Raw genomic sequence first — 1,153,433 nt, 5'->3', positions numbered from 1 at the left:
AGAAAAGGAAAGGAAATAATAGAAAACATACATAATTACATCAAAAAAAGAAAGATCTACCCCTCATTATATTAAGTACATATTACATAATGGATTCCAATATAACATTTTCTAATTGTTAGAGAGACTTTATCAAGTTTTAAAATCTTTACCATTTACCGTATATACTCAGAGCTGTGTGATAAGTCACCTCTAAATATATAAGCACAGGCACCTCCACTGTATATACTTCCTTGGAGTATAAGCTCTAATCTCAATATAAGTTGAGGCAACTCTAATTCTTACCTACAAAAAAACTGGGAAACTTATTGACACGAGTATTAGGGTGGGAAATGCAGCAGCTACTGGTAAATTTCAAAAATAAAATAGATACCAATAAAATTCATGAAGGTATCTCACTGGTTGTAAGAAAAGTTGACTAAAAGCAATCTTCATGATCAGAGAACGAACAGGATGAAGGCAAGAAGGGAGACTGCCTGGCTGCTTCATGCCAAAGACTGTGAGTACCCACAAGGCCTCCCTCAAAAATGGCTCACTAGAATGTCAAGAATGTCATTAAGCAAGGCAGTTTTTAAAGGAAGCAGATACTGTTTGCTAGCACCACCTTGTGAACAGTGTACGCTTTTATCCTTGCATGTTCAGGGACATATTTTATTCAAAGGTAAGATTTAGCCATTAGGAATATCTACAGTCTCTCTTTGTCTCCTATTACACTTGCTAAATAGCACAGAGGGTATTTCTGTCCTTAGAACTGTAAGACCCCCTCAGCTTTAATTTGTACTGCTTTACAGAGAGGAATTTGCACAAAAACTCAGCTTGACTTGATTTGCTAGTAACAAATCTTGACTTGAATTTTGCAGTCTTTAAACGCTACAAGTGCAATGGAATCTCTCACCAAGAGGATGCCATGCCTGTCAGAACACAAATTTCAAGGGCACAGAGTAATACCTAACACATTGGCATTCAGAGCCAATGGAACAACTCTAATTGCAAAGACTGTGGCTTTATGAAAATTGGAGGATTTACAAGCCTAGCTTTACATAAAAACACAAAAGGGAATGGTGAATTTAATACTCAAAGTTGGACACAGGCAAAATGCTTCTGCCACAGCTGGTGTAATCTCCTTTCTCGGAGTGCCACAGCTCCGGTGGCCATCTTGGAATTACTGTATATACTCAAGTATAAGCCGAGGGGGCCTTTTTCAGCATTAAAAATGTGCTGAAAAAGTCAACTTATACTCAAGTATATACAATAATTTTTACCACAACAATTGGGAAAACTTATTGACTCGAGTATAAGCCTAGGGTGGGAAATGCAGCAGCTACTGGTAAATTTCAAAAATAAAAATAGATACCAATAAAATTGTCTGATTCTTGTTGCAAGGAACTGTAAGGCTAGTATAAATAAATATGGTGATAGTGGACATCCTTGTCTTGTACTTTTTTCAATTTGAATCTCTTCTGTTAAAACGCCATTATGTAAAATTCTCGCTTTTTGTCTAGTATATATTCTTTGTATCCATTCTAAAAATCTGGGACCACAATTTAAATGTTCCAGAATCTTTACCATGAACATGCCACAACACCCCCGTCTAGGCGACGAGTGGATTTTTGCTTGCCCGTGGAGACTTATGGATCCTGTTGGATTCCTGAATGCTCTGCGGGACTCTGAACCCACCGGCACCCTCGATGGACTAGTGGCGGATTGGAATACCCGCCTCTTTAATGCCATCGAGGCTGTTGGCCTCGAAGCGCAAGCCTGCTATGACTCCGATCTCAGCTGACCAGCTACCTTGAAGGTATACCGAGGAGCTACGCTGTTTGAAACGGGAACTTAGACGGCTAGAGCGAGTGTGGAAGAAGTCTCGTGACGAGGCTGCGCGAGCATCTTATAGGATGTTTATGAAGGCCTATGAGATGGCGGTGAAGGAGCGAAGAGAGTATTCTTCTCCTCCTCTCTCGCATCTGCTAGCTCTCGCCCAGCACAACTGTTTCGCACTATTCGGTCACTTACCTCACTATCGGAGGGTTCAAAAAATGACCAATTGGCTATTAGCTGTGAGGCATTTATGAGCTATTTCGCAGAAAAAGTCGCGTCGCTCCGCCAGGACCTCCCTGCCACCTTGGAGACAATTTGCGAACTGGAGGCTCCCTTGCCATCTTCTGGCCCTTGTTTGGCCCAGTTTTCCCTGCTCTCAGAAGCCACTGTTGACAGAGCCCTGGCTGCTGTTAGACCTACTACCTGTCCTCTGGATCCGTGCCCATCCTGGCTTATTAAAACATGCCAAGAGGAGTTACAACCCCACCTGTTGAATATCATCTAGAGCTCCCTTGAGCAAGGAGTTTTTCCTGGTGGGTTGAAGGAGGCAATGATCCGCCCACTCTTAAAAAGACCGTCATTAGATCCTAGTGATCCGGCCAATTACTGCCCCGTTTCGAATCTTTTGTTTCTGGGGAAGGTAATTGAGAGAGTGGTGTTGGAGCAGCTTCAGGGTTTTCTGGAGGACACATCGGCCTTCGATCCCTTCCAGTCCCGGGCATGGGACGGAGACTGTTCTGATTGCCGTCACAGATACGCTACGTATGCAGCTTGACCGAGGTGGATCGGCGCTGCTGGTACTACTGGATCTTACCGCAGCATTTGATGTAGTCGATCACGACCTTTTGACCCACCGCCTGGCCGCTTCCGGGGTGCGGGGCACTGTCCTTCAATGGATTGCCTCGTTTCTCCGGGATCGGAGTCAGCAAGTGTGGTGCGGGGACAAGGCCTCCCAAAGGTGCCCGCTTCATTGTGGTGTACCCCAGGGAGCGCTGTTGTCCCCGCTGTTATTTAACATCTATATGCGACCCCTTGCTCAGTTGGTATGGAGCTTTGGGCTGGTATGTCATCAATACACTGATGACACCCAGCTCATTCTGTCGATGGAAAGGGGAGCCGTCACTGCCCCTGCAGCTCTACAGCATTGTTTGGAGGCGGTCGCTGGTTGGTTGAAGCAGAGCAGGTTATAGCTGAATCCAACAAAGACGGAGATCCTTTGGCTAGGCCGTGGGAGGAGGGCGGGAGATTTTCAGCTGCCGGTGTGGGAGGGGGTCTCATTGGCACCGACCCCCTCAGTTCGCAGCCTGGGGGTCCACCTGGATTCGTCTCTTTCAATGGAGACCCAGGTGACCCATGTAACCCGGGTTGCGTTTTTCCATCTTCGTCAGGCCTGGCAACTGGCCCTCTTCCTCTCCCAAACGGATCTGGCCACAGTGGTCCATGCAACGGTCACCTCCAGATTAGACTATTGCAACTCGCTCTATGCGGGCCTTCCCTTGCAACTGATCCGGAAACTAAAATTGGTCCAGCATGCAGTGGCATGCTTGCTCACGGGTGGTGCCTTTAGAGATCATATCATGCCCATGTTGTGTCGCCTGCACTGGCTCCCAGTTGAGTTCTGGATCGTCTTCAAGGTATTTGTCTTAACCTTCAAGGCCTTACACGGCCTGGGACCTACGAGACCGTCTGGCCCCATATGTCCCATGCCGGTCTCTGCATTCAGCAGAGGCCAATTTGCTGGTGATCCCCACCCCCTCTATGATGTGGCTGGCCTCCACTAGGGCCAGGGCTTTTACGGCCCTGGCCCCTGCCTGGTGGAATGCTCTTCCTCCAGCTGTCCGGGCCCTGCGGGACCTTAATGAGTTTCACAGGGCCTGTAAGACTGAGCTATTCCACGGGCCTTTGGAGAGACCAGCTGCTGATGTGGGTGCCCGAAACACTCTAACTGTCCTTCTCTTAAGAGGAGTTTTAATAGTCGGATGCCATCTATTTTAATCGGGTTCGATAATTGAATGCTGCATTTTAATTCTTAACTTGTATTGATTTGTTTTATCCGTTTGTTAGTGTTGTACACCACCCTGAGCCCTCTGGGGGAGGGCGGTATAAAAATGAAATAACAACAACAACAACAACAACAACAACAACAACAACAACAACAACAACAACAACACCACCACCATAAATTTCCAGGAAGCATTGTCAAAAGATTTCTCTGTATCTAAAAAGATAAACACAGTCTTCTTTTTTTTTGATGTTTGAAAGTTCAAAGCATCAATCACATATTGTATGGTATCTTTCATGAATCTTTTAGGAACAAATCCTGTCTGACTTCATGAATCATCTTATGAATGCAGTTTCTCAGTCTGTTAGCCATACTATAAGCAAACAATTTATAGTCCACATTTAATAACAATATTGGTCTATCTGAATGTGGTAGTTCTGGGTCATTCCCTTTTTATATATTAAAGTCACATGAGCCTCTTCCCAGACGAAGGAAAGTTTCCCTTAATATGAAGTTTGTTCATCATTTCTCGTTGAGGTACAATTAATTTCTCCTCCATAGTTTTATAGTATTCTGCTGTTAAACCATTAGGGCCTGGAGCTGTTCCTTTTAAAAATTCTTTTATGGCTTGTGATAATTCAAAAATAGATACATTATCCAGCATATTCCTGTGTTCTTCTGTGAATTTTTTCATGAGTGTTCGAGAGATATAGTCTCTTAATTTTATTTCATCCACATTTTGTTTTTTTATATAGCTGAGAGAAATAGGAGATAAACTGTTGCTGTATTAGCTTTTCAGAGTGTACTAATATACCATTCCTTTTAATGGCCATTATAGTTCTTTTTTAAAATTTCTTTCCTTGGCTGCCATGCTCAAAATCGGCCTGGTTTATTGGCATGTTCAAATGTCTTCTGTTTCAAAAACTACTTTTTTCTGAACCTCTTCTGTTTCCAGTAAGTCCTGTTGTTGTCTCAATATCTTTACTTCTCTACATATTTTCTTATTCTTTTTTATGCTCATCTAATTCCACCATTCTGTTTAGAATATTCTGTTCCTTTTCCCTCTTATCTTTCTTTTGCTTGGCGGCTATTGCAATTAGTTTTCCTCTTATATATACTTTGCTTGTTTCCCAGATTGTTATGTTAGACATTACATCAGTTTTATTAAGTTTAAAAAATTAGATAGCAGATAGAACAAGTTTTTTAAATACTTAGGAATCACCTACCACCACTCCCTGTCTTGGAACCTTCATATACAAGCAGCCACTAATACAACAAAAAGCAAAGACCAAGCAATCATAAGATTTTTCTACACCAAAGGTGACCAATTTTTCCCTGAAGCAATGAAGGCATTTATTTCCAAATTACTGCCTCAGTTATTCAACAGAGCCCCTATTTGGGGAGCGAGAACAGAGCCAAACTTGAGACTATACAATCACTGTTCATCCGCCGCTTATTGGGCCTCCCTAACTCAGTCTCTTACCAAGTCCTCTGCCTTGAGACAGGAGTCTATATCCTTTCTGCTTGGGTCTGGCTCACAGTGTTCAAATACTGGCTACGCCTCCACTTCAGAGCCTCCCCAACAGCCTGACTCAGCTTCTGTTAAGTGATCTATCCAATTATACCTGGCAAGATACAATCCTTGGCCAAATCCATAAAATAGGAATACCACTCGATTACTTTCTCCAGCTAGATGAGAGCCAAACATTCCGGATCCTAAAGCAATGAACCCTTGATGGGCAGTTGCTCCTTGCAGGAGCCCAGAGAACTTGCTCCCTCATGTTCTACAGCATCTTTCCACCTCTCCCTGGCTCTATGCCCAAATACATCAACAATCTGATTACTCCCCATCTACACAGATTTTTTATGATGGCATGATTGAATATTTTCCCAACTGCCCAAACAAGAGGAAGATACAACAACATGCCACACGAAAATAGAGTATGTCCCTGTAATGAAGGCTCTCCGGAATCAACTGAACATATTCTTCTCAAATGCAACCAATTCGTTCTCCATCGCCCTGATTTTCTCGAAGTCTTTGGAAGGCAAAGGACTCAGCGAAATCAGATAGGGACCTGGTAGCGTCTCTTCAGTGACTTCCAGCCATTCATCACATTAAAGGTTTTTGGAATTTGGAATAAAGACTTAGAGATCCAACACATATCAGTTCTGGAGTAAGATTGATGTCTATCTGAATAAAAGGTATAATCTCTCATCTTAGGATGTGTTACTTGCCATGAGTCCACCATATTCAAGAGATTTATATATGTGAATACATTTTTACGTATTTTTCCTCCTGCTGTTTTTTAAAATTTATCTTGATTTGGGTTTAGGACTGCATTGGTATCTCCAACTATTATCATTTCTCCTTCTTGAAAGTCCAATATTAATTGAAACAACCTTTCAAAAATTTATCTCTGGCATTATTGGGTGCATAAACATTTATAATAGTTAAAATCTTGTCATCTGGAAACTTAATTTTCAACATAATATATCTTTCTGCAGTATCTTACTGTTTCTTCTAAAACTGTTCTATTATTGTTTTCTAATATATGGCCACTCCACATTTTTTGAGTCTATGTGTGCCAAACAGACTCTGCTTAATTTTTTATTAATTAATAAGTGTTGATGCTTTTGCTTAAGATGAGTTTCCTGAATGTAAATAATATCTCCTTCTTGTTTTTGAAGTTGGTTGAAGAGTTTAATCCATACACATTGATAAAAAAATCTTCATTTTCCTTTAGTTTTTTACAGCAACGCTGCCACTTGGTCCAATTTAACTTCTTTATCCAAGATTCTTGGAGGTCTATTTACTAATGTGCTTTACATCTTTGAACTGTGGATGAGTTATCTCTGGAGTAAGTATTTACTGGTGTATTTCTTTGGTTCTTGTCTTCTGGAAGGTATTCTGCCCATTGTGCTTGTTGGATTGTTGTAATTATTTTATTCCTGAAGGGCAGCAGTACTTGTAGAGCAAATGGAATTCTCTAAAAGTATTTTATCTATTGTAGAAAATTTAATTCATTCCTTTTTTGGAGAAGTGTACTTGGAAGATCCTGACAGATTTGTATTTCTATTCTTTCTGTTATTAAAAAATTATTTCTGTGTACTTCCAAAAATTTATCTCTTGTTCTTTTATGAGTGAATTTCACTAGAATATGTCTTGGTACTTTGTTTTTTCTGTATCTGCAGTTAATTCTGTATATCTGGTCTATTTCTATAGCACCCTCTTCATTTAAAAAGTCTTGTAATAATTTGCAAAACTCTCCTTCAGGTTCACCAACAGATTCTGGTACTTTCTTAAATCTTAGATTTTTCCTTCTTAACTGGGCTTCTAACACTTCTATTTTTCTTTAGCACGCTGTGTTTGTTTAAGTTGAACCTCTAAAAGATGTTCAGTTTGCTGTTGCAACTGTTGAGTTTAGAGATGTCCTGGGTGTTATTTTGAATTTGTTTTATGTCAGTAATCTTGTTTACAAATTCTGCTTTTAAATTAATTAATTCCTCCTTACAGTCTTTCGCAACTTGTGAATATTGTGCATTTTTAAAATCCTGAAGTTGCCTTGCTTGTTGTTCATTTGAATGCTTAATTTGTTTCAGGATTTCAAATAAGACATCTTTAACAATTAAAGTATCTTCCCCTTCATCTATAATTGCTTTCTTCCCTGTTTTCCCGCATTGTGCCTTTGCCTTATAACACTTTTCCTTAATCTTGGCAACAAATTTATAATATTTATCACATATAAATTCTATTCAGTATCATTAATCACTTTGATATACAATAATAGTTCAAGCAGTTTTATCACGTTCAATGATAAAAAAAATCCAACTAGAGTATTAATATATCAGATTATTCACTATAAATGTTAATAAGTATAATTGCTGAAATTTTGCAAAAATATCTAATGAACATTTTATACACTTTAACCATAAAATGGAATATACATCCTAGGTATAAAGTTAAAAAAATAACAATAGTATTATATTTACTATGTGTTAATGCAAAACCAAGGTATGCTAATATTATTGAAAGTTAAACTAGAATTTTTTAGTTTTATTACTAATACACAAGGAAGAAGAAAGATAAACACAAGGAAAGGGTGAAGTAAGTAATAACACAATAGGGAGATTAAAATAGGATGGATAGGGTGATTTGTTTATTATTTTATTAATTCTATCAATAATATTAGTTACAATCTGCACAAACTTAATTAGAACATTATAAAATAATTAGTAATAGGTTACATATAATTGTCCAAAATTGTCCAAATATGTTTCAAATGTGTTTCAAAACAGTAAACGCAACTCTGTACAGCATTCTGTTATTGTCCTTTGTCTTTCCACCAAAAGGACAGCCAGGCAGACAGGAAAATTTTTATTTAAAAAAGAGCAAAGAAATTAAAGTATATTAATGTGTTATAATAGAGTGCAGTTTATAAGTAAAACAAGCAAGCTTATAGTCCATAATAGAAAACGACCAGAAATTCCGAAAAAAAACCCCAGATAAAGAAAAAAAATCTGAATATCACACTATTAACTTGCAACTGTTCTTTAGAAGACAAAAATCCATAAATTTCAAGCAGAGGCACTGTGTTCAGATCTAACTGAATTCTATCTCCATCACCTTGTTTGTTCACTACTCCTAATTTGGTGCCATAGGCAGATTTAATGAGCAGTCCCTCCACTGCCTCATCCAGATTATTTATACAAATATTGAAAAGAACAGGGCAGGAAACAGAGCCCTGTGGTACATCGCTGGACACGTCCCCCTGATCAGATTAAATGCCATTGAGAACTACTCTTTGAGTGAGGTGTTATAACTTTTCCAACCAGTCCTTTATCCATCTATTTATCCTGGAGTCCAGTTCACAGTTCTTTGGTTTACCCATCCAGTTCAAGACTGTGCTTTAGCAGCAGCCAAAATACATGCCCCAGGAAGCTCACAAATGACGTTTGAAACTCATGCCATCCAGTGTTCGTGAGGTCCAATACTCCGATGCATACTGATGCAAGACCAGAACAAATCTCGGAAGGAACATTCTTCAAGTGTTCAGTCAAGTTTTTCAGAACAATCATATAATTTATCATGTTAGTATTAACTCTGTGAATTGGTCTGCACATTCCTCTGAAACATTTTTTTAGAACGTTCCTGTTATTATGCACTAAACCAATTATGTGCAGTTGTAGTAGTGATTATTTCCATGCCAGTTTGAACATACAAAAATGGAAGCTATTTATAAACAGGGAGAAAAACACAGAGAACATGTGGTACACTCTTCTACACATGTGGTACACTCTTCCTCACTAACTATTAACCATGAGAGCTAATGTAGCATCATGTCAAAGAAACTGAGGCCTGAATCCAAGTACTCTGCCAATCAAGAACTCTTGCCTCTGCATGGATTCACGAGGTAGTCAAACCTCAACCCCTCATCTATAATACAGGGATTACAACAGTGACTGGCATGCTGTAAAAATGAATAAGGATATGAAGTACTTTGACCTCTAACTGGTACAAATGCAAACATTTGAATATGATAACAGATGCCAAGTGGAGATTTTGAATGGTTTCCAGGAGGTAACTGACATGTGTAAACTGGCTCTGAGGCTCTGATTATGTAAAGATAGTACCCTGTGCAAGCCCCCGGTCATTACTGGCCCATGGGGTGATGCCACATCACAATGTTTACTAGGCAGACTATGCTTATGGGGTGGCTTGCTATTGCCTTTCCCAGTTGTCTACACTTTATTCCCAGCAAGCTGAGTACTCATTTTCCTGAAGGATGGACGGCTGAGTCAGCCTTGAGCCAGTTGCCTGACTTCAGTCAGGATGAAATTTAAGTTGTGAGCAAAGCTTGGACTGCAGTTTATCACAGAGTAACTCAAATGGGTGGACTGGCCCTAAGGTTCTGATTATGTAGGGGAAAATAAACACACTGTGAAGGAAAGGAGACTGTTCTGCCCCTGAAGTGAAAATCAGCGACTCAGATGAGCCCTTCGGAGTGCTGTTACAGCATCCGATCACCTTTGAGAAGGGAAAGAGGAAACACAGGAGAAGGGAGAGTTGAATTCTACCTGAGGGCTGGTTCAGAAAAAAGCTGACAGAGTGAAGGGTAGTTCTGCCTGGTAGTATGGCAGAGAGATTTAGCTCTATCTCTGGGAGAAACAAGAGTGCTTGATTGGTAGGCTCGTCTCTGGCGCAGAGGCATATCTAGGCAAACTGGAGCCCGGGGACAAAACCTGAGTTTGGCGCGCCCCCACACCCACCAAACAATGATTTTTTTGCACCAGCTCACAAAACACCTCCCACCCCCAGCAAAACATACATGGCTCTCTCCCCACCAACTGTTTCCTAATTTTGTCCTCACATCAACCCTATGAGGTAGGTTGTTAGCCTGAGAAATAGCTCCAAGGCAGTGCAAGTGGGTATTAAGTATGTAAATATCTCACAAATCACTCCCAGCAAAATATTTACCAAACAAATGTCAGCATCATCTCTCACAAAACACCTCCAGTGGAATCCACCCCCAAACTTTCAATGGTGTTTAAACTAGGGAGTCCAGATTCTTCTTTTAAATCCGCCTTAAAGGGAGAATCTGGGGTCCCCAGTTAAGACATTAAAAATGATGCTGGATTCTCCCCCACCCTGAAACAGCATCACTTTCAATGTTTAAACTGTGGACCTCACATTCTCCCTTTAAGTCCATGCCGAAGGGGGTGGATTTAAAAGGAGAATCTGGGGAAATTTGGAGGGTGCCTGCTATCAGGGGTGCAATTGTTAAGCTAGAAGCACCAAAATTTCAGGGTATCTTTAGGAGACTCTCCTGATGATACCACCCAGGTTTGGTGAAGTTTAGGTCAGGGGGTCAAAAGTTATGGACCCTCAAAGGTGTAGCCCCCATCTGCAATTAGCTCCCATTGGAAACAATGGGGGATGGGGAACCCCTTTGGGAGTCCATAACTTTGGACCCCCTGAACCAAACCTCACCTAACTTAGGCGGTATCATCAGGAGAGTCTCCTGAAAAATCCCTGAAATTTTGGTGCTGCTAGCCTAAAAACTGCACCCCCTGCAGGCCGAAAACTGAAACAACACTAAAACATACAAAAAACACATGAACGAACCTGAAATTTTTGCGCCCTCCACTAGGGAGTGCCCAGGGACATAAGGTACCCCATGTCCCTAGGTAAATACGCCATTGCTCTGGCGATGAGCAGACCTTGAACAATTTAGTCCGACTCTGGGGAAAAGGGAAGGCTGATGTGGGTAGAATCCTGCATATGAGAAAGGATCTAATCTAGTGGCGAATCAAAACAAGTATGTTTATGCCTGAAAGCATTGTAGAAAAGTCTAATTACTGTGAAGTTTGTTCCTTTAAAACCAACATGTAAACAAATAAATCTCCTTAATTGTTTATATATCAATCCAGTCTCAATGATCTCAATAATCTCCTTGTGCACCACAAAACTTACCTCACAGCAGCAAACCCGAAGCAGCAACAGAACACCTGGAAACTGAGGGGAAGCTTTATAGTTCAAAATGAACCTAGATCCCAAAAATCTTAGGAGACTGTGTGCGTTCGTCCCCTCAGTTGGAAGAAAAGGATTGTCACAGTGCCATTCTTTTCACTACACCAGCATGAGAGATTAGGCTAGAAGCCATCATCACATCCTGGCCAGGGATCCTCATATCCCTTGATTCTGTGCATGCAAAATTTCATACAGATTTGTTATAGTGCAGAACAGAGGTTTGTTTTCTTTTTGGACAATCTTGGTTTTTATGCTACTGTAGTATTTTTGCATGTGTGCATGAACACACACACAATATTACTCGCTCACACAGTTCTGCAGCAATGCTTGGCACTGATCTCAGTAAAATGTTGACTGCTCCCAAATGTCTACCAAAGGCCATGGGGTTCAGGAAGAAGAAATGTTGGCGACTGCATGGATAACAGTCCCACCCCCTGTCTCCTTTATCCAAGATGCTCCCATTCTCCTACACCCCAAATCACACTGGATTCACAACAAAACAAGTATGAGTGAAACATCTCCTACATGTTTTGCCTTCTACAATGCTGAGCTTTCTTGGTACAAACTATGGATTTGGGAGTGTTGGCTTAGAACAGCTTCATTCATGCCTATGTTCCATTTTAGCCAAAAGAGAGGAATTCACCCTTATTTCTGGAAATTATCTATGTCCTGCCAGAGGACTGGTAAGAAACCTTCTATCCAGAACAAAATAAATGGAGGAAACTCCTTCCTGAAGCAGAAGAGACCAAAAGCTTCATAGTTAAGATCATAAGTGTTTTATTGTTAACCACTTGGTATTCAGAGGTCTTTGTCTACACATGAAGCTAATATAATGTCAGATGTCATTTAAGAAGAGAAATGCCAGAGACTACCACAGGTGCTTCAAACATTGCACCCTGCTTTTCTCTCATGTACACTCTTCTCACTCATACCCCCCCCCCCATGCAGAACATTTTCAAAATCATATTCAATACACTCTCTGAATGTCAACCATTAACAAACTGGTTTGGTGGTGGCAAGTTGACCCCCCCTTCTCTTATAGAGGGAGGGAAAATCACAAATGTCAATCAAGAAATACTGCAAATAAAATGGACCCTCCTCAGTCAGTCAACAGCAAGCTGTCTGTAGTTAAGCCCCAGCAGAAGCATATATCTAGCCTTTTCAGGTGGCCGTTGCAAGCAGTCTGCAGCTCCTCTGCTGTTCAAGAAGGGCTGTGTGCTTTCCCCTTCTCCTTACAAAATTGTCAGGCAAAAATGGGCTGAAAGATATTGGCTGCAAGCAACTCCGAGGCTCCTCCCAGAGACTGGATCCTGAGATTTTTGGAGGATTTCTTTCAACTCAGTCTGAAACCGTGGTGAAGGAAAGAAGTTACCATACCACCAAGTAGCACAGGGAGAAATCCCTGCCTCTAAGAAAGACCCACCTCTCCCAAATCTCTCTCACACCCCCTTTTCTTTTCTAAAATCTTGTCTCGGATGTGATTATTCCTTCTAGTTGTGGAGGAATACTGGCACGGTCTGCTTCAGAGGAAAAACGCTGATCCTTTGGATTTTTGCACAAATAAAGAGTGGCAATAAATGAGGCGGAGGACAATGAGGACAAAAATGATCTGAGGAAAATCTAACCCTCTCTTCAGTTTCCTGTGAACTGGCAGCATTTCTCTGGGCTCCAGGATTTTGGGAGGAGGAAAAGAAATCCCTCACGCTGACTTCCAGTGCAGAGTGTTCAGCTGGCGTGAACCTCATTGGATCTGAAAATTCCCTACTGGATACAAATTTACAGGAAATTCTCCCTTGTGTCCAAGAGATCATCATGAATTCTGTGGCTGGGAATAAAGAGAGAATTGCAGTCACAACCCGAAACAGGAAATATGGGGTAAGTTGTCCTTAAGTAAGAGAATGCCAGGATGCTTTAGATCTCTGGGTATTCTAACACAAAAGGGTTTTTTATTCCCTGCCTGCAAGAGGACCCAGAACAGGTACTGAGCCAGCCGCTTAACCTGACGATTAAACTGCATGTGTCCGACCAAGGTGCAGTGGGTATATTCCCAGCGCTGTTATCAGTAAACGGTCTGAAATCTGAGCACGTTCCTTTCCTTTCTCTACAGCAGAAGGCTCCTCTTGGCTATTGAAGGCTGCTGAACTTTTGCAGCCTTCAGGTTCCATTTCGTTCCGGTTCCCGCCCCCCCTGTATTTTTGCAAAATATGCCATATTCTTTGCAAATTCTCCTTTCCACAGTCCAGATTTAAAGTATGTTCATACATACGATAGAGGGATATAATACTCACGCAGACCGGCTGGAGACCATGAATGAATTTCCCACTCCACCCCGCCGCCTTTCTGTATTGAAAATTGCTCTCAGGTGAAGACTACAGATTTCTTTGCTTGGAGACCAGACCGGGCGGCGGGGGGGGATGGGGATGTTTCGCCTGCTTCGAGCTATTGTTACTGCTAATCTCCACGAGCCGCTGCGGGACTGGGCTTGATTCATAAATTAAACTTTGCTCTCCCGTTGTAGCCGCTGATCTGTCCCCCGCTTCCTCCCCCCAGGTTAACGATCCCTGCTCCCCCACCAAAGCCACGGCGGCGCCTTTCTCTCCGGAAAGCTGGTACAGGAAAGCTTACGAGGAATCCCGGGCCGGCAGTCGCCCAGCCCCAGAAGGAGCCGGCTCCATCCCGGGCTCGTCTGGCACCCCCTCTCCTGGCTCGGGTACCTCCTCGCCGGGTTCCTTCACCGGATCCCCGGGCCCCGCTTCCCCGGGAATCGGCACCAGCTCCCCTGGGTCGCTGGGGGGCTCGCCGGGGTTCGGCACCGGCTCGCCTGGCTCTGGCAGCGGCGGCGGCTCCTCCCCGAGTTCCGACCGCGGCGTCTGGTGCGAGAACTGCAACGCCCGCTTGGTGGAGCTAAAGAGGCAGGCGCTCAAGCTGCTGCTCCCCGGGCCCTTCAGCTGCAAGGTGAGTAGGGCAGGAGGTGGGCGCGAGTTCACTGGGAAAGGAAACGCGACTCACTAGCGTCTAGGACGCTGTCGAAAATCATGCCCAGGCTTTGGATAGCTGCTGTTCGTGCCAATGCGTATTTATCTGGATTAAGTTCCACTTCGTTCAATGGGGTTTATTCCTAGCTAATCACGCATACTCTTGTAGCCTCATGTACGCCTAATTAGTCAGCGGAACTTGCTGTGTACGTAGACAAGCAGTAAGCTAAACTTAACTTGGATGGGCTCTGAAAGGGTCAATGCCTGCATTTCTGTGGACTAACTCTATAAATCCAGTCAGTTTCTCACAGCATATTCTACTAACTGTTCCTGCATGTGGCAGCCCCAGTTGCGACAGACCTGGAGGTGGTCATATGCTAATACAGGGCTAGCTCAAAACCTCTTTCTGTCTCAGCTGCTATTAAGGATGCTTGCCTGGGAATCTCCTGGAATTACAACTCATCAACAGACTATAAAAATCCCTGGAGAAAATGCCTGTTTTGGTCCCTATCCTCACCAGGCTCCAGCCCCAAATCTCCAGGAGTTTCCCAACCTGGATCTATCAGTCCTACCTTTCATCCCCCTCTGGTAGCTGTGGGGGGTGGGGAGCCTGGCAACCCTATTAGTTTTATGTTGCTACTTTTAGAAAACAGGGTTGCTTGTTCAGTCCTGGTTGCGTAAATGCTGGTGCTGAAATGTCTGTTTCATAACAGAGTGGCTAAAATGGCAATTGGCAGGTGATAAGATGGTCTCATGACCAGGCCCTAGCATTGGGCCTAGTAGTTCATAAGGAGGTACTAAACCTTGTTAGATCATATTGCTCCACATTGTAGGTTGGAGCATCTGTGATTAGGTGATCCTCCATACAGAAAAGTCCTTTCGCATAGAAAACTATAGCTCTCTTTGGAATTTCATAGTGCAGGTAGAATAACAGCATTGGGGGTGGTCTGGCACCCCTATTTCCACTCTTGTTCTATTCACCATGTGCTGACTTGTGAATGTGCCCATCTATGCGCATAGAGGTCAGAAGTGCTGACTGCTTCCCACACAATGATTTCTCTGCTTGTTGGATATAGAAAGAGTTTATATTTGAGGAAAGACAGGTCCTACCAAGTCTTCATTATCCTGTTAGTTTTCTATGTTCAGTGTAATGGAGATTCCCAGTTACGTGGCATTCAGCTGCAGTAATAATGGGTATTGCCCATACACAGTTTTAGCACCTCAGTGAGAACTAGCATTGAACTGTGTGTTGTCACATTTAGAAATAATAATGATCCATGTACACCACATTTTTGTAAGAACATTTGAAATTGTTGAACAGTTTGCATATTTAATGTGCAGTAAGTACAAAGGAGACATTTGTTTGGTCCTACTTTGAAGGTTCTGTGACAGCTAGTGTGGTGCAGTGGTTAAAAGAGGCAAACTCCAATCAGGTGAACCAGGTTTGTTTCTCTGCTCCTCCATGTGAGCAGTGGACTCTAAGCTGGGGAACTAGATTTGTTTCCCTGCTCCTCCACATGAAGCCTTGGGCCAGTCCTCTCAGAACTCTCAGCCTCACCTACCTCATAAGGTACTTGCTTGAGAGGGGAAAGGGAAAGCTGTTGTAAGCTGCTTTGACACTTCTTGTGGTAGAGAAAAAACCGAGTATAAAAACCAACTCTTCCTCTTTTTCTTTTGAAATTTCTTGATATTAATTCTGCATATTTTAGTTTAATCGTGCTTCCTTTATTTTGTCACTTTTGTATTTTACATAGCAGTTGGGCAGCTGTTCTCTGTGCCAGTGAAGGCAATCATATTGGCTGCTGGGGAAGACAATTGCTTTCGTTTTGGACTTTCTTGCACCCCAAACAAAAACACAGGGGGGCACTGACAGGAATGTGCTCAGGGCAAATATTTAAAGAATGAGCTGGAAGCCTAAAATTAAGCACAAATGTTAAGTGCTTTAGGTATCTCAAAATTTATGGTTAGCTTTGTGCTCCCAGTACAACCCTTAAATTTTTACCCTTCAGCTCGTTGCTATCAGTGATCCTTCATATTTTTTCTGTTATTCTTTGTGTGAGAGACATTACTTTCCACCACAATTTCCATTGTGATTAAACCGTATACCTCTGGCATGCTTCTGCAGCTACACTAACAGGCATGCACATTACCTTTGATAGGGCACTTGGATGATCAGAGTTGATCACATGATATGTCATTGGGGAATGAGAGAAATTGGCAAAGGAAAGCTTTGCCTGTTACAATGGGCTTGACATTTGGGTAATTTAGCAGCAGTTTCTGCAATAAACATGATCAGTGATGCTAGGAAAAAAATGGAAGTGTGAAAAAAGTGTGAAAATAGCCCTGGACAGACAAGGGGTTGTTTGTGGCTTATGATGATGGCTGTAATATTCTGTACTAAGGGAACCAATTAGTATTATAATATTTCATGAATTGGCTATATTTGTAAGCTACTTGGAGGGCGTTTTCACATACCATACTGTCGCTTTCTGGAAAACTGTCACAAATTATTGTGTGTACATGCTACAATACTTATATTGCTGAGGAATGGTGATTCCCATGACAAACCAGGACTTCTTTATAATATTGCATTATTAAGGGATTATTCATCATGTATGCTTCTGTTGTAATTTGTTGCTGACTGTGATTCTACATTACTGAGCTAGTGTTTCTTTTGAATGATTATGAATGTGAAAAACTGGCTGTTGAACATATGAAAATGTTGAATCACAAGCTGTGAATATAATATTCAAGACTTGTATTGGAATAGCAAGGCTTCTTTGTATATTATCCCTACAATAAAAGTAATATATGAATCAGGTATCTGTGGTGCCTTCTGTACTCAGCACTAATCCCAGGTAAGACAAGAGCACTAGGGCATATCATTTTGTTAATATATTTTATATTTTCGTGCATTTGTTATTCAGGGCTGTGTGATAAGTGATGCAAACCATTAACTAATACTAAAAATGGCAAAAATATTTTGTGTGCACATTCACAACTTAAACCTGTGTGGTTAATTGGTGCATATCACTGCATTAAGAACTATAAGTATTCACACAAAAGGCATGTTTGTGCTGTCACTGTTGATTGTTTATGACCCAACTCATATATTCAGAAAAAAACTATGTGGGTAAAGTGTTCACAAAATTGCTTCAAAATGAAGCATTGGTTTTGGGAGTGGAATAATAATATTAGAATGGTCTCTGCTATATATGTGGGGAGTTGGCATGTCAGCAGAAGGCTATGCAAGAACTGATTAAATGTGCAGTGCTGATGTACGGGCTGTTCAAATAAATTAGCATTATATCAGAATTTCATTAAACACTGTTTAACTTGAGAATATTCTCATGGGAATCTGCTGGGGATCCTGTTTTTAGTGCTTTATTCTGCCCTGGAAAACCTGAATTAAGCATCGAGAAAGCTACTGAACATATGCAGAATGCTACTTCCCTACCAATTAATAGTTATTCCCCATGGACCCTGAAAGCTCTGGATGCTAAATTTCTACCATTCTATACTAGTCATAAATTATGGCAACTTTTTTTGAAGTATGATTGAAACCCTTGTGAATTTGTTATTTATGATAGAAAGCATATTCTATATTTCCATATCTTCCATATTTCTATATTTGAACATAATTCCACAGGTTTTTGTGTATTTTAATTTTTTAATAATTATGATACATTTATTTCAAATTTAGTATTGAATTTAATAGATGATACCTTTATTATTTGCCCAGTAAATAGGCACATGTAAAAATGTGCCTGAAAATATTCAGGCAATATTCATCTACCACCATCACTTATCATATGGACATGGTTTTAAAGCTGATGAGGAACCTCTGTGAAAAACAGTTCTGCCCCAAGTGGCCATATATCTGCAGATTGTATGCAGTCCATTGAAGATTTAGTACTTCATTTTGATTGGACATTTATAGCTTTTGTGAAATTTAGCTCCATTAGAGTTGTTCTTTGAAGGTAGTGGGATGGAATTGCCATCTGGAGTGTATAAAAAGTTTTGCATTCAAAGAACCATAGGAGCTTTTATGCTGACTAAAGCTTAAAGGAATTGTAGGCATGGCTGTCTTACATGGTAACCCTGTTTATATTGTATAGCAAGTGAGTTCCATGCCAATGACACTAATGCAACTTGGTTTGCACTGTCAGGCCTAAGTGTTATCAAATGGCAATATTTACACTTCAGCTTCAAAAAGTTTTCACTGGTGGCTTATCCCAAGAGCTATCAAGTGAAAATGTAGATTGCTATTCAAGAGTTTCTAACATTGTTGAGCTGCATTTAACACTATTTATTTATGTGCTCTTTGAAATAAAATAAGGGTAATCCTGCACATCTGACTAAAGATGGAATGGGAGCCTCTGTCTGAATAACAGGTTCGTTTAATAGGAATTATTGCCTCAGTCGAAACTGCTTATACCAAACGTACAAAAATGGGTTGTTATCCTGAAGAAAGGGCATCAAATGTTTGAGACACTTTAGTAGTAAGTTTATGGCTTTAGAAATACTGAAAAGTATGCCCAGGATATTTTCTCCAGAATTTGCTACTGCAGTACCAGTAGTGGGTAGAGTACTGAAAAAGAGCAACGAGGTGAAGCTCATGAATGCCTGAAGATACTGAACACCTAAAGTTTCAATTTATTCACTCTTAGCCATTCAATCACAGCAGTCAGGCAGTGACTCAGGACTTCTATTGTATCACCAGGAGAGTTGTATGTATAGCTGTGTATTATCTGTGTATTATCTGTATATTGGTGACAGCTAACCCTAAAACTATGAATGATTTGATCTAAGGGCATTATGTAAGCATGGAAGAGCATGGGAGACAAGATTGTGCCCTGTGATACTTCACATGATAGGCCCCACACTGATGATAACTGGTCTCCAACAGGAACCATTTTAATCACTTTGGAGGAACAATTTAACATCTTTAGCAAGCCTTTATTGGCATAGACAACAGTACAACAATAGTAAAAAACTGATTTAAAAGAAAGGAGGAACAATTTAAATCAATTCAGTTGGGAAGAACAATTCAAATGATATTCACTGCTTCAACAAGGTAGTGTGGTCTACTGTATCAAAGGCAGTAAATAAAGATTGCATGGAAGATACAGTTGGTACAGAATGCTGACTGGAGTGGATCATAGAGACCACATTACTCCAGTAATTTCATCTGTGCTGGCTCCCAGTTTCTTCCAGGCCCAATTCAAAGTGCTGGTATTGATTTTTAAAGCCCCATATGGCTTGAGGCCAGCATAGCTGAAGAACCTTGTACTCCCATGTAACCCAACCACTCCATTCATCTCTGGAAGCCCTGCTTCCATTCATCTCTGGAAGCCCTGCTTCGGGTGTCCCAATCATCTGAAGTTAAACAGGTGGCAAGTCAAGAAAGAGCCTTCTTGGGTGAGGTGCTGAAACTGGAGCACCCTCCCCAGGGAGGTTTGTTTGTCTACCTCTGTTAAAGTTCTTTGTTAGTGAGTGAAGACTGTTTTGTTTCCTCACTGACAATTATTAGCCTACCTCCCTGTTTGTGTGTTTGTGTGTTTTTATGTGGGTGATGGGTGTTTACATTATGTTTTAGTAAATTATTTTAAACATGCATATGAAAATTTTAAAAACTGTTTAAATTTCTCAAATGTTCCAGTATTTTAATGTTTGTAGGAAAGTGGCATAGAAATATTTTAAATAACTAACTAAAATCGGTAGGCGTGGCCTTTCAGTTGATGACTCAAGTCAGCAATATTTGGATTTCTTGACCATCAATGAACATTTTATTTGTCAGGTATTGCTGGAAAAAAAGAAAAAGAAAGAAAGCGTCCAAAGTTAATGTGCAAGTCTAAAGATCCATGTGCAAATTATTCAGCTACATTGCCTTTCTTCTCCAAACAGACACTTCATTATTTTCTCTAGCTGTTGTCTGATTGTATGTGGCTGTGCTTCACTTTGTGCTGCCTTTGCATATACTGTACTGCATGAGAATACATTCTGTGCCAAACCAGGTGTCAATAATTGGAGCAAATGCTTTGGCGTGGAAGTTTATAAAATGGGCTGGTGGAATTACATTGGAATTGAGTGCAGATCTGTGGAGATATTTAATGGCTTGATGACAGCTGCATGGGGTTAGAAAGTTATAGAAGATCTCCAAGTCCAACTTCTGCCTTCCGAAGCCATCAATACTGCTGTCACATCAATTCACTTTTATGCCATAACATACAAGAATCAAGCCTTTGACTATGGTCTGCCATAATAGGTAGCCTAGCTCCAAATTTGTAAGGTCAGTACTTCTCCCTTCTCCTGCTCTAGTTCTGCTGTCAGTTTCCAGCCAGCTTCTTGTTTCCTACAAGCCGGTCTCTGTTGTGGAAGCAAAAGAAATAGTGTCTTCTCTTCTTTCCCACAATAGTTTGTCTGGTGTGGTATTAGCAAAAATTAGTATGGTGATTTACAAGGGAAAGGAGATCAAGGAAGTTCAATAAGAAAATGATGCCGAGGACAATGTATTATCCAGCTTTGCCAGCAGCTTAATTGTTTACCTAGATCAGTGGTGGCGAACCTTTGGCACTCTAGATGTTATGAACTACAATTCCCATCAGCCCCTGCCAGCATGGCCAAGGCCATGCTGGCAGGGGCTGATGGGAATTGTAGTTCATAACATCTGGAGTGCCAAAGGTTCGCCACCACGGACCTAGATGCTTAATCTGTTGTGGGACATGTCAGTTTAAGTTGGGGTAAGCTATACTTTCCTCTTTGGTCAAAGTTACTGTAATATCCAACTGTAATGGAAAGACTAATCAAATGTGCATTTTAATTCTTGCCCATTAATCATTTATGAATCCAGCTGATTTACAAGGTTTTGGGGGACTCCTGCTGGTAACAGTCTGGAAACGTCATTAGCTCTCTTAACTACTGCCAGCAAAAGAGCTTGAAAACTGTAGTCAGCAAATTTTTTTTTATATTTTTTGCTAATTCCATGTTTAAAATGCTCATAAGGTGGATAGTCAAATATAAGGCAGTTAAATAATCATTAGAAGTCTGCATAGAAGTAACATTTTTATTCATTTTATATATACTTCCTTTTTCATATTGAGAAATCATGTACTTTGAAATGTTTCCACATTTATATAATCTTACAATCCTGCTTTTAATTGTTGTGTGACCTGACTGATCTTTGTATATGAAACTATTCAACCAGGAGTTATGTATGGTATAGGAAGATGAACGTTTAACCTGGAACAAGGGTACCTTTGACGTGCTTGTAGTTATCACTGAAGTGTGGAACATTAACTTTAACAAGAAACATTCACTCACAATATGTCAACAGAAGGAAAATTTAGGGACTTCAGGTTTAGTTGTGTTGCACAAAGCTCTAATTACAGAAGCAAGGTCCTTAGTTTAACCATTTAAATACTCTGATCCCTACCATGTCCTGAAGAAAAAGGATGTAAAACTTTTTCCTGCTAATAAAAAGGTATAAATTGTTTAATGTAAAATGAAGGTGTAACCATCCCTTAGTTTATGTTGTCTTTACCTTTGGGGGAGGGAATTAGATATTGCTGATACAGGCAAGAGTTGGTTAAATTAAAAGGTGCTCACATCCCAATCCAGTACTGTCTGAGTCTACCCAGAGCAAATCCAGTATTTGATGTATGTATCAAATATATGGGTCATCTGCACAGCTGGTAGATTCAGGGGGTGTAGATGGCAGAATTTGTTCAGATATATGTGTATAAAACTCTCAGTGTTTGCCACATAATTGCTATTTTATTATTATATCTGTGGTTTACAAATTGCAAAAATAATATAACTTTTGCAACAACTCTTACTTCCTGAAGAGAGACAGAGGCCCAAAAGGGAAGCATGTTGCTGGAATGTGGTAGTTTTATAGCTGTTGATGGCCTAGCCACTCCCCACCTCACTTACACGCACACACAGGCCTTTTATGTCAAAACTAGGATTGGTTATTCGGGATACCCAAATCACCAAAAGTGGCCGAATGATGGTCTATTCGGGCCACATTTGGCCCAAATACAAGTCATCCAAATGCAAAGTATTCGGATCGGCTTGTATATATTTGATGGCATTAGAGGATTGTTTAAATGATTCCTGCATTCAGCCACTTCGGCCTTCCCATGGCAAGGACCTGCAAATGGGAGTCCCTTTAAAGGATCTCCGCTTGCTGGGGAAAGGGGTGTGTGTGTGTGAAATCTGTAGTTTGCTGTTTTCTGACTCGAAGCATTGTTTCAAGGGATTTTTCACTTCCTTGAAAAAATACTTAGAGTCCGAAAACAGCAAACTACAGATTCCACCTCCCTCCCTTCCTGCAGCAAGCGCCTGCAAATGGGAGTCCCTTTAAAGGATCTCCGCTTGCAAGCGCTTGCTGGAGAAAGATGTGTGTGTGGAATCTGTAGTTTGCTGTTTTATGACTCTTTAAGTATTCTTTCAAGGGAGTGAAAAATCCCTTGAAACAATGCTTAAAGAGTCAGAAAACTAGACACCCTTCTTGTCCAGGATTTTAAAGAAAGAAAAAACAACTAAAGAATCCACCCCAACAATCCCCCAAATACTTACCTTGGGGTGCCTGTCAGGGGCACATTTTAAAGCTAGCAGCACCAAAATTGCAGGGTATCTTCAGGAGACTCCCCCGATGATACCACCCACACCTGGTGAGGTTTGGTTCAGGGGGTTCAAAGTTATGGACCCTCAAAGGGGTAGCCCCTATCTCCTATTAGCTCCTATTGGAAACAGTGGGGGATGAGGGCACCCCCTTTGGGGGTCCATACTATTGGACCCCCTGAAACAAATGTCACCAAACTTGGGTGGTATCATCCAGAGAGTCTCTGGAAGATACCCTGAAATTCTGGTGTTGCTAGTTTGAACAATGCGCCCCCTACTTGCCAAAAATATACCAAAAATACAAAAAAATCAGACAGATCTGAATCATTCGGGATACCCTAATATATTTGGGCATACCGAATATGAAATTCAGCTTATTTGTATACACAAATAATTCAGCTTATTCAGGTACACAGATAATTTTACACCTGAATAAAGCCGAATCTAATTTTACAGAATATTTTTGATATTGTTCAAGCCTAGTCAAAGCTCCTGTTGGGAAACAAATATTATATATGCTGCCACCAATATCTGAGGTAAAATTGAACTTAGAGAGACTTTGAAAAATAAAACAAAACTAAATTTTATTTTACAAACTTCTCTTTTCAGGTTGTTGTTTCAGAGAGGTACTTAAGTGTGTCTGGTTTCTTTAGGCAGATATTTCTTAGAGGTTACAGAGCAAATGCAGGTTCGTGTAAATGACTGTTTCAGTTACAAGATTTAACTTTACTTAAAGATGACTGTTTCAGTTTCCAGATTACTTCACATATAGTTTCACACACAAACACAGGTGTCTTTATTCAGGGTAAACCTTTTCAACACAGTTTTGAACACAGTCCTAAAACTCCCACCCTTAACTCCAAAGGGAAGTCATGCTGGCTTGGGGTAGAATAAGCTCTGGGGTTTCACTAAACTCACTCTGAACTCTGCCAGTTAAACTAAACACACCCGCATGGGCTCAAAGGCACTAGTATCTAGCTGTGGTCTCCTCATGAAACAATAGCCAAGCACTATGTGTAGTCTTAGGAGTGTCCCTACAAGATCAACTTTCCCTCTTGTTTTCCACGCACACTAGGCCTCCTAGCCACTAGTGAAAACAAGGCTCTTTCCTCTCAGTCTGAGATCCCTTTGAGAACACAGGCCCCCTTAGCCATTCTCCCTTTGTCTATGGCTGTCTCTGTCCTTAGACATGATCTCTCCTGACTGAATCTGAGGACTGACACAATTTGTGTGTCACACAAGCTCTCAAGCTGCTTACAAATCTCTCACAACTCCCTAAACTCAGGTCTCTCTGACAGGCTTTTCCTGCTTTTTATATCAGCCAGCACACCCTGTCGGTGGCTCCTGGCTTCTGCATTTCACAAGGACATAGGTAAGGGTTTTTTTCCCTGGGTTTAAACCTCCCTCATTACATGTCCGAAGCTCCGCCCCCCCCAGTTTGTGTGTTTTTTGTAGTTTTAAAGTGTTTTTTCAGTTTTTGTCCTGCAGGGGGCACAGTTTTTAGGCTAGCAGCACCAAAATTTCAGGGAGTTTTTGGGAGACTCTCCTGATGATACCACCCAAGTTTGGTGAGGTTTGGTTCAGGAGGTCCAAAATTATGGACTCCCAAAGGGGTTCCCCATTCCCCATTGTTTCCAATGGGACCTAATAGAAGATGGGGCTACCCCTTTGAGGGTCTATAACTTTGGACCCCCTGAACCAAACTTCACCAAACCTGGGTGGTATCATCAGGAGAGTCTCCTGAAGATACCCTGAAAGTTTGGTGCTGCTAGCTTAACAATTGCACCTCTGACAGCAGGCACCCCCCAAATTTCCCCAAATTCTCCTTTTAAATCCACCTCCTTCTGCAGGGATTTATTTATTTATTTTATTTCTTCGACTTTTATACCGCCCACCCCTGGAGGGCTCTGGGTGGTGTACAACAACTGGTATAATCTAAAATAACAAGAAGAGCACTTTCAATAAATGCATACAATATAATAAAATTGGGGCTCTAAATTTCACATTAAAACCATTTAAAACAGCTCACAAAACATCGCGTCCAGCAATCTAAAAGTCCCTCTGAGGAGGGAACGGAAAGGCCCAAGATGTAAAAGGCCGCAGATGATAAAAAGGGAAGGAGAAGGAGGGGGTCCCATCAGCGGCCGGCTTCTCCAAAGGCCCTGTGGAACAGCTCAGTCTTACAGGCCCTGCGGAACTCTCCAAGGTCCCACAGGGCCCAGACAGTTGGAGGAAGAGCGTTCCACCAGGCAGGGGCCAGGGCTGTAAAGACCCTGGTCCTAGTGGAGGCCAGCCGCGTCATTGAAGGGCTGGAGACCACCAGAAGATTGGCCTCCGCTGAATGCAAAGGCCGAACTGGGACGTGTGGGGTCAGACGGTCCCGAAGGTACGAGGTTCCCAGGCCATGTAAGGCCTTAAAGGTTAGCACCAACACCTTGAAGACAATTCGGAACTCATCTGGGAGCCAATGCATTTAAAGGGAGAGTCTGAGGTCCCCAGTTTAAACATTGAAAGTGATGCTGTTTCAGGGTGGGGGATAATCCACCCCCAAACAGCATCACTTTCAATATTGTTTTAACTGGGGACCCCAGATTCTCCCTTTAGGGTGGATTTAAAAGGAGAATCTGGGCTCTCTAGTTTAAACACCATTGAAAATTATGCTGTTTGGGGGTGGATTCCAGCATCACAGCGGCCACCCATGGAGGGGGGCAAAACTCAGATTTTGCACAAGGCTCCATTTCCCCTAGCTAAGCCTCTGCCCAGAGGGGAGGGCAGAAGGAACTGCCAGCTGCCGACGGAGCCCAGCCAATGGGGGGGGGCGGGGCAGGCGGGGCAGGTTGGTCTGCTGTCCCTGGCCTCAGAGAGCTGCTTTTATGAGCTTGGTAAGGCATGGCTCCGCCCCCGAACCCACCCGATAAAAAAATGTATACCTACGTCCTTGCATTTCAGCCAGACAATCAGATGGCGCTCTGGTTATTACTTGGTGTTCCTGTTCTGGCTGAACTGCATCTTTTAAAATTAACCCTGTTTAAAGCCTAATCTGTCACAACCTCCTGCTTCATAGATCTTACATAGTTATAGCCTGTTGTGTGTTTTGATACTAAGACTATGGATTTGTGTATTTTTAAAAAGTATGCATGGACCCTTATGTAGGGTCCAGGCAGACCCTCTCTCACATCCACAGTTGTAGTAAGCTTGATCTTCACTCAGGCCATGAAGTGATCTGCAGTAATACTACAAGTTTGATGCTATAATGAAAAGAGTAAAGTAGAATTAGCAGACAAAGGAAAAACCAAAAATAAAATTGATCCACAAAGGGCTTTAAGGTTTGTACGGATTGTTATTCTGCACTTAAAAATACCCAGCTCAGCAATTGTGCTCAGCAATTTTTTTTAGCATTGTTATTGAAAAAAAATTGTGGTGTGGTGGGCTTGACTGCTCAGTCATGAAACCCATTAAGTGGCTTTGGGCAAGCAACCTTCTCTCATTCTAAACCAGGGATGTCCAATCCTGACCTTCTAGATGTTCATGGACTACAATTCCCATCAGCCTGATGGGAATCGTACTCCATGAACATCTTGAGGGCCAGGGTTGGACACTCCTGTTCTAAACTATTAAACTATAAACCAGTTATGGAAAAGTCCAAATAATATATTATAGATAATAAAGGAGGATGTACCTTCCCTTTTCTTTTCATGACTCTATAGTGGAAATGATTGGCTCCTTTAATAGGAAATGTTGGCCATTGAACTTGGGACTGGATGTTCCCAAAGTATGTACTCTACTACTGAACTTTGAGATCTTTCCACATAGTCCAATGGGTGTCTGCTGAATGAATAGATTTGGTTCCAGTGCTTGATGGTTCCAGTGCTTGATGGGAAGAAAATCATCACCCCTTTTCTGAAGCTTTCTATCATTTTGGCTCGTGTGCTCCTGGTTTAGCCTTTTCCATTTCAGAGGTGTTCAGTAGTCAACTGCTTGACTAATAATATTGATAATGAAATAAGCCCTGGAGCTGATATTTCCATCCAGATCTTCAATTTGTGAACAAGCACAGCCAGACTGCAAGGGGACTTAATTTTGTAGTGCAAAAATCTCAGTCACCCAATAATTTAATTCAAAATTAGTGTAATGTAAATAGGATTACAGCATTAGACATGTGATTTTAAATGGCCTGGAACAGTAATTTGTCAGCATTTGGAAGGATTAACTCCATTGAAGTTTAGGCAGCAGCAACTAGTTTTTTTGTACTGTATCACAAGTCACAGTTCCAAACACAGAGCATAACCTGTTGACAGCATATTTTGCAACAGGATATCTCCTGGAAATGGAAGTATGTTTAGATGATTCCCTTTGCCCATCCCTTTACATCATCCTAATTTTTTTCAGATAATGGAAGTAAAATAGAGTCATAGGAACAACTGTTGGATTTATTGAGTTGTGCAGTTTCTGTCATTCCGAACACTAAGATTCTAGGCCTTTCCTTAGCTATTACAATCAGGAATCTCCACTGTGAAATATGTTTTGTTTATCTGTTTCAGGGAGGTGAGCATCATTTGATCTCTTCTGTATATTCTTGAACATTTGAGAGTGGAAATCCAATCAAGCACTTTCAAACTGTACCTATCTCTGTGCTTAACTCCCTGCTATTGAAATCAGTTAGACCAAGAAAACACTTAACTTTGACTGGATTATGCTCTAGATAAAGTATCTTCTTTCACCAGGTTCCAGTTGTTTTAGTTTACCAAATGCATTAGTAATACAGTCCTCCAAAGATTTGTGGGCTTCCTTGTACAGAATCAGACCACTTTGCTTGTATATGCCAACTTCTGAAATACTGAAAATTATAGGATTTTTGGTCAGATTTGAGTGACCCACTTAAAAATATGGTGTATTCTGTAAAATATAAAAATACATGGTTTCTGCTTTTAAGAGATGCATATTTGAAATGCAGTTTCCCCCAATTTGTAATTTTGTGTGTGTGTGTGACCCTTTGAATTATGGTGACGCTATGAATTAATAATGTCCTCCGAAGTGTTCTTATGTTACAGCCTTGCTCAGCTTTTGCAGACTGAGGGCCTTGGCTTTCTTTATGGAGTCAATCCATCTCATGTGGAGAAATGGCTCCTCCCCCTTTTCCCCCTCCCCTTCTCAAAGATTTGGAGGACTAAAAAAATGCCAGAGGGACATCAGGAAGAGCTACCTGACCTTGGGGGAAAAGATATCTTGACCCAGCCTGATCAGGTCAAAAGAGGGTGGGGCCAGGGAACTGATAAAAGTGCTGGGAGCAGAGAGATGCGGTCTCTTCTCTTTCACTTTCTGCTGGGTCACTGAAGGGAGCAGACCTCTTGCCGGGGCTGTGCAAAGAGCAGCCATTTGTTTAACCATGTGCTCATCCAGGTAATGGGAACTCTTTGAGAATTGCAACCTTCTAAGCTTTAAGTGCCTACCCTATTTTAACAACTATTTTTAACTACCCTATTTTTATCAATGCTAGAGTATGTTAGAGAGAGGGTCAGAGGATTTGCATTTATATCTTCTTTGTTTTGGAAACCCTTGCTCAATCTGATGCAGTGCTAAAACATATTGTGACCATTTAATTTTTAATAAATACTTTTAAAATCTTGGATGTGGGGAACAGTTTTCTGTTCCACGAATGCCCCCACCGTCTTGGATGCGCTATCTAAATAGGAGTGGGAAGGAAGGCTGACAGCTGGCAAACAGCTTTTCCTCTGGGACCTCCGATCTGCCCTATGGAACCCAGAAGAGAGGAACCAGGGGAAACTGAGGCTAGGCCTCACAGTTGGAAAGGAAGTTGGGGAGCCCTGACCTTCCCCAGCAGGCAGTTTCTCAAACGGTCAGGTGGTGGCAGCGGTTTACCCAGAGAGAAGGCAAGCCCTCTTCAGGAAAATGTGACACCACCTGGTAGAGGCTTGGGAGTGGAATAGGACCTGCCAGGCAAAGCAAGCCAATTCTGCCACACCCTTTTTTCTGCTTTCAACTTTTCCTAACATTATTGTCTTTTTCAGTGAGTCTTGTGTTCTCATGATGTTACCAACGTATGATACCCTCAGTTTAGTCATTGTAGCTTCTAGGGAGAGTTGAGGCTTGATTTGATCTATAACCCACTCGTATTTTTGCAGTCCATGGTATCTGTAAAACTCTCCTCCAACACCACATTTGAAATGAGTCTACTTTCTTCCTGTCAGCTTTCTTCCTTGTCCAGTTTTCATAGTAATGGGGAATACTGTAGCATGAATTAACTTGATCTTGGTTGCTAATCAGATCCTTACACTTAAGAATCTTTTTTGGCTCCCTCATGGCTTCCCTTTCCACTTAGTCTCCTTCTGATTTCTTATCCTTTTGGTTGATGATGGAGCCAAGGAACAGAAATCTTGAATTCAGTTCCTTCATTGTCGACATTAAAATTGTGTAATTCCACTGTAGTCATTTCTTTTGACTTCTTGTTGAGCAGCTTGACGCCCTGCTTTGGTCCTTTCTGTTTTAACCTTTATAAGTAGTCATTTCATGTCTTTGCTGTTTTCTGCTAGTAATGTGGTGTCATCTGCGTATCTCAGAATGTTTATGTTCCTTTAACCAATTTTCACTCTACCTTCGTCTAACCCAGTAGGTTTCCTTTGATCAAGTCTCATGAAGGCCAAGGCAGGATTTTGTGTTGCTTTTGAAATACAGGGGACACATGAAGCTGCCTTAATACTGAGTCAGACCATTTTTCTATTAAACTCAGGCCATTTACGCATGGACTACTTACCCTTTGGCTGTTTGCTTCGCAGTGAAGTTTTCCCATGTATTTTTTTGTTTGCATAGGGTTTCTCCTTCTGCAAAGTATCCTTAGCCAAGCAAATTTGCCATTTGCCTTCCCACCATTTCCTTATTGTTTCCGTGTAACCTCCCTTTGGGGAAGTTACCTGCTGCTTTTTTGCCATCTTTTTTTGCAATGTAAATTTCATGTCAATTTCACAGCATTAAAAAAAAGAAGCCCTTCTGAAATGTGGCCCAAAGTGTGGGAAGAACTGCTGGCCGGGGAAAGGAGAGAAGGAGTGAGAAAACCCAAAGAAAGCAAATGGATCTCCTTCACTTTCCCTGCAAAAGGAGATGATAAATTGCCCTTTGAAAGCTTTTTGAAAGTTTGGGGATTATCTGATTTGAGATAAAGGTGAGTTCCAAAGTGTGCAGAAACAAGAATCCAACCTGAAGGGAATGTATGCTCAATGTGAAAGAGACCACAAGTGTGTAAATAGCCTCAGTTTTATTGATATCACATGGCAGTATCTATCCCAGTTCTCAGGCCAAGGTTTTTCCAATCAGTAATTGCCAGATTGTTTAACTGGAGATGCCAGGAAGTGAATCTGAGGCCTTCTGCATACCAAGTAGATGCTCTGCTAGTAAGCCTTAGCTCTCCCCAGTGGTGTGTCCTAGCAAGAACTCCAGTTGCTGATCACTTTGCTGATTGTTCCAGTAGCTGATTGCTTGGAGATGTCAAGGACTGAACCTGCCTACCAAGCAGATGCTCTTCCAGTAAGCCATGTCCAGTTCCTTAACTGATAATTACCATATCTATTTTTAAAGAGCCATGAAAATATAATAATGGAACTCTGTTATACTCATCCACCTCAAAGAGAGGAACCTGTGCTGTACAAATTTCTGGAACATGCTGTGGTGTTTAAGTACTGTCATTCTGAAATAAGACTCCTGTATTGATGATAATTCTTTCATCACATTAATCTCCTTGATGAACATTATTTCTGAATGTGGCGGATGGTGTATATTTACATGCCTGCTTTTTCAAAATACATACTCATTGATTTGTTGTGAGAGTAGAATTCTGAATATCTAGTAAAGAACTCATAGGGCATAATTACTTTTCATGCTTGAATGCCCTCATTTTGTCTCACAAGAAAGGGAACATCATTATTTGTAGTATTTGTCAAATACAGAAGAGAATTTTGTTGAACTAGTTAAAGAATTGTTCCACAATGATTTCTTGGGGGGAAAAAATCATCCATTTCAAATATGGGTCAACAATACAGATTGGGCAAATTGCCCAAATCAGTAAAATGTGAAAGGTGGAGTAGTTTTATGTACACAGGAAAAAAAACAGTTCATTCAGACTTGGCTACATCAGCAGTCTTACACCTTGAATTATTTTGGGACATCGGCTAATTGGGATGGTTCCAAACATCAAACTGATTTGCTTGTCATGGCGTTCAATGCAAAGCACTTGACCATTATGCCCTGCGTCATTATTCAGGCATGGTCTCAGCAGTTTGTAATATGTGAGTGTCATGAATGTCAGCCGAGTAAGGGTTGTCGCATATGTGCTAGTATGACATCTGTTAGCTTATAGCACAGGGTGGCCAACATTCCTGTGCCTAACAGCTGTGTACTGACATCTTCAGTGAGCAGATGCTACAAAATGTAGACCCATTGCCGATATTCCTGTCTCTGCAGCATCCCCCACCCCTCAATTCACCTTATCATTTACTCTCCATTGCTGTTTTCCTACATTTTACAACATCTAATGAGGAGGCCAATCCTTTTTCTCTTATACCTTGTTATTCTCCCAGCCAGATAATTGTTCCTGCTTGAATCTTTCTCTTCTCCAGCTCCCTCTTCCTTTCTCCTTTTCTAGATATTGACCTGCAGAGTTACAGAATATTCAGATTGTAAAAGTTGTGTCCTTATTAGATTCATGTCAGGTAGTGTGAAGTTTTGCAATCTTTTCGTCCCTGTAACGTTAGTCTTATCGAATGTATTACAGCTATAATACACATGCAAGAGAAAAACACATATGTGTGGTTCAGGCCTCCTGGTTCTACATCACTAAAATGCAGATAGGAATCATATATTCATTAAAATATTTATGACCACTTTTAAGAGCCTCCAAAATTATTCAGAATAGAAAAATAATTGAAACAAAGCGACATGTGTGATGGAAGTGCAGTTTCAAAATTGCCATGCTGTTTGGCCCAACTCCTGCTTGACCTGGCATCCCAGGAACCAGCCTGGCTCCACAGAGTCTGGTAGTTCCTGCTACTTGCCCAAGGCCACATCTGGCTTGCTATCACTGTTTGGGGGTTGAATGGCCCATCTATTGCTTTGTTTTGTAAGTAGTTATTTAGGCATACATCCCTCTTATCTCCCATTTCCTGGGACCAAGGGGGAGTCTTTCGCAGGCTCAAGATTCCATAACAATGCTTTCTCTGACTCTTCCTTATATGTTGCAAATTGTATGTTGCAAATTGAGAAAAGTGGGAGGGGGGAATGCCGATGAGTAAAATGCTCTCTGAAATATACCAGGGACAGGAGCCAGAGCCCCCAGCTTTGGCTATCTGTCGCTGGGGTCCTGACACGGTTCAATAAAGCTCTCGATACCTTCATGAGTCTCAATTATTGACTGGAGTAACAGACCCTTTAATTTAATCATGTGATTTTCCAATATGCATTTTCAAGAGGGAATGAGCATGTTTTCTGAACATGTGAATCAGCTCAGTGACATTTATCTGCTAGGTTTACTTATATAAGTACTTTTCCCTCCTTCCACCCATTATCACATTGATAATAAATATAGCTTGTCAGTTTTATTCATGTTTGTAATTCCATTTATTTTTGCCTTGTGCAGTGTTATGGAACACATTACATGCTTTCATGGTGTTCTTTTTTTACAGTAAAAATGACGAATGTTGGCAACTTTTACTAGCAAACCAAGCTTTGTCCCCCCCTTTCTTCCAAAGGTTGAGCCCCTCCCATTTTTCCTCTAGTTATCACAGCTGGTTTTTAAAAGAGCCCAATAGGCAGTTGGAACCTTCTTATCTCTTAGGTGCTATATTGCCTGACCAAAAGCTATTATTCTTCATTTGTCTGTTAGTTTCTTCACTTGCTTGGTAAAGAAAAACAATAAAAGCCTATTCTTTAGCAAATTGGAAACCATTACTTCTGTGTATTGTTGAAGGCTTTCACGGCCGGATTCAACTGGTTCTGGTGGGTTTTCTGGGCTGTGTGGCCGTGGTCTGGTGGATCTTGTTCCTAACGTTTTGCCTGCATCTGTGGCTGGCATCTTCAGTGGTGTATCACAGAGGGAAATCTGTTAACAGAGTGGACACAGTGTGTAACAGACTTCCCTCTGTGATACACCTCTGAAGATGCCAGCCACAGATGTAGGCAAAACGTTAGGAACAAGATCCACCAGACCACGGCCACACAGCCCGGAAAACCCACCAGAACCATATGACTTCTGTGTTTCTCATTCTCTAATGGATGTTAACAGTCCACAAGTTCTGTAAATCAGATTAATATTGGTGGCATTCATAATCTTTAATGCTGTGTGATAAACAATAAGCACTAGTTTCATAAGAAGGAATTACTGGGGTTTTCTAAGTGTTTGCACTATTCAAGGTAGAATGTAGCAAAAATTGTAAAGGTAGTCTTAATATGGTTTGTTCCATTTGTGTTTGGCTCATATTTTTACTTTCCTTGATTTTTCAAAAGCACTGAATGTGCATTTCTTTCTGGTATAGATTTTTTACATCAGGTATATGTAGTAGTCTATGCAGTCCCTGAAAGAAAACTTACAAGAGGTTTACATGGCACTCTGTGGCCATTTTACACAGTCAAAATATCCCAGGGTAAGCACAGAAAATGTCTCTGTGCAGCCAGGAATTCCGCACGGCTCCTGAAGCTGCACAGGGTTTGCCCTTGTAGTCGACCCACGCGGTCAGCGTAAGAACGAGACGAGACGCGGAGATAACATCTGGTGGAGATCGCCAGCAGCGGGAGACCGGAGGTCCGTGTTCCTAGCGAATCTCCCGTCTGCCGGTTCCTGGCACCTTTTATTGTTACTCTATCGGGGGCGTGTAGGAGGGAGGACTGGGGGGAGTTCCGGGAGGCGGAGGTCGGAGATCATCATGTGATGTATGATCTCATCTGTAGCTCTTTCACGTCTTGAGGAGAGAGAAGCTGTCTGGCGTCTGAGCCTAATCCTCACCTGAGGCAAGACCATTGTCCCTGCGCCCGGTGGTGGAGCCGAACAGTTCACACGACCTGTGACTCATGGGGGGATGCAGGTAGAGTGGGGGGGTGCGAGGCGACCCGGCAAAGGCGCGAGAGTCCGTTAGCGTCCCAAGCGTTCCACTCTGACTTTTCTGCTGGAGTCGGCAGTGCACTACTACATCTCCTCCTTTTACATTTTACACAGAAAGCGGGGGGCGGCGCTAAGTGGGCTGCATTTAAAGGGGGTATTGTCTCCTCCGCCCGTTTGGTCAGGCTGACCAAGCCGCTTGTACTAACATTAGAATTTGGTTCTGGGGTAAAGAAGGAAATCGCGAGGGGCTTACACACGTTACGTGCAGGCAATATGTAGACACGCATTGAATGAAACAAGATCCGATAATAAGGCACACAATTAAGACAACGCATTGAGAGCTGTACAATAGCACCTAACCATCCCTCCCTCCCCGCAATAGCCAGCTCCAGAGGGCTGACTCACCAGCGGGAACAAAACATCACACTTCAGATTAGATACAATTTCTTGCAACTCACGCGTAAAGCAACTGGGAATCATCGAAGGAAGATTAAAACAATACATATTATGTACACGCTCTCACGCTTTGGTGATTCAGTTAATGGCGTGACATGATTATCTAGACGCCGCTTTTATCGAAGTTCTTGTTGCTTTCGGAAGCCAGGGCATCCAGGGCAGTGGCGGAGTTGGTGGACCCAGCGAGGAGTCACAGTCCAGCTGGCCAATAGTACGCAGGAAATAAGTCCGGGGGGCTCTCCCACAAGGGAAATTAGCGAGGAGGCAGGCTTTCAGCGGAGAGGGGCGATGCGCATCGATCCGGCAGGAGGGATTGAAAGGCGGAGTGGGCGATGGCGGTGTCGAGCTCCCTGAGGGTGGAGCCACAGGGTAGAGGTAACCCGGCGAAGGCGGTGGCAGAAAGTCCGGCAGATAGGCGAAGCGGAGATACAGTAATAGCAGACCAATATAACCGAAAACTGAAAGCGAAGAAAATTAAACAATAAGACATGGTTACCAAAGCTGCATAAGTTGGGTGACTCTCTGCGAGCGAGCAAGGTGCGTGGAAGAGAAGCGTGTTCGATAACATGCAAGTGGCTGAGGGCAGTAGGAGAGAGTTCAAGAGTTAACCTATACGAGGGGATGTTCCCGGCTGTAAGTTCAAATTCGGCGAGGCGTTGGGGAGAAGGAGGATGGCGGTGCGTAGATGAGGATCCTGCAGGGGGTGACCCGACTGTCACCGGTGGGGGGTAACTGTATTAGTAGCTGCTGATGGCTGTAAAATCCACAGTGATAGCGCCCAAAAAAGGCTGCAGCTTTGGGATTCTTGAAAGGCGTCCTAGAGGTGGAGTCGAAGCTGCTGCTTGGGAGTCTTCGGGTTGAAGGCGGATCTTGAATTACGTTCCCGATGCTGATTACTGCAAGTCTGCTGGAGGCTGGTGGGATGGGGTGCTCGGGAGGCCTGTTCCGTCTTCGTGGTGTGGCCTGGCTTCGCTTGGCATGGTTCCTCGAGCGATTGGGACATGTCGGGCTGGGATCCATAGAGGACCTGTAGGGAGAAAAGGACTGAAGCATACCCCTTCCCCAGGTTATGAGGGGCGGCCCCGCCAAAGGGTTCGCCGATCTGGGAGTAGGCGGTAGTAGACGCTTGGCGTGGGGAGGGGTCTGACTGCTGCTGAAGTGTCTTTTCTATGGGGAGTGACCTGTTGTCCTGATGGTAGAAGGCGAACAAAATCTCTAGATGATTAATGGTGAAAAGTATTACCTTTGAGACTGTTTGTTGTATGTGAAAGCCTAAATGGGGAGGGGCTAACTCCCCTTTTCTTTAGTTTGTCTGGCTAAAATCTCTTTTGAAGTTAGCGATTTGCCCTTTCAGCGATTGCTTGCCCGGTGCTGTTGTAGGGAATCCCCGTGTGTAACACGCATTCCCAGTTGGTCTGCAGGAACTGGAACATGGCCGCCCAGGGAAGGAATACTGCGCGGTACGTGCCATGGTGAAGGGTTATCCGCTTTTACAGCGGAGAGCCTTGACCCATGAAAAAGCGGCTTAATGCCGCGCGAAAGAGGTGCTGGATGGCGGTGGATTGGTGGTCTACCATACCGGTGGGTGTAGCCCAGGACGTACCCGAGTAGGTGAATCTATGGTGTACTGCGTGTAGGTGCTTCCAGGGGCTAGGGCAGGGACCAGGAGTTACGTCCATTTGCCACTGAAGTCATTTTAAGCCAGAGGCCCCTCGGGTTTACCCTGGGGTCTGGCGAGTCAGGCGAGTGAAACGCATTGGCGCCCAGGATTTGCCCGATGCGACTGCGCTCCTGGTTGAGAGGATGCTGCAGGAAGGATCCCGGTGAGTGCTTTGCCCCTGGTGGAAAAAATGCGTTAGCTGACTCGGAAGGGGTGGCGGAAAAGAGTGTAGTGGAGATGTGGGTAGCGTTGTTCCTGCGTGCTGGTTTCCCTCGCTTGAGGGGACCTGGGAGGAAAGCTGGCGTGTAATGCCGCGCATATGGCCTGCTACAAGTACTGGGAGGTTCTGGATGCTAGAAAGGTTCGTCAGAAGCGTCAGGAAAGAGACCTGGCGCGAGGTTTGGAGTCGCATTAGGGGGATTGCCGCGTGAGGCTCGGGTAGGTGGGCAATTACGTCGCATGCGTATTGGGGAATCGACCAGAAGGTTAGAAGGGTTGGGGGGGGGGAAAGTTCTGAAAGGCCAGAATGGTCATGGCGGAGGAAGTTCGCTCCCGTTGAGCCGGAGAGCTTGAAGCGGCGTGGCGCAAGCGGCTCTACCATTGACCATTTCCTGTTGAAATGCAATGGCCGGCCAACCGCTTGCCCCGTCGGCGAAGATGGTGGGGAAGCCTTGGGTGGAGTAGCAGGGGCAGCTAAAAGGCCCGAGTGGGACAGCAGGGAGGTAGAGTGAGGAGAGTGAGGCCCGAGCCGGTCTGGGGAGGTGCATGGAAGAGGATCTCCCCGCGAAATTTTTCTAGGGCCAGCTGAGGGGTGGGAGGAGGAGGCATTCAAGAGGTGTTGGAACTCTGTTCTGTTTAGAGGCATGGACGATTTTTGAGGAGTCCCATCCCACCATTACCAGAATGCGTTAGCAGCCCTTGGTTGATGAGATCTGCGTAAAAGCTGGCCTGGGGTGAAGAGATTTTTTAGCTGGGCACATAGAGGCAAAGGTAAAGCCATTGAACAAAAGGAAGGTTTGTGGCGGCCCGTGTGTACCCTAGGACCCCGGTAGGGAGGGGGGGTGTTCAGAGAGAGGAAGAGTGAGAGGGTGCTTGATCTTTGAGGGGGACTTCGATCCAACTGGCCCATCGCGGCTGAGCCCTAGGACCTCCTTTACTGCTTCAGCGAAAAGTGTCCTTGTGCCACATTAGCTGAGTGAAAGATTCTGGATCTTGTCCCCTGGTTGAATTTTTTTGCGGCGCAGGAAGTAGCGAAAACAGGGAGCTGGAGCAAGAAGGTGGTGAGAGGCGAAGAAAGGGCCGGACGACCCAGTTGAGGAGTTCGAGCAGCTGCTGCAGCTGGAGGAGGCGTGAGAAAGCGTGTCTGAGACCCCAGATCTCCGGTATGACAGGGGCGGAGTAGGAGTAAGTGGAGGAGCTTATGCCCCAGGATACAAAATGGCTTCGTTCTTCTACTGCCTTTTCGGAGGCGATGTGCAGGGCCTGACTGTTTTAAGCATTAATGGAAGGCTATACCCGGCTGTCACCCGCACTGCTTGAGGATGAGTCGGTCGCGGCTATTGTGGATATCATCCATGTAATGGATGATCATAGCCTCAGGCGCTTTGAAAGAAGCGGCGAAATGAGGAACCTAAGAAGCGTGATGGGCCGAAGAATTGACTGACACAAGGTGGGGCTGCTTGAGGCATCCCTGGGGCCAAGACCTTCCATTGGTATCTGGCCGTGGGCTGCTGATGATTAAGCTTACCCGGCACGTGAAAGCGAAATGTACTTCGGTCTTCAGGGGGAGAGGGGAGGATACAAAAAAAGAAACAATCCTTCAGGTCAACAACCAGGACCTGGGTAGTCTGAGAAGGGATAAAGGTTGGGGTTGGGTAAACGCGCATTGAAGAGACCCATGGGCTGCTGGATACAGGCATTTACTGCTCTGAGATCGCAATCCCAGTAATCGCCACGGCACTCTTCTTTTTATTACAAAAGACAGGTGTGTGTTCCAGGAGGTGGCGTTGAGACCTCAATGTGAATGGCCCAGCGGGTCAGCCCTGCAAGGTTCCTCCAATGAGTTGGTGCATGGCAATCAGTTTCTCTCTGGGCAGCGGCCGCCACTGTTCTACCGCATACTGGGGTCTTAGCAGTGGTCCACGCGTGAGGGGGGAGGAGGCAGTGGGGCCGTAGGGCTTCGTCTCCCGAGCTCTCCCATGCTCCATGGGGAGGCTGATGAGTTACGCCGCCCATGATTCTAAGGGGGGTTTCTGGTGCGGCCTGCTCCCTTTCCTCCCCAGGCGCCTCCAAATGTGTCCCAGCCCGGCCACTGATCAGGCCGCCCGGACACTTCTGTCCGATGGCAGAGCTGGGGCTCCCGCGCACCTGGGGTTCACCTGGGCTTCCCGAAGCTGTGTGGAGTGGCTAGGCGCGAAGATGCTCTTGGGGCCAGTGAGGCCGTGGCGTCGCGGCGTTGCCCTCGTGGAGGCCGTTCCTGCAGGATGCCCGCCTACACATTGGGGTGTCTCGCCCGGGCTCGAAGCGGCGGCAGGTCCACGTGCCCCCCTGTAACGAAAGGAGGATAGTTTTGCTTAAGGGGTGAGAAATTTCGGTGGTGCTCCTGAGCGGAGTCTTCTCCCTTTGGGGAGACCCCTTTGATGTAGGTCGAGATTAAGTAGGCCCCCCTACTGAGCAGCCTGCAATCTTCTGAAGGAAGTGTCCGGACTGGTGGCAGGTGAAAGCCACCTGCCTGCGGGGCTGTTTCCTGGCCCGCATTGGAAAGGGCTGGCGGTCAGGAGGTCAGCAGGGCTGAGGTGGCGAAAGGACCCGATATCCTGGCAAGCCTTAAGCATACGCTCGGCCAGTTCAGGAGTCGCCACACCTAAGCCTGTGATTGCCTTTGCGGCATTCAGCCGGAGAAGCTCTCTTTGGCTGCAGACGCTTCAAGGAGGCCAGCCTCTGAGCCTCCTGGTTGTCAACCTACTCTTGAAAGAGCCTCCTGGGAGTCTGCTCTAGGCATTTCGGCGTAGGAGTTCTTGGGGTTTTTGCGGATGGCAGAGAAGCTCTGTGTGGAGCTGGCCAGAAGTGGGGACCCTGACAAGCGCCTTGTAAAAGCACTCCAGAGGCGACCCGTGGGAGAATGGCTTCCAGGTAGAGACAATCTGATTGTTGGGGTTACTGAGGCATGTCGAAGCCGTAAAGGATTGCTTGGCGGTGTAAAGCGCCGGAGGCAGCGTCGTACCCTGCTAAAGAGCATTGCTACAGGCGGAACTTCAGCTCTCCCAGATGCCATTGTCGCGGGGCTCAGGGAGCATGCCCGGAAGGCGGTCTTCCAGTCGTCCGGGACCATTAAGGTGGTGTTCTCCTTTGATGCATACTTCGAAGCATGCTTCTCACATAGGGGAGTGGTGACTCCCGTCCGCTTTACCGCTTCGACCGAGGCTATGAGCTCGGTGTGAGGGATTTTGCCAAGCTCAGAGTGATACTTCGAGCAACCCGCCCGAACTATGCGCCATCCTCCCCACGGTATCTGCTGTGGAGTGGGCCGGGGCACAATGCAAGAAGAGTCTTCGGCATAGATCTTCCGTCCAGGGTTTCTTTTCTTCTGCGAGATCATTGGCTATCGTGCTCTGCAAGAGAGTTTTGAAACCAGCCGCCGTTACGCGTGGCTGGCCGGAGGTCACAGTGACTTTGGAAAATGAAGGCTGGAGACAGGGGAGGCGGCGCCGAAAGGCCATGGAGAGTTTGAATTAGCGGCAAAGAGGCAGAGTAGGGCAGTGAAGGGAGGACAGAGTCCAATTTAGTGGGATAGAGAAAATCTCCGGGGCTGAAATTGAAGGTGAAAAGATCGAAGCGAGGGGCTGACGCTCATAGCAAGGGGAGCCATAGGTCTGCAGGCTGATGGCTGAAGCAAAACATTGTCTCCGCCGTCAGTAGCAGCTGACACCGGGCGCTACGCGAGGCTCTGTCAGCGAAGCAGTGCGCCCGATGTTTTCCCAGTCGCTTAAGATTCAATGTCCCCCCTCTGGGTACCATGGACACTGAGCTTCAATCTCCTCAACCAATTTGCGCGCAGCTCCCTTCTCTTCTAACGGGGACTCCTGCTGCATTTTCGTTAGCACGCGCTTTCAGTTAGTCCAACGTGCTTGTCATAAGCTCCTGCTTTTGCAAAAGCTCCCATACTCACCGGTGTTCCGTTAGACCGAGAGAGTGTCCTAGACGCTGCCGTGTCTCTGAATGCGCCCGATCCAGATAAGGACGAGGCGATGCAGCAACGGTGGTCCCTGGATCGCGCCCGATCCAGCGGACTTCGGTATCGCGTGACCCTTCCCGAGGCGGCGGTGAAGCAGGGTGGAGGTTACGAGGATTCCGGGTTTTCGGCACCAGCTTATGAAGTCGACCGCGGTCGAAGCGTAAAACGAAGACGAAGACGCTGGCGGAGATTAACATCTGGTGGAGATGCGCCAGCAGCGGAGACCCGGAGGAGTCCGTGTTCCTAGCGAATCTCCGTCTGCCGGTTCCTGGCACCTTTTATTCGTATTGTTACTCTTATCGAGGCGTGTAGTGAGGGAGGAGGACTGGGGGAGTTCCGGGAGAGCGGGAGGCTCTGGAGGTCGGGGAATCATCATGTGATGTATGATCTCATCTGGCTACGTGCGGAGAGGAGCGTACGCGTCTGAGCCTAATCCTCACCTGGGGGCAAGACCATTGTCCCTGCGCCCGGTGATTGAGCCAGACAGTTCACGACCTGTGACTCATGGGGGGATGAGGAGTGGGGGTGCGATGCGACCGGCAAGGCCGCAGGTCCGTTGGCGTCCCAACGTTCCACTACGGCACTGCTGGAGTGAAGCGGTGCTACTGGTTGACAGCCCTGATGGCCCCCACCCCCAATATTTACTTTAGCCTGGGAATTTCAAAAATCGTTTAAAATTAGTTTTCTCCCTTGGACAGCAAAATCTTACTTTAAACCATTAAAAACACAAATCAATTTCTTCCTTTCTTTTGCATTTTTCATTCCCTGTGTCACCAGAAAGTCTTCTTCTCGGCGGCGGGGCTGTGCTGCAGTGGCACTGTGTCCTGCTGCCAAGGGCTGTGGATGGGGCTGCCCGCTGCTGTCACCACCACTTCATAGGTTTTACAGTGAGCTTTATTACATGACCTGTCAGAAACAGTACCTCTGCCAGTGCCATTCTAGATGTCTCCCAGCGCTTTTCAGATCACCTAGCTCAATGGTAAACTGGTGTTGAGTTTTGTCCCAATGTGGGGTGAGGTTGTTGAGTGGCAACCTTGTTGATAGCTTTCAGGAGCATTAGATTCCATGCTTTTACAGCAATCTCCACAGAATATGTGTTTGGAATCCTATTGTCCTCATGAATGTTCTGGAATCCAGTAGTTTTCATGGGACTCTGTGGGCAGATCATTTAAGCCATGCCCCCTGTTCTGTGGGGTGCTGATACCACATTGACCTTGGTTTTGAGTAGACAGTGGTCAGGCCATGGTTCAGGGCACATCTTCAGCCCTGAAATCAAACCTGCCCTTAGAGATTCAGTGCAGAAGTGATCTCTTTCATGTGGGGTCTGTCATGGTTTGAGAGATACACTAGGCAGAGAAAAATGTTACAAAATCCTGTACTGGCCCCAGTTAGGTTTTATTGTACTTGGGCTAATCTTTGGAGTGATTTTCAACAGTATCCTTGAATTGCGGCCCATATTCCTAAGGCCGTTTCCGCCTTGCGGCCCCTTCAAGTTCAAGCCGCAGCAAGAATTCTACCCGGCGTGGGGGTGGAAGCGGGTTATCGCCGCGTCAAGCATGCTTGGCGGGTGGTGGCCTCAGGAAGGCGGCCGGGCCGATCAAGCGGCGTCTTCGCGATAGGTGCCGCTTTCGTTCTGCCCCTTTCCTGCACTTCACTCTTGCTACCCGATTATCGCCGGCCTGCTGGCCTCCGAAGCCCTTTGCCCGCGCTGCCCTCCTGACCTCCAGGGGTGAGGAGGAGGGCAGTGAGGAGAGGCTTCGGAAGGCCTGAAGGCCTAATGACGGCAGCAAGGGGCTGGAGTGATGAAAAGAAGCTGGCGTGTTCCCCGGGCGGTGCTGTTAGCACCCGGTCCGCCGGAAGACGCAGCTGTTCTCTCAAAAACAACCCTTTAAAGGGTTGTTCTTTAGAAGCTGACCTGGCCGCCCTGAGGAAGGGCAGCCAGGTCAGCTGCTGCATTTCAGCAACGCCGCAATTATTGAGCGGCTGGCCTGGGGCGGCGTTTTTACGTAAGGCGCCGTTTTGGCCCATGCAGAAATGGCCTAAAAGAGACACTACTGGTGCTTTGTAGGGCTGTGCCCTTTCATATTACTGCATTAGATTGTTGCCACATATTCCAATTCCCTTTCCATTACTTGCTCTAGTCCTTCCTTTTATGTGTTCAAAATATTCAAATTAACTTGAGTGATGAGTTGTAGAGAAAGGACGAACAAGGACATTTATCCTGCCACAGCATCTTGTGAAATAGCATTATCGTTTTTCTGTCTGTGTGCCTATGTGCAAGTAGTTTCTATCACTGGGTAAACATATTAGGTCAGCTAGTACATCTTTGCAATTACAATATGTTTAATAATCTTATCCATAATGCAGTTGTTAAAATATTACTATAATCATACAGTCACTTCTTTTTTTCCAAATAGAGAAGCTGCAATTTGATTTATTAACTAAAGAATCTTTAATTTTCCCCATGTGCATTTAATATTTATGTTGAATTATGCGTAGTCAATTTAATCTAACTTCCATTTAGAGCATGATTATTAAAAAGTTGCTTGTGCTTCAAAAGTATGCACAGTTGTTTTGGTGGGAGTATTCACTATTGCCCAAGGCAAACAGAGGCTAAACAGGCCTACAATTTGCATTTTATGAACAAACAATGCTGTGTGATCACTAATGGCAATCTTGGTCTTGTTTGTTTGAGCCCTCAGGGCAAACTATGTGTTATTTGGGAGATTTCCAGTTGGATTTCCTGGTGTGTTCTTTAACATGAAAAAACAGCTTTTTTGGATTGAGGTTGCAGTGGCAGGGGTTTGATATTTCTCACGTACCATTTTTCTGATGGAAAGCTGCTATTAGCTGAGGTAGGAAGGAAATGCAGGTACAGTTCCAATAGATGGAAAATATTGGTACTTGTATTTTACCTTACCTACCACGAATAATAACATGCTGTGGATTCTCTCAGGGAAATCACAGTTCTGTTGACGTGTTACTGTTTGTGTGCATACATCCTGTATGTATATGAGTACATCTGTCTGTAAGAAAGCCAGCTTGTATTCACTTTGCACCAGGGAGCACTACCTGAATAAATGTAGGTTTTGTACCACATTTTCTGCTATACATATGTTGAATGTAATGTGAAAATTACAAAGCGTACGCATTAAAAAATCAACTGTACCCTGTACATGGGGTGCATGAGTAGTAACTATAACTTTTGAATGGGTCGGGGTGGGGGTTAGGGGACAGAGATTGGGAAATGGCTTCTGTAAGAACCTAGCTTCGGGATAAATGAAAAAGTGGTGTTGATCATGCAGAAATGCTGGAGACCATAAGAAACTATTTAGGTAATAGACTCTCCAGCTTTGTAAACCAAGATTACAGAATAGCACATCTTTTATAAACACAGCATCATCCTACTCATTTCTATTCTTCTTTGCAAACACATTTACACATGAAACATTTAGAAGAAGGAAACTGCTGCAAATGGAGAATTGTAGCAGTGCCCTTGGTAGTGTATGTCTGAAGATGTCATCACAGATATTCTCATATATTTACCCTGGTAACCACTTAAATATACATACCACCAGAAGATCATTTATGTGATCTCATTTCTCCACCAATTATTGGAATATATACAAGGCAAGTCTCTTTTTTATGGATCAATTTATTATGTGAAATTTTCATTACTGGTGCACTGGGAGAAGCAGTAGAGATTGTTTATATGTATGGGGGCAGAGTTCAGACACATGAGAGAGATGAAGCAAGAGAACAGAAGTGGACACAAAATGGTGTGTTGAGGTTCACATATCAGAAAAGCAGATGAACTAGATTTAGACCCTTGTATGTCAAACTGCTGATAAATGACCCACCCACTAGACTGCTTTGCCTTACATTAGCTTCTCTGCTGCTGATGCAGCAGTTAAATAATGGATGTGGGTGCTTGAGTAGCATTGTGTCTCTCTGTATTACCTGTTTAATATTCTGCTTAAGTTTATCCAAAGATGAAGCATCTAAAATGCCTGTATCCTTTAGGAGTCATTTTCATTGAGGTGAATTTTTGTGATGGCTCTTGATGAGCAATGAACTGCATATAAATATAAAGGAAGGAAGGAAGGAGTGCAGGTGGGGGTTGGGCTGAGGAGAGAAATCTTTTAAACAGTTCTGTATTTTTTGTTCCTCTTTTTCATTTACGGCAGTGGAATATCTAGCCTTCTGCCTTCCTCACACCGCAAAAGCATCTTACTTTAGATAATAGCTATTGTTTTAGTGGGTATATACCAGAGAAGCCAAGATAAAGGCTCTTTTTTGTGGGTGAAATGTCAGGGGCAGTGTGGCTGCTGTGGGAAGCAACAGCAAGACCAGTGCCTCTGAGGAACTAGTGTGTACTAATGCAAACAGCTGACACTGATAAATGGCTCCTTAAGCCAGCATCTGCAGCAAATTGTCAGACTGAGAAGAGTTCCTGGCATACCCTATTCCTCTGTGTGGATGAAATCTCTGTTGAGTCGTTATTTAACTATCTACCTGTAAAATTGGGGAGGGGGGCAATGCGGATTGGATTCATTGCCCTACTGCGGGTTTTATTTGATTTTGCTTTTAACATTCTCTCTCTGTGTCTGTATTTCTGTTCCTTATGTTGACTTCTGGAGAGATGGATAGTAACAAGCCTGTTTCTGATTAGGCACATAGATCTTTGATATAAGGCTAAGTGGTTTTCTGGGTAAAGTACAGGCTTTCTAAGGTCTGGAATCTTGTTTCCAATAAATGAAATGAATTTAATGGTCTCAATTTTGTTCTTTGTAGTTGGGAGAATACACAGTTAAGCAAGATAAGTACTAAATATACTCTGAGGGATTTCCTCCTTCAGCATGGTAGGTGCCGAGAGTGGCAGAAAACTTGTAACTATTCATTTTCTGGAGAATTTATGATTAATTGGAACTGCACTGGAAACATCAGCTTTGATAAAAGGAGCCATTTTGTAGCACATCTCTACAGCCGACTTTGACAATTAATATGGCAAAAATCTGTGTCTCAGAATGGTTCATTTGCCCCCAGTAGAGTTCAAGTTAAATTCATTTTTGCTAAAACAGAAAAATCTGGTAGCTCTTAGCATCCCACAGGAATTTATAGAATCTGCTCTAAAAGAATCTGGTAATTTTTTTCTAGATAGAACATCCTATATCAACAAATCTCTTGAAGAATATCTTTTCATTTTCAAAGATTACATATTACAAGGGCCTTGCAACACTTACTTTACAGTACAATCCACTGGGGTGGGGAGGGCTGTGAAATCAATGCCAGTCCAGATGGCGTAAGTGGCACCTATGGCCATGACAGGGATTCTAATGCTGGGGCGCTGTGTGACTCTTCAGTGCCCAGGCACAAAGACTGCCACTATACCAGCGCTCCTCTGCTGCAGGAGTCCAGTGCGTCTTTCAGCCCGGGAAAGTCCTCTTTTGCTGCCAGCAAAACTGCCTCCGTAGCCCATTGAATTATAGCAGCAAGTTTCAGGCCTTTGGTGAATGTTGTGTTTTTTCCTTCCTTGTCACACCTCCCCATTCCTCTTTGCTCTGGCAGTGCAGCTATGCCATCCCTGGCTGTTTGAAACTATACCCCTCTTCCCCCAGGGGACTGGACTGTCAGAAACACAAAAAGGAAATTGACACTGAAGTAATCACAGGATAAGAGGGAGAAGACGGTATGGAACATGCCTAGTACATTTTGCTGGTGTTGCAGTCTTTGGACATGGAGGCTGGAATAGTGAATATTTGCTATACTGTTATTATCAATGTATTTAACTAATGCAGTGTCTAAAACAACAGGCCTTCACAATTTAAAGGCTAGTAAGCCACAGAGTGTGAACAACCATCTGTTTTGAATTAATTTTGTTCTAATAATTTCTGAAGTATATATACTTCAAGCTATGTGTTTTAAAAAAAATCTATTTCCTCACATTTGATTATTTGGACTTTTGCGCAAATATAATAGATACCATACATTTGCAATTAATAGAAGAAGCATGCTTTCTACAGACTATCAACAATGTTCCTGTTTCCTAGTTTTTGCTAATTTCAGCTTTAATCATAGGTGGATAATGACTATGGCCATCTAAGACCAGTGGTGTGATAGAGGTCTATAAAATTACCCAATGAATTGAGAAAATTGACAGAATTTTCTTCCACCTCTCCAATGATACTTGGGAATACCCAATTAAAGCTGCTTCTTTATGGAGATTTGCATCTACACAGAGGCGTAGCTAGGAAAAATGGAGCCAAGGGCAAAATCTGAGTTTTGCGCGCCCCCCCCCCTAGTATGGGCAGTTGCCCTCCCCCACCTTGACCAAAGGCCACCCTCCCCCACTACAACTAAAGAACAATTTTTTGCACCAGGTCATCTCAAAGTCACCATCACATTATAGAACATGTCCCAACTCACAAATCTCAACACAGCAATGGACCATGTCACACAATAGAAATATTTTTTTTGACATTTTCGAAGTGGTTTCAAAATGTTTAACTGTTATAACATTTAAAACTGTTTTAAATGTCATATGACTTAAAATGTTTTCAAAATGTTTTATTAATGCTGTGAAAACGTTTTATGGTGCTACATCCAGCAGATCAATTTTGGTAATGGACTCAATCAGTTAAGTCCATTTATTTATCCTCCACTCATTCCTTTGCATTTCTCCCAGGCATTGCCAGAAATAATAGCCAATTTGGATTAATATCAAACCTGCCCAATCAAGGCACGGTATCAGCAAGTTTGAATTTCTCTTCCTCTGAATGCCTATTTCCACCTTGTATCTATAAGAACTTCAAGCACTGCAGATTCGTCCTCTAATTGCTAAGGGTGCAGCCCAAAGTAACCCCTGGATGACCCAAAGGTTCTTCCCAGAGAGAGAGGGAGAGAAAGCTTATGTATTCTTTTGAATTTATATGGTGAGCATTCATCAGCCTGGGAAGCCAAGGCCAGAAGCTACTGTGGGCACAAACTCAGAATCTTCTTTCTTTACTTGCTCTTGAAAAATCTGTCTTGAGTGCAGATTTGCTGAAACTGTGCAGAACTTCCACATTCAGAGGCAGTACACCTCTAATAAATGCGCCAAGAGGCAACATCAGACTAGAGTAACTAGCTGGCCACTGTGCAGTGACGTAGGTGTAGATTTTTAATGGGGTGGGTTCAGGGGGCGGGGTCACTCACCCACCTGCCACTGGGGGCTTGGCCATGCCTCCCCAAGCCCCACTCCCAGCCTCAGTGCTTATAAAAGCAGCTCTCTGAGGCCAGGGACAGCAGACTAACCTGCCCTGCCCACCCCCCCCCCACCGGCTGAGCTCACAACTGGCAGTCCCTTCTGCCCTCTGCTCTGGGCAGCGGCGTAGTTAGGGAAAATGGAGCCCGGTGGAAAAAAAATCTGAGTTTTGCACACCCCCCTTGTTAAGCTAGCATCTAGGAGACTCTTTGGGAGTCCATAGCTTTGGACCCCCTGGACCAAACTTCACAAAACCTGGGTGGTATCAGTAAGAGACTCTGCTGATGATACCACCCAGTTTTGGTGAAGTCTGGTTCAGGGGGTCCAAAGGTATCGACCCTCAAAAGTGTAGCCCCCATCTTCTATTAGCTCCCATTGGAAACAATGGGGGATGGGGGCACCCCTTTTGGGAGTCCATAGCTTTGGACCCCTTGGACCAAACTTCACCAAACATGGGTGGTATCAGTAAGAGACTCTGCTGATGATACCACTCCATGTTTTGGTTGAAGGTTTGAGTTCAAGAGGTCCAAAGTTATGGACCCTCAAAGTGTAGCCCCCATCTTCTATTAGCTCCAATTGGAAACAATGGGGGATGGGGCGTCCCCTTTGGGAGTCCATAACTTTGGACTTCCTGAACCAAACCTCACTAAACCTTGGTAGTATCATCAGGAGAGTCCGAAAACTGAAAAAGACTAAAAATATTTTTAAAATACACAAACGGAGGGCAGAGCTTCGGACATGCAATGGGTTTTTTTTAACCTGAGAACCCCCCCCTTACCTACGTCCTTGTGTGGCAGTGATACCTTTTTGTCCCCCCATTGGGATATAGTCTTGAGTTGGTGAACATTTGATTCTGAGCAGTCAAGAGGTTGCTCACCCAGTGTTTAATTAATGTATGGAATTCACTGCCATAGGATGTAGTGAGAGCTGCTAGGCTGGACTGCTATGAAAAGGGGATCACACAAAATCAGAGGATTAGTCTGTCAGTGGCTGTTAGCTCTGATGTATAAGTGGATTTTCCATGTTCAGTGCTACTTTGACCTCTATGTCCTGCTTGTAGGCCTTCTAGGACAGTTGGTTGACTACTGTGGGAAAAAAGCAGATCTCATTCAGCAAGTCTCCTTATAATTATATTCTTATGATCCAATATTTGGAGCAAGTATTTTACATTCTACAGTAAATACCTTGGCTTTTTCTGCTGTCTTCATTTCAACTTTTCAGCCCCTTGCCTAGTGACCACTCTGGGTTCATTTATAGAGGACTTCTGTATGTTGCATCACTGCTTTCATTGGCAATGGTACATCGATTGTTTCAGGATTCTTATGTGAGACATAATGATAATATAGAAGGATAGGTTGAGGTTTAAATCTCACCAAAGAGGTAGGTATGTCAAAAGGTAGGGCCCTGATCAGAGAGCCAGGAAAGCAGACATATTGGAGATAGAAATGGAGATAAGATCAGCAGGGCATACCAGACAGCAAATATGGAATAGCCTGTTCAAACTCTGTAGTGGAATAGACACTCTGTTTTAAAGATTATTGGTACTTTATAAAATACAGTCTCATATGAAAAACAGATCTGAGTACAGCTTTATTCCTCTGGTTAGAACTTGCTGTATATCATAAGCACCAAGCAGGTTTTTTAAAAAATAGCATGAAGCTAGTATAAAATCATGTAGGTTTCTATGCAAAATGAATTCCTCAGTTTTTTCTTCTCCATCTGCTCTTTATCTTATCCTAAACATCTATATATCTAATAGCCATGTGCCCCCCATCTGCAGATGCCTAAATCCTCAGATCGGGGCCATAACTTACCCCAAATAGATGTTTCTGCAGACTTGGGGAACCCCTTAGGTCTGCAGAAAAATTTGACCAGAAACAAATTGTGTGGAGGGGAGGGGGTTGAATTCCACCACAAAATAAAAAAGTGTTTTCTGTGCAAGCTGTTATTTATTTGTCTAATTAGTTAGTTATAATCGGCCTTTCTCATTGAGACTTAAGGTGGATAAATTCATTGCAGTTAATTAGGTAGGATATCCAATAAGCTGGGGAATAGGAATAGAACTAAAAAAAACTAAAACCAAGTAAAAACCTGCAACAAAACTGAAACACAGCATTAATAGTCCATGGTGCATTAAATGATTAAGAAATCTTATAATAGGGTAATACAAACAGCAACACAGTACTCCTGTACAGAAGAGTATAGTCTACAATCCCTTCCCTTTATTGACGCCTTCCTGAATATATTTTTTTTTTGCTGTCGAGTCATAGCTGACTTACAATAACACCTTAGGGGTTTCAAGGCAAAAGTAATTCAGAAATCGTTTGCCATTGCCTTCCTCTATGTGATGAACCTGGGCTTCCTTGGATGTCTCCCCTGCTTAGATTTTGATATCCAACAAGATCAGGCTAGCTTGGGCTATCCAGGTCAGGGAATTCCATTATACTAAATCCTTATTACCATTGAAAAAATGCCCTTCTGAATAATTAAGTTTTGCAAATGTGTGTAATACCAGGAGTGTGGGAACCTTCCTGACCTCATCAGGCAGACCATTCCATAAGGTAGAGACCGCAACAGAGAATGCCTATTGGTGTTGTCCTTGCACCTACACAAGGCCCTGCTCAGATGAGCAATGCTGTTGTGGTACAGCATAGGGGAAGAGGTGGGCCCAAGGACATAGGTAAGGGGGAGTTCCCAAGTTCAACCACCCCCCCATTACATGTACGAAGCTCCACCACCATTTATTTTTTTGTATTTTAAAGTGTTTTTTCAGCTTTTGGCCTGCAGGGGGCTCATTTTTAGGCTAGCAGCACCAGAATTTCAGGGACTTGTTGGGAGACTCTCCTGATGATACCACCAGATTTGGTGAGGTTTGGTTCAGGGGATCCAAAGTTATGGACTCCCAAAGGGTGTGCCCCCATCCCCCATTGTTTCCAATGGTAGCTAATAGAAGATGGGGGCTACACATTTGAGGGTCCATATATTTTGACCCCCTGAACCAAACTTCACCAAACCTGGGTGGTATCATCAGAAGAGTCTCCTAGATGCTAGTTTAACAATTGAGCCTCTGACAGCAGGCACCCCCCCCCCAAATTTATCCAGATTCTCCTTTTAAATCCACCCCCTTCAGCATGGATTTAAAGGGAGAATGTGAGGTCCCCAGTTTAAACATTGAAAGTGATGCTGTTTCAGGATGGGCGATAATCCACCTGTAAACAGCATGCTTTCTATCGACCAGCCCCCCAACCTGAGGACCCAGATCTCTCAACTTTAAGGTGGATTTAAAAGGAGAATCTGGGATCCCCAGTTTAAACACAATTGAAAGTGATGCTGTTTGGAGGTGGATTCCAGCATCACAGTGGCTGCCCATGGGGGGAGGGGCGCAAAACTCAGATTTTGCACCGGGCTTCATTTTTTTCCTAGCTTCGCCTCTCTGCCCTGGAGGGAGGAGGCAGAAGGGACTGCTGGCTGCAGGCTGTGAGCCTAGCTCAGGGGTAGGGAACCTGCGGCTCTCCAGATGTTCAGGAACTACAATTCCCATCAGCCCCTACCAGCATGGCCAATTGGCCATGCTGGTAGGGGCTGATGGGAATTGTAGTTCCTGAACATCTGGAGAGCCGCAGGTTCCCTACCCCTGGCCTAGCTGGTGGGTTGGGGCAGAGCGGGGTGGGTGGGGCAGGGGAGTCTGCCATCCCTGGCCTCAGAGAGCTGCTTTTATAAGCACTGAGACTGGGGGGTGGGACTTGGGAGGTGTGGCCATGCCCTACGGGCGGGTGGGAGCGTGGTCCCGCCACTTGAACCCACCCCACTAAAAATCTATACCCATGTCACTGGGTGGGCCCATGGATATGAGGGTCCAAGGCCATGAAGGGCCGTGTACATGATAGCCGATACCTTGAATTGAATTAACAATCCATAAAGAGTAACAAACAGTTATATTTTCAAAAGAAACTTTAAATGACAGTGTCAAAATCCCTTCTGAATAACTTTGCCTTACACAGATTATTTTGCCTCATACAGCTTGTAGAATCTTAGGAAAATAAAAGCCTCCACAAAATATCAGAATACCTAGCCCTCACCTGGATAGCCCAGGTTAGCCTGATCTTGTCAACAACAAGTCCTCTAGATCCAGCACTGATTGACTAATAACAAACCTACAGGACAGAAAGAATAACCAGTACTTGTGGTCAGAGGAATTGGATGAATACTTGGAGAGGGACTTCAGTAGGTATGTGGGTCTTAGGCTGTGAAAGGCTTTCAGGGTAACAACCTGCATCTTGAAATGAAGTCTGAAACAAATGAGCAACCATGCTGCAGAGTTCTTTAAATAGCCACAGCATGCACCAAGCAACCATCCCCAGCTAGTAAAAGGGCTGATGCATTTTGCACCAGCTGAAGTTCTTCAAGGACAGCCAGAATATGGAGGGGATTTATAGAGCAGGATGTTATGTGGTGTGGGGACTTCTGTAGCCTGTGAATGGGTGGTCTTTGTGTCCAACTCTATAATTTCACATGCTACTCAAAAGACAGTACTTGCAGAAAATCCTATAACAATTTTGGAATTATAATTACTTTATTGTGAGGAGAAAATAAAACATAAAAGAACTGTGAAAACTAATTATAATATGAGAGAAGTTATACCAGGACTGGCCTTAGTCAACTAGTTTCTAAAAGTAAAATGCACATTAAAGCCATGTAGTCAACCTCGTCTTTACAAGCTGTACAATTTCCAAGTTAAATAGCATTAGCTGCCTGTGTACTGTCTGTTGACACTTAGAACTCTGCCTTCTAATTGTGTCTGTATAACTAGAGTGTCAATAAAGAACAAAGTCAGTAATCAATCCAAGGCCTAATTAAGGGTGGTGATGCCAGGAAGTTTCAGGGAGTTCAGCGGCCTTCTATTCATTCCACTAATTGGGCTAGCATCCTTTATAGTTATCCTGCCCCCTTCTCCCTATTATCCTAACCAGGGGTAGGGAACCTGCGGCTCTCCAGATGTTCAGGAACTGCAATTCCCATCAGCCTCTGTCAGCATGGCCAATTGGCCATGCTGGTAGGGGCTGATGGGAATTGTAGTTCCTGAACATCTGGAGAGCCGCAGGTTCCCTACCCCTGATCCTAACTATGATACCAGTAGCCCACTATGGAATTAGTTTGCAGAGGCAAACACATTGTGAAGCCCGCAGTTTTGTGTGTTTAAACAGGAAGTTTCCCCAATTTTATAGAAAGGGTGTGTGTGAGTTTGATTTTAAAACAAAAAAAGGGGTGCTGGGGTAAAGAGTACAGAACTTTAGCTCACATATTTGCTCTTTCTTCCCTCAAGTTCTTCCTCCCTGTGCTGAGCTTTAACACTGGAAGTATGTTTCACTGATAGAAAAGCAATGTAAAAAAGATGGAACTGTGAATGACACATAAACTTTCCTCTGTCTTTAGTGCATGACCAGCTATATGGGCAGGTAGAACAGAGGTTTTTGGGTAATCCAGAGGCAACACCAGGAGATATGAACAGGAAGGTAGGAAGTCTTAGATATAAGGCCGTTTCCGCACGGCCACGCTGCGGGAGTGCGTCGGCATGAACAACACCAATGCACCCCCCTGGGACTGTTTGCACGGACGGTCCCGGTGGGGTGGGGAAGATGACGCAGCCTGTGCAGAGGCTGTGCTGTCCCCCGAAAGCCTTACCGTCCTCTCCGGCCTTCCAGCGCGTTGTACAGGCCAGGGGACACTCCCCCCCCCACCCTGCGTGACAGCTCAGGAGTCACAAGGCAGGGAGGCGTGTCCCTTGGCCTGTGTGACGCGTAAGGCATTCGGGAAAGGGGGGGAAATGGTGTCTTCCAGCCACTGCCGTTCGCACTGTTGGAAGACGGTTGGAAGACGCTGCTTCTGAAAAACCTTGCTCAGGGAGCGAGGTTCGAAAGCAGCGTCTTCATGCTGCTGGGGGGAAAGCGGGGGCGGCGCTGCTGTGATGCAGCAGTGCCTCCCATGCGAACAGCTCCCTAGGGACGACGTTTTTGCCGTCCCTAGGATGCTGTTTATGGCCCGTGCGGAAAGGGCCTCAGTTTAGGAAATGACATATATTATATCCTTGCAGTTGTGTGTAGATAGTTGGAAGAACCTTAAGAAACAAGCAATACACGTTATAATGTAATAAACTGTTAGGAATTTAAGTGTCATGAAATTTGTGATTACTTGAAGCAAAGAGCCATGGGTAGTTGTGCCATGAAGTTGTTGAATCACAGTGCACTTGATGTGTCAATATGGAAAAGTGACATCATGTTTGTCATCACACAGAGATGGATTCGTGCCCCGTCCTTTGTGCACACAGCAAGCTACATCATGTCACACATTTGTAATATTTTCTACTCCATGTATATCAGAATAACTGAGCAAAATCTTCATCTGGTTTTGGTAAGCTTGAGGTATCTTGCAGTAAAGTGGTATTATTCACAATGAATGGTTTTGTGTAGATAGATCTCTTTTCATATATTCAGGTTGCAAATAGAACCGTTACGTGAAAGAGGCAGTGAGATTCAAACCACTGATTCCACTCCTGACTTGCATGCCTTAGACCAGGGGTAGGGAACCTGCGGCTCTCCAGATGTTCAGGAACTACAATTCCCATCAGCCCCTACCAGAATGGCCAATTGGCCATGCTGACAGAGGCTGATGGGAATTGTAGTTCCTGAACATCTGGAGAGCCGCAGGTTCCCTACCCCTGCCTTAGACGATCTGTAGATACATAGGCAATCATAAGAAAAGCACTGCTGGATCAGATCACAAGTCCATCTAATCCAACATCCAGTTTCTAACAAGGTGCCTCCAGAAAACCCACAAACAGGGAGTGTAGACAACATCCTCTCTCAGAGACTGGTTCCAGTATACAGAGTTTTCATTAAGCCAGCATGTCTAACTGACAACCCAACAGAGGGCTCTGGCACCCAAGATCAATGCCACTGTCACACCAACTCCAGAAGGCTTCCAGATAACGTGGAAAGGCAGCAAACACTAGAAAATCCCCGGCTGCCTGAAAGCCCTCAATAAGGTAAAATGGACTTATGCCACCCTTTTGGGTAGTGTTAAGATGGAAGTCTGTGTTGCAGCATTCATGGCTCAATAGCTAATGGAAGCTGACTGAAGTCAGCTCCAGCCCTGGGAACAGCCCAACCTTCTTCCAGCCATGCTGGCATCTAGCTTTAGGTGACAGGCTTTTCCGGGTTGGATGCCGGGGAGCTCTGCAGCATCCACGCACCTCTGTGTTTTGTCCCTCTTCCAGTGCATTTGCCACTTGGGTTAGTGAGGTGGCCACCCATGTTGGCGTGAGTCCGTGCTGATTCCACAAGTCCCTGCATCCTACCCTCCTGCATTGGGCTGCCCTAGTTCTATTCGCCATTATTTAGTCCTCCTTTAAAAGCACCTAACTTTAGTGGGCATCTCTACTTCATATGACAATTCTCTAAGTTAGGTATATGTTTCTTCCTTTTGTTTGTCCAGATCTGACCATTGGCTTGGTTCCTGGCCTTCTGTTCTAGTAGTATAGGATAGGAAGAAAATATTTTTCTCCTATCCATTTTTTCCACACTGTGCATACTTAACAAACTTTTATCATATGTCTACTTAGCTGTCTCCGCTCAACTGAAAAGCCCCAGGCTCTTTATCCTTCCTCATGTGAAAGGTGATCTAACCCTTTGCTCTCTGTTTGCCCTTTTCTTCACCTTTTCCAACTTTACAGTATCTTTTTGAGATGGGGTGACCAGAACCAACTAGACCAGGGGTAGGGAACCTGCGGCTTGAGAGCCTCATGCGGCTCTTCTGCCCTTACACTGCGGCTCTGTGAGCCGAGCCGCTGGCTTCATCCTTGCCTGCCCTGCAGGCAGCAGGGCAGGCGCACCAATTGCCCGTGAACGGCTGGGCCGCGCCGCAGGCTTCCCCTCTCGCCTGCCCTGTTGGAGTGGGGCGGGTGCTTTCCCGGCGGACAGCGAGGCCGAGCTGCCGGCTTCATCCTTGCCTGCCCTGCAGACAGCAGGGCGAGCCCACCAATTGCCCGTGGCCGGCTGGGCAGTGCCGCAGGCTTCCCCTCTCGCCCACCCCGTTTGAGCAGGGCAGGCGCTTTCCCAGCAGCCGGCAAGGCCAAACCGCTGGCCCCATCCTTGCCCGTCCTGCAGGCAGCAGGGCGGGCGCATCCAGGCGCTTCTCAGAGTGAGTGGAGTAAAAGGTGAAAAAAACCCAATATATACAGTGTTATCTTTATTTTAAATGTCAAAAATTATTTGCGACTCCAAGTGTTTTCTTTTCCCATGGAAAACAGGTCCAAATGGCTCTTTGAGTGTTAAAGGTTCCCTACCCCTGAACTAGACCAATGCTGCCTCATCACTGATTTAAATTAGGGCATTATGATACTGAATATTTTATCTTGCAATCCATTTCTTAATAAACCTAGCATGGAATTGGCCTTTTTCAGCACTGCTCCATGGCATTGCACTGCCCCACCTCATTGACACTACGCCACTGTGGACAAAAATCTACTTCCCAACTGTACTCAACCTGGGGCAAATAACCTGCGTGACCTATATGGAAATGGCATTGGTAACCAATCAAATAATGATAAATCTCATCATCCCAAAAGAACACAAACAACTATTTATTTATTTATTTATTTATTTCTTAAATTTATATACCGCCCGATCCCCGAAGGGCTATGTTAACTCTGTCCATCTGACCACTGTATAATGTTAATGGTCATACTTCATCTTCTTTTTTTTATATAAACCACATATTCACTAATGCCTTATTAATTATATTTGCTTGTTATTTTACTGTGCTTCAGTTATCACTGTAACATCTGTTTTCTTATCTAGTACCAGTTCATTGATGGTCAGCCATTTTCACATACAGGCTTTTCTCATAATTAATGTTACCCAATATCTTGGCTTACTTACATATGGTTTATGACAGGTGGTATCAAAGTATGTGAATTCTGCTCTATCTCCAAGGCATATTCTCTGTAACATACACAAAATATCTAGCTAATGATAATTTTGATGGTCTGCATAATTCAGACCTTTGTGCTTGGAGCTCAGATCCTAGTTCAGATCGGGTCAGTTTAGACCTGTAGAGATAAAAACTAATTATATTCTAATGGATTTTAATCACTTGTGTGGAATGAGCTGATTGTTATCAACAAGCTCCCATTGACCAGGGATTAGATTTTCCACCTGGCTGATTTAAAATGGGTTTAACCATTTTTTCTTCTCAGATGCTAGCTTTGATCACAACCATTAGGGTATGAAAACTGTACAAATATTTTGATAAATTAAGGGCTGTCAATGCTCCAGTATTTACAGTGATGGGGATGGGGAGAAGGGTGAGTAAAGTTGGCTGGTTCAAAAGATGAAATGAGCTCAAGTTAAAACTTTGTAAATACTAACACTGAAGAATTGAGGCCGCCCAGGGTACTTGCAACTGTACAGGTGCCTCTCACACCCTTCGCTCTTTTCCAGTCCTGCAATTAGATCTCAAAATGACCCTATCCTCAGCAGGGGCATACCGTATTTTCCGGAGTATAAGACGACTGTTTAACCCAGGAAAAACTTCTCAAAAGTTGGGGGTCGTCTTATACACCGGGTGTCATATAGGGCTGGTGCTGGAGAATCTGCGGTCGCTGCATATGGTGGGGGGAGCTCAAAAATGGCTGCGGCTGTATCCCTGCCATATGTGGCGACCGTATTAAAGCAGCTGTCCGGGTCTGGGGCGACTGACGCCGGCCCCACCTGGACTGCCGATCCCGCAGGGGTCCCCCGCCAGATGCAGGTCTTCACCGGGCCCAGCAGTGATGGCATTGGAGGAGGTGGCAACCAGGGCAACCCGGAAGCAGGGTGACGCGGTGCCCGCGAAGCCGGCACAGCCGGCTTCATCAATGAACGAGGTGCGGCGGTTCAGCTGCAGCTCGGGCGGACGAGCCCAGGCGTGGGGAGGGGGTGGGACAGGGGCAAGGGGGAAGGGGATAAAGGGGGAAGGAAGTGAGGGGCAGGGGCGGCGAGAGTGGGAGAAGGGGAAGTGTGGCATGAAGGGGGAAAGGCGTCCAAGGAACAGAGGGGAGGAGGGAGCTGTCGACTGAAGCAGGGTGGAGGCGAAGGCATGGCCAGGGGCTGAGGAGTCCAGACCCTTGAAGGGCTGGAGAATCACTGGCGGAGGGGTATACTCCCATGACCCAGGAGGGAACGGGACTAGTGTGGCGGGCCAAGACAGGATGCCTGATGCCCAATCCCCAGAGAGAGGGGAGGACAGGCGAGAGAGGGGCAGAGTAGCAGTCTGGAGTGCCTCAGGATGGAAAGAGTGGGAACCAGGAGGGAGGCCTGACGAGGGGCAGTGAGCCCAAAGGTCCCTCCAGATCCTGGTCTCCTTTGGGCGGGGGTAGCTGGGAGAGTCCCACCAGCGAGGGGGAAGCACCCCAGGAGAGCTGACCAATCCAAGCAGGCTTTGTATACAACAACCAGCCAATCACCAAAAATCAAACCTGTTTTTTAAAAATTTTATTTGGTGTGCGTTGGAAGAGGGGTAGTCTTATACAGTGAGTATATCCCAAACTCTATATTTTAACTGGAAAAGTTGGCGGTCGTCTTATATGCCCAGTTGTCTTATACACTGGAAAATACCGGAAATGGCACCTGGAGCAAGCACTGAAATTGTGCCCCCCCCCAAATCCAGAGCTCAAGGTGGCTTACAATATATATTAAAAAGTGTGCATAAAATGAGATTTAAAATGGCAATTTATTTACTGCTTTAAACCAAACACACTATCTTTTCTACTTCTCAGAGAAACACTTCTTCATAAATGAACAGTACACACAGTTTGTGATAGGCATTATGTATTTGGTTTTGGATGTAAGAAGGAAAGGGCATTTTCCATGTTTACAGATAATTAAAAGGCAGCAATCATTCAATGCACTTCATGTATCCTTGCAAAGATTCCTTATATAGTTAAAATGAAAGGAGAGCACTCTTCTCTTTACTCAGATGCCTGCCAGCATGATGTCCATTTTCCTTGACTTTCTAAAGCAAGGCAGCAATTACGCTCCTCCTGGCAGGGCATCGAGGCCCAGGCATTGTGAGACCCCTGAGATCCCATGTGAAAGGGGAGGGAGGGTTTGTGGTCCAGGACTCGTAGTGTGCTAAAATCAGCCACCCAGCTCAGTGCTTAAAAGGCAAGAACCTCTGTCTCTCTGCAACACACATGTTTATTAATGTCCCCCACTGTTGAGCAGGAAGCTGGGGAACAGTTCAGTGACCCCAATGGGCAGGGTCATTAGGTGGGGCATCCAGCCACAGACCACCACCCCTCCCATTAGGATCTTGCAGACAAACTTTGCATCTCAGGGGGGTATTATGAGTCTCCTTCGTGTTGTGATTCCTTCCTTCTGAAACTTGTGAGTGCAGTTAAGAGAGAAAAAAGGAATAACCGTGGTGAGGAGGTTGATAGTGGAAGGTTTTTGATATATAAATTACCGGTATCTGGGAGGTAACTATTTCTGACTGCCTCACTTCACTGGCTAAGCAGTCACTTCATGTGTGCAAAAGACCTGCCAGCACTGGAGGTAGAGTTGCCAACTCTGATTTGGAAAATTTCTGGAGATTTGGGGTGGAGGGTAGAGCTTGGGGAGAGGACAGAGCTCAGGAGGGGGCTGATCCAGATTAGTGTTCACCACTCCTGACCATTACACCACAATTTTACACAAACTCTCCCACATACCAAACAATAAGAACACAGAGGTGTAATGGTGAGCAGAAACAGATAATTCCCCTGAATTCATTGGAGGAACAGGCTGTAGTGTGCAGCAGCTTGCAGTGAGCAGAAGTTAGTCTATGCTCTCCTATCCACCAAAAGGGCTGGATTCTTCAAACATGGTCTTATTGCAAGCGAGACCAAATTGGATGCTACAGAAACCAGGCTGCAGTCCTTCAACTCAAACAATATAGCTCTGCAATAACAACAATCACACCAGTCATTGTCAAATTTAACTCCCCCCACTCTTAGCAATGAACTCACGAGTTTTCAGGTGAACTGATCTAAGGTGACATGAGTCCAGGCAATCTTCTCCAGCTTCCCAGCAAATGAACTCTACCTCAACTGCCAACCTCCATTCACTTCTTTCCCGGGCAAACTAAGTAGCACCTAGGGTTATCCCCCCACTCCATGAAGTTATGGTGCCGAAACTGTTGAGTTTTAATATTCTGTTACTTAGCAAAAGACACTCAGTCTGATTTCTGGAGGGCAGCTTGCTTTCCTGGGGCACCTAGTACCAAAACCAGGAACTGGACTGGTAACCATTCTAGCACCTTGTGGAAAATGAATTAAAGTGGCAAGCCTGGAGCAGGATACTCTGGGGATTCTCTTGCACCTCTGACCTTCTTCCTACCACCTTTGGCTCTATTCCCTCCTTACCTCTCTTTCTGCATGGTAAGCAGGGCAGGAGCCAGGCAGACAGCAGCAAGCACAGTTGTGACTGCTGGCATTTTCATGTGAGGTTTCATATGAGTTTTTTTCATGCCAATCAGGCATTTGGAAAACCCCCCCCCCCCCCCATTCATTCGTAAGCTACATTCCCAAGCCACCCTTGAGGGGGATGCCATTCTGGGTTTTAAACTAAAATCTGAAGCAGCGGGCAAAGCGCCCCTTGGCTTATATTCGGGTCTTATACTCAAGTATATACGGTATTTATATACAACTGTTTGTGCTATAGCTGAAGCTCTGTTTGTGTAACCCAGAGCCCATTAGGGGGAGCTAAAGAGCTCAGATTTTCCATATAAGGAAGAAAAGGCTCCATTTCCTCAGAATTTTTTAGAGGCCTGTAGCCAGTCAACTTCACTTCAAAATCAGCTTGGTTGCTGATTGAGCTAAGGTTTTTGTACTTTTAAAGTTACTGTTGATATCATATTGTTTTTGTTGACCCTCTTCTCCACTTACAGAGCTAGTTTACTGTTTTTCTTTGAAATAAATATTCAAAAACATTTAACCCTACTGATGCCTCAATTATTGTAATTTTATTGGTATCTATTTTTAATTTTGAAATTTACCAGTAGCTGCTGCATTTTCCACCCTAGACTTATACTCAAGTCAATAAGTGTTCCCAGTTTTTTGTGGTAAAATTAGGTGCCTCAGCTTATATTCGAGTCGTCTTATACTCGAGTATATACAGTAGGTATTTAAATCTGGCTGGAAAACTATCTGGCTGGGATCGAAGCAGAACTTGACTGGCTGCTTGCAAGAGGCAAGAACCCTTCCATGTACTCTGGGCACAATCCAGCCGCAAGTGCTGCTGCCCTGTGCCAGCCCTGCTGCCCAGGCGGGGCAAAACGCTTCCCGCCTCTTGGGTGCCATACTGTGCAGAATAACCACCTCACGTACAGCCCCGCTGATGCCCATGATGTGACCCTCCCTCAGGCACCTTCCTGCACTTACCACTGCTATGGCCACTCAAGCAGTACCACCAAGAAGCCGCAGCAAATCCTGGAGTAGACTAGATGCATTCTGTGCCCCTCACAGAAGGGAGAGGGCACAGAAAGGACAATGCAGGGGCTGTCCACCCTGTGCTTCTTTGAACAAGCCTGGCATGAGGGTTGCCTTGTACTGAGCACAATAAGTGAGCACAAAGTACAATAAATACAAATACTGAGCACCTTTTGCTGCCATTAGGGAATTTTTCACACATACCCCCTAAGGCTCTTATCCCTTGGTGTATGTGTACCCCAGGTTAGGCCCCCCAATGTATAACAGAACACTTCACAACCATTAAAGTGTAAGTATCAATCAATCTATTAAGGTTCGCTATGTCTATGTAAAGGTATATTTTCACCTTCGCTATGTGAAGGTATAAACATGACAGTGGTGGATAATTTAAACCCAACACAATAAACGCCCTGTGTCATTAAATCCACTCAATTATACTATCAAAGGGCTGAACAGAATTTAAGGGTTGGGAGGAAGAAAATAACTGCATTTTATTATCTCTACTTCATGTTTTGTTTAAGACTGCTTGTATAATGATTATCTAGAAGACAAGGATGTAGTATTTTCCAAAGGCAAGACTATGTACGACTTCTTGAATTCATTTTTTTTTTACCAGGGGAAAATAATCAGTTTTTTCTTATGTCCTAACTTCTCCTCTAACCTTTTTTAACCTTGCTTATCCTATTTTCTAACTTCTCAATTTAAAAGTCAATTTGTTCATAGCGATGGCGTAGAGAACCCCCCTTTTAATTGCTTTATTAGCTTTTCTTGGAATAGGATCAGGTAGCACAGTTCATGTTTCTAAGCCTCTTTATTGATTAGCAGTCAAAAGACTTGCTTGGACTGTCCTGTTGATGTTATTTGCAGCCATTTCCCAGCGTGATTTAGACCACTGCTTTATTTCTTTGTGCAATAATTTCATTTAGATATTGCTTGTCCCAAGCTTATGTTTTGGTTTTGGCAATTTATCTTATTGAGAAAAGTCTTTTTAACATATATAGAGGATACTGAAAATTTTCATAATAGATAATGTATCTATACAGCTGCTGTGTGTATATATATATGTGTGTGTGTACACACACACAAACAATGTGTGCATGTGCCTTTGAGTCCCCTGGGGGGAGGTTTACTTTTAGTTCTCGGATGCTAGTTTTGTATTTTATAATTGTTTTAATTGTTTTAAGTAATGATGCAGGGCATTTATTGTGTTGGGTTTAAATTATGCTCTGTTGTATTTTGCCTGTGCACCGCCCTGAGCCCTTTAGGGGAGGGTGGTATAAAAATCTAATAATAAATAAATAAATTTATATCGGTGTGTACATCTTTAAAATAGATTTTATTATATCTGACTCTTCACCTTGGGGACCCTAGGTTAGGTGGGAAGGTAGCATTAAAATAAAATGTATGTATCTTTGTGTATTTTTAAAAAATTTACAGATACAGGGACTACTTTTTAAACATTTACATACAGAAACCATTTTATTTTATTTATCTGTATGCAATCACATTTGTGTGGCTTTGAAGAGATGGGCTATTTACCAAAAAATACAAAGTATATGGAAATTAACTGTGTACTAAATGATTTAATTGAGCATTTAGTGTCCATTATTGCCTCTTATCTCCAATTTACATGTGCAGTAATCCCAAGCAGGCATGCATAGAAGATGCCATATATCTGCAATATAGCATACTATAAATCATCCAGGAAAAGATGATTTTCTTATGACAGTAGGAGAAAGCTGGAGGAGATAGCAATCAAAATGGGAAGTTCCCAAGTTACATCTGCTTGCAAATCTCTACCTCCATGCTAAAAATTATCTCTTAATGCCAGGATAGATAGTGTGTATGGTTAGAGTGCCATAAGTGCACTGCACATATTTATGTAGTCTTGGAATTCAAATAATTGACTGGATCTAAGCAGCAGTTCCAGTGAAGAAAAAAGGAATAGGGAGTCCCCTTTGACCACTCAACAGACTATGCTGGGGTCATGGGATCTGCATAGGCAAAAGGTATGTGCAATGTGGGCTATTGTAAGAACAGGAAGTAGGTTAAACTGAGGGAAAGCTGGCTGGATCCCACTGCTTATTTTCTGAAATGGAAGATAGTGGGGCTCAAGACTACCTGGACATTACATCTTTTGTCCTTGTATCTGAAGTCTTTTTTCTGTTGTGAGAAATTCTGGAGTTTAAACTTACCTGAGCATTATGACTTTTAGTCCTAATACAAGAATTTTTGTGGAGGGGGTCAGGGGTGAGGAGAAGGTTAGCAGGAGCTTGTCAGTGGTTATTCATTAATGGGTAAAGGGCCTTTTGCATATGCTCAGAAGCATGCATTCCTTTACACATGAAATTTACAGCAAGGTGGTTTGCAATGAATTAATAAAATCAGTTACCAGGATAAATTAAGTTAGGCACTGATTTGTTTGCTCCTGTCTCTCAGCTAGTGCCTCGCCTGCCCCCAAGGCAAATTTCCCATGGCAAACTGAGGAGGCAACCCTGAAGTTGAGTGAATTTCACTTCAGTTTTTCTGTAGATACTAGTAAGTTATAAACATGGAAGAAGCAAAGGGCCAGGGAGCAGTAGCATATCTAGGGGGGCAAGGGGGTCTCAAACCTCAGGGGCCACTTCTGGGGGGGGCGCATTTTGTGGCTGTGGGCTGCCTCCCTAACTGTGCCTTGGTTGAGTACTCTCCACCCAGGAGCGCAGTTGATGGCTGGCAAGCGGGGCTCACCTCATTTGCAATCTCCACAGGGCCAACTAGCCACATGGAGGTTGGAGCAGAGCGCACCCATTTGAGCCTGGTTAAGGCCAGGCTTGGACACAGCTTTAAGCTTTAAGCTGACCAGAGGTGGAGCTTGAGGAATGAAACCAACAGTATAAAGCTAGTTGCTCCAGAGCAGCCAGCTTCACCCCAACCATGGCTGGGGCCAGGCTTGGATCCAGCTCTAAGGTGGCAGCTTAGATTTGTATCCAAGCCTGGTCCTAGCCATATGGAGATCGGGCATGGGGCCAGCCCTACACCTGACCTCCATGTTGAGAGGAGAACAGGACAAGCCCTGCTCACTCTGCCTCCTTTCCTCATGGACAAGCCCCACACTAGACTTCCATGTAGAGAGGGGCAGAGCAAGCCGGCTCACCCGATTTGCAGTCTACATGTGGAAAGGGGGACTAGCCCTGCTCACTGGCCTTCAACCATGTCACACCTAGTGAGGGTGGGGCACAACTGTAGGGGGTGTCGTCCGGGCTTTCCCCGGTTGCCATTTTAGGTAGATATACCCCTGCCAGGGAGAAAAGGAGGGGGTTAACAGGCTAATAATGTTCTAGTAGTCTTACCTCTTTCCTGTCCTCCTTTCCCCCAAGCAACCAAGAAAAAGTTTGCTTCCACCTTTTCTCTAAAAAGGGGAAGATACTTAATTCTGAAAAGTAAAAGCTGGAAATTAACAGGTGAGCCATTACTCTTTCTGTGGGCCTGACTAAGGAATAATTGAGATGCATTTTTCCAACTTTTCCATTGTCAGAACAGGGAAAAAAGGACACCTCTCGTCCCCACAAAAGGCTAAGTTCGAACCATGGGATTTATGTGGACAAAAACCACATTGGATGGAGACAGCATAGGAAAGGGAAAAGGTGAGCAAAAAATGTGGTCAAATCCAACCTGTTGTCTTGGGAAAAACTGCTATCCCTCTGTTTATTTTACTTGGGGAAAAATAATTTTACAGAGTTATTATTCCAGTTGTTACATGCTGAAGATATAAAGTGTTGGATGGTAAATTATTTTTAGGAACACATTAAAATTAAATACAAATTTTTATAATGCAGTGGATTTCCATTAGTGATTTTCCAAATCCTTTCCAAAATGTGTTTCTCTTTTGATCAGTAAGTTCAGCTTAGATGTATGAAATGCTTGGGAACAAGCTTATAAAGTAGTTATCTTCTTGAAGCAACCAAATTTCCCTTGGAATAGGCGAAAGCATGAAGCAAGATGTATTGTACCTGATAGAATAACTGCTTTACAAGAGGGATAATAATAGGAGGTTGACAAGTGAATAAATGATTACGTTAATATTCCACACACACAAATTGTGTAATGGAGCAAGGGTTTTTAAAAGGCCAGCATTGTGAGGCAACACCACAAGGGCAACACCCTAATGTAACAAGTAGCAACAAACTCCAGTGGGTGTACAAAGATTTAGTGAAGCTGTTGTAGAGTTCTCAAGTGGATAATGATGGTGCTCAGGAGCGGTCGCCAGGGCAAACCATGCAAACATCCTGCAAAATATATTGACAATTGAAAATACTGAAAATTTTAATTTACATTCTTATGCATGACAGTCATTCTGCACAAAATGTAGTAAAGGTCATACTGTTCAAAATCATGACGTGTGTTCCAATTGTAGGCACGGTGCTTATGTACTGGTTGCTGGCCTTGATAAATCACAGGCCCTATTTTATCGCTGCTTATATCATGTGGGGCATGCCTTGCAAAAGGGTGATTGCTAGAGTTGTCACACTTTAGGGTCCAGCTTCTCCCATAGAAATTCTAGTTTATATTTTTGAGTGGATGAAGTGAATCCATCAATATACCTAATTCTTAAGTTAGCCTAGGGTTGCCAGCTCTGCACTAGAAAATACTTGGAGATTTTCAGGGCGGAGCCTGAAGAGGGTTTGGGGAGGAGAGGAACTTCAATAGGGTATAATGCAGAAGTGGGATCCAGCAGGTTCTCACCAGTTCCTGAGAGTGGGTTACTAATTATTTGTGTGTGCCGAGAGGGGGTTACTAATTGGGTCCGCTTTTCCATCTCCAACCCTCACCTCCCCCTCTCTTTCTCGTAGCCTGGAGCTTGCTGGCTAGTAAGAGGAGGGACCCCTTAACTACTGTTGGGTCCAGGGGACTCTTTACTTGCTTGGTAGGCTATTTATTTTGGCACTCTGTCTGTTCATTTTATGATAAATTGTGATTTACCATGATGCTTGGCCACTTAAAAGCTCTGTATTCCTATGTGAGAATGTTATACTAATCTGTGTCTCTAATCCTGGATTAATTAATGTGAAATACTTGCAGAATATACAGCATGGATTGCGAAATCTAGTTCACAATGGATGATGTTCTGGTTTATTTTTTTAAACAGAAGAAGAAGAAGAAGAAGAAGAAGAAGAAGAGTTTGGATTTATATCCCCCTTTTCTCTCCTGCAGGAGACTCAAAGGGGCTTACAATCTCCTTGCCCTTCCCCCCTCACAACAAATACCCTGTGAGGTGGGTGTGGCTGAAAGCTGTGACTAGCCCAAGGTCACCCAGGAATAAAAAGGGAGTGTTAATGACTGATTTTAGGTATTTATGGGACTAAAGGATTACAAAGCATTTATTTATTTATTTATTGGTTAGGTTTATATACCACCCTCCCCCAAAGGGCTCATTTTGTATAAGTGAAAGGTTAAAGGTACTAACTACTAATGCTTACTCAATTTTTAAAAAAGTCATGACCTGTGTATCCTGGCAGTACATCTAGCTTGATATCTAGCTCTTGATATCTAGCTCTTGAATATACCTATGCAGTAGGAATGGTCCATTGGATCCATGTTTTAATGAATTTGTGTCTTAATCTAAAGTGCAAATTATTTTGAGTATTGAATGTATTAGCCCTTCAGAATATAGTTAACAAACAGTGGTGATGGTGAATCTTCACTAAACTGTAGTGACCACTCATGATTTCACAGTTGGCATAAAGTCCTGTTGTTTCCTATGTGGCTGGTTAGCGAAGGTAGAAAACGGGATAATTCTCCCTGTTGGGCTATTTTAAAAACATGTTTTAAAAATATGGTAAAGTTCCTTATTTCAGGAAAGTATCCTTCTTTTGATTTCTAGAAACAGAATTAAGTATTTGAAAGTTTTAAGTATTTGACAGGCAGTCAATTAGAGAAGAAGTAGTTGTTTCTGTTGGCAGTAGACGATAGGACTTGCTATAATGAGTTTAAATTATGGACAGAAAGATACCAGCTGGAAATTAGGAACTTTTTTTTACAGTAAGAGTTTTTTTACAGTAACAGAGAAATTATTATTTTCAAGAAGTGAAGAAAGCTACCAGCTGAGGTCTTTCAAGAACTGTATGAGTGGGAAACTGAAGGTGAGAAGAATTCACTATCAAAGAGAGGGCAAGAGAAATACAATAGGTATCTTAGGAATAGGCTAGAAGATCTGTGTCTAAGTCTCAATGAAAAGATAAGAAGAATGCCTCAAGTAGACCAGAAGGAAGACTGTGAAGCAGACTGAGGCAGTCCTCTACCAGTATCAACAGGAAACTGCCAGGCCAATAGGACATCATCCACCTGTAATCGTATGAAGTACTGGTTGGCCCCGGAATCATAAGAAGGCAACACCATCTGACTTTCAGTCTCCCAAATGCCTACTCCACCACGTTCCTTGCCTGGGAAAGTCTGTAATTGAAGTTATGCTCCCTTGCATCATGCAGGGGAGCATATGGCTTCACAAGCCACTTCCTCATGGGAAATGCATCATCAGCCACAACTAGTGGGGGAACAGCACCCCCCTCCACGGTCAGTGTCAGATTCCTTGGAATAAACACACCCCTGTCCATGGCATAGGTGAAGTGGCATTCCTTGAAGATGTGGTCATCATGGCTCCTGCCTGGGTGTCCAATCTTGACTTCGAAGAACTGTCCCTTGTGGTCGAAGACTGCTATCAGGACTATGGAGGCAAAGTTTTTCCTATTCATGTACTGCCCCAGCACATCGGAAGGATTTCTGATGGGAATATGGCATCCATCCATGGCTTCCATGCATTGGGGGAAGCCCAGCTGGGCAAAGCCCATCATGACCGGTTGAAAGAGGTGTAAGAAAGCATTACTCCACAGAGCAAAAAGTGCCACGGTGGGGAGTGGGGTTTGACACATAGGTGCACAAGGGCTCTGAGGAGGGGCAGCCATGAACTCATACACGAGATTACTGACACCAAGAGCATAAAGCAAGAAGTGGCTGAATATACACAGTCTCTGCAAAAGGGGCCATCCCAGCTAGACACAAGAATTCACGCACTGTTCCACATTATCTGTGAAATGGACCACCCTCCTGAAGAGCGCGACCCTCATGACCAGGCAGAATTCATGCATGGCTTCTGCGGCAGTTTCCAGGCTGACACCAACTTCAGTTTCACCTTACGGAAACTTTTCAGGCTGGCCAGATACCAGATAGCCATGCCAACTATCATCTCAATCAAGAATGCAGCCCACAGGTTCGTGTCTTGGCACTGCAGATGGGGTCTAAAGCTGTCCATGATCCTTATGAAGGTCTTCCTGGTCATGCGGAAGTTTCTCAGCCAGTCCTCATCATCCCAGCAAGCCATGATGCTCGGATGCGCACCACAGAGGCCGGGAGGGCGGGGTGCCATGGTATAATAGCCAAGGTGGATGCCATGGCTGCCCACCATCAACCCCCCCGGGCCTCCCTGCAGGTTGGCTCCTGCCCTCCCCAGAGCATGGCCTGCAGGGAGGCCGGGAGGGCAGGGCACCACACTGGGCAGCTCAGTCAGGCGCCATGGCCACCTGCTGCCAAGCCCCACCCCTGTCTCCCTGCAGGCTGGCTTCTGCCCTCCCCAAAGCCTGGGGAGGGCAGCAGCCAGCCTGCAGGGAGGGCAGGATGCCGTGGCAGGCATCCTAGGCAGGCGCCGTGGCCACCCACCATTGAGCCTTGCCTGCCCTCCCACCTCCCTGCAGGCCGACTTCTGCCCTCCCCAGAGCCTGGGGAGGGCAGAAGCCAGCCTGCAGGGAGGGCAGGGTGTAGCAGCAGGTGTCCCAGGCATGTGCTGTGGCTGCCTACTGCTGAGCCCTGCCCTCCCACCTCCCTGCAGGCTGGCTTCTGCCCACTCCAGGGCCTGGGGAGGGCAGGGCAGGAGCTGGCCTGCTGGAAAACCGGGAGGGGGTGGTGGGACCCGGCGGTGGGCGGTCATGGTGCATGCCGTTTAATCATGGGGGGGGGGGGGGGCTTAGTCCTTGGGAATTGACAGGTCAGATTATTGTGCCAACTATTTGTATATCTCGAGTGATCCTAAACAACACAGAGCATACTCATTAGCTCGTTTCAGTGCCTTGCCTAATGCTATGACATTTGGCAGATACAATAATATTCCCTATGAGAACAGGCTATGCCAGTGTAAAATGGCTGTTGTCAAGATTGTCCAACATGTACTTATAGAGTGTTCTATATATGATCTTCCACGCTCCATGTATATTCATCCCTTGATAGAGAGGTTAAATATTGACATGTCATCTGTTATGAACTTTCTACTCAATGGTTCTTGTGATCTTATCTGTGAAAATGTTGTGAGCTTTCTGAAGCATTACCTGGCTAAGCTTCATTATTCTCAACAAAACACTCATGGTTAATTTAGCTCTCTTTGTGTTCTGTATACAAGGTCTTTATGTAGACATTTAATGCATGTTTTAATGTATCTTAATGGGTTCAGTAAATAGATAAACGTACCTTGTTTGTTTTAAGTTTGCTTTTAATATTGTAATATTGTAATTTATAATGCCAATAAAGGCTTCTGGCTTAAAAAAAAACCTGTTAGTGAAACCTGCACTAAAGATGGTGGTCCCAAATATGTTTTGATTGGCATCAGATAAATCCACAATATCTTTTTTAAACATTACAAAGAAAATCAGCTCCTCTTTATAGAACATTTATTTTGGCTTTAAAATGTTACCAGACTGTGTATGTGAGTTTGGGCTACCACTCTGAAATTTGTCATTTTCCCATTGCAGCTTTAGATTTTAATTATTGTCTATCTCTATTATATCTTTCTTTTTTATACCAGCTTAATAGATAAGATTGCTCTCCAAGAATGCTAGGGGTTTTAGTCTGGTGAGTGTGAGGTTTTTTGTTTGTTTTTGTTAGTTTTCATGTGCCCAGATCAAAAAATCCCTGACGTGTAAGTTTCAGAATTATAGGGTGATCAGTATGGTATGGCCATGAGTAAAAAGATGGTATGATCTGTATAGTATGGGAATACTGTGAGTAGAATAAATCTTATAATATTTGTAATTTATCTAAGAAAGGTGGTCATCATCACAAAATTTGTTCCAGAGTATGTTATTGTATATGATCAAGTAAGGTCAAGGAAGATAGTTATCTTCTTCATAGGATGTTTATAGGAATAATTGTATTACTAATTGGAAAGGGTTCAGCCATTTGTTGATGAATTCAAGGCAAATATTTACTCGCTTACTGAGTTATACATGAAGCACAAACTGAAATTTAGATGAATGGAGCTAGGTGAACTTGAAACCCCCCCCCCCCAAAAAAAGAAGTGTAGCTCAGTTTAGAAAATCAGGATGACTGAAAAATGAAATTCATGAATATTTCACATGGATCTTTATTGATGCCATTATTCTTTTGCTTTCTAAAGTGCTCTAATGTGGAGTAAAGTGGAAGGAAATGCAAAACAGTAAAGGGTAAACTATCTGCCCCCCTCTACTTATAGGGCAAGCTCCAAGGGTAATCGAATCAGCTCTGGTCACTGCTGTCTCTGTGGGTTGAGTGCACTGTAGCGGGTGGTATAGTAGAGCTTCTTGTATCAAGGAGTCGTGAGTGGGGTCTGAGACTCCTAAGAAAGGGTTTGCAAAAATGATTTGAAGATGATTTCCCTGAGCAAAATGTTTTCCCTCATTTTCTGTCTGGCTGATAGGTTTTTCTGTCAGTGGAATGCAGTCCCATGTCTTCTTGCAGACAGGATGTTTTCCTTGGCAATCTGAGATAGTAATTACTTGTTTGAAGCCTATAGTGAGGGATGACTTTTGGCCAGTGATAATGTGATTATGATTGCAAATAATTGCTGAAAACAACTTTGAGTTGTATTAATGAGATGCTCTAAACAACATCTTGTAGATTTAACAGCCAATTCAGAAAAGTTAAATATCCCATAATTTACATTCATTTTTATCTGTTTATATTACAGTGGCAATTACTATCCATAACTGGCAATATTTCAAATACAAAATGGCTTTTCCCCCCTATGAATGTTTTACTTTTTAACAAAACAATTTAGGAGAATGGTAAGTAATTAGCATACTATCAACTAAATTTGTCCAGGTATGAGAGCTTTACTTAAAGGTCTTTTTCCTTATGTCCTGTGTGGTAGAACAGGGGAAAGAATATCTTCAACAAACGTTTAAAATGGCGTGGTAGAGAAACAATTCAAATTCAGCTGCTGAAGTTCACTAGATCTGGCCTGTAAATGGCTTGGATGGGAGACTGCTGAGGAACTACATCTAAGAAACTCTTAAATCCTTGAAGGGCTTGTAGAGTATGTGAATGATATCCAAACAAATCTTTTCAGTATAATATTCTCACATTGTCACTAGGAGCTTATTAGCTGTCCATAAAATTATTTAAAACAAAGCTACACCAATTAAAAATTGGTCAGATTTCTGTTTTCGTTGTATATGATGGAGAAATGTGGGTATCCTTCTGGTTGTGGTGAAATACAAATAGCATAAATCTACAGCAGTATTAATTCTGAATTAAAAGGTATAATCTTAAAGATTTTAATCAGTTTCCAAGAAATGGCTTTTCTCACTCTGTTTTCTGCATTTATGATGGCAGTAAATGCAATTGAAGGGAATACTCTATGTATGTCCCTTTCAATTCAGCCCTTAGTTTGGCCTAGCTCAGTGGTTCTCAACCTTCCTAATGCCGCGACCCTTTAATACAGTTCCTCATGTTGTGGTGACCTCCAACCCTAACATTTATCCATTTTACAGATGGAGAACACTGATGCAGAGAGTCTTAGGCGACCCCTGCGAAAGGGTCGTTCGACCCCCAGATTGAGAACCACTGGCCTAGCTGGCAATACCCAACATAAAAATAATATTAACTTTTAGGTAGGACAGTGGGGATATAATGAATATTTATTAATTGTAATGTAGTTTAATTGTACATTGCAGTTGGCAGGATTTAAGAAGAGTACAGTAACAAGGCAAATTTCAGGACTGTTTGACAGAGGCCAGCCCCCCCCCCCCTCCATTGGAGGTTGCGAACAGGCTGCTGGAGGTGGGAGGGGTGATAGAGGTGGGGAGGTGGCAGCAGCTGGTGCTGGGCAAGGAGCCTGCTGCGGGCCCACTGGGTGCTCCTGGCCTGGCAGCAGCTGCTGCCAGGCTACCCCTCTTCCATCGCTGGCCTCCAATAGAGGTGAGGATGGCCCCTGGCAGTTTGATCATGTGAGGGCATGATTTTGCATCCCCACATGATCAAATGAGTGGCGCCCGGCGACATGGGATACTTCATGTCCCCATGGGCAGTATGCCCCTGCATACAGTATGCCCCTGCTGTTTGATCATTTCATGCAGTGTAGAAAGTGTCTTTTCAACATTATTAACAGCAGTATCTAGGAAATAAATTAAAGAGATTCATTATCATGTGTAATAGTTCCTTTCTCGGTTTTGTTTTCAAGTGAAATGTAAACACATGTGCAAGACGTTGTGGTTCTCTAAGTACGTACTTATGTGAGGAAATTAAAGCCTTCAGTTTGATCCAACTGATTTTTCCATTGGTGAAAAAGGGAAGAAAGGATTATGGGACCTGGATAAAAGATGTATGGGTTAGGGGCTATAGGAAGAAATAGAATTGAATATGAAATTGAATAAGCTGGCTAGATCCAACTTCATATTCCTGTCATATTCATAACAGTGCAGTGACTGATATTGGACCTAACACACATCCTTTAACAAGCCAGCTATATAGTATATGTTGTGAAATTGCAGGCATACTGTTGTGGCATCAGAAAGATTAGTACTGGCTTGCTCTTGCAAATGCTCTTTCCGTGCAATGTTTGTAGGCTGATGATGAACCACATCAAAGTCAACTTGAAGAATTCTGCCCCCTGCAGACTGTATTTCTAATCCTGGTCTGTGATATATATTTCTGAGATGCTCCCCAGTGTGATTAAATGTGAACATTTTCATTTATTTTGCAAGACTTACCTTTGTGCTGTCTTTCTTGACATGTATAAGAATTTGAAATTCAAGAACCCTTTTCCCGAAGGATTCCTGAAACAGTTCCATCTTTGAAGCTGGAAATAAAAGACCTTGGTAGTTTTGACCTGTGTCTGAATGCATGATTGCTAATGAATGTATTAGCTGTGTTTTCCAACAACAATTGAAAAACAGATTGGTAGACCTGGTAAAACAAATATATTCTTGTCAGTGGGATAGCAATTATTTGTGATATTGAAAAAAGGAAAGGCAAGCAGTTTTAAATTGTTTGTAGGATTTAATTAAACTATACATATTTAAAGCATCCTTTGCAAACCTTGATTTCGGCTATACTAAACAAACATAATGGAACTGTCAGGGATACTGATCCTACCATTTTTTTTTTACAATAGTGTTAGTTTTGCTTCTGGTTGTAGTTTTGAGGAGACTGTATAATTAAAACCAGGTGTAAAAAATAAGACTTTCAAGTAACAATCATGGAGCATGAGAAAATAGTCTTTTGAGGTAGCTTGAAACTTAAAGGTGTAAGCTGAGACTACAGACTTGAATGTACATACTTTCTGGAATGATGCTGATGTTGAAATTATACTTACATGTAATGTCAGTGCTAACCCCCTCAAGGGGAATATAGCCCAAGAAGAAGAAAAAGTAATCATATGCCCTTCATTTGAGAACATATATCTCTCACACAATATAAAGTCTGGAATCCTTCCAATAATGTCTGACTTTTCTCTGCAATGGGAACCCAAAGCAGCTTACATCTTTCTCCTGTCCTCCATTTTATCCTCCTCAGGTCCTGTGAGGTAGGTTATGCTGAGGGTGTGTGACTTGCCCAAGGTAGCCCAGGAATTTTCTGTAGCTTAATGGGGATTCAAACCCGATTGTTCCAGATCTTACCCTGGCACTCTATCCACTATATAACTCTGGCTTTGTAATTGTATTGTATTATTTGTAGCATGTCCTTAAAATTTGTCTGTTTCCCATATCACTTGTTTCAGAAAATATTCTTTTCCCAGATCTGTTGTCATAATATCAGTAAAACAAATCTGGGTTTTCAGATTTTCACATTTTTCAAATTAAGTGTAGAGAGTTTCACCTTCTTATTATCCTGTTGATATATTGCACAATCTGTCCTAACCCATGTGGGTAGGCAGAAGATGGTGACTTCTTAAAGTAGAGGAGGAGGAACCCACAGAAACAGCACTGGTGTTTGATGCTGCACCCTCCCCCTAGCCCTTTCTGGAAGTTATTGGCCGTAACCATATTTGGCCTGGGTTGCATTGCATGGTATCATTGCTGTAGGGTTGGAGTTGAGGGCTCTATTCATGACCTCAAAGGACATAGCATGATTTCAGGCTCCGAACACTCATGTATATAGTATGTCCAGAGCTGCTAGGCATCATAGGAGCTGTAGTTCCCATGGTGCCTAGCTGCCAAGAAGCTTCCTGAGCTTCAATTGTGCTTGCAACCTCTAAATTAAATATTGTATGTATCCTGCAGTCTCACTCTGTTAGCCTAAATAGGCCGTCTCCACTTGAGTTTGGGAATTAGCTGGAGACAAGGGGCAAAAGAGGGTAACGAGCATTGATAGCTCATGCATACCAGGATAGTCCTGGGTGAAAACTCTCAAATGAGCAGGCACTTGTGCAATGAAAATTGGTTTTATTAAAGTAAAACAAGAAATACATTTTAAGCAATGAACATATACACACAAAGCAAACAAGAGCTGACTAAGAGAAAAGAAAGGAAGACGGATGGGTTTCAGGGATGAGTGATATGTACCATCTTGAAAGGACATCCAAGGAAAGCACTGAAGAGAAAAATGACCAACTTTCCAGGAAATTGGAAATTGGCTAGCCCCATTTTCCCGCTCAGCCCACCTTAGGATCAGAGAAAAAGTTTGGCCATCAACCACCTTCCTGCATAGGCTTGGGTCCCAAAATTGTCTGAGAGGCACGCATTTTGTGAGAAGTAGTGTATTGCTCTTATGTCAGTCATTGGCCCTGTGCCCTTGGGACATCCCATAGCAAAAGGAGGGGTCCAACTGCTTCAGGGCCCAAATTGAAGAGATTGGACTTCATTCATTACCAGAAGACCAAAGGTTTATTTGAGATTCTTACCCAGTGCAGCTTGCAATCTTGAAACGAAATTCCCATGATGCTCATCATGCACACTCAAGAATGGGATTTGTTAGGATTTGTTAGGATTGCCAACATCTAGGTGGGATCTAGAGTTCTCTCCAAATTTTATCCAGTCACTAGACTGCAGTAATCAGCTCCCAGGAGAAAATGGCAGCTTCAGAAGGTGGACTCAATGGTATTACGTAGCTGCTAACCTCCCTGCTGATCCCAGACTCTGCCCTCAGATCTCCTGGAATTTTCCAGCCCGGAGCTGGCAAACCTAATCTGAGCTCTTCTTGTAAGCTTCAGTGGATCTACTTAAAATTGAGCTCAGCATTAAGTACAATTAGAATTTGGTTCCTATTTAAGAGAAAATTTAACCAGGTTCTTTATCAGGGGACATTATATTTTTAATAATCCAGACAAACAAGAGGATTTGCATTGATTGTTTTGTCTTTGTCTATAAAGAATATGACTTCATTATTGTTATTACTGTTATTTACAGTTTAATACAGGTTAGAATTGAGGGATAGCATATCAATTTAATCACAAATAAATATTATTTTAGCATGTTTCCCCTTAAAAACACAATTTTTCTATATTGTAGTATCTCATCAATTGAACATAGGCCATTTCCGCACGGCCACGATGGGGGTTGGGTTGGCGTACACGATGCTGACCCAACCCCCCTGGGTCCTTTCGCACGAGCGGTCCCAGAAACAACCGGGAAGACGGCGCCGCGGAGTGCCGTCGCCCGGTGAACCTGCCATTTCTGTGGCCGTCTGGCGCATCGCCGAGGCTTGGGGACACGCCCCTCCGCCCTGCGCGACTGCTCCGGCGTCGCAGGGCAGGGGGGCGTGTCCCCAGGCCTCGGCGACGCGCTGGATGGCCACAGAAACGGTAGGTGGACAGTGAAAAGGGGGGAGGGAGGGCGCCTTCGAGCCGCTGCCATTTGCATGGCAGCGGCTCGAAGCTGCCGTTTTCTGAAAACCTTGCTGGGGAAGCGAGGCCGGAAAACGGCGGCTTTGCGCCGCTCGGGAGGCGCAAGGGTGGCGCGGCTGCGCAGCAGCTGCACCCCCCTGTGCGAACAGCTCCCTGGGGACGGTGTTTTTGCTCTCCAGGGCACTGTTTCCGGCCCGTGTGGAAAGGGCCATAGGGTTGCTGATCTCCAGGTTGGCCTGGGGATCTCCTGGAATTACAGGTGATCTCCAGACCACAGGTGTCTATTTCCCTGGAGGAAACAGCCATTTTGAATGGTCAAATCCATAGCATTATACCCTGTTGAGATCCCTTCTCTCCTCAGTCCTTGCCATCCTTAGGCTCTACCCCAGTGGTTCTCAACCTTCCTAAAGCCGTAACCCTTCAATATAGCTCCTCATGTTGTGGTGACCCCCAACCGTTTTACAGATGGAGAACACTGATGCAGAAAGTCTTAGGCGACCCCTGTGAAAGGGTCATTCGACCCCCAAAGGGGTCCCGACCCACAGGTTGAGAACCACTGCTCTACCCCAAATCAGGGAAATGGCACTGGGGAAAAGAGTTAGTACTCCTTGTCCTATCCTGCCTTTTGCCTTCTAAAACAGGTCATAGGGTAGTATCAGAAGTACTGTCCATAGCAGTGATGATGGTTTTCATAGAAAAACAACTATCATATTTGCTGGCTTGTGTTCCTGTCCTAATTTAGGCACTATATGCTAAAATTACACTAACAAAAGAGCACTAAATATGACTAAAGACAGAAGCATTTCCAGCATCTATCTACAACAACTAATTTGTACTCCAGTTGAAGTGTGAAGGACCCCATCACTTTAGTACTCTACCCACTTCTAGCTGCAGATTTACAAAACATTTGTGCCTTATGAGAGTTCTATTATAGTTATGTCAAATATAGGACCAGAGTTAGGCTAAGAAAAAAGTGGTTTGTAGAGTATTACATACTGAACGTGTCCGAGGTAATATTTGAACTATCTGTCTAGCTGAAATATAGATTCATTTCAAATTTTCTGATTAGTTGACTGATTGCACAGAATGCCAAGAACTGATCAACTCAGAATTCATTAATTAGTGGGCAGCCCTGCACAACAAAAGTAAGTTTTGAGACTGAAACTATTTACTCACAAACATGCATCTCTATTATTTATTGCTGTCTCAACTACAGATGTATAGCATGGCCTTGGGCAAGTTGCTTAATGCAACCTTTGCTGGTGCTTACTGTCTGTAAAAAGTTCTATTGATCATACCTCATAGGGATATAGGGAAGGGGTGGGGTTAAAAACACTAATGATTACCAGGTGTTCAGATGTTGGAGTGATGAGGACCATGCTAGTGCTTTGATCAAAAAAGAAGACATTAAAAAGGTCACTTGGGAGAGACTTTATTATTAACTCATGGAGGCAATTAGTTCTCATTTTAACCACAGCCTTCTGGTTTATTTGTCTCCACCCTTGTCTTCACAATGTATTATTGTCTACACAGAACATATTAATCTGCAAATGAAGTAACACAGAGAGGGCTTCACAACAACTGAGCCGAGGTCCACCTCATTTAAATAAAAAAAAAGGATTTTTGTATGAATTTAACTTTGTGGGCTGTTTTGTAAAAAGTTCAATTTAAAGAAGTTTAATTTAAAGCATAGTCTCACAAACAGACACAAATCATCAGACAAAGTAATCACTTTACAAAAGGACAGAAAGCAACAAGGCTTCTAGTATACGTCTGGGCACAAGATGCCTATTAGATTGGCTGGGAGGCATGCTGCTTGTTAAATACACAATGTGGTAACACAAAATGCCTTTATTCTGTTGGAAACACTTAACAGCCACATATCACAAGGAACAGTGGAGGAGCTCCCCTGCTGAGCTGACTGATTACCGTTCACAACCTAGCAACAAACCAGCTGAACTAACCACTAAATAAATGTGTGCCTAACCGCACCCACCTCTTTTTTTCTGTACCAAATGGTTGGAAGTGATCCAACACGTATCTTACGAGGCAGCAGTTCCAGCATCAAGACTAACCACCATCCTAAGAGTCACACCCTTCCAAATCAATGGCAGTTGATGGACTCTGAAGAGTATAACTGTTCAGGGTGCTCAGGGTGGCACAGCAAATATGTTTACATCTAGGGAAGACTGTAATTTTGAAAGCTAGTCAGAGATTTATAGAGAACCCAGGACAATGTTGACCACCTCACCTGATCCAGGCCTGTTTGAGAACAATTAGGAACAAATGAGAAAGAAATGCCAGAAGCTGCCCAGAATTCCATTTACCAACTGAAACTTGTTTTCCAGCTGTACCTTTTCTATAGAAAGCTGAATTTGCCAATTTAACATGCTTCAATACCATCCGCACTAAGAAACATGCTCTGTGAGGACAGTTCAGAAACTATAGTTGGTGCAAAATGCAGCAACTGGAATCCTTACTGGGACACACTACTGCAGAGGTAGATAGCTCAGTTGTAGAACATCTGCTTGTTGTATAGAAGGCTCCAGGTTTATTTATTTAATTTATGCTATTTATAATCCACCTTTCTCACTTGGACTCAAAGCGGATTACACAGACTGAGTCAATACAATCAATGGAGGGACATTCCATAACAAGGCAACAGGATTAGTGTTATAGAACCAACCAGAAGTCCAAAAATAGAATTGAAACAAAGCATAAGTGGCACTTGAAACAATGCAAAATTCTGTGGCAGGATTTTAGTTTCAGCAAGCTATGCACTGTAGTACAGACTACAGTCACTAATAATTTATCCAAGTAATTTCGTAAATCACTTTGTACAGTGCTACCCTATTGCCTGCATAGAAAAGCCCTCTGGAATAATTCAGTTTTGCATAGTTTGTGGAAAGTCATGAAAGCAGGAGCCTTCCTAAGCTCCTTAGACAGACTATTCCACAAATTAGATAGTCACAGCAGAAAAGACATATCTATGGGCCACTGCTGATTTTGTCCCACTTGCAGAAGACACTGATCAGATGAGTAAAGCTGTCATGTTGGCACATAGGGAAAGAGATGGTCTCGTAGTTATGAGGGTCCAAGGCCATGAAGGGCTTTGTATGTGATAACTAATACCTTAAATTAAACTCGCACCAGATGGACAGCTAGCGAAATGTCTTAGGATTGGAATAATATGAATGCTCCATCTAGTTCCCGATAATAGAAGAAGAGTTTGGATTTATACCCTTCCTTTGTCTCCTGTAAGGAGACTCAAGGTGGTTTACAAACTCCTTTTCCCTTCCTGTCCGCACAACAGACACCTTGTGAGGTAGGTGGGGCTGAGAGAGTTCTGAAGAACTGTGACTAGCCCAAAGTCACCCAGCAGGAATGTAGGAGTGCGGAAACACATCTGGTTCACCAGATAAGCCTCTGCCACTCAGGTGGAGGATTGGGGAATGAAATCCATTTTTCCATATTAGAGTCTACTGCTTTTAACCACTACACTATGCTGAGCTTCAGTGTTCTGCACAACTGGAGTTTCCAAATTAGTTTTGATGGGAGACCAAGGTACAGTGCCTTGAAGTAATCTAGTCTCAATGTTGCTGAGACATGGATCCAGGATCAGCTGTGTCAAGGTAAAGGAATACACAAAATTACACTTGAAATGACTCTCAGCAATAGCTGTTCAACTCACTGGCGTAATGCCCATTGGGCAAGGTGGGCAGCTGCCCAGAGCATCACCTTGTGGGGAGCATCAAAATGCTGGGTTCGTTTTTGGGTATTTTAGTGGTTTTCCATTTTTGGCCTGCAGGGGGTGCAGTTTTTAGGCTAGTGGCACCAGAATTACAGCGTATCATCAGGAGACTGTCCTTATGCTACCCCCCAGGTTTGGTGAGGTTTGGTTCAGGGAGTCCAAAGTTATGGACTCCCAAAGGGGGTGCCCCTATCCCCCATTGTTTCCAATGGGAGCTAATAGGAGATGGGGGCTACAGTTTTGAGGGTCCATAACTTTGCCCCCCCCCTGAACCAAACTGCACCAAACTTGGGGGGTATCATTAGGGCAGTTTCCTGATGAGACCCTGAAAGTTTTGAGACTGTGCCTTCAGAAATGTGCCCCCCACAGCCTGCAACCCCCATTGACAGCAATTAAGAAAACTCAATGCAGAATAAAGATTCTTGGGCAAATTTCTAGGATGTTCCTGCAGGGGGTGCATTTTTGGATATATTGGCACCAAAATTTCAGGGTATCATCTGGAGATGATGGCACCCCCCCAAGTTTGGTGCAGTTTGGTTCAGGGGGGCCAAAGTTATGGACCCTCAAAACTGTAGCCCCCATCTCCTATTAGCTCCCATTGGAAACAATGGGGGATGGGGCACCCCCTTTGGGAGTCCATAACTTTGGACTCCCTGAACCAAACCTTACCAAACTTGGGGGGTAGCATAAGGACAGTCTCCTGATGATATGCTGAAATTTTGGTGCTGATATGTCTAAAAATGCACCCCCTGCAGGCACCAATGTCCTGGTGCCAAAAAAAATTTGGTCGTGGTGGAGTGGCCGCCCATGGGGGGGCATCCAACTCAGGTTTTGCCCAGGGCTACAGTTTGCCCAGGGCTGCCTTGTTACGCCCCTGGTTCAACTTTGAAAATAAAGTATTACTCAAAAGTAAAACAATTCTCAAGTGTTATTTGATAAACTCAAGAAGTACACCATAGTGCAAAACAATTGAATATCTTGGGTGCTGTGTGGTTTCCGGGCTGTATGGCCGTGTTCTAGCAGCATTCTCTCCTGAAATTTTGCCTGCATCTGTGGCTGGCATCTTCAGAGGATCTGATGTTGGGAAAGCGAGTGGAGTATATATATCTGTTGGAGTGTCCAGGGTGGGTGAAGAAACATTGTCTGTGAGTAACAAAGAAGGCAACCAGGTCAAAAGTTGAGGGCATCTGAATAGAAGTATGAGTAACAATGAAGTCTATAGTCTGGGAGTAACAATGGAGATAGCAAGGTCACTGGTGGGAGCATCTGAATAGAAGTATCCTGGCCTTTGTTTCCTTTGTCTATGGTCATCCTGTGTTTGTGTGGAGCTGGTTAGACACTGTCTTGACTCTAGTATTTTTCAACACTGGCAGCCAAGTTCTGTTCATTTTCATAGTTTCTTCCTTTCTGTTAAAATTTTTTCTTCATTTTCTTTTTCCATAGTAAATTGGATGTTTGGGTGGATCTTGTTGATATGGTCTGGGAACTTGTTTAGTTCTTCTTCTCCGTGGCTCCAAATGGTGAATGTGTCATCCATATAACGGAACCATATGGTGCGGTTTCCAGGGCTTGTTCTTCAAAATGTTCCATATAAAAATTAGCTATTACAGGGCTAAGAGGGCTACCCATGGCTACCCCATCTTTCTGTTCATAGTATTCATTATCCCACTGGAAGTAGCTAGTAGTGAGACAATGTTGAAACAGGGCTGTGATGTCTTTTGGGAATTTCTGGTTAATGAGTGTCATGGTGTCTGCTATGGGGACCTTGGTGAATAGGGAAACCACATCAAAGCTGATCAGTTTGTCATTGGGGTTGAGTTTGAGTTTGCTGATTTTTTCAATGAAGTGGGTTGAGTCCTTAATGTAATGTGTAGTAAGTCCAATATGGATTTGTAGTTGTGTGGCCAGAAACTTTGCCAAATCATATGTAGGAGAACCAATTACACTCACAATAGGTCTGTGTGGAGTGGAGTCCTTGTGGATTTTTGGGAGTCCATACAGTCTAGGAGGGTGAGCTTCAGATTTGCAGAGAAGTTGGCGAATGATTGGATCAATTGAGGAGTTTTTAATCAAGGTGTTGGTTTTCTTGGTGATTTTGTTGGTTGGGTCCTGTTTTAACTTCTTGTATGTTGTGGGGTCCAAAAGTTGTCTGATTTTTTCTTTGTATTGGTCTGTTTCCATGATAACCGTGGCATTACCTTTATCTGCTGGTAGAATGATGATTTCTGAATCAGAATTGAGATCTTTGATGGCTTTTCTTTCTTTCCTTGTTATGTTACTGGAGGGAAGTTTTGCCTTTCTCAGAATCCTTGCTGTTTCCCCTCTTACTTCCTCCGCTTCTTCCTCAGGGAGATGATAAATTGCTGATTCCACATTAGCAATGATGTTTTCTACTGGAATTCTGGTTGTGGTAACAGCCAAGTTGCCTCCTTTTGCTAGTTGCCTCTGAAGATGCCAGCCACAGATGCAGGCGAAACGTCAGGAGAGAATGCTGCTAGAACACGGTCATACAGCCCGGAAACCACACAGCACCCAAGTGATTCCGGCCGTGAAAGCCTTCGACAATAAATTGAATATCATTGTACAAATCATTCTTTAAATCATAAATGTTTTGCACAATGTGTTACAAAAACATTGAAAATATATACAAGTACATTCATCATCAATCTACTGCCCACTAAGCTAACTGGAATCCTGTTTTGAACTGGTCTCAAAATACTTCAAGTTGCTCGTGGTACATGTGAAATCTTTCAGCAATCTTTAGGGTCCATACACTTTCTAAGTTGTTCCAAAACAAAGCGGAATCAACTTTATGGAATCTTTCTGGACAGCGGTCTGTGTGATGGCTCTTACTGCCACAAATGTCCTTAAGGGGCCATTTTTGGGCTAGGCTAAATTGGAAGAAAGCCCTTTTTGCAACTGCATTAACTTGCTTCTGCAGTAACAAAATTAGGTTCCGTATAGCACAAGTTAAAGCATCTGGCAGTAGGTAATGTGAATGACTTCTGCTTGAAATCCTGGAGAGCTACAATCAGAAAATACTGACTGTGGCGGACCAATGGTCTGATTCAGTATAACACAACTTCTGGTATTCACTGTGGTCATATAAAACTAGCACTGTACCATCTCCACTGGGTTCCAGTCTGTTTTGGGGACCAATATAAGGTGCTGGGTTTTGACCTCTTAAACACTAAATGTTGTGAGCCCTGGTATCTAATGCACCATCTCCACATCTGTCATGCCCCCAGAGAAGCTCTTACTATTTTTTATTAAGTCTCAGTTGTCCCTTCAGTTAGTATGGGTTTAGTTCTTCTTGTATAGTGTTTTTTGGGAGGGAACTTTAGTTAGACCCTGTCCCTTTAAGTAGCCCCCTAGCGGCAACAGCCTTACAGTCTTCCTTTTTATTACCCAGTAGTGCTCCTGTTCAGTTAGTTATTATCTAAGGTGCCAGTGGAGCAGGAAGGCTGTAATATCTGTTACATATAAGGTATATAAGGTATAGAGCATTAAATATAAGGTGTTACAGAAAGCAAGGTCCAGATAGAGGACGCTGAAGGAACCAAGAGGAAGCAATGATAAAGTGGACTTTCTTGGAAAAAGTCAAGAAAGGATCAAGGTCTGAAGCTTCAAGCTGTTCCAGTCAAGCAAGTACTCCTGGAAGGAGTTAGGGTCTCCATTCTTCTATGCAATACCCCCCCCCCCTTTTTTTGAACTGTCACACCTTTGCTTGGGTCTCCCACTCTGTTCTGGCCGAGTACAGGGCACCTAGAATATTTTACTTGGGGAACAAAACACTATCTTTCTTATGAAACCAGTATTAATCAGTGGTGGGTTGTCTAGGGCCCGAAGGAAAGTTGTTCTGCTACTGACCCTCATCTGCCTTTCCCCAAGAGCTGAGGTCACATTCATGGAGACCTGCCAGGCTGACGTAAAGACCTTTTTATAGCAGAGGAGCTCTTGTGTGGAGTAAGGGATTCTTAGATGGCCTGTTCTCAACGTTGTTGCTGCCAGTGGCAAAAGGAAATGCCTTTTCATATTTTTTTAACTAATTTTTGATACTATATATTATTTTTGGCTTGAGATTGTATTGTGAATGGCCTTGATAATCAGATACTGTGAAAAGAGCCCTTCAGGGATAGGGCGGGATATAAACAAATGAATTAAACGTTGAAACCAACAAATAAGCAACAATAGCTCTAAATGATTACGAGGTAATTCTGTAGCATGGTAAGAATTCTTGGTTGCTATGCATGCAGATTTTATAAGGTTATTTTCTAGACAGGAATTGCATGCCACAAACATCCAAATTTGTTCAAGTGGTGAGAGACTTGGTAGTTACCAATATTGTTTTTAGAGCAGAAGAATGAGAAGGTGGGAAGAAAAAATTGGCCCCTTCAATTTTGAAAATTTGCCATCTTGAAGAGGTAGATTTTCCTCCCCACTATTTCACTATTTTAGCCAAAAAAGAGTACGTACAATATAACAAGTCTCTCAGACTAGACAGACATTTGATTTGATTCCATATCTGATTCCATTATGATGTTCATTTTTTTTATTTTGCCTCCCCCTTAGAGTCATCCCATCCACCCTAATATATTTGTAGATGTTCTATAAATTGTGCCTCTCAGTTTGTGTTCTTGAATACTGGAACTGGCCGTTAAGAAGCAGACTTGGTCTAACTTGGTCTGCAGTATAACGTTCAACACTATACAAATAAAATACTAAAATACTCAGCTCATGGAACTCCATTACAAACTACCCATTGGTTACTCTGTAGTCAACGTTACAACCATGGCACTTATCCTGTTACTGTGAGGCTGGATTACGGCAGCATACTTTATGTGAGGCTGCCCTTATGGCCAACTTGGAAACTGCAGTAAATTCAAAATACAGCAGCTAGTCTTTTGACTAAAACAGAAAAATTTCAGTGACACTGATATGTTTCCAGGCTCAATCAGTGACACTGATATGTTTCCAGAGCCCCCAGGGGATGGGGCGGTTTATAAATCGAAACAATAAACAAACAAACAAACAAACAAACAAACAAACAAACAAATAAATGTAAGTGGATGATGTTGACCTTTAAAGTCCTTCATGAACTTCATGAGTTACATCCTTGGAGTCAGGTCCCTGTATAAACTTATGTGATATAGTTAGTCATCACATCAACACCTTTCCCTCCCATAGGCCGTTTCCGAAGACGCTCCATTTGGCGATGGGCCTTGGGCGCAAAAGGTTCTGTGGTCGCTGTTGAAGATAGAGGCTGCCGCTAAGGCAACGCGAGCAGCTGGCGACCCGACTCTCTCTTCTTCCTCCCCAAGGGCGTCAAGCTGCCCTAAACAACCCTTTAAAGGGTTGTTGCTGGGGAGGAGCGACTTCTGCGGGCGGCCGGGGTGGCGAATCACACCGGGAAGACGCTACCTCGCTCATCACAGTGGCCAGCTGCTGGCCACAGTCTCGGCCATTACCGCCCCACCTCCAGGGGTCGGAGGGCAGCGTGGCGGGCTGTGGACGCCGGGCAGGCTAATGCAGGAGAACACTGTGGAGTGGGGCGGGATCTACCGGCCTCCGCTTCGCCCGTTCGCATGCTTGCATGCGAACGGGCTTCCGCCCCCACGCCGCCCGCACTCTTGGCGGCGTGGGGGCGGAAGGAGGCCGTGCGGAAACGGCCATAGAGAGGTTTGTTCAGTAGCAGCCCATATGGTGTTTTTTGGTGTTTGTTCTGGTCTCACTAGCAACCCATTCCAGAGAAGGGAGGACTGTTCCTGCCCTCACTATAGTCGTGAAAGACTGTAAGGCAATTTTATTCTGAAGGGTAGGGTTGTCAAAATCCAGGTGGAGTCTAGACATCCCAGAATTAGAAATGATCTCAGACTACAGATACCTGTTCTTCCAGAGGAAAGGGCTGCTTCAGCAGGTAGATTCTATGGTGTTATGTCATGCTGCTGTCTCTTTTCCCCTAATCCAGCTTTTCCCAGGTTCCACTCCTCGATCTCCAGAATTTTCCAGTCCACAGTTGGCAACCCTACTGGATGGCTTTTTGCTGATTTGGTGCAGCTGTTTTCACTAAGGATATGATTTTAAACTCTTATTTTTCATTGTTTCTCTGTATAAACGCCCCCCACCATTTATGCTTTGTGCATATAGTAAACTGTCTTGAGTGCACACTATAGGAAAAGATGGGCTAAAATATTTTACATAAATTGAATAAATCTAGAAGGATATTCTCCTGATGCAATATTTCACTTTTCTGGCATTGATCCAATACATTTTCATTACACTTCAATCAATTTCACAGATAGGACCTCTTTCAGGCAAATATCAAATGTCAATGTTTCATAGAAATCTTTTTGAAAGTCTTGTACCACAATTTGGGAATAAAAAAGGTCACATTGCTGTACTGATTTTCAAAGTAGAAATATGATTTCTAGGGGGAAAATGCATTTTTTTTTCATTTGAAAACTGGGCTAGTACTACAGAATATGAAATTCAAATACTAAAGGGCTGTATTTAATCAATTTTTCTTGGCTGTGGTTCACTCTAACATTAACTACTTAGTTAATCTGTATAAACAAGTAACACATTCAAAAGAAAATAAATTAAATGTTTTGCCTTGAGGAATGGTTTTATTTCGAATGTTTTTGTAGTTACAATATCAGAATGTATATTTTGCTAATGTGAATTGTCTTTTGTTTTCTGGAACATCTTGAAAATGATTTAACGGAAGAATAGCCAAGACTAATTTTTTTCAACAAAACAATTTGAAAAGCAAAGTAGTTAGCACATGGAGAAATCATAGGGGGGAAAAAAAAATCAAACCTGTCTTCTGGAAGGACATTTTTTTCAAAGTTTCAATACCATACTTTTCTGGCAGCCCAATCCAGAGCCCGGGGCAGCTATTGATGGCACCACAGAGTGATTTTCAGTGGTGTGGGAAGACACAAAATCCTCCCTGCTGCTGAAAAGCTCTCCATTGGGCTCAATGGGCTTATGCCACCAACCTGGGCATCAGCATTCCAGAGGCAAAGCCAGGGTGGAAGCTGACTAACATCAGCTCAACCTCCGGCCACTTCTCTGGAATGCCCATGCTACGCAGGTAAGTGCTCAAGGGTGGGGAAATATGCTGGTATAGGGCTCCACTGCCACCACAACTCCTTTCCCCATCTGGACTGCGTCAATAGCATCCTTATAGTGCAGAATCAGTCATTATGATAATAGTATGTAAAAAGTTAAAAAGGCTTTTATTGGGCTTGCCAGCTCCAAGTTGCGAAAGTCCTGGAGATTTAGGGGTGGAACCTCATTCTTTTCTTTTCCATTTTATCTCACAAGAACCCTATGTGGTGAGATGAGAGACGGAGAGGGAGACAGGAGATGCCTTGACAATTATGGTGAGGGAAGGGGTCCAGGCTGTCAAGAGAGAAGCCATCTTAGAGAAAAATTCTAGCCAGAACGCTCATCTTCTGGCACTCTGACTGCTTGCAGGTGTTAGCCAACCCCCTCTCAAACTGATGTTTACTTGACAAGGTCATCTTGAGAGCTTGTTAATTAGCTCACACAGTTCAGTTGTGAATCTGGTATGGAAGGGGGGAACTTTTCTTGAATTTCTTTAGTGAAGCGTTTTGCATCACTTTTATGTGAGTTACTGGGGAGTGACTTGAACTTATCCAAGCCAGAGGTGGGTTACGTTACCATACCAAGGGTAAGCTTTGATGCAAGAATCTTCATTGTTAAGAAGAAGGGGAAAAGATGCTCTTTGCTGGAACAGGGCATTCTTTCCATCTGGGAGAGATAACACACCATCCCTTTAATGTCTTCATTGGAGAGTGCAAGTGTGACAGGCTAGAAGTTTATAGCTTAGCACCAAGAGTGGCTATAGGCCTTCAAGCACATGTCAGGGTACAGTCTGGAAAGAAGATCTGTTCCTTTGTTTGGGGCTTCCTAGTCCAAGACTCTAACCACTACACCACATTGGCTCTGAGATAGATATCTAACATCTTGTATAGTTGCATCTTTATATCTTGTCACACTGAGGCCATTCACAAGAGAGAGAGGCACCCTCTGTTGTGGACGTACCCGAACCTGGCAGATGGGCTAGTCTTCTTTTATGGAAAGTAAGTCTCTGCCAATAATTCCTTTGACTTCTTTTCTTCTAGAGACTTAATCTCAGAACCCTTTTTATACCAAATCAGTGTATTTCTCCTATTTAAGCACTATAGTAATTACAACATAATGCAGGTTTATAGAATGGCCTCATAAAGCATATAAATGGAACAGAACTGTGAGATGCCTTCCTTCCCTAAGCTCTTTTCATATGAAGCAATTGCCTTTCCCTTGAGACTCTTGTGTTTCTGTCAGTTGTAAGTGAACATTTCATAAAATTAAAGGAAAAATGCTGTTTCGGTACAGCTCTGCAAACAGCAGGCAATGAGTCTGCTGTTCTTTTTGTCTACAGTACTGGAAATGCCTCTTACAAGTCACTGGTGCCAATCATCTCTGTGCACTTCTTAACCTCTGGAGAGGCTATTACTAAGACATCTATTGAAAAGAATGGGAATGAATGTTTACCTGCAAGAAAGAAAAAGAAACCGTAGCATTTCTGAGCCAGAAGAGCCTCAGGTGTAAACTGCACAGCTTGTGAAGTATGCAGCCTGGTGTCTGAAATAGTTCCAGATCAAGGTTTAACAAATTGTATGGTGCTAAACTGTATGTAAACAATAGTATTTGGGTTGGAACATGATCAAAGCACTCACACTCTAAAATGACTGAAAAATGAGCAGGTCAATGCCTGGAAAACATAAAATGAGTAAATGAAAATTTTGCCTTAGAGTGTGATTAACAGCTGGCCTTTTTCCCAAGCTCCACCTGCTCTGTATGAAGCTCAGTTTCTCTAGGACTTGCTGAAAAGTTAAGCAACAAACAGGACCACAGCCAGCAGACTGGTAATCTTGTATTCTCATGTTCTACAATGCTGTCATTTATGTGAAAACTTTGATTAAAAATAATTAGGAGTCCTAAAAACCATACATCATATGGTGTCCCTTAATAAACTCTTTGAAGGACTTCACTAATGATTTTTCATTATAGCAGTGTTTAACATTTTTGTATTTTTATGCTACAACATTCCAATTGATCGTTTTTTCTTTTTATATCCTACCACATTTCTCAATGAACTATCAAGGTAGCAAGCTTCCTTTGGAATTATTTGTGCTCTGGCACTGGTTTTGAGTGGACATATAGTATTTCATGTGATGGCTTTTTAATGCACTGATTGGATCTTATGGATTTGCCTTTTAAATAACAAGCCTTGTTCCACTTTAAAAAATTCCATCCCTAGAAGAACAAGGATCCAGCACACTGTATAGTCACTCTAGCTATATGAATAAATATTTTGAAGGGATTTGGATTAGTTTCCCTGACCAACAGTTAATCTTGGTGTCTCCCAAGGATATATTACTGAAAATTGTAAAACGAGAAATGGAACTTTTAGACTTTGCAATGCTAGGAGTGAGAAATTAAAGTGGACTGGATTAGAGCTTTTTCAGTCAAAAAATTACAAAGTATTTTACTCAGGAAATAACAAATGCAGAATGGGGCAAGATGTAGCACAAGCCATCAGGGGCTTTAATGCAAAGTCTGACCAAATAATATTCTTAGACTTTATGGACATAACTATCAACATAACTATCATTCACATTAATGCACCAGCTACAGATGCAGAAAAGGAAGAAATTTGAAAGCTTTTATGCAAGTATCAAGAAAGAAATTTATCACACACCTAAACTAGATTTGCTTATAATCATAGGTGACTATAACACAAAGTAGGAAACAGACCAGAATAAAAAATTGTAGGAAGATTTGGGCTAGGAGCATGAAATTAAGCAGGAAAGTGACTTATAGAATTCTGTCAAGATGACAATTTGTTTATTGAGAACATATATTTCAGACAGTCAGATTACTGTATACACAGACATGCTCTGGAAACTGTTTACCATAAGAACCAACTGTGCTGTGTCAGTTTTATATATGCCTTAACTATATACCTTGTTTTTAATATCTCCCTTAAATTTTATCCATAAAACCCTATTTTGTTTTATGTTGTGTGTTACTCAGGGAGTTACTGGTGCCAAATCCAGATAAACTTGGCTATGTTTCTACACTTAGGTATGGTCACTCTCGACAGCATCAGAGATTGTACTGCAAATTTGCATTAGTTACCGGAGCATATGAAGGGATTTTTTGAAGAAAATCAGCTTGTGTTTCATAGATTCCAACAAAGCTTTTCACTGTTGGATCATGAAAAGCCATGGATATTTTTAAAATAAATGGCTGTGCTGTAACATCTGATGGTTTTGATGTGCAACCTGTACTCTGGACAGGACATGAAAAAAGCAGAATCATTTCAGTTAGCACAGGCATCTTTTATCTCCCTGCCTATTCAAACTTTATTGTTTTGATGTGCAATCTGTACTCTGGACAAGAAGCTACTGTTAGGACAAAATATGGAAAAACAGAATGGTTTGGAATTGGAAAACCTGAGCATGGTTGTTGATGATAGGACATTTTGGATGTGATTAATTATATGGTTGCCTTAAGTCAGAAGTGATTAGATAGCACTTAACATGCACACCCACACATAGGCATTATTCTTCATTTTTGTAGGGTACCTAGTCCATAGTTAAATTTAGTGATATTTTAGTGGGTTCATATCTATGACTGATCTTTTGGCTTTGCTGCTGTACTACAAAATACGTTCTCCTTGTTTCCACTTAGTTACTATTATTGGAATATTGTTATTATGAAATATTACAATTAAGCCAGCAGCTCAGAGCTCCACTTAGCATTCCAGAACATGTATGGAACTCCACAAAAGCAAGAATCTCTTATTCACTTCAGTATTGCAAACAGTATTTTATTCACTTCAGTATTGCAAACAGAAACTTGTGAACTGTAGAGATATATGTATAGAGATATATTTATAGAGATATATAGAGATATTTCCTATAGCAATGTTAGCAAAAAGCCACAAGTGTTTATGTGGATATGTGGGAATGTGGATAAGGGGGAACCAGTGGACATTGTCTACTTGGATTTCCAAAAGGCTTTCGACAAAGTTCCTCACCAGAGACTATTGAGAAAACTCAGCAATGAAGGAATAAGAGGGGAAGTCCTCCTATGGATTAAAAACTGGTTAAGAAACAGGAAGCAAAGAGTGGGTGTAAATGGGAAGTTCTCACAATGGAGAGATGTAGGGAGTGGTGTCCCCCAAGGATCCGTTTTGGGACCAGTGCTCTTTAACCTATTCATAAATGACCTGGAAGTAGGGGTGGGTAGCGTGGTGGCCAAGTTTGCAGATGATACCAAATTATGTAGTGTGGTGAGAACCACAAAGGATTGCGAAGAGCTCCAAGCGGACCTTGATAAATTAGGTGAGTGGGCTAAGAAATGGCAAATGCAGTTCAATGTAGCAAAATGCAAAGTGATGCACATAGGGGCAAAAAATCCAAACTTCACATACAAGCTACAAGGGTCAGTGCTATCAGTCACAGACCAGGAAAGGGATTTGGGCGTCTTAGTTGATAGTTCCATGGGAATGTCAACTCAATGCATGGCAGCTGTGAAAAAGGCAAACTCTATGCTGGGGATCATTAGAAAAGGAATTGAGAATAAAACTGCAAAGATTGTCATGCCCTTATATAAAGCAGTGGTGCGACCGCACTTGGAGTACTGTGTCCAGTTCTGGTCGCCGCATCTCAAAAAGGATATTGAGGAGATAGAAAAAGTGCAGAGAAGGGCAACAAGGATGATTGAGGGACTGGAGCACCTTCCCTATGAGGAGAGGCTGCAGCGTTTGGGACTCTTTAGTTTGGAGAGGAGACGGCTGAGGGGGGATATGATTGAAGTCTATAAAATTATACATGGGGTAGAAAATGTTGACAGAGATAAATTTTTCTCTCTTTCTCACAATACTAAAACCAGGGGGCATACATTGAAAATGCTGGGGGGAAGAATTAGCACTAATAAAAGGAAACACTTCTTCACGCAACGTGTGATTGGTGTTTGGAATATGCTGCCACAGGAGGTGGTGATGGCCACTAACCTGGATAGCTTTAAAAGGGGCTTGGACAGATTTATGGAGGAGAAGTCGATTTATGGCTACCAATCTTGATCCTCTTTGATCTGAGATTGCAAATGCCTTAACAGACCAGGTGCTCGGGAGCAACAGCCGCAGAAGGCCATTGCTTTCACATCCTGCATGTGAGCTCCCAAAGGCACCTGGTGGGCCACTGCGAGTAGCAGAGAGCTGGACTAGATGGACTCTGGTCTGATCCAGCTGGCTTGTTCCTATGTTCTTATGTTCTTATGTCACGCTTACAATGTATGGCTTAGCTTTCTATAGGAACTTGTGGCTTTTTACAGCTTGGATTTTCAGAACCCCAGGATTAAGTCAAGGCAATCAAATACATAGTTGTTTTACTGATGATCTGCTGAAGGTAAACTCTGAAAATGTGGTTTATACTGTGGAGCATGTTTCAGTTCAGATAGAAGATTGTAGATTCTTACTGCCTTTTGGAGTCTTATGGCCTTGGGAGAGCTATCATGGGAATTTAGACAGTCTCAGAACATGTAGGACTTCAAGTGTTATACCGCAGTTACAAATATGTACACTGAGACTGTGACGATTTGAAAACATCTGGATTTGAATAATTATATGGACTTTGGGATGCTAGTTTGTCTTAATTATATGTAATTTGAAACTATAACTGTGTAGTAACTGAAATAACATTTGGTGCTTATCCACGTTATGATTTCAATCAGCTGTTGTGATAAATGGTAGTGATTATCATAGTGATGTGTCACTGTGACATATGCATAAATAAGCTCTGCTCACTAGCATTTACTAAAAGGAGTAAACCATACTAGTATTGTATTGTCGAAGGCTTTCATGGCCGGATTCAGCTGATTCTGGTGGGTTTTCTGGGCTGTGTGGCCATGGTCTGGTGGATCTTGTTCCTAACGTTTCGCCTGCATCTGTGGCTGGCATCTTCAGAGGTGTATCACAGTGTGTAACAGTCTTCCCTCTGTGATACACCTCTGAAGATGCCAGCCACAGATGCAGGTGAAATGTTAGGAACAAAATCCACCAGACCACGGCCACACAGCCTGGAAAACCCACCAGAACCATATTAGTATTGTAATCCTATGACACCTTGTGACACCTTGTGACTGAATTCCATTGAATATAGTGGAATTTAGTTTAAGTGAAAAGATTCCTAGACATTTTTGAGATACGCTCATGTGATTAGCAACATAAGATCTTTGGGTGTACATTCAGAGATAAAGATGTATAATAAAAATAGTACTGTACTGGAAATCAGACAATTTGGATCAGAAATGTTCAGAAAGTACAGATGTGTTTAGCTGAAGCTGCATACGCATACTCATACTATTCACTGTTCAGAATTTTAATATAAATCTTGAGAAACCCGTATAGTTTTCAGTATATCTAACCTTGAACAGTATTTTAGGGAAAAAATGCTGCACTCACTTGTACAGCTAGAGGAGACTTCAACAACCTCTATCATAACTCACTTGTCAAAATGACAAATTTTTCTCATTCCAAAATCTTTTATCGTTTATCACTTCTGATGTTTTTAACTTATGTTACAAGAGCTAAGTACAATAAGGACATGTGTGTTAAACTACATTTGGGGATAGTGCTAGACAAAATAACTGAATGCTCCCAACATTATCTTTAAAATATCCTTTATGGGGGAAAAACAGCAAGAAATCATGAAGACACAAAAGTACTGAAAATGTTAAGTTGTGAAGAGAAATAGCTTTTATGAACTTTTGATCTTAGGTGCCCCTTAAAATGCATGTATAAAATTTATTCATAGGATTGTGTTAAATTATCACTGAATCTGAGATCATGAGGACATTTAAAAATCTTTTTTTCTCTGTTTAAGAGTGCTAGTATCAGCGGGGGAGGAAGATTTGATTAGCAAAATTGAGTTGGGGTTGAAAAGTTAACCTTCCCCTCTGGCTCCCCATGTGACCCCAATCTAAGCCAGGGCTGTTCATCCTTTCATTTTTCCTTTTGCAGATGAATGGACTTTAATTTGTCACTTTTTTTTGTCCTTTAGGTACCAGGTGAATAGGTGAAGGGAGAGAATTCTATAGATGAAGCACCACAACAGATAATTTCTTGTCTCTTGTAGCTGTCCATTTCACCTCTAAAGGTGAGATCACACAAAGTAGGTTAATATCTAATGAGTTACTATTTGATAGGCGTGTATGGGAGCAGGCAGTTCTGCAGATACTCTAGTTCCAGGCCATTTAGGGCTTTAAAGCTATGAAGCAACATTTTGAATCGTGCCCTAAACTATATCAGTGGCTAGTGGATCTCTTGAAGTACTAGGGCCGTGGTGGCGAACCTATGGCACTCCAGATGTTAATGGACTACAATTCCCATTATCCCCTGCCAGCATGGCCTATTGGCTGGCAGGAGCTGATGGGAATTGTACTTCATGAACATCTGGAATGCCATAGGGTTGCCACCACTGTACTAGGGTGATGTGTTTTCTCATATCCTTACTAGCAAACAGTCTTACTGTCCTTATAAACAAACGATAGTTTACAATAGATTTCATAAACAGCTCCATACATTCCAGTAATCAAAACTGGATGTGAACAGAACAGTGCATAAGAAGAAGAGTTTGGATTTATATCACCCCTTTCTCTCCTGCAGGAGGCTCAAAGGGGCTTACAATCTCCTTGCCCTTCCCCCATCACAACAAACACCCTGTGAGGTAGGTGGGGCTGAGAGAGCTCCGAGAAGCTGTGACTAGTCCAAGGTCACCCAGCTGGCGTGTGTGGGAGTGTACAGGCTAATCTGAATTCCCCAGATAAGCCTCCACAGCTCAGGCGGCAGAGCTGGGAATCAAATCCAGTTCCTCCAGATTAGATACACGAGTTCTTAACCTCCTATGCCACTGCTGCTCCTACGCCACTGCATAACTGGTGAGATCACTTGTTGCCAAGATGGGCTGCTGCTGGTGACTGAGTCATAGTTGGATTTGTGCCATAGATGATACTTGGCTGTCCATTTGTAAGGCTAATAGTTTAGGTAGGAGAGTGCAACTCCATCTATAATAGACTGCACCATAAGCGGTTTTTGAAGGATTTACTTTAGTAGAATCTCCTAGTTGTATAGTCTACAATTACAGTTTTAGGTTTGTTATATCAAGCAGTGGTTATGTACAACTTTGGTAGGTAGTTCGTCTTTGGAGAACAACTTGGTTGTGTGGGATGAGTCTGAAAATAATGATAATCCTGTTTATAGCAAGACCTACCTATTATTTTTGTACACCTTTATCAGTCCCTTTATGGGAAATGTCCTGCCAAACACTTCATAGTCATTCATAGGGGGATCTGCCTGTTCATCCTAATTTTTTTCATTTAAGCAAACAAGGATGAATTACACTTTTAATGCAGAGGTTATTTTGTACGTTATACAAATATAATTGTGTAAATATAGTAACAGCTGTAATGTATCTTTGTAGGGTCAGCCACTAACGGGAGAACTTTATGAAAGGGCTGTCTGAAGCCAAAGTTGGATATAATAGAACAGGAGTCCTCAACATGGTGCTAGTGGGTGCCATGGTGCCTGTCAGAACCTTTTCCGGTAACCAGGTAGGGCTTTTGCTCAGCAAGGCTTCTGATTAACTATGGGAGATTTGACTAGCTATGCAAATGTTTTAAAATATTGCTTTGGCACCAGCTGCCACCACATCACAACGTTCTATGCTGTATTACTGAAGTTAAACTGTGACAATCATATTGTAGCTGACTTTGCCTCTGGTAGCCGCCATTTCGTGGCAGCCATTTCATTGCTTTGCCCATCATGCTATATCAGAACTCCAAATGTGCCCATGGGTTCAAAAAGATTGTGGACTCCTGAAACAGAAGATGGATCTGAATGAATTAGGAAGCAGACAATAAATGACATCTAAAAATCTGAATGTGTGGTATCGTGGGTCAGTCCTGGACAGTAGAAAATCCCCTGAAGAGGAAATGTTTAGGGAGATACCAGCTCTGACAGAAACCCAGCACAATGAGTCTAAAGAGCAGCAGGAGATTTTGGCAGAAAATCTCCAGCCTTGTAAGCCATTCCTGACTTCCAGCCAGTCACCATCTGAGAGAACTCAAGCCCTTAGTTCACCAGACTCACCTGCAGAGCAACTATGGTGGCATCTGAGAGCTGAATTGCAGATTAAGCATCACCCGGTTATTATATAGATACTGATTGCTTGAAAGTAGTGAGTTCTTGCAGGATGAAGGTTAAGGGCTACCCAGCTAACTACAAATGGGGGTGGGGGTCAGCAAGCAGTAGTGGGTGCAATTGCGCAATTTCCTTGTGGCTGTGTTGCCATCCCTCTGCTTCATCTTCTGGAAAACCTGAACTTCAGATTGGAACAGTATTACCTCACCCCTTGGCTTGCCCCTGACTGTGTGCTGACTGGCTGATGGATTTCTGCCTTCTTAACTTCAGACTGGTACAGGCATTCTCCACACAGTGCTTTGCTTGTGTGATTGTTTTTGGAGCAACTCCAAATGCTGAAACCCGACCCTTGTGCTATGTGGGAGCCAGTATGGATTGCATCCACCAATTGACAGGGAAAACAAACCATCTTTCCTTAGAGGGTAATGGATGACCCAGCAGCTGCCCTCGCTGACCTTGCTGCTCAAAACCAAATAATTCCTTCCTTCCTTCCTTCCTTCCTTCCTTCCTTCCTTCCTTCCTTCCTTCCTTCCTTCCTTCCTTCCTTCCTTCCTTCCTTCCTTCCTTCCTTCCTTCCTTCCTTCCTTCCTTCCTTCCTTCCTTCCTTCCTTCCTTCCTTCCTTCCTTCCTTCCTTCCTTCCTTCCTTCCTTCCTTCATATGCCGCTCTCCTGAAACCGCTTAAAGCGGTTCACAAAATTCATACAATACAATATGGTATAAAAGTTACTAACTCAATCATTATCTAATTATTAAACATTAAAAAACATACTAAACAAGCTAAACTCACATGCGACTTATAAAAATCCTTACATGCTCCCACCCTCCTAGGAGAGTCTGGCAATAGTACAGATGACATGGAAAGACAATGGGGAGGCTTTGGCCTCAACTGAATGCTTGGTGAAATAATTCAGTTTTACTGGCCCTGTGGAACTCTTTCAGATTTTGCAGGACCCGAATAGAAGATGGTAAAGCAATCCACCTAGTGGGGGCTGGAGCAGCAAATGCCCTAGCCCTGGTTGAAGCTAGATGTATCTCCAAGGGGCAGGGATCACCAAGAGGTTAGCCTCCGAGGAATGGAGGGTCCAATTAGGGCAGTACCAGGAGATGCTGTTCTTAAGTTATGAAGGTCCCAGCCGGCTAATGGCCTTAAAGGTTAATACCAACACTTTAAACTTAACTCGGAACTCAACTGGGAGCCAATGTAGTGAGTGGAGAACTGGTGTAATGTGCTCCCACGATGGTACACCTGCCAGAAGCCTAGCCACTGCGTGTTGGACCAGCTTCAAACGCCAAATCAGGGATGAGGAAGGCCAGCGCAGAGAAAGTTACAGTAGTCAAGTCTAGAAGTGACCGTTGCATGGATCACTGTGGCCAAGTCGCTCTAAGAGATATATGGGGCCAGCTGTCGAGCTTGGCGAAGATGGAAAAAAGCTGTTTTTGCCATATGGGTCACAACCAAGCCTAAGCCGTGCCCTGGATTCCAAGGCGGTGGATCAGAAGATGGTGATCGACCATGTCAAAAGCTGCGGTAAGACCTAGCAATACCAGCAATGCTGATCCGCCTCTGTCAAGCTGCATGCAGAGCTGAACTGTGACAGCAACAACCACTGTCTCTGTCTCGAACCCAGCATGGAAACCAGACTGGAAGGGATCCAAGGCCAATGTATCATTCAGAAAGGTCTGTGCTTCTCCAACACCACTCTCTCAATTACCTTGCCCAGAAACGAACAATTTGAAACCAGGTGGTAATTGGCCAGTTCACTTGAATCTAAAGTTGGTCTTTTCAAGAGTGGGCAAACCATCATCCAAGACTGAACACAAAGATGAGCAAGGGGCTTCTAGTTCTCTCTTTCCTTTAGTTGTGTTATTTCATTGTTCCATAGTAGTAATTCCTTATAAGTTAACCATGGCTTGTTATTTATATTTTGTAAATTTAACAACTTTATGTTCGTGATGCCCGGTAGGGAATTTTAGTGTAGTAGTGATATTTATATCTATCCCATATTGTTATGAGAGCAAGGAATTGACAGTGAAATTGAAATGAATTGACAGTGAAAGCTGTATCTCCAATGGAGCATTTTCTTTTTCACCATGAGAGTGGATAAGTGTTGTTCACTTTTGATGAAACAATTAAAAAGGTGCATTCAAATGCCACTAAGGTAACTTCTGAACTTGCCCCCTACCTCTGATCATGTTCCCTGCTGGTCATGAACCTGCCGATAGCTGAATAGCTTGATTTTGCACTTTTTCTTTGCCACACTAAACTATGACAGCATCCTGAGAGAACGGGATGGAATGTCAGGAACTGTGATCTATACATTCAAATTACTGTTTACATAGTGTTACTTTTTAAGATTTGAGTTCAGACGCAACTTTAAACAGCAGTAGTATAACTCCTGCTTTTTGTATGTAACCATGACAGTAACTCATTGCTTTCATGAACAGTGGAGATGGAATTTCAGGTCGGAATGCTAGCATTCAAGGTGCTGAAAAGAATACTCATTAGTTATACTGAAGGTGTCCTCCAAGAATTGCTTGCTGAATGCTCTCAGAAATTTCCTGAGGTTGTGCTATTGCATTGTAAGGCAAAAGGCTATCTGGCCTTTACAGTAACACTTCTTTTTGGCCCTAGATCAGTATTCTATCAACTAGCTCATCATTATTGTTTCTGCAAGGTCATATCTATGACACAAATGGCTAGTTATCAATAAAACTGCACTCTGACTTTGAAGCACATGGGGTAGTTACAATGAGAAGTGAAGTGTTTCATTTTTGAGAGAGTATCTGTTTCATCCTTTAATATTGCCTGCTTTCTTCTGGCTGTTATTATTTATTTATTAATTATTAAATTTATTATACCACCCACCCCCGAAGGGTTCTGAGTGGTGAACAGAATAATCAAACATTAAAATCACAACAACCATAAAACTGTAATTAAACATAAAAACAGAACAAGATTACAGATGGTGATAAAAATCCCATCAAAGTCAGAAACAATCGAATGCAGCTCCTTATCATGGGGGTGGACCAATGATGGAAAATATGGTTAGCAATCAACAATTACTCTCCTCCAAATGCTTGGCGGAACAGCTCAGTCTTTAGAGTCCCATGGAACTGGCCAAGGTCCTGCAGGGCCCTAATGGTTGGTGGAAGAATGTTCCACCATATTGGGGCAAATGCACTGAAGGCGCTGGTCCAGGTGGAGGCTAACCAAATCATGGAGGGGGCAGAGACCACCAGCAAATTGGCCTCTGCAGAACGCAGAGGCCAGGTGGGGACATAGGGGGAAAGACAGGTATGAGGTATGAGGGCCCCAGGCCATGAATGCCTTAAAGTTTTAACCTGGTGTGCCTCAACCATCCAGCTACTGCCTTCAAACAGTGGTGCAGAGCCGCAGGGACAGTAACTGACCCACCCTCCATCAACAGAATGAGCTGAGTGTCATCCGCATACTGATGACAGATCAGTCCAAAGCTCTGCACCAGCTGAGCAAGGGGTTGCATGTAGATGTTGAATAACAGTGGGGACAAAAGAGCCCCCTGCGACACCCCACATTGAAGGGGCACCGCCAGGAATCCCTGTCTCCACACCTCACTTGCTGAGTCTGGTCCTGGAGAAATGAGATGAGCCAATTTAAGGCAACACTACGAACCCCAGAAACGGCCAGGCAGTGGGCCAAAAGATCATGATTGATTGTATCAAACGCTGTGGTCAGGTCTAACAATACCAATAGCACCGATCCACCTCGGTCCAACTGAACGTGGAGTGTATCTGTGACGGCTGTTAGGACAGCCGACTCATGCCCAGCACGGAAGCCGGACTGGAAGGGATCAAGTGCGGATGTGTCATCCAGAAAGCCCTGAAGCTGCTCCAACACCGTTCTCTCAATTATCTTCCCCAGAAACGATAGGTTTGAAAGAGGGCAGTAATTGGCCAGATCACTAGGATCTAAAGATGGTCTTTTCAATAGTGGGCGGACCACCACCTCCTTCAACCCATCTGGAAACACCCCTTAGTTAAAAGCCCTGGATGATAAGTAGGGAACTATAGAATGTTTAGAATGTGGTAGCCCATTTGCTGTCTGAGGCTAATTATGGGAAACATAGACCTCCCATTTTACAGTCTTTGCTCGGGCTGCTCGTATGTTTTTCAAATTCAATTTAAGATGGTGGTGCTTGCCTTTTCACACTTTTCACAGATTTATATTTTAAAAAAACTTTTAGCTACCTTTGATATTAGTTAACTGGGAGAAAAGCAAGCTTATACATACTTTAAAAAGATAAATAAATAATGTTTTCTTATGGTATAGAAATGGAATCAGTATAAAAAGGTTTGAAAAATAAGAAGTTGTTTCATTGTAGGAAAACAGATCTAATTTTATTAGTAAGGTAGAGAATAATTTTTCTGCGCACACATTCATGTGACCAGACAGAAAATGACCCATAGAGGGCCTCATAAATTAGATCCAGTCATGTTTGCTTCAAAAAGCCAGGGCTATCCAGTGACAATAAACAGCAATTCTACTAAATACAAATTCTATCAGTTAACTCAAGCGAGAACCAAATCCTGTCAGGCTATCTGGTTGTTGTCACTGTTTTGCAGTGCAGAGATTTTAGGGGTAAAACTGATAATTTGCAGACTGAATGTCTCCTATACAATGGCTGTCTGACAGTGAAAGGAGATTTTCCACAGAGAAATTGCAGTGCACTGACACAACCTTGAGGACTGTCTAGACTTGGACAATTGGCACTGATGGTGATGTCTACATTAGTACAGAAGCACTATGCATTCTTTGAGATGCTTCTGACACTGCACTGTTCCAGTAGGCACTTATAATGAAATGACTTGGTTGTGATCATAAGTAACAGATAGGAATTTTCTGTTCTGGAAGTCTCTATTAAAGACAAAGTAGACTGTTTTCACTGACTTGGTTATTTTTAGGGGGAAATGTGACTTGTTCTAGTCGGTAGCAGCTATGGATGCAGGCCTGCTTTGGCTTCGTGGGGCAGCAGTCCACAGATTGCGCCACCACCCTCCACTCAGTGATTGATGTGGCCTGTAGCTGGAAACCATACACAATGGGTGTGCCAGACGAAACACGGGCCGCGCATTTGTTTAAATGCAGGCGAAAGGATCCTACCATCTGAATTTTGTCAGGAAGCAAGGTGTGAAAGGGAAGAACGAGAAGGATGATAATAGATGAATACATAGAAATACAGTCACAGAATTAGGCAAGAATTATATACAGATACAAAAATGAATTATGTTGAGTGCACATTTTGTTCAGCCAAGATTTTATATGGTGCAGTAAAAACCTTATGCTCACTATATTGCATGCAAGGATATTCCACCCACCATCTCCTGCTTTCTCTAATTCCACTTATGAAATTCAAAGACCTCTCTAAAGTACTGATAGGGATATCAATCACATCCCATATTAGGTTACTAGCAGAGGAGAGCCGTTAGTTTTAATATGTAATAACTGTGCCATGAAGATAATAAAATAAAATCCAAGAAATGCAATTTAGAAAGGCTTTCTGTTCCATTCTTGTGACTTTTGAAAATCTTTCATAATCCTGTCCCCAGAGTCAGGGGAAATCTTATTTGCTGTATTCGTTCAACTTTGTGTGTGTGTGTGTGGGGTGGGGTGGTGTCTTCCTGTGCCCTGCTCTTATCAATCTTTCCCTTCATAGGCCTGCCAAAACAGAGAGTACTTTAAAATAAATATCTAAATTCCATTGCAAAGGTTTTTATTACAGTTTAGTTCCTAGTTTAAGTAGATACTCATTGTCACAGTTTTGCTGACCACACATGTGGCATCTCATTTTTCAGCAGAATGCATCTTTGCATTAGCTTGGGCACAGTTCTTTTCAAACAGTGGCCAGTTGGTGAATCATCTAAAGGACTAGGAGAGATCTAGTTCTAATGACAAAGCTGGAAATAGGTAGTTGTTTCTTTGCTGACTGATGGAATAATTAATACAAGTCCTGTCTTTAGGTACAATTTAAGAAGTTAACACAGAGCCGTGTCATATGATTTTGAAGTTTGAATATGGCAGATGTAAACTAATCTGCATTGTTAAAATAAGATCTTGATTTGCTGTTGTATGACATTCATATAGTTACTTCATATTTGTATTATGCTTTTCTGTTTTAGCCAAATGTGTTTCACATGGAGCTCTGTTGTATCTGAACATAATTTGCTTTAAAAAAGGTACTCTTTTGAATATCTTTTTGGTATTGTGGCCTCTTTTTCCCCTGACTTCATAATCTTCCATAATTAGCTTGTCAGTCAGTTAAACAGCTTACTTTTTTTTTCCTGGTCAGAGAAATGGTTGTAGATTATATATATTCATTGTATGGCAGGCATCTGAAACTAAAAGTGAAATGGTCAAATAATATGTCAGGAAAAATTATAGATACATATAAGTTAACATGTTTACTTTGGTTCTTGGCTGCTGCTTTGATCATGCATCTTAGGATCCTCTTCTCAGGACTAGAGTTTTTGAACTTATGTTCTATCTGGTTGTTATTTTACCTTTGATACTTCAGGCTTTAAGAAGTTTTCAATAATAAATGTCAATAATAAATTGCATATGCATTAGTAGATAAAGTATCATTTCATTACAAAATTATAACTTCAGAATCATGAACTGGTCTTTTTCTACAGCTGCCCTTCAGTTACTTATATTGTTATCTAGGGAGTTGTTTACACCAATCACTACTCTGTTTTTAATCAGCCAGAATGAAAGATTAATGTAACTGCTTAAGATCTGAAATCATTAACTGCAAACAGTGGGATCCTTCTGCTCTCAGCTTTAGTAGTTTTAACACTGAGTAGCTTATCTAGCCATTGAAACACTTAACTAATGATGTATGCTGCAATTTTGTGGTTTATTTTCCATTCATGATTATTGTTTTGGTTTTTTAAAGAATGAATAGAAGTTTTCAGCAAAAATAATAGCAAAAGAAAAGAAACATGGACTTACATGTCCTTGTTCAGATGGAGACAACTATACCAAGGAACTGAGAATTATTGTTTTCTTTTTTCTTTTTCCCCCTTTTGAATCTTAAACACCTTTATTGAATACAAAATAAAAGAAAATTCTAAATTTTATATATACTTATACATGTCTTTGGAGCCCTGGGAGTCCCTATTCCGGGCCACTCAACTGGGCTGGCGGGGTCTGTCCTGTGGCCTCAGATAGAGCCTCCTCTAGAGCTGAGAGGGTGACCCAACTGGCTGCCTAGAAGGCTCTCACAGGAGCAACAGCAAGCCAGTCCCTCCTCCCTGTCCATCAGAACCCCTGGCCTTTATATCCCTCCCCTCCTGCCTTCCACACCCCCTGGCTTCTGGCCCTGCCCTTGTATCCTGGCCCTTCCTCCCTGAGGGTTCTTACGCCCTAGTCCTTCACCTGACCACTTTTTACTCCAGGCAGCCTCAGGTGACCCTAGGACTTGGGAGACTCAGAGTTCTCCCCTATTCTGCCCCTCCCTCCAGCATTCATGGCTTCACTCTAGCCGCTGTGTGCCTGACTGGGAATGTTTGGGCCACTGCTCTTTGGTCGCTCCAACTGTTTGCTGGTTTTTGAGGTGCCTGGGTCAGGGTGGCTGCTCCTGGGGCTGCTGCTTCCATCATTCTTTTATCTGGGCCCCCAAGAAGACCCCTGTGGGAAGCAGAGTTAAGCTGCATGCTGGGGAGGGAGGAGTCAGTGGCTGAAAGGCCAGCATCAGGGACTCCAGACAACGTCAAGAATTTAGTATGCACAATTATACATTTTTGTTGTTATATTAATGATCTCCCAACCATTGTTTAAAAATGGCTCATTCAGGAAATACTCTAGAGCCACTGAGAAATTATTGGAAAGAGAATAAAATCCCTTTCTAATAAAATTGCTTTCTAATTCTCTTCATATATTGAATTTTTTTAAAAAAATCTGATTAAATACAGAGAAAAAGATATTCAAAATACTTTTTGTGAGGTATCCTTTACTATATAAAAAATACAACCATGCAAAATACAATTTCTAACTTTTTTTTTGCATACTACCTATAATTCAAAAGCTGAAGTTGATATACCGGAGTATCTTGTTTTTAGGAAGATTATTAATGGTTCTCAAATCTCTACATATAAATCTCAATTTGGGTTTCTCAGCAAAGATTATTATTATCCATTTTAGTGAAGTCAATTAGTTAAATTAACCAATTCTCTGACCAGTGGCGTAGCTATAGATTTTTTGTGGGGTGGGTTTGGGGACACACCCTGGAGGGTGTGGCCATGCCTCTCCAAGCCCTGCCCCAGCCTCAGTGCTTATAAAAGCAGCTCTCCAAGGCTGGGGATGACAGACACCCTTGCCCTGCCCCCACCAGCTGGGCTCCCAGCCAGCAGCCGGCAGTCCCTTCTGCCCTCCCCTCCGGGCAAAGGTGTAGCTAGGGAAAATGAAGCCTGATGCAAAATCTGAGTTTTTCAGGGGGGGGGGCCATGGGCGGCCGCTGTGATGCTGGAATCCACCCCCAAACAGCATCACTTTCAATTGTGTTTAAACTAGGGAGCCCAGATTTTCCTTTTAAATCCACCTTAAAGGGAGAATCTGGGGTCCCCAGTTAAAACAACATTGAAAAGTGATCCTGTTTAGGGTGGATTATCCCCCACCCTGAAACAGCATCACTTTCAATGTTTAAACTGGGGACCTCAGATTCTCCCTTTTAATCCATGCCGAAGGGAGTGGATTTAAAAGGAGAATCTGGGGAAATTTGAGGGGTGCCTGCTGTCAGGGGTGCAATTGTTAAGCTAGCAGCACCAAACTTTCATGGTATCTTCAGGAGACTCTCCTGATGATATCACCCAGGTTTGGTGAATTTTGGTTCAGGGGGTCCAAAGTTATGGAGCCTCAAAGGTGGGTCCAAAGTTATGGAGCCCCATCTCCTATTAGCTCCCAATGGGGGATGGGGCACCCCCTTTGGGAGTCCATAACTTTGGCCCCCCTGAACCAAACCTCACCAGACTTGGGTGGTATCATCAGGAGAGTCTCCCAAAAAACCCTGAAAGTTTGGTGCTGCTAGCCTAAAAGCTGTGTTCCCTACAGGCCACAAACTGAAAAAAACCCCACTAAAATACAAAAAAGCCCACAAACAGAGGGCGAAGCTTTGGACATGTAATTGTGGGGATTGAACCCGGGAACCCCCCCTTACCTATGTCCTTGTCTCTGGGATTTCCAGGTTCTGGCATATAGCAACCTACCGGTTGTAACCATATATAGTAGCAATGTATCATATTTTTGTTTTCTTTTTGCTATGTCTGGTATAAAGCCAATCTCTACTTTAATTATAGTCTTAATCGACACATGAGTATTTACCCAAACTTTCTTTGCTTGATTACATGTCCGGCAAAGATGGAAAAAAGAACTTACCATATAGTTACATTTCCAACATTTTGGGGAGACCGATTTGTATGTAAGAAATAATCTCTTGGGGCGCAAGTACATTCTATAAAACATTTTACAGACATTCTCTTTTAGTTTAACACAAATTGAAAATATTACTTCTATACCTCACACTCTTTCCCAATATTCAAGCCTAGTAGCACGACCAACATTTGTAGCCCAGTGAATCATCATCTCTTTAACTGTTTCTGTATGTGTCTCAAACTCTACCAGTCACTTATATATAAATTTAACCAAATGGTCTTCTTTTTGGCAAATTTTTTTCTCCTGCTCTGAATCCTGAAATTAAAATGATAATTTCTCAAATCCACCTTTGACCTTCCTGTTAATTGTATATAAAGATACCATCCTTCATTTCTTTTATAGTAGAGGGCATTTGTTTATCCCTGCTGCATTGAGGATCTTTAATACAAAGATTGAATCCCAACTACTTTATGGGATTCCTATCTGGATTCAAGCCGTGAACCATGTTTTGAATGTCCCTCAATCAAAAAATTTTCATCAAATAATGGGAGTTCCAAACTGTGTTCCTTACGCAGCTTTGTGATTGGAATTAGGGCAAAATACCCTAGAACTCAAAGCATGGCTCAGAGCCTTTAGATTTTGGCTACGCTGCACTATCTTCCATCCGAACACTCCCATCTCCCTGATACTCCAGGATACACAGGCTAACCTCTGGTTCACACCGCTTTGGAAGAACCGGTTGTTAAAATGTAAACAACCAGTTGTTAAATTATTTGAATCTCACTACTGATTCTATCCCATTTTTTCCCTTGTTCACACATTCAAATAATCTAGCTGTGCTGGCAAGTATGAACCGGTTGTGCGTATTTGAACACAGATGCATTTTAATAGTTTGTGAACATATAGAAAAAAATTAGAGAAAATGTGAAAGGGTATTCTTTTCAAAACAGGTAATTGTGATTTTCTATATAATTTACCACAAGCATAGTAGACCGCATGAACAAAACTGATTTTGACCTTCATGACTTCTTTGTTCATTTATTTTAAAATCTCAGTATGTTTCTGTTGCAATAGGGGAGAAATGGGGAGCAATTCTATGGTTAATTTGTCACCTGTGGTTTTCCATAACTATTTCCCAAAGCCTCCTGGAGTAACTGTTTGTTTCACATATCAAAGGATGTGAGATAAAATCTTGTTATGGTTTTATGTTGGTATTAAAAATTCTATTAACTCTTTTCCACAAGTATGGCTTTAGAGTAATTAGTTCTGTAAAGACCTTGAAAGGTATTAATAAAAAGGCTAAAGAAGAATGGAAGAGGGATTTCATCTCAATTTTGTTATTTTGTTTTTAAAAAATCAGTTTTTATATGGATTATTGCTGCAGCAGTTTCTATTCTGTTTCCTAATAGATGAAGAAGAGGAGGTTATTATTTAGATCAAAAGAGTAGAGCAACCACATCTTTTACTGAAATCAGTACTTGGGAATTTTTCTTTTTGTGGAATTGAGGCAAAATCCAACCATGGGGAGAAAAACCAGAGAAAGAAAACTGTGCTATACTGTTTGTTCATGTGTTTGGGGTGCTTTGTCGTCATATTGCAGTCAGCCTTGAGAGTAAGATAAGATTAAAAAAATAACATAAAGCAGTATGAATGAGATTATATTAATATATCTTATTCTTAACATGGCGAAATGTATGGATACTTAAATCCAGAGACTGGAGCTGTGAACATGCTGGGCAGAGCTTTTGATAAGCCTGAAAAATGCTTCAGATTTGTAGTAAAAGTTGCAAGATTCCATATTTGGAGACAAGGCACCTCTGAAACCAGGAGGAGATGGATGGTGTTGGGTTTTGGCTTCCTAAAGGCATGTGGTTGGCCACTGTGAGAAACAGGGAGGACTAGATGGACATTTGGACCGCTCTAGCAGAGTTTTTACATACAGCATGTGAGTGAAACTTTCAATGGAAAAACAATTAAAGATGCTTTGTTCTTAAGAATCTGATTTTTATTTACTTCATTTATACCCTACTTTTCCATAGGCCTCTCCTCCATTTTGGCTTTCTGCAGGGCAAGTATTTTATATTACATTTTTGAAATTACAGCACGTGTATGTTGTTTCCACAAATGAATAAAGGAGTAGTTTCATACCACAGCAACTGCAGTAGTGACCATGGCACTGCAAGTGGAGCAGGGCTTTCCCTGTGTAGTTCATACTCTCTTAATAGTCCTTAATATTCCTAAAATAGAAGCATATGCAAGGTTTCTAGTCTTTTTCCATCAGTGATTTGCAGAGGCGTAGCTAGGCCAGAGTGCGCCCGGTGCGCACTCTGGCATTTTCGCCACCCCCACGGCGCCCCCACCCCCTCGCGGCAGCCCCCCCTCGCAGCACCCCATTCCACTTACTTTTAGGAAAGGAGCAGGCCGAAGAAGCCTGCCTGAGTTGCCTGGGCCTGGTGGGAACTACATTTCCCAAGAGCCCCTGGGAAATGTAGTTCCCACCAGGCCCAGGCAACACAGGCAGGTTTCTTCTCTGGGATGTTCCATTCCTAAAAGTAAGTGGGGGGGGTGCGCTGGGGGGGTGCACCAGGGGGGCAGGGGGGCGCTGCGGAAGGGGGGCGGGGGGGCTGTGTCACCAGAACCACCCCCCATGTCATCAGAATCGGTGCGCCTGGTGCATTGCGCACTCCCCTGTCCCCTGGTGGCTTCACCACTGGTGATTTGTACCTTGTTGTCCTTATGGGTGATCCCCCTAACAGCATGGACTGGGAAAGGGAGGCATCAAAACAATAGCAAAAGCTGCTGATATGGCTGCTGTGGTATTGAAATTAAGTTGGGCTTATGCAAGAATACTGGCTTGGGACTGTAGTGAATTGGAAAGTGTTCAATTTTGTCTGGATTTTGTAGGATTACTTCAAATAGCATTTTGTTGGTCTTGTGAATTTTGTTCTAGTAGACAGAAATAGTTATTTATTTTTAATTGTATTTATTCACTTCCATCTCTAGACCACCCCATTTTGAGGCAGGTAATAGAATTTAATTTTCAAAAATGAATTTGTTTGGATCAAAGTAACAATTAAACCAAATGAAAATCTGACACATCCAACATAATGTACCAAGCATCTAACTCAAAAAGAATAAGGATTCTGCCTTTTACTTTTTTGGTTTTGATTTTGTGTTATGCTATGGTTTCTAGGAAATTGGGGGCTTTTTGTGTGAACTCCTCTGAGCAGGAATGAATTTGATGGTATGTAATAGCTGCATTAGTTGGGCAATATAGGGCAAACCAATCAAGATAACACCCTTGGTGGTCTGGAGTTTCTCTCTTCTATCCTTGCTACAGTTCTTTAAAAAAAAACTTGGAATTCAGAATGATCACCTTAATGGGGGGTTTTCCACCATGGAAACTCGAGCACATAAAAAACCATATGTAGGAAATATATCCTGCACTTATCTGGAAATAAATGGCCATGAAATTAACCTTTAATCATACTATTTGGGAGATGGTTGAAAGTCATGACAAAAGGATATTATTATTTTTGATAGTGTTAGGGTCCCTTATTACCATTGTGTGCTATTACAAGATGCTGGGCAAAATCCATTAAAGATATGGATTGAGATAAAGGCTTTTAGTTTTAAGTGGAAAACACCTGCTGATATCAATATTGGACTCTAATTGCAGAGCATAGTAATATCTTATAGGAAAGTGTCTTAACATCTCTTAGATCTGTAAAGGCCTTTTCCTCTTCAATCTATTCAGCAGTCAGATTTACAATAATATATCCAGAATAGACACTAATGATTTAGTCCGGGGAGAGGTGGGTGTTATCTATCACGTATGCATTTCAGAAGAACATATCTGAGGGGATTTTTTTTCATGAGTAGCTTCTTCCTTTAACAAAATAGTCAGATACCTTATTTTTTCGGTGTTTTAAAGTTTGACATATGTTGATGCTGTATTGTTGCATCCCACACCAAAGCTTCTCATTAGATAAAAAAGAAGAGTTTGGATTTATACCCCCACTTTTCTCTCCTGTAGGACTCAAGGAAACTTAAAAACTCCTTTCCTTTCCCTTCCCAGTGGCGTAGGAGGTTAAGAGCTCATGTATCTAATCTGGAGGAACCGGGTTTGATTCCCAGCTCTGCCGCCTGAGCTGTGGAGGCTTATCTGGGGAATTCAGATTAGCCTGTACACTCCCACACATGCCAGCTGGGTGACCTTGGGCTAGTCACAGCTTCTCGGAGCTCTCTCAGCCCCACCTACCTCACAGGGTGTTTGTTGTGAGGGGGGAAGGGCAAGGAGATTGTAAGCCCCTTTGAGTCTCCTGCAGGGGAGAAAGGGGGGGTATAAATCCAAACTCTTCTTCTTCTTCTTCTTCTTCTTCTTCTTCTTCTTCTTCTTCTTCTTCTTCTTCTTCTTCTTCTTCTTCTTCTTCTTCTTCTTCTTCTTCTTCTTCTTCTTCTTCCTCCTCCTCCTCCTCCTCCTCCTCCTCCCCTCAACAGACACCTTGTGAGGTAGGTGGGGCTGAGAGAGTTCTGAAGGATTGTGATTAGCCCAAGGTCACCCATCAAGCTTCAAGTGCAGGAGCAGGGAAACAAATCCAGTTCACCAGATAAGAGTTCACCACTCAGATGGAGGAGTGGGAAATTAAACCCAGTTGTCCAGATTAGAATCCACTGCTGTTAACCACTACACTGCACTGGTTGTCCAGGCTGAATCTGCTGGATAGGATCCAAGGCTACTGCCATCAGATAGTTTTTAGTTTCTCAATTGTTTGTGTTTAAACCATAAGCTCTAATAAAATACTGTTGAGATTCAAGCAGGTACACATTTTCTTAATACAGAAAGTTAAAGATTTGGATCAATATGGTAGGTCCCTCAAAATTTATAAGGACTATGGTTTATGTATTCCTGATTTTTCCAAGTGGTTATTCTCACTTATGAGAGTCTGGTACTGAGGTTAGAAGACTGTGTTTGAATGTGGAAAACCTAGGAATGAATGCCTCCCTGCTTAGAGAGAGTAAAGTTGCTTTTGGCTTTTTCCTGGTGTGCAATGTTTGTGTTGTTTTGCTTTCCTCCACCCACTCTCACCCACCTCCAGCCATCCTCCCGTAAAATCTTTAATATTTAAGGCACATGCAGAAGAAACTAAATTAACTTTACAACCATGAAAATGCACAGAGAAGGTATATGTGTGAAACAACCATGCCCAAACCAATTCCAGTTCTTGTAGATTAACTGCCAAGAAAATGTCTCAAATTCAGACTTGGTTCTGTTGTTGACTTAAGTTCTTTAATATCAAAATTAAAGCTAAATGCATGTGTGTAGTAGCCATATTTGTGGTAAATGTATTTCAAAGTATAATTGGCTTTTCCCCAGTTGGACTGATATTTTCAGGAATTGGTCCCCTTACCCACGTGAATTTTTCCCCCAAGTTCAGACAGATAGAAGAAAGTGTCTTCGTTCTAAAGAAAACGGTAATATGAGTGCAGGGATGAATTGGTGTATGAGTGAACTGAGACCCTCAGTGCTACTTCCATACTTTGTTGTGCTTGGTTGATTTTTGTACCGCTGTTTCTTTTGTCTGCTATGTTTGTGTATTTGTGTTTGTTTATTATTGTGAGAGGAAGCCTTCAATCTATGCCTGTATTCCATCCGCAGTCTCTAAAGCTCTAGCATATGCAGGCAAAGCTAGTTTGGTTGCTATAATGGTTAAAGTCCTAGCAAATGTAGACCAGAGAATGATACTGTTCTGATAAATGTAGAATACATGTTTATATTGTATGAGAAAGCCCCTTTAAAGCCAGTGAGGATGCAATGATCAGTGAAAAATTGAAACGTGCAGAAATATCAATCAGGGTGACCCTGTTTAACTGGAAAATGGGATAATTGTTCTGACTTGATGACATCTCTGTCAAGAACGTATCTGCTGGGTAAGTCACTCACCTCATTACCTCTTCTGCCTCCCCCCTCCTGCGGAAATGGAACAAGAAAGCAAGATACCAGAATAAGTGTCAGACTGAAAGGCTGCAACTGCTCCTGAATATTATAAATGAATCTGTTTGGATTTGAAACATGTATTATTAAAACCAAATTATGTTCTGCACACTCTGAATAAGACACCAAAACAGTTTCAGAGTAAATGCTAATGAAACAGTACAATCATCAGTAAAAATCAATAAAAGCAGCATGATAATGGACAAATTTTTTTCCGATACAGCTGACAAAAAGTCAGCAAAACAAAAAGTTAGCAAAACAAATAATCAAAAAACAGCAGTAGAAGTTAAATTTGGATAGCATCATATAAAAGGGTAGAAACTAAAAAGGGACTTAACATCCCAGAATGCTTGGGAAAATGAAAAGGGTTTTGTTTGTGCTGAAAAGTTAACAGATCTGGCAACAGACAGAGTCAGGCTGAGAATGTTCCACTTAGTGAGGTGCTGAAAAAGAAAAAACCCTATTCTTCATGGACGGCTTTGAAGACTGCAGAAGGGTCCTTGGGTAAGGAAATAGTGTTCAACTCTTTCCTCCCATGTATCTTTCAAGACTTTAAATGCCCTTTCTGTCTCCAAAGCTGCAAACTGCTCTTTTGGAATAGGTGCTTGAATTTGTGCATCTTCCTATTAGAACCAGTTGCACATTTGGAGAGATGTTTTAAGCCATGGAAGTGGCATGCAAAGACAGAGTTAAGTCTCTCTTGATCAGCAACCCCTTCCAGAATCTTCAGAGCAGCTGCCCATGACTGCACGTTGGGATTTTTAGAAAGAGGAAATCCCAATACATAGATATTCCATATGTCTGGTTTGATTCCCAGATTAGAGTCATTTTAGGCAGGTTTACCTGAAAACAGGTAATCCTTAATAGACATGAGAACTGATTAAAAAATCAGTACATTTTTTTGTGGGGGGGTTATGTGGAAATATTCGGTAAAACCAAATAAAGCCAATATCCATGAGCTTTATTCGGCTATTACTGAGAATATTTGGGTTAAAAAACCTGAACCCCAAACTTTGGGGGCTTGGGAAATGGCAGGGCAGGGAGAGAACTGTCCCTTCCAGCATTTCCCAAGCCTTGGAGGGCTTGGAAAGCATTGTTGGGGGACTCAGGGTAAAATGGAGATCTATCTGTCTCCCTCTGCCTCAGAGGGCTTGGAAAGTGTCAGAAGGGGACTCAGTGTGACATGGAGATTTGTCTTTTTCTCTACTGCACTGATGCTTTCCAAGTCCTTGAGGGACAAGGTTCAGCGCAGCCTGGAGAATCTTCCTCTCCCACTATCCCTAGAGGGCTTGAAAAGCTTTCGCAGAGGACAGATTTCTCCAGAGCTGGTCAGAACAGCATGGGGAATCTCTCTCTCTCCCCCGTCAGTGGGTGATAGAACACCATGCTACACTGAGCCTGCCCAGCACGACACGTAGATCTCTCTCTCCCTCCCCCCATCCACTGGCTCCCCAGTCCACATGGACTTAGTAAATATTAGCTGGGGGTGGGATGGAGATTAAAAAAGTCAAAAAAGCCCACTGTGTTTGGCTTTTTTGGCTACAGGTGTATTCAGCTGAATATACCTGTGTGTGTTTTTAATCGGTAAATGAGTGTCAGAAGAATAGGTATATTATGCATGCTCCATCCAGCTCCTAATAATCGCTAAGCCATGGATTTTGCACCAACTAGAGTTTCTGAATTGGTTTTGGGGGAGCCAATATATAGAGCACTAGCGGTACCCGGCCACACATTGCTGTGGCTGAGTTTGGTGAAATGGAAATGAAAGAAAATTAAGCCTGTGTTAATGAAGCCCTTACTTTTCTCATAATGAGAATTGATCAGTAGCCGCAGAGTTAGCCGCAGAGCCGCAGTAGCCGCAGAAGTAGCCGCAGAGTTAGGCGGGGAGAATGGTGCGTTGTTGTGGGCGTTTGGGGCAGGAGAAGTTGGGCCAGAGGGAGGCACGGAGACAGGCACGGCGATGTGGGCATTTTGGGCAGCAGAGGTTTGCGCGGAGGCAGGGGTGGGGCCAGGCATGTCGGCGTTGGGGCCATGAGGGGCAGTGGAATGTGGCGCGAAAGTAGGCGGCTGGGATTTTGTGGGTGCGGGAGTGAAGAGTGGTGAGTGAGGTGGGCACGCAGACGGATTGCCAGTGTTGGATATGCGCAGCAGGAGGTGGTGGGTGGAGGGGATGGGCGGTGGCGGTGGAAGAATGCAGTGACGCAGCTGTAGGCAGCACAGCCAATCAGCGAGGCAGCATGAGAGTGCATGAGTGTAACAGGCGCAGCGTTCAGTGGTGGAGTGGGCAGCAGCGGGGCTGCAGGTGTGTGTGGGAAAGCGTTTTACCTGGCTCAGGTGCGTTACCTGAGGGAGGGGAGGTGTGGAAAATACACTTGCATACATAAGCGAACACGTGTAAAATTTTGAGAGCATTCGGTTCAGTGGTTTCGGAGTTCCGGTTTCGGAGAGGATCAAGATTGGTAGCTATAAATCGACTTCTCCTCCATAAATCTTTTGTTCACCGCCCAGAGCCCTCAGGGGATAGGGCGGTAAATAAATAAATAAATAAATAAATAAATAAATAGCAAGATATACAGATAACAAAATACTCAAGTATGAATGTTTGGCTAGGAAGTAATCCTTGTTTCATTGGCCTTCAGTGGGCTGCATGAAGTGTCCACACTTACATCAACAGAAGATAATGACTGCTTTGTTTCCAACTTCCTTTGTTAACCCATCTCACTCTCAATGTTATTTTTTTCCTCCCTCTTATTGCTGCTATCAGATTGATAAGCCCCCTGCCAAGGGTTCTGTAAGCTGCATGCTGAGCGAAATGAAGGATATCACAACAGCCCATCAAGCAAGTCTTGGAGGGGAAAATAAAGAGTATACTTGACCAAATGGAATTGCATTTGATATGTCAGCTGTAAGCATGGTTAATTTAGATTTCTCATGAAATAAAACAATTTTTAACTATCTTCTTGGTTGCAGGAGAATAGATGTCATTTTTGTTTTATTGCCTATCTGGTTCTGCCCATAGAAAGAATAGCTTTGTCATTTGATAAACAAAATAAACCATCAGCATTCGCCATATAGAACTTGGATGTATTCATATGTGTAATTAGTTGAAAATGATACTGGATGAAATCAAGTGGTGGAACATTGTGTTTCTCCTTTAAATCTTAGGAAAAAGAAAAGTTAGAAAGTTTTCATGGCAGAGCAATAGAAACACAATTTGGCATCACTTTCTATACCCAGGGATATATATTTTTTTGGAAATTGTTAATTTTGACTTTTTTGTACCAGTAATATATTTTGTGTGTGAGAATCTGGAACCAGGCCTCATGAATTTACACTCTCAGCACAATTGTACATTGTGTTACCCCTGGGTTGGATCCTATCAGTTTCTCTACTCAATCTTGCCCAGTTCTCTTCTCACTGCAATCATTATCCTATGTGGTTTTTGACCAAATAGGGTAGATCCTGCCAGGTAATTATGGAAGAGAATTTTTTTTTAATGCAAACCCAATTTGCCCAAACTGTGTTCAAGAGCTACTGTAACATCAACGTTTTTTTTTTAAAAAAGAATTCTCAATAAGTGTTGCTGTGTGCAAAAGGCAGATGGCTATTTCATGCAGTCATTACAGTCCTATTAGGTGTGATTTGATAGAAGAAGGCCATAATGGGGGGCGGGGGGTTGCTACTGAAATATATAGAATCATACAATAGAGTTGGAAGAGGTCACAAGAACCAACTAGACCAAACTCTTGCCATTCAAGAACACACAATTAAAGCACTCCCCTCAGATGGCTATCCAGCCTTTATATAAAAATCTTAACAGAAGCAGACTCCACTACCCTCCAAGGCGGCATATCCCACTGTCGTACAGCCCTTACTGTCAGGACATTCTTCCTAATGTTTTAGTGGAATTTCTTTCCCCATAGTTTGAATGTATTACTCTTGCATTCCATCTTCAACATGACACCCCTTCAAATATTTAAACATGGCTATCATGTTTAACCTTCTCTGCTCCAGACTAAACATACTCAGTTCCCTAAGTCTGTCTTCATAGGGCATAAATTCCAGACCTTTAACCACTTTGGTTGCCCCCCCCCCCCCCCGAGTAGGGATGTTCGATAAGATCCCACCCATAGTGTCATGGTGGTCATAAGGGTTCCCTGCTCCCTATGTTACCAGTAGAAAAGCTGCTGGGATCTTGCTCATTATGCATACTATCTATATGGGATTCTTCCCTTTACGGGAAAGTATGGAAGGTTCTTTCCTGATTCACATAGAAGAAGAAGAAGAAGAAGAAGAAGAAGAAGAAGAAGAAGAAGAAGAAGAAGAAGAAGAAGAAGAAGAAGAAGAAGAAGAAGAAGAAGAAGAAGAAGAAGAAGAAGAAGAAGAAGAAGAAGAAGAGTTTGGATTTATACCCCCCCTTTCTCCCCTGCAGGAGACTCAAAGGGGCTTACAATCTCCTTGCCCTTCCCCCCTCACAACAAACACCCTGTGAGGTAGGTGGGGCTGAGAGAGCTCCGAGAAGCTGTGACTAGCCCAAGGTCACCCAGCTGGCATGTGTGGGAGTGTACAGGCTAATCTGAATTCCCCAGATAAGCCTCCACAGCTCAGGCAGCAGAGCTGGGAATCAAACCCGGTTCCTCCAGATTAGATACATGAGCTCTTAACCTCCTACGCCACTGTTAATGGAGTGGAGCTAGAAATCAGGTAATTGCAGTATCTGGAAGTTGTCCTCATGTACTTATTTCAGTATGTGTCTTTAAAAGGAAATTACCGGTAGTTGTGACTCATCAAAACTCATACTGAAATAAACGCTATTTAAGGTGCCACTGAACTTTTAATGTATTTTACTATAGCAGATGTAATAGCTACTCCTTCACAATAATAAAGATAAGATCTGGAAGATAATGGATAAGCAAGTCCACTCATACGTTCCAGACACAGACTTTGTAATTCAATGTTATGTGGACATAGGAAAGTGAAAATGTATGTTAGAATAAAGAAAGTCCAACTAGACATATATAAATGTAATACAGCTGTGCAAACATATAGTGTACCAGTCTGAGTTGAAATATGTGCAGATAGTATTTTTTCATTTTTAAGAAAACCAACCAAAGGGCTAATTCCCACAACCCCAAATCAGTATATCATGTGGTCACTCTGTAGAATCATTTGTTTTCTGATAATCATGAGGGACTATGTGACTGGGTGTGAATTGGGCTAATATTCCTTAGGAGACTAATGTGAACATGGCATTCCATTATTCAGCATGGCATAGTGGTCACAGTGTTGGTCAAGGACCTAGAAACCCTGGGGTTTAAATCCCCATGCTGCCATGAAGCTCACTTGGTAATTGTGGGCAAGTCTTGCTCTCTTGTTCTAAGCTACCTTATAGGGATACTGTGAAGTTTAAATTGGGAAGACTAAACAATATAAGCCATTCTGAGTTCCTGGGAAGAATGGTGTGGTAAACACATTCAATCCTGAGAATATTTTCCTGCAAGTGACCACCACGGAATAGATCCAAATACGATTCTAAGTCGACCTGCTTAGGATCGCTTCATAATCTTTTAGACAGATTATAGAAAAGCTCTTTTCAGAACAAAAAAAGTTCCATGCTGGATCAAGGCTAATATTTCCCCCCTATTGCATGAAATGTTTATTCTCCCAATAGAAAGGGGGATGTTAGTATATAAGTAAACACTACACGTGAAGGAGACCAGGCTATAAATCTTTCTGAAGTCACTTCTGCATGGAAATTAAATGGGACATTCAGAATGTATGACTAATGGCATTTCTGTTGATAATGTAATTTTGTTCAAAACTCAGCATGAAAACATAATAAAAATATAATAGAAAAATTATAAAGTTTCAGATTTACTCTAGGAAGTTATATAAAGTGAATGTTCCATCTGTTCACATTTAATCACAATCTAAAACTGTATAAAAGCAGCTTGCAGCCTTCAATGTGCTGCTCAAAACATGCACATTTCTACAAGCCAATACAGAAGCACACATTTTTTCACAGGATTTTAGTTGTTTTGGATTTAAAGCAATGCATACATAATGGTTTGCTTTCCCTGACTGTGAATTTTGTGACTGCTTTATGATAGAGTCTCAAAATGTTACAGCAGCAGCTGCCCAAAACGTTCCTCAGATGGAGTTCTGTGGATCTGCCAGTTAAGTCTCTATGGACAATAATAAATGTGAGCAGTTGCAACATGAATAGAAAGTGGTTAGTTGAGGAACTGAAGCGTATAAAAGGACTAACTGGTTTTCTAAAATGCTTGTGATAATAAATGGAATCACTAACACTTAGTGATGTTACTTATGTTTTGAAAATAGTTTTTCTAATGTTGCAGTGTACAGATGTGTCTTTCTAAGTCCCTGGAAGGTTTTCTACAGATCTTCATGTCATATTCTCGTATCTGACTTTTCAAAGACCCGTATCTTTTAGCCAATGTCATCTGTAGTTAGTGGTGGGACTCTAATTATTTAACCACCAGTTCAGCCCCCCCCCCGTATGTGCCCCACACTGCGTGCCCCCCTGCTGCACCCCCACTGCCCACTGTTCTGGTTGCTGCACCCCCTTTTCAATGTTGGGCTGGGGGGGAAGGCAGCTGCCGTGGCTTAGCTTGCATGCCACTGGGTTGGCCACCCAGCCACCCAAGGGGTTGGGCTTCTCTCTCACTGGCTGGCCACACAAACTTGGGGGGGGGGCTTTCTCTGGCATTGGCTGGGAGGCTTGAGTGGGTGGCAGTCACCAGAGACTCCCGGGAGGGGCTGGCCGGCTGCACATTGGGCCGCACACCTGGGCTGGCAGTGTGGCCTGACGGGGTGGCCTTCCAAAGGCCCCTTGCTCCCCCTCCCCTGGGAGAGGGGGTGACAGGGCTTTAAGCGTTTCAGAGCAGCCAACTACAGGGTTCTGGAAGCCCCCTCGATCCTCCTCCCCTGGGGTGGTAGGATTCATTCAGCTGGTTCGCTGAACTACACAAAAACTTAGCTACCGGTTTTGCTGAACCAGTGCAAACCAACTGAATCCCGCCACTGTCTGTAATTCCGTGTATGTGTAGCAGAGGCGTAGCTGGGCCAGAGTGCACCCAGTGCGCACACTGTGTTTTCCATCCTCCCCTCCACAGCAACCTCCCCCCACACATTTACCTTACTTCAGCCTGGAAAAGCAACCTGCTTCCTTCAGGATGAAAATGGCCTGGTGGTAACTGTATTTCCTATGAGACCTTGGGGTTTGCAAGGTCTCCTGGGAAATGTAGTTTCCACCAGGCCATTTTCAGCCAGAAGGGAACAGGCCACTTCTCCAGTCTGAACTGGTTTTAATAAGGTAAGTGTGTGTGTGTGTGGGGGGGGAAGGTGCCACGGGGTGTGTGATTTTCCACCCTCCCCAGGCATACGCCTAGTGCAATGCACAGAACCCGCCCCCCTGGTAGCTTTGTCTCTGATGTAAAGTGGAGAGTAAACTGTCTTGGCAAATTTTGCTGCATTTTTAACCATGTAGTATTTTTAACTTGTTGAGGGATGATTGTGATATTTTTGTGCCCTTGCAGTTCCTGCTGCTTAATTAGTTGCCTTCAGGCAGGGTATGAATATTAGAAAAAAAGAATGCAAACAGTTTGCTGCATAAGAAATCCTGATGCCGCTATTTTAGACAAGTTTGAATTAAGGAGATGTGAAACTGTGCATAAGGTTAGAAGATGATTTGAATGCAGGCAGGGTATATTGGCCTGCTCTTTTTTTGTCTATTGATAACAGCCAAAGTGAAAGGCAAAGTGTTCCCCAACATGATGGCTAGGGGTGCCATGGTGCCCACTGGTACTTTCCCTCATGCCCACCAAGGTTTTCAGAAAGTGGGCAGGCCTTTGGAAGGCAGACCTTGTTATTGGCTGCCATCAATCAACTGAAAGCAATTGCATCAGCTGCCACTGGAGAATCAGAAATGAGGAACAGTAAGCAGCTGTTTTGTGGTTCCATTCCCTATTAAGAATTTATTTAGCTTTATTCCTCCCTGCCTTTGTTTATTTTTATTTCCCTTCTGCAATTTGTTTGCTCCACCTCCTATGACAACCATTTTCGGATAGCATTCACTCCCACTTATCAAAATTGTAAAGGTGCCCACAGACTCAAAAAGACTGGAGACCCTGCATTATCACAACCCCTTTCCCCTCTCCAGTGCATTCCTGCTAATTGTAGGAGGAGGAAGAAAAATCCAAGGGTTCTTTCCCATGCGTGCTTATAGCAGCTTTTTTAGGCCCACATATGCAATATTATCAGGGTATAGCTACACAGCAATTAAATATGTATTTAACTCTTGACACTTCCCACAAAGAACTACATATTTCAAGTTCCTTTTGGAAGAGGAGTGTAAGTATGTAGTGTAGATTTATTGCTTGTAGTTAAAGTCAGCCTGTTTACTGGAGTTCAAGTGCAGATGTCAGCCTGTTTCAGTATATGCATAATAAGGAGTCAGTTTCAGTATATGCATAATGTTTTCTCTTGGCTTGGTGAGCATTGAGACTTCAGAGATTAGATTGGATATGATCAATATAATCAAGGGGAGTTAGAATTTCATAAAGGGTCCCGTGATTCATGAGGTACCCTGTGCTATTATGTTTTAACCACAAGATCTATCATCATTTCAGGGACTTTTGCTAGAGAGGATACTGAGTGCCAGGTTTGATTTTAGTAGCAATGAGGTAAGTCAGTTGAGGGTAATGTCAGCTCACTTACATTTAAAGAAGCCTGCTATCACAGAATATTAGATTAATTGCTGGAGTAGCCCATTGGGGAAGAAAGATTTTATGTGTCTAATTATTGAATAGCAAGTGGGATTATTTGGTTGATTTGATTTATTAAATTTATATACCGTTTCTCCCTGTATAGGATGCAGCACTGCCCAAGGCTGTAAAGAGCTTTTTCCCACTCAGATATCACCCCCTCCCCCCTCCATTGATTACTCCTTAACTCCTGAATACATAGAGAGCACTTTAATAGCTCTAAATCATGATGGGAAACTGTGAAGTTTGGAAAGACTTGGAGGCCTGTTTGACAAGGCTCTCCCCTCCTCCCAGTTGATTAGAGAACTTTCCAGTTGGCTCTGTAACCTAAGTAAGAGTGTATTTTTATTGTAGACATAGATGGGTAAGATTACCAGCTACATTGAAAGCTTTTCTTTCCTTTCAGTTTATTTCCAACTAGCGGGGCCCGGCCACGGATTGCTGTGGCAATTGTCCTTCTCATCACAGATGTCCATGCAGGTCCGCAGCATAGCCTTTTGGGGTGGTCAAATGTAATCCCTCTTTCCCTTTTCAATTCACATTGTTATATGGTGGTGTCTTGTTTTTTTAGTATAAGGTAACCCTTTCCATTCTGCAACGGAACTGTCCAGAGTGCGAATCCCGCTGGTTGACATGCACAGTCCTGGCTTAGGTAAGGCAGAACTGGAGCAAGGAATCTACTGGGTGCTATCCCATGGTCAAAAATACTTAAGAGAAGGGAGTGCATGATGGCTGGGAGTGGAGTGGAGATTTAAAACTTGGTCTTCCAGAACCTAGTTTGAAGCATTAACCACTTCAGAAAACCAAAGTAGTGTAGTGGTTAAAAGCAGGTGGACTCTAATCTGTAGAACTGTGTTTGATTCCCTACTCTTCCACATGAGCTGTAAACTCTTATCTGGCCAACTAGATTTGTTTCCCCACTCCTACATTCCTGCTGGGTGACCTTGGGCTAGTCACCAATCGTTCAAAGCTCTCTCAGCCACTCCTACCTTGTAAGGTGTTTCTTGTGGGGAGAGGAAGGGAAAAGAGTTTGTAAGCTGCCCTGAGTCTCCTTATGGAGAGAAAGGCGGCGTATAAATCCAAACTCTTCTTCTACATAATACTAGTTTTTGCATGCTGTCTGCTACAACTGTAGCAAGCAGCGAACCGTAGAATCATAGAATTGGAAAGAGCCATTCAGGCCATCTGGTCCAATCCCTGAACAATGTGGGGTCAGCCTAGAGTATCCCTGGGAAGTCCTTCATTCAGCCACAACTTGAAATCTGCCCAACTCATATGCAAGTCATGCAAATCACAAGGAATCAAGCTGTCCAGTAGTTGCTGGTGGACCTGGCCCTGAAAAATCTTCCCTCAAAGACTACAACAGCCTTGGAAATGGCCTGCTTTCTCCCCCCTGCCTTTTACTTTAAGAAAATGTTGTGGGTGCCTGCCAACCTCTAGGAGGGTCACTGTGAGAGCATTAATTTCTTAAAGCTACAGGCTCTGTAGCAATGTTTTAGGGGTGTTAGATTTTAGATTTTCCCCACAAATGTGGGACCTTTTTCCAGGTTTGTAGAAAGCTCTGTTCATGGCTCCAGTGTCTTGATTTACACATCCACAGGTTTGGCCATTTTGAGAATTTGAATGTATTATAATTGTTATTCTCTGTATTATATTTTATATTGAGAGGAACACTTCCTTATCTGAAGGTTACCATACAAGTCAATTCTGTGAATCCATCCTCTCCTTATAATAGACACGGTAAGCATCACCAAGACAGTTATATGAACCCCAGTCATATAAATTGCATGACTCTGAGCTATTTCCACTTTTTTGGAACTAAAAGAACTATCAGGCACTGAATTAAAGCAAAGCTAGCATCCACCTGCTGAGAAAGAAAAACAACTTGGTTTGCCAGTTGAGGACCTTCTGACATTTTCAGGAGCTCCATGTTAATATAAAATAGTAACAGTGATAAAATGGAATCCTGTGGTACACTTCAGAATAATTCCTATATTCTCATTAATGTTAGAAGAATATTGGGTAAAAAATAAATTAGGTTTCTCACTCACTTCAAGGTTGTTCTGACCATGATTTGGTGTATACCAACTATACACATCAATCATTATTGTTTCGAAAATGAAATCTGATTGTAGCTCAATTTCTTGGCAACTAAATAAGTGACTCTCACTGGAAGAATTTTAAAAAGCAGTCACAGAGCGGGATCCTATACCCATATTCTGATAAGAAGAACCTGTGCAGTGTGTCTGCTATGCTGGTTAGAAAGTCATCAGATTTAAATATCTGACCAGAGCCAAACTGGATGTTACAGTGGCCATGGGTCCAATTCATGGCTACTGACATCATTTTAGAGAATAATGTGGCCATTTAAGAATGCTGCAGTTAAAATTGGGTCACCACAGACGAGGTCCAGTTGTTCTTGTTGCTGTCTTGTGCACATTTTCAAGTGCTGAAAAACCCCATGGCTGTTTTGGCATTTAAAATGGCATGGGAAGGCGGGGGGTGGGGGTGGCTAGACAATCTGGTCCTGCTATGCTGTTGGGCCCTTGCAAATTTTGTAAATGGCCACATTCATCTCAAAAATGGCATTGGAGGCCATGGGTCAGACTTATGGCCACTACAACATCTAGTTTGTGAATTCACCGGGTGACATGTGGAAAGCCATTTCCCCTTACCCAAACTTTGCTACAGTGGTGAGGAAATCATGGAGGTGGGGATGGGGGCAGAGAACAATTAAGTATTCTTGAAGTCGTTGGAACAAGAGCACAATACAAAAGGTGTGTAGGCCCCTCTTGTCATGATAAATGCCAGGACTTTAGGCATGGGTGAAACAAGGTTATTTATTAAGCGTAACAACAAAGATAAAGTTAACAGATTTCTAATGGTCCCTAGTCTGGCCTGATTCCGTTCCCATTCTCCCCACATCTCTCTGTCATAGCTCCACCTCTTAATTCAAATTCTTTCTTAAAGATACATTTTATCATACTTCTGATATATATGAAGAGGAAATTCCTTTTACATTAAAGCTTTTCACCATTTTTGCTCCTTTTATAACAGCCATAGCTGTGCAAGGTAAATATGTAAATATACATTAAGATATAGATGTGTATACATTATGTGTGTGTGTGTGTGTTTTCCTGACCAAAACAACAAACACCACATTAAAAAAACAAAAGTCATGAAAATTCCAACCACCTCCCAAACTTGCTTAATAAGTTCAGAGTGAAATCCTGTAAGTCATCAGTCCATTTAATGGGTAACCCTCAGCAGAAAATAAACAGCCTTCTGTCAGATGATGTTTGGGACAAGATGAAAATGTGTTGTTCTACAGCCCTGCTTCAGAAGGTAAACTGCTGTGAGCTCTCCTCTTGGAAAAGCAGGAAGACATAATAGCAGACCAGGCGGTAACAAGGTCTGGCTTCTCATACCGAAACTGGGCTGCTGTTTATTATCCAGGAAAACGGAGAAGCATCTTTGCTCATGATCACTGGGTGTCAAAACACAGAGATGATAAAACACTTCATGCAGCTATGAGGATGCTTTTCTGTGACAATGGTTTTGTGGCATGAGCCCATTAAAGCCACATGCAGAAGATATTCCTGAAGAAAGAAATGCTAGAAAATTAGGATTACTTCTCAATGTCATAACCAGCTCTTTGGAGCAGTGGGGCACCCTCACAGATCATGATTTTAAGGCCTCTTCATCAGCATCCTATGCAAAATGCTTTGCTGATACAGGATATTTTGGGTTCCAGGCTGCAGCTGAAATAGAATGGCATTGTGTTAAGGGTGATGGAAACGTGTTAGCTAATGTCAGTCTCTTAACAAACCAGCCAGCTCAACTCTGTTCAGCCCATATCTGGTATGAAATGTTCTGAAGGACAGAACATCTCCTGAAACATCCATGAATCAGTAACAAATGCTGCTAGATGCGCACTGAGCGAAAAGGTAAACAAATCAGTACAATAGTACAATAGCACAGTACAATAAGGATATGTAAGCTGAAGTAAAGTATGTTGATAGGATGAAGTTTTGTGCCATATTGAGTTGTCATTATGTCAGTCTGGCTTCCAGCGCAGTGGACATTGTGCAGAACTTTTTGGCTACTATCACCACGAAAGGGGTATTGGTCTTACCAGACTTATAAATGTGGGTCATCTTACGTATTAATGGTCACCTTCCACTGTTTCCTGTCTCAGTTGCTGTGTTGTTTTAACTTTTTTAGTTGCTAGGCTTGGTCTAGTTATTGTGTGTTTTAGGTACTGGCTAGTTAGTGGATTAGTTGTAATCAGTCCTATTTTGGGATTACTTTTTCTGCATGTGCCCATGAGGTGGGTCAGGGATCCCAGTGCTTTTGGGGCAAGGGAGATACAGTGGTAGGCCCAGGCCAAATGCAAGACACAGAGTGAGATATGGACAGGCTCGCTCTCTGTCTGACCTGCGACCTATCCAGGGGGTTGCAGGTTGTGTGATAGGGGTTCCGTACTCTGCTCTGAGGCTGCTGCTGATGAATGAGAGGTCTATTAACAACAAATATGCTACTCTCCAAGATTATATTGGAGAGAAAGCTGTTGACCTCAGATGTGTCATGGAAACCTGGGTGAGGGAGGGGGAGATGGTTGCCTTCAATAACCTCACCCTGGATGGTGCCATGGTAGTCCAGCAGCCTTGGACACAGGGCCGGGGTGGGTGTGGCTATGCTTGTTCATGATACTATTCCCTTTAGGATGCCCCTGTCCTAGTGATCATTGGCATAGAGTTTTTGGGCCTTCGCAGGGATTACCCTGAGAGAATGGCTGTTCTGCTAGTGTACCGATCGCCTAGCACACCAGCAGACAGCTGAGTCTTGGAGGTCGTCTCCGGGTGGGCATTACGACACCCAAACTTGATCGTGTCATCCAATATGTGGATGACATCCAGTTTGTGTGCATGATGGCCTCTCCCCAGGTTTGCTGCTGGGCAGAAACTGAAGAACTAGATGCCTACCTCCATCCCATTGACTAGATTTTTTCTTACCTCCTTTCCTTGAAGAGCTGGCCAACTCTTCTATTAAAGTTCACTTGGCAGCAATCTCTGTGTTTCATGATGGAGCAGGTTCCCGTTCACTGTTTTTTCTCCCTTTCTAAAAAGTGTCCCAAAGGGTCTTAACAACGTGTTTTCTCCTGTTAGATCCCCAGTTTCTCAATGGAGCCTCATGTGGGTTTTGAACTCATCTCACCCGTGCTCCCTTTGAACCTATGGCTCCTTGTGAAATTTTTGTCATGCAAAACAGCCTTCCTGTAGCCATTATCTCTGCTTGCTGTGTCAGTGATTTAAGAGTCCTACACTGTGATCCTCTGTTTATTCAATTCTTTTCCAGGCAAGGTGGTCCTGTGACCCATGTGGGACTACTCGGAGGCCATGACAAATCCCCACTCACACTATGGAAACTTGATGGGTGACCTTGGCCCAGTCACACAGTCTCAGCTCTGCCCCTTGCCAATATTTGAATGGGAAACCTCCAAGGAATATCAGGGTCATGATGCAGAGGCAGGCATTGGAAAATGACTTCAGAACTGCTCTTGCCTTAAAAACTCTATGATGTTGCCATAAGTCAACCATGACGATGGGAAAAAAGAGTATCTGGCTCAAAGTCTTTAGTTCTCTGTTGCAAACAGACTTCAAGAACAATCCTTTATGTTCTTTGTTGAATCATAAATTTTGCCCCATCATTATACCATCTTTACATAATATAAAACTTAAGTTGTTGATGTTTGAGTTCATTTTTCCTTTCCTTTTTTTCTTTCAACAGTAAGCATTGCAAGTTGGCATTTAAGCACTGAACTGCTTCTCATCTTACAGCTACTATTGTCAAAGTATCCCTTTGTTGCCTAATAAAAAATCTGCTAACCTATTTGAGTAATTCAGGGTATGAACATCCTCAATTAGAAAGCCTTCCAACAGAGCTGAATGAAACCATTCAGAACAGTAAATCTTTGTAGCTCCCCTCCCACTCACATGTTACACACATACACAAATATACAAAACACATTCACACACCAAGTCTTTAGGGCAGAGCATGAGTAAGAGGCCCCAATGAGCTCCTGCTATTAAACACCACACACTGGCTGGCTCTGCAGCACTTATCTCCAAGTGGGACTCAAAATTCACCTTCACCCCAGTCCTAACCTGATTAAGTCAACTGCTGACAAGTCTGAATAAGGAAGCAGACTCTTGACTTGTGTGGTCCCATGAAAACTAAAATTACAAATATTTTCCCAAATATTCCACAAATGTATCTCCCCACACCAGCTCCTGACAATCTATATATATAAAAAGCTAACAGTGACTTGGTTAGTCATGCCGTAACACCGAAACGGCTGGACGGATTGCCCCCAAATTTTCACATGACATTCCTCCCTGTTGCGGGCAGGTAATCAGACCTTCAAATCACCGAAAGTCCATACCTGAGCCAGGTAAAATGTCTTTTTCCTGGCACACCAGGCTGTGAAGCTGCCTGTGTTTAACTGTCACCCTTAGAATGTTCGTGCAGCATGTCTGTGACCTGAGGGGTTGGTGTGCCCTTAGAATGTTCGTGCAGATGGCCAGAGATGAGCATTGAAAACAGTTAATAGGTAATACTGTTAGGTAATATGAGTGGAAGTGAAACACATACACACTTTGCCCAGTAGATTCCAAAGCTTACTGAAATCTGTTTTCTTAAAGTTAGAGTTAGAATGTGTGTATGACTATGCTTAGCATCCCCTTTCCACTATATAACAAACTCCAGGAGAACATGATCACTCCCACCTAAGAATCCTATCACTTCCACTCCACTAATCAGGTCATCATTATTGGTTAGAAGGAGATCTAAAATAGCCATTCCCCTTGTTGCTTCTTCCACCTTCTGGTACCATGAAATTGTCTGCAAGGCTGCTGAGAAAATTGTTGGAAGAGTTTGCACATAGGATAATTGAAATCTCCCATTACTACTACTACTTTCCTTTCTAAAAGTTTGGTCATCTGTTCAAAGAATGCATCATCCTTCTCTTCAGACTGGCAATTAAGGGGGAGAGAATTAAGGGAGAAACAGCACTGATCTCATTGTGGGGGTCTATTATGGACCCCCACAATGAGATCAGTGCTGTTTCTCTCCCCCTTAATTTTTACCCAGTGCTATCAACCTGTCTTTCAGGATTTAAGTCATGGACCTGCTCACAGCTGTAATAATCTTTTACATATAACGCTACTCCTCTTCCTTTCCTATTTGATCTATTTCTCTGAAATAGGTTATACTTCAATTCTTATGTTTCAATCATGAGACTCATCCCACCAGGTTTAAGTGATACCTATAATATTTGTTTGCTGTGTTAAGAATTTGAGTTCATCTTGAGAGATACATTTAGGAGTTGACACATTGGTGTAGAGACATTGAAGGCCATGGTACATTTCCTCTGACGGCTTCTTTAAGGTTTTTCCCCTCCCAGAGTTGGTTTCTTGACCTATTCACTCAGTTTATTTATTATTTATTTATTTTGTTAGACTTATAGGCCGCCTTATCCCCGAGGGGCTCAAGTTCTCTCTATCATCTTTGGACTATCATCACTATCACTTGATGAACTCCTGTCTGCTTGGATTATGTCTCCCTCCTCCCTGGGAGATCAAGTTTGAATCCTCATGCTCCCATTAAAGTGATGATCTTGGGTCAGTCACTCAGCCTAGCCTACCTCACAAGGTTGTTGTGAGGTTAGAACGGAAGAATGATGTTAGCTGTTAGGGGTCCCATTGGGGGGAAACACTGGCACAAATGAAGTAAATAAATACATGAGCAGTGAATGAGAAAGTTGGTAAGACAATAGTATGTTGGGCTACATATTATTTTATATTAAGACGATGCCTAAAATCCCTGGTAAGGATCATCTCTTCATTTTTCTGAAGGCTGAGCAAAGTTTAGCTAAAAGGGCTTCAGCCTCAGTTGTTGACAAGACACAGCAGGTGGATGACACAAACAAATGGAGTGGGGGAAAAGACAAACGAGGCAAAGCATGATCAGCATGTTTCACATAGCCAAGATGTATGCACAATATATAGCTCACCACCTGCCTAACTGTTTTTAACCTAGTAATTTGTAGTACAATTATCTCTGCTACTCTTCTTCAGTTTGCAACTATCATAGTCTTTGTCCATTCTTTTGTCCATTAGAGTACTCTAGCTTGCCCTTAGCATTTTGAATAAATTCAGTTCCAGTGGCATCTTTCTCTGCTTTGCCTGAAACAGAACCCAGCATTCCTTTGTTAAAAAAGAAATGTTGTTAGCATAACCTTGAATAATTTTCTGAGTTTTGCTGGGCTCTGTGCTCTGGCTCCTGCTGGCACTTTGGAAATACATGCCAAAATACCATAGACTTTTCAAGTTGACATGAAGTCTGACAAGCGGACCTATTTCTGTGGGGTTTCCTGCTGAGTTTTAAAGCTTAAGAAGCTCTAATAGTGCGCGTAACTTGGCGTCCTGTTGTTGCTTGTGCTATGCAGCCCCAATATACTGAGCTTGAAGACCTTCTGCTTCTGTTTTATACACACCTGTGGGACTATTAACTTTCTACTCATTAAAACCAGCAACATGCCCCCTGGAACTCACACAGGAAGTGTGCCGATGCCAAAATTTAATAGTTATGCTACTGAAGCAATCTATCTTAGGAGCATGAATGTACATAATGGTGCTTTAACTTCCTTCATGCCATATGTAGAACAGAGAGAGTCATTTGGGTCTCAGTAGCTTTTCTTGAAACAACCTCATGATAGTTCTGCCAAGGATAAAGTCTGAACTTTTGTTATGCACCAATTTGTAAGGTTCTGTCCATTAGAAAGCTGTTTTATTAGGAACTATTTCTAACCATCCTATCCTGATTCCTGTACCTATGTGTGGTCCTATAGTTTGTTCCTTTCAAACTGCTTTTAGCAACTTCTGGTTGGGATTATTTGAAGCCTGTTTTGTGATAAGCATGAAAGGCACTCTTTCTTTAATAAGAAAGATGACCCATTATATACCATCTGTACTATATACAGTCCTGATAAGTAAATTGTGGGACTACTGTAGGTATGTATGGAAGGTAGATATGTTTCTCTTTCTGCTGTTTTCCTTTGTTCTTTATAGCTGTCACAAAAGGAATGCAGGAAATAGATATAATCCCTTTCAGGCTGGGCCCAGACAACTGATGAAGCAGAAGCCTGGGAGGACAGGTTAATGTACAGCCTTATCGTGCCAATGCTGAGAATGTAGTCTGTTCTTTACACTGCTGTGATGCATTATCTTGTTTATTTAAATATTTTAGTATTTTTGCTCTCCTTCCACAAAAGAGGTCAAAGTGGCTTACAAAGTCAAACAGGTAGAAATACAAATTTAAGCAAAATTATGCAGCCCAACAATATCCCCCCTTCCTAATGAATCATGGATGATAAGCCTTGAGGGTATCCTCAGGCAGTGAAACTGCCACAGTTACTGGAATATTTATATTGCTTGTTCAGCCTCAGGAAAGGTTTTATTTCATGAGATTTATTTATAATAGCAGTCGGACTCTTTCATGCTGAACTGCGTCTGATTCTGAATATAAAATGTAGTTATGGTCAAGCCCATGGGCAGAGGGGTGGTTAAGTTTCAAAGAACAACACCAGGGCTGTTGTATTAAGGAACTGAAGCAGAAGAACTGGCTAAGATTTTTACAGCCTAATTAGTTAGACAGAAAGCAAACATGGGGCAAATTGCTGAAGGTGCTGTAGAAAAAAGGTAGATCCCCTCTCTTCCCTTCTGTTCTTGTATAGGTATGACTGAAAATCTGATGTGATCACTGAGTTATATTAAAGATCATGTATAAGGCGCAGGCACAAGCCAGATTTATAGTTACAGCTTTGTCAATTTCATCTCAAATTAGCAATGTGACATTAAGGCGAAGATACACTGTGTCCATAGTTAGGAACAAGTGAAATTGACAAGGAAGATTGCTTTTGCTGGGAGAAATTGACAGGAGACTGCTGCAGTAGCAATGTTGTGTTACTGCATTTCTAATTTGACCAAAATTGTGGTTAGAAAGGGGCAGTGGTCTAGTCTTTCTTTTCCTTCAGGTAAAGGCACATATTCCAGTCGGTGTTTTTGGCTTCCATTTTGTGTGGGTAGTTCTCAATAGTAGAAATGGAGGCTGAATCATTTTTTGAATTGCTGCTTCAATGTAACTGTGCAGTAATGTTAGAGCACCTATGCAAAAGAAAAAAAGGGAGGGTTGTTCTTCTGCCTCACAGATGACATCCCTTTAGGAATAATAGGTTTTCCACAGTAGCATGTGGAATAAATGAAACTGCAGAAACAAGGGAGAAATGATTGGGGTGGGGGATGGGGGGTGGGGGGTGGGTGGGAATGGAGGTATGTGGAATTATTTCACAGAAAATGTTTACAAGACACAAGGTTTGACTACTGGGAAAATCTGTGGTAAGCTGTGCATCCAGAAATGGCCAATGTCTCATTTAATTAAAACTAATTTAGTTAAATATAATTCAAGCTGAGATTCCTTAGTGGATCCAATGTATACGTGTGTGAATCAGTTCAGCAGCCAAGATTTTTGAGAGGTCTTTCGGCAAAGGCCAGAATGGCCGGAAACAAATGAGAACTGAGAGAAGGAAAGCATGATGATAAGGGACATGTAACATTTATGATGGCGTAGGACTCTCCCATGAGGCTGTATAGCTGCTTTGTCACATAGTTGATTTGCCCAGTTAGCTGCCTACTTCAAATGAGACTGTGTGAGAGGCCAGAGGTTTTTTCCTAAACCCAAGTAATGTTTAAATCAAACCATATTAAATGTAACAGAGAAACAAGGATCTATACAAGCAGAGAAACTCAGCTGTGAGCCATTCATACATATTCTGATAAATCTTATATTCTCCAAAATTCTAAGTTTTCTTTGTAGTCCAACCCCTCTGGGAGGGAGGAGGAGAATAAAAACTGAGTTTCTTACAGTGCCAAGTTCTGCATTAAATACAAAATAATATAGATGGTTGTACACTCTCATGGATATACTAAGATCCTTATCTTCTCATACAGATTTACTTGAGATTATCCATAACTATGGTGATGATAACCAGTGTGGCATAGCAGTTAGAGTGTTGGATTAGATCTAGGAGACTCAGGTTTGAATCTTACTGTGCCACGAAAGTTTGCTTGGTGACCTGGGAAAATCTCTCTCTCTTCCAGCATAAAGTACCTCACAGGGTTGTTGTGAAAATAAAGTAGAAGAGAATAGAATAATGTAAACCACTTTTGGTCTCTATTATGTAGAAAGAGGGGATATAATTTCAGTTTCAGTTTTTACTTTTTAACCAAAATACAATAGGGACAGTGCACCATTCTTGATACACTTTGATTCTCTTACTAAATGGAATTGTCAATAAGTTTCAGTCCCCTGATGTTTCTCCATTCTCATGGAGGCCTCTTTTGAGCTTCTATTGACAGAGTTACTTTTCAGCCACTTTGTCTAGAAGAGGTATCATGATTTATTAATCAATTAATCTTAGCCTGCTGAGAGGCTGTTCATGGTAGTTAAACAGTGAAAATAAAATGTTTGAACATATAATAAAGATGGAGTGTAATTAATATGACCTCTCAACAGTGAATACTCCTTTATCCTCTCCTCTCTGGCATAGTCAGCATCCTTTTTCCAGTATACAAACATTAGCTATGTGGAACTCTGTTTGTTTTGGTTCAGATCTCCTCCCTCCTCCTCCCTCCCTCCTCCCACCTTCACCTAGGATTTAAGTGGTCTGGTGGATCTTGTTCCTAATGTTTTGCCTGCATCTGTGGCTGGCATCTTCAGTGGTGTATCACAGAGGGAAGTCTGTTACACACTGTGTCCAGAGAGCAGGGAATATTTGGGGTATATATTGTCCATGTCCCAGGGTGGGGAACCAACCAGTAAGTGTTTGGGTGGAACTTGTTATGCAAAGATGTGGTTGATAGTATTGTTTTGCAATACTTAACAGTCCAGGGAGTGATTCACATTTTCATGCCCTGCAGCAGCAGCAGTATTGGTGAATGCAAATCCTGTGTTTAGGTGGGGTCCTTTGTTCATGAACTTAGAATGCCCTTGGGGTTTGCTTTTGGTGTTTTTAAGTACTGGTATCCAAGTTTTGTTAATTCTCAGAGTCTCTTCTTTCCTGTTAAAGTTGTCTTGGTGTTTGTGAATTTCAATGGCTTCCCTGTGCAGTCTGACAAAGTAACCTTCTAAATTGTCCAGAGTTTCAGTGTTTTCAAATAAAATGTTATGTCCAGTTTTGTTTGAGACATGTTCTGCAACTGCAGATTTTTCAGGATGGTTAAACCAATAGCTTCCATGGAAAAAGAAGGAAAACTGCCTTTCTTAGATTTCTTGGTCTTTCACAGACCCAATCATCAACTGGTCCACACAGTATACAGAAAACCAACTCACACAGACTGGTATCTACATAAAAACCTGAACCACCATCCGCAACAGAAAAGGGGTATAATCAAAACTCTGACAGATCGTGCAAAATGAATTTGTGAACCTCACCTCCTCCCTGATGAAATCAATCATCTAGACTGGACTCTGCAGGCTAATGGCTACTCCACAACAGAAATCAGAAGAGCTTTAAGACCAAGAGAAACCCAGAGGACTGAGGAGAAACAGCCCCCTACAAGAAAAATATTTCTATCGTACATCAAGGGAATCATTGATCAAATAGGGAAACAGATGAAGAAACATAACCTACAAACCATCTTCAAACCTACCAGGAAAATACAGCAGATGCTACGCTCAACAAAGGACAAGAGAAACCCCCTCCCTTGTGCAGGAGTCTATCGCATACCCCTGCAGCTGTGGAAAAGTCTGCATAGGAACTACAAAACGCAGCATTCAGACTCTTATTAAGGAGCATGAAAAACACTATCGGCTTAACCATCCTGAAAAATCTGCAGTTGCAGAACATGTCTTAAACAAAACTGGAAATAACATTTTATTTGAAAACGCTAAAATTCTGGACAATTCAGAAGGTTACTTTGTCAGACTGCACAGTGAAGCCATTGAAATTCACAAACACCAAGACAACTTCAACAGGAAAGAAGAGACTCTGAGAATTAACAAAGCTTGGCTACCAGTACTTAAAAATACCAAAAGCAAACCCCAAGGGCATTCTAAGTTCATGAACAATGGACTCCACCCAAACACAGGATATGCATTCACAGCCTGGAAAACCCTCCACAACCAGGATAATCATCATTCTTATGACTTGGCAACAACAAACTGACCAGCATAGACCTTAAAATGATCCAGCAAACCATTGCTATGTTCTCATTTAAGAAAACATAGTTTTTGAGCAACAGTTTCTTCCTAGAGTAATGAAGAGACAAATGACTTTATTGATAGGCTTATTCAGAAGTTGGTCAAAAAGCCCACAGGTTATGTTGAATTTCTGGAATTTATGATTGTATAAATTTGACATAGATTTACATGCATCTTGTTTTTTGCATAGATACTTTGCTCACTCACTCATTTTCATGAACTCCCCTGATCTTTTTTTGATAATTTTTAGAGGAATTTCATTGGTGATGCTGTAATCTATACGGAAGGCCACAGAGATTGTCCAAAGTTTTGGGTTTGGGTGTAATTAATATGCTGATGATACTCAGATCTTTGTTTTACTAAACCTATAGAGGTGGCTGTTTTGATCCACTGGTCCAATGGATGGGGCAGAATAAGCTGAAACTGAATCCTGATGATATGGAAGTGATGCCACTTGTTTTTGTAAGTGTCGTTGAGGGGGATTGCAGTCCTACCCTTGGTAGGATTAGTCTGTTTCTTCCAGGCTATGTAAAGAGTTTACTAGCACTCTTAGACACAGCCTTTCTGTTGAAGAAGTCTGATGGTATAGTTGCCAAAGCACTTTCTTTCAAGTACATCTTATGTAAATGTTACCTTCCTGCTGTGACTGAACCGGCAACTGAACCGGCAACCCTGATCCAGAGTACTGTAACCTTGGGGATAGACTGCTGTATCATAATCTACATGGGTCTAGGCTTTAAAAAAACCCTCTATTAGTGCAAAGTGTGGGGTGCTTGTCTTTTAACTGGAGAATTCCAGTATGAACATATTCTAAGACAGCTTCATTGGTTGCCTGTTTGTTTTCAGGCTAAGTTTAAGGTGCTGGATCTTAACTTTCATCACTTGGCACCAGCATGTTTTGAGGACTGTCTCTCCTGGTATATACCTATGCCCCAGTTTTGCTCCTCTAAGTTGTTCCTACTTTCCATACCATCCCAAAGGACTGAGAGAGCATCCTTGGCTGGGGAGCAACCCTACTGAAATAGCCCCTCTGAAGAGTTGTACTTTTCTCATTGGTTCTGTAGTAAAGCATTGATTTTCCAGAGAGCTATTGGTTGAATTGGCTTTCAGTTAAACCATATGATGGTCAGTTAAATGTCTTGTGGATGAACTGTTAGTATTTTTCTATTTGATCTTCGTTGGCAAGCAGTTGTGGATTACCTTGTAAGTTTTTATGAATGTTGTTGTTTTATATATAACTAGGCCAGTATATATGCTTGTAAGAACCCAGGATTCCATTGTAAATTGTGATAGAAGATGGATAAATAATGTAGTGTGCCTGGGGATGCAGATCCTGATCAAAATCAGGGACTGAACAAGGTATTTTCAAAGCTTTCAGAATGGGCCTCCTCTTGAAAGAAATATTCTTGCCCTATTTTGCTTCCAATAGTTTGTACAACAGCCAATAAAAGTATCAACTACAATGAGTAAGATAAGAAACATTTTTTCTGGGCTCTTATCTAGGTACCTGGGAAACTTCATAGAGGAGGGCATTCCAGAAACAAAGTGCCACTACTAAGGATGCCTTGTCTTTACTTTCCATCTGACAGGGTGACCAATTCCCCCGGTCACCAGTGGGGGTTGGGGGATAGGGTTGCCAGATTCATGTTGGGAAACTCCTGGAAGCTTAAGGTTGGAGCTTAGGAAAGTCAAGAACCTCAGTGGGGCACAATACCATAGTGTCCACCCTCCAAAACATCTGTTTTCTCCAGGATAACTGATTTCTGTAGTCTGGAGATGAGTTGTAATTCTGGGGGATCCCCAGGTCCTACCTGGAGTCTGGCACCCCTCACCTGACTAACATCTGAAGGTAGAGGCACAGAGAGCTGGGTTTTCAAGGAGATTTTTGACCAGAAGTCTGGAAAAGAAGAAGAGTTGGTTTTTATACTCTGCTTGTCTCTACCTTTAGGGAGTCTAAAAGGTCACACAGTAGGCTTCCTGTGGAGGAATAGGGAACAAGATTTGTTCTCCAGATGTGAGTCCGCTGCTCTTAACCACTAAACAATGTTGACCTGTCAATGTGGCATTCTTTCAAACCGTTCTTATGGATAACTAGCAGACCCGGCCATTCTTCGCTGTGACTTACGTGGGCGGGGGGGGGGGGGGTTAAGAACAGAAGAGAAGAGGAAAGGGAAAGGCGTACCGGCTGTCCCCTGCGGGTTGGCGTGGGATGACCCGTCTTCCTCTCCCTGTGTGTCCTTGGCGGTTTGGAGCAAGGCAGGGAAGGGAGGAGGAAGGGGAGTGGCATACCGGCTGCTCCAAGCAGCTTTGGTTGGCACACTCCTCCTTCCTGTGCCAGTGATTGTCCACGGCTGTTTCCCGGTGCACTGAGGGTGGTGAGTTCGGTGCGGAAGGGAGGAGGAAGGGGAGAGGCTGACTGGCGGTTTCCATGGCGCTTTGCTGTGAGTGCTCCTCAGCAGGGGCCTCGGCCGGTGGGAGCGTGCACGGCAAGGCAAAGGCGGACAAGGCACGGCCCCCTGCAATACAGCGGCCCCTCATTGGTCCGTGGTGGCTTTCCCTAAACATGAGTTTTACCAGGCTCGGGAATGACCTCAGAGCCTGGTGAAGCTGCCAAAACATGCCCACCAGGGGACCGGACGTCGTGGCCAAATTTGGTGGCGATCCTTCCAGGCGTTTCGGCGTTAGGGCATCAGTAACACATACATGGTTAGCTTTATATATATACAGACTAGTGGGCCCAGCCACGCGTTGCTGTGGCAATTGTCCTTCTCATCACAGTCCGCAACCCACACAGATGTCCATGCAGGTCCAATGATCCGCAGCATAGCCTTTTGGGGTGGTCAAATGGAATCCCTCTTTCCCTTTTTAATGCACATCGTTATATGGTGCTGTCTTGTTTTTTTAGTATAAGGTAACCCTTCCCATTCCACAACAGAACTGTCCAGAGTGTGAATCCCGCTGTCCATGAGGCTGGTTGACACGCACAGTCCTGGCTTGGGTAAGGCAGAACTGGGGCAAGGAGGCTATCCCAGTCAGGCAGCAGAGGCAGGGTGGTGAGGCACTCAGATTGAGGCCAGTTCCTTGGGTTCTTAAAGGTCCATGTGCAAAAGAAGCGGAGCCAGTAGTGTTGGTTCGCCCCCACGCCGCGGATTTTCTTAGAAGAAAAAGGCAAACTCCAGTTCGCTTTTAGTAAAAGAGAGCTGTGGCGAATATGGGTGAGGAAGTGGGTAAGTGGTGGTTGGATGTGAGGGAGGGCAGAGTGAGATGTGTGAGGATGAACTGGATGTGTATGAGAGTATGTGTGTTGTGTGGTAGCAGTGGGTGAGGCACAGAGAGTGAAAGTTACCAGCATGTGAGGGGGGGGGAGAACCCCACCTGACGTCTCACATGGCAAAGTGTGTATGTGTTTCATTTCCACTCATATTACCTCACAGTATGACCTATTTACTGTTTTCAATGCTCATCTCTGGCCATCTGAGCGAACATTCTAAGGGCATACCAACCCCTCAGGCCACAGACATGCTGCACGAACGTTCTGAGGGTGACAGTTAAATACAAACAGCTTCATGGCCTGGTGTGCCAGGAAAAAGACATTTTACCTGGCTCAGGTATGGACTTGCAGCGATTTGAAGGTCTGATTACCTGCCCGCAACAGGGAGGAACGTCCTGTGAAAATTTGGGGGTGATCCGTGCAGCAGCTTCTGAGGGAGACCATCAGGGACAAACACACGTTTAGATTTTTATATATAAAGATAACTGTTGTTTGTGTATGTCTAGATTCTCTTAACTTACCAATAAAAACTGCTTTTTATAGTGGAAAATACATATGTTAATTTTGAACTTACAAAGGAACATAATAGGTAATAACTATGATTAGTTTAAATTATGAACCTAATTCATTGTAATGATTTTTGTAAGATTGAAATTGCATTATGAGTAATGGTGCACTTAGGAAAAGCAACTGGGTAAATCTTCATGAGTCAGCTCCTAAATGTATCTCTCAAGGATTCATGAATATGACCAGTAGTTTATAGCTGGTGGAATCATGAAGACTGTTACATCCACCTTCTTACATCATTGTAAGTGTAGAACCGAAATAATCTTTAACCCAGAATAACAGCTATTTTCCCTTCTGCTTGATTTTCAGGACCCAGCATTCTCTTCAGCAATCCATGACAAGCTACAAGTGCCTAATACTACCCGGAAGGCTTGGAATGAGAGGGACAATCGGTGTGATATATGTGCTACACACCTGAACCAGCTGAAACAGGAGGCTATTCAAATGGTGCTGACGCTTGAACAGGCAGCCAACAATGAACATTGTGATGTTTCTCCTGGCTCCCCACCTCCCCTTCCCACTATTCCAACTTTAGTGGGATCCCGACATATGGGCAGCTTGCAACCCAGGGACTGGGCATACATGTCTGCTCCCTATGCTACTTCCAATTATGCCAGCTTCCTGCCTAACAAACTCACCGGGAAACCTAACAACATAGGGATTGTTAATGGGATAGAGAAGAAAAATGGTTCCTTGGGACACCAGACAAAGGTTAGTGTACAGATGGCCACCAGTCCAAGCAATGGTAACATCCTGAATTCTGTGGCTATCCAGGCTCATCAGTACCTAGATGGCACCTGGTCTTTGTCAAGAACAAATGGCGTTACACTGTATCCTTATCAAGTAAGTAGAACAAGAAACATCTTTAAACTCTTTGGTAATCTTCTCAGTAATGCAGCTTTGCCTTCCCTTAAATGAGGTACACAGTCTTGGACACTTTTAAAGACATGGTTATTAATGAAGCAAAAGAACCTTGCAAAAGATGCATACATCTTGCCTTATCCCCAAGAACCTAAAGTTGCTTGCAAAAGATGCCGCTTTGCATCATAATAATTTTGACAATATAGAGATTGCTTTCTTTTTCAGTTTTACAGACGGATTTGTAGAACAGATTGACAATATTCATATATTAATTAAAATACTTATACTCTGGATTTTCAATCATCAAATGTTTGACATTATTCTTATATTTTACATAGGGAGAGTCAATTGTTATTATTACAGATGTTTGGAATAATTGGAAAATCACAAGAAAACATGAAATTATTTTACTTTCCATTGCATGAATTAGACAGAAAATTTCCATTTTGCCTTCTAGAAGGCACAGAGACTTCCTTTTTAAAATGAAAGCAGCATATTCAGGCTAACTAATGGGCCAAACAACAGGGTACAATATCACAGACTCCACCCTCTGAAGCAACTATTTTCTCCAGGGGGATTTATGTCTGTAGTCTGGTGTAGTCATCCCCGCAGGGTCGCCAGCTAAGAATGGTAGGAGCATGGGAGGTTCCATCTGGTGGAGAGCGTCAGCAACAGAGCCAGCCGGGATTGCATTGATCCTGACAACTCTACCTCGTGCTGGTCTCTGGCACCTTTTATTAGGGTTTCATTGTGGGCGTGTAAAGGAGGTGGGTAGGGAGATGAGGCGGGGAACCCGGAGACACTGGAGATCATCATGTGATGCATACAGATCTCCACCACCTGGCTCACGATCTGGAGGAGAGGGCGTAAGGCGCAGCTGCCTGAACCTGAAATCCTCACCTGGGGGGCAAGACCACCATTGTCCCTTTGTCTGGGGCGTGGGTCTGACTGAGCCAGATGCCCGGTGACTGAGCCAGTGACTCATATGACACGGGGACTTGAGAGTGGGCTGAAGTGGGAGTGCTGTGCACCAGGAAGGCCGTGGAGTCCGTTAGATTACTTAGCGTTTCTACTTCCACCGGCAAGCTGCTGGGTCAGCAGTGCATTACTACATCTCCCTCACTTTTTTTACATTTTAGAAGGGGGGGACCCGAGAAATGCTAGGGTGGTGATTTGAAAGGGGCGGCTTGTCTCCTCCGCCCTACTGGTCTGGTCAAACTGGCCGAGCTGCTTTGTGTAACGTTCGGAACTTGGAACTTCGCAGTGTAAAGGGAAGTTCGAGGGGAGAGCTTCTTACACGTGCTACAGGCAATATTAGACACAATAACTGAGGCGTAAACAAGATCCGATGCCGAGGTAACGGTGGTCGTAATTAAACCAATGCAGAGCTGCACAATAGCACTCTAACCATCCTCTCCCGACAGCCAACTCCAGAGGGCTGACCACCAATGGGGCAAAGTATCATAATATTTCAAGATTTAGATACAACTTCTTGCAGCTCACGTACCTTCATATGAATCAACCGGGAATTATCAGAGAGATTAAAGCAACACATATTATGTACATTCTCCACAACCCTACAGGTGATGCAATAACAACAAATAATCAATGGCTGACATGATTATCTACAAAATTAAGCTTGTCGAAGTTCTGCTGCTCAGGAGGCCAAGGGCGTCCAGAGCAATGGAGGTGGAGTTGATGAAGACTTCGCAAGGGGCACAGTAGCCGGCCAATAGTCTTCTGGTGTTAAGCAGGAAACAAGTCCGGGGACTCCCACAGGGGAAGTTCAGAGAAACACACTGGCTTCCATGCCCAGCTAGAAACGCCCAGCGTGCTTCTCGGCAAGAGGGGTCGAGGAAGAGGACGAGGCTGAGTGGCTGTGCCCAGGCTTCCGAGGTGAAGCCTGAGGCAGAAGCGATGGTGAGAGAAACTGTAGCAGAGAGTTCAAGCGAACACGAAGCACAGGTGATACATAACAACAAATAACATACCACCAAAAATTAAGGCATACAATAACTTCAGCAATAGAAGTTGGTTCACAGTAAAGCAAGTAATTAAACATGGCTTATTTCATGACATACATAGGCTGGATGATGTATTGACGGAAGGAAGGCAACCCGCGGGTTGGACAATAATTGTCCCAATGCATGGCTCTTGCTGTTTGACTATAAAGCTACAGAGCGATGGCGTGCTAGAGTCCATGGATTTCTCAAGAGTGTGGAGAGCTACTGGGATAGTGCTTTGAGGCATTGCAGGTTCAGTGATTCTCACGCGAGCTAGCAAGGTTGTGAGAGAAGGCGTTCCAACAATACTCGCTGAAAGCTGAGAACAGCTGAGAGTTCCAGGGGTTAATCTATCCTGGGAATGTCCCACGGCTGCAACTCCAAGCTTCAGCCAGAGTGCTACGCAGAGAGGAGAGAGAATAAGCGTTGGCCAGATGAGGATAGCAACACGCAGCATCCAACCTTCTGAGCCACAGCTGGCCCAGGCTGGCCCACGTTCCCCAGAGGTAGCCCCAGCGGAGGCTGTGATCACTGTGGAAGAATGGGTGTGTTGGCTCCAGAGATCCCTCCCATCTCGGCCAGAGCTGGGGAGACAGCCATGGGCCCCTTTTCGACAGAGGCGGACTGGGTTGGATCCTCCTCCAGGGGAGTCTTCCGCCCAGCTCCATCGGGGATGGGGCACAGGCCTCGGCATGTGGCGAAGCTGGACTCCTGTATGGAAGAGAAAAAACAAACAGCAGCTTTTCCCAGGGGTTTTGCTTGGCTGGCTGGGGTTAGGTAGATGACAATGAAGAGGACCTGGGCAGCCCTGGTATGAGGCGAAGCAATTTTTTGAATGATTGATAGAAGAGCGATACTTTGGATATGGTCTGCTGATGAGTACGGTGCTTGATTGGGTCAGATAGGGGACTACTCCCCTTTCTTTAGCTTGTTTAATGGGCTTAAGCTTCTTGAAGCTTATAGCGGATTGGCCCATTCCGACAATCTTGATCACTTTGCAACATCTGGCAACGTTAATATGCGATACAAGTGGGTGCGAGGGAATTCGTCCGAGAGAGCTTAGGGAGAAGTGGAGAGGTCACATCCAGGTCGGATGTTTGTTTGTAAAACAATCCCAAATCCACCGTCCCGAAGGTGTGGGTTTTTTTTTTGCAAAGCAATCTTAAACAATTCCACCCGGCAATTATAGTCATATCATCAGACATAGCAATCCATAGGAAGAGATTTAGAGAAATAATGCAAAGAAAGCAGTTCCTGGGCTTGAGGTTTGATCACACCAACCAGCAAATTGAGAGGGTTTGCAAAACCCTTTATGAGGATCCTAGATTCTAGAGGTGGGTGTCGTCAGCCCATTAGAGAAGGAGGTGTGTGCAGAAAGAAGGCGGGGGGGGGGGGGTTGGAAGTCAGCTTCCTACCCTCCCCTCCTGTAAAGAGGACTTTGGCCGGTTTGGAGCTTTGCTTCACTCTTCACCTTCTGGCCGAGGCTGTGTAAGATAGGCAGAATGTGGAGTTGGGAGAGCCCCGTGGCACCTTCGTGACTCAGCCAGGCAGCTCAGCAGGAGATGTGGGAGCATAGAAAATAATTCTGGCATCACGCCAATGTGGCAGTGTAAACTCTAGATGGGATCTATGAAGGAAAGCAAGGTTCTCAAGGAGAGGCTTTGAAGAAGAGTTTTGAAGGTTTAAGCCTTCACCAAGATGGAAGCTGTGACTGAAGCAGGTCCCATCGGGCCCATCCTAGGGAACACTTGCCACAGAGCTGTGTGTCCCGTTTAAAAGTGAGATGCTGTAATGAGTAGCCTTTCAGGACATTAGCACACATAATCAGAAGTTGAGAAAAACTTTAATTGAAGCACACAAAGGCATAGCTTAGAAACAAAGGAAAATCCCCTCTTATGAGGGGAAAACTTTAGGGTCTCTTGAAAGGGGCAAGACACCACAGAACATACATAGGCATACAGAGCACATGCTCAAATGTAACGAGGAGGATTGCAACTCTGATTTGAGAACTTGCTCTCTCTAAGAGGAATTGCCAGCTGATTTTGCTGCCACTGGGAGCTTTGATTTCTAGGGGCTTTTGCACAGGCTCAGAGGCTATGAGATCTGGTTTGAAATTGCTTACAGCTGGAGGGAGACCAAGGGGCTTCTTCTTCCACGAGAAAGGACTTTTGTGGCTTAAGGCCATTGTGCATCTTCCACCCATGCCTTCCATGCCCCTATTGTCCCTGTAGATTGGCTATGGGGCATTCTGAGGTGAGGGTTGTTCAAAACGCGACTGATCCCTCTTCCGTCCAGCATTTCTTTCTGTTGCGAATTCAGTGTCTGTATGTGGACTCTGCAGAGATTTTTGAAAAAAATGCGTGCCATTCTGGGGAGCACTGGCGGAGGCATGTGTGTGACTTTGGAAATAGAGAAGGGGCTAGCAGAGCAAGGAAGTATAGGCGTAGAGAGGGAGGAGCAGAACACTGAGATTTAGATTAGCTGAACGATTAGATTAGACTCTAAGTGAGAGCATAGAGGCAGGGTGTTCAGGATGAACTTGGCAGTTTCTGCTGGGCGGATGTTTGTCCATACTTGGATGTGGATGGCTCCCTGGTGCATAGAGTCGAGTGACCCCTGGGATGATGTAGACAACCCCTGTTCCAGCGGCCAGGCTTTGGCAAGGAACCAGCCCTAATGGTCTCCGTCGCGGGGATGGGATCACTATACTGAGCTGGAGCAGACGAAGATCTCATGGGGGGGAGCTCCGAGAGGAAGGGTTTGAGGAGTCGCGGATCTTGGCTGGTTCCAGACTGGGGGGAGATGATGCAGACGCGGGCATCAGTCTTCCCCAGCTGGGCGATTGGGAGGCCGGCTGACTGGGCTTTCCTGGGGTCTTTAGCCCTCCTGAGGGAGAGACCCTCCTCCATCAGGGTTGTAGGCCCCATGGGCAGCCTCACAATTCCTCGAGGAAAATGTCCTGAACTTGCCGCTAATGGTGAGACACTAGTCTCGGGCTGTCTCATGGCGGAAGGAGGCGTAGAAGGCGGCGGCTAGAAGGCTGGTCTCTGATGGAAGCGAAAGACCCGATATCCTGGCAAGCTTTGGAGCATACATCGGCCATTTCAGCTCGTTCCTTCCCTGAGCCTGTGATGGCTGCGGCACTCTCAGCGGAGAAGTTCTGCCTTGGCAAGGCTTGGCCAGAGTTAAGCCTCTGGGCCTCCCTCGTTGTCAACCTGCCTCTTGAGGGGGCCTCCCTAGAGCCTGTTCTACAAACTCAACATGTGGGCTCTTTTGAGGCTCTCTGGGCCCGAGGGTGCTAGAAAAACTTTGGGTTGGCTGTCCAGTGTAGTATTGGGGACTTTCAAAAACGCCTTGTAGGCGCATGTAAGAAGCATCCAGAAGGCGCACCGTAGGAGTGGCCACAGAGCAGGTTTCAATCTGATGCGTTGGGGTTGGTGAGAAGGCATCGAAGCCATTAAAGCTGCCTTGGCGGTGTAGGGGCGGTAGGCGCCAGCCATGAAGGTGACTGCCCTATTGAAGCACTGCCGCTGGCCGGGAATTTCAGCTTTCCCAGATCACAAATTGTGCAGGGCTCAGGAGCATCACGAAAGGTGGTCTTCCAGTCGTCCGAGGGACCATTAGGTGATTCGCTGATTGCCTTCCAGCATGCCCTCTCACGCGTGGGGGCTAGTGGCTCCCTACGTCCCTTGCTCCTTTGGCTTGAAGCTCAGTGAGCGATATTATAGTTTAAAGGCGATTTTCGACAACCCGCCCGAACAATGCTCCATCCCGATCTCGGTATCTATTAGAAATGGGCCGAGGGCACAATGCGAGATATCGGCATGTCGTCTTCCGTCAGGGTTTTCTTTCTCTCCTTTGCAGACTGCGTTGGCTAATAAGCATCTAGAGGATTTTGAAACCCGCATTCACCATTATAGCTGTGAATCGACCGGTGGCCCGCAGCTTCGAAAATGAAGACAAGGGGAGGAGCAGCGGCTGAGCAGCTGGAGAATTTGAAGTATAGGCGGAGCGGAGAACAAAGGGGGGGGCAGAAGGAGGACAAGGCCCAATTTAGCGTGGATAGAGAAAATTCCGGGTTGAAATTGAAGCGTGAAAGATGTCGAGAAGGAGGGCTGACCTTCTACAGCAAAGGGGGGGGAGCCAGGTCTGCAGGCTGATGGCTGACATAACATTGTCTCACGTCAGTAGGCAGTGACATCAGTAGCGCTAAAAGGCTCTGTCGCGAAGAGTGCGCCCGATGTTTTCCCAAGTTCCCTTAAGATCTCCAATGTCCCCCCCCTCTGGGTACCTACATGGACATTGAGCTTCAATCTCCTCGAGCTAATTCTGCGCAGGCCTCCTCCCTCTTCTACGAGGACCCTGCCGCATTTTCAATGCTAAGCTTTCTGAAGTTCGATCCAGCGTGCTTTGTCATAAGCCCTGCTTTTTGCAAGCTCCCATACTCCACCAGGTGTTCCATTCGGGGCCGAGAGTGTCCCTAGGGCCAGATGTCTCTGGATCGCTGCCCGATCCAGAGGACGAAGCGATGCGAAGCGGTGGTCCCTGGATCGCTACCGATCCATGAGACCCGGTATCGCTGACCCTTTCCCAGGCTTAATGCGGTGAGCAGGGTGGAGGTTCGAGGAGTTCCGGGTTTCGGCACCAACATGTAGTGCGTCCAGCAGGAGTGCGTTAAACAGCTAAGGAATAGGCGCAGACGCGGAGGAGGTTCCCATCTGGTGGAGAAAGCGTCCAGCCTGTAACAGGGAAGCCAGCGGGATTTACGTGATCCTGACAACTCACCTGCCTTGTGCTGGTCTCTGGCAAAATTTTATTAGGAGTTTCATTGTGGGCGTTGTAAAGGAGTGTGGGTAGGGAGATGAGCCGGGGAGACCGTAGGAAGACCTGGGAGATCATCATGTGATGCATGATCTCACCTGGCTCGATGCATGGAGAGAGGGCGTAAGCGTCTGAGCCTAATCCTCACCTGGGGGCAAGACCATTGTCCCTTTGTCTGGGACGCCCGGTGACTGAGCCAGATAGTTCATGACCCGTGACTCATACGGGGTTGAGGAGTGGGGGTGCGGTGCGACCAGAAGGCCGTAGGTCCGTTGGTGTGCCAACGTTCTACCATGGTGCTGCTGGGTCAGCAGTGCATTACTACAGTCTGGAGATTCCAGGAGGTTTCTAGGCCCCACCTGGAGGATAGCAACCCTACTGTAGAGAGGAGAATGTGCAGAAAATTATCATATGATAGTTACTAGTGAAAGTGCTAGGACCCAGAGCTTGTGCTTTTCCTGTTATGAACCTTGTTCCCTCAGGCACTCCGTTTGTGCCTCTGTTCATGCCTCCACTGACTAGGCACCTCAGTTAAATTACTTAACAGATGGGGCTTGTGAAGAAAACTTGCTCTAATTTGGCTCCATCAGTGCAAACTGAATCAGAACCAGAGTTGTGCTACCACTACTAAAGATGTTCCATCTAGATACTGGAAAAGATGGTCTCTAGACCTCCTCAGCTAATGCTGAGCTCACCCCTTCTAAGAGTTTCATAGTTTCACATTAGGTGGGCTGGAGTCATTTATTTATTTTTATTTTATTTTATTTATTTTTTAGATTTACTATACCGCCTCGACTCCAGAGCTCCGATTGATGAACAAGCAAGGAGCAATCATACCGAATTATAAATACATAGGGCCCCATCATAAAATGATTCTTTAAAACTCTCACTTAAAACTAGCCGAATACTATAATACGTAATAAATAAATAAATAGAAGGCGTCTGGCCCAATTTAAAACCTACCTCCCTGAGGGGGGCCGGTGGGGCTCCTCATGTGAGGAGACCCTGATGTAACCGCCCCAGGCATAGAGCGGTGAGGGGGCACCATATTAGCAGCTGGACACTCCATTATTTAACAAGGGAGCTGAGGGGGCTTCCCATGGCCACCCCATCTATCAATAGTAGTTGTCCCATTGGAAGTAACCGGTTGTTAGGCAATGCTGAAAGCATCCTGAAACTCAACTACAATGACAGACTGATCAAGTTCGATGTGGTCTCCCTATTCACTAATGTCCCAATAAAGAATACCCTCACACTCATCAACCAGATCTTCCCAAATGATATCACAGCCCTGTTTCAACATTATCTGACAACCAGTTACTTCCAGTGGGACAATTACGAACAGAACCTATTTGAAGATCACAACCATAGATGCAAGAAGTGTAAGAAATGTAAGAAGCCATAGCCAGACCATAGCCACATAGCTTGGAAAACCCACAATACCCAAGTCTTGTTTTAGCAGCAAAGCAACCTCCATTCATAACAGCTCCCAGTCTATGGAAGAGGCTCCCAGAGGAAGAGAGGGAATGTCATATGTAGAAATTTTTAGGAGGCCCTGCAAGAGTATTCTATTTGCTATTTATTGGAGTGTAGGCTGCAAGCATAGAAGAGTGGAGTGGGGCAGTTATTGTGCCTCGAGTGCTTTACATTAAGATTTGTATTCTGCCTTGACTCAAAAAGGAAAGGTGGACTACAAATATTTTAATTAATACATAAATAAGAACACAATGAGTACAACTAAGAGATAATTACCTATAAAAGGATGACATTGTAGTGAGGAGGAGAGCAAATTCCTTACTTTTATTATTCATAAATGTTAATAAGCACATCTTTTATTTCTTTGTCTTCCCCCATTGGATTATAGCTGTAGAGTGCTTGTGACCTTAATATGTGTCAAGTAATATTCTGTAATTATGTATTAAATAATATTCTGTGATATTATTTCACATACCACTATCTGTCCAGTAGCAAGAACAGGGATTATAATTCCTGGATAAGATACAACATACAGCCAGAGGTGGGATCCAGCAGTGTTTTCTGTTGGCAGTAGACGATAGGACTTGCTATGATGAGTTTAAATTATGGACAGAAAGATACCAGCTGGAAATTAGGAACTTTTTTTTTACAGTAAGAGGTTTTTTTACAGTAACAGAGAAATGATTGATGCCCTGCCCCCGGAATGCCCGGCCACGCCCTCATTGTGCCCCGCCCAGCCCCATTGGCGCTACGCCACTGTTTGAATCCCACCACCATGGGAACCTGTTACTAGAATTTTTGGATCCCACCACTGCATACAGCTCTATGCAACCCTAATCCTTTATAGTCTTGTGTTGCATTCATCTGTGATTATCAGCATGTCTTGTTTAGGTGTGTGATCAATTTCTTCCTGGACACTTGCATAAAAGCTTTCAATTTTTGTTTCTTGTTTTACAATTTCAAGCTTACCTTGATTCATGATTCTCTTGTTCCATGTTCCTATTACATGCATTGAACAGCTTTTGACCTTCCTTTTGCATCTGTTCACATCAACATCTGAATGTCCTTTCATCTTTAGTCCAGTTGTGTCATTAAGAATAGCATTAGGCATACTTGTCCACCACCCTGGCCCAGTAGCAGATTGAGTGCCGACCAACCTGGGCGTACTACCTTTCAGCATTATATCTTTTTTCATTTTAGATTGTTTCATCATAAGGTTTTCAAGGATTCTTCAGAATCCTTGTTTCAGAAGTGGTTTTCCATTGCCTTGTTTTGTGTAGTATTAACTAGGATTAGCTGAAGTGGCACTGCCATTGTCTACCAAAGATCCTCTGCCGGTGTCACCTTCCACTATTACAGGTGTGCAGAAGCATGGTGTAATGTCAACACTGAACCATATACAATTGGCTATATCAGCAAGGAATCTGCCCAACCAGAGTCAGCCCCAGTTAACTCCTAAGCTCTGACAAGGCAGGGTAGTCTGGTCAGCCAGCTCCAGGTATAATGAATAATCGATTTCAAGATAGCTGGCTATGTGTCTATAAATCTTCACGTTTTGGGAATTATCATTATCATTATTATTAATTATTATTATTAATTATTATTATTTATTATGATTCCAGCCGGTGTCCAGTAGCTAGCCTTTAAGAAATCCTCTATCCCATTCACCTTTGGAATTGTCTGTTTTTTTCTACTGATGTGACCATTGATCTCTGAAGGAGGTGAACACATCTTAGACTTGTGTCTCTGTTGAGACCATACTGCCTTGAGTGATTCTACTAGAGATTAGATTCTCGACAGTTTAGACCCCTTACAGTTTTGCTCCCAGCTTCACTGACACACAAAAATCTCTCACTGCATTAAGGGGGAACTTCTGCTGTACTTCCCTTCAATATCCCATACCCCTTCTGAAAGATAATTGATTGCTGGAGTAGTGCTCCCACAGGCTCAGGGATGACACAGCTGAGGGGCTGTTATTTTCTTCATCACACCCACATTTGCAGAAAACGCTATACCTCTTGAATTTCAGTTTCATGCTGTAAAAGAGTAACAAACATAAGAGCTGAGCACACATTGCCACTGTTTTCCTGTTATGTTTTTGTTTGCTTCAGTGTGCTACAACTCTCTTTGTCTAACCATACTCATTCTAACAACGGTTTGAAGCATAAAGCATTATTTTTTTAGATTCCTAAATGAAACACTGGTGATTCTGGTATCTGTTGTTCGAAGTTTTTCCTTCCATTATATTTGCATGGAAGATGCAGTAACTGTAAAACACATAGCACAGCTGAACATGATTTTGTTGATGAGGCTGCTGGGCACAAAATCTCTGCTAAACACTGCGTTTTAGAAATGCTGAGCTAAAAGGACCAGAAAAAAATATTACCTTTTGGTGAAGAGCATTGCAGATCCACCAGTGGGGTTCATTGCCCTCTTCATCATAATTTGTCAGACTGATGCCCAAGAACAAGGGCTGTGGGAATGGCTAGACTTAATGGCTCCTGGTGTGGGCATCTCCCCATTGTAAATTAGCTTTCAGTAGGATTGTCTAGACAGTCTGCCAGAAATGCTTGGCTGCTTTGTGAAGGCTGGTCTTATTTTTTTGTACTAATTCTCTGTTTATACGATAAGAGAAAACCTTGACACTGTAATAGAAGGCTGCTGCACCTAAATGCAGCCATGCATAATGTTGGGAAAGGTTCTTGTAGCCATGCTCCCAAAAGATTGATTCATCCCTTCAAAAAATATTCCACTATTCTCTGCCCAACAGGGTGCCAACCTTTCATCTTGTTGACAAGTCAACTAGGGCTGCATTTGATTAATTAAATTGTATTTTATTTATTGACATTTGTAACAAATTTTGAACTGTTGTCTGTTACGTTTTATAACTGTTATATTATTTGCATCATAAGGCACCTTGAATTCCACATGGTAGAAGGGTAGCGAATAAATACTTTAAATAACATACAATGTTGGGTCCAGAGCAAGGATTGGACATCTTCCCTACTTTCGCCTTCCCTCAGCAGCTCTTTTGAAACCCAGGACAGTTATTTTTGGGGTTGCAAGACCCATGTGGACTAATATTGCTCTGATTATGTTTACTCAATTACATAATCTACCTTAAGTCTCAGTGAGAAAAGTGGACTATAAATGTAGTAAATAAATAAATAAAATAACCACATGGGTTAGGAGGCTGCATGGAGGAAGGGTGTAAACACCTGTTTGCCTCTTCTATCAAAGGAAGAAGAAAAAACATAGAAAGAACCAGCCCCATTTTTGCTACTACTTATTGTCTGAAATGTCTTTTTTCTTAGCCAATGTGTTTTTTAACATCAGATTACTAATGATTAGTTTTAGTAGAGTCATGTCATTAGTTGACCCTTTTACCAAGAAGTCGTCAGTTGAATTAATATATTACAGTAATTGGCTAATTATATCTGACTCTCAAACTGTAGGTCTAATTGTGTTTTCATTCTGTGATGCCATAAGGAGAAGTTGAATTTCATACTAATTGTAACTTTTTAAAACAATTACTCTGGTATGATTTGATTTTGCATGACATTTTTATGCATGGCTTAATGACCCTGGAATCATTTGTTTTTCCTTCATGATACCATATGAACTACGGAAATGAAAAGGAAAGAGTATCCCAGCAAGTGAAAAAAGTTAAGGAGGCTTATCTTGCCAGTATGAGAGCCCCATGACTCAGCTATAATGGGAAGAAGCAATCTGTGAGAGCTCTTAAAAAGAGTGAGATAATCTTTAATACAGCGTATGACATGAGACCATAATTAGTAAGGATTTGGATTTTGGACTTTCTGCAGTCTAGTTTGTTTGAATGTGAGATGTTGTCATTTACTAAAAAGACTATGATCTGGGTCTGAGAAAGCTGGAACAAACAGCAAGCAACACACAAAATTTAATAAAGATGTTTAACTTTCCTGATGAAATATAATTCTCAAACTATCCTGGGAAGAACTATACTTTTTAAAAGAAGCTTGCCATGACATGTTTCTCAAGTATGTATTGTGCTCAACTGAAAAATATATATGTTTTAAAAAAATTGTGGGTATGTTTATGACAGTTTTTAGAAAACATTATATCTTGTTCCAATTTAGGTTCATGCAGACAATTAAATAATTCATTATACAGAATTAAATGGCACATGAATAATTAGGCACATGTCACATGAATAATCTTTCCTGAATGTTGTTTTCATTTTTGGATACAGACATTTAACAGGGTTCAAAATGAACAACACTTATAAAAAAAGAGAATGCTAACATAGCCTTAGATTCCACACTCATAAAAACAAATGTAGAAACTTACCAATTCCAGCTTTTAAGTAAGAGGCACACATTTTAATACAACCTTGCCAATTTATCTTTGTTCTGGGCATACTCACTAAGATTGCTTAAGACTGTAATGGACAATAATATATTGAACTGTCAAGGAATTAAGTTTCTAGACGAAATAGAGCACTTCGTAAAACAATCAGTTACAGATTCTGCCACTGAACAGTTCCTGTGTTGTAGAGTGAATGTTTAAAGTTATGGTATACTAGGATGTTGTGGGTTTTCTGGGTTGTGTGGCTGTGTTCCAGTAGTATTTTCTCCTGATGTTTCACCTGCATCTGTGCCTGGTATCTTCAGAGGATCCTCTGAAGATGCCAGCCACAGATGCAAGTGAAACGTCAGGAAAAAATACTGGAACATGGCCACTCTACCCGGAAAACCCACAACATCCTTGAGATACTGGCCACAAAAGCCTTCGGTAGCACATTATGGTATACTGATCAAGGTCTGCCATGAGGACTTCCATTCAGGTGTAGCTTGCAATAGTGCTTAAAAATCAGGTATTTGGAGCTTGATTTTAATCAGAATTATCATGAGCAAATAAAAGGGGTTTCTGCTTCCTACCACCCCACTTTTTTACTAACCTGTTGCAACCCCAGGGAACAATTGTTTGCCTTGTTGGGGAAATTACATGAAATGATGGCTGCACATAGATTTCCCAGAGATACTTCAGCTCCCTCTTATCACATGTCAAGGTCTCAATCTAAATGGGCCCCACAGACCCCTACACATTTGATTATCATCATGGAACTCACAAGTAAGTTGCAGGAGAATATAGAAGAAGAGTTTAGATTTATACCCCACCTTTCTCTTCTGTAAGGAGATTCAAGGTGGCTTACAAGCTCCTTTCCCTTCCTCTCCCCACAACAGACACCTTGTGAGGTTGGTGGGGCTGAGACAGTTCCAAAGAACTGTGACTAGCCCAAGGCCACCAATTACAAATCCATCTAATAGTAGCATTGTATAGTCCACATTTCACTAACTTACTTGTGGGACTATTATGGGGCATCTTGTCAAAAGCTTTACTAAAATCAAAGTATGCTATGTCCACAGCATCCCCTTCATCTACCAAGCTCGTCACTCTATCAAAAAAAGAGATAAGACTGGTCTGGCATGACTTGTTTTTCAGAAACCTATGCTGACTTTTTTGATCACAGTTGTTACCCAAAATGGTGGGACGCAATGGTGGGACGCAACTTGATTGCTATATATATATAGCCTGTGTATACGGGCTTCAGCTATATATATAGCCTGTGTATACGGGCTTCAGCTCATCATAAGAAACCAGCAGAGAAAATAGATTTCTTTTTCAACGGTTTTTATTGGGAAAATAACAAATGGAATAAAATAAATTCTCACTCACTCACTCAGTTACTGGGTAAAAACACATGCATTCAAGGTTTCCTAGGATATAATTTAGAAGTGAAAGATAGGTTTTGGATATACATGGAGAAGGGAGGGATATCAAAAAATTATATTTACCAATCTTGTAGTGGATGTCCAGGAAACAGAGACCTAATGGCTAGGCTCTGGATGATCAATGCTAATGGAACAATATTACCAACCACCATGGTGGTGTGATAATATTGAACAACTGACTGGAGTGTGAGACATGCTTTTTATAGGGAAAAGCATGTCTTGGGGCCAAGGAAATCCCTGAACAAAGGATTCTTCCTGCTGTTCCAAGTGAGGTAATGTCTTGAGTATCAGACCATTGAGCTGATGGCTGACACATTATCTTTGATGGGTTTTGCTGGCTGTTGGACAAAACAGGTAACAATCCTTAATGAGGTAAGGTAAATGTGGGGGGACGGGAGGGGTTAGGGCACCGTGGGGGTAGCGGCAGAAAATGCAGAGTGTGCACCGGACGCACTCTGGCCCAGCTACACATCTGCTGACCCAAGATCATGCTAGTAACTGATGCTTGTAACTCATTTTCTGTCGTATGTTGGCCAGCCAAATATGTGTAGGGGCTCATCTTTTACACCTGTGTGATGTTCTGCCACAGAAATTTACAATGAGTTTTATCAGAAATATTTTGTCAGGAACATATGAATTAAGAATTGAATGTACAAAGCAAAAAATGGTCCAGTCAAAGCAACAGCATATTTATTTTCAGCCTATAGGGATGTAGACTTGTCCATTAAAAGAGTTACTCTTGATTATAATCAAATACATTTTAATACAAGTTGATTTCTTCTTGAGGAGTCATCATCACCCATATTATCTTTTGTGCTAATTTATCATCACTTTTATTATGTCTGTATATGCATGTAACATTTATTTATTATATACATGCATACAAAACATATTAATGTGTGAAACAGCCCTTAGTCTTAGTCCGACCCTAATCTGAGTATGTATGGTTCAGGGTGTCTTTTAGAACTGCCTGCATTCATAATATATGAATGACATGAATGAAAAATGCTGTTTGACCAGATGCTTCTGAACTTTACACTTGTTCTGGCCTCATTTTCTTGAAGTGCAAAGAGAGGTTGCACATGACCAGAGGTGATGAAGCATCAATCCCAGATAATGAAATGACTTCAAATGCTACTAATATTCTCTAAGGCAGATTTAGACAGTGTTTCACCTTTCATAACCTCCCTTGTCTTAGGTTGTCCCCTGAAGAGTTCAAGGATTCAAGAATAGAGGTTAATGACCTGTCACCTTTAAAAGAGCTACTCTGGTGGCCATGCTTAAGGTTGCTAGGAAGATCTCAGTTGAGCATCAGTAATCTTGATTCAGAGAGAGAGAGAGAGAGAGAGAGAGAGAACTCCAGTTTTAACCATTCAAGTGACTACATGTAAATGAGCCTGCACTTTTAATACATATTTTAAAGGGCTACCAGGCAATCTACATTAAAAATAACTGATAATGGCCTTCAGCTAATCTAGAAAATATTGGCTTTCTAATGGTGATCTAGCAAAGAATAGCTTTAATGTTAACGTACATAATGTTTTATATTGAACTGTTTTTACTGTTTTCTAGTACAGATTGTATTCTGAATGCTTAATGTTCATTGTTTTAAATATATGGAGTGACATAATCATAGCAGATAAAATCCATTCTCTGCCAGACAGCCAGAATCAACAAATGAACATGACTTTACAAATTATTGAAAAGAAAACACTATATGAAGTGTCTATGACTTTCAATGGATTTAATATTTTAATATTTCAGTATTTGGGAAATTGGGAGATTTATTAAAGTATAGTATGTCTGACAAGTAAAGAAGATAAATCCTTCATTGTTTGAAACCCTTTAAAACACTGTTACATGAATAGAAAGGCAGTTTCCGCATGGGGAAACAACAGCGCTCCAGGGACGGGAAAAAAACGGTCCCTGGGGCACTGTTCGCACAGGAGGCGCTGCTGCATTGTAGCAGTGCCATCCTGGCTCCCCTGAAGTAGCGCGAAGACACCACTTCTGAAACTCGCTTGGAGGCGAGTTTTATGGAATACACCGGTTTGCCACCCATTGCTGAGCGAACAGCAGCGGGTGGACTCCGTGTATTCCTGTGGCGCTCAATCATGCCGATGCAAGCCCGCAAGTCTGCATGTGCGGAAACCGCCAGAGAGTTCTCCTCTTATAAACTGTAGCTCAAGGTAACTTTATGCTCTTTAATGTTTAACATAAGTTGGGAACTAATTTAAGGTGGCATGTAAAAAAAAGTCTCTTATAGCTTTTGAGATACTGATATTATTATTACATACTATTAAAAGGGACTGTATGTATCCTAGGTGGCAAATGAATCGCAAAGACTTTGACCATTTTGTACTTTGAGTACAGAAGCTGCCTATAACTATGACCAGGTTGAGGTGCATGGGTGTTTTTGAGGGGGGGCATTTCCAGCCACCACCCAGACCCTTTTCAGTCCTGTGTTTCAAATTGAAAGGATCAGGTGTTTTTGTTGCCATCTGGTTTCCTTTCACTGAGCTGCCAGGACTGGGTGGTAGGATATATCCTCACTGACTGGTTTCAGACTTTTATTTTTGATGTAATAATTTTATTTTTGATGTAATAATTTTTATTGATCTTTTTATCAACTACAGAATACAACTAAAGCAATACACTATGAAACTCAACAGTGAACCAATCACTCTAACTTTAAACTACATAAACAAATGTTAACATACAGCTACTTGACTTACAGCCCAAAACCCATTGCTAAATTTATCTTTAACGTTTAATCTTTAAAATTATCTTTAATGTTATATTATTTCCATTAATATTTAGACCAGCAATTTTAAAAAACTATTCGATTGGTGTTCAATATCATATAAAATACAAATATAATGTAACTTTATCTCTCTTATTTCTGTGATTTAAAGGCAATTTGCATAAAAATTCCCCAATACCTCCTTAATCTTCTAATCCATAAATTAAACGCTGAAGACTGTTATCTGACAATCCTCTTATTAATAATATCTAGCATTCTAGTCTGTTTTACTGACTTTTATCTACAATTCAACTGTTCTACGGGATGTTATTAAGTAAATTCTGTTATTTTTAAATAAAATTATTTGGTGCTTGTTGCCGAAGTGAGTCTGTATACACAGTAAGTCAGTCACTCAGGATCTTTTAGGGCTGGTTATTAGACCTCTCATTTAAAAAGTCAGACTGTCCCCCAGTTATTGCTGTGTTGCTACTCCATTTTGCTTCTCTGCTGCCTTGGCTCAATAACTGGCTATAATTCTTTGGCAAAGGACATGATACATTATGTAAATGTTGAAGAAAAAAGGTACATCTGATTTGAGCTATCATCAATGGCTGTACAACCATTCATAACAGACTTACAGCACAATCCAAAGGGGGGAGGGAAGTACTGTGGAGACAGCATGACCCTGGGGCTGGTGCAAATGTCACTTGTGCTGGCATAAGGGAATTCATGATGGCACTGGGGAATGGCATGGGAATATGATACAAGGATGTCAGTACAGCTGTTGCAGCAGCACACTTCCCATACAGGGGCTTGTACCACACCAAAAAGGGTGTCCCTAGAGGCAGGGCTGATGTTAGTCTGCTCCCTGAGCCCTTTCAGGACATTATGTCAACAAAAACTGTGGTGCAGCCCATACAGCTGCATTATTGGACAGTGAAACAGCACTCCCCTGCCAATTGGTGCAGTCCCGCTTTCATGGTCAGTGTCACTTCTTGAAACTAACCAAGCAGCCCCACCTACCTCACAAGGTGTCTGTTGAGGGAAGGTGATTGTAAGCCAATTTGAGACTCCATAAGGTAGAGCGAATCTCCTTTTTCTATACCGCAAATTTGCTGTGGAAATTCATTTGTTCCACCACTAGAGGTTTTGTATTCTCCCTATTCAGGTACATTGTAGTTTGATATTTACAGGCATTACTGTGTAGGGGTGAAGACAATAAGTTCTCCTAAGACCAAACGGTACATGATGGGGCAGCAATTGAGTCAACAAAGCAGGTATGGAGGGTTACAGTTTACCTGTTGCAAAACCATTTAGGCATTTTACTGTCAGCATGAGAACTTTAAATTGAGCCATGAAACAAATTGATAGCCCATTTAATTGATGTAATACTGGGAAAATATGATCGCCATGGCAAGCCCTGTTAGCATTCTGGTTGATACATTATATATCAGCTGAAACTTTCATACTGTTTTCTGCCCAAGGTCAGAGGTGTATCTAGGCAAACTGGAGCCCGGGGACAAAACCTGAATTTGCCCCCCCCCTCCCCGCGGTATGGGTGGCCACCCTTCCCCACCACGACCAAACAATGATTTTTTGCACCAGCTCACAAAACATCTCCCATTCCCAGCAAAACATACATGGCTCTCTCCCCACCAACTCTCTTTCCTAATTTTGTCCTCACACCAACCTAATGAGGTAGGTTGTTAGCCTGAGAAACAGCTCCAAGCCTGTGCAAGTGGGTATTAAGCATGTAAATCTCTCACAAATCATCTCCAGCAAAACATTTACCAAACAAATGTCAGCATTATCTCTCACAAATCACACACCCCACTTCCAGCAAAACATACATGACTCTCACCTAGAGGCATAGCTAGGAAAAATGGAGCCTGGTGCAAAATCTGAATTCCCCCATATGGGCGGTCCCCCCCCCCCCCCCCCCCGCCAACAAAAGAATGATTTTTTGCACCAGGTCATCTCAAAGTCACCATCACATTATACAATATGCCCCAACTCACAAATCTGCACACCCAGGGCTCCTTAGTTTAAACAACATTGAAAGTGATGCTGTTGGGGGGGGGGGGAATCCACCCCAAAACAGCATCATTTTCAATGTTGTTTAAACTAGGGAGCCCAGATTCTCCTTTTAACTCCCTTATAAAGGGAGAATCCACCCCGAAACAGCATCACTTTTAATGTTGTTTAAACTAGAGAGCCTAGATTCTCCTTTTAAATCCCGAGTTTAAACATTGAAAATGATGCTGTTTCAGGGTAGATTTCCCACCCACCCCTCAAACAGCATCACTTTCAATGTTGGTTGTTGTCTGGACATGAGCCCCAGTGCAGCACCCAGACTGGTTCCAGGGCCGTGCGAGACCGGGACGCTACACTGCTGGGCCGATCCGCCGCCTCCCCGCCCCGATGGGCTGCCACTGCCCCAACACGGTGATTCACCGGCACCCGGACTGGTCGCCATGTGGATACATCGACCTACCGATCCTTCAGCCGGGCGATCAACCAACCCGCCGACACAAGCACGTCCGGCCGAGGGACTGCGGGGGCAGGGCTCTGAGCCCGGCCAGGCTTGCCCAGTCGCAGCTGAGCCAGATCAGGGGGGATGGCAGCTGGGATGAGGCAGGGAGATGAGGGGAGGAAGGCTACATAAGGGGGTGGGAAAGGAAGCTCAGGGGCATTGTCTGGGGAGAGAGGGTAGAGGAGAGAGCTGTGTGGAGGCAGGGAAGGAAGACAGTCTAGCCCAGGAGGGCTTGGAGTGGGAGAGTCCCAGAGGTCAGCTGTGCTGGGGAACAAGCTGGGGGACTCCTGTTGGGTCTCATCCCTGTGAAGGTGCAACAGGGGAAGGAGAGTAGAGACCCCAGTTGGTGGGCTAACCCTTGCTCCATGAGGCAATGGGGGGGAAGGGGCAGGAAGGGAGGCAGGGTATGCCTAGAGCTGAGGCACCCTGTGGGCAAGGTTATTTAAGAGCTCGGCTGGGGAGGACAACCCCCAGGTAAAGGGAGGAGGGACGGCACATTCGCCCCAGGGGGACGAGCAGGCAGGGGAGGCATCACAGTTGTTGTGGGTTTTTGGGGCTGCATGGCTGTGGTCTGGTAGATCTTGTTCCTAATGTTTTGCCTGCATCTGTGACTGGAATCTTCAGAGGTGTATCACAGAGAGAAGTCTGTTACACATTGTGTCCAGACTTCTCTTATAACAGACTTCTCTCTGTGATATACCTCTGAAGATACCAGCCACAGATGCATGCGAAACCTTAGGAACAAGATCTACCAGACAATGGCCACACAGCCTGTCAAACCCACAACAACCAGTTGAATCTGGCCGTGAAAGTCTTCAACAATACTTTCAATGTTTTTTAATCTAGGGAGCCCAAATTCTCCCTTTAAATCCACTTCGAAGGGGGTGGATCTAAAGGGAGAATCTGGGGAAAATTTGAGGGTGCCTGTCAGGGGAGCAATCTTTAAGCTAGCAGTACCAAAATTTCAGACTGTCTTCTGGTGATACCACCCAGGTTTTGTGAAGTTTGGTTCAGGGGGTCCAAAGTTATGGACCCTCAAAAGGGTAGCCCCATTTACTATTAGCTCCCATTAAATGGGGGATGGGGCACCCACTTTGGAGGTCCATAGCTTAGAACTTCCTCAACCAAACTTTACCAAACCTGGATGGTATCAGCAGCGGATTATCCTGATGATACCACCCAGGTTTAGTGAAGTTTGGTTCAGGGGGTCCAAAGATATGAACCCTCAAACGGGTAGCCCCATCTACGATTAGTTCCCATTGGAAACAATGGGGGATGGGGCACCCCCTCTGGGGGTCCATAACATTGGACCCCCTGAACCAAACCTCACCAAACTTTGCTGGTATCATCAGGAGTGTTACCTGATGATACCCTGAAATTTTGGTGCCACTAGCCTAAAAACTGCGCCTCCTGCAGCCCAACAAGTGAAAAAACACAAAAAATTCAAAACACACACAAATGAGCCTGACATTTTTGCGCCCCCCACGTGACCAAATGAGGTACCCCTAGGCAAATACATATCTGCCCAAGGTAGAGCATGTTACAGATTCCACTCAGTATTTGATTATATCTGCTTTATTCACATATGACATGGGGCGGGGTGGGGGTGACTTTTATATCTGTAGGACTATATATGCATGGGAAGCCAATCACAATCCTGCCTTATTTCCCTCTTTTCTGTTGCTGACATTTTTCCAGTTTGTAGCCAGGCTGAATAGAAAATAATGAGGGTGAGATGCTGCAGAAAGTTAAGACAGGAGAAATGTTCAGCTTCCTTCCCTGTATTCCCTTTGATGTTAAATTAGACCCTCTGTCCACACTTTATAGGTGAATGGAGCATGATACTTGCTATCTCTCTCACATCTTGTTTAGCAGCAAGAAATGCCAAATTCAGATTTGTTTCAAGGTTCTGCTAAATCCGAAAGGCTTTTCATTCTGATTTTTCTCTTAGGAAGTTTATACCAACAAAAGTGTTTTTGTCTGCCACCTTAGCTAAACTGGATGACCAATTAAAGGCCCTCCATTTTAAAAGCACCTTTCCATATCAAGACATCTTTCTCTGAATGTCACTGATGAACATTTGAAAGTACCATAGTTTATGCATTTAATCCAATAATGATTGTGAAGAGATTAGATGGTAAAACAGGGGATTAAGTTGTTCTCAGATAAATGAAGTTTTGAGGATTAAAAAAAGGGGGGGGGAAAGCCTTTTGTTAACTGCTGCTTTACTGACGGCTTTGTCAGCTACCACAGGTGCCTCCACCATCAGTAATAATTCTAAATGCCCTGAAGCAATGTTAACAGCCAAGGTTTAGCTGGATCTCTGATTATCTTTTGGGGATTTCATTGGTCTTCCTAGCCTGTTTCAAACATTGACAGAGGCAAGTTCATGTATCTGTTCCAACTGGAATTAAAAGTTAGAAGTAGACACCTGGCAGATAACAAAGAGTATATTAAAGATGTGTGGTTCTACAGAAGCAGTCCTAAGGATGGGTAAAACATGGAGTAGAGAATATAAATTTATGACTACGAGAGCAATCCTACTTAGGCCTATTCAATGGGGCTTTCCCCCATAAAAGTATTCCTGAGGCTACTTTCTAGGGTTGCGAACTCTGGATCAGGAAATCCCTGAAGATTTTGGGTGCTGGAATCTTGCGTGCAGTGGTATAGCGCCAATGGGGCAGGGGGCATGATGCCTCAAGCGCATGCTGGGGTGGGGGCGTGGAGGGGGCGTTCTGGGGCGGGGCGGGGCACGACAGGGGCAGGTGGCACTGTGGCAGGGGCGCAGGGTACGCGTGTGACCTTGGCATAGTTCCCCCTCGCTTTGCCCCTGCTTGCATGTGTTAACTTCCATCAAGTTGCTTCAAACACATAGTGACCCTATGAATCAATGTCCTCCAAAATGTGGTTTCATTAACAGCCTTTCTCAAATCTTGCAAACTGATGGCCGTGGCTTTCTTTATATAGTCAGTCAATATTGGGTTTTCCTTTTTCTTCTGCCTTCAACCTTTCCTGCAATTATTTCCTTTTCCAGTGACTCTTGTCTTCCTATTATGTGGTCTAAGTATGACAGCCTCAGTTTAGTCATTTTAACTTCGAGGGACAGTTCAGGTTTGATTGGTGTTTGGAATATGCTGCCACAGGAGGTGGTGATGGCCACTAACCTGGATAGCTTTAAAAAGGGCTTGGGCAGATTTATGGAGGAGAAGTCGATATATGGCTACCAATCTTGATCCTCCTTGATCTCAGATTGCAAATGCCTTAGCAGACTAGGTGCTCAGGAGCAGCAGAAGCAGAAGGCCATTACTTTCACATCCTGCATGTGAGCTCCAAAAGGCACCTGGTGGGCCACTGCGAGTAGCAGAGTGCTGGACTAGATGGACTCTGGTCTGATCCAGCAGGCTAGTTCTTATGTTCTTATGTTCTTATGTTCTTATGATCTGGAAGCTGCTTATTTGTATTTTTTTTCTTTGGCGGACCACCATACTCTCTTCAAACACCACATTTTGAAGGAACCTACTTTCTTCCTGTTAGTTTTCTTCATTGTCCAACTTTCACACCCATACATACAAATAAGAAACACTATGGAATGTGACACATTCTTGCACTTCAGAATCTTTTCCAGCTCCTTTGTGGCTGCCTTTCCTAATCTGCTTCTGATTTCTTGCGTGCAGTCTCCCTTTTGGTTGATGATGGTGCCAAGGAATAGAAAGTCTTCAACAATTTTGATTTCTTTGTGGTGCACCCTAAATCTGAGTGATTCTCCAGTAATTCTCCAGTACCACCTTTCAAAGGAATCTACGTCCTGTTGACTTTTTTTCATTTTCCACCTTTCACATCCATACATAGTAGTAGGGAATTCTATGGCATGAATTAACTTGACCTTGATTGCCAGTGACGCATCCTTATACTTGAAAATCTTTTCTAACTCCTCCTTGGCTGCCCTTCCCAATTTCAGTCTCCTGTTTTCTGGAATGCAGTCTCCCTTCTGGTTGATGACGGAGCCAAGGAATAGAAAGTCTTGAACAATGTCAACCTTTAAGATGAGTAATTCCCCAGTAATTATTACTTTTGCATTATTGATTCTTAGTTTGATATTCTGCTTTGGCACTTTCTCATCTAACTTTTAGCAGTAATCCTTTCAAGTCTTCACTATTTTCTGCCAGTAATCCAAAATCATCAGCATATCTCAAATTGTTGACATTTCTCCCTCCCACCCAATTTTCACTCTGCCTTAATCTAAATCCAATCCAGATTTCCTTATAATAAGATCTGCACACAAATTGAAGAGATGGGGAGATAAAATACATCCTTGTCTAACTTCTTTGCCATGTGGAAACCATTCTATTTCTCCATATTCTGCCTAACAATAGTCTGTTGTTCATAGCACAGGTTGCGCATCAAAACAATCAGATGCAATGGCATGTCCATTTTCTTTAAAACCAGTTATAGCTGGTTATAACCTATATTGTCAAAAACTTTGCTGTAATCTATGAAAAACAAGCTGATTTTCTTCTAAAATTCTCATTTGCTCCAGTAGCCAACATAAATTTGCAATATGATCTCTGATGCATCCTTCTTTTCTGAATCCACCTTGAACATCAGGCATTTCTCATTCCAAATATGATAGCAGTCTTTGATGTAAGATTTTGAGTATCACCTTACTTGCATGAGAAATTAATGTGATTGTCAGTTGCAGTCTCTGGTGTCTGCTTTTTTGGAATTGGAATGTAAATTGACTGCTTCCAACCTGTGTGCCATTGTTTTATTTTCCGTATTTGTTGCCATATTCTTGTTAAGATTTTGGTGGATATTTCTGTGGCTTGGAATAGCTCTAGTGATATCCCATCTGCTCATAGTGATTTGTTTCTCAGCTCTGTTTTCACTTCACTTTCTAAATCTGTAATTTCTTCTTCAGAAGATTCTTTTAGGAAGGAATCTGTCATCCTCTTGTCTCTTCTATATAGTTCCTCAGTGTATTGTTCCTACCTTTTCTTTATTTTGTCCTGTTCAGTTAATATATTTTCATGTTGATCTTTCAGCACTGTTAACCATACTTTACACCCCCCCCCCCTTTTGGATCTTGTGGAACAGATTTCTTGTTTTCCTTTTTTGCTGCTCATTTCTATTTATTTTCAGTGATTATTAAAATAGTTCACTTTGGCTCTGCATGCAAGTTTCTGTCACCTTTTAGTTTTGTTTCCTGCCTGTTTTTAGTCATTTTACGAGTTACCTCAATCATCTATTGAGGGTGTTCATTTCTTTTGCCTACAGGAATAATCTTTGCACATTCTTCCCTGATAATTCTCTACTTTCAAACCATAGTTCCTCTGGTTTAGATTCACTTGAACTTAGTAATGTAAATCTGTTTTTACCAGGTCTTTAAACTCTTCAGAAATGTTGCTAAGATTGTGTTTTGGCACTATGAATGTTCTATGTTCAGCTTTAGTCTAATCTCCAATATTAACAATTCATGATCTGTATCACAGTGGGCTCCTGGTCTTGTTTTAGCAGTGAGCTTTTTCATCTTCTGCTTCCAATTATGTAATCTATTTAATTTCTATATTGGCCATCCGGTGATGTGTATGTATACAATCATGTATTTGCTTGCTTGAAACATATATATGCAACAATTCAGGTTTTTTCATAGAATTCTATGAGCCACTGTCCTGCTTCATTTTGTGGTCCTAGCCAAAATCTGCCAACGTGATTCTGCTTTGTTTCCTACTTTTGCATTATGGTCACCTATGATTATCAGCACATCTTGTTGTATCAGCAGTTGTAACTCTGGGAGATCTCCTGATCCCACTTGGAGGTTGACAATTCAAATTTACACCAGCTGCTTTGGAATGCAATCAATCAGTGGAAGAATTGATGTTGATTTCAGTGGGAGGTAGATTATTTCTATTGTCCTTTATATATGGCTAAATAGACCACACATGTTCACTCTTCCAGTAAATATAAACTCCTTTGCTTGGGGGTGAGTATGTGAGAAGAGTATAGTCCTGACTTCTACGTTCTGCTTTATTTCTTCATATATTTACCCATATCATATTATCTTGGGTTTCATAAAAGTATATAGCATGTTTTTCTTATATTGGAGTACTTTACATTTGTATCAAAAAGGGACATTTTCACTAAATGGGTTCTTCTAGTACACACAAACATATGCTAGAATAAAACATGTTAGTCTTTACAGTGTCACAAGATCCCTGTTAATTTAAAAATGGGATTTGAGTGAAACTGACAGTTTCGTTTTAATTTCATCTTCCATTAAGTTCTTGGATATTTCCTGTCATATCCAGATGAAAAAAGCTGATGATCTCTGCTGGGAAAAATATGCAAGACATGATCTTGCACCCATTACTTTACTGGCTTGGCTTTACCAGTTCATGTAAATCAATAATATTTGAACTGTTCTGTAACCTTCAGATGATCATCTGGGCATGTAGCAAGCAGTACATTATTTGCATTGTAATAGCTTTGATGGGTTTCAAAACATTTGCTCTCTAGGAAGACAAACATTTTATTGACACTATGTTATAGAAATGAACCAAATTTGAAGATTGTGGCCCATCTGCAATTAATATGACTTAGATTTGATTAGCACAATTTAGACACTACCTTTGCTGATAAGTGTCTTTGCTGTCTAACCTAGACCAAGCTAGAATGGTTTTAATTACATCTATTGTAAAACTGTTCAGTATTCCCAGTTGCCTGATTAATTTAATCTTCCTGTTTGCTTATGAAAAGTATCAACCAGATCTTCTCAAACTGATGGGAATAGCTGTCTATGTTCTTAGATTAATGTCAAGAGTATTATGTAATTGTTACATTGCAATTATTACATTGATTTTCAGTGCAAGTTCTTTGGTCCTAGATGAGAGCTGTGAGCAAAAGCAGAACACTTGGGTCTTATGTTACATATTACAGTGTGTTCCTGAGAAATACATAGGTACAACTACAATCTAAGAACAACTTAACACATCACTGTGCTGTTTCATGAACATATGCAAACTGTACCATGCTAGGTATTTAATTCAGGAAATGAATTACAGGAATGCTTTCTTAACTAGAAAATGTAACAAGATACTCACTTCATAATTAAATAATAATTGGGACCTGAAAATATATATAAAACAAAATATGAATGTAAGAATATATAGGAAAAAATCATACATGATAGAAATGCAAATAGTGTTTGACATTTACTGAAATATTCACTCAGCTCCAGAGAACTGTGGCTTAGATCAAATAGAGCATTTCCTCAGATAAAAGGATTTCTGAATGCTAAATGCTGTTCCTATGGAATTCTTTCTGTCTGTAGAAACAATCCATTTGATCCAATCCATGATCTGTTCCAGAAAGGTATGCACAGACAGGGCAAGATGCAGAGGCCCTAACCTATGTCAAGTTTAAGAGGCTCCATAGCATAAATTCATAAATTTCAATTTTAATTTAGAAGCTTCAGTCTCTGAGACAAAATGATTTTTCTTAGTTTGTGTGAAAGACATAATAGGTTGAACTCCTTTACATGTTGTGTTTCAACCACTTAGTTCAGCCACAGTGGTAAGAGATATTCTGAGGAAATGTGGATGCTAATTGGATGTTTCTCACAGAGCAGACTGTGTGGGTGCATTTTTCAGTGCCAGCTTGCACAATCACTTACATCCTAATCTAGAGGTGGAGGCAAATGGAGTCTTGGAAGTGGATCAGGCTTGTGCTGATGTAGGTGTCCACCTCACTGCCATAAGGGGCAAACGAGACAGCAGGAGGGCAAAAATGGCACCTGAACCCAGAAGGGACCACTGCCCTGGCAATGCATGAGGACATGCTGGTGGTGGGCCAGGGGCATTCTAAGGGGTGGTGCCAACTTTAGTTGACTTCCACCAAGGTTTCAGCCCAGGAACACTCCCCTCCCAACTGCAGATTTATGCCAAAAGAAAGTGTGGCATGAGTACTTTTGAGCAATTGGGTATTTTGGGGGTAATTGTGGGCTTTTTTGTTGTTTTTTGACCTTCTCACACCACTTGAAATCCTTTTGGAGGTAGTGTAGTGGCGAGGAAGTAGCACCACCACTGACTGTCACGTGCTTTGGATTGGACTGTAAATCACCAAAGCCAAAATGTGTAATATGAGCTCAGTTCACAAGAAAAGCTGGATTGTGCTGTTTATTCTAGGATCTTGATTTCTTTATAAATCACTGGAAATAAAGGAACCTTAGCCCAAAAAGTTACTTTGGGGTTGTCAGGAGTAGAAATGTCCAGATCTATATCAGCCCCCCCCACTTTTTCTCCAGAAATATCTCTAAGCTTTAGAAAACCTTGTATTCTCTTTACATATTGGTTACTTACCCTTGGGGTGTACATCAGTAGTAATTTAGAAAAATCTTGGGTGAATAGTAAAATTATCGAAAATACTTGTGACCATTTTCAAAGGAGAAGCAAAATGACTGTGCCTGGGATTGCTGCCACATAGATAAAAATTTAGGATGTGGCTTTACTAACTGATGTGCTCCAGGGCAACCTCACAAAAACTGCCATGCTGGCACTGTGCCAGCAACAAATATTCAGGAATGGAGTATTAAAAATATCTCAGTTTCATTGTAGTCAACAAAATGTGGACTCCTGTTGAAGCGCTTTCAGTATCAGGCTGTAAACCACTTAAACATTTTCCTCTTTTGCATCACTTTTTGTGTTGACTATTAAAGCGACACATGGGTTAGAGACATTGGCTTTAAGCCTTTTAATCAATAAACAATAGATTCTAGTTGAGAGAACAGTGTCAGTCTCAGAGTTCCCACCAAGCCCAGTGTCTTAAGACAATGATAAAAAATGGAACATGTCTGGCATTCAATGTTTTAGTGAAGATGGATTATGATGGTCCATACAGATATAAGTAGAATAGCGCATATATATAGTAGTGCATGCTTAAGTTAAATGCTATATCAGTTATAGCCAATCGAATGTTCAGTTGGTCCAATTCTAATAACACAATGTTGTTTCAATTTTCCTTGAGGTACAGGAAATTATTAGCGAGCAATTATTTGCTGGAATTAGAAGTAGCTAATTTTCATTTCTGCCAAACTTCAATCAATGCCATTGCCTTGCAGGCTCAGTTTAAGGTGCTGTTAATTATCTTCAGAGTAGCACAGCAGCGTTAAGAGAATTTTTAAAATTTCACTTTACCCAGTTTTTCCTTGAAATCCCATAATCTCTTTCTTATCCTTTTTGAAAGGAATTTTGAATCAGTTTCTAATTAAATTCATTTTGATCAAAGAGAAATTTGAAGAGAAGAGGGTCTGGAAGGGAGGTTCTGCAGAAGTTCAGAATATGACTCTGTAGATGCTCAGAGGCAGACACTGTCTTCCCAAACCTTCTTATCCTGCTGCTACCAGGCCAGCCTGTACTGTTAGCATAAAACAACTGTTAACAACTGAAGTTACAAAAGCATACACTGATTTCTTTTTAAAGAGAGATGAAAGATAACTCCCCCCTCAATAGCAAAAATAGAGGAGAAATCAATGGCTGTATCTAAAAAAGTGAATTTTGGAAAAAACAAATTGTCCTCCCCAGAACTGTTCTACTTCAGGATACCTGGCATATCTGAAGGCTGTCTCCACCCTTATGTTTTAACCTGACTTCTTAAATTTACAATGCGCATGTGTACTCTGTGTGTAGCAAATCAGGACAGGAAGAGTATGCGATGAAGTTGCTTCAATGCTTCTCTTCAGCTCCCTTTCTATAGGTGTGAACCAACGCTCAGGTCCAAAGCTTCTTTCACATATCTAACCATATGGAATGAATGCATGAATGATTGTATGTGTTGAGAATATGTGTATTTCAATCTGCCCTGACTTCCACACATTCATCTGAAATACTTCAGAAAAACGTGATGAATAGGTTTGTGTGATAGACTGAAGACTGAGTTGAAAATTACAATGGAGAAGGTATTTTCCTTCTATTTGCCTGTAATGGAAGAAGAAGACATTTGCAACATGTAAAAGGGAAAGCAGATGTTATATATAGAAGTAGTCGCTGGAATTCATTGCTGTAAGAGGTCTCTGGATCACATAATATGTTGATGTCTTTATGGCCAATACATTAGCTCTGTAGTTGTGCCAAGCTATGATAAGGAGAATCAGACTTTTTCAACAGATTATAAAATGATCACTTTCAGGGTCAGGACAGAATTATTTTCACCTTAATTGATGCAAAACCATTGCTTCTTCCTTTTCAGTCCTATTTGTACAAAAGTGAATAGCTGATGTTATAAAAATAAGATAAAACCTCAGTTGAATAACTCCTCCTTTCTAAGGTGACATCCCTGTACAGTTGTTTGGGTGTGTTATGGCAGAAGACAAAACAGTATACTATTTTAATGGAAAATTCTGGTAGAAATCTATTACACAGGCAAATTATGTTTCCCAGCTTCAGTGTTCCTGTTTATTACCCCAAGTTTGCTTTGATTTGTAAACCAGCTTTAACATCTCAAATTGTCCCCTCACATCTTGGTAGGTGGTACAGACTTTTGTGATTGTATTATCACCTGGAAATTGACAACAGTGAAGTTGTTAAGTGTAGGAACAAGAGCTGAAGAAAAATGTCAAGAAAAATGTCCAGAGCTGAGCTCTGCCCTTGACAGCTGCCAAAAAGGGAAGAGAAACTGATGTTTTGAGCTTCTCCTTCAGTTGGATGGTGGAGGACCTACTGTGAGACAAGAAGCCCTGTCATTTGCCCTGTAGCGAAATCCCTGAACTGATCTGAAAGTTGGAGATTCTGGGAGAGGCGTACTCTTTCCCTCCACTGTGACACTGTAGCTTCTTTTAGCATCCACCATCATCAGCAAGGGGGAAGAAGAAATTTTACTGATTCTTCCTGGACCTTGTTTTTCTTTTAGTTTGGCAACTATCAGACCTTACTGGTCAAGCATGAGCTGCTTGCTCTGGAGACACATTAGCACAGTGGTCTTAAACATTTTTCAGCCTTCAGGCACCTTTGGAATACGTTACAAGGGCCTTTTCCGTGGCAGCCCCTTGATTATAGAACAACCTTCCCAGGGAAGTACACTTGGCCTCTTCACTTTTGATCTTAAGGAGGCAGTTGGTTTCATTTAGGACTGCATTTGGTTGATTAGCAGTCCTCAATTGTGATTATAAATCTTGGTTTAAATGTCTGTTTCTGCACGGGCATTTAATGGCAGCCTGGAGACGGCAAAAACGCCGTCTCCAGGCCGCCATTCGCACAGGGGGCGCAGCTGCATCGCAGCCACGCCGCCTTCGCGCCGCCCGCCCGCCGCGAAGCCGGCGTTTCCCCAGAGCGCTTGGAAGCGCTCTTTTTGGGGAAACGCCGCCTTGAAGCCGCTGCTGAGCGAACGGCAGCGGCTAAACCCTCCCCACCCAGCACTTTGTCCCTGTGCCTCTGGCGGCGTCGCGAGCCTGGGGACACGCCCCGCTGCCCTGTGCCGCTGGAGCAGGCACGCAGGGCCAGGGGGGCGTGTCCCCAGGCCTTGGCGACGCGCCGGAGGCCCGGGGACATGCCGGGTTGGCCGGGCACTGGCGCTCCGCGGCGCCGGCTGCCTGGCTCTTTCCAGGACCGTCCATGCGGACGGTCCCAGCGTCGTTGGGTCGGCGTCGGAAACGCCGACCCGGCCGCTTCCGCCTTCGTGCGGAAACGGCCTAAGTTTTGTTGAATTTTGTTTTATCTGTATGCTGTAAACTGCCTTAAGCTTTGTATGAAAGAAAAGCAGCTAATGAATATTTTGAATAAATTCAGTGTTGGCACCACAGCAGCCATGTGACTGTCCCATTTCAACAGTCACACCCTAGATATAATTTTTTTGCATTGTGCAAGAATTTGTTGAACTAGTAGTTAATGAACAAGGTTAAGGTAAGATCATTATCTGCTTACAACATATTCAGATTTAACCATCCCTCTGTGCTAGGATGGGGGACCAGTTAGGAACTCTATTCCCAGAGACCTATGGATCCAGTTGGATTCCATGGCAATTGAGTAGGTGGTTGCAGGAAGAATCTTGTCAAAGTCCTTATTATGGTATTGCTAGGGGCAATTGACAGGATTAACGTCTTCTCTCACTGCCATATAACCCCCCCCCCCCCCCGGTTTATTATGAAGCTGGATGACATGGCACAGTTTGGGAAGTAGCTAGGATGATGGTGGCTAAAATGTTGGGTGGTATGTGATTAAATATACTGTATAAAAGCAATGAAAAACAGTATTGCTTTCTACTACCATTGTGTCAGCTGAATGACAACTTGCTGAGCTCTTTTGGATGTCTTGAAATTTACTAATCTTCAGCTCACACGCACCAAAGAGAACTATCTGATGTACTGTTGCTAGATTTATTAAATTTATGCCTGTCCCCAAGGCAGCAAACTTTGAAACATTTCAGATAATTAAAAAATTTAAAATACAAATAGATTATTAAATAAAACATAATATAAACACAAATAGAAATATAAACACATAGAAACACACATACAGGGAGGAGGGCTAATAAGAGTTAGTAAGGGAACACTAAATGAAACAATAACATCTTCACACGCTGATGAAAAATTGCAGTAGAGAGGAATTTCCCTGCGGAGGAAGTTCCAAATATTCAAGGGGTTTTTTTTTGCTCATGTCTGGTCTAACATAGATGCCACATTTCCAGGACAGTCTGTACCAGCAGCATAAGGTGCACCTCTTCAGATTTTCTTGAACATGTCAGCTTGTTCCGTCTGGCTACTCAATTGTAAAGTCCACCATGTACAAATAGCATCAATGCCTGTTATAGTTGTGTGAAGCCAGCAAAGATTATTGGCTAAAACTATTGATGCTTCCTTAATTGAGGGTAACTTCCCTCAGATTTTAAAACAGGCTGTGGTTTGTTCATTAACAGAAATTTGTTTTAAAAAACACACCAAACCATTGGATAGAAATTATCAGGCCTACTTCAGACCAATTTCAAATTGAGGAACGGGAATCTGGATGATCAAGCACATATTGGCAGAGCCTTTTCAGTCTGGCTTTAGAGCTGATTATGTGGTAGAAATGGTGTTAACAGCTTGGTGGAAATTCTGTATCTACAAATTAATAAAGGAAATTATTCCACTTTGATTCTCTTACTATTCCATTCTTTTGGAACAGTTAAAATTCTTGGCAGGAATGTAGATGCGAGCGTTAAGTGAGATCATCAAGAATTTTGGAGCTGGTTGTCATCTGCATGATGAGCCACATGTGGCTCTTGATGCTCTGAGAGAGTATCACTTTCCAACTGGATCAGGTGAACAGCCTAGGGGTGCTCTTGAATCCTAGTCTGTTTCTTGAGAAACAGGTGGGAGAGGTTTCTAGCATGTTTCATCTACTTTTGGCCTGCAGGATCTCACCCATCTGGATTGATCTTGCTTATGCTGATTCATTCTTTTTGAATTTGCAAGCTTGACTTCTGCAATGTATTCTATGGAGCTGTCCTTGAAGACCTTGTGGCAGTTTCAGTCAAGTAAAAACATTCCTGCCGATTTGCTGATTGGTTCTGAAATTAATTTGTTTACTTTAACCTAATTTTAACCCACATTTTCCCTCCAATGGAGACACCCAAAGTGGTTTACATTATCCTTTGTTCCTCCATTTTATTGTCACAAAAGCCCTGAGAAGTAGGTTAGACTAGATGTGTTTGTAACTGGCGCAAGGTCAGTCCCCAAGCTTTCATGCAAGCGTCGGAATTTGAATCTGAATCATCCAGATAGTCTGAAACTTTGACCACTAAACCACATTGGTATGCACTTATACAGCATGTTCAATACCAGTTACACTGGTTGCCATTTTGCTCCACAACATTGGTTCTTTAAAACCTTCACGGCCTTCGGACTCTTATACTGAAGAAATCCCCTCTTGTGTTGTCGAAGGCTTTCATGGCCAGATTCAACTGGTTGTTGTGGGTTTTCCAGGCTGTGTGGCCGTGGTCTGGTAGATCTTGTTCCTAACGTTTCGCCTGCATCTGTGACTGGCATCTTCAGAGGTGTATCACATAAGGAAGTCTGTTACACACTGTGTCCAGTGAGAAGGGAATGCTTTTAGTGGGTTATATATTGTACATGTCCCACGGTGGGGAACCAATCAGTAAGTGTTTGGGTGGAACTTGCTATGCAAAGGTGTGGTTGATAGTATTGTATTGCAGGTGGGTTTTTTTCATCCGGGGAGTGATTCACATTTGCATTCCCTGTAGCAGCAACAGTGTCAGTGAATGCAAACCCTTTGTCTGGGTGGAGTCCATTGTCCATGAACCTAGCATACCCTTGGCCTTTTATTCTGGTGTTTTTAATTACTGGTCACCAAGGTTTGTTTATACTCAAAGTCTCTTCCTTCTTGTTGAAGTTTTCTTGGTGTTTATGGATTTCAATGGCCTCCCTGTATAGTCTGATGTAGTAACCTTCCGAGTTGTCCAGAATTTCAGTGTTTTCAAATTGCTGCAATATTATGGTGAAGAAAAAAACAGAAAATACATGGAAGAAGGAGCAACTATGCGTTTGGGTTGAAATAGAATAACACTTTTCATAGGATAGTAGTTGGATATAATATGTTATGTAGACAAAGCAAAACAAAGACTTTAGGGGGATAGGAATGTTCTTTAGCATTGTTTATCTCACACTCTAGATAATATAGCTTTAAATTTATTTTACTACACCACTTTGGAACCTGTAGCAAGGTTGGAATCAGTCTTGAAACTAAGCCCGAAATGCCTATGTACTGTTATAATGTTAGCACTGGAAATCATTTCTGCAGTATGGAAAATGACCCTGCATGATACAAACTAGATTCATAAAGTCGAGCTGATAGCAAAATGATTTGTATTGCAATGGTGAAAGAGTCCTCGTTCTCTTTATGAATGAACTGTAAATGGCCAAATTAGCTACACACTGGATGTATATTATACAAAAAGAAAGGAAATTAGATTTACAGATAGGGGGAATTTTTAAAAGATTTATCAGGCTGTTATCAATTTTCTTCCATTACTTTCATCATTTATCTTCTAGTTTAAGTATTTATTTATTTGCTTGGCATGGATCCAAGGAAGTATTTGAAGAGGGCAAAGTATTTGAAGCAAAGAACAAGAAAGGGGAAGGCAAGTCTCAATTGTAACCCTGTTAGTGACAGGCTTGCGCCATTCTCAGCCTGGCAGCTAGCACGTCCACTCCAAGGCCACAGGTGGCTGTTTCCATTATCACTGCCCCAGGCTAAGAAGGCCTCCCCCTTTTTGTGCAAAACTAGCCAATAGAACTTCCCGTTCATTCTTATCTGCCTTCTTCAACGGAGTGAACTGTCTGTCCTAAACAATGCAGTTATTCCCACAGTCCTTTCGAATGCTGATATTATGGGAATGCAAGGGTGGGGGGATTATGGACTGAACCTTTCTGTAACTTCCAGGTATATGCCAGGGCCAGAGAGCCAAAAATATAATTTATGGATGTCTGTCTGACAGTTATTTACTCCTTTTTGTTCCATCCTTGATCATTTAGATACTACTTCAATAAAATACTTCAAATAAAAATGGTAATTATTATAATCCTTCGTTTCTTTCTGTAGTTGGGAGTATGAAATATGGTGGGTTTTTTTGCACATTGCATATTTTGATTTTTTTGTATCTGGTATATTTTAAACTTTTAAAATCTAATAAAATAAAATGAAAAAGCAGCTGACATATATGTTGGATCTGTACTGATCTGATCAGTAATGTACTTCCACAATGCAGAAATGTTAGCCACAGCATCTGATTCCCCCAAATGACAACTTGCTTAATTGCTTAATCAGGGTGTAAACTGAATGAAGATTATACTCTTAGCATAACCTACATCACAGGGTTGTCATGAGGGTAAAATAGAGGACAGAAGATGATCTAAGCCACTTTGGGCCTCCATTGGGAAGGAAGGCAGGGTATACATGAAGCAAATAAACAAATATGTTCTGATTGTCATGAAGACAGGATGGTGGTGGTGAAAAATTTTGAGGCTCCATTTTGAGTGTTTGGCAACATTGATTATTTGTCATATCGTCAAACCTCCAGCCATTTCCTTTCTGTAATAAAACAATATTTTTGTGTATAAGATATAATGAAAAAACCTTCAATTTAGGAAAAATTGGAAAGAGCATCATTTCTTTTCTTTCGAGTTAATGCAGAAAAATGTAGAGAATAAAATCCCCTTGTTCTCTGCTGCCTTTTCATGATACAATTGTGAACAATAATTTTCTTCCTGCCACTCTCTCTAAAGAAATAGTTTGTCACATATTTTTTAAATAAAGACTAATGACACAGTTTAAATGACACAGCAATATGATGGGGTGTTCGTTCTTTGAATTGGTTACTATCTTGCTGGAGATTAGAAGGAGACTATTCTCTAGCTCAGAAATGCCATTTAAACAGAGGATGCATACTGACACACTCGGCTAGCTTCTGGTGCCATTCCTGTCAGCTGGGAAGTGAAAGGTCAATGGGTTACAGATTGCTTCTTGTAATGTGGCAGCAACTGTAGTAAGATCTCAACTTCCTACTTTGTTCTGACTCTGCTGGCTGACTGCTACTTGTGGATAAGCGAAATATTTAATTATAATAAATACCACAGGCAAAAGTTTTATAAGACATTTGCCATTTATGCACTTGTGTTCTCTTTCGTACTAAGCATACATTCCCTTTGGGTTGAAGTCTCAATTACGCACACATTTTCCCTCTTCGAAACTCACCATGCCTTTAGATCAGGGAATTCCTGTGGTTTCTGAAAGGTCTCAAAGTGCAAATTTTTTCACCGTTCACAGAGAAAGTGAAGTAGATGCATATATTAGGCTTTCTTTGGGTTTTCTCACTCTTTTCACCTTTCCCTACCCACACACAGCAATATTTCCCACAGTTTGGGCCATAATTTCAGAACAAATCAGAAGTGCTTCCTTTCCTTTTGCTGAAAGTGATATGAAATTGACCAGATCTAGTGATATAAAGCCAAATCAAAGATGGCAAAGGAAAACAAAGCAGCAGGTGACCTCCCCAAATGGAGGTTGCACAGAAACAACAAGGTTTGTGAGTGGGTGGACAAAATGGCAGATTAGCTCAGCTAGGAACATTTTACAGGAGGAGAAGCCCTGTGCAAACAAACAAAAAATGAGAAAACCCTACTGCGAAACAAACATCCACAAAGTATAAATTGCCATTGTGGCAGATCATAAGACTTCTTACTGTTGAATGTTTGATGATGGTGTCTCTTCAGGCAAGAGCAGTGGTGTTTGTGGGCATTTCTTATGCCTTCCATATACTGATAGCTCCAGGTAAGCAACCTTCCTGTAAAACATCTATAAAACAGCTAGTCATACAGATTTGTATTGAAAAAATATATATTTTAATGGTCTGAACATCTTAGCTGTCAGTTCAATGCCATCAATAGCCAGTGGCTATATAAAATGATTTTTAAAAGCAATAACTTCAAGAAGTAACTACCACTACATTGAAAACGGAATAATACAAAAATAATAAATATTGGGTTGTATCTACCCTGCTTTTCTGCTGGTGAAAAGGGGAGGACAGAATGTCCCCTTTGACTACAAAAAAAGCTCTGCTGGGAATCATGAGACCTACATGGGCAATTGGGCAAGATTAAGCAAAAGTGATGGTTGGATCCATCCCATTTTTCCCAGCCAGCCATGACGGGAAAAGATTGTAACTCTAAAAGTCAAGTTTATTCAGCCCTGGCAGTTGTGCCAAAACACAGCACAGCAGAGTATTTTGCTTGGTAAGCAGGGCCAGTTCTTCACCCAAGGGACTAAGGTGACACATTGATGCAGTGACATCACTGCTGGGGCTCAAAGTACTCCCAGTGTGTCTGTCCAATTATTTTATATAGTTATTTAATTCATTTATACCCCACCTTTCTCCCCAACTGGAATGCAAAACAGCTTGCATCATTCTCTACTCCTCCATTTTACCCTCACAACAAACCTATGAAGTAGGTGACGCTAAGAGAGTGTGATTGGCCTAAGATCACCCAGTGAGCTTCCATGGCATATGTGTGGATTTGAACCTGGGTCGCCCAGATTCTAGTCCAATACTCTTAACCATTATACCACTGGGTCTCCTTTAATCTCTCACTCATGTGTGTGTGTGTGTGTGTGTGTGAGAGAGAGAGAGAGAGAGAGAGAAAGTACAAATGTACAGTATGCTACTCTAGTGAGCTTTGTTTTGATTTAAGAAAAATATGATTAACTATTGGTTGCATTTTGAGCTGAATAGCTTCCGTTTTTGCTTCTTTGTTCCAGCATGCCAGGAGCACAGTCTGATACCAATGTGCCTAGTGAAATCATCCAGTTTAACAACCTGCACAGGATGCAGAGGAAGAGGCCTTAACTCCATGGCCATGGTTTTCTTTCCCCTCCATTTTTTGGGGCTTTTTAAAACATCCAAACAGAAATAAATATTACATCCTGCTTGCAAATCTCGATATAACAAAGTGCAGAAAATGTAATAGTGTGAAAGAATAAATGTTATAACAAATTATCCATTCATACATATACTACATTCATACGAACAAACTCTCAGACAGCTTATACCCCTCTTACACAATATCTACTTAGAATTTCTCTAATAGCTATGAATTATACTTGTTACAATAGAGAGGAAATAAGCACATATGACAATTATTCAACACAAAAAGGTTCTATCCAGTTCTCCCGGAATCTCTAGGAATTTATTTGGAATCTTTTCAATGCTATTGGAAATCTTCAATTGTTTTACCAATGTCCTCTATTAGGAGATTAGTTATATTTAGTTCATGAATGGTAGCCAATTGTCCCAAGTCAGCAGTAACATTAGAAAGTTTCTTTTTAGAAATGGCAGCCTGTGGAAAATGAAACTACTGGTAATTGTTATGAGGACTGTGATAAATCCAGATTAGATCATATCTGCACATGAGTTTCATTGTAATCCTAATGCTGTGGAATGGGGCCTATAACTTTTAGCTAGAAAATCCACAAAATAATTTTCTTAAAATGAAATCATTTTAATTTTCACATGCTGAGATATGGCATCCAGCATACCAGTTATAAGTGTGAGCTAAAAAAAAACTCAGTTCAAATATGAGATCATTAGACAACCCTAGTCTTAGACAACCCACTATCTGCTTTATTTCTAATATATTCTTATTAAAAATGGCCTACCTTGCAGGGTTATTTTACTTATAGATTTACTGAGATTATGCACATAAATGTACTTATAAATACTGTATGAATCCTGAGGGCAAATGTCCTGATTAGAAAAAACAATGTGACAAATTGTTTGTTAGAAGCTTGAGTGGCCCCTGAGAATTTTAAAGTTTCTAGACTTCAGTGTTCTACGAAAATTCAGAAAGCATGATGGCCCTGAATGCTGAAAGAGAGTACTCTTAAACATAGACACGTACCTAAAGATAGCCACATGGGGGTGTTGTGACAGTGACTGCTTCGAGCCTTCGTTATTGTATGGGCAAACAGTTTCAACAGAAGGAGAGAGGCACTTATGTTATCTCAACAGAGGCAGTGTAGGAGGCCAAGATGAGTCAGAGTCTAAAAGCAAATGAGATAAATTCTTTATCAAACCACTGCAATTCCACCTCCCAATATTACTTCTATAAACACTGTCTATACTATATTACTACATGTCAATAACATTATATGGTTGTATATTGTATATACTATATCACTACATGTCAATAATATTATATGGCGAAAAAAAAGAAGAAACACTTGAAAGCTATTTGTGCATCTTTGTGTTTAGAAACACTCCAAACCTCCCCCTGCCCCAATTCCATGTATTCAGCCACCCACAGATTTTAGATAAATGTGTTTTCAATCATCACTATTGTCAAGCTAAACATTGAAGAGCAGAAATCATTCTAAAACTTTGTAAGACAGAATGAAGAATGGAATATGGGAAGAACATGTATGTTGTCCACATTCACTTAAAACCTTTTTTTGATGTAGCATGAAAGATTACACTGGGTTATGTTTTTCCTATTGATGCTGAGCCAGACAGTGATGTCCTGCCAATACGTTAACAAAGGACATACACAGAACTTACCCATTAACCTATTTTAAGTCTCTGCACACAAAGAATGAGTCTGCTGGCAGAACACATGACTGAGGGAATGGGGAAACTATTCATTTGATTCCTTCTTTGAACTAGGGAATGCTGTCAGAACCATAAATGAAGACTGAGCAACTCTTCTGTGAAAACTGTGCGAGGATTTGTGTGTCTGTTATTGTTCTGAGTCCAGCGTGACTAGGGAAAGGTGGGGCATAAATTGAATAAAATAAATAAATATCTGCCATCATTTGCAGAATATAGGTATATCTTCTATTGATCAACTTGGCCACCGGAGTACAATATTTTCAAACTAATTTGCAGAAATATGTGGCTTATTCTCTGCGGAGAAGCCATGGTAATCAATACCTGGGTTCAACAAGTGTGTTACCTGTCATCACTGTGTGCCTGGTTCTTCATTGATTCCTAGCCTGCTTCTCTGTTCTCCCATATCACGACCCTTGGATGGTGACTTGACTACACGTTGCCTGCTGCCTGCCTTGACCTATTGGACTGTGACCTGAGTATGCCTTGCCTGCCACCTGCCCTGACTTGTTGGACTGTGACCTGTCCACGCATGTGTTTGCCACCTGCATTGCCCTGCAGGTCAGACCCAGCCACATCCCAGCCTGCTGGCAGCACAGCCATTCCTTTCAGTACCAAAATGGAAGAGGAAGCAAGCCAGGCCACCTTCATGTTGGATGATGAGGATGCGGCTGGCCTCCACACGGGCCAGGGCCTTCACAGCTCTTCCACCAGCTATCCGGGCCCTGCGGGACCTTGGTGAGTTCCGCAGGGCCTGCAAGACAGAGCTGTTCCGCCGGGCCTTTGGAGAGACCAGCCGCTGATGGTGCCCCCCCCTCTCTCTGGCCCTACACCTGGGCCTTTAACATCTATCAAGATCTGCCGTTCCTCTCTAGGGGGAAGAATTTAATATTAGGTATCGGGCGCCACCTATACCTATATCTATGCTTTTATTCATTCTACATTTTATATGTTAATGTGTAGCTAGTTTCGCTGCTTTTATAAGTTTTAGCCTATTTATGATATTTTATGACTGTATCCATTGTATGCTGTACGCCGCCCAGAGCCCTTCGGGGACGGGGCGGGATAGAAATTTAAAGTATAAATAAATAAATAAATGATCTCAGGACAACAGTGGCAAACACCGCAAAAGGGTCTCAGGCTGACACATCCCATCGGTGGGCTGTACCGACCTCAGGGACAGCTGCAATGGTACCATCTTCTGCAAAGTGTGCCAAAATCTCAGAGACAAAGAAAATGGCCACCAGAGGAGCAGCTTGGTTCCCAATTGTCAGAGAGTGATTCAGAAGCCTCAGACAGTGGAGATTCCTATCGGATTCCACCAGTGTCCAGCAAGATGAATCAGAAGACAGCCTCCAAGCCAGTTATTCCGACTCTGGTTTGATTGACCCCCCCCCCACTTGCTAGATTTGTCAAATCTACTATGAGGGAGGAGTTTGAGTATTAATGCAGCAGCAGTACCTATTCTTGGGAAGGCTGTTAAAGCTGGGTCTCCTTTTCCCTCTACTTCATGTGAGGCCCCAAAAAAGGGGAAACTGCTACTTCTTTGATCACCAAAGCTGCTAGAAAAAGGGATCATGTTAGCCCCCTCAGGGATCTTTGTTCTTCCTCAGATAGTGAAGATTCCATAGAAGAGGGTCAGTTTATAACTGAAGATGAGGCTAAGGAGGAGGATTCTTTGGCATCTGAACCCATAACTAGATTTTTCAAAAGGGAAAGATTATCAATACTCGCTTTCCAAAACCTTGGCAGCCATTGACCTAAAGATCATAGATCCAAGTACATGGGTTAGGGTGAATTTCTTCCTGAGGTCACCTTTGATGAAAAAGTGTTTCCTTTCCCCCAGTGCTTTGAAACCCAACTTAAAGCCAAATGGGTAAAGCCAAATGGGTAAAGCCAATTGGGTGATGGCAAATAATGGGTAAAGCCAAATGGGAAAAAGCACATAAACAAATTTCAGGTGCCATCAGAAAACTATATGCCTTACCATCCTATGCCTCTGAGTTTCTGCAGGTCTCTCCTTTGGATGTTGCCATCACAGCTCTTCAATTGCCAGGCCTGGTGCCTAAGGATGGAGAAGGGCAGCTCAAAGATGGCATTGACAAGAAGGCAGATGAGTGTGCCAGGAAAGCTCATGAGGCCACAACAATGGCTGTACAGGCATCTGCCACTGCTTCCTTGGTCTCCAGAGCAGCAATCACATTAGCATGTAAACTGAACCAGCTTTTACCTGATGGAGACATGAGGGTGTCAACAGGTTCCTAAAGGCAGTGTTCTTCACCACAGATTCCACCCTGAACACTTTGATTCTCTCCAAAAGGAGTTTGGCTGTTAATGCATCCACAAAAAGACTACATTGGCTCAGGGCCTGGCAGGCAGACTTCAAGACAAAACTCACCATCGCTGCCTACTCCTCCCAAGCAGACAGAATTTTTGCCAAGGTGCTCGACCATATCTTGGTAGAGACTCATGATAAAACCCAAGTGATGCCTAAATACGTGTGAAAACAAGATAGACGACAACAGTTCAATAACATATTTAATTCCCAACCTGCTCTGCTGAGACTGAACAGGACTTTCGTAAGAACCATTGGAGGCCCTCATGACAAGGCTCCAACCGAAATCAGTATGTTAAGAGGTTCCCCAAGAGATCAAATAGAGCAGACAATGAACCCAAGCCCTCTAAAAAATTACTGGTCAGAGGCACCGGTGTGGGGGAAGGCTGCCGCTATTTAGGGAAGTCTGGTTTCAGTCCAACACAGATGCTTGGGCCCTAGAGGTAGTGAGTCAGGGGTATGCCGTCGAGTTCAAATCCCACCCCCCCACTGAAATGCCTTTCAGTTTATGAACAGCTCTGTGTGTATTCTCAATGCTACTTCTCAACCTGATGGTGACTCTTTGAGAGCAAGGAATCCACATCCATCCCTATCTCAACGACCTTCTGATCTGGTTCCCATCATTCCAGCAGGCTCAGATCAACACCCAAAGAATGCTTCAGTGCCTAGAATGCCTCCTTTTTGGTAAATCATTCAAAATGTTCTTTACATCCACTTCAAATGCTGGAACACTTAGCCGTAGTCATCAACATGGTCCTGGGGTCCCTCTTTGTTACAGATCAAAAAGCCAAGAAGATCCAGAGCATGGTCCAGACCCTCATATCCAGCAGAATATCCTATTGCTCCTATCCAGTCTGATGGGATTGCTTATCTCCAATCTGGATGCTCTTCTATGAGGCAGATTCCACTCTAGACCTCTCTAACTGTTGCTACAGCCATATCAGCACCTTGACAGATGCAAGCCTGTCCAGTAGGGGAGCAGTCCTAGATGGGAATCCCAAACAGGGCCACTGGTCTCAACAAGAAGCTAAACTTCACATAAATCAGCTGGAGCTAAGTACAGTGTTCCTAGCCTTGTCAGCTTTCCAGGACCAGATGGAGGAACATCACATACTAATCCATATGGACAATGTGGCTATGAAGACCTTCCTCAAAAAGCAAGGGGAATCCAGGTGCAGTGGTCTTCATTGGGTGGCATCAAGGATCATCACTTGGGCAAAGGTATACCTCCTTTCACTGAAAGCTGAGTACATCAAAGGAGCTGACCCTGGAGGTGGACTGGCTAAGCAGGGAACACCTGACTGTGGGAAAGTGGATGCTCCAAAGAGAAGTATTCCTGGAGCAATTTGTCGACTTGGGCAGCCCAAGGTGGACCTCTTGGCTTCGATGAGAATCACCAGCTTCCCAAGTTCTTCTCCAGATTCCACTGCCCTCAAGCAGGGGCAGTGAGCACCCTCACGTCCAGTTGGCCACCCAGCCTTCGGTATGCCCCCCCCACAATACCTTCCAAAGCTTTTCAGGGAAAATCAAGGAAAAACAGGCAGCAGTACCAGTTGTGGTTCCTTTCTGGCCCCAGAGACCAAGGTTCTCCGTACTTCAACAGTTGTGATCAGGTCCTCCCTACAAACTTCCTCACCGACAGGATCTGCTTTACCAGGGGTCCCTGTTTCATCCAGAACTAGCCAATCTACACTTAATTGTCTGGAAACTGAAAGGCTACAGCTCTCAGGTAAAGGGCTCAACTTTAGGCTACTAACACCATCTTGGCCTTCAGAAGAAAATCCACCACCAGAACATACAAGTACACCTGGAATCTTCAGAGGATCTGATAGTAGGAAAGGAAAGCAAGTGGAGTATATATACCTGTGAGTAAAGGTCAATAGGTGAGGGCATCTGAATAGGAATGGCCTGGCAAGTGAGTCACAAAGAAGTCTGTAGCATGTGAGTAACAATGGAGATAGGTCAATAGGTGAGGCATCTGAATAGAAGTAGTCTGGCCTTTGTTCCCTTTGATTGTATTATTGTCCATAGTCATCCTGTGTTTGTGTGGAGCTGATTAGTCACTGTCTTGACTCTAGTGTTTTTCAAAACTGGCAGCCAAATTCTGTTCATTTTCATGGTTTCTTCCTTTCTGTTGAAATTGTCCACGTGCTTGTGGATTTCGATGGCTTCTCTGTGTAGTCTGATGTAGTGGTTGTCAGAGTGGTCCAGAATTTCTGTGTTTTCAAATAATATTCTATGTCAGATCCTCTGAAGATGCCAGCCACAGATGCAGGTGAAATGTCAGGAGAGAATGCTGCTAGAACACGGCCATACAGCCCGGAAACCACACAGCACCCCAACTCACTTTTTCTTTCAGATGGTCCATGGTATCCATAAACCATTTCAGTTTGCATTAAGCATGGCCACATTTTGGCACTCACTCAGTAAAGTTTGCGGAGATTTCCTTTAATAAATAGACTTTGACTGATGTGTTCAAGTTCCCCACTGCTCAAATGGAGCAAGGTTAATGGTTTACTCTTTCTCCTCCAAACAGAAGGAACACCAAAGCTATAATGGGAGATTACAATGTCAGAGGGTTATTTTAGCTCATTACTTTTAATGAAAATGAGGTGAAGTCTGAGCCAAAGTGCTTCCAAATAGGGTTGTAGAGGCCATAAATGCATTTAAAAGGTCACAAAAGTGTGCTGAATCTAATACTTTTCTTCCCATTTCCCCAAATGCAGAGGAGCAAAGTGAAATGGCACCTAGTGAGCTTGTTATATTTTTTCTTCTTTTTTGTCTTTAGATCTCCCAGTTGATGACTGAGACTGGGCGAGAGGGTCTGACTGAAGCTGCACTGAACCACTACAATGCAGATAAACCCTCTTTGTGCAGCTTCTCTAGTTCTCAAAGCACCTGTGTTGCCAGTGATACATCAACAGGCACATCAGTGGCAGCTTCCTTCTTTGCCAGGTAAGATCAAAAGTCTGATGATCTCTTCATCTCTGGTTTGTCAAAGGAGTGCAAGTAAGGACTAGTTAAAGGAACAAATTATGTGTTATATACAGAAGTTTTAAGTCAAATAATTTCTTGGATCTTTTCCAGTTTGAGTTGCAAACACTGGATTGGGAATTTCCTGGACCTTTTGGGGTGAGTTCTGAGGGGGCTGAGGACAAGAGGGACATCCGTGTAGGATAAGTCCATTCTCCAAAGCCACCATTTTCTCCAGGGGAATTGGTCTCTCATTTGTAATTTTGGGAGATCTTCAGGTCTGGTCTGGAGGTTGGCAACCCCAATTCCAGTTTAAGCATTCCTTTATCAATACTTTTCCTAAATGAACTTTTTGTTTAAAAAGGAACCAAGAGATAAATTCAATACCTGGTTATGGGGTTTCCTACAACATGAAATATCACTGTGGACTGTATAATTGTGTGTCTCATTAGATGAAACTCCATATGCCCAATGGCTTGGATCTATTGGGGAATTTCCAGTGATGGAAGAGGGAGGGGTTTTTGCCAGCTTCCCCTCTATTGCAAATTGACAGCTCCTTTTTCACAATGTTCTGGGTTGAGGTCTCCTGTCATCCAGGAACATTTCCAGCAACACTCTGGCCTGCAGCAGAACTGGATGGTAGAAAAGTTTTGCTCCAATTGTGGAAACTCCTTCTGTCAGTGGAGGCTTTGCACATGGTCCAACTCACTGTGTAACATTTTATACATCTGAGAAGAGTGGACTATGCCACACAAAATAATTGTTACTCCTTAAAGAGACACAAATTATTTTTGTTCTGACATCAGCAGGCTAACATAGGCCCCTTCTGCACAGTAAATGTATAATGGGTTGCAGTCAAGATAAAGGAACCCATTTTCCTGTTTTCGTGTTCACATTCATCTGGGCAGGCAGCGATTGGCGCCCACGGAAACAATCCAGGTTGCTGTTGTGCCTTCATTCGGAGACAGGTCTGTAGTCGTGCCCGCGAGGTCAGCGCAAGAACGAGACGAGACGCGGTGATAACATCTGGTGGAGAGCGCCAGCAGCGGGAGCGCGGGTGTCCGTGTTCCTAGCGACTCTCCCGCGTGCTGGTTCTTGGCACCTTTTATTATGATTCTAGCGGGGGCGTGTAGAAGGGCGGAACGGGGGGATTCCGGGAGAGCGGGAGAGCGGGAGACTGAGAGATCATCATGTGATGCATGATCTCACCTGGCTGCTACGTGCGGAGAGGAGCATCAGCATCTGGGCCTAATCCTCACCTGGGGGCAAGACCATTGTCCCTTTGTCCGGGACACCCGGTGGTTGTGAGCCAGGTAGTTCATGACCCGTGACTCATCGGGGGATGAGGGGTGGGGGAGCGGTGCGACCAGAAGGCCGTAGGAGCGCCGGTGTTCCAGCGCTCTACTTACGGTGCTGCTGGGTCAGCAGTTCATCCCTACATCTCCTCCTTTTACATTTAGAAGGGAGGCCGAATTGTTAGGGGGCGATTTAAGGGGACGCTCGCCTCCTCCGCCGTTTGGCCAAGCTGGCCGAGCTGCTTGTGCAACATGAGAACTTGGTTGCGATGCAAGGGAAAGTCGAGGGGTTTCTTACACATGTTACAGGCAACATTAGATACACATTGAATGAAACAAGATCCGACGATGAGGCACATAATCAAGCCAATGCAGAGCTGTACAATAGCACTCAACCATCCCCCCGGTAGCCAGCTCCAGAGGGCTGACCACCAGTGGGGCAAAACGTCATACTTCAGATTAGATACAACATCTTGCAGTTCACGCACTTTCATATGAATCAAATGGGAATTATCAGAAAGATTAAAACAACACATATTATGTACATTCTCACAACCTTGGTGATGTAATAACAACAAATAATCAATAGCGGCACGATTATCTAAAGTCGCTTGACGAAGTTCCTGCTGCTCGGAGGCCAGGGCATCCAGAGCAATGGATGTGGAGTTGATGGACCCATGAGGGCACAGGCCAGCCGGCCAATGGTCTTGGCGTTGTAAGAAGCGAGTCCTGGGACTCCCACTAGGGAGGTCGCGAGGGAGACGAACTCCGCTTCGGAGAGGGCAACCGCATCGCTCCGGCAAGAAGGGTCGAGGGGCAGAGTGGAGCGGCGGCGGTGGCGCCCGGGCTCCCGGGGTGGAGCCTGAGGCAGGAGGATGGTGAGGCGGCTAAGGCAACAGAGAGTCCCGGCAGAAAGCCGAGCAGGGATGTAGTTGAAAATTCTCTCCCCGCAAGTCCAGAACCAACCCTTGGGGAGCAAGATATTTCCGTACACGGGGGGAATGTCCTCCGTGTGCATGCAGTTCCAGTTGGCGAGCGGTGAATGGGCCCGGGTCGGTTTCTCGTCTTGCCGCGCCGGCAATGCGGGCGCAGGTGTTGGACTTGTGATTAGCGACAGTCTTGGTGACAAGGGAGAGAGCGCCGGCTGGGAGGGTTTGGACAACGGGTCCCCAGTCAGCGCTCATAGAGTACTTGATGGACGAAGCATTCATAAAGGGGCTTAAGCCAGACTCCGCTAGGAAGTCTCCAGGGGCTTTGCAAACGGGGAGCAGGCAGGAGCTTAGCAGGCTCCCGACTCCTAGGTACTGGCCCAGGCAGAAGGACGAAACGTTGGCAGCGGCAGCAAATTGCTCCCAGATGTTGGTTTGGTCAAAGCTCGTCAGGGGGTGGCCGACTGCCACTGGCAGGAGGCAGCAGAGCAGGCAAAGGATGGTGGCCGCCGAGTTGGCAGTGATGATTGCAAAGAGGGCGGCACAGAGATTCTCGGGCGTCTCGGGGTGGCCTTGCTGGCGCAGCAGCTCTTGAGCTTGGCTGGCGGTCGCCTTGACATTCCCCCAGGTCATCCGGGTCTTTGGACCGTCTGGGCGTCGGTGGCGGCGTTTCCATTGAGGCCGCTGGGCGGGATCCTCCAGAGAGATGTGTTCCATCTCTGGGATGGGGTTGGTTTCCTCCTGGCGCCATTCCATGGGCTGGCCTGTCATGGCGAGTCGGGATCCACAGGAGATCTGTAGGAAGAAGGACTGAAACACACCCCCTTCCCCAGGTTATAGGAGGGGGCCGGGTCCTGCCAGGCTTGGAGAGCCGATGGCGGGAGGTCAGGATCAAGTTTTTGTTGGATTTTAGTGTTTGATATAAGAAGACTATATACGAAGGCTTATCCTGCAGCCTGCGTAGGGGTTGCTTTTAATGCGCTCTGTTGGGGGCCGCCTACTCCTCTTTCTTTAAGTTGTTTGACAGGGAGGGCAGAGGGTGGCGATCCCGATGGAAGCTGGCTTCAAGAAGCGTCATCAGGAGTGCGCCAAGTCGAGGAGTCCGAGCCTCCAAGGGAGGAGGGGGCGGCGGACCCTGGGGAATTGTTAAGGTATGCATGCTAATTTGCAACACAAAGGGGACTTTGGGAGCGCTTTTGGGGGTGACGAATACATCAGGGAGGTAAGGCGATTAGGCAATAGGGGTGGATTTCCACACACAAAGAAAAGGGGGGGGTTTCTTTGCAAGGGGAATGTACTTTCCGTGACCTTGGTGGTTAACGCAGGAAGGCTGGAGTGGTGCTAAATTTGTGATCGAATTATCTCAGGGAGATGCTGCTTGCCGAGACCGCTCCTTAAGGGGCGGCTTTGGCCAAGCGCATGGGCCTGCACGCTGAATTCATACAGCTTCCCTGCGCTTTGGCAAACACCACCCACCCAAATCATGAGTGGATCTGTGTTTGCAGCAACCCCTTGAGTTGGGGCCTGTCCTGGCAGTGCTGCGGTACCAGGATGGGCCCAGATTTTAATCCAGGGAGGGCCAGTCAGCCAATTGGCCCTCCCGCCTTTGCTGGTCGAAGAATAGAAGGGAGAGAACGGGAGGGAAAAACAGTTTCTTTTCTTGGGAATTGAGATGTGAATTTCAGAAGAGCACAATCAGGATCAATGTCCTATGTGATGGGTTTATCCATCCCAGACTAAGGTCGTTTTGACCTGACTCATGAGGTCCCTTCCCCAGAGGTTAACATGGATGTCCAGAGCGATGGGGCGGACAGTGGCGGCCGCTCAAGTCCTGGGCTGTGGATGCGTGGTAGGCGGATGCTCCGTCTCGCGGTTTGTTTTCCCCACCCCCCAGATGTGCGGACAGGTCTCGGTTGGCCATTGGTCAGGCCACTCGGCTGCCCTGATGACAGTCACATCAGCGCCGGTGTCCACCAGGCCCTTGAACAGACACCCCTCTATAGTGAGCTCCAGGTACGGGCGGGAGCTTCCGATGGGTGTTTCCACCGCTGCGATGGTGGTGTTAGCTGCGTCCTGATGGCTGCCGGGGCTCGTGGCCTTTATTGCATTGATGGCGGACAGCGCATGGGGCAGGAGGATCAGCTGTGCGCAGCTGGTTCCGCTGGGTAGCTCCTGCGGGATGTTTGTCCAGACTTGGAGGTGGATGGGTCCCTGGTGCGTGGAGTCGATGACTCCGGGGATGATGAGCAGCCCCTGCTCAGCTGCAGAGATCTTTGGGGGCGCCAGCCCAATGGTCCCCGTTGGGATGGAATTCGCTATACTGGGTTAGAACCTCGAGGACCTCGTGGGGGAACTTAAAGGAGATGGGCTGGGTGCATGTGAGCGAGATGCCCCGAGAGGGGGGTGGTTTGGGTGTGGGTCTTGGTGTTCGGGGCTGCTCTAGTACTCTCCCCCTTGGTCCTGGGCTGGGGAGATGCCGAGCGCGAAGTTTCCCGGCCAGACTGTCCTTTTCCAGTGGAAGCCTTTCTGGCACCGGGGGCATCGGGTTTTTGGCAGCCTCGGGGGTCTTCGTCTCCTGGGGGGATCCTCCTCCATCGGGATTGTAGGCCCCCCCGCCGGGCTGCCTACACTCCCTCCGGAAGTGTCCTGATCTGCCGCAATTGAAGCAATCATCCTGGGGCTGTCCCCTGGCGGTGGAGAGTGCTGCGGCGAGGAGACTAGCTTGGTGGGCGGAGGATCCGATGTCCTGGCAAGCCTTAAGCATATCGGCCAGTTCAGGATCTTTACCTAGGCCCGTGATTGGTCTGCGGCACTCAGTGGAGGCGTTCTCCTTGGCGAGGCGCATGAGGAGCTCATTTTGGGCCTCCTCGCTATCTACCTGCCTCTTGAGAGCCTCCTGGAGCCTGTTCACAAATTCAGCGTAGGGCTCTTGGGGTTTTTGCCGGATGGCGGAGAAGCTTTGGGTTGGCTGGCCGGCATTGGGAACCTTGATGAGCGCCTTGTAGGCGCATTCAGAAGGTGACCCGTAGGGGTGGCCTCTGGCAGGACAATCTGATCGTTGGGGTTGGCGAAGGCATCGAAGCCGTAAAGCTGCGCAGCGGTGTAGGCGCCGCCCGAGGCGGCTCCCCTAGCGAAACATTGCTGGTGGAACTCGCTTTCCCAGATCACATATTGTGCAGGGCTCAAAAGCATGCGAAAGGTGGTCTTCCAGTCATCCGGTGATTAGGTGATTCCTTGCGACTGCTTCTAGCATGCCTCTCACATAGGGGCTGGTGATTCCTAGGTCTCGCATCGCTTTGCGGAGCTCAGTGAGGATGTTATAACCTAAAGGGTGGTACTCGACAACCCACCGAATAATGCCACCCTCCCCCTCGGTATCTGTGAAGTGAACGGGGCATAGGGCGAGGATATCGGCATCGTCTTCCGTCAGGGTTTCCTTTTTTCGCAGGTCGTGGCTAATACGTTCTGCGAGGGTTTTGAAACCCGCGCCATTACGTGGCGCCGACGGAGGTGCTGTGGCTTCAGAAAATGAAGGCGGAGCAAGGGGAGGGGGCGGCCGAGCCGCGGGAGAATTTGAAGGAGGCGGGGGCGCAGGGGGGGGCAGAAGGAGGACAGGCGTCCAATTTAGAGGATAGAGAAAATTCCGGGGGTGAAACTGAAGCTGAAGGGTCGAAAGGAGGGCGATCTACAGCAAGGGAGCCATAGACCTGCAGGCTGATGGCGACATAACACTGTCTCCACGTCAGTAGCAGTAACATCGGCCGGCTCTGTGCGAAGAATGCGCCCGATGTTTCCCCAATCATTAAGATTCAATCTTCCTCCCTCCGGGTACCGTGGACAGTGGGCTTCAATCTCCTCAACCAATTTGCGCAGCTCCCCTCTCTTTATGGAGACCCTGCGCATTTAAGCTAACGCTTTTAGTTGGATTAACGTGCTTGTCATAAGCCCTGCTTTTGCAAGCTCCCATACTTACCGGTGTTTCGTCGGACGAGAGAGTGTCCTAGAACTTCGGGTCCCTGGATGCGCCGATCCAGCGGACGGGCGATACCGACAGGTGGGTCCCTGGATGCGCCGATCCAGCGGACGTCGGTACCGCGGCCCTTTCCCAGGCGACGGTAAGCAGGGTGGAGGTTCGAGGATTCCCGGGTTTCGGCACCAGCTTGTAGTCGTGCCCGCAAGGTCAGCGCAAGAACGAGACGAGACGCGGTGATAACATCTGGTGGAGAGCGCCAGCAGCGGGAGCGCGGGTGTCTGTGTTCCTAGCGACTCTCCCGCGTGCTGGTTCTTGGCACCTTTTATTATGATTCTAGCGGGGGCGTGTAGAAGGGCGGAACGGGGGGGATTTTGGGAGAGCGGGAGAGCGGGAGACTGAGAGATCATCATGTGATGCATGATCTCACCTGGCTGCTACGTGCGGAGAGGAGCATCAGCGTCTGGGCCTAATCCTCACCTGGGGGCAAGACCATTGTCCCTTTGTCCGGGACACCCGGTGGTTGTGAGCCAGGTAGTTCATGACCCATGACTCATCGGGGGATGAGGGGTGGGGGAGCGGTGCGACCAGAAGGCCGTAGGAGCGCCGGTGTTCCAGCGCTCTACTTACGGTGCTGCTGGGTCAGCAGTTCATCCCTACACAGGTCTATTAAAAAAAAATTACATCTCACCCATGCATAGCTATGCAGCCATGCACAAATGAACCCCCACAGCCATACCAATGAACCTCGATATGACCATATGCAGCTGCGTAGCTACGCAGATGCAAGCCGCAACATTTTTTTTAAAAGGAAGAGAGGCAAATAAAGTGCTTCCTGCCTGACTGTCCACGTGCAAGCAGCTATAACTTGGGATTTTGGAAAATATTTGCTAGTTTAGCTATTTTCAATAAACCCATGTTGAGGGAAATAACATGGGGCAGACTCATTTTAGGGGTGGGATCTGTGCAGTCCCCCCCCCCCCCATGGGTTTTGTTTTTAGCATCCTGCACCCGTGTTTATTGGCCTGTGAGGAAAGGGTCAAAGCTACCCTTCCAGTATATTGGTTTGTGCTGACTTTGACACAACTCACAGTTATTGTCACAACTTCTGAAAAACTTAGGGGCATCTCAATGATAATGTGTCTGCTTTCATTCAATGTCAGCCATCTCCAATGAAGGGTTCATAATGAAGGGTTCTCTTTCTGAAACATGAGAAAGCTGCTGCCTTTCAGCATAAACCAGGGGATTTCAGCCTATGTGTCAGGACTCTAAAGTGTATCACAGAGCTGCACAGACTGAGTCAGGGGACCCTATAGGGGTCCCCTGCTTTTTGAAAGGACTTGATGCTAGTGCCAGAGTTGGTGCCTCTCTTTGCATGTTCACTGACAGGCGAGGCAGGATGATGAGGCTAGGCCACTTAGTGGTGTAACAAATTCCATTTTAGCATAGGCAGATTCAGATGCTCACACGCCCTTTCCACACAAAAGCTCTCCCTTGTCTTGTTCTTCCTCACACCATACAATTCATCCCACCCTGCACCAGTTGGTCCTCAAAGGCTCTATTCATGTGCTTGCAACACACAACTTCCTTTTCCCACGAAAGCTGTGTTTCACAGTTTCTCCCATTCCCATTCCTGGCCTCCCAGCATCTTCACCAATCAGTCCTCCCATGCTCTACACACTTAAGTCATGAGTACCCTCCCTTTATGAAAGCTCTTCCTTGCCCCCTGTCTCTCTGTCTACCTGGCACGGCCTTTCCCAGCCACCCCCTACACCAGCCAGTCAGGCCTTTGATGCCACAAGCTTGTGGTGAGCTTCCCTCTTTCCCTGAGGAAATTGATTTTTGCAGATGGGAGTGATCCACAGCTGAGGACACACTGAGGGAAAAGTAGGGATGTGCCATGGCCAGGGTGAGCCAGTAGAAGGCAAGAGAGAGCTTTTGCGAGGAGGGGTTCTCTGAATCTATCAATGCTGGCTTATATATCTTGGGGCTCACTTGTGTTTCCTGTCTCCAGCTATCTTGCCTCTGCTCCTGGCCTTGACAGCAGCAAGGGCATAATTCTGGCTTTGTGTGAAGCTCCCATGGCCAGGAGTCACATCTCCCTAGGGGTGTGCCATTATATGCCTGTGTTGTCAGTCAACATTCAAGGGATGCAGAGGATGTTGTTTTATTTCTTTGCTCAGTTCCATTCCCCAGTTCCCAAGATTATCATATTCTGCAGCATGACTGATTTAAATCTGATTACCTTGCATTTGCACTCCACATCTGTTTTCCCCAATGAGGCCCATCTGCAGGACTTGCTAACTTCTAGTGCTGGCCATTGCCCCTTCTGGCAGGGTTAAAATATGTAGTGTTTAGGCCACCCACACATAGGGTCAGTGGTAGTTATTGCGACTTGGCCAGGAATGCCATCTTTCTGGTGCTTGAGAGTCTTGCATTTCTACTGACCATACAGAGACCTGGCTGGATCTTTCTTTGTTGGTCCCACCCAGCTGTTTCTTCCCCAGCTTCTTTAGCTGGGTCCTTTTTATCCTCTTTCTGCTGAATTGAATAGGTCCCGAGTAGGTCTTTTTTTCCCAAGGAAATGTTTGCCCTCAAGTTGGTCTTTTTTCCCTCAGGAACTGGCCCTGGTTCTTTTTCCTCCTGTCTGCTCCTCCCATGCCTCTGCAGACCCCCAGTGCTCCTCCTGCTGCCCCATTACTGTGCTGCTGACATTCTTCAAGGAGTGCCCTCATGCCATCCAGTCTTTCCAAAGCCTTGAGTGCCCTGGGATGTGACACTTCTTCTCTTCCTCTCATATGCTGTGATGTCTCAGTGAGTCTGATGTGACCAACTGGGTCAAATGCGTATTCTGTGTCTGGAAAGGTTGATGACCACTGGAGTGAGCAATATTGAATAGTAGGACCACTGGTCCTACTCAGTATAAAGCATCTTCATGTGTTCATTTTTAATGCTATTCCCAACTAGTAAAAAGTTTCTGTGTATGAGCAGCCAAATGAGATAGTAAAGGCTTGAGATAGTAGAATGATTCAGGCTGCAGGTGGGACGGGAGATAATATTTTTGAATGCAGAGGTAAAGACATGGGGCTCAACCAGAACTTTATAAAGTTCTTTCAGTTGCAATGGCTTCACAAGGGGGCATATGTAAAAAAGGAACTCCTTATCTGAAGTGGTTCAATTCACTCTATCGTTCAAAAGTGTACCACTTTCATAGAATCATAGCATTGGAAGCGGACATATGGGCCAGCTAGCTCAATGCAGGATCAGCCTAGAGCATAGGTGTCAAACTCGCAGCCCTCCAGATATTATGGACTACAGTTCCCATCATCCCCTGCCAGCATCATGCCAGCATCATTCTGGCAGGGGATGATGGGAACTGTAGTCCATAACATCTGGAGGGCCGCGAATTTGACACCTGTGGCCTAGAGCATCCAAGGCAAGTGTTTGTCCCACTTAAAGACTGCCAGTGAGGGGGCGCTCACCACCTCTTTAGGCTGTTAGTTCCTTTGTTGCACAATTCTTACTATAAAAGGTTATTTCCTAATATCCAGTTGGAACCTTTCTCCTCATGATTTAACCTATTATTGTGATTCCTATCCTCTGCTGCCAATAAGAAGAGCTCCCTGTCCTCCTCTAAGTGACAGCCCTTCAAATACTTGGAGCAGTCATGCCCCCCTCAAATTCCTCTTCTCCAGACTAAGCATTCCCAAGTCCCTAAGCCTTTCCTCATAGGGCTTGGTCTCCAGGCCCCCAATCATCCTCATCACTCTTATCTGTACCTGCTCCATTCTGTTCATGTCCTTTTTGAAGTGAGGCCTTCAGAACTGCATATAATCCTCCAGGTGAGGCCTGACCAATGCAATGTACAGTGGGACTATGACACCTTGCAATCTGAATGCTATGCCTTTGATTTGGATGTTATGCCTATTATATTTAATGTATAACGTTGTGCTATGTTTATTATACTCAATAAACATAACATAACATAACAATATATAGACCAGGCATTAATTCTACTGAATTTTGTAGAGTGATCCTAATTTACACTTGCTACACAGATAAGATTGCTAATGTGACTCTTTGAGCAAAGTGATAGCAGCAGGCAATTTCTCCATCCTGGCCTCCATTAGGCATTATGTATTACTAGCAGCAAAGCCCATTGCAGGGGAGATGAAGAGGATTTCCAATCTAGCAAAGGATTGAAGAGGAAGCATCTCCCCCTGCAATAGGCTTTACTGGGGCTGGAGAGGCGGCCACCACACCCTTTCTCGTGGTGTGCCACTTACTGGGTCTGGCTCGGGGTGGGTAGGAAGGTGAGGATACAGGGAGGGTGGAGAGGAGTGGCTTTGGTAGGCAAGGTGAGTGTTGGGGTGGTTGGAGTGTTGAAAGGTGGGAGGGGTGTGGGAGGGTTTTGCCAGGCCTCTTTGGCCCAGTGTGGCTGGGGAGGGGGGGAGGGGGCAAGGGAGGATTTTGCCAGAGTTCAGAGCAGGTGCCCTGCAGACAGAAATGGCCAATTGGAGTGCAGGACACACAGAAGCCAGGGAGCGAGTTTCCCTTGTGCCCCGGCTTCTGGGCAAGGAGGAGGAGCCAGAGAAGGCAGAACTGGGAGACCTGGCGGTCTGCTCAACTTTGCGCTTCCGGCCAGAGGCAAGAAGCTGAGCTGGCTGCCGGGGATCCCAGTACTTCCCTCCACAGTCGAGGAAGGCAGGACTGGGAGTTCCGTCGGTGGATCCATTTGGTAATGTGGGGGGGCATCTGGCACCCCCCACATGACCAAAAGGTGTGCGCCTAGGGACATGGGGTACCTAGGACCGTATGCCACTGGTTGCATCACTAAACATGTCAATGGTAGCCATGCATTGGTTGTAGTATGAAGTTATAGCCTCTGGAAAGGAGACTTGAGGGCTCTTTTCCAGAATAGATCAATTTTTAAAAGATAATTTTGAAGCAAGTTTTAAAAATCAGCTTTACTTAACCCTAGTTCAGGTCCAAAATGGTTGGCTATATAGAGGATGAGAGGGAGAGAGAAGCTATGTACAAATTTTGTGCCTTTACCACCTTGCTAAGTGTCTAAAAATACACATGGGCGGCAGAGGGGGGCAGTGTTATATGTGGCTTTTTTTTAACATACAATATATTTATTTAAACTATACATTTCCCCCCCTTTTTTTCCTCCCTCCCGCTCTTCTTTTTCCCGGTTATTCAAGCAAGCAGCGGAAGGTTCATTCTCCGTATTCTCTTTTCCCAGATTTCTTCGTTAAATCCGGCTTCTCTCATCCAGGTCTCAAACATTGTCCATATCTTCATAATGCCTCTTAATTTCTCTTGCCATAGTATATTTTTGCCATCATCTCAAAAATTTCTAACTGTATTTGTTCCCATACATATTCCAACCATTTTGAGATTGTCCATTTCTTATTATCTTTCCAGCTCAATGCTATCACTGCATATGCAGCTCTGATCATAATTTTATACATTGGTCCCAGAGTTCTATTTACCCTTTTATCTTCTATTATTCCTACCATTAATAAATCATTATTTATATCAATTTTCACTTTTACTAATTGTTCTATATATTTCAAAAAATTTATCCCAAAACTTTTTTACCACTTTACATTCTATCCACACATGGATGTAGTATGCTCTCTGTTCACCACAATGCCAACATCTTGGGCTCAATCCCTTAATCATATAGGCTAGTTGTATTGGGGTTCTATACCATTTAAGTATTACCTTTCTTTCCAGTTCCACATATTTTTCAATCTTTATCTTATTCATACTATCCATTATTCTTTCTATATTTTCATCATCAAGGAGTTTTTCTTTCTCCCATATTTGCTTCAACATTCTCAACATAAAATCCTTATCTTCCAACATATATTTATAAACTAATCCCAATATCTTTCCTTTCATTCATTCATTCATTCATTCATTCATTCATTCATTCATTCATTCAGTCATTCAGTCATTCAGTCATTCAGTCATTCTTTTATTTATTTATTTATTTATTTATTTATTTATTTATTTATTTATTACATTTCTATACCGCCCTCCCCCGGAGGGCTCAGGGCGGTGAACAACAGCATAAGAATAGAGCACATTTTAAAACGGTAAATATCAGAATACAATTTTAGTATTTCATGGCTCTTCATATGTGGCTTATTTATTTATAAGATCTTTGGGTCTCTCTTTTCCACCTCATATGGCTTTAAGGCACCTTGCAAAATTAATCAACATACACATATAGCTGGCACACAGATGTTTCTGTATCCTCTCTCCAGCACTGAAGCTCTTTCTTTCACTGGTGCTCTCCCTGTTGTTCTTCCTTCAGGGTATGTTGGTGATGGGTAAGAATACTCCCTTCTAGAAATAGCTTGCCAAAATAACTTTCAGGAACCAATATTATCAGTCTGTGTTGGGAGAGGGAGTTGTCTTCTGTGCCGGCCTGATGGAAGGATATCTGACAGCTTCTTTTTCCTCCCTTTAATAGCCCCTGCAGTGGCAGTCAGAAGCTAAAGGGCTTAGGAAAACATTTGGTTTCTTGCTTGTCCAAATATGCAGATTATAATATCATTATGTTAATTGAGTGTACTATGTCTAATAGAAAGACTGCAGAATGTCTTCTCAGGATGCATATTAACAAATATATCAAGCTGGGTTTTCTGTGTAACAGTAAGATTATAAAATAATCAGTTGGAATACTGGCAGAAAATTAACAACATCTGTACAAGATTTCCCCTGATATTTCTAAAGTCCAATTCAGTGTATTACACTGGCAGGGACTGGGGAACAGAGTAACTTTTGTCAGCCTGAAAGTAGCTTGAAAGGCGTCTCTGTGTTTGAGTTTTCTGATGCAAAAACTAAAATGTTGTTTTTGTTCTTAAGGAATCTGCTGAACTTCTGAACACTTGTAGTTGACTTTGATTTGATTGGAAATGCTTGGAAATGCTTGACAGTCATTATTTATGAATTAAGGCAATAGAGTAACTTAATTACTCCAAATTACAGACCTGTTTTCGAAATGAAAGTCTGTTTGCTGAATTTTTCCTTTTGTTTTACAAAGCATTATGTAAATAGTTACGGGACTCTAATTCTTAAGCTTCCCTTGATTTGACACAAATTAGAGATGCCTACAGATATGGTTATATTGAATCAAACTACCTAATAATTTGTGGGTTACCCATCATTAGCAATTTTGACTAAACAAAAGTGAAATACCAATTTAAATGCTGGTCAGAAATGCAGCTGCAATATTTGCTTTGGCACAACTCTAGTAATATAAACTATTCTCCCCTGATCTTTCCTGGCATATAGGACATTGGACATCAGCAGCAAATGACTTAAAATTGTTTACAGCTTTTTTTCTATTTGGCTTCTTCATTTTGCCTTTAAAAATGAGGCTGGGCATGAAGGGAGAATTCCAGACCCAGCAAATACTTTATAAAGGGACTGCCAAGCTATTGTTCTAATATGAGTAATCCCACTGATTCCTTGAAAACCCCATGCTACTGTCAATACATTACTTAAGCTTGGCTACCTCAGTTTATTTTTTAAAAGGCCAGAACTATGCATTCTTTAAAAGAAAGCAAATCTGTTAGTCCAGGGATCTGTAACCTGCGGCTCTCCAGATGTTCATGACTACAATTCCCATCAGCCTCTGCCAGCATATAAGCTGTTGCAGACCCCTGTGTTAGTCATTCGAGGGATTACAGTCATTCTCAGTAGCAGTTTGGGATCTTCTCCCTTGCCCTTTATGTGATATAAATCTCAGGGCGTAATCAGTGTCATGGTTTCCTTACAACAATAGCTGATCTCGCCGACTATTCATAATTCAGCATAACTTTCGTTTTGCATGAACAATTTGTTGGTTGCAGAGAACTGAAATGTTACAATCCATAATAAATGTGCTATTCAGAAAGGATGTGGGTAGAAAAATATGCTGCACCTGCTTTGGAGAGATGCCTGCATCAGCCACTCCCCTTGGCCTACTCCTTATTGATTACAAAAGGAACAACCAATGAGCTACAGTCCATTGGGAACTTCTCGCATGAATATGCTGCAGAAATTCATGGATGCTGCCTATGACAGTAATTCCCATTTACTACCCTGGCGTTTGCTCAACAGATGGATAAGAACAGGGCAGGGCAGGCATTGCAGTCATCAGGTCCTTTTAGTATCCATTCAGTTGGGATGCATGCAGAGGACATTGCTTGAGTTTCATATCTCCAAAATCACAAGCAAACAGGATCTCCTCACTTCATTTTTGGATGGATTCTTGTGATAAAAACAAAAACAAAGAGTGTTTGTTGTTGTTGAAATTTTAGCCTGTATCCTACCATTCTGGTCAGCAAAGCTTGAAGCCTTTCTGCAGCTTCAGGATGTTTTCTCCAGCAGCAGTTGCTAGGTCACCACAAAAAGTGCACCCCCCCCCCCCCATTACAGAACAGGTCCTTCTGCTGGAAGAAAGCACCAGTCTTTGCTGGGCACAGTCTTAGAAGAGAAGCCAGTACGGGTAGGTATATAATAATTACACAGTAGTATATGCGAGGAGAGAGCATGCTTAGATAGGAGAAAGACTTCAGACTTTGCTGAGCAGAGTGGTAGGTTGCAGGCCTTTCTGTTGCTTCTTAGAGTCAGTTCATAGGGTTTTCTCCTATACTACACAAACAGCCAAAGCTCTTCCACAGTCATATGTGTGCCTGCAAGTGCATGGAGAAGATGAAGTATGAACCTGTTGACACAGTGATAAGTTTGAAAGCAATTCCAGATGATCGTGACATGCTATTTTTAGCAGCTCTAGTAACTGGAATGGTTATAGCTGTTTCCATGCACTGCCTGGTTCATTTCTGATAGCATAGAGGGTAAAGTCACTGTGTTGCTAACTCTTAGTAGTCATGACTGTTATTCTAGGAAAATATGGATAAAAGAAATAAAATATATTAATTCATTAGAGAAACTAATCTTCTGGCTGGTTAGGCACACTAGTTCAGCTAATATCAAGTTCATGGTTGCATCCTAACATTTAAACGTAGCTAGGAATGTTTTCATCCTTCCTTGTGGTCTGTGTGCATTGCTTTGATGGGTTTTGCATTTGCACAGAGCTGCGATTTGGAAACTGCTAGAGCCAACTTTTAGAGATAAAGAGCATCTCCTGACATTCAAACAGCTCTGACTGCACATTCATAAAAAATTGCTCTTTTATCTGCCACAACAGCAACTTTTTTGTGAGATTGTCTCTCAGGGATAAATCTACCTACATATTCATCTATAAAAAGAGAAAAGAGTTTGCTGAAAAAATGTATACTCCTGTACCACCTGTAAATTAAGGAATTTAGATATTTCATTTTAGCTTTTTCCTCTTGGGGCAGTATTACTGAAATGAATCACATTTATCTTCTGACTGTTTGAATAGTCTTATCTCAGTGTCAGGGGATGCGATTGAGAAGTATGCTTAAAATAACACATTGCTGCTGCTATTGAGATATATATAATTAGCCTACTATATGTAACCACTGCCATCTGCACATTCTTCCCTTGATCTTTGCTTTATGGCTTCACATGCTTGTAGATAACTAGGCTTCCTCTGGACCTCTTGTCTTATGGGAACAATGTTACCTGCATTATCTTGTCGGGCAGGAAGCCAGGTGGCTTTCTCTTATTATCTGCTGGTGACCTTGGGGTGCCTAGACTCCAAAAGCTGTTTTTCACAAATTCCTGAGAAAATGGGAGAGGGGCTTGCTTGGGGGATAAAGGGGACTGAATGCCAGCTTCGTCAGAACTAGCTTTACCAGTGTGGTACTTCGATGCCTGTTCAATAAATGCTTCTGATCAATACCTCAGAGTTCGCTTGTTGGCTTAAGAGTCCGAGACCTAACATTCAGTTAATTTTATAAGCTGTTGTTGTGGGCTTTCCAGGGCGTGTGGTCATGGTCTGGTGTATCTTCTTCCTAACGTTTCACCTGCATCTCTTGCTGGCTTCAGAGGTGTATCACAGAGAGAAGTGTGCAGTGTGTAACTCACTTCTCTCTTTGATACTCCTCTGAAGATGTCAGCAAGAGATGCAGGTGAAATGTTAGGAACAAGATCTACCAGACCACGGCCACATGGCCCGGAAATCCCTCAACAACCAGTTAAGTCCAGCCATGAAAACCTTCGACAATACATTTATAGCTGTGTTTGTTGCATTGCCATTTGCATTCTTTTCAAAGCATAATGCTGGATTCATAGATAGTTTTCATGTTCTGATTTGGCAGAAGAAATAAATATTGATGATGTGTCATCTGCTCTCATCTGTACAACTACAGTTCTGTTTTTGGTTGAACTCTGTGGAAATCACAGACTCCAGTATTCATAATTCCCTAAAAAAGCTGAACCTTGAAGTTCTCCATTTCAAACATACCTGTAAAACTTAAAATATAATCTTCTGGTAACTGCTTTCCATTATAAAAAATACTGAATAAGACAGTTGTTAAAGCACAGCTGAAGCTTCTTTTCAAATTCCTGCCAAGATTTACTGTGTCTGTCAGTTACTGGTAACAGGGCTGCTAAAAGAACTAGTGTTTTCTAAAGACAGCAATTCATTCAGCTAACGTTCGTCATCTAATTAGTGGATAAAAACTGGTGACCACTTGAAACTCTAAAGGAACCTCTGTGTAACTTCAAGGAAGTTAACATGTGTCTGGCTTCCAACCTGGTTTAAATGTATATAGGTATTCAATATGGTTTTACATTAGAACAAGACCATAGTATGGCAGAATGAATTATAAAATGTCCATTTTTTAAAATTCCTAAGCGAGTTTGTGCCATTTCATAATTTACAGAGCCATCCTACATGTGGTGAGCCACTGCCCCAGGGTTGCCTCATCATCTGCTGCCCTGGCAATGTGCAGCAGTTCCCCAAGGGGTCCACAGGCCTCAGAAGTGAGGAGAAGGAGGAGGTCTCACAGGCTGCCTCTCCCTCCAGGCATACAAAATTCCCCAGCTCTGGGAATTGTAGCCAGCATCTTCCTCCTTGGTCTTTAACCCACTCCCTTCTTATCCTCACAGCCCCCTCCCTATGGCTGACCTTCCCCAATCCAGGGCTTAGTGCTTGGAATGATCCTGCCCCTCCTGGTCCCCGTTGATCACCTTCTCTGGCTGCCTCGGTTCTATCTCTACCTCCCCTTTTAGCCTCCCTAGGCCCAAATGTTGAGACCTTGCTGCATGGAGTGCGCTGCTGCTCCTTCCCTTGCCCAGCTCCAGCCAGGCCACTAGTTCCTGCAACACGGTGCCTGCATGTTGGGGCAGATTCCTGTCCTGCTCCTGCTTGGCATCAGAGCCACCTGACCCTGTACCCAAGAGCTCCATCACTGCCTCCTCCTTCTTCTTGCAGCTGCTGGATACCCTTTTCTCCCAGGTGAGCGCCTCTCTCCGGCCGGTGTGCCCTCTAGCCCTGGGTGCACCAGCTGAGCCTTCTCCCCTCAGCCCTGCCCCGCCAGGCTGCCCAGGACCACTACTGTCTCAGGTAAGTGGGGTGTGAGGGGCGTAGCTACCACAGGGCATGGCGCGCGGGAGTAGCTACCATGGGGAGCGGGGGGGCACCATTTTACCCCAGGCGCCATTTCCCCCTCTACACCTCTACAGAGAGTGTTACATTACACACTTGACAAAATATGGAAGACACAATTTCAGCATGATATCTTCAAGTCTGAGTCTCACAGTGACACACTACATATTACATGCATCCCTTCTGACAAGGAATGAGCAGGCAGTCTAAACATCTTATACATGCAACTCTACAGGTTATTTGAGAGAGAAACCTCCTAATTTTTTCCAAGCAAATATTCAGAGATGCTTTTTCTAAGGCAGAAGGACACACTAGGACAAGCAGCAAAAGAAGATACAACTCCATGTTCACACATGGCATCTCTAGTATCATCCTGACATAACAATGCTAGCATTGGCTGGCATATCTTCAAAATAGGGGATTTAGTTGCCATGCTAAATGTCTCCTGTTGGCATAGTGAGATCATGGATAATAAATCTTTGCATCACCTGAATTAAATTTGATGAAGAAAATCACTGTATGGAATCCAATCACATTGTTCTCCTGGGCTCAGTGAATACCAAAAGCTAAGTTAAATGATATCAGAGACTGGCAGTGCAATCCTAAACAGAGTTGCACACCACTAACTTCCTGAACCCAGTAAATTTAGACAGGAATAACTCTGCTAAGGCTTGTGCTGTAAGTTCCTTGATTGTACAGCTTCGTGTCCAGTGTAAATGAATTTTATTTATTTATTTATTTATACTTTGGGCTTCTAGACCGCCCCATCCCCGAGGGGCTCTGGGCGGTGTACAGCAGATAATAAATACAATTTTAAAACATCATAAATAGGCTAAAACTTATAAAAGCAGCGAAAACTAGCTAAACATTAGCATTTAAATGTAAAATAAATATAGGCATAGGTGTAGGTGGCGCCCGGTGCCTAATATTAAATTCTTCCACCCCCAGGGAGAATGGTAGGTCTAGATAGATGTTATAGGCCCAGATGTAGAGGCCGGCGGAAGGGCCAGCAAAAGGGGCCAGCGGAAGGGGGCCAGCGGAAGGGGGCCAGCGGAAGGGGGCACCATCAGCGGCTGGACTCTCCAAAGGCCCGGCGGAACAGCTCCGTCTTGCAGGCCCTGCAGAACTCACCAAGGTCCCGCAGGGCCCGAACAGCTGGTGGGAGAGCGTTCCACCAGGCCGGGGCCAGGGCTGTAAAGGCCCTGGCCCGTGTGGAGGCCAGCCGCATCATCGAGGGGCCGGGGACCACCAGTAGATTGGCCTCTACCGAACGAAGAGGCCGTGTGGGAACATATGGGGTGATGCGGTCTCGAAGATACGAGGATCCATTGGACCGAAAAGGAAAAAACCAGCAGCCCTGCATTGGAATTTATGTATGTGGGGGTAATATGGTGGGATTTCAATTGTATCAGTAAATCTTGAACCTTCTTCACCTCAACACTATGGTTGGAACAGATGCAAAGTGGTGTACACGCATAGATTGGAATTTCCAAAACACTCACTGAAAAATGGAGTGTACTGATCCAGCTACTTTTATTTGTTTAATGTAAGCATCTGTGTGGGCCACTATGTCCAGTTGGTATGGAGGAGTGATGGCATAATCTCAGTAATGACCCACCCTCCTGGGTGCCTAGGGAAGGACATCCTGCAAATGGCTCTAGTGTACGGAATAAGGAAATAGACATGGTGAGCCAGTGTTCAAATCTACACTCAGATCTCTGAATTAACCTTTGTTGTAGAGTTGCGATGGCATTTGGGCCAACCCATTTTATGCTGTTCTTCATAAAAGTGTGGAAGATATAAATGATGGTAACCAAGTTAGTGTGGAGAAGAGGAGGAAGGTTATGTCATGGACAACTTTCAGACTTTCATCTTGGGCAGCAAAATGATGAAGTATAATCCCTGTGTCAAGTATCCTGCAATAAATGGCACAAATGGTAATACGTATACAATATTTAAGGGCTTCTTTTATCTTGCAGAAGTTCAAGTGTGTACATTTAGATTAGCATGTATTGACTCCCCAAAATATGCTGTCAGCCCAAGAGCAACCATCCACCTTTAAGGAAAACACCAACCACTTGCTTAAGTAGCTCATACAGAAGGCTTGACATATATATGGGTTTGCTTGTTTGTTCGAGAATGGGTGCAATCAGAATTGACAAAGTTCAGTCAACACAAATGATGGGCATGTGGGCACCAAGACCTTCAGTAAGGTTTGCTTTGTTCACCTTTGTGAAGAACTAACTGAAAAGATGACCCACCTAAGTCAATAGAATTAAGCAGTCCCATGTGGTCCTAGACAGCTCGTGTGAGGTGTGACTAAGGCCGAAAGGATCAAATTTTCAGGGATGTTTGAAACAGTTCCTCAGTCACATTAAAAGTTAAACAATGGGATTAGTGACCTACTTTCAGATAAAACTTGTCTTGTAAAGCACCCAATGCAGGAGAAATGAGAGTTCTGCTATGACTTCTGACTGCTATTGCACATGGTTTTCAATTTCATCTATTCATTTTCTCAGGATCTATTGAACTAAAATGCTGTTTCTTATTTTTTTTCTTTTGTTCCCACTTCGCCTCTCCCCTCTCTTTTTTCTCTGCCTGTTTCTGACACTTTGATTTCTGCCTCTTCTTCTAGCTACATGGATGCACATTTTTATTCTTTCCCTTTTTATCCAATTTTCCTGCTAAGTTAAGGTATCACTTTTGTCTTTGTTCTTTGATTTTATCTCATAGTTTTTTGCTTGTGAGTTCACTGTTATCTCACTTTAGGTCTGTTATTTCTGCCTTCCAGTATTCTACTCATCTTATGTTTCGGTCTTTGCATTTGATCATGTTACTCTTTTGCTACTTTCTCTGCATTCTGGATGGTAGCCGCAGTCTTATAGCACATTAATTACTAAAAAACAATTATAATGCAGTTATTACTTTCCAACATGCTACAAGACGCATCATTGTTTCTTTGCATTGCTTTTGATTTATTTTGTGTCATTTTAACTTCTCAGGTAATTTGTTTTGCCTTCTAAACTCTGGACTCCTGCCTCCTCTTGCGCACTTTTTTTCTTTGGCTGTTCCCTTTTCAATGCATGGCCAGTTGAGGTCTGACTCATTCTAATCTCTTGAAGCCTTTAGGAAACATTTGAAAACATGTTTGACTCAGGGAGTATATACTGATTTCATGAATAGAACCCCTGGTTTCCTTTTTCCTTTTCTTTTTTCTCACGTGTGTTTTTGTTAAATTACAAATCTTTGGACTAGGCCATTAAATAAATCAACATTGGGTAGTTCTTATAGAATCATAAAGTTGGAAGAGACCACAAGGGCCATCAAGTCCAACCCCCTGCCATGCAGGAACACACAATCAAAGCACCCGTGACATATGATCATCCAGCCTCTGTGTCCAGGGTTGTGGTCGGAGCCCTTCCCTAGACCTGATGGAACCCCCACCTGTGGAAGATGACCCGTCGTGGGGGGCCACTGTTGTGCCCCTGTGGTGGCTGGCAGAGGGGGGAGGGGCTAGCATGACCCTCCGAGGCTGCCAGCAGCCTCCCACAGCCAAGCCAGGGGCAGGGCCGCCCAGCAGCACATCCAGCCCCTGCAGCCGTCGCCACAGCCTTGGAATGACCAGCTGAGGGGGGAGGGCCGGCGAGACCCCCTGAGGCCACTGACAGCCTTCCAAGGCAGCTGTGAGGCTGAGAGCAGGGGATGGTCTGGTCAATGACCCAGCAACACACCCGGGCCCCTGCAACCATTGCCGCAGCCTCAGGATGGCTGGCCAAGGAGAGGAAGGCCAGCGAGATCCCACGGCTGTTGCTGGGCCAGGAGCAGGGGCAGAGCCAGCTGGCAGCCCAGCAGTGCACTTGGCCATTCAAGCAAAGCCTGAGTGAGCATTGGAGGGGCCAGTGGCTGCCCAGGCCATGCCAGAACACCCAAAGGCCACGGCGGGCCACGGAGGCTCCCCACCAACAGCTGTCCTAGGAGGGGCAGGGCCCAACCACGGAGGGGGCAGGGCGCACCCACAAGCCAGAGCCAGGAGGCCTGATTGGGGGGAAGATAAAAAGGTTAGGGAAGGAGACGGGCAGGTGGTAGTTGTAGGGAGGGTGATTGGGGAGTGAGTGGAGAGCCGAGGGAAAGAAGGAGTTTTGGCAGAAGGTAGATACTAACTTGAGAAAACTAGGAGATGATGGAGGGGAGGTTGGCTCAGAAGACCTGGTGAGGAGGATAGGACAGCTTAATTAGCCCTGCACCTGAGCAAGCAGTGGGTAAAACAGCTACTTAGTGGTAGCCGCCCCCAGGACACTGGGGGCCAGGACGGGCAGACTAATGCCCGGAAAAGGGAGGGATGGCAGAGGCTGGAGGGATGGCAGAGGTCCCCACCTTTGGGGCTGGGGCAGAGCTTCACCACACTCTGTTTAAAAACCTCCAACGAAGAAGATGCCACCACTCTCTGAGACAGTGAATTCTACTGTCAAACAGTCCTGACAGTCAGAAAGTTCTTCCTAATGTTTAGGTGGAATCTCTTTTCCTGCACCTTGAATCCATTACTCCATGTCCTAGTCTCTGAGGCAGCAGAAAACAAGCTTGCTCCCTCTTCGACATGACATCCCTTCAAATATTTAAACATAGCTATCATGTCCCCCTTTAACCTTTGCTTCTCCAAACTAAATATCCCCTTAGGTGCTTCATAAATAAATGTGGTTTTTGTAAGAGATTGTATTTTCAAGAATATTTAATTTAGAGGGTTGTAGTGTTGGTCTCTGGTAGAGCAGCTTGATTTTAGTCCAGTAGCACCTTAGAGAGCAACATGATTTTTTGGGGGGTGCGGGTGGGTGGATTGAGCTTTTGACAGTCAAAGCTTCCTTTTCCAGATACAAATAGGAATGTAGATCTCTGCGTCCTTATATCCCTGGGGTATTGCAAAGAAAGAACTCAGGATGCAAATGTGTAATACACATTATAATGAGCTTGATTAGAGCACAGGGCAGAAAATTAGCTATCCATCTGGAATTATAGTTCTGCCTTTCTGCCCTCCAAAGATCAGTTTATTCCATGCCCTTTGGTTTCTAAGGTAGACACTTTGCATGTTTTCCAGACAAAGAACTCTGATATGATTTTCTGAATAGTTCAGGAAGTAGGTATTATGTTAGTTCAGGAACTAGGTATTTTAGATCAATCTCTGAAATTCAATCTCTGACATTTTAAAAAAAGAAACTGTATTACACACACAGCCAAAACACAGAATCATTAGTTCTAAGGAAAAAACAATGTTCTAAGTGAACATAGATCTCTTTCTCTTTGTGCCAATTCTTTGCTTAAGCAGTAAGGAGGTTGCTTACATTCATCCCAGATGTTCATGAAAACAATGCCTCTCCTAATTTATAACAGACTCTTTCTTTCTTCTTTACTGTCTTTTTATTTGGATTAACACTTACAAACGTGTAAAGATCTTGTAGTATTGAATTACTATTGAATGGCTTGTCAAAAGGCACATATTTAAGCATAGTAGAGAAAACGTTTGAAGATGAAAGAAGATGATATGGTGTCCAAGACTGAGAAAATTTACAGTGTCACATCAGAAACCCCCCAAGTGAAAAAGACTGTGCAGAGACATTGTTATCGATTTCCAATCCAAAGAAATGACACAACAGATTCTGGAAGCACACTAGAAATCAACAATCAAGATAGAAGACAACAAAGCCATTGTGATGGGGTAGATTTTCTTAAAAGTTCTACAGAAAAGGAAAGGTTATGCATTTCTGATGGACATTTCGGAACCTGATAAAATTCACATGGCTTAGATGGAAGGGTTTTTTTTTCACTAACAAGGGACAACAGCAAAGTCTTACTTCATTAGAAATGCAAAAAAGATCTGTAAGAACATTTTAAAAGACTAAATGAAAATGTTTTTTACGATCAATTAAAGATTCACTAAGAGGGGAAGTAAATGGGTCTATTGTTGACAAATGATAAAGCTAGGAGGGTAAGTTCTATTATAAGATTAAGAGAAGGGGATAAGAGAGGGATGGGGGACACTTTTGACTATGTTAAAAAGGGGGGACACTTTTGACTATGGAAAACTAGGTTAGGAGGGTAAGATGTTTTTACTTAAATTGCCTCAATTTTGAAGTTGATCAATTAGAAAACATGTGTGTGTATTTATGTATATATGTGTGTGTGTGTGTGTGTGTTTGTATGAATATGTATGTATATATGTGTGTGTGTATACATAGACACACACACACAGAGGAATCTTAGTTGGGCTTGAAGGTTAATGAACTATGAAGAAATGTGATGGATAAGATCTACAGAAGGGTGTGGGTAGGAAGTCATTTAGTTATTTAATTTTTTTGTGGTTTCTGTAGAACCAAGCTTTGTTTTGTAAGAAGTGTAGGGTGACTGGATCACCAGTGACTTTTCCCTCCCATGTTGTCGTTTGTTGTAGATGTTATAAATCTGTAAATCATTACAGCATGCCTGTTTCATGAAAGTGCCCTTTTCCCTTTTTTTAAAAAAATTGTTTGTTGAAAATGCAAAGCTACGAAGTTGCACATGAGGGTAGCCATGATGGGGCATTTGTGAGGGGACAGGGAAGATTCTTGGATTTAACATCATATTTTTATAGATTATATCATTAATTTTAAGAAGGAGTGAGGGAGAGGAATTCTTTCCAGTGTTAGTGCTGTACTGTACTGGAGAAAAATGACAGAGACGTATTATTTGGGCCACTCAGGTCTGCTGTAGAAAGTTGCCACCAATCAGATGTCTTCTCTCATCTGAGGTCAGGAACCGATAGAAGCAAAGGGGATATGGGCAAGAAGTACCAGCAAATCAGATCACTGGAAAATCAGTATGGCTGAGTGAATTCCTGTCTTTGCAGCTTCATAGCTTTGTAGCTTCACATGCATGGCAAAATAAAAGCATTTTCTGTGCAAACAAGCCAAACCAACCAAATTATTTTCAGGACTTGCAGAACATTTTAAAAGACCCCATGCAAACAAAATCCATGAAAATGATTTTTTAAAATAACGTTTTCAAGACATTATAATTGTACTGTGCGGAAAAGACCAATGACTTGTTTTTCACTAGCAGCAGGCAGTAAAGGGAGGAAAATGTTTGGTCAGACTGTCTAAGACAACTTCATATGAGTTTACCCTTAGCAGCGATTGATATTTGCCTTTGTACAATTTCTAATTTCCCCTTATTATAATTCAGTATCTTTCATCTCCATAGTTAAAATAATATGAAGAGATAGAAAGAGAAGAAAAATTACACATTCTCTTTGACATCTGAAGCTAAACTGTAAGAGTTGCAGAAATATCTGATCCTAGTTTGTAAATGGACTGGTCTTCCTTCTTCAATTTCTGCAGTGGAACTTGACAATAAGTCTCCCACATTTATGCTGATCAGATGACCCTGCAGCTGATTCTATAGGCATTGTCTCTTTTGGTCAGCACTTCCATTGTAGTATCTTATATGGTGTGTACTATCAACCCAACAGCAATGCTTCCTCTACCTCTATGGAAGTGCCATATGCAACACAATTGGTTGCACCTCCATTTTTGCTCGCATAAGTTCACACTGGCATGTGGGGGCGTTCCTAGGCCAAAAGGGCACAGGAAGCCAATTAATGCCAGCCCCACCTGTGGGATTACCCCCCCCCTTTGGTGTTGGAGCATGCTGCCACAGTGGCTGAACTGGTGTCTAGGTGACATGCTGCTGTGCAGCTCCCCACACTAGCATAAGTGTCTCAGTGCATTTATACTGGTATCAGGGTCATGCAACCTCCTGATCCCTTTTAACTCTCACCTGTGGATAGCACTGTACATCAATCAAATGGAACCCTAAATGAAACTGTATTCAATGATGTGGGGGCCAGGCGCACCTCTTTGCGGAGGTTGTTCCATAATTGTGAATGTACTTAGAATGTATTGCAGTAGTACAACCATGATGTTACGAAGGCATGTTTGGGAGTGATCCACAACTAGTAGCCAGTGAAGGTCTTCTCCTCCATGAATCTGCCTAATCCATGTTTAAAGCCATCTTTGCTTGTGGCCATTGCTATGTTCATTGGCACTGAACTGTGCAGTTTAATTTCTTGTTATGTTCCTTTTATCCATCCTGAATCTACTGTGCATCAATTTTATTGGGAGTTGCTAGTTCGAGTATTAAGAGAAGAGAGGGAAAGGATTATTTCTCCTCCCCGTACACAATTTTCTAAAGAGAAAAGCCCTAAACTCATATTATAGGTGCTCCAACCTATTTATTATCTTAGTTACCCTCTTCACTCTTTCCAGCTCTTCATGGTTTTTTTAAAGATGTAGAAAAGAGAACCATGCACAGTATTCCAAATGAAATTTCACCATAGAATATACAAGATTACAATATTGTCCATTTTATGTTTAGTCTCTTTTCTAATAATTTCCAGTATTCGTATTTAATATTTGTAGCAAATGTGTGGTTGAAGTATATCTTCCCCACCTATTCATATTCTGGTTTAAGTTGTTGTTTTTTTGTCAAGGGTGTAGCATGATCACAGCTTCAATGACAGATTTCTTAATCTTTTCCTCCTTTCCTCCAAAGAGAATATATTGGTGTTCAGCACAAATACAATGTCTTGTGCTCACAAGCCTGAATGCTAATTACGATTTTATGGTGAGTATTTCCTTTTTGTGCTTTTGTTTGCAAACAACCAATTATGCACACACTGCATGATTGGAGAAACACAAAGATGACACTGAAGTGTGTAAATCAATGCTTGTTGCCAAATTATTTGAGTTACTTTTTCTTTTCTTTCATTTCTTGCTGGCAGCAGATCAGATCTGGAAACTTTCCAGTTCACTTACAGACTGTATTTATCCAACTGGATCCACCCAGCTTCACCTGCATTCAGCCTGTGCTGAGTTGGCATATACTAGGAAAATGAATGCAGAGCTAGCCAAGCAATTCAAGGAGTCTTGTTTGTTCACCAACTACTGATGAACAATATTACAAAAGCTAAAAGTCTTCAGTTTATACACTTCAGCTGAAGGTTTTAAGAAGAATGTGCTGTTGAGTTTCAACTGGCTCATGGCAACCCCATCTACAGGGCTTTCCAAGCAAGGAATGAGCAGAGGTGGCTTGTCGTTGCCTTGCTCTACATAGCAACTCCAGTTTTCCCACCCAAATACTGACCATGACCACCCCTACTTAGTTTTCAAGCTCTGTTGAGTTTTGGCCAAACTTCAATCCTTCCCTTCACAGTGACGATTCAGATCAGTAACATTCATGCCTGAAATACACTTTTAAAATGGTTGGAAGGTCAGACTTGTTTTGACATACCGGTAGTTACTCCTCTGGAACTTTGATTTCTAGAGATCTGTTAATAGTTCTTGAGTTGCAATGACTAACACATTATTCTCTCTCTCTTTCAGACATTCAATAAATGGTTTCTGTCATATATAAGCTTTGTATTATTTGATACAAGAAGCTCTTTTTTCTTCCCTTCTGCATGTTGTATCTCTACCTTATTTGTAATTGGAAGTATGCATAAATATTCTGTGTGACTATCACAAGACAGTTCAAAAATATGCACACATTCAGATTTTAATCTAAAAATAAATATACGACATAACCCTTTAAAAATATAACTTTATTTAATCGTTTCTTTGCATACACATGCTAATTGGTTTGGAGGGATAATTATTTATCAAGAAAACAAGCAGCTGGGGAATGTGTCTGGCTGTATAGGGAAATGCTAGAAAAGGCAATAGCGTATTGTGATTAATTTTAGTTGAATTCTTTCCAAAGGACAGGAATGCAACTGTGGTCTTAGAAAGTGAGGTTTGGGTAGTTACTTCAAAATGCAGTCTGGTTTTCCAAAACAAACACACAGAGTTATTTCTAGCCATAATGCTCTAAGTATGTAAGAAGAGATTGGCTAGGTCCATCAAATTCAGCATCTGGTTTTTTCAAGGTGTCCAACCAGATCTTCATTGAAGTTCTAAACAGGACATGGAACCCAAAGCTTTCTTCCTTGTTCCTCTCCAAAAAGTAATATTAGCCATTAAGTCTAATTCTTGTTTTGTATGACTTTTGTTCCCATGATGCTCTGTTAGGTGATAATTCAGGAAAAAATGGACACTTCCAACTTATTCTTCTATTAACAGTGCAAACTAGGTACCAGTTCTATATGACTGGCTTCATTTTCTTATTTGGAGGTAGTATCTTTTTTTACCCTTGCTTTGTCTGCTCCCATATTTGAAGGTAAGGTTGATGCAATCCGTTACAATGCCTTTTCTGTGGTGGCGCTTCAGCTTTAAGTTGTCTCCCTACAATGGTTTGCCTTGCAATTGAATACCCCTCTTTTGGGGGAGGAGCTCCTACACTGTGTCATTCTGAGCATGATGTATGTGGCTCCTATACTTTCCCTTTTTAAATGGAGCAATAAATCTCTATGCCCTTTGTTTGAACTCTGAGCATGGCTGTGGTTGGAACATCCACTCTTCATACAACCTGTGCTGGGAAAGGGCAAAGCAAAGTTCCACATTTCCCTCCCCTTCTAATTCTGGTCATTTCTGCACGGTCCAAATATCCTGGGTTGGGCAAGGGAAATAAATCACCGGTCCTAAATCAGGTTTGTCCCACGATACTTCCCTCATCCTGGGATTTTTTAAAATCGCCAATTTGGTAATTCTTTTAAAAAATCCTGCAGTGAACCTGCTACCATGCAAACACCATGGGAGCAGAAACAGTTTATTTTTCCTGCCCAGCCGCCTGATCACCCTGTCCCCCTGATCTCCCCACCTGACATCATGTCAGTTTTCAGCTCTACTGAGCCGCTGACCATTGCAGCCTGCCCTTCCTGAAATGTTCCCCCAAGCATGTTTTCTGCTCATGGTGTCAACCAGGTGCCATTTTGCCTGGGTTAATCAGGAGTCCCAAAATGTCCCTGTTTTCTTTTCTGTACATGTACTATTTGCTTGGAGCGCATAGCTAGGAAGATGTGCACTTTGGCCCGAATGTTAGTGGATATATCATGGGGGAGGGGGGTCTCGTTTTCCACAAAAATATGAGACTATGAGTGGGAATTTGATTTGGTGCTATGCCCCGTTGTTTTTTGCTGCTACTTGCCATGTTGAGGCCTGCACTGGAACTGGAAAAGGGGAGGCTTTGTTTTCCCTCACTGCTGCCCCAAAACAACAGCCAATCCAAAAGCGAGACACTGGGGATGTTTGTGGATGCACAGATACACTTGTGTAAATACAAAAACCCCAGTCTTGTCCAAAACAAATGGGAGTATTTCCTCCCAGTCTTCACTTGATGCCTCCACAGAAACAGGCAGCCATCCAAAGGGAGAAATCGGGATAAAGTAGACCCAGACTGTAAGATACCGATTGTAACCCGGTATAATTGTGCCATGCAGAAACAACTTCTTTTAACCAGCTTTTCCCCTGTAGCTGAGCCATGGTACTTTGAGCACTGTGGCTCTGCTGAGAAAGAAGAAATCAGGATTAACGGTGTGAAGAGAATTCATAAGATCACAACTGGGAGAGTAGGGGATGGGTGGAGATCTGTGCAAAGGGTGTGATGTTTTCCCCACATGTCTCCATGCCATTTGCTGCTACTTTAATAACAGGGGTGACTTTTCATGTTCCTTTGTGTAAAGGATTCTGAATGATGAATGAACATGGACATCCTGGAGTAATCTTGGCTTGTTCCTTCTTGCAGCCTTTGCTGTAATGCAGGCTGGGATATCTGTGGGATCTTTACTGGTGGGAAGGGGGATGCTGTAACAGTGAAGGCAATGAAACTGGCATTTGAGGGATTGTATGCTAGCTGAACCATGGTTTCACATCTGAACAAGCCAGACATGTAGAAACTTCATTTTGGGGAGGGGGTGAGGGTACTGTAGTTCTGCTTTTCCATTATTTTGTTGTATATTTTAAGACATGTGAAATGAATAAATACATCTTTCATCTGCCAACAGAAATTGGTGCAATTTAAAAAGACCATTCTATTTGTAAATTTTATTCTTTCAGACAAATGTTATCAAGACTCTGTAACTGAGGATCCACAGAGCCTTTGCAGGCAACTCAAAGGCCATATTCCAGTGGATTGGCTACTCTTCTTTAAACAGCAGATCCTTCCCTCCCACAGCCATAACTTAGTCTACTTTTGAATGCCTCTCAGCTGCAAAAATGGCTTAGGAAGGGGTAGCTGCTATTTGTGAAGCAGAAGACCAAAAAAGTAGTTGTTTACATCTTTGGATCTGTGTCATTTATTCCTTTTTCTTGTTTAGTAATCTCTTACAAAAACTATAATAAAAATTAATATACATCTTATTTTTCAAACTGGCAATTGGCACAGAAGAAGAAGAAGAAGAGTTTGGATTTATGTCCCCCCTTTCTCTCCTGTAGGAGACTCAAAGGGGCCGACAATCTCCTTGCCCTTCCCCCCTCACAACAAACACCCTGTGAGGTGGGTGGGACTGAGAGAGCTCTGAGAAGCTGTGCAGACAGATTATTCTATCTCCAGCAGATTCATGGGTTGTTCTTACTGCTATATAATGGAAATTTAGAGGAATATTTTTCTCAATTTGGAACTTGGTATTTATGTTCCCTTCAGAACCATTTATGATTGATCTCAGTAGAATGCTAGAATCACAGCCATGTGCTGAATATCTAGATGCCTCTTATAACAGTGCTATGAAAGACAAGCATGTTCATCTTGTTTTGCAGCTCCTTACTACTGTTGAATACAATTCTATATATACATTTCATTTATAAACAGGCAGAATCATACAGGGTTTTTTAAAAAAATGTTCAGTCTGCCTGGTAGGGGGAAGAAATATTTGTTTGCATGGCAACGAAAGGCAGTGGTCAGAGGATACCACTAAGTCTCTTGAATACTTTGAAGGCAGTGGTCAGAGGATACCACTAAGTCTCTTGAATACATGAGCAGTTATATATTTGACTAGTCACTGATGTCATATGCTTATGATGAAAGCAGTTGCATTTATTATTTACTATTTCAATCATTCTCTCATTTATTTCTTTTTAAGAAATCTCATATCCCCCAATGCACCAAATCTTATTTTCACAGTGCTCAGTTTTTGTTTTAAAATAAAAATGGCAAAAAATATGTCAAACAGCATGTAAGAATAAAACCATGCCCAGTCCTATAATGCATTTGGTTTGTTCTATAATCTATAATCTAAACACAGTCCTGGTCAGTTCTTTCAATGATCTAAGTTTATACTGTGGACATAGGACCTTCTCAAAACCTTCTCTAATGCACTGTGATTTCATGGCATACCTTCAGGAATCCTTTAGCAGACAAGACCAGGCGGAAGGTGTTGCTTAAAGGTAGAAAGTCAGCGGGGAGGGGGGATTGATCTACTGTAAACGAACTAATACTGAGGTTGTTTCCATAAACATTTAAACTCTTGGTTTCTAATGTAATTTGATTATTCCCAAGGTGAAATTTGCCCCCTTATACAATTACAAAAACCCTTGGCTTCAGTTCTATCACTTTAGATCACAAGTACCTGATAATGAACTGCATGCAAGTCTTAGCTATTCAGATGATTGTGCTGGAAGTACTCTTGCTCATTAGCTGCATATTCCCATTATAAAATTCATTTTTATTATAAATTTTGTGAACTGTTATGGGCCATTGAACAGCTATTTGAGTGTAGGTTGCCCTGAGTAAATGATGCTGAACAGCATCAGGCAAACTGTGCTTCCTTCTGAAGATACTTTTAATTAAATTTCAATTGACCCAATGAATAAAGAATTACATTTATTAAGAGGTATTTCTGCCAATGGTAGTTTGTAAGGAGGATGGGATTGGGGGAACAAAATACATCTATGTTTCTTAGTGTGCACTTTGCACACAAGGCCTTTTCTGTGAGATCTTTATTCATACTGAGAAATATGAGCACTGAAAGTATAAACCCGAGGGCTTCCAATATCAGGGGTACAACGTATGTAATTGTACTTAAGACTCTTTGAACTAATTGGGAGTTAAAGGCTTAACTGTGCTGTATATATTTCTATACAATGTCAACCATGCTGTTGGCATTGGTAAATATTTCATAATTGTACCTGGTTTAAGTTTCTGCAGGTTGCTCCCAGAGGGGATGTGAGCTGCAACCCCGCATATAAAGAAACTTCACATTCCCTGCATGAGAGGAGGCATTCTTCCTGAATACAGGCATTTCTCACACTGCACATGGTATATTTCCCTGTCGTTTATTTAGTTTACATTACACTGAAGTAGTAACCATATGAAAGCTTGTCCCACTTTACGTGTCTAGGATCCCCAAAGAAGAACTCACCTCCAGCAGAACAAGTAAATTGAGCCCAAATCAGTGATAAGGAGATGGGGGTAGGGATGAGGGGGCTATCCAGTAAGATGGTCCCTTGACAAAGGAACTGATCATACTGGAAAGGTGTGCAAGATGATGCCAATTAAAATTTTCTCACTGCTCAGAGTGTAGGAAGTGGCAAGGGGACCATTTTAAAGTATTTTTTTATTTTAATGATAGAAGGAAGGTAAGCTATGAATTCAATGAATAATAGTCATTCTTCCACACTTATATAGAACTAGCGGGCCCAGCCACGCGTTGCTGTGGCAATTGTCCTTCTCATCACAGTCCGTACCCCACACAGATGTCCACGCAGGTCCAATGATCCGCAGCCTAGCCTTTTGGGGTGGTCAAATGGAATCCCTCTTTCCCTTTTCAATGCACATTGTTATATGGTGCTGTCTTGTTTTTTTAGTATAAGGTAACCCTTCCCATTCCACAACAGAACTGTCCAGAGTATGAATCCTGCTATCCATGAGGCTGGCTGATATGCACAGTCCTGGCTTGGGTAAGGCAGAACTGGGGCAAGCAGGGTATCCCAGTCAGGCAGCAGAGGCAGGGTGGTGAGGCACTCAGATCGAGGCCAGCTCTCTGGGTTCTTAAAGGGCCATGTGCAAAAGAAGCGGAGCTGGTAGTGTTGGTTCGCCCCCCACCCCGTGGATTTTCTTAGAAGAAAAAGGCAAACTGCAGCTCGCTTTTAGTAAAAGGGAGCTGTGGCGAATATGGGTGAGGAAGTGGGTAAGTGGTGGTTGGATGTGAGGGAGGGCAGAGTGAGGTGTGTGAGGATGAGCTGGATGTGTGTTGTGTGGTAGCAGTGGGTGAGGCACAGAGAGTGAAAGTTACCTGCGTGTGAGGGGGGGGAACCCCACCTGACGTCTCACATGGCAAAGTGTGTATGTGTTTCACTTCCACTCGTATTACCTAACAGTATTACCTATTTACTGTTTTCACTGCTCATCTCTGCCCATCTGCACGAACATTCTAAGCCCTCAGGCCATAGACAGACAGGCTGCACGAACATTCTAAGGGCGACAGTTAAACAGAGGCAGCTTCATGGCCTGGTGCGCCAGGAAAAAGACGTTTGACCTGGCTCAGGTATGGACTTTTGGCGGTTTGAAGGTCCGAGTACCTGCCAGCAACAGGGAGGGACGTCCTGTGAAAATTTGGGGGCGATCTGTCCAGCAGCTTCTGAGGGACACCATCAGGGACAAACACACTGTTAGATTTTTATATATATAGGTTTTAACCTGGCTTACCTGGTCTCAAATCAAACTATTTCTTTGTGAGTCCAAAGGGTCTCATTACATGGTGGAACCATTAAAGCAGTGAAACCGACAAAGGCAGGCCAGCGTAAAGCGTGTTACAATACTCCAGTCTAGAGGTGACCGTTGCATGGATCACAGTTGTCAGGTCAACATGGGATAGATACGGGACCAGTTGCTGTGCCTGTCGCAAATGATGAAAAGCTACTTGGGCAGTCTGAGCCACCTGGGCCTCCAAAGATAATGCTGGGTCCAGAATCACTCCCAGGCTCTTAATGGTGCATCAAATGTGCACAAAAGCAACAAACAAAACCCAGCCTACAATATGGCTGACTTTCCAGTTGTGCAAGCTACTCAGGCTTCAGGGGCCAACACTCTCAAAAAGCTTATGCTAGTGTTTGATTTGAGAGATATTTGCAGAGATGTTTACCATGGAGAGCAGGATTACACTTCTTATTCTCATGGACACCGTACCTGTTCTTGTATATATTTATTCTCTTAACCAGATCTCTGCCCATGATTTATTCAAGCAAGGGTAACAAGTAATATTACACTGGAAAAATGAAATGTTCCCATCCATTTTGAAGCGGTTTAGCAAAATATGAAATTAATTATAGATAAGACAGAAGTGCAAACTAACAGTGTCAAGACAAAACAGTCAAAAACACACAGATAAATTATGCCCCTTTTATTGTGCATTAAGATAAAAACAATCCAGTCATCAAACCTTATAGATTTCTCCATACTGGAAGTTATGAAGAGATCATTTTAAAAAAAACCCTCTCAATGGACCCCTGGAGCTGTGAAATTATATCTTTTTTTCACAGATACAAAACTATGTATCACAATCACCTATGTCACATGTTTCTGATGTTTGCAGACTGAGGTAAGGACCCTCCCGCTCAGTCTATCCCGCACCCAACTTGAAATTAATAACACATACAACTTTTTGTGGGTAACATTTTGGCCATAGCCAGAGTTTTATTGACAAGACGCAGAGAAAGCAAAATGGCGCAGCGTGATAGGGGTGATCCAGGCCTCTGGGCAGCCTGAGTGCTGTCCCCCAGAGTCAACCGAGTTCCTCGAGCCCACCTGCTGGAGGAACTGACTGCATCAGCAGGATTAGAGTGGGGGCCTTCCAGATTGGTGTTGTGCCCCTGACTGGTGCCCCTCTCCCACTACCGGTAGGGACGCAAGCCACTTAGCCCCCTGCAGGGCGTTCCAACCATGAGCTCGCTCCACCTCTACCTATTAAGGTGGTATAATGATGGAGGAGCTCCCCCAGCTCCCCCTTCCCAGCAGATCACCGCCCCATGCGCAAATCGGCAAAACTGGCTGTGACAAGGCATGCAACAAATGTCCGTTGAACTAAGGGGAACGAGTGGGTGAGTCACAGCTTGGTGTTCTGATGCAGAGTGGGCCTGGGCCATGAGACGGCCTTAAATAGACCCAACCTGGCCCACTCTGATGATGCGCTCCTGCCGCATCACGCAGGAGCGCTTGGCCAATTGGGGCTCTCTCTATGTGCATGCGTGAGCTGGGCCCCAAAGCTCTCCCCCTTGCCCTGAATCAGGCAAGCCACAGCCCTCGCTGGGCCCACCCCACTGCTGCAGCTTAGGCACAGCTTAGGCACAGCTGCACTTTCTGATGCAGAATGTCCCAGGTTTGATCCCTAACATCTCTAGTGAGCAATTATTGCGCAAGTCCTTGCCTGAGACTCTGGAGAGTAGCTGCCAGTCAAGTAGGCAATACTGACATGGGTAGACCAATGTTCTGCTTCAGTGTAAGGCAACTTCATGTGTTCATGTTTTTGTGTTTATTAAAAAGTCTGTGTAAGTGAACATCGGAATGCAATGTATCACATCAGATTTAACTGCAAAACTCTAAGTCATGTTAATAGTTCTGGGCTGGGAACTAAATACTATTTTCTTCCCAGCTCTGCAATGAAAAAATGTCTAACATACCAGGACAGAGTAATCTAGTAAATGTTTTGCCCTGTCATGAATCTGTTAGGAATTAATAATCAGTGGAATTCCAGGGCTACAGATAAAAATATTTCTGGGAACTTGGTTGAAAGCTAAATGTTTTTTCTTCCTTGAAAACATTTTGCAAGCCTGCAGAAACATGAATTAGCAGCTTTGATTATATTATGAAGTGTGGGAAACCTGGAACTGTGGTTTCCACAGCAGAAAGGAAAAAAAACTGCTGAAATCTTTAGTGCTTTATTCTGCCTTAACTATGAACAAAGAGAAGCCTTCAATTAAACATTTTAAAGGATTGTTAAAGGGAAAGTTAAAGGGAAAGACAGATGGATACATTATATCACTGAATATGTTGTGTCATTTTTAGCTCACAATTGTTTCAGGTAGGTAGCCATATTGGTCTGTCGTAGAAGAGCAAGGTTTAAATCCAGTAGCCCCTTAAAGACCAACAGGGTATGAACTTGTGGAAATCTCTTTTTTTTTTGTCTTTATGGTGCTACTGGACTGGAACCTTAAAATTGTGTTATTCATATTAAGAACAAAAGAGCTCTGCTGGACAAGACCAGTCCTCCGTTTAGTCTTTCAGCCATAGCAGGCTACATGCTTTTAGAGTCGATATACTTTCCATGTTATTTGTCCCTCAGCATCTGCCCTCAAAAGTACTATTTAACTATGAAGACTATTAAACACTGATAGATATATCCTCCATGAATCTGTCCGTTTCTCTTTTAAAGGCATCTAAGTCAGTGTTCATGGTTAGATCTTGTGGCTGAAAATTCTTTAAGTTCATGCGTGAAGAAGAACTGCGCAGATGAGGTGCATCAGAAAAGGGGAAAACAAGACAAGACAAAAGGTGCACAGAGAATCTTCAATGTGCAAACAATATTTATTCAGTTATCCTGATGATGTGGAACTCTGCAAGATCACTTAATAAATATTTTTACATATTGAAGATTCCCTGTGCACCTTATGTTTTGTCTTGTGTGAAGAAGTACTTTATTTTGTCTGTCCATCAGTGTCATTTAGTGCCCTGATGTTCTCAGCATTATGAATATCTAAATAAGTAATTCCTTTACTCAGGGTCCTAAAATTATTGTTTAAATTGATGTAATAAGACTAATGAAGAAGAATGTGTTGCTAATTGACTGTGTTAACTTTGTAGATCTCTAATGTTTTCTATCCCCCACCCAAATCTTGTTCAACTATTCCCTTAATTCAGTAAACTTCTACCCCACAATGTATTGTCAAAGGCTTTCATGGCCAAATTCAACTGATTGTTTTGAGTTTTCCAGGCTGTGTGGCCATAGTCTGGTAGATCTTTTTCCGAACGTTTTGCCTGCATCTGTGGCTGGCATCTTCAGAGGTGTATCACAGAGAGAAGTCTGTTACACACTGTCACTGGACACAGTGTGTAACAGACTTCTCTCTGTGATACACCTTTGAAGATGCCAGCCACAGATGAAGGGAAAACGTTAGGAACAAGATCTACCAGACCACGGCCACGCAGCCCAGGAAACCCACAACAACCAGTTCTATCCTAATGAAGATGATTTTTAAAGGGCCATGGGCTGTTGCTGGATTAGAAGAACATGGAATGATCCTCTTGTGGAAGTTTCTTCTGTTCCCACAACAATAGGATCTAATTCCTGAAGTGAATATTATATGGATCATATAGGATCTTTCCCATGGCAGTTCCAGTTACTGCATTCATGTTATTCTTTTCACTTCTAGGAGTGATGGTCTTCTTCTAACTAGAATGGTTTTTGCCAAATAAAATAGTTTATATAATTTTATAAGTAATATTAAATGTATATGACAAGCACTATTACTTCCTCCTAAGTAACTGAACAGAGTGAATGAGTCACTTGTTTCCTGCCATAGGCTGGTGCCTTTATGTCTGCATTAGCAGAAATATACCTAAATCACCAAGCTTTAACTGAGCTCGTCACATTTGATCCTGGATAATTGCTGCTGTTACAATTAACATGACACACAGAATTATCACATGATGATGCTCATACGTAAGGTAACAGAAGCATGTGTAATGTAAATTTTTGAAGGTGAAAATGTATTCAAATATGAAATGGAGGACTGCTAATACAATTTGCATGTTAGGAAGGACATGACAATAGGTTTTTGGGAAACATTGCAATAAATTTATTTGAACATTTTGTGTTGCTATAGCACAATATATCCTGCAATGTTCCTTTCAGCTAAATGAATGAACAACCTTTGTCATCTTTTTAAAAAATTAACGATATGTTAGAATAGTTCAACATTTCTGATTTATCTCCCAGTTTTTCAGGTATTTGCTTTTGAATGCAGAGGTGTTAAAATGTTTTTGTTTGATAAACTGTAGTAGCAAAGCAATCTGGACCATGTTGTAAACCTACTGCATATACAGTAGTTTGATTTGTTCTTGTTTTGCAATTCCCTTTGCATACCTGTTTCAGTGGATGTTGAAAAATTCAGTGATCACATTGAAAATGAATAATACAGTTTTTGTTTTTTCTTTCTGGTATCACAAGTTATTGCTGTAGATGTAAGAGGTAATGAAGTACCTCTTTACATGTCAATAGAGAGTACAATCTGCAGGAAAGAGAGTGAAGAAAGGATCACTCCTGAAACCTGTACCAACTCCTGGCAGTCTAAGGAAGTCTCCCCAGGCCATTCTTCTGATATCTCAATGTTTTGGATTCAGTTGAACCACAGTGTACTAAATTTCACAGGAGGGGTGAGTTGTGGTAGGCCGAGGGGAAGGGGTGCATCCCAGTGCCCTGGCCAGCAGTCTGGGCAGATGCCTCCCTGGCCACCAGGGCAGGGTTTCTGTTGGGTTGGAGGAAGGTGGGCGAGGGATGAACATCTCACCAGTGGGTGCACAGGACTGAGTTCTGCACACCGATTGGGGGGGTGGAGTGTTGATCGTTGGAAAGCAGTGATTGGTTGCCACGTAGAGAATTATATATTGTAAGATGAACTTTTTTCAGGTTAAGATTCGCATTCACATTAAAATATTTTAGACAATCCTCAGTTCACAAAGCACTTAATGTAATATCCCTATTCAGACCTTCAAAATTGGGGAGACTGAAAGTGTATACAGGAGGAAGGTTCTGGATCACATCTTTACTTTCCAGCTGCCATCTCCTTTATGTTCAACTGAAGGTTGAGTGTTGATAGACTCACTCATGTAACTACAAAAACCTTACAAAAAGTAGGACCCTCAACTATACTTTGAGAGCCTGTATGAATAGGCTCTGTCCAGATCTTTCATTAAGGATGTGGACATTGTGTATATTGGACAAGAGGACATGAACAGTTGGCATTCTCCTCACTCCTTCCCCCTGTCAAGGCATGATCAGCCTCCCAGATTTTGAAGATTCAAGTAAGACTAACATAAAGAAAAATATTTTTCCATGCACTATGGAGAATTATGTCCAGTCCTGGCTATCTGTATGATAGATGTGTTTTGAAAGACTGGCTAGGGTTAATGTCATTTGCTTTTCTAGAGCTTTCAACTGCCACTGCCTTTTAAAACGGCAACTTTGTTGGTGCTAAGGAGCCCTGTCTCCAAGACTGTTTCATCAGACTTTGACTCAATAGGCTCTTTTGACTCAATAGCAGCGCCCCGCCCCCCCCGCCCCCCCCCCCGATAAATTGCTGACTGTAGAGCTCTTCTGCAGTAGATAGTGTACTTTTGAGGTCTGGGTGATGTCAGGAAGGGAATGGATGTCGCTGAAGGTTGGAAATAATAGAAGTATGAGTTGTTGATGTCTCCATGTGTTTGGAATCTGGATGGTTGTATCTTTTAATTTTTTTATGATTTTAAACTTTGAAAATGGCTTTGAGTCCTGTAAACAGAAGACAAATGGCATATAAATATTGTAATTAAATAAACTCTGAATTTGATGTCACTTGCCAATTACGCACCGCATGTTTGGTGCATGATGGCGGCAAATTTCCATTGCAGCAAGATTTCTTGTAATGACATATTTCTTCAAGCCCTACTTTCACTTTTCATTCTGTTTGCAGCAAACGACACCACTTCTGGCACAATTTTGATTTTTGCTTTGCCACCAGAGGAGGGAAATTTGCCAGTGGACACAGCTTTGCCACAACATCTTCTCTCCACTCATGGCCAGACTTCCCACTCCCTTGCACCACTTTACACACCTTTTCCTCACCCAACCTCCATGCTGTCAGCACCTTCCTGCTTCCCTAAGTGCACTAATTGAGAGATTGATCTCTCATGTGTATAATGGTGGCAGGATGGAGAACTACAGTTATTCAAAGGCTGGGATGCAACAGCTTTACAGTTCATGGCAGGGGTGGGGAAGACACAGACAAAGCAGAATAGATCCAGGATACTTTTTTTGTGGCCATCTGCTCCCCCCTCCCCCCTCCCCAAATAGGATACATCAGCACCAAGATATGTGACTTTGGGCAAGAGAAAGACAACGATTTATCAGAGTACTTTTAAAGACAACATAAAAAGATCACTGAAACAAGCACATATCCAAAATATGGAAAGGGAAGGGGGGAAATGAGAGAAATACTCTGTTAGTGATGGGGGTGGGGAGAAAGAAATGAGACAAGGGTCTCAGCTAATAACCAGTCCCCTTAAAGAAATGAAAAACTCTGTGCACGATGATGCAGCAAACTATTAGGGATGAAAGCTACATTGATCATCGGGGGGAGATGCACAAAGGGAAAGGGGCACACAAAGGAGAGGCAGAGGCCACTATACATATTGCATCACCCCTGTTTTGAAAGCAGATTTATGGCAAAGGGCTTGCCTACCTTGTTTAAGCCCTTGGTCCTCTGATTTGTTCAAAACAACACCCCCACTGTCTAACATCTGTTTCAATCTCTCTTTTACCAGCACAGCCTCAGTTGCCAGGTGCCCTGCAGCCTTCCCCCCTCCCCCCCCCCCCCCGCTGTCAACTCCTTCCTGCTCTTCTAAGTGCCCCTAAGGAGAAATCGAGAGATTGATCTTTTGTTATAAAATAACAACAGAGGGGGCTTTTTCAAGGAACAGTACAAGCAGGCATCTTTCTGGTTCCACCCCCATTCTGCTTCCGCTCTCCTTGATGGCCAGGAGGGCTTTTAAAACTTTATTTTAGGTGAGACTTTGGCCCCTTCCACACACACGCAAAATAATGCGTTTTCAAACCACTTTCACAACTGTTTGCAAGTGGATTTTGCTATTCCGCACAGCTTTAAAGAGCACTGAAAACAGTTTGAAAGTCATTATTTTGCATGTGCGGAATGAGTTTTAAAGCAAGCTTCTCTCTTCTCTTCTCTTCTCTTCTCTTCTCTTCTCTTCTCTTCTCTTCTCTTCTCTTCTCTTCTCTTCTCTTCTCTTGTAATGGTGGCGGCAGAATTGTAGAAGATATCAAAATTAAACAACAACAGAAAGTCCATGCGTAGTATGATCCCCAGATGATTTATAAAATATGGGGAAAGGTGAGTTAAAGAACCAAAAGTGTCTTTTAGGAAAAGGGAGGGAAGTTTCAGGCTGTACGCATTAAGCCATGATGGACAACTCTTGTTGGGAAGAAGCAGGGTGGGTTTGAGATGAAACAATCATAAGGGATTTTTTAAAAAAAATTAATTTAGATTTGATATCTTGGATTGGTAAGGACTGGAAAGATTGTTATAATGTAATGATTTATGAGTCAGAGACATTGAAGAAAAACATCCTACAATACCAGAGATCATTTGTTTGTGAAGCTCTTTTTTTTCAGAAATGGGGAAAATTGGGGGAAGGAATCAGCTTTCAGATTTCAGGGAATGTTTTATATAGCTAGAATTGCCAAGGTGGAGGTTGTAAGCATCCATATTCCTAAGCAAAATCCCAAAATAAAAACCATGTACTATCTTTCATGTGAACCAATCAAAATAACACAAAACATAATGCAATCTTTTAAGAATTCCAGTATTCCAGAATTGCCAAACGGGTGTCTATTTTCCTGTTCCATGTGACCAGCAATGATAGATATTTTCCCTATAAGAATGACTGGGATTAATTTTTAATCCACTTTGCCTGCCATACTATCACTTCTGAATTTATAGTATCTAAACTAGATTGTAATCTGTAGTATACGTATAAAAGTCTGAATACAATGCTATTACTGTGTAGCAGTCACCATTTTCCATATGAGAGAAGTCACATATTTACTGGCTATTTTCTTTTCTGAAGGATAAATTGTTTGCAAATAATTTCTGGATCATATCTAGTAGGGAATAGTTATAAATTACTGGGGGGTTTGCAGAAGACATTTTGCTTTTCTCTGGCAAGAGTATAGAACATTTTTTTCTGATGCATTTTTAAAAGTCTAGGTTTTCTGATCTGTCACACACACACACACACACACACACAGAGAGAGAGAGAGTGGTGGGATTCATCAGGTTCACACCACTTTGGCAGAACCGGTTGTTAATTACAGCATAAGATGTAAAAATCACCTAAAGACCATTATAAACTGTTGCCTCAGTGTATTGCGGATACCTGGTTACCCATGACAGGATCCATTCTTTTTAATATTTGTGCAGCCTGTTGAAATTTTCATGGATGCCACAACAATATTTTATGCACAGTTTATTTAAACACATAATTTAAAAAAAGCTATATCTTGCTCTTCAGTCCCAAGGATGATAATGAAAGACTTGATCATTCTATCACATGATATCAGAATGTTAACTATTAATAAGCATGAAAAAGTGTAAAAATGTATTTGTACACTGACCTGGATATTCCCTGCGGAGGCTTTTTTTTGGGGGGGGGGGGCAGGGGAATTATACAATACATAATGTACTCCTAGAATGAAAATCAAAGATGTGTCACCCTGTATGATTGGGTGTAATGGTTCTGAGGGAGGCTGAAAATATTGTCTCAATTTATCATGTTCAGCGACAGATGTCTTACATTTCATATGCATCAAGGGAGCCTTCAGAAATGCTTGCTCTGATAGTTCCAGTTTCACATTTGTTTTTGCGCAGCAGCTTTGAATTCTTTCATTTTTTTTTCTTAGCTGGCTTGACCCTTTACTGCCCAGCTTTCAACCCTTTTATCAATGTATCTAATTCTCAGCATGGTCGAATCTGAGGATAGTTAAATCCAGAGATTGTAGAGATGACTAGAAAAGACAGATCTGTCTACAAAAATGAGAAAAGCCCCACATTCGCAGAAAAATCTGAAATCTTAAAAAAAATGATGTGGGGTTAACCCTCCCTTCCAAAAATAGATGCAACGCCTATACTGTTAAGAAACAAATGCCTTCAGCAGCAGTTGGCAAACAATCCCAACATTGTACTGTCAAATGCTTTCACGGCCAGAATCACTGTGGTGTCGTGGGGTTTCTGGGCTGTATGGTCATGTTCCAGTAGCATTTTTTCCTGACTTTTCACCTGCATCTGTGGCTGGCATCTTCAGAGGATCTCCCAATGTTATTGCCAACTTTACTGATTTCTGATTTCTGTCAATTAAACATGGGGGAAGGGGACAGAGCTCTTTCCATGGTAGTTTTGGCTTTCAAGGGAAGATTCATGGGGCCACCAGGTAACTTGCTACCCCTGGACTTCTGACATGCATGATTCACCCACGTTCAGCTGCTTGCTGCTGTTCAACAGCAGCCTCCCCACATAAAAGAGTGGGGTGTAGTCATTAAAGTTTTAGACTAAGATCTGAGAGACTTGGGTACAAATCCCCATTCTGCAGTTGAAGCTAAATAAATGACTAGGGCCAGATGCTTTGGGTACCCATTGTAGAGAAAGGAGTGGGATAAATGAAGAAAGCAAATGAATATACTGATAAAAGGCTAGTTCAGGGGTCTGCAACCTGCGGCTCTCCAGATGTTCATGGACTACAATTCCCATCAGCCCCTGCCACCATGGCCAGTTGGCCACCAATTGGCCATGGTGGCAGAGGCTGATGGGAATTGTGGTCCATGAACATCTGGAGATCCGCAGGTTTCAGACCCCTGGGCTAGTTGGTTGATGGGAGGGATGGCAAAAAGGAGCATGGAAAAGTGAGAATATGGGTGTTGCTAGGAGGAGGGAAAAAGGAATCAGTAGGGGGAGGCAGATACAGGGGAAGATGATGTCTGTGTATGTGCCCCCCCCCACCCCGCACATCCTTGCTGTTGGGCCTGGCCCAGCCCAGTGGCAGGAACTGCACAGAACTTTCCCAGGGGCAGGCTGCAGGGGAAGAGAAAGAAGGAAAGCTGAAGATGGAAAGCAAGTAAAGGTTGGCAAAATGGTGGCACAGAAGAAGAGAAGGAAACTGGAGAGGGGGGTGGACTATAGGAGCTTTCATGGAAGGGAAAGAGGATATAGTAGGAGAGGGGTAAATGAACTCACCCCTGCAAGTCTTGTGAGTCTCCCACTTGTTTAAATATAAACCATTGTTTGACTACAGTTAAAGGTGTAGTTGAGTACAAATTATGTAATTAGCTAACTTTATGTAGCTTTTGCTACTGGCCCAGTTTCTCTGACTGCCCCCCCCTTTTTTAAAAAAAATCTGCTTTGTGAACTTTTAATTTTATTGTTATACATCTCCATCTTCCACACTGATGCATGAATCTAATTATGGGCAAAGTGTTTTATAATAATTATTTAGACAAAACAGGAAGAAATATTATTACTAACAATAATGTTGGTCTGTCATGCACATGGAGACATGACCCTGTGCTCTGGGTTGAGTATAGCCTGGTAGCTGAAGTTTATATGTGTGTGATTAGCATCTTAAGTTACCACTCTTGATTAATAGACTCTTAGTAGGACATAGCAGCCAGTATGCTTTTAGCCCTCCAATATTAAAAGAGAGCAAAGGCTGAACAAATGTTATCTGAGAGCTGACAGTAACTGTTTGCTGCTTTGATGCTATTAATACAGTCAATTGGCGGAGAAAATATAGTGAAGTATCCTTCATTAGTCTCTTCTATCCCAGGAAAATGAATGCTGCAAAACACTGTCCTGAATACATAACCATTTGTATGGGTGGGGTGGAGGAGAGTGTGAGAAAGATGTGTTCCTTACAACAGACCCTTCATCATGACATTAAGCTACAAGGCAAACAGGTGTTCTAAAGGACTGTGCCTTAGATATATAGTGATACATCTGAAATAACAGAAATAATCTGTATTTGTATCACTGTAGCCTGAGGACAGTTTTTGTGTGTCTCCTTCACAGACCAAACAATGACTCCACGGCTGCCATCTATGGATGATCATGAATACCAAAGCAAAGCTAAAGTAGTGCTAAAGTATTTGCATTTCCATCATAATTACTCTTGCATGAGCTGGAAATTGAATTGAAAACCTCAAGAGCTTCCAAAGTGATAAGACTGCCAGGGCTGCGAAGGTTATCATTGTCAGTTCCATGTGCTTAATTAGAAGTTGAGAGAAGATTATTGTTTACTCCACCAGTGTGTTAAAAACCTAGTTGGAAATGAAACTGATCACAAAGAGCACGTAGAAAGCAGAGTTTGTGGACCATAACTAAAACCTGTTTATCTGGGGAAACTACTGGAAAGAGAAAGAGGAGAAAATGCTGTGGCTGGCATTTCTCAAGCAAAACTTTGAAATTGTCAATGAAATAATTAGTCACAATCCGCTACCTTGCATAAAAAGCATTCAAACTGTCTCTTGCCATCAGAGAGGTCTCACCTCATTTTGCTTTTTAGTTTGTGTTGCTATTTTTCTTTAAAACTGTGAGCTCAGAAGTTTTTCTCTTGTGTTTGCAGTGGAATGTACTACATTTTCTCTCCACTGTGCAAGTAATAGGTGATTGAAACTGAACTGGGGATTCTTAATTATGAGTTCTGGTCCCCAGAGGTGTATTTGCCTAGGCACCCCGATTTGATCGCGGTGTGTGTGTGTGTGTGTGTGTGTGTGTGTGTGTGTGTGTGTGTGTGTGTGTGTGTGTGTGCAAAAATTTCAGGTTTGTTTGTGTGTTTCTTGTATTTTTAGTGTTTTTTCAGTTGTTGGCCTGCAGGGTGCGGGGTTTTTAAGCTAGCAGCACCAAAATTTTAGGGATTTTTCAGGAGAGTCTCCTGATGATAACCACCTGGGTTTGGTGAGGAAGTCCAAAGTTACGGATTCCCAAAGGGGGTTCCCCAATCCCCCATTGTTTACAATGGGAGCTAATAGGAGAGGGGGGCTACACCTTTGAGGGTCCATAACTTTGGACCCCCTGAACCAAACTTCACCAAATTTGGGTCATATCATCAGGAGAGTCTCCTAAAGATACCCTGAAATTTTGGTGCTGCTAGTTTAACAATTGCACTCCTGACAGCAGGCACTCCAAATTTCCCCAGATTTTCCTTTTAAATCCACCCACTTCGGCATGGACTTAAAGGGAGAATCTGAGGTCCCCAGTTTAAACATAGAAAGTGATGCTGCTTCAGGGTGGGGGAGAATTTACCCCCAAACAGCATCACTTTCAATGTTGTTTTAACTGGGTACCCCAGATTCTCCTTTTAAATCCACCTTAAAGGGCGAATCTGGGGTCCTCAGTTTAAACACCATTGAAAGTGATGCTGTTTGGGGGTGGATTCCACTGGAGGTGTTTTGTGAGAGATGATGCTGACATTTGTTTGGTAAATATTTTGCTGGGAGTGATTTGTGAGAGATTTACTTGCTTAATATCCACTTGCACTGACTTGGGGCTGTTTCTCAGGCTCATAGGGTTGGTGTGAGGACAAAATTAGGAAAGAGAGTTGGTGGGGAGAGAGCCATGTATGTTTTGCTGGGGGAGGGAGTTGTTTTGTGAGCTGGTGCAAAAAATCATTGCTTGGTCATAGTGGGGGAGGGTGGCCGTCCACATGGGGGGCGCCAAACTCAGGTTTTGTCCCCGGGCTCCAGTTTGCCTAGATATGCCTCTGCTGGTCCCCCACTGGTATGAGGAGTTCATGACTTCTTGGGATGAGGTTGGAGATGGAAGAAACTGGAGTTGCTTTGATCTTTCATTAATCTGGCTGAAACAGTATATAAGTCAAGGTGATACATAAGACATAGAGGTGGAAGACATATATGAAGGCACCATATGAAGTTGCCTTATATCAGAGGTGGGATTCTGCTGGTTCGCTGTAGCTAGAACCTGTAGCTACTTTTTGTTTAGTTTGGTGAATCAGTTGTTAAATTATGTGAATCCCACCACCGGAATATGCCTTGGCCCTTCACTCTCCCTTGGTGAACTCTCCAGTTGCTCCATCCCCCTCTGGTCACTTCTTCCTCTCCTCTCCATTCATCTCACAGCCTCTCCACCTCCAAACTCCTCTTCCATACAACCCGTCCCCTACCTCCTGTTCTTCCCACTTTTAAACTTTCCCACCTGATTCAATAAGCCCACCCACCAATCCCCATGGCTTGCTCAAACCGCTCCTTGGGCCTGTCCTGGCTCTGACCCTGCCTTTTTACAGTCGCCCCCCTGTCTCTAGGGGGAATGGGCTCAGCCGGCTGGTTCCCTTGGACCATTCTCTGGGGCTTCCCACAGCCTCCCTAGGGTGTCTGTTTTTGCTGGCAGCATCCTGGCTACCGCCATGTGCCTCCCTGCCAAGCCTGGCCTTGATCGGCCTGGGCAGGGCTGTTGGTCTCTGCCAGAGGCCATGAAGGGCCCAAAGGAAACCCACAGATGGTGCTGGGCAGGCTGTTGAAGGTGCCCGGATGGCTGCAGTAAGTCACCGGGGTTGGCCCACTGTGCTAGGTGGGGGCGCTTGAACTGGGTTTTTCAACCCCAGCCCCTCCCACCTTTGCCCATGGCCACCAGAGGAGTGCGAGCAGGCATCAGAGGAATGAATGGGAAGGGAAGTCCATCTCGTAAAAAAGGGAGGAGGAGGGTTGCTTCATGATGTTGACCGCCCCTCTGAAGCTAAGCTGTTTCATGGGGGGGGGGTGCTCTCCTGAGGCAGTGTTGTGGCTTGTGGTCATCCCTCCAAACCCTTCCTGAGTGGTGGAATGCTCAGTCTGGCACCTGCTCGAGAGGGTGCCCTGTAAGTCATTTTGCTTTTTAAGCCACGGGTTGGGAGTGGTCTTACTCTCCCTGCAGCCCTGACTCTCCATGCCCCATCTTCTGAACTTCCTCCCTGTTTGCCAGCTGTCCCTGTTTCATGTCTCTTACTCATGGGCATTTGAGGAAGGGGCCTTGCACCTTCCCCCCACTTGCTCCTTTTCCTTTGTTCTCTCTCCCTCTCCTCCATTTTCCTCTGTCCTCTCTTCCCTCTCCCTGCTTCCATCTTTTCTCCTCTATCCGTCTTTCCCCTTTTTATTCTCTTTCTGTGCATCTTCCACCACCCTCCATCAATCCCAAAGTGAAACTTTGTTTGACTTCCTCGCCCAGCTTGACTGAGTGCCGGGACATTTAAACTATGCCCTGCCCCCTGCTCAGGGTTCAGGGTCATGTCACAGCCATGCCACCAGAGTGGGGGCAGCAAAGCGTCCTGGCTCCACCCGCCTTGCTGTCAGTGGAGCTCATAGCACTGCCACTTCTGCTGGCCGTTCCAGCCTCCCCTGTACTTCTGAGCTTTCCCCGGTCGTCTGGGCACCCTCCCACCTCTTCTGGTGTTGGCTGTTCCTCATGGGTGATTTTGGGTGGTTCTTGTCCCCTTCCTGCGGCGTTTTTGGATTAGGGTTAGGGCCACAGGCGTGTCTGCCCCCTCCACCTGGGTATATGCCCCAGGGAAGACAAACATGCCGGCACAAGGCTACTCCATTCCCTAGACCCCTTTTGCTCTCCACATTTTGGATGCAGCTGGAAGTGTTAGAAGGTGAGAGTTTCTTTGGAACTGTCATTTAAAAAATATCAACCCTGAGCACAATCCAGAGACATGAACAGCAGGTCTTATGGAAAATTTCAGATAGTTGCTGAAGGACTCCTTCTGATATTTTCCCTCGTTTCCTTTAGCTATTTCTGCCATTGATTTTAACATGAAGTGTCTAGTACCATTTTCCTGTTTAAAATGGCCTGAACTGAACAGCCTGCACAGTTGTGGCAGGGTCAAATATAAATTACTAGCTGATGTTTGCACTTAAGAAAAAGATTGTCCCCCAAGCCCCAGTAAGGTTTTCATCCCCTTGTATGCAAACAAGCTTGCCTGTGCTGCTGCTTATGTTAGTTTAGATAATGAACCCTTTTGAAGTTTCACCCCCAGTTGTTGATTTTGTCTAGTTGCTTTATGTCACATGACTTGGAGAAATAGGACTGAGTCACAGCAGAGACGTCTATAAGCTGGAAAGTCTATAAGAAAACTGAAATATTTCTGATTTAAATGGGAGAGAATCATCAATTGTGATATTTGCAAAAAGCATATTTCATTAATACAATTAATGTACAGATCCTAGAATTGGCCAAGGATTTTTGTTTGTTTTAGTGCTACTTTTATCTCTTGCAGAGGTGTCCACTGCTAGCATCAATAGGAAATTCATAGCTTACTGGAGTGAATAGCATAATTTAGCACAAAATTATTTATGTGTTCAAAATGATATCCAGTTAGTTCCCAATTCTGTTGATATTGATTCGAATTGATATTGAATTGAATAAACCTATATTTGTTTCCACATTACGCTGATACTTTAATATGTTCTAGAATAACTATGAAAATGTGATATATATGCAAATTCCAAATGAAAATGAAAAGTCAAGGTCATAATAGCCTAGGTGGGGGACCAGGCGAAGTGCGGCTCCCCTGGCGGCCTTCGACAATACATTCAAGGTCATAATATTATCAGGAGTTATTTCCCCACTTTGGCATGCCCTCTTCCCGTGCAAATGAACTCTCCTACTGGTCTCTTATTTGGAAGGTACTTTCTTGTACTCCTGCTGTCTGAGGTTGAAATATTGTGTTGTGAATGAAATTCTGAATGGACATTGGTCACCTAACAGTATGAAAACAGAGTTTAAGGCAGGAAGTCAGTATTAATACCTGTGAGCATATTGGATGCCTTGACTTTGAACATACTGGCAGTGTTTTTCATTTTTTCTGCCAAGAATTTGTCAGAATTGTTCTGGTTTCTCTCAGAACTCTCAGGAGTCTTCAAGGACTGTGTTGAAGCTTATGTTGTCCTAAAATCCATTGTGGATAGCTCCATCCACTACCTACTTACTAGGATTTATGCTGATTCTTTTTCATTGACCTTAATACAGCAAAATTGGCTTCAACACAAATATTTTAATGTATTCTCGAAGGCTTTCATGGTCGGATTCAACTGGTTGTTGTGGATTTTCCAGGCTGTGTGGCCGTGGTCTGATAGATCTTGTTCTTAACATTTCGCCTGCATCTGTGGCTGGCATCTTCAGAGGTGTATCACAGAGGGAAGTCTGTAACAGTGTGTTATAGTTTTAACTGGTCTGAATATTGGGTTGTACATAATTTGGCTGCCATCCAGTTTGGGGATAAACAACCATACAATAGGGGAAAAAATTAAGTGGCTTACAGTTGTCTTTTCTGTTGTAACTCCTACTACACTGGCTTGCATTAGAAATGTGAATCCATGGAAAGAAAACTGGAACAATTGGGTTTTTGAAAAAAAAATTCATTTTTTGAAGAGCATTGAAAAAAATCAATAAAATATTTTCTATTTTGGAATGAGTGAGATGCTTTTTAGATGTTATACACAAACTATTGTTCTGTAATGTCATAGATTGTCTTAAATGAAAATCTTTATATTACACATTTTGAGTGAACCTAACATCTTAAAAAGCATTTCACTCATTCCAGCTTATCTTTCTGGGGTGCAATGCAGAGGCGTACTAGGGAAAAATGGCTCCTGGGGCAACACCTGTTCTGGCACACACACCCCGCACCCCCGTGCTCCACTTGCCCAAGTCACTGGGCCCCAGCACTGGCTGCTGCTGCCCCCACCTCCATCATAGTGGAGGCCACACCTGCATCGCTCCAGGGGGCAGGGCAGCAGTCTTGCAGCTAGCCAAATTTCCGGGACCCAGCATTGGCAACTTGGTAAGTAGATGTATTCAAATTGACCCAATGGAGGTGGGGGCACATCCACAAAAGCCTGTGGTTCGCCAGAGCTCTTACTGCCACCTTACGGCTTCCCAGCCATCTCCCTTGGCCTGTGCCCCAAGAAGCCGGATGAGGGCTTGGCCACTGCCGCCATCAGGGTGGGCGAGGTGGGCATGGGTGCTGGCATGGGTGGCCTTGTGGCAGGCATGTCCTAGGGACCGCTGCACCCCCACCCACCCCCACCGCAGTAGCAGTCCAGCATGGGGGCCAAGGAGGGCCCTTCCCCATGTTCTTGCCAGCCTCCGGGAGCCTGCTCATGCCACCCTACCTGGCTCAGAGCCAAGCCAAAACAACCACCACTGCCGTCGTGGTGACCACTGCCACTACTGTCAAGGTGCTGTACCTCTGGCAGATACGCCACTGGTGAAATGTTCTTGTATCCCAATTGGAGAAGCTGAGGTTTGTGGTAGGTATTAGTTTCCTGCAAAAGAGTAAGGGTAAGGGTTCTGTGCAGAGCAGAGGCAGTCATGCATTATAACAAATTTGGTCTCTCCTTTGCTTGCCTATGTGCAAAGTGCTTCCTTTCAGTTCAAAATGCTCTTTCTTTAGGGTTTCTATCACCAGATTCTCTTTTTGTAAATTCTGTGTGTTTACTCCCCAGGTTAGCCACCATACCATCTGTACTACAGAAATCCTGATTATGACTTATAGAGAGTTTACAAGGATTATGATTGGAAAGATGTAAGACTTAGTGGATATCCATAGCTCTGCCTGCCATTGGGGACATGATGGGAGCCTGATCAGAAGGAATTGTCTTTTTGTGGAGTTACGGAAATGTTATGCCAGGCTTCTTGCTGATTATGCTGGTGTTGGAGGTTTATTCAGGGCTGGAGAGGCTTGAGATAAAGACTAAGCGCCACTCCTCTCATGATGCACATCTGACACCACCCAATCCTATCCTCGTTTTTTTTTCACTGTTTTTCAAACAGTGCTTGTCATGAGAACATAAGAGTGTAAGAAAGAACCTGCTGGAACAGACCATCTAGTCCAGCACTCTGCTACTCGCAGTGGCCCACCAGGTGCCTTTGGGAGCTCACATGCAGGACGTGAAAGCAATGGCCTTCTGCTGCTGCTGTTCCCGAGTCATGACATGCCACATGGCATATCAGGAAATTATTAGGTGTTATGCTGTGGCACTGAAGCTCCATGTCTAATGATTTTTCAACTCTTGTTCTGTCTTCAATTATATACTTCAATTTGAAGCTGTGAAAAAGAAGAGTAATGTAGGAGAATGGGCAAGTGAAAAGGTGGCCAGCAAAAATCAAAAGAGGCTCTCCCTTCTCCCTATTCTCAAGTAAATAATCTTATGATGGCATTATGATACAGTTTCGAGGACAGCCTACCAATGGGTGAGTTTTAATTTTGCAGTGGAGCCAAGTTTGGATATAGCTATTCATGGATTATTGGGATCACAAGCCACTTGAATATTATTCCACGCACATACATTAAATTCTCTCTAGCACAAAACTAGCACAAAAAATGCTCACTAAAACTTTTCTTTATTGATGAAAGATTTTTCAGTCTACCAAAGGCAGTTAGAATGAATTATGACTAACTAAAGAAGCTTTTCACAAACAGTCCCCCATTTACAATGTGTGTTGATGGGAAAATGTCCTGTGGCAGTGGACTATGATAGGAATTAATGCAATGTACATCAACAACCTTAGCATACAAATCACTCTAACACAGGAAAGTCATGGCAGCTCCAGTATAAAGCTGTGCATTCAACAGCAAATTAAGTTTTTACATCTATGCTATACTCTTTCCTGTATTCCCTCTCATTCAGATTTTCTGTTGCTTCTGTCATGAGCTATGACCAAGCCAAATCTTTGACAATGTATGTTCTCCTCTATCATGTCCTCGATACCTCTTCTTTCCCTTCTTTGACAAATTATTTGGTGGTCTCCCATCCAAGTACCAATCCTGATTTGCCTCTAAGAGCCTATTCTGAGTTTTAATCTGATCCTAATTATTAACAGCTGCCACCATCAGGATGTTAGTACTACTCATAAAAGGAAGTACAAGCTGTTGGAAATTATTTACCTCATCTGTAACAATCTGACTTATTTGATCCTTTTGGAGAATAGATATATTTGTTCTTTGAACCTGACACAAAAAGTGCAAACTGAATACATATGCCTCACATATTTTTAAAGTCACAGAAAAGGACAATATTAGATGGGAAGAAGAAGAAGAAGAAGAAGAAGTAGTAGTAGTAGTAGTAGTAGTAGTAGTAGTAGTAGTAGTAGTAGTAGTAGTAGTAGTAGTAGTAGTAGTAGTAGTAGTTTGGATTTATATCCCCCCTTTCTCTCCTATAGGAGACTCAAAAGGGCTTACAATCTCCTTGCCCTTCCCCCCTCACAACAAACACCCTGTGAAGTGGGTGGGGCTGAGAGAGCTCCGAAAAGCTGTGACTAGCCCAAGGTCACCCAGCTGGCATGCATGGGAGTCATGAGGCTAATCCCTGAATTCCCTCAAGATAGAAGAAGCCCTCCACCCCAGCCTCAGAGGCTGACAGGAAGCTGGGGAATCAAACTCCGTTCACCTCCAGATTAGAGATGCACTTGCTCTTAGCACCACACTACACCCAGGAGGCGTAATGGGGGGGGCAGCCTACCTGGAGCAAACCTGTAACCCTGGGGCCCGAAAACCTGGAGTTGGATGCCCCATGGGCAGACCACTCCCACCATGACCAATTTTTTTTTGCCACCAGGACATTGGTTTATACCTGCAGAGGAGTGCATTTTAGACATATCAGCACCACAAGATTTCAGCTGTACATCATCAGGAGACTGTCCTTATGCTACTCCCCAAGTTTGGTGAGGTTTGGTTCAAGCAGTCCAAAGTTATGGAATCCCAAAGGGGGTGCCCCATCCCAAATTGTTTCCAATCGGAGACTAATAGAGGAGATGGGGGGCTACAGTTTTGAGGTCCAGCATACCTTTGGCCCCCCCCTGAACCAAACTGCACCAAACCACAGAGAGAGAGGTATTATCAAGGAGCAGTCTCCTGATGAATTTCCTGAAAGTTTTGAGACTGTGCCAGCTTCAGAAATGTCCCCCCTTGACACCAGCCTGCAACCCCCATGGACAGCAATACAGAAAAGGAAACTCAATTGCCAGAACCAAAGGAAGATTATTAGGGGCGGAGAATTTCTGGGATGTTCCTGCAAGGGGAGGCGCATTTTTTGGATGTATCAGGACCAAAAATTTTTAGGGTATCACATCTGGAAACTGTCCTTATAGGTACCCCCCAAAGAGTTTGAATGCCCAGTTTGGTTTAGGGGGTCCAAAGGTTGTGGACCCTCAGAGAGTGCCCCATCCCCCATTCTTTGCTAAAGGCGATGGGGGCTGCGCTTTGAGGGTCCATAACTGGACCCCCTAAACTACCTATAGCTTTCGGGGAGTGCCATCATCTCAGATGATACCCTGAGGAGTTCCCAGTGCCAATACAATCAAAATGCACCCTACAGGAACATCCTAGAAATTTGCCCAAGAAATCTTGTTCTACGATAAAATTTTCTACATTACAATCAATGGAATTGCAGGCTGTGTGAGAGGGGCACATTTCTGAAGGCACAGTCTAAAAACTCGGTTAGTTCTCATCAGGAAGACTGCCCTAATGATACCCAGGTTTGGTGCCAGTTTGAAGTTCAGGGGGAGACAAAGATATCGGACCCTCAAAACGCTGTAACTATCCTCTATCCCGATTAAAACTCAATTCTTTCGATTGGATAGATTTGAAGTTATTTATTTATGTTTCAAATTTCAAATTTCTATCCCGCCCCGTCCCCGAAATTATGGACCCTCAAAACTGTAGCCCCATCTCCTATTAGCTCCGATTGGAAAGTTAGGCAACAGCAGGTGAGAAAAGGATTAATGCCTTCACTGCACTGATTTCTGCAACCACCTCTCTGAAAGTGGGGTTTCCAGTTTTAAAAGAACTTATGTGCAATGCCTGGTTTGTCTCTTAGTAGCAACTATCAGAGGCAGAGGTTTGTTTTTTTAACCATCAAAGTACAGATTACATTTTGCTTTAAAAGTTCCTGGTCATTTGTAAGCTTCCCCTCTAGAACCTACATTTTCAAAGAGGTTCATGGTTTGCTGAGTGATAATTTTAAAAATTTTTTAGAAGCCCAGTGGGGTTCTTAATTGTTAGGTATGCATAGTTATGCAAGACTAACATTCTGTTTTAGCAGCATGAACTGGGGACATTTGCCAGAAATGTAGCTTGGGTTTTCAAGAGTGAATGGTTGTACTGCTCCAGTGTGCAGAGGGCTGTTGAGGAAGAAGATAAAAGAAGGAACTGTGAGAGAAAGAAGGTCCATGTAGGGTTGGTCTACAAATCATGCATTTGTGTTTGTGGCCTGCTCCTGATTTAAAATGTAGGAAAAAAAAAGTAATGTAGTGTATTGGAACTTATCCAGCAGCTTTTTGTGCTTTGACTTCTTTTCTGTTTGCTTCCATCATTTCTTTAGCATGTGGTTTCATATTTCCCCTTGTTTTCCTGACTTATTCTTTGTGGAGAACTGTCAACAGAAAAGTCTAATTTTATCATTAGATCATTTTTTGTTTGCAGGGGTTGTGTCTTACAACAAAGACTCATATTTCTCCTGTCGTACATCTGGCTGAGGCAATTCTACACTCAGGAGTTTAATTTTTACCACAATCCTTTTCAAATTACTTTGGAATAGTATGACATAACCCTTCCCACCCTGAAAGTACAACACTCCTGACAGCTTTAAGCCTCAACAAAGTTGGTTTGCTCATCCATAAAATATTGTCAATCTCTTGCACCAAGAAAGGTATCAACAAAAGAGGGCTTATTTGCCCTACCATGTAGAGTGTCATGCAATGTTTGAAATGAGTAAAAGCTGTAGACTAATTGCCTTTCTTTATCAAAGCAACAGGAAGTGTTTCAAATACTGTACAATCAGAAATAATTATAATTAATATTTTGGGTAATTATGTCCACTACAATTATTGGAATTGTTTTTCATTGCCAAAGCTGGTCTCTGGATGATGTCATGTGATAGTTTACATTTACGTAAAAACTTTTTTTTATGGTTTCTGCTAATAATTTCCACTGCTTTGTTCCTGCTGTAAAAAATAGTTTACATAATCTAGGTCCTCCAGAATTTTATAGACCCTCGAAAAGTGACTATCAGCCACTTTATTTTACCCTATCAGTCATCCAGCATTTCAAACTACACCCACTTTTATACTTGCACTCACTTTATATATGTACTATATGTAGAAATAACAGCATCAACAAAATATCACATAGAAATAAGTAACTTTTTCTAATTAGATAATGAGTGACAAAGATGAGAACAAAAGATTTGGATAAAGTTTTTGACAATGGTCTGTTCTGCACAGTGCAAAAAAAAAAGATGCTCTGCACAGCGCAAAAAAGACATCTGTAGGACATCTTTAAAAGAAGCTGCTTCTGGTGTGCTTTCCAGACAGAGAGGAAAAAAGGTTGTTTCCCACCCGACTGTTTTGCTCTCTGGTCAGTTTCACTCTCTGTTTGCACCCATGTTTGTGTGCAGCTGAAGGGATTCTGCTTGTTGCCGCTTCCTGAAGGTTGCCTCAGGACATTTGCTCTGCAGGCTCTGATCCCAAAGGCCCAACAAGTACATAGCTGTGCTCAGCTGGTCCTTCCAATTCCGGCAATATATAGTTTTTCTTTTTTTAATTTTGGAGGAGCTATCTTCAAAAATACACAAACATGCATAAGAGAAAGTTCTGAAGAGCAAACGTCCTGGGCAATTTCAGCAAATGGGAACTAGGGGAATCCCTTCAGCTGCACACACAATGTCAGACATATTCTGAGGGTGAAACCGACCACAGGCAAAATGATCGGGCAAGAAAAATAAGATGCCTCCTGAGCTCTGCATTCTGCATGTCAGGCCCCTGATCTGCTGATCAGTACATGTCACTAGATTTCAAATCAGAAGCCTTTATCGACAGACATTGGCATACTCAGAGAAGCCAGTTCTAAAGAACTGTCTTTAGGTACAACCTTTTATCCCTGAGTTGCTCCCTCTTTCACACCCCATTTCAAAGACAGAATAAAACAAGAGAGGAACACTCAAGTCGTTACTTTCTCAAGGCCAGCAAGTAGAGATAAAGTGAGGTGCTGGTACTAGGTTGCCTGTAGGTCGCTACATGTGCAAATCAAAGGAAGGTGGGAAACAGAAAGTAAAGCAGAGGTCCATTAATATAACAGAACACAGGGGCCTCTTTGATGTCCAGAAGACCCTTCCTGACACGGCACAGCCAGGTTGGAACTAAACTAAGGCATTCCAAGGATGACTTGGGAAGAAAGCTGTGCAAAGTAGCTTCCAAGGACATCTTTCTTAGTATCCCCTGGATATCTTATTTAGGCTGTATAGCATGGAACAAGGATAGTCTAAAACTGTAGCTTATAGGCTCTTTTGGTTCAGTTTTGGAAGCTAAAGTAATTTATTCACAGCCCAAATATCCTGGGTTGAGCAAGGGAAATATCTCAGTTTGGTCAAGAATTTTGCACGGTTCCCAGTCCGAAAGTGGGTTTGCCCCATGATATATTCCTCATCCCAGGATTTTCAAAAATCACCAATTTGGCAATTCTTTTCAAAAATCCCAGGTTGAACCCACTACCGTGCAAACACCACGGGAGCAGAACCAGTTTATTTTTCCTGCCCCACCACCGGCTCCTCTGATCTCCTGATCTCTGCACCTGATGTCATGTCAATTTTCAACTCTGCTGAGCCGCAGACTGTTGTAGCTTGCCCTTCCTGAAATTTCCCCCCAAGCACATTTTCTGCCCATGGTATCAACCAGGTGCCATTTTGCCTGGGTTAATGAGGAGCGGAGTCCCAAAATGTCCCTGTTTTCTTTTCTGTTCATGTACTGTTTGATTGGAGTGCATAGCTAGGGAGATGTGCACTTTGGGCCGAATGTTAGTGGGCATATCACATGTGCGGGGAGAGGAAGTCTCTCGTTTTCCACAAAAATATGAGACCATGAGTTGGAATGTGATATAATGCTGTGCCCCATTGTTTTTTGCTGCCGCTTACTGTGTTGAGGCCTGTGCCAGGCCCTATCCAGAACTGGAAAAAATGAGGGTTTCGTTTTCCTTGCTCTCTGTGGGTCAACCAGTCAGAAGCACAGCCTTTTTGTGGGGGTGGCAACAGTCCGAAATGGACCTTGGCGGGAAATGGCCAATTTGAGTTTAGTGTTAAGGAGGCATCGGCAGCAACTGCTGGAGTGGTCTTGAGCAATTGGCATGCATAGGTGATAATGGCTGGCATAAGTAGTGATCCTGTTGTTGGGGTCTACAACAGCTCTGCCAAGGGACTAGGGAGAGGTGTTGTCTGGAAGGAGGCGGAAACCAGGAACCTGCTCAGGAGCCATTAGGAACATTGATGTTTTCAAGAAGGTGGCTGCGGAGATGAGGAGTCAGGGCCACAACAGGACTGCCGTAGAATGCTGCACTAAGACCAAGACAATGCGGTGAGAATACAAGTGTGTTGTGCAACACAACAGGGTATCGGGTAACAACAGGGCAACCTGCTCTTTCTATGAGGAGCTTGGAAGGATTGTCAGGGAAGACAGGAACATCAGGCCCCACCCCGATCATGAGAGCCACACAGTTTGGAGTGGAATCCCCAGCTTCCCCTGCCCCAAAATTGGAGGAGCTCTTCACAGTGATAAACAAGGTGGACATTCACCCACCTCCCAATTCACCCACCACCCACCCCTGAACTCAAGTAAGCAGAATTTGTGGGATAGAGTCCCTCCACATGTCTCCCCAATGAATCCCACCATATTTGCTACTGTACGAGGCTGACCCTGGAGAAGCGCAGGACTCAGAAGAAGGAAGTTTCCGGGCACATTCTCTGGCCATTACATGTAACGGCTGCAGAGCATAGGTGAAGGGCTGGGTCTCCCTGCCATGATCTTTGGTGCATGGGGGGCCTGAGGGGAAGTGGAGCCTATCCCCTCTCGTTTTGGAGGGGAATGGTGTGTGTGGGGGGGAGGATCCTTGGAAAATAAAATTTGTTCAACATTTGGCCACTAGGCTCCTGGCTGGAATTTCTAGCAGGGACCATATAACACATGTCCTGTACCACCTTCATTGGCTGCCTATAGAGTTCTGGGTCATTTTCAAGGTAGTGGTTGTGAGCAATCTTGGACCCATATACCTTAGGAACCACCCACATAACTTAGGGACCATCTTGCCTGAGGCAAGCACCCCAGGTGGCTGCCGTTCATGTCACATGGGGGTGGAAAATTGCCCCCAAACCCCTCCTCCTTCCCCGCTCAGCCTGGCCCTGCTAGGCTGCTACTTCAGCCAGCACAGCCTCTGCCGGTTGAAGGAGCAGCCTGGCAGGGCTGCTGCTGGGCACCCCTCGACCCTGCCAGGCCCAGCCTCACCAGGCTGCCCAGGATCACCACCATTCAAGGTAAGTGGGGGGTGGGGGCATTTTCCCTCACTATACCTCTGTCCCAAAGCTTGCCAGGCTGTGGAGAGCCCAGCGAGAGCTTTCCCGCCCCAACCCCCCGAATCTCGCTTGGCTGCCGAGAGCTTCCCTGCCCTGTGGCCTGGGGAGCTTGAAGGGGGGTGGGGCAGGGAAGCTCTCACTAGACTCTCCATGGCCCAGCTTGAATTTCTCCGAGCATTCTGTGGCCCGAGGAGCTTGAAGGGGGCAGGGTGAGGGCAGTTCCCGCCAGACTTGGTGAGAGTTTTCCTACCTCTGCTCACCCTAAAGCTTGCCGGGCTACTGAGAGCCTGGTGAGAGCTTCCCTTCCCTGTGGCCTGGGGAGCTTCAGGGTGAGCAGAGGTGGGGAAGCTCTCACCAAGCCTGGTGGAAGCTGCCCCCACCCTGCCCACCTTCAGGCTCCCTGGGCTGCAGAGAGCCTGGCGAGAGCTGCCCCCACACCCTTGATACCCTCGCCAACCCCAACCCACCCCTTCCCACCCTCCACACACCACTAGCCACCCCTTCCCATTTCCCCTACCCCTAGCCATCCCTTGTCAACTTCTTCTATCGCTACCCAAACCTTGTCTCCCTCCCCCCACCCCTAGTTCAGCTGACATTGTTCTGAGAGGTGGTGGTTTTGGGGTGACAGTGCAAAATCATTAGGATTCATGAGGACCTGTGTTTTCCAAGCAGGTTTTTGCGCCACTGCAGTGCCACACAGCATGGGATATGTGATCGTTGTGTTTAGACATGTTGCCAGGACCATGAGCTGTGATGTGCTATTGATTTTGGGGTGACCAAGTGCAGAAATTATGAGGATACATGAAGATCCATGATTTCCAAGCAGGTTTTTGTGCCATTGCGGTGCCACAGAGCATGGGACCTGTGATTGTTGTGTTCAGACATGTGTCTAGGGGTATGAGCTAGGGCAGGGGTAGGGAACCTTTAACACTCAAAGAGCCATTTGGACCCGTTTTCCATGGGAAAAGAAAACACTTGGAGCCGCAAATAATTTTTGACATTTAAAATAAAGATAACACTGTATATATTGGGGTTTTTTTACCTTTTACTCCGCTCATTCTGAGAAGCGGATGGATGGTCTTCCCTACTGCCTGCAGGAGGTGGGCAGAAAGAGATCAGGGAGCCAGCCGGCTCGGCCCACCGCCGTTGAGCCTCCGGGAAGCCTTTACCCGCCCTGCTCCAACAGGGCAGACGAGAGAGGAAGCCCGCGGCACGGCCCAGCCAGCTGCGGGCAGTTGGTGCACCCGCCCTGCTGCCTGCATGGCGGGCAAGGATGGGGGCAGCGGCTCGGCTCGTGGAGCCACAGTGCAAGGGCAGAAGAGCTGCATGCGGCTCTTGAGCCGCAGGTTCCCTATCCCTGAGCTAGGGGTATGCAGGTGATTTTTGGGTGACCAAGTGGAAAAATCTTGAGGATTCATGAGGATCCATGTTTTTCAAACAGATCGTGGCTGTCCATGATCCTCATAAAGGTCTTCCTGGTCATGCGGAAGTTTCTCAACCATTCTTCATCATCCCAACAAGCCATTACATAATTGGGGCACCAGTCCATGCTCCTGTGTGGATAAACCCAGTAGCAAGGGTGCTGAGGGGCAGTTGCCGGGGAAAACCATGTCTGCCTGCAACGTCTCCTCAGTGCAGCAGACTGAAGAGATACCTGGGCCATCTCTTCCTGGTAATGGGCACACGCAGCGAGGGCATCATGCATGAGGTTGAGGAGGTGCCCCACCAGCACCACAAACACACCCAGCAGCTGCACCACCTCTGGATCTGGATCCATGTTCAATAGGTTCAACAGAGAATCTCTTGGCTCACCAAACGTGCTCCTACCAGAAAACCAAAGAGCAGGTGTAAAGGCGGGTGCCAGCAATTCAAATTCAAAAGGCAGAGTGGAGACATTCATTGAACCTGCTGCCCCAAAACAACAACCATTAAGAACACGAAACACCAGGGATGTTTGCTTATGCGTGGATATGCTTGCGGTGTAAATACAAGAGACTTGGGCTCGTGTAAAACAAATGGGAGTATTTCCTCCTGGTCTTCACTCAATTCCTTCACAAAAACAGTGAGAAATCAGGATAAAATAGACTCAGATACCGATTGTAACCCGGTATAATTGGGCCATGCAGAAACAGCCTAAGTTGATTTGTTCACTTGTCATTCAAAGCACATGAGTGGTGCAGTCTATCTGTTTCCCCTATAGATAAAGGGTATGTTGATCCGGGATTTAAATTTGGGAGTGATGAAGCACTGGGCTTATCCTTAGGCATTGCTTCATCGTCTCGACCTTTGGGACATGCTTTTATTTTGGAGGCTACGGCCACCTGTGAGAGACACATTTTTGTAGTTGATGCTGTGCCAGAGGGAGGGAGGCCAGTTGTTTTCATGATAGACAGTTTTTATTAGCAATCAGAATCATACAGTGAGTAAATATTTTTGGCAGTCTTTAAAAATAGGTGCATTAAATGCAATTTGCTCCTCTGTTAAGGTCAGACACTGACTGCCTGGTTCAAAAATAAGTGTGTACTGCAGGCTTGCGGTGATGGCAAGTGAATATTTAATCTTCTGTTTTAAGTTGTAAAAAGGATAGTTGTGATGTAAACCTCATTCATTTCTGTGTTCCATAGCAAGTGGAGAAGGGGTAGCTAAATGCACCAGTGGTGTGGTGAACTGTATCCCATCTTTTGCCTCTAATCACCCAACAACATGCATAAACAACACTGTTCTGACAGTCTCTGTTATTAATGGGATGTTTTCTTGGGTTCGTACTATAGCATAGTTAGTATATCTCACTGTGTTTTAAGGATATGACCAAAATCACTGTGATGCCAGTGTAAGAATGACCAAATAACTTCAAAGGAGAGGACCTGGCTTCGTCTTACTGTGCTGTACAATCTGGTAGAAGTGAATCAATGTCCGCAGGCGCAAAGGGCCTATTGTGTGTCATACTTTAGTTGGTGCAAATGCAAATATGTTAGGAGAAATTCTTGAAAATCATAAAGACTTCAAAAAGGTGCACCTTTCACAAACATCTGTTTCTTAGTAGGCTCCAGGGCAGATTCCAGGGTTTAGAGTGGTGACAAATTCTGTTGTTGTTAAAGGATCTATGGCTGGAGATTCCATATGGCTGGGAATTCCTGTCCTTGATTCTGCCCAGGTGAGTTGTGCTTTCTAGTGCTATTCTTCCAGTTGAATGGCTACAGTGGGTCAGATAGGGTGAGCAATGACTAACTTATATATTGCTTATGAGGGACTGATTTTTTTCTTCTTCAACAAGGACCCACTCCCCACAGAACAAAAACAGCGCATCTGGAATGGTAAAAACACCATTCCAGGGGCACAGTTCGCATGGCTGCCACCTCTGCAACGAGGCAGCACTGTGCTTCCCTCCACCCCCTGCAACCAGCAGGGAAATACTGTTTTCAAAACTTGCTCAATGAGCGAATCTTTTCAAAAACAGCATTTTAAACCCATTTTAAACCCATTCGCTCAGCACCAGGTCAGAGGTGACGCTTTTCAGCGCCTCCATTGTGTTTGCCAACTTACCTTCTCTGCAGGGACAAGGGGACACGCCTCCTGACCTCTTCCCCCCAAGGCATTGCCGTGGCCATGGGGGCATGTCCCCTCATCCATGCGGATCTGGGCAGGGAAGAGAAGGTAAGTTTACAAACACAATGGGGGCACCTCCATTCAAAAGCATCTCCGTGGACCACGGTGGCTCTGGGACTGCCCACATGGGAGCGTGTGAATGGTCCCGGGGCTCCATCAGCATCATATATGCTGATGTGCCACTGCTGCACAGGCCTATGCGGAACGGGCCAAGACCTATAGTTATAAGGGGGGGGGTGGGAATCAAACATTTATTGTACAGTTCTATCTCAGATTTCTCAGTCAACAGGTGTTCATGAATATCATCTGTGATAAAACTAAAGCTGTACCCCATAACATTCTATTTTAAAAGGTTGTGTAAAAGTCATCCCCTTTAACCATAAAGAATGTGAGCATTTTCAGTTTTTAAGCTGAATGGTAGATTCCTTTGGAACAGGGTTTTAATTGCTTAGCTTTCCTTGCAAAAAGCAACCTCTTTTCTAGGACTCCTCATTTTGTTTTTCTCCAAAGGTAGAAAATCTGTTGCTTCCTGCCATGACTCAAGTAGGGCAAATGCTGTTCTCCCAACTGTTTAGAGTTGTTAAGTAATTGGTTAAAGTAGGACTGGGGTGGGTGCATGCAAGCTTCTGAGCTTATCAGAAAGCCACAAGGAGCCCATCAGTCATAACTAGCTCACATCCAAGAGCATCTCTGCCGGCTGCCTCTACCATCCTTTCTGGCACCCCACTGGGCAGCTATGCACCAGTCCATTAACAGCATCCTAGGTAGCCCTATTTGTTTACTCTTCTCATGCCCACTGAGTCATGTTTGTTGCTCGCCAGCCATTTAATTGTTTTGGTTCTCAGATGCCCCCCTTGCAGCTGCAATGACCTTTGCCCTTTCCTCTGCATGCTCCATCTCCACATGAGGTGCATGGAACAACTGGGCCTTTTTGAAGTCAGTCCATTGGTAACCACAGTTCTGCTTGGCTCCTTAGAGATGGTTGCTTCTAGGTTTAATAGTTAATTGCTGTCTTGATCTAGGGTGTTTTTTGGCACTGTAACCTAGGAGTCCTGCCTTTGAATACTGTGGATAATCAGATGCAGATTAGGTTTTAATCTATTATACTATATTTATGGTGATATGAATTGTAAGCAACCCTAAGCCTGTGCGGGGAGAACAGCATTGAAAACCAATTAATAAATAAAATAAATTGCAATATTCCTAAGATGTCAATAAACAAAACACTAAACTGCCTGTGCAGTTTAGCTATAAGCATGTGTATGTTTAGATATATGTATATGTGCACAGTTAGAAGTAATGTTTGGTAGAAAAATGTAAGTTTATTATACCCCCTTGAATTGAGTTAGTTATTTTTGGTGAGAAGGTCAAAGTGCTAAAAATATGCAGATGGATAGTACATTTTGTAACAGCAGCTGCTCTGCAAGAGAATTACTAAGCTGTGGAATGTGAATAGTAGCTCCAGCAAGGTGTTCCTTTTTCTTTGCTTCTAAAGCCCCTTCCGCACATGCAGAAGAATCCACTTTTACAATTGTTTGCAAGTGGATTTTGCTATTCCACACAGCTTCAAAGTGCACTGAAAGTGGATTGAAAGTGCATTATTCTGCATTTGTGGAAGGGGTCTAAGATGCATTCTCTGCCAGTCTGCCTTCCCAGCTTACTCACACAGAGGCATGCACATTCACACAAGGGCTCTCTCACTGCCTCTCAGTGTTTCTCTAACGCTCATCTCAGACCCTTCCCAGATCACAGAGAAGACAAAAACTGATGCTGCTCATCCTTCCCTAACTGCACAGTGATTTATTCCTTAGACAGGTTGCAACATGTTATTTAGATCTGCTACAGATGGGGAATTTTGGTGAAGGTCCAGGAGCTGAGTGGCTTAAGAAGTAAGAACTGGTTAAAACCAGAGGCAGTGTCTGGAGACTGAGACAGCCCAGGAGGACCAGAATACCCTTCGGCTCTGGATTCCTGAGCTCCTTCTTTGGTCCCCTGTGGATTTTAATGTTTTTTCTTTCTTTGCTGTCACACTGTTGCACTTCCTGGCGACATGGCTGCGGATCTACGAGAAATATCTGAGAGAGCCCTCTTGTTAACTGGCTTGAAGAAATGGATTTCACATCGAATTATTTAGCTATAATGTAAAAGTGCTGATGATGGACTGGAGAGCTGTGTAAGTGGATATGATTTTTTAAAAACAAAAGTTAGTCAGTAAACCAAGGATTTTGGTTCATTCTTTTTGTTTAAAAATATATCCTCCTCCCAGAGTATACCTTTAAAAGATAGAATGAAAATGTTTCTGGTTTTGCACTTCACTTGATACTGGCAAGCTAGTAATGCTGAAATTAAGCAGTCTTGTTATTGAATGAATGAATGACTAATGCATGTGAATGACAAGCTTGAATCTGGGCAGTTCCTTATCTTTTTGATGAAGAATCTACAGTATTTTTGGACGGATCAAAACCAGCCAGATATGGCACTCAGGTTTTTATTGTGAATAATTATTGAAATTGACATTTTTGTCTGATGTAACTAATTCTTAATAGCTTGTTTTCTTCCTGACAAACAGCAATGTTGTAAACTTGGAGTTCTTGGTTCTGGTATGTGGAATGGGAATGTCTGGTGTAGGATAGATACTGAGGCAGTTTTTGCTTTATGATTATTGCATGACTGTAAGGACTGTGGGATAACCAGCAGCACTTTCTTAAAGAAAATGGTTTTGTTCTTCATTGCCATGGTAAAAGTCTTGACAAGATACAGGTTATTGATCAGAGGTGATTTCAAATATCTCATCTGGGTTGTCTCCTCTCCCATTCTCCCTTCTGCTAATCAAAGCTAAGAATCTTGATTTTTATCCTGTTCCCTTTCAGTGTTCTTTCTTCTGTAAAATGTACATTTCAGTTCTATGTTTCTATGATTAAATAATGCACATTATACATGTGCATTATAAAATCCATATGGCATGTGTGTACAGTGTAAATAACTCTGCACAACCAACAACAAAAAGTGAAGAACTAGAATACCAACAAAAATACAAATAAGTACAGAAGTAATTGAAACAGAGAACATTCACTTTTCTCTTGTTATTGTCTCTTATAAGAAACATTATTGACATACAACTGCATGTGGAGCTAACACATTTTGAGGGATGGAGATGGTAGAGCACTCAGTGTTCAACTTTGTGACCCTTAAGGAGGCTCTCAGTTGAGTAGCTTCCATATGTGTTTATATTCAGCAATATTCATGTGTTAGTGATGTCTCTTATATGAAATATTCTAAGATGGAATGGCTGGTGCCTCTCAGCTTCTGCAGAGTGAGAATAAGGCATAGTTAGGACTGCAACCATCCATATCCTTTCTTATTAGAAGAACCTGCTGATCTTTGCAATCCAGGAATACATTCACACAACCAGTACCAGGTCAAGATAGCATCAGGGCAAATGTTTATGCCCTTTATCAGAATAACATGGGCAGTAGATGTGTTGGAGGTGAAAATTAGATGTGGGGGATGACATGTCAAAGTTTAAATCAAAAGGGTGAATTTGAATCTTATCCTGGCCTCAAACTGCATAAGAGTCTTAGGTCAGAAGTGCTAGGCTTATGTTCAGTCCTCAGTAGTTTAGGGGTGGGAGCCATAACCCTGCAAACAGGACCAGCACTTCTTCATTTCTTTGACTCCATAGAAGAAGTGGCATCCTGCAGAATGTGTTTTGCTTTGAGTTGGCTGAGGAAGGGACAGCTGTTGTATTTTAATAGCAGTGGGAAAACGATATTCTTAAATTTCTGTTTGGAAGTATTAGTGACAGTCTTGGCTAATCTTTAATGCTGAGGAAAAAATGATACCCCACTAGTGTTCTCCAATGATGGCATCCATGTACTATGGCCTACAAATGACTGAGAGCCCCACCCTTTCAAGCTGCAATCAGGCAACAAAAATGGGTGAATATTAGTGTACAGTGCTTGCGGGGAGGCCAGGTTTGATGGAAGAGCTTCTACCCCCTTCCCCACTGATAGTGCTTACAGCTGCCCAGCTGGGCAAGAGGGAAAATGGCTATGGAAGTTAGGGGCAATCTATAATGCAATGACACCATGACACCATTTCTGGCATGACCTAGAAGTGATGTCAGTTTATTAGGTGATGTTCTAACATTTGCCTGAAGCTCTGTGGTAAAATCATAGAGTTTTTGATGGATTCTAGAGTGTCATCACTAATGCAATTAAATTACTTCCAGTTCTACTGGAGGTGATGTCACTGGCACCATCACTGGCAAGACTGCTCTCTGCTATGTTAAATCTCATGCTGGTTGCCAGCCTCAGACCAACAATACTGCGTGCTTGGGGGATTTAATACATTTATACCTTGCTTTTCTCCCCAGTGGGGACTCAATGTTGCTTACATCATTTCCTCTCCTCCATTTATATCTTCACAATAATCCTGTGAGGTAAGTTAGGCTGAGTTTGTGTGATGGACATAAAGTCCTTGGCTATTACAACTGATCTCCAGGCAACACAGATCAATTCACCTGGAGAAAATGGCGAGTAGGAAGACAGACTCTGTGGCATTATACCCCATTGAAGTCCCTCCCCTCCCCAAACCCCACCCTACTCAGGCTTCACTCCAACATTTCTTGGTATTTCCAAAGTGTAAGCTGGCAACTCTACAGAGAGGGCATTCAAACTTGGGTCTCCCCATGTTTCCGCTTGGTTGGGCATAACTTGTGCAGGTCTGTTCTAGATTTTACACACACACTGTTTCTGCAACCTATCCTTGGAGGAGTTGCATCAAACTAATTAATTTCACTTCCTTTGTGAACGGAATTGAACTGCTGTGCCCAGAAATGGACACACATTCCAAATGAAGTTATAGTAGAACTGCTACCATGTTTCTCCAAAAATAAGACAGTGTCTTATATTAATTTTTGCTCCCAAAGATGCGCTATGTTTTATTTTCAGGGGATGTCTTATTTTTCCACTCCACAGCTGCATGCTCTGGTGTTTTGTTCGATGGGCATGCTTCCAAACAAAAACTTTGCTATGTCTTACTTTTGGAGGATGTTTTATATTTAGCACTTCAGCAAAACCTCTACTATGTCTTATTCTCAGGGGATGTCTTATTTTTGAAGAAACAGGGTAGGTACCTCTATAACAATACAGGCTGCTCGGTGCAGCCTCTGTACTCTGTCCAGTTCTGGTAGTCCTTTCTATGCCTTTCAAAAGGAAACTCAGTGCACTCCAGTTCCACTGCTTTGGTCATCAGCATAACCACTCCAGCAAAACCAGCCTAACTTACACAATGAAAATACTTTCACAGTCTCTACATTTAACAGACATTTAACAATAATTTTCAGATTATATTTCCTTTTGGGAAATAACGGGTTGCAGGGAAGTGGAGCTGCAGAATTAATGGGAGTAAAACCCTATATTTAATGTAATGTGAACCCATCACTACAATTCTGCTTCCAGCATATTGCAAAACAAGCATTCTGTGAAGCAAAGGAATCTCCACAAGAAGCAGCAATCACCTCTATTTCAAAGAATTCCACTTCCTTTTATTCCTGTTATGTTCCATTCTGCTATCTGCTCCTGGCAATTTGTAATACCTTCATCCAGTTTCCACAATGTGGGTTCTGTGATTAAGTGACACTCCTTGGTACCATGGGAAGGCTCTTTTCTCCTTTCCCACATGTATATTAACATGTTAACGGTTTCTCTCCATAGCTGAATTTTAGCTGAATTCCAATGCTGCAGATTGTTCCACTGTATCTTTGATAAACACAGAACATTAATCAGCACTAATGTCTACAGAACATCATTTCAGAACATCCTTAGGGCTGCCATGTTGTGCTTCACTAGAACACGTTGTGGCAACATGAAAAGCCCTGCCTCTCCTTTCCCTGTCCTGTATTTTGGTGCTTCCATTTAACAGGACTAACCAGCAACAAAGCTCCTCCCAAGTTTCTCCCTATCAGACTCATGTATTTTTGTTACTGCTGCTAAATTTAACCTGCAGATATTACTGCACCTAGTATTATTAGAGACTGTTTAAAAATAATTCTCTCCAAATGGCCAGGCATACAAGTTTCACAAGGCAGCCTTACAGTCTGCAGTCAAGAATTCAAAATAAGCTAACTGGCTTCCTGCTTTGCAAGATAACTTTAAATAGTTAGAAGGTTTTCTCTCTCTCTCATTGCACTTAAAATATTTGGGCACTAGAATCATGAAATACAGAACAGCTTGCATGTGGCTTAAGCTAGCGTTTCAGTTTGACTTGAGGAAAGCACTGTAAGAACAAGTTTTTCTAATTCTGCCTTTCCTTCAAGTATCAGGTCTGGGGCCATGCCAGAGCTGGGCATGCTGTGTCCAGTGCACATCTCATTACAAAGCTCTCATCCACCACACATTATTATAAAGATCCCCTTTACAGCACACATCGCTATTGGAATTAAAGCAGAAGGCTTCATGGTTTGATCAGATTAGACATGACGCTTAACATCTCTTTGTCTCCATAGCTGACATGTTTCAGGATCACTTAGGAAACCTTGGAAAAGAAAATGTACTATCCCACCTTACCAGAACCTCACTATTATCCTCTGTAAAAAGTGTGGGCACTGAGTAAAAGTGATCAGTGCTTGGTAAAGTTCAATTCATCAGTTATTTAACTTGAACATGGAGGTTAATAAATAGGAACTCATGTAGACTGACTAATATAACTCCCAACATTGGTTAAAATTCCACATGATTAAAACTAAATCTCTGTCTCATGCCAAAAACCCCAAATGTAATCAGATCGGCAAACTAGATCCTTGCATATCAGGATATTACATTGTCATTCACTGTTATGCATCCTTAGCAGTTCTGGATGAAGAGAAGGCTTGGAGTTTTATTAGTGTGACTGGGTGTTGGAGGGTAAATGTCAGATTCCCTGTTCAGACAGTAAATCACTTGATTGGTTCAAGGCTTTTATTGAAGATATGTCAGGAACATAAAAAGAGAGTTCTGGCGAAAACCCCCAAAGATCCCCACCCCCACATGAGAAGCAGACAGTTCACATTATCCAACCTGGAGTCTCTTCCCAGGTACAGAACTCCAAGGCCACAGCTAGAAGTGATAAAACTGCACCTACCAGTGATGTAGGTATACTGGTAGATTTTTTATGGGGCGGGTTCGGTGACTGAGGGTTTTCCGGCTGTTCCATTCCATGCATTGTTTCAAGCAAGCCAGACATGTAATGGGAGAAGTTTGAACCCGAGGGAACCCCCCCCCTTACCTATGTCCCTGCCACCTGCAAAAGTGAAAGTGATTCCCCCCCCCCCAACAGCAGCATCATGACAGTAAGTCACAAACAATTAGCTAGAGGAATGTTATAAAGATCAGCACAAATACTCATCAGTTAAATTTTGAGTTCACTGATCCATACTGATAGTCTTGGTGAAGGGTATGGGGTAGTTTCTGAATAAGTTAGACAATGTGGGGGCCCAGGCTTCACTGGAAGTTCACTGATTGCTCATTTGCCTAGAGCAGGGGTAGGGAACCTTTAACACTCAAAGAGCCATTTGGACCTGTTTTCCATGGGAAAAGAAAACACTTGGAGCCGCAAATAATTTTTGACATTTAAAATAAAGATAACACTATATATATGCTATATATATATAGGGGTTTTTTTTACCTTTTACTCCGTTCACTCTGAGAAGTGCATGGATGTGCCCGCCCTGCTGCCTGCAGGGCGGGCAAGGATGAAGCCGGTGGCTTGGGCTTGCCGGCCGCCGGGAAAGTGCCCGCCCCGCTCCAATGGGGCGGGCAAGAGGGGAAGCCCACGGTGCGGCCCAGCCGACTGTGAGCAGTTGGTGTGCCCGCCCTGCTGCCTGCAGGGCGGGCAAGGATGGGGCCGGCGGCTCGGCTCGTGGAGCCACAGTGCAAGGGCAGAAGAGCCGCATGCGGCTCTCGAGCCTCAGGTTCCCTACCCCTGGCCTAGAGTATGGATCTCATGGCTGTAAATTTATGCTTTCATCTTGCAGGCTAGGTAATTTGACTACTCTTCTTTAAGGAATTCCTTAGTTTGTCATCTCTCAGCAACCATCCTGACACTTCTGATACTTTTGCCGCCATCTCTAATGCTAATTTCTTATCCTTTTCTCACCATTGCTAAAGTTGTTGTCAAGTCATACTGACAGACCAGAAAAAGGGGAAATTGGAGTTATGAATTAAGTGCTAGATAACTACTGAGCAAGATCAGTTATAAAGGTGGTATGTTGTTTGGCTCTACTTGCCTGATACAAAGAACTTGCTGCCTTTCTTCTTGACTAGCAGAGTTACTAGACCAAGCTTTCAGGAAAGTATGAAGGTGAGGGAGAAAATATAAGTAGACACAGAAATAATAACAACTGCTTGACGCTCCTTAGAGTACCTAGATAGAGATGAGAAGTGGAGGAATGTAGTGATATAATGAGTTAGTGCAGAATCTGGAAAGCAAAGGTACAAATGAACTACAACTAAAAAGAGCTCCCATTTTTTAAAAAACTGTTTTTGTAGTTTGAAGTTCTGTATATTAGAAAATATCAGAATTGTTAGCCACTAATAAGATTAGAGGAAGAAAAAAATTCTAGTGCTTCTCTGTTGAAAGAAGATGCAAGAGTTTACAGGTTGCTGGTCCTAATTTGAGACTAGAGAACAATTTGGAAAGTTTTTTGTGGGATTTTAATGGTATTATACATTATATGAATTTTTTATTGGATGCTGCCTGACTTGTTGGGAAAAGGCGGGGTAAAACTTGAATAATAAATAAATAAAATACACAAAACTACACAATAAATAAAAACTACACAATAAATAAAATACACAAAAAATACACAAAACTACTCATGCATATTCACATAGAATAGTCCCCACCCTCCCCAACCAGGCCCAAAGCACTACCATTCTGAAAGAGGGAGATTAATCTGCCTTAAAGGATGAATTTAAAAATAGAGAATAGTTTTCTATAGGGGTTTATGTTTCCCTATTATGCTTTCCAACCCTCCCCAGCATGACTTTCAGCTGAATAGACGGGAACTCTAGTTTTTGCTGTCTGCCAAACTGAGTTGAAAGTTTCCATCACGTCCAGCAAGAGGAGACTGAAGTTAGTTCCCAGTTCTTCCCAGTTCCTTATTCCCATTTCCTCGTTTATGAATCTTTATGCAAAAAATTTAAAAGCTCTGCACCCCAATATAAGGTGTGAACCACAACGCATCACACACACACCTTTTAGGGGACTCTGCCCTCCAAGGGGACGTATATTGGTTCCTGGTCCACTAGCCCAGTTCTCATGTCAACTGCTCCAAAGTGGGGTGCCCCCAGGACAAAGGCACAGGCAGACGGTGGAGCCCAGCAGCATCACAAAAGAATCATTGGACCAACCCACATCACACATCCCCACACTCTAGAGACTGTCCCCTGGAAGAAGACATAAAGAGGTGTCCAGAACCTCTGCTTTACGTGCAGGTTCAATCCCTGGCATCTCCAATTAAAAGAACTAGGCTGTAGATGCTGTGAAAGACCTCTCCCTGAGACTCTAGTGAGCCACGGACCGTCTGAGCTATACTGAACTGGGTGACCCAATGGTCTGATTCAGTATAAGGCAGATTCCAGTGTGAATGTGTTTTTTAGCCAGTTGGGCAATAATTCTGCATCTAATTCTACCTTTGGTAGATTCCATACAGCATATGTATAATGGGTCACAATTGTTATAAAGGAACCCGTTTTCCGTTTTTCTTGTTCATATGTATGCCCTTCACCCATTCATGGAGTGATTAGAGTCCATGGAAACAATTTGGGTTGTTTTTTGTGCCTTCGCACAGAGGCACTTTAAAAAATCCTGTAACACATGCGTAGCTGCGCAGGCATACAGAAATGAACCCCCAGAGCCATGCCAATCATCACACCATATGATCAACTGTCCATGCGTAGCTGTGCATGTGCAACACACAAAAGAAAAAAAAAGAAAAAGGGATCTTACTGCATGGCAGGGCAATAATGAATGTGTTGCTGTATATTGGTCATACTCGCTGCTAGGGGAAAAATGTACTTGGGGGACTTTGCACCCTGTGGAGTGCTTCGAGAATCTGCCCACAACCTGCTGGGTGATTTGCACAGAATGGTGGATAGGTGGATTATTCCTGACAATGGATGGCACAGAACTTCAAGTGAGTGGGTAAAGGGGAGGGAAATAAAGTTGGGTTCATGTGAGAGCACCTCCAACCTAGGATTGTGCAAAAGGATCGCTGGTTTAGCAATTTTCAGAGATTGAGGAGAATAAAACGGGCAAAATTCATTTTGGGAATGAGACCTGTACAAAGTCCTCCCCCTCAATGGTTTATATAACATCCTACACCCATTGTATTTGGCCTGTGCTGAATCCACCTGTGTTGTTAGATTTTAATAGACATGGGTTCCCTAGTACATCAGATTTATTTATAAAGAATCTAAAATAGAGCATATAATTGTAACTAAACAGAGACTCGTTACAGAGAAATCATGCCAAAACAATCTGATTCCCTTGTTTGTTATAGTATCTGATTAGACAGGCACTACATGGATTCTGTTAATATAATATAGTTACATTTAAGGAAGGCTCAGTGAAAATGTTGTTCATTGGTTGTATTATTACCTACTTTCAATAAAGCCCTTCTTTAATTCCTGACATCCTTAACTTGATAATTTTTATATTCCTTTTAGACTTAGCATTTGGCCATTTAATTAATGAAAGTATGAATGGGCATATCAGAAGTGAGACTGACCACAATAACTTCACTTTTCCAATAGCAGCTTATTATGTCTTCAGATCTTTTTTGTGCCATCTGTAAACAGCTCCTAATACTTCCTATTAAACTTCCATGAAGCCTATTACATTTGCTATTAAAAGTAAAATGATTAGCTGCCAAGGGCACCGTTTTTGAGAAAGCCCACAGAGCAGTTTTTCATAGTGAACAAGTTAAGAGTTTAGATATGTGGCTATTTTCAAAGGGCCTTTTGAAAAGGCACTGATTAAAATCAGTGGAAATGCTGAGAGGTAAAATAGAAGACTCAAGATGAGAGGATACGAAAAGAAAAAAGCTCTCCTTGCCTCTGAGGAGTTTTGCACACTGCCCTGTTCAGAAGCTCCAAACTGATAAAACCAGCCAGCAAACATAAGCCTCAGACTGATCAATACTTTAGAAATAGAATAAAGATTTCATTTTGATCCAAGAGAGTTCTGCTCAAAATAAATAGGAAGAGTTATTTAATTTTGTGGGCAGCTTCATCTGCTCCAGACCACTTATGTCTTCATTGTTTACACCAAATTAAATTCAATGTAATGTAAGTTATAATATCTTTGAATAATGACAATTCACTGCCAATGGTTATTTGAAATTGGCTTCTGAGTTTGCTATTGTACAGAAACTGTTTTGGTTGCTTTGTGTGAAGTCCTGTGCTGGTTCTTCGGGCTTTCAAGGCTATGGACCATGATATTCGTCTGAAATACCTTTCTGAGACTGGATAGCAATTAGGTATTCTGTTGTGATAGTTCCAGTCCACCTTCATTTATCTAGTTAGGGAAATTTTAGCCAGCCTTTCTTCTTGAAATGACTCAAGGGATGTAACAATATTATTTTCCTGACAAGATGGAGGTCGTGTTGGTTAGGAAAACCGATGATGCTTAGGAGTGATGCAATGTAGTTGCTTTGCATGTGGAGGTGGAATTTACTTGTCAAATTAAAAAGTTTGGGAGAGTTCATAGACCAAGACTTACTGTTTGAAAACAAAGGTTGACAGGGTGGCCAAGTCTGCTTTATCTGGATTGCCAACTCTCCCCTTCTTAGACTCAGCCTATCTGGCCATGCTAATTCATGTAGCTACATGCTTGGAGTACTATAACATGCTGTAAGTGGGACTGCCCTTAAGACAACCCAGAAACTGCCATTGGTTCAGAATACTACAGTCCAATTATTGTTAGTGGCTAACCAGTGAGAACATATCTGGCCTGTTTAAAAACAGCTATAGTAGGTGCCTGTGGTTTCCAAGTTCAATTCACGATGGTGTTTCTGACTTTCTGACATAGGACCAGTTAGATTTAGTTTAGAATTATGGATCTACCCAGTAGTGTGTGAGAGTGCAGTTTATAGAAACTTCCCAAGAGATAAATGTAAAAGGTAAAACTTACATTTATTCAAGCATCTCCAGTTCACAGCTTTGTTAACAGGAAAAAGGTAGATAGAAAGAAACCCTAATCTAAGGATTACTATCCCTACGACAAGTGGGCACTCTACCGCACCATCACGTGTGTACAAGTGGGAGAATGCTTCAGTGGGAAAGCCCCACTGAGGCAGGCAGCCATTGACCAGGCGCTCAGGACAAAGGCTAGGTCAGAAGAGAGACCAGCATGGGGAAGAAAGGAAGTTAGTGGGCGGTCTCCTGGCCCAGACAAGGAGGGCAAACAAAAGAGTTAGAATGAGATACACAGTTAGAATGAGATACACAGCACCCCCCAGTGTCCAGGCATGCAGAAGTCACTTATTCCAACAGAACCCACACATCTGGACAATTTCTTCCCATATGTTCCTATGTGTCAATTACAGCTCTCTAGGGCCCCTTCTGCACAGCACTGGAAGAGTGAATTGCAGACAGGATAAAGTAACCCGCTCTCCTGCTGTCCCGGAATGGAGCCCGTGGAAGCAATGCGGGCTGCCGTCGTGCCTTCGCATGGAGATGCGTCTTTTAAAAAAACACCTTCCATGCTGCGTAGCTGCATGGGGAGGACTTTAAAAACCGAGAAGCAAGCACTTCCCAGGGCAGCCATTCACTCGCGAGCGGCTGCACTCCATATTAAAACAAGAGAATCGTGGATAGTGCAATTCTCAAATAACCCATTTCAGGGGGAAAATGCGGGGCAACCTTGCATTAGGGTTAGGAGCCATGCAAAGTCGTCATCCCCCCAGTGGGTTTTTCCCTATCCCCAGCCCGGGTTTATTGGCCCTTGTGGAAGGGGCCTTTGTCTCACTTTTTGCTTTCTCGGAAAGTCACCTGCCTGGCATCCATTCAGGCCTGTTGTTGTTCCTTCGTTGTTGCCACAGTTTGTAAGGGGCTTCCTGTGGAGGATGCCATTCTTGTAGTGCAGTCCAAAGGGAGGATAGCACAGCATAGCCACACCCACTCGGGCACCTCAGAGGCTTGCTGCATTGAAGTCAGCAAGCCAATGATGACAGCGTGGCATGTCTCTTCACCCTCCAAACTATTTGTGGCAGGCTCAGGTGGCCTCCTAATTATATTGGGCAGATGTTCCCACCTTTTCTAATGACTAAGCTGTTTTGATGAGGGGTTCAACCTTAAGAACTCCAGAAAGTTGAAGGGAGCCTTTTCCCCCTTTATGGCAAATCCCCCTTTACAAGATACCAGAGAACTGAGGCAAGTTCAACAAACAGAAGTAAAATTTATTGAACAAACTAGATGCGATCAGGAGATATTTCAATGGATGGAAATCTGACAAGAGATAACTATGTAGAAATATCAGTATTTGGCACAGGCATGGTTCTTAATTCAAGCTTTATACGTTTCTTCAGTTGCTTAGATGTTATGAAAGGTTCTTTAAGATGGTTTGACTAGATGTTAGTGGCTAATAGATTCATGATGACTTTGGGTTCTAACAGGCTGGTACCTTTTCACGCAGTACACATACAGCCTTGACACTGTCAGCTACCCACTTCACACAAAATCTCCCTCCTGAGGTAACTTTAGCAGAACACAGATAGTCCAGACTGGGAATCCACTGGTGTGTATTATTTCCATTCTAACTGGCTTAGGAGTTCCTCTTTACCCAGAAGCTATTCCCTTTCCTTTTATTTAGGGTCACCTGTGGAAAATCTCACTACCATTCCACCTTCAGCCCTGACCACTAAATAAAACTCCCAGTTTTCTCCTGTCTGTATATTGTCAGCTTTCAGCACACACACTGAACTCAGTATATTTCAAGTCAGATCCACTCCGAATTAATTTTACTCAGAGCAGATATTGAACACTTGCAGGAATCCAAATAGCTTACAAAACTTTTTCTCTCAGAGAGATACCTCCTCCCTCTCTGATGCCCTTTCCGCACACACGCGGAAACAAGGCTCCACCAGCATAATTTATGTCGGTGGAGGCTCAGGGACTGTTCACACACTAGCGTGTGGGCGGCCCCCACTTCCCCTCCAGCTGGAGAGGCGGCTCTGCATGGAGCTGCCTCTCAGTCAGCCCTTTCCACTGACCTTCATGTCCAGCGTCACTCTGGAGGGCTGCAGGGACCTGCCCACGCTGCCCTCCAACCTCCAGGGGTCGGAGGGGAGCGTGGGCGGGTCTCTGCAGCCCTCCATAGTGAAGCTGGACATGAAGGTCAGTGGAGGCAATGGGGAAAGCAGCGTCTTCCCAGCGGTGCAGTTCGCACCGTGCTGATGAGAAGATGCTGCTTTGCAAAAACCTCGCTCATTGAGCGAGGTTAAAAGCGGCAGCTTCACCCCACTCCCAGGTGGCCAGGACGTCTAACAGCAGCCCAGGGAGGGCATTTTTGCTATCCCTGGGCCGCTGTATATCGCCCGTGCGGAAAGGGCCTGAGTCAACTGGTTGCTCCACCAATCAGAGTTCAAGTCAACTTACCCAATCAGGGCACTTTACCATTCCTATGAAGTTTTTCCCCACTCTGTTGTGATAGCACCTTTTCCACTGACTGATGTGCACTTTTAAACCTTGATTTTTCAGTTCAGTCCATCACAGACACTTCCCCTCCCACCTCCCACTTACCCTTCCCCTCCCACCTTGAATGTGCTCTATGGAGCAGAATGAGTTGCACCAAGGGTTTTCCCAGTGTATATTTGCATCAGCAAATGAAGGCATCCTGGGCCAAAAGAGCTCAGGAAGCTGACTAATGATAGCCCTGCCCCCAGGAACATCCCCTTTGGCCCTGGTGTGAGCTCCTGCACTATAGGAATACTGCCGCACTGGCACCAGGTGTTATACTGCACAGCTCCCCAGTACCAGCGTAAATGCCCCTTACATTGGCAGAAGTGGCACTTATTCCTGTGCCAAGGTCACATCACCTCCTGACCCCCCTTTTCCCTAGATTACACTGTTAAAAACATTTGGGAGACTCTATAACAATGTTTTATTTGCTAGGGATTGGAGTCACAGCAATTTTAATGGGATTGGAGTCGCAGCAATTACCTTGGGGAGGATAATGAACTTTAATTGTATTATGGAAGGTTTTAGAATGATAAATGGTCTCAAGCCAGATGTGAAAGGTTGGCAGCTTTAATGTTAATAATAATTATTATTCAAAAATGCATCTCAGAATATAACAGATCGTTAAAATCTGCAAATACTATTAATACAGATTCAAGCTACCATAGAACAATCAATATATGATCTACTGTGTGCAACAGCTATGAGCTAAATAATCTCCATGTTTGAAGGCAGTATACCTCTACCAGGCACTAAAAACAGATTTCTTGGAATTACCTTTCTGGCTGTTGTTAAAAACAACTTGTCCAACAGTAGGACCCCAAGTAGTATTGGCCCTTGACCAATATAGATGCAATATTATTTCAATACAAATACCTAAATAGGGAGGAAGATAAGTTATCACTGTCTCCTAATCTGGTTGAGAAACCAAGAAAGGCGAGCAGAGATTCTTAACCCTTCCATAAAAACTTTCTGGCCTTTTAGGAATGCTTAACACATATCCTGGGACCCTCCAAAGAGCCTTCTTCTGCCTAAGGAGCCAATGGAAAAGTCATCTACGTTGAATGAAGGCTTCAAACTTTGGTCGATGAAATGATAGGATGGGGATAGGATCCCCCCCCCCCCATCATATTTCATGAGGAGGCACATACATTCAGTCCTCCAATTGCGATGTCCCCTTTGGGATTTGTTGAATTTCTTGCTTTCTTTGGGTAGACCTTGAAAGTTGAGAAGGGAATACATCTGTGTATTCTTTCCTCTGTAATTACATCTATAGGCAGCAATCTCTAATGTGATGATAAAGTGAAGGCAGAGCTTTTTGATTGTGAGCACTGTGGTATTTGCTGTTCCTTTAATTATAACCTTCCTTATTAGGCCTTACTTACCATTATAAACAACTTTATTTCAGTTTATAAAACTAAATGCTGTTCCTCAGAAACAAAACTAAATGTCAAACTTTTGCTTAATTATCCAGTGGTCATCAAACCAATAGTATCTCTATAATTGAAAATTAATTAGGTTTTTACTGAAAGATCGAAAGGTAATGAGGGAAGAGTTGCAAATTATAAAAGCTTTATATTCTATGCAAATTCTGGCTACTGGTATCTTTCATACCTCAGTACAATTTAATGCTTTCCAACAATGAATTACTCTTTTGAGCAAGTTGTATTCAATTTCATGTCATTTTTCATTTTACTTGATTGAAAATAGAAAAGCAAGAACAAAAGGTTTATTTAAATGCAGCCACTAAAAGCTAACAAGGCTATTGTATTACAGACTCATAATTTGTTTTACAGATAATTTAGTTGGTGGCACAGTTTAGAAGGAGGAACGTTTTAGGGAAACCTTCTGAGCAATCAATGCCTGCAAAAGCTGGCCTTTGTAACTCCTGCTAAGCTTATTAGCAGATTAGTGTGCTCAGCATTTCACAGGGTTCTTTCCTTAGTCATCCATGTTGACTTTTAAAAAGTTTGTAGAAATAGCAAAAATATGCCAAATGGTCCTATGCCTGGATTGCGAGTCCAAAGACGCATATGGTTGTATTCAGTTTTCATACAAAACCACAATTAATCTCCAATTTGCTATAATGACTATGAACATAGCATGTGAACAGAAAGATGGGGTAGCCATGGGTAGCCCTCTTAGCCCTGTAATAGCAAATTTTTATATGGAACGCTTTGAGGAACAAGCCCTGGAAACAGCACCAAAAAAGCCCACCATATGGATCCATTATGTGGATGACACATTCACCATTTGGAGCCACGGAGAAGAAGAACTAAACAAGTTCCTGGACCATATCAACAAGATCCACCCAAATATCCCATTTACTATGGAAAAAGAAAATGAAGGAAAACTGCCATTTCTAGATAGATGTCGTTCCTAGTCATCCGTAAACTAAAACCAAACGATTAGCCAATACTATGTATACAGAAAACCGACTTATCACAGATAGACATTCACAATAAAACCTCCAATCTTCACCCCGGACAACAAAGGAGCACCATAAAAACTTTGTTAGATCACAGAACAGAATCTAGAACTAATTCCTTCTAAGATGAATTGAATCACCTAAACTGGGCTCTACAGGCTAATGGTTACTCTACTGCAGACATCAGAAGAGCTGCAAGACCAAGAACTAGCCATATGAACAAAGATAAAGAGCCATCTAGAGGGAAAATGTTCTTACCATACATCAAGGGAACCACTGACCGCATAGGAAAACTGATGAAGAAACATAACCTACAATCTACAGACCCACCAAGAAAATTCAACAAATGCTACGTTCAGCAAAGGATATGAGGGATCCTCTAGCTACTGCAGGAGTCTAGCGCATACCATGTAGCTGTGGACAAGTCTACATAGGATCAGGGGCGTAACGAGGCAGCCCTGGGCAAACTGTAGCCCTGGGCAAAACCTGAATTGGATGCCCCCCCCCCCCCCATGGGTGGCCACTCCACCATGACCAAATTTTTTTTGCACCAGGACATTGGTGCCTGCAGGGGGTGCATTTTTAGATATATCAGCACCACAATTTCAGCATATCATCAGGAGACTGTACTTATGCTACTCCCCAAGTTTGGTGAGGTTTAGTTCAAGGAGTCCAAAGTTATGGACTCCCAAAGGGGGTGCCCCATCCCCCATTGTTTCCAATGGGAGCTAATAGGAGATGGGGGCTACAGTTCTCTAAGAGGGGGGTTCATAACTTTGGCCCCCTGAACTAAACTGCACCAAGTTTGGGGGTGCCATCATCTCCAGATGATACCCTGAAATTTTGGAAAATGCTGATACATCCAAAATGCACCCCCCTGGGCAGGAACATCATCCTAGAAATTTGGCTCCCAAGAATCTTTTGTTCTGCATTGAGTTTTCTTGGCATTGCTAAGTCAATGGGGGTTGTGCAGGCTATGGGGGTACATATTTCTTGAAGGCACACAGTCTCAAACTTTCAGGGTCTCATCAGGGACGACTGTTCTAATGATACCCCCCCAGGTTTGGTGTGCAGTTTGGTTCTTGGGGGGGCCAAAGTTATGGACCCTCAAAACTGTAGCCCCCATCTCCTATTAGCTCCCATTAGAAACAATGGGGGATAGGGGCACCCCCTTTGGGAGTCCATAACTTTGGACTCCCTGAACCAAACCTCACCAAACTTGGGGGGTAGCATAGGGACAGTCTCCTGATGATACGCTGAAATTTTGGTGCCGCTAGCCTAAAACTGCGCCCCCTGCAGGCCACAAATGGAAAACCACTAAAATACCCAAAAATGAACCCAGCATTTTGATGCCCCCCCACAAGGTGATGCCCTGGGCAGCTGCCCACCTTGCCCAATGGGCATTACGCCAGTGTATAGGAGCCACCAAAGCAGCGCTCAGACACAAATCAAAGAACACGAAAGGCACTGCAGACTATTTCAGCCAGAAAAATCACCAATAGCAGAACACATAATAAACCAACCTGGACACAAAATATTATTCGAAAATACAGAAATTCTGGCCCACTCTGACAACCACTACGTCAGAATACACAGAGAAGCCATTGAAATTCACAAGCACATGGACAATTTCAACAGGAAGGAAGAAACCATGAAAGTGAACAGAATTTGGCTGCCAGTTTTGAAAAACTCTAGAATCAAGACAGTGACTAATCAGCTCCACACAAACACAGGACAACTATAGACAACAGCAATCAAAGGGAACAAAGACCAAGACACTTCTATTCAGATGCATTCACCTACTGACCTTGCCATCTTCATTGTTACTCACATGTTACAGACTTCTTTGTGACTCACATGCCAGGCTACTCTATTCAGATGGCCTCACCTTTTGACCTCACAATATATATACTCCACTTGCTTTCCATTCCTACTATCAGATCCTCTGAAGATGCCAGCCACAGATGCAGGTGAAACGTCCGGAGAGAATGCTGCTAGAGCACAGCCATACAGCCCGGAAACGAGACAGCACCTCAGTGATTCCGGCCGTGAAAGCCTTCGACAAGATATGGTCAGGTTTCAGCACCTGCCTCCTCTGGCTGCTGCCTTCTTCATCACTCCTATCAGTGAAGAGGAGGAGGCTGGGGCAGGGAGGGAACACTGAGAACAGAGGGAACCAGAGGGTAAAGAGAAGGTGGGGACCAGTGTTGGTGATAAGAGAGAAGGAAGGAGGGTGTGAAAAGGGAGGAGGTGACAGTGAAAGGTAGAGAAATGAACCTGGGTGCGTGTATCAGAAGCCAGAGAATTCCCTGTGAGTTTCTCATGGGTCCTTGCTTGTAGTGTTGTAATAAATGTTATGTGGAAGTCCCGTTTCAATTCTGATTGCAGCTGATTGTGAAGAAACAAAGACTGAGCAGCTTAAAAGTATCAAATGGTGAAAGCAGCCATATTACTAAAGCACGACTAGGTTGTTGTAAATACTTTATATAAAGTAGTAATTGTTGCTCATTTCCATTAAGAAACATTGCTAAACTCGCAGTGGTGGGTCCATAACTTTGTATTAAGCTGTTCAAAAATTTTGGACTCAGTGCAGGAGGCAGCTTTGCAGTGGTGATCTTAAGTTCATTTTTAATGTGTTTAAATTAGTGAGACAGCCTCTTCTTTCTAAAACATTCTGGCTTCCACAGTTTTTATTTGCTAAGTGCAAAATCCAAAGATAGGTATCTTATTCCACTTCAATTTCCTGTAGTTTTTCTGTCAGCAAGAACATTAAAACACAAGAAATATAGAGTTGAGGTTTGATTTCTAATGTTGCCCACTTTCAGAGATCATGAAAGATTTAGGCTTGCTGGGGCAGGGATGAGCCAAAATCTGCAGTGTGTGTGGTCAGACTTTCTCACAGTGAAAGAACACAAATCCTGTAAACTCTATGAAGCTGCAAACTGAATAGCTATAGGGCTTTTGAGGACTTTTAAAAAGTGAGCTGCAGTGTTTAAATGTAACATGTATAAGGAAGGTTTAATATATATATCAGGTTTCACCTATCTAATTTCCCCTATCTAACAGAGTTCTAAGAATCACCAATCAGAAAAATGGACATTTCCCAGATCTCTCCATAATTAAATTGATAAATCATATTGAAGATCTTTAAATGATTGTTGATAATAAATTTTACATCATATTTAATGTGCAAGAGAGAGCATCAAAAAGTCTCATTCAGACTAATTTGTCTCATCCTTTATTTAAATGCTATGTTTATAATTTTTGTGAAACCTGATTGATTTAAAGAATAACAGTTAAAAAAACATATGTCTGAAAAGAGAATGCTATCTCTGGCACAGAAAGTCTATAGTCTGAAAACATATACAAGGTAATAAATTTCCTTTTACTTCTAAATATTATATTTTTTGCAGAACATTTTAAATGGTCGTTCCATAGTATGGTATGGTATAATGAGCCAGGATCACATTGACCTTAAAAAATATTGGAAGACCTTAAAATGGTCAGGGCTATAATTGGGGAAATAATAATGTTTGCAAGTAGATGTCATTGGTTATAATAACCAATAGTTCTCATTTTTCCTTTAAGTTGAATAAAATTATTCTCCTCAGGAATAATTGAATTTGAAGGTCCAAAGTTTCAATGTGGTACAAAAAAGTTGTACATATAATTGTAGGAAAATTAATCCTCAGAATTGAGTTAAACCACCCAAGATGTGAAAGCGCAATGGCTCCAAAAGGCACTGTTAGGTTAGTTTTATTGTTGCTATGAAATTGAATGCATATATAAAGCATAAGAACAAGCGTCAAGTGTTTACTGAGTTTTTAAGAGGCATATTTATAGATCCCTGTACACACACACAAGCAGAAACTAAAATTTTATCCAGATCTCAATACTTATTGTGGTTATTTAATGGAAGAAGCATAAGTATTGGAGAAACTTATGAACAGTGATGTTTTTCAGCCAATGACTTTCCCTTCATATCTAATTCATTTTGTTCAGTATAATCTTTACAATCTGTAGTAGTTTCAGTTCTACTGTCTTTGTTTAGAATCAAATTGCACATTAAGTGGGTATAATCCCCCTCTCACTGCCATTTTCTTGTTTTTTCTGAAGCAGATGCCTCTATTGGAAGAGCAATGGGCATTTTAGTTCTTTATTTTCTGCCAATTTTCTATCTGTGAATTGCACCCCTCCATAATACTTTTACCCTTTTTGAGATAACAAAATTTTTTACCTTTATGAAGTAAAGAAAAGTTATAGCTTTTCCCCACTGCAACTTCCGCCCGTTCGTCCAATGAGTGTGGCACCCGCGCAGCAGCCAGGCAGGACTCCCCACGATCCGCTCAGGGCGTGTCCTGATTGGCTGCTGTGTTGTGCTGCAGCAGGAATTTAAAAAAAAATTCAACTGGACAAATCAACATCCTAACAAATCCACGACTATTTGTGGACACATCTATGCTTATGTGCATAGGATTTCCAACAGGTCATCTCCACCCGAACTGAAAGCTGCTCCTCTTATCACAAATCTTGGAAAGACCTGGCCTGGGGCAGGGATGGCAGGGGTGGGAAGGGATGAGATCGCTCATGGAATAATTGTAGACTGAAAAATGAGGGACAGGACAGAAATCTGCCCTGTGAAGGAAGTGGGCGTGAATCAGTCCCATGGAGCTTTGCTCCCACCCTCAGCCCGCTCCATCCCTCCCAAGTTACCACAAAGTGGCAGACTCCAAGTGGAGCAGGTGTGTGAACCCACCGCCGCTGGCTCGTCCCCCGAAAGTGCTGCCCCAAGCGAGTCGCTGCCCCCTCCCTCCCCCTCCCCAGTTTCCCAAAGCAACAGATACAATGGTCCCCAGCAACGTGCCCGTCACTCTTCTTAACCCCCAGCAATCGAGCCACATCCTTGCAACTGAATCTTTTTAATGGGGGTGCGGGGGACAGGGATGGGAACTCCTGTTCTCAGATCGGAGTGTCTGAGAAGTTCGCCAGGGCTTTTTTCTTTGGATGCGTACGTGGGTGGTGGACGAGAGCGGAGGCGGGGGGAGAGAGAGAGAGAGAGAAGGGAGAGTGCAGGGATGTCAGAAAAGAGGGCAGATGCCCAAGAAGCCCCCTCGCCCGCACACAAACAAAAGGGAGTCCAAGAGCGAAGCGGCCACGAAAAGGGGATCTGTAGGTTCTAGCCCACGGAGATGCCAAATTGTGCGTGCCGCACACAAAGCTGCGTCTGTCGATATTTTTGCTGCACCTAGACATTCACGCAGATAAGACAGTCACTGTCAAGATTTTTAAAAATCAACGAAGAAACAAATCTCTGCGTGCATTAGAAGTGACGAGCAGACGACGAGTTTCTGGATGAAAAACAGGGACACAAACGCTGCGTGTGCATCGAGCACACCCCCACCGTGTCCTGATTGGACGGCAGGATCCACATCACTATCTGTGGCTCGAAAATCAAGCCCGGAGTCACAACCAGGCTTCCCCACTGCCCTGCGCTCTGTGCGGGTTTTTTCAAAAGGCTCTGTTTCAAACAGGAACAGAAATGACGCACGCTGAGGGGGTAGCAGAGTGGCAGAATTGGAGCAGCTGCATTGTCGCCGCTGCTGTAGTGGGGAGTGCGGCTGGACCCCGCACTACTTGCCGTGAGTAGCGCGCAACAAAAGTTGAGTTGGGAAACGGCCAGAGTGTACCCCCTGTCCCTAGGCAAATACACCAGTGGCCTATAGTGAAGTACCTGTGGCACCTCTGTTGTTTCTCTGTTTTTGTTTGGCGCATGGGATTTTCATTTAAGAGACGAAGAAAAAAAGAGTGAAGCATCATTTCAGACATCATGCCCAAACTGTGTTTGCCTGGCCAAGACATCTAAAAAATGCAATTTTCCTTTTTCTTCTGTTTCCATGGTAAATTGGATGTTAGGGTGGATGCCGTTAAGGTGGTCCAGAAAATTTAGCCTTTCTTCCTCACCATGGCTCCTGATTGTAAAAGTATCATCCACAAATCGGAACCAAGATATGAGTTTTCTGGGTGCTGTTTCAAGGGCTTGTTTCTTAAAATGTTCCATGTAGAAATTGGCTATCATCGGGCTGAGGGGGCTTCCCATGGCTACCCCATCTGTCTGTTCATAGTAATCATTCCCTTCCCATTGGACACTGTGTGTAGCACACTTCTCTCTGTGATACACCTTTGAAGATGCCAGCCACGGATGCAAGCAAAACGTTAGGAACAAGATCTACCAGACCACTGCCACACAGCCCGGAAAACCCACAACAACCAACTTGGAGTTTGTTTCTTCCTTACAACTAGGATTCTAAACTTTGACTAACCTAATTTAGAACCAGCCCATTGTGGTGGTGAGGAGACAAACTGCTCAGGTACCTGCATTTGGATGTTACAGTAAATGGGAGTCTGAAGATTTCCATACCCGGAATCTTTCCAGTGGATGGTGTGGATATCTTTCATGATTTATCTTATGTGTTTGTCATTATGGCACTTGTTTGGTTTTGAACTTCTGAGAAAGAGAGATGTAGTACACAAATTTTACATACATTTCTCAGTTACATACAGTGAATCCAGATTCTTCTGTTTTAATGCCATCTCAAAGGTTAGGATTGTCAAAATGGCATATCATTCTAAGGTTTTGAAAAGGCCAGCTATTTTCCAACAATGTTTCTTTTTCTCTAAAGAAAATGTCAGCTATGAATCTTCTGGTTCAATAAGTACTTTAGAAAGATTAAACTAGTTTAGATAACTGAACAACATATTTCAATTCCAAAGCCTTTATTGGCATTATAAACTACAGAGTTAGTAGAAAAGTAGAAAAGAGGCATTTATCTACTAACTGAGACATTAAAACATTAAAATGCATTAAAACATTAAATACATTAAATACATTAAAACAATGTTAAACGTTCACAACCACGCCTTGTAAACCGCACACATATAAATTAATTAACCATTACTACTATGTAGACAATGATTGCGCCTGACCAAATAGTGCCTCAAAAAACTTGCAACATTCTCACATACAAGATCACAGGACCCATTGAGTAGAAAGTTCATCACAGATGGTAACCTGACAGCGTTTGAGCTCTACCAATGGACAGATGTACATGGAGCGTATAGACTCGTGATATTGACACTCCAATAGTACATGTTGAACCGTCTCAACAACGGCCATGTTACATTGACATAACCTGTTCTCATATGGAGTGTTATTATACCTGCCAAGAGTCATAGCGTTAGGTAGAGCATTAAAACGAGCCAAAGTGTACACTCTGCGTTGTTTGGGGTTGCACAGAATGTACAGATAGTTGGCACAGTAATCTGATCGGACAATTCCCAAGGCCTGTGGGGAGCAGCTTTTTCCCCCCTCCTGCAACATTCTCAGTTTCTCTCGTTCAACTAAAACATATTTAATTACTGAACAACATAATATTGGTGAGTGAAGTAGTGAAGTAGAGGAAGCACCTCAAAATGCATTACACTGAAAATCACTTGAGTTTAACCATAGGTACAAGTAAAAAAAAAGATGTATTGAGAGTATAAATTGACCTAAGATAAACCGAGCAGTTGTCATTCTTCAAGAAATAATAAGATTTATGAGGTTGAAAATGTACAGTAGAAGGTTTCTAAATGTGTGTTCATCTTTACAGTTCCGCACAGAACAAAACTTTCTGTTTAATGAATGAAATCAATATTTGGGTGCTGTGTGGTTTCCGGGCTGTATGGCCGTGTTCTAGCAGCATTCTCTCCTGACGTTTCGCCTGCATCTGTGGCTGGCATCTTCAGAGGATCTGCCAGCCACAGATGCAGGCGAAACGTCAGGAGAGAATGCTGCTAGAACACAGCCATACAGCCCGGAAACCACACAGCACCCAAGTGATTCCGGCCGTGAAAGCCTTCGACAATACATTGAAATCAATATTGTTCAAAATAAGAAAAATCAGAGCAGTGAAGCGAAAAACTGGAAAAAAATTAGACAAAAGGCATTAATACTGTAAGAAGATAGTTGAAATTAAGGATTCTATAGCTGTGCAATGAGGTGTATAAGCATGGTGCTTCCATGGTGTCCTTGACCAAATTATTTAGTTCCAAAATAAGGTGGATTGGCTTTAAAAAGGGAGGGCGGCATTCGTGGTTTCCAGGCATAAAGCAAGGTTTTCTCCTGTCTAGTCCAGTCCAATTGGATAAGTCTGGGAAGAAGAATGCAAATTCATTCTTTTTAACTATGTAATCTAACTGACTTGAGGCAGTTTTATTAACTTTTTCATTATGCAGTGGAGTTTGCTGTGGCATATTTTGAGAATCCCTTATACATACTTACTCCAAAAAGTGGTTCCATAATTGTTTTTGGTTCAATAGTTGATACTGCACCAGTCCTTTGTTCAGCTTCTGGTCTCCTTACAACCAATCTTTCAGGTTTCAGGGGGCAATAGGAATTGTGGAGACCTGGAGCTGGTGGAAGGAATTTGGCAAGTTTGTGAGCTCAGTGATTGTGGTTCAATTCTGATAGTGACTATTAAAACTAAGTATGTTGAGAAGTTCTACATGACCTGAATTGCCAGATAAATCTTACCTTGATCAAACATTGTTGATTATACATGAAGCAATCTCATGATGGGACTGTCTCAGTGTTTTTTTTTGTTGAAATTCATTTTAAGTATTGCTGATTAATTTTGCTCCTGGATTGTAGCAGTTTGTGCTACTGCACCAGGTCAAGTCTTGTAACCAGTAACGATCGGTCAACCAATAACAATCGGGCAGCCCCATCCAAACCTGGAGGCAGCGGGATGCAGTGGCGGGATGCTTCACCACTGCAGAGCTGCTCTGCCTCTTCCAGTAGGGCTTTGTGGTGGCACAGGGAGTTTGGGAAAGCCCTGAAACTCTTCCACCGCCAAAAAGCCCCATAGGGTTTAAAGGACATACACCACCAAAAAAGTGGCATACATCCAAGGGCCAGTGCACCATACAATTGGCCCTAAATCCTGAGAGGAAGCTGACAAATATCAGCTCTGCCCCTGGAAATGCCCCAGTCTGCTTCCCCCACACACTGGCATTTGAACAGGACATCAGCGCAGTCCCACCACTACTGGAACTTCCAGGTTTTGCAGTGGCAGGACTGCGGGATGTGCAGTTGCGAACGCATCTGCCCTCTACACCGGGGTAAGTGCCCCGGGGAGGGCTCTTGTGAGAGGTTGCACCACTTCCACGAGACCTAACAGTTCTCCCACCTTGGATGGGGGTGTTCGTCTGAGCACAAAAAATGGCATATACTAAAAGCACCATGTAAAGCTCACATTAACATAAGGAGGCGTTCCTAATATTTTAAATGGTGTCTGATTTTGTTATTGACAGTGGATTAAATACTAAAACCCCCACTGTATTAAAAGACACTTCCAAACATTGTATCATGTTCTATTACAGTGGTGCTGCATGTTTTATTTTTCATTTAATTGATTGTAGATAGCTTAATTAATAATTGCAGATAAATTACTGCCTGATTAGTTCTCTTTAGATTGCTGTAAAGAAAATAGAACTCACAATCTGAGATGTATTAGTTACAACAAGTGGGAACCCTCAAGGACTTGCAAGGGGCACCTCATTTCTCCTCCCCCCCCCCCGAAAGTCCCCATTGTCTCACTCCTTTTCCTGCTTCTTTCTCTTCTTCCCACCAAACAGCAAACCTACCTTTATTTGTCCCTCGGTAATCTGTTTTCCTTCTCCAACTAGGCAGCCTTGATGTCATGATCCAACCTAGACTCAGTGACAGCAGTCGCGTAGCTTCCAGGGGTTGAGAGTCACCTCCACTTTCTGACTTTGAATCAGCAAGGGCAGACCAGCCAACCTGCTCCAGTTCTCCAGAGTCATCAGTTTCCCTTGGAATCCCACAGGAGAAGGCTGAGGCCAGAGCCAAAGGCCAGAGCCTGGCAGTGCAGTGCATACCTTGCTGCTCAGCACCAGCTGCACACTGACAGCAAAGACAGGTTTTTCAGAATTATTCCTCAGAGGCAGGCTGTATATGTGATGTTCTGGCACGTGGCTATAAAATCTCCCGAGAGGAGTCACTGGGCAAGTTCAACAAACACTGTTGTTGAACAAGTTCAACAAACGCTGGCCATCTCGATGCCTCACAAATTGATCCTTAGAAACCTGGCATTGGACTGAACCCCTGGCTTACTGCAACCCCGTTGGCTTCCCTGACTTCAGACTTCATGATTTCGCTCTTGGAAATTCCTGTGGCTTGTTGTTTCTTGGTGCTGAGAAAGATGGTGTCACCTGACACTGACAGCCAACAGGCAGTCAGAACCCTCTGCTTAGAAAACTATGGCACAGTTGTCTGGGCCAGCCAGTAAGTACACAGAAGAGAATTCTCAAGGAGTTCACTTTCCCTTGTATCCCCCTCCCACAATATTTCCCCTTTCCCTCCTTCTGGCAACCCCCACATCCCTTCCTCTTTCACTGCCTCATTCATTCCTTCTCAGCTATTCCACAACTTGCCTTTTATCTGGTTGCCAAGTCAGCAATTGCTGTGCACCATGCCCCCCACTTTGCCTGTCTCTCTGGAGACCACCTTAAAGGAGATGGGATCCCTCTCAGTGCTGCCAGGAGAGGACAATGATCAGTTAGAAAAAAGGGGTGAGTTCTGGTAGAAGGGAGATAAACTCTATGTGCCCCCGCAAGTACGCCTCCTCGCGTTGCATAGTGCCCATGATGTTAAATCTGCGGAGCACTTTGGCTTTGTGAAAACGTTGCATCTGGCTCACAGGCAGTTTTGGTGGTGGACCTTGCATGAAGACATGGGGCTTGTATAAAAGGGTGCCCTACACACGCAACCACCAAGCAAGCGCAAGGGGAAATGCCAGGTCTCCTCCAACCCCTCTCAGTACCTGAGGCCCCTTGAAGAAGAAGGAGAAGGAGAAGGCGAACTGGATTTATATCCCCCCCCCCTTTCTCTCCTGCAAGGAGACTCAGAGGGGCTTACAAACTCCTTTCCCTTCCTCCCTCACAACAAACACCCTGTGAGATAAGTGGGGCTGAGAGAGCTCAGAAGAACTGTGACTGGCCCAAGGTCACCCAGCTGGTGTGTGTTGGAGTGCACAGGCTAATCTGAATTCCCCAGATAAGTCTCCAAAGCTCAGGTGGCAGAGAGAGGAATCAAACCCGGTTCCCCAGATTAGAGTGCGCCTGCTCTTAACCACTACGCTACTGGTGCTCTCTGCATTCAGTCCCACATTGCAGTGCCAGGGAGGGCCACAGTGGCTGCATGCTGGTGGAATCGCCACTCCACGAGGGCAGGTACCCCAGGGATGGCAAATCCACCTCCCCTTTGGATGGGGCCATGAGTCCCCTAGACCCTACTCTCAAGCTGTAACTGCTACATCACACTGACTTTCATGGCAAGCAACCAGGCATAGTTTAGTCATGCAAGTCTGGTGATCTCAAGTCATCCAGAGGTTGCTTCCAGATCTAGTGTTGCCAACGTCCAGGTGGAGAGCTGGAGATCACTCAGAACTACAACTGAACTATAGACAGAGATCTGTTTCTCTAGAGAATATGGCTGCTTTGGAGGATGGACTCTATGGTATTATGGTTGACTTAGACCTCTCTACCTCTGCCTTGCTCAGACTTCACCACACAATCCCTATAGCTTCTATCTTTTTCCTATACCTTCTAGAGATTCAGGTAGGTCAGAGGCGTAGCTGGTCCAAACTGCGCCGGTGCACATACTATATTTTCCACACACGCCCCTGGGTGGGGGAAGGGGGGAAGAGGTCTGGGGGTGACTTTCTGCACCCCCAGGCATGCGCCTGGTGCACGGCGCAACCCCTTGTCTCCTTGAAGCTTCGCCACTGATGTAGGCAAATATATAATACATTTTTGAATATGTTGTTAATATTGTCAATGTAAGCCTTTTCACATAATGCGGTTACAATTATTTTTATTGACACGTTTTATGATAAGGAATGAGGCACAGAATGAGCCAAGTGTGAAAAGTTTAACTTTAATGTAACCATTTGAAATATCCTGATAAGGATAGCAGAATTGAAAGTATGACCATAAAGAAATCCAGTTGGGGAGGTGGGGGGATCCCTGCTTTGATTTTCCCATGCTGGATCAGTTCTCAAATTCCAGACATTGCAAGCAAAAATTGTAACCAAATATCTTAAAGCAGGACTGCAGCAGTAACCTATACAGAAAGGCCCTTTTTAAAAAATGGAAAAGTATTGCAAACATTACGTCACAATAGCTAAGCCAAAGTGGAGTTTGTTTATCAACTAACAGTGCAAACCTAAACATAGTTACAGTCTCCTAAGTCTATTGATGGCTATATGATTAGGAGAGTGTAACTGCTTAGCATTCCACTTTAAATTGCTGGTTTGTTGATGCTTTAATGACTACAAATAGCATAAACGAGATTGGTTGCTACATGTCAAGAAGTAGACTGGATTTTTTTAAAATGAGATGTCATGTTTAAAATATGTCTTGCCAGGCTATTTATATGTTTGTTAATTTCAGTTTGTTTTTTAATAATAATAATGAGTATTCGCATAATAACAATTGGCTGCTTACACTCAACGGGTAATTTCTCTGCATCCAATGACTTAGAGATGACAAACATTTCTCTGTGAGGCAGAAGACCCTTTATGGAACTGAGATGTCTTCCATAAATTGGTGTTCGTTCACCTCATTAATTTGATGATAAGATGCAACGTGTTCTGTGTGCTAAACTGAAGAAACATACAGAAGAAAACAAACCTTAATTGGAATCCTGTTTAACTGATTGCTAGTTTAAACAAATGTCCAGGATTCCTAGATCAGCAAAAATTTTCATCTCAAAATAATTGACATAGAGAGCAATCCTAAGCAAGTCTACTGAGCTGTCAGCCTGTTTTATTCAGTGGGGTTTGTTCCCAGGAAAGTGTTCTTAGGTTTGCAACTAAGGATTTGACTCAAAGGTGTGGCTCTTTTGGAGCCCATGATCATATCTAAAGATCATGCATTTTATATCATTTTTGATTGTCTTTATTTTCCTTTGCCTTTGTTTCTTCTACAGAGCTGCTCAGAAACTGAACTTGTCTTCCAAAAAGAAGAAACACAGGCCATCCACATCTTCTGTGTCTGAGTCACCTCTGTTTGCTACCAAGTTCAGTACTATTCTACAGACTTCACCTCCACCTGCTCCACCATGTTTGCTGAGGGCAGTCAACAAAGTGAAAGACACTCCAGGACTGGGCAAGGTAGAGATTAACCCATTTTACATATTTATTCTAAAAATACCATTACAATACTGGTATAGCTGCTATAAGCAAGATTTTTACATAAAATTAGAAGAAAGATAGACAATATGTTTCAGCAAATTTTCCAAAGTACCTTGGGGAACAAAGTATCTTAAAGAACTCCTGCTGCTCTGCGGATTCAAGACCATTTTAAGACAACTGTCTAAAATAATGCAAATTAATAATCTTCTTCATAGATTGCAAAGTATTCTGAATTTTGATTTGAGGTTTCACATGTACATTTATAAGTGAATTCGCTTTTAGAATAGAAATCTGTTTGTTTTAAATCTCCTGCAGTATTTCTGTGGATGGAAAGATCTCTTGTGTCAGAGTGTAGCTCAAATCCTTCCCGCAAATTTGTAGGTCATTTGGGCAGTAGGAAAAGAGTCAAAATCCTTCAGTCAACAGAATTTCTTCAATTGGATCCAAGCCTTTGCTTCTAGTACTTCAACCAGGCAATATCTATCTAACTAGTCAAGTTTCAAAAACTTGAGAGGTACAAATAGTTGCAACTGCATGATGTCATTCTGTTGTACTTTTTGCAACATGAATTTCAAATTCTTTTAACATTAGTCTCATCGTGGTTCTTGTACTTGGCTAAACTGTTGAGCTCATTAATGCAAACAGTGTAATCAATTCGATTGCTTTAATAATGACTTGGAAATCACTTGGACTGGTTTTTAATACTGATTTCCAGACATGTACTAAATAGTGGTCCAGAAATAAACTAAATATAATAAATGAAACTTTGTGCCCATGGTAAGATAGTAGAGTTATACTCTAAAGCAAATGGGGAAGAAGTTGATACTGATAATTTGGGACTAGGAATAGTATAACCAGCTGCTCATAGTGTCAGTAGATGCTGAGCAGTTAGGGGAGGAAGGAAGGATGACCTGTAACTGGACCAGGGAAAAGACAGACACTGCTGATTAAAGGAAAAAGGAAAAGACAGCTTCAGCTGAATAAAGGGGGGAGGGACCTTGGCCTTTTATGAATGCAGTACTTGCCCAGCAACTGTTTGCCTCTCAGGTTGTTTCCGCACAGTCAAAATATCCTGGGTTGAGCTAGAAAAATATCCCTGTGCAGCCAAGAATTCAGCATGATTCCTGGTCCTAAAGTGGGTTTGCCCCATGATATTTCCCTCATCCCAGGGTATCCAAAAACTGCCAAATTGGAGGTTCTTTAAAAAAAACTCCAGTGTGAGCCTACTAGAGCCTGCTACCTTGTGAGGTAGGTGGGGCTGAGAGAGTTCCAAAGAACTGTGAACAGCCCAAGATCACCCAGCAGGAATGCAGGAGTGGGGAAACACATCTGGCTCACCAGATAAGAGTTCACCACTCATGTGGATGAGTGGGGAATCAAACCCAGTTCTCCATATTAGAGTCCATCAGCTCTTAACCACTACACCACACTAGTTGCTCCAGATTCAACCTTATGTTTTTAGAAGTGCATCTAAAAATGAAAAGTGGGTGTGACAAATGTATGTCTGAAATGTGTGCCTGAAAAATATAAAAATCCAGGCATTATATCACCCCTTTGGTAAAAGATATATATTGACTTCCTGTTTCCAGGCACAATTTTACCCAAGCATTTAATTAAGGGTTAATCGTTTAACATCAATTTTATAATCTAGTTCTAGCTTGAGTTCTTTTAAGAGACACATTTAAGATGCTCCATGTTTTACCGGTATGCAGTTTTGTGTTCTGTGGGTTTAATGCTGGGATTTCTTGATTTCTTTGCTGTTTGCTTTATCGTGTTTTACTTCCTAAGCAGTCTAAAGCATGTTTGCTTGAAAGGCAGCCTAGAATTTTTCTGAATAAATAACAAAGAGTGGGAAGGTCATCAATACAGAACCTAAAAAAAGGAAGGAAATTTTAAAAGAACCCAAAGAAGCAGATTATTGAGTGTATAAATTTTGAGGAGAAAAAGATGCTTGACAGTTTTCTTGCATAGCCCATGAAGTTACCCCATGATGAAAATAATTTTAAAGTGTGCAAGGATTAAGTAAACTGCTTATTTCAGTACTTTTATAGGTTTTCCTTCCTACTTTTGTTCTATTATACATGCATGCATGTAAGTGAACCAGGAGTAGTTGTTGCTGTCCCTTAAGTATAGAAACCCCATTTTGTTGTGGCGTAGTTTGTGAAACAGCCCTATGAAACCTTGAGGGAAAGTTACCAGGGCAAGAGAGAAGCTCTCTCAGCTCAGGGAATCCTGGGTCATGCTTCTTTTGAGTTTGTTTTGTTTTGTTGATTTTGCATGTGTAGGAAGCAAATGTGAGGAAAAGTTTTGTTTCAATTCCTGTATTTCCTTCCAAAATTTTAACTGACAGAAGGTAATGATCCAATACTGCCACAATTTTATAGATCCATCTTGCTGCTAAATGTGGACTATAAACTTTTTACTTCAATAATGGCGAAAAAAAGTTAAGGAAATGTATAACAAAAGTTAACCATGCGGATCAGACAGGCTTTGTACAGAAAAAATATATATCCATTTTGTAGTGAATTCAATAGAATTTGTGTGGGGAAAAAACAAAGCAGCATTTATTTTCATAGATGCTGAAAAAGTGCATGATAACTAGTCACGCTTTTATTGAAAATGCTTGGAAATTTTTATTGAAGCATTTTTATTGAAAATGCTTGGAAATCTAAATTGTGGCTCAAGTTTTATGAACTGGATACAAAGTATTTATACCAAACAATATGCAAAGATCTTAATATATGGAATTTTAACTGATGGATTTCAGTTTGAAAAAGGAATTCATCAAGGTTATCCACTATCACAACTTTTATTTATTCTTGCACTATAAGTTCTGACTACTAAGATCAGACAAAATGGAAGAATTAAAGGATTGAAGATGAATGGAGAAGAGTTTAGAATGAAACACTATGCTGATTACATGGCACTGACAGTATCACACTCATAATTGTTGATGCAATGTATAATAGAGAAGATTCAGATCTCTCTTGGACTATAAGGCTGTTTCCACATGGTCTAAATATTCTGGGTTGAACAAGAGAAATACCCCATTCCGTACAAGAATTTCGCATGGTTCCTGGTCCTCAAGTGGGTTTGCCCTACAATATTTCCCTCCTCCTGGGGTATTCAAAAATCACCAAATTGGTGATTCTTTTCCAAACTCCTGGGGTGAGCCGCTACCGTGCAAATATCACGGAAGCAGAACCAATGTATTTTTCCCGCCCAGCCGCCTGATTTCCCCACCCCTCCGCCTGCCCCCTGATCTCCCTGCCAGTGCCTTTTTGGCTGAGGCACACACACTTTTCCAGATGTAGCCTTACACCACCATTATGGTGGTCTAAGCTGTCACCCTCAATGGGGCTTTTCGCTAGCCAACAGATTTTTCTGTTTCTTTTCTCAACGACTGTGTCATTGAATGCCTCTTTGGAGACTACATGATGGTGACATTACCGACTTTCTGCCCCTTTGTTCTGGGCTGTAAGTACTGGCAAAAACTAAAGGATGAAGGCAAAAAAAATACAATGGCTACTATATTTTCAGCTATTTTCAAGATTAAGAAAATTAATACAGCACGAGAGCTAATAAGGGAGCTGAAAGAATTTGAAAAGATGATCAAACAGCATAAAGAACACTTACTAGATCAATTTACAAGCTATTACTTCAATTTGACACAGAAATAGAACAAGAAATAACATGCTGGTCAAATGGATGCAAAACTGTGAGGAAGAAATATGTTTTCAACAATGGGAAACCTTATGGACAAAAGGTATAAAATTGACAGCCAGCCAAATATTAAGAGAAAATTGATATAAAAGGATTAATCGGTGGTAAATTACTCCATATCATATTGAGAAGACAAGAACTGTAATAGGAAATGTTGAAAATGTAAAGAAGTGGATGGTTCTTTTACCATATGTGGTGGATGTACATAAAAGTTTTAAAAATTGGCAAGACGTTCATGCAGAAATTCAGAAAATTTTAAAAATTAAATTTGCTATGGATGCGAAGACTATGTTACTAGGCATATTCCCCCCAAAAAAATTTCAGAAGAACTGTTTCAGTACATGATAATTATGGTCAGAGTCGTGTTGGCAACAAAATGGAAAGCAGATGAATACCCAAGCAAGACAATTGGGTAAATGAACAAGTGGAATATGCAGTAATGACACATATGCAGTAATTAACATGTTTTGTGAATAAGTGATCAATCAAAGAATTTCAAGATAAATGGAAAGCATATTATTTATATTATTCAAAAAAAATTGTTGAATCAGGCGGACACCACTGAAATGATATACATAAGACACCAATAACCAGACAAGAACAACCAGTGGCCCAAAGCTTCCAAATGCAAACAGAACCGATAAATGCAACAGAACCCATGTCAAACCAGACACTCCCAGTAGAGCAGTGTGGCAAGATCACAGAACATATGATTACCTTATACTAAATCAGATCCTGGACCCATCAAAATTAGCACTGTCTTATCAGCCTGGCAGTGGGTGTTCAGGGTCTCAGACAGAGTCTTTCACATCACCTCTTAACTGATCCTTTTAACTGGAAATATCAAGGACTAAACCTGGGATCTTCTGCATTCCATGCAGATGAACCACCGCTGAACCACAGTCCCTCCCTCACATCTAATATTAAACCAGAGAATCCCAGAAGACCCCAGGGTTAATGTGACAAGCCCAATAGAACCAACTGCCCTTCGCAACTGGTACTTCATGACTGCTGTCTCCCACTGCTGTAAACAAGAAACACAACAGCAGAATAGCATGCATGAGAGTCATTTTAGGTGCTTTTGTGGGATCAGCTTGTGTTTGTTTAAAACAACTTTCCTAACATCTCTTGTTCTAATTCTATTTGTGGAGAGGGGTTCTTTATGAGTGGCAAGAACAACATTTATGACATCATAAATAAACAACATTTATGACATCTTATTTATGACTACTGGATGTGATCCCATGGTTAAGAATACTAAGAGAAAGGAGTGCATGATGGATGGGAGTTTCTTAAAAGTGAGATCTTGAAGGCACAATTTCAAACAGTTCAAATGAGGAGAAAAAAATGGAAGTTGTCTAAGGAAACTATTTTTAAAGAACTTTCAACGGAGCTAAGATTTAAAAGAAGAAATGGAAAAAGAAATGGAAAAGGGGGAAATCATCAAAGAGGAATTCAAACAAACAGCTAGGATGTATAGGGAGAAAGTCAGAAAAGCTAAAGCACAGAACAAGCTCGGGCTTGCCAGAGAGGTTAAAAACAATTAAAAAGCTATTTTGGTTATGTTCATAGCAAAAAGAAGAAAAATAATATAATAGGAGAAGATGGCAAAATGCTAACAGGGAATGAAAAAAAAGGCAGAACAACTTAAGGTCTTCTTTGCCTCAGTCTTCTCCCAAAAGGAGAACAGTGCTCAATCAGGGAAAAACGGAACAGAAGTTGGAATAATTCAGCACAGAATAAACAGATAGTAGAAGAATCCCCACCTACTTCAAATGAATTCAGATCTCCAGGAGCTGCTGAACTACATCCCAGGGTATTAAAAGAACTGGCAAAATTAATCTCAGAGCCGCTTGCAATAATCTTTGAGAATTCCTGGAGAACAGCAGATTCGAGGAGGGCTAATGTTATTCCCATCTTCAAAAAGGATAAAAAGAGGACCTCAACAATTACCCCCCAGTCAACTTGACATCAATACCAAAAAATATTCTAGATCAGATCATTAAACAGACAGGCAGTATGCACTTAGAAGGGAATTCTGAAATCACTAAAAGTAAACATGGGTTTCTCAAAAACAAGTCATGCCACACTAATCTTACTGTAAGGTTGCCTGTCAATAGATATTAACCAGACTCCAATATTGACAATGGTAGTCTTTATTGAAGGTCTATGCAAGGCAAGGCATCATAGTTTTCATAACCAGAACTGAGAAACGTGAGAAAGCCAAAGGGAGATATAGCTTGAGCACCTCTCAGCCCCCGCTTGGTGAGAAAAGCAGGAATAGTTAGAATGTTTACATCTAGTTAGGTGATTTACATTATCTGGTTGCCAGGCACTATGAGGTTGTGGCATGTGGGGGCTGGGTGGAGCTGGGAAAATCTGAGAAGCGAGGCCAGTTACAGATTAGGGCCAAATGGCTGCAAACTGGATGATGTCAGTTCTAACATGAACGAGCTTTTGGGTGCCAGCCTTCAGGCAGCAAGCAACAATAAACAGTCACAGAATTAGATGTTTAATAGCTGAAACTGTGAAGGGCTTAGATGGTTAATAGCAGCACCTATAAAAGCACTCAGGTGAAAAGTAATTGATCAGGACTCTGACATTTATATCTCTTTTTTATATACAAGAGTGATAAGCTTGGTAGACAAAGGGAGTGCTGTAGCATACCTTGACTCTAGTAAGGCCTTTGACAAGGTCCCCCTGACATTCTTGTAAGCAAACTAGTAAAATGTGGGCCAGACAATGCTACTGTTAGATGGATTTGTAATTGCTTGACTGGCAGAACCCCAAGGTTACTCACCAATGACTCATCTTCATCTTGGAGAGAAGTGACCAGTCCAGCCCCAAAGGGCTCTGTCCTTGACCCAGCGCTTTCAAAAACTTTATGAATGACTTGGATAATGGACTAGAGGGCATGCTAATCAATTTTGCAGATTACACTAAATTTGGAGGGGTAGCTAATACCCCAAAGGACAGGGTCAGAATTCAAAATGACCTGGATCTGGGCCAAAACTAACAACATGAATTCCAACAGAGATAAATGTAAGATACTAAACAGGAAAAAAATTAAATGCACAGATATAGTATGGGTGACACTTGGCTTGACAACACTACATGTGAAAGGGATCTGGAAGTCTTACTAGACCACAGATTGAACATGAGTCTGCAGTATCATGCAACAGCCAAGAAAGCCAGTACAATTCTGGGCTTCATCAATAGGAGCATAGTGTCTAGATGGAGGGACATAATAATACCACTCTGTTCTACATTGGTCAGGCCTCACCTGGAATACTGTGTCCAGTTCTGGGTGTCGCAGTTCAAAAAGGATATTGATAAACTGGAGCATGTCCAGAGGAGGATGTTCAAAATGGTAAAAGGTCTGGATTTCATGCCCTGTTGGAGTGGCTTAGGGAACTGGGTATGTTTAGTCTGGAGAAGAGAAGGTTAAGGGGTATGTTTAGTCTGGAGAAGAGAAGGTTAAGAGAAGGCTAGCCATCTTTAAATATTTGAAGGGATGTCATGTTGAAGAGGGAGCAAGCTTGTTTTCTGCTATTCCAGAGACTAGGACAAGGAAAAATGAATTCAAGGTACAGGAAAAGAGATTTCACCTGAACATTAGAAAGAACTTCCTGATGGCGAGGGCTGTTTGACAGCGGAATATGCTGCCTTGGAGAGTGGTAGAGGCTCCTTCTTTTGATGTTTTTAAACTGAAGGTGGATGGCCATCTGTCAGGAGTGCTTTGATTATGTATGCCTGCATGGCAGCGGGTTGGACTCCATAGCCCTTGTGGTATCTTCCAGCTCTATAATTCTGTCAAATGTGTTTATTTCTGCACAGAAGTGCTCCCCTTAACATCTGAACCCATTGCCTTAGAGAATTGCCCATCTGTACCCTCCCTCCTGTTGCTCAAAAAACGTGTAAAATTAAATAAAAACTGGAAACCTTAAGCCTGAAAGCTGTAAAATGCTAGCCCCAAATATTTGCAGACATATTTTTGTTTGTGTTTTATTTTCACTACCATCACCACCCTCCCCTGCAAAACCAACTATGATTATATTGTATGCTATTGTCTTTATATTAGGGGTGGTCAGGAAGATTTTGTGAAACAAATTTTTGAGTGTAAATGGAAAATTATCTCCTGTCTTCTGTGAGATAACAAAAGACATAACAGCAGCAAAGGGGTGACCTTGTGTAACTATACATTTAATTTTCAGATGCAATAGGGCTGAAGGTGTGAAGAACATGTTCAACCTGCCCTCTTACTGCCCTCTGTTGGCTTTGTTCCTAGTCATATAATGCAGATAATTTGGTTATTCCAGTATGGCCTGAGGATACATCCCTGATTCTGCCTAGTCACGGGTGAGGGGACAGTGTCTTAAGACAGTGCTATCAGCAACTTTACTCAGATTGGGCAGCTGGCATGATTGGCACTGGGGTCTCACCTCACATGGGAGTTCTACCTGCCCATGGTATGCTCTGTGAAGGCTTTCGCATGGGTCCAGAGTCACCAGGACTTCTCCTGTACCAAAAGGCTAGGGCCCCTGGGCTGTGTGACGCTGGCTTGAGGAAACCTGGAGGAACTGGTCTGGTGACTATTAAGAAAGCCTTGCCTTTGTTGGACTTTGATGTTTGTTAGACAAGGTCTCCAGGTTATTTATTTTCTTACTGTTTTAAGTGTGTTCTGTCTAATTTCTTGCACTCTACTTGAATAAACTTGCCACCAGCATTTCTGTACTCTTTTGTGGCTTCAGTATAAATTCAACAGATCCTTTAGGTTCCACACAACCAAAGAAGGAATTCAAATAATTTAACAATTGGTTCTGGTGGTAGGATTCAAATTTAACAACTGGTTGTTTACAAGCATCAATTTAACAAACGGTTCTGCCAAAGTGGTGCGAACCTGCTGAATCCCACCACTGCACACAACCCAGTTTTGGGCAGGGGTGCAGTTTTAGCAACCAAGAGTTTCCCTTGGCTTAGGGAACTTCTTGACAATGTGCACATGATAAAACATATGAACTGATGCATCAGCAAAAGAGCACTTTGCCATTTGATGTTTTTCTCCCTCCTGTGACAGCCTCCCCCGAAAATATATTGACAATACTTGGGATTTGTGTTGAAGAATGCCTTTAATCTATGTTTCCCCCTTGACAATACCATAAGGAAACCACTTCCATCTATCAAGATTGCTTTACTTTAATTTCAGTTTCACTTCTCTAATATTGTACCTCAGATGCTTTAATGGACTTATATCTACATCAAATGAACCTACTGCAGCAGGGACCTCTAATGAGAGAGTCGTGATGGGATCATGTGTCACGAGTCTTCTCTGACCCCTCTTTCGCTTCTGCATCAATTCCCAATGAAATCTAATTAAAGAAAGATGTGTATACTGTAATATGCTGTATATTGCAAATTTGTTAGCAGTCTCAGACACTCACACACACACTTTCTCCCCACAGGTGGTTCACTGTGTATTTGCATGCCAGTGTCACATGTTTAAAAATAGGTATTTTGATCTTCATAGCTGCCTCTTAAAAATAGATTGGTTTTTTTGTATGACTAGTACTCCTCTTCACTGAAATACAATAGCTGGAGTTATTATGCTTGTATTTCCTCAGCTTTGTCTTTGTTGCTTTAATATTCTAGCCACTGTTCTTCTTTATTCTGTTGTGTATTTTGTTGTTGACTGGGTGAGTGACTGACCTTCTAGTTTGCATCTATGACTTGTGAATAATAAATGAGGGTGGAATTAAATCTGATTTAACCAGCTTTTTTATTTTGATAATGGAGGTATTGCTAAGCCCAGGTTATGATATTTCAGGGAAGATTTTTGCTACAAGTCTGTATCTTGACAATGAGTGGGCTTGATTAATAGAAGCTGTAAAACTCCATTGATCAAGTGAAATATTTCTGGCTAAATCAGAGCAACTCTCCGCAGGAGTTGTTCTGTCTCAGAAGGGCTTGAAAGGTAACAAGATGCCTCCTTGCTTTGTGAGGATAATAAGCAAGTAAGATGCTATCCTACCCGCTTTATTCATATAGCCAAGTGACAAATTTAGTGGTTTTGTATTAAAATGTTTTTTTGATGGATGATCTTTCAAAGGGTACATTGCTTTCATTGAGTAGCCTTCCTAAAATTTTCTCAGTGAAAAGGAAAATCATGTGGCACCATTTTTAAAATCCCCCAAGCGTGCAACAGTCATATGACATGAATTAATATGTAATATTTTCATTTTTATACAAAATTTTGCACACTCAAAATATACATACAATTTGTCCTTTTGCTGGTTGGATGGAATCCTAGTATCTAATGAAATATAGCTTCTAGAAGATTATATACAGTGAAATCCCAGGTTCAGGAAACCAATGGATGTACTTTTGTGTGGGAAATATTAATCAGCAGTGTGACAGTATATTTCCATCTTTTGTCCATAACTGTAGAATGCAGATCAAGATGCAAAAAAACCCCCATATACTGAATGAATAAGTTTCATTAGTAATTTCTGCATATACTGTGGTTATACTGTACTGATATTTTGTGTACTGATATGACTTCTGTAATCTGCATCCGCACTGAAACTCTGGCCATTTCCGCATGGCCACACTATAGGGGTGCGTCGGCGTAAACGACGGCAACACATCCCCCCGGGACCGTTCGCATGGACGGTCCCGGTAGGGGCAGGGAAGATGGTGCAGCCAGTACGGAGGCTGCGCCATCCCCTGAATGCCTTACCGTCCCTCCGATCTTCTGGCGCGTCACCCAGGCCAGAGACATGCCCCCCTGCCCTGCGTGACAGCTCTGGAGTCGCAGGGGAGGGGGGGCGTGTCTCCTGGCCTGGGTGACGCGCCAGAAGGTCAGAGAGATGGTAAGGCATTTGGGAAAGGGGGGAATGGCGCCTTCCAGCTGCTGCCATTCGCACGGCAGTGGTTGGAAGCCACTGTTTCCGAAAAACCTCGCTCAGGGAGCGAGGTTCGGAAACAGCGGCTTCGCGCCGCTCGGGGGTTGTGAGGCCGCCGCCGCCGCAATGTAGCAGTGGAGGCCGTGCAAACCCCTCCCCAGGGGTGCTGTTTTTACCGTCCCTGGGACGCTGTATTCCGCCCGTGCAGAAACAACCTCGGGGAGTTCTCTGGACTTCAGGTATCTGCAGAGAATACTTCATTTTCCTTGACTTTCATCAGACTCCATTTCATGGATCTCAAGTATACACTACTAGTCATGTAATCAAAATCAGTCGAAACTGGAATGGTTAATGATACTATGAAGGACTGTGAGCGTTTCACTCACTTTGGATCAGATAATATTAACTTTTCCCCCTCCCTATCCTTGTCCTTTTCCCTCACTCTTTTCCATATTCTCAGTTTGTGTGTGAGTGTGTGTGCATTGGGAGGGAGAGGGTGACTTTATTTTTGGTTGTCATCTTCATGACCTCTGTGCAGTCTCTTCTCAGCTTGTTTCTGGAGCTCTAGGCGACTACTTCTGTGGAAGTATTCTTAGTCTTAAAGGTTAGAGGCAATTTTGATCTACTTGCACTAATGTAATTGAGTGTGAGTAAATAGATATTTCATTTTGCTTGAGTTAGTTGGTTTGTATTGCTGTTTTCTTGGGAATATTGTGAAGGAATAAAACCTTTGTATAATTGCGCAAAGGATCCCTTGTTAATCTGGTTGAAGACCGTGTAGCAAGCTAATTGCCCCCTTTCTGGGTCCACTTCAGGTAACAGGTGTGTGGTTTCTTTTCTAGGCTTGAGAGAAAAGGTGGAGAATCTATTTGCTTGTATTATTACTTTACAGATTCTTTTAAACTAAACACAAGCCAGGTAGATTCTTCTGCCCTTATCTCTCTCTCTCTCTCTCTCTCTCTCTCTCTCTCTCTCTCTCTCTCTCTCTCTCTCTCTCTCTCTATCCACGCACCCACCCACCCACCCACCCACCCATCCATCCATCCATCCATCCATCCATCCATCCATCCATCCATCATCGATCTTTCTTTCTTTCTTTCTTTCTTTCTTTCTTTCTTTCTTTCTTTCTTTCTTTCTTTCTTTCTTTCTTTCTTTCTTTCTTTCTTTCTTTCTTTCTTTCTTTCTTTCTTTCTTTCTTTCTAGGTCGGCCTTTCCCTTGCGGGCTGTAACTGAGAAAAAGAGCAGAGAAATTTCCCCCCTATTACAATATAAAGCATAAAATATGAAATTTTATATAAAATATATGAAAACAATATAAAATTTAAATAAAGGAATAATGATGGAAGAATAATAAAAACATGAAAGTAAGCCCCACATAATTCATAATATAAAGGCAGCATGACCAATTTGTATTAGGTATAACTTGCTTAAATCATGAAGGTATGATTGGTGCCTGACTGAAGCTCTGTTTTTGTAGCCATGGCATGACAGCTTTATTTCTTTAGAAAGTTAGATATAGAGCAACAAAGGTGATGTATGGCAGTTAATCTTACAAAATATGTGAGGAATACCTCAAGTTGTAGGACAAGGATTTTTTTTTTCTTTGAAGAATCGGTCCATGTATAGATTGTTTTTGGCACAGCAGTCTTTCAGAATAAAAGCATTTGTGAAATTCATGTTTTCGGGAAAGTCCATTCAGCTTCTGAACCATGGATTGATAATATCCATCATAAGAACATTTTAAAGGAAGCGAGAGTAGAAACTATCTTTCCTTGAAACTTCAGCACTGGGACACATAGCAAGTCAAAAGTTAATTGCTGTAGGACAAATGAGAGTTAAAACCATTATCCACTGGAAACCATTTCTGAGGGGAAGAACAGAAACCGTTTCTCCTCAGAGTTACCATGGTTACTAATATAGGAAAAAGGAGGAATACCCCATGGGGCATTTTAAGAAGACATGCACGTTCATCATTGTAGTCAAACCAATTGTTCTATAAATTAAATAGTTAGTTCCACTTGGAATGAAAGCCAGGTGGCCTTTAGACCTCAAGTTAGAGTGGCCCGTAAAAGAGATATTCTTCAGGAAACAGATTTGATGAATCTGACTGATACCTTAGTTGGCTAAGCTCCAGCTAAATGTGCTCCTTCAAGAAAATAAGATTAGTGCTTTTTACTACAAGTTGTTTTTTAAAAACAAAACAAAACTGAAACTATCTGCAGTTGGACTCACGAGTACTGTGTTCAGTCCCTGACCTCCCACAGACATATTTCCCATGTGTAATTTGTTAATTTTTCTCAACTAAAGACCTGATGCTGTCATTTCTGCCTTTAGTTTAATGGTAGACTAGGTTGTTTTTGTACCTGGGTGCGCTAGAAAAGTATTTATGTGAGAAGCAATGGGAGATGGGGACCAAGTGGGGAGAGTTGCCATCTGTCTTCACTCTTTGTGATAAGGACTGGCCCATGATTCTCTGTTGGTATCATAGTGATTCAAGAAACATCAGAATGCCTGGACAAGGGGCAAAATGAAATTTATTTTGCCATCTAAATGATATAAAAGTGAATATAGTTAATAGTTCTGATAATATCCAAGTCACCTGGCAATTGTTTTAAGTTTCAGCAGCCTAGAACTACAATCCTTTTGCTTGTCTCCAGTATCAGAAGGGCCAAACACATGAAGGAAGGCAAGGGTGAAGCTGAGATGACCAATCAAATGTTAACAGGAGAATTCAGCTCTTTAAACAGGAGTTGAATCCAGCTGTAAATAAGGAACCAAAGAAAAATAATAGATCTGGGACTCATGTGGAGAAATCTGAGATAAATTTCACATCTCCTATACTACACTCAATTGCTTCCATAAGTTCTAAAGCCCAAATTCGCTGTTGTATCCAGAATGGACTCAACACTTTGAAGAACAGAGACTGAAAAGGGTGCAAAGGAGGGAGGGCGCCTGGTGAGCGAGCAAGCCTTTTTTTTATGGAGCGTTACATCCCGTTGCCATTCCAGCAGGAAGAATTTTTTTTTTTTTGCTGGGTGAAGAATGGGAATCACTAGGATTCTGATGGTGAGGCAGGTGGTGTCTAGGTTCTTGATTGGTGATAGGTAGTTGCCACTCTAAATTTTTGAATTGTTAATCATTGTTGGACCCAAGAATAGAAGAGGCCTTTGTGGTCCATGCTGCTAGACTCCAGGATCCCACAGCATTTTCTATTTACTTTCAGTTACAATGACCTGCTCTTGTTGAAAGCTGAATCATGATAACGTGAATAGATCAGTGATCTTTAAAATAGTCATTTGGATAACTCCATAACAAGAGTCAAGTAATGGAGGCTTTAACATAATCCTTTGATTGTAACCATATTATAAAATAGTCTTACTGAAAGCAATGGGTTGTTTTCTCACATAATGTAGAGTTAATAGTTTAGAACAGAATCATATAATCATAGACTTGGAAAAGACTACAAGTACCATCCAGTTCAACTTCCTGCCATGCAGGAACACACAATCAATATCCAAAACACAAAAACTGGACAGAACAAAGACTAAGTATACAGCAAACCCAATATGACCAAATAAATATTGCTTTCAATAAGCTTTGTTCAGCTTTTCTTTATTTGGTCATATTGGATGTGGAACACACTATCAAAGTACTTCCAACAGATGGCCATCCAGTGTCTGTTTAAAATCCTCCAAAGAAGGAGACTCCAGCACCCTCCCAGGCAGCATGTTCCACTGTTAAACAGCCCTTACTATCAGGACAGTCTTCTTAATGTTTGTTTGGAATCTCTTTTCTCGTAGTTTGAATCTACTAATCAATGTCCTAGTCTCTGGAGCAGCAGAAAACAAGTTGCTCCCTCTTCAACATGGCATCCCTTCAAATATTTAAACATGGCTATCATGTTACCCCTTAACCTTCTTTTCCTCCTTAACCCCTTTTCCGCCAAGTCTCCTTGGTCCCTCCCTTAGTTTGTGAGTTTATCTTGAAAGTTTTTTTTAATTAGAGGTGCTTTTATAAATAAACTAGCGGGCCCAGCCACGCATTGCTGTGGCAATTGTCCTTCTCATCACAGTCCACAACCCACACAGATGTCCATGCAGGTCCAATGACCCCCAGCATAGCCTCTTGGGGTGGTCAAATGGAATCCCTCTTTCCCTTTTCAATTCACATTGTTATATGGTGGTGTCTTGTTTTTTTAGTATAAGGTAACCCTTTCCATTCCACAATGGAACTGTCCAGAGTGCGAATCCCGCTGTCGATGAGGCTGGTTGACACGCACAGTCCTGGCTTGGGTAAGGCAGAACTGGGGCAAGGAGGCTATCCCAGTCAGGCAGCAGAGGCAGGGTGGTGAGGCGCTCAGATTGAGGCCAGCTCCCTGGGTTCATAAAGGGCCATGTGCAAAAGAAGCGGAGCCAGTAGTGTTGGTTTGCCCCCACCCCGCGGATTTTGTTAGAAAAGGCAAACTCCAGCTCGTTTTTAGTAAAAGAGAGCTGTGGTGAATATGGGTGAGGAAGTGGGTAAGTGGTGGTTGGATGTGAGGGAGGGCAGAGTGAGGTGTGTGAGGATGAGCTGGATGTGTATGAAAGTATGTGGTAGCAGTGGGTGAGGCACAGAGAGTGAAAGTTACCTGCGTGTGAGTGGGGGGGAACCCCACCTGGTGTCTCACATGGCAGAGTGTGTATGTGTTTCACTTCCAGTCGTATTACCTAACAGTGTTACCTATTAACTGTTTTAACTGCTCATCTCTGCCCATCTGCATGAACATTCTAAGCCCTCAGGCCACAGACAGACAGGCTGCATGAACATTCTAAGGGTGACAGTTAAACACAAACAGCTTCATGGCCTGGTGCACCAGGAAAAAGATGTTTTACCTGGCTCAGGCATGGACTTTCGGCGATTTGAAGGTCCGATTACCTGCCTGCAACAGGGAGGAACGTCGTGTGAAAATTTGGGGGCGATTCGTCCAGCCGTTTCAGCGTTAGGGAGTGACTAACAAAGTCACTGTTTGCTTTTTATATATATAGATTATGAGGAATATATTTCGCAGTTCTAGAACAAGAATAATTACTGTAGAATTCTTCTTAATTGAAGGATCATTCACATAACAAGCCAGCCTATTACACACACTTTTTTAAAAAATTGAGTTTTAATTACATTGTCATGATCTCTGGACCATATGAGAGCCTCCTGCTGCCGCCTACTATGTGCCATGTTAAAAATTTCCTTTCCACATCTTCTCCCTCTCTGTCAGACACGTAGTGTCAATGAGTATATCCAGGGTGGCTTCTCTCGAGCGCCGCTATTGCCATCACGTGGTGGGAGCATGTTGGGGACGTGTTGGGGCAGGAGGGGGCGTACAGGTAGCTCATGCTCCAGGCGCAGTTCCCCCTCCCTTTGTCACTGCTCTCTGCTCCTTCCTTGCTCCCATCAAACTTGCTGAAACAACTATTATTCTTGTACTGTCCCGTAACTGGTGGGAGTAGAGGTTTTGCAGTGGCACTGGGTGGAGATGCAGAGCAGGAGAAGCTGTAGTAGCATCCTTTTTTCACCAGTGCAATCTGACAACCTTGTCCTGTGCTGTATATTTTAAAAACTTATGATTAGCTAGTTATTTTGCATTTTTTCTATTTTGTATTTTGCATTATGGATACATAATCAAAGTTACTAAAATTAACTTGAAAGGGATTTATATCTGTTTCTGTGCAAAAAGTCACTCTTTGGACAAATAAACTTTCCTCTTAATATGGAAGTGTGTAGAGCTGAATGTGGCAGACTGCACCTTTTTGAGGACCTGAATACATAACATTTGAATCATAGATTTTAATTAAAGACCTTGAAATGTTTTCATTTCTAGCAAAACTTTAAAAAATATGCAGTAAGTACATTATGTATTATACGAGTGGGAATGCACAAGGACTTGTGGGAGGCACCTCATTTTGCCCCTTCCACTGTTTCTTCCTTGCCCAAAAGCCCCCACAGCCTTTCCCCTTTTCCAGCATCATCCCCTCCTTCTAGGGTTACCAATCTCCAGGTGGGATCTGGAGATTTCCTGGAATCACAACACCTCCCTAGCTGCTCTGGAGGAAATAGCTGTTTTGTAATGTGCAGTCTGTAGCATTACACCCTTCTTAGGTTCTTCCCCTTGTCAAATCGCACCTTCTCCAGGTTCCACCCCCCATATCTCCAAGAATTTCATAACCTGGAGCTGGCAACCCTAATGAGCTTCTCACCCTACAGCCAGCCTTCCTTTATCTTCCACTCTGTCTTAAGCTTACTTAATATTACTGGCAAATGTAGTAACTATTCACATTGCTATAAGGGTCCTTTTTAGCTTGTGTACGTTCTCAGACTTTCCAAACTTCCCCTCCTCCCAAGACCTTAGACCTTTTCTTTTGTTATTTGATTCTTCTCCTCATGTGCCTATGAGACTTGCTCAGTGGAAGCTGACAGGAAGGTAAAGCTGCTGGAAGCTCTGCTGTAGCTGTGCTGTAATAACAGAGACTAATGATCCAACTGAGTCTATTGATTCAGCCACAAGGTCACTTGGCTTTGCAGTTTCTTAAAGACATCAACTTTATCCTGACTAAATATGCAGTTGGTGGTGCATTGGAGGAGAAATGAGAACTTTATATGTCTGCATAGTTAAATTCAAGTTTAGGAGCATCTTAGAGATTAGCAAAATTTTCAGGGTGTGAGCTTTTGAGAAGTAAAGCTCCCTTCCTCAGACACTGTATATTATGGAGACCCTGTATTCCATGTTTCTGAATTTGGTAGCCCTGCACATACCCCCAAGGAGATGAAGAAAGCCTCTGAATCAAATTAAAGGAACCTAGCCCAACACCACTGGAACAACTCTCTGGTTTGCTTCAAAATTTAGGGAAGGCAGGGAAGGTGGAGAGGGTGGTGGCAAGAGATGACTGTAGGAAGAAGCCAGAAGAAGCTGCAGCACAAGCAGTACAGTGACTTTCAGGGGTCCTGCCAAGTGCTCACCTTTGGAAGTCGACCAACCAGCCCCCAGGAGTTGGCAGCAGCTGCAGGAGACAGTGAAATGATGTTGCAGCCACGGCCCAATCCCTTGCAGGTTGTTGGAGCATGAGAAGTTCCTTCGGAATTGCAGTGAAAGAAATAGGCAGCAGTGGCATCTTTAGGCTCTGGAGGGCTGAAGGCAAATCTCTTTAATGCAGTACAGGGAGGAGGGGCAGGTGAGCTGGGCTTCCCCAAGCTGGGTCCTCTACCAGCAGCCTATTGTACTATGGATCTGCCCCTTTCTCAGGCACAACTCTTAGGTTGTTGGAACTGGGAAAGACTGACAATATCCCTCCATCAGGGGGGTAACATTTGGGAGAGGCAGGGAGGAAAGGCCAGATCTCACCTGAAATGCAAAAGGAGAGGCTACTGATGGCAGTAAGAGAGGAAGGAGTGTGTACAGAGAATCCACCCCCCTACTCTTTCTGAGGCCCTTCCCAGGGCAAAACCTGCAAAAGAGAATGCTGGAGGAAATGACAGCTCTGTACTCTGACTAGATCCTGGTGGAGCCAGACACTCATGTTTGGAAGAGAAACCTAAGAATGTTGTATGTGCAATGGAGGGATGATCCTATTGTGAAATCCCATTGCATATATTGAGTAAGAATCTTCTAAGCAGGAATAATTGCCACCCTTACAGTGGGAAATGTCCATATGACTGGCCCAACACCATGTTTGTGGTATGCATATACATAATAAAGCCATGCACTGCCACTAAGCTGAAAATATGTCTGCATAGTTAAATTCAAGTCTAGGAGCATCTCTATCCAAATGCATGAAGAGATTTGTAGATCCAGTTTTAAATAATACCACAATTTTATCAATTGCTTTTTAGCTATCATTTATTTAGCTATTTTATAGGTAAGCTATTGATAGGATTTGAAGTTTTTTTGTGAACTGCTTCAAGAGCTTGGCTAAGAAGAATAAAGCAAATCCAATCAATAATTAATTTATGAGGAATGCATGCTGAAAGATGTAAAGCTTTCTCTATGTTCAGGGCATTTTCGATCATTCCTGGGTATGAATTATACTCAGTTCTGAATACTAATTCTGCACCATGAGCCAGGTTTGTTTCCATCATCATGAATGAAGTAACCAGGCCTACAGGTACAATAATGGTAAAACATAATCCAATGGTCAAGTAGGTGTTGTTACATGAGTATCTATAACTGTTGCTACAATAATTTCTTTTAGAATCATATATCATAAATAGCCTATACAAGGCTATACAATTACTGAGCAAGAATTTTGTGAGGCTTCTTTATTGCTATGCCAATGTGTGGTTGGTTGAATCCTCAGGGGACATGACCATATTGCAGCATTCTGAATTGATTTCCTGGAGATCTTTTCATTTGAAGGACATTTTCCCATTTATTTCTGCAATGACCCAATAGTATAGATTTCAGAAGGTATCTGGCATTACTCTACTGGAATGGCAATGCCCCAGAAAAGGCAAAGAAAACATGTTCTGAATGGCTCATCCTTAACTTCATGCCCTTTCTCACTATTCTGATGTTTCATGATCTAACAGTACAACCCTAAACAGAGTTACTTCCCTAGTGGATTTAGAAGGTTATTATACTGTAAATATTTTTAAAAGTTTGATGAGTGCTGTTTCATATGCTGAATAGGTTTTAATAGTTATTTATTGAATGTGGTGATATAAAATGTAACCTAGACAAGTGTAAGTCTGTCCCTGAAGTATCATAAATGATACTTTGTTCTTTTCTTGAAATTAAAGATGAAAACACTGTAATCAACTGGATGTAGTTATATTGTTTATAAGTATTACATTAAATTAAAAGTATTTGACAATTCCTGTGAGTTTGGGACATAAAAGCGAGTGCTGTGCGCATTTATGAATTCCCTTGTAGATTCCAAAGATTGCACCTTTAGGACTGCAATTCTGATGATCCATTTTGGGCAAATTACACATCTTACAAGTGGCCAGCTTGCAGTGTTCAAGTTCACAGAAGAATCCACTGTCTTGCAGCTCTGCCATTGTATTGTTAACTTATGAGAAGTTATTTGCAGAAATGTGCCAACAGCCAGTCACAGGAACTAACTAATCCTCTGCCCAGATATTGCATATGACAATTCCAGACACTTCTGGAAAGAAAGAACTTCTAAGGTTCTGTCAATTTCTGACAAATGTCCTGCCTAGTTTTCTTGTTTATTTCATGCGAACATCACTTGTCCATGAATGAGGCCAGTTATAAGGGTTTGGGGGCGGGGGGAAGAAAACTAAAAAAGTGAGTTTGGCACTACACAGGATTGTCAATTATGTTCTTGTTTCTCTCATAGGAAATGGGAGATATCTATTAATACAGTGTATGATGTAACCTTTTTCTTTCCAGCTCCTTCTATACTACACAGCAGGATGGTGACCATACACAAAAGATAAGGAATAAAATCTGCCTTCAGCTGGATCAGCCCACACACTTAAACTGAATACTTTGATATCTGCCCTTCTGTGAAGGCAATTGACCTGCATACATATAATGTAAACATTGAATTTTACCTTTAAATTACTGTCATTTCTCAGGAGTGTCCTTGCTGGCACAAGATCTGATGGCAGCATCAAGGGATGTGTTTGTTGTCTGGCCACACAAAAAGTGGAGGTATGCTCACTGATTGATAACAGCATGTGCAGATGTGATAAACATAAGGAGGCCCACACTCCTTTTGGGAGAGTTGGAAAGCAATACAAACAAGGAAGACTTGTACTTGATGTGCAGTGGGAATCATGAATCTTTTCAGATTGCAGGGAACGATTTATCATGGGGGATATTCAAGGAATGGAATGAAGCATTGCTTACACTGAATTCCACCAAGCTAATTTCTACCTTATCGTGGAATATTAATAATGCAGGGATGATAACAGAAGTACAAATTAAAAATAATTTGACAGGGAAGACCATCAGTTTTGAGACTCAGGAAATTGCTTTTAAGTGCATTAGGACAATACAGTAGATATAGAAGAAAATATTTCCAGGGGTCTCTACTCTCCACTGATTGATTTATTAGAACTGATTATTTATTTATTTATTATTAAATTTATATACCACCCCTCCCTCAAAGGGCTCTGTATGGATTATTATGGATTTGACCTGGTGGCCCAGGCTAGCTTGATCTCATATATTGGAAGCTTAGCAAGGTCAGCCCTGTTTAGAACTTGGATGGGAGACCTCTGAGGAAGCCCAAAATTAGTATGCAGAGGCAGGTGATTGCAAACCACGTTATCTCTCGATCATCAGACTTCCCTCCCCTACTCAATTAGTCTGCCTGAAAAATGAGGAGCTATCCAGAGTTCCCTTTTTCAGTGAAATTGTCTGATCTATGTACATACAAGCCAGATGTATTGCACTGAATGAGGCCACAAATGTCTTGCCAAGAAGTGCTTTTATTTGCGAAGCTGCTGGTGTGCAAATTCAGAAACTGTGCAAATCATATTTTCTATCACCCTCCTTTAGTATGCTTAGTAGCTGAAGGAGATTTTGCTTTGCAGAATTCTTATTTAAAGAAATAATTTACTTAGCAAAATAGCACATTTTGATCTGTACCAATTTTTTGGTACAGAAATACCAATTTTTGAGCCTATTAAAAGACACAAGTCTGTATCAGCAATTCAGTAAGTTAAATGGGTGGAGAAAGCAAATACTAATTCGCTCTGTCAAGCAATAGAAGACAATGGGAAAAAAGGAAATAAATCTAATAGCTCAAATCCTGCTCCAAGTTTGAACAGCTGAAGTATGTGTTGGGGATTTTCTTTGTGTCTGAATTTCTGTAGAACAGGCTGGAGCATGACAGCAGAGCTGTGCTAAAACCTTGTCGTCTGCCAGCCACAGTATTTATATATAGGATAGTATAATATGGTGAGCCACTTGTGTGTTAACAGGCTGTGTGGTTCTGGGGCTTGTGTGGTAGCAGTTGCTCTGTTAACATAATGGGCCTTGTTAAGCCAAGGCACCACAACCGGCTCCCACTAGCTTAGTTTCTCTGCTATTAAGAGGGTGTATGTATAACATCCCTAGGCTTGGCAACTGAGTGCTAAAGCCACCTTGAGCCAAGAGAAAAGGCAGAGTGTACATATTTGAACAAACAAACAAATATAGAAGACTTGATAAACATTAGAATGCTATGGTCAATCAGTAACTTAACAAGAATGGCATTATTGCCTACCTTGCATCAATATGACTATATTTCAGCAAGCCAATTAACTATGATGGAAATGGGCAGACCAATCATACTTTGCTGCTTATCGTAAGTGAACTGCTGTTCTACCAGAGGACTGTGGGCGTGGGAGGGGTGTCAGAGTTTATAACAGTGATAGAAGTAGAAAGAAGTTGCAGATAGCTGCATTGGTTTGAAGCAAAATTCATAAACCAAAACTGACATAATTTTGATCTTGTCTGATGAAGAAATCAGGAGAACTTGAAAGCTGGCTCACTGTTTCATGTCATTTTGGTCAGTTATTCTAAAAGGTGTTACTTGACCTTTAGTTTTTAGAGGCAGCAGTGTGATTAATTATTTTCTTTGCTGCTTTTGAATCTTACATGAAGGAGGAGGGTAAGATGCATGAAAATTGTCCAGCTGCCTTCTCAGTTCTGACTCTGGCCTGATGGAACCCTGACCCTGTCAAATGAGACCCAGGCCCTGTGGGATTTAACTCAGTTCTGCAGGGTCTCTAAGACAGACCTGTTATCCAGCGCCTATGGTAGAGGGCGGCAATGGTGTCTATCTTAGTTGGCATCCCTCCCCTTCCTTTCCTGGTTCCTTTCTTAATTTGTTGTTAAGCATAAGCATAAGCATAAGCATAAGCATAAGCATAAGCATAAGCATAAGCATTTTATTGTCATTGTGCACGCACAACGAAATTTACAGCAGCATTCCTCGATGCACACAATTTCAGACTCATACAATTTCAGACTCATGCAATTTCAGACTCATACATCATCATCCTCCACCCATCCCTACATAGCCCCAAATACATCAATATGAAGCAGCGGAGTTTAGCATAGCCACAGCTCTAGAGTAGAAGCTGTCTCTAAGCCTCTTTGTCCTAGTTCTGAGGGCCCTGTATCGTCTGCCAGATGGTAGCAGTTTAAAAAGAGAGTGTGCTGGATGAGACGGGTCCCTTAGAATATTTTGGGCTTTATTTAGACTTCGGGCATTATAGATTTCTTCCAAGGAGGGGAGAGGGCAGCCGATAATCCTTTGTGCAGTATTGATCACCCTTTGGAGCGCCTTCCTATTCGCCACTGTGCAACTGGAGAACCATACACAGATGCAGTAGGTTAGGACGCTCTCTATAGCACAGCGGTAAAAGGACACCAGAAGTTTTCCATCTAGTTGTTGCTTCCTTAAAAGTCTCAGAAAGTACAGTCTTTTGGGAGAGACCCAAGTGTTCCTATATTTTTAAGCAAGTGTTGATTGTACCCCCTCGCTGGGTTTCAGGAAATGTGTTAGGATGTTGTGAAGTTGATTTATGGCTGGAAAGTCTTTGATTTTAATTGATGCATTTTATCATTGTAACAGTCCTATCCAAAGGATGGGGGTGAATCTGCCACTTGGAGTAGCAGGGCAGCTGTGCCGGCAGATTCACCCTGTCTGGGGCATTTACCCTGGCTGAGAGGCAAAACCACTACTGTGTGCCTGTTACTGTCCTCCCTCAGTGGTGGGACATGGTGCAGGACACTGCAGCAGTGTCCCTGTTATGGTGTTTTTGGCATAGTGGTATAGTGCCTATTCCTTTATAAAACGCCCTCCTGAGCAATTCTGTTTTACATACCTTTGCAGAAATCCAAAAGCAAGGGAGCCTTCCAGACCTCCTCAGACCAGTCATTTGACAGGTTGGAGGCCATTGCAGAGTACATATTTTTTGATCTTGCTCATATGCAGGATGACAATTGTAGAAGGCCCTGTTCAGATGAGCAAAGGTGTCATGGTAAGGCATAGTAGGAGAGATGGTCCTGCAGGTGCCAGTGTCCAAAGCCTTAAGCGATTTGGATGTGTCAACCTCTCCCTTGAACTGAACCCAGAAATCCATGGGGAGCTAATGAGAATAACATGTATATTGCCTAGTTCCTGGTTATAACTGAGCTGCGGCATTTTGCTCTAACTGGAATTTCAAATTTGATTTTGGGGGGAGAGTGCATTACAGTACATACAGTCTTGATCCAGGTGGCCAGAGTCAACCTCAGCCGAGTCAAGGCACAAAGTCATCTTCCAGGCAAAACTGTAAGAAAGCTTCTTTCCAACTACATTTCTTCTTCTTCTTCTTCTTCTTCTTCTTCTTCTTCTTCTTCTTCTTCTTCTTCTTCTTCTTCTTCTTCTTCTTCTTCTTCTTCTTCTTCTTCTTCTTCTTCTTCTTCTTCTTCTTCTTCTTCTTCTTCTTCTTCTTCTTCTTCTTCTTCTTCTTCTTCTTCTTCTTCTTCTTCTTCTTCTTCTTCTTGAATACAGGCCCCCTTAGCCGATTCTCCCTTTGTGTCTGGCCCTCTCTGCCCTGACACACGATCTCCCCTGACTGAATCTGAGGACTGGCAGGATTTGTGTGTCACATCAGCTCTCAAGCAGCTTTCAAGACTCTGAAATCTCCCAATCTCTCTTCCCACTCTCTTTCTGACAGGGTTTTCCTACTTTATATATCAGCCAGCATACCCTATCTGTGGCTCCTGGCTTCTGCATTTCAGCCAGCCAATCAGGTGTTGCTCTGGCTAACACTATGGTGTTCTTGCTGTGGCTAAAGTTTAACACTTTTAAAAATTAACCCTTTTTAAAGCCTAATCTATCACAGATGCCTTGTGCCTGGCCATGTCATCTTATTTAAAAATCTGCTATACAGAGTCGTTGTAGTGTTTCACCAACTATATGTGCTTACTAGCCACTCTGCTACTTCTTCTTAGGCTCTTGTGCTAAATCAGGGGTCCCAAGTGCAGTGCAATGTATGCTAACACCTTTCCTAACTCCCACCAAATGTTTTTAGAAAGTGGGTGGGGCTAGATGCGGCTTTTGCCCAGCAGGGCTTCTTATTGGCCCTTGGAGATCTGATTGGCTGTGCAGATCTTTAAAAATGTTTGCTTTTGGTAGTAGCCACCATCATAGTGTACATAGGATCACCACTGTGTGACTGAGGCTTCCCAGGGGTCTCATATAGAGGTTTTTCATATTACTTACTGCTTGGTTCTTTCAGCTAGAGATGCCGGAGTTTGAACCTGGTACCTTCTGCATAAGAAGCGGAAGCTCTTCCACTGATCCACAGCCCTTCCCCTACTATTTCAATACTCTTCACTGAAGCCCTGTCCATCAAGTACGTGTCTCTGTCTCTCACGCACGCAGAGATCAACCATTTTTGTTGCTTCTGTCATTGCTTATCCCACATATCCTATATCCAATTTCATATTTGGTCACATTCATTTAAGAAAGGTGCTACAGAGAGACAAGCTGATTCTGTTGGCTGGTACTCTGATAGGACATTTAGTAAATTCTTCTCTTAGTAGCCCACTGTTGTATGCCTGACTGATGAAGCCGGGGAAAAGCAGCTTCAAATGAGGAATTAGGTGCTTCTGAGAACCAGCATCCCTGGCTAATGTCTGCAGTCGTACGGGCTAATTGTCCAAATGACAGACTCACACGCTTGGCTTTCCTCTTTGTCCTGCTTTGATTGAGACAAGATGAGTGTGCTGCTGGCCTTTTGCAGCGGATAATTTTGTTAGAACAATATCCTCCAGAAAAGGCTTTTTATATGCCAGGGATGACATGTGTAGCAAATTGCTTACAAAGCCCAATCCGTCAGGCCTCTCTTTCTACAAGATGCCACCCCCCCCCCCCCCCCCCGAAACGAGCACTGCGAACCTGGAACGAGGCTGCTTGCTTCTGTTGCTCCCTGTAAATGACATCCTTTTGTACTGTGTTTCTGCCATATTTTTTTTTGTTGGTAAGGTTTTTTGGGCCCTTGAGATAACATATCTAAATATTAAAAAATGACAGGGATGTGTTGCCTGCTCTTTCCAGTGTGGGTGGATATGGTATGATATGATAAAATGACATAAATTCATTCATATAATTTTGGACATAAGGATTGCTCTTTCAGCATTTCCAGTGGCTGCAGTGGACATAAGCTTGTAAAGGTACTCTAATGGTACCTTATTTGTCACATCCAGGGGGTTCAAGACCAAGATGATCAAATGTAACTTGTTTTATTCCATACACTTACTGTAGTTTTTTCTGTCTGCATCTTCCTTAAAAATCAGTGCAAAATTCTGTGAACTTGATTTGTGTGGATGTGTGCATTTCCTACCTCCATAGTAGTGGAGTGAACTTCAAAAATCTTCATGTTATTTTTGGATTTGGATTTCAGAGATGACTTACTTTTTGTTAACCACAGCTTTTCAGACTCTTGTTATCATTTCAGGATTAGTGGGATATTTTTTTCAGGTCACAAAAATGTGGGATCATTTTTCGGGGGGGGCGGGGGGATAAGTACAGTGGTTACAGCCCATCACTATTTATTTTCTTTATTATTTATTTGTTTTTGTACTTTAGACAAAGGTATAAAGCAAGGTACTTGTATATCAAAAAGGATCTCATAAGCAATGCAATAGATTTAGGATTACACCTATGTTGTCGTGTCCTCCCCCCCCCCCACCCCAGCTTTTTGAATTAGGACACTTTAGCCCTGTTTACTGCTACTTCTGTTCTAGCCAATTGCATAGAGGATCCACATTTAGATGATTTATGAGAGGATTCACATCTTTTTACCTCAGCTCCTTCCTCTTTTTACATAGGGAATTTACATTTGAAAGACTCATGATGGATTTCACACCAGCCCTAGTGCTGAAGAACAAATTGGTGGGAGTTAGCAGAAAATGTATTCTGGATTCAGCCCATAGTGTTTATAGTAGTTAATACATTTATTTCCACGCTTCTATGTACCAATTAGTTTTGTTCTCTTTTTAGTAAATGTACTACAGCAGGTTATGCATTACTTATAATAAATACTTCACAGAAGACTTCGTAGCAATCCCTACCCCCATGTGATCCCTCCCTAACAAAGACATTGTGCATTTGTGCGTGCGCGCGTGCGTGCAGGGGCGGGGAGGGGAATAACAAGACACTCTCCCTTTCCTAGTTAACAAAGTATCTTTGTTTGAGGAAATCAAGCAGTTTCAAGGTGATCCAGTTAATCTCCACTTTTCAACAATGTTGCTTCATGGTTCTCTGAGGAAATATCCTTTTTGCTTATGTGTCAACTATACTATAATGGGGGCTTTTCAGGCATGTATTTCCATGCATCTATTTCAGGCTTTTGGTATCAAAGTACATGTGTTCTCTTCACACCAGAATTATAATTGTCTCTCTTCCCATTTTCTTCTTTGTCAGCTGCTTTCCATTCAACCGTGCCTGCTCTTCTTTCTCTTGCAGCATGCTCTTTTTCTGCCTCATAGTCTTTTTCAAATATTACCAATAAAAATGAATAATTTTTTTTTGAAATGTTACCTTTTTCTGCCAAGTTGTCAGTATCTGTTCTCACAAATGAACCCTACAAATTTTACTTATGATTTTAAGGTATCTGCATGAACCATCTATTTTTTAAACAGAACATCATATGTTATATGTTGAATGATGGATTGCTTTAATTAAAAATCTGTATATAAAAACTGGTCCCTTATGGTATACTATGCTTCTCAGTCTTGCAGCAACATAGTGTTCAACAAGGCATTCATTCAGAGTAGAGGGGGGGAAACACACATAATCTGAAGATCAGTATTTCGCTTCCTCAAACTGATGGCTGGTTAGCAAAATATACAATCTTTACTTTGTCCAAATAACATGCCAAGTAGAAAAAGGCCATGAGTGTTACTAGTTGAATGCAGGCATTTTAGGAACTGAAGAATTTTTGTTGCATGACATTAAACAGTAAGTTGGAGACCTGCACTAACCGTTAAATGGAGGTTTGGGCCTCAAGTCAGAATAAAGGCTGTGTTTATACTGCCACCCAATTTTATTTTTGATTCAATAATATAAAGAATATCCAGGAGTAGAGTCCTTCAAAAATATTTGTCTCATTAATTTCATATGCCCTGACTTGGAGAGCCCAATCCTGTTAGGCCAGGGGTAGGGAACCTGCGGTTCTCCAGATGTTCAGGAACTACAATTCCCATCAGCCTCTGTCAGCATGGCCAATTGGCCATGCTGGTAGGGGCTGATGGGAATTGTAGTTCCTGAACATCTGGAGAGCCGCAGGTTCCCTACCCCTGTGTTAGGCCTTTGAAACTAAGCAGAGTCATCCTGGTCAGTATTTGAATGGTAGACCATCAAGGAATACCATGGTTGTGAAGCCAAGGCAGTTGAACATCTCTTGCCCTGAAAACCCTATGGGTAGTCATAACATGATGAAGATTATTGTATGTAGTAAATTACCTCCACCTTGGCAAACATTTCTGTATGTACTCAGAGTAAGTGTTGGCCAAATTATGATATGCAAAAAAAGTAATTACTTCTCTAACACTGAGTTAAAATTTGCCACATACAAATCTTATTTGCTCATATAATTCATATTGTAGAAGTCAGATCCATTCATGGTCACAGTTGGAGTGGACAGAGTGGCAGAGAACATGAGGTACTGAAGAATGACATTCTTTATCTGTTTAAAACATTCTGTGCCACCTTTCCACCAATAGGTGGTGAACATAAAAACATAAAAACATTTGAACATTAAAACAGCATTTAAAATACTAGTGGATTCCACACAACACAAATAAAACATTTTCAGGTTTCAAAATAAAGTGTTTTGGGGTGGAATTCCAGTTTCCCTCCCAAAAGGTTTGGAAAAAGTTTTATTTTGAAAATGCTAAACTTGCGACTTTTTCCTAAAGTTGCTTTGAAAATGTTTCCTGCTTGCTGTGCAGAGACCAGGAAACATTTTATTTTTCCTGTCCAGTGTAAAAGCTTTCACTTTCATTTTTGTTGTGGCCACCATTTTTTGCCACTTGTGATTCTCTGTGCTGCCTGCCATTTGCTGGAGAAGTCTAAGGGACATTTCCTCCACTTGCAGTGCATCTGGCCGCGATTTCCGTCATTGCTGTACATGGAAACAGTCAGTTTTGCCGGCTAATTCCAGGAATGTGCCATTTCTCCTTTTTGTTTTGTTTTGAGGGAGATGTCTTTGAAGCTACAACAACAACAGTCATCCTTTATTCTCCTGTGCCTGGGATCCCTCTACCATCGAAGGGACCCACCTTTCTTTCCCCCCTCTTTGGGAGGGTTTTAATAAGGGTTGTATTGCTGGACGCTGTTTTATTATATCGACCGCTGTGTTTAATTCAATGGGTTTTTAGCTGTATGTATTATAAAGTTATGTTGTGCACCGCCCAGAGCCCTCTGGGGGTAGGGCAGTATACAAAACCCAATAAACAAACAAACAAACAAACAAAAAACTCTTCAGCAAATGACAAGGGCTTGAAAGCTGCTGAAAGGGTGGGTGAGAGTGAGCTTCAAAACCAGGTGGGAAGAAAGAGGTGGGCATGTTTTTCTTTAAAAAACAAAAAGAACTATTTTAGGCTGAAATGTTTTATTTTCTCATGCTGTGCAGGAGGAAAAAAAGCCAAAACAGTTCTTTTTTAAACATCTGGAAGACATTTTATTTGTGTTGTGTGGAATGGGCCAGTGCCTCTCATGCCCAACTCCAGAAGGATGTTCAGAGGGATAGCTTGATTGATAGTATCAAAAACTGCCAAGAGGTCCAGGAGAATTAACATGGTCGCAATCACCCGATCTGTCTCCTGGTACAGATCAGCTACCAGTCGTGTAGGTGCCACAGGGAAGGGGAGTGCTGCGCCCCAGGCACACACCATTGGGATTCTGTGGGGGGCAGAAAATCTCCCCACACCCCTCCCCCTTCCTCCCTTGCCTTGCGCCCCTGCTTGGCCCCACTCCACCAGCCAGGCCTCGTGACTTTTCCAGCTGCTTTTCCAGCTGGCTGAACTAAAGTAAGTGGGGAGCGGGGGGCACAGGAGGTCTGCGGGGGGTGGGGTGCCATTTGCCCCCCAATGCCTTTGTCATCCACAAACCCCTTTCAGTCCCTCAGACACATCTGAAACCATATTGGAATGGATCCAAACAATCTACTTCATCCAGTTACAGCTGCCCATTCATCAGTCAGTCAGTCAGTGACCTTGCTTAAAAATAGTACATTTGAGACTGGACAGTAGTTATTCAACTCTCTTGGGTCCAGAGTAGGTTTCTTTAGGAATGGATTCACCACTGCCTGTTAGAACACAGAGCCGAATACTCCCTCTCTCCAGGAGTCACTTACTTTCTCCTAGACTCAGTCCACCAGCCTACCCCCAGCAGATTTAAGCAGCCAGGAGGGTCGAAAGTTGTACAAGCAGGTTTTAGGTCTTAAAATTTCCAAGAATGCTATCCAGATTCATAGACTGTACAAGAGGAAAGATATCCCTCACAGCTGGCATCCTGGGGCCATACAGTCTTTTCACTGATATGAAAAGTTGAAGTCAGAACAGATGTGAGAGATTTTATCCGCAAAGTGTTAGCAAAATAATTGCAGAAGGCTGCAGAGCAGTCCATCTCCCCCCTGTAGGCTTAAATAGGCCCTGACCACCCAGAAGAGTTCCACAGATCTGCACTGTACAGATGCAAAGGTGAAAGAGAAATATTGTTTCTCCATCATTACCATGTGGACTAGGCTTCAAAATGAGCTCCAGCCAATATCTTGTCACAGTTGTTCCAAGTCCTCCTCCATTGTTTCTCTAGCCATCTGCCTTGCCTTTTCATCATCCATAAACCTTCAGTGGCTTCCAGAGCTCTCGGACCTGAGAGTGGGTGCCTAGGAGTGATTGTGTCAGTTGCTCAAGTCATTTTCTCATTCCAAAGGTCAACCAGGGCATCAATAGGAACACCAATCATAACAGCAGGAAAATTCCCTAATGCCGTTTGAAAACAAGTTCCAAAAGGTTATGAATGCAGATCATTTTAATCAACCCCTGTGAGAGGGTGTGAATGTGGAATGGTATAGTAGAGCCCGCTCTTGTCACATCTCAGAAGCTAAACAGAGTCAATACCTGGAATGATAACTTCACAAAGGAAGGCAATGGCAAATCTCCTCTGCTTAATCACTTGCCTTGAAAATCTTATGGGGGAGCCATACATTGGTTGCAACTTGATGGCATTTTTCACACACATGCACACATCCTTTTGGAGTCTCCGTATCCCTGTAAGTCTAAGTAGTTGTCCATGACAAAGGGATCATCTTCAATTCCCCCACTTTGAAATCATTTTCTTCCAGATTACCTTCATTACAAAGCGGAACATCAGATCAAGAGTGTGGCCTGCACACCTGCACAGTATATGGGGCCTGTTATTACCTGAGACAGGCCTATGGTTGCCATGGAGAACAAGAAATCTTGAGATGCTCCTGACAAGGTAGCCTCAACATGTACATTGAAGTCTCCCAAAACAGCCAACATAGGAGTCCAATTCCACCCCTGAAACCACCTCTACCAGCTCAACCAACGAGAAGGTTAGGCAGTAAAGTGAGTGGTACACCAACAAAATCTCATTTTTTTCTCACAGTCTCCATGCTAGATAACGATCTCAAAACTTGCTTGGAGCAAGGGATTCCCAATAGACTACATCAACATCTCTTCCCTGGCCTTCAGGCCTATGTTGATACATCCTTGAGTACTCTTGGGGCATAGTTGGGCATGATTATCTCCTCCTCGCCCTGCCCCTCTCAATGATACATGCCTGGTCAGCCTTCTCGTCCAGAATTTAATCCTGGATGATTCCTGTTTTGACTGTAACTAACCTAGCATTTAAAAGCAAGATATTACAGTCAAGCAGGATGTGGTATGGTCATGAGCATCTTGCTGGCTGGAAGAAGAACCAGATGGAGCAACAGGGAACAAATGCCTACTGATTTAATTGGCCTGTTCTTCCTTCATACCAAGGCTCCCCTCTCCTATACCCTATTGATCATGGTACCATTCCTTGCTCCATTCTTTTCCCCCAAACACATCCCCAGCCAGCAGGTGACACGAAGACATTCTACCACACTTAAAAATTACTGTCCAGATGCCAGCTCTCACCTGGATCTTTATTTGTGCTTGCATGTATGTGTGCGCTCTCTCTCTCTCTCTCTCTCTCTCTCCCTCTCCCGCCCTCCATCCCTCCCTCCCTCCCTCCCTCTCCCTCTCCCTCTCCCTCCCTCCCCCCCTCTCTCTCTGACACACTTGCCCAGATCATTAAAATGTGCTATCACTAATCTGATCCATAAACGCCTGCATAATTAGATTAGCATTTTGAATGTGTGAGACTCCATAAAGTTCTGTTAAAACAAAAAAGCACTATTTTGTTGTTGTTGTTGAAGTTCTGTTGCCTGTTCTGTTTTAAGGTTGCAGTAATGGAATTCACTAGATGCAATTACTTGTCAGCTGGTGACTAAATCCATGTTGTGTTAGAAACATTCAGTAAACAGTTTGTCTTTATATTTCTTTCAAATTGAAAAGCCTGAACTCAGATGGGAATGAATACTCCTGCTTTCTTGCCTGGGAAGGCCTGATTCTTGTCAATACTTTTACTAGGGTGTTGTGGGTTTTCCAGGTTGCATGGCCGTATTCCAGTAGCATTTTCTCGTGATGTTTCACCTGCATCTGGCCGTATTCCAGTAGCATTTTCTCATGATGTTTCACCTGCATCTGGCCATATTCCAGTAGCATTTTCTCGTGATGTTTCACCTGCATCTGTGGCTGGCATCTTCACAGGATCTTCAGAAGAAACATCAGGAGAAAATACTACTGGAACACAGCCATACAATCCAGAAAACCCACAACACCCTAGTGATTCCAGCCGTGAAAGCCTTCAACAATACAATGTTTTTATACTGCTTCACAATTAATAGACGGTAGTGTTCTATGCTAAGGGGCTTGCATTTTCAGACTAGCTAAAGGAGATATATAGCAAGGGCAGTGTTTGAAATGTCATGATCTTAAACTAAGGAAGGTGGAGGTACAGCTCCAGCTTCATGAACCTATTAAAAAACACTGTGCATTTGTCTGTGCTCTCACTGAAATAAAATGGGAGATTTGTCAAGAGCAGAAAGATATACCAGATGCTTTCGAGATGTACCAGATGCTGCAGGATGACTGTCTGGGGTAGTCACTTGGATATATAACTCCAGTGCTGCACCAACTGAATTGTCTACCAATTTGTTTCCAGACCCAATTGAAAGTACCAGTTATTACTGACTGTTGTGGATTTTCTGGGCAGTGTGCCACATGACATGCCTGTGAAGATGCCAGCCATAGATGCAGCTGAAACCTTAGAAGTTAAAACGATTCAACCACAGCCACACAGCTTGGAAAATCCACAACAGCCCATTGATTCCAGCTCTGAAAGCCTTTGAGAATGTATTGCCAGTTATTCTTTTCAAAGACCTGAGACCCTCATACTTATTTGTTCTTGATTATCTGCATCTCCCAGTGTACTCCTGTGTACTATTTATGTTTAGGATTGCTAGCCACCAAGGGGAGTGAAGGAGGGAAAGCTGAAGATGAGTGGGTAGATAAGGCTGTCTGCTGGGCTTGAAGGAGAGAAGGAAACAGGAAAAAGGGAAGAGGCTACGGAGACTGTCAGGGAAGGGAAACAGGACTTGCAGAGGGGAAATGAGATGTCCCTCCTGCAAATCCTTGTCTTCTGTTTGTAGATATCTAATAGAGTTATGTTGTCCTTTAACTGGGCTGCCAAGGTTAGGAGAGAAAATTCTTGGGACCTGGAGAGCCAGGTGAGATACAGCTGTTGTATTACTGTAAGTTTAACTGTCCCTTTTATTGAGAAGGTATGCATGAGAAGGACTAGCCCCTGACTTTGGGTCAGCCATAATCTCTCAGCCTGACCTGTTGTATTAGGGTAAAGGGAGAGGGATGAACAAATACACTACTCTGGGCTTCCTGAACCAAAAGTGGGATATAAAGAGAAATGGAATTGGGGGATGGGGATGGAATGGTGCATGTACCAATTATGAACATATTCATGCTAATAGCAAGTCATGTAATTTTTTTCTCATATGATATCATATGATATCCAGGTTAGCTCTGGGTAGTGGTGAGGGGCTAAAGGCCTTCTTTCTTTCAACAGTCAGTGGGATCATTGCAAAATCCTCCTGCCCTGCAGGAAGACAACACTGCACTAATGGAAATACTTTATCTCAATATATCACAGCGGCCTGCAACATTTGTTTTCAGTGCAGAATCAAATCTGTTTGTTGAAAAAAGAAAATGAAATCTTTGGTAGGTAGAATTCTAGAATAACCAGTATGTGGAGAGAATGGTACTTAAATGGCTTCTCAGAAATGCTTTAAAGAAAGGAAAATTATAGAAGTGAACAGTTTCTAGTAATCCAAGTACAACCTAGTGCACAGGTAAATGCTGGTGTAGAAGAAGAGGAGGAAAAAGAATAATAATTTGTTTTTATACCCCACCTTTTATCTACCTTTTTTAAAAATAAGAAGTCATTTTTATTTCAAAATATCACTTGTTTAAGGGTTCCCTTGCAAATACATTTCCAGAACAAAACCTGTACATATTGTTGGTTTTGCAGTATCTTGCAGTTTCAAATATTATTTTTGAAAATGTTGCTCCACTGAGAAGTAACTATTAATTTAAAAAATCTAAACCAACCTACTTTACATTAAACAAGTTCACCAAATCATTTTTTTCATCACAAGCACAATTGATACAAATGCCTTCCCTTTGTTTACACTCACGGATCCACACAGCATTTTTAACTAGTTTGCCCCTAATACTAAAATGTTTCCTGTTCAGGCATCACATTTGGTAATAATATACAGGATACTGCTGTTTTATTCAAAGACAAAAGCCAAAGTGGCCTTGCTTCAGTGGGAGTGTGCAGCAGCAAAACAAAGTAACACATTCAAATATGGCATATTTCTTGGAACAGTTTTGTCTACCTTTTGTCCACCTTTAAGGAGTCTTAAATGGCTTATAAATTCCTTCCCTGCTCTTCTCCACAACATAAGAACATAAGAACAAGCCAGCTGGATCAGACCAAAGTCCATCTAGTCCAGCTCTCTGCTACTCGCAGTGGCCCACCAGGTGCCTTTGGGAGCTCACATGTAGGATGTGAACGCAATGGCCTTCTGCGGCTGTTGCTCCCGATCACCTGGTCTGTTAAGGCATTTGCAATCTCAGATCAAGGAGGATCAAGATTGGTAGCCATAAATCGACTTCTCCTCCATAAATCTGTCCAAGCCCCTTTTAAAGCTATCCAGGTTAGTGGCCATCACCACCTCCTGTGGCAGGAGTGGATACCTTGTGGCAGAAATGGATACAACAGATACCTTGTAAAGTAGGTGGGGCTGAGAGAGCTTGGAGAAAACTGTGACTATACCAAGGTCACCCTAGGTCATAAGAACTTAAGAACAAGCCAGCTGGATCAGACCAGAGTCCATCTAGTCCAGCTCTCTGCTACTCATAGTGGCCCACCAGGTGCCTTTGGGAGCTCACATGCAGGAGGAGGTCACCTAGTTTATGTGAAAGTGTGGGAAAACAAACCTGGTTCACCAGATTAGAGCCCACTATTAATGTGGAGAAAAGGAGAATTAATCCTGGTTCACCAGATAGGAGCACACTGCTCTTAAGCACTATGCCATGCTGGATCTGAAACAATATGAAGGGTGCTCAGGTATATGTTCATTACATATTGTGGGATCTTGTACATTCTACTTCCTAATAAAGGATTTGCAACTACTGGGGTTCAGAAATTTCAAGGATTATTGATCTTGTCAATTATCAGTAATGTTACATTGTATAGTTTAAGTTGAAACAAATGGACTTTCTTGTATTGGCTCTTTGTTGGTTACTGGCTGTGAATTTGGCATGGTTTGGCTCTTTAATTATTAAAGGTTGCATTCCTCTGGAATATCAGAACTAGAGGATCATCTTGTAGAATACTATGTTGAGGGCTTAGTGGTAACCAATGAATAACCCCAGCAGCTGAAATTTGAACCACCAGCCTTGAGATTTCATGTATCAAAAGTAAATTTTAAAAGAATCTAAATCCCAAATGAGCTACTAGGAGAGATTCCAAGTTATTCATAACAGGAAGTTCCTTTTACATAAATCACACTTTCTTCCCCTTGGCTAAGTCCGTCTGGTTGGTTGCAATTTCCACATAAATTTTAGAAGAACAGTTAGCTTGTGGATGTGCATTTTCTGGGCGGACCATTAAGCATATTAGTCTTACTGTACATGCCAGTGAGAAATAACACCCTCTCCATGAAGCACAACCCTCAAACTGAATCATATACCAGAACATTCCTGAAAGAGTTATTTCAGTCTGTTAAGAAAACAGTTTCCACATGAAATTGGGGCATTTTGAAAAAAAAGGACTCCCACATTTCTGAAAATGTTAAGATTTTCAGATCAGGGTTATTTCTTGAAATAAGTGAGTGCTCCTTAAAATAAGATAGATATATCTTACACACACACACACACACACACACACACACACACACACACACACACACACACACAGAGTGGTGGGATCCAAAAATTTTAATAACAGGTTCCGATGGTGGTGGGATTCAAACAGTGGCACCGGCGCACACACCCACCTCCAGTCCCTATTGAGCAGGGAGGTTGCTTTAGTAACCCCTTCTTGGCACTCAGAAAAAATTAGTAACCACTTCTAGAGAAGTGGTGAGAACTGGTTGGATCCCACCTGTGTGTGTGTGTGTGTATTGGTAGCAGCAACTGGGGAGGGTAAAGCAGTAGCAGACCCAATTCTGGAAGCTGGGAGCTGTGCCAGATCTGCCACCAGTGATGGGGTGGGGGTGGCCAGGAGCCATGGCAGCTGCAGAGTGCATGCCACTGGCAGCGGGGAAGGAAGCTAAGAGAGAGACCAGAAGAAATAGAGTGGGGAAGGAAGGAAGAAAGGAAGGAAGTTGGGGATAGGAAGAGAGAGAAGGAATGATGAGTAAGTGACAGAAAGAGAGAAAGAAATAGTGCTGGGATGGGGTCAGAGAATGATGAGACAGAAAGAAAGACATGAGAGCATAAAGAAAGAGAAAGTGACCAGCATGCAGGAGAGACTGTAAGAGAAAGGTTGGCAGGAGGAAGAAAGTGTGACAGAGGAGTAGGGGGAGAAGGAAGAAAACAAAGGTGGGGGATGGGGTGACTGTTTCTGCAAGTTTCTTGCAAGTACTCACTTATGTATTCCAGTAGAAGTTGGCCAAATCTGAGGATACTTGAAAAATGGGGACTGGACCAGTGAACGCACAAGACAGACCTTTTAACAAACCTAAAAGTCAACTCACAATTGCAGAAAGATGTGAAAATGTGAATCTTAAAAAAATACATAAGGGGGTTTTAAAAACCCAAAATGATAAAAGGAACGTCTGTAGTTTTAGGAAATGGAAGTCCTAAATAGCCACATCCATGCCATTCTAGGCTTGGTTTCTGTCAGTAAAAAAGCTGGTATTGGGCATGACACTTTCCAGGGCTACTTTGGGTATTGAGGAAGAACTAACTGGGGCAGCCCTGACAGCAACCACCAGGCTACCTGCTACTACCTGACTTGCATGATTTACCTAGACCTGGTTTGTTTGTACTGTTCAATAGCAGCTGGAATATGAAAGCTAGTATGGTGTTGCAATTAACGTTCAAATTACCAGGTTCAAATCACCAGTCTGCTATGAAAGTGCTTTCTATAGTGCAGTAGGACCCAGTTGAACATGTACTCTTCAACTATATGTCTGAATGTCAGGAGAAGTAAACTGATTGCTATTGGATGGATTGTGCTCTGTGCTCAATTAACGTTAATCTATGGTTTTAAAGTCACAATATAAATGCAGTTTGCAAACTGGCTAGGATTAAGCAGCTCAGACCAGATAGAGTTACAAAGAAGATTGTTTTAGCATCCACCTGGAAATCAAGATAAACTAATGCTGTGTAAAAAGCAGCCTCCAAACAAAGCACCATTATGGAAAAGTTTCTATCTAATAAAGCTCTGATAAAGGCCAGCACACACATTCTCAGTCAGACCTTACTTTGGGTTTTAGTCATGGAGAAAAGCTAATTATATGAGGCACAAAAACATATTTGCAGGATTCAGCAAAGTTAGATTTTTAGAGTTTTTATGGATAACAGCTGCAGGGCATCAATCTGGAGCCATGATAAATGATTCTGACATTTTCTACAGATAGAACTCACATGGAAGGCCTTTCTATTTATTCTCAGATGTCAGATTCTGCATTATTGATTAGGTGCCATTAATTAAAGGTTACTACATACTAGGGGGAAAAAACTACACAGCCTCTGAGCTACAAATAACATAATGAAGTATTCCATTTAAATGGGTTTCTGAGATAGCATTACGGGTGTATGATGAGGCCTTCTGTGGTCAAGCTCTTCTAAAATTAAGTAAAAAAGAAGCATAACGATTACCTGAGTTAGTATAGTTTGTAAGAGATCATTTGTGTTAACAAGCCAGGGAACAACTAAAAAGCTATTCTGTAACAATTACTTATGCTTTTGTCTTCTGTGCACGAGCAGGCCTGCTGCAAGCTTAAAAGTCCACTAAGCAGCACCTTGGAAAGCTCAGAGGAAATTAAGTACCGGTATATTTGTCTGTGAAGTTCTCTAGAATTATTTAACAAACTTGCCCCATTACTGCTCTCTCTACAAGTATACAAGTGAATGCAGATAATTATTAGGGGGACTGTGGCCTTTTCTGTACAAGTCTCTGAAAAATTTGCAAAATGTTTACAAAACGTTTTCAATTCCCCCCCCCATTTGTTCACACTCATCCTCTTAAAATGATTCCTAGCCACTATGTTATAATTGTTCCTTTAAAAAAAATGCTTCATGGATTTGATGCTTCAAAGCCTTGTGCTGCAATTCTTCAAGGGTCATGTCTTTGTACCTACAAAGACATCACTCACCCCCCCCCATTTTTTAAAAAAAAACTGACAAAATTAAAAAGGCAAGACAACCAAGCAAGCTCAGAAAATGGCACTGAAAAGAAAGTTCAAGGAATGCAGAGAGGTGTGGAAACATCTTAAAGAAATTGCACAGCTAGTGAAAATGTTTTGAAAACGTTCTATGAAAATAAATCGCTAAAATCCAGCATGCATTAAAATGTTTCCTGGCTGGAAATTAAATGTGTTGGACTAAAAATACTGCAGAACTCCTTGGAGGAAACATTTTATTTCCTGCCTCAAAACATTTTATTTTGTTTGTGTGGAAACTATCTGGTAGCAATTCTTCTGTTGCGGGTGCTTTCCCAATGCCAGGAATCTCCATGTACAAACTGAAATGTAATTCTGACAAAATGGAATGTTACTAGTAGGAGGAAGGATTGACCCAGGAATTGAGGGATCTCTTTGTCCCAGATGTGGTGGCACTCCCCCTAAATGAACAGATTTGAAGTTGGTGGCTCTGTTGGGCCTAGGCTTCCTGTTGGACAAGCAAGTGGCAATGGGAATTTTCAGATATAATCTTTGCTGGGCAAAAAAGTTTTTGCTATTGTGATATATGCTGTAGTAACACCCGGATTAGATTACTGCAATGCTCTGTATATGGGGCTGCCTTTGACAGGTGTTCAGAAGCTACAGTTTGTACAGGATTCTGAAGCCAAAATGGTAACTCTTGTGCCACCTACACTGATTCCCAGATAGCTTTCAGACTCAAGATGAGGTGCTGGTATTGCTGGTATTTATCTTTAAGGGAGGGAAGGCAGCATGGTATAACCTAATCTTATCAGATCTTGGAAGCTAAGCAGGGTCAGTACTTGGTAGGAAGACCACTAAGGAAGGCTCTGCAGAGGAAGACAGTGGCAAACAACCTCTCATATCTCACTTGCCTTGAAAGCCCCTTGCAGGGGTCACCATAAGTCATCTGTGACTTGATAACACATACCCATAATTGACTTTTAAAGCCCTATATGCCTTTGGGCCAGCATACTTTAAGGACCCCCTACTCTCACTACCATCTGAGGCTAGGCAGGTAGCAATTTAAGGTAGGAACTTCTTTGTCATGGCTCAAAAATTATGGAATTCCCTCCCCTCCCTGCCCAGGGAGGATTGTCTGGCCTCCTCTATTGCCTTCTAGGTACAGAAGAAGACTTTTGTGTTTTGTTTGGTGTTCCCTCATTCCTGTTTAAGAAATTAACTATCAATGTGTTTATGTCTCTGTGTTTTGATTAATTGTTTTGTTTTAATTATGTGAGTGAGAGATTTGCTAGAAAGCCACTATGAAAATGTTTTACATAAATAAATATTCATCTCAGTTCAGATACAATTGGTGGTGGTTCTGGAAATGTATGAAAATTTCCTGAGCATTTTCTGCTCTTACTATTTTTGATAATTGCTATAGCATTTTCTCCAAGCAGCATTCTCCAAACTCCAGAGAAATCTGGCAATTCTGTTCTAGTTTGTAAAGAAGGGAAACTCAAGACAAATGTCTTAATTTTCTTGTTTTGGAATGAGATACTTCATTAAGACATCAATGCTTATTAAAATTCTTTTGTTGTTCTTTAGCTCTGCTTAACATCTGGACTTGAAGCCCTTGTTCTGACTTAAATACAAACAGTACAGTTCTAAACAGAGTTACACTCTTCCACCCTGTTGAAGTCCATGAGCTTTGAAGGGTGTAGCTCTGTTTAGGACTGTACCAAGGGTGAAAAAAAAGAGATCAAAGTTCATAGATTCATCCCATGGCCACCAACACTGTTATAAAAGCCTTTGTAGTTCTTTAAAAATAGCATCGAGGCCTTGTTCTGGATCGAACACATGGCACAGCAGGCCTAGCAGCTGTTGTACACCTTATCCCTTTTCATGTGTAGAAACAGACCATAGAGAGGGTTGTTTCTATAACTGAAAAAGTGTTGGAGTAAAAGAAGGGCTCTGGGGCCTCATGGCAATATTTAAACAAGCATAAATGCTATTAATTAATTATAAATGCTATTTATATTTATTAATTATAAATGCTATTTGCCCGCTTTGAAACAGGTCTATCAGAAGGATATAATTTATTTATATTTATATAAATGCTATTTATATTTATTAATTATAAATGCTATTTGCCCGCTTTGAAACAGGTCTATCAGAAGGAGATGACACACAGCCACTAGGTGATTGCAGCTCACACCTCACTGTGGAGGAACATGAGGTGAGGCAAGTTTTGAGGGCTGTGAATCCAAGGAAGGCTGCTGGACCGGATGGTATTCCTGGTCGGGTGTTAAAGGAATGCGCTAACCAACTGGCTGGTGTTTTTACTGGGATCTTTAATCGATCTTTATCCCAGTCCACCATTCCATCTTGTTTGAAAGCTTCCACCATTGTTCCACTACCAAAGAGATTTCCTGCTGACAATCTTCAGGATTATAGACCAGTGGCACTCACCCCCATCATCATGAAGTGTTTTGAAAAAACTGGTCCATAGGCATATTAGTTCTTGCCTTCCAGATACATTTGATAAACATCAGTTCGCATATCGGACTAATAGATCTACGGAGGATGCCATTGCCATTAGCCTCCACACAGCTTTGATGCATCTGGAACAGCAGGGGAATTATGTGCGAATGCTCTTTGCGGACTTTAGTTCCGCATTTAATACAATCTCGCCACAAAGACTGGTGACAAAACTTGTGGACCTTGGACTCTCACATTCAATCTGTTTGTGGATTAGGGACTTCTTGTCTGGACGTTCCCAGAGGGTTAGACTGGGAAATCGGGTTTCCTCAGTTCTTACTCTAAATATGGGAACGCCACAGGGCTGTGTGTTAAGTCCTTTACTGTTCACCCTTTATACATATGATTGTACTCCTGTCTATCATAGTAACACCATTATCAAATTTGCTGATGACACAACGGTGGTGGGGCTCATCTCTGGAGGGGATGAGTCTGCCTATCGGAATGAAGTGGACCGACTGCTCTCATGGTGCAGGGAAATAACCTGGTTCTTAACACTAACAAGACAAAGGAGCTCATAGTGGACTATAGAAGGAATAGCTCAGAAATTCAGCCCTTGACTATAAATGGAGATCAAGTGGAGCGGGTGGCTAGTTTTAAATTTCTGGGCGTTATGATTAAAGAGGATTTGACCTGGGGAGTACAGACTGCCGCGGTGGTTAAGAAAGCCCAGCAAAGACTGTACTATCTGAGACTTTTAAGGAAGCAGCAACTGGATGGAAAACTCCTGGTGTCCTTTTACCGCTGTGCTATAGAGAGTGTCCTAACCTACTGCATCTGTGTATGGTTCTCCAGTTGCACAGTGGCGAATAGGAAGGCGCTCCAAAGGGTGATCACCACTGCACAAAGGATTATCGGCTGCCCTCTCCCCTCCTTGGAAGAAATCTATAATGCCCGAAGCCTAAATAAAGCCCAAAATATTCTGAGGGACCCGTCTCATCCAGCACACTCTCTTTTTAAACTGCTACCATCTGGCAGACGATACAGGGCCCTCAGAACTAGGACAAAGAGGTTTAGAGACAGCTTCTACTCTAGAGCTGTGGCTATGCTAAACTCCGCTGCTTCATATTGATGTATTTGGGGCTGTGTAGGGATGGGTGGAGGATGATGATGTATGAGTCTGAAATTGTGTGCATCGAGGAATGCTGCTGTAAATTTCGTTGTGCGTGCACAATGACAATAAAATGCTTATGCTTATGCTTATGCTAAAGTGGCATTCGTGGTCATGGGTTTTGAACTGTGTACTCTGTCACTTATATTATGTCCTGAGATTAACTTTTTTTCCTGAGAGAGAAAAAATTGCATGCACCCCCCCTGCCGCCACCCATACCTCCAGGTGGTGGCTGTAGATCTCCCACTATTACAACTGATCTTCGGGCGACAGAGATCAGTTCACCTAGAGAAAATGGCCACTTCGGAAGATGGACTCTATAGTGTTACACCCCACTAAAGTCCGTTCCGTCACCAAATCCCATCCTCCTCAGACTCCATCCACAAAATCTCCAGATAATTCCCAACCTAGATCTGACAACCCTACCCTGAAGCCATGTTTTAGTGTTATTGTTCCAAACTACTTGTGATCTTGTGGTGGTTTGTTTCACTTCTAGAGACTGTAATCCTTTATGCCTCTTTATATGGTAATATCACCCCCTCAGACTTACATTGCGCATTTCTATCCTCCTGCTTCAATTTTCCTTGATGTGTATATATTGATTGGGACTCTGGCACTGCTTTACCTACACCTTTTTTCTACTCAGATACCTGAATTAGTCACTTTTAATTAAGTTTATTTGATTATCTGCTTTCATTCCCAACTTCACCCACTTTCTTATATAGTTTACTACATTAAACTGGTTTGTCATTTTTGTCCATTTCAGCTGTAAATAATGCAAATCCTTCTTATCTGCTTGTATTGCTTCTCATTATTTCCTCTATTGACTATCTGTACAGAACTGAAAATCTTCCTTTGCATGTAATCATGGAAACCACTGGCATAAATAAAAACATCTTAGCTGGCCTTGAATAGTCTTTGTCTTTTTGATATTTCAGTGGGATAATTTAGTAAAAATTTATCATTTTTTCCATGTCAGAATTCATATTTGGTTCCACAACAAAAGATCTAGCTTTCTAAAAGGAACCTGTAGTTCAGCTGCATTATCTAGTATACATCTTTCCAGCTTACTTGCAAGAATATCATGGGGCACCTTGTCAAAGGCCTCACTAAAATCAAGGTATGCTACGTCCACAGCATTCCTTTCATCTTCCAAGTTTGTCACTCTATTAAAAAAAGAGATAATATTAGTCTGGCATGACTTGTTTTTGAGGAACCCCATGTTGATTTTCAGTGATCACATTATTCCCTTCCAAGTGCTTATAGACTGTCTCCTTAATGATCTGCTCTAGAATCTTTCCTGGTATTGATGACAGGCTGATTGAGATTTGAATTCATTTAAAGTATTCAGGTATTCCTATACAAACTCTTTGTTTATTCTGTGCTGAATTTCCACTATTGTATCTTCTGATCCATTTCCCCCCAGTTGAGCTCTGTTTTTCTTTTGGGAAAAAACTGAGGCAAATAAGGTGTTGAGTAATTCTGTCTTTTCTCTGTCCCATTAGAATTTTGCCATCTTCTCCAAGCAGTGACCCTATCATAACCTTTTCCTTCCTTTTGCTACAGACATAACCAAAAAAGCTCTTTTTATGTTTTTAATATCTCTCGTAAGTCTGAGCTCATTGTGAGCTTTAGCTTTTCTGACTTTTTCCCTCCATGTCTTGGCTATTTGAATTCCTCTTTAGTAATTTCTCTTTTCCATTTTTTGTTCATGTCCCTTCTATATCTTAGCTCACTTGGGAGTTCTTTAGACAACCATCCTGAGACCCCTCCCATTTTTCCTCCTCATTGGAACTGTTTGAAATTGTGCCTTCAAGATCTCACTTTTAAGAAACTCCCATACATCTTGTACTCCTTCTATTTAGTATTCTTGACCATGAGATCACACCTAGTAGTTTTTTTAATTAACCACTTTTAAAAAATTAACTAACCACAATAAGTAAACCATAGTTTTATGTTATGCTTGAACAGAGCCATTATTTCTAATATTCTTGCAAAATAAAAATGGCACCAGTCACAATTCTTGGGGGCCTGGCAAATATCTCAGCATGCCTCCCATTGGACTTGTCCTGTTTATATATTCCAGCTGGGTTGGTAAAGTTCTGATTTCCAGTTTTACCTTGAGCTTTATGATTAAATAATTGCAGATGATGATAAAGATATAAAGTTCCATGTTAGTTTTGTTTTATAGGTGTTCATTTTTCCATACTTTGCCAGAAGCTTTTAGGTTTCTATCCATTGTGTCAAGATATATATGTCATAAGGTATAGATTTTATTGCACTGTTCAATTTTGTGACTACTTAACAGCAAAAATTTATGCTTCCTTTCATTATCTAAAGCAGTAGCAATGAGGAATTACAGAGCCCACTCTTCATTAACCTCCAATAAGCCTGTTCTACAGTCAGCAATTGCCATTACATTGATGGAGTGCTAATACGGCTTGATAGCTGTTCTCTGCCTCTGTCTCCACAGACAGTGCCACTGCAGCTGACTTCCTCCACATGCAGTGCATGTCCAATCAAACGTACCAGAATGACTAATGGGACAAGTGGTTCATAAAGACACACTGCCCAAAGTGAAAGTGCTCTAGTCTTAGGCATCACATGAGGAATTAAATAATCCAAAAATAAAAGCTTGGGCGTTTAGTTGTGAATGGGGGCTAATACTGCACTCTCCATATTGCAGTGCTCAGTTTGTGATCGTTAAGGCATTGTTATCCCATGACAATTGATTGTGAGACAATGGAGAACCATACACATTCCATGTAATAAGAATTTCAGTAATTACATTTGAAGAGCCCAGAAATGAGATTATAAAGGAGGTTCTGCTTCACGGTACAGCTGATTTTCTTGAGATCAGTTACAGCAAGCCTAAAACATTTAAAGAAATCTCATAAAATGCTATGAACTTGACAGAAAACGTACTATCAGAGGAAGGATTTCCATTCGGTTATGCAATAACTTTTTCTATCAAGGGCATAGTTATTTACATAAAATTAGGACTGTGCTGAATATTCTCCAATTTCAATTTTGTAATTGAAAATAGATATTTTAGGTGGTTCAAAATTATTCCAGGAAAACACTTCAAAAATAATTGAATGTTCACCCACAATTACACTGTGCTGTTTATTATTCTCCTTTCTGTTTTACTGCTTTTGTCCTATCTGCCACGCTATTGCATCTTCCTTCCATAATTAATGACTTGATGATCCCAGCCAATCAAGAGTCACAGTGAATGGAATGATGTTACTAGACTATGTAGTCAATATTTAGAATGTAAAATATGAGTGAACCTACCTAATCTACACCCTCCTATTATGTAGAGATTCATGCGGTGAAGATAGTGACTTAATCATGGTGCTTTCTACTCAACACAAATAAAACATCTTGAGGGTGTTAAAAGAAGTGTTGGGGGGGGGGGGGATTCCACACAGTTTTTTCCCCAAGACATCTTCAGGACATTTTATTTCAGCTCAACCTGTTGTATTTTGAAAATGCTAAACTAGCAATTTCCCCCACCCCCCAAGATGGGGTGAAGATGTTTCCTGCTTTCTGTGCACAGAGCAAGAAACGTTTTATTTCTCCCACCCAATCTGCAAGTTCTCACTTTGGTTTTTTCCCATCCACCATTTTCTGATGGTTGAATTCTTTGTCCCACCTCCATTTGGTGAAGTTCCCCTGGGACATTTGCTCTGCTGACATTGCAGCTGGGCACCTATTCAGTGATTAAAGTACATGAATGGACTCAGCTTCTCCTGCCGATTGTTGGAACATGTCATTTCCCCATTTTTAAAATTTTCGGGGAGGTTGCTTCGAAACATCAGAGACTCAATATGTGAATAATCATGGAGACCTTCAATTTGACAGATGAACTGGTTTGGGTCTTATTCTTTTTTGACCCACTAGGTCTGATACAACCCAGGATCAGTAATGTGTGTGTCAGCCATTTGGCTTTTTAAAGCTGCCTTTCTGTGTCTTCATCCCTCCATTCTCTAGATTTTTACTTTTACTTTTTCTGGGTGTTCTCCTTTTTGATATTACTGTTTTCTTTCCTGTGTTCTTTTTTCTCTCTGTTGCTGTGTTGTTATGTTTTGAAAAAAACAACAATAAACTATGGCGTTTTCCCCACGGCCAATATATCCTGGGATAAGGAAGTGAACCATCCCAGTTTGGGCATGAATTCTGTATGGCTTCTGGGTCTAACTCGGGCCTGCCCCGTGAGATTTCCCTTATCCTGCACCTTTCAAAAAAATGATGGAATTGGGGGCATTTTTAAAAAACCGTGCTGCTTGCGCTCCCATGCAAACACCATGGGAGACGGACCAGTTTATTTTTCCTGCCTTGCTGGCTGCAGCCAATCAGAACAGCAGGGAAAAGGGGCAGTTCGCGCATACGCAGCAACGTCGGCGAGGAAAATGAAAGTAAACCGGGGACTGTGTGTAGTCACCTGGAATTCTTCCTCCCGGCCTGAATGCACTGACGGACTGCCTTGTGGAGGGAGAAACCAAGATGGAAACATCCCAGTATTTATGATCCCGGTTTTCCCTCGGGATATTTTGGTCATGGGGAAAACTCCTATGTAAAAATGAATGGTTTGTCCTCTACCTCAATTGAATGTTGAATTTGCATGTCACATTCCTTTTAATCTGGAGCAGTGTAAGAAAAAGTGAGCAGTATCCCTTCAGAGCAGTGAAGCTTTTCCCGTCAGGAGTGTTTGCATGCAAAAGCCCTCTCCACAAGTGCACACAGCACTGATAAAGCTTCCCTTCTTCCTGTGAGCTGTGAATGCGTCCATTTCTGTGTAAAAAGAAAAAAGAAAGAAAAAAGAAAGCCTTCCAGGCAGGCGGGAGAAAAACCCCGCTGTCTCTTTACATGCTGGATTTGTGCTGTCCAGACAAAAAATGAGGAGGCTTTTTAAAACAGATGTTTTCATGACGTCTTAAAATGGTTGTGCGGAAAGGGCCCATGCTACACAGATAGTCATGCTATGTAAAGCAATTGGGAGTGAGAACAAAAGTAAGGGTGATGTAAATGAAAAAGTAGCATTGGAAATAGTATTTGAACATTATCAGAAAAGGGAGGCACGTTTTGGCACTGTTCAAAATGTTCACAAGAATGCAAGGAGTTTCTATTGGAAATCAACTGCAGAACCTGGCAGAAAGGCTGATTGGATATTTATATCAAGTAATACATTTTGAAAATTCTGATTGTAGGGAATTATTCATTACTTGTAGATACTACTCTAGTTGTATTGATTGTACAACAGAAAACAAGTATAGAGAACGTGGCATATATATCCTCAGGTTTTTTTCCTTTTCAGTTAAAAAAAACCCTATTGCTTATATTGCAAACATAAACTCATTTCCAGTGATCTTGATTGTATTTTTCTTTTAGTCAAAGCAGTACTTCAGGTCTTTATCTGCTAAAATAGAATTGAAAGATGTTTTTAAGTCCATTAAGTCTTGGACTTCTTCTGAGATGAATGAATTGCAGTTCTTCCTTTGGGCTGGGGTAGTGTTTTTCAGAGCCGTCTTCTGACTTTAAGACCACAACACCTACTTACTCATAAATTGCATGTAAAATGGGGGAGCAGTCAGCTGTATAGCTCCATCAGTTCTGCCTGATGAAATACATTCGACTTTCCATTTTCATAACTACAGCCATGGTATCGACTTGGATTTGCAGGTATCGAAGACGAATGTTTTATAATTTGCAAGCCTATAGTACTTTTCATCTGACAATGCACCCCTTTACAAATATTATTGGATCTTGACTTTCCTTGACAGAAAGGAAATTATTTTTTCTGAGATTACAAATGGAAGGTTTGGAGCAAAGAGAACAGAGCATTCTATCTTTTTAAGTGAACGTGGAAGGAAAAAATTGTAGTGTGTATACATGTTTACTTGGAATTAAATTTGTTTTCAGCATAGCTTACTCAAAAGTAAATGTGCATAGGTTTCCAACTATAACTTTGTTCGATTCCCGGCATCACCAGTTAAAGGATCTCAGATGACAAGACTGGGAAAGGGACCATATCAGACTTCATCCATCTACACTGGTTTCCAATCTGTTTCCAGGCAGAGTTCAAGGTGCTGGTGTCAATCTTAAAAGCCTTACACATCTTGGAACCAGCATATCTGAAGGACTAGCTACTTCCTTATGAACTTGCCCTAACGCTACAGTCATGTTCCAAGGCCCTGCTTTGGGTGCCCCTGCCTTCTGAGAATAGGTGGATGGCAACCTGGAAGAAGGCCATGGCACTAAAAATGTTTTGGAACATTCACCATCAGCAGGACAGCCAGATTAAGGGAAACCACCCCCATCAATGTCCCTTCAGCTTGCCACCAACACAGCGTGGCTACAGGCATGTGGGCAAGGGCTTGGGGGCAGACTGCATCCTGAGTCACACAACATGAGTTGTGGGGTGTCCTGGCAGAGTTTTTTTGTAGGCTGTGTGCGTGTGTGATTGTGATTGCTTGGTGCAGAGGGAGCTTGACCAGCACAGAGGAGGGAGGTAATTTCTTACATCCTTAGTTGGCATCCAGAACTGCTTGGGGTCTCATGGGTATGGCTACAGTGGGGGGGGGGGCAATTTGTTTTTTTCCCCATTTGATGGGCATCTATGGCCTGCGCTGCCATACTTTGCACAGCTTTGTGTCTCTCTCAGGTCATTCCTGGGCTCAGGGAGCTGACTAACTCTGGCTACACCCCATGTCTTACCACTTTGGAGCCGATGATCACCAGGGTACATATTATATTCCGCTGTGTATTTCTTTAACTAGGGGTCAGTTTTCATGAGATGGAATTTGCAAGGTAAAGACCATGTGTAAAGGTTTCAATGGTGTTGATGGTAAGGGCAGCCGCCTAACCTTGAGTACATTCCACAGCCCGGGCGATGGGCCAGCTTCATCGGCGGAGACTTTATCTCTGCGCGGGAGATGAGGTCTCCGTTCCCATGGGAAGCAGGGAGGGGGATGGGATGAATAGAGTTATAACCTGTGCTTCTGGCGGGAAGTGTCATTCCTGCCACTGCGTGTACTTGAGCTTTCTAAGATGTCTGAATAAACGGTCTTTTTTCACCAAAGAGCCTTTTATTTCTGCTTCTATGGAATTCCTTACATTGTGGCAGGAATCCTTAATTCATCTATATTCCTAGTGCAGTGGACCTCTGGTGTCTCGGCATGGAGAGGTTGAATATTACTGCGGAAGGTGCGGTAGCCCCCAAAGAGGGCTCCGACCTTTCCCTTCTGGATCTGGAGGAACCGGCGGGAGAACGGGCCTCGCTGGTGACTCTTTCCCGTCCTCGTATCAGCACGAGTCTTCCTTTACTCCGTTGGAACGAGGGACGTGACGACGACCATGGGGACTTACATGAGTCGTTTGGGGCGCTGTCTATGGATCGAGCGCCTGTGGATCGGATCTCTACCCGTTTTCGTATGGATTACAAACCTCAGATGCAACCTGTCATGGAGGAGACGGGCCTGACCACCTTTCATGCGGCAACCCAGGAGTCCATTGAACGATTCCTGGACTCGTATTTTGGTGATGCTCCCAAAGAACCACCGTGGCACAGCACTGGGGCCCGTCCGAAGGACACTGGGACTAAACCTGGGATTGGGAGGGGTGTCCGTACCGCCTTCCGATCGGACCCCCCTGATCCCGGGTCAGCGGCTGCACCCCAGGGAGCCACCGGTGGCTACGGTGTCTCCGATGTCTCGCTTCCAGACGACGAAGAGTCCGAAGAAAGCCTGCACTCCCAGCCGGATCTGTTCCCTCTCCCATCGAAAGAGAACTGGGATGAGGAAGTGGGCCGACTGCGAGATGCCCAAGAAGCATGGACCCGTGAACGCCAGCTATGGGAGGAGGAATGGGCACAGTTGCAGCAAGAGCGCGAAAACCTGCAGAGGGACCGGGAACAACAACGCAAAGAAGTCCAACTCGAGTTGGACCGTGCCAAAGATGCGCTCCAACGACAATATGCGCAGAACCTGTCAGTCCATGATAAGGTCCTGGAACACTCCAGACTGGATTTACAGCGGCAACGCGAAAGCGTTCAGGCCTTGCGCACGCAAAGTGAGCTTACTGCAGCTATTAAACGGGACGAACTGGCTAAATTGGAACGAGAAAAAGCAGCCCTGCATGCGCACCAGGATGCATTGACCCGCAAGGAGAGAGAGCTGGCTGCGTTGGAGAGGGAACTGAGGAGGCAGCAGACCAGGAAGCCCCAAGTTGGAGTCTATGCTGTTACTGATACTGCCGGCGCCAGAGGGGCAACGTGGCTGGGTCCTGCCACCCAAACGCCAGCGGCACCGGTATTGATACCGCCCCCGATTCCGGCCCCCCCTGTGCAACCGCTGCCCGCCCAACCTGCTCAACCCGTGCAACCGCCGCCCCTGCCGGCGCCAAGAGCCGTGGAAAGGGGTTACTATAGGCCCCCGATACCTGCCCGTTTTGATGGGACCGCTTCCAAGCTTCCCTACTTCATTTTGCAACTCGATGCCCACATGGAGGACTATGATGATTTATACCGGTCTGAGCGCGAAAAAATACAGGACATCGGCTCAGTCCTGGATGGGGCAGCAGCCGACTGGTTTGTGACCCTTTTGGATTTGCAAGATGAAGACTCTCGCACGGTGCCCGCATTCCTCCAAGCCTTAAGAGCGCGCTTCCAAGATCCGGGCGCCGAAAATGAGGCTATCCGCACCATCAAAACTATCCAGCAGGGCAACCGTCCGTTTGCAGAATTTGCCCGTGAATTTCGTGCGGCGGCTGCTCGACTCCCTCCTGAGTGGCCTGAACGCATGAAATGCGAATACTTCTCAGATGCTGTTGACGGCAAGCTGCGTGAAACGGTGTTTTTAATTCGGGTTCCTCGCACTGTTGCTGATTGGATCCAGTTGGGATCCCAGGTGGCGTCTCGCTTGGAATACGCTCGTGCCGGAGGCCGCCCACGCCCGAAGCCTGCCACTGCGTCCACCAAGGCAAGCCCAGCCGCCCCCACCGAGACCACCTCTGAGCGCCGTCACCGACTGGGATTGTGCCTTTACTGCGGAGGACCAGGTCATCTGGCCGCCAACTGTCCGAAGAAACAAAAACCAACCGCTCCAGCCACGCGCACCCCATCTGCCAAGCCACCACGCAAGTCGGGGCCGCCTCCGACGGGCTCTTCTAAGGCGGTCATCGAAGGCGACCTAGAGGAGGGGGAAGCAGCTGTTTGCCTTTCTTCAGCCCCCATGGATATGGGTCCGACTCCTGACGCGGTGAGTGAAGGCAGCGCTCCCATTACTGTCCAAGCGTTTCTGGCCAACCCCGCTAAACATACTCGCATTATAGCCTCGGCCCTTGTGGATTCTGGCTGCTCCCATTGCTTAATGCGGCCCCAGGTGGCAGAGGAGCTAGGTCTGGACCAAATTCCCCTGGCTAAGCCCATACCATTCACCCAAATGGACGGCAGCCCTCTCGGGAACGAAGGACCGGCCCAGTTCAAAACACAACCGGTTCTCCTCCGTTGCGCCGACCATTGGGAGAAAATTAGTTTTATTTTGGCGCCAGTGGCCAAACACTCCATAGTTTTGGGCATGCCATGGTTATTGTTACATGAACCAAAGTTCATTTGGAAAGAACGGATCTTAGAATTCACTGACCCTCCCTGCGGTGAACACATGAATTGGGGGGAAAACTCAACTTCTCCTGACACACCCCCCTCCCAGGCTTCATCAGCGATTGCTCCCGATTCTATTGGCATCCCACCGGCGTACCAAGATCTAGCCAGAGTTTTTCAGGAGCAAGAATGCGATCAGTTGCCACCCCATAGAGACACTGACTGCAAAATCGTTATACAGCCAGGGGCGCAACTGCCCAAAGGTAGAATCTACCGTATGAGTCCCAATGAGGAGAAGGAACTTCGTGCCTTCTTGGACAAGAACCTCGCTCGCGGGTTCATACGGCGGGCTACCAAACACACACACGCTGCTCCCGTTTTGTTTGTAAAAAAGAAAGATGGGTCTTTACGGCTTTGCACAGATTATCGAGGTCTCAATGCAGTCTCCCTGTCCAATAAATATCCTTTGCCTTTGATCAAGGACCTTTTAGATGCACTGGGCAAAGGGCGCATCTTTACTAAATTAGACTTGAGAGAAGCTTACTACAGGGTCAGAATTGCTGAAGGCTATGAACACTTGACTGCGTTTAACACAAAGTTTGGACAGTTTGAATACTTAATAATGCCATTCGGGTTAAGTGGGGCCCCCGGGGCTTTTATGGCCCTCATCAACGAAGTTCTCCATGATTTATTGTACAAGGGAGTTGTGGTATACTTAGATGACGTTTTAATTTATTCACAAACCATAGAAGAGCATGAAGCATTGGTTCGGGAATGTGACGCTTGCTCAACAACTCTCTCTTTGCCAAACTCTCCAAATGCTGTTTCCACCAGACCTCCATTTGTTGACTATTTGGAGTTTACCGGATCTCGCCCGAGGGCTTAAAAAATGGATCCTGCTAAAATTAGCGCGGTCCTCCAATGGCCTACCCCCACCAGCATAAAGAACTCCAATCTTTTCTGGGTTTTGCTAATTTCTATCGTGACTTTATACCCCAAATTATTGAGCTGAATCTCCCTCTTACAGACCTCTGCAGCACTAAAGGGTGAGAATCCACTGTGTCCGTAAGCCAGGTTTACTTCTAGTCTGAAGAATACCAATAGCCTTTCCAGCTCTTAAAGTCTGCTTTTACCGCCGAACCTATCCTAAAGCACCCTGACTAGATCTCCCGTTTGTGGTTCACGTGGATGCCTCGGACAAAGCGCTTGAAGGGCAGCCCTGTTGCAGAAAAATAAAGATGGTAGGCTGGTTCCGTGTGCTTATTTATCAAAGAAATTCTCCGGTGCTGAACTCAACTGGGCTGTGGGGGATAAAGAGACTGCAGCCATCAAAGTAGCACTCTCCACTTGGCGCCACTGGCTGGAGGGGGCTCGCCGCCTTCAGGTTTGGTCCAGGATCACAAAAACCTGGCCGCTCAACACCCCTCAAGATGTCCGCCAAAACAACTCTGCGTTGGGCCGATTTCTTTTCTCGTTTCTCTTTCACAGTCCATTTTTTCCCCGGGAAAACCAGCCAGCTGGCTGGCCCAGCTCGCCTACCGAGGGGGGTGGAGCTGCCTTACGAGACATTCCACGCACTGTTCTCTCCCCCTCCCAGTTAGGACTGGCTGTCACCCGATCTCAAACGTCCACTCCTCCTTCACCGCCCATTCCTAGTCTCGTCTCTCCTTTCCTGCGGGAACTCGAGGAGGCGGGGCTGCACGAGCCTCCAGCGGGGGAAAGGGACTCCCAATTGCGTTTGGAGAATGGAGTTTGGCGGAGGGGGGAGTGTTGGTACCATGTAAACAACATAAAGTCATGTTACTAATGCATTGTTATCAATTCCTGTGCATGCTGTTCCCCTTATGAATTTGGACTGTGGCATGCACTAAACCTGCTTCTGTGCTGTTATCCTGAACTGAAATTACGTGACCAGTTATGAAATCTTATTTTATATTACCATATCTTTGTGGAAATTTATGTAGGCTAATCAAATGTGTGCATTTTTGTGTGTCTGTGTGTGTTTGATTGCAGGTGAAAGTCATGGTGCGCATTTGTTCTACCCTGGCTAGAGACTCTTCTGAATCCAGCTCTTTCTTGAAGGTTGATCCTCGCAAGAAGCAGATTACTCTATATGACCCAATGTCTTGTGTAGGCCAGAACTCTTACCAAAAAAGGAGTGGTCAAGTTCCACCCAAGATGTTTGCATTTGATGCAGTTTTCCCTCAAGATGCCTCTCAGGTAGCTATTATGTCCAGCTGGCAATGTATCAGTTTTGAGACATTTATTTTTGTTTCCAAAATTAATATTATATGAATTCAAACAAAAGTCGTCTGAATTCAATTAATGCCAGAGTATATTCTACCATAATCATAGAAGCACTACAGAAAATAGCTTTCTTGTGGTGACTGATCTACACTTGGAACTGTAACATTTAGAACTGTATGCTGATTGGAGCATTGCTATTGTGCTGGGAATCCTTCTAGCAATTGTCCAGAATTTAGGGTAGGGACAAAACCTAACATGCTTTAAACTGAGGTACTCACTCTGCAACTCACAGAGAGCCACGTTCAGTTACCATCAACCAAAAGAGCCATACCACTACTGCATGTCTTGTGTGCCACTCCACCAAATGTGCACATACATAGATGTAAGATATAACAGTCAATATTAAATATATAACTGTAACCTTTTAAATTACCAGGGTACCCCTTAGCATGTAGAATTCTCTCTCCCTATCTCTGTTGACATTTAGACAGCCCTTTGGATTGAGAGGATTAGCTTGAAAGTCAAATTTGTGCAAATTTTAAGTCTTTCAGAACTCTTTATCTGACTGGATGGTTTTTAAAAAATGCTTTCCCTTGTTAAAAAAACCCCTTCCAGGTGAATTCCTGTGTTGCAGGAGTTGGGATGGCTAGAACCATTCTCCATCCTAAATTTTCTGTTTATGAGAAGTTTTGCTTTATGTGTCTGCATTCAACAATTATATTCTCCATTCTACCATCTTATTCAATGGCATGTGCAGAACCCAAACCCTTGATACAATTATCATAGACAAGATGTGTTGTGTTTTAGAAATAAAACAGTATTTTTTTAGGACCATATGTATCCTAATTTCTAAAGAACCCCCATAATGTCATTGCTAGCATGGGGCTTTCACCTCTAGTAGGCACACAGCTTACCCTATCCTCCATTTCCTTTGGTGATGGCTAGTTCGTGGTAGGAGCCACTTGCCAATCACAAGTCCCACCAGGCAACGACCTTGCCCACTTTCTAGGAACATGAGGCAGGTGCCACATTGGAGAACTGTGCTCAGAAGAGCCATAAGTGGCATGTCAAAGAGTTATATGTGATTCCTGAGCCACTGATTAAATATCACTGCTTTATACAGTAAAGTTACAGACAAGTGAAGATTACTCATTATGGGGAGTGAAATCCTTTCAGAAATAATGAGTGATGTTCAGGACCTAAGTAGCATGAGCCACCACCATTATCAAAGTTTGCTCAAAAGAAAAAAAACAACCACATATCTGACAGATGTGGTTAGTCCCCAGGAGAATATGGTTTTACAGCTGTCCCATGGCTTCCAAAAACGCCTCTCTAAATTGCATTGCTGTCTGGCTTTTGTGTACAGATGCTGAATTGCAATGTTGGAATATCAATGTGCAATCAGTAATTTATCTCTGCCAATGATAAGGAGGCGACTCAGTAAGCATCAAGGACAGCCTCCTTCAGAGTGCATTTCAATAATATATCTTGAGACTGGTGAAGGCAGACATTGGTCTGAAAGATCTAAAGCTTACAGGAAGTGTTGCAGCCTTCACACATTGGTCATTTCTCTAATTAAATGATTTGTCCCTTTTTCTCCTATTTCCTTCAGTCTGTAGCTACATTCCAAATAAACAATGAGACAAAAAGGGATGTATCAGATGGAAAGGAGTGGTGGGTGTCATAAAATTCCAAATGATCTCACCCAGAAGCCTCATATCTGTACTGAATGCAAGAAATGGGAGCAAATTTGCCCTGTGAGACCTTGCAAGTGAGGTCTCATGGTGATAAGGAATAATTTTTCGCCACCCTGTGGGAACTCACTGCCCAAGAATGTATGGAACCATATAGAACCAGTCCAGCAATCCCATGCCAAGTTATATAGTTGCATATCAAATTTATTTATTCAAATCACTCAAATTTATTTATTCAAATCACCTCATAATCATGATGTTCTCAAGGCTGGTGTCAATAACAATCAGTGGCATTAAAAGCTACTAAGATGTGCATTAAAACCAATTAATCATAGTGTCCACTGGTTTCCAACTGGCTGAGCTCATCACTGAAGGTCATAAATGAAATCTAATTGCTGTGCTAAGGCCTAAAAAGTGCTGTGTGATACTGAATCTAGAGAAGACTGAAGTAATGATTGCTGGGAGGTGGGGGAGATGGGCAAGAACACACATTACTTTTAGTTAATGCTTCTTGCTTGTGATGGTAGCCATAATGAGAGAACTCTGACCCATTTTGCAAAACTGGCAAGTTTACAAATATCAAGAACTGCCTGAAACTAGAATGTCTTAATATCCTGCAGTAGAGAAGTGATGGTACAGGAACTTGCTGAGGAGTCACCATTGTGAGTAGGATTTTTTTTTGAGCTGGGACTGAACAGGTTTCTTTAGTGAGATATTGATGATCCTTACCATTGCTGGGCCAGTCTTCTTTGAGGAGTGTGTACGTACACATACGTCACACACACACAAACAGAGACAGAGAGAGACTTTTTATTTTTATTTTTTAAAAAAATAATCATCTTGCCTTTTTGACAGGCTGAAGTATGTGCAGGAACAGTAGCTGAGGTGATCCAGTCTGTGGTGAATGGTGCGGATGGATGTGTATTTTGCTTTGGGCATGCCAAACTAGGTTAGTATATTTGTTTTCATGGTCAAACAATAATGTACAAAACACCTCTAATATCCTGCAGTGACAGAAAAAAACTGTGACACTCCTTTTCCTCCATTAAGGTCTAAAATAGTGCTAAGAAAAGTAGCCACTTCTAAATTGTATATGTTTGGATCCCACATTCTTGGACTGGTTTTGAAAAATGGTTCCCATTCAAAGTAATCTTCTCCTGTAAGAGTTGCACTCCCAGTTTTTGTTAAAGCAAAGTGATACATCATAACTGCCCCACTGATAGATTTGATACATCTCAAGGTAACTGATGTATGAGAACCAACGATCTCTGACTTTGCATGTTACATTTTTAACGTGTCACTTGTTAAATCTTTTCTTGATTTTACAGGGTTTTTTTTACAAAAACAGCAACAACAGAATCCCACAGTTTGAAGCTGGTTTGCAATCCCAGTTTGCAAGGGGAGCACGATTGTTTGCTTGTGGGTATGGAAGGAAATGCAAACAATGGCTTGTGCTTAAGCAGAAGTCATTGATTCCAACTGTATGAGGAGAGGAGCATATGTGTGAGCACAGGACTAGTTCATGTAAAATCAAACCATAGAGTTAGTCAGAATTATCCTTTTATGTCCTGCAAGGGATCCTTCATTAAAAGGTTTCTAGTGATTTGAGAGTTGTACTAGGACTGGAGAAGACCCACATTCAATTCCCCACTTATTTGTGAACCTCATTGGATGCCTTTGGGTGAGTCACACTTTCTCAGCCACAGGGGTGTTATAAGAGTAAAATGAAGGAGGGAAACCACCCGGAATTCCTTGGAGAAAGGGTAGGAAATCATGGATAGATAAGCCTATTTTTAAGCACAGTGTTATTGCCACAGTAAAACAAGCCACATAGTAGAGATCAGGATCTGATGTAACCATGAAAATATTTTTAATTACACATACTTTTCCATGACCCATTATTTTACCTTTTCTGTTTGTGTTGGTTTCATTGACTTCATTCCTGTGCTCCATTCCAAACAGGGAAATCCTACACTATGATTGGAAAGGATGATGCTATGCAGAGCCTCGGCATAATCCCTTGTGCCATCTCTTGGCTTTTCAAGTTGATTAATGAACGAAAAGAGAAGACAGGCGCTCGTTTCTCAGTCCGAATCTCAGCAGTGGAAGTGTGGGGAAAAGAAGAAAATTTGAGAGACTTGCTGTCAGAGGTAGCAACAGGCAGCTTACAAGATGGCCAGTCTCCAGGCGTCTACCTTTGCGAGGACCCAATTTGTGGCATGCAGGTAAATACAAGGCTCGATTAATTCACAGAATATATCAATTGGGACAGTGTTTTTCCTAGGATGGCTTCAATTTTTTTAAAAAAATCCACAAAGCATACATTTTCCAACTTGAAAGAATTTGTTCCCAGACCCACAAGAAAGTTTATGACCTGCAGCTGCAGGTCCATCTGCTATCCTGGCCTAAATATTTGTGCCTTTGGCATGACTTGATGTTGAGCAGGGACCTTTGTTTGCTGTAAAATGTGAATGGATTCAGATCAAACAAATGTTGTCTCCTCCTATAATAATTTCTCCAATATATAACAACACACTAAAATATTTACAATATTGTGCAAATAGCTTGTGGCCAATAATATAGCTGTTTATATCTCTGTGGACTGCATTATTTATGGCCTTGGATTAGTAACATTTTAAGAAGTATTAACAGCTACTTATTAATTGCTGCCAAGAAGTAACTATGAGGCCTGGTGAAGCCAAGAATAATTCTGTATTCTTCAGGCAGGAACACCCACCTGTTGTTTTTTTTTAAAAAAAGCCTTCCAGGCTAAGTTGGAAGATATATTACACAAACTGCAGTCATCTAATGCTCTTTTTTAAAAAGCGCGGGGGGGGGTTAAATCCTTTCGGCACCCTTGCAGGCAGAAATTCTGTATAGCTATACAGAATTTCTGTTGGTACGAATTGTTTACTGTTCTATACTTACGAAGACTACTGCCTCTTTGGTGTGGAATGTAATCTTGCTCAGAAAGGAATGTATGACGAAGGACTTCCAGGAGAAGCTCCTGAAAACACAAATGGCCACACAGTCTTGGTTCAGGGTTTCAGTGAAACTGTGGGCTCTAGCCAGGCTAGTCTGATCTTGTCAGCTCTTGGAAGCTAAGCAGTGTTGGCCTTGGTTCGTACTTGGATGGGAGATTACCAAGGAAGTCTGGGATTCCTATGCAGAGGCAGGCAATGTCAAACCACCTCTGATAGTTTCTTGCCTTGAAAAGCCCTTTGGGGGTGGGTGGTATGTTACGTGAAACAAATAAATAAATAAAAGTCATAAGTTGGCTGTCACTTGATAACACTTTCTATCACCATAATAAGCCTTCACCAAAGTCTGAAACAAGTCAAAAGTACTCCCCCCGCCCCACGCAAATAATTGTCACTGCTACATATTTCGATTTCTTGATGACTACATGTGGCTCCTTCATTTTGCCCTATATCAATTTCATAGACTTTATCCATGTTCTGATATCGTCATGGTCTGGGTTTTCCCACTCATCGCTGGTAGAAGCCAATGAAAAGAAGGGGCAAAGAAACACAATTTATGTCCTTTTAATCCCCTGGGTTGCCTTGCAGCTTCAGAATCAAAGTGAACTCCGAGCCCCCACTGCAGAGAAAGCTGCCTTCTTCCTTGATGCCGCTATTGCCTCACGTCGAAGCAGCCAGCAAGATTGCCATGAGGAAGATCATAAGAATTCCCACATGCTCTTTACATTGCACATTTACCAATATCGAATGGAGAAGAGCGGCAAAGGAGGAAGTAAGTCTCATGGCTTTCCCATCTATTTTTTAAAATTCTGAATTTAAATCAGTCATTGTTCAGATGCTGGTACAATGTAAATGTGCCAGTTTGCATATGAAAGTGGTGTATGATAACATGGCAGTCTTGAAATGTGGGTGCACTTGGAGGTACCCGGTCAAATCTAGAAATCTTCCTGTGATGACTGCTCTCTTATTTCTTTGTATTTAAATATGATGGGTGCAAAATAATGTTTATTTACTCCTTTCATTCCATATCTGTATACCACTGCCACCAGGAATATAATTTCAAACCCTGTTTTATTTCCTCTTAAAGTAGTGTATTCAAGCTCTAAAGCAGTTTCAAAGGGCTATGTGGTCCTGAGAAAATTACTAGTATGGGGTTCCAGGTTAAATTTAACAAATTAAAACCTTATTTATATATATTATTTAGCTTAATGGTTTCAATAAATAATTTACAATAAATAAAACAATCTGAGGCAACAACTTCTGTTGAGGTGACTTTCACTTTGCATCAATCCACTCTCTCATTCCTTTGCATCTCTGAGACCATATTAGGATTTGACTCTATTTCTAGTCTCTCAGGCCCCCTTCCACACATGCAGAATAATGCACTTTCAATGCACTTTGCAGTTGGATTTTACTATGTAGAACAGCAAAATCCACTTGCAAACAATTGTGAAAGTGGATTGAAAGTGCATTATTCTGCATGTGCAGAAGGGGCCTTCTCACTATAAGTTTAGCACAGACAGCCTCTCTCTCTCTCTCTCCCTCCCCCCCCGCCCCCCAAGTTCATCACAGACTCTTCACAGTCACTCTCCACTGCCAACCAATCACCTTGCTCAATTATCCCAATTTCACCCCCACATCCTTCTACAACTTACTTCTCACTTTACAGAAACACACACACAACATTTAAAATCATCACACTTCATTTTGAAAGTATGTGTTGATGTAATCATAATGTGGCTGACTGAATATTAGAAATGCTTGTTCAAGTCTCTTTCCTAATCCACTTGGGTGCAGCTGATACAGATTGCTTGAAGGGAACAGCAGTTTCAGGTTGGCTCAGCAGTTTTTCAGGTAACACAAGGGCCAAATGATTTCATACTCACATAAATATCAAAAATCTTCTTCGTCTGAAGTACTTCCTGCCACAAAAACTGAGCTGTCTGGCTAAATAATCCCCCTTCCTCTTTGTCTGTTCTATTGCATGGACACATGACTTGCTGCCTATCCTTCCAGATTGTTTTGGCTTCTCTTTTATCTTGCCATCCTGATATCTAGCTAGATCAAACCACAGTCAACTAGAAGTTGGTTTTTTTTTTAAAAAAATAAACTAATGCTAGAAAGCCCCATCATAAGATCTTCTGTCTGACATAGATCAAGGATGGAACTGTTGTCTTAATAATGAAATAGTTTTAAAGTTCCGAAGCCTAGCAACTGCTCTGCTGCTTTCAGTTCTGAGTTAGCCTTCCTTCAGTGTAGATCAAGAAAGGGAGTCTAGTTAGCATGAGAATAATGATAAACTTTTTAGTAGCTGTGACTTTCTGGATTGTTTCTGATGCAGTTTATTCTCTCAGATATAGGATGAGCATTACCATTAAACATACATTAGACTCCAGTGTATATTCATGTATACATATTCTGGGTACAATAATGTAAATATAAATATATAGTATATACATGTATGAATCACAATCCAGGTAGCTTATGAACAGGTAATTGTGTTCACATTTCTTTTTGTAATAACCCCTATAGCATTGACAGGTAAAACTCAATTATCTAAGGGTTTATTAGTTAGCAACCTGCACCCTGCAATGAAAAGAGAGAATGAGAATGCTTACGTTTAATTGGCTGACAATGTGTTACACCCTGTGGAATACTACAGGTCACAGGAGAGAGAGAAGAAAGAAACACAGAACAGCAGCATTTTCTTGTTAATGCATATTCCTGCCATTAGGCTATGACCCAGGGCACCTTCATCCCTAAACCAGATTCCTGTGCACAGAATGCACGTTCATCACATAAGTTATTATGATAATTGCTCAAATTGTATAGTTGATCCCTTCCCAATCACAACTATTGTGAATGTTGAAGGGAAGATCTGCAATTCATTTCTACCTTAAATGACTGATATATTTATATATTTTATATGAACTGGCCAAAACTCACTTTAAACAAAGCTATTTTAAGATTCAAGTGGAGGATGCCCATTTACTTTGTTAGTATTTAGAATGGCGTATTTACATCTAGGCAGATTTTACGGCCTCTCAAAAAATTGCCTTTGTTTACTCCATTTATAGTCCAACTTTCTCACTGAGACTGAAGGTGTATTTCAAATAAAAGCAGTACAGTGAGACTAGTATAATCTGACCAAAAACCTAAATGTAATTCAACCAGTCTGAAGTAATTAGACTCACTTAGCAACATTAAAATAAATGGCACCTAAAATGGAATGAAATTTCACAGTTGGGGGGCAACCACAGGAAGTCAGGGGCATCTATAGCAGAGTATTTGAGGATCGTTATGTATTTATTTAATGGAATTTTATGCTTTGTTTATTTTGTAGATCATGAAAAGTATTAACTTTAACTCCTTGCCCCTATGCTTGTTAAGACCTGTCAGAAAACCAATTCTTGTTTTGTCTTTCTCATGCCTTCTTTTGGCAGTGTCTGGAGGCCGTAGCCGCTTGCACCTCATTGACTTGGGCAGTTGTGTTAAACCCCTCAGCAAAAATCGAGAAGGAGGTTCTGGACTCTGCCTTTCATTGTCAGCGCTGGGAAATGTTATTCTTGCCCTTGTCAATGGCAGCAAACACATCCCATACAAGTAAGTGGCTTCTGTTTATGAGTCTACAAGGGAAAATAACTGATCACCTTCAGTTCTTTTGAGAAGGAAAAGGCAAACCAGTGATGCTGGTGGAGTCTGCAATAATGGCTCAAAATATGTTTGCAATGGTCATGTGTATTGAGATTTGAATGTCATTTCTGTAATAAATTCTCACAATGTAAAATAAGACTTTGCACACATGCTGCTAGCATAAGTTTGTTTTTAGTTCTTGTCAGAGACAGTAATTGCAGTTTTTACAAAGCTAAGAAAATATCTCTGTAGAATTATCTGTAAAGCTTCAGAGAAGAGTAAGTAAACCCTGGGATTTTCCAGAACCTTGCAGTCCCTGAGTTTGTTTGACCAAATAATCAATCGTGTATGTAATTACTTTTAATCAGTGGCTTAGTGCCAACAGGGCGGGGGCGCCTCACCCCAGGTGCATGCCATTGGGGTCAAATGGGGGTGGAAAATTGCCCCCACCCTCTTCCCCCCATGACCCCCACACCCCTGCCACACCCCCACAACCCCACTTACCTTAGTTCCTCTCTCCTGCCCCTTAGTTCCTCTCTTGTCCCCCTTAATTCCATTCCTGCAGCCTGGTGGGAACTACACTTCCCAGGAGACCTTGCTCCTGGGAAGTGTAGTTCCTACCAGACTGCAGGAGAGAGGAACTAAGGGGCAGGAGAGAGGAACTAAGGTAAGTGGGGGCGCAGGGGGGAGGCTGCGGGGGTGTGCGTGCTATTTTGCCCCCCTACACCTCTGCTTTTAATGTATATATTTTTAGTTATTTCCAGTGGTGGGATTCAAATGATTTAACAACCGGTTCTGGTGGTGGGATTAAAATAATTTAACAACTGGTTGTTTACAAGCACCATTTTAACAACTGGTTCTGCCGAAGTGGTGCAAACTTTCTGAATCCCACCACTGGTTATTTCCCTTAGCATGTTTTCTTTCTCATGTTACCTACAGTGATCTCCCCGACCCACACCGATATAATTGCTCCCAAAAATCTCAGAGCAAGATCAAAAGTGAGCTTTTCCTCTCAATGGTAGCATTCTCCCCACAACCCCACCCCTTTAATGAAAATTCAGTTTGGATTTGAGCTAAGAGGACATTATTAGGCAAAATATCTCTAAGATGGGGCCTGATAGTCTAAGCAATAGAGCAGGTTAATTTTTGAACCTCATCTTTGCAAAGCTGGAACAGATTTATTCAGATTTGTAAAATAATCGGATTATTAGGCAGGACAGTTTTTATTAGCTTTCTGTTTCTTTTCAGGCCATTGGTGTGCCAGAAATGACAGATGTAGGTATGGTTAGGTTGATGGCAGCATAAAGTTTCTTTGAGCCAGTAACTTCTGTGGCTCATTTACAGAGCTGTATTTGTTTCATCTTCATTTGTTTCATCTTTGTTTCACAGTCCCTCATGTGAAGAAATATGAATTAGTTACAAATGCAACGAAAGAGAAAGGCAGGCATTCCCATGGCTAGAGTCAAGTGGAAGGAGTTTGTATGTGTAGAACAGTGGATGGTAAAAGGTTTATGTAGATCTGATTATGTGGTTGGCCAAAGACATATTGGTCCCCTAATGGAGAACATTATAGGATTTCATCTGCTGCTGCTGTTCAGTCCATATAAACCCATATCAAGAACAAGAAAAGGAAGAAGAGTTCGGATTTATATCCCCCCTTTCTCTCCTGTAGGAGACTCAAAGGGGCTTACAATCTCCTTGCCCTTCCCCCCTCACAACAAACACCCTGTGTGGTAGGTGGGGCTGAGAGAACTCTGAGAAGCTGTGACTAGCCCAAGGTCACCCAGCTGGAGTGTGTGGGAGTGTACAGGCTAATCTGAATTCCCCAGATAAGCCTCCACAGCTCAGGCAGCAGAGTGGAGAATCAAACCCGGTTCCTCCAGATTAGATATACGAGCTCTTAACCTCCTACGCTACTGCTGCTCCATGGACAATATACCCCACTAAACTTTCCCTTCTCAACCATCAGTATTCACATTAAGACTGTGAAGTTCTGCCATTCCAATGCATCTTTAATTACATTGCTGGTGCCACTGCAATGACTTCATGATGCCAGGATTTGCCTCCTGTCCCTATTATATTCTCTTGCTGCTATCAGGTGTCTATCAAAAGAGTTCATAATCCTTTGTCTAGTTCTGCTATTGATATTGAACTTCACCTCAGATGCACATTTTTTGGCAGAATGCATATGGAAGTGACTCTACAACTCTATGCTCTTAGGACAATGTCACCTGCACAACATCCACAAAGTACAGCTGCTTAATGTGTGCCATTTTCCTTTTTTGATCAATAATACCCAGGGTATAAAATAGCCCCAGAATAATTTCTCTTCTGATTGCATGCTTTCACTATTGTCTTTGTATTCATACCTGCAAGAAGACAGAGATAATGTGTCTGGGAAGGCGGAAATCTTGAAAGACACTGTATACTTTCCACTTTCAGTGGGTCTCAGCTAACCTTTTTAAGAGCCTGGGGATTATACTGAATCCAGCATTGCTGCAGCTTCAAAAAACCTGTTTTATTCCAACTCAACCAAGCTTGGAAGATGGCCCCCTACCTTGACTCAGCCAATCTGGCTACCTGGATCCATGCCACAGTAACATCAAGACTAGACTATTGTAGCACTGCAGTTTAGTTATCATCAGAAGCATCCATATTACTCCTATTTTGCAGTCTCTCAATTGCTGCCCGTCAGTTACCACGTTCCATTTAAAGGCATTGGTTATCATACACAAATCCTTTCATGGTCTTAGTCCCTCATATCTGGAGGACTGCGGCTTTGGCATGGCAGCTTTGCTCATTTGAGCAGTACCTTCTTCTTGTAGGAAAGATGCAGTGTGTCCTTCATCTCCTCTGTATAGTTCTTCAGTTTATTGTTCCCATCTTTTCATTACTTTGTGGAGTTTAGCTAATGTTTTTCCATGTTGATCTTTCAGCATGCCTAATGGGCTTTACAATTTCCTTTGATTTCTTGGATCTTGAGAACTTGCATCCAATTGCATCATTAAGAATAGTCCAATTGCATCATTAAGAATAACACTGTTTGTACTTGTCTTCATCTGTTCCCCAGTGGCTGATTGATTACCAACTGATCTAGAGACCCTGACTTTCATCACTATATCTTCTTTTGCTTTGGATAGTCTCATCTTAGGGTTTTCAATGTAGTAGTAATAAAATGTTATTGTATTTGGCCTAAGGCCCTCAAAATATAGGAAGGAAGGAAGGAAGGAAGGAAGGAAGGAAGGAAGGAAGGAAGGAAGGAAGGAAGGAAGGAAGGAAGGAAGACTTAACACTGAAGCATATATGTTAAAATACAATCTTTCATTAATAAAACATATTCAGCTACTCAGAGTAGATGCTTTCTTTATAGACTGGCTCTACTCTTCCTTGCTCCCCGTGCAAAGAGAGCTATTCTGTAGGACACATAAGAATCAGTATCGGACAGCAAATATATTGATTTATCCATATCTGAAGCAAGATTGCCTGGGATTGTTTTAAACATAAATTTGTTCCTGGGCTCTGCATGAAGTGGACAATCTAGAAAATAGTGAGAGATTTTTGACAACTGAATTCACATATATACAAAGACACTGAGATAACAGAATTCAAGGTAAGAAATTATCAGAAGTGTTTTACCATTACCTTATTCTCTGCAGTACTAACCAGGGTTAGCTGTAGTATCATTGCTGTTGTTTATGATACATCCTCTACCAGTGTCACCTTCCACTATTTCTGCCTCTCAGTAGCTATCCTTCAAGTATTCTTCCACTTCCATCACCACTGGAACTGTCTGTTCTCTTCTACTGATGTGGCCATTGATTTCTGAAGGGTGTAGATGTGTTTTAATCTGGTGTCTCAGCTGAGACTGTTCCTCCTCAAATGACTGCTAGAAGTTTATCCTCTTGACAGAGTCTAAACTCCTTACAATATTGCTCTCAGCTTCACTGACAGACACAAGTAGCTTGCCATCATTTCTCTTATTTAGTATAAAACAATGTCTGTCATGTGTTCAGATCTCAAAGTGCCACCTAACTAAAGCAGTCCTGTAGTACATTCTGAAAATCCAAAGTGCCTCTGTCTTTGTAAGCAATATTGTTTTTCTGTGCAGAGTCTTATAGTCACCATAAGCACCAGTTCCTGACCTCATAGACCAGGGCTTATAAAAAGGAAGATAAATAAAGAGGGTTTCTAAGTCCAAATTTTCAAGGAAGTATGGCCATGGCAGGGAATGTGGCACTTTTAGCCTGGTCCTTGGGTGTTCTGATACGATCGTCAGGAACACTTAGCTCACTGTGTTTGTGAGTGTGTATTTAGTGTATGTATTTTCCAAATAGTGGATAGTGATCGGTCAGGATGTGGCCTATCAGTTGAAAAGTCTAAAAATTAATCCCTATGAATATAAACTTCTATAGGACCCAGAATATATCTTAAGGGTTTATCAAGACCGTACAAAATTGAAGAGCAGTTCGAATTCAAAACCAACTTGAGCCTGTTCATTTGGTCCGCTTAAGGAGGAGGCCTCCATTCCTACAAGTTCTTATCATCCAGTGGATATCTTTAGGAAGAAGCAGACTCCAAAGTGTCCTACCCCATATGAATCCTATACTAAATGAAATATTGTCACAATTACCCCATAGGAACAAATGCCTTCTACTTAAGAGGACCAAATTAACAGGACACAAGAATAATGCAATGTGATTCTCTTAAACAATGGAATATTGCAATATGGTTTACATATTTAGGAGAAATTCTGTTTCATGTATGAACCCTAGTCAAGCCCACCACCTAGTTTCAAGAACAAAAGAAAAAGCTATGCAAAATGTTACCTGAATTGAAAATTAAGACATCATAGTAAAGCACAGTATACTCATGGACATTTAGCATCTGAACACATGTTCAAGTCCCTCAACTCTTTTCAAAGGAGAAAGGAGAAATACACACTGTGATATATGTTTCAGAGGTAAACATATTGGTACGAAATTTGATGTGGATGTTGTAGACACGGTTCTGCATTTCCTTTTCAAATCTGCTCTTGACCTCCATTTTGCAGGGAGCAAACCCATCTGCAGGCATGAATAAGCTCTATCAAACACTGTGCTTAACTTATTATCACTTTCATTCTTTGTCATCAAATGTGGATTGCATGTCTTTCAGGTACTATAAGTTCAATGAGGAATGTGGATTATATTTTGTTTTTGGAACTTCATACTGTTGTTTTCTTCCTCTTCCCTCTGTTTTTTCTTTGCCACCAGGCAACCTGTTGTTCCTTCCTCATTTTGGAAGGGGGCCATATTGCCTCTGGTTAATAGAAAATTATCTATCAAAATTATGTGCCCACCATCCCTCCCAACATCAACACCTGCAAACCTTTATATAGTTAATTATTAATGATGCATATTTGCCTAGTTACTTGTTTATTTGTTTGAGAAGGTGTTGTCAGTGCTTATCTGTTTTCAGTTTCTAAAGCTAGAACAACTAATAGTCAGTTCATTATCAACTGAGTTCATCGTATAAAAAAGGATATGTCTGTCTTGATGAAACTATGAAAACTATTATAAGCTGGAGCCATATGCCTGAAATCTGCGTGGCATCATGGCCTCCTACTTGATTTGGAGTGCATAAAATGTTTGTTTGTTTTTTGCTGTTGGAATGAATTATTTGTTTTACGGTTCAATCCAGATCCAGAGGTGGCTGAGAATGGCACTGCCACTATGCCACCTCCAGAGGGCTTTCAGGTGGTGAAGGGAGGCAGCTTAAAGAAAAAAAATTGTGATGCTTGAAAGCCCTCCATAGGGCTTAATGGAGTTATGCCACCTGAAAGCCCTGACTGCGGCATCCCTGGCTCTAAAGCTTGGGTGGAAGCTGACTAAAGTCGGCTGCACACAAGGGAATGCTTTCACTTGCTCCCATGGCAGCAGTCACTACTGGGTTTTGCTGTCGTGGAGCTGAGGGGCATCTGGCCACTGGCATTTTCTCTCTCTCTGCAGGTGGGAGTGCCCTTTGTGCTGACAGAGAGGGAAAACATGGCAGCGCAGCCCAGTGCTGCATCCACAGCCAACTGCCTCCCACCACCTGGATTTGGCTTTTTGAACATAAGAGTACAAATCTATACAGAATCATCTCAATCAAAATCCATTGATTTTGGTGGGTTTGGACTAGAGTAACTCTGCAGAGAACAATTCTTATTTTTTATTATAACCTGCTTTTTCTCCTGGATCAGGAACTCAAACCAGCTTTTTGCATTATTCCGCCCTCCTCCACTTAATCCCCACCACAACAACCCTGTGGGGGTAGGTTAGTTTGAGAGATTGTGATGGGCCAAGGTCAACCTGATAGGGTTTCATGGTCCAGTGAGAAATTCAAACCTAGTCGTCCCATGTCCTAGTCTAACGTTCTAACCACTAAACACCACACCAGCCCTCATTGTCAACTCTTGAGCTCAATCATCCTGAATTGCACCTTTGGGCTCCTAACTATATTATCATGTTCCCTGTATACATTGACCACTTTGGAAATTTATATAGGCCAGTTATTTTTTTTCTCATTTTAACAGAGCACAAGTTATGTGCAATAGCAGCAGTGTGAAACTAATGCACAGTTTAATCATAAGTGTGCAATTCCAGTTAATTTCAATGGGGCCCCCATGACTGAGCTACCTTGTGGATGTTGCTGCTGGCCTTAATATCAGCCTCTTCCAAATGATTTTGAAATTTGTGAATAATAATGTTAATAAAAACATTGTCCTTTATTATTCTTTGGATGATTACAGCTCTAGTCAATAATTAAGTATGAATTATTTACTTATCGTTTTCTGTTAAAATTGGTTCCCATGAGTATCTGCCAGTACAACGTTGAATCCAGTTCCTACAATGGAATATGCATCTGGTGAAAGTAAGATTGCCTAATAATCATTTTTCCCAACCAAATGGACCTTGAAATTTCCTTCTACTGCAGGCGCTTGATAACATCAGTTAAATATTTCCTTTGATGTCTATGAACTCCCTTGTGTTCGTTTGTGATCTGAAAGGAAGGCAAAATGAAGAAAAACTGGAGAAATACCATTATGCTAAGCCTGGTGTGAGTTCACTACAACAGCTGTTTTCCTTGGTAACATGTTTCAGTGTGTAGGAGAAAAGTAGCACCAAAAATGTCTTCCACTATCACGCTGGCAGACTCCTGCTGCATTGATTCACAGCTGTTATTCTATACTTCTTCTGGATTGCTGTAGACATGCAGGTGCCAGAACACTTGTTCATGTTTGTATCTCTCTCATGAAAAGAAGGGCAAAGCTTTCTCTCAATAAGCTGTTTACAGAATCTGTTTGCAAAAGAAACCTTCAGCCTGTTTAAATGGTCTGTCTCAAGGATTTAAATTGTATCACAGAACACACAGCTTGAGATATGATGCCCAATCTTGACTCCACTGAGGTGGCAGCAAGCCCGTAAAGCATCTTGTGTAAGGATGGATAGTCTTATAGAATCATATCTGGATGTGAATGGGCACTGGATTATATCCATTTATGGTGGCTTTACTGGATTACATTCAAATCAAGTGTAGAGCATATGGGCACTGCCCACAAAAAGGTTCTAATGCTGCACAAGCAATGGAGTAAGGGGATGGTCTAGAGCTTAATAATGCCCCAGTCTTTCTCAGCCAAACATAAACTCCTGGATGGATCCTTCCTATACACTCTTGGGTTTTATCTTCTAATACACTCTTGGGTTTTGTAGAGAACACCTTGGCTTAAGACAAAACAAACACAGATTACCATCATAAATAAGTATCATAAAGTTTTTGTTTCACAAAGGAGTGGTCCAACAAATTTATTTATTTATTTTATTAAATTTCTATACTGAACCACCATGTTTAGGCTCAAGGCTGTATACAACAAAACACATACATATATAACATCATAATAAATACAATAAAATTATAAATACTATAATACTATAAATTTAAATTTAAAACTCTGCATACTTCCTCTCAAACATGATGGTGACAGCATCCAATTTCAGCTGAACTCAGTTAATTTTAAAGAAGAGAGGGAGGATAGAGAAAAGTTACTATCTCATGAGGGGGTGGCAGGGGGAGGCCAAGGATGGTAACTGTTGCTGCCCCAAGCATATGCCTGGTAGAACAACTCTGTCTTGCAAGCCCTGTGGAACTGCCTTAAATCCCACAGGACACTGGTCTCATTAGACAAAGTGTTTCTCCAGGCTGAGACCAGGGCTGAAAAGGCCCTGGTCCTGGTTGAAGCACGCCGGACTTCCTTCAAGCCAGGGACGACAAGTAAGTTATCACTCAATGAATAGAGTGCCCATCAGGAGAGACATTCCCATATGTACATTGGTCCCAGACCATTTAGGGCCTTGTACATTAGTACTAAAACCTTGAACTTGATACGGTATTCTACCTGGAGCCAGTGTAGCTGGTGGAGCATAGGCTGAATTTGTGTCTGCCATGAGGTTTCAGTTAGAATCCTCTCTGCTGCACTCTGGACCACCTGGAGTTTCCTGAGCAGGCTCAAGGGTAGATGGAGTTGTTGTAATCCAGTATGGAGGTAACTGTTGCATATTTCACTGTGGCTAAGTCAGCTTGGGGCAGATAGGTTCCAGCTGTCTCACTTGTCGAAGAACGACATTGGTCTTACCTGTGAAGGGTAATTCTCCATTGAGCGATTGGGAACATCTGGGTTCTTGCTAATCCACCAATCAGGGAGGCAGGGATTTGAATAAATTTCCCAGAATCCCTCCGTGCCTTGTCCGACTCCTCCTCTAGCCAGTTCAGGTTTCTCCCATCAGTAGTTCCAGACGTGTCGACTTGTAAGAACAACATGTTCTCCCTTAAGAGGAAAAAACTCAGCTCCAGGGATAAAAAACAGTTAACTATAACTAGATGAACGTATATCAACAATCCCATCTTGATTCTGAAACAATCCAACAAGGGAGAAGAGTGGACGATCAATACGGAGTGACCATGTTAAAACTGGGAATTCAACTTATCTTGTAAACAATAAACTGAGGAGAGGATGTATGTTTTGAGATCTCCTGGGGGGGCAGATGTTCCCAATCGCTCAATGGAGAATTACCCTTCACAGGTAAGACCAATGTCGTTTCTCCATTGAGCGAGGGAACATCTGGGTGATCTCCCATAGCAGTGTCACTGTTGTCTAAAGGGTGGGATCAAAATCCTCTCCGATGATGTGCTGTAGCACTCTGCGGCCATAATCTGCGTCTGCCGCGCTAAAAACATTCAGTCTATAGTGTCTTACGAACGTAGAAAGGGAAGACCACGTTGCCGCTCTACAAATCTCTGTGACTGAAACGTTGTTATTGAAGGCAGCGTTCGCAGAAGCATTGCGAACTGAATGTGCAGTGATCCCTACAGGCACTGTTAATTTTTGTGTCTTGTACACTTCCCCTATACAGTCTCTAAGACATTTGCTGATGGTCTGTGAAGATAACTTTTGCCCTTTGTTATGGTTGGCAATGGAAATAAATAAAGACTCTGACCGTCTAAAGTCCTGAGTTCTAATAAGGAAAACCTTCAGCGACCTCCTAACGTCCAACTTATGCCAGTAAATCTCTTTGGGATGCTTTGGTGTTGGACAGAAGGTGGGTAGGAAAATTTCCTGTCTCCTGTGGAAGCTGGAATTGACTTTAGGTATGAATGTAGGATCAGGGCGTAAAACTACCTTATCCTTGTGAAAGATGCATAAAGTAGGCTTAACTGAAAGAGCAGCTAGCTCTGATACTCTTCTGGCCGATGTAATGGCCACGAGGAAGACTATTTTCATTCTAAGGTGTTTTAAGGAAATGTCCATTATGGGTTCAAAAGGAGGTGCTGTGAGGGCATGTAAAACAGTGTGTAGCCTCCATGTAGGGAAGTGGTGTTGTACCGGTTTTCCTTTCAAGGTTGCTCCCCTCAGAAATCTAACTATGTGTGGATGTATGGATGTGGGGTAAGACTCCAACCTAGGGACGACTGACGCTAAGGCTGCTACTTGCCTTCGAAGGGTGTTGGCTCTGAGGCCTGAGTCCAGGCCTTCCTGTAAAAAACCAAGGACATCTTTGACAGCAGGCGTGGTCGGAGGCACACTCTTCCTCCAGCACCATCTTACGAATGCCTTCCAAGAAGTGTTGTATATTCGTTTGGTAGAAGTCCTTCTGGACGCAAGGATGGTGTCCATGATTGCCTGACTGTAGCCTTGAGCCTCTAAAAGTCGCCGTTCAACCGCCAGGCGGTCAAGCTCAAACGTTCTGGTTCTGGGTGTACAATGGGCCCCTGTTGAAGCAGATCCCGTGGAAGAGGTAGGCGGATTGGTTTGCGTACTGACATCCTTAGAATATTTGCGAACCATGGCCTCCTCGGCCACCAGGGAGCCACAAGAATTACTTCTGCTCTCTCTTCCCTGACTTTCCTCAGTACTCGGGGTAACAATGGGAATGGAGGAAAAGGATATAGAATTCCTCTCGGCCAGGTGGACGACAAGGCATCCGTTGCTTCCGCTTTGGGATGGCTGAATCAGGACATGAACCTGGGCAACTGATTGTTGTGATTGGATGCAAATAAGTCCATCACTGGATGTCCTAAGGTGCGGGATATCATCAGGAAAATCTCTCTCTTCAGCTGCCACTCTCCCGGGTGAATATACTGCCTGCTCAGCCAATCCGCCTGTATGTTTAACGATCCCTTTATGTGTTCTGCACGTATGGACAATACGTGTGTCCTACCACTGGAAGATTAGGACCGCTTCCCTCTGGAGCATTCTCTGGATTTGGAACCGCCCTGTCTGTTTAGATATCGTTTTGGCGGCTACGCTTGTCTTCGTCCATAAGTACCAGGATGTGAGTTCGTTGCAACTGACGTTGGAAGTGCTGCAGGGCTAGTCGGATAGCTCTCAGTTCCAATACGTTGATGTGGAGTTGGGATTCCGCCTCGGACCATACCCCTTGGATGGGAACATTCTCCAACGTTGCGCCCCAACCGATCAGGCTCGCATCTGAGAAAATCTGCTTGGTCGAGCTGATCCAAAAGATTCTGCCCTGGTTGAGGTTGCATCCCTTGGTCCACCACAGTAAGCTGGACCTTACCGCTCTGGGTACCGTTACCTGTCTGTTGGATTTGTTGGTAATTAATTCCTGGAATGGACGGATGAATCTCTGTAACGGCCTGGCTCTGAACCTTCCCCATTGTATGGCCTCGGAGTATGCCACCAGTAGCCCCATCAGACTGGCCAGGGTCAGCACTGGGCATCTGTCTCTGGACAGTACTTGTCGAATCTTTTCCCGTAGAGTTCTCTGCTTCTCTGGTGGGACTAGAATTTTGCAGGATTTGGTGTCTATGAGGAAGCCAAGATGTTCTAGCCGCTGAGACGGTTGGAGGGAGCTCTTTTTCCGGTTGACTAAGAAACCGTGCTCCTCCAAGGTCTGGATAGTGAGACGACTGACCAGTATGGCCTGATGTTGTGAGTCTGACCTTATGAGAATGTCGTCTAGATAAGGATGTAATCTGATGCCCTTTTCCCTTAGTAGTACTATCAGGTTGACCAGGATCTTGGAGAACACACGGGGGGCGGTACACAGCCCAAAGGGGAGGGCTCTGAACTGAAAGTGCTCTTTCCCTATCCCGAATCGTAGAAACCTGCGATGCCCCTCGAAGATGGGAATATGCAGGTAGGCCTCTGAGAGATCTACTGAGGTCAGGAATTCCTTGGGGTGTAAGGAATCCGCGATGGACCTCAAGTTCTCCATCCTGAAATGTCTTAATTTTACGAACTGGTTGACATATTTTAGGTCTAGAATGGGTCGCCATTCTCCGTTTTTCTTGGGAACTGTGAATAGGATGGAGTATACTCCTTTTTCCCTTTGTTCCTGTGGAACGGGTTCCACAGCTTTGATCTGCAATAAGTGGGCAAAGGCTTGTGACTTCCTTTTTCTTTTGTCTGGGTTTAAGGGAAGAGGGGACAACAGGAATCGGCTGGGCGGCAGGGATGCAAACTCTATTACATAGCCTGAAGACACTATTTCTAGGGACCAGGAGTCTACTTGGGATGTTCTCCAAATGTTCTGGAACTGTAGAAGCCTGCCCCCCACCGCTTCGCTTATGGCGTCAAGCTTTGTTGTTACGTGTGTCCTGAAAGGGACGGTCAGTTCCCTGTTGTCTCCTAGGTGTGAAGCCCTTCTTATATTGTTGGCGACCCTGGTTCCAATAAGGACGTCTGAAATCTCTTTTGGATTGATTGAAATTCTGCTGAAAGGTTTGTCCCTGATAGGAACGAAAATTGGAGCCGGGATTTGTTTTCTTATCAAATCTACGAAAGGACTTAGGCAGCTGTTTTGGTTTTTCTTTTGGGTCTACTAAGAACTCATTAAGCTCTTCCCCAAACAACTTATGCCCCTGAAAAGCGCACTCTGATACTAGGGCCTTGGACTTCCAATCCGTTTGCCACGCCCTTAACCATAGGAGCCTGCGCGCAGCCACCGATGATGCCATAGCTCGGGCTGCAAAGGTCACTGAGTCCAGTGTTGCATCTGAAGCAAAACATACTGATCTTAACATTCTATTAACTCCTTCAATTGATCTAGTCTCACTTTCTGGTAACAGCTCTAAAACCTTCCTTGCCCAGGCAATAGATGCTCTACAGACAATGGATGCTGTGGCAGAGGCTCTAATGACCATGGCCATGGCTTCATGGGCCCTTCGGCATAGTTGGTCGGCCCGCCTGTCTTGCAGGTCCTTAATTTGTCCTCTACCATCCTTAGAGACTGCACCTGTAGATTGTAAGGCCGCCACGGGGCCATCTATGATAGGTACCTGCAAAATATCATTGGCATATGCTGGCAATGCATAAAGCTTGCGTAGAAAATTTGGACACCGCCTGTTTGCAGCTGGTTTGTCCCACTCATTAATGACCTGTGTTTCAAAATATTCAGGGAATGGAAACACCTTCTTTGAGTGTGCATCAGATGGAAAATACTTCCCATCTCCCTTATGTAAGGAAGTGGACTTTCTCTTAGATGTCCCCTCACTGCTCTTTGCTTCCCCTAGGTGTAATGCAGAAACTGCCTTAGACAACAGATATTGGTAGTCCTCAGCCTTGAAAAAACGGGATGACTGTTCAGTGACCTGAATCTCTTCCAGGTCCTCAATGTCAGATAAAACTTCCCCCTCCTCTTTGCTTAAAGAGTCTGCATCAGAGGAATCGTCTGCGCAGAGCGCTGGACTCAGCCTAGGTTTTTTAAGGGCTGCTTTGGTTTGCCAAGTAGGATTAGGTCTCTTATTTTCTCTAATTGCTTGGCGTGGAGGGGAAGCCCTGGAGCTATTAGGGGGACTGGATGGCTGGTACATCTGCTCTCTATAAAGGGCTAACATTTCCTCTTTCATGGAGGCTTTTTCTTGTTGAAAAGCCCCTTTAACATAACTGAAAATCTCATCCTTGAGATCTCTCAGTGAGAGCTTACCCTCCACTTGCGTTTCGCTCAAGGTTTGTTGATCCTCTGAGGGTGTTCTGGCAAGCTCTGCGCCCTGGCCTGGGACACTGAGGCACAGCGGGCTTCCCGGAGCGTTTTCTGCTCCGTCGCGCGTGGCGGCGGCCATTTTGCGCGCCTCTTCCTTCTGGCGCGAAACGGCGTCTTTTTTCCCGCCTGCCTTGAGGCGCGAACCTTCCTTCGTTGCGGCAGAGGAATGAGCCCTTTCAGGGCTGCTGCTCTCCTCCCCGGCTTGTTTGTCGGTTAGTCGGCGGCTGTTGGAGGTTCCGTCGCTCTCCTCCTCTGAGGAGAGCACAGTAGCGGCTTTGCGCGGCATCGCGCTTGCCTCCCTTCCCACTCGCTGCTTGCCTGCAAAGAGGAATTGCTGGGCAGAGCGAGGAAGAGCCGCCTCCGAGGCTTAGGCAATAGCTTAGCCTCAATTTGTATCAGTAAAGAACGAACAAGAAGAAAATAATAAAAGCTACCAGTGGCAGTTAAAGCCACTGCGACTGCTCTCCCTAAAGGCAGGGAACAAACTGGCTAGAGGAGGAGTCGGACAAGGCACGGAGGGATTCTGGGAAATTTATTCAAATCCCTGCCTCCCTGAGGATTAGCAAGAACCCAGATGTTCCCTTGCTCAATGGAGAATGATAAAATACCACGCAAGTAACATTATTCACCCAGGCCTCCATTGATAAGGCAGTATCCAGGTGTATGCCTAAGCTCTTGACTGACGATGCAGCAACAAGCTGTACCCCATCAAGGGATGGCAGCTGACATCCTTCCACCTGCCCATTTTGGCTCAGCCACAGGACCTCTGACTTTGCTGGATTTAATTTCAGCTGGCTCTCTTTCATCCATTTATGGCCTTCAGACAGTTGGCCAAAGTAGCTAAGGCAACACCCAGATGACCATCCATCATCAGATACAACTGGGTGTCATCAGTGTGCTCAGTGTACTGATGACAACCCAGTCCAAATCTCAGGATCAACCCAACAAGAGGGTGCATATAGATATTAAATAATAATTGTGAGATAATTGCCCCTTGTGGGACATCACACACCTGTTCATGACGGGTGGAGGCTCTTTCACCAACTGTAACCATGTGTCCTCAGTCATGGAGGAATGAGCACAGCAACTGCAAGACTTTCCCAGATATCCCCACACCAACAAGGCAGTTGGTCACAATGTTGTGATAAACCAAGTTGAACACTGCTGTGAGATTTAATAATACCAGCAATGCAAACCTACCTCACCCCAACTGGAGGTTGTCTGTGAGGGTGGCCAAAACTGTTTCTACCCCATGTCCTGCCCAGAAGCCAGACTGGAACGGTTCTGGATCAATGATTCCTCCAGATAAGTTGGGAGCTGCTCAGTGACCACTCCCTCGATCCCCATACGCAGGAAAGATAAATTGGACACTGGGCAGTAAACAGCTAGATTGGAAGAATCTAAGGATGATTTCTTTAAGAGCAGTCTCACTACAACCTCCTTTAAAGTACAGGGAAATTTTCCAGTACTGAGGAAAAGGCTGACAGTTTCCCTCAAAGGATCCTGTACCTCGTCCATACTGGCTGCAGGCAAGGGTCTAGGAGGCATGCAGTGGGCTTTGCAGCCCACAGAACTCTGTTCACATTGTTCTGGGAGTTGGCTGAATTGACCAAATCTCTGTGCTTTTCTCTTACTAAATCTCCCACCAACATATCAAATGCTTCATTTGTGGTGTAGCCCCACCTCTGTCCCAGGATTGGGGGCCCCTGCCATCCCTCCTTCCCTTTCCTGAACATTGGTCTGCCTGTCCTGGCCCTCGGTGTCCTGGGGGCGGCTTCTTGGCTTGAGGACAGTACCACTGCAGCACACCCACACCTCTCTAAAGGTGTTCTGGATGGTGCAGCAAGCAGCAGAAAAAAAAGGTAAACTGTTGCCGCCTAGAAAACTGCATAGCAAAAAGTGACTTACATCCCATTTTTTTGTGAGTTAAAATGCCTTTGGAAGCCAACTACAGTCAGCTCCTCCCCCAGGAGTGCTTTGGGACACCTCTAGCTGCACCAGTGTCCCGTTAAGCCAGCATAGTTGCAGCCTGGCAGCCTCTTTTCAGTCGGGCTGAGCTGTGCAGTGCCCACTCTCTGGCATGTTCACCCTCTCTGCCAGCATATTTGCCCCTTATGCCAGGTGTGTGCATGTGTCAAACACACCAGCACAGGCCAGTGCCATTTCAATTGCTTCTCTTGCCTCCCACACTTTGGACTATGCTGCAAGTTTCATAAGACTTAATTCAGCAGTGGGAAGATTTTACTAAAATGCTGGTAGTAATTGATACTGCTGCTTTGTTTCTCTAAATGCATCCAAAGACATTAGCATTATATTTTCTATGTCTGCTTTCTAAGATGAATGTGTCTGTTCTGCCCTCAAATGAATACTCATTTTGGATACTAGCTTACATAGTTCCATGTTAAAAAAAATTATTCTGGTTGCTAGGCAGCCGTGGTAATAATTCAGGGAAATGCTGTTTTGGAAATAATCATTGTATACAATGTACTGACTATTGGAATGCAAGAGATGTGCTTAGAAAAGTGTGAATATATGAATCCCTTACTAAATAATATCAGTTAATTTTTAAAATTTATTCTAGTTTATAAATCTTTCTCATACAGATGCTTTTGAATCTTGCAGCATTCCATATTTTGGGTTTCTATTACTGCCTAGAGGCATAGTGAGGCTTGGTGAATAGTTTTAAAGGGTACAGTGGTGTACATTTCGTTGAGAAAATAACTGTTAAAGCATGGCAGGGATATTTCTCCTTAAGTTGATTTTCCAAGTAAAAATGGGTTGTGTCATTTCATGCAAAGCATTGCTTCACACCAGCCAATTTCTACAGAAATCTCATTTCCACGTAGAAAAACTACAACATGCGACAAACATGAATATATTTGAGGTGTGAGGGAAACCTAATAAATCCATGAACTGTTAGACTGGGGGTGAGCCTTTTTTGATTTATTGCTAGTTGCATATTTCTAAACTAGAGGAATCTAGATAAGCATGCAGGCAGCAGTTCTGAAATAAAGATTTTAAATATTCTAGTTAAATTCATCTACTGTGTTCATGGTAGTTTGCAGCATGTTGATCAGCTGTTCTGTACAATGGAATTTGCCCCCATGCCTGCACATCTGATCCACCCCTTGTGCCATGTTGGCATTTTCCTTCCAGGTAAAGGACTAAGTTGAAGATTCCCTATAGATCCTTTCTTGGAACTTCAGAGCTGCCTAAACCCAACTGAAAGCATTGTTAATGGCTACCTCTGGTAAGGGTGGGTAAAGCATAGAAACAGGTTGCTTAAGTAGCAATGGTAGATTGCAAAAATGACATCAAAAGCATGGTCACAGAACTTCTCAGGGACCAGCAGTACCCAGCCTTGATGGATGACGTCATTGGCCTGTGCTGATAACATGTCAGCAGGGATGGAGGGAGAGGGAACTTCACCTGGGGCATGTCCTGCCCACTCAGGCCCCCCGCCCCAATCCGCCCATGCCCTACCCCCAGAAGGGGGATCTGGGGTGATTTTCCACCCCCATGTGATGCCAATGGGACGCTCCCGGGCATGGTACCCTCCTGCCCCGTTACAGCTTTGCCACAGCATGTCAGCGGTGGTTGCCGCTCAGCAACAGCAACCACTTACTTGACTCCATCTCGTGTCACTGTTTGCAGCTAAATTATGCTCTTTACATTGTAACTGCTTTTGGTGAGATCAGCCTTCCCACTAGATGGAGGAATTAGAATTGACTTCGTTTATTATGTGCCTATCATTAATAGTTAATTAACACATATATATCCATACTTGGTCCAAATATGTGCAATTGGGAAAACTCCTTGGTGGTCAGTACTCTACCTGAGACATCATCCTGCCACTGTATTCCCCTCTACTGGGTGCGAGCAAGGTCTGCTAAATCTCTTCCAGGATACTCTGCACAGAATGGGACTTGTAAAGATCTGCTTTTCTCTTACTTAGTTAGCTAACAAAACATTTGCTTTATTTTATTTCTGTCAATCCCTTTCCCTGTCCTTTGGAACCCCACTAATGTACCTTTATGAATAAGGATTAAATAGGTTTTTCCAAAGCTTAGCAGATCCTGCCACAGATAAGGCTGTTTGGAGGGCCAGCCAGCTTTTGTTTTTAAAGGCTGGAGCTGGGCCAAAACACTCACTTGGCAAAGACACTTACTGCTTTCAAATCATCTACTAAGAGTAGTTATATTTGCTGGAGTCTCTAGTGCCTGGAATCAAGTTGAAGTGAAACTAAATTGGCAATTAGTTGATAAAAACTTGATGTGTTAAGAACTGAAGGTAGATAGAAAATAAAGCAATTTTCTTATTTGAAGTTCTTGTTTGATTTGGGACACTTATTTTGGTGTTTTGTTTGTTTGTTTATAAGAATTATATCCCACTTTTCTGCCCTTATCTGGAGCAATAAATAAAATCATATCTTAAAAACCATTAAAACCAAAAAATCTAAACATTATGAAAACAATTTGGGGATAGGGGATAGGGCGGTATAAAAATCTAATAAATAAATAAATGAATGAATGAATGAATGAATGAATGAATGAATGAATGAATGAATGAATGAATGAATGAATGAATAAATAACAGCTTAAAAACACATACAAAACAACCATTAAAATATAGAGTAGGATCACTGAAGTAATACCAAACAAAACAAGTTTTCACCTGCTGGCAACATAAGATGGCAACAGATGTGAACAGATGAGTCCTTCTGGGGAGAGTTCTAGAGTTTTGGTGCCACAACCAAGAAGTTCCTCTTGGTGCCACAACCAAGAAGTTTTCACCTGCCTACTCTCAGAAGACAACTGCTGAAGCAGGGCCTCTGAAGATGACTGCAATGGTTTCATGGTTGGTTCATAAGGAAATAGGTGGTCTTGCAGGTATTTTGATCACCAGGAATTGGGACCCAATGTAGATGGGCCATGACTGGAGTCATGGACCACTTCATTCAGCATCCTGACTGCATCATTCTGTACCAAATGAGACTCCTGAACACCTTTCAGTGATAGCCCTGCACAGAGTACATTGCAATAGTCTAATCTAGATTAGACATGGGCAAGCGCTACAATGTTTAAATCTTTTCTGACCAGGAAAGGTTACAACTGGCTAACCAGTCAAAGATGATAAAAGGCACTCCTGGACACAGCTGCAACTTGCTTATCCAGAAGTAGTTCTTGGTCCAAGAGAACCACCAAATACAAACCTGTTTCTTCAATGAGAGTGTAACCCATACAGAATGAGTGCCACTTTAAATCCTGGGTCAGATCTTCCACTTATCAATAGTGCTTCTGTCTTGTTAGCATTAAGTTTGAGCATTAATAGAATTTATTTCCTACAAATGAAGTGATAACTCATTTCATGTGGGTGGGAGGAGTTAATAAGTCATTTTCACAGAAGTACACAGGTGTTTATGATCACAGGATACTTATGAAACCTACTTTATCACTAGTGAGATGCCAAATGGTAAAAATGTTTGAAATCAGCAGTATGTGACATTTACAGTGTAAAATTTTCAATCATGAAAACAGGAAAGGGCAGTGATGTCACAAGGGCTTTTAATTGTACATACTAAGATTGTTTTTCTTAGTGCTGCTCCTGGGATGACAGGGTATTTGGATGCTTCTTTACAGTCCAAGGGTCATAGATCTCCAAATGCAGCCTGCCATCTTCTCATTTGCAGCTTTCTGGTCTTTTTGTTATGCATACAAAAGAAAACCAACACAAATGATGTTTTCAATTGCAATTACAGACTGTAGCTCCTTAGCAGTCTTGAATTATTATTACAAAACTGAACAATGATTATAAATATGTATAAGTAAAATATTTTCTGGTTTTTGTCTTCTATCTTGTAACTACACAAAACCTGCAAGCTTTCCATTGGAACAACCAAATTTAGTAATTCTATGATCTTTTATCGTAAGTATTTTACAATACTTCACCAGTTTTTCACAATTTTAGCACCTTTGATCTTTTCTTATGTTCCTATCTAGCAATCTTTGCGAAATACAAAAGCATCTAAAAGCTGTACATGGAACATAATTCACTTTATTGTTGTCACTGTTCATAAATAACTGGCTTGCTTGCAAATATCTGGAATGTGTTTTTTTTCTAGAGATGGTATTAATTCCTTCATGTAGGAAAATAGAAGCGTGTGTGTGTGTGTGTGTGTGTGTGTGTATAGCACGTTTTCTTCACAATACCACCAGACAGTGAAGCATTTGATGTCACAAGAAAGATTTTTTGAAGAAACAGGACTGATGATTAATCGATTGTCGAAGGCTTTCACAGCCAGATTCAACTGGTTCTGGTGGGTTTCCCAGGCTGTATGGCCATGGTCTGGTAGATTTTGTTCCTAACATTTCGCCTGCATCTGTGGCTGGCATCTTCAGAGGTGTATCACAGAGAAAAGTCTGTTTCACACTGTGTCTAAGTGAGAAGGGAAAGTTTAGTGTGGTATATTGTCCATGTCCCAGGGTAGGGAACCAATCATTAAGTGTTTGTGTGGAACTTGCTATGCAATCTTTTATATTTGATTTGATTTATTTGATTTTATTTGAGATCACTGAAATTCTGAAACAATTGATTTGAGATCACTGAAATTCTGAAATTCTGGACAATTCAGAAGCTTACTATGTCAGAGTGCACAGGGAGGCCATTGAAATTCACAGACACCAGGACTACTTCAATAAGAAAGAAGAGATGTTAAAAATTAGCAAAGCGTGGCTCCCAGTACTTAAAAAATGGACTGATAACCCCACCCGCAATACAATGCACTCAACCACACCTTTGCATAGCAAGTTCCACCCAAACACTTAATTATTGGTTCCCCACCCTGGGACATGGGCAATATACCACACTAAACTTTCCCTTCTCATGTAGACTCAGTGTGAAACAGACTTTTCTCTGTGATACACCTCTGAAGATGCCAGCCACAGGTGCAGGCGAAACATTAGGAACAAAATCCACCAGACCACAGCCACACAGCCCGGAAAACCCACCAGAGCCAGTTGACTATTAATCTCTTGCCTGTTTTTAAAGAAACTTACTGGGTTATGGCAAAAATGATTGTTCATCGCAAAGCTTGTAGGTTGCAGTTGTAAACAAACCTGTTAAAGATACATTGAACTAGGACTGCATAAAAAATCAGATTTCTATATATTGTGCATGCAGACCTCTATTTTTTAGTAAAGGTGAAATACCAACATGACATCCCTTCAAATATCTAAACATGGCTATCATGTCACCTCTTAACCTTCTCTTCATCAAACTAAACATATCCAGCTCCCACAGTCTCTCCTTGTAGACCATGAACTCCAGACCTTTTACCATTTTGGTTGCCCTCCTCTGGACACGTTCCAGCTTGTCAATATCCTTCTTGAATTGTGGTGCCCAAAACTGTACACAATATTCCAGGCGAGGTCTAAAAAATGCAGAATAGAGAGGTACAATTACATCCCTCAATCTAGACACTATACTCTTACTGATGCAGCCCAGAATCACATTGGTTTTCTCAATAATCTCCTTCTGTACCACAAAACATACTTCACAGTAACAAACCCAAAGCCGATACATTCGCTACCTGTAGATCATCTGGAAATTGAGGGGAAGCTTTATAGTTCCAAACGAACCTAGATCCCCAAAATCCCCTCAATAGAACAAAAAAGGTTTGTCATAAATATTTTGGGATCTTTTCAGGTATTTGCAGAGTATTTTCTCAGTCCATTCTTGGAATTTAAATAGCAGCCATCCGTACTCAGAACTGTGAATTGATTGCTCAAGAAATTAGTGATGGAATACCTCATTCCCTCTTGTAATCATAGTATCACGCTCTCCTCCACATCGAGGATAGTATCAGCACTGAGGTCTCCTATAGAATATCAAAACATAGTCTTCTACAGAAGCAAGGCTGTATTGCACAGCTCCTGGTGCAGTAATTGCTTACAGGATGCTTTGTGCATTAAATATTTATGTACAATAAAATTTATTATGTGTGCACATAAAATTGTAATGCATGCACATAATAAATACAAATTCCCAGGCTGATATACAGGCATGTATGTCATCAATCTGGGATTAGCCACAACACCACATCACATGTCATGTGCACTTGCAGAAATGTTGCTTTCATACAATGTTTGAACAGGATTTGAAGATCAGTAATCTCTAACAATTTGCTACTAGGTAAATCTGTATGGTTTCTGTGTTTCTTGTTTTGTCTTTCAATATTGTACAGAAGTGCCCATTTATTTATTTATACACTTCTTTTCCCACTATTCATGGTAGCTCAGGGGAGCTTACTAAACAATCTGACCCCAAGGTAACAAAGAAAGTTGGAGGGGGGTACAGATAAGAAAACAAAATAGTCCATCAGATCAATATCCTTCTTGTAAAATTAACTGCTAAACAGCTACCTAAAATAATGTATTTGAATTTCTTAAGGAAGACAGACATGTTCAGGGCTCTCTCCACCTTCTTTGTGGAGGCATTTCATAATGCTGAAGTTCTCTCTCTCCTTCTCTCTCTCCTTCTCTCTCTCTCTCTCTCACACACACACACACACACACACACACACACACACACACACACACACACAAAGGGCTTGTGATGTGGCTAAACAGTGCCACGTGAAGGCTCAAGCAAGAAGAGGGAGTGGGATATTCTGAGGTGGTGAACAAGTTTAAAAAATCAGTACAGAAAAGCAGTGTTCCTGACACAACAACTTTATTTATATAAATACTAGCAATAAAGCCCATTGTGTGAAAAAAAACACAACTCTAGAAAACTAATCCTCCCAGGACAAGAGATGGGATGGGGCATATCTACAGAAAATGGCACCTGGAGCAAACACTGAAATTTCACCCCCCCCCAAAAAAAAAACATTCCAGCTTTGCCAAGGAGGGGCAGCAGGGCACCTGTGAAGATGGGAAGAGTTCTCCCCATCTTCATAAGCACCCCCTCCCCATGTTTGCAAAGCAGGATGCCAGCTTTGCAAGTTGGGAGCAGCAGGGTGCCTGTAAGGATGGGGAGAATTCTCCCTACCTCCATAGGCAACCCCCCCCTTTTGCAAAGGGGCGGGGGAGCCAGCAGAATGCCTGTGAAGATGAGGAGCTCATTGTATAAAAAATACAATGGGCTCTAGCAAGTGGGAATCTGCAAGTGGGGATTCAAGAGGAAATTACCCCCACTTTTTCATCCATTTCCCCCCTTCTTCTCTGCCTCTCACTCTCCATCCTACCACCCCTTTTCTTAATTTTCTTTTCTTAATTTTCTTTCGTTTATTTTATTTTATTTACTATCAGAAGCCATAACATGTGAGGAAGGGAGCTGCTTGAAATCCAAAATGCTTACCATTTGTCCTCCAAAAGTTCTGAATGACCCTCCAAATATATCACACCCATATGGTCCCTTTTAAGAATCCCTGCTGTAATAGCTATTTTGTGTTCTGTGACAATGTGCTATTTTGGTTTTATATCTTTCAGGTAACTTTGGTTCTCATTCATTTCTTTGGTTCTCTTTCCACCCCACCCCCCATGTTACTTCACAGCTCTTCTCTATCTGAAGCACATTTCTCCCGGCTTAGCTAAATATCAAACCTGGGGAGACAAGTGCTTGAGACAATGGAGTAAAAGGTCAGGAGGAATAGTTAGTTCCCTCATACACTTGTCTCTTTGGTTTTTTTAAAAAAAAGCGCCCTCCCAGCTTTATACATAAATGGTACAGGTTCATGAACCACGGGTCCCTATGCAAATATTTGGTTCCTTAGATTGTAAACTTATGGCCACAACCTGTTTTTTGAAATGCTTTTTGCAAAGTTTTTAGTTATATGTTTAGTTATATATGCTTTATAAATATACTTAATCTGCTGATATCAGTTGGCAACCCTTAATGTAACGGTCCCAAAATGGTAGAGAATTTGCATTTAGTGTGATGATTATGTGAACTATTTTGCCTTGACTGTCTGCCAGGACCCACATTCCAGCCTTGTTGCAGTAAATGAACTAGAACCCATAGACCATCCTTCATTGGACAAAGTCAGCTGACTCTCCCAGGATGATGTGAACAGAATTATAAGAGGCATGAGGCCCATTACTTGCCTTTTGGACCCATGCTCATCCTGACTGGTAAAAGCCAGCTTGGACGAGGTGCAGACCCTTTTGAGGAAAATGATCAATCTTTCCCTCAGCACTAGGAGTTTTCCCAGTTGCTTGAAGAAGGCCATAGTGAGACTGCTCTTATACAAACTATCATTAGATCTTTCCACTCTAACCAATTACTGCCCCATGTCAAATGTACATTTCCTGGGTAAGGTAATTGAGATAGCTGTCTCCAAGCAGATCCAGATCAAGGTGAAGAGATTTCACCTAAACATCGGGAAAAACTTCCTGACAGTAAGGGCTGTTTGACAATGGAGTGCACTACCTTGGTGTGTTGTGGAGTCTCCTTCTTTGGAGGTTTTTAAAGAGAGGCTGGATAGCCATATGTCAGGAGTGCTCTGACTATGTGTTCCTGCATTGCAGGGGGTTGGACTTGATGGCCCTTGGATCTGTTCCAACTCTATGATTCTATGGAGGAATCATCGATCATGGACCCATTCCAGCCTGGTCATTGGGTGGAAACAGCTCTGATTACCTTCACAGATGACCTCTGGAGACCAAGGCAGGTTGACGCTGTTGTTATTAGATCTCTCAGCAGTGTTCAAAATGGTCAACCATGGCACCCTGGCCAGCCACCTTGTCAATGTGGGGATAACTGAGGTAGCCTTTCAGTGGCTATGCTCATTCCTTTAAAACTGAGGACAGAGAGTTGCAATTGGTGAGAGAACCTCCACCCGACATGGGTTGGTATGTCACATCCCTCAAGGGGTGGTCTTCTCACCATTACTGTTTAACATCAGTATACGTCCTCTTGCTGGGTTGATCTGGGGATTCGGACTGGGTTGCCATCAGTATGCAGATGACATCCAGCTGTTTCTGCTGCTGGACAGTCACCCAGATGCTTCCCTAACTGCACTGGCCAGTTGTCTGAATGTGGAGATAAAATGAATGAAAGAGCCCACTGAAGCTAAATCCAGAAAAGATGGAAGCTCTTTGGCTGAGTTGAAAGGGACAGGTGGGAGAGGGTCAGTTGCCAACTCTTGATGGGGTACTGCTTACCGCTGTGCCAACTGTCAAGAGTTTAGGCCAGGGATCTGCAACCTGTGGCTGTCCAGATGTTCATGGACTACTGTTGGGCATGCTGGCAGGGGCTGATGGGAATTGTAGTCCCCTGCTCCCTTGGAATACAGCCAAGCTACAGAGCAATAGCTAAATATCTCACATCTCTGTCGTCCATTAAGCAATGACGTCCATCTATGTTAGCACGCCTCAACAGCTTCCCATCAGCTGTTACTTCTGGGAGATACCTCCGAATTCCCAAGCAACAGAGACTATGCCGTTGCAGATGTGGATCTCCTGAAACCATGGCTCATTCCGCACATGCAGAATAATGCACTTTCAAACTACTTTCAATGCTCTTTGAAGCTGTGCGGAATGGCAAAATCCACTTGCAAACAGTTGTGAAAGTGGTTTGAAAACGCATTATTTTGCGTGTGCGGAAGGGGCCCATATCTCATATTTTCCTGGAATGTATCATCATAGTAACCTGCGCATGATTTTAATCCACCCATTGTTGCTTCCAAGGCTTAATTATTCTAAATTCCAGACCACTCACTTTTTGTTAAGTGATTGTAGCCCATCGATTACCTTGGCAGTGGCTAAGTTCTTGGAAAACATTTTAAATACCAATATTTAAATGTTTTAAATGTAAATATATTTGCAATTTTATGTGCTATTAAAGGTTGAATAGAATTGACTGCACATTGCTGATAGGGGCTACTTTTGCCAGCTGTAGAGCAAGTTTTTCTTAGCTCTTGCCTCCCCCAATATTGGGGACCTTAAATTTGATTGGTGGACTGGAAGGGTCTGGATTTTAGACCACTAGTTCTGAAAAAATCCAGAATCAGCAGTATGTGTGAGACCTTGAGCCCTTGGAAACAGCCTTCCCCTTATCTTTGTTTTTCTTCTCATTAGTCTTTCATTTGCGTGTTAATCTTTCCCTTTTTAATATCTTTTATTTAAAAATAATAGGTTGATCTGCATTACTTGAGGACAAAGGCTAAGATCATAAATGCAGGTCCAATCTAATTATGTTAAAAATATTCTTACTTTTATTACTGTCAACTTTTCTTTTTATGTAACCTTCTTTAGACAAAATCAAAATTTGAAAAATAGTTTTAGTACTGACATACAAAGCCCCAAACTGTCTGGAACCTATGTATCGTTGGATCTGTCTTTCCCACAAAGAGCACTTTTCTCTCCCAGTGAAAATTTACTTGTGGTCCTTGGCCTAAGGGAAGTCTGGCTGGCCTCAACCATTCTGTTGGAATTCTCCACCCAGTGAGACTAGAGACATCTGGGGCCTAGTGCAGTTCCACAGGGCCTGTAAGATAGAGCTGTTCTGCCAGGCACATGGTTGAGGCAGCAACAGTTAACATCTCAGCCTTCCCCCTTTTTGCTTCTTTTTCTCTCTTTTGATTTTGTCTGGTTGATTTATGGGAATCTGATTTTATCACCATCAACAGAATTTATATGTATGAGTATAGTGATTTATGGTTTTAGCTTAGTATCTGATTTTATTGTATTCATTTAAATTATTTGTCTTACATTGGTTATTGGAAACCACCCCAAGCCCGGCAGGGGAGGGATGGTATAAAAATCTAATAAAATAAATAAATCTCAGTTGTATCATTTGCCTATCCCAAACTCTATAGTGGGAATGAATAGTAGGCAAATTTGCATATATTTACCTAATCAAATCTCGTTTAAGCTAGTAATTGTCCATACTTAGGTGTGTTCCTTCCATATGCAGTTCATGATAATTTTAGTGGGATGACTGAAAAGGAAATTCAAAATTAATTTATACTACTGGTTATCAGGCTGTTCATTTTATTACAGGAAAAATCAGCACAGCAGGTCACATCGGTTATTGCAGTTAGGTTAAAAAAAGATAGTGTGTGTGGTTTTCCTTAGTAGTCTAATATCTTCATTAATATCAAAGAAATGGGAGATAAAAGCATTTTTGAGGTTTAGAATACACAAATTATTTCCTTATATTAAGATGTAATATGATAGACGGAAATAGAAACATTGACATTCCACTTTGTTCTTAATATAGTACTAGAAAGTGCAGCATTATCTCTAATTGTTCTTCTAAAAGTTCAAAAGTACTGTTCTCTGATTAGTAGTACTTTCAATGTGCCATATATTTCATCTGCTCTGTGGTTTGTACTGTCTTTTTACATATAGATTCTCCATGATGTATAATTTGTTTTGATTTTTACTATGAATTATCATTCCAGCTCACAAAGTTATGAACTGCTACTCTGTGCCAGACAGTTACGCACTATTATTGTAAATTACTGTAAGGAGCATATCATCCTTAGTTTTGTAATACTTTCTTCACATCTATCTGATAAACAAGGCACATGACCTTTTTTTTGCATTTCTAAAATGAGATTTATTTATTTTTTAATGGCAATTCTCATATCAAATAAGAAAAAGCAAGGTATTCTCCCTCTTCGCCTGCAGCAAGGATTGCATTTATTATGAGAACATTAGAACATGAGGAGAGCCCTGCTGGATCTGACCCATGGGAAATGGGAAAAGATATGGTTGCACCCAGGTGCCCAGTCTTAGGTCAGACAGCCCAGACAAACCATTGGTTTACTGAAGGGCTGCAAGTGATAAAAAGATGGGAGATATCTAGAGTGAATCTGGAAAGGCACAGGCTGGAAATAATTTGAAAGCCTACCCTGTAGCAGTGATATCAGCAAAGAAGAAATATATTTCTGCCGCCACTGAATCTGCACCATGTAGACCTGCAGAATTCTTCCATATGGACAGGGACCTATTGGGTTCTGGCCAATGGGAGGAGGAAAACTGCTGTGTGGACCACTGAAATAATTTTGCTAAGAACTTGGACTCTATATTAGCAGCAACAGGATCAGATGACCCAAGGGTGCCAGTTTGTCAAGCTGTATGAGATACCTTTCAGATCCCATTTTGGTGGAAAATCTATCTGACAAACTAGGCTATCATTAACAAAAGCTTATGTCACAATTCATTAGTTTTTAAGCCTGACACAAGATTCTGAATCCAAAGGAAGCTATTACAGGCCACTGAAATCAGTCTCAACTAGTTTTGTTCTACTGAGCTGAATTATTTGTATCATTAAAAACTGGAGCCAGTGCATAAAAGGCAGAATCTATAACAGTAGACTCATGTTTTACTATGAATTTCTTTTGATTACAATGATTTTTTTGCTAATCTTCTTCAAATTTCTTTAAACATCATTTATGACTTTCAATGTTTTGTCTCATGAACAACTGATGTTTTATACACTCTTTAGCACTTAATGTATATCTCAGATATCAGAACATTAGTCAAATATATTATTTTCCAAGAAGATTCACTTGTTAATAAGTGACAACATCAGAACTCTCAAGAACACTTTTTCATTTAGTTTTAACATATTAAATTTCCACATTTTGAAAAAAAATCATATGGTATGTTTTTTTAAAGAAAAGGCAGGGAAAGAGGTAGAGCTACTCTACAGGACTTTGTTTTCAGTACATGCAGTTCTTTGTAGTTACGGTAAATAAATGCATGCAACAATCAGCTCTGTAAGAATTAGCCATGTACTGAAATCACCTATTAAGAGGAACTTTGTATGATGTAGTATTAGCATAATATACATATATAATATAATAGCAAGTTTCTCTCTTTTGTGATATTTATTTTTGTTGTATAAACGCCCTGTGTTTTTAGGACAGCTCAAGGAACTGCTGCCAATTTTTTAAGTTCACAAAAAAATTAAAATGTCCTGTAGCTAGTTGAACAGTCACCATAATCTGTCTTTATTTGTGGCATGTTCCATAATAATATGTCTCAAAGTCATGCTGGTTCAGAATGTTGGAGAGATGAAGGACATGGTCAATGCCATCTGGAAACAAGCTGTTGATGGGGAAGGTTTGCTGATGAAGTGCATCATATTTGGATTTTATGCCTAGTGAGTCACCAAGGATAATAGGATTAGTGACAGGATTTTTATATTTTCACCATATGTAATCTGTTATGAAGTTGTCCACACAGCAGTGTTAGTCTCTTGGTTGGTTGGATACTGCATCAAAGATAAATTCTGATCCATCCTCCTCAGGATTCCCCTAAAGACTGAGTCTGTCTCTTCTAGCTGATTGTCCTTCATTGGGTTTGGTAAAGCCATAGGCAGTCACCAGCTTATAATGCGTTTGTTGCTCTCTCCCTCTAATCATGAGGACATTTTTAAAAAAGTATGTTAGTTCAGCTTCATGTTTATCCATGGCAGTGAATTTACTACACAGCTGTGGTAGCTGCATATCAGGACTATCAGATAACTTTTTTATTAATCCCCTCAGACCCATTCACTTGGATTGTATGGCAGTTTTTGCAGATTAGTTAATGTATCAGTCAAAGATGACATCCATTCTGGTTGTACGATCAGAATAAGGCATCAGTGCAAGTGTCAGTATAAGGCCCCTTCCTCACAGCAAATGTATAATGGGTTGCAGTCGGGATTAAGGGACTAATTTTCCTGCTTTCGCATGTGATTCTTTCAAACTGTTATAAAAGCATGCATTCAACCTTTTATTTAAAGGAATAAATTGTACAAACTGAAATACATTTCTAGGCAAGATGTTTAATTTGTAGCACATTTACCTTTTCCATAGTTCTGTACCACAGGCTAAAAACACTAGGATGCTGGCACGCAAAGGCTTCCTCCTCCAGCTGCCAGGTATCTTACTGGGTGACCTTCCAAACTTCCTGGGGAGCTGATCTATTTATACTGGTTGCAATTCCAAACCAAATGGCTTCTGAATTGAACAGCAGTCAATTTATTTTCAGGTGCCACTTCATGTGAAATTGCAATTAAGATAGTAAGATCAGCTCTCCAGTGCAGGAAATTGGGAAGGTCATGCTACAAGATTGTTGGAATGTTGGGGAGGGGTGTATGAGCAAGAAGGAGCTGTTGCCACAGATTAAGGGAGTCCCACCTAAATGAAGTAATTACGGAAACTTCAGAGCTCATGAATATGCATTTGATAATTACCAATACTAGCAGTTAATTTCACTTGAGGAAATAATTCTGCCATTCCACATCTGAGTTGTAATGATTATCCTCAGGGGAGAGCCAAGCAGCATTCTTCACTGAGCAGTGACTCAAACTAGTATGTGGGGCTATGCTGACCAGTGTAGTGTGCCACTAGATATATAGAAACTTGGTATAGAGACTCACTTGATATATAACTGGTGCTAAATATTTGTTTATTTCAAGCCCTACTGCCAATCATCAGTTCTTTAGTTTTTTAGGCAATAAACAATTCATCACTGCCATTCATGTCCTGTTGCGATCAGAAGATTTTACAAGCACACTAGTGGACTCAGGATTTCTCATCAGTATCAAATAAGTTTGGGAAAGTTTGCTGGCTTGCCCTGCTGTTTAAGGATACCATGATGATTATAGTTCCTCAAGGGAATGAGATCACATTAATGACCAAAAGGTCTTCCTTTGGTCTCAGCATATTTGCTGTATCTAAAAGTGGAAGCATGAATAGCATATTCATATGCTATTCATGAATAGCAATTCATATGTATGTTTATATGCAACACACAGTCACATGCATGCTAAGCAGTAAATCACATGATAAAGTGTAACAGTGGTCGTGAGTTGACAAGTCATTAGATCAGCCTCACTATATTCATCTGAAAGCTCTAGATATAATGGGTTAGATCCCATTGATCAGAACTACATGGAGAAGAGTTAATTTGGACTGATGATTTTCACCAGAGTCAACCTTCCCATTCCTCCTTCATTCTGTTCTCCCAGCAACAGCATTTCAAATGGCATTTAGACCTGTGTTTGGTGGGGAGAGGCAGTAAATTTCAATAAGATCCAAGGCAGTATCTGCACTTTGACAGCTTTCACCCCATCAAGCCACCATGAAATATTTTTTGGATAAATGGGCTATTTGGTTGTATTGTTTAACATGAAAACTCCACTTAGTTGCTTTTACAAAAAATGACTGAAGTCCGTGTTCATAATTTACTCAAACGTCAGGTGGAAGAATAAAAACTTACGCTTCGTTTATCCCTGGGATTTTCTATTGCTGATTACTGTATTCCTCACTGTTTGCACAGTTGCTGATATATGTGTCATGGATGAAAGTTGTAAGGAAGGATAGCTGTCAAATTGTTTCCACACTTGATTTGTCAGAGTTAGCAAGCCTACATCTACACTAATGGCCATCACCACATCTTGTATTAGTGTAAGAACATCACCTTGCATGCTAGGTTATATTGCTTCACTATATGGGGATACTCAGGCTTCTGACGTGCTCCTGTCACTGGAGTGTTCTGACACTCCCTCTACAAAAAGTGAGGCAAGAATCCAAGCATGATGCTGCATAAGATACAGGGATCCAAGTCCAACAAAACAAAAGCTTTGGTTACCATTTATAAAACATTCTTTTATTATGAACTCTTTATTACTGAATTCTTTTACTGAATTTTTGGTTATATAGAAAGATGTAATTAACATATTTACTAGTAATTTTGAAATAATCTTAGTATTTACCAGTTACATAAAGAGTGGCCTAAAATCAACTAAATAAATAATTTTAAACTAACTATTTACTAATAAATAATTGTATTACAATAGGGCATACATTGTCTTATCATGTAGTAATCACATAACTAGGTGGTTACTAACATTTGCCCTTGGGCTAGTGCCAACCAAGAGCCTATGAAATGTGATTTGTATGAGCAAAAACATGTGCCCTAAAATGTTATATTGCATAATCAAAAGCACATACATATTCTGCTTGCCTCTTTAATGTTGGTGTCATTGATGTTTTCATCACTGTAGTTTTATAGGCTAGAATTCTAGGAGACAATGGAAATTGCAATGGGAGAGAAGATTTATGAACTAATAAGTTTTAAAACCTAGAGCAAATACATACTAAGATTGCCTAAATAATCTTCCACAAAAGAACATTCTTGATCTGATGTTTTTACATTAGCAAAAGAAGAAGCGTTTGGATTTATATCCCCCCTTTCTCTCCTGCAGGGAGACTCAAAGGGGCTTACAATCTCCTTTCCCTTCCCCCCACCCCACAACAAACACACTGTGAGGTGGGTGAGGCCGAGAGAGTTGTGAAGAACTGTGACTAGCCCAAGGTCAACAGCAAACAATAGCAAACAATACCCCTGTCTGGCTCTAATACAGGATTAAAAACTCAATTTTAATGAAAATATTTAAAACATATGTATCCTTAAACATGCGAACCATACATGTGGTGGACAACAACTATGAGTCTAGAACACAAACACACACATATACACAAGAAGGGAGATCCCTAAACCAATTCACAGGCACCAAGTCTCTATTGCGAGATCATCAAATCCTGTGATGGGATCATCATACTCTTTAGAGTGTGCACAGTTCTGAGAAGAAATCATTGGCTGATGGTCAATCTGCGGTGGAAGTGGGAGTATTGACCCGGGATGAATCCAATACTTTTGACTTGATAGTCTTCTTCAGCCACTCAAATCACTCTGGGTATAGTTTGTTCTATTACAATAATAGAATATTAATGCACAGTCACACACTCACCAACAGATCCACATTATATACCAAGATCACAACATCATCAACAGTGATCCACGTTGTATAACAGAATGGCCAATAATGATTATACATTACACCCTGAATTCAACACAAGATAATGTGCAACATACTCACAGCCTGATACAATTCTGGCTCATACACATAAGGCATTTCGTTCTGGCCTCAAGCTCAACACCATAGGTCTGCCCATTATCCTGCCAGTATGTGAAAAGGTAGAATGTCCAAGACTTTTTCAGAAGGCCCAATAAACGACACTCAAATTGCCTACAGCTGGGCCACAATGCAGAAGTGCAAGGAGACTATCCTCAGTCTGATTTAAAGAGATAGACCTTAAATAACCCATTGTATTAAGAACAGTTGAAATACAGAGGCTTTTACAAAACAGAGACTTATACAAAACAACTTATAAAAAACATCTTAAGTCAAGATCTTGATTTAAGCCCCAATGGGTCTGGAACGTTTTAAGCCTAAATATCCACTTGGCCTCTTCTCTTAGTAGGCTCTGACTTGTATTCTCAAATGGATTTCTGGCCTCATGTTTGTATAGGATCAAAAACCTCATGTCTCTATCCTTATGATTGTTCTGTAAGAAATGCTGTACCAATGGTTCCTCCAATTTATTCAATCTAATATTGGAAGAATGTTCCAAAATTCTTTGCTTCACAGGGCGGAGAGTACGTCCTACATAGAAGGCTGGACAGGGACATGATATTAGGTAAACATACTCCTTAGTGGTACAATCCTCCTTAGTGGTATTTAACTAGCCCAAGGTCACCCAGCTGGCATGTGTTGGAGTGTACAAGCTAATCAGGTTCTCCAGATAAGCCTCCACAGCTCAAGTGGCAGAGCGGGAAATCAAACCCAGTTCTCCAGATTAGAGTGCATCTGCTCTTAACTACCACCCCACGCTGGCTTTCTCATTAAATCCCACCCTTTGTATATTTCTTTGCATTTATTAAATAATTGGTTTTTTTACTATTTGTCAGCAAATGAAATACTTTTTTACTACTTTGATGTCTATGCATTTTATAATTTGTTCTAGTTATTCACATTCCACACACCATCATGGGTACATATCAGAAAGAATTTTCAGTGGGATCTGGCAAATAGCTGAAAGAAAGCTATCAGCACTTATTTTCTACTATAGAAAAGTATTTTTAAAATGTATAGAAATGAACTGGCAAGAAAAAACTGTAGCTTTTTAATAAAATGTATGTGGTAATGAGCATATTTGACAATTACTGTAAACTGGATCTAGAATTATTCAAAGGTATTATTTTTCCTGAAGGTAAAAACTTGTCTGGGGTATATAGATTGCTGGTGAAGTTCATGCAATGAATGCTCTTTCACAGGGGGTTGTGGGTGGGGTGAGGACTATATGTACCTATAGCAAACTAGCATGGCTACACTACATCCTTTGTCTGATATCCAGTTTTTCATGTACTGGAAATCTTTTTTTAAATATATAAAGCATTATCTATCATATATTCATTCATTTATTTACTTCCTTTATTCCACACCTTTCTCCCCAGTGGGGATCTAAAGTGGCCTGTGTTCATTGAATCTGGATTGCAAATACTTTGCCATGCCTTTGCTATCCATTTTGCTAACAAATGTGTCAGGAAAAATCTCAGTTTACAACATAGTTAGTTTTCTTGGTTTCTCAATCATGCTTTAGTTAGGTGGGGAAATTTTAAGGCTTGTATCTCTAATGCTCCAGCCTGGACCATTTTATATCTGACTGGCCAAATCAATCATGTTTGCTTTTGTTATTAAATTTCTGTATTCTTGCACTGCTGCCTGGGAACTATCATTCAGTTCTGTCAGTTATTAGGATGCGCCAGTGTAACCCCCATGCCCAGAATGGGTTGGCCCAGAATGGGTTGACCCAGTAAGGGGGTGGAGACTCAGAGCAGCAGAAAGGCTGAAAGAGCTCTTTGCAGAAGACAAGGCTACCAGACTCGGACCTTGATTTCTATAAGCCCTTAACACCTTGTTAAGGTAATTGCAATATTGTTGGGAACTACTGGGAAGGTAGTTGTTGTTTTGCTATGTTGTAAATGTTGGAGTTTATTGTTTCAGGGTTTTCTTTTGTGGTTGTAATGGGTGAGAGTTCTCCTGGAGACCTTCATCATGTTGCAACCTGTTCATCAAGCCCTTGGAGTCTTCAGGAGCCAGCCAACTTGCAAAGAAGAATTTGGACTTGGCAATATCAGTAGACTGTAAATAGAAGGACTTGAAATGCAACCTGAACAGGACCTTGAATTGTAACGTTAAATGTTGATGTTTTAAAAGTGTTAATTGTAAAGAAAAGTAAACCATTTTGTTGTTTAAAAATTGTTGTTGCAACTCATTCCAAGTACTGCCCCACAGAACCCACAAGCTGAGGTTACACCAGCATAATGAATGCCAAATGCCAAATGATTCCTGTTATTAATACATTTTATCATATATTTAATTAAATACCTATACATTATTATAAGTATTTAACAAATTTATAGATAGAACTAAATAGATATAACTTTATCAAAGGGTTGATAAAGTTACATCGCAAATTATTTATACAGTTACTTTTTATTCAGGATTGTTACGCACTTTTAAAATGATAATATAGTAGAAGATCATACGTAGTAAATACGAGTGAACGTCAACTCTCTCTTTATTAATGACTACAAAAGAAGATCCATATTATATTTAAAAGATATATATTATATGTTGATTTACATATAGTAATGTTTTTGTGTGATTATTATTATTCTTTTAAAAAAATTATTTGGAAAAATAATAATTTTTTTAAACCCATAATGAATGCTGCCAAGTGATGAATGCCACTGATCATGTAGGTACAAAAGCAGCACATATGCCATTATGTAGCTGAATTGAAATGCTGTATGATCTGCCTGGGAAAACCCTTGGGTCATGGGTACTGCAAACTAGTCAGCAGATAGCAAGCATGCAGCAGTAGCAGTAGCTATCCAGCCAACTACTGTTCTGAATGACTTCACAGAGTTAGCCAGTGTGGCATAGTGATTAAGAGCAGCAGACTCTACTCTAGAGAACTGTGTTCAATTCCCCAGTCTTCCACATCAAGTCTGCTGGGCCAGTCAAGAGTTCTCACAGAACTCTCTCAGACCATGTGGAGGCAGGCAATGGGAAACCACCTCTGAATGTCTCTTGTTTAGAATACCTTACATAGTCTTTATAAGTCAGTTGAGACTTGACAGCACTTTCCACCAACACTATAAAGATTTTAAACTACTCAAAATGCTGTTTATTTTGAATTGCAATCAATGCACAAAGCAAACAGCATCATATACATGTTGATACATGAGATCAAGATCAATCATTAAGGAGGCCTCTCATTGAGGAAGTTGAGGCAATTCTACCTCCATCCCCATTCTTGGGCTTCCCTTTTAAAATTAACTGAAGAGCAGATTAGCACCAACTGCCCATTTAGTCATCACCATCCATCATCAACAAAAATCAGACGCCAACTGCAGAAACAGTCAATGGGATATATAACAATAAATTGTTAGATAATCAACATCAAGATTAGATTTTGTGGGACAGGGATCTGGTAACTATAGGGCTGAGAGTATTGATAACTTCTGCTCCCTGACAGCAATACCAATAGGTGCAATCAACAATAGATCCAGCTTTTTCCAGTTACCTTTGTCATGGCTCTAACTTCAGCTGATCTCCCAAATGGCTGTAAATTCCTTCTCTATCCCAAATGATATAGATGCAAATGGCTGTGCTGACTAACCATCTTGTACCATGGACTCCAAATCTGTGTTTTACATGGTAAATGTCTTTCCCCTTTGTCCCACTGAAATCTATTACGAATAGGAATGGCAATGAGATTTAATGCCCTGTTTAGGGCAAAATAACTTCAGAAGGTATTCTGAAACTCAATTCTGGAGGATACCAATTCTGGCACAGAAATTGCATGTAAGGGGGAGAAGGTATGGTCTGAATATCTCCAGCTACACTAGACCTCACTTCACAAGCAAGAGACTGCAGTACAATGTTGACAATGCTATTGACTCCATGTCATGCTAGAAACACTCTTTCTCTGCACCTGGCCAAAGGACATTCTGGATTTTGCATTTTCCAAATTAGTCTGGAATTTTGATCAGATCAGGAACTGGCTCATTCTACAATCCACCAACGTGTTCCAGAGTGAGAACCAATAATTCTTTTCTTCATTAAAAAGAACAGAAAGACAATTGTTTAGCCTCTCTGCAGAGTGCAACAAGATTCACAAGGTTGACTACATCTAGAATTCTCTTGTATAGCCCTTCATAGATAACCATGGCAGTAGTAATCACCCTCTGACACACTATAATCTTAAATATTTTTTCATAATTGGTCGGTTATGGCTCAGGTTGTATCATCCCTAGCTGTATGTGCACCATCAGCTTGGAGAGATCTGAGTCAATTAAGTGATGAAGGAGGATGCCTGCAGTAGCTGAACTGATTGTAAAGATCAGTCTCAGTGCACATTAACAAATCCATCCACTGGTCATTGGCCAAGGCACCACTGAGGTCTATGATTGTATTCCTCAGATAACCTGGAATTCCATCATCATTCTGAGGAGACCTACTTAACTGGTCTGTAACATGATGGGGACATACTGAAAGCAATTGTCTGACAATCATAGCATGTGAAAGAAACCTCTTTCAGAATGTTTCATGCTGTATTCTTTGCATGTTACTTTAAATAGAAAACAATATAGTTTTATAAAAAAAATAGAAGAGTTGGATGTATATCCCCCTTTCTCTCCTATAGGAGACTCAAAGGGGCTTACAAACTCCTTACCCTTCCCCCCTCACAACAAACATCCTGTGAGGTAGGTGGGGCTGAGAGAGCTCAGAAGAACTGTGACTAGCCCAAGGTCACCCAGCTGGCGTGTGTGGGAGTGCACAGGCTAATCTGAATTCCCCAGATAAGCCTCCACAGCTCAGGCAGCAGAGTGGGGAATCAAACCCGGTTCCTCCAGCTTAGAGTACACCTGCTCTTAACCACTACGCCACTGCTGCTCCTTAATACCTTAATATTATACCTTAATATTAATATTATAATAAATACCTTAATATTATCTTATATTTCAGAATTTCTCCATCAAATTGGCTGCCGCTCAAGAAATCTACAAACATCTGAAAATATTAGATTATTTTCCTTAATGAAAGGGGGAGGGGGATCTGTCTTTTCTTATGCTAACAGAAATGCAGCCCTAGTTTTAAACACACATACAAGACAATAGTGGGTGCCTGTTTTTAGGTGTGCTTTGGATGATAAAAAATGCAACTAAGAATTATCAGTGGTTGAAACTGCTGGAAGATAAAATAAAGAAAAGGCAGCTATTGAAAAAAATAATTGAACCATTTTGTTGGGAGGTCCCGGTCCACATATAAAATGCAAAATGTTTGCAAATTGTGTGATTTTCTTTATAATTTTCTTCTTGGAAACAGTTTAGCCAGATATGATAGCATGGGAGGCAGCTGGGTGTAGCTTTTAGCTGAATAGAAGAAATCAGCAAGACAACGCTAGATAAGAATGCCTTTTTTTCATAGCTAGGAATGAGGAATTTCTGGATTTTGAATAACCTGTTGATACTTTTAAACGTAATCATAATACATTTCTCTTTCTAGTTCTTTTTGGTTTTATTCACAGGAATTTGTTATTTCTTTTCTGACAGAATTATTTTCAGTATAATGCAATTAGGATGATCTACTCACATGTATCATTTAGGCCTCTAGGAAGAGTACATCAGCACATAAGTTAGATATTCATGGGAGACCTAAATCTAATCTATTTCCCCTTTCCTGTTGTCATTCCATGTTTTGCATTGTTGGAAGCATGAGTAAATGAAAGGCTCAGTATTGATTTCCGTGCAGATGTTAATAATTTCCTTGTACATCTTCTCTGAAATATTGGCTACTGATGCACAGAATTTGATGTCACAATCATTCTTTGAGACAGAGAAGATGCACTAACCTAACACAGCAGCCTTTAATCTCTGTGGGATCCAAGTTGAATTAGGTCACCAGCAAAATGCGTGCACTTTCCTGGCACTAATCTTAATGACTGTTTGTTTACATCATATGTGTTTCTGGTGTGAGTGTGAGTGACTGAATAGCTTTGCCCACAGGAAGCTAAATATCAGCATAAAATAAAGGGTAAAACTTGAATTTCTTGGCAAAACATTCAGTAGATGCTTTGTATAAGAAGCAATATTTTTATTTATTTATTTATTTATTTGATTTATGAGTCGCCCTCCCCCGAAGGGCTCAGGGTGACGTACAACAAAGAATAATATACAACTTAAAACCCTTGTTATTAATTAAAAATATGCACAGATCCAATAAAATCACAATACAATATTAAACAGAATACAAATGGCAATAAGCCCTCCCCCTCCCTTGAGTCCATTGGAGGCTGGGGTGGTGGAATCAGCCCCGGCTGGCTAAAAACCTGGCGGAACAGGTCCGTTTTGCAGGTCCTGTGGAAACTTAGTAAGTCCTTCAGGGCCCTGGTCTCCTTGGGGAGCCTGTTCCACCAGAGAGGAGCCAGGGCTGTGAAAGCCCTGGCCCTAGTGGAGGCCAGCCAGACGTGTTTTGGGCCAGGGAATATAAGAAGCAATTCATTTTAGGAAGCAATACTTCTTGCTGTTAAGCAGTATCTTCAGTCACTGAGAAAAAAGTAGATCATCAAGTGTTTGGAAATCAAGGATTCAAGCAATGTAACATTGCTTGATGATTGGGTCGGAGCGGGAACATTACTGTGCCCCAATTGAAAATTCATATTCTTACTTTCGTTTTTATGTTGCTATTAGGCACATGTGAACAATTTTTACAAATCATTGTCTTGTAGCAACGTTATTTCATTATTATGTAGCCACTCCCAGCACACAGCAAAAAAAAGGCTATGCATGCTCGGCGCACAGCCCACTGCACTCTGATTGGCTGGAAGGCTCCAAGGGCGGGAACAACAAGATGCGTCTGTCCCGTTTCTCCCCACCGAACCAGCTTCGGCACTTGATTGGTTAAAAAATGCACTTCAATGCAGGTTCTGAAAAAACGCATGATGGGGGGGGGGGGGGGGGAATGCGCGCCAGAACCTTGATGAAGCCGTGTTTGGCACTTGAGCGGTGGGGAGTTCTGATTAAAAGTGTGATTTATCAAATGAGTATCATGCAATTAACCGCCTGTGGGGAATCACCCTATGTTCCCTGTATTCTGAGGAGGTTGGCTTTTGTTCAGTGTGTGCGTGTGCGTGCGTGTGCGTGCGTGTGCGTGCGCCCAGCAAAAGGCAAGCCCTGTGGGCATTTTTCCCTTAGGCTGGGTGCAAACAATGACATGGAGTAGTTGCAACAGAGAAGGCTCACAAGTCATGCTGCTTTTTTCATGCTACTGACTATCACCAGTCCAATGGAGTTCAGCCTCCCTCCCCCACAGGTCAACCTTGAATTCTTCTGAAAGGTTGGTGAAAACACATTAAATGGCCAATTGATAAACTCAGCCCTTTTGGATCTCTCTCCAGCTCTTTCCCACCTTTTTCTTTGCCATTGTGAGAGGAAGAGACATGAAGACAATATAGCTGGTTTAGCAATGGCCATGACAAGGCAAGCCAGAATATCACTTCCCATAAAGAACTAAATATATACATTCATGGGGGGAGACTAGTCTTCTATATTACCTTTTTTACAGAAGAATTTATTGTTCGTCATCCAACCTTTTTCAGGAGAAGTTAGCTACAATTAAGTTCCTTGAATTCGATGAGGCATTAATCACTACTAATTTAAGTCCTACTGATTGTAACCTGGAATCTTCTGCATACAAGACAGATGCTCCTTCACTGAGCCACATTGTCATGTCCCCTCCCCCCACCCCCTATGGTAAAGCCCATATGGATAAGAGCTGCATGAACATGTTGCAGTTAACTGGAGATAACGGAAGAAAGTCACTGTTGTCCTGCTTAGCCTACCAAAACTGTTTAAAAATTAAGCTCTGCATTTACAACATTTGGAGAAGATCATGCAAAGGAGCACATACTGTTTCCACAAAGAAACATCACAGTACTACACCTTAAAGGAGAGAGAACAGAAACCTCTCAGCAGACTAATTATTGAGACAAATGACTGTGTTTAAATCTTTTCTTACACAGAAATATAATGCATACCTTAAACTGATGTCCTTACAAAGCAACTGATCAGAGCCATTTAAATAATTTCTGCTATGTGCTTAGTTCAAGCATTGTTAGAATTTGTTTCCCCCACCATCCCCACTCCAATCTGGCAGGTACAACAAAGAGAACACTTTCAAATGTTGTAGATGCAAAATATACCTTCCCTACTCTGTTTCCTACCCTGTGCTGTGGATGGAAAGGACCATGACAGCTTTAGGCTCCTAATAATCACCACCCATATGCCAGAAATGGTGACAGGAAAAACAGCCTCTCCACAGTGTCATGAATCACTACAATCACTGTAACTTGAAGGGAGCCCCTTTGGGATTCCAAGAATGGGGTCCTAGTAATAAGGAATTTTAAGGCAACTGTACATTTTTCTTGCACATTTTTTGTCCTTTTCAGTGGAACCTGCAAGTCCCCAGTGGACTGTGCCCTCATTAATAGCACTGAATCAGTTATTTCCCTTACCGGCATTGCAATGTTCATGTACAGGGATACTCATACTCCTGAATTGTCTAGTGCAATGCTGACAGGAGGAAGAATGTTTTTTAAAGGAAGCCTTTTGCTGAAATTTTGACAGCACACCACTGTTCATGGTAACAAGTTGGTTGCATTAATGGGATACATTACAGTTTCTTCATTGCCAAAGCAATTGTCATGCAATACCATTTCCAGGTCTCATTACAATCATTGGGAGTGCTAGAGAAGATGAGGCGGCGGCAGCGGCAGACTATTAGAATTTTAATACTGAGTTAATTCGGTGACACAGTGAGTGGCAGCAAAAGAAAATGACACAAAGTAATCCCATCTACAGTCATTACAAAGAGTGAGCAGAGGTGAATCTATTGCAGTCTCTTAAGGCCTGATCTTTCTGTGCCTTTGCCTTTTCGTACAACAGCTGATCAGAAAACAAATTCCAGTTAGCTGCCCTGGTTGAGAATCCACTCCTCAAAGCAATATTACTGCTGGAATTATCCAAGAGAATACAGACAGACAGAAAAACTGTAAAATGGAGAGACTAATTTCAGTGTAGGGATTCCCCAACTTGTTCGTTTGCAGATGTAGTGCACTAGACGAACAATGCTAATTAGTATTCCATTAAAAAGGAAAAAATCTTGCTGAGACCTGGAGTCGCATCCCAACAGTCAAAGTGAAACATGGCTCACTAATGTAGCCTTAATTCTTTTTATTTTGCAGAGACAGCAAGCTGACCATGTTGCTCCGAGAGTCCCTCGGGAACATGAACTGCCGTACCACTATGATAGCTCACATTTCAGCAGCTGCAGGGAATTATGCTGAAACACTTTCCACAATCCAGATTGCATCCAGGGTCTTAAGAATGAAGAAAAAGAAAACTAAGGTAAGGGAAGAGGAAACTCTTTTGTTATCCTCCACTGGAAAGAGCTGAATAGCCAGTGATCTTAGCCAAATAGAGAGGTAGCAACATTAATATTCATAATTTCTGAGTGAATGGCAGTATATCTGAGAGTGTAGGGGAAATCTTGTGTTTAATGCTTAAATTATTGATTTAGTATTTATGTCACTCACAGATGCAGCAGAGAGCTCACCCCCCCCCCCCCCCCCCGTGGCTTTCTTAGGATATCTCTCTGGTGGCAATTAAGTATAATTTATTGTCATCATTCTGAGGATTACTAAATGTGAACTGAGATCAATTAACAGATTTCACAAATATCACTGCACAACAATCTGTTCACACATGGAAACCTCTGCAGAAAATCAGGCTTTAGTGTGCAACTTCAAAGTTAATTTTCTCAGTATCCCCCCACCCCCTGCCCCATTCCTCTAGCTTCTTCTGTGAACCCTAGGTCAGGAGTTTAAGGACAGTGCTGAATCTCCTGTTTGTTAATTCAGACACCATATTTGAAGCCTGTCTGATCCATCATCTAGGAAATGCAAATGAAAGTTGGGAGACTGGGTATTTTCATCTGAGATTGTGTGATTTTTTTTAATGTTCACATTTCTGAGACAAAAGGAAGTGCCAAATAGCTGTGCTGACAGCCTTTACTCGGCTTGTTTCTCAGTGGTGTGATTATATTGAAAGCTTGTGTGTTCTTGCAGGACAAATATTTAGTCCAGCAATTTGAGGCAGGTTCTATGAATAGCAGCAGTGCTTTTCAGCAGCACCTAGAGCCTTGCAGGCAGCAGGGAAAATGCTGTTATTAGTGGAATGGATCTGTGGCAGTCAACCCATTGTGTTTCCCTTGTAGAAGGAGTTGTAGCTGTCAGTACATGGGATTGAAAGTAACAACTCCTTCCCATGCAGACTCCAATTTTTGGGGTCAAACCAGATATGATATTGGTGCTCTGTGACAAGGATCTCCATCTCCTGCAGGTTTTTCTTTTCACTTCAAAACAACTGCAGGGGCCTGCTAACTTTGTTTTTGCAGTGCCACTGGAGAAGACGTTTGCAGTGCCACTGGAGAAGCAGCCGCTATTAGGTCTATCTCGGAAAAAAAAATAAGTCCAGATGCCCTCCCTGCCCCCAAGTCAGTTGTCGCTTCAGAATGGGAAATTTAGGTTGGTGAAGTAGAGCAAAGGAAAGGAGTTAAATACTCTCTCCTCAGTACTACTTTCTAGAACAAAGCTGCAGCTCTGTGTGGCTGCTTTGCAAGTTTCCAAGAACTAAGAATGAAACTGCACAAATCCATTCATGTCCTGCCACTGAGATCTTCAGAGGTCCTCTGCTCCACATTTTGTCATGTGCAAAAGTTAAATCTGCGTTGGCAGAGGCAGGGCTTTTTCAGGAGCGGTGCCAAAGCCTGGAGGCTCTTCCTAGTGTTGCTCACCCTTTTTCTGTTTTGTATCAAACCTCATTGGGCCAGATGATGGTCTTTTATTATTTCTGTTTTCCTTGTATACATTTCCTTGGTCAGATTTTGTGATAGCTTTCTACGATTGGATGTTGGTTTTGAAGTTTGCAAGTTGCCATGAAAGAACAGTTACCGTGAGTCTAAATGACTGCAAATCAGGTTTAAATTTGATGTCAGGTTTCTGGAAAAAAATGTGTTCATTATAATAAAATGGTAATGAGAGAATAACTTACCCAGGAAGATGCTGAATCCTTTTCTGGAGGTCTTCCAAGTAATGACTGAATAAGCATCTAGTGTGCATTACTAGAATCTATGGAACGCTGTTGTTACATAAGTTTTGGAAGAATACGACTAAATTAAAATATGCCTGCAATCCCCTCCCCATTGTGTGAGTCCCCCCCTCTGTCAGCTACCTGTGCAGGATAAGCCACCTTGGCCTCACAGGTACCCTTCTAGAACAAACAGAACAAGACTCTGGCTTCTGTTCATAAGCCCTTTACTTCTGTCAGGTAGTTAACCTCACTCCTGCAAGTGTGAGCCTCTGCGCTACACCAGCTGCACCCTCTTGCCTTGCCTCTCTTTATCCCTCTCAGGAGGTTCCCTCCCTTCTGGGAGCTCTCTGCTCCTGTCTCCTAGTGGCAGGCGAACTGTCTGTCTTGCCCTGCCAGTCTGAGACTGGTTCTTCAGTCTTCCTGGCCTTCCTTCTTGATTGCAGCCTGGCAGAGGCTGTGCTGGCCCTGCCCCACTCTCCAAGGTGGATAAGAACTGCTGATTGCTACCTCCACCCTGTTCCCTCCTGTTGAGTGTGCATTATGCTCTTGAGTCTGCATCATGATTAAATTCTAGTTGCAAAACTAACATTTAATTTGTCTTTCCATTCATAGTACACATCAAGTTCTTCTGGAGGAGAAAGTTCTTGTGAAGAAGGAAGAATGCGAAGGCCAACCCAGCTGAGGCCTTTCCATTCTCGAAATGTGATCGATCCAGACTTCCCTATTCTTCACTTGTCAAGTGATCCAGATTATTCTTCTAGCAGTGAACAGTCATGTGACACAGTGATTTATATTGGGCCCAATGGCACAGCCCTCTCTGACAAGGAGCTGACAGATAATGAAGGTCCCCCTGATTTTGTCCCTATAGTTCCTGTCCTTCAGAAAACCAAAAATGAAGGCAGACTGGAGGAAATGGGTGAAACAGCCCCTAGCACCTCTGAGAGAGACTGTTTAAAGTGCAATACCTTTGCAGAGCTGCAGGAGAGGTTAGACTGCATTGATGGAAGTGAAGAGACAGACAAATTTCCTTTTGAAGAACTTGCTGTTAGCTCAGACCAAATGACTAAGTGTCCTTTGTCTAGCCAAGTGGCAGAGCACACACACATGTCAGAGCTGGACAGGGAAGATGGTATCACAGATTGTCAACATCCTGAAAAAGATGACAGGGAAAACCTCAATGCAACAGCCAGCAAAATTCAGGGAAGTCATTCTCCTGTTAACACTGGAGTACTTCATGATACTTCTACTCCTTCCTCTCCTAGAAGTGTGACAGGCAGTCCTAGTAACCAAACTTTCTCTTCCCAACAAACATACTGTACAGACCTGAAAAGCAGCCGAGAAAGTCTTAACACTTGTGGCTTTGTAGAAGGCAAGCCCAGGCCAATGGGTTCACCACGGCTTGGCATTGCAAGTCTTTCCAAGACATCTGAGTACAAGCCACCAACCTCTCCTTCTCAGAGATGCAAAGTTTATACCCAGAAAGGGGTACTACCCAACCCTGCACCTCCACCATCTTCACTAAGTAAGGACTCTGGCATGGTCTCCAGTGAATCTTTGATGCAGACAGAGATCCGTACTCCTCCAATTGGAATGAGCCCTCAGATTATAAAAAAGTCAGTGTCTGCCAGCAGTGGTGATTTTGTAGAGTCAATGGATGAGGAAGAGCAGAAGCTACAGTCTCTTTCTCCCAAATCAAAGAAAGAGATTTTGAGCACTACCATGGTCACAGTACAGCAGCCATTAGAACTGAATGGGGAGGATGAGTTGGTATTCACTCTAGTTGAAGAGCTGACCATTAGTGGGGTTCTAGAAAATGGGCGGCCAACGAGTATCATCAGTTTTAACAGTGATTGCTCTGTGCAGGCATTGGCCTCTGGATCTAGGCCAGTTAGCATTATCAGCAGCATTAGTGAAGATCTAGAATGCTATGCCAGTACGGGCCCTGTGTCTGAGGTCAGCATCACCCAGTTTCTGCCTCTTCCCAAAATGGGACTGGATGAGAAAGCTGAAGAGGCTGAAATCAGGCGCTCGTCTATTAGCTCATGGCTAAGTGAAATGAGCACTGGCAGTGATGGAGACCAGTCCTGCCACAGTTTCATAGCACAGGCATGCTATGGTCATGGGGAAGCCATGGCAGAAGCTCCTGAACCTGAGCTTGCAAGAACTGTACCGAACAGCAGCTTGGCCTGTGCAAACGATAAGCAAAAGCCAGTGACTGAGAATAAGTTTGTACTTCCAGAAGGGGTTGAGGAATGTATTAATAAGATGTCACCCATTAAAGGCTGCAAATTATCGGCCCTGGGAAAGACTACAGTCACAGTTTCAAACACCACAAGCCTAAGCAGTTGTGAAGGCTTCATTCCAATGAAGACCAACATCACCGTATATCCTTGCATTGCCGTTAATTCCTTTAAGGCTCAAGAAACTCATGAGACTGTATTGGTAGCGTCTTTGCCAACAAAAAGTCCACATCCACAAGAGGTGAGAGAATCGATTATAAGAAAAGAGATAAAGTTTGATGATCCTTGGCTAAAGAGGGAGGACAGTGTAAAGAAAGAAAGCAATGGTGCAAGTCCTGGGCCCAAGTCTGAAACTGTGCCTGAGCAGAATAAGAAGCAGAATGCAGAAGACAGGTTCAGTAGCAGCAGTGGAGAGATCTCTAGCTCCCCAGGATCTGAAACTCTGAAGAGGGTTGTAGATGGCTGTGAAACAGGGCTACAGAATTGTATACTCCCCAGCCCATTTCATTCCACTGAGAACATGAAGAACAGCAGCCTCACATGGGGGTTCCAGAAGGGCAGCAAGCCAGAGGAACTGGACGAGGTTTCCTATCATTTTGTTGAAGAGAACAAGGCCATGAGCTCTGCTATTGCTTCTCAGTCTTCAAAAGCCAGCCTGGAACAAAGGATTGCTTCCCCCAAGCACTGTATTCTGACACGTCCTAAAGGAACACCGCCATTGCCTCCTGTGAGAAAATCTAGCTTGGATCAGAAAAATAGGGCCAGCCCTCAACATAGCGGTTGCAGTAGTAGCGTCGGAAGTCCTTCCAACCAACCAGCATCTTTTCTGCCTTGTTTTCCTGATGAACTGAATGGAAAACTGAAAGGTTCCAGTACAGAGAATAGTACTAACAGCAGCAGTAAGCTATTTAGTGCCAAACTGGAACAATTGGCTAGCAGAACCAATTCCCTGGGAAGGTCTAGTGGGAGCCACTATGAGTGCCTATCATTGGAAAGGGCAGAGAGTCTGTCATCTTTCAGCTCCAAGATGAGTCCTGGGAAAGATACCACAATGCCCAGAGCTGGACGGAATCTCAGTCGTAGTGTGATGTCCTCACCAACAAACTCAGGCATTTCTCAATCTGCAGGTGCTTCACCAAAGGCCAGTCAGTCAAAGATCTCTGCAGTGAGTAAGCTCCTTCTGGCCAGTCCGAAGGCCCGAAGCCTGGCTGCCTCAACCACCAAAACACTTAGCTTTTCTACCAAGTCCCTTCCTCAATCTATGGGGCAGAGTTCAAGTTTGCCTCCAAATGGGAAGAGCATGTCCTGGTCCACTCAGTCTCTCAGCAGGAGCAGGGGCTCTGGACTTTCTTCAAAACTGCCTCTCAGAGCTGTCAATGGGAGGATTTCAGAACTCCTGCAAGGAACCACAGGCACCAGAGGCTTGCAATTACGCAGGAACTCAGATACTGATGAACGTGGTGGGACCCATGGAGATGAGAAGCCACCTGTTCCCCTGCTGCCTTCACCTTACAGCAAGATCACTCCACCCAGGAAGCCTCACCGTTGTAGCAGTGGTCATGGAAGTGACAACAGCAGTGTCCTGAGTGGGGAACTGCCCCCTGCCATGGGGAAAACAGCCTTGTTCTACCACAGTGGAGGAAGCAGTGGATATGAAAGCATGATGAGGGACAGTGAAGCAACAGGGAGCGCTTCCTCTGCACAAGACTCTATGAGCGAGAACAGCAGTTCTGTCAGCGGACGGTCCCGAAGTCTCAAAAATCCAAAGAAGCGTCCAAATTCAGGTATGTCTTTGTTGAATAAAATCAGAATAATATTGAGCAATGCTAATTAGTTTAGAATAAGTTAGGTTTGCAGAAAGCAGAAGAGTCTGTCTGTTGGAGGAATATGTACATTGTACCTTTAATAAAAGTTGTTAAGTTTGGCCCTTTATTAATGCTGATTCATTCCTCTTCAGCAAATGCTTCACTGTTGAATTCTATGACATTTAAAATGCCTAAGTTGATAAGACTGTGCTGATAATGTTTTGGAATAAGAAACTAACAAATTCATGTCCACAACTTCTGAGGCCAGTTCAGGCAGAACTCTTACTAGAAGAAACTTCAACTAATGCTTGTCCTAAACTGTGATTACTATATTTCTCTTACTTACTTACTTACTTACTTACTTACTTACTTACTTACTTACTTACTTACTTACTTACTTACTTACTTACTTATTTTTATATACTGCCCACCCCTGAAGGGCTCTGGGCGGTATGCAGAGGATAAAATACTAATAAAACAGTATAAATACGATCACATAATTAGAATCAAAAATAATTTTCATAGCATTACAACAAAACCAATTAACAGATGGTGACTTAAAAAGACCTACCCGCCCTGGGAGGGGACTGGCCACAACACAATGGTAACCAGTCATGGTAATATACAAGGAATAGTGGGGAAAATAGCAAATCATGTTCCAAATCATGATGTTCCAAAAGACCGGTGGAACAATTCCATTTTGCAGGCCCTGCGGAACTGATCAAAGTCCTCCAGGGCCCTGATGGCTGGGGAGAGAGTGTTCCACTAGGCAAGGGCCAAGGCTGAGAAGGCCCTGGCCCGGGTGGAGGCTAGTTGCATCATAGAGGGGCCGGGGACCACCAGTAGATTTGCCTCTGCAGAATGCAGAGGCTGAGTAGGGACATACGGAGAAAGACGGTCCCTAAGGTATGAGGGCCCCAGGTTGTGAAGGGCCTTAAAGGTGTGCAAGTGTATGATTTATAGTCCATTCTACTACCCATGTTTAGACAACTTATAGACAATGTTTAGACAATTTATCCAATTACTGTTTTTTGTAGCTTTCCCTATTCTTTACAGAAAGTAGTTTTGAACTCTGCTGAGAACAAGGAAAATATTTAACCATACACAGGTCTCAGGATGTCATTGTTCTTAACTACATCTCTAGCCAATTTAGTAAGCTGTGGTATTTTGTTTTGCCTGTGTTTGTCTTATGCTGAATTATCTATATCCTTTTCAGGGAAAGATGAGAGGGGATGTGGATCAGCCTGCTCCCATCTTCCTGTCTCTCCCCCACCCCCCAGATTTACCTTAAAGATTAAAGAAGCTTACTTATGCACCAACGTCAACAAAACTATTATCATTGGCAATGTTGAACATCATGCTTTGATAAAAGAGCATGTACAGCACTCCAGACGGCTATATAGCAACACTTTTATTTTCTACAGTTGCGCCCTCCATTTTGTTCCCGTGGCAGCACTGAGCCCACAAAATGGTGGGCACAACTGTACAAAATAAAAGTGTCCAGAGCACTATACATGTTCTTTTATAAAAATACAATCTTTACCATTGCAAACGATAACAGTTTTGACAAAGCTGGTGCATAAGTAAGCTTCTTTAATCTTTAAAGAGAATCTGCCCTACTTCACAGTGCAGTTGTGCGCTGCTGTAACTTCCAATGTAGCATGCATGACCTCATTATCATCTTTCCCTGAGAAAGGATATAGCCAAGCACTGCCCAGCTTCCTTTGAGAATTGAGCTATGTTAGTTCTGACCATTGACAACTTTTTCACCCCCCAAAAAAGTCTGAACATATTTGTTTATCACCTTCCGCCAGGCAATTTTGGGCAGCATATGTAAAGAGTACCCATTTTATGTCTATGCCAATAAAGGCTTGCTGCTGAGTACCCATTTTATCCTTACAGCTCAATGACAGGTTATGCTGTAGGTTGGAGAACTCCTGGAGATTATGGGATGGGGCCTGGGGAATGGCAGGATTTCGGAAGGGGAGGGACCACTGTGGGTCCCTCCAAAGCAGCCATTTTCTCCAGGGGAGCTGATCCCTATCATCTGGAGGACAGTAGTAATTCTGGGAAAACTGCAGTCTCCACCTGGATGTTAGTTCCTCCCTTATGCACCAGCATAGCATGTAGGAGACAAGCATTCCTGTGCATATACAGTGGAGAGGGTCCTGAAGTAACTTACAATAGCAGCAACTGCTGCATAAAAAAATGGTATTGGGAAATTGTTAACAGTGAGACTGAGGGGGCCAAACAAAGTCCTTGTGATGAGGTGTGACCCAACTTGGGGATCTTCTAGCCCTACAACACTTTGATGTTTGTCATTTAAAAAGGAGAGGCTTATAAGTTATTTCTATTTTAAAAGTTCTTGTTGATTTTGTAAATGAATGGTTAAATGATATCTGACAAAAATATTCATTAACTTAGAATAATACATTATAATTGAGTTTTGAGCCATTGGTGCAGTTATTATTACATTCTTTACAGGTGCACTTACCCACATTATATACCATGACTGATCCACCTGGATGTTGGCAATCCTGTTATGCTGAAAGTAAAAGGCCCAAAATCACAGGGAACCCAATCCATTGGGAAGGGCAGTTTCATGGTGGCCAGGGATGGTGCTATCATAGCACAGCTGTGCTATCTCCAAGGGGGGTTCAGGCAGTGTAGAAAGCAAGAAAAATGGAAGAAATCCCTGGCTGCCCTGCAACTCCCGCCCCCACAAGCTGCCCCATGTGCTACACTTACCTTTTTGCCTGCATAAATCCATGAGGACATCAGGAGGCGTTCCCAGACTGAAAGACCACAGAAAACTGACTAAATTTGGTTCCACTCTTGGAAATGCCCCTAGAATGCCCCCACCTGCACCGGAGGAGCACCAGAGCTGAATCTTCCATGGTGCCCAAGGGTTGTACCACTGTTCATCTCCCCTGTGCTGGAGGAAGTGCCCCCACATTGGCATCCATGCCCATTTTCCTCATGTAAGTAGCACTGACACCAGTTCAGGGGTCACAGTTCTTCCAGTGTGGCTCCCCCTCCCTTTGAATTGATCTGTAAGTTTGCATCATAGCATGGATTCAGACCTTGGTCTCCTCAGTCCAAGTTATTTAATTTGTGATACCTCTTTAAACCAAAGCATACTTTGAAGATCTCTAAAGCAGCCATTATAAAATTCAGCACTCGGTTCACTGAACGGAATCTTGTTATGGAGAAAGCCAGGTTTAAATGCTCTAAATAAATAAATATACTTCACTTAGGTTTCCCGAGAAGCAGTTGCATAAGTGTCTGTCAGGGATGTCTTAGTTCCAAGCGAATCGTAGCATACTGCAGGTGTTTGGATGCCTTGACCCTTGAGCTCCCTTCCAGGCACTTTGGGAATTACTTGCCCTGATACCATTATATAGCTTGACTTAGTTGACCTTCAGCACAATATATAAATCCCATTTTCACTAAACTCTGCAAAGAAGGTATAAGTACAAAGAAAAGGGGAAGTCAAAACTTAATTTTGTGCTGAAATGACTCTGTTTTGGATACAGACCAGCATTTGGAGTGGGTGATGCGTAACTCTGTATGTGGTAGAAGCACCATTTTTAACATGTCAACAGATTTATGGGGTCATAAAATCAACATTATAATTGCAGCACAAAGCTCAGATTAAACTGCGCGGCAAAGGGAAAATCTATTTGCATATAGATCAGAAGAATAGGAGTTTTGTGTTTCCTATTAGAAAAAGATCCATTTTTAAAAAAATCCTTGCCTAAATACAAATATTGCCATTATGAATTATTTTAAAAAAGTCAGGAACCTGAGGCATTTCTGCTTGGATATCATGTTAATGTGCATTGGACCCTTCCTGATTCGCTGTCATGGATGTAATGGATATGGCACTGTAGATATGCTCATTTCAGGTCAGATGACCTTGTCCAGTTTATTTATGATTATTATTAACGGAAATGCTAGCTGTCAGGCATGATCAACATGAATCAACAGAAATCCCCTTTAAGAGAGGCCATAAAGACTTTTAAGACCAGCAGTCTTGTCAGGTTTCACAATTACTTTTCAAGTGTGGACACACAGGAGAGACTGATCCCTCTCTGCTGCTGCTTTTGCTGCTCCTGAATATTACCATCTTGTTTTCTTTTAGTTACTTCCTAAGTGTATTACTCAATGCATCGATCTGTCATTTTTAGAATGTGGGAATCAAAGTATCCATGACAGATCTGGAAGTAAGACCAATTTGCCTTTCATGTTTAATTCTGATTAAATTCCACATTCTTGTGGAATGTGCACACATATATACATGGATCCTACCATTGGTCAACTGTTCCCTGATCTATAAGTGTATATTAAGCTTTGTTAGTGCTTTAGTTCAACAAAGGTTCTAAATTTTATATATAACATGGTCAGGGTCCTGATGAGGGTAGGGAATCCACTGCTGCTGTTGGGGTTTTATTGTTGGGGTTTTATAGCTATCTTTATTACTTCTGGACCAGCTCTTGAAATCACCAGGAACTCTATGGTTTTACTATAATGTTTCCAACAATTCCTAGAGCTCCCTGTCATTGCTTTTCTTTTTTTAACCAATGTTAGGTGATTCCACAGCCTCCTTGGGGAGGGCGGGGGGGCATATCTTTGCCCAACCCCAACCCCCCAATTGGCAACCCTTTTTTCATCAGTTGATACTTCTGCTTCAGCCTTATCCAAAACTAGGGAAAGAACCATTCATGGTGGGATGCAGGATTCACCACATTAAATAATATAGCACTCATCTGTCACTTGATGTGCTATAATATGATCAAGCATTGTTAATATCTTTTAGTTCTTTATTATTGCTCCATGTACTTTTGTAGTGTTGTATTACCTCTTTATTGTATACTCCAAGAAGCTGGAGGAGAGGTATTAAGAGAGAAAATTCACATCCCTGTGCATAGTCAGTGAATACATTTACACACACACACACACACACACACACATACATACGCAAGAGATAACCCACAAAGACCTGCAGAAGGCATCTCATTTCCCCCCTCCACTACTATTTTTCCTTTCCCAAAAACCCCCATAAGCTCTTCCATTTTCCAGCTTTGTTCTCTCCCTCTAGGGTTCCTAACCTCCAGGGTTCCTAACCTCCTCATCTCTCAACTACAGAGATCAGTTCCTATTAAGACTCTCGGTCTTAAATTTTCTGTCTCCTAGCCTTCTGCTTTGGAAAACTACCACCTTTCTCCACAGTGGGAGCCAAAGCTACTTACATTAGTCTTCTCTCCTTTTTATCCACAAAACAATCCTGTGAGGTATGTTAGACTAAATGTCTGTGACAGGCCTGGCTCCAGTATTTCCTCAAAAGCCAAAATAAACATGGAAAGGGCTCTGTCCCCTCCCCTTGCTTTTACTGACAGAAGAAAGCCTTAGAACATACTGGTTGCCTAGTAATAGCCACTGAGGGAATCCGTTGCTTAAAGCTACAGATGCTCCTTTTGTCATCTTCAAATTTTGTTTAAAAATCCTCCATGTTTGTTTTTAAGATTTCACATTTTTCTACAAACATGGGGCCCTTTTCAGGTTTGTAGAAAGGGTTGTCTTGCCAGTTCATAGCTCCAGTCACCGGATTTAAGTATCCATAGATTTGGCTGACTTTGCTGTTAGAAGACGATGATATATATTCTTTAAGATTGTTCTGAGAGACAGGTCAGTAAGAGAAAAAGAGAGTTGCTTTCAACTGTGTCTGGCTTTTTGGCCTTGAACTCAGTTAACTAGACCGTACATTTTGTAAGATCATTGTCTGGGGTTTTTTTTAGCAGTTCAGTTGTAATGGGAGAGCCTTTTGTGGTAGATGTTTCCACTCTCACCACTTCCAAGCATCTGTGTGGCTATTTATTCCATGGTTTCCTATTGTACCCCATTAACCTCTGACACCTAACAGTGAATAGGCACTAAGCTCACCTCTTCACCAAGCAGGATGGTGTGATTAAGTAGCAAGATTGCCTAAGGAAGGAGGCACGGCTAACATATATTTTAGTGAGGTCAGAAGCTATTCATGGGAAATAATTGGATTTACCCTGAAATAAAACTATGATTCCCTGTAAGAACATCAGTGTAACCAAAGCCCTATCTATAGTTACAGTAGGGCAGATAGTAATTCGCTTATGCTGTACAGAATTTCCAGATGTCAGGAAATTCAGTAGAAGCACAAATTATAGACACAGAGAGTGTGTTTTAGTGATTAGAGCATTGGACTAGGACCTGACAGAGTCAGAATCCAGTCCCCATTCTGTTATGAAACTCACTGGCTTATATTGATCACTTTTTCCCTGGCTAATCTACTCCACAGGATTATTGTGAGGGCAAAATGGAGGCGAGCAGAAGTATATTCACTGCCTTAGACAACAGGGGTGAAGGGCATGAAAAAATGTGATAAATTAATGGACGTGACTCAAGCAAAGTGTACAAGCAGCACTAATTATAATGGGAAAGTTTATGAGCTCCCCCCCTCCCTCTCTCACACACAATCAAAATAGCTTCATTTTGGCTTAATCATGTCTTGCGTTTTTAAAATTAGAGATGCCTTGGTGAAGGGTGACCCGGTACTGATTCTTGTCTGGAAACCATATAGGTGCCAGAATTATGATTACTCCATCAGTTAAGCAATCTGGCAGACAAAAGCAAAAGCACTTGAATGTCAGCGATCAGAGTTCAAAACACTTTGCCTGGATTCATTTTGCTGGCCAAGTCACTTTTTCTCAACTGGAATAATTCAAATTACAGACTGGTTTAATTATATGAGGGTGTAATGATGTAATCTGTTAAAATATAAACGATTTTGCAAACTAGAAGTCCTATATAAATTAGTAACAGGGATTTTACAAATGTCATCCTATATTTTGTTGCAATTATATTCTGCAACAAGGGCATGTACCACCTGATTCAAAAACTTCTTGCTCTGTTTGCTTCCTTATGTATCTTATCCTCTTCTGTCATACTGCTTAAAACCTTTTTAGTTTTTTTCCACTATATGCTGTTTATTTGCACCTAGTCCCCATCCCGCCTGCCCCATAATGTTTCCAGTCGTTAGCAAGCCATTGAGCGCAGAATGATAATGATGAATGCCATTTTCAACAGGATGAATGTTTAAAAGTAAACTTTTCTCCCTCGGACTATAAAACAGAACTATGCCTTTTTTTATATGGACAGATCAAAGGGTTCTTAGTATGCCTGAAACTGTGACTAATTGTTGCCTGCATTGCTAGTTCAGCAAGAATTCGCTTTCCATCTTTTGGAGTATGTCTGTATAGATCTCAAATACTTCCATGCTGAGTTTTTCTTCATTTTTCTTCCTCTGCTTTTTCCTAAAGCAATTACCGGTAGTTCAGAACTGGAACCATGCAAAATACAGTAACATGCATGGGTTTGTAGGAATATATGGTTAGTCTACAGAGAATATCTTGTTATGGGCTGCCAGTAGGCCCCAATGTAATTTGCTGCTGGCTGCTTGCCTGCCTGCTGGCAAGGTCTGGGCTAGCTCACTTGGAAGGGAGATCAAGGACATGAACATAATGTGGGACCATGCAAGAGTTTATATGGGTGACTGCTGTGAGAAAGAGAATCTAAGTTTAGGTTCTTGAGATCTTGCTGGTAGGAAACTTACTTGCCCTCCTCTGATATTGCATGTATTGATGCCGGAAAACAAAGAAGGGCTCAATAAATAAGGGATAGAGTTGTACTTTGGTTAGAGTGTCTGACCAGGTCTGGGGTGACGTATGTTGTATCTTCTAGATTTCTCAAATAAAGCAGACTCAACTATGAATGAAATCTCTTTTATTAATAGAGAATCTGTTGAGATGTGTACTGGAAAAGGATTATAGTCCAGTCTGAATTCAGGTGGGAAGGTCCCGGCTGGCCTCAACCCGGGCCAGGGCCTTTACGGATCTGGCCCCTGCCTGGTGGAACTCTCTCTCTCCAGCTGTCTGAGCCCTGCGGGACCTTGGTGAGTTCTGCAGGGCCTGTAAGACAGAGCTGTTCCACCAGGCCTTTGGCAGGACTGGGGATCTTCCGCCCCCCACTGAGGCTGCCAGTTTTCCATCTTAGCAAGGCCCTGATTCCATCTTGGGCCCTGCCTCTCCCCTCCCGGCCTTTCAATCGGGCACCTGTCTTTAAATTTGCTTGCTCTTTTTTGTTTATCTAAATTTTAAGTAACTGCTGCTGTTGGAAATTTGTTTTAATGGGGTTAAGTTTTATTTATGTATTTTATGTTCTGTTATTGAAAACAGTTGTACTGTGAGCTACCTTGAGCCCTTTGGGGGTGAGGCAACCTATAAATCCAATAAAAAATAAACAGAAGTTACAGCAGTCCCTCTCCCAAGTCCAATTAGCTAGCAACAGTTTCTCACAAGCAGGTACAGTTGATCGCCTCTCCCCACCCCCAAAACCAGATAACTGCTCTCTTAGAAGATCCCATGAGAAGGTCATTTCAAAGCAAGCATGCCAACCAAAGCAGCAGAGATAGGAAAGAGAAAGTAACGAACCTGAGAACAGCCACATTCCCAAGTCCCACTTGGAGATTTATGGCAACACAAAACACTCGGGTCTTGATGACATACAGGGACATAGGTATAGATTTTTATGGGGGGTTCAGGGGATGGGGCCACGCCCCCACCTGCCCCTGGGGCATGGCCACGCCTCCCCAAGCCCCAGGCCCAGTGCTTTTAAAACAGCTCTTCAAGGCCGGGGACAGCAGACTCCCCTGCCCCCCCCACCAGCTGGGCTCCCAGCTGGCAGCCGGCAGTCCCTTCTACCCTCCCCTCTGGGCAGAGGCGTAGCTATGGAAAATGGAGCCCGGTGCAAGATCTTAGTTTTGCACATCCAGTGCCCACTGTGATGCTGGAATCCACCCCCAAATAGCATCACTTTCAATGGTGTTTAAACTAGAGAGCCCAAATTCTCCCTTTAAATCCATCTTAAAGGGAGAATCTGGGGCTCCCAGTTAAAACAACATTGAAAGTGATGCTGTTTTGGGAGTGGAGTCTCCCCCACCCTGAAACAGCAACACTTTCAATGTTTAAACAGGGGACCTCATATTCTCCCTTTAAATCCATGCCAAAGGGGGTGGATTTAAAAGGAGAATCTGGGGGATTTTGAGTGTGCCTGCTGTCAGGGGTGCAATTATTAAGCTAGCAGCACCAAACTTTCAGGGTATCTTTAGGAGACTCTCCTGGTAATACCTCCCAGGTATGGTGAAGTTTGGTTCAGGGGGTCCAAAGTTATGGACCCTCAAAGTGTAGCCCCCATATTCTATTAGCTCCCTTTGGAAACAATGGGGGATGGGGCACCCCCTTTGGGAGTCCATAACTTTGGACCCCCTGAACCAAACCTCACCAAACCTGGGTAGTATCATCCGGAGAGTCTCCCAAACAATCTCTGAAACTTTGGTATTGCTAGCCTAAAAACTGTGCTCCCTGCGGGCCAAAAACCAAAATAACACTAAAAAATACAAAAAAAACCACAAACAGAGGGTGGAGCTTTGGACATGCAATGGTGGGTTTGAGCCCGAGAACCACCCCCTTACCTCCATCCTTGATGACATAGGTTGTTTCTGCATGGTAGAAATATAATGGGTTGATGAAGGGAAATAGCCTGTTTGGGGAGGAACTTCACATGGGTCCCTTTCCCAAAGCAGGATTGATCTGATATATTTCCTTCAACCCAGGTTTTTTTTTTAAAAAAAAGCCAAAATATTAATCTTTTTGAAAAATCCCAGGTTAAACCCACTTCCGTGGGAACAGTACAGGTGCCCAACTGCTTTGTTTTTCCTGCCCTTCTATCCATTCCCCCACCTTACGTCATGTCAGTTTCATTTCTGCTGAGTTGCCAACAAGTGTGATAGCCCACCATTTCATAAACATTCCCAAAGCATGTTTTGTTCCCTTGGCAGTGAATGCAAGCACAATTTCACCCAAATGTCTGCAACGGATTCACAACAAACATTTCCGTTTATTTTTATTTTTTGGGTGCTCAGAGCACGCAGCTAGGCAGATGCATGCACACATTTGATGTGGATGGGACATGTAGCTTTGCTCCCTTTTTGGAGAGATTTTATTATTTTGTACATCACAACATGGGGAGGTACATGCTTCATGTTTATAAGTGTTGTGGTTTCAAAGCCATAAACTTTTTTCCCATGCTGTAGAAATGGGAGGGGGAGGTCCTGCTTGTGATCCTGGGGTTACTGTAGATTCTCCCCAATCAGAAGCGTTCCCTTAGCAGAGGGTGGAGCAGGTGGAAGGGAGACTGTGGTTATAGAACAGCCAATCAGAATGCAGGAGAAATAGGTTCTTGGTGCCTGCACATTTGCATTGTAAAAAAAAGTGGGTTTGTACAAAGGGGCAAAAAGAAAATGGATTGTTTCCTTCACAAAAAACGGGTACCCATGTGAAGGACAAAAATGGAATAAAATAGACCCAGATTCAAAAATAACAGATGTAACCCATTATTATTGTGCTGTGCAGAATCAACCATAGGTTCAAATCAACATGAAACTTCCAAGGTGTTATTGGGTCTCAGCCTTGACAACCCCAAGGCCCTCATGCCCTGGGACCCCCATTTTTCACATGACTTCTTCCCCTTTTTCCTGTAAACAAGTATAACTCAGTGTGGGCCAAGGATTATCAAAAGAAGCCTGAATTAAATTGATATCAAAAGGCAGTAAACAGATGAACCAAATGATGCCAGGCACAGCCTAGTGCACCTAAGTGAACGATACTCTGATTTTGGCATCAGTGTTTGGATTTCTGATTGAGTCTCTGTTGAGCTAAACAGTTTTTTGCTTCCTTACTTCTGACTTTCTCCACAATTGATATTGTTGGATGATCTCTTCTTTTTACAGTTCTATGCAGAGTTCCTCTAGTTTGATCCCACTGAAATTAATGGACATAGATCAGAGTACTGTGCATGGGTCTATATGGTTTAACACTTGAATGCTGACTGAAGAAAAGAGTATAGGCCCCAACCATCTTTGTTTTGCTCATTAAAAACAACAGCATTGATTTTCCCAGGTCACAGCCAGGCCATTTCATGCAGCAAATCTGTGTTGAAAGGGATCTGAGTAATCATTTTTTATACGCTTGGCTACCACGTGCCAGAACTGAGCTTTCAACCTCACAAATATAAGAATGATTTAATAGAGGAAGCGGCAGTGGGCTATTGTGCATATTGAAAGCTCTATGGTACATGCATGATTGAGTTGGACATCATTAGACTACTTGTAAATAAAACCTGCTAACTTGGCAGCCTCAGAATTAGCTCACAGGAATACCATTGCCACTGGCTTGTCTGGAGCTGCTCATTCTCTTTTGGGAAGGCTGGGAACAGGACAGAGCTAATTCACTTTTAAAAAAACAGTTGCACTACAGTGCCTGTGCCTAGGACAATAACTGGCTTGGAATCATCTCCCTGTACAATAGCATCAGACAGCTGACATAGACACAGTGAATTGAAATCTAGCACCAGGGAAGTATTTGAGGGAAGGGGGGAAATCACTGTTCAGCAGATGGCTAGAGATGTTTGGGTGTTGGACACTGTCTGTTATGACCTGCATCTTCTCTGGGATTTCTCTCAAATTAGTGTAAGTTGTCCATCCTTAGTGAGTAGTTTCCTCCTGTCACTGATCCAACAGTGCTCATTTACAGGCTCTAACAGTACAGTACTAAGCAGAGCCCATCTAAGCCCATAGACTTCAGTGAATTTGGAAAGATGCAGCTCTGCTTTGGATTGTAGTGTAAATGGCCAGCCTCGTAACTGTTGGTTCTAGCTAGATCTAGGAGACCAAGGCACTATTGGGAACTTTATTTACTATATACTCCACCCCTTTCTCCACAATGGAGACCCAAATCAGCTTACACCATTCTCCTCTTCTCCATTTTATCCTCACTTCAACAATCTGAGGTAAGTTCTGTTTGAGAATGGCCATTTCTGCACAGCACAATTATACCAGATTACAATTGGTATCTTACAATTCGGGTTTACTTTATCCCGTTTTTTTCCTTCACATGGCTGCTCATTTCTGTGAAGGAATCAAGTGAAGACTGGGAGGAAATACTCCAGTTTGTTTCGCACAAGCCTGGGGCTTTTGTATTTACACCACAAGGGTATCCGCACATGCACAAACATTCCCAGTGTTCCGCATTCTGATTGGCTGTTGTTTTTGGATGGCAGCTTGAATGAAGGTCTCCTCCCTGCCTCTTGAATTGCTAAAGCGGGTTTGTCCCACGATATTTCCATCATACTGGAATTCTCAGAAATCACCATTTTGACGATTCTTTTCAAAAATCCCCCATTGAACCTGCTACCTTGCAAACACCACAGGAGCAGAGCCAGTTTATTTTTATGGCCCAGCTGCTTGATCTCCCTGCCCCCTGATCTCCCCACCTGACATCATGTCAGTTTTCAACTCTGCTGGCCACCGGCCATTGCAGCCCACCCTTCCCAAAACATTCCCCCAAGCATGCTTTCTGCTCATGGTATCGCCCGGGGGTTATTTTACCTGGATTAATCAGGGGTTGATTCCCCAGAGGGAAATTCAATGTAGATCAAACCAAATTTGAAAAAAACTGCACCTTTTCACCGAGGTTTCAACCTCCCCACCATAGCATATTTCCACTGAAGACATCTAGACCTATCTCACATTCAGGAAATGTAACAATCTCCACTACCGCGTTATTGCCATGGTGGGTCTCTCCTGATTGGCTGGTGTGCCATGTTGGGGCGGGACCATTTTCCAGCCATTGCCCAATGAAGGGCTCACTGTCACTTGCAAACAAAGTGAAGTTCGCTCGTTTGTAAGAGTGAACGTTTAAGCGTTTAATGTTTAAGCGTTTTACTGTCCTCCCATTCAAATGGTTTACTGGTTCATGTTTCCTCACACTCACACGCATACTGAGACCAAAAGCGAAATTGAAACCAAGAGGAGGCTGTGCGTGCATCATGCCAGCCCACCGCACGCTGATTCATTAGAAGACATTTGCGTCATGCTCAATGGCGGGAATTCTGAACACAGATTAGACCCCCGATCCTACCCTCCAAACGGGATCGAAGACGCGTTTCCTGGAAAAGTTGTACTTGCAACCAGGTTGCACAAAGACGTGGGATAAGGGGGAGAATGAACGACAGAACCTGGATGAAGCCTTGTTAATCTCTCAGTCAGTAGGGAGTTCTTCCAGAATCCTTGATATTTCGTGTACGTATCTCGCAATTAATTGACCGTGGGGAATTGGCCAAGAGTGGAGTCCCAAAATGTCCTTGTTTTCTTTTCTGTGCATGCACTGGTTGCTCAGAGTGCATAACTAGGGAGATGTGTACTTTGGACCTAATGGTAGTGAGCATATCACGGGGGGGGGGGAGTCTCTTGTTTTCCACAAAAATATGTGAGTGGGAATGTGATGTGATGCTGTGCCCCATTGTTTTTTTACCACCACTCGCCATGTTGAGACCTGTGTCAGGCCCTATCCAGAACTAGAAAAACTTTTCAACCACATATGGTAAAATGCTTATTTACATTTCCAACATTTCCCTTCATGATTCCTATCCATCTTTTTGATATTCTACAGAGTAATGTACCACTGATAAAATATCTTGTAGGAGTTTTCTCTTAATGTTTGGCTGTACATTTTGTATCTTTTGTCTACAAAGCTTCACATAATATTGTTTCAACAACCTTTCCCTGGCTTTGCTCATTGCCCTCACTAGATATCAGCAATGTAATTTGTTACAGAATTATCCTTCAATCAGATCTGTGAATAAATAAATTCAACAATATCTTAACTATTGTTTTAATTTCTGCATTTGGGGTGTGGGCGGGGGGCAAAGGGCACAGAACTGTCTCATTGTTAAAAGTAAGAAAGTTTCGTCATTATGTAATATATAAAGCCTCATTATATAATATACAATGGTTCAGTTTAATGTATAATATAATATATAGGTTAATGTATCATATAATGGTTCAAGAACATAACTATCTGACATCCAAAGCAAATAAGGACCAATTACTGTGAATGAGCAAAAATGTGACAATATATTCAGTCAATGGCACAATGGAATAATTCACCTCAAATTGCACATCATACGTACAGCTCATGGGACAGTAGTTAAAAATAGATGGCAGATAGCTGCCTGGAACCTGTTTCAAAACTAATCTTCTTCAGAACACTTTCAACTTGTTTGTAGACTAGTGCCTGTTTGTTCAGAGACTTTGAGTCATTGTGGCAATTATGAACTTCTTACAAAGTTAAGACAGTCATTTTCAGTCATTAATGCTTACTGCCAGGTAGAAGTGTACTTTCAATGTGCTCCACCTTCTCTGTTGGCACAGAACTAACCTCTAGCAGCCAAGAGAATCCATTGGGATCTGCTTGTCCCATATTCTTCTAATCTCTCCTAGGAGGTACAAAATAGTAGGAAATGAACCAATATAGTAAGAAATGAACCTTCACACACAGAAACAAATTTCTCTCTTCTTTTCTTTCATTTCTTCCATCCCTTCCTTGACTCATCTATGATTTTTGAAGTGTCCATTCCAAGCAATGCTATATAAGAATTAACATTGAACTAGCATTTTTTTTAAATGTGTGAAAGCTACAAGCTTGAGGAGTACAGCCTCCAAAAGACAGGTTGGCTCATTCCTTCATTTGCACTTTTAAATAATGATGAGCATTAATACCATGTACCCCATCATAATCACATAAATAGGTCACTACATTCTGAATTGCCCTGTATTTCAAATACATTCCAGAATGCAGTAAAGTACAGCCCTGGGATACCATACAAGTGGAATCACCTCACATCACAAACCTCTTTGTGATTGTTTTACCATCTATTGATCCCTACAGTTGTAGTACATGAATCTAACCTTTTGGAGATTGAGAACTTTGCAAAGGACACATGGGTAAGAGCTTCATATCGTGTTTCCCCGAAAATAAGACAGTGTCTTATATTAATTTTTGCTCCCCAAGATGCACTATGTCATTTTCAGGGGATGTCTTATTTTTCCGCTCCACAGCTGCATGCTCTGGTGTTCTGTTCGACGGGCATGCTTCCAAACAAAAACTTTGCTACGTCTTACTTTCAGGGGATGCTTTATATTTAGCACTTCAGCAAAATCTCTACTACGTCTTATTTTCAGAGGATGTCTTATTTTTGGGGAAACAGGGTAGCTTATATCACAATGTCAGAGATAAATAGATCCTAAGTTGTTGCTTTTACTTCCATGTAATATTCTCTTGCATACTATTCTTCTTTACAGATAAAATGAATAATTTGTTCCTTGATCAAATAGATTTGTCATTAATGCTTATTTAGGTTCTCAGAGACGGAGACTCATCCCAGCTTTATCACTTGACACAATGTCCCCAGTAAGGAAACCTACTAGCCCAGCAGTACGCTGGGTAGATGGATCCTTAAGAAGTGCCCAGAGAGGAATGGGAGAACCCTTTGAGATCAAAGTCTATGAGATCGATGATGTGGAGCGGCTCCAGCGGCGGCGCTTGGGAGACAGCAATGTGAGAACCTCCTAACAGACTGAACTACGTCCCCTAACTGAAGTTGTCGCATTTATCTTCCTGTATTATGTTCATTTATTTTGATTTCTTTTCATCTCTTTGCCTACAGCTAAGGGAAGGATTGTTTTAACTGCGAAAAATAATTCTAAAAAGTTATGCAATGCAGTAATGAGATCAAACTTTCCCCTTGCAGAGAGATATAAGAAGGTATAATGATGGGAGGCTTTTCCATAGTACTGTAAATACAGCAGACCCTAGCCCACAGATTAATTTTTCAGTATGCATCAGTTCTCCAATTCACTTCAATATGGCATTTGCATTTTTATTTATGTTATTTATAGTGCACCTTCCTCACTGGCATACAAGGTGAATTACACAGAACGAGTCAATATGATCAACAGGATGGGGAATTCAGTAAACAATGAAAAGAGTTTGGTTCATTGAACCAACCAGAAATCTTTTTTTAAAAAATTGAAGCAAAGCACAAGTGTTAACATGACACATTAAGTGATACAAAATTGCATAGTAGGATTCTAATTGCAGCAAACTGTACACAGTAGTATAGATCGAAGACCCTAATAATCTGTCCAACTAGCTTTGTGAATCATTTTGTACTGTGCAACTTCATTGCTTTTGCAGAAAAACCTTCAATAATTCAGTTTTGCATAGTTTACAGAACATCAGGAAAGGCCATTCCACAAAGTGGGGGCCACAACAGGCAGTTGTTGATTTTGCCCATTTGCAAGTTGGTACCTGCAAAAGACCCTGCTCAGATGAGCAAAGGTGTTGTGGTGGAGCATAAGAGGAGAGACAGTCTTACAGATATGAGGGTCCAAGGCCATAAAGGACTTTGTAACTGGTAGCCAATATTTTAAACAGACCTTGGTAACTGATGGGCAGCCAGTGGAGTGACTGTAGAATGGGAATAGTATGCACATACCATCTAGCTCCCGAAATTAACCAAGCTGTGATATTCTGTACCAACTGGAATTTCCACATTGATTTTGAGGAGAGACCAATGCACATTGCATTGCATGGTCTAGTCTCAGTGTCACCATGGAGAAGATCCAAATGGTCATATCAAGGTGAGGGGCCATTTTTCAAGCTAGGCTGAGTTGGAAGCCTATTTTTGCAATAGCAGTAATTTGTTCTCCAGCAATAATGTTGGATCATGTGCAACTCCAAAGCTCTTAACAGAGGGGGAAATAGTGCCCTTCAAGACCTCTACCATCCCAACTAATTGTATTTCTGTCTTTCTGTAGTTTTGTTTCAGTTTGTTTTAGCCATTTAACCACAGCAGCCAAGTAGCAATTTTGGGACTCTGCTGCATCACCATGATAAGGATCAGTGTCTCCCTGTCCATAATCTGTCCTCTCAAGGCAAAGTATCAGCAAGAGCAGACCAACCAAGTCTTCTCCCCCATAGGTCCCACACTGATGGTAACTGGTCTCCAATGGCAATCCTTTGGCTCTGGTCTATAAGGAATGTTGAACTAATCCAATGCACAACTCCTGATGCCTACTTGTGCCTCCAGGAACCTCAATATGACGGCATGGCCCACTGTGTCAAAGGCTGCAGATGAATCCAGTAGGAGCAACAGTGAGGCCTGACCTTTGTCTACATTTGTCTACATTTGTCTAGATGGAGGTCATCAACTAAAGCCAGCAGAGCCATCTCCATCCCATAGCCACGTCTGAAACAAGAGTGAAAAGAGAATAGAGCAGATACGTTATACAAGAAGACTTGCAATTGGTCTGATACTGCTCTTGCTGATACTTTGCCTTGAGAGGGCAGATTACAGACAGGGAGACAATTGGTTAAATTATTTTTCTGTAGGGATTTTTTTTAGTAGTGACAGGTAACCGCCTCTTTGAGACATTGAAGAAAGGTAACCTGGACTAATGACTGGTTTATAACAGATGCTAAACATTCATTGGTGTGGCCTTTCTATGATTTTAGAAGCCAGAATGGGCAAGGATTGAGGGCAAAAGTAGTTATTTCACAGATACCAGGAGCTTGTCAACATCCATCATGGGATCAAAGTGGTTCATAAATAGAACAGGCAGTGTTAGTTCTTCCAGTTGCAACCAGCTTTAGTGGAGAGTCTTCCTCCTTCCATCTTCCAATTATGATCGTAAGGTCTCCCAAAGGAAGGCAGGAAGCAACTAGACACATTTCATCAGGCCTCAATCCCATTCAGCTGAGAATCCCTTCCCCAATAAAATCATGTTGAATATTTTTTAATTTTACTATTTGTTTATTTATATGATTACAGTATTTTGAGAGGCAATTCTGACTAAAATGAAAGATACAAATATTAAACAGATAAACAGTTCAGAGCTACATATACATGCACAACAACATATGTGTATACTTTTTTCCCTCTTAAGTAATTAGAAAGATCTTTCTGGAGAAAAGGGAAGGGGTTGCATCTTAAAACTCTGTCACACAGAAGACATCTCTTTTTAAAAAATCTGAATATGGCAAACAATTTAAACCGCAACTTTGAAGGTATCACACATGTGTAGGTCAAAAGATGCAGTGGTGGGTTTCTAGACCCTGAAGCAAGAAGTGTTGCACACATGAGGCCTGAACACAAAAAGGGACTTGGTAAAAATGTTTGCAAGTTCCTGGGCAGGACCTCATTCTGGAGGTATAGCTTCAAATGATAGGAATGATAGGAAGTAAGGTATTTCAGGGTCCCATTAGACCTAATATTGGCAAATACTTGACTCCATCCCCATATTTGTCAAGATAATGGGAATGAGGGGTTAAGGGAGTTTTTCCCAAGAGTGATAAAGCATAACCATTCGCATGCTTGTTCACACATCATTTGTATGATAAAGGTTCCCCACTGTGCATCAGTCACACAAGTTGCAGGTTCTCCACAATTCCTACCCACATGCTGACCAATTCAGACTGTAGTTCATGTGGAGAAGAGGCCCCAGTCTCCCCCGCCCCTCAAAAGCCAGTTTCCCTGCTTGTAGTGGTCTGAGGGGTATGCTATTTGGAGAGGTCCATGTGTATGTGCATGGGGTTCCCCAGCAGACCAGATAATTTCTCTTGGTCCATTTTGGGTCAGGAAAATGGTGCTGGGATGGAGAGGCTGAAGTCTTTCCTCTATGCATACCACATTCATGATATGAATGCATTAGGCATAGAGATACTGAGGAAAACCTGCCACCCCATACACATCCCAAGAACTTTATTATGTGTAATAAGGTCTACCCTCAAGCTCATTGCTTCCTCAGATTGGGTGATTTGTGGTTTTGGATTCCAGCTGGATCAAAGGGTAAATTGACCAGGAAGTGCATTTGAATGGGAGAATTGCATGTGGTAGAAGGGTTAAGTTCATTGATTCTGTCATGCAAATGTTCCCCATCAACTATATTAGCATTATATGGGTGGGATATATGGGGTGGAAATTGGTTAGAATTGTACCCTTGAAGTTAAATATTTCTGCTGTGGGAAAATGTAATGTAACATAACGGGCCTCTACACGGGCCTCCCCTTGCGTTTGATTCGGAAATTGAAACTGGTCCAACATGCAGCGGCACGTTTGCTCACAGGGGGCGCCTTTCGTGATCACATCCAGCCTGTGCTGCGCCAGTTGCATTGGCTTCCGGTGGAATTCCGAATCATTTTCAAGGTGTGGGTTTTGACCTTTAAGGCCTTACGCGGCCTGGGACCCTCGTATCTCCGGGAACGCATTACCCCATATGCCCCCACTCGTCCTCTACGCTCAGCTGAGGCGAATCTATTGGTGGTCCCCGGCCCCTCCATGATGCGGCTGGCCTCCACGCGGGCCAGGGCTTTTACAGCCCTGGCCCCGGCCTGGTGGAACACTCTCCCTCCAGCTGTCCGGGCCCTGCGGGATCTTGATGAGTTCCGCAGGGCCTGTAAGACTGAGTTGTTCCGCCGGGCCTTTGGAGTAACCAGCCGCTGAGTATGGCGCCCCTGCTCGCTTACATCTAGATTATCCTCCTATGGAGGAGTCCGGCTGCTCCCTAGGGGAGAGTTTTAAGAGTTTTAAGGGTAGGGACTTACCGGGCGCCTTTTAGTATGACTTTTAGTATGACTTTTAGTATGACTACCGCTGTTTTAATACAATTTAGTATGTTTTTAGTATGTTTAATGATGGAGCCTTATGGGATATTGTTGTTTTATTTGTTGTTTGCTCCCGACTTTGTTGTGTTGGTCATGTTGTACACCGCCCGGAGCCCCTGGGGATGGGGCGGTATATAAATTTAAATAATAAATAAATAAATAAATAAATAACAATCAGAACATCTCAATAAATGTGTGGTAGAAAGTTTCCCTTTGACAATGTGAGCTTGACAAGGCATCTGTGTTCTGTTAGTCTTTGCAGATAGCTATCAGCTACCCAACAATATCGTTGATAGGGAACATTTGCAGGTTTACATGCCTAATTTTTCCCCATTTATTGAGTTTCTGTAATTGTTATCACCACTTGGAAGATAATGTAGTTGAGAAAAATCTGATCTGATCTCAAACATTCTTTTCCTCTCCTTGTTAACTTTCTTTCATATCTTATTGGGCAGGAGGTGATTTGCTTTAACGCTAAGCTGAAAATATTAGAACACCGGCAGCAGAGAATTGCAGAGGTCAAGGCCAAGTACGACTGGTTAATGAGGGAGCTGGAAGTGACCAAACAGTACCTGATGCTGGATCCTAATAAATGGCTCAGTGAATGTAAGATTTTACTGTCTGTACTTTATTTGATTGACACAGAAGTTTACCTGAGCTGTAGCTAAGCTATGAGCCACTCAGCCCGTAAGCAAAAATTGAATTGACATTTGACATAAATGCAGATTGAGATGGGTTATGTTCCTAGGGAGGGGCTGGAGGGGGAGGGGACCTGGCATCTGGACATGGCCCACCCACCCTAGCGGAGGGAGGGGGAGGGAGAGGGAGGGAGAGGTGGCATGCAAAGGAGGGGCTGGAGGAGGAGGGGACCTGGCATCCGGACATGGCCCACCCACCCTAGCGGAGGGAGGGGGAGGGGAGGGAGAGGGAGGGAGGGAGGGAGAGGGAGGGAGGGAGGGAGGGGTGGCATGCAAGGGAAGGGGAGGGAGGGAGGGGTGGCATGCAAGGAAGGGGCTGAGGGGGAGCAGCAGTGGTGTAGTGATTAAGAGCAGGTGCATTCTAAACTGGAGGTACCGGGTTTGATTCTCCGCTCTGCTGCCTGAGCTGTGGAGACTTATCCGGGGAATTCAGATTAGCCTGTGCACTCCTACACATGCCAGCTGGGTGACCTTGGGCTAGTCACAGCTTTTCGGAGCTCTCAGCCCCACCCACCTCACAGGGTGTTTGTTGTGAGGGGGGAAGGGCAAGGAGATTGTAAACCCCTTTGAATCTCCTACAGGAGAGAAAAGGGGGATATAAACCCAAACTCTTCTTCTTCCTAGGACTGTTCACACATAATTCCTATTAAACTCTGACAGTAAAAACTGTTTTTTTGAGCCTGTTTGCTCAAGACCTGAACAGGGGCATAACGAGGCAGCCCTGGGCAAACTGTAGCCCTGGGCAAAACCTGAGTTGGATGCCCCCCCCCCCATGGGCGGCCACTCCACCACAACCAATTTTTTTTGCACCAGGACATTGGTGCCTGCAGGGGGTGCATTTTTAAACATATCAGCACCAAAATTTCAGCATATCATCAGGAGACTGTACTTATGCTACTCCCCATGTTTGGTGAGGTTTGGTTCAAGGAGTCCAAAGTTATGGACTCCCAAAGGGGGTGCCCCATCCCCCATTGTTTCCAATGGGAGCTAATAGGAGATAGGGGCTACAGTTTTGAGGGTCCATAACTTTGGCCCCCCTGAACCAAACTGCACCAAACTTGGGGGGTGCCATCATCTCCAGATGATACCCTGAAATTTTGGTGCCGATACATCCAAAAATGCACCCCCTGCAGGACATCCTAGAAATTTGCCCAAGAATCTTTGTTCTGCATTGAGTTTTCTGCATTGCTGTCAATGGGGGTTGCAGGCTGTGGGGGGCACATTTCTGAAGGCACAGTCTCAAAACTTTCAGGGTCTCATCAGGAGACTGCCCCAATGATACCCCCAAGTTTGGTGCAGTTTGGTTCAGGGGGACCAAAGTTATGGACCCTCAAAACTGTAGCCCCATCTCCTATTAGCTCCCATTGGAAACAATGGGGGATAGGGGCACCCCTTTGGGAGTCCATAACTTTGGACTCCCTGAACCAAACCTCACCAAACTTGGGGGGTAGCATAGGGACAGTCTCCTGATCATATGCTGAAATTTTGGTGCTGCTAGCCTAAAAACTGCACCCCCTGCAGGCCAAAAATGGAAAACCACTAAAATACTCAAAAACGAACCCAGCATTTTGATGCCCCCCACAAGGTGATGCCCTGGGCAGCTGCCCACCTTGCCCAATGGGCATTACGCCAGTGGACCTGAATCCAAGAATTGTTTAGCACTGCAAAGAGCAATATTGCTATCACTAGATTAGCCATATGCATCTCACTCCAAAGCTCCCAAAATGAGATTTTCTCCCCTATTGCCCTCAGATAGTTTAGATATATGAGTTATATTATAAATCTCCTCTTCTGCTATGAAATAATACTTCAAGACAAATCCGACCCTTGATTGAAATGGCTCACATAAGAGTTTAATTTTGGTTCTTCATACAAAAAGAAAAGGCTAAAGTTCCCATAGTTGTCATAACAGGTTTAAACAATTCCACATTCAAGCTGTGAAGATATCTCTAAGAAAACAATATTTAAATGACATAGACACAACCAATATTCCACACTTAGTTAAGGAGACCATGACTGTGGGAAATTGCTTTACTACTGGCTATTTCTCCTTTGCCCAGGCTCACCTTGCAGCCTCAACAGCTCTTTGGTCAACTCTATATTACAGCCTCATCAAAAAGTAAGGAGGGTAGGATTGCCCCGGGGCTGTTCTAGAGGCCTGGGGCAACCACTGAAAAAGACTAGGCTGAGAGAGCTAGGTTGACAGTGAAGCTTCTTCATTGTTCATGCTGCCCCATAACCTTCTTTTGCCATGTCCCATTACCATGAATAGGGGAGGGGGGAACAAGGGACACAGCACTCAAATTCATTCTCTTCCCCTTGGTGTATTGGTTTATGGTTTGGGTCAACATCCTGTCTCTACACCTCCACAACCTGAACTTGGAGCCAGAGGCGTAGATACCACAGTGTGTGTGTTACACCGGGTGCGTGTCTGGGGGCCCCCGCAAAAAATTCAGGCTCATTCGAGTTTTTTGTATTTTTTAGGTTTTTTCAGTTTTTTGCCTGCAGGGGGTGCAGCTAGCAGCACCAACATTTCAGGAATTTTTCGGGTGACTCTCCTGATGATACCCCCAAGTTAGGTGAGGTAAGGGAGTTGTTTCCGATGGGAGCTAATAGGAGATGGGGGCTACACATTTGAGGTCCATAACTTTGGACCCCCTGAACCAAGCTTCACCATACCTGGGTGGTATCATTAGGAGAGTCTCCTAAAGATACCCTGAAATTTTGGTGCTGCTAGCTTTACAATTGCACCCCTGACAGCAGGCACCCTCCCAAATTTCTCTAGATTCTCCTTTTAAATCCACCCCCTTCAGCATGGATTTAAAGGGATAATGTGAGGTCCCCAGTTTAAACATTGAAAGTGATGCTGTTTCAGGGTGGGGGAGAATCACCCTGGGGTGGGTGGGGCATGGCCCTGCCCCCCCCCAATAAAAAATCTATACCTACGTCCCTGTTGCTACTGCTTCTCTCCTTTCTGAAAGTCTGGTCATCTGTTCCAGGAAGGCATCATCCAACTCTTCAATCTGGCTTGAAGAGAGAAACAACAATGCTAAGGAAACTGCCTATTCTGGTGATGTGTGATCTCTTTGCTACCCCCCATTTTCCTTAGACACAAATACAAATATGAAAGGTACTGGGTCTGTTCTCTCACTTCCTCAGCTTTTGATTCCTTTCTCACAGTTGATCTGGAACAGGTATTTGACTTGGATTCCCTGGAGTACTTAGAAGCTCTTGAGTGTGTGACAGAGCGACTAGAGAATCGGGTCAATTACTGCAAGGCCCACCTCATGATGATCACCTGCTTCGACATCACGTCCAGGCGTCGGTGAAAAATGAACCTCAAGAATGTTCCAAACTACTGCCACCCCCTGTCTTCCTTCTGAAAAGCACCCCAAAGACACAGAATGAGGATGAAGGTTGGTGTAATGTTTTGACTGCGTGTGTGAGAAGAGATTTCCCCCCCTCAGTTATTCTGAAAAATGGTGCATAAATTGAATAAGTGAAGCTGAAAGAAGCACTGAAAAATGAGGATGTGGATTCTCCTAGCCTGAAAGAGCACTTTGAGAAATCTTTAAGGACATGTTTGTATATAGGACCTGCTGGCAGAAGTGACTTTCCCTTGCTACACTAACAGAGAGGAAGGAAGATGTAGGACCACTGCTCAAAGCACCATTAAAGTAAAAATACACAGAAAGACTGTCTTAAGTGCCTTGCAAATCTTTATTATCCAAACAATTATGTTCATACTTTCTTGTGTACAGATGGTGCTAGTCAAGAAAAAGTAAATGACAGAAAATCAAACACATTTTGGAAGTGTATTTACAGCCTGTTTTTTCTCTTGGTGTTTTATCCTGTTTCTGACTTGCTGTTTCTAAGTAACTTGTGTTTGTAGAGATATTTCCTAACTGATGCAGCTTATAAATAAATGTTAATTGTCTTTTATTGTTATCCCAGAGTAAGGCCACTCAAAGAGAATATTAAAGCTCCCAGATTGACCCTATAATGTTTTACAGGAGTGGAGGAAGAGATGTCCCCCACCCTTCATACTAAAGAACATGAACGTAGGTTTTCTGGCCAAAATGACAGCAATCTTCCTTGGAATGCAACAGACATGGAGAATGGGCGTCTGCATGTTTTCCTTTGCTTTTGTCAAATAGTTATATTTGGGATGCATTTTTCTAATGTTCATCTGAAGTTCCTGTTGTTTCTTCATGTAGACTCAGTCTTTATTTTTTGTTTAATTTTTGCCTTGCCCTAAAGATGCCTGAATTGTGTTTGAAGCCTCTGATGAAAAACACAATGTCAGCTGGTGAACACCTTCTTTTCAGGCCTCACTATTACAAGGAAATGTATCCACTAATTTTATTGCAAGGTCTGTAAGCAGAAGAACTGCTTTGCTGAATCAGACCTAAGTGTGTTAGATCCAGCCTTTTAGCAGTTAAATTGATTTACAAGCAGGACTTGTAAATGATGGCTGTCCGCTGTTGCTGATATACCGGCAATGTCTTTCCATTATCTTCTGTCATCACAGTATAGAAAGTGTTTCTGCACCATATCAGTTCCATGAGGCAAATGGACAGCATGTGATTCAGGAAGTAAAACTTGAGCTAGCAGTTTTGCTTTTCTTAACCTGTTGACCTTCCCTTTTACCCCTGACACTGCAGGGGCACATCATTATTGTGTCAGAAACATTTATGGTAAAAGGAAACAAGTGGCCATATGTTGCCAGCTTTGTATGGAGGACAGAGTACGTGGCCATTTATGGACCTGTGGTCTCCTTCTCATTGAGTATACATACACCATGTTCTCAGATCATAGAATACTTTCAGTTTCTGAAACCTGTTCAGTTTTTCTCTCTTCACAAGGAAAATAGAGAACACTGTGATTTAAGCTTTCTCCTCCCTGCCTTCCCCTGTCCACACAAAAGCAATTTTTCCCACTCTTTGTGCTACCATTTCAAAATAATCAGAATAACTTTTTTAAACACTGACGATCTATTGCTGGATTGATAAACCATTGAAATTAACATGGAATGTACATGGTCCAGCAAGGTAATGCTAGAACAAAGATGGCACATGGACACACGACGAGGCAGCAGGCAGCCTCCCCAAATGGAGGGTGCACAAAAAGAAAACAGAAGCAACAGGCAGGCAAAATGGTTGATCGGCTTGGCTAGAGACACTTTGCAGAGAGAGGATCTCTGTGTAAAAAAAAAATGGGAAAAACCCACCGCAAAGCAAACCACTGTGGGATAAGTAGTGCATGCATAAATGACCTGTCAGTTGTTACTCTATGGAAATCATTAAAATGTTCTTCCGTGCATAGATAATAAGATGAGTGCACAGCATCCCTTATAGTCTTTCATTTGTGGTGGACGGGCCAATGCTACACCTTTTTTTCCTAAATCATATGGTTTTTTGAGGGGTTTTTTTGTGTTAAACATTTTTCAGCACCATCCTCTGAAGATAAATGGTTTCAGAAAAGGAATGAAATAGCATTCCTTTTTTCAAAGAATTGTTTTCAAAATGTACTTTTGAAACAAATCAAAAACATTGTTCTGATTCATCTCAGCATGTATTCTGTTCAAGTAAGGAATAAACACAGGATGCTCATGAGAGGACTTGGCTGCTCACTCATCATTTTTCTTTGGCCTCAAAGAAGAGTCTTTTTGGCACCATCAGTACAAATTTAGAGTTTAACAATAAGTTGAATGCAAATCTAAGGCATTCCCACACATAAGTTTAGTGCTCCAGTCCAAGCAAAGGCACGATTAATCTTGGTAGCAGATTCATTCTTGTTAAAGATTCTGGAGCAAACCGCACAAAACTGCCAAACTGGGTGTGTTTCTTGAAAATTCTTGAAGTTGCAGCACGTAGCTGAGCAACCGATCACAGCCCCAAGTGCTTTAATTTAATACATCATCTCTTCATTGACTGATTTGATTTGTGGAGCCATCTTTTTGAATTTTATGTAGGGTTACCTGATAATTTTCAGACATGTGGTAAAAATGGCTATCAACATGCAAAGCTATAATATACGGAGTCAGAACACTGGTCCATCTAGTAGTATACTGGCTATTCTGACTTACAGACATGTTCCAGAATCTCAGGTGGCAAAAAGATCTACCCACCTCCTCCTTCCTAAGACCTTTTCCCTGGAGATGCCAGAGACTGAACCTGGGACCTTCAGTATGCACAGTATGTGCTCTTCCACTGATTTGGTAAAGCTGAAGAATGACTGTTTGGTAAAAGGGTAAATCATAACAAACTGCAGTGTGAACAGACAAGTTTCTCATAATATCCTGATGTGCATTTTTCCCACATATAAAAACAGCCAAATTCAAAGTATAATTATGAACCAAAAAGCATCAAATTATGAACCAAAATATATATAATAATATATGATAGCCTTTTTAAAAGATCCTTACATACCTATTTTGAAAAAAAATCTGTGGTTTGAGAGGAAAGGGGGATCAGGGGAAGTTGATCTTGCCCTATGCTCCCTTCTAAACAGCAGATCAGTGGCATCCCATCCTGGTTTGGGGTGGGGGTGGGGCTTAACCAAGTGGTCCTGTGCTACCCCAATAGCTACACTGGGAGAAAAACAGTATGTGCGACACCTGTTTGTTTACAAAATTAATCATTTAGCTTGGGATGTGTGCACAGAGGTCTACTTATATATGGATTAAAATATATATCTTTGAGATTAAAATACTGCTATCATCACTTTGTCTAAACACCTGCATGATTAAAAGTCTAGAAACTTCTTCATACTGTCAAAGGAGCATATTTTCTAAAAGGGTTTGTAATAAAACCCCAGATTTTTCATAAATATAAACTAAATATTCACAATTATTAAATAGCATTATGCATATAATGGAGCTAATTAGTCTATGTTTACTTAGGCCACCAGCAGAGGCATAGCTGGGCCAGAGTGCGCACAGTGCATACTCTGTGTTTTCCGCCCACACTCCATGGTGTCCTGCCTCTCCGCCCCCCTTACCTTAGTTCAGCCTGAAGAAGCGGCCTGTTCCCTTCAGGCTGAAAATGGCCTGGTGGGAAATACACTTCCTATGAGACCCTGGGGCTTGCAAGGTCTCCTGGGAAGTGAAGTTCCCACCAGGCCGTTTTCAGCCTAAAGGTAACAGGCCGCTTCTCCAGATTGCAATGTTTTACTGAGGTAAGTGATGGGGGAAGCCACGGGGGGGGGGGAAGGGGGCAATTTTCTGCCCCCAGGCACACACCTGGTGCAACGCACACCACCCCCCATCCCCTGGTATCTCCACCTCTGGCCACCAGTCTCATTAAATTCACTGTGCAGCCTTAATTTCATAAGTATACATGTATTGACTGCATAGATAGCCAACTGATGCCTCATGAAGCAATTTTATTGGTCTCTGACACTTTCTACCAAATTTTTATCAACACATGCTGTGGATAAAACACAAGTATTATTTATTTCTCTGGAAAAGTTTAAAAAATATATTGTAATAAGCATATAAGAATATTCCTTCTCTGTGGCTTTTATGGATAATATCCCGACTAACAGCTAGTGTTTAGAGAGGGCTGGAATAGGATGGTAGTAGTAGTGGTTCAAATCATCTTGTTGTCATTAAGGATGACCTTGTCTTTGTTGTCCTAATGAGCAAAGGAAGAACTATTTGCACTATCTGAAGGTAGCGAGAAGGATAAAATTGTTGCCTGATCAACTGATGGATTAGTGGGCCCCTGGCTGCAGTGCAGAACAGCCCTCCAAGAAGTGAGCCATCCTTCAGTGTGTGTAAGACTCAACCCAACTCAAGAGGTGAACAGAGATGACTGGCCAAAGCCTCCTTCTGTATAGCAACCCTGAAGTACTTTGGTGATCTTCCATTCAAGTATTAACCAGGATTGACCCTGTTTTCCTTTCTTGCTTATGCGTAGATGCCCCAATGCAGATTTGAGCTCTATGCACACAAAAACTGGCCTTGGCTATATAAGGAACCACATGATCAGAGTGCACATACAATTCCCTACTGGCTCAAATTGCTGAAGTTGGCCATATGCAGTCTTTTAAAAACTGCTGACAACCTGCTGATCAGCTGTTTTTGACAGGAAATAGAGGTTTGTGTTCACCCATCTTAGCTCAGCAAACAGATCAGTAGGACTTTAGCATTTTAAAAAGCCTCCAGGGGTCCTGGATCAGAGACTATGTCTTATCAGTACTGGGAAATCATAGCATCATTGACTGTTATTTCTCTAAACCACCTCACAAAGGCTTTGATTCATTAACTAGATGCAGTAGCCAAAGTTAATGATACATTCAGACAATAAATACTGTTTCTAGAATTGTCATATAGCAATATGATGATGAAGTAAATAATGACTAAGGTCAGCCCTCATTGATGAGAACTGAATAACAGTACTCTTGTTTCAAGCTTCTAGCTGTTTAGAGAGAGATTAAAGCTGTGGATTGAATTGTGAATTCTCATACATTAATTCTGTTCCCTTGGGTTCCCAGTTGCAGAAGTGCAGATAAAATTATTACTTTTTAAAGTATGGATGAAATCAGAGACTGGGTTCATGTGTGGGAGAGCTCAGGGGACATCTGTACCTGGGCTAGAAAAGGGATTTGGATAGCTCCTTCATAAGCAATTGGATAACTTCTTGGGGGACAATGCGAATAAGCGTAGGTTCTTTTTGTATCCACATGCATCTCCAATTGTAATACTCCAATGTGTTTAACTTTCTCACTGATTTCAAGGCCATTGACATGACCTCTTGTATTCACTTTCTTCAGGCCTGTTTTTATCTATCCTGAATTTTTCAGAAAACATCACTGGCAAATAAAGCAACTACTTGAGGTCCAAACACAACACAATAGGTTGCAAAATGACTTCTGAACACTTAGCAAGATTTCCACTCATTTAGGAAGTTAATTTACTATTACTTCATTGGACTTCAGATTAAGTGGCTTTCCTTACCATTTGCTGGAGCAGCAAATATGGACATAAATTGGATGCACATTGAAATGCATATCTGAGCGTGGCTGCCAGCCATGAACATATAATTGCTCTCAAGGTGTCGGTCCATATTCTGATGCAAACAGTCACATGTAATACATTTTTTAAAAAGGTGGTAAGAACTGCAGTGAGATACTTCTGAGTTAGCAATTCGTGTTTAGCAAAACTTCTTAAACATCTCTTTAATCATATATTTTTCCAGCAAGGCAGACCAGAGATGCTTAGATCAAGTTCTGGAAAGGGAGAACTGTACAAGTGCAAATCTGTGTGGTATTAAAACACATTATGATGCATTTCAAAGCTGTTTCAAACCAAGGATGTAGGAAAGGGGGGTTCCCGGGTTTAAACCCCCCCCATTACATGTCCAAAGCTCTGCCCCCCCGTTTGTGAGATTTTTGTATTTTTAGTGTTATTTTGGTTTTTGGCCTTCAGGGGCTGCAGTTTTTAGGCTAGCAGCACAAAAATGTCGGGGATTTTTTGGGAGACTCTCCTGATGATACCACCCAAGTTAGGTGAGGTTTGGTTCAGGGAGTCCAAAGTTATGGAATCCCAAAGGGGGTGCCCCCATCTCCATTGTTTCCAGTGGGAGCTAATAGAAGATGGGGCCACACTTTTGAGGGTCCATAACATTGGACCCCCTGAACCAAACTTCACCAAACCTGGATGGTATCATCAGGAGAGTCTCCTAAAGATACCCTGAAAGATTGGTGCTGCTAGCTTAATAATTGCACCCTGACAGCAGGCACCCTCAAAATTTCCCCAGATTCTCCTTTTAAATCCACCCCCTTCGGCATGGATTTAAAGGGAGAATGTGAGGTCCCCAGTTTAAACATTGTTTCCAGTGGAAGAAAAATGGGGGATCATGAAATTGGACTCCCTGACTCAAACTTTACCAAACTTGATGGCTTTTCTAAGAGGAGTCACCAGCTGAAAATTTGGTATCTCTGTATTAAAAACACCTCCCAGAGGCCCACATAGATTCCTCATAGACTACAATAGGGCAGGATGGGATTTAAATGCCCGTGGAAGCTCAATTTTTTTCTTTTAAAAGTTGTAGCTGGTGATGCAGAAATGGCCCTTTAAAAAGCCAACTACAGTTGAAGCGGAGTTTTTTAGCTGGGGGGGGGCAGGGTTGGCTTTGCTGAATGCACACCCCTAGTTAGGCCAAATGTAATTTCTTTGAGGAGAATTTGAGGACATTTCCTGATCCCAACTAATGTTAGTAGGTATGTTATGGCTAATATTTTTGGACTTGTTTTTTTTTGATAATTTTTTATTGTATAGAGTATTCATACATTTGTTACATTTAATATTTTCTTTCATCTATACATTTTTCCATTTTCACCCCCCTCCCCCCCTTCGCTTTATTAATTTTTTCATGCAAGCAGCAGGAGGTTCATTCTTCTTATTCTCTTATTCCATGGCTCTTCGTTAAATCCGGCTTCTTCAATCCATTCTTTATACACTGTCCATATCTTCTTAATATCTTCTATTTTTTTCTTTCCATAAAATATTTTTGCCAGTCTTTCAAATATCTCTAGCTGTATTTGTTCCCATATATATTCCAACCATCTTGAAACTGTCCATTTTTTTATCTTTCCAGCCCAACGCCAACACTGTGTGTGCTGCTCTAATCATTATTTTATACATTGGTTCCAACCTTCCTATTCCACTTCTAAATGCTCATCTATTATCCCCACAATTAACAATTCTTTATTTACATCAATTTTTACTTTTACCAGTAGTTCTATATATTTTAAAATGTTCTCCCAAAACTTTTTCACTTTTTTGCATTCTATCCACATATGTATATAATATGCTTCTTTTTCTCCACAATGCCAACACTTTGGGCTTAATCCTTTAATCATATAGGCTAGCTGTGTTGGGGTTCTGTACCATTTTAGTATAACCTTTCTTTCTAATTCCACATATTTTTCAATCTTTATCTTCTTCATACTATCCATTATTCTTTCTATTTTTTCTTCATCTATGAAATCATCTTTTTCCCATTTTTGTATCAACGTTTTTATCATGAATTCTTTATCCTCTACTATATATTTGTATACTGCTCCTATAATCTTCCCTTTCATTGTTTCATGTAGTCTTAACCATTGATTCATTATACATTCACCTATTATTCTATATTTCCTTAACTTTTCCCATAGTCCTCTTATTGCCAGCCAATTCTCTCTCCCCCCCCCAATTCTATTAAGTTCTGTAATGGTATAATTTCTCCTTCATGAACCAAATCTGATACTTTATGTATCCCTTCTTCTTTCAATTTTCTTATAAGTTTTTCTCCTTCTATTCCAGTCACGCTCCCCACTGGGGCCCTATCCAGAATGCCAGGCATCCATTTACTTCTCCATTTTTCCCAAATATCCATATTTACTTTTCTTGGACCTATTACTTTATTTATAACATTTTTATAATCATTTATATAAATACCATGGTTACCTATTCCCTTATTTACTTCATTTTCAAATTTCAGCCATTTTGAGATATTATCTTCATTGATATCTAATAAACTTTTTATCTGGAATGCTTCATAATATTCCTGGGTTTTCGGTATTCCCCAGCCTAAGAGATCATTTGGCATATATACTATTTTATTCATCACTCTCGCATTTTTTTTATTAAATACCCATGCTTTTATTTTCCTATCCCATTCTTCAAATTGTTTTTTAGCGATTTCCATTGGTAGTGTTCTAAATAAGTATGAGATTTTAGGCAATATACACATCTTTACTGCTTTTATCTTCCCCGTTATAGATAGGGTTTTTGCTTCCCATCTTTTTATTTGATTTTGAATTCTTTTCCATCTATTTTCATAGTTATACTTATACATCCTATCTTTTCTGGTAGAAATTACAATTCCTAAATATTTGATTTTCTTCTTTAATATTTCTTTATTAAATTGTTTCTTTTCTATATTCACTCCTAATATTTCTGTCTTGTCCATATTCACATTTTTGGACTTGTTTATACATTATAGCGAACACACACAAATGTTTGAAAAAAAGAGTCAACACATGTTTACTTTACAAATAAACCAGGGACTAGAAATGTAGATTTTAACTCACACGTAGAGCTGCGCACACTTTGAACAAAACATGAGAATCCATGCAGAGCAGGGCAGTGTATAATTTTATATATGATTTTAGGGTTTATGCCATTGTAAGCCGCCCTGAGCCCTTTGTATAAAAGGCATTTGTTTGACAAATATATAGAACTGTTTGCTTACATCATAGACTGGATGAAATATTAATAATTTATATTTTATTTGTTTTTATGATGGTTTTGGAGTTATTTTTTCCAACTAATTTTTTGCATCTTAATTTCTTTGTCATATGGCATACATATGCATTTATATGGTTCCAGCCAGTCTCTGATGCATTATCAAAATGGGGGTTGTCTGTCTGAACCACTATTTTTGTAGGTTTTTGGCCATTTGGACTTGCTCACTTCATTTTCCTTTTTCATGGATTCATATTAAATTGATGGTACATCTGAAGATTTCCTGTCTTCCTGCTATGAAAGCGTTTGTGGGGCAAGAAAATACTCATTTCAGCTTCTTGTTAGTGACTATCTATATGTAATGTTTGCCCTAACCTGGATATCTCAGACTAGTCTGATCTGATGATATCTCAGAAGCTAGGCAGGATTGACATTAGCAAGTATTTAGATGGGAGACTTCCAAGGAATACCAGGGTCATGACATGGAGGCAGGAAAAACACAGTCCAGGAATTACCCGGGGCTGTCGTTGCAGCTGGAGGAGGGGTGAGTGAACTCAAGCCCAGCACACTGAGTGAGTGCGAGGCCGGGCCTAAGTCACGTGACGGGGCATGTCACGTGACATGGGAGGGGTGTGGTGTGCCTTCAAAAGGTGGCACCAGCATGGCCCCTGCCTCTTACGTGGCTGCTGAGGAGCTGATCAGTTGCTCCTTGGCTTTGAGTTGCCATGTGGTTTGAGAGGCCTGTTGAGCCTCATAGCCGCAGCTACTTGTAAGAGTGGGGGGGGAGCTCCAGGGGAGTGGGCCTGGTTTCCGCATTGCAGCTCTGAAGCTGGGGGACTACTGAGGCCAGGCCAGTGTGGCCCTGACTACTTGATCTTTTTCTGGTGCCTTCTCTCTCACGCCGTGCGGTTCTGGAGTCTCATAGCTGTGGCCACTTGTCAGGGCGTGGGGAGCACTGGAGGGTTGGGTCAATCAAAAGACCCCTGAAAGATGGCCTCTTTTCAAAAACCTCCAAAGAAGGAGACTTCACTACACTCTGAGAAAGTGTATTCCACTGTCGAACAGCCCTGTCAGGAAGTTCCTGCTAATGTTTAGATGGAATCTCTTTTCCTGCTCCTTGTTCTGGTCTCTAGAGCAGAAGAAAACAAGCTTGTTTCCACTTCAACATGACACTGCTTCAAATATATAAACATGGCTATCATGTAACCCCTCAATCTTCTCTTTGCCAAACTGAACATAAAGTCTCTCCTCATAGGGCATGGATTCCAGACCTTTTACCATTTTGGTCACCCTCCTCTGGACCTGTTGCAGCTTGTCAATTTCCTTCTTGAATTGTGGTGCCCATAACTGAACACAGTAATCCAGGTGTGGCCCAGAGGCTTACCAGTCTAGGGACCTGGGGATACCCATGTCCCCAGGAGCACACCCCTCCCCTCCCCCAGGATTCCTGGAGCCCAGCTGCTGCTCTCCCCAGAGCCTGGGGAGAGAGCACTTGCCAACCTCAGGGACAGTCTTTAATAAGCATGGATGGATATTTTTGACTGCAGAAATCAGGTTCATATGGGGAAATTAACAAAACAATGTGAGTGAAGTGCTCTGCATGCTGAAATGTGAAATATTATTAAATTTGTGTAACTCATGCAACCTGCGTCAGTTTACACCTGCAGAAGATGATTCAACTTTAATATGCAAATTTCATGATCAGCATATTAATAATACACATGCAAGGAAGAATAAGGTAATAAATAATATAAAGTGAGATTATATTAAGAACACTGTCCCTACTTGGCATCAACAAAATATTGGAGGGAAAGAAACATTAAAGAAAATATCTCATTGGTTGGAGAATGAAGTACAGACAGATTCTCCAATGTTCAAAGGCACTCTATGCCCATTCAGTACTTTCCATCAAAGTACAGAGAGAGTATCTCAAAAATGAGGATTCATGAAGAATATCATTCTCACAAATGTTTTTAATAGTTAGATGAGGTTTTACCAAGAATTGCCGAGGTTTCTTTGTTAACATATCACTTTTCAGACAGTGAATTGCAGCTAGAATTGGCCACTGGAGAGAAACTTCAGTTGGAAAACTAACAGAACAATAAAGCAGAGAGTATACAGCAAATAGAACATCCCCCACATGGAGATTTTACTGCCATTGTCTAGAAGTAGATCAGCTTCCTTCAGTATCTTCCCTTGGCCTCTCTCTTGCAGAGCAGAGTTTATCCAATTTGAAAGCCACTCTTCGCTGTTTTGCCAGCCTCACAGTCTTCTTTAAGCATCATCAAGTTTTGCACTAAGCTGTGCTCTGCCCCATGGGTCACTTTCATAATGTCATAAGCCTGCAATAAAGAGGAGAAAGATAAGCAATCTGTGCTCCAGTCTTAGCTGGTAAGTCCTTTCACCCTTTTATGCTTTTTTCCTGTATAACTTTAGAAAGTCTCATATCAGTTTAACCTTCACTTGCATCCCTATCCTTGCTAGACATGAGAACTATATGGGCAAGAGAAGGAATTCCTCTGTAGCGCATATTTTGGCTCCACTATACTAATGGTTTGTTTGCAACCAGAGAAGAAAACATGGTTTTTAAAGAAAGCATTTTAATTTGATGATTGTTCTTCATGCGGAATAACCTGGCTGTGGCTTTCTTCTGCTGCTTCGGTTTAAATTTGATCATTTTTCATCTTAATGCTATTTCATTGTTGTTAACGAAGTTTATTATGTTATGGTTTATAGTTTACCAACTTGGCAGAGTTTGCAGCATAAAAGTTTGTAACAAATTCTTTGTATTAGAAGCCCCAAGTACACTATTGTATGAAAAAAATGTGCAAGAGATTATGGTGCTTTGAGTGGAAAGAAGTTGGAAAACAAAAGGCAACCCAAAAACACTGGAAAAATCTACTCGTAAGAGTGGTAATTGGGGGCCAGTCAAAACATTGTGCTAAATATACAGCTATGCTGAAAACAGCCTACAGTATGTCTACTTCTCTGCCCTCCTACGTAATAGTTAGCAAAACTTCCCATGTAATAATATCAAATCCATCTCCCTGGTGCCAATTATAAACAATCATATGGAGTGTGAGTGGAGAAATACAGAACATTTTGAATTTATTAATTAAAATATTTACACCCCACCTTTCCTCATGGTTCAAGATGGCTTACAAATCCTAATTACAAGTAACACAATTAAAAAACATCTACATAAAACCTCAAATGATCCTTGCTCCATCTATCAAGGGGGCAAGGAGAACCAAGCACACAACAGCCTCTTTCAGGCATTTAGCTTGATAGCTGGTTTGGCCTTGTCTATGGGTTAAGTAGAACCCACCTGTGCAGTAATGTGCCAACCTAAATATTACAGCGGTGGTCTGTAGAAGCCATAACACAGAAACAATTCCAGTTTTCCTCCATGAGATGACAGTTAAGCGTAGATTTCCACAACATTGATTGTTGAATTCTTAGAGCCCAAAATAAGGTTGTTATGAGAAAATACTTTGGACACACAAACAAGGCATGATATCCCAAGCCATACAGTGAGCAATCCTAAGCAGGTCAGCTTGGAAGTAAATCCCATTTTATTCAGAGGGGCTTATTTCCAAGAACGTGTTCTTAGGATTGCAGCCATAGTTTCTTCCTCAGAAACTTTCAAAACAAACCCTGAGTAGATGAATGGTATGCATGTGTCTCTGAACACACAGAGAAGTTCAACACATTCCATTGAGTCTGATTTGCATTGTGTGCCTAACATCAGAAAGACATGTAATGGTATGCAAATGTGATACTGCACAACTCAGTCACGATGAAAGGAAGCAAACTTCATCATGCTACCAGCCTACAAAGGGAAGGGGAGAATAGCAGGGAAATCATTTCTGTTTCTCCTTTATCTCTTGATTAAAATGAATGCTTGTTAGAGATGGCAAAGGACAAATGCCTAGAAAGTCACACTAATTTTACTTTAATCGCACATTCAGTTAATAATCCACATGCAAGCTGGGAAGAATCTGTTCAAATGAAACACAGCTGCAAAGGTTGAGGAACCATTCTGGAGCAGAAGGGCTTCATAACGTGTTGTGCTTTTCTCATTTGTGATGAATCAGTGGAGAACCAGACGCCATGATACAAGAAGAAGAAGAGTTGGATTTATATCCCCCCTTTCTCTCCTGTAAGAAGACTCAAAGGGGCTTACAAACTCCTTTCCCTTCCCCCCTCAAAACAAACACTCTGTGAGGTAGGTGGGGCTGAGGGAGCTCTGAAGAACTGTGACTAGCCCAAGGTCACACAGCTGGCATGTGTTGGGAGTGCACAAGGTAATGTTGTTCACCAGATAAGCTTCCACAGCTCAAGTGGCAGAGTGGGGAATCAAACCTGGTTCTCCACATTAGAATGCACCTGCTCTTAACCACAGGGGTCTGCAACCCGCGGCTCCGGAGCCGCATGCGGCTCTTTCAACCTTATACTGCGGCTCTGCGTGGCCTGGAGGAGGTAGCATGGGCGTGTCCCTCCAGAGCAGCGCCGGAAAGAAAGGTGAGTGGAGGGGGCAAACCGGAGGCAGCTCCGTGAGTGAGGGCGCCACTGGAAGGAGTGTCCCCTCCACTCAAATCTCCTTCCAGTGCTGCTCTGGAGGGCTGGAGGGACACGTCCATGCTGCCCTCCAACCCCTGGAGGTTGGAGGGTAGTGTGGGCGTGTCCCTCCAGAGCAGCCACCATCCCCCCTCTGCCATTCCTGCAGCCGCCATCCCTCCTCTGCCCAACAGAGCAGGTGGCTGCCTGCTCCGTCAGGCAAAGGGGGTTTCCCTGCCTGGCACCGCTGCCTCCAGCAGCGCGAGAGGCGGTGGGACTGGGCAGGCCGCAGACGCCATCCCCCCTCTGCCCCATCTGGCAGAGGGGGTTTCCCTGCCCGGCGCCTCCACCTCCCAGTGCTGGAAGGAAAGGTAAGTGGAGGGGCCGAACTGGAGGTGGCTCTGTGTGAAGCCGCCTCTCCGGCTCGGTAGATCTTCAGGGCCATGGAAAACGGGTCCAAATGGCTCTTTGGGCAGTAAAGGTTGCTGACCCCTGCACTACACCATGCTGGCTTTCTGATTTTTCACTGATTTTTCATCAGATAATGTAATTTAAGATAATGTAAGACACTGATTTTTCATTAGATAAGTAATTTATTCTTGTATACTTAGATTTACTTAGAATCTACCGATGTTATATGGTGTAGTCCTTGTAGGTCTGTCTCACTACTTCTCTATGTTCCCTTCTTTTGCACTGAAGAACCATCTAATACAAACTCCCCCCACCCCACCTCCAATTTGATGTGGTATAGCCCATGATGGACTATACCACATCTCTTTTGTCATTTTAAAGCAGCAGGAGAAAAAATATGAAATGGGTGCAGGTCTCATTTATGTGTGTGCAGCAACAGGAATAGAATATGGGAATCTAATTTGTTATTTAGGATTTCTGATATAAATATGGCATCACACTAGTTCAAAGCCTCCAATACTAGTGATTCTACAATAACAAATGAGACCAACCCACCCAACAGAGGATGCCAAGAAACAGTGAATTAAATTAGATGGCAATAGACCAACTCAAGCTGTATGGAGGGTGGCGGTGGTCAGCTCTCGCTTCAGCAGCGGTTGGCGACCTGAGTGATATGATTCTGGGCCAGGGGCTTCCGAGAGAGTTTCCCGGATTTGCGAGACTGAGAAGGGGTTGGTGGCAGATACCCTTGAATTTGCAAGAGGTGGGGGTCAGTGGCAGAGACCCCCAAACAGCGTCAACAGCATTCGATCGCAGCCGCAGCTGGGATTTCTGTACGAGGTTCAGCGGAGTTAAGTTGGGTAGAGACGCCCCTGAATGTGCCGAGGACAACCCCCATTCTGTCTCAGGGGGTGCCTGGATAGTGATGGGGGTTGGTGGCAGGGACCCCCTTACAATGTGCAGGGCCCTCCTGACAGGGTGTGGTATGCAGTGGTGACAGGAGGCAGTGGCAGGGCCCCCCAGAAAACATCAGAAAACATCCAAGAGTCCCCCACTCAGAAAACATTTGAGAGTTCCTTTGCTCAAAGAAACGTCCAAGCATCTCCTACCCAGAAAACACTCGAAAGTCTCCCGCTCGGCAGCAGGGTGTTTCCAACAAGAATATGGCAGCGGCGGCAGCCCCCTACACCGACAGCAGCAGCAGCCTCCTGCAAGAACATTGGAACTACTGACTGCAACAGTTGTTGGGCATTGCCTTTCAGGTAACTAAGTTGATTAGATGTATGCGGGTTGTAGCTAATTCTGGGGCTTTATTGGGCTTTTTTGTGGGATGTCAAGGAGTTTTGGTTTAGTTTAGCTTATAGTTTAGTTGTTTGGTCTCCTTGCAGTGACAATAAGAATTAGGTTGCTCATAAATTGGGTTTAACATATATACACGAAATTGGTTTTTTTGGTAGTGTAGACAGGGCTTTTGTAGTTTTTGATCTTCCTGGATTATAGAATTTATGGAAAGTCGCCATCTATTTTTATGTTTGCTATCAGGTTAACTAAATTATGAAGCTTTGTTCAGTTTGTAACGATTTATGATCTTATGCATTATGGATTAATGCTTATTGTAGGTGCTAGGATGTTGTGTTACTTGATGTTATGCTATTATTATATTATGCAATGTACTATGTTATGCTGTTACAAAATGTTATTATGTTGTTATGCTGATTATGTTACAAGTTTGTTAACCTGAGATAGAAATATTAAGTATTTATTAAGCTGATGTTGGACTATTGTTAAAGTTTATTGTAAATGATGTTGTTATTATGCCTAGTCTTATTGTGTTGATATGTTGTTTATTTATTATGTTGTACACCGTCCTGAGCATTCCGAGGGAGGGCAGTATATAAATTAAAATTCAAATCAAATCAAAAACTGATTAAGAAACCCTGGTGATTGGAATATACTGTCAAACTGGGGTACAGTGGTCTCCTGGGGCTTATTCCATTAGTAGATGAATTTGAGGAATACCAAAGAGGACCTGTAAAGTTCAGGTCTCAAGTGGTCATGATCTGATGGAAGTTTGTTGTCAGCTCAATGAGTCCACAGGTGTAATCGAGGGCAAGTTCGACGAGAAGCAACTGAAGGTCGGATAGGCCACGAGTTGGCAATGAAGTCCAGGACATGCAGACAATCCAGTTCCAAAGGCAGCAGTGTGTGTGTGGGGCGGGGGGGGGAGTAGCAGCTGAGCTCAGCAGAGCTCATTCCACTCAGCTGCAGGTAGTGATCCCTCCCTGCGGAAGGAGTTTTGACCTTGGGGTCAGCTGATAAGTGGTAAGCCAGCTGACTGAGTGCTAAACCTGGAGTCAGCTGCATGCTAATTCAGCTTATTTTGCAACCTCTGTCATACTCTGGAGGAACACTTCAATCTGCAAGGCTTGTGGTTGGAATGAGGTCTGTTGGCAGAGACTGTAAGCTATAGGAACTGGATCCCAAAGCACAGAGTGCTTTTTATTCTACCTAAACAATTCTTTACTTACAAGAAATTTGAGGAAGGAGCTGTTTGGTGTTATTATGATCTACTAGCAGCATAGTGCTGCCTGTGACCTATTTGCTTCTAAAGGAATGTTGGATATAAATATGTATAATCACAAACATTCAAACCTACATCCAGGGGAAAATGACTGACTTAGAGTTTTATCATGATGTGAATTCCACTATATGCTTAAAGAATAGTCCCAAGTATCGCAATAGCATCACGGCAGACTGTTATTTTCCTATTTTCCTTTCCCTTGGTACTTAGATAACAGAGGCATCTCTGGTCTCAGCCAGATGGCTTCCTATTTCCTGTCTGGCCTTGGGGATTACTTTCACTTTCCCACTCTTTTCCCACTTTTTTACGTGGGGAGGGGCAGGTTGGGGGTTGGATTCAGAGTGGTTATACTGTGGGGGTTTTGAATGTTGGATCAGAACTGGCTTTCACAAAGCCAGGCACTTGTCGTCCAATTCAATAAAGGCTTCTGATTCAAGAAATCTAGGGCTGGCCATGGAGTGGATTCATAGGTCTGACATAGACTTGGGAACATGACCGCAGAAAAAGAGACTAGGGCCTTTTCTGCACACACCATTCAAAACATTTTCAGGATGGAAATAAAATGTTTCCTTTGTGGAGTTTCTGCACTGTTTTTTTCCCTCAGTTCTAAAACATTTCCAAGCAGCTTTTTCTGCAGATTTTTGGAAAACCCTTTTAAAATTATTATTTTTTCTGAAATGTTTCCAAGCTGTCTTCCCTTGGTGTGTGGTCATATTTATAATGTCTTATCTTTTCCATTGCCATTTTCCATGGCTCTGTTCCATTGGCCAACTTCCCCCACAGCGCCATTTTTTCACATCCTTGATTTCAGTATTTTCCCCCTCATAGCTCATTTCATCATTTTGTGGCTTTGTGTGCATGTGCATGTGCATGCGTGTGTTTTGCTATTTTGTGTGTGTCTATGAAGCCTCAATTAAACGTAGCTACACAGCAGTGAAACAGTAAATCAGTGAAGCATTGTTTCAACAAAGAAGCAAAAAGATTTTTAAATCCCTCACAGCAGTCATGAAACATTTGGAAGCGGTGAGTGCAGACAAACATTGTGGTAAAGGGGGGTGGGATTGAAAACGTTCTGGAAACGTTGAATGTGACTTGTGCACAAGAACCAAAATGCTACCTGCTGTATAATATGTACTGTGATTCAACATAAGGAATCAAAATATGCAATGTAAAAACAGCCCCAATATATAATGCAAAGGCTGATTATATTTTTAAGAATATACAAATTAGTCCTCATTTCGTATAAAAATACCTCATACACTGGGCAGTTATATAACAATTCCACAGTACAAAATATACAAATTTTCATTTCCTAATTGTTGGAAGCTCCTAACATGAAGTAAATCAGGAGCAATTCTTCCACAAGTCTTCTACCATGGAATACGTACATAAAAGTCAAACAGTAATCCAGAGTTCTAATTATTATCTTTTCTATTGTTCTGGTTTAATTGAATTTTACAATCCTAAATGGATCACAGTAAGTGGTCATTCTGAAACTGGAGATAACAGTTTTAAGATCAAAAGCATTCAGCTGGTAAAGAACACAAGGTAGTCATCAGAAGGCTTTGCTTGTCCTGGTAATTTATTGCATACATTGGCAAATATGTGACATGTACTTTGCCCTTTGTGAATATTTAAAAAATTGATGGCATGCTCTGAATAAGGCAGCATGTTGGCAGAATTTTAGCTCAGTCTGGTATTTCAACACTATACAGGAGGATTTTTATTGCAATATGTTTAATGGAACATTGTTTCAGTGATGCTAACCGCATCTTGGAATAGAGTGGATTAGAATTTTAAATAAACAGAGGGTAAGTGGGTACAGTGCTATTGCCACACCACCATGCCACTTCCAAAGGGCTTTTCAGTGGCACAGGGAGGCAAACAATAACCACCACCACCACCACCGCACACACACCAGAAAGCTCTCCATTAGGCTACATGGACTTGAGTGGCATAAGTCGGAGCCCTGGAGCATGGCGTAACCAGAGGCAATGCTGGGGAGGAAGTTGACTAACATTGGCTCCTTTGGACATGCCTCCAGAACACCTCCACTATGCCAGCAGCACTGCAGGAGTGCTGATGCAGCACACAGCTCTATGTTCAGGCATCTTGGAGGGCCGTGGCAGCTGCCCACCAGCGTACTTCCCTTTTGCCAGGGTAAGTTCCCTAGCAAGGACAAATCTGCTGGCACAGCCCTGCGCTACCTCCAGGAGTCGCTTTAAGCCTCCCCCTGCCACATTTGGATACCAAATATATCAGTCTGCCCCACTCAGATCTGCTTCATTGTTGTCCTAAAACTGTTTGCAAATAGGTATGCCAAAAAGACTGAATTGTGACAAATTCATTCTTCTTCTGGTAGTCCCAAAATACATTTTGCACTTGATGCCATTATAATTCCCCTTGCAAAGTTTACAATGATAAATGTGATACAGCTACTGCTGCCTTCCATTCACAATGACTTCTACAAGAAGCACAAATTAAAAACCTATTGGAATTCACTATGCAAGGACCGAACTTTAAACTGGAGGGTTCACCCCATCAGACCCAGAAATACCTGTTGAAAATCAGATTTTGTTTTCAAGATAAGTACTGGATCATGACTTTTATCAAACTCCACATTTTAGATACCATCCTTTAATGACACTAACTGATCTGTTCCTTATTTCTTTCACTTTTTCCAGTTTTTTATGTCAAGATTTTAGCCCTGGAATTTGGAACAATGCAGAAATTTTAATTTCAGTGCAACTCCACTCATGTCAGTTCCATAAACATTACTGAAAGGATATGCCTTGCCTGTGACTACAGACAGGGGATGTGTGTTTTTTTTTCTGTTCTTTATTCTGCCTTTCCCCATTCAACTAGATGCAAGACATAACAGATACACAAGAATGGTGATGAGAAATAGAACCAGGCAATGAAAGAGTCTTTCCTTCCTCCAACTTAATAGCTATTTGCTATTCAGGGTTAGCAGGTGATTAATGATACCCCCTAGCTACTGAACAGTAATTACCAACAACTGATATTAAAGGAAGTCAGCCCTGGAAATGGTGCAAGCAGCAATGACCCATCACCTCACTTTGAAGCGGCTGCCTGAGGAAATGGCGTAGCTAAAAATGAGTTCAAACTGGAGCCTGGCATTTTAAAAGTGTGTGTGTGGTGAGGAGGGGGGTGAGCTAGAGGGTACGGGAGAACATTTGGCTAGATGGTGGGTTGGAGACTAAGGAAAGAAAAAGGGGCAGAAGCACAGTGGGGAGAACTGACCTGCTTCAGTGTTTCCAGGGCCTGAGGAAACATGTCTTGACTGTACTGCAATTTGGCCACTCGCATCAGCTGGACAGCTCTCAAAGGATGGAAGCCAGAATAATAAAACCTGTAAAACATGGAGGGGAGAAAAATCATAGCATCATTGTCAGCATTCACCTTCACAGCTCCTGCCTCGGTGGAGAGCTATTAGGTTGGGTCTGCAAAGCCATTCTGAATTCTAATAAGGTATTCAGAGAAAATCAGCTGCACTACGGAGGGGAGCTTCAAATACAGAGGGGAATTAACAAATTATTATTTTCTGTCCCCGTAGAATAGCGTTTACATTATCCTGTTAGAAAGTAACAGGGGTGGGATTAATTTGAACACCTCCACTAGGCAATACAATAGCACTGACTGCACTTAGTATTAAACAAAGAAGCTTTCAGGCTCAGTAGCACTAGGGCGATTTTATTTTCACAGGAGATTTTCAGTATGGAGCCTAAATCCCCATTCTTTGGCAGAGAATAGTGTAGGTGCGTGGTATGTGATATACAGTTTTGATTCTGAACATCAATTCTGGGTTACCTGTTTTTTAAATACAAAATGTGTCTACATAATGGCTGAGATTTGTGTCTGCAATGTCTGGAAGAGAAGATCCAAAGTAATCTGGCCAAACGCACTGGAATAGTAAAGTGATTAACAGTGAGAAATCAAACATTCCCAGTTCAAATGCACTAGGCAGCTTTGGAAAACTAAATTTTTCTCAGCCTCCTATTTGGAGTATGGGGGTAATAGCACTAGCCAATTTTACAAATATTGAGATAATGAACACTGGACATTCTAATAATGCTCTGTTGATAATATTAGCAAAAATATTATATGAGATTTATGTCTTTTGTCCTTCTTAACACATTTTTGCCCAAGGAGGGAAAGCAATTTTAGAAACAGTCCTACACACTATGAGGTATTTCTGGTTATGAAATTTCATTCTGTGACAGCAATCTAGTATCAGTACCTTTGCTCCCAGTACCTTTGCTCCCAGGTTTGACCTTAACAACATAAAGGATCGAGGTAGCCTGATAACATTTAATAATTTTCTTCATGCTAATTTGATGTGGCCAGTATTCCCTATTAATTGTTCTGCCATTAGTACTGATTTACATTCACAGGGCAGACAGAGCTAGCCTGCATATCTGCCGCAAAAGGAACACATGTAATGCCCTGGTGTCACTAATTACTTTCAAAATGTCCTGGAAATGTCTCTGTTTTATAGGCAATCGCTCTGTAGTTGCCAGGATTTGTAAAGTCTAAACTGTTCACAATCAGTTTCATTCATCCAAGGAAAATAATACATTTGATCAAACAGGAATCAATTCTTGCTGGCAATTCTTCATGATACTAAAAGAATATTTATAGTTTTTTAGCTACAGAAGCAAGAAAAAACTTAGAATTTCTACTCAGATGGTGTCAACCATTTTCTACAAACTTCAGTAGCAATCATCTAAAATAGTGGCCTCAGTTACACACACATGTCAAAATGACTTCAGTGGTCTTTTACACATACAGAAAGAGATAAGGTCAGAAAATCTCCAGAAAGTGCAAGTAAAATTCAAAGACATTGTAAGGTCATGTTAACAACTAGTTAAAATGCTTGCTTTCTAGCATTTCTCAACATGTGATAGCTTGTAATTTTCCATTTTACCATGGTAGGAGGCCTATCACAATACCATCTGAGACTTGTGCATACATTCAAGTCAATCACTTGATGACTACCCTATTAAAAAGTGACTTGCATATGTGAATAGAGCCATCACAGTTCAAGCATCACAGGTTGAACTTTGCTATCTCCTTATATCCAGCCTGGGGGGAGGGGGCTTGTTGACACAGCTGCAAGAGAAATTAGATACATAAAATCATGTTTTGCAGTAGAGTTAGTTCAATTGCAAAGCATAAAAGAAATCAAGCGATAAGAAATCAGATGATGTAGATGCATGTGTGAACTGGCCCCGGTCAAGTAAGGAGAATTGTAGGGCACGTGAATGGTAGAACTGTAGCATGCCATGGGCTCACTTTGGGTGTTCGTAAAACAAAGACAATACTATTAGTAACCAGTGATAAATTCAACCCTCGGAACACTGCTCTATTACTCCCACAACAGTTCTATTGAGACTAGTTTAATAAGTGCATCCCATTCCTAAGCTAATCAGACTGTGGAAAGATTTAGAATCATGGCATGTGATACCGGAGAAAACAATAAATAATTAAGCAATGTCAGGCAGACAACCAAATCCACCCACAGCCATAAACTATACAGAGAGGGGAAATTTAAGAGATGAAGGTAAAGGAAACGGGCATGAAACTGAGAGCACTGAGTACATAAATATTTACAAAGCTATTTTATTGTGCTGATTTATACACTGGTCTTATACATGTGTTTAGTTGCTTTTCACAAGCTTTAAACCTGACACGTAATATAGTTTGTTTAGTATTATTTACTGTAATAAAACTGTTAAATTATTGGAACATCTCTGTGCAGGCTTATCTGTTGGACAACATTTTTGGGAAAACTTACAATGTGCAGCTCTTGGGGAATGAGCAGAGTGCTATGGTTCCCCCCTTCCCCAATTTGTCTTCATTGCTCTACTATCAAAAACTAGGCAATTCAGTTCCATTTGTTAACAATATACTAAGCTGATTTCCAACATAAATTCCTAAGAAAGGTAAAACTTAAATCCGTTAATGCAGTCTGAAAATATTTAGGAGGGAAAAAGCAGACACCAGAGGTAAACAGGGTTTGGACTCAATCACTGAAAACCAAGACCACCACCCTGGTTCTTACTTGACACCAGGGGTCACTAGGTTGGAGGCAACATAGATAGCCCAAACATATACTGAGAGACTTGTGCAACACAAAGCAATCTGGTTCTTAGTCAGGTGTAAAAAGAGGTTATCTTACTGGATACCAACTATTATAAGAATTCCAGAATGGTAGCCATCAAACAACCCTTTCTGTTGCTGCACTACATCCCTGAACTAGAAAGGGAATAAAATCTCCCATTCAGCATCAAGCATTTTCTGCATTACAGACTGGGCAACATATTCTAGAAAAAGATGGGACTTACAATACAATCCTAAGCAGGTATACTCAAAAACCTACTGAAGTCTACACCATAAGGATTACTTCCAGGAAAGTGTTCTTAGGTTGGCAATGTTGTATACTTCTGAAATATCCTTCTCCACGATATTTAGAGCAATTTGGACACAATAAACTCTTTTGAAAGATATACCATACTGCATTTGCCTTGACAATCTCCTGTGCTTTGGCAAGAAACTGTTGTATAACTGCATCGGACATTCCTTTCCTTAAGCATGAGTGTTCTCGTGTTATAGGAAAGGACTGGTACTATCTGAATAAGCAATGTCTGTTTTTTAAGAGGACTTCTTTTCTAAGTTCCCTTGTTTCCCAAATTAAATAATTTGAGCTTTTTCATTCTCTCATGAGTTTAAATTAAAATACTAGAATACAGCAGTGAAAATGACTATTATATCTGATTCATCATAATTTAAAATAAGTTAATTGATGTACATTCTTCTCCATCAATCCACATTTGTGCCTTCACTTTCATGATGGAATTTCAAATAGACTTGACTGGTAAGAAATGATTCTTTACAGTGGAAGGAAATGCTTGCAAGACAACAGAGGCTGTGAAGGCTTCAACACAATCTACAGAGCTCTCACTGAAAATGTAGAATGCATAAAAGAAGAAGGCATCTGACTGCTTTCTCTCCATTTCAGTTAGTGAAAACGAGGCACGAATAAAGCTGAACGATGCCATCATCATTTTAGTTAGGAAAAGGGGAGTTAATTAGATTATTTTATAATGAAGTGCAATTTTGTTCCTATTGTCAGCACATGTTGCACCTCACAATAACATTCTTGCTTTAATACATAAGACTATGCCACAGCTCAAGGAATCCACACTGACTGTTCAAACATGATTGATTTCACACACATTCATACACCAAAAAGAAAAACAAAAAACTTCAAAACTGGCATGCCTGGAACTTTTGAAATTGAACACATAAAATAAGCAGCACGCAAGGGACACACAAAGCAATTATATATCTGACAACACAACCTTTGACCCTCAAAAACTTATACTCTCAACATCTTGTTGGTCTCTAAGGTGCGACTGGACTTGAATGTAGCTGTCCACAAAGCAACTACAAGTAAGACGCACAGAGCATCATAGTCCAATGACCTCCTACATGTGGCAGGGACAGTAGATGCTTTTTGCCCCTTCCACTGCATATACAATGTAAAGAGTCAGGTTGATTATACATGTGGACAGTATATTCCTGTGACTTCTCTATAATATTCTTAAGTAAAAGGATCTCAGGAATCTGGTATACTCATATAGGTTTTGAATATTTCAAATAAGTACAAATCAGTTTATTGTGACAAGGATGTTTTGCAGCTGCATAACCCTTTGCATCCCGCTATTACAGTGTCAATCATGTTAAACTTGTATTACTAGCAGATGTAATAGTGTAACAGTTTAGAATAAGAATGCCAGATATGAAGAGAGGTCTGTTTGCTTTCCATTTTATCCAAAAAAGTTGGTATATAAGAGTATTATTCTCATTCTGGCATAATAATCTGACAGGAGGTTCCACAATAACAAACAGGTATTATCAAAATACTCTGGTTTCTTTCATGATGACCGAATATGTTTCACCACTAAATGAAGACTGAAATATGCCATTTTAAAACGGGATCACATCAAGACAGAAAAGCAAACTGGAAAAGGAAGATTTTTTAAAAGAACAGTGACAGGAAGGGGAAAGAGATAAAGTAAGAAGAAGATGTACACTAGCAACAATGCCCTTCTGTGACAACAGCCTTGGCATCCATTATCTTCTCTGACAGCAAATCAATGGAAGTTTTCTGCTACAAAACACTCATATTAAACTCTAAGTATGTTATATCCCCTTGGTGCAATTAACAAAGGCCAGCATTAGGGACAGGTGGGGCAAACCTTTCTGAGAGGGATCTATAAGTGTCATCCTGTAGAAACTCACAGACTAGCATTTTTCTTTCTTTCTAAATGAGTGTTTGACACTTTTAAGTTCAAGATACCATCCTTTAAGGTACTCATTGTCAGAAACTGATGACATAGCAAGCAGAGTCTAAAGCAGATCTTTGACTCTACTGTGAAAAGTAAAAATGTGCTGCAAGTATTCTAGAATTAGTGTAATTTAAATAAGATTTATATTAACATATTCCACTTCAGAGTTAATTCTTTTAAAATCTAACAATGGAAATTTTAAGGCACCAATTAAAATGGCTTTAAATTTGAACTGAAAACCCCCCTGAAACATAACAATCTTTATATTTTAAAAGTTCACATTTGTACTTTAAAGCAAATTTTTGGCATCCGTGTTTTCCCTATCTCTGTCAGTAGTTTTTAGAAGCTGCTTTGTGCCGCAGGTGAGCTGTGAGTTTCACAGCTGGATGCCAGTTAACAGGGGTAGAACAGATTGGGTGGCAAGCTATAAAAGTGCAAACATCTTTCATCTATGCTATTTGCGCACAAAATTTGCCTTCCACCCATGAAATGAAGGGTTGATTTAAATATCATAGCTGCTATAGGAAGGCTGCCCAAAAAAGCTCCATCTTGCTAGAATATTTACAAACTTCTTGCTCCATGCACTTGTGTACAGCATATAAATTTTATGTGCTAGGGCTACTGTTTAAGGCTGTGTGGTACTGGCATGGGAGCTCATGCATGGGTCAGGAGGGTTTTCTTCCGTTTACAGTGCTGTCTGCCATCCAGAAATGCAATTCAGCTACTACCGCACTGGATCTGCAATGTTTAGATCAGCCCATGTTAGATCTGCAGTGTTTAGATTAGCCCAAAGTTCCATACAGTAAAAGAATTTGCCTCTGATATATCTTATATCCAGCCCCTAAAAAAACATAAGTATCCAAGTTTAGCACTCTGGTCCAGTGAATAAAAAATCAACTATCTGTGGTAGCTATTTTGCAATTTGCAAGCAACTGTTTTCTTCCATACACTTTTACACAAGGTTTATATAACAATTTACAGTCAGTACAACTCCCTTGTCTAAACTCTCATTTGGTAACCTGGCTTCTCTGGTCTTTATTGGTGGTGGGATGAATATGTTTCAGGCCCCAGGTAAACTGTGAGTTTCCCAACTGGATGCCACTTAATAATAACAACAATAATTATCAGTTCTGCCCCCACCCCAATTCTAGATGGTATGGGTAAGACAGGAGAGATATGAGTTTGGGGGCCAAGATACTACAGTTTAGGACTGGCATCTTCAACTGTAAGCCTAGCAGAACAATTCGGTCTCACAGGCCCTTTGGAATTGATTTATATCCCATAAGACCTTGCTGTCTACTAGAAGCGAGTTCCATCAACTAGGAGCCAGATCCAAAAAGGTCCTAGCTCTGGTGACACTCAGCCAAATGTCCCTGGGGCCAGGAACTACCAATAGATTACTATTCAAGGATCAGAGGGTCCTCTGCAGGTGATATGGGAAAATGCGGTCCTGAAGATGAAGCAATCCCAGGCCAGTTAAAGCCTTAAAGGTTAATACCAAAACCTTGAAAATGATCTGGAATTCAACTGGCAACCAGTACAGATGGTAGAGCCAGTACTGATGTTTCAATGGCCATTTTCTGGACCAGTTGCAGTTTCCAGAGCAGTCTCAAGGGTAAGCCAGCCTAGAGCAAGTTACAGTTATTTAGCCTGGAGGTGACCATTGTATGGATCACTGTGGCCAGGTCAGTAGGAGTCTGTCCTAACAAAGATGAAAAAAGGCAGTCCTGGAGTATTTGCAACCTGGGCCTCCATAGACAAGGGGGACTCCAGGATTACACCCAGGCTGTTTCTGGTGGAAGCTTTCCCCCAAATTCCTAGACTGACTCTTAGAGGCACCAATATTGTCTTTGTTCATTTGAGAGGGTTCTTTTGGTCATACAACACTTCTCTTTTACAAAAAGTCAGACTTGGGCTCCAGACAGAGGGTTTTAAGAAAAAGCACCTGTTCCCTCTCAGGCAAAGTCTCCTAAAGTAGCTGCATGTTAAAGAAATATCTGAAAAGCCTTCATCTGACCTGAAGGAGTTTCATGCAACTACCAGTAGCTGGTACTCACAGCTTCATAGCCAATATTTTATGATTTGTTTATGCATTTAAAGTATTTATATTCTTCTGTCTTTGTCAAAAAGATCCAGAATGGTTTACCATAAAGTCAATTAATGTACATATAGATATTAAGGGGGGAAAAGAATCCTCGCAAAAAATATGTAAAAGAATTTCAAAGATCAGTAGATAATTTTCAAAAAACTGTATCATAAAACACTGAGAAGAGGTATCTGAAAACATAGTGGTGGTAGAACATGTTGTCAAGTTGTGGCCAACTTATGATGACCCCATAGGATATCAAGGCAAGTGACATGTGTGACAAGTCATCTCCTGGCCAAAAACAATTAATTTAAAATCTAACAATAAAGCAGAAGCTTCTACCTAGGTACAAAATAAATTTACAGCAGCTTTGTGTCACTGAAGAAAGAGATCCTAGCTCAAACTTCAGAAGGCATAATCAAATGTTTGAATAATAAGACTTAACTACACTATACTCTCTGGCCTGAAAAGACCATCAGGTTACAAAATATTTTACAGATGCTGACAGCTTTGATTCCATGACAAATTCATTGCATGCCCTAGTTGGGGGGCGGGGGCATTTACGTCTTCTTTGTTGTTGCTCCTGCACAAAATCAAACAAAATTGAAAACTATTGAATAACATCTCTTCTCCAAATCGAGTCACAGAACAGCAGCAAGAGAGCAGAGGTTGTCTGTGCAGATGCTTTGATGTTCTGCCAAACCAAAGCTATAATATAATTTGCTTGAAAGGAAAAGTCAGGAAAATTGCTTTTTGTCTGGTGTTGTGCTGTTTTTGCAATATACTGTTCTATATTCATTACTTTACATGCCTGCCAGGCTGTGCCGCTTCGTTCACTTGTCATTTGTGGGCATTTCTGCTCATCCCTTTGACTCTGAATGCTTAACACAGAAGAGAAAAGTGCTGTTACATTTAAATTTGTGAACAAGATGAAAACTGTGCATCTTGATTCCTGAATAAGTTAAGTGTGCTGGTAGAATAAGGCTTCTTTAGGCATCATTGTCCTTTGGAGTCGGTCCACTGCCCACCTGCCTTTATTCTTTCACACCTTCTCTAAAGAGGCAAGTCCGTATAGAGTTCTTAAATGAACAACACATTTATAGAGCATCTGAAGGCTCCAGAAATGTAATCAGATGCAGCAAGCTTAATCTTAGGGGGTGGGGTGGGGTGGGGTGGCTGCTGTAAATCTGCTGCAGAATTCTTTGACTTTTTTTGCTGTAACAGACTGAAACAGCAACTATTCCAGTTGTCACACAAAAATTGATAAGTGTCCTAAATTTAACATGAATCAAGAATGTGATGGCACTTTATGACCTCCCTACACAGCTGTGTGTACAAGACTGGCCAATTGAGGCAAGAGGCCACAGAATGGCCAACACTAAATATTGAAGAGGAAAAGTCTTTGAGAGCCAGCACAGTCCAGAAGACAGATGTTCATATTTGGAACTGGGAGATGGGTTCAAGTACTACTTCTGCCTCGGGAAAAGCAATGGCAAACTACCCCACAAAAAATGGCTTGCCTATGAAATCACTGCTTGCAGTGGTACCCCAGGGTCAAACACGGCTGAAGGGGAAATGTTATTTTATTAAACTTCTATACCGCCCTTCGCCCTTCCCCATCAATTATATAAAACAGTTAAAATCCATTTCACACCAATCCCAGTTAAAACCATATATAATTATAAAAGTTCAGATGGCGATTAAAACTGTTTCCCCTTCCCCATTCTTGCACCCACAGGAGGCCAGATATTTATCACAGGAGTGTGATGTTATCCCGGCTGGCCAAACGCCTGGCAGAACAGGTCCGTTTTACAGGCCCTGCCAAAGCTCTGTATGTCCCGCAGGGCCCTGATCTCACTTGGGAGCCTGTTCCACCAGGTAGTGGCCAGGGCAGTAAAACCCCTGGCCCTTGTAGAGGCCAGCCGGATCACTTTGGGGCCAGGGATCACCAGAAGGTCCACCTCCGAGGAGCGGAGGGGCCTAGCAGGGCGATATAGGGAGAGACAGTCCTGTAGGTATGCTGGTCCAAGGGCACGAATAGCTTTAAAGGTCAAAACCAGAACCTTAAACATGACCCGGTACTCAACCGGCAGCCAGTGTAGTTGGTACAGGACCGGAGTAATCCGGTCCCTAATAGATGTTCCCGCCAGCAACCTGGCTGCCGCATTTTGCATGAGCTTCAATTTCCGGATCATGGCTAAAGGTAAGCCCGCGTAGAGCGAGTTACAGTAGTCTAACCTAGAGGTGACCGTGGCATGGATTACTGTGGCCAGATCAGAGCAGGAGAGGTAGGGGGCCAGTTGTCTAGCCTGCCGCAGATGGTAGAACGCCACCTTAGCCGTCTGGGTGACCTGGGCAACCAACGATAGTGATGGTCCAGTATCACCCTGAGGTTTTTGGTGGATGAGCCTAATGTTAATGCCTCGCCATGCAGCGTAGGCAGACTAAAGGCTGCCAGACACTCCCCTCGACCTAGCCACATGACCTCCGTCTTTGTAGGATTCAACTTCAGCCGACTCGCACTCAACCAACCAGCCACAGCATCTAAACAACGCTGGAGAGCATCAGGAGCCGAGGTCGGGTGGCCTTCCATTGTGAACAAAAGCTGGGTGTCATCAGCATACTGGTGACACCGCAGCCCAAAACTCCGGACTAGACTTGCCAGGGGGTGCATATAGATGTTAAAGAGCATTGGAGAGAGTATCGCTCCTTGCGGCACCCCACACATGATGGGGCATCATTCAGAGATCTCACCCCCCGACGCTACCTGCTGTACCCGGTCTTGGAGAAATGAGGTCAGCCAGTTCAAGGTTGAACCCCGAATCCCAATACCAGTGAGGGGGTGGACCAGAAGGTCATGATCTACTACGTCGAACGCTGCAGTGAGATCTAACAACACAAGTAGCGCCGACCCGCCTCTATCCAAGTGTAGCCGGAGATCATCCACAATGGCAACCAACACCGTCTCGGTTCCATGACCAGCACAGAAGCTGGATTGAAAGGGATGCAGTACGTTTGCATCATCCAGGAACCCCTGGAGCTGATCCGCCACTGCTCGCTCAATTACCTTACCCAAGAATGGTAAATTTGAAACTGGGCGGTGCCGGATCCCTTGGATCCAAAGACAGTCTTTTCAGGAGCAGGCGGACCACTGCCTCTTTAAGCCGACCAGGGAAAACTCCTTACTCAAGGGAGCTGTTGACTATATCCAACAGGTGGCTCCGGAGCTCTTCCCTGCTGGCTTTCACCAACCAGGAAGGGCATGGATCAAAAGAACAAGTGGTATATCATACAGCATCCAGGGTCCTGTCCACATTCGTTGGGTCAAGTAAGCTGAAGTGGTCCAAGAAAGGACCCAAAGACGGCCCAGGGGTCTCTAGTTCACATACTGTATCAACTGTGGCTGGCAGGGATTGGCGGAGGGACAAGACTTTGTGTGTGAAGTAGTCCGCAAATGCCTCACAGCCTAATGCCAATTTATTATCTTTAGGACCTATCGAAGAGGTCGTCAATGTCCGAATCACTCGAAACAACTGAGTCAGGCGTGAACTAGCCTTTTCAATAGCGGACGTAAAATATGCCCGCTTTGTCTCCTTCACAGTACTCTCAAAGGACCTCATAAACGATCGATATGAGTGTCTTGACCCCTCGTCAAATGCCCGCCACACTCGCTCAAGACGTCTCAGTTACCGTTTCATCTTCCTCAGTTCCTCGGTATACCAAGGAGCCGGGTTGGTGCGGGTGCGGAGAGGGCGCCTTGGAGCGATACATTCGATGGCTTCAGAGAGCATGGTATCCCAGCTCTCTACCAGCTCATCTAGCGTATCGCCAGTGGGAAGGGTCTCCTGTAGAGCATCCTGGAACTGTTCTGGTTCTATTAGTCTCTGTGGGCAGGCTAGAATCTGCCCGTCGCCTAGACGGGGGGGGCATAGGAGCTTCAGTCCGAGCCTTCAGGACATAGTGGTCAGACCACAGCACTCTTTCTACAGAGGATAAGGCCACATGCACACCTGCTGCAAAAATTAGGTCCAGAGTGTGGCCTCCTTGATGGGTAGGAACACCGGTGTTTACAAGAGAGAGGCCTAGCGTCGCCATGGATGACACTAGATCAACGGCTACCGAAGAGGAGGCCAAATCCACATGGACGTTGAAGTCACCCAACACAATCAAGCGTGGGTGCTCCAGCGCCCACTCAGAGATGACCTCCAAGAGCCGTGATAGGCTATCTGCCGGTGCGCTAGGCGACCGGTACACAAGCAGAACAGCCAGCCTCTCTAGGTGGTCCGACTTATTCTGCCAACTTATTACCATTCCATGGGCAGCTTGAAACTTCAGGTCACTATAAGTAGAATCCTGGAGTCCTTTGTGCTGGGAACCTTCCCTAGTCCTAGCACTGCAGCTTTGCAAGGAAGATTCAGTGACACTTGGCTCTCCCTGTTGTCCTCTACTCACCAGCCAAGATTGGGCATGTCCCAGGGAGACAATAGGCTCTCCCTATTGTCCTTGGCTTGGCTTATGTGTGCTTGTCCTGACCTGGATGGCCAAGGATAGCCTGATCTTATCAGATCTTAGAACCTAAGCAGCATGGGTCTGAGCTAGTATTTGGATGAAAGACCACCAAGAAAAGCAGAGCTGCTATGCAGAGGAAGGTAATGACATACCACCTTTGTTACTTCTTGCCTTGAAAACCCCACTGGGTTGCCATTAGACTGTGTGACTTGACGGCACTTTACACACACACTCACTTATAGTTTAATCCATATATAGGATTATCACTGCTAGTTCTGGGTTGGGAAATTCCTGAAGATTTAATGAGGGAATCCTAGGGAAAGTGGGGTATGGGGAAGGAAGGGAAGGGATCTCAGCAGGGTATAATACCATAGACTCATGACTAACTATAAATTTAGGCCCCTTCTGAACATGCAGAATACTGCACATTCAATCCACTTTCACAATTGTTTGAAAGTGGATTTTGCTATTCTGCACACTAAAATCCAGCTTCAAAGGGCATTGAAAGAGGATTGAAAGTGCAGTATTCTGCATGTGTGGAATGGGCCCATGAGAGGAAGGGCAAGAAGAGATGAACCAGTGCTCAGTTCTTGTGGTCCTTTCTTATATGCCCAGGGTAATGTCAATTGCCACTTTGAGGTCACAAAGGAATTCTCCTCCACAACAGATTCGTGCAGGGACCCTGGAGGATTTTGTCTTCCTTTGGGCAGCACAATTTTTGGACCCCTTGTTACTTTGTTGCAGCCTCTAAAACTACAGTAGTCTCAAGGAAATGTTTGGTGTGTTCATACAGTTGGGCTTCTCATTTGAACTTCACAACAAGACTGCGAATGACAGTGGGCTGAGATATACAAGACTGCCTTATCCAGTGGGCAGGACTCTGGACGATGGCAGTGGCAATGATAGCAACGGCGACCCACCAACAGAGAGAGGGCTGGGTAGGGTGCTTTTGCTCAATGCCAGAGGCCCCTAGAGGGCAGTGGGGGTCAGTGGCAGAGGCCCCCATGGAGCGTGCGAGAGATTTCTATTCGTCAGCCAAGATCGGGCGTGCCCCAGGGAGAATATGGTGGCGCTGGCAGAGCAGCAGCCTTTAGATGGATTGGGTGCCGGTGAGCGAACAGAACAACTACTAAGGGCCTGGAACCCCACCTCTGGACAGAAACACTACTAAAGGCCTGACACCCCAGCTCCTGAAGTTCAGGAGTTCTTTATATTGATTGTTTTATTGGTTTTAGTTGTTGTATCTTTAAGGGGGGGGGGTGAGTGTAGTGAAATTAGTTAGGTTGTACTGGGTTTCCCTCCCGTTTTGATGTTTATTATTCTTGGTAGTGTGTTATTGTATCATTGTAAAGTTTATTGAGCTAGTGTTAGGTATAGTTAGTTTTCAGTTTAGTTTAGTGATATGATACTCACATCCAGCCACCACTTACACACTTCCTCACCCATATTCGCCACAACTCTCTTTTACTAAAAGCGAGCTGGAGTTTGCCTTTTTCTTCTAAGAAAATCTGCGGGTGGGGGCAAACCAACACTACTGGCTCCGCTTGTGGCCCTTTATGAACCCAGGGAGCTGGCCTCGATCTGAGCACCTCACCACCCTGCCTCTGCTGCCTGACTGGAATAGCCTGCTTGCCCCAGTTCTGCCTTACCCAAGCCAGGACTATGCGTGTCAACCAGCCTCATGGACAACGGGATTCGCACTCTGGACAGTTCCGTTGTGGAATGGAAAGGGTTACCTTATACTAAAAGAACAAGACACCACCATGTAACAATGTGAATTGAAAAGGGAAAGAAGGATTCCATTTGACCACCCCAAAAGGCTATGCTGTGGATCATTGGACCTGTATGGACATCTGTGTGGGTTACGGACTGTGATGAGAAGGACAATTGCCACAGCAACGCATGGCCGGGCCCCACTAGTTACTGATGTTCTTGTTGTTTATAATGCTATGTTTATAATGCTATGATATTGATTCTATGTTTATAGATGTTATGTTTATTGGTGGTTTGTTGTTTGATGTTATGACTATTGATGGTTGTATTATGCAGTTGCTGTTCACCACTCTGAGCCCCCCAGGGGAGGGCAGTATATAAATCTAATAATACAATACAATACAATACAAAAGGGATAGCTGCCCAAGGCCCACCCCTGACAGGGCCTACTCTCAAGCCCAGCAAAAAAGACCTTTTAGCATCACTGCCTCCAGTTCCCTGAGTTGACTGTTTCTTCTCCTCTTGCATACATTCATAGGGCAGAATTAGACAGGGAGCCCTGTCAGTCACTGCTGCAGTGGCATGCATATCAAAGAGTTGAAGGGGGTAAGAGGGGATTAAAAGGTTTTGCACATGGGGTTTAATGTGTGATCTTCTACACTGAAATTCTACAGCGTGCCTACTGCTCCACGCTGGCTGTGTGTTATGGTTTTTTCCATGTCTTTTCCACACACTTGACTTACTCCTGAATTTCTTGTAGTCAATCCACAAGCATTGGAATTGGTTTGGGTATGGTTCTTCTACATTTCTGCTGTCCTTCTACAGTTCAGTGGTGAAGCTCCCACGGGGACATCCGGGGACAAATGCTCTGGGCAAATGAGCCTTCTTCTCATTGGCTCCTACTTTCAGTTTTGCCATATGAAGGGGGAGGGAGAAAACTGGCGAAAGGGCTGGGATGCAGCCAGCAGGGACAGTAGAGAAGAGATCATGCACGCCCTTATGAAAATTGCACTGGTAAGTTTTAAAAGACAAGAAAAGATGACTTTCTATTTTCAGTTTTACAGAGGCTTCACGAGGGGGCTAATCAAAACAAAAGCTAGTTTGTGGCTTTTACCTGAGTTGAGACATCTTCCAGCATAAGCACAGTATGCTAACATATCTTTAAATTGCATTTGCATGAGATCTTTAATGCATTGAATATGAAAATAATCCCTTTATAGCACTATAAAACTGCATTATGCAAAGAGCACACAGACTGCATTAACTTTGGAGATTCAAAATCTGAAGAGTTTATAAAATAATCTTATAAATGCTAGAATGCATCCAGCCATGAAACTTGAACAATTGAACCTGCAATGTTTTAATTAGCAGTTTTTTATATTATGCATAAGTCATATAGTTGTGATGTAAGTATTGCAAACTTGTATGTGATGTAGGTATTGCATACTTGATTCCACTTGAAAAAAAAAATCTATCTTTAAACTTTCCAGTTTTCCCCCTTGCTATTTTAGTTTCCTGTGCCTATTTTGTTTTTGGTATAACTTTTGGCATATAATTTTATAATACCGTGTCTCTCAAAGTAAGTGAATAATGTGGTTTTTTACAATAGTGGAATGAATTTACTATAGTGGAATGAATAGATAGTGGAATGAATTTCAGATACATAATAGTTAGCTAAGTCATATTGTTCCAATCTCCAGGTGGTGGCTAGCGATCTCTTGGAATTACAAATGATTTCCAGGTACAGAGATCAGTTCACCAGGAGAAAATGGCAGTTTTGCGTGGTAGATTCTGCACTGAACTCCACTGACGTCTGTCCTCTCTCTGAACCCCCCTTCCTCAGGTTTTACCTTGAAAATCTCCAGGTATTTCCCAGTCTGGAGCAGGCAACCCTAGTTCTGCACAATGTAGGATGTTTTAATAATAGCTATATCTTCAATGTTTGTAATGTCTAAATTGTAAACAAAGGAGCCTAGAAAAAAGAGCAGGGGCACAAACCCATAGCTGTTCATAATTTCTCTGCATCTGGGATTGTAGAGAGTGATGTGTTGGAATGCTTGGAGTAAACTCCCCACAGTAAACTCCCTGAGGTTCAACAAAAAGGCGTAGTCTGATGTAGCCTCTTGGCGCTGGTATTCAGGGGTTTACTGCCTCTGAATGTGGAATTTCTGCACAGTTTCAGCACTCAAGACAGCTCTCTCTCTCTCTCTCTCTCTCTCTCTCTCTCTCTCTCTCTCTCTCTCTCTGTGGGAAGGATCTTTGGGTCATCCAGGGGTTACTTTGGGCTGCACCCTTAGCAATTAGAGGACAAAATCTGCAGTGCTTAGAGTTCTTGTAGATACAAGTGTGAAATAGGCATTCAGAGGAAGAGATGGAAATTCAGGCTTGCTTGTACTGTGGCTTATTTGGGCAGGTTTGATATTAATCCAAATTGGCTATTATTTCTGGCAATGCTTGGGAGAAATGCAAAGGAATGAGTGGAGGGTAATAAAACGTTATTCACAGCAGTAATAAAATATTTTGAAAGCATTTTAAATCGCATGATACTTAAAATACTTTTAAGTGTTATAACAGTTGTTAAACATTTTGAAAGCCTTTTAAGTATACCATTTTCCATTCCTTTCATATACTCTCCCCATCCATATTTTATATTATTTTTCTCTTACCTTATTTTGCTATTTCCATCTGCTCCCAATCCATTGGTTGCTATCTTTACTGAACCTCCTCTGCTGTTTTGTTCAACAACTTGAAAAAGTGAGGCTTTTTCACAAAAACATTCAATCTTTGACCAGAAATTTTTTAAAATGTAATCTTAAACGTCTCACAAACCCACACTCACACAATGCTGTACAGCAGAGCAGAAAAATAGTGTGCTGACACCTAACATACTGATCCTCTTCAGTCACGAATGTAAAAATATGTATAATTTAAATACTAGAAAAAGATCTGGAAGAGTTAAGAGATTTGAATGAAACCCATTTCCAGTACAGAAATGTGCTGGAAGCTTCCTGGAGAATGTTCTGGCATCTGACCGATAGCAATCTAACTACAAAAGTATCTTCACTAAGATATTGACATTCTCTCTTTATGCTTTTCTCTGCATCACAAAAAAAGAGAGCTGGTTTTTTTTTTTAAAAAAAATTGTTTTGTATGATTTACTAATCTGAATAAATTTGAATGTCTGGTCTTTAATCCATTTCACAGATAAGGAAGAGAGAATATGTATTTCATAGGTGTGAAAGATAAAAATTGAAATATAGCAAGTAGATTAGAAAAAGCATCTTTTCATTAAAAAGGGGGCTTATTGAATAGTTTTCTACCACATGGGTTGCTTACTCAACACCATAAAGATTTCTAAGCTTCTCTCCATACATCTCCTCTCTTAGCATTAGTCATTTCACACATCACAAACCTGCCACAATGTGTCTGTGTGTCCACAAAATAATTAAGCACAGGCAAAATAATAGAGTGATAGGCAGGGAGGGGGGTTTAAACTTTGTTCACCTGTCACATGATCTCCTTATTCTGACCAGCATTCACTCATTTTAACAAAGATAAATCTATACCATAATGGGTTTTAAAAATACCAAAAAGGTGTAAGCAGGTAAAATGACCTACGATGTGTTAAAATTGGCAAACAAAACTTATGCTTGAGAGCAAAGCTACAAATTACATGGGAGATCCATGATCAAATCTCTTGACATTTATTTTAATGTTAAAATACACTGCAGAAGGATTAGAACTGCCATGAAGGGGTGGGCATGGTACAAACCTTTCTCCATATGCCATTTCTCTGACGGAAATTGCCCACCTTGATCTGCTATTAGTCTGACATATTATATCTACATCAGTTGCTTTTTAACATTAAAATAAATGCCAGGCACTCTGATCACAGATCTTGCACCTAATGTGAAGCTAATATTTAGAAGAAGCATATTAGTGTGCTGAAAAGCCTTATTTTCCCCAAACCCACTCCTGAATTTTTGACAGTACTTTGCTCCATATTCAGCCTGCCTTTAGTACTTTACCTCACACTCCACTTATTTATTTAAAAAATGTTTATTCCACATTTTCCATAAAAGTATCTGCAGAGCAAAGAGGGTACATATGTACCAGAGACCACATCATGATGTCTGCATTCATAGTGGAAACAGAGGTCAATATACGTAATAGCTCACATTCCGTTTGGATTCATAGAAACTGCAGTAAAATGATATATGTAAATTTCGTCAAATGGCACTTCATACACATAAATATCTGTATATATAAAATACTGTGAAAACTGATCCAAAACCCCCAATTGACTTATTTATGCAAAATACTTCTACCATGCCTTTCTGGACAAAACTGGCTTTCTGGAGAGAACTCCCAAGATGATTAACAAAGACATCAGCAGCATCCTCTTGATCTGGCACCTAAAAAACCACAGCAAGGGTGCAATAACTGAAATTATTCCAAGCCACAGTGATGAGCCAGTTCCCTGGCAACATTCAATAACTGGTCTGTATCTACTGTCACCACAAAGTCAAGGTGCCTATGAGCAATTTTGATCCGTGAAAAGCTTACCAAATACATTTCAGAGACTACTGAGGTGTCTGTGGAGGCCTACCTGAAGCAAACCCTGCATTATATGGAACCATGGAGTAACACAGCATGCAGTGGTGACCAAAAAGCATATCTTCAATTTATGCTGTCACAGGCAGACATTACAGGAGATCCAAATGCTATCCAAATGGTAGTTCTGCACCTTCTCCTTGGCCCAATCCACATAGGCCAAAAACACTGGTGCAAGACTGGTAAAAACACCGGTTGCGGGGAGAATTTCACATGGCCACTGCCTCTGAAACAAAGCAGCACTGTGCTTTCTCCCCCCAACCAGTGGGAAAATGGTGTTTCTGTAATTTGCTAATCAAGTGAGTCTTCTGGGAAACACCATTTCACACCTGGTGCCAAGCGAACAGCACAGGGTCAGAGGTGCCGCTTTTAGGCTCCTCCGTTTTGTCTGTAAACTTACCTTCCCTTCACCTGCGGAGCTCTGCATGGACGAGGGAACACGCCTCCTGGCCTCTGACCCCTGAGGCGTTGCCATGGCTACGGGGGGGAGGTGTCCCTTGTCCATGCAGAGCTTCACAGGGGAAGGGAAGGTAAATTCACAGACAAAACAGAAGTGCCTCTGTGTGACAGTGCCTCTGCGGGCAGCGCAAACAGTCCCGGGGCTCCACTAGTATAGTTTATACCAGTGGGTTGCCGCTTCAAAGGCCCGTGCAGCACGGGCCCTCCTGTGTATCAAAGCTATGAGTTTCCCCATACTTGTAAGCAATAGCCCACGAAGTGGAGCAGGGGCATTATGGTGACATCATATCACATGTTTTCTATTATTTGATGTTACCATAAGAGAAGAAACAGATGTGTGACTGAAGTTTTTGATAGTAGCCATGTTTCCCACAGTACAGGCTGCCATAGCCAAAATACTCTGGGCATAAATACAAATAGCCACTTAGGGTGCAAGATTCTCAGAAATCATTTATCAATGTTTAATTAATGCAGCAGCAATAAATGTCTATATACCCTGTTTTTCCAAAAATGGGACCCACCCCGAAAATAAGCATGATTTTAGCATGATTTTTGGAGAATGCTTGCATGATTTTTGGAGGATACTTGAAATATAAGCTCTACTCCAAAAATAAGTCCTAGTTAAAGATTCCCCAGCACAGCTGATCTGGTCACGTGGGGGGAGCAAAATCATGGAAAAAAATAAGCCATCCCCTAAAAATAAGCCCTAACACATCTTTTGGAGCAAAAATTAATATAAGACCCTGTCTTATTTTCAGGGAAACAAGGTAGTAACAGCTCAAGTTTCAAAGAACTGCAGCATCTATTGTCCTTCCAAACACTGAAAACTCAGCCCATGAAAAATTTAATTGCTCTTTAATTACAAGTTAGTTGACTAGCATGAGATATGCATGCATTCAGTTTTTAGTAGCTTCTGCCTTTTCCAGAAAATTGTGAGGAAAATAATGGATGTATTGCCTTCTGCTTGCATTAAAACTGAAAATGGAGGACAGCTAGAATAAAAAGATAGATGATCAACATTCTTATGAATTAGTTGAGATCCAGCAGGGACACTGAAATCAACAACTATGTTTGCCAAAACTCAGCAACAGCAAATTGGTACTAGGGAGCAAAGACAAGGTGGAAATGGGAGCAAGGGAGGCGGGGGCCAAGAGAGGCAGATCCCCTAACCCTCCAGATGTTATAGGCTACAGTTCCCATCATCCCCTGCCAGAATCATGCTTAGGGGAACTGATCTTTGCCATCTGGAGATTAGCTGTCATTCCAAGCAATCTCCAGCCCTCACCCAGACGTTGGCAATACCAATTCCCCTAGAAGCAATGGTTGCATTGGAGTGTATGGCATGATACCCTTCTGCGGTTCCTCCCATCCTCAAACCCGCTCCATACTCCACCCCTCAAATATCCAGGAACTTCCTGACCTGGAGAGTTTGATATCCTCCTTCCTGCAGTTTCTACCTTAGAAAACGATAGTATTTCTTCACAGTGGGGGCCAGGGCAGCTAACATGAGTCTTCTTGTAACTGTATGATCATTTCTCTCTGATTTTAATCAAGTTGGCCAATATTATATCCCAGAATCCCAATAGAGCCATATTCAGCCCAAGCCCTTACCTCACCAAAGTGCTGACATGCAAGCTGTCACATACACAGGAGGTGGTAACAAAACCCCATGGAAGAACAAAAGGGGTCCTTTTGACTTGCAGAAAGGATAGCCCTTCCCTGAAGGAATATATCAGGAAACCATGTAGTCTACCCCAAGGGTCCCTGAGAATAGCGGGTGTGTGCCTTAAGGAGAATTATTCCTTTATTCAAAGATCCACGTTTTCAGCCCTAAAGAGCCCAATGTACCTGTTTCTACAGCATTGTATTTATATTTTTCTATATTTATATTTTGTAGGAAAATATTATGAAGCTTGTGATGTTACTTGCCTGTTAGTCTTTATGAAGATAGTTTTGTAGAATGTTTGTTAAACAGAAGTAGCATTTCTGTCTTTCTGAATATTGATAAGCTGCCCTGTCTCCCACTCCCCAATGTTGCCATAAGACACTCCCTATCTTATGCAATCAAGCACATTTTGCCTTCAAGGAAGACTACAAAAAACATCTGCATTTCTAAAAGTACCATAGAATGTTGTAAAAGGATTCCTTTTGTTATATTAGCTAGATCAGGATTTGAGTAAGCCTGCCTGCTGCCTTCTGCGGTAACACTCTCTCCTCCTTTTTATCTACACAACAACGCTGGGAGGTGTGTTAGGCTGAAAGTTTGTGAATGGACCATAATCACCCAGTGAGCTTCCACAGAAAGATGGGAATTTGAACCTGGGTCTTGCAGGTCCAGCTCTGAAGATCTAACTGCAATACCACACTGGCTTTCAAAGGGTGGCTGCTGTTGAACAGGCCTAGTTGAGTCATGTGAATCAGGCCCAGTTGAGTCATGTGAATCAGGTGGTTTCAAGTCGCCCAGGGGTTGCTGCTAGGCCTAAAGTTGCTAGTTTCCAGGTGGGACCTGGAGATCTCCCAGAATTACAACTGAACTCCAAACAATAGAGTTCTGTTCCCCCTAGAGAAAATGAATGGTGGCAGTGGTGGGATTCAAATAATTCAACAACTGGTTCCGGGGGTGAGATTCAAATAATTTAACAACTGGTTGTTTACAAGCACCATTTTAACAACCGGTTCTGCTGAAGTGGTGCGAACCTGCTGAATCCCACCACTGTATGGTGGGCTTTATGGCATTATACCTGCTGAGGCCTTTCTCCTTCGCAAACCCTGCCCTCCTCAAATGTTACCACAAAATCTCCAGGAATTGCCCAACATGGAGCTGTCAATGTTAGCCAGGTCTGGCCCCAGTAAGGTGAAAAGGTGAAAATAGGCCTGGAAAGAGTCCTGCTTCTCCCCCTGCCTTTTATTGGCAGAACCAGGTTTGGTATATGTTGTTGCAGGCAATAGTCACTAAGGGAAATCGCTTACTAAAAGCTACAGGCACTCCATTTTTGGTTTTTTAAAACTCTCAATTTTTTTCATTTTTTTTATTTTAGATTTTTTTGCAAATCTATGGTCCTTTCCAGGTTTATAGAAAGATTTGTCCTGCCTGCTCAAAGTTCTAGTCACCAGATTTAAGTATTCAAAGATTTGCCGACTTTGCTATTAGATATATAAATCTGAATATCTGATCAACTGTATCTCATGTCACACTAGTAGCAGTTTAACAAGAAATTATTAGAAGGTATAATATGGCTTTTCTAGTCCATTTTAATACATGGAGAATTAAGTTATTGTTCTTAATGACATCTAAATACATATGTAAAACATGTAACTCCAACTCCCTACAGATATTTTCCTTTCATTTACTAAATTTATTTTCATCCTCAGTGTTTTGCATAGCAATGGAACAAGCAGCGTTAGATCAGACAGAAATATGAAATATGCCAGAAATAATTAAACAGTATTTAACTGTGTAAAGAAATGGAAAATATACATAGTCTATTAAAGATTTACACGGAGAGTAATTATTTAAAACAGAGATTGCCACCATGGATTTAGAAGGTCAAGCATCTGCCAAACTAATCTATTTGACCTTTATCATGAAGCTGAAGGCAAGAGAGTTAATGATACTGCATACAAAAGCTTTTACTTGCAGCTTGGGATCAAGATAATATATCGATAAATAAAATAAAGGAGCAAACCTTTCATCAAGCAAAGATGAGGGAGCTTCTGACAACTTAATATGGCAGAAAGCATAACAGTGGACTAGTAAAATCTCATGCACACCTACTAACACACAAAATGTGCTACCGTATATACCGGTGTATAAGACGACTGGGGGTATAAGACGACCCCCCCACTTTTCCAGTTAAAATATAGAGTACCACCTGCTCAGTACCACCCGCTCAGTATCTGGCGTATAAGACGACCCCAGACTTTACAGATGATTTCCCAGGGTTCAAAAGTAGTCTTATACGCCAGTATATACAGTAAGTGAAAGGCTGCAAAAGAACTGAATGCTGAAGCAGTGAGAGCTACCAAACAGTTGGAGTTTACGACAGGATACAGCCCAGGGAGCAGAAGGGAAAGGAGAGCAGCAGTGCAGTGAAGCCTCAAAAAGAAGCAAGCAATATTGTTGGGATGTGCACTTATTAACCAGTGAAATAGCATTCAATATTGACTTTAGAAAACGTGTATAGGAAAATAAACACAGCTGCTAATAGGTACTTTAGGTCTTCATTGTGGAGAAAGGCAAGAGAGGACCCAGAACAAACTGTTGCAGATTTGTCCTGTTAAAGTAAACCCAGGTACTGATACAGCTACTAATATGTTGTTCCTCATAGGGCAAATAGCAGCTCTGCAGCACTGGGGAGGAGAGCTTAATCCCCTCCTTTCCTTGAACTGTTGCAAAATCAAATTGGGGCCTTTCTATCTATCTATCTATCTATCTATCTATCTATCTATCTATCTATCTATCTATCTATCTATCTATCTATCTATCTATCTATCTATCTATCTATCTATCTATCTATCTGTCTGTCTGTCTGTCTGTCTGTCTGTCTGTCTGTCTGTCTGTCTGTCTGTCTGTCTGTCTGTCTGTCCTTTTTGGAGATGAATGTTAAATAGTATTTTTTGCACAGCTGGAGGATCCCTGGGGTATAAGTAAGTGTGTCTTTTGTGGCCAGGAACTGGCCTTATTGTTGCTGCTTTCCTGATCAACAGTAAGAGTTTGTTTTCCCTTTACAAACTGGGATTCACTGAGTTTTACAATCCTGGTTTGGCAGGGCAGGAGGAGATCTCTAATTGGTTCAGCAGCCTGCATTTGGATGGCACAGTGAAGTGAAGCTGGATTCAACCTTCCCAAATGTTCAACTAGATGAGAAGAATTAAACAAGCATGGCAAGAAACCAGGATGGATTGACTATTAAGGCCAGTGGGAAAAATCCCAGGGGTCAAATGGAGGGGAGTGTCCCCTTCCCCACATCAGACCACCCTAGGGTGGGTGCTTTCTGCCACCACAAGCCAATCCTTGCCTTGCAAGGAAGGAGGTGCCTGGGCTGAGCTTGCTCACCCAGTGCAGCGAAGGGACACACTTGGCCTAGGCTTGCATGCCTGGCATACAACTGACCTGGCTTTGGCCGGGTGTCATCCTGCCCAGGATGGATGTGCCATACCTCATTAGAACAGCAAGCAATGTGCCCAGCTAAACCTCATGGGGCAGGCCTAGATGAATAAACTTGGTCTTCCTCCCTCCTTTGGGGGTAGGGCCAAGGGCAAGAAGCAGGGCACAATGGACTGAGAACTAACCCTTTTCCAGGGCTGTTTTTCCCCTCCCAGTCTTCCCTTCCAGGAATGTGTATGTGCCCATCACAAATAGACAATGCTTGTGATGTCAATATGCAGCCCAATAGTCAACTGTTCTGCCTATCTGTTGTGGAGCATATGTTTACATGGAGAGAAAAGGATTTCCTTCAAGTGATTTCCAGTGTTTGTTTTCCAGCAAGCACTCACACTCACTGTCAGAAAAATGAGGGAACTTTGTCTAAAAGCAGAGGAGTGGCTTTGCCTTGTGTGCTTGCCTTTCTTAGGGTATTAGTGCCTCCCTCTACCTCTTTATAACAGTCTTTCTTGGGATGCCAAATGCCTCCCTGGGTCTGCTCTGTAACCCTGCCTGACCTGTAGAGAGTGCCAGATATCTGCCTCTGCCAGTTCCACAAGTAAGGATTTCACAGTGCCATCCTCAAAAGAGCCAGTGGGCTTTAAAAAAAAATGCAACTCTGCTTAGGATTGTAGCATTAATTACTGGGACCCTTTCTCTGACTGCCTGAAACCTGGTACAGAAGGTCTGAGACGGAGGAAATCAAATCTTTCCAAGTTTCACCTGAATTGAACAGAAAGCAAAGAAGTTACCTCTGGAAATATATTGCCCATTGAAACCAAAAGAATACAAACAAACAAATATATGAATTATCATAAACATGAATGAAATTAAAATTAATGGAATACTGGAAACAAATATTTAGAAGAAAACATTAATACCCATAAATGATAGATATCATTTGAAGAAATTGCTAGGGTATTACCCTCATGCTGTTAGACTTGTTTAAACACACACACATACAGTCCATAAGCATACAATGAAGGCCATATTTTTCCTGATCCCAGCCCCTGAAGCAGTAATACAGTCCAGTCTCATTTTCTGTTAGTGGTTTATACAGATAATCAGAAATTCTGATTAAGTATTGCTTTGTATAGATAAGGAACCTTGTGTGGAACCACAAGGGGCATGGTAACACATGAATTAGGAGGGAACAGTGCAGATAATGGAAACCCAACTGCACACTGAGTAAACTCTCTTCCATATATATTCTAGGAAGCCAGGTAGCTAGCTATTTTCCTGTGCCATGATTAACAGCAGCTTAGCTAGTCACATAAGGAGTTCAAAGCAAGCAGTGTGAAGACATAAAGCGGCCTGTAAATAAAGGAATGCTACCAAGTCCCTTTACAGTTGTCTTTCTGCTCACTGATGTAGGAAGGAATTATGGGTTCATTGAGTAAGCTGTTTGATTGTTGGAAGGGATAACAATGAGACCAAAGCAAACAGATCAGCCACCATTCTCCTCATTTTGTTTTAATTATTCATTAAATAGACATATCATAATTCATCAATGTATACAATGGCCTATCAGTTTGGATCCAACCAACTTTTTTCCTTTTATTATTTTTTAACCTTTTTTTCACAAAACATAGCAACATAACAGAGACTAGGAAAAAAGGACACAGTAAAAAAAATAGTAAAAATACAGAAAGGCCATAAAAGAAAGCACCCAGAAAAAGTGAAAGCATAAATCTAGAGAACGGGAGGTGAAAAACCAGAAATTTTTCTAAAAGCTAAACAGCTGACGCACACATTACTGATCCTAGGTTGTATCAGAGCCAATGGGTCAAAAAAGAAGACCCAAACTAGTTCACCTGTTGAACTAAAGGTGTCCAAAAGTTGTTGGAGAGGCTAGGACCAGACCCTTATCTGTCCAAATGCCAGCAATTGCTCCTTTCAGTAATGTGTGGCAGAAAGCTCTCAAAGGCTCCTCTGTACAAAGTTCCATTTCCTTTGGAAGCCTATCCAACTAACTTTTCTGCTGGCAAAAGGGAGTGATCCCTTGACCACCCAAAAAGGCCACACTGGGAATCATCGGACATTCTAGGCATTTAGAATAGGGATTGTAGTAAAAAAAAAAAAGAAATACCGGTAGGACTAGGTTGAGTGAAAAGGTCAGCTGGATACAACACAGTGATTTAATAAGGGGAAGTAACACCTAACAGATCACATCCACACATCCAGATCCCATGAGCTGCTCTCGTGAGGCCATGGCTGCTGGAATTGGACAGCTGGAGCTAGGGTTGCCAGTCTTTGGCTGGCAATTGGCATGAAGCTTACTAAGGTGGTGGGAATGAGAGGCTGAAATGGCATCACACAATATCATTTCCAGCTGAAAATCAGAAGGGCTGGCTCTGCTGTGGGATACTGGCAAAACAAATTAATAACACTGTTGCCTAATTAAGGGTTTATGTCAAAGGGGTGGATGTAAGGAAGGGGTGGATGTAAGGAAGGCTGGTGGTCTTACCTTGACACAGAATACAGAATATGGGAGATCTATATAAGGTACTGAAGTAATTGTATTACTTGCCTGCAGTTTCATGAGGAATGGCTGCCTGTCACCAAGCATTATGGGCCATTAAGAAAAGAACAGTGCTGAATCAAACACTGCATTTTAGGCCCCATGGCCTTATATTTTTTAAGGTGCTATAGTTCGTAAAAGTCCCCATATGGTACATATCTGTAGCCAACGTTAGCATATGCTAGAGTGGTTATGGATGATACATCTGGGAACCCTCTGGCTTACAAAAGGCAAAATTAAATGTAGAGGAAAAAAACAGGCCTCTTGGGAGCATACTGCTAGCTGGCTAGACACAAGCAGGGGAAAAAACATGGCCATGTAGTGTGGAACATGGTTTTTTTTAATAATGCTTTTATACAATGCTGGAAATGTATCAGGCCAAAGAAACAAAAAGACACAGACAAATTCAGAAGCATCCCATGTAACTGTCTGCAGTCTTATGAAAGTTTTAGAATGACAACCCTACATGGAAAAATGCTTCACATCCACCTAACTTGTTTAAAGGTGGTTGCATAATGTGAGGCTGAATTCCTGGCATGGCATATGCCAGGGAATTGTTGAACAAGTGAAAGAGCTCAAGGATTTATATCAGTTAGTACACAGCTCTGTCATTAGTGAATTATGGTGGTCTTTAGCCAGGGCTATTAGTTCATTTACGAATCAGATATAAACTTTTTATGACAGCCCTGCATACAAGTAGGGATGCAACAAACTATCCAAGGACTGCCTTTTGTCAAAGAATTTTAACAACTGAAAGTTTCCTGGATTATTCTGGACACCTGTGATAAAAAGAAAAATAAGATATTTAGACTGGTTGTGGTGGGTTTTCAGGCTGTGTGGCTGTGGTCTGGTGGATCTTGTTCCTAACGTTTCGCCTGCATCTGTGGCTGGCATCTTCTGAGGTATATCACAGAGAGTCTGCTACACACTGTCTGCTACACACTGTTAACAGACTTCCCTCTGTGATATACCTCAGAAGATGCCAGCCACAGATGCAGGTGAAACGTTAGGAACAAGATCCACCAGACCACAGCCACACAGCCCGGAAAACCCACCACAACTAGTTGAATCCGGCCGTGAAAACCTTCAACAAGATATTTAGACAATGTCATTTCCATCTGGAAACCAGTCATGTGGTCCAATGACCTAGAAATGCCATCACAGTAGGACTGTTGTGGTGATTCTGCTTCAGGTTCAAGATATTTATTCTTATGTTCTTGTTTAATACAGTCAATGTGGCAGCTTTTTCTATGTATGTGCTAGCCTCTGCAGATAACAAAAGATGCTTTTAAAATCTATTCCCCTTGTTATCCTTACATTGAATAAAAGAAATATCATGATTTTGAGTAAACAATGGGCTTTTCCACACCATTCATTTAAAATGTTTTGAGGCAGGTTTCCTCCATGGAGTTCTGCGTTGTTTTTATCCCCAAACATTTTATTTCCAGTCTCAAAACATTTTAAATGAATCTTCTTTTTAAATGATTCTCTAGCTGAAACATTTTGAAAGTGTCTTCAGTTGCTGTGCAATCTATTGACTACATTTCCCACATTTCTCTGCTTCCCTGAATATCCTTCCTGGCATCATTTTCTGAGCTCACTCAGGCCCCTTCCACACACGCAAAATAATGCGCTTTCAAACCACGTTCACAACTGTTTGCAAGTGGATTTTGCTATTCCGCACAGCTTCAAAGAGCACTGAAAGCAGTTTGAAAGTGCATTATTCTGCATGTGCGGAATGAGCTTCAGTTCCCCCCTTGCCTGTTTATCTGCAGCATTTCTCTTAAATCCTTTCTTTTCAAGGGGTCAATCTTCAAAGACTCAAATATATGAGGAGTATAGAATTCAGTTGAGGCTGTGAAGCCCTGAAGCATCGATTCAACACAGAACTAAAAAAAAAAAGGGGGGGGGGGAGGTCACATAAATGACAGCCAGGAATTGTTTCAGTGGGATTGGTGCGAACACTGCAGAAAACCTATTGAATGTGTTCTGTTGGATATACCTACTCATACTGATGGGAAACAGTGCCTTTCAGCACAGTTTCATCTGCTCAGAGTCATGTGCACACACATGCAGGCAAAGGTGGTACAACTAAGTGGGCAAGTAGGGCAGCTGCCTCCAGCACAGCCCAGAAAGTGGCACAGAACTGTAAGTTTAATCAAAGTGAAAAGAAGAAAACTTGTACCAATCAGGCTACAATAAATACTCCAAAAATTGTGTCTCCCACTGGAGTAGCAATTTACTTATAAGTAACCAAAATAATTTTACAACACAATAACCAGATGTTTTGGAAAATTATTACCTCTTCCACTGGAGTAATGAAAAAAGCAATTTGTATACAGTTTAGAACGGCACAGCAGTATAATCTTAACACAAAGATAACAGCTAGCCAGATTCTAGATAGGTAACTGGCCTCGTAATACTTCAAGGCTGTTAAAGGCAGGTCAAAGTTTTTCAAAAGTGCAATAATGCTTATAATCAAGGAGGACAGCGCTCTGCAATTAGTTTTTTCTTATGCTTCTCGCAACGTTGCTATTGTCCATTATTGTCCATTTAAAGTCAATAGGTTTGAGGTTTACAAAACTCCATCTGATGATTTTGATCCCAACTGTAAATCTCTATTCAGCTCTGCATGTCCACAAGGACATGACTTCTATCTTCAGGATAGAAGGACATCTTTTAAAAGAGAAATGCTATTAAAAACTGGCTCAAGCATGTGATTTGATGTTCTTCCAAAAGTGTAGCTTTTTGAGCTTTGTTTGGGATCTGCACTCATGTTTATACAGGTTTAAACAAAGATTCAGCTAATGAAGGAGATAAATATGCTGAACACTTCTTAGAATCAGTCTGCTTTACAGCTCCCATCTGCTTTTAAATACTTCCCAGCAAACATACACTGTGTCACCTTTTGTATATTTCCACTGCCCTGTCTTAAACACACTTAAACTACTGACAGATTAATGCTTAGTACACTTGTAGTATACATTCTTGGGTTCTTACACATGTTCTTATAAGGAAATGGAACTCAATAGGCACTTAATCACAAGTTTGGGTAATGTTATTGTACTGAAAGCAGCGTCTGCTTCACTATCAGACTAAGGTATCTCTGTATAAGCTACAGCTGTCACCAGTGCTGCCGCAGCTTGAGAAAAGTGAGCTGCTTTGGGGAATCTTGATTAAACAAGATATATTGAAAATTTGCCAAAGGTTGGCTAACAGTTTCAAAAATGCAACGAAAACTTGGAAATCACTAAATATACTGTTCATGACACAATTAATTTTCATATGAAAATTGCTTTTAGTAGAGTAGCAGCGGAAACAATGTCACAGCACATAGTTTCTACAATATCTAGGTCCATTTTGAACAGAACAGTCCCTTGTAAGTGGGTGAAATAATTCATTTTCCATTTGCTGTAGCTTCTGAACAGTCTTTAGGAACAGCCCTTGGTAACGGAACCATACACTCCTTGAGGTTACCAATGACAGTAACCAGGACCCTGTTCTCCAAAGAAGAGTGGTGCTCACCACCAACAGAATTGATGCAGGAGCTCTCTCTGAATGTTTAAATATCACGCAGTGCTTAGAAATCTACATCCCACCTAAGTATTCACACATTACCACTGAGGGAAGTAAATAACTAAATTACCCCCAGTGCCATGATAAGCCTTCATTTCCCAAAGATGTATTATACAGTCTTGTGCCAATGAGATCGTAGACACTTCACTACCAAACTCATGTAGCAAGAAGTATTAGCAGTTCCTTTGTTTTAAGTCATTCAACAGTGTTGAGTTGAAGTATGGTGGCAGAGAATTCCCTACTGCTTTTACAACAAATCCATAACTACATTTTTAACTATTGTTCATCTCTTGATAACTGTCCATCCCTGGAGGTGTTACCTAGAAGGCAGACATGCCACAGAGACAATATGCAGACTTGCTGTGTCCAGACAGAAAGCAAGAGATAAGAGTCAAGGTATGTAGGCAGAATGTTATCTGCTTAAAAGGCATTCCATGCTTTCTGTTCCAAAAATGCCAAATGGGTAGCAGCGTCTGAGGGTTTAACAACTGGTTTAAGCAGCATAGCCTTCGTGGTCACATATAGTGTGCAGGCACAAAATAAGCTTACTTACGTTGCTTGATATGAGAAATCAGTCACCAAGATGCTGAACATTCCAGTGATCATCAGCCATGCTCCATGACCCTGTAACCTTTTGTGAACTCTCCTGGGAAACAACATGAGATCTGAGAGAGATCGCTGTTGCCAGGACCCCCTTGGGCAATGCAAAGCAAAGTAGTTTTCCACAAAGATCTCAGAGCAATTTACAGCATGAAAAATAACTACATGCACCATTATCAGAAAACAGCAAACCTCATTACTATGCTGGGATGATAAGGGGCTGGAAGAATTAAGATTAAGCACATTTCAGATTTTAGTACTGTAATGAACTGTAATATATAATTGATTAATATTGAAAGTGGCACCTTCACTTTGGAAGGCATTTTGTAAGAAAAGTACTTTTCATATGCAAAAAAATTGATAAAAAGGTTAGACATAGGGGTAAGGACAGGAAGAAGGGAGATGGAACCAGGAGTTGGAAAGATGTATATATTTTCTAAAAAAGTAAAAAAAAACAAACCACATGGAACTATTGATTATATTAGGGAGGGAAGACCTCATGGTATAGCCCAATCTCATCAGACCTCAGAAGCTAAGCGGGGGCTGTACTTGGATGGGAGACCACCAAGGAAGGATTGGTGGAGGAAGACAATGGCAAACCATCTTTGCTTCTCACTTGGTTTGAAAGCCCCTTGCTGGGGTCACCATAAATTGCCTGAGACCTGACTGCACTTTACATGCAAAATGGATTATGTTCACATTAGCACTGTATAGTAGTTAAAATGTCAAACTGTGATCTGGGAGACCCAGGCTCAAACCCCCATTCTGCCATAAAGTTCGCTGGGTGACCTTGGGCAAGTTACTTTACAGGGTTGTTGTGAGGGCAAAATGGAGAAATGAAGATGATGTGTAAGCCCTGTGGAAGAAGGATGGGATGAAAGTGTACAAAATATAATCAATGATGCTTTATTGCTGACTTATATTCCAACCTTTTCAATTTTGTGAGATACATCTTCCTAAACAAGTTGAAGGTGAAGCCTGGGAAGAATGGGGTTTGGGGAAGGGAGGGAACTTAGTAGGATATAGTGCCACAGAGCATCCTCCAAAGTAGTCCCCATTTTCTTCAGGAGAACTGATCTCTGTCATCTGGAGAGCAGCTGTAATTCCAAAAGGACTCCAGCCCTTCCCTGGAGGCCAGCAACTCTAGTATTGTGCTGCTGCAGATTGCAATTTTGCAAGCCCAGAGTAAGAAATGTTTGCTTGCCTCATCATTTTCTTTTCCATTATTTGTTTGAACCAACTTCCTTTAGATTGATGTTCCATGGGGAACTTTTTTATGAGGCTAACACTTACTGAGCTGCCCTCAAAAAGTTTCACACTTTTCCAGACAGTGACAGCAGATGAAGTACTAAAAGATAAAAACTTCCTTGCAAGTTATGACAGTACACTTTTAAGTATCAGTCAGTTTCAGATGTGGAGTTATCTTGGAAAATGCAGATTCCCACATGCAGATGGCAGCTTTGGGGTTTTTTTTTTCATGTTTAAATCTTTGATGTCTCATAGATGAGCATGTGTATGCTGTCACTTCAGAGGCCTTTCAGTCAAGAAATCAATTTGTGAAGATAGCTCCATGACTAAAATCAAATATACAACAAACATCAAAAATATTTTAAATCCATATATGGTTTAGAACTTGAATACCTGAAGGATTGCCTACTCCCGTGGTGGCGAACCTTTGGCACTCCAGATGTTATGGAATACAATTCCAATTGGCCATGCTGGCAGGGGCTGATGGGAATTGTAATCCATAACATCTGGAGTGCCAAAGGTTCACCACCACTGGAAGTTCATCTTCTTGGTCATGTGTAAGGGCCTGTTACTCCAGTCAACAGACAAGTCTCAGGAAAGTTTCAAGAGCTTTATTGGAACTGTGTCAGCCCGAAATTCAGAAAGCCAAAGCTACGGCTTTGCTCTCTGGACCCAAGTATATACCTGTAAATTACAACATTGCTAAACCCATAATTCCCCCTCCCTCGCATTCCCAAAACATCAGCATAAGAAGAGATGGTGAGAACAGAGACATTGTTGTGAGACAGGCAATTCCCCCCTACAGGAAGTCGAGGATAAGGGGGAACGTCTAAGCACTATTCACTAATTACATGAAAGTGAAAGAAAACCTTCTCAGCCTCAGGCAGAGGTAATGGCTAGGCCAGCTGTGGCCTTGGAGTGAACGTGTGAGATGCCAGGCTGAGAATGGCGCAGGCCTGACATCATGATGCTACAGTTATAGAATTCCCTCCCCAGGGATATTTGCCTTCCCTGTCCCACACTGTCTTTATTTGGGGTTCCTTCAGTTATCCCTCCTTCCTGCCATGTCTTTCAACTGCTGCTTTTGTGTTTATATATATATATATTTCACTTTTGGTTTTAAGTAGCTTTATGATCTATTTTATAATGTTCTGCTATTAAATGTTAGCCAACTCAAGAGCCCTGATTGAGCAGGAACGTGGGAAATATAAACATTCTCATACATATATATATACACACACACACACATACATACATACATACACACACACATACATACACACACACACACACATATGCACATACACACACACATATTTACATATACATATCACATATATACAGACACACATATATATACATCTCCTGCACATGAAACACTATGTCACAGTCTAGGTTTCCAATCAGTTGAGTTAGTTCTTCAATTGCAACACTGCGTAGAAAGCCAACATCATAAGGATTACCCGCAGACTCCCAGGCATTAACATGTAAACACCAGCACCCCCTAGTGGTAATCTGCACCAGTCCATTTTCCAGGGAAAGGGGGTGTTATTCAAGAATAAAGACATGTGCCTCTTAAAGCTAACTCTCAGCTAGATCTATATTTAACCATGCTTAGCCACTGCAGCTATTATGCACTCCCCAAACCAGATTTATTTATGAAACATTATGAATCAAATTATTTCAGGACATTTTAAACAAAGGCATACTGGAGGCACGTGTCCAGAGTGTTATGATTTAGAATTTTTTTTATATTTATCTTGCTATAAGAAGACAAAGTAAACATACAAACTGGCTGTCTATAAAGTGTGGAAATCAGTTATTTTATTCATCCATCTACTGATTCCATTCACTTATGCACAAGTAGAAGACAGCAAACTTCCCAGTTAAGACATATTATGAAAATTCAGCAATCAAAATATCTTGCTATGGTCTTCTCACAGTGCAAGGAGTTCATATTCTACATGCACAGATCATTTGTTTTCCACTCATCTATTTGTAACTTTTCCAAAGTTAATCAAAAAAACAATCTTTAAAAGTGTCTTAAATTTCACAAAACTAGATTCTGTGCAGAAGGAATTTGGTAAGGATAATTTTCCACTATAAAAATACTGATGTTCAAAAGCAGCAGGTTTGCAGCATTGCCCAGTGATATTGGCTTAAGTCCTACCATTATGCTCAGCAAAACTCTCAGAACCATAGGGAGAATTTTTATAGTGAACAGGTATATAAGTACATTGGGGGGGGGGGGGAGGATACAAAGTTTTCCAGGTGTCCATCAACTTAAATTCTTAAATTTATTGGGAGAAGCTCAGTGATGTCATGGGTAGGGTCCAGTGATGTCATAAGGGAGGGTCTAGTGATTCAATAATTATTCTCATAGTATTTCTGCACACCACTAGGTTGCCCTGTCATTTTGTGAAATGTTCTAGATGACAGTGGAAAGTGATGTCAAATTGCAGCTGACTTATGGTGATCCTGCATGGTTTTCAAGGCAAGAGGTGAACAGAGATGGTTTGCCATTGCTTGCCTCTGCATAACAACCCTGGACTTCCTTGGTGGTTGCCCATTCAAGTACTAAGACTGGCCCCACTTAACTTCTGAAATATGACGAGTAATGTCACATTAAGAAGATACAACGTGTCCACATTTTTTTTATTTTAATTCCACATATTTTTTCCTCTGTTTGCTTCTGGAAACATTTCCCCTTAATTTTTACCCTGTTGTTTCTTAATCACTTTTACTGCAATGTCTTTTTCTATCTGTTTCCAAGGTAGCTTCCCTTGAGTGTGCAATCATGTTAAAATAGTCTTTATTTTTCTTCCCCACCAAACTCTTGTCGTTGCCCAACTGCCCCTTCAGCCATTTTCTCATCCTTCTCCATTTTCAAAAGGAATTAATTTTTTTCCTCTATTGTATTAGTGATATCACGTAAGGGCTAGGTCTTTTGAATCAGCTTTCATCCCAAATGAGCAATATCACATTACAATGTGTCCGCACTTAGGAGTGAGTAAAATTGACAATGGAAGTTGCTTTTGCAGGAGGAAATTGACAAGGGACTGTTACAGTAAAGCACCATCACTTGACAGTGGTTATTAATCAGAGAGTAAAAAGAATTCTGCACATGCTAACAGGCATGCATTTTTTTACATACTCAGGTTACATTTAAGGTAATTTGCTAAACAGATACCAAGCTGACTGAAACTGGCCTGCACACCTCCTACCATGTCCTCATCTACAGTCCTGCCACAGAGAAGAAATCCCACAAATACTATAATTTTACTTCAGTTTTCTGCCTAATGCTCTCACTAGGCAGCCTAAACAACACAGAGGAGAAAGACAAACATTTATTTATTTAAATAAATGTTTGGGCTTGCTACATAAGAGGGTTAAATGAAAACCTTGCAACCATTGCAACGGAAACATATTTACAAAAATGGCACTGCAAACAGTCCTTGAAATTAAAATGTGTTTAGACCAGTTTTTCAGATCCTTTCAAAGATGGTTCACATCGAGTTCTACTTGTACGGATAACTTGGTTTTTCAGATGATTCCCTGCAGATAATAATATGAATAATTTTTTTGCTAGAACTGAGAATAGGAAACTAGATAGCTGTAATGGAACTGCAGGAGCAGTCAAGCAGCAGATTGATTCAACTGGAGAAATTCAATGCACCCCAACAGATTTCCTAGGATTTCATACCCTGCTGCTTCAGGCACAACTTCTTGTAATGAGAAACTGAAGATTTTGTGTGAGGTACACCAAGGCTTGTAGTGAAGGCTCAAAGGTAAAAATAAATTCGGACTGAAAATGTCTCTCCTCAGGACATGCTTTTGCATCTGGTGAGACTAAGAGCAACTTCTTCAAGGTACAAAAGAGATCAGCTTTCCCATGCTAGCAACATTCGATCAAAGTTCGTGACATTTGTATACATATATAGTGTGGAGGAAAGGGGAGGGGGAAATAACTTGGTTGTAATAGGTAGTTTGAAAACTATGTCACACACCACTAAACAACCAGGGAAAGGCATATTAAAATGAATGATGAAATTATAATTGTTTTCTGCTGCTGCAGTCTTTCCATTATAAAATATATGCAGCATTGTTAGCCTGAAGCTCATTGTTTGCAAGTTACTGGGTGAAAGGAGGCAGTTGAACAGAAACAGTAAATAAAGGAAGTAAATTATAAAAGAAAGGTGAATTGGAAAGTGAACAACGAAGAACAGCTGTGGGTGAAAAGCCTCTTCCTCTCAAACGCTGCAGTCTCTTTCCAAGCACACATGGAAATTACTTTGAACACTAATGCAGTTGCTATCTGTTTTTTGCCATAGTGGCAAGAATTAATTTCATATTAATTTGAGGATTTAGTTTTGCTTACATATTTTTTCTATTCTGCATTGACTAATTAGCAGGTATTTTGTTTTTTAACCATAGCAGTTGGAGGAACATTTTGGTGTCAATATTTCCCATGGTTACCATAATGACATGAATAAGTTGGCCTCAATACTTCATCTATCAAACTACCCATTTAGTTTGCCAGCAGCATATATTATTTTCAGGAGGAGGAAGGTTATTTATTAAGCCATTAATAGTCTTCATGTGCTTCCTAGAACAGTTAATAAGCTAAAATGCATGACATGAGACTATGCACAAGGCAACATAATGTGCAGCAACAGCACACCAGAGTGACAAAAAACTGAACTTCGCCACAAATCTCAGTGTCTTGCTTTGCAATGAGCTCACCTGTTACTCTTGATGAAGGATAAAGATACGTGACAAAAGAGCAGAACAATATGAGTGTGATGCCAGTTTTTTATTTCTTTTATTTTTTCTTACCAGTGCATTGCCAAGAGGTGGGACTAGGTGGGTCACAATGATATTTTATGACACATGACCTCGCCCAACCCTTTATTGGAGCTTGTGCAAGGCAACTACTATTTTCTCAAAGACTTCTGGGCCACAGCAACATCCAGCCTTACAAGAAGAGTAATTTCACACATCATAAGAAAAAGAAGGGAGGAAATCACCAACTGTCTCAAAAATGACTATACAAGGCAAAACCTACACCAATATTTAAAAAAAACAATTCATTTTTCAAGCCAAAGTACCTTAGTAACCTTCTACATTTGTACTATGATCAACATGTAAGCACATTGTTCAAATACTGTGGCCAATCTCATAACACTTTAATTTCTATCTATCAATAATTGTTGAAGTCACGCTCTTTGAATACTCTTTAGCAAATCGAAACAGTTCAGTGGGTTCACTTGGCTCAGTTCAGACATAATATAAAAACATGGCTCATTTTTACTATGGTTAGTTTGTGAAACTATAATTCAGCTTATAGACAATCACCACTCAATTCAGCAGATATTGGTTGGAAGAGAACAAGCCAGGATTAAATAAGATTTATGCCAGGATGTCTGCAAACTAGAATTAAATTAGATTCAACTTACCATGTGAAACTATGATTAAGATCAACTGTGGTTTATAAACCAACTCAAATCCTAACTTTACATTCCTGATTGACAGACCCTAAATAATCATGAAGTGGCATGAATTTGGGCAATCATACCAATGACATTTACGTGAATTAAAACTTGGTTTCCCACAACTGAGTCTCTGCCTTTACCCAAGTAAGTGAAAAGAACTGCTATGCCAGTAGTTGAATTTGAATGTACTAATTCAAAGGTTGTCCATTGTCATTATTTTCTTCAACATTTCAACAAAAGAGGAGATATACAGAGGGAAAAGTATAAAGCTGCAATTACCCTTTGATCATTCTGGCCCTTCGATCTCAGCGCTGTACCATACAGTTACTACCTGGTTCAAAAGAAGACGCTTTTTTTCTTGTTCTAACCATATCAATCAAAGCTAATTTAATTGGGTTAAAAACAAATGGTAACATAAAGAGGCCAAAAATACATAGGCAGGCAAGCAGATAAATTCACAGATATGCCTGGGAACATAGATATTTTTGAAAAATATACAGGGATCTGGAAAAAAAAAGGAATCACAGTTCTCCAGGAAAGTATATTTCATACACAATATGATCACATACTCTAATACATGTCAGAGAATGTGCATCCTTCTGCCCTACTTTTTGGAAGGGTTATATTGAGGCAGAGGAAGTTGCTATTTGCACAGAGGCCACATGTTGTGCAAGCCTGATTTAGAAGAATAGTACTGGTTATAAATACTGTACTGGTTATAAAGGATCACCAATAATCAACAGAAGGTTTAGCTGCAGCAGATAGGCTGTCAATTCAGATCTCTGGGTGGCCAAGGACAGCACCACTGCAGTGCTACTCTGCAGTGCTAGCCCTCCAGAGGGCTTCCCAATGGCATGCGTAGGGCAGGGAAACCCAAAAAACCTCCTCGTCACTGGGAAGCCCTTGATAGGCTCAGTGGACTTACGCCACCAAGGGCCAAGTTGATGCACACTTCCATGCAAACCCAGGGTAGAAGTCGACTGTCAGTTCCACCCCCAGGAACACCCCTGTGCTACCTCTGCAGGACTATTCAGCACCCCCTTCTGGATTGGGTCCTATGTCCAGTAAGTGCAAACCATAGAGATCACATTCCTTACCCTCTTCTATCAGAAGAGTTGGCATAGGCTTAAGGAATTGTAATCTCACTTAACACAACAAAAATTGTAGATTAATGTATAAATAAATATTGCATCAAGGATATGGCTGGTTAGGAAGTAGCACAGAACTGCAGACTGAGATCACTCTGTCATAGTTGTGGGAGACAGATTTACTCCATGCACAATACAGTACTCAATAAATGTACCAAGACCTGTCACATTCTGCACGTGAGAAGAGGACTACTGTCCGAATGCTGAGCAGAAAAAATGTGCCTAGGAGAATGCAACAGTTCTTTGCATGAGCTTTTTTCCCAACCATATTCTCCCTTCTTGGTTCTCACAGCACAACAGTGGCGGTTTTCAGGACTGATTATGCATTCTCCTGTCATGGAACAAAATTAAATCTTTTAATACATCACTGTATCTCCTAGTCTCACCTGAAGGGCTCCAAAGTTCTGTTCCCGTAAAGCAAAGCTTCCTCCAAAAGACCAAGGTTTATGCAGGCATCCATGGCAAGGTCAAGTAGTTTCAGCTGGTAGATATTTGTGTCTGGGAGAAGAGTACTGGTGTTCTTCAGCAATGTCTGGCATTTCACCAGAGCCAGTTTCCACTCTGTTGTTTACTCTGATTAAGGATTATTCTTCACTGCAATTGTCAAACAAAAGCAAATGTTTCTGAAGAAGAAGAGTTGGATTTATATCCCCCCTTTCTCACCTGTAAGGAGACTCAAAGGGGATTACAAACTCCTTTCTCTTCCTCCCTCACAACAAACACCCTGTGAGGTAGGTGGGGCTGAGAGAGGTCAGAAGAACTGTGACTAGCCCAAGGTCACCCGCTAGCGTGTGTTGGAGTGTTCAGGCTGAATCTGGAATTACCCAGATAAGCCTCCACAGCTCAGGCAGCAGAGCGGGGAATCAAACCCGGTTTCTCCAGATTAGAGTACACCTGCTCTTAACCACTATACCACTGCTGCTCTTATTTGTGCAAAATTTATTTTAAATTATAATACTCCCCTGTTTCAACCTTCTGAAAACATGAATTTTTATTTACAGCTAACAAACGCTCTAGATGGCTGTATTTTTTGCTCATGATAAGTGAAAGAAAAGTACTGAGAGAATATTGCATTTTGATAATATGGATCTGATGGCAACCCAAACTATGATTATTTTGTAGATTATTAAAGCCCCCCCCCCCTTAAAATAAGTCATCTCCTTCTGGTCAATATTTCAATGTCTCTACAAAATTAAAACAACCTCTGAGGATACAAAGTTTTCTTTTCTTTGGTATAATAGTTTTGAAGAAAGGAGTTTTATCCTACCAAAGATAAATGGTTTTAGTTGTGTGATCTATGTGACAAAGGTACAACTAGTATCCAATTATTAAACATTTGAATAGTTCCTTTGGTATGTTAGCATGTGAGACAAAATATCTTAATGTCCACAAGGATCAGATATAGACAAAGCAAACCTTTCAGAAGATCTTTATCATGTTAATTTAGGATGATATGGTTCTACATATGGCCATCAGTGTTTATACCTTCCTAATATAACCAGTCAGCAACTAAAATGTACTGGTGGTATTCTTAAGTTTTTTGCTTGTTGGTCAATCATAGAGTAGCTAAGAGTCCATCCTATCTCGCTGGCCTCCCGACCTTGCTCCTCCTGCTGTGTCCTGAGAGTTAGTAATTGGATATGCAATGGGATGGGGATGATATTGAATTTTAGGCTATATAGTCATACGGACACCTGATTAGTTGTCATCTAAATAATTACATTGAACACACACTTACTAACTTAACCACTGGAGAAAACAGAATGATGTTTCAGTCCCTAAAGATATAATTACAAAATTAAGGTGAGATTTGTTTAGAAGTATCAAAAGCAGTAGTTATAATTATTGCAGTCAGCTTGTCATTAGCATTCACATAGCAAGTTCTACATCAATTATTAGCATTAACAACAGACTTCAGGTTTCCAGCACCATGAATGGCTGCTCTTCTGCTGAAGGAGAGATGACCCTGTGGTCTCTTTTTCGCTTGGGTGCTGTTTCTGAGCAATTGTGGCCTCATGGATTAAGTGGAGCTACAAGAGAGAAAGGTGATGTGCTCTGGAGAGATGGAAATAGAGGGGTGAGGGTCACTGGGTGAAAGCCAGCAGCCCCGTCCTCTTTGCCCATCGGAGCCTGCCCGCCATAATCTCAGCAATGGGAAAAGAAACAGTTTAAACTGCTTTGAGCTATAAGTGATGCCATTTATTTTCTGAAGAATGTAGAAAAGGAGAGTGAAAGGGGGAGTCTCGCCTGATATCATATACCTCACCCAGCAACAATTTGCTTTTTACAAAAAAAGATAAGTACAATTGAGTTATGAGCTTGATTTATGAACTGCATAACAATTTTCACCATGTTGGAATGAGAGACTACCTAGAGGTCTGTCAGTGCCATAATGTCCTTCTATAATCTAATTAAGCGGAAGCTTAAGAAGCCCCCTAGAAAAAGGCTTCATAACTTATCCAGAATAAAAGGAATTTTCAAGGGGTCAATTATTTCCTGTGGGGAATGTTTCTGGATGGTTGGTGGGGTTGCCTTTAATGGTTGGTGGGGCGTTAAAACTGCAGGAGAGCTGCTGGCATCTATCCTTTAAATAACCCCCAAATTTCAAGTAGATTGAACCAAGGGGTCCAATTCCATAGACCCCTGAACAGGGTGCCCTGAGGCATTATTTCCTATAGAAAAAAACCCACCACCACACCTTCCAAGTGATTTCTTGGGCAAAAGCCATGTCTGCAAGTAGCAATCACTGATCAAATGCCTCACATGGAAGAACCAACACAACAAGCACAATATAAGTAAGAAAACGCATGAAAAATATTGCCGGTCTTAAGGGTAGAAAGAGCTACTTATGTATTATTGCAATACAAAATTTTACATAGAAAAATGAAAATCTGATTTCTTTGGAAGGGAACCACATCATTTCTTAGTTTAAATACTTGAAAAGGTAGCACAGATAGAATTGCCAACCTCCGAGTGGGGCCTGGAGGTTTTTTGGAATTACAATGGATCTCAAGACTACAAAGATCACACACACACGCACACACATCATATTGACGCTTTGGAGGTTAGTTTGTATGACAATGTGTCCTCCTGCGGTCTTTCTCATTCTCAAATCCCACCCACCCAAAGCTTCACACTCAAATCTCCAGGATTTTCCCAACCCAATGTGGAAACCCTTTTTAAAAGCAACATCCCATTTACAAAAAGTTCCTTCTAAAAAATTGTTTTACAATGTCTGCAGAAGGCAGAAGTGTGCAATCTCTCCTAACTGGAAAGGCTAAACATTATTTCCAGTCCAGATTTTATTTGTCTGCAGGAGGCAATCTGCAAAGAGTCTTATTCAGATGAACGGAGCCGACACAGCAGAGTATAAAAGGAAAGGTTGACTTGTTTTATAAATGTGGGTCCCAGGACACAAATTATATTTATTATAAATAGTACCTTAGCTTGAACCTAACTGACACCCAATGCAATTGGTGTAATATAATTCTACCTTGCTCTTGTTAATGATTTCCTATTGAACATAACTGTAGCTGGACATACAAGTCCCCCTGCTTTGATAAGATATCTAGGCCTGGTTGAGAGCTTTTAACTTCTGGCTCCATTTGCATTTTTCACAAAATGAGCATTCTTTGGTTTACCTACTTCTATCTGACACCCAGACTAATCCATGGTTTTCTTTAATTGAAAGAAAGATTGAATCACTTAGTTTATCTCTCAATTCTCTTTATCCTTTATCTAGTCTAGAGTCTTATAATTTATTAAAACAAAAACTCTTAGAAAGAGAATGGATCATTTTGACTTGGGCTGCTAGGAAGACCTGTTCACCTGTTCACCTTTCAATTCCTTTTCATCAAAATAGGATTAGATACCTGGAGTGAAAAACCAGTCTTGCCTTTGGGTAAATACAGTAAGCTGTGAAATTTTATACAAGTGGAATTTCAGAATGGTGTTTAAGGGCAATCTCAGGTAAAGTGTGTTACATCTTACCTTGAGAAGCAGAAATGTCTATTAATGCTGTCTAACAGTTACTGACAGTGGAACAGATAGAAAGGTAGATAGATGGACAGGCAGCGGAGAATACCTAAGGTACAAAAAAGTTTCTGTAACCTAGAAATATCAATGAGGAGGAGGGTCTGCATATGTTCCTCATTCAAAAGGAAATCTATTGACTGTTGTTCATGTGGCATGGAAAGGATACCTTCCTGTGACTTGGGAGTTGTCATTTTATTTATAGCTTCTTTGACTTCTTTCCAAGCTTGCTCATTGCCTGCCAACAGGTCAGCGTCCTGCATTGGCACAAAAAACAAAACAAAATCAGTTTATTTTTATTTTTTTAATGCTATGTTAAAGCATGATACCCTGTAAACAGTGATAAGTAAAATATTCCTTTTGGTGTGAAGCCATAACCATGCAGGTGAAACCCAACAGAAAAATGAAATGCTTGCTTTACTCTTTTCAAATTCTTTCCATTCATTTTTTAGCAAATGCATTTAATATCAGGAATACCTATAAATCAATTGTTTTATTAATTTTAAAGAATATTACATGGCAGTCAACTTTGAACAATGAAACACAAATGTACAACTTAACAATACTTGGTCACCATAACACTTGTTCAGTAAAGCAGCAATGTATCCTTAGGCTAAGGACTAGATTTTTGAAATGGTGTGGCATATAATTCTGGATAAAAAATAGCAAATGAGAAGGTGGCATGGTCTACACATGTCTATTAAGACATGTTTTGTCAGTTTTGTCATGTTAATGCTTAATAATTTGATACTTCAGGTTTCACCAGATTCCAAATTTCCTACTATTTAAATGACTGAAAGTTATTACTATGGAAAGTCACTGGCTGATAGAAAAAGCTGGTTGTCTGAATCATCCTCAGAATGAAGTGCAACAGGTGGTCCTGAATAACCATATTAATTGCATAAGTTGAGACTAAAAACTCTTAACACTTTTTTACACAAGGTACAGATATTCATTATCAAAATAGGCAACTTTAAGACCCAATACATGCCCATTTGATGGCAGGAAGGGAAAAAAGGTAGAAAATGGAAGAATAAAAATAGAGGCAAATGATGAATGGGGCTCTGTGTTTTTAGATTTTGTTGGGGAAGAGGTTAGGTAAAAGATTCCTGAAGAAATGGATATTTCAGAATAAATATAAAGGGAAAGAGGAAGAATGCTCTGAGGAGGCATTCAAGGCATAAAGGACATCAAGGGATAATGGACAGACATTTAAGAGAGAAAGACACATTTGGGAACTTGTAGGTAACAGAGTCAAAGGTTTGGGGTTGGACACAGTGTGTAACAGAATTCCCTCTGTGATACACCTCCACAGATGAAGGCGAGGCCACGGCCACACAGCCCGGAAAACCCACAACAACCAGTTTCGGGCTGGGTTAGATTGTGAAACAAGAGCATAAGGATGGGATGAGTAAGGTCATTATGAGTTTAAACAAAGTGCTTGGGCAGAATATTTTACTTCAGTCATCTTCAGTGTTCAAACTGAATCACCTTTGAGCCTTTTATGTGTACCAGTTAGTTTGTATTGCTCTGGGACTTTCTTCATTAGTCATGCCCACAAGAAATGAGCACCGTATCAATTTCACTCAGGCATTTTCCATCAAGTTAAACCAAGGAATAAACAACTTGTTTTTTAAAGCATTAATTAGTTAGCTACACAGTACTAGCCATTTCAAGGGTGGAGTACATAGTAGCAAATTCTTTCCTCAAACCAAAGTACCACAAATATACCTCCAAATATATTACAGAGCCCCTCTTTGTCTCAGTGGCTGTTTCTGCATGGGTGGAAAACAGCACCCTAGGGACAGTAAAAACACTGTCCCTGGGGCACTGTTTGCACAGCTGCCACTGCTGCATTGCAGCAGCACCGTGCTTGCCCCCCAACCGATGCAAAGATGCTGCTTTTGAACCTCGCTCCCTGAGCGAGGTTTTTCAAAAGTGGCATCTTCCCGCCAGTGCAGTGCAAAGCGCACCAGTGCGAGGGCACCGCTTTTGGCCCCTCCAGTTTCCCATTTGCTTACCTCTCCTCCCTGTGCAGCTCTGGATGGCTGGAGGGCAGACATCCAGCCATCCCCTGGAGTTCAGAGGGCAGCGTGGGTGTGTCCCTCCAGTTGTCCAGAGGTGCGCAGGGAGGAGAGGTAAGTAAACAGGATGGCCTGCGAGCAGCTCTGTGAGGAGCCGCCTCTGCAGGTCACAGCAGCTTTGCGGCCGCCCGCACGTTACCATGTGAGTGGTCCTGAAGCTCCACCGGCATGAATTATGCCGGTGGAGAGCCATTTCCTGCCGCTGTGCAGAAACGGCCAATCTGAAAAAGGAATTTGCTCTGCATGTCATGAGTAAGATAATACTTCATGAAGGCAAATCTTATTAGGGACATAGGAGGTAATATCCTAGCCAGTATCTTTCCACCACTACCCTGCAAATATATTGATATAGTGCTTAAAGATAGCAATCCAATGAATAGATTAATTGTTATCCGAAGAGCACAAAAGTTAAGAAGTTTAATTGGCATTACTTACACAGAGAATTAATTAATCACAATGGGTTACAAATAATAGGAAATATGACTCAGGGACTGCATTAGATTCATGCATAGTTTTGCAGCACTGTTTTCCCATTCATGTCCAAAGGAGGGGGGGGGGAGCTGAACTCTTGTACTACCCCAAGAGATGATTGCATCAAAATGTCCTCTGCCGTCTCAGGATTCTATGCCATTCCACATGAGAAAATTACAAAGAGAGCAGTGTTCCCCTCACAATTTGCAAATGTACTTACCATATAAATCAGCTGTCTGATCACAATAAGCTCACCTGGAAATAATTTTGTACTAAACGAAAGCTGCCATGACAAAAGGTCAATGCTGGGACAAAAAAGCTCATGTTGCCGTATGTCAGTTATGTTAATTATACAGTTCCAGATGTGTTAAGCTTTGCATATACAGTGAATGAGCAAATCTGGCCTAGATCTAATTCTACTGCCTCAAAAGGGCACAGAATCAATTGTGGAAGACACAACTTTATGAATGATGATATAACTGAATGGATAACATGACATGTAATTACACCAGGTCAATAGCATAAGCTGAAGGTTTTTTTTGGGGGGGGGAGGGGGTAAGGTATTCATTTATGCTACTAATCTTACAACCATAAATCAGCCACCTATCTAAATACAACATCAACTTTGAAAAGTAAATGTGAAGACAGAGAGACACAAATGTTATATAATTTGGAAGACAGATTACTACTTAAAGCATGTAATATAGAACAGACTGAGCAGCAGGTGACCCTGTTTGGGCCTTTGTAGTGCTTAGTATCTGGTAGGAGAATTAAGTGTGATTGAACCATTTGGGAACAATAATCACTTGGGTGCTGTGTGGTTTCCAGGCTGTATGGCTGTGTTCTAGTAGCATTTTCTCCTGATGTTTCACCTACATCTGTGACTAGCATCTTCAGAGGCTCTGATGGTAGTAAAGCAAGTGGAGTATATATACCTGTGGAATGTCCAGGGTGGGAGAAAGAACCATTTGCCTGTTAACAAGTGTAAAGGGTACAATTAGCAAGCTTGATTTACATGTATTTGGTGGGATCCACCCATTTAGCATGTGAGTAACCATGAAGATAGCATAATCAATTAGTGAGGGCATCTGCATTGTAGTAGCCTGGCCTTTTGATCCCTTTGATTGCTAACTGCCTAGAGACATCCTTTGTCTGGGTGATGTTCACTAGCCCTCAAAAGGTCAGGTTATTACAATGCAGATGCCCTCACTAATTGATTATGCTATCTTCATGGTTACTCATATGCTAAATGGAAGGACCCCATCCAACACATGCAAATCAAGTAGGTATGAATCATCTGATTAACAGTAAGCTCTTAGAGAACTGCTATTGATATTCAAGGAATAATTCTTGTATTTGTCGAAGGCTTTCATGACCAGAATAACTGGGGTGTTGTGTGGTTTCCGGGCTGTATGGCCATGTTCTAGTAGCATTTCTCCTGATAGTTTGCCTGCATCTGTGGCTGGCATCTTCAGAGGATCTGATGGTAGTAAAGCAAGTGGAGTATATATACCTGTGGAATGTCCAGGGTGGGAGAAAGAACCAATTGCTTGTTTTAACAAGTGTAAAGGGTGCAGTTAGCAAGCTTGATTTGCATGTGTTGAGTGGGATCCACCCATTTTAGCATGTGAGTAACCATGAAGGGAGCATAATCAATTAGTGAGGGCACTTGCATAGTAGTAGCCTGGCCTTTTTGATCCCTTTGATTGCTTATTACCTGGAGAAATCCTGTGTCTGAGTGGTGTTCATTAGTCACTGTCTTGATGCTAGTGTGTTTTCAGTACTGGTAGCCAATTTTTGTTCATTTGTCATGGTTTCTACCTTTCTGTGGATTTCAAGGGCTTCTCTGTATTGTCTGACATAGTGGTTGTTACTCACATGCTAAAATGGGTGGATCCCACTCAACACATGCAAATCAAGCTTGCTAACTGCACCCTTTACACTTGTTAACAGGCAAATGGTTCTTTCTCCCACCCTTTCATCCCACAGGTATATATATTCCACTTGCTTTACTACCATCAGATCCTCTGAAGATGCCAGCCACAGATGTAGGTGAAACATCAAGAGAAAATGCTACTAGAACATCGTCATACAGCCCAGAAACCACACAACACCACAGTGATTCCGGACGTCAAACTCTTCAACAATACAATGATCACTGTGTTATTGAGTCCACCATTTATATGAACTAATATAACCACACCTACTTTCAAAAAAGGAAGCTTCTCAAAACTGAGGGGATTAGTCAAAAAGAAGATGAAAAAATGGAAAAGAGGGTCAAATCCCTTCAGAATGCTTGGAAATTATTAACACCAACAATAATAGAAAAAATATCAATATCTACAATAATAGAAACTAAGGTAGAAAATACACTGCAAAATGGGAAAAGTACCATCCACATCAAGAGAAAGCTATATGTATTTGCATATAATATGTCCTTATGCAACTACTAACATCTGATTCAGACAGAATATATCTTCTAATGCATGTTATCACACCTTCCTGCCACCCAGGAAAGAGCCACTTTCTCTACACCTTAGAAAGGATTCCCATGAGCTACTACTTGACTCAGGAATGGTTGTTTTCCCTTTTAGTTCTTGTCTATTGCACACTCTTGTTTCATGTATATCCTTCACACCTTGTGTTTTCCACCCTCATGGAGTCACTTGTCACCCTGTTAAGTATCGCTCCTATGGAGAGACCTGGCTCTTAGGTCAATCTCTTGTCCAGCCTCCTGTTCGGGGTTCCCAGGCCTTCCCAGCCTGTCCCAGGCCTTCAGACAGTCATGAAGCTCAATCACCACTCTGGGCCTTCCAGGAGCTGAGCAGGGCTGGGCCATTCTTCTGCCTATGGGCTCTTCCCTCACCCTTGTTTTTGATGGGTCCTGCCACTTACTTGCAATGCTGCCCCTATACTGCTCCAGGTCTTGTGAGCATGGTCTCTCCTTGCCCGGACCTCTGGTGGCTTTGTAAGTCTTTCCCAGGCCCAACTGCTTATACAATCCTATCTTCACTGCCACCTTCTCAAGCTCCATGGCACCTTTGTTTTGGCCTCCTTTCTGCTAGTCCATTACCATCTTTTGAAGGCCCGGGAGATGAGGGGGTCCCACTCCTCCATCATTATGGGTGCATCACTTCCATCCCAGCTGTATTCACTCCCACCTAGGCCATTGTGAGCATCTCACCACCCCTTAGGCCTTGCAGGGCTTCCTGGACTGCCACAACATAAATGGTGTTATCAATGATATTTTCAGATATGTACATTGAGAAGAGATACTGACAAATTTTAAATGTCTGCACCCTTAAAAAAGAAACCTGTTCTGCCACTGACACGATAAGTCACATAAATAATTCCTTGGACTACATACACATACTTCCTTCTGGAGCAGCAAATTAATGCAGCAACAAAAAAATGCTTTCTTCCAACTTGCTTTAGCCTGGAAGTATTGCCACCCCTTGCCTTGGCTGATCTGGCTTCCCGGATCCACATCACGGTAACATTGAGACTAGACTGCTGTAATATGCTCTATATATGTTTCCCCTTGAAATCAACTCAATAACTCCAGTTGGTTCAGAATGCTGCAGCTCAGTTATTATCTAGAAGTAGGCAACACATGTATATTATATTTGTTTTGTAGCCACTCACTGGCTGCCCATTAGTTACTGAACTCAGTTCAAGATAGTGGCTATCCCAGATAATGCCTTTCATGGACTTGGACCTATGCCCATCCATGACAACTTCAGTCATCTGAATAGGGTCTACCACAGGTACCATCCTGCTAATAGAAAAGATCAGCAACGACCTATGTATGTACATTCGCTATGTACATGTATGTATGTCAGAACCTCATTAGTGGTTTCAAACCTGGAATGGCCACAGGAAGGTGCTCACATATCCACAGACTGTGTAAACCAGAACTATTCAGAAGGCCTTTTTATAAAATAATAGGGATGCATTTTAACAGAATGATTCAAGAAGACTGCTCAGTAGACAGAACAGGATGATGGAGTATACTACCAATGGGTATCATCTGTTGATGTATGTTCTCATTTTGCCCTCATGCATAATATTTCTGCTCACAAGAAACTATTTCTTGCTTTGTTTAATATTTATGTCTTGTTTCAGATTTCTTAGTCCTATACCATTGTTTATTAGATGTCCCCTTACCCTATTGATTGTTCTGATCTACATTATATAATCTGAGTATCAGTGAGAAAAGCAGACAATAAATAACATAAATAAATACATACATGTAGTCTGACTGTAGTTATCACCTTGCTGCTGAGATTGTTTTGCTTAAAAAATGGGAAGAGGGCTTAAAAACTGCATACTTGTTCAACATAAAAACGCACTTGCATTCAAAAGAAATGTGACACAGTTCTTGCTTTCATGCTTAATCCATCCTGCTATCTTTAAAATTGTGAAAATATATTTTTCTTTTTAAAAAGATCTCTGGTATCTGTGTACTTTCACACTATGAAATGTGTTCTGGAGCCATGCCAGCCCAGTGGCTCTATCATTTTATGTACCTTTAGTCTACATTGGTATTTAAAAAAAAATTCCTCAGTCTTCCACTCTATCAAGCTCACATCCATGTCCCTCTTTTTTTTTTAGACACACACATAAGCCTGTTCTCACATGTGCAAGCTAATCTTCTACTTCAAGGCCATTCCTCCCTCAATTCTTCATATAGGAAAAGAATACTGGATCTCAGCTTGCATTGTGCTAAGGATCAAATGCTGTTGAAGCACCTTCTTTTTTTCTGAATGTGCAGAAAGGCACTGGGTCGATGATTTCCATGAGAGATCTGATAGTACCATTTCATCCTCGCTGTTAAAGAAAACCAAAGATGAAGCTTAGACTGCAAGCTTTTATAACGTAACAGGGTATCTTACTAAGAGTGCCACTTATCTATTTTTAGTTGCTGGCTTCATCCTTCAGGTAGAGCATAAAACAATCATCCTTTCAAGTAGCCAAGAGAAGCTGCAGAGGAGAAGGCAATTTTGTTTTTCAGACTAATTGAGTCTATCCAAATAAATACAATAAATACAAATAAATTGTCTCCTCTAAAAATCTGGAGCCATGTGATATGACTAAACCAGTCACTCATGCAAAGTGATCCTGAAGTAGGAATTATGGAAAATCATGGCAATGATTAATAGCTAGAACAATATTTAATTTCATCCCAGAGCACAGAAGTACTAGGACAAAGACATTCATGAAATGACTCATTCCAAGCGACTTTATGTAGGTCAGAATCCCAGTTCAATCATGAGGTATTCAGAGGTTTCAGGAAGGAGTGCCAGTGGTAGTTTTTCATCCATGTGGGGAAAAACTATTTCCCCTCCCTGAGGCAACCATATCATTTAGAATAGCAAGGTAGGCTTAGCAGCAGTTATATTATTTCCTTCAGTCACCAATTTCAGTTTGGCAGGTCTTCAAGAAACTTCCTATGTTAACCAGTTTTGATCTGGGTAAAAAATAACTACATCATGAACACACAGAGGCTTTCTTTTTATATGTAAGCACATTGTGAACATTTAAATGGCTTCTCCTTCTATAACTTTTGAGCTTTGAAAAGTTTCATGCTAGTTGAAAATTTTAGCAAAAAAATTCTTCCTGCAAGGGATCATGGAATTGTAAGTTTCAGGTTCCATAGGGCTTTTATGCACCTGTGGCCTCTTTCACATTGAGAGTATATTTCCTTTGGCTTGGACTAATGGTTACAGACAGATTTACCCCTCTCAGATCTGAGAATGTCTGTGTTTTTTGAAAGCTCTCAAAGTGCAACTTCCCAAGGAAAGCAAAGAGAAAGCAAACAGAATAAATATGCATTTCCCTTTCTTTGGATTTTCTCATTCCTCCCAGTTTTCCTTGCCCACACAATAACAGTTTCTCCTGCATGGACTGAACAAGAAAGTGGGGGACAGGCCAAATGGCAGATCAGCTTGACTGCAGATGCTTTACAGTGAGTTTTTCCCATTTGAACAAAATAAAAGGAGGGGGGAGAACCTACTGCGGAGCACATAGCTGCGAGGTAAGCACTGCATGCATAAATGGCCAAAGACTCAAGCTGAAATCCTATTATCCAGGAATAAGCCCAATTGATCACAGTCGGAAATACTTCTAAGTAATCATGAATTCCTTGGCTTATACACTGCCATCTATGTTTAGTAAAAACACTTACAGGCAAGCATGCATTTGTAAACAGGAAGATTTTTTCCCCTTTCTCTTTTTCTTTCCAGTAACTGGAGTGGTCACCATGTACACAATGCATGTATACAATATACAGGATAGCTAGTACTTTTGTGTCTACTAATATTAAGGACTTATTTGCAAAACTGAATTGATGTTTGAATCTAACACAAAAGTTACTGCTTTAGAACTAAAATTATCCATCACAAACTAACGAGGAGGTTATTTCATTACAAACTAAGAAGCAAAAATAGTAAAGGACAAATGTTCTTTTTGTGTTATTTGTTTAGAAATAGCCGGCTTGAGACAGCTTACAATGTAAAATATAATTCAAACATCAAATTCCATAGAAGTTGTTAACAATTAATAAATTATTTAAAATTCAACCAGAGAACAAAAACAGCACAAAACATTTAGCAGCTTAAAATAAAATTCATACGGACTAAAGAGAATACTTCTTTACACAGTTAGAATTAAAATGTGGAATTCACTGCCAGAGGATGTGGCACACAGAGCTATAAAGAGGATTGGGGAGATTTGTGGAAACAGTGGCTAGTAGCTATGGTGATCAAAGGGAGGTAAACTTCTGAATTTAAGGCTGATTCCGCATGGGCCAAAAACACAGTGTGAACACGGTGTGAACTCTTTTACACAGTTTTAAACCATTTTACACCATTTTCACACCACTGTTTTTGACCCATTCAGACTCCGCCTTAGTGTTCTGCTAGAGTTAGCCACTGTGTGGAATAAGCTGCCAGAATAGATGGAACACTGGTTTTGATCGAGCGAGGCTCTTACGTTCTTATGGAAGAGATTCAAGACGGTGATGAGACAGAAATACTGCCTCCCAGCTATTGCAATTCTAAGCTATTTTTCAGTCGTTCCTATCTGATTTTATGGATACTTTATATTGTTTTTATTGTTTTAAAAGGTAGTTTTATCCAAAGCTCCTATTAATTAGATTAGGATGGTTTTATTTTATTTTGATATTTTAACTGAACCTTCCTTCTAAGCTCTTTTATACAGATACTTTGTGGATTTTATTATGGAACACTTCGGTCTTTGTGTTCCAAATACAGAATAATTAGACAAAAGAGAAAGTAGCCAAGTGACACAGTGCAACATAGTTTTCATGTTCTTACTAGAATAAAGCCCATTGTGGAACAAAATAAAATGGACCCTAGAAAAGCAGTTTGTGGGTAAAGGCTTACCCAAGGCCACTGCTCCTTGGCCTGCCCACTACTGCCACTGCTCATCATCCTTGTCAGGTGGGTCTTGGTGCCAGGCATGTGGGTGAGCATGTGATGGGGGAGAAGGGACTGGGTCCAGCTTGGGTTTTGATGGGAGGGAGGGCTGGCAGGGGACTGGGAGGAATAATGCCAGGCCAGGCAGGAAGGCGGCTTGCTGCTGTTGCCCCACAGGGGTTGACATGGGTTTTTTTTAGAGGGTGGGTAGGGGGACTGAGAGGGATGGTGCTGGGCCAGACAGGAGGGTGTTTTGGTGCTGCTGCCCTGCTTGTTCTTTGGTGGGGGAAGGGTGTATGGGGCACTGGAACACCAGGATCGATGGTGCGGTGATTGGTTAGAAGTGAGTCATCACCACCCATTCCATCCTTAGTGAATTATACAGCAGCTCTACAGCAGCTCTCAGGCTACAAGAAGGTTATAAAAGTGTAAAATACCCCAACCCCTCACTAAAAGCCTGGGACAAAAGAAATGTTTTGGCCTAGCACTTAAAAGGGTAGTCAAAAGGACAGCCTTAAGGAGAAGGGCATTCCACAGACATGGTGCCTCCAGCGAGGTCCTTTCCAAGCCCTGCTGAGATATTATGAAATGAAGCTATCACAGGTACCACAGAGACAGAACCCTAAATGCAAGTCATGTTCTCTACCATATATTTTGGAAATTGTGACAAAGAATATATGCTCCAGCTCTCCTTGATTGGTACTTCAGACAATCAAAACGAAAAGACCTACATTTATTCTCCAAAAACCATACAAGGAGGTTTTGACTCTTTCTCTGGTAATGGTGTGTTTACATTAGGTGGGACCACATGGGTGGATTGTCCAATACAACATGAGAAAGTGCATCTTACTGTTAAAGATGGAACACACACTAGTGACACAATTCAACATATTTTCATTTGTGCTACATTCCATTTGAATAATAAGGGCTTGTGGGAACAGGGCAAAGATAGAAGTAAAAATAACTAATCATTTGTTAAAACATCTAAAAGAAATTCCAGCGTGACTATTATAAGGCCTCATCCCTGACCTAGATAGCCCAGGTTAGTCTGATCTCATGAGCTCTCAGAAGCTAAGTAGGGTCAACCCTGGCAAGTACTTGGATGGGAGACCTCCAAATACCAGGAATACCAGGGTCATGACGCATAACTCAGCAATGGCAAACCACCCCTGAATGTCTCTTGCCTTGAAAACCCCACCAGGGTGTTCTATAAGTCAGATGAGACTTGATGGCCAAATATCTATATCTACCAATGAATGTACTTTACTTTGTAAGTATGCCCAGCATACAAAATTGGCAAGAGAACCTTCCCCATGAAACTGAGGGGCTTAAATTTTTAACAAGGACTTGGGTATTCACAGCTGCTGAGATTACTGGACTATAAACAAATGGGAGGCCTAAGGTCTCTTGATCATTTAATCGAGTCAGTACTTTAATTACCATGAAGCATTTGGCACTGAAAGAATTATTACAGGCTATTCTCAGCAGTAAATAATGACCAATTTTGCAGATATTCTTCTAATGTTGAATACAACTAACTGAATGTTAGGGTATGCAAATGAATACTCAATTCTTTCCTGAATTTCCTAAAGGTTTCAATTCAAAATATTATTTTTTCCCAACGATATTCAGCTGCTGTTCGATTATGATCTTTCTCTTGAGGTAGACTTGTAGATTCAGAACTTTTTACCACTGCCACCTCCAACAATAGAGGCTCTATCTGCATTTTCTGTTGTTCTTCAATACAACTGTCATCAATGTGATTTCATGGGCTTGGATATTACCTCTCTGCTCCACTAATGGCAGTGCTTTCCTCATGCACAAAGGCAGCCTGACATTGACTCAAAGAAGAGCAGAGACTCTTGCATCTGTACAAAAGAACTGCACTGCAAAGTATGGTTGTGGAATCCAACTCATCATACTGTACAGGTACAGTACAAAATTACAGGTTAAAAAATGCAGTCCTCTAAAAAGATCTGGGTATATTACCACCATGGGGAGCGAAGACAAAATTTATTGAGATCAGAGAACACTTTTAATCAAAGGCCAAGTATGCTGTATATTAACATTTTACAAAACCGCTCATTTCATTTCAAAAACCTTTGATAATAAAAAACACAAACCTATAGGTTTATAAAAACAAATATAAATGATAAAAATAAAGCAAGTGGCAAGCACTGAAGTGCTGAATGGAATTACATCCTTCTAAGTTAAATGAAGTCAATGGGTTTAGAAGAGTCTAATTCTTCTTCAGATCACACTATCAATGCATCTCAGTCATCACATTTTCACCCTGTTGCCAAAACACTGAACAATGAGGGAAGTTTCACTATTTTCTTGAAAAGATGGTAGTTTTGAATGTGAGAGCAAGATTTGTGATGCAGGTCTAAACTGGCAAACTGGACTATACAGGAGGAGGTGGTCCTTCGAGTATCCTGGCTTGAAGCCATTTAGGGTTTTACAAGTAAAAGCCACCACTTTGAATTGTGCCCAGAAACAACGGGCAGCCAGTGCAGATCTTTTGGCACTGGAGTGATAACAATCCTGGTATTCCTCCTCAATAATAACTGACTGCTGCATTTTGGACAAACTGCCACTGCATTTTGAATGAGCTAAATATAGTACTTATTGAACAAACCCAATAAATAATACCTGAATATTTTACCTTCTATCTCCATAAGTAAAAGAGATAGGCAGATTTTTTAAAATTCAGGAAAGGTACCAATGCATAACATATTTTGGGGACAAAATATATGAAGCAATATTTGACAGTTAGCTTTAAAGAAAACTTCCTTTCCTCCACACTTGCTCATACCAACATGCCCAGTACCTAGACTTTTTGCACTTATCCCATCTTGCTTCCTCAACAAATGAACCTGCAGCAGAAGAACTGATCATGCTTCTGTCAAAAGAAATTTAATCTTCATTGTTTAATATTTGTATTTAAGCAGCATCTAGAGCAATATGAGCATATTATTGAACCAATCTATCATGTGCACTGCATTGAAACTAAGCAGCTAACCCAGAAAAAATGTCAGCTATGTATTTCTCACTATTCTAATGACCTTCGTGTAATTGAACCATATCTCAAGAAGTCTGATGCTTCTACCAAAATATTTACATAGTCAAATAGATGTATTTCATTCTAAATAGCACTGTAACTCTACCATGCTTTGTTTCTCATTTAGATCACAGCTCATTTTCAGTGTTCTCCATACATGACTTCCCATGTTAATTAGCTAAATACATTGTCAAAACTCAGCCCATTCACATTTCTCCTCCTAATGGGCAAATGGCCTTTGAGTCACACTATTATACAATTGGAGATTGAGTCATTAGATTAATTCCATCAGGATTTTGAACAAGCAACTACTGATAACTGCATCACACATTAGTCAATTTCCATGACTATATACAGTGAAAAAATGTAATACATAAAGCATAATGTTGAGCCAAATTTAAATGGACCTGAAAGACCCATAGAACCTTGAATTTGGATCTGCTGTGTATGCAAACACAAGTATCAACCAAACCCATTGTTAACTTCAGTCCTCAGAGTGCAATCAGTTGTCTTACAATGATGGTTGTTCTAGGGCTGATAGGATACAAAATGCCCTTGAGTTCCTTTAGTCTCACATTTGCTCTTCACCAAAAATGTTCAGACATATATGTCATTTGCTTGTAGATGCAAAGGAAGCTCGCAAAGTGTTTTTACCAATTTTACCAATATTCTTACCATTCTGAAATAGCATTTTTATGAAACAAAATGTTTTAAAAAATAAAAACAAAAAACTGAAGGCATAAGTACTGGTTGGTTGTTGTTTCAGTAGGGTCAAGCTGTCAAAATGGTCATATTCCATTTGTCAAGCAAAAAGAAGTGCTTGGGTTCTTTAGAAGGCAGGAATGGAATGAGTCTGGGAGAATGTCATCTCATAACTCATCCTGATGAGTCTGATTTGCAAAGTCCATTCCTTTGGTACAAAAGTGTCTGATTAAAGCATGTACTAAACGATGTATGTTGCTTTCTAGACTCTTGGTTTTGTATGTAATGATATTCTGTTCCTCTCAAATGATTCCAAAAGCAGACTCTCGGGAAAGTTTTGAATTCCAGTCTTGCTTAAGCTTGCCAAATTGTCATGCCATATTAACACCAGATTTCCGGGTGAACTTGAATTTCTGGCAGACTTTATGGTGCTCCATTTATTTATCTGAACTATGATTTGTTTGCTGTAACCCCTTGGACCCACAGCCCACTCCAATTTATTTACGCCCATTGTGTGACCAGTACCCTTTGAGAACATAGATTTACAACAATCAGGAGAGGTAAACCACCATTGGAACTGATGTCTGAATCTCATTCATTAAGGTTCGCTTGTTCTTTATGAGACTTTGGACTCTGCCCATGATAAATCCTAGAAGCCAGAGGAGATGAAGCAGAAGGGGTGACAATTGAAACCTGATATTAGAAATGACTCCTGGACTTCTAGTGCCATTCAACTTTTTAAAAAAATCCTCAGCTCTTCTGAAATGCATGCCAAAATGATGAGGTTTCATGTAATGCAGCAGATCCCTATCAGTACCAGCAAGGCTTCCAGAAAAGTGATTTATTCGTAAGACCACAACAATATGAATACAACAATATGATTTAATGTGCTGCAGTAGCTTTCTCATTTTTGTAAATAATCATGATACACATGTTAGGCTCTTCTAGGGATTCATCTTTTCCTGGATGGGGTGCACAGATGTCACACAATCACCCAGATTATGTTACCTCAGCAAGCTCTCCTATTCTTGCTGTTTTTCAGCAAGAATGTAGTTGCTAGGAAACAGTGCTCCTTATTCCCAGCAAGTGCTATTAGCAAGTGCGCGCGTGCGCACGTGCGTGTGTGTATGAGAGAAGGGGAGAGAGGGAGAGAGAGAGAGAGAGAGAGAGAGAGAGAGAGAGAGAGAGAGGAAGGTGGCTGTGCCAATGCCATAGGCACTGGATGAGGCCTTGCATTCCTTGCCTTTAGAACAGAATATTGGTTTAAAAAGCAATACATTGAATAAAGAAACAAAACAAGCAAGAAGTCTTGGTTGTTTAATATCTTGTGCAAAACTAGGCAGTTGGTTTATGGATTGTCTTCATTCAAAATGTTTGCCATCTTTTTAATGCCATCAGCAATTACACTTCACGTAAACATCCACATGTGTGGGACATTAGGACATTGTCAAGATTTCAGTTTCTATAAATCTTTCCCCTAAATCACTGAACTTTACAGCCGTAGTTTATAAACCTGTCAACAGATACTATAAACCAAGGACAATGTGGTAGCAATAACTGAGGCTGCAGCAGTCACCAAACATTGTATACATACTGTTCTGTTCCACAAGTAAAATATTCTAGGTGCCCTGTACTCGGCCAGAACAGAGTGGGAGACTCAGGCAAAGGTGCAACAGTTAAAAAAAGAAGAAGTTTATTGCTTATAAGAATTGAGACCCTACTTCTCCCAGGGTCTGACTAAAATAAAGTACTTGCTTGACTAGAACAACTTGAAGCTTGAGACTTTGATTCTTTCTTGACTTCTTCCAAGAAAGTCCTCTTTGTCTGTGCTTTCTCTTGGTTCCTTCAGTGTCCTCTATCTGGACTTCACTTTCTGTAATACCTTAGACTTAATGCTCTTTATACACCTTAGACTTTTATGCTCCTTATACACTTTAAGCGTAAGAGATATTGCAGCCTTCCAGCTCCACTGGCACTTTAGACTAAACTAACTAAACAGGAGCACTACTGGGTAATAAGGAAGACTGCAAGGCTGTTGCCTCTAGGGGGCTTCTTAAAGGGTCTAACTACAGTTTCCTCCCTTAGAACACTATACAAAAGGAACTAAATCCATACTAGCTATAGGGACAACTGAGACTTAATAAATAAAATAGTAAGAGCTTCTCTGGGGGCATGATATTACTTAACTGTGCAGGTTTTTTCTGCTTAATTTATAGAAACAACCCTCAAATTCTGGGCAAAAACAGATGACATGGATGAAGCTACAGTTACATTTCATTCCCCAGTGAAGTTTCTAAAAATGTTTTGTTATTGTTTTGTTCCCAAGAGGTTACACTACACAGCACATGAGCAGGATGGTGAACTGGGCTGCCAGAGATTACAGAATGTGACAGGTAAGTGTTTGTGTGTGTTTACGATATCTGTTTTGTTATCTCAAATAGGAAAAGCAGATACTTAAGAGGTGGGTTTCTAAAATGATGAGGATGACTTACTCATTCTATGCAATATGATATCATAATTTGTGGAGGTAACTGATGTGAAAGCTAAGCATTTAATAGCCTGTTTGAAGACAAAACAAAGTATTCCTTTACTGGCAAAGAATCCACAATTCTCCCCTAATGATATTTACTTGGTAAATTAATAGTGAGTTCAAAGACTAAGGAAATCTTGTTTTAATGGAAGGGTCTGGAGGAATACTCCTTATCTGAAATGCTCCAAAAGCAAAATATTAAAACTTCTGTTCTTATTTAAAAATGACTTGAAGCAGAATTTGGCATTTCTATAGAACTTAAACCGGATATTTTAATAATGTTTTCCTCACCGATGGAGATGCTAGTAAATCTGTTGCTTTAATTCATGTCATTATCATTATCATCTTTGTTGCTTTTGCTTTCATTTGCTCAGAAAATCAGCAGCCAGCTCTTCAGGTGGGCAGCTTGACATTTTGAACATGTTTGCAGAAGATGATCTTATGTTCCATGGACAAAACCCTGGTTACAGAGAAAGGATGTGCTCTAGGCACTAATACTGTGATTAGAACAGATTACCAGTATCTCAAGCAACTAGCCCTGCATCATTCCCCTAGCAAAATGTAGCAAAAGAGGTGAAATTAGCCCTGCACATAAGTTGCAGTGAACATATGTACAAACTATGTACAGGGTGTACTTGATTTTCCTTTATACATGTGTTGAGTAATTATTCTGTAACATTCAATGAATGTACACCTGAATATGTGTTTGAAGCTGTTTGTTCATCCAGTTTCATTTGTAAAGTGAACTCACATTGGCTATTACAAACAAATGTAAACATGTACATGAAGGATGTACCGGTATATGTGTTCACTGTAACTTGTGAATAGGGCTACTTGATCCAGAGGAAACACAGCATTGATTATGTTAACTGTTTATCTAGTAGACTTCTGTGCAAGCACATGTGGACTGTGCTTGTGCAGGCCATCGGCATGTTTTAGTTAGCAGGGAAGGTAGGAGGGACATGTGCCTGCACAGAGGACCACTAGATGAATAGTTATGGTAAGCAACACTGCTTTTCATAGTTGGGGCCTCTGGGCAGCCCCACGTGGGAGAATGGCAAGCTTACATACTGTGAAGGTGGATATGGATTGTCAGTGCACCACAGATTGCAATATAGCTTGATTCATAGTCATCTCACCCCTAGCATTGACATCACAGCATAATGCCTGATCCAAGAAGTGTGATCCAGACTAAATTTTCTGTTCATTCAAGGCACTTCAGTCAGTAGACTGGAACATTCCTGCCTTTCCTTATCCTATTGCAGTTCAAAGACAATCCTGAAATGCTCCTCCTGGGGTACAAGGGACCCTTGTGAACAGCATGAGAGGTAAATTGGGTGCCTGCAGCAGGAAGGGGGGATTGGTAGAAGTTACTCCAACCCTTCCATTAATGGAAAATTTAGTCTGGATTCTCAGATGTGTTTAGTTACCTAAAGCATTTATCTTCCATCTTATTTGCTTGAACTCAAGACAATGCAACAGCAAGTCATATGAACATAAAACATAAGAATCCATTAACAGATAAAACACAAAGATTTAAAACCACAGAGGTAGATCTGCAGAACAGTTCACTCTCCTTCAAATACCCTCTGAAACAGAACTGTCCTGTTTGCCTTCTTAAATGTAGCCAGATGAAAACAAGACGAATCAAAACACTCAGGGGAGCTATGGGCCTCTTCCAACTAGAATGTACCACTAGTGTGGACCACTTCCAAGTTACATGAATGTGAACAATGTAGATAACATCTTAGGATGAACAATTGCTTTTTGTAGTGAGCTCAGTATATATCCCAAATCCTTCTCAGTCCAAGTCCATCTATATATAAATTCCAATTCATCAGTTGCTGGCTGGAGTCTCCCTTTGAAACATTTTGGCTGATGTAATACAATCTATAACTCTGTTGTTAAAAACAAATGATGGAATATGCACTACACAGCTCTGAAGGAACTGTTTTTGAGAACCAGTTATAGCTTTCCTTGCTATGAATAGTTTGGGAATCTTGGATGGGATTCTAGAATCCTAAGCAGGAAATATTATTCACTCTGTACAATGAACACTCTTATTGGGTAAGGGTGCAATAAGACAAGTGCCACATGCTTCCCCTGGGAGGGGTTTCTACTCACTGTACTTAGTTATTCATAAAAAGATGGGGTCAAAGACCCATACTGGATCTGAGGGGTCTTAATAAGTCCATTGCCCATTGAAAACTCTGCATTTTATTGTTTATTTGATTTGATTTAATATCCTGCCCTCCCCAGCTTTAGCCAGCCTCAGGGCAGATAGCATATGTGATTAAACAGTCATACAAAACACTTTACATAATCAACAGCTAAAAATATCATAAAATGACCCTGGTGGCAGTGTAAATCCTAGTCATTTGCTGTCCATGTATGATATCATTCTCTTACTGGATAAGGGTGATTCATTTGCAGTAACTGATCTTAAGGATACATATTTTCAGGTAGCCATCCATGAAAATCACTGCAAAATACCCCAGGTTCTCAGTGGTGGACCTGATCTGTGAGTTTTGCATCCTACCGTTTGGCCTTTCATCTGCCCCAAGGATGTTCACTAAGGTAATGGCAGTGGTGATGGAGTACCTGTCCTTGAAGGCTGCACAATCTTTCCATACTTGGATGATTGGCTCTTTGTCTCCCACTCCTCAGACGAACTACAGAGCCAGCTAACAACCACGTTGCACATGTTTCAGACCCTAGGGCTGGTATTTAACAATGCCAAATCCAAACTGCTTTCTGAGAAATTGGCCAGGCACTCCTCCCGTGTACGAAGGCTTGGGCTATCCGGAACCTGGTATCCAGATTCCAACTTAATAGTTTTCAAAGAGCATCACTATTCAAAAGCTTTTGGGCTTGATGGCATTGGCAACGTCCACTGCACATTTTGCCAGACTTCACATACAGACCTTACAGAACTAATTTGTAAGGTCGTTCAGAATCAGTATTGACTCACAATAGTGCAAGTTATCTATCCCCAGGTATGTCCTCAAATCCCTTAAATGGTGGCAGGACAATAATAACCGGTTAAAGGGGCTGCTGTGTGGGTCACCACCCTTGGACATTTTGGCAACCACTGATGCCTCCCTAGCAGGGTGGAGGGCACACTGTCAAGGTTTGTGGATTTATTTCCTTCAGCACTGAATGGCAAATGTCCCTGTTCCTGTACTGGGGAGAAGTGGGCCCACACTCCTTGGGAGATGTGTTCAAAATCAGCTGATCAAGCTTGCTGATATATGCTTTCTCACCCTTGCCACTGATACTCTGTGGCAATTGCTATGCTTCAAAGTTGTGAATCACCAAAAGTCATTCAAAACAAAAATACAATGCTAAATAAACTACAGAGCTCCTGGACAAATAAATTTTAAGACAAAGTTATAAACACTCATCAGGCAATATTATACTTTACTACATGCTGCACTCATGACTGTCTTGAACATTATTTTCTAAAATTGCCTTCAATGATACAAGTGAACATGAATTTATGTGTACAGATCTCAGATAACAGCTGTGACAGAAAACTGGTTACCAACTGATTTTTCAATAGCCACATATATGAATTTACTCATAAGACTACAGTGGAGAGGGATATTCCAGCCTGTCCCAAAAGAGATGTGGGCTGCAAGACTAAAGAGCTAAAATAAATCTGGCATCATTGTACAGAAGAGTTTGTTTCACAAATTGCATGTAGATCAAATAAGCTTTATGAAATTTGTAACCCACCGATTAAAAGTTTGTAAAGAGAAATCACTGTAATTGAATTGACAATTTGATAGATGTACACAAAGGACAAAACTGAGATGAACACATGGCAGCTGGGTTTGGCCATGTGTGATGATCTGATACATTTTAAAAGGCAGAGAGTTGTTACGGAATTCATCTTGACAAGACACAGGTTTAGCTTTCACTAGGAAATCCTACAGGTTCTCATTATGCCTTGGCTGAGCTCATCCAAATGATAGGAATATATTCAGACAGATAAGAAGATAATGTCCTTAATTACTATGAAACAGTCCTTGAGAATTTTTTGAGGCTCTCAGCTGAGGACAGTACAGATATGTTGCCTCTAATATTAGTTACACAAAGGAGTATTATCAAATCAGACACCTTATGAGGTAGATGAGGTTGAGAGAGTTTTGAATAACTGTGACTAGACAGGAATGGAGCCTAGGAGTGGAGAAACAAATCTGGTTTGCCAGAAAAGACTTTGTCGCTCATGTGGAGGAGTGGGGAATCAAACCCGGTTAGAGTCCATCTGCTCTTAACCACTACATCAGTGTCCACTGCTGCCCAGAGACTGATTTACCAAACTTACCCTGCTATGTGTGTGGCACATATGGCAATTGCATTCAAAACAATACTGACGCTTCAGTTGTTGCCGACGTTCAGTGCTGGGCATCATTGTGTCAGTATAGCTGATGGTGAGCTGCACACAATTAACCAGGGAAGAGAGTTACATTTTGACAAACAGACTAAATTATGCATACTAGTTAAATGTACTATTATACATCTTAGTTAGAGACAACTACATAGGATTCTTAATTTTGCAAGGGTTTCTTAATTGTATAATCATCCACAAAGAGTAACAGAACCACCTTATTCAAACATAGTACTAGATTATGGAACTTTCCGCACAAACCTTTTAAAACATTTTGAGGCAGGAAATAAAATGTTTCCTCCATGGAGTTCCACCTTGCTTTTACTCCCTTTGGTTCCCAAAACATTTTATTTCCAACCTCAAAACATTTTAAATGAATCTCCTTTTAAAACAATTCTCTATTTGAAACATTTTTCAAAACTCCTTCAGTTGCTGCTCAACTTATTTACTACACTGCCCACGCATCTCTGCTCCCTGAACTTCCTCCTCGACACCTTTTTCTGAGCTCACTCAGTTCCCACTCACCTGTTTATCTGCAGCATTTCCGTTTGTTCTTTTATACCAGGGGTAGGGAACCTGCGGCTCTCCAGATGTTCAGGAACTACAATTCCCATCAGCCTCTGTCAGCATGGCCAATTGGCCATGCTGGTAGGGGCTGATGGGAATTGTAGTTCCTGAACATCTGGAGAGCCGCAGGTTCCCTACCCCTGTTTTATACTCAAAGCATCAAGTATACGAAGAGTATAGAAATGCAGCAAGAGGCTGTGAAGCATCAGTTCAACAGAACTAAAAAAGGGGAGGGGAATCACATAATGGTAGCCAGGAATTGTTTTGAGGGTGTGAGTGCAGACATGCATCATTGTAAAGGGAGGATTATATATTTTATTCATGTTGTAAGCTGTCTCGATTACAGTAAAACCTTGTACTGTGTGGACAGTGGAAAGCTTGGCTGGTTTTTAAAGTAAAAGAGTGTGCCACAGCATCTGATAGTTTTGATGTGCAACTTGTACTCTGAATGAGAAGATACCGTTAGGACAGAATATGGAGAAACAGAATGGTTTCCAGTTGGCAAAGATGTTTGACAAAAATGTATTTTATCACCATAGCTCTTCAATCTATATGTAAAACATATAACAAAAGCTGGATTAGATTTAGATAAAGGTGGACTGAAAACTGGGGGAAAAAACATTAACAATTAACAAAGCCATTCCTTTCACATCCTGCATGTGAGCTCCCAAAGGCACCTGGTGGGCCACTGCGAGTAGCAGAGAGCCGGACTAGATGGACTCTGGTCTGATCCAGCTGGCTTGTTCTTAAGTTATTTGCCAATGATACTAATTAGTGCCAGAAAATAGTGAAGACTTGAAAGGACTACTGCTGAAATTTAAATAAGAAAGTGTCAAAGCAGGACTATAGCTGAATATAAAGACAAAAGTAATGACCACTGGAATATTATTGAGCTTTAGGGTGGACTATTGGGAAATTGAAATTGTTGAAGACTTTCTATCCTTGACTCCATCATTAACCAAAAGGAAGACTGGAACCCAGAAATCAGAAGAAGGTTCAGACTACGAAAGGCAGCCATGAAGGAGCTAGAAAAAATTCTTAAGTGTAAGAATGTGTCAGTGGCAACCAAGATCAAGTTAATTTATGCTGTAGTATTCCCTGTTACTATGGATATAAAAGCTGGACAATGAAGAAAGCTGACAGAAAGAAAGTAGATTCTGTTGAAATGTGATATTGGAGGAGAGTGTTATGGATACCAGTGACTACCAACCCCCCTCTCCAACAAATAAGGGGTTCTAGATCAATCAAGCATGAAATCTCTCTAGAAGCTAATGACTACATTGAAACTATCATACTCTGGTCACATAATGAGAAAATAAGACTCACTGGAAAAGACAATAATGGCAGGAAAGGTTGAAGGCAGCAGAAAAGGGAAAACCCCAGCATGAAATTGACTGACTTTATAAAGGAAGCCATGTCCCTCAGTATGCTATACTGGAGCAAGGTGGTTAAAAATAGGACCTTTGGGAAAATATTGAGTCATAGGTTCACCATGAGTCAGAAGTGACTTGTCGGCACTTAACAAATGTAAACAAGCTGTCAGAAGCTCCATAAGAAAGGAAGCTAACAAATGTTTTAAATAAATAAATAAACACCCAGTGAGGCCGGAGCAGTGGTAAGGAGGGGAGTAGGGCAAGATTGAGTGGAAAATCTGGCTGAATCCTCCTCAATTCCATTTATCACTGTTTCCATTAAATATTGTGAGGTTTCTCAATACAGCCTCAATTCTTGTAAAACATTGCTCACGCTGATGCTGATAAAGGAATATCTGCTTTTACAAAATGTGATTCCCCCAATTTCTGTTTACATTTCATTTTTTAAAAATCATTAGCATTCTTCTTATTAGAGAAGGTTAATAAAAGGTTGTTGGATAGTGAACTTAATGTGCTAGTCTGTCAGTTCTGATAACTCAAGAAGAGTATTAATTTAAAGATATGAAATGTGACAAGCATTGCCTAACAGGTTTTTAATTCAGTACAGAGAGGTCTGAAATATCTGAGGTCCTCTAGCTATTATGTGAGTAGTGTATGTTGAACATGAAGATTGCTAAAGTGCATGGAGTTAGATAGCCAGCCCAGGAGACCAGCCAAAGGTGGTTCTAGGAGAACTAACTGTGAATGGCAATTTGAACACAAATAAGCTACTCAGAAACAGTCTAATTCAGAGTCACTGGAAGAAGTCTTTACAGTGAGATCCAACTAGTAAATGGGGGGGAAAAATTAAAAATGTCGTAATAGTTCAGTTTCTCTCTGAATGAATCAAAGTAGTCTCCATGCAAACTATTTTGGTCTTCTCAATATTATAATTTTCCTCTTTTAAAAGAAATGCATAAAGAGTTAAGCCTCTAGGAGCTTGAAATAGCAAAAATCCACAAAAACTGAACCAAACACTGCCACCCTAGAAAGATAAAGGTGTTATAATTGCTTTTGAGTGACTGGGAGCAATTTGAGACTTATGTAGCTTCATAATTAGAAACAGACCATCAAATTACTGAAGCTGATTTCTGTAATGGTTTCCCTGTTCCTATGATTAGGCCTGGTTATAATCTCAAATGTATATACAACATTCAGTGAGAAGTACTTCTTCTTCACTACTGCAGGAGAGCAGCTTGTTTCCTGGTCTTTTGCTGTAGTTCTGTGATTGCCAGGAAATGCTTGACAATGTAACTGAGTGAGTCACCTCAGATGGCACAATAGGAAAGCACCATTTTCAAAAGAGAGAAAGAAGCACAACTGAATCAGCCTCAGGTTTTGACCTTGACCACACAGATTTGAGTAATATGTCTAGCCATTGAAGACTTTTGAATCACCACATGGAAGGGAATTTCCTGTTGACATTAGGGCTCATATTCATTTCTCACAAGTGGAAGTGAACATTGCCATCTGTTTCCAGGCCGTGTTTTTCCCCAGGCATATCTCAAGCATTTTGGGCCATTAAGTATAAGAACTCCTAGTCCCCACTTCATGGCTCATGTTGCTTCAGCAGATGGCCAGACTGGCTTTAAGACTTCCATGGAATGGGGTGTACTGATATTAAGAACCAATTATTCACCATGTAGGTATAGGGAAGGAAGCAATTCTGAGGAAATATGAGCAAGTAACAGGACAACAGACATTTTGAGACCAATTAGTGCAATAAGTAAATAACATTGGGATCATTCTTAGCCCTAGCAAAGCATGTGGTTACTTGTGGGTGTTATGATAAGGGTCAGACTTCTCCCAGCCACTGGTGGCAGAAGAGAAGAAGATGGGCATGGCTTTTTCCTGTTTCTTCTGGAAGCTGTGCCACTGCTGACTATTTGAGAAAGAACTAAAATACTGACAATCTGATGAGTCTCATCTTGCTACCAACAATGGCAGCAGATGGGAAAAGGTAACAAACATGTCTGATTCCAACAGTACTGCTGGCTGGTTCCCAGGTGAGCCTTGAGGTGTTCACAGCTTGGTTTGCTTCCAGCTGGTAGAGTGGCAGGAAGAGGCTAAGTTGCGGCTTATACCTACATTGCATCCTTGATCTACACTGCTGTCAGCTGAGTCAGAGCTGAGTAAGGTTGTTTGTTTAGAATAGCAACCTGCTACCTGGTATCCCATGGAGACCACTTTGCCCATGACTGTCTTTCCTGCCCAATTATATCTTCCTCAAAGCAAAGAGTTAGCCCTGGCTTTCTATACCTTACTGGAGAAAGAGGTGCTTCGAAATAGCCCAGAAGGTATAATTGTTTAGTCTGCAATTTGTGACTGATCCTAACTCCTATGCAGGGTGGGATTCAGCAGGTTCGCATGACTTTGGCAGAACTGGTTGTTAAATTGGTGCTTGTAAACAACCAGTTGTTAAATTATTTGAATCCCACCACTGGAACCGGTTGTTAAATTATTTGAATCCCACCACTATGGTGCCCACTTTGTGGCAGTACCCACTATTTTTTCTCAGAATTCCAAAAATGCCAACAGGCTGATTGAGGTTAGATAATAAACTGGAAACTATGTTGACTTGTAATTGCTGAAAATGCAATGAACCTCTAAGAGTTTATTCTTAAGCAAGACTTAAAAGCTTAGCATAGTTTTTATTGGGAAATTTAGTTGCTGCAGCAATAAAATAACTCTTCTCTATGGAATAGTTTTGCTGATCACATGAACTGAAAATCTGCTACAACTTTTAATAAGGAAAGCAGTAAAGAACTATTGTAAAAAGCACCTGGCCAATCTATGTCAGCAGCTCCTATGTTTCAATGTGCTCTCAGAGCATTCACATTGTAATTTTTACCTCAACGTAAACCTTACTGAGGTCAATGCAAATGGGTGGCACAAGTCCTCAGGCCTATCATAATTGTAATCTATTGATTCCTACAATGCCATGTGTAAAATGGGTTAATATTCAAGATAAGCTCCTTACTGTCAAAGGGAGAAACAATAACACAAAATAGAGTGGGGAAAGAAATAAGGACATAAAGAATGTATGCTAACATTGCAACAAACTTAAATGGGGTTGTATGTGAAATCCAATATTAGCTAATGAGAATGGTCAAGAAGGATGTCATATTCTTGAAATCAGAATCACAGTCCCCTTCACCGGTTGCGTTTAAGGAGAGGAATGTTTTTGATATCCCCACTTTTCAACAGAAAATGCTGTCAAGAATTTATCTGATAAAAAAACACTAATCATGACTAAAGGGCATATCTCCAAGCCGTTTTTAATACAACCAATAAGGAAACAACCCCTGCCTTGTTACCTTTCTTGCTATTGAAAGCTTTACTGCTTCAGCCTAGTCTCAGCTTGACAAATGCTTATTGTTGCAGTGATTTAGTGAATACTGCGTTCCACCCAGAAGTGTCATAAGTGTTTTTATCAGGGTAAAGGCATTCAAATACAAACAAAATTAAGTGCCTAGAGGAGGAACAGAGGAAGAGGAATTAATCAAAACTGCTGATGATTTATGGGAAGTAATGATTATGGGACCCAGACAGTGTGAAGAAAGGTTTCCCTTTATCATTTTCTTTTTGATAGCTATGTGATAGGAAGTAGCATCAATATATCATCAAAGTGTTGGAGCTGGTGGCCCTGCAGTCTGGAAGTTATTTAACGAGATGCAGCTGCTGTAGGTGTCTGTGAGGGAAGGATGAACAAGTTAATTACCTTACCTCTTCACCTATCTGAATCTCCCGGACTGAGTGAAGGTACAGCTGACGACCCTCAAAGACTATCACGCAGTTTGGATCACAACTGTTGTTCAGCAAAGACATACTGGGAAAGGAAAAACTGTCTTGATTAATAAAAATAATTATCCAGCACAGACAAGGATGTCATTTTAATACTACTGATTCTGTCTCCACCCACTTCTATAACTGTGCTTGATTCAAACTGTCTCAAACCCCATCTTGCCATATGGCAATTAGTTCCATGAGAAGGAAGGATGTGGAGATATAATGTACCCTTTTTATGACTCTTTTCCATATGTTGGAAACCCACAGAGTATATAGTTGTATGCGTAAAATTATTTACTTTATCTAAAATACTGCTACTGTGTTGCATCTTCTTGCAAGTTATTTTCATCTACAAACTTCTTTCTCCATTGTTGCACCCTCTACTTCAGCAGTCTGAGGTGAAAAGGGGTAAAAATTAATTGCCTGTGAATGAAAGAATATCTACAGTACCTGGGATAAAGGCCAACACCAACATCCTGCACCTCTCCATTACTAATGCTGAAGCAGTTACAGGTCACCTGTGAAAACAAGGTTAAAATCCAGGATCAGGATTACCAGGGTCATTTAAAAACTTCGTATCCGAGTGAAAGAAATCTTCAAAATAGAAAGCATTAATATGAAATAGTCTTCAAACCCAATACATTGATTATAAACTGGGGTTCCTCACAAGAGTCTGAGAAGTGGGGGCAAGGAAATTCCATCTCCTCAACCTCCATCTTTTCTATATGCTCTTCAGAGTGACTTTGACAAGCTCATTTCCCCATTTCTCTTTGCCTTAACATTCTGAGAATAAGAATGTTTACTCCTCAACAAGCCACTAGGGCTTAAAAGAAAATTAACTACGCTTTTTCTGCCTACCCAAGAAACTCTTTTCCCCCCAACACGAAGAGATTTTATTCTATCCTTTCATAAAGTCCCTTTCATAAAGTTTGCTAATAGAAAGACTATTAAATTTGCAACATAGTGCCCCAAAAGATTTATACTAATTAGCAGTAAAAAAAACCTACTATCCTTTGAAAGGTTGCACAAAAAAGGCAAAATTAAATAAATGCTGAGGTCCCATTTCCTGGTCCTGATGAGAAAAAACATTGCACGTGAAGTTTCATCCTATGGATGCTTGCAAAGTTAGATTAATTGTAAATTAAAACATAAAATCTGGCAACAGAGTAATTTCACAGTCCTTGACAGCAAAGTTAATTTAAATAAATATACATACAGTAATAAAATGCATTTTTAAAAGCTAAACCTCTACTTTAATTAGTCTGTTATTTATTTAACCCATTCAAACTTTCCAGTCACTTTAAAAAATCATACATCTTAATTATGTCTCTCCTGCTGCTATTGGAAACATAATTCCAGGCAACACTTATGAGCTAAGTTTGACTTGACCTTTCAGTACACAAAGGATGGATAAGTCCCCCTAGGTAGGTGGCCAAAAAAAATTAAATTTCTCTGAAATGCTAATCTGTCTTCATAGCTTGCACCCCAAGTCAATAGGTTTGCAGACCAATCTAAGCTGAGGGTTTCAAAAATGGCTGGAGCAGTAGCCAATGGGCTTTGTGGGGTGGGTTCATAGCTCAATCACTGCACAAAATTTGCATGCAGAAGAGTCCAAGACCATTTAATGTGATTTCCAGATGAAGCATCTCAGGAAGGAGGCTCTGTGAAGCACCTTTCTCAGCCTGAGAACCTTGGAAAGCCAAGCCAACCAGAGCAGAATATACTGAAGTAGATGGAACAATGGTGTGAGTCCAAATAGGGGAACTTCTCGTATCCAAACCCAACAGTTACATTCACTCAGTTTGGTAAAAGAAGAGCCCCATGTGTGTGGGATGCTACCTAGGAAAAGCAGCATCCAAAAGGATATAAATGTAAGGCAGAAAAACATTTGGAGTAGCTAGTAAGCCAAAGGTTAAGCATTCCTTCTTTTCTGTGGCTGCTCCATCTAATCACCTTTTCTTGGAGATGGATTTCCCAAACAGGCAATTATTGCTCTTCTGCCCTCTGTGTTCAGATATACCGTGATTATATTGTTACTCCAGTACTTCAGTAAATGGCATGACCACTGGTTTTAAGAAGGCCATGAAAGGAACATTTCAGAAGCACATTTATTTATTTATTTAAAAGACACCCCCCCCCCAGCACCTTTCCATTCAATTAGGGTCCACTAGGTGGCAAACATAAACTTTTTTAAACAATTAAAATATAATGTATTGTTGAAGCCCAGAAAGCCCACAACAGCCAATTAAAAACACACTTAAAATTATAATTATAAAAGTCAATGAAAAACATGATTAAACAACAGCAGAAAGAAGGCCAGTAACCATTATGGGGGGTGGGGTATGCCTGATGAAACAAAAAAAAATCTTACCCTGCTGATAAAAGACATTAACAAAGGGAGAGAGACAAATCTCCCTGGGGAGGAAGTTGCAAAATATTTGTGCCACAATCAAGAAGGCCCTTTCTGGGTTGTCACTTATCTCACTTCAGACAGTGGAGACAACTAAACTGGGGTCTGAGAATGATCAGAGGGAGCAAATAGGTTTATACAGGAGAAAGCAGTGAGTATTGAAAGTATGTTGATCCCAGGCTGTACAGAGCTTTATGGGTCAATGCTACTGTGTTTCCACAAAAATAAGACAGTGTCTTGTGTTAATTTTTGCTCTAAAAGATGTGTTAAGGCCTATTTTCAGGGGGTGTCTTATTTTTTTGCACTCCAGGCACCAAGGGCATTACAGAATGTGGCAGGGAAACAGATGCCAATACAAAATGGCAACCAAGCCAGTCTGCCATGCCTGTATGAGACCACACCCACACCAAATCAGGCATAAGCAGTGGTGGGATCCAAAAATTTTAGTAACAGGTTCCCATGGTGGTAGGATTCAAACTGTGGCATAGCACCAATGGGGCTGGGCGGGGCACGATGGGGCCGTGGCCGGGCATTCTGGGATGGAGCATTCCTGGGCGGGGCTGTGGCAAGGATGCAGCCGCTGCGCCGGTCCTTGGGTGGGAAACGAATGCACGCAGGCGCAGGTGCACCTCCTGCTAGACTGCTTCAAGTTCTGTGCGCTACTGCTGATAGGAGGGGTGTAACTAAGGCAAAAATCACATGGCAAGATCACCAATTAGTAACCCCCTCTCGGTATACACAAATAATTAGTAACCTACTCTCGGGAACCTATGAGAACCTGCTGGATCCCACCTCTGGGCATAAGTGCTTCAGGCATGCAGGTTGCACACAAGCCTGCTGGCTCTGTGCATTTCAAAAGGTTGTCTTTTAGAAGGCATAGTCCTGCCTTTGGGCTATCTTTTAAGTTATGGCGAGCATTTTTAAAATTATGATTTTTAACTGTAATGTAGGTTTAACATGTTGCCTTCTGGGATGGGCAGGATATGAAACTAAAAATAAAAATGAATTTCAACTTTTTTTAACAGCATACCCATGAGCCTTTGCTAAATATGCAAATATTTGCCACATTTTACAGGCCCTGCAGAAACTCTGTAGATCCTGCAAGGCCCTGGTCTCCTTAGGGAGCCTGTTCCACCAGGTAGGAGCCAGAGCCATTAAGGCCCTGGCCCTTGTAGAAGCCAGCCGGATCTTTATTGGGCCAGGGATCTTCAGCAGGTACTCCTCTGAAGAACGGAGGGATCTAGCGGGGCAATACAGGGAGACGTGGTTCTTCAGATATGTAGGTCCAATGCTATTTATGGCCTTAAAGGTCAAAATCAATACTTTGAAAATGGCCCGGAACTCAATGGGCTGCCAGTGCAGGTGGTATAGGATCGGAGTAATCCGGTCCCGACTAGATGTTCCCGTAAGCAGTCTGGCTGCCACATGCTGTACAAGTTTTAGTTTCTGGATCACCATCAAAGGCAGGCCAGCGTAGAGCGTGTTACAATAGTCCAGTCTAGAGGTGACTGTGCAGAATATGCTGTGCAGAATCCACCCCTGAGAAGACAAGGTCTTCTTAAACTTCTCAAGAGTTTTCACACTTTGAGAAATGCCAGCTGTTGCTATCTTCATTGAATTCACAATCCATTACAGTAGATGTGCAAGGCAGCTACCTGTTGTGAGGCAAAGCAATGAAAGGGCTATTAGTGGTTGACACCCACTGTGGATAAAAAAAAAATCTTGGCTAATTAGCATCTAAGGCATTTCTCCTCCTTGCAGCACTCTTGGATCTTATTATCACCATTCAGGATGTACACTAACCAAGGCACTGCTTTGAAGGTTCTGCAGGTTTTTTTTAGTCAGTCCCAGCAATTCAAGGATGATAGGAACCTCCCCCTCTGTAGGATACCTTTTTGATGCTACTCTAGGAGCTTCCCTGCATGCAATTTATTTAAGGGTAAGCCACCCACCAGTGCCAGCAAACAGAAGTTAGCAGATTAAAAAAATAAACACAAGAAGGATGCAAACGCTCCCCTGCTGCTTCACAGTATCAGTGGAACAGAACAAAGCACAAAATCAGAAACATAGCTGAGAAGGGGTTTTCACTCAACTCAGTGAGCCTAGAGTTAACTCACAGAAAATCCTAAAGTTACTCTCTGAAGAAAAGTTCCTTTAAAATTCTGAATCAACCATCGAACACAGTTATTTCTGTATGATGAGAAGGACTGGTTAACCAACTGGAGCAGTGAAGCAAGGATAAAATAAATACATTTTCTCTTTGATAAAATACAGAACACGCATCACTTTCAAAGGCTGCAGGTAGCATTCCTCAATAGGCACAGCTGTAACATTTCTCTCCCTAGCCAGGTTACATGTGGGGTGAGAACAGCAATGTTATGTCTGCAAAGAGCCAAATCACAGGCTGAAAAACTAGGCTACCGATAGCCCTTTTAAGCCAAGTTCTCAGTCATAAAGGGGGCGACTTTATATAAACATTTTCTCATTATAAAAAGAGACTCCTGCTCTTAAAACAGAAAGTTTCATGTCACAAATGTAAAAGTTTTTTTTAAGTGTTACCTCAATGTTTCATGTAGAAGGGCTCCATCCTGACTATATCCCTATACAATACAAAGCAGTGAAGACCAGAGTGATTGCTTCTTATTGCAGTACTATGCCATTCTTGTGACTCAAACTAGACAGGTAAAATGAGGTAGCATCATGGGGCAGGTAAAAAAATTAGCTTTGGAAGTACCCAATTCAAACCTCACCCATAAACTTAATGACTGGCCTTAAGCAGGTCTCTCAATCTCAGCCATCCATCTACAGTGTAACATTTTAACCTGACTCTGGACAACGGGTTAAAGTAGAGGTTCCTAAACTTTTTCGGGCTGCCACTCCCCCCCCGCCCAGCTTCCAGGGCACATTTTCGGGCAGCTCCCCCCCCCCCGATCTACTGCAAATTCAAATTAACAGCGAGGATAGTGCTATCAATGGCCACTAATCATTACGAATATCTACTCCCTCCATTATCAGAGGAAGAATGCCTATTTAAATCAGTTGCTGGGGAACACAGGAAGGTTGCTGCTGTTGCAGTCTTCCAGTTTGTGGCCTTCCTAGAGGTAGGTGGGTCGCCACTGTGTAAACAATATGCTCAGTTAGATGGGACATTGGTCTGATCCAACATGGATCTTCTTATGTCCTTAAGATCTCAACACTCAGACAAGTTCTTATGTGACAAGATAAATAATCAGGCATTGAAAACACAAATTGCTTCAATGCATTTAAAACTCTTATAAATAGCGATTAATTGAAAAAGAAAGTATGTAAGTAATACATGAAGAACTGTGTCATACTCAGTTCACCAAGTGGCTTGGTGGCCAGGTTTCCCACTTACCCACCACTATTCAGCAGTGTGGAGAGGGGGAGTTATCAAAAAGCCAGTATTGCACCAATAGTGTGCCATGAATTCCAGCAACCATTCAAGAGACTGCATGTCATCAAAGTGATGCTCTAGGACTGTGACAAAACTCTGTGGTTGACCATAGAGTTTTGTCCAAATAGTAAAGCATCACATCCATGGCATGGCATTTGCCAGAAGTGACAGTGCACCTCGGGTGCCATATCATTCCACGCATCCCTGCCCACTCTCTCTTCCACTGATAATACTAGTAAATGCTGTTAAACAAGTCACAACCTCACAGTCTACATTTTCATCTGCAGAAAGGCAATAATTCATATTGCACCATGTGTTTTTGAATACTATTTTATACTAAATAAACACTTAAATCACAGGTTGCTGGAAGCCATCTGTTTTACAGATCACTTTGGAAATTTCAGGAAAAAATATTCCATGCATGGTTTGTGAAAACAAAAATTGAAATAATGGCCTAATGTTAGTAGCATTAATAGCATCAGTATGACAATCATGACAGCAGCCAGAGAAAGTAGGAAACTGCACTGGGTTTTAACATATGCAGAGAAAGAGCCATAGGTATGTCGTTTGTTGTAAGGTCTGAAGCAGGCAAGGAACCAATGAACAATCCTCTTTACAAAACGTTTTCATAAGTGTAAGTTCTCATAAATTAAAGTGGTGAGAACAATGGTGGGATTAAATACAAAGACATGAAGAAAAAGATGAAGTTTTTTATATAACTAAATTTACAGTGAGAGCAAATCTATAGAACAAAATCTGGCTAATGAATAAAATTATGTTCTTATGTTCTTACAGTTTCCACAACAATGAACATGTCATCATATATTAATCTATTAGAAATTAATTACAGATGCTGTAGTTAGCATTACCATTTTTATTTACCTTTTTGAACTATAACCAATAGTTTCTTGTTTCCCCAAGTAACCATCTCAGATAGGAAAAATATCCAAGACATATTACTGATATCACTTAGCAAATCTATTTCAAGGACAGTATTTGGAAACCTCACAGCTTCTCTGCTCTGCCCCACAGTGTCTTCGGAAACAGCAAAAAAATGCAAAAAGAAAAGTCTACGGCAAAGGAAAGGTAAGCTCGCTGTGAGTGTGTAAAAAGTAAGCTAGCTGCAAGTGTGTACAGAAATAGACTTTTATTGACTTCCCACTATAAGTTTGATTCTCTCTCACACAGGATTCCACACACACCAGCCTGCCCTTTCATTAGTCAGACTAAATGGTACAAGGTCTGCTTATCACCAGAGACAGGCCTAACAATCGAGCACTCTTCTCTCCCAGAGATAGAGCTAAACCGCTCTGCCACACTACCAGGTAGAGCTACCCTTCACTCTGATCTTCCTCCTGAGCCGGACCTGAGCTGTCAATGCTTTCTCCCTGAGGCAGAACTCCACTCTCTCTACCCCTGTGTTCCTTTCAACATCTCATCCTCTTTCTTGAAGGTGCCTGGATGTGGAGCAGCACTCCTATGGGCTCATCTTCCCTTCAGGGGTAGGGGCAGTCTTCTGTCCCTCACAATGAGATACAAAGAAACCCAAACACCTTTCTGTCTTCCCCTGTCTTCCCCCATGACACATGGAGGAGGAGATGCTGAAGGGGTTTAAGTTTCCTGGGGAGTAAACAGTTTTTGTTATATTTTGTTGGCTTTGTAGAGGAAAAGAGCAATTATAGTTCAAGTAGAGTTTCATTAAGGGACAGATCCCATGTTTTAAATCTGTTTATCAGAGTCCCCTTCTCCAGATCTCTCACCTAACCAGTTTTCTTATGTAGTACAAGAGTGATTATTGTAGCTTCAACTTGTAAATGCCAGCATATACAATCTGTTACTTTAACAGTCAAGTGTGGCCAAATTTGTGGATACTTAAATCCATGGATTGAGGCTACAGTGATATAAACCAGACAATTCTCCAAACTTGGGGGGAGCCCCCCCCCCACGCTGAGGTTTGCAGAAAAACTTGAAATCATTAAAAATTATATTGGAGAGGTTTAAACCCACCCACCCCACCCCCCACAAATGTTTATACACAGGCAATGTGCCTACCTCTTCCACTGCAGCAGCAATGGTGGGTAGTGGCTGGGAGCCACATAGGGCCCAGCAGTAGTGGCAATGAGGGGAGGAAGCCACAACAGAAACCAGGAGCCATGCAAGGCTTACCTGTGGCAGCAGCAATGATGGCGAATGGCTGGAAGCCATAGCAGGCCAGGCAACAGAGCTGTACCAGTTGTGCTGACTGCAGCAGCAACACTGCAGGATGGCTGAGAGCCATGGTGGGCAAAGCAATGGAGGCCAGCATTTATTGGTGGCAGCAGTGACAGTGTGGGTGATTAGATGTCACACTGGATTTGCTGGTAACAGCAAGGATGGGGGTAGGTGGCTGGGAATAATACCAGGCTCACTAAAAGCAGCAGCAATGGTGGGAGTGGCAAAAAGTTATGCCCAGGCTCAGTGAGCAAGGGAGCAGTATGAAATTCCCCCAAAAGTCTCATGGGCTCCCGCTTGTCGTACTTATTTATTAAACAGTGGTAGAGGAGAAAGAGCCCTTAGAAAAATCTGTACTCCCATTTTTAAAAAAGCCCTGGCCTGGATGGCCCAGACTAGCCTGATATCACCAGACCTTGGAAGCTAAGCCAGGTCAGCCCTGGTTAGTACTTATACGGGAAACTATCAGGGAAGACCAGGGTTGGTATGCAGAGGCAAGCAATGACAACTCCCTCTGTTCATTTCTTGTATAGAAACCTCTACAGGTCATCATGATTCACTTGTTCCATTAGGAAATTCAATAAGAGATTGAAGTAACATCTTGTTTGTATAGTTACTTTAGAGATGCCATTTTGATGAGAACAGATTTAAAATATATTACTTGTGTTCTCAGCCCATCATATTTACATTTTATGTATTCAGAGATGAATTTGTCTTGCTAAATTTCCAAAGTTATTATGACTATAGAAATGCCTTGGCAAGAAGATTTTCTTACAACCATCAAGAGGGCTACTTTGTACAAGATTGTTTTTATATTCCTCACTACGATAGTAGGCACATTATGCATTTGCTTTTTTTTTTTTGTCATTTTAAAATTCATTTATTTTTACATGTACAAATCACCCTTCTGCCTGACCAAGTAGTAAAAGCACTGCACAAAATTTAAAAATCAACAAAAACAACCTAGACTCTTAAAACCAGAATTTAAAAATACCAACAGCACAGCTGCTCATATTCACTGCAAGCAAATGAGTACCACACTTCTACTGCATATTTGTCAGTATTTGTATATTTTTATATTTGAGTACTAGACTTAAGTACAAAAAAATCTTCCTATGAAACAGGCCTGAGACACTACAGATATTAAAGAGAGTACACCTACATAATTTTAAAGAAACACAAGAAAAGGGCTATAATGAACTACAGAACACTGAGGGTACAAACCTAAGAAACAAGGGGGCATACTTCTGAGTGAAGTTGCATAAGGTTGCTCTGTAAGACTGCTTTATTACCAAAGTACTACAACACAACCACTAATCCTGTGCCCACTGGCACCATAGATGAGCAGGTAGAGGACTGGAATTCCAGGCTCTCTGATGCCATCGAGGTGATTGCTCCTCGAAGTCCTCTGCGCCTTCACTCATGGATAGCTCCGTGGTACTCCGAGGAGCTACGCCAAATGAAATGGTAGCTCAGACAGCTAAAGCGAGTGTGGAGGAGGTTTCGTGACGAAGCTATGTGTACATCTTATAGGACATTTATGAAAGTCTATTTATTTATTTATTTATTTTATTAAACTTATAGGCCGCCTATCCCCGAAGGGCTCAAGGCGGCTTCCAACATGGCTGTTACATAGACAGCAATCAACAACATAAAATACTAAAATCATTAAAACCTAAGAACTAAGCAGCTATGAGATGGCGATAAAGGGGGTGAAGAGGGATTACTTTTCGTCCTCTCTCGCATCTGCTAGCTCCCACCCGGTGCAATTATTTCATATCATTCAGTCGCTTTCCTCTTTAAATGAGGGTTCAAAAAGTACTCAATTGGCTCATAACTGTGAGGCTTTTATGGGCTTTTTTGCAGATAAAATTGTGTCGTTCCGCCATCACCTTCCTGCCACCATTGAGACAATTAGTGAACTGGAGGCTCCATGGCCATCTGCAGGTACTTGTTTAGACCAGTTTTCCCTGCTCTCTCAGGCTGATGTTGACAGGGTCCTAGCTTTTGTTAGACCTGCTACCTGTCCTCTGGATCCGTGCCCCTCTTGGCTGATTCGAGTTTATCGGAAGGAGTTACGACCCCACCTGTTAAGTATTATCAACTGATCCCTTGAGCAAGGAGCATTCCCGGTTGGGTTGAAGGAGGCGGTGGTCCGCCCACTCTTAAAAAGACCATCCTTAGATCCTAGTGATCTGGCCAATTACCACCCCATCACAAATCTTTTGTTTCTGGGGAAGATAATTGAGAGAGTGGTGCTGGAGCAGCTTCAGGGCTTCCTGGATGACACATCAGCACTTGATCCCTTCCAGTCTGGCTTCTGTGCTGGGCATGGGACAGAGACCGTCCTCACTGCCGTCACAGATACACTCTGCATGCAGCTTGACCAGGTGGATTGGCGCTGCTGGTATTATTAGATCTCACCGCAGTGTTTGATGTGTCGATCACGATCTTTTGACCCACCACCTGGCTGTTACTGGAGTACGGGGCACTGTCTTGCAATGGATTGCCTCATTTTTCCTGGAGCGGAGTCAGCAAGTGTGGTGTGGGGATAGGGCCTTCCAGAGGTGCTCACTATATTGTGGAGTGCCTAAGGGGTCCCTGTTATCCCCACTATTATTTAACATCTATATGTGACCCCTTGCTCAGTTGGTGAAGAGTTTTGGCTGACCTGTCACCAGTATGCTGATGAAACTCAGCTCATTCTGTTGATGGAGGTGGGGGGAGGGATTGCTGCCCCTACAGCTCTACAGCATTGTTTGGAGTCAGTTGCTGGTTGGTTGAAGCAGAGCAGGTTAAAGCTAAATCCATTGAAGATGGAGATCCTGTGGGTGGGTCGGGGGGATTGAGGGTTTCCAGCCGCTGGTGCTAGAGGGAGTCACTTTATCAGTGACCTCCTCGGCTCGGAACCTCGGGGTCCACCTGGACTCATCTCTTACTATGGCGACCTAGGTGGCCTGAGTAACCCAGGTGGCCTTTTTCCACCTTCGTCAAGCTCGGCGGCTGGCTCCTTACTTGACCTGGCCACAGTGATCCATGCCACGGTCACCTCCAGATTAGACTAGTGCAACTTGCTCTATGCGGGTCTTCCCTTCAATTGATTCAGAAGCTGAAACTGGTCCAGCATACAGCGGCGCGACTGCTTGTAGGTGATTTGATCAGGGATTATATCTCCCCTGTGTTACGCCAGCTGCACTGGCTCCCAGTGGAATACCAGATCACCTTCAAGGTGTTGGTGATGACCTTTAAGGTTCTTCACAGCCTGGGACCCTCATACCTTATGGACTGTCTCTCCCCATATGTCCCAGTTTGGCCTCTGCAACCTGCAGGGGCAAATTTGCTGGTGGTTGCTGGCACCTCGATAATGTGGCTGGCCTCTACCCGGGCCAGGGCCTTTGCAGCCTTTGCCCCTGCCTGGTGGAACACTCTTCTTCCAGCTGTTAGAGTCCTGTGGGACCTTGGACAGTTCCACAGGGCCTGTAAAGCAGAGTTGTTCCACTGGGCTTTGGGTGGGGTAGTCACTGATTGCTGCCCATGCTACCCTTCTGTATACCATCTTTTCGGCCATTATGTATTGTGCCTGTTCCCCTCCCACGGGGGTTAGAGGTTTTGCAGGTTGCCATCCAACATTAAGCTTTGCCAATTCTGTTGCCTGTATTTTTAAATTATTTTCCATTTTAATTGCTTTTTATAACTTTTAAGTGTTTTATTTATACACCATCCAGAGCCCTTCAGGGGTGGGCTGTATAGTTAGTAAGTAAACAAACAAACAAAATAATAATTGTTATTGTTATTATATACTACGTTGATACATTACAACTTCCTAAGCCTCTGGGTGAGTCTCAAATTGTAATGAAGGTCAACAACCAGCTAAGGAACTGGCAGCTGTGAAATCAACAAATAATAATTTAATACTACATATATGAGAACAGTTGTGTCCTTATACCACCTGGATGTGCATTAAACAATCAACCTGAATATGCTGGCATTATCACTACTGTTTTCATGTGAAATCAAATAACAACAACAACAATGATTTTTCATTTGTATCACCATATTGTATGGATTAGTGGACACTCTTAGTCTGGTTTCTCAGTTGAGACCTGTCTGGCTTGGGAGCCCCTTCTGGTAGTATACCTCCAGCATAGATTCTCAATGTCATCGAAGCACGCAACTGCAAATAAAGCAAACAGTGGAAGAGGAGAAACATGTGCTGACCGATTACATGAATAAAAGTCAAGAACAGGCATTGATTGAGGTAAAGAACAGACAATTGCTGAAGACCCAGAAAATCAAACAAGAATACAAAAAAAGTGATTAAAATGAGGACCGAAAGCTGGCACAACAAAGCTCTACACGACCAATTTCTGGAGAAGATCAAGGTCAAGGTGGACAACGAAAAGACTTAGCTGTGGTTAACAACTGGAACTCTGAAAAAGGAAACTGAATCCCTAATTTTGGCTACTCAAAAACAAGCCATTAGAATAAATTCAATCAAGGCCAAAATCGAAAAATTCTTGAATGATGCAAAGTGCAGACTGTGCAAAGAAGCTGAAGAAACTGTAGATCATGTCCCCAGCTGCTGCAAAAAGATTGTTCAGACTGAGTACAGAGGCACAACTCAGAGGCCAAGATGATCCACTGGAATTTATGCGAGAATTACAACATAAGATCAGCTAAAAACTGGTGGGAGCACTGTCCATAGAAAGTAACGGAAAATGAGAAGGTCGAGATCCTGTGGGACTTTTGAATACAACAGACAAAGTGTTGAAACACAATACACCAGACATCATCATGATCGAGGGCAAGAAAGTGACCATCATCGACATAGTAGTACCCAGTGACAGCAGAGTCATTGAAAAATTACATGAGAAGGTCACTAAATACCATGATTTGAAAATCGAGCTTCAGCATCTATGGCACAAACCAGCTGAGGTTGTCCCAGTGGTAATCAGGACCCTGGGCACAATCCCGAAAACACTAGGGCAGCACTTGAAACATCTTCAAATCAACAAAATTAACATCTGTCAGATTCAGAAGACAGTCCTATTGGGATCCGCATGAATACTACATTGATACATTAAAACTCCCTAGGCCTCTGGGTGAGGCTAGAATTGTAATGAAGGTCAACAACCAGCTAAAGATCTGGCAGCTGTGAAATCAACCAATAATAATTTAATATTGCATATATGAGAACAGTTGTGTCCTTCTACCACCTGGATGTGCATTAAACAATCAACCTGAATATGCTGGTGTTATCACTACTGTTTTCCTGTTGCTCACAGCAGAATGAAAACCGCTTTATAGCAAAATTATGAAGCAAAACAACTGTCCTGTTTGATGTCTGAATGGTGCTGCCACAATTGGCCACTAGCATTAAATATTAATAGAGATTGAGCATTGAGGCAGAACACAAAGAAAGAGCAGCACACTCTGACAGTCAATTGTGCTAGACCTAACATGAAAGTTTCTAAAAGTCAGGGAGACCTGTTTCTTTTATTTTCAATAACCGGGTGGATGTTTAAAAGTTCGGTTGATCAGAATAACTAAAATAGAATCAGGTCTTGTAGATGTCACAAGGTGGCTAATGGCTGCTGGTCAGCATGCCTTTGCCATAGCTAGGAAGCACTGGAACAAAGACTATATATTTGGCAGCCAGAATTGCCAAATGCCCTGCCTCAGGCATAGGTCTGCAGACCTGGAGTCTTGCAAAATCAGTTTTCATGGGCTTCTATATATTAAGCCTTTCTTCAAAAGCCATAATCAACCAAGATTCATGATCTAAATATCCTTGGCACACAATCTAAATTTGGGGGGCATGGAGGGGGAGGAGGACTATGCCCACTAGCCCTGCTCCTGACCTCCAACTGTTGATAGGGTCTTCTGCACGGAACCTTTGCATGTAGGCTCTGTGCAAAAGATCCAATTAATATGTGGTGGGGCAGCATTATCCCTGGATAGGATTCTGCTTAGGTGCAGAAGCCTTTGAAATGCTTGAAAGTAAAGGTCTGGCTAAGGATTTGCAAGAAGTATCAGATAACTCTAAAGCTATAGAAATGAAATTGGAAGTTAACCAGAAGGAAATACAACACTAGGGTGAAAAATTAATTGACCTGGAGTTAAGACAGAAGGAATTTGTGTTGAGAATTCATGGTCTGCCAGAATTAGATGAAGATGATCTTCATAAGGACTTTCTACCAGAGCTAGGAAAAAAATATGTCTATTCCTGCTCCAGAAATGCAAACAAAGGAGGATAAAATATATCACATGAAATCACTAGCTGCACAAAAGAAAAAGGCACCCCAAGACTGAATGATGTGTTTGACATTAAGACCAATAAAAGAAGATCTACTTCACATGCTTTTCAAAAAGAAAATGCAGTATCTGGGGCAAGACTTGATAATCATGAAGGAGCTGCCACGGGAGATATTGGTAAAGAGGAAAGAATACAGGTTCCTCACAGAGGCACTGAAGAAGAAAAAATCCTTTTAGATGATGGTTACCAGAAGGACTGGTTTTTATCTTCAATTGAACTCAATAGAAGAACTCTGATATACAAGAAGAAAATTAATCAGCAAGAATAAAAAAGATTTTTAAAGTATAGCATATTAAGAGGGAGAAGTCAGAGATTTAGAAAATAAGATGGAAGGGGGAGTTATTGAAACTTTACAAAATATATTTTAAAATAGAAGAAGTTATCTAGAAGATTAGGAAGAGCAATAAAATACATATATGTGTGTGGATATATAGTAACAGAATTATGAGAAAAGAAGTAATGGTATAGATTGTGTATGCAAGTAACGGTAGTCAAGTCATAAAACAAGGTATTCTCTGACCCCTACTGGCACTCAATGGAAAAATGGACAGAGGCGTTACCCAACACTATGACATCACTTCAAGTCTTCAGACTGCATTGGAACACCAGAAAGGGAAAAGCGTACTCCAAAAGGGGGGGGGGATTTGTACAACATGTCTTGCTACCATTGAAAAAGTCAGGTCTTCCTGCTAATTCTCTTCCAAACTTCAGTTCTCATCCAATATCTTTTCTAAACATACGTAAAGAATTAAAGTAGTAACAGAGGTTATGACATGTATACAAGGCTGATGAATGCAATTCTTGCTCTGGGGCCAGTATTTCTAAACAAAGTTACGATGGCCTGGGAATATCATTATAACATAAAAACAATTCATAATGTTTCCCAGAACTACTATTAATTTGCTGTACAGTTCAATTCTTTGTAAGTAACTTTGTGCCTGTCAGGCAGTAGTTTAAACAAAGTTCATAGCTGAAATTCTATCATAATGACCTTGTTTAATCTCAATGCAATGCAGGTCTGGTTTGCTTTCAATGATACACAGTCTAAATATTTTTATTTTGAGTCATGTACATAGTGTAATGTGGGTAACTTCCTCTACCATCAGTGACTTTGGCTCCATAATAATGTTGCTAGTTAGAGGGTCTTACAGAATCTATTCATTTTATGTGTGGACCACAATATATATGTGGGATGATGGATGAACTCAACATTATCAAGACTCTCTCAGGAATCTTTCAATTGGCTGGATCACCAATATTTGTCTTGGGGTATGTATGTGCTTTCATGCAGCCTGTGTCTTGGCCACTTCAAATTTATGAAGCCGTAGTTCTGTCCTGCCACATGTACTTGCATATATGTGGTTATTTGTGTTTGTGAAAATATATTGCATTGTATATATTGTGAAAGACAAAATCTCAGTAACAGATCACAGACTCACTGTGTCATTGGCCTCCTACATGTGACAAAGTTTGTTTCCTTGAAGTATCTATTGATAAACCCACTCTAACCTGTGAAGTAACTGTGAAGATTTTCCAGGTTGTATGGCCGTGTCCCAGTAGTATTTTCTCCAGACATTTCGCCTGCATCTGTGGCTGGCATCTTCAGAGGATTCAGAGGATGCCAGCCACAGATGCAGGTGAAACTTGAGGAGAAAATACTACTGGAACATGGCCATACAACCCGGAAAACCCACAACATCCTAGTGATTCCAGCTGTGAAAGCCTTCAATAATAACTGTGAAGAACTTAATCACTCTGAAGCTTACTTTGTTGGGTATACTTATACGTTCTTCCTTAATAGGCATTTTCCTCAGTATGCCCAATTCTGATCTGTCTTGTTTATGTTCATGTCATGAACAGAATGACAGCAATATTCTTTTTGCCCATTTTTCTTTGGTATAGATTGGATTTTGGGGAGGGGGCGTACACATTTGAATTTGACATGATTGAACACTGACCAGTTTGGCTCATGTTCTGATTGCTGGTCATGAGCAGGGAGTCAATTTTAGTAGAACAGTCCAGCTTCTCATAAGCAGCTCAAGTTTCTTCACCAGATTCCTTTCTACATATTCAAGAAGTGCTGTTGGCCCCATTTTATACATACATCCCCTCAAAGTCCAAGGGGACTCTTGCAAGCAGTGCAATACAAAAGGTAGTAGTTGTGCCGCAGCTATGAATGGCAGTTCACAGTCTGAGTAAAGATAATCTTTATTTTCTTTTGCACATGTTAATTTGCTGGCAATGTTTGGCTTTGGTGGATCCTGTCCACCAAAAATTCAGAGCATTGGACTACAGAGACTATACTCGTAGGAACTGGTGACTAGTTACAAGAAATGGAGTCACATCATCTTATGCCAGCTGAAAGTTTGCCTTGGAATGTAGATGTGTGCTTGCATAGTCTGTGTCTTGACTACTTCATATTTACAAGGTAGTGGCTTTTTCTACCATATTTGCTGCCATATACAGAGTAATGTACTTCTTTCCCACCAGGATTTCTATGCTTTCACCACTTGTCAATGTTCATTTCATGTTCTGTATATCAGTGTTGACAGAGCCAGCTGCTGTAGTTTATTTTGTACAGACTGTTTTGGTAAGAATTTGTTTCCATCTCCTTCATACATTTGTTCTATGAATGGGAACAACAAGGGCTACCATTGGAAAGTTAACAAACTGGGCGAAAGTATGCTCCCCTCTTTACATCATTAACACCCACACTTGAAGTAGAAAAGATCATAGCAAAAATCTATGTAGAAAGAAATATAGGCTAATATAGGAATTTTTAATGAACTTTAATGAATTTTTAATGAATTTTAATGAACAGTGTTACTTTCCCCTTAATGTGTGTGTCACATAACTTGTACTTATTGGTATTCCCTCTACTTGGATCTCTAGGATGGGTTGCCACCATCACTTGCTGTAAGTTGGCAGCCTCCATAAACCAGCAGTTCATGCCTTATGTTCACTGGAACATAAGCCAGGCAGGTAGGAGCTGCCACAGCCATGTGTCCCAGCCATGCACAAAAGTGAATACCATGAGCTAGGTCAGGGGTAGGGAACCTGCGGCTCTCCAGATGTTCAGGAACTACAATTCCCATCAGCCCCTACCAGCATGGCCAATTGGCCATGCTGACAGAGGCTGATGGGAATTGTAGTTCCTGAACATCTGGAGAGCCGCAGGTTCCCTACCCCTGAGCTAGGTGGAAGTCCCTGGATTCTTATTCCTTCCCCACCTTCTACTGGACCTCTTCTTCTTTCCCTTCCCACCACCCCAGGTGGTAGGACCCTTTCCAGGGCTAATTACACCTCCCAAGTTTACCTCTCATTTCTGTGCCTTTCCTTCTGACCCAAAGAGAAGCTGTGAATTCTGGAGAGCCTATCAGTTGCTCTACAACTCTGCACCTTTTGAATTTTTGCCATTGTTTAAAGGAGATGGCAGTAGCTTACCAACAGCACATATTTTTAATGCATTCAGTCTCAGGAATTTCCAGTTCAAGGAACTTTAATAGAAGAACTAGAAGAAACTTTCTGTAAGAATCTGATGGAAATCACAAGAACTCAATGTAGACAACACTGGATAAGATGAACTAATGGTTTGGCCCACTATAATGATGGTCATTTGTGGCTTGACACCATATCCTTCCTGTGTTCATGCCTACTCATATATGGGTAATTTAAAAAAAACCTGAGCACAGGAGATCAACAGTGCAATCTTAATCTAGGTTACAACATCCTAAAACCACTGACTTGGGCTTAGAAGGATGTAACTCTGCTTAGTGTTGCCTTACAAAGCTACTTGAGGATTAGAATTTTCTGTAATCAATGCTTCACAGTCATCTCAGACCCATAGATCTTTATGAATGGACAAATAGCTCAAGTCCATTGTTCAGATCACACCCATATGTCCTCTGCAGACCCAGATCAGATCACTGTGGACCTGTGCTAAGGTTGCTAACTTCCAGGTGGGGCCTGGACATCTTTAGGAATTATAACTGATTTCTAGACTACAGAGATTTGTTTTTCTGGAGAAAATGTTTGCTTTGGAGGGTAGACTCGATGGCATTAAATGCTGCTGAGGTCCTTCATCTCCCCAAATCGCATCTTTTCCAAACTCTTGCGTTGCCAGGTCCAGCCTACCAATTACTGGGAAACTGGGGGGAAGAAGGGACATTAGTGTGTGTGAAATCCAGAAAAGAGGAAAGGTTAAAATCCTGAAAAGCGGAAAGGTTGTTTTCTTCTCCACAGAACACTAACACAAAAGATCTAACACAGTTGCTAACACAGAAGATCTGGCTGAGAAAACAAAATTATGGAGCGGAGTAGAAGGGAAGAAAGAGGACAACAGACTGCTGGAGACAACATCCTTGCAGCCTGGCAATGACTGTAGCAGCCATGACTTGTGCTGGTTGGTCTTGCCTTGCTCCAATGCTGGCTTAGTTGATGGGTTTAGCAGGATATGCAAGTATTTGTCTCCTTTCTGTCTTGTTCTTCAAATGGAATAATAGTGAATATATGTAGCTGAATAGAGAAGAGATGCCTCCATCCCTATTCAATGGCTGTTACATTCACTATTTGAATGCTTGTTATGGTTTCCAATGATGTGGTATCACCCTCTTAACTTACGAACAATGGATCAATCGGTGGCCAGTTGGAGAAAATTTGATTGTGCACAGACATGGAATAACAAGAACTACACCCATTATTGGATAAATAAAGACAATCTAATTAACTTTCCTACTCTGCTTTCAGTGTAGCTAGCTGAATTTTTAGGGAAAAACTAGAATCCTGCCTACTCCCAGTGTCTCTGCCATTGAGTAACTCAACTCTAGCTGCAAGTTCATTAGCAGTCATGTATACTATTCAATCTCCTGAGGGTCACAAATCTACTCCTGTTCAAGGAAGGCATGCCAGGTCCCTTCCCACAAGGGCATCTTTGTTCAGGATGAAAAAAGTTTGGTGTTTAAGCTGATCTGAGGCTTTATTCTTTCCTGCTTTTTTAGTGGAGGTGGGGCTGCCCATTTCTCATGCAGAATGTCTGGTCCTTTCTAAATGGAGTACAAGTACTTTTGGCATAAAATATGTGGAATTTATTGTTCCATCTATTGTTCCATCTTACAGTTGCTACTTACTAATGAAGCAGGAAGCAGTTCTTTAGGGATTCGGGCTGGGGTCTTCCCCAACCCCAATTAATAGCTAATCATAGAAAAGAGTGGCTAGAATAGCACTGCCCTATTTTGCTGAGCTGAGGTGTCATTCTAACATAGTTTTCATGCCAATCTGAACTGTCAGTAATCTTCATGCTATGACTCTGTTATTGGCAAAGTGATGCACTATATATTCATAACTTAAAAACTAAACTGCACATATTCATGCACTAACCCCCCCCTGTAAATATCAGTACATCTAACAATCATTATGTTGATTCTAAATAATATAATAAATGAAAACATTTTGATTCGCTGTTAACCATGACTCAGCCTATCTCTCTCTGATCTCCGTACAAGTTGGTAATATTGACTTTGGAATATATTCTGAGAAAAGAAGTAATGCATCTTCAAATAAATGCCTCAATTTAAAACTGCAAAATAAAAAGAAGGCAATACGAATAGAATTGATTGCAGTGTAAATACAAGTTTCTATTCACTAAAAAGTATTCAAGATATGCTCTGTTTGAAGATGTGTTTTTTTTATTGCAACATATTTATGCATTATGGCAAACAAGGCTTGTTATTTAGCAATATACGCTTTAGGAGAATGTTAACCAACAAGCCACAGATCTAGCAATCCAAGTATCCATAGTAACAGCCTTTATAGCAATTGGACTTTGCTATGTATCAGTTTTGAAATTATTCACAAATGTAGCTAACTACTACAGATTTGAATTAATCCACATCTGAGCCTGCTCATTTGCTTGGTTTGAATGAATAAAAATGTTTATCCTAATTAGTGAACAAATGATTTGCACCAAATAATTTACCTGATATGCCATACCTTCTATTTTTTTGTCTGTGGTGCATATGCAAGCAGGTGAGAAATTCCTGACGCTTATTCAAAATTTTCAAAAAAACGCTTTTCAAAAAAATTCATCCAATTCAGAATTATTTTATATGAGAAGGTTCAGTACAACAGCTGGTACCTTCAACTCTTGTCTTGCAAACAGTTAAAATCCATGTCTTTTGTGTTTCTGTTTTAAATAAACCTGTTTTAAATAAACCAAACATATTTGCATATTTAAGTTACCATAATTACTCAAAAAGAAGACATTTTTGAATGTAAGGCCCTTTCTGCACCGAAACGGTGCTGGGGTGCGTCGGCGTAAATGCTGCGTCGTCCCTGAAAGCTTACCTCGTCCCCTGGCCTCTGGCTCGTCGCAGAGGCCAGGGGACACACTCCCACAGGCTGGAGCGATGGCTCTGGAGTCGCAGGCCAGGGGGGCATGTCCCCTGGCCTCTGCGACAAGCTGGAAGCCAGGACACGAGGTAAGCTTGCAGGGATGGTGCGGGGGACATGGTGCCTTCATGGCGCCTTCTAGTTTACACGGCAGCGGTTGGAAGCCGCTGTTTCCGGAAAACCTCGCTCGGGGAGCAAGGGTGGGAAACAGCGGTTTCACGCCACTGGGTGGAGCGAGGGCGGCGCTGCTGCAATGCAGCAGCACTCCCCAAGCGAACAGCTCCCTAGGAACGGCTTTTTTGCCGTCCCTAGGGCGCTGTTCTTTGCCCGTGCGGAAAGGGCCTAAGACAGCCTCACAAAAATATTACACATTAAAAGTTTTTTAGTGTTGGATGTAACTTTAACTTGCATGCGCATTTAAGATGATCTTCTCTATTCTTGATAGATAACTGTACTGAAGTTAATTATTAGATTATTCCTAATTAGATTTTCATAGGTATCCACTTTCACCCAACAGTATAAGATTATATCATTTTTCAATCCCACATAGTACATTCTCACACATAGATTTCTTCTTAGTGTAATCTTCTTTAGTTAATAATACAGAACAGGCAAGACTGACCTCTATTTCTTTGATTTTAAAAAACCCTGTAGCTCTTATGCATGCATCAAACTCTGCATATTCTTGCAATAACTGACAGAACTTATACTCATGGGATTACCACAGAAGCACAGACTCTTTCCTTTCATAGATGATCATTCTGAAACTTCTAAATGTAGGCGCTGCTTTTAAAAGAACATTTCCATGGGCCACAATAACCATACACCACTTTATTTCAAGAGATTTCACTTTAGCAATATGCCTACACTTGATCCAAATCTTAAAACTATGACTGATTCTGCATGGGCAGAAAACAGCACCCCAGGAATGGTAAAAACACCGTCCCTGAGGCGCTGTTCACACAGCTGCTGCTGCTGCAAAGCAGCTGCACCATGCTCGCCCCCCTCAAGCGGCACAAAAACACTTCTTTCAAAACTTGCTCAATGAGCGAGTTTTTTGAAAAGCAGCGTCTTCCACCCGATGCTGAGCAAATGGCATTGGGTGGAAGGCGGCGTTTTTCCCATGCCGCTTTTTTCCTGCTCTTACTTTCTCTTGGCTGCCATTGCTGTAGAGAAGCCAGGGGACATGCCTCCTGGCCTCTGTCCCTGGAGGGGTTGCCATGGCTATGGGGGCATGTCCCCTGGCCTCTCTACAGTGACGGAAGTGGAGAGGAGGTAAGAGCAGGAAAAAAGCAGTGGGCCCCGTGCGAAGGCAGCCTTGCAGGCCGCTGGGACACCAGGGCTGTTTGCAGAGCGATGTGCGAACGGTCTTGGGGAGTGCATCAACTGCAACTATGTTGGTGCACCCTTGCTTGCTAGCCCATGAAGAAAGGGCCTAAAAATAATTCCACTGGAGTCACAAAGACTATTCTTGTTCTTGAATCATACATTTCTTTTTCTCATTTGTTGAATGTCTTGGATTTGTTGATTACAAAACCTTGCTAAGCCACAATCCATTATCATGTATAGATAACCTAAATCATAACAGAATGTAGAGACTTCTACTAGGATAGGTTAAAATGGAACCTTTTGGCAGTTCAGGGCCTGTCATTCATTTACATTAGGAATACTTTTAAAGGAAATAAGCCTGGACAGCATCTTCACAAATATCTAGATGTAAAACAGCTGTCACTGTGAAAGCATTCTGAAGACAAGTGCTCAGAGCAACTGAATAAAATAATTTTGGGTTTGAAAGGAAACAAAAACACTTCAATTTTAAAAAATGAGCCAATCAGCACAAAAAGCATTTGTCAAAATGATGTTTTTCAGATAATATTGAAAGCATATTGAAAGCATATGTAGTTTTTGGCTCCAATAAGCGTTGCTTACAGTTGAATTTAGAAAAAGGAGTATTTTTAACTTGGAAAATGATCACATTACTTCTCATTGCAAATGTGAAGTAATTCAGACCTTGTTACACTAAGTGAAGAAGCAATATGAACTTCATATCTTGGGTAATGCAATCTGAGTTCTGTTGCATCAGAAACCCTTCAGAGTTTTACTTGTTGCAATGTTAACATAAATATTGTAGGCCACTAGGGTGATTGTCTTACCATTCTGGCCAGAATACAACTATTTAAAACAGCTTGTTTAGGATATCATATGCAAGACATCTCCCTTCTATGCCACACTTTATTTATTGCATAATTAATGAGTACATCAAATGAAGGGGGATGCTTTCCTTATAAAATTTGGTTAATTACAAAAATTGACTCCTCATAAAAGCCTTGTTAGACCTGAACAGGGGTCCTTGTAGTCCAGCAGCCTATTTCCAAGGGTAGCCAGGCAGATGATTCAAAATAACTCACAAAGCAGGGCATGAAAACAGCAAAAGGCATCCACAATTACCCTGTCTCTGAAAATGGGGGATCCATCTTGCTCATGTTGGTCTGCAAAGGACCAAGTACCATAAAGAAATAATGTTTACTAATAAAATAATAATAAAGCAGCATAAACCATTCTGGCACAGTTGGCAAATCTGTGGAATGTCAAATGCAACTATAACAGCTCACACTAGCTGACGATTTGGCTAACCCTTGAAAGCTGCTAAAATTAATTATGCATTTTTTTCCTCTTTCAGATGTTTAATCTCTTCTTCAGGCCTTTAACATATTTTATCTGGGCTCATTTGAGTCTCTTTCTCGACAGCAAATTGTTAAAATTAGTACATATTACATTCTATCTGAAAGAAGAAATTGAGGATAAGAAATTAATTGCCAGTGATAGTAGATCATGATAGCACTGGTGAGAGTGAAAATATCTGTCAGAAGGCTGGTGACTGGCTGGGTCAATAAGAATATTAAAATTCCTGACAGAAAACAACTGTGACTGTTCAAGAAATATGGTTGAATTGTTCAAAGGCGAGAGAAAGGCTGTATGTCAGATGCTTCTGACCTGATGTCCAAACAGACCTTTTAAAATCAGACTGCTTGCTTTCCTGAAATATTTCTTTCTTCTACTCTCTTTGTGGGTGTTTTAATAAAAGGGAGCATCTGCAGCTCTTTCTAAATTAAACTGTATTTAAACATACTTCAGTCCTCACATTTGTAAAGATTTGACATAAATGTCTGACAAATGATACAGGTAGATTCTGCATAGCATAAATAAGATGTCTGGGGGACTTCTTTAAAAAAGTCTGGGGTGACTTTTTTTTTGTCTGGACAGCACAAATAAGATGTCCTGGGGACTTATTTTTAAAAAGCTGCCTCTCATTTTTTTGTCCAGACGGCACAGGCGTCAGAGAAGAAAAGAGGCTTTTACCCGCCCAGTCATTAAACTCACTGGTAAGTTTCCTCCTCAGCTTGCGCCTGACATTTTGTGTACTGCTGAAGAGATTCTCCTTGCCTCCATTTGCTGAAGGTTGCCCCAGGACATTTGTTCTACAGGCTCTGATCTGGGTGCCTTTTCAGCCTGAAAAGCACATATTGTACTCAGATCTTCCTGCTGATTCCAGCAATATATAGTTTTCCTATTAAATTTTTTTTTCAATGAGGTGTTTGCAAAGAAACAGGAAGAACTGGGTACCTGTCACTGCAGAGCATCTGGTTCATACATTACAGTAAAGCAATAACAGTGGACCAGATTATACACCTATTTCTCTATCATACAGCAAGTGTGTAAACCAGACTGAAAAAGCTACTGCAGGATTCCCATGTTCTCTGTTTTTATCCTAGGTTGAACAATAGCATGGGAAAGGTAGGTCAGGATGAGACCTGGACATGCATTGGAATTATTAAGAGACTGCCTCAAGATAATTTAGCCCACCTCTAACAAGTTTTCTAGGAGATTCAACTAATGACACCAGATTTGAGAATTCATCCACCATTTCCTGGACCACCTTTGTTCTAGAATGCTATGGTTGGGTCCTAGTGCCCTGGGGACAGAATTAAGTAGGCACCAGGACTCAAATGGAACAAAGATGATCTAGGAAATGGTGGATGAATTCTCAAATCTGGTGTCATCTTTATCCTGAAAAGGGTATAGCTTGTGTTCCAAGGAAAGTGCAGACATTTTACTAAATCCGGTTCTGCTTTGAATTTGAACACACTCTCAGTATGTGATTTTTATATATATGATATGAAATTAGGTTTGGACATGAAGCCCTCTAAACTCAAAGAAAAGGTATTCACTGACTCCAAAGAAAAATAACTGATGGACAGCTGACACAGAAAAATGGGCTAAAAATTTTATTATTTTCTGGTAATACAATTAATACATGCTTAGATTTTCCTCCAGACAAGCAGATTCCTACCCTCCATGACCAAACGTCTTTTACCTTAATTTTCTATTCCACTTCAACTTTTTCTTATATTTAGTACATGGTTCTCTTGTAAGATATATGAAAGGGACATCAGGTACGTTTGATGTATTATTAAACAGACCTCAACTCCAGCTCTGTAACAAAAGTTTCACTTGAAAATATCACAAGGCAGATCTATACATTTTGGCTAAAAACTATTTCAACACAATATTGTAAAGGGCTATCAAATAACCTAATTATTTCAATAAAGTAAAAGGTATATTCAATTACTTCCTCATTACAAACCTTACCCTAATGGACTGTCTACTGAAATGTCATATGCATTAAAATGATCATTGGAAGTGGGAGGGAATTCTTATCTCAGCATTTCTAGTGCAGCTGTTAACTGTAAAGAACAAAAGAGCTCTGGACCATTTGCAACGACAAGCTACAGTTCTGAATAATAACAGGTCATTGTTCACGAATGGCCAAAATCTCCTGCCTGAATCTAACTAAAAGAATACTTCTTTCATTTTATTTTCTTTTAATCCATACAATGTAGAAGTATTAATTGGGAAACATCCATTTTGCAAAGTGAGAACTTCAAAAAGCAATACTCCTCCAAGCAAGCAATTTGCCTACAGAATGGGACATGTGGGGAACACCTCATTTCTCCTTCCCCTACTATTTCTTCTTCCCCTTTCTTGAAAACCATCATAGACTCTCCCCTTTTATGGCGTTGTTCTTTCTTTTTAGGGTTTCTAGCCTGCAGGTGGACCTGGAGATCTCTTGGAATCACAATAGATCTCCCAGCTGTAGAGATCAATTTTCCCTTAGGACTGTCAGCTGCAGGTTGGAAATTTCTGTTTTAAACAGACAGAACCAACTCTGAATTGGCATGGTTGCCTAGCAACAGCCACTGAGGGAATTCGTAGCTTAACGGGTGCTCCTTTTATAATTTAAAACCCCCTCATTCTGCAAACCTGGGCCCTTTACGGGTTCACAGCTCCAGTCACAGGATTTAAGTATACAAAATATTTGGCTTACTTGGCTATTAGAGTATAAGTTTCATGATACTTACAAAGCAAATTGCAACTAATCAGTATACCAATTCATGCAGATATCCATACAATTATATATTCAAACCAACACTATCATACATCATTGAATAAATGTGCATATCAATAAATAAAATAGTCTATTTCTATACTCTACAAGGTTGTTGTGTCATTTATTTCGTGATTGTTAGAATAGTTCTGTAGGTTTTCTTACGATCGCTGATTGAATGAATGAGCGTTTTTATGAATGAATATATATTCTTTCCATGATGCATCGCATAAGGTGCCCCCCAAGTTTCCAAACTTAGACATACAGTTGTAATTCGTGGAAATATTTTATAATTTATAATCCCAAATGAATGAGTATCAATGATGTCGCTTTCCACGAACAGCCGGAAATGAGTCTGCCGGAAACTGTCTCCACTACCTACAATCTGCTCACAATCACGGCCGGGGGGAACTGAATAGAAGAGGAGGTTCATCTGAAAACTTAGAAGTCAGCAATCAGCATGAACTCGGATAATCTGGTAATGGTTTTACACATTCTTTTGATCTACTGTATTTGAGGTCAGCAAGGAATGTTTACTGTTGGTGAATTTTATAGCTCTTGGAGATACAAACAATTCAGCTGGCTTTCTTACTTTTTATAATCCAGAACAATTTTCTTTCAAAACATTTTCTTTTTTGTAACACCATACAATATGATTTACTTATCTCTCTATATAAAAATCTAACAGTGTGTTTGTACCTGATGGTCTCCCTCAGAAGCTGCTGGACGGATCGCCCCCAAATTTTCACAGGACGTCCCTCCCTGTTGCTGGCAGGTACTCGGACCTTCAAACCGCCAAAAGTCCATACCTGAGCCAGGTAAAATGTCTTTTTCCTGGCGCACCAGGCCATGAAGCTGCCTCCATTTAACTGTCACCCTTAGAATGTTAGTGCAGACTGTCTACCTGTGGCCTGAGGGCTTAGAATGTTCACGCAGATGGGCAGAGATGAGCAGTGAAAACAGTAAATAGGTAATACTGTTAGGTAATACGAGTGGAAGTCAAACATACACACACTTTGCCGTGTAAGACGTCAGGTGGGGTTTCCCCCCCTCACACGCAGGTAACTTTCACTCTCTGTGCCTCACCCACTGCTACCACACAAAGTTTGCCTTTTTCTTCTAAGAAAATCCGCAGGGTAGGGGCAAACCTACACTACCTGCTCCACTTCTTTTGCACATGGCCCTTTATGAACCCAGGGAGCTGGCCTCGATCTGAGCACCTCACCACCCTGCCTCTGCTGCCTGACTGGGATAGTCTGCTTGCCCCAGTTCTGCCTTAACCAAGCCAGGACTGTGCGTGTCAACCAGCTTCATGGACAGCGGGATTCACATTCTGGACAGTTCCATTGTGGAATGGGAAGGGTTACCTTATACTAAAAAACCAAGACAGCACCATATAACGATGTGCATTGAAAAGGGAAAGTGGAATTCCATTTGATCACCCCAAAAGGCTATGCTGCGGATCATTGGACCTGCATGGACATCTGTGTGGGTTGCGGACTGTGATGAGGACAATTGCCACAGCAACGCGTGGCTGGGCCCGCTAGTGTGTGTGTGTGTGTGTGTGTGTGTGTGTGTGTGTGTGTGTGTGTGTGTGTGTGTGTGTATGCGAATTCCACTCACTGACTCACTCTCCAACAGAACTCAGAAACCGCCAAACCTACGAACTTGAAATTTGGCACGCCGGTTCCTCATGTGCTAGAGGCGCTCAATAAGAAAGGATTTCCAAAAATATTGAAGTCAACTCGAGTTATTAGTTATTTTATGTTTTTCCTATTCATCTCTGCCCATCTGTCCGAACATTCCGTGGGTGACAGTTGAGCACCTCAGCCTTCCCAGAATACCAGACAATGGCCACAACAGCCAGCAGAGGGAGCTGTTCCATTAGATCCTGGACCATTTAGCTTCTCTCAACACAGTCCCTTGGGCATAGATGATCTAAGTGAGGGTGAATGCTTACAGGAGGAAACTCAATTTTCAGATACAGGCGGTGATCCACTCACAGAAGACATATGAACAGACTCCCAGATTTTTTTAAAGAGGGAGGGATTTATCTCTCTACTGCAATTACAAAAGAAACTATAAATGTGTTAGATTTGCAGCATCCAGTAGACGCTGAGGATCCAACTGGACAACTGCAAAGAAAGCCTATAAAGGGCTGTCCCAGGGGTAATCGGAATTATTTCCTAGAGGAAGGGGTCCCTTCCAGGGTTCTCCCTCTTGCCTCCCGGGTAAGAGAATGGAACAACTCACTGAGAATACCCACTAATGAAACAGCTTCCCAGTTCCTTTGATGAGTCACTCACTTTAACAGTGATTGGTATTCCACGTTTACATATACAGCTTCATGTCACAGGACTTTTCAGTGATGACCACGTTGCTGCTCTAACTCCACTATCCAAATCGACAAGCTGTGGTACTGCCCACCAAACAACAGGCACACTTGACCCACTGGTGCAATGTCTTACATACACACAGCAACTTACAGATTGCATTACTGCGCGATGAACAGCGCATGTAGAAAGCTGCTGCAAATTACATACCAAAACCCACCCTGCCACACCACAGGCGCGGCTGTGAGGGAAACATGCTGCATGTCACCCCTCAGTTCACAAACACCACGGCAAAGAAGTATGCTGCCTGTCACCCTGACATTCATATAGACACGCATCTCACCAACACACACTTGGCAAACCACGGATGCCCTGCTATCCAACACTGACGGCTCCTCAGCACGCACAGCAACCTGTTCCTTCTTCTGCAACCGCTACAGGTGACGCAACAAATTCATACAGACACGGTGATCACCAACACGTTGCGAATCACAGGGGTTCCTTCTGCTGAAACCACTAAAGGGAGAACTTGCCTTACATACACACATCAATTTACCCATTGCATTACACACAGACAGCGCCAGGAAGCTGCTGCAACATATGCAAAACCCAAATACCCACGATCACTCCACAGGTGGGGCTGGCCGAGGGAAATATTCTGCATGTCACCCCTCAGTTCACAACCACCCTGTACAGAAGTTGATTGTCACCTCGAAGTTCACAGAGACGCCGCGCTCACCAAATTGTACAGAACCACGGGTGCCCTACTATCCAACACCACGCTCCTCAACGCATAGAAATCCATTCCTTCTGCTGCACCCGCTACAGGGTGACTCAACAACTTCATACAGACGCTGTGATCACAGGATAGGAAGCCTCATGGCAGGACTCCAGCACCATGACTGCACCATGGCTCACACATGAGGTTTCAAGGCCCTAAATAGGACGCTCCAAGATATTACTGGCCACAACCGTCTTACGGGTGGAGTTCTTTGCATTTCTTACGGGTGGAGTATTGCATTTCTGCATTTCGCTTTTCCCACTCCCTGTAGCGAAGTGCGGGTACCCTGCTAGTATATTATGTAGGAAAGAACTTTGGAGTATCTTCTTGTGCTGAACCACATGGGTTTTTTCCCAAGTTTTTGGTTCTATGAAATAGGTTAGCTGAATCTTGTTATCAAAATTCTAACACAGACTTATGTCCAACATTTTATTTTCCCCCTCTCACATTCTATTTTAAATCAGAAGAAATAAAACAGACCACAGTAATCAAAGTTTTCACAGGAAGATCATATAGGCTCCTCATGGGAGCCAACATAACCATAACTGTATCTTTCTTAACTGGGAGACTTTAAACAGAAAACCCTTCTTAAGGGTGATTGTTTTTACAAATACAGTGCCTTTCTATGGCTGAATTGCTGTTTTGTTGCCAATATTTTTATTTTTCTCATATGGGAATGCGTTGACCAGATAAAAATATTCTCCCTTCTTACTAATTTCTCAACCTTGATAATTGCTGACTTCCCATCTTTAAAATTAATGAGTTACACTTTTGTCCTGAATTTTTATGATACTATTTTATCATCAGCACTAAATTTCAGGCTGTAAAGATTACAGATAAATAAGTTTCTGAATTGCTCTGGACTACATAAAAAGAATATGATTACAAAGCAAAATTCACAACATCTCATTTACTTGAACAATGAACTGCAAACTTCTTTCTGGAGGGGTTAGAAAATGTTGAAATTCAAATTGGTTTTAAATAATTGTTGAATGTAAACAGTTTTTTTAAGTCAATGTGAGTCAATGATGCCTATCTCAAAGTTGATGGAAAGTAACTCCAGAAGGATCCTTTTTAACCTCTGAGCAAATTTGGACACTATAGGTTATGCACAGTTGTGAAAATCAAGTAAAGGTGGAAGTACAGGCACTCCTATAGTTTAAATCTTCTCTATCTGTAAGCATCTAGGTCAACACAAAATCACTTAAAATTTTGACCCAGTATGTGGCAGTGGTGAAAAAAACAAACTCCATGCTAGGAATTATTAGAAAGGAGTTGAAAACAAAGCAAACAATTCTGTAATGTCCCCATTTAAAGCTAGGGTGTGGACTTATTTGGAATACTGTATGCATTTCTGGTTGCTGTATCTCAAAAAGGACATTGCATAATTGGGAAAAAGTACAAAGGAGGGCAACCAGAGGGTACAGAAGGTGAACAGTTAATGATAAACAAACAAAGCAAAACAATCAAGTACATATCAGACTGGTCCTGGAGTCGTAGGCTGGCTTGACTGAAAACACAGACAGTGATCCATAGGTTAAGAGTCAAAGAACTGAACCCTCTTTCTCTTGTCCTTCAGCTTGCTCATAAGTCATTCCCTTGATATATGAGGTACCTGAGCCAGGGTTGGAAAAAAATCCTCAGTAAAGGTGTGATACAGCTGGCAAAAATGTTTTTCTCCTTACCATCTCTTCCTATCAAAAAATTAAATACTATTTGGTTAAATAATTTGGAAGTCCACTTTCAGTCACAGTAGACAATACCGGGCTAAATGGACTGACAGTCCAATTCAGGATAAGGTAGCTTATGTTAAAGTATCTTCTTTCATAACTTAACACAGGGATTTTACATCACTTATTGAAGGGAACATTTTCTAATTCTTCTAAAATACATTTTTTATTCTTTCCTGCATCAAACACACGCAGTTGCAAAATGAATCCGCTGTTGGAGACTCTACATCCAGATGGGTAATGTTCTCTTAAGCTGATAAGGTAGTGTTAATGAGTCACTTTTCTGATGGAAGAGTTGCAGTTCAAAGCTTAATGCTGCCTCAGGTGCAGAGAATGAAACTGACAATATGAATTCATGAATGCCTCCATGTTATTTGCATAATGCAACTATATGCCCCATGGGAAATAGAAAACTATAGCTAGAAAAAAAAATACAGCAGTCTGTGTTCCTTTAGCATGCTTTCAAATACACATTGCAAATGCATGATATTGTAACATAGTCTGCTGTACAGAATATAAATTGCTGCTTGGTTGCAATGCAGTATTAGAAAGGTTAATGTGTTTATAATGTGTAAGATGTGCACCACAAGCAAACTGGGGCTATATATGTGCGGCCACAGCAGCTCATGTCTATCCCATGATTCACCAGGTCCATTATTTATAGAAGATACATAACATACTGTCATGCTACTCCATGCTGCTTCATCCCCTGCAAGTGGGATCCAATGAGGGAGAGAAAGACTAGAAAAAAAATGCATGTAAATGACTTCTCATTATGGATGTGTCAGGTATTGAGGCAGGTACCAAGCCACACAGGATTCCAGAGTGTAAAATCAAGTTTGACATCAGAGACCTGAAGAGTCAAAGCTGGATAGCATGTTTGGAGGGGGCAGCAAAACAACATCATGGTCAGGCGAAAAAACAGGATTTGGGGAGGGGAAATCCACAGTGAAGTAGAAGCATGGTAGAGATTAGGCAAGTAATTAGAAGGTAGTCCAGAGCAGAGGCTAGGTATGAAATCAAAATAAGCAGGAGAGAATTAGGAACCACAGTGTGAGCACTGTCTTCATGCTGTAGACAAACCACACAGGAGGCTGCAATTTTACACCTCCAGGCTAGATCTTCATAGCCTCATAACAGCCCAATCCAGACTCTAGGGCAGCTAGGGACAGCATTGTTGTCATGCCACCACACCGCCTCCAGGGGGCTTCTGGGTGGTGCAGGGAGGCAGTAAAAGGCTGAAAACCCCCAGCTGTCTGAAAGTCCTCCATAAGGCTCAGTGGAGTAAGTCTGTCAACATGGTAAGTCCCTTAGCTGTCCCGCCGGCGTTCCTAGGGCCAAAGACTGGTGGAAGGTGACTAGTGTCAGCTCCACCTCTGGGAACGCCCCTGAAACACCCCGAATGCGTCAGCCTCCACAGCTGAATGTGTCAGCTGTGGAAGGGGTGGAACTTATATTTGCTCGCTTCCCTGTTTGCCCTCCTGACTGGCGTAAGTGCCACTTACACCAGCTGGGAGTGCAAATGTGCTGCTGTGAACTTGTGCTGTCTCCCATGGCCACTCTGCCTCCTCATTTGGATTGGGCTGTTAAGTCACTTGTTCCCCACAGCTCTCAGTTGACTCTTCAAGGCAAGGTGTGTGTGTGTGTTCTCCTGACCATCTTGAAGATGGTCAGCCGTGCAGAGGCGATTGGGGCATTTTCTGCATGGTCCAAATATCCTTGGATTGGGAGGTGAAATATCCCAGTCTGCGCATGATTTTCGCATGGCTTCCAGTCCTAAATCGGGCCCGCTCTGTGAGATTTCCCTTATCCTGGGTTTTTCAAAAATTGCTAAATTGGTGGTTCTTTTAAAATATCCCACACTGATCCCTCTGCCATGGAAACACTGTGGAAGAAGGACTGGTTTATTTTTCCCACCTCGCCGTCTGCTCTCCCTGCTCCTGCGCCTGTCCAGGGTCTCACCACTGCCATCTCTTTCTCCTCCTCCGCTGCCCCCGTTCGGCCCATTCAGCAAACAGTGAGCTGGGCACTGTCCCGCTGGAGGGGCAGGATAGTGCCTTCTTCCTCCTCCTCTCCCTCCTGTGCTCAGATGAATGGCGGCAGTGCAGTGGGGGGGGGGAGCCAAGCAAAAGGAAGAAGCAGAGGCAGATGACCAGGTGATGGCGGCAATGAAGGCAGCACCCAGCAGGGGACACCCCCCCCCCTCATGGCCTGTTTGCGTTGTAAATACAAAGAAACCTGGGTCTCATGCAAAATTAACTGGAGTACTTCAATTCGATTCCTTCATGGAAACGGACAGCCATGCAAAGGGAGAAACCGAGATACAAACAACCCGGTAAGTATGATCCTGGTTCTACTTCAGCGTAAATGTGGCGTGCATAAAATGCCTGTGATACCTGAAAGCAGACAGCTACAGTGGGACACAGAACAAAGGTATTCTATTACTATGGCAACTTGATTAACAATTAAATCCAGGAGGAGATTGGCAATAGCCACATACTTATAGTCACACGTAGCTTATTAAGATCCTTTCTATTATCTATAAAACACAGTGAGGGCTATCCCTAGTTTCTGGTACTCTGGGCCAGACCTATTTAGTCAACCAAAAGTAGCACACTGATTTTCTGATTTGGCTCAGAATAGGAAAAAAATGTGGAGACTGCATGTGTGCAGAATTCACGTCATTTTTTTCCCACATGGTGCAAGCAAGTTATACAAAAGTTTTTAAAAGTATGGAAATAAAATAAACAAATCATGGCTTTTTCACTATTTGTCATGCATATAAATTCCCAAGCATCTAAGCCTGAGAAAAACACTCATTAGCAGCTATGCTGACCACCTTCTGTTCTTACACAAATATTGATTTATTTCCTTCTGGAAACTTCATGGCTTTTGGTATTCTGTGACATGTGACATAAAACCAAGTCTCTCTAGATAACTGCATAAAATAAAAAGGATGATCCATTTGTGATAAACTTGTTCGCAGTAACTGGAATTTAAATACTACTGTTTTCTGAAATATAAGGGTTTTTTTTCAGAAGAGAGTGAATAGTTCTCATAACAAGTGTAGAATAGCAGCTGTTTTATAGCAGTTTTTGCTAGAAATTCTGTAGCAACCAAAACTATTATTTAAAATTATGAACAAATGACAATCCCAATTCCTATAGAATTTCACATTGTACCATTCCATAATAAGACAGACATAGCATCAATTCTGTAATCAGCAATCACAGCAGACATTCTTACAGATGAGTATGTTTTGATATTATAGACACAGTCTAAAATATAACAAGCTGATTAATGTAATATCTTAAATCCAAACAGATCCTTTGTATGCCTGCAGAGGTTTGCAGGCATATAGCAACATTTTAAAAAGTAATTCCCAAACAGCATACTTCTTCCTTCAACATCTAAAGTTCTTTTTAAAATTCATCTTGAGTTTTAAAGGTTTGTTGTGAAGGGGTACAAAGGATATTGTATGTTAAGTAAACTGCATTCTAATTTCCTCAAAAAAATTGTGGGACTGGAGCCACTATGTATTGTACACAGACAGCATGTATAAGTGTGTATATAATATTTCTCTCTGTGTGTTTTTTTAATATACATTTTAATACAATTTCCAATTTTAAATCATGTTCTTCCATGAACAGTTCTCTGCATGTAATGATAAATAGCAGACAGAAAATAGGTTATGTGATCAATAAATGGAGATGTTTGATCATGCAACTATTCTTTTAAAATATGCATGACAAAAGAAATTCCAAAAAAACCCTAGATGGGATTTACTAATAAACTGTATCTTAAATGCAATGAGAGGTTTTATTAATTAGCTAAAAAAAAATATTCTGAGACATTTCATTTGAGATTCGTTGAAAGCCTATTTCAGAAGTACATCAGTGATTCTCAGTGGGTGCCATGGTGCTTGCCGATACTTTTCCTAGTGTCCGTCAAATGTTTTCGTGAGTGAGTGGGTCAAGTGGGGTTTTTGCCCAGCAAGGTTTCTGATTGGCCATTGAACATCTGGTCGATTGTACAGCTTTTTTAAAAGCTGCTGCAGCTGCCACCACAGCACAAGGATCTTTAATGAGTGATTTGGGTATACCAGAAAATAATTTTGAGCAATATGGTAATTTTAAAAAGGATACTATTGCTTCTGCCAGAAATGTTAAAGAATTACTATTAGGGTTATGCATCACCTTTACAGTTAAAATTCCATAAAATATACACACTAACCCAAACAAAAAAATAAAAAGACAAGATAGCCTGACAAATACAAACAAGAGGCTTCCTATCTTGTTTGACCCAGCCAGAATTATTCCTCCAGTTATCTGGACTCTCACAGTAAGTTCAAATCAAAATCTAGGTAAGTCTCCTAATCTTTTCCCCCCTCTTCCCCTTTAGTAAAAATATGCACTATTATACAACTCAATCCAAATGTTGTCAAACTGTGAATATATAAGTCATCTTGTAAAGAAAAAGAAATACATAAGGGGAGGAAATGAACAAACTCCTCTTGAATTAAATTAAATCCCCTGGTCTCTTTACTATTCCCTAGAAATCTCTAAAGTTTCCTTTAAGTATTTCTTTGTAGAGTTGCTTTCCAAATATGAAATAAAAGGCGACCTGGTCAATAGAAACTTCTCCTTTGGTAAGTCCTTAAGTTTTATAGATAGTCTACCAATTTCCAACAAATCTATCATTAAGTTCATCCAGTCTTCTTTTTTCAGAGGTGCCTCTTTCTTCCATCTCCTGGCAATTAAGATCCTTGCCACCACCACCAAGTACAAATATAAATTAATGTTTTCTTTATTACTTATCTCTGGGCATATACCTAATAAATATTTTCTATTGTCATCTCAAATCTAGTTTTTAAAAATTTTTGCACTGCCTTGTGAACTTTTTTCCAAAAATTTTTTTTATTCTTTTACATTTTCATCAAATATGAATTAAAGTCCCACTAGGGAAAGTTCAGACATTACTAACACATTGGCTAGGAAAACCTCAGATTTCTGCAAACATATTCACAAGGAACTATTTAAATATATTGTCAAAGCTTTTAGAAACTTTTATTCAGACTGGTTCTTATATTAATTAGTCACAGACGGATAGTGATTTGCTGTAGATGTGCTATCTAACTTTGGAAAAAACATATCTCCTTAATGGTTCTTGAGGAAGCAATAGCAGAAACAAAAGACTGAATTTTTGGAAAAGACTGAATACAGAAAGATTTCTATTACAGTTGTTCATTTAAAATTTAAAATTTACTTATAGAAGAATTGAAAGCTATAGTGATTCATGAATGACTGAACTCAAACTACAGGAGAAATCTAGTTGTTTTATTAAAGTCAGATAGAGATGTTCAGTCTTGTTCTAATTACAAAATGATTTCACTAATGAATGTGAATGCCAACATTTCTTTAACTGACTGTTTAAAAAGATCTCTTTAAAAGAAACACTGCTTGAAAAGGTTGCTTGAAAAGGCCAATTGAAAAGAATTCTTCCTCAAATCATTCATACCTGTCTAATAGGTTTCACTGATACCATTTAAGGCACTTTTAGAATTGACTATCTGCTATAAAGACAAGAAATAGTTCTACTTTAACCACTCAACAGCAAAAAGGCTTTTGATAACATTGACTGAAATTTCTTATTCAACTAGCAGTGGAGAGGTGGAGTGGGACAGAAAGCACTAGGCTTCTGAGATGTGGGACTTGCTGAGAGGTAAGGCTTGCTATTAGCTCTCATACTGACTCTGTAGAAGCAGTGGAGGAGTAAAGAGGAGTAGTAGCAGTAAAGTGGAGGAGTGGGACAGAAAGCACTAGGAGAGCTCTGGTTTTCTTTTCTTTTTGGAGGGCTTTTCTCAAAGCCAAATCTTTGACAGTGTGTGTTTCTGAAGGCTTGGGAAGGCTTTTGATTGAGTGGTTTTCCCCCCTTTGTTTTCTTGGTTCTGGCTGTGTGCTTGAAGAGGGACTACTGGCAAGGAGTTTATCAAGTGATAGTGATGATAGTCCAAAACTTATAGAGAGAACTGAGCAAATAGGTCAAGAAGCCAACAGTGGGAGAGAAAAAAACCTTAAAGAAGCAGCCAAAGGAAATGCACCATGGCATTCAATGTTTCTACACCAATGCACAGAGTATGGGAAATAAACAAGAGGAACTCGAAGTCTTAACACAGCAAAACAAATATGACATTATAGGCATCACTAAAACCTGGTGGGATGAGTCTCATGATTGGAACATAATAATTGAATGGTATAACCTATTTCAGAGAAACATATCAAATTGGAAAGGAGGAGGAGTAGCATTAAATGTATAAGATTATTACAACTGTGAGCAGGTCCATGAATTAAATCCTGCAAGCCAGGTTGAGAGCATTTGGGTAAAAATGAAGGGGAGAGAAACAGCACTGACCTCATTGTGGGGGTCTATTATAGACACCCATACTAGTCTGAAGAGATGAATGAAGCATTCTTGGAACAGATGACCAAGACCAAAAGGGAAGAAGTAGTAGTAATGGGAGATTTCAATTATCCAGATATTTGTTGGGAGTGCAATCAGGGGGAAGGCTGAAGTTGCAACGGAAGCAGTGGGAGCCCTACAGACACATCTGTGTCCACTGCACTGTGCAAAGTGGAAAAGATGCTGGCATTAGGCCACTTAACGTGGCATTGGGCCAAACCCGGAGGCTGACCCCTGCAGCAATGGGCCTCTGCTGCAACTGCCTTTGCAGTGTCATAAGGGCATTCCCAGAGGTGGGAGTGTTCCTGGAGGAGGAGGTTCCCAGGGTTCTTTCAGACAAGGAATGCCCCCTCCCAGCAGCACAGACTTAGACCGTTGAAAAGTGTGGCATATGTCACTTTGAACAATGGGCTTTTTGCAGGGAGCAGGGGCATACTACCCAGGGGGACATATGGGGTCAAATGTCCCAGGCTGCAGCCATTTAGTCACATGGGGGGTGGAAAAACACCCCCCACACTGCTCCTCCTTCCCCCCAGGGCCATACACTGACTTCAAAACCTGGTGCCAAAAAACGCTGTTTGGTCATGGTGGGGGAGTGCAGCTGCCCATTTAAGGGGGAGAAGGGTGGTAAACTGAGACTTTGTACCAGGCTACATTTTCCCTAGATACACCTCTGGCGGGGAGGAAAGGCTTTTCCCTTCTCCTCTAGTACCTGCACCACCAGTTGCCTACCAGAAAGAAATTGCAAAGTTTTCGTGTTGTGACAGCGAAGGCTTATTCTCATGTTTAGGTGAGAATTAAAATGGATGTACTTCACATCCTATCAATTTGTTCCAAATCATATGGGTGGGGGATTTGTGTATTACTACAGCAATCACATACCGAGAAGGCAGCCATCACCCTCCTCAGAGAATCAGTAAAAGGAATTTAAGAATTGACTAGGCAAAACTAGAATATAATAGAAATTTTATTTATACACCAGCCTTCCCCTGGTATCTGGGTTCAGGGTGGCTTACTTCATACATATAATGCATGTATGAAAATCACATTTTCCAATTAAAGTCAAGCACTAATAAATATTCCCTACAGTTGGTGCCTAGTATTGTGATGGCATCTCAGGAGGATGGTCTACTCCAGTAGCCATGGATCTGAGGACACAGAACTGAAATCTGACAGGTTAAAAAAATTACTGTTACTAGAAAAAATTCATTATAAAGTAATCAGAGTGCAGTCACTCAGATAACCTATAGCCTTTTAAAAATTAAGTATTGCTGCTAGAAATTGATTAGAGTTTTTAATAGAAATAAATCCCCATGAAATTAGCTGGCACTTACCACAGCCATAGCATTAACCTTTCAAGACAAGCAAACCAACCGCCAACTTATCTAACTAATTCAAAATAGGATCATTATTAATTACATTATATTGCATAATGAAAAATTGGCCAAGCTTTGTCTTAAATGGGACAAGGTGAACAGGAACAAACTGCTTCATTGTAAAGAAATTATTTAGGTACTGCTTAGGTGCATAAAGATGGAGAATCTCAAATATTATAAGTTCTTCTGTATTCTTAACAATATTTGTTTCCTATTACTTCCTGATTTGCAATGCAACATCTTGCCTCAGTACTGAAATCTGGGTGAGAAAGCTGCATTAACTGAATGCTTTCATTTCGTTCCAGAAGCTTGTCTGTTGAACTTTTTAACTTCATTGGTTGATCTTAAGTAAGTTACTATTTCTCAGCCTAATCTATCTCGAGTGTTGCTGTGAGAATAAAATTATTCAATACCTCTATGCACACTACCTCAAAAACTCAAAATAAACCTACAACTGTACATTAAAATATGGGAGAAATTAAAATTAAGGGTGGGCAGGAAGATCCTGGAGTCAGGATATCAGCAACACCGATATGTTATCCATATTACTTCCAGCAGGGCCAGTTCTAGGTTTTGGTGGCCCCAAAGCAGAGAATACTGAGGGGGCCCCTCTGCATATTTCTCCACCACTATTTTGTTATGAATCTTTCTCTCACTCACTTGCTTATTTTCCTGTCCTCCCAATGCTCACTTGCCCTTTCCTGAGTGTGCTGAGTAGTGCTGTGGAGAGGTAAGTGGTTGTGGGTGGTAGCAGTGGGCCTACTAGAAGACCAGGGCCTTGGCAGCTGCCCTACCTCAGGGTATGCTGATGCTGAGCCTAATCTCCAGCACAAAATAACATTTAATAACATTTCCTAATTAATTAAAGTTCATATACATCAGCTCTGTAAATATCACATGAACCCCATAAGATAGGACTAAAATCCCATATTGAAGCTGGAATAGCAGTGGCAAGTGCACTGACTGACCATGACAGAAGTGAAATATGATCCATAGGTGGTCCAAGCTAACATCTCTCACTGTTTAGCACTAGGCTTTATCTTTTGGATCACATCCTATCATTAGAGTAGTATTGTTTCACTGATCACTTCTAAATGGGTGCTGTGTGGTTTCCGGGCTGTATGGCCGTGTTCTAGCAGCATTCTCTCCTGACGTTTCGCCTGCATCTGTGGCTGGCATCTTCAGAGGATCTGATGTTGGGAAAGCAAGTGGAGTATATATACCTGTTGGAGTGTCCAGGGTGGGTGGGGAAACCTTGTCTGTGAGTAACAAAGGCGGCAACCAGGTCAATAGTTGAGGGCATCTGAATAGAAGTATGAGTAACAATGAAGACTATAACCTGGGAGTAACCCTGTAGATAGCAAGGTCACTGGTGGGAGCATCTGAATAGAAGTATCCTGGCCTTTGTTTCTTTTGTCTATGGTCATCCTGTGTTTGTGTGGAGCTGGTTTGACACAGTCTTGACCCTAGTATTTTTCAACACTGGCAGCCAAGTTCTGTTCATTTTCATAGTTTCTTCCTTCCTGTTAAAATTGTCCATGTGCTTATGGATTTCAATTTAGCTTCTCTGTGTAGTCTGGCCATTAGTGGCTTTCAAGTGGTCCAGAATTTCTGTTTTTCAAATAATATTCTATGTCCAGGTTGGTTTATCATGTGTTCTGCTATTGCTGAATTTTTTCTGGCTGAAATAGTCTGCAGTGCCTTTCGTGTTCTTTGTCGTGTCTGTGCGCTTCGTTTGGTGGATTCCTATGTAGACTTGTCCACAGCTGCATGGTATCTGCAATAGACTCCTGCAGTAGCTAAAGGATCCCTCTTATCCTTTGCTGAACACATAGCATCTGTTGAATTTTCTTGAGTGGGTCTGCATAGATTGTTTTGTAGGTTGTGCTTCTTCATCGAAAGTTTTCCTATCGCGATCAGTGGTTCCCTTGATGTATGGTAAGAACACCTTCCCTCTAGATGGCTCTTTATCTTTGTTCATGTGGCTTGTTCTTGGTCTTGCAGCCCTTCACGAGTTTCTGTATCAGGTAACCATTAGCCCTGTAGAGCCCTATTTAGGTACGATTCAATTCTCATCTTGTAGGAGGTAGAGGTTCACAGATTCTGTTTGTCGCGATGTACCAAAGTTTTTTATGCAGTGCTCCTTTTTTGCTACCTGGATGGTGATTGCAGTTTTTGTGTAGATATGCCTTGTCTGTGTGAGTAGGTTTTCTGTATACTGTGTGTCCCAATTGCTGGCTTGGTTTGCGGATGACTAAAACATCTAAAAATGGCAGTTTTCCTTCATTTTCTTTCTCCATAGTAAATTGGATGTTTGGGTGGATCTTGTTGATATGGTCCAGGAACTTGTTTAGTTCTTCTTCTCCGTGGCTCCAAATGGTGAATGTGTCATCCACATAACAGAACCATATGGTGGGCTTTTTTGGTGCTGTTTTCAGGGCTTGTTTCTCAAAATGAACAGAAGATGGAGTAGCCATGGGTAGCCCTCTTAGCCCTGTAATAGCTAATTTTTATATGGAACATTTTTATATGGAACATCCGCAAACCAAACCAGCAATTGGGACACACAGTATACAGAAAACCTACTCACACAGACAGATATCTACACAAAAACTCCAATCACCATCCAGGGCAAAAAAGGAGCACCATAAAAACTTTGGTACATCGCACAAACAGAATCTGTGAACCTCACCTCCTACAAGATGAATTGAATCACCTAAACAGGGCTCTACAGGCTAATGGTTACTCTGATACAGAAATCAGAAGGGCTGCAAGACCAAGAACAAGCCACATGAACAAAGATAAAGAGCCATCTAGAGGGAAGGTGTTCTTACTCGCTTTTGCATCAAAGGGAACCACTGATGCATAGGAAAACTGATGAAGAAGCACAACCTACACGGACAATCTACAGACCCACTAAGAAAAATTCAACAGATGCTCACGTTCAACCAAAGGATAAGAGGGATCCTTTAGCTACTGCAGGAGTCTATCGCATACCATGCAGCTGTGGACAAGAATCTACATTAAAGGAACCACCAAGCATGGCGCACAGACCGTATCAAAGAACCACGAAAGGCACTGCAGACTATTTCAGCCAGAAAAATCAGCGAATAGCAGAGACACATGATAAACCAACCTGGACATAGAGATATTATTTGAAAAAAGCAGAAATTCTGGACCACTCTGAAAGCCACTTCGTCAGACGCTACACAGAGAAGCGAATTGAAATCCATAAGCACATGGACAATTTTAACAGGAAGGAAAAGGAAACTATGAAAATAGACACAAGAACTTGGCGGCCAGTGTTGAAAAAGACTAGGGACAAGACTGAGTCAAACCAGCTACACACAAACACAGGATGACCATAGACAAAAGAAACAAAGGCCAGGATACTTCTATTCAGATGCTCCCACCAGTGACCTTGCTATCTACAGGGTTACTCCCAGGCTATAGTCTTCAATGTTACTCCTACTCCTCTTCTGAAGCCATCAACTATTGACCTGGTTGCCGCCTTTGTTACTCACAGACAAGGTTTCCCCACCCACCCTGGACACTCCAACAGGTATATATACTCCACTTGCTTTCCCAACATCAGATCCTCTGAAGATGCCAGCCACAGATGCAGGCGAAACGTCAGGAGAGAATGCTGCTAGAACACGGCCATACAGCCCGGAAACCACACAGCACCCAAGTGATTCTGGCCGTGAAAGCCTTCGACAATACACTTCTAAATGGTCAACATGCCATCTATACCATTTAAAACTATGCCTCAGGAGATTCAGCTTTCTACATGCCTCAAAAGTTCCCTTTGTTCTTTTATATCACTAACTTTAAAGCTTTTTTACATTGGTAAGATGAGATCCCTGCTGATATTAGCAGCTTTACAGATGGCTGTTCAAAGAAAACTGCAAGATCAGCTCCCATTAATTAAATTCTAAAGCTGGGCTTTGCTAATCGCTGACCTTTTTTGTTTCTTTTGTGGTATGTGGTGCCATCTAATCTTGTAGTATTGGTGAAATTGTATAACTGTAAGCATTACTTAAAACTGTCAAGTCAGCAGCAACAACATCTTGTTAGCACAGAGACTTGTCTAATCCTCAGGGGCTAATGAACTGACAATATATTTCCCTGGTTTCTCTTGTTCATTGTTCCTCTGAGCTATGACTGTATGTATTGCCTTAATTATTCCATTTAAATCAGACAAGAGTCGTTTTGAGAAGAGGTGAAAGAAAAATAGAACAAATTACCTACCTAGCTCAACTACATAGCTATTCTTGATGCTGCACTGTGGCCATTTTTTTTTTGTTCTGATAAAAGAGATTTTAAAAATAAATTAGTATTTTTAAAGCTGGAAAAGAAAGTTTCCTATTGCTCTGTTATGTTGTACACTAAAATGTTATGTTGCCATTTCTTAGCCCACTCACCTAATTTATAAAGGTCCGCTTGGAGCTCTTCGCAATTCTTTGTGGTTCTCACCACCAAACTAGTTTGAAAAGTTCCTTGTTCTAAATAACCTGATCTTATTCTGTGCACCAGGCTGCATCATGAGGAATAGTCCACTAAATTGCTGTTTAGTTCCCTTAAATGTAATAAGGACCTGATTTATTGTCTTGAATTACATGAGCTTCTTCGATGCCAAAGTTAATACTTTAAAGATTGTTTTTGCACTCCAGTGATAAACAAATAGCAATTTGCTGGGAACTTTCTCAAGTTCCTGTGTAGAGATGCAAATCCTGAATTATATGCAGGGACGTAGGTAAGGGGGGGGGTTCCCGGGTTCAACCCCCCCATTACATCTTTGAAGCTCTGCCCCTGCCCCCCCCCACTGGCTGGGGTCCTAGCCAGCAGTCTCTCCTGCCCTCCCCTCAGGGGAGAAAAGACTGCTGTCCCCGGCCACAGAGAACTGATTTTATAAGCACTGAGTCCATGGGGCGGGGCTCAGGGGGTGGGGACATGCTTCCACCCACCCCTGGGGGCATGGCCACTCCTCCCCAAGCCCTGCCCCGGCCTCAGTGCTTATAAAAGCAGCTCTTCGAGGCTGGGGGCAGCAGTCTCTTGTAACCTCCCTGGAGGGGAGGGCAGAAGGGATTGCCGGCTGGGATTCCAGCTGGTGGGGGTGTGTGGGAGCAAGGGGTGGAGCCAGGCAGGGGCGGAGCCTCCATCTCTAGGCAGGGGCTGGCAGGGGTGGAGCTGAGGGGGCGGGTCTTGGGGAGGTGAGGCCATGCCCCCAGGGTTCCAACTTTCCTCTTCCCTACATAAACCTCCTGATACCTCAAAAACCTAGATTTCTGATCAATGGAGTCCCTGAATCAAGCGCTGTAAAGGCTGTTAAAAAAATGGCCGTTGGGCAACACTCCTCCCTTTTCTACCAGCAGAATGTCCATTGACACAAGAGACTTTGTCAGCACAAGAGGGTCCTTTCTTGTCCTATGTTTTTGTGATAAAGGGTCCACAAACTGGGTCACTCCTTTTATATAAGGATCATTAACAGCTATCTCAAAATAGGATTTTAGATTAAAGGCATAAATGCATATTATTTCCAGGGTCTACTGTATTTAGGCTGCTACTTCATTCACAGCCAGATGTTTCACAATGAAATGTTTCCAGTAAAACATTCCTTACCATACATATTTGTGAACTTATGGATAAACTGTTTATCTATATCAATGTCCATTTTATTTAGAAAAAAATAGTATAAAAGAAGAAACAAAGATGACCAGTTTTCACTAATATAAGTTCCACCATAGTCATTCATGACTTGACATAAGTTACAGAGGATCCATATTAACAGGTGCTGAACTTAATAACACAGGGCTAAACACATCCAGTTGAAAAGAGGGATTCAGATTTGAGAAGTTCCAGCAGCTGTGTGACTGCTCCAGGCAGTAAGATCTTCCCTGGTAAGATGAACAGAAACACCTTCACAGATTTGCTGCTACAGGGCCCATGTCAAGACCCACATATCCCTAGGCAAATATGAATGTCAAGCAAGGTTGTCAGCAATTCAGGAAACATATCGCCCCACATGAGCTGTCAGCATTCTTAGACGTAGTCACATATGGTTAAATAACAAACTCTGGCAAATATCCTAATTGCCTGTGTGTAACTTTCAGAATGTGCTTTTCTGGCCTGTCACAATTTGACTTGGTCAAATTATGATTGAGGACTGGCAGAATTCTGGCTGGAGTCAATTGGAACCAATAGGATTTCATTCGTGAATCATTCACACAAGTCCAATAACCAGAATCATATTTACTTAAACTCACAGGTCTAAACAACAAACCAACAATTATTAAAGTTCCAGTTATCTACCACCTCAGCTTTCCAGAGCAAACAAGCTCTCTAATAATGTAAGCACTTTGCTTCAAGTTCATGGCTCTGAATAACTCTGAGTAACTCTGAATAATTGCACTTTCTCAGTATGGAAATAAATGTATTTTCAGAAGTTCCTATTGTAAAAATCTTGTTATTGGACAGAGCATTAGGCAAATGAGGCTAAGCACCTGACACTGCCATAGAAGGAGACAGCTGAAATACCCCCAAGAGCCTTCCTTATATGCAGAAAGAACCCACAAGCCTGAGTCAGCCCTCTCATCCTGGGATACAGGCCAGCCTTTTGATTCAAACTTGGACCCTGAACCCTCCACTCCCAAACCCACTGCAGCAGGTCTCTTCCAAAATGACCCCTCAAGTCCTACAAAGGCAAGAACCATCTTAACCTTGCTGGAATACCATCACAACCAGGCACTACATCTTTAAGAACTAGGGGCCTGTTCCTGAAGGGTTTGCATCGCCACGTGCAAGAATATTTAAGGCACCTGTTCACCCTTTGCTGGAACAACTTCTATGACACATGCTAGTCCCCAGTAACTTGACTCCTGTCTCTCAGCATCAAGTGGGATAACCCTAAAGACATCTTTTGATCACCAAGTTTGGCTTCTGCACAAAACCACTCTGGCTATTAAAATCCATGCTTAGTGATTCACGACCTCCCAAACTCAGCCTATGTAGCCAAATACCTTCCTCTCCTACTACCACATCATGGTATCCCGATACAGCCTACACCAACAACAGACTTGCCCATAGTCTCATCTCTTCTAAATAAGCTTACCAGAATGAAAGGACAAGACTTACTTTTCAGCCAGGCTCCCAAACATGTAGGTAATAAAGTATTAAGTACAAGCAGTGCAAGTTTTTCAGGAAAACCTCTCTCTGAGCTCATAATCTACTATCTCTCCCTCTCTCCCTGGGTAACCTGTGCTAGCTAATTTCTATGGTCCACTACTCTTTCTTGGGGACTAGCACCCATCCACTCTCTATTGCATTTTTGTTTACAGGCTCTGCCTTTCCACTGTTCTCAGTCCCATTGACCTAGCTGCTGTAGGGAATAATGCACAGGGAGGAGAGCCCTCAAATGAATTTGCTGAATGCACAATTGTGTGTGGCTCTGTGGTCTCAGCTACATGTACTCAAAATGCAGTGTTGGTTAACATGGAGACTGGTTAGAGTGGATTGCAGTAAAGTAGCAAAATGACCAAGAGAGTGTTCCTCATGAAAAAAAAATAGCAAAATGACCAAGAGAGTGTTTCTCATGAAAAATGAGAGCCAGTGTGGTTGTCAGACTAGTATCTGGGAGATCTGGGTTTCACTCTTCACTTGTGCCATGGAAACTCAGGGGTGACCTCCAGCAAGTCACATTCTCTCAGCATAAACTACTTCATGGGATTGAAGTGAGGATAAAATGGAAGAGTTGGGAGCAATGTAAACCGCTTTGGAAAAAGGCAAAGTACAGATAAATTAAATAAATACATACATAAATGTTGCTTAAGAGAGTTAATTGTCCATGTTCAGGTTTTTATCATTTCACCTGCCCAGTCTTTGCAGATCCTTTTCTTTTCCTGTGCCCAGAAGAATATTTGTTCATGCCTGTTGGCTCCCAAATTGTATAGTTAAGGTGTGACCAAACTAATTATCCATCTCCTGGCTACGGCCATTTGCTGTGCCATGGTACTGCAGTTCATCCCAGAGAGAGGAGTCATCTCTCCTTTCTTCTCTTGCCCTCCTGTTGGTTTGAAAGTTACTTTGCAACTGCTGAACTTGTACAGTGTGTAAGCCCATTTATGAGAAAGCTTGATACACATTTTGGGGTCTATAACTTCTGTGGTGCACAGTTTTTTTCCACATCATGCAATATGCATCGGGGGGGGGGGGATCTTAACTTGGGACTGAACTCAAATCCAAATATGGCCAATATGCTTAGAAAGGTTTGTTTTCAGATAAGAACAAGAGGGGTACCTTCAAAGAACTTGTGGGAAGGAGAAATCATATCCCATTATTGGTCCCTGCTTCCTCTCACTCACCCCTCCTGCTGCCACCTGCTGCGGCCCCCCCGCCACGTTTTTCTTCTACTCTGTTACTTCCTTTATCCTCCAAACAGAGGTAGGAACCAACCAGTTCTCATCACTTCTCTAGAAATGGTTACTAATTTTTTCTGTGTGCCGAGAAGGGGTTACTAAAGCAACCTCCCTGCCCAATAGGGACTGGAGGTGCGTGTGTGTGGCGGCGCCACTGTTTGAATCCCACCACCATTAGAACCTGTTATTAAAATTTTTGGATCCCACCACTGCCTCCAAAGCATTGCGTGCACCCTCCCCATCCCCATCGGCACTTCTTCCCGGCTCCTGTTGCTACCAAACCACTAGATGTGATAAAGTGGTTCCCAACTAGTAGTGGTTCCCAACCTATTTTCACTCGCATATCCCTTGGCTACCCATTTCCCTAAAACTGTACCCCCATATTGGCAAAATGTTTGTAATTAATACAGCTGCTGTTATTTCAAATTTATATGTTGTAAGTGCAAATAAAATGGCCAATAATGGGATTAAAAGCAATGGAATAATAAGATGAACAATCAGTGTCTGTGTGTGCATGTGTGTGTGTGTATTATATATATGTGTGTGTGTATATACTTACACTTTCAAAACTCAAAAGATAAAATGAGCTAAAGTTAACACTGATTTAACATAAAAGCTACAGTGAATATACATTAAATTTTTTACATTTACTTTATTAACACTTGAAATCTTCACTATGTTTTTATATTTATAAGAAATACCATATATGTTCAATGTCACCCTGAAGTTTATTTTGAGGCATTTAGGGTTTTTTAAAATCAGGTTCATCGGATGCAAGATGCAATATTAATTTCTGGAACTGCATTAAACTACATTGGAAATGAATCCATCACATTTTTTACATTTATTAGTAATTGAAAACAATATGTTTTGATTCTGATAAAACACACAACAGATGTTCAGTGCGATCCTTGAGCTTGTTTTGAGGCACAGATTTTTGAAATCAGGTTCTACTGATGTAAGATACAGTCTTAAATCTGGAACTGCATTCAGCTTATTGCGGTACTTATTTTTCTATAAAAGTATAAGAAGAGAAAGCCCTCTTCACCAGCTCCATATTTGCAAATGGCAACAGAAACTTAAGCACCTTGTCAGAAAGGACACAATACTACCATTTCTATTAAACTCTTTCAAAGAGTACTAAACCAAGGGAAAATGTTTTACAGCTTTGACATATTAGTACTGTTCTCATAAATAAGCAAGCCTTAGCACACTTAATTCTCACTGCATGAAAAATAATCTCAAAATAAATTTGTTCTCTGTTTGCAATGACTTCCTGCCATTTATACTGGCCAATCTTACTTGCAGCTATGCAAGTTAACAAATGAGCACAAACCAAACACGGAAAACAAATACTAAAAATAATGGGAAACCAGTTCAACCTCCCAGAATACTCAAGACTTTAAATAGACTAGCACAAACTACTACTGCTAGTTGTCTGGAACGTAAATTATTTCTCTGAGGATGCAAACTACAGACCCAGAAAATGTTCATCTCTCATTGTCCTTGAGTTACAGTGCAATTTTGTACAGCCTACAAGCTAGCAACATTTATGTGCTAAAGAACATTGTGGCAATACTTCCTATTGGCTCAGTTGAGTTGATGTTTTAAGATGCTCATGCACATGATAAATGATAATATAGCAGGCTGCCTGGATCATTTACTGACTTAGTTATACCATGACTTGCTCCTTCACAACTGAGACCCACACCAGCTTAAACTGTGCTCCTCTTTATTTTATCCTCAAAACAAGGTTTTGAGGCAGGTTAGGCTAAGAGTGTGACTGGTACAGGGTCACCCAGAAAGCAGTCATGGGAAAGTAAGGATTTGAACCTGGGTCTCCCAAATCCTAATCGGATACTCTTAACACCTGAGTGGTGAGAAATCACAGTTGATACTTTACATTAGGTCCCGGGATTAATAGGATTCGGTTTTTAGCCTACATAATTTGCCAAGTCAACAAGGAGCACAGCCAAAGAAATGAGGGTAATAAGGATCAGCTGAGGGCTAAATACACATTACATGCAAATATGAGTATCTGAGCCCCAAATCTATTTTAAAAATAAGAGACAGAGACAGAGACAAAGAGAGAGGAAAAGAGGGAGGGGCCAGAGAGCAGAAAGAGAGAGGAAAGTGAGGAAAAGGAGAAACGGGGACAGAAAGAGACAGAGAGGGAGCAGTGAGAAAGAAATGGGCTCTTTCCGCACAGCCCAATAACAGCACCCCAGGGACAGTAAAAACCCGTCCCTGGGGCACTGTTCATACAGAAGGCACTGCTGCATTGCAGCAGCACCGTGCTCATGTGGGCCAAGTGGTGTGAAAATACTGCTTTTTGAACCTCGCTGAATGAGCAAGGTTTATCAAAAGCTGTGTCTTCCACCTGCTGCCATGCGAACATGGAAGGTGGTGTTTTCCCCTCACCTTCCCCAAACGACTCAGGATTCAAATCCTATCTCTGCTTTGAATTTATTATTTATTTGTTACATTTTTACCCTGCCAAATCTCCTGGAGGACTCAGGACAGCTTGCAATAAAATGGATAAAACAATACAATACAATAAATATATAAAATATATACATTCAAACTTTAAAAACAAGTTACAATAAATAACATAGATCCTATGTAGGGACATAAAAATATAAAAGCAGATGTGCACATCACAACCAGATGGGGACATGAAAGACACTTCAGAAAGGGATGCCTGGCAGAAAAGGCCTGGTGGAACAGCTCTGTTTTATAGGCCCTGCGGAACTGAGACAGACTCCTCAGGGCCCGGATGTTGTCAGGAAGGGCATTCCACCAGGCTAGGGCCAGGGACATAAAAGCCCTGGCCCATGTTGTAGCCAGTCAAATATCCCTGGGACCTGGGACCACAAACAAATCCCCCACCCCACCCCCTGCAGACCAGTTGCCCATATATAATGGCCATAATTGCAATCTCTTTCACAGAGTTTTCAGAAAATATACTATCCAAATTCACTGTAATATAAAATACTATAATGTATAATGTACACTGTAACCTGTAATTGCTGTTTTTAATATATACACATACACACACACAACACACACACACAAAAAATATCCTTATTTTTAACAACACTTATCATAGACCCATGAGTTACTTTCAAGTAAACAAGCTTTGGATCAGAACGTATGCTATAAAACCTTCAATGGACGTGGCATTGAGAAGTTCCCTTCAGTACTGTTGAGCACGCCCAGGTGACTTTAGACATCGAAACTGTGAAATTATCACTGATGAGTACTTAATGGCAACACAGCTGTTTTGAAGGTCAGCCACTGGTGCCTACAGCCCTTGCCAGCTTTTCTATGTTAACCTTCACATTTTCATCTGTGTTGGCTGAGCTTCTCTCATTAAAACTGCCTCTTGGGTTGCTTATGAAATGCACTGTTAAGAGATAAATTGTCAGTGATAAAGAATGAGGCTATGATTGATTTTTTAAAAATACAAACTCTTCCTGTTAGGGGCTTGGCAAGTATCCTAGAATACAGAGGTAATTTCTTTTCTTTGTATGCAGACACAATTGCTATTAAAAGAGCTGCCATCACCATTTCAGAAACTATTCCAGGTTTGGACCGAGAATTTACTGCTACTTTTTAAAGAACCAAAATAGATGGACAGTATAGCCTTTTTGAGCAGACTGTGGAGAGGAAGAGTAGAAATCTTTAAAATATTAATACTAATTGAACATGTGCAGTTGCATAAACACTGGGACAATTTAGCATGCATGCATGTGACCCGGTATGGACAGCTGCCTATTCTACTCAGCAAACTTGTCACTGCAAATAGAAGGATATCCCATAGCATGAAGTCCCACAACCCTTTATGAGGTCTCTATGGTACAAGGTTGGAGTGTGGATGCTACAATGTAGCAGGAAAGGTACATCATCAGATACAAAGGGGCCTCTCCTGGGACTTGCAACCAGTTTTCTCTTATGAATTTCAGAGGACTCCTTTGTACCCAACTTTCAGGCACTGATGTCTGCCAACCACTGGAACTCAGTTTGAGAGTCCTTGGTGATATCTGCTAAACTCCTTACTATGGTATGTTCTTTCCCATAAGCATTGAAAGATACTGCAGACAATAATTTCCAGCACAACGGATTAAAACAAAGATTTCAGTAAATCTCAGCAACAGAAAAAGTTGCAGCCTAAACTCATAACATGCAAATTCTGAGGGTAACAGTTAAATTTCAGGACTCAGACAGGGAGTTGTATAGTTTGCAAGACCTGAGCAAAGCTGTCAGTGATAGGACTTTCTTAGAGGTCATTAATTCATAGGGTCACCATAGTGACCTAAGGGGGCTTAATTTGCTGTATTCACGGCTTGAGGTCTTCTTTGGATGTTAGGCAGGCTAGGCAACTAACATTTCACTTTAATGAGGAACTATTTCCAACATGCTTTTGCCAGATGGTAGACTGAAAACACATTCTTTATGTACACAGATTAATATGACAGCATAGGAAGAGGCATGACTTTAAATGTGTGTGTGTATACATATTGAGCTTGATCCCAAGCAAAATACCCACAGATGGAATGGATTTCTGTCTGCAGAAGGATACTTCCCTGCTTCGGTCTCCTGCTACAACCTAAAATGTCCCATGAAATGCTGCTACTAGATTCCCAGAAACAGCATGAGGAGGGAACTGACAGCACCTTACAAAGATTTTCAGGGTATAAGAATGAAGGGGGAGCTGGAGATGTGCCACAAGAGGTGGAAATGGCTAAAATTGCCCCCTGTTATAACTGCACAAATTTTCCACTATATCCAACTCATAGAGTTGAAAATATCATATTTGTAACATACAGAAACTTTCTTATTCTAGTCAAAGTCTAAAACCTTTAACAGATCTACTTGAACTGGCGTATACTAGATCTCACTATATAAGGATTAAAATAGGATGAAAATTTATCAGAAGATGACAGAAAATAGCAGATTTGTAGATTAGATATAAAAAGAAATTAGATATAAAAAGAAATAATGTGACATCTAACTTATCTATTGGTACTCTTCATCTGAAGCATTATGGGGACATCTATATAACAAGAAGATCTGGACTGCTAATGAGAATGATAGCATGTTTTAGACCAGATTCTTATGTTATTTCTTGATATATTAAAGTTATCATGCAAAATGATTCTCTCCCCATCACATTATCATTCTGTAATGAGCTGAACTCCTAGATGATTTCTTATTTGGTATGATCTGGTATCCATGAAGAACCTCCAGTACTGCACTAGTTTTCACTGCAGAAGTAAGAAAGTTTCACTAAGTAATTATAATTTTTTTAAAAAAAATTTTACATGGGATATAAGAAGCATGTTTCAGAAAGAAGAGCACAGATCTAAACATTAAAATCTAGCCAGGAAATTTAGATTAATAATTACCTCATATCCTTTTGCTTACATCTTCATGACTGTATTGTCAGACATTTAAAAAATAAAAACAATAGTGTCACCATTATGATATTTCTGTGACCAATTCATACCACTTGACTTATAACATGAGTTTCCAACAACACTGTCCTGCAAAGATAGATTTTCTCTGTGGAGCAGCATATTCAGGTTCCAAAGAACTAAGGTAATGGCATATCAAAGACATTCTTGTTTTATGAATAACCAAAGCAACAAAAAGTATTCTGGAAAGACGCACTACTTTCACAGACAGTAGCATGTGACAGTTCTATAATGAAACCAACATCAAGAGAAAGACAACAAGGATGTGACTGGTTTAAAAAAATTAAACCAAGAGAAAGAATAGTAGTTAACAGGGTCTGAAATGTACTTGAACAGCATAATGTACCTGAACAGCATAAAAAGTATTCAGCATCTGTTACATATGTGCCATATTTCATTCCTCTCAACTCTGGATAACTCAGAAACAAGTAAAGAAGGAGGATCAAAGTGATTCATGCCTTATTATACACTTTCTCACCAGAAGATGACAGGAGATTTGTGAATTAATCTGCTATTTCTTAGACCATCTTTGTTCTAGAATGCTCTGCTTGGATCCTAGTGCTGTGGGGACAAAACAAGGTAAGCACTAGGACCCAAGCAGAGCATTCTAGGACAACTGGTTTAGATTAAATAGAAAATAAAACCGTCAACCACAAATAAGCCTTGTTTATTTCATAACAGTTATTTTTCACTTGGGAGCATTAATTACTTTTCCTTTTTAGCCTGTACAGGAAAAATTGAAATATCTATCTCTGCACCTTTCCCTCTATATTTTTTCTCTTAATTTCTAGGCCAAGGGACAATTGCAATATGATAAAACAAATGGCTGTGTATCAGATAGAAACTGTAATATGCTGAGATGGTATTAGGAAACACCTCATTAATGTTATCCCTCAAAACACACTCTACCTACATTAAAAGGCAGGCTATGTGAAATGTTGTTTCCCAACTTGACACAAAAGTACATAGGGTTGATAATGCTTCGACCTCCTGGGTCCTAAGAATAAATGTTAGGATAACAAGCTTTTGTGTCCACCATCTTAGAAGAAGCAATGAGGTATTTTTCAATTGTTCATTAAACCTCTGGAAGACTTTTCAGTTCTATCAGCTTGAATATGCAGACCCTGTCAATAAAGAAGTTTCATTGCTCTAGTATAACCCCCATCTTTTCCTCAGTACTTTACACTGCTTCTGAAAGATGTCCAAACTCAGACTTGGATGAACCTTCAAGCAGAAGGAATTTCAAGCTGGAACAAATACCATTTTCAAATGCTTATATTTGACATATGGGAAGGAGATACTGATTATTTATTCATTACTTTCTTCTAATACACGAACAGACCTCATCTATCCACAGAATGCACCTCACAAGGAAAAAGGTAGCTATGTACCCAGGCTTTGCAGTGAAAAAAGGCAGGGAAAAATGCTGCTGTAATTCTGAAAATGCATGCTGCATGTTTCTATGAACAGTTTTCAGTCAATCCGGAGAAATTATCTCAGACAAGTACATAGATGAAGATTATTCAGGAATGTTCTGCAGGGAGAAATTTAAGAGTGAACTGATTGTAAGAGGCTACATTCAGGAAACCTCAAAGAACCTGATGGATCATATTGGAAAAGTTCCTGCTAGAAATTTTTTGAATTTTCTAGAAGTACAGTTGGAGCAGAAAGCTGTACAGATCAACTTAAATCAGATACGTTGAAATCAAATTTCTTACAGAGAAATGATTTTATTATATTATATTCCTTAGGGTAAGTAGTTTTCTAGGAATCAGAAGTTAAAATAAATTGACTACTTATCATTGACATTGTGGACACAAATCTCAAATTCAAATCATGATAGATTGATGATGGCAAACTGCTGATAGCTGCATGATATTCATTGGTTTATAGTGGAAGGAAATCTTAACCTCATTTTCTTGCTCACAAGGCATTTGCTCACAATCCACAACGTATGTGCTTGTTCAAGTATACCTGATACATAATCTTTACAACACCCAGAATGAAAAGCTACCAACCCAAGCAATAAATTAATGGTTGCTAAAATGTGTGGGCACTTTAATACAATTAATATATTCCATGTGAACCTACCTACGAGTGCACATACATACACATAAATGTAGGAGCTATTCCCCCATACTACAATTCCACACTTCTACAGAGTGTGGAATTGGATCCATCTATCATTGGACATTTCACAATTTGCTGTCATTAACTTCCTGGACTTTCATGTTTGGAGAGGAAAACTCAGGAGGTGAATAATTATAATAGTGCAACATCTAACAATGTGTGGATACTGCTTTTGTTAATACCCTTGTAAGTGGGGCTGATTGCACTGTGCTGACCATTACTTTCACATGGGACTGAGGGGGGGAAATCTACAGGAATAGTTCAACCCCAAGTACATGAAACAGTTGTGCCTGTTCCCCAGGGGTACAGGGTCAGCCACAGAGAATGACCATGCATATTATTATGCATTTATGAAGCAGGTCTGCCTCCCCGTTTCCCAGAAATCAAAATCTCTTATTTGAAGTGTTTCAGCCAAAGTTACCAGCAACCTCCCAGTTCTTTTTCTCCTTGTCTGCTCAAGACATATGAAATATCTTGTTTTGGCATGGTCTCTGGAGAGGAGGCATTTTTTCCTAAATAAATAAAATAAATGTTGGCTGATAAAGTAACAATTATTCTATATGTAAAAACTATTTCTTCATATGGACCTGCAACTGCAGGAATACTGAAAGCAGTTGCAGTACAGAAATCTCTGCCTCAGATCACAATAGGTTGTTTAGATTGTCATAAACCAATGACAATTTCAGTAAACAGAGAAGCCTGATATATTTTGTTAACATGACAATTATGATGTAACCAAGTCACTGACACACGACTTTACACTTAGGTCAAACCTTCATTCTCAGGTGCAGTCAACACTGCAAAATCTCTCAATCGGACAGGTCAGTGTGGTTGGAAATGTGATGCCTACAAGACACTCATCTCCATTTTTTAAATTATGGTTTGAATCCCTTTCTGTACAAATGTACCCCTGAATCTGGGCCCAGGAAAGATAGAAGGATCCTGATATCGAAAGGTAATGAATTATGCTGAGGAGAAAAGGACTGCAGGACTCCACTTTCATCATACATATGCATAAATCCACCCTCAGATGGATTCAACTGATGGTCATTTCCCCCAAAGATCCCAACAAGTTCCTTCCTATCTAAATTGTCCGACAGGAAGATTCCAGCCTTTCCCCAATCATAGCAAATACCTGACTCAAAGACACATATGTATCTGAGTTCCAAATCTCCACAAGGGAACGTTTTTGCTGCACCAAATGCAGAAGGGGGGGGGGGGAAACCCCTCTGCAATGAGAACAAAGGTTTCACATACTTACCCCCCCCCCCCAATATAAATGGCATTTTTATTAAGTACACCTTTCAATGCCAAAGACCCCTTCCCCTCAGCATTTCAGGCTACAAGATACAAAAAGTCACCCCTCCAGCCCCAACTTTTGTAGCCAGTTTGGAAACACCATTACCCTAGCTTCATGGTTGATCCCTGGTCTCTTGTGGATACCAAATCTCTGTTCTGCTGACCTGGCACTAGCCTTCTGCCTTCACTGGGTCATTTCTACCTTCCAGCGTAGTATCTTTGCTGCCACAGACAACACATCCCCTCTTCCCCTGCTTTTCTTCACGATAGGATGATAAATCTTATTTCTTGTATAGGTTTATTTTCTGCAGTTAGGCAGCTGTTCTAAGGAAAGGCTGCTAATGCTGTTTCATCATATTATACTTCTATTCTGTGTTTTTCATTACTGCTCTATCATTTATCATAGGTTTTATTCCTTTTAGTAAAAATTAAAAAAAAACATTGTTGAAGAGTTTTTTTCCCTTATTTTTCCGACTGTTGATTTGAATCTGCACGTCTGCATACATAGGTAATACATTCATAAATATTAAAGTGCAAAAAAGTACATATGCTTGCTCTGTGTGGCGAAGAGAATACCTTTGCACATTACTGCCCTTACATATGTATACCGATTTGGGTAACAGGTCACTCCTTAACATCAGTGGATTTAACACTGACTTTAAATATAGAATATAGAAATATTGAAATATAGAAGAAGAAGAATACAGAAATATAGAAATATAGAAGAATACAGAAATGAAGAAGAAGAAGAAGAAGAAGAAGAAGTAGTAGTAGTAGTAGTAGTAGTAGTAGTAGTAGTAGTAGTAGTGGTGGTGGTGGTGGTGGTGGTGGTGGTGGTAGTAGTAGTAGTAGTAGTGGTGGTGTTGGATTTATATTCCCCCTTTCTCTCCTGTAAGGAGACTCAAAGGGGCTTACAAACACCTTTTCCTTCCCCGCCCCCCAAACAAACACCCTGTGCAGTGGGTGGAGTTGAGAGAGCTCAGAAGAACTGTGACTAGCCCAATTGTGACTGGCGTGTGTTGAAGTGCACAGGCTAATCTGAATTCCCCAGCTAAGCCTCCACAGATCAAGCGGCAGAGCTGGGAATCAAACCCGGTTTCTCTAGATTAGCGTACACCTGCTCTTAACCACTACGCCACTGTTGCTCCTACCTATAAAGAAAGTATGCCCTTTGATTTCTTTTTAAAGTCCCACAACGAAAAATACCACAGATAAGTTGGCATTTCAGTATAGGCTACAAGATAAATCAATGTTATAATCCATTTAACATTGGGCAGCTTATTGATCTGTGCAAGAGTTATTGTTGAATTATTTATTAAAATGTATATTAGAAATGAAAACCTGTCACTAGTCCCCATTATTTTTGTAGCTTGTTTACTTGCTCCACAGGGGACTGAAGCAACATTTATGATTCTATTATTAGGGATCCATTTGATCAAGATGCTTTCTTATTTTTTAAAGAAGAAAATGAAAATAAGATTAAAATGATGCTGTTACCATGTGAATCTATTTAATCTATGAATGCACTCATATGTTTCACAGGTTCTAATGGGGGAAGTTGCTCAATTTTTTATTTTTAAAAGATACAGTTTACATTAATTACATACCGGTACTAGTGAAATTTAAGACAGTTCTCAGCACTCATAAATATTAACATTTATTTGATCAATGAGCCTATGATCAGCTACTCAAGGGAAGCACTTGTTAAATGACAGAACAACTAGTCAATGCAGAGAGAGAGGGGGAGAGAAAAATTCAGTTCTTCATTCTCCACATTTATAGTCAAATTATTTATAGTCATAAAGATTTTTTTCTCACTACGAAGAGTTTGAAGAAGAGTTTGGATTTATATCCCCCCTTTCTCTCCTGCAGGAGACTCAAAGGGGCTTACAATCTCCTTGCCCTTCACCCCTCACAGCAAACACCCAGTGAAGCAGGTGGGGCTGAGAGAGTTCCAAGAAGCTGTGACTAGCCCAAGGTCACCCAGCTGGCATGTGTGGGAGTGTACAGGCTAATCTGAATTCCCCAGATAAGCCTCCACAGCTCAGGCGACAGAGCTGGGAATCAAACCCGGTTCCTCCAGATTAGATACACGAGCTCTTAACCTCCTACGCCACTGCTGCTCCTCTTCTCCAGGACAAAGCACACTTGCATCTCATAAGAACACAGGAGACATAGCAAACTAAAATCTTTGAAGAGGGGATCTTCAAGAGGGAAAAACATATGTAGTGCTCTTTGTATAAACATGTTTCAGAAGGTAGCCATGTTGGTCTGCTTGATATGTCCAGAAGCACCTTAGATACCAACAGGATTTTAGTGCATGAGCTTCCAAGAGTCAAAGCTCACTTCACAATGAAAGAAGATTTGACCTTTGAAAGCTCATATCCTGAAAATCCTATTGAGGTATGTTGTTAGCCTAAGAAACAGCTCCAAGTGGGTATTAAACATGTAAATCTCTCACAAATCACCCCCAGCGATTTTTTGCACCAGATCAGCTGAAATATTTTGTAAATTACCTGAAAATAGACTAACTGTCCCTCTTCCATGAGGGATCCATACTGCCTTTCCCCACACCTATACCATGCAGAATCTACCATATAAAGTTGCCATTTTCTCCTGGTGAACTGATCTCTGTGCTTGAAAATCAGTTGTAGTTCCAGGAGATCTCCAGCCACCACCTGGAGGATGGAACAATATATGACTTGCACTCCTTAGTTATCTATGAACTTACTTTAAGAGACACAGTATTGTAAAATCACATACATGTACCTGCATAATTGTTTTAACTAAATGGATTATGCAACTCCATTTAATAGCATAATATAAAAAACTACTAATTAAAACATTGCAGGTCGTTCAAGTTTCATGGCTGAATGCATTCTAGCATCTATGAGATTAATCTGTAAACTTCCGATTCTGAATCTCCAAGCTTTATGCTTTGCTGCTTGTGTGCTGTTTGCATAATGGAGTTTTAAAGTGTTAAATCTCTTCCCCACTCCACCCCCACCCTTGGCTCCATCCCATTCCCAGCCCTTTTGCCAGTTTTCCAGCCCACCCCCTCCCTCATGAGGCAGAAGTCTCTACAAAACTGAAAGTAGAAGGTCATATTTTCTTTTAAAACCTACCTCCACAATTTTCAGACCTTAGGCTTAGGGCATGAAGCCATGATTTCATCCCCATTACCGCAGCCATTTTTATTAAGGGTGGAAGCTATTTAGGGTTTTACTTGGCTATTACTGTAGCCATTTTTGTTAAGGGCAAAAGCTATTGGCTGCAGAAAAGAGACTTAAGTTAGGGATCGTCTGCCAATTCCTATCTTGCTCTGAAACGAAGGTAAGTGTGTGGGGGTGGGCGCCCTGGGATGGGGGTGCCATGGGGGGGCAGGGGGGCTGTGGGGGGCCTGGGGGTGATTTTGCATCCCCCACTTGATGAGATTTGTTGCACCCAGGGACAGAGATTACCCCCTTGTCCCTAGTGGAGTTAATCATTAACAACCGGTTCTCCAAACTGAGAAAATTTTAACAAACAGTTCCACAGAACCGTCCCGAACCAGCTGCATCCCACCTCTGATTGGATCCCTTCCAGTCTGGTTTCTACGCTGGCCATGGGTCCAAGACAGTTCTGGTGTCTGTTGTTGTGGATGAACTTGGGCTCCACTTGGATAGAGGTGGTTTGGTGCTGCTGGTGTTGTTAGATCTCACCGCAGCATTCGATGCAGTAGATCATGACGTTTTGGTCCACTGCCTCATTGATATTGGGGTTTGGGGGTAAGTCTTGGGTTGGCTAGCCTCATTTCTCCGAGACCGGGGCCAGCAGGTAGCATTGGGGTCAGAGAACTTCGTGCGCCGTCCCATAATATGTGTGGTACCGCAGGGGGTGATCCTCTCCCCGATGCTTTTTAACATCTACATGCACCCCCTGGCAAGTTTGGTCTGGAGTTTTTGGGCTGCGGTGTCACCAATATGCAGATGACACCCAGCTCATGTTCATGATGGAGGGCAGCCCATCCTCGGCCCCTGGAGCTCTCCAGTGTTGTTTAGAAGCCGTCACTGGTTGGTTGAGAGTGAGCCGTCTGAAGTTAAATCCTACAAAGATGGAGGTGCTGTGGTTGGGTCGTGGCGAGTGACCGGTGGACTTTTGCCTGCCTATGTTGGATGGCAAGGCATTGCACTTGGTCTCGTCCGTCAAAAGCCTGGGAGTCATCCTGGACCCGGCTTTATTGCTCGAGGCCCAAGTTGCTCAAATGGCCCAGGTTGCGTTCCATCATCTGTGGGAGGCACAGCAACTGGCCCTGTACCTCTCCCGTACAGACTTAGTCACAGTTATGCATGCAACGGTCACCTCCAGGCTAGATTATTGTAACTCGCTATACATGGGCCTGCCTGTGACCATGATCCAGAAGCTTAAACTTGTTCAACATGCAGCAGCCAGACTCCTTTCAGGGACATCTTGTCAGCACCGGATCACTTCGGTCCTGTACCATCTTCATTGGCTGCCCATCGAGTTCCCAGTCACGTTCAAGGTGCTGGTTTTAACCTTTAAGGTTATAAGCAGCCTTGGGTCTGCATACTTGAGAGACCACGTCTCCCCATATTGCCCCGCTAGGACCTTCTGATCTTCAGAGTACCTATTACAGGTCCCTGGCCCAAAACAGCATTTACACCAGTGCCAGGGTCACAGCACCTCCTCAGCACTTTTGCAAAAAAAACACCCCAACCCTGTAGATTGCACTGTAAAGCTTTTAGCCTAGAGAAACATATCTTGATGTACTTCTGTGGCATTAGATTCCCTCAAGATGGGTCTTGGGAAAAGTTCCTAAGTAGGTCAGTAAATCATAAAATCCAGGTGGTAAGATGTCACAGTCCCACTGTGCACAGCATTGGTCAAGCCATACCTGGAGTACTGTTTCCAGTTCTGGAGGCCTCAATTCAAAAAGAATGTGGACAGAATATGCAGAGGAGAACAACAAGGCTTACCAGGGGGCTGCAGACCAGGCACTATAAGGAAAAACTGAGGGACTTCAAGATATTCAGTTTAGAGAAGAAATTTAAGGGAGACAGAATCACTCTCTTTATGTATGTAAAAGACTGTCACTTAGAGGAGGAAAGCAGAGAATAGGACTCACTATCACAGGTTGAAACTATGGGTGGATAGGTACCAGCTGAATATTACATATATATGTGTGCAGTGGTAATGGGTTGCCATCTCCCAATTTCCAAGTGGGCTTTCTGGCAGTGCAGGGAGCAAAGAAAAGATCCAAAACCCTCTTGCTGCCAGAAAGCCCCATAAGGCTTACAGGACTTATGCCACAAAAAGGGTGGTGTAAGTCCAAGGGCTGGGGCACAGTGTTTCCAGTCCTAGACCCCAGGGGATAACTGACTAATGTCGGCTCCGCCCTGGGAAAGCCCCAGCCCACCCCTCCTTAGCCGGAATCCAATCAGGACACCAGGTGCAGCCCAACCACAGCTTCTGGGTTTTGCAGCATGGAGATGAGGGGCAGTCACCAGTGCATCTGCCATCTCCACTGGTGTAAATGCACAAGCACACAATAATCAAAACAGCAGAACACACACACAGTCCTAACATATAAGCAGTTAGGAGGGGATAGGTCTGGAATAGAACTGGGGAAGTAAGTCATCTGATCTTGGAGAAGAACGGTTTGATGAACAGAGCTGAACAGCTTGCATTTATCTCTGGTAGGAGAACAACACACTGTGGAACAATATCACAGACAGAGAGGTGTCCAGAGATATTGAACAGAGCTACAGGGCAAGGGGGCATCTTATAGAGAAAAAGAGACCCTCTGGGTTATGCAGAGTGAACCTTAATTTCCCAGGACAAACAGAAGTCCTGCCTTTCTGGCAAAAGACAAGAGACAGACATCAACCTTAATGGATGAGTCGTTAATCTAATGAGTTGAGGCATCAGCTTGATGTCCAAGCTTGGGCGTGCCTGAAAGGGAGAAGGTAGAGGATGAAATTACAGCTATAGAAAAATGAGAATGCAAATGAGACATTATTCAGAGGAAGAAGCATTTTGTTAATACAATATTGGGCAGGAACACTTGGGGCAAACACATTAACAAGTCCTTTGTCTTCATAGGGGTGAATGGTCCAGGGCTGGAGATGGGAACACTGCCAGGGCAGGGGTTCTGTGTTCACTTAATCTCTTTAGGGAGGGTGTCAGAAAGGCATTATACAAGGCTGATTTGGAGAGGGCATATTCAGACAAGTTTTTACTTACTGTGTGTCCTTGTGGGAACACAGCGCCAATGCAGAGAATGGGCTCCCAATTTTGGCACTGCACTGCTAGGCACCCCAAGGAGTTGGCAGGATGGGTAGCGGCATTGCTGCAAAACAAAGCCTCCACCCACTCATCATGGATCAGCCTGGGAACAAAATCAACTGCCTAGAGCAGGGGTAGGGAACCTGCGGCTCTCCAGATGTTCAGGAACTACAATTCCCATCAGCCTCTGTCAGCATGGCCAATTGGCCATGCTGGTAGGGGCTGATGGGAATTGTAGTTCCTGAACATCTGGAGAGCCGCAGGTTCCCTACCCCTGGCCTAGAGAGATGAGCTCCCTTTCCCTGGCAGTTTTCAAGTAGTAACTGGACAAATACTTGCCAGGGATTCTTTGGGCTAATCCTTCATTGGACAGGGGGTTGAACTAGATGGCCCCTTCCAACTCTATGATTTTATGAAACTCTATATGTACACCTAGGAGCATTCCAAACTATGCTGAGTAAAAAGCAAACCCGTTAACCAACTTAGTATACATGACTTTCAAAAACAAATTCCACAAATTTTAGTGGGATTTACTCCCAAGATGGTCTGAAGTTAGAAATTTTATGATGAAGAGTTATCAGGATACATGTGCATAAATTGTGTGAGTGAATCAATGCAGTATAGTCAGAACCTATACAAAAGTAGCCAACTTTGTTTAAAGTTACACTCGTATATGAGAAAAATAACAAAAAAATATAAAATGGAAATGGAAGTGCTCAGAGTTTGTTGATTATTCCAGTGCCTCTGTAATCATAGATCAGAAAAAATAGAAGGTGGCACTGGGCGCAGGATTATTTCTTACTGAGCAGTTGATAGAGTACCTGCCTGCTTGTTTTATCTTGTATCTCCATAAAACCAAGGGAAAGAAGCTTGCTTTTTATGTTCAATGAAAGCTAACAATTCAGTGAAGGTATCCAGAATATGCATGAGAGTTCAGGTCCCTTGTGTCCAAGTAAATGATCCTTAGCCACAAAATAACAGGAACCTCTTTTTATATAGTAACATTCAGTCATGATATTTAGCGTGGCTACTGCTACTTTGACAAACCCCAGTAGAAATAAATATCTGTATTTAGTAAGTGGACAACCAAATTCCTTCACAACACTCATTCGCTTCATCCTGTTGATCTGTTGATTTGTATTCTGGAGGCATAAAGTGAAGAGCATTCTATTCAAAAACAGAATTAGCAATTATCTCACCAAAAACATAGTACAAGGATGCAATTACTAAAATGAATTGCAAAATCTTCATTTGTCCCTTAGCTCTGCAAATGAAAAAAATACATCAGAATCGTGACAACCATGCAGAAGTAATCTTTTGATTCCCATTTCCACAGCTTGAAGGTACTCACTCCAAAAATAATCTCTTATCCACATTAATGGTAATATCTAGATTATAACAAATGACTAAGATTTTCAGAGTCTCCCAGTGTTTAGTTTCACTTGCCCTACACAGAAAAAGTTCGGAACTGTGAAAAAGGTCAGAATGGTTTTATGAAGTCCATTTAATTGCTGTTTTCCATTTTAATTAACCTCTCACATGTCATGCTTTCCCTACAATATAGTACATATATAGTACATTGTTTAGGATATCTTTCAAGTTCGATCCAGTTAACCAATGCAACAGCATAATCTATAACAGTGGTGGAGAACCTATGGCATGGGTGACAGCGGTGGTACTCAGAGCCCTCTCTGTGGGCAAGTGCAAACAAAGTAACCCCCCCCCACACACACACACACACACATTTAGGCTGGCCTGGGCCGCTGGGCTCTATTAGCATTAAACCTAAGACCGAGTTTTGGGGAAGCAGTGTAGGTAACCCTGTTAAGCACTGTTAAACCCCACTGATTTTCATGCGAAGAACTAAAGCACGATCCTTTATGAGTAAGGATCCAAGTAAGTTCGGTTGCTGGCAATGGGGCTTGCTTCTGAGTAAACCCTCCTAGGGTCATGATTCACCTGTTGGAAGAGTTGCACGGTTGCTTCAAAGCAAAGCTACTGACTACCACCAAGTTTACTCCCAAGTAACGCACGCCAACCATTTTTTCTGAACTAAAACCTCAGTATTCAGGTTAAATTGCTATGTTGGCACTTTGCGATAAATAAGTGGGTTTTGGGTTGCAATTAGGGCATTCGGTCTTGAAAAGGTTCGCTATCACTGATCTATAACATTAGGTCAAAACACATACTGTAATTTTTATGTAATAGGAGCCACAATGGATTAAATTCAAATTCTGGTGCCCTGTTTGAGTTTGAGCACACACTCAAACATAGTTTTACTTTATCTTTGTAGTTCAACAGATTTCCTGGAGTTAAAGAATTAACAACTGACGACTGGAAGTAGAAAAAATACTGCACTTCATGATATGCACAAGAGTGAAAGTGAAAGGAAGTGATGTGTCATAATTAGTTTTGGCCATTTACTATTCCAAATTATCTGCAGAGATCTTAGATTGGCTTGTTTGTGAAGAGCTGCTGTCACAGTGTTAATGCTGGGAAACTACCATTAGACATAGTAACACTGTAACAAAAAAATTTTTTTTATGCAGCAAGCCTTTGCATGGGGATGTGTGGAGACTCATTCCAATCAAGACACCAACACATACTTGTTGGAAATAAATCGGCCGCAGCCCAAATTTTATTTAACATAACCAAAAACCTTGAAGCTGGGCGAGCATATCAGAGCACATCCTGGCCCCCAGGCAGCAACCCGCTGAACCTGGTTATAGGGCAGCCCAAGCTGACCCCTTAGGTCCTTCGGACAGAACCCCTGTCCGGCACATCCCCCGAGGGAACTGGAACAGGAAGTTACTAGATGCCACATGGACGCAAATCCAATTTGTGACACCCCTCCCTGCTGGGCAGCGAGCTCTCAGCGCGGCCCCAAGGCTTTGCTTACCAGAGCTCTATCGCCACCCACCGGACCTCATATGGAGGCCCCCTAGGTAGAGGAAAGGTCCATTACATAAGCTACTGCGGCACTTCCCCAAATAGGATGTGCTCTTATGCCGCGCTCCCACCGAGCTGTTAACCCACCAGCCCCGGCCCCAGCTTCAGCAGCCCAGAAGTCACACACCCAGCTCAGTGCGTGCATAAAGCACTGCATCAAAGCAAACGGATTTCAGCCAGCTCAGTGCTGGCCGCGAAGCCACTGCAGCAGAGCATGGCGGACATCATGCAACCAGATGTCCTGGCCCCAATCCGATAAGTGGACTCCATCGGGCAAAAACAATGCTGGTAGAGCATGAGATAAATCAACATGGGGAATAACATCCCCTCCCAAGCTCAGCACCAACCGGGCTGCGGACCGACACAGTTTAGACCTGGTTTTATTAACTCTGGCCGGATCCACAGCGTTCCTCCAAGTCCTCCGCTCTAGCAAGCACGACCAAAACAGCTTGGTCTTTGGCATCTTACAGTGGAGCAACTTCAAGTCATCCCTCATGGAGTTCTGCAACGCTACCCCTTTGGAGGCAGAAATGTCATTTTCACCCAGTTGAATCAGAACTGCATCAGGGAACCCAAATTGAAGAACGGAGTTCCGCAACCGGAGGAGCAGAGCAGGCCACATCATGCCTCGCCTCGCCAGCCAGCGAATGTCCACGGAAGTGTCCAGGCCCAGATGTTCTCCCCAGCCAGACTTCTTTGCGTAATGCCCGGCCCAGTGCACAATGCTGTGGCCAACCAGCCAAACTTGGTAACGACGGGCCACCGGAACTATAAAGAGAACAGAGTTACAGCGAAAGGTGAGGCCGGACATAAACACGATAAGCCAAAGACCTCCAGCGGCCTAAAGCCTGAATCTCAGTTGCCGAGTGTCCTTCCTGAGAAGCCGTGGTTGCCCCTCCGATTCGAAAGGAGTGGGAACCAAACTGTTCAGCAGGGAGGCCCAAAAATTGTAAGCAATGCCGCAGAACCGCTGTAAATTGGTATCTGGACACTGCTAAACCATCGTTATGGATGAACAGTGGACCCTGCCCATCAGGACGGACAGCCAAAAAGGCAGCCATGCAAACCACGGGACAAGGGGACCCTGGTGGGGCGGGGGACAATGTTATTCTCGTTCCCCGACGCCGCTGGTCAGTTTTGGACCCCACCAGCCATATAAGCAAGTTCCCATCAACCAGGGACACATCGACCCTTTGTAGAGCCATAGGAGCCAATGATGTGGTGGACGGGGCAACTAGCTCGCTACACCGAAAAGCCCCATAAAAGGCCAAAGCAAATAAGGCTTGGAATAGTAAAGCCTCATAAGTAGAGTCACAAACAGAGTCTGTGGCATCAATTAGATTTCCCAGGAGCTCCTTCGTAATGGGCCGCCTACTGTCTTGTGGCCTGGGGGAGGCGCGCTGCCATCCAGCCACGGCTCTTCGAGCTTCAAAACAGCGGGAATGGTCGGTGATTCCCAGGGCCTGGCTAAAAAAGGAAATGGCCGCCAAATGGACCTTCATAGTCCGAGCAGCCATTCGATGGTCCCTTAAATCAACCAGGTACCGGAGCACCACGTCCTTAGCAATCCCCTGTCGGACAGGCTCGCCGATGGATGCTGTAAAAGCAAAGAAGGTGCTCAGAGCCCCCTTCATCTTGTAGACGACGTGTAGCTGGAGCCAGTGACTGCAAAGACACCAGCCGGCTATTGACTGCCCGCCAAGAGCGCTACAGATGGTCTGGACACTTCTCCGGAAACTGGCTGGCCCGAGGGCGCTAGGGAAGCGAAAGCGGCTGACCTGATAGCCCGAAGACAAAGAAGCGTCCAGCTATGCACCATTGAATTATACCTGGCAGAAAAACAGCTTTAAAAGAGATGTTGTTAGACAGAGCAGAAGCCGTTACAAATTCCCTTACTAGCGCGCATCACTGCAGCAACCGGACGGCTGGATTGCGGTTGCCACCTAACCACAGCCTGGTTGTCACACCAGAATTTAACTGCATGGTTGCGAAACACATCCTTCCAGATGTGAACTGCAGCCACCAGAGGGAACAACTCCAGGAAAGTCATGTCCCGTAAAATTCCGGTCTGAGACCAAGCCGCTGGCCACTCCCCTGCACACCACTGGCCCCTAAAATAAATACCAAAACCTATAGAGCCAGCTGCATCGGTGTGAACCTGAAAACTGTCTTAAAGCTCCCAAGGCACTTGCCAAAAGGAAACCCCATTATAATGCTCCAAAAAACTCAACCATACCCCTAGGTCTTGCCAAAGACCTGAAGTAATCCTGATGTGATGATGGGGAACTGAGTAGCCCGCCATGGACCTTGCAAGGCGGGAACAAAAAGCCCTTCCAGGGGAGACAACCCTGCATGCAAAATTAAGGTGCCCAAGCAGGGACTGTATTTCCCGCAGCCTGCACTTCTTTTTAGCAGAGATTTCACTAATCAGTGTGCGCAATGCTGTCAGCTTGTCAAGGGGCAGGGAAGATGTTCCTGCTATTGTGTCTAACTGAATTCCTAAGTAGGTTAAGCAAGACACAGGCCCTTCAGTCTTGTCGACCGCCAAAGGAACTCCCAGCTCTGCCGCCAGGTCTTGAAATGCTGACAACATCGCTGCACAGTCATCAGTGCCGGCTGCGCCTACAAATAAAAAGTCATCGAGATAGTGAGTAACTTTTGCTGATGGCATGCGATCCTTGATTGGCCATTCTAAAAAGGTGCTAAACTTTTCAAAAGCCGCGCAAGCTATAGAGCATCCCATGGGCATGCATTTATCGACATACCACCGTCCTTCAAATTGAAAACCTAAAAGTTCAAAGTCCCTTGGGTGTATAGGCAGCAGCCGAAAAGCTGACTGTATGTCACATTTTGCCAACATCGAGGTTGTTCCCACCTCCCGGATGAGGCTCACTGCCTCATCCAAAGTGGCATACCGAACAGAGCAGATGCCCAGGTCGATGAGAAGTTAGATTCACCGTGACCCCCTGCGGGGTAGGACAAAGTGTTGTATCATTCTATATATTCCCGAGGGGTCTTTTTGGGGACCACCCCAATGGGAAACCTAAGGTTGAGCAGGAGGCTCAGCGAAGAAGAGGGCCTCGCGATTCTACCTGCCAGGCATTCTTTTTTGAAATTTTGGCAGCTACTACGCCGAGGCAATTCCTTGCTGATTTTTTAAGTTGGGAGCTTCAGAAGTTGCCACCCTGCTTCTACAAATGGGATTTTAAAACCAAATTGAAATCCCTCTTTTTAAGTAAGTAAAGCGTCGTCTTGACCGCGGATACCTGTCCAGCCACTGGCATAAATGTTGTACGCCTGCCTACGGGGAAAGAGTAGAGACTCTGTAGAACCTCCGGGACCTCAGGCCTTCTGGGCGGGGAAGGATCCTCCCTGGCCGCCACCGTCCTTCTTGAAGCCGCCGGAGCCAGGGTTCCGGCCACGTCGAAAGGGAGGCCGAGCCAGTTGTGGGCACTGTATCCTGGCGTGGGCCCCAAAGCATCTAGAGCAACTATGCTCAAACCTGCACTTGTCTTTTTTACAAGAGCCTTGATTAAAGGCCCAGCAGGCGTGACGCGGGGGGTCTCGCTGGCCAGCCCCTTTTTTTCTCGGCCCTTCCACACTCGCAGGGGTGACCTTAACCACATTTGTCATCCATGTCTGATCGTGGATGAGGTCCCACCTGCGGCCTGGACGATGTGAAGCACTCTTTCGAAATGCCTCATCATACTTCAAGGCTGCTGCGTCCCCCGAGAGGGATCGGGCTTTCAAAACGTTAGCCCAGTGAGCAGCCAGGTGCCATGCCCTTAGAGGGTAAGCGGCTCCAATAAGTGCCATATACTCTGCAAACCCTTTCGACCAGTTGTCAAAAGAACGCTCAGCTCTTTCCGGGCGTTCCCTTTTCTTTCTGGCCAAACGGGAACCAGACTCTTCAGGATCCTCTTCCGGCAGCAAAACCGTGAAGAGGTCCACATAGTACCCGTCCAGGGCTCTTTCTCTCAGTTTTCTCGGCAAATGGGAGCCTGGAGGATCTCCAGGATCCCATGCTGAGCAGAAGGCCGCCATCCCTAGATTCCCGGCACTGTCCTCTACAGCAAGGTCCCCTTTTCTCCTTTGAGTGATCCACAGAGGAAGAGCTGGCACCTTTCCCCCCCGCTCCCAGTAATCCCCTGCTGCCTGGGCGGAATCCTCATCTGTTGACTCACCCGACGAGGATGAGCTAGGGGAACGATGAGAACGACGGGAGGCCTTCCTCCCTCTGCGTCTTGCTCTGGCGCGTGCTCTTGCCGACTGGCTTGAAGAGCCTGCCAACTCTGGAGCCTGAACTATGGGGCCCGCTGCTACTGAAGGAGCTAAGCCTTCTGAAAGCGGCTGGTAACCCAAGCTCTGCTGAGCCTGAGTCCCTACAAAAGGGGGAACTGAGGAACACAAGCTCTGCTGAATGTTAGGCCCTGCTTGGACCTGAGTCCCTGCCAAAGCAGGAACAGAGGACCCCAAGCTCTGCTGTAACTGAGTCCCTGCAAAAGGGGGAACAAAGGAACTCAAGCCCTGCTGCTGAATCTGAGGCCCCCTAAAGGGGTGAGGAGAGATGTGCCCTTGAGGAGGCCAAAGACTGGGATGCACCTGCTGGCTTCCCCCAAAACCTCCTGCCCATTGTCCAAAGCCAGGGGAGGGGTTAAATTGCCCTGGCCAACCCATGCCAGGATTCACATTCATGCCCATGCCCACATATGGAGCATATGGGTAGGGACATGGCATGAAAACGGAACCTGAAGTCGTAGGCGACCCACTCTGAGCAATAGGAGCCATGAACCCCACAGGATTGTTCGGCCCAGCTCGCGTGGAAGGAGGCCGAGTTGGACCCGGGGTACCAGGCACTGGCTGCGCCAGCGATGCTGTGCTGGGGTCTGGCTCCAACCTAACTTGTTCTGGTAGGTCTAAGGCAGATGTAACACACGCCGCTGAGCTGGCAGAGGAGGCCAGCACCCCGGATTGAGCAGGAGTGGCGGGCATCCCCCGATCGTCTTGGGGTACCCCTGCATCAGCATCCCGGGTTACCCCCTGCATTGGTCCCATTTGGCGCTGCTCAAAAGCCCTAATGGCTGCTCCCCGTCCCGCATTCCGTGCCCTATTTTTGGTACCTTTTGGCTGTGTGGCCATGGCACTGAATGCTCACAACTATTATAAGCTACAAATTAAACTTTTCAATATTTTTTTAAATTATTATTATTGTGTAGTTATTTAATTTGTAAACTAGAAATCTGAAGGACCCAAGTGGCGCAATGCCGTGCTGAACTCTTGCTAGAGTTGGCACTGACCACACTGCCGCTCTGACCACGCTGCCGCTCTTACTAATACAACCTCGGATCAGCAGGCCTATAGGTTGCACACAAAATGGCTGCTGAGCCACTACTAAAACCTACCTAAAATGGCCGCCAATGGGCCTCAAAATAAAGAAAATTCAGTCGTCGCCCCTCTAAAGGGGAGGGGGTCATCGCCCTCTACCGGGGAGGGGGTGCATCCTCAAACCCCAGGCCAATTGCCAGACAAAAAAGGGGGGGCCTGGCAGACGGCTCCAACTGCGCCTAACTGGGCGCTGCGCACAGCGCAAAAGACAAAAAGAAGGGGGGGTGGCTGGCAGACGGCTCCAACCGCGCCTAAATGGGCGCTGCGTAAGCCGCTAACGACCCTTCTAAAACGAATTGGCCTCGCAGACGGGCCAAAATCGCCGCGTGCTCAGCGCACGTTCGACTGCTCCAAGCCGTCGCTCTGGGCCCGTCAAAGACGTGACCCGAAGAACGGCCGAAGAAACAACCGGCCTGGCCCCGCCCAGCAAACAAGCGGCCGAATGAACGATCGTCCCGGCCGCCAAGCTTACAAATGCGCTCTCCCGGTCACGGCCGAACAAACACCTGTTCGGCCGGAGCGAGAGAACTGGAGCGAAGGAGGGAGGTAAGGCACGAAGGCAATTCTCAGTGCCCGTAGTCTCGGCAAAGGCCAAGCCATGCTCTAATCGAGGCCAAAGGGGAGCTAAAGAAGCGAGAGTTCAAAGAAGCTACCTCCCTTTCAAACCTGCCGGCCTCGGAAAGAGGCCGGACCCCGCCGACGCAGCCCTTTTATGGGCTGCTCTGAAGCCCTTGTCATGTGCCGGTACCCGGCCACGTGACAGGCTCAGCCGGCCGGCGGGGGAGAGGTTTGCATTCGTTCCTCCCCCCCTGCAACGTCATCCCAGGCTGAAGCCTGGGACGCGATTTATTGGCATAAACAACAATACAGCAATAGTAAAGGACTGATTAAAAACACACATAAATATACAATACTGTAAATAAATGTTAAGTGAAAGGAAATCTACTGGCATTTAATAATTTCCAGGAGAAAGTCTGCCACTATCATACACACCGAAGGATCAGGATTGTCCAGCCAGTAGTGTAATCTAAATAAATCGGGGAGATCTGATAAGTGTAAAGGTGTAAGATTCACATACCGTATATACTCGAGTATAAGTCGACCCGAATATAAGTCGAGGCACCTAATTTTACCACAAAAAACTGGGAAACTTACTGACTCGAATATAAGTCTAGATGGGAAATGCAGCAGCTACCGGTCTATTTCAAAAATAAAATAGATACCAATAAAATTCATGAAGGTATCTCACAGGTTGTAAGAAAAGTAGACTAAAAGCAATCTTCATGATCAGATGACGAACAGGATGAAGGCAAGAAGGAAGACTGCCTGGCTGCTTCATGCTAAACAAGGCCTCCCTCAAAAATGGCTCACTAGAATTTTAAAAATGTCATTAAGCAAGGCAGTTTTTTAAAGGAAGCAGATACTGTTTGCTAGCACCACCTTGTGAACAGTGTACGCTTTTATCCTTGCATGTTCAGGGACATATTTTATTCAAATATAAGATTTAACCATTAGGAAGATCTACAGTGTCTCTTTGTCTCCTACCACACTTGCTAAATAGCACAGAGGGTATTTCTGTTCTTAGAACTGTAAGACCCTCTCTTTTCAGCTTTAATTTGTACTGCTTTACAGAGAGGAATTTGCACAAAAATTCAACTTCACTAGTAACAAATTTTACTAGATTTACTAGTAACAAATCTTGACTTGCATTTTGCAGTCTTTAAACGCTACAAGTGCAATGGAATCTCTCTCCAGGAGGATGACATGCCTGTCACAACACAATTTTCAAGGGCACAGAGTAATACCTAACACGGCATTCAGAGCCAATGGAGCAACTCTAATTACAAAGACTGTGGCTTTATCAAAGCTGGAGGATTTACAAGCCTAGCTTTACATAAAAACACAAAAGGAAATGGTGAATTTAATACTCAAAGTTGGATGCAGGAAAATGCTTCTGCCACACAGTTTTCACACAGCTGTTTTTGGACCTTGCGGAATCCGCCAAAGTGTGGTCAACAGCTTGAATCCAAATTGGGACTCCATAAAGCAATCTCAAGGCGACTTTGGCATTGAAAAATTTGAGGACAGGAGGAAAAAAGGAATGGCCACAGCTGTAGAAGAAGCATAGTAATGCTGAAATGCTGTTAGATGTGGCTAGGAGGGCGGCCTTCCTATGGAATGTCCATGGAAGGTTATAGGACAGTGGTTGCGAACCTATGGCACTCCAGATGCTTATGGACTACAATTCCCATCGGCCCCTGCCAGCATGGCCAATTGGCCATGCTGGCAGGAGCTGATGGGAATTGTAGTCCATAAACATCTGGAGTGCCATAGGTTCGCCACCATGGTTATAGGAGAATGAAAGGTTGAGGATGTCACAAATACTGCTGTGTCGTTACTGTTAGCGCAGACCGAGCTGCAACAGCATTTAGCCACACATAAAAATATTATAAAGAAATATTTTTATTTCGAGAGAGTCAGGGGTCCATTCAGAAGTGGAAAATGAGCCCACTGAGTATAGCAAAAGACAAAGTTCTTATACCCTTTCAAGCACATATGTTACAGGCAATAATTGACACGTCACAGGGCAATCATGTGCCCCTTGAGTCCCATCAAGGACTCTTCCAGAGACATCCTGGCACCTTAATGGTTTGATTGTTTTACAACCATCCTGACATTCTGGGCCATCCTTATTGCTTATCTCTGAATGTTTCTTCTATGTCTGCTTGTAATCTCTCTCTATATATAAAGCTAACCATTCGTTTGTTGGTCTTGCCCTAATGCTGAAACAGCTGGACGGATCGCCCCCAAATTTTCACATGATGTCTCTCCCTGTTGCGGGCAGGTAATCGGACCTTCAAATTGCCAAAAGTCCATACCTGAGCCAGGTAAAACGTCTTTTTCCTGGCACACCAGGCCATGAAGCTGGCTCTGTTTAACTGTCACCCTTAGAATGTTCGTGCAGCCTGTCTGTGGCCTGAAGGGTTGGTATGCACTTAGAATGTTCACTCAGATGGCCAGAGATGAGCATTGAAAACAGTAAATAGGTAATACTGGTAGGTAATACGAGTGGAAGTGAAACACATACACACTTTGCCGTGTGAGACGTCAGGTGGGGTTCCCCCCTACACACACATGCAGGTAACTTTCACTCTCTGTGCCTCACCCAATGCTACCACACAACAGACATACTGTCATACACATCCACTTCATCCTCACACACCTCACTCTGCCCTCCCTCACATCCAACCACCACTTACCCACTTCCTCACCCATATTCACCACTGCTCTCTTTTACTAAAAGCAAGCTGGAGTTTGCCTTTTTCTTCTAAGAAAATCCGCAGGGTGGGGGTGAACCAACACTACTGGCTCCACTTCTTTTGCACGTGGCTCTTTAAAAACCCAGGGAGCTGGCCTCAATCTGAGCGCCTCACCACCCTGCCTCTGCTGCCTGACTGGGATAGCCTCCTTGCCCTAGTTCTGCCTTACCAAAGCCAGGACTGTGTGTGTCAACCAGCCTCATGGACAGTGGGATTCGCACTCAGGATAGTTCCACTGTGGAATGCAAAGGGTTACCTTATACTAAAAACCAAGACAGCACCATATAATAATGTGAATTGAAAAGGGAAAGAGGGATTCCATTTGACCACCCCAGAAGAAGAAGAAGAAGAAGAAGAAGAAGAAGAAGAAGAAGAAGAAGAAGAAGAAGAAGAAGTAGTAGTAGTAGTAGTAGTAGTAGTAGTAGTAGTTTGGATTTATATCCTCCCTTTCTCTCCTGTAGGAGACTCAAAGGGGTTTACAACCTCCTTGCCCTTCACTCCTCACAACAAACACCCTGTGAGGTGGGTGGGGCTGAGAGAGCTCCGAAAAGCTGTGACTAGCCCAAGGTCACACAGCTGGTGTGTGTGGGAGTGCACAGGCTAATCTGAATTCCCCAGATAAGCCTCCACAACTCAAGCTGCAGAGCTGGGAATCAAACCCGGTTCCTCCAGATCAGAGTGCACCTGCTCTTAGCCACTATGCTACTGCTGCTCCCAAAAGGCTATGCTGGGGATTATTGGACCTGCATGGACATCTGTGTGGGTTGCGGACTGTGATGAGAAGGACAAATGCCACAGCAACGCGTGGCCGGGCCCTGCTAGTAACAAAATATGTTTTCTGGTTTTCCTCCTCTTGTGCCCATCTGGTTATCAATGGGGCATTCCAGGAAACGAAGCTAGCTATTCCCACATTGGGCACTGAAACTGTTGCTTATGTCTGGAATGTCTTGTAACTATAGTTCTTTGTTATTTTGATTATAGGGGCTGAAATGCTCTTTCTATTGCTAAGGGTAATGGCCTTCTTCCTGTGCATGTGTTGGTGTGAATACAGAACCAGTTGAATACATAGTGTTTGCAAAGGAGTTTGCAAAGGGGTTTGTCTGACACTTAAAATTCCTTTAGCTTGATTTATCCTGTCCCCTTATCTTTGTGGCTGGCCAGCTGCAGGGCAAAGGCTTTCTGCAACTGGGGGCCCTTTTTGGCTTTAAACGAACCAAAGTATATGAACCAAAGTTTTATAACAGAAGCAAATCAGTTCCTTACATTTCTAAAGAGGAAATTCTTAACCTACAATTTTATATAATGTAACAACAGCCTATTCTATATATCAGTACAAAACCTTTTTGCATCTTTCTGCCTTTATTTCATGATGTATAATTAGGTCAAAATGGTATTTTGGGTTCTCCTGCCTACATTACTAGAATTGTAAATTCTTTTTTAAAAGTCAACATTTGTATACTTTTCTTCTCCCATTCAAAATTCAATTATGCTTCAAGAATAAAATCTCTACACTTCACACAGGATATATTTACAAAATTCCATGAAGTTGGGTTCCAGAAACTAGCCGACACAAACGAAATACAAGAACAGGCATAGCCAGCTACTTGACACTGACATGTTTGGTGAAAAGACTGATTTCTTTAACCTAGCAAGATGACTGGCTAAAGAAAATACAACAGAAGCCTTATTACAAACTTATTCAACAGCCAACATAAACTCATAAACCACTGTGCTCAAGAAAGGATGCTGAGAATGCAAATACCAGGCTCTTTTTCCTGTTAGAGTCATGTTATTCCTGACCCTGAAGAGCTGGGCAGGTTTATCATTGGAGATAAACTGACTAAACTGAGGCTTTCTTACTTTGGTCACATTATGAGAAGTCAAGACTCACTGAAAAAGACAACAATGCTAGGAAAAGTTGAAGGCAGCAAGAAAAGATAAAGCTCCAACAAGAGATGGGTTGACTGCATCAAGGCAGCCACAGGCCTCAGTTTGCAAGGTTCTTAATGCTAGGATGTTTTACAGAACACTGATTTATAGGTTCACCATGATAGCACTTAACACAGAGAGATTTCCTTATTGGGAGTAGCTGAGAAATCATTCTTAATCCCCTGCTCTTCTTGATGCCATGGCAGGTCCAGGGCCTTCCATCACTCTCTCCCCTTCTTACAAGCCTCTGCTGACTCAGACATACCATATAGACTGATTTGTACCACCATCCCAGACATCTCTGCCTGCAGCACTGGGCTCTGATAGCTTTCATATATATGTATTTTCTTGCTTCTAATAATCTTACAAATGTTGAGATCAACAGATCTGTGCTTCCAAGGAACACTGTGTATTACCAGTCATTTTATGAAGGTCAGAAAGAAACATATTTTCTCTATCTGTCAGCAGAAAAGGCTGACCATAATAGTTTGTAAAATCAAGTGCCATTGGTTTTGAGATTAAAGAGTAGAATGCTATTGCTATCCTTTAAGAGGCTTATTGTTGTATTGCAATGAATTAGAAAAGCAAATAACAGGGCAGAGATGTGAGTGAGTTCTTTTGTAGAACTTTACTGTACAACAAAATGAATTTACACAAAATATGAGAACCACAAACTTTATCTATGCAAGTGCTCAGTCTGGGTGTCTATGTGCCTGTGTGTCTGTCTTTCCTTTTTTGCTGGAAGAAGAAAGGAGAGATCTTTCCAGAAGCTCATATGATTCTAGGCATGTGACTTTAGCACTTAACTCTTGCTTGACTGAATGAAGCAGGCACTTGTAAAATTCTAACACATATCGTATTGGAAGTGAAACACAAGCCATAAACACCCGCAATAATCTTAGAGGGCATGTATAACCCCATCTAATTTTGTAAATACAGCCCAAATTACTTTCACTTTTTACTTCCATGTAATATCTGGAGAGAAATCTGAATTAAAATATGTACTCAATAATAACACACAGCATTCAGCCAAACAACAAACACAGCATGCAATCAAAATCCTTTCAAAAATGGTGCATTTCGTTATTATGTACTTTCATTTCTTATAAACAAATGGAAAAAACCCATGTTTGCATTTCTATATTATGCTGAAAATCCAGAATATTTTCATAATATACTCTTAACCAGCAACCACTGTACAGAGCAGAACCATGTAAATAAATTTGTAAACGAAGCTTTAAAGCACCCAGATGGTCTGACAGGGCCTGAGGAAACACCAAAAGATTGTGCCAGGCCATTACAATAATGGACCTATGATTCAATTTTTTATTATTAATTACAAACTGTGTTTGTAACAGAAACAAGTAATTTGCCAAGGAGTAAGAAAACTAAAACTAATTTGTACTCAAACTTCACTGTTCAATATTTGCCAAATAATTGATATACAGTGTTCAAAAGTCTTGACACAGATAGTTTCATACAGCAGCAGTGTGCACAATGACTAATATGTAGGTAATGCACAATACAAAGAAAAAGAAGGGTCAGTACCCTGACACCACCAATGACAATAGCTGTAGCATTTAAGGCATGTCTGTCAGAAAATAAAACAATGTAGCAACAGGAAAAATGTGGAGGGAAGACATATGGAACCCCCATGCTCAATGTGATGCTGGTGCTAGTAGATTGACTGCTAAGAAACGAAGCAATAAGTCCTACATGCGGAAAAGTCCTATCTTCTTCTCTTCTCCCAAGTACAAGGAAGCTTACAAAACCAAAAACTGACAACAAAATATCATAATCCTAAAATCCCAAATTCAACTTTTTAAAAACCCAACATTCATAGTAGAGAAAACCACAGAAGAGATAATTAATGAAACAAGAAGTGAAAAAGTCAACATCTTCTGTCTTCCATTTTTCAGTCACCCATTCCTCAAAGAAAAGATGGGTCTTGCAATTTAAAAAAATCAAAACTAACACAGAAAGCCCATTGACAGAACTTCATCAAGAAGGTTGTTCCATAACCTGGGGCTATCCTAGAAAAGGTCCTCTGCTTACGGTATATTAATAGGCTGGCACTTGAATCAATAGAGTGCATGCCATTCCCAAAGCGATGTTAGCATTTATTTGTCACTTTATTGGCAAACATTTAAAACTATGCACAGCTAATCAAACTTTTTCTTTTTTTCCTTTGACTGCCTTCTTATCAAAACTTCACAAAACTTTCATTTCAGCCTCAAGAGCCCTGCAGCTGTAAATTAATTGCATAAAATTTACAAACATTATGCACTGGTACAGCACTTTAAAAGGTTTTCCCTATTCCACTGATTTAGCTTCTTGGCATAATAATTTTGCTTGACATGAGTTCAGAGCCCCTGGAAACCTTCCTAATCCCACTCTCCAGGCCCTGTGCCTATTCATGAAACCATGTTAAACTAAATCCAGAAAATTAATAAACCTCAAATGGGCTTAAGCACTTGGAAATATCCCCTGATACTCTTTTCCATGTTCATTATATTGCAGCATCTTTTTTGCACCAGGAAATGTGTACTCCAAAGGGCTAAACAGAAACTGGCAAAGTCCCCTAAGATATTAGTAGGCAATAAAATATCACATTTAAGATTATTGTGAGCTGAATCATAAATGAAAAATATGTTTACTGCAGTCATTCTGTCTGCGAAGTGCCAACCATCTTAGCATTTGATTTTAATTGGATTCCTTTCAGTACAGTCAATGGATAATACTTTTATCATTAACCAAGAAAGGGGAAAATAACATAAATATACAAGATATTTCTTAACATTACATATTTTAGGTAAATGTCCTTTTAGATATGTCTAGTTCAATAAACCACCAACTCTGCACATCTTGCATTTCACCATGAAACTTTTCAAAGTATTACATACAAATACATAGAAACTTGATACATTTGCTTTATCTTGTAATACAGCAAGCATACAACATATGAATACCATCACCCTTTCCATCCCTAGTCACTGGGTGAGAAACTGTGACATCAACCACTGATTACAAAGTTTTAGGTCTAGGAACTGCTTCATGCAATGAGCCCCCTACCAATCTCACTCCAATTTGCCACAGTGATCCATGGAATGATCACCTTTAGGTTGGATTACTGTAACTCGCTCTACATAAGGCTGACTCTGAGGCTGATTCCGCATGGGCCAAAAACAGCGGTGTGAAAATGGTGTGAAAACAGTATAAACCCTTTTACACCATTTAAAACCCTTTTACACCATTTTCACACCGGTTTCACACTGCTTTTTTTGGCCCATGCGGAATCAGCCTGAGATTCCTCCAGAAACATCCATTGGCACAGTTTGCAGCTGTGAGGATGTTGGGTCGGCCTGGTTGTTGGGGGAAGGGAACTCTAGTCTGTGTGAATCTGTTCTGTGAAAGTATTATTCTGCTGCTTCTTATCTCCTCTGCTAGTTAGTGAAGGCCACATACCTCAGCCTGTAGTTGCAGCTGTGGAATGGAATGGTGGGCGGGGGAAGGGTTTTGCTGGTTACTTTTTATTATCAGAGTCTCTGTTGGACCGGCAGAGACTTCTTGGCACTGTACGGGACTTATCTTGCCTGCAATAAAGAAGTCTTTGTTCATCAACAAGTGTTTCAATTGTCTGGTCAAAGGAGATTCTGACAGAGGACCTCTTGGAGAGTTTCTGTCCAACCTATTCTTTACCAACTGCACTAGTTACCAATAACCTTCTGGATCAGGTACAAGATGCTGGTTTTAAGCTTTAAAGCCAATAATGGTCTGGGACCCTCATTCTTGCAGGACCTCCTCTCCCACTATGTTCACCAAAATATTCCTTATTCTAGTACTCAAAATTTACTTGAAGGCCCTGGCCTGAGAGCAGTCTGATTGTCCTTGATCAGGACCAGGGCCTTGTCAGCCATGGCCCCTGCTTGGTGGAAGTTGTGTGGATTCCGCACAGCATATTTATAATGGGGTGCAATTGTTATAAATGATTGGTTGTGGTGGGTTTTCCGGGCTGTGTGTCCGTGGTCTGGTGGATCTTGTTCCTAACATTTCGCCTGTATCTGTGGCTGGCATCTTCAGAGGTGTATCACAGAGGGAAGTCTCTTACACACTGTGTTGGACATATCTCAATCAAAGAACCTTATGGGTATCTCAGTATCAATCAATCCATTCATCTTTATCCAGAGCATGAACTTATACAGCATGCTTCTCCACACATTAGTGTTTCAAATACACAGCTGCAACAAAATGATGCGATCACCTTTCCAAGCTGCCAGCCAGCAAATCAGCACTTGGCAAGATGTCTTGAATTAGATTTGTATATTTATACAATTTAACTTTTAATAAGTAAATAGTCTTGTTTCAACTTAATTTCATTAAAACACACTTCAAAATAACCTGTTGTTTCCTTTATAGCATTATACATACATAAATAACTACTTCGGAATCTAGCCAATTGTTTTCCTGTTCCATCTGCTTACAAAACATATGAGCCAAAATCCACAGCAGAATTCAGTGGAATTACAATTTTGCCGGTCTAAACTAAAGAAACTAATAGCCCAATTCAGAGAAGGGGATGAAGGGAGTTGTGGAAGCAGTGGGGCCCCACACCGGCAGATTTATTCTCCCCAGGGCACTTACCCTGGCAGAGGGGCAAATTCACCATTGGGCAGCTGCCATGCCCCTCCACAACAACCAGATGCAGCACAGCTCTCCTGCATCCCCACTGGCATAGAGGGAGTGCTCCAGAGGTATGGTCGGGGGTGGAGTCAATCTTAGTCAGCTTCTACCCTGGCTTTCCCTCCCTGGTGCCTGGGGCATGGATTTACACCACCCTTTTGAGTGGCATAAGCTCAGTGAGCCCATAGGAAGGCTTTTTGATGGTGGAGGTAGTTTTCTGTATTTAGCCTCCCCACCAAGGACATAGGTAAGGGGGGGTTCTCGGGTTCAGACCCCCCCATTCATGTCCGAAGCTCCGCCCACCCGTTCGTGGGTTTTAAAAACATTTTTAGTGTTTTTTGGTTTTTGGCCTGCAGGGGGTGCATTGTTTAAGCTAGCAGCACCAAACTTTTAGGGAATGTTTGGGGGAATCTTCTGATGATACCACCCAGTTTTTGTGAAGTTTGGGTCCAAAGCTATGGAGTCCCAAAGGGGGTGACCCATCCTCCATTGTTTCCAATGGGAGCTAATAGAAGATGGGGCTACACCTTTGAGGGTTCATAACTTTGGACCCCCTGAACCAAACTTCACCAAACCTGTCTGGTATAATTAGGAGAGTCGCCTAAAGATACTCTGAATGTTTGGTGCTCTTAGCTTAACAATTGCACTCCTGACAGCAGGCACCCCCCAAATTTCCCCTGATTCTCCTTTTAAATCCACCCCCTTCGGCATGGATTTAAAGGGAGAATCTGAGGTCCTCAGTTTAGAAGAAGAAGAAGAGTTTGGATTTATATCCTCCCTTTCTCTCCTGTAGGAGAATCAAAGGAGCTTACAGTCTCCTTTCCCTTCCCCCCTCACAACAAACACCCTGTGAGGTGGGTGGGGCTGAGAGAGCTCCGAAAAGCTGTGACTAGCCCAAGGTCACCCAGCTGGTGTGTGTGGGAGTGCACAGGCTAATCTGAATTTCCCAGAGAAGCCTCCACAGCTTAAGCGGCAGAGCAGGGAATTAAACCCGGTTCCTCCAGATTAGAATGCACCTGCTCTTAACCACTACGCCACATTGAAAGTGATGCTGTTTCAGGGTGGGGGATAATCCACCCCAAAACAGCATCACTTTCAATGTTGTTTAACTGGGGACCCCAGATTCTCCCTTTCAGGTGGATTTAAAAGGAGAATTTGGGCTCTCTAGTTTAAACACCATTGAAAGTGATGCTGTTTGGGGGTGGATTCCAGCATCACAGCGGCTGCCCGGGGCCCCCCGCAAAACTCAGATTTTGCACCAGGCTCCATTTTCCCTCTATGCCTCTCCCCAGAGGGGAGGGCAGAAGGAACTGCCGGCTGCCAGCTGAGAGCCCAGCTGGTGGGGGGCAAGGGAGGGCAGGGCGGGGGAGTCTGCCATCCCCAGCCTTGGAGAGCTGCTTTTATAAGCACTAGGGCGGGGGCAGGGCTTGGGGAGGTGTGGCCATGCCCTAGGGGTGGGTGGGGGTGTGGCCCCACCCCCGAACACCCCCCCCATAAAAATCTATACCTACGTCCCTGAGGGTGACGCCACAGTAGGACCAGCCCTGGTCGCCTCAGAACTATGATTGGGTTGTCCAATATACAAGTTTCTAAGCAAAATGAAAGGCACAGCAACTTTACCTTCAGTAATGAATAAGTTACTTCACCTTCAGAACAACTTGATGCTGAATAGCTGTTACCCAAAATGGTGGGACGCAATGACCCTCTTTGGTTGGGGAAATTAGCTGTGGAGTACAAGGTAGCTTAGCATGGCTTAAGGAGCATTGGGTAACTTGATCGTTATATATATTGCCTGTGTATGTGGGTTTCAGGTCTTTATAAGAAAGCAGCAGAAAAATTATTTTAATGGTTTTTATTGAGAAAACTTAAAAATAAAATAAAATGAAACCACATTCGCAATCGCATAATTGCTGGGTGTAAAAACACACACATAGAAGGTTTTCTAGAATGTAATGTAGAGGTGAAAGACAGGTTTTGGATATATATATAGAGAGAAAGGATGGGACATCAAAGATTACATTTACCTGTCTTGTAGTGGATGTCCAGGAGACAGAGACCAGGCTCTGCACCAGGCTCTGCACCAGGCTCTGAAATGATCAGTGCTGATGAAAGAGTATTATTCAGTGTGATAATACTGAACATCTAACTGGGGTCTGAGGTGGGCTTTAATAGGGAAAAACATGTCTTGGGGCAAAGGAAATCCTTGAACAAAGGATTTTTCCTGCTGTTCCAGGTGAGGCAATAGTCTTGAGTATCAGACTATTGACCTGATGGCCAACCCATTATTTATTTGTTTGTTTGTTTATTCATTACTTAGATTTATTCCCTGCCCTATCCCCAGAGGGCTCAGGGCGGCAACAACAATAACAATTATTACAATAAAACAAAAACAATCTTAATGAATAATTTAGAACAGTATAAAATTTAAAACTGTCTTGCCTGGCAGAGATGGTAGAAGGCAGTCTGGGCCGTTCTGGAAACTTGGGTCTCCAAGAAAACCCTGGAGTCCAGAATCACCCCCAGACTGGTCACCAACGAGGTCAGATGTATCTTGATGGGTTTTGCCGGGCATTGGACAATAAACAGGTAATGACCCTTAATGGGGGTTGCAACCTAGATGGTCACAAGGAGGATGAGTCAGAGGAAAGGTTAAGAAATATAGACAAAAGAGAACTGGTTTTGCCCAGGGTTCTGTTGTTCATATTCAAATGCTGTTTCCAGGTATGTGCCAGACATGAGATGGGGAGGGGGGGGGAGGTCATTAGGCAGCCTTGCCCACAGGATCAGGCACAGTCCCAAGATGCAGTCTGAATTCAAACAGACTCCTAAGTTCAGGGCACTGTGCTGCCATGTCAGACAGGGCAGCATTCAAGGAGAAAGACCATTCTCTCCCCTTTTTCAGGTCAGGTTGGCTACATAGTCTTCAAATTTACTACAACCCCTAACTATGACCTCACCAAATTAGAAAAAAAGATTTTGGGAACACATGGCTGGAAATGTGCTTATATAGGACCAAAAGATAGGAATATTTTGCCCATTTTAAAAAACATTCCTTACCTTAGGGAACTGCCACAAAGGCAAGTTCCATACTGTCATAGACCGTTTCCGCACGGCCGCCATGCGCCCCCACACCGCCAAGAGTTCTGCCGGCGTGGGGGTGCAAGCCTGTTCGCACACAAGCATGCGAGCAGGCCAAGCAGAGGCCCCGGCAGGAGAGGCGGCTCCACACGGAGCCGCCTCTTCCCCCTTCTCCGCCCCACTCACGCATATGCGCCCGTTGGTCGCCTGCTGGCTGTGGAAGCCCATGCCCATCGCTCGCCCTCCGGACCCTCCGGGAGGTCTGGAGGGACAGTGTGGGCTGGGAAATTCGCAGCGGGCCAGCTTTAGGCTGCACGCACGGAGACAATTCGTGAGTGGGGCGGATGAAGGGAGACAGCATCTTCCCGGTGGCGCCCAGTTAGCGCATCCGCTGGGAAGACGCTTCCCCCCCAACAACAACCCTTTAAAGGGTTGTTGTTTAGGGCGGCCTGACGCCACCCTGGGGGGAAGGAAGCGCAGTCAGGTCGCCGCTGCTGCATTTCAGCAGCGGCGCCTGTGCGAACGGCGGCCTGGGGGCGGCGTTTTTACCGCCCCCAGGCTGTCGTTTTTGGGCCGTGCGGAAACGGCCATAGTTCTCACCTCTCTTCCAGTTTGTATTTTTAAGCAGGTTTAATGTTTCCATGCCTGTATGGCTTTACTAATTTAATACACACATGAATCTTAGCCTGCTCATACAGTCTGTTTAAAAGACTATAACAGCACAGAACTATAGAATTATAGGACTGTAACAGCAATTTACATAATTGTACAAGGGTGAAACCCCTGTTTATTCTTTTCCTCCTGTGGCCATTGTCTGAAGCACACACAGATGAAATTGGACAGTAAGAGATATTGGGAAAATCCAATCATGAATTTACTTGGACCCTTGCTTTCCAGGATGGGATCTGGCCTCAGGATGTAAGCCTGATCAAGCAGGATAATTTAAAATCTATTCATCATAGCTACTATGCTTGAATAAGAGTTTTTGTTTCTTACCATTCTGTCTAAATAGAACACCTTACTCTATTTCATTTGGCCAGTAACTGCAAACGCTAGTTTACAGTTGTTGTTGCTGTTCTTTTGGATAGAAAATGAAGATGGATATCACGAACATATGCATGATGTTTTGTTCCAGAACTCGGAATTATTTTCCCCAGCACAAATGATAAACAAAATTATGGAAAATTGAGCTATGTGTATCACTATGTTCTAAAATTTTTGATCAGTATTCTCCAAACGTAATTCTTTAGGAATGCCCAAAAAGGGGAATAGAATGGTTTCTGAGAACCATTACGCTGTTTCCAGGTCCATCCTGGGTCCCGTGAAACCAGAGATATTCTGGGAGTTCTGTGTTTAGAGCTCTCAATGATTTTTTGAAGCTTTATTCTCAGGCATGTGTGGACCCAATTCAGATCAGAGTTGTGATGCAACAGGAAAAGTGTCTTGTCTCCCCCCTCCCACCCCTTCCCCCACAAGCTGTTCACTGGACATGAATGGGTTACAGGCAGCTGCTATTTGATCTGTTGGGGAAACTTCAATGTAGTACATAAAAGTTTCCCCAAAGTTCCAAACTGGCTTCCCAGTTTAATTTCAGACCAAAAAAACCATTCATATGGGAGGGCTTCAGCTCTCTCTCTCCATGTACTGAGATTCCAACCCAAATTGGGCCTTCACATGTCCAAAAATAACATTTCAAAAATTGCTGACAGCTCCAAAACAGACCTTCCTGCACATGTCTGGTTTGACAGAACTAGAGGGGCTGTGGAAACATGGAACAGGCAGCTAGGACCTCAGTAGCCCTCTGAAGTTTTAGGCAACAACCAGGGGTGGAGATATGCAACTGGTGTCATATGTTCCCAGGTGTCTGCCATTTGGTCATGTGGGGGGCAGAAAATTGCTCCCCACACTCCTCCTCCTTCCCCCCGGCTGCCCTCCTCATCTTGGGGTGCTTGGCACAGCCCAGCCCAGCCTGGCTTGGCAGTAGGTGGCGAGCGACCAAGGAAGGAGGTAAGGCTTGGCTCACCCCACCCCCGCCAGGCCCTGCTCTCTGCCCGCCGCCCCCGTCTGGACATGCGCTGCACCCTGCCAGTCAAGCCTTCCCCACATTTCCCCACCCCCTGCAAGCCCTTCCAGCCCTCACCCCACAGGATCCATGGGCAGGGCAAGCTCTCCCAGTCCCCACCCCACCCCCAGCAAGCCCTCCCGGCCTCCCCCACCCCCAGCAAGATGGGTGCTGGATGCTCATGGGTGTGTGTGTGTGTGTGCGCGCGCACGCGCGCGTGCAAAATCAGTTCTTGCCCCCAGGCTCCATTTTCTGTAGATACACAACTGGCAACGACATCTATGTCTCAACATATTTCATAAGCACAATTTATTCAATTTAGATCTTTACAGTCCAATGGATGGTGTAGTGGTTAAGATCAGTGGACTCTAATCTGGAGGACTGAGTTTGATTGCCCACTCCTCTGCATGAGTGTGCAAACTCTAATTTGGTAAACAAAACTTGTTTCTCCACTCCTCCACATGAAGCCTGCAAGGTGACCTCGGACTAGTCGAAGTTCTCTCAGAAATTTCTCAGTCCACCTACCTCACAAGGTGCCTGTTTGGTGTGAGGGGAAGGGAAGGGGATTGTAAACTGCTTTGAGACTCCTTAAAAGTAGAGAAAAATGGAACAAAAAACAACTCTTCTTCTAAGTTAGGCTGAGTGTATGTGACTGGCCCAAAAGTCAACTAGCAACCTTCCATGGCAGTGAGCAAATTTGAACCTGGGCTTTGCAGATCTTAGTAGTCCAACACTCTAACCATTATACCACTGTCTCTCATACACACACGCGCACACAGAATTTACAATTTATTGTTTTGCAAATTACATTTGACAGAAGACAGTAAACCAAATGAAAATTACTCAAAATATTGAATCGTGTGTCCGTCGACCAGATTTACTTCTAAACTGGAGAAGGAACACAGAAGAGTGTCATCATGAGTCAAGAGAAAAAATGGATGTAGTACAATTTGCTTATAGAAATGGATGCCAACAATTAGGTACAATAGGAAAATCCCACAATCTCGGCACCACATCTAATAAGGAGACCAGTATACTAAAGGAATATATTAATGTAGTATATTAAAGCAGGTCAGTATATTAAAGGAAGCCAGTATACTACTCAACTAAATGTATTTTACAGCCCATGCTTTGTAACTAATATTAATATGGAAACAATATGGTATGTAAGTTGCATTTATGAACAGGACAGAACATTTGTTTGGCATTTTATTTCTATTATGTTAACAGTGATTTGCATTATTGACATTGTCTGTCACATTTCAACACCTTCAATAACAACACAAGACTCTTCTCACATGAAGATCAATAGTAAGCCCTTTAGGGCATAAGAATGAAGAAAGGCATGAAATAGAAGAACTCTGGAATTCGGATCCAATAGAATTAATTGTAATGAATGAATTAGTATTGATTTAGTTCCTGATACCAAGACCTTGTCAGAAACACTTGTGACCCAATAAGGGACATGCTCACACACATTCATCAGTAAAAGCAAATAAACTAGTTCAACTCACTGGTAAAATGACTCCTTTTTTGACATGGTAGGTCTGGAACATCTATGCATCTCATCAGCAATGCAAGTATCATATTGCCAATACTAGACAACTGGCATAAGATCTTTTGAATACTGTTTGTATGTATATCACATTGCATGGCTAATCTAACATTTTGAGACTATTTTTTACCAACACCATTGTCCAAATTACCTGTAAATCACTTCCATCATCATGGGGATATAATGAACTGGCATACTACCAAAAGCAATTTCACAAACATTACAAAATTCTGTTATCTTATCTGGACAGCTTATATATTCTGTGCTGAATTTCCAAGGAAGTTTTCTCATCTGATATACCTGCCAAGGCACTATCTCTCCTTGCACAGCTCTGGCACTTTCTTGACATAAACAGTGTGATGGAGTGGCTAACGTGCTGCATGTGGATGCAGGAAATCCATGTTCAAATGTATTGTTGAAGGCTTTCACGGATTCAACTGGATTCAACTACCAGACCACGGCCACACAGCCCAGAAAACCCACCACAACCATATTCAAATGTTTCCCTGACCTTGAAGCCACAGAATAGCTGAAATATACCAGTGCATTTTGGTCAGTTAAAGACTAATGTAATTTTATTCTGGAATAGGCTTTCATAGGGTCACTATCCACTCACCATAAGCCGCGGGGTCACCTCTTTAAAAGCCACGGGGGTCCTGGACGCTCCCCACATCTCCGGCGCTCACTGCGCAGCTGCCAGGGATTTACCTCTCTCCCGCCTCCTGGCTGCGCCGCAAATTAGCTCCGCTAAAAAGAGCAACTTTTTAAAAAACCCCGCGGGTGCCGCGGGGTTGTGGGGAACCTCGGCTGTTTCGCGTAGCTGCTGATTCGCTGGCTGTGACGCCGCGAAAGAGCTCTCACGCAGCCAATCAGGGAACAGGGAGCGCCATCTTGTTAAGTGGGGATGTCCCCGTCGCTTAAAAGTGCTTGGCTGTAGGGTGATGATCGTGAGACCGATCGCATCGACATCCAGTCGAACTCACGCCTTCACGCGTCTCAATCTTGTTCGAAAGCCCGTGCCGAAAGCGCAAATGGAAAAAATGTCGGCGCCCGGCGAATGAGGAAGTACAAAGATGAGCGTGCGTCGCGGAAGCTGGCTATTTCCTGCTTTCACTTCCAAACACTGCTGATGACGTGTCTCCACAGAAGAAAGCGCGAGCTAACGATTTACTGCTGACGTCAGCATGTGCCGACGTCTTAATAGAGGGCTGTTAGCGCCTCTTTGATGACGTTCGCACTCACGCTCGTGCGAACCTATCATAAACAACCTCTTCCCAGCCAATCACACTGGAGACCCTGCCCTCGGCTGAAAACGCCCACTTCTCTGCGTAACTCATGACGCGAATATCATCGTTCGACGGCCAATCGGAGCGCTCCATTCCCCTCATTGCAACGGAACTCCCGCTCTTTGCTGCCCGCGTTATTTCAAGAATTGCAAACGTGTGGGGAACAAATGTCTCCGTGGTCAGAAGCCACGGAGGCTTTTCATTGCGGGGTCGCAGCGGCGTTGCAGTTTAGTGAGGTAAGTGGGTAGTGGCCCATAGACTAGGGCAATGTCTCTCACAAGATTATGTAAGGCCATTTGCTCAACACTGAATACAGATTTCCCTTCTGAACCGTTTAACCTCTAGGTATCTGAAACAAACATCAGTGGCGGTTCTCATGCAATTGTCTAGCATGCATGACCAATTAATTGACAAAAGTTGCTCAACACTAGCCCTGCAAGATAGAACAAGATATCTCCCACAACATACATGCACACACAACTAATGGAAAACCTTTATTAGAAAAAGCTCTTCCTGTGTATTCTTATTCCCAAATCAAACTGAGATGAAGAGACAGTCATCTTCATTAAGTACTCCTCAAGGGTTTAAAAAATGTCAGAAAAAGTGCTTCTAAAAAGAGAAATATCAAATGTCCTTTCCAAAACATTATTAAAGAGGAAGTTGTTTCACTGTACTTTGTTTGTCACACCAGTCCTGAAACCTGAAATTGCTGTGTAGGAAAAAAGGAACTGTCGTGTTAGGCAACTTACTGTTTAATAATCAAAATGGGTTGAAAATATAGTTTTCAGAATAAAACATGGATAGGCAACCTTTTTTTTTTTGCCTATGAACACTTTGGAATTCTGACACAGGGTTGATTCAACCACAAATAGAGCCTTCCGTACAAGGACTGTGGCAGGCACAGAGTTAACCATAAAATATGGTTAACTCTAGAAGTAAATCTTCTAGAAGTAAATCTAGATGTAAATCTCTAGAAGTAAATCTTCAGCATTTCAAGCAGAAGCTCAGTTTAACAGGAACTTATTGTCTTAAAATATTTTTTGCATGCACACAGCTTACCGTCAGTCACATGGTGCAGAGCCTTGTGCTGTGATGGCAGATGCTATCAAACAAACATTTTTAAAATCTGCACAGCCAATCAGATTTCCAGTGAACAATCAGAAGGCCTGCGGAGTAAAACTTCCATTTGGTTCTACTCACTTTCTTAAGATTGGTAGTGCCAGGAAAGGTGTTGTGGGCACCATGGTTGGGAACTCCCACAATAAACCATTTAGTGTGATATTTGTTTTGCTCCACTCATATAGTGGAGGGCCAGAGTGTCCATCATCTGTCAAATTAAAAGGTCCCACTATGGATGTATCTCCAAATTCTGAAAATATTCTGATTGAACTTCTTTTACTGGTGATTGTTAATAAATATGCCATCTGTAAACCCACATCAACTGTCCACTAGATAATTCTTTCATGATAATCAGAAACATATTAAAAATGCTAGCTAGACCTGCAATAAGGACTAGTTATTTTATCAGTTGGGCTTAGAAATGGGCCAATTCTGTTAGGTTTGAATTAGACATGAGCTCATGGTGCTATTTTGCTGAGTAGTTGGTCTTCTTTTGCCCAAACCTCAGGTTTCAAAAAGACATACCATCGAAGCCGAAAAAGAGTAAGCAGCTGTAATGTTTGCCTTCACATTGAAGGCAAGGGTTATGAGCTGCCAGAGCTCACAGGTTGATCCTAAGTGGTGTGAATTTCAGCAGCATCGCTACCTGAATTGCACCAGCGTTAATCTCATGCTTACACACAGAGAGAGAGGCATTTCAAGGACAGAAGTGAATGACATTGAAGATGTGCATATAGCTTTTTGTATATTGGCACTTCATTTGAAAATCAGTTTTTTCTTCTTTGTATATAAAAATACAAGAAAAAACTTCATGAATATATATGCACCCAGTATGCAATACTGACTCAGAGTCAATAGGGAAAGGGATGACAAACAACTGGAGTTTTTACAAACAAAGAACAAAATATTCCTGGCAAGTATTCTTATTTGAAAAAATACATATCTTTTCAATTCCATCTATTGAGACTTGTAGCAAAGAAGTGACCAGATGAACAATTTGAATAGCTAGCTTGGCCTCACCAGGCTCCTACCAAAATCTGAATGTCATTAAGAGACTCATCTTCTTTTTCAACAGCTCTTTTTCAACAGCTTTTTCAACAACAGAATCTTTTGGAAATTAATGTCACTGGATCCAGATCAGAACCATGTGCGGTTTACACCTCAACAGGAAGCTTAAAAATCTGATGTGTAAAGCGCACTCTCAGTCAACCTCTTTGTTTTACTCTTACAGATATTGTTTTGCTAACCCAAAAGTTTACAGTCAAGATAAAAGAACAGGCTGAAAGCTCAGATTCTAAATCCCACAAGAAAGATACTGTAGACCATTCGCTGAAAGCATAGGTAGAATCCCAAATCAGTATCTCCTGTGGTCATCAGATTAGACTTGCTGGATTATTTCTATGCCTCAAACTGATCTGCGCTATTGAATGCCAGTAAATTTACTTACCAAATATTAGTTCATATACTGCAAAAAATCCACATAATTGCTCTGAAGAATCCCCAAGAAGATTATTTCCAAAGCTACTGCACTAAAGCTGATATTTTTTTTGTGGAAGGGGGAGTTGAATTCTTTAAACTCCTTTCTGTTTTATACAGTATCTTCTAAGAGAGAAAGACATCTCCAAAGGGCAGGCTCATCTAAAGCATGCCACCTGCAGCACATTCAGTGCAAGAAACCTTCATTCCTTCAAGGACCTATTATACCAAAGGAATTATATGCTACGCTTCACTGTAAATCCTATTTATCTGAGGCGTGACCTGAAGTACTGTGGAGAACACAGTAACTTTCAATACAGACCTAGCAATGCTGCTCTTGGTTGTTGCCTAATTGTGAGTATGTAAATGGGGAAATAAAGTGTGAAAAGAAAAATATACATTGCTTTATCCTGAAGAGTCTGTTGCACTAAGGTCTGGAATAGGAAGAGAAAACACTAGTTTGGGTCAAGGAATTTCTGGTGCAAAGGAAAAATCTACAACTGAAACCAACTATAACTTGGGGACCCAAGTGAAGAATAAAGATCCAAGAACCTAAAGAGGTTCTGGCCCTTTCCGCACAGGCGGATTATGGCGCCCTGGGGACGGCAAAAATGCCATCCCCGGGGAGCCATTCGCACAGGGGGCGCAGCTGCTTCGAAGCCGTGCCGCGTCACCATCACGCCAAGCAAGAGAGGTTTATAGGAAACGGTGGTTTAAGTCAGCTGCCGCTTAACGGTAGCAGCTTCCAGGCGCCTTCCCTCCCCCAACGACCGGGCGACTTACCTGTCCTGCGGCCCTCCGGCATGTCACCGAGGCCTGGGGACACGCCCCCTTTGCCCTGCGACTCTGGAGAAGTCGCGCAGGGCAGGGGGGCGTGTCCCCTGGCTTCGGCAACGTGCCGGAGGGCCGCAGGACCGGTAAGTCGATCTGATGACGGCGCAGTTCTTGGCGCTGGCCGTCTCGGCCGATTCTGTAATCTCGACCATGCTAACTGTCCTTAGAGGGGGTCGGAAGTCGGGCGTGGACTACGCCAATCTGCCCTCTTCCTTCGCTCAGAGTTGAAACGGCCTCCGTGATTTAGCACAGAGGCCAAAGGTTCAGAAAATAAGCCAAAACAAACTGCAAAGTCCAGTTCCAATCTAATATTCTGTGATTCCTTCTTCAACTCTGCTCCTAAATTAAGATCCGCTTGTGTGACCTCCTCTTTTAAACTCTTAAGATTTTGTCTTCTTGTTTTCTGATTGACTTATTTACAGAGAGTAATTAAATCATTTTTGTTAGGCTTGTAGGCATTTTAAAAAAATAATTAGGATACCGTCTCTGAAAATCCACAAGATGGCAGCTATGAAAGTCTTAAGCTGTGGTAGTTATCTGCTTGAAATATAGGGAGAATAGTATTATGGTAAACACTGGACCTTATTCCTGTGGTCTGTAGAAAAGTTTTGGTATGAAGTTTTCAGCCAAACAACTGGAGGCAAATTTTAACAAAATTTTACCCACAGTTTCCACGACCTACTTTTTGCAAAAGCGTCCTTTAATTGCTTATAAATCAGTCCAGAATTTCCCCTTCACCATTCCTTAAACAAAAAAAAGTCATTCCTAAATGCCTTTAAATCCAAATAGCTTATGTTATCTGAACCAAAAGAATGTGTAATCCATTCGGTACTAAAGGACCTCGTAAGCAACTCCAGTCCAAAAGACCAAAAAAAATCTCATGTGGGTTTTAGCAAATGGGTTTCAGCAAAAGGGTCTCTCAAATGCTTATAAAGCACTCTGAGGCCCTTTTTGCATGGCGAAATTGTACCAAAGTTAGCACAGGGAATATCCCTGTGCAGCCAGGAATTCTGCACAGTCCCCAAAGTGGCACAGGGTCTGCCCCTGCATTGCACCACCATATTCCCTTTTCACTGCAACTTTCAAAAACCGCCAAATTGGAGGTTCTTTTGAAAGGCCCCTGTGTGAGTCTGCTTGCATCATGACAGCAGAACCAGGGTCATTTTTCCACGCTGCTCTAGCTCCCCCCCCCCCCCAATTAACAGGTGCTGTATGTTTGACAGAATCAGTGCTCTTCCATTTGGGGCACCTGCACAAACCACTTTTCTGACTGAAATCCTTGTGTGTGAGAGAGAATCGGTGCCCTTCTGTTCACAGCGTCCACACACTCCGCTTTTTAAACTACAATCCTGAGTGTGAGAGAATCTGCACCCTTCCATTCATGGCACCCGCATACCATGCTTTTCTGACTAAAATCCTTGTGTGTGATAGAGAATTGGTGCCTTTCCATTTGTGGCGCCTGCAGACACCGCTTTCTGTCTAAAATCTGTGGTTTCCCCCTCTGTGTTTTTCTCCCCACTGCAATGGAAGCCATGTCTCTTATCAACAGGGAAGAAGTTTTGGGTTCAGAGTCATTTATAACTAAACTAGTGAAAGTGAGTGGGGGAATGGGGGGGGGAGAATCAGCCAATCAGAATGCAGGAAATGGAGGTTGTCTGCACATGCACAGAAGAGTTTGCAGAAGAGCTCGCAGTGCAAATGGAAAAGTCCTGGGCTCATGCGAAAACAGCTGGGGCATAATGCACTGGCCCTGCCTTGACTCCCAGGAAGAACTGGGGAGCTGTGCGGAAACAGAAACAAGGGGAAAAGCCCCACAGCACGTATGACCCCGGATCCACCCCCAGGGCATTTTGACAGTGCAAAAAGGGCCCAAAAACTTCTCACAACCGGGAGAGTAAATCACCTTTTTAACCAGCCAGCCATCTTGAGTGTTTTAAGCCTGAGAGTCTTAAGATCTGTTTAATAACATTCTAACAACAGCTTTTCTTTTTTTCTTGGTAGAGATATTCTTAAAAAAAAAAAGAAGTCCTTCAATGCTCAAAGTATTTTGTACTGCAGAGAAAGCAAAAGTAGTAAACTTAACAGAAAAAAGGGGAGAGGGTCAAGAGGCAGTCTAGTCAGCTGAAACGGCATGCTTGCAGTCACTGATCCTAGATTTTATCACAGCTAGTGGGTCAAAATAAACCCAAATTAGTCCACCTGACAAATTGAAGGACCTCAAAAAAAAATTGAGGAGGCCAGCTATTTGACCCTTTCAGTGAGCATAGCCAGGAGCTAACAAAAGCTCAAACTGAATGAAACACCATATCTTCCGGAAGTCTGTGAAGAAGGTTCTATATACCCTAAGGTTATTGTCCAAGAAACTTGAGACAATTACTCTTGGGTGTGAGGGAGGTTAAGAATAAAGAGGTCATTAATGAATGTGCTCTTTGGAGCATTCTAGCAGCTGGACTACTCTTACATGGAGCGTCCAATGGAAATTCCAGCTAGTTCAGGAGTCCCAGTATTGATATCAAAACCAGATTATTCTACCCAGGCCTCTGTCAACCAAGTCAAACATTAGAACATAACAAGGTTGATTAAAAGCCATTTCAGATTTCGTGATGGATGGACCAAAAAACTGCAGTGGACATAGGGATTACTACTGCCTGTACATTTGATTGTTCAGCCCACATATTCTGTTTGATTATGTATTTATGTGCATTAGTCAATGACAATTTAGAAACTTTGCATGGAGGAGGAGGTAAGTTACAAAAAAAAAGGCACGCCGGAAAACGGTGCCTTTTACCTGGTGCCGTTTGCTCGGCACCGGGTGCATACTGCTGCTTTCCAAAAGACACCGTTTGGGGGGGTGGAACAGTGACACTGCCTCAATTTGGAGGCAGCAGCTGTGGGAAGTTCCCCCTCCAAATGGTGTTTTTACTGGGCCGACACCGGTGATTTTGGCCCATGCAGAATCCACCTATGCCTTGCTACTCTATTTTATTGACAACAGGATAAAAAAGAAAGCCATATAAATGCTAAGAAGTTTGTAATATTCATCAAGAAGTCTGTATCTGTGTGCTTCATTTCTGTAACCTGCTGAATAGTAGTTATTTCACAGACGAGCACCAATTTGTAGTTACTGGCTTTTAAAAATGACTGCATAATACAGAATAATGGCTAGTCTGCCACAGCATCCATCACCTGCTGTACAAGTTGAGAGCCAGATCTATGCTGTGTTTTAGTTAATGGGTTGAAGTAATGAGAGTTAAGCAACAACAGAAACACACCATAATAAATACACTAGATTAAAGGAGCTTTTCATGTTCTAGCAGCTTTTCTGCCCTAATTTAAATTAGCATTTGCATATATAAAGGGTTTAAAAAATGCCTGTCTTGCTTAAGGCTACAGTGTAAGATAAACAATAGCTCATAAACAGAGGGCAAGAAAAAAAACAGGCAGGAATTCCTCTGCCCCAGGACAAAATTTGAAATTCATTGTATATTACTAAGTTAAGCTTGTAGTTGCAAGCTGGAAACATGCCAAGTAAACTATGTTAAACTCTATGAGCTTTGCATTATTGAAGGCTTTCATGGCCAGAGTCAACTGGCTGTTGTAGGTTTCCGGGCTGTGTGGCTGTGGTCTGGTAGTTTTAGCTTCTAACATTTCACCTGCATCTATGGCTGACTTCTTCAGAGGCATGTCACTGCAAAATCTATTGGGTTTTATATGTTAATTCCGACATTTGGGCTACTAAAAGTGCTTGGGTAACTACATCAGTGATTCATGTGAACACTTTGTCATTTATTAGGACAACACTTTGGTCAAACTAGTGCCATTATGAAGAAAGGAGAGTGAAAGGTCAACAAGGAACGTGTTGGAATTTGAAAAAAAAATCACTCTGATTTTTTCCTTGAGTAATTTCTTCAGTTTGGAATATTATTTGGAAATTCCCATTTACATGTTAATTCATTATTAATAAAAATAATGGCTATTTTCTTGCTATTGTTAAAAGAGGATCCATGGAAGTACTGCGTGCATCAGTGATCGAATAAGTCCAGATTGTTAGAGACCTTTTGCTTAAAGTTCCAGCTGCTAGAACTGTCGTTGCTACTGTTTTTAAAAAGCTCTGACACAAAGGGGTGGTTCACACACGCAGGAGATTGCTAATGAGTCCTAAAGTGACAGAATAAACTGCATCACTTTTGATTGCAGGTGGAGGGCCATCAAGAAACCCATAATGAAATGGTCCTGTATGTTAAAAACTCACTGTGAACAGAAAACCAGCAAAACAACTGTTATGCTAGTTGCCTATTTGTATGGAGTTGTTATGGAAAGGGTGTAGCAAACACCTGAAGTCTGCTTTAATACAACTACCAGCCCAGGTTCCTGCCAACACCTTATCCAACATATTTGACCCATGCTGAACATCTAGAAGAAAAAGGCGATATAAGGCGAACATCTAGAAGAAAAAGGCGATATAATGCAAACCACCACAAATATTTTAAGTCATGTGATTTTAAAGTAAGATTTTGTGGAGCTAATTCATGAGATTTTAATCTTCTATTACTGACAGCCCTTCAACTGTTTCACCCTTACCATGGCATGAAGCCAGGTGTATTTGTATCAGATATTTCAAGTTAAAAGATGTGCCATATACATATTCCTTGAGACATAAAGTTAAATCCGTAACGTTGTATCCTATAAAATCATTCCTCCTTGTCTGCTAGAAGCATATATCGAGCAGACGTCCACCTAAAGCTGAGACAGAATCTGCTGCCATTGCAGCACTGCGATCCATCACACCCATTCCTGTAGCTGTTATAAACTAAGAAAGAAACCATCCCCGCAGTATGATCATTTTATGAAACTAAAACCCAAGACCACACCGAAATCCCTTTGGGATGTGAGGTGCACATTATCATTTTCTTTTCTTTCTTTTCATTCTCTATTACATTGTTAATACAAATCATGGACAGTTTTTTAAAAAAAAAATACTAATGACATTTTAAAGATTGATATTAAATAATTTCATCCACGTACAGTCTAGCAAAGAGGTGAACTCATTTTACAAGGTTGCTAGTCACAATTTTTCCTACGGTTGTCTGTGAAATTGTAAAACTCAAAGTTACGCCCTGTATTAGCGAACTAGATAAAAAACAGTACAACCCAATTAGCACATGTCTAACAACAGAGTCGCAAACATTCACACTGGACCAACAGTATAACATGGCACAGCAAATTCAGAGCCCAAAATTCAGAACCCATTAGCTTAGTGTTCTGTTAATTTGGAATATACAGAAGAATAAGAGATAGAAAAATGAGGGTGTACATTTAGCAATTATATCCATGTTTTAAAGGAATACATTTGATACATTTCTATGTAGATTACATGGACTTGCTATTCAACTAATACCATGTCCAGAACCATTAGCAGAACTATTTCACTGAAAGTAAGAAAGTTGATAACAGGTTTATTTATTTACATCCCTGGAGGTTGGAGGGCAGCATGGGCGGGTCCTTGCAGCCCTCCAGACCAACGCTGGAGGACGAGGTGAGTGGGGGGATGCAGAAGAGGCGGCTCACTGCAGAGCTGCCTCTTCTGCGCTGGCCTCTGTGGGGGGCTGCTTGCACGCTCCTGTGCGAATGGCCCCCTCTCCTCCACTGGCATAATTTCTGCCGGTGGAGAGGGGCCCTTTCCACCGTGCAGAAAGGGCACTTGTGACAATCTAAGTGAAACTGATCCTACCCCATCAAATGTGAAGCTGGCAATGCACAGGGGGCTTATATCAAGTGGCAGGCCATGAAAGATGTTTGTATGAAAATTCAATTCATAAAAAAAATAACAGGGGAATTTAATTGCCTGCTTGCTAAAGAAGATGCCATTTTAGACAAGCCATTGGGCGCACAGTGCAAAGTTAATTCTAGTGACTTGATAGTGACATCAACAGCCTTCCAGGAATAACCTGCTGCAGTGGTAACTGAGCAGTTAGAAAAGGCCCACTTGCAAGCAGTTTCCAAGCAATCTTAGGTCAAATCCCCGCTTCAAAATAAATGCAGATACATCCAGGTTTCAAAATAATCGAAACCTTTTCATCACCGATTCTCCCTCCCCTCTGCAGCATGTTTTTAGTGAAGACATCTATGTCTATCACGGATCCAAACAATGCTAGACGGGTCTATCCTGATTGGCTGCCGTGCCGCGTTGGGGCGGGGACTCTTTTTTTTGTTTTGTGCAAAAAAATGTGCTAACATGCTAACGTGAGCATGTAAGATGTATGCACAGTATCCCTGCCTATCCAGCTTTTTTCTGTGTGGCTATCGTGTTGTGGCAGGAACCGAACTGCGCCCTCGACTTGTTTTCGGCACGAAGTTTCGTGCCCGTGTTCTTCTGCCATAGTAAAAGCCGTGTATGTGTGCCTATAGAATATTTGACAAGAGGTAATCGATTGCATACATTTTAGACAGAAAAGGTCAGGAAATTGCAGCTGGTGGCTGTGGAAGTCCCCTGAAAATTATGGTGAAATGAATTTTTAAAGGGGAGCGAAAGGGGAGGCACCTTCTACTGTTTGGTAGTTAGAAACACTGATGGCTGGTAAACATCAGAACTGTTGGATTCAGAAATAAGTCTCATCCATATTGAGCACACAGCTCTGAATGGATAGGGCATGAATGCAGCTGAGGTTAAACTGATTTTGATTTACTGATGTACAGTCATTGGTGGTATAGTGATTAACAGCAGGTGGACTCTAATCTGGAGAACCGAATTTGATACTCCACTCCTCCACATAAGCAGTGGACTCTTTCCTGCTTGTACATGTGAAGCCTACTCAGTGACACTGGGCTAGTCACAGATCTCTCAGAACTCTCTCAGCACTACTTGCCTATTGTGGGAAGGGAAAGGGAAGGAGTTTGTAAGCTGCTTTGAGACTCCTTGTGATTGAGAAAAGTGGGGTATACATTCAAACTCTTCTTTTCTGCTAATAGAAGGAACAGTTGAGTTCCCAGTGATAATGTCATCTCTGATACTTTCATAGTCACCACAGAGATTTCTAATGCAGTTGTTCTTGAAGCAGATTTTATTTGAGGGCACCGTAATGATGCCTGGTTTGTCAAAAGCAGTGGTGTACCACCAATGGGGACATGGGGCATTCCATGACCCTGGGCACACATCATTTGATCAAATAGATAACTGGGAAAATATACACAGGTTGAATAAGCGGGAAACGAAGCATTAAACAACAGAATTGAAATATTTAGCTATAGGGGAGGCTCTCAAACCTTACTGACCCCATTTACTGGGCACAGAATTGACAGTTTATATAGACCACAGTGCTTTCCAATGGCTCCTCACTAGAGTGCCTATATGACAATGAAAGAGTAGGCCACTTGGGATATGAAAAGTCACTTCATCAAGCATTGGAAAGGTTTTTTTCAGATTGGTATGGAAAAAGGCTGTTGCAGAATGGGCAAAGAACTATCTTATCCTGTCTGCCAACAAAAGAAAGTACCAGTAGGACTAGAGAGAACTTCATTATCATCATACCACAACTTACAAAACTGTAGGAATTCATTCAAGTTGAACTGAAAAAGGTGAGTATCAGAAATGCCAATTTCTAGTTTTTCAGAGGGAGGGTGGCATGTTATAACCCAATCTCATCAGATCTTAGAAGCTATGCAGGATTGATATTTGGGAGGCAGACCATCAAGAAAGACTTTGCAAAGGAAGGTAATGGCAAACCAACTCTGCTTCTCACTTGCCTTGAAAGACCCTTGCTGGAGTCAGCTGAGAGCTGATGGCACTTTACATAAAAATCTACAATATTTTTTCAACGTATGTGTTGGCACAACCATTTAATATAAAGGAACTGAGACTGTGATTGATTCAATCATGAAGCAAGTTGTTGGCCTACCAAACTGAATTTGCAGTGGTAAAGGGAAAGAGTTTGAATCATAGTTGCTGCATGAATTGTGCTAATACACACAGATAGCCAAGGAAAGCACAAGCGTTGTCCACTCTACTAGTGATGGGGGAGGGGAAAGGGTGAACCGCATATTGATACCACTCTTAGAGGCCTGGTGAATGATGATCAGAAAGACTGTGATTTAAAGATTCTGTATATTATAGTCACTTATTTATAACATACATTCCACAATCCAGTATTTATGTGTTTTTGAGGGGCCCTATAATGGGTGGGAACCTGAGTAACCTATACTTAGGGATAGGCATTTGGAGAAAAAATCAGAATATTTTGGATTCAGATGTCACTAAGGATTCCATATGATTTGAGTCCTCAATACCATTTTGAAATTTGGATTCAGGTTTTTTTGTTTGCAGTTCTGAAATATGTAGGTTCATTATTGCCTGCCCTATGGGGACTATTTCCAGAAGGCTAGAGTGGCTGTTTGCAGGGAACCTAGTCCTGCCTGACATGTCCACTAAATACCTCCTAGTTTCAAGAAAATTTGATCAAGAAGTTCAATTCTATGAGTCCCTGAACAAGGTGCCCTCTTCTACATTGTTTTCTGTTGAAAAAAAAATGAATGAAAATGTCCAAAGTACAACTCTACTACCCTTGCTGATAAAGAAAAGTCACTTTCCCCCTTCTGTAGTACACAGAGACCTAGATACACCTATTCACTGAAAGAAAAGAAAGGTAATTGGGGGAAAGGATGAGCAGCACACTCAAGAGAGTACAGAAGAGAAAAGTCACTACAGGTTCCTATATATTCTGAGAGGAAACCAGTCTTGGAAAAGCAATTGCAAGGAAATTTTGAGCAGTTTGATATGACAGTACAGGCAAAAGGCAACATGTCCATACCAGAGACTTTGATTTAGCACAGGGGTCGGGAACCTTTTCCCCTCAAAGAGCCATTTGGCTCACCCTCCCCGCTCACCCCCCCCACTCGCTCGCCCCCCCCTCCGCTCCCCCGCCCACTTGCTCGCTCGCGGCCCCCCCACCCGCTCACACACACCCCGCCTGCAGGGCAGGCGTAGATGGGCCCGGCGGCTCGGCCTGGCCGGCCGCGGGCGAGGGATGCGCCGGCTCTGCTGCTTGCAGGGCGGGTGAAGATGGGCCCGGCGGCTCGGCCTGGCCGGCCACCGGGCAACTGATGCGCCCGCCCTGCTGCTTGCAGGGCGGGTGAAGATGGGCCCGGCAGCTTGGCCTGGCCGGCCGCGGGCGAGGGATGCGCCCGCCCTGCTGCTTGCAGGGCAGGTGAAGATGGGCCCGGCGGCTCAGCCTGGCCGGCCGCGGGCGAGGGATGCGCCCGCCCTGCTGCTTGCAGGGTGGGTGAAGATGGGCCCGGCGAGCCGCAGAACAGTGGCGGAAGAGCCGCATGCGGCTCGCGAGCCGCGGGTTCCCGACCCCTGATCTAGCAAGATATCTTGAACCCCAAGCTTCAGTTATCAATGACTGGTTTGGCTTATGAATATCAAACCTGGACAGGAAGACACAGAGAAATGTTTTGGGTTTACAAATTATGGGCCTTCCTATATATAGGTTTAATTACAGGTGGGAAGTCATAATGATTATATAACTATTCCTACTAGTGGGTGGGGCTGTTGCACATTTGAAAGCTTAAGTTAATTCTGTATTTTTTTTCTAGTTGTTTGTATTAGTTGACTGTTTAACTGTAGTAACTGTTTTTAAGATCTGTGCTGGAGGCTGTGCTGGAGACTACTTGCCAAACCTTTATTAAAATTTGCTCCTTAATAAGTATACTACAATTCATGGGGAGAGGCCATGGCTCAGTGGTAGAGCACATGCGTTGCATGTAGACAGTTCCAGGTTCGATTCTCAGCAACTTGTGGCAGTTGATTCAAAAGAACTCTGAGACTCTGGAAAGCTTCTTTCAGTCAGAGAAGATAACAATTACCATAGGTCTGACATTTATTTACTTATTTTATTAAGAAAATGTTCATGCTACCCCTCCAGGAACCTGCCCAATGCGGCTTACAAAATAAATACATACGTAGTAAGGCATCTTCAGCATACAGGAGGATGTAACACTATCCCATCATTCTTCTGCTTCATTCAAATGTTTAACAACCACTTCATTCAATACCCATATTTCCAGTGTCTTCAATATGAATTCTGTTCATATAACTTCCATAATGCAGTAGCAGACAACTCTAAAACTAGCACACTGTCTGGATTGGAATATTAAGCCTTCAACCAACAGCTAATGCTGAGTAGACATGTGATGATGTAAGGGTCTGTTACCCCAGTCAAGAACAAGTCTCCAGAATGGTTCAAGAGATTTATTAGAACTGTGTCAGCCCAACAGCCAGATAGCCAAAACTGGGGCTTGGCTCTCTGGCCCCTGGTATATAGCTGACGGTTACAGTTTGACTCAACCCAGTATCCCCACCACCCTCGCATTCCCATAATATCAGCATGTGAAAGGACAGTGAGAAAGAGACATAGTTTTTGGAACAGGCAGTTACTCCCTCCATAAGCACTATTGCTAGTTACTTGCGAGCAAAAGAAAGAGGCCCCATGGCCTTGGGCGATGATAATAGCTGGGCTGTCTGCATCCAGGCTGCCTACGAGCGAACTGCCAGGCCAAGTATGGGGCAGGTCTGTCAGATGATTTATCTGTGAACCATATAAAACTTTTGGCAGTTATGCTGTTTAATGTAGATGGATGCAAAGGGTAACGCTGAGAAACACTAAAAATGTAATGTTGCTATAGTCATCTTTTTTTCTAATGCCCTAACAGAGATGAGGATGTCAGCCCACTTTACATGTGGCTTTGTGTAGTACATACAGTAGCAGGAGAAGAGAATCATTCTTTGCCTGCTCCTAGGCTCACCTGACATCCAAGAAATCACGACGGAATAGGATTTCCCTACATCATTATGAAGGAAAGCCCCTAGGTGAACGTAATGTCTAACACATGGATGCCAGGTGAGCCTGGTAAAGAGTGAATGCAACTGAAGTAGGCAAGGGACAAACATATACCCTCAAACATATTAACATATGCATTAACAGTCAAAGCCATATCTAAATTGTGGGGGGCATCTCAATTATATGACAGCAATAACATCTTTAGCAATGACTGCATGGCATACGCTGGTAGTTTCCAGGCATGAATATTGATGTGTAGTAGTTCTTTGTGCATTGGTTTTGAAATCTGGACCCAATTAAACACCCTGTATTTTAACTGGCCTGAGAGAATACTGAGTACCTGTTCTTCAATGTCACTTGGTCCACTGAGACTTCACTGATTTTTCTTTGCCATGAAAGATATTGTTATGCAGTATGGAAATCATAATAACATTTCTGTCATATCTACTTGCTTTAAAAGTCTTTGTAGGAAACCAGGAATGAATGTCCTTTGAATGCACTTTTTGTTCTTTTCTCCTTTGTATAAAAAGAAGTAGAAATGATCATTAGCAGTACAGAAGTCCTTGGAACTTTTCTATTGAATGTATTACCACAGGGATAGGCAAAGCTTTATGAAGTTAAGAAGTAATATGGCCCTGTAGTAAAACTAAGAGTTTGCAGTGTTCTAAAAATCAACTGCTGGCTGTTGAATAAAAATGCTCTCGCATGATCTGTGGCTACCAATCTGATTAATATTTTAGTATCAGTAAAAACAGTTGCAAAGAAAAAGCAGATCTATCTTCTGTATTTCAGTGCAGAACGACAATGGATTTTATACTGTCCTATTCCTAAACTGACAAAAATGTGCATGTGCCAGTTTTATAAAGTTTATTATAATATTCTGCTTTTCACTAAATCTTGATTTTTAAAACAATATTTTAAAATTTGTTTATTTTAAATTTTTGTTTACAATTTTTAAATTTTAATTTAAAAACAGTTATAAAGACAGTACACTGAAATACACAGGCACAGGGAAGAAAGAGGGAGGTTTGATCAGCATTGAAATGTCAAATCTAGACTGATGGAAAATCTTGCCCTCTAGTTCTCAATTCAGATATTTTGCCTCTCATTACACATAGCAGGGCTTTCCTCACAGAATCAAGGTTTTGTTTCAGATAATGAAAGGCAGGCAAAATGGATAGATTCCCAAAAAGTACTGGACTGCAGGAAAAACATCCTAACCACAAGACTGGCTATACGATAGAACTTCACTCAGAACTCTCTCAGCCCACGTGGAGGCAACCAATGGAAGCCACCTTGAAACCCCTCTGGGGCTGTCATAAGTCGGTTGCAACTTGATGGAACTTTACACACAACAGAGACACATAATGGAACTTAACTGTATATTCTTTGAGTGGTTTTCCAAAAACACTAGTCAAGGAAAAACATACATCTAGGAAATACTGCAAGTGATCATTGAGACCAAATGCAAAGTAAGATAAGGGAATTCTTGAAGAAGAAGAAGAAGAAGAAGAAGAAGAAGAAGAAGAAGAAGAAGAAGAAGAAGAAGAAGAAGAAGAAGAAGAAGAAGAAGAAGAAGAAGAAGATGTGGGGGGGGGGGGGGGTGGGGGGGGGGGGGGGTGGGGGGGGGGGGGGGTGGGGGGGGGGGGGGGTGGGGGGGGGGGGGGGTGGGGGGGGGGGGGGGTGGGGGGGGGGGGGGGTGGGGGGGGGGGGGGGTGGGGGGGGGGGGGGGTGGGGGGGGGGGGGGGTGGGGGGGGGGGGGGGTGGGGGGGGGGGGGGGTGGGGGGGGGGGGGGGTGGGGGGGGGGGGGGGTGGGGGGGGGGGGGGGTGGGGGGGGGGGGGGGTGGGGGGGGGGGGGGGTGGGGGGGGGGGGGGGTGGGGGGGGGGGGGGGTGGGGGGGGGGGGGGGTGGGGGGGGGGGGGGGTGGGGGGGGGGGGGGGTGGGGGGGGGGGGGGGTGGGGGGGGGGGGGGGTGGGGGGGGGGGGGGGTGGGGGGGGGGGGGGGTGGGGGGGGGGGGGGGTGGGGGGGGGGGGGGGTGGGGGGGGGGGGGGGTGGGGGGGGGGGGGGGTGGGGGGGGGGGGGGGTGGGGGGGGGGGGGGGTGGGGGGGGGGGGGGGTGGGGGGGGGGGGGGGTGGGGGGGGGGGGGGGTGGGGGGGGGGGGGGGTGGGGGGGGGGGGGGGTGGGGGGGGGGGGGGGTGGGGGGGGGGGGGGGTGGGGGGGGGGGGGGGTGGGGGGGGGGGGGGGTGGGGGGGGGGGGGGGTGGGGGGGGGGGGGGGTGGGGGGGGGGGGGGGTGGGGGGGGGGGGGGGTGGGGGGGGGGGGGGGTGGGGGGGGGGGGGGGTGGGGGGGGGGGGGGGTGGGGGGGGGGGGGGGTGGGGGGGGGGGGGGGTGGGGGGGGGGGGGGGTGGGGGGGGGGGGGGGTGGGGGGGGGGGGGGGTGGGGGGGGGGGGGGGTGGGGGGGGGGGGGGGTGGGGGGGGGGGGGGGTGGGGGGGGGGGGGGGTGGGGGGGGGGGGGGGTGGGGGGGGGGGGGGGTGGGGGGGGGGGGGGGTGGGGGGGGGGGGGGGTGGGGGGGGGGGGGGGTGGGGGGGGGGGGGGGTGGGGGGGGGGGGGGGTGGGGGGGGGGGGGGGTGGGGGGGGGGGGGGGTGGGGGGGGGGGGGGGTGGGGGGGGGGGGGGGTGGGGGGGGGGGGGGGTGGGGGGGGGGGGGGGTGGGGGGGGGGGGGGGTGGGGGGGGGGGGGGGTGGGGGGGGGGGGGGGTGGGGGGGGGGGGGGGTGGGGGGGGGGGGGGGTGGGGGGGGGGGGGGGTGGGGGGGGGGGGGGGTGGGGGGGGGGGGGGGTGGGGGGGGGGGGGGGTGGGGGGGGGGGGGGGTGGGGGGGGGGGGGGGTGGGGGGGGGGGGGGGTGGGGGGGGGGGGGGGTGGGGGGGGGGGGGGGTGGGGGGGGGGGGGGGTGGGGGGGGGGGGGGGTGGGGGGGGGGGGGGGTGGGGGGGGGGGGGGGTGGGGGGGGGGGGGGGTGGGGGGGGGGGGGGGTGGGGGGGGGGGGGGGTGGGGGGGGGGGGGGGTGGGGGGGGGGGGGGGTGGGGGGGGGGGGGGGTGGGGGGGGGGGGGGGTGGGGGGGGGGGGGGGTGGGGGGGGGGGGGGGTGGGGGGGGGGGGGGGTGGGGGGGGGGGGGGGTGGGGGGGGGGGGGGGTGGGGGGGGGGGGGGGTGGGGGGGGGGGGGGGTGGGGGGGGGGGGGGGTGGGGGGGGGGGGGGGTGGGGGGGGGGGGGGGTGGGGGGGGGGGGGGGTGGGGGGGGGGGGGGGTGGGGGGGGGGGGGGGTGGGGGGGGGGGGGGGTGGGGGGGGGGGGGGGTGGGGGGGGGGGGGGGTGGGGGGGGGGGGGGGTGGGGGGGGGGGGGGGTGGGGGGGGGGGGGGGTGGGGGGGGGGGGGGGTGGGGGGGGGGGGGGGTGGGGGGGGGGGGGGGTGGGGGGGGGGGGGGGTGGGGGGGGGGGGGGGTGGGGGGGGGGGGGGGTGGGGGGGGGGGGGGGTGGGGGGGGGGGGGGGTGGGGGGGGGGGGGGGTGGGGGGGGGGGGGGGTGGGGGGGGGGGGGGGTGGGGGGGGGGGGGGGTGGGGGGGGGGGGGGGTGGGGGGGGGGGGGGGTGGGGGGGGGGGGGGGTGGGGGGGGGGGGGGGTGGGGGGGGGGGGGGGTGGGGGGGGGGGGGGGTGGGGGGGGGGGGGGGTGGGGGGGGGGGGGGGTGGGGGGGGGGGGGGGTGGGGGGGGGGGGGGGTGGGGGGGGGGGGGGGTGGGGGGGGGGGGGGGTGGGGGGGGGGGGGGGTGGGGGGGGGGGGGGGTGGGGGGGGGGGGGGGTGGGGGGGGGGGGGGGTGGGGGGGGGGGGGGGTGGGGGGGGGGGGGGGTGGGGGGGGGGGGGGGTGGGGGGGGGGGGGGGTGGGGGGGGGGGGGGGTGGGGGGGGGGGGGGGTGGGGGGGGGGGGGGGTGGGGGGGGGGGGGGGTGGGGGGGGGGGGGGGTGGGGGGGGGGGGGGGTGGGGGGGGGGGGGGGTGGGGGGGGGGGGGGGTGGGGGGGGGGGGGGGTGGGGGGGGGGGGGGGTGGGGGGGGGGGGGGGTGGGGGGGGGGGGGGGTGGGGGGGGGGGGGGGTGGGGGGGGGGGGGGGTGGGGGGGGGGGGGGGTGGGGGGGGGGGGGGGTGGGGGGGGGGGGGGGTGGGGGGGGGGGGGGGTGGGGGGGGGGGGGGGTGGGGGGGGGGGGGGGTGGGGGGGGGGGGGGGTGGGGGGGGGGGGGGGTGGGGGGGGGGGGGGGTGGGGGGGGGGGGGGGTGGGGGGGGGGGGGGGTGGGGGGGGGGGGGGGTGGGGGGGGGGGGGGGTGGGGGGGGGGGGGGGTGGGGGGGGGGGGGGGTGGGGGGGGGGGGGGGTGGGGGGGGGGGGGGGTGGGGGGGGGGGGGGGTGGGGGGGGGGGGGGGTGGGGGGGGGGGGGGGTGGGGGGGGGGGGGGGTGGGGGGGGGGGGGGGTGGGGGGGGGGGGGGGTGGGGGGGGGGGGGGGTGGGGGGGGGGGGGGGTGGGGGGGGGGGGGGGTGGGGGGGGGGGGGGGTGGGGGGGGGGGGGGGTGGGGGGGGGGGGGGGTGGGGGGGGGGGGGGGTGGGGGGGGGGGGGGGTGGGGGGGGGGGGGGGTGGGGGGGGGGGGGGGTGGGGGGGGGGGGGGGTGGGGGGGGGGGGGGGTGGGGGGGGGGGGGGGTGGGGGGGGGGGGGGGTGGGGGGGGGGGGGGGTGGGGGGGGGGGGGGGTGGGGGGGGGGGGGGGTGGGGGGGGGGGGGGGTGGGGGGGGGGGGGGGTGGGGGGGGGGGGGGGTGGGGGGGGGGGGGGGTGGGGGGGGGGGGGGGTGGGGGGGGGGGGGGGTGGGGGGGGGGGGGGGTGGGGGGGGGGGGGGGTGGGGGGGGGGGGGGGTGGGGGGGGGGGGGGGTGGGGGGGGGGGGGGGTGGGGGGGGGGGGGGGTGGGGGGGGGGGGGGGTGGGGGGGGGGGGGGGTGGGGGGGGGGGGGGGTGGGGGGGGGGGGGGGTGGGGGGGGGGGGGGGTGGGGGGGGGGGGGGGTGGGGGGGGGGGGGGGTGGGGGGGGGGGGGGGTGGGGGGGGGGGGGGGTGGGGGGGGGGGGGGGTGGGGGGGGGGGGGGGTGGGGGGGGGGGGGGGTGGGGGGGGGGGGGGGTGGGGGGGGGGGGGGGTGGGGGGGGGGGGGGGTGGGGGGGGGGGGGGGTGGGGGGGGGGGGGGGTGGGGGGGGGGGGGGGTGGGGGGGGGGGGGGGTGGGGGGGGGGGGGGGTGGGGGGGGGGGGGGGTGGGGGGGGGGGGGGGTGGGGGGGGGGGGGGGTGGGGGGGGGGGGGGGTGGGGGGGGGGGGGGGTGGGGGGGGGGGGGGGTGGGGGGGGGGGGGGGTGGGGGGGGGGGGGGGTGGGGGGGGGGGGGGGTGGGGGGGGGGGGGGGTGGGGGGGGGGGGGGGTGGGGGGGGGGGGGGGTGGGGGGGGGGGGGGGTGGGGGGGGGGGGGGGTGGGGGGGGGGGGGGGTGGGGGGGGGGGGGGGTGGGGGGGGGGGGGGGTGGGGGGGGGGGGGGGTGGGGGGGGGGGGGGGTGGGGGGGGGGGGGGGTGGGGGGGGGGGGGGGTGGGGGGGGGGGGGGGTGGGGGGGGGGGGGGGTGGGGGGGGGGGGGGGTGGGGGGGGGGGGGGGTGGGGGGGGGGGGGGGTGGGGGGGGGGGGGGGTGGGGGGGGGGGGGGGTGGGGGGGGGGGGGGGTGGGGGGGGGGGGGGGTGGGGGGGGGGGGGGGTGGGGGGGGGGGGGGGTGGGGGGGGGGGGGGGTGGGGGGGGGGGGGGGTGGGGGGGGGGGGGGGTGGGGGGGGGGGGGGGTGGGGGGGGGGGGGGGTGGGGGGGGGGGGGGGTGGGGGGGGGGGGGGGTGGGGGGGGGGGGGGGTGGGGGGGGGGGGGGGTGGGGGGGGGGGGGGGTGGGGGGGGGGGGGGGTGGGGGGGGGGGGGGGTGGGGGGGGGGGGGGGTGGGGGGGGGGGGGGGTGGGGGGGGGGGGGGGTGGGGGGGGGGGGGGGTGGGGGGGGGGGGGGGTGGGGGGGGGGGGGGGTGGGGGGGGGGGGGGGTGGGGGGGGGGGGGGGTGGGGGGGGGGGGGGGTGGGGGGGGGGGGGGGTGGGGGGGGGGGGGGGTGGGGGGGGGGGGGGGTGGGGGGGGGGGGGGGTGGGGGGGGGGGGGGGTGGGGGGGGGGGGGGGTGGGGGGGGGGGGGGGTGGGGGGGGGGGGGGGTGGGGGGGGGGGGGGGTGGGGGGGGGGGGGGGTGGGGGGGGGGGGGGGTGGGGGGGGGGGGGGGTGGGGGGGGGGGGGGGTGGGGGGGGGGGGGGGTGGGGGGGGGGGGGGGTGGGGGGGGGGGGGGGTGGGGGGGGGGGGGGGTGGGGGGGGGGGGGGGTGGGGGGGGGGGGGGGTGGGGGGGGGGGGGGGTGGGGGGGGGGGGGGGTGGGGGGGGGGGGGGGTGGGGGGGGGGGGGGGTGGGGGGGGGGGGGGGTGGGGGGGGGGGGGGGTGGGGGGGGGGGGGGGTGGGGGGGGGGGGGGGTGGGGGGGGGGGGGGGTGGGGGGGGGGGGGGGTGGGGGGGGGGGGGGGTGGGGGGGGGGGGGGGTGGGGGGGGGGGGGGGTGGGGGGGGGGGGGGGTGGGGGGGGGGGGGGGTGGGGGGGGGGGGGGGTGGGGGGGGGGGGGGGTGGGGGGGGGGGGGGGTGGGGGGGGGGGGGGGTGGGGGGGGGGGGGGGTGGGGGGGGGGGGGGGTGGGGGGGGGGGGGGGTGGGGGGGGGGGGGGGTGGGGGGGGGGGGGGGTGGGGGGGGGGGGGGGTGGGGGGGGGGGGGGGTGGGGGGGGGGGGGGGTGGGGGGGGGGGGGGGTGGGGGGGGGGGGGGGTGGGGGGGGGGGGGGGTGGGGGGGGGGGGGGGTGGGGGGGGGGGGGGGTGGGGGGGGGGGGGGGTGGGGGGGGGGGGGGGTGGGGGGGGGGGGGGGTGGGGGGGGGGGGGGGTGGGGGGGGGGGGGGGTGGGGGGGGGGGGGGGTGGGGGGGGGGGGGGGTGGGGGGGGGGGGGGGTGGGGGGGGGGGGGGGTGGGGGGGGGGGGGGGTGGGGGGGGGGGGGGGTGGGGGGGGGGGGGGGTGGGGGGGGGGGGGGGTGGGGGGGGGGGGGGGTGGGGGGGGGGGGGGGTGGGGGGGGGGGGGGGTGGGGGGGGGGGGGGGTGGGGGGGGGGGGGGGTGGGGGGGGGGGGGGGTGGGGGGGGGGGGGGGTGGGGGGGGGGGGGGGTGGGGGGGGGGGGGGGTGGGGGGGGGGGGGGGTGGGGGGGGGGGGGGGTGGGGGGGGGGGGGGGTGGGGGGGGGGGGGGGTGGGGGGGGGGGGGGGTGGGGGGGGGGGGGGGTGGGGGGGGGGGGGGGTGGGGGGGGGGGGGGGTGGGGGGGGGGGGGGGTGGGGGGGGGGGGGGGTGGGGGGGGGGGGGGGTGGGGGGGGGGGGGGGTGGGGGGGGGGGGGGGTGGGGGGGGGGGGGGGTGGGGGGGGGGGGGGGTGGGGGGGGGGGGGGGTGGGGGGGGGGGGGGGTGGGGGGGGGGGGGGGTGGGGGGGGGGGGGGGTGGGGGGGGGGGGGGGTGGGGGGGGGGGGGGGTGGGGGGGGGGGGGGGTGGGGGGGGGGGGGGGTGGGGGGGGGGGGGGGTGGGGGGGGGGGGGGGTGGGGGGGGGGGGGGGTGGGGGGGGGGGGGGGTGGGGGGGGGGGGGGGTGGGGGGGGGGGGGGGTGGGGGGGGGGGGGGGTGGGGGGGGGGGGGGGTGGGGGGGGGGGGGGGTGGGGGGGGGGGGGGGTGGGGGGGGGGGGGGGTGGGGGGGGGGGGGGGTGGGGGGGGGGGGGGGTGGGGGGGGGGGGGGGTGGGGGGGGGGGGGGGTGGGGGGGGGGGGGGGTGGGGGGGGGGGGGGGTGGGGGGGGGGGGGGGTGGGGGGGGGGGGGGGTGGGGGGGGGGGGGGGTGGGGGGGGGGGGGGGTGGGGGGGGGGGGGGGTGGGGGGGGGGGGGGGTGGGGGGGGGGGGGGGTGGGGGGGGGGGGGGGTGGGGGGGGGGGGGGGTGGGGGGGGGGGGGGGTGGGGGGGGGGGGGGGTGGGGGGGGGGGGGGGTGGGGGGGGGGGGGGGTGGGGGGGGGGGGGGGTGGGGGGGGGGGGGGGTGGGGGGGGGGGGGGGTGGGGGGGGGGGGGGGTGGGGGGGGGGGGGGGTGGGGGGGGGGGGGGGTGGGGGGGGGGGGGGGTGGGGGGGGGGGGGGGTGGGGGGGGGGGGGGGTGGGGGGGGGGGGGGGTGGGGGGGGGGGGGGGTGGGGGGGGGGGGGGGTGGGGGGGGGGGGGGGTGGGGGGGGGGGGGGGTGGGGGGGGGGGGGGGTGGGGGGGGGGGGGGGTGGGGGGGGGGGGGGGTGGGGGGGGGGGGGGGTGGGGGGGGGGGGGGGTGGGGGGGGGGGGGGGTGGGGGGGGGGGGGGGTGGGGGGGGGGGGGGGTGGGGGGGGGGGGGGGTGGGGGGGGGGGGGGGTGGGGGGGGGGGGGGGTGGGGGGGGGGGGGGGTGGGGGGGGGGGGGGGTGGGGGGGGGGGGGGGTGGGGGGGGGGGGGGGTGGGGGGGGGGGGGGGTGGGGGGGGGGGGGGGTGGGGGGGGGGGGGGGTGGGGGGGGGGGGGGGTGGGGGGGGGGGGGGGTGGGGGGGGGGGGGGGTGGGGGGGGGGGGGGGTGGGGGGGGGGGGGGGTGGGGGGGGGGGGGGGTGGGGGGGGGGGGGGGTGGGGGGGGGGGGGGGTGGGGGGGGGGGGGGGTGGGGGGGGGGGGGGGTGGGGGGGGGGGGGGGTGGGGGGGGGGGGGGGTGGGGGGGGGGGGGGGTGGGGGGGGGGGGGGGTGGGGGGGGGGGGGGGTGGGGGGGGGGGGGGGTGGGGGGGGGGGGGGGTGGGGGGGGGGGGGGGTGGGGGGGGGGGGGGGTGGGGGGGGGGGGGGGTGGGGGGGGGGGGGGGTGGGGGGGGGGGGGGGTGGGGGGGGGGGGGGGTGGGGGGGGGGGGGGGTGGGGGGGGGGGGGGGTGGGGGGGGGGGGGGGTGGGGGGGGGGGGGGGTGGGGGGGGGGGGGGGTGGGGGGGGGGGGGGGTGGGGGGGGGGGGGGGTGGGGGGGGGGGGGGGTGGGGGGGGGGGGGGGTGGGGGGGGGGGGGGGTGGGGGGGGGGGGGGGTGGGGGGGGGGGGGGGTGGGGGGGGGGGGGGGTGGGGGGGGGGGGGGGTGGGGGGGGGGGGGGGTGGGGGGGGGGGGGGGTGGGGGGGGGGGGGGGTGGGGGGGGGGGGGGGTGGGGGGGGGGGGGGGTGGGGGGGGGGGGGGGTGGGGGGGGGGGGGGGTGGGGGGGGGGGGGGGTGGGGGGGGGGGGGGGTGGGGGGGGGGGGGGGTGGGGGGGGGGGGGGGTGGGGGGGGGGGGGGGTGGGGGGGGGGGGGGGTGGGGGGGGGGGGGGGTGGGGGGGGGGGGGGGTGGGGGGGGGGGGGGGTGGGGGGGGGGGGGGGTGGGGGGGGGGGGGGGTGGGGGGGGGGGGGGGTGGGGGGGGGGGGGGGTGGGGGGGGGGGGGGGTGGGGGGGGGGGGGGGTGGGGGGGGGGGGGGGTGGGGGGGGGGGGGGGTGGGGGGGGGGGGGGGTGGGGGGGGGGGGGGGTGGGGGGGGGGGGGGGTGGGGGGGGGGGGGGGTGGGGGGGGGGGGGGGTGGGGGGGGGGGGGGGTGGGGGGGGGGGGGGGTGGGGGGGGGGGGGGGTGGGGGGGGGGGGGGGTGGGGGGGGGGGGGGGTGGGGGGGGGGGGGGGTGGGGGGGGGGGGGGGTGGGGGGGGGGGGGGGTGGGGGGGGGGGGGGGTGGGGGGGGGGGGGGGTGGGGGGGGGGGGGGGTGGGGGGGGGGGGGGGTGGGGGGGGGGGGGGGTGGGGGGGGGGGGGGGTGGGGGGGGGGGGGGGTGGGGGGGGGGGGGGGTGGGGGGGGGGGGGGGTGGGGGGGGGGGGGGGTGGGGGGGGGGGGGGGTGGGGGGGGGGGGGGGTGGGGGGGGGGGGGGGTGGGGGGGGGGGGGGGTGGGGGGGGGGGGGGGTGGGGGGGGGGGGGGGTGGGGGGGGGGGGGGGTGGGGGGGGGGGGGGGTGGGGGGGGGGGGGGGTGGGGGGGGGGGGGGGTGGGGGGGGGGGGGGGTGGGGGGGGGGGGGGGTGGGGGGGGGGGGGGGTGGGGGGGGGGGGGGGTGGGGGGGGGGGGGGGTGGGGGGGGGGGGGGGTGGGGGGGGGGGGGGGTGGGGGGGGGGGGGGGTGGGGGGGGGGGGGGGTGGGGGGGGGGGGGGGTGGGGGGGGGGGGGGGTGGGGGGGGGGGGGGGTGGGGGGGGGGGGGGGTGGGGGGGGGGGGGGGTGGGGGGGGGGGGGGGTGGGGGGGGGGGGGGGTGGGGGGGGGGGGGGGTGGGGGGGGGGGGGGGTGGGGGGGGGGGGGGGTGGGGGGGGGGGGGGGTGGGGGGGGGGGGGGGTGGGGGGGGGGGGGGGTGGGGGGGGGGGGGGGTGGGGGGGGGGGGGGGTGGGGGGGGGGGGGGGTGGGGGGGGGGGGGGGTGGGGGGGGGGGGGGGTGGGGGGGGGGGGGGGTGGGGGGGGGGGGGGGTGGGGGGGGGGGGGGGTGGGGGGGGGGGGGGGTGGGGGGGGGGGGGGGTGGGGGGGGGGGGGGGTGGGGGGGGGGGGGGGTGGGGGGGGGGGGGGGTGGGGGGGGGGGGGGGTGGGGGGGGGGGGGGGTGGGGGGGGGGGGGGGTGGGGGGGGGGGGGGGTGGGGGGGGGGGGGGGTGGGGGGGGGGGGGGGTGGGGGGGGGGGGGGGTGGGGGGGGGGGGGGGTGGGGGGGGGGGGGGGTGGGGGGGGGGGGGGGTGGGGGGGGGGGGGGGTGGGGGGGGGGGGGGGTGGGGGGGGGGGGGGGTGGGGGGGGGGGGGGGTGGGGGGGGGGGGGGGTGGGGGGGGGGGGGGGTGGGGGGGGGGGGGGGTGGGGGGGGGGGGGGGTGGGGGGGGGGGGGGGTGGGGGGGGGGGGGGGTGGGGGGGGGGGGGGGTGGGGGGGGGGGGGGGTGGGGGGGGGGGGGGGTGGGGGGGGGGGGGGGTGGGGGGGGGGGGGGGTGGGGGGGGGGGGGGGTGGGGGGGGGGGGGGGTGGGGGGGGGGGGGGGTGGGGGGGGGGGGGGGTGGGGGGGGGGGGGGGTGGGGGGGGGGGGGGGTGGGGGGGGGGGGGGGTGGGGGGGGGGGGGGGTGGGGGGGGGGGGGGGTGGGGGGGGGGGGGGGTGGGGGGGGGGGGGGGTGGGGGGGGGGGGGGGTGGGGGGGGGGGGGGGTGGGGGGGGGGGGGGGTGGGGGGGGGGGGGGGTGGGGGGGGGGGGGGGTGGGGGGGGGGGGGGGTGGGGGGGGGGGGGGGTGGGGGGGGGGGGGGGTGGGGGGGGGGGGGGGTGGGGGGGGGGGGGGGTGGGGGGGGGGGGGGGTGGGGGGGGGGGGGGGTGGGGGGGGGGGGGGGTGGGGGGGGGGGGGGGTGGGGGGGGGGGGGGGTGGGGGGGGGGGGGGGTGGGGGGGGGGGGGGGTGGGGGGGGGGGGGGGTGGGGGGGGGGGGGGGTGGGGGGGGGGGGGGGTGGGGGGGGGGGGGGGTGGGGGGGGGGGGGGGTGGGGGGGGGGGGGGGTGGGGGGGGGGGGGGGTGGGGGGGGGGGGGGGTGGGGGGGGGGGGGGGTGGGGGGGGGGGGGGGTGGGGGGGGGGGGGGGTGGGGGGGGGGGGGGGTGGGGGGGGGGGGGGGTGGGGGGGGGGGGGGGTGGGGGGGGGGGGGGGTGGGGGGGGGGGGGGGTGGGGGGGGGGGGGGGTGGGGGGGGGGGGGGGTGGGGGGGGGGGGGGGTGGGGGGGGGGGGGGGTGGGGGGGGGGGGGGGTGGGGGGGGGGGGGGGTGGGGGGGGGGGGGGGTGGGGGGGGGGGGGGGTGGGGGGGGGGGGGGGTGGGGGGGGGGGGGGGTGGGGGGGGGGGGGGGTGGGGGGGGGGGGGGGTGGGGGGGGGGGGGGGTGGGGGGGGGGGGGGGTGGGGGGGGGGGGGGGTGGGGGGGGGGGGGGGTGGGGGGGGGGGGGGGTGGGGGGGGGGGGGGGTGGGGGGGGGGGGGGGTGGGGGGGGGGGGGGGTGGGGGGGGGGGGGGGTGGGGGGGGGGGGGGGTGGGGGGGGGGGGGGGTGGGGGGGGGGGGGGGTGGGGGGGGGGGGGGGTGGGGGGGGGGGGGGGTGGGGGGGGGGGGGGGTGGGGGGGGGGGGGGGTGGGGGGGGGGGGGGGTGGGGGGGGGGGGGGGTGGGGGGGGGGGGGGGTGGGGGGGGGGGGGGGTGGGGGGGGGGGGGGGTGGGGGGGGGGGGGGGTGGGGGGGGGGGGGGGTGGGGGGGGGGGGGGGTGGGGGGGGGGGGGGGTGGGGGGGGGGGGGGGTGGGGGGGGGGGGGGGTGGGGGGGGGGGGGGGTGGGGGGGGGGGGGGGTGGGGGGGGGGGGGGGTGGGGGGGGGGGGGGGTGGGGGGGGGGGGGGGTGGGGGGGGGGGGGGGTGGGGGGGGGGGGGGGTGGGGGGGGGGGGGGGTGGGGGGGGGGGGGGGTGGGGGGGGGGGGGGGTGGGGGGGGGGGGGGGTGGGGGGGGGGGGGGGTGGGGGGGGGGGGGGGTGGGGGGGGGGGGGGGTGGGGGGGGGGGGGGGTGGGGGGGGGGGGGGGTGGGGGGGGGGGGGGGTGGGGGGGGGGGGGGGTGGGGGGGGGGGGGGGTGGGGGGGGGGGGGGGTGGGGGGGGGGGGGGGTGGGGGGGGGGGGGGGTGGGGGGGGGGGGGGGTGGGGGGGGGGGGGGGTGGGGGGGGGGGGGGGTGGGGGGGGGGGGGGGTGGGGGGGGGGGGGGGTGGGGGGGGGGGGGGGTGGGGGGGGGGGGGGGTGGGGGGGGGGGGGGGTGGGGGGGGGGGGGGGTGGGGGGGGGGGGGGGTGGGGGGGGGGGGGGGTGGGGGGGGGGGGGGGTGGGGGGGGGGGGGGGTGGGGGGGGGGGGGGGTGGGGGGGGGGGGGGGTGGGGGGGGGGGGGGGTGGGGGGGGGGGGGGGTGGGGGGGGGGGGGGGTGGGGGGGGGGGGGGGTGGGGGGGGGGGGGGGTGGGGGGGGGGGGGGGTGGGGGGGGGGGGGGGTGGGGGGGGGGGGGGGTGGGGGGGGGGGGGGGTGGGGGGGGGGGGGGGTGGGGGGGGGGGGGGGTGGGGGGGGGGGGGGGTGGGGGGGGGGGGGGGTGGGGGGGGGGGGGGGTGGGGGGGGGGGGGGGTGGGGGGGGGGGGGGGTGGGGGGGGGGGGGGGTGGGGGGGGGGGGGGGTGGGGGGGGGGGGGGGTGGGGGGGGGGGGGGGTGGGGGGGGGGGGGGGTGGGGGGGGGGGGGGGTGGGGGGGGGGGGGGGTGGGGGGGGGGGGGGGTGGGGGGGGGGGGGGGTGGGGGGGGGGGGGGGTGGGGGGGGGGGGGGGTGGGGGGGGGGGGGGGTGGGGGGGGGGGGGGGTGGGGGGGGGGGGGGGTGGGGGGGGGGGGGGGTGGGGGGGGGGGGGGGTGGGGGGGGGGGGGGGTGGGGGGGGGGGGGGGTGGGGGGGGGGGGGGGTGGGGGGGGGGGGGGGTGGGGGGGGGGGGGGGTGGGGGGGGGGGGGGGTGGGGGGGGGGGGGGGTGGGGGGGGGGGGGGGTGGGGGGGGGGGGGGGTGGGGGGGGGGGGGGGTGGGGGGGGGGGGGGGTGGGGGGGGGGGGGGGTGGGGGGGGGGGGGGGTGGGGGGGGGGGGGGGTGGGGGGGGGGGGGGGTGGGGGGGGGGGGGGGTGGGGGGGGGGGGGGGTGGGGGGGGGGGGGGGTGGGGGGGGGGGGGGGTGGGGGGGGGGGGGGGTGGGGGGGGGGGGGGGTGGGGGGGGGGGGGGGTGGGGGGGGGGGGGGGTGGGGGGGGGGGGGGGTGGGGGGGGGGGGGGGTGGGGGGGGGGGGGGGTGGGGGGGGGGGGGGGTGGGGGGGGGGGGGGGTGGGGGGGGGGGGGGGTGGGGGGGGGGGGGGGTGGGGGGGGGGGGGGGTGGGGGGGGGGGGGGGTGGGGGGGGGGGGGGGTGGGGGGGGGGGGGGGTGGGGGGGGGGGGGGGTGGGGGGGGGGGGGGGTGGGGGGGGGGGGGGGTGGGGGGGGGGGGGGGTGGGGGGGGGGGGGGGTGGGGGGGGGGGGGGGTGGGGGGGGGGGGGGGTGGGGGGGGGGGGGGGTGGGGGGGGGGGGGGGTGGGGGGGGGGGGGGGTGGGGGGGGGGGGGGGTGGGGGGGGGGGGGGGTGGGGGGGGGGGGGGGTGGGGGGGGGGGGGGGTGGGGGGGGGGGGGGGTGGGGGGGGGGGGGGGTGGGGGGGGGGGGGGGTGGGGGGGGGGGGGGGTGGGGGGGGGGGGGGGTGGGGGGGGGGGGGGGTGGGGGGGGGGGGGGGTGGGGGGGGGGGGGGGTGGGGGGGGGGGGGGGTGGGGGGGGGGGGGGGTGGGGGGGGGGGGGGGTGGGGGGGGGGGGGGGTGGGGGGGGGGGGGGGTGGGGGGGGGGGGGGGTGGGGGGGGGGGGGGGTGGGGGGGGGGGGGGGTGGGGGGGGGGGGGGGTGGGGGGGGGGGGGGGTGGGGGGGGGGGGGGGTGGGGGGGGGGGGGGGTGGGGGGGGGGGGGGGTGGGGGGGGGGGGGGGTGGGGGGGGGGGGGGGTGGGGGGGGGGGGGGGTGGGGGGGGGGGGGGGTGGGGGGGGGGGGGGGTGGGGGGGGGGGGGGGTGGGGGGGGGGGGGGGTGGGGGGGGGGGGGGGTGGGGGGGGGGGGGGGTGGGGGGGGGGGGGGGTGGGGGGGGGGGGGGGTGGGGGGGGGGGGGGGTGGGGGGGGGGGGGGGTGGGGGGGGGGGGGGGTGGGGGGGGGGGGGGGTGGGGGGGGGGGGGGGTGGGGGGGGGGGGGGGTGGGGGGGGGGGGGGGTGGGGGGGGGGGGGGGTGGGGGGGGGGGGGGGTGGGGGGGGGGGGGGGTGGGGGGGGGGGGGGGTGGGGGGGGGGGGGGGTGGGGGGGGGGGGGGGTGGGGGGGGGGGGGGGTGGGGGGGGGGGGGGGTGGGGGGGGGGGGGGGTGGGGGGGGGGGGGGGTGGGGGGGGGGGGGGGTGGGGGGGGGGGGGGGTGGGGGGGGGGGGGGGTGGGGGGGGGGGGGGGTGGGGGGGGGGGGGGGTGGGGGGGGGGGGGGGTGGGGGGGGGGGGGGGTGGGGGGGGGGGGGGGTGGGGGGGGGGGGGGGTGGGGGGGGGGGGGGGTGGGGGGGGGGGGGGGTGGGGGGGGGGGGGGGTGGGGGGGGGGGGGGGTGGGGGGGGGGGGGGGTGGGGGGGGGGGGGGGTGGGGGGGGGGGGGGGTGGGGGGGGGGGGGGGTGGGGGGGGGGGGGGGTGGGGGGGGGGGGGGGTGGGGGGGGGGGGGGGTGGGGGGGGGGGGGGGTGGGGGGGGGGGGGGGTGGGGGGGGGGGGGGGTGGGGGGGGGGGGGGGTGGGGGGGGGGGGGGGTGGGGGGGGGGGGGGGTGGGGGGGGGGGGGGGTGGGGGGGGGGGGGGGTGGGGGGGGGGGGGGGTGGGGGGGGGGGGGGGTGGGGGGGGGGGGGGGTGGGGGGGGGGGGGGGTGGGGGGGGGGGGGGGTGGGGGGGGGGGGGGGTGGGGGGGGGGGGGGGTGGGGGGGGGGGGGGGTGGGGGGGGGGGGGGGTGGGGGGGGGGGGGGGTGGGGGGGGGGGGGGGTGGGGGGGGGGGGGGGTGGGGGGGGGGGGGGGTGGGGGGGGGGGGGGGTGGGGGGGGGGGGGGGTGGGGGGGGGGGGGGGTGGGGGGGGGGGGGGGTGGGGGGGGGGGGGGGTGGGGGGGGGGGGGGGTGGGGGGGGGGGGGGGTGGGGGGGGGGGGGGGTGGGGGGGGGGGGGGGTGGGGGGGGGGGGGGGTGGGGGGGGGGGGGGGTGGGGGGGGGGGGGGGTGGGGGGGGGGGGGGGTGGGGGGGGGGGGGGGTGGGGGGGGGGGGGGGTGGGGGGGGGGGGGGGTGGGGGGGGGGGGGGGTGGGGGGGGGGGGGGGTGGGGGGGGGGGGGGGTGGGGGGGGGGGGGGGTGGGGGGGGGGGGGGGTGGGGGGGGGGGGGGGTGGGGGGGGGGGGGGGTGGGGGGGGGGGGGGGTGGGGGGGGGGGGGGGTGGGGGGGGGGGGGGGTGGGGGGGGGGGGGGGTGGGGGGGGGGGGGGGTGGGGGGGGGGGGGGGTGGGGGGGGGGGGGGGTGGGGGGGGGGGGGGGTGGGGGGGGGGGGGGGTGGGGGGGGGGGGGGGTGGGGGGGGGGGGGGGTGGGGGGGGGGGGGGGTGGGGGGGGGGGGGGGTGGGGGGGGGGGGGGGTGGGGGGGGGGGGGGGTGGGGGGGGGGGGGGGTGGGGGGGGGGGGGGGTGGGGGGGGGGGGGGGTGGGGGGGGGGGGGGGTGGGGGGGGGGGGGGGTGGGGGGGGGGGGGGGTGGGGGGGGGGGGGGGTGGGGGGGGGGGGGGGTGGGGGGGGGGGGGGGTGGGGGGGGGGGGGGGTGGGGGGGGGGGGGGGTGGGGGGGGGGGGGGGTGGGGGGGGGGGGGGGTGGGGGGGGGGGGGGGTGGGGGGGGGGGGGGGTGGGGGGGGGGGGGGGTGGGGGGGGGGGGGGGTGGGGGGGGGGGGGGGTGGGGGGGGGGGGGGGTGGGGGGGGGGGGGGGTGGGGGGGGGGGGGGGTGGGGGGGGGGGGGGGTGGGGGGGGGGGGGGGTGGGGGGGGGGGGGGGTGGGGGGGGGGGGGGGTGGGGGGGGGGGGGGGTGGGGGGGGGGGGGGGTGGGGGGGGGGGGGGGTGGGGGGGGGGGGGGGTGGGGGGGGGGGGGGGTGGGGGGGGGGGGGGGTGGGGGGGGGGGGGGGTGGGGGGGGGGGGGGGTGGGGGGGGGGGGGGGTGGGGGGGGGGGGGGGTGGGGGGGGGGGGGGGTGGGGGGGGGGGGGGGTGGGGGGGGGGGGGGGTGGGGGGGGGGGGGGGTGGGGGGGGGGGGGGGTGGGGGGGGGGGGGGGTGGGGGGGGGGGGGGGTGGGGGGGGGGGGGGGTGGGGGGGGGGGGGGGTGGGGGGGGGGGGGGGTGGGGGGGGGGGGGGGTGGGGGGGGGGGGGGGTGGGGGGGGGGGGGGGTGGGGGGGGGGGGGGGTGGGGGGGGGGGGGGGTGGGGGGGGGGGGGGGTGGGGGGGGGGGGGGGTGGGGGGGGGGGGGGGTGGGGGGGGGGGGGGGTGGGGGGGGGGGGGGGTGGGGGGGGGGGGGGGTGGGGGGGGGGGGGGGTGGGGGGGGGGGGGGGTGGGGGGGGGGGGGGGTGGGGGGGGGGGGGGGTGGGGGGGGGGGGGGGTGGGGGGGGGGGGGGGTGGGGGGGGGGGGGGGTGGGGGGGGGGGGGGGTGGGGGGGGGGGGGGGTGGGGGGGGGGGGGGGTGGGGGGGGGGGGGGGTGGGGGGGGGGGGGGGTGGGGGGGGGGGGGGGTGGGGGGGGGGGGGGGTGGGGGGGGGGGGGGGTGGGGGGGGGGGGGGGTGGGGGGGGGGGGGGGTGGGGGGGGGGGGGGGTGGGGGGGGGGGGGGGTGGGGGGGGGGGGGGGTGGGGGGGGGGGGGGGTGGGGGGGGGGGGGGGTGGGGGGGGGGGGGGGTGGGGGGGGGGGGGGGTGGGGGGGGGGGGGGGTGGGGGGGGGGGGGGGTGGGGGGGGGGGGGGGTGGGGGGGGGGGGGGGTGGGGGGGGGGGGGGGTGGGGGGGGGGGGGGGTGGGGGGGGGGGGGGGTGGGGGGGGGGGGGGGTGGGGGGGGGGGGGGGTGGGGGGGGGGGGGGGTGGGGGGGGGGGGGGGTGGGGGGGGGGGGGGGTGGGGGGGGGGGGGGGTGGGGGGGGGGGGGGGTGGGGGGGGGGGGGGGTGGGGGGGGGGGGGGGTGGGGGGGGGGGGGGGTGGGGGGGGGGGGGGGTGGGGGGGGGGGGGGGTGGGGGGGGGGGGGGGTGGGGGGGGGGGGGGGTGGGGGGGGGGGGGGGTGGGGGGGGGGGGGGGTGGGGGGGGGGGGGGGTGGGGGGGGGGGGGGGTGGGGGGGGGGGGGGGTGGGGGGGGGGGGGGGTGGGGGGGGGGGGGGGTGGGGGGGGGGGGGGGTGGGGGGGGGGGGGGGTGGGGGGGGGGGGGGGTGGGGGGGGGGGGGGGTGGGGGGGGGGGGGGGTGGGGGGGGGGGGGGGTGGGGGGGGGGGGGGGTGGGGGGGGGGGGGGGTGGGGGGGGGGGGGGGTGGGGGGGGGGGGGGGTGGGGGGGGGGGGGGGTGGGGGGGGGGGGGGGTGGGGGGGGGGGGGGGTGGGGGGGGGGGGGGGTGGGGGGGGGGGGGGGTGGGGGGGGGGGGGGGTGGGGGGGGGGGGGGGTGGGGGGGGGGGGGGGTGGGGGGGGGGGGGGGTGGGGGGGGGGGGGGGTGGGGGGGGGGGGGGGTGGGGGGGGGGGGGGGTGGGGGGGGGGGGGGGTGGGGGGGGGGGGGGGTGGGGGGGGGGGGGGGTGGGGGGGGGGGGGGGTGGGGGGGGGGGGGGGTGGGGGGGGGGGGGGGTGGGGGGGGGGGGGGGTGGGGGGGGGGGGGGGTGGGGGGGGGGGGGGGTGGGGGGGGGGGGGGGTGGGGGGGGGGGGGGGTGGGGGGGGGGGGGGGTGGGGGGGGGGGGGGGTGGGGGGGGGGGGGGGTGGGGGGGGGGGGGGGTGGGGGGGGGGGGGGGTGGGGGGGGGGGGGGGTGGGGGGGGGGGGGGGTGGGGGGGGGGGGGGGTGGGGGGGGGGGGGGGTGGGGGGGGGGGGGGGTGGGGGGGGGGGGGGGTGGGGGGGGGGGGGGGTGGGGGGGGGGGGGGGTGGGGGGGGGGGGGGGTGGGGGGGGGGGGGGGTGGGGGGGGGGGGGGGTGGGGGGGGGGGGGGGTGGGGGGGGGGGGGGGTGGGGGGGGGGGGGGGTGGGGGGGGGGGGGGGTGGGGGGGGGGGGGGGTGGGGGGGGGGGGGGGTGGGGGGGGGGGGGGGTGGGGGGGGGGGGGGGTGGGGGGGGGGGGGGGTGGGGGGGGGGGGGGGTGGGGGGGGGGGGGGGTGGGGGGGGGGGGGGGTGGGGGGGGGGGGGGGTGGGGGGGGGGGGGGGTGGGGGGGGGGGGGGGTGGGGGGGGGGGGGGGTGGGGGGGGGGGGGGGTGGGGGGGGGGGGGGGTGGGGGGGGGGGGGGGTGGGGGGGGGGGGGGGTGGGGGGGGGGGGGGGTGGGGGGGGGGGGGGGTGGGGGGGGGGGGGGGTGGGGGGGGGGGGGGGTGGGGGGGGGGGGGGGTGGGGGGGGGGGGGGGTGGGGGGGGGGGGGGGTGGGGGGGGGGGGGGGTGGGGGGGGGGGGGGGTGGGGGGGGGGGGGGGTGGGGGGGGGGGGGGGTGGGGGGGGGGGGGGGTGGGGGGGGGGGGGGGTGGGGGGGGGGGGGGGTGGGGGGGGGGGGGGGTGGGGGGGGGGGGGGGTGGGGGGGGGGGGGGGTGGGGGGGGGGGGGGGTGGGGGGGGGGGGGGGTGGGGGGGGGGGGGGGTGGGGGGGGGGGGGGGTGGGGGGGGGGGGGGGTGGGGGGGGGGGGGGGTGGGGGGGGGGGGGGGTGGGGGGGGGGGGGGGTGGGGGGGGGGGGGGGTGGGGGGGGGGGGGGGTGGGGGGGGGGGGGGGTGGGGGGGGGGGGGGGTGGGGGGGGGGGGGGGTGGGGGGGGGGGGGGGTGGGGGGGGGGGGGGGTGGGGGGGGGGGGGGGTGGGGGGGGGGGGGGGTGGGGGGGGGGGGGGGTGGGGGGGGGGGGGGGTGGGGGGGGGGGGGGGTGGGGGGGGGGGGGGGTGGGGGGGGGGGGGGGTGGGGGGGGGGGGGGGTGGGGGGGGGGGGGGGTGGGGGGGGGGGGGGGTGGGGGGGGGGGGGGGTGGGGGGGGGGGGGGGTGGGGGGGGGGGGGGGTGGGGGGGGGGGGGGGTGGGGGGGGGGGGGGGTGGGGGGGGGGGGGGGTGGGGGGGGGGGGGGGTGGGGGGGGGGGGGGGTGGGGGGGGGGGGGGGTGGGGGGGGGGGGGGGTGGGGGGGGGGGGGGGTGGGGGGGGGGGGGGGTGGGGGGGGGGGGGGGTGGGGGGGGGGGGGGGTGGGGGGGGGGGGGGGTGGGGGGGGGGGGGGGTGGGGGGGGGGGGGGGTGGGGGGGGGGGGGGGTGGGGGGGGGGGGGGGTGGGGGGGGGGGGGGGTGGGGGGGGGGGGGGGTGGGGGGGGGGGGGGGTGGGGGGGGGGGGGGGTGGGGGGGGGGGGGGGTGGGGGGGGGGGGGGGTGGGGGGGGGGGGGGGTGGGGGGGGGGGGGGGTGGGGGGGGGGGGGGGTGGGGGGGGGGGGGGGTGGGGGGGGGGGGGGGTGGGGGGGGGGGGGGGTGGGGGGGGGGGGGGGTGGGGGGGGGGGGGGGTGGGGGGGGGGGGGGGTGGGGGGGGGGGGGGGTGGGGGGGGGGGGGGGTGGGGGGGGGGGGGGGTGGGGGGGGGGGGGGGTGGGGGGGGGGGGGGGTGGGGGGGGGGGGGGGTGGGGGGGGGGGGGGGTGGGGGGGGGGGGGGGTGGGGGGGGGGGGGGGTGGGGGGGGGGGGGGGTGGGGGGGGGGGGGGGTGGGGGGGGGGGGGGGTGGGGGGGGGGGGGGGTGGGGGGGGGGGGGGGTGGGGGGGGGGGGGGGTGGGGGGGGGGGGGGGTGGGGGGGGGGGGGGGTGGGGGGGGGGGGGGGTGGGGGGGGGGGGGGGTGGGGGGGGGGGGGGGTGGGGGGGGGGGGGGGTGGGGGGGGGGGGGGGTGGGGGGGGGGGGGGGTGGGGGGGGGGGGGGGTGGGGGGGGGGGGGGGTGGGGGGGGGGGGGGGTGGGGGGGGGGGGGGGTGGGGGGGGGGGGGGGTGGGGGGGGGGGGGGGTGGGGGGGGGGGGGGGTGGGGGGGGGGGGGGGTGGGGGGGGGGGGGGGTGGGGGGGGGGGGGGGTGGGGGGGGGGGGGGGTGGGGGGGGGGGGGGGTGGGGGGGGGGGGGGGTGGGGGGGGGGGGGGGTGGGGGGGGGGGGGGGTGGGGGGGGGGGGGGGTGGGGGGGGGGGGGGGTGGGGGGGGGGGGGGGTGGGGGGGGGGGGGGGTGGGGGGGGGGGGGGGTGGGGGGGGGGGGGGGTGGGGGGGGGGGGGGGTGGGGGGGGGGGGGGGTGGGGGGGGGGGGGGGTGGGGGGGGGGGGGGGTGGGGGGGGGGGGGGGTGGGGGGGGGGGGGGGTGGGGGGGGGGGGGGGTGGGGGGGGGGGGGGGTGGGGGGGGGGGGGGGTGGGGGGGGGGGGGGGTGGGGGGGGGGGGGGGTGGGGGGGGGGGGGGGTGGGGGGGGGGGGGGGTGGGGGGGGGGGGGGGTGGGGGGGGGGGGGGGTGGGGGGGGGGGGGGGTGGGGGGGGGGGGGGGTGGGGGGGGGGGGGGGTGGGGGGGGGGGGGGGTGGGGGGGGGGGGGGGTGGGGGGGGGGGGGGGTGGGGGGGGGGGGGGGTGGGGGGGGGGGGGGGTGGGGGGGGGGGGGGGTGGGGGGGGGGGGGGGTGGGGGGGGGGGGGGGTGGGGGGGGGGGGGGGTGGGGGGGGGGGGGGGTGGGGGGGGGGGGGGGTGGGGGGGGGGGGGGGTGGGGGGGGGGGGGGGTGGGGGGGGGGGGGGGTGGGGGGGGGGGGGGGTGGGGGGGGGGGGGGGTGGGGGGGGGGGGGGGTGGGGGGGGGGGGGGGTGGGGGGGGGGGGGGGTGGGGGGGGGGGGGGGTGGGGGGGGGGGGGGGTGGGGGGGGGGGGGGGTGGGGGGGGGGGGGGGTGGGGGGGGGGGGGGGTGGGGGGGGGGGGGGGTGGGGGGGGGGGGGGGTGGGGGGGGGGGGGGGTGGGGGGGGGGGGGGGTGGGGGGGGGGGGGGGTGGGGGGGGGGGGGGGTGGGGGGGGGGGGGGGTGGGGGGGGGGGGGGGTGGGGGGGGGGGGGGGTGGGGGGGGGGGGGGGTGGGGGGGGGGGGGGGTGGGGGGGGGGGGGGGTGGGGGGGGGGGGGGGTGGGGGGGGGGGGGGGTGGGGGGGGGGGGGGGTGGGGGGGGGGGGGGGTGGGGGGGGGGGGGGGTGGGGGGGGGGGGGGGTGGGGGGGGGGGGGGGTGGGGGGGGGGGGGGGTGGGGGGGGGGGGGGGTGGGGGGGGGGGGGGGTGGGGGGGGGGGGGGGTGGGGGGGGGGGGGGGTGGGGGGGGGGGGGGGTGGGGGGGGGGGGGGGTGGGGGGGGGGGGGGGTGGGGGGGGGGGGGGGTGGGGGGGGGGGGGGGTGGGGGGGGGGGGGGGTGGGGGGGGGGGGGGGTGGGGGGGGGGGGGGGTGGGGGGGGGGGGGGGTGGGGGGGGGGGGGGGTGGGGGGGGGGGGGGGTGGGGGGGGGGGGGGGTGGGGGGGGGGGGGGGTGGGGGGGGGGGGGGGTGGGGGGGGGGGGGGGTGGGGGGGGGGGGGGGTGGGGGGGGGGGGGGGTGGGGGGGGGGGGGGGTGGGGGGGGGGGGGGGTGGGGGGGGGGGGGGGTGGGGGGGGGGGGGGGTGGGGGGGGGGGGGGGTGGGGGGGGGGGGGGGTGGGGGGGGGGGGGGGTGGGGGGGGGGGGGGGTGGGGGGGGGGGGGGGTGGGGGGGGGGGGGGGTGGGGGGGGGGGGGGGTGGGGGGGGGGGGGGGTGGGGGGGGGGGGGGGTGGGGGGGGGGGGGGGTGGGGGGGGGGGGGGGTGGGGGGGGGGGGGGGTGGGGGGGGGGGGGGGTGGGGGGGGGGGGGGGTGGGGGGGGGGGGGGGTGGGGGGGGGGGGGGGTGGGGGGGGGGGGGGGTGGGGGGGGGGGGGGGTGGGGGGGGGGGGGGGTGGGGGGGGGGGGGGGTGGGGGGGGGGGGGGGTGGGGGGGGGGGGGGGTGGGGGGGGGGGGGGGTGGGGGGGGGGGGGGGTGGGGGGGGGGGGGGGTGGGGGGGGGGGGGGGTGGGGGGGGGGGGGGGTGGGGGGGGGGGGGGGTGGGGGGGGGGGGGGGTGGGGGGGGGGGGGGGTGGGGGGGGGGGGGGGTGGGGGGGGGGGGGGGTGGGGGGGGGGGGGGGTGGGGGGGGGGGGGGGTGGGGGGGGGGGGGGGTGGGGGGGGGGGGGGGTGGGGGGGGGGGGGGGTGGGGGGGGGGGGGGGTGGGGGGGGGGGGGGGTGGGGGGGGGGGGGGGTGGGGGGGGGGGGGGGTGGGGGGGGGGGGGGGTGGGGGGGGGGGGGGGTGGGGGGGGGGGGGGGTGGGGGGGGGGGGGGGTGGGGGGGGGGGGGGGTGGGGGGGGGGGGGGGTGGGGGGGGGGGGGGGTGGGGGGGGGGGGGGGTGGGGGGGGGGGGGGGTGGGGGGGGGGGGGGGTGGGGGGGGGGGGGGGTGGGGGGGGGGGGGGGTGGGGGGGGGGGGGGGTGGGGGGGGGGGGGGGTGGGGGGGGGGGGGGGTGGGGGGGGGGGGGGGTGGGGGGGGGGGGGGGTGGGGGGGGGGGGGGGTGGGGGGGGGGGGGGGTGGGGGGGGGGGGGGGTGGGGGGGGGGGGGGGTGGGGGGGGGGGGGGGTGGGGGGGGGGGGGGGTGGGGGGGGGGGGGGGTGGGGGGGGGGGGGGGTGGGGGGGGGGGGGGGTGGGGGGGGGGGGGGGTGGGGGGGGGGGGGGGTGGGGGGGGGGGGGGGTGGGGGGGGGGGGGGGTGGGGGGGGGGGGGGGTGGGGGGGGGGGGGGGTGGGGGGGGGGGGGGGTGGGGGGGGGGGGGGGTGGGGGGGGGGGGGGGTGGGGGGGGGGGGGGGTGGGGGGGGGGGGGGGTGGGGGGGGGGGGGGGTGGGGGGGGGGGGGGGTGGGGGGGGGGGGGGGTGGGGGGGGGGGGGGGTGGGGGGGGGGGGGGGTGGGGGGGGGGGGGGGTGGGGGGGGGGGGGGGTGGGGGGGGGGGGGGGTGGGGGGGGGGGGGGGTGGGGGGGGGGGGGGGTGGGGGGGGGGGGGGGTGGGGGGGGGGGGGGGTGGGGGGGGGGGGGGGTGGGGGGGGGGGGGGGTGGGGGGGGGGGGGGGTGGGGGGGGGGGGGGGTGGGGGGGGGGGGGGGTGGGGGGGGGGGGGGGTGGGGGGGGGGGGGGGTGGGGGGGGGGGGGGGTGGGGGGGGGGGGGGGTGGGGGGGGGGGGGGGTGGGGGGGGGGGGGGGTGGGGGGGGGGGGGGGTGGGGGGGGGGGGGGGTGGGGGGGGGGGGGGGTGGGGGGGGGGGGGGGTGGGGGGGGGGGGGGGTGGGGGGGGGGGGGGGTGGGGGGGGGGGGGGGTGGGGGGGGGGGGGGGTGGGGGGGGGGGGGGGTGGGGGGGGGGGGGGGTGGGGGGGGGGGGGGGTGGGGGGGGGGGGGGGTGGGGGGGGGGGGGGGTGGGGGGGGGGGGGGGTGGGGGGGGGGGGGGGTGGGGGGGGGGGGGGGTGGGGGGGGGGGGGGGTGGGGGGGGGGGGGGGTGGGGGGGGGGGGGGGTGGGGGGGGGGGGGGGTGGGGGGGGGGGGGGGTGGGGGGGGGGGGGGGTGGGGGGGGGGGGGGGTGGGGGGGGGGGGGGGTGGGGGGGGGGGGGGGTGGGGGGGGGGGGGGGTGGGGGGGGGGGGGGGTGGGGGGGGGGGGGGGTGGGGGGGGGGGGGGGTGGGGGGGGGGGGGGGTGGGGGGGGGGGGGGGTGGGGGGGGGGGGGGGTGGGGGGGGGGGGGGGTGGGGGGGGGGGGGGGTGGGGGGGGGGGGGGGTGGGGGGGGGGGGGGGTGGGGGGGGGGGGGGGTGGGGGGGGGGGGGGGTGGGGGGGGGGGGGGGTGGGGGGGGGGGGGGGTGGGGGGGGGGGGGGGTGGGGGGGGGGGGGGGTGGGGGGGGGGGGGGGTGGGGGGGGGGGGGGGTGGGGGGGGGGGGGGGTGGGGGGGGGGGGGGGTGGGGGGGGGGGGGGGTGGGGGGGGGGGGGGGTGGGGGGGGGGGGGGGTGGGGGGGGGGGGGGGTGGGGGGGGGGGGGGGTGGGGGGGGGGGGGGGTGGGGGGGGGGGGGGGTGGGGGGGGGGGGGGGTGGGGGGGGGGGGGGGTGGGGGGGGGGGGGGGTGGGGGGGGGGGGGGGTGGGGGGGGGGGGGGGTGGGGGGGGGGGGGGGTGGGGGGGGGGGGGGGTGGGGGGGGGGGGGGGTGGGGGGGGGGGGGGGTGGGGGGGGGGGGGGGTGGGGGGGGGGGGGGGTGGGGGGGGGGGGGGGTGGGGGGGGGGGGGGGTGGGGGGGGGGGGGGGTGGGGGGGGGGGGGGGTGGGGGGGGGGGGGGGTGGGGGGGGGGGGGGGTGGGGGGGGGGGGGGGTGGGGGGGGGGGGGGGTGGGGGGGGGGGGGGGTGGGGGGGGGGGGGGGTGGGGGGGGGGGGGGGTGGGGGGGGGGGGGGGTGGGGGGGGGGGGGGGTGGGGGGGGGGGGGGGTGGGGGGGGGGGGGGGTGGGGGGGGGGGGGGGTGGGGGGGGGGGGGGGTGGGGGGGGGGGGGGGTGGGGGGGGGGGGGGGTGGGGGGGGGGGGGGGTGGGGGGGGGGGGGGGTGGGGGGGGGGGGGGGTGGGGGGGGGGGGGGGTGGGGGGGGGGGGGGGTGGGGGGGGGGGGGGGTGGGGGGGGGGGGGGGTGGGGGGGGGGGGGGGTGGGGGGGGGGGGGGGTGGGGGGGGGGGGGGGTGGGGGGGGGGGGGGGTGGGGGGGGGGGGGGGTGGGGGGGGGGGGGGGTGGGGGGGGGGGGGGGTGGGGGGGGGGGGGGGTGGGGGGGGGGGGGGGTGGGGGGGGGGGGGGGTGGGGGGGGGGGGGGGTGGGGGGGGGGGGGGGTGGGGGGGGGGGGGGGTGGGGGGGGGGGGGGGTGGGGGGGGGGGGGGGTGGGGGGGGGGGGGGGTGGGGGGGGGGGGGGGTGGGGGGGGGGGGGGGTGGGGGGGGGGGGGGGTGGGGGGGGGGGGGGGTGGGGGGGGGGGGGGGTGGGGGGGGGGGGGGGTGGGGGGGGGGGGGGGTGGGGGGGGGGGGGGGTGGGGGGGGGGGGGGGTGGGGGGGGGGGGGGGTGGGGGGGGGGGGGGGTGGGGGGGGGGGGGGGTGGGGGGGGGGGGGGGTGGGGGGGGGGGGGGGTGGGGGGGGGGGGGGGTGGGGGGGGGGGGGGGTGGGGGGGGGGGGGGGTGGGGGGGGGGGGGGGTGGGGGGGGGGGGGGGTGGGGGGGGGGGGGGGTGGGGGGGGGGGGGGGTGGGGGGGGGGGGGGGTGGGGGGGGGGGGGGGTGGGGGGGGGGGGGGGTGGGGGGGGGGGGGGGTGGGGGGGGGGGGGGGTGGGGGGGGGGGGGGGTGGGGGGGGGGGGGGGTGGGGGGGGGGGGGGGTGGGGGGGGGGGGGGGTGGGGGGGGGGGGGGGTGGGGGGGGGGGGGGGTGGGGGGGGGGGGGGGTGGGGGGGGGGGGGGGTGGGGGGCGAGGGGGGTGTGGGGGCGGGGGGCAGGGGGGGGGGCCGGGGGGGGGGGGGGGGGGGGGGGGGGGGGGGGGGGGGGTGGGGGGTGGGTGGGGGGGGGGGGGGGACGAGGGTGGGGGGGGGGGCGGGGCGGGGGGGGGGGGGGGGGGGGGGGGGGGGGGGGGGGGGGGGCGTGGGGGGGGGGGGGGGGGGGGAGGGGGCATGAAACTTGGCTGGTATCATCAGGGCAGTCTCAAGATGGTACCCTGAAATCTTGGTGCTGATACCTCCAAAAATGCACCCCATGCAGGAACATCCTAGAAATTTGCCCAAGAATCTCTGTTCTGCATTGAGTTGTCTGCATTGCTGTCAATGGGTGGTTGCATAACAAAGATTCTGCTTCCCTCCCCCATTCTTTGCAAATCTGATCCACTGAATGACATATGCTGCTTGAAAGTGAGAATCTGTGTGTCTAGGGTGAGGTCTTCAAGTACAGTACACAGAATGGATAAGGAGTTTCAGTCTGGCATGTTATGAAACTACTCCTTCAACCATACTCCCCATTTCATTCCCAAAACAGCATCAGACATTGGCCTAATCCAAACAGTGTGCCTTCATGTTTTCTGTGTTGACCCCCCTGCAGGTTCCCAGCCTGCGCTGATACCTGAGGAGACCCGTGGAGAACGCAGGGCAACACTGCAGGAGCGGAGGGTTCGCCGTGTCTCTCTCCTCTCAGAAATCGGGCAGCGGATGCTGCAAAACAGTGAGGAGATGAGGCAGGAGAATTGCGAAGAGTTCAGAACTCTGAACAGGCATATGGAGACGATAGCCGGGGGGATTGCAGCCACCCAGGCGAGTATTGCCTCTCTGGTAGAACTGCTTAGAGACCGTTCTGCGGTACGACACATCCGGCCACAACAGTCATCCGTCGCCACCAGCACTGATGCTGTTCCTGCCGCAGATGTGGAGGAGGAATTGCCTGCCATGCTGGCTGAAGTTCCTCCAGTTCCTTGTGAACTGGAGGAGCCAAGACAGGTGGTAGGGAAACGGAGAAGAAAAGAAAAACACATTTTTGATTTGTAATTTTTATGTGTCCATCTGAATTTGTTACTTAAAGTTGTGGATCACACCACCATCTGAATTTGTTACTAAAAGTTGTGGATCCCACCACCATCTGAATTTGTTACTAAAAGTTGTGGATCCCACCACCATCTGAATTTGTTACTTAAAGTTGTGGATCCCACCACCATCTGAATTTGTTACTAAAAGTTGTGGATCCCACCACCATCTGAATTTGTTACTAAAAGTTGTGGATCCCACCACTGGCTGGGTCCATCTGATCTTGCTAACAGTTCAAAGTGTTCAATAAAGTTATGTTTCAAACTTTGAAAGGTGTTGTTCCTTCCTCTCCCTATGGTGGCCTTGCCTGCAACCCAGTAAACAAACAGGTAACACCTTAATGTTTGGTAAAACTGCACAGGCCTACAGTGTGGAAACATACCTTATAGTTCAAGCCCAGAGCCCAGTCTCTGCTCCGTCCATGCAGGTTGGGACATACAACATGGATTCAACAGAAGAATCTGGTGTGCCTAATAGGGCAAACACCACTGAAAGTGATGCTGTTTGGGGGTGGGGGAAGGAAGGGGATAATCCACCCCAAAACAGCATCACAGTCAATGTTTTCGCTACTGTGGACACCAGATTCTTCTTGTAAGTTCGAGGCAGCCCTGGGCAAACTTTAGCCCTGGGCACAACCTGAGTTGGATGCCCTCCCACACCCCCCACACCCCCACCCCCGGGTGGCCACTACACCAAGAACAAATTGTTTTTGCACCAGGACATTGGTGCCTGCAGGGGGCGCAGTTTTTAGGCTAGCGGCACCAAACTTTCAGGGTATCACCAGGTGACTGTCCTTATGCTACTCCCCAAGTTTGGTGAGGATTGGTTCAAGGGGTCCTAAGTTATGGACACCCTGAACCAAACTGCACCAAACCTGGAATGTGTTATCAGGAGAGTCTCCTGATGAGAACATGAAAGTTTTGAGACTGTGCATTCCGAAATGTGCCCCCCTCAGCCTGCTTTGGGCATCGGATTTGTCTTCTACTCAGGCTGCATTGGCAAGGTGGAAACCTCCTTCGAGTTTCCTAAATGAGTACCTGTGATAAAGGACAAGTGAGATATGGAGTGAAGGTTTAAGAAGGCACAACTTTATTACAATAAAACACCCACAGCCCACCCCCCCAATGCATTTAACAACCCTTCCCCCTGAAAACACAACACCAACTATAAACAGAACTATAACAACAACAACGACAGAACTATAACAACAACAACGACAGAACTATAACAACTATAACAACAACAGCAGCGAACGCTCACTGAGATGAGCTTGAGCTCCCTGGAGCAGCGGAGCTCACGATGACCACGGCTGAGGGGTCGGAGGTGGGCGGGTTCCTGCTGGTGGTGTCCTCCTCTTCGCTGGTGACGATGCAGAGGCGGTCCTCGGAGCTCCCACCGCTCTCCCCTTCAGCCACCTCGTCCTTCAGCCTACTCAGGCGCCTGTCCATTCTGGTTACTGTAATGCAGGGAAACACATTAGCAAGCCGTCACTGGCATTGTCAGAAGTACAGCAGTAATACAGAACAAATAAAAAAGCATTTCTGATAAGGGATATGAATGGTAGGGCGAAGGACATCTACTGCCGTTCAGTGATGTCCAAGATAAAAATCTGCCCACAGACGACACAGAGAAGGATCAGGAGTGACCAATAAGTTGTGCAATCTCATTCAATCGGGGAGCTAGGTGGGCTAAGATTCACATACTTGGATCTGATTTCCTTGAATCTGAGAGAGTGTAGCAATTGGTGGGCCAGAGATTAAAAAGAGCCATTGCTACATGGGCACAATCTTTTTTCAGTTGTAAGGCAGGAAAACCTGTTTACGATAAATGCACTTAGTTGTGTGAACTAAAAACAGCTCCAGGTGTGCCCCAGTGCAAAAAACTTACGTAGGGACACGCAATCCCGCAGAGAAGGTTTACTCCCCTTTCTCCTCCGCTTCGACAAGTGGGTGCTGGTGCCTAGGAAACAGGAAAGGATCAAAATTGGTAAGGTGAGAGGGACAGGTGTGTTTGGCCCACAAGACACTTGGCAAACACCACGGTGTCTCTTCTGTGCAGGGACGTAGATATGGATTTCTCATGGGGGGGGGGATCAGGGGTGGTGCGACACCCCCACCCCTAGGGCATGGACAAGCCTCCCCAAGTCCAGCCCCTGGCCTAGCACTTATGATACCAGCTCTCCGAGGCCAGGGATGAAAGATTGACCCCCAAACAGCATCACTGTCAATGTGACATAGTAGTTAAGAGCAGGTGCACTCTAATTTGGAGAACCACGTTTGATTCCCAGCTCTGCCACCTGAGCTGTGGAGGCTTATCTGGGGAATTCAGATTAGCCTGTGCACTCACACACACGCCAGCCGGGTGACCTTGGGCTAGTCACAGTTCTTTGGAGCTTTCACCCACCCAGGGTGTTTGTTGTGAGGGAGCAAGGACAAGGAGATTGTCAGCCCCTTTGAGTCTCCTGAAGGAGAGAAAGGGGGGATATAAATCCAAACTCTTCTTCTTCTTCTAAACAGAGGACCTCAGATTCTCCCTTTAAATCCATGCCGAAGTGAACTGGAGGAGCCAGTTTTAAAAGGTGGATTTAAAAGAAGAATCTGGGGAAATTTCAGGGGTGCCTGCTGTCAGGGGCGCATTGTTTGGGCTAGCAGCACCAAACTTTCAGGGTATCTGTATGAGTATCTCCTAATGATACCTCCCAGGTTTGGTGTGGTTTGGTTCAGGGGGTCCAAAGTTATGGACCCTCAGCTGTGTATGCCCGTTCGTATTTGATCACATTGAAAACAATTAGGGATGGGGCCACCCTCTTTGGGAGACCACTCTGCATACGAAGGACAGTTGCATTTGTTCCCATATATATTTCAGTCATTTCAAAATAGTCCGTTTTTTCTTATCTTTCCATCCCAATGCTACTACTGCGTGTGCAGCTCTTAACATCCTCATATACATTAGATCATTTTTAATCTACTTTTGTCCCCTCAATTATTCCTGTAAACAGCAAACCTGCACAAAAATAATGGTTTTTTCCAAAAAAATTTAATCTCTTTGCATGTAATCCACATATGAGTGTAATAGGCCCCTGGTTCTCCGCAGTGCCAACATTTTTGACTAAGCATAGCTATATGAGATGGTTGTTTGACTACTAGCCATATTAGCTAGTTGCATTGGAGTTCTGTACCATTTAAGTATTATTTTTCCTTCCATCTATGCATACTTGTCTTTCTTTATAATTTAACATTATTTATGCTTTCCAGTATGCAGTCTTTTTTCACTACCACTTCTTCCTACTTCCATTCTTTTCATGAATTCTTCATCCTCTACCATACTTCTAGCCTACATCCCTGCAGTGTTGCATTGATCCTTAAAAAGATCCATCCTGCGTTGCGACGAAGGGGAGGGGGCAATTTTAAAGGGGACCAATAGCAAAGCAGCAAAATTGCCCAAACTAAGCTCAGCCCCTAACTGTTTCCCACCCGTTATTGCTGCCATGGAGGAGGTGAGACATGGAGTGTTCTGGCAGGAGGAGGAGATCAATGTCCTCCTCCAGACAATTAGGGACCGGGGGTACAGCTCCCTGTTGATGGGCAGCACCCGGTTGCCTAACCGAGCAGCATACCGGGCAATTGCAAGGGCCCTGGAGGCAGCGGGCTACAGGCGGACCCCAAAACAGGTCTGCACGAAGTGGAAGTCCCTGAAAGGGGACTTTTTCCGTGTCGTGCAGGCCTGGGGGAAAGTCCCTCTCCAGTCCAGCTGGCCGGAGAACTTCTCGGAACTCCGGCAGATATGGCGGAACGCAGGGCGGCCACGCTTGGCCGATCGCCGCCCTCGTGGTAAGTAACTTTTCGGCCTTTAATAAAGTTTGCGTTGCTGCGTGCATTTAACTTGCGTTGCTGCGCACACGCATCCCTGTGTAGTGACGATATATTTCTATGTTTCTGCTTCCACAGGTAGGGCTGGCCCGGAGACAGAACAGGAGGAGCGCAGCGACGAGGGTGAGGACTCCTCCCAAACGGACGATGCGCGCCCAGGTAAAAAAGCTTGTGTGTGTGGGATGCTGCTCTGTCCCTCTTTCCCTGCGAACCGACGTTGGAGCTATTTAAAATTTAAATTTTCCTTTCTCCTCTCAAGGGAAAATGCCCAATTCGTCACTTTCCCACAATATGCAATTTCTTACATGAAATGTTCACAATTTAGGGTGAATTATTCATGAATTCAGTTCAAGTTCTCAGCTTCCTCCTCTTGACCGCTGAGAAACTATTGGGACTGAGGTCACCCATAGGTTGTGAGGTTTAACTTGCTTTAGTTCCCTATGCACTTTAAAAGCATTCCCCACAGTATCCCAATACACCAATACTTTCATTCTTTATTGAGTCAAATATTTTGACCAAAACCATAATTTCCACTGCAGCATTATAATGACCAGGCTGACCTCAAGGAATGGTTAGGCTTCAGGTAAACTCCATGGAAGTTCACAGTGGTTTTTGCATTAACTGCAGTATACTTTGTATAATGGAATGAGTAGATTATATACCCCTCAAATTTAATTCCAAATGGCATGCTACTTCTTACTACTATTACCATGACTGCTTTTGAAAAGTGTGATATGCATCCTGAATTTATTTATTTGTTTAGAACATCCCTATCTGAGTTCTCCTCAAGGTGGCTTACAAACGTTCCCCCCCCCTTTGTTTCCCTGTAGGCACATCACAAGCTCCTGCTGCTGCTGCTGCTGCTGGCACAGAACAACCTGCGGTCAGTGCCCATGCGCGGCTTGGCACAATTCTGGCCATGCGTAAGTAAGGAGGCACAGCCCCTGGATGAAGAGAAATAATGTAATGTAATGTATAATTTATACATTGTATAATGTATAATATTATAATTATAATATATACTGTATAATGTATAATATAGTAAGGTATAATTACTGTTGCACCAGATGTTCAACTGCTCACAAACTTTTTCTGTCCGTCTTCTTCCAGTGACTTCCATTGACCAGAGGCTGCGGAGGGTGGAGGCTCGCCTGGACCACCTAGAGCAGCCCCACCCACAGAGGCCAGCTGAGCCAGCAGCAGCGGCAGCAGCGGCATACCCCACCTCTAGCTCAGACAGCAGTCCCCACGGACTAGTAATCGATGAGGGAGCAGTGGTGGAGCTGAGCTCCGGGGTGGCCACCACTTAGTTTTGTACATAGTTGATACTGTTTGTTGGTTTGTTTCTTCGTTAAGTTATTAAAAGTTCCTTGTTAAATTATTAAAAGTTATTAAAAGTTCCTTGTTAAATTATTAAAAGTTATTAAAAGTTCCTTGTTAAATTATTAAAAGTTATTAAAAGTTCTGAAGTTAAATTTATATACTGTGTTGACTCTTTCTTTTGAACAGTGACCAGCCCAAGGTAACCCAGCAGATATATGTGTGCCACTCAGGCTTCAGTCTGAAACCAGCTAAGGCCAGGCTTGGATCCAGCTCTAAGCTGCAGGCTGCAGCTTAGAGCTGGATCCAAGCCTAGGCTCAAATAGGCCCTTGCTGCTCCCATCTTCCCACACTTGACCTTCTGCCAAGATTCCCCCCCCCCCCCCCCCCCCCCCCCCCCCCCCCCTTCCCCTCTCTGCGGCTTTGGCCTTTTAATAGTAGAGAAGGGCACTGTGAGAGGCTCAGAATTGGAGCCTGGATTGCTTAGCAGACCCAGGTCAGGGAGAGTGCTGGCAGGCGGTGTGTGTGTATTGGGGAAGGGGGCCTTCAGGAGCCAGGGGCTAGGGCCAGCCTCACTGCCTGCCTTCTGGCCTGGAGGAAGACGGTGGCTGAGCATCTGCTTGGCATCCAGAAGGTCCCGGGGTCATTCCCTGACATCGGCAGCTAAATGGACCAGGCGGGAGGTGATGTGTAAGATCTGTTAGGGGAGACCCCGGAGAGCTACTGCCTGCAGTCTGAGTAGACAGTAGTGACTGTGATGGATGCATGCTCTGATTCAGTATCAAGAGGCGTTCAGGTGTTCAAGACATGTTGCAGCAGACACAAGCGGTTGGCTCTCATCCTCAATAGGCAAGGAGCAAATGCAGCTCACCTGATGGCAACAGCTAAAAACAGGATCTAAACCAGGGGTCTGCAGCCTGCGACTCTCCAGATGATCATGGACCACAAATCCCATCAGCCCCTGCCAATTGGCCATGCTGGCAGGGGCTGGTGGGATTTGTAATCCATGATCATCTGGAGAGAAGAAAAAGAAGAAGAAGAAGAGTTTGGATTTATATTCCAACCCTCAAGGGGCTATGTGGTACCTTGTTAGATCATGTTAAGAGTATGGCAGAGGAATGCCAGGTGGCGACAGCCATGAATCGGAAGCATTCTTTCAACTCTCAGCCTAAACTTAGATACTGTTGCCAAGGAATTTCATATTTGTTTCCAGCCTCTGCTCCCTGAGAAATAGCCCCTGTTTTGAGCAAACACATTCTGAAATCTGAAACACTAACAGTCTGCTCATCCTGCAGACACCCTGTTGTGAGGTAGGTGGGGCTGAGAGAGTTCAGAGAGAACTGTCACTAGCCCAAGGTCACCCAGCAGGCTTCATGTATAGGAGTGGGAAAACAAACCCAGTTCACCAGGTAAGAGTCCACTGCTCATGTGGAGGAGTGGGGAATCAGACCCAAATTAGAGTGCACCTGCTCTTAACTATTACACCATGTTGATGAGATTTCTGCAATGTGTTCTAGAAGACTATCCAGAAATTAAAATTGGAATAGAATACTGTTTGGAGTGAATTAGAAGGAGGAGGAGGAGGAAGAAGAAGAGTAGTTTGGATTTATATCCTCCCTTTCTCTCCTGTAAGGAGACTCAAAGGGGCTGACAATCTCCTTGCCCTCCCTCCCTCCCCCCTCACAATAAACACCCTGTGAGGTGGGTGGGGCTGAGAGAGCTCCAAAGAACTGTGACTAGCCCAAGGTCACCCAGCTGGCGTGTGTGGGAGTGCACAAACTAGTCTGGTTCCCCAGATAAGCCTCCACAGCTCAAACGGCGTAGCAGGGAATCAAACCTGGTTTCTTCAGATTAGAATGCACCTGCTCTTAACCTCCTACGCCACTGCTGCTGTTGGGGGCCCGTAAGCCTTTTTGGGGCCCCTAAAAATGAAGCAAGTCCTTTCCTGCTGTTGACTTGCACTGATATCTAGTTGCTCATCATATTTGAAATTAGCACTTATTTATAATACAGTTTCAAAACAGCAATGTATTCACTAGGTTAAGAAAACATAATAATTTTAATCAAAAACATTTCTCAACTTTAATGCAACATTTCATAACTTAAATGCAAACACTTCACTGCTGCGGGGAGAACTGTAAACATTTTAAAACATTTTATAACCTGTGTGCTCCTAGCCGCACATGTACCTTGCCAGAGCATCCCTGACCTCTTTCCCCTCTTCCAGGTTGCTGTCAGCTCTGGGGTCATACCCCCTTCCCCCCTCGTGTCCAACTACAATGTCCTGCTGGCATTCCATTTCTGTGAGGAGTGGAGGAGGCCTCTCCTCAAGTTCTGGTGCTCTGTGCCCACGGGTCTCACAAATGTTGTGGAGCACAACGCAGGCCCCAACAAGTGTAGACACACTGTCCAGTTTTATTTGTAATGGGGAAAGGAGGCACCTCCACCGTGCCTTCAGTCGGCCAAAGGCACGCTCTATTGTGCATCTCGCCCGTGACAACCTTCGATTAAACTGCCTTTCTCTTGCATTGTGGACTGGCTTGTACGACGTCACCAGCCACTTACGCATGGGAAAGGCCCCATCACCAAGGACCAAGGGGGGGGACAGCTACCCCATCCACAACCAGAGATGGAGTTGCTGGAAAGAAGGCCCCACGATCAATGGCGTGGGTGAAGTGGCACCCGTTGAAGATGTAGGCGTCATGGCTTTTTCCAGATTCTCCAGCCTCTGCAGCATAGAAACGTCCTCTGTGGTCGCAGATGGCCATGAGGACGATTGATGCGAACTTTTTTCTGTTAATGTATTCCCCATTCGAGTCAGCTGGATTCTGAATGGGGATGTGGCAGCCATCGACAGCGCCAACACACTGAGGGAATCCAATTTCAGCGAACCCCAGCATGATCTGTTAAGAGAGAAATTGCACACGTGTGTTAGAACAAAACAGGGTGATTGCTGATGTGGTAACTGCTGTCTGGCACACACACTATGAAACAGTACGCTTGGGAACCCCCCCCCCCCCGCTGACAGTTTTGTGCCCCTGAACCCCCCCCCCCATGGGCGCCCGCTGTGATGCTGGAATCCACCCCCAAACAGAGTCACTTTCAGTGGTGTTTAACTAGGGAGCCCAGATTCTTCTTGTAAGTCCACCTTAAAGAGAGAATCTGGGGTCCACAGTAGCGAAAACAATAAAAGTGATGCTGTTTTTGGAATGGCTTAGATCAGAAAGTTCAAGCCACAAAGACTGGTTTTAGTAGAAGAGGAGCTTGGATTGATATCCCATTTTTTTTCAACTGTCGTGTTTGCTCTCATTCAGAACTATGCTTTGTCAAAATGATCCATGCTTTGGTACCATTCAGAGTAGACTGCAGCAGTCCATTCTATTTGGGGCTTTGGAAGTTATGGGCCCTCGAAAAGGAAACCCCTATCCCCCATTCCAATGGGAGCTAATAGGAGATGGGGGTCCTTTTTGAGGGTCCATAACTTTGAATCCCCCTGGACCAAACTTCATGAAACTTGGCTGGTATCATCAGATGTGCCACCTAACAGTACCCTGAAAGTGTGGTGCCACTAGGCTAAAAACTGTGCCCACTGCATCTGGCTGTGACAAGAAGCAATACAATGAAAGGGGGGGGGGAGTTTATGTAACAGCTGCACCTACCTGCTCCATTGGGTCTGTCAGTTTGACCAACCTGGGAACCAGGACCTCCTCCACTACCATGCAGAACTCGTGGACCGCGTCAGCAACAGTAGTCAGCCCAACCCCGAACTGCTCCTGCACCTCCCGGAATGAGTTCTTGTTAGCCAGATACCAGAGAGACATGGCGACTCTTAGATCCACTGGCCACGCATGACGCATCTGTGTGTCCTGGTGGAACAGGTGTGGCTTCAGGATGTCAACAAGCCACATGAAGGTCCTGCGGGACATCCTAAAATTTCGCACCCACCGGCTGTCTTCCCACTGGGCCAACACACAGTTTTTCCACCAGTCCATGGACCTGTGCGGGTATACCCAGTAGCGTGGCCGCTGTGGAGTCGAAACAAGGACCATCCAGTCAGTATGAGTGTTGTAATTATTCTGGCGCACCAAATGTAGACATCTGGTGGCAGCTGCCACAGCAGCCTCCAGGAGGCTGTTGAGATGGGATAGGAGTGCCAAAATGGTGACCAATATCTCCTCCTCCAACAAATCACCACGATCCATTATTCAGCTCAGCTGTGATCTGTCAGAAATGAAGCCTTGCAGAAATGGATTCTCACCAGTTTGACAGGCGAAAAACTGCCGCTCCTACGCCGCGCCTGCGCCGTCGCCCGTAGCAACGTAGCTCCTACTTGGCAAACGAAAAAAAAAAACACCGCGTACTCACGTTTCCCGCCATAGAACGGCAGCCAATAGGAATGAGGAGTGGAAAACGTGCGGAGGTGGTCCCGCCCTCTGAGCTCGGCTCAGCTCGTAAGCTGAGTCGAGCTCAACAACCAATCGGAAAGCAACGCAGGGAGGTGGTCCCGCCCTCTGAGCTCGACTCCGGAGACACGAGTCAGCTGCTGTGCGGAGGAACGGGAGGACTCGAGTCAAGGTAAGACTCCGCCGACACGAGTCACACCTGAGTCGACTCGTGTGTCCGGAAGGGCTCTGTGTGGCAATGTTTTGTCAGAGTTACCTGGCTGCTACTGTGAATTAAGCAGACATATCGCTCTCCAGGGAAACAGCTTCTGCCCTGACCTGAATAGGTGAGGCTAGGCCAATCTCATCACACCTTGGAAACTAGGGAGGGTTGACCCAGGTTAATATTCAGGTGGGAGATAACTAGGGAATAGAACAGTATGCAGAGGCAGGCAATGGCAAACAACCTCTGGACATCTCTTGCCTTGAAAACTGTACGGGGTCACCATAAGTTGGCTGCAACCTGATGGCAAACAAGAAATAAGTGGATTCCAACATGAACATTCTGGCTGTTGCCCTATGTTAAACTACTTCATGGGAACAAGCACTTTGTTAATCTTTTCTGAACACCCATTTAATTTCTGTGCCTAGAAAATGAGGGATTGTATATGAATTTCAGGGGCTGCATATCTTTGACTTACCTGTCACTGAAGCAAGGGCACAGCACGAATCTTTTCCACAAAAGCTTCAGCTCTTTTTCCTAAGGGTTTTCTTTTTTTTTCAAAGGTTGCTCATTATGCAAAACATAAGATTAAAGCTGGTGCCATGAAAATGCCAATTAAGCAGAAGTGTGCAGATTACAAATCAGTGTTAACTAATTAAGTTATGATACACTCTTGCTAATAGTGGATGCATAGAATAGATAGGAAGGAAAGGGAGAAAAATACAAGCAAATTCTTCAAGCAGATTCTGTGGCAGAGGGTGTATTATAGCATTCGTACTTTGATAATTAAGGCAAATAAATTATAGGTGCCATATGTAATTTAAATAGAAGAGACCGTTATATTCTTCCAGAGTATAATTAATCACTCACAGCTGCATATGTTGGAGTCATGATGATACACTGTAGTAGCATTTCATCAAAAACTAGCTTAGTAATAGTGGGTCACTCAAACTGCTATTGTTTCCAAAGGCAAGGCAGGAGCTGAACAAGCTCACTAATTTTGTTTCACTGGATTGAACAGGATCAAAGTCCTGCTAGCCCTAATTGCTTCTGAAGTTGCCATGTCTGAAGCCTCTTGGGTTTGACAGCAAATTCTGTATTGCAAGATTTTTCACAGTGGGAAGAGGTATAGTGCATTATGTCAGCCATTGGATTAATAATCAGTCTTCTGGGGACTGAGTGTGGCTGAGATATATGAAAAAGCATCCTTAGCAGCATTCTGGTAGATGCTTGCCAAACTACTGATCTGAACATTTCAGGGAAACTGAATTTTGCCTTTCCAGCCAATGACTTGGGGTGAGATGTTGCAATTACAATACTCGAAGTACGGAAAATCTTTAGCACCTGTGGTTAAGAACTGTGAAGGTTTCTGCAGCAAATATGGCCATAGCTGTCAACTGGAAAAAGAAGAAACCTCCATCTAATAGCAGTTGGTTTAATTGTTTATAGCAAATGACAAAATTGACATATTTTCAGAGATCTATAAGGAATAAATGTGGCTCCGCCTTACCTTTGCTGTCTGGAAGGGGTGTGGAGGAAGCATAGCTGAATCCAGACAGCCCATTGTCCCTGCAGGGCAGGACCATTAGGGGTGACTGGCTGTCAGGAGGCGTTTCGCACATGGCCAGAGGTGGTGGGGCCATGGTCTGGCGGGGCTTTTAAGAGAGAGCCCTTCCAACCTCTGGCCTGTTCACACAGCGTCTCTCCAAAGTTGCCCATCCTCCCAACTACTGTTGTTTTAGAGCCCATGTTTGTTGACTATAAAAGTAATGTGATAACTGCTGTCATGTGTTCACTTGTTCATGCGTTTTTCTTTAATACCTATTAAAGTATTGTCACAGCTTGCGGATTGGCATTGGCAACAAATCCTTTTGGGGGGAGGCGGTATCTGCATACCTGCCTCCCCAGTGTTGGGGGGCTTCCTTGAAGGGCCTTGGGAGTATGGTGGGCTGCAGGGGCTACCAGCTGACCCACACTCCTACACAGATGCTATTGCCTGGTGGGATCCCAGCATTTGCTACTCCCTTCGTATACCCCAGCAGGTGGGCTGGGTGCTGGGGGGAAATGGGTTCATTGGGTCAGCAGGCAGATCACCAAATGACGGGATCCATCCCTATGCTGCACTTTAGCTCCCTGTGCCTGAATTCAATAAAAGTAAAGCTGTGTGTGGCCAGCTGTTTTTACCAAATAACGTGTTTGTACTTTATTTCTGTCCTGATCACCCCACCAAATCCCTCCTTGGCACAGCAACTGGCAGAACTCAAAAAAATATATTGAATGGTGATCATTATTTATCATGTTTGGGATGACAACATTTGTCATAAAATCCTCCCATTTGCATTCTATTAATTATGATATGGTAACATTATTATGATATGGTAACATTTGTCATAAAATCCTTCCATTTGCATTCTATTAATTGCTATAATTAGGAATGCATGCATCTTTGAATTAGTAGATGATATATACTTATAGGGAGCTTATCTCATTGAATCTGTTTGAATTTTTTAAAGGAACTCTGCTGGCTGTAACTACAGGTGTTTTTTTCCCAGTTTGGGTTCAATAAATCACACCATTGTAGAAAATGCTGGGCCCAATGGCTACATGAACAGCTAGATGTCAGTGTTGTCTTGGTGGATAATAGGGTTACTGAGATGCTCCTGTAGTCTGCAAAACACAGTAAAGGTGATTTCTGCCCAGCTTCCTTCTGTGAGGGGTGTATTTTTATTCTCTTACCTTGCTGTGTTTTGGAATTAAAGTTGAAAAGACTTTTTAAATAGAAGTACTTCCTTTTATAAATAGCATCCACAAATAGCATTCTCCCTAACCATCCTTTCAAGCGGGCTGGATGTGGGCTGTATCACATCCCATGGAAGGGGTAGTAGTGATGTTCCAATCAAATCATATACCAGGACAGAAGAACCTATAAGCATTGCTATATGATTGTATAACTATAACTTCAAAGGAAAATTATTTGTTTAATATGTGTCATTTATAGTCTGCTTTTCTTACTTGGACTCATGGTTGATTATAAAGAGTGAGCCAATACAATTGACACAATGGGGTATTCAATAAACATACAATAGGATTAAGATTGTAGAACCAATCAGAAATCTAAAACCAGAACTGTGGGATGTTAAGCATAACTCTTAACATGACTTATAAAATGACAAAAAAATTCCACAGTAGACTCCTAGTTTCAGTAAGCTATACATACCACAGTCGCTAATCATCTAAGTAACTTTGTGAGTCATTCAGTACAGTGCAACTTTGTGAATCATTTAGTACAGTCTGCATAGAAGTTTCTCTTGAACAATTCAGGTTTGCACAGTTTGCATGAGGCCAAGGGAGTGGGAGCCCTTCCTGATCTCCTTGGGCAGGCCATTCTGTAAAGTGGGGCAACAGTAGAGAAGACACATGTACAGGCAGTTGTTGATTTTGTGTGTTTGCAGGTTGATATCTGAAGAAGGCCCTGCTCAGATGAGGGCAGTTGTTGTGGCAGAGCCTAGGAGGAAAGGTGGTCTCATGGATTAAAGACCATGAAGGGCTTTCTATATGTTAGTGAATTCTTTAAACTGAGCCTGATAACTGATGGGCAGCCAATGAAGTGACTGTAGAATTGGAGTAATATGCATGTTTCATCTAGCTCCCAGAGTATGTGGCGGGGGGGGGGGGGGGGGGGATGATTGGGAGGCCAGTAAGTTAGAAAAACCTAGCTGCCTCAACCAAAGTGGAACATCTCTGTCTTGTAGGCCCTATGGAACTGGGTTAGGACTTGCAGGGCCCTGGGCTCAGCTGACAAAGAGTTCAGTCCCACAAATACAACACAAATACAAATACAAATACAACTACTAAAAGGCTATTACCTGCAGAGCGGTATAGGGAGATGCAGTCCCACAAATACAACAGTTCCAGATCACTCAAGCCTTAAAGGTTAACCAGAGGCAAAGCTACAAGGGGGTCAGGGGGTGCATGTTGCACTGGGCACACGCCTGGGGTGTGTGTGTGCAAAAATTTGTGGTTTTTGTATTTTTTAGTGTTTTTTCAGTTTTTGGCCTCCAAGGGGTGCAGTTTTTAGGTTGGCAGCACCAAAATTTCACGGTGTCTTCAGGAGACTCTCCTGATGATGCCACCTATGTTTGGTGAAGTTTAGTTCAGGGGGTCCAAAGTTATGGACTCCCAAAGGGGGTGGCCCCATCCCCCATTGTTTCCAATGAGAGCTAACAGGAGATGGGGCTACACCTTTGAGGGTCAATAACACTTGACCCCCTGAACCAAACTTCACCAAACCTGGGTGGTATCATCAGGAGAGTCTCCTAAAGATACCCTGAAAATTTGGTGCTGCTAGCCTAAAATCTGCACCCCCTGCAGGCTAAAAACTGAAAAAATGCTAAAAAGTACAAAAAACACAAACGATGGGGGGGCGCATGCGGGGGGGGGGGCTCAGATTTTGCACCGGGCTCCATTTCCCCTAGCTATGCCTCTGAGGTTAACACCAAAACCTTGAACATGACCTGGAATTCAAATGGTAGCCAATGCAGCTGGTGAAGCACAAGTTGAATATGCGCTCTTGTTGAGGTTCCCTTGGTTCTGCGTTCTACACCAACTTGAGTTTCTGAATTAACTTTGAAGCAAGACCAATGTACAGTACATTACAGTAGTTTAGTCTGTTTGTCACTGTGGCATGGATCCAGATCAGCCAAGTCAAGGTAAAGGACCATCTTATAGACTAGGCTGAATTGGAAGAAAGCCTTTTGTCAGCTACATTAACTTCTTTCTTCAGCAAAAACATTGTGACCAGTGTGAAACCCCAAAGAGAACAGCTCTGGCCCCTTAAGACCAGAAGACTCCTGCTGCATCAAACTATTGGCTAACCAGATGCCTTTGAAGGTCCATTGAAGTGGTACCTAACGAAGGGATGTGTTGCAACATCTGCCACTTCTATTAAAGAAAATGAGAAATCCATTTGTTCACATCCTATCAGTGTAAACATCAGAGTACATATGTATCTCTGGATCAGGAGGGCATGATGTTTAAAATAATTTGCAATAGGGTGCTAATGAACATTTATTATGAGTTTTATTAATGTTGACTTCAAAAACCATCACCGCAATTTGCATCAAATTACCCATATTTCAGCAAGCTGTAATTTGAATTACACTACAAAACACCACATAGTTTTAACTGCATAAAAAGGAAAAATTGTACGATCTGAGATGAAACACTTGCCTAATTACCCATAGGAAACCAAGGCTGAAATCCTCTGCATAATAAGACTGCTTATATCTCTGTTGAATGAGACTTAAGGAGTTTAATAGGATTGCAACCCAAGCACAATTATGCTATGTATATGTTGCATCCCCCCCCCCATCTACTTTCAATCGCATAAGTGTCAAACTCGCGGCCCTCCATATGTTATGGACTACAGTTCCCACCATTCCCTGCCAGCATGCTGGCAGGGGATGATGGGAACTGTAGCCCATAACATCTGGAGGGCCGCGAGTTTGACACTTATGCGATTGAAAGTAGATGGGGGGGGGGATGCAACATATACATAGCATAATTGTGCTTGGGTTGCAATCCTATTAAACTCCTTAAGTCTCATTCAACAGAGATATAAGCAGTCTTATTATGCAGAGGATTTCAGCCTTGGTTTCCTATGGGTAATTAGGCAAGTGTTTCATCTCAGATCGTACAATTTTTCCTTTTTATGCAGTTAAAACTATGTGGTGTTTTGTAGTGTAATTCAAATTACAGCTTGCTGAAATATGGGTAATTTGATGCAAATTGCGGTGATGGTTTTTGAAGTCAACATTAATAAAACTCATAATAAATGTTCATTAGCACCCTATTGCAAATTATTTTAAACATCATGCCCTCCTGATCCAGAGATACATATGTACTCTGATGTTTACACTGATAGGATGTGAACAAATGGATTTCTCATTTTCTTTAATAGAAGTGGCAGATGTTGCAACACATCCCTTCGTTAGGTACCACTTCAATGGACCTTCAAAGGCATCTGGTTAGCCAATAGTTTGATGCAGCAGGAGTCTTCTGGTCTTAAGGGGCCAGAGCTGTTCTCTTTGGGGTTTCACACTGGTCACAATGTTTTTGCTGAAGAAAGAAGTTAATGTAGCTGACAAAAGGCTTTCTTCCAATTCAGCCTAGTCTATAAGATGGTCCTTTACCTTGACTTGGCTGATCTGGATCCATGCCACAGTGACAAACAGACTAAACTACTGTAATGTACTGTACATTAGTCTTGCCTTCAAAGAGACCAATTCAGAAACTCAAGTTGGTGTAGAGGCATGAGAACCAAGGGAACCTCAACAAGAGCATATATTCAACTTTATTAGCTTCACCAGCTGCATTAGCTGCAAATTTCCAATTCCAGGTCATGTTCAAGGTTTTGGTGTTAACCTCAGAGGCATAGCTAGGGGAATTGGAGCCCGGTGCAAAATCCTCTAGAGCCCCCCCCCCCCCCGCATGCGCCTCCCCCCCCATCGTTTGTGTTTTTTGTACTTTTTTAGCATTTTTTTCCAGTTTTTTTAGCCTGCAGGGGTGCGCAGTTTTGGAAGCTAGCAGCACCAAAAGTTCAGGGTATCTTTAGGAAACTCTCCTGATGATACCGCCCAGGTTTGGTGAAGTTTGGTTCACGGGGTCCAGTGTTATTGACCCTCAAAGGTCAACAACCCATCTCCTGTTAGCTCTCATTGGAAACAATGGGGGATGGGGCCACCCCCTTTGGGAGTCCATAACTTTGGACCCCCTGAACTAAACTTCACCAAACATGGGCTGCATCATCAGGAGAGTCTCCTGAAGCTACCGATGAAATTTTGGTACTGCCAACCTAAAAACTGCACTTATGAAGAGCCAAAAAGTGAAAAAACACTAAAAAATACAAAAACCACAAATTTTTTGCACTACACACACCCCAGGCGTGTGCCCAGTGCTACATGCACCCCCTGACCCCCTTGTAGCTTCGCCTCTGGTTAACCTTTAAGGCTTGAGTGATCTGGAACTGGCGTATTTTATTGGGACTGCATCTCCCTATGCAGCTCTGCAGGTAATAGCCTTTTAAGTAGTTGTATTTGTATTGTTGTATTTGTGTTGTTGTATTTGTGGGACTGAACTCTTTGTCAGCTGGGCCCAGGGCCCTGCAAGTCCCTAGCCAGTTCCATAGGGCCTACAAGACAGAGATGTTCCACTTTGGTTGGGGTGGCTAGGTTTTTCTAACTTACTGGCCTCGCAATCATCCCTCCCCACCCCCCCCCCGCCACATACTCTGGGAGCTAGATGAAACATGCCATATTGCTCCAATTCGTACAGTCACTTCATTGGCTGCCCATCCAGTTAATAAGGCTCAGTTTAAAGAATTCACTAACATATAGAAAGCCCTTCATGGTCTTTAATCCATGAGACCACCTTTCCTCCTAGGCTCTGCCACAACAACTGCCCTCATCTGAGCAGGGCCTTCTTCGAATATCAACCTGCAAACACACAAAATCAACAACTTCTGCCTGTACATGTGTCTTCTCTACTGTTGCCCCACTTTACAGAATGGCCTGCCCAAGGAGATCAGGAAGGGCTTACTCCCTTGGCCTCATGCAAACTGTGCAAACCTGAATTGTTCAAGAGAAACTTCTATGCAGACTGTACTAAATGATTCACAAAGTTGCACTGTACTGAATGACTCACAAAGTTACTTAGATGATTAGCGACTGTGGTATCGCCTTGCTTGCTAGAACTAAGGAGTCTACCAGCCGGAATTTTTTTGTCATTTTATAAGTCATATTAAGAGTTATGCTTAACATCCACTTGGCCAGTTCTGGTTTTAGATTTCTGATTGGATTTCTACAATCTTAATCCTATTGTATGTTTATTGAATACCCCATTATTGTCAATTGTATTGGCTCACTCTTTATAATCAACCATGAGTCCAAGTAAGAAAAAGCGAAGACTATAAATGGCATATATTAAACAAATAATTTTCCTTTGAAGTTATAGTTATACAATCATATAGCAATGCTTATAGGTTCTTCTGTCCTGGTATATGATTTGATTGGAACATCACTACTACCCCTTCCATGGGATGTGATACAGCCCACATCCAGCCAGCTTGAAAGGATGGTTAGGGAGAATGCTATTTGTGGATTACTATTTATAAAAGGAAGTACTTCTATTTAAAAGATCTTTTCAACTTTAATTCAAAAAACACAGCAAAGGTAAGAGAATAAAAATACACCCCTCACAGAAGGAAGCTGGGCAGAAATCACCTTTACTGTGTTTTGCAGACTACAGGAGCATCTCAGCAACCCTATTATCCCGCAAGACAACACTGACATCTAGCTGTTCATGTAGCCCATTGGGCCCAGCATTTTCTACAATGGTGTGATTTATTGAACTTAAACTGGGAAAAAAACACCTGTAGTTGCAGCCAGCAGAGTTCCTTTTAAAAATTCAAAACAGATTCAATGGGAATGGCTTTCTATAAATTATATATCATCTACTAATTCAAAGATGCATGCATTCCTAATTATAATAATTAATAGAATGCAAATGGAAGGATTTTATGACAAATGTTGCCATATAACCAGTATGTTACCATATCATAATTAATAGAATGCAAAATGGGAGGGATTTTTTTATGACAAATGTTGTCATCCCAAACATGATAAATAATGATCACCATTCCAATATATTTTTTTTTGAGGTTCTGCCAGTTGCTGTGCCAAGGAGGGATTTGGTGGGGTGATCAGGACAGAAATAAAGTACAAACACGTTATTTGGTAAAAACAGCTGGCCACACACAGCTTTACTTTTATTGAATTCAGGCACAGGGGAGCTAAAAGTGCAGCATAGGGATGGATCCCGTCCATTTGGTGATCTGCCTGCTGATTAATGAACGGCCCCAGCGCCCAGCCCACCTGCTGGGGTATCACGAAGGGAGTAGCAAATGCTGGGATCCCGCCAGGCAGCCGCATCTGTGTAGGAGTGTGGGTCAGCTGGTAGCCCCTGCAACCCACCGCCCTCCCAAGGCCCTTCAAAGAAGCCCCCCAGCACTGGGGAGGCAGGTATGCAGATACCGTCCGCCTCCCCAAAAGGATTTGTTGCCAATGCCAATCCATGCAAGCTGTGACAATACTTTAATAGGTATTAAAGAAAAACGCATGAACAAGTGAACACATGACGCTTGCAGTTATCACATTACTTTTATAGTCAACAGAAACATGAATCTAAAACAACTTGGTAGTTGCAGGAGGGATGGGCAACTTTGGAGGCACGCTGTGTGAACAGGCCAGAGGTTGGAAGGGCTCTCTCTTAAAAAGCCCGCCGGGCCATGGCCCCACCACCTCTATCCATGTAGAGAAAGCGCCTCCTGACAGCCAGTCACCCCTAATGGTCCTGCCCTGCAGGGACAATGGGCTATCTGGATTCAGCTTCATGCTACCTCCACACCCCTTCCAGACAGCAAAGGTAAAGAGGCGGAGCCACATTTATTCATTATAGATCTCTGAAAATATGTCCGAGAATTTTGTCATTTGCTATAAACAATTAAACCCAACTGCTATTAGATGGAGGTTTCTTCTTTTTCCGGATTGACAGCTATGGCCGCTTTGCTGCAGAAACCTTCACAGTTCTTAACCACAGGAACGCTGGAGATTTTCCGTGCTTCAATTATTGTGGTACAACATCTCACCCCAAGTCATTGGCTGGAAAGGCAAAATTCAGTTTCCCTGAAATGTTCAGATCAGTAGTTTGACGAGCATCTACCAGGAGATGCTGCTTTAAGGATGCTTTTTCATATATCTCAGCCACACTCAGTCCCCAGAAGACTGATTATTAATCCAATGGCTGACATAATGCACTATACCTCTTCCCACTGTGAAAAAATCTTGCAATACAGAATTTTGCTGTCAAACCCAAGAGGCTTCCAGACATGGCAACTTCAGAAGCAATTAGAGGGCTGGCAAGGACTTTGATCCTGTTCAATCCAGTGAAACAAAATTAGTGAGCATTTTCAGCTCCTGCCTTGCCTTTGGAAACAATAATAGCAGTTTAATTGACCCACTATTACTAAGCTAGTTTTTGATGAAATGCTACTGCAATGTATCATCTTGACTCCAACATATGCAGCTGTGAGTGATTAATTATACTCCCTGGAAGAATATAATAACAGTCTCTTCTATTTAAAATTACATATGGCACCTATAATTTATTTGCCTTAATTATCAAAATGCAGATGCTATAATGCACCCTCTGCCACAGAATCTGCTTGAAGAATTTGCTTTGTATTTTTCTCCCTTTCCTTCCTATCTATTCTATGCATCCACTATTAGCAAGAGGGTGTATCATAACTTAATTAGTTAACACTTTGATTTGTAATCTGCACACTTCTGCTTAAGTGGCATTTTCATGGCACCAGCTTTAATCTTATGTTTTGCATAATGAGCAGCAGCACGAAAAAAAGAAAACCCTTAGGAAAAAAAGGGCTGAAGCTTTTGTGGAAAAGATTAGTGCTGTGCCCACTGCTTCAGTGACAGGTAAGTCAAAGATATGCAGCCCCTGAAATTCATATACAATCCCTCATTTTCTGAGCACAGAAATTAAATGGGTGTTCAGAAAAGATTAACAAAAGTGCTTGTTCCCCATGAAGTAGTAGTTTAACATAGGAGCAGCAAGCCAGAATGTTCATGTTGGAATCGACTTATGTCTTGTTTGCCATCAGGTTGCAGCCAACTTATGGTGACCCCGTACAGTTTTCAAGGCAAGAGATGTCCAGAGGTTGTTTGCCATTGCCTGCCTCTGCATACTGTTCTATTCCCTAGTTATCTCCCACCTGAATATTAACCTGGGTCAACCCTCCCTAGTTTCCAAGGTGTGATGAGATTGGCCTAGCCTCACCTATTCAGGTCAGGGCAGAAGCTGTTTCCCTGGAGAGTGATATGTCTGCTTAATTCACAGTAGCAGCCAGGTAACTCTGACAAAACATTGCCACACAGCAAAATAGGACTTGTACAACCCTTTTAAGTCCATCTTTTGACTCTCAGCTTTCTGTTCCCAGCAACAGCAATGTACTTCGGTTCAAACTCCTGTGAGGATTCATGACATATGTTTGCATATCATTTGCAAACATAACAGGGGACATTGCACCAACATTTCCTGAAAAACACAACTCTCTATAATTTAATAATTTTGGCATACAGTATGGAACAATAATGTCTGAGTGGGTCCACACGTATCCCAGTTGTTATATAGTTTTGTTCTTGGTCTTACCAGCCTACACCTGCCTGCTTTTCCTGGGCCATTTCTTCATGGCACAATTATACCGGGTTACAATGGGTATCTTACGATCCGGGTCTATTTTATCCTGATTTCTCCCTTTGCATGGCTGCCCATTTCTGTGAAGGAATCGAATGAAGATCGGGAGGAAATACTCCAGTTTGTTTTGCATGAGCCCAGGTCTTTTGTATTTAAACAGCAGGCGTATCCGCGCAGGCACGAACATCCCCGGTGTCCCGTATTCTGGTTGGCTGTTGTTTTGGGGTGGCAGATTGAATGAAATCTCTGCCCTGCCTTTTGAATTACTGACGCCCACCTTTACACCTGCTTTACATATCACATTCCCACTCACGTTATCATATTTTTGTGAAAACAAGAGACTCCCTCCTCTCTTTCTCTCCCCCCCCCATGATATGCCCACTAACATTCAGCCCAAAGTACACATCTCTCTAGCTATGCATTCCAAGCAACCAGTACATGTACAAAAAAGAACAGGAACGTTCTGGGACTCCACTCCTGATTAACCCAGGTGAAATGGCACCCGGTCAATACCATGAGCAGAAAGTGTGCTTGGGGAAATGTTTTAGAAAGGGCAGGCTGCAATGGTTGGTGGCTCAGCAGAGTTGAAAACTGACATGACATCAGAGGGGGGGAATCAGGGGAGCAGGGTGATCAGGTGGGGAAAATAAACTTGTTCTGCTTCCGTGGTGTTTGCACAGTAGCAGGTTCACCGTGGATTTTTGAAAAGAATCGCCAAATTGGGGATTTTTGAAAATCCCAGGATGAGGGAAATATCCCAGGTCAAACCCGCTTTAGAATTGGGGACCGTGTGAACTTCTTGGCCAAACCGGGATATTTCCCTTGCTCAACCTGGGATATTTGGACCGTGCAGAAATGACCTTGGTGCTGGCACATAAGTAGCATTGGTTGAGCCTACTGGATTTCTTGTCATTCTACATGACCACATAAACGGAATATGAGATTTTAGGTAGCTCTAGCTCGTTTGTGGGAGTGCCATGAAACTTTCCTCTCACTGGTTTTTTAACAAAAAACAACTGGTAGAAGTTGGGGTCAGGAGAAGAGGAAGAAGTGGGGAGAGGGGATTTTTCAACCAGATATTTTTTCTGTCAAAATTTCTGGCTTTCTCCCTACAAATATAAGTCCCTATAATCTTTTCCCCTATAAGGAAAAAGTTGGGTTGGTTTTTTTTAAAAAAACAACAACTCTGCATAACTAATGCCTGCCAGAATCCATTGAGGGCTTCTTGATAATGTTGATTACAAGAGGTAAGGGAAATCAGTGCTGACACTCACAATAGCAGTTGTAAGGTTCAGAGGTCCAGGCAGGTAATGTCTGTAACAGAAAGAGAGGCATTCCAGTGGTCAAGACAGGCAGAGTTTGTAGACAGAGATCAGACCATCCAGGGGTCAAGGCAGGTGGTGTTCGTAGGTGGAGGTCTGGCAGTCCAGAGGTCAAAGCACAAACTAGAAGGAGTGGCTAATGAGGAGTCCAGGCACACATTGCTTCACAGGGAATCATGCTTGTTGCTGCGCTCAAGTCAAGGCTTATATCAGCTGCCCTAGTTACCAAGGCCAGCATTCTACAGAGGCTTACCTCTGCTCTCAATCCTCCTCTAATGCAGCTTTTTCCAGTTCACAGAACCACTTGCCATACTGAGCCACAATGAGAGTGCTTCTTGTTTTATTGAGCCCCTTGGGGGAGGGCGGTATAAAAGTGGAACGAATAAATAAATAAATAAATAAATTGTTTAGTTCCTGTCTCTGCTTCTGCCTCCTGCATTCTAATGATCCATTATCTCATAATGACCCTTCCTCCTGTGTATCTGCTTGGACTGACGGTTCCTCTGGCTGTGATGTTCCTTTCCTCAACCATTTCCTGAGCCAGCAAACCTTGATTTATTTCTTCTGTTTCTGGCTCTTCTTTCACAGGCCCCAGAAGGTTGGTTCATGATACCCTTTTTGCTATCAAGATGCAGGAGACCCCAGAGGCTTTTCAAGGCATGACACATTCAGAGGTGGTTTGCCATTGCGTGCCTCTGCAGTGCAACCCTAGCATTCCTTGGTGGTCTTCCATCCAAATAACTGATCAGGGCTGACCCTGGTCAGCTTCCAGGATCTGACAAGGTTGGGATAACCTGACCGATGAAAATAATAATGGGGGAGGGGGAGATAGATGGCGCCATTATGCCACCATGAACACTGCCAAGGAAGGATTTATACAAATGTCTAGAACTTTTTTTTTAACCACTGTGTGAAATTTATTTACAGATGGCAGATAAGTTACTGGATAGCTGGTATCTTGAGAAAAACAGTGATTATTGCAAACATGTCTAAAAATTATCCAGTGACTGATGGGGGTCTGTGGTGCTATATTTTTGAAGGGTAATGTATAACAGCGACAAGTGTCTCAGCAGACTGCTGTGCATCTTTTCTGGAATTATATACAACATCTTACCTTGTTAATTTGAATGCAAGTTAGTCGTGGTCCATGGAGAATCTGTTCAAGAAAAGCTACTCCGTTTTTTAAAAAATTGTGATGGTGGGATGCATCTGAGAACCTTAAATATCAAGATTTGCTAGATCTTCACAGAGTAATTCTACCATCAATATGCTAGCTTTTTCTAATTGGACAGGATGTATTAATAGAGGTGGACTTCTTCAGTTTCTTTACACGAAACAATCATAATCTAAAACATGACATTGAGATTGTTGAATAGTATACTGCTTTATCATGTCACAAAGCCACTGTTCCTAAACTGAGTTACACCTTTCTAAGTCCATTGAAGTTATGGGTTTAAAATGGTGTAATTCTGCTTAGGATGGAAACAATACTGTGTTGTAGAGATTTCAAGCTGCAAAGCACATACATTTTCCCTGAGCTCTTTACAGCAAAACAAAAACCAGAACCACCTAGTATTATTGTTTTAGCAAATCAAAACTTATAACCTTTCCAACTGAGGTGGCATTCAGCAGGGAAAGGGCTAAGTCTATGATGATGATCAAAATTATTTCGAAAGAATACAGATAAGCCAATTTTATTATTATTAATTTAAACCTTCATAATCTGCCTTATTTACTGAGGCAAGGCATGACTTAACATGCTGGGATCCACTGTAATAAATTTCATGGAATCATTCAGCCTAGGATTTTGATGTTATAACAGAACATATCCCAGCTGAACCAAGTAGACAGGTGATACAGTTAGACATTTAATTTTGTATGCCAGTCTAAGAAAGAACACAAAGCTACCAGGGACAAAGGCACCATTGTCATTTTAAAAAAGAGAGACATGAACAAACATTATGTGAAATCATACACTTTGGAAAATCTCAGTTTTTAATGCAAGATTAGAAGTATTATAAACATTACATTCCTAACCAAGCTGCATAGCTAATGTGACCAAAAGAGGTTATCTTGATGAAAAGAGAATTACTGATCTAAGCTATTATTCTTTATGTTCTTGGATGTTAAAATCTCCAGTCTGTCTCTTTACAAAAATAAGTGCATCTGTCAGATTTCTTAAGCCAAAACGTTGAAAGTGCCAGGCATGTTTTCGACTTACATAAAGGATGATGAACACCAGTGATTGAACTGCAATAGCACACAGATAGGTAACAGACTGTGAGGACTGGGTCATACATAGAGTGACTCTTCTATCAGTACTTTTCATAGATCACAAAAATACCATGAAGATAGCATAAAAGAAGAAACCATGAAAATGAACAAAATTTGGCTACCAGTACTGATAAACACTAGAATCAAGACAGTGGCCCTTTCCACAAGGCGGCGGAAACGCAGCTTTACAGGCATAATTTATGCCAGTGGCGGCTCGGGGACTGCTTGCACACCCCACAGATCCACCGCACCGGAGAGGCGGCTCCACATGGAGCCGCCTCCGGTCCATCGCCTCCACTGACCTGCCTTCCAACATTGCTCTGGAGGGCTGCAGGGACCCGGCACACTGCCCTCTAACCTCCAGGGGTCGGAGGGCAGTGTGGGCGGGTCTCTGCAGCCCTCCAGAGCGACGCTGGACAGGCAGATCAGTGGAGGCAATGGGGAAATCAGCAGCATCCCACCAGTGTGGTTCACACTGCGCCAGCAGGAACACTCGATGAGCGAGGTTTAAAGCGGCAGCTTCACACCACTCTGGGGCAGCTAGGACGGTGCTGCTGCAAAGTAGCAGTGCCTCCTGTGTGAACGCTTCCCCAGGGACAGCGTTTTCCTGTCCCTGGGGCACTCTATTCCGCCCATGCAGAAAGGTCCAGTGACTAATGAACAACACCCAGACAAAGGATGTGTCCAGGCAGTAAGCAGTCAAAGGGCTAGTGAACACCACCCAGAACACCACCCACCACTCTAGGCAGTAAGCAATCACAGGGCTAGTGAACACCACCCACCACTCCAGGCAGTAAGCAATCAAAGGGATCAAAAGGCCAGGCTACTACAATGCAGATGTCCTCACTAACTGATTATGCTATCTCATGCTAAATGGGTGGATCCCACCCAACACATGCAAATCAAACTTGCTAATTGCACCCTTTACACTTGTTAACAGGTAAATGATTCTTTCTCCCACCCTGGATATTCCACAGGTATATATATTCCACTTGCTTTACTACCATCAGATCCTCTGAAAAGGCCAGCCACAGATGCAGGTGAAACGTCAGACTACTAGAACACCGTACAGCCCCGAAACCAGACAACCTCACACACTATAAATGTTGTAAAATAAACAAAGAAAATTAATCAGACTCCCTCTCCCAAATGAAAACATTGCATATTACTAATCCAGTTGCAGATAATAACTATTATTATTATTTCACTGAGCATAACACTAGCTCACAAAGAAAAATATGTGTATACTTCAAAAAAAATTCCCTTTGGCAGTACAGTGACTGAACAGTAGTAGCAAAGACATCAGGGACAAAATGTAAGAAAAATAAAGCAAACATAATTTTGACAGTTTTCATTCCACATGCTCATATCATTTTCCTGTTAAATACAACTGGGGCTAAAAACAATTCCAATCCTCTCCTACCCTTTCGTTGGACCCTCAGAAAAGTAATCAATCCATTGCTCTCTGGCTTCCCTGCCAGCTTACGTCATACCAACTCAGGACCCATTTTGGGATATAAATGTTGGTCCTTTGGCCATTTATAATATGTGTGTACCTTGAATCTGTGCACCCTTGTGTGTGGACATTTTTTATTCCTTCATGACTAGTAAATATCACTTTTCTCTGAAATCCTACCAACTCTCCCCCCTTTTTCTTTTAGTCGGCTCATGTATGCTTTGCATGTGTATGTCTATTGCTTGAAATATATTTCTCATTAATTTGACATTCTTTAATAAAATATGTTTCAATTAGAACAACTGTCTGTTCATTTAAGAGTTCCCACCCAGGATGATCCTGGTATACATAGGTTATTGATCCCAGTTTCCCCCCTCTCGCTCTCTGTCTCCAGCTCACTCCCCCAACTTAAGTGGAGACTACCTGGTCAGGGTAACATAGCAGATGAATAAAGGGCACCGAAAAGGATTAAAAGGCAGCAATAATGCAATCCTAAGCAGAGTTATACTCTTATATATGCATTAGGACTACACTGCAAGACTGTGACAGAAATTGACAAAAAACAATGTATTGTCGAAGGCTTTCACAGCCAGATTCAACTGGTTCTGGTGGGTTTTATAAGAACATAAGAACACAAGGACAAGCCTGCTGGATCAGACCAGAGTCCATCTAGTCAAGCACTCTGATACTCGCAGTGGCCCACCAGGTGCCTTTGGGAGCTCACATGCAGCATGTGAAAGCAATGGCCTTCTGCTGCTGCTGCTCCTGAGCACCTGGTCTGCTAAGGCATTTGCAATCTCAGATCAAGGAGGATCAAGATTGGTAGCCATAGAGCGACTTCTCCTCCATAAATCTGTCTAAGCCCTTTTTAAAGCTATTCAGGTTAGTGGCCATCACCACCTTCTGTGGCAGCATATTCCAAACACCAATCACACGTGTGAAAAAATGCTTCCTTTTATTAGTCCTAATTCTTCCCCCTAGCATTTTCAATGTATGCCCCCTAGTTCTAGTATTGTGAGAGAGAAAAATTTCTCTCTGTCCACATTTTCTACCCCATGCATAATTTTATAGACTTCAATCATATCCCCCCTCAGACGTCTCCTCTCCAAACTAAAGAGTCCCAAATGCTGCAGCCTCTCCTCATAAGGAAGGTGCTCCAGTCCCTCAATCATCCTCATTTGAGATCCTTTTTTCCAGGCTGTGTGACCGTGGTCTGGTGACAGAAAACACTTTCCTCCTTTATACAGCGCCACTATAGTAAGTTACTGTCTACCAGCACACTGAATACAACCATGGCAGGATATATAGTCAAATAAAATACTGATACAGAAAACAAAATTAAGAAAGTCTAGTTACTTTGATATAAATGGATTAGGTAAGACACTTACATAGATTACTAAAATGCTAGAAGCGACGGAAGAGTTTCCAGAGCAAATATCAGCTACACCAGAATAGTGGGCACAGTCCAAGAGAAAAGAAAGTAAGCCTAATACCTCCAAAATCAGTGGTTTAATTTTCTTCCATTCTAAATCCATAAGCAGAACCTGGAAATTAAAAAAAGAACATGTAAAGAGATCATTCACAGAGCTCCGCTTCCCTGATCATAAGAATAAGTGCTGTTCCTTCTATAACTGCAACATATTATTTATAATGATAAAAACCCAATACTATTAGAATAGGAAGTAACACCACATTTTCTCCAGAAGCAGCAAAAATCAAAATGTATAAATGTGATATTTTTTAACAACTCTGATAGTCTGCTTTAAAAAAAATCAGGAAAAAAACTTGGGAGAATCCTGATTAAGCACAGAAAGCCAGATATATCTGAAGGTCTTGTTATTTAGTCAGCATTCTTGGTGGAATCCACCAGCTGCTGCTACCACACAAGATTCATTATAATTACCGGGAGTTGTAAAGGAAAAATGCTTGGTGGATTTCTTCCACTATCAATTCATTATTTCTACGATGCATATCATTGCTTACGGCACTCTTTGAATTTTGCAGTTTAAATAAATTACTCCCTAAATCAAATGGAGTATTCTTAAACCAAACAAAAGAAGAGCAAGAGCAAAGGGCAGAGGGGAAAATGTTTTGAAATCATTAAGGTCATATGCAATGAAAAGCTATCCATATCTTTACTCAGTCAAAGGCCATGTCAGCAATGGGAGATAAAGTCTCAACATTACATAACCACTCCTAAGGACATTATCCAGCTCATAGACCATGTACCTTATTCATACTTCAGAGTTGTATCATCATACACTGAACAATAGAAATTACGAGGGAACAGAATATAAGCTGTTTCATCCAAGCAAATAGCCTCCATATAGTCCTTCCTGACCAACTCAGGTATAGATATTTCTGTGAACTGATCTTCACAGATTCACTTCCACTGCAACTTTTACAACTGCTCCTTATTGAACTTAGCAGTCATGAGATAAGAGTTACACAGGAACGAATGGATAATTCTTACAATGGAGGACAGTGAGCAGTGGTCTCCCATTGTTCATTAATGACCTGAAGCTGGAGGTGAGCAGTGTAGTGGCCAAGTCTGCAGATGACACAACATCATACATGATGGTGAAAATCAAGGTTGACTGTGAAGAGCTCCAGGAGGACCTGCATAAATTGGGTGAGTGGGCAACAGTGTGGCAGATGAAGATCAATGTAGGTAAATGTAAGGTAATGCACACTGGAACAAAAAAAAAATCCCAACTTCAAGTCCCAACTGTTTATACTAACAGTGTCTGAATTTACTGAGACTGAGGGAAAAATACCTTGGGATCATCATGTATAGCTCAATGACAGTGTCAACACGGTGTGCTGCAGCAATGATAAAGGCAAACTCTGTGATGGAAATTATTAGGAAAGGGATTGAAAATGAAACGGCCAAGATTATAGTGCCTCTGTATAGATCCATGGTGCATATGTGACTTTTCAGTTTAGAAAACAGAAAGTAAAAAGGGACATGATACAGGTTTATAAAACTATAAAAATTTTCTCCCTCTCCAAAAATACTAGAACTTGAGGGCATCCAATGAAGTTGATGGGCAGTAGATTCAGGAAGATTAAAGGAAATAGGAATTATTAAAATGTGGAGTTCACAGACAGAGGATGTAGTGATGGCCATGACAGACTGCTTTAAATGGAGATTAGCCATTCTCATGAAGGATAGGTCTACAAATGATTACTAGTGACTAAGGGAAGTTCACTATTCAGAGTAAATCGCTGAACACCAGTGCAAGGAGGCAACATAAGGGGAAGACCTGTGCCTCCATTCCCTGATGGTGACCCTCAGAAGAACTGGTTGACTACTGTGTAAGACAGGATACTGGACTGGATGTATCACTAGTCAGCATGGTGAGCCACTGTGGTGTAGTGGTTAAGAGCGGTGGACTCTAATCTGGGGGACTGGATCTGATTCCCCACTCTTCCACATGAGCAATGGACTCTTACATGGTGAACTGGATTTGTTTCCCTGCTCCTACACATGAAGCTTGGGCTAGTCACAGTTCTCTTGGAACCCTCTCAGCCCCACCTATGTCACAAGGTGACTGCTGTGGGGAGAGAAAGGGAAGGGTTTGTAAGTCACTTTGAGACTCCTTACAGGAGGGAAAGGTTGGATATAAATCCAAACTCCTCCTCCTTGTCCAGTGCTCTTCTCTTGTTCTAACATGTTTTAGAGCAGCACAAGTGTACCCTTGGGGCACCAATTCACATAATATCTTTCATCCAGCACTGTGTCAGGAGGAATTGCATAAAGGCTATTCACATGTTCAAACTGTTATTATTATTCCTTAAAAAATCCAGTTAATCCAAAATTCAGCCTAAAGTTATGTGATATATTCTATCCATGACAGTTGGAAGGAGATTTTTTTCTTAACGCAATTAAAATAAAAGATAGCTTCCAAGGAAACTCTGTTATTACTTTATCTTTAGCCTTTAAAGAAGTCACACAATATAAATTCTGAATTTGAAAGATATTTGTATGGCCATGAAACTGCCTTAGATTTTATTGGTTCTTGGGAAAGTCAGCAGATACACAAGTTATGAAATGAAGACAATATAATGCTGTCAAAACATCACCAGTCTCTTGACAGAATTAAGATATAAAAAATTAGATGAGTGAGTCTAATTCTCTCCAATCATTCTTCTTTGAAGCTCAAAAATTCTCTACAGTTCCTCCAGTGCTGTGATCTATTTGATGTAAGTGATGATAAGCAGTATTTGCTTTTAATGAAAACCTGAACCAAGGATTTAAAATTTTTATTGAAAGTGTGATGCAAAATATTTTCAGTCTTTTTTCTGATAATCATACAAACAATGCCATCCTTTCAGGTAAACTTGAAGACCTTCAGGTCTTTTTCAGCATGCTTTGAGCTTGTTCTATCATTGGCATACAGATTTTCACATTTCCTATAGTTTTCTTATTTCAGCCAACAGTGGCAGCAAAGCCAAGCCAATGCAGATGGACACTGGATCGTGAGGGGCAAAATCTTCCCCTTTACCATTGTTTGCATCATTTGTTTCAAGTTACTTTGGTTTCTAGTCTGCTGAAAAATTCCAAGAAATTGTCAGGAAATTAGTAAGCGCTAACTGCAAAAGGAAAACCATGCAAAGACAAATCTTGTTTACTTTGAAAATAAGACTTTTTTTGTTTATGTATAAGAGACTTTACCTTAAGTAGGTCATTTTCAGATTGTACTATAGGACTGCCAGAATTTATTTGTATTTAGCTAGATTTGAAAGTGATTTACTAGTGTGGAATGCTTACCAAAATTGGGCCACCAAAGGAGTAAACAGCTACTTACCTGAAAAGAAAAAAATACATGTCAGATAAACAAAAGGAGGAAAAAATGATGTATTGTTTTGGGTAGAGGTATATTCAGAGGTGGGATCCAACCAGTTCTCACCACTTCTCTAGAAGTGGTTACTAATTTTTTCTGAGTGCCAAGAAGGGGTTACTAAAGCAACCTCCCTGTCCAATAAGCGACTGGAGGTGCATGTGTGCAGTAATGCCACTGTTTGAATCCCACCACCATCGGAACCTGTTATTAAATTTTTTGGATCCCACCACTGGGTATATTGGGGGGAAATGGCACCTGGGGATAACACCTGCTACGGGTGCCCCCCTCCCATGCTGTCCCATGCTCAGGGCGGGGCTCGGGGCAGGGGTGGCTTGGACGGGCACTGGAGCAGCAGGCTTGCTCCTGGGCTGGCCTGCTGCCATGGCAGCCGTCTGAACCCCCCCTGCCTACTTGAAGGCCGCCTTCTGTCCTCCCCAGGCCCTGGGGAGGGCAGAAGCTGCAGGGAGTCAAACCCTTAGTATTTTCAGTCTAGTTTTGCTCTTGGTACTCCATTTGTGATTTCTTGATTCATCTGGTTTATGGGTCAGACATACTGTCTGTCCATGCTGACTCTTGGGTAATAGTGGATTTTGAATGCTGGAGGATTTCAGCTGGAAAGGAAAACATCTGATAAAACTGAGTCACTACTATTACTGGGTAAGTCCTTTTATTTAGCCTTTGTATTTTAATCCTTGCTGTTCACTGTTCTTATTGGTAATATTCTTGCACAACTTTAATATATAACTTTAATTATATGTTGTGGGTTTGTATTCAATCTAATTTCAGTATCTAGGCCTATGTGGTTACCAGTGGTGTAGCGCCAATGGGACGGGGGGGGCATGACGCCCTGGGTGCATTCCATGGCAGGGGCGTGGCTGTGGCCTTCCAGGGGCATTGTGGGGTAGGGCGGGGGCGGGCAGTGCTGCAGCAGGGGCACAGGGCGTGCGAGTACCCCAGGCACAGTCCCCACAGTTACACCCACCAGGTCAATTCTTTTGTGAAACTCACTCTGAAAATGATCTACCTTGTAGAGGTGACTTCCTTGGTTATAATCCTAGGAAGCTTTCCCATAAGCTTCCAACCGTTTGGGTAGACAAAAGGCCTGGTGGCAGCTACTAAGACATGAGGCATGAGGATTCATACCCCAGGGTTTTGCAATTTTGTGTTTTGCTGTTCTATCCCAAGAATTCCTTACATTTGGAGTCATAGATGTTAGTGATTACAATATAACATGTATGTGTTCTACCTAAGCCAGTTGAACACAGTGGGTTGAATGCAAGGCTTCCTCAAATTGAGCAATAATTGAGAAATTATTCTTGACCACTTTTCCTTTCTGCCAGCAATCACCTATATCCTCTGAAAAGCCTCCAAAATAATATGCTATAAAGTCCAGGAGGCTGCCACACTTGTCCTCCCACCCTTGAGTGAGCTTTTGCTTTCTTCTCAATACAATTGGTAAAAATTACTTCTATGAACTTGCTCAGTTTATGGATCCAACCCAGTGGGCTTTGCCATAAATATCTTTTTGCAAACAAGTTGGCTTAGGTGAATATAACTGTGCTGGACTGTTGCCAGTGCATTTGCAGATCAATTGTGTGTAGTTATTGATTGCAGTGTGATTACACACACTTAACTCTCAATAGGATTGGTTAAAAAATATAAAGCAATTAAATTCTAAAGAAACAGAAAAGAAAGCCTTCTCTAAAAGTTAAAAGTTTCACCTAAATGAAGCATATTGTAAATCACTTGTTTGGATATTACTTGTTTTGTTTATCTTCAAAGAGGGACAATTTAAAGGAAAACATGACTTATAGAAGGATTGCAAAACTGCAAAATCAGATAGCTCAGTGTTAAATTCCAGAAACAAATCAGAACTATAGTATTTTCTCTCTTATCTGACATAATTGAGAGGAATGCTTGGTTTCCTGTCTTTCTTGATCCCTTATGCTTTAAAAGTAAGGCAGGGGAAATTCTTTCTTTCCTTTTGAAGAAGAAATCTCCTTTCTTCAATAAGATATCACAGAAAACTTTCTGAAAGGCTGGAAAGCCCTGGAGATATAAGAAATATATTTATGGAGTACATATTTATATATCTATTCTCTGTGAAGGAATAATCATAGACAGTTCTCTCTCATTACTGTAGAAAACATGGCAACTAAAACTAAAATACCACTAATGGTTTCCAGTACAATGAAAGCAGCAATATTGAGGCACCCACAGACAAGATAGGGATCTCTACCTACCCTGGGGATTTCTCAGTGCAGAAAAATATTCAAAAGAAAAAAGACACAAAGAACAACTTGATGAGCACTTTAAATGTTTCAGAAGAGACAGAATGCTTAAAGCACTCACATGTCAGTTATCATTCCATCCTTCCACAATTCCTCTCAAAACCCCTACTAGACTTAGAGCCATAAGAAAAAATGAATATGATTTTAAAAAGTTAATTTCCCCTCAATTGTTTTCTTAACCTCAGTTGACATACTGATGTGTACAAGCACACACATACACACAGAAACCATTGGGGAAGTGGCATTTTTATAAACCATCCCAATGTTCTGCAGTACCAATCTGAATTAGTGTCTCACCAGCTGCTACTTAGAATAAAAAACACACTTGAGATCTGTTAATGGATCTGCCATGTTTTGTCTTATTTGACTCTTAACCGTCAATAAGAACCAGACTGCAAAATAAGAAACTGGAGTCTTTTCTCAAGGTCTCCACAAAAACAAAAAGTAAGCCCCTTGGGGATTGGGCGGTTTATAAATTTAAAAAATAAATAAATAAATAAATAAATAATGACTGCACATTAGAAAAATGGAATTGTTGCCAAAATGAATATTACACTTTGGCCACAATGTGAATTAATAAGCTTTCTATCATTCCCCCATCTCACACCTTCATTCCCCCATCTCACACTTAGATAAATGAGCTATAAAGTGTCTGAAAGAAAGTGTCTGATAAAGTGTCTGAAAAAAATATACTCATAAGTTAACCACTTGGCACTCTTTGTAGAGAAAATGTCATTATACCTCCTTCTTCCAAAGAAGATGTCATCTTTTGATGCCAGTTTGGTATAAAGCAGATAATTTAGACCTCTCTTATTCTACAGCTTGCCTGATCCAAATGCACAAATCTAATAGCAGCTGCACATTGAATATGTAAAAAAAGTAAGTATAGAAGGAACAGTACTTATTGCACAAATACGTGCAGGATTTTTTCTGATGATAATTGTCTCTTGTCAACAACAAATAGAAAATTTCAGTGTAATTAAAAATATTAGTGGTTATAGGGAAAAGAGCCCCCTCCCATTTTACTGTGGATGAGAGGGAAAGTTGTGGACATAGGGATGTTAGATAAGCCAAAGTTGAAAATCTTGTATATTATCAAAGTGTTTCATAAGACCTGAGCTGGGAAGTGGAAATAGAGCTCATACTCAGTCAGCCTAACTGTCGGAAATGAGCCTCCACCGGCATAAATGGTCCCTGAGCCTCCACTGGCATAAACGGTCCCTGAGCCTCCACCAGTCAGCCCCCTCCACTCACCGTCATGTTCAGTGTCACCCTAGAGGGCTGCAGTGACCCACCCATGCTGCCCTCCGACCTCGAGGGGTCAGAGGGCAGCGTGGGTGGGTCCCTGCAGCCCTCCAGGGCGACGCTGGACATGACAGTGAGTGGAGGCGGTGGGGGAAGCAGCGTCTTCCCAGCGGTGCGGTTCGCACCATGCCGATGGGAAGATGCTGCTTTGCAAAAACCTCGCTTGCGAGGTTAAAAGCGGCAGCTTCACGCCGCTTTTGGGCAGCCAGGACGGCGCTATTGCGATGCAGCAGCGCCTCCTGTGCGAACAGCAGCCCAGGAACGGCATTTTTGCCGTCCCTGAGCCGCAGTATATCGCCTGTGCGGAAAGGGCCCTAGTCAAGACTGGAAGGAGGACAACAAAGGTTGGCAGGCATTGTAATTAAAACAAGTGCTTTTGGGTGGCCTCTTCAGGTGGCTCCTCTCCACTGTCATGAATGATGTCTCTCTTGATTCTGGCAGACTGGACCTATATTTGGGATCTGAAGAGCAACAGGTTTGTGAATAGTGACAAAGGACAGATGGGCAATTGTCCAGTCTTGCTGAGTTGAGCAGAGGCAGCAGTGTGCGGGTGCACAGCATTTATCTCCTTTTGGGGGATGGAAAATCTGCTGCACACTGACACCACCATTCTAGCACAAACTAATAATGGGAGGAAAAGCCTCCTAAAGGTGACCTTTGCACCACAAAAATATTCTTGTGTGAATCGATCCTAAGCAAAATTCTACAATTAAGTATGCAAAAGATATTAACTATAGTGTGTGGCAGATATTAAGACCCAGAGGATGGGTTGACTGACTAAATGTAGTTTGGTGGTGCAGTGAGAAGGCACATCATGAGAGAAGGCAGTTGATCTGGGAGTTTTTGTATTAGCACCAGATTGACCTTCTATTATTACTTGACATTCCAGGCCACATAAATTATGGGGTGCTCTTTAAATGATCCAAGTATAACTTCCTCAAGTCACCTCCTCTGACTAGCAGCACAAGGAACCACAGTCCAATCTGCACTGGTCCTTGACAAGTTAATCCAAGGTGGAAGTCCTGATCTTGATATATCTATATCTTTCCCGTTCAGTATGCTGGGTACTTGCAAGAGCCTAGAAATAGGAGGCTATTGTACAGATTTGCTCACATAGCAACCCAGCCCTCTGTGATTAATATGCCACTCACCCAGAAACTGTTATTTTAACTAATAAAGAGATCTAATCTTGTAGTGATTATCATTTCCTAGAAGACAGACTAAAGGTAAAAAGAACATCGTGCATACATTTACAAGACAAATAAACATGCTGGCACTAGCTATCACACGGATGGATCAACGGATAATGGCTAGAAATATAAATGCTGTGACTGATCGAATGTTGGTTGATTTTTTCCCCTCAGAATAGCTGCACTTCTAATACTAAGGACTTGTTTTGTTTCCCCTTGTTTTTGTTCTTTTCAACAGAACACAGAATTTAAGCTTAATGTTCGTAATGTGGCACTTTCAAAAGCACAGGTATTTAGTTCACAACTTCAGCTTCAAGACGCTTCCAGGAGAGCCACAGAATAAATTGGATGGGGAAACTGTAGGGTTTCACCATTCTTCAGAAAACATATCCATTAAGCTTGTCTTTTTTCCCTCTATAGATTACACACGCTGGAATAAAAGTTCTGCATTGCTCAAAAATATGCATATACTCAGTGTTATTCCTCCAACATGTACTCATTAATGTCGGCAGGAACTAATTAATTTAGTGTCCAGCCTTTTGGACATTACATACAAAGCACGTCAATAGAAAAACTGGAGTAAAAAAAAAGTTCCTCACTGTTAGCCAACTATGGGCAGGGATCATACCTGTGGTCACAGCGTTCCTTAATATTATAGAAACCAAGAGGAATACATTAAGTTAGTATAGAGTATAAGCCCAGTGCATTCACCAATTGCCTTATCTCCCTTTCTGTTACCTCTGTCCCTATTGTCCTTGCCACTTCACAGTTAAACTCCTCTGTTTCATTTTCCGATTTGCCTAGTATTTTTGAGTAGTAGTCAGTCCATGTCCTTGTTTGAATGGCTTCATTGAATGGCCTCTTTTTTGTTCCCCAGAGATATAAGGTCCCCAAATAATTTTTGGTTTTTACCATATGCTGCCGATTGTAAACTCTCCCAGATTTTTTTAACATGGTTTTGTTTTTTCTTCTGGATGAGGTCCTTATATTGGGATTTAGTTCTTTGAAGTTGGTTTGATTTTAAGTTACTTTTAACTTCCTAAGCTCTTTTTGTAACCCTTTGATAATTTTCTTTTTCGTTTTATATTCCTCATCAAATCATATGTCATCCCTGCGATGATTTGTGCTTTTCTTGCATTGTTTCTCTAGTAGTTTACTAATCGTAGCCATAATTTCTTCATACCATTCAATCCAATCAAAGTTTGGGTCTGGTGTTCCCTCTTTTGGGGGGATTTTTTTACCTATTATTTGACTGACTAGGTCTTGAATCTGGGGGCTCCACAGAGGTGGGATGCAGCCGGTTCGCAACAGTTCGATGGAACTGCTTGTTAAATTTTCTTCAGTTCAGTGAACTGGTTGTTAAAGATTAACTTCAACTCCTTTGATAAATCTTCCTCAGTTCTGCAAACTGTTGGTTAATGATTAACTTCAACTTCAACTGACCCAGCATGTCTGTTAATGATTAATCCCCCTCCCCTCCATGGGAGTTAGTGGTGTGAGGCTCTCTTTTAAAAAGTATCCAATGAAATCCCTTGGAGGAGGGGCATACAAAGCCTCAGTAGGAGAGGAGTGGGTCAGCGGCAGGAACACCAGGAGATAATTGAGCTTGTTCCTCCTGGCTATTAAAGTAAGTAACTGCGTTTTGTTAAATGTTCTACCCTGGTGCCATGGGGATGGGGAGGGCAGAGTTTGCCCAGTGCCTGGTTTCTGCTGGCAAAACTTTCTACCCTGGTGCCATGGGGATGGGGAGGGCAGAGTTTGCCCAGTGCTTGGTTCTGCTGGCAAAACATTCTACCCCGGTGCCATGGGGATGGGGAGGGCAGAGTTTGCCCAGTGCCTGGTTTCTGCTGGCAAAACTTTCTACCCTGGTGCCATGGGGATGGAGAGGGCAGAGTTTGCCCAGTGCCTGGTTTCTGTTGGCAAAACTTTGTACCCTGGTGCCATGGGGATGGGGAGGGCAGAGTTTGCTCAGTGCTTGGCTCCATTTTGCAAAACTGTCTACCTAGGTGGCATCGGGGCAGAGTGGGGAGATTTTGCCCAGTGTTTGGTTCCTGTTGGCAAAACTTTCTACCCTGGTGCCATGGGGATGGGGATGGGAGAGTTTGTCCAGTGCTTGTTTTTTGCTGGCAAAACTTTCTATCCTGGTGGCATGGGGAAGGGGAGGGCAGAGTTTGCCCAGTTTTTGGTTCCTGTTGGCAAAATTTCTATCCTAGTGCCATGGGGATGGGGAGGGGAGATTTTGCTCAGTGCTTGGCTCTGTTTTGCAAAACTGTCTACCCATGTGGCATTGGGGTGGAGTGGGGAGATTTTGCCCAGTGCCCCTGCTGCAGTACCACCCACCCTGCTCTGGAAATCCCTTCGCCCAGAATGCCCGGACCACGCCCCCGCCATGTTGTGCCCCACCCTGCTCCGTTGGCACTACACGACTGTTTGAATCCCACCACCATCAGAACCTGTTGTTAAAATTTTTGAATCCCACTACTGGTGCTCCACCTTATTTTCTGGTGCACTAGGGAATGTTGTACTTCAGAACTGTGGGGTAAAGCTGTTGTTCTTGGAGCGCTTATTACAACTTGTAAGGGATTATAGTCACTAAACAGTGTGTCCAGTATCTCCAAGTCATGAACATTAGGTGTTAGGTCGATGGATATTGCTATATAATTGATTGTTGTTGCATGATTATTCATTTCATATGTATTAGTGTCTCTTGATCGATCCCATCTGGAACTGTTAAGAGTGCATAGATTATGTAAATTTAACAAGCCCCTAAATCTTGCTTTCTGGAAATCAGTTGATCTATCAGCTGGCGTTCATTTTAGGAACGTGCTACATGGGTTGTAACTTAAGCCGATTTTGGCATTGAAATCACCCCCTACAATGATCTGAGCTTTTGGAAATTTTTCTATGAGGGAGACCAAGAGGTCTGACAATTTTGTCAAAAAACATTGACCATCTCTCTGCCTGCCTAATTTTGGTGGAATATATGTGTTAATGCACAGTAGTGTTCCCATGTTTTCCTCCCTCATTAGAACAACCATAACCTGATTCATGTATTCATGTTCTATTACTTGGCTTTCCACATTCAGAATTACCTTTACCTTCGTTGCCAGCCCACTCCTGGCACGTCCCTTATTGTGTATTCTTATGGCTGGTGAGTTGAATATTTTAAAGCCTTCTATATCTGGTACTGAGGGATCCTGCGTCCATGTTTTTTGTAGAAGAACATTATCTATATTAGCAAACATGTCAACAAACTCTGGGTCATAAAGCTTGCAATCTTCTATGCTAACTGTGTTCAAAATCCCCTCAGAGTCCTGGAAATACAACTGTTTAACTGTGTACTTTCCCCATTTGTCACCAAGGTGTTAGCTGTTGCCATACCACTAGCTGGGGCTTCCTTTTTTGTTAGCTGGTGCTCGCTGGTAACAAGCATGGGTTTTAAGGTATATAGTTCCTTGGTTTCCTGTGCCCATCAGCTGTTGCTTTTGAGTGGCAGCTTGAATTGACATGAGGCGGGGAGATCAGCCGGCTGGGCAGGAACAATACACTTGGTCTGCCCGCAATTGGTGTTTTTGTGTATGTGCTGTGGGAATGGAAGAAATCGATCTGTGTTTTTAATCGTTTAAAATAAGATTTTGCTGTCAGAGGAAGAAGAAGAAAACTACTACTACTAGTAGTAATAAGTCTATTGTCTTAGCCATAGGCCTCCACAATCTCCTCATACACAGCATCATAAAATTAAAACATACACAAAAAACACCCCATGTATACTGACATAGCTAAAATAGACTAACTTAGTACTAATTTAAATATCCCTATCAAATAATAAAACACAATATAATAAAACAACATCATTACACCATACTTAACCTGATTCTTCTTGCCACATGAGCAAAAATGCTACTTGATTGGTAATGTATGGATCACCATCGGATAATAGACAAATCAATTTCCCAGTGTTATCAGTATCCCCTGCAACTGGAAAAAGCCCCTTAATATATTTGGTCCTTATGTCATCATAAAGAGGACACTCCAGGATACATAGTGCAGAATGTCCTCATCTGCATCACTACAAAAGATACATTTGTAGTTAGGTACCAGCACTTTACTACATCATCCCTTAGGGAGACCGTACACAGCCATTGGTATGGCCTGGAATCTCAGAATGCCATTCTAAAGATATAAGTTGACAAATTCTGTATATATAGCGATCTAATATGATCCTTCTTAAAAAGTTTAAAGAAGGGGGCAACTTTGAACTGATTGATTCAATCTCTATGTATTAATGCATCCATATGAAAAATCCAGTCCCTCAGATCCGTTCCCTGACTACACTATTGAGAACATCATCTGGTATGGAATAGCATGTTTGAATAGAAATAAGATATTCTGAACGAGATTTCTCTTGGACCAGATTCAACCTCAAACTCTGATGACACAAAGAGTTTGGATCACTGGATAACTGTCTCTTCCAATATTTTAAAATGCGTACGTCTGCACGTGCACTTAAGGAGGGCAATCCTAATTCTGCTCTCATAAGGGTTATAGGTGATACCTTAGGGAGACCCAAAATTCTTCTCATAAATGTATTCTGAAATTTCTCAATAGGGTCCACTGTAGATTACCCCCACCAGAAATTTCTATCCCGTATAACATACAAGAGATCACTTTATTGATGAACAGCTTAAAGGCAGGAACTATCAAACAACCCCCTCTAGAAAATAATAATTTAACGATTAGCCCCATACTTTTTAGAGTTGCTGCATGCAAAGATGTCAAATGAGCCTTCCAAGAAAGTGCCTCACTGAATATTAATCCCAGGTGTTTGTAGGAACTGCTTTGTTCTATTGGTGTACCCAAAATACTCGACGCAAATTTCCTGGGCCTTCTTCTGAAGACCACCACCTTAATTTTGGAATAGTTTATGTTCAGTCCTTCTCTCTCACAATACATCCTGTAGCCAACCTAAGACCTATAGCAGTGCAGAGGGTGAGAGAGAGAGTCTTTCTCCTGGAATGCTGCCCTGTCTGACCTGACATAAGAGTGCCCTGAAACGTGTGAGTCTGTTTCAGAAACTCCATATTGGGACTGTGTCTAGCAAGAGTGCCTCAAGGACTCCCCCCCCCCATACACCCACCCACCCACCCACAACTTCATGCCTGGCCCATACTCAGGAAATAAAATGTGAATATGGAAAACAGCACACCCTGGGTGAAGCCAGTTTTCTTTTGTCTATATTTGTTAAACCTTTCCTGTGACTCATCCTCTTGTGACCATCTTATATTGTAATGGCCATTAAGGGCCGTTACCTGTTTTGTCCAACACCTGGCAAAAACCCATCCAAGATAATGGGTCAGCCATCCGCTCAGATACTCAAGACCATTATCTCACCTTGGAACAGCAGGAAGAATCCTTGTTCAAGGATTTCCTTGGCCCCAAGACATGCTTTTTCCTATAAAAAGAATGTCTCAGACCCCAGTCAGTTGTTCAATATTATCATGCAGCTATGGTGATCTGTAATATTGTTCCATCCGTGCAGATCATTCAGAGCCTAGCCATTAGGTCTCTGTTTCCTGGACACACACTACAAGACTGGTAATATAATCTTTGATATCCCATCCCTTCTCTCTATATATCCAAAATCTGTCTTTCACCTCTAAATTATATCCTAGGAACCCTTGATTGCATGTGTTTTTACCCCAGTAACTGAGTGATTGTGAGTGAGATTTATTTTATTTTATTCCATTTATTTTCCCAATAAAAACCACTGAAAAAGAAATCTATTTTCTCTGCTGGTTTCTTATGATAAGCTGAAGCCCGTGTTGTTGTTGTTGTTGTTGTTGTTGTTGTTGTTGTTGTTGTTGTTGTTGTTGTTGTCGTCGTCGTCATCATCATCATCATTATCATTATACACAGCAAACAAGATCAATATGCTGGATTTTGTATTACATCACACGTCAGACACTTCCCAAGCATCTAGGACTGTGTGATGTATCGACGAATAATGCGTGCAGAGCCGAGTAGGGTGGCCTTTTGCAGCTGACATATGGAGATTTTGTCAGCGCCGATTGTTTTTAAGTGCCGTCCAAGGTCTTTAGGCACTGCACCCAGTGTGCCAATCACCACTGGGACCACCTTTGCTGGTTTGTGCCAGAGTCTTTGTAATTCAATCCTTAAATCCTCATATTATTATTATTATTATTATTATTATTATTATTATTATTATTATTATTATTATTATTATTATTATTATTGACTGCCCTACCCCCGAAGGGCTCAGAGTGGTGTACAATAAAACCACCAACAAATAGTGATAAAACACAATATAACAACATAAATAAAAAGTGCATTAAAATCCATTAAAACAGTAGCAGCATCATAACTCAGATAAACCATATTTAGGATGGCATCCAAACCGCAACTCCATACCTCCTGCCCCCATGGGAGGGGATTGGCAGATCACCGTAGATGGTAACCACATGGTACATGGGGCATAAGGAAGGTGCAGACAATCCGTGGCTAGCCTCCCCAAAGGCCCGGTGGAACAGCTCAGTTTTTTAGGCCCTGCGGAACTCACCCAAGGTCCCACAGGGCCCTAACAGCTGGAGGAAGAGCATTCCACCAGGCAGGGGCCAGGGCCAAGAAAGCAATCTATATATATATATAGCAATCAAGTTACCCAATGCTCCTCAAGCGACGCTAAGTGACCTTGTGCTCTATAGCTAATTTCCCCAACCAAAAAGAGTCATTGCATCCCACCATTTTGGGTAACAATCCCAAGTTTATTCAAAAGTCTCATCAAGCCAACGCTGGTCATAGAAACTAGGACCACTTGTTTGCCTATCCAGGGAATTCCTTAGATTAGGGCTCCTTGATAAAGGGGAATGAGGCAAAGGGGGGGGGATATCCCCACTTATTCATATATAAACCAATCTGCAGCAAAAATCACAAATATCTATGACAATCTATCAATACGATTCTTATTGATTTATATTTCCCAAAGTTTAATGACAAAAGTTTTGAGCACATGTAAAGTATATATCTACTTTTACATAAGTAACTTTAAAATATCTTTCTTAAACTGTAGAATGAAATGAACGTCTCTTCCCAGATTGCTAGTAACTGACTTCTGAATGACAGTATCTCAGGATGCCCAGGAACCAAGTCCTAAGCTATCCACCTAGAAACAAACCTGGAACAAATTCCCCATATGTTACATTAAACTGTTCTTTTATACACACATTTACACACATACCAACAAAGAGCATATTTAATCCAATGTCTATATATTCAGCCACAGTGAGATCACTAGACATTTTTTCATATCTAAAGCAGAAGGTAATTGAGTGTAATTAGTATTCTTACTGAAAACTAGTGTAAAATTTGCAGCATGTACATGACCTTTAATGTTGACCTTAAGCATTACTAAGCGCCGCTTGTTTTAGTGTAATAAATCAAAACTAAGGCTTTCAAGGCAGCACTTTAGAAGGCTAGGTTTAGTTGCTGTTAAACTAAGTGTCCACATCTTATCTTCATTTACTAGCCACCTGTCTAAAATGAAACCACCTTAAGAAGTGCAGCTTAATATATAGAATGAAATAAAAACATCAGTGATATTGAACACTGTCTAATATAAGTGTCCAATGTGATTTATTTTTCTCCTCAATGCCTAAGGGAGGGCAGGAGAGGTCAGCCAGTCTCTGATAATGGTTTGAAGATGACTGGGGGATTATTTTCTCAGGGCAAGGAAGTCAGCCTCAGTATTTTTGTGCCAGCAATAAAATTTCACTTCTTTTGCCCACATAGTAAGTTGGGAAGAGCAGTGACAACTATAAGCAATGGGTTGGATTCAGACTAATTTTTATTTATTTATTTATTTATTTATTTATTTATTTATTTATTTATTTATTTATTTATTTATTTATTTTCAGATTTTTAGACCGCCCCATTTTCTGTCTCCCCCACCAAGAAAGTCCTGTTCAGATGAACAACCCTGTTGTGACAGGGAATAGGGGGAGACAGTCCTGCAGATAGGAGCATTCAAGGCCACAAAGGTTTTTGTTTGTGATGCCAAGTATTTTGAATTGAAGCCAGTAACTGAGGGGCAGACAATGAAGTCCTTATGGAGTAGGTGTGCTATACATGTTCCACCCAGCTTCTGATAGTAGCTGACCTGTAGCATCTTGTACCACCTGAAGTCTTGGAGCTGACTTGTATAGAGTGCATTACAGAAATCTAGTATAGATGTTACCTTAGCATAGATACAGGAGTTCAGATTGGCTAAATCTACGTAGGGGGCAATCTTCTGGGTTAAACAAATACTTCAAGAATTACCACTACTTTGAAAAACTGTTTGGGATAACTACAGTACATGGGGGAGGAATCTCACCTAACACATTCAATTACATCATTCATCATTTTCAATAGAGGAGTTCTATATGGCGTTCTCATCGCCATCACAGATATGCTCCGCATGCAGCTAGACCGAGGCGGATCGGCGCTGCTGGTATTGCTCGATCTTACAGCAGCGTTTGATGTGGTCGATCACGACCTTTTGATCCACCGCCTGGCTGCCTCTGGAGTGCGAGGCACCGTCCTCCAATGGATTGCCTCATTTCTCCAGGGTCGGGGCCAGCAGGTATGGTGCGGGGATGAGGCCTCCCACAGAGCCCCACTTAATTGTGGGGTTCCTCAGGGGGCCTTGCTTTCCCCGCTCTTATTTAACATCTACATGCGGCCCCTCGCTCAGCTGGTGCGGAATTTTGGGCTGGCCTGTCACCAATATGCGGATGACACCCAGCTCATTCTGTTGATGGAGGGGGGAGCGGCCTCCGCCCCTGCGGCTCTACAGCACTGTCTGGAGTCGGTTGCTGGCTGGTTGAGACAGAGTAGGTTAAAGCTTAACCCAACGAAGACGGAGGTCCTCTGGCTGGGCCGGGGGGAGAGACCGAGGGAATTTCGGCCGCCGAGTCTGGAGGGGGTCATGTTGGCCCCAACATCTCTGGCTCGCAGCCTGGGGGTCCGCCTGGACTCTTCATTATCAATGGAGGGCCAGGTGGCCCATGTTACCCAGGTTGCGTTCTTCCACCTTCGCCAGGCACGGCGGCTGGCTCCCTATCTCTCCCAGTCCGACCTGGCCACTGTGATCCATGCGACGGTCACCTCAAGGCTTGATTATTGTAACTCGCTCTACGCGGGCCTTCCCTTGCGACTGATCCGGAAGTTGAAGCTGGTCCAGAATGCAGCGGCACGGCTTCTAACAGGTGGTGGTTATTCAGATCATATCACCCCTGTGCTGTGCCGTCTGCACTGGCTTCCGGTGGAGTTCCGGATCGTTTTCAAGGTGTTGGTATTAACCTTTAAGGCCTTACGCAGCATGGGGCCCACATACCTACGGGACCGCATCACCCCTTATGTCCCACATAGGTCGTTGCGCTCGGCAACGGCAGATCTACTGGTGACCCCTGGTCCTGCAATGATACAGCTGGCCTCAACCCGGGCCAGAGCCTTTACGGCTCTGGCCCCCGCCTGGTGGAATGCCTTACCTCCGGCTGTGCGGGCCCTGCGGGACCTTAACGAGTTCCGTAGGGCCTGCAAGACGGAGCTTTTCCACCGGGCTTTTGGGGAGGCCGGCCGTGGATCTACTGCCCCCTACCGACACTGAAACGGAGACCGAAACTGAGACTGCCGCTCCATCTTTTAAAGCTGGGCCTGCCTTACTTACAAATTCCATCGCAGGCCCCACCCACTTCCTCCCCTTTCCTTTCTTTTCTGGCCTTTGGCGGGGCGCCTGTCTTAAACAATTTATAAATTGGGTTGTTTAACCTACAGTTTTGTTGTAAACTGCTGCTAGTTCTTAGGTTTTAATGTTTTTAGTATTTTTATTGTTGATTTGCTGTCGATGTAACAGCCATATTGGAAGCCGCCTTGAGCCCTCCGGGGATAAGGCGGCCTATAAGTCTAATAAAATAATAATAATAATAATAATAATAATAATAATAATAATAATAATAATAATAATAATAATAATAATAATAATAATAATAATAATAATAATAATAATAATAATAATAATACCTGAAATGGCTTTTCATTTTGTATTGATAGGGAAACCAAGTCAATGTTTTTCTGTCCACTGAAATAAATGCTTAAATCTACATGCACATAGGTTACCCACAGGCCCCATCAACCACTCTTTCCAGAGCTCCTAACTTCACTGGGCCCTTTGCAGCCTGAAGTATAGAAAGACTCAATTTTGTATCTAACCAGTGAACAATGATCTGGGCTAAGTGCATTTAAAGTGGACCTCATAACAAGGGAACTAGTTTCCCAGTGGAAAATTGTCACACTCAGTCAAGACTCTGATCTCAGGCTTTCTTCATACAGAAGAAACTCAAATGCAGTCATTTTGATTGTCCTTTTGTGTACCATATCTGGTTCACTGATACATTTTCTGAGATGAGGAAACCAGAACTGTACATATTATTCTAACTGAAGCACATCATTGATCTGAATAATGGAGCTGATAGGTGGCAATTTACAGGCGCAACTGATCATTTTAGCAGTAAAGCTTTCTTGTCTGCCTATCCCCCTTCTTCATGTTAACTCTCCCATAGAAGCAGAAGTGTATTATACAACTTCCTATTTTTGGTAGGGCTGCCATATTTCTTGGTGGGATTTTAAAGAAATCAATAGGTATAATGGATTTTCTCCTAACTAATGTAACTTCCATAAAATGCCTGCCAATATCTACACTTTCTTTAAATAAATAATAACTTCCTTAAATTACATCCTACCTCCTTTACGCCTCTCTGAGTACCTCTGTACTTTCATTCTTTGAGAAAAAAAATGTTAAGGTAGATCTAAGCAGGTCCAGAGAGTCAAACCTGGAGTGCAGTCAATTTTTTTTTGTTGGCAGAGTGCGTGTATAGAAGACAGGAAACTGAACAGAATAAATGGTAATAAAACCTTTTCCGCACAAGTTGTTTGCAATGTATCTTGCAGCCAAATGTCACATTTTTTTCCTTTACTTTCACATTTTCTTCCCATTTCGTTCTGGAAATGGTTTGCCTTCATTTTTCCTCCATTGTTTTCCTGAGCACTTTTACCATGATGACTTTTTTATCCATTTCTGAGCCAGCTTCTCTTCAGCATGCAATCATGTTGATACAATCTTGATTTTTCCACCCCCCCCCAAAAAAAACACCTGGCCTTTATCCATGCCTCTGTCTAGTCGCCCAAACTCCCCTCCATCCATTTTCTCCTCCCCTTCTTCTTCCATTTTCAAAAGGAATTTTTAAAAACAAATTCTCTTTGTCATATCGCATTAGCATTATAGCATTAGGACACAGACACAATCTGGGTTGATTGAATGACCTTTGTCAAAGTCATCACAAATTAGTTGTGCAAAGTTAAGGTGAAGATCCACTCTGTCTGCAGTTAGGAGTAAGTGAAATTGACAAGGGAAGTTGTTTTTGCAGGCGGAAACTTATAAGGCACTGCCACAGTAATGATTGCCCTTTACGGCAGTTATAATTTGGCCAAAAATGTGCTGGGACTATGTGTTTCTGTTCTTTCAGGCAATGGCGTCTGTCCTGTAGTTTTTTCCTGGCTTGCATTTTGTGTAGGTAGTTCTCAGTGGTAGAAATTGAAACTGAGAGATCGTTTGAATTGCCACTTCAATGTAACTGTGCAGTAATGCAACAGTGCTTGATGAGCAAAAGAAAAAAGGGGAAGTACTGTCTAGCTAGAGCTTGCTTCCCCCTGCAGGATCTTTCCTCTTCTTCTTTGTATGCAAAATATTGTTATATTCCAGCATTTTTAAGGAACCCCTTCTTTTTGATCTAGAAATTTTCCTATCCTAAAAACAGAATAATTCTTTAAATCAAAGCTGTCATATAACAAATTTAAAAGCTTAGTTGTAATGGAATTCTTAGATGGGGAAAGAATCAATGTTCTAGGTGGAACAATGGACTCATCATCTCCACACACACACATACACACACACACACCCCAGCTACATTTAATATGTATGCTTCCAGATTCCAGCTGTATTTATCTGTGATGAGTATAAGCCTTGTAAATTCTTAGACTTGTGTACTGTCTTCTTTGTCCATCTCCTTCTTCTAATTTTGTGGTAAACCAAGATTAGTTTAGGAAATCCTTCAACTACTCTCAATTTCTTGTGGTATCTGTCCTTTATAATCCAAAATTGTAGGTAAGGGAAAAATCCCAATTTGTTAATGTGCCTGCATTCAGATGTCATAACAAATTAAGGTTAGACCAAAGACATCTGAAGCCAGGAAGGCTTCAATCCTCCATGGGTATAGAGAGAAGCACACAAACCTAGGAATATATCAGGTTCACTCGTCTCACAAAGTGAATTGTTTTTTCCTGATGTATCAATGGCTGCAGATAGCTGAAGTTGTTGCGTCACTTGCTCAAAATGCAATTGAAAATAATCAGGGACCTGCTTGCTTGTGCTCTAAAGAAACAAGTGGCCAATAATATACATGTGTGCACTGAAAAGAAGACATATATTGCTAGCTAAATTCAATATGTGAGCAGTCTTTTGATCCTTTCATAATGCTATGAATTTGTGCTGTGTATAATTTGCATCTGACTGTTAGATATCTAAGTACAAAATACCATATTTGAAAGAGCCCTAAAAATGAAAATGCAAATGTGATGTAGGGTAACATACATGCTGAATGCTTATATTTAGCAACATACATTATTTTGTTGCTTTTGTTCTTTTCTAATTATAAATCCACTCATAAATCAACTTAATAAAACAGCCCATGCATAAAAAATGTATCAAATATAGTATTCTAGTATAAATCATACTAAGATGGGTAAGTTAATAGGCTGCCTCCAGGCTTCCTTTTGCAACTATACAGCCTGCATAAATATGACGCATCAAGCTTTTCTGTTTGACAGTTTGCTTTATAGGAACCCACTGTTATGAAGAAAAGTCACCTATATCTTCTGTAGATTCTTTTTCACTTTTTCCAGTACAACAGCATCCTAGACTGATATTAAAATGGTTTCAAAAATACAATCTAGTCTCAATTAATTGAGTTTTAAAAATAATCTATAAACCTATGTCAAATTTAGCTTCTGATTTTCAAATTAGATAGAATTTTCGATCTTATGATCATTTTTATAGATATATAAAAAAACAAGGTCATCTGCTCTGACTCCAGCATATGACTGAGTAATGGGAAAACACACCACAGCAACCCCCATGCTCCCCTAAGGCTGCCAGGTTCAACAAAAGACCTGGCTTTAAAAGCAAAATAGGCTGGAGATATTTCAGATAAGTTTTCTCCTTATGATGGAAAAACTGGACCTCCTAAAAGCTTCCATCCGGGAAACTATGAAACAGCCAAAAGAGTACCCACATAATGAATATAGCAAGCTTATCAGATCCCAATAGTAAAGTCTTCAAATGGTATGGTGGTCCGATTCAGGGATCTGAGGTGTGAACCAGAAATTTCACAGTAATTAACTGGAAACCAGATATGTTACCATACCACCCTGACATAGCGGGGGCAGGGCTGCTTCTCAGGTCCCCCTGTCCACTTGCCAGCTTAGGAAGGTGATGTTGGCATTGCAGAGATGGGAAGCCCATTCTCTGGTAATAGCCAGGTCAGCCTAAAGAATTATTTCCAGTTCTCATGCTCTCAGCCTGCTTGTCATGTCAGCACATTTTTAGCTGCCTAGAAGAATTCTATAAAGATCCTAAAACCCCCAGAAACCTTTGCCCAGTGCCACTGACACACACACACACACACACACACACACACACACACACACACACACACACACACACACACACACACACACACAGAGAGAGAGAGAGAGAGAGAGAGAGAGAGAGAGAGAGAGAGAGAGAGAGGCAGACATTGGTTGTTTGGCTTTGAACCCTGGATTTTCTTCACTTCATGATCAGGTTGTATTACCCAGAGGCGTAGGGGGGGCAAAATGGCACCCGGGGGAAAATGGCACCCTCTGCGCCCCACTTACCTGAGCCGGCGGCAGTCCCAGGCAGTATGGGGGGCCAGGGCCAGGCCAAGGAGGAAGGGTGTGGGAGGCAATTTTGCAAAATCGCTCCCCCACCCCTCCTCCCCCATGCCAACCTGGGAGCTAAGTCGGTGTGGGGGAGGAGGGGTGTGGGGTGATTTTGTGGGGGGGGCATGTGACAGGATAGCATGTGCCTGGGGACATGTGACCCCATATGTCCCTGTGGGTGCTCCACCCCGGTATTACCCATATATCTCATACCCTTTTTCTATTCCAAAATCTGTTTTCCAAACTATATCTTAGTAAATCTGTTTGTATGCATGTTTGCTGCATTGAATCAAATGCTTGTGAACCTCTTATCCCTACAATAAAGATTGTCAAATTTGCATCAGATTCCTCTCTGTGGATTTTCTTCTGAGAGCTGATCTTCGTATACACTGATACTAAAGATTCCTTGTCCGGCCTCTTGCAGCATCAATAAGAAGTCTAACTAATATTTTAATATTATAAATATTATAATAATATTCTAAACTAATATTCCCCACTATATCGAGAGACTGTCTCTCCACCCTGGGTAACCAATAGGTAAAATATCTGAGAATCTGCATTCAGATCCTTTCGCAAGCACACAAACACAAACAGAATATGCAACAAAAACCCTAGTGATTAGTAGGCAACATTTTATATTTTATTTACTGTACTCATAGCCCACCTTTCTCACTGAGACTCAAGGCAGATTAAAGAATTTAGAATGCAGTCAGACATGATGCAACAGGATTAGGATTACAGAAACAGAGCACAGTGCAAACAATGAAGCGTCCAGTACAAGGCATACAAGGAATGATGTAGCATCACAAAGCTAGAAGACAAAACAATAAAAGGTGATACCTGCAGGCAGAGTGTAAATGCTACTGTTGATTTAGCAAGAACTCCAGCTTAGGAGTGCACACGTATTATTGGAGGGGCAGGCAACCCATGTGCCAACAGTGATACTTCAGATCATTTTACTGGGCATACAAGTAATCTCTGCAAAAGCAACCAAGGCACTAGAAATGCTGATGGGGCTAGTAGTGCAGGAGAAGGCAGGGAGCATGGCTTATTCCAATCCCTGCCTCCCAGAATTGCACAGCCATACCAGATGAATTCAAGGCAAATTGCTGAGATGCTGGCAGCACTGCTGGAATTTGGCTTGCTCCAAGCACATCTGGCTGACTACAATCCTTGTCTCTCTATGCCCTTTTTAGCTTGTACAAAAATCTCTTCACAGGTAGACACCATATTTTTCTGGTAGTCTGGCCTAAGTAGTTGTTTATCACTTCACTATAGATTTGAATTTACATATAGCCATGCACAACTTCAGTCAACCTTTCACTGGGGTTTAGCAAGGGGTGCAGTGATATCAGCTCTTGCCCTCTTGTAACAGACAACAGAAACTAAAGCACACACATTCTAAGATGAGAAGCAGAATAGAATAGATCAAGAGAGCTGAGATGGGTTAGATGGGAATGTCTTTGTCCTTTCAAAAAGAAGACTATTGGAACACCTGCAGAGGTTTATCAGTGAATTACAACCTTGTTGAGCAGGAGGAAGAGCAAAAGAACAGCTATTGGAAGTGGACAGATAGGTGAGAAGAGGGAACATCCACCACCAACCTCCACCATTACCTCAGCTGCAGCACTGGCGGCTGGGTGAGGATGAATGGGAGCCTCATCCCCCCACTCCAAACATCCCCCTTTACTCTGCCTACCAGCAACTTTTATTTCATCTCTACAGCCATCACTTGAAACTGCAATGGACAGCTGAATATGAATGAGTTGACCCAATCACGGAACCTTGATGACAGTAGGTTCAAAAAGGGAGGAGAAACAGAAAATCCTACAATTGGCAGAGAGAAACAGAGTTTGACAGTTAGAAGCTTAAGCTGGACTGAGAGGAAAACAGTTACGTGGGATCATGAAAGATCCTGTGTGAGGGAAGTGAATTGAGTGTCCTTCCCTAAGGAAACTAGTTCCAAAGTTAAGAAGGTGACTCCTAACTAGTTTTAATGAAGAAAACTGGGAAATCATGTGTTTTCTTCCAGACTCCTCCAGTGTTAGAAATATTGTTTCAAGAAGGTTAAGACTGTTCAGCTAAGTAGTGACTGTGATGTGTTCTCTATCCCACTCTTATAAAAGTATCAACACTTGTCTATGAAATACATCCTGAATACAAAATGCCTATTGTTTATGAATATCCTAAGTATCCTCAATCCTGTTGTGTTACCTGCCAAATTTATTTTCTGGAACCTCCCTGACAATTTGACATTTCTCAACAGAGAAAAATAAGATGGTTTTGAGTTTCTATTTCATAAAGCCTCTCTTCTGCCTTATTCTGACATATAAATAAAGAGCTTTTAACAGATTCCCCATTATCTTAGGTGTGGAACAGCAAAACAAGAGACAATTGATAAGTCTCTGGAGTGATAGTGGTGATTAGTGAGGAAAAATAAATAAAACAAAAGGAGATCTGCCATGCATCTTTTCTTTAAAGTATGCAGTATCCACTTGACTAATATTTATAATAAAGTCCCAGCTAAGGGAGGAATCAGTGCCTTTGGGGAAAAATTATAAACTCATATATGCACCTGTATACCTATCTTCTATATATATAAAAATGGAACCATGTGTTTGTTGCTTCGAGAATAACCGCGCACCTGCTGGCCCAAGCACTCTGAAAATTTCACAGACACTTACTCATTCCCCTGACTGTATTCTTACGTACCTCCCACTGTCAGACAACACACCTGAGCCACGTAAAACATCTTTTTCCTGGAGCACCAGGTCATGAAGCTGCCTGTGTGTAAGTGTCACCCTTAGAATGTTCGAGCCCTTAGAATGTTCGCTCAGATGGCCAGATATGAGCAGTGAAAACAGTACATAGGCAATAACTCAAGTGGACATGAAACACATAGACCCGTTGCCGTGTGAGACGTCAGGTGGGGTTCCCCCCCTCACACGCAGGTACCTTTCACTCTCTGTGCCTCCCCCACTACTATCATACAACACACCTACTCTCATACACATGGAGGGGGAGGCATGCAAGGGAAGAGAAGTGAGGGAGGGGACAGAGAGGGAGGGTGGTATGCAAGGGATGGGAGGGGGCACAGCATCTGGATATGACCCACCCACCTTAGCAAAGGGAGATGGAAAGGAGGGAGGGGGAGGGGTGGCATGCAAGGGAAGAGAGGGTGGGAGAGGGAAGGGACGGAGGGGGAGGCATGCAAGGTAAGAGAAGTGAGGGAGGGGACAGAGAATGAGGGGTGGCATGCAAGGGAGGGGAGGGGGCCCAGCATCTGGATATGACCCACCCACTCTAGCAAAGGGAAAGGGGAGGGAGGGAGGGGGAGGGGTGCCATGCAAGGGAAGAGAAGTGAGGGAGGATGCGGTCACACACATCAATGACATTGCACAGTATCAGCCTGCGCGTTTCCATGAGCATGTACTGCTGGCCTCTGCAATTGATTTGCTGCTATTGTTCCTTTCCCATTTCACCACGATAAGCCACAGCAAAGCGTGGCTGGGCCCTGCTAGGATAATTATAAATAGGAAAGTATATGCATTAGAATTAATTTAATGTCTCTATGTGTATTAGAAAGCTAAGCAATCATGCAAATTCAGGGGTTGTAAAGCTAACCAATCAGAGAAAAAAGGAGGGAAAACAGAATTGTTGTATTGGTCCCTAACCTGGTAAGAGAATAACCGATCAGACAGCAAGGAGGATATGGTAATCCTATTAGCCCTTCATCAACCTTTGATAGGAAACAATCAAAAGGTAGAATTTTCAATCCCCCTTCACTACATAAGTAGAACTAGACTAGTTAGCAAGTGAGACAGAGGAGCAGCTCTGAATGGATTCAGAAAGCAGGGTCTGAGCTGAAGCCTTGTCAACATCCTTCTTGAATTGTGGTGCCCAGAACTGTTCACAATATTGCAGGTGAGGGCTAACCAATGCAGAATAGAGAGGTGCAATTAAATCCCTCCTTGGAAAGCTTACAAAATAATAATAAAAACAAAACATTAAAAGGTAATTCTAATTAAAATCCACAATTAAAAGCTCAGACCATAAGGACAGACCACTGGCAGCTTAAAATAACAATTTCCAGACTAAAATAGTGTTAAATTATTAACCTCTGAACTAGAAGCCTGGGTGAACAGAAACATTTTGGTCTGGTGCCTGAAACAAAGCAATGCAGGTACCAGGTGAGCCTCAAGGAGGTCATTCTAAAAGCAAGATGTCACTATAGAAAAAGTCCTATCTCTGGTTGTCACCCACCTCACCTTTTGGAGGCATAGACAACAGGGGTTGTAAGACCTATCTTAACTATTGGGCAGGAAAATATGGGTGGTTTATCAAGTGTTCTGACCCCAAGCCATTTGGGCTTTAACAGTAAAAACAGGAAAAACAAGTATTGAAAGTTATACATATATACATACACACACACACACACACACACATATATCTCTGCTACATTTTGAATGAGTTGGAGTTTCTGGAACATTGTCAAAAACAGCTGAACATAAAGTTCATTACAGTAATCTAACCAGGATGTAATCAGAGCATGGTTTACCACAATCTGGTCAATTATAACCAACAGTAGACTCACTTAAGACAAAATTATCAAATACTTTGCCGCATCTTGCATTGCTCTGGTGTGTGGCAAATTCTGGGATTTTTTTTTGCGTTAGTTACAAAGATGTTTTTAGCTGGATTTCATAGTAAAAGGCAATTTTATGTGATAGCAATCAACAGCCAGACATGTTTTCTTGAATGCAGCCCAAAAGTGAATTGCATACCTTCCTAGAAGTGACATAAACAGAGTCTGAAATGTAAGAAATCATAAAAGAGATTTGATGGGGTCTAAGTGCAGTTGAATACTACTGGAGGAGAACACTTTCCTCTGCAGTCTGTACATCATAAGGGTTCTATTTGCTTCCTGGTGATAAAGTAGTGACTTAAACTGTGAAAATTACTATCATCCATCTCACCCCATGCATTCCCATACTTGGGAAGTGGAAGTGAACACAATACTACGTGTTTCGCAAACAAAAAGCTTCTGTTAGGTTGAGAGGAACATGCTTTTTATTTGCTGTTCCAAGTGTTACCACACAGCAAGCAAAAGCATGGCAGGCACCCCACAGCCCTTTTGAATTCCCACTGCATTATGTTGCTTCACAGAAACAGCTTCTATTTATGGGTTGGACCCAATTCAAAGTTGGTACAGCTTCTCAGAAATCAGTAATTTTATTATTATTTATTATTTTATTAAATTTATATCCCGCCCTTCCCAAAGTGAGGACGGGTGCAGGGAGCCGTTACTTTTAAGGGTATGAAATTAAAGTGATTTTTTAAAATTTCAAACAGTTTTTTAAAATCTCTATAATTGTGAATGGCAGGCTAGTAAACAATTCTTGCTAATGTTTACAGATTTATTTGAAACAGTAAACTTGAAGAATTTTTACAAATTAAAACAATTGGACTGGGTCCAAAGGTGTCTTTGAACAATCTGCTTACATAGCTAGAGGGATTTCAGTTTTTGCAAAGATTCTGTGAAAGTTGCTTCCGGGGGGGGGGGGGGATTGCAGTCTGCAGAAAACATGGGGAAGTAAGAAGATAAATTCTATGAGCAGAACTACTATTTGCAGTTGCTAGGATCCAAGCCATTTTTATTTTTTCTTTGTTTGAGGGATATTTAGACGCTTATTTTGCTTATATAATCTGTTAACTGATAACAAGATTAATTTATGCAAGTTCTCTGGAAGACAGTTTCTCAAGGTACTGACCAGGCACTCATAAGGAGGAATTTAAGAAGCATGTAATGACTGAGATTACACTGATGGTGAAAATATCAATCTTGCCATCTTTCTGAACTCATGGCATGCAGAACAATTGCAGATTCAAATATTAGGATTCCTTGATAAACCAAAGCACATCTACATGATGTTCATATAAAGAGCATCTGAAGGTGGAAAAATGCATTAGTGTTCTAACAAAATCACCTCATGTCTGTTTCACTGTCTGCTGGAATTAACTGCAAGGAAATTAATGCCATAAAGGATTAATTATTCATTAAACAAAAGCCTTTCTTGTACATGGTAAAGAATCACAGGGCACAATGACTATGATCAAGTATTCCTTGTGTGAAAATGAGAACATGCAATTGCCTAGTTTTGCATTGGGTTGCAAGAAGATTACAAATATGTTACCAGGGAAGGTACCAATAAAACAAGGATTTTGAAATCAATTGTGCCACATGACGAACATTGCATAACAGTGTTGAGACATGAAATGTCAATTCGGTTCACATTTACCCCTATTCCAGCATGCAGTAACATTCTCTTGGTTGTGTCCTAAATTTTAAGTCAGCATTTTAAAAGGACAGATATAATGAGTGCTGCAGAAAACGTATTCTCTTTAAAAAAATGTTACTTTATCCAATTTCATTTTGCTGTACTTGTAAATGTAATAGCTCTGTACGGTAACCTTGTGGGGTTTTCAAGGCAGGAAACATTCAGAAGTGGTTTGCCATTGGCTGCCTCTGCGTAGTGCCCCTAGAATTCTTTGGTGGTTTCCCACCCAAATACCAACCAAGTTATCCCTGCTTAGCTTCTGAGATCTGACAAGACAGAGCTATCCTGGGCCAGATGCTGTAATATTAAAAAAAGAATTTAATGGTTCTTTCAGAATCCATGGACTCTTACGTTTTAAACATGGCCTAGAAGATTTATTTACAGCTATAATGGTACCCTTCACATTTAAACCCACAAAAATATACATAATTTACTTTGTCTGGTAATAAATATCAGTATATTATGACATTCTCTGGTACTTATAAATCTTTAAAAATCATAAGCATTTTTCTTTAAAATACATACAACTTATTAATGTGTTCCTATTTTTTAAAAGACAAAAACCACCTAACAGGAACGATGAAGCAAAACCAACTAATTTTAAAACCATGGAAAATATTCAGCAGATATGAAATTTAATGTAAAATTAACAGATCTCTAAAAATATAAGTCTCTATTGTGGGAAGCCACCCAAGTTTCTAAAACCATACATTCAGATTTCAATCTAAAGGGGGGGAAACAAGTTTATTTTCTATCAGGCATTCCAAATTTGTGGCCCTAAGCCTTACATGACATACTAGCCTCATACTGCAACCCATCAAGTGTCAGATAACCCTTCCTCTGTTTTTCCAGTGAGTCACCCCACATGCTGCAATATGAACTGGATGTGCTGTGTACAGTCTATAAATCTTTCAGGCATATTTTGAATAAACAGATAGCACAAAAAGAATGGGGCATCTCAAGGTGATTGAGAAAAAGCTCGCCACCACCAAAGACAAGACAATACATTTTCCCTCCATTGTAAGGTCTCACTGTAATATGAAAATGCATTGACATGGATAGCTCGGGTTAGCCTTATCTTGCTAAACATGATCAACTCTGGCTAGTATTTGGATGGGAGACCACTAAGGAAGCAGGGCTGCCAGATAGGTTCAACAAAAATACTGGCCACACTTGATCAAAACATATTAACCCTTCAACACAACAAAAGGAAAGTTTATTCATTACATTCTACTTTACATCTTATTTTTTTCTTTATTAAACCACCACAGGTCACAGCCAACCATTTCAACAGAGATATATAAAACACTGCCATTTCCAATGAATTGTTACAAATAAATAAAATAAAATTATCCTAATTGTTACCGTACCTGGACTTTTTACTAGACCAAAATATAATAAATTAGTTCAGCAAAATAAGCTGACTACAAATAATCAGGTTTACCATCCAAGATTAATTGCAATCTTGGCCCCATCACACATTCTCAGCATAACCTCCCTCACAAGGTTGTTGAGAGGATAAAATTGAGGAGAAGGGAACAATGAAAAAATGTGATTTGGGCCCCCGCTATGGAGAAAAGTGGGTAAATTAACTTGCTAGAAGTGGATTGAAGGATAGATAGGGCTTAGTGCTGTGTTCCCTGCTGCAAGCTCCCCCACCCTACAAACTGCCTATTCCTACACAGTCTTCCTCCCTCCCCTCTCTCAGAAGCAAATCTTCACCCCACTCCTGCCAAAACATTTAAGCCTGAATTAGTCCTCCTATGTAACTTGCTAGAGGACTCAGAGTTCAGGCCAGGTGCCACTGCTGCAGAAGGTAAACTGATTGAGGTGCGCAGGAGACACATTAACATAGAAATATTAGACTTTTGGGGTCAGTACTAGACTCCTGGCCAGGGACATAGGTATAGATTTTTATGGGGGGGGTTCGGGGGCAGGGCCACACCCCCACCCACCCCTAGGGCATGGCCACGCCCCCCCCAAGCCCCACCCCCTGCCTAGCACTTATAAAAGCAGCCCTCCAAGGTCGGGGATGGCAGACTCCCCTGCCCTGCCCTCCCCTCCCCTGCCCCCAACCAGCTGGGCTCCCAGCCGGCAGCCGGCAGTTCCTTCTGCCCTCCCCTCTGGGAAGAGGCATAGAGGGAAAATGGAGCCCGGTGCAAAATCTGAGTTTTGCGCCCCCCACCCCGGGCAGCTGCTGTGACGCTGGAATCCACCCCCAAACAGCATCACTTTCAAAGGTGTTTAAACAAGACAAGATATACATTGTTTTCAACTCAACCCTTTTCACCTTATGCTCTGTTGTTAGATTACAATATGAACACATGTGTAGTATAAACATTTTAAAATGGTAAACAAATGAAGACAGTTAGAATGCCTTGGAACTTTCCAAGTAATTCCTAGAAATCAAGGTAATCTTTCTCCTGAATCCCTTAGTTCTGCCCCAGAAACCTATAATGACTTTGAAGTACAGTGTGGCTAAATTGTTAGGATAATTGGAGTTGCCTTTTAAAACACAGGATGCAAAGAGAGGAGGGGAAACAGAAAGTGCAGCAACAGTAGCATATGCCCTTTCATGATTTATTAGGTGCTGGCATTGTGATGTCCTTTGCTATTTTAAAACGGAATGTACATCATCACACTCCCTGCTGTTTCAAAAGCACGATAACTGAAAGCAAAGCTAACAATTATGGTAAAACTGCAAATACTGTCAGTCAACGTGAATGTCTGGTAGCAGAAAACAGAGTAGATTTACACCTGGGAAAAGCAACTGTAAAAGAAGAGATGCAGTGGCAGCATTTGTTGTTTTGCTCTTCTTTATAATGGAAGTAGGGGACTAACTACAGGAGGTGTTTAGCATATTTACAAGACACTACAGGAGGTATTTAGCATATTTACACGCAACAATGGCACAATTTTGCATGCAGAAGTTTAAATATTGTAAAACAGATCCCTAACATGGGAGCCTCTGATTTAAAGCATCTACATCTTCGAATGTCAAAATGAGATTTTCCAATCAAAGCATTTTTCCATGAAAATTTTATATTACTATTCTCTTTCTGTCACCTATTTTTTTCCATTATAACACTGCCTTTACACTGATTCACATGTCAAGTTGGGAATGATCCTTACTTTTCTAATAAAAATAAACTGTTAATACAGTGCTTGGCAATAATGTATTTTTATGTCTTATTTCCTTCGTTTTCTTTCAACTACACATTACTTATTCTAATGGGTGACCCCAGTGAAGTCACTACAGGTTTTAGCTTGGGAATAAGAACTAGTTTGGCGAATTCCCAGAAAACTGTTACAGTGTTGCTGAGATACTGACCTTTTTCTTCTTGCGGGGAAAAAAGGACTGCCAATATTTATTATTATCATTGTAATTTATTCCAAGATGAAGCATCAATGGAGATGGCATAAGAAAGTCTCAGGGCAATACTACAAGAATAATGCAGGACATAAGTGGCTAATTTGGTCTTCAGTAGAGTGTGACATATCATTTGTGTGAGTCTTATACAGATACAGGAAGGAAGGCTTGCATCTCAGTGGGAGAAAAACAACGTGCACTTACCTGTAACTGTTGTTCATTGAGTGGTCTTCCGTGCAGGCACACGTGGCACTACACATGTGCAGGCCTGACACAGAGAAGAGTAGCAACCTTTTCTTCAGGCGTTCCTGTAGCAACACAGAGCTCCTTCCCCTCAGATCTTTCCACCAAAATGGTCATGAGGTCAGAAGGTGAGGGAGCAATGCCCCCCATTCTCCAACAGCTGCCACAGACAAGTTCCTTTGAGAGGTAAGTGAACCCATACAGGCAAGTGAGAGAGTGGTGAAGGAACCATACCACAGTGGGGAAGGAGGGAGGGATGTGCCTACAGAGAAGACCACTCAATGAACAACTGTTACAGGTAAGTGCAACATTGTTTTTCATCTTCATGGTCTTATGGGCAGTCCCACCTGGGAGAGCAGCAAGTTAACCAGCTTGAAGGTAGGGCGAGATTGTGAATGAAGCCACTCTCCCAGCGCCAGAGTCCATAACAGGTTAAAAACAGTGTAAGACCAGTTGCAGGAGGCATCACATAAAATAAAAGTACACAATAAAGCACCTTAATAAACAACACTTGTTTATTACCAAAATCACTTAAACAGGCTCTGTAACACTGCTCTCTCTACAGCTGCATCACTTCTGGAGTCCACATTGATGGCATAGTGCTAGATAAATGTTGCCGGACTGGATCACATCACTGCCTGGCAAACATCTCCAATGTCTATGTGAGCGGCAAATGTAGAAGATGAAGACTGTGCTCTTGTGGAATGAGCATCCACAGTGAAGGGAAAGTCTACCTTGGTAACTGCATAGGCTTTTCAGATGGCCTTTGTCACCCATTTGGATAGGGTCTGGAGTGAAATAGCATGGCCCTTACATGACACTTCAAAGCAAATATCTTTTGGTCTATCCTAAAATCCTTTGTCCTCTCTAAATAAGATAAAAGTGCCCTACGCATATCTAGGATTTTTTCAGCCTCAGTAGAATGCTGGGGGGGGGGGGGGGGGGCGGAGACTGGAAGGAAAATATCCTGATTTAAGTGGAAGAAGGACACCACCTTAGGAAGGTATTCCGAGCTTGGGTGAAGAACTATTTTGCCCCAGTGGAACTTCATGAAGAGAGGATAGTTAAGCAGTTCCTTTGACTGCTTTGGTTATTTGCAGTACATAGCTTTTGTTTGGCTGTTTCGGTTTAGCTGAAAATACTGCAGTAAAAGAGATTTTTCGTAGTCATTGCTACCATTGTTGTATCTGGATTATTTTCTATTTATGTTGAATATCTAGATGAATTGCCAAGTCAGAACTCCTACTTCTTATAAAGGAATATTGCATTTTAGGAAATCAGAAATACCTGTGTGCTTGAAACATATGGTATAATACTAATGAATGTGTTTCTCAGAGGAATTGATTCAGACAGCAAATGTTCTTTTAAAATAAGCACTGAAATAACCATTGTTTGTCCTTGGTGAATAACTGCTAATTGCAACAGGAATCTTGTGGCACCTTAAAGTCTGGCAAAATTTTTATTCCATCATAAGTTTTTATGAACTAGAGGCCCCTTCTTTAGATGCACTGAATAGACCCTCGGCATGTAGAGGCATGGAAAACAAACAAACAGCAGGGCCAAGGGCTGCATAAAATGCAAGAAGTTCAGGGCAATATATAACTATGTTAAATATAATCAACAAAAGACTACTTATTGATTATTCTATATTAACACATGTGTTGGGCATGGAGTCTTGGGTTTTGCTAAAATAAATAAGATCTAAGAAATCCTAACATCCCAACCCAAGGGGCAGGAAATCCCGCTGTGGAGCTGGCACACCCTTGAGCCAGTGTGAGTGCCAATTCCACCAGTGCAAGGGGAAAATGTACCAGCGGAGGCGCAACTGACCCAGGCAGCCATGTGCTGTGTGGCTCCGCAGTGCCCAACTCGGAAGCATCCTCCGTCACTCAGGCTCACCTGTGTAAATCACTGCACTGGCATGGTTGGGGGCATTCTGGGGGGCAGGGCCTGATAGAACCTGGGTGGAAAACCTGATAGAAGGTTTCCTTAGCAGAGTTGAATGATACACACAGCAGGGTTGTTAAGAAAGTTACTTCTTTTTAAACTCTATATAAAAAGAAGTAACTTTCTTAACAACTCTGCTGCATGTATTGTTCAACTGTGATAAGCAAACCTTCTATCAGGTTTTGCACCCAGGTTCTATCAGGTTGTGGACCCAGACACAAACCTGTTTTGTTGAGCCAGAGTTTAAATAGAGTTTGTTTGTTTTTTCTTTCTCTCCCCCTTGCTTGCTTTTTTGGAGTGGAAGCCTCGGTGTGTTTGCCTGGCTTAGTTTTTTGGGGTGAGAAGAATAAGGCTACTTATGTGCAGCATACCTCTCAGCTTCTCATAACGGAAGGCTTGAGATGGCTATGATGGAAGATTTGTCAAAGCGTGTTCCTACTTTGGAGGGCCGTTCCAACTATGAAATTTGGAGAAGTCTTCACTTCACACTCTATTCAGAGATGCTGGAGAGTCACCTTGTCGGCCTCCAGGGTCAGGTTGGCCCCCGTGCTGGTGGAGTACTGGCAGAAATTGAGGCATATCGCTATTCCCACCCAAGGGAGACTTCCAGTAGATTTTTTTTTCACAGGTAGGGCTTCCCATATTGTGGGAAAGCCCTTTGGAGGGGGTGGGGCTGCACTGAAGTAGCACCATCCCCAACCACCCATCAGTTCTGGATTGGTCTGTAAGTCTTTGTTCAACCCTGGGTGGGTGGATGAAGGTAGTTTGGGATATTGGGTGGGGGGAGGGGGCAATATTATAGTCATTAAATCTAGCAAACATTTCTTAGCCTTGCCTTTGAAGATGTAGCAAGGGGAAAGGCCATTGTGACAGCATTTCCCCTAACTATTAAGCAAACTATTGAAGAAACAAACTAAGATAATCTGTAAAACCTGTCCTAACTTTTTCAGATCTCTCTGCATCTGCTGACTCATAAATCTGCGCTCCTATTGTATCAGGGAAAGGATATCAGTTGGGATGCTTTTGCAAAGGATGTTCTGCTGATAAAATTTCTCTGGATGCTGGTTGTAACATAGCTCAGATAGAAGATATGTCTAATATATTGTCAAGGCCCATTTAGGTACCATTTCAACCCTGTTACCATGATGGATGTTTATAGAATTTTGGGAACTATGAAAGTCACCACTTGTGATCCAGATCCTTGCCCATCCTCTATGCTGAAATCATTTAAGGATCACATTAATGAATACTTGGGGTCTATCATAAATCAGTGACTGACTTGAGGTATCCTTCCCCAGCAATTGAAAGACATGGTTCTCCATCCTACTAAAAAAATCCACCCCAGAAAAATGATGCAGCTATTTTTCTGTCTCTAGCTTATCTTTTTTGAGCAAGATGACTGAGAGAGCATTGGCAAATCAGATCTTTCTGAATAACATTTCTGCTCTAGAATTCAAGCCAGGGTAAGGGACAGCAATGGCACTGACAGACTTACAGTACAATCCTAAACAGAGTTATTCCAATCTAAGCCCTTTGAAATGAACTGCATTGAAAATTGATTATCTCCCTCTGAATATAGACAAAGGCCAATCTTTGTTGCTCCCACCAGATTCATCTGCAGCCTTCAATGAAGTAGATCATTCCATCATGTGGTTGGAGACAGAAATCAATATCAGAGGATGTTCTTCAAACTGTTTTAAATCATTCCTTATGGACTGTCTCGAAGAACTTTATCGAAGGCCAGTTGTCATCAGTATGGGATCTGTCCTGTAAAGTTCTTCCTTCTATATAAGCCCTTAGGAGAAATCATAAGTACCTCTGGAATTTGGTATCATAAATATGTTGATGACACCCAGCTCTTTCTATCTAAATCTCCTGGCAATGCAGTAAATGTCTTGAACCACTGCCTGACCACTATGTTTAAATGGCTAAGAGAGAATAAACTTAAATGTAATCCTGATGCATCAGAAGTAATACTAGTGGAAAGGCTGGGATCTTGAGGACATTGTACTTTTATGTTGTTCAGCTGACCCTTGCTGTCTCTGTTAAAAGCCTAGGAGTTATATAAAACCCAGACTTACTGCTGGTGAAGCAAATTAAAATTCAAGAAAATGCTTTCTTCCACCCTTGTCAAGCCTGGAAGATGGACCCCTTTAGGTATCCATGCTAGTTTCCATAGACACCTCCTGTTTTTCCTCCTCATTGGAAGTGTTTGAAATTGTGCCTTCAAGGTCTCACGTCTAAGAAACTCCCATCCATCATGTATTCCCTTCTCTTTTAGTGTTCTTAACAATGGGATCATACCCAATAGTTTCCTAAGTTTTCTGAAATCAGGTTTCGTAACGCATTTCTTGGCATCCCCATTCCACTGTATAACACTGTATATTACACTCTGAAATCCACTTTGAATCTCAGCAAGAAAAGCAGACTACACATGCAGTAAGTTAATAAATTAAAATGTACTATAGACAAACATTCCAAAGGAGTACATTTTTTAAAAAATCTTGAATATAGTGTAGTTTAAGGCATGAACGCCTTAAAAGGAGGAGGTCTAGCCGTACCCAATATCAAATTATACAATCAAGGAGCAAGGCTTGTATGGATCTCTGATTGGACATAAAACAATGGGTATACATATTTATTTATGGAGGAAAAAAGCCAATCAAAAGACAGTTTGATTAGAAAAGATTCCCATGTAATAAGAAAAGGACTTTTTGAAATCTGGAAAAAGACTTACTTATGACTTAGTCCCCTGACCTCACCTTTTAAAATCTCCCATAGAAGCTTATTGGGTTAAAGAAACACAGAAGAAGAATGATAACATACTCTATTAAGGAAATAATCAACAAGCAAGGGAAAATTAAATCCTGGCAAGAGATAAAAGAGGAGGGCAAGAGAATACAATGGCTGATATATTTTCATTTGGTGTTTCAGGCTCAGGAGAGAATTAAAACTACAGGAAGGAGTATTACGTGAAATGTAAAACTTTGAAAGAGATTACTTCGCAGAAACAACAAGTGATGGGAATAATATATAATATCTTGATTAAATATGAAACAGAAACAGAACAAGTAAAGATCTGCATGGTGAAATGGATGCAAAACTTCAAAGAAGAGATAACTTGTCAGCAATGGGAAACATTATGGTACAGAAATATTAAACTTACAGTGTGCCGAATGTTAAAAGAAAATTGATATAAATTGTTTTATAAATTGTATATAACGCCTGAAGTTATTAAGAAGATGAGTAAACATAGTGATGGAAATGTCAAGAAGTTGGATCTTTCTTTCACATGTGGTGGACAAGAAGTATTGGACAAAAATATATATGAAAATGCAAAAAATACTTAAATTAAAATTCCCTTTTACTGCTAAAAATGTGGTATTGGGCATTTTGCCTAAAGATCTTCCAAAGAAGCATAATGAAGTATGTTGGCACTTATTAACAGCTGCAAGGGTAATAGTTGCATCCTGTTAGAAAACTGAAAGAGATCTTAACACAGAATTCTGTGTTAAGATAAAGTTGGAGAATATGCTACAAGGCCAAATTAACAAATCAGAACAAGAGTTTGATGAGAAATGGCAACTGTATTTCTTATTTGAGGCTGAATTGATCATGTAAGAAGAATAACAATAGTAAGAATATTAATTTGTTATTGATCAAGATATAAGAAACTGCTTATTAGATACTTATTGCTGTTTATGAATTAAACTAGCATCAAAGCCCATTGCAGGAGAGAGGAATGCAATCAGCTCTAGGGAAGGGGATGGGGTGAACAAGCATTTCCCCCTGCAATGTGCTTCACTGGCGCCTCAGCCACCCCTTCCCTCCAGGGCAGCTGCTTCCCACTTACCTGGTGATGAGCACCTGGTCCCAGGAGAGAGGTGAGTGTGGAAGTGGGGGGGACGGGTCTTTTTGGGGTGGGTGGGAAGGAGGGTGGGGAGGTTCAGGCCATGGCAGGGGGAAATGGTGTTTGCGGGGGGAGTAGAAGCTGAAAGAAGAGGGAATGGGAAGACTTTTCCCAGATCCTACATGGTATCAGTGGCTTACCACTGATGCTGTGCAAGGCCCAGCTTAGTCCTTGGGGAGGGGGTTGGAGCTGGGGGCAGGGGTAATGGGAGGACTTCTCCTTGGCCTGGTGTGGCATTGGCAACTTACCACTGATGCAGCAAAGAACTGGGTTGGTCCTTAGGGGGGTGGAAGATGGAAGGAGGGGGAAGGGGGCTTCTCCTGGGCCTACCGATGCCACGCAGGGCCTGGGTTGGTCCTTGGAGGGTGGGAGATGGGAGGGGACAGGGAATGAGGGGGTTCTGCCTGGCCCTGTGTGGCATCAGTGGCTAACTACACATGCCCTGCAAGCCTGGCTTACTGCTGGGTTGGGGGAAGGCAGTTGGGGGAGTGGATGAAATGTCCAACGATAACCTCTTCACCAGTGGGCATGCAGGACTTACTTCATGAGTTCTGCATGCCCATTGGCTGAAGGTTCATTGTCAGATGTTCCAAATCCTTCATGAATTATGCATAAGGATGTTAGAAGGTAATAAATTTTAAAACTATATAATATTCTCTCAGAATGATATTAGTGTTGGTAATATTAAGGCCCAATGTGTTAGAGTTAATCTATACAGCTCATGGGTAGCTGTTATTTCTTTTTTTTTCCTATATATTTTTTCAGTTCTTACATTTTATCAGAGAAAATAAAAATATTATTTTAAGAAACACATGAACACCTTGTTTTTGTGCTACTTCATCCAGTCAGGCATGAATGCTAGGACAGCTAGAATGCTAGGACAGCTGCCAAAGGTACAGTACCCAAGAGGGCCAATCCTTGATGTCACCTTTACCACTACTTCTGAACTCCTTTTCAACAAATGCAAAGAATGAGGTTCCTTAAGGGATAAGGGCTATGCTCCTTCACTACTGCTACACTTACAGCCCCATCCCACAGCAAGAAACCTGACTGTGGCAGTGTGGCCACCGCCCCCAAAGCGGCTTCCAGGCAGCATGGGGAAGCTCAATAGACTTATGCCACCCAAAAGGGCAGCATAAGTCTGAATTTGCAGCCAGGGGCGTAATTCTGCAAATGGCTGGGATGAAGCCAACTAAAGTCGGCTCCTCCCTGGCCATGCCCCTGCTATGCCGGCAGCAGCAGCAGGGGTGTTGGGATGCTGGCACCATGTCTGGCACCGTGTCCCAGGACCAGGAGGGCAGCAGCGGTGGCCACATGCCAGTGGAATCGCCCCTGTTCCAGGGTAAGTGCCCCATGGAGGGCAAATCTACCGGCACGGCTGCACACTTTTTCCACTGGTGGATTTCCTGCCCCCTGGATGGTGCTTTAAGGCTCCTCCATATTTGGCAGTAAATTTCCCATTCCTCCCCATATGCTTGAGAAAGAGGGCAGTCTGGAAGAGAATCAGTGCTCTTCTTTACTATCAATAGCCATCATTCATCCTCCTGTGTGGTGCCTCCCTTACCCATCCAATGGAAGTGGAGAAGGGAGATGCTGTCCTGGGATCTGGGACTGATCTTCAATCCAGGACAGGTGTCAGCTCATGCTTCTTCTTACAACTGGCTGCTCACTCACCTTCCTATATCAGTTGCAACTGGGAACAAGAGCTACTTCTCAGCCCTCCACTCACCCTCTGTAAGTTTTCTACACTATTTTTTCTGGGTTTCTGTCTCGTCTACAACTTTTTAAAGCATATATGTGGGGAGGGATAAACAATGCCAATAATCTGGTAGTTAAATCATATGATTTTCCTGTGCATGTGCTGACCTCAAGAACAAGGTGACTTTCAGGATATCCATTGATTTCTGTGAATCAAGAAGGCAATGCAAATTAAGCATTGCCAGTCAATTAGTTCTTATCACAGTCCAGCAGTCTCTAGTAATAGACTAACATGCCGCTCTGCATAACAATGGGAGAGCAAACCTTTTACAGCCAGGTATCTGTCCTCAAAGGCAAGACACATCTTTTCCCATGAACAGATGTAGCCAGTAATATGATTAATGCATTTGCACATGGTACAGGGCTGACTCTAGCAGCTGTCAGCAATTTCAGATGGCACAGGCACAGCCTCAGCATTTACCATACAAGCTCGATGCTAATATGAGAGGTACCTTCCAAATGAACCTGCTGTGTTTCCTCTTTGCATTTTTATTTTAATTCATTTTTAAGGTGCCGTACCATTCACTGCCAATTTCATTTTATGGAACTTATCTGGAGTATTTTTTAAAATATATCTATTGCCCACAATATGTTAATTTAAGTTTTAAAATTGTTTTCTGTGATTTAATGTCAGTGTGAGTCATAAAACTGAATATTCATTATGGCCCCATTGGTAGCTGTTGCAGAACCTCTAAACTACCCAAGTCATTAAAAGGCCTGTCATCGCCAGCACCCTTGGCAGCTGTAAATCACAGGGACTCAGACTATAGATGTGAGTCTTAATCTCAGCATCAAACAGAAAAGAAAATTACTGATATCAATTATCACCAGCAATAATTTCCATCAGTAAATCAGGATTTTCCTGTGAGTTACAGCATTACTGCATGCTTGCCTTCATAGAGTCATTCATAAAACTTTCCAAATCTATCTTCCTGATAAATACAGAATCCTACTAAAATGTAGAATTGCTCATCATGTTGCAAATCTTGAAAAGACTGCTCAGACTTTGTATAAATATTGTTAATGTAGCCTATTTTTTCAAGTGACAAAAATGTTTTACTAATTGGGCATTTAATTGTATCATTTTGTTTTCCGTTAAGCAAACAATGTTTGTTATGCACAACAGGAAGAAGCATGAACCAAAGTCCTTATTAGGAGTCTTTCCAGTGGTCATGTAATACTTCCTCAGGCAGAATGTAAAGTTGCTGCTATTTATCTCTTCTAGTGGCAGCTATTACTATGCAAATTGTAATGTCCACTGTAATCATAAACCGTGTGCACTGGGTAATCTCCTTTGCTCTCTTTTTTTCTTTCTGGAAAGTTTAAAAAAAAGCTCTGGCTGACAATTTTTCATGATGTAGATTGCAGGGATTTAGAGCTAGGTTACTGCTTTGACACAATGGTAAGCTCTTTCCCCTCTGCTAATAGTTCTACCCAGGGGGAAGTAGCAACAATCAGCACCAGGATCCCCCACCTCTAACTTTCTGTCTGCAAGTAATTGGCACTTTGAGAGTTGATCACCCACAAATGTGTTCACATGCACACTATACAGAAGAAATAGATATACAAATAGAAACAAACATCTGACAACATTCCTTAATTTTGAATTGAACACTGCTACTGAAACCTGTCATGTCTCTGCTTTCTCCTTTGGACGCTGCAATGATAAACAGATGGCTCATGATCTCTATGTGAAACATCTAATTAGGCTAGCAAAATCCGCATAGCAGCAGCTGTTCTGGCCTTCTGACCTTGGGGGAAACTAGACAATATGGGATAAAGAATGTATTCCCCCCCCCCATTTCTCCTTACGATAGTTTGCACAGTTTGAATACAGATGCAGAGCTTGTTTCTCCTCTTACAGAATGGATAACCAGTTGGAACTGAAGGGCACACTGGAAGCCAAAAATAGGCAAGTATTGGCTCAACACCTCCCATAGTACTAATTTTGTTCAAGAACATAAAGGAAAGATGCATCTTGATTCCTACTGCTTTTCTTATCCAACATAATCCCAAGCAAAAGTCTTATTCTGCAAGTGGAAGGGTGCTTGCATTCTTTCAGGAAGAGGCAACTTTCACTAATATCCAGGGCGAAGACTGCAGGTAATGTTGGGGGGGGGGAAGGTTTCCAGATGGCACCCTATTACATGTGGGGTGCCACAGGGGGTCACCCTCTCTCCAATGCTGTTTAAAATCTATATGCGTTCCCTGGTCCATCTGGTGTGGAGCTTTGGGCTGGGATGACATCGATATGTGGATGACACCCAGCTCATTCTCACGATGGAAGGCCGACTGGCCTCTGCCCCTGAGGCTCTCCAGCACTGTTTAGAAGTGCTCTCGATCCCTTCCAGTCCAGCTTCCAATTCCTTTCAGTCCGGCTTCCGTGCTGGGCATGGGGCGGAGACCGTCCTTGTCGCCGTCACAGATACGCTCCTCATACAGCTTGACCGAGACGGATCAGCGCTGCCGTGATTGTTAGAACTTACCCCAGCATTTGACGTGGTTGATCATGATCTTTTGGCCCACTGCCTGGCTGCTGCCAGAGTGCGGGGCATTGTCCTTCAGTGGATTGCCTCGTTTCTTCAGGAACGGAGTCAGCAAGTGTGATGCGGGGATCAGGCTTCCCGGCGGTGCCCGCTTCATTGAGGGGTGCCCCATGGGGCATTGTTATCACTGCTGTTATTTAACATCTATATGAGACTGTTGATCAGCTGGTGCAGAGCTTTGGGCTGATCTGCCATCAATATGCTGATGACACTCAGCTCATTCTATTGATGGAGGGGAGGGCGGCCATCGTCCCTGAGATTCTACAGCATTGTTTGGAGGCTGCTGCTGGTTGGTTGAAGCAGAGCAGGTTAAAATTCAATCCATCGAAGACGGAGATCCTTCGGCTGGGCCGTGGGGAGGGAATTGGGGACTTTCAGCCACCAGTATTGTCAGGGGTCTCTTTGGCACCGACTCGTTCGGCTCGCAACCTGGGCGTCCACCTGGATTCATTTCTTTCAATGAAGACCCAGGTGGCACATGTGGCCTGGGTTGCTTTTTTTCATGTTTGGCAGACCCGGAGGCTGGCCTTTCCCAGACTGACCTTTCCCAGGCTGACCTGACCACAGTAATCCATGCAATGATCACCTCCAGATTAGACTATTGTCACTCGCTCTACATGGGCCTTCCCTTGCGACTGATCCGGAAGTTGAAGCTGGTCCAGAATGTGGTGGCTCGTCTCCTCACAGGGGGTTCTGTAAGAGATCACATGTCCCCCGTGTTGCGCCACCTGCAATGGCTCCCAGTGGAATTCCGGATTGATTTCAAGGTGTTGGTGTTGACCTTTAAGCCCTTTGCATCCTGGAGCCCTCATACCTGCCAGACTGTCTTACCCCGTATGTCCCCACTCATCCTCTGCATTCAGCAGAGGTGAATTTACTGGTGGTTTCCCGCCCCTCTATGATGCGACTAGCCTCTACCCAGGCCAGGCTATTTACGGTCCTGGCACTTGCCTGGTGGAATGCTCTCTCTCCAGCTGTTAGGGACCTGTGGGACCTGGGTGAGTTCCACAGGACCTGCAAAACCGAGCTGTTCCACCAGGCTTTTGGGGAGGATGGCCACGGATCATCCATCCCTTTATGATGCCACCTGTGTCATCTAAACGTGTCTATCTTGGTTATTTGTTGGTCCCCTTCCAGGGTGTAGGCCAGATGCCTTCAAATGCATCAAATACATCAATTATATTTAATATATGTATTATGTGGTGCTACATAAATTGCTACTGATTTTAGATAATTTTATTGGATTTTATTGTATATTTACTATTTTTTATATTGATTTGTTGTGCACCGCTCAGAGCACTCCGGGGATGGAGTGGAATATGAAATTGAATAAATAACAATAACAAAAATAACCACCACCATCACCATAAGAACATAAGAACATAAGAACAAGCCAGCTGGATCAGACCAGAGTCCATCTAGTCCAGCTCTCTGCTACTCGCAGTGGCCCACCAGGTGCCTTTGGGAGTTCACATGTAGGATGTGAAAGCAATGGCCTTCTGTGGCTGTTGCTCCCGAGCACCTGGACTGTTAAGGCATTTGCAATCTCAGATCAAAGAGGATCAAGATTGGTAGCCATAAATCGACTTCTCCTCCATAAATCTGTCCAAGCCCCTTTTAAAGCTATCCAGGTTAGTGGCCATCACCACCTCCTGTGGCAGCATATTCCAAACACCAATCACACGTTGCGTGAAGAAGTGTTTCCTTTTATTAGTTCTAATTCTTCCCCCCAGCATTTTCAATGAATGCCCCCTGGTTCTAGTATTGTGAGAAAGAGAGAAAAATTTCTCTCTGTCAACATTTTCTACCCCATGCATAATTTTATAGACTTCAATCATATCCCCCCTCAGACGTCTCCTCTCCAAACTAAGAGTCCCAAACGCTGCAGCCTTTCCTCATAAGGAAGGTGCTGCAGTCCCTCAATCATCCTCGTCGCCCTTCTCTGCACTTTTTCTATCTCTTCAATATCCTTTTTGAGATGTGGCGACCAGAACTGAACACACAATTACTCAAGTGTGCGGTCGCCACAGCTTTATATAAGGGCATGACAATCTTTGCAGTTTTATTCTCAATTCCTTTCCTAATTATCCCCAGCATAGAGTTTGCCTTTTTCACAGCTGCCATACATTGAGTTGACATTCCCATGGAACTATCAACTAAAGGCCTTAAATCCCTTTCCTGGTCTGTGACTGATAGCACTGACCCCTGTAGCATGTATGTGAAGTTTGGATTTTTTGCCCTATATTGCATCACTTTGCATTTTGCTACATTGAACTGCATTTGCCATTTCTTACAGCCTTTTCACTCACCTAATTTATCAAGGTCAGCTTGGAGCTCCTGCCAATCCTTTGTGGTTCTCACCACCCTACATAATTTGGTATCATCTGCAAACTTGGCCACCAGCTACCCACCCTACTTCCAGGTCATTTATGAATAGGTTAAAGAGCACTGGTCCCAATCACGGATCCTTGGGGACACCACTCCCTACATCTCTCCATTGTGAGAATTTCCCATTTACACCCACTCTTTGCTTCCGATTTCTCAACCGGTTTTTAATCCATGGGAGGACTTCCTCTTATTCCTTCATTGCTGAGTTTTCTCAATAGTCTCTGGTTATGAACTTTGTCAAAAGCCTTTTGGAAATCCAAGTAGACAATGTCCACTGGTTCCCCTTATCCACATGCCTGTTTACACCCTCAAAGAACTCTAGTAAGTTTGTAAGACAGGATTTTGCCTCTGCAAAAAGCCATGCTGACTCTTTCTCAGCAGGTCTTGCTTTCTACATGTTTTATAATTTTATCTTTAATGATAGATTCTACTACTTTACCAGGAACAGATGTCAAACTGACTGGCCTGTAATTTCAGGTCCCCCCTAGATCCTTTCTTAAAGATTGGTGTGACATTGGCCATCTTCCAGTCTTCAGGGATGGAGCCTGATTTCAAGGATAAGTTGCATATTAAAGTGAGAAGATCAGCAATTTCATGCTTGAGCTCTTTAAGAACTCTTGGGTGAATGCAATCTGGGCCAGGGGATTTGGTAACATTTAGTTTATCAATGGCTGCCAGAACTTCTTCCTTGTCTACCACTATCTTTGTTAGTTCCTCGGATTCGCCTCCTAAGAAGCTTGGTTCAGGTGCAGGAATTTTCCTCACCTCCTCTTGGGTGAAGACACCACCACCACCCCTTTATGATCACCCCCTTGTCGTGGGGAAGGGACTTGCGTGCTTTGATGACGTTGAGAGCTATGCTGGAGGTATACTACCAGAAGGGGCTTCCAAGCCAGACAGGTCTCAACTGAGAAACCAGACTAAGAGTGTCCACCAACCCATACAATATGGTGATACAAGTGAAAAATTATTTCATACCGCATCAGTCATTGCACGGGTTAACAATTGCCCTGTCGCATGCTAGGGTCCCTGGGCATGCGGCGACAATTGGGCTACAAGTGGACCAACTAACCAAAAGAAAGAAGTATAGTGCGCAAAAAATCGTGCCATCATGGCTTGCTACTACAACTCAGAGCCAGAAAAAAGAGAATACTTGAAGCGGATGTACGAACTGTGGAAACAACACTACCCAGATTCGATTATGTGAAGGAAAGTCAAGAACAGGCAATTTGATTGAAGAGCAGACATTTAATGAAGACCCAGAAAACCAAACAAGAATACAGAAAAAATATGATTAAAATGAGGACTGAAAGCTGGCACAACAAAGAACTGCATGACCAATTTCTGGAGAAGATCAAGGACAAGATGGACAATGAAAAGATCTTGCAGTGGTTAACAACTGGAACTCTGAAAAAGGAAACTGAATCCCTGATTTTAGCCACTCAAGAGCAAGCCATCAGAACAAATTCGATCAAGGCCAGAATAGAAAAATCCTCGGATGATGCAAAATGCAGATTGTGCAAAGAAGCTGATGAAACTGTAGATCATGTTCTCAGCTACTGTAAAAAGATTGTCTAGACTGAATACAAACAGAGGTACAACTCAGTGCCCAAGATGATCCACTGGAATTTATGCAAGAATTACAACATAAGAACAGCTAACAACTGGTGGGAACATTGTCCAGAGAAATTAATGGAAAATGAGAAGGTCAAGATCCTGTGGGACTTTCGAATCCAAACGGACAAAGTGTTGAAACATAATATACCAAACATCACAGTGATAGAGGAAAAGGAAGTGACCATCATCGACATAGGAGTACCCAGTGACAGCAGGGTCATTAAAAAAGAACATGAGAAGGTCACTATATACTACGATTTGAAAATCGAGCTTCAGCGTCTATGGCACAAACCAGCTAAGGTTGTCCCAGTCATAATCGGCACTCTGGATGCCATCCCGAAAACACTAGGGCAGCACTTGAAACATCTTCAAATTGACAAGATTAACATCTGTCAAATTCAGAAGACAGCTCTGCTGGGATCCGCACGAATATTATGCCAATACATTACAACTTCCTAGGCCTCTGGGTGAGGCTCGAATTGTAATGAAAGGCCAAAAACCAGCTAAAGATCTGGCAGCTGTGAAACTTGCCATCATAACTACTACTACTACTACTACTACTACTACTACTACTACTACTACTACTACTACTACTACTACTACTAGGCTTGGTAAATACTCTAAAAGAATCAGTAAAATTCGGATACAGATTTATTCAGGCATAAAATTATCTGTATGCCCAAACGAGAGAAATAACATATTTGGATATACCCAAATGTTTGGGTGTATCCGAAAAATTCGGGTCTGTTTGATTTTTTTTGTAATTTTTGGGTGTTTCTTCACATTTTGGCCGACAGTGGCTGCATTATTAAGGCTAGCAGCACCAAAATTTCAGGGTATGATTCGGGGACTATCCTGATGATGGCCCCCGAGTTTGGTGAAGGTTGGTTTGGGGGGTCAAGGTTATGGACCCCCAAAGTTGGTGTCCCATCCCCCATTGTTTCCAATGGGAGCTAACAGGAGAGGAGGGCTACCCCTTTAAGGGTCTATAACTTTGGCCTCCCTGAACCAAACATCACCAAACTTGGGGGATAACATCAGGACAGTCTCTGGATGATACCCGGTTGAATTCCGAATCATCTTCAAGGTGTGGGTTTTGACCTTTAAGGCATTATGCGGCCTGGGACCGTCGTACCTCCGGGACCGCATTACCCCATATGTCCCCACTCGGCCTCTGCGGTCAGCAGAGGCCAATTAACTGGTGGTCCCGGCCCCTCAATGATCGCGGCTGGCCTGGCCTCCCACATCGAGGAGCCCAGGACTTTTACAGCACTGGCCCCGGCCTGGTGGAACACCCTTCCTCCAGCTGTCCGGGCCCTCTGCAAGGGACCTGCTTGGCAGTTCCGCAGGGCCTGTAAGACTGTGTTGTTCCACCGGCCTTTGGAGTGCCTAGCCGCTGATACGGTGCCCCCCTCCTTGCTCCTACCCTGGCACTGGTACATCAGAGCCCTCATATTGAGGGGCCTGCCGTCCCCCCCTCTTTTGGGGTGGGTTGAAATTGAGGTGGGATGCCTTGTTTAAATGTTAATTATTAACCGCTGGTTTTAACTATTTTAAGATGTTTTATTGATGGAGCCTATGTATTGTGTACTGGATTCGCTCCTGTTTAATGCTTCATGTTTTATATTATGTTGTTCACCGTCCGGAGCCCTTCGGGGATCGGGCGGTATAGAAATTGAAATAATAAATAAATAAATAATAAAATAAATGCTGAATGCTGCTAGCTTTACAAATGCATCTCCTGCAGGCCAAAACACAAAAAAGTACCAAAAATAACCGCAAAAAGCCAGAATACCTTGCAATTGTTCATATTCAGGCAGGACATATTCGGCAGATTTTTGCCCAAATATGCTCGAATTCATCCAGATTTGTGCCAAATCTGGGGGGGGGGGGGTTTACCCGAATCTCCAAGCCTAATTAATAACTGGTTGGTTGAGAACTAGCAGACTGAAATTAAATCTTTCAAAGATGGAGACACTGTGGCTTGGCTGGGAAGGATCAACCTGGGAATTTCCATTTCCAGTTGCCAGTTCTGGACAGTGAGGTCCTCCATCTGGCCTCGTCAGTAAGGAGCCTGGGTGTAACCTTGGACTCAATTCTTTTGTTGGAGAACCAGGTCACAAAGACAGCCCAGATGACCTTTTCCCACCTAGGACAGGCATGGCAACTGGCCCCTATCTCGGCCAAGCTGATTTGGCGACAGTAATCCATGTGACGGTCATGTCTAGGCTAGACTACTGTAACTCACTTTACACTGGCCTACCTTTGACATTGATCCAGAAACTGAAGCTTTTACTGTATGCAGCTGCTAGGCTCTTAGTTGGAGCCTCTAGCCAGGACCACATAACACCTGTCTTAAAAGATCTTCATTGGCTGCCTGTCAAGCACTGGATCATCTTCAAAGTTTTGGTGTTCACCTTTAAAGCTTTAGCAGTCTTGGACCTGCATATTTGTGAGACCGCCTCTTCCCTTATTGTCCTCAAAACTCCTTCTGGTCTGCAGAGGGGAATCTATTGGTGGTCCTGTGTCCCAAGGATGAACGGTTGGCATTGACACAAACCAGTGCTTTTACGGCCCTGGCCCTAGCCTAGTGGAATGCACTCCCTAATAACATCTGGGCCTTGCGGAATCTGTCTCAGTTCCGCAGGGCCTGCAAAATGGAGTTGTTCTGCCGGGTCTTCTCTGCTGAGCCAGCTGGGCATTCCTTCTTTTAATATCATTCCATAGCCTTCGCCTGGGTACGATATGCATGTCTGCCCTTTCTGGGTTGCTATGTTAAGTTTTTATGCCCTCTTGTTATTAACTGGTTTTTAATGTTTGTATTTTGTATTGCTTTCATAATTTCATATTTTTATATGTATGTCAGCTGCCTCATGTCCCTTGGGAGATTGGCGGGATATAAATGTAAAATATAAATAAATAAATTGCAGATGTCCTCCTTGCACCTAAGAGTTTTCTCACTCCAAGGAGCTACATATTAGAAAAAGCACTGCACTACAGCAGAAAGAGGGAGACAAGACAGATCCTTTACGCAAGCTGGATTCAACACAGCTTTATAAAAACTGAAAGAAATTATGATCACAAAGGATTTTCTCTCTATTAACTGAAGTACAAGGAACACAGCTATTTATGTAAGTTGATAATATCATCATTACAGATGGCAGCACTGATATCAAAAGATTAGACATTACAATAACATTGAAACACTTACTAAATCATCACTTTATTGTCTTTTTATTCAAATACCCTATTAAACAAACTGTAGCCAATAAGTATTTAATGACGTTCTCATCATATCCAACTAGTGTGTATACTCTGTGTTTTAATCTAAACAGCCATCCTCACGTATGATGGATCAGCTTTTACAGACTCACATGATTTACTCTTCATTAATATCTTTCATAGATCAGACTACAGTGAGAGATCTCCCACTGCTCCTTTGAATACTACAGACTCAGAAAGACATATTAGCTATGCATCTAGCTTCCAGTCAATTGGCTGGTCTTCATTATCATCAACACTATGTAATAGTCATGCAGGAAAGTTTAAAAAATTTGGAAAAAAATTCATGCAGAAATCCAGCAAAACTTAAAAATCAATTTTGTTAACATAGTCAATCAAGACTATGTTATTCGGCATACTGCAATAATAATAATAATAATAATAATAATAATAATAATAATAATAATAATAATAATAATAATAATAATAATAATAATAATATTATTAAATACCTCTAATATCCTAGGTCCTTGGGAAGGACTCGATATTCAGAGATGAATTCCAGACACTTGTGCTGTGTTGTTATGTGTAATAATAATAATAATAATAATAATAATAATAATAATAATAATAATCCTCCTCCTCCTCCCCAAATCTCGGAACTTTCCCAGTATTTGATAACCAGGGCCAGCGTAGTACTTGCAACAAAAATGGAAAGCAGAAGAATGCTTAAGCCAAGAGAACTGGGAAAATAAATTAGTGGAATATGCAGTAATAGAAAAATTAACAAACTTTATGAATAAGAGACCAATTAAAAATGTCAAAATAAATGGGAAGTGTACTATTTATACTATTCTTTAAGAATGGTAAACTGAAGGATATTACTGAAATGATGTACATTAATTATCAATAACCTTCATGATCCTTATATTGAAAAAAGGTCTAAAAGGAAGTAGAAAAACATTTACTCATACTATGAAAGACGCTAATTCCATTTTCATATGAGAGAAAATAAATTTATAATTAGTGTTTTTATCTATTTTATCTATTAGTGTTTTTATCTATTTTAGATTTTTAGAATTTGTATTATAGCATTGCTCAAAATCTCAGTTACACTTATCAGACATTGCATATGGATTTTATACTTTTTATTAGATTATTGTGATCAGCATCATTATATGCTGTGGGCACGGCGGGGGTGGCACACGCATCTGTTGGTCTCTCCCCATCTGTGCTCTGTGAGGAGGAACTTGGGGGGTCATCTTCCATTTCCCCCTCCGTTGGTTGGCCGCAGGGAGGGTGGGTCAGTGGACAGGTGGTGGCAGGGAGGGGTCATGGCCATGGCCTGGATGGGGCCTGCTTTGCTTGCTGTGGAGAGGGCTGGGGCAGCCTTCTCCCCCATCTCCCCCCACCCCAGGACTGAATAGGGTGCCCGCCTGCCACGGCTCCTTAAGGTAGTGGAATCCAGAAGCGGCCTCCTGCCCCTTGACTCAATGGGGTAGACTCGGCCAGTGGACTTTGGCGCACCTCCTGGTCAGCTCCCGACCCCCTCCCAGCATGGTGGCGGCACAGGGGGGCTCCCTGTAGAGGTCGGCTGTCAAAGGCCCTTGTGGTTCCAAGGCCAGCCATCTCAGGGAGCACAAAAGTAAGGTCTTGCACTGAGCACAATTTTGTGCCCCTACGCCTGTGATATTATGAGACCCACAAACCAACTATGTCTTACAATAGACAGGTATTGTGAGTCAAAAGCACACCAAAGTAATTCTGCCTTACAGAGTCTCCAAAAGGTTCAATGCATTCCCCAAGGAAGGCTCTTCTCCTGGTGGAAGAAAGTCATGCTACTCTGGGATTCAGGACCACCACCAAGCCCCACAAAGATGAACAAAGGGAGCAGACAGATCATAATGGGAGAGGCAATTCCATAGGTATGAGAGTCCCAGAATGTTAAAGGCTTTAAAGGTAAGACCCATCACCTTGAATTGTGTCTGGAAACTAACTGGTAGCCAATGCAGCTGCTTCAAGATTGGTGTTGTATGAGTAGCCTTCATGTTGCAGTAATCTCAATGAGAGGTGACAGTGCATGGATCAATGTTGCAAGGTCAGACTAAGATAGATATGGGGAAAGTTGGCAGGCTTGGCAAACATGGGAAAATGCTGATCTAGTCACCATGGACACCTATTTGTCCATGGAAAATACAGGATCAAATACTGGTCCAATGTCTAGAGGCTGTGGTGGAATGACTGAGTAGCTGGCTGAAGCTAAATCCTGCAAAAACTGAAGACATGTGACTAAGAAGCACTCTGGCTATGAAGAATTTGTCACTCACATAACTTTAGGGAGCCCAGCTATCTACTGTGGACAAACTCTTCATGGTTTGGTGTTTTGACTTGATCCTGAATTTTCCATGGACAAGCTACTGTTTGACAACAAAGCTACTGTTTGACAACAAACTTGGTAGCTAGACTGGAATGGGGCATACAGACTTTATCCACAAAATAAGTTGCAAATAAGTCACAGATAATGGCCTAATCATTTACATTTTAGACTCATCGAAAAGAGTATATACATGATATAGAAGGGCATTTGTTTTGAGCTGCTTCCAGAGCAGGAATTGTGACCATCATTGAGTGCTATGTCATGTCTGAGCTGACTCTGGCAGAACTACATACTTTACAATCTTTATCAATTTGCAGCAGACAGCCTTTTAGAATTTTTTTAAAAACAAAGGACTGAGGAAAACTCAAAGTTGATTTTCTTTCTAGGTTTTTATCTTCTGTCATTCACAAAGGCAATTTAAGCAGTGCCTGCACCAAATCCCTGCCTCAGCATTCTTTTAGACAAGTAGATTTGTTATTCTCTCTGACAAATGACTCATTATCTGCTGGTAGATCAAGATCACTTGATATTTGGTGCATTACTGAAAAAAGGTAAACGGCAACAAGAAAGCAAGCATTTTAACATGGTCCCTCATATAATTTCAGATGCTTAGAAGATAGCACTAGAAGCAAAAACAACCTCATCAATCATTAGTCTACAGATGAAATAATCAGCAGTATAGTACTGATTAAAGGGGGGGAGGGTCCAAACAAAAAGAAGAAGAAGCAGCAGCTAGCACAAGCATCACCAGTTTCTGAAAAGCCAGGTGAGTGTATCAGGTAGAATCACACACAAGTGGCTTAATATGGCAATGGTAAGCGATTATGTGGCCAAATAAAACATATTATAGACTAACTCTACTACAGCAATGTGCTCCAAGGAAAAATGTTGTAACTTTGGATCCAGGGAGGAAATTTTACCATGATTGCTGACCTTCAAGTAGGACATTATCATTTCAGGATTCAAAACAATGTGGTTTTTCAGGCTCCAGGGTTTCAGGACCGTGATTTTCAATGAAGAAAAAATTCAAGGGTGAGGGTCAACTGTTCCCAAAGACATTGGTACCAAATTTGCTCAGAACGTAGACCTGGGTCTAATCTAAGGACACTTCAAATTTCAAGCAAATTGAACAAAGAGGTGAAGTTTTACAGACGCGCCCCCCCCCCCCCAGTAGGTCTCTCTTAAAACAAGTGGCAGTTTGCTCCATTGATTCCTTGGGGTGGTGGGGTGGTGGGGTGGTGGGCGATGGTACCTGCTACCAACACTTACAAAAAAACTGTCAGAATTCATTTCATTTTCCTATTCTTAAAGTGACTGATTGACAGTGCATTTTTTAAACAATTTTACTGACAACTATGCATTCACCATCCTTCCTTGTTGTGGTCTATTGTTTCTTTTATTTCACAAAAAAAGCAACGAGTAGGAAGCTAAAACAACTGTTCTGATATAATCACGTATGGGAAACTGGGCATGTGTGTGGAATGGCTGAAACTAAACACCAATAATTGCAGGCGATCTAGTACTATTTGTCCACTAAAGAAGAAGAGTTTGGATTTATTTATTTCCCTTCTCCCCACAACAGGCACTTGTGAGGTGGAAGGGGCTGAGAGAGTTCCAAAGAACTGTGACTCAGGTCACCCAGCAGGAATATAGAAGTGCAGAAACAAACAAACCCAGCTCACAAGATAAGAGCCATGTGGATGAGTGGGGAATCAAACCCAGTTCTTCAGATTACACCATCCAAACTTTAAGAGAATTGGGCCAAAGGGTCCAATTCTGCAGGCCCCTAAAGTTTTCTCCCTTTTCCCCTACACTTTTTTCCTCTTCTATTTCACTCACTTCCTTTTATGATCTGCCTTCCTTATTATCTTCCTCCAACTTCTAATTTTTCTGTGTATTCCCCCTCCCTTTATTTATTTATTTGTTTGTGTGTTTGTTTTATTCTATTTGAAGGCTGCTTTTCCACTTGTGGGCTCAGGACGGCATCCAACATAATATAAATACAATAAAATTACACACAACATCTATCTTTCTAATCCAGCTATAAAAATACAAATTCTCATAAGTTAAAACAGACTAATTTCCTATCAGCGGAAACAGAATATTAAAGCAGATGATAAGGGGTGGGAAAGAAGGAGCTGCTAGATGGTAAAAACCGTTGCTGCCTCAACCATGGATCTGGTGGAACAGCTGTATCTTGTGGACCCTGTGGAATTGCATTAAGTCCCTCAGGGACTGGCTTTCATCCAATATAGCATTCCTCCAGGCTGGAGTCAAGGCCAAAAATACCCTGGCCCTGGCTGAAGCCAGACAAATAGCTTTCGGCTAGGGATTACCAGCAGGTTGCTATCAGCTGAGCATAACACTCTTTGGGGGACATAATTGGGAGGTCCCATAGTTGGATTCAGACCATTTAGGGCTTCAAAGGTTTGTACTGAAATCATGAACCTGATTTGGTACTTCACTTGGAGCCAAATGTTTATTTCAAGTCCTTCTCACCCCTATTTTGCTTGGCAATTTCGAAGTGTTTAGTAGTACTACAGCAGCAAACCTTTGTTAATATTATGAATAGAAGGAGGGACAAATTAAAATTGTCCTGTGACATATCAAAGTAATAAAAATATGCTCCCCAACCCACACTTTACATGCATGGTAATGGAATGTTAATTTTAGAGATTATAAATGCGGATCTGACATAAGAACATAAGAACATAAGAACAAGCCAGCTGGATCAGACCAGAGTCCATCTAGTCCAGCTCTCTGCTACTCGCAGTGGCCCACCAGGTGCCTTTGGGAGTTCACATGTAGGATGTGAAAGCAATGGCCTTCTGCTGCTGTTGCTCCCGAGCACCTGGACTGTTAAGGCATTTGCAATCTCAGATCAAAGAGGATCAAGATTGGTAGCCATAAATCGACTTCTCCTCCATAAATCTGTCCAAGCCCCTTTTAAAGCTATCCAGGTTAGTGGCCATCACCACCTCCTGTGGCAGCATATTCCAAACACCAATCACACGTTGCGTGAAGAAGTGTTTCCTTTTATTAGTTCTAATTCTTCCCCCCAGCATTTTCAATGAATGCCCCCTGGTTCTAGTATTGTGAGAAAGAGAGAAAAATTTCTCTCTGTCAACATTTTCTACCCCATGCATAATTTTATAGACTTCAATCATGTCCCCCCTCAGACGTCTCCTCTCCAAACTAAAGAGTCCCAAACGCTGCAGCCTTTCCAAACGCTGCAGACGATAGAACTTGTTCTTTCTTTTTCCTTTCCTGTTCCTTAATTATATTTTAAACAATGTTCAGGTGTTGAGCTATTATGATTTTATTGATGGGACATCTACTGTATATACTTGCATATAACTTGAATTTTTCAGGACATTTTTTGTGCTGAAAAAGCCCCCCTCGACTTATATGCGAGTCAGGTGTATTTTAAAACATATTTTAGGGTTTTTACTTTGTCGGCTGCCAGGGGGCACAGTTTTTAGGCTAGCGGCACCAAAATTTCAGGGATTTTTCAAGAGTGTCCCCACCCCCCTTGTTTCCAATGGGAGCTAATAGTAGAAGGGACTATATTTTGAGGGTCCATAACTTTGGACCCCTTGAACCAAACTTTACCAAATCTGGGTGGTATCATCAGGATAATTTCTTGCTGATACCAGCCAGGTTTGATGATGTTTGGTTTAGGGGGTCCAAAGTTATGGACCCCCAAAGGGTGTGCCCCATCCCCATTGTTTCCAATGGGAGCTAATAGGAGATGAGGCTACCCTTTTGAGGGTCAATAATTTTGGACCTCTTGAACCAAACTTTACCAAATCTGGGTGGTATCATCAGGAGGGTCTCCTAAAGATACTCTGAAATGTTGGTACTGCTAACATAAACATTTTTCCCCTGACCAAAAATCCAGTTTTGAAGGATTTAAACTCTTGTGTTTTAGCTTGGTTGCTGGTTGAGCTAAGGTTTTTGTACTTTTAAAGTTATTGTTGAGACCATATTGTTTTTGTTGACCCTCTTTTCCACTTACAGTGCTAGTTTACTGATGCCTCAATTAATGTAATTTTATTGGTATCTATTTTTATTTTTGAAATTTACCAGTAGCTGCTGCATTTCCCACCCTTGACTTATACACGAGTCAATAAGTTTTCCCAGTTTTTTGTGGTAAAATTAGGTGCCTCGACTTGTATGCGGGACGACTTATACATGAGTATATACGGTAATATCCCTTTGTAAATATTACTTTGCTACTGTAGGCTAAGGTTCACATTATATAATAGACAATGTAATCTTTAAGAAAAAATAATCAAAATCAATCCCAGTGGTCTAGTACGTTTAATTCAGCACTTCTGCACACTCATTTTGCCTCTGATTTTATTCTAGGTAAACATACCAGGACAAACTGAAATACATTTCTTACTGATTTATTCACTGAAGATTTACTGTCATTTTCAGTTTTTGTGAAAAGAAACCCATTTCATCTAGAGTTTCTACAGAGCTTAACAAAATTAAATTAGTTACAGTTGCATGTGTATTTTGACCTCACAGATTACCTCTTCTAATACATGAGCCCACACTCTAGCTTTTATAAACAAAATTTCAGCTGCACAAACTGAAATAGTCGTATGCTGTTTCTACTTCCCCCCAGAAGAATCCAAAAGATCTTGGAAATCAGGATTATCAGTTTTTTAAAAGTACTTGTCTTTGCAACACAATTTAGAAACTGTGACTTATGCTTTAGCTGATGATCTGATCAATTATAAACTGGCAGTGTGGTATAGCAGTTAGTCAGGTTAAAATGTGGGAAATCCAGGTTCAGATTCCTAGTCGACCACGGAAACTTTCTGGGTTGCCTTGGGCCATCCATATCCCTTCAGACTAACCTACTGTGCAGGGTAGTAGTGTGGCAATAAAGTGGAGGAGAGGACATTGATGTATACTACTATGAGTCTCCACTGGAAAGAAAGGAGGTGTATAAATGAAATAATCTATTTTTTGTAGATTATTCCCATGCTACTATTAGGTATAATGCTACATAGGCAAGCAATTGTTTCCCATTTCTTTAATGTAAGGTATTCTGTTTGGCAGACATGGAGATAGGTCTCAGATGAAGCCATGAAATGCAGTAATGGCTGCTGCCGCCAAAGTTTCTAATGTCTCCATAAACATCAGGGAAAACAGTGCTGCGTAGTTCCTAAAGGGAAGTCTCATTTGGGGAGCTCACTCTCTGGCTAAAAGTCTGCAGATTCCCCTGATGTGATGTTAGCTTCTTGATTTTCTAAGCTTTTTGATGATCTCATATCAGCAAAGTAAGTACTTAAAAAAAATGGACAGATTCATAGATATGTGGCCTATTAGATACCCTAAAGCATTTTGATAATTTACCAAAATGGTAAAATGGAAAACATATACATAACACAAGTATTTCCACTAGAGAGTATACAGGTTGTTTGTTTATGTCAACCGTTTAAATCTCTTCCTCTCCTAAAGGCCTCATGTGTGGGCTGATCTCTATTTTATCACACACTATATCATCATTCCAAAAGAAGAATTAGGAACAAGGCCAAGAATTTTAATAATGCTAATAAATTAGAAAACCTTAGTTAACTTTTTATTGGTATGAACTAGCTGCATACTTAGTTCTGTAAGATGAATTAATTAATTTATAATTGTATTCAGCACTGCAAGCTAATGAGCAATGTGCACTTAAACATGTCATTATCTATTAGGAAAGAAGTATCTTGGCTACAATCTCAGCTACAGCTATCAAATAGTTCTATTCTTAATAAGCTTGTCTTAAGTCATTTCACATATTTTAATGGAGCTTGTTTCCACAAAACTTATTTAGAGTCAGAAAGTAAGAGCACCAATTCCATTGTAGAATCATACTTTTAAAACTACCTATTTCATTCTCATGACATGAATTTTAGGGTGATAGATATCTTATGGCGAGTAATTTATAATGCATGTTCCTCCCCAGCAATGATTATATTGAAGAAGTGTTGCCTGTATTTTGCTTGAGTTCAATTTAAATGTGATCTGTTTAAATGCCCCACCCACCTGGAATTTTATGCAAAAAACTAGCATTCTAAGAGTACAATTCTAAACAGAGTTGCATCCTTATAGATCCACTGCGGTCAATGAGATTAGAAAGGGGTTAAGTGTTAAGAATGTGCTTTAAGACACAAATCTCTAGCCTGGGACATTCAGACAAGATGTAATATTAGATGCATGGGACTCAACGCTGGTCGTGAAATATCCAGGTTTCAGGAAGAACTCCCCACTGCCTGATCGCCAAACACGAATTCATCCCAGTTCTGGCACTCCTGCTCCCTCTTATCACGTGTTTTTTAAAGAACCTGCATGGAAGTGCACCTTTTTAAAAAACACGCGCCGAACCCAGATAGGTGCGGAGGTTTGGGGGCTGAATCTAGATTTAATTTCCCACTGTAAGGTGTGACATGGAGTCTTCCAGTCAATCAGAGCACAGTGGGCTGTGTGCGAAGTGCACGCAGACCTTTTTCTTTGTTTTGCGCCAGCGGAGGCTACATGGAAACGTGGTTGCGTGGAATGTGATTTCTGTGCCAATTGTAAACTAAAATTAGACTTTTGTGCCAGCGCAGCTGCATGGGTAAAGAATTCTGAAGCCGCGCATAAATGTAGCTTAGCACAAAAAACAGCTACCGTCTTGTCTATGCATGCGTGTGGTGACGTTGCTGCGCAAAAAAGAGGTTTTTTTAAAAAAAATCCCGCCCCAACACAGCGCAACAGCCAATCAGGATGAGGAAGAAAGAGCCCCTGAGCTGATCGCGTGTTCGATCACACAATCGTAGGGAGTGCTACACTGTTTGAAAGCATGATAGACATGGATGTCCTCATCACACACATGCTGCAGTGGGTAGGGTGAAACCATGATGAAAAGGTGCCGTTTCTTTTGAAACCTGGTTGTATCTGGATTTAATTTCTTAGTGGGGAAATGGCCACTGTTACAGATTTTTTTTTGTCATGCTTTAGTTGGAAATCAGAGAGATAAAAATGATTTTGAAATTTTGATTATATCTGAAGAGGTTCATGTAAACATGAAAACTATTTCTATGAGTGCACAGGTGCCAAGTACCCCTTCAAGTGACAGTCTTTTGCACCTAAAGGTATGCTGCTTGGAATGGTCTCCTGATCTTCACAGCTTGTAGAAACCAATGTCATTAGACATGCAATGGTGCTAAGCTTGGAAGTTGCCGCATTTATCTGTGATCTGCAAACCAGAGCAAAATGCTGTTATCACATTTGTTCTGCCACTGAATGAGGCTATCTTCTTTCATGTCACCCAAGATGAGAAAAACTCAGACAAGATTACTGCCACATCTTAATTTCACTGTCTTCTTCCCCCACGAAGAACTTGAATGCTCAAAATATACTGGGAATCAAATGGACAGTAAATTACTTTATGTATTTGGTGGTTTCTGCCTTTCATTTCTTCTTGCTAAATTGTGTACATGCCATCTGACAAATGAGGCCAGAAAACCACTACATTTAACCATTCCTTATTCCTTATGCACATATATTATTTATTAAATAGCATCACTAAGATAGTCTCGCTCCCCTGTACCTCAGTTTCTTCTTCTGCCCAGCACTGACGACCATCAGTTCCCTCCTCCTTCATAAAGAGCCTCCAGATGTAGCCAGAGAAGGAGGAGGGGTATAATGTACTACATATCAGTATGACTGTTCCTTCTGATGTATGTTCTCACTGGAATCCAGCTGTCATCCACAGTAATCAGCTCAGGGGAAATGCATTTCCTTTCTTACCTGTGTTTTTCAGTGTAACTTTTTTCTGCTGCTGCAACCAGCATTTTATGTTGACAGAAGCCAGAATTGCTGGCATTAAACAATCAGGAGTCCTGTGTGCATCTACTAGAAAAAAGGTTGCCTAGCAACAGGAGAGAGAATTTTTGCACTCACCATTCTATGGTAGATTAGGAGAAATCGCAATACAACATTCATACACGTTAAGTTTCAATAGCCAATTTTATTTTTTTAAAAAAAATAAATATGGATTAAAACTACCCAAGATTCAGGGAAGGGAAATGCCAAAGAGGTCAGTGAATAAAGCACATAAAGGGAAAAAGAGTCATATTTGATGTAGAAAAATTGTTTTGACAGCTCATTGAGTTTATTTGCTACATCCTATTCTTCTGCCATCTCAGCATCAATTTCAGCTACCTCATGGGAACCAAAAGCCATTAGCAAATTATCAATTGGAAAAAAATCACAGAATAGCATAAAATATTCAAGGTTTTCAAACTCTCCGGTTAATCTTAGTACATCTCTCTGGCAAAGGTCAAACGTGCAAAATGTGATTGAATTTTAGTGGCAAGATTTTTCCAACATGTTTCTTGGCATTATGTCATAATAGAGATGTATTGGAGACCTGCATTTCTGTGAACTGAATTATTAATAAGCCAACAGAATCACACCATATACACAAACTGCCGATGACATTCAACTGTCTGACCTGTTGCTCCAAGAATCCAAAGGACAAAAAGGGGGCATTTGAAAGGTTTATGTCATTAAAGGGATAATTTGCTGGGTATTTAGGGGGAGGAGAAAGAACACTGAAATTACTGATATTGACTAGAATCTGAAAAATTATGATCAGTTCTTTGAACTCATTTGTTACTCCTTAAACAGCTTCCACTTTTGCCACATGGAAACTTGAAATGTTCAACAGCAGTTTGCAATATGGCATGTTCAAAGGGTGGTGGGATCAAACATCCCAGTAAGCTAGCACAATCTTAGATTAGATCACATCACCCTGCACAGATATTTTGAGACTGAACTTTATTTGTAAATTTATATATTGTATACCACGCATTATGTCCCCAAACTTGATGGCTAATAATACAGCAAAAATTGCAAGACTCAGACATGCATGTTCAACAAACTAAAACCGATACACAATTAAACACAGATGAAAGCCAATATAGTTTTACAACACCAGTGACAGTGCACCGCAAAAACCATCAGTATTTTTCAAATCTGAATATCAAGGAGCTGAAAAATATCAGTATTCCCAGTTATTTGGGTTCGAAATACTAGTTTAGTATTCAGATCCAAATTTTTGCTTTTTGCTGTGGCGTTCTGATATTTTTCAATTCAATTATCCTCTATGGGGAATCTTTCCAGGTGTGTGTGTGTGTGTGTGTGTGTGTGCGCGCGCGCGCGCTCTTTTTAAAAAGCTAATGGCACAAAAATTGCCAGGGAGTTGGTGGTGCCTGTCCTCTGAAGAACCCCCACATTTAAAGTACATTGGTGAAGGGGTCCAGTTCTATGGGTGCCCGAACAAGCTGCCTCCAGCCATCCTCCACTGTTTCCAACTGGGGGGATTTCAAGTTTTCTTCAGAGTTAAAACCAATAATCAAGAACATAAGATCAGATCCTCTGAAGATGCCAGCCACAGATGCAGGCGAAACGTCAGGAGAGAATGCTGCTAGAACACGGCCATACAGCCCGGAAACCACACAGCACCCCAGTGATTCCGGCCATGAAAGCCTTCGACAATACAAAGAACATAAGAATTTGGACAAAAACTCTGATAAAAATGGATCCTACTACAGAGTTTTGGCCCAAATAACAGTGCATCCCATATTACCAGCTATGAAATGACATCACTTCTGGTGCACGGCAGCAGTGACACTGCCAAGTTGCTAGCAATATTGCTAGCACACCAAGCTGAGTTCCCTCACCACTGATAGTAAAGTCCTCACAGCAGCCAACTGATTGGTGGGTGGGGGAGGTGGCTGAGGGTCAGAAATCCCCACCCAGAACAGATTCTTGGCAGTCCAAACCTAGCTTGCTATTGTTCAACTGGCAGCTTGTTATTGTTCAACAGCACCCACTTAACAAAACTAGACTGATTAAGTGATTAAAGTTTCAGTCTAGGATCTGGGAGACTGGGCTCAAAATCTACCACAGGTGCTTGTTAATTGTCAGTCACACCCTCTCAGCCTAATGTACCTCAGGATTGCTTGCTGTGAGAATGCAGTGGAGGACAGGAGAACAATATGAGCTGCTCTGGCTTCCCACTGTAGAGAAAGATAGGGTATAAATGAAGTAAATAAATAAACATAGCTGAAGATTGGGGACAGATTTATTTATTTATTTATTTATTTATTATTTGATTTCGTATACCGCCCTATCCCCAAAGGGCTCAGGGCGGTGAACAATATAAAAGCATATATAAACATAAATATATAAAAGTTTAAAATTTTCATTCTAAAACAGTATCCCACGAACCCATATGCAACCCTCCCAAGAAGAGTGATGGGTCCCGATGATGTTAGGGACCCTATACAGCAGGGGGAGGATGAAAGCAGGGCACCCTCAGCGGCTGGTCTCTCCGAAGGCCCGGTGGAACAATTCGGTCTTGCCGGCCCTACGGAACTCTCCAAGGTCCCGCAGGGCCCGGACAGCTGGTGGTAGAGTGTTCCACCAGGCAGGGGCCAGAGCCGTGAAGGCCCTGGCCCGAGTGGAGGCCAGCCGCATCATTGAGGGGCCAGGGATCTCCAGTAAATTGGCCTCTGCTGAGCGCAGAGGTCGACTCGGGACATATGGGGTAATGCGGTCCCGAAGGTACGAGGGTCCCAGGCTGCGTAAGGCCTTAAAGGTCAACACCAACACCTTGAAGATGATTCGGAACTCCACTGGGAGCCAATGCAGCTGGTGCAACACAGGCTGGATATGATCCCAGATGGCACTGCCTGTGAGCAGACGTGCAGCTGCATTTTGGACCAGTTTTAGCTTCCGAATCAGACGCAGGGGAAGGCCCGCGTAGAGCGAGTTACAATAGTCTAGCCTGGAGGTGACCGTTGCATGGATCACAGTGGCTAGGTCCAGCGTTGGAGTGGAAGGGAGCCAGCCGTTGGGCCTGTCGAAGATGGAAAACGCAACCCGGGTTGTATGGGCCACCTGGGTCTCCATTGAAAGAGGCGAATCCAGGTGGACCCCAGGCTGCGGGACGGAGGAGGTCGGCACCAATGTGACCCCCTCCCACACCGGCGGCTGGAATTCCCCAATCTCCCCGGCCAAGCCAGAGGATCTCCGTCTTCGATGGATTAAGTTTTAACCTGCTCTGTTGTAACCAACCAGCGACCGCCTCCAACAATGCTGTAGAGCTGCAGAGGCGGTGACAGCTCCACGCCTCCATCGACAGAATGAGCTGAAGTGTCATCAGCATACTGATGGCAGACCAGCCCAAAGCGCCGTACCAACTGAGCAAGGGGTCGCATATAGATGTTAAATAACAGTGGGGACAACAATGCCCCCTGAGGCACACCACAATGAAGCGGGCACCTCTGGGAAGCTTTGTCCCCACACCACACTTGCTGACTCCGCCCCCGGAGGAACGAGACAATCCATTGAAGGACAGTGCGGACTCCGGGCGGCCAAGCGGTGGGCCAAAAGGTCGTAATTGACCACATCAAGCGCTGCGGTGAGATCTAACAACACCAGCAGCGCCGATCCGCTCTCGGTCAAGTTGCATACGGAGCGTATCTGTGACAGCGGCGAGAACCGTCTCCGTCCCATGCCCAGCACGGAAGCCCGGACTGGAAGGGGTCGAAAGCTGAAGTTTCATCCAGGAAACCCTGAAGCTGCTCCAACAGCACACTCTCAATTACCTTCCCCAGAAGCGAAGATTCGAGACGGGGCGGCTGATGGTGGCCAGATCTCCAGGATCTAACGATGGTCTTTTCAAGAGTGGGCGGACCACTGCCTCCTTCACCCCATCTGGAAAGACTCCTTGCTCAAAGAAAGAGTCATTGATGATTTTCAACAGGTGGGGTGTAACTCCTCCCGGCAAGTTTTAATTAGCCAGGAAGGGTACGCGGATCCAGAGGACAGGTAGTAGGTCTAACAGCAGCCAAGATCCTGTCAACAGCAGCTTCGGAGAGCAGGGAAAACCGACCAAACAAAGGGCCAGAAGACGGCAAGGGAGCCTCCAGTTCACTAATTGTAGTTAAGGTGGCAGGAAGGTCCTGGCGGAGCTGACAGCGACTTTGTCTGCAAAAAAAAGCTCATAAATGCCTCACAGCTAATAGCCAATTCACGATTTGTAGAACCCTCTGATAAAGAGGTCAAAGATCGAATTATCGAAACAATTGAGCGGTGAGAGCTAGCAGATGCGAGAGAGGAAGAGAAGAAAGCCCTCTTACCGCCTCCTTACGTGCGCCATCTCATAGGCTTTCATAAAGCGTCCTATAGGATGTTGGCGCAGCTTCGTCCGCGAGCTTTCCTCCACACTCGCTCTAGACGTCCTGAGCACCCATTTCATCTGGCGCAGCTCCTCTGTATACCATGGAGCCTGCCGTGGCGAAGGCGCCAGAGGACGGCGGTGAGCAACAGTCTCGATGGCATCAGAGAGGCGGGAATTCCAATCCTCCACTTGCTCATCGAGTGTGCCGGCGGGTTCAGGGTCCCGCAGAGCATTCAGGAAACCAATTGGATCCATAAGTCTCTGTGGGCGGGCATAAATCCGCCCGTCGCCTAGACAGAAGCGCAGCATGTCAAGCCGCAGCTTCTGGGGCATAGTGGTCCGGACCATGGCACTCTATCAATAGAGGATACGACCAGATTAACCCCGACCCAAAGACCAAATCCAGCGTGTGCCCGGCCTCATGGGTGGGGCCAGAATTTATTAAGGAGAGGCCTAGAGTCGCCATGGATGACACTAGGTCCGCAGCCGCCATACATGAGGCGGTGTCGACATGGACATTGAAGTCACCCAGGACAATAAGCCTGGGAAACCTCAACGCCCAGTCGGCCACCACCTCTAGCAGCCGCAGAAGGCCGTCCACCGGTGCGCTAGGCGACCGGTACACCAGAAGGACCGCCAACCTCTCCATGGCCAACCACTCCAGGCCGACACACTCCATGCCGGTGATCTCCGGGACGGGGACTGCCCTGAAGGGAATGGAATTGCGGATGAACATTGCTACACCACCACCCCGGCCCTGGGTTCGAGACTGGTGGAGGCACGCGAAACCTGGGGGCGAGACCCCGCCTAAGGCTACGGTCTCGCCCTCACGTACCCAGGTTTCGGTGACACAAGCCAGGTCCATTTGCAGATCTCCGAGAAAATCCCGGAGTACTGCGGTCTTATTGTTTATGGACCTGGCATTAATCAGCACCAGAGACGAAGCAGATGAAAGGAAAGCTGGTGTGTGGGTCAGAAGGAGAAAAGGAATCAGAAAAATGAGAGGATAAAGGGGTTGCCAGAAGGAGGGAATGAGGAAATTGTGTGAGGAGGATGATACACAGGAAAGTGAATTGTCCCTGTAAGTACTTCTAGGTTCCTCACCAAACAACTGGGCCTAGCCCAGTGGCCAGCAATTTGCAACTCAGCCATAGTTTTCCTGAGTAGGAAAAGGGAAGGAGGGAAAGCTCAAGACAGAGGGACAGAGATAGGATGGCTCATGCCTAGGAAGGAGAGAAAGAACTAGGAAAGGGGGAGAGACTATTGGAGCTTTCAGGAAAGGGAAAGACCCAAAATGGTGCTATTAGAATGCAGTCCGTGTTACCCACCATTATCTTCCCTATCACCCTGGACAATAGAGGGAACACATAGAAAAGATGCCCTGACCATTGTAGTTGAAAGGCATCCCTATTGAGAGTGGGTTGCTGCCTGTTATGGAGCAGAAGTTGTCTGCCTTTGCAGACTCTCTTTTGGTGAACAGATCTATCTGGGGGTTTCTCCAGTGTTGAGAAATGGAAATATCAAAAAGATACTGATCTTGGATGGACCATTCATGATTGGTGGGAAAATGATTATTCCCAACCCTTTTGTTAGGGGCACCCGAGGTGAATGAGACTGTCAGTGCAGAACGAGACTCAGAGCTCCAGCCAGGCACAAACACAGAAGACCCTAAGTCCCCCAGCACCAGACCAGATGAAGGGGACCTGACACTGGCGTGTCCTTCCCCCACTTCTCCTGAGCCTCACAAGCAGCACCAGAGAAAACTGCACAGTGACTTTCACAAGCAGGTGCAATGAACAAGCCAGGTGAGTGTTTGGCTTAAACAATGCCAAGGTTAGAGCTGCCATGTGGTAGCAATGTCTCTACTACATGCCTGTACCACTGACTTTGATGTGCTGAATGCTGAGTCTCCTGACTCAAACATGACTTGTGCTACAACTCCCGCTTGTTTGTCTCTTGACTTGACTTTGGGTTTGTGTAATGGTTTCTGCTTGTTGTCTCCTGACTTAACCTTGGCTTGTGTGCTTGACAAGGTCTGAGAGTCAGGTGACTCAAAACAGATAGAGGATGTCCTCAGAGGGATGAAAGTGCACAGTAGCTCCAGAGCTGGATTAGGGGTCAGAACCTGCTTGCCCGCTCTGGTGTCTTTAGATTTTTCCTTGTGCTTTGCCCTCAGCTTCTTTGCAGCCAGTTCAGAAGCAGACCTACTGGTCAGGGTTGAACGACCTGGAGCCAACAGAGCCAGATCCAACAGAACCAAGGTGCAGGGTTCTGATCTCGACAGTGTCAGGGCCAATGGAACTGAAGAGGCCCTTGATCTAACTGGCAGAGGGACAGATTTTGATGAAGAAGCCTCTGGAGTCTATGAGCCATGCAGGGCTGAAACAGATCTCATAGTTTGTTCCCAAAGGGCTGCTTTCAAATGGAAGGCCGTCTCTGATCTTGCGTTGGGAGTGAACTTTTGGCAAATTCTGCAGGCCTGCACATTATATGTCTCTTCCAGGCAATAAGACATTTGTTGTGCTCATCGCTATCTGCCATTTTTGTAGCACATTCCAAACTTCTTGAAAAAGGCTTGGGAGGCCATGTCCACTCCTCAAGGATGGGACCGATGGTAGAATAGCTCAGGAGAACTTCTATAAAGAGTACTGACAACTTACAAAAAGTTCCACAAAAAGCTCTAATGCCAATAAAGGTTATTGTGATTGTGATTGTGAAAAAGCTCCACAAAGAAACACAACTGGTGAAAGAAGTTTGAGAAAATTCATGAAAGAAGAGCTACAACCAAGCATGTCTGCATACAACAGCTGCAAAAAGGGAAATTATGGGAGGGGCAAGCCTCTCCACAGCACGTCACAATTTGGGCAGGAAGGAATCATCACATTTTTCTCTGGAGGGGAGGGGTGCCCCTCCTGTTGCTAGGAACTAGGAAAATCTGCCAAAATGGCAGGCCTGCACAGGCACAGTCCCAATGTGGGACTGCACTGAAGACCACAGATATAACATATTCTTGCAACAGTCTTCTTTCTCAAAAAAAATCTAGCTCAAACCAGCTCATACTGTACCCTATATACACTCAATTTTCATTTTAACGTACTATACCTTTAAGTATATTTGAATACAATTAAACTAGCCCACCACTAATGCAATATTATTGTGTGATACAAAGTGTACATTTATAAACCTCTAATTCACTTTGCAATTAAATTAACTCATTTCCTTAAGAATATATGTGCTGGTCCCCGGGTCTCCAGGAACAGGCTGACTTTCTATCTTTCCTTTTGTCCTTTATTTCCTTCATACTATTGGATCTTTGTGTTAGCATCCAGAAGGCTCTTGTGAAAAGTCAGTTTGACCTATATTCTATCAAGTGTGTTAAGCCCTCCTATTGAACTCAGTGTAATTTAAAAATGTCCAATACTCATTTCTACATTGGAACATCATTTATAAAATCTAAAATAAATGAATATGACAAATACAATTATAATATTATTAGAATATGCCCTTTGAAAGTCCACACTACCCTTTTCTTTGCTTATCTTAAACAACATTCAATCTTTTTATCTGTGTTGTAGAACATCTTAACTTCTACTAATTCACATTATCTTCTTCTAGTATTTAAAATAATCTTTATGCATCAAAATTATACAGTGCTATGTGTAATTTTTCAGTAATAAGACATTACAGGATTTTAAGACAATTGTTTTCTCATGAAGTTAGTGCACTGCAGTTATCTAAAAGTCCTGTGGAATCCAGTCATGGTAGGATTTGTATTCCTGTGATATTATATCTCTTCCCAGCACTCCAGTGAGGAAAATCATATACCATATATAAGGTAGAATAGACTGATATGTGGATGCAAGTGCATCAAGGATCTATTGGCTGTTACCCATGAGATCACTGTTGGCAATTAAATACTTTCTCTTCCCCATGCTATTTGGTGAATTTAATTAAAAAAAGCTTTTCAAAATGTATTGTTATTTTCTCAGATGCTGAATTAGGTGGGATTGCCTTGCTTCTTGAAGAGGCCTCAAATAAATGAATGGAAACATCAATTATTTCCTCATAACTGAAACATCTTTGTCACCAAACCTAAGTGACTATGTGTTGCTTGATTATTAGAATCAGACACATATAAACTGAATAAGAATAAGTTCAAAAATGCTTAGCTTTCTGATGCACCAGCCCTCCAGGTGTATGTGGGTGTAAGGCATAGTGCATTGTCAGAAGCTTCCAAGTTTTTCTATCCAATGCATCCAAATCAGCCTGTGTCCAGTTCATGATTCCGGCGGTGTACCTGATAACTGGTATGGCCATGTGTTGATGACCTTGATGACATTCCCACCATATAATTTGGATTCAATATTTTCCTGATCCTCTAGTTCTACTATATGATTCTTGTTAGTCACAAAGAAGCTGGAAAATATATCATCAAAAGTGCTCACTGTCACAAACAGATCATGTCAGCTTTATGGGTAGTCACTTCCAAGGTCTTGATATAGTAAAGGAACAGATAACTTTTTAGGGCAAATTCTTATTTAAAATGTCACTGCTTGAGGGGAGGCTCTGAAGTCAGAATATGCTATTTATGAGTAACTTATATGGTACAAAAATCATCTATAAAACTTTTTACACCTTTTCACAATTTCCTCACATAACATCCTTGCAATAACTGGTAATCCCTTATAAATCATTTGTAAAGAGAGCTCTGGTAAAAATATTTCACTCTGGACTGATAATTTAACATAATCTTTTATAAACAGAATATTTCATTATTTAATGAGGCTAAAGTTAGTGTCTCCTAAAGTGGTCTGTCTGCTTCAGTCTGTCACAAAATTTTATTAATCCCCTAGTTAAGGCATTATTGCCAACTCCAAATGTTCCAGTGGTAATTAACAAAGCCTACAAACATATCTTAAAAACTAATGGGATTTCAAAGGTAGTGTTAGATTTTTCTAACTTGCTTTCACAGTCTTAAGCATTGTTATTGTTGTAGTCCTGAAATAACATTACACAGTTTAGTCACCATCTAGGTTAAGCTTATAAGTGAAGGACAAGTACAGCCTTTTTTGGGGGGAGAAGCTCTGGAAAGTTTCATCTTGAGCTTATGATACAGCCCAGCAAGCCAAGGTTATGTGCTGTTGCCCTTCCCCCCCAACATAAGCTTGCTACTCATGAATACACACATGACAGTGCAAAATGCCATCAAGTCACAGCCAACTTATGGCAAGTGCATAGGGTTTTCAAGGTAAGAAACATTCAGAGGTGGCTCATCATCCAATAGAAAGCAGCATCTGGCTTTTGCAGCCAGTTGCTTTTTCAGCCGGCTGCTCTAAGGTAAGTGAGGGTCCCGTAGGCGACCGCAGGGGGTGGGGCCCGGGTGCCATTTTGCCCCAGGCACCATTTCTTCCCCCTACACTCCTGGTGATATGTAAGTGGAACTGAGTAGTCATGCACTCTAGACAAACTGTAATAGTGTCTACCAACCCACAAGGGCAAGCAGTGTAAGGATGGAGCCTGAAAGTCCTAGCAACCCAAGAAAAGTCATGTTCCATACATGTAAGGAGTGGACAGAAGTTTGGCATCAGAAATAACTGTGAGGATAGCACTGTGAGTCATGAGAACTGAGAGACAATTTCTGGTAGGGCATCTGGCCAGGACATCAGACAGGAAAATATATGAACCATATATAACAATAAACAGTCAAACCAGAAGAAAGATGCAGGCAGCAGCACGAAATGTTGTATATTATCAGGCAAGTTCTACATTATGCAATGTAGTAATCCCAAATAATTCAAACATCTATAATATATAGGAACAATCTACAAAAATCAACCTCGCAGGGTTGCTGTTAATGTTTTGTGAGTTACAGTGAAGAACGGTTATACTTGATAAATAACACTATACACATCCATATATTTACAAACTATCATGCTATTAGAATTAATCCATTACAGATGGATACAATAACTGAGTGCTGCAACATTAAAGAAATAAGTTCATGAAAGAAATATTAAACCTTCAACAGAGTTCCTCCAGGGAAAGCCCACTGTAGTTCCAATGGATCAGTAAATGTTTGTTTGAGTCAATATAGGATATCAATGGGCTCAAAGGTTTATGAATAGACATTCATCCTTGTATATATAGATCACGTGACATGTATGGACGTGTCCTACTCACAGATTTCAGTTCATAAATCCTCAGTCGTGAACTCAAATTACGCTGGAAATTCTCAATGAAAGATAAGTGATGGAATTTATCAATGAAGGGACGCCATGTAGTATCGCATTCAGCTGAATATACTATAAGATGGATGTACGTTGACTCATTCACGATTCTAATAACATCACTATTTCCCTATGGTCCGGTGGTCGGCAATCTGGACGGGTGGATGGCACAAATATCATTCATGAAAAACTATGAGTTGCCGTCTCATTCAAAAGAGGCAAAAGGCAAAATGTATTGTGCACTAAACATGTTTTCAATCATTTTTTCTTCAGTGCACAACACTTCTCTGTATAATTAATAAAATAAATATCTGTGAATAACTATATGAAAACCAGGAATTTAACAATAAAGAAAAACTTCTGAATCATCCTATTACTTACATCAAGTAGTTTAGCTGGTAGCTTCTGTTGAGGTATAGTAATGAATTCATTCAATGATTGCCTTGTTTTTATCTTAGGCATGCAGGTAATTAACAACAGGTGTGTCATGTTGTTAAAGGTATAGCATTCATAAATAACAACTTAGGTCTAATTCCTTGTTAAGTCCTCGTTTATAACTGTCAAGCAAGAAAATCCATCTAGATTCCTGCTGGAGAAGTATTTTTTTAATATCTAACATCTCATTGGAAAATGATTGGTAGGTATATAGTACTATAAATTTAAAATCTCTTTCTGAGTGATGTTGTTCTAGAACCGTGGTGGTGAACCTTTGGCACTCCAGATGTTATGGACTACAATTCCCATCAGCCCCTGCCAGCATGGCCAATTGGGGCTGATAAGAATTGTAGTCCATAACATCTGGAGTGCCAAAGGTTCGCCACCACGGTTCTAGAAAATGTCTAGTTCAAGGCGCTTCCATCTTTTGTGTTCTGATTGAGCTAATATGTTCATAAATTCTGGCCTTCAAGCAGCGTGTTGTCATTCTGACGTAATATAGATGGCATGGACATATTATTAGATATACACACTGTCTGGAATTACAGTTAGAATAGTGTGTAATTTTCCACCTCTGACTTTTATCTATGGGATGTACTATTTCCTTGGTGTTATAAGTTAAATAGCATAGATTGCACCTGCCGCATTTAAAATGTCCTATAGTAGTAGGTACTTTTTTGGTACTTTGCCTCATCAGCTCTGACTATTTGTTGTTTGATATTTGGAGTGTGTCTATATGCCCCCCTGGGAATTATATTACAACCTATTTGAAAACACCTAGGCCATAATCCCAAATGGAGGGGAACGTTGGACTTCTGCCATAGGCAACTTACCCCTCAATTGCAGAGGGACTCTGCAGCAAGGGTAGAGAGATCTGTGAATAAGATAACCAAGCAAAGTTTAAAGGCTATAATACACATATTTAGATTATCTTGGCCTTGACCTGAAATAGTCCAGACTAGCCTGATCTCCTCAAATTTCAGAAGTCAAGGAGTTCCTGCTTGGCCCCGGTTAAATCCTGGACGGGAGTCCACCAAGGCAATGGCAAACAAGTTCTGATTATCTCTTGCCTTAAAAACCTACGGATTGCCGTAAGTTGGCTGTAACGATGGCACTTTATACACACAAATGACAAGGATCTGAAGGTAGGCATTTGCAGCTACCTCCTTAGCACATAAGAATAATTCAAAATAGCACCCTTTTTCTGTCCAGGGGCAGTACTGAACTGAATAATTTAATTAATGGGAAGGCAGGCAACCTCCCTTCAGAGGAAAGATGGGAAGATCTTGGGTCCGAGCCCACATAGGTGTGCAATGAACTGAAGTAAATCTGTGCACGATGGACAATAAAGCAGACCACATAATTTTTACTGACTTCTGCAGAGCATATCACCATCGAGGACTGATGAATTGATTTAAAGTATTTTTGACAAGTCCAATTACCAGACCCTTTTTTCAGTAAAAGCTGCCAAGGCATCTGACATCTTGTACAGGGAAAAATCATGTGTACAACCCTGAGACATCACATTATTTGAAGGCACTGAAGAAGAGGTGACTGTTAAGAATCCCACAGCAAGCCTGTTACTCCTCTTAGAGTGAGGCAGGTCAGATTGAGAGGTCAGATTGAGAGAATGCAATGGGCACAAGGTCACAAGACATTTTCAGACAGAATGGCATTTGAACCTGGTCTTCCCAAATCCTAGCCCAAAACTCCAGCCAATAAACCAAACTGGCTTTCACCATGAGTGATGTCACATAAGACTGATTCCAGAGACCGTTGGAACCCAGCTGAAATGAGTGTCCTCCAAAAGCAGTAGTGAGATTGAGAGCCCTGGGGACAGCGTGTACCATTCCTTGGTAGGGAGGAGCAAGTCTGGGCATACTTGAAACTGATAGGCTTCTCTTCTCTGAACAGACAAGATGGAAGGAGACCTTCAGTCAGGCATCTTTCTCCCCTTGAACCTGACAGGCCATGCCTCTAGGTTCTCAGAGCCGACAGAAGCCAGGGAGGGGAAGGGAGTCTTCCGGTTATGCAGTCTCTGCCAGGGGACACCCCTAGGATCTCAGAGCTGACACTTGCAGCTGTCAGAAGCCATGGAGGGAGATTTTCTTCAATGTCTTCGGAGAGTCAGAAGAGGGGGGGGGGAGTCCTTCCCTCATACAGTGTCTTTCAGTCAGGCAGCCTGTAGCCAAAGCCAGAGCCCCTTGGGGATGGGGCGGTCTACAAATCTAAACAATAAATAAAAATAAATAAATAGAAAAGAGCCGTTCTGAATTGGAGGGCTCTGTCAGGCAGCAATTCCCAGTTTCTCCCCTTAGAGCTGACACAGCCAAGCAGAGGGGGAGTTGCCTTCATTCAGCCAGGCACAAGGCCAATGCCTTTGAAAAAGAGCTTTTTGAGTCCAGTTCTATCCAATCATGTCTTCAGGCATAAACTGGTGACAGAAAGAGCAAGCAGATCAGTTGTGTGATTCCCCCAGGCAGAAAAGGCACAGAAGATGGGTGTTATCAGCACCATTTTAAAGCCACAATTGACACAATCCTGAAGAGGCTCCCCTTGAGCCGTAACAACAAAGTAGAAATCCAGAAACATTTCTTCTTTAAATGTAGTTTATTCTTCACTAGAATGATTATTGATGAAAGAAACAAGTTCACTCAGCCTGAAGAGTGAGGTGGGAAAAAACACAGGACAGCAATGAAGATCCTCTCTTCACAGCAGCAACAAGAGAACTGAGGCAGTTGCCCCCCTCCTCCAGACCATGTGATGGTTTTGCAAAGGAAGTGCCAAAAGAAGGAGGGGTGCACCTAGTCTGCTAGAAAGCTTTGGAAATCTTTTCTGAGGCTGGCCTTCGCAACGTTGAACTGCACAGAAGCCCCGAAGATGAACCCAAGTTATGTGGTTTTTTATTAAATTCCAGCACCTCAGAAAGATAATCGGAAGGTAATTAACTATTCCAACACTACTATCATATATGTAATTTGATTTTATGTTATGTTTTGTACACTTAATGTCAGGTGCCTATATCCACTACAGAGTATCTTGCATTTTGGGGAATCTGACTTCTTCCCCTTCCCCCCATTTACAACGCCACCATTGTGCAGCATTCCTCTCTTTCACTTTAACACTATACGTTGTTGCATCCTGCTTTCTGTGACATCACTGCCTACTTATTTCAGTAGGGTTTAATAATTTGGCTGATATTTAAACAGATGGGTAATTTTTGATTAGTTTGTATATTTGCCAACAATCACAAGGGGATAAACTAGTTCCCAAATTAAGCTCATACATAGCCACAAGAATTTCACAACATGAATCAATATTGCAGTAAAGCTAAAATCCTTACTATTTGACTTAATAGCTGGAAAAGTGTCAAATTCCTTTGGCCATTTAAGGCCTTATTAACACTTCACACACATATTGGCTGAACTGACGTTCAATTCCAGTTTTAAAGTACTAAGGGACATCTGTGAGAAATTTTAACACAGAATGTTCACAGCTTACAAAAAAGTATCACTTTGAGAGCTCTGTCAAAATAACGTCAACAAGTTATCCATGTTCCATATTAACTTAGTCCATTCTCATATTGCTGTGAGAATCTTCCTAGGAAAATACTGATTGCACATCATAAACATTGGGAAAAAGATGTACATTTCCACCAACCTCTAAACATAATTTTTATAAGAACTTATAAAAAAAAGAAAATGCAAAGCAAAGTATATTAGAAAGGAGTAACAAAATAGATTCAGAAAACTGTATAAAGTCCTCAACAGTGTTACTATACCCTCATTGTGCCCTTATTCTGGCTTAGGACTAGACAGGAGAGGGAAGATTCACAACACCCCCTTTTTCCAGAGTTCCCAGTCTAGCACTATTTGGCATGAAATAGAGACAGAACAAAAATAAATACCTCCTTACAGGTAATAAACCTTAAAGACACACACAATGGAAAATCCAACTGTAAAGGATAGGTTATATTAATGGTTATAGAAGCAGAATCAAATAACCACTGGCCCCATTTCAGAGGCAAGCCACAGACACAGGCTGTCAAAAAGAGATTCCTTATAAATTCTAATTCTACAGCAACAGTCAATAGTCATCATGATAAGTGCTTGTCAATCAATACTACCCAGTCAATTTAATTTAACTACTAGACATTTCTCAGCTAATTCATTTGTACAGGAATTTTTCACAATCCTGTAAATGCAGAGGCTGTGCAGAGAACTTGCAAGTCAGTGAATAGGCTAAAGTTACACCTAGCCTATTCTCCTACACTACTTTAGATGATATGTGATATTAGGAAGCTTTGATGAGGCATCTCCCAAATTGGAGCACTGCTAAGACATGCCATCACACAAGGGGTCAGTTTAAATTTTCCCCTTGGACAGGAGACACCAAAAAGCACATTTCCTTTTCCACCTTACAGGAGAAGCTCAACTGTATTGTACCAAGACAATTAGTGATGGCAAAGTCTCATCACTTGGAACAGTGCCACAGAAAGCAATGTGTTTGGGTGGAGAGGGAGAAGAATTGTGCTTCAACACTTCTGCCTTTTGAACCTTTATAATGCCATCTGCCTTCGATCCAGACTTTGCTGGATCTATGATCATCAGTGGAGGTATTCGATCCTTGCCATTTCCACCATCTCCCAGCAACTGAGCTGGTATAAGTCATAACTCTCATTGGCATCTCTTTTCAGGGTGAGCCAAGATCCAAATCCAGTACTTTACAATGACTTTAATCTGCCTCTGTCTGTGTTCAAACCTACAGTTGAACTCTAACTGGTAATCAGAGATTCTGGTGGGAAAACCAGGGGGAGATTCTGGCCGATGGAAAAATTCAGAGAGATATGCCACAGCGAGCAAGAAGCTTCCCTTGTGCAGGTAAGCCATAATCTCTGGCAGGTCTAGAGATTTGCTATTGCTGATAACAGACAGCCCTACTCTCCCTTATACTGGACATAACAGTATCTTTAGGGCCCAGCATCATTCCAGTCTTATGCAAGCAATGAAACTGATTGTAATTGATCACAAATATGATGAACTCTGTTTTAGTACCCCAAGGGAGTAAAAATAACTTTGGATAGGCTATTAGCACTACAATATCAGAAGGCAAGCTTCTGATATTCCTGAAATTCTTATTCTATAAAGTCTAAGAAAATTGGACAGGAAGGAAATTGGTTTATTTGAAATGAGGTGTTGGAAGAGAGCTTTATGGATACCATGGACCATCACAAAGATAAAAAAAAGTTCTAGATCAAAGCAAGCCTGAATTCTCTTAGAAGATAAAATCACTGATCTGAGGCTGTTGTCCTTCAGTCACATCAAGAGAAAACAAGAATCCCTGGAAAAGACAACAATGCTAGGAAAAATTGAAGGCAGCAAGAAAAGAAGAAAACCCAATATGAAATGGATTAACTCAATAAAGGAAGCTACAGCCTTCAGTTTGTACGACCTGAACAAAGCTGTTAATGATAGGATGATTTGGAGGTCATTAATTCATAGGGTCGTCAGAAGTGAGCTGACAGCACACAACACACACACACACACACAAGAAATTGCACACATCATATTTAATCAAGGTTAAGGAAAAATAATCAGTACTGCAGGTCCAAGATAGCACTTATGTTTCTTCGCCTTTAGTCTTAAATGCAACTCATTTCATTTCTTTAGCTAGCTCCAAAGTGATGTCTGCTGACACAAGGTTAATTTCAATGACTTTTCTGAATATGAAAACTCCACACTGTGTTCACTTTCCCTTAATGTGCTTCTGTATGTACCCACTCAGAATGAAACCTTCCCATTACAAATATGCTTTTCTACTATACGGCTACTTTCTATGGCTATAAATAGCATTCTTCATACTACTTGCTGTTTACATCTAGTGGGAGGGTTACACAGAGGTCCTGTAAGCCTTACTGAGAATGGAGAAGAGATATAGCAAAGCCTGACTCATTCAATTGGTTCTCCAAGCGGTTTGCTACTTCAGATTGCAATGAGGAGTTGTAGATTTGGATGTACCCCAACATTACAACTTCCACCCCATGAAATGACATGCTACTCATCTAAGTACAGGGAGCCTGTGTTGTGAAATCATCTAGTCCTAGCATGTTCTTTTTCTGAACCCACTGGTCAGCTCTAAGCATAAACTACTGAAGTTACTGTAACTGGGTAATATATCAGTGCTTGACAATGCTAAACCTCAGGACCAAGAAATTAAATAAACTTATTATAATGTTGTGGTCACCATTTTAACAATTGTTCTTGTTCTTGTGCCCAGCATGAATAGCTGAGGTTTATAGTTTTATATTTATTAACCAGCACATTCTCATTGTTGGCACCATCTAAATAATGAGAATACTCACCATGTGGTTTAACAGCAGAGATAGCCTTACTCAAACGGATGACTTTTATAAGGGTTATTTCTATCTAGGGCTGACACAAGGACACCGCGATAATATCGAATTTCATGTTAACTGAAGAAATCTTTATCACACATTTGAAAGAAAAAAGTGATTTGACAAAACTGTACATGCCAAAATTTACCTTTTCATTGTACTTTTCCAAAGTGTTTCTACATATGGAGAAAGGAAAGATAACAAAAAAGGTACTAAAGCTGTTTATTACCATGCTTTAATTTGTCTCAGTGGTGTAGTTTGCATTTATTCAGTGTAATATAATTTTACTATCGTAACAGTTGCATTGTATCACATCACACTCTCTCTGCTATGGAAATGCAATTCTCCTTCCCTTGTTCCCTACAACATGCTCTGCAGCACTTGGATTTTATTGGAGCTTCCCTTGAAAATATCAGTTTTCCACATTTTTATTTCTGTGATAACAACACCTATGCAAAATCTTCTTCAGATGGCAGGGATATTTTCTCCATTTATATTTAATGTAGCAAACCATCTCTTTTGAAGGCTCAATTACCGTACTCAAGAAAACCTTCAGTGGTTAAAGGGTTAATGAATGGAATGGATGACTGGACTGAAAATAAAAATCACTGTTTAAAAAAATGCTCTACCAGGAGAATTAGGCACAACATCATCCTGTAACCACTGAGAATTCTCAACTGTAAAATAAAGCCTTGTACTTCCAGCATTTTCATTAGTTTTCCAGTAGTGCCAGATGCAGCATGAATTATAATGACCTAGAAAGGCAGTGGTTTGCTCCCTTTAAAGAGCATACACTGTATATAGAGAGAGGCCTCTCCAGGGGAGGGAGGAAATAAAAAAGACTGTGTAGGTTATTAGCTTGTTTAAAAAGCTACGTACATGAGCACTTAAAAATTATATTTTCCTCATTACTGAGCCTTCCATGGATCATGCAAGACAATCACGGCCTCCAACAATGAACCACATTGAACTTCAAATATTTGTTTTACAGACTGCAACAGAAATAAAATAAAGCAGAATATGCAGGACATCATTCCCTGGGAGAGCATTCCTGTTTGAAGCAGTAGGCACTTTTTTTTTTAAAGACAGCTATATTAAATATTGGAAACACTGAAGGTTAAAATAGGCAGTAAATGCAAAGCCCTAATGTCCTCAATTCAAGCCCTAATGTCCACGCTCAAACAAATAAAATTAGTTGGGGTAAAATGTAAAAAAAAAATCATATAGCTATAATTCAGAAGATTAACTTCAGAGGTGTATATAACAGGGATGGCAAGGGATCAGCAGGCACCCCTCCAAGGACATTTTCTGCTACCTTTTGTGCTACCCTCACATATCAGAAAAAAATCACAGTATAGCTTCATATGTTGCACAGTCAAATGAAAGGGTAAGTGAAATAATGTTCCAGTTGTAAGCCAGTACAATAGAGGCTATAAAACATGCTTGTCAAGAACATAACAAGAAGATTAAGGCAGGGACCTGCAGAAAAGGACTTCTCCTTGCTCTCAAACCAAAGGAGTTTTTCATCCTATAAATAATGTATATGTTTGAATTAAAAATTTAAAAAATGTTTTAGGCCAATTATGCACAATGAGTTTGCTGCGTGGTGGGGGTGAATGTCTATCACAGCAAGATTTCTTGTACAGATATATTTCTTCAAGCCCACTTTCACTTTTCATACTTTCACCAAGCCAGACCACTTCTAGCATGATTTTAATTCTGCTTCTCCACCAGAGCAGGCAGATTTGCTAGTGACCACAATTTTGCCTTGGACTTATTCCCTCTGACCACAGCCAGGCTTCTCACTCCCTCCCACTGCCCACACCTTCACCCTCGTCCCTCCTTCCATGTTGCCGCCTCCTTCAAGTAAAAGAAAATAAGCTCACTCACACAGGCTTAACCAAAACACACGACCTCTGTATTCTATTGATATATCAAGATATTGACATAAAAGAGAGGGCTTGGAAATAACAAGCCTCTTGGTGGTCCCATGGTCCCAGCAGCAGCAGAAAGTGGGGGTGGGGAGAGAGAATATTGGATCTAAGGCAAGGTCCCCTTCTTTAGCAATGTGGCGTCCAGGGAATCACTTTGCTCTTTCATTCGGGGGGGGGGGGGGGGAAAGGGGAATTATTTTTGGAACACTGCTATCAATAAAAGTGAAGTTTAAAGACCAAGCCAGCAATCTTGACTCTCAAATGTAATGAGATCTGTGCCTTAAAGAATAAGTTGATGGGTGGAGTTAAAAGAACCAGGCCAGGAGAGTTCTCTGCAGAAAAAACTGTGCACCCTGGAGGGAGTGCTCCCTTGCATGTAAATAGAGAAACATGAGGAGAGCCCACTGCAAGCCCATTGAGAAGAGAAGAATCCCAAGATAATGTTCCATGCATAATGGGTCATAGTTTTATGTTAAAAATGAATAACCCCTCCCTCCACTCCTATCCTCAAATTCTAATTCAGCAAGAAGAGGTCAGAGAAGCTGATAGAGGAACATATCTTTTTAGTCAGTATGCCTAGTTTGATCACGACCCACCTATATGTGACAAGGGATAATAGCAAAAGAAGTTCTTGGTCTCTCATCAATAAATGGTGTTCGGTACTTTGTTCTTCTAAGGGGAATCATTCTATAGTTGTCCCCAGTAATGATATCTACTTTTTTTTTCAACAAAAACAGAAATGGCATGACTACTTTTTCAAAAACAAGGAGTTCTGACACACCCTCCAGAATAATAAACTTGTCAATGGTAATAGGGTTGACAACCTCCAGGTGATGGCTGGAGGTCTCCTGGGATTACAACTGATTTCCACACAGTAGGGATCAGTTCACCTGAACAAAATGGCCACTTTGGAAAATGGCCACTATGGAATTATAGTCCATTGAACTCTCCCTCTTCCCCCACCCTCCTCAGGCTGCTCCCCAAAATCTCCAGGTATTTTCCAACCTGAACATGGAAACTGAGTAATAGTTCATAGAGTGGACTCCACTTTTTCAGATAACAGTTTTTCTAGATAAAAGGCTAGAAGGTAGTTTAGTGGTAGAGGATGTTTTGTACACAGAAGATAACAGTTCAGGCAATGGCAGTTCCAGATAAATACATCTCTGGAAAGAGAGCTGGGAACAATCTGTAGTTGAAACCCTGAAATTCAAAACCAATCAGAGTACACAATGATGGGCTAAACCAGTGGTTCTCAACCTTTGGGTCGCGACCCCTTTGGGGGTCGAACGACCTTTTCACAGGGGTTGTCTAAGACTCTCTGCACCAGTGTTCTCCATCTGTAAAATAGATAAATGTTAGGGTTGGTGGTCACCACAACATGAGGAACTGTATTAAAGAGTCGCAGCATTAGGAAGGTTGAGAACCACTAGGCTAAACAGACTAATAGTCTGACCCAGTATAAGGCAGCTTGTAAGTAATGTTGTTGTCCCAGGAAGTCCACAGATTCACTGCCATTATCAATGTATCTCATTCTCAAAATGGTCAAATTTGTGGATACTTAAATCTAGAGACTGAAGTCATGAAAAAGACAAGACAGAGCTTTCTACAAACCTGAGAGAAAGCCCCAAGTTTGCGGAAAAATCTGAAATCTTAAAGAACAAAACACTGGCTAACAGCCGTCTGAAGCAATATAAATGCTCTTAGAACATAAGAACATAAGAACAAGCCAGCTGGATCAGACCAAAGTCCATCTAGTCCAGCTCTCTGCTACTCGCAGTGGCCCACCAGGTGCCTTTGGGAGCTCACATGTAGGATGTGAAAGCAATGGCCTTCTGCGGCTTTTTTTTCAGTCTTTTTTTCAAACTGCTACATTAATAGTGTAGGGAATAATGATCTTGATGGTGGCACTTAAATAAAATTGTTAGATGCTGAAAGAGAATCAGAACAGGGAGTGGCAGGGACTAGGACCCCAGTTGAGCATTCCACCACACAGAAAATCCAGGAAGATGTGGCAGATCAATTCACACATCTCCTGAGTTCTTTTGGTGGAAAAGGTGGTAGGCAGCTGCAGCAGTATTGCCAATCTCCAAGCCCTGGTTTCTGTCAGTAAAAGGCAGAGGGAAGGAGCAAGACCCTTTCCAGGGATCTTTCGGCCTTTGAGGAAAGACTCATAGAAGCCAGGCCCAGAACCAACCACCAGATAACTTTCTACCAGCTAACTTGTATGACTCACCCAATCCTGGCTGGTCAACAACATTCACCCCCCAAAATCCAGTGTGGTGTACAAATTAGAGTTTTAGACTAGAATCTGCAATAGGTTTGAATGCGAAATCTTGCGGGCCCTCCTAGGGTTAACGGAAGGAAAAACGGAGGAGGGGAGGGGAGCGAGCATAATTGAAATTCCTTTCCCATCTAGAAACATATACAGAAAGTTTTGTATACAGCTGAAAGTAAGTAAATTGCCATGAGCAGACCTCTTAACAACTTCTGAACAATCTTTATTTTCCGATATGTACAAATATTGAAATACGTTCCTGAGAACCTTTACAGTTTGATCTGACTGAACAGGTTGGTACAATAGAGCATACTAAATGTGGTCCTTTATAGACTTGGCATGGTCTTAATAGTAGAGAAACTAAAGCAAAGACGAGATGCTTGAGACAGTCATTCAATGCTTGTTGTAACCTAATACTGGTGCTAAAGGCACATCCACAATTTATCACTAAGACTGTAGTATGAATGAAATGAAAAACATTTATGTCATATTCAAATATTTATTTATTTTATTTATTTATTTTTCAAACTTATATACCGCCCAACCCCCGAAAGGCTCTGGGCGATGAACAACATAAAATTCAAATACAAAAAAACATAAAATCAAATATCAATGAATCACTAATAACATATTTAAAATGCAGCAAGTTAATACATAATATAGCAATGCCCACAAAATCCCTCTTAGACCCTCCCGAGGGGGGAGAAAAAAAGGGTGGGTCCTGCAGATGGAATGGACCCTACCTATAAAATGAAAAGGGGGGGCACTTTCAGCGGCTGGACACCCCAAAAGCCAACCAGAACAAGCTCAAGTCTTACAAGCCCTGCCGGAACTCACCAAGAGTCCACTTGGGTGCCAGGACATAACCTTTGGAGGGGAAGAGTGTTCCCACCAGGCAGGGGCCAGGGCTGTAAAGGTCCTGGCCCGAGTGGAGGCCAGCCGCATCATGGAGGGGCCAGGGACTGCCAGCAAGTTGGCCTCTGCTGAACACAGAGGCCTAGTAGGGACATATGGGCTAATGCGGTCCCGAAGGTATGAGGGTCCCAGGCCACGTAAGGCCTTAAAGGTAAGCACCCATACCTTGAAGATGATTCGGAACTCACTCTACCATAAATAGCACTCTTTATGGTGCAAAATCCACACGGTTTCCAAAATCAACAGAGAAATCAGCCACCTAGTAGAATATGATGTAGTAGCTGTTGACTAGCTCAGAATTATTATACCTTATATACTCGTGTATAAGTTTACTTTTTCAGCACATTTTTGTGCTGAAAAAGCCCCCCTCAACTTATACACAAGTGAGGGTCCCACTTAATTCTTGTGTGGTGTTCCCCCTCTCCCGTCTTCGCTGTCCTCTGCCTTCTTCTCTGCCTCCCCCCTTTCAGCCACTTTCTCAGCCTCCTTCTCTGCTTCGCTCTCCTCTGCTTTCTTCTCTGCCTTCCCCCTTTCAGCTGCTTTCTCTGCCTCTGCCTTCTCCTCAGTGGCGGCCAGCCCCTGGCACTCAGCGGGTGACAGCCAGTCGACCTGCGTGAGCTGGACAAGCTGCGGGATGGAGAGGTTGGTGACAGAGACCTTGGGATTGGTAAGATGGGGGGTCAGTGGCAGAGACCCCCAAATAGCACCCCACCGTATCTATTTTTATTTTTGAAATTTACTAGTAGCTGCTGCATTTCCCATCCTAGACTTATACTCAAGTCAATAAGTTTTCCCAGTTTTTGGTGGTAAAATTAGGTGCCGTGACTTATATATATTCAAGTATGTACAACTTTATATATATATATAAAGTTGTACATACTTGAATATATATAAGTCACGGCACCTAATTTTACCACCAAAAACTGGGAAAACTTATTGACTTGAGTATAAGTCTAGGATGGGAAATGCATATATACACACACATATATATACATATATACATATGTATACATATATACATATATACACACACACATATATATACATACACATATATACATATATACATATACACACACACATATATATACATATACATATATACATATATACACATATATATATACATATACGTATATACGTATATACATATATACGTATATACATATATATGTATATACATATACGTGTGTGTGTGTGTGTGTGTGTGTGTGTGTGTGTGTGTGTGTGTGTGTGTGTGTGTGTGTGTGTGTGTGTGTGTGTGTGTGTGTGTGTGTGTGTGTGTGTGTGTGTGTGTGTGTGTGTGTGTGTGTGTGTGTGTCATACACATGATGTGGAACCTTTGCCTTGGTTGGAGTCTCTTACCATGGAACAGGCATATCATAGTTTATTGGTGTTCACTGGCTATCATTTCCCATCCTTTCAGCAATGTCATGCAGGGCTTTGCGTGTGTGTGTATGTGTGTGTGTGTGCGCGCACGTGCGCATACGTGCGCATGCAGTGGTAGTGGTGGTAGTACTCATCAAATCTGAATACAAGCAGCTTTGGTGGGAGAGACTGGTGGAAATCTATGCAACCTCAGAGATGTGTACCAGCACTTTAAAAAATAAATAAATCACCAGTGCCATAAGATCCATAGTTGAGACCCACGCCAAAACTGACTTCAAATAATGTTTTATGATTCTTCCATTTGCCCTTGGAAAGCCATAATTCACTCACAACACTAATGTCAGTTCTTCACTTCAAAGTCTCCCAGACTCTTCAAGCAAAAAAAATCTTCATCCTCTTAGCTAAATGCAATGCTCAGGAATCCAAGATGAATGAGGTTAATACACAGCAGTTTATTCAAGAATCACTCCATAACAACTGAACGGCAATTACACACAGCTGCACTCATTAAATACAAACGCTGACCATTAATTACATCTTCATTACGGCAACTGCTTTGGGTCAATAAATTACATTTTTTCTTTTTGTGTGTTTTTGTGTTTTGTGTGTGTTTGATGTGAACATTTTTTAAAAAAAAATTAATAAAATGCTAAAAAAGGAAATGCTTCTCCATTCTTGTGCATTATGCTGAGTAACTGTTTACATTGGTCAGCTATATTGAAGTCTGGTAGCACTTTAGAGACCATAATGGTTGCAGTAAGAGCTTTTAAGAGTTATCAGATGTGAAGGAAACTTGGATTATCAAAACCTCATAGCCCAAAACTCTTGTTGGTCTCTAAGGTACTACTGAACTGAAAATTTGCTCTTCTACTGCAAACCAGCACAGCTATCCTTGGAAACTATTTATACCATGTGAGGGGGATGAATGAACACATGTTATAAGACTCTACTTTTTGTACACCTCAAGCATGAATGTGTTTCCTTGTTCTAACACTCATCAAAAAAATCTACTATAACTAATTAGTAAACTGGCTGGTCCATGTAGATAATGAAAGCCACACAACTGGGACACAGGCAAGGTAGTGTTCGGTACTACTTGGGGGATCTTAAAGGAATGCCTAGTGAGGACGGAAAATATTCCAGAAGGACAAACACTGAGAACAGCTGAATGTCACTTAAATGAAGGGGGTGGGTGTCAACGTGCTCAAACCCCTGAGAGTTACAGCTACAGAATGGGGGCTGAGATGGGCTTCTAAAAAGCCTCTGTTAGTATCTGTTAGTAAACTGACTAGTTTTTGTGTAGGTGAGAAAAAGCCACAAAACGAGGTGTATGATAGACAAAAGGGGTATGTCTGCCTACTCTGAAGACATTCCAGATATGCAGAAAAGTCTGTTAATTAATCAAAAGGAAAAGAAACCTCATGAGCTGGCCTAAATATGCTCCAGATGGGACAGAATATTCACAGGGGCTAGCTAATAAATGAAAAGAAAAAGAGGTGAGGAAAAAATGTTCAACTTGAAATATGTTCAACCTCCTGAGATCTTAGAGAATCTGAGAGGGTGAAATTTTGAGGACTGAGTAGAATTTGGAAATTGTCCCATCCCTGTAGTTCCTCAAGAGCCCCCAGATCATGTGTGTGCAACTATGGCAAGGATGTAGGTAAGGGGGGTTCTCGGGTTCAAACCCCCCCCCATTGCATGTCTAAAGCTCCGCCCCGTTTGTGTGTTTTTTTGGTAATTTTTAGTGTTTTTCGTTTTTTGGCCTGCAGGGGGCGCAGTTTTTAGGTTAGCAGCACCAGACTTTCAGGGATTGTTTGGGAGACACTCCTGATGATACTTTCCAGGTTTGGTGAGGTTTGGTTCAAAGGTCCAAACTTATGGACTCCCAAAGGGGGTACCCCCACCCCCATTGTTTCCAACGGGAGCTAATAGAAGATGGGGACTACACCTTTGAGGGTCCATAACTTTGGACCTCTTGAACCAAACCTCACCAAACCTGGCTGGTATCATTACAAGAGCGTCTTACTGATACCACTCAGGTTTGGTGAAGTTTGGTCCAGGGGACCAAAGCTATGGACTCCCAAAGGGGGTGACCTCATCCGCCATTGTTTCCAATGGGACCTAACAGAAGATGGGGGCTACACTTTTGAGGGTCCATAACTTTGAACCCCCTGAACAAAACTTCACCAAACCTGGATGGTATCATCATAAGGACCTTTTACTGACACCACCCAGGTTTTGTGAAGTTTGGTCCAGGGGGTCTAAAGATATGGACTCCCAAAGGGGGTGACCCATCCCCATTGTCTCCAATGGGAGCTAATAGAAGATGGGGGCTACACCTTTGAGGGTTCATAACTTTGGACCCCCTGAACCAAACTTGACCTAACCTGTGAGGTATCATCAGGAGAGTCTCCTGAAGATACCCTGAAATTTTGGTGCTGCTAGCTTAATAATTGCACCCCTGACAGCAGGCACACCCCAAATTTCCCCAGATTCTCCTTTTAAATCCACCCCCTTCAGCATGAATTTAAAGGGAGAATCTGAGGTCCCCAGTTTAAACATTGAAAGTGATGCTGTTTCAGGGTGGGGGATAATCCACCCCAAAACAGCATCATTTTCAATGTTGTTTTAATTGTGGACCCCAGATTCTCCCTTTAAGGTGGATTTAAAAGAGAATTTGGGCTCTCTAGTTTAAACACCATTGAAAGTGATGCTGTTTTGGGGTGGATTCCAGCATCACAGCAGCCGTCAGGGGGGAGACTCAGATTTTGCACTGGGCTCCATTTTCCCTAGCTACGCCTCTGACCAGAGGGGAGGGCAGAAGGGGCTGCAGGCTGCCTGCTGGGGGAGGGGAGGCGGGGGAGGGCAGGGCAGGGGAGTCTGCTGTCCCCAACCTCTGAGATCTGCTTTTTTAAGCACTGGGGCCAGGGCAGAGCTTGGGGAGGTGTGGCCATGCCCAGCGTAAGGTGGGGGCATGGCCCCACCCACGAACCCCCCCATAAAAAATCTATACCTACATCCCTGAACTACGGCATTCTTTGAATTTTTTTCCAGAGCAGCTGATAAAAGGCAAGGTTTAGTTTTAAAAGGAGCTTGGATCTACAACTACAATAATGTTGTCAATGCCCTGGTACAGTCTGGAGATCTCCCAGAATTACAACTGATCTCCAGACTACAGAGATCAGTGTGAGACCGCAGTCCCAGAATAAAGCGACCAGTAAATCCCTGCTGTCCTTGGCCCGCCCCCTTGCTGGGCCCAAGAGGCGCAGTTACAGTAAGATAACAAAGGGAAGAATACCAACATTCAAATACAGAGTTAACATTACAAAGGATAGGGGCTTGGCCACACCTTGGAGACCTGTGGCTGCATTTTAGCTTTTGTTTCCTGGAAGGCTGTAAGGGGGAGGGGGGGATGAGCCAAGGGGACCATCCTGACAATCAGTTCCTCTGGACAAAAGGGCTGCTTTGAAGGGTAGACTTTATGGAATTATATCATGCTAAGATGACACACACACACCCCTCAAACCCTGCCCTTCAAGGCTTGACACCCAAATCACCAGGAATTTCCCAAGCCAGAATCAGCAATCTGAAGCTGTAGTAAAGATTTCACAGCTCACACAGTTCTTGTATGCACAAATATACCTTCTTTCGATTGTGTCCTGTGTCTCTTGTGTACCGGAGCAAAACTTTCCGAGAAATTTAAAACATTTTACATATTTTTAAAGCTAAACAAAAGGAATACTAGGGTAATCGTTATGAGTACTGATTATTTTTTGCCAGGTGTTCAGCATGATTGGAGTGTGACCTATTTGCATAACTTTCCAATTACCCAGACACACAGAGAAAAACATGCATTGAAGAAAACCTGTGATTTATCAAGTGGTTCTTCAGGAAGAGTGGTTTTCTTATACATGCCATTTGCATGGCTTACCATTTAATTCACAGTTCTCTGCAAGCCAATCTCATTTTACTTAGAATAATATATATACAGAAAGTAACATACAGAGAAGATTCCCATTCCAATTCTGTTTCACTATCACAAAATTATTAAGGTAAAATTATCAGTTAACACAACAGTTACACTAGTAAGCATCAAATTAAGAGAAAGGGGCAGATATACTGAGGAAACTATCTATCTCCTCCATTGCTAAATCTACTTTGGAGGGATGATAGACAAAAAAAACCAACTCGTACTATCCATGCTTTTATAGAAAGTTCAGGTATATGGAAATGCCTTAAAACCAGGAAGAAAACGAACTGAATGGAATTGAGACCTCCTTAATAAATCTCTTGAGGCTTTTTTAAATTTGTTTATAAGCACAGGCTCCATCACCACACTGCCTGAAAAATAAAGGAGACAAATGTGTTCCTCTGTGTACATGCCTACTTGTATCTGCCTACCTTAGGGACAAAAATAAGATTGTCCAGCCATTTTCCCTTTCTTATTCTCCCTTGTCCTTCAGAAAGAAGATGTCTAATATAAGTGGGGAGTGGAGGGGAAACAAGCAAAACTTTTTGTACTTTATCATCAGTAAGTTCCAAAGGGCAGCCTGATTTCAGCCCTCCTCCATTTTCCAACTGCTGACATGGCATTCACTGAAAGGCAAGTGAACCCAAAATCTCCAGCTGTGCCCAGTTTGCCTAAAGAAACCTCCACAACTACTTCAATGTTTCCCTCCTAGTTCACAGAAATACAAATTGGTGGCAGAGGCTCTGACAGCTTGCAGAGAATGCAACAGCAGCAGGTATGTTCCAGTGCAGCAGGGACTCTGGGGAGCTACTCTGCTACACAGGATGAAGGAAGCTATAAAAAGTAAAAAGGCTTCTTTTAAAAAGTGGAAAGTCTGCCCCAGTGAACTGAACACAAGGAACCACAGGTTCTGGCAAAAGAAATGGAAATCAATAATGAAGCTGCAAAAAGAGAATGTGAAGAGCAGGTTGCTAAAAGCATCAAGACAAACAAATATTTCTTCAAACATTTCTGGAGCAGGAAAGCACCCAGAGAAGCAACTTGGCCTCCGGATGACCAAAGAATAAAGGGATTGCTGAAGGGTGATGAGGAAATGGCAGAGAAGCTCAAGGAACTTTTTTGCTTCGGTGTTCACTGTAGAAAATGTGGGACATGTACACAAGTCACAACCACTATTTTCAGGAAGGCAATCTGGAGAACTAAGTCAAATCGAGGTAAGCAGAGATAAATTTCTTAACATATTGGTGAAATTAATAACCAATGACTCTCCAGGTCTTGATGACATACGCCTGAGAATTTTCAGGGAAGTCAAATATGAAATAGGTTACATATACATGTTAGTAGATCAGGTATTACTAAATTTAGCCATTGTACTAGAAGACTAGAGAGTAGCAAATGTTGCATCAATTTTTAAAAAATGGTCCAGAACCCACTGGCATAATGCCCATTGGGCAAGGTGGGCAGCTGCCCAGGGCATCACCTTGTGGGGGGCATCAAAATGCTGGGTTCGTTTTGGGGTATTTTTAGTGGTTTTCCATTTTGGCCTGCAGGGGGTGCAGTTTTTAGTCTAGCGGCACCAAAATTTCAGCGTATCATCAGGAAACTATCCTTATGCTACCCCCCATGTTTGGTGAGGTTTGGTTCAGGGAGTCCAAAGTTATGGACTCCCAAAGGGGGTGCCCCTATCCCCCATTGCTTCCAATGGGAGCTAATAGGAGATGGGGGCTACAGTTTTGAGGGTCCATAACTTTGGCCCCCCTGAACCAAACTGCACCAAACCTGGGGGGTATCATTAGGGAAGTCTCCTGATGAGACCCTGAAAGTTTTGAGACTGTGCCTTCAGAAATGTGCCCCCCCCAGCCTGCAACCCCCATTGACAGCAATGCAGAAAACTCAATGCTGAACAAAGATTCTTGGGCAAATTTCGGGATGTTCTTGCAGGGAGGGCATTCTTAGATGTATCAGCACCAAAATTTCAGGGTATCATATGGAGACTGTCATGATGGCACCCCCAAGGTTTGGTGCAGTTTGGTTCAGGAGGGCCAAAGTTATGGACCCTCAAAACTGTAGCCCCCATCTCCTATTAGCTCCCATTGCAAGCCTTTATTGGCATAGACAACAGTACAACAATAATAAAAACGGATTAAAAAGCATATACAATACAGGAAATAAATGTTAGGTTGAAGGAAATCTACTGGCGTTTAGTAATTTCCAGAAGAAAGTCTGCCACTATCATACAGAGAGAAGGATCAGGATTGTCCAACAAGTAGTGTAATCTAATTAAATCGGGGAGATCTGGTAAATGTAAAGGAGTAAGATTCACATACTTGGATCTGATTTCCTTGAATCTGAGACACTGTAGTAATTGGTGGGCCAGAGATTCAACTGAGCCATCATTACATGGGCACAATCTTTTTGCCTTTTCTTGCTTATTAAATCTGCCATGTAACAAGGCAAAAGCCATAACATTAAACCTGGCGAGCATTGTGGCTCTCCTTTGAGCATGAGTTTATTAAACCAATACAGGTGAGTGTGCCAAGATGGCCCCATTCAAATGGGAGAGAAAAAATACAGGGGGGGGCACGTTTTTTCTTGGCTCTGCGGTGATTAGGGTTGAGAACTCTCTATCCAATAGTTGACGTTTTAATTTTTAGATAAGCTTCTGAATAGGACAAGGGGGGGGCAGAAGTGAATCCACTGAAACCCAGTCCAATAGAGGCCATTTTTCTTCCAATTATATGGAAAACCAGGGGTTGGAATGGGTATCAGAGAGCAGACGGTGGACCAGGGAATTACAGTCCGAGAGAAAATGAATTCGCAGCCAGAATCTAAAAGCTCTCAGCCAAGCGGCTGATTCCAAGGAGTTTTGACCTAAGTTCAGACAAAGGGCTGCAGAGGGCACGCAATTTGGGGATTAGCTCCCATTGGAAACAATGGGGGATGGGGCACCCCCTTTGGGAGTCCATAACTTTGGACTCCTTGAACCAAACCTCACCAAACTTGGGGGATAGCATAAGGACAGTCTCCTGATGATACATTGAATTTTTAGTGCTGATATGTCTAAAAATGCACCCCCTGCACGCACCAATGTCCTGGTGCAAAAAAAAATTGGTTGTGGTGGAGTGGCCACCCATTGGGGGGGGGATTCAACTCAGGTTTTGCCCAGGGCTACAGTTTGCCTTGTTACGCCCCTGCCAGAACCAGACAATTATAGGCTAGTTAGCCTAATATCTAAGTAAGAATTGTAATCAAAGACAGAATTATTCAGCACAAAGAGGAACAAAGTCTGCTGAGAGAAAATCAGTGTGGCCACTGCAATGGGAAGTCCTGCCTCACCAATCTTTTAGAGTTCCTTGAGAAAATGAATGAGTATGTACAGAACAATGGCCCAGTGGACATTATATACTTAGCCTTTCAATAAATTTTACCAAGGTAGTTCACCAAAGACTTCTAAGTAAACATTGCAGTCATAGAATAAAAGGATGGATTATTTATAGATTTAAAATTGATGAAATTACAAGATTAAAAAAACAGAAATAAATGGACAATTCTCACAATGGAGGGAAGTAAACAGTGGGATTCAGCAAGGATTGGTAGTCGGGCCAATACTATTTAATTTGTTCCCAAGTAATCAAGAACTTGAGTGCAGCGTAACGGCCAAGTTAGTAGATGACACAAAATTATTCAGAATGGTGAAAACCAGAGATAACTGTGAAGAGCTTCCAGGGGAATATCCACAAATTGGATGAATGGGCAATATTGTGGCAGATGAAGTTCAGTGTTGGTAAGAGTAGGGTGATGCACACAGGAACAAAAAAATCCCACCTTCAGGTATAGACTAATGAGGTCTGTAGTTGTTCAGACTGAGGAGGAGAAAGATCTTGAAGCATAGTACATAGCTCAATGAAAGTGCCACTCCATTGTGGTGAAGTGGTGAAAAAGGTAAACTCTGTGTTGGGAATTATTAGGAAATGAACTGAAAATAAAACAGCCATTACTATAATGCCCCTGTATAGATCTATGGTGCCGCTTCGTCTGGAATACTATATACAATTGTATTGTTGAAGGCTTTCACAGCCAGATTCAACTGGTTGTGGTGGGTTTTCTGGCCTGTGTGGCCGTGGTCTGGTGGACCTTGTTCCTTTCACCTGCATCTGTGAATGGCATCTTCAGAGATGTATCACAGAGGGAAGTCTGTTACACACTGTGTCCAGAGAGAAGGGAATGTTTGGGGTATATATTGTCCATGTCCCAGAGTGCAAAGATGTGGTTGATAGTACTGTATTGCGGGTGGGACTTATCAGTCCCATCAGTTCACATTTTGATTTCCTGCAGCAGCAGTATTTGTGAATGCAAATCCTGTGTTTCGGTGGCATAAAAATGTGAATCACTCCCTGGACTGATAAGCCCCACCCGCAATACAATACTATCAACCACATCTTTGCATAACAAGTTCCACCCAAACAATTACTAATTGGTTCCCCACCCTGGGACATGGGCAATATATACCCCAAACATTCCCTTCTCTCTGCTGCTGAAAGATATATCGTATATACACATGTATAAGTCGACCCGCATATAAGTCGAGGGTGGAAAATGCAGCAGCTACTGGTAAATTTCAAAAATAAAAATAGATACCAATAAAATTACATTAATTGAGGCATCAGTAGGTTAAATGATTTTGAATATTTATTTCAAAGAAAAACAGTAAACTAGCTCTATAAGTGGAAAAGAGGGTCAACAAAAACAATATTAACTTTAAAAGTACAAAAATCTTAGCTCAACCAGCAACCAAGCTAAAACACAAGAGTTAAAATCCTTCAAAACTGGATTTTTGGTCAGGGGAGGAATGTTTATGTTAGCAGTACCAACATTTCAAAGTATCTTTAGGAGACCCTCCTGATGATACCAGCCAGGTTTGGTGAAGTGTGGTTCAGGGGGTCCAAAGTTATGGACCATCAAAATGTAGCCCATCTACTATTAGCTTCCATTGGAAACAATGGGGGCACCCCCTTTGGGGGTCCATAACTTTGGACTCCCTAAACCAAACATCACCAAACCTGGCTGGTATCAGCAAGAGATTATCCTGATGATACCACCCAGGTTTGGTGAAGTGTGGTTCAAGGGGTCCAAAGTTATGGTCCCTCAAAATGTAGCCCCATCTACTATTAGCTACCATTGGAAACAACGGGGGATGGGGCACCCACTTTGGGGATCCATAACTTTGGACCCCCTAAACCAAACATCACTAAGCCTGGCTGGTATCAGCAAGAGATTATCCTGATGATACCACCCAGGCTTGGTGAAGTGTGGTTCAAGGGGTCCAAAGTTATGGACCCTCAAAATGTAGCCCCATCTACTATTAGCTTCCATTGGAAACAATGGGGATGGGGCACCCCCTTTGGGGGTCCATAACTTTGGACCCCCTGAACCAAACCTCACCAAACCTGGGTAGTATCATCAGAAGAGTCCCCCAAACAATCCTGGAAAGTTTGGTGCCGCTAGCCTAAAATCTGCACCCCCTGCTGGCTGACAAAGTAAAAACCCTAAAATATTTTAGTCGAGTAATAAATAAGTCGAGGGGGGCTTTTTCAGCACAAAAAATGTGCTGAAAAATTCAACTTATATGCGAGTATATACGGTATGTAACCAGCTTGCTATATGTTACCACTGCCATCTGGGGCATTCTTTCCTTGATCTTTACTTTATGGTTTCACACGCTTTGTAGATAACTAGATTTTTCCCTGACACCCTGGTCCCATGAGAAACAGAGCTGCATTTGTTATCTTGTGGGGGCAGGAAGCCACGGTGGCTGTCTCTTACTATCTGCCACAGACCTTGGGACGCCTCAGCTCCGGGGACTGTTTTTCACAAATTCTTGGGAAAGCGGGAGGGGGGATTTGCAATGGAATAAAGAGGGTGGCAAAAGCCAGATTTGTCAGAACTGGCTTTGCCAAGCTTTGGTGCTCTGATGCCTTATCAATAAACACTACTTATCAACAACTCAAAGTCCGTTTATTGGCTTACGGTTCGAGACCTAACATTCCCTTAAGCTGGAAAAGTCAAAGATTAAACCGGGGACCTTCCACACGCAATGCAGATGCTCTACCATTGAGAGGCAATTCCACCCCCTCACCACCAAGTCTAAAAAGAGAAATATCAAATGCATGGCTTAGATGTTCATCATGTATCTACTCCCTGTTCATGACATTTGAAGTACAGTATTCTGAATTATGCCAGATGGTACAAGGAGAGGTGCTAAGTTTATGGCCCTTGGGCAGGGGCATGTACTTGCTTGTAAATCTGGTATAATCAGGAAATGTATTTTCAACTGGAGTCCTATAATCTCTGAAGCAGCCCCCCCACCCGCCCCCCGGCTTCACTGGCACATTTACAGTATCAGCAACATAAAACTGCAGTCAGCTACTGAACTTGGACTCATATCTCATTCAAGTATTGGTCCTCACACTGCCAAACATGATTAAGCTTGCTGAACTCTGGGGATAAAAGGCAGGTAATCATCAAGTGCTGTGCTGTATTGGTCTGCACTCTGCTTTCTCTCACTGAATTAGTTGAAGCAAGAGAGAGGAAAGAATGGAATACATTAAAAAGCCCTAAAGTGAATCTATAGGCAGACCTTATTGGCCTTTCAGGCTATGGGAGATGGAAACTGATACCTTACCTGAGCTGAATTATGTAGCAGTGCTCGTTGTTTTGCACTATGCCCCAATGGAACCACAATGAAAAATTAGCTGTTCCACATAACAAATTGCCTTGTACTCAGCTATAGCAGGTAATGGCATTTCAAGGAGTATGAATAGCATGGCAGGGGGGAAATGATACCAGGTTTGCAAGCCTAATATCTCTCTCATTTTTCTTAAGTTTCTAACATCATATTTTACTGAACTCATGTGGGATAGGATCTTTGCATTTCCCTTCTTGTTATTATTTTGCCCAACAGCGATCAAGGGTACAGGCCACTTACTGCTTCAGTCAACTTTCTATATTGTATAAAACAGATTTGCTTCATAGATTGCTCCTCTTAATTGCCAAGAAGTAGGAATAAAACAGAACACACAGAGCACCATAGCTCTTTCCTTAAAGTAAGCAATGCTGTACTGCTGCCTGATGTCAGATGCACATAAGGAGAATCCATGTGGATTCAGGTTAACTATTAGTCAATATTTTCATCTTTACTTGTCCCAAAGATTGGAGTAAAGGTACACAGCACAAGACTAACAGGCACCCTGAATTCTTGGAAACATGACATTACATCCAAAATAATCTTAATGAACCAGACCGGCAAGTGAGGAGATTTTCAATCTATTCAAAACAAGTAAGGAGATTTTCAATCCACTCAAATGAAAAAAAATTACATATGGCAAAGAGGGAATAGGCCTAGACTATAAACTTACCAGAGAATTTATTTGATCACAGATTGAACACAAAACAATAGTGTGAACGTCCTAAACTGAGTACATAATTTTGAGTATGCAAATGAAAACAGCAAAAATTAAAGAGTTTCACTTTATGTGTAATTTGTGAGAAATAGGGACTTCTTTCTCACTGTCTAAAAAAACACTGCCTAAAGGATGAACTATACATTAGGACTGTAGACCTATCTTCCTCAGAAAATAGATCAGCCAGACAGCTGTAAAGGAACAGGGTAGATGTCAATATAAAATGGAGGAGAAACAAACCAATAGAATTACCATGCCTGTTCTCTGCCACCAGTATATATTTTATGAAGTATCTTGTTTTCATCTCAATTTTCACTACCTTCTCTCCACTGGGATGCACAAAAGGAAGGTTTTAAGGGGAAAGAGGGTGAAGTTACAACATTTGTCATACTTGGATAAACATCTTAGTCTAGCTGAAAATGCTAAAAGAAAAATGTGGATACATAATTTAGTACTGAATTCATCAAAGCTATCAATTAGCATTAATCTTGTTTGGCTACTGTAAAACACATTAATCCTCATATTTCAAGTTCAATACAACATTATAGCACAGGAGTACAAAGTTATGGAGTAGAGGCAAATACCATAACATTTCTTGGTTTTCAATACACCAATTACCTGAAAACATCTCAAGAAAATAGGGTACAAGAAAGCTAAATGTTTACAACCATTCTGAAAATGTTCAAGCTTTATTTTGCTATGATTGGCAAAACCCATCTATAACTAAAATGGTGTATTAAATTAAAATGACATGGGTTTGTTAAAACAGGCCTGAGCACACATATCTATAATTATCACAGCAGTATGAAAACAATCAACCACAGGTGAAAAAAAGTGATAGATTGACTCGAGATCAGTGGTCTTTTTTACATATGAAAATAATATATTTCAACATGGCATGTGGTAAGTAATACATTTTTGCTGTGGCATACTGCAAGTCTATTGAAAACTTTTATGCAATAGTGAGGTCATTTTAAAATCCAGAGTTTCAAGTCAAGGCTTTTTCTGTACTACCAGGGATCACGGGATATATACTACCTAACGACCCATGTGTTAATTTTGTAAAACCACAAGGAAGATTTGGGCTCCCCTCAGTCATTTGGAAGTTACCATTCTCCTTATCTCAGCAGCAGAAACATAAGCTTCTATCCCATGGAAGTTACTGCGAGTGGAGTGGAAAATTTATCCCACTTCCTCCTGTAGACTTCTAACTTCCCTAATACTGGGTGAGTGAGAAAGCTGTGCTCTATGAACAGTCCACAGAAATCTCCTGCAGGATTCAAAACACATTTCTATGGCCATTGAAATCCAGAAATCCACAAGCACATGGACAATTTCAACAGAAAGGAAGAAACCATGCAAATGAACAGAATTTGGCTGCCAGTTTTGAAAAACACTAGAGTCAAGACAGTGACTAATCAGCTCCATACAGGCACAGGATGACTACAGATAATCAAAGGGAACAATAGCCAGACTACTTCTATTCAGATGCCTCACCTATTGACCTTGCTATCTTTTTTGTTACTCACATGCTACACTTCATTGTTACTCACTTGCCAGACCATTCCTATTCAGATGCCCTTACCTATTGACCTTTACTCACAGGTATATATACTCCACTTGCTTTCCTTTCCAACTATCAGATCTTCTGAAGATGCCAGCCACAGATGCAGGCAAAACGTCAGGAGAGAATGCTGCTAGAGCACGGCCATACAGCCCGGAAACCACACAGCACCCCATTACCAGCACTTCCGCTTGGAGGTGTCTCAAGATTTGAGTGTGTTCTTTCAGCTAGACAGTATCTGTTTCACAGCACTCTCCAATGCCTCACCTGCCTATACTGCAGTTTAAAGAAGATAGCTGTTTGTGTGCAATGCCACTTCTTTAAACATATCTAATTGCATCTCTGCAGTTCTGTGCAATTTACTGTGGCTGGCTGGTTCATGGCTTTTCTCAGCATCCTTGAAAACACAGCTCCTCATGCTGCACTTTAATGTGATACTTAGCACTTTTTATAGGCTGTTAATAAATGGTAAATTAAGCAAGCATTAAAGCTTTTGAGAATAGATTTTAGGGTGTGGTAAAAACTGTGTGCTAAATCCTTTATTACAATACCTCACTCCCAGCTTTTCTGACTGAATCAAATTTTCTTGATGGTAATTTTTTGGCAGTTAACATGTACAGCACAGAAAGCAGTGTGATCACACACATCACACACCAAGCTTAATTAGTTAATGTTAACAGCTTAAATCCCACCCACAAACTAGCAGGCAACCAATGCATGGTGGTGGGCAATATGCTCTCAAGAATAAATAACTGCTTAATAAGCAGGTAAAATATTCTGCTATTTTACACTATTAACATATGGTGGTAGACCCACAATGAACAGTATCTAATAATTCATGGGGTCTGAGAAAAAACACTTTTCTAGAAATGGAACAAGCCCCTGTATTTGAATTGCGATTTGATCGCAGCTGTGAGCATTCCCAAATACTTGAGGAAATCCTTGAGTTTTTGAGAGTTTGACATTGTTCTTAATTGTATCATAAACATTTTGTGTAAGTGTATTGTCACACTGCTTTCCCAAGGTTATCCCTGACCCCTCTCCTCCATCTGCAATCTGCCCAACCCTCCTAACTAGCGGAAAGGGGGGGGGGAATCAATTTACAGAAGAAGCTCTGTCTCCAATTGTGTGTCATCAAGCCCATACTGCGATTTGGGAGGAAAAGAGCTGTGTGATTTGCCTATCCAGCATATGACGCCAGGGGCAGGTTTTTTTGGCAACTGACTCCCGAAACCAAATGACAGGTTTACTTCCGTGCTATCCTGGGGTCTTAATGGGATCAAAATATAATCTGACACGACAATCAGAGAACTGCCATCTGATCAAGTAAGTTCTAACCATTCACCAGTATGATAAACATCACCAGCTGATCAATACCACTCACCACAGAGGCATAAGAGCAGCACACATTTAAAATATTTCAGATGATGCACGCAGCATGAGCTGATGATGATACATGACTTACCCATGATGATTCTGGGGCACCCATAAACGAAGCAAATCAAGAAATTGTGAGCATGCACCAATGTGGTTACCCAGCCATACATAGTGCTGGATGATATCAAAGTGCAAAAGCAAATCAATCTTCAATGTAATCATATCAGGCTCTTAACTTGAAAGGAAATGGCCATTGTTATCAAGGTAAATTCAATTTTTTTGTCCCTGAAAAAGGGAGTAAACTGTCTTGGATACAATTGTTAATAATACTTCATATGATAAGTGCAGAGTTCAGTCCTATGATTCTGTTCCACTAACAGTCTCATTATGATTGAATTCTGAATGCCATTAGTCTGATACACACAGACAAAAAAAATTCCCATTGTTTTTTTCATCCCACATAACATTGTGTTTTTAATTCACATTTGTAAAAAAAGATGTACCTTGACATGTATACTGTGAGCATATGAGGTCTCGATAGCCTTTATCCCAATCTCACTCCCTTATCAATTCCACATAAACCCTGCCCTCTCTCCCAAGCCCTCCTTTCCTGGGAAGATTCCAGGCGGAGACCCGTGCTCCAGGCACCTGCCCATTAAGCCAGGCCACTTCCTCCTTCCCAGCCCCCTGCTGGGTATCCCAGCAGTCTCTTGCCCCTCCCCCCCCCGCCAAGGCTGCCCCCAGTTGGGTCCAGCTGCTGCCCCATAGTAGCATCAGACTTCATAAGGCCCCTCCAGTTTCCCCCTGCATGGGCAGAGTCCTGGCACCCGCACCCATAGTGACCTGGTCTTGTTCTGCCCCCTCCAGCTTCCTACCTGTTTGGGAGTGTCCTGTGTAGTCACACCAGCAGCCTTTTGCTTCGGCTGGCTTCATCCCTTGCCCAGGGCCCTAGTGAGCCTTGTCCCCCTGCCACCAGGTCTCCTGTTGTGGCAAGCCTCCAAGATATTGTCTTGCCTCCTGCCATCGTCTCCCAGTCCTCCAGAGGTGAGTCTTCCCTCCAGCTTTGTTCTGGGGCAGGGTAGGAGTTTGGGGAGGCCTCCCTAGACAAGGCCTATTGCTTTCTTTAGCAAAAAAAAAGTCAGTGTCAGTTCTTATTCAGGATCATCTGATGGTAGAGTATAGCTCATGAAAGGTTGTTTCAAAGTAACTCTATTAGTAGTCTTTGAAGGGAAATAGGAATCCTTATTATGCTGCAACAGACCAATGAGACAATCACATATGAAAATATTTATGTCAGATATGTGGAAAGGGATATTAGCTCAGTAACAGACCACACGATTTATATGCAGAAGGTCCCAAGTTCTATCACTGGCATTTAAAGTAGCAGTACTAGGAAAGACTTCTGTCAGTGACTCTGAGAGACCCTGGGAGTTAGCATATGCAGTTCTTGGACTAGATTTTGAGCCTGTGGGTGCCTCTGTTCAGCAGCTGGTGGAATAGGGACTGGTTTATGCCCTGTGGCCCTTTCAGCTGCCCCAATAACTGCTGCCACTCACAGCTTATCTCAGATGGTGATGGGACTGTGGTTAAGGAAAGGAAAATGTGCCAGGAAGGGACAGGATGTAAAGATGTATTGCCTGATATATTTTCATTTTTCAGTTGAGAGGGCAGGGGAGCCAGCAGAGTCAGAAGAAGTGCAAAATTCTTTTGAACATTTCTGGTTAATGTGAATGCACCAGGTGAAGTAAAGTGTGCTCCAGAAGTCTTTTCACCCTCTTGGCAATCCCTCCTACTGCTTTATTCAAGAAGGGAGAGAGTAGGGTGGGTAAGCAGAAGCAGAGAAGAGACGAGGCATACAGAGGGACATTTGCCACCTCTTGGTAATCCACACATAGTCAGTTGCCAAATAGTTCTATAAGTCATACCTGATGTGAGGGAAGACACAAAGCTCAGGATTTACAGATACTGATGGAAAGTGCTGAGAGCTCCAATGACATGATGCTGCAAAAAAACTTTTCAGCACAATCCTATACAGAGTTGAAATGAATGGGCTTAGACTGGAGTAACTCTCCTTAGGATTGCACTGTGTATGTCCTTTGGAAATGTATCCTTTCTTAGAATTGGCATGTTTTAGACACACTGCATACCTACCAAAATTACCTAGATTACACAGTATTTACCACTTCCCATCTGTATGAGCATGACCCTTAAGGCACAGGCCACCACAAATTTACAATATCTTGAATGCAATAAAATAAGAATATCAAAATTGGCTTGATGGAGGAGATTAATTTCAAGCAACAGAGTTGAACAAATTAATATGGGTTGGACTTTAGGGATCCTTCAAAAATTAATTAACAGCCTTCTACAGAAAGAATAAAGAATACCAGAGAGAACACAAATGGTGGCAAAAGAGAAGCAAGTTAGCTGTAAGGGAGGCAAAAAAGGATTATGAGGAACACATGGCTGTGAACATCAAAACCAGCAACAAACAGTTCTTCAAGTACATCAAAAGCAGGAAGCCAGCAAGGGAAGCGGTAGGCCCGTTAGATGACAAAGGAACAAAGGGTGTGCTAAAAGATGACAGGGAGATTGCAGAAAAGCTGAATGAATTCTTTGCATCTGTCTTCACCCAAGAGGAGGTGAGGAAAATTCCTGCACCTGAACCAAGCTTCTTAGGAGGCGAATCCGAGGAACTAACAAAGATAGTGGTAGACAAGGAAGAAGTTCTGGCAGCCATTGATAAACTAAATGTTACCAAATCCCCTGGCCCAGATTGCATTCACCCAAGAGTTCTTAAAGAGCCTGCTACGAAATTGCTTGATCTCTACCTTATCATGCAACTTATCCTTGAAATCAGGCTCCATCCTGGAAGACTGAAGATGGCTAAATGTCACACCAATCTCTTTAAGAAAGGATCTAGGGGGACCCGAAATTACAGGCCAGTCAGTCGACATCTGTTCCTGGTAAATTAGTAGAATCTTGTCATTAAAGATAAAATTATAAACATGTAGAAAAAGCAAGACCTGCTGAGAAAGAGAGTCAGCTAGCTGGCTTTTGCAGAGGCAAATCCTGTCTTACAAACTTATTAGAGTTCCTTGAGGATGTAAACTGGCATGTGGATAAGTGGGGGAACCAGTGGACATTGTTCACTTGATTTCCAAAAGGTTTTTGACAAAGTTCCTCACCAGAGACTATTGAGAAAACTCAGCAAATGAAGGAGCCAGAGGGGAAGTCCCTCCCATGGATTAAAACTGGTTGAGAAACAGGAAGCAAAGAGGTGTAAAATGGAAATTCTCACAATGGAGAGATGTAGGAGTGGTGTCCCCAAGGATCCGTGATTGGGACCAGTGCCTTTAACCCATTCATAAAATGACCTGAAGTAGGTGGGTATGTAGGCCAAGTTTGCATTGACACTAAATTATGTAGGGTGGTGAGAACCACAAAGGATCATGTAGGAGCTCCAAGCGACCTTGATAAATTAGGTGGGTACAAGGAAAATGGCAAATGCAGTTCAATGTAGCAAAATGCAAAAGTGATGCACATAGGGGGGGGCAAAAAAAAAAATCCAAACTTCACATTAAGACGCTTAAGCAGGGTCAGTGCTATCAGTCAAGCAGACCAGGAAAGGGGATTTTAGCGCCTTAGTTGATAGTTCCATGGGAATGTCAACTCCAATACAGCAGCTGTGAAAAAGGCAAACCCATGCTGGGGATACTTAGGAAAAAAAGGAACGCAGAAATTAAAACCTGCAAAGATTTGGTTTCATGCTCCTGAGTATAAAGCTGTAAAAGCGAATCAAGACTTGGAGAGTAATTGTGTGTCTAGTCTCTGGTCGCTACATCTCAAAAAAGATATTGAAGAGATAGAAAAGTGCAGAGAAGGGCTACTGTGATGATTGAGGGACTGCAGCACCTTCCCCATGAGGAAAGGCTGCAGCCGCTTGGGACTCTTTTAGTTTGGAGAGAGACGCCTGAGGGGGGATAAGGACTGAAGTCTATAAAATTATGCATGGGGTAGAAAATGCTGACACAGAGAGAAATTTTTCTCTTCTCACAATACTAGAACCAGGGGGCATTCATTGAAAATGCTGGGGGGAAGAATTAGAACTAATAAAAGGAAACACTTCTTCACGCAACGTGTGATTGGTGTTTGGAATATGCTGCCACAGGAGGTGGTGATGGCCACTAACCTGGATAGCTTTAAAAGGGGCTTGGACAGATTTTATGGAGGAGAAGTCGATTTATGGCTGCCTTTCAATCTTGATCCTCTTTGATCTGAGATTGCAAAATGCCTTAACAGTCCAGATTAACACGGGAGCAACAGCCACAGAAGGCCATTGCTTTCACATCCTACATGTGAGCTCCCAAAGGCACCTGGTGGGCCACTGCGAGTAGCAGAGAGCTGGACTAGATGGACTCTGGTCTGATCCAGCTGGCTTGTTCTTATGTTCTTATGTTCTTACAGGGGAAATTTGTTCAGACTTCATTAAAGCATACCCAATACTATCCATATCTGCATTCAAAACCATCTTTCAAATATGCATATGCAGGTCTGTAACTGGTTCTTCACCATGGCCATTAAATCCTAAGCAGAAGTAAGATGAAGTTGCCTCCTCCGCAAACCTTTCTCTAAAATATATTTAGGTCATAACACCATATGAAAGGTCAAGAACTATGTTCCACAGTTGGGAGGAATAGCATACACTTCTCAAAGATGACTGTAATTACACCAAAGCATCATCTCAGAACATTAATTGAATAAAATAACACTTGATATGAACGATGATGCAAATTATGTAAAATTGTGTTTCACCCTCTACTCTAAACTGTATTTGATATGTTATATTTCTGTCTTTCTTTAAAATCATTACAAATAATTTAATTTTTTTTAAAGCTTCTTCTCAGAAGCATTATGATTTAAATTTTTAATGGTTCAGGGATCTAATAATCTTTAAAACCATAATGTTCCCCAAAGTCACAATCATTATTAAAGAAATACATGGAATATTTAAAGGTGTTCAGTTTACAGATTAAGGAAATATGTAGAAAATTACTTTGGAAAAGATGTAAAAATCAGCAAGAATAATTTTGTAGATAGAAGTAATCAAAAATTCATTACTGTGACCTGATACAATCTCACCAAGTGCAAACATTCACATGGAATGTATAATTTTATACATTGTATCAAAATTATTAAGCTATTAACTAACAATACCTGAGCCAATTTTACTCTCCCAAAAGTGCCCTTCAGAACCTGAGAGCCATTTTATATTAGCTATCCTGTTTATTATGTTAGAAATAGACTCTATGAAATGTCACACTGAATTCAAAACAAACTGTTTAAAATTCAGTTGTTCCTACGGACCAGTTCCGGAAACTCTTGTTACAATCATAAGATTTTTAATTGATTTATACAGGGTTTTTTAATGTTATGATTTGTTTTCAATCGGTGTACATGAATGGGAGAATCTAATGAAAACCTTATGTATCAGAAGTGAATCAGACAAAGAAAAATGGGCATTTGATTAAAACTAGGGTTGTTGCCCAATTTTATAATTATCTGTCTCATAATATGGATTGTCCTGCTCATAATGTGTGTGAAAACTCTATCAAGTCATTTCTGGCTCATGGCAACCCTGTGAATGAATGACCTTCAAAATGTTCCATTGTTAACAGCCTTGCTCAGGCTTGATTCCTTGATTCCATCAATGTTGAGCCTTCCACTTTTCCCACCACCATCAACTTTCCCTAGAATTATTGTCTTTTCCACGGACTCATTCTCATAATATGCCCAAAGAATGATACCCTCAGTTTAGCCATTTTAGATTCTAAAGGAGCGTTCAGGCTTGATTTGATCTAGAACAGTGGTTGTCAACCTGTGGGTCGCAACCCCTTTGGGGGTTGAACGACCCTTTCACAGGGGTCACCTAAGACACTCTGCAGCAGTGTTTTCCATCTGTAAAATGGATAAATGTTAGGGTTGGGGGTCACCACAACAGGACGAACTGTATTAAAAGGTCACGGCATTAGGAAGGTTGAGAACCACTGATCTAGAACTCACTTATTTGGAAATCGTTTTCCACTTTTTTTCTCATAACATAGATTTCAGGTATCCAAGAAATTATATATCCCATGACTCTTAGCACCAGTATTCTAGATGCACACTCTGGGGCTCATAGTTTTTAGAGTACCAGAATCAGGTAGCCTGGAACACTAAGTGCCCTGGGATCCTAGTTACCCAGTCTATGCCAGTGCAATATTAGAAGTGTCAGGAAAGGAAGAAGGAATCGAGATCTTCAGAGAAATTTCTTGTGAGATTTTGCCAGCGCTCTTGCTGTTGTGTAAGTGGGCAGGAAAGCAGGTGGAGGAGAGTAATGATTCACATGGATAGGACTGGAGAGAGGTATTCATATTCTGTACTCTGTGCTATTGGTAGTGCAACAGGATCCATGTTTTGGCATCTGACTATTTTCCTTTTTTTAAATAAAGAAGTCCAATCTGTCAAGCTCAGTTCCACAACAAGCTATGGGAAGTCCACACACTACTAAAGTGGCGCGGGTAGAAACATTGGTGGTAGAAAGTGCTGTCAGGTCACAACCATCGTATGGCGACCCTATAGGGTTTTCAAGGCAAGAAACAAGCAGAGGTGAGTTGCCCACCTCTGTACAGCAACTTGGGTATACTTGGTGATCTCCCATTCACATACAAACTAGGGCAGACCCTGCTTAGCAGCCAAGATCTAATAGTTTATCTCTTGCCTTCTAAGGCTGATCGATGGACTGTACAGTAAGCTAATTTATGAAGTCATCGTATTTTATTTACCTATTTAATTCATTTATATCCTATCTTTCTTTCTAATGGGGATCCAAAACAGCTTCCATTGTTCTCCATTCCTCCATTTTATTCTCACAACAGGCCTGTGTGTCAGGTGAGGCTAAGTGTGTGATTGACCCAAGGTCATCTAGTAAGTTTCCATAATCAAGTGGGGATTTGAGCCTGAGTCCCCCAAATCCTAGTTCGGTTCTCTAACCACTACAATGCACTAACCCAGGGGTAGGGAACCTTTAACACTCAAAGAGCCATTTGGACCCGTTTTCCACGGAAAAAGAAAACACTTGGAGCAGCAAATAATTTTTGACATTTAAAATAAAGGTAACACTGTATAAATTGGGGTTTTTTACCTTTTACTCCGCTCATTCTGAGAAGCACATGGATGCGTCCGCCCTGCTGCCTGCAGAGTGGGCAAGGATGGGGCCAGCGGCTCGGCTCATGAAGCTGCAGTGCAAGGGCAGAAGAGCCACTTGTGGCTCTCGAGCCACAGGTTCCCTACCCCTGCACTAACCTTACTTGTGCTTTAAGCATTACATGAGTCATAAATGGCTTTTAGGCTACTAAACGATCAAGTCAGTGCTATGCAATTTTCATTCAGTTCAGTGAGGCTTGCAAAAACTGACATGCAGCGGCACTGTTAGCTTACCTGAGTAATTGTGACCAACCACACAAAATCCCTTCTCATTCCCACACTAGGCCAGGAGTGGCAACAATACCCAGGTTTCTGATACCAGTTCTCAGCTGCTATTTAACCATTGGTAACATTGTTTTAACTAGCCGGAGTAGCCACAACCCCTGGTGAGGGAACAAAGTGCAACTCTGTCCAGTTCTCAAGGCTAGAAACATGCAGGGGTGGTCTGCCATTGCCTGCCTCAGCCAGCAACGTTGGTATTCCTTAGTGGTCTCCCATCCAAATACTAACCAGGGCTAACCCTGCTTGGCTTCTGAGATCTGATGATATCAGGTCGGGGCTGAGTTCAAAAGACTTCCCACAAACTGTGACTTGTGAACAGAATAAACAAACAGAGTAAATGAACAATCCTAAGAATATTAATCTTTACAGATTACACTATTCAGATGTGGCTGCAAATTTCATTCTATAGCTAATTTCAGTTAACAGAGAGCACTACATTCTTTTCCATGTGTTTAGTTAATTATGAAATACAGAATTCATTTTCAAATTAAAAGTCAAAGTATTTGGCAATGAATACAACATTTTAATTGAATTTTTGTTTGCATCCAATTGTGCTGAAGAATAGTGTGCTCCAAATATAAAGCAATCCCCTTCGGCATATTTTTGCCAACATCCAATTTGCTCTCAAGCTGTCTCATAGTTTAGACATATTTCAAGAAAATATAGGTGAAGACTAAGTAAGTCCCCAGTTATTTGTGGTATATACTAAGACTCAGATGATAGGAGCAATGAAGCAGTTTGAAAAAATGAAAATGAATATTGATATAAATATGCAGTGCTGCCTAGATTTAAATGATGGATAAAGTATCAGAAAACAGCAAAAACAAACAACGTAACTTTATCATTCATATTTTATCTGATAGCAGTTAAAACACAGCAAAAAAAATGCAAATAGGAGGGGACAATCATCCATAGAGTGTGAGATGTTTTAAATATTGCCATAAGCTTTGCTATTGTCATAGAACAGAGTGCATTCAAACATGTAAGAATACAAAGGTTAGAGTAAGGGAGGGCAAACTTCATGGTTCTGGAAGTTACTTAATTTTTTTTTAAGAGCCTTGGGAGCTTCCAGTCACAAAATGTTATATTGGTGGTTGCAAATCAGTTACAAAATGGCTCAGTTAATGGAGCAAGTCACAAAATGGCAGTTTGCACAAAAATTACAGCATTTCAGATCAGAGCAAGTCTGCAGTGCTCAGGTGAGGAAACCTCTCCTTTGCTGTTTTTCCACAGCCAACTACTATTACCCCCTGTTACTTGTCCTACTTGCTCTGATGCGGGGGCGGGGGGAGGGATGAGGCAGTAGCAGGTTCCATCCCTGTCAGAGCAAGAGTGTGTGTGTGTGTGTGTGCGCGTGCATGCGTGCATGCGTGCGTGAGTGAGTGAGTGAGTGAGTGAGTGAGTGAGTGAGTGAGTGAGTGCAAGAAGAGAAGAAGATCAGAAAGGATGTTTGTGCAATCATTTTGTCATAGAGAGCAAAGGGACATGTGCATGTGTGCTTCTTTCTCCTTTAATAAGAAAGAGAAGCTGCTTTATCAGTTTTGGAAATGGAAAGTTAAGGAAGTGATTACAGCAGTGATGGCGAACCTTTTTGAGACCGAGTGCCCAAATTGCAACCCAAACCCCACTTACTTATCGCAAAGTGCCAACCCAGCAATTTAACCTGAATGCTGAGGTTTTAGTTTTAGTTTAGGAAAAAATGGTTGGCTCCCTCTTCCTCCGCCCCACCCGCTTGAACAGGGGCCAGCCTGCTCTAGCCTCCAGCAAGTCCCGCGTGCACCTCTCTGTGCCTCTCTAGCATCTCTGCCTCCTCTGTGCCACCCCACCCCCAGGCAGCAGCCACCCGAGCACAGGCACCAGGCCCGCCAGCCGAGTCCTCCCTGCTCACCGCGATGCACTCACGTCATGCTCAGTGGCCCAGGCCAGTCTAAGTGTGTGTGTGTGTGGGGGGGGTAACGAACTCTGTGTTCGTGTGCCCACAGAGAGGGCTCTGAGTGCCACCTTTGGCACCCGTGCCATAGGTTCACCATCACTGGATTACAGCAACACTAAAGAAGGGATGGAAAGCTACTTTTAATGACTCGACAAGTGACTGGGGTCACTCCCAAGTGTCCTTCTGCCTATCCCTGGCCCAATAGGACAGTGGAGGCTGACTGAAGTCAGCCCTATCCCATGGTCAGCCCCCTGAAATGCCCCCAGCTATGCCAATGCAGTGTTTTGTTCCAACGGGTGATAGCAATAGCTGGGTGACAGCAGTAGCTTCCAGTCTGGCCAGCAGAGAGCTGTGGGGATGGAAGGGGATGGAGGAATATAGAGGAAAGATGGAAATCAGTTTTCTGTGCATAAATGATAGACTATTGCATCTGTGGTCTGATTCAACTTATACTACTCCAAGAGCACTCAAACCAGACAGCCAACAACTCTATATCTGTATGAAAATCGGTTGTGCCCATTCCTCTTAATAGACCCACCATCATTTGAAGGCATGAGAGACTAAAATCCAAACTTTCATTAGATCATGATGTTTCCATCACAATGAAACAAACCCCTAGGGATAAACCCTCAGACACCCTTATCTTGATCTGAATCAAAGACAAGTCCCATTTGTGATACTGCCCACATGTCATAGGTCCATAATTGTCATGGACACGACCACTGTTGAAGCAGCCTCAACATGGAAACTGAAATCCTTAGGGAAAGAAGTTTAGGAGATCTTAATTGCTTTTGAGACAACTTCAGACAGCTCAGTTGAGGAGGTTGATAAGCAACAGGTGGTTGGAACGCTTTAAAATGTGTATCTTAGTACAGTATTTAGTAATATAGGATAACAGCCTGGTCATATATGAATTTCACTTATATTCATTCCAGCTACTAAGAAGAAAAAACAATCTTCCCTAAGCAGTTTGAAAGTGGAAAGAAGTTATTGACTTTCTAACATCACATATTCAATCGCTACATTTTAATTAGATCTGCATTTTATTTCAAAAAAACAGAAAGCAATTAAAGTTCAAGAATGTATCTGACACATCAATCTTATTTTATTTGAAGCTTAACATCACAAACATTCCTAATTAATATCAAAAGTGCCACCTACACTCCTCTGCAGAGGTGAGCCAGAGTTGCAGATATGACTGCTGAATAAACATGAAAATTAAAGTTGTCAGACCAAATATTCAGTAGTACAGTAAATGGCTATTTTTTTCAATATATTCCCTCTCACCCATCCAATTTCTTTGTTAAAAAAAATCAATATGAGCATAATAGTTTCTTTTATTAAAACCCACTTTCAATAAACTGACAGAAGATGTGAGCACTGAACACATTATACCTAAAGTAGTGTCCTAGTTGTTTCATTTTGCTCAGGGAGGGGTATCTTCACATCGATGCCATTAAGCTCCATTGGTTCTTGTAATCTCAGGTTCTGGCTCTTCAAATCTCATTATATATCTAGTCTCACAAACTCCACATAGGGTTGCCAATCATGCCTGGCAACTAGCAGGAGATGGATGAAGTGGATACATGCCACGGGGTGGGCATGACCACTGCTATCACACAATGAAATCACTTTCAGTGTGACGCAAAAGTGTTGGCATTGTGCTAGGCCGTGATGGCGAACCTTTGGCACTCCAGATGTTATGGACTACAATTCCCATCAGCCCCTGCCAGTACAGTCAATTGGCCATGCTGGCAGGGGCTGATGGGAATTGTAGTCCATAACATCTGGAGTGCCAAAGGTTCGCCACCACTGTGCTAGGGTGATGTTGCTGCACCTTGAGGCAAGAGTGTTGCTCCAGAACAATGCTGGCACTTCCAAGTTGCACTGGAAATGACATCACTGCACAAGGATGATGATAACTTCCCTCCCCATTTGGCCAGCCTGCTTGTATGCATGAAGTACATGAGCACATGAACCTGCCTTATACTAAAACAGATGTTAATCCATCTTAAATCAGTACTGTCTACTCAGACTGGCAATGGCTGTCTTTCACATTACTTACAACCTGATCCTTACTAGAAATGTTGAGGACTAAAAGTGGAACCTTCTACCACCCAAGCAGAATCTCTAACTGAGCCACAGCTTCTCCATTCACCAACCAGATGAGCAGTGGTAGCCACCTGCCAAAACTACCAATAGATTGTCTGCCATAAGTGGGCACCTGGCAAGCCTTATTCAGTGCTGCACAAAACACCTCGATCAGCTAAGGAGAGACCATTAACTGGAGTTAACAGTAGCTGTTAACTTCATATATATCTGCCCACCAAACATATATGAATGATGATCATCAACTGAGTAAGGACTTTCAGCCACTCCACAGTGCAGGTGACTGGCTGCAGGGCCATGTGGTGTTGCCCTGCCACTCCCAAAAAGGCTTCCCGGTGATGTGGGGAGGCTCGCAAATTGTGACACTGCCAAGAGGCCTCAAGAGGCCACAATTTGGCTGAAGTCCAGATTGTGGCCCGCTGGAGCAACATTGGCAAAGACCGGGAGGAAGCTGACTAATATCAACTCCCCCCAATCCGGCCCCACCCCCAACCCACCCTCGCTATACTGGTGGTGGGGGCGGGGGTCTAGGACACTTGTGCAAAGCCCAGCACCAAGTTACAGCACCGTTGGAGGTGGCATAAGTCACACACCAGCGGGGTTGCCCCTCTGCCGGGGTAAATGCCTAGAGGAGGGCAAATCTGCCAGCATGGCCAGTGAACTCTCACAGCAGATCCCCCCACCTTTTGGATGGGACTCTTTGTGGGTTGAGACAATGTCTGTATCTACTTCCATTGATCTAAAGCTAATTTACCGTATGTTCTGTTGCAGAACAGAAAATTCAGGATCAGTGTTATCAATAAGTTATCTCAGCTAGTAACTTGTACAAAAAGAAAAAATATACAGTACTGTAATATAATAAAATATAATATGGCTGGAGAAAAGGCACGTGCAAGATCACTACATCTGTTACTTTGAGTCCCAAAACTCAGGTGGTGATTTCAAAAGCTTTCTGCTTCATGACATAGTTTGAAAATCCTGTTTGATTATGTAATTTCTAGTGGTATTAGTGCCCCCTGCTGGGTAAATTCTAATTATAAAACATAGTAATTTTGGAATACCTATTTCTATTAGTGGTGACTAAAATGATGCTAGCAGCCTGAAAGTTTCCTGAAATGAGGAGCCTTACCCAGTTTCCAATATAAAGCTAAAAAAGAGGAGAAAACAGGAGCAAGAACAGGAGAACAAAGAGACAAGATAAGAAATATGGTACAGAAGGGTTTAAACAAATGCCATGTACTTACCCTGTGGCATAATTAAACAATGAAAGAGATGATGCCACCACACTCACAGATACCAGTGGTGCATCTACCTAAGGACAAGGGGTACCCCTTGCCCCCGGGCACCACTCTTCTAGTCACGTGATCAGCCCCCCACGTGACCAGGAAGTCCTGCTGCCCTCGCATGCCCTCAACCCACCGATGTGTCATCGACATGTGCGGGGTCAGGGGCACTCGAAGACCATGAGGCAGCAGGACTCAGAACGCTCTCAACCCCACCCATGTCACCATGCACATGGGCAAGGTCTAGGGTGCCCAGCGTTCCCCCCTCCCTTCCCCCCCTGCCTGGTGGACTCCCAGCTGGCAGCCAGCAGTCCCTTCTGACCTACCCACTTGGCAGGGCAGAACAGACTGCAGTCCCCTGCCTCAGATACCTGTTTTTATAAGCACTGAGACTGGGGTGGGAATTGCAGAGCAGGAAGTCCCACCCCTTCCTGCTCCCCAAGCCCCACCCCAGCCTCAGTGCTTATAAAAGCAGGTCTCTGAGGCCGGGGACTGCAGTCTGTTCTGGCCTGTCTGGAGGGGAGGTCAGAAGGGACTGCTGGCTGCCGGCTGGGAGTCCAGCAGGCAGGGGGGAAGGGAGGGGGAGTGCTGGTCACCCTAGACCTTGCCCATGTCCATGGCAACATGGGTGGCATTGAGGGCACTTGGAGCCCACAAGGCAGCAGGAAGTCCTGCTTCCTTTTTGTCTTCGAGTGCCCTCACCCCTGCCCATGTGTCATCGACATGGGCAGGGGCGGAGCCTGGGGGTGGCCAGAGACCATTTGTGTTCAGGCGCCATTTACCCCTGGTACCCTCTGACAGATACAGTGTTACAATCAAATACAAAAAAGAAATGAAGGGTTGACATACAGTGTAAAATGAGTTGGGAGAAAACCCCCACTCATCCCACTCTTCTTCTTACCTCAGATTCCTCAATCTTTTTCCTCCATTCCTCAGTACTGCCCCCCTTTCCTCCCAATCCGCTCCCACTTGTAACGAAGAATTCTGACACTCACAAAGATTATAGCAGTTTAACAATGCTGACAATTCTCTTTTACAGAAATCCACAGGATCTTAAAAGAACTGCCTGGATTATAATCTCCAGCATAAATAAATTTATTTGTGTAACACTACATGTGTGTTTTTTTCTTCATCTAATTTGGCAATAAACTTTGTATTATCTCCAAAAGGTGAAACAGTACTGACAAGGACAGTATTTGTGCTTTTATTGTGAAAGAAAAATAATGCTTTAAGCTACAATAATGTGCTTATTTGGGATGAAATTGTAATTAATGTGCTTACATATGCAATCTGATTCTTCTCCCAAGATCTGGATTGACTCTGTTCATCTACATAAAAATGATATAAACTGTACTGGAAAACAAATTACTGTGCAACTACCAGTTCTTTCACTGTGTAATTATCCCTCAGGGCAGGTATCAGTTTAGGAGAAACAAGCCCAAGTCAAAATCAGATTTCAATGAAAACATTTATATCCAATATAATTATTGATAAACTGAAATTGTTACCTGGCATAGATTCAAAAGCAACAGTTATCGTAAAGAAATTTTATTAAGCAGCCAGTTGCAAAATGAAACATACTTAATCATGATTGAAATATTTAATTTGACTCAGAATCTTAAATTAAAGCAGGTATAATTAATTTCTAAGTGAGGTACTGCAACTGATGACTACTGGAAGATGTTTTTTGCAATATGTGAAGGTTGGTTGTGATTACTTAGTACTGAAGGAAATGCACTTAGGATGTAGATGGGGGGTTCCTGGGTTCAACCCCCCCATTACATGTCCGATGCTCCACCCCCGTTTGTGGTTTTTTTGGTATTTTAAGTGTATTTTTCCGTTTGTGGCCTGCAGGGGGTGCAATTTTTAGGCTAGCAGCACCAAAATTTCAGGGTGTTTTTGGGTGACTCTCCTGATGATGCCACCCAGGTTTGGTGAGGTTTGGTTCAGGGGGTCCAAAGTTATGGATTCCCAAAGGGTGTGCCCCATCCCCCATTGCTTCTGATGGGAGCTAATAGAAGATGGGGGCTACACCTATGGACCTCCTGAACCCCCTACATAACTTTGGACCCCCTGAACCAAACTTTGCCAAACCTGAGTGGTATCATCAGGAGAGTCTCCTAAAGATACCCTGAAAGTTTGGTGCTGCTAGCTTAACAATTGCACCCCTGACAGCAGGCACCCCCCAAATTTCCCCAGATTTTCCTTTTAAATCCAACCTCTTTGGCATGGATTTAAAGGGAGAATCTGATGTCCCCAGTTTAAACATTGAAAGTGATGCTGTTTCAGGGTGGGGGATAATCCACCCCCAAACAGCATTGCTTTCATGTTGTTTTAACTGGGGACCCCAAATTCTCCCTTTAAGATGGATTTAAAAGGAGAATCTGGGCTTCCTAGTTTAAACACCATTGAAAGTGATGCTGTTTGGGGGTGGATTCCAGCATCACAGTGGCCATCCACAGATTTTGCACCAGGCTCCATTTTCCCTAGCTATGGCTCTGCCTGGAGGGGAGGGCAGAAGGGACTGCTGGCTGCCAGCTGGGAGCCCAGCTGATGGGGTGGGGTGGCAGGACAGGACAGGATAGGACAAGACAGGGGAGTCTGCCATCCCTGGCCTCGGAGAGCTGCTTTTATAAGCACTGAGGCTGGGGGCGGGGCTTGGGGAGGTATGGCCACGCCCCCAGGGGCAATTGGGGTGTGCCCCCCCAAACCCACCCCATAAAAAATCTATACCTGCGACACTGACTTTGTACATGATTAGTTCTCATACCTTAGAGAAGAGGTCTGCCATTTACTAGCAACCCGCTCCCTTGGTCATTTTCATTTCACTTCTTGCAGCATCTCAGTTGTCTCTTGTGTTACTTATGCCTTGTTACTCTCACCTTTTCTATTTCCCATTTTTATGGGATTTGACAGCCTGTTTCTTGTGCAAGGAAGGATTCATGAAAAAAATTGAAGCAGGATGGGGAAATGTATGAATTGCTCCCCTTTCCCAACATATAAGCCAGCACTATATTGTCCACCAAGAAGGTAAAACAGAAAATGTGCATGTTTACATTTGTGTAAGAGAAAATATATGTGAACACATCTCCATGATGAGAAGCCACAGTTTAGTCACAAAGTTCATTTCAACACTTGGCAACTTCAATTAAATCACAGTAAAACTGTGAAGGACTTCTGCTCTGGAACCAGAGTTCAGACTTTGTAAAGGCCATTTCATATGTAAATTTGTGATTTTTCAGTGCTAATGCAATGTCTGTATAAAACTGGTATTGGGGCCACTGTGGAGGGAGGCCAGCATGGTATAGTCTGATCTTGTTAGATCTAGGAAACATGGTCAGTACTTGGAAGGGAGATCACTAGGGAAGAAGGCAATGGCAAACCACCTCTGCTTCTCACTTGCCTTGAAAGTCCCTTGCTGGCATTGTCATAAATTTGCTGTGACTTGACAGCACATTACATATACAATGTGACAACTAACCAGAAAAAAAATACTCAGTCTCAAATAAAAGCTTATTCTCCAACATCCGACTATTTTCAGCAAGATACCTAGCACTACAGGAGAATTGTTGCCCCTCTTAACGGTTGATTGACAAGAGCGCAGAATAAAATTGGAATACACTGCTCAGTTTTGAATTTCCTTTTGGCACATGCTGAAATAAATCAGTAGGCAGCTGATTTTTATTCATAAAATGCATCATTAACATAAAAATCTAAAAAGCTCAGGTCTGATCAAGACAACCTATTTACCATTTTCCACTTTGGTACGCTGGAACACCATTTTCCATTAATATCTCAAAGATACCAGGCATGGTTGTGGGGTCCCACTATCATCCTACTCCCATGAAATAAACCTGAAGCATTACTGCTCAAAGTAATGAAGGATGATGAAACGTGCAAAACTGTTGTCTGCTGTCAACCTCCTAGCAGAAAAAATAATAATTCTAGCTGTGTGTTACAAACAACCTCATTTCCAGATGGCAAATATTCTAAGCACCGAAGTGGAAAAGTTATTTTAAAGGGAAATGAATTAAGACGACCATAAAATAAGCCTTTATATTTCTACAGAGGAAACGCAACCTGTTAGAGTTATGGACGAGTAAATCTATTGCTCAAAAAATAAATGTTTAGCTTGTATTCTTTTGCAAGCAGAGAAATCAATAAATACAACATCAGAGGACAGAGTCAAGAGATCAGAGTTCTATTTCTAGCTGTACTTCTAGTTCAAGAGTATAAGTGTGGTACAAAGCATTTCCACTAAAAGCCATACTGTAGGTCTCCATCTATTTAGCCTCCTAAATTTTTCTTTTATAGTTAATTTATTGTAAAATCTTTATACCCTACCTCTTAACCTGAATTTATTGATAGCTATCTCAGGGACTGAGTTAAAACAGTTCAAGTATAACAGAAATGTTACAAAATTAGCAATAAAAATTTGCAGCACAATAACCCAATCACCTACAAAGGAGGAGGAAAGGGAATAAGACAAATTGGGAAGCAAAAGTGGCCCTGATGTATTGGGTGACTCTCTGTGATGTCTATAGCACAATAACAGAATTATGACTTCAAATGAGGTTTCTTCTAATTACATCATAATCAGGTATTGGAACTTCAGTTCAGGGGCAGTAACTTTGAGGACAAAATAGCTCTATCTAGTTCACGAAAGCATATGCTAGAAAAAAACCTGATTAAAAACGCTATAGGTGTCTTGTTTATTTTTGCTTCAACAGACTACACAACAATTTTTCTGGAATGGTTTAACAAAACTATAGAACACGGAAGTCAACCAAGATTAAGTATGTAGCATTCGGAATATGTACAATGTTGAGTCTTTTTTATGTCAAATATAACCACCTCCCTCTGCCTTGTCAATTTACTTTCAGGAGGTGTATGCAATTCATCCAACACAACAGATATTATATCATCCCACTTTTCTACAAGTGCCTTCCAGACCCAAAATCACACACACATGGAACAAACAAAGAAGGTATCACTGGGCCTTCTAAGTGCTTGCTGGGAAAGGTAGTTTTGTTTGATATAGAAGGCAGAGGTATTCAGCTCCTGAACCTATGGCTGTTTCCACACAGCCCAATAACAGTGCCCTAAGGAAGTAAAAACACTGTCCCTGGGGTGCTGTTCACGCAGCAGGTGCTAGTGCATCCCTGCAAACGGCAGTGGGTGGAAGGCAGCGTTTTCCCTGCGCTGGCCCCAAACGCCTCCTTACCTCCTCCTGGCTTCTGTTGCTCTGTGGAGGCCAGGGGACATGCCTCCTGGTCTCTGTCCCTGCAGTCATCGCTCTGGCCATGGGAGCGTGTCCCCTAGCCTCCACAGAGCAACAGAAGCCAGGAGGAGGTAAGGATTTGGATGACGCAAATAAGGCAAGAGAAATATACTTACACAAGAGAGCTTGGCACAGAGACTTACAGTTTTGGGGGGTTTTAGGACAGCACTTTAGATTACTTGGTTCAGTTTAACTTAGATGTTTGTTTCAGATATGTTTCATAGACTGTACAGTTCCTTTGTTTAGATGCTCTGGCTTATGGTTATTCATATACAGCGTCCTAACACAGGCTAGGTACTTTTCTACTGTAACCTCACATAGCCCTCACAGTTAGGTAAACCCCTCAAAAACAAAACATAAACTCTCAACTGAGGTAAACTTAAACCAAATCCATATATCACAGACCCATGGGTACACTAGAACTCTCCTCTCTTTAGAAGCAGTTCTTATCATGGTTTATACAGCCTTCAGTTTGGCTCTCCAATAACCGTATTCCCACCAGTATACAGTGTCTGTGTAAGATTACTTCCACACAGCCTGGCTGATCTACTCCCTTCAGAGTTAAGTTTTCACTCAGTTAAGATAGACTGTTCTTAACATCTGAAAGATTCAAACCAAAAGCCTCTCAGCTTGCTGTAACAAGGAAGATCTCCGCCCACCCACCCCCATTCCCGCTGCATCACACTGGGCAAGAGACCACAGCCAATCAGGTGGCTCCACCTGTCCCTAGGCCTTTCCTGTCTCACTGGGAAGGTAAACAATAAATTTGCTTTGACAGAACTGCATTTTAAAGTCACCTTTTCTTTGCAATCCATCACAGCTTGGCACCTGGAGAGTAGTTGTAGGGGTATATTCCACAACTGATGTGGCACTGTAATAGAAGACTTTATCTTCAGTGGCCATGTACCATATTTCATTAACTGAGGGCACACAGAGCAGGGCTTTCAGATACTAAACTTCCAAGTAAACAGGTATCAAGTGCTGGCTGCAATCCTAAACCCAGCATACTCAGAAGAAATGTAGCAGCTTTGGAACATTTCATGTAACAGCATTTATGTTATTTATAGTCTATAGTTATTTATTCTTTTATTTGGTTACTTTTTATATTCCCTTTGTTATATTTTCTTAAATTTAAAATCTGCAGTAAGATGCAAGCTTAACTGCTTGTAATCAGTACAAAATCGATTCTCAGTGCAAAATCTTTAATGCCATAAACTTTTTATTTTAACAAGAAAATCCCAATATTAATTATGTCAGATGGCCACAGTAAAAAATCAATTTTGAAATCATGATGTTTATAGGTTTCTGAGACAAAATACAGCCCAAGAATTCAATAAGAAAAGATGACAGGTATAAGCTCAAGACACTGTCATTTTTTAGAATAACTGACAGCATTTAAATATAGAGAAGCAGATCCTGAGGTTATGGTGCCAGCTCCACCTATAAAATTAAAAGATTTTGACCTTGACACCAATAGTAGATGAAACCACAGAGTCTAGAGAGTAAGATTCAGTGAGCAGTGAAGACTAATCATAAAACAACTAGGATGACAGCAATGGCAAGGGGGATAATTCACAAAAACAGAACAAAGAGTACAGAAAGGCAAGCATAGAGATTGTGCAGTGAAAGACTCTTCAGCAATATGAACCATGTTTCTGCCATCTCAGATTTGCTTTTCACCTTCAATGTTTCCCCCATTTTCAAGGTTATTTTTTTACAAGACTGATAGAGATCTTGGCATTTGTAAGGCATTTGAATTACAGAGTTACTGTAGATAAAAATGTGCACTGAGTAAACATAAGAAGAGCCCGGCTGGATCAGTAGTCCATCATGGCCACATCCTATCTCACACAGTGGCCAACTAGTTCCTCTAGAGGTCCAACAATAGGGCATAGAGGAAGAGGCCTTTCCCTGATGTTTCCTCCTCACACTACAGTGCAATTGTGGCAGAAAGTCATTACCTCAACCCAGTCTGATCATTGGAACACATGTATGGAGTATTACACATTGGACTCTCTCCTAAAAATACATTTTAAAAAATCAGGATTTCCAATTATATGGAGAGCATTCTTAAGTGCATAACTCTATTCACAAGCTTCCATGAAATTGCACAGGTTGCAGGCAAAGTGTGCCATTGTAGTTCCAGAATACATTATTATAATGCCCTCTAGAAGCCTGGGGAAAGGCTAACATTGAGAATACACAAGACACATGGAGTAAGCACAGATTAAATGTGCCCTAGAATAGATCTAAACTGCATTTCACTCTTCACCTGAATAACCTTAGAGCAGGGGTAGGGAACCTGCGGCTCTCCAGATGTTCAGGAACTACAATTCCCATCAGCCCCTACCAGCATGGCCAATTGGCCATGCTGGTAGGGGCTGATGGGAATTGTAGTTCCTGAACATCTGGAGAGCCGCAGGTTCTTGGGGGGGGGGGGGGGTGGGGGGGGGGGCTTTTTGGGGGGGGGGGGGGGGGCCCGGGGGGGGGGGAGTGGGGGGGGGGGGGGGTGGGGGGGGGGGGGGGTGGGGGGGGGCGGGGGTTGGGGGGGGAGGGGGGGTGGGGGGGGGGGGGGTGGTGGGGGGGGGGGGGGGTGGGGGGGGGGGGGGGTGGGGGGGGGAGGGGGTGGGGGGGGGGGGGGGTGGGGGGGTGGGGGGGTGGGGGGGGGGGGGGGTGGGGGGGGGGGGGGGTGGGGGGGGGGGGGGGTGGGGGGGGGGGGGGGTGGGGGGGGGGGGGGGTGGGGGGGGGGGGGGGTGGGGGGGGGGGGGGGTGGGGGGGGGGGGGGGTGGGGGGGGGGGGGGGTGGGGGGGGGGGGGGGTGGGGGGGGGGGGGGGTGGGGGGGGGGGGGGGTGGGGGGGGGGGGGGGTGGGGGGGGGGGGGGGTGGGGGGGGGGGGGGGTGGGGGGGGGGGGGGGTGGGGGGGGGGGGGGGTGGGGGGGGGGGGGGGTGGGGGGGGGGGGGGGTGGGGGGGGGGGGGGGTGGGGGGGGGGGGGGGTGGGGGGGGGGGGGGGTGGGGGGGGGGGGGGGTGGGGGGGGGGGGGGGTGGGGGGGGGGGGGGGTGGGGGGGGGGGGGGGTGGGGGGGGGGGGGGGTGGGGGGGGGGGGGGGTGGGGGGGGGGGGGGGTGGGGGGGGGGGGGGGTGGGGGGGGGGGGGGGTGGGGGGGGGGGGGGGTGGGGGGGGGGGGGGGTGGGGGGGGGGGGGGGTGGGGGGGGGGGGGGGTGGGGGGGGGGGGGGGTGGGGGGGGGGGGGGGTGGGGGGGGGGGGGGGTGGGGGGGGGGGGGGGTGGGGGGGGGGGGGGGTGGGGGGGGGGGGGGGTGGGGGGGGGGGGGGGTGGGGGGGGGGGGGGGTGGGGGGGGGGGGGGGTGGGGGGGGGGGGGGGTGGGGGGGGGGGGGGGTGGGGGGGGGGGGGGGTGGGGGGGGGGGGGGGTGGGGGGGGGGGGGGGTGGGGGGGGGGGGGGGTGGGGGGGGGGGGGGGTGGGGGGGGGGGGGGGTGGGGGGGGGGGGGGGTGGGGGGGGGGGGGGGTGGGGGGGGGGGGGGGTGGGGGGGGGGGGGGGTGGGGGGGGGGGGGGGTGGGGGGGGGGGGGGGTGGGGGGGGGGGGGGGTGGGGGGGGGGGGGGGTGGGGGGGGGGGGGGGTGGGGGGGGGGGGGGGTGGGGGGGGGGGGGGGTGGGGGGGGGGGGGGGTGGGGGGGGGGGGGGGTGGGGGGGGGGGGGGGTGGGGGGGGGGGGGGGTGGGGGGGGGGGGGGGTGGGGGGGGGGGGGGGTGGGGGGGGGGGGGGGTGGGGGGGGGGGGGGGTGGGGGGGGGGGGGGGTGGGGGGGGGGGGGGGTGGGGGGGGGGGGGGGTGGGGGGGGGGGGGGGTGGGGGGGGGGGGGGGTGGGGGGGGGGGGGGGTGGGGGGGGGGGGGGGTGGGGGGGGGGGGGGGTGGGGGGGGGGGGGGGTGGGGGGGGGGGGGGGTGGGGGGGGGGGGGGGTGGGGGGGGGGGGGGGTGGGGGGGGGGGGGGGTGGGGGGGGGGGGGGGTGGGGGGGGGGGGGGGTGGGGGGGGGGGGGGGTGGGGGGGGGGGGGGGTGGGGGGGGGGGGGGGTGGGGGGGGGGGGGGGTGGGGGGGGGGGGGGGTGGGGGGGGGGGGGGGTGGGGGGGGGGGGGGGTGGGGGGGGGGGGGGGTGGGGGGGGGGGGGGGTGGGGGGGGGGGGGGGTGGGGGGGGGGGGGGGTGGGGGGGGGGGGGGGTGGGGGGGGGGGGGGGTGGGGGGGGGGGGGGGTGGGGGGGGGGGGGGGTGGGGGGGGGGGGGGGTGGGGGGGGGGGGGGGTGGGGGGGGGGGGGGGTGGGGGGGGGGGGGGGTGGGGGGGGGGGGGGGTGGGGGGGGGGGGGGGTGGGGGGGGGGGGGGGTGGGGGGGGGGGGGGGTGGGGGGGGGGGGGGGTGGGGGGGGGGGGGGGTGGGGGGGGGGGGGGGTGGGGGGGGGGGGGGGTGGGGGGGGGGGGGGGTGGGGGGGGGGGGGGGTGGGGGGGGGGGGGGGTGGGGGGGGGGGGGGGTGGGGGGGGGGGGGGGTGGGGGGGGGGGGGGGTGGGGGGGGGGGGGGGTGGGGGGGGGGGGGGGTGGGGGGGGGGGGGGGTGGGGGGGGGGGGGGGTGGGGGGGGGGGGGGGTGGGGGGGGGGGGGGGTGGGGGGGGGGGGGGGTGGGGGGGGGGGGGGGTGGGGGGGGGGGGGGGTGGGGGGGGGGGGGGGTGGGGGGGGGGGGGGGTGGGGGGGGGGGGGGGTGGGGGGGGGGGGGGGTGGGGGGGGGGGGGGGTGGGGGGGGGGGGGGGTGGGGGGGGGGGGGGGTGGGGGGGGGGGGGGGTGGGGGGGGGGGGGGGTGGGGGGGGGGGGGGGTGGGGGGGGGGGGGGGTGGGGGGGGGGGGGGGTGGGGGGGGGGGGGGGTGGGGGGGGGGGGGGGTGGGGGGGGGGGGGGGTGGGGGGGGGGGGGGGTGGGGGGGGGGGGGGGTGGGGGGGGGGGGGGGTGGGGGGGGGGGGGGGTGGGGGGGGGGGGGGGTGGGGGGGGGGGGGGGTGGGGGGGGGGGGGGGTGGGGGGGGGGGGGGGTGGGGGGGGGGGGGGGTGGGGGGGGGGGGGGGTGGGGGGGGGGGGGGGTGGGGGGGGGGGGGGGTGGGGGGGGGGGGGGGTGGGGGGGGGGGGGGGTGGGGGGGGGGGGGGGTGGGGGGGGGGGGGGGTGGGGGGGGGGGGGGGTGGGGGGGGGGGGGGGTGGGGGGGGGGGGGGGTGGGGGGGGGGGGGGGTGGGGGGGGGGGGGGGTGGGGGGGGGGGGGGGTGGGGGGGGGGGGGGGTGGGGGGGGGGGGGGGTGGGGGGGGGGGGGGGTGGGGGGGGGGGGGGGTGGGGGGGGGGGGGGGTGGGGGGGGGGGGGGGTGGGGGGGGGGGGGGGTGGGGGGGGGGGGGGGTGGGGGGGGGGGGGGGTGGGGGGGGGGGGGGGTGGGGGGGGGGGGGGGTGGGGGGGGGGGGGGGTGGGGGGGGGGGGGGGTGGGGGGGGGGGGGGGTGGGGGGGGGGGGGGGTGGGGGGGGGGGGGGGTGGGGGGGGGGGGGGGTGGGGGGGGGGGGGGGTGGGGGGGGGGGGGGGTGGGGGGGGGGGGGGGTGGGGGGGGGGGGGGGTGGGGGGGGGGGGGGGTGGGGGGGGGGGGGGGTGGGGGGGGGGGGGGGTGGGGGGGGGGGGGGGTGGGGGGGGGGGGGGGTGGGGGGGGGGGGGGGTGGGGGGGGGGGGGGGTGGGGGGGGGGGGGGGTGGGGGGGGGGGGGGGTGGGGGGGGGGGGGGGTGGGGGGGGGGGGGGGTGGGGGGGGGGGGGGGTGGGGGGGGGGGGGGGTGGGGGGGGGGGGGGGTGGGGGGGGGGGGGGGTGGGGGGGGGGGGGGGTGGGGGGGGGGGGGGGTGGGGGGGGGGGGGGGTGGGGGGGGGGGGGGGTGGGGGGGGGGGGGGGTGGGGGGGGGGGGGGGTGGGGGGGGGGGGGGGTGGGGGGGGGGGGGGGTGGGGGGGGGGGGGGGTGGGGGGGGGGGGGGGTGGGGGGGGGGGGGGGTGGGGGGGGGGGGGGGTGGGGGGGGGGGGGGGTGGGGGGGGGGGGGGGTGGGGGGGGGGGGGGGTGGGGGGGGGGGGGGGTGGGGGGGGGGGGGGGTGGGGGGGGGGGGGGGTGGGGGGGGGGGGGGGTGGGGGGGGGGGGGGGTGGGGGGGGGGGGGGGTGGGGGGGGGGGGGGGTGGGGGGGGGGGGGGGTGGGGGGGGGGGGGGGTGGGGGGGGGGGGGGGTGGGGGGGGGGGGGGGTGGGGGGGGGGGGGGGTGGGGGGGGGGGGGGGTGGGGGGGGGGGGGGGTGGGGGGGGGGGGGGGTGGGGGGGGGGGGGGGTGGGGGGGGGGGGGGGTGGGGGGGGGGGGGGGTGGGGGGGGGGGGGGGTGGGGGGGGGGGGGGGTGGGGGGGGGGGGGGGTGGGGGGGGGGGGGGGTGGGGGGGGGGGGGGGTGGGGGGGGGGGGGGGTGGGGGGGGGGGGGGGTGGGGGGGGGGGGGGGTGGGGGGGGGGGGGGGTGGGGGGGGGGGGGGGTGGGGGGGGGGGGGGGTGGGGGGGGGGGGGGGTGGGGGGGGGGGGGGGTGGGGGGGGGGGGGGGTGGGGGGGGGGGGGGGTGGGGGGGGGGGGGGGTGGGGGGGGGGGGGGGTGGGGGGGGGGGGGGGTGGGGGGGGGGGGGGGTGGGGGGGGGGGGGGGTGGGGGGGGGGGGGGGTGGGGGGGGGGGGGGGTGGGGGGGGGGGGGGGTGGGGGGGGGGGGGGGTGGGGGGGGGGGGGGGTGGGGGGGGGGGGGGGTGGGGGGGGGGGGGGGTGGGGGGGGGGGGGGGTGGGGGGGGGGGGGGGTGGGGGGGGGGGGGGGTGGGGGGGGGGGGGGGTGGGGGGGGGGGGGGGTGGGGGGGGGGGGGGGTGGGGGGGGGGGGGGGTGGGGGGGGGGGGGGGTGGGGGGGGGGGGGGGTGGGGGGGGGGGGGGGTGGGGGGGGGGGGGGGTGGGGGGGGGGGGGGGTGGGGGGGGGGGGGGGTGGGGGGGGGGGGGGGTGGGGGGGGGGGGGGGTGGGGGGGGGGGGGGGTGGGGGGGGGGGGGGGTGGGGGGGGGGGGGGGTGGGGGGGGGGGGGGGTGGGGGGGGGGGGGGGTGGGGGGGGGGGGGGGTGGGGGGGGGGGGGGGTGGGGGGGGGGGGGGGTGGGGGGGGGGGGGGGTGGGGGGGGGGGGGGGTGGGGGGGGGGGGGGGTGGGGGGGGGGGGGGGTGGGGGGGGGGGGGGGTGGGGGGGGGGGGGGGTGGGGGGGGGGGGGGGTGGGGGGGGGGGGGGGTGGGGGGGGGGGGGGGTGGGGGGGGGGGGGGGTGGGGGGGGGGGGGGGTGGGGGGGGGGGGGGGTGGGGGGGGGGGGGGGTGGGGGGGGGGGGGGGTGGGGGGGGGGGGGGGTGGGGGGGGGGGGGGGTGGGGGGGGGGGGGGGTGGGGGGGGGGGGGGGTGGGGGGGGGGGGGGGTGGGGGGGGGGGGGGGTGGGGGGGGGGGGGGGTGGGGGGGGGGGGGGGTGGGGGGGGGGGGGGGTGGGGGGGGGGGGGGGTGGGGGGGGGGGGGGGTGGGGGGGGGGGGGGGTGGGGGGGGGGGGGGGTGGGGGGGGGGGGGGGTGGGGGGGGGGGGGGGTGGGGGGGGGGGGGGGTGGGGGGGGGGGGGGGTGGGGGGGGGGGGGGGTGGGGGGGGGGGGGGGTGGGGGGGGGGGGGGGTGGGGGGGGGGGGGGGTGGGGGGGGGGGGGGGTGGGGGGGGGGGGGGGTGGGGGGGGGGGGGGGTGGGGGGGGGGGGGGGTGGGGGGGGGGGGGGGTGGGGGGGGGGGGGGGTGGGGGGGGGGGGGGGTGGGGGGGGGGGGGGGTGGGGGGGGGGGGGGGTGGGGGGGGGGGGGGGTGGGGGGGGGGGGGGGTGGGGGGGGGGGGGGGTGGGGGGGGGGGGGGGTGGGGGGGGGGGGGGGTGGGGGGGGGGGGGGGTGGGGGGGGGGGGGGGTGGGGGGGGGGGGGGGTGGGGGGGGGGGGGGGTGGGGGGGGGGGGGGGTGGGGGGGGGGGGGGGTGGGGGGGGGGGGGGGTGGGGGGGGGGGGGGGTGGGGGGGGGGGGGGGTGGGGGGGGGGGGGGGTGGGGGGGGGGGGGGGTGGGGGGGGGGGGGGGTGGGGGGGGGGGGGGGTGGGGGGGGGGGGGGGTGGGGGGGGGGGGGGGTGGGGGGGGGGGGGGGTGGGGGGGGGGGGGGGTGGGGGGGGGGGGGGGTGGGGGGGGGGGGGGGTGGGGGGGGGGGGGGGTGGGGGGGGGGGGGGGTGGGGGGGGGGGGGGGTGGGGGGGGGGGGGGGTGGGGGGGGGGGGGGGTGGGGGGGGGGGGGGGTGGGGGGGGGGGGGGGTGGGGGGGGGGGGGGGTGGGGGGGGGGGGGGGTGGGGGGGGGGGGGGGTGGGGGGGGGGGGGGGTGGGGGGGGGGGGGGGTGGGGGGGGGGGGGGGTGGGGGGGGGGGGGGGTGGGGGGGGGGGGGGGTGGGGGGGGGGGGGGGTGGGGGGGGGGGGGGGTGGGGGGGGGGGGGGGTGGGGGGGGGGGGGGGTGGGGGGGGGGGGGGGTGGGGGGGGGGGGGGGTGGGGGGGGGGGGGGGTGGGGGGGGGGGGGGGTGGGGGGGGGGGGGGGTGGGGGGGGGGGGGGGTGGGGGGGGGGGGGGGTGGGGGGGGGGGGGGGTGGGGGGGGGGGGGGGTGGGGGGGGGGGGGGGTGGGGGGGGGGGGGGGTGGGGGGGGGGGGGGGTGGGGGGGGGGGGGGGTGGGGGGGGGGGGGGGTGGGGGGGGGGGGGGGTGGGGGGGGGGGGGGGTGGGGGGGGGGGGGGGTGGGGGGGGGGGGGGGTGGGGGGGGGGGGGGGTGGGGGGGGGGGGGGGTGGGGGGGGGGGGGGGTGGGGGGGGGGGGGGGTGGGGGGGGGGGGGGGTGGGGGGGGGGGGGGGTGGGGGGGGGGGGGGGTGGGGGGGGGGGGGGGTGGGGGGGGGGGGGGGTGGGGGGGGGGGGGGGTGGGGGGGGGGGGGGGTGGGGGGGGGGGGGGGTGGGGGGGGGGGGGGGTGGGGGGGGGGGGGGGTGGGGGGGGGGGGGGGTGGGGGGGGGGGGGGGTGGGGGGGGGGGGGGGTGGGGGGGGGGGGGGGTGGGGGGGGGGGGGGGTGGGGGGGGGGGGGGGTGGGGGGGGGGGGGGGTGGGGGGGGGGGGGGGTGGGGGGGGGGGGGGGTGGGGGGGGGGGGGGGTGGGGGGGGGGGGGGGTGGGGGGGGGGGGGGGTGGGGGGGGGGGGGGGTGGGGGGGGGGGGGGGTGGGGGGGGGGGGGGGTGGGGGGGGGGGGGGGTGGGGGGGGGGGGGGGTGGGGGGGGGGGGGGGTGGGGGGGGGGGGGGGTGGGGGGGGGGGGGGGTGGGGGGGGGGGGGGGTGGGGGGGGGGGGGGGTGGGGGGGGGGGGGGGTGGGGGGGGGGGGGGGTGGGGGGGGGGGGGGGTGGGGGGGGGGGGGGGTGGGGGGGGGGGGGGGTGGGGGGGGGGGGGGGTGGGGGGGGGGGGGGGTGGGGGGGGGGGGGGGTGGGGGGGGGGGGGGGTGGGGGGGGGGGGGGGTGGGGGGGGGGGGGGGTGGGGGGGGGGGGGGGTGGGGGGGGGGGGGGGTGGGGGGGGGGGGGGGTGGGGGGGGGGGGGGGTGGGGGGGGGGGGGGGTGGGGGGGGGGGGGGGTGGGGGGGGGGGGGGGTGGGGGGGGGGGGGGGTGGGGGGGGGGGGGGGTGGGGGGGGGGGGGGGTGGGGGGGGGGGGGGGTGGGGGGGGGGGGGGGTGGGGGGGGGGGGGGGTGGGGGGGGGGGGGGGTGGGGGGGGGGGGGGGTGGGGGGGGGGGGGGGTGGGGGGGGGGGGGGGTGGGGGGGGGGGGGGGTGGGGGGGGGGGGGGGTGGGGGGGGGGGGGGGTGGGGGGGGGGGGGGGTGGGGGGGGGGGGGGGTGGGGGGGGGGGGGGGTGGGGGGGGGGGGGGGTGGGGGGGGGGGGGGGTGGGGGGGGGGGGGGGTGGGGGGGGGGGGGGGTGGGGGGGGGGGGGGGTGGGGGGGGGGGGGGGTGGGGGGGGGGGGGGGTGGGGGGGGGGGGGGGTGGGGGGGGGGGGGGGTGGGGGGGGGGGGGGGTGGGGGGGGGGGGGGGTGGGGGGGGGGGGGGGTGGGGGGGGGGGGGGGTGGGGGGGGGGGGGGGTGGGGGGGGGGGGGGGTGGGGGGGGGGGGGGGTGGGGGGGGGGGGGGGTGGGGGGGGGGGGGGGTGGGGGGGGGGGGGGGTGGGGGGGGGGGGGGGTGGGGGGGGGGGGGGGTGGGGGGGGGGGGGGGTGGGGGGGGGGGGGGGTGGGGGGGGGGGGGGGTGGGGGGGGGGGGGGGTGGGGGGGGGGGGGGGTGGGGGGGGGGGGGGGTGGGGGGGGGGGGGGGTGGGGGGGGGGGGGGGTGGGGGGGGGGGGGGGTGGGGGGGGGGGGGGGTGGGGGGGGGGGGGGGTGGGGGGGGGGGGGGGTGGGGGGGGGGGGGGGTGGGGGGGGGGGGGGGTGGGGGGGGGGGGGGGTGGGGGGGGGGGGGGGTGGGGGGGGGGGGGGGTGGGGGGGGGGGGGGGTGGGGGGGGGGGGGGGTGGGGGGGGGGGGGGGTGGGGGGGGGGGGGGGTGGGGGGGGGGGGGGGTGGGGGGGGGGGGGGGTGGGGGGGGGGGGGGGTGGGGGGGGGGGGGGGTGGGGGGGGGGGGGGGTGGGGGGGGGGGGGGGTGGGGGGGGGGGGGGGTGGGGGGGGGGGGGGGTGGGGGGGGGGGGGGGTGGGGGGGGGGGGGGGTGGGGGGGGGGGGGGGTGGGGGGGGGGGGGGGTGGGGGGGGGGGGGGGTGGGGGGGGGGGGGGGTGGGGGGGGGGGGGGGTGGGGGGGGGGGGGGGTGGGGGGGGGGGGGGGTGGGGGGGGGGGGGGGTGGGGGGGGGGGGGGGTGGGGGGGGGGGGGGGTGGGGGGGGGGGGGGGTGGGGGGGGGGGGGGGTGGGGGGGGGGGGGGGTGGGGGGGGGGGGGGGTGGGGGGGGGGGGGGGTGGGGGGGGGGGGGGGTGGGGGGGGGGGGGGGTGGGGGGGGGGGGGGGTGGGGGGGGGGGGGGGTGGGGGGGGGGGGGGGTGGGGGGGGGGGGGGGTGGGGGGGGGGGGGGGTGGGGGGGGGGGGGGGTGGGGGGGGGGGGGGGTGGGGGGGGGGGGGGGTGGGGGGGGGGGGGGGTGGGGGGGGGGGGGGGTGGGGGGGGGGGGGGGTGGGGGGGGGGGGGGGTGGGGGGGGGGGGGGGTGGGGGGGGGGGGGGGTGGGGGGGGGGGGGGGTGGGGGGGGGGGGGGGTGGGGGGGGGGGGGGGTGGGGGGGGGGGGGGGTGGGGGGGGGGGGGGGTGGGGGGGGGGGGGGGTGGGGGGGGGGGGGGGTGGGGGGGGGGGGGGGTGGGGGGGGGGGGGGGTGGGGGGGGGGGGGGGTGGGGGGGGGGGGGGGTGGGGGGGGGGGGGGGTGGGGGGGGGGGGGGGTGGGGGGGGGGGGGGGTGGGGGGGGGGGGGGGTGGGGGGGGGGGGGGGTGGGGGGGGGGGGGGGTGGGGGGGGGGGGGGGTGGGGGGGGGGGGGGGTGGGGGGGGGGGGGGGTGGGGGGGGGGGGGGGTGGGGGGGGGGGGGGGTGGGGGGGGGGGGGGGTGGGGGGGGGGGGGGGTGGGGGGGGGGGGGGGTGGGGGGGGGGGGGGGTGGGGGGGGGGGGGGGTGGGGGGGGGGGGGGGTGGGGGGGGGGGGGGGTGGGGGGGGGGGGGGGTGGGGGGGGGGGGGGGTGGGGGGGGGGGGGGGTGGGGGGGGGGGGGGGTGGGGGGGGGGGGGGGTGGGGGGGGGGGGGGGTGGGGGGGGGGGGGGGTGGGGGGGGGGGGGGGTGGGGGGGGGGGGGGGTGGGGGGGGGGGGGGGTGGGGGGGGGGGGGGGTGGGGGGGGGGGGGGGTGGGGGGGGGGGGGGGTGGGGGGGGGGGGGGGTGGGGGGGGGGGGGGGTGGGGGGGGGGGGGGGTGGGGGGGGGGGGGGGTGGGGGGGGGGGGGGGTGGGGGGGGGGGGGGGTGGGGGGGGGGGGGGGTGGGGGGGGGGGGGGGTGGGGGGGGGGGGGGGTGGGGGGGGGGGGGGGTGGGGGGGGGGGGGGGTGGGGGGGGGGGGGGGTGGGGGGGGGGGGGGGTGGGGGGGGGGGGGGGTGGGGGGGGGGGGGGGTGGGGGGGGGGGGGGGTGGGGGGGGGGGGGGGTGGGGGGGGGGGGGGGTGGGGGGGGGGGGGGGTGGGGGGGGGGGGGGGTGGGGGGGGGGGGGGGTGGGGGGGGGGGGGGGTGGGGGGGGGGGGGGGTGGGGGGGGGGGGGGGTGGGGGGGGGGGGGGGTGGGGGGGGGGGGGGGTGGGGGGGGGGGGGGGTGGGGGGGGGGGGGGGTGGGGGGGGGGGGGGGTGGGGGGGGGGGGGGGTGGGGGGGGGGGGGGGTGGGGGGGGGGGGGGGTGGGGGGGGGGGGGGGTGGGGGGGGGGGGGGGTGGGGGGGGGGGGGGGTGGGGGGGGGGGGGGGTGGGGGGGGGGGGGGGTGGGGGGGGGGGGGGGTGGGGGGGGGGGGGGGTGGGGGGGGGGGGGGGTGGGGGGGGGGGGGGGTGGGGGGGGGGGGGGGTGGGGGGGGGGGGGGGTGGGGGGGGGGGGGGGTGGGGGGGGGGGGGGGTGGGGGGGGGGGGGGGTGGGGGGGGGGGGGGGTGGGGGGGGGGGGGGGTGGGGGGGGGGGGGGGTGGGGGGGGGGGGGGGTGGGGGGGGGGGGGGGTGGGGGGGGGGGGGGGTGGGGGGGGGGGGGGGTGGGGGGGGGGGGGGGTGGGGGGGGGGGGGGGTGGGGGGGGGGGGGGGTGGGGGGGGGGGGGGGTGGGGGGGGGGGGGGGTGGGGGGGGGGGGGGGTGGGGGGGGGGGGGGGTGGGGGGGGGGGGGGGTGGGGGGGGGGGGGGGTGGGGGGGGGGGGGGGTGGGGGGGGGGGGGGGTGGGGGGGGGGGGGGGTGGGGGGGGGGGGGGGTGGGGGGGGGGGGGGGTGGGGGGGGGGGGGGGTGGGGGGGGGGGGGGGTGGGGGGGGGGGGGGGTGGGGGGGGGGGGGGGTGGGGGGGGGGGGGGGTGGGGGGGGGGGGGGGTGGGGGGGGGGGGGGGTGGGGGGGGGGGGGGGTGGGGGGGGGGGGGGGTGGGGGGGGGGGGGGGTGGGGGGGGGGGGGGGTGGGGGGGGGGGGGGGTGGGGGGGGGGGGGGGTGGGGGGGGGGGGGGGTGGGGGGGGGGGGGGGTGGGGGGGGGGGGGGGTGGGGGGGGGGGGGGGTGGGGGGGGGGGGGGGTGGGGGGGGGGGGGGGTGGGGGGGGGGGGGGGTGGGGGGGGGGGGGGGTGGGGGGGGGGGGGGGTGGGGGGGGGGGGGGGTGGGGGGGGGGGGGGGTGGGGGGGGGGGGGGGTGGGGGGGGGGGGGGGTGGGGGGGGGGGGGGGTGGGGGGGGGGGGGGGTGGGGGGGGGGGGGGGTGGGGGGGGGGGGGGGTGGGGGGGGGGGGGGGTGGGGGGGGGGGGGGGTGGGGGGGGGGGGGGGTGGGGGGGGGGGGGGGTGGGGGGGGGGGGGGGTGGGGGGGGGGGGGGGTGGGGGGGGGGGGGGGTGGGGGGGGGGGGGGGTGGGGGGGGGGGGGGGTGGGGGGGGGGGGGGGTGGGGGGGGGGGGGGGTGGGGGGGGGGGGGGGTGGGGGGGGGGGGGGGTGGGGGGGGGGGGGGGTGGGGGGGGGGGGGGGTGGGGGGGGGGGGGGGTGGGGGGGGGGGGGGGTGGGGGGGGGGGGGGGTGGGGGGGGGGGGGGGTGGGGGGGGGGGGGGGTGGGGGGGGGGGGGGGTGGGGGGGGGGGGGGGTGGGGGGGGGGGGGGGTGGGGGGGGGGGGGGGTGGGGGGGGGGGGGGGTGGGGGGGGGGGGGGGTGGGGGGGGGGGGGGGTGGGGGGGGGGGGGGGTGGGGGGGGGGGGGGGTGGGGGGGGGGGGGGGTGGGGGGGGGGGGGGGTGGGGGGGGGGGGGGGTGGGGGGGGGGGGGGGTGGGGGGGGGGGGGGGTGGGGGGGGGGGGGGGTGGGGGGGGGGGGGGGTGGGGGGGGGGGGGGGTGGGGGGGGGGGGGGGTGGGGGGGGGGGGGGGTGGGGGGGGGGGGGGGTGGGGGGGGGGGGGGGTGGGGGGGGGGGGGGGTGGGGGGGGGGGGGGGTGGGGGGGGGGGGGGGTGGGGGGGGGGGGGGGTGGGGGGGGGGGGGGGTGGGGGGGGGGGGGGGTGGGGGGGGGGGGGGGTGGGGGGGGGGGGGGGTGGGGGGGGGGGGGGGTGGGGGGGGGGGGGGGTGGGGGGGGGGGGGGGTGGGGGGGGGGGGGGGTGGGGGGGGGGGGGGGTGGGGGGGGGGGGGGGTGGGGGGGGGGGGGGGTGGGGGGGGGGGGGGGTGGGGGGGGGGGGGGGTGGGGGGGGGGGGGGGTGGGGGGGGGGGGGGGTGGGGGGGGGGGGGGGTGGGGGGGGGGGGGGGTGGGGGGGGGGGGGGGTGGGGGGGGGGGGGGGTGGGGGGGGGGGGGGGTGGGGGGGGGGGGGGGTGGGGGGGGGGGGGGGTGGGGGGGGGGGGGGGTGGGGGGGGGGGGGGGTGGGGGGGGGGGGGGGTGGGGGGGGGGGGGGGTGGGGGGGGGGGGGGGTGGGGGGGGGGGGGGGTGGGGGGGGGGGGGGGTGGGGGGGGGGGGGGGTGGGGGGGGGGGGGGGTGGGGGGGGGGGGGGGTGGGGGGGGGGGGGGGTGGGGGGGGGGGGGGGTGGGGGGGGGGGGGGGTGGGGGGGGGGGGGGGTGGGGGGGGGGGGGGGTGGGGGGGGGGGGGGGTGGGGGGGGGGGGGGGTGGGGGGGGGGGGGGGTGGGGGGGGGGGGGGGTGGGGGGGGGGGGGGGTGGGGGGGGGGGGGGGTGGGGGGGGGGGGGGGTGGGGGGGGGGGGGGGTGGGGGGGGGGGGGGGTGGGGGGGGGGGGGGGTGGGGGGGGGGGGGGGTGGGGGGGGGGGGGGGTGGGGGGGGGGGGGGGTGGGGGGGGGGGGGGGTGGGGGGGGGGGGGGGTGGGGGGGGGGGGGGGTGGGGGGGGGGGGGGGTGGGGGGGGGGGGGGGTGGGGGGGGGGGGGGGTGGGGGGGGGGGGGGGTGGGGGGGGGGGGGGGTGGGGGGGGGGGGGGGTGGGGGGGGGGGGGGGTGGGGGGGGGGGGGGGTGGGGGGGGGGGGGGGTGGGGGGGGGGGGGGGTGGGGGGGGGGGGGGGTGGGGGGGGGGGGGGGTGGGGGGGGGGGGGGGTGGGGGGGGGGGGGGGTGGGGGGGGGGGGGGGTGGGGGGGGGGGGGGGTGGGGGGGGGGGGGGGTGGGGGGGGGGGGGGGTGGGGGGGGGGGGGGGTGGGGGGGGGGGGGGGTGGGGGGGGGGGGGGGTGGGGGGGGGGGGGGGTGGGGGGGGGGGGGGGTGGGGGGGGGGGGGGGTGGGGGGGGGGGGGGGTGGGGGGGGGGGGGGGTGGGGGGGGGGGGGGGTGGGGGGGGGGGGGGGTGGGGGGGGGGGGGGGTGGGGGGGGGGGGGGGTGGGGGGGGGGGGGGGTGGGGGGGGGGGGGGGTGGGGGGGGGGGGGGGTGGGGGGGGGGGGGGGTGGGGGGGGGGGGGGGTGGGGGGGGGGGGGGGTGGGGGGGGGGGGGGGTGGGGGGGGGGGGGGGTGGGGGGGGGGGGGGGTGGGGGGGGGGGGGGGTGGGGGGGGGGGGGGGTGGGGGGGGGGGGGGGTGGGGGGGGGGGGGGGTGGGGGGGGGGGGGGGTGGGGGGGGGGGGGGGTGGGGGGGGGGGGGGGTGGGGGGGGGGGGGGGTGGGGGGGGGGGGGGGTGGGGGGGGGGGGGGGTGGGGGGGGGGGGGGGTGGGGGGGGGGGGGGGTGGGGGGGGGGGGGGGTGGGGGGGGGGGGGGGTGGGGGGGGGGGGGGGTGGGGGGGGGGGGGGGTGGGGGGGGGGGGGGGTGGGGGGGGGGGGGGGTGGGGGGGGGGGGGGGTGGGGGGGGGGGGGGGTGGGGGGGGGGGGGGGTGGGGGGGGGGGGGGGTGGGGGGGGGGGGGGGTGGGGGGGGGGGGGGGTGGGGGGGGGGGGGGGTGGGGGGGGGGGGGGGTGGGGGGGGGGGGGGGTGGGGGGGGGGGGGGGTGGGGGGGGGGGGGGGTGGGGGGGGGGGGGGGTGGGGGGGGGGGGGGGTGGGGGGGGGGGGGGGTGGGGGGGGGGGGGGGTGGGGGGGGGGGGGGGTGGGGGGGGGGGGGGGTGGGGGGGGGGGGGGGTGGGGGGGGGGGGGGGTGGGGGGGGGGGGGGGTGGGGGGGGGGGGGGGTGGGGGGGGGGGGGGGTGGGGGGGGGGGGGGGTGGGGGGGGGGGGGGGTGGGGGGGGGGGGGGGTGGGGGGGGGGGGGGGTGGGGGGGGGGGGGGGTGGGGGGGGGGGGGGGTGGGGGGGGGGGGGGGTGGGGGGGGGGGGGGGTGGGGGGGGGGGGGGGTGGGGGGGGGGGGGGGTGGGGGGGGGGGGGGGTGGGGGGGGGGGGGGGTGGGGGGGGGGGGGGGTGGGGGGGGGGGGGGGTGGGGGGGGGGGGGGGTGGGGGGGGGGGGGGGTGGGGGGGGGGGGGGGTGGGGGGGGGGGGGGGTGGGGGGGGGGGGGGGTGGGGGGGGGGGGGGGTGGGGGGGGGGGGGGGTGGGGGGGGGGGGGGGTGGGGGGGGGGGGGGGTGGGGGGGGGGGGGGGTGGGGGGGGGGGGGGGTGGGGGGGGGGGGGGGTGGGGGGGGGGGGGGGTGGGGGGGGGGGGGGGTGGGGGGGGGGGGGGGTGGGGGGGGGGGGGGGTGGGGGGGGGGGGGGGTGGGGGGGGGGGGGGGTGGGGGGGGGGGGGGGTGGGGGGGGGGGGGGGTGGGGGGGGGGGGGGGTGGGGGGGGGGGGGGGTGGGGGGGGGGGGGGGTGGGGGGGGGGGGGGGTGGGGGGGGGGGGGGGTGGGGGGGGGGGGGGGTGGGGGGGGGGGGGGGTGGGGGGGGGGGGGGGTGGGGGGGGGGGGGGGTGGGGGGGGGGGGGGGTGGGGGGGGGGGGGGGTGGGGGGGGGGGGGGGTGGGGGGGGGGGGGGGTGGGGGGGGGGGGGGGTGGGGGGGGGGGGGGGTGGGGGGGGGGGGGGGTGGGGGGGGGGGGGGGTGGGGGGGGGGGGGGGTGGGGGGGGGGGGGGGTGGGGGGGGGGGGGGGTGGGGGGGGGGGGGGGTGGGGGGGGGGGGGGGTGGGGGGGGGGGGGGGTGGGGGGGGGGGGGGGTGGGGGGGGGGGGGGGTGGGGGGGGGGGGGGGTGGGGGGGGGGGGGGGTGGGGGGGGGGGGGGGTGGGGGGGGGGGGGGGTGGGGGGGGGGGGGGGTGGGGGGGGGGGGGGGTGGGGGGGGGGGGGGGTGGGGGGGGGGGGGGGTGGGGGGGGGGGGGGGTGGGGGGGGGGGGGGGTGGGGGGGGGGGGGGGTGGGGGGGGGGGGGGGTGGGGGGGGGGGGGGGTGGGGGGGGGGGGGGGTGGGGGGGGGGGGGGGTGGGGGGGGGGGGGGGTGGGGGGGGGGGGGGGTGGGGGGGGGGGGGGGTGGGGGGGGGGGGGGGTGGGGGGGGGGGGGGGTGGGGGGGGGGGGGGGTGGGGGGGGGGGGGGGTGGGGGGGGGGGGGGGTGGGGGGGGGGGGGGGTGGGGGGGGGGGGGGGTGGGGGGGGGGGGGGGTGGGGGGGGGGGGGGGTGGGGGGGGGGGGGGGTGGGGGGGGGGGGGGGTGGGGGGGGGGGGGGGTGGGGGGGGGGGGGGGTGGGGGGGGGGGGGGGTGGGGGGGGGGGGGGGTGGGGGGGGGGGGGGGTGGGGGGGGGGGGGGGTGGGGGGGGGGGGGGGTGGGGGGGGGGGGGGGTGGGGGGGGGGGGGGGTGGGGGGGGGGGGGGGTGGGGGGGGGGGGGGGTGGGGGGGGGGGGGGGTGGGGGGGGGGGGGGGTGGGGGGGGGGGGGGGTGGGGGGGGGGGGGGGTGGGGGGGGGGGGGGGTGGGGGGGGGGGGGGGTGGGGGGGGGGGGGGGTGGGGGGGGGGGGGGGTGGGGGGGGGGGGGGGTGGGGGGGGGGGGGGGTGGGGGGGGGGGGGGGTGGGGGGGGGGGGGGGTGGGGGGGGGGGGGGGTGGGGGGGGGGGGGGGTGGGGGGGGGGGGGGGTGGGGGGGGGGGGGGGTGGGGGGGGGGGGGGGTGGGGGGGGGGGGGGGTGGGGGGGGGGGGGGGTGGGGGGGGGGGGGGGTGGGGGGGGGGGGGGGTGGGGGGGGGGGGGGGTGGGGGGGGGGGGGGGTGGGGGGGGGGGGGGGTGGGGGGGGGGGGGGGTGGGGGGGGGGGGGGGTGGGGGGGGGGGGGGGTGGGGGGGGGGGGGGGTGGGGGGGGGGGGGGGTGGGGGGGGGGGGGGGTGGGGGGGGGGGGGGGTGGGGGGGGGGGGGGGTGGGGGGGGGGGGGGGTGGGGGGGGGGGGGGGTGGGGGGGGGGGGGGGTGGGGGGGGGGGGGGGTGGGGGGGGGGGGGGGTGGGGGGGGGGGGGGGTGGGGGGGGGGGGGGGTGGGGGGGGGGGGGGGTGGGGGGGGGGGGGGGTGGGGGGGGGGGGGGGTGGGGGGGGGGGGGGGTGGGGGGGGGGGGGGGTGGGGGGGGGGGGGGGTGGGGGGGGGGGGGGGTGGGGGGGGGGGGGGGTGGGGGGGGGGGGGGGTGGGGGGGGGGGGGGGTGGGGGGGGGGGGGGGTGGGGGGGGGGGGGGGTGGGGGGGGGGGGGGGTGGGGGGGGGGGGGGGTGGGGGGGGGGGGGGGTGGGGGGGGGGGGGGGTGGGGGGGGGGGGGGGTGGGGGGGGGGGGGGGTGGGGGGGGGGGGGGGTGGGGGGGGGGGGGGGTGGGGGGGGGGGGGGGTGGGGGGGGGGGGGGGTGGGGGGGGGGGGGGGTGGGGGGGGGGGGGGGTGGGGGGGGGGGGGGGTGGGGGGGGGGGGGGGTGGGGGGGGGGGGGGGTGGGGGGGGGGGGGGGTGGGGGGGGGGGGGGGTGGGGGGGGGGGGGGGTGGGGGGGGGGGGGGGTGGGGGGGGGGGGGGGTGGGGGGGGGGGGGGGTGGGGGGGGGGGGGGGTGGGGGGGGGGGGGGGTGGGGGGGGGGGGGGGTGGGGGGGGGGGGGGGTGGGGGGGGGGGGGGGTGGGGGGGGGGGGGGGTGGGGGGGGGGGGGGGTGGGGGGGGGGGGGGGTGGGGGGGGGGGGGGGTGGGGGGGGGGGGGGGTGGGGGGGGGGGGGGGTGGGGGGGGGGGGGGGTGGGGGGGGGGGGGGGTGGGGGGGGGGGGGGGTGGGGGGGGGGGGGGGTGGGGGGGGGGGGGGGTGGGGGGGGGGGGGGGTGGGGGGGGGGGGGGGTGGGGGGGGGGGGGGGTGGGGGGGGGGGGGGGTGGGGGGGGGGGGGGGTGGGGGGGGGGGGGGGTGGGGGGGGGGGGGGGTGGGGGGGGGGGGGGGTGGGGGGGGGGGGGGGTGGGGGGGGGGGGGGGTGGGGGGGGGGGGGGGTGGGGGGGGGGGGGGGTGGGGGGGGGGGGGGGTGGGGGGGGGGGGGGGTGGGGGGGGGGGGGGGTGGGGGGGGGGGGGGGTGGGGGGGGGGGGGGGTGGGGGGGGGGGGGGGTGGGGGGGGGGGGGGGTGGGGGGGGGGGGGGGTGGGGGGGGGGGGGGGTGGGGGGGGGGGGGGGTGGGGGGGGGGGGGGGTGGGGGGGGGGGGGGGTGGGGGGGGGGGGGGGTGGGGGGGGGGGGGGGTGGGGGGGGGGGGGGGTGGGGGGGGGGGGGGGTGGGGGGGGGGGGGGGTGGGGGGGGGGGGGGGTGGGGGGGGGGGGGGGTGGGGGGGGGGGGGGGTGGGGGGGGGGGGGGGTGGGGGGGGGGGGGGGTGGGGGGGGGGGGGGGTGGGGGGGGGGGGGGGTGGGGGGGGGGGGGGGTGGGGGGGGGGGGGGGTGGGGGGGGGGGGGGGTGGGGGGGGGGGGGGGTGGGGGGGGGGGGGGGTGGGGGGGGGGGGGGGTGGGGGGGGGGGGGGGTGGGGGGGGGGGGGGGTGGGGGGGGGGGGGGGTGGGGGGGGGGGGGGGTGGGGGGGGGGGGGGGTGGGGGGGGGGGGGGGTGGGGGGGGGGGGGGGTGGGGGGGGGGGGGGGTGGGGGGGGGGGGGGGTGGGGGGGGGGGGGGGTGGGGGGGGGGGGGGGTGGGGGGGGGGGGGGGTGGGGGGGGGGGGGGGTGGGGGGGGGGGGGGGTGGGGGGGGGGGGGGGTGGGGGGGGGGGGGGGTGGGGGGGGGGGGGGGTGGGGGGGGGGGGGGGTGGGGGGGGGGGGGGGTGGGGGGGGGGGGGGGTGGGGGGGGGGGGGGGTGGGGGGGGGGGGGGGTGGGGGGGGGGGGGGGTGGGGGGGGGGGGGGGTGGGGGGGGGGGGGGGTGGGGGGGGGGGGGGGTGGGGGGGGGGGGGGGTGGGGGGGGGGGGGGGTGGGGGGGGGGGGGGGTGGGGGGGGGGGGGGGTGGGGGGGGGGGGGGGTGGGGGGGGGGGGGGGTGGGGGGGGGGGGGGGTGGGGGGGGGGGGGGGTGGGGGGGGGGGGGGGTGGGGGGGGGGGGGGGTGGGGGGGGGGGGGGGTGGGGGGGGGGGGGGGTGGGGGGGGGGGGGGGTGGGGGGGGGGGGGGGTGGGGGGGGGGGGGGGTGGGGGGGGGGGGGGGTGGGGGGGGGGGGGGGTGGGGGGGGGGGGGGGTGGGGGGGGGGGGGGGTGGGGGGGGGGGGGGGTGGGGGGGGGGGGGGGTGGGGGGGGGGGGGGGTGGGGGGGGGGGGGGGTGGGGGGGGGGGGGGGTGGGGGGGGGGGGGGGTGGGGGGGGGGGGGGGTGGGGGGGGGGGGGGGTGGGGGGGGGGGGGGGTGGGGGGGGGGGGGGGTGGGGGGGGGGGGGGGTGGGGGGGGGGGGGGGTGGGGGGGGGGGGGGGTGGGGGGGGGGGGGGGTGGGGGGGGGGGGGGGTGGGGGGGGGGGGGGGTGGGGGGGGGGGGGGGTGGGGGGGGGGGGGGGTGGGGGGGGGGGGGGGTGGGGGGGGGGGGGGGTGGGGGGGGGGGGGGGTGGGGGGGGGGGGGGGTGGGGGGGGGGGGGGGTGGGGGGGGGGGGGGGTGGGGGGGGGGGGGGGTGGGGGGGGGGGGGGGTGGGGGGGGGGGGGGGTGGGGGGGGGGGGGGGTGGGGGGGGGGGGGGGTGGGGGGGGGGGGGGGTGGGGGGGGGGGGGGGTGGGGGGGGGGGGGGGTGGGGGGGGGGGGGGGTGGGGGGGGGGGGGGGTGGGGGGGGGGGGGGGTGGGGGGGGGGGGGGGTGGGGGGGGGGGGGGGTGGGGGGGGGGGGGGGTGGGGGGGGGGGGGGGTGGGGGGGGGGGGGGGTGGGGGGGGGGGGGGGTGGGGGGGGGGGGGGGTGGGGGGGGGGGGGGGTGGGGGGGGGGGGGGGTGGGGGGGGGGGGGGGTGGGGGGGGGGGGGGGTGGGGGGGGGGGGGGGTGGGGGGGGGGGGGGGTGGGGGGGGGGGGGGGTGGGGGGGGGGGGGGGTGGGGGGGGGGGGGGGTGGGGGGGGGGGGGGGTGGGGGGGGGGGGGGGTGGGGGGGGGGGGGGGTGGGGGGGGGGGGGGGTGGGGGGGGGGGGGGGTGGGGGGGGGGGGGGGTGGGGGGGGGGGGGGGTGGGGGGGGGGGGGGGTGGGGGGGGGGGGGGGTGGGGGGGGGGGGGGGTGGGGGGGGGGGGGGGTGGGGGGGGGGGGGGGTGGGGGGGGGGGGGGGTGGGGGGGGGGGGGGGTGGGGGGGGGGGGGGGTGGGGGGGGGGGGGGGTGGGGGGGGGGGGGGGTGGGGGGGGGGGGGGGTGGGGGGGGGGGGGGGTGGGGGGGGGGGGGGGTGGGGGGGGGGGGGGGTGGGGGGGGGGGGGGGTGGGGGGGGGGGGGGGTGGGGGGGGGGGGGGGTGGGGGGGGGGGGGGGTGGGGGGGGGGGGGGGTGGGGGGGGGGGGGGGTGGGGGGGGGGGGGGGTGGGGGGGGGGGGGGGTGGGGGGGGGGGGGGGTGGGGGGGGGGGGGGGTGGGGGGGGGGGGGGGTGGGGGGGGGGGGGGGTGGGGGGGGGGGGGGGTGGGGGGGGGGGGGGGTGGGGGGGGGGGGGGGTGGGGGGGGGGGGGGGTGGGGGGGGGGGGGGGTGGGGGGGGGGGGGGGTGGGGGGGGGGGGGGGTGGGGGGGGGGGGGGGTGGGGGGGGGGGGGGGTGGGGGGGGGGGGGGGTGGGGGGGGGGGGGGGTGGGGGGGGGGGGGGGTGGGGGGGGGGGGGGGTGGGGGGGGGGGGGGGTGGGGGGGGGGGGGGGTGGGGGGGGGGGGGGGTGGGGGGGGGGGGGGGTGGGGGGGGGGGGGGGTGGGGGGGGGGGGGGGTGGGGGGGGGGGGGGGTGGGGGGGGGGGGGGGTGGGGGGGGGGGGGGGTGGGGGGGGGGGGGGGTGGGGGGGGGGGGGGGTGGGGGGGGGGGGGGGTGGGGGGGGGGGGGGGTGGGGGGGGGGGGGGGTGGGGGGGGGGGGGGGTGGGGGGGGGGGGGGGTGGGGGGGGGGGGGGGTGGGGGGGGGGGGGGGTGGGGGGGGGGGGGGGTGGGGGGGGGGGGGGGTGGGGGGGGGGGGGGGTGGGGGGGGGGGGGGGTGGGGGGGGGGGGGGGTGGGGGGGGGGGGGGGTGGGGGGGGGGGGGGGTGGGGGGGGGGGGGGGTGGGGGGGGGGGGGGGTGGGGGGGGGGGGGGGTGGGGGGGGGGGGGGGTGGGGGGGGGGGGGGGTGGGGGGGGGGGGGGGTGGGGGGGGGGGGGGGTGGGGGGGGGGGGGGGTGGGGGGGGGGGGGGGTGGGGGGGGGGGGGGGTGGGGGGGGGGGGGGGTGGGGGGGGGGGGGGGTGGGGGGGGGGGGGGGTGGGGGGGGGGGGGGGTGGGGGGGGGGGGGGGTGGGGGGGGGGGGGGGTGGGGGGGGGGGGGGGTGGGGGGGGGGGGGGGTGGGGGGGGGGGGGGGTGGGGGGGGGGGGGGGTGGGGGGGGGGGGGGGTGGGGGGGGGGGGGGGTGGGGGGGGGGGGGGGTGGGGGGGGGGGGGGGTGGGGGGGGGGGGGGGTGGGGGGGGGGGGGGGTGGGGGGGGGGGGGGGTGGGGGGGGGGGGGGGTGGGGGGGGGGGGGGGTGGGGGGGGGGGGGGGTGGGGGGGGGGGGGGGTGGGGGGGGGGGGGGGTGGGGGGGGGGGGGGGTGGGGGGGGGGGGGGGTGGGGGGGGGGGGGGGTGGGGGGGGGGGGGGGTGGGGGGGGGGGGGGGTGGGGGGGGGGGGGGGTGGGGGGGGGGGGGGGTGGGGGGGGGGGGGGGTGGGGGGGGGGGGGGGTGGGGGGGGGGGGGGGTGGGGGGGGGGGGGGGTGGGGGGGGGGGGGGGTGGGGGGGGGGGGGGGTGGGGGGGGGGGGGGGTGGGGGGGGGGGGGGGTGGGGGGGGGGGGGGGTGGGGGGGGGGGGGGGTGGGGGGGGGGGGGGGTGGGGGGGGGGGGGGGTGGGGGGGGGGGGGGGTGGGGGGGGGGGGGGGTGGGGGGGGGGGGGGGTGGGGGGGGGGGGGGGTGGGGGGGGGGGGGGGTGGGGGGGGGGGGGGGTGGGGGGGGGGGGGGGTGGGGGGGGGGGGGGGTGGGGGGGGGGGGGGGTGGGGGGGGGGGGGGGTGGGGGGGGGGGGGGGTGGGGGGGGGGGGGGGTGGGGGGGGGGGGGGGTGGGGGGGGGGGGGGGTGGGGGGGGGGGGGGGTGGGGGGGGGGGGGGGTGGGGGGGGGGGGGGGTGGGGGGGGGGGGGGGTGGGGGGGGGGGGGGGTGGGGGGGGGGGGGGGTGGGGGGGGGGGGGGGTGGGGGGGGGGGGGGGTGGGGGGGGGGGGGGGTGGGGGGGGGGGGGGGTGGGGGGGGGGGGGGGTGGGGGGGGGGGGGGGTGGGGGGGGGGGGGGGTGGGGGGGGGGGGGGGTGGGGGGGGGGGGGGGTGGGGGGGGGGGGGGGTGGGGGGGGGGGGGGGTGGGGGGGGGGGGGGGTGGGGGGGGGGGGGGGTGGGGGGGGGGGGGGGTGGGGGGGGGGGGGGGTGGGGGGGGGGGGGGGTGGGGGGGGGGGGGGGTGGGGGGGGGGGGGGGTGGGGGGGGGGGGGGGTGGGGGGGGGGGGGGGTGGGGGGGGGGGGGGGTGGGGGGGGGGGGGGGTGGGGGGGGGGGGGGGTGGGGGGGGGGGGGGGTGGGGGGGGGGGGGGGTGGGGGGGGGGGGGGGTGGGGGGGGGGGGGGGTGGGGGGGGGGGGGGGTGGGGGGGGGGGGGGGTGGGGGGGGGGGGGGGTGGGGGGGGGGGGGGGTGGGGGGGGGGGGGGGTGGGGGGGGGGGGGGGTGGGGGGGGGGGGGGGTGGGGGGGGGGGGGGGTGGGGGGGGGGGGGGGTGGGGGGGGGGGGGGGTGGGGGGGGGGGGGGGTGGGGGGGGGGGGGGGTGGGGGGGGGGGGGGGTGGGGGGGGGGGGGGGTGGGGGGGGGGGGGGGTGGGGGGGGGGGGGGGTGGGGGGGGGGGGGGGTGGGGGGGGGGGGGGGTGGGGGGGGGGGGGGGTGGGGGGGGGGGGGGGTGGGGGGGGGGGGGGGTGGGGGGGGGGGGGGGTGGGGGGGGGGGGGGGTGGGGGGGGGGGGGGGTGGGGGGGGGGGGGGGTGGGGGGGGGGGGGGGTGGGGGGGGGGGGGGGTGGGGGGGGGGGGGGGTGGGGGGGGGGGGGGGTGGGGGGGGGGGGGGGTGGGGGGGGGGGGGGGTGGGGGGGGGGGGGGGTGGGGGGGGGGGGGGGTGGGGGGGGGGGGGGGTGGGGGGGGGGGGGGGTGGGGGGGGGGGGGGGTGGGGGGGGGGGGGGGTGGGGGGGGGGGGGGGTGGGGGGGGGGGGGGGTGGGGGGGGGGGGGGGTGGGGGGGGGGGGGGGTGGGGGGGGGGGGGGGTGGGGGGGGGGGGGGGTGGGGGGGGGGGGGGGTGGGGGGGGGGGGGGGTGGGGGGGGGGGGGGGTGGGGGGGGGGGGGGGTGGGGGGGGGGGGGGGTGGGGGGGGGGGGGGGTGGGGGGGGGGGGGGGTGGGGGGGGGGGGGGGTGGGGGGGGGGGGGGGTGGGGGGGGGGGGGGGTGGGGGGGGGGGGGGGTGGGGGGGGGGGGGGGTGGGGGGGGGGGGGGGTGGGGGGGGGGGGGGGTGGGGGGGGGGGGGGGTGGGGGGGGGGGGGGGTGGGGGGGGGGGGGGGTGGGGGGGGGGGGGGGTGGGGGGGGGGGGGGGTGGGGGGGGGGGGGGGTGGGGGGGGGGGGGGGTGGGGGGGGGGGGGGGTGGGGGGGGGGGGGGGTGGGGGGGGGGGGGGGTGGGGGGGGGGGGGGGTGGGGGGGGGGGGGGGTGGGGGGGGGGGGGGGTGGGGGGGGGGGGGGGTGGGGGGGGGGGGGGGTGGGGGGGGGGGGGGGTGGGGGGGGGGGGGGGTGGGGGGGGGGGGGGGTGGGGGGGGGGGGGGGTGGGGGGGGGGGGGGGTGGGGGGGGGGGGGGGTGGGGGGGGGGGGGGGTGGGGGGGGGGGGGGGTGGGGGGGGGGGGGGGTGGGGGGGGGGGGGGGTGGGGGGGGGGGGGGGTGGGGGGGGGGGGGGGTGGGGGGGGGGGGGGGTGGGGGGGGGGGGGGGTGGGGGGGGGGGGGGGTGGGGGGGGGGGGGGGTGGGGGGGGGGGGGGGTGGGGGGGGGGGGGGGTGGGGGGGGGGGGGGGTGGGGGGGGGGGGGGGTGGGGGGGGGGGGGGGTGGGGGGGGGGGGGGGTGGGGGGGGGGGGGGGTGGGGGGGGGGGGGGGTGGGGGGGGGGGGGGGTGGGGGGGGGGGGGGGTGGGGGGGGGGGGGGGTGGGGGGGGGGGGGGGTGGGGGGGGGGGGGGGTGGGGGGGGGGGGGGGTGGGGGGGGGGGGGGGTGGGGGGGGGGGGGGGTGGGGGGGGGGGGGGGTGGGGGGGGGGGGGGGTGGGGGGGGGGGGGGGTGGGGGGGGGGGGGGGTGGGGGGGGGGGGGGGTGGGGGGGGGGGGGGGTGGGGGGGGGGGGGGGTGGGGGGGGGGGGGGGTGGGGGGGGGGGGGGGTGGGGGGGGGGGGGGGTGGGGGGGGGGGGGGGTGGGGGGGGGGGGGGGTGGGGGGGGGGGGGGGTGGGGGGGGGGGGGGGTGGGGGGGGGGGGGGGTGGGGGGGGGGGGGGGTGGGGGGGGGGGGGGGTGGGGGGGGGGGGGGGTGGGGGGGGGGGGGGGTGGGGGGGGGGGGGGGTGGGGGGGGGGGGGGGTGGGGGGGGGGGGGGGTGGGGGGGGGGGGGGGTGGGGGGGGGGGGGGGTGGGGGGGGGGGGGGGTGGGGGGGGGGGGGGGTGGGGGGGGGGGGGGGTGGGGGGGGGGGGGGGTGGGGGGGGGGGGGGGTGGGGGGGGGGGGGGGTGGGGGGGGGGGGGGGTGGGGGGGGGGGGGGGTGGGGGGGGGGGGGGGTGGGGGGGGGGGGGGGTGGGGGGGGGGGGGGGTGGGGGGGGGGGGGGGTGGGGGGGGGGGGGGGTGGGGGGGGGGGGGGGTGGGGGGGGGGGGGGGTGGGGGGGGGGGGGGGTGGGGGGGGGGGGGGGTGGGGGGGGGGGGGGGTGGGGGGGGGGGGGGGTGGGGGGGGGGGGGGGTGGGGGGGGGGGGGGGTGGGGGGGGGGGGGGGTGGGGGGGGGGGGGGGTGGGGGGGGGGGGGGGTGGGGGGGGGGGGGGGTGGGGGGGGGGGGGGGTGGGGGGGGGGGGGGGTGGGGGGGGGGGGGGGTGGGGGGGGGGGGGGGTGGGGGGGGGGGGGGGTGGGGGGGGGGGGGGGTGGGGGGGGGGGGGGGTGGGGGGGGGGGGGGGTGGGGGGGGGGGGGGGTGGGGGGGGGGGGGGGTGGGGGGGGGGGGGGGTGGGGGGGGGGGGGGGTGGGGGGGGGGGGGGGTGGGGGGGGGGGGGGGTGGGGGGGGGGGGGGGTGGGGGGGGGGGGGGGTGGGGGGGGGGGGGGGTGGGGGGGGGGGGGGGTGGGGGGGGGGGGGGGTGGGGGGGGGGGGGGGTGGGGGGGGGGGGGGGTGGGGGGGGGGGGGGGTGGGGGGGGGGGGGGGTGGGGGGGGGGGGGGGTGGGGGGGGGGGGGGGTGGGGGGGGGGGGGGGTGGGGGGGGGGGGGGGTGGGGGGGGGGGGGGGTGGGGGGGGGGGGGGGTGGGGGGGGGGGGGGGTGGGGGGGGGGGGGGGTGGGGGGGGGGGGGGGTGGGGGGGGGGGGGGGTGGGGGGGGGGGGGGGTGGGGGGGGGGGGGGGTGGGGGGGGGGGGGGGTGGGGGGGGGGGGGGGTGGGGGGGGGGGGGGGTGGGGGGGGGGGGGGGTGGGGGGGGGGGGGGGTGGGGGGGGGGGGGGGTGGGGGGGGGGGGGGGTGGGGGGGGGGGGGGGTGGGGGGGGGGGGGGGTGGGGGGGGGGGGGGGTGGGGGGGGGGGGGGGTGGGGGGGGGGGGGGGTGGGGGGGGGGGGGGGTGGGGGGGGGGGGGGGTGGGGGGGGGGGGGGGTGGGGGGGGGGGGGGGTGGGGGGGGGGGGGGGTGGGGGGGGGGGGGGGTGGGGGGGGGGGGGGGTGGGGGGGGGGGGGGGTGGGGGGGGGGGGGGGTGGGGGGGGGGGGGGGTGGGGGGGGGGGGGGGTGGGGGGGGGGGGGGGTGGGGGGGGGGGGGGGTGGGGGGGGGGGGGGGTGGGGGGGGGGGGGGGTGGGGGGGGGGGGGGGTGGGGGGGGGGGGGGGTGGGGGGGGGGGGGGGTGGGGGGGGGGGGGGGTGGGGGGGGGGGGGGGTGGGGGGGGGGGGGGGTGGGGGGGGGGGGGGGTGGGGGGGGGGGGGGGTGGGGGGGGGGGGGGGTGGGGGGGGGGGGGGGTGGGGGGGGGGGGGGGTGGGGGGGGGGGGGGGTGGGGGGGGGGGGGGGTGGGGGGGGGGGGGGGTGGGGGGGGGGGGGGGTGGGGGGGGGGGGGGGTGGGGGGGGGGGGGGGTGGGGGGGGGGGGGGGTGGGGGGGGGGGGGGGTGGGGGGGGGGGGGGGTGGGGGGGGGGGGGGGTGGGGGGGGGGGGGGGTGGGGGGGGGGGGGGGTGGGGGGGGGGGGGGGTGGGGGGGGGGGGGGGTGGGGGGGGGGGGGGGTGGGGGGGGGGGGGGGTGGGGGGGGGGGGGGGTGGGGGGGGGGGGGGGTGGGGGGGGGGGGGGGTGGGGGGGGGGGGGGGTGGGGGGGGGGGGGGGTGGGGGGGGGGGGGGGTGGGGGGGGGGGGGGGTGGGGGGGGGGGGGGGTGGGGGGGGGGGGGGGTGGGGGGGGGGGGGGGTGGGGGGGGGGGGGGGTGGGGGGGGGGGGGGGTGGGGGGGGGGGGGGGTGGGGGGGGGGGGGGGTGGGGGGGGGGGGGGGTGGGGGGGGGGGGGGGTGGGGGGGGGGGGGGGTGGGGGGGGGGGGGGGTGGGGGGGGGGGGGGGTGGGGGGGGGGGGGGGTGGGGGGGGGGGGGGGTGGGGGGGGGGGGGGGTGGGGGGGGGGGGGGGTGGGGGGGGGGGGGGGTGGGGGGGGGGGGGGGTGGGGGGGGGGGGGGGTGGGGGGGGGGGGGGGTGGGGGGGGGGGGGGGTGGGGGGGGGGGGGGGTGGGGGGGGGGGGGGGTGGGGGGGGGGGGGGGTGGGGGGGGGGGGGGGTGGGGGGGGGGGGGGGTGGGGGGGGGGGGGGGTGGGGGGGGGGGGGGGTGGGGGGGGGGGGGGGTGGGGGGGGGGGGGGGTGGGGGGGGGGGGGGGTGGGGGGGGGGGGGGGTGGGGGGGGGGGGGGGTGGGGGGGGGGGGGGGTGGGGGGGGGGGGGGGTGGGGGGGGGGGGGGGTGGGGGGGGGGGGGGGTGGGGGGGGGGGGGGGTGGGGGGGGGGGGGGGTGGGGGGGGGGGGGGGTGGGGGGGGGGGGGGGTGGGGGGGGGGGGGGGTGGGGGGGGGGGGGGGTGGGGGGGGGGGGGGGTGGGGGGGGGGGGGGGTGGGGGGGGGGGGGGGTGGGGGGGGGGGGGGGTGGGGGGGGGGGGGGGTGGGGGGGGGGGGGGGTGGGGGGGGGGGGGGGTGGGGGGGGGGGGGGGTGGGGGGGGGGGGGGGTGGGGGGGGGGGGGGGTGGGGGGGGGGGGGGGTGGGGGGGGGGGGGGGTGGGGGGGGGGGGGGGTGGGGGGGGGGGGGGGTGGGGGGGGGGGGGGGTGGGGGGGGGGGGGGGTGGGGGGGGGGGGGGGTGGGGGGGGGGGGGGGTGGGGGGGGGGGGGGGTGGGGGGGGGGGGGGGTGGGGGGGGGGGGGGGTGGGGGGGGGGGGGGGTGGGGGGGGGGGGGGGTGGGGGGGGGGGGGGGTGGGGGGGGGGGGGGGTGGGGGGGGGGGGGGGTGGGGGGGGGGGGGGGTGGGGGGGGGGGGGGGTGGGGGGGGGGGGGGGTGGGGGGGGGGGGGGGTGGGGGGGGGGGGGGGTGGGGGGGGGGGGGGGTGGGGGGGGGGGGGGGTGGGGGGGGGGGGGGGTGGGGGGGGGGGGGGGTGGGGGGGGGGGGGGGTGGGGGGGGGGGGGGGTGGGGGGGGGGGGGGGTGGGGGGGGGGGGGGGTGGGGGGGGGGGGGGGTGGGGGGGGGGGGGGGTGGGGGGGGGGGGGGGTGGGGGGGGGGGGGGGTGGGGGGGGGGGGGGGTGGGGGGGGGGGGGGGTGGGGGGGGGGGGGGGTGGGGGGGGGGGGGGGTGGGGGGGGGGGGGGGTGGGGGGGGGGGGGGGTGGGGGGGGGGGGGGGTGGGGGGGGGGGGGGGTGGGGGGGGGGGGGGGTGGGGGGGGGGGGGGGTGGGGGGGGGGGGGGGTGGGGGGGGGGGGGGGTGGGGGGGGGGGGGGGTGGGGGGGGGGGGGGGTGGGGGGGGGGGGGGGTGGGGGGGGGGGGGGGTGGGGGGGGGGGGGGGTGGGGGGGGGGGGGGGTGGGGGGGGGGGGGGGTGGGGGGGGGGGGGGGTGGGGGGGGGGGGGGGTGGGGGGGGGGGGGGGTGGGGGGGGGGGGGGGTGGGGGGGGGGGGGGGTGGGGGGGGGGGGGGGTGGGGGGGGGGGGGGGTGGGGGGGGGGGGGGGTGGGGGGGGGGGGGGGTGGGGGGGGGGGGGGGTGGGGGGGGGGGGGGGTGGGGGGGGGGGGGGGTGGGGGGGGGGGGGGGTGGGGGGGGGGGGGGGTGGGGGGGGGGGGGGGTGGGGGGGGGGGGGGGTGGGGGGGGGGGGGGGTGGGGGGGGGGGGGGGTGGGGGGGGGGGGGGGTGGGGGGGGGGGGGGGTGGGGGGGGGGGGGGGTGGGGGGGGGGGGGGGTGGGGGGGGGGGGGGGTGGGGGGGGGGGGGGGTGGGGGGGGGGGGGGGTGGGGGGGGGGGGGGGTGGGGGGGGGGGGGGGTGGGGGGGGGGGGGGGTGGGGGGGGGGGGGGGTGGGGGGGGGGGGGGGTGGGGGGGGGGGGGGGTGGGGGGGGGGGGGGGTGGGGGGGGGGGGGGGTGGGGGGGGGGGGGGGTGGGGGGGGGGGGGGGTGGGGGGGGGGGGGGGTGGGGGGGGGGGGGGGTGGGGGGGGGGGGGGGTGGGGGGGGGGGGGGGTGGGGGGGGGGGGGGGTGGGGGGGGGGGGGGGTGGGGGGGGGGGGGGGTGGGGGGGGGGGGGGGTGGGGGGGGGGGGGGGTGGGGGGGGGGGGGGGTGGGGGGGGGGGGGGGTGGGGGGGGGGGGGGGTGGGGGGGGGGGGGGGTGGGGGGGGGGGGGGGTGGGGGGGGGGGGGGGTGGGGGGGGGGGGGGGTGGGGGGGGGGGGGGGTGGGGGGGGGGGGGGGTGGGGGGGGGGGGGGGTGGGGGGGGGGGGGGGTGGGGGGGGGGGGGGGTGGGGGGGGGGGGGGGTGGGGGGGGGGGGGGGTGGGGGGGGGGGGGGGTGGGGGGGGGGGGGGGTGGGGGGGGGGGGGGGTGGGGGGGGGGGGGGGTGGGGGGGGGGGGGGGTGGGGGGGGGGGGGGGTGGGGGGGGGGGGGGGTGGGGGGGGGGGGGGGTGGGGGGGGGGGGGGGTGGGGGGGGGGGGGGGTGGGGGGGGGGGGGGGTGGGGGGGGGGGGGGGTGGGGGGGGGGGGGGGTGGGGGGGGGGGGGGGTGGGGGGGGGGGGGGGTGGGGGGGGGGGGGGGTGGGGGGGGGGGGGGGTGGGGGGGGGGGGGGGTGGGGGGGGGGGGGGGTGGGGGGGGGGGGGGGTGGGGGGGGGGGGGGGTGGGGGGGGGGGGGGGTGGGGGGGGGGGGGGGTGGGGGGGGGGGGGGGTGGGGGGGGGGGGGGGTGGGGGGGGGGGGGGGTGGGGGGGGGGGGGGGTGGGGGGGGGGGGGGGTGGGGGGGGGGGGGGGTGGGGGGGGGGGGGGGTGGGGGGGGGGGGGGGTGGGGGGGGGGGGGGGTGGGGGGGGGGGGGGGTGGGGGGGGGGGGGGGTGGGGGGGGGGGGGGGTGGGGGGGGGGGGGGGTGGGGGGGGGGGGGGGTGGGGGGGGGGGGGGGTGGGGGGGGGGGGGGGTGGGGGGGGGGGGGGGTGGGGGGGGGGGGGGGTGGGGGGGGGGGGGGGTGGGGGGGGGGGGGGGTGGGGGGGGGGGGGGGTGGGGGGGGGGGGGGGTGGGGGGGGGGGGGGGTGGGGGGGGGGGGGGGTGGGGGGGGGGGGGGGTGGGGGGGGGGGGGGGTGGGGGGGGGGGGGGGTGGGGGGGGGGGGGGGTGGGGGGGGGGGGGGGTGGGGGGGGGGGGGGGTGGGGGGGGGGGGGGGTGGGGGGGGGGGGGGGTGGGGGGGGGGGGGGGTGGGGGGGGGGGGGGGTGGGGGGGGGGGGGGGTGGGGGGGGGGGGGGGTGGGGGGGGGGGGGGGTGGGGGGGGGGGGGGGTGGGGGGGGGGGGGGGTGGGGGGGGGGGGGGGTGGGGGGGGGGGGGGGTGGGGGGGGGGGGGGGTGGGGGGGGGGGGGGGTGGGGGGGGGGGGGGGTGGGGGGGGGGGGGGGTGGGGGGGGGGGGGGGTGGGGGGGGGGGGGGGTGGGGGGGGGGGGGGGTGGGGGGGGGGGGGGGTGGGGGGGGGGGGGGGTGGGGGGGGGGGGGGGTGGGGGGGGGGGGGGGTGGGGGGGGGGGGGGGTGGGGGGGGGGGGGGGTGGGGGGGGGGGGGGGTGGGGGGGGGGGGGGGTGGGGGGGGGGGGGGGTGGGGGGGGGGGGGGGTGGGGGGGGGGGGGGGTGGGGGGGGGGGGGGGTGGGGGGGGGGGGGGGTGGGGGGGGGGGGGGGTGGGGGGGGGGGGGGGTGGGGGGGGGGGGGGGTGGGGGGGGGGGGGGGTGGGGGGGGGGGGGGGTGGGGGGGGGGGGGGGTGGGGGGGGGGGGGGGTGGGGGGGGGGGGGGGTGGGGGGGGGGGGGGGTGGGGGGGGGGGGGGGTGGGGGGGGGGGGGGGTGGGGGGGGGGGGGGGTGGGGGGGGGGGGGGGTGGGGGGGGGGGGGGGTGGGGGGGGGGGGGGGTGGGGGGGGGGGGGGGTGGGGGGGGGGGGGGGTGGGGGGGGGGGGGGGTGGGGGGGGGGGGGGGTGGGGGGGGGGGGGGGTGGGGGGGGGGGGGGGTGGGGGGGGGGGGGGGTGGGGGGGGGGGGGGGTGGGGGGGGGGGGGGGTGGGGGGGGGGGGGGGTGGGGGGGGGGGGGGGTGGGGGGGGGGGGGGGTGGGGGGGGGGGGGGGTGGGGGGGGGGGGGGGTGGGGGGGGGGGGGGGTGGGGGGGGGGGGGGGTGGGGGGGGGGGGGGGTGGGGGGGGGGGGGGGTGGGGGGGGGGGGGGGTGGGGGGGGGGGGGGGTGGGGGGGGGGGGGGGTGGGGGGGGGGGGGGGTGGGGGGGGGGGGGGGTGGGGGGGGGGGGGGGTGGGGGGGGGGGGGGGTGGGGGGGGGGGGGGGTGGGGGGGGGGGGGGGTGGGGGGGGGGGGGGGTGGGGGGGGGGGGGGGTGGGGGGGGGGGGGGGTGGGGGGGGGGGGGGGTGGGGGGGGGGGGGGGTGGGGGGGGGGGGGGGTGGGGGGGGGGGGGGGTGGGGGGGGGGGGGGGTGGGGGGGGGGGGGGGTGGGGGGGGGGGGGGGTGGGGGGGGGGGGGGGTGGGGGGGGGGGGGGGTGGGGGGGGGGGGGGGTGGGGGGGGGGGGGGGTGGGGGGGGGGGGGGGTGGGGGGGGGGGGGGGTGGGGGGGGGGGGGGGTGGGGGGGGGGGGGGGTGGGGGGGGGGGGGGGTGGGGGGGGGGGGGGGTGGGGGGGGGGGGGGGTGGGGGGGGGGGGGGGTGGGGGGGGGGGGGGGTGGGGGGGGGGGGGGGTGGGGGGGGGGGGGGGTGGGGGGGGGGGGGGGTGGGGGGGGGGGGGGGTGGGGGGGGGGGGGGGTGGGGGGGGGGGGGGGTGGGGGGGGGGGGGGGTGGGGGGGGGGGGGGGTGGGGGGGGGGGGGGGTGGGGGGGGGGGGGGGTGGGGGGGGGGGGGGGTGGGGGGGGGGGGGGGTGGGGGGGGGGGGGGGTGGGGGGGGGGGGGGGTGGGGGGGGGGGGGGGTGGGGGGGGGGGGGGGTGGGGGGGGGGGGGGGTGGGGGGGGGGGGGGGTGGGGGGGGGGGGGGGTGGGGGGGGGGGGGGGTGGGGGGGGGGGGGGGTGGGGGGGGGGGGGGGTGGGGGGGGGGGGGGGTGGGGGGGGGGGGGGGTGGGGGGGGGGGGGGGTGGGGGGGGGGGGGGGTGGGGGGGGGGGGGGGTGGGGGGGGGGGGGGGTGGGGGGGGGGGGGGGTGGGGGGGGGGGGGGGTGGGGGGGGGGGGGGGTGGGGGGGGGGGGGGGTGGGGGGGGGGGGGGGTGGGGGGGGGGGGGGGTGGGGGGGGGGGGGGGTGGGGGGGGGGGGGGGTGGGGGGGGGGGGGGGTGGGGGGGGGGGGGGGTGGGGGGGGGGGGGGGTGGGGGGGGGGGGGGGTGGGGGGGGGGGGGGGTGGGGGGGGGGGGGGGTGGGGGGGGGGGGGGGTGGGGGGGGGGGGGGGTGGGGGGGGGGGGGGGTGGGGGGGGGGGGGGGTGGGGGGGGGGGGGGGTGGGGGGGGGGGGGGGTGGGGGGGGGGGGGGGTGGGGGGGGGGGGGGGTGGGGGGGGGGGGGGGTGGGGGGGGGGGGGGGTGGGGGGGGGGGGGGGTGGGGGGGGGGGGGGGTGGGGGGGGGGGGGGGTGGGGGGGGGGGGGGGTGGGGGGGGGGGGGGGTGGGGGGGGGGGGGGGTGGGGGGGGGGGGGGGTGGGGGGGGGGGGGGGTGGGGGGGGGGGGGGGTGGGGGGGGGGGGGGGTGGGGGGGGGGGGGGGTGGGGGGGGGGGGGGGTGGGGGGGGGGGGGGGTGGGGGGGGGGGGGGGTGGGGGGGGGGGGGGGTGGGGGGGGGGGGGGGTGGGGGGGGGGGGGGGTGGGGGGGGGGGGGGGTGGGGGGGGGGGGGGGTGGGGGGGGGGGGGGGTGGGGGGGGGGGGGGGTGGGGGGGGGGGGGGGTGGGGGGGGGGGGGGGTGGGGGGGGGGGGGGGTGGGGGGGGGGGGGGGTGGGGGGGGGGGGGGGTGGGGGGGGGGGGGGGTGGGGGGGGGGGGGGGTGGGGGGGGGGGGGGGTGGGGGGGGGGGGGGGTGGGGGGGGGGGGGGGTGGGGGGGGGGGGGGGTGGGGGGGGGGGGGGGTGGGGGGGGGGGGGGGTGGGGGGGGGGGGGGGTGGGGGGGGGGGGGGGTGGGGGGGGGGGGGGGTGGGGGGGGGGGGGGGTGGGGGGGGGGGGGGGTGGGGGGGGGGGGGGGTGGGGGGGGGGGGGGGTGGGGGGGGGGGGGGGTGGGGGGGGGGGGGGGTGGGGGGGGGGGGGGGTGGGGGGGGGGGGGGGTGGGGGGGGGGGGGGGTGGGGGGGGGGGGGGGTGGGGGGGGGGGGGGGTGGGGGGGGGGGGGGGTGGGGGGGGGGGGGGGTGGGGGGGGGGGGGGGTGGGGGGGGGGGGGGGTGGGGGGGGGGGGGGGTGGGGGGGGGGGGGGGTGGGGGGGGGGGGGGGTGGGGGGGGGGGGGGGTGGGGGGGGGGGGGGGTGGGGGGGGGGGGGGGTGGGGGGGGGGGGGGGTGGGGGGGGGGGGGGGTGGGGGGGGGGGGGGGTGGGGGGGGGGGGGGGTGGGGGGGGGGGGGGGTGGGGGGGGGGGGGGGTGGGGGGGGGGGGGGGTGGGGGGGGGGGGGGGTGGGGGGGGGGGGGGGTGGGGGGGGGGGGGGGTGGGGGGGGGGGGGGGTGGGGGGGGGGGGGGGTGGGGGGGGGGGGGGGTGGGGGGGGGGGGGGGTGGGGGGGGGGGGGGGTGGGGGGGGGGGGGGGTGGGGGGGGGGGGGGGTGGGGGGGGGGGGGGGTGGGGGGGGGGGGGGGTGGGGGGGGGGGGGGGTGGGGGGGGGGGGGGGTGGGGGGGGGGGGGGGTGGGGGGGGGGGGGGGTGGGGGGGGGGGGGGGTGGGGGGGGGGGGGGGTGGGGGGGGGGGGGGGTGGGGGGGGGGGGGGGTGGGGGGGGGGGGGGGTGGGGGGGGGGGGGGGTGGGGGGGGGGGGGGGTGGGGGGGGGGGGGGGTGGGGGGGGGGGGGGGTGGGGGGGGGGGGGGGTGGGGGGGGGGGGGGGTGGGGGGGGGGGGGGGTGGGGGGGGGGGGGGGTGGGGGGGGGGGGGGGTGGGGGGGGGGGGGGGTGGGGGGGGGGGGGGGTGGGGGGGGGGGGGGGTGGGGGGGGGGGGGGGTGGGGGGGGGGGGGGGTGGGGGGGGGGGGGGGTGGGGGGGGGGGGGGGTGGGGGGGGGGGGGGGTGGGGGGGGGGGGGGGTGGGGGGGGGGGGGGGTGGGGGGGGGGGGGGGTGGGGGGGGGGGGGGGTGGGGGGGGGGGGGGGTGGGGGGGGGGGGGGGTGGGGGGGGGGGGGGGTGGGGGGGGGGGGGGGTGGGGGGGGGGGGGGGTGGGGGGGGGGGGGGGTGGGGGGGGGGGGGGGTGGGGGGGGGGGGGGGTGGGGGGGGGGGGGGGTGGGGGGGGGGGGGGGTGGGGGGGGGGGGGGGTGGGGGGGGGGGGGGGTGGGGGGGGGGGGGGGTGGGGGGGGGGGGGGGTGGGGGGGGGGGGGGGTGGGGGGGGGGGGGGGTGGGGGGGGGGGGGGGTGGGGGGGGGGGGGGGTGGGGGGGGGGGGGGGTGGGGGGGGGGGGGGGTGGGGGGGGGGGGGGGTGGGGGGGGGGGGGGGTGGGGGGGGGGGGGGGTGGGGGGGGGGGGGGGTGGGGGGGGGGGGGGGTGGGGGGGGGGGGGGGTGGGGGGGGGGGGGGGTGGGGGGGGGGGGGGGTGGGGGGGGGGGGGGGTGGGGGGGGGGGGGGGTGGGGGGGGGGGGGGGTGGGGGGGGGGGGGGGTGGGGGGGGGGGGGGGTGGGGGGGGGGGGGGGTGGGGGGGGGGGGGGGTGGGGGGGGGGGGGGGTGGGGGGGGGGGGGGGTGGGGGGGGGGGGGGGTGGGGGGGGGGGGGGGTGGGGGGGGGGGGGGGTGGGGGGGGGGGGGGGTGGGGGGGGGGGGGGGTGGGGGGGGGGGGGGGTGGGGGGGGGGGGGGGTGGGGGGGGGGGGGGGTGGGGGGGGGGGGGGGTGGGGGGGGGGGGGGGTGGGGGGGGGGGGGGGTGGGGGGGGGGGGGGGTGGGGGGGGGGGGGGGTGGGGGGGGGGGGGGGTGGGGGGGGGGGGGGGTGGGGGGGGGGGGGGGTGGGGGGGGGGGGGGGTGGGGGGGGGGGGGGGTGGGGGGGGGGGGGGGTGGGGGGGGGGGGGGGTGGGGGGGGGGGGGGGTGGGGGGGGGGGGGGGTGGGGGGGGGGGGGGGTGGGGGGGGGGGGGGGTGGGGGGGGGGGGGGGTGGGGGGGGGGGGGGGTGGGGGGGGGGGGGGGTGGGGGGGGGGGGGGGTGGGGGGGGGGGGGGGTGGGGGGGGGGGGGGGTGGGGGGGGGGGGGGGTGGGGGGGGGGGGGGGTGGGGGGGGGGGGGGGTGGGGGGGGGGGGGGGTGGGGGGGGGGGGGGGTGGGGGGGGGGGGGGGTGGGGGGGGGGGGGGGTGGGGGGGGGGGGGGGTGGGGGGGGGGGGGGGTGGGGGGGGGGGGGGGTGGGGGGGGGGGGGGGTGGGGGGGGGGGGGGGTGGGGGGGGGGGGGGGTGGGGGGGGGGGGGGGTGGGGGGGGGGGGGGGTGGGGGGGGGGGGGGGTGGGGGGGGGGGGGGGTGGGGGGGGGGGGGGGTGGGGGGGGGGGGGGGTGGGGGGGGGGGGGGGTGGGGGGGGGGGGGGGTGGGGGGGGGGGGGGGTGGGGGGGGGGGGGGGTGGGGGGGGGGGGGGGTGGGGGGGGGGGGGGGTGGGGGGGGGGGGGGGTGGGGGGGGGGGGGGGTGGGGGGGGGGGGGGGTGGGGGGGGGGGGGGTTGGTGGGTTGTGGGGTGTGGGGGGGGGGGGGTTGGGGGGGGGGGGGGCGGGGGGGGGGGGGGGGGGGGGGGGGGGGGGGGGGGTGGGGGGGTTCACCAAAGAGCCTTTTATTTCTGCTTCTATGGAATTCCTTACACAAACAATCTACAGATCCACTAAGAAAATTCAACAGATGCTACGTTCAGCAAAGGATACGAGGAATCCTCTAGCTACTGCAGGAGTCTACCGCATACCATGCAGCTGTGGACAAGTCTACATAGGAACCACCAAACGCAGCGCTCAGACACGTATCAAAGAACACGAAAGGCACTGCAGACTATTTCAGCCAGAAAAATCAGCAATTGCAGAACACATGACCCTAACCAACCTGGACATAGAATATTATTTGAAAACACAGAAATTCTGGACCACTCTGACAACCACTATGTCAGACTACACAGAGAAGCCATTGAAATCCACAAGCACATGGACAATTTCAACAGAAAGGAAGAAACCATGAAAATGAACAGAACTTGGCTGCCAGTGTTGAAAAATACTAGAGTCAAGACAGTGACTAATCAGCTCTACACAAACACAGGATGACTACAGACAAAGGAAACAAAGGCCAGGATACTTCTATTCAGATGCTCCCACCTATTGACCTTGCTATCTTCATTGTTACTCCCATGCAATAGACTTCATTGTTACTCATACTTCTATTCAGATGCCCTCACCTATTGACCTGGCTGTCTTCTTTGTTACTCACAGACAATGTTTCTTCACCCACCCTGGACACTCCAACAGGTATATATACTCCACTTGCTTTCCCAACATCAGATCCTCTGAAGATGCCAGCCACAGATGCAGGCGAAACGTCAGGAGAGAATGCTGCTAGAACACGGCCATACAGCCAGGAAACCCCACAGCACCCAAGTGATTCCGGCCGTGGAAGCCTTCGACCATACATTAAACAAACAACAGATTGCCATTTTATGGAAGTGACTGACTAGGATAAGCACATTCTACTACGGTTCCCTTTACTTTTCTATGCAGCATACAAAATGCTTGTTTGATCTATAAACAAAGCACTGAATTGACGAGCTCCCTGCATATTGGAAAGAATAGCTTCTTGGTGGAGAATCTTTGCAATCTGAGAGCCAAATTCTGATCCAGGCAAGGACAAATGCAGCAAAGATCCAAGCAACAATTCCACAATTATGAAAATTAATCCAACCTCTTCCATAAATACTTCCACAAATACTTCCACAACTACTCCATTCAAGTTCTTTTAGGGTGGGTAGGAGTTAACCCCCTTCCATGTGACACAACTTCCAATTCACCTTAAATATCAACTGGAATTCTTCTTTCCATGGCCTTATCTCAAACTGAGGTTATAAAAGACTACAAAAGGGAGCACCCACATTCACAGGCAGTCAGTTTCTGAACACCAGTGCCAGGAGGCAACATCAGGGGAAAGCCTTGGCCTCCATACCCTGTTGTTGGTTCTCAAGAGTAACTGGTTAGCCACTGTGCAAGACAGGATACTGGGATGGATGGAGTACAGCTCTGATCCAGCAGGGCTCTTCTTATGATCTTGTTTACTCTGTGGTAGCCTATCTGGAAGTAATTCAGAAGTTAATTTGGTGTTTGTCCTTTCACTTAAAGATACACTAGAAAAACTTATTGTCTCATAATATGTTATCAGTGGTTCAAAAATAAACATCAGCTGTTGGAGCAGGAAAAATGATAGTCAGTGCACTTCATAGTTTCTTGGTGTTGTCAGGCAGAGATCTTTCACATCATCTACTACCTGATCCTTTCAGTGGCGTAGCGCTAATGGGAACATGAGGTATCCTGTGTCCCCGGGCACATGCCATTTTGCCACATAACAAAACGGCATGCACTTGAGCCGCCCACCGCCAAGGCTTGCCCCCTCCCAGTCTCCTGGCAGGCTGGCTCCTGCCCTCTCCAGGCCCTGGGGAGGGCAGAAGCTGGCCTTCCAGAAGGCAGAAGGTGGGGCTCGGCAGTGGGTGGTCGCAGCTCCCGCTGTGGTGCACCGCCCTCCCTGCAGGTCTGCTTGGGAGGATAGAAGCCAGCCTGCAGGGAGGTCGAGGATGGAGCTCAGCAGCAGGCACCCATGGCACAGCGCCCTTTCCTGCAGGCCAATTTCTGCCCTCCCCAGGAACCAGGGAGCCCAGGAGCCAGCCGGCCACCACAGCGCCCATCTGAGTCGCCCCCCCAAGCCCCGCCCTCCTCCAGCCTCTCTGCTGGCTCCCATAAGTGGGGAGCGGGGAGCCAGGCCAGGCAGTCATGCCCATGGGCACTATATAGACCCGGTACACCACTGGCTGGAGATAACAGTGACAGAACCTGGAATCTTCCTCAAACAAATTAGATGTTCTGTCACTGAGTCATGGGCCATCTCAGTGTTGTATGTGGAACATTTTTCACAGTGTCTTCCATGCTTTGCATGAACAAGTTGATGGAAAGCAGGATACTAAGCAAACAAGTGAACAATAAGCAAAAATGCTATATATTTGATTGACATTTTCAACAATTGTTTCTTTCCTCTTTATTCTTTCTTCTTTCCTTTTCCTTTCTTCCTTCTCTTCCATTCTTTATTATTCTCTCTTCCTCTGTGCCTCTTTCTTTTCTTTTTGATCTTATTTTTTTCTTTAATTGTATTTTAGTAATGGATTGTTTGTATGTTGCTTGCATATCATTTATTATACAATAACTAATTAAAATACTTTTAAAAAAAGACCTTTTCAACAAATGTTGTGGGGTGGCTTGGGCACTATTAAAAAGAAAACATAGATAAATATTTGATGTATCTGTCCTAAACCCCATAAAAATTCAATTAAAAAAATAAAAATCTTTACAAACCATGGTTGGAGAAAATTAAGATTGATGATTTAGAGCCATTTCCCACAGTACAGATTAGCAACACAGGACTCCAATGCTGCTCCCAGCCAGGACTGAGGGAAAGACAACAATGCAGGACATACATATGGAATCAGGCCAGAAAAAGAAACATGCCTTGTAAGATTCTGTGAGTGTTTTGAGAGTGATCACATCTTCTCCCAAGTTTAATACATTTATCTTATGGTGCAGGATCACATATGGGAGTAATTTACATAAGCATTTCTACATAGATACATAGATACATTATAATAAAGCAGGTAACCCTTGATTATTGATAAAATAATTCCATGGAAATTTTAACAAAGGCTTTTGTTTCCTTCTTTAGAAGTTCAAAACATGCTAAAACAAGTAAGCTTGCTTAGCTCAGAAATACACCCTATTACTCCATAGTTTGACTCACAATCAGGTTAGAATTATGTACTAATTATAGGTTCTTTTGTCTGCCTATTACTAAGCAAACCAGTGAAAAAGTAAAATCTAAATGTTTTCCTACAGGCACCATGAATGCAGGAATATGCATTTCCTTAGTGTATTAGACAAAAAGGGACTTCTGGGCAACAAAAAAAGGTAATTTTGTTTGCTAGTGGACACTTCCTTTCATTCTTCTATAACCATTTGGCCTGCACACCATCATTGCTACTGCTTCTCAACAGAGGAGGAAACCATATACTGATGAGGAAACAGAAAATCAGTGCAGTTCTTTGTGGCTGCAGAATGACTTCACTGAAGTGGTCCCTCAAAGGGCATGGGTGTGTACTGAAGCTTTGTAGAAAGACAATGCATAGTATTTTTTTAGAGAAAAGAAGCCCTGAACTACAAAGGGATGGATGGAGAAAAAGCAGATATTGAAGAGGAGTGTAGGATAGTTCATCAGATACACTAGATCTCATAATATTTATGACCAACAGGCTCTGGGCAACAAAGGAAAATATTTCACCATGCACTGAATAATTACCTGTAAAAACTATTCAAAAGATTCAGTGGCAGCTATAATAACTAGACAAACATTGGTCACAAGTAGTGGTCTTGAATCAATGACCGAATATAGGTAATAGAATGGACCAGAGCAATAAACTGAAGCTCAGCTCAAGTAAGACTGAAGTACTGTGGGCTGCTGATATGCTATATCAGGGCCTGCTCTGGATAGTTTTACTTCCTATGAAGGAGCACATTCACTGCTTGGGAGAACTGCTGTCAGGCATGACTACAGACAGCAGATCACACTAGGCCATGCTGGTAGGGGCTGATGGGAATTGTAGTTCCTGAACATCTGGAGAGCCGCAGGTTCCCTACCCCTGCACTAGGTCTTAAAGAGTTTCAGATACTGTCCATTTGTTTCCAGTTCTAATACAAAGTTCTAGCTGAGACAGATTTTACACCCATCTAAGTTCATTGAGAGATCAATGGCTTACAAGGGTGTAACTCGGTTTTGGATTGCACTGTAAATCTTTAAAAATCCTCAATTATCTGTGACCGGGATATTTGAAAGGCTGTCCGCTCATGCATAGTCCTGCTGACACATTTCATTCTTAATTGCAGGCCCTGCTTTTCTTTTCCTTACCTTCAAAATAAGGTGAGTGGCTGTGAAAGTCATTTTCCTTAGCGATGCTCTGATTCTGAAATACCCTTCCCCTCTCTTTGTCTTAACTAGCAACTGACTGGTTTTAGGCACCAGACTAAGATCTTGTAACAAGGATCTATTTAGAGTTTCTCATAATTTCATCAGGTCATTTATTATTGTTCCATCGTAAACTGCCATGGGCATGAATGTTGTCAGGCAGCATATAAATATTTTCAGTAAATGAAACTGAATTGGTATACTGAACTACTGCACTGGACTTAATTTTTTTTATAATTTCAATTAATATGACTGGCATTATTTCAGGAATAACAAGAGCCATAAAAACTGTGATAGCAGAACTCCTACACAGCACAAAATACAATAGCTCTAGGGCAGTGGTGACGAACCTATGGCACTCCAGATGTTATGGACCACAATTCCCATCAGCCCCTGCCAGCATGTTGTCAGGCCATGCTGGCAGGGGCTGATGGGAAGTGTAGTTCATGAACATCTGGAGTACCATAGGTTCGCCACCACTGCTCTAGGCGGTTGTGTGGTTTCTGGGCTGTATGGCCGTGTTCTAGTAACATTTTCTCCTGACATTTCAGATAATAGCTCTACCTCACTAAGCACCAGCTTTCTAAAACCATATTTGTCAATGGCATAGACACGCCTGCTAAAGTGTGCTATACTAGAGGTATTTTCCCCAAACACAATTCTAGTTTATAAATATAAACTTACTTTTTTATTAACAGAGCATATAAAATAGTACATAGCCCATGGTAACCATGAAACACAGGAAGTAGAATCAATTATCTAAGCTCCTTTTGAAGTTCAGCCAAAATTCTGTTACTTCCAGAATTTTGATATTTAAATCCCTGGATTTTAGGCCAGGTTAAGAATCAACACAAAGCTAGGAGATAAAGAAGAGAAGAATAAAATAAGGGGTTTAAAATGAGAAGAGACACAGCTGTCACAATTCACTAGAGAGAACATTTTCCTGGATTGCCATCTCTGTTTATTTCCAACAGACCTTTACGAGGCTTAATATAAATCTGGTTTTCAAAAGATGAAACAAAGCAAAACATAGTACAGCATACAATGAAGAAGAAAAGGTTTAAGAAGGGGTCATCACCAAGTTTCAAGCAGGATGACATAGGTTTCCCTCTTTTTCTTCCAGAACTAAAAGGCAAATGATGTACAAGGCAGCCATTTATTCTCTTTTTTGCTATAAATTTATTAGGCTTGATTTAATGCTAACATAAGTTTAAGTGAGCAGAAAGCTTAGAAGGGCTGTGCTCTGCACTGACTAAGGCTTCAGATATGGTATCTGTTCTTCTCCAGGGAACTTGTGAGGAACAGAGGTAATCTGGATAGTTATCAAGATGAATTCTCCTCCTTCACTTGATAAATCTAAACATTTGGCCTCCACAGCAGGAGGACTTTTGTCTTTTAATTGCTGTCCAAACATATGGAGACAAGGGAATGAGAATATTCTTCCTACCCAGTGTCATCTGTTGATACAAAAAATATAAAGCATACTGGGCTGCTGCTGGTCTATTCTGCTGTGGCACGCACCTCAAAGTACAATACCATCTACTCTTTCTTGGGCAGATGCAGAAATAATTCAGAATCATATAAGGAAACAGCCTTAGCAAAGCCAAGCAGCTCACCTACCTCACAGGGTGTTTGTTGTAAGGGGGGAAGGGCAAGGAGATTGTCAGCCCCTTTGAGTCTCCTGCAGGAGAGAAAGGGGGGATATAAATCCAAACTCCTCCTCCTCTAAGCAGCTCAGATAGTTACATAATTGTTCATGTGCGCTACAGAGCTAAGGATCTTATTTGTTTCTTTTCTATCAGTTCATATAATGTGTGATACTGATGACACACTTGAAGGGTTGCTTTTTATGCCAGATAAGCATTAGGATCTTTTCATAATCCAGGAACATTCTGTTTCAAGAGGTCTTGAGGAACAAAGAGAGAAGGAGCTACTCTGGCTTCTGGGTAGGAGCAAAGGCAACAGGGGAAGTGAGGCAAAGTAGGGAAGGAAAGTGTCAGACAAGAAATGCAGGATGGAAGGTTGCCATCTCTAAAACAACTGTTCATAATTCTTACCTAATGAATCTTCAATTGGAAGGTGAAAGATGACAGTAATTCTAGTTTTCAAACAGACTGAATAGAACCATTGACCATAATACATGCACCCACAAACTCATGGAGAGAAGAGTCAAAATTCATAAAGTAGGTAGCTTTGTCACTTTAAAAACATGAATCCAGTAAAGGGGAATGAAAACTTGCATTGCTCATCCCTTGCCATATCACAGAGATGGTCGTGGACTCTTGTGTAAACACATTCCATCTAGAATCAGTAGCTGACTGAAAGGCTATCTGGAAGGGGAATAACTCCACTTTCCTAGGCCGTTTCCGCACGGGCGAAAATATGGCGTCAGTGAAAGCGGGGAAAAGAAATCGTCAGAGCGTAGAGCGTTTCAGACGCATAAGCGGCTGCGAGGTGCGCCAGTCAGCGCCCGTCGATGAAAACGCTTTTAATCGGGCGCCAAGCACGCCGTATTTCAAAAAAACGCTTCGAAGCGCTCTTTTTCCACATGTGACGCACCGACACCGCAGTCGTGCGAACCGCCACCACGGAGCCGTTCTCAACAATGGCGACTGCCAAAAGGCCAAGCTTGGTCACCGTCCCCCCCCCCCACACACACACATTTGTCCCTGGTGATTTCCCCCCGCATGAGGTTTCAGAAGCGCACCTTTCCCAGATCCCATGTCTCCTGTTACTTGCAGATGGTGAAACTGCCCATACACACACTCTGGTCTCACAGGTAACATGAACTGGGACTGACAGTAGCTGGGAGGGGAGGCAATGACAGATGGGGGACGGGCAGGACATCAGGGCAGTCACGTCAGCCAATCGCGCTGCTTCGCGAGTGCGCAGCCGCAACAAAGCGTGGCAAGAAGCCGCTTCCGCAGCGCTTCCGTGCGAACCGTCACATTTCTGCGGGGCTCCTGACGCACGCAGCTCCGCCTGTCTGTGCGAACACTTTTTTGCGGATGCGTTGCTATTCCACGGCGATCATCAGCTAAGTTAAGCTCCCTTTTGTCCGTGTGGAAGCTTGGCCCCAGTGCAAATGTAGATAGTGGCTGGCTGGAAAATCTAATGAAAAGAAAACATGAAGGAGGAGACTTGGATGGTTTCCACAAAATGGGACACAAATCACTCTCTCTTAGGGAAGGGAGCTTTACATTTATAATTGGGAAAATGAATATGGGCCAGAGCAGTGTTGAAATGCTATGCAAAATTCCTGTTGGTTTTCACAGTCCGGCTTTGCAAACTTGAAAATGAAAACAGAATTCAGTGTGATATAAATAGTAATAAAAAAGAAATGGTTTTGGATAATTAATTGAGTCATTTGAAACTGCTGCTAAAAGGAAAACTGATTACATCTTTTACAATCATTACAAGCTGACATTTTAAATAAAGATAGAATATTTCTGAACACTGATGAGGGCGAACATTGACTCTAAACAAGACAGAACAGAATTGATTGTTGTGATCTTACTCAGACAATCTAAGCTACCTTTTGCTTTATGTCCTACCACTAGTTTTCAAGTACCAGTTCTAACAGTACTAGAAGCATTGTATAGTCAAGGGCCCCTTCCATACAGCAAGTTGCAGTCGGGCAAAGTAACCAATTTTCCTGTTTTGTGTTCACATGCATCCGTGCAGGCAGCAATTGGAGCCCACAGAAACAATTTGGGTTACTGTTGTGCCTTCGCATGGAGACGTGTCTTTTAAAAAAAATTATTTCCCACACATGCATAGCTATGCAGGTATGCACAAATGAACCCCCACAGCCATGCTGATGTCTCATGATATGACCATCTGCATTGTTAGTCTACCCCTCATACCCCACATTGCTGAAATATGGATTTCATATTATTATTCCCTCATTTTGCTTCATTTTTCAGTATTGCACCAAATAACATTGGCCCCTTCCGCATACGCAAAATAATGCATTTTCAAACCACTTTCACAACTGTTTGCAAGTGGATTTTGCTATTCCGCACAGTTTCAAAGAGCACTGAAAGCAGTTTGAAAGTGCATTATTCTGCATGTGCGGAATGAGCCATAATTACAGGAACTATCTGATAACCACCTTTTGCATCTGAAGCGGTTTTGTTTTTGTTTTTTTAGAAATAGCTCAATCTTTTTTAAAAATTCAGGTACAAGAAGGAGCAGAAGGAACAGGAGGCACTGGTGTAATGGTGTAATGCTTTATCCCTTTAACATTGCCAGGTATGACAAACTATTTCAAATATATTTAGATATTACTAGCTGCCCTATTCCCAAGTGTAAATACAGTCACATACTCCTGGAAAGGTAGCAAGTTGTAGAATCTTTTTGGGTCTAGCAGGACCTTAGAGACCAATAAGAATTCCAGGGTACAAGCTTTTGACTGTCAAAACTGCTTTTGTCATCTGACAAAGGGTGCTTTGACTCTTGATAGCTTTCAGATGCTACTGGACTTGAATCTACTCTTCTACTGAAGACCTGGTAACGGTATCTTGAAACTGATGTACCTTGATCTTGTACTACTGGTCGTTGACTGTAAATAAACAACTTTGATATTGTCCTTTGCATTGGATCCCTATGCTGGCTTAGGAATCCTTGCCTTCTCCAAGATCTTCTCTGCAGAATTTAGGTAACGTATAAGTCCCCTGTCTCCTCTCCCAACTCTATCATCCAAACCTATCCCTCTCCTCCCTTTTTATATCACCTAGGAACTGTGTGTATGTTTCTCCATATCTTACTGTGCGATTGTTTGCAACCAAAATTTATATAAAAGTATTTTAAACTACAATTTGGTCTCTTGTGCATTCTCTGAAGCACGTTTCAAAAGCCAATTCTGGTACAGTTGTCTAAAACATCCCACCTAGCCTGGCTCTTGCACTGCCAAGCCGAGTTATTCCCCATTGCTACTTTGAAAAATATATTCATAACTGTTAAGCTAGGTAACAGCATAGCTACGCAGCTACACATATGTAAGTCGCAAAATTAAAAAATGGGAGGAAACAGAGGCAAATAAAGTGCCTCCTGCCCAGTCGTTCACTCATGAGCGGCTGCAACCCAAGATTTTTGAAAAGACTTGCTTGTCTAGCAATTTTAAAAAAAATGGTTTGGGGAAAATAACATGGGTTAGACTCGTTTTGTGGGCATGATCTGTTCAAAGTTTCCCCCCAAATGGATATTTTAGCATCCTACACCTGTGTATATTGGCCCGTGCGGAAGGGGTCAAGGATATCAATTACTTTAAAACGAACAGTTAACTCATGATCCAAGTAGGTCTTCACAAATACTGCATGATGCCCAGCTGGTCTCTACCACAATCAGTAGTCTTATTGTTATAAGCATATATATTTACTAAATAGCCAGCTTTGGGTAACCCCACATACTTGCAGCTCTCTTAATATTCTCAGACGACTTTCTAACACTAACAGGATTTATCTTGAAAATAGACCTCTAATAACTACACAAACCTCTTTACATAAAAGTGAGTGGGTGTTCTTCAGGATCCGGTTCTGTGTGAAACCAATTTAAGCACTAACATTTCCTATTCAATCTAAGTATCGTTCCAGCCTATATTTTACTTCTCTTCTGAATTACCACATTAGTTAGGCAAGATTATTTGGTTTTACCACATGAATGCATAAAGTTGAAGCCGCTGGGAGGGGAGGACTGGGGGGGACAAAATTCATTAATCCCAAGCCAGTTGGGCAGCCCCTGAAGCAAATGTCATATTGCATTAATGCAATGTTTATTTTTATTTTCTGTTCTAATATAGTTTTTAACTGCTGCCATTATGGCACAGTAAACAGTAAACAAGGCACAGTAAACAGGTATTGTACTAATACTGCTGGCTGGGTCATTCTGCAACATTTATTAGAAGGTTGAGAGAAACCTTTGCTACTCAGCTCCTAGTAAATCCATCAGCCAAGCCAGTACTGGAGCAAAACTGAAATTCCCAACATCATCCTAAAGCTGGTGGCCAATTTTGAGATTCCTAGTTTTATTTCCTGATGAGTTATGCCTTCCATACATGGACATGTACAGTTACAGATGGACAGGACGGGAACAGATGTTTTTGTCACTACACATGTAGATGCACATTAACAGCCATTCAAGTGATTTGTTTTGTCATATTTGATTTAGTTCAGGATCATATGTGGAGTCCAAGCAGAATCATTGTCCGGGGGCCCATGGTGGTTCTTAACAGCCCTGCATGTAGACGCTTTATCCTGAGGCCCATTATGCACCACGTGTCCGCTTTGTAGCAGGGGAAAATGTCAATCACAGCAAGATTTCTTGTAAGGATGTATTTCTCCAAGGCCCACTTTCAACTTCTATTCTACCCATACCAAGCGACACCACTTTAAGTGCAACTTTAATTTTCTTCACTGCCAGAGTGGAGGAGATTTGCCTGTGAGTACAGTTTTGCCCAGGACATCTTCCCCTGCCCGCCACCAGCCCCTCTCACTCCTGTGTACACCCTCCTCTTACCTCCTTTTCAGATTTATTATTACTTAAATTTTTGTTATTTATTGATATATCAATATAAACAGAGAAACAATGCAAAAGTATTGTCTTCTATTGCATTTGAAAACCAGGAAGAGAGAGAGAGAGAGAGAGAGAGAGAATGCATGTGAGTGGAGGTGGGAGAGATATCAGTTCTAGAACATGTTCCCCTTCTTCAAGAGAGAGTGGTTCAAGGGACTGCACTGCCTCTTTCTTTTTGGGGATGTTTCTGGAAAGGGGCTACAATATTGATATAACTTCAATCACATATATTAATATAACTACAATTTAAAGGGCTTTCAGAAAGCCCTTTATCTTTCAACTATCAGGTGTGATGAGATCTGTGACTTTAAGAGGGACCACATGGGTGGAGTTAAGAGAACCAGGAAAAGCAGAGGTCTGTTGAGATTTCAGTTAACAGCTGCAGGGCAGGCAGAGAAACACAAGGAGATCACATTACAGCCCCACTGCCTGAAGAAAGAATTCCATGTATAATGGGCCTTAATCACAGCACCGGTCAAGGATGGTCAGTTCAGTTTACTCTGACAGCAGCTTTCCAAGATCATAGGTCAGTATCTTTCACATCAGTGCTACATGATTCTTTTAATGGGAGATGTCAGGTATCTTCTGCAGGCAGTGTTTTACCAATGAGCCAACCCTGAAACCACAGGTCTGACAAACAGTACAGGTAAGATACACTAAGTTTATTAAGAAAAATATTCAGGCATTTTGAAATTAAACAACTTAAAACACAGGTATATTACTGGTATACCTCTTTACTTGTTTCTGCCCACTGATTATAAAGGACATTGTTCATTTCCTGGACTTCATATGTACCCTATCATATAATGCTAGAAAAATAAAAGGTGCCCTCCCCTAAATCTGATTCTATTTCAAATGTTTTATTCAACATAAACAAAGTCCAGATCACTGCCTAGGACCATTTGGCCCTCTAAGTGCTTAAAAGATACTAAAAAATAACACAATAACTGTAAAAAAAATCTAACCTTTTCAGTAGGCCCCAAAATCTGTTTCTACACATTCAATTTATTTGCATGTCGAGGGTACTATTCCAGAGATCTACCTTCTGTTGTATACTCTGCAACTGGATCATCCTTTCATGCATGCGATAGACAGCTTTACCAATAATATAAAATTTAGACTTCTAATTTTGTCTTGACTGCATAAAATTGCAGAAGTGTAAGTCAAGAGCTTCTAATTAAATTACAATTCATTTTGACAGTGACTAATATTTGCTTGTTCTATTTCTGCTATAATAAGCAATGATACCTAAGAATAATTACTATAACTAAAAAAGGTTAATTCCGGTAGTATGGAAAATCCTGTCTCACACTAGCTATAAATCACTACTGGTACAATAATTTTCTGAAAAGACCTAAACAGGAAAAAAGAACCATACTTATCATTAACTAAACAAACCCACTTTAAGGGGGGGGAAACCTGCCTTTCATTTGCAGACAAGCATGCAGACTAGTCCTCTGGGAGAAATTGTAGAACTATTTTTGGATTATTGCGCCCATAATTTTCCAGTTATAGTCTTCATATTTATAATTTAATTAATAAATGGCTTCCAGAGAACATTTTTTATTTTAGGGTTACTGTGGGGTAGCTTTGTATTTCTAATTTTTAAAATCATATTTAATCGAAGATACAAACCGCTATAGCATAATAATCCACATGGTAGGGGGGAGAAAATTACTAATTTGCATATTATAAATCTTGAATCCAAAGAAAATGTCCTGATGGAAGAGATTTTTGTCACTAGAGAAGGAGTCACTCCTCTCCCCTCCCCTGCAGCAGCTCACAATGTGGCTCCACAAAAATAGCACAAGGTAAAAGCTGGAGATCTAAAATGGTGGTGGGTGGAGGGGGACCAACAACGATCACACCCCTTGCATCTGCAGAAATGTTCAGCTGTATCCAGTCTTATGACATGTACATCCAGAAATACATTACTTCTGTAGTATGGCAACATGTAAATAAAAGATTATTTAACTTTATGCTGGAACGTATGATTTGCATGGACAAAAAAACATGAAAGATTTCAGCACTGAACATAATGCAACTACCTGGTGATGTTATAATTAGCCTGTCCAGCTCTAAATTCAAAATTTTTAGGTCAGCCACTCAAAGCGATAAAATGATTTAGATTTTTTAAAAGTAGTGAATTTCAGGCCTTCTTTTGGGTAGCACTCAGCACAATTAGCTATCATTTATTTTATTTTGCAACCCTAAAGTTATATTTCTTAGAGGCTGTTCTTCCTCGAAGTAGCTTAAACAGAATTCCTGGGTGGCTGCCTATCCTAGCATCTTTCAGGCCCAGACCTGCTTAGCTTCAGCAGAGGAATTTCATCACGCGTCCTTCGGACTATCATAAAATCTACTTGAAAATATGGTCCAAAAATTCAGATCAGAGAGGCCAACTACAGGACGATTTTTTTCTCCAAATCCATCCCTGAGAAAACAAGGTAAACAGCTATTAGATACTAGAAATTTTAGCTAACAGGGCTTACGGTTGAACACAGCCTCAGAGATATAAACTAAATGTCCCCAGTGGCATAGCTATAACGGGGACATCCGAGAACAAATGCCCCAGGCACCCCCCCCCCAGTGAGTCACATGGGGGGCTGGAAAATCACTCATGATAAATTCTGGTGGGAATGGAGCATGACTATTGACAGACATGCATATCGAATTCATTTTAAAAAAATAATACTCCATATGGATGCATGTATGAGACCTAAAACTCATAATAAGGGGCATCTTATTGAGAAGATTAGTGTCACTAGAAAAGGCAATCATGCTAGAAAAAGGCAGCAGCAGGAAAAGAAACCCAGTATGAAAGAAGGGAAGCCACAGCCCTCAATTTGCAAGATCTGTGCAAGGCTGTTACCAATAGGACAATTGATAAGATTTCCCTGAGTCAGAAGCAACCTGATGACACGTAACACACACGCACGCATACACATACATATATTATAGCACAATTTAGACAGAATTTTCTTTTAGTCCTTTTTTAGTCCATCTGTACATAAATGATTAAGTCCTTAATTACATTAAGTGTTTGTTTTTCAGTGAGGGTAACAGACAAAATACATTATTGTATACAGATGCCTAATTAACTAACCAAGGTCTAAAGGGCCAACTCCATACAAAGTATTCAAAAACAAAAATATAATTAGAATTTATTTCAAATTATAACAATGGACTCTTGATAACTATGAAATGGAGCTAGTTAGAAACATTATTTATATATAAAACTAGTGGGGCCCGGCAACACATTGCTGTGGCAATTGTCCTTCTCATCACAGTCTGCAACCCACACAGATGTCCATGCAGGTCCAATGGTCCGCAGCATAGTCGTTTGGGGTGGTCAAATGGAATCCCTCTTTCCCTTTTCAATTCACATCGTTATATGGTGGTGTCTTGTTTTTTTAGTATAAGGTAACCCTTTCCATTCCACAACGGAACTGTCCAGAGTGCAAATCCCGCTGTCCATGAGGCTGGTTGACACGCACAGTCTTGGCTTGGGTAAGGCAGAACTGGGGCAAGGAGGCTATCCCAGTCAGGCAGCAGAGGCAGGGTGATGAGGCGCTCAGATCGAGGCCAGCTCCCTGGGTTCTTAAAGGGCCATGTGCAAAAGAAGCGGAGCCAGTAGTGTTGGTTTGCCTCCACTCCGCGGATTTTCTTAGAAGAAAAAGGCAAACTCCAGCTTGCTTTTAGTAAAAGAGAGCTGTGGCGAATATGGGTGAGTAAGTGGGTAAGTGGTGGTTGGATGTGAGGGAGGGCAGAGTGAGGTGCATGAGAATAAGCTGGATGTGTATGAGAGAATGTGTGTTGTGTGGTAGCAGTGGGTGAGGCACAGAGAGTGAAAGTTACCTGCATGTGTGTGTAGGGGGGAACCCCACCTGACATCTCACACGGCAAAGTGTGTATGTGTTTCACTTCCACTCGTATTACCTAACAGTATTACCTATTTACTGTTTTCAATGCTCATCTCTGGCCATCTGTGCGAACATTCTAAAGGCATACCAAACCCTCAGGCCACAGACATGCTGCATGAACATTCTAAGGGTGACAGTTAAACACAGCCAGCTTCATGGTCTGGTGCGCCAGGAAAAAGACATTTAACCTGGCTCAGGTATGGACTTTCGGCGATTTGAAGGTCCGATTACCTGCCCGCAACAGGGAGGGACGTCATGTGAAAATTTGGGGGCCGTTTCCGCGTTAGGGCATGACTAACAAGTCACTGTTAGCTTTTTATAGATATAGATAGTGTTTTTCAGAAAAGGGGGTACAGAACTGCCAATGAACTGTGATTAAGATAAAAGCATCCAGACCTTTGCTGGATTCTGTTACAATAAAACAAAAAATATGATATCCTCAACACTGCATGGGATTGAAGGAAAAATGCTTTCCTTAGGTAACCCATAATATCAATCTGGAGAACATCCAAAAAAGTTAAAAATCTACACACAATACCCCCCCCCGAAAAGAAATAATTTTTATGCTTGCTATAAAAATGGACAGTATCACAGGCATTTGTACTGCTTTTGAACTAATGTATGCTTCTGAATCTCCAGAAGGCAAAAAAGACTCATGAGTTTTTTGAAATTGGTTCAGTGTATTAGGACTTTTTGTGAAATGAAACTACCCTCCCCAAAGAAATCTGTGTTGTTTGTGGTGGGTTTTCAGGGGTGTGTGGCCATGGTCTGGTAGATCTTGTTCCTAATGTTCTGCCTGCATTTGTGGCTGGCATCTTCATAGGTGTATCACAGAGAGAAGTCTGTTACACACTGTGGCTAGTGAGAAGGGAATTTTTAGTGGGGTATATATTGTCCATGTCCCAGGAAGCTACAGTAATTGTTTCTTATTATTAGGAGGAGTATTTCTTACCAAAAAAAATTTGGAGGAGTATTTGCTTTTTTTAAAATTTCAAATTCTCTGCAATCTTTATACTTCCCTCAAGTTTGTAGGGAAATCTTCCCCCACCCCATCTGTCTCTAGCTCCGTTTTACTGATCTATTAATCCATAGTTCATAATTAGATACCGGTATATGGTAAACTCCTGATCCTGCCCACAGGAGAAACAGTAGTATCTAATATTTTGCTACATTAATGACCTTAAATGTATTATTTTTAGTTTAATGATAAAACTAAACTGAATGTGATTTGCAACAAATTATATGACAAATCATAACATAAATATTTTGTCTTCTTGTATGTTTGTTGCAATTCTTGACCTTTCAGCATCAAACAGACTTTAGATGACAAATGTGAATTTCTATAGCAAGCAAAGAAGACTGATCAATTCTGCACCCCCCCTCCGCCCCCAGAAAGGAGTTCAGCTGCAGCAGAAAGCAACTAGTGAACTTGAAAGGATGTTAGACAAAGCTAGAGAAACAGAGTCAAGAGACCTCATACTGACAGCATTTCTTTATCCTACTGACTGCTCATAAAACCTATGAGCCTATCCTACCCAGAGGGTTTTTGAAATGCTACACTTGAACAGTTTCAATGGAATTACATATGGTATTCTTTGTTCATGGCAAAATGAATACATGTCATCTGTAGGAAAACACAGAAGGTCAGTATATAGAATATGGCAGAGAGAATACAGGAAAAAAGATACAATTGTCAAATTCCAATAGTATGTTTATCATAGTTCTTTCCCATGTTCTTATATCATCAGTAGTCCCTTCTGATACTCTAGGAAAGCTGATTTCCAGAGTCCTATATGAACTCAATAGAATCAGGGCTGAACTAAGCAGGGAGCAAAATCAGTCCCTCCTCCCTTTTCCGCATGCGCAAGCTTCAGTGATATAAGAGGCAGGAAGACTATTTCATCCCTTTCCCCCTTCTCAACATACCTCCACAGTTCCCATGTTTATTAACCCACACAGGTCCCAAAGGATACCTTACTGACCAAATATGGACCTATAGAGAAGTCAGACAGGGGTGCATATTATCTCCAGCTTTATTTAATTTCTATATCAATGGTATAATAGCACATATGAAAACTGTAGACTCACATCCGCCTAAATTAAATACACGATCCCTCCCGATTCTATTATATGCAGATGATGCTGTTCTAGTATCGAGAACTCCAGTTGGGATGTGGAGGGCATTAGCTGCATTCTCAACTTATTGTGAAAAAGGAGAACTGACAATTAACATAAATAAAACAAAAGTGATGGCATGTGGAAAGCGCTCTCCCAAAAGATCTTGGTCAATTAACGGAAACAGACTAGAACAAGTTGACAAATTTAAGTATTTAGGTGTCATGGTTCAAGCTTCAGGGAGCCATGTTACTCACTGTAATATGATAACTGAGCGTGTAGAAATGACAATATATGCAGTGCTGAAGTTCTTCCGTACTAAAGGGGGTTTCTATGTACCAGCAGCCCTAAAATTATACCAAGCTAAAATATTGACACAACTTCTATACGGTGTCTATTGGGGGATTGCACAATCAAGTATGATACAGCTAGAAAGGCTACAAATTTTTAAGAGCAATCCTTCAGCTTCCTCCAGGAGTCCCAAATACATTTATTAGGCTTGAAACAGGGGTAATGAGCCTGAAGGATAAGATAATAATAACAACGGCATATAAATGGATAAAGTTACACACTGATTCAAATGGTCTCTGGCCCTTTCTAGCAAAAGATCCTTATAAACCTAGGTGGGCTCAGGAGATGGAGAAGTGCCTTAATAAATGTGGCCTTCCATATAACATCCATATGATCAAAAATTGGGATCATTTTTAAAAGTAGAATCCTTACCCAAAGAATCAAAAGATGTATCACGACAGTCTGGATCTTGGCAAAGATATTCAGATTTTCCTCAATGCTATACACAGAAATATATCACTGCCCCTGCTCCTTATTTAACTTATCTGGATAATAAAGATCTAAGGAGAGCTTTTACTCTTGCAAGAAGTGCACATTTACCTTCTGCTGTCTTAGAAGGGAAATATCAAAAGATACTTTATGCTGCAAGATTATGTTCCTGCTCTCTGAATTCTGTAGAAACTATAGAGCATATGTTATTAAAGTGTCCCCTTTATGAGGAGGCAAGGAAAAAATGAAAAGTTATTATTGTCCAAGAACAGAAAGGCCTTTTCTGCATGAGTTATTTACAACATATCTTGCTGCCAAATGCTGTTTTTTTCTTTAAATTCCACACGTTTTTCCCTTCATTTTTCCTCTAGTTTTCCTGAGCACTTTAATCACAGTGTTTTTAAAATTTGTTTCCAACCTAACTTCCCTTCAGTGTACAATCATGTTGAAGCAGACTTTATTCCTCTGCCCCACCAAACACATGACCCTTATCCACACACCCTTGTAGTTGCCCAATCTCCCTTTCAGCCAGTTTCTCCTCCCCCTTTTCCCTCTTTTTCGAAAGATAATTTAATTTTTTTTCTTTTGTCATATCAAACTGGTGATGTAATGTTGAAGTAGAGATACAAAGAAGCAGAGGTTGATTGGACCAGCCTTGTCAACTGCACATAGAACTAGCAAAGTAGCTTTAGGGCAGAGAGCAATTTTGAAGCCAGGAAATTGGGGTGGGGGGGGTGGGGGTGGAAGGATAGCACACTGACTCACTGGGGCAATTGATAAGAGTACTAGGAGTAATTGTTACATTTAATTGGAGACTGCTGCAGTAATTATTGTGTGTTACTGCAGATCAAATTCAGCCAGAAAATGTGGTTCTTCGTAGGGAGGAAAGCGCTGCGGGTTTCTGTTCCATCAGGTAATGGCGCCTGCTCCAGGAGTTGTTTTGGCTTTCATTTTGGGTTGGTAGTTTTTAATAATAGAAATGGAACTTGAGAGATTTTTCAATGGTTACTTCAAAATGTAACTGCACACTAATGCTACAGTGCTTCCGCAAAAGAAAAAAGGGGGAAGGTGTTCTTCACAGGTGACATCCTACCCACCATCAAAAAAAATACATTTTCAGCAGTGGCATGAGAAATAAATGTAACTGACAAGACAAAGGGGGGGGGACCTAAAAGGATGGGAAGGAGGGAGGAATGTGTGGAATGATTTCACAGAAAACATTTCCAAAACACAAGTTTGACCACTGGGAAAAAAACCTGTGGTAAGCTGTTCATGCAAAATAGGCCAAAGATAAGCACAGATAAACTCAAAATAAATATTTTCATACATTTTTTTCTTGAGCAAAACTACAAGCAGCTCTACACTACCAGTATAAAAACTAATTTCTTACAAGCACCTCAATGATTTTTACTAAACAAGGCCAACAGTGCCTTTCTTAATGCAACTACCTGCTTTACAACAGGAGCATGTCTTGCATCTGGGTGGAGGGGAGGGCTTTGGGCAGCCTTGATGCATGTTGTCTCTTACTTGAGGGTCCTATGCTGCTACCTATGGCCACATTCCTCCTTTGTCTGTGGGACATTGGAGTAGGGCCAGGAGGCTTCCCTTTGGTCCATGCTATCAGTACTATGAGAGTTTATTCGGACAGATGCATCAGAAAACACATTTAATGACTACCCAGGTGCACATTTCGGTATGGACATATCTAGATACCAGATATAAGCAAACTCTCCAAAAACATTAAATGCATTTTCAGCAAAATAAACTCAAGGAAGATGAACAAATAGATGGCTGTTATTAAAAGAGATTTAAAAAACCCAAATTACTCAGGGAGCACTTTCTTCAATGAAGTAAGATCAGATGTAGGTAACAAAAAAAGCTGCCTTCACAAACAATAACCATGAGTGTCAGATCACTGGTTCTCAACTAACGGGCTATTGGCCCCTGGATGGCCATGGAATTATTGCAAGAGGTTCACAACATCATGTGCAGATATCTCATTTGTTCTTAAGCACTATTTTTCTGTGAAGAGCAAATTGTGAGGCAAATGGGCTTTCAGGAATAAAGCCCCTGTAGAGTACTAAAGTTCAGGTTTGCTGTATGTGAAGCACTGAACAATGTGTCCAAAATACATTTCTCTCCCAGTCACAACACACCTCATTTTAAGGCATTTTAAAATGCTATTGGATATAGTGATTTGGAGATATGGGCTGTAGTGATTTGGAGATGTAGGTTGTAGAAGTGCATCAAGGAGTTCCTGGGACCTTGGTAGCTATTTGTTTTCCCAGGGAAGAAAACCATAAAATGCACCAAGAGTTCACAGAGATGGATGTCCACAGAGAGATAACCATTTGTTAGCTTGTCTGGTGGATGGCTGTTGTAAAACATAATCTGGGTATTGAGATGTGTAGGACATGCACTCTCGGTTGACTGGGAGATTGGGCTAACCTCCCCATAAATCTGCATTGGGTAGAAGTTTCCAGTCAGTAGAGGTATGCACAAGTATGCACAAGGGAGAGCTGAAGTTATTGAGAAATTCTGACATTTGTACTTGCTCAGAGGCAGCCTTCACCAGTGTCCCTAAAGTCATTGGCAGTGTGGGAGGCAAGGTTCATAATTTGGGGTGGTGGCACAATGAAGAGGAACACACTTTACATGTACACGAACAAGCATGTAAGAACACTGACCAAGGGTAAGTTTATGACATTTTCAGTTTCCGATTAGAAATATACCATTTAATTATTCTGCCTAATGGACACTGAGTTCATGCATGTGAAGTGAGCTTTAACTCAAGAAAGCTTATGCTGGAATACCGGTACATTTTGTTGCTTGTTAAGGTGCCACTGGTACAATATCTTTTAGATGCTGATATGTAACAACATAAATATATAACAAAATATATAACAACATATAAATATATCTGCAAACAGATTATATTTGTCAGATATATACAATTTGGAAAGATCATCTTTCAAAAAAGAAATATACTTGGATTTTTTTTCATTAATCATCTGAAGTCATGTTTCAATATCATCATTTTATGTCATCACCATTCTCATTTTTTAATATGACAGCAGTTTGAATTCTTTTATTTTTAATTTAGGCTGCAGTCATATCAAACGGAAAGGCTACTGGATTTTGCACAGGTTTTTGGCAAAAGAGTAACAAATAACATTATGGGAAAGAATAATTAACAGTTTTGTCAGGAATCAAGTTAACACTTACTTTTGCGAAGGTCTGAAAAACATCTAGGCCAGGTGGCAGCTGAGAAGCATCTTGAATCTCTGCCTTCAAATATAGCTGCAATGCCTTTGTAAGGTACCCAAGGCCTTCTTTCATTTCTTCACTTAACTTTTCAAAATCTTAAGGGAGATAATATATAGCAAGGCATTAACAGAGTATTCTGCCAACATCTTTAAACTCTCCAGTGGCAGCTTTATAGTCTATGTTTCTACTCCCTGAACAGAGGGGGAAAGAGCACTTTATTTGTGACAGATGCCTCTTTATCGCTCTCTCTCTATATATTATATATATATATAAAACTTATATATAGAAAGAGAGGGGGCGAGGGGCGGGGCGGGCGGGGAGTGTGTGTCAGGTTGCAAAACCAGTTAGGAAAATACATTTAATATGATAATTATGTTTGTTCAAATCAGTTCTCAGACAGTTTACAGAGGCGGATTCCGCATGGGCCAAAAACAGCAGCATGAAGACAGCATTAAATGGTTTAAAACAGTGTAAAAGGGTTTACATCATTTTCACATCTTTTCTCACTGCTGTTTTTGGCCCATGCGGAATATGCCAGAGTAAAACAGTATGTTTAACATACAGCATGAAATTCATAATCGGGATAGTACACTGCAGAGAAGGGATCCCCAATGTGGTGCCTTGGGGAGTGGGGTATCTTTGCCTGCTTGCTCAACTGCCAGGACTTCCACGTCTTGGCTCTCCTGTTGGCCTCAGAAGTCAGGGAGGACTCACTGGCTGCATTTTCCACCTGGTCATGAGTTAGAGACTGCTTCACCAGAAGCATTTAATCAAATGATCTGTGAGCTACGAAAACTAATGCAGTAACCTAAGGTTACCAACCTCAGCATGGGGCCTGGAGTTTTCCAAGAGTTGCAACTTATCTCCAGACTACAAAACTCAGTTCCTGGGAAGAAATGGCAGCTTCAGAGGGCAAACTCTCCAGCAGCACATCCCCAGTGAGATCCCTCCCCAAACTCTTCCCTCCAAAGTTCATGGAGTTTCCCAAGCTGGAGTTAGCAACAATCTTATGCTAGAACAAAGTGTGTTAGTCTTTAAGGTACCACCAGTCTTCTGTTTCATTAGGAAACCTGTAATTTTCTGGCTTTGCCAAGGACTGATTTTTTTTAAAATGAGCATTACATGCCATTTGCAGTTTCTGCAAGAGAGGGCAATTTTGACAACAAATTGCATGTTTTTATTTAGACATGTACTGTTTTGTTTCTGGACTGCTGGTTAAGATGTGGACGGGACCTTGAGCAATTCCGCAGGGCCTGCAAGACCAAATTATTCCACCAGGCCTTTGGGAAGGGGTAGCCACTGAAGTGAAGTGCCATCCCCTATACTTTAAACTATATTTTAATCTGTATTTAAGTTATATCTTAGTTTAGCTTGCTTGTAACATTCTGACCACTGATTTTATCTGTAAGTTTTAAAGTATTGTGTACACCACCCAGAGCCCTTCAGGGGTGGGCAGTATATTAAATTTAATCAATCAATCAATAAATAATGGCTGTTGCTTTGATAGTGGGCAGAATGTTGCTCACAATCCAAGATCAGGCACCCCTGAACACTACACCAGGGTATTGTGATACACTGCAATTGTATACTATGCTAATAAGAGGTAAGGGAAGGCTTTCTGTCCTTACAACTGTCTTTGGAAATGAAGAGCATTAGGAAATCCACTCCTCCCAGGAGAAAATAAAGTCAACACACTCTTGCTTGTACGACCACTTTCTAAAAAAAATGACTTTGATGAGCTCTTTCCTTCACTGTTTTCACATTTTAAGCAAAATGTTAAAAAGAGCTGTTTGCCTGAAAGGATCAGAATGCACACTGCAGAATGTATTAATTTGTTTTGGAATATGGCAGACAGTATTGACTTTACCCATCACTGAAACAAAGCTACCTCTAGGATGAAAAAGTAGCAACGGTTTGAAAGTGCAAGTTGGGGGACATTTCAGCTCAGGACAGATGTAAACAAGAATACTGTTCTCCATCCAGAACTTTGGGGATAATTAAGAGAGTCAAAACCAGAATGCAATTATCTGAACTGGAATTTGGCCAGAATGTCAGCACTAACTGTAGCTGGGAAAAATGCCCCATAGGATTTTTCACAACACAGAAGTAGCTTCCTATCTCAAACTAAAGCCAAATGAAGTAAGAATTGAAATGAAACCACATAAATGATTTTAAAAATTTTCTGGCTTTTAGAAATTAAAGTTGTTCTATTCCCTTGTCTCAAAGATGAAACATGATGAGAGTTATGAATAGCATATGCACACCATTTTCACATGCAATACTAAAACACCTTTGAGCCTCTTTCCTGCCATCTGTGTACTCATATGAATGGCTTTAATCAGGACCAAACAAAAGAGAACAATTTTAAAGTTTCCATGTAGAAGAAGAAGAGGAGGAGGAGGAGGAGGAGGAGGAGGAGTTTGGATTTATATCCCCCCTTTCTCTCCTATAGGAGATTCAAAGGGGCTTACAATCTCCTTGCCCTTCCCCCCTCACAACAAACACTCTGTGAGATGGGTGGGGCTGAGAGAGCTCCGAAAAGCTGTGACTCATGGTCACCCAGCTGGTGTGTGTGGGAGTGCGCAGGCTAATCTGAATTCCCCAGCAGAGCGGGGAATCAAACCCGGTTCCTCCAGATTAGAATGCATCTGCTCTTAACCACTACGCCACTGTACATTATTATCAAGGAGGTAAGGTGGAAGAGAATGGTAAGTAATACACATAACCTTTATATACTGCTGAACTTATTAAGTCTATCTATAAATATAACTTCCAGAAACATACCCCTTCTAGAAAACATAAGGGAATCTACCTTTACAAAGAGCTTGACGAAGTACAGTAACAAGGTTTTGATGCAGAAGCTCCTCCAATGTACAATGACAATTCTACTTGCCCCCAACAAAATTCTTTCATATTATTATATACTTCAGTTCTCCCACCTAACTCAACTAGTACTTTACACTTGTCCCCAGAGAGTAGCATTACTTTACATACCAAACAGGCAAATATTAACAAACATTAACATCTACTTACTTGACTGAAGATCAGAAAAAGAGTAAAGCTCCTCAGATGGGCATGTTGATTGTCTTAGCTATTGAGAATCCAAAAGTAATAAGGATAAGAATAAATGGTTATAAGAACTTCAAAATAAATTCAGCTAATCCCAGCACTGCAGCCTTCTCCCAAAAGTTAACAGTATTGAATCAATGTATTGTTGTTCACTTCACATTTTCAAACAAACTGACCATTTTCAAACAGGTTATTTTGCCTGGGTTCATTGCGGTTTTAGGAAGCCGATTTTTCCCCTGCCTCCCCAAAACATCATGGTGCATATATGCACTTGTGGAGCTCCTGAAGTTTTCTGGACTTTTCTCCAATCTTTCACAAACCTGCTTTCCTGCAGAATTTTGGGGAAAATTGCAGCAAAGCTTAAGAGGCTGCTGTGTTGATGGGAAAATGTAGATTTTCTGACCCACACTGATAGTATTTTCCCCGATTACTAGTTCCGTTTCACACCACTTGGGGACTTTAAAAAAAATCAGCAACTGAATACCATTATTTCACTATAATGATACACCAGTATGTGCAACTGGTTCACTGAATTCCCAGTTTTCATTTGTTTAATGTCTCTAATCTCTCCCATTGCAGAGATATGAGAGGAAAGTCATATTTCTGCAATGAAAGGAGCTAGAGACGTACTCTTTTTAATGAAAGCTGAGCATTGAAAGAACCTGCTCACATATTGTCACAATGTTATATCAGTTTAACTGTATTCAAAGATGTCATTACTTTTATTGATTGCTAGATATATTATACATATGATTGTGCTAAATTTTCAAAAAGCTAATTGCTGACATATCTTTGGATTTAGACAGATGAACAACTTTAAACTTGTCTTTATGTGGCAAAGTAAATACACTCCCAATGTGTTAGGATGGGCCCCTTGGCTCATCCCCCCTCCCGCTTTCAGCCTTCCAGGAAACGAAAGCTAAAATGCAGCCACAGCTCTCCAAGGTGTGGCCAAGCCCCTATCCTTTGTAATGTTAACTCTGCATTTGAATGTTGGTATTCTTCCCTTTGTTATCTTACTGTAACTGCGTCTCTTGGGCCTGGCAGGGGGGCGGGCCAAGGGCAGCAGGGATTTAAGGTTTGGTTCTTTCTATATTCCCCAGAATTCGTCTATCCCTCACATGCATCAGTCCTCAATAAAGTCTTACGTTTTTAAAGAAAACTACAGGTTGCTTTATTCTGGGACTGCGGTCTCACACAATGAATATTATACCTAGGATTATTTATATTTTACATTCAATTTCTTTTTTTAAAATCAATCTTGCAGATATAGTCATAAAATTAATGCCTTGTTTTGGAAATATATGAGGAGTTCCTCACCACCTCAAATTTCTTTAAAGAGGATGCAACTTCCATTTAAAGAAGGAAGATTTCTTTCCCTGATCTTAGTTTATATCATCAGGCATACTTGTTAACTTGTACTAATTATTAGAATCACTCTTTGCCGTACTATCTGTCTTAAGCCTGTTTGGAGGTTTCTTGTCTCATCATGCCCCTCTCTAAATGGAATGTATAGGGTCTACTTATGCTAGAGAGAATCCCGTTCCTCTTGTAATTTCCACGACTAGAGAACAATGGTATATAATGACATGACAGTATCAATTTAATTCCTTTTCACATGCTACGTTAACATTCCAATCCCAGATCTCATAATTGGGAAGAAATGTTTTTTAATTGAAGTTTTGGTCCAATAAGGGGACTAATTGATAGGTTATGATGATGATTTTTTGCCATTTTCTGAGCTGAGGTCTAGATATGACTTGTCACCTTATGCAGAATGGCAATACTTAAAGTTGCAACATCTGTTGATATCTAAATATGGTCCTGCAGCATTAAGTGTCTCAGAGTCTCCTTTGCTCCTGGAAGTTCTAATTGAATCAAAGCAGGAAACAAAATCCTAGAATATTTACTTATAAGTATTTGATACTGATTAAGAAACGATATGCACCATCTCAGCAATTTATGGAATAAGGAGCCACAATGCCCTATTTTGCCAAAGCAAAGGCCTTAAAGCTTATACCTGCTCTCACCATGAATCCTAAGCAAAGTCTTATTCAGCAAAAAAAACTATGTTCAAGATATACTGGATACCTCAGCAACTCTTTAGCAAAGGAATGAATAAACTGTCTAATTGAGGTGTTGAGTGGTTTCTGGGCTGTATGGCCATGTTCTAGCAGCATTTTCTCCTGACGTTTTGCCTGCATCTGTGGCTGGCATCTTCAGAGGATCTGATGGTAGTAAAGCAAGTGGAGTATATATACCTGTGGAATGTCCAGGGTGGGAGAAAGAACCATTTGCCTATTAACAACTGTAAATGGTGCAATTTATCAAGATTATTTGCATGTGTTGGGTGAGTTTAGCATGTGAGTAACTATGAAGATAGCATAATCAATAGTGAGGGCATCTGCATTGTAGTAGCCTGGCCTTTTGATCTCTTTGATTGCTTACTGCCTAGAGTGGTGGGTGGTGTTCTGGGTGGTGTTTGTTAGCCCTTTTGACTGCTTACTGCCTGGAGACATCCTTTGTCTGGGTGGTGTTCATTAGTCACTTTCTTGATTCTAGTATTCTAGTATTTTCCATTACTGGTAGCCAAATTTTGTTCATTTTCATGTTTTCTTCCTTTCTGTTGAAATTGTCCACGTGCTTATGGATTTCAATGGCTTCTCTGTGTAGTCTGACATAGTGGTTGTCAGAGTAGTCCAGAATTTCTGTGTTTTCAAATAATATTCTGTTATCCAGATTCCGAAGCAGCCGGAGATGGTGTCACTGCCGCACTGCCTCCAGAGGGCTTCCAGCAGTGCTGAAAGGCGGTTGAAAGAAAGAAAAACCCTGGCCACCCGGAAGCCCTCCATAAGTCTAAATGGAGTTGCACCACCCAAAAGGGTGGTGTAACTCCAAAGCCCTGGCCAAGGCACCCCTGGCCCTAAACCTTGGGTGGAACCCGACTAAAGTCAGCTAGCTCCCAGGAACACCCTGCCCTCCCCATGCCAGCATCCAATTGTATGCTACTTTTACTCCATAGCAGTGGCCACTTCCTGGTTTCACTGCCATGGAGCTAAAGGGCACCCAGTGATGCATCCATGACCCAATTGGCCCCCTCATCTGAACTGAGCTGAGGGTGACTTCTGAATGCATATTAAGACATACACAACCATATGATTCATGAATATGTACATGTCTGTCTTCTCAATATGCTGGACCTATGTTGGCATGAAAGAGACATTATGTTATCAGGTAAGTATCCAGTGAAGTTTCACTTCTCCCAACCTGAACCCCTCAACTGTGATACCAAGCACAACTATAACATTTGCAGCATAATTCTAAACAATCATACCCTTCTAAACCCATTGACTTTAAAGGATATAACTGTCCAGAGCTACTCTGCCAGTGATATTGGAAGAATTTACTACTATTTTAACCAAGACAGGGAAAACGTCATTTTAAAAGTCAATTTTAAATAGAAAATATACTCACTAGCTTGAAAATAATCCTGCCAACAAGCCTCACTGAATCAGGGGGAAAGTTGGGATCAATATTCTTAATACACTTGCATTCTTGTTTGTGATCTTGCCATGCTTCTTTCTGCAAGTTGAAAAATGAAAGAATTATTTTGTACTATATGCATTAACAGCATTTTCTTAATACCTCAGACAGACAGGACAGGGCAGAGTTAGACAATCAGATGGCAAGCCTACTCCATGAATTCTGCCCATGTTTAGTTAGTTTGGCGATCTTTGTCAGTTTACATAAGCACTGGATACTGCGAGTCCAACAAAATCAGTTATCCTCTGTGCTGAATATTTACATTCAGCATTAATTCTGACTATCCCTTGATAATCTTCTATAGACTTCTCTGGTTTGTTTTTTATGTTACACCAAAATTTCTAATTGAAGTTTTTAGAAATAGAGTCAGACAAAGGGATAAATAGGTATGTCTGACTGTAATAACAACACAGAGTAAAAGGGGATCGGAAGCCTTCTATGAATACAATTTCTCTAATCCTAAAGAAACAGTCATGTCTATAATCATTAGAACAACATCCTGAATAATGCAGCTGTACTGGCATGTTTTTCTTCCATGAACAAAAATTATTCTTTGAAGCTAGCATTTATCTGACACTATTCCAAAAATAAATACTGGAAAAGATGTTCAATATGCTAGAAAATGCATCAAATGATCCACAGTTTTGCAATTCATGTAACATCAGCAGAGGGTGATGATTTGTAAAATGCAACATCACACAAATAATGTGTCTTATTCTTCTGATCTTTGTGGTACATTTCACACTGAAAGGCACTGGCATCACATCTTTATCATCTTATGCCAACTGGAATTCATTCGCAAATAGTTATATTCTAGAAATGGGGAAAAATCGTTCCTATTCTAGAGACTAGAAAAACCTTACATATTTTTTAAAAATACTATACAGATGTGCATGTGCCATTCTACTCTACCTAGCTTGGAAACTTTTCCCACTTTCCCCAGTGGTTTACTTCCATCAACTTTTTCTTGGCAGGTACTTGATTTGAGTTTAGCTAACATCAGTGGAAAAATTATTCTTCTACCGTGATATGTCTGCCATGGGAGAATATCCAAAAGTATCCCAAGGATTGCTCCTCAGGTATCTTCTAGGTATCTTCTACAAAGGATACTGTAGTACAAGTGGGCAAAGTATATGGGAGACACAAATTCCAGAAGTATAAACACAGGTTTAAGAAAAATTGAGAAATGGTTTACAAAACAATGGAGAAAAAATAGCTCTAAGGAGGATGTATTTAGTCCCCTTGTAACACCTGTCCTATTATAATAGGCTGTATCTGTGAGATATATGGAATCTAAGGGAAAAGAGCAATGCTTGATTCATAAAAGACTATTTAGTATGTTAAAGCCCCAGTAGCCAGTTTAAAATTAGCAGCATAACACAGCAGACAAAAATAGTTCCTCATTAAAGTTTTTAGAGAATAAAACATGGTGAAGTGTTAGTTCTGCATTTGTATCATGCATATAAAGTACTACTAACATTTTAACTCCACTGGAAGCAGCAGAAGAATTGTGTCAGCACCTGCGCCATCAGCATCATGTAAAGTGGCACGGACATCAGAACAGAGAGACCTACCCTGGCAATGGAGTGCCAGGAAGTGGTGTTTCACGGTGTCATTCCTGCGCCACAGAAGACTGTACTGGTGTTCCAGAGGGAGTTCTGGGGGTGTTCCTGAAGGCAGAGTTGACTTGAGTCGAACACCCCTTAGGCTGGCAGCTGACTTACTCCATGTGGTGTAAGCCTGTCTTCCCTATGGAATTTTTTAGGCAGCCAGGATTTTTTCTGTTTTTTCCCCTTCCCATGTGCCTGAAATCCAATTGGAGGTGGCATGGATATGCTGCCACAGCACCAATCCCAGCTGCTGCTATACCACCACCTCTTCTTTGGACCAGGCTGTAACGCTAAAACAGGTGTTTATACATAGGAGCCTAGAAATCATGAAATAATATGGATATTTGACATTTTAAAAAATATGGTGATAATTTCTGTTAGTCACAACAACTGATTTTATAGATATTAAGAAAACTTAGCAACGAATGACAGCAGAATAAATGCATAATGAAAAGTTTACAATATTTACTTTTATTAATTTATAGTTAATTTCAGAACAATTATTACCTGACATTGTATATTGCAGTATCTTGCAACTTTGCACTGAGAACACCTAAGAAGTCGTTCTTTCCTGGAAAAGAGAGAGTAAAAGAAAAAATAAAATATTTTCTACCTCAAAAACAAATAAATTACAAATCAATTAATTCAAACTTCAACATTTCAGGAATGGGGGAAGAGACTCACAACACACATTCTAGATGCTTTGGAGCTTACCATAAAGCACTGTTGATTTTGGCTCTTAATTCCACAAAACTGTGTTTTCAGCAGCTTTTAACAAAAGACGATGAAAAAAATTAATGCTTTGGTTTAGATGTTTAGATGTGGAGATTACTGGGCTAAAAATTGCAGAGCAAGTTGTTGCCACAATGTGTGTGTATATAATATCTTTGGATTGTGGTAAACTGTGGTGAATAGGGTAAGGAAAAGAGAAAATTAAAATGTAGGTGGTAAAAAAAAATGTCCTTGAATATTCACAATGTTATTTTTGCAGGTTTGGTGACCAAGCCCAGAAGGGGAGGGGTGGAATATTAAATAATGTGAACACAACAACAACAGTAATAGAGCTAATTTTTTAAAAGAATATCTAACTGAAAATGAAAAAGAACATCAGAAAATCGTGATTTAAAGAATGAGATTCAGCGACTATGGTATAAACCAGCTGAGGTCGTCCCAGTGGCTATTGGCACCCTGGGCGCCATTCCAAAAACACTAGGAATGCACTTAAAACACCTTCAAATTGACAATATCAACATTTGTGAGATTCAAAAGGCAGCCCTGCTGGGATCCACACAAATACTACATCAATACATTACAATATCCTAGGTCTCTGGGTGAGGCTCAAATTGTAATGAAAGGCCAACAACCAGCTAAAGAACTGGCAGCTGTGATATTAAACAAAATTAAATAATAAAGCTAATTATCTTTTTGAATATCTAACTGGAAAGGAGCTGGCCTTGTGTGGATGATGAACAAACACCTGACCCAGCTTGATGAGAATTAAATATACTGTAGAAGGGCCAGAGTGTTGACAGCAAGTGAGTGTCAAACTCTGTTCTCATGTTACAGTGAACACACATATAGCCTGCATATACTTGCAAGATTGAACTAACGCATGTTCATTTTACAAATGAAACCAGGGATCACTAGAGCTAGATAAATGTAGGATTTCAATCACACATTCAGCTATACATGCTCTGAATGTAACATGAGAATTATCAATGTTTTAATTTAAAAAAATCAAGTGTTCTCTGTAAACAAAATGTACATACATTCACAGTAATTTCCAACACACGGCTTTAGCTAAAGTGAAAAAGGGGATAATGGAGCCTGCTCAAGCAGAGCTTTCCAAACCCTGGTAGGAGGAACTTGGATGGGATTGGCTTCTGGGCTGTGCCACCACTACGGTGGATGCCTTGAGTCACTCTGGGGACAGCCACCTCTGCAGAGTCTGAGGCCTGGCCATATTGGCTGGCAAGCAAGCCCACAGCGACAGCAGACACTAGGGGCATTTTTGCACATGCAGAATAATACACTCTCAATCCACTTTCACAATTAAATTTTGCTATTTTGCACAGTAAAATCCAGCTGAAAAGTGCATTGAACGTGGATTGAAAGGGCATTGTACTGCATGTGCGAAAGTGCCCTAGGAGTTGCACCCAGGCTGCACAGTTGCTGCTGTAGACACCTGAGGTTGCTCCAGGCTTTGAGGTAAGTGATGGTAGGGAGCTGAAATTTCTCCTCCATGAGTTTTGAAGGCCCCACATGTATTTCATACAATCATATTGCCTCTATTATAACATAGTTAGAAAAACCAAACAGTTTTCTACAGAACATCACAGGTGTGCAGGAAAATGCCTCTGGTAAATAAGTTTTCTTCTAAGTCCAAAACAGCCTGATAAGGACTAAATATGTTCTAGATAGATAGAATGTTGAGAGAAACATAGTGTCCAATAAAGGGAAAGGTGATGCAGGGAAGAAATCAGCCTGCACAACCCAAGAACTTAGAGGATCCTGGAGGGGGATATTTCCAAATTACAGCTGCCAACTCTGGGTTGGGAAATTCCTAGAGATTTGAAGATGGAGCCTGGGAAGGGCAGATTTGGGGAATAGAAGGACTTACATTCTGTCCCGAAAAGCAACTGTTTTCTCCAAGGGAATGGGTATTTTTCATCAGGCATAATTCTGGATGATCTTCAAGCCCCACCTACAGGTTGGTCGCCTATCATTAATTGCTTTCAGTTCTTATACTCTGAAATTCCAGCTAGGTTTCAGGTTGCATAATGTAATAACATACAATATATTTTTTAGAATGAAGGCTCAGAATCTGACACATTTCCATAAGAACCAGTAGAAAGAGTGTTAGATTGTGAATGGGGTGGATCGGCTGCAAAAACCCTTCAGCCATGAACCTCATTAGGTAGGTTTGGACCAGGGGTTAGGAACCTGCGGCTCTCCAGATGTTCAGGAACTACAATTCCCATCAGCCCCTACCAGCATGGCCAATTGGCCATGCTGACAGAGGCTGATGGGAATTGCATCTGGAGAGCCGCAGGTTCCCTACCCCTGGTTTGGACGAATCCTGTTTCAGCTGTTGGACGAAGAAAAACCATGTATGCCCCTTGGGGAAAGGGAAAGATAAAAATGTACCTTTTTAAAAAAAATATTGAACAATTTACTGTTTGTGCAGTATCAAAACAATTTTCTTCTTGAGATATTATTGGGAACACATGATATAGCAACTTGACTGAAAAAATGTTGATAAGGGTGATCTCTTTGAACAATTTACAGTGCCATGATGAAGGAAAGGTAGGATAAATGCAATAACTAATTAAGATATTGATATCCATTCATGAGGATCACTAAAGCAGTAGCTATTTCAAAAGCTTTTTCTTAGGCAAGATAGGAAGTGTGAGGAAATGGAGTCTTTCTGTCAAGCATATCTGAAGAAGTGTTTTTAGCTAACATAATATTTTCATGTATTATTCAAAAGACTAAGAATACTACAGTAAGCATTAGAAATACTTTTTTTATTTTCATAATGTGTTATTTTCATATGCTGGGAATCAAATGCAACGGCTAATATGAGTGAATTCTTACATAATACACTATTGTTCATTTAGATACAAAAACCATAACATTTAATTACAAGATGAAATTCAACAGCTCAATACATAGGTAGGTAGGTAGGTAGGTAGGTAGGTAGGTAGGTAGGTAGGTAGGTAGGTAGGTAGGTAGGTAGGTAGGTAGGTAGGTAGGTAGGTAGGTAGGTAGGTAGGTAGGTAGGTAGGTACGTACGTACGTACGTACGTACATACATACATACATACATTCATTAGGCAATATCCTTCCTGTGAATCTGCAGACACAATGTTTCATTATATGAATTATAGTCATTATATGAGTTATATATGAGTCATTATATGAGTTATAGCATATAATGACTGTGCCTTCCACTTCTCAATATAAAAGGATCCTGATCATCAAAGTTAAAATAGACATAGGTTAGATGCAGATGTGTTGGTGCAAGTAAAAAATCCAAACACAATCAGCCCCACTCAGCATGACTTTTAACTTTGCAAACTTGTTTAGGATTTTATACAAGATGTTTTTTAAAAGTCATGATCTGACAAAGTCCCCCACCCCGACACCTAATCTGTCTGAAGTTCTCCAGAATGATTCATGAAAGATCTGAATGAAAGACTTTATTTATTTGTTTGTTTGTTTGTTTGTTTGTTTGTTTATTTATGGGTGGGATTTCTATACCGCCCAATCCCCAAAGGGCTCTGGGCGGTGTACAACATGGATTCCACATACAGTATATAAACAAAACCCCATTAAATTAAAATGTAAGTTTAAAAGTTTAAATATTTAAAACGCAGCAGTAATTCAGTAAAATGGCGTCAGCAATACCCCAGATTAAACCCTCCCCCAAAAAGGGGGAACAAGACAATAACAAAAGTGGGTCCCCTAAATGACAGGGGGACTCCGAAAACCAGAGGAATAGAGTAGAAGGGGCACCTAATCAGCGGCTGGGCACTCCAAAAGCCCGGTGGAACAACTCAGTCTTACAGGCCCTGCGGAATTCACCAAGATCCCGCAGGGCCCGGACAGCTGGAGGGAAAGTGTTCCACCAGGCAGGGGCCAAGGCTGAAAAGGCCCTGGCCCAAGTGGAGGCCAGCCGCATCATTGAGGGGCCAGGAACCACCAGTAAATAAAAACATTACACAGCCTTTGTCTCTGAATTAAAATAATTCTATGGCTGAGAAAGCAATTTCACAAATCCTTACCAATAAAGGGTTAAGCTACTGAATCCCACAACAACAACCCCTCCACCAATTGGCAAGCAGGACTCATGAAGTGAGTCCTGTTCACCCATTGGTGGGCAACATTCCATTCCCTCCCTGCCCTAACAGCAAGCCCCAGTAGCTCATCCTGGCCAGCAGTGCTCTTCAGGCTGCGAGTAGCCCTCCTGCCTCCCCCCCTCCACAACAGGGTGCCCAGACTGGCAGAGCAGCACCCCTCTCACTTCCCCCTCCATCCCAACAGGATGCCCAGGCCAGCAGAGCAGCCTAGGAAATGCTTCCTCTCCCACCCTTTGCTGGGACCGATTGCATCTCCCTTGCAATGGATTTTGCTGCTAGTAAACAATAACAGTGGAACAGAACAAAAAGATTGGATATTTAAATTAGATGTACATTTGCACAGATTTATCAGAAATCATCAAAGTGCCTTTGGTATGTTTATAGTTGTCTACCATCTTTAAAAAAATACATTTACTTTTTGTTAGAAATAGTGTTGTACTGGCTGAGTGGAGGAGACTGGCAGATGCTTCTAGACTACAAAGTTTTCCCATGGTGGTAGCTTCCTGTGTCTGTTTTGTCTAAATGAAGAAGAAGAGTTTGGATTTAAATCCCACTTTTCTCAACCATAAAGAGTTTCAAAGTGGCTTACAAACTGCTTCCCCTTCCTCTCCCCACAACAGACACTTTGTGAGGTAAGTGAGGCTGAGAGAGTTCTGAGAGTACTTTGACTAGCCCAAGATCATCCTGCAGGCGTCATGTGTAGGAATGGGGAAATACATTCAGTTCACCAGAAGAGTCCGCCACTCATGTGGAAGAGTCAGGAATCAAACCTGGTTTTCCTGTTTAGAGTCCACCACTCTTAACCATTACACCACTGTTGGAGTTGAATGAATGAATGAATGAATGAATGAATGAATGAATGAATGAATGAATGAATGAATGAATGAATGTTTATTTATGGTTAACAACCAGCAATACAACAATTCACAAAAGGCAAAATTCCAAACCTTAACAAAAAGGTAAAAAATTAAAATATAAAATAGAACTTATTTCAACATTCCTCTAAAAGAATTGATGGTCTCCTGACCACCTGCTTTCCTATATGTATTTGCTAAAACACAAAACTGGGCAACATTATTGGAAATCCTTTGGTCCTTACCCGACAACAAATAGTTCAATTTCCATTAAATAATCTTTTCCAGCCCATTCAGTCAAGTTAGGCCCCAATATTTTGTCTCTAAGCTTATCATAGAGAGAGAACTTAAGCAACTTATGTTCAAGGGAATCAACTTCTTCCAGGGAGCAACCACAGAGCCCCTATTCATAGGGGATTTTCTTGAGTCTGCCCTCTAAGACAGCAGAGGGCAGGGTGTTACTACAAGCCAATGAAAACATCCTTCTATGGTTTTTATTCTCTAGGGAAAATAGATAAGGGGCTGGTTTCATCTGGAATCTAAGGGATTCAGGAGCCAGATATTCCAAAGCAAGCCTTAAATCAGATTGTCTCTCTATATAATAAACTCTTTGTCTGACAATCTCCCTAGCTTTCTCTAGCCCCAGATGTAAAAGGGTATTGGGGGAAAGTTCTATTTGCTGGATGGTTCTTAGAACTGCAGTATGCCAACTTGATTGGAAATTATCCTGCAGTATTGAAGGAAACAGACCATGTGGATTGAGGAGAGCTGTGAACCATCTATTTATTGAAGTTATTTTGATTATGGCGTCAACTTTGACCACCCCAGCTTCTAATCTAATCCAGGCATTAGATATACATTTGGGCAGTTGCAAGAGTGGCCTTAGAAATTTGGCTTAAACTTTCTCCAGGGGGCCATAGGAAGAGGTGGAGGGGCCCAGAACTGATCAATATACAAGCTGTGGGATTATTTTGGCTTTGAATAATTTAAGAGCTGCCAGTGCATAAGATCCACCTCTGGTTCTATAGAATTTCAAAATACTATTTGCTGTCCTATCACCAGTGAGTGCTATTGCTTTATGATGTTGTAGTTTTGCACCAGAGTTTTGCACCTCCATCAGGGCTGTTTTCCTGCCACTAGAATCTTTTTTTAAAAAAACTGACAGTTTTTCTTGCTTGCAATAAGATCACAGCATCATCCACATATAATAACACAGATATATGCCTACTGGTAATTTTGGGGAGATGATAACTTAGATCATTCAAGTTTTCCACCAGATCATTCAGGTAGAAAATAAAAAGCATAGTTGCAAGTAGACAACCCTGCCTTATGCCCTTGAATGTTTTAACAACATCTGTCAGGATGTTGTGTTGATGGTATCTAATTCTAAGAGAGGTGTTCAAGTATAAACTTTGTATAAGAGTCAAAAGTCGCCGATTGATAGAGGATTTTCTTAATTTGGACCAGAGTCTTGTCCGGGGTACTGAGTCAAAGGCAGCTTTTAGGTCAATAAATGCAGCATGAAGGGAAGTATCTTTCTGAGTGGCATTTTTTTAATTAGACACTGAACAGTTAAACAGTGATCTAATATGGATCTATTTGCTCTAAATCCAGCTTGTTCCTGGGCCAAAATACCTTCACTGTCCAACCAAAGGACAAATTTATCAAGAAGATGTTTTGAGTAGAGCTTACTTATGGTACTGAGCAGGCTTATCAGTCTATAATTTGCTGGATCCGTCTTGTCATTTTTTTTATAAAAAGGCATTACAATAGCTGTACCCCAATCTACTGGAATCCGACCTGTTTCATTAATGTAGGTGAAGAGTGATGCAAGAAATTGGCTCCACCAGTCAGAATTGGCTTTTAATAATTCTGCCATGACTCCATCTTCTCCAGGGGCTTTGGCACTTTTCAGTTGCATTATCAGAGATTTTACCTCACTCACAGCGACCGGTGGCCATTTGGCTAAATCATTCATCTCAGGTACACACTGAGAATGGTCTGGACAGTCATATAGAGACTGAAACAATGAAACCCATCGATCAGGTGGGATCCCACCAAGAGGGGAATTGTCCATCTATCTTCCCTCCCTGAGACCAGTTTCCAGAAAAATGACTGATTTAGCAGTCGAAATAAGACTAGCCCATAGATTCTCTGAATATCTTTTTTTACTATGGGCAACTGTGGCCTTGTATTGCTTCTTTAGAGCAAGAGCCACAAGGAGGGCATCTTTTTATTTGCCTCATCAACAGTCTGGGCGGACTTGTAGGTTCAGTAAGAGCCTTCCTTGCAGAATGGCAATGTTGATCAAACCAGGGCCTTGAGAGGGGGTTTATTTTTCTTACTCCTTCCTGAGGAGGGGTGAATACATGGGATTTTTAGTCCTGCATCAGATTTTCATAGATTAAAAGGTTTTCCAGATTCTCAACAGCTCTGCCGATCATATCCAGCTTTTCTCCTGGTTTTCTCCTGGTTTTCCAGATTCTCAACAGCTCTGCCCATCATATCCAGCTTTTCAGGAGTGAAACTCCCTGAGATCTCCTTCAGACCCTAATGCTTTGATGTTCTAAAATTTTTAGCTCAGGGGCAAAAACATTTCCATCCCTACACACATTTGTTCTTGTCCTTAGATGCAAGAGGAGGGGGAAATGATCCCCTTCTAAATAAGGAAGAAGCTGAAATGTTTTGACTTGGGGGAGTAAAGAGTCTTCCACCAACACATAATCTATTGTACTGGCTTTAGCCCCTGCCATAAAGGTAAACTCACCGGGATGGTCGTCATCAATTGGGCCATTTAAAATGTTTATATTTAATCTAAAGGAGAAAAGCTTTAAACAAGCTCCAGAAAAATTGGTGCCAACATCCCTACTAAGTCTCGCTTGGCTAGTCATATAATATTTCTCTTCTTCTGACAACTCCAATTTCCTATTGAATTTGGCTATTAAACAGTAATCATTTTTGCCTAACCTGGCATTAAAATCGCCAGCTAAAAAGAACTTTGCCTCTGGGTACTTTGATGTGAAGGTCAAATATGCTTCTAATCTTTGTCAATTCTCCTCAATTTCATGCTTATGTCGGAGAGGGGGAAGATAAACATTTACAAGAATTATATTTCCCTCTCGCCAAGAAACATAGACAGCCATAGCAATTAAACCTAAAGGGGGGAGCTCTTTACAATTAACTCCCATAGCGGTAGAAATTAGAATGCCCAGTCCACCCTTTAGTCTCCCCGAGCCTTTCCCTGTGGTAGCTTTAACATGAAATGCGATATAGCCATCCACTCAAGAGATTCAGCACACCAGGTGTCTTAAAGAGCAATGATGTTAAAATTTTGCTTAAAGAAGGATAGGTCTGTTGATTGGGATAAGCATCTGTATCGACAGGCAACATTCCAAGTCAATATGGAAACAGTGTGCTCGGAAAGAGAATAAGCCTGACGTCAATCTGTTGTAGACAAACAGTCCAGAGTTCCATCCTCATTGAAGAATACACAACCACTGATGGTATGGTCAGGTCTCGTGGGGCGATTGGTAGTTGGTGTCTAATCATCGTTATTGGGAAGCCTTTTATGGTGGGTTGGATTGACAGCATCCTTTAGAATATCTGAAGTCTCCTCCTCTAATGGTAGATGCTCAAAAATTTCATTTACTTCCATACGGGTTTCTATTTCTCCCTGAGCATCTGCTACTATGACTATGTTGGAGTTGCATGGTTAACAAAATTCCAAGGATGAAACATATTCATCCTCATAGGAGGTAGACATAAGAACATAAAAACATAAGAACAAGCCAGCTGTTGATCAGGATCCTAAAGTCCATCTAGCTTCCAGCCTTCTCTGCTACTCTGCGAAAGTGGGCCTCACCAGGGTGCCTTTGGGAGCTCACATGCAGGATGTGAAAGCAATGGCCTTCTGCAGCTGTTGCTCCCGATCACCTGGTCTGTTAAGGCATTTGCAATCTCAGATCAAAGAGGATCAAGATTGGTAGCCATAAATCGACTACTCTCTTCATAAATCTGTCCAAGCCCCTTTTAAAGCTATCCAGGTTAGTGGCCATCACCACCTCCTGTGGCAGCATATTCCAAACAACATCAATCACACGCTATGTGTGAAGAAGTGTTTCCTTTCTTTATTAGTCCTAATTCTTCCCCCCAGCATTTTCAATGAATACCCCTGGTTCTAGTATTGTGAGAAAGAGAGAAAAATTTCTCTTGGTCAACATTTTCTACCCCATGCATAATTTTGTAGACTTCAATCATATCCCCCCTCAGCCGCCTCCTCTCCAAACTAAAAGGAGATCCCAAACGCTGCAGCCTCTCCCTCATAGGGAAGTTGTGCTCCAGTCCCTCAATCATCCTTGTTGCTGTCTCTTCTCTGCACTTTTTTTTTCTATCTCCTCAATATCCTTTTTGAGATGCGGGCGACCAGAACTGACACAGTAATACTCCAAGTGCGGTCAGCACTCACTGCTTTATATAAGGGCATGACAATCTTCGGCGTAGCTCTTTATTCATTTCTCAATTCCTTTCTAATGATCCCCAGCATAGAGTTAGCCTTTTTCACAGCTGCCATGCATTGAGCTTGACATTCCCTCTATGGCTGAACTATCAACTAAGACGTACTTAAATCCCTTTCCTGGTCTGTGACTGATAGCACTGACCCTTGTAGCTTGTATGTGAAGCTCTTGGATTTTGCCCCTATGTGCATCATCACTTTACATTTTGCTACATTGAACTGCATTTGCCATTTCTGAGCCCACCTAATTTATCATTTTTTCATATCTAATTTATCAAGGTCCGCTTGGAGCTCTTCACAATCCTTTTGTGGTTCTCTACCACCCTACATAATTTGGTATCATCTGCAAACTTGGCCACCACACTACCCACCCCTACTTCCAGGTCATTTATGAATAGGTTAAAGAGCACTGGTCCCAAAACAGATCCTTGGGAGACACCACTCCCGACATCTCTCCATTGTGAGAACTTCCCATTTACACCCACTCTTTGTTTCCTGTTTCTCAACCAGTTTTTAATCCATAGGAGGACTTCCCCTCTTATTCCTTCATTGCTGAGTTTTCTCAACAGTCTCCGGTGGAGGGAACTTTGGCTCAAAAGCTCTTTTGGAAATACAGGCAGACAATGTCCACCGGTTCATCCCCCAGACCTTCAGATTTGTCAGGAACTGGGGAACCTTTTGGGACAAGGCAGGCCTGTACAAACGGGACAGGCTTCATCTTAACCAAAGAGGAACCAGGCTGCTGGCGCTCAACATTAAAAAGGTGGCAGAACAGCTTTTAAACTGATCACTGGGGAAAGCTTCGACAGGAGCTGAGGTGGACTTCGGGTTTGGAATACAGTATCTATGGGGATGCAGACAGAGAGGGAGGTTTTTCTAAATCAACCACATACAAGTTTAGTGAACGAGTAATGTGCATGTGGACAAGGGATAGTGTCTACAAAAAAGACTTGAGGGTAAAGCACATAAATCCCAGGTTAAGGACAGAGACAGGGTAGTATAGAGGTGTCTCTATGCTAATAGTAGAAGCATTCGACCTAAAATGGGGGAGCTAGAGTACAGAGTTTTGAAGGAGGACTTTGATATAGTGGGCATTACAGAGACATGGTGGAATGAGGAGAACCAGCGGGATGCTGTTATACCAGGCTACAGGCTCTATAGGAAGGATAGGACAGGGCGCATTGGGGGTGGAGTTGCTCTTTACATCAAAAGAGAGCATAGTATCACATAAAATAGACAATGCATGGGGAGTTGGTTCCCCCACAGAATCACTGTGTGATATCAATACCAGGTGTGAAGGACAGTTAAATATTAGGAATATATTATCGTCCCCCTGACCAAAGTGCACAACATGATTCTGAGATGGAAAAAGAAATTAGAGAGGCCAACAAAAACAAAAATGTAGTGGTAATGGGTGATTTTAACTATCCCCATATAGCAACTGGAAAAATGCATGTTCAGGTCATAGTAAGGAGAGAGAGCATTCCTGGATATGCTAAATGACTGTGGTTTAGAGCAGATGGTTAAGCCAGGAACCAACCAGGGAGAGGTGATCCCAGATCTAATTCTATGTGGGACCCAGGACCTGGAAAGCGGGAAGTCAGTGTTGTTGGAGCCGATAGGGGAACAGCCACCACAATGCTGTTTCAGATTCAGGGTATCTCAGCATTGCTTAACAAGTGGCAACTACTAATGTAGTTACATTCGCCTTCAGAAAGGGAAATTTCTCAAAGATGAGGGGAATAGTGCGCAGGAAGCTGAAAGGGAAAATCAAGAGAGTCAAAACTGTCCAAGATGCTTGGAGGTTATTTAAAAACACAGTAATAAAAGCTCAGCTGGAATGTGTTCCGCAGGTTAGAAAAGGCAACACCCAGTCCAAAAGAAAGCCACCATGGTTAACAAGAGAGGCTGAGGAAATTATCAGAAAAAAGAAAATGTCTTTTAGAAAATGGAAGTCCAGTTTGACTGATGAAGAATATGAGAGGGAACACAAATTGTGGCACTTCGAACTCACATGATCCTATGAATCAATGTCCTCCAAAACATCCTATCCAGTGGTGGTATTCAAATAATTTAACAACCGGTTCCAGTGGTGGGATGCAAATAATTTAACAACTGGTTGCATACAAACACCACTGCCGAAGTGGTGCGAACCTGCTGAATCCCACCACTGATCCTATCATTAACAGCCTTGTTCAGGTCTTGAAGACATGACTTCCGGAACCAGAATTGAATTGGACTGTGGGTGACAAGGAGGCGGGGGCGATCAAGCACGCTTTGGTTACTTGGCGGCATTGGCTGGAGGGGGCGGCTCATCCCTTCCAGGTGTGGTCCAACCACAAAAACCTGTCTGCCTTGTCCACTCCTGGTCGGCTTTCAGCCAAGAAGATCTGTTGGGCGGATTTCTTTTCCCGCTTCAATTGCACAGTTCATTTTTTCCCCGGCAAAGCTAACCGCCTCGCTGAAGCTCTGTCCCGCCTTGCTGATGAGGCTGATGAGTTTGTGTTATCTCTTGCTTGGTGCTATTCCCAGACTGGTTTAGCCTTGTGTGTGAAAGTATCTAAAGTATCTAAAAAAGGCAGACCCAAAAGTTCTCTTCATGTCTTACTGTACTTTGGAAGTTTAGTTCTCTCAAGGACCATGTTTCATCTAGCCATATATTAAAGATCTTTCTGCATTCATGAAGATTCTATTGTATGGACTCAGTTTGTTACACTTACCCAGAAACAAATTTCTTGGCGGGACAGAGCAGTCCCTTGGGCTCAGCAACAAGACTCAATTGGATGCAGCAGGTTGAGATCTAGGGCAGTTGTTGCAGTCTTACACAGGGAAGTTCAAAGAGTGTGACAGGGAAAAGCAAGCATGACTGAAACAACAATGGCTCTCTGGGTCCAGGTGTTTTGATACAGGGCAAGGAACAGAGGAGAAGAGGATGGGGGTTAACTCAAGTTGTGAAGCTGGAGCTATAAAAAGAAAGGAAGGGGAATGTAAGGAACTCGAAGGACTTGAAACAAAGCGACTTAGGACAGCTCGCTTATTCCATAAACTTCAATGAACACGATACTAGTTAACGCACATGCGCAGAACTGGCCCCTCGCTAGAATCGTCGCTTTTACAGACGAGAGCACTGCCCCCTCCCCCCCTGGTAAAGTTCCCAAGCCATAAAGTTTCACACAGAAAAGCGAAAGTAAGTTTCACACAGATATGATAAGCATAAGCATAGCAAGGTCAGTACTCCGGGCAGCAAGCCCAGCACAAGGAATGTGCCGGACGAAGCTCGGGCGGGGATCGTATCAACTCCCCACCTCTTACATTCCGCCTCCCCTAAGAAAACCCCTTCCCCCAGGCTTGCCGGGCACAGGCTCTTCTTTATGGAAAGCTGAGATCAAGGGGGGGGGCATCAATCTTTTCTACATAAATCCGTTGATTATGACTTCTGCCAGAGGGATATCATCCCACCCAAGAGACACACAATAATATTGCAGCCGATTGCAAACATAACGAGAGTCCAGAATAGCTGCCAATCTCAGAATGCTTGGTGTGCCATTATCTCAATCCATCACTCGGCTGGGGAGCCTCGCTGGTCGTACCAGGCATCTGAAGCGGGAGCCTCGCGTTTTTGATTAAACTAGAGTGAAAAAGAAGATGCATGTAACTTAGTGAGTTAGACAGTTCCAAACTTGCGGTCCCCCCGTTAATTCAGTGGGAGATTCTGAATGGCCCTATGGATTTCTTGCCTAGCTTGGAACCTTTGTGCACATCTCTCATAGGTTTCTGGTAGAAAGATAAAACCCAGGCACCCACGCAGTAAAGGAAAATTCAACTCTTATGTTTGTCTGCTTTGGAACTTTTTGAGCCCTTTTGGCGCTTTGAGAAAGGGGAGGTAGAAACAGACTCTCCAACCTTCCGCCAAGGACTTAATCCAATCTCCAAATTCTCCTGGGGGGGGCTGCAACGCGAGAGTCGGGAGTTCAGCAGTAGAGGGGGGAACGAGTTTACGCACCAGACACTATTTCAGAAAGCGCTGGGCGCTTTATTGGTGCTACTATGCAAATCAAGCATTACTGCAAGGGCTATTATTCAGCTTAAAGGGAGCAACTCCACCCAGTTGTTTTGATTGATGGTAATTGGTGTAACAACGCGAAGATACTCGTTCCAGTGTTCTGTTGGTCCTGCTCGTCTGGCCGCCACTTTGAACGTAGGTAGGGCGGCGACCGGGCCGAGGTGGTTCCTAGAATGTCCAGAAACGCCTTCCAAAAAATTTTGAGATAAATTGGGGGCCCCTCATCCGAAATTACTCTCTCCGGAGCTGAGTGCAAACGATACACATATTGAATAAACAATCAACTTGGCTAGCTTAGGCGCTGATCGGGATATTGGGGCAAGGAACGGCGTGAGCTGGTGCTTGGAAAAAAGGTCCACTACACTTCACCCAGAGCGCCGTGTTTCTGCTATGACTCGTCAGGCAGCACTCTGGTTATAAAGTCCATGGATATGACCTGCCAAGGTCTGGCAGCTGGAGGGATGGGATGCAACAGTCCATGGGGGCTTTCCAGGGATTCCCTTTGGCTTCCGCGACACATAGGACAACACCCTTAATGTAAGACTCCAATATCCTTGGCGCATAGAGCCGCCACCAAAATTGGTCGCCAAGTAGGGTGTAGAGTTTTCAAAAATCCAAAGTGCCCTGCTTGGCGAAAGCATCATGCCCTCGGCTTCTGCAGAACCCGGGGCTTGCATAGGGACGGCGGCATCGCATATTTCAGCAGCAGTCACCCCCGCCCAAACTCGCCCTCGTAATTGGCAAAAGAGGGATCTGACTCCTCTTTCGGATGAAACCTTGTTGTCCCGCCCTCTAACTGGACGGAGGAAAGCGCGGCTTAAACCACGCCTGGAATACCTTGATGGGAGTGAAGGCGGGGGGGCAGCTCGCTTGAGATCGAAAGTGACTGGCCAGTCCCAATTGGGAGGGGAAAGCGATAGTCCGAGGGGTGTTAGGGTATGAGGTGTCCACCCCCTTTGGCTGGAATGGCGTGTGACATTAAGCATCGGCCAACTTGTTGCTGTTGCTCTGGGAAGAAATGGACTGTAAATGCAAAACCTGGAGAAGCTAAATCGCCCATCGCGAGCTGTTTAGCCGACATTTTGAGGGGGGGTGGACAAGGCAACAGGTTCTTATGGTCGGACCACTACCTGGAACGGGTGGGCAGCCCCCTTCAGGCCAGTGCCGCCAAGTGGAAAGAGATTCTTTTGATGGCGGCTTTCGTCTCCTTGTCCCCCCAATCCGCCCCAGTTCAATTCAGGGCCAGAAAGCTTTTTTGACAAGCAAGCACACGGGACAAGTTTATTATCTTTATTTCTCTGCAGGAGGGCAGCCTCCCCAAAGCTTTATCATCCGGCCATCGACATGTACTATGAAAGCGCAAGTTGTGATCCGGGGGTGTTTTGTAGAATAGGCTCAGTGGTGCAACGCCAACTTTAAGGGACTGAAAGCCCGTGCAGTTTGACAATCCTCAGACCAACAGGTAGAAGAGGAGCTTCCCGGCTTAGACTCGAGGTAACCTTTTTTTCCTTTGGTGCGCAGGCAGATCCGGCTACGCTAATGGCAGTGGCTAGCGATAAACTGGGAATAAATGCGTCTCTACAGGAAGCTGGCAAAACCTGCAGAAAAGATTGGAGTTCGAGCATTACGAGCGGTGGAATTCGGGCCGCAGTCAACTCCGGTGCTACTCTTTAGCAGGGTCCATATTTCTTTAGTCCTCGGCGCAGATCCTCCGGATAGCCCAAATAGTCCAGGGATAAGCCGGTGAAATGCACACTTTCGATAGTTTGACAAATAGAGAATTGTCATAGAAGACGCTGCAACGACCGCCTCTGATCCAACTTTTTTCATGCTTCCTCCACTGCTTGGTGCAAGTATATCAGGAATGAATCATCCGTTAAAAGTATACCACTACTCCCTTTGAATAAAAAAAAAGTCTTTGTAAAACATCATTAATTAAAGACATGAAAGCCCCTCGGCCCTGCTAGGAACCTGGAATGCAGGCATTAATGGACAATATTCATATTGTCCGAATTTGGTGTTAAACGCTGTTAAATGTTCATAACTTCAGCAATTCGTACACGTGTACGCTTGTCGTAAAAGTCCAATTTGGTAAAAATGCGCCCCTGCACCCAAAGCTGCCGAAAGCAAATCTTTTAATTAAAGGCAAGGGGCATTTGTTGGAGAGTGAGACTGTGTTCAAACCTCGGCATTAGCTCGGGTGCAAAGATCGAGGGAGTCATCTTTCTTCTTCACAAACACAATACCAGCAGCTGAGGGTGCTTTGCTGTCCGCCGGATGAAACCCTGAAGCAAGATTTTTATCAAGCAAAAAAGCTCCTGAGCTCCTTTGGTTTTGGTTCGGCGTGGACTCATCTCTGAGATATAATATTCTTCCTTTTGGCAGTTGTGCTCCCGGGACTAAGAGGATCTTTGCAGGTAATCCTGTACTTCTATGGGGGGGAAGCTGGATCGCGATTCTCGCTTCTTCAAACACTTTAAGCCAGATCCCAGTACTCGCTCTGGGATCCCTGTCAGTTCAGTGGCTCGGGGCAACTCCTGGTAAGGCGGTATCAGCTTAATTCTTGTGAGAGTGGGGTTTCTAGGGGTTCGCTCAGGTGGTTCTCCTCATGCATATGGCCTCCAGCCAAGGTGGATCCTCGCGGAATCTAATCTTACGCGCTGCCCCCAGAGCAATGGTGGGTTCATGGGACATGGGAGCCAAGGCATGCCCAAAACGATGGGGTGTGCGGTTGGCTGACTGGTCAGCCAAAATTAAGCTTTCGCGCGCTCTCCCAATGCCTCGTGGCGAACGTAGAAGCACTGGTTGGGTTTTGAACCCAGCCGGGCCCTCTGATCCCAAGGGGCTGCCATCCATCTGAGTAGTGAAGGCTCATGGGCTTAGCTAGCTTATCCCGCTCGGTGCAGACTCCAAAGGCTGTTCTGCTTACCTGAGGTCCATTAAACAATGAGAGCAGCCTGAGTCCACTAAAGCCCGGGCTAACGATATGGGTGCTGCTTTCGCTGGAATGTAGGGGTTAAAAGTGGCCTATGAATGAAGTTGGCGGGGCCCCTCCTTCCACTCTCACCGCATCGGGCGCCGCCTGGTTCGTCCGGCTGGGCCTGATGATAGGCTTTCACTTCCCAATTCAAAGTCGGCCCTTTCGGCTGCGTCATCCTTGGTCGTCCTCCTCCAGGGCTGCGGGCAGCTCCCTGGCTGCCCTCTTTCTGGACCCGGCTTTACGGGGGGTCCTGGCCGTGGATCTTCGTGGCGCTGGGATCCGGAGTCTTAGGCTTTTTCGGCAGTTACGCGAAGTGGCCTTGGCCCCCACAATGCTACAAGCATAAGCCAAGACGCTTACGGCGACGCATCAGATGTGGCTTCTGTGGCGGGGGGTCCCTTGTATATGGTCTTTGCTGAACGCCGGCTGATAGCGGGTTTTTCCGCTGGCTGGTTGGGGGGGTTACCGATCTGAAGCCCGCTTGAGTCGGGATGCAAATGTAATTACCAGTTGGTAATCCATTCAGCTTACGGTTTCAGGGGCTGGCGATGATCGTCTCGCCCAGGCGCGGATCTCCAGGCTTCGATGGCATCGCGGGAAAATACTCGTGATCTCATAATGCGCTGTCAGGCCAGTCTGGAAGTTTATTTGCCGCTTAATCGGGAATTCTCGGGCTAAGTCGGGCAAAAGGTGCCTGTTCCCTTGTTTGATGGTTTTACATGGTTCTGCTGGCCTTTGTTTACTTCTTCGGGATCTTCGACAGCGCAGTCCTAAGGCTTTGGGAGTAAGGCGGCTACAGTTTGCAGTTCCAGTGAGCTCCCTCCATTTCACATGGAATTTCCACAAAACCATTCAGCAGCGCCACCACATCCACATACCGCACCTCGATGTCCCGCGACCTTTTTCCGCCTGGAGCCGTAAAGATCATCAAATTCGAAGCATGTGCCAGCTACCAATTGCAGTATAAAGTAGTGGGCAATCGTAAGCAGGTGCCGTTTACTCAAAACGCGCGGGAAATGGGGCCTTAGGGATTTTGGCTCTCTTACTTCAGCAACTGGGGCCTTTGGGGCGCAGGAGAGAGCTGGGGCAGGTATGGGAGGCGGTTGAACCGCAAAACGGGTGGCGGGGTTGTGGCGCGGGGAAGGATCCTTTCGCTGTGGCACGGGAGCTCCCCTTTGGGGCCCAACCGGTGAGGGAAGCGGTAGGTGAAGCGGGTGAGCGTGGGCATTAAAGCAGCCCCGCCGTCCCGTGACGGGTGCCGGGCGGCAAGCTCTAGCTTTCATCGCCGAAAGTAGCCGCTCTTCCCTGTCCCCGGGCCAGGATCTCTCTCGGCGCTAGTGTTTCGCCGTTCTTGACGAGCGAGCGCCTCTCGCGTGCCTGCCGTTGCAAGCGTCGCTAGCCGACTTCTCCCTGGGTCTTAAGAGCTCTTTCACACATTCGCTACATGGCGCCGCCAAGATCTTTGTTTGGTGTGGTCCAAAACCAGTGCGTGAGCGTTCGAGGTCCTTCTTCAGGAATTGTTCTCGTGAGCATTTCTTTCTCCTGGGTTATTTCCGCCGGCCACGCTGCACGGCTTAAACTGTTCGCCCCGCTCTCTAATTCCAGAGCCTCACATTCTCATTCTCGAGAGCCCGCTGCTCCAGCTAGCCCTGTAGTCCTGTTTGGCTCTGGCCGCTGCAGCGCCTGTTCTTCCTCAATCGTCCAGAGTCTAACTCCCACTCTCGCCATGTAATCCTCGCGTATCCCCTGCAAAGTCTTGTATCCCCAGAAGTCCACGGAGGTCGTAATGTGGGCACGGCCATCATCCGCAGAAAGTTAGGGTTCATGCGTTGGGACCCTCCGGGTAGTCCACAGGACACTAATTCTATGGACTGTCGGGACCCAGACGTGATTTTCGAGCTGTTACCGCACCCTGCTTTTGGCCAGTGGTGCTGGGTGGGGGTCTTCGAAGTATTGGTCCAGTTATATTTCGCCAACGCATTCTTTGGGGTATCTCCGCGGGATGGCTGATACCCCATTTCCTCTCGAACAAGTAACAATGCACTCACCGGGTTTGTAAATCCGCCACTTTATGGTGGCGGGTGGTGATGTGTTTCTCTATGGGAGCATAATTGATCCATTCGATACTCCTCCACCAGGATCGGACATTCCTCTGACGCATTCTGGTTATCGAGACATCCGCCAAAAACCGGCGTAGCCGAAGCTATCAGCGGGGCTTCCTCCATCTGCTCTTGTAGTTGGAGAAAGGCCATGCTTCGGCTGAGCCGAGGCCTGGAGAGGCCTACCAGGAAGCTGGTTCGCGTTGGCTCCTCGACCAGGGAATTCCCATCAGTATCGGTGGTAGAGAGGGAGCCCTCTATGGGGGCTACAACGCAGAAGTCTCCTCGCACTCATCGCTCAACGGACCCTTCGGAAAGACAATGTGTGCATGTTGAAGAAGACCAAAGATGCACAGAGGGGTTGAGTGTAGAGGCTCACAAAACCCATACCAAACTTGGGGGGTTGATTTTGTGAGTTCTCGCGATAAATGTAAGTGAACCTCGGGCGACTTTGAAACGTAAGCTGACTCTAGGGACAGCTCATTTATTCCATAAACTTCAATGAACACTTATACACGCCTATGCGCAGAACCTGGCCCCTCGCTAGAATCAAGCTGCTTATTACAGACGGCGATAAGCACCTGCCCCTCCCCCTGGTAAAGTTCCCAAGCATAGTTTCACACAGAAAAAGCGAAAGTAAGTTTCACACAGATATGATAAGCATAAGCATAGCAAGGTCAGTACTCCGGGCAGCAAGCCCAGCACAAGGAATGTGCCAAGGACGAGTTGGGCGGGGGATCGCACTAACCCCCACCCTTACAGGGAACTGGGAAGATGCTTCTGGCAAGAGTAAGAGGCAGGTAGGTTGCAGCTTTTCTCCTATGTAGCAATGTGACCTTATGTGAGTGAGATGAACCACACCCTTAAGGATCTGCCTTGCTGAATAAAGGACTGACTGAAAGAGACGGTAACTGGGCTCATGATCTCAAAACCCCAGTCTCCAAATATGACGTTCCTCTACCCCGAGGGAACTACAGCATGCCAAATTTTACACTCTGGATAGAAAGTTAAGCATTTTGTTTATATTAAAGCATATAGATTGCAAGTTGATTCATCTAAATTAGTTATGATGACCAAAATCCTGAAATTATGAGAAAGAAATTGTTATGTTCATGCAGTTAGCTTTTTAAAATAAGCTATATAGCAAACTAGTTCTAAACATTCAAAATTGGATTCTTAATGTGGACAAATATTTTAAATAGCAGTTTTAACACAAATCAAGATTATGGCCTATGACTTCCTAACTTCTAAATACAACACAGAGTTTAAAAAGCAAAGCTAATGAAGTAAAATCCAAGTCACCACTATCCTACTGCTAGCAACAGTTAGTGTGCATAATCCATTAGGGTTAGAAGTTCTGAAGTTTCTTCTTCAGTTTCCTGTTGAAGAATGTGAAATTTCTAGCAGTAAGTTTTCTTCCAAACTTCAGACTGGTAGGAATAGAGCAAGAACTGCAGTAGCTGTACCTTAGTCCCCCAGGCTGGGACTGTTGGGCAGGTGGAGAGCTGTTGGGCAGGCGGACACGGCACCACTTGAGCACCGCTCCGCCCAAACCAAAGGGCCTTCCTGCAGAGCAGGAAATTCAAAAAGGTTACAAAAAAACCCTACCTGAAACTTCCCCATAGGGAAGCACAGAGGTATGCTATGAAAATCACAGTGTGTCTCCACCAGCAACTCCGCTGGTGTACATGGGCTGAGAGGGTTCTGGAGGCTAAGGTTGATCCCATCCCCTGAAATGCCCCCGAGATACTGGTATACTCTGGGAAGTGTGGGCTTGCCGACAGGGAGCTGGGTGCTGTGGTTGGCCATTCCAGAGTCCCACTGGGGCCAGACACCAGTGCATGTGTCCCTCTGTCCACCTAAGTGCACCGGAGAGGGCAAATCCACTGGCATAAACCTGCACAACCTCCAGAAGGGGATCCCCCCAGATTGTGCTGTAAAAACACTTACCTAAAAGAAAGCCCCATTGAATAAAATCGGAATAGACATTTAGTTTTAAGACAAAAAGAAAGTGTGGTGTTCAAGGAACCTGTTACACATATTGTTTTAACAATATTCAATTGCTGACCAAGAAAAAAAGCTTCTTGGTGGGGGAGGAAACAGCCACTGAGTGTAAAATGTCAGGAAAAATGTCCACCATATTGGTGGGAAAATCTGAACTTTTCTACCACATGGCACCCATCCAAGTTTTAGTGAGCTCTTCACAAAAGTTTGCAACAAGGCAAGTTTGAGAAAGAATGAAAGAAAGTTGGGGAAGTACAGAAATGCACCACAGTGCTGTGGGGAAACAGGAAGAAACCCAGCTTCCCAACAGCATGAAAAATAACCCATACGGAAATTATCCAAATCTCAGAATGCTAACAGCCAACCTCCAGAGAGCATCCAGAATCTTCATTTCATATCAATTTATGCACAGTGTCATTTATTACAGAATTGTGTCCTATACAAATTTCAAGAGGGATCACACCTATCTGGAAATGTACAACTCCTGGAGACATAAAAATTCTACAAAATTAAAATCAATCCCAGAAACTTCCATTTATACAGTTAGTATAACACATTATGTGAAGTTATTCTGCTCCATTTACATTTTAACCAGTCTTCACTACAATCACAGGGCAGGTTACAATAAAACATGCAACGTTAAAATCATGATAGTAAAAACACAATAAAAACAATAAAAGCCCATTAAAAATACAAAATCCCATTCTAAAAACTCCATTCTAAAAACCCCAGAGACAATCCAAAATCTACCACACTCATCCCACCCATACACAAAAAGATGTATGAACATCCCAGGAGGCCCTCAAAGCGGGAGGGGGGGGGCAGCCAAACACCCGGGTGAAGAGGACAATCTTCACCAATTGCCAAAATTTCAACAGAGTAGGTGCCCAGTTAACCTCTGTAGGGAGGGCATTCCACAGTGTAGGAGCCACTGTGTAGATGGCCCTCCAGACCGCCCCCACCACCCTAACCTCTAACGGGGGCAGGACAGTCAGGCGGGCCTTGCCCTCTGATCTCAGCACCCAGGCAGGAATGTACAGGTGGATGCACTTTCTTGATTATATGACAGTATCTCTTGTTGACATAGATCTACTTTCAAATAACATCCCTTTTTGTGCAAAAGAGAAAACAACACCTTGAATGTATTTTTAATGATACATTCTCTGAGAAGCATGCATACCCTCCCTATGAGATCATGACTGGACTGAAATGCAAAATCACTTTCTTACGTTCTAGATTCTAGCTTTACATTTTAGCATTTATCCTTTTCCACTTGAGTATTATTTTAGAAGTGGAACATTTAGGAGCTTTTAAAACGAGAAGAAAAGCCTTGCCATAAACCAGAATTGCTCCTTAGAGTCCTATTAAGAAACCCCTTGTGATCAGAATCTGTCTCTGCAGGCTCCCAAGGAGAATTAAACAGATTAAAACAAAGTAATAAAAAAGAAAGCCCCCACACAGAGGAATGGTCCTGTCTTTCCTTCAAAAAATGATCCACTGCCCCATGCTTTCTAAGATCTACGTATGACAGAATTGTGAGCCAGTTATGCAAAACAGGGCAATGTCCTCGTGCCAAATAGTGTTTCTTTACAAAGAAAACAGATTAATGGTTTTCCCATAATGGTTATGGTTACGTCACATTTTGCAAAAATGTTTGTCCAAAAGCCTGACATTAAAAAATAACATAAATTGATTTTAAACATCTATATTCAATCGTACATTGTATGGACCCAATAATATATACTTTCTGTGGCAACATTTTTAAACATCAGCATATTGGATATATGCATTATACAACTAGATTCGAGTTCTGTAGCACCCAAGAGATCAATGAGATTTTCAGGTTATACGTTTTTGAGAGTCAAAGCTTCAATGTATTATCAAAAGCTTTCACAGCCGGAATCACTAGGATGTTGTGGGTTTTCTGGGTTGTATGGCAGTGTTCCAGTAGTATTTTCTCCGATGTTTTGCCTGCATCTGTGACTAGCGTCTTCAGAAGATCTGGTGGCAATAAAGCAAGTGAAGTATATATACCTGTGAATTACCCAGGGTGGGAGAAAGAACCAGATCCTCTGAAACTATATATTATACACAGTTATATCTACATTTTAAAATCCAGGTACTAAAAGGCAGTGTAATAAAAATGGTCATTATGATATCATACTGATGAGCAAGGATTCTAGCACACATTCTAGTATTTATGACGGAAAACTGGTACATGTCTTTCCTCCCCTCACATCTACCCCACCTCTGGCACAGCCATAGGCATAAACTACCGGGGGGCTCTGGGGCTCAAGCCCCCCAGGTTTTGGCTGGGTGGCTCAGAACTCCCACCCACCCACCCTCAGCAAGGCAAGCCATATTGATAAAGTCACATGAGAGACTCAATGGCTGCTGAGGCACAGGACTGCCCTGCCTTCCTGCTGAATCCATAGGCAAAACCAACAAAACTCCCGCTCTGCAGTAAATAAAACCCTCCATATTTGCCATAGTTTTACCCCAGAGGAAACCAGGAAAAGGCATCTATTTTGGTCTATGTAGCATAGCTGGTTTCTCTGTGGAGAGAAGAACCTTCTGACCAGGATGAATCAAAGCTATCTGGGATGAAGGAACGTAGCAACAGTGGCTTTGGGAGAGAGTTGATTTGTTGATGTATGAGTTCACAAGAAAAAGGCTGTATAGCTAAAATCTGTGAAAATTGAAGAGGGGAGTCATTAGGGGCACCACTAGCTGGCAGGTGGTTGTTTTTATCTAAGGAGATTTACATGCAACAAAAACTGCTGGAGGTATCTCATGGCACAAACATTAAAAATTTGTCATGCTGAGGACAAATTCTGACCAAATTGATTGACGTTACCTATTAACAATCATAGGTTGTTTCAAGCTTCAGGTCTCCATTCCATTGTCCACAAAAAGTGCAACAAAAATAAATGATACAATTTCCAACCCTTAAAAGGTGCAAAATATAATAAAGTATATTACTGAACATATTATATCAGACCAAACACTGTCTTAGAGGCAGAAATTCTGCATTAATTACAATTTGTGGCTAGAACAAATTGATATCCATTTATTGAAGTTTGAAAGCAATAGACAACTGGCAGGTTATTTCACGCCTCAAAGAATTTATGGTGTTGAGATATACTCAGCACAAGTGACTCCATGTTTGGAAAATAAGAGTCTTAGAGTCTGTTACGTTTGAACAGATTATAAATCAACAATCACTGCCTCAAAAATCCCAGTTTAGAAACATATACCAAATTGTTGATCGCCTGTGGTGACTCAGGAAAATGTAGCCCTTATTGCAATTAAGAACAGCCATATAAAGCTCTCTATTTAAAACATACCCACAGTTTTAAAATTAAAACTGTGGATACATACATGACTGTGTATTAAATAGACCCACTATCAGAAAACACATTTACTTGAGTAGACAATACACACTGGCAGTTATAATTTGGGGGGTGAAGAGAAGGTTAAGAATAGAATAGAAGTATAACTGAAAACATTAATTAGCTTGCTAGAGAGTTGTTTCACATGGGAAAGCCCTGAAGCCCTTATTCTCATGAAATTATTTACCAAGGAAATACTGGATAAGAACCTATACATTAAAATATTCCTACATTAGCCAACTTTGTCTGGAATCACAGAACAAATTATATACCATGGCCACTCCACTGACCTAGCGAGTAGCCTCTACTGCAACACTTTCGCCAAGTGCAATCCCTTACTATTTTCCACAGAAATGATAGTGACTCATTTGAACAGGAGAAATTAAAACATGCATCAGAAGGGGGTGAAAGAGTCTGGATAAAACAAGATATACCATTTTGAGATGCACAAATACTAATCAAAACTAATATACCAAGGAAAAGGTTCTAGTCTAACCCATCATGCACTGTGCTAGTTTTCTACTTACAATAAATTATCAATGTAGGGAGTATTTGAAAACTAAAAGAAACCTCTGAACTGCAATCTGGAGTGGCAATGCCTATTCTACCAGCTGATTCAGTTCTGTGTATAGACCAGGCCTAGAGACAAGAAACCTGGGGATGTCACTAGGGAAGTGGCAAAATCTGTTACCTGAACTTGGTGTTCCCAAAGTCAGCAACAAGAGACAGATTTTGCACCCTTTCAACACATTTCCAGGTTGCAGTCATATACTTTGTCCAAAGAGCAAGAAAGTTGATATTGAGAAACCAAGATGGATACTATTTGAATAGCTCTGTTCTGTCATCCATTCCTTGATTACTCTCCAGTGTGGTAGAATGTGGGGAAATGGCTGTGGCAGGAATTATATTAACAGCTCACCAACTCTGATAACTTTACAGTCAATTTGAAGCTCCCCTTTCAAGTGTTTTATAACAAATAATAAATTTATTTGCCACTACTTTTAAATTTATTTGCCACTAAATTTAAAGCCACTACTAGGGCCAGGGCTTTTTCGGCCCTGCCCCACAGCTGGTGGAATGAGTTCCCCACATGAGATCAGGGCCCTGCAGGACATTAGTGAATTCCGCAGGGCCTGTAAGACCGAGCTCTTCTGCCAGACTTTTATATCTTGCCAGCCGGCCTGACCAGAACTTTGCACCTCCCATGGGTGTCTTTTATAGGGTTTTATTGCCATCTGCTTATGTATTGTTTTATTGTTGATAAGTTTTTAACTGATATGGCTAATTGTATACTTTTTTTGGTACTGTTTTATTTGATTTACTGATGTTCGCCACCCTGAGCCCCGTTGGGAAGGCGGGATATAAATTAAATAAATAAACAAACAAACAAACTACAAACCGATTAAAGATGTTAAGCAAGGAAGATTTAAAAAAAAAACAACAGCTTATATTATTATAAATCTTTCAAAACTAATTATAGATTATCCTGCATTTATCACCTAAAAGAGATTCAGTGGGTGAACTAGTCTCCTTCCCAAATCATCTCAAGACATAGCTAAAGTGTCCCCAGCTGACATTTATTAAATGTTATCATCCCAACCACTTCAGTCAACTTCTAGAACTTCCCTGAGACATTCTTAGTGTTAGGAACATTTTTTCTGATATTAAATTGAAACTTGCTGTGCCCATGCGGTACAACACCAATCACAGTTGTTAGCCATCATTTCCCCTCTTTATTCCAACACCATCTTAAAGTCTAAAAATGGTAAATATACCATTATTTTCTCAAAAACTAAACTGACCTGTTAAGTGCTCAAAGCAAAATATGAAAGAAAAACAAAAAGTCAAAGGAAGACAAAAGGTCAAAAATAGTTGTCAACTTAATATGTTAAAGCAAAGAAAACCAAATACAGTTCTCAATATATCATCAGTTTTCTGCATGTTTAATTAACATTTTATTTTAAGATGCATTGCCTTATCAAAGTGTAAAACAAGGGAATCATGACTAGGCAAATATTTACAGTAATTCAATCAAAACTACTTCCTAGGAATTAAAGGCTTTCATGAGAACTCACAAGCCATCTATATTAAAAATACAAATAGTTTGAATGGGTAGGTTTAGCCAAAAGGTAGTTATATCAGAAAACACTGAATTGTGTCAGCAAAAACTGAGTTCTGGTGTGTAATAGACTTCCCTCTGTGTGATACACCTCTGAAGATACCAGCCACAGATGCAAGCGAAATGTTAGGAACAAGATCCACCAGACCACAGCCACACAGCCCGGAAAACACACCAGAACCTGTTAAATCCGGCCATGAAAGCCTTCGACAAAACATTTAACGACTTGCCAACTACCTCAGTAACGTCTTCATTGTTTGGCCTCCGCAAGAGTTAGGCAGCTATGACTTCTCCTTCATGGTCTTTATTGCCCTCCTTTCCTATGCTGATCTTCCAAATGGACTTGCAAGGAATTATGCAAAATTTCAATATTAGTCCTGGCTGTGGTCTTGATTAGCATCATGAAACACTTGTGAGGGAAAACTGCAGGACTGACAATCATCTCTTAATGGGTAGCCTTAACCTGATAGATTAGGTTCTTTGGCCATCCTCCTCATAGTTGATCAGCACCCGTTCTAGCTGCAAGGCAGTAATTTGTAGCCAGCCTGCCACCATTTTACAGAGAAGTGCATAACTGCAGCAAAATAAAATCTGATTTGATCACTGTACATAAGTATTCTGTACAGTTAACCTTCCATTCATTTTTTCATATCAGAAACATTTCAGACCAAACTAAATAGCTGTAAGCTTAAGACAAGGAAATAAATACTATTAGCATGCTTTATACAACTGATTTGAACATGACAACATGGTAGGCATTCAGCTAGAGAATCTAGAATATATATTGTAAAAATTCTAAAATGAATATCAGAGTTGGACAACTGCAACTCACAGCACTTTTTTCCAAAAAGGATCTACATTCACACTCACTGTTTACACGGCTGCCCTAAGCAGGATTGCACCCTTCTAAGTCCACTGGAGGATGGCATTGGTACTCTGGAGCTGCCTTCACTCATTCACCTAGTTTTAACAGAGAATCTATACAACATTATTGGTAACTCACTACTCATTGGTAACTCATGGTAATGATAACTCATTCCAATGTTTTCCTTGTTGTTCTCCAGTCTCTTTCCAGACCTTGTTTTAGTGATATAACTTAAAACATACTTACTCAGAAAACCCATTAACCAGTAGAACTTAGTTCTAGTAAACATTAATACAGTAGTATCCTTAAAATAACACCCATCCAAGTTTCATAGCTCAGAATAAAGGTATTATACTCACCATGGATACTCATTAAAGACATTATAGAGACAGAAGAGTAAAGGAGAAACACCCATTAACTAACTGGATGGAAAAAGATATTGTCATGCTTGTATGTGTGTGAGGGGAATTACATTTTAATATCACAGATTATATTGATCTGCACCTCACTATATAGAAGAACCAATCATAGAAGCTAGAGATAGCTAATAGACTTGGGGCTCACAAGGTCTCCTAGGAAGTGTAGTTCCACCAGGCCATTTTTCAGCCTCAGGTGAACAGGCCGCTTTTTCCAGCCTGCACTTTCAGGCTGAACTAAGGTAAGTATAGAGGGGCAGGGGCACCACGGGGGGCAGGGAGTGCCACAGGGGATTATTTTCTGCCCCCCCAGGTGTGCGCCCGGTGCAATGCACTCCCACCCCTGGTAGCTCCTCCTCTGCTCAGATGTAAAGAGACTCTGAGTAATGTCAGGTTTTGAAGGCAAGGACAAGACTGGACTCACAACACAGATGAGAATAAAATTAGTTGACAGCTGGAGAAGCATGGTTCAGAATGACAACAGGGAAAGAGAAGAGCCATTTTGTTAAAAGCATTGCTAAAATCAAAGACTTGAAGAATCATTAATAAAGTCACAGGAATTAATTGTGCTATGAGGACCTAGATTAAAAATATATAAATACTACACAATTGCTATGAAACATTCAAGACCTGTGAGCAAAATGAGAGTTGATAGGATTTGCTCATTTTTCATGACAGAACCAAATAAAAGCCTACATTGTTTTACAAACTTGAAATTACAGAAACTCTGCCCTTTCAATGTTCTATTCATACTCCCATGTAATTAATTTTCCTGTATTAATAATTTATTTATATGAACCAAAGAGCCATTTTAAATGGGCTTAGCTAAAAATGGTTTGTTATAGACTGCTTAGATATTTGAAGCAGAGAAAAAATACATTTTGGTTTGGTATTTTAGAATAGAACAATAGTATATTTTTTTCTCCCATCTGAAGGTTATTACTATGGAATGTTGCTTAGCAGCACAACTATAAGATAAGGGTGTAGGGATGAACTGCTGACCCAGCAGCACCGTAAGTAGAGCGCTGGAACACCGGCGCTCCTACGGCCTTCTGGTCGCACCCTAACCCCCACCCCTCATCCCCCGATGAGTCAAAGGTCATGAACTACCTGGCTCACAACCACCGGGTGTCCCAGACAAAGGGACAATGGTCTTGCCCCCAGGTGAGGATGAGTTCCAGGATGCTGGATGCTCCCTTCCTCCGCGACGTAGGCAGCCAGGTGAGATCATGCATCACATGATGATCTTCAGTCTCCCGTATTTCCCGAATCCCCCCCTGCCTCGGGCCTCTATAATACCGCTTAGAATTTCATAATAATAAAGGTGCCAAGAACCAGCACGCCAGTAGAGTCGCTTTGTAGCACGACACTTCGCCCCGCTAAGCTGGCACTCCCTCCACCAGATGTTATCACCGCTGCCTCGCCTCGTTTTGCGCTTGACCTCGGCACGACTCACGTTGGTGCCAAACCTCGAATCTCTAACCTCCACCCGCTTACCGTCGCCTGAAAGGGTCATACCGACGCCGGGCTGGATCGGCGATCCAGGGACCCACCTGTCGGTATCGCCAACTGGCTGATCGGCGCATCCAGGGACCCTCGAAATGGACACTCACCGACGAAATGACCGGTGGTATGGGGAGCTTGCAAAAGCAGGGGCTTATGACGCTACCTAACGAACTAAAGCGCGAATAAATGCGCAGGGTTCCATAAAGAGAGGGGAGCTGCGCGAAATTGGTTGAGGAGATTGAAGCTCAATGTCCATGGTACCTGGAGGTATTTGAATCTTAAGGATTGGGAAAACATCGGGCGACTCTTCGCGACAGAGCTCAAGGCCGATGTCACTGCTACTGACGGGAGACAGTGTTATTCATCAGCCTGCAGGTCTATACCCTTTGCTGTAGACTTCGACTTCCCTTCAGCTTCAGTTTCACCCCTCGAATTTTCTCTATCCTCTAAATTGGACGCTCGTCCTCCTTCTGCCCTCTTGCTCTCCTTCAATTTCTCCGCTGCTCGCTTCCCCTCCCCTTGCTCCGGCCACTTCTGAAGCCAGCACTGGCCAGCTTTTCACGCATGGCGCTGGAGCCAGAAACCCTCGCGAGAACGATACAATTTTACCCGCTAAAAGGAAACCCCTGACGGAAGACGATGCCGACATCCTCGCCTCTATGCCCCGCTTCCACTTCATCGATACCGAGGGGAGGGTGGCATTATTCGCTGGTTGTCGAAAATCGCCTCTTTAGGTTATAACATCTCACCGAAGCCCGCCGCAGTTTACGCGAGACGAGGAATCACTCAGCCCCAGGCGTGAGAGGCATGCTGTAGCAGTCGCAAGGAATCACCTAATGGTTCCCGATGACTGGAAGACCACTTCGCGATGCTTTTGAGCCTTCTGCACAATATGTGATCTGGGAAAGCTAGCTCACGCACAGCCTCGCTTAGGAGTTACTGGCGGCGCTCTTTACACCACAAGCAGCTTCAGGCTTGATGCTTCGCCAACCCCAACGATCAGATTGTCCTGCCAGAGGCCACCCTACGGCTCTCTGAGGCCATGGCGCAGCCATATCAAGGTTCCCACCGCCAGCCAGCTAACCCAAAGCCCGGCCATCCGCAAACCCCAAGAGCCCCACGCTGAATTTGTGAACAGGCTCCAGGAGGCTCTCAAGAGGGCAGGTAGATAGCCAGGGAGGCCCAAACGAAGCCTCATGCGCCTCGCCAAGGAGAGAACGCCCCACGGAGTGCCGTGACCACCACGGGCTCAGGGCAAAGATCCTGAATTGGCCGAGATATGCTTAAGGCTTGCCAGGATCGGATCCTCCGCCCACCGTTAGCCCCAGCACTTCCACCATTGTGGCCCCCCAGGATGATTGTTTCCACTATGCAGATCAGGACACTTCCGGAGGAGTGGGGAAGGCCCTGGGGCCTTACACCCATGGAGGAGGATCCCCCCCCAGGAGACAAGACCCCCGAGTCAGCCAAACCCATGCCCCCAGTGCCAGAAAGGCTTCCACTGGAAAAGCGACTGTCTGTCAGGGAAACTTCAAGCTCGGCATCTCCCCAGCCCAGGACCAAGGGGAGAGTACTAGAGCAGCCCCAACACCAAGACCCACACCCAAACCACCCTCCTCGTGGCATCTCGCCTCACATGCACTCCAGCCCATCTCCCTCTTTAAGTTCCCCACGAGGTCCTGCTGTTGCCCCAACTCCAGTATAGCCACCCCATCCCAACGTGGGGACCATTGGGCTGGATTGCTGCCAAAGGCCTCCACTCGCAGCTGAGCAGGGGTTGTTCATCATCCCTGGAGTCACTCACTCCACGCACTAGGGACCCACATCCACCTCCAAGTCTGGATGCAAACACTTCACTTAGGAGCTACTCCAGCGGAACCAGCTAAGACTGTAGCTGATCCTCCTGCCCTGCATGCCCGCCACCAATGCAATAAAGGCCACGAGCCCCGGCAGCCATCAGGGCGCAGCGCCAGTACCACCATGTAGCATGTGGAAACCCACTCCATCGGAGAGCTCCCGCTCGCATACCTGGAGCTCACTATAGAGGGGTAAGGCTCCGTTCAAGGGCCTGGGTGGACACCTCGGCTGGATGTGACTGGGCTACCAGGGCAGCCAAGTGGCCTGACCAGTGCCAACCGGCGACCTGGGTCCTCGCGACATCTTGGGGGTGGGAGGAGAAGGAAACAAAACCGCTGAGCCGAGCCGGCCCTCACCGGCCACGTCCAGCCCAGGGACTTGAGCTGCCGCCTACCGTCTGTCCCCATCGCTCTGGACGATTCATGTCAACTTCGGGGAAGAGGTTACTTCATGGAATTGGTCAGCGTGCAAAACGACTTTAGTCTGGGATGCTTGGATAAACCCATCACATAGGCATTGAAGCCCTGAAGTTGTGCCTTCTGAAATTCACATTCAATTCCCCGCAAAGAAACTTTCTGTTTTTTCCTCCCGCTTTCTCTCCCTTCTATTCTTCGAATAGCAAAGGCGGAAGGAGGCCAATTTGGCTGACCTGGGTCTCCCTGGATTGGGCAATCTGGGCTGACCCACATCCTGGTACTCGTAGCTTTTCTGCTAGGACAGGCCCCAACCTCAAGGGGTTGCTGCAAACACAGATCCACTCATGATTTGGGTGGGTGGTGTTTGCCAGCCGCCAGAGGAAGCTGTATGAATTCAGCGCAGCAGGCCTACGCGCTTGGCCAAAGCCGCTTGCCTTAAGGAGCGGTCTCGCAATGCAGCATCTCCCCTGAGATAATTCGGTCCTGGGACAAATTTAGCACCACTCCAGCCTTCCTCGCTAACCACCAAGATCACGGGGTACATTTTGACCCCTTGCAAACCGGCCTGTCTGTGCTGGAAATCCACCCCTATTGCCTAATCGCCTTTACCTCCTGATGTAATTGCCACCCCCAAAAGCTCCTAAAATCCCCTTTTGTGTTGCAAATTAGCATGCATACCCACAATTCTAGATCCGCCGCCTCTCCTCCCTCATGAGGTGTTCGGACCCTCGACTTGGCTAATTCCCTGATGACGCTTCGAAGTTGGGGCTTCCATCGGGATCAGCCTACCCTCTGCTCCCTCCCTGTCAAACAACTTAAAGAAAGAGGGAGTAGGCTGCCCCCCCCCAACAGAGCGCATAGCAAACTCCTCACGCAGGCTGCAGGATGGCCAAGCCTCAGTATATAGGTCGATCTTATATCAAACACTAAATCCAACAAAAGCTTGATCCTGACCTCCCGCCTATCGTTTCCAAGCCCTGGCAGGACCCGCCCTCCTATAACCTGGGGAAGGGGTGTGTTTTCAGTCCTTCTTCCTACAAGATCTCCTGTGGATTGGCTTCGACCATGACAGGCTGTGCCCATGGAGATGACAGCCAGGGAGAAACCAACCCCATCCCAGAGATGGACGATCTTCTCTGGAGGATCTCAGCCAGCTGCCTTCTGCTAACGGAACGGCCAGCCAATGACGCCAGACGGGTCCAAAGCACCGGGGATGACCTGGGGGGGAATGTCAAGGCTGACCGCCAGCCAAGCCAAGAGTCGCTGCGCCAGCAAGACTACCACCCGAGACAGCCTGAGAACCCCAGCCGCCTCTTTGCAATCATCACTGCCAACTTCGCTGCCACCATCCTTTTTTGCTCTTCCGCTCTGCTGCCTCCCCTGCCAGTGGCAGCCGTACACCCTGACGTAGCTTTGGACCAAACCAACATCTGGGAGCAATTTTACTTCTGCCGCTGCCAACGCTGGATCCCTTCTGCCTGGGCCAGTACCTAGGGTCGGGAGCCCGCTAAGCTCCTGCCTGCTCCCCCCCCCGCTTGCAAGCCCCCCTGGAGACTTCCCTAGCTGAGTCTGGCTTAAGCCCCTTTTATGAATGCTTCGGGCTCCTATCAAAGTACTCTATGAGCGCTTAACTGGGGACCTGCTGGCTCAAACTCCTCTGCCGGGCTTCCTGTCACCAATCCTGAGACTGTCGCTAATCACAAGTCTAACACCTGCGCTCGCATTGCCGGGCAGCGACAAGACGGTGAAACCAACCCGGCCTATTCACCTCTGCCTGCCAACTGGAACTGCATGCACATCGAGGGACATTCCCCCCTGCGGTAATGCGGAAATATCTTGCTCCCCAAGGGTTGGTTCTGGACTTGGCGAGGAAGGAGAACTTTCAACTACATCCCTGCTCCTCGCTTTCTGCCGGGACTCTCTGTTGCCTATAGCCGCCTCACCCATGCAGAGTCCATGCCCCATCCAGGCTCCACCTCGGGAGTCTGGCGCCACCGCGCGGCCAAGCTCCTGCCTCTGCCCCTCGACCCTTCTGCCGGAGAGCTGGCGCGGTTGCTCCTCCTCAGAAGCGGAGTTACGCCTCCCTCGCTGACCTCCCTAGTGGGGAGTCCCTGGACTTCGCTTCTTACAACGCCAAGACCATTGGCCGGCTGGCTCTGTGCCCATGCCGATAAGTCCATCATCTCCACATCCATTGCTCTGGATGCCCTGGGCCCTCGAAAGTAGCAGGAACTTCTGGCCAAGCTTAATTTTAGATAATGGTGTGCCGCCATTGATTATTTGTTGTTGGTTTACATCACCAAGTTGTGAGAATGTACATAATATGTTGTTGTTTAATCTTTCTGATAATTCTACTTGATCTCATATGAAAGTGCGTGAACTGCAAGATGTTGTATCTAGCCTAAAAGTATGACGCTTTGCCCCACTGGTGGTCAGCCCTCTGGAGCTGGCTACCGGGGGGGATGGTTAAGTGCTATTGTACAGCTCTGACAAGCCATGATTATGTGCCTCATCGCCGGATCTTGTTTCATTCAATATGTATCTAATATTGCCTGTAACATGTGTAAGAAACCCTCGACTTTCCCTTGCATCGCTTAACCAAGTTCTCATGTTGCATAAACGGCTCAGCCAGCTTAAGGCTAAACGGGCGAGAGGAGAATGGCGGTAGGCCCCTTAAATCAAAGCCTCTAACACCTCGAAGCCTCCCGCTTCTAAATGTAAAAAGGAGGGAGATGTAGGGATGAACTGCTGGACCCAGCAGCACCCGTAGTAGTGAAGCTGGAACACCGGCGCTTCCTACTGCCTATCTGGTCGACTCCTAACCTCCCCACCCTCTCATCCCTCCGACATGAGTCAAGCACAAGTGAACTACCCTGGCTCACGCAACCACCAGGTGTCTCCGTGGACAAAGGGACAATGGTCTTGCCTCCAGGTGAGGAGTTAGGCCCTAGGCGCTGATGCTCCTCTCCATGCGTAGCAGCTAGGTGAGATCATGCATCACATGATGATCTCTCTCAGTCTCCTCCGCTTCCTCCCCGAATCCCCCCCCCTGCCCGGGCCTCTATACTGGGCTTAGAATCATAATAAAGGTGCCAAGAACCAGCACGCTGAAAGTAGAGCCTTAGAGCATCGGACACTTTCAAGGCCCCAGCTGCTGGCAATCTCCACCAGATGCTATCACCGCTGGCTCTGCCTCAAGCTCTGATGTTTCTGACCTCAAGGGCGAGACGCGACTACTACATAAGGGAACAGAAAAATATATTATGGAATGGATGGAGAGTTCTAGAAGACTGTATTGAGTGTGCATTGCTATTGTTTACAGCTCGGTATAGAAGTTCCGGTCCCTAGAGGTTGGATGAGCATCAACCATTTCTATCTGCAGCTCCCTTTATAGCAATAAAGATTATTTTTGGTATCCTCCTTCTGACTGATATTCCTTAATAGGCAAAGGCACACCAGGATACAGGCCTGATTTGGCTGGCATATGTTTTGTCTTCTCCATATTGCTATTTTTACTACATCTTCTCTTATCTCTAAAATATGTAACATAACAAATCCTTAACAAATTGAAGCAATGAGATAGCTTTATTAATAAGGTTCTTCACCGAATAATTGTGTAGTCCAATGCTCTGTGTACCAGGACATGTTGAATCCAATCTGTTTCTGAAAGATCTGGAACATTCTGAGGATCTGAACAGTGACACTTGAAGGCCTAGAATTCTGGACTCCATTCTGGAGAAACAGACAAATAGTGCCTCAATGGCTTCCCCCTCCTTTAGCAAGGAACAGTAAATGGGGTGCTGTGTGGTTTCCGGGCTGTATGGCCATGTTCTAGCAGCAAGGTCAATATCTTCATTGTTACTCACATGCCAGGCTACTCCGATTCAGATGCCCTCACCTATTGACCTTGCTTTCTTCATTGTTACTCACAGGTATATATATTCCACTTGCTTTCCTATTATCAGATCCTCTGAAGATACCAGCCACAGATACAGGCGAACATTTGTGAGTAGGGTGCTAGAACAGGGGTGGGAACCTAGGCTCTCAGATAGCCCAGGACCTAGAATTCTATCAGTTGCTGTCAGCATGGCCAATTGGCCATGCTGGTAGGGGCTGATGGGAATTGTAGTTCCTGAACATCTGGAGAGCCGCAGGTTCCCTACCCCTGTGCTAGAACATGGCTATACAGCCCGGGAACCACACAGCACCCCAGTGGTTCTGGTTGTGAAAGCCTTCGACAATACAGTGAACAGTAAACTCCATATTTTATTGTTTAACAGAGGAAATTCAACAGTTCAGGGAGACGTATTGGACAATGCTTGCTGAAAGCTCTGGTCAAATCTGGACCATTAGTAGTGGTTTTCAGAAAGCTACAAGGAGGCCAAGCTGGAGGGACTCAGGCAGTGGTGGGATCCAAAAATTTTAATAACAGGTTCTGATGGTGGTGGGATTCAAACAGTGGCGCCGCCACACACGCACCTCCAGTCCCTATTGGGCAGGGAGGTTGCTTTAGTAACCCCTTCTCAGCACTCAGAAAAAATTAGTAACCACTTCTAGAGAAGTGGTGAGAACTGGTTGGATCCCACCTCTGGATTCAGGATGTGGGGGTCATAGATTTCATTAAAAACCTACATAATTGGATCACTACTTCAGGTCAACTTAGATGTCGTGCTTTCTTGCCTCGAGATGCTTAAACGTGTCTACAAAAGAACCTATTCATCCAAACTCGAAAGGGAAGTGTAGAAGTTGCAGGATCTTTTGAATATCAAAGGAATGTAGAAGGGAGTGATATTATAGCAAGTTCTATTTCAAATGTGACAAAAAAGCAGACAAAAAAAAGTGAAGCACCTCAGCTTTAAGTATACCCTGGCCACCTAACGGCCTCAATGGTTCAAGTCATCAACAGCCAAGCTTTTTAAATTCCCCAAGATGCTAGGTGAATAAATGCAAAACAATGTGAAAAACACATGCATTTTTGTTTCTTGAAAAGGCTTCTGCAAAATGGAAATATCCTTGAAAGAATTTTAAGCATCTGTATTACTACAGTAGTGGGAAAATATAAATATTTAACATGTATGGAAGAAAATTCTCAAGGCCACAAAACAAGTAGGTATCAACTTGGTAATATTCAGTAGTTATAATGCATGGTTCCCAGATGAAATCCTCAATGAACTTACATAAAATAAGTCTCCTTTTATCCTATGAGGGCAGATAACTGAAACTAATTTTGTAATTACAAATTAGATGTACTATTATCCATGTTTTTGTTATTATTTGTTCCTCAAAGCTTTATTATTGTCACTTTGAATTCATGGAAAAAATGAACATCAAATATGGGCTAATTTTTACATTGTTTTTTCTAGCTGTTTTCTTTTTGCTGGCTGCTGAGGATTTTCCTTTGGCACACGTTAATATTTTATAAATTAAAGATTTTAATTTTTTATTTTACATGCCAAAATGGCAACCTCAGTTGCTGTTTGCAAGTTATTAGATTCATCTGCACTCTGGAAGCAGTTTCCACCCAAATTGTATTACTTCGACTTTATTTTACATATCACAACTAAGCTTTTTAATGTTTTAATATTCACAGATTGTGAAACAAGATTGAACTGTTGCTGGGATACTGCATAGTTTATCCTCATCAAGCATTATTTGCCCCAGAAGGGGCACTGCATTGGCTAACAGCATATCTACACAAGTTGCAACAGATCGAACTGAATCTTTCTGTGTCTTTAATGTAATTTAAAAGTTGCCACAGAAGGCCCTGGTTTGAATTAGGGCTGTGACTCTAGGAGAAGGGCATTCCAGTTGCTCCTAGACAGAAATTTCTCAGTCTCTGTTGCCGAGCTGTTTGTTTTTTACCCACAGAGACTACTACGGTATTACCTGCTTCAAAAGGGAAACTTCAGTGCTATAAGCAGTCTGTGGGGTATTTATTTTATTTATTTTTGAATTTATATTCCGCCCTTTCCCAATAGGGTTCAGGGCAGCAAACATCAGAATAAAACCACACAGATAATATACTACAATATATAAAACAGGTACCCACACCATGGTACCACTTTAAAACTTTCACAATAAAATAAAAGAGAAAAAACAGATGGTGATAAAACCCTAACCAGACACTCATGGGTGGCAACGATGATCCAATCAGGCCAGCTGGCACGATATAAAAGCCTGGCAGAAGAGCTCAGTCTTGCAGGCCCTGTAGAACTCACAGATGTCCCGCAGGGCCCTAATCTCAGCTGGGAGCTCATTCCTCCAGGTAGGGGCCAGGGCCGAAAAAGCCCTGACCCTAGTGGCAGCCAACTGGACCTGTCTCCTTTAACTGCTCCTTTGCCATAGCACCACAGCCCCAATCCAACTACAGCTCTACAGATTTTAAGGAAAATTAAATACACTTTGAGATTCAACACTGAGTCTCTTATGTCTCTAATATTTAATACCTAATAACATGCACAGAAAATCCCCAGCTAATCCCTCTCAGCTTCAGTCCTACGTGTGCAAGAAAGGGATAATGTTGACCTCCCTTTCAGAGCAGTGGTAACAATGTTTAAATTGATTTTTTTGTTAGTACTTAAACAATTTTACATCACAAAAAAGACAAAGAAAAATTCCAAGAAGTACATTTTTCATAAGGACTCCCAATTTTGTCTGCACCAAGTACAAGCATTAAAAGAAATATTACCACTCACTCTTTGACAACATAAGTAAAATTGGATTTTTAAAATACTGATAAACATCATACTTTTCTCTAGCGGATCTTATTTTATCCATTCCCTAACTTTCAAAGCCACTAATAATCTACTTATTTTTTCTGTTTTATCCAAATAATCTATCAAGGGTTTCCAACTGCCAAAAATTCAACAAAATTTAACCTCTTCCGGTAGGGCTTTCTGGAGGTGGAGGGAGCTTGGAAAAGCTCCAAAATTCCCCCACCACCAAAAAGTTCCATAGGGTTTAAAGGACATATGCCCCCAAAAGGGTGGCATACATCCAAGAGTCAATGCACCATGCAACCAGTCCTAAACTCTAGATAAGGGAAATGACTCTGCCCCCAGGAATGCCTTGGTCCACCTCCCCCACACTGGCATTCAAGCAGGATTCCAGCACAACACCCACACACACACTGAATGTCCAGGTTTTGTGGCTGTGGGGCTACGGCACATGTGGCTGCTGCTGTGTCTGTCCCCTCTGCTGGGATAAACGCCCTGGGGAGGGGAAATGCTCTGGCGTGAGGTTACACCCTTTCCAGGAGCCCTTTCAGCCCAGCCCCCTTTGGATGGGGCTGAAAGGGCTATCTCTGCCAACTTTAATACCTTCACCCACCATTCTTCAATTGTAGGTATAGCTGGAGTTTTCCATTTCTGCACATAGAGTATTGGTGTTGTAAATTTTAGGAAAGTTCCATGTTTTCTCTCCAGAGATCTATCCATAAGTCTCAACAAATAAGCCTCAGGTTTCATTTGTACATGTGTCTTTAACATCTTTTGAATAATTGACTATACCTCCAAAATTGCTTAGCTTTTCCACATCTACCACAAATGATAAAATGATGATCACATTTCCAACATTTATTTGAAATATTTTTTATATCTTCACCAGTTTGTCCGGTGTCTGATACCAATGGTACATCATTTTATAAAAACTGTCTTTCACATTAGAGCTTACCGTGTATTTAATCTCCTTTGACCATATATTCTCTTATTTTTCAAATTGGATATTATACCCAAAGTTGGTAGCCCATTGTATCATACATTCTCCTTCTGTACCCAATCTCAACAAAACTTTATACATTTATCAATAACTTGTTCAGCCTTTAGGCATAATTCCATTTCAACTTCCATCTTATCATGAAAACCATGCACTTTTTAATCTAATTTTAATTTCTTGTATAATTGTGCATAACAAAACCAATCACAAATAATACCTTTTGCCTGTAATTGTTCTCTAGCTTTTACCTTGCATTCCCCTTGTGAGTACTCTAGGATGACAATAGGCACTCCATTTCGTTTTAAAAAATCATTTCACGTATATATAATGCTTCTTGTGGTGAAAGCCACCCCAGCATTTTGTCACAAAGTCTACATATCCTTAGGATGGCATGTTTAATGTAACTGTTATTAAAATCTTGTTGACTTTAACTTTATCATACCATAAACATACATGCCACCCAAATTCCAAGTCATGAGTTGTATCAATTATTGTGAACATATATGGTGTACATCAAACACTTGTAATGCACTAAATAAACAAACAGTCTGTTTGAAGTGAAAACATGAGGTGAGGTACAGAGGTTTCTCCCTCAAAGAATCTTATCAGTCAGTACAAAAAAAGGGAAGATTCTTCTGTTCTAGGGACACCTTAGACTAGTAGTTTTCCCCCCATGCCAAATACATACAAGGAAGAGTGTGCCACACCCTCTTATTTGTGTGGTCTAGTCTCTGTGCAGAGTTGAATGAATGAATTTATTTTAACAGTCGATGATCAGCATAGTGTACAAAACAAAATCCCCAGTATAAAACAACCATCCACTTAAAACAACCATCAACTTAAAGAAACAAAATACAATATCAGAACAGATATGTTATACATATCCTAATTCAATTTAGCGGCATACTAAGTGACCTTACCAATACAAATACAGATGTAGATTTTCAGGCAGACAATATGTTTGTTTTTCCCCACATCTAAGTAGTTAGAGGACTATGTGATTATTGTGTAGAGTTAGCACAGCTCTAGCTTGGGAAATTGTAATCCTATTATATAAAAGGCTAGCCATGGTGGCAATGACTCACTTCAAGCCAATCGCCATGGCTTGGAGGTAGGGCTTACACAGAACAGGTGAAAAAACCCAACATGAACAAAACAATAGAATGTGGCAGTTACTCACTCTCTCGCACTCTCACCCTTCTCTCCTACTGCTACACAATTACAGTAACTGTACTGTCTGCAGCTGCCTTAGGAGGAGCAGGTGCAGGCCTGTGGGTGGGTGGTGACTGCTGGCAGCTGCAACTGTGTCAAACTGTTGTGTGGCAATATAAGTGTCCAGGAATAGGAAGACTTCTGGGAAGAGGAAGAAAAGGAGAAGGGAGCTGGCAACACTATGCCAAAAGGGGAGGAAAGACAAGAAGGGTTACCCCCGCTTGGGTCATTAACCCTTGTGTGCCAATACAGGTGTCCAGAAAGAGGATGAGGAGGGAGATGGTGATGTGGTGTCAAGGAGGGAGGAATGGCAGAAGTTAGCCCCCTCAGTGGGTGCTATTTACCCACCAACAGCTTTCTAGAGCCCATTGTATCTGTTCGTACAACGGATTTTACTGTTAATGTTATATAACCATCTACACTAGTGGGTGGTGCTGTTTCAAAACTGAGAGCTTAGATTGATTCTATATTTTAACTGTTTTAACTTTTTAAAGATCTTGTGCTGGATATCACTTAGAAACTTTTTTTAAAAAATTAGTTCCTTAAACAAGAGTTGTTACAAAATTCCTGGACTTTTGACGGCAGTCCCTGGGATTGAGAGAGAGGAGCTGAGTGGGAATGTGATGCCACAAAATTCTGTCCACTAAACCTCCCATTTTCTCCAGGAGAACTGATTCTTGGAGTCTGGAGATTCTGGGAGAACTCCAGATACCATCTAGGGCCGTGGTGGCGAACCTTTGGCACTCCTAGGGCTGTTAAGTGGACTACAATTCTATCAACCTCAAGCAGCATGGCTAATGGCCATAACATCTGGAGTGCCAAAGGTTCGCCCCCACAGATCTAGGGTCTGTTTTTATAAATGTCTAAAGAAACCATATGTTCCCGTCCCAATCAGGTATCAATGAGGCCCCAGTATAGTGGCAGGTGACTTTATTTCTAATAACATTTCTCAGACCAAATAAACTCTTAACTCTTGGTATGATTAAAATTACAGAATAGCTGTTTCTTTTCATACTTGTCAACATAAAGCTTCTACAATAAGCTGTAAAAAGCTAACACAACTTTACTGTGTTCATGTACTGCCATCTACTGGATACTATAAAAAACAAAGATGTAATACAAAAAACACCCCCTAATTTTGTTATGTCCATTGCAGCATAGGCCAGGCTAGCCCAATCTTGTCAGATCTTGGAAGCTAAACAGGATTGGTCATGGTTAGTATTTGGATGGAGGGCCACCAAGAATGAGGGTCACAAAAGTGCCTCTGCGGCATCTCTTCCCATAAAAACCCTATGAGGTCCCCATAATTTGGCTGCAACTTGACAGTACTTTCCACCATCCCAACCACTTGTGTTATCCAAACAGTGCCACTCTTCTAAGGAGCAAACTAAACACAACTCATTTCTCTGCAGCCACACAGGTGCAAAGGGTGCCAACCGTGAGTTCTGAAATGAAGGTCAACAGGTATATTTATATATATTTATACATATAATCCAGTAAGCACAATAGTGAGCAGAATGTAGCTTGTGTGCCACTTTAATTAAAAGTTATCTTAGTAAAGACTAGCCTTTTTACCTCAGAAATCATAAACAAAAGAACTTTATACTGAGAGAAAAGATACGTTTTATCCTTAGGATGGCACGTCTAATGTAACAGTTATTAAAATCTTGTTGAGTTTAACTTTATCATACCATAAACAGACATGCCACCCAAACTCCAAGTCATGAGTTGTATCAATTATTGTGAACATATATGGTGTACAATCAGTGGTTCTCAACCTTCCTAATGCCGCGACCCCTTAATACAGTTTGTCATGTTGTGATGACTCCCAACCCTAACATTTATCCATTTTACAGATGGCGAACACTGATGCAAAGAGTCTTAGGCGACCCCTGTGAAAGGGTCGTTCAATTCCCAGAGGGGTCGTGACCCACAGGTTGAGAACCGCTGGTGTACATCAAACACTTGTAATGCACTATATAAACAATCTGTTTGAAGTGAAAACATGAGGTGAGATACAGAGGTTTCTGGGTAATACTATACTGCCTATCCTCAATAGGATAAGTCTAGCTTAATCAGAGTGCATTTACTGTAGGGTTCTGTTGAATCTAGCTCTTTTGTTTGCAATGCAGGTCAGGGTGGCAGTGGCCAAAAATGTTTTCTTCCAACTTTTATTTTAGCACAGCCATTAACTCTTACCCTAGAATCAGCTGAAATAGTCCTACTGATTCATGGTACAGTAACCTTAAAATCAGACTATTGTAGCATGCTGTACTGGAAACTACCCTCAGAAACTTCAAAGGGCTTGAAATGCAGCAGCTTGATTATATCTGGCAGACTTCACTGTGCACATGTTACACTTGTTTTAAGATGATCACATTAGCTGCCTTGAGAGTTCAGTTTAAGGAGCTAACTCTTTAAGGTTCTTTCTGGCCCACATACTTGAAGAATCTTCTTTCTGGAACCTATCCATGTTCACAAGTTACAACTTAAAATAGAAAAGCTAGCGGAAAATGGCTTTGGCCATCTTGATGATATGGTACCATAAAAAACTTAAGCTACCAGTCAGAAACAGTTATCACATCAAAATATAATACATAGAAATACACCTGTCAAAAAAAATTAAGAAGTTTTACTATACGTCAGTGTTTGGTCTTTACCTACAGACTAATAGGTTTGTTAGAATTGCTACTGCTTTCTCCCTCTTTATCCTGTCCCACCACACACATATTTTATGTATGTATTTATTTATTATATTTATATACCACCCTCCCCCGGAGGGGTTAGGGCGGTGAACAACAAAACATAGATAGAGCACAATAAAACCAGAAGCTAAAATCAATTAAATATTAGTTAATTTGGCTCTATATAAAATAAACCCCATATACACACAGGCTAGCACATTTTAAAGTGTTTTAAGATTTTTAATGTATTGCTTTAAATGTTGTTTGTCTTTTTGAATATTTTGCTGAAGAAACATGGGTTTAAAATATGTTAAAATAATCCATAATGGATGTTACTGTTAAAATGTACGTCTGTGGTTGAAGTTTGGATTGATACACAACACATACATACCCCTTTCTCTCCTGTAAGGAGATTCAAAGGGGCTTACAAACTCCTTTCCCTTCCTCTCCCCACAACAGACATCTTTTGAAGTAGGTGGAGCAGATTAGAGTCCACCTGCTCATAACCACCACACCACACTGGTTCTTGATTCACACATACATATTCACCAATTCACCAAGTGGTAGCATTTACCTGACTGGTCCATTATAGAGCTAACATGATGCAAAATAACATTTTTACACCCCCTCAGACACTCTGGTGTGCCTTCCACAAAACAGGCAATCCCTGCAGTTGCCTTGCTTACAACAACCAAGAACTAAGGGCCAGAAAGCTAAGCCTCCGTGCTCGGAGGGAAGGGAAACGGCGCGGCCGCTGCTGGAGCTCGAGCCTCAGCCCCTTCCCTTCTTTCTGAGCGGCGGAGGAGCAGCCTGCAGGCTTCGCTTCCCTTCACCCGCGGCTTCTCTGGCGGAGCTGGAGGGTGCAGGAACAGGCTTCTCTTCCCTGCTCAGCAGCGCCAGGGAAGCCGGCAGGGTTCTCTCCTCGTCCCTCGCGCGCGCCGCGGGTGCTGCTGGGCAGGGAAGAGGGGCTGGCTGTCGAGCAGCCGGCTTCTTTTCCCTGCTGAGGCAGCAGCCCCGGCGCCAGAGAAGCCCCCGCCCGCTAAAGTGAGTGGGGGAGGAGCGCCACGCCAGGAGGAGGGGTGCCGCGTGCAGGAGGGGGGCAAGCCCTGGGCCGAGGTTTGCCTCCGGGCGCAATATGCGCGCCATACCCCTCTGCTAAGCCGGCGCGTCTATTAATCAGGAGGGAGGCTCTGCTACTACCTGCTCAGGCAGTGCTCGCACACGTCTCCCAGGCTCTTCTTGGTGACGCAGTACGCGAAAGGCTCCACGGTGGCAGCACCCGCCGGGCTCTCACGTGTTTGAGAGGCAGGCCATTGCCTTTGCCTGACTGGGAAAACCTCCATTCTGCTTTGGACACAGAAAGGATAAGTAAGTGAGGCTGCACCTCCACAGAGCCCCCTTCTGCCTCTAACACTAGTGTGATGAGCTGCCGCTGGCAGTCCATTTTGTGGGCAAGCAAAAAAGAACATTCTCGAGTTGCATTTGTTTCTCTGCAGAAATTACAGCAACGATGGCTTTACCACTTCAAGCCTCTGTAGCTGCTTTAAAACAAGCCATGACCATGATGATCCTAACGTTCATACACGAGCACACTGATATAGATTCAGGCATGGACTTTCAAGAACAATATTGTCCCATCTGGCAGTAGCTTTCTGACCATCCATGCCTTAAACCTTTTAAACTAGACTTGTCCAGGATTAAACCTGAGATCTTCAAAATACCAACTAGCAATACTCTGCTTCTCCCAGATCTGAAACATTTCCTTACACCTTCGCAACTGGATTATTATAATTATAAACTCAGTTGAGCAATTCAGTCTGTAATTGTAAATACTAAACTATAGTTTGGTTCTTCTTTCCAAATATGTTCCTTTAAGCCAGCTTGACTGGAATACAAATGTTACTGAACTGAATTGATCTATTTTAGATCTGCCTTTTGCACACTATTATAGACAAGGCAACCTTTAATAAGTAGTTATGCCATTACATTGGACATAATGCTTAAGCCATCAAAGTCTCTGTTAGGCATTAATCGCAGTTTTTCTTAGTACTACTAGCAAAACTACATAACCATTGATCAGACACCACTAATTAAAAAATTGCCACTTCAAAAGTAAGTTGAGTTTCAGTCCATTAATAAGAATTTGAATTAAAAGCTCTACCGCTTGTTCATTCAAGGTTGGAAAATGCTGTGTGTCCCCCCAAATAATTTCTCCCTAAATCTTTGCAGCTGACAGTCCAGTGATATGAGGCAGGAACGTGGTCTCCCCATCTGCTGATGCAGCCCCTCTGAATGAAATTCAAGTTGCCATTCGTGCCAGATAAGACTGGCGGAAGTAGTTCGCTCTTTGTCTGTATGGAACAAGCTCATCTGAGAGACTGGTTATAGAAAACAGTGTTGAAAATGGCCTGTTTTTTTAACTAAATTAAACTACTGATTTGAGCTGCCTTGACCTGTAGGGCATGTATTCAGTTCAATTTACTCCTTAACATAATTTGATGTCCATCTGCATGTACCACCACTTTCTTCTTTAAAAGGGTTAGTTATGGATAACAGATTGTGAACCTAGACTGTAACTTTCTTTAATAGAATCTGATGTGCTAATGTGTGATAAGAGGCTGACTAGTTTCTCTCAGCCACTCTCTCAGCTATAACACAAGCCTTTGAAATAGATCCCCCAAAAGCCTAGATAAGCCTAGAACTATATTTCCCTCATCGTTTCTTACCAGTGACCAGCATGGCCAATTGGCCATGCTTAATGAGAGGCCGATGGGAATCTGTGAAGTCTTTAAACATCTGGAGAGGTTTTATGTTCCCTTACCCCTGCTCCTAGGTGAAACACACATTGTTGCTAAAACATATAAAATTATACAGAAGAGGACAAATCAATTGCTTTAGAATACAGTAGTCCCTCTCACATCGCAGGGGTTAGGGGCGCGGCACCCTGCGCGATGGGCAAAACCACACAAAATTTCCCCTACTTTCAGTCCAAGTCCTGCCCCCGGGACCGGGCTCTTCCCTCCTTCTGGCCCTTTAAGGTCCCTGCTCCGCATTGTGCCTGCCTCTGTCAGCTCCCACTGGCAGCCCTGCTGCCTCCTCAGTCTCTTCCCTGCACCAGACCTCCAGGTAAGCGTGGCTCTGGGGTTGTGTTGGGCAGCAACTTTCCACCCTCAATCTGGGAAACTGTGATGTGAAAAGTTGTGATGTGTACCATAGTTACAATATGCACTATTACTGCCAAATCCAAAGCATGCTTAATCTGTATTAATCTCAGTTCAATGAAATTTATTCAGTTAAAGATTTCAGCCACAGGTTGTTAAGCAGGGCTTCCCTTGGGCCTGATCCAGAAACTCTGGCTGGTCCAGAATGCAACAGCGAGAGTCCTTACCAGAGCCTCATGGTGGACACATACCTGTGCTCCACTAGCATATAGTACTAACACTCAAAGCCCTAAACAGTCTGGGGCCAACATCTCTCCTGCTCTGTCCCCTGTACAATGCTTCATTCATCAAGCAAGAATTTACTGGTGGTCCCAGGGATCAATTTCGATTGGCAACATTAAAAATGGAAACCATATGGCTTATGTTATCATTTTAAAACATGTGGAAGGTCCTGGGCAGACTAGTAGGGCCGGGCTGAGGGGTGGCCCACGGAAGGCTCCTGGTCCAGCCTCTGCCGGCTAACAGAAGGGGGGTGGGGGGCCCTGGGTGCCATTTCCCCCCTGAACTCCTCTGCCCCACCCCAAGCCTCACCTTGCCACCTGGCCTCACCAGAACCCTCAACTTTCCACCCTCCCCCACCTCAAGCTTCTCTGTTCCATCTTCACCAACCCATACCCACACCTTCCAACCCTCTCCCACCCTAATACTCACCTGCCAATCTTCCCCCATCCCTACCCTCACCTTTCTTTCCTCCCCCACCCCAAGCCTCATCTTGCCATCCTGCCCCACCAGAACCCTCACCTTTCCACCCTCGCCCACCTCAAGCCTCTGTTCTACCCTCCCCCACCCATACCCACACCTTTCAACCCTTCCCCACCCCAACTCACCTTCAACCCCTTCACCACTCCTGCCCACTTTCCAACCCTTCCCCACCCTAATACTCACCTGCCAACCCTCCACTATCCTAACCTTCCTCCATCTCAAGCCTGTTCCACCCTCCCCCAATCTGCTGCGCCAAGCCTTCCTTTTCAACCCTCCTGCCACCCCAGTCATTCCTCTCCACCCTCCCCCTATTCTCCCCTTCCAACTTACCTCAAGCCACAAAGCTAGAACCAGATAAGTGTTGCACTGAAGGAAAGGGTGTAGGATTCGCTGCAGCCCACTAAAGTCCATCGGGGGGAGGGGGGGCGCTCAGATTTTGCCCCGGGCTCCATTTTTCCTAGATACACCTGGGGGGGGTGTGGCGGCATGCAGGGGAACTGGGAGGGGAAAGGCGGGTGGCAGGGGCGTACCACCCACAGGATACCCTGATATATGAAGAGCAAGGTCAAGGGTACGGTGACATTGAAAAGGTTGGGAAACACTAGTCTAAGATATGGCTCCTGCTTCGTTTTACTAGGGAATCAACTGCAGTAATAAGTGAAAGTAAACCAGCTATATTGTGATCATTTAATAAGAACTATAGCTCTTTAAATCAGCAAGTCTGGTAAGTCTTCTTCAGCCAGTATGATATAGTGGTTAAGAGTGGTAGGCTCTAATCTGGTGGACCGGGTTTGATTCCCCACTCCTACACATGAAGCCTTCTGGGTGTTCTTGGGCTAGCCACAGTTCTCTCAGAACACTCAGCTCCACCTACTTCACAAGTTATCTGTGGTAGGAAGGAGAAGGGAAGGTGATTGTAAGCCATTTGAGACAGTTGAGAAAGGTGGGGTTTAAATCCAAACTCTTCTTCTAAGTAAACCAGCACTGATGAACATAGCTCTGAGCTTTAATGAAAAAGTTTCTGTAAGGACGACTTACAAAAGCTTCAAGAACTGCTTTCAATCTCTATTTCTCCATTTCATTATCTACAAGTCTTCATTAATAAAGACCCCTAACTGATCAGTACACTATTTTAAATTCTTATCTAGCCTCCACTGATAATTAAGTAAAGAATTCTGTACCATATTCTTCTGCAGTTTAGCAGTATGACATCTAGTATGCAGACATGATCATATTGCTTAGAGTAGTCTGCTAGAGGTAATTGATTCTACCTTGTCATGCAATATGACTCCCCACTTTCAAAATGAAACTATTTATGCATTAAATAATGTAACAGTCAATCACCAACATTTTTAAAGCAGCTTGTCCATAAAATTAAAATGGCTTTTTACTGTGGGGAGGGGTTGTACCACAAACTGGATGCAACTTAGCACTTTAGAAAATGTATATCCCACTGTATCACAAATGTGACAAACAATTCAGAAGTCTAACACACTATTTGATTTACAAGATTAATCCAAACCTTATTTTCTAAGTGCGAAGAACTCCCAGAAGAGTTTCAGACATTCTCAGCAACTATGAGGATTAACTACTTTTTTTACCCACGCTGTTCATGTTCACAAACTCCAGTGTTTTTATGCCATCACAAAACTACTTCTTGTATGGCCTAGCAGTGTGCATTAATGCCTCCCTCTCTATTAACAGTGCTAAAATGGCCACACATTGGCATATCCTGTTGCACATTCTTCTGCGGTGCAAAATTTCCCAGTTTGTACGAGAAGTGTAGGTTCTTTGAAGTGGTAAAGTTAACCAGACCTTTCCTTTAACAAAAATCCATTATTCTAGACCACAGCTGTCATTTGATGTTATGAATTGGAGATTGCACCTCTGTGTCCATTAAGTGCTACCAAGTTGCTTCTGTGGTATACCTATGAATCAGTGTCCTCCAAAACATCCTATCGTAAAAACCCTTGCTCAGATCTTGTAAACTGAGGGTCGTGGCATCCTTTACCATATAATTATTTTGCTGAAGACATTTTTATGGTGGATGCCACCTTCAAAATACCATTGAAAGGCATGATACAAGTGTCCTAATTTTTGGCTTTGTGGGTTTTCTGGACTCTGTGCTTTAGCCTGGTAGTTTTTGCTGCTAATATTTCACACATATCTACAGCTGACATCTTCACAGGAAAGTCACAGTAAAATGAGTTTGTATCATAAAGAAACGCATCTCACCATGACGTACCTCTGCAAACGCCTGTCTTAATTTTGTTTAAATGTTGTTGTTTAAATAATATTGTCTTAATTTCATTTATATAATGTTGTAATAATTATTACTAGCAAAATTCCAAGGGCTATTTTGCCTTCCAGTAATTATATTTCACCATCCAAAAGTTCTTTACTTTATTACGCAACATATACACACGCCCAGGAGACCCTATTTTACCAAAATTGCTAAATACCTACATTCGGCTTTCCTGCAAGATTGGTTATTAGATGCGTGATTGACAAGAGTTAATCTGTATGAACTCTTTTCCTCCATTCCCCACCCCAATCTTTCTCTGGCTTCAGTACTTAACTTCAGCAGCTTAAACAACATCCCTAACAAGACAGGGAGTAGGATCCTACACTTCAGTCAGCTAAGCATAGAGCCTTCTTCAGTCAAATAGCTGTTTGTCAATTTTAACTGCTGGTGGTAGCTTCAAAATTGATATGTATCTTTTTTTTGGTACACTGGACAAAAGCTATGCTCTTAATTGAGCAAAAAAACAGGATCAAACCCAGTTTTGGCAGCTAAAGCCACTCAGAATCTGGACAGATAGGAAGATACTGAGAAAAATGCTGGCTTGCTAGTAGCAAGTGGGCAGCAGCTTAGCATCATCTTAAACCCCCCCCCTTTTTTTTTCTTCTCCTAGCAGGTATTTAGCTAGTGTAGGTATGTGAAGGTACAAGCCCTTTTACGTGAAGTGAACAACAACAACCACAAGGGTTCTTGGCCCAGTGGTCGCAGCCTGGGTCTTGCAATAATCATGTTGGTGGACAACACTCAGCTCATATTTATTTGTTTTGTCTATTTGCTTTTGTAATTTTCTCCCCTTTTTGTAGGTTGCTTTGTATTCTTTGGGAGGAAAGTGGCCTAAAAATGCCTAAGTATCATATCTCTTCTATAGCTGTACCCCTTAGATTGACACAGAATTCTATTTCACTTTTTTTAATTAAAAAAATTAACACAAATACAGTATTTACACAAAAGGAAAAAATGAGGAACTGTCACAGTAGTTCAAAGCTTGCTCAGAGACACTATTGCCACTACGCGTTCAACAGGGTTGGACCCCATAGAACTTCAAACAATGTGGTTTTGTGGTCCCTCCACATGAAATACCACTCCTGAGTGTTGAAGGATCCTCAGGAATGAGGGATATGAAACAGGACAGCAGCCAGAACGAGGCAAGAAATCACCACGTCACACTCTCACCTGTATGCCTCATACATTCATGCATTCATGCTTTCTGTGCCATCTCCCACACTCTACCCTGTAGACCCATAAACCTTATGAATGGCTTTTCAAGGATATACAGGGCAGTAGTGGGAAGGAACAGAAAGAAAAACTGTCACGTGTGAAGTCACTCCATTTCTATAAGGTGCAATCATTTTTTCTTAAAAAGACAGAATTTTTACAAACCTACCATTTTTAGTGTAACAAGTCTTTAAACTGAAAATGCACAGTTGGACTCTTCCAAGTCCAGCTCCTTTTGCTCAGTGCTATTAAGGCAACATCTTACTTAAAATGGGAGTTGCATATAGCAAGTCCACAGAGTATCTAACATATTACAGTTACTCTCTCTGTAGGCCATACTGTACTTGCCCTGTTCTCCAAATGCAAGTCACATACAACGCAAAGTTCCGCCCGTAACAGGCATTCTGACAACCAAGGATTTTTTCATTGTAACACAGAAAATGCCAACTTCAAACTACAAAGGATTGCACTTGCTTGCATCTGAAGAGCCTCTGATTTTCCAAGAGGTGTCACTCCTATCTGCACAGAAATCATATTTGTTGCTAAAGAAATTCCAGGTTGTTGTTTTTTTCTTTTGCATCATGTTGAAAGTCACAAAGATTCCTTCTGAAGTATGCAGGCTTCATTTCAAAAAATTACACCCCTACTGTTTTCCAAGGAATCATCATAAAGCCAGCTTTGGTCAAATTCATTAGATTGTTCCATAGCCTCAAAAAGGCGTTTGTACTCTTCTGGGTATAAACTGCCTGTTGTAACGTGTTCTGGTATCTCTAGCTGTCTCAACAGATTCTTCCCACTGTTGGAACTCCACAAACTGAAAGACATTGGGGGAAAAAATCAGTTACACTTGAACAGTTAAGAATAATACTCCTCTGAGAACATCCAGCAGCTCTTGAAACAACCACTGCATATACTCTTATTACAAGCAATGAAAACAGTTACTAGTCAGAAAAACCAAAATATTCATGGTACCTTTTTAAAAAAGTTTTATCTCCTCACAGGAGGCATAGATTCCAGATCTTATACCTCCTCTGGACATGCTCTAGCTTGTCAATATCATTCTTGAACTGAGGTGCCCAGAACTGGACATAGTATTCTAGATGAGATCTGATCAATGCAGAATAGAGTGGTACTATTATTTCCCTTGATCTAGAGACTGTGCTCCTGTTGCTGCAACACAGAATCACATCGGCTTTCTTAGCTGCTATATCACACTGTTGACTCATAATCATTTTGTGGTCAATTAAGATTCCCAGATCCCTTTTGCATGTGCTGTTATCAAGCCAGGTGTCCCCCATCTTATATCTGTGCATTTCATTTTTTTCTGTCTAAGTGTAGTACCTTACATTTCTCCCTGTTAAAATTCATTTTGTTAGTTTCGCCCCAGCTCTCTAATCTATCAAGGTCATTTTGAATTCTGACCCTGTCTTTTGGGGTATAGCTACCTCTCCTAATTTGATGTTATCTGCAAATTTGATTAATACGCCCTGTATTCTATCATCCAAGCCATTCATAAAAATATTGAATAGCACTGGGCCCAGGACAGAATTCCGGAGCACTCCACTAGTCTCCAGGATGAAAAGAAGTCATTGGTGAGCACCATCTGGGTTTGGCAGGTCAACCAATTACAAATCTACCTTACAGTACCATTGTCAAGCCCACATTTTTCTAGGGGTTTTTTTTTTGCCAGAATCTCATGGGGGACTTTGTCAAAGGCCGTACTAAAAAAGTATGCTACATCCACAGAATTCCCTTCATCTATCAAGCTTGTCTATCAAAAATGAGATAAAATTAGTCTGGAATGACTTGTTTTTGAGAAATCCATGTTGACCTTCAGTGACCACAGCATTCCCTTCTAAGTGTTTACTAAGTGTCTGTTTAATGATCTGCTCTATAATCTTTCCTGGTATTGATGTCAGGCTGCCTGTTTATCTATGCTGTGTAGAATTTCCCCTACTGCATCATTTGCTCCATTTTTCCCAGGCTGAGAACTGTTTTCCTTTTGAAAAAAGCCCAAGATAAAGAAGGTGTTTAGTAGTTTTGCCTTCTCTCTATACCTGGTTAGCATTTTACCATCTTCTCCACACAGTGATCCTACTATTTCCTTGTTTTTCCTTTTGCTGTGGAAATAACCAAAAGAGCCCTTTTAATTGTTTTTAACTTCTCTAGCAATCCTGAACTCATTCTGCACTTTAGTTTTTCTGACTTTCTCCCTACACATACTGGCTATTTGTTTAAATTCTTTTTTTATTATTTCTATTTCTTGTACGTGTACTTTTAAAATATTAGTTCAGTTGAAAGTCCTTCAGACATCTATCCTGGTTTCTTTAGACACCTCCAGTTTTTCCTCCTCATTGGAACTGTTTGAAATAGCATTTTCAATATTTCATTTTTAAGAAACTCCCATCCATTAAGTACTTCCTTCTCTTTCAGTACAGGATCATACCCAGTAGTTGCCTGACTTTGCTGAAATTAGCTTTCTTAGTCCAGAATGTGTGTCTGACTATGCTTAGTTTCCCCTTTCTTCTGTATAACAAATTCCAGGAGAACATGGTCACTCCCACCTAAGGATCCTACCCCATTCATGCCATTAACTAGGTTGTCACTACTGGTTAGGATTCCAGAATAGCTGATTCCCTTGTTGCTTCTTCCACTTTCTGGACAGTGAAATTGTCTACAAACCATGTGAGGAATTTGCTGGACCTTATAGTCTTGGCAGAGTTTGACTTCCAACAAATATCAGATAATTGAAATCTCCCATTACTACTACATCTCTCCTATCTGAAAGTTTGGTCATTTGTTCCAGGAAGGCATCATCCAAATCTTCAGTCTGGCTTGGGGATCTGTAATAGACCTCCACAATGACATCACTGTTGTTTCTCTTACTTTTATTTTTTATCACGATGCTTTCAACCTGGCTTCCAGGATTTCAGTCATGGACCTTCTCACACGTATAATCATCCCTGGCATACAATGCTATTTCCTTTCCCTTTCCTACTTGGTCTATTTGCCTGAAATAGTTTATACCCCTCAATTATTACATTCCAATCATGAGACTCATCCCACCAGATTTCAGCGATACCTATTATATCATATTGGCTTTGTTGTGTTAAGAGTTTAGATTTGTCTTGTTTATTTCCAACACTCTGTGCATTAGTATAAAAACATCTAAGTTATTCTCCCTAACTGCTTATTTAAGGGGGGGGGGGGTTTCCTCTCCTACTGGTGCATTTTTGAACTATTTGCTCAGTTCTCTCTATAACATTCAAAGTATTATGTCCAGCACTTGAGGAACCTCTGCCCTCAAGAATACTGTCTCCTTCCCTCATATAACTCAGTTTAAAGCCCTTCTGATCAGGTTTGTAAGCCTTCCAGCAAAAGTGTTTCTGCCAACTGACATGAGGTGCAACCCACCCCTTGCCAGAAGTTCGTCTGCATGAAACCACAGACCACGGTCCAAGAAGCTAAAACATTCTTAGCAGCACCATCTGCAAAGCCAGTTGTTCACCTTCATTATTCTTCTCTCCCTCATTGGGAGGTGTTCTTCAACTAGGACAAGAGATGAAATGATAACTTGTGCATCAAAGTCCTTCAGCTTTCTACCCAGAGCCTCGTAATCCTTTGTGATATCCTAAAAGCTATGTCTTGCAGTGTCACTGGTTCCCACATGGACCAAAAGGAAGGGATAATGGTCAGAGGGCTTGATGAGTCTTGTCAGTCTCTCTACTACATTATGGGTTTTCACCCCAGGAAGACAGCACACTTCTCGAGACATCTTGAAAGGCCTCCAAATCACTGCTTTTGTTCTCATCAGTGAGAACCACCACCACCACATGTCTCCTCTGGGGCCATTCCTTGTAATTAATTTTTCAAGGTCACCCACACATTCTGAGGACTGACTGTATTGCTCATGGGCCTGTTCCTCGTTATCACAAACAAGGGAAAAAACTTCAAATCGATTTTGTAGCTTTAAACTCACAGAACAACCCCTTGTCCTTCAACTTCTACATGCCATATTTTTAAAAATGTCTACCTCCTGTGTTTGAGAACTGCCCTCCTCCTCAGAAACATCCTCTTTCTGTTCCTCATCCAGGACAGTCTGCTCTACCCTGTCAAAGAAATCCTCATGCTTCCTAAGGTGCTGAAGAGCTGATACCTGCACTTCAAGTTGCCGGACCTTCTCTTCCAAGAGGGCAGCCAACCTGCACTTACTGCAAGTGTAGCTACCCACACCCTCTGGCAAGAAAACAAACATACCACAGCTGTTGCCAGTGACTCCAGCAACACCATCACCATCCATGTTTAGTAGTCCTTAAATAGGTACTGAAGCAGAACTCCAGGCATTCCCCATACACATCTCCCATGAAACTCCTCCACAAATGCCTGCTGGCCTTCTAACTTTCACACCTGACCAAATGTCTACCTATGCCAAAAATGAAAACTGCAGCAATCTGAACTAATTATACTGCCCCAGGCTAAGGGCCACAGGCCAAAGAGCCCTTTAACTCATGCCATTCAGCTCACCCCTTTGGCAAGCAGGAGTCTTGCAATTCAAAGGCTCACTGCCCCCACCTCTCAACAGCCACACTAAGAGCAGAAGACGGGGCCAGCAATCAGCCCCAGGTAAACAGAATATCCTCACTCAGCAACAAACTAGACAACGTAGCACAGAGAACAACAACCGCTTCCAGCAGGCTTCCAGCACCATTCTCTCTCACACACTGTTCTCACACAGCATCTTCAGCTAATCCTTCCCAGCAGTTTGGGAACAGTAAAACAAACACTCAACTGGCCAGCAGCTCTGTCTCCTGGCCTAATTGATCCAATTTTGCCTCTGGCAAGCAGGAGCCTTGCAATTCAAAGGCTCACAGCTCTCACATCTCAACAGCCACACCAACAGCAGAATTCAGTAATCATCCGCAGGCAAACAGACCTTCCTCACTCAGCAACAAACTGGCCAGCAACTCTATCCTCAGCTCTGTCTCCCAGCCCAGCTGACTCAATTTTGCCTCTGTCTTTGAAGAGACATTTATGCTTCTGAAGCAGCAGCCTCCCATGCTTTTTGGCTGGAAATGGAGTTTCAAATGATTTGATAAGCATAGTTATTGCTGATCAAAGCAAAATGATCTCACTATGACAGTAGTCTGGAATAAGAACTGAACCATATGTGTTTAAAGGGGCTATAGTTATGTGTTTTTGAGACATCTGCTCCCTAAGTAACACAGCTATCTATTTTTAAAACAGACACTGAAAGTTGATTTTTATTTGGTATACTGTTTAAAGAGAACAAAAGCAAAGCTCCTCTACTGGGTGTGCTCATGCCTTTGGGTGTGCCTACAGAAGTTCTTGAATCCCAGCTACTGCATTTCCATACTCAGCCACTCAGCTACCTGATTTAACAAACTGTAGCCACACTGCCAATGCTACACAGGAAAGCAAACATCTTTCATTTCAAAACACTTTACATTGTTCAGATTTACAAAACTTGCTATGTTCTGAATTCTTTGCTACAGTTTTTGTCGAATTGGTGAATTGGACATGTACTTACTTCAATTTGTCTACTAATTTCGTACTGCTTTTAGCAAGACATTGTTTTACCATCAGAATAAATATGCTTGAGTTTGTGGTTATCAAGCTGCCTGTAAATAAATTCTTTCGAGGTGTCATTCGTACTAAGCATAAGTGGTCATTCTGCAGCAGCTGTATATAAAACCAAAAAAAGAGTATTTTATTAAAATTGCATTTTGTACATATTTCAGCTAATACTCCTGTCCAAAAGTTGAACATGAAGAACTTTTTTAAAAATTACCTTTTATTAAGAAACTGAATATAGTATACAGAATTACTTCACTGACAGAACATTTTTTTCTCTGAAGTGTATATAGGTCTGGTATCATTAAGACTTGTTTGGACGGTGTAGATTACACATTGTTATGAGGTATGTGTGTATAGCAACAAGAAGTTCTGCAACTTGGATTTATAACATACAAAAAGCATTTTGTGGGCCACATATCAGTAACTAGGATTTCTGCATTGTCTCGATTGTTCTCATTAAGTCAGTGTTTTAAGTTCATGCTTTGGTCCACTGCCTCCTACTAGCTAGTTAACCCAAATGAAATGTGACAGATCATTCAGTCTCTAAATGGTAGTATTGTGCTTTTACACTCCAATTGATCAGCACAAAATAACACGTCTGCATATTTTCAGCAGAGCCAGTGAAGTACATTTCATGAATCAGCACACTTTCCTCAAACATAAGAATTCTAATCCTACCCTAACCCTCCACTTAAATTGTAGGAAGGCTCTTTAGGCTGGATTCACACCTTTGCTTTTATGAGTGTTTCTTATGAAAACATATTGAATCTAAGTATTACTAATGCATTTGCATCAAAATCGAAGAGGTCAAGGCTTACCACGCTCTTTGGTATGGAAAGTCCACCATTTCTTGAATTAGTTAAAAATGAAGACCAAGGCTCCTAAAAGGAAGTGAATAAAAAACAGAACATAATGATTTTTTAAAATTGAGGTCATCAACATGACTAAGCCCTAGATGGGGGAGGGGGCGTGCCTCAGTCACTGAATTCAGCCAGCACACTCTATATGTTGCTCTATTTTCTGTGTGAGTAAGGATATCCTCTATTTACTACATTTATGTTAATTATCTGGAACTTGACAAGCACACATATGGTTTTCAAGCAGCCTTCCAAATAGGCACTCGCCAATTAGACCTTCTGCAAGGATGCTGCATCATATTTTTTCATACCAAATAGACTAAAGCAACTGTCAATCAATCTTGATAAATTCTTCTGCAACCACTGTCAACCTTAATTTGCTAAACAGGTGCTATTTAAGCCCTAAGAACCAGCCAAAGATTCCGAATATATAAATTACAGTTGAAACTTTGAAATACAAGAAATACAAAGAACCTCAGAGGCTTAGCCCCATTTTCTTGTAGTCAAGGCTGCAATCTCAAGTGTGGTTACTTGGAACTGTGTCCTACTGAATTCAGAGGAACTGACTTTGGTATCAACTTGCTAAAAGTCAGACTGCAAATGGACATCTGACCCTTTAATCCAGAACACTCCTGCCCCAAAGGCTTTAAACTGTAACAAACAATTTTTGCACATGATCCAAAATAATAGTAACTAAAATAACATATTTCTAAAACCAGAGAGGTACACTAGCATCTATAAAGCAAAGATTTTCTACTAATGACCAGTGAGTCAGCCAATTTTCCAGCCACACTTTGCTAAATGTTGATACTGAAGGACCCAAACTTTGATCTATGTTTTTTCAGGGTGCTGCAAGAAGGACAACAGCCCCATATCACTCAAAAATACATTTTTAAGTTCTTTGGAGTCCAGTCTAAAATTTTAATCATCCAGTTCTGTTGATTCCCAGGAAACAGTTGGTTGATTCACAATGGGGAAAAAAGCTTATTAAACTAAAAGGAGAGGGTATAAAATGCTCTACGCAAAAACAAGGGTTTTAAGAGTCTTCCACCAGAGGCAGTTTTCACACATGTCTGAAAAGGCCCCCTTCCCCGCCCCACCAGGTCAGGGACCACTCCAAAACAACACCCCATAAAACTCAAGAGACTAATTCCAGAAAATACCTCATACTAAAAGAAGACTTCTTTCTGGCAGCCTTTTGTGCCAGCTCTCTCTTGTGTATTGGAGGGGAGGAAGTGCTTCGTGAAAGTGCTGTGATACTAGTGGCAAGAGGCAATCAGGAAAAAAAAGTTGGCCTCTGTGCTTTTTTGATTGGCTACTCCATGAAACAGGATGTTGGACTAGCAGGGCTCTTCCTGTGTTAACATCCTTCCTTGTCTGGTAGCTTTCTGCTTAGATACCATGGAAGTGGAAGGAGGAGGGGTATTGATTCATCAACATCTCGTGTTCACTCATGTGAATATGGTCCAAATGATTTATTATCTGATTTTATGCATCTTTCTTTTGGTCAGTAGGACAGTTTTTGGACATTAACATGTTCAACAGCAAATTAACAAATAATTTAATGCAGGATCAGTACATTTCTATTACGATCTGATTTAAAATAAATAAACATTTACCATGTGCAGAAGCTGAACATCACAGGCAGTTTGCCAAAGTACGCTTAGGGTTTGATAAATTCTTGGATCTCCAGGCTTTGCAACAAGAGTCTCACAAAGACATAAAAAAAGCAATTGCAGTTTACACAACAAACGCATTTGTCTGAACAAACAAACAGGTAACTACATTAACAGATTTTAACATGAAAAGAAATACAAAAGCTTGACCAAGGCAAAAAGTTGCAAACTTGTATCATAACACAAATATAGCTTAGATTGTCTTATCAGAAGCAATACCAAAAGAAATTATATGATATCACAGAGATAGCCTATTTACATTATTCCCTAATGGCATGAACTTACACTTTCCAATTCAATTCTACAATTTCTCTACTACTGTTTCCTATTCTTACAGAATGTTGTTGTTACAAAGCTGCAGTTTTCAAAAGTTTACACTTGCTAATCTGCTCAATAAAGGTAAACCCTTCAAATGAGAGATGCTATACTCCACAACTTCTTGGTAGTAGTGAGTATATTATTTTATGATTTTTGATGTATCTTTCTATACTTTACAGTCAATATAGTCCAGTTCCCTGCGGTGTCCAGAGGCATCTAGAATAAGGCTCCCCAATAGACTCAGCAACTTTCCTTATAAATTGTTCTGACAGGCAAAATACAGGTTGCAATAATCTTTAAACTATTTGCGTGGTCTATCTGAATAATCTATCAAAAGGATAAGACACAGATTCAACTTCCAAGTTAAAGATAAGCATAAAAAGTTAGTATCATCCCAGCATATTATATTAAAAATAACATACTATTAGGTAAATGACGAAATTTTAAAAACTTAGACTATTTAGAAGATTTTGTACTTAAGTTACCTTGTACTCTTTTTCACTGACAAATAGGTTCAATTCTATTCTTCCATATTTATATACAGAACTACGTTCATATAAAGCATAAAGTAGCTTCCAGAGGAGGTTCCTTTCCCTTCTCTGTGGGACAATTCCAACCACTTTTAGAGGAATATCTGTTTTGAAAATGCACAAAGATTCAAACATTACAACATGCTCTGTATTATTTCAGTAACCCTAATATTGCAAATGACCTTGATACTGAATTTGGTTTTAAAGAAAGGAACAACATAATCTGCAGCTTTCCTAAAATACCTTCCTCTCCATTAACAATGACTTCAGAATATGACTCTCTTACTATTAAGATCCTCCACCAAGAATCTGTTCTCTATATGTCTTCCTTCATATGTTAGGTAAATAGGAACATGGTCAGCTCCTTCCCCAAATTCACAGAACTTTCCCCCTCGAGAGGCAAATTTAATCCCATTAGTGTTTTTTGGAGAGCCATGAAGATATTCTTCCAAGGGCTTTTGATGAACTGAAAGAGAGCCTTAACTGGTAGTATTTTATGATTGCTGTTTCACTGTTTTATTGTTCTACATGAGAGATTCTCAAACTTTTAAAACAGATAACTACTTCAAAATTTGATAGAATTTTGGAGATCCACTTGCAAAGTAATTTCAAAATACTTCCCCCCCCCCATGCAAAACACAAGAATTTCACTTTAGTATTTATAAATATGCAGCATTATTTATTTATCAATTTACTTCATTTATACTCCACTTTTCTCCCCAATGGGGTCCCAAAGTGGCTTAAAATATTCTCCCCTTTTCCATGTATGCCTAAAAACAATCCAGTAAGGTAGGTTAAGCTGAGATTCTGAGACAGGCCCAATATCCCTCAGCAAGCTTCAATGGCAGAATAGGGATTTGAACATAAGTCCAAGATCCTAGTCCAACACTTTCACTACTACACCATTTTACATATTAAGCAGAGGGAAACTCACATTTACTATACAGTCTATTCTTTAACCTGTGCTTTTCTCTCTTCCCTCCCTGTCTCACAACCCATAAGACAGTCATGACACACTTTTGGATTCTGACGCACAGTTTGAGAACCACAGTTCAAACATACATCCGAACGAAATATGTTTTGAGTCAGCCAAATGGAGAATCTGATACAAAACAAAGAATTAAAATAAAATTGTTCTCAACTGTTCAGCCACAATATGAAGCAGAATGTGCCATTAAGTTGCAACCAATTCAAGGTGACCCCACCCATGGTATAATTCCAGGCAACAGATAAGCAGAAGTAGTTTGCCTCTTCTTTCACAAAAACTTAAAAATTACTGTGTACCTGCTGTCCAAGGAACAGGCAGGATGCCCAAATTCTCAAAAAGTCTCTCAGAATACATGATAGGAGGCCTCATTGTTCCAACACCAATAGGGTCCAATCTGAAGAAGTCACAATGCACCACTTCCAGTTGTCCATTTAATTTCTTCTTCAGAGCCTAAAAGTGAACAATTAGAAGGTTAGATGAGCATCTGGTCACTATGCCAACTATTAATCAATCCAGTATTGTTTATTTGAACCAAAACTATCTCACCAAAGCAGTCTTTCCAGCCTTTCAATGAAGATCCTTTAAGCAGACATTCTGGTACCTTATATTTAAGTACAAATGCTCATAACTCCATTGTTCATTTAAATAATTAAAAAGTACCTCCAGATCAGGAAGAAAGGCGTTATTGCTCTCTAGCGCTATCACTTGGGATCCAGCATTGAGTAGTGTTCGAGTCAAGAGTCCAGGACCTACAAAAATAAGCATTTAATACTTTACTCTGAAAATAGCTTAGTTAACAGCAGAGCTTCATACAGTTCAATGTAAATAAAATCAAAGAGCACCTAAATTATCATAAGTAAAACATATGTATACAAAACTGTTCATATGGCTGCACTACTGGACTTTATATCTCTGTACAAACAAATACAAATGAACTGCATTAAATTGAGTACAATTTCAGAAACTCCACTTCCTTGTATTTTTCTTATACTTACTGAGCACCTACATATACAGAAGTTCAGAAACTTCTTTAAAAGCAAGCCAAATTTAATATAGTGGGTTGGATTCCATGATGTTTCAGCAAATTGAATGCAGCTCTTTTGTTTTCCCACTGCCAGTGACTCCTTCCTGTCTCAGATAAATGGATTCCTGAATTGAGGGAGGGAGGCAGACTATCATGCAAGTTAGCAAGCTACAGTGGGAAAGGGAAGGAACCAAAATCTCCCTTTCCTATCTGCTGATGAAAAGAGTGACTATGGCTGTTTCCGCATGGGCCAAAAACAGTGGTGTGAAAACGGTGTGAAAACAGTATAAATCCTTTTACACCATTTTAAACCTTTTTTACACCATTTTCACACTATTTTCACACTGCTGTTTTTGGCCCATGCGGAATCAGCCTTTGATCCCTTTTTATTATACTTTCCCAACTCAAGTGGTTGTTAGTCCATGCAGATCCCACAACGATGGACATCAACTTTTCTGGAGTCAAATGGCACTACTGGAAGTAGGGAAACAGGAAAAAAGATCTGTAAACATCAGCAGAGGGCACTGATGGTTCCTAAAATCCAAACCAAAGAGAATCTGAACATACAAAAGCATGCAATCAGGATGTAATCCTGCAATTAAAGCAGTTTTCCTCTGCTGTACTCCACAAAGGTCTGAGTTTGCTAATGAGGAAGTTCCTTTAAAATACCAGGTTTCCATAGGCAGTTTCTCAATTTTAAACAAAAAAGTACTATTTTAATCCCTTTTAGAATAATAGAACCATAGATTTTGTGCCTTGTACTGCTCCCATTCTGTTTGCAGACGCTGCTACTCTCTCCCTGTTCCTCAAACTTTTTAGTAAAATCATAGAATCACAGAGTTGGAAAGGGTCTTTCAGGTCATCTAGGCCAACACTTTGCTCAGTGCAGGATCAGCCTAAAGCAGTGATGGCGAACCTATGGCACCGGTGCCAGAGGTGGCACTCGGAGCCCTCTCTGTGGGCACGCACACACAGAGTTCATCATGTGGGGGGTGGAAAATCACCCTCCCACACACACACATACACATCTAGGCTGGCCTGGGCCACTGAGAACATGCGCGCACCGCGGTGAGCAGGGAGGACTGGGCTGGCGGGCCTGTGCTCCTAGCAGCTACTGTCTCCGGGGCGGGGAGATGAAGACAGGCAGAGATACTCACAGGGCTGGCACACACAGTGGTGCATGCAGGACTTGCTGGAGGCTAGAGCAGGCTGGCCCCTGCTCGAGCGGGTGGGGTGGAGGAGTAAATTTTATGCCAGGTACTTATTTAATAAATTTAACAGCTGGCTCGAGCAGAAAGATATAATTGCAGGAGAACAGATTGACTTTAGGGGAGGAAAAGTCACTATAGATCACTGCTTCACCTTACAGCACTGAATTGAAAAATACTCATAATCTAAAAGCTCAGTTTATGGTGCCTGCATATTGAAGGCAGCCTTTGACTCCCATTTCCACATCAAAATTATGGGGAAAACTAGAAGAAACATCAATGGATTGCAGGCTTCTCTATCTAATCTACACCCTACATATTAACACCCCCTTAAGATTTGGTGCAATAGGCAAGGGCATCTTATGATAGTAATTAAAACCATAAAAGGAGTCAAACAAAGTTCTTTTCTGGCCCCATCGCTTTTCATTTTTCAAATGTATATTTTCATATCAACAATATAGTCAGATTATAGTCGAAGGCTTTCATGGCCGGATTCAACTGGCTGTGGTGGGTTTTCAGGGCTGTGTGGCCGTGTCTGGTGGATCTTATTCCTAACTGTTTGCCTGCATCTGTGGCTGGCATCTTCAGAGGTGTATCATAGAGGGAAGTCTGTTACACAGTTATAGACTTCCCTCTGTGATACACCTCTGAAGATGCCAGCCCAGATGCAGGTGAAACGGTAGGAACAAGATCCACCAAACCATGGCCACACAGCTCGGAAAACCCACTACAACCCATATAGTCAGATGCTTAAGCGAATAAGCGACATACCCTCCTAAATTAGCAGATCATAGGAGCTCTGTATTATTGTAAGCAATTTTATCTAGGACCCCAGTAAGAATTAAAAGAGCACTAAAGGCACTGGTTCAACATTATAGTGAAGATAATCTAGCAGTAAATTACCAAAACGCAAAAATTATGTCTTTTGGTAGGAGATCTAAACCCCAGATATAGTGTAAACAGCCACAAGATAGAGCAGTGGCCTGCTTTAAGTATTTTGCAAGTCTCTGGCTCGAGAAAAGCCCACTAGGACTACATAGTTGATGTTGGACAAAAATCTGCCTATAATTAATATATTCTAGCTCCCCTTAAACGAATATATCCCAATTATGCTTAAATGATTTCAGGCTCATCTTCTATGCAGAACCATGATTGGGCCACCACCTTCCTGTTTTAGTCTTCTGGAGCAGGTACAATTGAAATTTGTGAGAGCAGCCCTTCAACTACCCTGCTGTTTTAAATGCATATTTGTGTTTGGAGATGGGCATGGTAAAAGTCAAGACTACAGTGTGCCTTGCCTCTATTAACCTTTGGCTAAAGTTAAATTTCAGACTTCAAGGCCTAATTCCCTTGATTCTTTGGGACAGTTATGAATCTATATCGCAAAAGCAGTCAAGATTAAGCTGGTGAGCTTGGGGTTCTCTCCTCGTTGTCTTGGAAATGAGGCATGAGCAGACAAAACAAGTTTTAAAACAAAATGTCAGAGATACAGAGCAGTAGGCAGACTCAAAGAGATCACTAGCCTTCCTGTCTACTTATCTTTCCCATTTGGAGATTTTTAGTCATAGGAAAGTTTTCTCCCTTGCCAGGTGTCAAGAACTATGCTCTGGAGTTTTGGATGGGCAATATAAAAAAGGTTTCAAAGACAGGCTATGTCCCAGTGATTCAGGGGAGAATGAGATTATAGCACATGTTTTACTTTGTTGCCATTTATATCAAGAGATTTGCTCTAAATTTATTCTTCCTTTGCTTAATAAATATCCCAGTCGGTCAGACACAGTTTATGCTTGTATGCTATTTAATGATGAAACACCACTAATTTTGGCATGTACTACAAAGTTCTGTGCAACAGTTTGTAAAACTCTCCAATCATTACAGTTTAAATTTGTAGTTATCTATTGTAAAAAAAAATTAATAACCTTGTTTATTATTTTACTCAACTTATTTCCCTCAAACTACAAGTTAATTTATGTGTGAGAGTTAATTTTAATTATATATATACACACACACACTTTTTCCCATTTTGAACTCTGCTGTGATTTATGCTGATCCATGAATGTATTAATAAATATTGATCGATTGTGATGCATGTATCGTTTTAACAGCGGGTTGTTGTTTTTTAATTAACCGTTCGCTGCCTTGGGGGCCCTGATTAGGTGGAAAACCAGGATATAATATTTTAAGCAAATAATAACGAACCGTTATTATTATTAAACCCTCCCTGAATAGAGCGCCTGTTCCCGCACCTCAGTAACTCCAGCATCAAGGGATAGCAACTCTTGATTAAACACTCTGGAGAGGTGGGGGAGTAGCACCAACATCAAGGGGTAGCAACCCCGCGATTAGAGAAGTGAGTGACCCTCTCACCTGGCTCGCATTCCAGCACGGCCGCCGGCCGCCGGCCAGTGGACTCCGCGTCTTGGCTGTTACCCAGCCGTGAGACCACAGTACGCGCCAGGTCGGGGCAGGCGATGAACCTTCTCAGTGGGGAAGCTGCCCGAGGGTTCTCCAGGATCGCCCGGGCTGCTTCCCCTGCCTCCGGGACCCTCAGAGGAAAGAGACCCTTCTCGCTTTGCCCCGCCAGGCCTCGCACCGCGCACCGCCAGACGGACGAAAAAGCCGGCGACACACCAGGCTGGGTCACCGCCATCCCGGCCGCCGGACCCAACATACTTCTAGTAGCGCACACCAGCCCTCACCGCCTGCACGTGTAGGAGAGGATGACCTTGCAGAGTGCACGCACCCGGTATACTTTAATGTGAGGACTTTGGCATCAACTTCCGTTTCCGTTTTACTCAGGGCGAATGGTTGCTCTAGCCCTTTGCTCGGTGTCTATGGTAACACGCCTGTCAGGCCGGTCCTCTCTAGGCGCTTGTACTCCCTGGTGCTCACCTTTCCCCGCTGCCTCTCTCCCAAGTCCGCAGCTGGGTCACAGGTAGCTCCGGGGATCGCTTGTCCTCGTTCTTCGCAGAGGCTCGCCGGACCTTGGCGAGGGGCCCGTCCGTTGAGGTAAGGGGAAGGGAGGCTGCCCCAAGCTGGACTCCTGAACGCTGCCGCTCCTGCGGGATCCTCTCCGAAGACTGGGGGTTCACCGGTTGATTATCTCGGAAGCTTTCCCGTGGTAGGCAGGAGGATGGCTATTGCGTAGGAGTGAGCGATGGGCGATCTGGATGGGTGGGGTGGTGTCTGTGATGGAATACTACTGGAATGGCTGCAAATAGGAGAGCCAGGACCCCTTCCCCATCATACGTTTGTATAGGTTGGGAATTCAGGATTTCACTTGGGTGCTGGATTTGATCAGGAAGGGTACTGCCTGTTTCTCTCTGCAACTCTCTTAATTGCAAATTCTCTCTGCATCTACGTAACTTCTTTTCTATCCGATATCCCCATTTTGGCTAACATGGCTTTTCAGCTGTCTGACTTAGGGTCCTTGTCATCTCTGAACAGCTCTTTGCACAGTGTAACTTGACTTACCGCACTTGTGTTTCATTTTTGCTCCAAGAATATCGAGGTAGCGTTATCACATTTTAGTCTTAAGAGAATGCTGTGCAATAAGTTAAGGCCACCCAGACCACTCCAGAGCAGAGTAAGGTTCTGAATACAGGTCTCATATAAACGACATAGCCACAGCACTAAAATAGGTCTAATACAGGTGTTACTGTTCATGAGTGGACTTTTGATATTTCAGCATTTTGCCTCCAACTTGGAGTAACTTCAAGCATTACATAAAACACTTAGGGATTCGTAACCTAGAATGTGTGTGTGTAGAAGCCAACATATGTACAATGATCACATGTGATGAACACCCCATGGGCCAATTGATCCCTCTTAGCCAGTGTGATGTAGTGGTTAGAGCACTGACTTGGACATTAACAGTTACATTCAGTGGTGGACCTGGGCAAACTGGAGCCCTGGGCAAAACCCATGGGCGGCCACCCTCTCCCACCATGACCAAACAATGATTTTTTTCCACCAGGTCGTTTCAAAGTCACTATCACATTATAGAACATGCTCCAACTCACAAATCTGAACACAGCAATAGGCCATGCCACACAGCAGAAATATTTTTGAAAACATTTTCAAAATGCTTTCAAAATGTTTTATTACTGCTATGAAAACATTTTATGGTGTTGTATCCAGTCCCCCCAATTGGGGGAAACAGCATCACTTTCAATGTTATTTAAACTGGGGACCCGAGATTCTCCCTTTAAGGTGGATTTAAAAGGAGAATCTGGGCTCCCTAGTTAAACCAAGTGATGCTGGAATCCACCCCCAAACAGCATTATTTTCAATGGTGTTTCAACTAGGGAGCCCAGATTCTCCTTTTAAATCCACCTTAAAGGGAGAATCTGGGGCCCCCAGTTTAAACAACATTGAAAGTGATGCTGTTTTGGGGTGGATTATCCCCCACCCTGAAACAGCATCACTTTTAATGTTTAAACTGGGGGCCTCAGATTCTCCCTTTAAATCCATGCCGAAGAGGGTAGATTTAATAATAATAATAACCTTTATTAGGCATTGAGAGAATAAAAGAAAGAAAGAAAACAAGCATTGGCGGGAAGGGGGTGGATTTAAAAGGAAAATCTGGGGAAATTTAGAGGGTGCCTGTTGTCAGGGGTGCAATTATTAAGATAGCAGCACCAAAATTTCAGAGTATCTTTGTGACACCCTACTGATGATACCACACAGGTTTGGTGAAGTTTGGTTCAGGGGCTCCAAAGTTATGGACCCTCAAAGGTGTAGCCCCCATCTCCTATTAGCTCCCATTGGAAACAATGGGGGATGGGGCACTCCCTTTGGGAGTCCATAACTTTGGACTTCCTAAACCAAACCTCACCAAACCTGGGTGATATAATCAGGAGAGTCTCACGAAAAATCCCTGAAATTTTGATGCTGCTAGCCTAAAAACTGCGCCCCCTGCAGGCCAAAAACAGAAAAACACTGAAAATGCAAAAAATCCCACAAACGAACCTGCAGTTTTGCCCCTGGGCAACTGCCCACTTTGCCCAATGAGAGGAATGCCTCTGGTTACATTAGAGTCCAGTAGCACCTTAGAAACGAACTAGATTTTCAGGCTATAAGTTTTTGAGAGTCAAAGCTCCAGAAAACTTTTACTGCAGATTAGCATGGGTACCCTCCAAAACTGACTAAGATTTGGGAGACCCAGGTTCAAATTCCAGCTCTGCCATGGAAGCTCACTGGATCACCTTGAGTCAGTCACTCTTTTTCAGTCTAACCTGCCTCATAGAATTGTTGTTGTAAGGATAAAATAAAGGAGGGGAGAATGTTGAAAGTTGCTTGAGATACCTGTTGGAGAGAAAACAGTTTATAAGTGTGTATGTGTGAAGCGTTGCAAAGGCACAGGCAAGGTACAAACAGAGGTGGTTTGCCATTGCCTTCCTCTGTGTAATGACTCTAGAATTCCTTGGTGGTCTCCCATTCAATTACTAACCAGGGCCAACCAGTGTATAAATAGCAAAACTAAAAATAAATGCAGTTTTCCCATGGAGACAAAGCTCACTCCTTATTTGGTTCTTAATTGCTTTCAGTTCTCTTCAGGATCTTATGCTTGTGCTGGTGCTTAGTTCAGGTGACATTTCCACCTTTACCAGGCCAGTTTTGTTGCAAGGCGTAAATAAAACCAGAAAGGTCAGTGAGGCGTGGTAACTCTGTAGTTAGAGTACATTCCTGAAAATAGTATCATTTTCTGTAATTTCCTGCAAACTGCCCACATTGCAGTGTTGTATCAGCATAACCTAGGAACAAGATGTATTTAAAAGAAGACAGATCTAAAATTTGATGAAGCATGGAAAGTGGTGACCCCGAGGGCTGAGGAAGAACTGCCAGAAAAATGTAAAAATAAGAGTCATAGTTCTGGTATGTGTCTTGTTAGGTTGTGCAAATGGTCTTATAAGCTGTCTATCTACACTTCTTTGTCTTTTTTTCCACCAAGGACCTCAGGGTACAGTACCGGTTGTTCTCTGCCCTCTCCCCCCACTTTTTGTCTTAAAGGTTGGGAAGGACCCAGTGTAGACTGAGTGAGAATGATTGATCCAAAGTTACCCAGTAAAATTCATGCCTGTGTATGTATTTGAATCAGTGTCTCCCAATCTAAAAATGCAATCCAAAGCAGAGTTGTACCTTTCTAAGTCAATTGGAAACCAATTAGCTTAGGAGAGGGTATCTGTTCAAGGTTATATTGCAATGCTGTAATCACCAATGTATATTAAATAATGATTCATAATGGTTGACTTATTGTAAATGTGTTGCTTTGATGAAAGTTATTCGGAACACTATATTTATGCACATGTATGGGACATAATCTTATTTCAAACGTGATTTCCTGACTAATTAAAGAAGTTGCTCAGCATCATGAGTGCAGTAGTCAGACAAGTTCTTTCAACCTTGTGATTGACTCATATTAAGGAGTCCACAAAATGACACCTGAATAATCTTTTCTATTCTTCCTCTGCTTTCCCCAATGCATTTGATGCTATTCCTAAATTCCTACTTCCCTCAGAGTGTTTCTTTGCCTGAATAAAGTCGTCCTGCTGGGAGCATGTTGGGATAATGTAATTACATATGCATGGCCATGGAGACTTTGAACTTGAACAGCAATGCCATCGTCTTCCCTCAAGGTACCACATGGCGAACAACTGGCAAAACTTAGGATACTTTTTTTCAAAGCAGTTTGTGACATGATGTGGTAGTGCTCCAACTAAATGTTAAGAAGTCAAATTACTTGTTGGATTTATCCGAGCTAGCACCTTCAAAATCCAAGTCTTAGCAGGTTGTCAATGGCTTTTGTGTTATATTGAAACCCTGGTCCTACAAAGATATTATATAAAACTTTATAGAATTCACTGGAGTGTTGCCATTAATGTATTTCAAAATTTAGAACCAAGTCATGGCCTGATCCTGACTCTCAAAGTTCTTTATTCAGTAGAACAGCCATTATCAATTTTCTTATCTCAGAACAAGAACATAAGAAAGAGCCTACTAGATCAGACCAGAGTCCATCTAGTCCAGCACTCTGCTACTCGCAGTGGCCCACCAGATTTAACAAGAACCCAGTTTACAATCTCTTTAATAACTGAAAGTCAAAAGATTTTCTAATCTACAATGATTAATTAATATTGTAATCCTTAGGAGAGTTCTGTCCTCCTAAACGCATCGACTTCCTAGATTTCTGCTTAAGATTGCACACTCTACTCAGGAGTTTTATCCTGCTCCCTAATAGGATATCCAGTGTTTGAAAAACTAATCCATCTTGGGTTCTACAGTTTAGCTTGTTAGACGTCTGTCCCTTCTGGACAATACTTGCACACTATTACTCTTTTTTCCTACTGTAGAGAGAAGAGGAGGAAGCAACCGGAGGAAGAGAAGAGGAGAGAAGCAATTTCTGTACATTTATTTCGTGCAGAATGAGCCCAGGCAACTGCATGTGAGCTCTTTGGTGCCTGAAAGCCTTCATCTCCTTGCATCTGTAACATGCACGAGAATCAGGTTAAGAGCTAAGAAAATGGTAAGTGTGTTTTTTCCTAATTTTAGGTGGGATAGGCATAGGACCACGGTTAAGAATTCCAAGTGTTGCTGAACATTGAGCTTCCTTAGTTTTATGAAAATATTGGGTTGTAGTCAAAGCTGCACAAGTAGATTTCTGCTCATGCCGTGGGACTTTTCTGCTGCAGCCTCTAGTTACCATTGAAAAATTGCTGATGTGGATTAGGGAACTCTCTTTAATGGCATGAGATGTAGAGTGGAAAAAGGAACAATAGTTTACATTTCCAATGAATGTCAATTTAAAACAATATTTTATTTCTAAAGCAGTATCCCCTGCAAGCAAGAATAGTTCACTGATTCATGTGAATCAAACATAAAATCTCAATATTAACAGTAAACTATGTGAAGTCTTGAGCCCGGAAGCTGAGCTACTGCTTTACTCTCTGAGCCACCTTCCTCAAAACTCATGGGCCTCTAGTACCCTATGGAACTTTATCAGCCCCTAGCGGCTTTTGATTGGTCCCTGCCCATCCCTGATTCTAATACATTTTCCTTTTTTTATCAACAACAACAAGCCTTTATTGGCATTTCCTATCCAGAAACTTTGCTTATGCCACAAAGTACTCCCTATGTGAAGCATGTGGATTGTGTACCTTGTACTGCTCCCATTTTATTTGCACACCCTGCTACTTTCTCCCTCAAACTTTCAGTAGAATCATAGAATTGGAAGCGGCCATTCAGGCCTTCAGTCCAACCCCCTGCTAATACAGGATCAGCTTAAGACATGCCTGACAAATGCTCATCCAGGCACAGCTTGAAGAGTGCCAGTGAGGAAGAGCTCACCACCTCCCTAGGTAGCCAGCCACGGCTTAACTACTGTTGTTGTAATAATAATAATAATAATCCTCCACTGGAATGTATGCAAGAATTACAACGTAAAATCAGCTAAAAACTGGTGGGAACATTGTCCAGAGAAAGTCATGGAAAATGAGAAGGTCAAGATCCTGTGGGACTTTCGAATCCAAACGGACAAAGTGTTGAGACATAATACACTAGACATCACCATGATCGAGGACAAGAAAGTGACCATCATGGACATAGCAGTACCCGATGACATCTGGGTCACTGAAAAAGAACATGAGAAGGTCACTAAATACCACAACTTAAAAATGGAGCTTCAGCATCTATGACACAAACCAGCTGAGGTCATCCCAGTGGTAATCAGTACCCTGGGCGCTTTCCCGAAAACACTAGGGCAGCACTTGAAACATCTTCAAATCGACAAAATTAACATCTGTCAGATTCAGAAGGCAGCCCTGCTGGGATCCACACAAATACTGTGTTGATACATTACAATTTCCTAGGCCTTTGGGTCAAGCTCCAATTGTAATGAAGGCCAGCAACCAGCTAAAGAACTGGCAGCTGTGAAATCAACCAATAATAATAGTAAAAGTGACCATCATCGACATAGCAGTCCCGGTGACAGCTGGGTCATTGAAAAAGAACTTGAGAAGCTCACTAGATACCATGATTTGAAAATCAAGCTTCAGCATCTGTGGCACAAACCAGCTGAGGTCATCCCAGTGGTAATCGGCATGCTGGGCACCATTCTGAAAACACTAGCACATCACTTGAAACATCTTTGAATTGACAAAATTAACACCTGTCAAACTCAGAAGGCAGCCTTGCTGGCACGAATACCGTGCCAATACACATTTATGGGATTCAAAAATTTTAACAACAGGTTCCGAGGGTGGTGGGATTCAAATAATGACCGTTTGAAGTATTAAAAAACCAAAAGGTGGTGTATTATTTCTTTTTACATATATAATTACATTGATTGATTTTAAATAACATAAGTGAGGAGAGAAACCAAAAACTATTTACAATTTTTAACATCTTACAAATATATCTAATTGTCTATTTCTCTCAACCCCCACATTAAAACATCACGAAAAATACAGTTGCCCCCTATACTGCCTCCCTCCTTCCCATATTTCCCTCCCCCCTACATTCTACTTCCCCTTTAGATTCCTATAACTACTTTCTTATCTATTCCCCTTGAAAGAAAAGTAACGGAGAGAGAGATCAAAAATCCTTAATCTAAAAGAGTAGTTTAAATGGGGTTTAAGGGATGGGGTTGACAGCTGCTGCAGGAGAGTGGAGCAGGCTGCCAGGGAACACAGGGCCAGTATTTGGAGCTCTGTATATGTTGCTGCAGCTGCTCTCTGCCTATTCATCTATGGCCTTTACTACGAGCTCAGAACAGTAGAAAACAGGAGATGGAAGAGCCAATGTAGCAATGGGTGTGTGTTTCATTCATCTGCATAGAATAGACCACATGCTCTGCATAGAATAGACCACATGCAAGAATTTTTAAATGGGATGGACTGTTAGATGACAGAGATAGCAGAAAACAGTCTGTGGTGATGCAGAGAAGTTTTCCTCCCTGCTGTTTTGCATTGATCAAAGAGCAAAAGTTGACTAAGGAATCTTTTCTCACATTTTATCTGGTTGGAATGATTAGGCATTGGCACAGCAGAGCCCTTATTTGGTGCTCTCCCATCCAAATACTAACCAGAGCAAACCCTACCTAGCAACTGGGTTCTGACAAAATCTGGCTTGCCTGGGCTATCTTGGTGAGGGTAACAGATACCTTAGGACTGCACATTCCAGGGTACACCCCCCCCCCTTTTGGCAAAGAAGAATGAAATTCTAAAAATAAATGCATGTGGGAAGGCAATCCTTCCTAAACTTACATTAGAGAGTTAGACACCCCTCTACTTTTCTGCTGATCTTGAAGGGCCTGCAGGGCGCCAGAAGCAGCGAGGGAGCGGGGAGAGTTGTGGCGCTTCTGGTGCAGCCAGCCCTCTGAGATTCAGCTGGTACCAATGCAGCCATAATTTATGCCCATTATTTTATGTTCTATCCCAGGGGTCGGGACCCTGCGGCTCGAGAGCCGCATGTGGCTCCCCCGCCCCTGCACAGCAGCTCCGCCCGGGCACAAAATAGTTGTCCTAGAGTGGGGACTCTCCCCTTCCTGGAGCTCACAGAGAGCCCCAGCCAGCCCCTGACCGCTTGCGCTCCGGCGAGTGAAAGCGCCGTGGAGACGGCTGGCCGCAGCCCTCATCCTTCTGCCAAGGTCGGCAGCGTCGGGGGAGCGTTGGGTGGCTACCGAACCGCCCAAGCCAGCTGGCTGGGAGTGGAGGGAGGACGGGGCTGGCGACGGAGATGGCGGCGGCGGCGGCGCAGCATAGAACCCACAGACCTGACCGGATCGGCCAGGGCAGTGGGCAGCAAGGGGAGCCGCGCCAGCACAGCGGGACGGTGGCCCCAGCTACAGAGGGCGCCAGCAGGTGCCGGAACTGATGCCCAAACAAACGAGAAGGAGGGAAGCAGGAGGAGGAACCGACGCCCGGACGGGGCCGAGGTGGAGATGCGGGAGCTTTATGGATTCGGCAAGCTCCGGAAGGAAAAAAAGTTGGAGGGCTGGATGCAGAAGAGGGTGGTTTGCTGAGGAGCGGGACGAAGAGGGAGGAGGGCGTGAGAGACTGGGAGAAGGAAAAAGGACAAGGTGGGAAAAATGGAGGAGGTGGTGGTGCCAGGGAAAGCCAGAAACTCAGAGGTCCTGGTGTCCCAAGCCTCCCCCCAGCTGCCCAGGCAAGCAGGCATGCAGCTGCCTCCACAGAGCCATCCGCTACAAAAAAGGGATCCCCTCCGCACTTTCTCTCCCCCCAGTGCACGCGCCATGAGGCTCCACCTTTTACCCGCAAACCCCCACAAAAAATGTTCAAAATCCACACTCCATACAAATAAAATACAATTTTCTCTGTAGCACCGCATAGACTCCATGAGAACACACTACAACTGTCTACTCTATACAAATCATGAAGGCAAAAAAACAACATATACAGTGCTATCCTCATTTCAAATGCCAAAAAATATCTTCGGATCCAAGTGCCCTCCCCTCTGTGGAAAACGGGTCCAAATGGCTCCCTGGGTGCCAAAGGTTGCCAACCCCTGTTCTATCCTGTGCTGCCAACTGTAGCCCAAGATCATGTTCACACATACTGCTAGCAAGAAGTATATCCCCCATCCAGTATGCATGCTTCTCATTTTTGTTATCCAGATGTAGAAATCTGTAGTTATCGTTGAATTCTATCTTGTTCACATCCATCCCCTTTTCCAGTACGTTCAGATCTCATTGGACTCTGTCTGTGGTGTCTTGTGTAAATTTAATGAGTGGTCCCTGTGCCCCCTGATCCATTTACTAAAATATTGAAAAGTACCAGGGCCAGAACTAAGCCCTGTGGTATTCCACTAGCACCTCCCTCCAATCAGATGCAATGCCACTGGCATCTATTCCTTGAGTTCAGTTCTTCAGCCAGTTTCCTATCTACATCAGTATCCTAGTCTGCAGTGCTTCAGTTTACCCGTCAGATAATCATGAGGAACCCTGTCAAAAACTTAACTGAAAACCAGGTGTGGTGAAGCTCGGCCCCGGGGTGGTGCCCGCTGCCATCCCTCCTTCCCTTATCCCAGTGCTGGTTTGCCCGTCCTGGCCCCTGGTGTCCTGGGGGAGGCTACCACTGAGTAGCTTATTTGCTCACAGCTCACAGTAGCCTATTTGCTCACAGCTTGCTCAAGCTCGGGGCTGCCTAAGCTGCACCCTCCTCACTAGTCTTCCAGGCCAGCCTTCCCTCCGTCCTCTTCTATCTCGCTACCTCCTCTCTTGCTCTCTTCCTTTGCTCCTTTGTTCTCCACTCTCCCTCTCTCTCTGCTCTCCACTCTTTCCTCCACAACAACCACCCCACCCCTTTCCTCCTTCCTCCCCCAATCAGGCCTCCTGCCTCTGACCCGAGTGCGCCCCGCCCCACCCCTCTTCCCCCACCCCCTCCTGGGACGACCATCAGCAGAGTGCCTCTGTTGCCTACTGTGGCTTCCTGGTGGTCCGGTGCAGCCCAGGCAGCTGCCAGCCCCTCCCACGCCTCCTTCGGGTCAGCCAGCTGGCCCTGCCCCCACTTCCAGCACCGCAGCAGCCGCAAAATGCAGCTGGTGGCTTCAGGGAGCCATGCTGGCCTCTCTGCTAGGGTCATGGCAGTGGCCCCCCATAGTGGGTTGTCGGCCATGGGTGGGGGTCCCGTCAGGTCTGGAGAGGGGTTCCAGTTTCAGCCACGGACACCAGGAAAACTACACTGATGTCATTCCCATGAACCACTAAACTCGTCACTCAATCAAAGAAGGTCTGGCAGGACCTGTTGGGATAAATCCATGCTGACTTCCCTGGATCACTAAGTTGTTCTTCAGATTCTCACAAATTATCTTCCTGGAGCAGTGGTCAGGCTAACTAGCCTGTAGTTTCCTGGGTCATCCCTCCTCCCTTTTTTGAAGTCTGGGCAGGTGCTGAAACCTGTACTTACTCACACTTACTTCACTTAGGCTCCTTCCACACATGCAGAATAATGCACTTTCAATCCACTTTCACAATTGTCTGCAAATGGATTTTGCTATTTCATACAGTAAAATCCAGCTGCAAAGTGCACTGAAAGTGGATTGAAAGTGCATTATTCTGCATGTGCGGAAGGAGCCTATGTTTCTCAACTTCAAATTCATAAATTAAGCCCCCTAGCATGTCTCTGTTTCTTGGGAATCACATCCCGAATGATAGTGTCTTCCCTGTTGCCTTATCTTATGTGGGGTCATTGCCTTCCCACCCCAGGCAAAACAGAGCCAACTACGCAAACCTAGACTGTTCAAGGTCAGTTTCTCCTGTGCATTACTATTTTAAATAACTGCTGAACTTTATAGTTTTAATAGTGGCATGATCGCCTAGTTGAGAGACTTTGAACCATGATGATGAAAGTGTGTGATTTAGATTTTAAACTAACTTCTCACAGGAAATGGTAATCCTGTAAGTTCCATTTTCAGCATTCCTAATATCATTTTGTTAAGTGTTGCTTAGTGCATATTTCTTATAGTGCATTATTTTTGAAAACAAGGGATTTCAGGTTCTGTTGATTTGGAAGATGAACGTGTTCATAAATTTGTCTTATAAAAACAGTGCTGAAACTAGTTATTTTGTCCAGATCTTGGCCTGTGTGTGTTCAGATCTGCTATATGTCCTGTCTTAACCTGCATGATATGAGGTATCCAAATTCTTATTGCCTGACTCTGCTGAAGCATGATGAAAACAAGTTAATTTTAAACAGGAAATGGTGTCTTTTACTATTTTTTAAATTAGGCATTGAGTGCAAACATAATCAGTGTCCAAGATACAGATTTTTTACTTTCATGGCCAACTGCTTAGATCTTAATTGTGTGTGTGACCGAGTATTTTTAATTGCTGGGAAGGCAGGGTTATCAATGACAGGCATTATATTGAAATCTACATATGTTCAAAGAAGCTGATCAACATTTTAACAATTGAAAACAAATATTTAAGTAGAAGGAAAGTATTCTGATATGTATTTTTACAGATAAGTATTTGTTTACTGAAACTTTGTCACAACTATCAAGAACGTCAGTTTATCCACTGAGACATCAACTATTCCAAGAGTTCATCTTAAGAAAAATAATTTTAAATTATGTTTTTAAAATGGGAACTTAAAAGACATAATAGTCAACAAGTTGAAACTCATTCCGGATCATCTTCAAGGTGTTGACCTTTAAGGCACTCTGTGGCCTGGGACCCTCATACCTTTGTGACCGTCTTACTCCATATGTCCCAGTTAGGCCTCTGCGTTCTGCAGAGGTGAATTTACTGGTAGTCTCCCACCCCTCAATGATGCGGCTAGCCTCTACCCAGGCCAGGGCTTTTACGGCCCTGGCCCCTGCCTGGTGGAACACTCTCCCTCCAACTGTTAGGCCCTGTGGGACCTCGGTGAGTTCCACAGGGCCTGTAAAACTGAGTTGTTCCACCGGACTTTTGGGGAGGCTGGCTGCGGATTGTCTGCCCCCCCCCCCCCTCCTTTGATGCCCATGTATCATCTACTTCAACATCTTTGGCACTTCGCTGGTCTCCTCCTAAGCATGGGATCAGGCTCTGCCAGTAAATGTGAGATGCTGCTACTGTTTTAACTGTTTTAATGGGTTATTTATATTTCTGTATTTTATGGTATATTGTTTGTTTGCCTTTGGCCTTATTGTACACCACCCAGAGCCCTTTGGGGGTTGGGCAGTATATGAAATTTAATAAATAATAATAATAAGAAGAAGAATAAGAATAATGTTAGCTTTCTTCTACCATTTAATATTTAACTTGCAATGTGGAATGTGGGGGAGGGGAATGAAAATTGGTGTAAGAGTATGCAGGCACCTGAGCTGTTTTGATCTACCTATCATAAAGAAAAGGTATTCTCAGTGCTCTAGAGAACAAGTTTACTTACCAGTACAAATATTGAGCCGTGTCAGATAATAGCATGATTGCCACCTGTTACTTAGAGAGCCAGACATTCCCCTTAAAATGTATAGCTGCTGCTGAATCAAGACAAAAGGCAACCTCCATTGGTCCTCATAGTTTCTCCTGCCTATTCCCTCCCTGGTACATGGAGACCTCATCACTACAAGAACTGGTGAGGGGAGCCGTGTGTGAGGGGACTGCGGCAGGAAAAGGCAGAAAAAGTCAGCTGCCTTTCCTCTCACTTTAACAGGCAATTTGAGGACAGTGAACAGAGTCTAGGTAAGAGGGGACATTTCTCAATAGTAGTGGTCTACTTTTAGAAACAATTTAGCATTTTCATCTACATAGAATGGTAAATGGATGAAATTATAATCTACAACTCTTGGTAGTTTGCTAATAATTGGTTATTTAAACTAGTTTCTTCCTCGGTTTATGAAATAGCCAGGTATTCTATACATGTGTTTGAATTTTTTTTCCTCTACATGTTAATTTAGACAGGCTCAATGCTATAATGGCATCACCATATTGGAAATGGCCAGCAGGCTCAAATGCATCTTTCCTGCTCTTCCCACATGAACGTTCTGCTTCTAGTGTTGACCATGGAGTGTCATTATATATGCACTTATGCTAACGTAGGTTAGCTTTTAATCAGAGTTTGAAATCAGGGTTTAAATATTGGACTATGTTCGTGGATACAGCATGTGCACATTCCATAAAATTCATTGGGTTGTTGACTTACTTTCTACGTTCTGAAAGATGCTCAAGATTATGTGTGTGATTTCAAGGCTGGGCAGTGAGAAAGGAGGAGTGTAACAAAGCAGGGAGCTTCACCTAAGAGCTTATGCAGGAGTAATTGGACTTTCACTGTGTTCTTCTGTGAAGAGAAAACAGTCATCTAACATAAACAGAGGCTGGATTAAAGAGATTGTCTGATAGGGAGCATACTTACTAATGAGATTGTACGTAATGCTATAATCTCATGATGAGAGAAACTACTAGTGCAGCTGCACTGAGTAGCAGTTCTTTCTGTGGGAATGTGGAAATGGACAGAGCATTTATACATCTCAAAATATTCTTTTTAACTTTCTCTACCTCCAAGCACAAAAAAGTCCTTGATGCTTTTCATAAAGATGTTCTTGGTTTGTTGATTATTGCTACTTTTATGAAAGCCGTGTTGTATTTCAGATCATATAGGCACCCTAAATACTGATTCATTTGGGTTTTTTGTGTAATTATTGTGCAGTCTAGAATTAAATCATATTTTATTGATCTAATCCTACTGAAATTAATTAGAGACCTGAAAAATAGGAAATTTTGCCTTCCTCTGGGTCGCTGGAGGTGTGGGTCGCTGGAGGTGTGGGGGAGAAAGTACCGTATATACTCGCATATAAGTCAAATTTTTCAGCACATTTTTGTGCTGAAAAGCCCCCTTCGACTTATACGTGAGTCAGGTGTATTTTAAAAAATATTTAAAGGTTTTTACTTTGTTGGCCACCAGGGGGCTAGCAGCACCAAAATTTCAGGGATTTTTCAAGAGACTCTCCTGATGATACCACCCAAATTTGGTAAAGTTTGGTTCAGGGGGTCCAAAGTTATGTTTCCAATGGGAGCTAATAGTAGATGGGGCTACATTTTGAGGGTCCATAACTTTGGACCCCTTGAACCAAACTGAACCAAACTTTACCAAATCTGGGTGGTATCATTAGGATAATCTCTTGCTGATACCAGCCAGGTTTGGTGATGTTTGGTTTAGCGGGCCCAAAGTTATGGATCCCCAAAGGGGATGCTCCCATCCCCCATTGTTTCCAATGGAAGCCAATAGTAGATGGGGCTACCCTTTTGAGGGTCCGTAACTTTGGACCCCCTGAACCAAACTTCACCAAACCTGGATGGTATCATCAGGAGGGTCTCCTAAAGATACTCTGAAATGTTGGCACTGCTAACATAAACATTCCTCCCCTGACCAAAAATCCATTTTTGAAGGATTTTAACTCTTGTGTTTTAGCTTGGTTGCTGATTGAGCTAAGACTTTTGTACTTTTAAAATTATTGTTGATACCATATTGTTTTTGTTGATCCTCTTTTCCACTTACAGGGCTAGTTTACTGTTTTTCTTTGAAAAAATATTCAAAAACATTTAACCTAGTGATGCCTCAATTAATGTAATTTTATTGGTACCTATTTTTATTTTTGAAATTTACCAATAGCTGCTGCATTTCCCACCCTCGATTTATACACGAGTCAATAAGTTTTCCCAGTTTTTTGTGGTAAAATTAGGTGCCTCGACTTATATGTGGGTCGATTTATACATGAGTATATAGGGTAGTTGTGAATTTCCTGCATTGTGCAAGGAGTTGGATTAGAAACCTTTGAGCTGAGTTTCTATGTTTTGATTAAAAGGTTTGACACAATCTCTTCCTGCTGCCTCACGTGTTTCCCTGTCTCCTTTTTCTGCTGGTTCATTAGTCTGATCTAAATTCAGTTAATTAGAATATAAATTTATTTTTGGTACATTCAGATCCATAATCAGATTATTTCCATGTGTCTTACAAAATAAGAGTATAAGGAATATAAACTTTTCAGTGAGTAATAACAGATCCCTGAGAACAAGGAACCCCTAGGTTCAGCTGCTCTATTGCAATTGCATATGCCTTTTCAGCTTTGCTGATAAACATAACAGGTTTATCAGACAACAGCTATGTAAGTATTTGTGACAAGGTTAGGTTGAGCAGCACATTTAGCAAGATGCTACTTGCTTGGCAAGAACATTATTTTCCATTCACCAGCTGCAAGGTTAGGATGAAGCTCTACAAACATTTCTGAGAATGTAATATGAAAGGTGGAAGATAGGTGGTCTTAGCTTCAGTAAGGTGAGTGGAACAACATTCAAACTGCATGTTGACTTCAATCACCAGTTGTGTAAAATTCTGGCATTTCAGTGGATTAAAAGCAAAATTAGGTAAATTATAAAAGGCTTCTGTTAATTTAATTTGTATTGTGCTTCTTCAATTGAGTGCTTAAGATACCTAGCACAAATTACACAAATTATGTAAGATCAAAATAAAATGATTGCAGCAAACTTTTGAATCATAACCATCTGATGGAAAACTGATAACCATCATATTATCTTCTTTGACTGTCAGTTGATGGCCTTTTGTAGAAAAGGAGATGTGTTTTCTTTTCTAAGTTGATCACTTGCCAGCCATATAGGTCCTTTGTCTATGATCATTTACACATATTGTTTTTAATTTACCTGTATATGAATTTCTTCATAAAATGAACCCTTAAATAACATACTTATTAGTATTATTATTTTCTTATTTGTTGAAATTTGAATCCCATTATATTGATTCATCAATTTGAACTCCCTGTCACTTTCCCCTTAACTCAGATATAATTTGTCCATTTAGTCAGATCCCACATTTACAACATCTCCAATATTAGAAATCTGTTGCACTTTCAGTAAGGGGCTTTGCATCTACTCTCTGTGTGAGAGAGAGTGTGCATGACATGTGCTCCATGCCATCAGTTTCTTCTGACTTATGGCAACCCTGTGAATTAATGAGCTCCAGAACATGCGATTTTTAATCCTTCTCAGGTCTTGCAAACTGAGAACCGTGGCTTTCTTTATTAAATCACTCCATCTTATGTCGGGTCTTGCTTTTTTCCACTGACTCTTGTATTCTGAGATAGTTCTCCCTGGCAGACCACAATTAAGTCATTCACCTGCTACTGTAATTTCTTTCTGTGATGGAGTCATGTTGTAGTCTATGACCCTGCATCTAACGAATAGTTTTGCCCCATTCTTCACTACAAATTAACAGGTTCAGTCAATAAATCCAGGGAAGATTTTTTACTTTAATACCAGACATGTACCTCCAGGAAGAATTAAACTATTTCTTGACAAAAGGAAATATGTTCCATCCTGGTAGCTACAGATGTTCACTTGTTTAAGTGCAGTTCTCCATGATTATCACTTTGCTCAACAGTCATTTAAGTATTTCTGCTTAATTTTCCTTCCTTGGAAAAAGGATTGGAAAGCTTTTGCCTGCTTATTATGGATATTGTGATGTACAATGTTTGCAAAGTACATCTCAGATGGGTAATTTATATAAGTGCTAAATGTTAGGGCTCGTAGGACAATTTTCCTAATTATATGAAGGCCCTTTCTTTGGCTCGGCGTTTTGTTGTTAAATACAAGGTTTTCAGTTTGTGGGAGGGTAGTGCTAATTTAGATAATCTGTACTTTTAACATAATGTGCATCTGCATATTTCTGAGAAGAGCTTTTATGTGAATTAACTACTTCACTTTTCAAGAGAAGAATCCTCTCATGCTTGCAAAGGATGGATTATATTTCACAACTGTGAAATGCTATATCTCTGGAATTAGATTGCAAGAACTAGAGAAACTGTTCAGTTTACTCTGATCTCCTTTGATGCACTAAGTGCAACTCTTTGGACTTCTTCCTAATGGTCTTCATTTTGGGGTTGGTTTTGAAGGAGTACTTTTGGGGTGGAAGGCATTTCCACTTCCGCAAGGGGGGAGGGATTACAATTACCACTGGCATCCTTTCTCCAACTGTACCAGCCCCCACATGCCATAGTTCGTGGCAATTTCAAGGGAGCAACTTTTCAAGAGGCACAGGAGTAGCTCTGTCAACTTCCATGATGGGCTGAAAATCTCCTGGAGTTACAACTGATTTCCAAATGAAAAAAAAACTGGTTTTCCAGGATAAAAGTCACTGCTTTGGAAATAACTCTGTGATGTTATATCCCATTGAGGTATCTCCCCTCCCCAGGTTCAACTCCCAAATCCCCAAGAATTTTCCAACCTGGAACTGGCAAAGCTACAAAGGGACAAACGTTTTGGAGGGGGAGGGAAGAGGAAAGTAAAACTTGTGGTTCTTGGCAGAGGCCTATAGGGACATGGGGTCATCAATGTCCCCAGTTGAACGCCTTTCATCACGTGGTGGGAGCCGGACAAAATGGCATGTGCCCCAGCTGCACGCTGCTGAGCCCTGCCCCTGCCTCCCTGCAGACTATCTCCTGTCATCCCCAGGGCCTGGGGCCAGCAAGAGCTGGCCAGCAGGGAAGGGAAACAGGGCTCATCAGTGGGCAGCCACCGCTGGGCCAACCACCGCCGAGCCCTGTGCCCCACGCCCCTGACCTCAATGCAGACCGGCTTTTGCCCTCCCCACAGCCTGGTGACGGCAGGAGCTGGCCTGCAGGGAGGCAGGAGCGGGGGTTCAGCAGTGGGTTGCCCTGCCCCCCAGCCCCCCATCCTCCATGCAAGCTGGCTTTTGCCCTCCCCGGGTCCCCGGGCGCCATTTCCCTCCGATACACCTCTGGTTCTTGGTGGTCTTCCTTCTGATTTGCCTGGAACATTTACCTTAAATTATTACAAGCAGCATTGCATACAGATTTGAAGGAGGCAATGGGTGGACTTACTTTCAGAAATTTGAGACTGTGATTCAACCTATCTGGAAAGCAAAATTATAAGATGTGTTAACAAACAGACAGCTTGTGGATTGCTTGAGGCCATGTCACAGGGTTTTTTTTGCTATTGTAGATTTCCGTTTGAATCTGCAATCTTGTGACTTCAGAAGGTTTTTTTTTTTGTTTAAGCTGAGATTCTCAGACTTCGAAGAGAAATCACAAGAGCCATGCAAGCTCTAACTTGCCCAGTGGTATTGAAATACTCTCTTTACTGCATGTGCAATGCAAATAATTAAATGGTTAAGGTAGCCAATTAATATACCCACTAAGTTTTTCCCCACTAAGTTTTTTCTATTTTGGTCTATTTTATTGAATATCTGCAATCCTGCTTTGAATCTGGTGTTTCAAAAGGTAAAGAAAAGTAAAATACTTGGACAGGGTGTGGTTTGTTTTGTTTATTTCATCCTCTTGAGGGAGAAGCTTTCTGAGCTTGTTTTGCTGCTATACAGGTCTGCTGTTAGTTTGAGGTTAGTAGATGCTAAGATGCATAAAGAACCTGACGGTTTTGCGTACAAGCACTTTTGCCAGGTGACGGTTTTTAAAATGTAGTTCTGATTCTGTTGGTATGATCACATTCCAGTGAATGTTATCTGCTTGAAGAGTGTATATAATTATCTTACTATGCTTAGAAATTCCACTTTAATTAACCATTGCTCACTTCTCAAGAGTACTGCTAGGAAGGTGTGAAGCTTCATGGCTATTGATGACCACTAACATTCTATTAAGAAATAGTGTTTGATTAGGTGGCTCAGCTAGTAGATTGAATTATTTGAATTTATTTTAACAAGAACTTCTGTGAAAAGGATAATGCATTTTGAGATTATCACTTGGGAGAAATGGGATGTTACTAAAGAAACATCCACTGAGTTTCTGAGTCTTTTTTAAGTCCATCAGCCATTATGTATTGTTTTTGTGATTATTGCTATTGAAGCTGTGAAAGAATTTTGTACCCAGCACTACCTCTGTTTCATAGCAATAGTGATGATACAGCAATGGTTTTTTTGCCATCAAGTCTTTCCCTCTCTCATCAGTATGAGACAGAAATAATTATATTACCTCAAAACAAGATCTGATGTTTACATTTATCTATTCCAGACTTTCTGATTTTGTCTTTCTATTAGTTCTTTGGCATTTTCCCCACAGACAAAATATTCTGGGATATATCCCAGGGTGTTTTTATCCCGGTTTCTCCCTTCGCATGGCTGCCCGTAAGCGCGTTCAGACCAGGAGGAAGAACTCCAGTGAATTATGCATGATCCCCCAGTTTATTTTCATTTTCCACATGAATGTTTATGTAGTTTGTGTACATTTACGTAGTTTACCTAGATTCCGTTTTTCCGACATTCTGATTGGCTGCAGCTAAGGGGCGGTGAGAGCAGGTGGTGACACTGGAAAAATAATCTGGTCCGTCTCCCGCAATGTTTGCATGGGCATGGGATCAGCGCGTGCTTTTTCCAAAGAACCACCAATTTTATCGTTTTTTGAAAGCCATGAGATACAGCAAATCTCGCGGGGTGGGCCTGATTTTAGGCACAGAAGCCTTGCAGAACAGGTATACCCGAAATGGGATGGTTCACTTCCTTATCGCAGGATATATTGGCCATGGGGAAAACGTCTTTAAGCTCTGAACAGGTATATTTGATTCTCATTTTGCTTTTTTACATGTTCCTCATAAGATGAATTTTGCATCTGTTTGCATAGCAAGTATTTCATTTTATTTTATTATTGTGATGATGGATGATGTTTACTATAAAAGCAAAAAGCTGAAAATGAGACTAATATCTTACCACACAAGAGCATGTTTAAGCCAAATAGTTAGTTTGCATGTCTGGTGTAGTAAAAGTAAGACAAGTTTTAAGGCTGAGGTAAGAGAAGGCGATAGCATTAGTAGGTGTGAAAAATGTGAACACTATTATGTATTTGCTCTCACCCCTATGTGAAAGTAGCTTGTGATGTTTGCTGTATTATTGCTATAGTGAAAAGCCACTACAAAACAGATTAGAATCAGTGATAAAAATCAAGAACTTCACATGCAAACAAGTTACATTCTTTAATAAAACACAGGAATCATTAAGATTGTTTCAGAGGGTAGCCATGTTAGTCTGTAGTAGAACTGCTAGACATGAGTCCAGTAGCATTTTAGAGACCAACAACAATTTTGGGATATAAGCTTTCAAGAGTTGAACTCCATCATTTCAGTTCTGACAAAGACAGCTTTACCTCTTGAAAGCTTATACCCAAAAATCTTGTTGGTCTCCAGGGTGCTGCTAGACTCAAATCTAGCTGTTTTAGAGAAATCATGTACATATGTCCATTTTCGTCAAATGCATCACTTATAATATAAGTCTTATATCAAAATTAAAGCTGTTTTAGAGAGACTTGTTTTTCTCCACATAAGCTTGGCCTGCCCTACCATGTATAGAATGTTATTTTTAAAAAGCAAGTGTCTAAAGCAAAAAAATTCAGAAGCAAAAAAGTAATTAGGGTTTTACAGCATGGTCTTATTGAATTATTTGCTTAAACTTCCTAGTGAAGTGTACAGGTTTTCCTACTATCTTCTGCATTACCTCCCTTTGACTTCCTGCAAATGTAACACTTAAGCAGGGATTGAGAGCCACTATTATACAGTAACTAGTTAGTCTGTTGGATTTTGAGTGCAAAAGCCTAAATTCCAATCCCCATTCAGACATTACATTCTGTGGCAGAGCTTCTGCTACTGGATGAAAGGGGAGGAAGAAGAACTCTGTATGCTCCTCTGGTGCCTTAAAGGATTAAAATGAGATTGCCAGGGGTGGGAGGTAGGCTATTTAACTCCTCTCCCTGTGACATGAGGTAATTTCTTCCTCCCAGCCTTAATCATGGTTTACTGTTAAATGGGCACTGGTACTGAGCAAAGCTAATGCTAACCAAGACTCCTCTCAGTACCAGTAACTGAAGGTGACTCACAAACTCTGGCTCAGAGGCAGCCTGAAATCTGCAGTATATTACTGATATTTTAACTAGGATTTTAAAAAAACCACACTGTCATTCTTTGCATATGTATCTCAATTGAGTCTGGCTGGTCACCGTGGGATTTAAATTTTTATACTATAATTACTTTGTTTTATTTTATTTTCTAGAACTGAGAGTTGTTTCAACAAAGTGGCTATAAATGAATAGGAGTGCTCTAATGGATGATGGGGAACCTCCTCCAAATGACCTGCAGGTTAATGTGCAAGACCTGGTTCATGCCGACACGCATGTGAAAAACACTTCTTCACCAGATGAAAATGAGAACCCACTGAATGGCAGCAAGCATGAAGTCCTGAAAAGCAGGGACAAAGTGATGGGAATAGTCGAGCAAGACAGCATCAATAATAATGAAGGAGAGGACAATGGTGTCTGTGCATCCCTGCATTTACAATCCTTAAGTGATAACCTGATCAGGAGTTCCAGTGCAGATGAAATGCTCATTCCAGAAATATGCATCCCTGAAAACAGGAGTTCAAGAAAAACAAAAAGCTGCATCCAGAAAGGTACAACTGATTCCTAAACATACAGTTTGCTTTCTTGGAGGTAGCATAGCTTTGGTTGAATTTCCTGAACTGGTTTTTCACAGCTTTTCTGACTTGGGAGCATCTACTTATGAGCTAACAAATGCAATATCTCTATGGGTTGCCGCCTTAATATTCTGGATAAAATGGCTTTTTTGCCTGAAAAAATTAACCAGCTTTTTTGACTAAATAATTATGTAGCACTTGGTAAATAGCACTAACAAAGAAATTAGCTTATTATAGTCTCTCTCATCAAAGAGTCTTGGCTATGGATTATATTAGGCCTAAGGCACTTGCCAAATTAAGGGTCATAGAGGTTGAAAGGCAGCATGACCTTAACAGGATACTGGATCCTTGCTTTGATCAGTCCTTACTTAATAAGCTTACCCTGAAGTCTTACCTTTTTAACCTCACCAAGTCTAAGTACAGGAGAGCTTTTACTCTTCTATGCTATAATGCTCTACTCTCAGCATACACTGAAGGGAAATACACCAGGTCCCCATCAAAGATTGGACTTGTATCTGCCAAAAGAGAACACAACAACAGGAGATATGTCCTATTTGAGTGCAAGATTTATAGTCATGTACAGAAGGGTCCACTATAATCTATTCTCATAGATTGCCCTCTGAATCAGAGAAAACACAGACTGAAAACATTGCTATCAGACACGAACTGGGAACTAACATATAAAAGTTGCCAAGTGCTCCTGGCTAGCAACTAGGATCAGAAATAACCGGACCAAGATTACTGGTTATAATAATTATCAAACAAAGTTTGATTTCTCCTCACTGTTGTGGTACTGCTTAGCGTATTTAAATTTTTAACAGATTAATGTTTTGTAAAAGTGTTTTATGCATTAAGCCTAACCCTGTAGCATATTTATTTATTTGTATTTTCTCTAGTCAATAACCGTAATTAATAAAGTGCACTGAGTGTGTCCTAACTTTGGCCTTGTGCTGTCAGGAAGAATGCTCAGGATTTCATTTGCTTATTTCAATTATTTGAAGCTTACCTTTGCCTAAGAAAAAGGCACCTGTAAAATGGCTTAATCAAATAAATTTAAACTAACTGAACAAGAGCCATAACTAAAACAGAATTGTTGCTACACATTGTCCATCTAAGTCTAACTAAACAACTTTATCTAACATCCTTATAGAAGGCCATAGGTATGGGAGCCTCTCTAGCACTGTTTAAGAGGGTATTCCACAATTATCTCAAAATAGGAGTGATTTCCATCTTACTTGGGTTCAGTTTCATCCCATTTCCCTCAGTCACTTTGTCCTAGCCCACTGCCTGGTAGCTGTGGTAGACAACTTCTAGAGTAGTACTTAAATAAATCTGTTTAAATCAGCATTTTCATAACTCCCAACTCCAAAGCTATGGACTATCTCAAAGGCCTTACATGGACATTGAAAAGCAGGGTAATACTTAATCTTATGGAACCTCACAGATTGTTCCAGCTTGTAGATTCATCATCTCTGACAACAAATTTATGATCAAATTTTTAAAAGGACTAAAACATTTTAGTGCCATCCTTTAATCAACACTTCAACCTCCAGGTGCTTTAACAGTACAAGTAATTGACCTTATAAAAGGCAACTAAAAGCTTAAGGAAAATTGTAAAGGCATTTCTTTTATTGATTTTCAGGTAGAGAGAAACCAAAGCCTTTTCTGTCCTATAACTAGGGTCAAGGGTAAGATGGATCATCCAGGTACCTTGGAGTTGCTATAGCATTCATTCAGGCCGTTTCCGCACGGCCAAAAGCAGCGACGCGATGACGTCGCAAATTGCGACGCATACGAAAAAAAGCGTTCACACAGACAGGCGGAGCTGCGGGCGTCCGCAGCCCCGCAGAAATGTGACGGTTCGCACTGCAGCGCTGCGGAAGCGGCGTCTCGCGACGTTGCGCCTGCGCACTTGCGAAGCCGTGCAGGCCCGACGTCATGCCCACGCAGCAGTGCGATGGACAACGTGACTGCCCTGATGTCCTGCCCGTCCCCCATCTGTCAGTGCCTCCCCTCCCAGCTACTGTCAGTCCCAGTGCATGGGTCTGGGAAAGGTGCTTGGCCATGCAGGGAAAGCACCAGGGACAAACGTGTGTGTGTGTGGGGGGAAAAGGTGACCCAGCTTGGCCATCTGGCAGTCGCCATTTTGAAGACGGCTCCCTTGCGGCTGTTCGCACGAGTGCGGCGTCGATGCGTCACAGGGGGAAAAAGAGTGGTTTAAAGCGTTTTCTGAATACGGCGTCTTCGCGCCGGTTTAGCGTTTCCGCGACGGCGCGAATGCGCACCTCCGCCGCTGCGCGTGCGAACGCTCTCGCTATGGCGGTTCTTTTACCGTTTCCACGACGTCATATTTCGCCCGTGCGGAAACGGCCCAAGAGAGTTTCTGAAATAAGGTCTGAATTACAGCACTTTTTCAGAAACTCAGGAACATCTACTAGGTATGTGTTAATAATTTTCATTAAAATACAAATTGTGGCCTAAGGATCCTATTGTCAGAAAGGGGTACCAAGCCAATGAACCATAGGGGTAAAAACTAGAAAGTCTTATAGCAGAATACTGGAAGCTAGTTTGGACATGACAACTACCAGTGAGCTATACTAGTGGTACTAGATCAGAATATCCAGTCCATCTCTGAAACCCCATGTAATGTACACATACCCTTTTCCACTGAAAAATGACAGGATATTTGTGAATTCATCTGCCATTTCCTAGACTGTCTTTGTTCTAAAATGCTCCATTTGGATCCTAGTACTTACCTAGTTCTGTCCCCAAGGCGCTAGAATGAAGGCAGTCCAGGAAATAGCAGATTAATATACAATTCAACTGTCCTCTTTCAGTGGACAAGAGTATAGAAACAATTTGCATGCAAACATGTTGCAAGAGAGACTTGAGGAAAACAACAGCTACTTCTGTCCTCCATTGCAGGATTGATAGACTCCAAACAATCTTATACATAATTATATATTATATAATAAATAATGATATTGTTATATATTTGTATATGATAAACAACTAATAATAACATATTAATAAGGAGAGCTTTAAAATGCCTCAACTGAAAAAGAGCTGCAAGAACAACAGCAACATGCATGCCCATGTTGGATCACCTAAGATAGAATAATTTCAGAATCAAGTTAACCTTTGATATTTAGGCTGCTCCAATATAAACATTCTGCATTTTCTTCAAAATGTTAATAGGCAGAGTCTGAGGTATTAATAATTCTGTCACTAAGGACAAACTCTACAGGGGGGGAAATTGTCACGATATGTGGGATTTCTGTTTTCATGTATTTTAAGAAAATAAATATATTTGTCTTATGGCGGAGAAGTAAAATCATCTCCTGAGCTGAGGTTTGCTATACAAGACAGTTATCATGTAGTTACATTTGTTTAGCCTGTTCAAATAGCCAAATATTTATTCTGGGTCAGCTGGAAAAAAATTTACAGCATGCAAATGAATTGCAGAAAGTGGTTGCCTATGAAACTGGGTGGTTAATTTAATAACTCTTAGAAAAACCTAGTCTTTGTCATGCAAAATATATTCCAGTATAATGAGTACAGTACGTTATGTAATTGCTATGCACTGGGTAAGGATCTTCCAGAAGCATTTAGATTTTATTAGCTAGGGGTCTGAGTAGACGCAAAAAGTGCGAGACTGCTCAGCTCTTGACAGCTGTATACCGTAATGCTGGCAGTTGAGCTTTAGGAACAAGTGAGCATAAGCCTCTTAAATCTGGACATGAATACAGCTCAAGCTATAATTTTCTCTTTCCTTCCTTGGCATGTATGAGTTTTTTTGTTTTTTTTTTTGCAGAGGTGGAAATTATGATTTCAAACAAATGCATCCACTGAGCCTAATATTGCCCATGGTACCATCGCAATTTCAACAGCACAATCCTATCCAGACTTACTCCAGTCTAAGTCCATTGAAATGAATAGGCTTAGGGTAGAGTAACTCTCCTTAGAATTGCACTGTAAAGTTTCATAGGGCTTCTAACTCATCACAGCTACATGATATAATCACTTCAGTGTTCAGTAAATGTGTTTTTCTGTTTATCTGAATCCCCTTATCATACTTGGCTACAAAGTTATCAGAACACTTGAGACCGTATATTATTCAGGACCATTTGTAACTCAATCGAGCAGTGGTGGGATTCAGATAATTTAACAACCGGTTCCGGTGGTGGGATTTAAATAATTTAACAAGAGGTTGTTTACAAGAGACATTTTAACAACTGGTTCTGCCGAAGCTGCTGAATCCCACCACTGCAAATCAACCTGATCTCCCCTTCCGGCACCCTTCTAATTTTAATTTCCTTCCCTTCAGCTGACCACTCAAAAGCTCAAAAAATTCTGGGCCTCATGGAGGACAGTGAGCATGTACAGTTCTGATGTGGCCACTGTTGTACAATGCAGGGGATTTTCTTCTATGATTGACAAATGAATGCATGTCTGTATACTCAAAAAATTCCCCAAGCATGTGAAAACCTCTTCTTTGTCTTTGGGTTTCACTGCCACATTGATAGTGAATATGGTGGTCACATGCTTTTTAGGTATGTAAAATATCTAGCTTGCTAGACATATTAGCAGCTTCTTGACTACGTCACCTTATCTCATGACTTTTATTTACGGGTCCTAAATGGTTCAACATAGTTGGGAGAACTACTAAGCAGAAAGTTCATGTCTTTCCTGTAATGAATGTATTATTATCTGTAGAGCTAATAAACAAGATGTCACAACATACACATAGAGGTAGGTCAAGTTTGTTTTGAGGTATGTAGGCATGTTAAGGCAGGGCTGTATTTACATAGTATAAATCACCCAGAGATTGAAGTGGCAAGCACTTTTCTATTCTGCTGTTGATAAAGGAAAATAATGCAGTGTTGTCTTTCACCTTGGCTAGATAGAATGAATTCCTAGCAATCTCCTGGCACCAGCCCATCTTCAAAGAGGTGTGAAAGGTTCCCAGGTTCTTTGTAGCTTTGTAGTAGAAACTGTAGTGGACATTTGGTATGGGGCGAAACGGTGTGTGTGTGTGTAAAGGATATAAGTCCTGGATCTGAGCTCTCTAGCTCAGATCCTGCTTTACATTGTTACTCTTCGTATCACCTGGAATAAACTGCTTTTGGACTTTCCTGCGGTCTCTGTTATTTCCACGTTCGAGAGTCTGACAGCATGTTCCTAGATGAACACCATGTCTTTATAGTCTTTCATCTACTCTTCCAACCTGCTTTGAAACACTGCATTCCTCACACACCCAGCTGGTTTCAGAATGTCTGTCCCTAAAAGACATTTGTTACTGTCTGAGTTTCTGAAAGATATCCCTGCACAACCAGTTGCTGCCCATTTGGGGGGTAATACTTGACCACGATACGAACCATGTTTAGTTGTTCAAACTATACATGTTTAGAAGGGATTGGGCTCATGTCTGCTGGTGCAGTCCTTAGGAACCTCTATGTACAAATTAATGTCTTCATGGAACCCTATCTGCATCATTGTGTGTGCTACAGGGCTCCAGAAGGCAGGATCCTGATATATACACAAAGATTAGTCCCATAAGGCTCTCTGTAGACATTTGTCTTATCTGCAGATGCTTGGAATGGGTCCAGTAGGTACAATCCCTCTCCTGTCTACAACCATAGAATGTACATTCTTTGAACATCTGAATGGGGGCTTTATTTTGAGTATAAGTAACCATTCATGTTGAAAGCACTTGGAGATGCTACATTTGATCAGTGTTATTCCTGTTCACAGTTAAGAACATCAGGCATGGTTTCTTTTGCTTTGCAACAGGCTAAATATGACCTCTTTAAGCACTCTTCAGATCTGAGTGTCTTAAAAAAATACTTTCTTACAGCTAAGCTAAATATAGAGTTCTAATACACAAAATGTAAACATAACTAAGATTAAACCTAAAAACTATTTGTACATTTAACCATAACAGAAAATGCATATCCTGCTTCTAGTAATTCTATATATTACAAAATATGACACCCCCATAGGTAGGACTGGGTTCTTAACACCCAAGATGTAAGTGTTTTCTGGGGCGGGGGGAGGGGGGTCTTTTCTCCCTACCCCTGCATCTCTAGTTCTCTTGCTCTCTTAATATGGAAGTATATCTAACTTATCAGGCTAAGCCAAATATTTATAAGTTATATTTTAAGATGTGCACGCTCAATGTAGGAGAATGGTTTGTTGAACACCTAAACAGCTAAAGGAAAAAATTGCAGTCCTGTGCAATGTTACTTCAGATTAAGAACATAAGAAAGAGCCTGCTGGATCAGACCAGAGTCCATCTAGTCCAGCACTCTGCTACTCGCAGTGGCCCACCAGATGCCTTTGGGAGCTCACATGTAGGATGTGAAAGCAATGGCCTTCTGCTGCTGCTGCTCCCGAACACCTGGTCTGCTAAGGCATTTGCAATCTCAGATCAAGGAGGATCAAGATTGGTAGCCAAAAATCGACTTCTCCTCCATAAATCTGTCCAAGCCCCTTTTAAAGCTATCCAGGTTAGTGGCCATCTGACTGGTTAGGTAGTGGAAAGGAGCTGGTGGCAGCAATGAAACCTGAGGTGTGAGAACTCCTACTCCTGAGTTTTGTAATTTTGTGTTTTGCTAACCTACCAAGCAAATTCGCTTGGACTAGAGATTCTCCACATCTCCCTTCTCACCACACAGTCAAGCTTGAAGTTAGGGCTGCCAACTTCAATGGAGGAAATTCATTGAGATTTAGGGGTGGAGCCTGGGAAGGGGAGGGTTCCCAGCAGGGTATAAAGCCATAGAGTCCATCCTCCACAGCAGCCATTTTCTCCAGGGGAACTGATCTCTGTCGTGTGGAGATCTATTGTAATTCCAGGAGATCTCCAGACCCCACCTGGAGGTTGGCACTCTACTTAAAGGTGGCTGTACTATGAAGGTTAATTTACAGAACAGTCTACTCTGCATCAGGGTACCACAACAGGAAATTCTTGACTCAATTGAAGATATACAAGGAATGTGCTGTTAGTGGTGTGCATGTGTTCGGAGTTGTTGACTTCTTCAGACTGAATGCTTGCTATGACTTCATATATATTTCCATCTAAGGTGTAGCAGCATGTGATCAGTTATGAAATTAACATGTGCTGTTCAGCAGCTATTGTAACCCCTGTGGACATGAAATGGGATGACCCAGAAAGGGGTGGAGTCTGAAATGAAGTAGAATGCTGCAGAACTCATGAGGTTGGAGGAAGCGAGACTACCAGGCTGGGACCTTGATTGATTTTATTAAGCCCTTAACACCTTGTTAAAGGTAACTGCAATGTTGTGGGGAACTAGTGGGAAGGGAGTTTATTTTTTTGCTATATTGTAAATGTTAGAATTTATTGTTTCAGGGTTTTTGTGTATGTAAATGGTGAGAGTTTTCTGGGAACCTTCATCATCTTGAAGCCCATTCACCAAGCCTCAGAAGTCTTCAAAACCAACCACCAGCAAAGAAGAATTGGACTTGGCAATATCAGTAGACTGTAAATAAGGACTTGAAAATGCAAACTTAACAGGACTGCAAAGTGTAAATGTTAAATGTTTTAAAAGTGTTTTTTGTTAAGTAAAGTAAACTGTTTTGTTTAAATTTGGTTCTTTGCAACTCCTTCCAAGTACTGCCCCACAGAACCCACAAGCTGAGGTTACACTATGACACATTTTAAATGTTTCTACAATGTGTACTCCAGTCAAACTATTTTACTGCAACCTAAGTAAAAAAAATTATTAAAATAATGTGCATGCAACATTCAAGTGAGATTCTTACATTTCTTATCACTATTTGAAGATCCTATTGTAAAGGATGGATATTTCCACACAGTTCAAAATTGTACCAGCTGAAATGTTGACGCAGAAATCAGCACATAGTTGCATATACTTTATGTAGCAAAACAAAGATGATATAAGTTTAACAGGAAAAAAAATGACCATTTTTAATAACACATTGAGCAGAATAGGAATTTTCTGTCACCAAATCTTTTAAATCTGACGGTTAAACCAGATATTGCAAAGTTATATTATAAACATGGAACTGTCTTTGCCTTCTTGAGAGTTTTTTACATGGCTTATCCAGAAATATCTCAAAGTGTATAGTAGGTATTCATTAATTTGCGGGAGGGACAGGCAAAGTGAGAAATAGATGCTGTCCCTGTATTGGACTCCAGTTTATCCATGAACCAGACTAAAGAGAAGGAATGTCCACTCTAATCCATTCCAATTGACTGCTTCTCCTAGCTAAGCAGTTTGTATTCTCCAATAGGTACAAGTATATGTCTCCTGTACATAAAATTATAACAACCATGAACGTAAACAGATTCCCAGAAGATTAAAGCTGTCTCGAGCCTTAAAGAGTCTTCTTCAATATGTCCATTTTGCAAGTAGAATTACATGGTTGTTGTGCAATACTTAATTATATGATATAAAGTTAATGAGTAATAATATACATAATTTCATTCAATAAACTTTAATACAAGAGCAGTGTAGCACCAAAAAGTGTTCTACTTAATTTGCACAAATTGGCTTATACACACTGTCTTGTTTAGCCTGTGCGCAGTTTTGTTATTACTAAATGTCTGTGACATGAAACAAAATAAATTTTAGTCTCCAGGTAAAAGACCACCTAGAGATGAAAATTCCTTTAGAAATTTTAGAAAGATTAGATGTAGAATTCCAATCAAAAGAAACAAGTAAGATAGAACCTCCACAGGGGGCAGGCCTGGAGAACAATGTATTACGATGAGATGTTTTGTTCTATATTCCAGAGAATGTTCAGCAAACAGGGCACCAGTTCTCCAATAAGTTTCTTAACGTTAATGTTCTCCAGTGTGTCTGGTAATTCTGAAAATATATAATTTGATTGTGAACTTCTGGCTAGAAACATAAAATGTCTTAACCAATGTTATTTATTTTCAGTCAGGTTATGGAACAGTCATCCTGGAGCTTAGCTTGGAATATATATGCTGTTCCCACAAGGGAAATGACTTTGTGGGAATTTAGCTTCTACTAGTATGCAGAATTCAGATAATACTTTATTTATAGATTTTAAATGCCTACCCCGCAGTCTTCTGTTGCCAAAATAGGGACTGGATATGTGTGTTCCTACAAGCCATCTAGTACATAATATTCTGTTTTTTTTAAAAAAAACTAAACAATAAGCTTCTTCTCAGATCTTGATATAGTTTCCAACAGACCCCTATACCAGTTTATGCTCTTTTGTTAAGCTTTGTTGGTACAATTTAATATTAAACTGCAGATCACAACCTTGACCAGGGTTGTCCTGGTGTTTTGCTCTAAATTTTGCTAATGCAATAACATCCTTAGTATTTCCTCTGGTTCAATTGACAAGAGACCTCCAAGTTAAAAATAATATTGGAAAAATGTTCCCTATGACAGAAATTGTCTGTATAGAAGATTGTCTCTGTTTTGTTAACAGTTTGAATTGTTCTGTTTTATGCACTGACTTTTTGTTGTTGATAAGCTTGCCAGTAGTGACTTAGGCAGTAGTTACATTTTGATAGTTACATTGATGAACTCTGAATTTTACCCAGTATGCCTTGGAATTGTCTCAACCTAAGCTGTGCTGATTCATCAAACTCGTAGCTAGGGAAAATGGAACCCCGGGACAAAATCTGAGTTTTGCGCCCCGCCCCGCCCCCCCCCCCGGCAGCCACCCCATGACCAAAGGCCACCCTCCCCCACTACAACCAAAGAATGATTTTTTTGCACCAAGTCATCTCAAAGCCACCATCACATTATAGAACATTTATCAACTCACAAATCTGAATGGGCCATGGCACACAGCAGAGATTTTAAAAATTGACAACATTTTTAAAATGCTTTCAAAATGTTTAACAACTGTTATAACACTTAAAAGTATTTTAAGGGTCACACGACTTAAAATGCTTTCAAAATGTTTCATTACTGCTGTGAATAACGTTTTATTACCCTCCACTCATTCCTTTGCATTTCTCCCAAGCATTGCCAGAAAGAATAGCCAATTTGGATTAATATCAAACCTGCCCAAATAAGCCACAGTACAAGTCTGAATTTCCATCTTTCTCTGAATGCCTATTTCACACTTGTATCTACAAGAACTCCAAACACTGCAGATTTGTCCTCTAATTGCTAAGGGTGCAGCCCAAAGTAATCCCTGGATGACCCAAATGTTCTTCCCAGAGAGAGAGAGGGAAAGTGGGCTTATGTATTTTTTAAAATTTATATAGTGAGCATTCATCAGCCTGGGTAGCCAAGGCAACATCAGATTTTGGCCTCTATGCCTTTTTGTTGAACCTCAGAGAGTTTACTGTGGGGAGTTCAAGCATTCCAACACATCACTCTCTACAATCCCAGATGCACAGCTATGTGTTTGTGTCCCCTGCTCCTTCTTTCTAGGCTCCTTTGTTTACAATTTAGACATCACTAACATTGAAGATATAGCTATTATTAAAACATGCTACACTGTACAGAACTAGGGTTGCCTGCTCCAGACTGGGAAATACCTGGAGATTTTTAAGGTGAAACCTGAGGAAAGGGGGTTCAGAGAGAGGACAGATTTCAGTGGAGTGCAATGCAAAATCTACCATACAAATTTGCCATTTTCTCCTGGTGAACTGATCTCTGTACCTGGAAATCATTTGTAATTCCAGGAGATCTCCAGCCACCACCTGGAGGCTGGAACCCTTAGCTAACTATTCATTCCACTATCTATAGTGAAAAACTACATTATGCACTTACTTTTGAGAAACATGGTATTATAACATTATATGCCAAAAACTATACCAAAAACAAAATATCCACAGTAACTAAAATAGCAAGGGGGAAGACTGAAAATCTTAAAGATAGATCTTTTTCAAGTGGAATCAAGTATGCAACACTTATATCACATACACGTATATGCATTTTTTTAACTATATGGCTTATGCATAATGTTTAAAAACTACTAATTAAAACTTTACAGTTCAATTGTTCAAGTTTCATGGCTGGATGCATTCTAGCATTTATGAGATTATTTTGTAAACTCGGCAGATTCTGAATCTCCAAAATTCATGCTGCTTGTGTGCTGTTTGTATAATGCAGTTTGTATAATGCAGTTTTATAGTGCTAAACCATTACCTAAACCTATGAAATGATTATTTTCATATTCAGTGCATTAAAGATCTCATGCAAATGCAATTTAGAGATATAATACTGTGCTTACACTGGAAGAAAACAGGTAAAAGCCACAAACTAGCTTTTGTTTTTATTAGCCCCCTAGTGAAGCCCCTGTGAAACTGAAACTAAAAGAACACCTTTTATTTTCTTTTAAAACTTACCAATGCAAGTTTCAGAAGGGCATGCACAATCTCTTCTCCACTCTTCTGGCTCGGCTGGCTCTATCCCAGCCTTTTTTCACCCCCCTCCCTCATGAGGCAAAATCAAAACTGAAAGTGAATGAGAGGCCCCTTCCGCACACGCAAAATAATGCGTTTTCAAACCACTTTCACAACTGTTTGCAAGTGGATTTTGCCATTCCGCACAGCTTCAAAGAGCACTGAAAGCAGTTTGAAAGTGCATTATTCTGCATGTGCGGAATGAGCCAGAGTGAGCGAGAGCAGCCAAGGGATCAAGACAAGCAGGCAAGGAGGAGGCTGCGATGAGGACAAGGGAGCAGACAAGGAGAAGGGGAGGACGACCGGAGATCAGCCAGAGGGGGAGCGCTGGGATGGTTTTGCGTCCCCCACGTGACTCCCATGGGGCACACCCGGGTCAATCGTCCCCGGATGTCCCCATGGGAGCTTCGCCACTGTGATTCATACAACATTAGCTTTGGAGAAAACGGTTGCAGAAATGTATTGGTTCATATAGTATTAACATTGCATCAACTTTTCAAAGAAAAATATTTTTCATTCAAAGTGTGTGTTAAAATGCTAAGCACTGAATTATAGTTAACTTTTGAGTTAGTATACTTGTTTTGAAATATGTAAGAGATATTCTGAGATATGGCAGCGCTTTGAAACAAAGACGCTTCCCAGAGGCAAGAATGTTATTTGGGTATGGCAGAAATGTCATAAAGGTCACCCACTGCCATAAATAGAAGGCTATTCTTTTGCAGATAATCTGTTGATTCCATCTCTAACTAAACTCTGGCTGTTGTCCCTTTTCACCCTGAAATAGCGTTGATCAAGCTGAACTAGAAGTACCACTTACACCACTGTTCCAGAATATTCAGGGCTGATTCAGATGAAGAGTGCAGCAAACTTACTTCAGCCCTAAATTGAGAATGCTTTTATATATTTTTTTCAACAGGATAATTGCAGGTTATATTGTCACAAGTTCAGAAAGTTAGTTGACTAACTTCTTGCTCTCATAAAACAAAGATGTAAATACAATAAAATCTGTGAATAGATCTATCTGTTACAATATTCAAAACCACAAAGTATTTATGACACAGCTTTTCATAATAAAGTTAAGTTGCATAGGGGGAAACTGGTGGTGTTTGCATGATTTTTAAATTGTATATATAAGGTTTAGCTTGGCTTGGCTTTTGCTTAAATCAACATTTGACATGGAGTATAGCATAAAGGGAGACACATTTCCTGGAAATGGGAGCTACAAGCAGAGTTTTCCATTGCCTTTAACAGCATAAAAAAATTATCTGCTACCATAATATTCCATATTCTGTTGTACTAGGCTTGAAGAGGCAGAAGGCTTTTTTGCTATTTCAATTTTAGAAGCTGTTTCTTCAATAGCATTTTGCGTAGAACTTCTAGTGCATTTCTCTTAACGTGTGGAGAAATAAAAGGTGGATTTGTCTATATGAAAGATCAAAATGTGTTTCCTATTGGTTCATGAAATGCTTTCCAATTTGTGGATATAATCAGGAGTTTCATGACAAACATATACTCCTAATGTTTTGTAAATAAAGGGAATAGTTTTAGCGAGGTGTAACAAGAGCTATTGGCAACCCATTTCTCAAACTGTGAGTTTTCTTATAAATTGTAATTTAATGTCTGGAGTGTTTATACAATATTGAACCTGGAGTTGAGAGAATACCTTTATTAGACATATGAGTTATTGAAGCTAATTAATTATAACACGTGGGATTTATTCTTGTAAGTTTTGTTTTGACAGGACCATAACCTTTGATGTATTGTTCAGATTGTTGTCAAATCCAGAAAAGACTTTAGACAGGCTTCTTAAGAGGTGGGGAAAAAACTTCCTTGGCCCTTTCCGCATGGGCCAAAAACGACGGCCTGGGGGCGGTAAAAACGCCGCCCCCAGGCCGCCGTTCGCACAGGCGGCGCTGCTGCAATGCAGCAGCGCCGACCTAACTTCTTTGCTCTCAGGCGGCGTCAGGCGCCCTAAACAACTAACCTTTAAAGGGTTGTTGTTGAAGCGTCTTCCAGTGGCCTTGATGCGAGCAGCGCCACCGACGCTAATCTCCTGGCCGTCCACTCACCTTGTCCCGTAAATTAGCCTGCTGGCCATCGAAGCCCTGCCCGCTGTCCTCCGACCCCTGGAGGTCGAAGGGCAGCATGGGCATGAAGGCTTCAACGACCAGCGAAGCGGCAGCGACAAGGTGAACGAGCTTCAAGCGACTCCATGAGAGCCGCCTGCCGTTACCCGACCTCTGCTGCGCTGGGCCCGCAGATGCATGCATAGCGGCCTTAAGCCTCCGCCGGCGAATTCTCACGGCGCGGAGGCAACAGGAGGTCAAAGGAACGCCCTTGAAAAATTTTTGGAGTGCCATTTTAGATTTAGATTTAGATTTTGGATTTAGATTTAGAGTACCATTTTCCCCAGATCTTAGAAGCAGTCATTAGAAAAGGAACAGGCAATCCCATCCAAGACTACAAGAGGCTGGCTGTAGTGCTGTAGCTGTGCCATTCCACTGCTCTCAAAGAGGCTACATGGTGGTGCAGGAAGGCTTCCAAAGCGTCAAAGCCTCCCTGCCGCCCAGGAGCCCATATTGGGTTTAACAGACTTACGCCAACCAAAAGGACTGTGTAACTCTGAATGCCCAGCTACCAGCATAATGCCCCTAATGCAGTGGTGGGATTCAAATAACTGCAATGGCCTCTCACTGGCAGTTTCACCCCTCACGGGGCAAGTGCCCTGGGTAGGGCAAATCTACCAGCATGGCTGCCCACCACTCCCACGAGCAGATTTAACCCCCACCCCGCCTGGATTGGAGCTCTTATAGTAAAAGTTAAATAAAAATTATGTAGTATTTGTTTGGGATAGTTCTTTTGTAGCATCCTAATCTTTTACCCATAAACAGCAATGCTGCATATTGATTTTTTTTAAAATATTAAACTGAAGAAATATATAATTTGTGTTGCTATACCCTACTCAATGATTTTTCACAACTTTTCCATTTTAACACAATTTGCGGGGAAAAAGGGAGAAGTAAATAAAGTGCTTGGAAGTAGTTTACTATTTGTAGCTTGGGTATTCTTACATTACCATTTTATTGGCAATGCGAAATCTTAGGAACCTTAGAACATTACTACCGTGTTTCCCCGAAAATAAGACAGTGTCTTATATTAAATTTTGCTCCCAAAGATGCGCTATGTCTTATTTTCAGGGATGACTTATTTTTCTGTGTTCGTCGGGCATGCTTCCAAACAAAAACTATGCTACGTCTTACTTTCAGGAGATGCCTTATATTTCGCACTTCAGCAAAACCTCTACTACATCTTATTTTCAGGGGATGTCTTATATTCAGGGAAACAGGGTATTATGTGTACTATTGCTTTATCTTCAGCTGTGTTATAGTACATACTTGAGTAAACCAGTACGATTTCTTTTCAGATTGGATGAACTTGTCAAGAGCTCAAATCATAAGCCTTATCCAGGATGTGGTTATTTTGCTGTTTCCGGTGGGTCTTCCGGGCTGTGTGGCCGTGGTCTGGTGGATTTTGTTCCTAACGTTTCGCCTGCTGGCATCTTCAGAGGTGTATCAGACTTTTCTCTGTGATACACCTCTGAAGATGCCAGCCACAGATGCAGGCAAAACGTTAGCAACAAAATCCACCAGACCACAGCCACATAGCCCGAAAAACCCATCAGAACCAGTCGAATCCGGCCGTGAAACCCTTCAACAATATTTTGCTGTTTGTTTGTTTAAATTGTCTTTTAATGCTTTGTAAGCTATGTTGGGGCCTCATTGGAGAGAGAGAAAAAGTAAAATAAATAACCATGTCTTACTAGTTCCTGTCACATTATTCAACTTTTTAAGTGTACCTAGTAAATTTTAGTTTTTTAAAAAATGTTCTTTCTTTGGACACTTCAGTGGCAAAGCAAAAGAAGATAGATGTTACAACAACAGGTCGTATGCAGGAGGAGGATGGAGATAAAACAAATGCAATTTGTTCCCAAAAGGATGCAACACAAACTCTGCAGACTCTCATCTCTCTTCTTCGAGAAACATTTGAACAGATGGATTCAAGAGTGTTGCCCCTGTGTCTCCATCAGGTATTGAAAACAATTAATTTTTCTGGGATTTTTGTTTTACAGTGTAAATATCCTAGTATGTAAGGAAGATTTTGCATGGAATTGAAATGCCTACTGTATAAAATTTCATGTATTCCTATGGAGAGAGTTCAAGCTAAACAACAGGTGGTGCAGTTACGGGGAGCAGGGGGAGAGCAGCTGGGGATGGTGCGACCCTGCCACCTTCAAACATACTTGCTGCACCATGGCCAACAAGCCAACAGAGACATTCTCTCAACCCCTATGGAACTCCTGTATGCATCTCCATGGGCTGTGCCTACCTTCTTGACGGCATAAGTCTGCACTGGCAAATGGAGGCTTTCCCAGGTAGAAAGGGCTCAGGAAGCCAATTGAAGCTGACCCCCAGCACACTCCTCCTGTGCCAGAAAGGTGCTGATGCTGCAGTGGTGCTGACCCTTGAGCATCATACTGCTGCATAGCTACCTGGTGTCAGCCTAAATGCCTCCACCCCAGCATAAATGCCCCTTCGCTGGTGCAAGTGGTATTTATGCCAGTGATAAAGTCATGCCATCTCCTGTTCAGCCTTCCGGCCTCAGGATAGCACTGTAACAAAACAAAGCTGGAAATATGGAATTCGCTCTTTTAAAGAGATGGACATCATATATCTAGGGCCCCTTCCGCACACGCAAAATAATGCGTTTTCAAACCACTTTCACAACTGTTTGCAAGTGGATTTTACTATTCCGCCCAGCTTCAAAGAGCACCGTAAGCAGTTTGAAAGTGCATTATTCTGCATGTGCGGAATGAGCCTAGGAGTCTAAATTGTGACTGACAAGTGAATTTCAGGGGTTTTTTTCATACATTTTATGTTGTGACTTTCCTGCCTTTCACCAGCCCAAAATGCCACCTGAAACCATGCTCCGGGAAGGGGTGGTGCTGTCATCTGTCTCCAGGATCAGAATTTTTGGAGAATTATTGGACTGTCATTGGTGGGGAGAGCTGAGAAAATTTTGCTCTATGGATGTTACCTGAAGTCATGGGAAGTCCCTCCCTTTTAGAGGGGGGAATTAGCAGGAGCAAAAGGCTGAGCAACACGAGACCTTGATTGCCTATGTATACGAGTCAGTTTTCAAAAGAAACTCACAGGAGAGCGACTAACATGTAACAGTTTTTATTGAGGGATAATAGTACACAAGCACATAATAAAAGCAGCAGAACATACACACAGTCCTAGGATATAAACAGCTGTTAGGAGGTAGGTCTGAAATTGATGAGGAATATATGGGGATGGACAATAAAAGTTATAGTCACCTGATCTTGGAGCAGAGTAGTCCAATGAACAGAATTGAGTGATCTGCGCTTAGCTCTGGCTGAAAAGCATGATGGAACAGTATCACAGACAAGAGAGATTCCAGAGATACTGAACACTGTCTATTGGGAGAGTCGGCTTCTTATGCAGAAAAATTGACTCTCAGGGTTATGCAGAATGATCCTTAGTCTCCCTAGACCAGGGGTCTGCAACCTGCGGCTCTCCAGATGTTCATGGACTAAAATTCCCATCAGCCCCTGCCACCATGGTCAATTGGCATGGTGGCAGGGGCTGATGGGAATTGTAGTCCGTGAACATCTGGATAGCCGCAGGTTGCAGACCCCTGCCCTAGACTAAGAGATTTCCTGCCCTTCCTGGGAAGGACAACAAAAATTGTCCTGATCTTGTCAGGAAGGATGTGAGAGAGCATTATGAAAGTTGCTTTGGAGGGAGACAAGTCCAGACAAAGGTCTTTTTCCTTCTAGGTACACTGAGCCAATGCCCAAAATAGGCTCCCCCATTTTGGCACTGCGCTGCTAGGCACCCCAGAGATTGGCTGAGGTGGTAGAGAGGCCACTGTATTCCACAGGGATCCCTTTGATCCACCATAGATTGGCCTGGTAACAATGGAAATCCTTGCACCCACAGCAAAACTCTCGTGGATCGAAGTTTGTATACAAAACAACTTCAAGAACTTGGTCTGAGATATGAAATGGCATTTTAGAAGTATGTAGTATGTAGAAGTATGTAGGTATTGAAGCTATATTTTCCAGAAATCAATTTATTTTTATTTAGAAAACATATATGCCACCTTTTCAGAGACCTGATTTAAAGTGGTTGACACCAGAGAGAATAAAACAATAAAACTAAGATAATATAATGTAAATATAATATGTGCATAAATAAAACAATAAAGTGAATACAATGAAACTAAGGCTCATTCCGCACATGCAGAATAATGCACTTTCAAACTGCTTTCAGGAAGCTGTGTGGAATGGCAAAATCCACTTGCAAACAGTTGTGAAAGTGGTTTGAAAATGCATTATTTTGCGTGTGCGGAAGGGGCCTAAGATATTAAAGCATTAAAACAAGCCCCTAGAAAAGGCTAACAGTGTTCAAAGGAACCCTGGCATAACAACAGCAGCCTGAAGTAATGCAGATGAAATGATCCTCAGGCCAGAAGCAAAACAAAAAACATTTAAAAGATAAAGCCCCCTGGTTAAAAGCCTGGTGAAAAGTAATGTTTTAGCTTGGCACTTAAAAGAAAATTAGGTAGATGCCAAAAAAGCCTGACAGGAGAGGGTGTTCCAAATGCAATCACTACACTTCACTTGTGAAGGACCCAGGTGAGCAGGAGAGAGTAGGATTTCAGAAGAGGATCTTCTGGTGAACTGGACAATAGGAGTAGAGGCAGGTCTTCAAGTACCATAGCCCCCAAGCCACTTAGGATTTTAAAAGTAAGAACCAGTGGTTTGAATTGTGCCCAGAAAGAGATGGGCAGCCAGTGCAGATCTTTCAGCATGGAGGTGATACGATACTTGTGTCCAGCTCTCTGCAATAACCTGGCTGCTTCATTTTGGACTAATTGAAGTTTCCAAACAGTTTTCAAGAGCAGCCCACATGAAGTGCATTACAATAATCCAACCTGGATACAATCAGAGCATGAATCACTGTGGCCAGTTTTCAAGGAAGGGCTGAAACTAGTAAAGGCCTTAAAGAAACCTCCAGTCTCCGTTACAGTCAAGGTTCAGCAAAGCACAGGGTAGAATCCTCGATATCAGCCCCTACCAGCATGGCCAATTGGCCATGCTGACAGAGGCTGATGGGAATTGTAGTTCCTGAACATCTGGAGAGCCGCAGGTTCCCTATCCCTGGTCTAGCAACTCCCCAAGCTACAAACCTGCCACTTCAGGGGGAGTGCAACTCTCTCCAGGAGAGGCAGACTCTTATGTCTTCAGACAGCTTTGCTGTTGACCAATAGTACCAAGATCTTATCTAGTTTGGGCTTCAATGTATTGGCCCTCATCCATCCCATTATTTTCTCCAGGCACCTGCAGGACTTCTACAGACCCACTAGGCTCAAATGATGAGGAGAAATACAATTGGCTGTCTTCCACATGATGTGGCAGTGCACTCTAAACCAGGGATAGGGAACCTGCCAATTGGCCATGCTGACAGAGGCTGATGGGAATTGTAGTTCCTGAACATCTGGAGAGCCGCAGGTTCCCTACCCCTGCTCTAAACAAACTCTCCCAGAGGTTTCATGTAGATATTAAACAGCATGGGAGATGAGCTGATTCTCTGCAAGACTCCATAGCATAAGTGCCACAGGACCCAGTAACAGTAGTTCCCCAGCACTACTTCTGGAATTGATGGGCCTAGAGTAGTTGTAAAGTAAGAGTAAAACTACCAGTTGACAGAATTTACAACTTAAAAATCAATAACAACCAACAATAAAATTAAAATCCTGTTTTGGATTTTCTGCACTGAATAGAATTGAGACTAGGTGCCCTATAAGGATTCTTCCATATCTAAGAATCTATATAATAAAAATGCATCTCAGTAAACTAGCAGTAATAAATCTCAGTGGATAAAAATTACACAAAAATCCTAAGAATAGCTTAACCAGATGTCATATGGAATTAAATGGTCTTCATATGGCACCTTAACAACAGTATTGAAGGTGCCAGGTGAACAGAATCAGAGTCCAATATCACCTTAAGGACACACAACATTTTCCAAGGTGTAAACATTTGTGAATCAAAGTGACTTTTACAGATAATAGAAATACAAGATTGATTTTGTGATAGCAAGTTTCGTAAAGATTTTTATTTCTTACAGGTGCTTTTTAGCCTTTGTGAATATTGTTAAGGATTATCTTGGAGATTTTATGTTAAAAGTAAACTGCATTTGTTTTATGGTATTTCATTATACATTACTGTGCATGCATTGGAAAACGAGGGCAGAAGAAGCAAACATGGAACTGGAGCAAAACAAGCAACATCTTTTCCTAAGTGACACATGAATGTCTGATAATGTCTGACACATGAATGTCTGCCCCCCAGTCGGCCCTTAATTGGCTTATACCTGGGCCTACCATCTGACACGACTCTCCACCCCCCCCCTCTCTTTTTCCCCGGGGAGAATTTTTAAAACTGGGGTTGGCGGACGCCTCTTTTATTGTTATCGCTGTTTTAAGGGTTTTAATAATGTGTTTATTTGTATTTATATTTTGTGTGTACACCGCCCAGAGCCCTTCGGGGATGGGGGCGGTATAAAAGTTTAAGTAATAAATAAATAATAAATAAATAATGTATTTTCCTCTGCTGTTATTTTTGCAGATTGCTGAAACCTATTTTCAGGATGGAGAATGTATCCTTTAAAAATCAGGACTGATTTTTTTTTTAATCAAAGGGCACCATTGCCATCCAAATGGAAATGAAATCATATGGCTGAAGGTCAGGTCTAGAACTGAAAAGTCTGATTTTCAGTAAACGTGCTTGTTCTCATTTTAGCTTTGAACTGAGTGAACTAAGGCCGTTTCCGCATGGCCCATTAACGACGACCTGGGGGCGGTAAAAACACCGTCCCCAGGCCGCCGTTCGCACAGGCGGCGCTGCTGCAACGCAGCAGCGGCGACCTGACTGTGCTTCCCTTCCCCCAGGGCGGCGTCAGGCCGCCCTAAACAACAACCCTTTAAAGGGTTATTGTTGGGGAGGAAGCGTCTTCCCTCCAGGGGTCGGAGGGCAGCGTGGGCGGGGCTGTGACGCCCAGCAGGCGACGACGAGGACACCGTGAGTGGGGCGGGGACGGGGGAAGAGGCGGCTCCGTGCGGAGCCGTCTGCCGGCCTCCGCTTCGCCCGTTCATGCGAACGGGCTTGCGCCCCCACGCCGCCAGAACTCTTGGCGGCGTGGGGGCGCATCCTGACCGTGCGGAAATGGCCTTAAGATTAGTTGCAAAGAGTTCTGAAGACACCTTAAAGTTGTTCGCATGATGATCTGCAGATGTCTTACTTATAGGTATGCTCATAGCTGTGAAAGGGTTTTCTCTAGCTGTATCATTCATAATGGATTTGGTCTTCATTTAATCCCACCCCAGCTAATATAGCATTCTTTTGTTTTCACACTAACCTGTTTCTAGGCATAGACTAAATTTTCTGTGTCTCGGGCTTTTTTTAAAGAACAGAGTACTATTGGGAAATTTGCATACATTTCATAATATTTTATTGCTTTGTAGCCGGATCCAAGTGTAGCGGCTTGCGTTCTGTTCCTCCACCACCATCATCTTTTATAGCAACACCTTACAATGCCTTACAGTTCTGAAAACTGAGACTCTTTGAGAGCTGCCTCCATTATTACAAGAGGCTGAGCTTAAATACGAAATTAAGGGAAGTTCCAGAACATGCTCAAATATTTTTTGGATTTCTAGTCAATAAACTTTTAAAAATCTAAGGTACAATTGGATATAATATTCCCAATATTAGATTCATCCCCCCTATTTTCTGGGCTGTGTATCCGTCTATAAAGTAAGCCACCTAATTAAAAAAAAGCAGCTGAGTATGTAAACTCTTCGGGGAAAACTTATTATGGAATTCCTGCACTAGTGTTCGTTTTATTTTATATGCTTTGGCCATGGCTGAATAAACTGATAGGACTAGATTGCACTCCTAGCAGTTCTTATCTATGTACCACAGGTTTTCACAAGCCACCAGCAGACTCAGGAGTATGTAGAACTCATATAAATGTGCCATTTGTCTGACCTTGTTTCAAACTTTCAAACACAATCACAGCAATTTGTGCAATTGTAGCATTGGACCATTGGCAAGTGGGAATTGGCTCAGTGGCTAGGATCCGCTAGGATTTGTGTAAACAGAAAAAAATTGTTTGCATAGTAAGACTTCTGCCTTTTCTGCAACCCAAAGTACCCCTGAAGTGCTGTTCCTGGGGAAACATCCCCTTCCCCCAGGAGCAGCTTGGTAAAGGGGAAATCAGTGAAAATTCCCCATCTGTTCCATCTGTAGAAATCCTTTATGAAATCCAAACCTATATGTCAATTCATTGCATCATGGACAAGATATGCAGAATTGTAGTAAAATAATCCTCTAAACTTTGTTTAAGTATTCCCTGTGTTTTCTTGTAGCTTAAAGCCACTTAAAACATTATGATTTAAACACTACCATTTAAAAATTTTAAATAGAAATCTTCAGGAAGTATTGTGAGGGCATTTTACTCGTCAGGTTTTTTAATGGGGTATAAATTGCAGTCATTTGCAGGGGTGGGGAAGGGCTTCAAGCTATTGGTTTTCATTTAAAACACTATACAACACTAACCACAGTCTTTCCCCTTACCTTATCAGGGATCCCATTCCACAGATGGGGAGTTAAAGTAGAAAAATAATGGACTGTGGCTGATTCCAGGCAGGCTGCCTTAAATGTGGGCAAAGCCAGTAGGTGGCAGTCTGAAGACTACAGTTGACACGGAAAGTCATATGGGTTGAGACAGTCCTCTATAGTCTAGATAATGCAGGTCCTCCTAGGCCAGTGGTTCTCAACCTGGGGGTCGGGACTCCTTTGGGGGTCGAACGACCCTTTCACAGGGGTCACCTAAGACTCTCTGCATCAGTGTCTGAAACAGGAAACAAAGAGTGGGTGTAAATGGGAAGTTCTCACAATGGAGAGATGTAGGGAGTGGTGTCCCCCAAGGATCCGTATTGGGACCAGTGCTCTTTAACCTATTCATAAATGACCTGGAAGTAGGGGTGGGTAGCGTGGTGGCCAAGTTTGCAGATGATACCAAATTATGTAGGGTGGTGAGAACCACAAAGGATTGCGAAGAGCTCCAAGCGGACCTTGATAAATTAGGTGAGTGGGCTCAGAAATGGCAAATGCAGTTCAATGTAGCAAAATGTAAAGTGATGCACATAGGGGCAAAAAATCCAAACTTCACATACACGCTACAGTGATTCATGCAACGGTCACCTCCAGATTAGACTATTGCAACTCGCTCTACGCGGGCCTACCCTTGAGGCTGATCCGGAAATTGAAACTGGTCCAGCATGCGGCGGCTCGACTGCTCACGGGTGGTGCCTTTAGAGATCACATCACGCCCGTGTTGCACCGCCTGCACTGGCTCCCAGTTGAATTCTGAATCGTCTTCAAGGTATTGGTGTTAACCTTTAAGGCCTTACGCGGTCTGGGACCCTCGTACCTCAGGGACCGTCTGGCCCCATATGTCCCACGTCGGTCTCTGCGTTCGGCAGAGGCCAATCTACTGGAGATCCCCGCCCCCTCTATGATGCGGCTGGCCTCCACCAGGGCCAGGGCTTTTACGGCCCTGGCCCCTGCCTGGTGGAATGCTCTTCCTCCAGCTGTCCGGGCCCTGCGGGACCTACAAGAGTTCCGCAGGGCCTGTAAGACTGAGTTATTCCGCCGGGCTTTTGGGGAGGCCGGCTGCTGATAGGTGCCCATTAACAACTAAGATCCGCTGTTCCCCTCTCAAGGGAGTTGGGGAGCTAGTGGCTGAACGCCATCTGTTTTTTTAACTGATTATAAATTAAGAGCGCTGCTTTTAACTGACATGAATTTTTAGTATTATATTTTGTTATCCGCTTGTTTATATTGTGATGTAAACCGCCCTGAGCCCTTTGGGGGAGGGCGGTATAAAAGTGGAACAAATAAATAAATAAATAAATAAATAAAATACAGGGGTCAGTGCTATCAGTCACAGACCAGGAAAGGGATTTAGGCGTCTTAGTTGATAGTTCCATGGGAATGTCAACTCAATGCATGGCAGCTGTGAAAAAGGCAAACTCTATGCTGGGGATCATTAGGAAAGGAATTGATAATACAACTGCAAAGATTGTCATGCCCGTATATAAAGCAGTGGTGCGACCGCACTTGGAGTACTGTGTCCAGTTCTGGTCGCCGCATCTCAAAAAGGATATTGAGGAGATAGAAAAAGTGCAGAGAAGGGCAACAAGGATGATTGAGGGACTGGAGCACCTTCCCTATGAGGAGAGGCTGCAGCGTTTGGGACTCTTTAGTTTGGAGAGGAGGCGGCTCAGGGGGGATATGATTGAAGTCTACAAAATTATGCATGGGGTAGAAAATGTTGACAGAGAGAAAATTTTCTCTCTTTCTCACAATACTAGAACCAGGGGGCATCCATTGAAAATGCTGGGGGGAAGAATTAGAACTAATAAAAGGAAACACTTCTTCACGCAACATGTGATTGGTGTTTGGAATATGCTGCCACAGGAGGTGGTGATGGCCACTAACCTGGATAGCTTTAAAAGGGGCTTGGACAGATTTATGGAGGAGAAATCGATTTATGGCTACCAATCTTGATCCTCCTTGATCTGAGATTGCAAATGCCTCAACAGACCAGGTAATTGGGAGCAACAGCCGCAGAAGGCCATTGCGTTCACATCCTACATGTGAGCTCCCCAAGGCACCTGGTGGGCCACTGCGAGTAGCAGAGAGCTGGACTAGATGGACTTTGGTCTGATCCAGCTGGCTTGTTCTTATGTTCTTAGTGTTCTCCATCTGTAAAATGGATAAATGTTAGGGTTGGGGGTAACCACAACATGAGGAACTGTATTAAAGGATTGCGGCATTAGGAAGGTTGAGAACCACTGTCCTAGGCCATGGAGACTTAAAAAGTGATAACCAGTACCTTGAATTGGACTAGGAAGCAAACCAGCAGCCAGAACAGCTGCTTTTAGGTGGGCAGTAATCATCTGACACTGCTGGGCTGCTACATTTTGAAACAGCTGTCGATTTCTTCAATAGCAGCCCAACCTAAAACACATTACAGCAATTCAGCCATAAGGTTACAAAAACATGAACCTGTGTGACTGCTAGCCACTATGTCATATGCACTTTTCAAAAAGCAAGGTTGTGTCCATGAGCACCCCCAAGATCTTAGGCTTCAATGCAAATGCCTAATCCACTCCATCCAAGATCTAACTTGATGTGATCACTTGCCACAGACAATAGCCAGGTTGGATTGCAGTAGAACAGCTAGATTCATATTCTGTAGCACCATAGATCTTTGAGATATGAACTTTCAAGAGTCAGCTTCCTTTGATGATTGATGGTATCTGATGAAAGGAGCTGATTCTTGAAGCTCGGACCATGAAAATTGTGTTAGTCTGGAAGATGCTAGGGAGCCCTGTGGCACAGAGTGATAAGCTGCGGTATAGCAGTCAAAGCTCTGCTCACCAGCTGTGTTCAATCCTAATGGAAGTCAGTTTCAGGTAGTCAGCTCAAGGATGACTCAGCCTTCCATCCTTCCAGGGTTGGTAAAGTGAGTACCCAGCTTGCTGGGGGTGAAGTGTAGAAGACCAGGGAAGGCAAATGGCAAACCACCCTGTAAACATAGTCTGCCTAGTAAGCATTGTGATGTGACATCACCTCGTGCTTGCACAGGGAACTGTTTTTACCTTTACCTTTTACTAAAGTGCTACTAGAGTCGAATCTTTAAGGTGTTTGTTAACTTAAAACTAATTTTTCAGGTTCAGCCAGAGGCATATGATCAAACAGTGTATAAGATAATATGACTACTTTAACTGTTCCTGATGTTTTGTGAACCCCGGTAATTAGTTTCTTCTTTTGTATCCTAGACGGGAAAACAAAACACTAGAGCCTGTGCTTTAAAGGAGACATAAAAATTCAATTTTGTGTGTGAGAGAGAGATTATTTGGTGTTTTGGAGAAATAAATGCTGCTGGGTGATCCCAGGCTATATTGTTTGTACTATTAGATCTGAAAGTCAAACTGCTGATTAAAGACAGACCCACTTCAGAAAGCTTGTTGCCCAAAAAAGGGAAAGTGTTGGTTCATATGCACGGGGAATTGAATGTAGACTTGTGTTGAGGAAAATAGAGGGGTTGAGGTAGTAAATTTTCATGCACATGTGAATAAGTCAGGAGCACCCGCACATTAATTTTCCATTTTATAGTCAGGCAGTCTATTGCTTTTGATAACCGTGCTCAATTATATCTACTTTCTACTGTCCATCTATATCAGTATTTCACTTTAGCTTTCCATTCAGATGAGAAGGCCATGAAGTTCATTCAGCTTGAACAATTATACCATGAACAACTACTTGCAAATCTTTCCTCCATTCAGCAGCAGTGGGGTAAGTGTATCACATAGTGGGAAATGATTTACTATATAAAGATGGAGAAATCTTTTCTGATCAGGGCTGGTAGGGGTAGGGAATCCTGTTTCCTGCTGCCATCCATGTGACTGATAGGAGAAAAACACTGCTGGTGATTGTGCAACATCACTTCTGGGAAAAGCCTGGAAATGATATCAGTCTTCTCCAGGAATTGCTGGAAACGCCATAGTTTTATCATAGAGTTTCTGGTAATTCCTAGAGAAGTATGATGTTAGTTCTGGGTTTTCCCCAGAGGCGACGTCTCACCAGCAGCATCCCTATGTCAAAGCCCATGTGGCAGACCTGAACAGAACAAAATCCTACATTTTTCCTAGCTCTGATTGGTATGAGAAACACTTACCGTATATACTCGTGTATAAGTCGACCCGCATATAAGTCGAGGCACCTAATTTTACCACAAAAAACTGGGAAAACTTATTGACTCGCGTATAAGTCAAGGGTGGGAAATGCAGCAGCTGCTGGTAAATTTCAAAAATAAAAATAGATGCCAATAAAATTACATCAATTGAGGCATCAGTAGATTAAATGTTTTTGAATATTTATTTCAAAGAAAAACAGTAAACTGGCTCTGTAAGTGGAAAAGAGGGTCAACAAGAACAATATGGTATCAACAATAACTTTAAAAGTACAAAAACCTTAGCTCAACCAGCAACCAAGCTAAAACACAAGAGTTAAAATCCTTCAAAACTGAATTCCTCATCATCATCTGTATGTCCAAATGTAACCCAACTTAGATTTTAAGAGGAATATTATCAGAAATGGAAAATCTACTATTAGCTTCCATTGTAAACAATGGGTGATGGGGCATCCCCTTTGGGGGTCAATAACTTTGGATCCCCTGACCCAAACTTCACCAAACCTGGCTGGTATCATAAAGAGACTCTCCTGACGAGACCAGCCAGGTTTGGTGAAGTTTGGTTTAGAGGGTCCAAAATTATGGACCCTCAAAAGGGTAGCCCCATCTACTAATAGCTCCCATTGAAAACAATGGGGAATGGGGGCACCTCTTTTGGGGGTCCATAACTTTGGACCCCCTGAACCAAACTTTACCAAACTTGGCTGGTATCATCAGGAGTGTCTTCTGAGGGTACCCTGCAATTTTGGTGCCGCTAGCATAAAAACAGCACCCCCTGCTGGCCGGCAAAGTTAAAACACACAAAAAAATTTAATGACCCGCATATAAGTCAAGGGGAGCTTTTTCAACATTAAAAATGTGCTGAAAAATTCGACTTGTACATGAGTATATATGGTAGCATTTTTTCTTATCTAATTTCCATGAAAAAGGCATTGTTATTTTTACTTAGATTTCTGGCTTTCACTGGCTTAGCTATGGTAGGCAGTGGGTCTTGAGCCACAGGCACCACTTCTTGGGGTTTGATTATACTTCCCCCCATAACTGTGTCCAAACCCGGAAATCCCCGTGGAGTTTGGAACTGGGACGCAGTTGAAGGCTGGCACACCTGGTTCACCCCACCCACAATCTCTATGTAGAGATTGTGAATTGGGCCTGCCAGGCTCACTCCACCCCATTTCCACATGGAGGTCTGGTGTGGGGATGGCTCCACACCTAATCTCCATGTGGATATGGGAGCAGGAAGCCAGTTGAGCTGGGCTGGGACTAGGCTAGGATCCAACTCTAAACTGCAGTCTGCAGCTTAGTACGCTCAAACTGAAGCCAACTGCTCTCATTCCACTAGCTTTACGCTGTTGGCTCTAGCCCCAAGCTCCACCTCCAACCCAATATGGACCTTGGAGGCAGAGCCAACAGTATAAAGATAATGGGATGAGAGCATCTGGTTTCAGTCTGATCCCAGACTTGGATCTAACTCTAAGATGCAGGGTGCAGCTTAGAGTTGGATCCTAGCCTAGACCCAGCATGGCTCAAACGGGCCCTTGCTGCTGCCATCTCCAGCTGACCCTGTTCCCCATGGGAGCGGGGAGCACCTGTGTATTGGGGGGAGGAGGAGGCGCAGCACTCAGTCTAGCCCTGGGCACCATTTTACATAGATTTATCCCTGCTGGATGTCATATAGTAGTATGAACTACTATAATTCTGTGCTGAATATTTGTGGGGGTTTTACTTTTCTAAACCATTTTTTAAACAAAGCTATGAGTTTAAAGCACATGCAGAAATATTCTTCTTTGTTGAAGGCATCTTAGTTTATTGAAATTTAGCATAGTGGTTGGAATGTTTGTGCATTGGTACAGAAAAAAAATGGAAAGCAACTGCATTCGGTGAGGTTCCAGGTCTAAAAAATTCTGCTGAAGGTCTGAATAATGAAGAGTTAGACAAACTTGCTGAACTTTGCACATCACATCAAGAGTAAGTAAAAATACTTTTTCTTGATTACAATCCAGTGTGTATATGTAACTGTATGTGCATGAAAGTTGTTTTCTTTGAAAAGAGACTTTCACATGCCAGAGTAGAAAATCATTTTGAAATTATCCAAGGTTCAAAAAACTGGTAACTGTTTGGTGCAGAAAGCTGCGGTTAGAAGTATATCAAAATGCACTGAACAAATGTTTTGTGCAAGTATTCATCCGGAAGAAGAGGTTTCAGTGCTGACACTGATGACATTAGGAATATATGCAGGAGACACGTGGTGATCAGATGAGAGGGGTTAGGTGATTGAATGAGGGAGGTGTCTCAGGCTTAGTTAGGATTGGAAAATGTTCTGGTGTATGGAGTTGATGTTATGCTGGTGAATATGCTGGAATTAATGTCCAGAACTGGGCTCCACTGCCATACTCCCACCCCCCACTGACACTTGCACTCACTGCCTGCACCCTGGCCCCTGGGCCCCCCAGGAAATGGCAAAGCCAGCCCCCCCCCTCCCAGGGGGCATACCCAATCACCCCATTGCCAGTGTGCCCAGGAGAAGCATCAGGCAGTAGAGAGGAAGACCTATGTCAGTGGCAGCTGGAGTCCTGCACAAAGCTGCCACTGCCCACTGCATTGGCCAGGATTGGCGGCAGAGACTGTAGTTGGAGGACGGGCAAGGGAAGGCTCAGGGGAGAAGGCTGGCAGCTATGGGTAGGCAATTCAGCTGCCAGGCAACCTAACACCACAGCAAAGCTGGACAGTGCCCCAATTACCGACCCCTAAGGGGGGAGGCGGACACTCGGTCCAGGAAGCCAATCCACAGGCCAGGAGGTCCTGATGGATAGCCCAAGAGCCAATAGGGGCCTGGGGCTAGCTGGAGGGAGGGGGCAAGGAGGAATAAATGGGAGAAAGACAGGGGGATGGAGATGTGGAAGGAGGAGTGAGAGGGACAGAGTGTAGACAGAGCAGAGAGGGAAAGAGCAAGGGAGGGAGGAGAGCAGCAGAAACCTGATGACTGCCTGTGCAGAGAAGGAGAGATGGCTGAAGGCCCTGACCCAGTGTTGGCGCAGGGGGTGCTCTAGAAGTACAAAGCTAAATGCAGAAGATTTTTTACCTCAGCTTTCAGTCATGGAGCCCTGTAACTAGCAGTGTGATGTAGTGGGTAAGAGCAGGTTTGATTCCCCTCTCCTCCATATGAGCAACGAACTCTTATCTAGTGAACCAGATTTGCTTATGCACTCCTACAGTCCTGCTGGGTGGCCTTTTGCTATTCACAGTTCTTCAGAACTCTCTCAGCCCCACCTTCCTCACAAGGTGTCTGTTGTGGGGGACTGTGTGGGCATTATACACTACTCCTGTCAAGGGGATAGCTGGGTGATTAAGATAAATTCCAAACTTTATGTAACTAATTGAAATAACAAACCAATGCTGCTCCAAGATATATGTAACCAGCCTGCTATATATAACCACTGCCATTTGTACGTTCTTTCCTTGATCTTTACTTTATGGCTTCACAAGCTTTGTAAGAAACTAGGCTTCCCCTGGCACTCCTGTTCCATGAGAAAATAATTATATCCATTATCTCGTAGTGGCAGGAAGCTAGGTGGCTCTCTCGCTATCTGCTGCCGACCTTGGGATGCCTAGGCTTCCACAACTGTTTTTCACAAATTCCTGGGAAATCGGGAGGGGGGCTTTCAGCAGGGGATAAAGGGGACTGAGAATGCCAGCTTCACCAGAACTGACTTTTGCCAAGTATGGTGCTTTGATACCTCATCAATAAGCACTGCTGATTGATACTTCAGAGTCTGTTTATTGGCTTAAGGTTCCGAGACCTAACATCAAGCTAGTTCTGGCGAAGCTGGCATTCTCAGCCCAGACCCTCTCCTCTCCTCTCCTTTCCTTCCCAAACCCTAACCTCCTCAGGCTCAACCCCCAAAGTCTCCAGGTATTTCCCACCCTATCGTAATGTGGCCTAGGACCAGTTGCTATTTTGTACTACACTGTACCTCAGAGCATTTGAAAATGAAAAATGGGTAAGGAGCCATGTATATGAATTTCTCTGAGCTCCTTGGAGGAAGGACAGGGTAAAACTGCAATAAGCAAGAAAGCAAGTGAGTCAGTGTAAGGAATTCCATAGAAGCAGAAATAAAAGGCTTTTTGGTGTAAAAGACCGTTTATTCAGACATCCTAGAAAGCTCACGTACACGACGTGGCAGGAATAAAGTCTCCCACCAGAAGCACAGGTTATAACTCTGTCCATCCCATCCCCCCTCCCGGATTCCCATGGGAACGGAGTTCTCATCTCTCTCGCAGAGATAAGGTCTCCGCCAGAGTCTCCGCCGCAGATGCTGGCCCATCGCCCGGGTTATGGAACTCAGTCAAGGCCAGGCGGCTGTCCTGAACATCAACACCATAGAATCCTTTACACTCTGCCTCCCCTAAGAAAAACTTCTCCCCCCCAGGTTTGTGCGGAAATGTGCGGTGGAAAGCAGAAACGAGGGCAGGGGCGTCAATATTTTCGAATAGACCCATTGATTATACCCAGAGGAATATCCCACCCAAGAGACTAAATATTGCAAGCGTTTGCGGTTAAAACGAGAGTCCAGGATGGCGTCAATTTCGTAATACTTGTGGCCATCAATTATAGTCGGCGGGGGTCTCTCCGGCGGGTCGTGCCAGGCATCGGAAACGGGAGCCTCCTTGAGCAAACTAGAATGAAAGACAGGATGGATATTACTTAGAGAATTAGGCAAGTCCAATCGGGCGGTGACATCATTAATCACTTTAGTAATCTTTAAAAGGTCCCACCTAATCTTTTGCCCAGTTTTGAAAATTTATGCACGCCTCTGAGATTTTTGGTAGACAAATACACCCAGGCTTCCACACGTAAAGGGAAATCCGTGCGGTGCTTATCCGCCTGAAGTTTTGGGAGTCTTTAGCCTGCTGTAAGGCATGGTCTGGACCGCTTTCCACCCCTCAGCCAGAGATGAAATCCACCGTTGGAACTCCGAGGATTCAACGCTTCCGCAGGTAGTTGCGGCAACGGAGGGAAGGATCGACCAGACACAATTTCTCGAAGGGGTTTTTTTTTGTACTGCTATGAACCGCATTATTATAGGCGTATTCTGCAAACGGAATTAACTCGCACCAGTTGTCTTGGTGATAGTTGGTGTAACAACGTAAATACTGCTCCAGGGTTCTGTTCGCTCTCTCCGACTCACCGTCACTTTGAACGGTAGGGGGCGTTAATTGCCGGGGCGGCTCCCCAACAAGCTCCAGGAAAGCTTTCCAGAACTTTGAAATGAATTGGGGCCCGCGGTCGGAGACCACCTTTAACGGGGCGGAGTGTAGACGATAAATATGTTGAATGAACAGACGCCAGCTAACTTAGGAGCCGGAGGGGATGGAAGCACATGGGATGAAATGGGCTTGTTTAGAAAATAAGTCCACCACCACCCACAAGACCGTGTTGCCTTGACTTTCTGGCAAATCCGTAATAAAATCCATGCAGATGACTTCCCAGGGGCGGGAGGCCACCGGGAGAGGCTTCAACAGACCATGGGTTTTCCCTGAACGGATTTGGCTTCCGCACACACAGAGCAACCTTTGATATATGTCTCAATGTCCTTGCGATCGCGCGCCACCAAAATTGGACGGCCATGGCCAAATGCAAGCGCCCTTTAAGGAAACCAAAATGTCCAGCCGAAAGGGCATCACTTGACAGGCCTCAAGAACCTGCTTACGGAGGGGAGGCATCGCATCAACAATCCCCCAGCCGGCCAAACACCCATTCTCCAGGCGCATATTTGGGAGTCCACCTTCCTCCGCTGGTGGCTTTCCAGCTCCTCAGCCTCCGTCGAAGTTCTCGTAGGAAAGGAGAGAGACCAGGCTGGGAATGGGTGGAGAAGGAGGAGAATGGACGCTCTGAGATCGAAAGTGACAGCCAGCCCCAATTGGGAGGGGGGGGGAGAGAACAGTGCGCGGGATATTCCCGGGTAGGCAGCGCTCCACCCCCTCGGGCAGGCGCCAGAGCCGCGATCAGCCAGTTTATTGGTTTTTCCGGGAAAAAAAAATGGACAGTGAAAGAGAAACGAGAAAAGAAATCGGCCCAACGGAGTTGTTTTATGAGACATCTTGAGGGGGTTGGAAAGGGCTGCCAAGTTCTTGTGATCCGACCAAAACTTGAAAGGGTGTTTAGCCCCTCCAGCCAGTGGTTTTCGCCTTAAGTGGACAAAGTGCTACTTTGATGGTCATGAGTCTCTTTATCCCTACAGTCCAGTTGGAGCTCAGCACCGGAGAATTTCTTTTTGATAAAATAAGCACACGGAACCAGCCTATCATCTTTTATTTTCTTCTGCAACAGGGGCTGCACCAAGCTTTTGTCCGGTAAGTAGGCATCCACGTGAACCACAAAAAAGGAAGATCTGGGTCAGGGGTGTTTCTAGGAATAGGTTCGGGTCAGTAAGTAAAGCTGATTTTAAATGTTGACAGGCTGTCTGACATTGTTTAGACCAGGAAAGGGGGGCCCCGGGCTTGGCAGCCTGTGGGTCTTTACCCTTAGTGCGTAAGGAGGATACTGTGAGTGGGGAGAGGAATCCCAGTTCAGCTTAATTGGGGAATTATAAAGTCCCGATAGAAATTGAAGCAAACTCCTAGGAAAGATTGGGAGTTCCTTCCGATTGGTAGGGCAGGCCATTTGGAGGAACTGCTTCAATCTTAGCAGGATCCATTTTTAGCCCCTCGAAGAGATCCAGTAACCCAAATAGTTTCGATAGAGGTTTGGTGGAAAACAACATTTAGAAAGTTTGGCAAAAGAGGGAGTTGTTGAGCAAGCGTTTCAATACTTCCTAACCAAGGCTTCATGCTCCCTCCATGGTTTGTGAATCAAATTAAGACATCATCTAAGTACACCACTACTCCCTTGTATAATAAATCATACTGATGGAGAACTTTGTTGGCGATAAGGGCCATAAAAGCTCCGGGGCCCCACTAACCCGCTAATGGCATTATTATTAAGCATTCATACTCGTCCAAATTTTGTGTTAAAATGCAGTCAAACGCTCATAGCCTTCCTCGCAATCCTGACCCTGTAGTAAGCTTCTCTTAAGTCCAACTTGAGTAAAAATGCGTACCCCCTTGCTAACAACAATGACCATCTAACAGGTCCCTTGATTAATGGCAAAGGGTATTTATTGGACAGGGAAACCGCATTGAGGTCCTCGGTAATCGCGTGGGCAGAGCCTTAAAGCACCCATCCTTTTTTTTAATGCAAACAATACAGGAGCAGCATGTGTGTGTTTGGTATGCCCGTCGCATGAACCCATGAAAGCAAGGTTCTTTTGTCTAAGAAGGCTACCTGAAGTTCCCTTCTCCCTACATTGGGACTCATGCTTGCGTAGATTCTTCTACCCTTGGGCAAAGTTGAGCCCCCATGGCTGTAATAATGATTTTGGCAGTCAGTGTCTCTATGGGGTGGCAATTGATCGCATTCCTTGCTCCTGAAATACTCTTACAATCTTGGTAAGCCGGTGGAATGCCCGGTAGAATCGGGAGACAATTAGGAGCTGCAGCATCGCTGATGAAGCCAGGGGAGGGTATGTCATGAGGGGAGGTGAGTTTTCCCCCAATTCATTGTGTTCTCCGCAGGGAGTGGGTCAGTGAATTCTAAGATCCTTTCTTTCCAAATGAATTTTGGTTCATGCAACAACAACCATGGCATGCCCAGGACTACATGGAGTGTCTTAGCCACCGGCGCCAGAATAAAAAACTAATTTTCTCCCAATAGGTCAGCGCAGCCGAGGAGGACCGCTATCGCGTTTTGAACTGGGCCGGTCCCTCTCGGCCCCGAAGGACTGCTCGGCCCATTTGAGTAGAAACGGGTATGGAAACTTAGCCAGGGGACTTCGCTGTCTAGTCCACAAGTTCCTCCACTCCAAATGGGGCCGCATTAAAACAAATGGGAGCACCCAGAATCTACCAAGGGCTGAGAGCTATAATACGAAAGTGTTAGCTTAGCGGGGTTGGCCAGAATCGCTTGGAATGCAGTAATGGAGCGCTGCCTTCACCTCACCGCGATCTGGAGTCGCATCCCATATCCATGGGGGCTGAAGAGAGGTAAACAGCTGCTTCCCCCTCCTCTGGGTTATGCTTCTTCGGGTAACCATGCTTTAGACGAGCCCGTCTTCAGCTTTCTCGAAGCCCGATTTGGCGTGGGTGGCTTGGCAGATGGGGTGCGCGCGGCCGGAGCGGTTGGCTTCTGTTTTTTTCGAGACAGTTGGCAAGCTAGATGACCCGGTCCTCCGCAGGAGTAAAGACCACAATCCCAGACGGGCTGACGGCGCTCGGAGGTGGTTTCGTGTTAGAGGCGCTGCTGGAAGCTTGGCTTCGGCGAAGTCGCTTAAGCCCGGTGAGTCGAAGCGGCAATGAGGTTTGGGGCGTTATAGGCGGCCCCCCCCCACGAAAGCGTGCGAATCCAAACGAGGCACGCCACTCTGAGATCCTAATTCGATCCAATCCCAGCTGATAAGTACAGGGGATCCGAATAAGAAACACCGCTTTCACGCGAGTTTGCCGTCACCGAAGCAGCATCCGAGAAGTGATTCACATTTCATGCGGCCGCCCAGGCCACTCAGGAGGGAGCTCTCGAGCAGCCACGGCGACGAAAATTCACGGGCAAATTCTGCAAAGGAGCGGTTGCTGCTTGCTGAATAGATTTGATGGTAGCTGGATGGCTTCATTTTCAGCACCCGGATCTTGGAAGCGAAGCCCTTAGGAAGGCTTGGAGGAACAGCACCGCGGCACCCGTGGCGAGTATCCTCCCCCTTGCAGATCAACAAAAGAGTCACAAACCAGTCGGGCTGCCGCTTCGGCATCCAAGACGGAACCCGATGTCCCGCATTTTTTCGTGTTTACTGACCGGGTACAAATCGCCATAGTCCCCTCCGCATGTGGGCATCGAAGTTGTAGGATGAAGTAGGGAAGTTTCAGCCGGGTCCCATCTAAAACTGGGCAGGTATTGGAGAGTCTGTAATATCCTCTCTCCACGACCCTTGGCGCCCAGCTGGCGGCGGTTGCGCAGGTTGAGGCAGCGGCGCAGGGAGGGCCGGAATCGGTGGAGGTGGGGGCACCAACGCCGGCGCCGCTGGTGTTCTGGTGGGAGCAGGTCTTTGGAAGGTGGTAGATGCGCGAGTAGCAGGACCCAGCAGCGTCGCCCTCTGGCTTTGGCTGTACCAGTGACAGCGTAGACTCCAACTTGGGGCATCTTGTCCTGCTGCTTCTTCAGTTCCTTTTCCAAGGCGGCTAAGTCTCTCTCCTTGCGAGTCAAGGCATCCTGGTGCGCATGCAAAGCTGCTTTCTCTCGTTCCATTTTGGCCAGTTCGTCTCGTTGAATAGCTGCAGTTAGTTCACTTTGCGTACGCATGGCCTTCACGCTTTCGCGTTGACGCTCTAAGTCCAGTTTGGAGTGTTCCAGGACTTTATCATGGACTGATAGATTCTGCACATATTGCCGTTGCAGCGCGTCTTTGGCACGGTCCAATTCGAGTTGGATTTCTTTGCGCTTGCCCGGTCTCTTTGCAGGTTTTCACGCTCTTGCTGCAGCTGCTCTCGTTCCTCTTCCCATAGCTGGCGTTCACGGGCCCATGCTTCCTGGGCATCTCGCAGTCGGCCCACTTCCTCATCCCAGCTCTCTTTTGATGGGAGGGGGAATAGATCCGGATGGGAAGGCAGGCTTTCTTCGGATTCCTCTTCATCAGAATGCAGGACCTCGTGCCCACCGGCGGCTCCACGGGGCACCTCAGGTGCAGCTGCAGATCCGGGATCTGGGGGGTCCGATCGGAAGCTGGTACGGATACCCCTCCCATTCCCTGATATAGTCCCGGTTTCAGCGGTGGTCTTAGGACGGGCCCCAGTGCTATGCCACGGTGGATTCTTGGGAGCATCACCAAAATACGAGTCCAGGAATCGTTCAATGGACTCCTGTGTTGCCGCATGAAAGGTGGTCAGGCCCGTCTCCTCCGTGACAGGTTGCATCTGAGGTTTGTAATCCACACGGAAACGGGCAGATATCCGATCCACAGGCGCTCGATCCATAGACAGCGCCCCAAACGACTCATGCAAGTCCACATGATCGTCTCCTCGTCCCTCGTCCCAACGGAGTAGGGGAAGACTCGTGTCGATACGAGGACGGGAAAGAGTTACCAGCGAGACCCGTTCTCCCGCCGGTTCCTCTAAATCCATAAGGGAAAGCTCGGAGCCCTCTTTGGGGGCTACCGTACCTTCCACAGATTCAGGAATATTCAACCTCTCCATGCCAAGACACCAGAGGTCCGCTGCACTGGGGAGATAGATGAACTAGGATTCCTGCCACAATGTAAGGAATTCCATAGAAGCAGAAATAAAAGGCTTTTGGTGTAAAAGACCGTTTATTCAGACATCCTAGAAAGCTCACGTACACGACGTGGCAGGAATAAAGTCTCCCACCAGAAGCACAGGTTATAACTCTGTCCATCCCATCCCCCCTCCCGGATTCCCATGGGAACGGAGTTCTCATCTCTCTCGCAGAGATAAGGTCTCCGCCAGAGTCTCCGCCGCAGATGCTGGCCCATCGCCCGGGTTATGGAACTCAGTCAAGGCCAGGCGGCTGTCCTGAACATCAACACCATAGAATCCTTTACAGTCAGTGAAATCCAAGCCTCTTCATATACAGGACTCTGTCATTCACTTAATTGTAGTAAGAACCGAGAGCATGACTGTATTTAACATACTTCTTCTTACCAGACGCACCAGCTTTTAAAATAATTGTTTAACATCTACTAATAGAAATTGTATTTACTGGATCTGAAGCTGCAATGCTGAGAATTCCTTTAGGCATTTCTCATAGCTCCCTACCAGCACTTCTCATTTATTTCGCTGTTAGAATCTCTGTACACACTGCATTTGGAACCACTGGCTAACACATTGAGGAGATGGTGGTGCTCTTATTATGTACTGGATTTTTATCCCAGTCTTTTCCAACTCAGATTGGGCTCAGGGTAGTTAACAGCTTAAAAATACAATGAATAATGCATAATTTAAGATCACAACAATTAACAATTAAAAATACCCGAGTTCCCAGTTTCAATTCCAGTTTATCTCTCCACCCAAGGAGGGGAACTAAGGAAAAAATGAACCCCAAAAGCCACACCAATTAATAAAATAAACAGTAAATAGTAGAAATCAAGATCAGTAAAAATGTTAGAGGTAGAGGTAGGGAGAGTTACCAAGCTCTCCTAGCTTAGACAGCTAGGATAGTGTAATGTGTTATCATGACAAAGGAGACCTGAGCTCAGGTCCCCACTAGGCATGAAACTCATTGGACAATAATAGGTTAGGCTGACAGAGACACTGGCCCATTTCACCTAGTTGTTGTGAGGATAAAATGGAAGAGGAGAGCACTATGTGGTGGCTGAAAAAGGTTCCTCTTGTGCACTATGTTGCATTCTGGAATTACTTTCTACTGCATATTTGCTCTACCTCACTGAACTCAAGAGTATATAATCTGACTTTATATTAATCCTGTGCACCAGGGCTGATTCTAGGTTTCATGGATCCTGAGCATATAGGGTGCCAGGGTTCCCTTTTCCTCCTCTGCCTGCTGACACCCACTTCCTGCCCACATGCCCCACTGTTCATCCATGCCTCCTTCCCCCACCCACTCATTTGCTTGTTAGTCTACTCACTGGTCACATGTCCTCCTCTGAGCACTGTGCATTGCCAGGATTGTTGCAGCAGCTCATAAGCAAGCGGGTACATGCCAGAGGATAGGTGGCAGCAGCGTGTCTCACTGGAAACTTTGGGCCTATGCACTTGCCCCATCTTCAGGGTATACTGAGCGATGCTAGGCACTCATTTTGAAACATTTAGGTTTGTCATTTGTTTCTGCTCAGTTCTACAGTATAAATTTTAAAAAGGTTGTTGGCAGTTGTTCCATTTCCTTTTGATACAAATTCCTGTTTCTGTCTGAAAGGCCCTCAAAGAGAGGAAAACTGGCTATAGAGCAAAACAGAAGTTGAAAGTACAAAGTGCTGCATAATAAAGAAGGACTGTTTCACTTGTGTCCCGTGTCTCACAAAGAAAATACCAATGGGAAGTAGTGCTATTTCTCTTAGCTCTTTCCAAGGCCACTGTTGATTCTTCTGAGTAGGTTGCTTTCAGCTCAGAACAATTTACACTAAAGGTATCAACTTTCCAAAACACATACTATAAGAACTGTTCTGAAGTCCTGTATTGATTTCACCACTTCTCCTGTCTTCTGTGCCATTAGAGATAATTGGTGTTTGTAATATTGTTAGCATATGGTCTGGCTTCGCTAAAACTATGCTGGCACACTGATAGTGTTTCAGTCCTGGAAAGTTTCTGTGCTAATATTAGAGCATGGAAAGAACTAATCTGATTTGTCATTTAGATTTGATGACGTTTGCTATGAAGGGTATTTTGATGAAAGCAGCTGTTAATTTTTGTTTCTTGTTTTGTTTTGTTTTGGTTGTAGGCCATTTGTCTCTCAAAGCAAGGTAAGCCGTGAAGTTTTCCGTGATTCTGTCTGTTTTATTTGTTGGGGTGTTTTCCAGATTGTTAAATGGAGTAGATGGAATTGATGTCCCATAACAGATTATATGACGTTTTTAAAAGCTGCATTCTATAACAATTAGAATATCGTCCTGTTTTACAGTTAATAAGTGAAGAAAAGTCCTGGACTCACAATAGTTTCATAGGTTTAATGCGATCTGAAGAATCAAAAGACAAAGGTGCTGCAACATGTGATTCAGGTACCATATTTGTTTATCATATGAACTTAATTTTTGTGTCTATGTTAGTATGTAGAAAGCTTCCACTTGGAATAAAAGTAGAGGGTAGTTGTTTTGCTACAGCAAAATTAACAAGGCACTTGTTTGTCTTTTGAGAATTTCCTTTGCAAAAAAGTAAACGGAATACAATATAGTACTGGCTTTGCTTGGGAAATGGCTGCAAGTCATACCACCCACTTCACCATTATAAAAAAAATAATAGTCTGTTCACCCTGTATACCCCTACTGCATGGAAATGGAAATCCAGACCCTTTCTGCCTGGAGGTCTATATGCTGTCACTAGATTTCAGACTTCTCTTTGGAGGATGTTAGAAAGTAGAGAGGAAACAGCTCTCTTTAGTTCAATGCAGGATAGACTGTTTGGTGTCCCAATTCATAGCATGGCATGCAAGACCCCTGATTTGAGTTCCAGATTTCAGCAGTGAACCTTGCAATTGCAAAGGCACTTAAAAAATTTTTCTTTATGGAAAATGCCAAAATATCTTTTTGTACCTTGATATCAAGAACTCTGCTGTCTTAATGGCTTTGTCGTCCAATGACCATAGATGAAGAGAGCCTAATGTTAGGTACAATTTTGCCCAAGCAGCAATAATTATTCAGATACAACATCAGAGTTGATCCTGACATCTCATTCTTCTGAACTTTCTAGAGTTACACTTTACTGTTGAAAGGTTTCTCCTTAAAATGTATCTTATCACTTCAGAGCACCAGTATCTCAGTGCTTTATCTTTGATTCAGAAGAATTCTGCCAAGCAGTATAGAGTGGGAAACAACAGCTTTACTCAAGATTGCCCAGTTTGGCTGAAAGGAGATTTAAAATTTCATTGCCACAGCACTCGGGTGGCATCTGTAGGCTGAAGTATAACTTTTTAAGGAGGCTGTAGTACAGAAGCGTAGCTGGGCAGGAGTGCCCCCAGGGTGTACTCCATGTTTCCCACCCCCTGCAATCCCTGCACCCCCCTGCGCCCCCCTTACCTTTTCCAGCCAGCAGAAAAATGCTTTCTGCCAGCTAAAAAGAGCCAGGTGGTGGGGCCAAGCCTGGCAGGGCAAGGGGGGCAGGGTCGAGGGGTGATTTTCGTGCCCCCCAGGTGTGCGCCTAGTGCAACGTGTGCCTGCATCCCATCCCCTTGTCGCTCCACCACTGTTGTAATGGGATACTTTGGGATACTTTATGTGCCTTTTAATTATAAATGAGCCAGATTTTCAGAAGACAAATGCAAATAAAAGGACAAACTTTTAAAAAATCTCAAATTACACTCTCACACTTAAAATTGTTAGTTTTGGCCCAGCTCTCTAATCTGTCCAGATCATTTTGAATTCTGCCTGTCCTCTCTGCCCTCCTAATTTGGTGTCATCTGCAAATTTGATTTGCATGCCCTCTATTTCATTATCCAAGTCATTGATAAAAATATTGAATAGCACTCTGCCCAGGACAGAACCCTGTGGCACTCCACTACTCACTTTTCTCCAGGATAAAAATGAGCCATTGATGAGCACTCTTTGTGTTCAGCCAGTCAACCAATTACAAATCCATCTAACAGTTGCATTGTCTAGTCCACATCTTTCCAGCTTACTTGCAAGAATATCATGGGGTACCTTGTCAAAGGCCTTACTAAAATTAAGGTATGCTACATTTGCAGCATTCCCTTCAACTACCAAGTTTGTCGCTATCAAAAAAAGATATAAGATTAGTCTGGCATGACTTGTTTTTGAGAAACCCATGTTGATTTTCAGTGATCACATTATTCCCTTCCAAGTGCTTTCAGACTTTCTCCTTAATGATCTGCCCTAGAATCTTTCCTGGTGTTGATGTCTGGCTGACTGGGTGGTAGTTGTTTGGGTCCTCTTTTTCCCCCTTTTTAAAGATGGGGACAACATTAGCTCTCCTCCAGTCCACTGGAACGTCTCCTGTTCTTGCTTAACCTCTCATGATATTATGGCTAAGCCTCAACTTGCTCTGCACCTGTTAGTACTACACAAGTATCTTTTCAAAGAGATAATGTGTTGCATCAAGAGTAAATGGGCAAGCATTTCACATCAGCTCAGACACCTATACTCCATATTACTCTTTTATGCAGAGTTTTCTTAAGCATTAAAATAACAATCCACTACATAGTTAATTTCCATTCTTTTAATAATACCAGCTACACCTAATGATGTGTAGATTAACACTAGGAAACAACGTGGATTTTTAAAAACATTTCCAGTTTATATTTCTGTAAACTTTTATAATATTGGGGTGTTGTGGGGTTTCTGGGCTGTATGGCCGTATTCCAGAGGATCCTCTGAAGATGCCAGCCACAGATGCAGGCGAAACGTCAGGAGAAAATGCTACTGGAACACGGCTATACAGCCTGGAAACCCCACAACACCCCAGTGATTCTGGCCGTGAAAGCCTTCGACAATACATTTTATAATGTTAATTATTATCAAAGTTTACAGAAATAAAAACTGGAAATTAATATAGCTGACAATATATTATTTGACAGTGGTATCATGAAGAATGTTTTTCCTATGCTGATTGATTCCTTCTCTGAGATATGTTTGGAGAGATCTGTGTTTTTGCTGTATAGAATATTTGAGAAGGAAATTCAATCCTGGCTTAGCAAAGCTAGATGAAACTATTCAAAAATGTGACTAATAGCACCCTTTTTAATTAAGTATTTAGACTTGGCCTTAAGTTTTCTAAAAAGTCAATTGAAAATAAAGTTAGTTTATTCAGTATTTACTGGAAAATTAGAAGTTTTGCTGCCAGCCAGGAATTAGCACAAGCATTAATGTATGCATCAGATTACTGACATCCCCCCTCCACGAAGCTGATATATAGAATCATGTGAAAATGCTTTCCCTCTTTTCCTGTTGCATTTAGACACTGAAACTTGGGCTGGCATTGGAGCAAGGCCAGAACATCATCACGCCGAGAGAGAGAGGAGAGAGAGCTTTCAGCCTGACAACCGGCATACACTTAGCAAGAGGGCAAGGCTTCAGCTAGCTGTAAGGAAGGACCACATGGAGGAGGAGCACTGCAGTGCTGAGTCAAGACTAGAATCTCCCACCCAATCCCCAGGGGCACTGGGCATGCTTCGCTCTGGCTGTTTGTCTTCTAGGAATGCCAGTGAAGATAATAGTTGGCAGATGAAAGAAGAACAGTTCTCTGAGGATGTATCAAAAATAGAAGCAGCTGCTGAGGAGCCTGCAACAGAGTGCTCTAGTGAACCGATGGTAGACACATTAGCTTTGGCAGATACTGATTATATGCCTTGTGATCTGATTTCCACAGGTGACAATGTTAATTCTGACAGGAATGTTCTCCAGTCGAACCACTGTCTTGGTTCCTGTGTGCTTTCCAGTGGGTATCTGAGAAGCAGCACGTTAAATCAGCAGCAGCCTGTGCACAAAAATGAGAGGAAATCTGTGCCATGTAGAACTTCGTCAGATTTTGGTGAAGGTGTGTTCTCTGAAAGTAACATACCTGAACAGGAGACTGTTGGATATGAAAGGATACAGGAAACAACCGAACTGGAAGAAGAAAGTGAACGCGAAGGACCAGAAGACTTCTTTCAACATTTCTTAAACAGTTGCACAAAAGACAGAGAAGAATCGGTCAAATACTTGGGAACTCTGGGGGATTCTGATACTCATTCACATATTCCAATTGAACAAGCCCTTTATAGTTCATTGGAAGGTTATTCACTGGAGGAAAGCTTTTCTTCACTTGATGAACTAGCAAAACGGATTGAAATTGCAGAGGTAAACACTGACAAAATAATTAGTGCGATTTCTCTACTGTTTATGATATATGCTTGACATTGATATCTCAGGGGTTATTAAGCATGTGTGGGAATGGGCCAAATACATAAAAAAATTGTATGGACAAAAGTTATTTTTTCATAATGATGATGAATTTTTTGAGTGTCAAGTTCCACTCTGTTATCAGAATTTCCCTGAAAGAAGGCATGCTAAAGACAAGTGTAAATTATTTTTCTTTTTTCAAGATGGTTCACAAAAATTGTTGATAAGTAAGCTTGGTTCACTGACAAGTAATGGTCAGAGAAAAAGAGAAAAATAATTTATCAGCTGTATATTTTAGGAGGCCACAACTAAACAGCTATGGTGGTAATTCAGATGGGACTTGGAACAAAATGTAAAGGCTCCCTGGTCAATAATTGGTAGAAATGCTTTCATATCCCTACTCCGTGCACAATCTGTTGTTCAAACTGAGATGAATAAGAACCTTTTTCATAAGATAGAAAGTCATGGCTGACTGGCATGGCTGGTGAATGTGTATTTCTTTTCATTAAAATATAGATGGTTCTGCTATTACTTTTTAAAAAAGCAAAATGGAAAAAGAAATCAGAAATGGTGATTTAACAGAGGGCTTTTAAAGCTATTTTGAGTAGGTACAGTTGATGCATGAACTGCCTAAGGATCCGTTAGGAGCACTTTTTACACTCACAGATGTTCACAACACCATTACCAGAAGTGGGAGATTAAGACAAAATGCATCATATTTTTATAACTGGATGACCTTTCTGAGGTCACATCATGCTTTGGCCATATTAACTGAGTTGTCTAAGACATTGTCATCAGAAGGCTATCTGATTACACTCTGATGTCCCAAAGTACAAGAAAGATGTTCTGTTTCCTTTTGTTTCCTTGAAAACCTACAGAAAATAAAATGGAATATGGTTTGTTCCTTCATTAAAAGCAGTCAATTGAGAGGACTTTCCCAGTTAGATATATATTTATTTGTCCTCATCACCATTTGTCAAGGAAATATTGTATGGTGTTGCAAAAATTCACACAGAATGTTTCATGAACTCATGTATTATAAATATAGTGTTTCATAATAATACTTGGTCCGTGTTTTCCCAGGTGTGATATGCAGATTATTCTTTGTATCAAAACATTATTTTTCATGTCAAAACAAAGAACAACCTAATTTGACATGGCAGCTATCAACAGGGATGAAGTATTTTAATGCAAAACTAGGTTTCTCTCCCCCCAAAGATATTCTACCAAAAAAGAGTATCATCTTATATTTGCATACAAGTTACAATTATGTTCTGTCGTATTTGTGTGTATGTGTGTGTAACACTTTTAAGGGGGTTGTTTTAAATTCAGGGTCATCCTCTTCAAATAAATATGGTATATGTGTTCCTAGAGAACAGAAGACTGGTTTAGATATACTAAGAACAAGGAAAAATATACCACTGATAAAACAGCAGTACTTCATTGTGTCAAGTAGGATCATGCAAAGAGTTTGTCACTCACTCTCAGCCACATTCCTGTCCCTTCCTGTCCTAAGATATTTAGCATAAGGCAACGTAATGTTGCCTGTTAAGCATCAGTGGCAAAATTGTAGGGCGGCAAAGCTGTGACAAATGAGGGATTTAACTTGGTTAAAATGGATCAAAGACCAAAAAGGATGAGGCTAACTTAAAGAAAACTGAATAGTTACTGAGTACCTTGCACTTTGATGTGAGGGTTCTATTTGAGAACTTCTGTTAGAGGCTTACTGAATCAAATTGGCGGGCTGGAAGAGCAGGTAGATTGAAATTTTATGATAGCAAAGCATACCAAGCTAAGAAACCAATGGCTAACAAAAAAGTATTTAAGATGCCACTGGATTCCTCTCATTCTGCTGCCACATACTAACCTAGTTTTCCTTTTGGAATGGTTATAAACATAATGTTGTAGTTGCATTTCAAGATGTTATAAACTGTCAGCCAGTTTATAAAAGATAACAATACTTCTTGAAGATTTTGGTTATAGTAAGTACAATAAAAACTTCCTTTCAACTCAGTCTACTTTTTAGTAAGCTTAATTATTAATAAATATTATTTGGTCACTTTGCTATATCCCCGCATATGTTTTAAAGCCATTTTAGCAGCTACAGATTAAGAAGTGTTCCCTCTTCTTTCTGTTTATTGTAATATGATGAGCTGATTACTAGGAAACTTGATGAGTAAACCTCTGCTGGAGTGTGGTGTTGTCTGGTCTTTGAGTTTTTTACAAGCAGACTTTGGTCTCTGAAAAGATCACAGAGAGTACCTTGCATCATTCATCAGCAATTCCTCTGGGCCAAATATAGAATAATGTTGGCTATCTGTAGAGACTGTTTTTCTCCTCGTCTATGTCACTTGGAAGCACAAGCTTTAGATAGAAATCTGAGAAAGGCAGAGCAATGCTTGTGTTTTGGGCAGAGCCATTTCTTATACTCTGAAAGATTGTATAATGTTGTAGCCTTCCTGCAGCTCCTGTGAATAGCAGAAGAAATAAGAGTATTGAATCAGGTTTACCCTGGTTCTTTATAAAGGGATAAATCTCACCAAGGGTTGCCAGTCTCCAGGTGGAGTCTGAAGAGCTTCTGGAATTACAGCTTATCCATATGAAGCATAGAAATGTGTTGTCAGATTCTGCTTAATAAGAGTTAAGTTCTTTGGCACAGTATTCCACATATCAAGTCTGTGGAAAATGAATTAAGATATGAGATACGATATTCTGAAAGCAACTAGTTATACAAACCAAAAAGTGCTACAGTGAAAACCAAGAATACAACCATTTAAAGCTTTTAAAATAAAAAGTCTGCAGTACAGACTCACTCTGTAGCCCAATCCTGTGCATATTTATTCAGACATATGGCTGCCCTTGTCCATGTACACATATGAAGGATACAACCCTCAGAATTGATATAGGTAGTACTTGTTTATACCATTACACATGGCATAAGCTGGTTTTGAACTCAAATTTAAAATATATGATTCAACCCCCCAAATGACCTCTCCTATCATACTTCACATTGTATATCCAAATATTACTGTGTCTCTCAAAAAAGAAAGGAGGGAGGGTTCTAGTGAATCTCCTAGGAATTAAAATGGTCTTTTCAGAGAAAGGTGTACTGAAAAGGTATGCTCTGTTTAGGGAAGGTTGCTTAGAATATCCTACTTTTTGAAACTGGGAAGATTTTCAGAGACCTCCATTTTAGCAGCTAATATTGGAGGTCACAGTCATCCTGCTGGGTTTATATTTTTATGTAATGTAGCCCAAAGAACCCAGATCAATATCCTGTTCCTGGCTTGATCACATAAAATTATAATAGCAGTAGCTTCTGCTACAGCTATGCAATGGAAGTGTGAATAATTCATAAAGGATTATTAATGGTTTTGCTAATATAGCAGAAATAACTTAGCTCTCTTCTTCAGAGACAATATATCAGCTGTGTACTTTTGCTTTTAGGAGTTCATTTTATTGATTTTATATTTTCAGGGAATTTGCTTATAGAGCTAAAGCTCATAGTAATATTAAAAATGAACATCACAGACATTGTGAGGAGTGTATTTTATAGTTGTACTTCTTTTGCTTTAAAGGTAGTCCTTATTTAGCATCTGACCCTATGCTCTTCTGCATTCCTAGTACTAGAGCAAGCAGATACTTTATAATCTCTTACTGGAAAGTGGCTCCAGCCTCTGCAAACATGATCAAGGAAACCTACCTGTCTGCATCTGAAAAGTATTAAACATAGACGTTATGGGCTTATTCAAACAAACAACTAAAAGAGTGCTCGTATACTTTCTACCCTTTATAGAACAGTCTACATGCAAAAAAAAATGGGAGTAGATTTATTGCAGAAAAGAGATCTGTGTTGCTGGGGTACAGTGGTGTTGTTTTCTCTCAAGCCTCCACTTCTTTTCAGCTGCTGGAAGATATGCCACTGCTCTCATGGGTGCACAAAACACCCAATCTCAAAATAAAGTGTGGGCAAGTCCCTTGTCAGATCTACCCTATGTAGGTTACACACACACATACATCAAGAGAATATATCAAGCAACACTGCAAAATCTAAAGACTTGCTGTTGATCTGAAACTGAGAAGGGGATTCTCCATTACTTAATACTGAGACTAACCATTTTCAACTCCTGTGTGAATCATCTCTTTGCAGAGTTACATCTAGTTCTAGTGTAAATTACAAAGGTAGGATTATTTACAGTGTTGATGTCATTGGTGCTGTCTGGTGGGCACCCATAATATTAATCAGGGAACAGACCGCACTCCAAATAGCAATGTCCACAACAGCCGCATTGATACACTATGGTTGTGAAAAATCTAATTCCATTAATCAAAAGTTCATCTCTTAGGCCCCTTCAAAAATCTTCACTAAGGCCTCGTCTGCACATGCAGAATAATGCACTTTAAATCTACTTTCAATGCACTTTTAAGCTGGATTTTACTGTGTAGAATAGCAAAATTCACTTTGAAACAATTGTGAAAGTGAATTGAACGTGCATTATTCTGCATATGTGGAAGGAGCCTTAGTGAAGATTTTTGAATCCTGCACAATGCAGCAGCAGAGCAACACTTTATTTTCACTACAAATCAGGAGAGATCTTAAAATTTGCTTCACCAAACTGATTTCTAAATAACTTCAGTGTAGTATAAAAACAGGGCATTTAATTATGTAATGCTGTTGATAGAAGCAGTTTTGTGCAGAGAAATCAGCCACTTTAAAGAATTGCTTTATCACCTTCATTGTTCATGATGGTGAAGAGACAGCTTTCCTTAAACAGCTTACAGAACTATGGATTTGAAATGTGTTCTAACAGTAGCAAAGTTTTGAAGCAAATGCTATGTTACTGCAGTGTAGCTAGCACATAATTTCACGTAATGCAATAAATGTGTGCATATGTGTATTTAAATTATTCTACCAATAAAATGTATGCAAGCAAATCCTCTTAACATTGTACTGTTAAAAGCATCTATTGTTTCACTCCCAATAGACTGCCCCTGCTGAGGGACTTGTGTCCATATTAAAGAAGAGAGATGACAATGAAATCAAAGATCTTGCTCAAATCCAGCAGAGACAGTCAAAAAGAAGAGTGCGATTCCAAGAAATGGAAGAAACCTTAGATCAAGGTATTCTGCTTCTGTTGCTCAGACTCTTCTCCAAGCTACAAACGAATCCTGTGCTTACACAGCCTGAAGGATATGCAATAGTCCTACACAGCCATGATCATGTGCTGTATTTCCATTAATTTTCCAGGGCTGGAGAAGTAGAAATGGCATGTACAGATAGCTCTAAGGACGGGCTTAAAAATTGTTCATAGACATTTGGGGTAATCAAGTATAAAGCTGTACAGAGGTACTAGTTAATCTAAATGCCAAGACTTGCCTTCTTTGTCCTGGGAGTTAGGTAGGAATATCTCTCTCTCTCTCTCTCATTGTTAAACTATGGTCTCTGTCTTATATATTCTTGCACTTGATTTCTAAAGCTGACAGTATTCTTTTTGTGACTAATTCTGTCACAATGAATAAATGTGGCAGGCTGCTGAGTAGGAATGGTAAATGAGGTGCCTTCAGCATGAAAGCCTGTAAGAGGCTTGGTGTGGGCCAAGCAGCCATTGAAATAAAGAGATGACACTCTTCCAATCCAGAGTTTGCCTTTTATTCTCTGTTCTCTGCTACTGCACAGGTTCCCCCTACAACTCCATCAAGTTGCTTGCTCCACACCCTTTGGTCCCATTTTCTTGGCTCTCTTAACCTCCCATTTCAGTCCTTGGCTGCCTCATAACTCCGCTTCACCAGAAACTTAAGAACTCACTCCAATAACAGTCTCTGTCCTTTCTCACTAAGTCCCTAGCTCACAGGCTTCCAGCCAGCAGAGCCAGTGGGATTGCTTCAGCATGTACAGGGAACAGCATAGGTTAGTCAACTCTGTACAGTTGTGAGTATTCCTAGTAATGCTCTATCTATGGGACAGCTACCGGTATTGCTCCTTCCTCCTGTAGGCTCTCCCCATAGTCCCACTGGCACTGGGTGACTTGATCCCATAGCCCCTGCAATGGTGCCCTGCCTTAGGATCTGTCATATACACCTACTTCCATTGCAGGGTATTCCTCTGTCTGTCAAGAGAAAACTTCAGTGTTAACATGAGTCCATTCAGGCCAGTACACTATTTGGCAGAGGTGTAGCTGGGCCGTACTGCGTTGCGCCATTTCAGTGTGAACTCTTTGTGTTTTACACCCTCCTCAGTCATCGGTCATCATGCCTCCATAGCCACACACTATGTTTCCTGTCTTAGTTCAGCCTGGAAAAGCAGTCTGTTCCCTTCAGGCTGAAAATGGCTTGGGGGAACTACACTTCCCATGAGACCTTGGGGCTCACGAGATCTCCTGGGAAGTGTAGTTCTCACCAGACCGTTTTCAGCCTGAAGGGAACAGGCCACTTCTCCAGCCCGTACTGTTTCACTAATGTAAGGGTGGGTGGCCGCAGGGGGAGGTGGGGGGTGCTGCAGGGGGGGCAATTTTCTGCCCCTTCAGGTGCGTGCCCGGTGCAATGCACATGCACGCCCCCCGCCCCCTGGTAGCTCTGCCTCTGTTATTCGGAAAGCACAGTTTTGTAGTGCCAGGTACCACAAGGGTAGTCTGGAGTTTGTGTACTTCATGCTCTGTAGCCACTACAATAAGGTATGATCTGTTACCAAGGTAAACGGGTCAGCTCTTGTGGGATTTCTTCAGCCCATATGGCAGCAGTTTGAGTTAGGCAGCTCTGTTCAGCTGTGGGCATTCCTGGCCATATTCTCCCTACATGACAGCTATTGCTACTCCCTCCTGTAGGTTCTTCCGATGGTCCCCATTGGATCTGGGTGGCTTGGCCTCATGATTCCATGCCCCAGGGTCTGTTGCAATAAAAATAATATTTCTTTAGTTAATTTTTCAAAGGACATGAATACAAACTTGTTCACCTCTTTTTGTATATTCTGGTACAAAACCCCAAAATTCTTAGACAAAGAATGAGCTGTTAAGATTTTACTTCAAATATGGTCTAACAAAGAATAATATGAATTAATTACTTGTGCTAGAGCAGGGGTATGTATCATATAATTTATGGGGCACATGTCACCTGCCAATATATATGATACAGCTGGCAGTGCTCCCTCCTCCTAATTGTTGGTTCAGGGCCTCAGCATTTACAATTGGGGACAGCTTTGAACAAGGACCAGCTCAGCAATGTTAGGGCAACTGGATGTGAGTGAAGTGGAGCCAGTAGAGAGTTATAGCAACCTGTAGACTAGCTGCTGAGAAGCATAGGTTCCTGGGATGGTTCTCAAGGCAAGAGGTTCTAATGAGAACCCATTATCTCCACTGGAGAATGATAAGGACATGCTCTGAGTAGTGGGTGGTAACACAGGTGGAGGAGTACAGCAGTGGCTCTGTAGACTGAATAGAAAGGAGAATGGAGAGGCCCCTTGTGGCTAGAACCCCACCCCTAATGGGGAAGGATTCCCAGTAAAGTTGCCTTGTGAGAAATGGCCAGCAGTTCTTCCCTAACTCCCATTTCATCCACCCTTTACTCTTATTCCCAGACTTGCATCTGGCATCTGCTCCACTCTCCCATTCCAGACTTGTATTTGGCAGCCATTGTTCTTTTTACTTCCATAAGAAAGGAGAGGAAGGGATTGCAGCATATGCAATTAGAATAAGCATGGCTAAAACAGCATGGTGTAGTGCAGGGGTGTCAAACTTGCGGCCCTCCAGATGTTCATGAACTACAATTCCCATCAGTCCCTCCCAACATGAGCATTGGCTATACTGGCAAGGGCTGATGGGAACTGTAGTTCATTAACATCTGGAGGGCCGCAAGAGTGGTGGATTCTAATCTGGAGAGCCAGGTTTGATTCTCCACTCCTCTACATGAGCAGCAGATTTTTGTCTGATGAACTGGAATGGTTTCTCCTCTCCTCCATATGAATCCTGCTGGGTGACCCTGCTAATTGCAGTTCTCTCAGAACTCTGTCAGCCTCGACTGTCTCACACGGTATCTGTTGTGCAGAGAGGAAGGGAAAAGGAGTTTGTAAGCCACTTTGAGACTCCTTACAGGAGAGAAAGGGGGGTATAAATCCAAACTCTTCTTCAAGCAAGAGGTATGATTGTGACAAAGGGCATTCTGGAATTCATGGACTCATATAGAACTAGTCTTCATGACAGGAGAAGGAGCTTTGCAAGAATTGCAGACATGAATGTCTTCTTCCTCTCGTGTTTGGGGAAGAAGGGAGGTATAGTTCTGGACACTCACTGTGCTCCAATTCCTCCCGTGTGCCCTAGCTGGTGGGAATAATTGCTGATTTTTCCATTATGGGTTTTGGGAATCCTTACCTTCTTTCTCTTTCTAGGTCTGCTCCTGACTGAGTATTCAGTTGTGGAAATTCAGTTATTAATTGATTATCTAAAGAATATCCATTCCTTTTAGTTGTATATTGGTTCAGCTTGGAAAGATGGGTTGAGTCATGATGCTGATGGTATGAAATAAGTGCTTATTTGGCTTTCCCAGATTGAGGGAAATAACACCAATCAGATATGCCTTGCTAATGTTATTTCAGTTACCTGTAGTTTCATCAGCTGTGTATTGTGTATCTTGTATCCACAGAGGAAGTTGGAGGTGGTTCCTGTGTTCTGCTGGTCTTGTTGTGCATAGCAACTGTATTCCTTAGTGTAGGAGGAACTGCCCTCTACTGCACATTTGGCGATACTGAATCTCCAGTATGTACTGATTTTGCAGCCAACGTGGACTTTTACTGTACCCAAATATTGCAGGGTATAGAAGAACTTAAGCATTGGATCTCTCTCTCATAATACAAGTCAACATTCACACCTTTCTGACAGCTAACAGTTGCTGAAGAGGGGAAAAAGATGTTCCAGCTTCTTATAACACTACATCTTCAAACAGCTAATAATGCAAAAAGCACCTATGTTGTAAGTAGGAGCTACTTTCTGGTACTTGGGATTGTATAAGTGGAGTGCACATGAAAGCATAAAGACTTATAAACAGAATGTCCTAAAGTTCATTTTTAGAAACTGTTTAAACAGCCAGCGTTTCCTCAGTCTTGGGAAATGAAGAAAGAAAAATAACTAATCACCTCCCACACAGTTTCAGATTCTCACATGATCATATGCAATATATGTAAGTTTAATGCAAGACTGTTGGGTTGTTTTTTTCTGCTGTTTGTGCAAAGATTTTTGTCTCCAATTCTCTCATGCAATAAGGCAATGCTATAGGGGCATGTACCTTATTTTTTGTTGAAGTCTTCATGTCTTCCTTGATTTTTGTCCTAGCGAATTTTGTAACTTGATTGGAGTAGTGTCGTGGGAATCAGAGCCCTCAATCTAAGTGTTATAACTGCCTTGCGTTCATTATGTAGCAGCTGTAATGGATAATGCATCTATCACTTTATATAGTGTTGACAAATTATGTGGTCTTTTAAGTCATAGACTCCTTAAAACATTTTGCAAACTAAGCCTCATACAGTGACAAATGAGGGCCACGATTGGCTGCAGCTCCCAGTGGAACATGTCCCAATTGGCAAGCCTCATTTTCCTCAGTGTAACAAGAGGAATAAGCAGTGGTCAGTACCAAAACTATCATTAGTATTTCCAAATTGGATAGCCTCAAACTGTTTGGGTCACCAGAAGCAAAAAGGAGTAGGAGCTGGGATATGTGATTATGGGTCAGATTTCTACTGGTGTAAATTATGATGGGAAAGCTGGGCTGAAAAATGAAACATTTATTAAAGATATAACTAGTCAGTTGAAAGCCCAAGATACATGGCCCCAAGAGAACCAGCATGGTGTAGTGGTTAGGAGCAGGTGGACACTAAACTGCAGAACCGGGTTTGATTCCCCATTCCTCCATATGAACGGTGGACTCTTATCTGGTGAACTGGATGTGTTTCTCCACTGCTACACATGAAGTCTGCTGAGTGACCTTGGGCTAGTCAGAGTTCTCTCAGAACTCTCTCAGCCCCACCTACCTAACAAGGTGTCTGTTGTGGAGAGAGGAAGGGAAGGTATTTGAAAGCTACTTTGAGACTTTTGACAGTTGAGAAAAGTGGGGTATAAATCCAAACTCTTCTTCTTTTTTTAAAGTTATGTAAAGACATGTGACCTCTGCCACTACTCTCTAAACACATTTGTAATTGAAACTATCACAGTTATGCATTTGCTCCAGTTCATTTCCTTTGGCTTTGGGGTGAAGGTTATTGTCTGGTTCAGACATAACATGGAACCTTGGGTAATTTTGACTCTGGCAACATTGTGAAAGCAGGTTCTAGGTTTCAGTCAGTCAGTTATATCCTAGCTTGCCTTGAGAAATGCAGATTTCATGGTCTTATCTCTTTCCTCCCCAGAAGATCCTTAATTGGTACCTGGTCTTCATTGTAGTAAGAATGGCTCCAGGGAACAAACCAGGATTAAAACAGGATGTCAGTATCCATTCATCAAGCAAAAACATTTTGTTAATCAAGGAACATCAAACCTTGGTTTCATCGTCTGACTTACCTAACTAAACATAGTTAATGAAATGACCCATGTTTAGAGTAATCATGGTAATTATAGTTAACTGAAGCATGTTAATAGAACCAAACTTTGCACCTTGTGCTCCCACTGTAGATTGTTTCCACTTTGGTCTTGCTTCCAATTGTTTAAACCAAAATAATAAAACGTTTAAAACATCTTAAATAGTTGGAATAATAACGAAGGACTAGGCAAAGAGAACATACAGATTCATGAAGGACAAATAGCTACGGAAAATGACATTGTATATGTTATCATATTCATTCCCTCAGTCTTTAAAGTGCTGAATTTTAAACTTTCCATCGTCGAGGGACACTTTTCACATTGACTTGTCTATTGTGCTAGGTGGAAAGCCTGAGGATATTCTAGGTGCAGTCAGTTAATAAAGGATACTGGGGCCTTATTGCGTGTGGACTATTGTGCCTTCATACGTACCCACCATTGTCTTTCATCTGCAATGAGGAAAACCAGTAGGTGTGAACAAATTGTCTTTTTAGATTGCTGATCTTCTCAGTGAGCAATCCAGGGTTCTGCAGAAAACAATTTGAAAGCACTACTTTGGGAAATCGAAAACAGAGAATAAAATGATCCACTGTTTCCTTGTACTCTTGACTTCTGCAACTACTGGAAAAAGCATTTGTAGAAATCTTTCTCTCTAAACTATTCCTAAAAGTTGCCTTTACTGTCTTTGCTTAGTTTCAAAAATAGTTTGCTATGTTTTTTGAGAAAAATTTCCAGTGACCTGCTATACATTTTTTTGGATGTTAGCCAGTATCTTTAAGTTACATGAGGGAAGAATTAAGTTAAATATTAGGAAACTTTAAAGATCACTGAGTTCAGAGGAAAGTAGTTCTTCTAAGATTTAAAAGGGAAATTTTCAAAGGATTTATCATCTTAGTTGTCTTAAAGATAGAGTATAAAAAATCCAATTCTGGCCTCATTACTTTTGCTTTTAGATCTTGATATGTTTCTCTTGAAATCTCAGTGATTACCCTTCTTTTAAAAGGGGTCTCCAAAGCATAATGAGTACATTAAATGTGGCATTTGCAACTAGCTGTGCTGAAGCCCTGGGAAGAAAAGCTTCTTTGAATGCCACTCAAGCTACTTTTTGAGCCACTGCACTGCCTTCATCCTACCTTCTAAATCCATTTCAGTAACACAGCTGCCTACCAGATTATTCTGCTTTCGTCATGTTCATATTAGTTTTTCCCGAATTTTATTTTTAGTATTAGACGAGCTTCTTTTCTTATTAAACCATAAGTTTTAGCCTATCCAGCAGTGGTTATCCCTTCCTAATTTCTCAGTCTTCTTATTGAGCTGTATTCCCCTTGAGGAGGTTAGCACTGACATTTTCTTCACCAAACAGCTCAATTTTGGGCATTTTCAGGCGTATGGTTGACAGCACACATGTCTTCAGCAGTGCTGTCCATCCACTGTTTCTTTGGTCTTCCACGTGGGCGGTGGCCTCCAGGGTCAAATTTTAGGGTTGTTTTTGCAACAGAAGTCTCCTCCAGGTGCATAATGTGCCCGTACCACCGGAGCCATGATTCCCTCATTTTCTTTGTAATTGGTGTAATTCCACGTCTTTGCCATATGATTTCATCTGTAACACGATTGGGAAGAGTCAGGCCAAGCATCCATCGGAGCATCTTCTTTTCCATCACATGAAGAGTCTGTTAATGTTTCCAAGTTGTTGGCCTAATTTCTCAGTAAAGCACAACATTTGGTGAACCAAAATTACAGCTGAAATCTTCTTCCATACAACACTGGATCCCTGGATAATCCTGCTTGAAAACCTCTTTCCTATTTCATATAGTTCATTAACTATATTTTAAACAAAAGTTTGTTCTGGTTCCTTGTCAGCTCCTCGAGATTTCCATGATTAATGATGTCTATGACTAGAGGAGAGCTTAATAAAATAGATGTAGTATCCATTTCATGCACTTTCTCTAGCAAATCTCTTATACTTTATTTTATTTTATTACATTTCTATACCACCTCTCCCCTTTCTATGCAAGATGCAGATATTTAAAAATCTAACAATTATTTTAACATTTTTATGAGGGCCTTTTCCATCTCTTCTGCAAAAGAATTACCACCACTTTCATAATAATGAAACAATAGAAATATAGAGCTAGAATATGACCATACCATTAGAAAAAAAAGTTGTTATATTCCACAAAATGTTGGTTGAGAGTGAAATTAAGGCCTTCAGAAAACAGTCCTCAGGACTCCAGTGTACTCCTCTGAGGTTGTTGCAATATGTACCAATACCTAAGCCTTTGCTGTGTAAAAAAACACAAATAACTTAGTAAATAAAATCAAATGGTGAGAGAGGTATTCAGAATTTGAATACAAGGGCATGTTTTTGGCATTTGCAAGAATATCCTTTAATTTTGTACAAAAATCCATTCATTTTTATTTAGTACTTGCAAGTAACTACACCATTGCCCCCTTCTTCTTAAGATTTATCCCCTTTGCTAAAAAGCTAGCACTAACTAGGAAACATTTTTCTCTTTCTATGTTATGTGACAAAGAGAATGGACAATAAGTAGCACAGCTACGCCCCTTATTTAATTTCTCATTACCTACGTAATATACTTGCTGTTCTCTTGGACTGCATCATTCTTTCTATCTCTAGCCCCACTTCTCCCAATGAAAGCTGAGACTTAAAAAATATCTAATTTACATTCTAGAACACAGCCCCAATATACCTGCATTGACTTAGCTGTCTGCAATGTTGCCATAACATTTTACTTGCAGTGTTTTGCTGACATCTTTAACCCTAAGGCCCGGTAGAACACAAGACTCCCACTAGATTTATGTAAATGTCTCCACACACATGCAAGTATGACCTTCCCTACCCTTTTCTGCCCTCAAAGTCTTACACTATTTAAAGTTCCCCAGTACACCAAAAGTAGTTTTGAACAGAATGAGTCAGCTTTTGAAGGACTAAAGCTTCCTATATACAACTTTTGGTTCTGAGCCTGAGGATTTATGTGATAGTAGAGTGAATATTACTATGGGTTAGTTAAGTGGCAATTTTTCCTGAAGTTTCACTTATTCTACATTTAAACACAATTTTCCACGTGCACTCCAAAAGCTTTTGTGTTGCACTATAGCAATGTCTGAACTCTCGCGGGGACGGGGGGGGGGCACAAGTATTGAAATGTAACTGGCTGGTTCAGTACGTCACTTCTGTCTGCCTTTATTTAATTTGCTTGATTTGTAAATCAAGGCAATCTTATTCTTTTATTTTGTAATTTTATTACTGTGTGTTGATGAGCATGCATTCTGTTGCTATAATGTATTTATCTCTGTAGTTAGTCTCTATTTGGGGGAGTTTGTAATTTTCAGTTTGGTGTTCTATTGAATATTAATGTTTAAAGAAACAGTGGATTTCACCTGTGTTTTAAAGGTTTGTGCACCTAATCACCAAAAAAATATTGAGAGTTATGACTTGAAAATGCTTATTTTAAAAGTATGCTGTGTACAGAGATCAAGAGTCCTTATACTTAATTGCATTTTGACAAAAGTGATTTTAAAGAGCCTATTATTGCACATTTAAAGAAATCCAACACAGTTTTTAAAACTTCATGTTGCACTAGGGTTGCCAAGATACCCCTTTTCTTGAAAGAATTATTTTATTCCCAATTATGCTAATTCCATAGAGCAAAATGGATCTCCCTTATTTCAAGACAACCATGCTCCATCAGACTCTAAACAGTGATAATGTGCTCCTTCATTTTTCAACACTTGATATGGCAATTCTAATCCAACCTCACTTTAAATAAGGATACCCATTCTGTAACAGAACTTGTATAACAGCTCCCATTTTGCCAAAGGCTGGAACATGGGGCAAACATAAGGGGACATGTTCAGAGCTGTTGCAATTCCAGAGCAGTCTTAAGGTTGATCTCATTTATTATCACTATACAGAAGCAGTCTAGAATTTTGGCCATGTTTGCATGCACTGCTTCATCTCTTTGCTGATCAGATGTTCTCAAGTTGTAGCTAGATATCCTCATCGTTCCAATATAACAAAATGTTGGTAATTCTTGTTTGATGTGGTAATTCACATGCTTATGGTGGCTGTTCAAATGGTTTGTTCTATAACATTTGCTCTTCCTGACCTTTAAAACGATGTCAATCTATTCAAGGGGCCTAATTCTATAAACCATTTTTATGCAAGTCCAACTTACATATGCATGTGTAAACTTTGGTAGGACCTGAAAAGCTGAAGCCAAGCTAACTGAAGAATAAATTGTGAATTATTTTTTTATTTGAAAATGCTGTATACATTATGATTAGAAGCAAATTATTGTAAAACTGAGAAAACTAAGAGGAAAAATGCATATTTTTTTTCTCTCAGTGTTGATGTGTGCAAAAGTTCTTTGGCTCTAATAACACAGTTCACATAACTGTTTCTTCCTGAAGATCTGTGACTCGATGGTGTGTACAAAGTACAGGGGAAGAGCAGAAAATGTTGGAACATTGGGCCAAATTATATTATTGTCACATGGTATATTAAACTCTTTTATAAATAGTTGGTTTGATACTATCAAATCTACTTAAAAGAGAAACTAAACATGCAAATTCACCTTTATAAGGCACACATTCCTCCAATCACTGCCTTCCAGCTGACTGATGTTTCAAAGTGTGTGGATGTATATGTTTATGCCTAGGCTGATGTGCAATCAAATACTGCCCATAGGAGAGAATGGCTTGCTGGTTAAGCTTCTTGACCAGAAGGGAATCCTAAAGCCAAATTAGGTACTAAGTTGAATTTTGTGAGTGAAACTTGCTCACATTCTTATTAAACTTCTAATAAAAGGGCTGTTGTATCATTGTAATTTAGTTCTACTATAGTTAAGAGCAAGACAATTCAGAGTCATTAATATTTGTCAATAAGATAAGAAAATTACTATTTCAAACCGTCAAACCAGACTTGTGATTTCTAAACACAGCAAACAACAATAAAGTGTCCCTAAGAAAATGCATGTAGTGATGTACTCATTTTCTTTATATAGTCCCCATTTCTTACTGAGATTCAAGACAGATTACAAAGAGAAAACAGTGTGATCAAATGTCATGAGTAGATGGTATATCCCCATGATGGCAAACCTATGGCACGGGTGCCCAAGCCGGCACTCAGAACCGTCTCTGTAGGCACACATGCCATTATCACCCCCTCCCCCTTCCCCCCTTGCCCAGCGGCTGCCAGCAAATGTATTGGGAGTCACGCTGCACTGGCCGGCCATGCACAAGGTGCTCTGCCGTCTGGGGCTGAGCTTCATGGAGGTCCTCTTGAGTCGACCTGATTCCAATCCAGAGAATTCCAATCCAGAGAAAACTTGGCAAGGCAGATTTCCATTAGCGAAGCTACAGTGATGATAGAAATAACCTTATGATAGCTCCTGCAGTGGTCCTATTGGCATATACGCATAAAATATATTATTCTGGAAGTTTCAGCCATGAAATTTGCTGAGATGGTTCTGTGAGTCTGAATTCCTACACAGTTGCTGCTTGCCAGAATGAAGTTTATTTAAAGAGCAAGCTGTGTATCTAGCAGAACCATGCTGAAATAAACTGACAGGAGGTGTTCAGTAAGTACCACCTACTGCTACTGTTCAGTAAGTACCACCTACAAGTACCCCCCCCTCCCCCACAAAGCTTGAGAGACTGGAGGCTGGCATGCTTTTCTTGGCGTGTAACTTTTGGGCCCAAACTAAAACTTTGAGGGTAGGATTAAAAAGCAGCAGTCCGGGTGAGGGACTTCCATTGGGAGGAGTGCGTCTACCAAGAGCAGGACAGGGGCAGTGGTGGGATTCAGGCACTTCCCCCAATTGAAGTGAACGGTTTGTTAAGGGCCCCCTCCCCTGGGAGAGAGAGAGTGATGGGGCTTTTAGTGCCTGGGAGCCCAGGGCAGGGAGGAGAGATCTTGCAAGGTCCATAGGCTCGACATCAATCCTGTTCCCACCGGATCAAAGCAAAAGTACAAAAGACAAAAGGCATTTCACACCAATAAAGAATTGAGCTAAACCAGGCCCCGACAAACTGGCAGGAACGGGAGAGGAGCATCCCTTTCTGCCCTGGGCATCCCTTCCCCACACCCCTTGTCAGAATTAGGGCCATTCTGACAGAGGCAAATGTGGGACAGAGAGGTCCATTTCAAAATATTCTCCATGCTTTTATTTTTCTGTTCCTGTCACGATTTTGTGGGAAGTCAAGTGCTGTGATGACATGTGAAGGAAAAAACGCAGATCAGATGGCTGCTCCACAAATTTAGCTTTCCTGAAGTTATCCCACCCCTTGCACAGCATTCTTGCTTAGGATTGCCTTTCTTGACTGCCTTTTTACTTCTATTTTGTGTGGGGGGAGGGGGGTTATTGGGTTTCAGAAAGCGAAAGTTTTACTTCTCTCTCCCCCCGCACCCCTCCCCCTTCCCCCGCCAGGCCCTCAATGTGATAATAGTGCAATGATTTCTGGGAGATTATTAGCATTAAACTTCAGACCTAGTTTTGGGGAAGCAATGTAGGTAACCCTGTTAAGCGCTGTTAAAACTCACTGATTTTCATGGGAAGAACTAAAGCGAGTAAGCTCGGTTGCTGGCAATGGGGCTTGCTTCTGAGTAAACCCTCCTAGGGTCATGGTTCACCCATTCAAAGCTTTGCACGGTTGCTTCAAAGCAAAGCCACCAACTACCACCAAGCTTACTCCCGAATAACACACACCTTGGAGCCAACCGTTTTTTCTAAACTAAAAACCTCAATATTCAGGTTAAATTGCCATGTTGGCACTTTGCGATAAATAAGTGAGTTTTGGGTTGCAGTTTGGGCACTCGGTCTCGAAAAGGTTCACCATCACTGGTATATCCATAAACAATGTAACAAATGAATTGCAAATGTACATACTAAAGTTGACTCCTCCCCCGAGAATGCCTCTCGCACTGTTGTCAGCTCGGACACCAGCATAGCTCTGCAATGGTGCCTGGACATTGGTGTCATCACCCTCTCCACAAGCAGGGGTGCCCCATCACACCCAAAGTTCCTTTTGCCTACCCCCCTGCCCAGATTGGGCTATAAGCACGACCTACACTGCGGTCCTATCTCCTTTATAAAAGTGGTTTCCTTAACCATTATACTACAGCACAGAAATGCCATTCTGAACAATTATATTTTGCACATTCTGCAGAATTTCATTTGAGATTTAGGGCTGTGTCAGACTGTAGATGAAAATATTAGACAAAGGATTATAACTGTCTTAGGAGACTTACAGGGGGTTTCAGAGAAAGATAGAAGTTGATAAAGTCTACAGATTAAATTCCAGGTATACTGCAGTGAAGAAAATCCCAAGAGATACACTAGTTAAATTTGTTACGAAGGGGATAAGAGGGATCAAATCTTGCAACAGCATTTTGAAACAAGATTGAACATTGATAAAGTAGACTTAATTGTTTTGAAAGAAATGTCTGCAAAAATACTGCCCAAGAGAAACTAACACACATTTCTAACTGAAAAGTTGAAACAATAAGTTTATGTTCCACTGAGAAAATCTGGAAGGTCTGTCTTTTAATTTCAAACAGCATGGATGCAGACTGAATACGACTCAAATGGCAAAAGCATTCCTTAAAAGATATAAAAAAGATGTAAGTGACACGGAGACTTCAGAAAACTCCGACGAAGAACAACTACAAATGGAGCAACAAGAAAAAGAAGAGGAACCTACTGGACTGGATGATAATGGTTGTTGATACACAGGAACCCAAATATGAATTACAATTGTCTGACAAAGAACATAAATGGAACTAATGTTCCACAAAAGGGGGGGGGAATCATTTGAAAAAAGTAAAATAAGACATAATTTGTTTACAAGAAACCCACATTAGAAAAAAGAATGTGAAATAAAAATTTGTCTCAGAAATTTCTAGGTAAAGAATTTATTTCAGCTAGTATTAAGAAAAATGGGATGCTATTATATCTCAAATCACATTTAGATCCTAAATTAGTATTGACTGATGAGCAAGGTAGATATGTAGGGATGGAAGGAAACTCTTTTTGGAGTTAAAACTATGGTGTTGGAAAGTTAAACTCCAAATGAAAACTGGAGGATATTTTACAAAAATCTTACTGATAGGCTTATATAATTTTCCTATGAAAGCTGGTGAGTGATGAGGGACTGGAATGGTGTAACATTGCCACAAATGGACAGCAGTGGCGTATTTACCAAGGGACACACTCTGTCCCCGTTCGCCACTAATCTGGTCACATGGGGGGGTGCAAAATTGAGATTTGAGAATGGGATGCAAGTAAAGCTTATATGAGGATAGTTGATACAATATAATTGTGAGGTTAAGAAAAAGAGACAAGAGAAAATGCAGAATGTTTTAAAGCAAAGTTAAACTGAAAGTACATTCAAAAACCAAAACTATTTTACAATAAAAATGTTACAACAGGTATCTGTGTTAATAATAAGAGAAATGAAAGCAAAACTAAAATACACAAAGCAAAATAACTTTGAATTTGCAAATAAACCAGGAAAATGGTTAACATAAATTGAGAAGAGAAAAAAAGCAAATGATTTTGCAATTAGAAGAGGATAATATTTTAACAATGTACACAAATATTTCATAACTATTATATGAATGTATACTGCATTGGACATTTTGGAATATCTGGATGAAGATGAAAACCATACCTCTTTAATTTTTCTAGAGGCAGAAAAAGCATTTCATAATTTGAATTAGTCTTTTTTTGTTTAGGGTTTTGGAAAATATACACTTTGGATAAAAGTGTATAAAATGGGGTGAAATTGAACTATATGTCCTAATCAGCGCAAATAATCGCTAATGGAGATTTAACAAAATTGTATGAGATACAGAAAGGAACAAGACAAGGTTGCCCACTCTCTCTTGTTTCGTTTATATTAGTTCTGGAAGTATGGAATAGAGATATAGGAATTAATTACAGGTTTGGGGTATAAACATTAAGTCTTATAAATTAACAGCATTTGTCAGCATTTGTGGATGATTTGGTGGTGGTTTCAGAAAAACCCTTAAAGGGAATTGAAATTTTTATGATGAATTTGAAAGCATTTGGTACACTGAAGGTGAAGTCAGTCCTGTATGCAAGTATCAAGTAATTACTGCCCTACGGGGTGACATCAAATTATGACATTTATTAGGCAGACTACATTTGTCATTGGCTTTCCCAGTCATCGACACTTTACTCCCAAGAAGCTGGGTACTCATTTTACCAACCTTGGAAAGATGGAAAGCTGTCAACCTTTAGCCAGATCCACCCTCCCCTCTTGTTTTTGGAGAAAGTGGTGGTCTTGTTGCATAAGGAAGAAATTAACCGTGTACCTGATGAGGTTTCAAGGGAAGGCCTATACTCCAGGTACTTCTTGATAGGCAAGAAGTCTGGGAGGGAAAGACTGATACTGGATTTACAGATCTTAAATAAACATCTGTGGATTCGTAAATTCCGCATGTTAACTTTTGTTAATATTATTCCACTACTGTCCCTTTCTGCATGGTTTACAATTATTAGTTTACAATTATTAATTAAATTATTAATTTAATTAATTTCTATTCATCCTGATTGTGTCGAATTTAAGTGTGGAATGTCCTCCTATGCGTATACGGTCTTCCTCTTCATTTTGACCACTGCTCCTAGGTTTTTTCCAAAATGTATTGCAGTGGTAAATTCCCATCTTGCTGTGCAAGGCTGTGTAATATTGGTAGGGGGCTCTCCTAAGGACCTCCAAAATCAGATCTCTACAATGTTGTCATGTTTGCACAATCTGGACCTATTGGCTAATTCTGATGAATCCAAACTTACCCGTTCAGTCCATTGAATGTATTGATGCAATATTGGATTCACCACGTCTACAGCTTTCCTACCAATGCAAAGGGCCTTAGTTATCAAAAGTCTGATTCAAAAATTTAACAAGAATCGGTTTCAAAAAGCCATTATGATCCAGAAGTTATTGGGCCTCATGGCTTCTACCACCTTGGTAGTGTTGTGTGTACAGCTTTATTTAAGACCACTGCAAAACTGGTTCTTGAGACATTTCAGACCTTCTTCGGACCATCAGTATAAGTGTTTGCCTATTCTTAGATCACTATTGAGATTGCTTGAGTTGTGGTCTGACATGCCAAATTTGTTGCAAGGTTTCCCTTAGGGGCTGTCTCTTGGGATCTCCATTTATTTTCTGATACATCCCTTCAGACCTGGAGTGCATACTGTTTCAGGTACAATGTCTTTTTATGTCAAAGGTCTATGGTCTCCATCTGAAACCTCATTGCATATTTATTTGCTAGAATTATAGGCAATGAGATATGCTCTTGTTTCCCTTATAGTGGTCTTCTCTGACAAGAGTGTACATATTGCTATAGACAACACTATGACCAAATTTTATATGCTGAAATGGGGGCAAGGGACGGGCTGCATCCATGTCTGCAAAGATGCTCACCTTCTTTTACTTTGGACAATAGAACATCAGGTCCATCCATCAGCAATTCACATTGATGGTTGCCTAAATACACTGACAGACTCACTTAGCAGAGAACTGATCACAGATCAGGATTGTGTTACAAAACCATACTATCTATGGCTGGTATTCAAAGAGTAGGGGGAACCCACCATAGACTTGTTCGCTTCAGCACAGAATGTGACGTGTCAGAGTTATTGCTCAAGAGCAGGTGCAGGTAACAGTGTAATGCGAGACGTGTTTCAGTTCACCTTGAATGGAACATTTCTGTATATCTTTTCCCTATTCAGCCTCCTACACAAGGCAGTGGCCAAGATATTGGTGGACAGAAAATCTTTCATCCTGGTAGCCCCACACTTGCCCTGACATCTTTGGTTCCCTACCCTCAGGAGGTTAGCCCAGGACTGCGTCCTCTTCTTTCTTGCAGAGGAAGACCTTCTGAGGAGGGATTAGATGCTCCATGTAACGTAACGGGAGGTTGTTAGCTTCTGCTATAGGAAGGATTCCTGTCAGCTGTTTTAGGAACTTCCTATTAATTACTTTGTTTTTCGGTGCCACCAATCTGTACTATAGCCCATAAACTGATTACATGGACACCACTCTTTCTGGGAACACACACAGACAAAAATAGACAGGAACGGGTGTAACTTGAACAAAAACTTGAACGTTTATTACTGGCTTAAAATGTAGGCTTCTCAGGTAACCTGAGAGGATTTTAAAGCTTGTTGGTTTCAGAGCTTAATGGTATCAGAGCTTAACGGTTTCAGAGATGTTGTTGGCACTTCAGTTTCAAAACATTCACAGACACTCGCAGGTGTCACTTAGGAAAGATTTCACTTCAGGAAAAAATGTTCGAATTCAGAGTATCACACTCCCTCTTCTGACAGACACTAGTCCACTGTACCTAACCACTCTAAACAACACACCCCAGTCTATGCCCTGTGGGATTCTGGCACACAAGCCTCCCTCTCCCACCATCCAAACTGGCCACACTGCCACTGGACTGGGCCTCCCAAGACTGATGTTGTACTTGTTAGGACAGACTTTAGTCTGGAGTACACTGTCTGACTCCTGTCAGACTAACAGCAGTGACAGATCGCTGCTTGATCTGCTCACTCTGCCAAAACACACCCTAAGGCACAAAAGCCAAATGACCAAAAGAACCCTCAGCACTCTGGCTGACTCTATCTATATTCTTGCCATTTTTCTCTCTAGCCAATCAGGGCTGGCCAGGGCTTAACCCCTTCAGGGCAGACTCTCACCCTGGAAACTGAATGCAGTATAAGTGCATTCGTCACACTCCACCACAATATTCATTCCCTGCACTTCGCGACATAGCTGGTCCTACAATAGATCTATGGCCTTTGAGGATACAACAGGTGTTACTGTCTTCATGTAAACCATCCACTAGAAGGTCTTATGACTCTAGGTGGTGAAGGGTTGCCCATTGGGCATGTTCTAGGAATGTTGACCTATTTTTTTAATTAACGCTTATTTGTGTTTTTATATTTGTTGTTAAAAGATTGTGGCCTGTCAAATTCTGTCATTAAAGTACATTTGGCAGTCATTTCATCTTTTAATTTGGGTATTGTCATTCAATTTTTTCAAATCTTTTCAGTAAAAGATTTTTGAAAGGTCTTTCTAACCTTTACCCATAAGTGAAGGCCCCTATGCTACAATGGAGCCTGTCCCTAGTTCTGATTATCCTATGGGTAAGACATTTGAGTCTGTGGCCACTTGTGATTTGGCATTTTTGTCATATAAAACCACATTCCTGTTAGTAGTCAGGTTCGCCAGGAGAGTTGGTGATCTACAGGTCCTTGGGAGTGATCACCCATTCCTAAAAATTCATGAAGAAAAAGTAGTGTTAAGACCTCATTTGGATCACCTCCCAACAGGGCGTAAAGAGAGAAAATGGCGCCCAGGGCAAAATGGTGCCCAGACTCCTGGTCTTTTTTGTGCTGGCTGAAAAAATAACTTGGCTGGGCTGTAGGGGAGAAGGGAAGGGGTTAAGCTTGCCCCCCTGTGACCCTGCCCCCATGGCCCTGGCCCCTCCCACTTACTTTTTCTGCCAGCTGCTTTACCAGCTGAAAAAGCAGCCTGGCTGGGCTGTGGGGGAGGGGAGAATGGGGAGGGGTCAGGCCATCCTCCAGAGCAAGCCCACGGATGGAGGGCGGCCGATGGGTGCAGGTCTTGCCCCATGCTGGGCCTTGGTGTGATGCGTGCACATCACCAAGGCCCTGTCACTTCCGGGAAGGAGGAGGAGCGTGGCTGGGCCTCGGTATGACATGTGCACATCGCTCCAAGGCCCAGCCACGCCCTTCCTCCTTCCTGGAGGTGACTGGACCTCGGCTGGTGCGTCATGCATGCGCCATTCCTGTGCCTATTGGCTGGCCTCCAGAGCACGCCCATGGCTGGAGGGCCGCTGATGGGCGCAGGCCTCGTCCTGGGCTGGGCCGAGGCATGATGCACGCTCATCGCACCAAGGCCCAGACACTTCCGGGAAGGAGAAGGGGAGTGGCTGAGTCTCAGTGCAAGGTGTGCACGTTGTGCCGAGGCCCAGCCATGCCCCTCCTCCTTCCCAGAAGTGGGGGGGTGATTTTTGCACCCCCATGTTACTCCCAAAGGGGTGCCTGGGATATTTGTCTTTGGATGTCCCTGTGCCAGCTACGCCACTGCCTCCCAAAAGTCATGTCCTCCTTTCACATGGGCCAGGACTTCTGAAGCAGAAAGAGCATTGCATGTATTTAATGCATGCAGATGTTTACAGTTTTATTTGGAACCTTTTGTAAAAGTTTTTTATTTGTTTGAAGGATACTTACAAGGATTGTAAAGTGTCTACTCAAACATTGTCTAGGTGGGTTACACAGGCAATAACTCAAGCATATTCAGTTGCTAAGGTAGACTGCCTGCTGAACATTACAGCTCATTCCATTGTCTGGGTAAATTCATGCTCAGGTTGTGAAATAAAGAGTTGTATTTCCAGATACTGTACAAGGTTGCAACTTAGAAGAATTAACAATGAAACCAATTAAAGAGAAGGCACTCCTGGTCTTAACTGAGTGGTGTTCACAATCTGTTTATTTATTGAGCACTAGCTGTACCCGGCCACACATTGCTGTGGCTCATCTGGTGAAATGCCATCTGGTGCATGCTACCCCTAACTCCCTCCCATTCCTTTGCATGCCACCCCTCCCTCCTCACCCCCTCTCTCCACTAGGGTGGGTGGGCCATGTCCAGATGCTAGGCCCCCTTCCACCTCCCTCCCCTCCCTTGCATGCCACCCCTCCACCTCCCCTCCCTTCGCTAGGGTGGGTGGGCCATGTCCAAATGCTGGGCCCCCTCCCTCTCCTCCCTTGCATGCCACCCCTCACTCCCTCCCCTCACTCCCTTCCCTTCCCTTTCATGCCACCCCTTTGAGGATCCATAACTTGAGGGTCCATAACTTCCCTTGCATGCCATTCCTTTAAAGGTCCATTTTCCAACAGTATGTGATGTCCAGATGCCGGGGGCCCTCCCTTGCATGCCACCCCTCACTCACTCCCCACCCTCACTCCCCTTCCCTTGCATGCCACCCCTTTGAGGATCCATGAGGGTCCATAACTTTCCTTGCATGTCACCCCTTGGAGAGTCCATTTACCAACAGCATGTGAAGGAAGAAGCATGCATCTTGATTGGCTGATGCAACGTTGTGTCAAAATTCGAAAGGAATGCATAAAAACACACGTGGAGTTGAATGGAACGTTGTGTCCAAATTTCTTTTGGAGATTTGTGATTTGGAACAAACAAACACTCAGATTTTTATTAATATAGACATCAGGAACAGTTACTGCAGCACTGTTTAATTCAACATATGGCTAAGTGGAAAGTTGTGCAGGAAATCTAACATGGCTACATTTAATTTCAAAAGCAAAAATAGATTTTCATAAAAGAGTGCATTAGTTAGAAGTGTCAGTTTCTTGTGGATGGAGATGTTTTAAAATCTTTATCAGAGAAACACAAAGTTAATATATACCACAGGTTAGGAAAGTTACAAACAAACTGATGGCAAAATAACCAAAAAGCAGAATCAAGAATTTTAAAAAATTGGTTTAAAAAAAGAATGGCACTTGGAATCTCACTTTCACACAAATTGTAAGTTAAGATGGCTTTAATTTCTGGATAATGTGAGTACTGATATTGTGCAGCTACATCTCTTGAGATCTGGCCACAGGGACTAAGCACAAATAAGACTAAAGGAACTGTGTTATATACAAATCAGAAGTACAGCTGTTTGCATTCTGCAGTACTGATTGATCTTGGTGAATTGTAAAGAAGCATTTTTGAAGCAAAGTGACTATGAACATGAACTGTGTCAAATTAATCATCCAGTTTTGCATACTTTTTATTTTTATTATCAGTTTTTAGATTTTGGGGATGGATAATAACTATAGTACATTTTTCAGCTAGTTTCATTGTATATAAAACTGCAGCTGACTGTACAAGGATTGCCAACTTCATGAAGAAAAAATATCCTGTCCCTCTAACAGAAATTTAATGGGCTGTTATTTACCAGGGGTGTTATTTACCTCCTTATCTGAAAAAACTTCAGTTCCCCACTCCCACTCATTCTGTCTCTATTAAAATGAAGGATATTTTCTCCCAGCCAATTGGCAACCTTAGGCTGGATACAAACATCAATCACACCAGCATCATAAATCTGTATACACTAGCAGTAAATCCTGTTGTACGAACAAACATAATAGCCTGTAGAAAACTGTTGGTGGGTTAATGGCGGCCATTGAAGAGACCAACCCCTCCTGCCTTTCATCCCTCCCTTGGTCTTACATCACCAGCTGCTCCCTCATCCTCTTCCCAGATGCCTGCATTGACATGGAAGGGTTATTTGCGCCCACCGAGGGGGTGATCCCTCCTGTGTCTCCTTCCCTCTTGGCCTCATGTCACCAGCTCCCTCCCTCTCCTCCTCTTCCTGCTTCTCTTCCCAAGCACCTGTATCGCCATACAACAATTAACAGCGCAGTTGTGGCCACCAGAAGACACAACTCTCCCAAGGAAGTGGCTGACCCTTGTGCCTGGTCTTCCTTAGGCAGCTGCGGATAGTACAGTGACTGTAATTATTTAGCAGTGGGGGAGAAGGGTGAGCGCACATGAGAGTGAGTAACCACCACATTCTGCTGTTATGTTTGTGTTGTTTTTTTACCTGTTTGTGTAAGCCCCTCCCCTAAGCCGTGTGTGTGGCAATTGGCTGGAAGTGAGTCATCACCACCACCAACTTTCATATAATAGTATTCTTAGCCCCTTGACAATTGTCACAACCAGTCAAGGGTCCATGCACACATGCACTGTGAACAATTTCCTATGTTTGTTCTAGATTTAATTTGTTTAACTTTGCTATTTCTGATGGTTTTCCTCTCAAAATACATGGGCTAAGAGAGGTAGTGTATATTGAGAGCTGCTTAAAATTTAATATGTTAAATGTTCAAATATTTTATTTTTACATAGGTGTAAAACCTTACCCCATTAATGAACTAATAAAACAAATTGTGGCTAAGGAAATTCAACAGATGCTAGACTATGGAGTAATTGGGAAGAGCACTTCCAAATGGGGAGGTCCTATTGCAATTGTTCCAAAGAAGAAAGTATCTGTTCACGGCTCTGACGAATACTGTAAATGTGCAGATTTCCAAAACTCAATAAAATCATAGAGTTAGACTCGTACCCTACTCCCCCAGTAGACTAGTTGAAGAATTAGCAAGTGCAAAGTTTATTTCCACACTTGACTGTAGCAAGGGATATTTTCAGGTGCCTTTAACTCCTTAAGCTATTGAGAAAAGCACATTTGTGTGCTTCGCTGGACACTTTGAATGTGTGAAAATGCCATTTGGGTTACAAGGGGCAAGTAAATCGTTCCAACGCCTTATGGACAGAGTGTTGAACGGATTGTCGTGGGGCTGAGCATATCAAGACGGCATGACCATAACATCTCCCATATGGGAAGAACATTTGGAACATCTCAGAGTGGTGCGGCAAAGATTAAAAGAGGCAGGCCTTACACTAAAGCCTGACAAGTGTCACTTTGCTTGCAATGAGTATTTGGGTCACTGTGTGGGAGGAGGCAACCTTAAACCTTTAGAGGCAAAGGTAGCTAGGATTAAGGAGTGGCCTGTGCCAACCACCAAAAAAGCTGTCATGAGTTTCTTAGGACTTGTGGGGTATTAATGTTGTTTCATAACTCATTTCAGTCAAATAGCTGCTCCATTGTCTGATTTATGCAGAAAGAATGCTTCTGTCAATGTACTGTGGACTTCACAGTGTCAGGATGCTTTTGATGAGTTGAAAAGATGTCTGGTTACACACCTATATTAACAGTAGCAGATTTTCATAAACCTTTCACAGTTCAGACTGATGCTTCAGAAAGAGGCATTGCTGGTGTTCTGATCCAAAGGTCTGACAACCAGGAGTTACACCCTGTTGTGAATTTGAGTAGGAAAATGTTACCTCGCAACTGTAGAAAAAGAATGTTTTGCATTGGTCTGGAGTTTGAATAAACTTAAGCCTTATCTGATGGGAAGCAAGTTTCATGTCCAATCAGATCATAATCTGTTGGTGTTCTTAAACAAGATGAAAGGGAACAATGCAAGAATTTTGAGGTGGGCTTTAGGATTACAGTATTTCGAGTTTGACATTTCCCATATCAAAGGAGCAGAGAATATAGTGGCTGATGCCCTCAGTCATTGCAATCAATGAAGAATTAATGAGTACTTTTGCTAAGTGCTCTAGGGTATTGCATTGCTTGTTAGTTTGTTGGGTATATTTTATGTTAACCTGATTTTCTTTTATTCTGTGTTACTGTACTAACAGTGTTATGCATGTATTGCAATTGTAGTTAGCAGGACTCTATTAGATAGATATAGTTGATATTACTTTAACATATGTTATCTTTCTATGTATGGATAGATGTAATGTGTAGACATCGGGGCCTACAAATTTCATCTTTAGAGGGGGCATGTGAAGAGGTTGTTCTGGTTACAGTATCGGGCAGATTCATACTAGCCTGACAAGGACCTTTGATCTCCGGATAGGAAGCCAAAAGGCTTTGGTTAAATTACACAAAGGAAGCTAGAGGCCAAACGCTGGTAGAACAAAGAAGCTGATTTACAGCATGGCCAGGAAACGTTTACCTGAGAACCAAAGAGAGGGAACAAAGGGAATTCTAATTCAGGCCGGGCAGGGGAAAGCAACTCCCTATCCCAGCTCTGAAACAAAACCTGCCTGGAGCGATGCTACAGCTGAGAAATCTATGTATTAGAACATTTCTTATTTTTCTGTTTTTTCCCCCAACAAAATCGTTGGAAAACTCAGCTGTTTTGGGTATTTGGAAAAAAGGACCCAGGATTTATAAGACAGGCATGGATCCCCACATTCCTGGTCTTGTGACAACTGCTTTATTCTTTGATGTCATCATTAGTGAGATAATTTTTTAAAATTAAATGCTGCTTAATTTTTCCTACACGTCGTGTTCCAAAAACTTTCCTCTAGTTCCATCAAAAGAAAAAACTGATATAAGTCAAAGATATGTAAAATGGGTCACAGGAATACATACAGTAATACTAGCCTTAAAAAACATTATGGTATGATTTGTAAAATGCAGGTGAAAACTCTGCAGTGCCATCTAGTGACTTTTAATTTATGACTCTAAATATGTGCCTTTCAGTAGGACCGTTTCTCTTTATGTATGAAATTTTAAAGAGGCTCATATCTAATCTGTCACAATTTATCTCTGAAAAAACCTAGACGTAAGGAGGACAGAAGGGATTCAAAATCATCTCAATTTTGACAGATGCCAATCTTTCCCTTTTTTTGGAATGGAAAGTGTGAGGTTATTTGGGGTGCTGATATGGGACTGACAGCTGACTATCTCAGATGAACAATTAAGGTTTTGAATTTCTCTGGGTCCCTCCTATGACTGCTGGTAGCAGTGTAAACAGAAATAAGATCTGACAGCTGCACTTCTTTCCCCTGTTGTTCCCCTCTTGCATTGGGTGCTGTAGGGAGGGAGTTAGAACATAAGAACATAAGAACAAGCTAGCTGAATCTAGTCCAGCTCTCTGCTACTCGCAGTGGCCCACCAGGTGCCTTTGGGAGCTCACATGCAGGATGTGAAAGCAATGGCCTTCTGCGGCTGTTGCTCCCGATCACCTGAACTGTTAAGGCATTTGCAATCTCAGATCAAAGAGGATCAAGATTGGTGGCCATAAATCGACTTGTCCTCCATAAATCTGTCCAAGTCCCTTTTAAAGCTATCCAGGTTAGTGGCCATCACCTCCTCCTGTGGCAGCATATTCCAAACACCAATCACACGTTGCGTGAAGAAGTGTTACCTTTTATTAGTCCTAATTCTTTCCCCCAGCATTTTCAATGAATGCCCCCTGGTTCTAGTATTGTGAGAAAGAGAGAAAAAATTATCTCTGTCAACATTTTCTACCCCAACACAGTTGGCTGTGTTGTGACAATTGTGTATCTTAGGTGACAATTGTGTATCTTAGGCTGCATTTTGAATTTTCCCCTGCATTCCCCACTAGTGAATAAGCTAACACAGACGAGGCTTGGCCATCCCCCCCCCCCCAAAAAAAGGCACGCAGTTGGAACCAGTTAAATGGGTGACAGAGGGAATTGGAAAGAGTAAACATATCTCTATACTCAGTCTCACAGAAAGATAAAAGTCAATTAGTGATGAGGCAGAAGTGCATGCTTCTACAGTAGAAATAGTCCCAAAGGACTATAAGCAGGTGGACGAGCAAGTGGTGCATTGTGGGGTATGATTTGGATGGGCCCAGTTTGGTATTTGGGCCAGGGGGAGGGAGGAATGGGGAGATTGTTGCCAGGCCCAGTGGGAGAGCCGCAGTTTGCAACCACTGTCCCGCTGAGCCTGGCTTGGTGTTTGAGCCGGGGGGGAGGATGGGAAATTGGGAGGCTGTTGCCAGGCCCAGTAAAGTCCCATCAGGCCCAAATTGGTGTTTGGGCTAGGGGGAGGGTGGGGAGGAAATAAGAACATAAGAAAGAGCCTGCTGGATCAGACCAGAGTCCATCCAGTCCAGCACTCTGCTACTCCCAGTGGCCCACCAAATGCCTTTGGGAGCTCACATGCGGGGTGTGAAAGCAATGGCCTTCTGCTGCTGCTGCTCCCGAGCACCTGGTAAATGGCAACCCAATGGAAACACCAGGCCCAGTAGGAGGGCAGCAGTTGCTGCTGCTGCTGTCTGGCCAGCCCTGCTTGGGGTTTGGACCAGGGGAATATTAGGCACTAGGACCCAACAGGAGCATTCCATAAGGAAGGCTATCCAGAAAGACAAATTCAAAAATGCCCTGAAATCCTTTGGTGAGACAGAGTACAGTTTCGTTACATACTTTTCAGACATCTTTCCCTCTCCCCGTTTTCAGTTACAAACCCATTTTTTAACATTTACAACTTATCCTGCCTGAAGGTCGGCAATCAACATTGCCATAGTGAGACTCACAGAACAAAGTGTGTGTTGAAAACAAAGCCCCCCCCCCTTTTGGCCCTCTCCGGACACACGAGACGACTCCCTGCGCTGCTTTCCAATTGGTTGCTGAGTTACTTAAGCTCGACTCAGCTTACTCTGCACAACAGCTGACTCGTGTCTCCGGAGCCGAGCTCAGAGGGCGGGACCACCTCCGCACGTCTTCCGCTCCTCATTCCAATTGGCTGCTGTTCTATGGCGGGAAACGTGAGTACGCGGGGTTTTTTTTCCGTTTGCCAAGTAGGAGCTACGTTGCTACAGTATCACAAAGCGACGGCGTAGGAGCTACGTTGCCAAAAAGCGTCAATTTTTCGCCTGTCAAACTGTCAAACTGGTGGGAATCCATTTCTGCAAGGCTTCTGTCAGATCACAGCTGAGCAGAATAATGGATCGTGGTGATTTGTTGGACATATTGGTCACCATTGTGGCACTCCTGTCCCATTTTAACAGCCTCCTGGAGGCTGCTGTGGTAGCTGCCACCAGATTCCTACATTTGGTGCACCAGAATAATTACAACACTTATACTGACTGGATGGCCCTTGTGTCGGCTCCCCAGCGGCCACGCCACTGGGTATACCTGCACAGGTCCATGGACTGGTGGAGAAACTGACGTGTTGTATTGGGAAGACAGCCGGTGGATGCGGAATTTCAGGATGTCCCGCGGGACCTTCATGTGGCTTCTTGACATCCTGAAGCCACACCTGCACCACCAGGACACACGGATGTGTCATGCGTGGCCAGTGGATCTAAGAGTCGCCATGTCTCTCTGGTACCTGGCTAGCAGCAACTCATTCCGGGAGGTGCAGGAGCAGTTGAGGGGTTGACTGACTACTGCAGCTGACGGGGTCCACGAGTTCTGTATGGTAGTGGAGGAGGTCCTGGTTCCCAGGTTGGTCAAACTGACAGATCCAATTGAGCAGGTAGGTGCAGCTGTTACATAACACCCCCCCCCCCTTTTCAGTGTATTGCTTCTTGTCACAGCCAGACGCTTTTTTGGCCTGCAGTGGGCACAGTTTTTAGCCTAGTGGCACCATACTTTCAGGGTACTGTTAGGTGGCACGTCTGATGATACCAGCCAAGTTTCATGAAGTTTGGTTCCGGGGGTCCAAAGTTATGGACCCTCAAAAAGGACATCGCCATCTCCTATTAGCTCCCATTGGAATGGGGGATAGGGGTTTCCTTTTTGAGGGCCCATAACTTTGGACCCCGCCCCAGCAGGAACCGTAACATAGAAATAGGTGTCTTGCTCAAAATGGGTATGAAGTAATGTCATGAAACCAGCACTGGACAGTAATCTTTGGTTGTTTACCGGTTGAAGGTTCCAATCTATTTTCAAGGGCAGCCCCAAATAGAATGGACTGCTGCAGTCTACTCTGAATGGTACCAAAGCATGGATCATTTTGACAAAGCATAGTTCTGAATGAGAGCAAACAGGACAGTACTGTACGTTTCTTGAAATATTTTCAAGAAATCTTTTAAAACAAGAGCCAGCGTGGTGTAGTGGCTAAGAGCAGGTGCACTCTAATCTGGAGGAACCGGTTTTGATTACCCACTCCTCCATCACCTGAGTGGCAGAGGCTTATCTGGTGAACCAGATGTGTTCCTGCACTCCTACTGCATTCCTCCTGACAGTTGGGAAAAATGGGATATCAATCCAAGCTCCTCTTCTACTAAAACCAGTCTTTGTGGCTTGAACTTTCTGATCTAAGCCACTCCAAAACAGCATCACTTTTATTGTTTTCTCAACTTGGGACCCCAGATTCTCCCTTTAAGGTGGACTTACAAGAAGAATCTGGGCTCCCTAGTTTAAACACCACTGAAAATGACTCTGTTTGGGGGTGGATTCCAGCATCACAGTGGTCACCCATTGGGGCGGGGGGGTGCAGGGGCACAAAACTGTCAGCTGGGGGGGGGGGGGGGGGGGTTTCCCAAGCATACTGTTTCAGAGTGTGTGTGCCAGACAGCAGTTACCACATCAGTAATCACCCTGTTTTGTTATAACACACCTGTGCCTCCTTGCCCCATTACCAATAAAACTGGACAGTGTGTCTACACTTGTTGGGGCCTGCGTTGTGCTCCACAACGTTTGTGGGACCCGTGGGCACATCGCACCAGAACTTGAGGTGAGGCCTCCTCCACTCCTCACAGAAATGGAATGCCAGGAGGACATTGTGGTTGGACATGAGGAGGGAAGGGGGTATGACCCCAGAGCTGAAAGGAACCTGGAAGAGGGGAAAGAGGTCAGAGATGCTCTGGTAAGGTACATGTGCGGCACATTAGAGCGCTAGGAGCACACAGGTTATAAAATGTTATAAAATGTTTACAGTTTTCCCCGCAGCAGTGAAGTGTTTGCATTAAAGTTATGAAATGTTGCATTAAAGTTATGAAATGTTTGTGATTAAAAGTGTTATGTTTTCTTAACCAAGTGAATACATTGCTGTTTTGAAACTATATTATAAATAAGTGCTAAGACACATAGTTTATTTCAAATATGATGAACAACTAGATATCAGTGCAAGTCAACAGCAGGAAAGGACATGCTTCATTTTTATGGGCCCCAAAAACGCTTATGGGCCCCCAAGAGCAGCAGTGGCGTAGGAGGTTAAGAGCAGGTGCATTCTAATCTGGAGGAACCGGGTTTGATTCCCAGCTCTGCCACCTGAGCTGTGGAGGCTGATCTGGGGAATTCAGATTAGTCTGTACACTCCCACACATGCCAGCTGGGTGACCTTGGGCTAGTCACAGCTTCTTGGAGCTCTCTCAGCCCCACCTACCTCACAGGGTGTTTGTTGTGAGGGGGGAAGGGAAAGGAGATTGTCAGCCCCTTTGAGTCTCCTGCAGGTTTCAACAGGAGGCACTGTGGTAGTGGTCTTGCTCTGGATGGTGGCACTTATTTCCTGCAGGGCTGCTGGTGTGAGTCTCAAGAAAGGAACCAGCCAACTTTGCTGAAGTTTGCTTTTGATGGCCGAATGCTGTGGGCATCAGATTTATCTTCAACTCGGTGCCCACAGCATTTTCCTCTTCCACACACATTTCAGCAAGTTTGGATGAAGCCTTCCCAAGATCAGCAGAAATTGCAACAGGTACTGTGTGTTTGTGGAGGCTGCATTGGCAAGGTGGCAACCTCCTTTGAGTTGCCTAAATGATTACCTGTGAGAAAGGACACATGAGATATGGAGTGAAGGTTTAACAATGCACAACTTTAATGTAATACAACACCCACAACCCCCCCAATACATTTCAAAACCCTTCCCCCTGAAATAACACTAAACACAAACAACTGTAACAACAACAACAATAACTATAACAACAACTGTAAAAGTGGCATCTGGAACGCTCATTGTGTTGAGCTGGAACTCCCAGGAACACCTGAGCTTACTATGACCACAGCTGAGGGGTCCGATGTCGGTGGCCTCTGTGTAGTGTCGCTGGCCTCCTCCTCACTAGTCACTATTTGGAGGCGATCCTGAGAGCTCCCACTGCTCTCTCTCTCAGCCACCATGGGTGTCTGGGAGCCAGGCTGGCCAGGGTCCTCCAATGCACGCACCCTGGCTCCCAGCTGTGACACCTCCTCCTCCAGCCTCTGGAGGCGCCTGTCCATTCTGGATACTGTAAGGCAGGACAAGACGACATTAGCAAGCCTTCATTGGTATAGACAATAGTGCAACAATGATAAAACCCGGATTAAAAAGCATATGCAATGCAGGAAATAAATGGTAGGTCGAAGGAAATCACAGATCCCTTTCACACGTACTGTCGTCAAGCCAAGGGTCACCCATCCTGTATCTGTGCATTTCATTTTTTCTGCCTAAGTGAGGTATTGTACATTTATCCCTGTTGAAATTCATTTTGTTAGTTTGGACCCAGGTCTCTAATCTGATTTCTGACCCTGTCTTCTGGGGTATTAGCTACCCCTCCTAATTTGATGTCATCTGCAGATTTGATTAGCATGCCCTCTGTTCCATCAGCACTGGGCTCAGGAAAGAAACTGTCCAGGTGAAGAAGTCTCTTTTAAGAAGAGACACTGTGCTTTAAGCCACAAAAAAGCAGCTTTTCATGCTGAGTGCTACAGCTTCCCATCACAGCGCAAACAGCTCTCCCTCCCAACTTTCTTCATTTCCAATGCGGAGGCACGCTTTTCAAAAACACACAGAGCTAAAACAGCACTCAGAGAAACTTAGCCAGCCCCCAACTGGAGGCTGGCAACTGCCTAGTATGCACAGGTCTTTTGGAACACAAAGGCAAAAAACAGCTTTGCCTTTACAAGAGTCTTGGTGTGCTGACTGCATTTAAAATGAAAACACTTTTCAGAGTTTGCCTCTTTTTTGGTCTTTGTAGTCCTCTCCCTCCCTTTTAGAACTTTTTCAACTTTCCAGCAGCTATTTGCAAACAGAAACAGCTCTAGCTTTGTGGGGAAACTGACTGTTCTGCAAAAAGACCACCCACACATAAAGAGATGTTTAAAGCATTTTTACTCACATGTCCAGTCATCAACTTCTCACAAAATTAATTACCGGTAGGGCTTGGGGAAGAAAGGGTGGCCCAGCTGAGTTTACTTTCTGTGAGTTTCTCTAGGATCTGTCTGGAAGTTGATGTCAGTTTTTGTATGCTTCCGACTGCTGCTTCTTCTTCAATTAATGGTTGTTTATTTCACTTATCTACACTTTTGCTTGTCTGTTCAACTGAAACCTCTCTCATTCATTATGCATAACAATTTCATCTATTCTTATACCTTGCACAAAGAATCACACCTGAAAATTTTATCATGGGATTCACACCAAGCCTCTCTTTGCCCCCAGTTTTCCTCCAAGCCTTTTGGTAATTTTTACTTTTTAATTTAATTTCCACTTCATACAATCTGAAGAAATGTTCTGTGATTCACAAAAGCTCATGCTGGAATGAATGCTGTTAATCTTTAAATGGCTACTAGACTTCTGCTTTACTTACCTAAAGTGGGTAATCTTCCTCTCTAATTTTATAACCTTAAATTCTTCCTCTCTAATTTTTTTCAGTTATAATCTTCCTCTCTAATTTTTTTCCAGTTTCTTCTGCTGCTAGAGGCCTATCCGGGTATGTTTAATTTCTGCAAGTGTAGCATAATCTTAGCAGCGTTTGCTCTTGTTACATATAGGTCCACATGCATGAACAGGTTGGTGCATAAATTAAGTGTAATGCTGATATTTCTTTTGGAAAATTATATTCTCCCACACAATCTGAAGTAAAAAACATCGGCTAGTCCCTGTCAGAGCTTTCCCATGGGCAGAATTCCTTTCGATTTCTCTTCTCCCCACTTCCATTTCAACCCCCCCCCCCCAAAAAAAAAATACCACTCTGGAAGCACTGCTCTTGGAGAACATGGAACTCCCCGGAACATCTTTTTTTCAGATCCAAAACATTTAGGTAGAATTATGAACATATATATGTATACACACACACTTTGAAATAATAGCCACATGCTAATTTAGATAGATTTTCCACATTTTATATCCTCTAAAATATCAGTGATTCCTATGTCCCACACTTTTTCTCGGAGGGTGGAGAATCATACATTAGACATATACAGGTACTAGTGGATAATGAAATGAAATAGTTTAATACGACCAAAGGCTAGTCAAAACAAAACAACACACATCCATAACAGCAGACTGCAACAGCTATTAAACAACTAACTAGTTGAACAGATACTTGAATTGCGTTTAAGGCTCTCTTGATCCCTACTTTAGTTAGTGAAAGGGCAGCAATATCGTTCGCATACATGAGAATGGGTAATTTTTTCCCTTGAGAAAGTGTAGGAGCATGGATGACCTTGTCCTTCAAGTCTGTTATGAAGGAGTTGACATAAAAGTTGAATAGATATGGTGTTAAGAGACATCCTTGCCTTACCCCCTTCTGTACTGATATAGATGGTGTTAGATGTCCCTTCTGTGTCACCCTCACTCGCAAACAGGTGTTCTCATGCAGTTGGATTATTATGTGCAATGGACGTATGTCAATATTAGTGTTTGCTAGTTTGGCCCATAGACAGTCACATGGCTTGTTATCAAAGGCTGCCTTAAGGTCGATGAAGGCTGCATATAGCGAGCCTCTTTGGAGTCTGATATATTTGACAATCAGATGGTTTAAGATCAAGCAGTGGTCCATTGCTGATTGTCCCTTTTGGAAACCAGCCTGTTCATCTCCTAACAGCTTTTCTTCCTCAAGCTACGCCAAAAACCTTGTGCACAGGTAGTTGGTATAGAGCTTACTTATATCATTAAGTAGACTGATCAGTCTATAATTGGCTGGGTCCGTAATCACTCCTTTTTAAAATATGGGGACTATTATGGCTTCTTTGCAATCTGTTGGGATATGGCCTGTATTGTTAATATAGGTGAAAAGTTCAGCTAGAATTGTGGCCCACCAATCAATATTGACTTTCAGTAGCTCTGGAGATATCAAGTCATTCCCTGGGGCTTTCCTGACCTTTAATTTGGAGATCATAAGTGCAACTTCTTCTTTGGTTACAGAGGGCTATATAGGTATGTTATTCAGTGAAATATAATGTCCCAAAGAAGGCTGGTGATTCGTAAAAAATTTAGAAAAATGCTCTACCAAGTCTTCTAGTATTATTGAATTAGTTAGGCCCAATTTACTTAGATTATTATTCTGGTTTGTCAGTCTCCAAAAAGTGACAAAATCTTACTGCCGTGATTAGAGATTGCCATTTTTTGTGCCTGGCCATTTTTTTCTTATGTTTTATCATGGCTTTATAAACTTTCTTCCCTTCTATTACCTGTCCTTTCTTAGTCACACCTTCTTTAAACTTATGGAATAGTCTTAGGAAGTTTCTTTTAGCCATTCTACAGTCATGGTCAAACCACTGTTCGTCAGCGGTCCCTATTTGGTGAATGGTCACATTATTTTTGTAAAGGAAGGGTTTAAAGATTTGCACAGTTCTTTCATAGGTCTCTAAAATGGCTTCAGGTCTTCTTTCACTCAAATCTGATAGTATTTTATGGTACAGTATTTTGCCTATATCTGAATCAAACCACTTCACAACATAATTTCTCATATCATCATTCCACTTCCTTCTCAGACTGTTTGCTTCCACTGTCAGTTCCGTATCCATATCCTTAGATCTTAGCCCAGAAACGCTATGTTTATCTAAACCAAGGGTTAATGGGAAATGGTCACTTTCTGATCGCTGAATAACTTCAAAATGGCTGATCATACCCACTAGTTCTTGTGACACCAAAAAGTAGTCAATAACTGAAGCTCTATTTCCTGACCAGTAGGTAAATTGGGCCGGATAATCACCTGGGTGGGTGCCATTCCAGATTACTAAATTAAACTTATGGGACATCTGATATACTAGTAACCCTGCAAAATTATAGCCTGCATCCAAGGCTTTTCTCTGGTTAAAGGGAGTAGGCCCAACATCCTCTAGTGCACAAGAACCAAATCTATCCAGTAGCGAACTATCACATTGGCCCATTCTAGCATTCAAATCTCCACCTATTATTAAGTAGGCCATAGAGTAATTTTGTAATAAATATAAAATAATCTCTTCCAATTCTGACCATTTCTCTTTAGTCTGAGACCTAGATTGTGAGGGAGAAATGTATATGTTAGCACAAATTATATCGAAGTTTTTACAAGGCAGTAATACTACCAAAGCCTTAGAACAAGGAGTGACAATTTTTTGATGCTTAACTTCAAACTTGTGGATATAAGAATCCCCAAGCCTCCTGAGGGTCTGCCTCCTTTTACACTCCCGGAGGCCTCTGATGTTATCACAAAGTAGTTTGGAAAAGAAAATGTGGCCATCATCCAAGTCTCCTGGAGGAAAATTATATCAAACTGTTTTAGGTAGTGGGCAAAATCCGCATCTGGGGCTTTGGCTTTCCAACCTGCAATGTTCCAGGAGGCTATGTTAACTGACTGTCAATTTAGATTTTCTGTTATCTAGGACTCCTTGTTACCGCGCTGCTCAGGGTAACACTTTCCTTACTCTGGAGTATCCCGCTCTCGGCAGCGCCCAGGAACCCAAGTAAGACCCGACACGGCTCGGATAAATAAAAGTGATTTATTGAGATGCTGACCTAAGTGTCAGCACCTCCGCTCCACACAACAACTCCGCTGCCTAGCAGCCTTACAACCCCTTAAGTACACTTTCTCCCGTCAGGAGCCCGGGAGAATCAAAGACAGCCCACCACCATTCATTAACAGAATTCAAAATAACCAATCATTCATTTGCAACATGCAGGAACCAATCAGTGTCGCAGTAGGGCATCCCCTTCTTGAGTTTTCTTGCGCCAGAGTAGAGGCGAAGTGATGGCGTGTCCACTGGGCGGGGGGGGGAAAAAAACACAAAGGTTTTCCCAGGTGTCCGAGGTCAGGAAGCGAGAAGGGGGTGATGGCGAGAGCTTCCTTATCTGCCTGCTGGCGGGATTAGGCTTGGGGTGGAGGCGCTTCGACTGAGGAGTCTCCCACTTTGTCCAGCGTGCTATCAGGGAACCTTTACATGTGAATAGGATGGGCCCAGGTGGAGCGGAGATGGCTCTCTGCCTTGGGCCAAGGAGGTTCCATACAGTCACAAATACAAAGAAACTTACAAATCCTATCTTCCTAGCTAATACAGTTGATTTCTACCTAGCTAACACAGAGAAGTAAGACAAATGTAACCTTTAATTCGAACACAGTCCAGAAGTGGAGGAATTTCACTTCCGGCTCCGCTATCATCCTGATGGATTTTGCAGAATGCAACCATTACGATGTGAAATCCCAGATTCCTTTTCTAAGGTCCTCCTACGTCAGGGGTGTCAAATTCAATTGCACAGGGGGCCAAAACTCAAAGCACACTTTAGGTTGGGGGCCGAACAGGATAACCATTTATTGCCAGGCATGCAAACCCCTCTGCCCATGGAGAAGGCAGCTGCCTGCTCTGTTGGGCAGAGGGGACAGCAGAGGTAGCCTACCTGGTGCTGCTGGCAGCACTGGGCATGCAAACCCCTTCTGCCCCATGGAGAAGGCAGCTGCCTGCTCTGTTGGGCAGAGGGGATGGCAGCGGCGGCCTGCCTGGTGCTGCCGCTCTCGCGCCGTGCAAGCTGGTGACACCATGGTTGCAAACCCTCTCTGCCCCACAGAAAAGGCCGCTTCCTGCTCCATTGGGCAGAGAGGGGACTTACCTGCCTGCTTTGGACTCCCTGGACCAAACTTCACAAAACCTAGGTGGTATCAATAAGAGACTCTCCCGACGATCCCTCCCAGGTTTGGTGAAGTTTGGTTCAGGGAGTCCAAAGTTATGAACCCTCAAAGGTGTAGTCCCCATTTTCTATTACTTCCCATTGGAAACAATGGAGGATGGGGGCACCCCCTTTGGGAGTCCATAACTTTGGACCCCCTGAACCAAACCTCACCAAACCGGGGTAGTATCATCAGGAGAGTCCCCTAAACAATCCCTGAAAGTTTGGTGCTGCTAGCCCAAACAATGCGCCCCTGCAGGCCAAAAACCAAAAAAGCACTAAAACTTTTTAAAAACCCACAAACGGGTGGGCGGAGCTTCGGACATGAATGGGGGGGTTCAAACCCGAGAACCCCCCCTTACCTACGTGCATGCAGTTGCCTCCTCCTTTGCCCCTCACTGCAGGCTGCAAGCTTCAGGCTCCTGCTGTTGGTTTGGGGGGGGGGGGCTCCCTTGGCTGCTATTCCCCAGGTCCAACACCGCCCCTCCCCCACAGCTCCAGGCCAGCGGGCCAGACAATGGGATGTTAAGTGTGAGTAAACGGGGCGTGAATTTGACACATGTGTCCTATGTGGATGGAGTACAGTTGGGGTTTGTTTGTGTCTCAAAGTTAACATCACTTTGTAGATGTTCAATTTCTGGAAAGTTAACTTGTCCAGAATGTAGTTGAGGAGTATGCCTTATTGTCTGCAATTCTTTAAGCTCCTGATCCCATGTCCCTGATCCCTTCCGTTGGTAATTGTATATTAGGTTGGAAAACTCTTTGTGAGCACTGTTCCAATTCATATTCATTTACTTCCTCTGTGGCTTTGACGATGGTGTTAAGCTTGCGCTACCTGTAATCCATATCTATTCCAAATTGAGCTTCCGTCGAAGATTTATTAGATCTGTTTGGATGATGGGATCACTAGAGCTCTTTCCGGTGTTGTTGACCTATAGGGCTTGTAATTTGTCCGTGAGATCATTCATTCGGTTCAGAATTCCATCTTGTTCAAGTTTAGGCAGCGTTTTGAAAGACAACAAAAGGTCCTCCTCTATACAGTTATCCAAGCAATTTGTGTGTGAAAGGTTGGCAGCTTGCTTCTCAGCCTGCTGTATTGGTATACTATGCTCCCTTAGAGACACAGATTGAATCTTAGTTTCGCATTATGAAAAACTCATGTTAAATAAATATTAAAAGAATGGAGTTTCTGTTTTATATTCCACAACCAGGTATTCTTGTTGAGCTGAATGTAAGAAAGATTACACCACAGAAAAGGTCCAGGTGGCATAAGTCCAAATAACTCCATAAGGGGGACATAAATCCAACTCTTCTTCTTCTTCAAAGCTGGTGCAACAGGGACAACAATCAAGTAAAAGCCGACTAGCATCAGCTCCTCTCACAACCCGCCCCTGCTATGCAGATGGCAGTGGCAGGGGGCACAGGGATGCTGGTGCATCATTTAGTGCCACATCCCACCGTTACGGAAGACCATGGCAGCTACCCACCAGCAGATTCACCCCTCTGCCGGGGCAAGTACCCCGGAACGGTGGTGTAGCACCCTTGGGATAGGGTGGGGGCAATGCCCTGGGCAGAGCAGTAGCGGAGGCGTGGTCAGGCCATCGAGGGGCTTGTAGTTTGTGGACACTTGATGACAATGTTGTTTGTAATAGTGCAATAGTGGATTCAGTGTTAACCACTGACACCACTCTCCAACTCTGAGAAATTTAAAAACAGCCTAAAGTTAAAACACCATAAAAAGTGAAGCACCCTCTAAAGTGAGACTTGGCAGAAGATAAAAAGTTAACATTCCAGTAACTTTGTAGTCTAAATATTTAAATTAGCCTACTTATTTCCCACTGATTCAGGCATAATTTTGAGTAGTAACCACCTGATTACAGAGAAGCAATCTTTAACATCATGGTTGAGATGACTGCAATTAATCTTTGACAAGATTTTGAAATGCTGCCAAAGGCAAGCCACTGCAATGTGAAAACTATGTGGGATGTAGCAGAATTTGTCCTTTGCTCTGTATGAATCAATTTAGCCTTAGATTTTAAAGTACGGAAAATATGATGACTGCGTTTTGTTTTCAAAGCTTAGTACAGTCATTTTTATTTATATATATATATTTCAATTTTTAGACTGCCCTCCCCTGAAAGGACATATCTCCAGTTGTCTCCCACTGTAAGTCCTTTCAGTTTTAAATAAAGCCCCAGAGTAGCCCGATTGTCAAATCGAGATTGTCTTATGACTGAGAGTAGTCACTGGTCTGTAAAACAACAGTAATAATGCACGGAGTTGTTAACAGAGATTGTGTGGCTTGAAGACGCACAGGCGACCCTCTCAGTAGCTGGCCGCAACGCATACATATTGCAGCTGTGCAGGGTTTCCCTCTTCACCCTAGCACAAGCCACACTTCTGGGACGCATAGCCAGTTTGCGCGATCATTACAAGGGGTTGCGAGAACCATGTTGTTGCGTTGCAATGCAAAGGAAGGCTTGTTTCCGCACGTTTATTGTTGCCTCCTAGCAAACAGTCAGCGTGGGCAGGGGTGGCGGGGGTGGGACCGTTGGAGGAGAGCCATGGGAATCTGCCTCGCAGTGGAAGAAAACAATGGAGGCCTGGTCTGGAACCGCGGGGGGGGGGGAGGGGGGAGCAGTTAACTCTTCAACTTTTCCAGGCGTAGTCACGAGGCGTTCCGGAGTGAGGCTCCATTGTTCACGCCCCCTCTCAGTCTTCTCCCGTTCTATTGCAGTTGAGAGGGACTCTGTCACGCGCCCTTTGCCCCGCCAGCGATCGCCGACTCAGCAACTAATGTCCGATGAAAGCAGACTTTAGGTTGGGGGCCGAACAGGATAACCATTTATTGTCAGGCATGCAAACTCCCTCTGCCCCATAGAGAAGGCAGCCGCCTGCTCTGTTGGGCAAAGGGGATGGCAGCAGCGGCCTGCCTGGTGCTGCCGCTCTCGTGTCGCACAAGCTGGCGACACCATGCTTGCAAATCCTCTCTGTTCCACGGAAAAGGCCGCTTCCTGCTCCATTGGGCAGAGAGGGGACTTGCCTGCCTCCGGCTGCTCTTGTGCCGCGTGAGCTGGGAACACCGGCCATGCAAACCCTCTCTGCCACATGGAGAAGGCAGCTGAGCCGCCTGCTGCATTGGGCAGAGAGGGGACAGCACCAGCGGCATGCCTGCCACTGCTGCTTTTGTGCCGCATGAGCCGGCAATACCAGGCTTGCAAACCCTCTCTTCCCCACGGAGAAGGCAGCTGCTTGCTTCATTGGGCAGAGAGGGGGCGGTGGCGGCAGCCTTCCCAGTGCTGCCAGCTCTTGTGCTGTGTGAGCCAGTTGCACCGGGCATTCAAACCCTCTCTGCCCCACAGAGAAGGCAGCTGCCTGCTCCGTTGGGCAGAGAGGGGACGGCAGCAGCAGCCTGACAGGTGCTGCCAGCAGCACTAGGCATGCAACCCCCCTCTGCCCTACGGAGAGCAGCAGCTTCTGTTCATCTGCGGGGGTGGGCCCATTGGAGGAGAGCCATGGGAATCTGCCTCGCGGAGGAAGAAAACAATGGAGGCCTGGTCTGGAACGGGGGGGGGGGGGGAAGCAGTTTCTTCAGCTGTTCCAGGCTAGTCACGTGATCTCGAGGCGTTCCGGAGCGAGGCTCCATTGTTCACGCCCCCTCTCAGTCTTCTCGCGTTCTATTGCAGTTGAGAGGGACTCTGTCACGCGCCCTTTGCCCCGCCAGCGATCGCCGACTCAGCGGGCAGCCCAGCGGGCGTGAGGGTGGCTGAGCTGCTTCTTCGTTGCCATGGCGACCGGACGGCCTTTCCAGCTGGTGGTCTTCGGGGCTTCGGGCTTCACCGGCCAGTTTGTGGTGGAGGAGGTGGCGCGGGTGGCGGCCGAGGATGAGCTGCGGGGCTCCGTGCGCTGGGCTGTGGCCGGCAGGAACAAGGAGAAGCTGAAGGCGGTGGTGGAAAGGGCAGCCGAGAAGCTGGGTGAGAAGCGGGTGGGACGCGTTAACCTCTTTTCATCAGCCTCACAGGAGGAGTGGGAAGGAAACCTCCCCTCCCACTGTAAAACAAAGAATGCCCATTACATGAGAGAGACGGTGCGTGGTCTATGGTTAATGGGGGGGGGGGGGCGCATATAAACTACGGTCTATGCACACTTATTTAGGAGTTGGGCACCATGAAGTTGATGTCCGATGAAATATCAATCGGATTACGTGGCTTCACGTGTATGATCTTTGATCTCTCGCGTGCGGATTGAGAGGGAGAGGCTGCAAGCGGTGCGCTTTTGGAGAATCGTACATCTGCGCATCACGGACTTTAATTGTACTTTTTCAATTTTGGAATGAGGGGTACAGATTCTAGTTTGCTGAGGCCACAAATCGCTTCATTTGCAGGAATCGGCCAGGTAAAACTTAGGTAGGGGAGCCTTTGGTTGACTGCGGGGTTGTGGTAGGGGGGATGTTACCATATATCTCTGCTTCATCTCAACGGTGTAGTCACTATATACATTGAACAAACAGGTCAGTCCTAACTCAGATGAATAAATGGACACTAGTAGTCTGGCAGTAAAAATCTCAATATTCAGAAACAAAAGGGACCGTTTTGATGTCTGGGGCATTCCGTTACTGGTCTAAAAGTCACCAATCTCCTACCGAAGAACTTTAATGGGGAATTGCTTAGTTAACATTCATCAAGAAACTCACCACCAGCTGTACACCAGCTATATCTCTGCAATATCGTGTTCTCTTATCTCATTTCATCTTACACTAAATTTTTCATTTTAACAACAGTAGGAAGTATCATGTGCCCATGCTTTTGGATTAGGTTTTGTTTTGAACCAGCCAAATTTTTTACAACACACCCTTTCTGTTGTATATCTAAATAGGACCTGATGGATTTGCAATCTTATGCATCTGATCAAGTTACTTTTGTCTCATAAGCAATTATGTTAGAATAATTTTTGTTAGTCTTTAACGTACGCTAGACTTCTGTTTTATTGTCTACTGCAAGCTAGCATGGCTGCCCATCTAGAATTTTCAGTTTCTCCCAATACCTTCTTGGTTGAATCTGGGAAAATTGGTTTGTCTAAGGTGGATTTAATTCAAATTGCCATTGACCTTTCTATAGAAAATGACTACATTTCTCGTATGTGGAATGGCAGAGAACCTAATAGCGCTTTTAATTGCAAATGACTTCACAGTTTTTATGTTGTTAACTCTAATAAAGTTATGTGAGAAGGCCTTATTATTCTTACGTAGAAAAGTGAGGCTGAGAAATAGTGCTTTGTGATTGGACGAGATAGATCTTGAACCCAGACCTCTTAAATTTAATGAAAGAAATGGTTCTTGAATGTGGATCCCTCTGAATCTTTTATCATTCTGGTTCAGTGCTTTGTACTTTGCTCAGATCAAAGATTAATGTCTGTAAATGGAGAAAGGTGAACCATGCATATACCATGCTGAGTTCTATGAAGGAATTATATGAGATTTTTAAAAATGTCATAGCCTGCATGTCTCAGTCTGTAGTTAGAGGGTGCAATTTTTAATAATTAAAACATTGTTATTATGGTTTTACTGTATTGTGTTACCTTATGAAATGCCTCGAGTAGGTCTCTTGGGCTGCATATAATTAAAAAAATATATGTGACAGCATGCTGATACAAAGGTCAGCTGGTCTTTTTAATCCCTGGAAACTCTGTAGCTACTACCTTGAGTTTTACATGGAAGACAAATGGGATAAATAATAATAAATGCAGAGGTCAGAGTCAGTTTCTTTTTATTTTACAGATCATAATTACCCTTGCATAATTACCATAGGTTTGGATCCAAACCCCTTTCCCTCTAAAAATGCTGCTCAGGTTGGAGGGCTCTCCTGAATAATATGGAATTTCACATGATAGCCTTCAGCAAATATGAGGAATTGGTTAAAATCTAGGCTCCTCTTTGTTCTTGTATGAATAGTGGGGCATGTTCAAAGAAAAGATCAAAACCTTGTGCATATGGGAATGTTTTAACCCAGTGATCCTCTGTTTCAACCCCCCTGTTTGCCACAGTTGGGATCCAACCCATTGTTTGCATGCTTATGCAGCACTGTGGGTGTTCAGTTTGCTATGTTATTTATTTTCATTTAGCCTTTATTTGGCATAAAAGTTTGCTATGTTATGTTTAGCACAATCGCGTGCATATTTATTCTGAAGTATGTACCCCAGACAATGGCGAACCACCTCTGAATGTCTCTTGTCTTGAAAACCCTATAGGGTCGTCACAAGTTAGCTGTGACTTTATGGTAAAAAAACCCCAGAAAGTAAATGTTCTGAAGGTTTCAACTGTAGTCAGATGTAGGGGCTTTCCTGTTAAAAATAGTAATAATTGTCTTTGTGTTGAAATGAATAGTACAGATTACTTCATGTATTGCTTTTGCAATCTTTTGTGTATCTCCACACTGTTCTCTCTGTCCTGGCTTGTTTATTTTAGTCTGTTCTGGTAAGAGACTCTCATGCTTGGTCAGTAAACCTTCAGGCAACTCAGCCCATTTAGATTATTTTAATGTATATTTCTATATTTATACATGAAATATACATTTTAATTATGCGTATATGCTGTGTCGCTGGAAGGTTTTTTACCTTACACAGCTGTGCTTCTTAATCTCCTTGAAAGATATGCTGATGCGTTTCAGTTGAAACTTGCAGCATTCCTTTTCCTTACAGCTCCAGGCTTCCTAATTTATGACTGGAGACATTTGTCTTCTTGAAAAAAGTGCATGGTGTTGGTTGTACAATTTCCAGTTATATATATGTATATGTGTGTGTGAATACACACACACACACACACACACACACACACACACATATAGAGACCTCACAGAAGGCCTCTGGTGGCTGCAAGCTTGCAAGCAAAAGAAGCTGAGAGCTCCCTGTCTATGTCTTCACTGCTGCTACTTTGCATGGCCCTAACCCTGCTGCCCTCTTTTATTTTATTTATTTATTTATTAAACTTCTATACCACCAATGGGTCCATCCCCAAGTCCCCTGACAGCAGTGCCCAGGAGAACCGAGGTGGGAACAAGAGAAACTTGGGGACTCACCTGGCGACGGCTGGTGAAAAGCAGCCCTATGACCCACTATGGAGGGAGGGAAGAAGAACCAGTGGGGAGAGGGGCCACCCACAGGCAGGCAGCAAATGTGCCTGGCTGCCCACCCACAAGGCCACATCGCCTCCCTGCCACTTGTCTTGAGTCCCAGCTTGCTGCTGCACCTATGTGCAGAGTGAACAGCCCTCGATGATCTGCCTTCGAGCCCAAGGGTGGTAGGAGGCTGGCCGGGGATGGTGGAGGTGTCAGGTCACAGCAACCTGGGCGAGGTGCAACTGTGTGAGCCGTTGAGGTGCACAGCTTGGGCATGCGAAGGGTACGGCAAGCAGCGTTAGGCTGGGGTGGGACTATTTTCATAGGCAGAAAAACTCTTATTACTTGTGCCACATCACAACTGACAGAACTGTCATATTTCAAAGGAAAATGGTATAGAATAGTTAATAACCAAATAAGGATGATTAACAGTGCAATCCTGAGTGGGAGGGGGTGAAAGGCCTCTGGATGCCATGTGATATCTGCACTGGCATAGATACCACTCAAGGCAGTGTAAGTAGCATTCATTCCATGCAGGGGCACTTCTGATGATGGAGGGATGCACGACGCCTAGGCACCAATACTGCCGTGGCACCAATGTTCTCCCAATGCAGGAGCCTGTGCCAGCACAGTTGGGGGCTTTTCCAGTGGGGAAGGTGGCTTTAGTCAGCTTCCCGAGGCCTTTCAGCCCAGGAATACCTGCTTTTGCTGGCTGCATAGTGAGAATGCAGTGTGGGTGATGTTTCTTTTCTTGCTGCAAACCTCTTTGAAGGTGGTGGGGCTGTGCTATGCCCAGCCACTGTCCTTCTACCCCTCCCTCCCCTTCAGGAATGCGCTGCCTGGAAAGGAAAGAAGTTGATTGGGAAAAATAATGATATATTCCTGGTAACATTTTTATTTCCAATTTCAGGGAAAGTAAATCTTTCAATTTCAGGAAAGGAATAGATTGGATATAATAATTATATTCTTTGTAACATTTGTTTTTCCAATTTCAGGGAAGGCAGAGCTGAAGTCAGAAGTTGATATAATCCTATGTGATGTCAGTGATCCAACATCTCTTGCTGCTATGGCTAAACAAGCAGCTATTGTTCTGAACTGTGTAGGCCCTGTAAGTATCTGGCACTTTTTACGGGAATGAACAATGCTGTGCTTTGCATATGAATTTCACTCTGTTTTACAAGATCATAATTTTGAATAGGAAAGTTTTAAAGGTGTGCTAAACTGACAATTTCATAAATGAATACATCTTAAAGTGAAAACTTTTCTGCGAATTCCCATTCTCTAGCAGTCTTCAGGCAGTGGCTGGATGAACACTTGTCAGGGATGCTTTAGGCTGATCCTGAATTGAGCAGAGGGTTGGACTAAATGGCCTGTATAGTTCTTTCCATCTGTATGATTCAATAAATACTTAAGCTTTTTAATGAAATTTGTTGTCCTTCGCCGTTGGCCTGTGCATCTCTTAGAGGAGAAGAACCATTGCTGCTCAGTGATATAGTTTACAAGTTTAGAACTCATATAGTTAATCAGCAGAAATTCTTCACCTGGGTAAATAGTCCTATTCAAAATAAAGAATATAAATTAAGTAGTTTGATTTTCCAAATAATTAATCATTTTTATTTTGTCCTATAGTACAGGTTTTTTGGAGAACCTGTAGTAAAAGCTTGCGTTGAGAATGGTGCCAACTGTATCGACATTAGTGGAGAACCTCAGGTATGTGGAACTGGGAAAACCAAGGCTTTAAGTTTGTAGGATCTTGTTCCTAAGTACCGTATTCATATTTCTGCACTAGACTGTAAAGCAGGAGTGGTATCACATTTTATTGCATCCCTGCTTATGTATCCTGGAATGCTGTGAAGTGGTAGCAGTACATTTCCCAGCATACATGGATTCTGCTGCAAATTTTTGCAAACATCGTTTAGAACCTCTTGGAAGGCGTGATTTACAGTTACAGTTCTTTGTAATTTAGGGGGAAGTGGTATGTTATGCATAGGATTCTTGATTGACTGTGGTGGAGACAAAAACAGAAGTATAAACAGTATGTACTAGGGCTAAGGGCCCAGTCCAAAGTCAGATTATTTAGGCAGACGTCTGTTTTTGAGTGGATACAGGCAGTTCTGCCCACCACTAGAGTAAATACTAAGTATGATAAACAGATAGTGTAAGTGTTAAAATGACTTTAGAGTCAAATGGCGGTGGAAGTGGCAGTGACAGCATGGGTGGCTTTTTTTAATGAATCAGGAGCTAGTACATCTTGCACAAATACATGAATTTGTGTTGGGCTTTCGTTGTTGAATATAGCCATGAGTAAGTTCTTAATTGGGAGGGAAAGCACCATGGTAACTTTAGCCCAATCTGATCAGATCTTGAAAGATAAGCAGAGGCACTACTTGGATGGGAGAACAAGGAAGACTGAAGAGGAAGGCAGTGGCAAATTACCTCTGCTTAGTCTCTTGCCCCAGAAACCCTCTTGCAGGGGTTGCCATAAATTGGCTGCAGCTTGATGATACTGCATACACACACACATACACAAAGCACTTCATTATTTAACATTTTGATCCGGCTGTACAGAACAAATTTATGAAACTCTGCAAAATGGAATGTCAGTGAACATGATACCAATAACACTAATGGAACATTGCTATGACAGTTATACCCTGTTCCATATAAAGACCTAAGTAAAATTGTAACTTCATCAGGCATTCCCTTTTGCCCATCCCTCATGATCTCTGCCCCCATTTGTTGCAGCCTGGTCCAGACTAGATGATGAGTGGGGGGAGTGGGCGTGGAACACATGGAGGGCAGGAGGAAATGGCTTTTTACTTAGGTCTTTTTTAAACTTTTTTTTAAACTTAATTTTACTTAGATCTTTATAAATTTACAGCGACTGATGATTCAGGTAGAGTATTGTCTGTTTTTTCTGTACAATATTGTTGCATTTTTCTTTCAGTTTCTGGAAGGAATATACCTGAATTATAATGACAAGGCTGCAGAAAAAGGGGTGTATATTATTGGAAGCTGTGGCTTTGATTCTATTCCAGCAGATATTGGAGTATTGTACACCAGAAACAATTTGAAAGGTGACTCATACTTGATACATGTTGTAGATAATAATTTTTTATGTAATACAGTAATAATATTTTTTGTTTTAAATTTTTTGAGCAGCAAAATACACACAGAATCTGTGTTGAGGCAGTGAAACACTAATATATTAACTACCAAAAAAGGGGTTTTTTGCTGTTAAAGACACGTACTTAATTATGCTGTCATGTAATTTGTATGTGAACAGTAACCAAGTTCTTAATGGAAAATGAATTTTCTTCTATATGTTTCCTGGGTTGCTTTATAAAGTTGTTTATTTTATAGTCCTGCTGAACACAGTTTTGGCTCTAATAAGGGTCAAATATGGTTATTAAATGCAACAAATAGGTAGTGATGGCCAACTAAAAAATTAAAACACGATCAGGCAATAATTTTCAAGTAAGGCAATAAGGAACTGTCTCTATTAAAATCCATAAATCTAAATGCACTTTTCAAATGTGATAGTGAGGCAGTAATTCAAAACCAGGTAGTAGCTCTCAAAAAGAGCAGGAAAAGCAATCTGAACATTGTTTTCAATTGCAGCAACATCAGTAGTTTTCAGAAGAAACTGTGAGACAAAGGCAGGCAATAGTGCTCAAAGGAAGCAGTAAGGCAGACAACCCTTACAGATAAGGGGACTGTTTCAAAGCAGGCTTTCTTCAGTGCCTATTATTTGGAGTCAGCACTTAAAGTAGGTGAAACACCTCTCATGTAGCTCTCTTCCCTTCCCGAAGGATGTACCCACTTAATATAGGCAGAGAATTCTCTCATATTAGCGCAATCACCTGAAACTCACTGCACACTACAGTGTTTCTAATTAGCATCAGTGTTTTTAATTGGCACACCAATTATGAAAGGTGTTTCACCTACTTTTAAGCACTGACTCCAAATAACAGGCATCGAAGAAAGATATATTTAGAAAGATTTAGATTTATGGACTTTTATAGAGACTGTTGCTTACTGTTCTTCACTGTTGCCTTTATGTGTTCATGTTAAATTTTTGAACAGGTACAAAATCATAGTATGCTTGTATATTTGCCAAAAAACCTTTTCAACCGGATGTTTTTTCCAAAGTGACTTACAGTTAAAATCCATCGCTTCTAAAATTACAACCAGTTGCTAAGATTCACAATTCCATTTTTTAAACACAGTGCATGAACTTTTGTTAAATAGTGCAGCGACTACTGGGACCTGGAAGAACCCTGAGAAACTGGGGCTGTTAGTTGATAGATATGACAATGATGGTGGCGCAGGGAGGCAAAATACAAAACAAAACCTTCCAGCTACTGAAAAGCTCTCCATTGGGCTCACTGGACTTACGCCACCTTTGAGTGGTATAAGTCCAAATGATGTCACATATCTGGAGGCAAAGCTGTGGTGGAATGCAATTCAAGTTGACTCCATCCTGAGTCATGCCTCCGGAACTTCCCTGCTGTATAATGTGTTGTGGTGGGTTGCGGCAGCTCCCAGCCGACAAATTTGCCCCTGCCCCAGGACGGCAAATCCACCTGTGTAGGCCCATACTGCCCTGATGACAATTCCCCCTCCCCCAATTAGGCTGTTAATTAAGTTTTGCTTGTAATCTTAATGTGTATTGTTTTATAGGGTAAATATTTTTCAATGCCATAATATTAATTGCTTTCATTATCTTATTTGTAATTACAGTTTGGTTCTTCACTGTAACTATGAATTCACTCTTTTTCTCAAAGGTACATTAACTGCAGTGGAAAGTTTCCTGAATGTAAAATCTGGCCCTGAGGTTTGTTAACCATTGTTTGCTAAACTCGTATTCAGCATCTATCAGATATACAAATTAAAATCATTACTATTTGAGAAGGCAGTGGAAAATATTTAACTATCAGGACAGCTGATTAACATTCCTGGGTATTTGTTCCTGAGTATTTGTTCTTACATACCTCTGTTAGTACCAGAGAAGTACAACATCAATTTGTGATAATCCAACCTGAACATTAAGGGTTGCTGCTCATATTGTGAGAATAGCTACTTGACTTTTGTTACATCTCTATACCATTTTGGGGGGAAATGAATAGACTAAGAACAGTAGAAAGAGGAATAAATGCAATATTGAAGAGGAAAGAAGAACTCTCATAAACTCAGTAAAACAGATTTTTAAACAGAAGTGTTCTTAATGCCACTAAGAGATGTCTTTGTGCTCTTGTCTTTGTCATACTCCATATGACAAATGATTGTTTCTATTAGAGGAGACTCACTGATCAACTGAGAGGTGTAGAAGAGGGGACAAGATACTACCTTGAGCTGCACTCTACTTTATCTGTGGATCAGTATGTGAACTGTAGTAGAATGTGTTTTTAACTGCTGTGGCTATTGCTGTTGGTATGTTGAAATGTTTAAAGGTTTACTTTAGTAGTGCTGCATATATCACATTTTGACAGGGTGCCTGTATTCATGATGGAACCTGGAAGTCAGCTGTTTATGGACTTGCGGATCAGGATAATCTGAAGAAAATCAGAAAACAAATTGGACACAAACCTGTTCCAGTCACTGGAGCCAAACTGAAGAGAAGGTATAAGAAATTTATGTATCAGTTTATGTCTTTAATGTTTAATACTTACATAAGTCATAATGCATTTTCAGTCTGAACTGCCGTGTCATAGAGCTTGTAGATGCCTTAAATGTACCAATTTCCCAATTTTGTTTCTGAAAGGATACAGAGCAGGATTTCATTTCTTTAAAAATACGCTTGTATTTTAAAGAGGACAATATATCTAGTGTCATGGCTTAAAGACTTTAGTGAACTTTATATTAAATTGTTTTAATTTCTATTGGCAGAGGTGCATTGTTTTACAGTAATGAATTCTCTCAGTATTGCATTCCATTCATGGGATCAGATGTCTCTGTTGTAAAAAGAACTCAGCGCTATTTACAAACACATTGCCAGGAGTCACCTGTAAGTTTACTTTTCATAAGATTAGTTTTTATACTGTTATCAATATGGAGTTAAGCATATGTCAGTGTTTTCTAGTCTTATTCTGCATTTATGAACATTTGGGAAACTTCTGTTTTTTCTTAAAGAATGTTATGCCCATGTACCACATGTGTGGAAGAATGCGCATGTAAATCATGTAAATGAAAAAGTGACAGTGAACAGCAGCAAGGTCTTTTTTGTTTCTGATACAGTAGAACGCTGGGGTTTTTTTAGCAGTCTTGCTTCTCCTTTTTAAAGAAAAAAAATTTTTTTTTGCAAGCTGAGCATTCGCTGCAGGACAGCTATCATCAACTTTGTTTTAAGCAGCAGTTGGCTGCCCTGTTTTGCCACATAGCAGCTGGATACAGCAGAACTGAGTCTGCTGTTTCAGTCATCACATCTGGAATTGCCCTTACATTGTCCATAATGAAAGTAGTAGGCATGTACAGCTTGTCATATTGTAGGGTGGGCTTTGGTCTGTACAGCCCTCAGTTTGCAGTGAGGCAAGGCTCACTTCCCAGGGTGTTATTGTTGAGATTTGTACAACAGAATAATATGCACGTAAAGTCTTGGCTACAGTTATTGTGCTAGTTTTCTCCTTTGCTTAGGTGCAGTATGCTGCTTATACAACCGTTGGAGGCATTGGAACTGTAATTAAATTGATGTTTGCTGGACTTTTATTTTTAATTCTTGTTAAGTTCAACTTCGGAAGAAAGCTTCTCTTAAAAGTAGGTTTATTTATATATTTTAAATACATTGAAGTTTAATATTCTTACCTATTTTCCTGAAACCTACTCCGGTTCTTCCTATTTCAGTATCCTGAGTTTTTCTCTGGAGGATATTTTACAAAGGAAGGGCCTACAGAAAAGCAGGTAACTAGTACTTTCATTTTTGTTATATATATATTTTACATGACATGTTCTATAAAATAATAATTAAACAATGATTAGATTAAGTAAGGAACTCAGGGAGCTGAGGACTGTGAACTGCCTAGGGGCAGTTTTGGGATGGATGAGGCCTGACAAGATGAAATTTAATCCCAACGAAATGGAAGAGCTTCTGGTGAGGGGAAGATCCAATCCAGCAAACTGCCTTCTTCTATAATTCTCTCTCTTCCCTTCCCCTAGTTATAAAGAGTAAGAACAAGTATGAAAATGGCAAATATCATACAGCCTAGTATTGATGTGGGAAGGGGAATAGATGGAGAAAGTAGGGAAGAGAGTTTCAAGTTGGGCTGAATAAAATGAATAAAGTCCTTGGAATTGTGAGAGGTACTCTGTGCAAGTCACACCCTTGATTTTTTTTCACATAGGAGTCATTAAAAAAATTTTTTTTTACAGAGTGTATACCCTACTTTTCTGCCCTCATGGATCACCAATGACAACATGCCATAACAGAATCACATTTTAAAAGCATTAAAACCAACTAAAAAACACACAGGCATCATTAAAACAATATCAGAATTAAAATACATAGACATAAAACTCAAAACATCGGACAAGAAAGAAGGTTCTATCAGTTCCTCCAGGAATTATGGCACATTCTATACTCAGCACCACTACCACTGTGGCCCTCAGGATACATGTAACTGTAGAGGAAATCTGTAAGGCGGCTATCTGGTCATCCACCTCGTCATTCATTAAACACTACAAGTTGCAATCGTGGGCTGCTTCAGAAGTAATCTTTGCTAGAAAGCACATTCTGGAAGACTAACGATGACCCACCCGTTTTTAGGGGACACTGTTCTGAGAGGTCCCACAGCAAGATGTCCTCAGCCTCCAGGAGAACGATCCATTGGATATTCACCGTGAAGGGACCTTGTCCTGGTAGGCTAAGAGGACATCTTGGCCCTCCCCAAAGCATCATTAGAATCCAGTTTGAGCTTTATGTTGCAGATTTCATCCCACATTTGTTGTTGTGTTCTATGTTACTTCCTGTTACGTTATTGTTGTTTGTTGGCTACTGCATTGACAGTTGTATACTGAGGAGATATGGAGTCGCATCCACAAGATAGGAAGTGACAAAAAACTATTTCCTGCCTCCCTGAGAATGGGGTGTGGAATCACCCACAGCAAGATGTCCTCTTAGCCTACCAGGAGAAGGACCCTTCATGGTGAGTATCCAATGGACCGTTCAATGTAAATTGTATTATACTCAGAGTCTTATACCATCGATTTCTTGTGTTCCGTATTACAGATGGAAGGATCGTCTTTTGAAATGACCTTTTTGGGTGAGGGATACAGTGAAGGACAAGATCCACAAAAGGGCAAACCAAATGTGAAAATCTGTACTCAAGTGAAGGGCCCAGGTACAGTTAACTACATTGTAGCATGCTTAGTTATATAAAAGTGTGCGCCTGAATACTTTATATAGATCTATACTTTATATAGATGATGAATTGTTATGCTAAGAGTCAATTCATTAGATTTTATATATAAAGTTATATGTTAATCAGTAAATTTCTTCATGCAGTGGTGCAGCATTTCACTGAAGTTTTTCTTCTCAGTTGAAAGTAGAATTTAATTAAATTCATAAATCTAACTGTTTTTGCTAGAACCTGTAATTCTAAAAAGATCTTGTTGAAGTGTTTGGCCTCTTACTTCTGTGATTGTCAGTGAGCTATGGGTAGTTGCATTCTCTCCTCCTCTCTCATATGAAATGTTTTTCTCTATATATCCTATTCCATGTCAACCATATTTTCCCAGTTGAATATAGTAAATGTGAACTTAGGAGGATTGAGGTATCAGTGTATGGTGAGTTTTGATCCACTGGCTATGGTTTTAGATGATCATCTGAACTGAGTTTGTGTCTTATCCAAATTTGTTAGTGTGTTTGCCAAGGTGTGGTACCTTCTGTGTCTCATCCTAAAGAACAGTAAAGCATTATAGAAATATGCCACTTCCTGGGTAACTCATAAAATTTTTCGAAGATGACAATTGGTTTATTGTGAACACATTTGAGGCAACAGAACTGACAGTTGTACATGTTGACATCACCAGAGAGCTAATACAGAAGTCAGATTACATAATCAGAAGCAGAAGATGGAGAAAGACAGAGTTGTGCTTAACCTGTAATTGTAGTTCAGTTGTGTTTCTGTGCAAACATATACTGGGACTGTGCTTTCGCAGGCCTGTCTCAGAAATATTTTCAAGCTTTTTGTCTGTTCTGCAGCTTTGAAGAGCACTAACTCCCTCTCCCCTTCTGAGGGAAGATTACTGTCCAAATGGTCACGTGGTGGGAGGGGGAAGAGGGCTATTACCTCAGTTCTCCTACTGCCACAAGGAAGACCTGGAAAGCCTGTTGCAGCATGGTAAAAAAATAGCCCATAGTGGGGTAGAAGAAAGGGATGTGTTTCTGCAGAGAAACCCACTCAGTGAATTGCTGTTACAGGTTAAGTGCAACTCTGTATTTTATTTTCATGGGTATTCTGTGCAGTCCCACATTGGGAGACTAGCAAGCTGAAGTAGCTTGGTGGTGGATGTGAGGCTGTCTATTTGACAAATGCCTGCAAAACTGCTTAGCCAACTACACCCTCCCTGTAGGAGTCAGTGTCCACCCAATAGTGTAAAAAATGGACATCAGGAAGACCATGTGGCCACCCTATAAATGTCCCAACTCTGTGTATTCGATGGCCAGGCAGCTAATGCTACTTGTCCTCAGGTAAGCGTGAACATCCAAGAGTCCAAGGCTGAATCTCACGCAACAGCAGCGGAGGTGGGTGACAGGTGGCATACTGGAACTCGGAGAAAAAAACCCGGCAACAAAGCAGTTCCAAATGGTAGCCCAGCTTTACCATCTTCAAAAACCCCATTGTCCTCAGTAGTGACTTCCAAAAAATGACACAAATTGGGACAGTCTATGAAAAAAGGAACCAACATGTTATCAGGAGATAGAAGTCCTTCCCCTGGGTTAACTTCTCCCACTTTTGGTAAGGGGTAAGTGTTTGGCATGGGATTGAAGGAGGACAGGACAGCTTTGATTCCACCGTGAAGCACTGGAATAGGGCTGCTTGTACTGCTAGCTATTAAAAGAATGGTGAGGGGAAATACCTCTGATTGTCATTATAGGATTGGAGTGAGATACCCAAAGATTATGACATGGACACCTCTGTCCAGAAGTTGAGCCTGTTAAATTGGGAAGGGCAACCATGAAAGAACTAGGGAAGATCCTAAAGTATAAGGATGTGTTGGTGGTGTACAAGATAATAATTCATGCTGTAGTGTAAAAGTTGGACAATGGTGATAGCTGACAGGAAGAAAGTTGATTTGTTTGAATGGTGTTGGAGGAGAGTTTTATGGGTACAAAAAGACAAAGTAGGTTCTAGATCAAATCAAGCTTAGGCTGTCCCAAGAAGTTTAAATAAGTAAACTGAGGCTGTTGTGTTTTTGAAAAGACAAGTCATTTTTAAAAAATGCTAGGAAAAGTTGAAAGCAGCAGGACCCAACATGAGATGAATTGACTCAAATCAAGAAAGCCACAGCTTTCAGTTTGCAAGATGTGAGCAAGACTTAACAACAGGACATTTTGGAGGTCATTAATTCATAGGGTCTCATAAGTTGAAAGTGAATTGACATCACCTAATACACATGCATACACACTAGGTAACTGAAAACTATTAGCAGATAAAATTATAGTAGAAAACAGACATTTCATGTTTTTAGTCGTCTTTTCCAAGAAAATATTACTATAAACATAAATATATTGTTTAGAATGAAGAAAAGTTTATGGCAGTCAGTAGCATTAAATATGTATGAGGTTGTGTTCTCCTGAAGCAAACATATTAGTGAATGGCCACAAACTACTCTGGAAAAAAGATATGTAGAATGATAGGAGACATGTAAACCCAAGAGAAAGAAAAGATTTGAAGGTAACTTGACAAAGACTAAAACAGTTTGTGTAAATGTCTTTTTTGTTTATATACAGTTCAGAAAGAGGGTGTGTGAGGTAAGTTGTATAACCATGAAATAAGGTCATGATATACAACTATAGGCAATCATTGTTGAGCAGTGAAAAGGATGGTGTTTTGTGCAGATGCTTTGTGGAATCTGTTTCTTATGCAGTAACACTTTTTATTTTGCACCAAAATCTAGGGTAAAAGTAATGAAGTAATAAGTAATTAGTGTTTTTTTAAAATCTTGCAGAGGCTGGTTATGTTGCTACACCCATAGCCATGGTTCAGGCAGCTGTGGTACTTCTGAAGGACAAGAGTTCTCTTCCTAAACAGTAAGTCATAATGTTCTTGTTGTGAAATATCCCTGTTTGTCTTGACTGTTTCAGCTACAGAGCAATGCAATACTGCCACATCATGAAAGTAAGCCTGAGCTGTACCTTGTTATTATAGGATGGCGTAGGAGGTTAAGAGCTTGTGTATCTAATCTGGAGGAACCGGGTTTGATTCCCAGCTCTGCCACTGGAGATGTGGAGGCTTATCTGGGGAATTCAGATTAGCCTGTACACTCCCACACACGCCAGCTGGGTGACCTTGGGCTAGTCACAGCTTCTCAGAGCTCTCTCAGCCCCACCCACCTCACAGGGTGTTTGTTGTGAGGGGGGAAGGGCAAGGAGATTGTAAGCCCCTTTGAGTCTCCTACAGGAGAGAAAGGGGGGATATAAATCCAAACTCCTCCTCTTCCTCTTCCTCTTCTTCTTCTTCTTCTTCTTCTTCTTGTACTGTTCAGAGATTGAAATGCGGTATATATCATCCACTGGTCTTGGTGCTTTCAACTGATTATTTATTTACATTATTTACAGTCTGCTTTTCTCACTTGAACTCAAGATAGATTACAAAGAGTGAATCAATACATCTGATAAGATGGGGTGTTCAATAAACAACAGAGTAAAATTAGGATTATACAACCAATTAGAAATCTAAAAACAGAACTGAAGCAAAGCATAAGTATTTACATGACACATTGAATTAAGCAAAAATTGCATAGTAAGATCCTAATTTCAGCAAACTAAGTACAGTAGTATAGATCATATTGGTACCCTGTATTCCAGAATATAAGACCTACCCTGAAAATCAGCCCTAGCATGATTTTTCTGGATTTTTGGAGGGTGCTCGAAATATAAGCCCTACTCAAAAAATAAGCCCTAGTTACAGATTCCCCAGCACAGCTGATCTGGTCATTGGGGGGAAGGGTTGCAAAATCATTGAAAAAAATAAGACATCCCCTAAAAATAAGCCCTAACGCATCTTTTGGAGCAAAAGTTAATATAAGACCCTTGTCTTATTTCCAGGGAAACATGGTAGTTTGCTATTGATAACATTAGCACTAGAAATTATGTACAGAGAGTGACTTAGGCCTGGGAGATTTAGGGAAGGACAAAAGTGAATCATAAGATCCTGGGAGCTTTTGCTGTTGCTGCATTTATGACCTCCTGCTAGAAGTAGGGATGAAGAGAGGAGAAAGAGACAAGAGAAGGAATAGAGCTGGAGGTGAGGAACAGAAAAAGATAGCTTAATTGGATGAAGAGGAGCCTGTAGGGGCTACTAGGAGACGGAAAGGAGGATTGGGGAGAGTGCTGAAGAGAAGGGGGCAGGAAAATGTAGCTAGATCAGAGGGAAAGAACAGAAATGGGAGAAAGAATGCAGGGACAATGGGGGGGGGAAGAAAAGTGGGGAAAGTAGGGGGAGTAGTAAACTATTCCTGATGAGTTCTCATAGGTTCCCTGTTGGTTAAGTCTATAGAAGCAAAAATAGTTCACATCAAAGCTTGTTCATCATGTGCAGTGTAAACCTTTTAGCCGCTGGCAGCCCCACCCATGATTTCCTGGCAGTGTGGGAAGGCTTGCAAGGCAAAAAAACTGTTTTGGGAAGCCCCAATTGGACTTAATGGACTTACATCATCTTTTCAGTGGCTTAAGTCCTAAGCCTGGGCTGCCTTCACAACAGGAGCAATGAAGTGGAGGGAGCCAGTGCTCCCTTGGACCGCCCTGGCTTCACCAGCAGCAGCAGGAGCACAGGGACTCTGGCACTGCATCCCACCTCCAGGGAGAGCTGTGGCAACTGCGCATTGGCAGATTTGACCTTCTGCTGGGGCAAGTACCAGTGCGGCCGCACGTTGTTCCCACTAGTGGATTGCCCCCCTGGGCAGTTACTTCTCCATACAGTTTTTGAATTCTCTTAAATTGAAGATTTGTTATAAACAGGACATGATCTGTTTTCACTTGGTTGAAGTTATGGTCAGAAATTGCCACTTTTATGAAATGATGTAGCATTGTCCAAATCTGGCTTTCAGCAAGTAAAGATATAGCTTCCTTTTTACTTCCCTTTTTTGAAGTTATGTATCATTAATGACAAATGTATGGCTGTTTTTTTTTACAGAGGTGGTGTCTATACGCCTGGAGCTGCATTCTCCAAAACAAAGCTTATTGATAGACTCAACAACCATGGAATTGAATTCTCTGTTATTAGTCAGCCTGAAGCCTGAAATAAAATAAACGTTCCAAAGAGACTACACAACCAAGCAGCCTGTATATGGTACTTGTATGCCAAAAAAGCTCAGTTAAGAATGTTTGCTAAATTTAATAAAATGCTGCAAAGTAATTGTATGTAAATGTAAAAATCTGTTTTATATTGTTGCTTGCAGTAGGTTTAAGGCTGGTTATTACTATTAGAAATATGTTTAAGGGAAAACTGCAATGCATTACTTCATAACTTAGGGATCTTTTAATTATATTAGTACATTTACTTAATATTACTTACAAACAATGGGTAATTCGGTTTATTTCAAAACTGTTACTTTCCGTGGGAATCAAACTAGCTACAATGATCTTAGGTGAGTTTTTAATTGCTAGAATTGTCATTGTGAATATGTACACATTTAACTGTAAGTGAATCAATTGTGCCTTAACTAAAGAGAAGATCCAAGACCTTTTGAGGAGAGCAGCACTGTGCCTCATAGGAAGAATATGGTGGCATATACAGTGTCTGAGCACTTCTTTACTCATAGGACTCAATTCAGCTAAAATTACTATAAATCTGTTTGCTTATGTCCACAGAAGAATTAACTTTAACAAAAGGAATGAGGTCTTGATTTTTCCCCTTCATTGCAGTATTTTAGTATCCAAGAAAGCATCATCATAATACTCAACTATTTTAATACTAGCTTTGCAACATAGGTACTTTTAGCACATCATATCAATTGAAGCATGGCATTTCTTTAATTGGTAATCAGAGGACAAAAAATGGCACTAATGTGCAAATTTTTGAAAGATTTCTAGAGAGCTCTCTTTCCATTCGCTCTCATGTAATGTAATGAAATACAGTTTTAGATTGGCTTTGGTTCTGTATAACTTGTGTAGCTTACTTAAGCCTACCCATCATGCATAGCATACTCTGTGCAAAAGATATTTTTCTTAGTGTTAGTGTATAGAGAAAAGATGGGATGTAATGACTACTTCATATCCAACTGTCATTTTATCTTGTCCGACAAATACTTTGACATTTTTGAAAGAATAGGGGGCATAATGTCCCTTGAGAGGTGAGCAAGATATAGCTTAGTAAAAACCCCTCCCAAACCACTAACGCAGTACAGCATGCCAGACATTTAGAACCACGAACCCCATATTCCTTACATGCTATAAATGACAGCAGGAATAATTTTAGCTTGGATTTGTCTTTTGTAGTGAGTAATGGTCAACACACAGCAGTGCACATATATTCTCTCCTGTTAATGCATCTGAGCCTGCAGAAGGCAGTTAATCACAGCTTTAGTCTGAAATAAGTATATTTTCTTTTTTGAAATCTTATAATAAAGCACAGTTTTATTTGGTACAGTACAGTTGCTAATACAACTTCATTGCTTGCTGTTAGCTTGTCTCTCTCGTTTCTTTTTAATTATTAAAGCAACATCATTTTTCAGTTTACTTATACTTGACTCGAGCTGGTCTCCAAAATCCTTTAACATGTGTGATTGTTTCTCAGCAAACTGTCGCAGCAGCTGTACATTATCTTCTTCCTAGAAATAAAAGACACGGTGTGATTTATGTGATAAATGTATGGTATAGAAATGAAATGGTAGCCTGAGTATGAAAATATAAGGGAATAATGGAATGGAAACTTGTTTAGAAAGGAGGAGCACTTCTGAAACATGAATCGTAGTAGTAGTAGCAGAGCTCATTTACATCCACCCAGAATATACCATTCTACAGTTAACAGCAACTATATTGAAGCCTAACCATTCAAAATCATTTGTAAAGCCGGAATGAGACAGTGGGATGCATGTAAGAGGTCAGAAGAATACTGTGAAGAAAGATTTCTCCAGTTTATTGCAGGTAGTTCACAGAATATCAGTAGTGCCCTCTGCAGTGCAGGTTGAGCAAAGGTATAAGATCCAACAAAAGTTAAACAAAAGTTAAAATTAGCATGATAGAGCTAGGGCTTGCTTCCTAACATACCAGCTCCCTATTGTATGCAATCACATTGTGCTCAATTCTCCCACCAAACCCTGGAAGCAACTTGGAGGGTGGACACCGTACACTGCAGCAGTAGGGCAGAAGCAAGAAAATTCTATTCCATAAATGAAGCTTGACTCCAACCTTCAGATTCACATAAGGCCACACAAGTTACTTCTAACAAAGAATAGAATTAACATTTCTTTTTCAGATTCTCTTAAATTACATACAGGGGGTTTGTAGTGCTTCAGTTTTAAGAACTGTCCTCTGATTACGTTCATATTCTGGTAGAAGGCTTTGAGGGCTTTTGCAAATTCAGCATCACAGCTTATCCGAGAATTGCATACTGCACGAGAATCTTTTGATGCAGACAGAGTTGTTCTAGTGGCTTGCTTTTTTATGGGTGATTTTGGTGTCTTGCCTAGAACAAAAGATGCAGGAGTTAGTATGAGTAACTATATTAATAGACGAAACATACGTACTATGGGTGGTCTTGGTTTAATGGTTTAAAACATAAAATACATTTGTCTCTTTAGCTTAATTGAAGGGCTGGTTGGGGAGGGGACAGATTGCCAAATAGAAGAAAAATGCATTAGAGGATAGCAGTTCTGAAAACTGGCAAAATTAGGATTCTTAAATCAAGAAAGCCTCTATAAATTTAAATTCTACTTCTTAACTCACTTCCCCATCACAGTTCTTTGTTGAAAGCCTTTACGGAAGAAGGCTTTTTCATGTTCTTCCCCATCCTGACCCTAACACTCTTTGTACTTTTGTTTCAGTCAGTGAGGGCTCAGCCTTTTTATACAAAACCAAAATGATCTTTTGAGTAGGCTATTACAATAATCAATTGTGAAAATCCTACCTGGCAGCCAAACTCCAACAGCATGTTAAATTATGAATATATTTAAGGTGCTCATCGTATAACATACTTAAAGGAGAAAACTGGCATTGTAATGTGCCAGGTACTAACTTTGGGTTTCCGTTTCGTATTCTTTCAATTTTTCCTTCAGAAGTACATTTTCATCCCTTAGAGCTCTGTTAATATCTCTGAGTAGTTCAGTCTCTTGCTCAAGCTTTAGAAGCTTTTGGTAAAGTTCAGCAACATGGTTATCTGTGTTCTAAAAAAAATTTAACTTATTACCAATAATATCCATATGCCATTCATCTGAATTCATGTGTACATCTGAATTTTGACTTGGTTCACTCATAGCACATTTGACCATAACCACAAGGAAATGTGAGATGTTGCATGTACAATGTATGAGTTGTTAGCCACTTCAATCATGTCTGGGACTGACAACAGTGTCTGGGAGACTCCTGCATCTTTCCTGAGGCTAGAGAGAGGCAGGAGAATCTCAGTGTAAATATTTTCTTACAAGTACCTTGTTGTGTCCTACTGTCTTTGGAGGAGATTTTCAGGCTACCTATAAAAAGTGATTAAATATGACTTGTCATTTTTCAAGTTTTAACCTCTTGGATCTATAACAGGGGTAGGGAACCTGCAGCTCTCCAGATGTTCAGGAACTAAAATTCTCATCAACCTCTGTCAGCATGGCCAATTGGCCATGCTGGTAGGGGCTGATGGGAATTGTAGTTCCTGAACATCTGGAGAGCCGCAGGTTCCCTACCCCTGATCTATAAGTTAAATTTCAGTAGAAGCACACACACATGGAGCACACTCGTGTACATGTACTGAGGATATATAAGCTGAATTTTTTAGAATGTATTCATGGAGGTGGAAAGTGCTGCAAAGTGTCAGCCAATTTATGGTATCCTTGTCAGGTTTTCACGGCAAGAAATTTTCACAGGTGGTTGCTGCTGCTTGCCTCTATTGGATTTCTGCATTGGACTTCTTGGTGGTCTTCCACCCAAAAACGCTCAGATTATTATTCATTTCAGAGTGTACAAGTAATAGGCCATTGCAGATTATGAACAGCAGATGGAACAGAGCCTTAAGCAGTATGAAATAGTAGGAGAGTAGGCACAGGACCAAGCAAGCTGAGAATGGACTGGGTGTATAAGTGAAATGAAAGCTATAGAGAGCTATCATTCAGACTGGGACTGTAGTACATGGTGAAGAGCCCCCTTCCCCACCAGTGGGGCTTTGCAGATCAAAACTGTCTCTACAGCCCTGCGCCATTATCCCTAGAATGGGGAAAAGACAGGCTACAAGAGGTGTGTATCTTTTTACCCCCTTCCAGACTAATTTGTTCAGCAAAACAATGTAGGAGGGCACTGAATCTTTCCTCCACAGCTCTGAACTGCAGGGGTGGCGCAAGGGGGAACTGCCTGGGGCACGCGCATGCACGGTGCCCCCCGAAACGCTAGCACCGCACACCTGGGGCATCACGCCCCGTTCCGTTGTCACTACGCCACTGCTGACCTGTGTTTCCCTTTTAAAATTAGTGACTAGCTGCTGTTCCCCTTTTAAAAATAGTGAGAAAATCTGTTCACCAGCAATCCTTGATGTAGGAATAGAAGTGTTACAATGGTGACCCATTTTTTATTTGTAATATGGGACAGTATAGCAATGACCATGTCAAGACAATGATTTAGTAAGGATCCCATGACTACCATGTTTTCTTTATTGCCAGTCCTGGAAGAAGAAGCATACTGTATGCTTACAGAAGTTGGTGTTTATAACTAGTAAAAATGTATGTACCTTAGCTTATGACCATCTGTTTTCCCTTTAAATGTTACACATAGATCTCTTGTCTCAATGCCACCCCTTTGTTGATTCTGCTATCTGCTATCTGCTTTATCTTCATGGGTCTTAAGTTTAATCATGTTTGTTAATCCTTTGTCATATTCATTTAAAATTTGTTAACAATATTTACTGTTCAGCATATTCCTACTCAGGAGCTGCGTGGCATAGTGGTTAAGTGCTTGCACTGCCACTAACAAAGTCAGGAGTTCGAGCCCCCTGTGGGTCAGATATCCTGGCAGCTGGCTCATGGTCAACTCAGCCAGCCAGCCATTCTTTGGTCAGTAAATTGGTACCTAGCACATAGCTAGGGGGTAAAGAATAGCCAGGGAAAGCAATGGCAAACTACCCTACAAAAACGGCTTGCCTATGAAATTACAGGGTCAAACATGACTGAAGGGGAAACTTTACCTATATTCCTACTCATAATTTTTTTTGTGTGTTTATTTGTATACATTAGATTCTTTCTCTATAAACTATTGTCACTTTGTGGATCTTCTTCATTTTTCTTATGTTTGCTCCGTCCTTTGAACAACTTTCAATCAGGGAGTGAGATCTGCAACCTGTTTCTAAGAAGTGTCTAGTTGAAAAATTCTTGCTTTTTTGTTATTTGTTTTAAACGTTTATACATATTGTTCTACATTTAGGTTTTCCAGGTAGCATACAAATAAGTATTAACAAAGTTATTTTCTGTCCCAACAAGGGCAGCCTTCCATATAGACATATCCCATGCCAAACAAACAAGTAGACTCTTGCCCTGTGCCTGATTTCTACGCCAGATATGCCAGAGGGCATGTGCTGCCAGAGGCATATGGGGCGGGGGGGATGGCGCTCAGAAACAAAACCTCCAGGTGCCTCCCTGCAGGTCTTGTAACCCACCCTCATGCATGGCCGCACCCCTGCACAGCTCTGCGTCCCTGTGGCCAGCTCCTGCTCTCCCCAGGGCCTGGGGAGAGCAGAAGCCTGTCTGCAGGGAGCCTAGGAGGGCAGAGTGCCACCACCGCCTGCCAAGGAGCCCCACTTCTCCCCCCATGACGTGCATGGGCCGGGGGAGGCCAAGTCAGATGGGGGAGAAGGCATCTGGTCATGTGGGGGGCCGATTTTGCACCCCCAGATTAGTTACATCTGGGGACAAGGGTGACCCCATGTCCCCAGGCAGATACACCTCTGTGTGCTACTGATGCAGTAATGACAGTGGTGTAAAAAGCAAGGCTTTCCCAGAAACACTCTCCTTGTACCAATCTGTTAGCAGGGAGCGGATATTATCATACAGGGTATGGGCTGCTCCTGCCACACAGTTTCCCCCACAAATAGCTGGCTTACAACAGGGGAAACATCTAAATCAAGGCATGTGGACACTGAGACCAGTCCTCTTCTTCTACCAAGACTAAGAGGATTTTCTTCCTTTGTAGTTATAGGGGCTGTTCTCTGCTGCCCCAGGGTTCAATTATAGCATAGCAGCACAGAATTGGATCTCCATCCTAAGGCAGAGGTTTGTTCACAGTACTGTTCTTGCTGCAGCAGATGGATCCAGCTTAGTGCTTCTTACACTTGCAATAACTTCCGGGACTTCTTATTCCCCTTTCTGAGCAAGGGGACTTCTTATTCCCCTTTCTGAGCAAGAATGAAAATAGCTTACAGAGCTCCTGTTCTTAGATAAAAGCTTAATTAGGGAGGATCATGTCAATGGTCAGAAGAGAGATCAACCCCCATAAGCAGATGGCTACTTGACAAGCTTCCCCACTGTCAAGTCATATCTGACTTATGGTGTCCCTTGAAGGGGTTTTCAGGGCAAGACATTCAGAGGTGCGTTGCCATTATCTGCCCTTGATATTTCTTGGAGATCTATCCAAACACTTGCCAGGATTGGCCCTGCTTTGTTTCTGAGATCTGATAAGATCAACTAGCCTGGCTATCCAGGTCAGGGGCAGAGTAGACTATTCCTCTGTATTAAAGAGAACCCAAAGTGTAAAAAAGGTACCTTTAATATAAGCAAAATGGAAAGAATTCGTTGCTAAGATGATCCACAAGTATGCCTCAATTCCAACAATATACTCACTAGCCCAGCATGGTTCAGAATCTCAGCTTTGGGATTATCAATTATAATGGAGCCCTTGGGGGTGACAGCCATGTCTTGTTGGGAGGAGTCCAGTTCTGCACACCCTTCTGAAATATGGAGAACACATTACACAGTTAAGGTTTCCTCCTCCGCTTATTCTGCTGCTTCAGTATCTACTGGCACCTATTTCTTGCTAACATACTGCAGTTGCATAGTGTTCTAGAAAACCAGCAAGCTGGGAGTAGATCGCAACATTATCTGGGAGTAGCAGGTGCACAGTACAGGTGATAAGTGTGATATGGCAGACCAGGAACTGGGACTGAATGCCTAACAATGTCACCAAATAACAATTGTTTCAAGTATAACCCCCTCAAAACCTTGTAGAGGCTAATGCTCCCACACAGAATAACAAGGGTGGCACCAATAAAATAACTTGTTCTGTGTCTAAATATTTCAGCAAAAGAAAGGGCAACAGATATTTAAATTCAAGCAGGCATTAACTTACATTTATCTTTAAGATTAGTTACATTATAAAATAACTAAACAGTACCCAGTTATGCAAGATGCTTATAGGGCCCAGCCATACTGTATTAGCTAGGATATGTTAGCTGTCTCCATGGCCTTCATGTAACATCACAAAGCTTGCTGAAATGATATAGCTGACACACCAAACAGGTTACTGAACCAGCCACAGTTGATAAGGGAATATCCCTCTTTGGGAAAAGATGGCAACATCCAGCTACACAAGCTACTGGATATGACAACAAAGACAATTCCTGAGACAGAACAGTCTTGAGGGAACCCAGGACCATTATGTAGAGGTAGGTTTCTATCCCTGGTCAGAATTAGGGATGTGCCTCATTTCAAAACAAACATAAAATTTTCATTAATTTTCATTTCCTTCAAAATGAAAACAAATAGGAATTAAACTACTCTTTTTTTAACAGAATAGACATTTTGAAGTACAATTTCTGTGTTTCTATACCATTTGAATTACATTTTTATTTGTATCCCAAGGAAACTTCTTTTGTAAACATTCAGTTGACTACCAAAGCAAAACAGATTTTTTATTTTTCATGTGGAAATCAGAAAAGAGCATTAGGGAAGATTAAGAGATATTATAGTATAATGCAGGAAGCATTTGGTCAGTGATCAAAACATTATTTTGTCATGTGTGGCACAGTGGTGAAGAGCAATGGACTCTAGTCTGGAGAACTGGGTTTGATTCCCCACTCCTTCACATGAGTAAACTGTAATCTGGTGAACCAGGTTTGTTTCTCCACTCCTTTGGAGAGAACTAGAGTCCTAGAATACATCAACAAAACTATGAAAAACACAGGTGCCAAGTTGTAGTCAGAAATGTATTTGCCATGGAAAACAATGCAGAATGGATTACTGCAGTAATTGATTAAACAAAAATAAAATAAATGAAAGGACACACATTTCCGTCAGACTCCTAGGGTCCACTGTGGTTTGAATTCATATTCTAAGTGATTATAAAATCTAATAAGTGTGGGTCTATATACTAGTGTCAGATTATGTATTCTTAGCAAATCTGATTCACAATTGCTTGGATGAACTGTAATGCACAGGCTTTGCATATGGAACATTGCCAGGTTTAATCTGTGGCATGTTCAGTAAAAAGGATCTCTCTGGTGGAATAATTGCCCATTAGAGAAGACAATACTGGGATAGATGACCCTGTGGTATGACAGACTCAGTATAAGACAGCTTCCTTAAGAACAAGATTGTCTTATAGTTGCCGTTAAGAACCACACCTTGTTTGTCAAAATCATAAGAACAAGACAATACCTTGAAGACCCCACAAGTCAACAATCAAAGCATTTTTCTGCAAGTAATTCAAAAAGGCATGGGATGTATTCATGACTGAAAACTGGATTAATTCTTCTAGCTTTGGATTCACATTTTTCCAGGCAGGTTTTGTGTATAATGAACATGGGAGATCATAAACTTTGTATCTAAAGGTGCCAAAGAAACAATAACACAATTAAAAAAATAAAATTCAGTCCAAGAATCTGGGGTGGGTTTTCCGGGTTGTCCAAGAATCAAGTGCTTTAGAGTACAGGATATACCAGCCATGAAACTATAGCAACATTTCAAGGTTAGATTTTCTTTCAAGGGATAACTGTCTGCCAGAAGAAATGCTCAAAGATCCACTTTAGTTTTTTACCCCACCGGTTCCACATGCACCTTTCCCCTCCAAACCTTTCTTGTATCCATCTCACCTTAACAGAGAGGAGGAGAAATTAATTTTCCAAGGTAACTTAGTAGCAGAAAACCCTTAAATTCATGCCTGTTAATTCCTATATATATATTAGGAAAAAGATCTCTAAAATGAGCATCTGAGGGATGAACAAGTGCATTTCCTTCACCATAAAGTTACTACAATTAACATCCATTTATCTGAGATTACAGAGGACTATTTTAATAGGTGTGATGTCAAGCTGCTTATTATAGATACTGTGGGATAGATTGCATCCCCTAGAAAGCAGCAGGAGGGGAGGGGATTGGGAGTTGATCTCGAGGAGGAGGAGAAAAGAGTGTAGAAGAGGGAAGGTGGCTGGCATGAGGAATTTAAGGGTGGATGGGTGGGTGGGGGAGGTTAGAACAGGTGTCACCAGTGTTTGGCAGATTTGGGAGAGGGGTTCAGCAGGCTCTTTCTTATGTTCTTAGATTTACAACCCAGGCCAAAACCTGTGTTCTTGGAAGCAAGACCCACAGAATCAGCAGCACTAACTTATAGTCAAATGTATATGTATTACAGTCAATGGGAACAATTAACATTTCTAATAAGCTGTGTTGACAAGAACAAGAGTTGCCCAAGAAGGCAGCTGTGCTCTTAGCAAAATTTCCATTCATGTTCATTGGAACTTCTGTGGATCTTGGCTTTTCTGCAAAACTGGGTCTTCAGGACAAAACATATTGTTAACAACTGGTGGCTTCACTGTGGGGAAAAAAACTAATGACTGCTATACATAAAGCCATTAGATTAATGTATAAAGACACTCATGAACAAGAACAGTAAATTGGTCAGCATATACTGAAGTTGAAAGCGGATATGGGGGAGTGTTACTCCAGAGAATATACAGGAGGACAGAATATCAGATGTCCACAAAATATACATATGTTTTCCTTCAAAACTGCCATGCAGTGGCATTATGTAAAGATCTCCACTTGTGATCAATAAACTTAAACATTTCCCCCTTCAATGTATTGTCGAAGACTTTCATGGCTGGATTCAAATGGTAGTTGTGGGTTTTCCCAGCTGTGTGGCTGTGGTCTGGTAGATCTTGTTCCTAACATTTTGCCTGCATCTGTGGCCGGCATCTTCAGAGGTGTATCACAGAGAGAAGTGTGTTACACACTGTGTCCAGTGAGAAGGGAATGTATAGTCCATGTCCCAGGGTGGGGAACCAATCAGTAAGTGTTTTGGGTGGAACTTGCTATGCAAAGGTGTGGTTGACTGCATTATTTTTCGGGTGGGGTTTTCAGTCCATTTACATTCGTATTCCCATTTGTATTCCCTACAGTAGCAACAGTATTAGTGAATGCAAATCCTCTGTCTGGTTGGAGTTCATTGTCCATGAACTCAGCATGCCCTTGGCCTTTGATTCTGGTGTTTTTAAGTACTGGTAGCCAAGTTTTGTTAATTCTCAGAGTCTCTTCCTTCTTGTTGAAGTTGTATTGATGTTTGTGGATTTCAATAGCCTTCCTGTGCAGTCTGACATAGTAACTATTCGAGTTGTCCAGAATTTCAGTGTTTTCAAATAGAATGTTATGTCCAGTTTTGTTTAGACCATGTTTTACTATTGCAGATTTTTCAGGATGATTAAACCAACAGTGTCTTTTGTGATCTTTAATACGAGTCTAAATGTTGCGTTTTGTAGTTCCCATATAGATCTTTCCACATCTTTAAAAAGGCAGTTTTCCTTCTTTTTCAGCTTTCATGGTAAATTGGATGTTCGAGTGGATGCCGTTGAGCTGGTCCAGAAAACTCAGCACCCCACCCAAAATACAATGTAGTCAACCACACTTTTGCATAGCAAGTTCCACCCAAAACATTTACTGATTGGTTCCCCCCATGGGACATGGACAATATATACCCCATTAAACATTCCCTTCTCACTGGACACCATGTGAAACACACTTCTCTCTGTGATACATCTCTGAAGATATCAGCCACAGATGCAGATGAAACGTTAGGAACAAGATCTACCAGACCAAAGCTCCACAGCTGGGAAAACCCACAACTACCATTTTCCCCTTCCACTGAGAAAACTCAGATACTCAAAATAATGTGAAAAATTATTGTTATTAGGGCAAAACCAGAAAATATGTGAAATTGTTCTTCACTCCAAAGGCCCCAAATGAAATACAACTGCACCCAATCTGAATCCCTCTTTGTGCTACTTCTCTAATCCACTTCACTCCAAAGCATTGTAAAATGTGAATCTGGAAGTCTAGCCTTTTCCCCAGCAGTTCCAAAGGGTCAATAACCATGTCGTCTTCTCCAAAGGCACTATTGAAAAAAGATAAGGATACTGATTAAGAATGATAGTGGCAGGAAGGCTTGCAAAACCTATACATCAAAACTATTCATTTGACAACAGTTTAGAGACACCCCTAAATTCAGGTGCAATTGTGTTTGGAATTTTTACTCTTAATGTTCTGAGGCATTAGGGTTGCTAGGTCTTAAGCCAGAAAACATGCCAATATATATATATATATTTAAAAACATTGGTTCAATAATAAAGATGCAGCCCCCCTGTCTTCTGCTTGATCTCATGTTGTACCATAGCAGGAAAGGAAGGTGAACAAAATGGGAGAGCATCAGCTGCTGCATCTTTTTGCAGTGCCTCAGAGCTTTTACAGACATGAACTATCTCCAACTTGGTAGCCTTTCCTGAGCTCAAGTCTGGTTCCTTGACAGTCATGATAATAACTGCTCACCTGCCATTTGGAGAACATGGAATGATATTGATAAGTAAGATAGCTTCCTCCTTCCCTTCAGAATTAAGGAGTTCTATTTGTTCTTCAAGCTTCATGCAGTAAGCAAGTGACTGAAGCCATATGTGAGCAGACCCTAAATGAATTACTTCCACAGGATCCCAGAATGGATCATTCTCATTGTCCACCTGCACATCTTCTCCATCTAAAAAACGCTGGTAAAGTTCTTCCATCAAAAACTTTCTATTGATGAACTTAGATTTTGACCAAATCCATACCTGGAGACATAAAATTGAGTCACATTTAGAGCAAGTTAAAATATTTTTAAAATTCAACTGAATTCCAACATTTTTAGATGACTGTTGCAATATGTCTTGCAGAAATAATACTAGGAAAATAAAGCTAGTTTATGGACTCAGAATTAATCTACACACACTCTTTAGAAATTGGGGCGAATCACAAGGCTGCAGAAGGAAAGACAGATGGGTGAGGAATGGATATGTTGACATGAAAGGAAATAGTCTGTGAAGTTTGCATCACAGTCCTCCTGAACCCAAAATAATGCAACCAATGGTTGGGATTTTTTACCTGGTTAGTAATATTGTGGGTCACTTTAACTATGATCTCCTTTTGTAAGTCGTAGCCTCTGGAGTCAGAAGATGCAAGGTTTTTTACCTTCAGTTCCAACTTCAGGTCCTGTTAAAGAAAAGTTCCTCAAAATGGCTGTGCTGAAGCAGATTAGCATCCAGTTTAGAAAGCCAGAATGGTCAAATTTTTTCAGAGACAGCAATGCAGAATGCATAAGGGAGGAATGGCAGGAACAGTAAGACAATAGTTACTGCATCCAGCCAATGGCCATTTATGCACTTACGGTCTCCTTCACATTGAAGATACATTCCCTTTGGGTTGGATTCTTGGTTATGCACACGTTTTCCCCTCTTTGGAATACACAACACTCTCACTTCAAAGATTCCCCATGGTTTCTGAAAAATCTCAAAGTGCATCTATTTCTCTCCCCGGACTCACTCCAGGTCCTGAGCCAGCCCCACGCACCCCCCGGATTTACCATCAAAGGTAAATCAGGAAGCGGGAGGCCCAGCCAGCCCCTGGTCCTCTGAACAGCCTGCGACAGGACCGGGCAGAGCCGGCGTGGCTCAGGACACGGGTGGCCAGGTGACTTGCTGGGCCAGGGATGCGGCAGCTGGGCCCATGGTCTCAAACAGCGCAGCAGCCACAATGGGCCGAAGAGCTGAGCTGTGGGCAGGGCTGGAAGGGCCAGAAGAGACCCGGCAGAACTGGCAGACCTGGGCAACAGGCTGACAATGAAGCCTGGTGCTGAGCCCACACCCCGAAGGAGGAGCCGAGGAGAAGGCGGCCAATAGCAAGGCTGGGCAAGCCCAGCCGAGGTCAAGGGGGCTGATCACAGCCTGGTCAGCTGGGCTGGGCATGAGTTACTTGTAAATTTCACCTTCAGCACTGCAGGAAGATTAGAATTTTTTTCTGAAGTAGAGGAGTGGCATATTTGCCTAGGGACAGGGAGTACCCTCTGTCCCCAGGCACCACTGATCTGGTCACGTGGGGGTGCAAAATCGCCCCCCCATGTGACACTGGTGTAATGCCCATTGGGCAAGGTGGGCAGCTGCCCAGGGCATCACCTTGTGGGGGGCATCAAAATGCTGGGTTCGTTTTTGGGTATTTTAGTGGTTTTCCATTTGTGGCCTGCAGGGGGCGCAGTTTTTAGGCTAGCGGCACCAATATTTCAGCGTATCATTAGGAGACTGTCCTTATGCTACCTCCCAAGTTTGGTGAGGTTTGGTTCAGGGAGTCCAAAGTTATAGACTCCCAAAGGGGGTGCCCCTATCCCCCATTGTTTCCAATAGGAGATGGGGCTACAGTTTTGAGGGTCCATAACTTTGGCCCCCCTGAACCAAACTGCACCAAACTTGGGGGTATCAGTAGGGCTGTCTCCTGATGAGACCCTGAAAGTTTTGAGACTGTGCCTTCAGAAATGTGCCCCCCCCCCCCCACAGCCTGCAACCCCCATTGACAGCAATGCAGAAAACTCAATGCAGAACAAAGATTCTTGGGCAAATTTCTAGGATGTTCCTGCAGGGGGTGCATTTTTGGATGTATCGGCACCAAAATTTCAGGGTATCATCTGGAGATGATGGCATTCCCCAAGTTTGGTGCAGTTTGGTTCACGGGGGCCAAAGTTATGGACCCTCAAAACTGTAGCCCCCATCTCCTATTGGAAACAATGGGGGATAGGGGCACCCCCTTTGGGAGTCTATAACTTTGGACTCCCTGAACCAAACCTCACCAAACTTAGCTCCCATTGGAAACAATGGGGGATAGGGCACCCCCTTTGGGAGTCCATAACTTTGGACTCCTAGAACCAAACCTCACCAAACTTGGGGAGTAGCATAAGGACAGTCTCCTGATGATATGCTGAAATTTTGATGCTGATATGTCTAAAAATGCACCCCCTGCAGGCACCAATGTCCTGGTGCAAAAAGAAATTTGGTCGTGGTGGAGTGGCCGCCCATGGGGGGGGCATCCAACTCAGGTTTTGCCCAGGGCTACAGTTTGCCTGGGGCTGCCTCGCTACGCCCCTGCCATGTGACCAGGAAGACAGTAAGGATTTCCTGCTGCCTTGTCATCTTCTGGTGCCCTTGGCCCCGCCCATGTCATCATTGACATGGGCGGGGCCAAGGAAGACAGAGGACCAACCCAAGCCTCGCCCACCTTCAGCTGTTGGAGCTTCATTACAAGTTCTCATTCCTGGCTTCCATAGCTCGAAGAAGCCGCTGCTTTCCCTTCTGCCCTTCCCTCCAGGGAGGACGGAACCAACCGAAAGGCTCCATGCTGGGGCCTTTGATTTTATATGCTTGGGAGGGTGTGTGGCCCTGCTCCTCAGGGCAGGGCCCCACCCCCAAGCTTATATAAAGCAAAGGCCCCAGCACGGAGCCTTTCAGTTGCTTCTATTCTCACAAGAGGGAAGGGCAGAAGCGACTGCTGGCTGCTGGCTCGGAGCTGGCAGCCAGGAGGGGGCGGGGCTCAGGGGCGGGGCGGGGCATAGCGGGGGGCGCTTGGAATACAGATGTCTTTGAGCACCATTTTCTCCTGGTACGCCTCTGAAGTAGAGCACACTGTTTCTCTTAAATGTATGAGCTGGGCTCTGGTTTAAATTCGCAAACCTAATAATCTTGGCACTTCTCACTAATTAATATTTTATATGGGACACACATATACAAACTTACCTTCTTCAGTTCTACACTCATTTGGTTTGCTTCAGAAATCAAAGGCATTAATTTAATGTAATCATGGAACACAGCAAGGACACTTGGATCTGGTTTGCCATCCTTCTTGTTCCCGGTCCCTTAAAAAAAGTGGATTTGCATAAAGTCATTGTGATGGGGAGGGGAGGGATTTTGAAATATATGCTATATTTTTCTAAGTGTCCCAAGGGAGTGAGCATTTCACAAATCCTAGGTAGTGTATTAGTATGTTCAATCAAAAATAAATAGGAACCTTGTGTATATTCAAGCATTTGGATAATCACATGTTCTGCCCCAGAGAAAGACAGCATTTGCACAACTCCCAAATATGTGGCAGGAGTTGTACAGAGCACAAAACTGACATAGTTATGGCCTGCAAAACTAAACACTGGGATCAAGTGAGCGGATAAAACTGACATATGAATAGTTGGGTTAGAACAGGAAAATTTTAGTAGCAGAAGAGGGATAAATTTAATATATTTTCTGGGAAAAACTTTGAAGAGAGAAGTTTGGCAGATTACAGAAGTGTTGTTAATGATCTGTTTAAGCCTCCATCTGAAGGACTTAAACAAATAAGGCCCCTAAAGACATAACCTAAGGCAGTAGGAACAAAATCTGATCCTTCATCATATAAATGTTTGCATCATATAAATAATGTATGTATTGGAAATTTTACAAGGAATCTAGTGTGGTATAGTGTACACATGCTAGGGAATCCCCACAGCCACTGAATTAATTATGAAAGCCATTTTGGCTCAGCACAACTTACTTTACAAAGAACCTATGAAGATTAAATGGAAAGGAGAGAAAGGAAAGAAACATGCATTGGGGTCCTTGGAGGAAGGATGGAAAGAAAATATTAATACCATAAATACAGCACATGCAAGTAAACAGATCTGCTTTTTCTCACAGCTATCCCTTATTAGCTTTGCTCATTCCATTCTCACTCCTACCCCTCTGAGTTGTCTTTCATTGTCCAGCCTCTTGACTGCAAGGCTGTTTTTTCTTGCTTTTGTCATCATGGAAAACAATTGCCAGTCACACACATTTTCATAATTCAGACATTTTAGTAACAATGCCTTTGTTACTTTAGTAACAAAGTTTAGAACCAACTATTCATGTGTCAGTTTTGTCCGCTCACTTGATCCCAGTGTTTAGCTTTGCAGGCCATAACTATGTCAGTTCCAGGTGTAGAAACAATATGGCAGAGAGGGAGAGATTGAGAGAGAGAGAAAGAGAGAGTGTACAAAACAGATAGGTTTGTTGGAAACATGAATGAGTACAAGAATAGTTACTGTGGAGATATTTAACAATATAGAAACTTTAATTTGAAATGGCAATAACTAAAGGAAAAGGGGACACAACCAAGATACGAGCAAAGAAAATCAGAATTTGACTAGAGTGGGAGATTGTAGCTGGAGGAATCCAGTAGGTTAGCAGTATCTACAGAGTTAGCAGCATGAATCTTGAATATGGATGAAAAAGAAGAAATGGCAGAATCTCTACAGTATTATGGAAACTTGAATTCTAGCAAGACAAAAGCCCTGACCTTGAACATTGGCACATTCTTCTCCTTGTTTGGTATTAAGCATTATCATGCAGCATAAATATGGAAGCACTATGCAACTGATGTGAAGAATGGCAATGTCACATTCTTGCATTGGGTCAGTGTGTTCTCATATGTTGTGTGTTTGCCTGCATGTAAAAGCACATTTCCTCTTCTTGCTACCACTCCAATATATAAAATCCAGCCCTTCAGTAACCAGTGCCTTGGAGTATGCAAGTAAGGCTGCTTCTCAACAGGTACAAAGGGCAGAGTTTCCAGTTAGCTACCCCTGTGGGTGCTTGCAGGGGCGTACCTAGGCAAACTGTAGCCCGGGGACAAAATTTGAGTTTGGTGCCCCCCCCCCCATATGGGCAGCCACCCTCCCCCACCACGACCAAACAATGATTTTTTGCACCAGGTCATTTCTAAATCACCATCACATTATAACTAACATCACATGTAACCCATTAAGCCTCTATTAAAGGACAGGATTTTTTTCTCCAAGAAGTTGGTCAACCTAGCCAAGTGCCCCTCCACTAGTTTTCTATCATGTCAGAGTTTTCTTCCACATAGGTGGCACACTAGATGCTTATGAAAAACCCATAAAGCATCACCTTTACATCTGCAAAAAAAAGATTCCTTTTATCTTCCAACCTTCCAGTATTTTCTGATTGGCCCAAATCCATGCTCTGTCATTTTGTATTAGTGCCCACTTCCTTTCTCATATCTCCAAATCTGCCAGGGTGGGGGAGCAATGGGCCATCAGGGTGTATCTAATCGATCGCAAGGTCAGCTAGCTCCATCTCTTCCCTCCCCCAGCCAACAACAACAAACCTTCCTATGCAGTATGAAGTTAAGAGCAAGTGCATCTCTAATCTGAGTGAACCAGGTTCTACCCCGCCTGCTGTGGAGGCTTATCTGGGGAATTCAAATTAGCCTGTGCACTCCAACACACGCCAGCTGGGTGACCTGGGCTAGTCACAGTTCTTCTGAGCTCTCCTTAGTCCCACCCACCTCTCACAGAGTGTTTGTTGTGAGGGGAAAGGGCAAGAAGATTGTAAGCCCCTTTGAGTCTCCTACAGGAGAGAAAGGGGGATATAACCAAACCTTCTTCTTCACTGGGTAACCTTTTGGGCAAGAGAAAATGCAGGATGAGGAGAACCACAGTCAGCTCTTAGGAGGGAAGGACTGATTGAGAGGCAGAAAATATTCTATGGGATTCATTGCTACAATATGTTTAGGATGGCTTTTTGCTATCTAGTCCAGGTGCTCAGGAGCAGCAGGAGCAGAAGGCCATTGCTTTCATCCTGCATGAGTCTAAAGGCACTTGTGGCCACTGCTAGTAGCAGAGTGTTGGACTAGATGGACTCTGGTCTGATCTAGCAGGTCTGTTCTTATGTTTTTATGCTTATAAAAGGAAGGTAAACATGACGTGCAGCAACTGCTAGGCAGAATAATGAGAAACAAACCTTCTATGTTCAGGAAGAATTATTCTTCTGATTCAAACACACACTTGGCATAAACAGAATAGTCATTGCTATAGTTGCTCTGTGTCTGAGCTTCATCCAACAGTATCTGCGCCACTGAGGCAGAGGACTGAGCTCATCTGATCCAGCAAAAAATTCTCACAGTCCTAACTAACAGAGGACTCCACACTAACTGTACAGAATTAGTGTTTAAAAGCCTTAGATGACAACTCACAGTATTGTCTTTATGTAAAAGAGCACAGATAATAGCAGAAGGATGAGCACAGGGTGGGAAGAGAGGTCATTTTTATTCCCAACCAGATGAGTACAGGGAGGTGGCACTTCTTTGTTGGAAGTGACGGGAGGGGGAAAAATCTGTCTTTGGGAAAACAGAGCACCTGCTCATGTGTCTCTGTTTAACCCCCCTCCCAAGACAAAAATGGTTTCTTCTCTTCAGAATGACAGAGGCCTGCTGGCCCCCCCCCCCCCCCCCCACAGCCAGCACAAATAAACCTTCCTCCTTCAGCTGGAGTTTCACTGGCCCTTGGAAGCAGGGAAGGCTTTTGGGGGGGGAGGGAGAAGGGATAAGGAAGTGGGTGCACTCTTCTTTCATTAACAGACATCACATCACTACCTTTACCAGCAGACTCTTGTTAACTGGGTGGTTTTCCAGTGTCTTCCTGATGCAGGTAAGGGAACATAGGGGGATAGCCGGAAAGCATGCGCCTGAGATATTTATAACCACCAGGACCTGGGTCTGTCTACTTATATAGTTTCCACTAACACCAGTCAATCCTTGGAAGTGGATCCCACTGACTGGCTTGCCGGGATCTGAATGACTGCTGTCTGGGAGTTGCTTAGCTCCATTGCACCATTTGCCTCTTGCACACATGGAGAATGATGCAACTTTCAATTCACTTTCAGTGCACTTTGCAGCTGGATTTTACTGCAGAACATCACACCACTTGCAAAACAATTGTGAAAAGGGACTGAAAGCATTATTCTGCATGTGCAGAAGGGATCTTGGATTTCCATCAGAGGAGTCTTGATTAGCTCTCCCCATAAGGTCTCCCCAGATGCCTGCTTTTACCATTTGACTTTGATGCAACAGACTAACAGGGTCCCTCCCCCCCCCAAAAAAAACTGATTGTGAAAAGTTGGGAGCTGAGCTGGGCCGCTGGGTCCTGGCTCAGATCCAAAGGAAGGGGCATTTTATCTCTGATGCGTCGGGCAAGCAATGCCAGGAAACATAACTTGGAAATTAGAAAAGTAAATCCATCAAAGCCAGTCCTTTTGGGGCAATACAATTAGGCGGGGGGGGGGTGAGGTTCTACGTAATAAGGCACCCGGATTTGAAATCAGCACCAAGTTGCTGAGTGACAATCTGCAGATGCGCTTTGGTGGGGGTGGGGGGAGAGAGAGAGAGAGAGAAGGGAGGCTGGGAGGGATTCACTTCATTTGGGCTTGGGAGGGGATCTACTTCCTCCCACTCCAACTCATGAGAACCTGAGCCCACTCCTCTCCAAGGACTTTGCACCACCCCACCCCCTGGAGCTGTCCTTTCTCCTCTCCTTCGAGCCACTTATGCCAACGGAGAAGCCCGCCTATGCTGTAGCAGCACTCTGACTGGTCATATTCTGCACATGCCCAGAGGCTCGCTCTTCTTTATTAGAGGGCCATTTCCAGGGCAGAGTCCTGGCACTGAAAGGGAGTTTGGGGCTTCTGCCTGCCTCTGCCTTTGCAACGCCTGAGCCTTGTGCTCGGGATCCCAGCACGGGAAGGAGGGCACCCCCCCCAGCCAGCAGCTCCCATCGATGCTTGGAAGCCAGTTGCCTGGAGCAGAGTAACGCGACACTTTGAATGAGCTTTCTCCTTGCTTTGGTTGTATTGTCGATTTCTAATCCTAAAACAATTGTGCTCAGATGCACGCCCAGAGTCAGAATCAACAGGCTGCTGCGCTCTCGGCATTGGGCATCTTCAGTCCACGGGCGAAATGCGGGCGAAAAGGCTACAGCAAAATCGGCAGACCAGGCAGGCCAAACTGCCTGGAAAACCCACAACAGCCAAAATAGTTGGTTTTCCTTAGACAATGCCCTGGCCCCTCCCACCCTACAAATACAATACATTTCCTTTAAGCCTCATCGGACCCAATCCAGCCAAAGTGGTTTCAACAAGAGGTCCCAAAAATCCAACTTTTCTCAGCCTGCCGGGCGGGCGGGAGGGAGGAGGGAGGGGGGAACAATGGAGGGACAAAACAAACCTTTTCTCAGGCTGGAGGCAGGCTGCCGCGAGCTTCTCCTGGCCTGCTCACCTTCTTCCCTTCTGTGCTGGTGGCCACTGGCCAGTCAGCAGCAGGAGGAGGTTTGTCTGTGTGCAACCACATCCTGACCCTGGCAGAAGGCAACGCATTACCGGGTCAAAGGGAGGTGGAGCTTTGGCACGAACTGAGAGCTGGAACTGACCCAGTGAGCCAATCAGACAGAGTGGGCGGGCTAAGACAGCCCGAGCCGACTTCTGTGTACAGCAGCTTGCCAGCTCCATGATGATGGTGCAGTCTGTGCGGCATGCTGGCTCGGCTCCACGGACCGACCCCCCCCCACGTGACCAAAATTGCCGCGCCCGGGGACAAGGGGTACTCCTTGTCCCCTAGGTAGGTCCGCCAGTGGGTGCTTGTCTTTAGCACAGCGGTTCTCAACCTGTGGGACGTGACCCTTTTTGGGGTCGAACAACCCTTTCACATGGTTCTGTGAAGACTCTCTGCATCAGTGTTCTCCATCTGTAAAATGGATAAATAATAGGGTTGGGAGTCACCACAACATGAGGAACTGTATTAAATGGTCGGTGGCATTAGGAAGGTTGAGAACCACTGCTTTAGCATGTATGAGCAGTCTTACCCTGTAGGTGAGATTTCAGGCACAGTCTACTTTCTTAAACCAGAAAAAAAGCATTATTATTAGCAATGAAACTAGAGCACACACATGGAAATAGCCCCCATAAAAGGAGAAGACAGAATCTGAAATAAAAGAAAAACATCTAACTGAGTGACATTGTGCAATTTACTTTCAGATGGACCAAACTCATCCAGTGATGGTATTTCAATGAATTGTTTGAACCCAGGACAAAGGAAGAGTTCACCTTTTAACATTTCTGCCTGCTTAGGTAAACGCTCCACGCCCAATCCAAGTAAAAACTGTGCACCTCCAGAATGCTGCTCTGCTCTCTGCCAATTGGACTCCAAGGCATTTAGGCCTCATATCTCTTTCTTATTCTTATTTCATGATGCCCACCCATCAGATTCCCTTGGCAGGTAGGCCAAATGGCGGGGTTTTCCTGCTGCCCCCAAATTCATGTTTTTCTGCCTCTCCCACCATGGGAAAATAAACAGTTTGCCATGAGTTCAGGAAACTGGATCATAACAGACAAAACACTGGCCAACCCCCACACAATGTTTTTGCAGCATCCATGGTATATCACTTACCGAGTTTATCCACACTGAAGCCTTTTGCAGCTGCCAGCTCTGACTGAACAAAGTCATAATCATATCTGCTTAAGTCCTCGTTGGTACGATCTGAAGGTGGGCCAATGTACAGGTATGCATTATTTGACCCCAAAATTATACGGTCCTGAAAGATTAAGCACAAAATACTTGCTGAGGTTTTCTGTTGCACACTTGTTTGTGAAGCATTCTAGATTCACAATCTGACAGGCACAGTTGAACCATAGCATAGTGGCTAACAGGTTGAACTGTGCACTAGGAAGTTCTGGTTCAAATCTTACTTTATTATTGGCAATATGAGGACAATAAATACTGGCCTATTTTACAGAGGAAAACTGTAAGGATTAAAAATTAAACCCCTTATAAGTGCTATAGGTATACTATTTTATCTGAAATATTATTGTGTCCCAGCATCTAAAGCAAGAACAGAACAAGACTGCAACTCTTTTAAATATGCATTATTCAAAACTATACCACTGACTGCTACTTAGTAATGTTTTCTGCTACTAGTATTTAGTATTGTACTGTGGGTTTTATGGTTGCATGTATTTTAATTGTTTTTTATTGCCGTGGGTGTTTTTAAATGGAAAAAACTGAACCAAAATTTTACCCCACGGATAAGGGTGTTGTGTGGTTATTAGGGTCTGGGGGGACTCTGAGCAGAACTAGTCCTGCCCTTGGGTGGCAAGAAAAATATACCGTAAATAGCACAATAAAACTAGGTTACCCAGAGAACAACAAATAATGCAATATATTCTTCTTATACTTGATAGTAATTGAAGGACCTAAAAATGTTCTCTCCCAGGTTTGCATTTAAAATGGTGTACTCTTGCTTTACAGCAGGCCTATACAATGAACAACTTTCCCATTAGACTACAGCTTACAGTGCTTGTCTCGCAGGCCATCAGATAAACCTCTTGGTCTGCAAAAACAGGAGGCTATCAAGATCCTGGCAGGCTATAATATATGACAGAAGAACTGAATTTTGCTTAGCAACACACAATCTTCATTGATATATTCTAAAGTAAGGAGTTTCTTTAAAGATACAGATATCTCTACCCATTCCTAATGCACCCTCCACCCCCCCCCCCACCCCGCATAGCTTCAGAACTGCTGTGAGACTACAAGATTAGAAGTTGAAAGTGTCCCCAAACTGATAAGGATGACAACAATATTGTGGATATCCTGTTTGGCTTGGAGATGACTTAGATTAGATTATTGTTAACAGCATAAAACTGTAAACTGTTGCTAAACATTGAGAGTCCTGCAGTAAATTGTGAAAAAGAACTCACCAGATGCTGCAGTTTAGTTTTCACAACAATGGCCACCCCATTAACTATTACTTTACAATTATCTTGAGGCTTTATATTAACTTTGCCATTAGAGTTTGTGATTGTTGCATGCTTGTCTAAAATGCTGAAAGAGAACAAAGCAAGCAATTCAAAGCTATGACAAAGCTTTGATAAAAGCCATATTGTATTGCATTGTATACAGTGAAATTACCAGTTTAAATTCTAGTGAACTGAAGGGAAGAACATATGAGTATAACGAGCATATGAGTATAACGAGCATATGAGGAACCAGTCAATTTTGCTAAAGTTTGCTTGGGAGGGGCAAATGCTGTGGGCATCAGGTTCACCTTCAACTGGGTGCTCAGAGCATTTTCCTCTCCCAAACATATTTTAGCAAATTTGGTTGGCTCTTTTCAGAAGACTCACACCAGCAGCCCTACAGAAAATGTCCCCACCCAGAGCAAGACCCCTACCACAGTGCCTCCCATTTATACCGCAGAGCCAGCTGGGCATAGCAGAAAGCCCCATTGAAGTCTATGGTGGGAAAAGTAATTTTCCCACCACAGAACTTGCTGAAGAGCCTGGCAGATTCTGGGGAATTTTTGTGAGTGTGTAAGCACTGGCTGCACATTTCTGAAGATAGAGGCTCCAGATTTTCAAGGAGGCTCCAAGAGGTCTCCTGGTAATAGCATCCAAGCTTGGTGAGCTTTGCTTCTGGGGGTGGGTGGGGGCACATCACGAGTTGAGAGAGTTCTGAGAGAACTCAGCCAGCAATCTTTATGTGCAGGAGAAGGGAAACAAAATAAGTCTTTTGGGGGGCCATAAAATTGAACCCCCAGAAGCAAAGGTCTCCAAGCTTGGATTCTATTACTAGGAGGGCCTCCTGAGCCACCTTGAAAGTCTGGTGCCTCTATCTTCAAAAATGTGCAGCCTGCTCACACACTCAGAAATTCCCCATTGGCTACAATGAAGCCAAGGCATTGCAAAATCTTGGGCAAATTTCTTGGGGTGCCTGTCAGGGGTGTATTTTTAAAGTTAGTGACACCAAAATTTCAGGGTATCACCTGTTAACTATTCTTATGATATCACCCAAGTTTGGTGAAGTTAGGTTCAGGGAAGCCAGAGTTATGGACTCTCAAATGGGTAGCCCCCATCTCCCGTTAGCTCCCATTGGAAACATTGGAAAGTCCATAACTCCCATTGGAAAGTCCATAACTTTGCCCCCCCCCCCAAAACCAAACCTCACCAAACTTGGGTGGTATCATCAGGACAGTCTCAGAATGATACCCTGAAATTTTGATGCTGCTAGCTTTAAAAATACATCACCTGCAGGCCAAAATGCAAAAATCACTAACAATGGAAAAATACACGAACGACCCTGAAATTTTGGCGCCCCCCACATGATCAAATGGGGGGTGCCCGAGGACATGGGGTACCCCTTGTCCCTAGGCAAATACACCACTGCAGCTCCAAGCTTTCTTTCAAGTTACCACATAGCCTATACATGGGAACAAAACACAAAAAGTATGAGTACTTACCCCAAACCTCTGAGGGTTATTGCATTTGAGGATGACTGACCAATATCAGAAGAACCTGAAAAAAAAGGTTTCTATTTTAAACTTGGAAGATTGCAAATATTGCTGATAAACATAGCTTTCAATCTTCCCAAGAAATGCTGCTGCTTGCCTTCTAGAACCATCTATGCTGACCCCAATTTATTTCAGCCTGTAACCTAGGTGATGTACTAGAAGTATGCAGCAGAACCACCACACTGTTTGTAGTAATGAAATGTGTCAAGTCTACTTACATGGGACCAGGGAAAAAATCTTATAAAAACTAGTTTCAAACTAAACTAGCAAGTAACGTTCTACACTAGGAGGCTTTACAAGCCCTGTTGTGGATGACCCAGGATAGCTCAATCTTGTCAGGTCTTGGAAGCTTAGAAGGGTCGGCCCTGAGTAGAATTTGAATGGGAAACTGCCAAGGAAGTCCAGGATCACAGCACAGAGGCAGGCAATAGCAAACTACCTCTGAATGTGTCTTGACTTGGCATTACAGGGTCACTGTTATTCAGCTGTTATTCAGCTGAGACTTGATGTAAAAAAAAAACCTTTTTACAAAGCGGTTTAATGCTGCATGCTTTCTTCATCAAAAACTTTAATTCAACTCTCTCCCAGACTGCCATAGTCATGCATCATAATAATTTGTTTACACTTGAAATAAGAAACATTTACTTTCCCCATTAAATGCCAAGATGAGGTCAACCTTGGTTTGCTAATCTCTATAAATAATTGAGTAAGCCCTTGGCCAGGTGGCAGCGACTCAATTGCTGTGCACACATAACCTGGCGGCAGGGCTTACTTACAATATGTACATGTCCAAACAAAAACAAAACAGCTTGTGTGTTTCGCCAGCTTCAACTGCTGAACTGGCTAGCATGTGTCGGGGAGTTTCAACTGCCCAGTGTCTCCAACTGCTAAGGTGCAGCTGAGTGAGGAAAGGCTGTGAGAACCAATCCTGCTTGCCAGCCCAGGCCAGCCCAGGCCAGGCCAGCCCAGCTATTGCCTGTTCTTTCCTCCCGCCCTCTCCCTGCCCCACTCACGCCCGGGCTGCCCCACTTTAAGCCTGGTTCTGCTTTAACAGTGGCAAGCCTTCAAAAGGTTGTGCTGGGGAAGACATCATCACACAGCAACACACATGGATTGGGGCCCAGGCTTACCTACAACCAGTGAGGTAGGTATAGATTTTTAATGGGGGGATTCAGGGGGGCCACACACACACCTTGGACCCCAGCTTCGGACATATAATGGGGGGATTTTAAACCCAGAAACCCCCCATTACCTAAATCCTTGCCTACAACACACAAACACCAACAAATACCAAAGCACCTTGCTCACTCTGCTACAGTTGAGCTAAGAGAAATGTTGTGATCAGTTCTGCTTTGGGAAAAGTGGGGGAAATGCAAGAGGAAGGCATAATCCCTTCCTCTCCCCACTGTATGGTTTTCCCCAACTGCTGTAAAATCTCAGCTGTGCATTTTGGACTGGGAACTCAATGCAATATAAAACACTCATGGATTACAATTGTGAAAGAGCGCAGATGAGTACCTGTACACAAATGTGTGTTTTTGAAAACATGATGCTGAACTGATCACACATTTCAATGGGTGCTTAACGTCTGGGTGATTTGAGTTTATATTAGATTTTGGTCTGCCCAGGACCTCTTCTTTGCTGCTATTTTCTCCTAATTTAATCTCATTCTTCTGCCAGCATTTCAGATAAATAAAAATAGGTTGTTCAATACTCTGCTGGTTTATTAATCAAAAGATCTGCATTTCATATCACTGAGATAATATGTTTTGTTGCTCAAAGATCTGGACCGTTACTAAACTTGCCTTTGCTATGACCATTAATAAATCACTGCAGAAAGTTGGTACCTACATACCAGAACCAGTCTTCAGCCATGGACAATTTTACGTTGTGTTGCCAAGAGTCCAATGCTCTGCTGATGCAAAAATGCAAATTGTCCATGGACAAATTACTTTCCCATTCTGACAAAATCTTCACAAAAAACATTGTATACAAAGAAATCTTACAGTGTTCACTACTGATTTGAACAGATCCTGCCCCACTGCTGTGCCAACCTCCAGCTGTCTAGAGCCCATTGTATTGTTCACCAGTAGCTCTACTGCTAGCTATATTCTGGGCAATATAATTTTTTTTAAATGTGCGCTTTGACCTGAAGATGTTTAAGCTAACTGGGCCATTTTCACTGGTGACTGTTATAAGGTTGCCTGGATCGCTTCCCATCAGATACAGAGTGGAAGAGAACCATGTTTCAGCAGAATGTACATATTGGTCTATGTCAGTTTTTCAGTCACTTCGGAAAGTCAACAAAGATTTAATTGAACTTACTTGCAAAAATGACCAAGTGAGGGGAAGGGCCCAGCTGCAGCCCAGCTAAGTAAGAGAGGGGTGGCTTGTGTAAAAAGGAGCACACACACCAGGCTTGCCCAGTCTCCCAAGCCCCCAGGATGTCTACTGCCAGCCTGGCTGAGGGGCCTCTGCCCTAGAGGATGCACGTTGCCGGCAGCGAGCCTGTAAAACTCACCTCTTCCCTTCAGTGCTCCTGGTCTTGGGTCACAAACACAGTCCTCAGGTGAGTCTGGGACCATTGCTCACTGTCTCTTTAGGAACCATCTGATTCCTAAATCTTAACCAACCAACCAAAACATAAATAATTCCTTTTGGAGAAATTTTGCCATAATTGAAATCAAGCTCTCTCCTCTAAGACCAATATAGCATTCACATAACTGCACATCTGTTGCACCTGTTATTGTCTACCCCTCATTGAAAAACATTTGAGATGGATCCTACAAACTAGCCATGGCAGAAAAGGAGTCCATTTTCCTCACCACAGCTGCCCATGTTGCATGGGTCCCCTCCCCACCATATTGCTTTTTTGACATCCAAAGGGAGCAGCTAAAGTACAGAGAAGGTGGGAAAGATGTGCCTCCACAAGTGCTATATGCTGAATGGTATTCAGAAACCAATCCATGAATTGTAAATTTCTCAAAATGGAAACTTGTCCTTTATATTACACTGAAAGTATCACATAGTGATTATTATTATAATGCACTATTTTATGCATAGTGATGATTATTATGCACTATCATATCACAAACTGTGATGCCTACATGACAAATATATATGCAGAACTTAAACAAAACAAACCATCCTGAATGATGTATTTCAGAACGCCTGAAAGCTGAGGGTCTTCATTGATGTTCACAAGATAAGGCAATGTTTCCATCATCCGTCCCTCCTAAAGAAGAATTAGTTAAACCTTTTTGAGTTCACAGCTGAGCCAAAAATATAGCTAAGATATGACATGTTGCTTCTTGTCCAAAGATCCTAGAAAAGGAGTTTCACCTGTTGTCACATTTGAACATTCCTGGGAATTTTCACTAAAAGCTAACAGGATTTTTAAATCAGAGGATAGATTTAGGACAGAGCCATTTAATGGCTACCCAAGTTTGTAACTGTGGATGTATAATAAAAGGATAAGATAAGAAAGGGCAAGCCAGAAGGGCTTTCCTGACACCATCATCTTCCTTTCCCTTGCAGACTAGGTTTTATGAGTCTTTTATTAGCCTGCCACCATCCGAGCTACTGGGACTAATTCAAAATGAAGAGACTGCTTAAAATCCTCTCCCTCAAAAGAGAGCTTTTGAGAGACAAGAGGCATGAACCAAAAAGTTCATGAGTGAATGGCAAATCCACTGTTATTTTAAATGAATGAATCTTGAGCAGAGAACCATAGAATCATAGAGTTGGAACTTGGAAGAGACCACAAGGACCATCAACTCAATCCCTTGCAATGCAGGAACACACAATCAAAGCACTCCCAACATATGTTAATCCAGCCTCTGTTTAAAAACCTCCGAAGAAGGAGACTCCACCACTCTCCGAGGCAGTGAATTCCACAGTTGAACAGCCTTGACTAAGAAATTCTTCCTAATGTTTAGGTGGAATCTCTTTTCCGTCACATTCAATCCATTACTCCATGTCCTAGTCCAGTGGTGGTGAACCTATGGCACTCCAGATGTTAATGGACTACAATTTCCATCAGCCCCTGCCAGCATCCAACTCCAAAGCAGTGAATGGTGGAGTTGACCTTTCAGCATCCAGAGGTTAGTACCTGAGTTATCGCAGCATACTGCTGTTCCCATTCTTTCCGGGCTTCTTCCAGACGATATTCCCATGTTGCTTGAATGGCTTGAATCCGCAGCTCATTTTCAGCCAACAAACAGCGAAGCTCTTCTGTTAGAAATGAAAATAAATGTTAAAAAAATGAATAAATTATCAGCAGTCTCCACGATTCCAAATTCTGACTTAAAGACATTGTTACGTAAGTTGTCCTAAAATACTATCATCATTATTCTTATGCATTCAGCAGTTGAAGAAATTGTTCTTAAATATATTTGAAATAAACTTCATGTAATTTGCTCATATTCTAAAGGGAGAAAAATTTATACAAATTGGGAGGGTTGTGTGGGGCTGACTTATTATCCATCTTAAAACATACGTACATTGCACAGTCATTATGTGATTTTGGTTGACACGATCTCTTGCAAGACAGAGACTGTGATGCAGGGATTGTCTAGTTGTGCTAGTAGACATAGAGCACTTCAGTATCTAAAGAAAAGCCCCCTTCCCCAACATTTTAAAACTGAGACCACTGATAACAGCGGCTGCTTGGGCTTGAGGAAGTCTCATTTTCCCAGCCACAGAAACCATTACCCTCGGCTGGCGTGAACATTATAAGCCAGTTTCTTCTTAACTTTGGTTAAGAGATACGTCAGCACCAAAATGCTCCATGGTTAAGGCTAACCAGGTTTACCTTCACTAAATATGATTCTTAATCACCTTGAAACTCTGATTAAGAATCCTGGTTAAACAATTGGTGAAACAACTGTGGCTACCAGTGGTGCTGACATATCCTTTAAGCATGGTCATGAGAACCTGAATTGCCAAAAAAGGATCTACAATAATAATACCACCTTTGGGGAATACATGTGCATCCCAAAAAAAAATGCATGCATAAAGACTTGTGTCTAGCAATCAGTGTTTTTATTTCCTGCTAAACTGCAGTTGAAGGAGGCTGGCAAAGCACTGAGGAAGAGGACCCTCAAATGCAAACATGCACACTTCTTCTGCACATTAGAAGCTAACTGGGCATTTTTGCTGGCAAATACTGATGAAGCTTGTGGAACAGTGTATAGCTAGCTTTCTGTTTGCCTATAATTGCCATTTCTTATACATATTTGATATAAGACTGATTTGTTGCCTTCTTATCAGTTTATTGTCGAAGGCTTTCACGGCCGGATTCCACTGCTTGTTGTGGGTTTTCCAGGCTGTGTGGCCGTAGTCTACCAGATCTACCAGACCACGGCCACACAGCCCAGAAAATCCACAGCAACCAGTTCATATCAGTTGTTTGTGACTATTAACATAATTTTGTTTCTATAAACACCATTCAGACTGTTCTATTGCCTATATTTTGGAAAGAACATTTTGTTGGTGAAAACAATTTTGGTTATATAAGATATATTTTAATACTGTTGATTGTATAAATACTTAGGTATATTGACTTCTGAAACCTATAAGATATTAAGCCTCAGCACAGGTTTTATTATTACTCAGGCAGCCCAATCCAGGGGGGGGGGGGCAACTCCCCTTCTGGAGGCAGTGTGGGCTTGTGCTTGTGGATTTGCTTTCCCCAGGACACTTACCCCAGCAGATAGCAAATCCGCCGGTGCCTGACCATTATGGGGCTCTTGGACACCCAGCCATGGCACCCAGATCTACATCAGCATTCTCGTGCTGCCCTGAGCTGTTCAGTGTGGCGGGGGTGTTCCCAGGGGTGAAGGGGACCTGAGTCGGCTTCCACAGCCTATTTAGCCACCTTGTGCCACAGGAACTTGCCTCAGAGATACACTATGGCCCCTTCCGCACACGCAAAATAATGCGTTTTCAAACCACTTTCACAACTGTTTGCAAGTGGATTTTGCCATTCCACACAGCTTCAAAGAGCACTGAAAGCAGTTTGAAAGTGCATTATTCTGCATGTGCGGAATGAGATGATTTTCATGGCATATTTCTACTTTCCCTATAGGGGGATTCTTGAGGGTCTTTTTTTAAAAAAAAAATGGGCTTCCTGTACTGCTAGAAAACCAGAGTGGCACCATCCCTGCCTACCCAACAGCTCTGGATTGGGCTCTAAGGTATATACTGTGTGGCTTTTTTTTTTGGCTTTCCAAAAAATTATCTACATATAACCTGTAAGACACATACCCACACAACCACTTTAGCTAATAATGTCATTCAGTATAAATATACAACATTCACCATAGTTATACTACATTGAACTTTTCTGAAAAAATAATCTATTTTATTTGAGCAAACTCCCCCCCCCCCAAGATTTCATGTTCCTTAGTATGTTCTTCTCTCTGTTCATTTTGTTCTTTTTCTATTAATGAACCTCCTGATAATCCTTTGAAATGTATTTGCATAATTTCCAGAAAAGACCACAGAATGCTATATGAGGTATTCTAATGCAGTACATATTTATTTAAAACATTTTAATTGGTAATACATACTTGTTTCATCTGCTACTCTTTTACCAGAATTTTGAAGGCCTGACAACCTGGATAACAGCTTATAATTTTCTGCTTTCAGTTCCTTAATTAGTTTCTCAGTTGGACTTGCATTTATCACTGCTTTGTTCGTTATCTTTTTTGTTCTTTCAAGGTAAAAACAAGGAAAAGACATTCTTCATTCTTGCAGTAACAACAAGAAGAATCCAATAAAGCAATGAATTCAACACAACTAGTCTTCACTGACAACTACGACTTTGCAGAACACAAAGGTCATTTATGCACTTCTATTCTGCCTCACAGTGAGCTAAACTTTCCTTCTCTATAGACTTTCCTTCATGTGTTGTTTTTGCAATTTCCAAAGCCATTGTGGGGGCAGAGCAGAGAAGCAAAGCCCCATGAATAAATAGATAGTTCCCAAAATACTTATCTATCTATTTATTCATCATTATTCAGAACCCTTGTATGGCTAAGTAAATGTTTGGATACAAAAGAATCATTGAACTGATAAAGAGTTGCTAGTTCGAAAACGGCAACAAAACACGTGTTCCGTTTTGATGAAGATCCTTCGGGAATCATACGAGTGACTAAGATCCTTCAGGAATCACACGCGAAGGCTCACACAGGTGCAGCTAATCTATGAAACTATCCGTGAATGGGAACTATACAGTAGAAGTAACGCACTGCGTACTAAACAAGATGGTTCATTCCAAAATAGTGTGTGACTTTATTTATATATGTAAGCTAGGAACTTTATCCAACAACATAATTCAGGATTGATAACTTCTTGTTCCTGATTTACATTGTATATAGTATTTGTTGCGATTTCCCTTTAAGAAGATTGGAGTCCGCTCCTTCAGGTTTACAGATGAACAGAGAATCTGAAGTGGATGTAGAGATTTAGTACAAAATGCAGAATCTGTTAAGGGATCATGCGTACAAATGAGAATATTGTGCTGTATAGACATGTGTGTGTGTGTGTGTGTGTGTGTGTATTATTATTATTATTATTATTATTTATTCAATTTGATAAACCGCCCTACCCCCGAAGGGCTTAGGGCGGTGTACAACAAAACGAGAACAACCATAATAAAACAAATTGAATAACCCCAGTTAAAATACAAATCTTAAAACTATAGCAGCAGCAATCCACAATAAATAGTTAATAATTAATAATAAGGGGCGTCTGGCATCACACCCTGGCGATCAAGACCTGGGAGTGGACAAATTCTGGGAGGGGGCTGGCAGATGGTCAGATGGTCAGGTGCACAGCCAGTAAACAGGGCAATAAGAAGGGGGCGGAATCAGCGGCCGGTCCCCCCAAAAGCCCGGTGGAACAGCTCAGTTTTACAGGCCCTGCGAAACTCCCCAAGGTCCCGCAGGGCCCTAACTGCTGGAGGAAGAGCGTTCCACCAGGCAGGGGCCAGGGCAGTAAACGCCCTGGCCCGTGTGGAGGCCAGCTGCATCATTCATGTTATAGCATTGTTATGCAGCACTTGTACACCATGTTCACTTTTGAAGTATGGTTTTTGCACGTATACACTAAGTAAATAGTTGAGTGGCAGAGTGCAACACTTTCTGTTTCTAATTACCTGATTGTTATGTTGCACTCACTCCAATATTTTTGGTACTCATAGCAGGCCTGATTTTGTTTATAAGTAAGAAAGTTACAATTTATCATTACTTAGCACTCAGTCTCGTGTGCCATTCCAACCACTTGTCTATCAAGATGCAAAGATAACCAACCTCTCAGCATATCGCAAAGTTGATAATGTTTCTTCATAACAGATGTCCGCTGGACTAATAGCTGCAATCTGTAAATATGGACAGAGAATTAGTGCAGGGGAATCTGCATTCTAACTACTTATGAGCAATAACTAGAACTTATTAATAGAATAAGAATTGGCAACTGGCAGCCCCATCCCAAGGAATACATATTGCTCAGTTTATATCAACATAACACTGAAGTAGGGGTTAGGTTGCTAGAAAGTGTGAGCCACTTTTCAATGACTTTAGTTGGCATGATTTAAACTTGTTCCTTCATTTGCCTAAGGAAGCATATATGGTATCTGGTCTGACCAGAGAAAGCTATCAGAAATATCCACTTGGAGGTCATGCCATGTTTCCTAGGGACACACCTAAGACCCTAAAAAATTGTCAGTGCTGGGAAATGTTTAGGAAAACCCATGGCTCAAGGGAGCTACCCTGTTTCCCCGAATATAAGACATCCCCTGAAAATAAGACGTAGTAGAGGTTTTGCTGAAGTGCGAAATATAAGGCATTCCCCGAAAGTAAGAGGTAGCAAAGTTTTTGTTTGGAAGCACGCCCGACAAACAGAACACAGAAAAATAAGACATCCCCTGAAAATAAGACATAGTGCATCTTTGGGAGCAAAAATTAATATAAGACACTGTCTTATTTTCGGGGAAACACGGTATTTATAATTTCTAACATTGACTCTGAAGCTCCTCCCTGCTGGCTTTTATCAACCAGGAAGGGCACGGGTCAAAAGGACAAGTGGTAGATTGTACAGCTGCCAGTGTCCTGTCCACATTCACCAGGTCGACCAGGTTGAAATGGTCCAAATAAGGACCCAAAGATGGCCAAGGGGCCTCCAGTTCACATATTGTATCAATCGTGGCAATGTACACTATGAAGCTGTTTTAGTCACAGTCCAGCCGTTGGTATTTCAAAATTGGCATTATTTGGACTTAGTTGGCATCATGATTTGGGCACTGGGAGGACAAGATGGAGAAGGTGGGTTTCTACTGCTCCCCTCATGGAATAGCCCAGACTAGAACAAAGCAGCATCTCTGATCAGTAAAAGATGCTCGTGGCAATGGTCTGTCTTGGAATCACATACTGGGTAAGGAAAGCTGAAGTCCTTACCAGTCCTCCACATCCTTCAGTGGCTGCAGCTACTCTTGCTGCCAGGGAAAACCCTTTAATTTGAATAAAGACCATCAATATAGAAGCCCCTCCTTCTTCACAGGGTGTCTGTTGTACGGAGGGAAAGGGAAGTGATTGTAAACCGCTCTGAGACTCCTTAAAGATAGAGAAAAGTGGAGTATAAAAATCCAACTCTTCTACTACTTTATTAAAAATTTAGTGGGCACCAAGGGCAGGTGGCATGGCACCCACAAGTGCCACAGTGGGGAACCCTGCTTTGGTTAGTCAGATAGTTACATTTTATCAACAAAGATTTGTCTAGGATTGTCTATGCTACTACTCTTCTAATGCACCAAAATGGACCTAGTAGACCAATGTACACTATTCTAGATGTGGCTGCAGAACTAGGAAGCAAACCTCTGTCAAAAATAAATACTTTTTAGTATAAAAGTTCAAAATACTGAAGGAGACTTTTTGAATGTTCTGCATTTTTATACTCATTCATTTCTCCCGCATTTGGATTCGAGGTTATTTTTACACATTTTACAGTATTAGAATACCCTGTCAGTCCCTGCTACCAACTCGATGGGAAAGCATATTTAATAAGAACTGCTATCTTACACAGTGCTTATGAAACAGTCATGTAATTTAGGATTTTTTTCTATTTACAAATTGATTGTGGGGTTTATACTTTGGAATTTTAACGTATTTTAGGATATTTCCCTCAGACAATGAATTTTACATTAAAACCCCCAAATAAATCGAATGTATGATTTCCTCACACCAGAAATTTTGCTTGACAATTTTACCATAATTGTTCTGCTGTTTCCTCCCAAAGCAGACTGCAAGAGTTTTGTAAGAACTGAATCTCTGTATGGGACATGCAATACTTTCTTTCCTATAGCAGCCTCAGCCAGAGCACTAGAGGAGGAATAAATAATGGGAAAAATAAACTGACCAACAAATATACTTTGAATTCAATATGTCTCAAAGCAACAGTTCACATTAAGATATATTTACTAGACCTATAACAGATATTATTACTACTGATTTGAGGAGCAGCCACTTGAAATCATTGGTGGAGGGAGATGAATTATTTGAAAAATCCTTTTTTAAGGTGACAGATCTTTAAGGTTCAGCTTAGTTGTCCAAACTATTATTTATGCTCACAAAAGTGACTAAAAAGTTAAAAGAATATGCACCTGCCATCTATTGCGTCAACCATGTCCATATATGTGCCCTTGAATTTTACACTTAGGCCCCTGGCTTTAGCAGAGATGAAAGAGATATTCTTTAAGATAGCTATATTTGATTCTCTTCAGGTTATTATCTGCAGGACCTATAGAGCCATAGCTTGGAGATGTCAGTAGTCAAGGGCAGATCTGTTCTTCATTTAGGGGGAATGTCCTATTATTCAGACATTTTAAGTATAAGATGTAAATTTAAATCAGGAAATAACATGACATTTGGAAGCTGTTTGTTACATGAAAGAATTGGTTGAAAATGTAGACATGGGAGGATTTTCAGTTTGTTAGTATCATCCCATTGGTATATTGCTGCATTTTAGAGAGAAATGGAATCTCCCCATCTATTGTACTGGCTGGACAGGATTTGGGTAACTGAATTCTTGACAAAAATAAGGCTACAGGTACGGTACATATTTTAACAAGTTAATTGAAAGATAGCTGTTCTTTCATGATGTATTTGGATGGTAAACATAAAGATGTTCATTTTTGTACATTTTAAGGTTTTGTAGTTTGGTTCTTTTCTTATATTGCTTGAATTTTATAAATAAAAAGAAAATCTGGCTATTGATCTTGTAACTGAAAAAGTGTTCATACTTTTCATCTCTAAGACTGACAGTTTCACGTATTTCTATAACGCACATGGCCATTTAATGCTCTAATAAACGTCTTTGCTTTAGATACTGTCTTAAGTATTATTATCTTCGTATTCAACGTAACAGTTTAACTTAAATCTACAGTTTAACTTAAATCTATCTAAATATGTTAAAAAGGGACACATTGCAATATCCCAAATATGTATAGGCCGTGGGGTGAAATGTCTTAATTTACCTGATAACATTTCCTAAAGTGGTTAAACTCAGATTTACACGTGACCCTTCCCTCAATCTGTCTCCTTCTGATCCAGAGGATTTTTGTCTCTCGCTTCCTGCCAAGTCCACCATATTTATGATGGATTGTTTGGTGATATCTTCTTTTAGAAAAATCTGCAAGTAGTAACATCAGTAAAGGAAAACAAAAGACACAGGTTGATGACTTAAACTTTGCAAGCTTTGTGTATGGATTATCGCAGGGGCTTGATGTTCAAGCCACTGGTAGCCAGCAGTAAACATGACACAAGCTCAAAATATGCAATAATGAAACTGAATACCCTATAGTACACATGTAGACCCCTGTGTAGGCCTATAGCAGTGATGGCGAACCTATGGCACAGGTGCCAGAGGTGGCACTTGGAGTCCTCTCTGTGGGCACGCGCACACGGAGTTCGTCATGTGGGGGGCGGAAAATTACCCCCCCACACACACACACACATCTAGGCTGGCCTGGGCCACTGAGCATGATGTGCAAGCACTGCGGTGAGCAGGGAGGACTCAGCTGGCAGGCCTGGTGTTTGTGCTCCGGGTGGCTGCTGCCCAAGGGGGCAGGGGGGGGCACAGAGGAGGCAGAGAAGCTAGAGAGGCATAGAGCGGTGCACGTGGGACTTGCTGGAGGCTACAGTAGGCTGGCCCCTGCTCAAACAGGTGGGGCGGAGGAAGAGTGAGCCAACCAGTTTTTTCTAAACTAAAACCTCAGCATTCAGGTTAAATTGCCGGGTTGGCACTTTGCGATAAATAAGTGGGGTTTGGGTTGCAGTTTGGGCACTTGGTCTCAAAAAGGTTCGCCATCACTGGCCTGTAGTCTACATTTACTATAGTCTGCTGAGCTAGGTAACAGGTAGCAGAACATCATGGGAGAATCAGATAGGCATGCAGATCCAGTTCTAAGTGTAACAACCTCATATCTAATTTATTCATTTAGGCTACCACAAGCATCAAAAAATGTTATTAAATTGATTAAAACACAGTTAAAACACGCAATTAAAACACAACTAAAACAGACAAAATAATGCCTTATCTTGCTGCCCTGAGCGAAGAAGAAAGGATATAAATACACATAAATAAAATGTAGATATGTCACAACTCTTTTCTGCATGTGTCCATAGGTTGGCCAACCTAGTCTAAATGTAATAAAATGGTTCCATGATTTGGTGCTATGCAGCATATTTATGGGAATAGTGTGAGCCACAGACAGAATTCACTGCATTCAGATTCTAATTCTACAAGTAATTGCCATAGGATGCAATGCAGGCATCACTTGTGCATCTTGGTACTCTACCTGTTTGAACTGGATGGTGATGACCATGTGAGATCGACTACTGGTGGCATTCATGCTGGTGGATGCAGTAGTTCTTATTTTGGTCCCCTGTTCCATCAACCTCTCAATTTGTGCATAACTGTCGCAAGGCACCAGTTTCAACCCATCCACATAGAAACCTTGCTGCTGATCTTCCCTTAATTTGAGTCCGCCTGGTTTCTTGACTTTAGATAGTAAATCTATTACCTTGGATTGCAGACAAAGTTTATTAGATACATTTTAATGGGTAATAAGGAAGGGTTGGAGGAAAGGAAAGCTCCCAAATAGGTTTAGAGGCTCTCTTGAAGTTGTTTGCTGTTAAGGTGCGGTGTACTTATAGTGACCTGGTAGGTATTCAAGGCAAGGGATATTTGTCATTGCCTGCCTCTACATGACAACTCTGGTTTCTCATTGCCTGCCTCTGCATTGCAGCGCTGGTATTCCTTGGTGAAACTGACCAGAGACAACCCTGTTTAACAGCCAAGATTTGATGAGATCGGGCTGGCATGGGCTATTTCTGTCGGGTCACTTGTAGATATATTTAGGATTAAATCACAAACAAAAACCCCCCACAATGGTATATTTTAAGAAGTATTTGTTGTGGTTACTGTTTATCTGTCATAATTACAGCAATGTTATCACTGTGGTAAAGTTGTCACCATTTAATCCAAAGTACTTTTCATTTTGGTATACATAATTGGTACATGAGCACATTTTATTTCTTATAACAATAGTGACTCAGTGTGTAGAACTGGGTGGCCAGAAATGTAGGAAATTCAAAGGAATTTCTGACCTGAAACATGGGACTTAAATAAATGCATAATTTCTCCATCAAATAGCCATCCTGCTTAACAACTATATCTGAATGGACTATTTTTGATGGTTATATCATCATCGAGGATGTATCTATTCAACCTACATTTTAAACATGATTCAGATAACAAAAAGAGTGGATTGGTTTTTACTTTCCTTTCAATTTGAGTATAGTATAGAGGCCTAGCATAGGGAAATTACTATCCTGGTACCTACCTAACAGTAGCCTTAATAAGACAGATATTGCAGGTAAAAGAAAAAATGATTTATATAAATGATAATATTTGTGGTAATATTGTTGGATACCGCATTATTACCGAATTACAGCAATTATATAACTGAACTGACTTTCTGCACAGGAAAATGAAGTTGTGAATGACTGATATAGTACAATGATAGTGCAATATCGAATGATGTGTGGGCCAGACACATAGTTAAAAGGGGGCTGGGGTGGGGACCAGCGCACTAGGCGGGTGCTGGTGGGGGGCCCCAGACCCCGCCTCCTTCCCCCTCATGGCCAGGCCCTGTGGAGGTTGCTGCCAGGCGTCCCTGCCCGGTGACTGCCCCAGCGTAGCTATAAGGGGGCAGGGTGAGGAATGGCGCAAAAAAGAGAGCAAATCTCTTCTCTCCTCCCCTACTGGCCCTCCAAGCAAAATGCCAAGTGCAGTGCGGGGGGCAGAGTGTGTGGGCAGGGTGGCACGGGGGGGGTACAGGAGGGTGTCGTGCGGACCCATGGGGCAGGGGCAGAAAACTTGGAGTCAGCCCTGGGCTCCATTTTTTCCAGCTACGCCTCTTTTGTGGGCGCAGCTTTGGTTCCTTTCCAAGTGCTATAAGTTTGGAGCATTTGTGGTGTTGATAGCATAAGATGGCCCACCCAACACTATATGCAGATGTAGCTTACCTCCAAAGAAAAAAAAATATTTATTGGACATGATCTTGTCTTGAGCTGGGATCATTAAATAATGAGAACTGAGCATGTATAATTGCTATGATGTCATACAACATGAGATGCTGCAGAGAGGCCATTAAAATTGCCTAGGCCCTTAGTGTGAAAACGTGATTGATTTTCAAGAGTGAATGCCCTTCTGAAGAATGTTCTGGGTTTCTATTATTGTTTCTTCCTCACAGAAAGAAGGGCATAAAAAGCCACTAAGGCCACAGGCTCTCCCCCTGAAAATTTTTGAAGCAAAATAATAAGCTTTATTACAATTACCTGTTCATTATAAATTTCCAGCATACTAAAAGTAACCTGAAAATTAAAAAAGAGAAACACCAAAAGGTAAAGAACATTCTTTACTCCTAGATGCTTTAAAAAATATTTTAACAAATGTTGACAGTGCTATCCACATGTATTCAATACACATTGGGCAGTATTCTATTTCTTTGTCCACAGAACACATTCCTCATTTTTGCAGCCCTGTCTGACCCTTGAAAAGATCATTCCCAGGGTCATGGGACCATACAGCTAGCCAGATGGGCAGGGGGCTGGAGAAGGAGGATCGGAATCATGCAATAACAGAAATGATCATTCCAAGGGTTGCAGTGAAGGAGAGGAACATGGGAAAACTCTGTATGCCTTCTGTACATAGATGGCAGCATACTGCCCATTTTATTTCATCTCCCACCCACTCATGTTGCCTGGTTTTTCTTGATGTCTTTCATTTTCGCAGGACCTGCAAAACAGCTCTGTTTGCCCAAGCATTTGCTTGTTAATAAGCCTCAGGAGTGATTTAAGAGTGCCCAATCCAGTCTGGTAAGAGCAGTCAGTTTTGGAGGGGAAAGTAAAAATTCCCTCACAGAGCTATCAGTATACCCAAGAAGTGGCAGTTAGAGTAAGGCTGACAGGATCTCCTGAGGAGCCTTAGGTGTGTGCCCGCTTTGTCTGCACTAGTGACCATTACAGTTACAGTTTACCCATAACAGAAATGATGACTTGTTGCCAGTATCCATAGTTTTTTATGATTAAAGATGGATTCAAATATGAAACTCTCAAATTGAACACTTTCTGTGAGGCAGCCATCAAAAACAACTTTCTTCATCTCCACCCAGTCAGAACTTAAGCACAGATAATATAGCCTAAGAGAAAGTGGCAACTGAATCTAAGGTTTATGAGGCAAACGTATCACAGTTTAAAAGGGACTCTTTGCATGCCCAGATAGAGTTGGATATCAACAGAAATAAGCTGCAAGCATTTTTATAGGCCATTTATGCACGTGTTTGGTGCATAGTAGGGGCGAATGTCTGTCGTAGCAAGATTTTTTGCACAGATGTATTTCCTCAAGCCCTGCTTTAATTTTTCATTCTGTCCACGGCAAGCAAGACCACTTCTAGTACAGTTTTAATTATTGGTTAACTGCCAGAGTAGGGAGATTTGCCAGTAGGCACAGCTTTGCCCTGGATATCTTCTCTCTCCCCCAGTGGCAAAGCAACAATGGGGATATTTGGGGACAATTGTCCTGGGTGCCTCCCTGTTAAGTCACATGGAGGCGGAAAATCGCCCACCAAACCCCTCCCTCCTTGGCCCGCCCCCCTGCCCCACCAGACTGCCGGCTGAAGGAGCAGTCTGTCAGGGCGGGACCAGACCAAGGAAGGAAAGAAGCCCAGCCCTGCAGGCTGCCTGAGACTGCCACTGCGCCATAAAGGTAAATGGGGCACAATGGGTAGGGGCCCAGCCTGGGCCCAGCAAAAGCCTTCCCTCCCTTCCCCCAACAGATGCCTACAGCACTCCAGCCTCGGCACTGGTTTTTTTTAAGTCGAGAAAGGGATCCTTTCTCGGCTTAAAAAATAAACGCCAAGGCTGGAGTGCCCCCGCTCTCTTTAAGAGGCTCTTTCTCAGAGAGAGAGGGGTTTCCAGTCTCCTCTGCCCATGGATCACAGGATCCATGGGCAGTGCCAGTTCTCCCAGCCCCCACTCCATCCCAGCAAGCTTGCTCTGCCCAAGGATCACAGGATCCATGGGCAGTGCCAGCTCTTCCAGCCTCCCCATCAAGCTTGCTCTATGGATCACAGCATCCATGGGCAGAGCCAGCTCTCCCAGTCCTGCCCCCCGATCCCCATCAAGCTTGCTCTGCCCATGGATTGCAGGATCCATGGACAGAACCAGTTCTCCCAGCCTCCCCCCCCCCCCCGGCATCTCCTTTGAAATGACCTGGTGCAAAAAAATAATTGTTTGGTTGTGGTGGGGGAGGGCGGCCACCTCTTGGGGCGGGGGGTGCAAAACTCAGATTTTGCCCTGGCTCCATTTTTCATAGCCATGCCTCTGCTTTGCCCATAGCCAGCCTTTCCACTCCCTGGCACCACTTTGCATGCCTTCCTCCCCCTTTCAAGGAACAATACAAGCAGGCATCTTTTGGCTCCACCCCACCTCCCCTGCTCTGCTTCTACCCTCCCCGATGACTGGAAGGGCTTTTAAAACCTTATTTCAGGTAAGACTTGGTTTTAAAATGACTTTGGCTTCATAGGACTGGGAAAATCCCAGAAATTTGGGAATTGAACCTGAGGAGCGGATAGACCTCAGTGGGATAGAACTCCTTACAATCCATCCTCCAAAGCAGCCATTTTCTCCATGGGAACTAATCTCTGTAGTCTGGAGATCAATTATCATTTCAGGAGATCTTGAGGCCTTACCTGGTGAATGGCAACCCCTAATTGTGTGTGAATATGTGTATACACATGTGCACGTGTGTATCTTGCACATGCATACATACAACCAGTGTGCTACACTTACAATACAAATTTCCCAAAGATGGCTGTTGCATTTACACAGCTTTAACATACCTGATACTGCCTGTTTTTTTCTTGGTTCTGAATTGTTTTAAAGAGCTCTTCGCAGACTACTGGGATTATGCCTCTGTTTGCACCACATCCAATCATTGAATAGCTCTTTCCTGAGCCAGTTGGGCCGTAAGCCAAGAGGGTAGCATTGTAACCTTGCCAAGCACTGTCTAAAACTCCCTGGCCAAGGTCACAGAAAACTTCTTTCTGTTAAGAGAGTGAAAAAACCCTTCTAATATACTGAAAGTCAAATCCAACACATACCTAGAAGCCATGCAAATCCACATAGGAGCTTACTGTACTGTACTGTTTTAGTGTCCACACTGAGAATTGTGGAAAACAGTCCTAAGCACCAAGATTCTGGCAAAGTCCACACATACCAAGAAGTAGATAGTCTTCTGGCAGGAAAACTGGGTATGGCAGACCTCCTGATTTTTAGCAGGAATTACAATTAGAAAGACAGAGCTGTAGATATAGAGGCACCTCTAATCCTACTCCTGGAGGGTGATATAAACAGAATTTATACCAATTTCCATGCTGTTCTTCTGATGGGCTGTGATCTGCTGAGAAAGCTGAGCATCTCCCAGAAGCACCATATCAAACTAGTCTTTTAAAAGCTGTATACTGTACTACTGGTAACAAATAATCTGAATATACAGATTAATCTTCTTTAGATACAGGAAATAAAGCTGAACAAATTGAGTTGCTTTATCCCAAGGTTTATCTGGCCCAGTACCGTCTGATCTGACTCAAAGTGGTGCTCTAGAGATTCAAGCAGAGACAAAGCTTTCCCAACTTCTGCTACCAAATACAGTGGAACCTCGGTTTTCGTTGGTAATCCGTCTGAAAAGAATCGATGAAAACCGAAACTGATGAAAACCGAGGCAAACTTTTCCATAGGAACAAGGTAAATCCAATGAATTCGTTCTAGGCACTCCAAAAAACATACCAAAAACACATTTTTGGTGAATAAACATAATGTTTAATGCTGAAAACAGTAACAAACAATAACACTAGGACCAGCTTCAGAGCCAGTGGACCAATGTCGTACCAGAAAGCTGTCCAAAGAGGTCTGTCTCTGATGCCTCTTTAAGATTTGTCTGAAATGGGGCAAGACATTGTCATTGAACAAGTTGCAGACATGGCCTGCAACAGCTTTGTCCGGGTGATTTTTCTGCACAAACCCCTGCACCTTACTGCAAATTGATGAAAACCGAGGCAAATCGATGAAAACCGAGACAAATTTTTCACTGAAATAATTGATGAAAACCGAAACTGATGGAAACCGAAGGCAATGAAAACCGAGGTTCCACTGTATATTTTAACTGGAAATGGCTAGACCTGGGATCTTCTGCATGCAAAGCACATGCCCTGTCACTGAGCAACTCACCCTCGCCTAAAACACATGCTTGGTGCTAGGAATTTTTGTTTAATTCTTATATAAAACTTAATTTGCAAATTATCTACAGCAAGTGCGGCATAGTCACAATTCTCACATTGTGTTTTGGTAGAAAAGACTGATTTTTAGCCTTTTACCTGTCCTGCATATTTGCTGCTTGGGTCAGCTGACATGAGCTTGCCATCTGCGTCCTTTATAAATCCACTATGAGACCAATAAGCCAGGTCAAACGTAAATGTTTTCATATTACTTGGATTCTTGGGATCATGTATGCTTGTGGTATTTGAATTCATAGAAATCACACATCTGCTCCCTGCATTCTTTTCTCTCTGTTAAAATTGCAAACAATTTAAAATCAATGAAACTCCAGTTGCTACCTCAACTTTTTTTCGGTTTGACCTTCATCATATAATTGGTGAGTTTATGGTTGTTCTGAACTAGACATACATAATTATTGCCAGCTATGTTCTAAATTTGGGGGTGGGGGTGGAGCTGAAGCCAAAAAAACACAGGGAGAAATATGGTTTGCTAATTGTATAATTAGATTGCTGTATTTCATCACCATGTGAACGAAAATATAGAACTGCCCTTATGTGTAACTGTACTTCATCAAGTGGGTTTCTATGCAAACACACATTAGGACTGCCACAGAAAGATTTACAAGCTTTCTTTCTGCTCTGCAGCACTCACTCCCCTTCCCCTTGGGGCAGAAAATTCCTGCCTAAATAGTCACATGATAGGAGGGGGAGGACTGCTACTCTCTCAGTTCTCCTAATGCTGCCATGGCTAGACAAGGAAGACCTTGAAAGCCAGTTGCAGTGTGGTAAAAAATAGCAACCCACGACAGGGTAGGAGGGAAGGATGTGTGTCTGCACAGAAACCCATTTGATGAACTCTGTGCAGCTCTGTATTTCACCTTTGTGGATATTCTGTGCAGCTCCACATTGGGAGACTAGCAAGCTCAAGTAGCTTGGTGGAGGGCATGAGACTGTCTATTTGTCTAATGCCTGCAGAACTGCTTTGCCCACTGCAGCCTCCCTGCAGGAGTCAGTGTCCACCCAAAAATGTCAAAAGAAGGACCTCAGGAGGACCATGTGCCCCACCCCCGACAAACATCCTGAATGTGTGCATTTGATTCCTAGGGAGTAGACACTCCTTGTGTTCTGGAGGAACAAGCATAAACATTCAATGCCAAGCCACACCTGATGAGTCATAAGTCAATTTCAGGGGCTTGGACGTTGATTTGGAAAGGGTCTGCATAGTTACTGCTAGCCCCCATGGGATCTCCTGCAACAAATGAAAAGGTTATTGTCCTTCCCTATCCTTCAGTGCAATGCAGATTGAAAAGCTATACCCTACAGAGGTCTAGCATGTGCAGGAACTGCTCCCCTGGGGGAGACGGTTTGGGGAAGATCCCTGGCAATGCCATGTCATGATTCTTGTGAAATGCTGAAACCAGCTTAGACTGGGGCACAACAGCACCTTTTCTTGAAGGAATTCATTGAAAAGTGGGCTGCAGATGAGAACCCACAGGTCTCCCACCCTCCTAGCAGAGATGATAGCCATAGGTCGACAGCCTTATAGGACAGGGGCAATGTCACTAGAGGTCATAGGTGCAAAGGGGCATCCCATTAACCCAGTGAGAACCAAAGCCAAATTTCTTAACAGGCAGGCACATGTTTTGTGAACCTTTGAGGCAATGCTTGCTGGGTGGATGAGCAAAGACAGGAAAGAATCCAAACCAAGATGAAATGCTGAAAACAGCCAGCACGTATGCCCACTCCACCATCACATTTGGCAAATGCACCAACAGGCTGGGCAACCTGGGAAGCAGGCAGGCACTGCAGACTTCTGTGGCATACGACTTGGAAGTATGGCTGGCATTCCGCTCTGCATTGGTGTCTGATCAAATGCCAGCGCAGAAGGGGTGGGCTGGAGCATTTCCGGGGTGGAGCTGAAGGTGGTAAAAGAATATTGCATACATGCACTGATGACAGATGAGAAAACCAATTCTGTAGGACCACCTTCTCCAACTACAGAACCATTTTCTTGTATTTCTGAGCCATGTCCTGGGACATAGCCAGGCCTTTTCTACTGTATGAAATACAGCCGTATTTGCATAATCCAGCTTTTTCTGCATTTCGTAGAAGCACAAAGATATCTTGTCTCTCCAGAAATGAAAAACGTTTCACTTAAGTTGTAACTGTTGTTCAATCAGAGGCAGAGCTACCAGGGGGCCGGGGAGTGCGCGTTGCACCAGGCATGTGGCTGGGGGGGGGGAGCAGGAAATCACCCCCGTGGTGTCCCCTCCCGCCCCCCTCGGCACCCCCCTGCACACTTACCTTTGTCATACGGTGCAGGAAGCGGCCTGTTTCCTTCAGGCTGAAAATGGAACTAGGAACTACACTTCCTAGGAGACCTTCCTAGGAGACCCCAGGGTCTCATGGGAAGTGTAGTTCCCACAAGACTGTTTTCAGCCTGAAGGGAACAGGCTGCTTCTCCAGCCTGCACTAAGGTGGGGGGGCAGGGTGCCATGGGGCAGGCGGGGAAACACAGAGTGCGCACCAGGCACACTCTGGGCCAGCTATGCCTCTGGGTTCATTGAGTATCTTCTGTGCAGGCACACATAGAGATTGAGCAAGCACAGGCTAGCCATAGAGATCTGATTGAAAGTATTCGGCCATTTATGCCCTTGCATTCTGGCTTCCAGTGAGTTTACCTTTCCTTCTCCATAAACTTTCCTTAATGCATTGTTTTTGCCTTTTCTGAAGCACCGCAGGGGAGAGCAGAGAAGCCGCACAGTTTCCAAATGATGACAAAATGCAAACTTTCTTGTTGCTTTGCTTTTCCTCACAAAGCAAAACAGCTGAACGGGAAGTGTAATTCTTTATCCAGGTTTTGTTGCTCCTTTTTACCTTCCCCAGCTCCCCCAATAGCAGTTTTTCCTGCTATTATTTCTTTGTGCAAACAACTAGTCGAGCTATCTGAGGCCAAGAAAAAAAAAGGGGGGGGGGGGTTGTAGGAAAACAACATGGCATGCAGGATTTTAACTTTTGCCTGTTAGACTGGCAGGAGTACTTTAGACAAGAAGAAAAGTATCCTTTAAAAATGAAATTAGTGTAAGCAAAAGAGGCTCTGCTAGTGTTGTACATTTATTGTATATGTATATATAGAATAGAAGCCTCTGCTCCTCCCATATAAACTGTGTGATTTAGTTTGGTCCTATTGGGTGGAGCTCTTGGTTTCGATTTTTAGTTCTTGTGGCTAATGCTGATGGTTTTAAGAGGTGCCTTCCTTGCAAATAAAAAAGTTGTTGTTTTTGACCAACTTGTCTTTGCTGAATGGACCTGAGAACTGAGTGAATACTCTGGTCCAACCTCTTGTGTAAACAGAAAACCGCAGGAAAACCAACTGCAAAGCAAATAGCCTAAAGGTAAGCAGTAAGTGCATAAAAGTTCTAGCTAGAAGCTTCACTCTTCCCCCTGGAGTCAAGAGCAGGCTGATTTTTTGCCCAAACAGTCACATGAAAGGAGGCAGAGAAAGCACTCCTTCCTCAGCTCTCCCTTTGCCCCCACATGGCCCCCCTGTGCCTTTCACCCCACTTCCCTTAGCTGGGAGCAAGGCCTGGTGGAGTTTGGGTGCATGCTGCAGCCTCCACCAGCCCTGGAATGAGCCCACCAGTCCCTACCCTTCCCCGTGGTAACTACACCACTGGAATGAGCCCTAACTTGAGGTGGATAATCCACCTTAGCATTGGCTTAGACCAGTGATGGCAAACCTGGGTGTCAATGGTGACATGCCACTATGTTTGGGGTGACTTGCCAGAGTTCACCCAACAACTATTCTCCCTGTTTGAGCCACTTTTGCAATAATTTAATGTTCCTATATATAATGGATAGTACCACACATGATTGGATTATATATATATATATTAAAAATAAATGAATATATAAAGAATTGTTTCTATTTTGTTCAAGCAGAGAGGTGACAAAATGTATCAACGGTACTATGCGAAATGGGTTAGTAAAATAACTGACAGACCTCCGCATAGGATATCCAAAGGGCAAAAGTAGGGGAGTGGGGGAAGTAGAAGGTATGAGCTAAGCATGTTAAAAGGGGAAAAAACTAATTAGTCTGTGATTTAAGTTTGCATTCAGCCAGGAATAACCAAGCCTACTCTGTTATGAAGAAACTTTTACCTCACAGCCATTATTCATTCAAAGCTTAAGCCCATAAGTTACCCTGGAAAATCAGGGGGCCAGAACTTCCAGCCTAGAAGATAGCACACTTGGACATTTGAATAAAGAGAGAGAGGGAGAGCAGCTGCAATGAGAGACAGTTCCTGACTCTTCTGCCTGGCAAATTTTCCAGCAGCTGAGTTTTACCTTGAACCTCTGTCCTGCTGCATACTTCCCCATGCTGTTCTCTCAGCACAATGCACCAAACCATTTATGAAAAACAGAATTCTCACAGGGTCTAGTTTTGTTCTTTCCCTCTACTGCTAGGGATCCCATGCCTTCAAATGATGAAATGAGCAGAAAAGGGAAGACCTACCACTTTCTTGATCACTGTAGCTGCAGTTGATACAATTCCTGCCTGCAATATAAATTTCAAGAAAAGAAACCTTGGCCGAAAACAACGGCCATCACTGCAAAGGCAAAAGACGACCTACAAGCTGTGGGCAAGCAAATATGGATAAGCCCCTCTGCCTTACAGAAGTCTCACACAAATAATTTTCCCAGCAGGAAGATAAGGACCTTCAGATCAGACACCTTAAGGCAAAGGAATGCTGAAAACTAGATGACCTGTTAAAAAGCCTGACTTGGCAGTTTCCAGGATGAAATATGAAATGATTTTTGTACCCTAAAGAAACAGGTAGAAGAGAATACGTTGCCAGGTTCATCTTCTCCTGTCATTATTGCAATATTAAGAGCCATATAATCAGTCTCTGCCACAATCTAAGCTTAGAAACCCTGAAGAACAAGGCAGGCCTAAAAGGTCACAAGAAAATACATTTCCAATGGATTTTAACCATGGTATATCTATAAAAGATACAAGGCAAAAGAAAGCCTGATTACAGCAACGTCTGGTTTGCTCATGGTAGGTTTCCTCTGAAGTACAGGAAAAACAAGCTGATGAGCAGCAGAGCCAGATTTTCCTTTATGTCCTTCCCTCAGCAGCAACAGCTTCCTTCACTGCTGCTATGATGATCAGCAAGGTGAAAAGGAACCAAAGCCCAGCCAAAGTCTTACCTCACCTCCTACCTAATGTACTATCCACAAAACAGGCTACAATTGGGGTTTTTGGCATCTTTGTAACATAATACACACAGAGAGAAACACGAACCTGGCTAAAAGGTCTTACACGCACTGCCACTTTCACACTGTCAGAACATGGCATGTTTTGCTGCTGAAATTCTTCCGAAGAATCCAGGAAAAAAGTACTCAGGTATGTGCATCAGTTTATCTTCAGCATCTTGCTTTGAGAAGGAAAAAACAAAAATTGAAGCCGAAAGCAGCAGTTCCTATTCTGGGCTACTTGATTATTAATGAGTTGAACTCATTACCTGTATAAGTTTCCTGATAAATTATTTCTAAGAGTAATGGCAGTAACTTTCACGACAATTGTTTTTCTCTCGGCTGGTACGTTGGATATTAGATAGCTTAGGTGAAGTATGTTTAATCCAACTCATACATGCCTTTCCTTTCCCTATGTTTTAAACTTAGGTTTTTCTTGTTTGAAGAATTAGTGGGAAAAGCCTATTTGGGTTTCCAGAAAGCCACTGTCGGTTTAAACAGCTTTAACTTATTATTGCAAGCCTCTGAGGCAGAGAAAGGTGCCATTATCATCCTTTACTTATAATTCCCCAAGAGATGGAATGTCTGATGATGAATTCCCAGCCAGTGGGACTTATGAAGAGGGACTTATGAACTCCCAGCAGGACTTATGAAGTGGTGGGCGACATTCCATAAGAACATAAGACCCTGCTGGATCATACCAGAGTCCATCTAGTCCAGCACTCTGCTGCTCGCAGTGGCCCACCAGATGCCTTTGGGAGCTCACACGCAGGATGTGAAAGCAATGGCCTTCTGCTGCTGCTGCTCCCGAGCACCTGGTCTGCTAAGGCATTTGCAATCTCAGATCAAGGAGGATCGAGATTGGTAGCCATAGATCCGACTTCTCCTCCATAAATCTGTCCAAGCCCCTTTGAAAGCTATCCAGGTTAGTGGCCATCACCACCTTCTGTGGCAGCATATTCCAAACACCAATCACACGTTGTGTGAAAAAAGAATTAGTCCTAATTCTTCCCCCCAGCATTTTCAATGTATGCCCCATAGTTTTAGTATTGTAAGAAAGAGAGAAAAAATTCTGTTAACATTTTCTATCCCATGCATAATTTTATAGACTTCAATCATATCCCCCCTCAGACGTCTTCTCTCCAAACTAGAGTCCCAAACGTTGCAGCCTCTCCTCATAAGGAAGGTGCTCCAATCCCTTAATCATCCTCATTGCCCTTCTCTGCACTTTTTCTCTTTGATATCCTTTTTGAGATGTGGTGACCAGAACTGAACACAGTACTCCAAGTGCGGTCGCACCACGGCTTTATATAAGGGCATGACAATCTTTGCAGTTTTATTACTAATTCCTTTCCTAATTATCCCCAGCATAGAGTTTGCCTTCTTCACAGCTGCCATGCATTGAGTGGACATTCCCATGGAACAATCAACTAAGACGCCCAAATCCCTTTCCTGGTCTGTGACTGATAGCATGTGTATGTGAAGTTTGGGTTTTTTGCCCCTATGTGCATCATTTTACATTTTGCTACATTGAACTGCATTTGCCATTTCTTAGCCCACTCACCTAATTTATCAAGGTCCGCTTGGAGCTCTTCGCAATCCTTTGTGGTTCTCACCACCCTACATAATTTGGTATCATCCGCAAACTTGGCCACCACACTACCTACCCCTACTTTCAGGTCATTTATGAATAGGTTAAAGAGCACTGGTCCCAATACAGATCCCTGGGAAACACCACTCCCTACATCTCTCCATTGTGAGAACTTCCATATATATCCACCCTTTGCTTCCTGTTTCTCAACCAGTTTTTAATCCATAGTAGGACTTCCCCTCTTATTCCTTGATTGCTGTGTTTTCTCAAGTCTCTAGTGAGGAACTTTGTCAAAAGCCTTTTGGAAATCCAAGTAGACAATGTCCACTGGTTCCCCCTTAACCACATGCCTGTTTACACCCTCAAAGATTCCATCCCATCCCCGCCCGCCTTCCCCCGCCCCAAGAGTCTCCTCCCGCCCCTAATAAACGGACATGCCACGGTAGTGGCAGGTTGTCACCCAATATCATGACAAGCCTGCCACTGGCTTCCCTATTACACCCTCCCCCTGCCCCCCAAAGCAATCCAGGCTGGCACAGCTGCTGGTCACCCTCTGCCCTGCCAAGCCCATCCAAGCTTCCCCATTGCTTCCTCCTCCCACCTCAAAAAGCAACCCAGGAAGGCGCGGAAGCATTGCCCCACCACCCCAAACAAACAGCAGGACCTACCTGAGAGGGACGGGTACTGGCCTCAGGTAAGTCCAGCTGGGGTTGGGGCAGGGGCTGCTCTCCGGTGGGGGGGGGGGCAGGAGGGGTTCCCCACCCTTTTCCCTCCCTGTCTAAAGCCTATTTTACTTTAATTTAAAATGGGCTTCAATGCTAGTTACCGATATTTTGCTTGTTTTCTCCTTGCTTGAACCATAAGATCCTCATTTAATTTCTCTTTTTCTGTGCAACAGTGCATGGGAAAAACATACTTTAGGAGAATGCATATTCACAGATAACTTTATTTTACCAAAACTGTGGTAGCATTTCTCTAGTAACCACAATATCTATAAAAACATGCATCATTTCAAAATATCAAATCTGGGTCAAATTTTTGCTTGTGAAATCCCTGAAAATACTGAGCCTCTTAGTGGATAATTGTGAATATACTGAGAGACTCTTGCTGATGCAGCAAACTGAAAAAAGAATGAAACATTTGAGGTGATATTTTGTTTTATAAACTGAAAAGCAGCTTTACCAAGTTAAGACAGAATACAAAAAAATATTGCACAGCTTCAACACAATTGTTTACATTCTGACTTCGATAAAGTACATATTCACCCTGGAAATGAAGTTGTTTCCAATGGATAATCTCTATTACCAATCCCAAAAAGGTCAAAACATTTTCTATAAATGTTAAAACTGCCAAATTTTAATTTTTTAAAACATTTGCAAGATTAAACTGTTAAAAAAAAGATTAGCCTACCATTTGAGAAACAGCAACAGTGGCAAGCCATCATTAAAATCTCCTTTGAGTTATTTGCATCTCACGCCACCATTATTCTCTTTCAAAAATCTAGTGGACAATCATATCGTGAAGTATACATTTTATTTAACGTTCCTAAAATAAGATGTATTTACATATTATATAAATGTATGAAGTCTTATAAAATAGAAAAACTCCCTTGACTAAAGAAATCATACTCCACATGGAGTTACTTATTGAAGACTTTTAGTTTTCTGACATTTTACAATAATTTATATAAATTATCTTCCAAATTAATGATTTTTCTTAATATTCTCACAACTGTGATGACTTTACAAACACTGGTGTACATTACAAAGTTTTAAAAATAGTTATAGCATCTTCTTCCGGACAACAGGCTTTGGATAGCTAGACAGTCTCTTCTCCTTTCTAGAAACAGTCTTTTTAATAGCTTTTTCTGTTTTAACCACAGATTCTTTATGTTTACTCTTTGCTTCATCCACTGGTGTGCCAAAAGGAGAAATAAACTTAATTTCCATTGGTGGTGGCGACCAACTACCATCTTTACCTATGAGTCTAGGAATAAAAAAAGAGAATAATGATGCTACATCTCCAAGTCACACTTCTTTTTAAGTAACTGTTAATTCAATTGAATGTAGAGGTCAAAATAATGCTTTCTCCCTTGACTTATGGTTCTTCACTCTGTTGAGTTATAATATCAAACATAAGAAATATCAACGGACAGTCCAATCCAGAAGCTTTTTTGGCAGTGTGGGGAGTGTGAACCTCTCCCTTCTACTGCTGGAAAGCCCTCGATAAGACTTAATGGATTTATGTCACCCAAAAGGGTGGGTAAATCCAACAGCAAACCCATGGTGGAAGTTGACTAAGGTCAGCCTCACCCCCAGGAACATCTCTGTCATGCCCCTACTGGCAGAGCTGGTGGTAGTGTGGGAGTGCTAACGGGGCATTGTGCCCGGCCTCAGGGGGCTGCAGCAGCTGCCCACCAGTATGATTGCTCCTCTACCAGGATAAGTGCCCTGGGGAGGGCAAATTCACAGGAGCAGGCCTGCACCACCGCCCCAAGCTGATTTGGCCTTCCCACTTTTGGATTGAGCAGTTAATTTTTTAAATATTTTTTTCACCCTTGTGGGGACTCACAGTGGCTTGTTACATGGTTCTCTCCTTTTCTACCTTATCCTCATAACAACCACTTTGTGAGGTAGGTTTGGCTCAGAGATTGTGAGAAGCCCAAAATTACACAGCAAGCTTCCATGACAGAGGTGAGAATTCAAGCTGGATGTCCCAGTTCCTGGTCTGACACTCAGACTACGCTACACTGGCAGTATCAATGCAGAACATTTGATACTTTACAGCTTTTGAAGTATCTACTCCAAAATACTATGAAATTATTGCGTACTTAGCAGTTTTGGTTGCTTCTGACCTTTTAGGTCGTCCCCTTTTTACTTTCGGCTTTTCCAAAGTATCTATTGAGATGGCATCTTCTTCTTCTTTAACTGGCAATTTCTAGAGAAAAATGAACCATATTTAAATATGTACATAGTGAAAACTAATTATTTTTTCAATTTACTATTTATATGAAATGTTCCTCCCCCTCAACTTAGGGCAGAAAAGAGAAATAAGAAGGAAGCCTAAAAATGTTCTCATTTTATGGGTTTTCCCCATATGGGGTGAGCAATTATCTCCACACACACCCTCCATGAAATGCTAAAATGTAGGTCTGCAGTCCCACTGTACTTCTTTTCAACCACAAATTATAAATGCTAAGATAGCATAGAATACAAATTTGCTGTTCTCTCCCTTTAATGCTAGAGATATTCACTGTTCTGCTAGTAGAAACCTGAACCATATAGAATTCTTAAATTCCATAAATATCCCGAATTGCACAATTGTAACTGTTAGTTCCATATCGTGCATTATTGTCAAAGCAGTAAAATGTTCACGTTCGATAAAAAAAGTGCTGCATATATTTCAACTTCCTCTCTAATTTTGTTTTTCCCAGAAACAAAATCCCCCAACTTCAAGATTTGTAGAAAGACTGCATCTCTACTGACATCTCACTGTGGTGGGCTTCTAAAATAAGACAGGGGGACAAAGTGTGTTCTCACCTATAAAACAATCAACCAAGGACACTACTGCATGTAACTCTGAAGCCTTTGAGGATTGCTTCCCTAAACGCATTCCTGGGCAACAGCTTCATTCATCTACTGAAACTGTCATATGACAAATTAAATCAGTATCTGCCAGCTTCACTGAAGCACCTTCTTCTGATGCTAGTTCCTGTGTAGTGCAACAACCATCCTTTGCAGGTCAGGAAAGTCCATACATCACTAGCATCTTTACAGCAGTAGTAAGACAGATTTTGATTTCATTTATTATCTTTCAGCAGATTAATGTTTCCTTATCATCTGAAGTTATTTTACAATGTGTTACTTGAAGGTTTTAATTGTTTTATTCTGGTTTGTTTAAAAATCATTGTAACCTGCTTTGAGCCATTTTTAGGAGAAAGGTGTATAAGCAGACGTAAGCACCAAGCGATGTATTCTCTCCTCAATTACTCAGTGTGATGCATAAAAATGATTTAAAGTATTATATTTAAAAATAAAGATCCACAGCTACTATGAATGAATCAAACAAAGACATTCTTAATTGCCAATAGCCTAGCAAGTCAACTTTTTGGAAAAAGCCAAAGTTTGGCTTTGAATATCACTTGGAGTCACAAGATAGTCCAAATGAATTTGCACTGTCCGTTAAATTACAGTTGCTTAAATTAGTTCTGACATGCCTCAAAGCAGCTGGGTAGATCCACTTGTAATAAACATTTGGAAACTTATGTTCTATAAACTCCTGCAAGCAGGATCTCTTCACTGGAAATGTTCTGATCCCCTGACAAAGCAAAGAACATGAAAGGAAGAAGCAAAAAGCCATTTTTCTTACCAGTTCTTCCACAATCCTTGAAATACTGGACACCTGTTTTTTCCTGGACCTCAGAAAAGGGGGTGAGAAGACAAACCGAGAAGCCAATTCAGCATCTAAATCTTTGAGCTGTACCGGTGTCACTGCTTTTGCACCTAATACAAGAAGCACATAATTTATTGCAGAATTTGAAATATCCCAAGCATGCAACTTTGGTTGCAACTGTGGAGAACAGAATGTAGAATATTTTTTTGCAGGCCCCCAGTTGCTTCCCTCCTTCTCTTGGCATGTGCTGTCACGGTGTCTAGTGTACTATGATGCAGACCATTCCCTCTGAATAGAAACCCTTCCAGGTCTTGTAAGCTATAGCACCACACTTCCCACACTTGCACAGGTAAGTCTGCTCCTGTTTTGCCAGGTAAAGTTACACCTAGGAAGAACAGCAGACTGTTGGAAGACTTCAAGCCCTTGTGCAACATATTCATTGTGTATGCTTTCTCAGCTTTATTATAAGGAAGTAAAAGTAATACAATAAAATGAATCCGATTCCTAAGAAATTATTACTGTTATTATTTTTTCAATGTCTATGCCTCCCTCCCCTCATGGGCTTGGCAAGGTATGGTGACTCAAAAAAATGTCCCAAGTAGGTAAGAAGAAACAATTATGATCTAATGTATGCCTGTTTTCTAACTCTTGATTGTTTTGCTAGCCCTCTTTATACAGCTGTACACATAATGAGTCTTTTCCAAAACTATGTAAATTATATTGTTTCTGTAATATTTGAATGGAGTAATTCATTTTAAGTAGATTTGAAAGAAAAATGCATCCAGAAATCTCAGCAATTTGTCCGTTTTTAGTATTGTGACATATATGTGTCTTCTAAAATACCAGAGGAAACAAATAGCTAACATACTGTGCAAACTCATAAATCTAAATTGCTCAGATGTGGTCTAGTTTTTCATATTTTAGTAAGTTGCTTAATAAAACTAATAAACTAAGTTGCAGCATTAGGTTGAGAGAATCAGAAAATATTGCTCATACTTATGCACACATTGCATGAAAATAACTTCCTGACAATAAAATACAACCCACAGGGCCATTTGTCTTGGAAGATCCCGGTTAGAAGGGGTGAGAAACAGTTATGCATTTTGGCTCCCAATATTTAATTTCTATAGTAATTTAATATTATATTAATAGTCTTCACTAGCTCAGATTTCCACCCCGCTAGACAATCAAATAGGCCATTTCCCATTCTACTATACACAGTATATTCCAGGAAAGGGAAAATCAAGAGAGTCAAAAATGTCCAAGATGCTTGGAGGTTATTTAAAAACACAGTCTTAAAAGCTCAGCTGGAATGTGTTCCACAGGTTAGGAAAGGCAGCGCCCAGTCCAAAAGAAAGCCACCATGGTTAACAAGGGACGTTGAGGAAATTATTAGGAAAAAAAAGATGTCTTTTAGAAAATGGAAGTCCAACTTAACTGATAAAGAATACCAGAGAGAACACACACAAATGGTGGCAAAAAGAGAGAAGCAAAGTTAGCTGTAAGGGAGGCAAAAGGATTATGAGGGAACGCATGGCTGTGAAACATCATCAAACCAGCAACAAACAGTTCTTCAAGTACATCAAAAGCAGGGAAGCTAGCAAGGGAAGCGGTAGGCCCAAGTAGGGGATGACAAAGGAACAAAGGTGTGTGCTAAAAAGATGACAGCGAGATTGCAGAAAAGCTGGAATGTAATTTCTTTGCATCTGTCCAATTCGACCCAAGAGGAGGTGAGGAACATTCCTGCACCTGGAACCTGTCCAAGCTTCTTAGGAGGCTTAATCCGAGGAACTAACGAAGATAGTGGTAGACAAGGAAGAAGTTTTGGCAGCCATTGATAAACTAAATGCTACCAAATCCCCTGGCCCAGATTGCATTCACCCAAGAGTTCTTAAAGAGCTCAAGCATGAAATTGCTGATGTTCTCACTTTAATATGCAACTTATCCTTGAAATCAGGCTCCATCCCTGAAGACTGGAAGATGGCCAATGTCACACCAATCTTTAAGAAAGGATCTAGGGGACCCGGGAAATTACAGGCCAGTCAGTTTGACATCTGTTCCTGGTAAATTAGTAGAATCTGTCATTAAAGATAAAATTATAAAACATGTACAAAAGCAAGACCTGCTGAGAAAGAGTCAGCATGGCTTTTGCAGAGGCAAATCCTGTCTTACAAACTTACTAGAGTTCTTTGAGGATGTAAACAGGCATGTGGATAAGGGGGAACCAGTGGACATTGTCTACTTGGATTTCCAAAAGGCTTTTGACAAAGTTCCTCACCAGAGACTATTGAGAAAACTCAGCAATGAAGGAATAAGAGGGGAAGTCCTCCTATGGATTAAAAACTGGTTGAGAAACAGGAAGCAAAGAGTGGGTGTAAATGGGAAATTCTCACAATGGAGAGATGTAGGGAGTGGTGTCCCCAAAGGATCCGGATTGGGGCCAGTGGTCATTAACGTATTCATAAAATGACCTGGAAGTAGGGGTGGGTAGCGTGGTGGTCCCGCTTGCAGCTGCTACCAATTTCTGTAGTGTGGTGAGAACCACAAAGGATTGCTGTAGGAGCTCCAAGCGGACCTTGATAAATTAGGTGAGTGGGCTAAGAAATGGCAAATGCAGTTCAATGTAGCAAAATGCAAAGTGATGCACATAGGGGCAAAAAATCCAAACTTCACATACACACTACAGGGGTCAGTGCTATCAGTCACAGACCAGGAAAGGGATTTGGGCGTCTTAGTTGATAGTTCCATGGGAATGTCAACTCAATGGATGGCAGCTGTGAAAAAGGCAAACTCTATGCTGGGGATAATTAGGAAAGGAATGGATAATAAAACTGCAAAGATTGTCATGCCCTTATATAAAGACAGAGCAGTGCGACCGCACTTGGAGTACTGTGTTCAGTTCTGGTCGCCACATCTCAAAAAGGATATTGAGGAGATAGAAAAAGTGCAGAGAAGGGCAACGAGGATGATTGAGGGACTGGAGCACCTTCCTTATGAGGAAAGGCTGCAGCGTTTGGGACTCTTTAGTTTGGAGAGGAGACGTCTGAGGGGGGATATGATTGAAGTCTATAAAATTATGCATGGGGTAGAAAATGTTGACAGAGAAAATTTTCTCTCTTTCTCACAATACTAGAACCAGGGGGCATTCACTGAAAATGCTGGGGGGAAGAATTAGAACTAATAAAAGGAAACACTTCTTCACGCAACGTGTGATTGGTGTTTGGAATATGCTGCCACAGGAGGTGGTGATGGCCACTAACCTGGATAGCTTTAAAAAGGGCTTGGACAGATTTATGGAGGAGAAGTCGATTTATGGCTACCAATCTTGATCCTCCGTGATCTCAGATTGCAAATGCCTTAACAGACCAGGTGCTCGGGAGCAACAGCCGCAGAAGGCCATTGCTTTCACATCCTACATGTGAACTCCCAAAGGCACCTGGTGGGCCACTGCGAGTAGCAGAGAGCTGGACTAGATGGACTCTGGTCTGATCCAGCTGGCTTGTTCTTATGTTCTTATGTTCTTAAAGAACAGCTAACAATCAATTTTCAAAAAACCCAAGCCTTGGCTTTACCAAAAACTTTGTCAAGCATAGATGGCCGACTGATGGACATTATGTTGAGCAGATGAAGTTTTTCAAATATTTAGGTGTAGTTTTTCCAGTTGTCTGGTTCATGAAAGCTCAGACAGTCCATACTACTGAGACTACTCTAAGAGCACCATTAGCTACCAAGATTCTTTTTGATAAAATGGGGCTCACGTATTCTGTACGTGATCAAAGTCTTCCAGGGTAAGATGATTTCCCCAATTCATGTTTATATAAAAATTTCTATTCCCTGGAGGCAATACAATCTAAATTTCTTAGGTCCATGGACAAGATCCCACACTGTGTTTCTACTGCTCTTAGATGCTGCAACTTGAAGAACTAGGTTGGCATCAAGCAACATTCTTCTGGGTTAAATTAAATGATTCTGGATTGACTTCTTTCAGATAATTTCCCCTGATCAGGGAAACTACGATCATACTCTAAGCCAGGACCTCAGAGAGGTGAGCTGTCCAGGTTTTATCATTCCCCAAAAAAGTCAGAATATTTGGCATCCCCTGTGATTCTTCCTATAAATTCTTGCAGGAGTAAGATAGCTGCACAATTTAGTTGTTTCTGTTAATGCAGGGCAGGTGAGCTGGTAATGCATTGATTGGGGGGCACCATCATTTGTCTGCGTATAATGGTGTATCTTTGTATGCTCCATCCCATCCCACTCCTCTTCTTTCCTCCTTTCCCCGCCTTATGCTATGTTATTGATGCTGTTTTGCTGTTTGATTATTATGGGAGCTTGCTTGCTTGTGCATTTTGCACATGACTATTTTACCTTCCTCTTTTGTTATATATATTTTTGTAGCCTAATTTCTTATAACCAGAATATTATTAAAGGATAATTCCTTTTTATAACTCTGTTACGTTTTTTACTCTGCTGAGAACTGGGCAATTCAGTTCTATTTTAAAAATTCACTATTGAGTGAAAGAACTGGGCATTCCCCATACTCTCATGCAATCATCTTGGAAGCAAATGGGTGGAAAGCATTTGGGGCGGGGGCGGTAGTCCTTGTGTTGACCAATTAAACCTCTTCATGGCTCTGAGATGCCATCTGCATGCTGCTTTCTGCTGCCAGGGTTATTCTGTATTTGAATTAGAGGAAACTAATCTCAGCAACTGGTTGGGAATTGGGTGTATGTGTGTGTGTGCAGAGGCAGAGCGACGGAAAACTCCATCCCAGGTGTACATGTGCACTGTGCCCCTGCCGCAGCCTGGCCACGCCTCTGCTGTAGCTCTGTCCGGGGCATCACGCCCCACCCTGCCCTGCCCAGCTATGCCTCTGGGGTGTGTGTGTGTATTCATGAGGATCTGTTGGAATCATGTTGACCTACTATTTTTTCTGAAAGAGCAAGTGGTCTCTATCATCTTTAAATATCCAAGGACAGACCACGCAGAAGCAGCTTCCAATATGATCCTCGCTTACTTTCACATGAATGCCGGAGATTATTAATTGTACATCAGTAAACATTTAGAAAGCAGTGCCCTCCCCCCCCACCCCAAACTGGGCCAATGTAGCATGACGTTAACATTATCCCTTCCAAACTGATAGCCAACATCACATCACACAATGCTTATTAACAAAACTGTCTTGGGTCAAAGCACAACCCAGTAAAAGCTGTAAAACCTGCCTACGCAGCATGACAATGTTCTCATACAGCTTCATGGGTATTTATGTTGCATATCCCCCCTTCTTCCAGCATAGAACTCCAGAAAGTGCACATGGGCTTTCCAGGAAGTCTCTCACTTAGGCAGTGACTCATATATGTTTAATTTCAGCAAGGCTGCGGCATCATATGTATCCAACCACACCTTGGCAAAGATTAGGAGCAGCTGGCCTATTGGAATAAAAAGCCTGTTTTTATTCAACTTACATTGCTATTCATACAGAACAAATTACAGTTATCTTTTCCACATTGTGACTTTCCCCACTGCGGTTTTGAAATATTGCTGGTTGGCATAAAAAATTAAATGGGAATTTTTGGGAGTTTTGTGGAAGCCACAAATGACACATGAAGGCCAGCAGATGACACAGAAAAAGTTTAGAATCATAAATGCGTAAAATGTATGTATAGTATTTTATAATATCAACTTTTTATCCTTTAATACCATTAATAAGCACAATTTCTTTTTTAAAGTTAAACTAAAAAGAAATAATTCAGACTTATTCTCTGATACAAAGGGAAGGTCATTTTTTTTTACACAGATTTTCAGATTGCAGGGGCCTAACCTAACCCCAGCGATGTGGACGAGATAACTGTATTTTTAATTGTTCTGAATTGAGTTGGATCGAAGGTCAGTTTCTGCTTCTAGAAGAGGGGCATTTTCGTCATTTTCCTCCCACTGCAGACCACTGATTCCCCCCCCCCCCCCCCAATGCTCTTCCAAGGTTCTCTGCCCCCTGGAACAGTATTTTATTAGAGCAGCATAAAGGTTCTGTTCTGCTTACTGAAGTTCTTTCTGCTAATGGAAACTGATCTGTCAATCCAACTGATTTAATCTGTCTCAAATAACTTTCTGATTACCTTTAGGTTTCTCAGTGAGCTTTGTAAGAGGAGGAGAAAAAAGGAATGCCTCATCTCCATCCAGTGAAAGGTTCTTCTTGCTGTATCTGGTCCTTTTAACATGAGAGCAATGATGTACCACAGTTTTCTGCCTTCCACCAAGCCTCAGTTTGGTCAAATCTGTTGAGTGCAGTTCCTCAGCATCATCAGTAGATTTTGGCAAGGGTTTCCCTTCTGTACTTTCTCTAGGGAGTGATGAAAGGTTGCACTTCGTTTTGATTGCTGTCATCTTTGACTGCCTCTTTCCAGAGCTCCTTGCTCTGGAATGTTCTTTTAAGAGAGATGATTCTACCTCTGTTTTCTCTACGCTTGCAGATGTAACTTTTCTAGCACTCTTTTTTGGGGTACTGAATGCAGTCTGTTGTAGAGAAGAAGTGGTGGACTTATTCAGTGTTGCACTTCTAGTATTTCTTCTGCTAGTAACAAAAGTTTTAACATTCAGCTGAGGAGAAGGGGGTAGTGGTGGTGGTGACAGTAAAGATAAATCCAGCTCTGAAACTGCAGAAACATTCAGAGGGTTCTTTCTTGGTCTACCTCTTTTACGCCGCACAGTCTGCTGTTCAGTGACCTCCATTAATTGATTAGAAACATTTTCAGCTCTACTGGCACTTTGTCCCCTCTCCTGCCTAGTTGGCAGCTGTGGCTCACTTGGCTGGGTGTCCTCTTCACAAACTGCTTTCAGAAGACTGGAAGTTTTACTTCTGCCCCTTCTAACTGGGGTATGTAACTGTAACTTCTCAGACTGTGTTTGTGTATTCGTTGATACTTCCAGTATATTATGTTTCTTTTGTCGTCCTCTTCTTGGTTTAACATTCTGCTGCTTTTCTTGTGATTCTCCCTCCTGATCTGAAATTACATTTTCTGCAAGCTTGAAAGCCATGGTTTTTAGCTTTCTTGCACTTCTAGGATTGACTGTCATTTGTATCGTTTGGTCAATAATGAATTGATTACCTTCTTGATCTCCTACTAAGCTTCTGGTATTTTTAGAAGTCCTCTTGAGACCAGAAGTTGGTTGCTCACTTGGATTATACAATGCTGATATAAGCTCTTTTGATTTTTTAACCCCACTCCTTGTGGTAATGGCTGCCTGAAATTCTGGTGCAATCGGATGATCATTTGTTGATACTTCTAGGTTGCACTCTTCAGTTTTCTCAGTCCCTCCAACTGGACAAGCAACAGCATGGGATGGTTGCTGTTCTTGGGGTTTTCTTTTAGAACTGTGGGAGCGGTTTTCAGGAATGTCAGAAGTATCTTTTCCTCGTCTAGCACTTCTTCTTGGTGTAGGCAGTATCAGCACATCTGGTTTACTCATCTCTGTCAATGGTCGATCATCAGGTAACAAATCATTTAGACTGATAGCTGCCTGCCCTATTGTGCCTGTACTAGATGCTACTGTGTTTTCGACCTGATTTATTTTCATCTCTTTATTTGTTTCAAGAATATTCTGAAGTGGATCCTGGGGGGAAATTAGTAACTTCTTGCTTAGGCTTTTGTGAACCGATTGCTCTACTACTTCAGATGAAAATTCTTTATTTCTTGTGTCTTTGATTAAGTCTAACAAGTTCTCAGCAATGACCATTTTAATGGGTTTGGGTACATAAGGCAATACCTTGGCAGTATTCTGGGAGATCTTATCACTAGTTACTGTGGCTATTGAATCTGTAATGGGTTCTTGGTTGTTACTTTCAGTAGTATTGACACCCTGTTGATCTGATTTGGGGCTAGCTGATTTCAGTGGAAAAGAATGCAATGTACTAGTCTCTTCTACTTCAGCTTCTTCATCCCCTTCTAGTATTAATGTAAAGTCATCCTGAGGTAGGAGTAGTTCTTCAGAAAAGCCACATTCACCAGCATCTTTATCAGGCAATTCAGATGCAACCTGTTGCTCCACAATATCACTGCTGCACTGATATTCAACAGTGTTTGTGGGACAAAGCTCACTGTTTGTCTCCACAACAGTTTCTGAAATGTGTACTTCAGGTGTTCCATCTCTACTTGGCTGAAAAACATAAAATATATAAGTTTATTGCCAGTGCACTGTTTTTCCAGAAATGTAAAAATATGACAATGTTTCCTCACATTTCAGAGAAAGAATCAGGCCAGCCACTGAGACAATGATATACTGTAGCAAGCTAGGTGGCTCAGAATATTTGTCAGCTACTTGAAAAGAAGCAGCCTAAGCAGTCCTGTTAACACAGCCACAGGAAGGATGCAATGTCTGCCTAAGAGGATCCACTCATATACAATTGCTCCCTTCCAGTGGCAATTATTATTACAGCGACAATGATATTGATGTTGCACACATGAAAACCACCACTAGTTGTAGTCAAGAATGTTCCAGGTCAGAAGCTAATTCCCTGCAAACATCTGAACTACCCTAACAATCAATAAAAACATATCCAAGCTGATATGCTGGTAAAGCCGCAGTGTTGCAAAGCAGGCACACTCAAATTTCAAAAAAAGCTTTGAGCTGCAGAGTGAATAAAGCATTTACTTACATTTGCTTCTTGGCTTTCAGGTACACTGACAGGTGGTATTTTTTCTACTAAATTTTCTTTTATGGCTTCTTCTCCCCCTTTCTCAAATACTGCTGCTTCTCTTTCTTCAAACTCAGTTTTGGAATAAATACTGGCAATATTTTCACTGTGAGGAATACTGATGACAGCTGTAAAAAGGTTTCCTTCCATTAGTTATTTTATTTTAAGGTGTTAGTTCAACATTACTATTCTTTGATGGGTGATGTTGAGATGAGATTCCTTTACCATGATGGGAAGCATTTTAAGCCTCTGGTCACCTTTACTTGACAGGAAATCGATAAAATAACTTCGCCTCTTGGATCTTAATAACTTTAACATACAATGGAAGGGATACGTTTATCATTAATCGGACATCAGATTAATAAGTAATGTGAATTATTAGATGCCTTTGTGATGTCCATGAATGAATTAAACTCCACTGAAATTTCTGACCAGACATACACATCCGAGACATATCATGCACAGTTCTGGGTGCTAAAATGACTGTATCAACAGTATTCAAAGCCTGCAGTTTTGTTCTTATAACAATGTAAGGAAAGTACATAACATATTGTCTTTAGTAATATTCTGAGAAAGTAATGTCAACATAGGGGTGTTATATGGTTTCCGGCCTATAAGGCCGTGTTCTAGTAGCCTTTTCTCCTGATATTTTGCCTGCATCTGTGGCTGGCATCTTCAGAAGATCAACATATTTATTTTAATATATTTAAACTATGTTGATTTTGATCATCATGTTTATGAAATCTGTTTATTAAATAAATCAACATACACACGCCAAACCAAATCATGCTCTTTGTGCATCAAATAATTTTCTGAAAAATCTACCAGTTCTAATTTTTCTGGAAAACCCACATCACTGATCAACACCAGAATGCTAAGTAGTTCAAGAGTCACTACAAAAAATATGAAGACTATATGGATCTAGAAAATCATGAGCATAAATGAAAACAGCAACTAGCATTGTTCTACAAAAGCCTTACACAGGAGTTCACACATTGCTACAAACAAGCATATTCTATAGTAGTTCTCATGCTTCTGTTTGTACATGAACTGGCATAAAAGAAAGAACTTTGGATTTAAATTTCTCTTCTGTTGTGAAGTGCAAGTTATGAAAGGTCTTATCCATTTTATTTATTTTTTAAAATTAATATTTATATCCGGCCTCATACCAAAATCTCTAGGCAGCTTACACAGGCTTCTTTTTTAAAATCACAGTAAAAACATCATAGATGTCCATGTACAGACCACTTTTTATAAGGGAAAGGGCATCTTTAGATTCAAATCAAACAGGACAAGTTTTTACAAACATATATGCTTTACTGCAAAGAACTGCCAAGAACATGAGTAAGAGAATTATAAACACTGGCATTTCAAGACTTTTCCCTTGAAAACGCCTGGCAAAAAAATCTTTCCAGTTATTCAATTTGTATGATAGTTCAAATTATACTTACATTCAGCATATACTCTTGCTGACGCCAAACCTTCACTACTTCTTTCGGAAAAGAGTCTGATGTCTTCCAACAATGATATCTTGCTGGTTTCCACAGTAAGTATTCCACTTTGTGTAGACAAAAGGAATAGTTTACTTAAGAGATATGGAATAAAATGGGTTTTTAAAACATACCATTTTTTTAGAGGTGATGAATGAGCTTTTTGATACATATCTTAACCCGTTTGACAATTCTAGAATGGTTATCACTGGTGAGAGAACAATTTCCATAAAAAATACTGGGGTGTGTCCCTTTATGATATAATTTTATGAATCATCCGATAACAGTAAGCTCTTAGAGAACTGCTATTGATATTCAAAGAATAATTCTCATTGTATTTGTCGAAGGCTTTCAGGACCAGAATCACTGGGGTGTTGTGTGGTTTCCGGGCTGTATGGCCATGTTCTAGTAGCATTTCTCCTGATGGTTCGCCTGCATCTGTGGCTGGCATCTTCAGAGGATCTGATGGTAGTAAAGCAAGTGGAATGTCCAGGGTGGGAGAAAGAACCATTTGCCTGTTTTAACAAGTGTAAAGGGTGCAATTAGCAAGCTTGATTTGCATGTGTTGAGTGGGATCCACCCATTTTAGCATGTGAGTAACCATGAAGAGAGCATAATCAATTAGTGAGGGCACCTGTATAGTAGTAGCCTGGCCTTTTTGATCCCTTTGATTGGTTATTACCTGGAGAAATCCTGTGTCTGAGTGGTGTTCATTAGTCACTGTCTTGATTCTAGTGTGTTTTCAGTACTGGTAGCCAATTTTTGTTCATTTGTCATGGTTTCTAGAGCAGTTCTCTAAGAGCTTTCTGTTGGAATTGTCCATGTGCTTGTGGATTTCAAGGGCTTCTCTGTATTGTCTGATGTAGTGGTTGTTACTCACATGCTAAAATGGGTGGATCCCACTCAACACATGCAAATCAAGCTTGCTAACTGCACCCTTTACACTTGTTAAAACAGGCAAATGATTCTTTCTCCCACCCTGGACATTCCACAGGTATACATATTCCACTTGCTTTACTACCATCAGATCCTCTGAAGATGCCAGCCACAGATGCAGGCGAACTGTCAGGAGAAAATGCTACTAGAACACGGCCATACAGCCCGGAAACGACACAACACCCAAATAATTCTCATTGATCAATAATGTCATTAGTTTCATGCATAGTGGATCCTATTTTTTATATAATTGGAAACAAGTCCAACTTATTTGGGAATAATGATCAAAGAAATCAATAAACTGGCACAGAATTGCAGTGCTCGCTACTGTCCTCACTAAATTACAACATAAAAATCAAATACCCACTCTACATGAAAAGTTATTCTCCCACAGAGTGGAGAACATCGTGTTTTCTCACCATCTAATAGGGGAAGGCAGGAAATGAGTTTTTTTTCCTTCCTGTGGTGCGACCATCCAATTTCCCTGTTTTTTCCTGCCTATCCAGGGAAGAGCAGCTTGCTGTTTGCCGGCACTATCTTTTGACTATTTACTGCTTCTATATCTTCCCTTTTTTCTTATCAGATTTTTTCTCTGTTCCTCCTAGCTCCATTTTCTTGTTGTTACCTATCGATCCTCACCCTTCTCCCTCTTTCTCTCCTTTCCTGTGGGTTTTTGCAACACAGCGAACTCATTGCAGGGAATTTAGCCACATGAAAGGTGCAGAGAGAGCATTTGAGCAGGGAGTTCTGTGAAGAGGAGTGCTTTCTATCCAAGGAGAAGAACAAGACCCCCACCTTAGAGAAATCTTCCCCTGACCTGTGGAACATGACCCTTAAGGCTGTTCCTGATACAGCTGATTGCCCAGGCACCTCCAGGAGTGAGTCTGCCGAGTCAGACAGAAAGCACACCAAAATAGCGCCTCTAAACAAAATGGCCACTATGGGAATTTCGGTGGGATCTCAGACTGTTTTGAACGCCTGCTGCAGCGGGCAACTGTGCCTCTCCCTAGGACATTGGGATCCTCTTCTATGGTCTACTCAGGAGCAAGCCATGAATCACATCAGAGGGGTAATGTAACCGCGGCTGGTTCATATACTCTGCCTGATGATTTCTACTCCTTCGGCTAGCTTAAATCTCCTAGTGCTAGGGTTTTGCATCTCCTGCGGCTTTCTCCTAGATGCTTCATTAAAACCACCTCCCAATTGGCCATGCTGGCAGGGGCTGATGGGAATTGTAATTCATGAACATCTGGAGAGCTGCAGGTTACAGACCCCTTCCCTAAAGGATCAGGTACTTGCCTTGGTGGATCAAGGAATATTGGGATTACACTTCAGGAATCACAGCAGGATTCCTTCCCCAGCACCCAGAAATGCCCACGCTTCCAATTAAGTGGGCAACAGATGGCCAACCAAGGCAGCCCAAAAGAGGCCGACTTCTGATCCTGCCCTGAACCCTGCCCATAGATTCTGATAGTGACTCAGATTCAAAAGAGGCTGGAGAATTTCTGACTGAGGATGAAGATGATAGTGAGGAGGTGCAGGTATCTGAACAGGCTGTTCACTTCTTTAAATCAGAGGTGCAGGTATCTGAACAGGCTGTTCTCCAGATGTTCACGGACTACAATTCCCATCAGCCGCTGCCAACATGGCCAATGCGCAGTGCTGATGAGAACTGTAGTCCATGAAAATCTGGAGAGCCAAGTTTGCAGACCCCTAACCTAGGACATAGAAGATTCCTACGTTTTTGTGTAGACAAGCATCACTATCAGTTCAGGGCTCTACTGTTTGATCTCTCGTCGGCTCCAAGAGTCTTCTCCAAGCCCTTCGTCAATCTTGTAGTGAAGCTCAGAGAAGACTACATTCACCTGCACCCTTACCTGGATGACCTCCTGATAGGGTCATGATCATTCCATCAATCCCAGGAGAATATGCAGAGGGTACTGCAGTTCCTTCAGGAACACTTTCTGGTAAATCTGACCAAGAGTTCCCTGAAAAATGGCCACAGACGCCCTGATGTCAACGTGGCTACACAATCTTCTATATCAGGGGTCTGCAACCTGCTGCTCTCCAGATGTTAATGGACTACAAACCCCATCAGCCCTTGCCAGCATGGCCAATTGGTTCTTTATGCTTTCCCTCTTATGCCAACAATGCCCAGACTGTTGCGCAAGGTTTAGGAGACACAAGCAGAGGTGATTATGATTGCTCTATGTTGGTCACAATGGTTGTGTTTTCAGCTCACCATTATGACAACCATTGAGCATAGTAATGCTTTAACAGGGTCCAATTCTTCACCCCAATCCTTCCAGACTGAATCTAATTGTGTGGAGATTGAGAGGCAAACCCTTCTGCAAGAGGGGCTAAGCATGGAGGTCACTAACATCATGTTGACTTCTAGATGCAAATCTACCTCCAGGATTTATAACATTACCTGGAAGGCTTATGTATTTTGGTCCAGACGAAAGAAGGTGAATCCTCTATTTCCAATCTTATCTAACAAACTGTCATTCCTCCAAGACGGTCTGCAGTCCAGTTTCTGCTCAGCCACTTTTAAGAGGCAAATGGCGGCTACTGCCGCTATCATACTGCATATTGATGGCTGGTCTATTACTCAACACAGAACACAGGCTATTCACGACTGATTTGATGTTCATCTCCCTATCACCACCAAATATGAGGAAGAACATATCCGCCAACACCGTCAGCCAAATGCTTGTATCACAGAAGCATACCTCACTGAAAAACTTGAAGGGCCACTGGACGTTTTGGCTCAGTCTGTGAGAAGCGCAACGACTAATGCTGCCTTCAACAAAAATGCTTTGGTTGAAGAAATTGCAAAGCAGCTATATGGTCTTCAATCTCTATCTTTGTGAAGCACTATAAGCACCTACAGTTCAGCAGATGCAGCCTTCGGTCACAGGGTTCTACAGTACATGCTTGAAGTTTGAGTTTAACAATGACCCATCTTGGAGGTCCCACAAGATGTCCTGCGCTCAGTGGGAGAACGACCTTTGGAACCTTATCATGAATTGTCCTTCTTCTCTAAGCTTAGGAGGACACCTTGGCCCTCCCAAGCCATCGTTGTTGCAGGTTTACAGGGAATCCCTTGTTCATACTGTCATGGTTTCTCTTTGTTGTTTTTTGCTATTTCTCCTTGTATAGTTGTGAATGGTTGGTTTTGTTACCGTTAATGAGTTTATGTCAATATGTTTTTCAAGACTGCTATCTAGAGTTCCCGAACTGAAGAACAGGGTAGTCTCACCACAATCAGGAAGGAATAAAAACATAATTTCCTATCTCCCCTATTAGATGAGAAAACACCCACAATATGTCAACCTCTGCTCAGAGGAAAAGGTAAGTTCACAAAGGTTGTTTTTAATAAGGTTTTATATAAATTCTGCAAAGCAGCACACAGCATTCAAGCAAATTTGGTATATTTTTGGCAATTAAAGGAGGCAGGCACAGAGTGTTATTTGGAAACACAAGATTAGAAGGTGGGAAAATTAAATTTTTTATCAAATACTGCATCATCCAACTCAAAAAGCAGGTTCCAACTCTCAGGAAGAAGTACACAATAACAGAAAACAAGATCCAATCCTGTAACAAGGTTACAAAACTGTAAGCATTGTAATTGCAACAACCAAGGTTTCAAGATAAATGCTTTTTCCAGTTATTATTCACCTGTTATTAGATGGCACATGAGAAGAGACTACAGCATCCTGGACAGCATCTAAGTGATCCGTCATTGATACTCCATCTTCAGGGAGGGGACTGCATCCATCTTCTTCCTTTTCAGGAAACCCTACAAACAGCAGAATGGCAAATAAAGACCGATGGTATTCTCTCTATTAAATTATTTTTAAAGTTTATGCATTATATCCAAGGAAATAATCTCACTGCTACAGTTACTGTAACTTTACTTTCAAAAGTCTAAAAAGTACTTCCATTATAAATGAAATCTGACTGCCATGATACCCACTATTTTGAGTTGACTTAGCAGCCAGGCAATATTTTTAGCTAACAATGGACATTTCTGAGTATCAAGAAGGAAAAAACAGAAGCGGTCTCACTATTCCTTCCCTCTCCAAAACCCAGTGTGAAGTCTGTGACAAACCCCATCCCTTTCCAGAGTTTTCCACGTGCACCAGAGAACTGGTGAGGAGTTGCTGATGTCTTGCACTAAGCACAGTGAGATATATTCCACTTTGAGCTCACTACGACAAAGACAACTCAGGGCAGAGGACGGGATCTTCATATCTGGCATCCAAGGGAACGGCAGTTGCTACTGACAATGAAGTTTATGGTGTACTGCTATTTATTTTAAGACAGACAATTCTTTGGTCTCTGACCCATAAGAGTGAGAAGATTCTTGGATATTAACGTTGCATTAACGATCTACATCAGGATTACATGGTTTATAATCCTATTCGAGATGCAAGAAACAAATTGCAGTGTGTCATTTTTGCTGATCCAAACATGACAAATTGTGGCTTATATCAAACAAGGGAGACTAATCTACCCCCTGTGAGAAGAGAGTGCAAAGATTTCACAACCTTCTTGTTATCACAAAGCATTTTTACAAGGCCTTAATGAAAACAGCATCAATTGCTGGGGGATACTGTGATGGCTTTCAAAAGGAGATTAGCCCTTATCTCATGTGGTTTTCTCCATTAATCTTCAAACCTGAATGTAAGATCTCCATCGTCAGAATCATCTTCATCTAATTGTAAACACTGCAGACAAATGGGGGTGATGTGCCCTAACTGTGAATTTTTCATTGGGCAGGTTCACATTGTGGAAATCAAAAGTTGATTCAAAGGATCTCAAATCTACAAATGCCCATTTTTGCTAACTCCCTTCTATTTTACCCAGTCTTGTTAATGTCTTGCTATTGTTCCTATAGACAATTAGATCACATGACACATACCAGTCAATTGTTGTACATCTGAAGATTTGGGAAGTTTCACTTGCAAACATTCATGTTCAGCTTTCTCACTGCCTTCTCTTTCAGCTGTCTTTGGTATGTCTAAGATGTCCTCAGATGAAGAATAAGTACAATGATACGCTACGATATCTCCAGTGTCACCTGGTGAAGTTTTCTCATGATATTCCAAAGTAGTCTGGTCTACCTTCATAGAAATGTATCCAGTTTCTATGAAAGATTCAGATCTGTCCAAGTTATCTCCTGGTGTGCTCTCTGTGGACAGGTCAGCTTCTTCATAGTCTTCCTGAACGCTATATGATGGAAAGGAGGGTAGTTCTCCAGTTTTAGCCCATACATCCTCCATTTGAGACTCAAGATTGCATTCAGCTTGCAAAACTGTGTTAAGCCTTGTTTTACGATAAGTCGCCTTAAAAAAAACACATAAACACAAACAAATAGCACAATTTTCCTAGTGCACAATGATAATTTTGGCAATAAACAATCCCTGATCCAATAGGTACATAATAAAATCATACAAGAGATACCTAATTTGTTACTATTAAGGAATCTGATACTTCTGCCTTCCAGTGACAAGGAGACACTCATATCCAAGAACTTCTTTGGAATTTCAGTAAGAGGAGGAGACCTCTCTTCACTCATGTGAATGGGGGCCACCAAAAGTGCAAGAACTCAGGCAAACCAGTCCATAAGTAGGGCCATGGGTCGCAGAATTAATAAACAGAATAAAGTACGCAATATGCAGCTTCTCACAAGGTTCAAAGTGATAGAAATGTAACCAGTTACTTTAAAGGGTTTTGCCTTGCATAGAACTGCAGACAACTACTGTTAGATCACAAACTCCAAGGAAATTTCAAGATAGCTTCAAGACAGAGAATATACTCAATGATTTCTCTCCTGTAGCCTTGTTGAAACAGGGATCTACACATGCCAAAGCTATGGCCTAGCCCTAGACCATGCAATCAATCAGAAGATACTGATGATCACAGATCTTTTCTATGTTCCTCTCCTCCAAGAAGTCCACCCCTGGACAGCTTTATTCACACAACTACAGGATCTGTGTGGTATAGTAGCCACTAGGGGTGTGAATTTGGAAAATAACTGGAAGAAAGCCTTTTTAAACAGCAGCTTGCAAATCCTGATCCCCCCAAACGTGACTTTTTTGGGATCATTTCAAGATCCTTGGCTACAACCCATTTGAAAAGACATATTTGTAATAAGCACTTTTCAGTTAAATCCCCTGCCCTTTTCTGTTCTAGCCTATGGGAAATCGTTCCAGGGCTCTGGATTGGTGGTTGTACCTTCACCTCCCCCTGCCCCCCGGTCCTGGAAAGATTCCCCACAGACTAAAAAGGAACTATGTTTCTTGGATTTCTGGAAAAAAAAACCTTACCCCCATCCCAGGATGGGTATCTGGGAGCACTCAGGAATCCTGAAAATTTTCAGGCCCAATATTCCTGAATCCAAGTACCACCCACACACTTTTTGCACTCTGCTAGTAACCAAACAAGTCAGGTGGCTGTAATCAGGAAGGGACAAAATCTCCTCTCGACTGACTGGAGAGAAGGTGATTTTACTCTTTTCTTCCCCTTTGAAAAGGCATATTTCAGCAGTTTCTCAATCTATTACACACAGATCCCGGCACCCCTTTCCCAATTTTTTCTTTGTTGGGAAAGGACTGCTGAGGGAAGGGAATGTGGGAAAGAGCTGCAATCCCTGTATCTGTGGATCATGGGGTCCAAATAAATGTATGGAAGGGAGTGGGAATCAGAACTGTGCCTGTGCTTCCCATGCCAACTAAAGGTCAGTCAGCCCATTCAGTTGGGGCCCACATGCACACAGTCCAACGTATGTGCTGGATTTACACCCAACCCTAGGTCTTGAGAGATAAAATGACACAGATTAGGGCCATGTACACAAGGTTCTGCAGAGACAGGCTTATTTTCAAACATTTCAGTAAATGCATGGGTAGTATAGTGTCAGAAACAATCCCAATCATCTAGTGGCCCTAGATCCTACACTGCTGGAGCCATGCCTGAATCATACTCAAGTATTTCTTTTTCCAGTTTCAATTGCTGGCAACCTACCCCAGGAGTCCATTCTGAAGCTTTGCTTTCTTCCACAAATGATATTTTTGTTTCTTTTGCACGTAGAGGTGGAGTAATTGATCTTCCTGGAGATGCAGTTGGAGTAGCTAATGGTGTAGTGCGTAGACTAGATCTCAAAATAGATTGCGGAGTAAAACCGGGAAAGCCAGAGGAAGATGTAGAGGTCAAAGCTTTAGCTCTCTAAAGAGAAAAAAACTCAAAAATCTTAAATCTTAATATTTAATACTATTTAAATTTAATATATTTAAAACATCAACTGTCCTATCTAATTCTAAGGAGGACTCTCATTGCAGAATACTATAGATAATTTTGAACACTTTGGGGATTAGACAGGATTCTACTGCCAACAACCAGTACAGGGTATTTTGTTGTTGACTTTTTGGAATTTTGGTTTTAATTGCTCACTCTCTTCTTCCACAGCACCAAAGGGCGGGGGTGGGTGGTGGGTGTTTGAAACCTGCAACGAATCCCCCCAAAAGTTAGAAAAGTTGATGAATAGATGCAGAAATTAAACTACTTTAAATTAAAAAACCCTCTGAACTAAATTATGGTTCAACCAACCTCAGACCAGAGTTCCCTCTATGGACTGGCCAGCAGGGTCTCCCTTTTGGGTTCCTCATTGGCCAGAGCTAAAAATGCTTTGCTTTAATTCCAGTAGATGCCCTGGTGCACCGTATACAGTCTCAAGAAATGTGTGCCCACATCCCTTCCCTTACTGTAGTCTTCCCTTGTCTATAAGGCCCTCTGGGAATTGGTGTAGCTCTCCTCCGCTGCTGTAACTGTTTGCTCTCTTCAGAATCACTATCGGAGCTCCCTTGCCATCTTCTCCCAGGTTTCCCAGTCTCGTCTACTACTTTCCACAGCTGTGCATTGCCTTCTGCCTTGGAGTTGGACACAGCCCTCCCAATCCTTCCCTCAGCAGCCACTTTTGAAGTCTCCAGACACTCCGGTCTTGCTCCTGCATGAGCATCTTTAGCTGCACCAGCTGAAGGTGTCTTCCTGGCTGTTATCATACCTCTCCTTTGCCAGCCTCTTTCCTCTATTTCCCAATCTTTTGAACTTGGTGTTCTTCTACCTTCTCCCCATCCTTCTGTCATCATTATTTTCCCTCTTCTGGCCCTGTCTTGTTTACTTCTGGCTGGTCTACTGGAAACTGCCAAATGTAGGTTGGAGCTTTTGGGGGTGAGCCATTTGCTACACATCTCTTTACTTAAGTCCCATCTGCTACACAAATAAATATCCTTTAATGAATATCTAGAACACATATCATAAACATGACATATAAAACTCTCCCTTGTTAATTATAAAATAAATGACCAAACACATTTCAATAGGTTCACTTAGCCTTCACCATTCTATATACCTTAACAACTGCAGGAGTTTCCAGTAATTTTAATTCTGGTGCATTTTTGAGATTCTTATGTTGTAGCATGGAACATCGTGGATATGAGTACAATGGACTAGAAAGCATGGATGAAGCTCTTGGCGACACCTGGCAATTACTTCCCAGGACAGGAGAAAAAAGACCAACAGGCCGAACCACCAAATCGAGCAATCTGCAAATAGATCAAATTTTGTTAATGTGAATTGTTTTGTGTTTATGTACAATAAGAACATCCACCTTCACATAACAAAGATTCATTATAAATTCTGCACTTCTTGGAGGGTTTTAGAAGTATCTGCACAATCCCCACTCCAACCCAGACAACCTAAAGCACTATCATTTAAATTTAAAATGTTGTACCAGTCTGTTACCATGGTTTGCTTGTTTAAGTTTAATAATAAAAAGCTGGCCGAAGCATATTACTACTAAGTTAAGAGGCCTACATACAAGGACTGTATTACTTATGGGTAAGTGATGTTCTGGTACCTTTCAATTCTTATCACATCAGGCAATGCTATTAAAAGCAATTCCAGTTCCAGTGCAAAATGAGCACCTGTACGCAAATGAGCATTTAGGTGTTAAGTTGATTATTGCTTTGGACCCATCTTCAAAGCAGCTGTTAAATAATAAGTTATGGATATGACAACAACCTTGTTTTTACCAAACAGCAAATATATTACATGATGATTGTGTGAATGTATTGGAAAGTATGAGATCAATGGAATAATATGAGAAGATCTTATAGGACAGTGGTTCTCAACCTTCCTAATGCCGCGACCCTTTAATACAGTTCCTCATGTTGTGGTGACCCCCAACCCTAACATTTATCCATTTTACAGATGGAGAACACTGATCCAGAGAGTCTTAGGCCAACCCTGTGAAAGGGTCGTTCGACCCCCAAAGGGGTCGCAGCCCACATGTTGAGAACCGCTGTTATAGGAGAATAAAAATCACAACTGATTAAGAAAGTGTTTAAGTGTTTTACTGCTGACTTTAGCGGATGGATAAAAAACTGCTAATGAATTTCAAGTATATTTCTGATTGTTGTTATTATAGAATTTTACCTGGAGCATTTCCTTAGAGATTTAATAACAGGAGTTCCTACAAATGGATCAGGTAATTCCGTGTCAGCACAACAATCCAGTCCTGATGTCTGTTCCTCAGTGCTGCGTTTTGAAAGACATAACACCAAGTTCATAAAAGTCACTACATCACTAGCAATCACTTTGGTGCATGAGCCAAGTTAACAAGTAATAAAACAGCAGTTAGATAAATAAGCCTGTGCTACTTTCCCAAAATCTTTAAAAAGCCTAAACTAAAGCTGTCAACTTTTAAAATATGGCTTGATTTTATTTCTCCACCTTCCCTCAAACACATGCAAACTGTTCACTGCACACAAGTATGTAGCAATACCAGGCTATTCATCAGGACTGTTAAAGCTAACCTTTTAGGGATTAAAAAAAACAACAACACTTACATATCATTTTGAAATGATTTATTTTTCTGTTCGGCTCCCATCCATACCTCTCCAATTTTGGAAAGCACATTACTGATGAAAGTTGCCTTTGTAACTACATTCCCTGTGGTAACATGCTTTGCAATTGTTGATAATGGCCTTGGTCTTAAAACTAAAAGGAAAAGGAAATCTGATATTAAAGCACCAAGGCATATTTAAGAGTTTCACTGCTGTCCAATGAAATGAGAAATTTACCTTCCAGCCGAAGTGATGAAGACAAATGGTATGGTTTGGCCCGCTCAACAGCCAGCTTCCTTTGTACTCTAGGTAAGACTTTTCCATACTGTTCTAATATAGAATTTCTGGCAACTGATCTCTCTCTCCAACGAGGATCTCGGTCATTCTAATAAACATGAAAAAAGATGAACTTAAGTGAACATTTCTAGAAAAAAATTCAAATACACATGCTGTAGTTGATTCCAAAGCACCTTAAGAGACCAAACATACAAACAGTAAAGTGGCATCTCATCTACAGTCACCAAAAGACAAATTCTATCCTAGATCAATATTGCACGGTAAAGCCGTACACTGCATAGACCACGCCAATAAGGCTATCTTTAAAATGGACAAATTCTGTGCTGAGACCTTGTCCATAAAAAGTAGATACCCCATATATTTAAAAAACTTTTATGTATAATTTACTAGAGTACAATAAGGTTATGAAATTTAATCTTTGTATATTAATTTTATATTTATATATAAATTGTGCTGTTAAAACTGATGCTGATTGACTTTAGCATATAAGCTTGACACCTAAGAGACTGATAGATTTTGTGCTGACCAACTATCCATGCATTACCTGACTGAACAAACTGGAAGCAGGGAGTTTTATCTATTTGTTACAATGGTTGGTACTGTAACCCAACACAAGTGTTATTTTTTTTTAATTTTGAAAGTTTAAGTCACAAGACATTGGCAGTCAAAAAAGTATAAGACAAAAATATATACATTAGAAAATGTACCGTATATACTCGTGTATAAGTCAGCCCGCATATAAGTCAAGGCACCTAATTTTACCACAAAAAACTGGGAAAACTTATTGACTCGCGTGTAAGTCAAGGGTGGGAAATGCAGCAGCTACTGGTAAATTTCAAAAATAGATACCAATAAAATTACATTAATTGAGGCATCGGTAGGGTAATTGTTTTTGAATATTTATTTCAAAGAAAAACAGTAAACTAGCTCCGTAAGTGGAAAAGAGGGTCAACAAAAACAATATGGTAACAACAATAACTTTAAAAGTACAAAAACCTTAGCTTTTTTGTAAGGAAGGGTTTTAAACAATGGATCTTACAATAAAAACTGGAATGAACATGCCTGTTCACTGTGACTCAAAACTACCCTGCTTTTTAAAAGAATAGTTCATTATTTTTTATTGTATTTTTACATATTTTAAAAATTGCACATGGCAGTGGTGTCACTTTTAGAAGGGACATTCACACAACTCCTGTCAGAGGAGGAAATGTTTATGTTAGGAAGTACCAACATTCTCACAGTATCTTTTAGGAGACTCTTCCTGATGATATTACACTAGGAGTTTCAGGAAGTTTAATTACAGGGTCCAAAGTTATGGACCCTCAAAGAGTAGCCCTCCCATCTACTCATTAGCTTCCCACTGGAAACAATGGGGGGATGGAGCATCCCATTTTGGGGATCCATAACTTTGAACCCCCTGAACCAAACATCACCTCAAACCTGGCTGGTAATTTCAGCAAGATATTATCTCTAATTGATACTCTCATCTAGGAGTTTAGTGAGGTTTGAGTATCAGGGTCCAAAGTTATGGAATCCCCCTCAAAGGGCAGCTCTCCCATCTACTATTGAAGGCTTCATTGGAAACAATGGGGGATGGCAAAGCACCCACTTTGGGAATCCATAACTTTGGACCCCCCCCTGAACCAAACATCACCAAACCTTGGCTGGTATCAGCTTAGAGAGAGATGAGTCCTGGATGATACCACACCAGTGTTTTAAAGTGAAGTTTGTCTATAGGGGTCCCAAAGTTGTGGGCCCTCAAAATGTAGCCCCATCTACTATTAGCTCCCATTGGAAACAATGAGGGATGGGAGCACCCACTTTGGGGATCCATAACTTTGGACCCCCTAAACCAAACTTTACCAAACTTGGTTGGTATCATCAGGATGATGATATCCTGAAATTTTGGTGTCAGCTTAGCCTAAAACTGTTTCCTGCATGGCTGGCTAATAAAGGAAAACCCTAAAAAATATTTCCTTTTTTTTTTTTAAAATACAGCTGATTCAAGGTGGCATTAAGTTCGTGGGCTTTTCCAGCACAAAAAATGTGCTAAAAAACTCAACTTATACATGAGTATATACAGTAGCTTGTTTTTGTGATAATCTGTGTGATTGAATCTTGGAACTGCCAAATGAATTTTGCCTTTGATTTGCTATTTTGTTTGGGGTAAAAAAATGGAAAGTAGGATTCTAGTTTGAGGGCAAGCTTGAATACAACACACTATAGACCGTTCTATGGAGTTCACCAAAAGCCAATGGGAAAACTCTTTAATTTGCTTATACCAACTTCAAAAACTCAAACGTAGCTATATTCAGTTTACGACTAGGAAACTGGGAAGCTATATGCTTCTTAGACTGTTCTGCAAAGCAAGCCCACCAATGGCTCCTAACTGAAATTTTCTGGGGTCATTTGTATGGATATGTCTCAGCACCACTTTCAACAAATGTGTAAAAAGAGCCTATGTTTCTGAAGCACCTATTATTAGCCCCTATTAAATAACTTACTATGACATATATCACAATTCCATTTAAAAAACTGAACCATATTTTTGCCCTCCATTACATTTCACACTTGGCCACTTACATCTGATAATTACTTTACTGCTACCATGCACTTTACAGATTCAAAAGAGTTTTATCCAAATGTGTTTTGTTCCCCATGTGAATCTCAGAGGGGTCAGTATGCTACTTCCAGTCAATTTCATTTAAGCAAACATTTACACATGGGAACTAGGTGACATTATCACAAATTATGATAAAGATGTTTTGAAAGGACCAAGCTAGAAATAGAATAGATTTTGACAGCCTAACGAAGCAACTTTTCCAGAGTCAGCATCTTGGGGTTTTTTTCCCCAGACCCATCTCCAAACACAAAATTATGCTTCTACCAGAAGATTCATCTTCAAAGACTGGTTTAACTGTAGTGCAGGAACATAGTTGGCACGTTGGAGGTGGTGAACTAAAAGGAACTCATGATTATGAACATCAGCACTTGTCTGCAAGAACTTCTCTAGACACTCCTAGAAAAAAACAAAACAAAACAAATCAAGGCCTTAATTTTGAAAGTACTTATACATGTGTAGAAAGTGTTCAATCAATCACTTTTTAACATGGAATTGTGCCCTGATAATTTATCCCCATCCAAACTTACTTGTTCTGTAACTGTGAATGGCAGTTTCAGCAAGTCTTCCATTAGTCCCAACTCTTGGCAGATTTCATATACATGTTTAAGCATCCCTTCTACATTTAATCTGGTAGAATGTTGCCGCAATACACTCCATGCTTCCACCATGCAACTGCAATGGATTTTTGAAATACAGATTAAAACTCTGCCCCACAAAAACATCAGTAACTTCATAAGTGTACTTAGTATCTGAATACTTATATCCAACTCATGTTGCTGCATTATATTAAAAATGCACAGCAATATTACTGTAGAGGTGTTTTTCTTGAATATAGCCTGACGTAATTGCAAAGAGAATTTGTTCCTTTTACCTATTAAATAGTAGGACAGTAAGATGAAGTGCAACTTCACTGCTGCTGGTCATCGATGGCTTCATCATTTGTATGTATCTGAGTGCTCGCCTGTGCTCTCCTTGGCACATGAAGACTTGAATTATCCTCATGTGTTGCCAAGGCAATTTGATTGTAGCTGGATGAAACAGATAGGACAAAGAGTTCTGCAAAAGTCCAAAGTTACAGTTAAGAATGCTAATAATGATGCTGGAAACTACTTATAAGGACAAATGCAAGTACCATTTAGGGATAAAACCTAAAGAGAACCATGAGCAAAGGGAGTTAGTAATGGCTCCTTTCACACAACACAGTACTGTTCGAGAGGTTGCTCTAAATTTAAGGTCAGCTTTTCAGGGGCAGCAGAAAGAAATAGCTGACAAGCTGCCTGTACACACAGCCCACTGGATCCCAGCCTAAATCTATATATATGCTTAGAAAAGACCATATATAATGTGTGGCATCTCTCAAATCCTGATACACAGATCACATATGGCATTTAAGCTAAGATTTCTATGTATATCAGCTATTTTAGCATTGTAAACATCACATACTATTTAATTGGAGAAGGAGCAAAGAAAAAAAAGGATACCATTAAGTTTTTTATACTCCACTCTAGGTTCAAGTTGTCTTATCGGTATACCTCAAGAGTACTTTAAACACTATAATTTCAGTTAATGAAACCTAATTGATTCACCTAAAGGCAGACAGATATCTAACAGCAAAAAGAAAATGTCCAGATGCCACTAAATAATGTTGCTGGACCTCGTCACTTCTGTGGACTAAGAAAAGTTCTATTTCTCAACTAGCATCACCAAATATTTGCTTATGTTTGCTGAAATGTGGCCAGGGAAATGTTCAGAGTATTTAATCAAAGCCCCACCAAATAAAGGCCAACAAAACTAGTTTGAACTAAAAGGTTTGTTTAAAATAAGAAAGTAATAGTTAAGTTTAAGTTGGCAGTTTGGAAAACTCTTGGTACTGCATGCCAGTCCTATAGGTATGCATATCTGTGATGAACAAAAAGCGGCCTAGAAGAATCATGAGCAACTGAAGGGGGCCTGCTCTAACCTGTCCCAGAATTAAAACTAGTTACCATTAAGTCACAAGCTTAAATACAACGTTGGCTTGAAAGTCTTTCTGGTGACCATAAATACCATTCACATATCCTATGTCTTACAGTTTCATGATGGTGGGACAGAGCAAAACCAATAAGTATACATGCTTCAGGGGCACTAAACCAACAAACAGAAGAGAAGCAATGATTTTATTAACATTAGAATTGCAAAATCAGGCAGCGAGGAATTAATTGCTTTCTGCTATTAATGTAAACTGATATGGCTATAAGGAAAAAACAAAATATGACATAACTGCTGTTCTGAAATATATAATTTATGCTCACCTCGTAGTCACTGTGATCCAAGCACCAATAACCTTGAATTAGATTAACCAGACCAATAGGGATTGCAAAGGCCGTTGGGAAAGAGTCCATTGTAGTATCAGTCTTGTTTGGACAGGTATGCATGATGTCCAAAAGCAAATAAATTGTCTAGTAAGTTGTATTAAAGTTTATTACTAAGAAAGTAAGAATTTTTGATGAAGTGCCTAAACAAACTACACACATACCCCCTATATTAAAATTTATCCCAGCAGCTTTTAGATAGTAACTGAAATTCAGTATTGAACCAATTAGTGAAAATAAAACAAAAATTAAAAATGTGAGTTATTACAGAATGAAACATTTCTTCAGTAGAAAGTCTGAGTTTGGCAGATTTTCCCCTATAGCCTCTATTTATTTTTTTTACTAGTAACAAGCTTAAATGATCAGTTAAGTGACCTTGGTGTTTAAAGCAAAATACCAGAATGCCACCTCTGCTTTTTGATAGTAATAGAAAAACAGTGGCTAGAAGTATATTCATGTATTTCAGCAGGATGAAAAATAAATTTATATCCATGTATTTCCTGTCTTTTCTTCAGGAATCTTTTAAAAAGTGCTTTTCTACATGTCAGATGGAATCTTCCAATAATAGAAAAGCCCGTTACTCCTCCCACCAGAGCCATGTGTAGGAAGAGTAAGATTAAATCCAATAGTGTTCCACTTGTGCAAGTCCTATACTTTGTAAGTGAAGGCCAGGTTTTCAAGAAAGATCAATCTTAATGAGAAAAAATTGGTAAAAGCAAAAGCTCAAAGCCCCACAATAATCTATATTTTGTGTGTACATGAGGGGAGGGAAAGATCAGTAGTACACTGCTGCACCATAACTCAGTCTCAACATTGCTTATGATGTACAGTACATAACTGCAGGTGCTACTGGCTGCTTTTCCTTACTTCACATCATACCAGTTTTAGGAATGCCATGATGCCCTCAGAAGCAGGAATAAACACATACTCCTCCTTTTTGTGAATGTTCTAGTTTGTAGTCCTTTCAGTTATTAAGCTTAATTCTATATGCTGGAAGGGGAGCTAAAGAAAGAAAGGCTGCAGTTGATGTACTGCAGAATTTAAGACTGCATACTTAAGTCTTTCAAAGGATACAATTGCATGCTTGTAGAGTTCTTCTATATTTTCCAACAAGTAGAGATCAAGGAGTGCCTGCAATACAGATTACACAAATCAGATATTTTGAGAGCAATCCTAAACCAGCCTATTCAGAAATGTCTCATTTGATTCAACACCCAGGAGAGTGTTCTTAGCTCTGCAGCTTTCCTATATTAAATCCTGTTGAACCTTCAGAAAATCTACTTACATGTAATGTAGGAGGTGGATATTTCTCTGTCCCCCCACCATCTCTTTGCCATAGTTTCACAACAGTATCACCCAACTGGGAGATCATTCCATCAATCATCAAGCAGTCCGAGTTCCATTTGCCTCTACAACAGAAAAAAAGACTTCTCTATATTTCCATGTGCTACAAACATCTACAAAAATGTCTAATAGACAATGGAGTGTACAATTAGATTGTGTGTTTCAGTTTCTCACTCCATAGAATATCTGCAACTGAAAGATTTTGATTTGGGATCTCTGCAAATCCAATCTCCTTTAAGTTTTCTTGAACCTAAGATATGGCTGAATGTTAATGTCATGAGCCAACCTCTGGATACTTACCAGGACACAGAGGACTCTGAGGCAGAACCTGAGGACACAGTGCAGCCAGAGTTGGCTGCTCCTGGGGAAGACCAGGCAGCAGAGCCAATGCCCAGTTCTTCCCTGCTTGATGACATACAGGGGGAGGAGCCTGCAGATCCTCCTAGGGAACCCAGTGATGAGCCAGCTGTGCATAGGAGACAGAAGTAGAGGCTACTACTGCAGAAGCACAGAAGGAGTGCTTGTTTGGCAGCAAGGTATGGGATCTGAATCTGATGAGGACTAACTCCTCACAGAATCCCAGCCCCCTGAACAAGGCTCTGTATATAAGCCTTGATGTGAGCTTGCTTCTGCCTAGATGCAACAAGTGTGTTACCTGTGGCCGCTGTGTGCCTGGTTCTGAATAGATTTCTATCCTGCTCCTCGGTTCTCCTTGACCTATTAGACTGTGACCTGACTACGCCTTGCCTGCCTTGACCCATTAGACTGTGACCTGACCAGGCTTCTGCTTGCTGCCTGCTTTGCCCTGGAGGAGTCAGACCCTGCCTACTAGCAGCACAGTTAACTACTTACAAATGTATTCAGTTCTGTAGCAGTCAAGTCCCACCAAATGACTTACAATTTAATACACATGACACAAAACAAAGGAGAGGACGAAATGAACAAGAATATATAGACTGACCCACTTACATGAAATGTATCTTTATATAAAGATTTTACAGATATTTGATTTTCCTAAGAATATACTAGCAGCTGATGAAATGTAATTTGGTCCATAGAGGACATCTTATATAATCTTCACACACTCACCAACACAAACCGACACAATCCACACAAGCTTAAAGTAGTTTAAGGTCATCATCTAGTTAAAGGGTTGGATCAAATGAACTGCAAATAAAAGCAGTTCACAGAACAGCTCTTTTCCTTTTCTCCTTCCCTGTGCCCCTTGAAATGTTCCTGAGGGTTGGGGCACCTTCAGGAACAGAGTTGAGTATAGGATGCAGGGCTTTAAGGTGAAATACACATACATTCCAACAAAGCACTGACCATGCCTACAACTGTTTAGCTTCAGCATGGATACTGTACCATTTGCTTAATCCTGCCCTGAGTGAGCTCTTCCACAAACGAAGTGAGAGTCTAAGAAATATTTAGAGGAGGGGAGAGATTTCTTATTAACCTGTGTTCTCAAGGACCAGTTAACCATGAGAGGCATATGTCTAAAGACCGTTTCACTAGGCGGGGGCCAGGGCTCTGGCCCAAGTAGAGGCTAGTCGCATCATTGAGGGGTCAGGGACCACCAGTAAATCTGCAGATCACAGAGGCCAAATTGGGACATACATTTCAACAACCCTGTGACATAGGTGTGTGACTGGCTCAAGGTCACTTGTTGAGCTTCAAGCCGTAGCAGGGATTAAAATCTGTGTCTCGCAGATGCTAGTTTGAAATTCTAACAGCTACATCACAATGGCTTTTGTGGGGAGGATGATAATACATATTCTGGTCATTACTGCTCGTTACCTTACGTCACAGACGGCACAACAGATATGATGTGTGCAATGGAGCGGTTGCTCAGTATTGCCCTCTTCAAATTGTGTAATGAATGGTTTTCAAATTCTTTATAGAAGACGTACCTTGATGAACGTTCTAATTTCTGACGACTGCTGACATAAAAGCGCTGTATGTTCTCGTAGTTATAGAAAGGTTTTGACAACTGCATATCTTCATCTACAAATAAGAAATGAAGACTCATTTTACAAAAAAATAAGAAAACCAACCCAAACTGAAAATAGAACATAAAAGCAAACGTTTCCTAGATAATTTAAGGATTTCTTAGCTTCAAATGAGTTGAACTACTCACTCCCGAAGTGCAACTGTTTAAAAATAAAATCAAAGGCATTTGATTCTCCAAGCACCCCACGCTTGAAAATACGAATTCTAACTCACGGTGCAGCAACCTTTTAATCAGTGGTACAATTTGAAATATCAACATTTTAAGCAATAGACTGTAATAGTTTGTTTTGTCGAAGGCTTTCACAGCCTGAATCAACTGGTTGTTGTGGATTTTCTGGGCTGTGTGGCTATAGTCTGGTATTTTTTGCTCCTAACATTTTGCCTGAATCTGTGGCTGGCATTTTCAGAGGCATGTCATGGTGGTCATGGAGAGAAACACTCAGAGGATTCTAGCCATAGATATGAGCAAAACATCAGGAGCAAAAGCCTCCAAACCACATCCATATAGCCCAGAAAACCCAAAACAGCCAAGCAACAGATTTGTTCATTTTTGAGGCTATTTTTGTTCTAAAGTGTAGACTGTAAAAGTTACATAACCTTCCTTTTCAACAAGGAGTAGTACCTTTTATTGTACGGCACACCATCATGTTCTTCAACAGTAATATGACATTATGGTGAAGTTTTTATAATGTTTACCAACTGAAAACTCTTGAACTTACTGACAGCCCTAACACATAATGTATTTTGCTTGCAGTACTACTCTAGGATTAGTCCATTGCACATTATATCAGCAATTCAAAAAATAAGGCCACTAGTAAATTAAAACAAAGTAATCCAAACCTCATACCATATTGCCAGCAGTGTTTGTTGTAGCTGTGTTACCCAACCCAATTATAAACCCAGGACAAATAAGCCACTGTTTATAAAGCTTACCTATGCCTTCAGGAAGAAGACTGGATCGACAGAACCAGATGACAACTTGCACGTATTGCAAAAGTAGACCTGTTACAGTCTGTTTATTTGTTAAATCTGTAATGCCTGCAAATGGATTAAGACATTGTTTTTAAAAGAGTGAATACTTTATTGTTTAAAAGCAAATTAGCAATTTGCAGCCAGGCTTTCAAGTATAGGTTATAACTGAATAAACATTTACTTGCCAGTGCCCCTTTCTACTGATCTTAGAGGGAGAAAAGGATAGAAGGGTCACATTTAGCTTTATTTCCCTCCATACTGGTTTTGAGGAAACAGCAACCCTAGCCAGATGTTTACTGGCATTATTTTTATTTTATTAAATGTATATCCTGCCCTTTTCTGGCTACAGCCAGGCTCAGAATTCTTTATGTCACAGTTTATACAATCAGTTTAAAAATGCAAACAATAATTAAAAGACATGTCATTTCATCAAGATCTAACACTGATATCTGCTTTAAATTATTTTTTAAAAGCTAAGAAAGAAACTCACCACTATTTTTATAACATGAGGAATACTGTCCCACATCTCTGCTAGAACACAGAGAAGGGGAAAACTGAATACTATGCGTAAGAAAGTTATATGGTGAGATGTGCATATTAAATTTCCTATCATTTACAAACCTTTTTCTGTGAGTTCTTGTGCCTCTGTTACAAAGCAGTTCAAAACTGTGTTAAGGTTGCTAAGAAGCAACTCACAGCGCTGCAGAGACTGTAGTGTTTGTGGATCAATAAAGTTGGATGATCTGTCAAACAGTGGGACACCTTATAAAACAAAGGCAAAGTTATGACATTGTTATTAATTCAAAGTGCTTTAAAAGTGTTCACTTCAATGTGAGTAAATGAAACAACAATTCAGCCCAGTGATTCAAAATATTCAGCATATGGCAGTCCAATTGTAATACTTCCAACACATGTCAAATACTACTTACATAGTCGAACAAACTCTTGTTTTGTGGTAATCACTTTATTCCATGTCCATTCAAGTACAAAGCGCAAGTTGGGGGCAGAATTTGGTTGTTCTTAGAATAAAACCAGGAACAAAAAATATTAGAATCTGGTATCTCTAAAATGAAAACAATGGGGGTTGGGGAGGTGTAAGTAAGGCTGTATTTACCTTCAGTGGTCCACTGTTTGATGCAGTTTGTGAGAAGCCCCAAAGAGCTAGTTTGAACAGCCGCTGATAATACAGCTTCCAACTGTTCTTCCTAAAACAAATAAAAGTTCACTTTAAATCCCACCTTTTAGCCCACAAGCCCAAGAGAAACAGCATACCAGCAATACCTTAGTCAACAGCTGCATGTAGATATTAACCAGTGAAAAGGATAGAAGAGAAGGATACCAAATATGAAGAGAATAAAGAATCAGTAATTCACACCAGAGGTCCCAAGTCATTTTATTCCCCCAGCTGTGTTTGAAGTCAGAATGACACTGGTCTAGGTAATTCAAGAATGCCCACACTTGAGCATGAAGTGTAAAAGGCTGCACTGTCTTTCATATATTTGTCATGAACTCACCTGACTTAGACTTGAAGGCTGTACGTCAACAAATCTTGGAGAAAGCAAGCCAGCTATAAGACATCTGTTGTAACTATCAGGAATGGCTTCATTTAAAGAGCCACCAGATTGTTTTAAGAAATGCAAAGTCTGAAATTAAACCACAAACAGAAGCAATTAATTGTGAACACAGAAGCAATTACTAATTGTTCCCATAAATGAATAAAACTGCAAAATCTGCAGAAGTCAGTGTTTAAAAAACTTAGCAATATATTTTTTCTGAAATGAAGCATTGTGACAGCTTCACCATGCCAGTTAATTATGTTCCCACTACAAAAACATCTGGCCTGCACAGATGAAAAGCCAAATGAGTTGGGAGCTGCAGTGAAGAGGTAGAATCAAGCAACAGTTACTCCTCATGACAGACTGCTGCAGGAAGAAAAACGAGAGGAAGATCTCACCTGCAAGAGTTTATGCAGAATCCAAGGAAAAATATTTTAGATCATTATTTCTATATCAGCAATAGGTTCTGGATTATTAAAGTAACCAACAAATCCCAAGAGTGAATTTAATTTCTCTCAGATGAACTTTAGAAGGGATGAGCAACTTAAGGAAAAAGAGCAATTTCCAAAATTATTTCCCCTCTCCCCTATGAATGGATCTGATTTTTTTTTAAAAAACACTGATTTTGCAGCAAACTACAGATTGCTGTTCTCTCAAACTAGAGATGGTTGTTCTCTTACTTCCAAACGAGGATTAAATGACAATTTAAGCAAAATTAGTCTGATTATTAAATATGCTGACGTATGGACATCCATTTAAACACAAAAATAAGGAAAGAACTACTTATCAATCGTTGTTCTTTATATCCTCTGCAGTCTTACACAGTTAATACATATCTTCAGCACCTGAAATATGTAGCCTATCATGATTTGGAGGTGGTCTATGATCAGGAATAACTACTGCAGCATATTGCATTTTGTAAACAGTGGAGGGTAATGAGTTATAAAACAATTTCAAATACACATTTGGTGCAGAAATACACATGTGGTGCAGAAATCACTAGAGCCATGAGGTTTTCCTTTCTTGCAATGATTGTTGGTGACCTCTCAGACATCTTACAGATAAAACTGCCAAGGTAATGATTTGTGTGGGGAAAGAGTGCAAATAATTAGAACCTTCCAGAGACCAAAAACTTAAAAAAAACTTACATCCTTTTGGAACCCTGTGCATGTTACATGAACAATTCCACAGTTCAACAAACAAGTCGCATCTAAAAAGAAAGAATTTCATTAGAATTCTCATTGCCAGCAAAACAAAATACTGATAATTCTCAAAAGTTAAAGATCCTTATTGACTTTGTTTTCTTCTAACAATATCCAAACATTTCTCCAGAAACTGCAGGAGACGCAAAAGGTGATTAGAACCACATTTTAATGTTATGCTGTCACTAAAGAGGATCCCTCTAAGTTCCATTGGTCAAGGACACAAACCCCCTGCATTTGCACTCCTCCTTATACCCTCTCCCAAACTGCTTCTTTCATGGGCATGGTATGAGCTCCCCAGCCAGGAAATTTCCTCAGTAGAAGAGAGTTATGTATTAATGGTATTAGCTAAGGAAAGCAAGCGGAACTAAGTCCATTTGGGTTTCTGCTTGAACACTGATGAATCCAATCTATTATAAATAATGGAATGTGGTATAGTGTGATAAAATGTGTTGGACTCATATCTGGAAGACCCAGATCTGACTCTCTACTAGTGCCATGGAACTCACTGGTGACCTTGGGCCACTCACACTTTCTCAGCCCAGCCGACATCACAGGATTATTGTGAGGATAAAACGGAGGAGAGGAAAATGTTATAACCCTCTTTGGATCTCCACATGAGAGAAACACAGTGTATAAATGAATTAAATAAATAATTATCTCAAAACCTTTTCAGCATGCCACAAATCTGAAGGTAGCCTGCTTATCATTGGAGCTGTTACACTATCTTGGATACTCCCAGTCATATCTGAGTGCTGCAAAAAAGTTTCCTTACTACTATTGATATACTAGTAAGTAGGAAGATATTTGGTTGGTACAGGGATTTCAAACAAGGACTGTTTATTTTAAGTACTAGCCAAGCAATGACCTGGAAAGTCTAAGGGACAGCAGCAACCATGCTAAAATGATACACATTTCAAATCTCAGTCTTCATTTTCAACATTTTTCTAATAGACACAGTTGTTACAAAAGACCTACCAAAGTTATAGGTGCTTGGGTTAAAAAACTGTTCAGGAGGAGGGTATGATGGAGGTGCACCACGACTTAAGCTTCGTTCATGTACCAGGACATCCAAAATGCGATGTGGATTGGTCATGCTGACCACAGCATCCAAGGACCACAATGCAAAATAGGGGCAATTATGTAGAAATTCCCCTGGTCTTAAGAAAACAGACAATAGTAAGAAGTTACACAGGTCATAAAACTCTAAATCATGAGGAGAAACTGCTACTTCTTACCTTAATGAGTCTGGCATCTGGGCATGGTACCAGCGATTTATGTCAAATATACCTAGATAGGCAGATGGTTTGCCTTGACCATATGTGTTCACTTGCCAGGTGAAGACTGAGACACTTGTGTCAGGTGATATGACTGGGGAAAAAAGACAACACTGCTGTAAAAAATGTTGTCAGCTATAAGTACAGTTCTATTTTGCAGAATGCACCTCACATCTATTTTAATGCAAAAAAAATGTTAAAAATCATAAAGATTTATGAAATTATACTATGTAAAGAGTTTGCTGTCATTCTCATGCACTTCCGACTCCCTACTCATCTTGTGAATGAAGTTTGGTTGAAAGCTACACATTTTGATCTTGCTCCTATTTGCCTTAACATTTGAATACATGCCTCCACAAATTAGTGTTGATTTCCCCCCTTATAAACTAGGATTCTTCTCTGGCTAAACTCCAAGTTAGGATCCTAAAAGCTACAATTTCCCAAGATGCCTCCATCCTGATGGAACAGGCTGACATTTGATCAGTCTGAAAAGTTTTCATGCATGAGGGGAAGGAGCGCAACGAGCAACTATTTGTGCTTAAAAGCAATTTAATTACATCTTGAATTTAGCCACTGTAATAAAAACAGTATTAATATGAAGAAATCAGTATCAAACCAGTAGTAATCGTGTGAAAATGATGGATACATGTCAACTAATGATCCCTAAAGACTTTCAGTGCAGTAATGTTTTGGGCAACATGCTGAAAATTATAGTGACGTTCTCTTTTTTAAGAACTGAAAAATGGCCTGACCTTTCTCTAGCCCCAAACTGCACCTTTTACAGAAAATAAAGATTTCTTAGCTAAGTTGCCTGCATTGTTTGACTTGGTATGAGTATATTTGGGATTCAAACATCTGTGCCCAAAGGAGGAAAAAACATAGTGCAAGAAGCCCTCTATGTGGACATAGTACACTGCAAGGCATTTCAACCTGGTTGCCACACGTCATAGCATCTTTATTACTTCAAATACAACAAAATATGGGAAGCCGAAACAATTTGAGGAATGGGATAGAAAGCTGAAAGCTTGGGTTTAATAATAAGCTTGGGTTTAATAATAAAAAAACCAAGAACCATGAATAAGATCATATATATGACAAAAAATTCTTTAGGTTGGGGGATTCCAAAAATGCAAGAATATTATGAAGCATTCCAGATTAAGAGTCTGATGAGTATAAACGAGGATAATGTTGAAAAATGGGTTAAGTTTGAAAATGAAATAAACGAAGGAGTTGGTACACATGGTATCTTTAATAAAGAGTTGAAGAAAGGAAATCAAAAAGCAATAGGATCAAGAAAGGTCTTGCTAGATATATGGGGAAAATAGAGAGGTAAATGGATGCCTGGCACCTTTGGGAAGTGTGGCTGGAAAAGAAGGGGAAAAAGTGATAAAAATATTGAAAAGGAATTCAAACTAGCAAATTTGACTAGGGAAGGAGGAGAAATTATGACATTACAAAATTTTATAGAGATAGGAGGAAACGAGCTGGTTGGTTTTGAGAGGCATTTGGGAAAGGATAAAGGTTTCATGGATAAAAGGAGAATGTATAATGGCGAAATGTCTGGAACTATATGGAAAATGCAAAGGGAAAATTTTAGGGCATATATACAAATATATGGTAGATGATAAGGAATTCATGATAAGAACATTGAATCAAAAATGGGAGAAAGAAGAGTTTCTAGACATTGGTAATACTGAAAAATTAATAGACAGTTGGAAAAATATAAAGATTGAGAAATATATGGAGTTAGAAAGAAAAGTGATATTAAAATGGTACAGAACACCAAAACAACTAGCATATATGATAAAAGGACTTACCGTATATACTCATGTATAAGTCGAATTTTTCAGCACATTTTTAATGCTGAAAAAGCTCCCCTCGACTTATATGCGGGTCATTAAATTTTTTTGTGTTTTTTACTTTGCAGGCCAGCAGGAAGCGCAGTTTTTATGCCAGCGTAATTCAGTCTCTTCAGGGTACCCTCAGAAGACACTCTTGATGATACCCAGCCAAGTTTGGTAATCGCAGTTTGGTTCAGGGGGTCCAAAGTTATGGACTCCCCCAAAGTTGAGGTGCCCCCATTCCCCATTGTTTTCTTAATGGGAGTTATTAGTAGATGGGGTTATTCTTCTCGAGGGTCCATATACTTTGATCTGAACCAAACTATCACTCAAACCTGGCTGGTGTCATCAGGAGAGTCTCTTTTATGATACCAGCCAAGTTTGGTGAAGTTTGGGTCGGGGATCCAAAGTTATTGACCCCCCCCAAAGGGGATGTCTCCATCCCCATTCCATTGTTTCTGGCCAATGGGAGCTAATAGTAGATTTTCCATTTCTGATAATATCCCTCTTAAAATCTAAGTTGGGTTACATTTGGACACATACAGATGATGATGAGGAATCCAGTTTTGGAGGATTTTAACTCTTGTGTTTTAGCTTGGTTGCTGGTTGAGCTAAAGTTTTTGTACTTTTAAAGTTGTTGTTGTTGTTATTATTATTATTATTATTATTATTAATTATATTTATAAGCCGCCCTCCCCCGAAGGGCTCAGGGCGGCGAACAACAGACAATAGAGCACAGTAAAATCAATAATATCAACTATAAAAACAATTAGGAACAGCTCTATATATTAAAACCCAACCCCATTAAAAGCAGCGTTCTAACATCAAATATATCGATGGCTGCCTCTCTAATCAGTCCCCTGAAAAGGAAATGGGAAAGAAAGGGCGGTAGGTTCACAGATGTTATTAAGAAAGCTGGGGACCTTCAGCTGGCCGGACCCCTCCCAAAGGCCTTGGTGGAACAGCTCTTGTCTCTGCAGGCCTCTGCAGAAATCCTCATTTAGAGATCCCGGTGAGGCCCTCTGCCAGTAGCTGGAGACAGAGCGTTCCACCAGGCAGGGGCCAGAGCTGTAAAAGCTCTGGCCCGGGTGGAGGCCAGCAGCATCATTGAGGGACCAGGGATCATTATTGTTGAGGGACCAGGGATCATTATTGTTGAGGGACCAGGGGTCATTATTGTTGATACCATATTGTTGACCCTCTTTTCCACTTACAGAGCCAGTTTACTGTTTTTCTTTGAAAGAAATATTCAAAAACATTTAACCTACTGATGCCTCAATTGATGTAATTTTATTGGCATCTATTTTTATTTTTGAAATTTACCAGCAGCTGCTGCATTTCCCACCCTCGACTTATACACGAGTCAATAAGTTTTCCCAGTTTTTTGTGGTAAAATTAGGTGCCTCGACTTATATGCGGGTCGACTTATACGCGAGTATATACGGTAGTTCTAAATGCTGGCACTGTGGAGACCAAGAGGCATATTATAGCCATATGTGGATAGAATGTGTAGAAGTAAAAAAATTTTGGACAATTGTACTGTTATATATCGAGAAACTCGTGAAGATTAATATTGATTTAAATAATGACTTAATGTTCATGGGCGTAATGGAAGACAGAAGGTTGGATAAACAATATAGTTATACGTGTAAAATAATGATTAAAGCAGCCCATGCAACAATAGCCTTGGGCTGGAAAGAAAAGAAAAAATGGACACTTCAGAAATGGTTAGAATATATCTGGGAACAAGTGACACTTGATATTTTCAATATATTAACCAAAAATAAGACATGGCAAGATAAACAGAATGAAATTTTGAAGATATGGATAATATACGTGGAGTGGATGAAAGAAGCTCGAGTCAATGAAGAAATATGGCAGAAGAGGCTACAGAGAATGAACTTACTGCTGTTTGTGTGACAAAACTATGAAGAAGAAGAAATGGGGGGAGGGAGAAAAAGTATTGTTTGAAAATGTATGTATTGTTTGAAAAGGAAATTACTATAAACTGTAAAATTCAAATGATACAATAAATTTTTTTTAAAAAAACAAAATATGGGAAGCCCAATCTCATTCCTGCATAGAGGTGAAAACACTTCTGTATGTCAAAGCTGCATAGGGAATACGACATCCTTTTACCTTGTATGCAGATTTTTTGTTATTGTACATATAATGCACATGTGGGAAGGGGTCCCAGCCAATTACAAATTTTTATTTCAAGTATAAATGCCCATTTCAATTTCTCCAACCGCAAATATGTGTGAGAATAATCAATTACTTTGTGAAGCAGCTCTTAGACCCTCATCAGATCTCTGAGATTAATCAAAAGGTTGCACAGCCACTGACATGAGCCTCCACTTTTAAAAATTACAACATTAACCATTAGGACATGCTAAATATACTTTAGCACTGTGTGAAGCTGCCATGAGCAATATGCCTCACAGAAACAGATGACATGAATACATTATTACATTTTAATGACTACTTGCCTAAGCTAGGTTGGAAGCAGGCTGTAGACCACAGGCTTATTATTAACAGACTTGTTATGGCATCCTTGAAATGCCACAAGACTCTTCCTCATTTTGCCATGAACAGTTACCTTACCAGAACAGGTAAACATGGAAGGTCTAGCTGTATTTTGATGATAGCTGTCAGATGTTATTGGAAAAGATGGATTAAATAATAAACATAGCCATTAATAAGGATGTCCTCATCTTTACCTGTTGGAAGCAAAAGGTAATCGCTCTACCTTTACTGCAGTTTCTTTTTAGTAGTCACCATGTAGAGAACCATTTATCATATATTCTATATATCTGATTTATGATTATGATTAATTAATTATTCCATATATGAGACTGCTCATAGTTGCTACAGACTTTTGAGAAAAAACTGGACACACTGAAGTTGGCCAAAGTTTATGCAGAATTCCATTATTTAAGGAAACAAAGCTGCACTTACCAGTAACTTTGTTCCTCGAGTATCTTAAGAACATAAGAAAGAGCCTGCTGGATCAGACCAGAGTCCATCTAGTCCAGCATTCTGCTACTCGCAGTGCCCACCAGATGCCTTTGGGAGCTCACATGCAGGATGTGAAAGCAATGGCCTTCTGCTGCTGCTCCCGAGCACCTGGTATGGTAAGGCATTTGCAATCTCAGATCAAGGAGGATCAAGATTGGTAGCCATAAATCGACTTCTCCTCCATAAATCTGTCCTTTTAAAGCTATCCAGGTTAGTGGCCATCACCACCTCCTGTGGCAGCATATCCTAAACACCAATCACGTGTTGTGTGAAGAAACATTTCCTTTTATTAGTCCTAATTCTTCCCCCCAGCATTTTCAGTGAATGCCCCCTGGTTCTAGTATTGTGAGAAAGAGAGAAAATTTTCTCTCTGTCAACATTTTCTATCCCATGCATAATTTTATAGACTTCAATCATATCCCCCCTCAGACATCTCCTCTCCAAACTAAAGAGTTCCAAATGCTGCAGCCTCTCTTCATAAGGAAAGTGCTCCAGCCCCTCAATCAACCTCGTTGCCCTTCCCTGCACTTTTTCTATCTCTTCGATATCCTTTTTGATATGAGGCAACCTGAACTGAACACAGTACTCCAAGAGTGGTCACACCACTGCTTTATATAAGGGCATGACAATCTTTGCAGTTTTATTATCAATTTCTTTCCTAATTATCCCCAGCATAGAGTTTGCCTTTTTCACAGCTGCCATGCATTGAGTTGACATTCCCATGGAACTATCAACTAAGATGCCCAAATCCCTTTCCTGGTCTGTGACTGATAGCGCTCACCCCTGTAGCGTGGATATGAAGTTTTGATTTTTTGCCCCTATGTGCATCACTTTACATTTTGCTACACTGAACTACATTTGCCATGTCTTAGCCCACTCACCTAATTTATCAAGGTCTGCTTGGAGCTCTTCACAATCCTTTGTGGTTCTCACCACCCTACATAATTTGGTATCATCTGCAAACTTGGCCACCACGCTACCCACCCCTACTTCCAGGCCATTTATGAATAGGTTAAAGAGCAAAACAGATCCCTGGGGGACACCACTCCCTACATCTCTCCACTGTGAGAACTTCTCATTTATACCCACCCTTTGTTTCCTGTTCCTCAACCAGTTTTTAATCCATAGGAGGACTTCCCCTCTTATTCCTTGATTGCTGAGAAAACACTAGAAAGCAAAAATGACAAGCCCACTTTTCCTGTCTTCCTGCCTCCTTTCATGTGTTATAGGCAAGAAACCTGGCTGCTCTTGACTCTGGAGAGGAAGAGAGAGACAGCTCCAGGTGCACTAAAGCTTCTGGAAAAATTTGGTCAGTTCTCTCAGGCAGCCTGCACAATCTCCACACAGGGCTGCTCTGAAAACATGATGAACAGAATCTTCACTGCAGAACTGAAGAATCAGCACGGAACCCTCACTCTCAATAATGCTAGTTAAGTTTCTGAAATACAGCCCATACCAACCTTCATTAATGCCATCTTCTCTGTCAACATGGCTTCGAAATTTTTCTATAGTCTGACAGCCGATTAATTTGGTGTTGCTTGTCTGTCCTCTTAAAGAGAAAACACCCCCAGTAAGGTCAAGACTATACCTTTCTTCACAATACTCCAAACCCTGAAAGAAGCAATTACATGAAATCAATAAACAGACTATAGAGAAGCAGAATTTAAGGTTCCATGTTTTCATGGAGAAGACTTACTATCTATCAATGCTACAAAATTACTTCCTAATTATGATACAAGACAGCAAGAGTTGATATAATCTTAAGAAAAAATTGTAAGGTAATTTACATAAGGAAAGCTTGAGAGACTTCTATACAAAAGCGCAGGTATGGAGTCTTCATTGATAGTTTTTACATTTTTACAGAAGGATGTCAGACAGCAGGTGTTTAAATTCTGCACTTGATAGAGTAGACTATTCCATAAAAACTTATGTCTTCATAAATCTATCACTATTTAAAGTATCACAAAACGAATTAGTATGTAAATGAAGTGCACCAGCAGTATGTTTATCCTGAAGCCTCCATTTCCCCCCTCTGCTTGATATTATACTTACTGAAGACAAAAATAACTCCAAAGAGATGCCAAGTACCTAGCTATGGGACCATTAACTAAGGCCTCTCAGCAACTAATCAAGGCACTCAATCGCAAAAGAATACTACCATATCAGCACTCTGTCTCATTTTTCTCAAACAGGGGAGACAGAAACAAAAATATAATTAAGTTGGTTTGAATTTACAGATGAACAGTCCATGTCAATTAACTCTCATTGTCTCCAACCACACCTCCTCCCTTTCTGGGTAGCTCCCCTCCATTTCCCAGGACCTCTTCCCATTTCCCCTCTGACCAATCTCCCAGTGGCTCAGCAGGCCCTCTTGCTATTTAAAGGCTGCCATTATCATATACTAGTAAGTTTAAACAACAACAAAAAGATAAAGTGCTTGAAATGCTTTTGGGAGAACATGCCTTAGGATTTAGGACTAGAACTATATAAACATTCTCATTTCTCATATGTGAGAAACCCACATAGCAGGATTCTATTAAATGAATGAAGAATGTGATTACTGATTTTACTAAACACTTTTTTCTTGGACATATAACATCCGGGGGGGGGGGGGGGGGAATTCACCAGAATAATACACACAAGGAAAAGTTTTGCAAATGTTGCCATTTGTTCCAGGCCTTCACAACTGCGTTCTATGTAAATAGTAGACAAGGCAGTGGCTGAATTAAGTGAAAAAAAATATTGCCCAAGTATTGTCAAATAGCAAATTGAAAGTCAAAAAGAAAGTCTATGGAAACTGCTTTCAATACCCTGTTGTAAAATGCTAATAGTCATGGCAAACCCCACTTAATTTGTTAGACAAGCAACCTCTCAAAGAACTGCCTATTTTCAGATTTGAAAGCATGTTTCATTCAAATCCAAGCAAGAATATGAAGCTGCAGAAGATGGAAAGGAACTATGAAGAGAAGTGAACCATGATGCAAAGTAGAAAGCATCTAATGAATTCAGCCTGGAAGGCAAAATCCAAAACTAGCTAATAACTCCTATTTGCACATTCCAACAGCCATCTCGGATATTAAAATCAGCACACAGAGGCCACTGGAACTGATTCAGTGTGTTTGCCCTTCAGATACCTTTTCTTAGTCTCCTTACCAAGAATACCAACAGAGTGTATTGATGGTATAAAGACTTCCTATGGCAGTGTTGGTGAACCTTTTTGAGACCGAGTGCCCAAATTGCAACCCAAACACCACTTATTTATTGCCAAATGCCAACCCGGCAATTTAACCCGAATGCTGAGGTTTTAGTTTAGAAAAAACTGGTTGGCTCCGCTCCACCCGTTCGAGCAGGGGCCAGCCTGCTCTAGCCTCCAGAAAGTCCCGAGTGAACCACTCTGTGCCTCTCTAGCATCTCTGCCTCCTCTGCACCCCCACCCCTGGGCAGCAGCCACCCGGAGCACAGGCACCAGGCCCGCCAGCCAAGTCCTCCGTGCTCACCATGGTGCGTGTATGTCATGCTCAGTGGCCCAGGCCAGCCTAGATGTGTTGGGGGGGGGGGCGTGGGGGTGATTTTCCGCCCCCACATGATGAACTCTGTGAGAGGGCTCCGAGCGCCACCTCTGGCACCTGTGCCATAGGTTCGCCATCACTGCTCTATGGTATCAGGGGAGTCAAACATGGCTACAACCCATTATGACAAGTAGCATTTCCTGCAGCCTCCTCATGACACCACAGTGTTTGAACTGGGCTCCAACATACTCTCTAAGGATCTAACCTCCAAATGCAAGTTATCATACAGCTGATTATCTGTATACATTCAAGGCAACCTGAAGATGCTGCAGCAGGAATGAGAATTAGGTACATTAGTAGAAAGCCTATTTCCTATGTTTGTGTCAATTACACAAAACTCACGAACAGGTTTCTTTATGCAGAACAGTTTGTCTTTAAAAAGTGCATACACAGTGAATAATAAGAATTATTAAAAAGTTCTCCAAATAAATTCAATAAAAGTGACAAATGAAGTGACTAAAGCATTTAAACAGCTTATGAAAAGATCAGAGATATTTCAGTATGCCTAACAAAAGTGAAGTTTGGTCTTACTGAGCTCCAAATCGCCTTATTCTAATTGTTTCAGATTAGCAGGAATGTGGATCTGACTGAATTGCAGTACAGTTGGAACTTTTATTTCACCAAAATGTCCAATTAAATAGTAAGTTTCAGCATATCAATACTTTACCTCATACATTATTTGCCCAGATGCCAAACGTCTTCTGTCACTGAAGGCCAACTGCAGCAAATGTAAGCTGACGACATCCCCTTCGCTAAAATAAAATAAATCACACATATCAGTAGAGACGGTGACAAAAGCACCTGAAACTATAGTCTAAAAACATCACCATAATTCAAAATAAATGTAGGAGTGTGAAGGCCAACAGACCAATCTTATGCTAAACAGGTGGAACTAGGTGAAAAAGGACAGCATTTGGAAAATACTATTAAGGCTATGATTGTCACTGCTCTCACTCACCTTTCTTGTGTTGACTGACTAGCCCACAAGTAACAACAGTTGCGGGGATCATTTTCAGGTTCCTGAAATGTAACAGCATAGACAGGAATCCTACCTCCTTCTAACTGCGAATGGTATCTAGATACAAGACACAAGGTGGGGGGAAGAAAAAAAAAGGGAAGATAAAAACATCTATATGCCTGTTTCTTCAATGCACAGGAGACAGCATGTTGATGCTACATTTGAAACACTCTTATTCTGCATTACATACTGATTCACCTAATGTACTTCTGCTCCATATTCCAAATATTCTGAGGATTAAATGGAAAGAATGATGCAGGAGTGCTTTGATTGTGTGTTCCTGCACTGCAGTGGGTTGGGCTTGATGGCCCTTGGGGTCTCTTCCAACTCTATGATTCTATGTAAGTTGTTTTGGGTCTCCATGGGGGAGAGAGGAATTGTATAAATGAAGTAAATAATTGCAAAATCTAATTTCCTACTAGCAGACGAAATCAGGTATTTCGTGGTTAGTGATCAGGGTGGATAAAAATCAATAATTAATTTAAAAAATAAAAATAATATTTTTTCATTTAAATTGGATTTTTAAAATGAAATGTTTTAAGGAAAAAAATTACCTAAAGACAGTTTAATAGTTTTCTATTTAAGAAATATTAGATTCCAAAGTTTATTCATCATGAAATAAGGAATAGTGTCAATTACATCAGTCCATTATCTCCTTTTAATTTATTTGTTAATACTCAGCTATTTCACTGTGCTATCAATGGCCTGACACAGAAGATAGTTTCAGGTTCATCCAAACTGTCCAGCATATTTCACAGAATGTCATGGATGAAACAGCTGGAATTCAATGGGTTGGATCCAGAATCTATTTCCCACTGGTAGAAAGGGAGCCATTTTTGTTAGCACCCTCTATCATGGCAAGCTCCCACATCACACCCAGGGCTCTTTCAGGGTGGTACAGTGCACTACAGTGAGAGAGAAAATGTGGGAAAGTTCCATTCAGTAAGTGGACCACCGCTCACAGGACATCATATCCAACAATTTCTATTTCGCCATCTTAAAAATGCTGCGAAAGTGAAACGGTTTATTTCATACAAGGCACCTATAATTTATAGAGGCCCTATGTAAGCCAAGATTACCTTACTACAATGACACATTCAAAAATGACTACAATTAATGCATTGCAAGGAATGCCTCATTTGAAATTTATTAAACGATACCCACTATTACCCATATACTTACTCTTTCTTCAAGGTTTTCATGTTCCACAGTGAGAGGTAACCATCAGAAAACCCCACAACCAACTGGTTAATCCTGTGTATGTATGAGAGAGTTTTCACAGCAGCTCCAGATGGGCTCAGTAGCTGGAAACAGAGATGCCGACCTTTCCTGGTGATTGCTTCTCTTATTTGTGGTATTTCCGGAGGGATTCCCGTGATAACTTCTAGGTCTGCACATACAGTATATTAAAACATGAATTCACATTAAGCTATGCTATCAAAGTAGCTTATTTTTAAAAATATAATTTAGAAAACACACACACATAGATTAACAGGTATTTCAGAGGATTTTTTGGATGGCATAGATGGTGTAGAAGAGTAACTAAGAGCTGTGCTACGTTCGGTCATATATCCAAATCCCATTTTATTTAATATTACATAGTGTGGCTAAGCAATATTCTCAAAATAGCGTCATCCCCCCCCCCCCCCCCCCCCCCAATACCAGCATACTGTTCAGGAAAGTTGTAATAAATATGAAGTGCTTTGAACAATGCAATTACTATGCAGACAGTATTATTAGTGTGGAATATTTTGATGACCTGCACTTGTAAGGCAATCAATGGATTGGGATGGTTAAAATAACAATTACTGTGGAGCAGACCAATGTGATGTTCTTACCACCTACAATCCTCCCCATGTACACACTGGAAAAAAAATCACATATGAATTGTACAGCTTGGTACGAAAACAGCCATCCAACTGGAGACCACCTCAACTGCCTAGTCACCTCCCCTCTGGCACTAACTAGAATATCAGCAATGCTCTGGGAAATTTAACCACTTTGCTTTTCAAGCAGCTAGCAATGTTACAGAGAAAAGTGAATTGGATTTACCAGATGCCTCTACTTCATTCTGGCTACATGACTGGTCATCTAGACAAAGATCAATCAGAAGGACATGTCCAACATCTGTAACCACAGCTGCCACACCAAACAACCACCTGAGACTTTGGTGCAAGTGCTGGGTTGTCAAACTAGCTCCTCCATGGTTAATTATGGGTTCTATGGCAGTAACCTAAAAGAAAAGAGTAAGATCAGTAATGCAAGTACTCCACTTTGTCATATTGTTATCCTCCCAACATTGCAGTTCTAGAAAGTTTAGGATTAGGCTAAAGTCCCAATATGCCACGAGAAGCAGCACAAAAATGGACCCATTTTTTTTCCAGCACAGTGAACAGGTTTGGCTAGTATCTAGGTATAGATGAATAACTGCTTTATCCTTCTTCTTTAGCAAACAGAGGCATAAGCAAGTACTACAAAACAAGTGAAATGCAGTCTTTATTTGTTTTTACCAGCTAGCTAAACACCATCTCAAAAAAAAAAGTTACATTATGCTAAAGGTTGTGTGTGCATGTTTTTTTTTAATTGGTAGATCATTTCCCCTAGACACTAGTAACATGACAAATAAATAGGCTTGTAGCACTTCTTCTGCAATACAGATGATTGTGTAACATTCTTAGTTGGCAGGACAAGAATGGCAGCTTACTTCAACGGCAAAGAAATTCTCCAGAGCCATTTAAGGTCATTCTGAGGCTAATGAGATTTGATACAAGCTATTCTAGCCTGTATAAAAACTACAATAGCTTAAACAGACACACACCAAGTTAAACCTTTTAAAAAATTTCTGCTTATCAGCTAGGAAAGTGTCAACTGCATTGTACTGAAGCCATCTTTTACGGGTCATATTCTGCACCAAAATAACTCCATGAAATATTATTTTTCTGCCTATTCCACTACCACCTGGATTCTGCTTACATTTACAAATTGCAGTTAGCCCTTAAGAATGCACACAATCCACAAATTTTTCTGTCACTGAATCAATGAAGAATCTGACCATTGCTTCACAGAACAAATCACTGGGTTCATAAAAACCAATGGGGAGAGAAAACCAAATATAATCCTCCCTACCAGGAATATGTTAATGTTTAAAAATCAAAGTGGTGTTTCATATATTACTTGGCTTTTAAGATTTAATCTAGATTAAAAGTAGGCCTTGGGTTTCTATACTTCCTTTCCCACCTTGCTTAATGCATGAAGAAACTATACCAGGAGCTCCCATGTATTAGAAAATGGAATCTCCATAACTGTGGAAATGAAGTTACATCTGTAATGTCAGATGACCTTCAAAGGGAAATTGAATATTTGAGAATTGATAAGATTCAGCGTAAAACATTACACAACATCACAAGGGACAAGCTGATCTCAAAGTGATCTATGAACTGGGACTTGGGCTAATATGAAGTACATGTTTTCGGCTAATCTATCCTCAAAAACACTGTTAAAGTTAGCACTCTACAAAGTGGCATCTTGGAAGAAGTATAAACTTGAAACTAGAATTCTTGTGCTAAGCTAAAATAATCCATTAATTATATCTTTTCAAAAAAGGTAAAACAGCAATTCTAAGATACGTTAATTAGTCATATTGTTATCATCAGTAACAATATAACATTTTTTGGTGTGTGGAACCCCTCAGGGGATGATCCTCTCCCCACTGTTATTTAACATCTATATATGACCTCCTCACCAAGTTGGTACAGAGTTTCGGGCTGGGCTGTTATCAAGTCTTTAAAGATTATAACCAGCATCATAAACTGAACTCTGAAACAGACTGACAGCTAATGTGGCTGTTTCAGAATGGCTGTTTCTTCCCAGTGGTTAGCCCCTGACAATAGTCAGGCTTCTGCATTCTGGACCACTTGCAATTTCTGGATTGTCTAAGTATGTTGTAGTAATCCAACAGTAATGATCAACCAAGCCAGATTAATTGAGCCTAGGAGACAAGAAAGATGGCAAATCACACGCAGTTCACAAAAGGTGTTCCTGGCCATCATGCCATTATGCAGATTAAATTAAGCAAGAACATGGGAAAGAAAAACACCTTCTAGTGCTGAATCCAAACAAGAACTTGCTGGCTTCAAACTATAATAATAAACTCAACTATATTTATCTAAAAATAAGCAATGTATCACATCACTTTCTAAAATAGTAAGAAGGTTAAATTAAATGGTAAAGTCACCAATAGTAGAAAAGGCTTTATTTTTATGACCCTATGCCTATGTACTGTTTTTATATTTAAAAGTATTGCATGGTTCAAGCAACCAATCAGTATGTACTTCAGAAAATATTTAAATAATAAATTGGACATTTTTAGTTCAATGGTTTATTTTAAAATCCCCCCTCCCCCCCACAAAATAAATACATGTTGCCCTAATCAGGGGGTAGCTCATGGCTAAATAAACCAACCATGATAAGCACACTGAATATTTATTTTCAATTTAGAAAATCAACAGGACAAAGTTAAAATCACATCTACATTTTATATTGAATGGAGCTATGTGCACAACCATGTCTCTCCTAGTCAGCTATGGAACTTGAAAGTGTCCTATGAGCTTGCTGAGATTTGCCTATGACTTTAATGGTCAGGTTTAACATACTCAGTTATATAACTTAGCATTCCAATTTATCCCACTATAATTAAAAGTTGAAAGCAAACTAAACAGATGCAAAAGTAAGATAACGATGAAGAAAAGAACAAATATAACTGGTAAAATATTTTCCAGATGCATATAACTTGCACAAACAATCCTAAAAATAATAAATAGTAATCTCATTTAGAACCCCAACCTATGGGAATAAAGGAGGAGGAGAATACTATGCCAGCAATGCTCTTGGCTGCAAAAGGAAAGGTCGGCAGGCACAAAGCAGAGGATAGACTCCAGGCTGACTGGAGCACAAATTCAGTTCATGGTAAAATAGCCAAAAGTTCACCTCACACAATCCAGGAGATAAAACAATGCTGTTAGAGATGAGAACATAAAAACAAGGAATCCCAGTGTTCCACAGAATCCTGGTTCATCTCTACCAGGGGTCTGCAACCTGCGGCTCTCCAGATGTTCACGACTACAATTCCCACCAGCCCCTGCCAATTGGCCATGCTGGCAGGGGCTAGCAGGATTTGTAGTCCATGAACATCTGGAGAGCGGCAGGGGTTGTGGTGGGTTTTCTGGGCTGTGTGGCCGTGGTCTGGTGGATCTTGTTCCTAACGTTTCACCTGGATCTGTGGCTGGCATCTTCAGAGGTGTATGACAGAGAGACTTCCCTCTGCAATACACCTCTGAAGATGCCAGCCACAGATGCAGGCGAAATGTTAGGAACAAGATCCACCAGACCACGGCCACACAGCCTGGAAAACCCCCCACAACCAGTTGAATCCGGCCGTGAAAGCCTTCAACAATACATCTATACAATGTTTGCGAGTATCATGGCTCCCCTTTCTGCAAGCTGCCCACTTTTTTTTCATTTTTCTCTTTCACAGCTATTTTTGTTTGCCTACTACATTTTTAATTTCAACAGCGACTTATTTAGAAAGTTTATGAATAGCCTTTCTATCTTACAGGAACGCAAGGTGGCTTACAATATAAATGGAAACAAAACAATAAAATACATAAAACAAAGTTAATAGGCTGTTACTAATATGTGGAAGATTCAGAATTGGGTTTATGTATCTTCCACCAATTCCTAGTAGTACAAATAGTAGCTACATTAGTGTTTAAGAGAACAACTATTCTGAAAGGAGGAAGCTACTTTATTTTGAATATAGGAACAAAGTGTTGAATTAATTTAAACTGAGGAAAACAGAAAGAAAGAGCACAGAGGGATAGATTGCACAATTCTAGAACACATTTTTTTTTTGAGATTCAAGAGACATTTACCCTGCCAGGAAGAACAACGGCTTTAACCACTCTTGATATTCCAAGGTCATACAAACACAGAACACTGCCTTCTGTTTCTTCCAGGCCAATTAGCAGGCCAGTCCTTTTCTGCCAGGAAAACTCTTTCACTGCAAGGATAGTGGGTGGCTGTTCATTTACTCCATTGAAGCGATATGCAGATAGTCGCTCGCCTGTGATTGGGTTTACTACTTCGAGTTGAGGCCCACATGACAGGCAAGCCAGCCCACTTCGCCCTAAAAGAAAGTTGGAAAAATGTTTATTTAAGGAGGTATGCAAAATGTGGAGGAGCAGAATATGAAGATAGGATCCCTAAAGGCATAACATATTGTGTGTGTGTGTGTGTGTGTGTGTGTGTGTGTGTGTGTGTGTGTGTGTGTGTGTGTGTGTGTGTGTGTGTGTGTGTGTGTGTGTGTGTGTGTGTGTGTTTAACAATGCAGTTTCAGTGCCACTCAGTTCAGACTTAGGGCTTGTTGCATGGTACAAACACTTCCAAAAACTCTCCCCCTTACTGTGAAACTCCACACAGAAATAATAACATCTTGAAGTTCCCTGCAGTGAACATTCACCATTTTAGAGCATGCTATACTAGAATCAAGCTTCCTTGTGGACATGGAACAAGCCCTTAGTGTTACTTCCAGAATGAAACCCAAGAGAATGGAACCAAGAAATACATACTGCCTGGAGATGGGATACACTGCTCTGGTTCAGGTAGAGAGGTAATATGATGCATCTTAGTGTCCCTAAAGCGACATTTTAAAAAATGCAAATTCAGATCCCCCACCTACCCTTAACAGGGTATGTCAGTGTACATTATGCAATCAACTCTAATACTCACCCAACTCCTCAAAGTACCCAATCCCCTTATTTGCAAACACTCATCACAAAATGGAAGACACTTAACACACTTCATGCCAGCTTTCAGTGCCTAGTTTATAAGACTATCAGCCAAGTACAAGTAAATAATATGAGCAGTGAAGGAGAGAAGAGCAGGAAAGTGAATGTAAACTAGCGTACTCCAATTCAGAAATGCAGAACTACTAGGTTCCATCAAAACAGCAAGTTTCATTATCGAAGAGTTTTGAGTCAAAGGTATAGTATGTCAAAATGTAGCCCACACATAAAACAGTAGTCTCTGCACTTAGTGTTTCATTTGGTACTGCTTTAAAAATTGCTATTAAATATTTATTAGGAAACACTTATCCAACTGTTCCAAGTAAAAAGTCCATCCTCAGGTCACTCAAAAGTGGCATACAAGAAATTATTTCTTATGAACAATTCAATTCAAAGAAAAGCTCAATCAAAAGAGTAGTTGTTATAAATTCTAAACAGAAATATCAAACTGGCAGTCACAGGCATAAGAAGAGGATAATCTGAGAACTCCAATAAGGAAACTCCAAATGGGATAGTGCCACAATTGAGTTAAGTCCTGCAGTTTATTCCCAGTTCTCACATCATCAAAAGATGGAATGCCAGACAAAGTTGTATATATTGACTCTGATGACACATGGCAGGATGTGCTCCCAAAAGCTGCAGTACCCAGGTCACTGGAAGACAAGGTCAAGGTGGGTCTAAAAACAAAACACCCCAAATGGGTCAGTGTAGGAGTTACTTGCTCTTTTATTCATACAAGTACAGGTGTGTTGCTGTATTAGGCAGTGTCTGAAGATTTCAAGAACAGCTCAATGAAAACTGCATTATAACACTACAATAAAGGCTCCATGTATGATCAAAGGTAGCATACAAAGGTCACCTGCCAAAGTTGATAAAAAAGTGCCTCTAGTCCCCAAGGCCATGAGGGGATCCAGAGCATAGCAGGATCCAAGAGGTCTCCCAAGTTTTCTCCTTCTGAGGAGGTATACCTCTTCTCTTCCCAAATTTCCAAACTTACCAACCATCCATACCTCCATTTATATTACTATGTAGACATAATGGCAGCATCCTTAAGCTCCTATTCTGTGTCCACACAATTTGAAGCTGTCCACTCACTTCACCAGGGGATTATGTAAATAATTTCCCACACAGATGCAGTTTCCTTCCACCCAGATAAGAACTGCTATTGCTGGGGGGGGGGGGGGGGGGGGAGGGGATCAAGTCTCATATTTACCTCCAGTGAATGTCCCATTAAGTACAGAGTCTAGTGTTATCTCGTCTTCTCCAAGAGCTTGTGTAGTCACTTCTGGAAACTGCAACAGGCTGCTGGTTACGTGAGCTGTTAGGTCTCGCATGGTTTGCTGCAGACACAAAAAGAAATGTATTCAACAGTTTATCAGAAATGTTAAGTATTGGCCTTCAGTAACTAAAGTATCCCCTGAGCCCTCCGGGGATAGGGCGGTATAGCAAGTTTAATAAATAATAATAATAATAATAATAATAATAATAATAATAATAATAATAATAATAATAATAATAATAATAATAATAATAATAAAATTATTACAGTTCCTATGGCTAAGACTATGTTTGTTGCACAACAAGGAAACCCAAATGCTACAGTTAGAATAAGTAAGGCAAGACAATTAAATCTGCACCTTAAAAGCTTCAGTGATACAATATTTTTACAATATTTGGAATTTGTGACAATGTTCGGGAAGAAAAATAAGAACGTAGGGGAGGTTAATGCAGAGAAACAAGGGAAAATAAAGACGGGGCAATCTAAGATTCACTACTCAGTTCCTGCTGTCGCTTCTAAGATTTTGAATAGGCATTCCTCAGATGTTTAAACTTCTCTTGCTAGTCACAAAGGAACTAGAAGTGTACTTGTAACTGCTCTTACTTTTAATTAAAGAAAACAGGAGGCTTCAGGATCATCATATCCTGGCCAGAGAACAAGTTTGATACTTGCAGATCTGTAAATACGTAAGTGTGGCACCTCGGGGGTGGAGGGCAAGGGAACATGAAACTCTGAGGGTGGTTTACACAAGTCAAGTTACCTCAACGGAATTAAGCCCACCATGGACCAGGAAGTACTGTGAGGATATGAATCTGAACCTTAAAAAGCAGGGTGCATTTCTGGTTCTTCCACACCCTCCTTTTCATCCTCTCTAATCACCTCCTGATCTTTTGGGCTTTCAAGGCTCATGCCTAAGCCTCCCCATGCCCTGTGAAAAAGCTCTATGTCTTACTATCGTTCACCAAGGGCTTCCTTCAGGTACCCCTGGTAGAAGTTCCAGTCTCAGCCCTCCAGTCCACTGCCTTAATCTTAAGAGGATGATGATGGGGTCCTGAAGGACAGCCTGGATTTTTTTTAAAAAAGCAGACTCTGCGTTGTACAAAGCCCACAAAGCTACCTGTTTAGGCAGGAACAAAACTGAAACTAAAGGGCAACGCCCACTGAAGTAGGAAGCTAGAAGAAAAAAAATCAATCCTGCCTCCTTGATTGGTTGGTATGAATCACCCAACAAGATTTCCTGCTCCTCAGGGAGAACAGACCTAGCCACTTGTCACTTAGGCTAATAACTTCAACAACAAACACAGATTTCTCTCATAGCACTTCACTCTTCACCAAAGTGGATGATTTAAAATAAAAAATAGGATTCTTAAAAATTTAAATTCATTTTTAATTTAAATGCCTTTTGAGAAACAATGTACCTAGAAATAGTATACATCATTTTCTGTTTAAGATATATTAGAATCAAAATGTTATTCATCATGAAATAAAGATTAGTTTTTAATTATGTAGCATGAAATTGTATTTTCATATCATGTTTACTTTTTTGGTAAACAAATTCCATTAATCCATTCACAATGTCATGCTTTTCTGAAGGTTTCTGTAAGATTAATTTGGGCAATTTTTCCATGTAGTTGTAGTTCTCCAAACTGTGAATCTCACAGCAAAATAAACATAGAGAGTTGAGAAAAAGACCTTAATCTCATTGTTCCTTTGTAAATCCCTGTACACAGAATCAACCTGTTACCTTTTAAGTGCTAAGTTTCAAAAAGTTCAATGATAGAAGATAGTTTGGAGTGCAATAGATGTCCAAGAAGGGGGGGGGAGCAGTAGAAATGAAAGTGAAACCTTTAGAATAGAATACTCCACAAGTCTTGGGATCTATGTATGTTTAATCTGAGGTTTATTATATTATTCTCTCTCTGGAGGCAGCAGGCCATAAAAGAAACTCAGTTTGGTTATATTTTAATGAAGTTCCTCCATCTATGGGTAAGGCAGGCAGTTATACAAAATGCAAACATTGCAAGAAAGAAATGCAAGGCTTGTGGCCTGAATGAAAATGGAGACAGTTCATTTTGCAATATTTCATAGGTTTCTATGTATCTTTAGTGGTATAACCAAATCAATAATTTTGATATCTGTAAAACTAACAGACATAGTTATTATTCTAAAAATGAAACTGTTATCTGTTTGTAAATACTAAGATTATACCAGCAAGAATAAGCCTTTATGTAGAAAACCATGATTTAAATCACATTTTACTGACAACAATTTAAATCAATTTGATTTAAATCAAATCCACCCTGCTCTTCACCCACTCAATTCTCTTCTGCTCTCGCACACTAAAAACTCTCAAAGTCTCTTAGAACAAATCAGCCAACTCTGCCCTCTAGGATACAGCTGCCATCCAATCATAATACACTTCAATTATCCATCTAGCACTCTTTCTTACTCTAGAGGCCTGCCTTTTTAATCTACAGCAATATACCTATAGAAGATCACATCAAAACAGAAATAAAAGACATTCAATATTTATATATCAAAATACTACCAATAACAATGACAGTTCCCCTCACCACGAATACATACTAATTTGACAAGTCCTTGTCATAACCTTGCTCTCTCAAATGTCTGCTTACCAGACAAGCTACATCAGTGGTTCTCAACCTTTCTAATGCCGCGACCCTTTAATACAGTTCCTCATGTTGTGGTGACCTTCACCATAAAATTATTTTTGTTGCTACTTCATAACTGCAATTTTGCTTCTGTTATGAATCGTAACGTAAATATCTGATATGCAGGATGTATTTTCATTGTTACAAATTGTGATTAATCACAAAATAATATGTAATTATATATTGGGAAATATTTATTTCTAATTAGAAATAAATGAAATTTTGTCTTGAAGCATGGTGTAGTATGGGTAACAGTCTTAATATAACAGTAAACTACATTGCTACGTTTTGTGACAGTATGCGTAAAAAGCCAACATCAATGCAAAGGTTGAGATTGCTTTCTCAGCAGATCAGAAATTTTGGGGGCAGTCTTTGTAAGAGCACAACAAAGATAATCTTCCACAACAAGTCTACTTCTGTATTTAGATGATAACCAACAAGCTGGAAAACCCTGTTTCACAAAGATATGTTGTTGGAAATAGAAGAAGGCACAACACAGTCTCAGACAGAACAGCATATGACTGCAAACACTTGATCCAGAATTTTATAACTGGCATTGAGAAATCAGTTCTCGCTGCATCGCTGCTAACGAGTTGAAGGAACTCCTCTTGTGCTGTCTCAGAAAAATCTTCAACTTTGACTGTGAATGGGCTTCTGGCAAATGCAAATGGGGTGTCAGGTAGATTTGGAAAGTACGATGAAATTTCGTCTGCAAGCAGTGTTCTTTCACAGAAATTATCATTGTAATTCTTTTGCACTCCTCCAATTTGTTTCCTCTAAAAACAAGTGCATGTCTATTAGTAGGGTAAAACAGCAGACACTATCCACAGACAAGGGAAGGATTTCTGCACATTCAGGGCAGAAAACAACCCAGTAAGCACAGCATGTTGATGGATGTTGATCGTAATTTCAAGATAGGAGGAGAAAAAAAAAGAAGAAACAGGAGACCCTAAAAACTTGAGGTATCCTGGCCTCTTAAAAGCACATACAAACCCCACACTCTTTTGCTTTAGATTACTGTTTATCAGCATTTTGTTGTTTATCAGCAGATCACTGTCATCTGCAAGTACAGAGATTTATACAAGAGATCAAAAGGAATATCTGAAGTACAGTCAGAAGCTTGACAAGACAGAGAGCTATAAAAGTGAGGGAAGAAGAGAGATCAGCAAGAGATGAACTATCAGCCTCAGCCCTATACTGACAACTACATCCTAGGCACACATAGGCAGCATTTTAACAACATCCTTGACCTTTCATTGCTCTCCTTGCACCCTTGCTCCTCAATAGTTGTTAAAAAGTGGAGCAATCCTGCTTTAAGCAATCTTGGCAGCAGCGTGGAGAAAGCAGACTGCAAGGTTACTGACAGTGCAATCCCAGCCAGTTACTCCAGGTTAAGCCCGTGGATTTCTGCATAGGATAGCTCACTCCTCCTCTAAACCATTTGCATCCTTTGAAACCGACTGAGGGAGGAGAACAGACTCGAGGCCAGCCGTGCAAAACCTGGTCCCCGCTGGGCCACTGCAACTCCTGCCTGCAGCCTGGCTCAGCATTTGCAGCACATCCTTCCATGCACTTTAGACCTTATTCGGACCAAAAATGGAGGGGAAAGGTTTGTATTTGTGCATCTCCCCCCACCAGTTTTGGGTGCTTGACAGGAACTTCATCAAGATGTTTCAAATGGGTCCCCAAACATGCCCATGTCCCCTATACCCATTGCTGCAGCCCCGCCAGGAAGGGTCCCTGCCCTGAGGCAAGGCAGCAGCTTTCTCCGTGAGGAGAATCCACCCGGCGAGGGCCCTTGTTTTGCAACCGCTGACAGAGCCCGCAAGTGCCCGGCTCTCCCTGCAGGGTTTCTTCTAGGGAGGAGGCGGCTACACCGCGTTTAGTGCTGAGAGAGAGGGGGAGGCAGCAGCCAGTACAAGCCGGTTGCAACTTGGCACGTGTGTGTTTAAGCGACCCAAAGGGGTCGTGACCCCCAGGTTGAGAACCGCTGAGCTACATAAAAAGCAAGGGGAGGGGAAGACTGCAGTTTTACCTTGGCACCTTAGGACTACTTTTTCATGCTGTATCCCTTAGTTGTGCCTAGGGATCAGGGACCAGTAGTGGACCAGTGATGGCTGCTACCCACTTCTATCACACTCAGTCAGACCAGTGTCATAGCCATATGAAGTTCACATTCTGAAAGATGTGTCCCCAAGCAAAATGCCATTCTGGAAATGTTGATACAGTTGGATATGCAAAAGCATAGGAAGTTATGATCTGTTGCACTCCTACAAAAAGAGTACTCACCCCAATTCTCTCATCTCCCTAAACTGTATAAAAACACAATTCTGAGGACAAGTAAACAATTTAAGATAAGCCAGGAAGAGTCCCTTTTCATTTAATTCACAGAAGGTTTGATTGCATGGATGCAGCTTGCTATAATTCTCTAAGGAAAGGTTTTACTTGCAGTCAGGTTCAAATTGATGGAATGTCCTCCAGATCAAACTGTCTTGCAACCACATGGTCACTTTGTCTTTTCCTGTACCATTCAGCTTAAATTGCCAGCATTAATATACTAGAAAATATTCAGATGCTCCATAGGGAAACTCTGTAGTGCCTACTCTTCATACATAGTATATGCATAGTGGATTTTGGATTGTGTATGCTTATAGTGACAATCCTTCTGTCCAATACAAAGGAATCAGATTAGTGAACCAGAGTTTTATTTGGATTATTGTATGCATTTGTATACCCCTGAGCAAGCACTGGGTCCGTACTGACCCATGTCAAATCAGGACATTTACAAGGCAGATTGTGTTTACAGGGTGGTTTGCCGTTGCCTTTTCCAACTGTCCACACTTTACCATCTTTTGCTGGAATCGAACTCAGGGTGTGAACAGAGCTCCGACTGCAGTACTGCAGCCAATCTCTCTGTCCCACTGGGCTCCTCAACACATTCTAAACATTCCTAGGGATAATCACCTGAAACACCCTATTATTTTGAAACTGCCACACTTACTTATTGGCAATGGCACCCATAAATTGCTATCGATTTTAAGCAATAATGAATATTTAGAAATGGAAAATGTTCCACAGAAAAATAAAACACTGGACATTTTTCTGAGAAACGTTTCATTTGGGAAATTTTTCCAGCCCACATCTTTGCCACTATCTTGCATGTCACAAAAGTTACTACTTTGCATTGTTCTGATGTACAAGGTAAACTTGGGAAATAAAGAAACAGAGCCTATGTTGTTTTGAAGTTTAAAATAAGGCAAACAGATCAGGAGTATTGGAATACATCAATGCCTGCACTGTCAATTGAGATAAAATACTTAGTATGGGTTTATAGGTCCTGTATTAGAATAATGCTCCTTTCATCAGTCTGTCTGGCCTACTATCACCTGGTCCCTCACTCTCAGACTCCATCAGTTATCTGTAGAGCAGGAGAACAACACACCTTTCACTGAATAGCAGTCTGAATTACAATTATATACTGCTGCTATTATTATGTTAGATCTGAACAGTGTAACTTTATTCATGCATTGTTGTGAGTTTTTAAAATGGAAGCTATTGGGTTAAATAATTTACTGAACTCATGTCAAATTCCAATAATTTATATCAGGATTTTTTCCATTAAAGAGTTAAACCAAAATGGTGCAATTTTGTTTTGTTAGGATTGGATTATGCTGACCCTAATTCTATACATTTTTACCTGAAAATTCCAATGAGTTCAACTCTATATAAGTTTACCAGGAAAAAAACATAATTACACTAATCACTAATGTATCAATACCTCAAACAACCTTTTCAGGAAGAGAGAAAGTTTATAGTTCTACTCCAAAACAACTAAAACGCAAGTGTATTACTTTGCTGTATGAAGACCCACAGGATCTAACATTGGGATACTTTTAGGAACTGCTCTTCTATTTGAGAGATAGAGGAATCTACCACATGAGATTATACAAATTTAATCCATACCATTTTTAGAGTCCAATACTTGCCTATTCCCCTCTATCAAGAAATTCAATCATCGTCAGAACTTTGGTCAAGTTGCCCAGGCTGTGAAGTTTTTCTGTCTCCTTTAATTGGCGGGCCCTGTCCTGATTAGATTCTGTCTCCCCTGTTTGATGTTGTGAGAACGAGAAGGGAGTATTAGCTGCCCATCTCAGTCTCTCAAAACATTAAAGAGATTGTGATTATCTGTGCCAGGCTGACCCAAGTCACTAATTGGCTGACCTGTAAGTATGACCAGGAGCTTGGCTCTGGAAAATTCCACTCAAATTTGACTCTAATTGGTTGAATTAGATTCACCTGACTGACTGATGAATCTTTATAAAAAACTTATTATGGGGCTAGAGTGGCTATTCTACTCTATAGCTACCTAAAATGGTGTATCTTTTCTTTGACATGCTTGTGGAAAAAACTAAGTAAGGCCTGTGCTAAATACATTTCAAGGACTGTACTAATATTTGAATATTTGCGAGTGCTTTATCCTGTTTTATGTTTCAGCTAATCTTCTGAAATTTATGAATATGTAATTATTCATGCTGAAGGACTTTTCATGATGACTTCTTTATTTTTATAAAACTTTTAAAAAATTTATTTGGTCTGCTGTGTGTTCACTTACTTTCAAGAACCCATGAGAGCCAGGTGGCAAAAGCCTAGGCTGTTTTTCTTGACACCCTCATTGGCTATCATCTAGTTTTGTAACTGTATTACATAAAGATGGATCTAATATACCCAATCAGAATGCAGCATTCCCACTCGTGTCAAAGCGGGGGGAGAATTTCTGGTAATTTCTCCTTCCGGCTGCAGCCCCACAACACATGACTGTCAGGTTGGTAGTCGTGGCAATACAGAGTGCTACTGAAAAAAAAAGAGAAAATGGCACCCTTACTGCAGTTGTGTTCCATAGATCTAAGCCATTATTAAAAACAATATCAAGGGGAAAACTTGGTGTAAAATCTGTAAAAAAAGCAGGATCCTTTAACCTAAAACACTGCTCAAAGTTAACATCATCCTGTTAGGAAAGTACTGCCAAGTAAGCAAGCAAATGAACTATAAGCTAGATGGTGAATGCAAACTCTACCCACTAAATCTCCACAATTTAAGAAACTTGTTTGCATATATTTAAATGATATTGTAAACTAATTTTTTTTCTCATTAATACGGATGGCAAACTTAATTTTAAAAAGTCCACAACATGCCAATTTTTGCATTTGTTTATGCACAGGTGCATGGTAGGGCCTCATATCTTCGAAACAAAACAGACTATGAATAGGTCCATTGAGCCTGATGAAACTGCTAACTCTGTAGAATGCATTCAACTGGCATATGTCTTTACTGGATTAAGCCACAGTCTCTATGACCTCAATTGAACACAACTGATATCAAGGAGTCTTTGTTATCAACTTAAATTACTGCTAAGGTCCAAAGGAGAAAGGTCCACTTATTTTGTACATCAATACCTGCCCCGCCCCCCCTCTCTAAACCTTTCCTAATTATGAGATTAACACTTACAATCCCTATAGGTAAACTCTTGAAGACTGATCTGTCCTTTAGGGTGGACACTCCTCCAACACCACATTTCAAGTTAATCTACTTTCTTCCTGTTCTACTTTCACACCCATACATAGTAATAGGGAATACTATTTTTTTAAAATCTTGGTTGCCAGTGACATTAGACTTAAGAATCATTTTTTAGCTCCTTTGTGGCTGTTTTTGCACTTTCTAATGCTTATTCAGGGAGCCTACCTGCTGTGGGGTTTCTCAGCCTGCTTGTAGTTCCCCACTGCTGCCCAGCTCAATCCTTCACTTGAGCAAGGTCCTGTGAAGGAAGCCCAGAATGGTTTCCCACAAGCCCTGCGCTTTCCCATAAGCACTGCGAGCTCTTCCGTAGTCTCTTTCACGCATGTGTGGGCAGTCTACGTTTCCTGTGTTTGTGTTGACTGAATCTTGCTCCATTCCCCCACTCACTTTCACTATTTTAATTGTACATGACAAATCAGGTGCTGAGAATTGGTGCCCTGGCCTCCCCAATCTAAAATCCTTGCGTGTGCAACAGGATCATCATCCTCTACCCCCTTCCATCTAAAATTCTTGCGTGTGCGAGCGAATTGCTGCCCTCTCGTTCACAGCACCTGCGCATGTTGCTTTTCTGCCAAGGTTTCTCTCGCCTTTCTAAAAAGCAAGGTTTTCCCCTCCATTTTTTTCACTTAAAAGGGAGGGGAGGGTGCTGCTTCTCAGCGCCTGTCCATTTGTGGGGCGGGCCAGAGCAACAAGGTGGGAAAACTGGCCCCGTTAATGCTACAGAGGAGTTTTGCATGCCTGTAGAAGTCTCTGGAACAACAAAGGCGCATTTCAAAAGGACCTCAACTTTTGTAGCTCAGGAAATTTGCAGAGCAAAGCCATTGCCACAGGGCGGCTCCGGGGCAGAAACGTGGCAGCCACGCTGCAGCACCAAGGGCTGTGTGAAACTCCTGATTGCATTGGAGCATTCCCCGTGCCAACAGAGGGGCAATTTCGGCATGCAAAAACAGCCTATCCTTTCCAGCTGCAATCTCTTTCTTAGTTATTTCTGTACAATTCAAACAGGCAGCAATGATCATTCATATGACAGTATCACAGATGGCCTGGATGGCCCAAGCAAGCTCAGTCTCATCAGATCTCAGAACCTAAGCAGGGCGGGCCCGGGTCAGTACTTGAATGGGAGAGCACAAAGGAGATCCAGGTGCACAACACAGAGAGAGGAAATAGCAAACCACCTCTGAACTGCTCTTGCTTTGAAAACCCTCTGAGCTTGCCATAAGTGAGCTGTGACTTGATGGCACTTTACATACATCTACACATAGCACTGATGGAGCCTTGATGACTTTCTGTGCATTAAAGTGCTCTTCTGCACACCAGCAAGACTACAAGCATGTAAGGAATAGAATGAAGGCATTTTGCTTTCTATTTAAACAAGTCTATTCAATTTCCTGCTTTCATACAGTATTATTTATACCTATTCATCTTCCTACTATACTATGTAGAAATACCAGTTCCCATACTCTTAATAGCTGGAAATGCAATAAAGTTAATAAACGATCTTGCTTACAGGCTTTGAACGCATAGCCCTAGCTCCTATCGCCAGTTCTGAAGTACTTTCTAAAGCCATAACACTGATTAAAATGGCAAATCTGTAAACAGAATGTGATGGCCTCACATCATGAGAATACCACATAAATACACAAAGCAGTCCATACTTGTTAAACACTCTGTACTGATGAAAGCTTGTGAACAGCCTATACAGAAGAGTCAACTCACACTGTGCTTCTCCAAGGATTTTTTTCTTTCCTCAAGAGGTATTTATTTACATCCCATTTTTTACCCCAACAAGGACCCCAAGAAGCTAGTTGGATCATATTCAGAAAGTTTGGTGAGAGAAGGCTAGATCTTGGTGTTAGCCAAGTTCTGCAGTCTCTCTGCTTAATTCGAAGAGCTCTCAAACTACCACCACTCTCTTATTCAATCTCTATTTATATTCCCTTTTGCACAGAGACAATTTTCAATACTAGAAGCAAAACAGATAACACAATAGATACACTTCGTAGTCTCTACTGCTGCTATGCCTCCTACAATGAACACAACTTTGGGGATTTCAAAGAGTTCATTAATTCAAGAACTGGGGATAAAAAGTGCATAGTTACCTTGTCCTTTGATCTAGAGATCAGAAAACCAAGATTTTTAAAACATAAGGGTAACCCTTGCCAAGATTATTTACAAATTCACTATTTACTCATAAGAAGACATCCAAGTTCTTGCACAGGAGGAAAACACATAAGATGAGGAACAAGTACAGGGAAGAAGTCCATTCTGATGGTTATACTTTAAGACCACATTCACTTCAAAGTTTAACCCAGCTTACAGAATGAGTGTGCATATGAAATTGTTGGTCTGTAAGTTGTGCACTTCTTAGGATCTACTCACAACTAAATAAAATAGCTCATGTTTTTGGACAAAGTTTTTAAGAAAATTAAAACCCCGAACTCTACCAGCAACATTCATGAAGCGCTTTCAAGTGCTTAAAAGCACACATTGTCATGCTGCAATCTCTCCAATAACCTTGAAACATGGGCAAATATTACCCCTATGTAGCCAAAGCAGAATGGGAGGGAGCTAGCACTAAAAGTGAGCAACTTCCTCAGTTCACATCAGAGGCAAGTCAGGCGTTGGGGACTTCCTGATTTATTGCTTTTAGACATTATGCCATACCCATTCTCAAAAAGATATTTACACCAAAAACATGATCAGAATGCCTACACTGCAATGCTAAAAAGAATTACACCTTTGCAAAGCCAATCAACTCAGATTTTGAAGGATTTAACTCTGTTTAAGACTGCAATGCCACTGTAAACCTATATAGACATGTATTTTGTCTTCATGCTAGCTGAGTTGGAAACTAGTATTATTTCCGCTGTTCTCTGCAGTTAGATGCCAGAATACTAGTCACCTTACCAGATCCTGATAATTTTTCCGGCCAGATCACCAATCATACAGTCATCTGAATCATGAATACATTGAAATACAATGGTACGACAACCAAATTCAGATTATACTATAGATTTAGGCTGAAGCAACTCAGCATAAGATTGTACTTTAACTTTTCTAAGACTTTCCAGAGAGCTTAAGGCTGATGTGAGTTTGGTAGAAAACTTGTGACAAAGAGGTAACTTTTGATAAGACGCTTATGAAAGTCTGCAAACTGGTGTTGAAAGCCAAGAATACAGATTACTTCACAGCCAACATTGCGTCTGCTAGCTCATGTCCAGCAAAATATGGCAACTGATGGCCCTATCAGAGAGGCCTCAAAATAATAGTGATTTGGCTCTTAGCTATGACAATTTTGCCAGCTTTTTTGCAGTTAAGATCTTAGTATTACACCAGGACTTTTCCACCAAGTTTGACCTAGGGAACTAGAGGCCCCTTGGCTGTCTTCAGGTCTGTTATTGGACTACTTAGACTCTCGCAGGCGAATGTGGACAAAATCCCTAGAGCTATGAAGCTTCTTGGATCTATGTGCATCCTGGCTGGTGAAAGCCTGGGAGATGTGGTATGAGTTTCCCTGGGAAGTATTATCAATTAATTCTGAAATTCAGTGATTTTACCTGGGAAACTAAAAGAGACTTTGATGAGGCCGCTGTTTAAAAAGCCATCATTGGGTCCTCTTGATCCTTCCAACTGCTATCCATCTTTCTTTCCTGGACAAGGTAATTAAAATCTTTTAGCCACTCCAGATTTTCTGGGAAGAAACACCAGTCCTGGATTCTTTCTAATCTGGCTCCCACTCTGGCCATAGGGTGGAGATGACATTGACCATCCTCAGAACGACTCCTGGAGACTTCTGGACCAAAGCGGGTCAATACCACTATTATATTTGACAGAAGTGTTTGACTTGGTCAGTTACGGAATTTTGACCAACTACCTTGATAACATGAGAATAGGTGGGACAGCCTGACAGTGACTGTGCTCATTTCTCCACAATGGGGGACAGAGGGTAGGCACTGGGGAGAGAACTTCCACCCAACATTAGTTGGTGTGCAGTACCACAATGGACAAATTACACGTGCTCTCTTGCTGGGTTGATTCAGAGGTTTAAACTGGGCAGATGTCACCCAGTTACATCTGTTGATCAGTCAGATACCACCCCAGATGTTTTGCCCAGTTGTCTAGGGGCTATGGTGAGATGAAAGAGAGCTGGTTGAAGTTAAATCCAATAAAGACAGAGGTCATGTGGCTGAGTCACAGGGGACTGAATGAAGCATGCAACCTGCCAACTCTTGATGGCATGCAGCTGGTTATGGCTTCAACTGTCAGGAGTTTAGGTATGCTCCTCGACAATGGAGACTCAGATGGGGCACACAACTTGCATGGCATTTTTCCATCTATACTAAAAAAAATTTAGGCCACCCAAGCCTAAGAAACATGGACTGTATATATAGTGATACAAGGCAATGAGCTAATTGGTATACGCAAATAGTTTGAGTATAAATTCAATAGATAATTCATAAACCGTTCATAAAGATTATTCATAAAGATATATTGTGCTTATATGATAAGTAATATTCAACTGGATATAAAGGTAATAACAAAACATATAATGAGGGCACATAGGCAACTTAAGAAACGCAATGGGACTGTACTTAGTAATAAATTCTCAAAGGCATTGTATAGGATGTCATAAGCATATACATTACTTTGTAACTTGCTGATTCACTGAATGTTGAAGCTGTATGCTGCTTTACTTAGCTAAACACACAATAAGAGAATTCAATTTCTATTTCTACTAGATTTACCTGAACGCACTGAAGAAATTTCTGTTGAAAATGTGGACTAGCGCGCAACGCGTTCTGCGAATGTGGCTGCTGTCGCCGTGGTGTCTTCATCCACTTGCTGGAGCTGCTGTCTACTGCCACAATTCGTTTTAATATTCTTTACTCATTGAATATTGCTGATACTGACTCTTTCAATTGATTGGAACGCAATAGGAGTGTTGCAGGTTTTGTGCCTTATGGACAATGCTTATGACATCCTATACAATGCCTTTGAGAATTTATTACTAAGTACAGTCCCATTGCGTTTCTTAAGTTGCCTATGTGCCCTCATTATATGTTTTGTTATTACCTTTATATTCAGTTGACTATTACTTATCATATAAGCACAATATATCTTTATGAATAATCTTTATGAATGGTTTATGAATTATCTATTGAATTTATACTCAAACTATTTGCATATACCAATTAGCGCATTGCCTTGTATCACTACATATACAGTCCATGTTTCTTAGGCTTGGTTGGCCTAAAAAATTTTTAGTATTGGTTTGACTGTATATATTTGCTGATCTGTTTAATTTTTCCATCTATGCCAGGTGAAGCAAGTGGTGCCCTATTTGTCTCAGACCAACCTGGACACAATGATCCATGCAACTATCACCTCTAGACTACTGCAACTTGCTCTACACAGAACTACCCTTGGGCTTACTCTGGAAACTCCAACTGGTGCAGAATGCAGCAGCAAGAGTCCTCACAGGAGCCTCGTGGTGAGCACACATTCAACTGGTGCTCCGCCAGTTGACCTGGCTCTGAGTAGAGTACCAGATCAAAATCAAGGCTGGAATAAAATGAACTGGAAGGGAAGCCAGGTGAATAAACCGCAGATGCCTCAACCTTTCACATGGTGGAACAACTTTCTCTTACAGGCCCTGTGGAACTGCAGTAAGTCATGAGGGCCCAGGTCTCATAAGACAGAGCATTCCACCAGATTGATGCCACGGCTGAAAAAGCCCTGGCCCTAGTTGACGCCAGCCAGATCTCTAGGGCTAGGGACCTCTGGCGGATTTTTGCTTGCCAACCACAGTGATCTCCAGGATACATACCAAGAGACGCGGTCGTGCAGGTATGAAAGGTCCCAGACAATTTAGGATTTCCACCAGGTGAAAGGTTGAGGCAGCTTTGGTTTATTCACTTGACCTTCCTTCCAGTTCATTTTATTCCATTCTATTCCATCTTTATGTGACTTCATTTTTGACTTGATGCAGTCATTTTTTCTTCTTCTCCTGCAATGTGTTTTAAACTGTTTGATCTTATTTATTGTTATAATTGTTGAGACCTGCTCTGAACCCACAAGGGGAACAGCTGCATACAAAATAAACAAACAAATAAATATAATTGGGGATTTCTCAGCCCAAAGAAAAATAAGAAACTCACCAACCTCATGCAGCAGAATAGACACTGCAAGACTACAAAAAATACAGACCATATCTTCAATGTACTTTTAAATAAAGTACTTTCCACAAAATCAAAATCCCATTGAATACTCTCCTTCCTGTGCCAAAGTCCATTCAAAGAGAGTCTAAAAATGTATACTGCATTTAGAAATGTAATCTTCCACCTGTTATGAGAAATGCTGGAGGTCCATTCTATAAAACCATTCTCCTGGATTCATGAACCAAGCCAGTAATTCTACCTTAGAAAGCAGAAACCAACCTAGGATGCCAAAAGTCACAACAGGAAGTCAGATTCAGTGAGGGCCCGTCAACTCAACCAAAAAGCATGGTTTCACAGCTTCTCAACAGACCTAGCCAAACCAAAGGGATTCCAATATGCATCAGTATGCTTAAGGATTGTCATTTAACAACACAAACGTATGCACACTTACTCGAAAGCAAGACACCTCGAACTATGTGGGACTAGCTTACAAACAAACTACAGAGCCAAGAACTAAAGTCGACACACGTTAGTCACATGGATTCCACCCCCAAAAGGCTGTGCTGCCGTGGGCGTAAGTGTTTGGAAGGGACTGTCGCGTTCTCCCAGGATTTAATTCCAACTCATCACGAGTAACCATTGCAAAAAGAACCGAAGGAAACGGCGACAGAGCGCCAAGAGCTGCCCCAGCATTGCGGCTTTTGACTCACCCTAAGCGGCAGCAGCACGTTTTGCCTCAATCTGCAATTGCCGCCTCGCACGACAGAGCAGCCCCCCACCTCGGGCCTTCCCCAAGGCACGCGGCCGAAGACAACCTGGACGTTAGCCACCATTTAACCTCCCAAGCTGAAAGCACTCTGGGGGAGAGTCGTCGCAAGTCCAGGGCTGCCGCGAGTAGGAGGAGGCTCAAAGGCAGCCAGCGAGCCATGTGCTGCACGAGCGCGCCCTTACATAATGGGCCTGGCGGCGGCACCCCCACAAGCCGCCTGTCCCGTCGCCCAGGCAGCACCTGGGCCTAGTCAGGAGGCTCCACCAGGCAGTCTCATCCCTCCGCCGGACCGCCTCTCCCCTGCCCGGGTACCTGCCGCTGAAGCGGGTGTCACCGCCTCCGCTGCGCCGCAGGATCCTCACTCAGAGCAAGGGCATCTCCCTCTCTCTTTCTTCCCTGCAGCGGTGAAGGAAGGAGACGAGCGAGAGCCTTTCGCCCGATAGGCTCCCTGGACCGGGCCTGCTCAGGCTGGCGCGCTTCCTCGGTCGCTCGCTCTCTGCGCAGTAACCTCCCTCACCACCGCTCTCCCCCCCCTCCCCCCGCCCCATTACTCACCGGCAGCCAGCAGAAAAGGTGGGGGGAAAGAAGGGGAAGGCCCCGATCTCGCGAGAGCAAATCACAGCCGTCGCGGGGATTTTCAAATCCTTAACCCCCCCGCTCTTTTTTTAATTGTTGTCGTTCGTCAGTCCTAACGCCGTTCTTTCCAGGTAGGTGGAGCATAAAGTACCCGGATGCAGCGTACGTTGAACTGCAAATCCCGGCATGCATCGCATGTAATGTTACCTCCGGTCCGGACCAAATGTCCTCGAAGCTTTAAGGGGCGAGTATAGTATATAACGGTGACTCGTTTGGTCGCTTCTTTTTTGCGTTCAGTTCTATTTTATGGATGGAAGACCATCTCTGCTGCTCGATCTCCTCCTCCTCCTCCTTAGACGGAGCTTTCAGGAGAGAAACTCTGCTTACCAGGCAGGGTCGTAGACGTGACCGCAAGGGGAAGGGTTAAAATAGAGGACTAACGATTGTGACGTAGATTTTGACCAACTATCACCTGCGTAGGCTGGTCGCCATGCTGGTAGTGCTCGTATTGGCGCCTCTCGAGTAGAAGACAAATGCGCGTTCAGTTTTAGTGAAAGGCTCGCAGTGGGATGTAACGAATGTGCAGAGGCTATGCTATGTGTCTCACTTTCACTGCCATGGCGTGTCAAGCGTTCTTTCCTCGTTCCGTATTAATTGCAGAATGCTAATTTCTGCCGATTTACTTATCACTGTAAATAAAATTAGACACTTTGCTTATTTAGGGAATTTGTATGAACTCCGATAGAGTCCTGCTTTGGGGAGACAAGGTGTGCTGTTAGTGGAAAGCAACTCCATTGGGTAGAAGGGTTCCAAGGAATTGGAGACCTGAAGGTTCCTGTTGACCGCCTGGATGCCTACTGTCCTGTGCCCGTAGTTAACACCCAGCACATTAACACAAGGCAGCACTTTCAGATCTTAAAGCAGGCATGCAGAGTCTGGTCCTATAAAGGGGAAATTCTTTCTTTGAAGGCATCAAGCGGGAAAAAGCTCTTGGAAACCGCTCCCCTGCTGTAATGTATTTGAGAGCCACATTAAGGAGTGATGCAATACGGAGACATTGGCAGCATCCCAAAGCAAGTGATTCGATGATATTCCTTTCGGTGAATCTGCCTTATACTGAATCAGACCATTGGTCCATGAAGGTCAGTATTGTCTGCTTTGACTGGCAGCACC

General features: G+C 44.9%; 8 protein-coding genes and 1 long non-coding RNA gene across 18 annotated transcripts; 3 read left to right on the top strand and 6 right to left on the bottom strand.

Annotated features, from left to right (window-relative positions):
• Nucleotides 1-12,108: 12,108 nt before the first annotated feature.
• Nucleotides 12,109-13,949, bottom strand: LOC125426523. The gene is made up of 2 exons (XR_007243525.1): nt 13,637-13,949; nt 12,109-13,173 (listed from the first exon to the last, which is right to left on the bottom strand). It is a non-coding gene; the product is annotated as an uncharacterized LOC125426523 (long non-coding RNA).
• On the top strand, nt 13,100-412,120 carry KIF26B (kinesin family member 26B). Of its 4 annotated transcripts, none has more exons than XM_048484868.1 (15): nt 13,100-13,223; nt 13,899-14,303; nt 137,902-138,303; nt 183,066-183,232; nt 275,890-276,073; nt 329,979-330,185; nt 332,762-332,855; nt 333,869-334,131; nt 335,476-335,659; nt 338,331-338,490; nt 380,200-380,362; nt 382,718-386,129; nt 401,496-401,695; nt 406,258-406,408; nt 409,681-412,120. In XM_048484868.1, exons 1-15 carry the CDS (start codon nt 13,161-13,163, stop codon nt 409,827-409,829), a joined length of 6,204 nt encoding a protein of 2,067 aa, XP_048340825.1. In that variant the 5' UTR covers nt 13,100-13,160; the 3' UTR covers nt 409,830-412,120. The 4 variants fall into 4 exon arrangements, with proteins under 4 accessions (XP_048340825.1, XP_048340815.1, XP_048340835.1 ...); XM_048484858.1 differs by having other exon boundaries at nt 137,902-138,435; XM_048484878.1 differs by lacking the exons at nt 13,100-13,223; nt 13,899-14,303 and adding an exon at nt 94,132-94,204 and having other exon boundaries at nt 137,902-138,435.
• An 8,571-nt stretch (nt 412,121-420,691) lies between these two features.
• On the bottom strand, nt 420,692-884,278 carry SMYD3 (SET and MYND domain containing 3). Of its 3 annotated transcripts, none has more exons than XM_048484814.1 (13): nt 884,129-884,278; nt 839,881-839,944; nt 837,695-837,802; nt 834,185-834,242; nt 831,110-831,246; nt 656,281-656,436; nt 498,705-498,772; nt 498,192-498,294; nt 492,424-492,534; nt 471,976-472,063; nt 468,161-468,335; nt 429,555-429,663; nt 420,692-421,080 (listed from the first exon to the last, which is right to left on the bottom strand). In XM_048484814.1, the coding sequence occupies exons 1-13, from the start codon at nt 884,269-884,271 to the stop codon at nt 420,961-420,963; spliced, it is 1,440 nt and encodes a 479-aa protein (XP_048340771.1). In that variant the 5' UTR covers nt 884,272-884,278; the 3' UTR covers nt 420,692-420,960. The 3 variants fall into 3 exon arrangements, with proteins under 3 accessions (XP_048340771.1, XP_048340782.1, XP_048340790.1); XM_048484825.1 differs by having other exon boundaries at nt 656,386-656,436; XM_048484833.1 differs by lacking the exon at nt 656,281-656,436.
• On the bottom strand, nt 635,985-638,207 carry LOC125426500 (putative nuclease HARBI1). The gene is made up of 2 exons (XM_048484845.1): nt 637,570-638,207; nt 635,985-636,813 (listed from the first exon to the last, which is right to left on the bottom strand). Exons 1-2 carry the CDS (start codon nt 638,110-638,112, stop codon nt 636,493-636,495), a joined length of 864 nt encoding a protein of 287 aa, XP_048340802.1. The 5' UTR covers nt 638,113-638,207; the 3' UTR covers nt 635,985-636,492.
• A 5,768-nt stretch (nt 884,279-890,046) lies between the features above and the next one.
• On the bottom strand, nt 890,047-905,326 carry TFB2M (transcription factor B2, mitochondrial). The gene is made up of 8 exons (XM_048484800.1): nt 904,932-905,326; nt 900,993-901,081; nt 900,629-900,782; nt 899,300-899,448; nt 898,440-898,529; nt 896,782-896,844; nt 895,917-896,068; nt 890,047-891,182 (listed from the first exon to the last, which is right to left on the bottom strand). Exons 1-8 carry the CDS (start codon nt 905,233-905,235, stop codon nt 890,996-890,998), a joined length of 1,188 nt encoding a protein of 395 aa, XP_048340757.1. The 5' UTR covers nt 905,236-905,326; the 3' UTR covers nt 890,047-890,995.
• An 85-nt stretch (nt 905,327-905,411) lies between these two features.
• CNST (consortin, connexin sorting protein) lies at nt 905,412-979,330 on the top strand. 3 transcript variants are annotated; one of them, XM_048484786.1, is made up of 12 exons: nt 905,412-905,573; nt 909,917-910,089; nt 926,081-926,476; nt 941,789-941,970; nt 946,600-946,630; nt 952,312-952,398; nt 954,649-954,763; nt 965,292-965,313; nt 965,472-965,568; nt 968,888-969,357; nt 974,385-974,520; nt 978,031-979,330. In XM_048484786.1, the coding sequence occupies exons 3-12, from the start codon at nt 926,113-926,115 to the stop codon at nt 978,234-978,236; spliced, it is 1,710 nt and encodes a 569-aa protein (XP_048340743.1). In that variant the 5' UTR covers nt 905,412-905,573; nt 909,917-910,089; nt 926,081-926,112; the 3' UTR covers nt 978,237-979,330. The 3 variants fall into 3 exon arrangements, with proteins under 3 accessions (XP_048340743.1, XP_048340733.1, XP_048340727.1); XM_048484770.1 differs by having other exon boundaries at nt 905,413-905,573; nt 968,477-969,357; XM_048484776.1 differs by lacking the exon at nt 926,081-926,476 and having other exon boundaries at nt 968,477-969,357.
• Nucleotides 979,331-1,012,871: 33,541 nt separating this feature from the next.
• Nucleotides 1,012,872-1,031,224, top strand: SCCPDH (saccharopine dehydrogenase (putative)). The gene is made up of 12 exons (XM_048484755.1): nt 1,012,872-1,013,186; nt 1,017,320-1,017,432; nt 1,017,954-1,018,034; nt 1,019,272-1,019,401; nt 1,021,112-1,021,161; nt 1,021,817-1,021,947; nt 1,022,214-1,022,331; nt 1,022,958-1,023,077; nt 1,023,165-1,023,221; nt 1,024,546-1,024,657; nt 1,027,491-1,027,572; nt 1,029,677-1,031,224. Exons 1-12 carry the CDS (start codon nt 1,013,000-1,013,002, stop codon nt 1,029,780-1,029,782), a joined length of 1,287 nt encoding a protein of 428 aa, XP_048340712.1. The 5' UTR covers nt 1,012,872-1,012,999; the 3' UTR covers nt 1,029,783-1,031,224.
• On the bottom strand, nt 1,031,089-1,078,406 carry LOC125426459 (kinesin-like protein KIF28P). Its single transcript, XM_048484745.1, has 24 exons — nt 1,078,353-1,078,406; nt 1,073,144-1,073,335; nt 1,071,611-1,071,814; nt 1,069,047-1,069,082; nt 1,067,003-1,067,227; nt 1,065,680-1,065,834; nt 1,064,414-1,064,525; nt 1,062,462-1,062,529; nt 1,060,775-1,060,861; nt 1,059,068-1,059,101; nt 1,058,258-1,058,374; nt 1,057,291-1,057,381; nt 1,054,096-1,054,150; nt 1,052,558-1,052,681; nt 1,051,248-1,051,392; nt 1,044,740-1,044,858; nt 1,042,068-1,042,175; nt 1,041,483-1,041,757; nt 1,040,917-1,041,051; nt 1,038,324-1,038,490; nt 1,036,512-1,036,618; nt 1,032,719-1,032,866; nt 1,031,979-1,032,169; nt 1,031,089-1,031,312 (listed from the first exon to the last, which is right to left on the bottom strand). The coding sequence occupies exons 1-24, from the start codon at nt 1,078,404-1,078,406 to the stop codon at nt 1,031,151-1,031,153; spliced, it is 3,111 nt and encodes a 1,036-aa protein (XP_048340702.1). The 3' UTR covers nt 1,031,089-1,031,150.
• Nucleotides 1,078,407-1,081,033: 2,627 nt separating this feature from the next.
• Nucleotides 1,081,034-1,152,378, bottom strand: AHCTF1 (AT-hook containing transcription factor 1). 3 transcript variants are annotated; one of them, XM_048484720.1, is made up of 36 exons: nt 1,152,240-1,152,378; nt 1,136,446-1,136,572; nt 1,134,321-1,134,574; nt 1,130,443-1,130,623; nt 1,129,573-1,129,780; nt 1,128,331-1,128,447; nt 1,128,040-1,128,124; nt 1,125,264-1,125,414; nt 1,118,906-1,119,038; nt 1,118,646-1,118,827; nt 1,117,614-1,117,675; nt 1,116,424-1,116,552; nt 1,116,024-1,116,114; nt 1,115,839-1,115,928; nt 1,115,531-1,115,671; nt 1,114,871-1,114,975; nt 1,113,838-1,113,931; nt 1,111,869-1,111,992; nt 1,111,658-1,111,714; nt 1,110,524-1,110,670; nt 1,109,104-1,109,288; nt 1,108,760-1,108,904; nt 1,108,497-1,108,628; nt 1,105,550-1,105,697; nt 1,105,316-1,105,466; nt 1,104,903-1,105,004; nt 1,103,818-1,104,010; nt 1,102,434-1,102,634; nt 1,100,332-1,100,755; nt 1,099,086-1,099,206; nt 1,094,430-1,094,536; nt 1,092,940-1,093,106; nt 1,090,403-1,092,440; nt 1,084,263-1,084,396; nt 1,082,725-1,082,831; nt 1,081,034-1,081,880 (listed from the first exon to the last, which is right to left on the bottom strand). In XM_048484720.1, the coding sequence occupies exons 2-36, from the start codon at nt 1,136,564-1,136,566 to the stop codon at nt 1,081,676-1,081,678; spliced, it is 7,032 nt and encodes a 2,343-aa protein (XP_048340677.1). In that variant the 5' UTR covers nt 1,136,567-1,136,572; nt 1,152,240-1,152,378; the 3' UTR covers nt 1,081,034-1,081,675. The 3 variants fall into 3 exon arrangements, with proteins under 3 accessions (XP_048340677.1, XP_048340667.1, XP_048340686.1); XM_048484710.1 differs by lacking the exon at nt 1,152,240-1,152,378 and adding an exon at nt 1,151,997-1,152,198; XM_048484729.1 differs by lacking the exon at nt 1,152,240-1,152,378 and adding an exon at nt 1,151,997-1,152,198 and having other exon boundaries at nt 1,082,749-1,082,831.
• Nucleotides 1,152,379-1,153,433: the final 1,055 nt, after the last annotated feature.

The sequence above is a fragment of the Sphaerodactylus townsendi genome, linkage group LG01 (genome assembly GCF_021028975.2).
Source record: "Sphaerodactylus townsendi isolate TG3544 linkage group LG01, MPM_Stown_v2.3, whole genome shotgun sequence".
Classification (NCBI taxonomy): domain Eukaryota; kingdom Metazoa; phylum Chordata; class Lepidosauria; order Squamata; family Sphaerodactylidae; genus Sphaerodactylus; species Sphaerodactylus townsendi.
Note: the sequence above shows the minus strand (reverse complement) of the source record. Positions and strands in the feature narration are given on the sequence as shown.

What these genes read in the sequence shown, in the direction of transcription:
- KIF26B (XM_048484858.1), top strand. Translation starts at nt 13,161, where the DNA reads ATGAATTCTGTGGCTGGGAATAAAGAGAGAATTGCAGTCACAACCCGA. An exon ending in TTACACTGTATCCTTATCAA is followed by an intron (nt 138,436 to 183,065) that starts GTAAGTAGAACA and finishes TTTTGTCTTTAG; the next exon opens with ATCTCCCAGTTGATGACTGA. An exon ending in AAAGAAGCGTCCAAATTCAG is followed by an intron (nt 386,130 to 401,495) that starts GTATGTCTTTGT and finishes ATGCTTATTTAG; the next exon opens with GTTCTCAGAGACGGAGACTC.
- LOC125426500 (XM_048484845.1), bottom strand. Translation starts at nt 638,112, where the DNA reads ATGGATCGTGGTGATTTGTTGGAGGAGGAGATATTGGTCACCATTTTG. An exon ending in TGACAGACCCAATGGAGCAG is followed by an intron (nt 636,814 to 637,569) that starts GTAGGTGCAGCT and finishes CTCTCTTAACAG; the next exon opens with ATCATGCTGGGGTTCGCTGA.
- SMYD3 (XM_048484814.1), bottom strand. Translation starts at nt 884,271, where the DNA reads ATGGAGGTTTTCCCAGTCAGGCAAAGGCAATGGCCTGCCTCTCAAACA. An exon ending in AGATTCAGATAGGTGAAGAG is followed by an intron (nt 492,535 to 498,191) that starts GTAAGGTAATTA and finishes AATTGTGTGCAG; the next exon opens with CTCACCATCAGCTATACTGA. An exon ending in CCCTGGAAACACTGAAGCAG is followed by an intron (nt 421,081 to 429,554) that starts GTCAGTTCTCCC and finishes TCTTTATTGCAG; the next exon opens with GCTTATGACATTATGAAAGT.
- TFB2M (XM_048484800.1), bottom strand. Translation starts at nt 905,235, where the DNA reads ATGTTGGGTCCGGCGGCCGGGATGGCGGTGACCCAGCCTGGTGTGTCG. An exon ending in CCTTTCTTCCTGATCTGGAG is followed by an intron (nt 900,783 to 900,992) that starts GTACTTTTTAAT and finishes GTTCACTTTTAG; the next exon opens with GCTCTGAAGAAGAAATTAAA. An exon ending in TTTCCATACCAAAGAGCGTG is followed by an intron (nt 896,069 to 896,781) that starts GTAAGCCTTGAC and finishes TTTTATATACAG; the next exon opens with CTGCTGCAGAATGACCACTT.
- CNST (XM_048484770.1), top strand. Translation starts at nt 926,113, where the DNA reads ATGAATAGGAGTGCTCTAATGGATGATGGGGAACCTCCTCCAAATGAC. An exon ending in CATTTGTCTCTCAAAGCAAG is followed by an intron (nt 965,314 to 965,471) that starts GTAAGCCGTGAA and finishes CCTGTTTTACAG; the next exon opens with TTAATAAGTGAAGAAAAGTC. An exon ending in AACGGATTGAAATTGCAGAG is followed by an intron (nt 969,358 to 974,384) that starts GTAAACACTGAC and finishes CACTCCCAATAG; the next exon opens with ACTGCCCCTGCTGAGGGACT.
- SCCPDH (XM_048484755.1), top strand. Translation starts at nt 1,013,000, where the DNA reads ATGGCGACCGGACGGCCTTTCCAGCTGGTGGTCTTCGGGGCTTCGGGC. An exon ending in CACCAGAAACAATTTGAAAG is followed by an intron (nt 1,019,402 to 1,021,111) that starts GTGACTCATACT and finishes TTTTTCTCAAAG; the next exon opens with GTACATTAACTGCAGTGGAA. An exon ending in GAAGAAAGCTTCTCTTAAAA is followed by an intron (nt 1,023,078 to 1,023,164) that starts GTAGGTTTATTT and finishes TTCCTATTTCAG; the next exon opens with TATCCTGAGTTTTTCTCTGG.
- LOC125426459 (XM_048484745.1), bottom strand. Translation starts at nt 1,078,406, where the DNA reads ATGCCATGTTCTGACAGTGTGAAAGTGGCAGTGCGTGTAAGACCTTTT. An exon ending in AAAGCAGAAAATTATAAGCT is followed by an intron (nt 1,059,102 to 1,060,774) that starts GTTATCCAGGTT and finishes TTATTATTGTAG; the next exon opens with ATCCTTTTTTGGCAATTCAG. An exon ending in TGAGTGTAGAACTGAAGAAG is followed by an intron (nt 1,042,176 to 1,044,739) that starts GTAAGTTTGTAT and finishes TTTCTTTAACAG; the next exon opens with GACCTGAAGTTGGAACTGAA.
- AHCTF1 (XM_048484720.1), bottom strand. Translation starts at nt 1,136,566, where the DNA reads ATGCGAGACCTAACAGCTCACGTAACCAGCAGCCTGTTGCAGTTTCCA. An exon ending in AACTCTACAAGCATGCAATT is followed by an intron (nt 1,110,671 to 1,111,657) that starts GTATCCTTTGAA and finishes ACAACTTACTAG; the next exon opens with ACAATTTATTTGCTTTTGGA. An exon ending in CTGAAAGCCAAGAAGCAAAT is followed by an intron (nt 1,092,441 to 1,092,939) that starts GTAAGTAAATGC and finishes TATGTTTTTCAG; the next exon opens with CCAAGTAGAGATGGAACACC.